Source organism: Carcharodon carcharias, chromosome 17 (assembly GCF_017639515.1).
Source record: "Carcharodon carcharias isolate sCarCar2 chromosome 17, sCarCar2.pri, whole genome shotgun sequence".
In the NCBI taxonomy this organism is placed as follows: domain Eukaryota; kingdom Metazoa; phylum Chordata; class Chondrichthyes; order Lamniformes; family Lamnidae; genus Carcharodon; species Carcharodon carcharias.
In genome coordinates, this window is record NC_054483.1 from 12132303 (window position 1) to 13285735 (window position 1153433).

At 43.1% G+C, this 1153433-nt stretch overlaps 8 protein-coding genes and 1 non-coding gene across 30 annotated transcripts; 6 read left to right on the plus strand and 3 right to left on the minus strand.

Annotated features, from left to right (window-relative positions):
- Positions 1-26251: 26251 nt before the first annotated feature.
- On the plus strand, positions 26252-55106 carry LOC121289974 (AP-3 complex subunit mu-2). Its single transcript, XM_041209999.1, has 8 exons — positions 26252-26673; positions 31970-32141; positions 33080-33217; positions 34692-34777; positions 39060-39193; positions 49151-49358; positions 51399-51543; positions 52874-55106. The coding sequence occupies exons 1-8, from the start codon at positions 26401-26403 to the stop codon at positions 52972-52974; spliced, it is 1257 nt and encodes a 418-aa protein (XP_041065933.1). The 5' UTR covers positions 26252-26400; the 3' UTR covers positions 52975-55106.
- Positions 55107-75947: 20841 nt separating this feature from the next.
- LOC121289796 (deoxycytidine kinase 2-like) lies at positions 75948-101696 on the plus strand. Of its 5 annotated transcripts, none has more exons than XM_041209615.1 (7): positions 75948-75972; positions 86558-86673; positions 89210-89403; positions 93760-93907; positions 97402-97517; positions 99165-99264; positions 101490-101696. In XM_041209615.1, the coding sequence occupies exons 2-7, from the start codon at positions 86596-86598 to the stop codon at positions 101526-101528; spliced, it is 675 nt and encodes a 224-aa protein (XP_041065549.1). In that variant the 5' UTR covers positions 75948-75972; positions 86558-86595; the 3' UTR covers positions 101529-101696. The 5 variants fall into 5 exon arrangements, with proteins under 5 accessions (XP_041065549.1, XP_041065547.1, XP_041065548.1 ...); XM_041209613.1 differs by lacking the exon at positions 75948-75972 and adding an exon at positions 76059-76234; XM_041209614.1 differs by lacking the exon at positions 75948-75972 and adding an exon at positions 76059-76198.
- A 23479-nt stretch (positions 101697-125175) lies between these two features.
- Positions 125176-660605, plus strand: tet3 (tet methylcytosine dioxygenase 3). Of its 12 annotated transcripts, XM_041209401.1 has the most exons (13): positions 126022-126213; positions 131382-131404; positions 131731-132635; positions 266050-266106; positions 473537-476306; positions 509448-509538; positions 560974-561067; positions 572521-572729; positions 582281-582431; positions 585805-585894; positions 639416-639553; positions 646437-646770; positions 649426-660605. In XM_041209401.1, exons 3-13 carry the CDS (start codon positions 131886-131888, stop codon positions 651273-651275), a joined length of 6534 nt encoding a protein of 2177 aa, XP_041065335.1. In that variant the 5' UTR covers positions 126022-126213; positions 131382-131404; positions 131731-131885; the 3' UTR covers positions 651276-660605. The 12 variants fall into 12 exon arrangements, with proteins under 12 accessions (XP_041065332.1, XP_041065333.1, XP_041065342.1 ...); XM_041209398.1 differs by lacking the exons at positions 126022-126213; positions 131382-131404 and adding an exon at positions 125176-125390; XM_041209399.1 differs by lacking the exon at positions 131382-131404 and having other exon boundaries at positions 125929-126213.
- Positions 660606-727742: 67137 nt separating this feature from the next.
- Positions 727743-743018, minus strand: LOC121289713 (MOB kinase activator 1A). Its single transcript, XM_041209342.1, has 6 exons — positions 742816-743018; positions 736955-737121; positions 735864-735957; positions 733593-733726; positions 732849-733012; positions 727743-731599 (listed from the first exon to the last, which is right to left on the minus strand). The coding sequence occupies exons 1-6, from the start codon at positions 742827-742829 to the stop codon at positions 731522-731524; spliced, it is 651 nt and encodes a 216-aa protein (XP_041065276.1). The 5' UTR covers positions 742830-743018; the 3' UTR covers positions 727743-731521.
- Positions 743019-743564: 546 nt separating this feature from the next.
- On the plus strand, positions 743565-762415 carry LOC121289606 (heterogeneous nuclear ribonucleoprotein H3-like). 2 transcript variants are annotated; one of them, XM_041209218.1, is made up of 12 exons: positions 743565-743664; positions 744981-745096; positions 747061-747216; positions 750419-750562; positions 753844-753982; positions 756105-756295; positions 756597-756695; positions 756976-757097; positions 757652-757787; positions 759616-759732; positions 760663-760770; positions 761082-762415. In XM_041209218.1, exons 2-12 carry the CDS (start codon positions 745018-745020, stop codon positions 761177-761179), a joined length of 1389 nt encoding a protein of 462 aa, XP_041065152.1. In that variant the 5' UTR covers positions 743565-743664; positions 744981-745017; the 3' UTR covers positions 761180-762415. The 2 variants fall into 2 exon arrangements, with proteins under 2 accessions (XP_041065152.1, XP_041065153.1); XM_041209219.1 differs by having other exon boundaries at positions 743620-743735.
- An 8869-nt stretch (positions 762416-771284) lies between these two features.
- mthfd2 (methylenetetrahydrofolate dehydrogenase (NADP+ dependent) 2, methenyltetrahydrofolate cyclohydrolase) lies at positions 771285-793145 on the plus strand. Its single transcript, XM_041209990.1, has 8 exons — positions 771285-771517; positions 779174-779358; positions 782260-782382; positions 784892-785044; positions 785888-785995; positions 788225-788317; positions 789297-789422; positions 791758-793145. Exons 1-8 carry the CDS (start codon positions 771435-771437, stop codon positions 791880-791882), a joined length of 996 nt encoding a protein of 331 aa, XP_041065924.1. The 5' UTR covers positions 771285-771434; the 3' UTR covers positions 791883-793145.
- A 5815-nt stretch (positions 793146-798960) lies between these two features.
- Positions 798961-877124, minus strand: slc4a5a (solute carrier family 4 member 5a). Its single transcript, XM_041209921.1, has 25 exons — positions 877064-877124; positions 875344-875532; positions 863432-863561; positions 851319-851479; positions 850442-850597; positions 848236-848331; positions 847926-847981; positions 837990-838147; positions 837339-837426; positions 836696-836850; positions 836311-836436; positions 835364-835538; positions 832465-832598; positions 830678-830949; positions 827830-827891; positions 826494-826694; positions 825316-825429; positions 821555-821716; positions 820121-820299; positions 817414-817486; positions 816577-816645; positions 815524-815697; positions 812496-812657; positions 801502-801572; positions 798961-799968 (listed from the first exon to the last, which is right to left on the minus strand). The coding sequence occupies exons 1-25, from the start codon at positions 877122-877124 to the stop codon at positions 799803-799805; spliced, it is 3390 nt and encodes a 1129-aa protein (XP_041065855.1). The 3' UTR covers positions 798961-799802.
- A 43882-nt stretch (positions 877125-921006) lies between these two features.
- zgc:110329 (uncharacterized protein LOC550500 homolog) lies at positions 921007-1109681 on the minus strand. Of its 6 annotated transcripts, none has more exons than XM_041209083.1 (8): positions 1109556-1109681; positions 1057953-1058138; positions 1035450-1035524; positions 1025441-1025536; positions 994272-994388; positions 957072-957119; positions 951149-951265; positions 921007-922426 (listed from the first exon to the last, which is right to left on the minus strand). In XM_041209083.1, the coding sequence occupies exons 1-8, from the start codon at positions 1109646-1109648 to the stop codon at positions 922184-922186; spliced, it is 975 nt and encodes a 324-aa protein (XP_041065017.1). In that variant the 5' UTR covers positions 1109649-1109681; the 3' UTR covers positions 921007-922183. The 6 variants fall into 6 exon arrangements, with proteins under 6 accessions (XP_041065017.1, XP_041065018.1, XP_041065020.1 ...); XM_041209087.1 differs by lacking the exon at positions 921007-922426 and adding an exon at positions 935669-935901; XM_041209085.1 differs by lacking the exon at positions 921007-922426 and adding an exon at positions 936821-937894.
- LOC121290257 lies at positions 942539-942662 on the plus strand. Its single transcript, XR_005945736.1, has one exon. It is a non-coding gene; the product is annotated as a 5S ribosomal RNA (ribosomal RNA).
- Positions 1109682-1153433: the final 43752 nt, after the last annotated feature.

A 1153433-nucleotide genomic window follows, 5' to 3' on the forward strand; every position in this document is an offset into this window, starting at 1 on the left:
GCATGCAAGGGCACTGTGAAGAGGCTTAGGCAGTCGAAGAGGATGATGAGGGGGGCATCGCTCCGGGGGAGCCAGCATCATCTTCTGCCTCCTTGGTCCCTTTGACTGAGGAATCTTCCACGCAGGAAGTCGGCCCTACAATGTCACTGGTGCAGCAGCTCACGATGTGGATGAAAGTTACTGGCCAAATACAGAGACAAGTGATAAGCAGGCCTCCTTCACCTCATCCTCAGCCATAGGGAGAGCATTCCATAGGAGCATCGTGAGATGAAGATGCTACATTGTTAAATGCACTTCTGGGTCACTTCGGTGACTTTTTTTTGAGTTTGTGTGTTTATTGTGTTATCCATTATAATATCACTGATTATGCCAATGAGCAGCCTTGTTTATTATCATTGCTTTAAGTCAATAAGACCAGTGCTTGAAGGATGTGTATTGAGTGTGAGATGGAGTTGGGGGTGGGGGGAGGCGCGGGTGGAGGTGACGGTGTTGGTCTGTCTGCCCTGTGTTTCATTTTATCAGAGGTGTGGGCTAATGGATAATTTTTCACACTTATGGAAAGTGAGTGACAGAGCCATCTATCATTAGGCTTGAGAGCCACTCAGGTAAATCATTGTTGAAATAACAAAGAACAAAGAAAAGTACAGCACAGGAACAGGCCCTTCGGCCCTCCAAGCCTGCGCCAATCATATTGCCTGTCAAACTAAAACATTTTGCACTCCCGGGATCTGTATCCCTCCATTCCCATCCTATTCATGTATTTGTCAAGCTGCCTCTTAAACACCACTATTGTACCTGCTTCCACCACCTCCTCTGGCAGCGAATTCCAGACACTCACTACCCTCTGCATAAAAAACTTGCCCTGCACATCTCCTCTATAGTTTTCTCCTCTCACCTTAAATCTATGTCCCCTAGTAATTGACTCTTCCACCCTGGGAGAAAGCTTCTGACTATCTACTCTGTCCATGCCACTCATAATTTTGTAAACTTCTATCAAGTCGCCCCTCAATCTCCATCGCTGTAGTGAGAACAATCCAAGTTTCTCCAACCTCTCCTCATAGCTAATAACCTCCAGACCAGGCAGCATCCTGGTAAATCTCCTCTGCACCCTCTCCAATGCCTCCATATCCTTCTGGTAATGTGGTGACCAGAATTGCACGTAATATTCCAAGTGTGGCCTAACCAATGTTCTATACAGCTGCAGCATGACTTCCCAGCTTTTATACACAATATCCCTGCCAATGAAGGCAAGCATGTCATATGCCTTCCTGACTACCTTAGCCACCTGCGTTGCCACTTTCAGTGACCTGTGGACCTGTACACCCAGATCCCTCTGCCCGTCGATGCACTTAAGGGTTCTGCCATTTACTGTATAATTCCTACCTGTATTAGACCTTCCAAAATGCATTACCTCACATTTGTCCAGATTAAAATCCATCTGCCATTTCTCCGCCCAAGTCTCCAACCGATCTATATCCCGTTGTATCCTTTGACAATCCTCTTCACTATCTGCAACTCCTCCAACCTTAGTGTCATCTGCAAACTTACTAATTAGCCCAGTTACATTTTCCTCCAAATCATCTATGTATACTACAAAGAGCAAAGGTCCCAGCACTGATCCCTGCAGAACTCCACTTGTCACAGCTCTATTCAGAAAATCACCCTTCCACTGCTACCCTCTGTCTTCTGTGATCAAGCCAATTCTGTATCCATCTCGCCAGCTCATCTCTGATCCCGTGCGACTTTACCTTCTGTACCAATCTGCCATGAGGGACCTTGTCAAAGGCCTTACTGAAATCTATGTATTTAACATCCACTGCCCTTCCATCGTCAATCATCTTTGTCACTTCCTCGAAAAACTCAATCAAGTTAGTAAGACATGACCTCCCCTTCACAAAACCATGTTGCCTCTCACTAATACGCCCATTTGCTTCCAAATGGTAGTAAATCCTGTCATGAAGAATCTTCTCCAATAATTTCCCTACCACTCACGTAAGGCTCACCGGCCTGTAATTTCCTGGATTATCCCTGCTACCCTTCTTAAACAATGGAACAACATTGGCCATTCTCTACTCCTCTGGACCTCACCCGTAGCCAGTGAGGATACAAAGATTTCTGTCAAGGCCCCAGTAATCTCCTCCCTTGCCTCCCTCAGTACTCTGGAGTAGATCCCATCTGGCCCTGGGGATTTATCCACCTTAATATTCTTCAAGATGCCTAACAATTCCTCTTTTCTGATCTCAACATGATCCAGGCTATCTACACGCTCTTCCCTAGACAAATCGACTGCTAAGTCCTTCTCATTGGTGAATACTGATGAGAAGTATTCATTTAGTATCTCTCCCATTTCTTCTGGCTCCACACACAGATTCCCACCTCTGTCCCTGAGTGGGCCTACCCTTTCCATGGCTACCCTCTTGCTTTTTACATATGTTAGCATTAGCATGGTTCTTTCATCCATGTCAGCCTGCTGATGGCCGTGTGTCTGGAACAGCCTCAGTGGACTTCCTCTAATGCCTGGATACTGGGCTCTTCAACAGCTCTCCATTTCTCCTCCTTTTCCTCCTTCCCATCCTACTCAGAGAAAGAGGGATGTTCCAAGTCCTCCTCATCATCCAGCTCCAGACTGTTCTGCAGTGTTGTGTAATATGTAGCAGACAACCACAATATAAGGCACCCGAGTGGTTTCATGCTAGAGGGCCCCACCCAACAGGTCAAGACACATCTTCAAGATGCCAGTGGTCTGTTCAAGGCAGGTACATGTCAGCAGATGGCATCGATTGTAATTTGTCTCTTCATCCGCCGCTATGTGCTGGAAAGGCATCAGGAACCATGATTTCGGGGGATAGCCCTTGCCTCTCAACAGCCACACATGAAGTTTGGATGGTGGCTTGGAGATGTCTGGCATCTGAGAATGTTGGAGGTCAAAGGCTTAATAGCTGCCTGGGAAGCATACAAACACCTGCAAGATCCACTTCTTGTGGTCACAGACTGGCTGGACATTGATTGAGTGAAAGCCTTTCCTGTTGAGGAATCTGGTTGGCTGGTCTCTCAGTGCCTCGATGGTTTGGTGGGTACGATTGATAACCCCCTAGACCTGAGAGAAGCCATCAACTGTGGCAAATGCAATGTCCTCTGTGCCTGAAATAAAAACAGAAAGTGCTGAAAAAAACTCAGCCGATCTGGCAGCATCTGTGGAGAGAGAAACTGAATTAACGTTTCAAGTCCAATATGACTCTTCTTTGGAACACTCTGTGAACATTCTTCAGAGCCCTCTATGCCTGTGCTGACCGATCTGTCTGAAAATGGATGTGGTCTCCTTCCTTCCGTCACCGCCCTGATGGCGCGATGAGCTGCTGATTGCAAGATGTCACCCAGATCTGTAGTTGATCCCTGGAAGGACCCAGATCCCTAGAAGTTCAGTGCCATGGTCACCTTGATAACTGTAGGTAGGGACCACCACAGGTACTGCAAGACCTTAGGCCACTGTGCACTACAACACAAATGTCAGACGCCAACTGCCTGGACAGGTGCAGTCCCCTACAGCGCTGGTGCTCTGTCATTTCCAGGTACACCCTGTGTTGTGGATAGTAACTCCTTTCCCTTGCAGCCCCTTGCTGTGCTCCTTAGCCTCCTCCTGACCAGGAGCTCACATCTGCTGATGATCCTCCTTGCTACAATTTCCAATGTCAGAGAAGGCTGGTCCCATCTCAACAGATTCACCTGCTGCTTGTTAGTTTAACAAGGCTTCCTCAACCCAACTCCAAGACCCATGTGATGCCAGCAGGCTCTTGTGTTCTCAAGAGTCCATACACCCTCTTCTCACAAGATCAAGCCTTTCAGGTCTATTGACGGCAACTCTGTGCCACTGCTTGAGCAACTGAGTTTAAATCTCCCCTTTTAACAACTTTTGTACACCACATGCATGAGCACTAATAGCAACCCCTGTGTTCACGACAGCTATGTTCAAACGTGTCCCAGACACCCTGGCCAGCTGAAAACTCCTAACAGGGGCTCTGTATTCTCCTAACGAGCTGAACAACTAATTAATCGGAGGCGTGTGGATTTCCAGTTCCCCTCCCTTTGAAAATCTAAATGCCTCACTGAACCAAAGACAGCTTCCAGAGGTGTGTTTTTTCTAGGCCAGCCCACCCACCTGCACCTGAGTTCACATCCACGAGCAACTGAAAATCCAGCCCAATATCTTTGACTTGGGTGTATTGTATTTTCTTAAATACATTCAGTTTTTGCTATATTAAGTTAAATTTTATGATGCAACAGGAACAAGAAGGATTTCTTCTAGTACTGGGTTAGGTGCTGCACTGTTGCAGTGGTTGATGGGAACTTTTTCAGGGATCATTTAGCTCTGTGTGATTTGTGTGAGTGTCTTGGAAGTGGAAAACATTCGCCCCCCCCATCAACAGATTTTCCAATTTATGAAATCTTGTTCTAACATCCACCAGATAGTGGATAGGGGATAGCAGTAGAATAACAGAGAGGGAGTGAAAAAAACTGATGAAGTTGTGGGATTGGAAAGGGGCTATTCACAACAAGTGAGCAGTGACAGCTGTGGGAAGCTTTAATTCACTGTGTTGTATGGTTATCACATTTCCATCCCTGAACACCTGGACACATTCAACAACTCTCAAAATAGTGGACATATCATGTCAGAGACAACTGACATATTGTGAACTCCCTGCCTATCAATCTGTAACTTGATATTGCTGTCACCAAAGAACACAGACATTCAGGACAGGTTTCCAATTCTCTAAGAATCCAGCAGCACAGAGCTATTTACAGTTAAGACTGTCTCTCCCTCTCAGCAGTGCTGCATCCAAACTGACATCTGAAAGCTAAATAACTTTATCTCCAACAAGTACAAAAGCAGAAAAATCTCCTGTACCTCCTGTTCACACCATGCAGATTGTTGATTCAAGGCCCACTCAAGAGGCTTGAATGTAAAAATCCAGCCTGCCACTGCACTGCAAAACAAGTGTTACAATATTGGAGATTCCGTCCTTTGAATGAGATGTTGAACCCAAGTCCGAGGCATCCTTTCAGGTGAATGTAAATTATTATTCAAAAGGCATCCTTTCAGGTGAATGTAAAAGACTCCAAGGCACTATTCAAAAGAGAATAGGGGAGTTGTCCCTTAAGCAACATAATTACAAGACGATCTAGCCATTAACCTCGTGCAGTTTTGGGGACATTAACATAAGAGTAATCCAACTAAATTCACTCTCAAATCCTAATTATCTAATTAATTATGAAGAGCTTCTTGAGTGTGTGATCATCATGTACCTATGAGGAGGCAATGGAAAGCTTCAGCTCAGAGGTATGTTCATTTCAGTAGGCAGATTCTCAAAGTACAAATGACAGTTGCTGAAGGCCTCCTCCAGATCTGATCTACCAATTAAACAGTAACATTAGTTTTTTTTTGGAACCACAGCATATGCCATTTGTTCACTTTGAGGCCAACTTGCATTGAAAAAGCACCTTGAACATAGTAAAATGTCCCAAGGGACCTCACTGGAGTGTTCAAACAAAATGTGACACTCAGCCATTTGGAGAGGTATTAGGACAGGTGATCAAAACCTTGCTCAAAGAGGTTTAAGGAGCGTCCTAAAGGAGGAGAGAGAGAGAGAGGTGGTGAAGTTTCAGGAGAGAATTGAAGAGGGCCTTAGCAGCTGAAGGCACAGCCGCCAATGATGAAGTGATAAATATCGGGGAGTGCAAGAGGCCAGAATTACAGGAACAGGGAGTTATCTGTGTTGTAAGGTTGAAGGGGGTTACAAAGCTAGGGAGAGGGTCGAGGGCCAGGGAGGGATTTGAACACCAGCATTAGAATTTTTAATTTGATGCTTTGTTGGACTGGGACATAATATAGGTCAGTGAGCACCAAGGTTTTGGCTGAACAGGACTAGACATGAGTTAGGATATGGGCAGCCAAGTTCAAGGAGGATGAATGAAAGGATGCCGGCCAGGATTCAGCAGCTGGAACATCGGATAATGATCAGGAATGGGGGCTTTTTTATTTTCTCCTCCTTGACCAAGATCATCAGCCAATTTAAAACAGGGATCAGTTCTGGGACCTGATGGTTCAGTTGCTGATTCCAACAAGTGAGCCACTGGCAGAACTCTATTGGATTAGCATCCATGTATTCCACACACCCCTGTAGCAAATCTATAAAGCCCTTGTGCTCCAGGTCAGTGTTGCCCTACATGTGGGGAAATGTAAAACCACATAATATAAAAAACTTTGTTGTTCAATGGATCTGGATGTGTTCTAGTGAAATTTTGATCCCGATCAGAAAACATGTGATAGACATTAAAACAGAAAATGCTGGAAAAACTGTGGAGAGAGAAACAGTTAACATTTCGAGTCCGCAGGTGCTGCATACCTGCTGAGTTTTTCCAGCATTTTCTGTTTTTATTTCAAGCATCCGCAGTATTTTGTTTTTATCTAGCATGTGATAGAATCTTTGCCAGCCTCAAACTTTCCAGTGCAGCAATACTTTGTTTTGACCCCTAAGCATCATTCTGACTTTGATATGCATTTGACTTTGTGCTGCAACAGGAGTTAGACTTGGTGCATCAGCACCCCCTGGTGGTAAATCTAGTCTCAGCTTAGCATTTCTTGTGAGACAGATCAGACCTGCTCTTGTGCCCCATAGGAAGATCTCTAGCAGCCTTGGCCTCACACTAATCAGGGATATGATCGCCTATCTGTGGGATAGGGGTTTGGACACGCCTTATAGGCTTGGACCGGGAGAAGGCCTTTGACAGAGTATCACATAGCTACATGATAGGTGTGCTCTTCAAAATGGGGAATCTACAATTGATTACAACTGCTCTACACAGACATCAGTGGCACACTTTCAATCAATGGGTGGGAAGCGCAAAGCTTTCTGATCAAATCTGGAGTTGGGCAGTGCTATTCTCTCTCCCCTATCTTGTCTGTGTGCTGTGTTGAACCTTTCGCCTTGTCCATCAGGGAGGATGTGGGCATAAAAGGGATGACAATACCAGACAGCAGAGGCACTTAGGTCAAAGCCTTCCTGCACATGCATCTTCTGCTCAGATCTGCTGTCAGTTCACAGACTGATGAGCATCTGCAACCAGTTCGAACTGGCCCTGGGAAACAAAGTCAATCTCGGCAAGACCGAAGCCGTGTTCCTTGGGGATTGGGCCGATCAATTCTTTATCCCTTTCGCTGTCAGGTCAGACTACCTGAACATGTTGGGGATATTGTTTGAAGGAGCTGGGGTGTGCGCTAAAAACTGGGAGGAGTGTGTAGCCATGGTAAAACAAAAACTGGGCATGTGGGAGTGACGCATCCCCTCTCCATTTAAGAACCTGGTCAACAGTGCGAGATGTTCTCAGTGTCACTCTACGTGGCACAGCTCTGGTCCATACACTACAGTACTCCTACGTCGTGGCTGTCACCCACTTTAACTGGAGATCGAAAGTGGACCATATGCATTTGAGAAGAAAAACACACTAAATATTGCCCTCGTCATGATGGTCACCTTTTGTATGCAGTTGCATCAAGCTGTGCATAGACCCTCGGTACATAAACACCAAGTGTCACTAAGTGCTGACGTTCTACTTGTCCCCAGTGTTGTGAAGGATGGGTCTGATCATGTTGCCGCAGAATGCTCATTTCAGTTGGACTGTACCAGACCACATGTCCCTCGTGAAAATGTTTATGCAGAAAAGCACCTTTGACCACAAGCCCATCAGGCAGTGGTGTATAAGTTATGTGCTCAAGGTCCTGCAGAAAAGGTGGTGGATCCTGTCAGATTTCTCTGAGTAGACTGCCAAAGTCATTTTGGAGAACGCCTCATTGCCAGAACTTTCAAACAAGCACCTAGACATGGCTTGGATGGCAGTGAAAAGGGCCCTCCTTTTCAGCTCCTTCCTGCACACCCGGAGTCTCACTGCCACACACCCCCCCACCCCACCCCTCAGCATAATCCTTTTTAGGCGGCTGCCTTGGATAAGACACTCCTCTACCTCCTTCTGAAACATGTCCTTGCAAAGCAGCTCTGGAAAAAGATGCAGTGGTTTTTGTCTGAGCAGCTCCATAACGTAGGATTCTGTGCTCTACGGGCTGTTCTGAGGGATACACACTGAAATAAACATTTAACTGCTGCACGGTGAAAGACACTCCTTGGTTTGCCTGAAACCTGCTGGTCTTCCACTGCTAAGAGCTGTTGATGACTGAGTGTTGCAAACGGGCACATTCCAAGGTCCAGGGCTACATGCTAAGGGAAACAGTAAAGCTTGGCACAGCTACTGCGAAGGCACAATGGGGAAAAGGCCTCTGTATAAGGCCCTTCCACTACAGTACTCTGAGGGGTTGAAAACTGTGTAAAGCCCCTCCCTCTCTATGTTTGGCATGGAATGAATATTGTAAATTTAGTCTGTAATTGTAAGTGTAGTAAGGCATTTCAGAGTGCTATATACTTTATTGTCAGAAAGTGATCTCATTTGCACTTTATGTAAAGTCAACTTTGAACTCTCATGTAATGGACTTCTACAAATTTTAAGAATAAAGTCTTTTTGGGAAAAAAAAGCTTCTCTCCACAAACACCAAGAATATTTTAAATAAAGATTTATTCTACAGCATTTAATTTCAATATCAAAATTTTTCATTGTAGTAATGGATGACACTTGCAATGTAAGCATGAGCTTTATTATGTGATAGAGATGGATGATTGATTTGAAATGGACTCTGTCATTTTGGTCCTGAGGCTGTCCAGCAATTTTGATAATTGAAAACCAGGCAATGAAAGTTCCATGTTCAATGCATAAAAAAATGGAGTTCTTTTCATCTACAAGTACAGTGAATTTAAAAGCAAAAGTACCATCTTGGATCTGGGAAAAGCTGGTAGATCCAAGTCTGAAGAAACTGGGATTATTTTCCTTGGAGCAAAGGGGATTGAGGGAATATTTGATAGAGGTATACAAGATTATGACAGGTTTAGATAAGGTAGACAAAGAAAAACTGTTGCAATGAGCTTAGAGTACAAGGAACGGGGACACAGATTTAAAGTGTTGGGCAAGAGGTGTAGGAGGAGGTGAGGAAGAACTGTTTTAGGCAGTGGGGGGTAATGATCTGGAACTTGCTGCCTACGAAGGTGATAGAAGTGGAAGTGATTAATAATTTCAAAAGGAAATGGGATGGGTACTTGGGAATTTTTTTTTTCAGTGGAAGATTATTATTTACCCTCCCAAGATCACCCTGTGGCAAGTACCAGGCCTGTTCCTAGACCTCTACCAGGATCTTATTCGTCAGCAGATGACTGCAACATGTAGCAGTGAAATATCCTACATGGGAATACTGTTATACTTTAATGTACTTTACACTATTTTATGTATTAATATACTTGGGTTGTTCACTTATGCCCTACATTGTCTTACTTCTCTCACAGGGAAGAATATTCAATATTCCAAGCCTACTATTTTTGTGAAAAAAATGTTGTCTGAAAGATTTTCAAAGCAATCAAAATAAAGTTCATATCACACAACTCAAAAATCAGGATAAAAAACAACAATATGTGAACATCAATTCCCAAATAGTCAGACAAGACAGCTGGTATTAAGAATGCCAAAATGAGATAGCAAATCTGTTTTCTTTTAATCCTAAGCATCCCAAGATTCAAGATTTCTCTACATCATGCAGAAAGTACAATGGGTTGCTGTTGAAAGGTGGCCCAGAACTTACGTTCCCAGGGGAGTGTACCCCAGAGATAGCCCAGAAGATGTGTTACACCTGGAACTGTCCAATAATCCGATTTAATTTGGAGACTTCAGATGGTTCAGACTCTCTTAGCAGAATAGTTACCCAGGAAAAATTAGAAGAATTAAAACCACTTCCAACTCCTGGGTAACGATGGTACTGACCTCCCCACCCCGCCGCTGACCACCCTCTCGATACCCCAACTATCCGCCCAGCACCCCCCCCCAATTACCCCCACCCAGCTGACCACCCTCCAAACCTGCAACTACTCTCCCGATCCCTCAACTACCCCCCACCCTCCCCAACTACCCCCAGCACCCCCCGATTACACCCAAACTGTCCAACAACCCTCCCGATCCCCTGACTACACCCCCACCATGACTATCCCCCAACCCCACCCCTCGACTACGCCTCTGGCCGTCCGTCTACACCCATGATCCCCCCTGACTATGTTCTTGACCACCCCCCCCCAACGACCCTACCAAACCCCCAGACTAACCCTCCAACACTGAATAACCCCCGCCCCCAGCTACGCCTCTGACCCACACAACCACCACGACTCCCACCACCTCTGGCTACCCCCTACTTCCCAACACCCCTAACTATGCCCCCGATCCCCTGACTACCCTCCAACCCCCTGACTACACCCCCGACTACCCCACACCCTTGACTACCCTCACAACCACCCCCACCACCCAACTACCCTCCAACTACCCCCTCCATCGCCCCGACTAACTCCATCTCCTGGACTACTGCTCTGACCCCTGCTACACTTCACACTCCCGACTACCCTCCTGACACTCCCGACTATCGTCTCAATTTTCCCCCCACCCCTGACCCCCCTCGACTAACCACAACTCCCCCCTGACCACGCTCCCCCGATCTCTTGGCTACTCCCCCATGCCCACTGACTACGCCCTCAACCATCCTATTTCCCTCACCCATTCTCCTCCCACTGCAACACCCTATCCCCTCATCCACTCATCTTACACACTTACCTTCTCCTTCGCTTCTCAAAGTGACTGGGGCCTTTAAACTGCCCTAGTTTACAGCAGCCAGTGCTGTGAGAAGGGGTGGCTTCACTTCCCCTGACTTACACTGGAAGGGGCCTGGAACTGCTGCGTTACACAGTTGTCACCAGGTCCAGCACGGAAGATCGGGTGAGAAATGTGCCTCTCCCGACCTGGGTAAGTAAAAAGGAGGGGAATAGCAATCTAATTGTGACTGCCACTCCTTGGAAGTTCTGGCCCAATGTATCTAGGATCAGGAATCCAATACATGAACATGCGTATTCTCAAATAACACAGGAGACAGACAGACAGGTAGAATGCATTTTATATCATACACAAAGGAACTTTACATGTTAAATAATTTATGAATTGGAGTGCGTAACAAGGCAGCAATGTATCAAAGTTTGTTTCTAATAAAATAATCAACATGTGATCACAATACACTTTTCAAAAGAAGACCCCATTGTTTATCCATGCTATGGAACGCAATCTCATCCTGCACATCATTCTGGATTTCAAATGAGAATGAACTTGAAATAAATTGTTCCACATCCATTACTCTTTATTGTTTATATTTATTTACTGTATAAATAGAAGATACATAGGGGACCAGCTGTTTACAGGAAACAAGCTACTTGTGTGACAGCTGACATAACTTCCTCATATCTGCAGCTTACGCGGTCTACATGAGCTATGCAAAGCATTTAGCATAAAACAGCATTCCCAAACATGCATCCTTTAGAAGCCAGTAATGCAGATTGCAATCAAGTACTATTTTTATGTTGACAATTATTTCCTGGTACGGATTATCATTTGATAAATGTCAGTACACATCTTCCTTGGTAAAGACAGATGCAAAGTGCTCAACTGGCATCTCAGCCATGCCCTTTGCTTCCACAAGTACTTCCACCTTTGGTTCCTAGTTATCACGCTCTCCTCCTACTCTATATGTCCATAGAAGTCTTTTAGATTCTACGTTATGTTAGGTCTTCTCATCCTCTTCTTTCTCTTGTTTCCGTTTTAATTTTGTCTCTGAACTTTCTGTATTCAGCCTGGTTCTCACTTTTATTAACAACCTGGCATCTGTCTTACGTCACTTTTTCTGCTTCACCTTACTCTTTATTTCTTTTATCATTGAACTGATGAATACTAATCTGCGTAACTGTATACACATCTTCTAGCTTCATTACGATGCTGGGAAAGAGCGGGCTTCAACAATTTCTACAAAGACACATATAATCTTCTCCAGTAAATCCGCTTACTGACAGTCATCTGACAAACTGGTCCTGCTTGTGTCGCCATAGTTTGGTAATAACATATTGTAGTTGCAATAGTCCTCTTAACAATTCAAATACTAATGATGTATTAGGCCCAGGTTTTGAAGTGAGGGTGAATCTGTCAGAGTGTGTCGTCGTTCCTCTTCTGAAAATGACAGCAACTTCTGGGCCTGAATTTTTGCCACGTCGGGCAGGCTCAGTGGGAGTGGGTGGGGGTGGTCAGGAACCCGACTGTGTCACATGATATGGGACATGTTTTTATTTTTCAGAAAAAGTTTTGAAATAATCATTATTAGCTTTAGGAAACCTCATCCCGCTCGTGGATGAGGTTTCCTAAAAACATAAAGGCTGCTTGGCCTTGGCCTTGCCCATCCAAGTAAAGGAGTCTAAAGGAATGAATGGCCCAGGTTTCACAGTCAGCACACAGACTGATGGCACTCACTGCTGATCTTGAAGAAAACATCCCACAAAGATCTAGAAATGTATGTTACATATGTTGAGTATCAACTTGTAAATCCTTCCTTTCTGTCCAATGGTAACCCCCAGGATCTTGATAGTGGGGGATTCAGCGATGGTAATGTCATTGAATGACAAGGAGAGATGGTTAGATTCTCTTTTGTTGAAGATGGTTATTGCTTAGCACTTGTGTAGCACAAATGTTACTTGTCATTTATGGCTGGGCCGAGAATGCTAGGCCAATAGCAGGCGGTAAGAGTGGATGAGATTCCTGGTCAGTAACATGATTGGAAAGAAAATTAGAGCCTCTACCATCACGATTTATGGGTCCGGACTACAACATATATGAAAAGTATATGTTGCCCAACATACTCCTTGGGGTGCTGGTTGGCTCAGTTGGCTGGGCGGCTGGTGTGGATCAGATTGGTGCCAACAGCCAAGGGGTTTGATCCTTCTTCCAGCTGGTGTGGATTTGGGACCTGTCTCCTTGCCCTACCCTTGGTAGAGGTTGTGATGCTGAGGGCCAGACCTGTCTTCGGGCAGAGAACTCAAGAAGAAGAATTATATAACCTTGCTTGAAGCCTTCAGCTTTGCACTGAGAAAAGCTCTAAGCCAACAAAACAATTAACAGGTGCTTTGCTTTACAGGAAAGGCATAAGTAAAAAGTGTTGCCAGTATAGGGAGAACATTATTTATCCTTGTGGAAGGGTAGCCTATTCAAACAAATTGTTACAACAAGATAATATAATCAAAATAACATGAATGAATTTGAATCTGAATAGTCAAACCAAGCGCAACTAAATAATAAATATTACACACTCCCCAACTGTAACGAGAAGACTACTGACAGCCCACAGTCCCCTGGAGTTGCAACAATTACTTTTTTATTATTTATTCGTTCACAGGACTTGGGTGTCGCTGGCTAGCATTTATTGCCCATCGGAAGGTGGTAGTGAGCCACCTTCTTGAACCGCTGAAGTCCATGTGGTGTAGATACACCCACTGTGCTGTTAGGGAGGGAGTTCCAGGATTTTGGCCCAGCGACAGTGAAGGAACAACAATATAGTTCCAAGTCAGAATGGTGATGTGACTTGGCGGGGGGAACTTGCAGGTGGTGGCAGGTACATCTGCTGCCCTTGTGCTTCCAGGTGGCTGAGGCCACGAGTTTGGAAGATGCTGTTGAAGGAACCTCGGTGAGTTTTTTTCTTTATTCTTTCATGGGATGTGGGTGCTGCTGGCAAGCCCAGCATTTGTTGCCCACCCTTATTTACGCCTTTAACTGAGTTGCTTGCTTGGCCATTTCACAGGGCAGTTAAGAGTCAACCACATTTCTGTTAACATGGAGTCACATATGGGCCAGACCAGGTAAGGTTTCTTTCCCTAAATAACATTAGTGAGCCATGTGGGTTTTTACAATAATCGAAGATAGTTTCATGGTCACCATTACTCTGACTAGCTTTCAATTTTAGATTTATAATTTGAATTTAAATTCTGCCAGCTGTCATGGTGGGATTTGAACCCCTGTCCCCAGACCTAGGTTTCTATATTACTAGTTCAGCAACATTACCACTATGCCACTGTCTCCCCTTGACCACCAACCCCACCCCAAGTTGCTGCAATGCATCTTGAAGATGATACACACTGCTGCCACTGTGGAAGGAATGAATGTTTAAGGTGGTGGATGGGGTGCCAATCAAGCAGGCTGCTTTGTCCTGGAGGTGTTTAGCTTATTGAGTGTTGTGGGAGCTACACTCATTCAGGCAAGTGGAGAGTATTCCATCACACTCCTGACTTGTGCCTTGTAGACAGTAGACAGGCTTTGGGGAGTCAGGAGGTGAGTTATTTGTCACAGGATTCCTAGCCTCTGACCTGCTCTTGTAGCCAAAGTACCGATATGGCTAGTCCAGTTCAGTTTCTGGTCAATGGTAACCCCCAGAATGTTGATAGTGGGGGTTTCAGCGATGGTAATGCCATTGAACGACAAGGAGAGATGGATAGATTCTCTCTTGTTGAAGATGGTCATAGCCTAGCACTTATGCAGCACAAATGTTACTTGCCACTTTTGGTTGGGCCCAGGACACTACCTGAGGAACATCTGCGGTGATGTCCTGGGACTGAAATGATGGACCTCCAACAACACAACCAAATTCCTTTGTGCTAGGCATGACTCCAAACAGTGGAGTGTTTTTCCCGATTTCCATTTACTCTAGTTTTGCTAGGGCTTCTTGATGCCACACTTGGTCAAATGTTGCCTTGATGTCAAGGGCAGTCAATCTCATCTCACCTTTGTAGTTCAGCTCTTTTGTCCATATTTGGCTCAAGGCTATAATGAGGTCAGGAGCTGAGTGGCCCTGGCGGACTCCAAACTGAGCATCAGTGAGCCGGTTATTGCTGCATAATGCTGCTTGATAGCACTGTTGATGATCCTTTCCAACATTCTGATGATGATCGAGAGAAGATTGATGGGGCAGCAATTGATCAGGTTGTATTTGTTCTGCTTTTTGTGGATAGGACATACCTGGGCAATTTTCCACTTTGCTGCGTAGAGGGCAGTGTTGTAGCTGTATTGGAACAGATTGGCTAGGGGCATGGCTAGTTCTGGAGCACAAGTCTTCATTACTATCGCCGGAATATGATCAGGGCCCATGGTCTTTGCAGCATCCAGTGTCTTCAGCTGTTTCTTGATAACACGTGGAATGAATCCAATTGGCTGAAGTTGATGCTGGGCACCTCAAAGGAAGCCAAGATGGATCTTCCGCACTTTTGGCTGAAGTTGTTTGCAAATGCTTCAACTTTGTCTTTTGCGCTCTCTTATCATTGAGGATGGGGATATTTGTGCAGGCTCCTCCTTCAGTTATTTGTTTAATTGTCCACCACCATTCATGACTGGATGTGGCAGGACTGCAGAGCTTTGATCTGATCCATTGTTTGAGGGGATCTCTAAGCTCTGTCTATTGCATGCTGTTTTCTGGTGTTTGGCATGTAAGTGATCTTGTTGTTGGCTTTTTTAATGTCCAGAAGGAGACCCACTAAGATGTTGCTCCTGCATGTTGGATTACCTGATTGAAAAAAATAGACAAAAATAAAATAATACATACTGAGACAGATATCAGCAACATGGATAGATGATGAAGTAAATCATTTTACATTATAATTTTATTCTTTTGTGTAGTGTGGACAGGGTAGTGTCTATGGATGTTGCCTAAATGGACTTCAAAGAAGGCATTTCAGAAGGTTCTGCTCACAAGACATTATTGCAAAAATGAAAGCACAAGGCAAGTAGGGGTTTGAAATGATTTGGGAGTGGGAGGCAAAGAATAGGGTTAAAAGATATGTATTCTGATTGTCAGAATGTGACAAATGCTATTCCCCAATAAACATTACCTAGCTCTTAACCATGTCCATCAATGCCTTGAATGAAAAAATATAGAGTTGTAAATCTGAGTTTGCAGGTGATACTATGTTGGAAGGCACAGTAAGATTGCAGTTGGGAGCAGAAATTTACAAAGGGACAAAGGCAGGTTAAGTAGGTAGGCAAAACTGTGGCAAATTTAGTTCAATGTGGAAAAATATGAGGACATCCTTTTTTACACAGAATTACAGTAATAACAGCTTATATTTGTATAGTGCCTTTACCATAATAAAACATCCCAAGATCCTTCCCAGGAGCATTGTAAAATAGTTGTGACACTGAGTCATATAAGGAGATATTAGGTCAGATGACCAAAAGCTTGCTCATAGAAGTAGGTTTTAAGGGTGTAACAGAAGAGGAAAGCCGGGTAAAGAGGCAGAGAAGTGTAGGGAGGAAATTTGAGATCTTAGGGCCTCAGCTACTGAAAGCACGGCCACCAATGGTGGAACGATTAAAATTGGGGATGTTCAAGAGGCCAGAATTAGATAAGCACAGATATCTTAGCTGGTTTTTGGGTTAGAGGAGATTACAGAGATAGGGAGGAATGAACCATGAAAGAATTTGAAAACAAGGATGAGAATTTTAAAATCAAGATGCTGCTTGAACTGGGAGTCAATGTAGGTCAGTGAACACAGGGTGGTAATGTGAACAGGATTTAGTGTGAGTTAGGACATGGCCAATGAAGTTTTGGAAGGTAATAGTTTATGGAAGTTAGAATGTGGGAGGCCAACCAGGGTTGTATTCCAATGGTCAAATCAAGAGATAAGAAGACATGAAGGAATGAAGGTTTCAGCAGTAGATGAGTTGAGACAGAGGCAAAGTTGGGCCACGTTGCTAAGGTAGGCAGTCTTAGTGATGGCATGAATATGGGGCCGGAATTTCATCTTGGGTCAACTATGTCTGGTTTAGTCTCAGGTAGCTGCAATGGAGAGGGATGGAGTTGAGTACAGCAGAGGTAATGGTGAAGGAACAGGAAAAGAAGCCATTACAGGTGATATACTGGATACAATTAGGTAGCTAAGAATGGAACCCAGTTAGAATATACAGCACAGAAACAGGCCATTTGACCTGACCAGTCCATACCAGCATTGGTGCTCCTCTCGAGACTCTTCCTATTCCTCCTCAACTAACTCTATCAACATAAACCCCAATTTTCCTTCTCCCTCATATGCTTATCTAGCTTCCCCATTAATACATCTATACTTTTCACTGCAACCACTCACTGCTCTAGTTAGTTCACATTTTCACTACTATGGATAAACAAGTTTCTTCTGATTATCCTATTTGATTTCTTGGTGATCTTGCTGGCCTCTGGTTTTGCTCGTCCCCACAAGTGAAAGCACTCTCTCTCTCTGTACTCTTTGTAAACCTTTCATAAGTTCAAAGATCTCTGTTTGGTCACCCTCTGTCTTCTCTTTTCAACATAAGAGGTATTCTTTCCTGGTAGGTATAACATTGCATTTCTGGTATCATCCTTGTAAATCTTTTTTTTCATCATCTCCGGTGCCTCTATATCCTTTTTAAAATGTAGAAATCAAATCTGTACACAACAATCCAAGTCTGGTCTAACCAAAGATTTATGTAAGTTTAGCATAACTTCTCTACTCTTCAACTCTATCACACCAGAAATAAATCCTAGTGCATGGTTTGCTTTTATTATGGCCTTATTAACACGCATTGCTATTTTAGTTATATGTGTATTTGTAGTTCTTGATCTGTTTGCTACTCTACTCCATTTGGATTCTTATTTTCCAAGTAATATCTCACCTCCTTATTTTTCTTATCAAAATGACATTCCTAGCACTTATTAATGTTGAAATTTATTTGACAATCAATTGTCAATTCTTCAAGTTTGTTCATATATTTTTGCAATTTGTAGTATTTTTGAAAATTTACCATAGCGCATAATTTGGTGTTTTGCCCACAAATTTAGAAATTTTTGATTCCAAAGTCTAAATTATTAATTTAAACTGTGAACCACAGTGGTCCTAAGAAATTGGATCTGAGTAAGAAGAATCAAAGTATTTTCTAAATGGTGTGTAACTAGGGAATGTGGAAGTGCGATGGGATTTGGATGTCCGTGTGCACAAATTATTAAAAGCTCCTGGACATGTCCAAAAAGAATTCAGAATGGGTGTTGGCCTTTATCTCAGGGGACTGGTATTTAAGTTATGCCTTGGTTGTATAGAACCTTAATCTGAACCTACCTGAAGTTCTATGCCTTAGAGGGAGCGCAGTGCAGATTTTCCAGAATGATTCTGCAGTTTAAATGGTTCAGTTATGAGAGCAGGTTGAATAAACTTGGCTTGAATTCCAATTAGTATTTTAGATTGAAGGGTGATCTAATCAAGAAGAGGCAATATGAACTAAATGGCATAATTTTAAAAAAACAGAGACCTGGGATTTGCATACATAAATCTTTGAAAGTGGAAGCACCATTGAGGAGGCTGTTAAAAAAATGTATGGGATCTTTGTCTTTATTAGTAGTGGAATAGAATACAAAGGTAACCCTGGTTAGGCCTCAGCTGGAGTAATGTATCCAAATCTCGGTGCCACACTTTGGGAAGGATGTAAAGGCCTTGGAACTGGTACAGAGAAGATTTACCAGAATTATAAGGGATGGGGAACTTAAGGTGTCCAAAGAGACTGGAAAATCTGGGGTTATCCTCCTTAGAGCAGGCAATGTTAAGAGGAGATTTGATGGAGGTTTTCAAAATCATGAAGGGTTTTGGTGGAGTAAATAAGGAAAAACTGCTTTCAGTGGTAGAAGGGTCAGTAAACAGAAGACACAGATTTAAGGTGATTGGCAAAAGAACCAGAGGCAACATGAGGAAGACTTTGCTGACATAGTTATTTTCAGTATGAAACGAACTGTCTGAAAAGGTGCTGGAAGCAGATTCCGAAGTAACAGTCAAAAGAGAATGTGATAAATACTTGAGGGGGGAAAATTACAGTGCAAGGGAGAAAAAGCAGGGGAGGCATTAATTGAATAGCTTTGCTCAAGGAACACTTGGCTAAATGGCAGGTCCCTACAGCTGTTTGCAATGGGCAAGGTACAGACTGTGTTCAACCAGTCCGTGTTTGCAAAACTCAAAACACGGTGTCCAACATTATATGTGATTCTGTGATCGGGCAACATTTGCTAAACAATCCTCAGTGTGCTAAGAATTAAGATGACAGCCAATTTAAGGTTGTCAGTCGGGCTCTGCACAGCGTGGCGCATTTACCTGTACTAGAAGCTACATATATTAAAACACAGGGCCCTGTTCTTTGCAGACAGAAAGAACATGAACACACATTGTGCCTATTTCAGCTAAACAAAATGTGAGCCATTTGCTGGTTCATTCCTTAGGGCACTGCCTTGACCAGTCAGAGTCAAGCTGCCTGGTTTAAATTTCAAACAGTGCTTGGTAGTTAACTGTCAGTCACCATCAACTGGTGCATTCTCCATGACAACAATTCTACCAATCAGAGTCTACTTGCCAACCAATCAGCAATCTCTTCTCATACAGTATAAATTGTTGTTCCCTTTACATATGGTGTTCTTGCGAATTGGCCCAATGTGTGCAAAATGAAAATTTTTGACAAAAAAACTTTGTTGCTAGGAGTCATTTGATTAGTCTACCCTGTGAGATTACTGATAAAATAGAATCCAATTATACTTCTTCTATGAAATAATTATATTGATTAATATCATGCATCCAGGCAACAGAAAGTCTTCCAATTCTTCTACAGAATGGAAAAAGATCTTGTGCTATTTATTTGGGTTGCAGTATTGAATCTTTCCCCTCAATATGAACTTACTGTCACTGTACTCATATGGTGCAATGTGCAGAACATGTTAATGAGGGCTGAGGCAGTCACCAAAATTAGTGTCATCATCTGCACAGTGTTATAAATATCAATTGGGATACTTTCCTGTCAAAGTAACAATATCGCACACTGTTATTAAAGTAAACTTTTCAGCAATACTCAAGTTCTGTACTAACACACGACTATTAGTAGCAATGATATAATGCAGTGTTAGTTTGTGTGCACCCTATAAGCAATCCCACCACAACTATTAAACAAATCAGAGAGTACAAAGTTTACTTTAATAACATTGTGTGATATTGTTACTTTGACAGGAAAATATCCCATTTGTTATTTGTAACACTGTGCAGACGATAACACTAATTTCGGTGACTGCCTCAGCCCTCATTAACATGTTCGGCACATTGCACCATATGAGCACAGTGACAGTAAGTTCATATTGAGGAGAAAGATTCAATACTGCAACCCAAATAAATAGCACAAGATCTTTTCCATTCTGTAAAAGAATTGGAAGATGTTAATCAATATAATTATTTCATAGAAGAAGTTTAATAGGATTCTATTTTATCAATAATCTCACAGGGTAGAAGGATCAAATGACTCCTAGCAACAAAGTGAAATGACTAAACAACATAAGCCTTCACTGTCAGTGAGAAGCACTGGACCCCTCAGGTTTCTCTGTGTGACACAACTTTTAAGAGGCCAGAAGACAACGACTGAATGGTTCACAATTGTATCTGTGTTTTCTTGATCAGCAAGTTTAAGGTTTCTATTGATTGCTGCTTCTCACTACAATATATTTCTAATATCTACTATGCAACATAACTTTATCACAATATTTCATTCCTCAAAACCTCATAAAACCACCATGATAGAGTTGGATAATAGGTAAGCAGTCAAAAGGACAAGATTGAAGTCAATGGAGGATCTTGAGAATCATGTGCAATGTAAAAAAGTTACTGATTCACTATGAATGCATTACGCACTCTTGTCCTGGTGATTTCACCCTACAAAGCCTGCTCACAGTAAACATTCATGGGCAACAAAATAAACAGAACTCCAGCCACGATGCCATCCTCTGTTCACAAGATAATTATGGATGACAAAGGCCATATAGTCCAGCTCAGCTCATCCATCCAGAATAACATATGAACATACATATTAGGAGCAAGAATAAGCCATCTGGTCCCTCATGCCTGCTTTGCCATTTGATAATACTGTCTACATTATACCAGTGACTACAACTCAAAAGTATTTAATTGGCTGTAAAATGATCTGAGACATCATGAAAGGTGCTCTATAAATGTAGCTTTTGTCTTTCTTTCATTACACCTGCATGCAGTTGACAGAGTGATGATAGCAATGGTGAAATTGGAGGCCCAATGCTGATTCTTTAAGAATAATTAATTGCAGAGCAATCAACATTTTTTTATTCATTCATGGGATGTGGGCTTTGCTGGCTGGGCCAGCATTTATTGCCCATCCCTAGTTGCCCTTGAGAATTAGCTGATGTTAGGAAAGTGGCCATAAAGAAATCACTACATTTACAAAATAATTGAACTCTGTAGCTAATACAAACTTACCATTCTGACTTCTCTGGTGCTAATCCACAATATACTATAAATGGCATCTGCTCCTTTCACGCTAATGACACTATCCCCAGGATTTGTCAATCAGACATCTACCAGTAGCTTAGGAAAAACATAGACTGAATTGTTGATCTGAAATATTCAGATAAGAATGATACATGGTCCAAAAATTCAGTGCGGCCTTACTTCAAGAGCTGGATTGTTTCCCCTTCCTCCAGAAGCTGTCATACAAATTGTGTTGTACATTTGAATTTACAGCCTAAAATATGAACATAGGAACAGGAGAAGGCCATTCAGCCCATCGAGCCTGCTCCGCCATTCGATACGATCATGGCTGATCGAGCACTTCAATGCCTTTTAACCACACTATCCCCATAACCCTTTATATTATTGTTAATCAGAAATTGTTCAATCTCTGCTTTAAATATGCTCAATAACTGAGCTTCCATGGTCCTCTGGGGTAGAGAATTCCAAAGATTCACAGCCCTCTAAGTGAAGAAATTTCTCCTCATCTCAGTCCCAAGTGTTTCCCTCTTATTTTGAAATTGTGTCCCCTGGTTCTAGACTCCCCAACCATGGGAAACATCTTACCTGCATCTGCCATGTGTATTCGTTTAAGTATTTTGTAGGTTTCAATGAGATCACCTCTCATTCTTCAAAAGTCCAGAGAATACAGGCCCAGTTTCCCCAATCTCTCTTCATAATGCAGTCCCGCCATCTCCGGAACAAGTCTGGTGAACCTTCAATGCACTCCCTCTATGGCAATAATATCCTTTCTGAGGTAAGGGGACCAAAACTGCACACAGTACTCCAGGTGCGGTCTAACCAAGTATCTATACAATTGAAGCAAGACCACTACTCCTGTACTCAAATCCTCTTGCAATAAAGGCTAACATTTCATTAGCCTTCCTAAATGCTTGCTGAATCTGCATGTTAGCTTTCAGTGACTTATGGACAAGTCACCCAGGTCCCTTTGTACAGCTACACTCTCTAATCTCTTGCCATTTAGGAACTACTCTGCACATCTGTTCCTTCTATCAAAGTGGATAACTTCACATTTTTCCACATTATATTCCATCTACCAAGTCCTTGCCCACTCACTAAGTCTGTCCAAATCCTCCTGTAGCCGCTTTACATCTTCCTCACAACACACATTCCCACCTACCTTTGTATCATCCACAAACTTGGAAATATTACATTTGGTCCCCACATCCAAATCATTGATATATATTGTGAACATCTGGGGCCAAAGTACTGATCCTTGCGGTACCCCACTAATCACAGCCTGTCAACACAAGAATGACCCATTTATTCCTACTCTCTGTTTTCTGTCTGTTAGCCAATCCTTAATCCATGCCAGTATACTGCCTCCTACCCCATGTGCTTTTATTTAGCTAATCAACCTTCTGTGGGGAACTTTATCAAAAGCCTTCTGAAAATCCAAGCATACTATGCCCATTGACTCTCCTTTATCAATTTTGTTGGTAACATCCTCAAAAAACTCCAACAAGTTCATCAAACATGATTTCCCAATCACAAATACATGCTGACTATGCCCAGTCAGATCATGATTATCCAAGTATCCATTTATCACATCCTTTATAATAGATTCTAGTATTTTCCCTACTACTGATGTAAGGCTAACAAGTCTGTAGTTCCCTGTGTTCTCTCTCTCTCCCTTCTTAAATAATGGGGTGACATTTGCTACCTTCCAATCTTCAGAAACCATTCCAGAACCTACAGGATTTTGGAAAATGATCACCAATGCATCCACTATCTCTATATTTCTTTCTCTATCTCTTTCAACACTCTGAGATGCAGAATATCAGGTCCCAGGGACTTGTCAACTTTCAGTCCCATTAATTTCACCAATACAACCTTCTTATATGAATTTCTACCAGTAACAATGGAGAGGCTAAATGAAATTTGAAAGGCACAAAAAGCAGATGAAGAATATTCCCATGTTCTACTGCCCCTTTGCTCATCCTGTTGCCCCGAATGTCCCGTGACCCCATGTTCACTTCCCAGTGACTCATTTCCTTCCCATGTTCCATTCCTCCATGTTCTGCTGCAACCCCATTGAACAACTACACCCTGTGTCTCACTAATCCCTTGGTCTCACTCCACTCAGTGACCAACTGCATCTCCGTGTCCCACTGCCCCCTGGCTGCAGCCATTGCCTCCCCAGAGTCCCACTTGCCCTTGTGTTCCACTGCCCCACAGATTACCCATTGCCCCCTTCTCTGCTTCACATTACCTTTGTGACCCACTCTGTCCCCTTCCTCCTCCAGCCTGTATCCCATTGTGTCTCGGTACCCATCTTTGTACCATTTCTGTCCCTCTGTCTTATTCCTCCACTCTGAGGATTGTGGGCACTGCAGCAATATAGCTGGACCCTGTCACCGAGTAGGGTAGTTTCATTTTAAAGCAGTTGGGAACCGGGTGCAAATGTTTTTTTTATAATTGTCTGCATATTCGGTGGTCCCTTGGAATCGAGGATGACGTCTGTCAGGTTTGGTGAAACTTTAGATGACTAAGGAGCCCAATTCTGGATCCACATGTTCTTCCGCAGTGGGGACATGCTGGTGCGCAGGGGGGTTGAAATCGCAGCTCCAGGTTGGCTTCCTTCTCCTTTCTCTGGCACTGCCGTTCACCTCGCTGTTGAGTCGCTGAGCCTCAAAGTGGCTTGAGCCTTGAAGGACCAGGTGGTGCCATGCCGAGCGATCGGCAGCATTCTCCTCCCAGTCAGTGCTGTTAATGTTTCTGTGCCTTAGGGCAACCTTGAGCGTATCCTTATACCTTTTCCTTTGGCCGCCCTTTCAGCAATGGTCAATGGAGAGCTATGAGAAGAGAACCTGACGAGGGAGATGGTTTTCAGGCATCCGGATGCAATGGCCCGTCCATCAGAGTTGGTTTCACAGGAGCAGGGCTTCATGCTGGTAGCTTCATGGAGGATGCTCGCATTAGTCCAATGGTCCTCCCATTTGATCCCCAGGATTCAACACAAGCACCGCTGATGGAAACACTCAAGGATCTTAATGTGGCGTCAGTGGACAGTCCATGCTTCACTGCAGTAGAGGGGGGTGGTCAACACAACAGCCTTATAAACCAGAACCTTTGTTAACTTGCAAAGGTCCCTGTTGTCAACGGCACATTGGCTAAGCTTGAAGAAGGCAGCGCTGGCACAGTTGGCTCAGTGCTGGACTTACTCATCAATGGTAGCCCGTTGGGAGAGGTAGATGCCAAGATAAGGGGAATGCTGCACACACAACAAAGCCACCCCATCTGCGTGGATGATGGGGGTGGGGGGGGGGATACTCAACTGGCCCAGGGAAGATTGGTGAAGGACCTTTGTCTTGGCGATGTTTTAGGACAGGCCAAGCCTCTTATATAAGGTCAAGCACCCTTTGCATGCCTTGTACAGAGTGAACCATCACCTAGCAGTCATCAGCAAACTGAAGGTTGTGGACGTCCATGGTGGCGAGTTTTATTTTTGCCCCTAAGTGACTAAGGTTGAAGAGCATCGGTCCAGACAATACTGAATGCGGACACCAGGTGTTAGGTCATCTTGGATGAGGTGCACGATGACGGTCAGATAAATGGTGAACAAGGTGGGAGTAATCACGCTACCTTGTTTGACCCCGGTACGGATGTGAAAGGGTGTCAGTTTCAGATCCTCCGCTCAACCGGTGGTGCTCATGTTGTTAAGTAGGCATCTCAGGATGGTGACAAACTTCAACGGGCAACCAAAGCGCTGGAGGGTGATCCGTAGAGATTCAAAGGAATCAAACGCCTTGGTCAGGTTAATGAAGTTGAGGAACAATTCTTGGATTTGCTCCTGACATTTTTCCTGGATCTCTCTAGCCACAAAGCCCATGTCCGCAGTACCCCAGGATGGTCGGAAGCCACGCTGGGTTTCCGGGTGGATCTGCTCAGCAACCGGATGAATGCAGCTCAGGAGGTCGCAGGCCAGAATCTTAGCTGTAATGGACAGGAGGGAAATCCTCCTCTAGTTTTCACAATCAGATTTATCCCCCTTTTTGTGGATAGAACTTTCTGTGTAGGCTTTGCTCTCCACCCTCAGTTTAGCTTTTGGACATGAACCAGGGGGAAAATTAGCACAGGAAGAATTCTAACTGGGTCGAAATAAGGGATGAAACAAATTAACATCAGTGAGCATTCAGAAAACCGCAAAAAATAACCTTGGGGATGTATTTTGCAAAGCGTGTCCTCTTTAGTTCTTTGCCAAATCACTGGGAATGTAGATGAGTTATTTACATTGTAGTTTATTGAATTCATGTTTATGTTACGTAATAGGGTCGAAAATCTTGCGTTGTGAATGCACCTCCTGACATCAAGATAAAGGCAGATGCTGGAAATCAAAAACAAAAATACCTGGAAAAACTCAGCAGGTCTGGCAGCATCTGTGAACGTGAGCACAGTTAACGTCCTGACTTTACATACATTTAAATGGGAAAACTTGCTTTGATCTAAAAACAGAATTACCTGGAAAAACTCAGCAGGTCTGGCAGCATCGGCGGAGAAGAAGAGTTGACGTTTCGAGTCCTCATGACCCTTCGACAGACAGGACTCGAAACGTCAACTCTTTTCTTCTCCGCCGATGCTGCCAGACCTGCTGAGTTTTTCCAGGTAATTCTGTTTTTGTTTTGGATTTCCAGCATCCGCAGTTTTTTTGTTTTTATTATTATTATTATTATTGCTTTGATCTAAGTTGTTTCCATTTAAGTGGCTTCCAGGACCTATATATATATATGCTGCTGAAAACAGGGGTATCCCTGTATGATGGCCACCGATCCTTCAATGGATACACAGAGGATGTGTCCAATCAGCACGAAGTGGGGGCGGGATCTCCAATCATTGACTGGTCAGCTGAAGAAGGGGCGGGGTTAATGGGAGCGATTGACCAATGGGATGGGCGAGGATCCCGGAAGCGATTGGAGAGTGAGCAGTAGGCGGAAGTTAAGTAACCCCCGAGAGCAAGGAAGAACAGCTTAGCCAAGGGATCTCTGACCTGGCTCGGCCTGACCACCTCCAGCTACCTGTTTAAAGGGACTCTTGGTTGAGTACCCCTTGAACCATGATCCACAGCTTGTTCCTCATTAACTCCTCCGGGGACATCTTCTTGGAGAAGCACTGGAAGAGTGTGGTGAGCCGTTCTGTTTGCGACTATTTCTTCGAGGCGCAGGAGAAGGCGAATGAGTCGGAGAACGTACCCCCAGTAATCCCCACTCCACATCACTTCTTGATCAGCGTCTATCGCGATCGTATCTTCTTCGTGGCTGTGATCCAGAGTGAGGTGCCGCCACTGTTTGTCATCGAGTTCCTCCATCGGGTAGTTGACACGTTTCAGGTCAGTGGAGATTAATACTTTCTAGGCTTCAGCTCTTTACTGAAGCGGTACATTGTGGGGAATTTCAGTCGATCCCAAAGAGTGGGAAGTATTCCACTGAAAATTGTAACAAGGACACAGGTAATGCTAGAAATGTAGGGCAAATCAATTCGCATCAAAAATAGTTTGGAGTTGGATTCTATATCATCCTAGAAAGCCACAAGCTATCTGTATATTTTTAGGTGCCCCTCGGCCCCTTCCTATTTCTGTCTTCCTTACTTAAATATTGATGGCCAGAGCTGACCTTTCCTGCACCTTTAGTGCAGGAACACATGAGGTTCTGGTTCAATGATGAGATTTCTGCTTATCTTCCATCGTCGCTTGTTCATTTTGACAGTAGATGCCAGATGAAGCCTACCTTTAGCTTGCTTTATGACAAGAAACATAAACTCCCATGGAATAACGGCCAGTCAATCCTTGCTTCCTCCTTTTTTGTAAGCCATTTGAACACGTACTGCAGCCTCTGATTCGCTCTGGCAGTCAGGCCAGCTGATGACAAAAAATACAGTTCAAGCAATTGTTGATGCTGATGGCCATCAGAATGGGCTGCGCATTTTGGTAACTCATCTGTTGCAGAATATAAGGCAATAAGATTTTCATTTCAGTTGTAATGTTCCTGAAGCTGGCAACAGAAATTGACAGAATGCTGCCTATGTAGTAAGTTCCTGATTTTCCTTATAACGTGAGGAGAAGCAAGAAAATCAATTGAAGCATGTTATGGCTAAAACAGACTACAGAATGATTGATTAAGGGAGCAGAGGATAGAAAATGATGAGTTGTTTACTTTAAAGAAGTGGCTAGCTGTATTTCATAGTGAATCTCAGAACTGCGGCACAAATAGGAATCTTGAGATCTAGAATTATTGTAAAGAGCATGACCCAGTTTGTGACTTGGAGGCAATACTGACTTCGAGTTGCCTCATCAGGCTAATACAACAGCCATTGTTGCCCTGCTGTGGTCTGATTTGTCATGTGTTGACTTTGGCCGTCTTAACCTATCATGTGCTCCAGTTAGAGTTTCCAGTTGAAGAAAGCTAAATTTAGATGTTAATTTCTCCAGTTCTGTATCATGATCTCATATATAATATCATTGTGTGAAAACAAAGTATTTCATTATATTGAAATATTCTTAATACAGCAAGACAGTTTTATGCAAAATCTCTGAAGTTTTGGAGAGTTGGGGAGCACCTTGTGATTTGCACAGAAATGTTATACGCAGTTGCATGCAATTTATCAGGATCACTCATTTTCTGGAGCTTCAAGTACTCTAGAAAAATGTTTTCAGTGAAAGATGTGTAATATTAATTAGCATTGTGCCCATGTAAGCTAGCAGAATCCGTAGCTTTAAAACCAAAGCCAAAAACAAACGACAACAAATTTTAGACTTTATGCAAAATGTTAAAGTTGCCTTACAGAAATCTGACTGTTTTGGGTTACATTCCTACTGCCTTGCCATGTGTGCCCAGCCGTGCTTAGAAAGAGACACTGTTTTTAGGGAGCAGCAGCAGTATAGAGTTGCTGAAATAGGATTTATGTGGATAGTACCTTTTGCAGGTTGTTGGCAGAGTTCAAAAGCAAGATGATGCATTGAGTGGAATGGAAGAATATTAAGGTCTGATATCAGTATGACATTATTACTAGTGTCCCAAAGAAGCCAGTTGCCAGGCTGCTCTTGTGCATCTGTGGCCGTGTTGGTAAAGTTCCAGTTGGATTTTACCTATTTAGGTGGTTGGTTTGTATAATCAATTATTTTGAGTCTGGTTTGTTCAATTCTGATTCCAGCAGGATATAGTTTTACAGGTGCAAGCTGACTATTCTTTATCTGCAAGTCAATGCACCGAATCTGTTTGAGGATTGAGATCATTGCTAAATCCTAAACCCGACTTGTCCTTCTCAGTGGGGAGGAGAATGTCATTAGATCATCGCCCATTACTGAAACCTATTTTAGCCTGTCTATTGCTACTCAGTTGAGAAATAATGCAACCAGACAAAGGGTCAAGCCTCAGACTTGTAGAATGAACAAATTTATGGTGTGGTGAGATAGAATTTTAGAAGGTTGCAGTATAGGAGGATTTGGATGACCATTTTCCTGACAGCTCTCTCCAAGAGCAACACAGTTAGTCCCACTCCCTTGCCTTTTTCCCCATAGCCCTGAAAATTGATTCTCTTCAGGTACTTATCCAATTCCCTTCTAAAAGCCTTGATTGAATCTGCTTCCACCACAATCTCAGGCAGTGCACTTCAGATCCTAACCGTACTCACTTTAAAAAAAAAAGTTTCCTCCTCTTCCATTGATTCTTTTGCCAATCATCTTTTTATCTGTGTAATCTGAATCTTGACCCTTCCACCAATGGGAAATAGTTTCCATTTAGCTACTTGGTCTCGACCCATCATGATTTTGAACACCGCTATCAAATCTTCACTCAAGCTTCTTGAAGGAGAATACTGCAGCTTCTCCAGTCTATCCACAAAACTGAAGTCCCTCATCCCAGGATCCATTCTCATGAATCTTTTCTGGAACCTCTCTAAAGCCTTCGCATCCTTCCTAAATTGCAATGCTCAGAATTGTACACAATACCCCTGTTGAGGCCAAACTAGTGTTTTATGAAGGCTGATCATAATTTCCTGGTTTTTGTGCTCTTTAGAACTGCATCCTTTACTTCATATTGCCTGTCCTTGTTCTTCCTACCAAAATTGTTCTCTGCGTGAAGTTTCATCTTCTGCTATTGCACCGGGCTGTTTACGTCCTCTTGAGCTCTATCACTATCCACTTCACAATTAACAATACTTTTGAGTCCTCTGCAAATATTGAAACAGTGCCCTGTACATCCAAGTCTAGGTCAGTAATATATGTCAAGAAAAGTAGTGGTCCTCGTATCGGCCCCTGGGGAACCCCACTTTCCTCGAGTCTGAAAAATACACCTAGTCAACTCCCCTGCCTTTTCCCCATAGCCTTGCAAATTGTTTCTTCTACACTATAGATTACCTTTTGTTGCAGGGTATATTGTACTGAATTAACTATGGCAGGGAAATAAAATACAACCTGGAAAGTGAATATGATCCTCGTTATTTAATCATTCATGTCAAGAGTTAATTGTGTTCCTGTTATGTAGTAACAGAATCCAGAACACAAGTTTCAGGAGACCATTGCAACAGTTGTTTGTTGAAGAACAGAAGGATTAAATATTCTGTGGAATCGGTGTTCACTCAAAGTCAGTCAATTTAGTCTTGAAAACACTTTTTTTAGTAGTAATAACTCATCATAACTGGGTTCCTTGACACACAGATATGCAATAGTTGATTCTCTTTCAGTCTGACTTCTTTTGCATCATTTCTCTCCCCAGTTGAGACACTCATTGTTTTTGTTTGGACCTCACCAACTACTTCACTATAATTGTGGACCCAAGATCTTCCAGCTCAGCTGCTCTGTAGTTAGCTGTGTTGATAAACCAATATAATGAGGCGCATGATGTACTTTTAATTTTTTTTTATCATCAAGGTGAAGGGTGTCCATGTTGAGATGGCGCAATTTTGTTTCCTTCTTCCTGACAATTATTTATGCTTCATATGACTATCGAGTACTCTGCTGTCACAAACACATAAGAGGAAGCATCCATTGCTTCACTCCAACGTGGTGCTTAAAATCAAAATCTTGGGGGAGTAGAGCGGAATATTTTTTTCACATTCCATACCATCCATCAAGTCATGGGATATTTTGTCATTGGGTGGCAAACTACGTAACTGTGGGCTTGTGTAACTAAGATTTGACTTAGCCCTATTTGTGTCATGTGGTCCCCTAAAGCTAATAAAGATGAGAAATGTTGACCCTGTCAATTTGTTTGTATTTGAAACCAATTCCCAGAGGTGACGAGGCAATGTGCGAGCCCACTGCTTTAAAAACACCTTGAGACTAAGAATATGGTCCTGGTGCTGTGCCTGCAGAGACTGATGAACCTGCCTCCAAGTATAAAAAACAGGAAGAGTGCAAAAGTAAACATTCATTCCTTAGATGATGCGAATAGGGAATTAATAATGGGGAACAAAGGAAATACCAGAGGCTTTGAACAAATAATTTGTATCTGTCTTCACTATACAAGACACAAAAAGCATCCCAAGAATAGCAGAAAATCAAGGTGCAAAAGGTAAAACAATCACTATCACTAGAGGGAAAAGTACGAGGGAAACTAATAGGATTAAAGGTTAACAAGTCCCCTGGACCTGATGGTCTGTATCCTAAGGTCTTAAAAGTAGTGGCTGCAGGATGCATTGGTTGTTATGTTCCAAAATTCCTTGGATTCTGGGCAGGTCCCAGTGGATTGGAAAAACACAAATCTAACAGCCATATTCAGGAAAGATGAGAGACAGGAAGCTATAGGCCAGGAAGACATCTGTCATTGGGAAAATGTTGAAATCCACTATTAAGAAAGTCTCAGGACATTTAGAAAATTATAACACAATCAGAGTCAACATGATTTTGTGAAAGGGAAATGGTGGTTGACAAATTCATTTGTTATTTGAGGATGTAACAAGCAGGGTGGATAAGGGGGAATCATTAGATGTGTACTTGAATTTCAAAAAGACATTCGATAAGGTGCTTCAAGCTCCATAAAATAAGAGCTCATGGTGTTGGGGGTAATATACTAGCATGCACAGAAGATTGGCTAACTAGCAGGAAACAGAGTCAGGATAAATGGGTCATTTTCAGATCGGCAAACTGTAACTAATCAGGTACCACAGGGATTATTGTTGGGGCTTCAACTATTTATAATCTATATGAATGACTTGGATGACGGGACAGAGCGAATTAAAGCCAAATTTGCTGATGCCAAAAGAGGTAGGAAAGCAAGTTGTGAGAAGGATACAAAACTGCCCAACCATACAGAGGGGAAGATTCCACAATACACAACAATCTGAGGATGGTAGGGGATCTGATTGGCTCTTTTTAATATATTGGATTCATGGCCATTGGGTGGTCACCATTACATTGTTAGTCTCTATATTTTAGCAACTTTAGTGTTGGGAAACTGAAGGCAATATAATCCCATTCAGTTAGAGAGGTCTTCATATCTTAAATGGTTAGTTTTAAAACTGTATTAACATGTATTGCATTGTTATTTGTTTTGTATTTATTTCCCTACCTCTGTCCTCTTTTAGCTATTATTTAGTTTATAATAATCCTCTGCAAGACTCTTGTAAAATTCATACATGTTTAAAATTGCCAGTGAATGATGACATCTGTTGATCTCCTTTCTCTCCAGGACTATTTTGGAACCTGTTCAGAGGTGGCAATCAAAGACAATGTTGTGGTTGTGTATGAGGTGCTGGAAGAGATGTTGGACAATGGCTTCCCATTGGCAACTGAGTCTAATATTTTAAAGGAGCTAATCAGACCTCCCACTATTCTCCGTACTGTTGTGAACACCATCACTGGTATGTATTGGGGCACATGGCAGGAGCAACTGCAAAAATAACACAAGAATTTTTATGATATGTTCTCCATTCGTTTCTACGGGCAAGTCAGAAATCAGCCACCCAATTTCTGCACCTGTCAGGTTGATGGCAAATTTGCAGTCATGCCTCCCATTTCTCCCAAATGTTAGCGGTTGACAGCCAGGCATCAGGTGTGACTTAGCTATTGAAGAGCTAATCAAGATGTATTTATGCTATATTGCCTCAATATCAGTGCTGTAGAAAGCCCTTCATTTTTATGTAGGATAACAGTAAAATAAGCAGACATTCGCCTTATTTTCAACCTCATGTGCATTTCTTTTGTCGATTTGCATGAATAAACTGAACAACTCGGTCTGCCGACAGATGGCGCCAGCTTAGGTGTTTTACATTGGCAATGGAGACAGTGTTGCCTCTGTGAATGCTGTTTCATGATACTCATGATAAAGTTAATGCTTTAAGTGGCACTGCCTATATTGCAGTTTTACTGCTGAGCTGCAGCCTAATGCTTTTGTTGTGCCTTGTTCACTATACTTCAATTGCGTGCAAGTAAAAAAAAAAATTCTTGCGTTCACAGGAAGATGTAAGTTTAGGAGGATTACTTGTGAGCTATTTCCAAATGACTCCCAAGAAACATTTTCACAGCTGGCAGCATTTGATCACATGAAAACACAACAAAGTACATTGAGTTCCAGTTTTTGCCAAACCCTTTCTGAATGTCTGTGTTTTTTCTTTTGTTGAGACACTTTGAATAGCAAAATTCAATTCAAACATGCTTAAATAAAATTGAAAAGCTACTCCTCAAACTAAATAAAATGACTGTTGAATTTTCTGCATTAATAAATTTTCCTGAGGTACCAGATGATCAATCTGTCTTTTTAATTTACTGTTTGCATTCCTCATGATTATTTTATTTCTAGGTAGTACCAATGTTGGGGACCATCTTCCCACAGGACAGCTCTCTGTGGTGCCCTGGCGCCGTACAGGAGTGAGGTATGCTAACAATGAAGCCTACTTTGATGTGGTGGAAGAGATTGATGCCATCATTGACAAATCAGGTACCAATGCTATTGCAGCATTCTTTTGTCACTGATGCAAACCCACCATTTTCTGTTGACTGAGAAACTTGACATACTTGGCATTGATCATAATTTTATGACCAACATTTTATATCCTGGGATATTAGCATGTTTGGCATGAACACCAAATTTACTCCATCCCAGATGCAGTATAAACAGACAGGCTGAATCTTCTTCTTTTTACTCAGAGCCATTTTCCACACCTTCTTTGGCATCACTGTTCACCTTTTCTGGCTCAAAGCATGAATAGCGACCTGCCCCCAAAGAAGTAGGTAACTGAGCTGAAATTCAATCTTAATATTCACGTAATGCCCCTGAACTTCTTGAACTTTGCTTCACCTTGATTAAATTATAGTCCTGTTTCTTATTGCAAGCAGCCTATCGTTCTGTACGTAATTGTACTTCAAGATGGCTGCTTAACTTCTGGTAATGTTTCCGTTTTTATATTCCTTGTGTTGGCTGTTCATCTGCAACTTCAGTCCCGGTGTTAGTTGGCTAACATTATTAGCCATTTGAACTGGATGCGAATGGATGCTAATGTTGCCTATGCTGAACCAGACAGAAGTTGTTTATATCTGGTCTCACCTCTTTCTGAGGCCAATTATTGCACCGACCATGTCATGGCTGAATTAAGTTACCATGGTGTAGACATGCGATTGACCTTGGACCTCTGATCCAGTCAGCTGACTTCCAAGTTATGTTTGATCAATAGAGGATATATTGCTTCTGGTATTGCAAAGTATAGGGGATTTATAAACACACAAAGTTTTCATTTTTTCCCCTTGAGCACTTTCACAATCATAGAATCAGAATGATACAGTACAGAAGGAAGCCAATCAGCCCATCATGCCTGTACTGACTCTTTGAAACAACTATCCAATTAGGCCCACTCCCTGTTCTTGCCCCATAACCCTGAAAATACTTTCTTTTCAAGTATATTCCTTTTTGAAAGTTACTATTGAATCTGCTGCCAACGCCCTCTCAGGCAGTGCATTCTGAGAATTAATGCCAGATGTCAGCCACTGTATAACACTTGTTGGTGCAACTGCATGACCATCTGCAATAAGCTGTGTTACATTACTCAAGATACCAGTTCTTGCATTATTGTGTGGTTTTTAAACTGCCTATCACACTTTCCCCCCACTGCCTTCACCCCTGCCCCAAGTCCCCAAGACCACCTCCTCAGAGCTGCCTGGATAACAGGGGATTATATAGGGGATTGTGTGGCGCTTTGGTCTCTACATGCACCAGAATGGCAGGAGTGGTTTATGGAAAATCATAAGCCTCTTTTTTAAAAAAAAGGCAACTCAATCGGATGGTCCAAGCTTTCTTAGGGTTTATCTGAATTAATTTCATTTAGAAGAAAATGGATAATTGTTAATAATATATGCCATTCTTATTAATCTGCTCTAAATTGGAATGGTCTGTATTAATGCTGGTGCCACTCTTGCAGGTTCAACAGTATTTGCCGAAATACAGGGAGTTATTGATGCCTGTGTGAAGCTGACTGGAATGCCAGATCTCACCCTGTCATTCATGGTAAGATTTCTTGCATAATGGTAGAGGAGGTTCACACGTGACTAAGGAAATGTTTGATATGATTATACCCAGCCATTTCTTGTTAGCCTGTGGTGTGAAATGAATTGGCTAAAAGCTAGCTCCTACGATGATGGAGACCTCAAGAGGAGGCTGGGGTGGATCATCCTTTCAGTAATTCTGGCTGAAGGTGGTTGTGAAGATTGCTTTGGCCTTGTTTGTTGCATTTCTTGCTGGGTTCCATCAGTGTTTCAGATGGGATGTTCATGGAGCCTCCTCTTCCTGTTAGTTGTTTAATTACCCACCACCATTCATGCAGAGCTTTGCTCTGATTTGTTAGTTGTAGCATCGCTTAGTTCTGTTTATAGTGTGCTGCTTCCTCTGTGTTAGCTTGCAGGGATTACGGTGATGTAGCTGCACCAGGTTGGTACCTCATTTTCAGGTACACCTGTGCTGTTCCTCATTGAATCAGGGTAGGTCCCCTGGCTTGATGACAATGGTAGAGTGAGGGATATACCAACCATGTTACAGATCTTGGTGAAATATAATGCTGCTGAAGTTAATGGTCCCCAACACCTCATGGATGTCCAGTTTATGAGCTGCTAGATCTGTTCTGAAACTAACCCATTTAGCATGGTGGTAGTGCCACCCAACACAATAAAGCGAGTCCTCAGTGTGAAGACAGAATTTTGTCTCCACAAGGACTGAGTGGTCGTTATTCCTACTCTGGACAGATGCATCTACAGCAGGCAGATTAGCAAAGATGAGGTCAAGTCAGATTTTCCCTCAAGTTGGCTCTTTCTCCATCTGCTACAAGCCTATTCTGGCAGTTGTCTGTTTGGACTCTGCCAGCCCTATCATTAGTGGTGCTACTGAGCCATTCCATGATGACAGTGAAGTGCCTAACCTGGTCTGTGAACTAAGAGGGAGGACAGGAGAATTAAACTCTTGGTGAGTTCAGGATGGTAATTCCCAATGCCACATGCTAGCGAGATCAGGAAGAGGAGAATAGGCCAGGTGAATGCGTGGCTGGAGAGATGGTGTAGGAGGAAGGGATTTAGATTCCTGAGGCATCTCAGGACAGATTCTGGGGAACATGGGATCTGTACAAGCTGGATGGGTTGCACGCCAGCAGGACCAATATCCTCGCAGGGGTGTTTGCTATTACTGTGGGGAGGGTTTAAACTAGATTGGCAGGGTGAAAGGAACCAGAACAGGAGACACAAGAGGGGGAAACAAAGATATAAATGAAAGACAGAAAAGTAGAAAGCAAAAGTAGAAGGCAGAGGAAACAGGGGATAGTAGCAAATAGGGCCATAGAATCAAAAACAATCTGTAAAAATGTTAAAAAGACAAGTCTGAAGGTACTGTATCTGAATGTGCAGAGCATTAGCAATAAGGTAGACGAATTAACGGTGCAAATAGATGTAAATGGATAAATTTATGATTGCGATTACAGAGACATGGCTGCAGGGTGACCAAGGCTGAGAACTGAATATCCAAGGGCACTCGATATTTTGGATGTACAAGCAAAAAAAAAAGGGCGTGGTGCTGTTAGTTAAGGATAAAATCAGCGCGATATGAGAGAGGATATTGGCTCAAAATCTAGATGTTGAATTAGTCTGGGTGGAGCTAGGAAGCAACAAGGGGTGGAAAACATTAGTGGGAGCTGTCCACAGGCCTCCAAACAGTAGTGATAAGGTCGGGAACAGCACTAAACGGGAAATTAGAGATGCATGTAACAAGAGCGCAACAATAATCATGGGTGACTTTAATCTACATATAGACTGAGCAAACCAAATTAGCAATAATACTGTGGCAGATGAATTCCTGGAGTGTGTACGAGATGTTTTTTTTTTAGACCAGTATGTCGAGGAACCGACCAGGGAACAGGCTATCCTAGATTTGGTATTGTGCAATGAGAAGGGGTTAATTAATAACCTTGTTGTGCAGGGTCCTTTAGGGAACAGTGACCATAACATGATAGAATTCTTCATTAGGATGGAAAGTGAAGTAGTCTGATCTGAAACTAGGGTCCTAAATCTTAACAAAGGAAACTACGAAGGTATGAGGCGTGAGTTGGCAAAGATAGATTGGGGAATTCGTTAAAAGGCATGTTGGTGGATAGACAATGGCTAGTATTTAAGGAACGAATGTATGCATTGCAACAGTTATACATTCCTTTCTGGCACAAAAACACAACAGTAAATCCATAGCTAACAAAAGCTATTAAGGATAGTATTAGATCCAAAGGAGTCATATAAAGTTGCTGCTTTTTCTTGCAAGCCTGAGGATTGGGAGCAGTTTAGAATTCAACAAAGGAGGACCACGAGATTGATTAAGAGGGGAAAAATAGAGTATGAGAGTAAACTTACAAGGAACATAAAAGCAGACTGTAAAAGATTAGTGAAGACAAATATCTTCACTACAGTCTGAAATGGGAGAATTCATAATAGAGAACAAGGAAATGGCAGAGCAATTAAACAACTACTTTAGTTGTGCCTTCACAGAGGAAGACACAAATAACTTCCCAGAAATACTAGGGAATCAATGGTCTCGTGAGAAGGAGGAATTGAAGGAAATTGGTATTATTAAAACATTAGTGCTGGAGAAATTAATGGGACTGAAAGCTGATAAATCCCCAGGATCTGATAACCTACATCCCAGGGTACTAAAGGAGATGACCATGGAAATAGTGGATGCATTGGTTGTCTTCTTCCAAAATTCTGTAGGTTTTAGAACAGTCCCTGCAGATTGGATGGTGGCAAATGTAACCCCGCTATTTAAAAAAGGAGGGAGGGAGAAAACAGCAAATTACAGACCGGTTAGCCTAACATCATTAATTGGGAAAATGCTAGAATCTATTATAAAAGATGTGATAACAGAACACTTAGAAAATATCAGCAGGATTAGACAAAGTCAGCATGGATTTATGAAAGGGAAATCATGTTTGACAAACCTACTGAGGATGTGACTAGCAGAATAGATAAGAAGAGAGAACTAGTTGATGTGGTATATTTGGATTTTCAGAAAGCTTTTGATAAAGTCCCACATAAGAGGTTAGTGTGTAAAATTAAAGCACATGGAATTGCGGGTAATATTTTGGCATGGATTGAGAACTGGTTAGCAGACAGGAAACAGAGAGTAGGAATAATTGGATCTTTTTCGGAGTGGTAGGCCACAGAGTACCACAGGGATCAGTGCTTGGGCCCCAGCTGTTCACATATATCAATGATTTTATTGGGGAACTAAATGTAATATTTGCAAGTTTGTTGACAACATGAAACTTGGTGGGAATGTGAGCGATGAGGAGGGTGTTAAGAGGCTTCAAGGCAATTTAGACAGGTTGAGTGAGTGGACAAATACATGGCAGATGCAGCATAACGTGGGTAAGTGTGAAGTTATCCACTTTGGTAGGAAAAACATAATGGCAGAGTATTATTTAAATGGTGATAGATTGAGAAATGTTGATGTACAAAGTGTCCTTGTACACCAATTACTGAAAGCAAGCATGCAGGTGCAGGAAGCAGTTAAGAAGGCAATTGGTATGTTGGCCTTCATTGCGAGAGGACTTGAGTACAGGAGCAAGGATGTCTTACTGCAGCTGTACAGGGCCTTGGTGAGCCCACATCTGGAGTATTTGTGCAGTTTTGGTCTCCTTACCTAAGAAAGGATATACTTGCCATAGAGGGAGTGCAGCAAAGGTTCACCAGACTGATTCCTGGGATGGCAGGATTGCCTTATGAGGAGAGATTGGGCTGACTAGGCCTGTATTCGCTGGAGTTTAGAAGAATGAGAGGAGGCCTCATTGAAATATATAATATTCTGACAGGGGTGGACAGACTGGATGCAGGGATGATATTTCCTCTGGCTGGGGGGGTCTAGAACAAGGGGTCACAGTCTCAGGATACAGGGTAGGACTGTATTTAGGACTGAGATGAGGAGAACCTTCTTCACTCGGCGGGTGGTGAACCTGTGGAATTCTCTACCACAGAAATCTGTGGAGGCCAAGTCACTGAATATATTAAAGAAGGAAATAGATAGATTTCTGGACTCTAAAGGCATCAAGGGGTATGGGGAGAGTGTGGGATTGTGGTGTTGAGATATAGGGTCAGCCATGATCATATTGAATGGCAGAGCAGGCTTGAAGGGCCGAATGACCTACTCATGCTTCTATTTTCTGTTTTCTGTGTAGCAGATGAGGCCTTGTGGATTTTCTGGTGTGAGCAATGATGTTCAGAGTATGGAATTCTCATTGATGTTTTCTCTCTTGCAACAATGACAGAATCCTCGACTCTTGGATGATGTCAGTTTCCATCCTTGTGTACGTTTCAAACGTTGGGAGTCAGAACGAATTCTTTCCTTTATACCACCTGATGGCAATTTTCGCCTCCTGTCCTATCACGTCAGTTCCCAGAAGTAAGTAATACTTTACTGGACTGCGGGATGGAAGAATCGAGAAGATTTTATTCTCATTCCAGATATTTCTCTCATGTATTCAGAGACCACTATTTTAGCTGTGAATGGTCAGAATGAGTTCTGTAATTCGCCTGTGGTTTGAATGGATATTCGGATTTTTAGCCAATAATATCAGAATGACTCTTCTAGAACTAATGTTGATAGTGTTGCTCTCTCATTTAATTTGTCACTAGGAGATTTACAGGCCAGTGGATTCATAATATTGTGATAAATACAATTTTCATCCTGTTACTTGGAACCTTTTGATGACATCATGGATGTCATTTTAAAAGTGGGAAATTCATATGAACAATGTGATTAAAATATGAAGTGGGGATTGAGAATAGGCCACCTGACTCACTGACTTTGCCCTTGCCAAGTTTTCTTTTAAGAGTATTTTAATCATAAGGGTCATAAGAAATAGGAGCAGAAGTAGGTCATTCGACCTCGTGAGCCTGCTCTGCCATTCGATAAGATCATGGCTAATCTGATTGTGGCCTTAACTCCACTTTCTTGACTGCCTCCCATAAACCTTGACTTCCCCTCTCAGTCAAAAATATGCCTAACTCAGCCTTCACTGCTTTCTGGGGAAGAGAATTCCAAAGTCTAGCAACCTTCTGAGACAAAAAAGATCCTCATCTGTCTTAAATTGGGGACCTCTTATTTTTAAAATATGTCCCCTTGTTCTAGACTCCCCACAAAGGGAAATGTCCTCCCGACATCCACCCTGTCAAGTCCCTCAGAATCTTATATTTTTCAATAAGATCACCTCTCATTCTTCTAAGCTCCAATGAGCATAGGCCCAACCTTCTCGAGCTTTCCTCTTAAGACAACCCGTTCATCCCAAGAATCAGCCGAGTGAACCTTCTCTGAACTGTTTCTGATACAATTATAACCCTTTTTAGGTACTACTGTACTAAGGCCCTATACAGTTGTAGCAACACTTCCCTCCTTTTATACTCCATTCCCCTTGCAATAAAGGTCAACATTCCATTTGCCTTCCTAGTCACTTGTACCCGTATGCTAGCTTTTTATGATTCATTTACCAGGAAACCCTGATCCCTCTGTATCACAGAGTTCTGCAATCTCCCTCCATTTAAACAATATACTACTTTTATATTCTTCACACCAAAGTGAGCAAGATCACATTTTCCTACATTATACTCCCATCTGTCAAATCTTTCCCCGTTTACTTAACCTATCTACGTTCCTTTGCAAACTCTTTGTGTCCTCTTAACAACTTCCTTTCCGACCTATCTTTGTGTCTTCAACAAATTTAGTTATCACACACTCAGTCCCTTCATCCAAGTCATTAGTATAGATTGTAAATAGTTCAGGGCCCAGCACTGATCCTTGATCTTTTAGAGAGGCAAATAAACATAGCTAAAGCTTTCTAGAAGAGAGAATTTTTAATGCATTTCCCCTTTACAGGGTACTATTATGTCAAAGTTTATAATGTACTGAAAGTTTTATTTAGATTCATTTGTCCCCTATGTACCTAAAAAGTTTTCTGGTGAGTTGATTTCCTGGTCACTTACTGATTCATTTGCTTTTGTCATCTGACCTCAACATAAATTATTTTTAATATCAGATTAGAAACTGCAAATAAAATATTGTCTTTCAATGTGTCACCAGTTTGAATAACATGAACTCTAACGATATTATATTCTGGTTAGCTACAGATCAAAAAACTCTCTGATTTATACAGCAACTGAAAACAGCTTCCATTTCTATAAAGATTCCTTCCAACCACGCAGCATTGTAAATCTGAAGTCACAAATAAATGATCATAATTTTTCTCTATTTGATGCATGGCGATTATGACTTCCATTACGATAACTAGGAGCAGTAAGAATCAAGCAGCAGGTTACTATCTTATTGGTCAGTCTTACTGGGTTATTCGTTAATGTATTCAAATCATATGAGCACATTGTTAAGACTAGGGGTGCACGTGAAAAGGTGGAATAGCAGAACTTATGTAAATGTCCTTCAGTGAATCATTCTTGCATGCAACACACTTAGGAGATGGACCAGTTGTATGATCTACTTAAATGTTGGAAATATCTTAATTGCATTACTGTTGAGAGAGGACATTTGATCTTCCAGTGACCATGTTTCAACTTCATATAATCTTGCAGCGGAGCAATAGCTCTATTTTATGCATTATACTACAAATTTAGATAGTTGAGGAGTCGGATGCTGCTGGAAAGAGCTGGCAAAATTTAGCATTTTATTACTGTTCTGAATATGTTAACTGAAGTATTGTTTGTCTCAGTTATTTATCTGCTTTATATCATTGTTTCTTGTAAGTACATTGGACTATAAGTATTTACTATTTTTAGGAGTAGTCATTAGAGCATGGTCTCTATTAGAGCATGGTCCCATACAGTCTCTGTTGTGCAATTCAGTGGAAAAATATTAATTACTAGTTTTGTGGCACATTATTCCCTCATACTGTGCAACCTTCAATTCATTCAAGACTGTGCCTGCTTATAAAAACAGTCCTATTCCTGTGAACACATTTTAAAGTGTTGGAAGGAAACCTAAATTGTAACGCTGTGAACAAAGGTGAAAAATGTTCGCCATCTCACTGTTCAAATGTCAAGTAACTGTAAAAGTGAAATGTAATATTGGCACCCACCCAGACGTTAAGTGGTTAATGCACAAAATTTTTCAATTGAGACAGGATGTGGCTTTTGAAGATAATTGCATGACATGTCTATGGATCTGTGAATGCTATGTTTCCTCTTTTGCCAGTGTTGAGCCATTCCTGTGAAGTACGTTTTTCAAATAGTGAAACCCAACTATTGCTAGACAGTTTATTTTAAAAAAAAGGACCAAGACACAAAAGCAAAATACTGTGGATTCTGGAAGAGAGTTAACATTTTCAGAGATAAAAACGAAAAAACTGCGGATGCTGGAAATCCAAAACAAAAACAGAATTACCTGGAAAAACTCAGCAGGTCTGGCAGCATCGGGTCCCCCTTGTCCTCACTTATCACCCCACCAGCCTCCGCATTCAAAGGATCATCCTCCGCCATTTCCGCCAACTCCAGCATGATGCCACCACCAAACACATCTTCTCTTCACCCCCCTATCGGCATTCCGTAGGGATCGTTCCCTCCGGGACACCCTGGTCCACTCCTCCATCACCTCCTACTCCTCAACCCCCTCCTATGGCACCACCCCATGCCCACGCAAAAGATGTAACACCTGCCCCTTCACTTCCTCTCTCCTCACCGTCCAAGGGCCCAAACACTCCTTTCAAGTGAAGCAGCATTTCACTTGCATTTCCCCCAACTTAGTCTACTGCATTCGTTGCTCCCAATGTGGTCTCCTGTACATTGGATAGACCAAACATAAACTGGGTCACCGCTTTGCAGAACACCTGCGGTCTGTCCGCAAGAATGACCCAAACCTCCCTGTCACTTGCCATTTTAACACTCCACCCTGCTCTCTTGCCCACATGTCTGTCCTTGGCTTGCTGCATTGTTCCAGTGAAGCCCAACGCAAACTTGAGGAACAACACTTCATCTTCCGACTAGGCACTTTACAGCCTTCCGGACTGAATATTGAATTCAACAACTTTAGGTCTTAAGCTCCCTCCTCCATCCCCACTTCCTTTCTGTGTCTTCCCCCTTCCTTTTGTTTTTTCCAATAAATTATTTGGATTTTTCTTTTCCCACCTATTTCCATTATTTTTAAATATTTTTAAATCTTTTATGCTCCCCCCAACCCCACTAGAGCTATACCTTGAGTGCCCTACCATCCATTCTTAATTAGCACATTCGTTTAGATAATATCACCAACTTTAAAACCTATGTGTTCTTTTGTTCTGTTGTCTGTGACATCTTTTGATGATCTGCTTCTATCACTGCTTGTTTGTCCCTACAACCACACCCCCCCTCCACTTCTCTCCCCACACCCAACCACCCCCCCACCCCCACACACCTTAAACCAGCTTATATTTCACCCCTTTCTTGGATTCACTTAAGTTCTGTCGAAGGGTCATGAGGACTCGAAACGTCAACTCTTCTTCTCCGCCGATGCTGCCAGACCTGCTGAGTTTTCCAAGTAATTCTGTTTTTGTTTAACATTTTCAGAGCAGTTCTGATGGAAGGTCATCGACCTGAAATGTTAATTCTGTTGCTCTCAACACAGATGATGCCTGACCTTTTGTGTATTTACAGCATTTTCTGTTTTTATTTCAGTAACAGCTGTTGTTGTGTAAACACAGAAATGGGCTTGGCTTTGATGCTGCCTCTGGTCAAATGTTCTGCTGGCTACAGGTGCTTGGCAGCCAAATCTGGCTATATCCAGCCCTAACACTAGGCTTTAAGCCCTTAGGTTCACGCTAAAGTAAAGGCTACCAGGGAGAGCATCTTTCAGCCGTCTCCCAGCAGGTACTTTCAGGAAAGGGTGAGTGGAATAACTGGCAAAAACAAAGTATTTTAAAAACCGATAATATTCCTGAATTCTCCCTTCTCTCATTGTATTGTTACGACTGGGGTGGGAGGAGTTCATGTATGATCCAGCCCCACCACTCCACAGGCTGTACCATTCATTTAAAAGTTTAATTTTCTCACCAAAATAGCCAATTGTCTGTTTCCCCTACTGCTGCCGAATAAAAGACTTCAACCAGGCTTTGTTCAATAAACTCAGAACGATCATTTATTATAAAAGGAAACTTTTTAACTAGTTGCAAGCACTGGTTAATACACAGTTGTAGCCGGAAAGTATGACTATCTATCTCTTCCTAAACAATTCCCCCAACACATGTACACACGCATGCGTACACGCACATGCAGACAAACGAAGCATAAACAGAGTCTCTGTAGAGATGGGCATTATAAAATAAAGGTCAAGATCGCCGGGTCTTGACACTGTCAACCTGGGGCAGAATTTTCCATCTGGCGGGAGGGGCGGAGTGGGTGCAGGTGGGCACAGACCCGATTGCCACTCGCCATCGGGTCCACGCCGCCATTTTACGCGGGCGGGCCAATTAAGGCCCGCCCAGTGTATTTCCCGACTCCCGGGGGTAGTGGGAGTGTGCGGGTGGCAGCGGGTGTACACAGACCGCATGGCCCAATGGCGACCTGTCAGCCTGTTTAAAATGAGGCCTGGCAGCCTTTTGTAGGCTGCTCACAATGGCAACTGCTAGGCCGCAACAGAGGGGTTCAGGTGAGCAGGCCAGGTTGGAGGGTAGGCCAGTGTGCCCCTCGTTTTTCTGATGACTGCCTTGCTGCCCTCCTCGAGGAGTTGGCAGCACGGCGGGAGGTGTTGGTCCCCCAGGGTGGGAGGAGGAGATCTCCCCACATGACGAAACGTGCCTGGGAGGAGGTGGCGGAGGTGTTGAGCTCCCGCGATGTGGTGCGGCGCACCTGGATCCAGTGCCACAAGCACTTCAACAATTTGTTGCGCTCTGGCAGGGTGAGTACCATGTTGGCATTGGGTATTTAACCCAGCAGGCAGCCTTACCCTCTGCAGCACCCAACCCCTGCCAAGTCTCAGTGTCGTGACTGCATTGAATCATTGACAGCATTTTTCCTTTGCTGGGTGGGCAAGCAGATAATGCCCATGCTGAGGTCAGCCTGAGAGGGTCATGAGGAGGTGAGTTTTCCCCCACAGCATGTGTTGATCTTAATCCCACATGATTGGTTTGGGGGCAATCTGGAAGAGCTGCACCTAGGCACAGACTCAGAACTCCAGAACATATCCTAGTCAGGGCCATGAGATGGTGGAAGGGGAGCTTCGAGGTGGCATGGCAATGAACCATCTGCTGCCCTCTATGCTGCACGTGCTTGCGCCTCCTTGCTATGGAAGGAAATAGCATGTGGTTCTGAATGTGATGTAGGCAGTATATGTCCAAGGGGCGGTGGGGGTATGGGAAGTATCTTTGTCTGAGTGATTGCCTGTTATGTCCCACTTGGGTTGGGCCGTGCGTGAACTGAGTCCATGTGCAATTTGCCCTAATCAATGCCCTTTTCTCTTTTTCAGGAGGAGGATGCGCAGAACGCGGCCGAGTGTGTGAGGGCTGGAGGCGGCCAGGCACAGCTCTCCGTACTAAGCTGCTTCGAGCAGGAGGCCCTTGAATTGGAGAGGCACCATGCACCCAGGTCTACTGGTGTCGGTGAGGCTGAGGCACCACGGCCAGGTATTTGTGCCCAACAGTGAAGTCAGCATCATCCTCCCAACAGCCATAGCACTGATGATTGTTAAATTAGTTATTGTTGCAATATTGCTGGCCCATTGGTTATGGAAGGTTGAGCGCATAATGAGCCGGGGGGACAGGGATGAACTTTGTCATTGTCTCCACGCCAACTGATCCACTGTCCTTGTTCTTCCTTTCAGCATCATCAGAGAACGGCTGGGAGGAGAAGCAGCAGATGCCCCCTCTCACACTTGAGGGGTCTGAAGCATCACACCATTTCTGTGAGGCAGGCACCAGTGCAGATACTAGCACCTCGGTGGGAATCAGAACAATGGTGAGTTACCGGGGCACAGTGGTGAGGGCACTTCACAGTCGTTGAAGGAGCTGGCAGAGACAGAGTGCCCTTGGCGCCAGCAGTTGGAGGACTGCAGGGGACCAGGCACATGCTCAGTCGCTGCCTGATGATGTGCCTCTGGAGTCGTCTGTGATGCAGCAACTGCAGGAAATGCAGCCGGGTGTGCAGGAGCATCTGGGGGAGATACATGAGGCTATGCTTGGCTTGGTTTCCGTGATGGAGGAGTGTATGCAGACGCTCGCCGAAGCAATGAGCCACATATCCGAGCGCCATGCGTCCTTCATGGAGAGAGTGGCGACTCTCGTGGAGAGCCTACTCCAGGAGACCCGCCAGGGCTTCCTGGGGATGTGCTTTGACCAGCAAGCCCACACTGGTCAGTGCCAGTGTGGGAGATGGTTGGGAATCAAGCTTCCCAGCTCGTTGCCCATCCATCCACAGTGAGCAGGGAAGTCCAAAACGACCCTACATCAGCGCATCTGCTGCCTGTCGTCTCTGAGGCACCTCTCGGGCCGCTCCAGATGAGGGTGGCAGCTTCTCCGTCCCTTTCCCAGTGACCGTTTCATCTGGTGAGGCTGCGACGACTGGGAAGATGCCAGCTGCGGAACAGGCAGCTCCCTCGCAGGCAGGGCCAGCACAGGCTCCACAGGCCAGAGGACGACTGCCAAGGTCATCGAGGCCAACAGGACAAAAGAATCATGAGGCTGGTTCAGGTGCCACTCCGAGCGATGGGGCAGCACCAAGACATAGCACCCGTAAACGAAAGCATAAGGCACCTTCAGCACACCACGGGTTTCTCACTGGTGCTTTTGTGTTGGCCCGAGATGATGTCCTTATTATTTCTTTTCAATTGTTAACGCTATTGTTTTTGCTTTGTGATAAGTTCTTCTGCTTCACACATTAAATGCAGATGTGTGACCGTGGCTGAGTGTGCCTCATTTCTTCTGCCTGTGTATAGTTGACAAAAGTGTAATGAGTGATTTGTTGGACGTTCAGCTTTATTTACAAGACCCTTAGTTAGTGCTGCTGACCTGGCAGATTTTGCACTCAGATGTCAAGTGTTGAGGCGGCAGCCCAGGCTTGTCCTGGTGATCCATCTGTCGTGTTCTAGCTAAAGGTTTGTTGGATTAAAGTATCCCGGGTGTCCCTGCCTCCCTAGAGTAGTCCCGGCTCAGCGTCTACTCCCACGGCATTTCCCCGTGCCTGCTCATCCTCGGAATTACTGCTGGACTCGTCGTGTGCAGCCGCAGCCACTGCGTCAATGTCTTCATCATCCACTGTCCCCCCTTTCCAGCGCAAGAATGTGGAGATCGCAGCATGCAACCACTATCACCGAGACACAATCTGGGGGGTACTGGAGTGTGCCCCCTAAGCGGTCAAGGCATTGGAAGCTCATCCTGAGAAAACCGATGGTTCTCTCCACCACAGAGGCGTGGCTCCTATTGTACTGCTGCTCAGCTTCTGTTCCTGGATGGCGGAGAGGCATCATGAGCCACCTTCTGAGGGGATAGCCCTTGTCACCCAGCAGCCATCCATCAAGCCGGGTTGGAGCGCTGAAGAGCCCCGGCACCTGGGAGTGTCTGAGGATGTAGGCGTTGTGGGAACTGCCTGGGTACCTTGTACAGACTTGTAGAATCTGCATCCTGTGATCACACACTATCTGCATATTCATGGAGTGGAAGCCCTTCCTGTTGACAAAGGCACCGGGCTCACCTGCTGGCACCTTGATGGCCACATGTGTACAGTCTATTGTACCCTGGACACGGGGGAAGCCAGCAATCACCACGAAGCCGCTGGCTCGCTGTGACTGGCTTGCCTGGTCCCAGCGGAAGTGGACGAAGGTCAATGCCCGCCTGAACAGAGTGTCTGTAACCTGTTTGACACAAGTGTGGGCAGCTGATTGGGAGACACCACAAAGATCACCCACCGAGCCCTGGTGGAGCCAGAGCGTAGAAATTGAGGACCTTTAGAGCCACTGGCATGGGGTGTCCACCCACGTAGTGAGTGGAGATCTCAGGCCCAATCATCTGACAGATGTAGCTGACCACCTCCTTTGAGAGACAGAGCCTCCTTCGGCACTGCACCTCAGACATATTGAGGTAACTGCTTCGCTGCCTGTACCCTGGCAGCAGGATAGTGGCATCTTCTGTGGCCCCTTCTGCCTTGGACTACCCCTTGGCCCTGCGCCCCTTGTGCCTGGGCCTGACCTCCTAAAGGTGGCTCGGCTGGAGGCTGAATGTGCACTCCTGGCCTCCTCCCCGTTCTGGCCTTCCCTTCCTCCTCAGAGGAGCTGCCTCCAGTGGACAGTTCAGCTCCCATTCCCAGGCTAAGGGAAGGCTTCCTGAAACCTGCAGGCCTGGAAAAGATTCCTCACTGCAGAGTGCTGACTTGAAGGGTGTAAGAGTCCAGAAAAAGCAGCTGGGATGCGTTCTGAAGTACTGCAGATCACACAAGCAAGTTTGAAAAACTTTCAACAATAAATACTTCAGAGAGCAGATTCACGACCCCACTCAGCCCTCTTACCCACTCCCGTTGATGAAGTTAATACAAATGTCTCCTACCTGCCTGCCCGTTGTGCCTGTGCGCTGACCTGAAGATCATGTGGGTGCCGAAAAATCAGCATTGATTGAACACTAAAGGGCCTTAAGTGGCCGGTTAATTAATGGGCACACGTTGGACTTGATCGCGCGCCCGCTCAGCGAAATATCGGACACTCGCCCGACGTCACCGTGCGTCATTTTACATGTGGACATGCAGGGCCCGGACCCCCCCACCCCCGCACGTCAAATGGAAAATTTTGCCCCTGGAGTTCCATTGTGTGAAGACAGGTCGCTGGTCCCGCTGGACGTTTGGAAGTTCTGACCAACTGGTCTCAGCTTTGCAGGTCCAAATGCAGACCAGTTACACTCAAGGGAGGGCTCTCTGACCACAGGTTGAGAGCCACACACAATTGCAGGCAAGCTCGAGGGAGAGCCAGTTAGGGCAGCCTTCCTTCCTCAGCTTGTTCCCCAACAAGACAGCCTTCAAAACTAGCAGGTTCACGGAGTTTTTTTCTCTCTCCCATGTGATTCCCAGCAAGTTACCAACCTTTGCCTTTTCAGTTTTTTTTTTCCCCACCAATTAAAGTGATTGCTATTCAAAACAAACAACCAGATCTTCCTCCAGTACCATAAAGGTCAGGTGATTTCTTGGAAGAGGCCCGCTTATTGACAATTCCAAGGTGAACTTAAGATTTTTTTTTTAAAAAGCCCAGGTTAGCATCCAAATGTACAGACAATGCCATGTCTTTCCATTTTGTAAAATAAAAATTCAATCTTGAGAGATTTGATTCTAACAGTATCTAAGCAATCTGAATATGTAGAAATATCTTTTGTGTAATTTTTACTTAAAAAGACCTATATTTATTGTCTTCCAGTTTGGTTGCCATTCCTGTTTATGTAAAACACAGCATCACCTTCCGGGACGGCAGTTCCATGGGGCGGTTTGAAATCACTATTGGCCCAAAACAAACAATGGGAAAGATGGTGGAAGGTATGGTGGTGACCAGCCAGCTGCCAAAGGTGGTTCTGAACATGAATCTCACCTCCACACAAGGAAACTATACCTTTGACCCAGTCACTAAGGTAACTACATGAGAATTGGTACTGCCATGAGTTGACTGCTGATCGTTCACTGATGAGCACATTTGGTTCAAGGATAAACTCCAGATTAAAAACAGCTTACATACACCTGGCACAGAGGTTCATAACTTAATCTCAACATAAGCAAAATTGCTGGAGAAACATCTGTAAAATTCTTCTTTTTCCCCTCCATCTCCTTTTAGGTATATTTCCTCCAAGTATTTATCAAATTATCAGTCTCTTCTGTAATTAATTGTCACGACCAGTAATGCATTCCAAATTCTCATGACCCTTTGCATGAAAAACATCACTTCCAAATCTTGTCCTTCAGCACTAATCCTTAATTTTTGCTCCTTTGTTACCTATGACCTCTTTTAATCTCTCAAAGCCTTTCAAAATTTGGAGCATTTCTACTGGAAGCTACCTACCCAGTCTTTCTCTGCTCCATTGAATACAGGTTTAACTTGTAAGATTTCTCATCATAACTGGATCTGCTCAATCCTATATTTCCCTAATAAAACTACACTCAACCTTTTTTTTGCTCGCCAATAATGTGTACAATTACATGCATTGCTCCAAATGTGGCTTAACCAGTCTTGTACAGAATTTGAAGAAGTGTATTTTGTAATAGATTCACTTTGAAGATCATTACACTCAGTGAGTTGATGAGGAGGGCAGTAATTGTAATTTTTTAAGATGGTTTTCAGCAGCTTGGGGTAATTCTTTAAGTATTGAGGAGTAATATTTTATAATAATTAGAAGGTACTGGACAACTATGATGTGGAAACAGTTGGCGAAATAGAGGAGCTTGATCATAAGCGGTGCCATGGAGCAAGTTGTCCATGGGAAGGAGGAAGTTAAAGCACTTATAAGAACAAACAACTTATGGTTGTGGATGAATGAATAGGCTTTTTGGAGCCAAGAAATGGTTTCAGTGAAGTACAAGAGCAGGCTTGATGGGGAAAATTGCCTACCGCTATATCTGTTTCTGTTTTAGAACGTATCTGTCTGAGAAACACATCTCTTTCTAAGTTGACACAGTGTGAAAGTCAACCAGGAGACGGATAGATATCTCATTTGTACTATTTGGAATGAATAATAGAATGATACAGCACAGAAGGAGGCCATTTGGATGATCATGATTGTGCTGGCTCTTTGGCAGGGTTATCCAATTAATCCCACTTCATGCTCTTCCTTCATAACCCTGTATTTTTTTCTTCAAGTATTTATGCAATTAGCTTTTGCATGTCACTAGTGAATCTACTTCCACCACCTTTTCAGGCAGTGAATTCAAGATCACAACTTGCTGTGTAAAAAATGTTACCCTTCTGGTTCTTCCCCATTCATCTTGCTTTCTGGTTCTTGACCCTTGACCCATCTGTTACTGGAAAGAGTTTTTTTTCTCATTTACTCTTATCAAAACCATTCATGATTTTAAACATCTGTGTTGAACCCTGTGTTCTTCTGAGAACCCCAGCTTCTCCAATCTCTAACTGTAGTCTCTAATCCCTGGTATCATTTGTTGTAAATCTCTCCTGCACCCACTCCAAGACCATGATGTTCTCCCTAATATATGGTGCCCAGAATTGAACAGACTCCTCCAGCTGAGGTCTAGTCACTTTTATAAAGTTTTTGCCTAACTTCCTTGCTTCGGTACTCTATGCCTCTCAATTTTTTAAACAGCCTTCTCAACCTGACCTGCAACTTTGAAGATTTGTGTACAGCCCCAGGTCTCTCTGTTCCTGCACTCCCTTTAAAATTGTACCATTTAGTTTGTATTGATTTTCCTCATTCTTCCTTCCAAACTGTGACCATTCAGTTTCCTATTGGGCATGTTTATTTTGGCTGAAGACTTTACATGGAAACCCGGAAACAGGATTTTCTTTTTTGTTGTTGAAGGTTTTAAGTTATATCTTTTGCTTCAGCTTCCCCCATTTCACTGCAGTAATATGTTCTTTGCAGTGCTGCAATGATATTGATTTGAGTAATTTCTAAAAAAAAAATCTATAGGCTGTATCATTTGCCATAAACTTCTTATTGCAGATGCTGTCATGGGATATTGGGAAGATAAACCCGCAGAAGCTGCCCAGCCTGAAGGGCTCCATGAGCCTGCAGGCAGGGACACCCAAGCCGGATGAGAACCCCAGCATTAACATCCAGTTCAAAATCCAGCAACTGGCCATTTCAGGTAAGAAGTGCAGGAAATATTTATCTTGGTCTCTAACATGCTGCAGTTAGGTGGTTTGCTTTTACACTCTTGGAGAAAAGGGTGGCTGCCGACCTGCATATTGTCCTTTAGCTTGGCGGTTGAGGGTTACCGTCTCACTGCTGTTCACACACTGGCTGTCTGGTTACAGATTTGCTTTAACTTGATGGTGACAGCAGCTGCCAAGTTTTGTTTTCTCATTTTCATTTGCTCTTAATCTTTGCTCTGCTTCTTGCGGACAAAGCTGTTCCACCTAGAGGTGGACAAGCCATTGAGGCAAATTGGCCCTAACTTGAGAAAAATGACTTGAACTCTTCCCTGCAGTTCTACTAGTTGTTCTACTCAAAGATTGATTGTGGTTTTAGATCCAAAATAGTAGCAACTTTGCTTCTGAAAATAGCCCAGACAAGGTTTTCCATTCCCTGACCCTTGAACTTACAGCTTACTGAGAGGATTGGGTGCAAGTGTATAAACATTTTACCAAAGAAAGTCATGCAAAGAAACAACTTACAAGAATTTCCTTGAATCTTCTTTATCTTTTGCTTTCTGTTAAATATCGCTGTCTAACAAAGGTTATCTTTATCATAGTGCACTGCAGTAAAGAACCCCCGTTTCTCCTCACCTCTAGAGTCAGAAGTGGTCTTACTGCAATGGACCAAATTATATTGACTAATTCCTGAAAAAATGGAGCGTAGTGGTGTGTAGAAAGATTTGAAAATGTCCTGATGGGATTCTAAACATGAATCTTAAATGATGGACTGAAAGGAATTCCTTGTTTGTATTTTTTCTCTGTTATCCATTTAAGAAATAAATAATGAAAACTTGCACTTATACAGCACCAAAAGGCAGCTAATTGTTTGTCATGATGACATGAAGGCCTCCAAGAGTGGAGAGCAGAACACTGTTGTGTTATGTGCAGTGAGTTTCAGCATTAATCATTCTGTTTGGGCTTTTCACGGCTTAGATGGAAAGTAAGTATACTTTCTGCTGTTCCAATCTCGGAATAGTATTTTAAATTACAGCAGTGTGCCATTTTGATTTCCGATCAGCTATCATTATGACTTGAGTGTGACTGCAGATATGTTTTCAGTTGCAGTGTGGAAGTGGATACAGATTGTCAAAAGTGACTCCACTGATAACTTTACAACTGCCAGAGTCAAATTTTATCTATCTATTCATTCTTCCAGCCTTTCTATGTTGCCTCCAGTTGTCCACAAAGTGCAATTTCAGTACTGTGTCATACACTATACTGAGTTAACTTTTCTTACTGGAATAAAGCCTCCTACTGATATTGTGTTTTATCTTGTCTTAGGTTTGAAGGTAAATCGACTGGACATGTATGGTGAGAAATATAAACCATTCAAAGGCATCAAGTACATGACAAAAGCTGGAAAATTCCAAGTCCGAACGTAATAACTGTTCTGAAGTCACATGTTGCAGCAGCAAAACTTTCTTTCCTTAACTGTTTGCTTACCAATGGAATGTTCCTCTTTTTGTTGTGTGTTGTGTTGGTATCAATACAACCAACTTGCATGGTGAATCATGTCTCAAGGACTTCAGAACTGAAATCTCGATGTTAACCTACAATGTTCTTGGCGTGAGCCAAAGGTTTTAGACTTGATATGCCCAATGGTAAAGTTTGTTAGTCTCCCTCATTTAAGGAGTACAGTTCATCATCAACTAGCCTGTCTTCAAATAAAGTGTTATCACTTAAATATAATTAGAAACTATCATTATCCGGGATAAGATAAAAGCTGAAAATTTGCCACATGGTGCTAGTTTTGCATCATAGAAGTACACAGAAAGCACTGTTATGGAAAGCAGTATTACTGTGTTGCATTGTATCTCAAGAAACCGTTGCATTTGATCAGATTTGGCATTGTAATTTTGCATCGTCATTATTTCAAATAATTTATTGTGATAATTTTGTTTTGTACTGTTACTGCCCATCAAAAGGACATGTTGATTTTTCACATGACCTTTTTTACTTATTGCATGTTTCCTAATTGTTGAATGGCTCTTGCTGTTCATGAGAGGAAAACTGATATTTCAGTATTCAGTTAGCCTAAATACCTGGTGTGCACACATCCTAAGGCACACAGTCTGAAACTGTCCGTTTGTGTCCTTACATAAATTAAGTATAATAGAGTGCAGTACTGCATTCTCTGTTGACCTTTTATGAAGTGGCTGTCAGTATTTTCTGTGCTGCAATGAAGTGCTGCAAGGTTATTTCTTAGATCAGTTTTCCAAACACATTTTATTTTAACATTTTCCTGGCCATGCCTGTACACAATCCGTTTAAAAAGTATTGCGTTGCCATCTATTCATGTCCCTAATGTCTGTGGGATAAGTCTTTTGTAGTAACTAAAATTATTGAAGTATCTTTATACTCTGTGATTGGAACATTTAGTATTTAAATAGGTATATTGTTAGTCAGCACCATTTAAGATCATCTTAGTAATTAAATAAGGCAAGGTGAACATCTCTTAGAAAAACAGTTGAAGTTCCTGAACTTGAATGACTTGCATATTTACATGATTTTCCCACCCTTAGCCTTTCCTGACTTTCAACATTTTCACATGCAACAATGATTCATGGATAAGTGTGTCTTATCCTGATTTTTAGCACGCTGTTGTTTACCACTCTGATTTGAGGTGCAGCTGGTAATGGGCTAAGCAGGTAACATCTTAATTATGGAACACCATTTGGCACCAATCAATTATGCTAAGGTTAAAATTTGAGTAAGTAACAACATGTACTGATACTCAACTGTTGAGAATGCACAGAACAAATTGTCTCCTTGTTCTCACCAGCCACCCACTTCTCCCTAGCATGCAATGTTAACCGTACAAAGGGGAATGATGATGGATTGTTTTGCTTTTTCTCCCCCCTCACACGTTGCTTTGTGAAAATGCTAAAATTTTGAAATCTGCTGCTGTAAGAAGACAGATCTTGCAGTCTCACAGTTCACTTTTTTTATTAATGGTTACTCTCTTGCTCCACAATTGTGTGAAGTTCAACATTTGAAAATATTTAACCCCGTTGATGCAAACAACTGAATTCAACACTGGGGACCACGACTAACTGAATTTGACAAGAAACTGGGAGACAGAAAACATTCAATCCAAACTGATGACATAAGAAAGCAAAATAGACACTTATTCCCTCTTTTTCTTCATCATATTCATGATGAAGGCTGAACTTTTTATATTTGGTTAATGTTACTATGTTGAGTTCCCAATAAAACAAAGTAGATGCAACTATTTGAAAGTGTAGTACAGGTTCGCATGTAACAGACACCAAATTGGTCAATACTATTACCTCATTGTGTTCTTTTGGGAGACTTGGGCCTTGCAGGTAGTACAATGTTTTAATTTATTTTCTCTAAGTATTTGGACATATTTAATAGAATAAATACTGCTGCAATCTCCCACTGGGTAATGTTAATACATAGTATGATTCTATCGTGGATCAGATAATTTTGCTTGACAAGTGTATCTGTTGGTATTTAGCATTAAACGCAGTAAAACATTGTTACAACAAAATGTCTGCAGAATATTTGTTTTCTTTACTTTAATCCTTTTTCTGTGAGCTCACAGAATGCAAAGCTTTGTGAGACAAACAACACTGGGTGGGCCTGGCATCAGACAGACTTACCACAATTGGATTGGTTAAAGACAATGCTAAATTTTACCATTGCATTCTTTCTTTTGCCAGCCTGAAATTAAACTTCTTTTGGTAAAACTTTAACGTGTTTCATACTGTCTCAGTTTTAGCCTTGCACATTCTTTTCCCATCTGGAGCCCATTGCATCCCCTTCCAAATGCAGTGACTGTTAGCCAGATAACACAAGTGCAATACCCATGTCAACCCTTTGACTGTAGTTCAATGGTTGTACAAAACCTGCTACTCGTATCTCTTGCTGTTCTTTCCCTTAGGCAGTCCCTTGGGACCGAGGATAACTTGCTTCCACTCTGGGCATGTGGGTTCTGACGTGACTAAAAAGTCCAATGCTGGATCTGCACACTCTGCCACAGGTGGAGCAGGTAGTGTTTGATGAGGCAGGTGGGTGGGATGCGTGGATTTTGGTACGCTCCTTCTGCTGTTTGCACTTGGCCTCCACCTGTACCTGTCGAAATGGTTGGCACCTTCGCGGATGCTTCTTCTCCAGTTTGGGTGATTCTGAGCAAGAGATTCCCACATTTTGGTGGGGATGTTGCATTTTTTTTTCAGGAATGCTTTGAGAACATTCCTGAAACGTTTCCTCTGTCCTCCTAGTAACCGCTTGCCGTGACAAAGCTCTGAGTAGACAGCTTGTTTTGGGAGTCTCGACAGACATGCAGATGATGTGGCCCGCTCAATGTAGCTGATTAGCCATAACCAGCACCTCGATGTTGGGGATGTTGACCTGAGATAGGACACTGATAGTGGAGTGCCTATCTTGCCATTGAATCTTCAGGATTTTGCGGAGGTATCACTGGTGATATTTCTCCCGGGATTTATGGTGTCTGCTGTACATTGTCCATGTCTCTGATGCATACAGGTAGCGCTGCAGTCCTGCAGACCACAAGCTTGGTGCCGGGTTTGTCATCAGTCGGCTGAAGGCTGTGCTGGCACACTGGAGGCGATGTTGAGTTCATCATCAATGTCTGCCCTCAGAGAGGAGGCTCCCGAGGTATGAGAAATGATCCACATTGTCCAATAGTTTACCATGGATCTTGATAGTTAGGGACATACATCCAGGAGGTAACCAACATCGTCATTACCCAATACATTCCAAAAACATTGATTCTATTTTTAGCACCTTATGATTGTGCCAATTGAACAAGAGCCTCACTATCAAAATTTCTTTTCTCATCCTCGCATACTATACTTTTCTTCACATCCCATCCCATGAAACATCTGTCAAGTCTTCCATGCTCCATCAAAAATACTTTCAGCCAAAGTAAATGCATCTCGAAACTTCCACATGTCCTCCTGCAGCAGGACTATAATTTCCTCAGGATAAAAGCTATTCTACCACTTCTTTTCATATTATACATGTCATGAACATAATATTGGTCTTTTTCGAAGTGTTATGATCCTGTTAAGGGCTATTGATGTTTAAAGAAGAATTCTGAACACCCGGCAATGACAGAACTACACCACAAGATTTCACGTTTTAAAAAAAAAACTTTATTGTATATCAAAAGAATTAAACAAAACCAGTGCTATTAACAACGCTATAACAATATCTTTATAAGCCATAAACTCAGTTATGCTTTCTATTTCCTCTCCCAAAAATCCCCTTATCGTATGAATGCACATTCACTTTTCCTGGGACCAACTCAAAAGGTATATCACAGCTCTCTGGAATTCACTCTGATTTCTCTTCCGCGTACCAGCTATTTTCTAAGGTACAATATTTCACAGACGTCCTTCCACTAGCTTTGGCTAAGCGACCCTCCAATTTCTTAACCGACCTCACAACTCTGGATTCCACAGCTTAAGCATAGGCCTCCCTGTGACTCCTGTGTAGTGGCTTAAAATATCAGAAAACACCCTTGGTTTCAGGCTTCAATCTAGCTGATCACTTCCAGAACTCCAACTTCAACAAGGTTAATTGTCTTTTATTGTGAGGGTTACTGTAGATTTCTTCCCCTTGTTTCCAGCTAAACACATCTTTGTCATTCATCCCCCTTTCCAATGTTTTATACTGAATACCAGCTCCCAATTGCAGGCTGTAACATGGACGATAGATCGAGCATTTACTCGACTTCAGTTGTAGGTCTGGGTTTACCTCTCGAATTCCAAGGACCTACAAGCTACTTGAGATCCAAAGCTGACACAATCTCTTCGTTGCTTCTCTCAATCAGTTGCCTGCTGGCTATGCGCTAACTGAATTCAAAGATAAACTCAAAGCAGAATCTCATTAAGCTCCACTAATCTCCATGCAATGTGACACACCCAGCCTGTTCCCAGCTAGAAACGCAACCTAACTCCCTTTTAATTCCAAAACTTTCCTTCATTCTGGGAAACCACATGAATAACTTATCCTTCACTGGAATAACTACAAACATCACCTCTCTGGTTCTTTAGCTAAGTAAGCCCATCCGCTGTTTATGATCTTACCTTTCTAGCTGTTAAGCTCTTATGTCAACATGGCCCCAACCTTCTAAGTGTAATAAACTCCAAACTTGTTTGAACTGCATTTACTTCAGGGTTGCTTTTATCAGTTTCTCAGATGCCCTCATTTTCCTAAGGTTAAAAGTTATATTCTAAAACATATGAATTATTAACCAGATATTTGCAACAGACTTTATTGTTAAAATCATGGCCCAGAATTTCTGTGGAGTGGTAATCGCCGTTGGATTACCACTCCACTCTTTTTTGCTTACCCAAGTCTGGAGCTGCATGTTCCTCGCCCAGACTTCCAACCTGGGCCTGGTGGGAAAGGTGCACATCCTGGAGACTCTTCTGTGCAGTGCAACAGTATCGGGGAAAGTGAAGTCATGCCTCCTTCTCATGGCACTAGCTGTCAGAAACCAAGTAAGTTTAAAGGTCCCAACCACTTTGACAGGAGAGAAAGTAAGGGTGTGAGATAACTGGGTGAGGGGGTAGGATGGGCTGGGGGTGAGTCAGATTTTGGGGGTACTCGGGGAATTGTCGGGGGTGGGTAGTCAGGGGGTTGGAGAGTAATCAGGGAGTAGGGGGTTAGTTGGGGGATGGGATAGTCAGGGGGTCAGAGTTTGGGACTGTGGTGGGGGTGTCAGGGGGCTGGGTAGGTAGTTGGAGAGAAGGGGGGTGTTGATTAGGGGGTAGTATGCTGGAGGGTGGTTTGTTGTATGCGGGGTGGTCAGGGAGGTGAGGTGCTGGTTGGGATGATGGCTGGCAGGGTGGGTTTGGGGGTTGGGAGGGTAGTCGAGGGGTGGGGGGTGTTTGGGGAGTGGTAAGTCTGGAGTAAATGGTTAACATCAGGAACACCTGTTACGGATGTAACCAGGATGCAATATCATGTGACTAAGATCTGGTGAAAAACAGAAATACTTGTGAAGAGGACTGAGATGTACATAGATCTGTAAATAATCAAGAATGGTTTCTTTGAATAAAAGTTTATGGTAGCATTCTTAGGGTAACAGGCAAACCCTAAAGAAACCCCATCCAGACCCTGAACTGAAGATGAAAAATGGTGACAGCGGACAGAGCGTAAAAGGCCCATAAAAACTCCAAAAGAAGACTGCAGACCTGAAAGATCTACATACCCTCGTAAAAAGGGCAAGGAGAGAAAAGTGCAGACTCACCTGGAAATGAAATTTGAGGGTGCAGCAGAAGTAAAGTTCAAACAGCAGTGATCCGGATAACAGTTAAACAGCCAAAATTTTGAAGCAGCAACAGATCTAGAGCTTAGGGTAAGCAAGAGGTTTACATTGCTACTCTCAGAACTGTTCCAAAGCGTGGAAGGCTCACAACAGGCTCAAAACTGGGACAGTTGGAGGAAGTGATTCTCTAGATACAGAACAACTTCAGGTTGTTTTTGAATAGCTTCGTGACACATGGCATCCCAGATGGTGTGGTGTTCTGTTTGCTAACTAGCTGTTCCACCATTTTGTGCAGGAATATGGTTTCATGCATGTGACTAGTTCGCTGAGATATCCTTAGTCAAATGGAAAAGCAGAAAGAGGAGATCGAACAACTAAGGAATTGATGAAAAAGAACAAAAATATTAACTTAGTCCTTCTTAACCACAGAACCTCACAGCCAAAAATCAGGTTCTTGCCATCAGAATTATTGATGGGAAGAAAGCTGTGGATATAACTTCCAGCTCTACAACAAACCTTACAACTTAACATTACCTCAGAGGATTATGAGAAAGTAGGAAGCGTGAGGAGCAGCAAACAGAGTTGTTGCAACCATGTGGGGAAGAATAAATAGTGACTCCCCTAATTTACCACTCCGGGTCTGGTTGTAACAGGTTTTTGTTGTGAATTTAGCAAGGGTATGCTCTGCCAATACTGCAAGAGTCCCACCACGTACACTTTCAGATTATAAAGAATTAATCAGACAGGTTTTCCGAGTTTAAAATCAGAGAACGAGATAAGTTTGTTGAAGCTGCTTCCCGAATTTAGAAAAAACTAGGTAAATTGTGACCACCATTCATAGACAGACACATTCCCTGGGCCCACATACAAGTACAGATAGTAGAATAAGAGGATAGACTTAAAGATATTTTACAGTTTGTGAAGAAAACAAACAATCAAAGAAATATATGATTAACCGTCCTTTGGCTATTCTTGATGCAGTGGTTTCACATTGTAGCTGTTTTGTTCAGTTGTCTTCCTGGCTGCAGCGGTACAGAGCAGATTTCCACATTTTATCCCCAAAAGAGCTTGGTTTGCAGTAGGTTCCACTTCTTAGGATGGTTATTCTACAAAATCTGTGCACACTACTTCCAAGAGAGAGAGAGAGAGAGAGAGAGACCCGGTTCTTGCAGCCTTTCAGCATATCCTTCTGAACTCTGCTCTGACTTGGTAAAGAACAGTTATTAAAAAGCTTTGCTGACTGTATATTCCAGAGGAACTTTATTACCTTGCCTGCTGTAGTCATTGTGTTACAGAACAAGTAATTACATTTTTGATGTCTCATCTCAGAAATCTTTGAAGAGTAATAGTATAAAAGTCAACAGGAGATGGGGTCTTTCATGCTCCCCAGGAGGGGGAAGGGGGGAAGGTGGGGTGGGGGGGAGGAGGTTTGAGATTCATTCCTTTTCATCCCACTTTGGGGTGGAATCCAAGTATATTCAGCTAGCTGACAGTCTTTCCAATGTCTTAATAGGATTACAGTTTATTAAAAACCAGCCAGCAAAATAAAAAGGCATTAGGAATTGTATCTTTTTCTTTAAAAAAGACACATCCCCGTAACACAGTCAATCTCATAATTTCAACTCCAGGCACAAATCACAAGACTTGAAAGTGCTCCAGGCCAGGGAGAGAGTATGGATACAAGATCAACATAAAGAAGGCATAGTAATAGAAAGAGCTCCACAACCAAGACTTTATAGAATTGAGATGGACAAGGGAAATATCAGTAGGAACTGAAGAGCATTGATATCATTGGAAAAAAAAACCAATGGAACCTTGGACATACTATTTAGATCCGGATTGGGACAAGGAATCAGAAATGTTATGAGGATGTGCTTTTTGAAGATACAGTTTCTAATTTTTTTCTTTTTCTGGCTGGACTTTAAAAAAAAACTAGCACCCCTCTACAGACAATGGGAAAACTGTCCAGACTGCTGCAATATACACAATTTCACATTCCACCAAGTGGAATGAGGACAGACACTCAATCCCCTGGGAAATATAAAAGACTCCATCCCATGTTGATTCACACCACGCTGATACTTTTCAAATGTTTCTGAGATGAGACATCAAAATGCAATTGCCTGTTCTGAAACAAGAACTGTGGCAGGCATGAACTAGCACAAATTCTATGGAATGTGCTTTTAAGGACTTCTTACCATGCAGAAACGAGCACAAAAGACGATGCTGTACTGAACACAGGCTGTTGAAGCTGTGTGCCCTTTCTGTCCCTCTCTCTTTCAAAAGTGCTGTGCCTGGTTTGCAAAGTAACCATCCTGAGAAGAGAAACCAACTGTGAACTGAGATCTTTTCAGAAAAAAATTGCGGAAATCTGCTCCATATGACTACACCTAGTAAGACAGCTGAACAAAACGCAACGTGGAACCACCACATTAAGACCAGCCAAGGAACCATTAACTGTATACTGCTTTGTATTATTTTTCATGAACTGTAAAATCCTGTCAGCCTTAATCTATTACTCCGCCACCTGTACTGGTGTGTGGGCCCAGGTGAATGTATGTGACCATACGAATGGTGGTTGTGTTTTACCTGGTTTTTTTAAGCTTGTGAAATAGTTTCAATAAACTTATCTTGTTTTTTGTTTAACCTAAGAAAACCTGCCTGAATAACTCTTTTTAACCTCAAAGCGTAAATCGTGGGACTCTTACTAAATTGGCGAAGCATATCCTCTCTAAATTCACAAAAATCCCTGTTAAGTCAAAGTGGAGTGGGAGAATAGGGAAGTCATTTCACCCCTCCTCATGTCGTAACAGAAACTCTACAACCAAGCAGGTGAAAGACACTCCTCTCAAACAATGAGAGAGTGCAGTTTGTCTTCAATCTCAAAATGAAATCAGGACCAGATCAGGGGAGATTGGTCAAGGTACGACAGAGACTAACTCTGTGAAATCTGAGACTTTGTGAGGAGATGTAGGAATATGTATATAATTGGGATAAAGACTTGGGAGGAGATGTAGAGTAAAGGGTTAACATTAGGAGCACCTGATACTGATGTAACTACTGATATAACCACTGATGTAACTATGATGCAATGTACCATGACTAAGTGACTGATTTGTGGTGGGATGCAGAAGTACAACCTCATGTAGAGTACTGAGACATACATAGATCTGTAAATATACAAGAAAGGCTTTATGAATAACAGTCTATGGTAGCATTCTTAGGGTAACAGGCAAACCCTAAAGAAACCCCATCTATATCTTGAACTCAAGACAAAACAGTTGGTGGGTTTTGGGGGGGGGTGGTCAGGGGCTTGGCAAGGTAGTTGGAGGGAGGGTGGATGGAAGGTGAGGGGTAGTTGAGGAGGTGGGGAAATATTCAGGGGTGGGGGGCTAGTTGGGAGGGTAGTCAGCAGGCCCAGTGTCAGTGGGAGGGTGGGGCGGGGTGGGGGGTTGGTTTGTACCATAGTTACCCAGGAGTTAGAGGTGGTTTTAATCCTTCTAACTTTTCCTGGGTAACTATTTTGCTTAGCGAGTCGGAACTATCTGAAGTCTCTGATTTAAGTCAGAGTTTCAGATGGTTCCAGGCACAGGGTAATTGCCCATCGAAGGTTTAAACTTCCCAGACAATTCCTGTGCAGTCCTTGTGTGGGGACTTCTGGGGGCCCCCTGCACTTTTCCTGGGGTACCTCTGGGGTACAATCCCTGGGGAATGGAAGATCAGGGTCCATATTTCTTGATTATCAAAATCATCAATGATCGGTAAAGCAATAGTCAAGGTTTAATTAAGGTTAATACTATCTTCTCCAAGTTGCAATATACCCTGACATATAACGCCATTCGTTTTTTCTACCCTCCATTGCCAGATCCATCATATTGTCTGTGACTATACCAAACAAGATGCAGGTCAATTAATATCATTCAGGGTGATCAGATATGTTTTGAAAGAAATTTCATGTGGATTTTCTATGTGAATCAAACTAGGAAAAGTATTCAAAATGGAAACGTAAAATCACTTAATCATCGAGAACAGGAGTCCTGTACGTTCTGTTCATTGTACCTGGCTCTTTGAAAGAGATATCTAATAAGTTCCGCTGATCTGCTTCTCCCCAGAGCCCTACATATTTTGTCCCTTTCAAGTATTTATTCAATTACCTTACTGAATACACTTACACCAACTTTTCAGGCTGCGTATTCCAGATCATAACTCACAATACAAAAAATATTCTCCAATTCTCCCCTCTGATTCTTCTGTCAATTACATTAAACCTGTGCCCTCCAGATACTGACATTCCTGCACGTGGAAACAGTTTCTCCTTATTTGCTCTATCAAAACCCCTCATCATTTTGAACACCTTGTTTAAATCTCCCCTGATCCTTCGCAGCTCTAAGGAGAACAATCCAGCATCTCTATTTTCCACAGAACTGAAATCTTTCGTCTCCAAGGCCTTGATAGCTTCTAAAAGTGTGATGCCAGAATTTGACATAGATGAGGCCTAACCAGTGATTTATAAATGTTTAGCATAGCTTCCTTGCTTTTATACTCTCATGCCTCTATTTATCAAGCTAAGTATCATACTTCACACTTGGCAGATAAACAGTTCAAGTGATTAATATGCAGCCTAGTGCGTATGTTATAATCCAACCCCTAAGAATGGCAGCAGGCTTTGAGGTAGGCCAATGCACCAAGCATTTCATTGTGCATGTCCATTCACTTTTTCTGTAGGCTGTATCATTAAAGTCCTCACCTGAATCATCAGCAGCAGAACATGCATGCAACCTTGTCCTCCAGCAAGCCATTACCTGCACTAGCCTTTCTGCCTGTCCTGGCTGCAGGCTACTCGTCCCCACTGATTCACCACATGCAGGATCTGCCACTGTGGTACCCTCTAGAGTACGTATAGAGCTAGTATCTGAGCTGGCGACTGAGAGTGTGAGATCGAGTTTCTTCATCATCAGAGTCCTGCTCCTTTGGACATCGTATTGCTGCACCAGAGCTTGGCCAGGTGACAGCTCTTGGGTTTCTGAAAGGAGAAAGTCACAGGAGTAGGATGCAATGAGAGAAGGGGGAAAAGCAAGAGCTGTATTCTTACACCATCTGCAGCTGGTATATCAGAAGATATTGTGGGATGAGGACAAAGCTGGATGTGATAATGTGGATTAGGTAGGAACGCATCATCGTCATCTATGGTTTGAGTCCCTCTGTTGGCCATGGTCTCAAACCATCTCCTCCGTGGAGGGGAAGGCATACAACGTGCCAGTCTCTTGTCAGTTAGATGTTACATCCTCCTGTTATGTGCTACCTTGTCTTGCAAGAGAGAAAGAAGTACATTACACTCATAATACAATGTATTTGGGTGATGTGGTTGCCATAGTTGAACAGCTGGTTTTGTGTATAACCTGGGAGATTGAGTGTGAGACTTACAGCCGTTCTAAGAGGGTGAGCACTATGAATGTGAAGTAAAAACAGAAAATGCTTGCAATACTCAGCAGGTTAAGCAGCATTTGTGGTGGGTCATCAACCTGAAACATTAACGCTGTTTCTCTCTACAGATGCTGCCTGGCCTGCTGAGTATTTCAGTTTTTATTTCAGATTTCCAGCATGTGTAGTATTTTGGTTTTGTATGAATGTGTGGCTTGATAGAGACTGTTGGTAGGTGAGTGAAGTGAGTTTAGTGAATAGAGCAGAGTGAGAGGCCAGTGGTTCATTTTTAAGGATATAATATTTTATGGTGCATCCACTGACCTTTACCATTAAAGTAAGGTCATTAAGCTTCTTCCCATTGCCTTCTTAGGGCAGAATTTGATGTCCCCCCCCCAACACCAGAACCCTGGAGGTCAGTTTGGGTTTGGAGGCTGGGGATGGTCATTCGATCAGGTGGGAGGGTGAGAGGTGGGCACCCCAACCTCTACCCAATTAAGTCCGGTTGGGAAGGCTCGCGGACAGCAATTACTGCCCACTTAAGGGCCTCATCCTGCCACCACTGGTATTTAGGATATTGACCATTACAGCCTCCTGTGGGGGGGCAGGGAGTTACTTTGTTCAAAGGCACTCAGTGTTTGATCAAGGGGCCCAGCATCAGGAAGGGGGGAGCCACTGAAAGGCGCACCGCTGCCCTTTCTTCTGACCACTCTCCCCCCAGCAAGCTATCCCCTCCCACTACCCCCCACCCCACCCTCACTCACCTGTGGCCTGGATTCCTTGGCGATCCTAGGCCACTCTATGGGTTCATTATCAGCAGCAGCCACTGCTCCTGCAATAGCTGGCAGCTCTTGGGGAGTGGGATTGCTGCCATCACGACACCCAACCCCTTCCCCACTCCCCCCTCCAGGCATTCTAAATTCTAGGGAAAGCCCAATGCTGGCCAGTTAAGTGCTGAATGGGTGCCTTTCCCAATGCATCAATGCAGGGACTCCCACCAGCTCTCTTACCAGCTGGCAAGATCCTTGTCACCAAGACTAATTGGCCCAATGATCACTGTCTGGTGCACCTCCCGATTCACTGTGGATTGGGTACCTCTCTCCTCCAAGAAGATAGAAATGCGATGGGTTATATGTCATTGAAAGGGGAGAGGGGGAAGAAAGAACAAAAGGGAGGGTCTGGGATCGGGTCGAGGGCAGGAGATAATAAATGAGAAAGATGTCAAGAACAAGAGGCAAAGGGAGTGGTTATGCTTGCAGTAAAAGGGTCAAAGCAGTTATCCAGAGTAGGTGTAACTGCCAGAATAATGAACAGCTCTGGCTGAAAGGAAAAGAAGATGAAAAACAAGATTCAAACCAGCACGTGGCAAAAAAAGAAAATCAAAATTGGGAATAGAGTTCATGGTCTGAAATTGTTGAACTCAGTGTTAAGTCCGGAAGGTGTGAAGGGCCTAATCGGAAGATGATTGAACTTGTGTTGAGCTTCTCAGGAACACTGCAGCAGGCTGAGGACAGAAATCTAATGTCAACTGTAGCAGTTTAAGGTAAATCCTATTGCATGCAAACTGGTTTCCTCAAATACACTCTAAACCCATATTTTCTTACATTGAAAACACAAAATGCACACCAGGAGATTTTTAATCATTCAAGTAAGGCACATCTGTTTCTGTCTTTCTTTGGCTTTATATTTAGGCCTTTTGTGCTCCACCAGAGGGTGCAGTAACACAAAGCAAGTCTCGTGTGCTCCAAAGCATGAGTGTTTCAAATTTCATTGGAGGCTAATTCACATTTTCTCCCAAATAGATGCTTTGTAAACATGGGATGGTAAAGTAATTCACCTGCAATTGGCTCTTAAAAGGACCATAAATAATCACACTGCTGCTTCTCTATTTATAGCTCAATTTATGCATATTATCAATTCCCTCCAGTTGTAAAGTTGCAAAGAGCACATGCTACTTTTGGAGTGCCCATGGAAGCAATGGACACAGTTCATCTCCTACCAATTCTTATTCCATAAAGAAAGATTTTACTCCTTAGACTTTGAAAAATCCTTTAATATTATAACTGGCTTTAGGCACTCACAGCCATGGCCCTATTAGCGTCTCTAATTCCTTAATTTTTTTGACTGCTTGGAGTGATAAACTCACAGGTTGCTGCATGTGTGTGGATACAGGTGCGGGACAATTGGGCAAAGCTGGTCATTATAACAAAATCAGTTGCCAAAACCGAAGAGTTCAATCATTTGAATTATGAGTTTTGATGGACTGAATGGCCCTTTTCTCATCCTTGACCATCCATCTTTTAGCAGTTCAGTGACAAGTAAATAATTTTTTAAAATGTAAAAATTTACAATTTTTCTGAGTTTTGGGTCAGGTTAAAATTAAATTGATGTTTTGCTCAAAATTAAAGGATGTGTTGAATATTTGTAAAATGTGTTAAATGCACTCCACACAGAAGGCTCTGACACACTGAACCATTTGTTTACATTTCCATCAAGCACCAATTGATGTCACGAATAACCACTGCTCAGATTTATCTGATTTTATCTTCATTTGTTTTCTTTGGAAAAATTATTTTAGAAAAGAATGTTTCGCTAGACATTTGTAATACATTTGTAATACATTTTCTCCTCACTCTTATGCTGTCCTGGGCCTGTACATTCCCTCATCTGAGATGGTGGGTAAGCAATATGCTGGTGTGAGATTCCATTGCCCACCTCTAAATTCCCCCCATCATTGTACGAAGAACACATAATTTCCATTTAGGATATTGTCCCTGACAATGTAGTCAAAACTGGAAACTTGCAGCGTGGAACATCATGGATACGAATCCATGCCTTCAAGTCACAGAATATCCTTCACAACAGACATTAAACTGAGACACCATTTGTCTGTTTCAAATATTAAGTATTCGATTGCTCTATTTGAAGAACAAGGAGTTTCCCAGTGTTCTAGCCAACATTTTCCCCTCAATGAACAACACCAAAAACAAATTAACTGATTATTCATCTCATTGGTTTGTGGGATCTGGCTGTGCAAATTGACTGCCACATTTGCCTACATAATAACAGTCGCTATACTTCGCAAGTAACTGATTAAATGTGAATTGCTTTCGCAGAATGTGATAAGAATCATATCATTATGTTCCTTCTTTACCAAATCTGTCCCTACTGATGCTGATACTCTCTTTCCCCCATTGTCCCTTCTTCCGGAAGCAACACAAGGCTGGGATAGGCAATTAGTGATAAGCATGAAAAATGGATATACAACTATAAAGATGCACATTTATGTGGAGTGTTCTGTTTTCTGCTGCACATTTAAAAGGAAGGGAAAGTTGGAGTTCATGAATGCCATCCGGACTCCAATATTAAATGACTCATGCTCTGCCATTTCTATTTGCTTTATTGCGCGTAATATCTCTGTAAAATAAATATTATGTAAGTGGCAGTTGGAATTGCTGTTAAATTATACTGATAAAGATGAAGCAGCAATCATCACTAATATTCCCAAAATGTCTGAAACCAGGGTCTGTCTTACCAGCAGTTTTAAGTAATAAACCACAGGAATATAGAAACATTTAAAAAATGGACAACTATCTCTCAAGATATTTTGAATTAAAGAATCATAGAATCTTACAGTGCAAAAGAAAACCATTCAGCCTTTTGAGAGAGCTGTCCAATTTATTCAACACTTTTTCCCCATAATCCTACAAATTAGTCCTCTTCAAGGGAGGGAGACCCACTATTTTGATGCAGCGATAATAACGATGATATTGCTCCAAGTCAGGATCATATGAGGTGAACTTGGAGGTGGTGGTGCCCCGTGTATTTGCCACCCTTCTTCTAGGCGGTAGAAGTCAGTGCTGTCAAAGCAGCCTTGGTGAGTTGCTGCAGTGCATCTTGTGGTGCTCCACATTGGAACCAGTCTGTATTGGTGGTGGAGGGAGTGAATGCTTAAAGTGCCGGATGTGGTGCCAGGCAATCAGGAAGCTTTGTCTTGGATGGTATTGAGCTTCTTGAGTGTTGTGGGAGCTGCACTCATCCAGGCAAGTGGAGAGTATTCCATCACACTCCTGACTTGAGCCTTGTAGATGCTGGACAGGATATAGGGAGTCTGGAGGTAAGGTACTGCTGAATTCAAAGTCTGTGACCTGCTTTTGTGGCCACATTATTGTCCAGTTGAATTTCTGGTCCATGGTAACCAAAAGGATGTTGATGTTGAGGGATTCCACGATGGTGAGATAGTTAGGTTCTCTCTTGCTGGAAATGGTCATTGCCAGGCCTTGTGTGGCACAAATGTTACTTCTGACTTATCAGCCCAAGCCTGAATCTTGTCCAAGTCTTGCTATTCGCAGGCACAGACTGCTTCAGTATCTGTGGAGTTGCGAATGGTGCTGAACATTGTGCAATCATTAGCAAATATTCCCACTTTTGACTTCATAATGGAGGGAAGATCATTGATGAAGCGCTGAAGATGGTTGGGCCGAAGACACTACCCTGAGGAGCTCCTGCAGTGATGAGTGGAATTGAGATGATTGACCTCAACAACCACAACCATCTTCCCTCGTGCTAGGTATGACCCCAACCAGTGAGAGGTTTGCCCCCAATTCCCATTGACTTTAGTTTGCTAGGGCTCCTTGATGCCACCCTCAGTCAAATGCTGCCTTGATGTCACTCTCACTTCACATCTTGAGCTCAGCTCTTTTGACCATGTTTGGACCAGGGTTGTAATGAGGTCAGGAGCTGAGTGGCCCTAGAGGAACACAGTGTCAGTGAGCAGGTTTTCGCTGAGTAAGTTCCGCTTGATAGCACCGTCGATGACCCCTTCCATCACTTTGCTGATGGGGTGGTAATTGACCGGGTTGGATTTGTCCTGCTTTTTGTGTACAGGACAGACCTGGGCAATTTTCTACATTGCTGAGTAGTTGCCAGTGTTGTAGCTGTAATGCAACAGTTTCGCTAGGGTCACGGCTAGTTCTGGAGCACAAGTCTTCAGTGCCATTGACAGAATGTTGCCAAAGCTAGCAGCGATGTCCTTTAGGGCTCAGCAAGCAGTGGTGCTACTGAGCCACTCTTGGTGATGGAAATTGAAGCCCCTCACCCAGAGTACATTCTGTTCCATTGCCACCATCAGTGCTTCCTCCAATTGGTGTTCAACATTGAAGAATACTGATTCATCAGCTGAGGTGGTGGGGGGTTGGAGCAGGGGGTGGGGGCAGTAATCAGCAGAGATTTTCTGGCCCATATTTGACCTGACGCCATGAGACTTCCTGGGGTCCAGAATCAATGTTGAGGACTCCCAGGGCAACTCCCTCCCGACTGTATACCACTGTGCTGCCACCTCTGATGAGGCTGTCCTGGCGGTGGGACAGGACGTTCCCAGGGATGGCAATAGCAGTGTCTGGGACATTATCTGTAAGGTATGATTCAGCAAGTATGACTATGTCAGGCTGTTGCTTGACTTGTCTGTGGGACAGCTCTCCCAATATTGGCACAAGCCCCCAGACATTCATAAGGAGGGCTTTGAAGGCTGGACAGATTTGGTTGATATCGGGAGATCCATCCAGTTTCATTCCTTTTAGACTTTGTAGTGGGTTGTTACAACTGAGTAGCTTGCTAGGCCATTTTAGAGGGCATTTAAGAGTCAACCACATTGCTGTGGGTCTGGAGTCATGTGTTGTTTTTTATTCGTTCATAGGATGCTAGGCCAGCATTTATTGCCCTTCCCTAAATGCCCTTGAGAAGGCAGTGATGAGCTGCCTTCTTGAACTGCTGCAGTCTATGTGGTAATATAGGCCAGGCTACGTATGGACAGCAGATTTTCTTCCCAGGTTTCAAGACCTGCATGACTAAGATTAGCTTGTAATTCCAGATATATTAATTGAATTTAAATTCTACCAGCTGCCAAGGTGAGATCTGAACCCATGCCCCCAGAGCATTAGCCTGGGACATTATCATTATGCCACCACCTCCCCTATATTAAATATTGAAAATTAACAAGTTAAATAGTCCAAGGACATAGGAGTTTCCTAAACATACTGGCAGTCGAATGGTTAATCTATTATTTCTAAAATTGAAGATTGATGCACTTGTGTCTGAGAGCCTGTTTTGAATGAATGCTTTGTGGGTTATAAGGGAAGGTAAAATCTCTCATTGTTCCTGGTAACCTTCATGTTTTTTATGTTGATCACGATTCACAGATAATGCCTACTCATTGATCTGTGTAAACACTACTCCTGTCATCTTGTGGTCATGTTTGAATCCTCACCAACAAGCAGCTGTCACAGACCAACTCTGTCATCTTCCTGTTCCCAGACCAATAACCAGTTCCCACCCGGCCCTGAATTAGGATCCGGTCTTAGACTTGATAGTTGCCTACACTCTCCAGCCAGAATCATTTCCAAAAAACAAAAAACTGCGGATGCTGGAAATCCAAAACAAAAACAGAATTACCTGGAAAAACTCAGCAGGTCTGGCAGCATCGGCGGAGAAGAAAAGAGTTGACGTTTCGAGTCCTCATGACCCTTCGACAGAACTTGAGTTCGAGTCCAAGAAAGAGTTGAAATATAAGCTGGTTTAAGGTATGTGTGTGGGGGGCGGAGAGATAGAGAGACAGAGAGGTGGAGGGGGGGGATGTGGTTGTAGGGACAAACAAGCAGTGATAGAAGCAGATCATCAAAAGATGTCAACGACAATAGTACAATAGAACACATAGGTGTTAAAGTTGGTGATATTATCTAAACGAATGTGCTAATTAAGAATGGATGGTAGGGCACTCAAGGTATAGCTCTAGTGGGGGTTTTTTTTATATAATGGAAATAGGTGGGAAAAGGAAAATCTTTATAATTTATTGGAAAAAAAAAGGAAGGGGGAAACAGAAAGGGGGTGGGGGTGGGGATGGGGGAGGGAGCTCACGACCTAAAGTTGTTGAATTCAATATTCAATCCGGAAGGCTGTAAAGTCCCTAGTCGGAAGATGAGGTGTTGTTCCTCCAGCTTGCGTTGGGCTTCACTGGAACAATGCAGCAAGCCAAGGACAGACATGTGGGCAAGAGAGCAGGGTGGAGTGTTAAATGGCAAGCGACAGGGAGGTTTGGGTCATTCTTGCGGACAGACCGCAGGTGTTCTGCAAAGCGGTCGCCCAGTTTACGTTTGGTCTCTCCAATGTAGAGGAGATCACATTGGGAGCAACGAATGCAGTAGACTAAGTTGGGGGAAATGCAAGTGAAATGCTGCTTCAATTGAAAGGAGTGTTTGGGTCCTTGGACGGTGAGGAGAGAGGAAGTGAAGGGGCAGGTGTTGCATCTTTTGCGTGGGCATGGGGCGGTGCTATAGGAGGGGGTTGAGGAGTAGGGGGTGATGGAGGAGTGGACCAGGGTGTCCCGGAGGGAGCGATCCCTACGGAATGCCGATAAGGGGGGTGAAGGGAAGATGTGTTTGGTGGTGGCATCATGCTGGAGTTGGCGGAAATGGCGGAGGATGATCCTTTTAATGCGGAGGCTGGTGGGGTGATAAGTGAGGACAAGGGGGACCCTATCATGTTTCTGGGAGGGAGGAGAAGGCGTGAGGGCGGATGCGCGGGAGATGGGCCGGACACGGTTGAGGGCCCTGTCAACGACTGTGGGTGGAAAACCTCGGTTAAGGAAGAAGGAGGACATGTCAGAGGAACTGTTTTTGAATGTAGCATCATTGGAACAGATGCGACGGAGGCGAAGGAACTGAGAGAATGGGATGGAGTCCTTACAGGAAGCGGGGTGTGAGGAGCTGTAGTCGAGATAGCTGTGGGAGTCGGTGGGTTTGTAATGGATATTGGTGGACGGTCTATCACCAGAGATTGAGACAGAGAGGTCAAGGAAGGGAAGGGAAGTGTCAGAGATGGACCATGTGAAAATGATGGAGGGGTGGAGATTGGAAGCAAAATTAATAAATTTTTCCAAGTCCCGACGAGAGCATGAAGCGGCACCGAAGTAATCATCGATGTACCGGAGAAAGAGTTGTGGAAGGGGGCCGGAGTAGGACTGCAACAAGGAATGTTCCACATATCCCATAAAGAGACAGGCATAGCTGGGGCTCATGCGGGTACCCATAGCCACACCTTTTATTTGGAGGAAGTGAGAGGAGTTGAAGGAGAAATTGTTCAGCGTGAGAACAAGTTCAGCCAGACGGAGGAGAGTAGCGGTGGATGGGGATTGTTCGGGCCTCTGTTCGAGGAAGAAGCTAAGGGCCCTCAGACCATCCTGGTGGGGGATGGAGGTGTAGAGGGATTGGATGTCCATGGTGAAGAGGAAGCGGTTGGGGCCAGGGAACTGGAAATTGTTGATGTGAAATAAGGTGTCAGAGGAATCACGGATGTAGGTGGGAAGGGACTGGACCTCTCACAACATTAGAAATTCATGACAGCAATTAATGACAAGAATCAGACATTTTAAGAATGGAGAATACAATTGTGATTGTGCTCTGATATAAAAATTACACTAAATCACAGCAATGCTCTCCACTGAGTTATCCACTTAGGAGACAAATCTCTCTAACAATGCTCATGAGTAAGTTGGAACGTTTGTAAATCAACTACCAACACTTCACACTTCACCAATCTGAGTTTGCACAATATCCATTTGTACATTTTTGATTACCTGTACCATGTCAGCCCCAGCTTTGGCAGCTGTTTTGTGGTACAGATGTGGTGGCTTTCTTGCCACAGAATGAGGTTAAAAGTTATTTTACAATATTTTTCCTTAACAGCCTTCTGAAGGCAGCAGCACCTTAGGTGGAAGGCATATTCGGCCGTCGCTGGCAGCATTGGTCAGTCCAGGCAGGCTGATCTCGCAACCTAATGTATCCATTCCTATGACTGGCTTTCGATGGATCATCCCCATCAACAACAAAGCCAGCAACATTATAGTTGCAATGGGTTCAACAGCTGCTTCTTCTACCTGGAATTCTGCCCTGCATTGGCTAAGTTCAGTATCAACAAGATTGCAAAACCACCACAAGTAACAATGGCTTTGCAGGATATTTGGGGAGTGAATCAGGATGGCTATAACGCTATACAATGTTTCAGTAGCAGCTCTTTTACTGTGCATCTATGAACTGAAGCTGTACTGCATCAATAGAGCTCAAATAAACGTTGCATTTTTCATGACTGCTGGAAGCCTCAAAATGTTTTAGAGCCAATGAAATACTTTTTAAGTGTCATCATTGTTGCTGTCATTAGCTGTGCAGCTGAGCTTGTCTACTGGAGGAAGCTTGGAAACCATGGTCAAATGTTCAGGTCCATTTAACATTCAACAGATAATGACGTATTCCCTGCCTGGATGCAGCAAGAGCTGGACAGCACCGAGGCGTGGGCTGATAAGTGGAAAGTAACATTCATGCCACATAATACCAGACAATGACAATCTCCAACGAGAGAGTCCAACCACCTTCCATGACAGCCAAGGACATTACCATCATCAAACCTCCCACCATTAACATCCTGGGGAATACCATTGACCAGAAGCTTAGCTGGACCAGTCACATAAGTAGTAGCTACAAGAGTAGCTAAGGGGCTGGATATTCTGCAGTGAATGACACATCACCTTAATCCCCTATGCCTTCCAATCACCAAAAGGCATTGTGACAGATGAGTGCAGCTCCCATAGAACTCCCTTCACCATTGGCACAACATGGATGCAGTGTGTACCATCAACAGAATGAACTGCAACAACTCACCAATGTCTCTTCAGCATCTCCCAAACCTATGACCTCTACTGCCTAGGAGGACAAGGACACTAAGTGCATGGGAAGACCACCACCTCCAAGTTATGCACCATCTTGGCTTGCCAATATATCACCATTATTCATTCCCACTGGGTCAAAATCTTCGCATTCATTACTGAACAGCAGTGTAACTCTTTTGAGTTCAAACCCATTTCCATCTGTTTCAGATGAAGTTACATTGTTTCATAGTTTGCCATTGTGAGATTTGAACTCTTGATAATCTTTTAAATGAAAACCAAATCAACAAAATTGGGATAAATCAGGCACAGTCCCTAATTCAGGTCAGCTGTAAAACCAAGAACAAAGTTTAAAGGAAACTTACAAACTTTAAATCAAAATGTGATTAAAGGGGTCAACAAAACACCCCAGTCCCCGCGGTGCCCACCGAGCACGGAAGGCCTCGAGAGTGCCAGCAGACACCGCGTGCTCCTTCTCCAGGGACATCCGGCAGCGAACGTAGCCACGGAAGAGGGACAAACAATCGGGCGGGACTCCCCCGTCGATCGCCCGCTGCCTGGACCTGTTAATTGCCAACTTGGCCAGGCCCAGGAGCAGGTTCACGAGGAGGTCCTCCTCCTTCCCGACCCCCTTCCGCACTGGGTGCCCATAGATCAGGAGCGTGGGGCTGAAGTGCAAACAAAACATCAATAAAAGGTTTTTCAAATAACTAAAAAGGGAGTGCAGCCTACAACACCCTATGTATACATGGTCCACGGACTCCACAAGACCGCAAAAAGGGCATGTGTCCTGAGAGTCCGTGAACCTATGCAACCTCTTATTATAAGGGACTGCTGCATGCAACACCCTCCAACCCAGGTCCCCGATAGAAAGGGGGAGGACACCTCCGTAGAGGGCCTCCCATCGGGGGCCTCTGCCGCCGGACGGCAACAAGGCACGCCAGGGCGTGTCCGGTCGACGGACAAGGGCGAGAAAATGGAAGGTGTGCAGCAGCAGTCCGTACAAAAAGCCCCTTTTTGCCGTGCCAAAAGGCACAGAGGGCATGTCAAAGTTACTGCAATAATTGTGGGCAATTTTAATCTTTATATAGATTGGATGAATCAAATTGGCAAAGGTATCCTGGTGGATGAGTTCATTGAGTATATTCAGGATAGTTCCTTAGAACAATGCATTCTGGAATCAACCAAGGTCTTTTTACCAGCCTCCTAACTCCTGCAGGTCTGGCAGCATCTGTAACTCTTTCGAGTACAAACCCATTTCCATCTGTTTCAGATGAAATAACATTGTTTCATAGTTTGCCATTGTGAGATTTGAACTCTCGATCTCAGGGTTACAAACCCAGTACCATAACCACTTGGCTATTTAGGCCAAGCCTGAACAGTCATGTAGGAGCACTGTCATCACATGGACTCCAGCAGTTCAAGAAAGCGACTCACCACCGCCTTCTCAAGGGTAGTTAGGAAAGGAATCAGAAATGTCCACATCCAATGAATGAACAACAAAATAAAGCACCAGTGTGCCTGCATTGCTTCTGTTACTTGAACAAGGGGTGAATGGGAGCTTCAGCCACATGCGAGGGCTCCTAAAGAAGTTATGAAAACTTCATATTAGACTTCAAGTTAACACGATTCCTACCCCGGACAAGATAGGGGCACATGAACCCCTGCTGGCACCTCTCCTCCACTTCACAATTCACAGTTTTTCATTAGTTAAATATATTATATTTATAATATATATGAAATTATTAACCGCAGCCAGGAGTGATCCACCTACTTTAGTGTGTAAACACTGGATTTTCAGACATTCTTAATGATCTTTGCTGTCAAGATCTCTACATTTTATCAGTTGGTCTTGAAGCACTAGGGTTTTATTTGAGTTTCTGGCCGAGCAACAGGGAAATCACATGATGGATCCCCATTTTGCAAGGTCGCTCCAAACAAGTGAAGCGGCGCTGCAGCGATTCGGCAGCGTAAATATAGGTTACATTAGATTGCTTTGTGTCTAGGATACGCCTTTGTATATTATCAGCCGGTTTGGTTTGTTTTCTTGGTTTTTTTTTGGGGGGGGGGATGCAATCCAACCTCTTCCTCGATCGAAATATAAAAAGGTCTAAGCGCTGACACCAACCCGGAACTGCTTCGCCAAATCCGAAAAAGATTGCTTCCAGCAGAAAGGAAGCAAACGAGAGAGGGACGGAGGGAGTGTGTGGGTGAACAGCTCTTGTGTGCTTTGGGTGGTGGGGTAAGTCGGTGCTGCAACAAACACACGCAGTCGGGGAAGGGGAGCCCCAGCACAATGTGTGTGTGTCAACACTTTACAAAGCGCCGCTACTGCCGCCGCAGTTGTTGTTGTTGACATGGCTGTACTCCTCCCGGCTGTAAGAGGGGTCGTCGGACGCACGAAGCCCCCCCGCCGCCGAATGCGGTCCGGGGACCTGGTGGGTGGCCGCCCGCTGAGTTGTTCTCCCTGTCTCGGGGGTCGCTTGCAAGCCCCGGAAGGCAGGCTGATTTCCACCGCCAAGCGTGACTGGAAGGGGTGCTGGGATAGCATTGAGCTGGCGATGGGGACGGAACCCACCCGCAAACGTGTTTGCGCCGCGGCCGGGAACCGCAGTAAAAGGGAGAGTGTGGCCCGGATTTCGGTGGAGGGGAATATCGGTAGGGGCTTCGCGAATTCGAAGTAAAATGCAGTTATTCGCCACAGTATGAATATGGCGTGGATTGTGAACGTAAATGTTGCACCCTGCTTGGAGAGAATAATGCACAAGTATTTTTGGTTGAAACTTATTTTAACGTATTTTCCACTATTCTAAGCTGATTTCAAATATTAAAATCTTTTGGGATGGTTACAGAATTTCTTCTCAAGGTGCAAACTATACCATGCAAAGCAGCGTTCCTCTTGTCCACGTGTTATTGTGTTGAATGCATATTGCATGGTTTTCTTTCATCCCCATCTTTCCCAAGGCCGTGCTTGTATAACAAACGTGATTTACGTAACTCCTCGGCCACTTACAGCCTTCCCTGGTTTTTAAAAAAACAAACTTTAATCATGTGTTTCAATCCTTGCCTTAGTTTCTCAATTTGAAATAATAATGAATGCAGATTGTGTAATTCTATAGTTCCACATTAGTTTTTATAAACTGCAATGTACAGCTAAGGAAGAAAGTGCAGGGTTGTGGAAAGAAGGCGGCGGGGGTGGGTGGGGGTGGCGTATTTGGAGAGCCGGTGCAGACAGGATGGGTCAAACTGCCTCCTGCACTGTAACAATTCTTGCCACTCTGTGTTACCATCTTTTTAAAGGTCTAATCCTGCTTACTGACGTGATTGTCAAAAAGGTTAAGCAGTTTAGCCCCTGGATACCATTGAAGTCCTGCTCTTTCAAATCCTCCCTGTCTCCCGAAATTCTGTCTGTAAGACCTTAACCATTTTCCTACCTATGTAATTAGTTCCAACATGTACCATGATTTCCAGCTGTATCTTTTACACCTTTTACACCTGCAAAGTATTCTGCACCTATTCTTTGTTGTTACCTTGATGCCAGGTTAATGGACCATTATGCACGATTCATGTCAGCAGTTACAGAAACAACAGTCCATCTTCCTGACTATTGAATACCCTTTGCCCACTGCATTTCTACACTTGGCTGTGCAGTCATTTTCCCCACAGTGCCGTAGGTGTGTTCTTGACTACACTCATCAAACTGTCATTGCCCTCAATGAAAACTGATTTCAGAGTTGCACAATCCCAGAGGATTCCTGCACCGTCTGCTCTTCCTAACCTGCCTGATGGACACCTAGTTACTATTCACTGAAGGCAATAGCTGCAGCCTCCTGGAGCATGCACACTGGGAAACTCTCAGACTGCTTTATGCCCTACAGTGACTTCAGCCACTCCTCAAGCTCAGAAATCCTGAGCTTAACTTGAACATCTGGAGCTACTTTCTGCAACACATGGTCATCCATGAAGGCTCATGGAGTTCTCAAATGAATTCCAGACAATGGGTCTAAGCTGACGCCATGTTTTTCTTAAAAGTCTTATTGCGTTTACTATTGCCAAGAAGATATAATAATGTTGATAATGTTATTGGAAATTATTTAAAAATAGAGTTTAGTGGTGTATGTGTCTATGTGTGTGTGTGTCTTAATTGAATTAAAGCCAGCTGGTCTATAGGCTTTGATGTATAGAAGGAAAGTAGGCTTGAAATTGTAATTAGATAAACATTGAAAAATGGAACTTGAGGTGTAAAGGGTGCAATTTACGTTTTTAAATAGACCATTCAAAAGAGTGGGTGAAATATTACACCTAACCAGATGAAGCTTAGAAACAAAGGCTGGGATTTTCCGGCCCTGTTGCAGGGGGACCCGCCGCAGGTGAGGCAGCGCCTCAGCCAGAAGTTCATTGACTTCCGGCGGGACCGGAAGATCCCAGCGGCGGGAGGGTGCGGAAAATCCCTCCCAATGTGTTTATTTTTTTCAAAGCTTACTAGTAAAGTGGGTATTCTGAAAGGGGTTTTGTTGGAAAATTTAAAGTTTAAAAAAACTGGTGATAATGAGAATTTGCATTCAAAGAGGAAAAAATGTATAAAGGAAGAGAAGGCTGTTGGATAAAGGAGGAGGGATTTTAAGATCTAAAGCCCTCAAGTCTGTCTCCAAGGATCCAGAGCTGAAAGAAACTCATTTTGAATGCAACTGTCCAGGGTGTGCTTTGCCATGGGTCTGTTTACATGTATGTGTTTCACTGTTGCCTTATCGCAGGCCGAGCTGAGAGTCAGATTATTTAGGGGAATTTTGTAGTTATTATAGTAGTAATTTTGTAGATATATGTATGTGCTTACAATCTTTCCTGTATTAATAAATGTTTAGTTTAGTTTTCTAAAAAACCTCTTGAGACTTGGCCTTATTACCACCGAATTCAAAGCCTGCATAAAACATACAAATTGCATAACTGGGTTATGACAGTTGTTTCATGTTTCCCTCTGGGATTTGATAACTTGGCCTTTACCATCTGCTGTGGCATAATACTATGCATGTATGTATGTTGTCACAACTCACTGGGAATAGTGCGCTGAAATATCAAGCCCCACTGCTCCTCGAGCGGCAATGTGTGAAAAAGTTTGATCAACCCACCTAATTGTTTAATTTAGGTTAACAGAATACAAGCACTAGGTTTGTAAACTTAATTAGTAAATAACTGTTCGTTGAACAGATTGTCTTTAACCAGTGGCAAAAGAAAGAAGTATAGACTGCTAATTTTAACCCTATAACCTAAACTCTACCCCTTCTTAAATCCCTATACATATACATACAGACACACAAGACATACAAAACATGGATTTTAAGGGTGAGATAAAACAGTTCAATAGCACTGATTCTGGAGATGATTCAATGGGTTGATTTTAATCAATGTCTCCCAAATTTCTTTCAGTTCTTTGTTGATGACACAAGGGTGGCCTTCCAGTACTTTCAGCCTTTAGTTCACTGGTTGAGCACTTACCTTTCAATGTCTCTAATAGTGATTTTCCCATTTTCCTCTAGAGAGGGGTTTTCAGAGAGAGAAAGAGCAGGTTACAGAGATATGAGGAGAAAAAGCCAGCTCGCTGTTATTGTAGGATTACTGGGATCTTACACACACAGGAGAGAGGTTTTAGATCTTTTTCCTTTCAGGCTAGGAGCTATTCTGCTGCACTGCTCTCTCTCTCTCTCTCTCTCTCTCAAACCCTGGTCAGGAGCCAATTAAAATGTTGTTGCCAGGCAGATTCCCATTAGACCAGACTCCTTCTTGGCACCACCCTGTCTTTCATGGCACACTCTGTTCCAAGACAGCAACATTGTATATATCCCTCACACTGTTCCAGTGGACATGTCTTTTAAACGGCTGCCATTGGTCATTTTAATCCACAGTCCAACAGAAATAAAAATATGTTCTTTACAACATTTATATATCTTTATATTTTTTAATATACACATACACACATGTATGTGTGCATATCTGCCTCTTATGCGATTATATAATGTCGTCTTAATTTAATGTTTCCTTAGTCTGATGTATTTCTTGCTTATATTAGATTTTTATCTGATACATTCGGATCACTTTTTTGTTACCCTCCTCCGTTTAGTGAACTTAATTTTATCTCCGAGATCTAATTAAGCACTCTGGTATTTATACATTTACTTATTTACTTTTGTCCGTTAGTTTAAATTACATAGCACCTCCTTCACCTCAGTACTGAATTCCTTCTCACCAAATTCCTGTCATCATTCTGTTTGCATATCCAACCAACTCTCACCAAACTCAGTGTTTGAAGCCATGTGCTTTTGCAGATATCTGCCCAAATAAGTCAATTTCCAGCCACAATTAATAACTAGTCAGGGACCCACTTCCAGCTGATTGACTGTTAATTGCCACTAACTTGCAGTTTCTTGAAGTTAGCAAAGGTTAAATTTCAGTTTGATAAAAATATATTATTGTACCACTTACCCACAACATATCAGTGAATTCCCATTCTCAAATTTCTGTTGTCACTCTGTTTAGCAAGCTATTCCGTTTGGCAGATTTATCTAATTCACACCCAGCTCTGTGCTTAAAACTCTGACTTCTTGTACATCTTCCCCCAAGCTCCACATTTATTAATGACCGTACCTTCAGCCACATAAATCGCAAGCTCTGGAATTTCCTCCCAAAGCCCCTCGCCTCCTCTACCTCATTCTCCTACTTTAAAATCCACCTTGTTAACTAAGCTTTTGATCACTCCTCTTTATGGCTTTATTTTTGTCCTCGCTTCAGTGTCCATTTTATAATCAAACTGTGCAGTGCTTTTGAATATTTTTCTTTGTTAAAGTTGCAAGTTGTTATTGATACTGTGGTCTTTAGAAACAAAGGTATGTTTTCGTTTTTATATTTTTTGGGAGGCTGGAGAATGTCATTCCAACTAAAGGTGAATTGGGATTACTTCTCATTTTAAAAAAAAAATATTCATTTTTAAGTTTGAAATTAATGAAGAACTCCATTGGTTATTGTATCAATTCTTTTTGCTCTCTATCATTGGGCTGAAGTTTTACAGAAGGTTAGGCAGAAAAGTATGGTGAAAAATAGATGGAGGTGCAATGAAGAAGAAAGTTTGTATGGAGTATGATTGGTAAATTAACAAAAGTAGAAAACATCAGTGTTTAGGAAGACTTACTTTATTCAAGGCTTCAGATAGTACTCATCATAGTGGTCCCTGCCCACAAATGTCCCAACATTTTGTTTTGTAAAACTCTCAACCCTTCTTCATGTTGCCAAATTCTACAGTCCTTCCATCTATATGTACACATCAGCAGTGTGTGTGTGATTGAAAGAGGTTGTTCATTTCAGGCAGATAATCTAGAAAATTGTTAATCCTTTTATCCTTCTCTGGGCATCACATATATTGTGCAAAGCAGGGCAAAAATTACATCTGCAGATTGTACTCGCTTCGGTGTCCATTTTATAATCACACTGTGCAGTGCTTTTGATGTATGGAGATATGTATGGAGATCAAAGGTAGAAATTAGAACAGGGATTGAATAGGCAAATTGTGAGTGTGCCTAGTAAAGCGTGCCTGGTGGAAAAATAGATCATGTTCTAGAAGAACATATGTAAATAATTATAAGGCCCTGTTTTGTTTTTTTAATTTGTCATGAGATGTGAGCGTCACTGGCTAGGCCAGCATTTATTGCCCATCCTTAGTTGCCCTTGAGAAGGCAGTGGTGAGCTGTCTTGAACAACTGCAGTTCAAGTGTAGGTACACCCACAGTGCTGTTAGGAAGGGAATCCCAGGATTTTGACCCAGCAACAGTGAAGGAACAGTGATATATTTCCAAGTCAGGATGGTGTGTGACTTGGAGGGGAACTCTCAGGTGGTGGTGTTCCCATGTGCCTGCTTCCCTTGTCCTTCTAGGTGGTAGAGGTTGTAGGTTTGGAAGGTGTTATTGAAGATGTCTGGGTGAGACACTTCAGCTCATCTTGTATTTGGTACACACTGCTGCCACTGTGCACTGGTAATGGAGTGAATGTTAAATGTGATGGACTGGGTGCCAGTAAATTGGGCTTCTTTGTCCTGGATGGTGTTGAGCTCCTTAAATGTTGGAGCTTCTGACCTGCACCTGTAGCCACAGTATCTATATGCCTGGTCCAGTTCAGTTTCTGGTCAAGGTAACCCCCAGGATGTTGACACTGGGGGATTCAGTGATGATTATACCATTAAATGTCAAGGAAAGATGGTTAGATTTTCTCTTGTTGGAGATGGTCACTGCCTGGCACTTGTGTGGCACAAATGTTACTCGTCACTTATCAGGACAAACCTAAATGTTGGATATGGACATGGACTTCTTCAGTATCTGAGGAGTCAACATTGTACAGTCATCAGCGAACAGCTCCACCTCTGATCTTATGATGGAAGGAAGGTCATTAGTGAAACAGCTGAAGAAGTTTGGGCCTAGGAACTTCTGCAGTGATATCCTGGGGCCGAGATGACTGGCCTCCAACAACCACAGTCATCTCCCTTTGTGCTAGGTGTGACTCCAGCCAATGGGTTACCATTGACTTCAAATTTTCTGTTAGAATACTTTTTGGTGACTTGAATCAGATTCTGGCATACTGTTAGAAGAATGTTTTGCTGTCAGTGCAATTTATATTTTGTATTTGGGTGTTAAGAAAGGTGAAACCTTGTTTTCCTTTCATTTAGAGGTTTTTGTGAGCTGGGTGCTGGGCAGTCTGGAGCCTTTTTTGTATACGCTTATTAATGAGGTTTTACACCTCTTGAAGTGAAGAGATGGGTTAGCAGTTCAGTGAAGTTTTAGTGACAGGTGTCCAGAGAGATACAGGCAGAAACACAAGGATGGTCAGTTAGTGTGTGTATACCAGAGAGTGCAGGCAGAAGGTCTAATCTCTCTAATAAGAAATCCTGCAGGCCTGTTGGGGAACTGAGTTTAGGAAGCTCATCTGTTTGTTCTGAAGTTGAAGTAATAGTGAGTTTACTTTGTAGTTTTTGGGTGTCTCAGGGAGAGATACCAGCTGCAGAAAAGCATCTATTGAAGGCTTAGCAGTCCACTGGAAGAAAACTGAAACTGAGCTAACTTCCGCAAGAGACAGTGGTAAATCTTGACTGGGGTTTTGTGTCTGTAAGGGTTGTTGGCATAAAAGGAATAGTGTGTGTTTGAATCATTTTCTGGTATCTGTATTGAAATCATTCCAACCTTTTTTGGCTAGTATAATATAATTTGTTTCTTCTTGTTTAATAAACATTTTATTCTTTGTGTTAAAAGTATACTGGCAGACTCTTGTGAATGTGTTCAGTAACTGACTTCAAAAACAAAGTTAGGATCTACCAAACCAGGTTTCATCCTGAGATCTGACTTGTCCAGTTTTAACATCAGCTGGGATCATAACAATGCTAATTCAGTGCTTTGAAAAGATGGACTGATACAAGAGGGATTACTAAAGCAGCAGTACTCTGCTCTTTGTTTCAGTTACATATCAAAACTTTAAAAAAGTTTCATACATTATATCCATTGAATAAGTACAAATGACTTCTACTGGAAAGTGCACTTGTGAGAACATCAAGTAATAATATATGAACATATTAAATAGGAACAGGAGTAGGCTATTTGGCCCCTCAAGCCTACTCCACCATCAGTAACATCCACTTTCCTGCCAACCTCCCGTAACCCTTGACTCCCTTGTCAATCAAAGATCTGTCTAACTTAGCCTACAATGACCCAACCTCCACTGCTCGCTGGGGAAGAGAATTCTAAACATTAACAACCTTCTGAGAGAAGAAATTCCTCCTCATCTCTATCTTACATGGGAGACCCCTTATTTTGAAACCCTGACCTCTAGTTCTAGATTTCCCCCCTGTCAAGACCTTGCAGAATCTTATGTTTCAATAAGATCACCTCTTATTCTCCTAAACTCCAATGCATATAGGCCCATCCTACTCAACCTTTCCTCATAAGCCAAATCCCTCAACCAAGAAATCAGCCTAGTGAACCTTCTCTGAATTGCTTCTAATGCAAGTATGTCTCCAGTTAAGGTGACCAAAGCTGTACTCAGTACTCAAGGTGAAGTCTCACCAATGCCCTGTACAATTGTAGCGAGACTTCCTTACTTTTATACCCCATCCCTATTTTAAAGGCCACTTCTGTTTGCCTTCCTAAATGCATGCTGACCTTTTGTGATTCATGTACAAGGACACTTAGATCCCTCTGTAATGCAGCATTCTGCAGCCTCTCCATTTAAAAAATATTCTGCTTTTCTATTCTTCCTGCCAAAGTGGACAAACTCACATCTTCCCAAAACATACTCCATGTGCCAAATTTTTGCCCACTCACTTAACCTATCTATGTCCTTTTTCACATTCTTTGTATCCTCCTCACAATGTGCTCTCCTACCTATCTTCATATCAGCAAATTTATCTACAGCTCCTTCATTCTTTCCATCACATGGCTGACCCAGTATCTGGTATCTCTCCCGCTCTTGCAGCCTGCCATTGTATATGCTGGAAGGATTTACAAGTTGATACTCAACCTGTTTGGCTGTGCTATGAACCTTGGCCATCATGGAGTGAGGCTTAAACCGAGAGCTTCTGGCTCAGAGGCAGCGACACTACCCATTGCACCACAAGACTTCCTAAGTCATTAATATAGGTCATAAATAATTAAGGCCCAGCATGATCCCAGTGGCACTTCAATTGTTAGTTTGCTATCCCAAAAATGACCCATTTATCCTGACTGTTTCCTGTTAGTTAGCCAGTCCTCTCTCTATGCTGGTATGTCACCCCCAATACCATAAACTCTTATCTTGTGTAGTAACCTTTTATGTCGCATCTTACCAAATGCCTTTTGGAAATCCAAATACACTGCATCTACTTGTTCCCCTTTAACCACCCTGTTTATTACATCCTCAGGGAACTCTTAATAAATTTGTCAAACATGATTTGCCTTTCACAAAACCATGTTGACTATGCATGATTGTATTGCAATTTTCAAAATGTCCTGCTACTGCCTCTTTAATAATGGTTTCCAGCATTTTCTCAATGACAAACGTTAGGCTAGCTGGCTAACTATAGTTTGTTGTTTTCTGTCTTTTTCCTTTCTTGAACAATGATGTTCCAGCAGTTTTCCAATCTGTTGGAACCTTTCCAGAATCTAGGGAACTTTGGAAGATTATGACCAATGCATCCACTATCTCTGCAGCCATTACTTTTAAGACCCTAGGGTGCAGGCCATCATGCCCAGAGGACTTTTCAGCCTTAGAGATTCAGCCTTTTAGATTGAAGCAGAGTGGTATCCATTGCAAATCAGTATGACAGTGACAGTAAAACTCATGAGCTCATCAGACTCCTGAGTGTACTCGCCTAATACTTTGAGAACCTCTCACAAGTTGAGAAAATGGGCTACTGGCCTTGCTGTTTTACTATTGGAAAAACAGCTGTCAGATTAGGGACACACTGTACATTAGTGAAAGCACACATGCTAAACTGCCTATTGATAGAAATCAGTCTTGAGAGCTATACAAAGATGATTAACATATGTAAGCATTTGGATAAATGGTCACTGTGCATGCCCACGTGCTGGAAATAAGCAATGTTTTTTTATCAGATTCTTAAATTGATGACACAATTTAATCAGGAGAGTGCTGGCATAGCACTTGACAAATGCTGCAAATGGCCATCAGTATTTTCTTGAATATGGTCCTTATGGAGTCTGCTGGCCTAGTGTTTGAGGGAAAAAAATAGTTGTCTCACAGATGCTTCTCAGGCAAAACTGTACTTCAAAGGCTGTTTTGCTTTCAGAATCCAGCTGTTTTGATAGATCAAATTAGTTGTGATTTTCATTAAGCATAAAAGACACTCCCTTGCCACTCAATTCATCCACCCTCTCTGGTTGAATCAGTTTGTTCTCAGTCTTGACAAAGGAACAGCTCATCCATCAGGAGCTGAAGCAATGTGAAACCATTCTCTCTAGGTGCCCTGTTACTGCAACTGAAATTCTGAATTTCTTTTAATTCATTTAACTTCAATTGCAATTACTCTGTGCTTGTGTTTGAATCTACTTGATGCTAAACTCACCACACCACACCAACACAGGCCAAATATTAATGACTGTTGAATAGAAAGATGGTAAATAATTTTAAAACTTCACAGTAATTGTTAGCTGCTGTTAGCATTTCTAGAGTTAGTAGTCGATATATTAGCACATTCAGCCCAGCAGGTGGATCAGCTTCAGCTACAATTTCTAAAGTTGGCTGCTGCATTTCATGGAAAGGTTAGCTGCATTGTATCTGAAAAAGCAATTATTAAGTATGTGATTTTGGCTAATATAAATCCAGAAAATGTTTGAAATACTCAGCAGGTCTAGCGGCATCTATGGAGGGATAAACAGTTAACATTTCAGGTCTGTGACCTTTGATTTTCACCCACCAGGAAGAACTGGTATGATTATTTAGAATGGTTTTCAAAATGAAGACCAAAGCTATTAAACAAAGCTTCTTGATGACGTTATTTATACTTCCATAAGACTCAAAAATGTTTTCTGCTTTTATTTAGCTGTGGGGAAATCCACGTTTGCTGAGCTATTGGAGCAGATGGCCAGTAACCAATGGGAAATTATTCGAGAGCCCATAGCCAAATGGTGCAGCATTCCAGCTTCCAGCTGCAGTGAGGTAGATATCAAATTCTTGCAATGTGATGAAAAATGAACAAATGAAGCATCAGCTGGTATGTCTCTAATCAGTACAATATTTAGAGTTAGACCTGGCATTACTGATTCATTGAGTCGTAAGTCTGGTGATTAGAAGGTTCTTTTTCGTAACCAGTTTACCAAAAGAAATCCAAAATCTTTCACTTGAAATCCAAATTGAGTGGAGCCATTTAGCAAAATACCACTGTATTCTGCTTGTTAAACCAAAATAGTTGCCTGTTGAATTTGATACTACTTTTCACTCAGCTGCCTCACTTCTCTGGTGTGCATTTTTCCTACCCATGCATTTCATAATAATAAGCCCTGTGACGTGAAAAATATTTTTTTTCTTGAGACCCAGCTATAAATTGGAATCTTGGCTAGGCTTCCTCCTGAAGCAATGCAGACCTCGAGTCAGCGCATAGACTTCATTTGTTGGCAGAATCGAAGAAGAGTCAAAAAATAAAATGCTATTGACTAAAATAATATCTTGCGTTCTGAAGACTGGATGCTGTTACTTGTGTTTGAGGTTGTCATCAGCTGCAGGAGTTGTTGAGAAGCCATGCCCCCACAGAATTATCTCTAACTGAGGTGAGATTGTCCTTTTTTTTAACCAAATGGGTCGGAATGCTTTTTTGGCATCGTTGTTGATCTCCGGTACAAAGAAATCCAAAAGTTCCTATGATTGAAAGTTGCTCCTTTTTGCTAGATTGTGGTTCAATGGTAGCACTCTTGCCTTTGAGTCAGAAAGTTGTAAGTTGAAGTCCCATTCCATAGAGCACAAAATCTGGGCTGACATGCCAGGTCAGTCCTGAGGGAGTTCTGCACTGCCAGATGTGTCATTTTTTGGGTGAGACGTTCATACCTTTTAGGGCTTCTTATGATTTGTGCTTGTGATAAAATTGAGTAACCCATATGTTAAACCGCACAGAGAGATGAATTTATATAGTGTCTTGTTATCTCAACATATCGCAAAATGCTTCACGTGATGAATCAAGCAAAGAATTCCAATTAATTTCTTGGAACCATTTAAAAAAAATTGGCTGACCCCATTCAGATTAGGTGTGTAAAATTCATATGCTATCTTTTATCCAATTCTATTTCTTTCATGATACTGTTAGACCTTAGTATAGCCACCCCAGATAGCACAGCCATTTTAACATTGCTATTACGGTGGTCATAAATACAGAATATAATTATTGCCCAAATTTGCAATAGCTATGTCGAGCAACTAAATTGCACAAAATTACATTCTTGCTCAAATGTTTTAACTTGGCAACTTGTAAGAAAATTGACTCCTCTGTAAAACTCTGATTGCTTTAATTAGTTCTGATAGTCCTGCAATGTGCTTTGAAAGATGAACAGCAAGAAGATTAAAAAAAATCAGAAATTTCTTAGCAGTGAAACATTAAAGGGTGAATATTGTCTTCTGGTTGTGAATATGAATGAGTAGGTTGGTGGCATGAAACAGTTTAATATTCACATTACATTTATGTCAACAGTTGTGCTGGAGGAAAATATACAAATCATGCAAGTTGTTTGAAAATATAAACAGATCTGAGGCAAATTGAAGTATGTGGAGGAATTTCCACAAAGATTCTTGATTTCTAAATAACATGGCATGCTATAAAATTCTCAGCAGGAATTGTGTTTTAAAATTAGTCCCAATCATTCAGTGTGTCATAAAGCAATGATTATTGAGTGCTCTGACTTAAAGGGTAATTTAAACAATTTAAATAATGAACCAAGAAGCGTCAATAAAATTACAAAAGGAAAAAACACCACTGCTGTGGTTGCTACCCTTCTTAATCTGTTTGTTAAATAGTAAACAAAAATGAAATAAAAACATAAGCTAGCAGTCAATACTTGGTGTCAACTTGGCAGAGTGGCAACAAGCTTGCTTCCTAGCACATCTCTCATAATCTAAGATGAATCTCAAGTATGGAACTGAGGGAATGTGGCACTATTGGAAGCACAACCTCTCAAGTGAGTTAAACAGAGACCCCATCTGCCCTGTAAGTAGATGTAAAATACCCCGTGGCACTATTTTGAAGAAAAGCAGTGGAGTTTTCCTGGCGGCCTTCTGACATTTATCCCTCAACAAAAGTGTCAAAAAAAGGTTATGTGGTCATTTGTTCCACTTTGTATGATGTTGCTGTGTGAAAATTGACTGTAACATTTGCTTAGGTTACAACCGTAGTATCCTTAATTGGCTGCAAAGTGCTATAGGATGTCCTCAATGTCGGAGAGGCCAGGTTTTTCACTTTACAGTTATTGAAAAAAACAAAGTTAAAAAGAAATTATTGTCTAAAATAAACAAATAAGAATATGGCAAGTCAGTCAGTACCTGAAAGAGAAAAATGGGTTAACATTTCAGGTGAAATTCACCTTTAATCTCATCCTAAGGCACTGACCTGTCTCTACCGCTAACTCAACAGCTGTGAATTTGCAATATTTTCTGTTGTATTTTGTTCTTCAATGTTCACAGTTTTTAGTAACAAATGTTTGTTATTCCCCAGGAGCTGTCGTCCACACAGCAGAGTGTTGGTAACCTACTTCAGATGCTTTATCAGGACCCCCACCGGTGGTCTTACACCTTTCAGTCATACTCCTGCATGAGCCGAATCAAGGCCCTTTTGGCACCACTATCCCCAAGACTACAAAAGGCAGAAGAGCCAGTGCAGATATTTGAAAGATCAGTCTATAGTGATAGGTAACGACATAGCTGCAGTGTTGACTCTTAACACCATTTTTTTTTGTTCAGCAAGGTGAAGTGAGTGAGAAATGCAAAAGTTCAATCACAATCAATTTCAGCAGAATACCCCTTACTGCACCAGTGCAACCTTTCTGTTTCTCACTCCAACTATTATTATGACCTTCCTGCGTGAAATGGTTAATTATGGATTGTTTTGAATTTTTACTTGTGCCCACTAGGTTCACAGGGGTGGTAGCATAGTGGTAATATTACTGGATTGGTAATCCAGAGGCCCAGACTAATGCTGTGGGAAGACTGGTTCAAATCCCACCATGACAGCTAGTGGAATTAAATTGAATTAATTAATCAATCTGGAATGAAAAGCTAGTCATAGAAATGGTTACCATGGAACTAACAGATAATTATAAAAACCCAATTGGTTCACTTAAGTCCTTTTGGGATGTAAATCTGCCATCCTTACCTAGTCTGGCCTACATGTAACTCCAGACCCACTTAGTGTGGTTGACTCTTAGCTACCCTCTGAAATGGTCTAGGAAGCCACTCAGTTTTACCAATCCACTACATTATAAAGGAATAAAACTGGACTACCATCCAACATTGACCTAGGCACCAGCCAGTCTAGCCTAGTTGACCTCGCAAAGTCCTTCTTACTAACTGATGGGGACTTGTGCTATAATTGGGAGAGCTGTCCCACAGACTGGTTAAACAATATCCTGATATATAATCCCTGAATCATAACTTACAGACAGGGTCGCAAACACCTGCAGAGGACAGACTCGCCAGAGGTGGTGGCACAGTGGTATACAGTTAGGAAAGATTTTCCCTGGGAGTCCTCACCATTGACTTTGAATCCCATGAATTTTCATGGCATCTGGTCAAGCATGGACAGGGAAACCTCCTGCTGGTTACCACCTACCGTCCCCCCTCAGCTGATAAACTAGTATTCCTCCACATTGAACACCACTTGGAAGAAACACTGAGGGTAGCAAGGACACAGAATTTACTCTTGGTGGGAGACTTCAGTGCCCAAAACTGAAAGTGGCTTGGTAGCACCACTGCTGGACAAACCCTAAAGGATATATCTGCTAGGCTGGGCCTGTGGCAGGTGGTGATGGAACCAGCGACCTCACCCTCCCCAGTCTACCGTCACAGATGCATCTGTCTGTGACTGTATTGGCAGGGGTGACCACGGCACAGTCCTTGTGGAGATGAAATCCCGTCTTCACACTGACAATACTTTCCATTGTGTTGTGTGATACTACCATTGTGCGAAATGGGATAGATTCAGAACAGAATAACAGCTCAAAACTGGGCATCCATGCGGTGCCATAGGCCAACTAGAGCAGTAGAATTGTGTTCAACTACAATCTGTAACCTCATAGCCCAGCATATCCCCCACACTACCATTGCCATCAAGCCAGGGGATCAACCCTGATTCAATGAGGAGTTCAGGAGAGCATAGCAGCTAGAAGCAGCACCAGGCATACTTAAAAATGAGTTGCCAACCTGGTGAAGCTGCAACACAGGACTACATACATGCCAAACAGCATAAGCAGCATGCGCTGGATCTGAGTGATCCCGCAGCCAACCGATCAGATCAAAGAATCCTGCCATACCCAGTCACCAGTGGTAATGAACAATTAAACAACTAACTGGAGGAAGCTCTATAAACATCCTCATCCTCATCCTCAGTGATGGTGGAGACCAGCATATCGATGCAAAAGTCAAAACTGAAGCGTTTGCAGTCACTTCAACCTAAGGTGCTGGGTCGATGATCCATCTCAGCCTCCTCCTGAGGTCTTCTCACCAATGCCAGTCTTCAGCCAATTTGATTCACTCCCTCACTCCATGTGATATTAAGAAAAGGCTGAAGGCAATTCACACAGAAAAGCCTATGGACAATGTCAACATCCCGGCAATAGTACTGAAGACTTGTGCTCCAGAACTAGCCACACCCTTAGCCATGCTGTTCCAGTATGGAAATATGGAAAATTGTCCAGGTATTTCCTGTCTACAAAAAGTAGGACTATTCCACTCTGACCAATTACCGTCCCATCGGTCCACTCTTGAACATCAGCAAATTGACAGATGGTATCTTCGACAGTGCTATCAAGCTGCACTTACAAAGTCTTAACCTGCTTGCTGATGGTCAGTTTGGGTTCTGCCAGGGTCACTTGGTTCTGACTTCACTACAGCCTTGGTCCAACAATGGACAAAAGAGCTGAACGCGAGGTGAGGCGTAAGTGACTGCCCTTGATCTCAACGCAGCATTTGATCGAGTGCAGCATCAAGGATCCCTAGCAAAACTGGAACCATTGGGAATCAGGAAAACTCTCCACAGTTTGGAGACATAACTAGCATAAAGGAAGATGGTTGTGGTTGTTGGAGTTCAATCATCTTATCCCCAGGTCATCACTGCAGGAGTTCCTAGAGCCCAACCATCTTCAGTTGTTTCATCAATGATCTTTTCTACATCATAATGTTAGAAGTGGGGGGATGTTCACTGACGATTGCACAATGTTCAATGCAATTCATGATTCCTCAGATACTGAAGCAGTTCATGACCATATGCAGCAAAACCTGGGCAACATTCAGGCTTAGGCTGATAAGTGGCAAGTAACATTCACGCCACACAAGTGCCAAGCAATGACCATCTCCAACAAATAAGACTCTAACCGTCTCCCATTGACATTCAGTGGCATTACCATCACTGAAACCCCCGCCATCAACATCCTGCGGGTTACCATTGATCAGAAACTTAGCTGGACTAGCCATATAAATACTGTGGCTACAAGAGTTGGTTAGAGGCTGGGAATCCTGCAGCAAATAACTCACCTGACTCTCCAAAGTCTGTCCACCATCTACAATACACAGGTCAGGAGTGTGATGGAATACTCCCCACTTGTCTGGATGAGTGCAACTTAAACAACCCTTGAGCTCGACACCATCCAGGACAAAGCAGCCTGCTTGATCAGCGTCCCATCCACCACCTTAAACATTCATTCCCTCCATCACTGACGCACATTGGCAGTAGTGTGTACCATCATAAGATGCACTGGAGAAACTCATCAAGCATCCTTTGACAGTTGCAAACTCTACAACCTAGAAGGGTGAGGGCAGCAGATGCATAGGAACACTACCACCTGCATGAGCCCCTCCAAGCTGCCATACTGCCTTGGAATTCTATCGCTTCTTTAACAATGGCTGGGTCAAAATTCTGGAACACCTTTCCGAAAAGCACTGTGGGTGTACCTGCACCAGATGGACTGTAGTGGTTCAAGAAGGCAGCTCACCACCACCTCAAAGGCAATGAGGGATGGGCAACAAATGCTAGTCTTGCCAGCAACGTTCACATCCCATGAAGGAATGAAAAAAACACAGTCTCATCTCATTTTGCAGCAGACAGAATAGTTTCATTCAATCAGTCTGAACTAGATTCAAATCTTGGGTACCACAGGGGGAAAAAAATTGTACTCCTAAATTTTTGACAGCATTCATTTGACTATTTATTGATTGCTTTCTGTTTTGTATGTAACATTAATTGGATTAATTTTTCTCTCACTTATTTGAGTTAGTTTTTTCTTCCTCCTATTTATGAGTGCTGCAGATTTTAAGTAGGATACTGGAGCATGAAACCTACTCATATCTCTGGCAATGCTATACTTGATCCTTCTGCAGGGAGATGTGTCTTTTTTGGTTCTCCCTGTGAAAGATGGGACTGACCTCCACTTGCTTCCTCCCTTCGGATTGTAAAAATTAGCATCTTGCAGCCCCTGCCAATTTAGTACAGCATAACAGCACAACTTTATCTTAATATACGTTTGAACATCAGCATCTGCAATGAAATATACACAGTCCCTGACAAAATCAAAACTTCAGTAAGGGTTAAGATGACTGTGAGGTTCTTTTTCCCTGCCAGTTTTTCTTTCCTCTCCTTAACTTCTTTCATGAAGTATGGTTCCTTGGCACAATTGCCCTCTGGAACTTAACCAAATTAACTATTTTTTTCATGTATGAGCCTCAACTCTATAATTTGTAAGAAGATTTAGGGAGGCATTCCAGCCAAAACTGACCCTGCTCTCTCAGCATCCAAAATGTGCATTTTCTAGTGTCTGTTGAAGAGAAAATAGAATTGTGGTCAACTTTTTTTCCCTCTCCCTAGCCTTGGTGTAATTGATATTGCTTCTAGTAACCTTAATGTTGCCACTACTTAAATCAGCTAACTTTGACATTACCATTTGACCAAAAATAAGCTATAAATTTGCAAAAGCTCTACAGTAGAACTAAAAATTTCTCCTGTTGTTTAAAGATCAGATAACTTGAATTGAGTTATATTTGTGGCTATCTATGTAGGTATGTATTTGCTTCCAACCTGTATGAATTGGGTTGCTTAAATGAGACCGAATGGACGATCTACCAGGACTGGCACACTTATCTTCTCAATCAATTTGGCAGCCGAATAGCGTTGAAAGGAATCATCTATCTTCAAGCATCTCCTGAGGTAACTCATATGTTGAAGTTTAACAACAGCTGACTAATAGATTTAGATCTTAATGTTTTAATTGTGCAGAACTAATCAAATGATGCTGTGAACTGAGAAGTTATGTCTCACCTTCTACTTGGCATTTCCCACATTTCTGTAAAGGAAATTTGATGCAACAAATCCATTTTACACCAAATTACATTTTCAAGTGAAAGATTTGATCTTCAATGAAGCATTGTTCCTCAGAATATTTTTGCTAATTTTTGACTTTTTGATGAAACAGTTCAGGTGGTAATCAGACTCAGTTTCCTTTCAAGTGTAATCATACCCTTCTTTGTTTTTCAACTATAGCCAACCAAATGCATTCCGTCCTTTCCTCCTCAAGGACACCCTCTCTTTCCCACACAATGATATCTTTCCTAATCAGTATTGCAACTTCATCTTGCCTTTTTCCTTCCCTATCCTTTGTGAACACGTTGTACCCTTGAATATTAAGCACCTAGTCCTCGCCATTTTAGCCACCTTCCTATTATTGCCACTACATAAAACTCCCACATGGCTATTTGTGCTTGTAGGTTGTCACCCTTATTCACAAGGCAGCGACAAACATATTAGCCAACCCTTTGTACAAGACTTAGATGGGAAACACTTAAGTGTACTGTGCACTGTTCTGCTCTCCATATTACAAAAAGGGCAAAGTGACAGTAGCGAAGGTGCAAACAAGATTTACCAAAATACCACCAGAAATAAAAGGTTATACCTATTAGGTTGGGACTTTAGAAATTAGAAGGCCAATGGGTTACCTAAGAGAGGTCTTTAAAATTAGGAAGGTGTTTGATGGGCAAATGTAGAGAAAATGTTTCTCCTTATGGAGGAGGAACCTCAAACTTGGTGTCATATGGATAAGATAAATTCTGTAAGGAATTCAGGAGAAACATCTTACCAGAGACTATTTAGATCATGGAATTTGCTACCACATGAAGTAGCTCAGGTGAATAGCCTAGATGTGTTTAAGGGAAAGTTGCATAGATTCAAAGGAAAAAGGAATAGACGTTTATGCTGATAGGGTTAGTTGAAGTAGGGTGGAAGGAAGCTGCAATGGAGCATAAACCCCGAATTTCCATACTCTAAGTTCTGTGTAATGGAAACCGTTTATGAGTATATGGAAATAAATATACAAGAAAGAGATTAATGCCTGACAAACTTCCTTATTCCTTTGAGAAGTTAAAGTTAAAGTGAACTGCAGAATTTCTTACAGCACATTTTACTTGAACTTTCAGAATGCTTTAGGTAACGAAAAACACAATTCTTGAAATACTTTAAGGTTTTAGATAAAGTTCTGTATGATTTTGATTAAGCAGAAAGCCTTGAGAATCCAGCATAATGTATGGCACTGGATAAAACATTTGACTAAAAAATAGGAAAGCCGTGTAGGAAATGTTTTCTCGCAGTGGGGGAATCTGTTGAGGGATGTTTTTCAAGGGATCAACGCATAATGTATTAACCTCTGTTGCTTCTTGTTTACATAAATGGGCTGGTCTCTGAAATCAGCTACAAGATCCTCACATTTATGAATGATATTTATTATGAGCAGGTGAGAAGGGGTGAACTGGCTCCCCTCCATTCAACCTTCTCGGTTGGTCACAACAAAGGTTTACATTTCCTTTTTATAAGGGATATGCCTTTTTCCAAATTGGAATGTATTTAACTATTTAAGCTGTGAGCAATGAGGAGCCAATCAGACAAGGATTTCTGGAGTCAACGAGCAATTTATTAACCACGAAACACGAGAAGAATAATACAAACGTGACGTCAAGCATTTGGCCCTCATGCAATCATTTGGGCAAGCGCACACACACACAGGTAGGTATCAGAAATAAGGGGAGTTAGAGTCCAATTGAAAAAGGTAAAAGAATGTACAGTGAAGTGCCCTTTGTCCTTGAGGCATAGATTTTAAATGTTGCGACTGATTTAAGTTAGCTGGTTTCTTGGGTGCAGTCAGATGTGTGGGAGATGTTGAAATTGTTATGAGATCTCGGTTCACTGGTAGGTTTCTGGTAGAGTTAGCTTCTTGAACCGTCCGACACTCTTATTCCAAAATAGAAAGAGGGAGAGAGCAGCCATCAGCTTGTTTCCTCTGCTGAAAATGTTCTTGACACCGCCTGTATCATTTGCAATCCCTCTCTTGTGGCTGGCAGCCTTGCTTTGAAATTCTTCACCCATTGTGTACTTCCAAGAGGTTTTGAGTGTGCCTGTTTATGGCAGCCATTGTTTCAATACCCAGTACTTTCAATTTTTTAATGTCTCTTCCTTTGACAGTTGTGAATTTCAATGGGTTGCCTGGATTATAGGAAATGTGTCTCTCTTCACAGTTCCCTGAGGGTGATTCATTGGTTTCTCACCTTCACCTTGGAATGCGGCCTTGCATTTTAAGCAGTTTGCTTGGTCTCAGTTCAAATTGCAAAATTTCTGGTCAGTTGAAAGCTGAAAAATCATATTGTCAAAAATAAAGGCTCATAGCCTTGTAACACGCTGAAGTTAGCAACACATTATAAATGAGAATGCAGCGAGATATTTTGAGAAATACTTGAAAATAACTGGAAATAAAGCTCAAGATTGACCAATGCAAAGTGTTCCTCATTTGACCAAGCACAAAATTAATAGAATGACCAGAAGTTCCTGATCACATTTGCTTACACTTGACTTTTCTCGCAAGAACTTCAGTGCACAGTTTTGTCCTTCAGAGTGATGTAATTTTTGACCAAAGGGAATTGTTACTATGGCCAGGATTTTTCAGTCGGTGTGCAGGGGCAGGCCCGCCATGTCAGCGCGTAACATGAGGTGCAATGACATCGGGACGTGTGTCCCAACGTCTTCGCGATGTTTTGTTCAGCGGGCACATGCCAGAATTGGCTGCGCGCCCGCCGATAAATGAAAGGCCTATTAAGGCCATTAACTAGGTAATTAATTTCAAGTTTACGCTGCCTGTTGAACCTTATGGTCAGCGGGCAGGCTAAAAGTCCAAGCGGCCTTTACGTTTTTTTAGGAAACCTCATCCATGAGGAGGATGAGGTTTCCTAAAGCCTTTATGAATGAAATAAGAAGTTTTTCAGAAAAATAAAAACATGTCCCAACTCGTGACACAGTCACATGTGGGGACATATTTCAATAAATTTTTATTACATTTATTTATGTTTATCAAAAGTGCTTCAATCTCCCCGAGGCAGCTCCGTGCCCCAGGGAGATTGAAGTGCTCTTTCGCGGACATGCATGAAATAGCGCTGGCCCTGACACTCCTCCTCTCCCCCCCAACCTGCACACTTGTGCCTTACGCTGGGCGGGCCTTAATTGGCCAATTGGTCGGCTCTGTGACTGCCCACTCCCACTAAGCCCATCTGACGCAGGAAAAGTTCTGGCCAATATCTAACTAATCGGTGATGGGGTTAAATGTTAGTTGAAGTGTTATTTGCCTCTATAAGGTTTTGCAAGAACTGTTGATTATTTTTCCACAGAAATGTTTAGAAAGACTGCGACAAAGGGGGAGAGATGAAGAGAAGGAAATTCAACTGGGTTACCTTCAACAGCTGCATTCACGACATGAAAACTGGCTTGTGAAAAACTGCACAGAGTAAGTGATATTATTGTTTCAAATTCTTCAGCTCTTTGAATTTAATTTCATGATGAATTGTCAAATCCAGTATCGGGTGCTCTAAATGGGATGCCTATCTGCTTTTTTTTTTACCTAATTAATTCTTGTTTTTTTTTCTACTGTTTTCTGCCTTGCCCCTCTTAAAGCACCATTATACAACTGAGACTTCAAACATACGACCTAATGCCCAGATCTCTGTATAGATCAGATCATCAAATGATACAGTACACAAGGAGATTAATCAGCCCATCGTCCCTATGCCAGCTGTTAGTAGATCTATTTAACCAGTCCCAGTCCTCTGCTGTTTCCTCTTAGTCCAAGTATTTAGCCATTCCTCCTTGGAATTTATAATTGACTCTGTTACCGCCATCCTTTCCGAGAATGCATTCCAGATCACAACAACTTGCTGTGTAAAGAAAAAAGTTTCCTCCTGTTGACTTGTTTTTTTGTTTGCCAATATGTGCCTAAACTCCAGTGAGTACAGACCCAACCTGCTCAACCTTTCCCCATAAGACAGCTTCTTCAGCACGGGAATCAGCCTAGTGAACCTTCTCTGAACTGCTTCCAATGCAAGTGTATCCTTCCTTAAATAAGGAGATCAAAACTACGCAGTCAAAAGGAAATGTAGTCTAGTAGGTCCTGACTTGCATGGGAGATGCAAAACTATGACCAAGGTAAAAATTGAGTTTTCCTCAATTTCTTGCAAGTAGAATCCTTTTCCATAGTGTTCTATTCATTTAAAATCCTTTATATAAAGAATGCAACTTTATTGCCAGATATTGTTTTCCCTAAAAAGAACCTACAGCTGGAAATTTATGCATGGGCAGTGGCCCACACCCTCGGCTGAAAAGTTGACGTGAGTTCCCCCTCCATTTGGCTGGGACACTGAATCGCTGCAGAGCGACCATCATTTATTGGCCTGCAGCACCACTTCTGGGTCCCTGCCCCCAACAATGATTGTCAAAGAAGCTGGATGAGAAATTAAGTGGGTGTCTTCAGTTGGAGCCAGTCTGGCAGGTTCTGATGAGGCTGTGGGACCAGGTTCAGGAGGGCTGGGGTAGGAACGTGGCGGTGTGGAGAGATTAAATGGACGCCAGATATCAGCTAAAGGGCTGCCAATGGACACTTCATGCATTGGTGGGAGGAGGCCCTTAACTGGCCATTAATTGACTAAAGGGCAGACGGACTGCCCAACGCTTCCCCTGCTGCAGGTAAAGCATCAGTGTAAGTGGGTAAACAACAAGCATGGCCTGTCAGCCTGTTCCTGGGTTTGGGGGGGTGGTGGGTGGAGGCTGTAAAATTCCACCCTTTATGTCAACAAGCCTTTTTGTTTAGATCTTGATGTCAGCCATATTATCAGATGTAAGCAGAAGCATAGGGCAGGCATTACCCAATAGGAGAGGGCAAGTTAGTGGAAATACTTTTCCTCTGGAGAGCTCTTTTGTTTCCTATGTTCTTGTAAAATGATATTAGATAAGAACCTGGAGCAAGCTTTTTTGGTTAGTTTGTAATGTGCAACGTAAAGAAATTACAATGATTGGAAGGCAAGAAGATATAAATCAACATTTGGAGAAAATGGTTCTTTTTTGGATGAGGATTTAACTCCTTTTCCCTCATTTTCAATAGACTGCACTTTGAAAATCTGAAGAACATTCCAGTGTTAGTATTGGATGTCAATGAAGATTTTGAAGAAGATAAATCAAGACAAGAAAAGCTTTTCGAACAAGTACAGTGTTCTTTCTCCTTACCTTTTTTTTTTCTTGTTTTTTTCATTTGTGGGACGTGAACATCGCTGGCAAAGGGAGCATTTATTGCCCATCCCCAGTTGACCTTGAGAAAGTGGTGGTGAGCCACCTTCTTGAACTGCTGCAATCTAATGGTGAAGGGACTCCCACAGTGTTCTAGATAGGACATTCCAGGATTTTGACCTAGGAACGATGAAGGAATAGTGATATATTTCTAAGTTAGGATGGTGTGTGACTTAAAAGGAAACCTGCAGATGATGGATTTCCCATGTGTCTACTGCTCTTGTCATTCTCGGACGTAGAGATTGCAGGTTTGGGAGGTGCTTTTTAAAAGTTCTTTAACATGATGTGAGTTCAGCGTTGTTGGGTAGGCCAGCATTTTATGCCCATCCCTAATTATTCTATGGAAGATAAGTGGTGAGCTGCCTTCTTGAACTGCTGCAGTCCATGTGGTGTAGGTATACCCATGGTGCTGTTAGGAGGGGAGTTCCAGCTCTTGAAGTAGTCTAGATGGAATTGCTGCAATACACCTTGTAGTTGATAGACACTGCAGCCACTGTCTGCTATTTGAGGGAGTTAATATTTCAGGAAGTGGATGGGTGCCAATCAAGTGGGCTGCTTTGTCCTCGATGGCGTTGAGCTTCTTGGGTATTGTTGGAGTGCCACTCATCCAGGCGAATGTAGAGTATTCTATCATGCTCCTGACTTGTGCTTTACAGAAGGTAGTCTGCCTCTGGAGAGTCAGAAGGTCTGTGAATCACCACAGAATACCTAGGCCAGAATCTTCAGGTCGGCGAGCGGGGACATCGCCGTGGGTCATTCAGACCTTCAATTCGGTGGGCGTGCACCAGAGTCGGCTGCACATCCACTGAACTGTCAAAGGCCAATTGAGGCCATTTAAATACCAATTAAAATAATTAACTGAGCTGTCCGTCCAACCTTAGGATTGGCGGGCAGGCAAAGAGCCCAGGCGGCTTTTGCATTATCATGAAACCTCATCCACGGGTGGGATGAGGTTTCGTGAAGGTTTTCAAACTTTAATAAAAATTTTAAATAAAATTCATAGACACTGTCATATATGGGGACGTGGCTGAAATTTTTTTTTTCCTTTTTAAATTTTTAAAAGCCAAACTTATGCGCGCAAAAGAGCACAGTTCCCGACTCAGCCTACTTCCCCTGCACGCACAGGGAGCGCTCAGCGTTTCTGGGTACGCGTCACGCTGGGCGGGCCTTAATTGACCCGCCCACATAAAATGGCGGCGCACAGCTGCTCCTGCCAAACCCTCCCGACGGGGAGAAAATTCTCCCCCTAATCTCCGACTTGCGCTGGTTGTCACAATAACCTATTCTATGCAATGTCACAATGATTGAGAAAAGGTGAGTGAAGCATCATTTAAGGAGGATGCCCACCCCATCAAATATTATTCTCTCCAAAGAATATGCAAGCATCACCAGCTCCATGAGAACCTTAGTGTAGGAACGTGTGTGAGAGACTTCACAGAAGTGGCTACTGCACGGAGTTCTGCAGCCACTGCCATCTGTTCACATTGTGCTGTCTGTGGCTATGAAAATGACAACCATACCCATTTTCTGGCACGGGAATTTCAAACAAAAACAGCTGTGGTGATTTCTTTGACATCAGCCATGGTCCAGTATGAGGTTGCAGTCAACAGGTAACTAATATCTTTTGCGTTACAGCTGGGGCATCAGGATAAGCTTTACAGGAATGCTGTCTTTCCATGGTTCCAGACTCCAATAGCTGACACCGACACTGCTTAGGAAGCTCCTGCAGTGAACTTCCCCAATCTTCTAATTTGTGAATATGCAGATTATGTGTGACAATGTACAAAGGATCCCACATGTCAACATGAGATGTGGTGAAAGTTGACATATTTCATGAATCCTTCAAAATTTGGCTATGATCTGCCTCTTCAAGGAAAATAATCAGGTCACTGGATGGTTTATGGGGGACATAGCATACATCATGCTCCCATGATCCATAATCCTACCAAGCTACCCCACCAGTAACAAGGACATTACAAGGCACAAAGTGGTAATTAGGGTAATTGGTGCCAATAGCTGTCCAGAACATTGGTGGCTGCAACTCAGTTTATTGGTCTAATGTGTGGCATTTCAGGGTCATGCTCATAAAATAGAGCTTGACGTGTATTGAAGTGTTTTATTTTCTCTTCTGCTTCCCTTCCAGGTGAAGAACTTTGTGAACTGTCTGAAGTTGGGAAAGTGAAAAGCCCCTGTCCATTTTTTTGTGCAAATTTTTTGAACCTTTTTGTTACGTAGGGAAAAAATGTAGAGTAAGAGAAGAAATAAAAACAAAAAACTGCGGATGCTGGAAATCCCAAACAGAAACAGAAATACCTGGAAAAACTCAGCAGGTCTGGCAGCATCAGCGGAGAAGAGCACAGTTGATGTTTTGAGTCCTCATGACCCTTCAACAGGGTCATGGGGACTCAAAACGTCAACTGTGATCTTCTCTGCCGATGCTGTCGGACCTGCTGAGTTTTTCCAGGTATTTCTGTTTTTGTTTTAGAGTAAGAGAAGACTTGGTTGCTGAGATTTTGGTCATTGTTCACTCTAGGTTCCATCCCTTCTTTCAGAAGGACTGAAATTCCTGTGACTTTGGGTGCTTGGTAAAAATGAACTAACAAATCGCAGATGGTGTTGATGGATGTTTTTACAGTGCTGAGAAGGTGCTCCAAGATAGAGACACCCTCTCTCTCCCTTGCCTGCATTGGCAGGCTCTATCTGGTTGCTGCAGCTCCAAGGACTCCTAGAGGAAGCTGACAAGATGTCGGGAGTAGTGCTGGTAATGGCCAAAGGTTTCCTTGTAAAGGCTTTCTCTCTCTCCATTTCAGAGCAATGGGCAATGATTTAGGCATCAATCTCAGTCCAGCTTACTGTCTTGCAGAGACAGGCTCCCTTTGCTGACAAGGATCCTGCTGGGTCAGGTTTATGATGGGGGCATAAATTCTGTCCTGATGCTAACTTGTTTGTGAAGGAAAATCCAGCTCATGATTTTTACTTCCTCTGTTTATGTTCAAGCACGAGCAAACAGGATTGTGAAACTGAATGGCAAATACAAACATTAAAAATTGTGATGATGGATTATCATTCAAAAAACTTGCATTGATTGTATTACCATTCCATTGAAGAGATGATTTTTTTTGATGATGCACAATTCTTAATTAACAGCTCAAAGTCTTCATACTCATCCACTGAATTAAAGTATTTGCAATTTATTAAAACCTCCCTTGCTAAAATAATGAAAAGAAGAAAGCCTTGTGTGTATGTAGTGCTTTTCACAACCTAAAAGTTCCTTTGAAGCATAATCATTGTCGTCATGTAGGAAACACTGGAGCCAGTTTGCATACAACAAACTCCCACAAATAGCAATGTGTCATAATGACCAGATAATCTGTTTTCCTGGTGGTGATTGAGGGATAAATATTGGCCAGGACACTGGGTAGAGCTCTCCTGCTCTTCTTTGCATGGTGTCAGGGGATCTTGGAGAGCAGCTGGAGTCTCGGTTTACCTTCCTCTGAAAGACAGCACCTCTGAGAGTGCAGGACTCCCTTATTATTGCACTGAAAGTGTCAGCCTAGATTTTTTGTGCTGAAGTCTCTGGAGTGGGACTTGAATCCACAACTTTCTGATTTGGAGGCAGGAGTGCTACTATTGAACCACTGTTGCATCCTGTTAAAATCAGTATTGGATTTTCAGCAATTTCCTCCTCGGAAGACAGAAGCCATTACCTTTGGTCCCCTTCGCAAACTTTGTTCCCTCACCACCAGCTCCATCCCTCTCCCTGACAACTGTCTAAGGCTGAATAAGACTGTTCACAACCTTGGTTGTTATATTTGATCCTAAAGATGAACTTCCTACCACACAGTCATACCATCACAAAAACTGCTTATCTTCACCTCTTGTCACACTGCCTATTCCCTCCCGTCTCAACTCATCTGCTGCTGAAACCCTCGTTCATACCTTTGTTACCTCTAAAGTTGATTGTTTTAACCTGGCTGGTCTCTCACGTTCTATCCTCAAGGTCATTTAAAAGTCTGCTGCCCATATCCTAACTCACACCAAGTCCCGCTCATCCATCTCCCCTGCTTTGATTTTTAAATTATCATCCTTGTTTACAAATCAATCCATGGTCTCACCCTTATCTAAGGTCATAGGTTTTAGGAGAAGGAGTAGGTCATTCAGCCCTTCGAGCCTGCTCCACCATTCAATATTGGCTGGTAATTGTCTCAACGTCATTTTTCTGCCTGTCGCGCCCCCCCACCCCCCCACCCCCTGCCCACCCAACCCTTGGCTCCCTTGTGTACTGAAGATCTATCTAACTCAGCCTTGAATAAATTCAATGAGCTAGCCTCTGCTGCTTTCTGGGGAAGAGAATTCTAAGGGAAAAAAACTCTCCTCATCCCCCATCTTGAAAGGGAGACCTCTTAAACTGTGTGCCCTAGTTATAGCCTTCCCCCACAAATGGAAACATCCTCCCAGTATTAAACCTGTCCACTCCCCTCAGTATCTTAATGTTTCAATAATTTCACCTGTCATTCTGCTAAATTCCAATAGGTATAGGCCCAACCTGTTCAAACTTTTTTTATAAAATAAGCCTGTCATCCCAGGAATAAGTCGAGTGAACCTTCTCTGAACTCCTTCTATAGCAACTATCAGCGGGATTTTCCGTACCCCCCGTCCCACTGCTGCAATTTTCTGGTCCCACCGCAAGCCAGTGGACTTCTGGCTGGGGCACTGACTCACCTGTGATGGGACCGGAAAATCCCGGCCTATAATCTTTTTTCAAATAAGGAGACCAAAACTGTGCGCAGTATTCCAAATGTGTTCTTGCCAAGACCCTGAACAGCAACAGTAAAACTTCCCTACTTTTATATTCCATTCCCCTTGCAGTAGATGCCAATAAATCTCTAATCTCTCAGGACAACTTCCCTAGGCCTCTGCACTCCCAATTCTAACCTCTTGAGCATTGATGGCTGTGTCTTTTGAAATGCTCTGGAATTACGTCCCTATTCTCTCTGCCTCTCTTCCTTTCTACCCTCTGTGGGAATATGAGTTCGCGCTACCCACATACCTTGTTGTGGTATTAGTACATGATGAGTTAAAACAGCTTTCTGCTGCAGCCTGAAGGTAAAGATGAGGAACTGAAAGAATGTGTGAAGGTCATCTATCCATGTCTTAATGGTATGGAAAACTTCTTAAAACCTTTATCTTTATAAATGACTGGTTCAGTGACTGTGGACAGTTATGGACACCATACTTCAGGAAAGATGTAAAGGCATTAGGAAGTGTACAGAGGAGGTTCACCACAACAGTCCCAGGCTGAGGGACTTCAGATATGAGGAGAGGGTTGAAAGGTTGGGATTGTTTGGAATAGTGAAGATTAATAGGCGACTGTCGAGAGATTTTCAAGATGATGAGAGTAGAGGTAGAGAAAAATCATTATCTCTGGTGAATTGATTTAAAATGGTTGGCAAAGATCGAGAGGGGAGATGAGAAGTTTTTTTCTCGCAGTTTTCAGGATCTGGAACATTTTACCTGTAAAGGTAGTCGAAGGTGTTGCATAAACAATTTTAAATGTAAGTTGGGCAAGTAATTGAAGATGAGGAAATTATAGGGTTACAAACAAAAAGCAGGGGTGTGAGTCGAAGCTTTACTGCTCTTTCATGGAGCCAGCACAGGCATAATGGGCTGAATGGCCTGCTTCTGTGTTATAAGCTTCTATGAACCTAGGATCTGGTGCAATTTCCAGTTTGTTAAAAACACAGGAGAATAATAGTCTCTGTGCAACAAATGGTGTGACAAGTGTTTTAGTGGTTAATAGCAATCCTTAAGCTACAAATGCTGTAAGTATCCTGTTAGTAACATAAAGAATTGTGTGCTGTCAGAGTTAAATGGTTCAGTCCTATGGTTGCGTATGTTTGTGACTTGCTGTACTTCAGGCATTGTGGGACCCTCTTTGTAATGTTATCTTTAAGAGCCATAAAGGAAGCACATTATCAAGAGAATGTGCTATAGGTTCTCGATCAGTGAAGGTTATAAATTACATGTACTTGGGGAGGGTGTGGTATGTTTAATTGCCTAATGAGGAAGGTTACTGTGTCACTTTTGTTGTAACACTCAAAGAAGAAAATACAGTTTTTGAAGGGGTTTCTGCTTAGTAGAATAAAGCATTAGCAGGGGAATTTAGATTTTAAAAACTTGCATTTTTGGAATTGTCCTTCACGGTTGCAATTTTTCTTGTAATATAAAATGTTTTGTTTATCTTGTTCCCAAAAATGCACCATAAAAAGTTGCAAATTGTGAGTATTCATCATTGGGAGCCACTGAAATTAGCACAGATTCTCGAGAAATGCAGTGCTGCTTGTTGGTGCTTAAGATGTGGGAAAGTGGGTCTCACTGGTAGTTTAACATCCAATAGTTATGATTTCCACTAGTTTCAGTTCAGTTTGGAGGCCATGTGCATCCACAATACATGGTCTGTCATTTTCAAAGAGTTCCAAGAATCAAATTGATGCCAAAATGGTTCAATATGAGATTTTCCTTCAAATTTCAATCAATATGTTGCCTCTGGACACTGTGGGTAGTTCTGCATGAGGAGTGTGTGGAATTCATTGCAAAGTGGAAAAATTCTTCGGCACCACAGTTTAACCACGTACACACCAATAGGAGCAGCTGTGGGTGAAAATAGGTAACCAATCAATATGAAAATATAACCCCTTTGTTTCAAAAATATATTTTCACATCCATTTTTTCATCCTATATCACTGGTGTTAAATTAGGAAATTTTGACCTCTATATTGAGAAAAATAACGTGGAGAATTAAAAAAGAAAACTATTGCTTATTTGTATAACATGAGCATCAGGCTGTAACTTTTACATGTTATAAATATGCATGTTGACATACTTGTTTGCTTTGTAATGATCTGTCTGAAATAAAGTGCACATGTGCTTTGTGATCGAAACGTTGATGCATTTTGGCTTTCTCATTCATTTCTCATTTACACATAATGCCCTACTACACATTCACTGAAAGATAAACTATGTACAGTTTTAGTCCAGTGTTCATTTGACACTATTTCTTTTCACTGAATATCTTACGGTATGCCTCTTATATTGTAGTATTGTTTGAGAATGAGCCAGTTTGGCTTTCTGATATGGCAAAAATCTGTTTACATCAAACTGTTGAACCAACAGGGGGTGCCAACCGGCCTCACATTGGAAACAGGTTGACACCAGTGAACCTGCAGTAAATGAGCAGTGTTCTGATCAATTCTGTCGCCATTTCTTTACAACTAACTTCAAAAAGAAGGATTTTTTTATTTGAATGATTTGTGGAATAATGTCTAACTTTAAAAATTTTTTAACCCTGAGCCTTTAAATTTCAGACATTTCCATCACTGTTAAATCTGAGACATGGGCTTATTATCTGGTTCCATTGGCATGTCAGCAGGACTGGTTCTCTGCACACGGCACAAAATTTATTACAAAAGATGACCTTGCATGACTTCTTGATATTAGCTCATTATAATACTTTGTTAATGTTCCCTGAGCACATTGGGCTAGGCACAGGGTTATGTGTGGGCAGGACATCTGGTAAGCCAAAAATGCTTAAAGGTTGCTATTTCTTTTTAAAGGGAACTGCAACTATTTGGTTGTAGCACAGACACTGGCTGGAGTACCATAAAACAGAAATCCTGTTCTCAAACTTCGGTTTTCCAGTCAGGAAGTACTTTTTTAAAAAATTCATTCGTGGGCTGCGGACATCGCTGGCAATGCCAGCATTTATTGCCCATCCCTTATTGCCCTTGACAAAGTGATGGTGAGCTGCCCTCTTGAACTGCTGCGGTCCATGTGGTGTAGGTACACCCACAGTGCTGTTAGAGAGTTCCAGGATTTTGAGCCAGCGATAGTGAACGAACGGCAATATATATCCAAGTCAGGATGGTGAGCGATTTGGAGGGGAACTTCCAGGTGATAGTGTTCCCATATGTCTGCTGCCCTTGTCCTTCCAGATGGTAGTGGCCATGAGTTTGGAAGGTGCTGTCTAAGGAGCCTTGGTGAGTTCTGTAACCACACTGTTACTGAGGTCCTAATCCCAGGCTTGGTTTTGCTAAAGATTGCTCTCATGGGCTGTGCACACCTTAGGACCAATATACAGCCATCTTATGCAGTTTCAAAATGCTGGAGGATCCCATTGTGTAAGTAACTATGCAGAGGTTCAGGCAGCCAACTGTCTGCTCCTACACTTATCACTAGACATGCTAACAAATCCAGGCTGTAGGAGAATTGCAAGTGAAGGTACAGGTGACTCAGCCGTTTTTCAGGGTACTGCAATGTCTATCCAATCTAGTCACCCCATAAATGACTAGTGCTGTGCCAAAAAATGTGGCAGATGGCAGCTACAGCATTAGACAAAAAACCAGACTAAGAACTTTTCAGGATCCCTTCGCACAACCACCCTCTGCTGATCACTAAAACATAAAGGGGTGGAAATGCAGACAAATCTATTCTTGGGCACACAAGGGTGCCAGGATGCATGCCCTGTTCCTGAACAGTGAGGCCTGAGGTGCCCCCATGTTTGACTTTGGGCATTAGGACAATGGAGCCAATGTAACACAAAAAGTCAACCAGTGAAGAGAAGAACATTTTTGAACCACGGTTAGCATTCTGAGATGAGTGAAGCCAGAGGATCATGGATCGGGATTAGAGGTTGGGGTGAGGATAGGATGGGAGGGGGTGGTGTATAGGAAGCCTGGGCAGATGACAGGAAACCAGGGGTCAGGAGAGGAATCAGGGGCTGTGAGGTGAGCAGGGTCGTTAGCAGCTACAAGCTTTCTTAAAATGTTAAATCTTAGCACCACATATTCAGATAGGTAAAATCCCAAAAGACAGGACAAATCCAACCCAGCCAATTATCGCCCCATCAGTCTACTCTCAATCATCCGAAATTGATGGAAGGGATCATTGACAGTGCTATCAAGTGACACTTGCTCAGCAATAACCTGCTCACTGACACTCAATTACGGTTCCGCCAGGGCCAATCTGCTCCTGACTTCATTAGTATCTTGGTCCAAACATGGACAAAAAAGATGAACTCCAGAGGTGAGGTGAGAGTAACTACCCTTCACATCAAGGCAACATTTGACTCAGTGTGGCTTCAAGGAGCCCTAGCAAAACCAGAGTAAATGAGAATCAGGGGGATAATTCTCCACTGGTTGGAGTTAAACCTCACACAAAGGAAGATGGTTGTGGCCAATCATCTCAGTCCCAGGGCATTGCTACAGGTGTTCCTCAGGGTAGTGTCCTAGACCCAATCATCTTCAGTTGCTTCATCGATGACTTTCCCTCCATCATATGGTTAGAAGTGGGGACGTTCGCTGATCATTGCACAATGTTCAGAATCATTTGTAACTCCTCAGATACTGAAGTACTTCCACTTCCAAATGCAGAAAGACCTAGACAACATTCAAGCTTGGGCTGATAAATGGCAAGTAACATTCGCACCACACAAGTGCCAGGCAATGACCATCTCCAACAAGAGAGAATCTAACCATCTCCCCTTGACATTCAATGGCATTACCATCACTGAATCCCCCACTATCAACATCCTGGGGATTATCATTGACCAGAAATTGAACTGGATCAATCATATAAATATTGTGGCTACAAGAGCAAGTCAGAGGTCAGGAATTCTGCGGCAAGTAACTCACCCCCTGACTCTCCAAAGCCTGTCCATCATCTACAAAGCACAAGTCAGGAGTGTGATGGAATACTCTCCACTTGCTTAAACAACACTCAAGAAGCTCAACACCATTCAGGACAAAGCAACCTGCTCGACTGGAATCCCATTGACTACATTAAACATTCACTCCCTCCACCACCGATGTACAGTGATAACAGTGTGTACTAGCAACTCACCAAGGCTCCTTCAACAGCACCTTCCAAACCCACAACCTCTACCACCTAGAAGGACAAGAGCAGCACTTGTATGGGAACACCACTACATGGTATGGTCTCACCAAGGCTCTATATAATTGCAGTAGACATATTCTCAAACCCTCTTGTAATAATGTAACCATGCCATTTGAAAAGGCTCCACTTGCAGGATGCAGATTGCCTTTTCCCCTGTGACAGTGACACTGATTTAGCCTGGGCTTCTATCTACAATGTGCTGATGAGGTCCAGCCATACCATGGGGTTCAGCTTGCATTGCACCTCCCTCTCTCCATCCATCACTCACCATTGGCCATTCACGTCCTCCCTGGATGTATTGTCAGATATTGGGAGGAGAAGCAGAATCACCAGAACATCACCGACTGCTACCAACTGCTCTGGGTTTTGGTGGAGAGGATTAAAAATCAAACACTAGGAATGGGCTTCAAGTGAAATTAAAATGTCACCGTATGAGAAAGGCCCTGAGCCTAAATAGAACAGGGGAGGGACTGAACAGTCCCTTTGATCAACCAGAATGCATATCATTTTGTAATGTGGCAAAGAGGTGGGCTGGGAACAACTGAGCATCAGGCTGGTGTTAGAGTCATGCACATGTTAAACATTGGCCACACAGGAGCTCCCACAAACCCTTCATTTTCTATCACAAAGGCAAGGAAGCAATGCTTTGGGCACAGAAGGCAGTGCTAGGAAAACAATGAGAGTCTTGCATTCAGTCGTATGTATGATGTGCTTTCTGATCCAGCAGGTTTATTTTGGGCAGTTTGTGATAATGAAAGCAGGTTGAGTTTTCTAGGGAGGAGGGTTTGTTAATTGGATTTCCTGGCTGTGATATCAAACTTCTGAGAAATGGTTCCGAGGCAAAAGTAAGTTCATTGGGAGATCTGATTTTGGCCTATGGTCAGAACAGGAGGTCTGGCTAAGAAGCAGAGTGTGCGAGCCAACAGAAAGGACTGAAACCTAAAAAAGCTGTGCAAGCAGTCCAGGTGCACTGAAGAGCTGCATGTTTTTACCAGACCCGACCTTATAGCTCCGGGGTATTATTGAGAAATCGAATGGAGGTGACTCTTGAGACAGCTATGCTATCCGTGTTAATTGTGTGTTAATAGTGTGTTAATTATGTTGTTTATCTTGTTAAGATACAGAGGTGAAGGGCATTCTTTAATTAAGGACTTTGCTCACATATAAATAGGGAAAAGCTGGGACATTGTATGTTGGAAGTAGAGGTATGAGATGGAATAAAGTAATTAAACTCTCTTAGCAAAGAAAAGCTCTTTGTTTTGACTTCACCAACTGGCATGGATTCTGTTAACAATCAAGGCCTTTGATGACATGAGGGAGAGAGATTCCACAGAAATGTGCCTGGTTGGTGATAATCGTATCCCTGGAAGTAAAGTGGTTGTTGGAGGCTACTTGAAGATCAGATACTACTTAATGAAGAGGATGATACAGTTGTGAGAGCTGTTGGGACTGCATTTGATGCCACACATGTGCTAAGGGTGTAGCCCAAGAAACCTGTGAGACTTCTTTGTTGTATCAGCTATTTAAAGTGTAATTTGTAGTTTCTACTGAATACAATTTGCTTGTTAGTTCATGTTAATTTTTTGTTGATTTTTTGTTTGATGTTACATTAAAAGTTTTAAAAAGTGAAATCTTGTCCATCAGTTTCTTTTGTTGGGTTTCTTTGGGTAGTTCAGTACTTTCCTGTTATTGCACAGAAAAAAAGCACTTATGTTTTGTTGCAGGAGGTCTGTGAAATATTTTATAATGCAAGTTAGGATCCTCAGAAGCAAAATGGTTGAGAATAACTGAATGAGATAGTTTGTATGCTTCCATACAATTGTCATGTTCTTGATTACGATAAGTAAAGTGAGAAATATATTCCATCTTGCTGCATTAACAGTGTACCTCAAATAGATTATGTGAAAATAATGGATTTAGTAAATTTCAAGGAGGATAATGGAAGGTTTCAGAAGGATATAGACATGCTAGTAGAATGGCAGATTGTGGCAGTTACACTTGTTAAAGTTAATATATTTTGAGAAGAAAATAAGGAGTGTGAGTATACATTAGCAGAAAGTCCTTGAAATATGTGGATAAGCAAAAGAGACCCAGGGGTTCAAATACAAAATGACTTGAAAACGTGAATGCTGGTAGATCAGACCATTTAAATGTCCAGTAGTGTTTTGCATTTTATAAATGGTGCAAAGAGTAAAAGAGGAAACAAGTTATGATAAATTTGTTTAAGTCAATAGTTAAGCCACAGTATAGGTTGCATGGTTTTGGGCACCCCTATGTAGAAAAGGTATTGAATCCATGGAGAACATAGATTCACCGTGACAATGCCTGGGATGGGAACTAGAGTAATGAAGAAAGACAAGAGAGACTATGGCTAGGATTTTACAGCCCCACTGCGGTGTGCCTCCACCGCCCCCCTCCCCGCAGAGGCAAGCCATTAAAACCCCTATTCCGTTCGGTGGGACCATAATATCCCACTAGGTGGAAGGAGCCATAAAATCCTGGCCTGTGACTATTTCCATTGAAGCAGAGAGGTCCAAGAAGAGAATTAACATTATTAAGGATATTCATATAGTGAATCTGGAAGGATTATTTCAACAACAATAATCACATCAACTTGCATTTATATCATCCCTTTACCATAGGAAAATGTCCCAAGGCAACCTGTCATTGGAGAGACAGTGATGCAGGATCATCAATTGTCACTAACAGGATGTGAAGACATTAGGAGATGCTCATTTATACAGATGTTTGTTGAAAACATGCATATGTTTTATTAATTGTTCATAACTTGCTCCACTCCTTATTCGTTTGATATAATTTAGAAGTCATTTAGATGTAAGTGTGTGACACATTTTGTTTGTGTGCTATTTTCAGGTAAGGTGCTTTCAAAGATAAGAATTCAAGGTGTAACAGATCAGCATTAAATGAAAACCTTTAATTACAGAGATAAGACAACAAAATTGTTAAGAATGACAATAATACCCAAGTCCGATTTAGCATGCCAAGGATCATTTTACCATTCAGCGTTGCATCTTGCAATTCAAATCTTGGCAAAAGTTTAAAAAGTAATTTCTGGATGTTTTTACCATTGTTAGTGCTGCAGATTTTAACTGCACCATTTTATAATACTAAATTAATGATAGTTTTGAAGAAATGGAAGACTCATGAAATGTATCTTTAGTGATTTGGGAGGTGGAACAATGTCTATGGAGGGTCAGCAGACAAGGTGTTATGTGCATGGTGCATATACAAGGAGTTTAAAAAATTCTCAAGATAAGGAAGTATTTATGCAGGATATTCCTTGACAAAATTAAACTAACAGATCCATGCCAGAGCAAACTTGGTGGTCTGTTCAAAGTCAAACTTGAAAGGACCAATGGCTTTGGTGTGAGGTAAAATGATCAATTAATGAGCTAGAAAATTTATTTTTCTCCCAAATTATAGAATCAGTTTACAAAAAGATCAGATGGAAAAATAGGTGCAATGAAACAAACAGTAAAATGATGTTTCAAAGTACTGTAACAATGAGTGAAAATCTTGGCCTAGAAGAGCTAAAAACAGATAGCTTTAAGGAAATGGGCAGTACAGTGAACTAGATCAAGGCCCTTTCATTTCTGGGCCCTTATTAGGGCCTTGAGCTGGTAACAATAGTATGCTTTAAGCACGGAGGGAGTGGAAAGCTGAAATTTTGAGCACCCCTGCGGATTCTGTATCCGTCGTATGTATGCCAGCAATAACAAATATACACAACATTCTGTGGCTGTCAAGTAATATTCAAGTGATCATTTTACTCTTGTTCGGTCTTGGAATTAGGAAGATTATTAATAAGGAAAATTTTCAAATATTGGTATCCTAATGGGAGATTTGAATTGCACAAAAAAATTGTATGTCCAAGCCATGAATACAGCAGCCATTTATAGCTAGATCAGAAGGAGAAGGACAGGTGCACCCATAACTCACAAGAAGTTTGCAGATGGGTGAGTTGTACTATGTACTTCCAGATGAGACATTAAACTGAAGCGGAGTCTGCCTTTTGAGGTGAATTAAAAAACGAATGTACCATGGTACTATTCAAAGTAGAGCAGAAGAGTTCTCCTTGTGTTCTGACTGGCTTACCCTTCAACCATATTACCAGCCACCTAGTTCATTGCAGTTTGTGGGTCTTTACTGTGCAAAAATTGGCAGCTGCATTTGACAATACTACAGATGTGACAATGCTTAGCAATAGTTGACCATGAAGTCTTGTGGATATTATATAATTGCATTTTCTTTCTCATTTGAATGTGAACATCTGGCGTGCTTTCGTCTTTGCAAAAACTACTTCTGCTAAAACTTGAGAATTTTAAGTAAGGCAAGAAGCTATGAAGCCCAACAAGCCCATTAACTTAGCTTCATGCTTTTTTGTTTTGCATCTTCTTCCAATCAGACCTCCACGTTGTGAAGACAGCATTCATCTTACTGTCACAGTATCACACTAACGTTTTATTTCCTCTTCAGGCATTGGTGATATTGGCGATTACTGCCTGAGGTCATTAGGAGTCAATCCATATAGGGCTGAATTTATGGACCCAGCCCAGGTCTGGAATGGGGTACAATGGCCCAAATATTATGACACCGGTGTGCTGGTTTCCTGACCCCATTCCCAACATCAGACATTTTGACTGACATGGGTTCAGTACCCAGCAAGGCAGCCCACCCTCATGAGACAGGAAAGCACTTTTTTAAAAAAAAGTCATTCAGTGGCTAGGCCATTATTTGCTGCCCATCCCTAATTGCCCTTGAGAAGGTGATGGTGAGCTACCTTCTTGAACTGCTGCAGTCCATGTGGTGTAGATACACCCACAGTGCTGTTGGGGGTGGTGGGCGGGGTGTGGTGGGGGGGGGGGGTCAGTTCCAGGATTTTGACCCAGCAACAGTGAAGGAACGGTGATATATTTCCAAGTCAGGATGGTGAATGGCTTGGAGAGGAACTTCCAGGTAGTGGTGTTCCCATGTGTCTGCTGCCCTTGTCCTTCTAGATGGCAGTGGTCACAGGTTTGGAAGGTGCTGTCTTAGGAGCCTTGGTGAGTTCTCGCTGTGCATCTTGCAGATGGTCTACACTGCTGCCACTATGCGTCGGCGGTGGAGGAAATGAATGTTTGAGAATGCGGTGCTACTCAAGCGGGCTACTTTGTCCTGGATGGTGTCCAGCTTCTTGAGTGTTGTTGGAACTGTACTCATCCAGACAAGTGGAGAATATTCCATCACACTCCTGGCTTGTGCCTTGTAGATGGTGGGCAGGCCTTGGGGAGTTGGGAGGTGATTTACTCGCCAGATTCCTAGCCTCTAACCTGCTGTTGAAGCCACAGTATTTATATGGCTAGTCTAGTTCAGTTTCTGGTCAATAGTAACCCCTAGGATGTTGATAATTGGGAATTCAGCAATGATAATGCTTTTGAATGTTAAGGGGTAATGGTTAGATTCTCTCTTGTTGGAGATGATCATTGCCTGACACTTCTGTGGTGTAAATGTTTGTTGCCACTTGTCAGCCCAACCCTGGATATTGTCCAGGTCTTTCTGCATTTGGACATGGACTGCTCCAGTATCTGAGGAGTTGCAAATTGTGCTGAACATTGTGCAATCATTCTCACTTCCGACCTTGTGATGGAAGGAAGGTCATTGATGAAGCAGCTGAAGATAGTTGGGCCTAGGACACTACCCTGAGGAACTCCTGCAGTGATGTCCTGGATCTGAGATGACTGACCTCCAACAACCACAACCATCTTCCTTTGTGCCAGTTATGAATTCCAACCAGTGGAGATTTTTACCCTTGATTCCCATTAACTCCAGTTTTGCTCGGGCTCCTTGAAGCTGTACTCTCTCAAATCCTGCCTTGATATCATGGGCAGTCATTTTCACCTCACCTCTGGAGTTCAGTTCTTTTGTCCATGTTTGGACCAAGGCTGTAATGAGATCAGGAGCTGAGTGGCCCTGGTGAAACCCAAACTGAGCATCACTGAGCAGATTATTGCCAAGTAAGTGCCGCTTGATAGCACTGTTGATGACCCCTTCCGTCACTTTTTACTGAGGATTGAGAGTAGACTGATGGGATGGTAATTGGCCAGGTTGGATTTGTCCTGCTTTTTGTGTACAGGACATACATAGGCAATTTTCCACATTGCCAGGTAGATGCCAGTGTTGTAGTTGTGCTGGAACAGCTTGGCTCAGGGCTTGGCAAGTTCTGCAGCACAAGTCCTCAGTACTACTGCCAGAATATTGTCAGAGCCCATAGCCTTTGCAGTATCCAGTGCCTTCAGCTGTTTCTTGGTATCATATGGAGTGAATTGAATTGGCTGAAGATTGGCATCTGAAATGCTGGGGACCTCCGGAGAGGGCTGAGATAGATCATCCACTTGGCACTTCTGCCGAAGATTGTTGCAAATGCTTCAGCCTTATCTTTTGCACTGATGTGCTGGGCTCCCCCACCATTGAGGATGGGGATATTTGTGGAGCCGCCTCCTCCAGTGAGTTGTTTAATTGTCCACCAGCATTCATGACTGGATGTGGCAGAACTGCAGAGCTTAGATCTCATCCACTGGTTGTGGAATCACATAACTCTGGGTCATGAAGTTACAGATTGTGGTTGAGTACAATTCTGCTGCTGATGGCCCACAGCGCCTCATGGTTTCCCAGTCTTGAGTTGCTAGATCTATCTCATTTAGCACGGTGGTCACTCCTACCAATACTGTCAAGGACAGATGCATCTGCGGCAAAGATTTTGGTGAGGTTGAGTTCAAGTATGTTTCTCCCTCTTGTTGGTTACCTCACCATCTGCCACAGGCCCAATCTAGCAGCCTTGTCCTTTAGGACTTGGCCAGCTTGGTCAGTAGTGGTGCTACTGAGCCATTCTTGGTGATGGACATTGAAGTCCCCCATCCAGCATACATTCTGCACCCTAGCCATCCTCAATGCTTCCCCCAAGTGCTGTTCAACGTGGAGGAATACTAATTCATCAGTTGAGGGAGGGGTGGTATGTGTAATCAGCAGGAGGTTTCCTTACCCATCTTTGTCCTGATGCAATGAGACTTCATGTTATCCAGAGTCGATTTTGAGGACTCCCAGGGTAACTCCCTTCTGACTGTATACCACTTTGCCGTCAACTCTGAGTCTGTCCTGCCAGTGGGATACCCAGGTGGTGTCTGGGACATTATCTGAAAGGTATGATTCCGTGAGTATGACTACGTCAGGCTGTTGCTTGGCTAGTCTGTGAGGCAGCTCTCCCAATTTTAGCACAAGCCCCCAATTCGCAAGGATGACTTTGCAGGGTCAACAGGGCTGAATTCGCCATTGTTGTTTCTAGTGCCTAGGTCAATGCCAGGTGGTCCATCCAGTTTCATTCTTTATTGACTTTTTGCTACAACTGAGTGGCTTGATAGACCATTTCAGAGAGCAGTTAAGAGTCAACCACATTTCTGTGGACCTGAAATCACATGTAGGCCAGACCAGGTAAGGGTGGCAGATTTCCTTCCCTAAAGGAGATTAGTGAACCAGATGAGTTTTTACGACAATCAACAATGGTTTAATGGTCATCATTAGACTATTAATTCTAGATTTTTATTGAGTTCAAATCTTACCATCTGCTATGATGAGATTCGAACCTAGGTTCCCAGAGCATTACCAATAGTCACTGCCTCACACAACACCCCCCCACCCCCACCCCCGCTTGTTAGGCTTAAGATCAGGTAGACACAGAGAGGTTGTTTCCCCTGGCTGGGAAATCTAGAACATGGGGGCATAGTCTCAGGATAATGGGCCGATCATTTCAGACTGAGATAAGAAGAAATCACTTCACTAGAAGTGTTGTGAATCTTTGGAATGCTCTCACGCATTGTAGGGTTGTAGGTGCTCCATCATTGAATATATTTAAGGCTGAGACAGATTTCTGGTCACTCAGTGAATCAAGGGATATGGGGTGGGAGCGCTAAAGTGGAGTTGAAACTGAAGATCAGCCATAATCACATTGAATGGCTGAGTATGTTTGATGGGTCGTATGGCCAGCTCCTGCACCTAATTCTTATATTGTATCTAATTCCAAGTTCTTATGTTAAGGGTATGTAATAGGGGCCAACTGTGAATTTCCAGTTGTCCTCCAGTTGCAGGTACCCATCAGTAGGCTGGGGTACCACCGCTCCTAGAAAGACCTCATACCCTCCCTGCCTGCCTGAGATGGGTGCAGTCAAAGGCAGCCCTACAGAGGGCCCCCACAACTACCAACAGTGATAGCCTAGCTGCTTTTTATATTTTTTATTTCCTTTTTTAACCAAGTGTCTGACAGTGCACCTTCTTGTTGAAGCGCCCACCCAGTTACTTTCCTTTCACTGCAGCTGGCAGCTCTTCAGAGCTGAAAGGCCTCTGATTGGCCCTCCAACTTTGAGAGCACATCCAACATCCTTAGTTGGACAAGGGATTCCAATTAAGGCCCCAGTCAAAGCTCTAGACCAATGACTGTTTTCCCTCTGACCCCAACCCCTGGGATTGAACTGGGTGGAACTGTTGTCATGAGTAGACCAGCCCAGTCCACATGGAGGAGGCAGGTTCCCTTCACAGAAGGACAATAATGAACCTATTGTATTCTTATAAAGTTCTAGCTGCTTATAATATCACCTCCTGAGCCTAGTACACAAATTAACAGATCCCTTTTGAATTCAATTCAACAATTCGCTATGAAAGCTCCTGGATTTGAACTCTCAATTTCCGGGCTGCTGATTCAATACCATAAGTTTAAGTAGCTAGCTTAGTAACATAGCCACTAAATTACTGTCTTTGTTTTTGAATGGTCGTGAGCTGTTTTTTTCAAACCAGAAATGTGCTCAGGTCATTCCATTACTTGCTTATCAGTATTTGAGGGCCTTGTAGTTAAATTAATGATCAGCTATTAAAGTGATACTCCAAATGAGATTTCTGAACTTTTTCTTGTTTAAGTGGCTTATTAGCTGCTTGAGAAGTTGAATTATTTCATGTCATGATTGGCAACTAGTTTTTATTGCTAGTAACAAAATTACATTTTCACATGTTAGAAAGCTATATATGCATGTGACTTCAATAGCACTTATCAGTTGCTGAGAAAATATGCCTTATTCTTACTTTTAGCGTAAATAGGAATGTTTGACAGAGATTAGTGATATCGTATAAAAGCAGAAGAATATTGTTTACAAAGTCACTTTTTGGCAACTGGAATGTACAATACATGAAAGTAATACTCTTTCAATTCAGGGTTTTTGTCTGGGCTGCTAGGATGCAAGTCTACTTTTCCTCCCATTATAAAGAAAAAGCTGGTATTTCTATAGCACCATTCACAATCTCAGAGCGCCATCTATATAAAAAAAAGGAAGAACTTGCATTTATAGCACCTTTCATGACCTCAGGACATCTTAGAGCATTCGGTGGTGGTGTGTTACAGATCACCCAGGGAGTCTGAGTTGCTGTGGCAACATGCACTTTTACATGCATGTTGTAGTCTGAAGCTATGGATAGTGATGGTAGAGGCTCTAAGTTTCTTTCCATTACATGGCTGACCCGGACAACATTTTCCCCTCGTGGGGGGTGAAGGGGCAAGTGCGGAAGTGGGCAGGCTTCCGATTGGTGCCCCTGTCGGGGGCGCACCGCCATTTTATGTGAGCAGGCCAATTAAGGCCCGCCTAGCATGACATGCGCCAGGAAGTGCTATGCGCTCCCTGTGTGGACAGGGGGGATCCCTCAACCGGGAGTGCGTTCTTTCACGCATGTGCGTGAAAGAGGGTACAGATCTCCCTGAGGCAAAGACACTGTCACATGAGTTGGAACATATCCATAACTTTTATTGTAAAATATTCTGCATTTTTAAAAATCACTCATGAAACCTCATCTCACTGTGGATGAGGTTTCATGTTTTTTCACAAGTCTGCCTGGGTTCCTGGCCTGCCCGCCAACCTTAAGGTTGAACGGGCAGGTCCATTAATGAGTTCAATTGGTTTTTTAATGGCCATAATAGGCCATTGACAGGTCGGCGGATGCGCACCCGCTGAACTGACAATCTAAATGATGTGGGATGATGTCAAGATGCACGCCCGATGTCACCCTGCGTCATTTTACATGTCAGCGAGTGGGCCCTGCCCCCACTCACTGACTGGAAGATCCCGGCCCAGGAATCTGTCCTGCTTTTACTGCCTGCCATTGGCATGCTTTGGAACGATTTGTATGATGATAATCAAGCTGCCTCACGGCATTATAAATCTGTCCTCCCTGGCCATCAGTTCCATGAATAGAACTTCAACCTGGAACTTTTTTTTAAATCATTCATTCATGGGGTATGGGCATCAGTGATTAGGCCAGCATTTGTTGCCCATCCCTAATTGCCCTTGAAAAGGTGGTGGTGAGCTGCCCCCTTGAACCACTGCAGTCCATGTGGTGTGGGTATACCCACAGTGTTGTTAGGGAGGGAGATCCAGGATTTTGACCCAGCGACAGTGAAGGAACGGTGATATATTTCCAAGTCTGGATGGTGAGTGTCTTGGAGGGGAACTTCCAGGTGGTAGTGTTTCCATGTATCTGATGCCCTTGCTCTTCTAGATGGTAGCTGTCATGGGTCTAGAAGGTTTAAGGAGACATGGTTAGTTGCTACAGTGCATCTTGTAGATGATAAACACTGCTGCCACTGTGCATCAGTGGTGGAGGGAGTGAATGTTTGTAGAGGTGATGCTAATCAAGTGGGCTGCTTTGTCCTGGATGGTGTTAAGCTTCTTGAGTGTTGTGGGAGCTGCACTCATCCAGGCAAGTGGAGAGTATTCCATTACTCTTCTGACTTGTTCCTAGTAGCTGGTGGACAGGCTTTGGGGAGTCAGGAAGTGAGTTGCGCACTGCAGGATTCCTAACCTCAGACCTGCTGTTGTAGCCACAGTACTTATATGGCTAGTCCAGTTCATTTGCTGGTCAATGGTAACTTCCAGAATATTGATAGTGGGGGATTCAGCAATGGTAATGCCATTGAATGTCAAGGGGCAATGGCTAGATTCTTGCTTGTTGGAGATGGTCATTGCCTGGCATTTTATGTGACAGGGACACTATTCACTGCATCACAAGACCTCCTTGTAAAGTATTTAACAAACAATAAAACACTTTTGAAATGTGGTCATTATTACAATGTAGGAGAGGCAACAGCTAAAGTATGACAAACAGCAATGAATAAATGACTAGATCATCTGCATTAAGTTTTAGTTGAGGGATAAATGTTGGCCTTGACTCAAGAAAGAAGTCCCTTTCTCTTCATTGAATAGTGGAATTTTTAACCTCTACCTTGATTTCAGACAGAGCTTCAGTTTCATTTTATCCCAAAGACCATAACAATAGCTTGCTTTTATAAAGCACCTTTTATGTTGTAAAGCTTCCCAAGGTGCTTCATAATAGTTATCTAATAAAAGTGAGGCAAATAAGGAATAATTAGAACAAATGACCAAAAACTTGATCATTGATGTATGTTTTATGAGGTCATTTCAAAAGAGAAAGGTAAAGAGGCTGTGACATTCAGGGTAGGAATTCCAGAGCTTAGGGTCTAGGCATCTGAAGGCATAGCTACTACTGGTAGAGCAATGAAAATTGGCAAGTATAAAGGGTCAGAATTGGAGGAGTGCATATATCTCAGAGGGTTGAAGGCCTGGAGAATTTTATAATGAAGGGAAGGAGCAAGGCCATGGAGGGATTTGAAAACAAGGTTCAGAATTTTAAAGTTGAGGCGTTTCCAGACAAGTTAGTGACCTGTTGTGAGTTAGTAGTATAGGCAGCAGAATTTGGGATGAATTCAAGCTTATGAAACACAGCACCTTCAATAATGCAGTGTTCCCATAATACTGCACTGAATTGTCATTCTGGATTATAATAATAACAAGAAGTAATATTTATTTAGCATATTTAATGTAACATATCATTGCAAGGCACTTCACAGGAGAATTATCAAACAAGATATGACATGGAGCCACATAAGGAGGTATTAAGTCAAATGACCAAAAGCTTGGTCAAAGAGGTAGGTTTTGAGAAGGTCTTAAAGGAGGAAAGTGAGGAAGTAAAGCGGAGAGATGTTTGGAAGAAATTCCAGAGTTTGGGACCTAGGAAACTGAAGGTGTAGCCACCAATGGTGGAACAATTATAATTGGGAATGTGCAAGAAGCTAGAATTAGAGGAGTGCAGACATCTTGGAGGGTTGTGGGGTTGGAGGAAATTACGGAGATGGTGAGGGGTGAGGCCTTGGAGGAATTTGGAAAATAGGATGGCAATTTTACAATCAAGCCATTGCTTGACCGGGGGCCAATGTCAATCAGCGAGCACTGGGGTGATAAGCGAATGGGACTTGCTGCGAATTAAGACATGAGCTGCAGAGTTTTGGATAACCTTGAGTTTCAGAAGGGTAGAATGTGGGACACCAGCCAGGGTGCGTTGGAATAGTTGAGTAGAGAGGAAATTAAGAGGAAATAAGGAGGGTTTCAGCAGCACTTGAGCTGAGAGAAGGGCAAAGTCAAACAATGTTATGGAGGTGGAAATAGGCAGTCTTAGTAATGGTACAACGATGATATTGGCAGCTTACCTTTGGATCAATTGTGACACCAAGGTTGTGAACAGATTTATTTAATCTCAGACTGTTGCCTGGGAGAGAGATGGAGTCAGTAGTTGCAGAATGGAGTCTGAAGTGGGGACTGAAAATATTGGCTTCAGTCCTCCCAATATTCATTGGAAGAAGTTTCTGTTCATCCAATACTAGATGTTGGACAAGTAGTCTAATGATTTAGTAACAGTGGAGGAGTCAAAAGAGGTGTTGGTGAGGTACAGCTGGGTGCTGTCAGTGTGCATGTGAAAACTAACACTATGCCTTCAAATGTTGTCCAGGAACAGCATGTAGATGAGAAATAGGAGGGGTCGGAAGAATAGATCCTTGGGGGACACTAGAGGTAATGGTGCAGGAGCAGGAGGAGCCATTGCAAGTGATTCTCTGGCTGTGATTAGATAGATAAGAATGGAATCATGTGTGAGCAACCCCACTCAGCTGGACAACAGTGGAGATGCATTGGAGGAGGGTGGTATTGGTCAACCATGTCAAAGGTTTCAGACAGGTCAAGAAGGATGAGGAGGGAAAGTTTATCTTTGTCGCAGTCTCATAGGATATAATTTGTAACTTTCATAAGAATTGTTTCTATACATGGGGGTAGAAATCTGTTTGGAGGGATTCAAACATGGAGTTCCGGAAAATATAGGAATGGTTTTGGGAGGTGACAACACATTCAAGGACTATATGCTCAAGCATTCACAATGGAACTTGAATCCATGTCATTCTGACTCTGAGGCAAGCGTGCTACCCACCAAGGTACAGCTGACAGCATATGTGAAATGACTTTAGATTATTTTGATTCAATTTCTTGCATACATAAAAATGGCCACAAAAAGACCTTAAATTGACATTTTTACTCAGCAGCTATGAGGAAAGCCAGTATAGAAACAAGGGGAATGCCTTTCCTTGTCTGTAATTAAGACACATTTTTAGGACCATGGTAGAGAGAAGTTTACTCCACAATTAGCCTGTGTACAGAATGAAAGACGATAGTATTGGTAAGAAAAAGGAGCCTGCATTCTTAACTTAGGGAACAAAAAAAAATGAAGCCACTAAACAATATGAGAAAAATCACAATGTTAAAGGATTTATCTCTTTGTGTAATCAGTATTAACATTATATCTAAGATAAAATCCTTCCAATATCCTTTTCTGATTGAAATTGATCTAAAAGGAGTTTCACAACATATTTAGCATATATGTTATAACATATCTCAGTTATGCCTCCATTTCACAATCTGAATTTTTTTCTTGCTCTACTTTCTTGCTACATCTTATGTTTGGTATGCTGTTGCAATCCTTCTGCATTTCATTGACTAAGTCATTGTCTCAAAAATATGCTGTATTCTATTTAATTTATGACTAATTCCTCAGGTTAAATCTTCAGGTACAGATTTTGATAAATAAAATGTAAATACAGGCAAATACAATGTGAAAATGTGATGCCACTGAACTTATGTATTACATTATTTTGCTGTCTCTGACGTTGAAGACTTCATCTTTTTAAGAACAGAAGAAATTGGAACAGGAGTAGAGCATTCAGCCCCTCAGACCCGCCCTGTCATTCAATATGACCATGGTTGTTCTTCTACTTCAACTCCACTTTGCTGCCCAGCTCCATATCCCTTAATTCCCTGAGAGATCAAAAACCTATCAATCTAAGTTTGAATATACCTAATGATGGAACCCTCTGAGATACTTCCAACTATTCACAATCCTCTGAGAGAAGCAATTGCTCCTCATCTCAGTCTTAAATGAATGAGCCCTTATCCTGAGGCTGTGCTCCCCTGTTCTCGACTCCTCAGCCAGGGGAAACAACCTCATAGGGTCTACCCTGCCCAATTTCCTCAACTTCCCACCATAGACAACACTGGCATCCTAGGAACCAATCTTGCAAACCTTTGCTGTACTGGCTCCAAAGAAAATATATCCTTTCCTAGATAGGGAGTCCAAAACTGCAGGCAGTACTTCAGGTGTGGTCTCACTAAAGCATTATACAAGTGTAGCAAGACCTTCTTATTCCAGTACTCTTGCAATCAAGGCCAACATGCCATTTGCCTTCCTAATTGCCTGCTGTACCTGCATGCTAACTTTCAGTATTCCTTGTACAAGTAAACCCAAGTAACTCTGAACATTAACACTGAAAAGTTTCAAACCTTCTAAAAAATATTCTGTTTTTCTACTCCTAAAAGCAAAGTGAATAACCACACATTTCCACATCTGCCACTATATTGCCCACTTTACTGATTTCACTTTCAGCTTTTTGATGTCCCCCTCACAGCTTACATTCCCACTTAACTTTGTATTGTCAGCAAACTTAGATATATTACTCAATCTCTTTGTCTAAGTCATTAATATAGATAGTAAGTAGCTGTAAATGTTTTTCTTAATTCTTGGAAGATAAGAGTCAGCTTAGTTTGTAGTATTAATTAAAGAAACACTTTCTTTTAACATTGATTGATCGTAAAACACTAAAATAATACTGTTATATTAACATATTAATGTATCTGTGCAAATACATACTATTGTTTGCCCAGGGATAATGCCTACAAATAAAAGGAATTCCTAAGGCTCCCCCCTCCCCCCTCTCCCTGCCTCTCCCTCTCCTCTCATCCCCCCTCTCCCTCTCTCTCCCCTCCCCTCTCCCTCTCCCCTTCCCTCCCCTCCTCCCCTTTTCCATAGACACACAGTAAACACTAATGTTGTGCTTGGCCAATCTCTTCCTATATAGCCTTTGTTTCCCGAGACTGAATTGAACATTGAATGGGACTAAGCTGGCAATTGAAAGTACCATATGTTTAACATAATTCTAATTCCTCCTCTTAGAACAATATGTATTTATATGGGTTTAATAAATGGCATGCAAATTAATAAATCGACAATCACAAGGTTGTCCGGACTGGGTGATTTTTAATTTATGATTGATATGGGCACTGTAGTAGCAGGTTTGCTGTGAATGGGGGTGGGGTGGATAATTATTGTAATCCAGTCTGATCAGTGGTGAGACAAACCGTAAACGTGCAATTCTCTTGAGATCCTGCAAAAATACACTAGAAACAATGCCTTATTCTCGAATTTTAGACACATTTGTACACCGAACAAATCTGCAAAACGATACTTCACAAAAAATATAAACTTGTTGTAGCTTTTTGTTGCCTTCCCTACACCATAATATGAATGCGTCCTTAATCCACATATTTGAAATGTTAAAATACTTTTAAAGAAGTTTTTAAAATAAATAAAACGTTTATCACACGTGACCCAATTGAGACTGCCAGGAATTTTGTTCCGCTTTGTTTTCAATCTAAGCAATAAGCTGGGATATATTAACCGTGTTCAATTATAAAATGTAAATTGTTATAGATGTTACGATAAATCCGAGTCTTTCTTTGTAAGCTTGTGAAAAATGTGAGAACAGTAGAATTCTTCGAGCACCAAACTTTAAAAAGATTAATTATTCTTTGTGTTCCTGCACCAGATTATGGTAAGTAAGGTAGTGTCGGATCACTGTCGCTTTTTGAGGTGCGTGCTTATTTGAATATTTCAGAAATCTGGGAAGAATATCAAAAAATGTTATATTGTAACAACTGCAAAAAAAGATGTATTGAATAAATCCATACGTACGTTCATTTTGCAATTAATGATAATTTTTGTTAAATTGAAGTAAATCGGCTTTTAAATTACTGGTGCTTCAATCAAGTTTTAAGTAAATAACTGATACGACATAATATTCACGGTTCCAGAAATTTGCCAAGAATCGAGAATCCACGTTAGTTAGTTAATGCCATCAAATTTACATAGCACAAATTTCCAAGGCAATGTATCTACCTAAGCCAGCGAGTAACTTAAACCAAAAGCAGTGTATACAAAGATGATTTGGGGGCATGTTTGCCACAATTGTAAAAGTTTACTGTCAGGGTGGATTTGCATTTTCGAGCTCTTGCTGGGGTTAGCAATAAAGCTCTCCCTTTTGCTATAGGAAGCCCTATAGTAATGATGCCCCCCGTCAGGAATCTGCTCAGTTTCACAGTTTCTAAGCGACGGTTCTTATCCATTAACCTCATTTTGCCTCTTCGTCCGGGCCGAGAGGACTGAGGCCAGGGAGTGCTCTACAAAACCGCTTCCCTTTAATCACTCATACCACACGTTTCTTTTGTGCTTTACCACTTGCAACGTGCGGTACGTTTCTGGGGCTCTTTTATGTTTTTTTTTTCACTTTTCAAATGATCACTTGCACTTTCACAATCGTGAACAATGTGACTTCATTCTTCAAAAAGCAACATTAGTTCAGACGTTCCTTTCGCCCGGTAAGTCGTGCTTTGTTTAGCAAACTGTATTTGCCTTTAATATGTATTGATTTCTTTACAATGCAGTCACTATATTTCAAAAAGAACAAGCAAGCCCCACATTGCTTTCCTCAAAGCGACATCGTTTGCCACAACAAAGCAAAACTGAAATTCATTGAAACAGACGAATGCTACAAGAGCGAAATTGTCAAAAAAAGGACAGTTGTCGCAAAAAAGTATTTTTAGTTGTTCAATCTTCATGTGTATTGTGTGCTATCTTAAGTTACATAGTCATATGCACGGCAGGCCTGTACGATTAAATTTGCAATTCCATTCTATTGTCTGAGCCCGCCTGCCCTATTCCAGCCGAGCGCTGATGGATCGGATTCTCTTGGAGGTCTGTTGAATACAATATTGCAACTGCTGTCAAATCTATCGTTCGGTTGTGAATTAATTCTGCTCGAACGATGTACTTTGAAGATGTTGAGCGCTGTTTTAAAGTTTGGTACTTTAAAGCTCTTTTTCTCAGCCACGTGCTGAGAGCTGCAGCTTTAAGGAAGTCCTGGAACTTTTTCCGGCAACAGTCCATCAGACAGAAGAGAGCCATTATCTGATGTGGTTAGGAACCCGTTTAAACCAAGAGGAGCAGCTTCGCCTACTTGTTTTATGTCAGAATTGACCAATTTCTCTGAATCTCAGTTGCAAGAGTGGGGAAATAGTGTCTCGGTTGCGGTCACGTATGTTCGGGGGCAGATCTGGCTTTGTTACACTTCTATTGTTGGCTGAGGGATTCATAGAGTTTCAACTGCTCAGGATATATACGAAAATACGGGAGAGATTATTAAAGTGATTATCAGCGACAACTGTATAATCAATTCATTTAAGTAAGAGAATATGATATTACAGTATCTTCAAACGTGTGGTGAAACGAAAGCAATGTATGCTCGCGTTGTGAACTGTCAATAATGAGTGACTGGATCCTGGTGACGGAACAAAGGCAGCAACCTTTAGAATGAATTGCAAACACACACCACCACATCATTTAGGCAAATGGACCAATATGTATAAAATAGTTTGTTCAACATAGACAAGACTACGAAATGAGTGAATCGATTACTTATGAGAAATGCAAGGAGAAAAGGCCATTGGACCTATCCGTCTAATATCCAAACTCTCCTATTGTAATACCTAATTTTCCACTTGACTCTCCTTAGTGTTATTCTTCACTCAGGGGGTCCTGGATCTTTGAAATTGTCTACTCCAGAGAGCTGTGGAGGATGAATCTTTCAATATGTTCAAGGCTGAGATTGATAGATTCTTGAAGCATAGGGGAGTCAAGGGTGATGGGGAACAGGCTGGAAAGTGGACTTGTGGTCAAGATCAGAGCAGCCATGATCTTATTGAACAGCGGAGCAGGCTCCAGGGGCAGTATGGACTGCTCCTGCTCCAATTTCTTGTGCTCTTTTGTTCTCTATACTCCACTGAACACATTACTCCAAACATTTATCAGTTTTTGAACAAAGAAGTGCTTAATTTTAATAATCCTCCTGTTCTACTTTCCTAGTTTAATTAGAAGTAACAGATCATTGGCAATAATAAATATTCACAGTTCATTATTTTACTAATTCTGAATAAGCACTCTTGTCTGTAACCTCAGTGTTTCCTTCCCTGAACAATGAAGTTAAAGTGGGATTCATAAACAAACTGTATGTATGTTTGTAAATGGGGACTATTGGCTAATTCTTTTTTGCACAATTTTGAAAAAGGAGCTGTGCAAGGTGTTAGTGTGTACATTACTGCACCTTCTCATATAAGAAGATTGTGCAACATGCCAGTAAAAGTCAAAGTTACAATAAGTCATTATTCACCCTTCTTCCATGCTGCCCAAAGGATGCTACATGTAGCTTTGCACAAACAGAAAATAACTTCCCTTCACTATTTTATATCTTGCTGCTGTTTGTAAATAACAATGCTATAGACTTGGAGTAATGGTGCTAAGGGCACTATCAGTCCAAGTTTGTTCTGTCATGTTGATTGGGACAGGAATTTCTGATCCATTTTAGCTTGGGTATGCATTTAAAGTAGATTTCCCACTTTTGGGTCCTGATGCAAAACAATTTTACTAGATTAAAGCCTCAGGGAGGAATTGCTCCTCATGCATAATTACTTGGGATTTTGTGGAGGTTTTGAATAGAGGATGTAAATGTGGACAAAAATGTATCCCAATGATTAGATAGATGTGTCAGCAATAGCTCAGACTGTATAATCTCCCTTGAATGAGAAGCTTGTGGGTCCAAACCCCATTCCAAATCTGCCAACTGGCAGATATATCACTGGAGTACTGAAGGAGTCCTGTATCATTGAATGAGACAGTAGACATAAAAGATCCCACTAAAACATTCTCCTGGTATGCTGACTAATAACTATTCCTCAACCATTGTCATTGTAAACAAAAGGGTTTAATTGGTCACTGTTGTTTGTGGATCTTGCTGTGAGCAAGTTACCTGCCACTTTTCCTTATGTTACAACAGCTATTCCATTTCAAAACTGATTAATTGACTATGAAGTGATTTGGGTCAAGTTGAAGTCATGAAACACGCTATATATTAAACTTCGTTATTTCTTTACTGAAAAAGTCACATTACAATAATCAGCATGTAACAAGCCCAATGAGAGGGGGTGCAATTCTAGATTTAGTCTTAGGAACTGAAGCCTCGGTAAGTGGATGAAGTAGCAGTGGGGGACCATTTTTGAGATAGTGACCATAATACAGTTAGATTTAGCATCAATATGGAAAAGGACAAAGATAGAACAGGAGTAAAAGTTCTAAATTGGGGAAGACAAATTTTGCAAAGCTCAAAGGTGAGCTGGCGAGAGTGGACTGGATACAGCTATTAGAAGGGAAAACAGGGTCAAATCAGTGGGAGGCATTCAAAAGTGAGATTCTACAGGCACTGTGTAGACATGTCCCCACAAAAAAAAGGGTGGTACTGCCAAATCTAGAGCTCCTTGGTTATCCAGAAGCGTACAGGCCAAGATAAAGCAGAAAAAAAGCTTATGATAGTCACAAAAGACTTAATGCTGTAGAAAGCCAAGAGGATTATAGAAAGTACAGGGGTGAAGTAAAAATGGTAATTAGGAAAGCAAAGAGGATACAAAAAATATTGGTAGATAAAATTAAAGAAAACCCAAAAATGTTTTACCAGTACTTTAAGAGCAAGAGAATAACTAAGGAAAGGGTAGGGCCTATCAGAGATGTACATGGTAACTTGTGCGTTGATGCTGAAGATGTGGGCAGGGTTCTCAATAAGTATTTTGTCTCTGTCTTCACTAAGGAGAGGGATGATGCAGACATTCTAGTTAATGAGGAGGAGTCTGAAACATTAGGTACAATAAGCATAGTGAGAGAGGAAGTACTGGAGCAACTGACACCCTTGAACATGGATTTTATTCTGGGCTGTTAAAGAAAGCCAGGGAGGTAATAGCGGATGCTCTGAGGATCATTTTCCAATCCTCACTAGATACGGGTGAGGTACCAGAGGATTGGAGGTCTGCAAACGTTGAATCATTATTTGAAAAGGTTGCAAACGATAGGCCAAAAAATTATAGATTGGTTAGTCTGACTTCAGTGGTGGGCAAATTATTGGAATCAATTGTAAGAGACAGGATAAACTGTCACTTAGAAAAGCATGGGGTGATCAGGGACAGTCAGCATGGTTTTGTTTAGGGAAGATCGTGTCTTATTAACATCAGAATTATAAGAGGAAGGAACAAGGAGGATTGATGAGGGTAGTGCAGTGGATGTTGTCTGCATGAGTTTTAGTAAGGCATTTGACAAGGTCCCACATGGCAGACTGGTCAGAAAAGTGAGATCCCATGGGAGACAAAGGTGGCAAGTTGGATCCAAAACTGGCTCAGCGACAGGAAACAAAGGGTAATGGTCGATGGATGTTTTTGCAAAAGGAAAATGGTTTCCAGTGGTATTCCACAGGGTTCAGTGTTGTGGCCTTTGCTGTTTGTCGTATATATTAGTGATTTGAACATAAATGTGAAAGGTATGTTTGGGAAATTCACAGATGACACAAAAATTGGCCATGTAGTTGATAGTGAATCAGATAGGTGTTGTCTCCAGAATTATATCAATGGTTTGGTTGAGTGGGCAGAAAAGTGGCAAATGGAATTCAATCCAGAAAAGTGTGAGGTAATACATTTGGGGAGGGAAAACAAAGCAAGGGAACACTCAATAAATGGGAGGATATTGAGAGAGATTGAGGAAGTGAAAACCTTGGAGTGCATGTCCAGAGGTCCCTGAAGGTGGCAAGACAGGTGGCTAAGGTGGTAAAGAAATCATATGGAATGCTGACCTTTATTGGCTGAGGTATTGAATGTAAGGATGTAATGATGGAACTGTATAAAATGCTGGTTAGGCCACAGCTGGAATTTTGTGTACAGTTCTAGTCACCACATTACAGGAAGGACATAATTGTTCTGGAGAGAGTACAGAGAAGATTTACAAGAATGCTGCTAGGCTTGAAAATTGCAGCTATGAGGAATGATTGGATAGGCTTGGGTTGTTTTCCTTAGAACAGAGGAGGCTGAGGGGTGACCTAATTGAGGTGTACAAAATTATGAGGGGCCTAGATAGGGTGGATAGTAAAGACTTGTTTCCCCGAGCTGATGGTCAATCAGCAGGGGGCATAGATTTCAGGTGATTGGTAGAAGGGTTAGAGGGGACATGAGGAAAAACTTTTTCACGTACAGGGTGGTTGAGGCTGAAATGCTCAACTCATTTAAAAGGTACTTGGATCTGAATCTGAAGTGCTGTAACCTGCAAGGCTATGGACCAGGTGCTGGAAAGTGGGATTAAAATGAGCGGCTAATTTCTTTTTCACCTTTTTCTGACCGGCACAGATATGATGGGCTGAATGGCCTCTTTCTGTGCCATAACTTTTCTATAGTTGTATGGTTTTTTTTGTTGGCATTTTTGTAAATTGAGTTATTCAAGTAGGAAGTAAAAGTGTTAACCATGTTCTCTTTGTGTTCTTAACCTATAGAGCTGTTGGGTTATCAAAAATGTTCATAGTTGTGTTGCCCTTCCTAGATCTTTTAATAAGAATAAACCTAATATTTCACTTTACTCTTTCATTTTTGGTTTGTGTAACTGTCTGCCATTTTCTTCTCTTTCAAAGTCTGACAATGAATTGGTTGGCTGGTGAGTTTGAAAACATAGCGAAGAATTAATGAAGATTATCAAAAATTGAGTGAAGCAGCCACGAGGAAATGGGTTAAGTTGCACAAGATTGATGTGAATTGTTCTTGTCTGGTCCCACTATTTTCCAATTAGCAAGGAACTGAAACTTCTGTGGAAGCAAAACTTGGTAGTAGTTTTCTTTGTGGTTGATTATAGAAACTTCTCAAGGATAATGTCTACCTGATCTATCCTGACACAACAATATTCCGCATCACTTAAATTTGTGATTAATAAATGAAATCAAACTTTGGTTTAAGTCACAATATTTTGCACTTTATTTCTTTTAGAAGTTTTTACCTAACTCGAATGAGGCTACTGGTCAAGGTAGAAGGAACCATGGTGACAAACAACATTTGTGGAAGAAGTTGGACTCACACCTGATTAGTTTGAAGCGCTGGTAATTGTTTTGAGGTGCTTTAGATGATGAAAAGTGTGCTTGAACATGCTTGACCCCACAGAATCCCATAACAGTATACTAAGGAAAGAAAAAGACGGCCAGTGGATAAAAGAAGAGTTTCATTTGGTGGAAAAGCCATTGGCCATCTGCAGTGTGGAATCAGGGAAAATTAATCAACTGAATGGAAAAACAGTCCACGCAACTGGAAATTCTAACACAGGATCACTAACACAGCTAGTGTTTCATTCTTTTCTAAATCAAACCGAAGGCCCAGTCCTCATCAAGCCCATTGGAAAGTCAAAAGTATTAGTTGGAACTGACATCCAGAATTCAAAAGCTAAAAATAAATCTGCAAAAAAGTCTGTGTTATCTTCAACTGCTTCGATAACGTTCGTTTTCCCCAAGGCAAAAAAAGCAATGATGAAGAAGATGAAACATATTGAAAATGCAGGGAATAGTTCAGCCTTTATCAAGGCAACATCTGAAGACTTCTTTGAGGGCGGCGCAGTAATTGAAGATCACCAACTAACTGATGAGTATTCTAAGTCTAGTTATGAGGACTGTGATGTTGAGACCAATATGATGCCATCTAAACTAAAAACCCCGGTCTTAAGTTCAGTGGATCCACCTGTTTATCAAAAGAAGAAACGCAAACGTTGTGGGGTGTGTCACCCTTGTATGAAAAAAGATAATTGTGGGGAATGTAGTAACTGCAAGAACCGCAAGACGGGACATCAAATCTGCAAACAGAGGAAATGCGAGGAACTTAAGAAGAAACCTGGAGCATTTACTGTGGTAAGAACATTTACAAATTTCAAAGATCCAGGATTGTTTAAACTTTACAATGCAATGTGTAATTTTGATATTCTTCCATCTTGCTCATTGATTTGCAAGTAGCATAGAAGTGAGGAAGAATTTTTCCAATAAAACTTACAGCTTTTGTGTAACAATACAAGAATAATCAGAATTTTCTCTAAAATGCAAAATCTTTTTAATGCCAGTTTTTACAGCTTTAAGTGCCTGTCAAAAAAATCAAAGATTTGAGCAAAAGGCATTGATCTGGAACTGAAAAAGCCTACTAACTAGGATGGTCCCATTAACATTGTAATTTTATTTGTCACAAGTTTCATACTTAAGGAAAAAAAAGAATTTAGTTTGGTAGTACACTGCCTTTTGCTAATCTGAAATTCAGAAGTGTGGATTTCAGAGAACAGTAGTTGCCTGGCATCCTAGATACAGCTGTTATATTAAGCTACTGGTTGCTCTCTCCCTCTGTGTCACCCCCTCCCCCCCAACAACCACACCTCATTGCTTTTATAGTTTCTCTGTATTCTCATAACTGCCTTCCTGCTTCTAATATTACCTTCTTTCTCTCTGATACTTTTTTGTGTACTTTCCACTCTTTCAGTGAGCACTTTGTTTTTCTTTTCTTGGTTCTCACATACTTTCCTTTGTTGGCATATTTCTTTTTTGTTTTTTGTTCATTAATTTATCTACCTGTTCTGCATTCTTCTTCTCTTTGGTTTCCTTTCTTGGCTATTCATTTTCATTTTTCAGCCCTGCCCCCTGGTTTTTCTTCTGCAGTTTGACTTTATCTTATCTGTTTACTCTGAGCTGAACTGATCCTGGAAGTCACACATGCATGATGGACAGGGAGCACTACTCAAGATGTAATTTTTAACAATTCTGGAAAACTGGCAATAAATTTGTGCATGCAAACAGTAATGTTATTGCTCAGTGGTAGCACTTTAGCCTCTGAAGCCAAAGGTTGTGGGTTCAACCCCTAGAAGCTCAAGCACAAAATCCAGGCTGAAAAATAGTTCAGTACTGAAGGAATGCTGTAATTTTTTTCAGATGAGATGTTAAACTAAGGTCCCTTCTGTCCTCACAAAAACAGTGCTGAGGCCCCTGAGAGGTGGGGGCAAGCAGAGTGCAAGAGCTAGTACATAAAATGAGAGGAGGGCAAATATAGAGGTTGCAAAGAGGTATTATTAAAATGTTGGGGGCAAGGGAGATTTAACAGAGAAAACACAAGTAAAGCATAAACCTTCTAAGCATCTAAAGGCTTTCTGAATTCTTTTGAGGGTGAAGGAAGTAAACTAAGAATTTTTGGCAATAATAATTGAGGTCACAATGCACTCTATCTAGATGACAGCTTTAGTCCTTTTTGGTTGGTTGCTTTTCAAGGAATTTTGAATCAATTAACATGATTCATTTGCTGAAGATACATTAAAAATTTTCCTGGGTGCAATTTTTTAATGGGTTAGGTAAACGTTTATTAATAGACTCCACAGAATTGAGTTCTAATCCTTCAGAACAAATTGATTTGTACAATGCCATGGGAGGCCTCACCAATGTTTTACATGATGCTATACTTAATTGATAATGCATTGAATGACTTTGGTGCAGAGTGAGTCAGTTGTCTCACAATTCCTCATCTACATGAAATGGCTTTTGTATTACATATATGCTGATGACAGCCAGCTCTACCTCACCATCACCTCTATCAAGTGATGCTAAATTATCAGGCTGCTTATCTGGTATCAAATACTGATTGAGCGTAAATTTCCTCCAATTAAACATTGAGGACACCAAAGCCATTGTCTTTGGGCCCTGCCACAAACTCCGTTTCCTAACTACTGACTCCATTCTTCTTCTGGGTAACTGTCTGAAGCTGGACCAGACTCCTTGCAACCTTGTATCATATTTGACACTCAGCTGAACATCTGATGACATAACTTTGCCATTACTAAGACTGCTTACTTTCCACCTCTGTAACATCACCTGATTCTGCTTATCTGCTGCTGAAATTACTTTTGTTAGCACTGTGGGTGTACCTACACCACATGGACTGCAGCAGTTCAAGAAGGCAGCTCACCACCACCTTCTCAAGGGCAAACAGGTGGGCAATAAATGCTGGCTCAGCCAGTGATGCCCACATCCAATGAATGAATAAAAAAAAAATTGGATTTGTCTACTCCAGTGGTCTCCTGGCCGGCCTCATTTTCTATCCTTTGTAAATTTGAAGTCACCCAAAATGCTGCTGTCCGTGCCCTTACTCACATCAAGATCACCTTCATGGGCACTGACCTACATTGACTCCTGGTCAGCTAATGCCTCAACTTTAACATTTTTAACCTGGTTTTCAAGTCTCTTCATGTCCTTGCTCTTCCCTTTCTCTGTAATCTCCTCCAGCCCCTCAACCCTCCTATCTAATTCTGGCCTTTCGAGCAGCCTGTTAATTATTCCACCACTGGTGGATGTCTCTTCATCTGTCTAGGCCCTAAGCTTTGGAATTCGCTCCCGAAACCGCTCCAACTCTCTTCCTCCCTTTCCCCCTTTAAGACACTCCTTAAAATCAACTTCTTTGACTAAGCTTTGGCCATCTGCCCTAATATCGCCTTATGTGGGTCAAATTTTGCTTTATAACGCTCATGAAAAAACTTGGGATGTTTTATTACATCAAAGGTGCTATACAAATATAAGTTGTTAATCTACTGTGTGTAGCATTAACAAAATTGCATGCACAAATTGCAATAAAATTATGGATTGTTCAGTATAAAAGAGGAATAAAAATCTTTGATTAAAAATATCATCTTAAATTTCATAGAATCTTGAAAGCTGCACCCTATTTGCTTTTATTAGTTAGCGCTTCAGTTATGACAACTAAAGCAGGTGAAAGTTCACAAATCCTCTGACACCATTGGTTTAGCCACATGAATTGCATACTGTATCATTATCTGAGTAACAGCTCTCACTAAGATCTGATTTCAGCATGGCTTTTGTCCCAACATACTTTTCCATTGCTTTATTATTAAGCTTTTTGCATTAAGGTTAAATAAATTAGTAACTTATTCAATAAATTGTTGGAAGCTCTGAGCTGCATGGCAGAGATCAAATTAGATTCCTTTTTCCAAAGCTACAAATTGAGCGAATTTCATTTGACGTGTTAGAACTAAAACAAGTGAGCTTCTAATGTTCAGAATTTATTTGCTATCCAATAATTCTGATCAATTTAACAGTGACAGGAAACTAAATTTCAAGAACTGTTAAACTGTTAGACATCTCCATCCATCAAAAGAAAAACGTTACAAGAAAATTTGAGTATTCTGTTCGCTGCTGGTAATTCTATGACACAATACTCATAATAATAATAATACTAATAGTAATACTGGGCTGACAAGTGGCAAGTAGCATTTGCGCCACAAAAGTGTCAGGCAATGACCATCTCCAACAAGAGAGAATCCAATTATTGCCCCTTGATGTTCAATGGCATTACCATCACTGAATCCCCCGCTATCAACATCCTGGGGGTTACCATTGACCAGAACCTGAACTGGACTAGCCATATAAATACTGTGGCTACAAGAGCAGGTCAGAGGCTAGGAATCATGCGACGAGTAACTCACCTCCTGACTCCCCAAAACCTGCCCACCATCTACAAGGCACAAGTCAGGAGTACTCCCCACTTGCCAGGATGAGTGCAGCTCCCACAACACTCAAGAAGTCTGACACCGTCCAGGACAAAGCAGCCCACTTGATTGGCACCACATCCACAAATATTCACCCCCTCCACCACCGACGCATAGTGGCAGCAGTGTGTGCCATCTACAAGATGCACTGCAGGAATTCACCAAGGCTCCTTTGATAGCACCTTCCAAACCCACAACCACTACCATCTAGAAGGACAAGGGCAGCAGATAGATGGCAACATCACCACCTGGAAGATCCCCTCCAAGTCATTCGCCATCCTGAATTGGAAGTATATTGCCATTCCTTCATTGTCGCTGGGTCAAAATCCTGGAACTCCCTCCCTAACAGCACTGTGCGTGTAACTACATGACATGGACTGCAGCAGTTCAAGAAGGTAGCTCACCACCACCTTGTCAAGTGCAACTAGGGATGAGCAATAAATGCTGGCGACATCCACATCCTGTGAATGAATAAAAAAAATTATAGAAATTCATTTCTACAATTGTAATAACATTAGGACCTGCAATTCCACATAGGGATTGGTGCACAAATGTGTAAAATATTTGTCAAAGCAATAATATTCTGGACAAGGCAAGGTCACAAGAAAATAGACATAGCATTCCAGATGGGATCAAATTAACACCATAAATAACAGCAACACAATCTTTTGATTTCTACTCTATGAAAATGTAACTTATTTTCCCTTTTATCGAGAGAGCGAGCATGGGCTGACAGTTTTCTGGATTTGCCAGCAATTACCCAAGATACTTTTTCTGATCAGCCTGATGTACACCTGTTCCTTTAAAATATACTTTTCCTTTTGGTTTCTTGTTTCCATTGTTATTCCTTTACATATATGCAAATTTAAATTAATTTGTTCCAATTGACTCATTTGTCTAAAAGATATAGGCCCCAAATTTTCTCTGTGAAATTAGTATGAAAATGCCATAAAGCCTCCTTAAGGGTAGTAAGGGAAATTTAATATTGAAAAGGTCAGTTTCTGTGATATCTTATATCAGCTGGTGCAAATCTTCTGGCTACTTGTAAGATGGCGACTGCAGCAAATGTAGTGGGACAATGTGTTAGCATACTGCTCTCCACCAAAATATTGGATATATTTGCATTTAACCATAGGGTGAATTTTAATTTTTTAACAGCTAAGTAAGGGTGAATAATGGCAATAGCTTGAGAACAGCACCTTAAGCAACTTCTGAAGTTCCACGTGGTTGTGTGTGCACATTCTTTCCTATGTACAACCAGTAAAAAGTCACAAAGCCAATAAATGTTTTTCCCTTGTCAGTATACGATTCTGTGGGAACTGTTGTACTTTGTCTAATTTTACAACAATTTATATTTATTTGGTGCCTTTAACATAATGAAATTTCCCAAGGTGCTTCTCAGGAGCCTTATTAAACAAAGCTTGACATTGAGTCACATAAAAGATATTAGGTCAGATGACCAAATGTTTGGTCAAAGTGTTAGGTTTTAAGGAATGTCTTAAAGGAGGAAAGTGAGGTAGCGAAGCAGAGAGGTAAAGGGAGGGAAGTCCAGAGTTTGGGGCCCAGGCGCAGCCATTCATGATAGAACAATTATGATTGGGAATGCAAAAGAGGCTAGAATTAGCGGAGCTCAGACATCTCTGAAGATTGTGGGGCCGTCCCATCCAGCTGGACACCATTGGAGGGGCGTTGGAGGAGGATGTCAACCATGTGAAAGGCTGCAGACAAGTTGAGAAGGATGAGGAGGGAAAGCGTGTAAGAGACCAAGTAATGAAGTTTAAATTAGAATTACATTGTATGTATGTAAATGCAAGGAGTACAGTTAATGAAATTGGGGAGTTACAGGCACAGATTGCCTTGTGGGATGCTGTGGCGATAACGGAGACCTGGCTTAAGGAAGGGCAGACCTGGGTGTTAAATATTTCTGGTGACAAGTTGTTCAGAAAAGATAGGAAAGGGAAAACAGGAGGAGGGGTGGCATTTTTGCTTAAGGAGAGTATTGCGGTTCTGGAGAAAGAGGATGTGTCAGAGGATTCAAGGACAGAAATTGATTTGGCTAGAGCTAAGGAATAAGAAGGGTGCAGTTACATTGCTCAGTGTAGTATTTAGACCATCAGCTGATGGGAAGGATATAGAGGAACAAATCTGCAAGGAAATTACAGAGAGATGTAAACATCATAGAGTAGTTATAATGGGGGACTTTAATTACCCGTATATAGACTGGGATAGTGGTAGTGTAAAGGGCAGTGAGGGACAAGCGCTCCTAGATTGTGTTCAGGATAATTTCCTACAGCAATAGGTGTCCAGTCCAACAAGAAAAGATGCACTGCTGGACCTGGTTCTTGGGAATGAGGTGGGCAAAGTAGATCAAGTGACAGTAGGAGAACATTTAGGGGACAGTGATCATTGTATCATAGGGTTTAGGATGACAGTGGAGAATGACATTGGTCAATCCAGAGTAAGAATAATCAACTGGCAAAGAGTGGACTTCAATGGGGCAGGTACGGAGCTGGGCTGGATAGACTAGAGCCAAAGGTTGGTGGGAAAAACAGTAGCTGAATAATGGGCTACCTTCAAAGAGGAGATGGTTTGGGCACAGTCGAGGCATGTTCCCTCAAAAGGGAAGGGTAGGACAAACAAATCCAGATCTCCCTGGATGACAAAGGAGATAGAAATTAAGGTAAAGAAGAAAAACTGTGCTTACAACAGGTGCCAGGTAGCAAATACAACTGAGAACCAAGCTGAATAGCGAAGATTCAGAGAGGATGTGAAAAAGCAAATACGAGAAGCAAAGAGGGATTATGAGAAAAGACTGGCAGCTAACATAAAAGGAAATCCCAAAGTATTCCATAAGCACATCAATAATAAAAGGGTGGTAAAAGGAGGAGTAGGGCCGATCAGGGACAAAAAGGGGATTTACACATAGAGGCAAAAGGCATGGCTCAGGTTTTAAATGAATACTTTGCAACTGTCTTTACCTATGAGGCAGATGCTGCCCAGGCCATAGTGACAGAGGAGGAAACTCAGCAGGCTGAATTTTGCCGTCAGCGAGCAGGGGCTGGGGCCCCCTCACCGACGTGCAAAATGACGTAGGATGACATCGGGGGGAACCCTCGAAGTCATCCTGCCCCATTTAAATCTTCAGGAAGGAGGGCCTGCAGCAAAATCAGCTGTGGGCTGCCGACCTGTCAGTGGCCAATTGAGGCCATTGTCAGGATCATTAAAACAATTAAAGGACCTGTCTGTTCAATCTTAAGTTTGGCAGGCAGGCCAGGAGCCCCGGCGGGGAATAGAAAAAACATGAAATCTCATCCACCGGCGGGATGAGGTTTCATGTAGGGATTTAAAAAGTTTAATAAAGTTTTAGTGAAATTTATTAACATGTCCCATCTCGTGTGACATTGTCATATGAGGGGGACATGTTAAGGATTTTTTTTTCTATTTTTATTATTTATACAACTGTCAGCGATCTCCCTGAGGCAGCACTTAGCCATCATGAGGGGTCAATCCTTGTTACTGGTTAGTTGATTGTGTTATGGATCCATTTAATATGGTGGCAGAGGATGGTTGCCTGAACTTGCAGATTAGAAGCTAAAAAAATTTTTTAAAGATAGAAAGTTACTGAGCTACTTTTGAGAAGAATGGCCGAAACCAAATGTGAAGATATGATTTCCCACCAATGTTCTCTGAATCTGAACCTTGTGACTAATGAAAACATGAAGTAGACATATGGACACAGGTTCTGTCCTTACCAAAGGAAAAACAGGATATGGCCTTGGCACTGTTGCTACCTAATTAAAGTAGGATCACGTGCAAAGTATTTTTGGAGCTAGAGGCTCAGCAGTTGGGTACTGAAGAAGGTTTGGATAAAATTTATCAGAAAGATGATCTATTAAATGCATACAAGGCATGGTCAGACTTTGATAAATTTAGAAAGATGGATGGTTATTTCACAGAGGTATATATCATGTAATTTAACAGACTATATACAAGATTGCAGAAATTCTATTTGGAAATTCCTGGTTCAGTGCTTGCTTTCAAATTGTTGGACTTTGCCAAAGTTTTGCACATACATAGGCTTCTGTTCTTGTCTGGAGTTAAATTCTCAGAGAGACACCTTTTTGGCTCAGACGTCTGAGCCCTTAAAAAGAATTCCTGGGAAAGCAGTCATTTCCAGTGGCCTTCCCTTCATGGCACAGATTAGGACATTGGGCGGTTTCACAATAGATGGAGGATTTAATGCTCGGGGGATTTCAAAACCTTTCGAATAGGTGTCTATATAACTGAGGAATCACAGACAAAAGAAATAAGGATGTGGATAGGCTCTTTCCACTTAGATTAGGAGAAATAAACAAGAGAGGACATGGCTTTAGGTGAAAGGGGAAAGGTTTAGGGGAAACATTAGGGGGAACTTCTTCACTCAGAGAGTGGTGAGAGTGTGGAACGAGCTACCATCTGACTTGGTAAATGCGGGCTCATTCTTAAGTTTTAAGAATAAATTAGATAGATACATGGATGGGAGAGGTCTGGAGGGTTATGGACTAGGTGCAGGACAATGTGACTAGCAGAATAATATTTCGGCACAGACTAGAAGGGCCGAATGGCCTGATTTCTGTGCTGTAGTGTTCTATGAAGACCTACTGGCAGTTTGGCAGATGACAGGCATGGAGTAATAATTACAGAAGAATGAACCCCGGGAATGCCTGTGCAATTATTAACAGATGTTTCAGATGTGATTCAAAATATCATTATGCGGGAAACTGGACAAAACAGAACCACAGAGTTTTTGAGGTGATGCTCAATATGGAAGGTTTGGAAGGGGAAGATGACAATACTGATCAGTCTAAGGGAATTGCACAGGTCCCAAGAAGCCTGTAGGATCCAGTGCCCTTGGTTTATTGGGGCTAAAGGATCTGGGTTGCACACTTTGTTCATGGTGACCGAGTTGGTACAGAGACAGAGAACATCGCTAACGAATCTCCAATCTCTTCATACGAGATTTGAACGTCTGAACTGCTCTCTCAGCAAGTCCATTTGAAGAAGGGTGGTATGGATATGTTATTACATGAACAATACCATTGAGGCTTGTAAATCGGTTAAATTCAGCACTTGTAAATACTGTTCCATTATCTGATACTAGCACTTCAGGTAATCCATTTATAGTGATGCTTTGTCGTAGCTTGTCTATTGTTGCTGAAGATGTGAGTGATCTTACTTCGTATATATCCATCCATTTTGAATGAGTGTCTTTGTTAGAATAACACATGCTGTTTACTTACAATCTAAATTCTGCAGCTACACTTGTGTGCTCACAACATCAAACTCTGTCTTCACGCATCAGTGACTAACTCAAGATTCTCTCACATATTGGTAGCCTGTTCTGCTGTTGGGTATTAAGATCATGTAACCTTACATTACAATACTTGTCTTAAAGGTATATTGCATAGCAGAGTACTACATCCCACCCCTTTATTGAAAAATATATTTTACAATTTTTCAATATATCAAGTTATTTACACAGCTCAATTATTTACAAAGTCAGTCTCTCTGGGCGTTTCCTTATGCGTGTAGAACATATCACCTCTACAGCTTCAGTAGCCTGCTTTGGAATCTCCCTGATTGAAGTTGTCTGAGCATCAGGTTCTGCAGCAGGTGCCTGTAAATTTGTTTCTTCGACTACAGTCGGCCCTTCAAATACATTTGTACTTGATTGAGCTCTTTTAACAGGAAATATTGATTCAGACTCGAAACACTTCTGGATATTTGGCTTCTCCACTTCGTATGTAATCCACATGTCATCTTATTATTCAATCTTTGACGTTCACATGGTAAGAAAGGGGTTCCATTACAGCACTTATTTCACCAAACAACCATGCTGGTCCTTCTCTAAAAGTTTTCACAAAGACATTCTCTCCCGCAGTAAATGTTCTCTCCCAACTGTGATAATCATGTCCCTTTTTCTGATTTTCCTGCCTTCTTTCTTACCCCCCCCCCCACCAAGTTTGGCATAATTAGGCTCAGTCTTGATTGGAGATGTTGCTTCATCAACAGTTCAGCAGATGTGACACCTGAAGGGTGGTTCGATAATGGAAGAGAAATCATGTTAATTTAGTCGCTAACGAATCTCCAGACAATCTCTTCATACCAGATTTGAACGTCTGAACTGCTCTCCCAGCAAGTCCATTTAAAGAAGGGTGGTATGGAGATGTTATTACATGAACAATACCATTGAGGCTTGTAAATCGGTTAAATTCAGCACTTGTAAATACTGTTCCATTGTCTGATACTAGCCCTTCAGATAATCCATTTATAGTGAAGCTTTGTCATAGTTTGTCTATTGTTGCTGAAGATGTGGGTGATCTTACTTCGTATATATCCATCCATTTTGAATGAGTGTCTTTGATAAAGACAAATATTGTTCCCATAAAAGATCCCACATAATCGCTGTGTACTCGTACCCATGGTCTTCCTGGCCACTCCCAGGGGCGTAATGGGACTGCTGAAGGTAATTTTTGTACTTGTTGACTCTGCATACAACTTCTTACTCGGTTTTCTATTTTTCCATCCATTCCCAGCCATCACTTACAGCTACGTGCTATTGTCTTCATTTTGGAAATTCCGGGATGTGCACCGTGAAGTTCAGATGACAATGGCTTTCGTCCTTTTGGACGAACAATCACACAAGCTCCACACAATAAAATACCTACTTGGCTGGTTATCTCATATCTTTGCTGGAAATACGGTTTCATTTCATTGGGCTCTTGTGTTCGTGATCAACCAGAAAGAACTTGATTTCTCACTTTGGATAAGGCTGTGTCTCGGTTCGTACAATCTTTTCATTTGTTTAGCACATATTGGTGATGAGTCCAGGAAGTTCAATAACAAGACGTATTCCTGAGGAATTGGAACATCCTCATCTTTTACCTGCAAGGGTAAACGACTGAGTGCATCTCCATTTGCAATTTGACTTCCAGGTCCATGAATAAAAGTATACTCATACACTGCCAATATCAACACCCATCTTTGTACTCTTGCTGAGGCTGTAGGGCTATAGGGGGTATAGCTTTGTCTTCACTGAATAGTCCTAATAATGGCTTGTGGTCCGTTATGATAGAAAAATGGCGACCCTGCATATGGATGAAACTTTTTAACACCAAAACTGATTGCTGGGCTTTTTCAATTTGTGAGTACTTTTTCTCTGTAGCACTGAGTGTTCTTGACACATAACCTATAGGTCGTTCTGATCCATCATCCATTCAATGGGAAAGCACCACTCCCACTCCATAAGATGATGCATGACACGTTAATATCAACTCTTTGGGTCAAAATCTGCTAGAAGTGTAGATGACTGTAACAACTTTTTCACTTTTCTGAAAGCTTCTTCTTGTGATGTTTGCCAACACCATCTCTGGCCTTCTTGAGCAAACCATACAATGGTGCCAGTTCTGTCGATAAATGAGGCAAGAAGCGTCCGTAGTAATGAATCATTCCCAAGATGATTTCAGTTCAGATGTATTCGTTGGTTCTGGGGCTGCTTTAATTGCTTTCACTTTTTTTTCAATTGGATGTAGGCCTTGTGAATTGACCTTGTGACCTAGGTAAGTTACCTCTTTTGCCTGGAATGTGCACTTTTCCTTTCTCAATCTCATTCCAACTGCAAATTGAGGAATGCCACTAAAAGTAGCATATGATTGGGAATTTTTGGTGACCACAAAATAATTAGAAGAAAAATCGATATGAGAGGCAAAACAAAAGAGTTAGATAGTTGGAAAGAATTTGGTATACACTCTGAAGTGCAAGATAGGGGACAGGCAGCCTTATCACACAGATGAATATGTAGGGAGAATGTGCTTCCTGATGGGACCTATAAGGCTAAAGCGAGTCCAGTGGCTCAGGGTTTTGAAGAGATACTTGGGTTGAGATTTTCTGACCCCGCCATGGCAGGAATTGCTGTGGGGGATGCGGCAAGCCAGCCAAACGTCCATTGACTTTTGGAGGGACTGGATGATCCCAGCAGCTGGCGAGGCTGGAAAATCCTGCTGTTGGTGATCAAGGTGATAGAGTAGATTCCCCCATGGCATGAAAAGTCATCTTGGAGATTGAAACAAAAACAGAAAATGCTGGAAAAATTCAGCAGGCCTAGCAGCATTTGTGGATAGAGAAACAGAGTTAATGTTTCGAGTCTGTATGACCCTTCTCCAGAGCTAAAGAGAAGTGGAAAGAGCACATGGGGAGCAGTGGATGCAGTAGATGAAATTGAAGGAGGTTTAAGTGAAGCGCTGCTTCACCTGAAAAGAGTGTTTGGGCCCTTGGACGGTGAGGAGAAAGAGATAGAGGGGCAGGTATTGCACCTTCTGCAATTGCATGGGAAGGTGCCGTGCCGATCCCAATGTGGTCTCCTCTATATTTGGGAGACCAAACGCAGACTGGGTGACTGCTTTGCAGAACACCTTCAGTCTGTCTGCAAGCATGACCCAGACCTTCATGTTGCTTACCATTTCAACACTCCATCCTACTCTCATGCCCACATGTCCATCCTTGGCCTGCTGCAATGTTCCAGGGAAGCCCAATGCAAACTGGAGGAAAAGAACCTCATCTTCCAACTAGGTACTTAACAGCCTTCTGGACTTATCATTGAGTTCAACAACTTCAGACCATGAACTCTCTCTTCAATCCTCACCCCGTTTTTAATCCCCTTTATTTTATATTCATTTTTATTTTTTATCCATTTAATTTTATTTTATTTATTTTTACCTTTATTCATTTATTCATTGTTTTATCTCCCTTTCTTATCCCTCATTCTATCCCATTTTCTATACTTTTTTCTACTTTTCCACTTCTCTGTAGCTCTGCAGAAAGGTCATACGGACTTGAAACATTAACTCTGTTTCTCTCTCATAAATGCTGCTAGACCTGCTGAGTTTTTCCAGCATTTTCTGTTTTTGTCCCAGCAATGTTCTACTGGTACCACAAAGAGAAGCTTGCAGCATCTTCATGATGCATGTTGATGATTTTATATGGGGAAGTTCTACAGAATTTGAACAACTTGTCATTAGTAAGGTAAAAGCTGAATTTAAGATTGGAAGTCAATCTTCAGGCGCCTTTAAATATACAGGGATAGACATTAAGCAGAATAGGCCAGGGGTAACTTTGAAGCAACAATAATTCCTGTAGTATAAAGGAAGTATGTATAAATAGTATGTTAATTTACATTAACTATGTAAATAGACAGTCTACATCATCAGTGATGTAAGTTCACATGACAATAGAGCATGCAGAAAGATAGTTCTATGTAGAGCCTCAAGTTAATTATTGTACATAGTTAGTAGTATGTTTAATAAAAGGCAAAGTTTATCAAAAGCTTACCCTCCAGCAGTATCTATCAATACAGACTAAGGATAACCTCATCTAGGTAGAGGTGAGAAATAGTAAAGGTAAGAAGTCAGATGTGGGAGTGGTTTATAGATCCCCTAATGTTGTAGGACAAGGTATACAGGATGAAATAATGGGGCTTGCAAGAAATAATCATGGGTGATTTTAATCTACATGTAGAGATGCAGTGGCTAATATTTAAGGGACTATTTCAGAATGCACAGAATAGAAACATTTCAACAAGTGGTTAACTAGAAAGGTTAAAGGTAGTATCAAACTTAAAGAAAAAGTTTATAATTGTGCAAAGATAGGTGGAAGGCCAGAAGATTGAACAGAATATAAGGAACAGCAAAGAATGACTAAAAGACTAATAAGGAGGGAAAAATTAGAGTATGAGAGAAAGCTAGCCAGAAATATAAAAACAGATAATAAGAGTTTTTATAAATATTTAAAAAAGAAAAGAGTTAACAAAGTGAGCATTGGTCTGAGAGAAAGTGAGGCTGGAGAATTGATAATAGAAAACAAGGAGATGGCAGACGAATTGAACAGGTGTTTTGCATCAGTTTTCACTATAGAGGATACAAGTAACATCCCAGAAGCAGCTATAAACCAGGAAATGGAAGTGCGGAATGAAGTCAGGAAGTCGACAACCACCAGAGAAGTGGTCTTGAGTAAACTGTTGGAGCTATGGGCTGACAAGAACCTGGGTCCTGATGGGCTTCATCCTACGATCTTAAAAGAAATGTCTAGTGAGATAGTTGATGTAATGGCTTTAATTTCAAAAACTCCCCAGGTTATAGGAACGTCCTGTTAGATTGGAAGATAGCAAATTTAACTCCATTATTCAAAAAGGGAGGAAACAGAAAGCAGTAAACTACAGCCCAGTTAGTTTAACATCTGTTGTAGGTTAGAAGCTGTTATTAAAGAAGCTACAGCAGGGCACTTGGATAAGCTCAAGGTCATCAGGCAGAGTCAACATGGTTTTGTGAAAGGGAAATTGTGTTTAACCAGCTTATTGGAGTTCTTTGAGGAAGTGACATGTGCTGTGGATAAAGGGAAACCCGGTGGATGTACTGTGCTTAGATTTCCAGAAGGCATTTGATAAAGTGCCACATCAAAGGTTATTGCAGAAAATAAAAGCTCACGGTATGGGGTAACAGATTGGCATGGATAGAAGATTGGCTAGCTGACAGGAAGCAGAGAATAGTTATAAATGGGTCTTTTTTAGGTTGGCAAGATGTGACAATTGTTCTGCCCCAGGGATCAGTGCTGGAGCCTCAGCTATTTACAATTTATATAAATGACTTGATTGAAGGGATGGTTGCCAAATTTTCTGATGACACAAAGATAGGTAAGAAAGTAAGTTGTGAAGAGGATATAAGAAGGTTACAAACAGATATAGCTAGGTTGTGAGTGGGCAAAGATCTGGCAGATGGAGGAAAATGTGAGAAAATATCCATTTTGGCAAGAAGAATAAAAGGGAAGCATATTATCTAAATGGTGAGAGATTGCGGAGCTCTGAGGTGCAGAGAGTTCTGGGTGTCCTAGTGCATGAATCACAAAAGGCTAGAATGCAAGTACAGCAAGTAATTAGGAAAGCTAATAGAATGTTATCATTTATTGCAAGGAGAATTGAATACAAAAGCAGGGAGGTTATGCTTCAGTTGTACAGGGCACAAGTGAGACCACATTTTGAGTACTGTGTACAGTATTGGTCACCCTATTTAAGGAAGAATGTATATACATTGGAAGCAATTCAGAGAAGGTTTACCAGACTAATATCTGGAATGGGTGGGTTGTCTTATGAGGAAAGGTTGGACAGGTTAGGCTTGTATCCACTGGCGTTTAGAAGAGTAAGAGGCAACTTGATTGAAACATAAAAGACCCTGAGAGGTCTTGACAGGGTGGATGTGGAGAGGATGTTTCCTCTTGTGGAAGAACCTAGAACTAGGGCTTACTGTTTAAAAATAAGGAGTCACCCATTTAAAACAAAGATGGGGGTGAAATTGTTTTCACTCAGAGGGTCTCTTCCTGAAAAGGTGGTTGAAGCAGAGTCTTGGACATTTTTAAGGCAGGGATGGATAGATTTTGGTGAGCAAGGAGGGATGATAGGTTATCGGTGGTAGGTGGGATGCAGATTTTAGGTTATTATCAGATCAGCCATGATCTTATTAAATGGTGGAGCAGGCTTGAGCGGCTGAATGGCCTACTCCTGTTCCTGATTCGTTTTTTGTGTATAGATTGGCTGAATCAGATTAGCAAAGGTAACCTGGATGATAAGTTCATAGACTGCTGGAGGGACAGCTTTTTGGAGCGAGCAGAGAGCCAACCAGGGAGCAGCTTATTTGGTATTGTGCAATGAGACAGGATTAATTAATGACCTTGAATGAAGGCTCCCCTAGGTAGCAGTGATCTTAATAGGATTGAATTTCACATTCAGTTTGAGGGAGAGAACTAGTGTAAACTTAAATAAAGGCAATTATGAGGGCATGAAGGCAGAGCTGGCTAAAGTAAACTGGTAAATTAGGTAAAGGTATCGGTCAGCAGCAATGCAGTGGCAGACATTTAAGGAGATATTTCAGAATATGCAGGAAAGATACATCCCAGTGAGGAAGAAAGACTGTAAGGGAAGTTAAAGATAGAATCAAACTGAAAGAAAAAGCATATAATTCCACAAAGATCAGTGGCAGGTCAGAAGATTGGGCAGAAACTAAAGAGCAGCAAGGAATTACTAATAGGGTAATAAAGAGGGAGAAATTAGAGTACGAGAGAAAGCTATCTCAAAATATAAATACATATAGTAAGAGTTGCTACAGGTATTTAAAAAGGAGAAGAGTAAGTAAAGTAAGCATTGGTCCTCTAGAGTGAGTCTGGGGAATTAATAAGGAGATGGCGGATGAATTGAACAGATATTTTGCACCTATCTTCACTGTAGAGGATACAAATAACATCCAAGAAATAATTGTGAATCAGGAGGTGAAAGGGAGGTACGAACTTAAAACAATTATGATCACCAAGGAAAGGATACTGAAAAGGTTATTCGAACTAAAAGCTGTCAAGGCCCAAGTCCAAATGGACTTCATTCTGGGGTCTTAAAAGAAGTGGCTGCTGAAATATTTGTTTTAACTTTCCAAAATTCCCTGGATTAGAAAATAGCAAATGTGACTCCTCTGTTCAAGAAAGGAGGGAGACAGAAAGCAGAAAACTACAGGCCAGTTAGCTTAACATCTGTCATAGGGAAAATGCTAGAATCTATTATTAAGGAGGTTATAGCAGGGTGCTTAGAAAATCTCACAGTAATCAGTCAGAGTCAACATGGTTTTATGAAAGGAAAATCATGCTTGACTAATTTATTGGAGTTCCTTGAGGAAGTAACAAAAAAACGTGGATAAAGGGGAAACTGTGGATGTGCTATACTTAGATTTCCAGAAGGCATTTGATAAGGTTACTCTGCAAAATAAAAGCTCATGGTGTAGGGGTTAACATATTAGCATGGATAGAGGATTGGTTAGCTAAAAGGGAACAAAGTAGGCATAAATGGTCATTTTCTGGTTGGCAAAGTGTGACGAGTGGCATGCCACAGGGATCAGTGCTGGGACCTCAACTATTTACAATTTATATCAATAACTTGGACGAAGGGACTGAATGTATAGTTGCTAAATTTGCTGATGACGCAAAGATAGGTAGGAAAGTAAGTTGTGAAGAGGACTTAAGGAGCCTGAAAAGGGATATAGATAGGTTAAGTGAGTGGGCAAAAATTTGGCAAATGGAGTATAATGTGGGAAAATATGAACTTATCCATTTTGGCAGGAAATTAAAAAAGAGCATATCATTTAAATGGTGAGAGATTGCAGAATTGAGGTACATAGGGATCTGGGTGTCCTGGTGCATGAATCACAAAAGGTTGGTATGCAGATGCAGCAAATGATTAGGAAGGCAAATGGAATGTTGTCATTCATTGCAAGGGGAATAGAATATAAAAGTAGGGATGTTTTGCTACAGTTGTATAGGGTCTTGGTGAGACCACACCTGGAGTACTGTGTACAGTTTTGGTCTCCTTACTTAAGAAAGGATATAAATGCGTTAAGAGGCAGTACCGAGAAGGTTCACTTGATTGATGGGGGAGTTATCTTATGAAGAAAGGTTGGGCAGGCTGGGCCTGCATCCATTGGAGCTGAGAAGAATGAGAGGTGATCTTATTGAAACACGTAAGATCCTGAGGGGATTTGACAGGGCGGATGCTGAAAGGATGTTTCCCCTCATGGGAGAGATTAGACCCTGGGGGACACAGTTTAAAAATAAGGAGTTGCCCATTTAAGATGGAGACAAGGAGAAATTTTTTCTCTCAGAGGGCTGAGAGTCTTTGGAACTCTCTTCCCCAGAGAGTGGTAGAGGCTGGGTCATTGAATATTTTTAAGGCAGAGGTAGATAAATTCTTGACTAACAAGGGAGTCAAAAGGTATAGGGGGCAGATAGGAATGTTGAATTGAAGCCATTATCAGATCAGCCATGATCCTAATAAATGGCAGTGCAGGCTCGAAGTGATCAAATCGCCTACTCCTGCTTCTAATTTGTATGTTCGTACGATCCAGAGCAATGATATCAGAATACCTAGAATGCGATAACTGTATCCTGATGAATCAGATCAGGACCTCACAGAAATACGATCTTGCGTTCAAAGAAGAAACAGAACAGTAAAGAAGCTTGATTAGATAGTTAAACCAGATACGAACTCAGACAATACCTGATGTCAGTTACAGCACACAGGAAATTGGTGCTGTGATGAAACATACCACAGCTGAGGAGATCTGAGGGCAAATAAAACATGAAAGAAATTAAATTTGGAGAAATGCACACGTAGTTTACAGCCTTGGGTAACCTGAAAGAGATGAAAGTCCTTTTCCGTGATGTTTCCCATGCCAATCTTCCGGATGAGTATTTGAGTACAGCTGGGTTTATCATATTATTGGTGGAGGAAAACAGAAAATGTCCCTTGGCCTGGGAAGCTAAAAAATAAAAAGGGTAGTTAAAAGTACCCCAGCATTTCTTCACTGTCACTGGGTCAAAATCCTGAATCTCCCTCCCTAACAACACTGTGGGTGTACCTACACAACATGCACTGCAGCAGTTCAAGAAGGTGGCTCACCACCACCTCCTCAAGGGCAAATAAGGATGGGAAGTAAATGCTAGCCTTGCCAGTGATGCCCACATCTCATGAAAGAAAAAAAAGCTGTACAAACACTGGGGCCAGTGAAAGTGACATTAATGGAATTGTACTTACCTAATATTCTGAAGGAAATCCTACACAAGAGGCATTCTGAGAAAAGTTTGCCATTAAATGTTTTATAGATAACCATTTTCTTAGGGATAATTTTCATCTGACAAAAAGTGTCACTGAGAAAATGTTGAAGATTAATCTTGCTAGGAGAAAGGAAATGTTGGAGAGAAAATGGATCTCCAAAATAAAATGGGTGGATGCATGTCACCAATTATCAGACTGTTTTACAATGAGGAATGCTTGTTCCAAAAAAAATGTTAGAGGTCCTGAAAGAGAGATGTCTTGTATTATGATGGGTTGTAAGGAATAATGTTTTTCTTTGATTGCCTTGTAATTATTTAAGTGTATTATAACGTTTTTTTTTAAAGAAAGAAAGGGGAATCTGTTAATGCTATGTTCTTAAAGACGTACTAATGATGGGCATTGCTTAAGTAAGGACTCAGAGCAGATATAAAGTGAGTCAGCTGGGACACTGGGTTTGGTAGTCTGGAGGCAGAGATCTATAATGCTCCATCCTGTGAATAAACCTACTAATAAGGAAAAGATCTATGTCTTGTTTCGTACTTGATCTGGGTCCATTACCACCACCTGAGAACAAGAGCAGGAGGAGAGACAGGACCAGTGGGAGAAGAAGAAGCATGAAAAATAGGGGAAAGAAATAGGTCATTGATTACCAGTGCTCCTCGACACTGTCTAGACCATGGTATCCAAGACAGCATCAGAGAATTTATATGCGTTCTGTGTTTCCTGCAGCCACCTCATTCCTTTCACATGTTTTCCTCCTTCTCAAGCCAGAGCACACTTCCCTTTTAAGAGATGCTGTTAAGTGGCATTGGAGACACCGAATATCTGGACCAACCCTCACCCACCCCCACTCCTACACCCTGCCCCCACTCCAGATAGTCAAACAATAACAGTAGGTTATAATCAGCAGGCAGCAGACTGTGTGCAGTGCATACCCTGCAATACTCCCCATACACTCTTCCTGGTTTGTCATGGTTGCTTTTAAAAGAAAAACTTTTTTTTTTTTGCTTACAAACACAGAAGTTAATGTAAATCAGGTTGAAAAAGCTTAAATCACTTACACATACTGTCCATAGCATAAAAATAAGGAACAAATCTTCTAGCTCTTCTCATTACAGAACATAAGGTTCGTTAGAGATTTTTTATTAAAAAGGTATATGTTAATTAACTAGCTTTTCACAGAATCACAGTGCAGAAGAGGCCCTTCAGCCCATCGAGCCTGCACTGACATGTGAGAAACACCTGACCTACTTATCTAATCCCATTTACCAGCACTTGGCCCATAGCCTTGAATGTTATGACGTGCCAAGTGCTCGTCCAGGTAATTCTTAAAGGATGTGAGGCAACCCGCCTCCACCACCCTCCCAAACAGTGCATTCCAGCCTGTCACCACCCTCTGGGTAAAAAAGTTTTTCCACACATCCCCCTAAACCTCCTGCCCTCACCTTGAACTTACGCCCCCTTGTGACTGACCCTTCAACTAAGGGGCACAGCTGCTCCCTATCCACCCTGTCCAGGCCCCTCATAATCTTGTACACCTTGGTCAGGTTGCCCCTCAGTCTTCTCTGCTCCAATGAAAACAACCCAAGTCTATCCAATCTCTCTTCATAACTTACAATGTTTCATCCCAGGCAACATCCTGGTGAATCTCCTCTGCATCCCCTCCAATGCAATCACATCCTTCATATAATGTGGTGACCAGAACTCCACACAGTACTCCAGCTGTGGCCTCACTAAGGTTTCAAACAAGTCCAACATGACCTCCCTACTTTTGTAATCTATGCCTCGATTGATAAAGGCAAGTGTCCCATATGCCTTTTTCACCACCCCACTAACGTGCCCCTCCGCCTTCAAAGATCTATGGACACACACACCAAGGTCCCTTTGTTCCTCAGAACTTCCTAGTGCCATGCCATTCATTGAATACTTACTTGTTAAATTACTCCTTCCAAAGTGTATCACCTCACACTTTTCAGGGTTGAATTCCATCTGCCACTTATCTGCCCATTTGACCATCCCGTCTATATCTTCCTGTAGCCCAAGACACTCAACCTCACTGTTAACCACCCGGCCAATTTTTGTGTCATCCGCAAACTTACTTTTATTTTGACATTGCATTTTGTTGTCCTCCCTTTAAGAAACTGGCAGCGCTTTGCCAGTGACTGTCTTATATATAAAAATCCCCATGTTCTTATAGCAAATCTGATTATGGTTAACTGAAACATAGAAACTTGGGGCAGGATTTTCACATTGGCGAGCTGGGGGCTGGGCCCGCTCGCTGATGCGTAAAATAATGTGTGGTGACATCAGGCGGAACTCCCAACGTCACCGCGCCCCATTTAAATTTTCAGGTAGGTGGGGGCGCAGCAAAATCAGCTGTGCGCCCGCCGACCTGTCAATGGCCAATTGAGGCCATTGACAGAGTCATTTAACTAATTAATGGACCTGCCTGTCCAACCTTAAGGTTGGCGGACAGGCCAGGAGCCCTGGCGGGAATTAGAAAAAGCATGAAACCTCATCCATGGGCAGGATGAGGTTTCCTGTAGGTTTTAAAAAATTTTAGTAAAGATTTTTTTAAAATTATGGACACATCCCAACTCATGTGACAGTGTCAAATGAGGGGACATGTCAGGAATGTTTTTACGGTATTTTTAATATTTTTTGACAGAACAGCCGATCTCCCTGAGGCAGCACTTGGCCTCAGGGAGATGAGTGCGCTTTATCGTGCACATGTGTGAAAGAGCACACTCTCAAGTTTAGGTGTCCCCCCCCATCCCCCGCCACCCGCACAGGGAGCACATAGCACTTCTGTGTGGACGTCACGCTGGGCGGGCCTTAACTGGGGCTGCCGATCGGAGGCACGTTTGTGCGCGCCTGCATTTCAACTTCACCCCAGACGGGGGGTGGGGAATCCTGCCCTAGGAGCAGGAGTAGGCCATTCGGCCCTTTGAGCCTGCTCTGCCATTCTTTATGATCCTGGCTGATCATCCAACTCAATAGCCTGTTCCCGCTTTCTCCCCATATTCTTTGATCCATTTCGCCCCAAGAGCTACATATTACTCCTTCTTGAAAACATATAATGTTTTGGCCTCCACTACTTTCTGTGTTAACGAATTCCACAGGCTCACCACTCTCTGGGTGAAAAAATTTCTCCTCATCTCAGTCCTAAGTGGTCTACCCCGTACCCACAGACTGTGACCCTTGGTTCTGGACTCCCCCACCATCGGGAACATCCTTCCTACATCTACCCTGCCTAGTCCTGTTAGAATTTTGTAGGTTTCTATGAGGTCCCCCCTCCTCATTCTTCTGAACTCTAACGAATATAATCCTAACCAACTCAGTCTCTCCTCATGTCAGTCCCGCCATCCCAGGAATCACTCTGCACTCCCTCTATAGTAAGTACATCCTTCCTCAGATAAGGAGACCAAAACTGCACACAATATTCCAGGTGTGGTCTCACCAATGCCCTGTACAATTGCAGCAAGACATCCCTGTTCTTGTACTGGAATCCTCTCGCTATGAAGGCCAACATACCATTTGCCTTCTTTACCGCCTGCTGTACCTGCATGCTTACTTTCAACGACAGGTGTACGAGGACACCCAGGTCTCATTGCATGTTCCCCTGTCTCAATTTATAGCCATTCAGATTCCTGTTTTTGCCACCAAAGTGGATAATCTCACGTTTATCCACATTATACTGCATCTGCCATGCATTTGCCCACTCACTCAGCTGGTCCAAATCACCTTGAAGCATCTCTGCACCCTCCTCACAGCTCACCCTCCCACCCAGCTTTGTGTCATCTGCAAATTTGGAGACATTACATTTAGTTCCCTCATCTAAATCATTAATATATATTGTGAATTACTGGGGTCCCCACTAGTCACTGCCTGCCATTCGAAAAAAGACCCATTTATTCCGACTCTTTGTTTCCTGTCTGCCAACCAGTTTTCTATCCGTCTCAATACACTGCCCCAAATCCCATCAGCTATAATTTTACATGCCAATCTCTTATGTGGGACTTTGTCGAAAGCCTTCTGAAAGTCCAAGTAAACCACATCCACTGGCTCTCCCTCATCAACTCAACGAGTTATATCCTCAAAAAATTCCAGTAGATTTGTCAAACATGATTTCCCTTTCGTAAATGCATGCTGACTCTGTCTGATTCTACCACTGTTTTCCAAGTGCTCAGCTATTAAATCTTTTATAATGGACTCTAAAATTTTCCCCACTACCAACTGGTCTATAATTCCCTGTTTTGTCTCTTAACCCCCTTTTTAAATAGTGGGGTTACATTAGATACCCTCCAATCTATAGGAACTGTTCCAGAGTCCATAGAATCTTGGAAGATGACCACCAATGCATCCACTATTTCTAGGGCTGCTTCCTTAAGTACTCTGGGATGCAGATTATCAGGCCCTGGGGATTTATCGGCCTTCAATCCCATCAATTTCCCCAACACCATTTCCTTACCAATAATGATTTCTTTCAGTTCCTCCCTCTCACTAAACCCTTTGTTCCCCAACATTTCTGGTATGTTATTTGTGTCCTCTTTTGTGAAGACAGAACCAAAGTATTTATTTAGTTGGTCAGCCATTTCTTTGTTCCCCATTATAAATTCCCCTGTTTCTGACTGTAAGGGACCTAACTTTGTCTTCACCAATCTTTTTCTCTTCACATACCTCTAGAAACCTTTACAGTCAGTTTACTCTATTTTCCCCTTCTTAATCAATCCCTTGGTCCTCCTTTGCTGAATTCTAAACTGCTCCCAATCCTCAGGTCTGTTGCTTTTTCTTGCCAATTTGTATGCATCTTCCTTGCATCTAATACTATCTCTAATTTCCATTGTAAGCCATGGTTTAGCCACCTTTCCTGTTTTACTTTTGCACCAGACAGGAATAAACAATTGTTGCAGTTCACCCATGCACTCTTTGAATGTTTGCCATTGCCTATCCACTGTCATCCCTTTAAATAATGTTTCCCAATCTATCATAGCCAACTTGCACCTCATACCATCGTAGTTTCCTTTACTAAGATTCAGGACCTTAGTCTCAGAATCAACTACGTCACTCTCCATCTTGATGAAGAATTCTATCATATTATGGTCGCTCATCCCCAAGGGGCCTCGCACAACTAGATTGTCAATTACTCCTTTCTCATTACACAATATGCAGTCTAGGATGGCCTGTTCTCATGTTGGTTCCTCAACATATTGGTCCAGAAAAACATTCCGTATGCACTCCAGGAATTCCTCCACTATGGTATTGTTACTAATTTGATTTGCCCAATCTATATGCATATTAAAGTCAACATAATTACAGATGTTCCTTTATTGCAATGCATTTTAAAGTATCTACTAGGATTGATCCCAGAATGACTCTTTTTATTTATTCATGGGATGTGGCTGCCACTGGTAAGGCCAGTATTTGTCGCCCTTCCCTAATTGCCCTTGAACTGAGTGGCTTGCTCGGCTATTTCAAAGGACAGTTAAGAGTTAACCACATTACTGCGGGTCTGGTGTTTCATGTAAGCCAGACCAGGTAAAGATGGTGGTTTCTTTTCTCAAAAAAACATTTGCAAACCAGATGGGTTTTTAATGACAATTGATAATGGCAGTCATAACTGAGACTAGCTTTATATTCCAGATTGATTAATTGAAATTTAGTTCTACCAGCTGCTATGGTGGGAGTTGAACACACATCCCTGGATCAATCCTGGGTTTTGGATTACTAGTCCAGTGACATTGCCACTATGCCACCATCTGCCCTGAAAAGTTAAGAATGCACTGCCCAAGAGTGTGGTGGAGGCAGGTTCAATCGAGGCGTTCAAGAGGAACTTGGACTGTTATCTGAAAAGGAAGAATGTGCAGGGCTATGGACAGAAGGTGGCAACTTGCTTCTGCTGAGAGCTGTCCTCGACACGACAGGCTGAAAGACCTCCTTCTGTGCGATAATGATTCTCTGACAACACGTGCACAAAGTAGGGATTAATTTTTCAAGGTCAACAACAATAACTTATAGTAAGGTCACATGAACTTCTGAATGGTGGTAGTTGATCGGCCATTAGTCAAATGTCGTCGTAACTATCCTGAAGAGCATGAAAATCTTAATAAGTTCTGTCTCAGAAGCTTAACAAAAATACAATAGGCTAAAAACATGAGTTTTAAAAGCACAGAAGGCCAACAAAATAAGACTGATTTTTAAATAGGAAGGTGAATGTATCCTTAATAGTTGTTTTCCACTTTAAAAATGGCTACCAATAGTTTAAAAGAATTACTCAGGTCAATTACTTCATATCCCATCCATGGCAACAAAAATGTAATTGTTTATTTACTTTATGTGTGCTCATTAACAACTGTATTAGTTTATTTTAAAATGTATGGTTTGGAAGCACAGATATGGCCTGGAGATCCTGCTTTGGGTGCAAATGACAATCTGAATGTAAAATCTGCCATGAAATTGCAAGATCAGGTAGCACTTTAAAATGCAATTTTTAAAGATATTTTTGCTTTAAAAACATTCCTTGATATATTTAAGAATGGTAACTTGGTGAAGTTTGATTAATCAGGATGAATCGGTGAGTTGAATTTTCTGGACCCCATGGAGATGGGTTTGGAGGCAGGGAGGAAAATAGGGGGGAGCCATGTTGGGACACCTCCTCAATGCATTTCCCTGACACAGGTGGGGACCAGCTGCCTGCTCTATTATTTGAGGCAATTGAGGCCCCACATAGGGGTCATGTTGCATCGGTGCTGGTATTTTTTTGTTATCGGAGTGGCCCTCCCGCCTATGGAGGCAGCACTGAAGGCCATTGGCTATTGGAACCAGCGTCTCCATACCCCAGCGACATGGTCCTGGGTAGCAAAGGCTATAACCTCATCCATCAGTACTCCTGTGGAGGGATTTCTGACTGGTTTCAGGCTATGTTGAGGTGCCCTTTCTGCCTGCTTCGGCAGCACTACGGCTGCTGGTAAGCCTGCTGGCCTGATGTTGCTGCATTTCTCTGACTGGGTCTTCCACTTTTGTGCTCTATCTGCAATCCTTAAGCGGACAGGGCTCTGGGAGGTGGCATCTGTATTGGCCGCCACCGGCCACACCATGACTAATCTCATGGGCATTCAGTGTGCCTTGCACTGAGTATGTAGCTAGGAGTTTCATGAGTGAGAGAGCTGGGGGAAAGAGGTGCTTCTTTCTTTTTCTGCCTTTTTCACCCTCCAGTATTTGATTCTTACATCGGCACAGCGGAAGAAGCTGATTGGTGAGTAACTGGTAAGTTATTCTACTTATAATAAATAATTTGTAAAGTTAAGGTAAGAGAGGGCAGCTCGGTTGAGTAGGGTGTGGCTCCTGTGGTATGCGGGAAGTCGTGCTTGCACCATGTGTCAAACACATCTTTAGGAAGTGTCACTGGCTGCAAAACCTGAGCTCCAGATTTCAGAACTGGAGCAGCAGCTGTGGTGCATCCACAAGGTAGAGAACTACATGGATAGCATGTTTAGGGAGGTGATCACATCACAGGTCAGGAGTGTGCAGGCAGGGAGGGAATAGGTGACCGCCAGGCAGTCTAAGTGCAGGAGTCCTCTGAGTCGATCTTGCTTGCTAACCAGTTTTCCATTTTGGATACCGGTAAGGGTGATGGTTCCTCAGAGGAGTGCAGCAAGAGCCAAGTCCATGGCACCACAGGTGACAGCTGTTTGGGAGGTGAGAAAAAAGAGTGTAAAGGCGATAGCGATATGGAATGTTCCTGCAGCTGTAGACATGACTCCATGATGGTGTGTTGCCTCCCTGCTGCCAGGATCAAGGATGCCACAGATGCAAGACATTCTTCTGGGGGAGGGTGAACAGCCAGAGGTTGTGCTCCACATTGGTACCAATGACATGGGTAGGAAGAGGGATGAGGTCCTGAAAGCAGATTTTAAAGAGTTAGGAAAGAAATTGTAAAGCAAGACCTCAAAAGCAGTAACCTCAGGATTACTCTCAGTTCCATGTGCTAGTGAGCAGAGAAATAGGAGGATTGAGCAATTGGAGAATTGGTGTAGGAGGGAGGGCATCAGACTTCTGGGGCAGTGGGACTGGTTCTGGAGCAAGTGGGACCTGTACAAGATGGACAGGTTGCACCTCAGAAGGACCGGGACTAACATCCTTGCAGGAAGATTTGCTAGTACTGTTGGGGAGGGTTTAAACTAGATTGGCAGGGGATCAGGAACCTGAGAAGAAGCTTACATTGGAGGGAAGCAAAACTGACAATAGGAATTAGAAAAGTAGTAAGTGAAATTAGAAGGCAGACAAAACAGAGGCAAGCATTAAATAGGATCAGAATACAGAATAATGTTAAAGAGACAAAGTTAAGGGCATGCTATCTGAATGCACGCAGCATTCACAACAAGGTAGATGATTTGAAGGCACAAATAGAGGTAAATAGGTGTGATTTAATTGCCATTGCAGAGCTGCGGTTACAGGGTGGCCAGGAATGGGAACTGAATATTCAGGGATATTCATTATTCAGGAAGGAAAGGCGGAGGGGAAAAGGATGTGGGGTAGCACTGTTAATAAGGGACAAGATCAGTATATTAGTGAAAGAGGATCTTAGATCAAAGGATCAAGATATAGTATCAGTTTGGGTGGACCTAAGAAACAGCAAGGGGCAGCAAGGTGGGAGTTGTTTACAGGCTACCAAACTATGGTGGTGATGTAGGGGCATGGTATAAATCAGGAAATTAGAGCTGCATTTAACATGGATAATAGAGTAATAATGGGCAATTTTAATTTACATATAGACTGGGTTAACCTAATTAGCACTAATGCTGTGGAGGATGACTTCCTGGAATGTGTACAAGATGGGTTCCTGGAGCAATACATTGAGGAACCAACTAGGGATCAGGCTAGAGGGATAGTATTATCTAATAAGAAAGGGATAATTAATATTCTTGCTATGAAATAACCGTTAGGAAATATTGACCGTAATATGATAGTTTTACATTAAGTTTGAAAGTAATCTGGTTCATTCTGAAAATAGGGGCCTAAATCTGAACAAAGGAAATTATGAAGGTATGAGAGGCAAGTTGGCTATGGTGGGTTGGGAACATAAATTAAAATATTTGATGTCAGACAGGCAATAGCTAGTATTTAAAGTGTTACATGGTCTAGAGCAAATATACATTCCTTTAAGACACAAAAACCCAACAGGAAAGGTGAATCGACTGTGGCTAACAAAAGAAGTTAAAAATTACATTAGATCAATGGATGTGGCTTATAAGGTTGCCAGAAAAAGTGGTAAGCCCGAGGATTTGGAGCAATTCAGAATCCAGCAAAGGGTGACTAAGAAACTGATTAAGCAAGGGAAAAAATAATATGAATGCAAGCTAGCAAGTAACATAAAAGTGAACTGTAAAAGCTTCTTTATGTATGTGAAAAGAAAAAGATTTGTCAGGACAAATATTGGTCCGTTATAGGCAGAAACAGGAGAATTTGTAATGAAGAATAGAGAAATGGCAGCGAAACCAACAATTATTTTATATCTGTCTTCACAGGTGAAGATACAGAAAATCTCCCAAGAATACTAGGGAGCCAAGAGACTAGTAAAAATGAGGAACTAAAAGAAATTAGTATTAATTGGATTAAGGTTGATAAATCTCCTGGACCAGATGAGCTACACCCCGGGTTGTTGAAGGAGGTGACTGTAGAGACAGTGGATACATTGGTAGTTATCTTTCAAAATTCTGTAGATTCTGGAACTTCACTATTTAAGAAGGGAGGGGAGAGAGGAAACTGAGAACTACAGACCTGTTAGTTTGATGTTAGCAGTCGGAAAAATGTTAGAATTTATTATGAAGGACATGATGACTGGACACTTAAAAATGATGATATGATTGGGCAGAGTCAACATTGATTTATGAAAGGGAAATCATGTTTGACAAACCTGCTGGAGCTTTTTGAGGATATTACTTGTGTATAGATAAAGAAGAGTCAGTGGCTGTGGAGTATTTGGATTTTCAGAAGGCTTTCAATAAGGTCCCACATAGGAGGTTAGTAAACAAAATTAGGGCACAAGGGATTGAGGGTAAGGCACTGCGATGGATTGAGAATTGGTTAACAGACAAAAAAACATAGTAGGAATAAAGGGTCATTCTCAGGATGTTACTAATTGGGTACCGCAAGGATCAATGTTGGGGCGACAGCTGTTCACAATCTATCTAAATGATTTGTATGTGGGGACCAAATGTAATATTTCCAAGTTTTCTGAATGGGCTAGAACATGCAGCTCTAATTTCCTGATTTATACCATGCCCCTACATAACCACTATAGTTTGATAGCCTGTAAACAACTCCCCCTTGCTGCCCCTTGCTGTTTCTTAGGTCCACAGTGAATAAGTGTGAAGTTAGCTACTTGGTTGGGAAAAACAGAAAGACGGTGTATTTATTACATGGTGAGAGGTTGGGGAATGTTGATGTCCAAAGAGACCTGGGTGCCCTTATTCATGAGTCTCTAAAAGCCAGCATGCAGGTGCAGCAAGCAATTAGGAAGGCAAATGGTATGTTGGCCTTCCACAGCAAGGGGATTTGAATACAAGAGTAAGGATATCTTGCTGTAATTGTATAGAGCCTTGGTGAGACTGCATCTGGAATATTGTGTGCAGTTTTGGTCCCTTTATCTAAGGAAGGATATTTACCATAGAAGGAGGGCAATTGAGGTTTGCCAGACTAATCCTGGGACGGCAGGAGTGTCTTATGAGGACAGATTGAGGAAACTGCACTTGTATTCTCTAGATTTTCGAAGAATGAGAGGTGATCTAATTGAAGCTTACAAATTGCTTTCAGGACATAACGGGGTAGGTGTGGACAGGATGTTCCCCCTGGCTGGCAAGCCTAGAACCTGGGAACATAATCTCAGAATAAGGGGCAGGCCATTTAAGACTGAGATGATGAGAAATTTCTTCACTTTGAGGATGGTGAATCTTTGGAATTCTCTACCCCAGAGGGTTGTGGAAGCCCAATTAGTGAGTATGTTCAAGACAGTAATCAATACATTTCTGGATACTAATGGCATATAGGATTGGTGGGGAAAAATGACACAAGAGGTAGATGATCAGCCATGATCTGTTTGAATTGTGGAACAGCCTCGATGGGCCAAATGGCCTACTCCTGCTCCTATTTCCTATGTTCCTTTGTGCCCCCGCAGCCACATCTGGGTCCCCAGTCTGAAAGTGAGCCCAATGTAATAATTGAAATCCAACTGGGAAAATTTGGTCTGAGTGTCTAGGCCACCACCTGTGAGCAACCCGATTTTAAATAACTGAAAATGATTTTTAAAAACTATACAAAACAATTTACTGGTTACATTCATGTGCTGTGGTCAATTCTTAGCAATTTAAAAGAAATGTTAAAATTTGTCCCTTTGTAATCTGGTGCCAAAAAAGCAGCTTAATTTAAGAGGAAGTCGCAATGGTAATCAATTCAGTTTGGGGGTGTGTCCAGTTTTAGGGGCAGCACTGACTTCTGGCATGATGTTTTTTAAACAATTAGAAAAGATCATAGAAAGTTGACATATGCTGAATGCAATTTGCACTTGAAATTCTATGAGTTTCATACAGTGGTTCAGGTGAATGGTGCAAAGAAAAACAGCACAACTGAGTGGAAACTCCAAGTCATAGATTTTTTTGTTGGTGGCATGGTTTTTATGCCTTAAAGACTGTTTCAATTTGTGGACTGTGTATATAATGAAAAATTGTATGATGTATATTCTTTTCTGTGCCATTAAATTGCAAAGCAAGATTCACAAACATCACACTATCCGAATTTGAAACGCTTGTTTGAAGTACAGTACATGATTTATTTTAATTTCTGCGTGACCTCCCCTCCCCCAGTTGTTTCCGACACATGAAAGCAACCTTCTTGCACACGCTTCTGATGATGTTGGAAAAAGAGACTATGCTGCAAGCTGACCTTAAACAGATCTGTGCGGTTTTTATGGCTCAGTTTCCTTCCTAGTTTTAAGGAAACTCAAGTTGTGCTTGCTTTCGTCAAAGTCTGGTGACAGACTAGATAGGATATCTCTTTAAGGGTAAACTTCCATGTGTTTAAAGACCTTGATTTTTGGAACAAATTAAACAGTATTGACAAAACTGAGAACTGCAAATTTTGACTGCCATTGTAGACCTAAAAGAGGCCCAAGAAAAGGGATAAAGAAACAGGATACTACAGCTGTAAGAAGTAGCAGTATATGCACATTTAATAGCAAGGAGAGATTTCAGTGGAAAAAGCTGGTAGCTTGTTACTTCAATAATGAAAATAATTGAAAGTTTACATGAGTCCAGTTCAGACAGCATTTTATTAATAACTGCCATGTCAGAAACTTAGTGTGGTGGCATTGGGGGCTAGAGAATTATTGAGTTGCTCATTTCAGGTATTCTGGAAAATCTCCAAGCAGTCTCTCAGTAGCCAGTTGATGCCATCCAACCCTCAATCTTTCTGCCAGATGCAGTTGTTTATTTATGAAGCATCATGTAATGGCATGCTTAGCCTTTTCTTCCTCAGGGAATACTCCACACTGTGCCCTTTCAACCCTCTGATCTTACAGCAAGAGGATCAGCCAATTACTCTAGCAGTCTCCAGTGAAATTTCTATTCTTCCATGTTTTAAACTATCTTTTCTCATATGGCACTGATTAATGACAGCATTGGACTTCTGACCTTCAAGGAGTGGGGGAAGGAAACTAAGAAAGAGAAGGCTGATAGGGAACCTATTATTTATTTTCTTTTAAAATTTATCACTTTATACAATGGCAGCAAATTCAGATTTGATCACAACTTAGAATTCTAAAATTAAAATTCAAAGCATAAGCAAAGTACATGAGCTGACTCTGGTGTCTGCTCATATTAAAACTTCCTAGTGCCAATTTCGAATCACACTAAAGCGATTCCAACTAGGCAAGTTTGATTTTAATCATGATTATCTTGGATCCAGTGCCCTTGGTTTGCGGGGGCTAAAGGATCTGGGTTATACGCTTTGTTTGGGGTGACCGAGTCAATATAGAGACAGAGAACATCTGGAGATAGTTGTTAGAATAAACACATGCTATTTATTTACAAACTAACTCTACAGCTATGTTTGTGTGCTCACAACGTCTTCACTCATCAGTGACTAACTCAAGACTCTCTCACATAGAGGTAGCCTGCGCTACTCTGCTATTGGACAATAAGATCATGTGACCTTACATTACAATACTTGTCTTAAAGGTATATTACATCTCAGGTTACTACAGATTACTATTCATGCTGCAATGTACAACAAACCACAACATACTCTTCAAAAGCTAATTTTGCCATTATTAGGTGAAGTTTTACTTTTATGTATCCTTACATTCAGCATTGTAAACTCACTGATTATTTTGTTATTTGCTCTTCACATCTTAATAATTGAATTGCTCTCTCATTTAAGAAAGGATAGCAAAAAGGAGAATGATCTATAACAAAAACTTCTATTATGAAAAAGATGAATTCATTGGAAATAAAATACATCCGACCATACCTTAATACAATTGTTTACATTCTTTATCTACTAAAGCTAAGCATTCATTTTTTCTGACAGCATTGGTCCCTCTTATTATCTCTCTTTTGGATTGGTGGTGACTAATATTGGTTTCACATGTGTTACTGGCATCTCGATGCCTAGCCTATTCTTTACAAGCGAGCTTCATCAATGAGTGTCAGGAAGCTATACGACAGAGCATCTTTTGGATGTGACGTTAAATCAAGGATCTTTCTCCATTCTCAAGTGGATATAAAAGATCCAATGGCACTATTTTGAAGAAGAGAAGTGGAGTTCTCCCCCATGTCCTGGCCAATATTTATCCCTCAATCAACATCACTTAAAAACAGTTTATCACATTGCTGTTTGTGGGTTCTTGTATCTAAATTGGCTGCCACATTTCCTACATGACTGCTCTTCAAAAGTAGCTTATTGGCAGTAAAACACCTCTGAATATTCTGAGATCATGGAACATGATGCAAGATTTCCTTTTAGAATATCACATCCAGGATTAAACCTATCCTTCCCCAAATTTAAAGCAGTGATCACTGGGTAGTGAATTGCAGTGGTTTCTACAATGATGCGTTCATTAATAAGGGTTAATATTTCCCTTTCCAGCATTGGTACAGTAAGGCCAATTGTTGTGCCCCAGCCACAACTCCAGATTAGCAATGATGAGGATTGTGTTACGCTTTACCATGCCTTAAAATGTATTTGACCACTAATCCATCACAGGGCCCCAACTCCATTCCTGATCCCAGAAGGACACCAAAAGTAGTTCACAAAAATAGTCTCAGATTCATTCAAAAAGAAAGAACTTGCATTTACAGAATGGATTATATCCCAACATATGTATATATATTTCTTCATAGAAACAAAGTACTTTTAAAGTGCAACTATGCTGCTTGCAATATAGGAAAATGCGACAGCCAATTGCTCAGAGCAAGATACCACAAACAGCAATGAGACAAACAATCCATTAAACTGTTTTAGTGATGTTGGCTCATGAAAGGAGAAATATTGACCAGGACAACTTTCTTGCTCTTTTTCAAATAGATTTATGAAAACAGGGCATAAGTTTAACATTTAATCCAAAAGACAACTGCGTTAAAAGTGGTGCAATCCCTCAGTATTTCAGTGAAGGATCAGCCTAAATTATGTATCCAAATTTCTGGAGTGAAGCTTGAACCCTAGACATTTTGCTTCAAAGTTAAGTATGCTACCACTGAGCTAACGTGGACACCGTATTAATAAGTAATGTCATTTCACTGAGGGACAAATTTTCCAGACTTTCTTCAAATACACCAGTGTGCACTGAATGAGCTGTGCACAACTATCCATCTATTGTCCACGATTTTTACATCAATGCTAGCAGTGGGTGAAGTTCCCCACTACTCATTATGGAAACATTACTCTTATATGTCAGCTTTAGGATGTATTCCATGCTGCCTCAGTAAGATGTCAAGTGTCATGAAGGTAATATTTGTTTTCAATTTGTGTCCCTTATTGCCAATTTTCTCTCTTCTGTTCACCTTCTCGCATTGATTCCTTGTTGTTATTTGGGTCCATGTTCCCAAATTGCCCTCCAGTGTTCTGGGCTGAGTGGTCATTCGAGCAGAGCATTGGGAGCCTAATTGACTGCATCATAGCCTAACCTGATCCTACCTTTATTTAATACACACACAGTGTACTTCCAGCAGTTGACAGTTGATTATACGTAAAAAATGGCAACTTACTAATGCACATTTATGTTGTGTCACAAATGAACTTATAGGATCAATATTCAAAGTCCTCACTTTGGCGAGGCAGCTGGGATACTTCAGGAATGGATTGAAAATTTGTGGCAGCCTTATGTAGTCAAATAGGGGCTGACATTCACTTGCCAGGCTCACACATGAATAGCTGACGGTTGGATTAGGTGTTCAAGGCCCATGGACAAGTTTTTGGAAATTCTACTCTCCACAAATATTAAATATTGCTGCTCAAAACAGAAACTAAGTTTTAAATTCCAGTAATGCTTTCAGAGTTGCAATGACATAAGGCACACTAAATCTATTGTAAAATCTAGTGTTGTAGTCTCATGCATGTAGTTATGTGCTCGAAAGAGGAACTGCTTTGCGATCTATGGGATTAGCATTGCCATGCTCTGTAAATTTCAAAAATGAAACTGGACAGAGGATGCTTTGAGTTTTGATGTTTTCTTTGCTGTTAATGAAACCATTAGTTATTTAAATAAGCAATTTGTCTGCATCAGAAAACACAATGATTAGAGCTTACTGAAAAAAGTAAGGATATATTGAACACCGCAACTGTTATCAATGTGCAAGTTGGCCAGCAAGTTCAGGAGATTAACGGATATGTGTGGATTCCAAATCTTTGGAATTTGGTGGTTGATTTATGCAATTTTCTTCACAGAAACAGTGGCTGGAATCTTCTGAAGTCTGAGTTTGGTGGCGAGGGACGAAGTTGGAGTGATTTCTGGTGGGGATGGGGGTGGGGTGCGGGACAACTGACCAAGCGCAATCTTGCACTGTTCAGCTCATTACCTATGTATCCGCGAGCAGCTTGGTGAATCTTGTTGAAGGGCCGGGCAGAAAGTTGCCGACCCACCATTAGCTCATGAGTTCAAAGGGCCAGGCTCCAGAGTTGGCAGTGCACCCGCCAGCAATTAAGAGGCTATTAAAGCCATTAATGTTGTAATTAATGGAGATTTTTCATTGCCCGTCCAATGTTACGGGCAGGCGAATCAGCCAGGCAGCCTTTGCCTTTTTGAGGAAACCTCAATCAAGGGCGGGATGAGATTTCCGATATTAATTTAAAAAATAAAAATGTTTGGACAGAATTTTCATCATCCATATGTACAGATGACTGATTCTGACTTCGGTATTTTAAAATCTTTCTTTATTCGCTTTTGGATTCTTCAGCTCCCTGAGGCAGCTCTCTGCCTTTAGGAAGCTTTCTTTCCGCACTCTCCCGCGCCCTTGCTGACTTCAGCGCTCGCCCTCCTCACGCCCCCACCCGGCAGCGCTGAGCATTTCAGCCCATCTTTCACGCTGACTGGCTGTTAATTGGCCAGCCAGCATGAAATTGCAGTTGGGGGGGCAATTGCGGTTGGTGGTCTGTTCCCCGGCTGCTCCCAGATCTGCCGATTGCAGGTGCCAGCTGAACTAAAAATCCTGCCCTAAATGTGCAAATGCACAGGGATATAAAAGGCAGGGGTTTGAGTTGCAGCACCTACCAGCAGGTGGAACATAGAGATAAAAACAAAAAAACTGCGGATGCTGGAAATCCAAAACAAAAACAGAATTACCTGGAAAAACTCAGCAGGTCTGGCAGCATCGGCGGAGAAGAAAAGAGTTGACGTTTCGAGTCCTCATGACCCTTCGACAGAACTTGCGTTCGAGTCCAAGAAAGAGTTGAAATATAAGCTGGTTTAAGGTGTGTGTGTGGGGGGCGGAGAGATAGAGAGACAAAGAGGTGGGGGGGTGGGGGGGGGTGTGGTTGTAGGGACAAACAAGCAGTGATAGCTGTGAAAGCGGGTTTTAGTAAACACCTTGTCAAACACTAGGAGGGAAATGGAAAGCAAGGAAGGTGAGCAAGACAACAGAGAGATACGGAAATCTTGTCGCAGAGAGGAACAGAACTTCTTCAAGGAGGTAGGCATTTCTTGAAGAGCAGTGGCAGTCAATTAAACACAGAGATAAAAACAAAAAAACTGCGGATGCTGGAAATCCAAAACAAAAACAGAATTACCTGGAAAAACTCAGCAGGTCTGGCAGCATCGGCGGAGAAGAAAAGAGTTGACGTTTCGAGTCCTCATGACCCTTCGACAGAACTTGCGTTCGAGTCCAAGAAAGAGTTGAAATATAAGCTGGTTTAAGGTGTGTGTGTGGGGGGCGGAGAGATAGAGAGACAAAGAGGTGGGGTGGGGGGGTGGGGGGGGGGTGGTGTGGTTGTAGGGACAAACAAGCAGTGATAGCTGTGAAAGCGGGTTTTAGTAAACACCTTGTCAAACACTAGGAGGGAAATGGAAAGCAAGGAAGGTGAGCAAGACAACAGAGAGATACGGAAATCTTGTCGCAGAGAGGAACAGAACTTCTTCAAGGAGGTAGGCATTTCTTGAAGAGCAGTGGCAGTCAATTAACACAGCCAGACCTGCTGAGTTTTTCCAGGTAATTCTGTTTTTGTTTTGGATTTCCAGCATCCGCAGTTTTTTTGTTTTTATCTCTGTGTTTAATTGACTGCCACTGCTCTTCAAGAAATGCCTACCTCCTTGAAGAAGTTCTGTTCCTCTCTGCGACAAGATTTCTGTATCTCTCTGTTGTCTTGCTCACCTTCCTTGCTTTCCATTTCCCTCCTAGTGTTTGACAAGGTGTTTACTAAAACCCGCTTTCACAGCTATCACTGCTTGTTTGTCCCTACAACCACACCGCCACCCCCCCCCCCCCCACCTCTTTGTCTCTCTATCTCTCCGCCCCCACACACACACCTTAAACCAGCTTATATTTCAACTCTTTCTTGGACTCGAACGCAAGTTCTGTCAAAGGGTCATGAGGACTCGAAACGTCAACTCTTTTCTTCTCCGCCGATGCTGCCAGACCTGCTGAGTTTTTCCAGGTAATTCTGTTTTTGTAGCAGGTGGAACATGTTCACTGAATGTGTACCAGCCACTTCATACTCTCAATCTTCTATCAGTTGCAGGACATCCTGCTTAATCACTTACTGGAGAGTGCTCAGCAGCTGCCATAGGCGTGCATGCTCCTGAACTGCTTATGCAATCATTGAGATGACAATCAATCCTTCTGTCCTTCTGCAGGACAAGAACAGCCTCAATAAGCAGGAGTGGGCCAAGACCTGAGGGGCCATTCCAGATTTTAGAGTCCTCATTCCTTATGAGGAGCAGGCCGCATACATAGCCAGGGAGGAACAATACTGTTATAAAAACAAAAAAACTGCGGATGCTGGAAATCCAAAACAAAAACAGAATTACCTGGAAAAACTCAGCAGGTCTGGCAGCATCGGCGGAGAAGAAAAGAGTTGATGTTTCGAGTCCTCATGACCCTTCGACAGAACGCCTGTGCTGAAGGAGAGACAGGACTTCATGAGGAAGCCGGTGAGAATGTCTCCTGTCTGCAGTTCTGAGCTGCACCCAGACCACCACAACTCCATCTCCAACCCCACCTTTGAGGAGGATGCCTCAGAAGCCTCAGAGGATGCACTGTTACGGCGTTCACCTGCATCCTCTGCGCAGATAGGATCACTTCAGTGGGGCCAGAGTAGGCTCGGGGTCACAATCCGTCAAGCACATCACTGACATGGGTCTACAGCTGGCAGAGGAAATCACAGCCGAGGCCTCTGACAGTCGAAGGACTGCTGGAGACCAGGTTTCTGTTTAACCCCTTGAGGATGACGAGCCTCTGATGTAGGCTGTAAGAGACATGTGGAAGATGCAGAGACAGGCAGGGAACGTCAGACAGAGTTGCCAGGGCCCATGCGCAGACTGGACTGAAGGCTGGAGGAGTCCATCTACGTTCCGTCTGCTGTTGTGGCTACAGCATGCGAGCACTTGGCTGCCTACATGGAAAGTGTGGCAGCCGCCTTAGAGACCCAGGTCTAGCAGAACTCAAAGTGGCTGCTGGATATGCACTTGGACATGTACTCCGTCACTTTAGCTATGCATGCAGTGCAGCAGTGGCTAGGCAAGAGGACGATGGGGCACATCGACCTCCCTCCAGGTGCCCCTCCTCCTCAAGGAGTCAGGGAGGTGCCATTGGGCACCCACAGGGAGGAGAAGTGCCAGCCAGGTGCCCCAGTGGATTCATCACAGGACACTCCCAAGAGTGGCCTGTCGCTCCACCTCCCCTTTGCCAGTGGCCCTATCACCTCCAGCAGTTCAGACTGAAGAGGGTGCACCTGCAGCTGAACAGGAGACCCTTAGAAGGCTGGGCCACCTTTCTGCAGCCCACTCCCCACTCTCACTGTGACAGCTCCCTCTGCTGCCCAACGCCTTCAATTTGACCCCCAGAATCCCACCATCGAGAGCACCGATCCCACCCTCTAGGAATATCTCTCGACCACCATCCAAGCCTGGAAACCCTCCTCCCCCACCCAGCCACAGGAACCCCTAGACCCAGCAAGCAAGGCCCTTCCCTCCATCCCATGTCGCTACAACCTCGCATCCCTTCATTGCCCCAGACAGTCTGTTTCCCTTCCCTGGACAGCCTCCCTCCCATCTCCCCTTAGCCTGCTTCCCGTGTCCAGCCTCCGCTCCACTCTTCCACCCTTAGCCTGCCTCTTGTGCGCAGCGTCCACTCCAACTTGCCCATTCCCCCCACCACTTCCACCTTTTAACTGCCTTTCCTGTTCAGCCTTTGCACAGCTAGTCCTAACGGCACCCAATATGAGTCAAGAGGCTGAGTTTTGTAAGCATTCCATAAGAAGGTCAAAGCAGTGTCTACTTCACCTCGAAGTCATGGAAGAAGTCAAGCTCGCCAGGTGCATGTCACTTATATACAGTCGTGGATGTGAACATTCTAATTTCTGACTGGTGGGGAACTTAATTCTGGCGAGGTGACATTTTAATGAGCATGCATGACATGCTAATTAATGCACCCAAAAGGGCTTCCCGCCATTGTGTGTCAGGGAGCTCGACCCACCTTTAACCCGCCTTTAAAGTCCCGAGAACAGAATTCCTAAAGTTCATCCCACCTTTGGGAAACTGATTTTTGACCTCCCACCAAATTAAGTTTTCCTAACTGCCGCGCTTCCCGTGCTGGCGGGACTAGAAGATTCTGCCCAGGGGTATCTTTCCCTTCATGCCGACATAATTTTTGAACAACTTGCTGGATTTGCGCATTAATTGTCTATTAAACATTATACGGAAAGGCACATCTTATAATTAATAGTTTAAGCACCTTTTTAACAACATGATAGTTATTAATGACTGTCAATCAACCTCTCTGAGTTAGAAAGTAAACAATTCTCATTCCTTCAGGCAGTGAGTTATTGTTATGCCTTTGATTGAGGGTCCCCTCCCCCTATCCCACCCCCAACTGGACTTCACAAGCTGCCAGCACAGTCTTACTAGTCATGCACACTGCATGGTGACCGACCTGTCTGCAGCTAGGTTAAAACCAGTGGTGGAATGATGAGGCCCTTAAGTGGTCATTAGTTGGCCACTTAAGGCCCTTATTTGGCAGCAGAGTGGGAAAGTCAACCATGGACCTTCCTGCCCAGAACATAATTCTGATGGAGGCGGGAAGGCAATGGGATTCTGGTACACCACCATCCCACCTAATTAAGTGCCCTTCCTGCTTCCTAGCTCGCCACCAGTGAGAGCACAACATTCCGTCCATTAAACTAAAAATTTTAAAAATCTTCCTTTCTGTTCTTTGAATTCAATATTTATTTCTCCTTCTGTCCTGATTTGACTCTAAGCCACTCATTCTAATTCACCTTCTTCACAATTGTCCCTCTATTTATTTCTCAATCCTTAAATCTCATTGAATAAGGAGGTATTTCATTGGTTTTGTTGTTCACTAAGGTTCCAGATGCCCTGGCCATACCATGACCTTTATCGCACTTGCAGCAAGTGAAGGTACTAAACCTTTTGAGCAGGAGGACGCAGGGCACAGGGCGCGTATGCCTTGAAATGTTGGACTCCAGCAAGTTCTGGCCCAGTATGAGGGGATAAAAAATCAGAACCTTTTTGGGGGGGGTCTTTTATCTTAATGGAGCCACATGCAGCAAGGAAGCCAGTAGCAGATCGGAAACCCATTTGTGCTGTCAGCGGGCTTTGTCATGGCTCTTTAACTTAACCAAGACATGCTTCCAGGATTTTTGACCAATCAGACAGGGCAGACGAGATGAAGTTCTCAATTTGTCAAAGGACAGATTTCTAGTGAAAGGACCTTGGCATGGCTCAGAATGTACATTGATTCCCGAGGCTGTGATCGAGCCAGTGTTAAGCAGGAGTGTGGTCCTGGAGACAGCGCCCAAGAGACTTATGCTCCTCAAGTGGGCAGGAAAGGTGAGTGGTATAGTGCTTTAGGGTGGCAAGCTACTTCTCACACTCACAACTCCCTGCTTTCTCTCTTTGCAGAAGAGGACACACAATCAAAGAGAGGCAAAGAACCAGGGGTTGAGGGGTTTCTAGCCTTTTAGTTTAATTGAAAAAGCACTCCCATTGTGCTCTCGCCTGCTTGACCTTAGCAAGTTCTACACAACTCAGGAAACCCATAGATAAAAACAAAAAACCGCGGATGCTGGAAAGCAAAACAAAAACAGAAATACCTGGAAAAACTCAGCAGGTCTGGCAGCATCGGCGGAGAAGAACAAAGTTGACATTTCGAGTCCTCATGACCCTTCAACAGACTTCTCCACCCCCCCACCCTCCCATCTTAAACCAGCTTATATTTCACCCCTCTCCTATTTTTACTTAGTTATGTTGAAGGGTCATGAGGACTCGAAATGTTAACTGTGCTCTCCTCTGCCGATGCTGCCAGACCTGCTGAGTTTTTCCAAGTATTTCTGTTTTTGTCAGGAAACCCATGAGCTGGCTGTTAAAGCCAGAATTCTGGGTTAAATCCTGTTAATTGCCTCTTTAAATGCTGGAATTTCATTAATTACCCGACAGCTCCACAGGGGTTACCCTCATTTGAAAACTGTCGGGGTTATACAAATCAGGTTCCTAATCTGATGCCGCTTTTTCAGGCTTCAATTCCCTCACCCATACCACCCTCCTCTCCTTGGCAGTTAAAATTCTGCCCCTGGTTTCTGGTTTACATTTTAAAAATGACTGCAGCACCCATTCAAAAACTGGTTGATCCAGTCCAAAACAAAAGCAGGTAGCAACCCTAAGAGGGGCATAGGAACATGCATTCAATGTCTCAAACTGCACTGACTTGTGCCAACACTGCTGCTGTGTTGACTGCAGATAGAAATGATTCAAATAGTTACTGTTGTTGTGTTATGTCATGGAACCCCAAAACAGCATTGACTAATACTGACACTATCACTGTGGTGTATCACTGGGCCATATTATTAATGTCATTTTTGTTTTGTAGAAGTTGTAGAAGACAGAGACAAGGGAAGGGGCTGGAAGGCAAAGGCTTGACTGTGGGGGGAGGGGGTGGGTGACGCAAGACAGAGGCAAAGGAAGGGGTTAGAAGGCAAGGTGCAGAGAGATACATGACTGCGGTGCACGGTGGTGGGATGACTGGGGACGAGAGCGCAGAGACACATGACACATGCCTGGGGTGGGGGCATGACTGGTGAAGACAGTGCAGAGATACATGACTGGGGGGAATTTCGAAGGAAGAGAGCACAGAGACACGTGAATGGTGGGAGGTGGTGGGGGGAAAGCATAGACAGTCCTGGACTATAGTGCAAAAGGTAGTCGGGGCCTGAAAGCACAGAGAGTCCTGGGAATTTGTGCCACAATTTTGAGGGCTGTGCTTGACACACTTGACCTGCTCCCAGCCCAGCGAGGGGGAGAGCCTGTCAGTCCTGTGTCAGTCATGCCCAGCATAGTTTGCAGGGCATCGTCATTCTCATACACGTCAGCCATGGGGATTGATGGCTTGATCTTGGGCTGCAGATGGCAAAGTCACAGTCAGGGGAGGCATCTGCAGCCTGTACATGGGGAACAAGTAATGCAAGGGGTGGAGGGGTGGGGGTTCACTCGATGGCCTCGTGGCCGGGGAGGGGTGGGGGGGGGGTGTTGTCTCGGTAAGTTAAAGTGCAATGAGCATCAAGGTGAGAAGGAGTCAGGTCTACATTAGGGGCATTGGGACATCAGCAGCAAATGAGGGGAGGACAGGATATTAATGACAGTGACTACGGGATCAAGGATTAGAGGGGGAGGAAGGAGAGTGATTCGAGGGAGGGAAACTTACATCTTGCTCTTCCAACATGATGGGAGGGACTTGGTGGTCACAGCGGAGTGGGGGGAGGTTGTTGATGGAGGCTGGTCTTGTAATAAAACCACAGCCTCACCATCTTTCAAGCTGATCCAATGATGCAGTTGAAAAACAAGGAATGAAAAGAATCAGCAGTGGAGGGCATTCAAGGCTTGTGTGAGGAGTCGACTACTGCACCTTTGGGGCAATTGAAGGGGTATCCTGCTAATTTCCACTTTAGCTAATGAAGAGGAGGCATAGCTGAGAAATGCCATATGCTAATTAAGGGTTTATGGCACCTTAACTCATGTTGCACATTCTTGCAAGAGCCAATTCTGATTGCGGCCATTTTTGGATTGGCTTCCAAAGGCCCTTTGTCCCTCTCTTCAGAAATTACAAGGGTCAGAAGGAACCAACTTAAAGGGGCATTGGCCAAAATGCATATGCCTAATGGCCCAAATACCTCTAGATCTTGTAGCTGCCAGGTTCAGGCTTTTCACACTGCCACCCCCCCCCCACCCCACACACACACACACACACACACACACACACACACACACACACAACCAAATACTGTTATAACATAAGTGCAAGTTGGTGCTGCTGTGTAATCCAAAGTGTCCAGACTAAGGCTGCTATCGCCTGGCAGCACTCAGTCAGATCCAAGCACCTGTGGCATTTGTAGGGTGCTGGGGTTGGGCTGGAATGGCTGGGATGAATGCAACCCATGGGCTTCACAGTGACTCCCTAGCTTGGGACTGGAAGGTGATCATTGCAGCCCTTTGTGCATTCATGTATCTGTTCAATGTTGCTGCAGAGACGAGCACAAATGTATATAGGATGGAGCAGCCAACGTTGTATTTATCTGGCAATCAAGCAACTGAGGAGAAGAAGAAGAAGGGCCCATCGCTGTCAGGCTGGCAAAGGGAAGAGCCTTGCCCTGATAGACAAGTACAAACAGGCCACCCTCAAGACCCTGAAGCTGAGGCTGACAGACCTGCTTCAATGGAGGTGTTTGGCATGACCAAGGATGTACGGATGAGCGGGAGACAGTGCTGTAGATGTGGTGGCTCACATCAGCCACATTTCCCAGAGAAGCTGACGCAGCAGGGACTGGAAGGCCATCCATTGCCAGTGGCTCTCAAAGTGACAGCCGCTCTGACCTTCTTTGCGAGTGGCTCGTTGCAGGGCTCCACTGGGGTCCTCTGTGGAATATCTCAAGCATAAGTGCAGCCGAGAGAGTACCGGTGTCCTATTTAGCAAGGCACACAATAACATCCCGCTGTCCCTGGCTGAAGCCAGCCAGGCTGTCAGAGCAGTGGGACTTGCAGCGACCTCTGGACTCCCACAGGTGCAGGGTGCAATCGACTGCACACATGTGGCTTTAAGAGTCCCTGAGAATAACCACTACAATTCATCAACAGGAAAGGGTTCCACTCTCTCAATGTGCAGCTGGTCTGCAACCACCAGAAGCAGATTATGCAGGTATGTGTGAGATACCTTGGAAGCTTCCACGACTCCTATATCTTGAGTCACTCACAGGTGCTGCAGATCTTTGAGGGCCCTCAGTGCATCCAGGGTTGGCTCCGCAGTGACAAAGGCTACCAACAAAAGATGTGGCTGATGATGCCCTTTCAGCAGCCACAAAGCCCTTCAGAGGAGAGGTACAACACTGTTCATTCTGCAACACACTCATTGATTGCGGAGACCATTGGCATTTTGAAGATGCATTTTAGATGTCTAGACAGGTCAGGCGGTGCTCTCCAGTACTCTCCACGGAAGGTCTACCGCATCATCATGGCTTGCTGCACTCTACACACCTGGCGCTACAAAGGAGGAATGACTTGCCAGATTGAGAGATGGAGGAGCTGCATCCTATGAGGAAGATATCAAGAGGGCTGAGTTGATGAAGGTGAGGAAGCTGATGCTCCAGAGAAAGAGGCTATAGCACAGGGAAGATGAGGCATGTGTGCATATGAGATGCTTCTAGCCAGCAGGTTCCAGGAGGATGGTAACGAATAACTCACACGAGCTTCTTTCACCAGTGCCCTCCATGCTGGGTCCACTTTAATACCCTTGTTGCGATCCTCATCATCTCAATGAAGCACATCAATATCTGAATGATTAGTTGCACTCATGTGTCATGGTGTCCACATCCTTGGAAGGCAAGGCAGCCTCGAGCATGTGACCTTTCTGTTGTGGGATAATAACCCCAGCAGCACATTTTGTGAGCAGAGTAGACATGATGCAGCCTCTGCAAGCGTCTCACCAACATTTCAATGTCTACGGCAGCCTTCGGGGGCAGGAGCAGCACTGCAATCCTCAGTGTACTCGAGGCAGTATGTCTGCAGTGTTGCATGGCGCCTCAAGGAGCACAATCATCAGTCAGTGCATCTTGCTTTGATTCCTGAGGTTTAATCTGATTCCGCATTGTGGTATCTCTGCATAAGCAAATGGTCATGCAAGACAAGCGTTCAGGCCACATCATCAAACTGATGCCAAGGCATGAGATCGCTCTTCAGGACGCAGTCATCTGTAACTCGAGAATTACTCTGTAACTGCATTTCAGCTCACCTTCCTTTGGACTGTGAAAGTTTCAGCAGCCTCATAGTCCGATCTCTGTCAAGCACTAATGACCATGCCTCTATTTGGAGTCTATCAAGTTCCCGCACAGCCTAGCCTTGGCATCTGTGGGCTTGAAAATGCTAAAATTTCATTTAGGCATTGAATACTCTCATCATTGATAACAAAGAGCACACATCAGATGTGATGGAGCTTTGCTCTGATCCTATTTGAGGCCTCCATATTTTCATTCCACCAATCTGACATATCCATATAGAAACCAGGCACTCCAATGCCATTGTAACAAGAACATAACCATGTTGACTGACCACCTGAGAGCTGCCATAGGGTTAATGTCAACAGACACTAGCCAGGCCTTCTAGCCTAGTGCATCATCGTCTCATATTAAAGTCTGGCATCTGTGGCCTTAACACACCTGATCTTGCATAGATTCAACCCTCTAGCAGGCATAGCGAGGCTCAACATGTGACAGCGAGGTCCATAGATCTGCATCATGTAGGTGGAAAAGTAGGGACTACTAATGGCACGATGTTTAGATATACGCACGGACATGAGATAATGCTGCAAGCCACCAGGAGTGTATGAGCCCCGAGTTTTGGTGGATATGTAAACCGGCACTCTGAGGACTGCTGGAGGGCAGGCTTCTGCTGAGTCCAAGTCAAAACGATGAGCCTGTGGGCAAGGCTCTTACAGGGATGTTGGAGCTGCAAAGACAGACATGAGCATATCAAGCAGGGTTGTCAGAGGCTGTCACCAGATTAGAACAGAGGATGGAGGAGTCCATCCACGTTCAGTCTGATGTCATTACACTAACATGCGAGTGCACCAAGGTCAACATTGGAGAAGAGTCGTACAGACTAAAAATGTTAACTCTGTCTTCTCTCCACAGGTGCTGTTAGACCTGCTGAGTTTTTCCATGGACATTACATGGAGGCCAATGAAAGAAGCACCAACCATGAATGAGTACAATGCGCATCGCCATTCAGTCCTCTAAGATCCACACTGAACACTCTTCAGTGCAGAAGCATCAGGAGCCTAAACAACCTGAAGCTTCTATTCTCATGAGGCAACATTATATGAACCTCTGAAGCAGGTCTCAGAGATGCGTTGCCCAACCACTTAGAAACCTCTTAGAGCCAGAGGCTTCACTTATGTTGCTACTACGCAGAGAATGGTCAGGCAGTGTAATGAGATGTGTGAGACCCCATAGGCTGAGGCACACGATGGGACATCTGTGAGGAAGTGGGGTGAGGGGGTATGGGGTGCATCTATTACGCTTGACTGACCACGGAGCATATCATCAGATAGAAGAGAAATACACCAGATGGGAGGTTGACAGTAACAAATTCTATTTACATATATGCAAATTATATACAAATTGTAAACACCCGTGCCACCTTTGTGCTCTTAGTATTTCTTCATTTTTCCTGCCCTATCTCTATGTCTAGGTGCATCCCCAAAATCCACAGTAGGGTAGGAGGCAGTTTGCTGACTGCTATGCCCTGTTGTCTGTGGTGACCTTGGCGGTGTCCTCTGGAGGGCTGAGGCCTGTTTTGGGTTTCCTGCTGTGGAGCAGGTGCACCCTCTTTGGCCTCTGGAGCTGGAGCTGAAGGGGTAACAGGCAGAGGGGATCGGGAGCAGTTGGATACTCTCAGAGTCACCTGATTGGGTGGCCTGGCCCTGGAGTGTCTGGCTGACCTTCCTCCTCCCTCTGGTGCCCAAGGGCCCCTGCCTGACTCCTTGAGGAGAAGGGACACCTGGAGTGAGGTCGAGTTGCACTGTCCCCCTCTTGCCTAGGCATTGATGGATCCCACCTATGCCTAGAGTGATGGAGTGCAGGTCCTGGTGCAGATCAAGTGTAAAGCCCTAGACCAATGTCTCCATGGCAGTTGCCATTCTACCAATGTTGACAAAAGCAAAATACTGCGGATGCTGGAAACTTGAAACAAAAACAGAAAACATTGGAAAAACTCAGCAGTTCTAACAGCACCTGTGGAGAGAAGACAGAGTTAACATTTTTAGTCTGTATGACTCTTCTCCAATGTTGACCTTGATGCACTCGCATGTTAGTGTAATGACATCAGACTGAACGTGGATGGACTCCTCCATCCTCTGTTCTAATCTGGTGACAGCCTCTGACAACCCTGCTTGATATGCTCATGTCTGTCTTTGCAGCTCCAACATCCCTGTAAGAGCCTTGCCCACAGGCTCATCGTTTTAACTTGGACTCAGCAGAAGCCTGCCCTCCAGCAGTCCTCAGAGTGCCGGTGACCTTGGATGTCCCTGCCTCCACCCGCTGTAGACCTGAATCTGTGCTATGATCATCAGATGGTGACCCCGAGCCTGCCCTAAAATTTGGTCCCACTGAAGTGTGTGCCTCTGCGCTGGTAGAGGGTTCAGGTCAACGCTATGATGGCTAGTGGATCCTCACAATACTCATCTGAGGTGGTCTGGGGGCAGAGAGAGCAGTGTGTTTTGTTCTCTTAGGTGCTATTCTACTGGTTGGCACAACAAGTCCTGGATGTACTGGATGCCAATAGCCCTCTTCCTGTTGATGCCTGTTAAAGAGAGAAGAGATAATGAGTCATTAGCTGCATAGTGACCAATATTACAAAGCACTCATATTTTACGAGGAGATGTTAATGGGTCCTCACCGCCTTGGGAGATGCCGATCTCATCCTCGGTGCAGGCAGGGTCCTGATACTCGTCAGCTAGCTCTGCTACCTGCTCTTAAAATCTAGTAAGTGGCCTGAGCTCAGACATCCCACCTCTGGCCTGCAATCTCTCCCTGTTGTTGTGGCCATCTTCTCCTGCATAAAGATATATGGTCAGACTGTGAGCTGGATTGATGCCACAGCAAATTATTAGCATGCCGCCTTCTGTGGGTGCTGAGTGGCCCTTTCTAAGGTCTGGGGATGCGAGCTGTAAAGGATGTGACAACAGATGAAGATGTTACAGAGGATTAGTAGTGATGTCCCTTGTGCTCTTAGTGTTTGAGACCCTTGTCTACAGTAACCCTGTGAATGCCTGATGGGCTTATGAGAGGGTGAGTTGAGAGTGAGAAGGTGGACTTAGCATGGTGGAGCAGATGAGATCATTCATCCTCTTCCTGCACTTGATAACAGTTCTCCCCTGAGGCATGTTAGCACTGACTGCACTGGTGACCTGCTCCCAAGCCAGAATGATGAGACTGGTGGGCCTCAGGCTTTTATCACGGGGGAAAAGTATGTCCCACCAATCCTCCACTGCCTTGAGGAATGCCCCCAGTGCAGTGTCACTAAACTTTAGAGCAGTGTGTTTTGTTCTCTTAGGGGCCATTCTACTGGTTGGCACAACAAGTCCTGGGCTGCAGAGAGTGAAATGTGCATAGGTGTGGTTTAAATATGGCGCTCGGAAATATGAGCCAATGAGGTAACATTGGGGTGGACGAATCTCAGCCCGCCCTGCCATGAGCTACACCATGCATCACATTCATGCATATTTAATGAGCTGGAAAGCAGGTAATCTGGCGCAGAAACCTGCCACAACAGTCGGTGGGTTCTGTGCCGTCTTTCCTGCCTGCTATTGCACTTAGTCTCCGAAGCAGAAAATTTCGCTCATTAGAAGAGGTGGCCAAATGCTTAGTCAAAAAAGTTGGGTTTTAAGGATCATCTTAAAAGAGGAGAGGAGCATATCAGGACCAGTGGGAGTATTTTTGCTGCTATGTCACAGGATAATGGGTGTGAGCCCTACTCCAGTAACTTTGGAACATAATTTAGGATAACACTTAAGTATAGCAGTGAGGGAATGTCAGAGGCATTATCTTTCAGCTGAGATGTTAAACTAAGGTCTTGTTTTCTCTGCTTAGCTTATAAATCCCAAGACATACTTTGAGGAAGGGCAGAAGAGCCTTCCTGATGTTCTAGCCAACTTATTCCTTGACTAACACTACAAAAATTGATTTTCTAGTCATTTATCTCGTTGCTGTTTGCGGGACTTTGCTGCGCACATATTGCCTACGTTACAATTGTGAACTCACTACAAAGATAATTCTTTGGTTAGGACACATTTGCGACGCAGCTTCTTTCATTTTTAAGATTGAATATTTGAAGACTTTGTCATTACGGAAACTACTTCCAATAAGACATTACTCAAAGCGAAAAGATTGTTAAGTTTAACAAAAAAATACCTTTGTCAGAAATCAGCCCCACTCATCCATCCCTTCACCATTTTTCTCAATCTACTTTCTCTCCTGACCACATTAACTTTATTCTGAATCTATTTATACTGTCATCATAGCCTCTGGTCTTTATTCATAGTTAACCTCGGCTAAACGCAATATCATTCAACTGTTTAATTTGTTTGAACTGCGTGATGAATGACGTTCAGAAGTATCCATCTCTTGCTGAATATATTAATGCTCAGATTTATCCACAAAAAGCAGAAGGAAGTAAATTATAATGCTAAAATAAATATATTAATTAAAGGGGAAAACAAACTAATTTATTTCTACTTAGGCAGTCAGCCACGGCTTAGCTGATAGCATTCTCACCTGAGTCATCAGGTTCTGGGTTCAAGTTCCAGGATTTGATCATAAAAGTCAGGGCTGACATTCCATTGCAGAACTGAGGGTGTGCTGTACTGTTGGAGGTGCTGTACTTTGGATGAGACGTTAAACTGAGGCTCAGTCTGTCCTCTAAGGGGTGAATATAAAAGATCCTATGACACTATTCAAAAAAGAGCATTGGAGCTATCCCTGGTGTCCTGGTCAAAGTTTATCCCTTAATCAATATTATAAAAACACAGATTACCTAGTCGTTATTACATTGCTGTCTGTGGGAGCTTGGTGTGTGCAAATTGGCTGCCACCTTTCTTACATTGCAGCAGTGATTACACTTCAAAAGTACTTCATTGTTTGCAAAGCACTTTGAGAAGTCCAGTGGTCATGAAAGGCACTATTTTCTTATTAAGATGTCACTAATATATCGAAAAGGGAGTATTCGCAAATTCAAGGTTTGCAGCATACGTGTTTTACAGACATCACAATGGATTGCTTAAAAACAGTGGCCTGGTGTAATTGTATATTAGCGCTACATAATTTAATTAGGCAAGGAGAAATGCAAGGATATCCTATTACAGAGGTATTTTCCACAACATTATAGATACTTTTATTACTGTGACAAAGGTAAACTATCCCTGGTCATCCTTCTCGACCTGTCTGCGGCTTTTTACTTGCTTGACGACACCATCCTCCTCTAATGCCTCTCTGTTATCATCCAGGTGGATGGGACTACACTCATCTAGTTCCATTCCTATCTACTTAATCATAGCTAGAGTATCATTTGCAAAGGCTTCTCATCCTGCTCTCGTACCATTACCTCTAGTGTCCCACAAGGATCCATCCTTGGGCTCCTCTTATTTCCCATCTGCATACAGACAGGAAAGTGGAGTTGAGACCACAACCAGATCAGCTATGATCTTATTGAATGGCGGAGTAGGCACGAAAGGCTGAATGGCCTCCTGCTACTCCTAAGTCCTATATTCCTGTGTTCCTCCTGCCCCTCAGCGACATCATCTGAAAGCGCAGCATTTGTTTTCACATGTATACTGATTCACCATTGTTGCTCTCAACTCTTCCACTGATGCTAAATTGTCAGACTGTTCATCTGACATCCAGTACTGGATGACCAGAAATTTCCTCTAATTAAATATTGGGAAGACTGAAACTATTGTCTTTGGTCCCCCACCCGAAACTCTGTTCCTAACGATTAACTCCGTCCCTCTCCCTGGCAACAGACAGATTAAACCAGCCAGTTCACATCCTTGGTGTCATAGTTGTCCCTAAGATGAGGTTCTGACCACACATTTGCGCCATCACTAAGACTACCTATTTCCACCTCTATAACATCGCCCAACTTCACCCCTGTCTCAGCTTATCTGCTGATAAAACCCTCATTCATGCCTTTGTTATGTCTAGACTTGATTATACCAATGCATTTCTGGCTGGTCTTCCTTAGACTTGAGGCCATCCAAAACTTTGCTGCTTATGTCTTGATTTGCACCAAGGCCCATTCACCTATCACCCCTGTGCTTGTTGATCTACATTGATTCCTGGTCAAGAAACGTCTTGTTTGTAAAATTTTCATCCTTGCTTTCAAATCCCTCCCTATCTCTGTAACTTCCTCCATCCCTTCAACTCTCTGAGATATCTACGCTCATGTAATACTGGCCTCCTGAGAATTAATCACGCCACCACTGGTGGCTATACCTTCGGGTGCCTAGGACCTAAGCTTTGGAATTTTCTCCAGACATCTCTATGCCTCTCAAACTCTCTTTCCTCCTTTAAGGCAGTTCTTAGAATCTACCTTTTTGACCAAGCTTTTGGTCATCTGACCTAAATTTCCTCAAAGTGGCTTGGAGTCATATTTTGTTTTACAATGCTCCTATGAAGCACCTTGGCACATTTTAGTTCATTAATGGTGCTTTATAAATACAAGTAATTGTTGTACTATTTCAAAGAAAAGGAATGGAGATCTCCTGGAATTCAGCAGCTAAAACAGTATATCAACAATATAACCAATGTCATTGATGTACATGTCCAAGAAGCTGGTGACATATTTCACAGCATGACAAATTTACCCAAGCTAAGCAACAATATAATGCTAATCTATCCAACTAGAGCACATCCAACCACACACTGGTCTCAGACTAGTACACGGAGTATAACAGCACTCTTATTCAGCAAAAAGCACTGTTTTCTAACCAGTTCCGAATGAGCTGAACTATTTGGGGGGTGGAGGGAGTATCTTGGTGGTGTTTGAAAAGGAGCATAGAAGGCCAAGGAGCAGGTTACCTACCTACTTTCCTATGCCAATGAATTCATTCTATGTTGCCATTCATTCTCATTTAACTTTTATTAAATGTTCTGACAGATCATTCAAGGAATCGCTTCGCTGGAAATCTTTATCCACAGTGGTTGGCACAACTGAAACTAGTATTTATTTGTGTATATGTGGAGAGGGAGGAAGTAAATAACTTACGAAATGGAAAAAAAAGACGTCATATAATTTGAAATAGAAACAGAAAATGCTGGTAAAACTCAGCAGGTCTGGCAGCATCTGTGGAGCAAGAAACAGAGTTAATGTTTCAAGTCCAATATGACTCTTCTTCAGAGCTAAAGAGGATAACTTGTATAATTAGAACTTCTGTTACTTCAGAATAGCAATGCATGGCCAAAGGAACATTAATGATATTTTAGAGATGTTCTGCTCAAACCTAAGAAATATGTAAAATCTCAAAAGCAAACTGGAGCTGCCTGTGGCTGATGTCCATTTGCCTTTGATTACAGACATACAAAGGTGACAATTAGTAGCTGATGGAACTCAACTCTCAATTGCACCAGACAGTCCAGCCATCTATTGTGGCTTGCTTCCTTGTTATGTATCCAGATGCTTGAGTTATCACTAATGTTTTATTCCACTAAAGAATTGTTCCATTTCACTCTCAGTTTATCCTGACACCATAATACATTCAATCATTCAATACTCTCCTGCTTGTGTCTTAACCTGCACCAAGTTTCATGCTTGCTGACCTATTCTGACACCCAGTCAAGCAACATTTTGATTTTAAAATTCTCACTTTTGTTTTCAAATGTCTCAATTGCCTTGCCCCTCCCTATTTCTGTAAGCTCTTCCAGCCTCATAAAACGCCGAGATATCTGCGCTTATCTAATTCTGGCCTCTTGTGCAACCCCAATATTAATTGCTGCACCATTGGTAGCTTTCAATTGCCTAGGCTCCAATCTCTGGAATACCCTCCCTGCCTCTCCACCTCGTTTTCTTCCTTTAAGACACTACCTCTTTGACCAAGCTTTTGATCTTCTGACCTAATATCTCCTTGTCTCCAAAGTGTCATATGTTGTTTGATAATACTCCAAGGAGCACCTTGAGATGTTTCATTAAATTAAAGGTGCTATATAAATATACTTTGTTGTTACAGATTGGCCGAAGTGGGGCTGTTCTCCTTAGAGAAGAGAAGGCTGAGTGGAAGTTTGATTAGAGGTGTTCAAAATCATGAGGGGTCTGAACAGATAAGGAGAAACTGCTCTCATTGAGGAAGGTTGAGAACCAGAAGAGAACAATCTAAAGTGATTTGCAAAAGAACCAGAGGCGACATGAGGAAAAACTTTTATTATACAGTGTTTAGGATCTGGAATGCACGGCCTGAGAATCTGGTGGAGGCAGATTCAATCATGGATTTCAAAAGGGAATTGGATAATTATCTAAAGAGAAAAGATTTGCAGGGCTACAATGAAAAGACAGGGAGTGGGACTAGCCGAATTGCTCTTGCAGAGAACCGGCATGCGCTGACGGGCCGAATGGCTTCATCCTGTGCTATACCCATTCTATGATTATATTTTTAGTAGGTTTCAGTTGATAAACAATCTGTCTTGTTTAACTTGCTTATAAAATTTCACCAAGAGCAACAAGCTGAAGCTGGGGAATAGGCTATAATTAGGGTTGTCAGCTGTGATTAAATGTATTTCTGGAGGTTTCATTACATGTCTTGCCCCCATGTTCCAGTCCTTAGTCTGCCAATACATCCATCCTTGTGACGCATGGTCTTCCCATGCCTATTGGAAAGCAAAACGACGCAATATCCAATTGGATGATGCTTGACTGTTAGCCAAACAGTCTTTCTCTCCCCCCCCACCCACCATTTCAATATTTCTATATCTGATAAATTAAATGCTCAAAGAAATTTCTTCAAATGGCCCTACGATTTTTGTCAAGGCCAATCCTGGAGGGTTGGCAACCCTAGCTATAATCTTTCATTATTGTCTGGTAATACAACTGACAATGATGATTGCTTTAATCTAAGAAAAAGTAAACAAACAAATATACCTGTTTACACAATTCACAATTAATAAGGGCACACAAATCTCACGTTCATAGCTTCAAGACAAGAAAAGAGAAAATAGATAAAAGAGAAGTTTGTAGAAGGCCTATAGTAATGGTGCACACATTGACCATTTCAGGAGTGTACTTCACTGAATGTCATGAATAACGACTATATGGGTGTCAAATTCTGCAAGCTTTGGAAGGAAGCCATGGACATGGAGTGTATGAACCTCACTATATCTATTCATTTTGGTCAATTGTATATTAATTTGTGATTGTTTACCCCTGTTCACCATTTCAGTGCTGCTTGCTTGTTTAGAATCCTGCTGGGATTTCGTGCAATGGCTTTTCACTCACTTGATTCATAAAAGTCTGGTTGTCAGTACAATATTATATTTAAAATTCCTTTCTGTTTGGTTTTTACAGAGCTGTATTATAGGCACAGGACAACATGTTCATTGAAGAACAGTATACATAGACGTTTTCCTTCTCCAGGGAGGCTGTGACAGAGTATTGTCACCTCCTTAGCATAGCTGCAATCAACAGTTGCAGTCAAGGTCACTGCAGCCCTCAACTTCTTTTCCTTCAGCTCCCTCCAGGTTGCCAATATCAATAACAATAACATCAGTCAACCTGCAGTTTTTGCCTGTAAAAAGCAGGTGACTAATGCCAAGTTTGCCAGATGAAACATTTGCATCACAGGGTTAGCATAATTTCCTGGCTGCTGTACTCTATTCTCTCTTTATAAAGCCCAAGATCCAAGATACCTTATTAGCTGCATTGTTAACCTGTCCTGTCACCTTCAAAGGTTTGTGCACACTCTCAGACCTCTTTCTTATTGCACCAGGACATCACCCCCGGTCAAACCCCACCACCACCACCAAGCCCCAACCCCAGCTTTAAAATTGTACCATTTAGCTTGAATTGTGACTCCTCATTCTTCCCACCAAAATGTATCACCTCATATTTTTTTAACTGTCTTCTTCACTGTTTTTTACATTTTCAACCTTTGTGTCATATTTCATGTCAAATTGTGCCCTGTACCTCCAAGGCCAAGTAACTAATTTATATTAAAAAAGAAGCAATGGCTGCAAAATGAGAGGTGGAAGGCTGTTGTACCTCAGCTAAGAGTTTATGAGATCCTCGAGTCAGCAATCGCCAGGAGCTCGAACCTGAAAGCATCTGGCTGCAGAGTGCTGCAACTTGGTGGTTGATGGGGCGGTTTGACCCAGCTGGGTTTGTGGTAGAAGGGGTCATGAAGGGATCAATATATATTGTCATCCTGAGAGATGGCAACATGTTCCATTCCCATTGCATATCTGCCTTGTTGCAGTTTAGCTTTTCTCCTGTTTATCCGTGATCTGACTGAAGCACCTGTCAATTTTGCTTCCCAGCATGCCAAGACAGAGAAGGACTTGCATGATGCAATGTGAGCATTCGAAAAATGCTATTATTATTGCTTCAGAATCTTGCAGGGAGGGTCCATTAAGGTAATGGATAGTCCATGGATGAATGCAGAGTGTGGAATGCCATGCAGCAGAACCCCACACAATTTGTGACTGGATTCTTTGACTTTATCTGACAAGTTGCAGAAGATCCCTGGCAAGCCATGAAATGCTTGAGAAATTGCTGGTACACGGAAAGGATTGTTCTTTTCCAGGCTGTATACCTAAAGCCTGCATATCTAGCAGAAGTAGGATAAGCACGAGCCTTTGGTGAGCTGTTTCCTGGGTTGTCCTTTCCATCTGCTTCTGCTCACTTGTGCTTCATGAATAATCCAACGCAGACCCTCCAACTTGCTGTCACTGCATCCACTGGGTGTTCATGCTGCGTGTGTGTCGGTGTGAGTGATAGTTAAGTAGAAAGGACAAAGGAAGATACCTAAACACCCTGATGTGCTTAGCTCCAGCACAGCAATTGCTGATTCTGGACATCCACTCCCTGTCCATTGTGTTGATGGCAGCCTTCTCTGTTGGTAACAGTGTCTATAGGGTGGTAGGTCTTCTTCTGTAACACTTTCACTCCAGTTATGTGCCAGCTTCACCTGCAAGAGGACTGAAATGGATTAATATTTGCTCTATTTAAGGGATCTCAGAATGAATGGTGCATTCCTCTTAACTGGCCTCGGTTTGTATCTGTCCTTTGCCGCCCTCAGGAGATATTATGGCTTTTAGGTGGGGTGGGGTCAGGTTGTATGCATTGTAGTGTACAAGGCATTTCAGTTATGAGACCAGGTCTAATGAAACAATGGATCTTTTCCTGCCTGACATTATCATATGTTTGTATGATTGGAAACAGAAATTAAGTGCTGTGTATTAAAACAGAAATTAAGAATATAGAAACATAGAAAATAGGAGCAAGAGTAGGTCATTCAGCCCTTCGAGTCTGCTCTGCAATTCAATATGATTATGGCTGATCCTCTAGCTCAATGCCATATTCCTGCTCTGTCCCCATACCCCTTGATGCCTTTAGAGTCCAGAAATCTGTCTATTTCCTTCTTAAATATATTCAGTAACTTGGCCTCCACAGTCTTCTTTGGAGAGAATTCCACAGGTTCACCACCCTCTGAGTGAAGAAGTTTCTCCTCATCTCAGTTCTAAATGGCTTATTGAGACTGTGACCCCTTGTTCTAGACTCCCCCAGCCAGAGGAAACATCATCCCTGCATCCAGTCTGTCCAGCCCTGTCAGAAGTTTATATGTTTTAATGAGATCTCCTCTCATTCTTCTAAACTCCCGTGAATACAGGCCAATTGGCCCAATGATTCCCCATACAACAATTCTGCCATCCCAGGAGTCAGTCTGGTGAACTTTTGCTGCACCCACTCTGTGGCAAGTCTTAGATAAGGAGACCAAAACTACACACAATACTCCAGGTGTGGCCTCACCAAGGCCCTGTATAGCTGCAGTAAGACGTCCTTGCTCCTGTACTCAAGTCCTCTCGCAATGTAGGTCAACATACCAATAGCCTTCTTAACTGCTTGTTGCACCTGCATGCTTACCATCAGTGATTGGTGTACAAGGACACCCAGGTCCCTTTATACATCAACATTTCCCAATCTATCACCATTTAACTAATACTCTGCCATTCTGCTTTTCCTATCAAAGTGGATAACTTGACACTTATCCACATTATACTGCATCTACCATGTATTTGCTCACCCATTTAACTTGTCTAAATCATCTTGAAGCCTCTTAACACCCTCCTCACTGCTCATATTCCCACCAAGTTTCATGTTGTCAGCAAATTTGGAAATATTACATTTGATTCTCTCATCCAAATCACTGATATATATTGTGAATACCTGGGGCCCAAGCACCCCTGCAGTACCCCACTAGTCACCTCCTGTCACTCCAAAAAAGATCTATTTATTCCTACTCTCTGTTTCCTGCTTGTGAACCAATTCTCAATCCAGGCCAATATAATACCTACAATCCCATGTGCTTTAATTTTTCACACTAATCTCTTATGTAGGACTTTATCAAAATCTTTCTGAAAATCCAAATACACCACAGCCACTGGCTCTCTATTATCTATTCTGCTAGTTACGTCCTCAAAAAACTCCATTAGGCTTGCCAACATGAATTCCTTTCTAACCAATGTGACTTTGTCTAATCCCACTGATATTTTCTAAGTGTCCTGTTATTACATCCTTTATAACAGATTCTAGCATTTTCCCTATTACTGATTTTAAGCTAACTGGTCTGTAAGTCACTGTTTTATCCCTCCCTCCTTTTTTAAATAGTGGGGTTACATTTGCCACCCTCCAATCTGCTGTGACTGTTCCAGAATCTACAGAATTTTGGATGGTGACAACCAACGCCTCCACTATTTCCACGGTCACCTCCTGGGATGTAGATTATCAGCTTTCAGTCCCATTAATTTCTCCAGCTCTATTGTTTTAATAACACTAATTTCCTTCAATTCCCACTTCTCACTAGACCTTTGGTTCCTGGGAAGTTGGTTTCTGGGAAGTTATTTGTGTCTTCCTCCGTGAAGACAGAACTAAAGTATTTGTTTAATTGCTCTGCATTTTCCTTGTTCTCTATTATACATTCTCTTGTTTCGGACTTAAGGGACCTACATTTGTCTTCACTGATCTTTTTCTTTTTACATACTTATCGAAGCAATTATAGTCCGCTTTTATGCTCCTTGCAAGTTTACTCTCATACTCTATTTTTCCCCTCTTAATCAATCTCTTGGTCCTCCTTTGCTGAATTATAAAGTTTTCCCAATCCTCAAGCTTGCTACTTTTTCCAACAACTTTATACGACTCCTCTTTGGATCTAATGCTATCCTTAATTACTTTTGTTAGCCATGGTTGGGTCACTTTTCCTGTTGTGTTCTTGCCCCAGAAGGGAATGTATAACTGTGCAATGCATACATTCGTTCCTTAAAATTAGCCATTGCCTATCCACCGTCATGACTTTTAATGAAGTTCCCTAATTAATCTTAGCTAACTCACACTTTACACCTTCGTAGTTTTCTTTGTTTAGATTTAGGATCCTGGTTTCAGATCAGACTACTTAACTTTCCATCCTAATGAAGAATTATAGCATGTTATGGTCACTGTTCCCTAAAGGACCCCGCACAGCAAGATTATTAATTAACCCCTTCTCATTGCACAATATCAAATCTAGGATAGCCTGTTCCCTGCAGTTCCTCAACATACTGGTCTAAAAAACTATCTCACACATACTCCAGGAATTAATCTGCCTCAGTGTTATTGCTAATTTGATTGGCCCAGTCTTGAGTATGAGAAATGGGAAAGGGAACAATTAATAGTTCTGGGGTTAAAATACAATCCTCTGGAGCTGTGCAAAATCTGTAAGAGATATGATGGATAGCCTCACCTTGGCAGTACAAGTCAGATCATTAATAATTTTCCTGTACTGAAGCCAGATCTTGGAATTTGTTCATGGGATTTACATGATCTGTCACTGCTCTCCATGTCTGTTAACCAATTTACCTCAGCATTTGTCACTTGTCAGAAGGGAAAAGAACCTGCTCCCTGCTGCTTGCTTGATCAACGAGCATCTCCACTCTTACATACAAGAAACAGGACCTGCTTGAAGTCATTCTGTTTGCTGCTGCACAATATTACTGTCCACTTTTTACCACTGAAAAATACACCCCTTTAAAATGTTGTAGGTTGCCTTTAAGTAGAGGTCATTCCATCAGATATTCCTGCCCTCCAAATTGGCAAACTTAATTTCATACAAATACAACCTTGTAAATAGCACAGCCCGTGTGCTGATTCCATCAAATTGGCACAGGACACAGCTCAAACTAGTAATGCTAGAACCATCAGTTTTCCAGAGTTGCATATCTGCATTCTTGCAGATCTTGAAGATGGAGCAAAATACCTAGATAAACTCCAATGTTCAATAATGTACTGCCACAGCTTCCACCTTTGTCACGAGGGTCACTTGGGGCAGAAGGTTAAAAGCCTTAAAAAATAGGGGTTCTAGCGATGAAAAGTTGCAGTTAAAAATGTCATTGGATGACAGATATAGTTATATTCACTGCTTTGAATGTAGCTTTTGTAGAGTTAAAGAGAATAACATGCAGTTAATTATGGAGAAATGTTGTGTCTGGAATATCAACTGGGAGGATAATCCTAAAAGCATATCTATTCAAAAAACTTCGTGAAATCTCAGATAGTTACATTGTATTTCACCATTACACACCACAGAATTTTCCATAATACTTAATTAACCTGCAAAATTGATGACAGAAGCTTACTTATATAATCCTCCATCATCAGTAAGTGTATTGTAAAAAGACTAGATAAAGATCCAATGGGATTATTTCCAATTATACTTGAATATGGAGACTTGCCTACTGACAACACACATCTGAAATTCAGGTGCATGCTATGCATGACTTAAATGCTCAGAAAATCACTTGCAGAATCCACCTGAATTTCTAGATATGGGAGGTGAACAAGGCTTCCCAACTGTGGGAAACTTTGGAAAATGATCCCATAAATATAAAAATGTAATTATGTATTTGAAAAAGTTAGCTGTAATTGGATCGGACTTCAAATTATGACTATTCAAAAATAAAATGAATGGCAAAAACCTTTCAGTAGATCAGTTTTGAAGGTCAATTCTCAGAGAATCCAAAAATGTGAAAAAACAAAGCATTTGCCAAGCTTAAACTATGTTTACTTTTAAAAAATAGTGGAAATAGTAAAAAAAAATCCTTCCTTCTCCTCCCTCTTTACCATCACCCCAAGTTTTCTCACTGTAATGGCAAATAGCAAATATCGAATGAGCAGCTTCTGTTCCATTTGGATACAGAGCAACTATAAAAAAAGAACTAAAGGGGTATCAGCCAATACCTTGTAGGTGAGGGTGTATACATATATTTGGGGACTGGGGATGTTGTCAGATGTCCACTGGCATCAGCATGTTTTCAGTTGCTTTCAAGATGTGCACTAAAAGAAGAATATACACATATATTTTCAAAGTTATTCCATTCTTGGGGGTCTAATGGTGGAGCTATTGTATGTTGTGAAGGAGACATAAGGAGGTTGCAGGCGGATAGAGATATATTGAGTGAGTGGGCAAAAATCTGGCAGCTGGAATATAATGTGGAAAAATGTGAAGTTGTTCACTTTGGCAGGAAGAATAAAAAAGCAGAATATTACTTTAATGGAGAACGACTGCAAAATTCCAAGGTGCAGAGGGATCTAGATGTTCTAGTACATGAGTCACAAAAAGTTAGTAGGCAGTTACAACAAGTAATTAAGAAAGCTAATGGAATGCTATCCTTTTTTACAAGAGGAATTGAACATAAAAGTAAGGATGTTATGCTTCCGTTATACAGGTGAGACCATGGGCAGGGTTTTTCAGTTGGTGTGCAGGGGCGGGCCCAACGCGCCGCTGCGCAAAATGAATCGCAATGACGTCAGGCTTGCGTCCCGATGTCATTCCGCAGTCCTACAATATTTCATTCGGCAGGTATGTGCCGGAGTCGGCTGCGTACCTGCCAATATGTAAATGGCCTATTAAGGCCATTAAGAAAGTAATTGATGCAATTGTTAATGCTGCCCATCCAACCTTAAGGTTGGCGGGCAGGCAAAAAGGCCAAGCAGCCTTCGCGTTTTTTAGGAAACTTCATCAGGATGAAGTTTCGTAAAGCTTTTATGAAATATAAAAACCTGTCCCATCTCATGTAGGGGATGTGTTTAAATAAATTTTTAAACCATTTATTTAATTATTTCAATATCTATTCAATCTCCCTGAGGCAGCCCCCACCTGCTCCCGCCCACCGCCTGAAAGATTCAGGCCCACATCTCGAATATTGTGTGTTTTGGTCTCATTATTTAATGAAGGGTGTAAATGCATTAGTGGCCGTTCAGAGGAGGTTTACTGGATTGACACCAGGAATGAGTGGGTTGGTTTATGAGGATAGGTTGGACAGGCTAGGCTTGTTTCCACTGGAGTTTAGAAGAGTAAGAGGTGACTTGATTGAAGTATACAAGATCCTGAAGGTCTTGACAAGATGGACGCGGAAATGATGTTTCCTCTTGTGGGTGAATTCAGAACTAGGGCGCACTATTTTAAAATTAGGGGGTGCCCTTTTAGGACAGAGATGAAGAGAATTTTTTTCTCTCAGAGTGTTGTGCAACTTTGGAACTCTCTGTCTCAGAAGGTGGTCGAAGCGGAGTCACTAAATATTTTTAAGGCAGAGGTAGATTGATTCCCTTGCCTAACAAGAATCTAAGGTTATCGGGGTTAGATGGGAATGTGGAATTTGAAACACAAGCAGATCAGCCATGATCTTATTGAATGGCGGTGTAGGATTGAGGGGCCGAATGACATACTCTTGCTCCTATCTTATATATTTGTATCTTTTCCTGAACTCTTCTCCCTGGAAGGTGATTTGCAGGTCGCTTCTCAACCATGGCTAACTTTCAACTACATTGAATCCTGGACTGAAACAAAGGAATGAAGTATTATTATTTGATCCTGCTATTGACAGCCTTGTCAAGAGCTCCCAGCATACCGTGAGGAAAGCAAAGGGTGCTGGGGATCATCTATGACATTTGAGAAATATCACTAAGTAGGGCAGGCTAAGCTTCCACTCCTCAGTTCTTGCGTAAGGCATAGAGATAAGCAAGAAGAGCAAGCACAAGGGTTTGTATGGATTGCAGATTTCACCATTGTACAGAGTGCCATAGTCTGCACATACATTACCTTGCATGTGCCACAAGTGAATCGTCCATTTCCACTTGCTTAAAGCGCAGCTATTTTGTGACCATAGACAGTGCATCACTCAGGTGAATGCCCGTTATCCTTGACCAGTAACAAGCCCTTCATTTTGCATCAGTCTGTTGTGCCATCTGCATTTAACCCATCATGCCAAGGCAAAGGTTAGCTACTGGGTAATAAGAGTTATCCAAACATGACATGGCTAATGAGTTTAACAGGCCTACAATGAGAGCCATGGTCTCACAGGATCATTGTAGAGTGCACCATTGATGCCCTCAAGCAATGCTTCAGCTATCTGAATCATGCTGGGGGTGTCTTGAAGTACTCAGCTAACCAGGTTTCAAGATTTGTAGTAGCATGATGCTTGCTGCACAACCTGCCCGTTATGAGGGAACAGCTCTTGTCGTCATCTATCAGGCAAGAGCTGAGGAGTGGGAGCACAAGGAAGAAGTGTAACGTGAAATGGATGTTCACTAACATCCTAAAGATTACCATCGATCAGAAACTTAACTAGACCTGCCACTGTGGCTACAAGAGCAGGTCAAAGGCTGGAATTCCATACCGAGTAACTCACCTCCTGAGTCGCCAAACTTTGCCCACTATCTGCAAGGCACAAGTCAGGAGTGTGATGGAATAGTTTCCACTTGCCTGGATGAGTGTATCTCCAACGCTCAAGAAGGTCAATGCCATCCAAGACAAAGTAACTGACTCAATCAGCACCCCAACCACCACTGTAAACATTCCCATTCTCCAGCACTGTCACATAGTGGCAACAGTGTGTACTAGTGAAGCAACTTGCCAAGGCTCCTTTAACTCCACTTTCCAAACCTGCAACCATTACCACCTAGAAGGGCAAGGACAGCAGATCCATGGGAACACCACCACCTGCAAGTTCCCTTCCAAGTCACACACAATCCTGACTTGGAGCTATATCACAGTTCTTTCATTGTCACTCAGTCAAAATCCTGGAATTCCTTCTTGAACAGCACTTTGGGTGTAGCTACACTACATGTACTGCAGCAGTTTCAAGAGGGCAGCTTACTCCCAACTTCAAAAAGACAATGGCCAGGATTTTCCCCTCGGCGATTTGGGGGCAGGGCCTGCTTGCCTAGGGGAAAATGATGCGGGATGATGTCGGGAGGAACCCCTGACATTGTCCCAGTCCCTTTAAATCTTTAGGAAGGCGGGCGGACAATATAATCAGCCGATAAAAACAAAAAAAACTGCGGATGCTGGAAATCCAAAACAAAAACAAAAACAGAATTACCTGGAAAAACTCAGCAGGTCTGGCAGCATCGGCGGAGAAGAAAAGAGTTGACGTTTCGAGTCCTCATGACCCTTCGACAGTTCGAAGGGTCATGAGGACGCGAAACGTCAACTCTTTTCTTCTCCGCCGATGCTGCCAGCCCTGCTGAGTTTTTCCAGGTAATTCTGTTTTTGTTTTTGTGTTGAATATAATCAGCCGACTTGTCAATGGCCAATTGAGGCCATTGACAGGGTCATTAAAATAATTAAAAACCCTGCCCGTCCAAGCTTAAGGCTGGTGGGCAGGCCAGGAGCCCCAGCTGCCTCCAGATTATTCATGAAACTTCATCCACTGGTGGGATGAAGTTTCATGTCCATTTTTTAAAAATGTAATAAACTTTATGTGTTTCTTATTAACATGTCTCATCTCGTGTGACATTGTCACATGAGGGGGACATGTTAATAATTTTAATATTTCTCTATTTTTTGACTTTTCTTACCTGTCAGTAAACTCCCTGGAATCCCTCCAGCCCCCTTATGCGCTTCCTGGCGGGAAGGCCGCTGGGCGAGCCTTAATTGGCCCGCCCACTCAAAATGGCGGCCAGCCCCATTTCAGCAGCAGAGTTTGGCTGCCCACCCACCGCCAAGCCGGTGGAGCCCTCCCGCCATCTGAGGGCAAAAATCTGCCCAATTAGAACGACCAATAAAAGGGGGCCTTGCCAGTGATACTCATGTTTGTTGTGAGTATCTAGTTCCTCATTCAGATGCTTTAGAATGTAACTTTTGGTTTTGGGAAGTGAAGTTGTAACTGTGAAAAAAATTCGATGGAGAAACTGATAAGCAAATTTTCACTGAAGTAAATGCAACTCAAACAAACTTGGAGTTAATTATGGTTAAAAACTAACCTATGTTTATCTTCAAGGTCAGAGTTAGAAGTGTAAACACTGAACAATAAATGACCTGGTCAAGCTGGGTGCCTATTGTTATCTCAGTATAAAGAAGCTAAAAGCTAGCAATTCTGGGAAAGAGGATCATAAAACTCCATTAGGGGTAGAAATTATTTAATTAGGTTACAGAATCAAAGAATTATGTTGAAGGTAAAATAGCTCATTTGCATTTATGTTTGAATCATCCCAAAACATGCTACATCATCATGGAGACGGTATGTGGGGTTTGAAGGTTCTTTTGTTTAATTTATCTGAGTGTGTTTGCTGACAGAATCAAGCAGTTCAGTTTGATAATGGATAGAGGCAGCTGTAGCTTTGCTTTGGTGAAGATTGCTTTGCACCAGACTGAGAGCCAACTGGAGGTGATAGTCAGTTAGGCCTGCATATAAAGCTGAGAAAATGTTTACTGCATGGAATGTGGATAGGGCTCTATCTTGGTTTGGATTTCAGGAGGGAAAGGCAGCTGTAAGATTTGCTCCAGCTTGCAGCTAGTGGAGGAAATATACAGTGGTCCTCATAGAGCCTTGTGGCAGAAAGCAGTCAGCAGTGTTAGTTTGGGAAGCTGTGGGATGATAGGCAACCAAAATAAGGAGCTGAGGCAAGCAGAATAATGAGGTCAGTAAAGGAAAAGGTGGAGGATCACATTGCCAAAATGGAATGGAAGGGCCTCCATATAATCTTCCTCAGAGGAATAGCTGGAATACTATGGAGAATTAATGTAAATTCAGAGGGCTGTGGCATACTTTTTGTGTTGGTCCCAGGAAAAGTGAATGTAGCTTTAAGATTTCATAAGATAAGGGAACTCTTGGGGGAAGTAAAAAGTAGAACTGAGTTTATAGCATACATCTTTACAGACTATAGTGTTAAGTTAATAGTGTTTACTTTGTTTAATTTCTCTTTATATACACAATAAAATTTGTTTTTGATTTAAGAAAATGAAATATTGCAGTGCAGTTCTGCCAGTTAATTGCTAGGTATTCAGATTTCTTCTTGAAATTCCCTAACAGAATAATAACACATTCCAGGAATGAGTGAATAAAAAAATGGAGAGGAAGGGAGACCACAACATAGACAGTCCCTTTCTGCTCAGCCTTTAAATGATCAAATATTTCATGGGCAGAATTTTGAGGTTGGCAGGCAGGTGTGGTTGGTGGGACCAGGAGCGGTCGGGAAACAGCCCACTGCCCATGATTGGCCCCCGTGGGCTTGCCCAGCGTGAAACGTGGCTCCTCGCTGGTCCAATGGCGTCCTGGCGGTCAGTTTAAAAACGGCCCAGGAAGCTCCAGAAAGGATGCCACAGAAGGACGTCTATTCTGTGTTCCCTTGATGGATTGAGAGTAGCTGGAGACGCCAGGCGGGAGGGCAGGTTGGGTGGGCACTCAGCCCCCTGCTTTTTGGATGAGTGCCTCACGGTCCTGCTGGAGGAGATGGCTGCCAGGAAAGACACCCTTGTCCCCAGAAATGGGAGGAGAAGGCCACTGCACCTCACAAAGAGGGCATGGGAGGAAGTGGTAGCACTGGTGAGCAGCCATGACATGATGCAGCACACCTGGATGCAGTGCCGGAAGCAGTTCAATAACCTGCTGTGCTAAGGATGGGTGAGTACTGTGTTGGCATGAATCAGTGTGCAGAAGTGTTAATGTTTGGCCATCCCCCTGTGGACCTCAGGGGTGCTAGAGTCTGATTGCCAACTGTCAGTGACGACAGACCTGGTCAAGGGGGTGAGCCCTAGCTGCTTCGACTGAGTGCCTTGCGGTTCGAGGGCTACGACTCAGATGTGCCCTGCGAGGTGTTCCTTAGCTGGGGTTGGCTGCAATGGCACTGGAGGTAGAGAGTAGACCAGTCAATGCTCCTCTGTCCTTTCAGGATAAGACAAGCCATAACCAAGCAGAGAGGGCACATACAGGCAGAGGCCTGCCCAACCTGCTGCTGCTCAGCAGATTCGAGGAGGGCGCCCTAGACCTTGAGAGTTGGCACGGTCCCCATGCAACCGGGCGTGGAGAGGTGGGGGTGCCCGACGAAGGTAAGAGCACAGAGGTGAGAGTTTCGGATTGTGCACCCGTTCTAATGTAGTCTCTTCATTGGTGGGAGCCTCAAACCTAGAGTCCCCATTGATCATTGAAAGACAATGGCACCATGATGCAGATCTCCGTTGTCTCACCAGGGTGCCTGGCATGCACCTTCTCAGTGAAGTGACTTTAACGAATGGGATGTCCTTGTTCTCCCTTTTAGGTTCACCAGCACGCAATTGCTCTGTGGGCACTGATGGGCCACCCCCGAGGTCGGAGGGCCACTGGGTTTCACTTGCACCTGCGTCACACCCGCTCTTTGAAGCAGGCACCAGCGCACATACCAGCAGCTCAGAAGGCATTAGATCAGTGGCTAGAATGTCGGTGCACATTGTTGAGGGCACTTCACACTCGCTTGAGTTGCATATGGAGGCAGAGAGTGCCCAAGGTGCCAGCAGCTACTGGGCTGCTGGGGACCAGGATGATGCTCAGTTGAAGGCAGATGATGAGTCTCTGGAATCGTAGGCAGCAGATGCTGGATGTCTAGTGGGATGTGCTGGAGTATCTGGTGGAGATCCATGAGGGTCTGTGTGCCATGGTCTCCATTGTGGAGGTGTGAGCATGGTATTGACCCTCATGGCCGAGCGCACTGCCTCCTCCACTAAGAGAGTGGCAACTCTCATGGAAAGGCAGCTCCAGGGACAGAATGAAGGGTTCCTGGGGTTGCACTTGGACCTGCAATCCCTCACAGGCAATTATCTCAGGTGGTCAGTGCCAGTGTGGAAGATAGATTAGTCACCCAGTATCCCAGCTAGGTGCCCATCCATCCATGGTGAGCAGGCAGGTCCAGAGCAACCTCACGTTGGTGCATGAGCTGCGTGTCTTCTCTGCGGGCTCCTCTCAGGGCGCTCTGGATGATCGCAGCAGCTCCTCCGCCCCTCTGCCAGTGACTGTCGCATTTGATGTGGCTGCGAAGACTGGGGAGATGGCAGCCAGGGCACTGGCCGCTCCCTCCCAGGTGGGGCCAGCAAAGGCTCCACTGGCCAGAGGACAACCGCCAAGGTCATCAAGGCTAACAAGACACCAGAGTCAGCAGGCTGCCTCCAATGCCATCGCCAGCAAGGCGGAGGGGGGATGGCGGCAGTGGGGGGCACCAAGACGCAGCACTCTCAAACGTAAGTTTAAGGCACCATGAGCACGAATGGGGCATTCACGGGTGATTTTCTGTTCATTTATGTTTGGCTTATATGTCTGCTGGTGTGGACATCAACACCAGTAACTGTAATGTCATAATGATTTCAATGTGATGATAACATTAAATTTTCTTTGGTTCTGATGGCCTGAGTATGCTTCATATTTTTTTCTTTCTGGTGCAGGGTACACCAGTATGTAATGCTGGACATGAGTGGCTTGATACCTTATTGCACAGGCATTGAGTGGAACTTGGGTGCAAATATAAGGGTCATTTCAGACATCTGGGATGGAGGTGGCAGCCCTGGCATGAGGCTGAAGCTGACCTTTGACAGCCTAGCTGAAGGAGTGTTGGATCAAGACGTCCCTGGTGTCCTGAAGGATTCAGAGGCCTGCCTCCGCACCCTCAGCATTCTCCTCATGTGTTCCTCTCCTGACTCACTACTGGATTCATCATCTGTGGCCTGTGCAGCTGTGTCGAGATCCTTTTCCTCCAGTGGGTCCCCCCTTGCCAGTGCCAGATTGTGGTGAGCACACCATGCAATCACTATCAGTGACACCCACTCTGAGGGGTATTGTAGTGCACCCCCTGAACGGTTCAGGCACCTGAAGTCCATCTTGAGAAGACCTATGGTCCTCTCTATCACCGCCCTTGCGGAGGCATGACTTGTAACACTGCTCAGCCTCTGTTCTTCGCTGGCAGAGAGGCGTCCTGAGCCACCTTTTCAAGGGATAGCCCTTGTCACCCAGCAACCATCCATCCAGTTGGGCTGGAGCACTAAAGAGCCTCGGCACCTGGGAGTGTCGCAAGGTATAAGTGTCATGGGAGCTGCCAGGGTACCTTGCACAGGTTTTCAGACTCAGCATCCTGTGATTACATAGTATCTGCATGTTCATGGAGTGGAATCTCTTCCTGTTGACAAAGGCACCCGGCTGACCCATTGGCGCCTTGATGTCCACATGTGTGCAGTTGAATGCACCCTGGACGTGGGGGAACCCAGCAATCGCTGCGAAGCCTTTGGCTTGCTCAGCCTGGCTGGCCTTGTCCGTATGGTAAAGAATAAAGGTCAGTACCCGCCTGAACAGAGCTTCTGTCACCAGCTTGATGAAACTGTGAGACTCCACACAGATCCCCACACTGACCCTTGGAGAGAGCCAGAGGCATAGAAGTTGAGGGCCACTGTGACCTTCAGAGCCACTGGCATGGGGTGTCCACCCACACAGTCAGAGTTGATCTCAGGCCAAACCATCTGGCAAATGGAGGTTACTGTGTCCCTTGAGAGGCAGAGCCTCCTTCAGCATTGCACCTCAGACATATTGAGGTAGCTGCACTGCCACTTATAAAATCTGGCAGCAGGATAGTGGTGTCTTCTGCCTTTCGCCTTGGACCTGGCCCTGCGCCCCTTGTGCCTGCGCCTCTCCTCACACAGGTCCCTTCCCTGGAAGCTGCAGTGGTACACCTGACCTCCTCTCCCATCTGCCCCTCTCTTCCTCCTCAGAGGAGGTGCCACCAGCGGAGACCACAATCACCATTACCAGGGCAATGGAAGGCTTTCTGATACCTGGAAGGGTCCACGCGGCTGAATCCTCCTGGGACCTTGAAAAAACTAATAAGTCCTGAAATGAAGCCTGGAACTGCTAACAGTGAAGCCCTGAACAGAGATGAAGCTGCCAAGTACCTAATATGTCACCAACAGCAAACTATGTACCAAACTCCTCACTACTGACACTGGCAATGCTGCTCACCCTTTTTATCCTGCCCATGGATGAGGTTTTTGAAATTGTCAGCAGGTCACCTGCTTGTTTTGCCCATGTAACGAGTGCAAAATCGCCGTCAATTGGCTTTTCAATGGTCTTAAGTGGCCTCTTAATTAATGGCAGTCGCAGCTCTGGCACCCGCTGACCGAAATAATGGGTGATTACGATGACATTGGGACTCTCACCCAACAGCATCAGTTTGGGTGCGCATCTGCCTGCGGGACGTAAAGTTCTGTCCCACGAGTGATACTAGTAACATAAACCATACCTCCCGATTCACCAACAGTCCCACATTCCTCACCTTTCCTCTATGACTGACCATCACATCGCCCTTTTCAAGACAACACAAAAATAAAAGCCACCCGAAAATACACATTCCCATCCAATTTATAAATTCACTGTTGCATAATGGATACAATAATAAACTAATCACCATTGTGAATTCCCTTCATGGCTGACTTCTATGCGGTGGTGGAAAGTTGTAAGGATACTGAGGATGCTATAGATGGCCTCAGAGGGTGACCTCAAGCAGCTCTGCACCTTGGCAGGTTTGACTTCATACCAAAACATCTTGGCCTGGGTCATCTGGGCTGGCTGGCTGACGGACAATAAAAAAGCCACTGGTGGCAGAGGTAGGAACAGGAAAACTTTCTTCCTGAGAGAGGACAGCAAGTTCATGTTCCATGCACCACTGCCATTCTCCTGGGCTGACACCTCAGCGATCCAAGTGATCTGTTGGAGAATAGAATAATGGACTGATGTGAGACCCTGGAAGTCTCATTGAATAGTGGTAGACCTGTTGGCAAAAGAGTCTGATGGCAAAAGTTGAACTTCCACTATAGTATGTAGATCTTTGATAGATACTGTTTGTGCTGCAATGAAAGCTGTGATACAGGCCACAAATGCTGTATCATGGTGGCTTTAGCAGGTATGCTAATGGCAGTGACCACCTATTTTATATTGTAAAGGATGAGCTCCAAGATCTGCGCAAAGCTGTGTGCCAAGTTGTTACTGACATCTCCATGCTCATTGTCATTATGTGCAGGCTTCTTGCAGGCTATACAGTGCACAAAGCAGTTGGTTATATACACTTATCAGCCTTCTGTTGTTTGGTCCATCAAAGTATGCACCTGGCTCCTCTGCAACAGTGTGTGAGCATAACTTTGCTCTCCAGAAAGCTATCACATGTGGTCCTTTCCCCCACCCTGGGCTCAGCATGCTTGTGCCTGGTTTTTTACCACACAGAGATCCCACCTTATCCTAGCGTCTGAAATATGCTGCATCAGTCTCTGTTGCTGCGAGTGACAGTGTCTCTTCATCCCTTCTGTTTATGGTAAAGATATAGCTGGAGGTATGGCAGAGAGAGAATGCAGTTTGAACCAACCATCCAGTAAAGCCAGAAGAGTCTTAGGCTGCAAAATACAGTTTTATTCAGAAGTTTGGGTTTTCACAGCAGAATGGAAGAAAGTTACATTGCATGTGGTATGCCTTTATTGAAGCTACAGCAGCTTGCCTTGAGTAATATTACTGGATTTTTAATAATTAAACATCTTTAAGAGAATGTTGCCTGGAAGGTGTTTACTTATGGGTCTGACCAAGTAGAGAGTCTCTTTGGGGGAATATTTTGTAAGACTAAGTTTAACTGTACTCTTGTATGCTTAAGTTTTCTTTTACTCTTATTAATAAAACTTTAACTTTTAATTTTTAAAATCCCAAAAGTGTCAATGGACTTCTTATTGCTGAGATCAGTACATCCCCTTCTCATTTTCAGAATATAAAAAAACAGCATGGCCCATTGTCATGAAAATATAATAATTTCCATAATATTATTGTAAGTTATTGTAAAGGTAAGTTAATAGTGGGGATTGAGTTTGTTTCTCTGTGTGTAGGTGCATGTGTATGGGTTTTAACTGAATTACAGACAGCTGGTCTGGGTGTTTTGATGCATCAGAAGGGAAACCAGGTTTGAAATGCTAAATACATAAACATGGCTGAAGTTTTAGAATGTGAGGTGTGAGGTGTGAAGAACATTTGCATTTTTGGCTAAACCAGAGTTGTGAATTTCAAAGCCAACAGAGGCTAAGCCAAGCAGTGCGTTTATTTTTCCCAAAGATTTCTGATAATATGAGTACTATGAAAGATTTATATTATGGAAAAAGTAAAGTTGGAAGGACATATTGGAACAATGGGATTTACATTAAAAAGGGAGAAACATGATTAAGGAGATGAGGTTATGTGTAAGCAGGAAGGAATTCTAAGATCTAACAAGTGTGAAAAGCCTCCAGCCTCTATGTACCAAGCTGTTGTCTCCAGGATCCTAAGCTAAGAGAATTCATTTTAAATATCACTGTCCAGGGTCTATTTAAACCTATCTTGTTTTTTACTGTTTCCTTAACAGACGTGTAACTGGGAGTTAGATCAATTAGGGGAGCTAGGAGTTATCATAGTAGTAATTTGTAGACCTATGTATGTGCTTAAAATTATTTCTTTTATTAATAAATGTTTAATTTAGTTTTGTAAAAAAAACCCTCTAAGACTCAGTGGACTTATTACTACTGAATTCAAGATAAGGGAGAAGTGAGATCAGGGAAGTGAGATCAGAGAAGGAGGGCTGCATGTGGAGATACATTATGAAAAGAACGATCTGCTCCATAATAAAGGAAATTGAAGCAACTACGAATTGACCCAATTCTATATTATAAATATTATAGATGCATCATCGCACCCTCAGCTCCATGAGTGACCACAGCCTCAGTGATGTCTTTTCTTATGATTAGCAAGATCTCCTCCATGGGAGTTTAAACATCCAGGCATACCTGTCCTCCTCCAGTCTGTTCCTGCTGCCTCCAATAATGTGTCATGTTCCCCTGCAAGAACGAGTTAAGTGTGCCAGTGGGTGTCCTGCAGTATGTTTGGTGATGTGGCTGTCATGATGAATAATTGCCAATTTGTATGAGCTTTAAGTTGTGGGTGTGAGTTTTGCAACTGTACTAACTGTGTGAGGATGAGATAAATATGGAACGAAGGGCTGAGTAATGATTGATACATATTGTTGGTAGGTGGATGAGGCTCATGGTGCAGTCGGTGGTATATGACATTTGAAGATGAACTCACTTTGACAACTTATGTCAGACCATTAAATGCCTTCTTGCACTGCATCCATGTTCTTTAAACATTTTTGGATTGATCTCTGCCTGTGCTTCTATGTGTAATGCAAGGGAAGTGAAACCATCAATCCTGAGGATGAAGCAGTATGTCAGTGTTGTCCAGTTAGCCATAGTCACATGAGATTAATTGAGAATCCTGATGTGGTTAATTGTATTCCTGGTGAATAAATTTTTTTAAAAGTCACCATTGTTGGTAATGTGGCCTCAATACTTAGTCTCATGCTTATGCATTTGTACTTTCACCTTTTTGCACGTTTGTTGGTAAAATGGTAAAATGAAAGGCAAAATGCGCAACTATTTTTTGATTGTTTAAAGTTTTTTTTTACAATTTTAGTTACTGAATGGCAGTTGATATTTGTTAAGAACACATATGTCTGTGAAGTATACTTACTTGTGTGTAAACCATTTCAACTAAAATTAATGCATATAGCCAAAAACAGTGTCATCATTGCCACACCTTTGGCTCGTTATTAACTTTATTGGACAACACAGTGTTCAGGATCTAAATTTGTTGTCTGAATGCTTTGTGAAATATCATCAATTTGAGCAAAGGGGATAAGAGGTGCTACTCTACCTAACTGAATACTGTCTCTGCATCAAGGGAGAAGACCAGCATTTGCAATGTTGTAATGATGCACATTGAAACATTGAATAAGTCACATGTCCCTTTAGAGCTGCGTTATTGGAAATCTTATTGTTCAACAACAAATTGCATTATATAACACTTTTAACATAGTCTATTGTTGTAAGGCGATTCACAGTAGCATTATTGAACAAAATTTGACACTGAGGCACAGAAGGAGATAGGACAACAGGGAGCCAAAAGCTTGAGCAAAGAAGTGGTTTTCCAGGAGCATCTTAAAGGCAGAGGTAGAGATAGAGAGTGGAGAGTTTAGGGAGGTAATTCCAGAGCTTCAGATTTATACAGCTGAAGGCATAGGTACCAGTTTTAGAGTTCTGAAGAAAATCAGAGGTGGGCAAGGAACCAGAATTGGAAGAGCACAGAAAGCTCAAAGAGTTGTAGGGCTAGAGGAGTTGATAGAAATAGGAAGAGCCGAGGGACATGAAATTGAGGGTGAGGATTATAAAATCGAGTTCAGACAGACAAGTTCAAGGGTCTCAGAAATTTTCAAACTCTTTTAGTTACTGTTTGGGAGGGATATGAGCCTGTAAAATGGAAAAGTATTTGTTTCTTTGTACTTTTAGTCTACTGTGGTCATTAGAACAGATTTTCCCCCAGACTTGGGAAACCTGATCTGTGCACTTGCACGACTCGCAAATTGCACACCCGAACCATGTGTGACTTCACATGCCATTTTTGTTTCTTACATCAAGGTCAGGTTTGCAGTGCAGTTTGTGAGACACAAACCAGTGTTGGAGGAGTGTGGATGTGGAGGAGGTCCAGTTGGAAGGTTCTACTTGGTTCTCCATAACAGCATCCCAGCTCCCAACAGTGTTTAAAGGCCTCCGAAACCTCACCTCTCATTTCTCTCACCCTTCGAAACACTCCCATGCCAGACCATGTCCATGAAGTTGGGTTCCCCAATTTAACTGGGGGACAAAAATCAGATTTCCTCCTACACACCATTTTTGCCCACATCCCCTGCTTGTGCTGCCCCATGCCACCTCTATGCCCACATGTATTTTCCATGCCCCCTTAGATCATCAATGTTACCCCTCTGCCATCCATGTATCTTGCATAGCTACTCACCCAGTATGCACTGTGTACAGTCTTCAGATTCCATGAAATATCAATGGAAAATATTTTACATTCCTTGGAGGAGCGGTGGGAGGAAATGAAGCTCTCACCATCTAATAAAAACCTCCATATCACTGAATCTGAGAAAAAAAATGCAATTTGGCATGTGAAAAAAACCTTGTAATCCTGTTATCTTGTGTCAACAAACCAGAAACCACGTCAAAAGCACTATTTGTTATTACAACTTCTTGAAAATATGCATTCTCAGGAGAATGGAACACCTGCAGTGCTGAAACCCATAAGCACTTGAAACTCAGTCAAGCATTGATAATCGTTACAGCTGTTCAAACAACAGACTACTCTCTGGGAAAGAAAGAACAGGTGCTCATTTCAATTTCAAAGCAGAGTGCCTTTTAATCAATGTAGAGAAGCAGATAGTTAGATTTTTTTCAAGCATCAAAACCAGGCTTTTTTTAAATCAGCCAGTGCCACTTAAATTACAGTCGAAAAGATGACAGCACAGGCAGACAGGATATTTTGATACATTTTTCATTGGAAAAGTACCGCAATGCATGTAAACAAATACACAAGGTTGGTCAATTTAGCTTTGATGGACAGTTCCCTACAATGAATCACTGAATTAAAACACATCTAAATTACAATACAGCACCTCATAGAGACATTTGAGGGTATGATGACACTTGACACTTACCTTTCAGAATATTCCAGACTCCCTATCAGGTTTTTCATCTTCTTCACGACCTCTCAAACAACTGAGCTTTTAATGGGCTTCCACAACCGCACACCACCAAGTGAAAATGGTGTGCAGGAGGAAATCCAATTTTCGTCCCCCAGTTAAATTGGGGAATCCAACTTCAACAGGGCCAGGTTTGCGTTTTGCACACTAGGCATTCCAAACTTACAAAAAATGTCAGAGAAAAATGTTGTAAGATCAGGAATGCAGAGGAAAATCAGAGTTCCTTAAAAAAACTAAGTATGGCCATTCGTGCACTGAAATGTATCTATGAGCTCTGCCAAAAATTCAGCCCCTAGTCCTTCAAGTAAAGAAATACTAGTTACTATACTTGGTAGGTTCCGCACACACTGGCTGCCACTGGGGTGCATTCCACACACACTGACTCTCAGTCGTGTACGGGTTCCACACGCCCTGACTCTCAGTGGGGTACAGTTCCACATGCACTGTCTCTCATAGGTATACCGGTTCCACACACATTGTCTCCCATTGGTGTACGGGTTCCACATGCACCGACTCTCACTGAGGCTCTGTTCCACACACACTGACTCTCACTTGGGTATGGGAAAGACATTTTTGCTTAGTCTAAGTATAATTCATGTGCAGGTTTTCTGAAAGATGCTATTTGTGAATAGATGTTATAAACATTGGAATTCTTGAACTTATAGTTGGCATTTTATGGAAGTTAACTTCTCAGGTTTTGATGGTCACTCTTTAAATTTGTATTTTTATCTGCAGCACTACACATTCTGAAATATATCAGGGACCTTTTCATTAGCTTAAAAAGCAGTTATATTAATTGAAAACACTCTGGTGGTCAAAGAAGCCTGAAAGCCAGATATAGTCTTGGCACTTCTGATATTTTCAGGGAAATTAACACAAGGGAAATCAAGTTAAAAAAAAAAGTCTGGTTTCAATAAATGCAGTACATTAAGCTGATTAGTTGTTTCAGAGGTATTCAATTGTTAGATGTGGCACAGACCACCCACAATCTTGGTGTACAAAGGTTTTTCTTCCCATTTAATTCTCTACAGTCCAGCAACTATCATAGTGAAAACAGATTCCATAGTGCTGGGTGCGCTGGTTAATCCAGTTTATTGGAATATCAGCAGCTAGGTGGCATAAAAACTTCATGGTGAACTGAGAATATGGTGTATTTGGAGAAAGTATTAAGTGCAACTGAAAGACAAAATATTTCAAGGGGTAACACAAAGTAATTTTTAAGCTTTTGGTTATTCTCTGAGCTATCGTTTTATTTGTTTGTTACTCGCTTATATATTATGCTTATGAAACTGTTTCAGTACTTTCAGTTAGAAATAAGATTGTAAAGTTTAGTTTAACTTTAAAGTTAGTTTACCATATGTGACAGTTTAACTGAATGCAACATCCAAATACGCACAATTTCTTTAATTTAAAATCCTATGGCTTAACTATTTAAAACTTCAAAACATTATCTAATTAAGATGTTACATGCCTGAACAGTGTTATTATTTAAATTGTTTTCAGATATTAGCCTAAGGCTGTCACTTAAAGTGCCACATGTATGTAATGAAATGAGTGGGGGGCCTGGGGTTACTGTTCCAAGGGCATGTCTACTTCCCTTCACTTCGGTTTTGGAAATATCTTGTCTAACAGTTACATGAACTCTTGTTCTGCCACTGATGAGGTGTCATGTCAAGTATGATCTCACTATCTAGGCTATCAATGAAACAACTTAGGTCTTTAGTTAACTTGAAAAAATTAGCTAAAAAAACAAATATTGAAGTCTTTTTTCCAGTGAACCAAAGGCCAGCTTCCAAAATGGGCAGTGGAACCTTTGAATCCAAAAAAGGTATGGGCAAGAAATTGCACTCAATAGTGCCTGCTTTTTGGGTGCTCTAAGTGCCCTGAGGGTACCAAACTGGCATCTGTTTGACACAAGTATGCACACTTTGACACAAAGTATGCTTGATGCCATCTTAGTAAAGACATTAATGCGTAAGGAGTTAATGTCCATTGGAAGTATTCAAAGTAGATCATGAAGTCAGTCAGAGTGCAATGCTGGTTTAATGCTGTCACTGTCATTCTGGAGCTCAATGCTCCAGCTGACGTTCTCTCTTAAGCTCAAATAGCTGAACACATGTTCAACAGCAAGAAGGAGACCAACTCCCCAATCCACCATTTAAAATGATTATCAACTATTTACAAGTTAGTTGTTGGTTGATTTTCTTCTGGCTGTTGCTACAATTCTCCATGTTTTTGGTACTTTCAACAGTTGTTTCAAAAGTCCTACAGGTAATGGTATAACAGGTGCTGAACCATTTTTTGCTAACCTCAAACCTTCTGCACAAACCAATTGCCCCCTAATATGAGTGCATGAGTAGGCCTTCTAATTGGAATAGCGCATAACTGGATCAATGAGCAGAAGCCATGCAGAGTAGGACAAACAGCTAGAAGAAGGAAGCGGTGCAGGAGTAGAAGTGCTTTCAGTAGGACGTCATATTTGCTCAGGATATTTTGGCATCAATTCTCCTTTCTGAACATCAGCAAAGACCAATATTTGAAAGGTCTACACTTCACTAAGGAGGTCCTCAATGAGACCCACTGTTGTAGCTACAACTCCAACCCCAGAGCAAGGTGATGATGATGTTACCAGTGGCTATGAAAGACCCATGGCTATGAACTTCTAAGCATTTAAAGTTCCAAGCTGGTGTTGGAGATATTAGCAACATTCACACTCAACCATGCCCAAGTGCAGCAAGGCCTGGACAATATTCAGGCTTGAACTAAAAAGTGGCAAATAATATTCACACCACACAAGTGCCAGGCAATGACCATTTCCAACAAGAGAGAACCATCACCCCTTGACATTCAATGGCATTACCATCGTTAAATCCCCCTCTATCAACATCCTGAGAATTACCATTGATCAGAAAGTTAGCTGGCCCAGCTATATAAATACTGTGGCTAAAAGAACAGGTCAGGGATTGAAAGTCCTGCAGCGAATAATTCACCTCCTGATTTCCCAAAGCCTGTCCACCATCTACAAGGCAAAAGTCAGAACTGTGATGGATATTTTCCACTTACCTAGATGACTGCAGCTGTGACAATATTCCAGAATCTCAAGACTATCCAGGACAAAGCAGTGCGCTTAATTGGCATCCCACCATTACCTTAAACATTCACTCCCTCCATTGTCAGCTGGATATCTGTCTGTTGTCCTGATCACACCGTGACCTGACCTAGTTTTCTGGGTGAGGAAATATTAATTATGTAACCTGACACACAGAGGGAGCCCACTGCTGAATTACTCTTAGAAGCTTCCCGCGTCTAATGACACGTGAAGCAGACAAAGCACAGGCTTATATCTGTTTTCATAGGTGGATTTCCCTGGAACAGGTTGCCTGCCTGTTGCCAGAGGTTATAGCTTGAGGGATGCCACTCTGCACCAAGCATGCTGACCAGGAGACTCTCCTGCTTTTGCTTCCTGCCACATGGAGTAAAAAGATTTAGAGGTTGATAATCAGCCTGCTTGGCCACAATATGAACACCTTCCATGGCCATCAAAACTTGGAGTGAGACTCGAACCCAAGCCTTCAGGCTTAGGGGCAGGGATGCTATCCACAGTGGTCACAAGACCTGTACATAGCACACCACTGCCTGCCAAGGAAATATTTTGGTATCACTTGAAGAAGAGGTGTCACGTGCATAGGAGCTGAAATGCCTCAAGGACCTGAAGCAAAAGTTTAATTTTGGCCTGAGTCTAAGGTGAGACCTAAAAACATTTGTGATTGAAGTGTTTAAAAAGAAATGTTCAAAATACACAAGAATAGTTGATTTCTTACCTACTGGTGGGAAAAGTTGTTTACAGTAGTTTTGCTGTAAGGTTACTGTTGTAAAGTGTTGGGCATAGTTTGTAGGTCTTTTTTAAGTATTCGTAGTCTTAGGTAGTTTGACAGTTATTTATTAACTACTAGAGGCTATATTGTTGGGTTCCTACGACATGAAAAGAAATCCAACACTGTACGTTTAAAACTTCAATCTTATTGCTATTTTTAAAAAATGGATTTTCCAAAAAGGATGGCTGCTACAAATTACACAACCACTGGGCTGGCCCTTTGTTCTGGGAGCTACCGCTAGAAGTTACAAGGACAAAAGAATTCTTCACTCAGTCTGTGGAATCTCACACCCCATTGTACAGATCCCTCATAATCAGCGAAAATAAAGGAAGTGCAGATGAAATGGAGCCCTCAACCAAAACAATCACAAAAGAGAGAGATGAAACTCATTATACTGGAAGAGATGCTAATAACCACTTTGTCTCTCTCCGAAGGAGGAACAATGGAATTCTGGCCAGAAGCACAGAACTGATTGTTAAGCTGCAATTAACTATTAATGCGACATGTCACATAACCCAAACCTCTGGCCTTTTTGGACAGTTTTAACATCGCATCTTCAGCCTCACAAGCAGTCTATTGTTTAACATCCAACTGGCGAACCACAAAGAAGCAGCCCTCCAGGCACAACAACAGCCTGCGTATGCTGGAAGATTTCCTACCATCACCTGCAGAAATCACCTGCAGAACTGACCCAGTCTCTGTGTGTCTATTTCATCTTGTAGTATCAGCACCAACTGTAAAACAAATTCTACAACTCTGGTCTTTAGCCAGCTGAACTTGGACTCCTACATGAAAGAATTCCTCATTGGACTCTGACTCTGGACTTTTGAAATCATGTGAACTAAGATTCATTTCTGTGGTTCTTGTACTGTTATTATCCATAGTTGTAAAACTCCTTTTTCTGTTCCTCCTTTTACTGTGTGTGTGTGTGTGTGTCTGTGTGTAGAGAATGGGAAGTTGTGAACATTCCTCCCCCAGGCTTTGGATGTGAAATAAGTTCACCTTATGCATTAATTATAACGCAGGTTAGCTGCGGGTTATTAGTAAATTGGATCACACAAGCAAAGGGTTTGGGAAAACATGCCACCACATACTCTAAAAATAATTCAAAACACCTTCTGCTTGTCCGGAACAATATACATAGGTACGGTAAAGGTCTAAGCTAGGAGCTGTCTTCATGCTTGCTTCTACACACAGCTCTGTCCAACATTACACTGACCCCTATGTGCAGGTCTTCTGTTCTCTTACAACACTGTGTGGACGGTATTATATGCAGTCCCACGTTAACCCTTTATGTGTCAGGTCCTTATACTACAGTTACTTCCTACACTGAGTAGATTTGCTCTATCACATCAGGATGGGTGGCACTTTCGTTGACAGATGAGGAGTAAAACACCAGCAGTCTTCTAGTCATAGGCCTGTAGCTACACAGATGAGAGGGGAACAGCAGAGAAGGCAGCAGCAGAGGAGTGCAGCTCACAGCATACAATATGTATGAAACAGGATCTAAGGGCAGCGGTACAGCATCCTGAAGAGCAGTGTCTCAGAAGTCTCTGGTTGTTGCATCACATAGCACCAGACATTCGCAACCTCTTGGAAGACCACCCACTCCCACACTTCACCAGTGGCTGTCAAAGCCATCATCACACATCTTTTGTGTCTCTGGATCTTTCCAGGGCTTTGCCAGAGACATGTCCAGAATTTCCCAGTCAGTGATCCACAAATGCAAAGGACATTTGCTTGTTGGCTTTGGGGTTGGCAATTATATCAAATTTACTTGCAATTGTGCCAGTTAGAAGGAGTTGGAGATCAGGTTTGCAGCTCTGGCTGACTTCTGCAGGGTGCCATTGATTGCACAAAATGAGAATTATGGCTCCACCCCACTGGATCATGTTGGAGTATTTGTCAACTGTAAGGACTTTTCTCTGATGTGCAGGTGGTGTGAAACCACAAAAAATATTTATGCACATGAGTGTCAGATTCCAGGGAGTTGCCATGATGCTTTCTTCCTGTAATAGCTTGCTGCTGTCAAGCTTCCTGATATCTTTGCACCTGCAAGCATACCTCAGGGGTGGCTGCGAGGAGATCAAAATACCTATTTCAAACTTGACTGATACCACCCATCAAAAACCTAATCAATGAAGTGCAACAATGCTACAATGAATGCCATATGATCATGAGATGTATGAGCAAACAGACCATTGACATGTTGAAGATACACTTTGGGTGTTTAGGCAAATCTGGAGGTGGCCTTCAGTATGTACGAGCCATGGGTTCCAGAATGGTTGTGGTGTCCTGAGCTCCACACATTCTGAAGGAGTGAGGTTTGGGCCTACAGGAAGAACAAAGCGAAGAGCTCAGATCCTTCTCCGATGATTTGGAGGGGGAGAAGGAGGAAGACCAGGAGAAGGATAGTAATGAGTATAAAGCACCCTCAGCTGATGACATTGCTGTTCAGGAGGCCAGAGATGCCCTTTTAAGTTTGAGGTTGACTTAGATTGTAGTGGTGGAATCATGTCATTAAGTACACGCAACAACCACTCTTCCTGCTACACCTCCCCCCACCCCCTGCTGATTTACTGACACAAAGCATTCCTGCAAACAATTAATCACCCATTAAATATCCTCCTGTTGGCCCCCATCAATTCACGGTCATTCATCATCAGATTAGTTTAAAAGTGACTTGCGATCCAGTGCCCAACAATGGAAAGAATGGGAAAATAGTGCAAAAGAATAATGTTTATGTGACCTAACTGAGAAACAGAAACTTAACAACACAACACTGTCTCATACACCCATGTGTATGTACCTGTGCAACTGCAAAGCCTTACTATTCCTTTTCTTACACTTCTTACACAGTGTGAAGTATCATCAAAAACGGTTCGAGGGTGTGTTTAACATAGAATACTGGAAAAAAGACCTCAGGAACTTTCAAACATTTATTAGCTATATATAATGACATACAGGGGTAGATAAGCACAAAGCTTTTTCCAGAACCATCTCTCTCTGAGTTCCAATGACACGTGATCTGACATCACTGATGATGTATATTAGCTATTAGCATAATAGCTATTAACCCTTTATACTACACAGTGCAACTCCTAAACGAAGATAGAAGCAGGCTGCTTGGACCCCTGCATTTGACTGCCAAAGAGTTCTTAGCCAACGTTCTCTGGTTTTTGGAGCAAGTAGGGGTCCCCCACAAAGACTGTTTCACCTGTATCTTTGTGGAGGCAGATTTGACATACCAGGAGATGAGACAGCATGTAGGGGTTAAGTGGCAGTGTAAGAAGTGGAGTCCCCATTTCCACCTCCCTTTTCACCATCATCCCTCTCATGGCCCAGCTGCATTTCACCATTATGCCTGTGCTCAAAAACACTTTCAGATCAATGTAACACTGTAAGGATAAGGCATTGTATTTAAGGTGGCAGGCATGTTGGCATCCAGATCTACATGATCTTGGTCAATGGACTCATTTGATTGGAGGCTTTGATGTTTCGCAGCACTGCCCTGGCTATCCAGGGAAGAACACATCATCTCAATGGCCTTCAACAACAATCCACTTATGCCTGAAACTGACTCTTTCCTTCTCTCTGCAATTACGGTAAGTGTGTTTGGAAAGCTCATCACATATTATCTGCTGCTCCTCAATGACCCTTCTCTGCATTGACAGCTGCAGGTGACAGCATCTATGTCCAACTGAACAGAGCTGGAGTGGACTCTCCACTTCTGTCCCTGCCAACATCTGTACTTGGCTTGTGAGGTATAGGAAACCAGGTAAAACCCAACAATGGACTAGATTTTTAAGTCTCACCAGTGCCTCTTGAATTGCAGTTTCCCTGGAGAAGAAAGTGTCTGGAGATTTGCATTATATAAATTTGCTGTGTGTCACTGAGTTTTTCGAGTGTATTAAAAGCTGATTCCAAGAATGTTGTTGAAAATCTGTGGGGTTGTCAACACCTGAAGTTTATACTGCTGCAGACTCAAGCCCCAATATTAAATGGAAGACATGAAGGGAATAGAAGAGTCCAATATTGTGCGGAAAACTTGGAAGTATGCTCAGTGTGTCTGTCAAAAACTTTTAAATTAACCACTTCATTATCAGCAGTAGAATGAGTGATGAGGACTCACATGCATGATCTCAACTTCAGTATTCAAAAGGGCAATTCAAATATGCAATCTTGGAAACAAGAAAAAAAAGTTAAAGAATTGAACTGAGATATTCCAAGACTGCGTCTCAGTTCACTGATGCCTCCATTGAGTGAGGAGGTGGGGGTAGTGTGGGCGTGATGAAAATACCGGCACCAGGTGGTTCCCTGGCTCCATCCCATCCTTTGATACGATGGAGTATGCTTAGGTTGGCAAGGTGAGGGCATGGAATAATGTCCATGCAGAATGTAGGTTAATGTGCATCTGCATTCACTTTTCCTGACCTGGTTAGATTATTAAACTACTTCCTGCACTACATCCAGAAGTGTGGCATTAGACTCCTGCTTCTCACTTACTGGGCAACCTTTGTTCCTGGCACAGGTTTTTTTCCTCCAGTTGCTGGAGAATACAATGGTATGCTCCATCTAGCTCCTTACATACCCCAGTATCGTTACATACTTGAAAAACTCATTGACCAACAAATTCATGTAATGCAAATCTCCTGAAATTGCAATTCAAGAAGTACGTGAAGCTTGCTCAATCTATTTAATAAATTAGGGTTAACCTGTAACCAGGAAGATGCTCCCAATTTGAATCATCCTGAGCTACATTAAAAGTATTGTTTCGGTGCTGCGCGAATGAGATATTTGTTGTAACCTCACCAGTTATCTGTTAATTATGACAAACAACATTTTCTTGCCTTTCATGAGTGAACCTTGCGCTTTTCCTAAACAAAAACAGAATTACCTGGAAAAACTCAGCAGGTCTGGAAGCATCGGCGGAGAAGAAAAGAGTTGACGTTTCGAGTCCTCATGACCCTTCGACAGAACTTTTGCTTTTCCAGTTGAGTTTTGAGGTATTCAATGAAGATCCTTGACAGTGCATAATTACCTCTGCAGTCTTGGTATATTCAATGTAAACAAGTGTAAGTGTTGAGGCTATTAACAATGCAAAGATAACCATTATTTTGCACTTGACAACAGTAAGAAGACCACAAGATGCTAAGGTGATAATGATGAATGAATGTTGGAACGTCGAGTGGCCTAACAATGCATGATGATTAAACACTTGCAAGAATTCTAATGAGGGTGGATATTTGCATTTATATTGGGGGAGGAGAGGTGGTGGAGATTTGAGCAGCAATCCTCAGTGCAAAAATACTGCCTTTATGTATTGTGCTGGTGCTTGTTTGATTAGAAAACCTACATAGTTTAAGCATGTGTTTTACTTGCATCAACTTGTAACAAATGACCAGAGATGTGAGTATATGTATAAGAGGGAGTTGTGCAAACAGACTGTTCCTCAAACATATAAAGTAATTATGGAGACCTTTGTTTGACAATTTCAGTATGTGTGCCACAGAAATGTCCATTCGACTGTCTTCATTTCTGTCTACACTCTTACACAGAGCAATTTCTAGTACAGTTCAGTTCAACTTTAGCTAAGATTAGACTTATCTTCTATGTTTCTCATAGCACAGCCATTAGCTGGAATTGTCGCATGGATGTTGAAGAATTGACATCACATTATCACACTGCATTCGCTGTTGCCTGGAGACAAACAACATAGATCAAAGAGCAACCCCACAATAGCATTTACAGTGAGTCAACACTGCTGTCGTTTTGGTATGAAAGCCATAAGCTGAAGTGGCAATATTTTACATCATTATGATGGGGAAAGGTAGTATCATTAAATTTTAATGGAAAGAATTTCAAAAACAAGTAACAGGAGACATGCCAGAAAGCACAATATCTCAATGTAGATTACCTTTGAATTTTCAGGACGAAATTAACTGCTTTTAGTTTTGAAGTCTCACTTCTAACAAGGCACTGAAATTGGAAGTAGAGTAATTAAACTAAAGGTTTGCATGAAACATTTCATTTTGGAGCTGAATCAATGCTAGATTTATATCAGAAACAACCCTGCAGCATAAGTTACATTTTTATGCTTCTTGGTTATTGATCAGAGACAGACAGTTGGTTAACAAACTATATACTAGGCTAAAATCAACAAACTGCAGATGCTGGAAATCCAAAACAAAAACAAAAATAGCTGGAAAGACTCAGCAGGTCTGACAGCATCTGCAGAGAGGAACACGGTTAACGTTTCGAGTCTGTATGACTCTTCAACAGAACCAAGGACTATCTACTAGGCTGTTAGTTTCAGGTCCAGTCATTCTAATTCACCTGACAATATGACTGAATTTGTCCTATTTCTGCTAGTTACTTAGAGGGAATAAAAGGCAAGGTGACCTATCTTTTTTGCGGCAGAGGAAGGCAGATAGTAGCATAGCCATTTGGTTGCACTGTAAAAGTACCTCCTGTCAAAATGATCACAGAGTTTCAGAAATGATGGTAGTTGAGAAGCCCACAACAAAGCCTATCCTGGATACTGCATAATAGTGAATGACTCCTGCACACAGTGCAATGATTTATCAAGGGCATGAGGTCACATTAGTAAGAAATGACTTTACCTTCTGTACTGCAATCTTGAAGTATTTTTATAAAACTGAACAGACTATAAATAGGCAACTGTAGCCCTGTGTATGCCTTGAGGCCAACTGCTGCTTTCCCAGTTTACTATTGCTGAAATTGACAATTGAGTCTCGTCAATCAACAGAAGAGTTAACCCTCTTCCTTTTGTTATTCATAAGGATTTCTTTGCTTAGAGTGAATGACAAAGAATTAACTGTAGGGGATCCAAGTCCCCTGATCTGTGAATAGAAACTATGGTTAGTCATTAAGGAAACTGATTACTGTTTAAGTAAGAACTGATACATAATCTCCAGAGTAGAGTTGGCACTGCTGTTTTCCTGAAGTCCGGGATGTATAAAGTTTGTTGACAAGGCATAACTGTTAAAATATCACTATTATCCCATTTATATTGCAAAGTTTGTACCAGTATTGAATTGTAGTTCAGTTTAGAAACTATATCATTGCACAAGTTCCAAAGCATTGTTCCATGGAACGCAAAGGAAGGCTTGTATTTATATAGTGCCCTTCATGACCTCAAAACACTACAAAACAAAATACAGCAAGTAAAGTATTTTTGAATTATAGTCATTATTGTAATGTAGAAAAAGCAGCATTTAATTTGCACACAATAAGTTCCCAAAAACAGAAATCAGTTTAGAACCCACAGACTCTGACATGGAGGTGATAGTGCTACTAGCTGAGGCGCAGCTGACTTATGGACGCAGGGTCAACATGGTGTTCCTTTATCCTAGCCATGTTAGCATACATGAAAGCCAAGCAGAGGTTTAGTCCTACCTTACAAAAAGAAAAAGAAAAGCATACTAATAAGAAGGAAAATCATTCTCGGTCATTCTTGTCTGCTGGTTTAGTCACAAGCCAGGAATCAGAAGACCCATAATAAAAACAGAAAATGCTGGGAAAATGCAGCAGGTCTGGCAGCATCTGTGGAGAGAGAAACAGAGTTAATGTTTGGAGCCTGTATGACCCTGCTTCAGAGCTAAAGAGAGGTAGAAATGTGATGAAATTTATACTGTTTAAGGGGGTTGGAGCAAGTGAAGCTGGAAAGAAGGCCAGCGATAGGTAGGGGCTAAGGAGAGATTGACAAAGATTTCATGGACGAAAAGACAAAGGGAGTGTTAATGGTAGTGGTAAGGGCTAAAAAAGGTGGTGATAGTGGCATAAAGGTAAGAAAGCAGAATGTGTTATTGGCAGAACAAGGTTAAGCACTTTATGAAAGAACAACATGGAACAAAAGGGGCTTTTGGGGTGGGGTGGGGGAGGGGGTGGTGGTTGGGATAAAAGGATGGAAAAAGGGGTAAAAAGGGGATAAAACAATGAATAAAAATGAAAATCAGTGGATAAAAAATAAAAATAATTTTTAAAAAGGGGGATCAAAAAAGGGATGAAGATAGAGGAGAAAGTTCATGGTCTGAAGTTGCTGGACTCAATGTTAAGTCCGGAAAGCTATAAACTGCTTAACCAGAAGATGAAGATAAGGATTTCCGGACTCAACATTGAGTTCAACAACTTCAAATCATGAACTCTCTCCTCCATCTTCACCCCTTTTTTAACACCCCTTTTTAAATTTTTTATTTTTAATCCACCTATTTTCATTTTTATTCATTCATTCATTCATTTATCCCCTTTTTATCAGTTTTTCCATCCTTTTCCCCCAACCACCACCTCCTCCCCCACCTCACCCCCAAAAGGGGCCATCTGTTACTTGTTCCATGCTGTTTTTTCATAGAGTGCTTACTCTTGTTCTGCTATTAACACATTCTGCTTTCTTACCTTTATGCCACTATCAGCACCTCCTTTAGCCCTTAACACTACCATTAACACTCACTTTGTCTTTTTTGCCCTTGACATCCTTGTCAATTTCTCCTTAACCCCCACCTATCGCTGGCCTTCTTTCCAGCTTCACCTGCTCCACTGCCCTTAAACAGTATAAATTACATCACATTTCTACCTCTCCTTAGCTCTGAAGAAGGGTCATAAAAGACTCAAAATGTTAACTCTGTTTCACTCTGCACAGATGTTGTCAGACCTGCTGCGTTTTCCCAGCATTTTCTGTTTTTATTTCAGATTTCTAGCGTCCATAGTATTTTGCTTTTATCAGAAGACCTATTGCCTACCATCTAGGTCAACCATGGTGAATTGTGCAGTGAATCCAGTCTAGAAAAATGCTTTTCAGTTTATCTAAAAAGAGCAATTTATTATCATCGATTAAAGATTTTGCACCATTCAGGTGGGAGTCTTCACATGCCAGCATTTGTGTCTCATAATGCACAATGTAAGGAATCACACAGAGAAGCTGAAAATATCAGCATAAAAAGTAATTTTTTTTACTTAATAAAAACAATGTTCACTAATGGTACTAATGAGGCCAATTTTCAGGTCAAATAAATTGAGAAAATGTACCACAATATAACTATTATTTCTCATGCCATATATTTGTATAAAAGATAAAACAAAGAATTTCTTCCTGAATCCATACATTTATCATACGAACATACGAATTAGAAGCAGGAGTCGGCCACTCAGCCCCATGAGCCTGCTCCGCCATTCAACAAGGTCATGGCAATCTGAATGCAACCTCAACCCCATATTCCTGCCAACCCCCGATAACCTTTCACTCCCTTGTTGATCAAGAATCTATCTAGCTCTGCCTTAAAAATATTCAAAAATTCTGTTTCCACCACCTTTTGAGGAAGAGAGTTCCAAACACTCACAATCCTCAGAGAAAAAAATTCTCCTCATCTCTGTCCTAAATGAGTGACCCCTTATTTTTAAACAGTGACATCTAGTTCTAGATTCTCCCACAAGAGGAAACATCCTGTTGACATACATCCTGTCAAGATCCCTCAGGATCTTAAAGGTTTCAATTAAGTCACCTCTTACTCTTCTAAATTCCAGTGGATACAAGCCCAACCTGTCCAGCCTTTTCTCATAGGACAATCTGCCCATTCCTGGTATTAACCTAGTAAACCTTCTCTGAATTGCTTCTAACGCATTTACATCTTTCTTTAAATAAGTAAGCCAGTACTGTCCACAATACTCTAGATGTGGTCTCACCAATGCCTTGTACAACTGAAGTATAACCTCCTACTTTTGTAGTCAATTCCCTTCACAATAAATTATAACATTCTATTAGCTTTCCTAATTACCTACTGTACCTGCAAATGTTTTGTGATTCATGCACTAGGACACCTAGATCCCTCTGAATCTCAGAGCTCTGCAATCTCTCACCATTTAGATAATAAACTTTTTTATTCTTCCTGCCAAAATGAACGATTTTACATTTACTTGATACTCCATTTGCCAGATCTTTGCCTGCTCACTTAACCTATCTATGTCATTTTGTAGTCTCTTTACATCCTCTTCACAATTTACTTCTCTACCTATCTTTGTGTTGTCAACAAATTTAGCAACCGTTCTTTTGTTCCCTTCATCCAAGTCATTTATATAAATAGTAAAAAGTTGAGGCCGCAGCACTGATCCCTGTAGCACACCACTCGTTGCACCCTGCCAACCAGGAAAAGACCCAAAACAAAAACAAAAATACCTGGAAAAACTCAGCAGGTCTGGTAGCATCTGTGGAGAGGAATACAATTAATGTTTCGAGTCTGAATGACTCTTCATCAGAACTAAGGAAAAACAGTATGCCTTGCCGCAGATGCTGTCAGACCTGCTGAGTTTTTCCAGGTATTTTTATTTTTGTTTCAGAAAAATACCCATTTATGCCAACTGTCTGCTTCCTGTTAACCAGCCAATCTTCTATCAATGCCAAACACCATGAGCTTTTATTTTCTGCAATAACCTTTGATGTGGCACTTTATCAAATGTCTTCTGGGAAGCTAAGTACAGTACATCCACCAGTGCCCCCTTATCCACAGCACATGTGACTCCTTCAAAGGAGAACGATCATGCCTTGATCAGATGATGTATTAACACGACAGTATCCTGACCCTGGCTGATTCTACATTGCCATCTTCATTTACGAGTGTGGGCTGGCTTCACACCCATGCTGAGCATTGAAAGCTTGCTGAGAAATGGGGAAGAGTGTGCAGAACATATCGGTGGAATGAAAGCTGCTTCCAAACAGTGAAAGTAAATTTAAATGTTAGTAGTCTTTACAAAGACTGCTAATGCTTTTTATGTCTATTGCAGCGTCACTGACAAGACTAGCATTTATTGTTCATCGCTAAATGCCTGAGAAGGTTGCGGTGAGCCACCTTCTTGAACAGCTCCAGTCCTTGTGGTGAAGTCAGGTAGGGAGTTTCAGGATTTTGACACAGCAACAATAAAAGAATGGTGATTTGTTTCCAAGTCAGGATGGTGTGTGACTTGGGACGGGAGCTTGAAGGTGGTGGTGTTCCTATGCACCTGCTGCCCTCGTTCTGCCAGGTGATAGGGGTCACCAGTTTTGAATATGATGTTGAAGGAGGTTTGGTGAGTTGCTGCAATGCATCTTGTAGTGTGACAGTGGTGGAAGGAGTGAATGTTTAAGGTGGTGGATGAGGTGCTAATCAAGCAGGTTGCTTTGATCTTGGTAGCATCTAGCTTTTTGAGTGTTGAAGGAACTGCACTCATTCAGGCAAATGGAGGGTATTGCATCAGTCTCCTTATTTGTGCCTTGTAGGTGATGGAAAGACTTGGCAAAGTCAGGGATGACTCACATGCTACAGAATATCCAGCTGTTATCCTGGATTTGCAGCTGACTATTTATATGGTTGGTGCATTTAAGGATTTTGGTTGTAGAGTATTCAGTGATGGTAATGCCATTGAATGTCAAGGGGAGATGGTTAGAATCTCTCCTGATCGAGATAGTCATTGCCTGAGGCTTATGTGGTATGAATGTTACTTGCCACTTCACAGTTCAAATCTAAATATTGTCCAAATCTTGTTATATGTGGGCATGGGTTGCTTCATTATCTGAGGAATTGCAAATGGACTAGTAATCCAGAGACCCAGGCTAATTCTCAGGAGACATGGGTTCCAATCCCACCACGGCAACTGGTGGAATTTAAATTCAATTAATAAATCTGGAATATAAAGCTAGTCTCAGTAATTTTGATCATGAAACTATCGTCGATTGTTGTAAAAACAACAAATTGTTGTTCACTAATGTCCTTTAGGGAAGAAAGTCTGCTGTCCTTACCTGGTCTGGCCTACATGTGACTTCAGACCCACAGCAATGTAGTTTACTCTTAACTGCCATCTGAAATGACCTAGCAAGGTCAGTTCAAGGGCAATTAGGGATGGGCAACAATTGCTGGCCTTACCAGTGACACCCACATCCCATGAAAAAATAAAGAAAGAAAAATGGAACTGAGCACTGTGTAATCATTAGCAAATCTCCCTACTTCTGACTTTATGATGGAAGGAAGGCCATTGATGAATTAGCTGAAGATGGTTGGACCTAGGACACTGCCCTAAGAAGTTCTACAGTGATGTCCAGGAGCTGAGTTAATTATCTCCAACAACCACAAACCTTTTTTTGCACTAAGCATGACTCCAGCCAGTGGTGTGTTTTCTCCCTGATTCCCATTGACTTCAATTTTTCTGGAATTCCTTCATGACACATTTGGGAAAATGTTGCCTTGATGCCAAAGGTAGTCACTCCCACCTCACTTCTGGAATTCTGCTCTTTAGTATATATTTGGACATAGACTGTAATGAGGTCTACAGCCAAATGGTCCTGCAGGAACCCAAAATGAGCTTTGATGAGCAGATTTTTGGTACGTGTCGCATGATAGCATGGTCAATGACCCCTTCCATCACTTTACTGATGATTGAGAGTAGACTATTGGGCCACTGATTAACTGAATTGGATTAGGCCTGCTTTTTGTGCACAGTACCCCAGATAATTTTCCACTTTGTCGGGTAGATGCTAGCATTGTAGCTGTATGCAATTGGCTTAGCTAGAATTGTGACTATTTCTGGAGAAAAAATCTTCAGCACTGCAACTGTGATGTTGTCAGGGCCCATAGCCTTTGGTGTATCCAGTGCACTCAGCCATTTCTCGATATCACATGGAGTGTAACATTTGGCAAAATCCAGTGTTGCTGCCATAAATTTGGAAACTACAACTTTATTCTGTGATAAAGGGATAGAGTGAGCAGCACTCTAATTCTTTGTTGACTGGTGTAATTGAGAAGGTTCAGATGAATAGATAGTGAGAAGGGTAGTCCTGCTTGCCACTTTAAGGCACCCAAAGAACAACATTGTTTCATACCTGGAAGGAGCAGAGATTGGTCACAACTGTTAGTGCCGCCCCGTGGTGTTTGTTAGCTACAAGACTCCTTGCAACAAATAGTTTAGAATTGCCAAAGCCATTTAACAGTTATTGCAAGGTAGATGTTCTTCCGGCTGTAAATGTGGGTTGGTGAATACTACCATTTGGGCAGTTTCCTCTGATGCAGCCTGACTTGCCTGTCATGCTTCACTTGCATTTCCTTTTCTCCCTTTAAAAAGCATGGGAAACCAACTGCCTCAAACAGTCAAAATAATCTCAAATGCTTTTTAAAATCTTTCGATTCAGTTTTTTCAATGCACCAATAAATCAATACTGTAATAGGCCTGGGCACTTGCTTTATACGGGCTATAAGTGCTATAGTGAGAAATTGAATGGAAATCTAAATGTTATAATCAGGATAATTTTAATATAGTGAATATAGCTGAAAAAAAGAGACATGCTGTCAAAGCTTTTCATCTTACATTCTTCAGAACAAAATTTGCAAGAATACCAATTACAAAGGGAATAGCTATTTATAATGCATGAGAAAAGAGTGCTGATTGGTTGGCACTTTGGTTGGAAGAGGCATTGCCATGGAGAATGCATCAGGGAACAGTTAACTGTTCCTTTTGTAACAAGGCAGGTTGATTGGTCAAGTTACTGCCATGGGGAATGAACAAGTGAATGGCTGGCCTCCAAGCTTTTGTTTAGTTGAAAAAGGCGCAATGCGTGGACATGCTCCTTCTGCTTGCAAAGGACTGGGCCCTGTATGTGAATATATGTAGCTTCTATCATGTGTAAGTGAGTCACACTGCGAGCCTGACTGATAATCTTAAATTGGTTGTCAGTGTAATTCTTAGCACAATCAGGATTGTTCAGCAAATATGTCCAACTGGCAACCAATTTAACATTATCAGTTGGATTCACAGTGTGGCTCACTTATGAGTGCTAGAAGCTACATATATTTGAATTTAAATAAAAAGCTCAGCAGTTAACTGTTCCCTGGTGCATTCTCCATGGCAACACCTCTACAAATGAGAGTCCACTTGCCAACCAGTCAGCACTGTTTTCTCATGCAGCACAAATTGTTTCTCCCTTTACAATTGGTATTCTTGTGAAATCTGTCCTGATGAGTGCAAGACAAAAAGCTTCTCAGCATGTCTCTTTTTTCAGCAATGTTCAAGTTTTGTGCTACCAAACACTATAATGAATATATTGAAGTTGGGGAGACTTTTAGCACCATTGCAAAGCAAGCTAGAAAATTGGATGTACACTAAATTGATGAAAATCTCATGAAAGCAAACTTCACCAAACTTTCCATTTGTTTTTGAATGCTGTGCACCTGTTAATCAAGTAGAAACCAATCTAAAAATATATCCTTCCATGTGCCATAATAATGACAGCCGTGCTAAATGATGTCAAATCTGAAGCACAATCACATAATGTGGAATTTTGTGAACTGATAACCTTAGGATGCTACTTAGTGCATGAGTGCAACACATTTATTTTCCTTTGTTTGTTAATTTTTTAATTCTTTCTTGGGATGTGGGTATTGCTGGCTAGATCAGCATTTATTGCCCATCCTTAATTGCCCTTGAGAAGGTGGTGGTGAGCTGCATTCTTGAACTGATGTAGTCCATGTGGTGTAGGTATACCTGCAGTGCTGTTAGGGAGGGAGTCCCAGGATTTTGACCTAGCAACATTGATGGAATGGTGATATATTTCTAAGTCTGGACGGTGAGTGGCTTGGAGGGAAATTTCCAGGGGTGGCGTCTCCATGTCTCTGCTGCCCTTGGCCTTTTAGATCATAGAGGTCGTGAGTTTGGAAGGTGCTGTTTAAGGAGAGTTGCTGCAGCGCATTTTGTAAATGGTGGAGGTGGAGGGAATGAATGTTTTTTGATAGGGTGCCAATCAAACAGGCTGCTTTGTCCTGAATGATGTCAAGCTTCTTGAGTGTTGTTGGAGCTGCACTCATCCAGGCAAGTGGAGAGTATTCCATCACACTTCTGACTTAAGCCTTGTAGATGGTGAGCAGGCTTTGGGAGTCAGGAGGTGAGTTACTTGCTGCAGAACTCCTAGCCTCTGCTCTGCCCTTGTAGCCACAGTATTTATCTGGCTAATCCAGTTCAGTTTCTGGTCAATGGTAACCCCCAATATGTTGATAGTGGGGTATTCAGTGACTATATTCAATGATATTCAAGAAATTCAGAGTAAGAACAAAGTAGATATTCATGAACAAAGGAAAATAGACCTCATATTGGCTTATACAATATTGGTGCAGAAAGGCCATTACATTCCTCAAATCATTATTGATCTTTAATTTTTTGAAGCTGGATTTGAACCATTCTTAACAGATAATATATGACATTATTGCCCATATCTCCCAGGTCACATCAGTACTAAAACTGGGCAAAACCTGACCTCTGCTTTGCAATATATCTGAGTTGATTTATGATCACTTCTGAGATGCCCACTAATGCAACACAGTTTAAAATAAATATTGATGTCAATCTTGGTCCAATGTGCCTAAAATACAAAAAATTGAAACTTAAAAAAATACTCAATAACCTGGATGTATCCTGAACAACCAAGCACTTACACACTATGATGTTAACTTTCAACAGAATAATTGCAGTAAAATCTTTATATCCGTCATGCACGGGGAATGGGTGGTGCTGGTTAATCGGAAATGACAGTTAACAGAGAATTTAATTTACCAATGGAATACAGGGCAATACTTCTAGCATGAACTAATGGGCAAATACTCAGAAAGTACAATGTTCTTTAGTTTACTTCTAATCTTCAACATATCAAAACATAGATTATAGTATAAAATCATATAGTATACAGCTATGGTTCTAGAATACTTTGTAATTGCTTCCGGTTGGTAAAGTAAGAATTTGTATTAGGGAAACAGCAGAAATTCTGGTTAGTAGAAAATTCGGTTAGTAGAGTGCCGGATAACATAAAGCTTACTGTATAAAGCTTTGAAATATTTAGAACTGCAGGTCAAGTAAACGAGGCAACAACTGTAGCTTCAGCAAAGAGTTACATGTTAATCTCCAATCTTATTATGGGATCTAGTCGCAAGAAAAAATCATTTCACAACACTGTGCATACCCACTATCTCATAAGTGTTGCTGAAATTGAGGGCTCATTTGATCTTTCCCTGAATTTGCTGTGCATTGAAACATTGTGCTTTAGGAATGGAGGTTTTGAACAGCTGTGCTCAACATTGTAAACAGATTGGTGAATCTGTTAGCAAATCAGCAAATAAGCTCATCAACTGATCAAAGAGGGTCAGATTGCAGTTTCTGCAAATCTGAGAGTCTGTGTTCACACTTAAAATCATGGCACTGAGATCAAAAATATTCCAGTTCACTTTGACAGAATTAGTTTCAAAGCTACTGTTCCAAGTTTCTTTACCTATAATGTTGCAGATCTAAGTCGCTCCTAAGGGAATAAGGTCTTTGCTAAAACCAAGCAGTTGTACTGCAGTACCCTTGGGAAAGGCAGAAAATGAACTGACTGACCCACAAAACAACTTTACACCTATAGGAGACATATACATGTCTTTTATGATAACAAAATACAATAAATCATCAACCTATCTTTCAAAATCTAGACTCACATAAGAACAGTTACTTTGAGTGGGCTGCTGATACCTATGAAATCAAACCTCAGCAAAAATTTTTTTAAATGTATTTCTCCTTTTGAAGAGCAGTAATAATCACTTAAGACGTTTAATTTCCTATTCTAAATAAATCTATGAACACAGGTAAAAAGTGATTTGTGTTCTTTCCATGAGTGAGATGCATTCCCAGAGCATGCACATTGTGATCTTCCCTCAAGCACTTGGACCTGTGAGCACTTTCACCTCCTTTTCAGAGATCAGCATCACTTCTTGAAGGTCACGTATGAGTAAGAAATGGCTTGAACAGTCACAGTAGTTTTTTGTGTCTAAAATGCTGCTCAGGTATCAGCCATAGCAGGAATTAAAACATGCATTCCTGGAGTGCCTGCCCGGGCCTTCTCACATTTAATCACATCCACAGTCATTTGAGCAAGAAGATGCATAAAATGGATGTGTTTGGTTCCAGAAACACTTGTATGACCCAGAGCAGCTCCTGCCATTCTCCTGCTTCAGAGCTTTCCCACATTTTGCCCAGGGATTGTAGGTTGTTGGAGCCTTGCATTCTGATTGTCACAATGTGATTCTGTAACATGATGAATCTTGACAAGACAGACATTGTGATAGATTGGAGCACAAGATATCCAGAGCCGAAGGCTGAACTTGAATTAGAGAAGCTCTGCATGAGCACAGAATTAAGCCTATATTCTTAATAAATTTCTTGTATGATATGGAATTGTGTATAATAGTAATTGTCCGCTTGGTGCTCATGAGATCAACAGTTTCAAAAGTAAATAGTTGGTCATCAAAAACAGCATAAAAAAGAGGATATGCACGTGTTGATCATTGGAGGACAATTGTTGAAGTTTGTCTGCCCCCAATTTGGTAGCATTTCAGTAAAGTTGTTGTGGGTGGTATATGTTTTATTTGTCTGTCAGCAACTTAGCCCTAGTTATTTTTTTATATTGGGAATAAATGCTCCAGAAAGTTAATGGGCAACAATGGCAAGGGGGTTGCCTTGGTTATAGCAAGCATTCATTGATGGTGCAAGCAATGTTTGATTTATTTTTAAATTGCTCGTGGCTCATGGGAAAGTACCTCTGATCAGTTTGTTTCATTATATGCATCAAATTAACTCTATATTGCAATTGTGTGTAGAAAAACCCATGGTATTCTCAAACATGTATACTTTTGTAGAATTTATTTTCAAAAATGTGCTGAGTTAGATTGAAATATCATGATTGAGAATCAAGAAGTGGCTTTTCTTTAGATTCATTCAGAATATAATTTATTTACTGTAGAAAATCAGGCAAGGCTTTAGATTTCAAACCATTATAATCTATTGGAAAGGAAAATTTCACAAAATATTTCAGGTTAAATTTCACACAGCAAAATTTAATAAAATGGTTGATATTTGAATAGAAAAGTAAGGCACACATTTCCTAATGTAGTGCTTGCTATGGTATATATGTTTGTTCGTTTGCTTTATTAACTTGATGCTCACCATAGAAATAGATGATCAGTTACATGGAATGGAGAAGAAGCTTACCAGCATGTTTCCCTTTATTTTTTAATAACCACTTTGGGACTAGTGCCATGTTGCTTTCCAATAGGTTTCTACAACCCACTAGCAGAAAGTGAGTGAAATTTGGTGCCTAGTTGCCCAGTACTTCAGTGTGAAAAGATTTCTTACCCCAAATGGGATGATCAGAAGTGTTCCATGCAATGAATTTTTTAAAAATTATTCTTTCCATGGGATGTGGGCATTGCTGGAAAGGCCAGCATTTGTTGCCAATCCCTAATTGTCCTTGAACAGAGTGATTTGCTAGGCCACTTCAGAGGGCAATTAAGAACCAACCACGTTGCTGTGAATGTGGAGTCGCATGTAGGCCAAGGCAGGTAAGGATGGCAGATTTCCTTCCCTAAAGGGCATTAGTGAACCAGATGGGTTTTTACAACAATCAATTATAGCTTCATGCATCATTATTGAGACTAGCTTTCAATTTTAGACTTTAGTACTTCAATTTAAATTCCACCAATTGCCATGGTGGGATTTTAACCCATGGCCCCAGAAGATTAGCCTGGGAATTTGGATTACCGCTCCACTACCATCTAAATTGTGTTTATTGCTCCATGTAGAATATCAAATGTGCTGCATCATATTCCAACTATTCATTTGCCATAAAATATTGTAATTTTAAACATTTGATTCAGTTAACAAATTCCTAGTAATCATGAAATGTAGAGTTTAACGTGACAATTCCCTTATCCTTATGGCCCTGTAAATAGGGGAGAAGACCAGTTTCACCTGGCCCTATCCCATTTGCAGCTCACAATCATTTGCAGTTCAAGATTAGGCTAACAACAAAACCTCCCACTAGAAATACTGAAGAACCTAATTATTATATTCAAATTTTGCTGCAGAGATGTCATTCAGATCACAAAATCACAGTGCAGAAGAGGCCCTTCAGCCCATCGAGTCTGCACCGACATGTGAGAAACACCTGACCTACCTACCTAATCCCATTTACCAGCACTAGGCCCATAGCCTTCAATGTTATGACGTGCCAAGTGCTCATCCAGGTGCTTTTTAAAGGATGTGAGGCAACCCGCCTCCACCACCCTCCCAGGCAGTGCATTCCAGACCGTCACCACCCTCTGGGTAAAAAAGTTTTTCCTCACATCCCCCTAAACCTCCTGCCCCTCACCTTATGTCCCTGCGTGACTGACCCTTCAACTAAGGGGAACAGCTGCTCCCAATCCATTCTGTCCATGCCCCTCATAATCTTGTACACCTCGATCAGGTCACCCCTCAGTCTTCTCTGCTCCAACGAAAACAACCCAAGTCTATCCAACCTCTCTTCATAACTTAAATGTTTCATCCCAGGCAACATCCTGGTGAATCTCCTCTGCACCCCCTCCAGTGCAATCACATCCTTCCTATAATGTGGCAACCAGAACTGCACACAGTACTCCAGATGTGGCCTCACCAAGGTTCTTTACAACTCTAACATGACCTCCTTACTTTTGTAATCTATGCCTCGATTGATAAAGGCAAGTTTATCATATGCCTTTTTCACCACCCCACTAACATGCCCCTCTGCCTTCAGAGATCTATGGACACGCACGCCAAGGTCCCTTTGTTCCTCAGAACTTCCTAGTGTCATGCCGTTAATTGAATACTTCCTTGTCAAATTACTCCTTCCAAAGTGTATCACCTCACACTTTTCAGGATTAAATTCCATCTGCCACTTATCTGCCCATTTGACCATCCCGTCCATATCTTCCTGTAGCCCAAGACACTCAACCTCACTATTAACCACCCGGCCAATCTTTGTGTCATCCGCAAACTTACTAATCCTAACCCCCACAGAGTCATCTATGACGTTTATATAAATGACAAATAATAGGGGACCGAGCACAGATCCCTGTGGTACGCCACTGGACACTGGCTTCCAGGAACTAAAGCATCCTTCTGTCATCACCCTCTGTCTCCTACAATTAAGCCAATTTTGAATCCACCTTATCAAATTACCCTGTATCCCATGTGCATTTGCCTTCTTTATAAGTCTCCCATGTGGGACCTTGTGGAAGATTTTTCCGCATTTAACACTGGAAGTGTGTCAACCAATTAATTCAACCAAAAAAATTGGCTAAGTTCTAAATTGCATTTTCTTGCCACCTGATTGGTGAACATTTAAATGACAGATTTTACTTATGACTGATATTCACCCATGTTGTGTTAATATACTGAATTTGGACATAGAAGAAGATTCAATAGAGATCATTTTAATCTTTGTATAGAGTGCATGTATTAGACTGGCAAAGGTAGCCTGGATGAATCAGATTGGCAAAGGTAGCCTGGAAGATGAGTTTATAGAATGAGTTCTGAACAATTTCTTAGAGCAGCATGTTCTCGGGCCAACCAGACAACAGACTATTTTAGACTTGGTAATGTACAATGAAGCAGGATTAATTAATGACCTCAGAGCAAAGGAGCCTCTAGGCAACAGTGATCACAACATGATAGAATTTCACATTCAGTTTGACGGTGAGAAATGTGAGTCTAAGATTTGTGTCTTGAACTTAAATAAAGACAACTGCAAGGGTACGAAGGCAGAGTTGGCAAAAGTGAACTGGGAGAATAGGTTAAAAGGTAGGACAGTAGAGGAGCAGTGGCAGACATTTAAGAAGATATTTCATAACCCTCAGCAAAGATATATTCCATTAAGAAGGAAAGGCTCTATGAAAAGGATGCACCATCTGTAGCTAACTAAGGAAGTTAAGGATAATATTACATTGAAAGAAAAAGCATATAATACTGTGGAGATTAGTGGTTGGTCAGAAGATTGGACAGATGTTAGAAATCAGCAAAGAATGACTAAAAAAAAGGAGGGATAAATTAGAGTGTGAGAGAAAGCAAGCTAGAACTATAAAAACTGATAATAAGGGCTGGATTTTACCGTCGGTGAGTGGGGGCGGGGTCCGCTTGCCGATGCGTAAAATGACACGCGGTGATGTTGGGTAGGCCAGGAGCCCCAGCATGAACTAGAAAAAGCATGAAACCTCATCCATGGGCAGGATGAGGTTTCATGTAGGGTTTAAAAATTTTTAATAAAGTTCTTTTGGAAATTATGAACATGTTCCAACTCATGTGACATTGTCACATGAGGGGACAAGTTAGGGAAATTTTATTTTTCTAGTTTGAACTTTTTCACATTTACAGCCGATCTCCCTGAGGCTGGACTTAGCCTCAGGGAGATGAGTGTACTCTTTCATGTGCATGTGCGAAAGAGCGCACTCTCAACTTTAGGAATGCCCACACAGAGAGTGCCTGGCTTAACTGGCCCGCCCACGTAAAATGGCGCCGTGCCTCCAATCGGGGACGCCAATCGGAAGCACGCCCGCCCATCAACTTTCCCCCAACGGGGGGTAAAATTCAGCCCTAAAAGTTTCTACAGGTATTTAAAATGAAAAAGAAAACTAAAGTGAATGTTGGTCCCTTACAGGGTGAGACTGAGGAATTAATACTGAGAAATAAGAAAATGGTGGAAGTGATGAACAGGCGTATCCCAAGATTAATTGAAAATCAAGAGGTAAAAGGGATGGAGGAATTTAAATCAATCACAATCATTAAGGAATAGGTACTGGGATAACTATTAGAACTAAAGGCTAACAAGCCCCCTGGAATTGATGCCTTTCTTCTCAGGGTCTTAAAAGAAGTGGCGGCAGAGATAGGAGATGCATTGCTTGTGTTCTTCAAAATTCTCGACACTCTGGAAAGACCCCAGCAGATTGAAAAATCGCAAATGTGGCATCTATTCAAGAAAGGTGGGAGACAGAAATCAGGAAACTCTAGGCTAGTTAGTCTAACATCTGTCATAGAGAAAATGCTAGAATCCATTATTATGGGGGTAATAGCAGGACATTTATAAAATCGTTATAAAATTAGGCAGAATCAATATGGTTCTGCAAAAGGGAAATTGTGCTTGACTAATTTATTAGAAGTTTTTGAGGGAGTAACAAGCAAGGTGGATAAAGGAGAACCTGTAAATGTTGTGTACTTGGATTTCAAAAGGCATTTGATAATGTAGCATATTAAAAATTATTTCACAAAATAAGAGCTCATGGGTAGGGGGTAGCATATTACCATGGATAGAGGATTGGTTAGCTAACAGGAAGCAGAGGGTAGGGATAAATGGGGCATTTTTGGCATGGCAAGCAGTGGAATGCCACAGGGATCAGTGCTGGGGCCTCAACTATTTACAATCTGTATTAATGACTTGGATGAAGGGACTGAATTTTTGGTAGCTAAATTTGCAAATAGCACATAGATAGGCAGGAAAGGAAGTTGTCAAGAAGGCATAAAGAATCTACAAAGGGATTTAAATATGATAGGTGGGTGGGCAAAGATTCGGCAATGGAGTTTAATGTGCGAAAATGTGAACTTGTCCACTTTAGCAGGAAGAATGGAAAAGCAGAATATTATTTAAATAGAGAGAGACTGCAGAATGCTCTGGTGTAGAGAAAGACTGCAGAACTCTACCATATAGAGGGATTTGGATGACCTGGTACTTGAAGGGGAGATGGTGGTGTAGTGGTATTGTCACTGGATTGGTAATCTAGAGACCCAGGCTAATGCTCTGGAGACCTGGGTTAGAATCCCCCCATGGAGGATTATGGAATTTGAATTCAATAAATACCTGGAATTAAAAGTCCAATGATGACTATAAACCATTGTCCATCTGGTTTGCTAATGCCCTTCAGGGAATGAAATCTGATGTCCTTACCTGGTCTGGCCTACATGTAACTCCAGACCCACAGCAATGTGGTTGACTCTTAAAATGCCCTCTGAGCAACGGCAGTTAGGGAAGGGCAATAAATGCTGGCCAAGCCAGCGACGCTCACATCCCATGAACAAATAAAAGGGCCAACTATGGCTGCCCATTGTGAAATGCGACAGCAGCGCTGCCTGTGCGGGTGGGGAGGTGCGAGCTGGGCGAGCACAACCTTCGTGCATGCATGCAAGTGCATGCGCAGCTATATGCCTCAGGGAGATGAAGAGATATGAATAAAAAAAAAGTAATGAAACATATCCCCTCATGTGACTGTCAAATCAGCAGAGACATGTTATTAATGAAAAATTAAAGTTTTTATTTTACTTTTATTTGCTTCTGGAAACCTCATCCTGCCCATGGTTCAAGGTTTCTGCCATGAGGTTTCCAAAAAAGTGCAAAAGCTGTAAGGTTGGATGGGCAGCAAAAAAATTCTCTTAATTAACTTCTAAATGGCCTTAATAGGCCTTTTAATTGTTGGTGGGCGCACGCTGGAGTCAGTAGTCACTGTACGCTTGGGCGGGTCAGCCGCCTGCCCCCTCACCGAGCTAAAAATTCTACCTAAAGCCTTAGTGAGATTGCATCTGGAGTACTGTGTACAGTTTTAATCCCCTTAATTAAGAAAGGATATAGTTGTATTCAAAGCTGTTCAGAGAAAGTTCACTCAACTCATTCCTGGGATGAAGGGGTTAAATTATGAGAAAAGGTTGAGCAGGTACAGTTCCACTCTCACTTGGTTACGGGTTCCACACACACTGACTTTTAATGGGGTACAGTTCCACACATACTGACTCTCATTGAAGTTTAGAAGAATGAGAGGTGATCTTATTGAAACATATAAGATCCTGTGGGGAGCCTAGAACTAGGGGACACAGTTTAAAAGTTAGGAGTCTCCCGTTTAAGACTGAGATGCAGAGAATTTTTTTCGCTCAGAAGGTCGTTAGTCTGAGGAGTTCTCTTGCCTAGACAGCAGTGAAGGCTGGATCATTGAATATATTTGAAGCTGAGGTATATAGATTTTTGATCGACAAGGGAGTCAAAGCTTATGGGGGACAGGCAAGAAAGAGATGAGGCCACAATCAGATCAGCCATGATCTTATTGAATGGTAGAACAGGCTCGAGGGGCTGAATGGCCTTTTCATGCTCCTAATTCTTGTGTTCTTGTGTCAAAGTCTTGTGCTGGATGTTCATGCAAGGGCCCATGCAAGTAGCTCATAGATCTACATTGATTCACAATCCACCAATGCCACAGTAATAAAATTCTCATTCTTGTTTTCAAATTAATTTGTGGTCTCCCCCCTCCCTATAAGCTCCTCCAATTTTGACCTCTCAGGCATACCCAATTTTCATCTCTCTTGCTGTGCCTTCAATTGCCCACGCTGTAGGCACATGAATTCTCTCCGTAAATCTCTCCGGCTTTCTACCATTCTCTCTTCTCCTTTAAGATGCTCCTTAAACCTGTTATGATCACTGTAGAGACCAATAACTTTTAAAAGGTGGTGATATTATCTAAAGGAATGTGCTAATTAAGAGTGGAGAGCAGGATAAGCAAGGTACAGATAACTCTAGTGGGGGTGGAGTGAAATAAGACTAAAAGGGCATAAAAGGCATAGATAAACAATGGGTGGAAATACATTTAAAAATAATGGAAATAGGTAGGAAAAGAAAAATCTAAATAAATTATTGGAAAAAACAAAAAGGAAGGGGAAGAAATGGAAAGGGTATAGGGATGGAGGAGAGAGTTCAAGTTCTAAAATTATTGAACTCAATATTCAGTCCGGAAGTGCCTAGTCGGAAGATGAGGTGCTGTTCCTCCAGTTTGCGTTGAGCTTCACTGGAACAATGCAGCAAGCCAAGGACAGACATGTGGGCAAGAGAGCAGGGTGGTGTTAAAATGGCAAGCGACAGGGCATAATGTTTGCGGATAGACCGAAGGTGTTCTGCAAAGTGGTCACCCAGCCTGCATTTGGTCTCTCCAATATAGAGGAAACCACATTGGGAGCAATGAATGCAGTAGACTAAGTTGAGGGAAGTGCAAATGAAATGCTGCTTCACTTGAAAGGAGTGTTTGGGCCCTTGGAAGGTGAGGAGAGAGGAAGTGAAGGGGCAGGTGTTGCATATTTTGCGTTTGCATGAGGGGGTGCCGTAGGAGGGGGTTGAGGAGTAGAGGGTGATGGAGGAGTGGACCAGGGTGTCACGGAGTAAACGATCCCTACTGAGTGCCGCCGGGGGGGTGAAGGGAAGATGTGTTTGATGGTGGCATCATGCTGGAGTTGGCAGAAATGGCGGAGGATGATCCTTTTAATGCGGAAGCTGGTGGGGTGATAAGTGAGGACAAGGGGGACCCTATCATATTTCTGGAGGGAGGAGAAGGTGTGAGGGCAGATGCGCAAGAGATGGGCCGGACACGGTTGAGGGCCCTGTCAACTACCGTGGGTGGAAAACCTCGGTTAAGGAAGAAGGAGGACACGTCAGAGGAACTGTTATTAAGGTAGCATCATCAGAACAGATGCGACGGAGGCGAAGGAACTGAGAGAATGGGATGGAGTCCTTACAGGAGGCGGGGTGTGAGGAGCTGTCGTCGAGATAGCTGTGGGAGTCGGTAGGCTTGTAATGGATATTGGTGAACAGTCTATCACCAGAAATTGAGACAGAGAGATCATGAAAGGGAAGGGAAGTGTCAGAGATGGACCATGTGAAAATGATGGAGGGGTGGAGATTGGAAGCAAAATTAATAAATTTTTCCAGGTCCCGACGAGAGCATGAAGCAGCACTGAAGTAATCATCGATGTACTGGAGAAAGAGTTGTGGGAGGGGGCTGGAGTAGGACTGGAACAAGGAATGTTCCACATACCCCATAAAGAGACAGGCATAGCTGGGGCCCACGCGGGTACCCATCCCACACCTTTTATTTGGAGGAAGTGAGAGGAGTTAAAGGAGAAATTGTTCAGTGTGAGAACAAGTTCAGCCAGACGGAGGAGAGTAGTGGTGGATGGGGATTATTCGGGCCTCTGTTCGAGGAAGAAGCAGAGAGCCCTCAGACCATCCCAGTAGGGGATGGAGGTGTAGAGGGATTGGACGTCCATGGTGAAGTGGAGGAGGTTGGCACCAGGGAACTGGAAATTGTTGATATGACATAAGGTGTCAGAGGAATCACGGATGTAGGTGGGAAGGGACTGGACAAGGGGAGAGAGAAGGAAGTCAAGATAGCGAGAAATGAGTTCCGTGGGGCAGCAACAGGATGACATGATCTGTCTGCCGGGACAGTCCTGTTTGTGGATTTTGGGTTGGAGGTAGAAGCGGGCCCTCCGAGGTTGGGCGACTATCAGGTTGGAAGCTGTGGAAGGAAGATCTCTAGAGGAGATGAGGTCAGTGACAGTCCTGGAAACAATGGCTTGATGTTCAGTGGTGGGGTCATGGTCCAGGGAGAGGTAGGAGGAAGTGTCTGCGAGTTGACGCTCATCCTCCACAAGGTAGAGGTCAGTGTGCCAGACAACAACAGCACCACCCTTGTCAGCGGGTTTGATGACAATGTTAGGGTTGGACCTGAGAGAACGGAGTGCAGTAAGTTCAGAGAGAGACAGGTTAGAATGGGTGAGAGGAGCAGAGAAATTGAGACGACTAATGTCACGCCGACAGTTCTCAATGAAAAGATCAAGAGAAGGTAAGAATCCAGAGGGAGGGGTCCAGGTGGAGGGAGAATATTGGAGGTGGGTAAAAGGATCCATTGAAAGGGGAGAGGACTCCTGCTCAAAGAAGTGAGCACGGAGTCGAAGGCGGCAGAAGAAGAGTTCAGCATCGTGCCGAGCCCGAAATTCATTGAGTAAGGGTATGAACCTAAGTCCTTTGCTGAGCACTGAACGTCGGAGAGGGGAAGGTCAGGGGGTATAGTGAATACAAGTCCGGGCCTGGGATTGGAAGATGGGGTGGGGACAGAGGGACAGGCAGGGGTGGAGGGTCCTGGATGGGTGTTGGTGTCGATGAGTTGTTGGAGCTTGCAGTCCTTAGCACTTGAGAGAAAGAGAAAAAGTTTCTTGTTGAGGCATCGGATGAGACGAAGAATAAAATGAAACTGGGGGCACGTGCAGCTTTGAAAAAGGGTGTGGCGGTGCTGCTGGAGGGAGAGGTCGAGTGTGTTCATATGGCAGCGCATGGCACTGAGTGTGGATCTCAGAACGCGACGGGAACAGCAGTCCGAGAAGCGTTTTATGTCCCGGAGATACCTGTAATCCTGGGCGGGTTTGAAACATGATGGATGGAATTTCAGTTGAAATGCACGTGAGGTAAGCCGGAGACGGAGACAGTCACTGAGAAAGGAAATATGGCTGTGAAAGCGGGTTTTAGTAAACACCTTGTCAAACACCAGGAGAGAAATGGAAAGCAATGAAGGTGAACAAGACAAAAGAGAGATTCGAAAATCCTGACGGAGAGTAGAACAAAACTTCTTCAAGGTAGGCATTTCTTGAAGAGAAGCAGCAGTCAATTAAACACAGAGCTAAAAACAAAAAACTGCGGATGCTGGAAATCCAAAACAAAAACAGAAACAGAAATACCTGGAAAAACTCAGCAGGTCTGGCAGCCTCGGCGGAGAAGAGCACAGTTGACGTTTCGAGTCCCCATGACCCTTCACCAGAAATAAGTAAAAATAGGAAAGGGGTGAAATATAAGATGGTTTAAGGTTGTGGGCGGGGAGAAGTTGGGGGGGGCGGGGGGGTGGTTGTTGGGTCAAGCAGCCAGTGATAGGAGGAGATAACCAAAAGATGTCACAGACAAAAGAACAAAAAGGTGTTGAAGGTGGGGATATTATCTAAAGAGATGTGCTAATGAAGAATGGAGAGCAGGACAAGCAAGGTACAGATAGCTCTAGTGGGGGTGGGGTGAAATAAGACTAAAAGGGCATAAAAGGTATAGATAAACGATGGATGGAAATACATTTAAAAATAAAGGAAATAGGCGGGAAAAGAAAAATCTATATAAATTATTGGAAAAAACAAAAAGGAGGAGGAAGAAACAGAAAGGGGATGGGGATGGAGGAGGGAGTTCAAGATCTAAAATTGTTGAACTCAATATTCAGTCCGGAAGCTATAAAGTACCTAGTCGGAAGATGAGGTGCTGTTCCTCCAGTTTGCGTTGAGCTTCACTGGAATAATGCAGCAAGCCAAGGACAGACATGTGGGCAAGAGAGCAGGTGTGGAGTGTTAAAATGGCAAGCAACAGGGAGGTCTGGGTAATGCTTGCGGACAGACCGAAGGTGTTCTGCAAAGCGGTCACCCAGTCTGCGTTTGGTCTCTCCAATGTACAGGAAACTGCATTGGGAGCAACAAATGCAGTAGACTAAGTTGAGGGAAGTGCAAGTGAAATGCTGCTTCACTTGAAAGGAGTGTTTGTTGTTGCATATTCTGCGTTTGCATGGGTAGGTGCCATAAGAGGGGGTTGAGGAGTAGGGGGTGATGGAGGAGTGGACCAGGGTGTCACGGAGGGAACGATCCCTACGGAATGCCGCCGAGGGTGGGGGGGGTGAAGGGAAGATGTGTTTGGTGGTGGCATCATGCTGGAGTTGGTGGAAATGGCGGAGGATGATCCTTTGAATGTGGAGGCTGGTGGGGTGATAAGTGAGGATAAGGGGGACTCTATCATGTTTCTGGAGGGAGGAGAAGGTGTGAGGGTGGATGCTCGGGAGATGGGCCAGACACGGTTGAGGGTCCTGTCAACTACCCTGGGTGGAAAACCTTGGTTAAGGAAGAAGGAGGACATGTCAGAGGAACTGTTTTTGAAGGTAGCATCATCAGAACAGATGCAACGGAGGCGAAGGAACTGAGAGAATGGGATGGAGTCCTTACAGGAAGCAGGGTGTGAGGAACTGTAGTCTAGGTAGCTGTGGGAGTCGGTGGGCTTGTAATGAATATTGGTGAACAGTCTATCACCAGAAATTGAGACAGAGAGGTCAAGGAAGGGAAGGGAAGTGTCAGAGATGGACCACGTGAAAATGATGGAGGGGTGGAGATTGGAAGCAAAATTAATAAATTTTTCCAGGTCCCGACGAGAGCATGAAGCAGCACTGAAGTAATCATCGATGTACCGGAGAAAGAGTTGTGGGAGGGGGCCGGAGTAGGACTGGAACAAGGAATGTTCCACATACCCCATAAAGAGACAGGCATAGCTGGGGCCCATGCGGGTACCCATCCCACACCTTTTATTTGGAGGAAGTGAGAGGAGTTAAAGGAGAAATTGTTCAGTGTGAGAACAAGTAGATCATCCACTTGGCTGATGATGTTTGCAAATCCTTCAGCTTTGCCTTTTGCACTAACGTGCTGGGCTCCCCCATCATTGAGGATGGGCTCATTCATGAAATCTTAATCTCCGGTTAGTTGCTTCATTGTCCACCACCATCTCTGGATGTGGCAGGACTGCAGAGTTTGTTCTGATCCATTGGTTGTGGGATTTCAAATAAAAAGCTAAGTTTTACTTTGAATAGTTGAATAGTTGATATAAAAAAGATATGTCTCAAGTAGCTCCAAACACTCAGATTACTTCCTGCACAATTTTGGTGCAACATGCAATCTCACAGTGTTTCCAACTTGGCTCCGATGTATAGGATCTCTTACTTCCCAATCAATTGCTTCGGCTGAGTCGCATTCACCAGCAGCCATATTCCATCTAACATACCTGGCCATGGTCAGCACTGACAAGGCACATGTCTATGAACCCTCTTTTTTATTCAGGTCATGACAGTTCTGATGGCACAGGATCCCCAGAGACTTCCTTCTTCAAGTCCTTTTAATAATCTGGTGTGCTCTGGCAACACTGAAACAGCAGCAATGGGCCTTGTCCAATCCACACCCCCATTGATCTTCCTGTCTTCAGCTCTCTGCTCTTTCCAACTGGATAACACATGGAGTAACACAGGCTCAGCTCAATTCTCAGATACTTGCTTCAACATCAGGATCTGTTTGAAGACTGCCAAACAGAAAACTGTTCTGTTCAGAGAAAATCTTGCTTCCTTCCTCTTTACACAAATTCTCAGTGTGTTCTGAATTGCCAAACAGAAAACACTGACCCAACCTCACTACAATTAACGTTCTATTTATCCTTTGCTTCTTAGCTACTCATCCCCATAGCAACCTCATGTCAGGTGGGCATTTCTTAGAACCTCATGATGTCATAATCAGGAAACCAATTAACCCTTTTGCAGAATACTCCCCAGCCCACTTTGTTCATAAAGATACATTGCTCAAAAGAAAAACAAGCTTTTCCAGGCACATGGGTCATCACAAAATTAACTCATTGACAAAGCTTTTGGTCAAATGCCCTAACATCTTATCATGTGGCTCAAAGAATTCTCTTTGATCAAATTTTGGTTGATAATGTTTCTGTGAAGCACCTTTCATTTTTCATTATTTATTCATTGCATGTGGGCTTTGTTGGCAAGGTCAACATTTATTGTCCATCCCCAATTGCCCTTGAGAAGGTACTGTTAAACTGCCTTCTTGAACCACTGCAGTCTGTGTGGTGTAGGTACACTCACAGTGCTGATAGGCTGAAAGTTCCAGAATTTTGATCCAACAATGATGAAGGAAGGGTGTGTGTGACTTGGAAGGGAACTTGCAGGTAATGGTCTTCCCATGTACCTGCTGCCCTATTCTAGGTGGTAAAGGTCCAGAGTTTGAGAGGTGCTATCGAAGAAGCCTTTTACTATGAAAAAGTCACTATATGTGATTTGTTGTTGTAACTGTTGCATGTAAACACCATATCACCCTACTTGTACTAGCACACTGGAACAGACCAGAAATATCCTGCTTATCAGTCAGTGACAGTTTGATCCTGGTTTAAACAGTCGTCTCCCAAAATTCTCTGTATGATAAGTAGCATAATTCTCATGTTGTATATGCATAGCAGCATAAAACAATGTCTGATGTGGTTTCCTGTCAGAGTTCTAAGGTGCTGGTATAAAAGTTTTTTGATTCATACTTGACCTATGATTTCTTGAGCCTGCCCATTCCGATGGCTACTTTGTTGATGCTACTTTGTTATTGTGCAAACGTATACAGATTCATATGTACCAACTGAACCACATGTTCATTTGAACAGCCAGCATGGAGAGTGACTGTAAAAGTTGCAAATGGGAAGAAAGGATTAGCAACAGATTAACAGCTGAAATTGGAACTACCAGCCCCAAACTGGTGAGACTTTACTGTACAGCAAGTAATTATCAATGAAAAGACTTGCATTTACTTGGCACTTTTCATGACCTAAGGACATCCAAATATAAAAGCAAAGATGTACTTTTGAAGGATAGTCACTGTTGCAATGCTGGAAAAGCAGCAGCCAATGTACGCACAGCAAGCTTCTACAGACAATTCAGTGATAAGACCAGACAATCTGCCTTTAGGCATTAGTTACTAGGGATAACTCTGAAATAATGTCATGGGATATTTTACATCCATGTAAGAGGGCAAATGGGGTCTCCGTTTAACATTTAATTCCGCATACTGCACTGGAGAGACTTGAACCCATAGTCTACCAACCTTGGTTAGATTTCTCGCCTTTCTACTTGGAATTTCCCACTTCTGTGCTTATATAATAAAACTGAACTCCTTGGGATAGATTTTTGTATTCTTCCCCAAGTGCATAGCACAAACTTTATTGAACCTGCCCAATTTTAATTTCAATGAAATAAAATATGGGGAGTTCTTTCAAGGGCAGGCGATGCATCCTGCTAGACTATCATCCTGGTGGTGAAGTTGAAAATCTACCTCCTTGATTCTGCATTTACCATCAAATGTGTTTAAATCTGAAAACAAAGCACAACTTTAGATGTTTCTGTTTCTATCAGCCAACTCAAATATTCCAATCAAGGCTGGAACCATAGAACCATAGAACACTACAGCACAGAAAACAGGCCATTCGGCCCTTCTAGTCTGTGCCGAAATATTACGTAAAATCTGATGGTACCCTTATTTTTATTTCAAGTTCCTGCCCAAAGCAGCCTGGCTGAAAATTGTTTTTGTTGTTGCATAGTGCCACTGGTAAATAAAATAAAAATCAAGACTTTCCATCTTAAAATCCCTGGGGCAGAATCTTTTGCTAAGTGGGCAGATGCACGCCCGACCCGTTCGAGCATAAAATAGCATGTGATGACATCGGATGAGCATCCCGATGTCATCATACACTTGTGCGATATTTCAGTTGACAGGCGCGAGCGGGACTCAGAGTCGTGCTGACCATTAATTAAGAGGCCAGTTAAGGCCATTAAAAAGGCAATTGATACTGATTTAATGATGCCTGTGCGATTTCGCGCTTGTCACACGGGCAAAACGGGCAGGCGGCTGGCTGACAATTCACAAAACCTCATCCACGAGTGTAATAAAAAGGGTCAGCAGCATAGCCAGTGTGAGTAGTGAGGGGTTTGGTAGATAGTTTGCTGCTGGTGATTTATTGGTATACTTGGCAGCTTCATCTCTGTTTGGGGCTTCATTCTTAGTATTTTCCAGCTTCATTTCAGGTCTCCTTGGTGTCTCCAAGGACCCCGGAGGATTCAGACCATGTGAACTCTTCCAGGTATCAGACAGCCTTCTGTAACCCTGTTAATGAGGATTGTAGGCTCCGCTAGAGGCAGCTCCTCTGAGGAGGAAGAGAGGGGCAGAAGGGAGAGGAGGCCAGGTGTCCCAGTGCAGCTTCCAGGACAGTGACCTGTGGGCGGAGAGGCGCAGGCACAAGGGGTGCAAGGCCAGCAGTGGTCCAAGGTGTTGGGACCGCAGAAAACATCACTATCATGCTGCCAGGTTTACAGGCGGCGAAGCAATTATCTCAATATGTCCAACATGCAATGCCAAGCAAGGTTCTGCCTCTCCAAGGGGACAGTAACCTCCATTTGTCAGATGATTGGGCTTGAGATCACCTCCAACTGTGTGGGTGGACACCCCATGCCAGTGGCTCTAAAGGTCACACTGGCCCTCAACTTCTATGCCTCCGGCTCTTTTCAGGGGTCCGTGAGGAATCTGTGTGGAGTCTCTCAACTAGCTGTCCATAGTTGCATCAAGCTGGTGACAGAAGCTCTGTTCAGGTGGGTAGTGACTTTCATTCATTTCCGTACGGACGAGGCCAGCCAAGCTGAGCGAGTCGGAGGCTTTTCAGCGATTGCTGGGTTCCACCACATCCAGGGTGCAATCAACTGCACATATGTGGTCATCAAGGCACCAGCAGGTCAGCCGGTTGCCTTCATTTACAGGAATTAGATAGTGTGTAACCATAGGATGCATATTCTGCAAGTCTGTGCAAAGTACCCTGGCTGCTCCTTTGACGCGTATGTCCTGAGACACTCCCAGATGCCGAGGCTCTTCAGTGTTTAAGCTTGACTGGATGGATGGCTGCTGGGTGACAAGGGCTATCCCTTGAAAAGGTGGCTTATGACGCCTCTCTGTCACTCAAGAACAAAGGCAGAGCAGCAGTATAACAGGAGCCATGCCTCCACAAGGGTAGTGATAGAGAGAACCATAGGTCTTCTGAAGATTCACTTCCAATGCCTGGGCGGTTCAGGGGGAACACTACAATAACCCTCAGAGCAGGTGTCACTGACCATGGTCGCATGCAATGCTCTCCACAATCTGGCACTGGTAAGAGGGGACCCACTGGAGGAAGAGGATCTTGACGCAGCTCCACAGGCCACAGATGATGAATCCAGTAGTGAGTCCGAAGAGGAGCATGGTGAGGAGAATGCTGAAGGCTTGAAGGCAGACCTCTGTAACCACCAGGGAGGCAGGGACACCAGGGACACCTTTTCCAACGCTCCTTCAGCTAGGCTGCCAAATAAATGCTACCACCTCATGCCACAGCTGCCACCTCCATCCCAGATGTCTGAAATGACCCTTTCCTTTGACCTCAAAGTCCACTCACTGCCTGTGCAATAAAGTTTAGAGCCACCCACGTCCAGCATTACATGCTGGAATATCCTGCACCACATTAAATAAAAAAGGGGAAGCATACTCAGGCCATTACGACATAAGAAAATTTATCTCATTTTGGCAGTCCAAACAAATTAATAGAACCTTCTCTGGTCTTCAATCCCAGACCAGTACACATAAACAAAACATTGCACAACAAAAAATCACCCGTGACCAGTCTCTTTGTGCTCATGTTGCCTTAAACTAATGTTTGCTAGCGCTATGTCTTGGTGCTCCCCCCTCGCTGGCAGCAGCATTGGAGACAGCCTGCTGATTCTTCTGTCCTGTTGGCCTTGATGACTTTGGTGGTCGTCCTCTCGCTAGTAGAGCCTGTGCTGACCCTACTGGGAGGGAGCAGCTGTGTTACGGCTGGCATCTCCCCAGTCGTCACAGCCTCATCAGATGCCACGGTCACTGGCAGAGAGGCAGAAGAACTGCTGCCATAATCCAGAGCACCCTGAGAGGAGCTCGCAGAGACGACAGGCAGCTTGTGCGCCAACGTGAGGTTGCTGTAGACCTCCCTGCTCGCAATTGATGGACGGGCACCTAGCTGGGATACTGGGTGCCTCATCCATCTCCCATACTGACAATGACCACCTGATGTCAGTCCCTCTGTGAGGGCTTGCAGGTCCAAGCGCAACCCCAGAAACTTCTGATTCCATTTCTGGTGCTGCCTCTCCAAGAGAGTCACCACTCTCTCAATGGAGAAGGCAGTGCACTTGGCCATGAGGTCAATACAGTGTTGATGCTCCGCATGGATTCCTTCAAAACGGAGACCATGGCATGCATACCCTCATGGATCTCTGCCAGTTTCTCCCGCACATCTTGCTGAACATCCAACATTTGCCACCTAATGGATGACTCCAGAGGCTCATCATCTGCCTTCGACTCAACATTGTCCTGGTCTCCAGCAGCCCTATGACTGCTGGCACCTTGGGCACTCTCTGCCTCCACCTGAACCTCAAGCGAATGTGAAGTGCCCTCACTGTCGTGCACTGACATTCTAGTTGCTGATCTAACACCCACTGAGGTAATGGTATTTGCACTGGTGTCTCGTGCAGAAAGCATGAGTGACACAGGTGCATCTGGAGCCTGGTGATCCTCTGGCGTCAGGGCTAGCTCTTCGGGGTCCTGCGATTGAGTGCGTGGTGGCAAATCTAAGGGAGAACAATGACGTGTCGTTCATGTAAGCATCACACTATCACTGTGCATGCCAGGCACCCTGGTGAGACACTGGAGATCTGTATCATGGTGTCATCGTCTTTCAATGACCCATGGGGAATCCAGTTTTGAGGCTCCCATCAATGATGAGACTACACAAGAATGTTTGCACCATCCGAAACTCTCACCTCTGTGCAATGCACCCTTACCTCTGTCTGACACCCCAGCCCCTCTGGCCGGTTGACCGAGGTGTGTGCCGGCTCTCCATCTCCAAGGAACCCTGCTCGTAACTCGTAAGAATTAGGAGATTTTGGGGGCCTCCGTCGGTTTGTGACCTTTCAATGTTGTTATGGGCCATCTTTCCTGAAAGGACAGAAGAGCATCGATTAGTCCACTCTACCTGCAGCGCCATTGCAGCTTTGGCAACCCCACCTGAGGAGCACCTTGCAGGGCATACCCTAGTCATGGCCCTCGAGCCGCAAGGCACTCAGTTCAGGCTGCCAGGGCTCACCCCCTTGGCCAACTCCAATGTCATTGACGGTTGGCATGCAGACTCTAACACCCCTGAGTTCCTCAGGGGGGACGGCTAGATGTTAACAGTTCAACACACTGATCCATGCCAACATGGTACTCACCCTTGCTGAGCACAGCAGGAGGTTGAACTTCTTGCGGCACTGGGCCCAGGTGCACCTCACAGCATCATGGCTGCTGACCAGCGCTGCCACCACTTCCCAAGCTCTTTTTGTAAGGTGCAGTGGCCTCCTCCTTCCGTCCCTGGGGACAAGGGTGTCCCCCCTGGCAGCCACCTCTCGCAGGAAGACCGCGAAGCACTCATCAGAAAACCAAGGGGCTGAGTGCCCAACCAACCTGCCCTCCCGCCTGTCACCTGCAGCCACACTGGAAGACATAATTTCCTGTTGACAACACCGAAGTTGTCTTCTTTGCTGGCAGCCTTCCTGGACCGTTTTCAAACTGGTCACCGGGTCGCCATTGGACTCAGCGGCCAACAGGCCCTGCCCCGCTCAGTTCTTCCCAACCAGTGAGGAGCCGCTGGGCTGGGTTGGCCTTAATTGGCCTGTCAGTGTGAAATTGTGGTCGGGAGCCGATCGCGGGCAGTAGCTGGTTTTCCCGTCTCTCCAAACGCGCGCGCCCACCGAGCTCAAAATTCTGCCCCTGGTGTCTGCCAGAGATTCAAATTGAAACAATATTCTTGTAAAAGTAAAGAAATAAGAAAAATTAAATTAGCAGAAGGTTAAATTAAAAGCTTCATCCAAAAGGGAATGGGATCATGTACAAAGACATTCCACTTTCACCCTGCCAGAGGGCATACAAAATGACTGCTGTTGAATAACTTAGCTAATAATTTCATCTTGGCCCATACATGTACAAATCCTCATGAAGTAGGAAGCTGCAATCAAGCTTCAGGATTTCAGCACTGGACATGGCAATTTGTGGCTGTCCTAAACTGCTTTCAAATGCTATTAATTTGTATCTGTACAGTCCATTCTGTGTTAGTTAATCACTAAAGTATAACGAGTTCATTTTAGAATCTTTTCAATTCCAGAAAGGGCACAAATAAAATGTAACAAATTGTAAAAATGGACCTATAGATACCCTTAATGGATCCCCACCTAATGATGCAAATTTCAGTGGGTTTGAGACAAAGGTTCCATCTGAAACAAGCAGAAGCTGTACGCAACATTCTTTGAAAAGAAACAGAAAGAGGTGCAATTTTGATGTGAATGGTAGTTATGTTGTTTACAAATGGGCAGACAGAACATGAGAGATAGCAAAGAGGGGACTTTGAGGATGTTGCCAGGGATGGAGAACTTTAGTTGTGAGTAAAGATTGGATAGGCTGTGGTTGTTTTATTTGTAATACAAGAGGCTGAGGGAGATTTAACTGAGAAGTATAAATTGTAAGGGGCCTAGATGGGGTAGGGAGGACTTATTCCACTTTGTAGAGAGGTTAATAATTATGGAGCATATATGTAAAGCAATTAGTAGAGGAAAACTTTACTCACCTAGAGGGTGGTGGGGTCTGGAGCTCACTGTGTGAAAGGATGGTAGAGGTAAAAATGCTCATAGCATTTAAAAAAAAGCTTGGATATGCTTTGAAATGCAATACTCTACAGAGCTGCGGATCAAGAACTGGAGAATGGGATTAGGTTGGGCAACTCTTTTGCGGCTGGCACAGAAACAATGGGCCGAATGGCCTCATTCTGTGCCATAAATTTTCTGTATTTCTAAGAGGGACACAATTACAATGCTATTGAATTATTCACAAGGTCATTCAGGAAATCTCTTAATTTCCCATATAGCCAGTCTGTCCCTGTTCACAACATGATTGCACTTGTTTCTTATCAGACACATCGAGAATAGCGTGGGCATCCTGCAGCTTTTTCCATCTGTGTACAAAATTCTTGAAAGGGACAACCTGCTATTTGCAGGATTCTTTGTTAATTTCTTTTTTTTTGGTTTTTCTGAACTTTTTATGATTGCTTTCTGCTGGCTGGGATGATTTTAATTCCCATTCTGTCTGGTGAAAGAGCAGTTCTTTTTCCTGCTGCAATATGCCCTATGGTGATTTTAATACCAAGCAGATGCCTCATTAATATGTGCAATCAGGGTCCTATCATTGAAATAGGACCCAAAACCAATTTTACCATCCTACTGGTTGAAGCAACCATTGTGCGCATGTTGACGGGTGAAACCTGCTGAACATTGAGCAGTGGTCCCAAGAGATAAGTAACCTTTCTTTGTGGGGACAGGAGGAGCAAGCACTGTTTGTTGCTATAAAGATCACTGCAACCCTGAACTTTTTTTTCATCTTAAGCTCGTTTCATGCTGCAAGAGGGGGATATAGTCAATCTGCAGTTTCTACAACTCTAAAGCATGTGACTGATAAATTGTTTGCCACAGCAGACACCTTCCTAATTTTCTCATGGACAAGTGGAAAAAAAGAGATTCCTTGGTTCTGTCCAGATTGAAGGATTTCTTCAAGTACTACTACTACTTTCTTATGGCGGGAAAAGCTTACAATGTTCAGTTTGGCTATGCTTTCTATGGTCTGCGATGCCAAGTGGAGAAATGAAACAGATATTCATGGACACATTGATGTATTGTGTTCCATGGTCTGGGACTCATGGCTACAATCACACTTCTGGTCTTTCTTCATCTTGCACTTATGGAGTGGGTGGCCACATTATCCATGCCCTGTCCAGATTCAGCTGAGCGCTGTCCACTACCTTCTTGCAAGGTTGAAGCCAGAGATCTTTGCCATTGCATCAGTGATGAGGTATTGGTGCTTTATGCTGCAGGCATTCCACAATTCCATCCATCTGGATGGTGGGTACCAGCTGCATGAATATTAGCTGTTGTTTCGCATAACGGCTGGTGTGATTTTAAGTGTTCAGGTGTTCAAGTCTTCGTGAATGGGGAGGTCGGTTGTTCAAGTCTTCATGAATAGAAAGGTCAGCTGTTTGTGATATTTTCATGTCATGGAGCACGATGGTGTCATTGGGAATGGTAGGCAGGGCAGTGGGGAGCAGCACCGGAAATCATTTAGTTGAATTTAGCTTCACCTCCATGATCTTGCTGTGGCAGTACAGTAGTATAAGACCACTCTATTGGAGTGTGAAGTGTTCTAGCTGTGCTTCCCCATAATGTTCCAGCAAGTTTGTGGATCAGGTTCACTTGGTTTTTAATTTTTGGGGTCATTTCGGGGTCTATTTGCAGCTTGCATGTAACGTTTTGCAGTTTGCCAATACCAGTGAAGCGGTCAGCATTCAATTCGAGAATATTGTTGGTATGAATAGGAATCACGTATGTGGCTGCACTTGTGAAGATCTGTTGCTGTGTGGAAACAGATAAGTGTATCACATTCTCCAGATATGACACAGAATATAGCATTTGTTCTACTGCTCCCAGTCAGGCATCGGAATACAATTTCATAACGTAGACAAAGAAATTCAGTGTCTACTTGCCCTTGACATTTTTGAGGAAGCTGGAGATGAAACCCAAGAGTTGAGAACTACATTAGAATCTGCATTGATATGTGGTCACCAAACTAAGCCATACAATGAGGAAGACAATTGACACTGACAATTGATGACATCATAAAGTGCATGTTGCTAAACAATTCATTAAACTTAATCTCAATGCAGGCTACCATCCAATCAAGCTTGCAGAAGAATCTAGGTTTCTTTCAGTGTTTTCCACTCACATAAGATTTTTTCAATACAAGAGACTCAACTTTTGAGTCAATTCAGCAGCTGAGATATTTCAGCACATGATTCAGTCTGCACTTCAAGGTCTTGAAGGCATGTTGAACATCAGTGATGACATTCTCATCGATGGTCACACTGAAAGTGATCTCAAGATCTGTCTGCATACATACCCTCATCTTCTTACAGAATGTAACCCCACCTTGAACAAAGACAAGTTCTTGTTCAAGAGAGAAGAATCCAACTCTTTGGTTGTGTGTTCAGTGGTGAAGGAGTATCACCTGATCCATGGAAAGTTGAAGCCATTGCAAATGCTGTAGATCCTACAAACAAGCAGGAAGTCCAGAGTCTGAGGGTATTGTAGTTGCTTCATTCCTGATCTCGCTACGCTATCTGCCACATTATCCAATCTGACAAAAGTGGAGTGGGCTACATTACAACAACAATATCAAATAATGGTTGTCAGCAAGTTGCATAAATGCCTTTTCGGAACTGAGAAACCACCCACCTAATCATGGAGGCAATCCTGGTTGGCTTAAATGCAGTTCTCATGTAAGAAGAGAAGACAGATAACCCATCAATTGTTGAGATGGCAAGCTGATCACTAATGCCCGTACAGCAACATTATTCGCAAACAGAAAGAGAAGTGCTGTCAATCATGTGGGGTATCTTACACTTCATCTCTATTTGTATGAAAGTGAGTTAGAAGTAATAACGAATCCTTTACCATTAGTAAGATTGTTCAATAATCCACCTACTCGAATAGAGCATTGGATGCACAAACTACAAGAGTATGAGTTCCATGTTGAGTATCAGCCAGGCAAGCTCAACCCAGCAGACTAGCTTTCATGACATCCGTTGCTGACAGTCAGTCCTAATGGTCGTGAGAAAAAGGTTGCTAAACAATATCTTAAGTAAAACCTAAATGCAGTGCCAAAGTTGCTAAAATTAGCTGACATCAAAGTGGCAACAAAACAAGATGAGGCAAAACAACTATGTTGCATGGCTATGGTATCACAAAACTGGAAAAATATGCATGAGAGAGTGTCTACAAATCAAATTGCTCAACTCTACAGGGTCTTCACAATGTTCAAAATGAACTTACAACTACATCTGATCTTGTGTTATGCGTCAACTGTATTGTCATTCTGCAATCGTTGATGGAATGTGTTGTCGATATAGCACATGAAGGTCATCAGGGAATTGTCAAAACTGAACAACTACTTCAGGGAATGGTATGGTTCCCAGGAATTGACTGTATAATAGAACACAAAACCAGTTAGTGTTTGCCAAATCAAGCAACCACAATATCAAATCTTAATGACCCTCTCAAGATTTCTGAACTATCTCCAAGACCATGGACGGAGGTTAGCGTTGATTTTGTAGATTTGCCCACTGGTGAACACCTTGTTGTCACTGACAACCACAGTAGATTCTTGTCATGGAAATAGTTATGTAAACTTCAATGAAAGCAGTCACACCAAAAGCTTGACCAGATATTCACCTTTTGATAAAGTCCCACATAAGAGGTTAGTGTGCAAAATTAAAGCACATGGGATTGGGGGTAATATATTGGCATGGATTGAGAATTGGTTAGCAGACAAGAAACAGAGTAGGAATAGGTGGGTCTTTTTCAGAATGGCGGACGGTGACTAGTGGGGTACCGCAGGGATCGGTGCTTGGGCCCCAGCTATTCATAATATATATCAATAATTTGATTGAGGGAACCAAAGGTAATATTTGCAAGTTTGTTGACAACACAAAACTTGGTGGGAATGTGAGTGATGAGGAGGGTGTTAAGAGGCTTCAAGGCAATTTAGACAGGTTGAGTGAATGGGCAAAAACATGGCAGATGCAGTATAATGTGGATAAGTGTGAAGGTATCCACTTTGGTAGGAAAAACAGAATGGCAGAGTATTATTTAAATAGTGATAGATTGGGAGATGCTGAAGTTTAAAGGGACCTGGGTGTCCTTGTACACCAATCACTGAAAGCAAGCATGCAGGTGCAGCAAGCAGTTAAGAAGGTAAATGGTATGTTGGCCTTCATTGCAAGAGGACTTGAGTACAGAAGCAAGGATGTCTTGCTGCAGCTATACAGGGCCTTGGTGAGACCACATCCGGAGTATTGTGTGCAGTTTTGGTCTCCTTACCTAAGAAAAGATATAATTGTCATCGAGGCAGTGCAACGAAGGTTCACCAGACTAATTCCTGGGATGGTAGGATTGTCGTAAGAGGAGAGATTGGGCCGACTAGGCCTATATTCACTGGATTTAAGAAGAGTGAGGGGGAATCTCATTGAAATGTATAAAATTCTGACAAGGCTGGACAGACTGGATGCAGGGATGATGTTTCCTCTGGCTGGGGGTCTAAAACAAAGGGTCACAATCTCAGGATATGGGGTACACCATTTAGGACTAAGGACCCTTCTTCATTCAGAAGGTGGTGAATCTGTTGAATTCTATACCACAGAAGGCTGTGGAGGCAAAGTCACTGAATATATTTAAGAAGAAAATAGATAGATTTCTAGACTCTAAAGGCATCAAGGGGTCTGGGGAGAGAGTGGGAGTATAGCATTGAGATAGAGGATCAGCCATGATCATATCGAATGGCGGAGCAGGCTCAAAGGGCCAAATGACCTACTCATGCTTCTATTTTTATATGTTTTTTTTCCACGAAGTGAACTATTTTCAATTGGTGAACATATCTTTCACCTCACTGTATATGACTGGGTGTATTGTCAAATTAATTTAATTCAAAACTAACTGCACTGTTGATTGGCTAGGTGCATTAGCAGGGGTCTAATATAATGACTGAATGGCACCAATTAAAGCTAGTCTTCTCCTATTAAAAGGGTTGAAGCAGGCCCTGTTTCATTCAGGAAATGACTGTGACTCAAGAAATATTTAAAAATGACACAACGTGGGAAAGACAGCAGGCTCCAAGGTTTTCATAAGCTGCATTAGGGGCCTCAGTGGAGGAGGGGGAAAGGAGAAGAGATGTCCTGTATCCATAAGAGGCCAGGAGGCCCTTCACGCACATGCTCAGAAGTCAATGGGAGAGATAACCTTGGAGGTCAACGACAGGAGTCACTATCTGAGGAGTTGGATAAGAACCTAAGAACATAAGAAATAGGAGCAGGAGTCAATCATATGACCCATCGAACCTGCTGCGCCATTCAATATGGTCATGACTGATCTTCAGGTTCAACTCCACTTTCCTGCCCCTTCCCGATATTCCTGAGAGGTCAATAATCTGTCTATTTCAGCCATAAATAGATTCAACGATGGAACACCTATAACCCTTGGGAGTGGAGAATTCAAAAGATTCGCAAGCATTTGAGTGAAGATATTTATTCTTATCTTAGTCCTAAATAATTGTGCACTTGTATTCTAGATTTTTCAGCCAGGGGAAGCAAAATCTCAGACAAGCTCTTTCAGGATCTTGTATGTTTCAATGAGATCACCTCTCATTCTTCTAAACTTCAGAGAATATAGACAAAATCACTCAACCTCTCAACATTGGACAACCCCCCATCCCAGGAACCAATCTAGTGAACCTTTGCTATACCATCTCCAATGCAAATATATAGTTCCTTAACCATCAAGGCCAGAACTGCACATGGTGTTGCAGGTGTGGCCTTACCATATATAATTGTAGCAAAACGTCTTAATTCTAGTACTCCAATCCCCTTGCAATAAAGATCAATGTGCCACTTGCCTTCCTTATTTCTTGCTTTATTTGTATGTTACGTTCCTTATACTGTGCGAGTACAACCAAGTCCCTTTGAATATCAATATTTACAAGTTTAATGACATTGAAATAAAAATTCCACTTTCCGATTCTTACTGCCAAAGTGGATAAACTTGCATGCCCCCATATTGTACTCCATGTGCCACCCTGTTGCCCATTCACTTAACCTATCTTTTTTTAAATCTCTCATGAGATGTGGGTGTTGCTGGTTAGACCAGCTTCTTTGTAGCTTCTGTGTCCTGTTCACAGCTTGTATTCCCGCCTAGTTTTGTATTGTCAACAAACAAATACATTACTCTTTGTCTCTTCATCTAAGTCATTAATATAGTTTATAAATAGCCAAGGCTCCAGCACTGATCCTTGCAGCATTCCACTAGTCACAGCCTGCCAACTTGAAAATGCCCCGGTTATCCCCATTCTTTGCTTCCTGTCTATTAATCAAAATCCCTTTAGGGGAGGCAGTGGCATAGTGGTATTGTCACTGGACTAGTGTCCCAGAGACCTAAGGTAATGCTCTGGGGACCCAGGTTTAAATCCCACCAAAGCAAATGGTGAAATTTGTAATTCAATGAACATCTGGAATTAAAAGTCTGATGATGATCATGAATTCATTACCAATTGCTGTACAAACCAATCTGGTTCACTAATGCCCTGTAGGGAAGGAAATCTGCTGTCCTTACCTGGTCTGGCCAGACTCACCAGCAATGTGATTGACTCTTAAGTGCCCTTGGAAATATATGCTTCATGCAGAATTTGCAGCCTATCCTTTGCAGCATGGAATTGGTAGTTAACTCTATTTGCATACTTATGGCCCCAGCCATGATGCTGTACCTGAGGGCCAATGTTGCAGCTTCCACTGCAGCACAAGGAGCCAATATCCAAGTGGAAGCTGAGGCTGCTGTCATGCAAGGTTGGGCTGTGGGGTGTCACAGCATTCAGCACTGTCACCAAATATATTACTTTGATTGTGAGGTTCTGCCCTGCAGCTGTGGCAATGGGTCCACTTCCTCTCTCAGGAAGGTAGCATTTGTACTGCTACTCTTGTCACTCTCTCCATGACCTCACTGTTAGCTATCAGCCAGCTAGACCAGCCTGCTGCTGCACATGCTAAGATGGTGCACAAGGATGATTTCATTTATAAATTTGGTTTGGAATCTTTATTTTGTGGTTTCTTTCATTTTTGCATTATGCTCAAGCAATTGCTGTAATAGTCAGTGTCAAAGGAAAGGTAAGTTCGAGACTATTGGTGAATGAGGAATTAGCATTGCAGTTATTGATCTTGCACTTGGATAATTTCTTCACTAAGAATTCGGCCAGAAAGGGGCTGTTTTGGTTGCCTTCCCCCTTCCTCTTTTTCCTCCTTCTCATGCTCCTGCTCCTCACCATTTGGTGGCAAGGGTTGTCCTCTCATGATGTGAAGTTGTCCAACATGCAGCAGATATTGACACCCACTCTACTAAGTACTGCTGGGCTCTTTCAGAATGGTCCAGGCAGTGGAAGCATTGTTTCAGCACACCGAGTCTGCTTGATCATACTTCATGCAGCAGCATGCCTTTCATTGTATGCATGCTATCCACCAGAGTTGGAGAATCCTTGTAGCCGAGTAGCCACGCTTCAGTTTTAATGCAGACTCAAATGTAGCTGGTACAGTGGATTGTCGGAGAATGAAGGCATCATGACTGCTGCCAGGACATGGGCATTAACTTGCACTACCTTTCACTAATAATTCACTACCTTTGGTTACACAGCACTGGATATTGAGGAAGTGCCATCTCTTTCAATTCCTAGTAATCCAGAGGCCCAGGCTAATGTTCTGAGGACATGGGTTCAAATCCTGCTGTGGCGACTGTCAATTCATAAAAATCTAGAATTAAAAAGTTAGTCCATGAAACCATCGTCGAAACTCCACATCTGGCAGCCATTTTGAGACGCTTGTGTTGTAGTGAAAAAATCAACATAGACCAGGACTGCCCAGCAGGGGGAGCAGAATGTTTCCTGTGCAGCAAAACTGAACAGTCCAAGCATTTCAGCAAATCCAACAACTTGATCAAGGTAGAAGACAAGAAAATATCTATGAAACACATTCCATCCAAGAAATTGGAAATCAAGATAAAGACGATATTACAGAGTTCCTAGGGGAAGCTGATAGTTGTAATCCAGACTATTGTTCGGTTACAGTGCAATTCAAGGCTTTGACACCACCTTTAAAATTGATACTGGAGCTGCTATTAACATCCTCGCAGATGATCCCAACTGACTTCAGCCAATATCCCTTCATCCATCAGACGTCAAATTACAATGTCCAGGTGGCAAAGACATTCCAATTAAAGGCAGGATTATTGTTCCTCTTCACTACAAGGGGGTGACAGGTTGTTGATTCTATGTTCTCCACAATCAACATATATCCTTATTGAGCGGCAATGTTGGCATGCTTCTAGGTATCTGAGAAAAACCAGATGATGCCCAGCATTTGAACAACTCATTGGATTTCATGGTGCAACCTTCAACCATTTATTTAGAACCAGTGAAGCTTCAGACTTCAGCAGCTGTGGAAGTTTATACAATCAGCAGCAAGTTCCTTCCTTTCACAGAGACACCATCCCTAGACCCTGGGTGGAGATTGAAGTTATGAATCTCTCAGTCCTTCATGAAGTTAGGCCAGAAGTGGCAGATACAGAAGGCACTGCAGCAGATGGTGACCATCTGCATGAAAAGCTGCTGGATCTGAATTGACTCTTTCCAAAAGAAAATGATGGGGAAGAAGTCCTTGCAGCACGAGTTATCTGTTGGAGGATGAAGTCCTGGAACTTGATTCGTCTTTCCAGTTGATAGACACACCATTTGAAGTCTCTTGTTTTTTTTCAGGTGTCAGCGCTGTTTCTAGCAGCTGAGCAGCATTCAAATCTTTGTTCCACTGAACCCCACCACTGTATTACCTAGTCTGTCTCTCATTGTCCATTAGGTCTTCCAGAGAGATGCCTTGCCTGAGACCATATTAGAGTCCATAGAGGATCAGACTGACAAAGAGCTGGTTGTTTCAACAGGTATAAGTCAAGTGAAACCCATACTTTTCCTGGGATAATAAGTTATGCAACCAATTAGGGACAAGCCCATTTTAGATCTAGTACATGCAATGAGGCAGGGTTAATGAGTAATCTTATGGTAAACAATCCACTGGGAAAAGTGATCATAATTTAAATGAATTTGATATGAAGTTTGAAAGCGATATATTCCAATTCCAAACAGGAGTCTTAAACTTAAACAAAGCTAATTACATGGATATGAGAGGACAGCTGACTCAAGTAGATTAGATAAATAGACCTGGACAATATCCAGGCTTGGGCTGACAAGTGGTGAGTAACATTTGCACCAAACAAGTGTCAGGCAATGACCATCTCCAACAAGACAGAATCCAACCATCGCCCCTTGATGTTCAATGGCATTACCATCACTGAATCCCCCACTATTAAGACCCTGGGGGTTACCATGACCAGAAACTGAATTGGACTAGCCATATAAATACTGTGGCTACAAGAGCAGGTCAGAGGCTTGGAATCCTGTGACGACTAACTCACCTCCTGACTCCCCAAAGCCTGTCCATCATCTACAAGCTTTGTGTGATGGAACACTCCCCACTTGCCGGATGAGTGCAGCTCCCACAGCACTCAAGAAACTTGACACTGTCCAGGACAAAGCAGCCCGCTTGATTGGCACCACATCCACAAACATTCATTCCCTCCACCACCGATGCACAGTAACAGCAGTGTGTACCATCTACAAGATGCACTGCAGGAATTAACCAAGGTTCCTTCGACAACACCTCCCAAACCCACAACCACTATCTAGAAGGACAAGGGCAGCAGATAGATGGCAACACCACCACCTGGACGTTCCCCTCCAAGTCACTCACCATCCTGACTTGGAAATATATCGCCATTCTTTCACTGTCTCTGGGTCAAAATCTTGGAATTCCCTTCCTAACAGCACTGTTGGTGTACCTATACCACATGGACTGCAGCAGTTCAAGAAGGCAGCTCACCACCGCCTTCTCAAGGGCAACTAGGGATGGGCAATAAATGCTGGCCCAGCCAGCGAAGCCCACATCCCGTGAATGAATTAAAAAAAAACTAAAAGGTATTGTGGTAAATAAACAATGGCAAACATTTAAAGAAGCAATTTAAAATGTGCAACAAAAATATATTCTGTTAAAAAAGAAAAACTCAGCAATAAAGATCTAACTGTGGCTTTCTAAGGAAATTAAGATTAGTATTCGATTGAAGGAAGAGCTTTATAGTGTATTATGCCTGAAGATTAGGAGTGTTTTAGAAACCGGTGAAGGGCCACCAAAAAGTTGATAAAAATTGAAAAATTAGAATATGAAAGTAAACTAGCCAGAAATATAAAAATATTCTGAGAGCTTTTACAAATAAGAGCTTTTTACTAAGAGCTTTTTGCAAGGAGAAGATTTGCTAAAGTAAACATTAGTCCCTTAGAAGCAGAGAAAGAAGAAATTATCACGGGGAACGAAGAAATAGCAAAGACATTGGATAAATATTTTGTATCTGTTTTCACAGTAAAAGACACGAATTGCATACCAGAAATAGAGGGTAACCCCAGGGCTAATAAGAGCAAGGATCCTAAGGTAACTAATATCAGCAGAGAAAAAGTATTGGTGAAACTTAAGGGACTAAGATCTGACAAATCGTTAGGACCAGATAGTCTAAGTCCTAGGTTTCTAAGGAGGTATAGATGTACTGACTATGATTTTTCAAACTTCCTTAGATCTAGAATGGTCCCAACAAATTGAAAGTTTGCAAATGTAACACTGCTATTCAGGAAAGGAGGGAGAAAGAAAACAGGAACTACAGGCCAGTTAGCCAAACATCAGTTGCTTGCAAAATGCTGGAATTTAATATTAAGGAAGTCTTTATTATGCACTTAGAAAATCATAGTATGATTAGACAAAGTCAACATGGTTTTATGAAAGGGACATTGTGATTGACATATTTATGAGAGTTTGTTGAGGATATAACTAGTAGGACAAATAAAGGGAGACAGTAGATGTAATATACATGGATTTCCAGAAGACATTTGATTAAATGCTGCACAAAACATTCATACACAAGTTAAGGGCTCATGGAGCTGGGGGTAATACATCAACATGGATAGAGGATTAGTTATCAGACAGGAAGTAAAGAGTAGTGATAAATGGGACATTTTCAAGTGGCTAGCTGTAACCAGTGGAGTGTCGTAAAGATCAGTGCTCGTGCCTCAGCTATTTACTGTCTATATTAATGTCTTAGACTATGGGACAGATAGTAATGTAATATATCTAAATTTGCTGACGATACAAAGCTAGGTGAGAGTGTAAACTTTGAGGAAACAAAGAGGCTGTAAAGAGATATGGACAGGTTAAATGAATGAGCAACATTGTGTCAGATCGAGTATAATGTGTGGGAAGTTGTGGTTATTCACTTGGCAGTAAAAATAGAAAAGTAGAATTTTTTTAAAGTCATGGAACTTTTAAATGTTGATGTTCAGAGGGACTTGGAGGTACTCATACAAAGAACACAGAAAGTTAGCTTGCAGGTACAGCAAGCAATCAGAGAGGTAAATTGCATGTTGGCCTTTGTTGTGAGGGGATCGGAGGACAAGAATATGGAAGTCTTGCTACAATTGTACAGAACTTTGGTGAGATCACACCTGGAAAGCAGTGAGCAGTTTTCATCTCTATATTTAAGGAAAGATATACTTGTATTGGAGGCAGTACAACAAAGGTTCACTCGATTGGTTCCTGGGATGAGAAATTTGTTATATGATGATAGGCTGAGGAAATTGTGCTTATACTCTGTGGAGTTTAGAAGAATGACAGGTGATCTCATTGAAACATACAAGATTCTGAAAGGATTTGACTGGGTAGACACTGAAAGGTTGTTTCCCTTGGCTGGGAAAAATAGAACATGGAGACACATTCTCAGGATAAAGGATCGATCTTTTGAGACTGAGATGAAGAGAAATTTCTTCACTCAGGGGGTTGTGAATCTTCAGAATTCTTGACCTTAGAGGGTTGTAAATGCTCCATTGTTGAATATATTTAAGGCTGAAATAGTTCTCTTATCTTAAGCAATCTTTAAGATTCGCTCACTTTTTCTGGAACCAACTCAAAAGATGTATCACAGCTCTCTGGAATTCACTCTGATTTCTCTTCCGTGTTCCAGCTCTTCCTCAAGGTTCAATATTTAATGGGGTCCTTCTGTTAGCTTTTGGCTAAATGAGCCTCCAATTTCTTCAGGACTGTAGATTCTACAGCTCAAGCACAGGCCTCTTTGCGACTTCTTCACAGTGGCTTAAAACACTCTTGGTTTCCAATAGCCCTCTGCTATGGTTTCAGACAGCAACCAAACTGATTTCTTCCAGAACTCTAACTGCAACAAGGTTAACTGCCTTTTATTGAGGGGATTCCTGTAGATTTCTTCCCTTAGTTTCCAGCTAAACAAACATTCCAGTTGTTTTTCCCCTTTCCAAATGTCTCTTACACTAAATACCAGCTCCCAATCACAGGCTGTGCCATGGACAATAGATTTAGCATTTACTCTACCTCTGATGTAGGTCTGGGTTTATCTCTCAACTTACAAAGAGCTACAAGCAACATAAGACCCAAAGCTGACACAGTCTTAGTTGCTTCTCTCAACCAGTCTTGCCTGCTGGCTATGCCCTAACTGTATTCACAGAGCTAATTTCACTAAACTCCATCCATCTCTATGGCAAAGTAGCACGTGGCCTGTTCCCAGTTAGAAATGCAAACAACCTACCTTTTAATTCAAAAGCTTTCCTTAATTCTGGGGAATCACAAGCATAACTTATCCTTTACTGAAATAGCTGCATAAGTCATATTTCTGGTTCTTTAGCTAAGTAACCTCACCTACCATTTTATGATCTTAACTTTCTCAATGTTAACCTCTTAAGTCAACATGGCTCAATCTTTTAAGTGTAATAAACTTGAAGCTTGTTTGAGTTGAATTTACTACAGGAGTATTAGCAGTTTCTCAACCAGGCATCCCTATTTTATACAGATAAAACTTTAATTCCTAAAACTAAAAGTTAGTCATAGAGTCATAGGGGTCCACAGCACAGAAAAAGGCCCTTCAGCCCATTGAGTCTGTGCTGGTCAAACAAGTACCTAACTATTCTAATCCTATTTTCCAGCACTAGGTCCATAGCCTTGTATGCCATGGCATCGCAAGTGCACATCCAAATTCTTCTTAAATGTTATGAGGGTTTCTGCCTCTATCACTCTTTTAGGCAGTGAGTTCCAGATTCCCACCACCCTCTGGGTGAAAACATTCTTCCTCACATCCCCTCTAAACCTCTTGCCCCTTACCTTAAATCTCTGCCCCCTGGTTACTGATCCCTCCACCAAGGGGAATTCCCTCCTGTCTACACTATCTATGCCCCTCATAATTTTATACACTTCAGTCATGTCCCCCCTCAATCTCCTCTGCTCCAAGGAAAATAACCCCAGTCTCTCCAATAACTAAAACTCTCCAGTCCAGGCAACATCCTGATAAATCTCCTCTGCAATCTCTACAGTGCAATCACATAATTCCTATAATACGGATTCCAGAACGGCACGCAATACTCTAGCTGTGGCCTAACCAGCGTTTTATCCAGCATAACCTTCCTGCTCTTATATTCAATGCCTCGGCTAATAACGGCAAGTATCCCATATGCCTTCTTAACTACCTTTTCTACCTGTCCCTCTTAAGGGATCGGTGGATATGCACACCAAGGGCTCTCTGATCCTCAGTACTTCCCAAGGTCATTCCATTCATGGTGTATTCCCGTGCTTTGTTTGTCCTGCCCAAGTGCATCACCTCACACTTATCCAGATTAAATTCCATTTGCCACTGATCAGCCCATCTGACCAGCCCATCTATATCCTCCTGTAATCTAAGGCTATCCTCCTCACTATTTACCACACCACCAATTTTCGTGCATTCCGCGAACTTACTGATCAAACCTCCTACATTCAAATCTAAATTGTTTATATATATTACAAACAGCAACGGACCTAACACCAATCCCTGTGGAACCCCACTAGACACAGGCATCCAGTCACAAAAACACCACTCAACCATCACCCTCTGCTTCCTGCCACTCAGCCAATTCTGGATCTAATTTGCCAAATTGCCTTGGATCCCATGGACTCTTACCTTCGTTGTCAGTCTCCCATGCGGAACCTTATCAAAAGCCTTGCTGAAATCCAAGTCAACTACATCAAATGCATTGCCCTCATCTACACACCTGGTTACCTCTTTGAAAAATTCAGTCAAAATGGTCAGACATGACCTTCCCTTAACAAAATCATGCTGATTGTCCTTGATTAATCCTTGCCTCTCCAAGTGTTGACTAATTCTGTCCCTCAGAATTGCTTCCAATAGTTTCCCCACCACTGAGGTTATACTGACTGGCCTGTAGTTCCCTGGTTCATCCCTTCCTCCCTTCTTGAATAACGGTACCACATTGGCTGTCTTTCAGTCTTCTGACATCTCTCCTGTGGCCCGAGAGGTATTGAAAATTATTGCCAGCGCCCTTGCTATCTCCTCCCTTGCCTTACTCAACAGCCTGGGATACATTTCATCCAGGCCTGGAGATTTATCTACTTTTAAGCCTGCCAGACCACTTAGAATCTCCTCCCTTTCTATGTTAATTTCTTTCATTACATCACAGTCCTTCTGCCTGATTTCCATACCCACGTCGTCCCTCTCACTTGTGAACACCGACACAAAGTATTCATTTAGAACCCTACCTACATCTTCCGGATCCACACACAAATTACCACTATGGTTCTGAATGGGCCCTACTCTTTCCCAAGTTATTCTCTTACTCTTCATGTACTTGTAAAATAACTTTGGATTTTCCTTTAATTTACCTGCCAATGTTTTTTCATGCCCCTTTTTGCTCTCCTAATTTCTTTTTTAAGTTCCCCTCTACACATTCTATACTCCTCTCGGTATCTGCCATCAGCCTCCCTTTTCCTCTTTATCCAATCCTGTAAGTCTCTCGACATCCAGGGTTCCCTGGATTTGTTGGTCCCACTCTTTGTCTTTACTGGAATATATTGGCCCTGTATTCTCCCTACTTCCTTCTTTAATGAGTCCCACTGCTCTGACGCAGATTTGCCTAAAATTAGCTACTCCCAGTCCACTCTGGCCAAATCATATTTGATCTTATTAAAATCGGCCTACCCCCAATTTAGAACACTGATTTCCGGCCCATCCTTTTCCATAACAACCTTGAATCTAGCGGAGTTATGATCACTATCTGCAAAATGCTCCCCCAGTTCTAAAACATATGAATTATAAACTAGCTATTTGAAACAGGTGTGAAAGTAGAGTTGAGACCAAAGGTCAGCCATTAATCATGTTGAATGGTGGTGCAAGCTCGAAGGGCAGTATGATCTACTCCTGCTCTTACTTCTTATATTATGGTAGGAAAGCATTAGAATCTAAAAGAATGCAATGGCACATTAAAGAAAATAGTGGATGCAGATACAGCAGTGGGAAAGCGAGGAAAGTGGCAACATCTGGGAGAGTTTGGAGGGAACCAGAAGACAGAACAATGGAGCCTGAAGAAAATAATCTGAAGCTGAGATTTTCAGTGCCTACCAGCATCGGGTGTGCTCGGTGGTGGCTTGAGCAAACAATATGGCAAGTAGGCCAAAAATCGGTGAAACCAGTTTGTGATCGTTTGCTCCGCTCGCCAATGGCGGGCTGCATTCGCCACCATTGGACATCAGGAACCTCGTTATAATACATCAGCATATCATTATAAGGCCAGCCTGCTGGACTCATCACTCCTGCTAGACTGTCTGCCCACGTCAGCAGGAAAACAACGGGGGCTCACGGGTAGGTTTCTACCTACCAGATCAGCCATTTGGGTGGATTTTCAATGACTGTAGTGCAAGGCCTTGCTTGGGGAAGAGGGAGAAGTGGCCTCAGGCAAGGGAAGAGGCTGCAGGATGAGAGCTGTACTGGGGCAGGAGGGTATCCGAGAGTGTGGTGGGGGCACATGTTGAACTGTGCAAGTGGCCTCAAGATGGTGAAGGCTGAGGAGGCAGTCTCCAGAGGAGATGAGGCCAGAGGGACATGTGACGGTATGTGTGAGAATGGGTGGTGATGTCCCTTGAGCTGGCAGTAAGTGAGATGCCAGTGAATGAGTGATGGGTTTGAGTGTGTGAGTTTACAGTAATGAGATGGTTGCCATACCCTGGCTGCACAGATGAGATCATTCATCCTCTATCTGCATTGGATGGCCAACCTCTTCTGTGCAACATTGGCACTGATCACCATTGCCATCTCCTACCAAGCCAGAGTAGTAATGTAGCTGCCCCTCCTGTGGCCAGAGTGGTGGTTGAGGACATCACAGCGGGCCTCCATGGTGTCCAAAAGGCACTTGAGGGCTGCAGTCTTCTTGCCTTTTGGGGCCATGTCTTCTTTGCTGCAGTCTTGGGCTGGCTGGAAGCAGCGAGCACAGCTGTACTTTAAATGTGGTGCCTGGCGTGATGAAGTGGCAAGGTGATGACGTAGCGGGCGAATGAGAGCCCGATGGTCATGGAAACAGCGCATTTCCTGGGAAGGCATGAGTAATGTGGCGGGTTTGGGGTGATACGGCGTGAAAACCGGTCGGCAGGTAGAATGTCGTTTTATCTGCCCGCCACCGCACTTAGTACAAAGCTGGGACGATTCCACTCTGAGAATACGGAAAGTAACAGGAAACAGGAAAAAGTAGCAAATGCTGGAGTGAACAACAAAAGCTAGGAGAAAGTGATGGGGGCTAGAGCAGTGACAAAGGTCAAAAGAAAAGTAATGGGTGTAAGAAGAGAGTGCTGGGAACTAAAGGAAAGCAACAGAAGCCATAAAAAGAGAGAAGGAGAAATTATAGACAGTAAAAAAAAGTTAGAAGAGACTATTGAACGTTTAAAGAGAGTAGCTGCAGTCGAGACTCAGCAGTCAGGAACCGGCTGAAAGCAATCGGAGTTAGGAAAAAGCAGCAGGAACAAGGTTTCGTAAGAGCCTAAAGAGAACAGGAAGAGACTAATATAAAGAAGCATGGCAACAATTGCCACAGCCAGGAGAAAGGCTGAAATTATGGAAGTGTTTTGCTTCAGACACAAAATGCTATTCCTGACAATTCCAGCTTAGGTATAAAAATTGCTCAATCTCATGGGAACCCAGTTTTGAAGTACGGCTTTCCTTTTCTGTTGTTACTACAGTAAAAATAGACTGAACAATGTACTGCATGCAGTAAGTTACTATTATTGTGGCAAACTTTGACCTTTGATCCAGGATATGAGGCTATATGCAACATGCTGTGAAGCTGTTTTAGATGCAGTTTTCTTATCCAGCACACAAAGTGTAAAGTGAATATACATTTTTGAAATACTTGTTCAGATTTTTGGTACCAAAAATTAACAGGTAACAACAAAACCTTTGAAGAATAATTCAAAACGATGCCTAATTTCTAAACAGCTATATTGTGCACCCTTCCCCCAAATACATCTAAAGTTACTGGTTTTGCACGTGACCCATAAATGGGTCTTAGTTCAGCTGTGTGCAGCTGGTATTGAGCCGGCACTTCCGTCTGCTACTCCACTCCACAGTTTACTACTGATTTCATGCTGATGGCTTGCATAGATACCACATAGGGGTGGTATTGTTTAGGAAGCTTGAATGAGGAAGACAGTTGACAAGTAACTAAATAACCAGCCCATCCTCCACTCCCTTTCTCTGGGTATCTGCCGATTGGTTGCTCCGGAGGAGTCTGAGTAGGCAGTGGGCATGCTTGTCACGTTTTAAGTCTCTACTGGTGGGGAGGTGGGGGGGATGGGGGGGAGGTGGGGGGGAGGGGTGTTGCTGGGAAGGTTTGGAGAGAGAGAGCTCAGCAGTACGATAATGATGCTAGAGTCAGGATAAAAAAACTAATGTACCACGGTGCCCGTAACATAGCTCAAGGAGAAGGAGGCAAGATGGCTGCCTGGTAGGGTCTGCCTCTGATGGAGGAAGCAGAGACTGTTTCAGAGGAGTGTTGCAAGATAGAGGGTGTAGTGTAGGTATATTTCTAAAGAAGCTTTTGAAGGCTATTTTAAAAAGAAGGCTCTGCTAGATTTGTCAATAGGTTATGTTTTAGTTATATTATTTAATGAACTGCAAATTATTCACTGTATACAAATTTTATAAATAGATATTTGTTGCCCTTCCTTGCAAAATGTATCTCTTAGCTCAGTGACCATTAGTCAAGCTTAATTTTATTGGCATTTTCAGTATAATGGCTCGTTTGGGTTAGATTTGTCTGTCTCATTTCTTAATTGATTTTTTTTGTGTTTGATTCTTTTTCCCTGCAGGTGGGGAACAAGGACAATACAAAAGCTCAGAGAAAGAAGCAAACACTGGCTGAAAAGGTAAATTAACGGCATTATGAAAGCGTTACTTTCACACGGACAATTTTTTTGAGAAAGATCAAAGCTCTGATTCCAATAGAAACAATGTGAAAAACAACAAGGAAACATTATCTTCATGCAGCTTTAAATTCATATCTGTTGTGCTATGAATCAAATTAGATTTTGTCTTTTTTGAATGTGAAGAAGGAGTTGAAATGCATTCTACAGTCTGGCTAACAAAAGCCTTCATTATCAGACAGCAGAGAAATGTAGATTATGTTCTGGAAGACAATAATTATGTACGATGGCATATATAACAAAAGCTAATGGTGCATAAACAAAGGAAGCACCAAGCCACATATGCTGTAAAATATCAAAGCATATGCAAGTCTTTATGAAAATACTGGTGAATATTGTGTAAAAAAAGATACTAGGTTTACACAGCAAAGTTTCAAATATGTGCAGCGGGCTGATTTTGGATTCGCTAGTTATAATAATAACTTTGTACAGAAGTTACTAAAGCATTTCAGGCCACTTTTTCAGTCATACCATAGTACTTTTTTGTTCCTTTAAGGTCTAGTAGATGTTTTGTTCAGCACGGAGAGATGTGCCAAGGTTATGCTTTAACAGGCTGTTAACCTTATGAGTGCTGAACTTCCTTTGCACCTTTCAGCCATGGGTTGAAGTTCTGTTCAAGTGATAACACTACAAAACTTTAAATGTTTTCAAAATTTAACAAACAAAATATGCCAGGAATTGTATTCTGAGTTTAAGTGTCATCCTCTGGGACTCTTGTTTTACAATTTGATGTAACTGAATATTCCACCTGTGCTTAAAGAGTTAACAGATGCATTTTTTTAGGTAATGTAATTATAGAAAGGGGCTGTCTGGAGGGGTACTCTGTTGCAGTGTGCTTGATTCCTTAAGCAATTCCCCAGTGAAGTACTGTTCTATTGTTTTCCTTTCTCTTTTTCATATAAGAATTTCAAATTTATACAATAACAGAAAAACAGTCTGTATTTAAACCTTTAGAATTAATAGCTACAATGTTTTACAGTGCATCTCATACACTCTTTAATGTTCAAACTGACGAGGCATTTCATTTGTTCGTGAATCGGTAGTTGTGCATTATTTGATGCATTTGCTAAAAGGTTAGTTGCCCCAAAAATAAACTCGCTATAATTTTCAAGGGATTGGTTTGCCTTGGCCTACTTTTTAAAAGGAAGTAACTGACGGACAACATCACTAAATCAACCATTAATATAGTTAGAGATTTGCATGTATTCATTGTTCAATAATCAGCCAGCAATTGTCTTTATTTGGTTTTCTTTCTTTGATCTTAAAGTGCTATATTTTTCTATTTATTGGTTTGCAATCAATAAATATTTGTAAAATGCTGAGGTCTTAGGCTGGCAGGCAGTTTGGATCTCATTGTAGAGGTAAACAAGCAATATTGATGACAATTGCATCACACACATTTGACTATTTGTCCTGAGGTAATGGCATGGATGATTTGCTAGATAATTAGTCAAAAACAATTTAAGTTTCTACTAATAAATTAAACTTGAATATGCTGCACTTAAAAAAATTTTGTAAATTCTGAAGTCAAAAAACTATTTACAAATGAAACAAAATTGGTGGGATGAGTGGTAGCTGCACACGGTAAATAGTTCCTGGCTTTTAGTGCTGGTACTGAAATGTGTTTAGCTCTGACACTCACGTGGTAAAGAGGCCCTGTGGAAAGGTTAGAGAGATGGCATGCTTGCTGTTTGGCAGGCAGTCTTGGCAAGTCATGCTGGCTGCACGCACATGGGTTTGAGGTTTACAAACAGTACTCCTGCACACGTCATCTGTGAGTCATCATATCAGGGAGTGTAGCTCAAGGACCGTACAGGAGGCGCACTAATAATAAATAGTTCATTTTGATCAAATGAAAAAATCATACTTCTCCGGGAGCAGAATTTTTCTCTATAAGGGAAGCAGCTTCATTATGCAGCTGGAAACATCCATTGAATTCCATTTTTTAGAGATATTTGTCAGATAGAGCCTCAGGCATCCTAATTCAACAGGTGTTCTTTTGTTGTTTGTCAATGAATTACCAAATCATGTTATCCTTTTCCATTAAGACTGAGGTGAGCAATAAAGCTTAAAAAAATATTAAATAGCTAAGTTGAAAGAATTGGTGCTCTTTAGGTTGTATTAAAATGAATACAGTGGTAGTTCCTTTTGTGTCTAATTCAAAGCACAGCTGATCAAACCATAATTTTGAATGAGGCTTAAATATTGTAACGTAATTCCTAAGTCCCGACAATCATATCGAGTTCAGCAATCAGGGAGAGAATGAAAAGAATTCAGCAAGTGAAAGACTTGGATTACCCGTAAGCTCCAGTCTTTTTTATGCATTCAAGAAAAGCACAAAGGGTCCAAGCACAAATTTGTTTTTGAACCTGGTTTCATTTTAGTTGTATACCCTTATTTTATTAATCTACCAAAGATACCCTTTTTCCCCATCCAACACCTACATCATATGTTACTAAAATAAAATTAATTTCAATCATTTTCTATTCAGATTCTGCCCTGTAATTTTAAGCAATTGGTATAGATCTTATTCTGTTGACAAGCCCACAGATAGAAATGGTTTCAGCATATAAGAGTACTGAAATGATAACATAGGTTTTATAAGAATTATGTGGACCTATCTGTTGAGGGGTGTGCCTTAAGAAGGCTTTATTGAACAAGGCTTATGATTGTTCACTGAAGATCAGACAATGTTCAGCACCACTCCTCATATTGCCCATTTGCAGCAAGACCTGGATAACATTCAGGCTTGGGCTGACAAGTGGCAAGTAACATCCACGCCACAAAAGTGCCAAGTAATGATCATTTCCAACAAGAGAGAGTCCAACCATCACCCACTGACATTCAATTTTTAAAAATTCATTTATGGGATTTAGGCATTGCTGGAGAGGCCAGCATTTATTGCCCAATCCTAGTTGCCCTTGAGAAGGTGGTGGTGAGTTGCCTTCTTGAGCCGCTGCAGTCCCTGCGATGTAGGTACATCCATAGTGCTGGTAGGGAGGGAGTTTCAGGATTTTGACCCAGTGACAGTGAAGGAAAGTGATATATTTTCAAGTCAGGATGGTGAGTGGCTTGGAGGGGAACTTACATGTGGTGTTGTTTCCATGTATCTGCTGCCCTTGTCCTTCTAGATGATAGCGGTCGTGGGTTTGGAAGGTGCTGCCTAAAGAGCCTTGGTGAGTTTCTGAAGTGCATCTTGTAGATGGTACACACTATCATCGTACGTCTGTGGTGAAGGGAGTGAACGCTTGTGGAAGGGGTGCCAATCAAACGGGCTGCTTTGTCCTGGATGATGTCAATCATCTTCAGTATTGTTGGAGCTGCACTCATCCAGGCAAATGGAAAGTATTCCATCACACTTCTGACTCGTGCCCTGTAGATGATGGACGGCTTTGGGGAGTTAGGAGGTGAATTTATCATCACAGGGTTCCTAGCCTCTGACCTGCTCTTGTAGCCACAGTATTTATATGGCAAGTCCAGTTCAGTTTCTGGTGAATGATAACCACCAGGATGTTAATAGTGGGGGATTCAGCAATGGTAATGCCATTGAATGTCAAGGGGCAATGTTTAGATTCTTTCTTGTTGGAGATGGTCATTGCCTGACACTTGTGTGGCATGAATGTTACTTGCCACTTGTCAGCCCAAGCCTGGATATTTTCCAGGTCTTGCTGCCTTTGGACATGGACTGCTTCATTAACTGAGGAGTTGCAAATGGTACTGAACATTGTGCAATCATCAGTGAACATCCCCACTTCTGACCTTATGATGGATGGAAGGTCATTGATGAAGCAGCTGAAGATGGTTGGGCCTAGCACACTACCCTGAGAAACTCCTGCAGTGATGTCCTGGAATTGAGATGATTGACCTCCAACAACCACAACCATTTTCCTTCTGTGCTAGATATAACTCCAACCAGTGGAGAGTTTTTGCCCTGATTCCCATTGACTCGAATTTTGCTAGAGCTTATTGATGCCATACTCGGTCAAATACTGCCTTGATGTCAAGGGCAGTTACTCTCAACTCACCACTGGAGTTCAGCTCTTCTATCCATGTTTGAACCAAGGCTGCAATGAGGTCGGAAGCTGAGTGACCCTGGTGGAACCCAAACTGAGAGTCAGTGAGCAGGTTATTGCAAAGCAAGTGCTGCTTGACTGTTGATTACCTCTTCCATCACCTTAATGATGATCGAGAGTTGATGGGATGGTAATTGGCCTGGTTGCATTTGCCCTGCTTTTTTTGTACAGGACATACCTGGGCAATTTTCCATATTGCCAGGTAGATGCCAGTGTTGTAGCTGTACTGGAACAGTTTGGCTAGGGGCACGGCAAGTTCTGGAGCACAAGTCTTCAGTACTATTGCCGGACCATTGTCAGGGCCCATAGCTTTTGCAGTATCCAGTGCCTTCAACCGTTTCTTGATATCATGTAGAGTGAATTGAATTGGCTGAAGACTGGCATTTGTGATGCTGGAGACCTCCTGAGGACGCTGCGATGGATTATCCACTCAGCACTTATGGCTGAAGATTGTTGCAAATGCTTCAGCCTTATCTTTTGCATTGAGGATGGGGTATTTATCGAGCCTTCTCCTCCAATGAGTTGTTTAATTGCCCAGCACCATTCATGACTGGATGTGGCAGGACTGCAGAGCTTAGATCTGATCTGTTGGTTGTGGAATCACTTAGCTCTGTCTATCACTTGCTGCTTTTGGTGTTTGGCAGGGAAGTAGTCCTGTATTGTAGCTTCACCAGGTTGACACCTCATCTTCAGGTACGCCTGATGCTGGTCATGGCATGCCCTCCTGCACTCTTCGTTGAACCAAGGTTGATCCTCTGGCTAGATTGGGGAATATGCTGGGCCATGAGGTTTCAAATTGTGCTTGAGTACAATTCTGCTGCTGATGGCCCACAGCGCCTCCTAGTTGCCCAATCCTGAGTTGCTAGATTTGTTCAAAATCTATCCCATTTCGCATGGTAGTGCCACACAACACGATGGAGGGTATCCTTGATGTGAAGATGGGACTTCGTCTCCACAAGGACCGATACTATCATTGTGGTGACAAAGTCCCTTCTTCACATTGAGGATACCCTCCATCCTGTTGTGTGGCACTACCACTGTGCTAATGGGATAGACTTCGAACACATCTAGCAACTCAAGACTGGGAAACCATGAGGCACTGTGGGTTATCAGCAGCAAAATTGTACTCAACCACAATCTGTAACCTCATGGCCTGCATGTCTCCCACTCTACCATTACAACCAAGCCAGGGAATCCCCCTGAATCCCCCAATATCAACATCCGGGTACCATTGCCAAGAAACTGAACTGGACCAGCCATATAAATATTATGGCTCCAAGAGCATGTCAGAGGTTGGGAATTCTGCGGTGAGTAACTCACCCAAACTTCCCAAAGCCTGTCCACCATCCCAGGGCACAAGTCAGGAGTATGATGGAATACTCTCCACTCACCTGGATGAGTGCATTTCCAACAACACTCAAGAAGCTCGACACCATCCAGGACAAAGCAGCCTGCTTGATTGGCACCCCATCCACCCCACCACCGATGCAATGTGGCAGCAATGTGTGATTACCATATACAAGATTCACTGCAGCAACTCATCAAGGCTCCTTCAACAGCACCTTCCAAACCAGTGACGTCTACCACCTAGAAGGACAAGGGGAGCAGATGCATGGGAACGCCACCACCTCCAAGTTCCACTGCAAGCCACACACCATCCTGACTTGGAACTATATTGCCATTCCTTCACTGTCGCTGGGTCAAAATCCTGGAACTCCCTCCCAAATCTGGGTGTACCTAAACCCCATGGACTGCACAGCTGTTTAAGAAGGTGGCTTACCACCTCCACCTTCTCAAGGGAAACTAGGGATGGGCAATAAATGCTGGTCTAGCCAGCGATGCCCACATCCCCTGACAGAATAAAAGCTACTGATTTTCAACAAAAATAACAGGATATACCTTGTTGCACAATGTGTGCTTCTATTTATTAGTTTTCACATTTACTTGTATTATGTATAAAGTAATGACACATCACTCACTGTTCACAATTTTTCCCTGGGATACAGCGCTATGGTGTACCTGCATCACATGGACTGCAGTGAATCAAGAAGATGGCTCACCTCCACTTATATCAAGGGCAATTAGGGCAACAAATGCTGGCCTTGCCAGCAATGCTCACATCGCAAGAATGAATTTTTAAAAATTATGATGAAGAGACAGGAATCAGTAGTTATTCTGCCAGTTCCCATAAGTTGTAATGATAAAGTTTACCGATAACTACATGCCAATATCAGACCTTGTTCAATAACGTGAACAGATTGTCCGCAGAATACTAAGCATTGGCAAAAAAATTGTTGTTGCAATGTATCAAATAAAAGTAATTTTTGTAATTTTGGGATTACATTTTTTAATATTCTTGATTTTTGTCCATTATCATCAGTCACCTAACATCAGAGCTTCTGTTACTATCTTCCACACCATTACCAGGGACTTGAACCCAGTGTTTCAGACTGTCCATGGTTATTCTTTAATTGACTTACATATTGATCTTGGAGGTGCTGCAGCACAGATTCACCAGAATGACACTGGTTCTAAGAAAATTAAATATTGAGGACAGGCCTGTGTTTCCTTGAGTATAGACGATAAAAGGATGATCTTATAGAGGTGTTTAAGACAATTAAATAATTTGATAAGGTATTCTCATCAGGGAGAGTCTAGAATAAAGGAGCATAACCTTAAAATTAGGATAGGGAGTTCAACAGTGATGTCAGGAAGCACTTCTTCCACACACAGGATCATGGAAGTTGGAACTCTCTCTCCCTAGAAGCTGTGGAATATAGATTTTTGTTAGGCAAGGGTATGCAGTGACATGGAACTAACAGAGGTAGATGGTGTTAAAATACATATCAGTCATGATTCAACAGAATTGTGGAACTGGCTCAGGGGGCTGAATGGCCTCCTCCTAGACCTTTGTTCCTATTTGCTCTATATGACAGCTGTGACATGGTTTACAGGCTGAGGCTACCATTTCCTAATTCAAGTGTTAGCTCATCCATTTTTTGATGGCATTTCCTCCACCAAGGATCCCACAACCCTCTTCCAGGTGCTTATCCACCTGACGTCGTTTCCGTATAGTTAAATTTGCAATTTGCAACGTCATAATAACCAATTTTGTAAGCCAAGAGCACCAAATAAAATCCAGTAAGATTTGGCCCATGAAATACTGCATTGTCAGAGGATCTTGATTCTATTGTTTCTGAAACAGCACTTAATTATTATCATTCAGTAGTTTATACAGTATATGTTTAAACAGTCCAATGGTTTACATATGATAGTTTTTGATTTAAAAACCAAGCACAAAAACTTCTGTTTGACACATGGGTATCACATGCAATGCACTTAGCTGCCAAGTGAACAAAGAATGTTGACTTAAATGTCAATCATGTATGTATCACCATATGTGTCACTTCATCCCTAAATAACAAATGGACCCAAAAACAATTAGAAACAAAGCACATATAACAAAGTAGAAATAAGACGTGTGATTTAAGTTATAGCTGAATTCATACTTGCATCGTGAGACATATTTTTTGTACACCATTAGATCACATTTATCACCTCTTCATTATTATTAAACCAAGAATATTTCAGTAAAATGAATAAAACACAATGTAAGTAATTAAAAAGAGTGCTGTTTGGTGTTCATGAGTGCATAACAGGAAATTCTATTCTGTATTGAGGATCTCATAAGTACAATGAAAAACACCACAAATTGTTTATTTAACTGTGGCTTTTGTGCACCTGCAAGAAATTCCCAGTTTAATAAAAATGGATTTCAAAGATTGAATAAGAAGCTGGATTTCATAATTTGAAGCAAAATTAGTATATTCCAATAAGTTTCCTCTCTTCAGGTACTAACCCTCATTTTGAAAACTGCCACTATTACTTCATCCTGAAAAAAAGGCTACCCAATCTCCCATCTCCTTTTCCAGTCCAAAATGCTTACTAAATCCGTGCCCATCTTTCTGCAACTACAGATTTGAAACTCTGCAGTTTTATTTCTGTCTGACCCAGATTGGGGCAGCCCCAAATGGAGACACAAATGATAACCTCTATAATTATAGTGCATTATTTCACCTTATCCTCCTCAACCAGTCTACAGTCTTTAACACAGTGGACCACATTAACCTGCTATAACATCACTCATCCTTTGCCCAGTGCAGTGGGGCTGCCCTTGCTTTGTTCACTCCCATTAATCTCATCATAGCCAGAGCATCTCCAACAGTGGCTGTTTTTTTTTTCTTTGACCCTGCATTGTTACTTGTGGAGTCTCCAAGGGTTTATCCTTATTCTCTCTTCTTCTGCATCTATACTTCTGCTTGGTGGCAACCATGAGTCAACTTCCACATGTAGACTGACAACATCCAGCTCTACCTCTCACTCACCTCACTCCCCCCTCCACATCAACTCTGTAGGCACACTGCTTGTTCAGCATCCAGTCTTCTTCAGTTAAATATTGGGAAAGCCAAAGACTAAAAACAATGCCTTGTGACCAATTCTATTCCCCTCCCTAGCTTCTGTCTCCAGTTGTATGTAACCTTAGCACCCTATCTGACCCCAAGCAGAGTTTCTGACTTCAATGCTGTCCATCACAAAGAATGCCTACTTCAAAATCCTGGAACTTCCTTTCTAACAGCACTGTGGGTGTACCTACCCAACATGGACTACAGCAGTTCAAAAAGATGGCTCACCACACCTTCTCAATTAAATTAGGGATGGCTGGCCTATATGCTAAATGCTGGCTGAGCCAGCAACATCCACATCCACGAAAAAAAACACCATTACATTGCCCATCACCAGCCCCATGTCTGCCCCTCACATGCTGAAATAATAATTTTTGCAGTTGTCACCTTTAACCTTGATGATTTGAATGCTCGCCTGCCTTGCCTGGTCTGCCATTCGCCACCCTCTGTAAACTTCATTTCATCCCAAACTCTGCTGCCCATATCCAGTCCTGCCCCAGGTCTCACTTGCCCAACACCCCTGTCTTTGGTGACCTACTGGGTTCTGGATCCCCCAGTGACTTAAATTTAAAATTCACATCCTCATATTTACTTGATCACGCTCCTCCCTATCTTTGTACCTTCCTTAATCCCTTAATCCCTACAATCACCACTCTTTCCCTCCAACTCTGTCCTCTTGTGCACTTTCCCCTTCTCTCCATCTCACCATTCTACGACTTACACATAGACATTCTGCACATGCTGTGAAATTCCCTCTCTAAACCCCTCTCTGCCTCTCCACCTGTCCCCATTTAAAACCCTCCCCAAAACTCACCTTTTTGATCAAGCATTTAGTCAACTTTAAAAAATATAATTTGTGGCCAGGATTCTTACGATGGTGGGGTTTCACTTCCCGCAAGACAGCGGTGAATGCATCCCCTCTGATACTGACATCCCCGCCAGTTCAATATTTAGAGGGACATTATGTTAAATATACATATTCCATGGCATCTAATTTGGCACATGGTTTAAACATGAATTTCTCTGGTCAAAATTAATTGTTCAAATCAGAAGTTCCCTATGCACAGAAAAAGAAAGGATTCATGAACTAAAACCATGCTGATTAAACTGTAACTGCAGATTATCACATAAAACATTCACTTGGGAGTGGAAGATTTAGATTTTATTTCTCCAATTTTGCTCAAAGTTTTCCATCACCCCCATCCCGCCTGGCACCCTGGCAGAGATGCCTCGTGCTGGGTTATGGTTCTACAGGCTTCATTCATTCATTCATCATCATCATGTGTGTTCTTCCCAAAGGCTCCTTGGCTCATAGGAGTCTTTCCATGTCTTTGTACTCTGTGCCATTCTTTTCATTTGCCAATCACGTCCTTCAATTTTCAAGCCATATAGCATTGATATTCTTTTTCTTCCTCTTCCTCTTCTTCTTGAAATCTTCTCTCCATAACGTCCCTTACTTGTCCGGTTCCTGTTATGCCCTACCCAGTTTCTCTGCCTTTTCCGAATTATGTTCAGCAAATTTCTTTGTTCACACTCCTCATCATTTGTTACTTTTACTATCCAGCAGATCCTTTCCATTCTCCTCCAATTCCACATTTCAAAGCTACTCATGCATTCACTGTGTAAGCATAAATAGTGACTACTGCCACAATATATGTAAATGAGGTTGAGGCAAATCCCATTTCTACCCAACATAGGTCACTATTTAATGATCAGAAAGGCAGCCCTGTCTGAGTTTCTAGCTCACCCTTTACTGCAGGACAGCCAATTTATCACAAGCCAAACTTTGAATCTTATTGTTTTATACACTGGATGGTGCTTTTATCCTGAGACAACAGGGCAACCCTAAAAATTCCAATTCAGGCCCCCTTCCACAACTTTTTCCAGTACATTGATGACTGAACCTGGACAAATTTATCAATTTTACTTCCAATTTCCAACCCTCTTTCACCTTCACATTTCTTCTTTTTTCCTGAACCGAGGGTTACCCCCAACTAAGGTTGACAGAGCCCTCAACTGTGTCTGACTCATCTCCCACATCTCTGCCCTCACCCCTTCCCCTCCCTCTCAGAACCATGATAGAGTCCCCCTTGTCCTCATTTTTCATCCAACTTGCCTCTGCATTCACAGGATCATCCTCTGCCATTTCCACCATCACCAAACACATCTTCCCCTCACCCCCACCCCAATCAGCATTCTGCAGGGACCATTCACTCTGTTACACCCTGCTCCACTCCTCCCATCACCCCCAACTCCTCATCCCCATCCCAGGGCACCTTCCCAAGCAAATGCAGAAGATGCAATACCTCCCCTTTACCTCCTCCCTCCTCATGGTCCAAGGCCGCAAATACTCCCTTCAGGTGAAGCAGTGCTTTACTTGCATCTTCTTCAATTTGATCTACTGTATTTGCTGCTCCAATGCCGTCTCCTCTACACTGGGGAGACCAAACGCAGACTGGGTGACCGCTTTGCGGAACATCTACACTCAGACCACAAGCATGATACAGACCTTCCTGTTGCCTGCAATTTCAACTCGCCACCTTGCACTCATGCTTACGTGTCCGTTCTTGGCCTACTGTAATGTCCCAGTGAAGCCCAACACAAATTGGAGGAACAACACCTCATCTTCCGATTAGGCACTTTACATGAACTCTCTCCTCCATCTTGACCCCTTTTTTAATCCAATTTTTTTCCCCAACAACCCCTCTTGCCACCCACTCCCCACCTCCACCCAACAGGGTCACCTGTCACTTGTTCTTAGGTTTTGCTTTCACAAAGTGTCGACCCTTGTTCTGCAATTAACACATTCTGCCATCTTATCTTTATGCCACTATCAGCACCTTCTTTAGTCTTTAACGCTACCATTAACGCTACCTTTGTCTTGTGTCCATGACATTTTTGTCAACTTTCCCCTGAACTTCAACCTATCCCTGACCTTCTATTTTGCTCCACCCCCTCTTAAATAAGAGAAAATCCATCATATTTCTACCTATTTAGCTCTAAGGAAGGGTCACACAGACTCAAAACGTTAATGTTAACTCTCCACAGATGCTGCCAGACCTGCTGAGTTTTTCCAGCATTTTCTGTTTTTAATTACCTAAAAATTCATTGTTTTACTTTCTAAATAGCATATGCTGACAAACTGTGTTAGATAATTTAGCATCACTATCCTGATCTAATTTGCCTAAATTTGTCTAAAATAGCTCAAATATTGAACATGTAAATATGAGAGGTATAAGTATTTGGACAGTTTTGTGTCAACATATGGGATATGGTCTGTTTTGAATCAGGACTTCTCAGCTTCTGTAACAATCTATCTTAGCACTGCACTCATACATTGGTTTGTACAATGTTCTGAGTATCTATCAGTTACCTTTAAAGCTATATTCAACATGTGCACCAGATGATTTGTGTTCTTTACACCGGAGTGCACTTATATTTTGTGAACTGATTTAATCAGTTCCTTATGTAATGGCTTATAGAGCAATACACGTAGAACCTTAAGACATGAGCAGCAACATAGGAGGAATGTCTGGAAGTAAAAGACATGGCCATTATTAAAACTTTTGTGTCATTAAATACTTCCAATATGTTGTGCAAAATGTACTACCTGCACTATCCCTATATCTATCTAATTTACGAAGAGATAGCTTAACACAATATTTGCAAGTTCACTTAATGTGATGTATTATAAATATAGTTATAATTGTTTAAGCAGTTCTATCAACAAACTTCATATATATATAAAATATCACAAGGAAGACTTACATATAGCACAGGTATGAATGTTACAGTCAGTAACTGCAAGTCCCTTAGGAAACAAGTGGAAACTTAACAGTATTTATATTTGCTAAATTTTTGATTACTCATAAATGATCTACAAAAATACCATACCACTTACTCCCAATGATTTTTAGAGAATTCCAGAAACTCGTCTTTGAATGGTACAAACTAAATATATTATGAAATCACGCTCCTAGCGCAGACCTTGAACTGACGGGAGCATAAGTTGGTAACTTGGGCAAACGTTCCCCGCTATTGTTTGTTCATTAGTTGCCTGAATTCCCAATATTCATTCCCAGTGACAATGCTCTGAACTTGGAGTACAATTTTGTAAGATTCGCTTAAGTTCCTGCCCTGGTTACAGCATTGAGCCCAGCACTGAACTGAAATAATGTTTTACTATAAATCACCTATTGCCCTCTTAAGCAATCTCATGAAAAATACAGCGGAAATGTCTTTTGGAAAGGCAGTATAATGCATTTAGATAATAAATTGACACTGTCATAAATACAGGAAGATTGTAGTGGCCCTAATGGTCCCACTTCCTAGAACAACCCTGAAAATAAAAAAGCTAGAATAATAGATCATTTTTAGATTTTTTTTGCCCGTGTAGCTCATAGTTACTGGGTGAAGACTATCAATCATAAGTTACGTGAAATTTTCCTGCTTTTTTTTTCATGATGAGTATTGGCAATAAAAATAGAATAGCAAACAAAAGTCTATGTTCAAGCAAGATGTACCTACTGCAGACACGTCACAATTCTAAAGATGTTGCTGGATGAAACCAGTTAAGATTAGGAACATAGGAGCAGGAGTAGGCCAATCAGCCCATCAAGCCTGCTTCACTATTCAAACAGATCTTGGCTGATCATTTACCTCTACGCCATTTTTCTCCAGCCATATCCCTTGATGTATCCAGAAATCTATCGATTTCTGTCTTGAACATGCTCAGTAATTGAGTTTCCACAGCCCTCTGGGTAGAGAATTCCAAAGATTCACTATCCTCTGAGTGAAGAAATTCCTAATTTCAGTCTTAAATGGCTTGCCCCTTATTCTGAGAATGTGCCTCTTGGTTCTAGATTCATCAGCCAGTGGAAACATCTTATCTACATTCACCCTGTCATGGCCTGTAAGAATTTTGTAAGTTTCAATGAGGTAACCTCCGATTCTTTGAACCTCTAGAGAATAGTTTCCTCAGTCTCTCCGCATAAGACAATCCCACCATCCCAGGGATTAATTCGGTGAACTTCTGTTGCACTCCCTCTATGGCAAGTTAGATAAGGAAGTAAGGAGACCAAAATTGTGCACAATACTTTATATTTAGTCTCGCCAGGGCTCTATACAATTGCACCAAGACATCTTTACTCCCAAACTCAAATTCCCTTGTGCTGGAAGGCCAACATACCAATTGCTTGCTGCACCTGCATGCTGACTTTTAGTGATTCATGAACAAGGACACCAGGGCCCTTTGGACTTCAACACTTCCCAAACTCTCACCATTTATGGAATACTCTGCCTTTCTGTTCTTTCTACCAAACTGGATAACTTCATACTAATTCACATTATATTCCATCTGCTATGTTCTTGCCCGATCACTTAGCCTTTCCAAATCCCCTTGAAGCCTCCTTTCATCCTTCTCACAGTTTATATTCCCACCCAGTTTTGTCATAAGCAAATTTAGAAATTTTACATTTGTTACACACATGCAAATCATTTATACAGAATGTGAACAGCTGTGGACCGAGCACGGATCCTTGCAGTACCCCACTAGTAACAGCCTGCCATCCTGTGAATGACCCGTTTATTCCTACTTTTTGGGCACAATTTTTCAGTTAGCGTACAGTATGACACGTCGAAGCGTAAAATGACACGCGATGACTTTGTGCATACGTCCCGACACCGTGCGCCATCGTGATATTTTGGAAGGCGGGCGCTATGAGTTCGGGGGCTTGCCCGCCATTAATTAATGGGCTAGTAAAGGCCTCTGAGGCAGCAATTGGATGCGATTTTTCGCAGCTCGTGCGATTTTCAGTGCATCGCACGGGTGCAACGGGCAGGCTGGTAGGCCACATTTTTAAAAATCTCATTCATGGGTGGGATAAGAGGGTTAAGTGGGCTCGCTAATGCAAGTTGTTAGAACTTTAGTTTATTACTTACTGCTACTTGCTTGTGTGAACAGGACAACTTCATTTCGCTTCAAAGCTGCTTTGACAGAAATAACAGGCTTCAGTTCAGGACACTGCAGGAATCATAACACTTGGAGCCTTCCAGGTATCAGACAGCATTCCCTTACCCTGGGAATGGGAATTGTGGTCTCCGCTGGAGGCACCTCCACTGAGGAGGAAGAGAGGACCAGAAGGGGGAGAAGGCAAAGAATCCATATTCAACCTCCAGGGGAGCCACCTGTGAGAGGACAGGTGCAGGCACAAGAAGCGCAGGGCCAACAGAAGTCCAAGGTGGAAGGGGCTGCAGAAGACGCCATTAGTCTGCTTGCCAGGGTTTACAGGCGGCGATGCAGCTACCTCAATGTCTGAGGTGCAATGCCCAAGGAGGCTCCGTCTCTCAAGGGAGACAGTGACCTCCATCTGTCAGATGATCGGCCCTGAGATCAGTTCCAAATGTGTGGGTGGACACCGCATGCCAGTGGCTCTGAAGGTCACGGTTGCCCTCAACTTCTATGCCTCCAGCTCTTTCCAGGGATCGGTGGGTGATCTTTGTGGAATCTCCTAATCAGCTGTCCACAGTTGTGGTGACATACACTCTGTTCAGGCATGCACTGACTTTCATTCACTACCACACAGATGAGGCCAGCCACGCAGAGTGAGCCAGAGGCTTTGCCACAATTGCAGGTTCCCCCCATCCAGGGTGCAATCGACTGCACACATGTGGCCATCAAGGTGCCAGCGGGTGAGCCAGGAGCCTTTGTCAACAGGATGGGATTCCATTCTATGAATGTGCAGATAGTGTGTGACCATAGGATGCAAATTCTGCAAATCTGTGCAATGTACCTAGGCAGCTCCCATGACACATAAATCCTGAGACACTCCCAGGTGCTGAGGCTCTTCAGTGCTCCAGCCCGGCTGCTGGGTGACAAGGGCTATCCCCTCAAAAGGTGGCTCATGATGTCCCTCTGCCATCTAAGAACAGAGACCGGGCAGCAGTACAATAGGAGCCATGCCTCCACAAGGACAGTGGTAGAGAGAACCATCGGTCTTCTCAAGATGCGCTTCCGATGCCTGGACCGTTCAGGGGGTGCACTCCAATACCCCCCAGATCGTTTGTCACTGATAGTGGTTGCATGCTGCACTCCCCAAAATCTGACGCTGGAAAGGGGGGATGCAGTGTAGGAAGATGTTGACGCAGCTGCTCTGGTAGCAGATGATGAGTCCAGTATTGAGTCTGAGGACGAGCACGCTTAGGAGAACACTGAGGGGATAGACACCGAGGGAGGCATGGACACCCGGGAGGCTTTGGTCCAATGCTCCTTCAACTAGCCTACCAAAGATGAACCACCAACATATTCCAGGGCTGCAGGCTCCATCTGAGAGCAACATTTACTTGGTCAGCAACATGAACTATGTGCCATTTCAATAAAGCTCAGTGACAAAAAAGTCACTCAATATCATGGGTTCCCCTTTACCTACAGAACTAATGAAACACCCAGAGGCTTGTTGAGAACCAACACATTTAATGATTTGCAGCTTGGCATACAAAAATCAAAGTAAATTAAAAGGTGTTGAACAGCACACCAACTTAACAGTAACTTAAAAGTGGGACAAACGAAAACCACTAGTGATAAGCCTGTGTTGTGCCTAAGGTGCTTTACCTTTATGTTTGCAGGTACTACGTCTTAGTGCTTCCCTGTCGCTGGCACCGGCATTGGAGACAGTCTGCTCACTCTGCAGTCCTGCTGGCCTTGATGAACTTGGCAGGCGTCCTCTAGCCTGTGGAGCCTGTGCTGGCCCCGCCAGGGAGGGAGCGGCCAGTGGCATGGCTGGCATCTCCCCAGTCGCCACAGCCTCATCGGATGCCACGGTCGGAAGGGCGGAGGAGCTGCTGCCGTCATCCGGAGCACCCTGAGAGGAGCCCGCAGACACAACAAACAGCTCGTGCACCAACATGAGGTTGCTTTGGACCTCCCTGCTGACCGTTGATGGATGGGCATCTAGCTGGGATACTGGGTGCCCAATCCATCTCCCACACTGACACTGACCACCTGAGGTCATTGCCGCTGTGAGGGCTTGTAGGTCCGAGCGCATCCCCAGGAAGCCCTGATTGTTCTCCTGGAGGAGCCTCTCCATGAGAATCATCACTCTCTCCATGGAGGAGGCAGTGCATTGCTCATACTCCGCATGGACTCCTCCATCAAGGAGACCATGGCACGCATTCCCTCATGTATCTCCGCCAGATCCTCTCGGACAACCTGCTGGGCTTCCAGCATCTGCTGCCTTAGGGGTGACCTCAGAGGCACATTATCAGCCACTGACTGAGCATGTGCCTGGTCCCCAGCATTCCTCCGACTGCCAGCACCCTGGGCACTCTCTGCCTCCACCTGCACCTCAAGCGCGTGTGAAGAGCCTTCACCGCTGTGCACCGAAATACTAACTGATGATCTTATTCCCACCGAGGTGCTGGCTGAGAGGGTGTGACACTGGTGCATTAATGTCTTCTGTGCCCTCAGGGGTTAGCGGCAGTCCCTCAGCCTCCTGAGTCGAGGCGTGCTTTGGTGAGGCTGAAAGGAAGAACAAGGACATTTGATTTGTTGAAGTCATTACACTGTTAATGTGCATGCTTGGCACCTGGATTAGGATGCACCCCTCCTTCCATTATCAATGGGGATCCCATGTTGGAGGCTGAAATCAATATACAATCAACAATGGAATGGTTGCACTGACAGACATTGGTACCTCAGTGCACGGCACTCTTACCTCCCAGTGATACCCCAATCTCACTGCAGCCGGCTGACCTGGGAGCTTGGCGCCTCTCCAGCTCCAGTGCCTCCTGCTCATATCTGGTGATGATCAGAAGGTGGGGCTGTCCTCTGCCAGTCCGCAGCCGCTCAGCATTATTGTGTGCTGCCTTCTCCTGAAAGGAGAGAGGACCATTGATTAGTCCACCGTGTAACTGTATTGCCATTGCAGCCTTGCCACCCCCACCTGAGGAAACCCTTGCAGGGCTCATCCGATTCGTGACCCTGGAGCCGCAATACACTTATTCCAAGCAGCCAGGGCCGATCCCCAGCCCAGGTGCTGCCTCCATGACATTTGCCACTCACATGCAAAGAACTTCCAAACCCATAGCCACTACCACCTAGAAGGACAAGGGCAGCAGATAGGTGGAACTCCACCCAGGAGGTTCCCTTCCAAATCACTCAGCATCTTGACTTGGAAACGTTTCGCCGCTCCTTCACTGTTGCTGGGTCCAAGTCCTGGAACTTGACCCCTAACAGCACTGTGGGTGTACCTGCACCACATGCAGCGGTTCCAGAAGGCAGCTCACCTCCACCTTCTCACGGGCAACTAGGGATCCGCAATAAATGCTGGCCCAGCCAGCGAAGCCCACATCCCGTGAATGAATGAATACAAAAACAAAGTTCTGAGGTGGGGGGAGGGGGGCAACCTGACTGTTGTGCTAAGTGGCCCATGCCAACATGGTACTCACCCTTCCCGATGGCAGGAGGTCATTAAACTGTTTGCAGCACTGCACCCAGGTGCATCTCACCACATCGTGGGAGCTGACCCGCGATGCCACCTCCTCCCAGGCACGTTTTGTTAGGTCGGGGGAGGGGGCCTCCTCCCGTCCCTTGGGACCAGGATCTCGTGGTTTGCTGCCACCTCCTCGAGGAGGGCAACGAGGCATTCATTGGAGAACCTCAGGGCCGAGTGCCCTGCCAACCTACCTGGCCTGCTCTCCGAAGACATTCTCCATCATGTAGCAACTAACCAAAATCAGTGGCAGCTTTAGGACGGCTGCCTGCGTCGTTTTTGAATAGGCTGCCAGGTCGCTATTGGACCTGGCAGACATTGGACTCCTGCTGCCCCCTGCCTCTTCCTGCTGATCTCGGGAGCCACGAATTATGCTGGGCGGGCCTTAATTGGCCTACCTGCATAAAATGGCAGCGCGGAGCTAATCACGGGCGCTGATTGGCTCCGCGCCGGACCGCCCGCTCCTGCTGAGCCCGCCTGCCATATAAAAAATTCTGCCCTTTGTTTTCTGTCTTTTAACCACTTCTCAATCCATACCAGTATATTACACCCAATCCCATGTGCTCTAATTTTGTTTACTAACCTCCTTATCAAAAGCCTTCTAAAATTCCAAATACACCACATCCACTGGTTTTCCTTTATCTATGCTACAAGTAACATCCTAAAAAAAATCAACTCCAGCAGTTTTGTCAAATATGATTTCCCTTTCATAAATCCATGTTGACTCTGCCCAATCATTTAATTATTTTTCAAGTGTCCAGTTATCACATTCTTTAAGATAGATTCTAACATTTTTCCAACTACTGATGTCAAGCTAACAGGTTTGCAGTTCTGTTTTCTCCCTCCATTCTTTAAATAGTGGGTTACATTTGCTACTTTCCAGTCTACAGGAACCTTTCCAGAATCCATAGAGTTTTGAAAGATAACCATCAATGCATCCACTATCTCAACAACCACCCCTTCAACATTCTGGGATCTAGCTCATCCTATCCAGGGGATTTATCAACCTTCAATCCAATTAATTTTCTGAGTACTACCTCTTTATTAATACTAATTTCTTTCAGTTCATCATTTTCACAAGTCCCTTGGTTCCCTAGTATATCTGGGAGATTTTCTGTGTCTTCTGTGAAGACAGACACAAAGTAATTGTTTAGTTTCTGTGCTATTTTCCTATTCTCCATTATGAATTCTCCTGTCTCAGCCTGTAATGGACCCACATTTGTCCTTGCTGATCTTTTCCTTTTCACATATCCAAAGAAGCTTTTATAGTCCGCCTTTAGGTTTCTCGCTAGCTTGCATTCATATATTCTCTTTTCCCTTTTGGTCCTCCTTTGCTGGATTCTAAATTTCTCCCAATCCTCGGGCTTAACACTTGCTTTAGTGACCTGATAAGCCATTTGCTTTGATTTAATGCAATCTTTCATTTCTTTTGTTAGGCAGAGCTGATTTACCTCTCCTGCTGGGTTTTTGTGCCTTACAGCACTTCTTTAAGTACTAGCTATTGCTGGTCTATCATCAAATATTTTAATGTATTTTCCCAATATCCCATAGACAACTTGTCCCTCATACTTCATAGTTTCCTTTGTTCAGATTTAGGACTCTAGTTTCAGAATGAACTAGATCACTTTCAAACTTAATGTAAAACTCTATCGTATTATGGTCACTATTTCCTAACAGCTCCTTTACAGCAAGGTTTTTAATTCGCCCTTTCTCATTACATAATACTAAATCTAAAATAACCCAATCCCTAGTTGATTCTTCATTCTACTGCTCCAGAAACTCAAGTCATACACACTCCAGGAATTCATCCTTCACAGCATTGGTGCTGATTTGGACAACCCAGTCTATGTGTAAATTAAAGTCACCCATTATTACAGTATTACCCATGTTATGTGCAGCAGAGAAGCATTACAATATGGGGCATGCCTCCACAAGGGTGGTGGTAGAGAGGACCATAGGGCCTCTCAAGATGTGCTGCCGATGCCTGGACCATTTAGGGGAGCACTACAATACCCTACAGAGCGGATTTCACTGATAGTGGTTGCATGCTGCACTCTGCGCAATCTGGCATTGGCAAGGGGCGACCCATTGGAGGAAGGGGACCTTGATGCAGCTGTACAGGCCATAGATGATGAGTCCAATAGTGAGTCTGAAGATGAGCATGGTGAGGGCATGGAACCAAGCCTCGGTAATCTGCAGGGAGGCAGGGATCCCAGGGACACCTTGATCCAACGCTCCTTCAGCTAGGCTACCGAAGATCAGCATGTCAGAGCTGCCACCTCCATTCCGGATGTCTAAAGGACCCTTTCATTTGGACACAAAGGACACTCAGTGCCTGTGTAATAAAGTTCAGAGCCACTTACGTCCAGCATTACATACTGGTGCACCCTGCACCAATAAAAAAAGTGTAGCATACTCAAACCATGACAACAAAAACAACATTTATATCATTTTGACAATTCCAAGCAATTTATATAAACCTCTGGTCGTCATTCCCTGACCAGTATAGATAAAGTAAACATAAATGAACATAAGATGACCCATGACCTGTCCCTCTTGTGCTCATGGTTCCTTTAATTTACGCTTGCGAATGCTATGTCTTAGTGTCCCCCTTTCACTAGCACTGGCATTGGAGTCAGGCTGCTGAATCTGCTGTCTTGTTGGTCTTGATCAGCTTAGCAGTTGTTCTCTGGCCAGTGGAGCATGTGCTGGCCCCGCCTGGGAAGGAGTGGCCAGTGCCAGGGCTGACATCTCCCCAGTCATCGCAGCCTCATTGGATGCGCAAGTCACTGGCAGAGGGGCGGAGGAACTGCTGCCGTCATCCAGAGCACCCTGAGAAGAGCCCGCAGAGATGACAGACAGCTCGTGCGCCAACGTGAGATCGCTCTGTACCTCCCTGCTCATCATTGATGGCCGGGCACCTAGCTGGGATACTGGGTGCCTCATCCATCTCCCACACTGGCATTGACCACCTGAGCTCAGTGCCTGTGTGAGGGATTGCAGGTCTGAGCGCAATCGCAGGAACCTCTCATTCTGTCCCTGGGGCTGCCTCTCCATGAGAATCGCCACTCTCTCGATGGAGGATGCAGTATGCTCGGCCAAAAGGGTCAACACAGTGCTCATGCTCCACATGGACTCCTCCATAACGGAGATCAGGGCATGTTTACCCTCATAGTTCTCCGACAGATCATCCCGCACATCTCGCTGGACATCCAGCATCTGCCACCTAATGTACATAAAATCACCCATGACCTTGTGCTCATGGTTCCTTTAACTTACGCTTGCGAATGCTACGTCTTAGTGTCCCCCTTTCACTAGCACTGGCATTGGGGACAGGCTACTGTCTCTGCTGTCTTGTTGGTCTTGATCACCTTGGCAGTTGTTCTTTGGCCAGTGGAGCATGTGCTGGCCCCACCTGGGAGGGAGTGGCCAGTGCCAGGGCTGGCATCTCGCCATTCATCGCAGCCTCATTGGAGGTTCATCATCAGTTTTAGACTGGGCATCATCCTGGTCTCCAGCAGTCCTCTGACTGCCGGCGCCCTGGGCACTCTGCCTCCGCCTGCACCTCAAGCAAGTGTGAAGTACCCTCACCAATCTGCAACGAGATACTAGCCGCCGCATTAATGCCCACTGAGGTGTTGGTGACTGCGCTGGTGCCTGCATCAGACAGCGGGTGTGACTCAGGTGCAATAAAAGCTCAGTGGTCCTCCGGTGTCTTTGGGGTCCACAGATCGAACAGCTGCTGGCGAACCTAGAAAGGGAGAACAAGAACATATCATTAGTTAAAGTCATCACACAGTCATTGTGCATGCCAGGTATCCTGGGGAGACAATGGAGATCTGCATCACGGTGCCATCGACTTCCAGTGATCAATGGGGACTCCAGGTTCGAGGCTCACATCATTGAAGACACTACACTAGAATGGTTGCACAATCAGAAACTCTCACCTCTGCGCACTGCACTCTTACCTTCTTCTGGCACCCCCGCCTCTCCATGCTCGGTTGCTTGGAGAGCGTGCCGGCTCTTGAGCTCCAGGGCGTCTTGCTCGAAGCTACTGAGCAGCAGGAGGTTGGGCTGCCCTCCACCTGTACGTGCCCTCTCTGCCTGTTTATGGCTTGTCTTCTCCTGAAAGGAAAGAGGAGCATTGATTAGTCCACTCTCTACCATCAGCGACATTGCAGCCTGGCCAACCCCAGTTGAGGAACACCTTGCAGGGCACATCCGAGAAGTAGCCCTTGAGCCACAAGGCACTCAGTCCAAGCAGCCAGGGCTCACCCCTTTGGCCAACACCAGTGTCATTAACATTTGGCACTCAGACTCTAGCACCTCTGAGTCCACGGTGGGGCGGGGGTCGGACACACCTTAACACCTCTGCACACACCGACCCATGCCAACATGGTGCTCACCCTTCCTGAGCGCAACAGGTCATTGAAGCGCTTCCGGCACTGCACCCACGTTATGGCTGCTCACCATTGCTGCCACCTCCTCATATGCCCTCTTGGGTGAGGTGCAGTGGTTTCCTCCTCCCATCTTTGTGGACAAGGGTGTCCTTCCTGGCAGCCACCATGTCCAGGAAGACAGTGAGGCACTCGTTGGAAAAGCAGGGGGCTAAGTGCCCACCCGACCTGCCCTCCCCACCTGCTGTGTTCAGCCGCACTCGACTCCATCACTTTGGTTTGGGAATACAAAGGAGACGTCCTTCCGTGGCAGCCTTCCAGGGGCTGCCTGGGCCGCTTTTAAACAGGCTGCCAGGTTGCCATTGGACCCAGTGGCCCCCGCCCTCACCCCCAACCCCACCAGTGGAGAGGCTCGTTTCACGTTGCGCGGGCCTTAATTGGCCTGCCAGCGTGAAGTCGCAGTTAGGGGCCAATCATGGGCAGCAGACTATTTCCCAGCTGCTCCCGGATCCATCTACCACACCTGCCCAATGATCTCAAAATTCTGCCCTGGGTGGTGGTTGCTGCCTCCGGATCCTCTTTTTGCCCGCTCTTCTGGGTGGTTATTTTTAACAGTATTATTACTGCAAATACAGGAGCATAAAATGTTTGTTGTTCATTGTTTCCTTGTTCGTGATTTACAGGTACAAAATGTTCACTTACTGTTACAGCGCAAGTGCCATACGTTTTAGTAGTAATATAGAGTTTGCTGTAGATAAGAAATAAACATTTACTTTTAAAAGAAAGATTAGCATTAAATGAAACAAAGCCTGAGATGGTTACTTTAAAAAATCGTTTTCTGTTCTTGGTATCATAGAAGGGACATTTTTTCCATTTTTGCTTTGAAGATTCAAGTACTTACTTTTGTTCCAGAATAAATTTCCACCAGACTTGACTGGCAGCACAAGCAATTAAGTCACAAGCCCAAAAGGCTATTTGACAAATGCTTTAAACATTGAATTGGACAATTCCAACAAACTATTGATGTTCTATCACTAGATGTTAGTAGGGACTGAAGGTAGTAGTGGTGGTCGGGACAAAATCACTTCTGTCATTTTGAACAACAAAGTTAGTTTGAGGACAAAACAAGGGATGGAGTCAAATATAAAAGCAAAATACTGTGGATGCTGGAAATCTAGAACAAAAACAAAAATTCCTGGAAAAACTCAGCAGGTCTGACAGCATCTGCGGAGAGGGATACAGTTGATGTATGACCCTTCATCAGAACTAAGGCATATAAAAATGAGATGAAATATAAGCTGGTAGAAGGGGGTGGGACAGGAGAGCTCGATAGCGGGCCAGTGATAGGTGGAGGCCAAGAAGAGACAGCCAAAGATGTCATAGACAAAAGGACAAAGGGGTAGACGGTGGTGATATTATCTAAAGGATGTGCTAATGGGGACATTAAGGAACGCAAGCAAGTGGCAGATGGCCCTTGTGTGGGTGGGGTGGGGGAAGGAATCGAAATGGGCTAAAAGGTAGAGATGAAACAATAGACTGAAATAAATTTAAAAATAGGAGGGAAAAGAAAAAAATATATAGTTTTAAAAAGGGGATCGGAAAGGGGGTGGGGATGGAGGAGAGAGTTCATGATCTGAAATTGTTGAACTCAATATTAAGTCCGGAAGGCTGTAAAGTACCTAGTCGGAAGATGAGATGCTGTTCCTCCAGTTTGCATTGAGCTTCACTGGAACATTGCAGCAGGCCAAGGACGGACATGTGGGTATGAGAGCAGGGTGGTGTATTGAAATGACAAGCGACAGGGAGGTCTGGGTCATGCTTGCGGACAGACAAAAGGTGTTCCGCTAAGCGGTCACCCAGTCTGCGTTTGGTCTCTCCAATGTAGAGGAGACCCCATTGGAAGCAGCGAATGCAGTAGACTAACTTGAGGGAAGTGCAAGTGAAGCGCTGCTTCACTTGAAAGGAATGTTTGGGCCCTTGGACGGTTAGGAGGGAGGTAGTAAAGGGACAGGTGTTGTACCTTCTGCGGTTGCATGGGAAGGTGCCGTGGGAGGGGGTTGAGGTGTATGGGGAGATGGAGGAGTGGACCAGGGTGCCCCGGAGGGAACGATCCCAGATGGAGTTATCCCAGATTTGCACTAAGTATGGTTGCCCGTGGGAAAAAGGGCAGTTTACCCACCGGCTGCAAGGGTGGCTTTTCACGCTGTATCATCTGCTTCCTGCCTCATCAGTAATGCAGCCACAGGAAACACGTTGTCTCACTGGCGGGTGGCCTCTGAATCGGCAGCCACACCATTACCAGATTGCTTCCTAACTCCTGGTGCCATATTTAAACTGCAGCCGCGCACACAGTTCTCAAGGCATGCAGCCCAGGACTCCTCCAGTGAAGACATGGCTCTGAAAGCCAGGAAGAGTTCAGTGACCTATCACTGGAATGCTTTTTGGAAACCTGCCATGATGTCCTGCACCCCCGCTCTGGCCGGAGGTGGTCCAGCAATCTCACCACTCTGGCTTGGGAGGTTGTGGCAGTGATGGTCAATGCCAACAGCACAGAAGAGGTTAGCCATCCAGCGCAGAAAGAGGACGAATGATCTCATCTTTCCACCATCTAAGGCAACCATCTAATCACTCTAAACTCTCACACTCACAAAACCATTACACATTCATTGGCATCTTACTCAAGGGACTCGCCTCTCATTCTCTCACACACACCCTCACATCTCCATCTGGTCTCATCTCCTCTGGAGACTGCCTCCTCAGCACACACCATGTTGAGAGGCCACTTGCACAGATCAACATGTGCCCCCACACACAGCCTGGGATACCCCCACTTCCCCAGTACATCCTTTGCCCTGCAGCCTCTTCCCTTGCCTAAGGCCACTTCTTCCCCCTTCACCAAACAAGCCCTAGCTCTGCAGCCATTGAAAAGCCACCCCCAACTTACGGCTAGTCTAGTAGGTAGGGACCTGTCTGTGAACTCCCCTAAAAGTGATGTGATTCTGCCTGCGAAGCCTGGAGCTGATGATTGCGAGTACTGCCTGAAGCAAGGTAGGCAAACAAGTCCCGAGCAAAGTGCAGCTCACCAGGTGTATGTTGCTTATGTACAGCTGTGAAACATGTTGGTGTGATTGTTTGGATGATCCAGTGTGGGGGGATGATTCTGGCTGGCAGAGCTGAAAATGAAATACATACATATGAAAATGAAGTTCCTGACATGCGGGAAATACGGCTGGCCATTGACTGGCAGAACGGACGATTGCAAACTGATTTGATGATGGCTTAAGACTGATTTTTGGCCTTCCCTCCAACTGTCCATTCACACTCGCCATGGTACCAACAGCATGGAACATTCCACCCAAGATTTCCCTGACATTTTCACTAAATGTCAAACAGGATGAATTTTATCCAAAAATTCAGACAGCTGCTAAATAAGGTACGAAATATCATTGCTGAGTCAACTTACTCTGCATCTTTACATGCAGTTTCATACAATCTGCAGCACAGAAACAGGCCATTCAGCCCAACTGCTCCTTTTGTTTAAGTTCCACATAAGGCTCCTTCCACTCTTCATTTAATTGTATCTGTATATCCTTTTATTATTTTCTCCCTCACATTCTTATTTAACTTCCCCCTTGCTATTCACCTCAACTATTCAATATGGTAGCAAGTTCCCCATTTTTACTAACCTCTGGATAAAGATGTTGATCCTAAAATCTTTATTGGATTCATTAGTTTCTACCTTATACTTACAGACCTTAGTTTTGGACTCTCCCACGCCTGGAAATATTTTCTCTATGTCCATCATATCCAAACGGTTCCCAAATTTAAAGACCCCTTGGGTTATCTCTCAGCCTGATTTCCCTTAAATGCTTGAATCCAGTGTTAGAATCCTTAAAATTGTAAATCAGAATCTAATCAGATTTTAAATGTTGGTATCCTAGATCCAACATCTATTAGCAGACCTTGGAAAAACAAAATATTTTCAAACCTAAGAACTTGTGATTCAATATAACCCACTCTTAAATTTCATTTGTTTCAAATTTTAAAACTGCCTATGACCCCTTCTCCACCCCACCTACCCCAGCCTCCAGAAAATAAACACTTCTTTCATAACATTTAGGTTGTTTTTAATGTAGAACCATAGAACCATAGACCAGTTAGCTTAATTATTAAAGACATTATAGCAAGGCACTTGGAAAAAATCAGGGTAATCAGGCAGTCAGCACGGTTTTGTGAAACAGAAATCATGTTTAACCAATTTATTGGAGTTCTTTAGAAACATACATAGAAAATAGGAGCAGGAGTAGGCCAATTGGCCCTTCAAGCCTGCTCCACCATTCATTATGATCATGGCTGATCATCCAACTCAATAGCCTGCTCCCAATTTCTCCCTATATCCTTTGATCCCTTTCGTCCCAAGAGCTATATCCATCAACTTCTTGAAAACATACAATGTGTTGGACTCCACTACTTTCTGTGGTAGCGAATTCCACAGCCCCACCACTCTCTGGGTGAAGAAATTTCTCCTCATCTCAGTCCTAAATGGTCTACCCCGTATCCTCAGACTGTGATCCCTGGTTCTGGATTCCCCCACATTGGGAACATCCTTCCTGCATCTACCCTGTCTGGTCCTGTTAGAATTTTATAGGTTTCTATGAGATCCCCTCTCATTCTTCTGAACTCCAGCGAATATAATCCTAACCAACTCAATCTCTCCTCATATGTCAGTCCTGCCATCCCAGGAATCAGTCTGGTAAACCTTCGCTGCACTCCCTCTTTAGCAAGAACATCCTTCCTCAGATAAGGAGACCAAACCTGAACAAAATATTCCAGGTGTAGTCTCACCAAGGCCCTGTACAATTGCAGTAAGACAACCCTGTTCCTGTGCTCGAATCCTCTGGCTATGAAGGCCAACATACTATTTGCCTTCTTTACCACCTGCGCACCTGCATGCTTACCTTCAGCGACTGGTGTATGACGACACCCAGGTCTCATTGCACATTCCCCTCTCTCAATTTATAGCTGTTCAGATAATAATATGCCTTCTTGTTTTTGCTACCAAAGTGGATAACCGCACATTTATCCACATTATATTGCATCTGCAATGCATTTGCCCACTCACTCAGCTTGTCCAAATCACACTGAAGCATCTCTGCATCCTCCTCACAGCTCACCCTCCCACTCACACCTTTCAAGAAGTCACATATTCTGTGGAACAAAGGGAACCAGTGGATATACTGTATTTAGATTTCCAGAAGGCAATTGATAAGGTGCCTTGTGAAAATAAAAGCTGATGGTGTAGGAGGTAACATATTAGCATGCATAGAACCGAATACAGAGGGTAAGCATAAATGGGTCTTTTTCTGGTTGGCAAGATGTAACGAGTGGTGTGCCACAGTGCTAGGGCCTCAACTTTTTCCAATTTGTATAAATTGGATGAAGGGCCCAAAGGTATGGTTGCTAAATTTGCTGATGACACCAAGATCGGTAGGATAGTAAGATGTGAGAGGACACAAGGAGACTACAAAGTGATACAGATAGGTTAAGTGAGTGGGCAAAGATCTGGCAAATGGAGTATAATGTGGGAAAATGTGAAATTGTCCATTTTGGCAGGAAAAGTGAAAAACAAGCATATTATCTAAATGGTGAGAGATTGCAGAATCCTGAGATGCAAAGGGATCTAGGTGTCCTAGTATATGAATCACAAAAGGCTAGTATGCAGGTACAGCAAGTAATTAGGAAAGCTAATAGAAGGTTTAATTTATTGTGAAGAGAATTGAATACAAATGTTGGGAGGTTATGCTTCATTTATACAGGCTATTAGTGAAACCACATCTGGAGTACTGTGTACAGTATTGGTCTCCTTATTTAAGGAAGGATATAAATGCGATGGAAGCAGTTTGGAGAAAGTTTACTAAACTAATACCTGGATTGGGCGGGTTATCTTATGAGGAAAGGTTGGACAGGCTAGGCTTGTATCGTCTGGAGTTTAGAAGAGTAAGGCGTGACTTGGTTGAAACATATAAGATCCTGAGGGGTCTTGACAGGGTTGATGTAGAGAATATGTTTCCTCCTGTGGAAGACTCTAGTACTAGGGGCCACTGTTAAAAAATAAGGGGTGCCCATTTAGGATAGAGATGAGGAGAAATTTCTTCACCAGTTGAGGTTACAATGAGATCAGCCATGATCTTATCGAATGGCGGAGCTGGCTCAAAGGGTCGAGTGGCTTACTCCTGCTCCTAATTTGTATACTCGTACGTTCATATGTTCTTACAGTTCAGAAGGATGCCATTTGGACCATTGTGTCTGTGCCGGCTCTCTGCAACAGCAAATTACCTAGTCCCACTCCTTTGCCTTTTCTCCACAGTGCCATTTGGAGACAGAAGCCTCAATTTTTTGATATGAGTGAGACAGCATTATTTGCACCAAATCTTCCTTTTCATAATTACGCATAGTTCCAAATATATTAGGATGCATGCACAAAGGATTCTTACAGTCAGAATACAAAAAATTGGTTGTAGGAAAATTTAAAGCAAATCTCCACTGGGAAATTTCTAAGGAACCCCTTCAGCGCCTCGCAGTAGCGTAAGCAGGATATTTTCCTCAGGTGTTAGGAAATGACCTTGTTAGGCCAAGCAAAACTACTTCATAGTACTGCTTTCCAAAGAAAGTTCCTTGAAGGAATCAGTCCTAGCACTGTGAACATATTTAAAGAATGCAAATCCCCCTAACTCCTGAAAATCAGCTAGACTCAGAGAGGGCCATTGGAGTAAGTGAAAATACTGCTTAACCAAAGATGCACTACAGTCTTGCCAACATGAGCAATCCGGTCTCAGTGTGCAGTCATTAGTCTGTAGACAACTGACTGAGCCACCTCTTTATTGGTGGTTGGTGAAGTAGAGATTAAGCTGTGTAACATGGTTGTGAGTGTGGTTGTCCTCGGTCCTACTGCACAGCATCAATACTATGTGGAATGAGGTGCAAGTGGGCTTGAATCCACAGTTGGCCAGTATCGATACTGGCTACATATCAGCCCTATACTGCATGGTAACTGCAAGTCACCTAGCAACAGTTAACCAGGTCTGCATCAGATTCTGCTGACCTGCTGTCCATGTGAAGGCAGGTTTTGCCATCCAGGTTGAGACTACAGCATCTGCAAATATGGTTGGCAGCATCTTCGCAGGAATGGTCGCTCAGGCTTTGCTGGCTGATGATGATGCTATTGGGTCTACTGTTCCAGCTTCCTTTGAAAATATGAGTCTTCTCATGTATGAATGGACGAACTTCTCACAGCCGATGCAGGGATGTGCACACATGCAGATGGACATTAAGCACTTCTGCTTCAGCCTGAACTACTTCACCTTCATTCATTGGTCCTCCTGTCCTTCCAAGCACATCTAATCAGGGGGTTGTTGTCAGGAGACCATCAGTGAGAACCTATGCACTGCCAGAAACTTCACTGTAGAACTGAGGTAGTGTCGCTCTATCGGAGTTGCCATCATTTGAATGTCACAAATACCCTGTCTACCCTTGAGTAGATGTAAAAGACCCCCATGGTACCATTCAAACAAGGACGGAGGTTTTCCTGGAGTTGTGGTTCCAAATAAAGGCAGGTTCTTTCTTTAACTAATGTTTCCTACTCTCCTTGTTGCTGATATTATGATGCAATATGAAGATTGCAAAAGAGGAAATTTATTTTAAAAAACTCCTTTTGGTATGCGTATTCTTAAGTATCTGCAGCATCACATGAACTGACTAGAACAAGATATTCTCAACACCGTTTTTTTAATGCCATTGGAGGAACAAGAATACAAAAAGGACATGCAGCCTAGAATGTATTAGAAAGAAGCAATGGAGAAGAGATTGAATGATATAGTAAACTTTGATATCAAAGGCTGAAAGTGTTATCTTCATCATTTTAACCCCAAGATATCAAACTACCTTGAACCAGATTGAGAATGTTGTCCACTGTGGTATTATTTGAACTTGATGTTATCTGTTTTTGCTTAAATAAATGGGGTTAGTATGGGGTGCAAAGATGAAGATTTTCATAATCCAGCCACAGGATTTGATATTCCAATACCACTATATCACTTAATTTGACAAGAAATGAATATTTAATTCAATACTTTGTAATAATAACAAAGAATATAATCCAATCATATTGAGGAATAGATGTGTGTACTTGATGGCTGATAAAGGTGTCATCAGATTGCAGTTCACAATTTTGTTTCTCGTTTCCAGCAAGGAAACAGAAGTCAAATTAGTTTAAGCAACCTGAAATTGAATGGAATAATGTGCATTCATCACTATGTTTTATTCTCCATTTAACTGACTTATGAAGCCTATAGATTCATGCACAACCATTTGTTTGGGATTCAGATTTAAGGTATACGAACAGTTTTATACTCTGTCTTTTTAAAAATCCTGGTTCCTGATCTCACCTTGTGTGAAAAGATTAAAACTCTGAAGAGAACGGCACAAAGTAGTTCTATTGGTGAAACAATAGACATCAAACTTCAAAGATTTACTCCCTTAAAACGGCAAGTCAAATTTGAATTGTTCACTCATCCTCCATTCATGGTTCAATGACCACAGATTCATGCTGGCCTGCACATTAACAGGATTTAATCTTACTGGGTGTGAGGGATTAGCATTAATGTTGTAACATTTTAGAACAGCTTTAATTGTTGCCACAGTAACGGCAATTTGACATTCTGAAAAGTACTGAGATGCTGAATAGCTAAGGAAGCATGGATGAACCTGTATTAGAAATGTACAATGTTGTCATGACATTGGAATCTTTATGTACAGCTTTTGAACTGCAGTTCAGATATTGCAAAGTCCCTTTAATCACAGCTGTTTTGGTCTAGAAAATTCAAAAATATTTTGGGCAGCTGATCTGTTCAATGAATGGTTACATTTGAAATGGAGCTAACAACCCATCATTGCACATATGATTACAACAGCAACAAAGTGATTTATATAGCACCTTTAACATAGTAAAACATCCCACAGCACTTTGCAGGGGTGATTAACAAACAAAATTTTGCACCAAATACATAAAGAGATATTAGGGCAGATGACCAAAAGCTTGGCCAAAGAAGTAGGCTTTAAGGAGCATTTGAAAGAGAGGGAGAAGTAGAGAGGCAGAAAGGATTAGAGAGGGTATTCCAGAGCTCTAGGCCTCGGCAGCTGAAGGTATGCAATCAGAGAGTCATTTATGGCACAAAAAGAGGCTCCCTGTGGAGCAATCCAGTCAGTCCCACTTCTCTTGCTTATTCCCCATAGCCCTGCAAATTTATTTTCTTCAAGTGCCTATCCAATCTTCTCTTAAAATCATTGATTTTTTTTCTGCTTCCACCACCCTCATGGGCAGTGAGTTCCAGATCGTTTCCACTCGCTGCGTTAAAAAGTTAATCCTCACATTTTCCCCTGTATCTTTGGCCCAAAATCTTAAATCAATGTCCCCAGTCCTTGTACAATCAGCTAATGGGAAGTGATTTTCCTTATCTATCTTATCTAAGCCTGTCATATTCTTGTATACTTCTATGAAAACTGCCCTCAATCTCCTTTGCTCCAAGGAGAACAATCCCAGTCTTTTCAACCAAATCTTTTAACTGAAACTCCCATCCCTGGAACCATTCTGATAGATCTCCTCTGCACCCTCTCAAGGACCTTCACATCTTTCCTAAAGACTTGACCAGCATTACTCTAGTTGGAACCTAACCAGAGTTTTATAAAGATTTAGCATAACTTCCCTTCATTTGTACTTAGTGCCTTTATTAACGAAGCCCAAGATTCCATATGCTTTTTCTGCCATTAAAATCCATTTAGACAACATCCACTGCATTCCCTTCATCAACATTTTTCTGTTACTTAGTCAAAAAGTTCAATTGATTAGTTAAGCACGATCTGCCTTCTACAAAACCATGCAGACTCTCCTTAATTAAACTCAAATGCCCGTTGATCTTCTTCCCCCTGACTATAGATTCCAAAATCTTACCCACCACTGATGTTACACTAACTGGCCTGCAGTTGCTAGAACTGTCTTTACACCCTTTCTTGCATAAGGATGTCACATTTGCCATTCTTCAATCCTCTGGCACCTCCCCTCTATCTGGGGAAGATTGAAAGATTAAGGCAAGCCCTTCCACTATCTCAACCCCCACTTTCTTTAGCAGGTGACTTAACTGCCCTAAGCATAGCCAGCCTTTCCAGTACCTTCTCCCTTTCCATTTTCACATTATCCACTGCCTCCACAATCTCCTCTTCAACTGATATTTTGTCAGATTCCTCTTCCTTTGTAAACATAGATACAAATAACTCAATAAGTACACTAGGATTGCCCTGCGCCTCTAAGCATATACCACCAGCTTTGTCCCTAATAGGACCTATTCCACTTTTTACCAACCACTTAGTATTTACATGCTGGTGAAGATTTTTGGGTTCTCTTTTATGTTGACTCCCATTCTATTCTCATACTGTCTCTTTGCTAGTCTTATTTTTCTCTTCACCTCCCCTCGCACCTATTGTATTTGGCCTGGTTCTCACCTGAAAAATTCACCTGACATGCATTATATATCCTCCTTTTTTATTTCATCATAATCTCTTCTCCCTTGTCATTCAAAGAGCCCTGCTGTTGGCTCCTTTCCCTTTTGCCTTTGTTAGAATGCACCTAACCTGTACCTAAAGCATATCTTCTTTAAAGATCGCCCGGTATTCAATTACAGCTTTTCCTGTATAGCTGCCAATGGTGGAATGAAGAAAATCAGGGATGTGCAAAAAAGCTAGACTTGGAGGAGTGCAGAGATCTCTGAGGGTTGTAGGGCCAGAGGAAGTTAGAGAGATTAAGAGAGGTGAGATCATGAAGGGATTGTAAACAAGGATGAGAATTTTAAAAGGGGTGTTACATTTGCAGTTTTCCAATCCGCTGGGATATTTCCAGAATCTAGGGAATTTTGGAAGATGACAAGTTATGCATCCACTATCTCTGCCGCCACTTCTTTTAAGATCATAAGATGCAGGTCTAGGGGACTTGTCAGCCTTTAGTTCCATTAGTTTTCCCAGTACCTTTTTTCTAGTGATCGTGATTGTTTTAAATTCCTCACTCTCTTATGCCTCTTGACTTTCAACTATCCTTGGATGCTTTTTGTGTCTTCTACTGTGAAGACAAATACAAAATACTTGTTCAAAGTCTCTGCGAATTCCTTGTTTCCCGTTATTACTTTTGCAGTCTTATTCTCTAAGAAAACAATGTTTACTTTAACCTTTCCTTTTACATACTTGGAGAAGCTTTTACTGTCTGTTTTATATTTCTTGTTAGTTTTCTCTCGTACTCAAATTGGTCCCTCTTTATTATTTTTCTGTTCATCCTTTGCTGGTTTCTAAAAATTTCTCATTCTTCTGGCCTACCACTAATCTTTGCAATATTGTAATCTTTTTCTTTCAATTTGATACCATCCTTAACTTCCTGAGTTAGCCACAGATGATGCATCCTCTCACAGAGTTTTTCTTTCTCAATGGAATATATCTTTTTTGAGATCTCCCTAAATGTCCTCCACTGCTTCTCTACCATCTTACATTTTACCCGATTTTTCAAGTCTACTTTAGCCAACTCTGTCTTCATACCCTTGTAATGTCTTTATTTAAATTTAAGACACTAGTTTTGGACCCATAATTCTCATCCTCAAATTGAATGATATTCTATCAGGCTATGATTGCTCTTGCCTAGAGGATCCATTGCTATGAGATCATTAATTAATCCTGTCTCATTCCACATTACCAGATCTAATATAGCCTGCACCTTGGTTGATTCCAGGAGGCTTGGCCTAAATAGCCAAGTGGTTATAGTACTGGGTTTGTAACCCTGAGATCGAGAGTTCAAATCTCACAATGGCAAACTATGAAACAATGTAACTTCATCTGAAACAGATGGAAACGGGTTTGTACTCGAAAGAGTTACAGATGCTGCCAGACCTGCAGGAGTTAGGAGGCTGGTAAAAAGACCTTGGTTGATTCCAGAATGCATTGTTCTAAGGAACTATTCTGAATATACTCAATGAACTCATCCACCAGGATACCTTTGCCAATTTGATTCATCCAATCTATATAAAGATTAAAATTGCCCACAATTATTGCAGTAACTTTCTTACAAGCCTCTATTATTTCTTGATTTACACACATTCCAACGATGTAGCTATTGTTTGGGGACCTATAATATATTCCCACTAGTGTATTCCTTCTTTTCTATTTCTTATTTCCACCCAAATTGATTCTCCAAGCATGTCCTTCAAACCAAGATTATTTCTTACAACTGTACTGATCTCATCCTCTATTAACAGCTAGCCCACCTCCTTTTCCCTTCTTCCTGTCCTTCTGGAATGTCAAATACCCCTGAATGTTCAGGTCCCAGACTTGGTCACCGTGCAACCACATCTCTGTAATGGCTATCATGTACTCATTTATTTATATTTGTGCTTTCAATTCATCATCTTGTTACGAATGCTGTGAGCCATCAAATAAAGAGCTTTTAATTCTGTCCTTTTACCATTTTTCCTTACTCTGACCTTATTTTCTGCTGCACTCTTACGTTTGTACATTCTGCCTTCCTATCGTATTCTGGTTATCATTACCTGTATCACTGCCTTGTTTTCTCACCTTAACTTTCCAAGTGTTCCCCCACATGAACTCTCCCCCAACTACTTAGTTTTAAACCTTCTCTACAGCCCTAGTTATACAATTTGCCAGGACACTGATCCATGCGCAGTTCAGCTGAAGACTGTTTCAATGGTATAGCTGCCTCTTTCCCCAGCACTGGTGCTAGTGCTCTATGAATTGAAACCCATTTCTCCCACAGTCATCTTTGAGCCCCGCATTCAACTCTCTGATCTTATGTACCTTGTGCCACTTTGCGTGTGGCACGGGTAGTAATACAAAGATTATTACCTTTGTGGTTTTGCCTTTTAATTTAGATCCAAGCTGCTCATACTCCCTTGGCAGAACCTCTTTCTTAGTCCTAGCTATGTCATTGATATCTATGTGGACTATGACAACTCCAAGTTACCCTCCAGCCTCGAGGAGTCCTTAACCATGGCACTGGACAGGCAACACAGCCTTCAGGATTCAAACTCTTGGCTGCAGAGAACAGTATCTATTCCCCTAATTATACTGTCCCATACTGCTACTACGTTCTTTTAAACTCCCCGCAACTTAAATGACACCTGCAACACGGTGCTGTGGTTAGTTTGCTCACTTCTCCCTGTAGTCCCTGCTCTAGTCCACACAAGATACAAGAACATCGAACCTGTCAGACAAATGCAAGGGCTAAGGCTCCTTCACTGCTACCTTCTAGATCCCCATACCTGCCTTACTTGCAGTCACACCTGTCCCTAATCATGGACTAAATCTGAAGTACCTAACCTAAGGTGTGTGACTGCTTCCTGGAACAATATATCCAGGTAACTTTCTCCCTCTCTGATGCATAGCAGTGTCTGAAGCTCGGAATCAACTTTAAGCCGAAGTTCGTTGAGGTGCAGACACTTACTGTGGATGTCGTTGCCGTGGATCACACAGGTGTTCACCAATTCCCACATGCTACAGCTGACCTGCCATCTTTATTGTGTTTTATTTAACTAGTAGCGTGGTATAATGTATATCTGGACTTTTGGAAGACATTCAGCAAAGTGGAAGCCTACGGAATTGAGGGGAACATGGTGGTATGGGTATGAAATTAACTCAGTGACAGGAAGCAGAGGGTAGTGTTGAATGGATGTTTTTTGGACTGGGAGTTGGTTTGCAGAAGTCAGTTTTGGCTCAGTTCCTCTTAGTTTTTCATGGCCAGGATTTTCCTCTCGGCGATTTGGGGTCGGGACCCGCTCGCCAAGGGGAAAATGACGAGGGATGACGTTGGGAGGAATCCCCGACATCATCCCTGACCATTTAAAGTTTTAGGAAGGCGAGCGGACAGCGAAATCAGCTGTCCGCCCGCCGACCTGCCAATGGCCAATTGAGGCCATTGACAGGCTAGTTAAGATAATTAAATACTTGCCCATCCAACCTTAAGGCTGGCAGGCAGGCCAGGAGTCCCAGCGGGCTCCAGATTATTCATGAAACTTCATCCACTGGCGGGATGAAGTTTCATGACCGTTTTATAAAAATGTAATAAGCTTTAAGTGTTTATTATTAACATGTTCCATCTCATGTGACATTGTCACATGAGGGGGACATGTTAATAATTTTAATATTTTTCTATTTTTAGACTTTACTTACCTGTCACTAATCTCCCTGAGACAGGACTTTGCCTCAGGGAGCAGTGCTCTCTTTCGCACACATGGGGATTCCCTCCCCCACCCACCCCCGCACAGGAAGCGCTGCTGGGTGGGCCTTAATTGGCCTGCCCACTCAAAATGGCGGGGGTCGGCTGTCTGCCCGCCGCCGAGCTGGTGGGGCCCGCACGCCATCTGAGGGCAAAATTCTGCCCTATGAATGAGCTCGACTCAGGTGCATGCAGCAATATTTTAAAGTTTGCAAATGATGAAAAACTTGACAACATTGTAAGTGATAATGAGAATAGTTACAGACTTCAGGATTATATAGCCAGGATGGTGAAATGGATAGAAGCATGGCAGATGGATTTCAATGAAGAGAAGTTTGAGTGATGCACTTTTCGAGAACTAATATAGAAAGATAGCAAACTATAAATGGCACAGTTTTGGAAAGTGTAGATTGAGTAGACAAACCTTGGTGTACAAGTACACAAATCTTTAAAGGTGGGAGGAAAAGTTGATAAGGTGGTTAAAAAGCATATGGGTTTCTTGGGTTTATAAACAAAGGCATGGAATATAAAAGCAAGTAGATCATGCTAGAAATTTATAAATCACTGGTTGGGCCTCAGCTCGAGATTTGTGCACAATAATGAGTACCACACTTCAAGAAAGATGTAAAAAGCCTTACAAAGGGTGCAGAGGACATTTACCATGATGTTACCAAGGAAGAGGAACTTCAATTCTGAGGAGAGGTTGGAAAAGTAAGACCGTTGTCAAAGGAACACAGAGGTTAAGAATTGACCCAACTGAGATTTTCAAGATTATGAAGTTTTTGTAGAGTAGATCGAGAAAAATTATTCCCTGTGGCAAGTGGGTCAATAACTATAGGTCATAGATTTATAATTATTGGCAAATAAATCTAGAGGGAGATGAGAATATTTTTCCTTGACAGTTTTAGGGGTCTGAAAGCTCTACATGAAAAGATGGTGTAAGCTAATTCCAATGAATAAGCTTAAAAGAGAGTTGGATAGGTGCTTGAGGATGTGTAACTTGCAGGGTTATGAACAAAAAGCCAAGGTGTGGGACGAAGCATGACTGTCCTTTCAAAGAGTCACAATGCCTTCTACTGTGCTATAGTTTTCTGTGATTTCTCCAGAGTTATCTGACTTCCAAAACCACCTTGAACAACCACAATGCAGCTCCTCTTTAAGAAGTGTGGCTACCTTTAAGTTGCACCTTGCGCTTGCAATATCAACCGCTGCGCCCCCCACCCCCACCCACCCCAAACTTATGCAGCAGCTAATAAATTGTGTAATAGCACTGGCCTCATGCAGCAATCATTAATATCACCAGGCACACTCCCCACAGCCAGTTGCAGGATGAATCTAATTTAACTCCCACAGACCCCAATTTTAACCGGAGGTCAATTTTCGACAGATGCCAATTCAAAACTCATCCGTTCCTACAAAAATGATGCCCGCCTTATCTTTGCTCCAGGACCTCATTTAAATGCCTGTCTGAGGTGTTGTGGCACAATGGTAGCATCCCTGACTCTGGGCCAGAAGCTCCAGGCTCAAGTCCCATGTCAGGAGGTGTTGGCCAGGGAAGAAGAGTTCATGATGTGGCTCAATAAGCTGATAATCAGCCAGGAATCCTTCCCACTATTCCCCAAAGTGTTTGTGTGAAGATACGCTACAAATTTTTTTTAATGCTTTTGGCAGCATTCTACTGGGAAGTTGCCAGGAAGTGGTACAAATTGAGGGGTCTCCTGTGGAGTGGGTAATCCATAGAATTGGCTACAGTGTTGCCCTGTAGGGTCCCCACAATTGGGATGGGACCGGGATTCAAGATCACAACAGGAGAAGCCTAAGATAACTTGTGGGCATGGAGGAACACAAAAAGATTTTATTAAAAATCAAATTGCTCCCTTACTGGCAGGAAATTGAGTTGTTTTCTGTTTAGGTCTCCACTAAATACTGCTGTCAGCTCCTGATGATATCATCAGGACATGGCATGCATATGTGAAAAGGGACCCCACCAGCTTTGGGTAGGTATTATTTATGCCTGCTCAGTGGATCAGGTGAAAATCCTGGAATGTCACCTTATGGCAAATCCAGGGCAGATACGTCATCTTGATGATTTTAACTGTTCATTAACCCAATCTCTGCTGGGTTGGTAGGATTAAAAACACGTCTAAACCTTATATAGTGCATAGGTTTATTTGTGCAACCAACATATATGACGTACTTATAAACACCCCAAATATTAGACAGTACCACCCAATCCTGAAAGAATGTGAATTTTTCTTTTGCTACTGAGGCTTTGGAATTTCCATTATCTATGCTCCATTTTCTGCTTCCTTATTTTCTGCTGGAGTTTGCAAGACAAATTTTACACAAGGAATTACCTCATTTTACAGTAGATAAGCACCATCCTATGCAAAAAAAAAATCTATTCATGCTGTTAGTATTATGCTTTTCTAGATTAGACATCTAAGACCAAAATTTGGGACTATTTGGCAATTTCCCTGATCTATTAAGGTGGTTCCCTGCATAATGGATTATGGATAAATGAGGTTCCAACAATTATTTGTGATGACAGAGTGCAGTCATTCTGCACTTTTTGTTTACATGCATGGTAAAATGTTACAAAGTACTTTATCACGTGGGAAAACCACTAAAAACATATAGTTAAATTTTCTTTGCAAAATTCATCGAAAGGTACAGGAAATTCAATACCATCATCTACCTGAAGGGTCTCAATGGCTGCCACCAAATGTCTTCAGACATTGTTATATACCACTGCTACTTCTTGTTTATACCAGAGTCCTATCATCAATGTCAGCCCTAAATTGTCTTTGAAGAGATACTGAGTTTCGAAATTCATAATGCTGATACATATTAAAAGTACATATTAAAATTACAGATGAACTCAGGCAGTCTGTGAATCCACATTGATATAAAAGCAAACTATTGTGGGTGCTGGAAATCTGAAATAAAAACAGAAAATTCTGGAAAAACTCAGCAGATCTGACAGCATCTGCGGAGAGAGAAGCAAAGTTAATGTTTCAAGTCCGTATGAGTCCCGCTCTGAAGAAGAGTCACAGGGATTCGAAACGTTGATTCGGCTTCTCTCTCTACAGCTGCTGTCAGACCTGCTGAGTTTTTCCAGCATTTTCTGTTTTTATGACTGGATCCACATTCCTTGGTGTAATCTTATTCCACCCTGTTTATGCACAGTATAGATTTGAATAATGCTAAATTATCATGAATAGCTATAATAAAATTTGCATATTTGTAAACAGAAATTGTTGCATAGACCTATCCTGAAACTTCCATCAACAAAATATTTTTCACTTATGGCATTTACTTGAAATCAAGGGCAGAATTTTCCCGTTGTGGTTCAGGGGTGGGCCCCGCACGTCCATGTGTAAAACGACGCGTGGTGACGTCGGGCGAGCATCCTGGTGTCACCATGTGCCATCGCAATATTTCACTGGGCAGGCGTGTGATGATGTCCGACGCGCGCCCGCCATTAATTAATGGGCCACTTAAGGCCCTTGAGTGTTCAATCAATGCTGATTTTTCAGTGCCCGTGCAATCTTCAGGTCAGTGCATGGGCGCAACGGGCAGGTGGGTAGGAAACATTTGTATTAACCTCATTCACGGGCGGGATAAGAGGGCTCAGTGGGGTCATGAATGTGCACAGTCAAGTATTTATTTTTGAAAGTTTTTCAAACTTGCCTGTGTGATCTGCAGTACTTCAAAATGCATACCAGCTCCTTTTTCTGGACTTCAGGTCAACACTCAGCAGTGAGGAATCTTTTCTGGGCCTGCTGGTTTCAGGAAGCCTTCCCTTAGCCTAGGGATGGAAGCTGAACTGTCCACTGGAGGCATCTCCTCTGAGGAGGAAGGGAGGGCCAAAAGGGGGAGGAGGCCAGGAGTGCACATTCAACCTCCAGGAAAGCCATCTTTGGGAGGACAGGTGCAGGTACAAGGGGTGTAGGGCCAACAGGAAGTCCAAGGCAGAAGGGGCCGCAGTAGATGCCACTATCCTGCTGCCAGGGTATACAGGCGGCAAAGCAGCCACCTCAATATGTCAGGGGTGCAGCGCCAAAGGAGGCTCTGTCTCTCAAGGAAGACAGTCAACTATATCTGTCAGATGATTGGGCCTGAGATCTCTGCTAACTGTGTGGGTGGACACCCATGCCAGTGGCTCTAAAGATCACAGCTGCCCTCCACTTCTATGCCTCTGGCTCCTTCCAGGGCTCGATGGGTGATCTTTGTGGTGTCTCCCAATCAGCTGTCCACACTTGTGTCAAGCAGGTTACAGTTGCTCTGTTCAGGCATGCATTGGCCTTCATCCACTTCCGTTGGGACCAGGTATACCAGACACAGTGAGCCAGCGGCTTAGTGGTGATTGCTGGCTTCCCCATGTCCAGGGTACAATAGACTGTACACATGTGGCCATCAAAGCGTCAGCAGGTGAGCCTTCGTCAACAGGAAGGGCTTCCACTCCATGAACGTGCAGATGGTATGTGATCACAGGATGCTGATTTTACAAGTCTGTGCAAGGTACCCAGGCAGCTCCCACAACGCCTACATCCTCAGACTCTCCCAGGTACCAGGGCTCTTCAGCCCAGCTTGATGGATGGCTGCTGGGTGACAAGGGCTATCCCCTCAGAAGTTGGCTCATGACGCCTCTCCGCCATCCAAGAAGAGAAGCTGAGCAGCAGTACAATAGGAGCCACGCCTTCACAAGGGCCATGGTGGAGAGAACCATTGGTCTTCTCAAGATGCACTTCCAATGCCTGGACCTCTCAGGGGGCACACTCCAGTACCCCCAGATCGTGTCTCGTTGATAGGGGTTGCATGCTGCGCTCTCCACAATCTTGTGCTGGAAAAGGGGGACGATGAAGAAGTAGACGCACTGCCTGTGGCTACAATCGATGAGTCCAGCAATGGGTCCAAGAATGAGCATGCACAGGGGGTAGACGCTGACAGGGGCATACTCCAGGGAGGCATGGACACCCGGGAGGCTTTAATCTAATGAACCTTCAGTTAGCACACCACAGATGGTCCACCAGGACAAGCCTCGGCTGTCGGCTCGATACTCTATGCCTAAGTGCAAAATCTGCCAAGTTAGCAACAGTAACTAAGGGTATTGTTAATAAAGCGGAATGTCCAACAAAGCACTCATTACAGTTTTGGAAATCATACACATGCAGAACAAGGGGCACCCTCAGGCATGGTGACATATCTGAATTTAATGTGTCAAGAAAAGCAATTTATTACCAAAGAAAGACAATAGTGTTACAAATCAAATAAAATCATAAGGGCCACATCTTGGGCCAACACAAAAGCACCAGTGAAAAACCCATGATGTACCTAAGGTGCCTTATGCTTTTGTTTCCGGGTGCTACATCTTGGTGCTGCCTCATCGCTCAGAGTGGCATCTGAGACATGCTGCTGACTCTGCTATCCTGTTGGCTTTGATGACCTTGGTGGTTATCCTCTGGACCGTGGAGCCTGTGCTGGCCCCGCCTGGGAGGGAGCTGCCATTTCCACAGCTGGATTCTCCCCAGTTGTCGCAGCCTCACTGGATGATACGGTCACTGGGAGAGGGGCGGAGGAGCTTCCACCCTCATCCGGAGCTCCCTGAGAGGAATTCGCAGAGATAACAGACAGCTGCTACGCCGACGTGAGGTTACTTTGGACCTCCCTGCTCACTGTGGATGGATGGGCACCGAGCTGGTAAACTTGGTGCCCACACCATCTCCCACACTGACACTGACCATCTGAGGTCAATGCCGATGTGTGGCTTACTGGTCAGAGCGCATCCCCATGGGTCTCCTGGAGTAGGCTCTCAAGAGTCGCCACTCTCTCCATGGAGGACGCATGGCACTTGGACATGTGGCTCATTGCTTCGGTGATCGTCCACGCAGACTCCTCCACCATGGAGACCAAGCCAAACATAGCCTTATGTATCTCCCCCAGATGCTCCAGCACACCTGGCCGCATTTCCTGCACCTGCTGCATCGCAGATGACTCTAGAGGCACATCATTAGACAGCGACTAAACGTGTGCCCGATCCCCTGCAGTTCTCCAACTGCTGGCGCCATGGGCACTCTGTCTCTGCCAGCTCCTCCAGCGACTGTGAAGTGCCCTCACCACTGTGCCCCGGGACACTAGCCGTTGTTCGAATTCCCACCGAGGTGCTAGTATCTGCGCTGGTGCCTGCTTCGCAGAAATGGTGTGATGCTGGTGAGACTTGAGGCTCGTCAGGTGTGAGAGGGGGCCCCTGCTGCTGCTCCTCCTCCCGGTCCTGCTTCACTGATGCTGAAAGGAAGAACAAGGACAGTGGATCGCTTAGCATGGAGACAATGACAAAGTGCAGCCCTGTCCCCTGGATCATTATGCGCTCATTCTTCCATAACCAATGGTCAAGCCATGTTGCAAAATTAGATCATTTAACATTCAGCAGTGCTATGGCTGTTGGGAGGACAATGCTGACCTCACTGTTGGGCATAAATACCTGGCCGTGGCACCACAGCCTCAACGATACCAGTGGACCTGGGTGCATGGCACCTCTCCAGATCCAGGGCCCCCTGCTCGAAATGGCTTAGAATAGCAATCTGCGCCTGGCCACCGCCAGTCCTCGCATGCTCTGCCGCATTATGGGCATTCTTCTCCTGAAAATGAGAGAAGAGCATTGCACATGGACTCTGTTCAAGCAAGGCCCACCCCAACCAGAGTGGGACATATCAAGGCTCCAGTGTCTCCTCACCCCGCTGTTGCCGAGCACTCAAACAAAGATGCCAGGCCTGCTCCCCAACCCCCCACCCACCCCCTTGGACACATGCTGCCTACATGACATTAGGCATCACACAGTTTTTCCTTCCAGAGCAAGGAGGCGCAAACATATGGAGCGCAGAGCACAGCAGATGGTTCGTTGCCACGCCACCTTGAAGCTCCCCTCCCACCATCTCATCACCCTAAGTAGGACATGTCCTGGAGTTCTAACACCAGGTGCAGCTCCTGCAGGTTGCCCCCACACCAGTCATGTGGGACTCAGTGTAACACATGCTGTGGGGACAAAACACATCTCCTTATCACTGTGGGCAATATCTGCTTGCCTACCCAGCAAAGGACAAATGCCATCAATGATTCAATGCAGTCATGAGACTCACACTTGGGGGGGAGGAGGTGGTGTGCAGCAGTGGGGTAAGCCGACCTGCTGGGTTAAATGCCCAATGCCAACATGGTACTCACCCTGCCAGAGCACAAGTCGTTGAAGCGCTTGCGGCACTGGATCCAGGTGCGCCGCACCACGTCGCGGGAGCTCACTATCTCCACCTCCTCCTCCCAGGCACGTTTTGTCAGGTTGAGGGGCCTCCTCCTCCCATCTAGGGGGACCAGCACCTCCCACCTTGCTGCCACCTCCTCGAGGAGGGCAGCAAGGCAGTCATCTGACAAACGAGGGGCACACTGTCCCCCCCACCATACCCTCCAGCCTGGCCTGCTCCGCTGGCCTATCCTCCAGACCTGGCTTGCTCACCAGAAGCCCTCTGTTGTGGCCTTGCACTTGCCATTCTGAGCAACCTAGAAAAGGCTGCCAGGCCTTCATTTAAACAGGCTGCCAGGTTGCCGTTGGGCCTGGTGGTCTGTGCACGCCCACTCCCGCTATCCTCGGGAGTCGAGAAATACGCTGGGCGGGCCTTAATTGGCCCACCTGCATAAAATGGCAGTGCGAACCCGATTGCCGGGTCCGCACCCGCTCCGCCCGCCAACCGGAAAATTCAGGCCCAAGAGTTGGTGAGAGATGTGTCAATTTAATAGCTGAAATATCTATGATATGTTTTTTTATCAGTCTATGTCTTTATAATTTCATTAGGTTTAAGAAATCTCTAGATAGGGATAGGACGTTGCAAGTGCTTTAGTATTTATAGTCTGATATGTGGTTTTAAATTTCATGTAGAAAAGGAAATTGACTATTACAGTGTGTGATACTATACCTCTAGTATATTCTCTTTTGGCATAGAACTTACTTTTGCCAAAACTTATTGAGTGCTCAACATGTTCACGTGACTTTCTATCATTCGTGACTTTAGTGGCAGCACTGACCAATTGAAAATAAACACAGTGACACTTGCATTAAAATAATGAACAGTTAAAAGTCATACAAATATAGTTGTATTTTTCCAGCACTACCAGCAAACTCCCTCCCCCATCCTTTATCTGTCTCTCACAAATGTTCTTCATTAAGTAAAATACATATATGAACTGATGTGGGGACCTGAAGTTCCATAGGCTAAGTGAGCTTTTAGTTCTTAATTTTTAATATTACGCATGGATTTATACATTTTTGCTTCTGTCAAACTTAAACTGTCAACAAAATTATCATTTAATCAAATTTCTCAGTAATTTGTTTAATTTGGGAATAAATATTACATAATTTTAAAAGAATTCTGTAAATTATGTGATAACAAAATTTATCATGTACATTGTGACACACTCTGGTTTGTACAAAAAAAATCAAAGCCTTTAGCAACACTACGGCCAGAATTTTATGCTCGGCCCCAGTGGGTTCTAAGGTGGGTGGGGTAACGTGAGATTGCATGGACAGGATTCCCTAGGGGTTCTCACCCACCCTGACCTGATAGCAATTTTACATTGGGGCGAGCAGGGCCTTGGACGGGGAGCCCACCCTTGCCCCAATTAAGGCCCTTAAATGGGCATTGAAAGGCCTTTTCCCTGATGCCTCAATTTTTAGGCTGGCAGGTGGATGACAGCTCGGGGGGGGGGGGGCGGCGGGGGATGCGAAAATTAAGTAAGTTTGATCTTAAACAAAAACAGAATTACCTGGAAAAACTCAGCAGGTCTGGCAGCATCGGCGGAGAAGAAAAGAGTTGACGTTTCGAGTCCTCATGACCCTTCGACAGAAGGTCATGAGGACTCGAAACGTCAACTCTTTTCTCCGCCGATGCTGCCAGACCTGCTGAGTTTTTCCAGGTAATTCTGTTTTTCTTTTTGTTTTGGATTTCCAGCATCCGCAGTTTTTTTGTTTTTATCTCTAAGTTTGATCTTAGGTGGGAAGAGGGGGTGGCGCCTCCATCAGAGGCCCCCTTTTGACTGGGGGGTGCCCTCCCCTTAAGACCGGGTGATCTCCGGGCATCCCTCCCCGTGACTCCCCCAGGCCTTCCTTACCCTCTTGCCCTGGGACCCTCTGCCATTTACCTATCCTCCGATTCCTGGGACTTAGTGTCAGGCAGCCCCCTGCAGTACCACCTCCGGCCACGGCAGCACTGTAGCTGGAGGGACTGAAGAGCTGGCGGCCAATCAAATTGGCCGGTAGCTCTCCAAGGCGGGACTTCCTCCTGGGTGAGGGGGTGGAAGTCACTCCATGCGTTAAACGGTATTGGTGTTGCTGGGGTCTCTACCGGCTTTTCCGATAGCGGGGGCCACAAATGAAGCGCCCCCACAATCCTGAAAATTCAGTCCTGCATCATGTTTTGTGCAGTCTCTGGGCTTGCAATTTTTTTCTTTCTTCAAATAAGTGCGTTTTTATTCATCCCAGGGAAGAACTTTTTAAAAATCCTTTGTAAAAGATTGGTGGGTTCACGTTACACTGCTGATCACTGAATCAGGGATTAACTAAAGGAAAGGTGTCAATAACCAGGCTGATTGTGCAATTCAGTTCTTCCTGCATGGGAGGAAACCTTGGCACATGAAGTGCAAGGCTTTTTATAAGGCAGATTCTGTCTTTATTCTGTCTCTTTCTTCCTCTCAAGGAGCTTCTATCTTCCAGTAGCTAAGGGTAGGAAAGAGGGATAAGAACAGATGGAGCTAAGCAGTATCTTCACAACATAAATATGAGGCTCCTTGTAGTAGCTATTTCTTAGCTTAAACTGATGCTGTGTTCTTAAGCTCAAAGCTTCATCTGCTCATTATGTACTGTGTTACATCTGAATTTTGTCCGAGGACATCAGTGAAATAAAATATAGGTAGTAATTTTTGGTAAAGACAACCTCTATCTTACTGAATTCTTAAAAAGATTGGGACTTGATATTAATGATATTCTCAAATTGTCAGTGGAGTACAGTGCAATGTAAGATTTGTAATCTCATCTGGAATCAAATCTTTTAATTAGAGGGGCAGTGTCTTCATGAAAAATTGTTTGCCAGATCTTTTCTGCTTGGGAGGTAAGGTAGACTGAGAAGTGCTACATCATTTTTGTCATGATGCCACAAATGAAGTGATGACGCATTTCAACAAGATTTATGTCATTTGTAAATTATGGAGTAAAGCCAAGCTAAATACTTAATCATGAAAACGGTACACTTTTAGCATATCAAGGTTATAAAATATTTGTAATTCCATTGCCTATGTATATAGATAACTAAGTTTTGAAAAATAATATTTTACTTTCAAGATTCTAAAATGATTTTTTTGTAAACTTATTGTGAGATGCTTGTTTCTGTTATTTTATATATATTTAAAACTGTCAGCCAAGAACATTTTGTGTCAACTTCACCTCAGTTCAACAGTAGAACAAAGAGGGCAGATGGCTATGGAGCAAAAAGAGAAAAAGAGAGTGAAAAGAGAACACAAACAAGGATATTTCTACTGTAGCTCTAGTCAGTCATGCATTCTTGATCACTTAAGAAACAACATGTAGATCACATTCCTCACTGCATATTATTAGAGCATCCCCATTCAAAATGTACACACTGCATTCCCTTCTTGAGGCTCTCTGTAATTCCCCCTAAAGAGCTACAGCTGGCTTAAACAACTTCCTACGGTGTGACACCCAAAACAACCAGTACAGCTGTGTGTTCAGGCACTAAACTCACATGCACTGAAGCTAAACCCTTAGAGATTGAGGATGATATTTGGAACATATCAACATGCATTTGGAAATCCTGATTTGAATCACTTTCTTGATTGTTTCTGCTGATTTCTAATTGTTTTACACAGTTTTTTATGTTTTGGTGTATGCAAATGAGTTTCTCATAAAATTTTAGTGTAAATTGCTATTAACAAGATTGACTTTGAAGCTGATGTAATTGGTGTAATTTTGGCCAGTTAGATTGAGGAAATTCCAACAGTGCTTAACCAATATTTGAAAAAAAGTTAAAGCTACACAGCACTGCTGTCTATTGTTTTCCATAATTAACTCCCACATTTTCCATTATCACTCAATACATGTTTAAAGGTTAATCTGCAATCTTTGTTGAAACAATGGATACTTTATCTTACTGTTTCAGTTTTATTATTTGGTGACCTTCTGCTTTCTTGTGTAGATATACTAAGAAAAGGCTGCATTGATGGTGAAATTTCAATGTTCTCTCAATTCTTTACATTAGAAAGAAAGCAAGACTAGTATTTATATCATTTTTACACAAACTCATGATGTCCCAAAGCATTTTCTGTTCAATTAATTATTATTCCAAGTGCAGTCACTGTTGTGATGTAGGAAACATAGCACTCAATTTACCCACAGCAAGCTCCTACAAATAACAAGAACATGACCAGATAATCTACTTTAGTGATGTTGGTTGAGGGCTAAAAATTGACCAGAACACCAGGGTAGGATGAGGCCTCGGTTTAACATTTCATTCAAAAGTAGGCATCTGTTGACAGTCAGTTCACCATCATTATTGCACTGAAGTGTCAGCCTGGATTTAAAAAGTAACTCAAGAGTAGAAGACTTTTCACCAAGCACAGGTGAAGTCTAATTTTAAATGATAATTCAATGGTCAATTTAGTTTTTTAGAAGCTAGTTAAATTGTGATTTTAAAAATAGCTCTACTCTTAACACTCAAAATAAATAGGAAAGGGGGTGACAAGGGGAAATTATTTGGTATATTGGACTGCACAATTACAATCATATCACAAAGTCTATTATCTGTGCAATTGATGCATAATGTCACTTTCAGTGGAAAGGACTTTGTTTCACTGCTGCTGCTGGGTGTGCAGGATGGGAAGGCAAGTTTCTACTTGATGGCCTATATGGACCTTTGTCAATTATCAGGCAAAGAACAGCCTCCAGAAATTCAAGTTTAATCCTTTGTTGTGAATATGAAGCTTGTGGATCAGCACCACAAACAAATCACAAACAAAATACATGCTTAAATGTGTGTAGCTGTTTGAAAATTGGGAAAAGCGACTTTAATTTTTAGCTGCTGGTCACTGTCTAATGGCTGGGGAAAGTCCAGACAAACCAGTGAGTAGAAACATGCATTGCTGTGCTAATGGCCAAAATGGAACCAGCGTTACTGATGGCAGCCATTTATACTGTGTCTCCAGTGTGACTACCTTCACAAGGCTCCAATGGAAACCAGGTCTCCGGAGCCGGTGGTATCACTGCACTGATAAGACCACTGCCAAACTTTGGGCTATTGTAGTGGGCAGTGCTGTAAGATAAGTGCAACAATATGGCTAAGGCAGGGCAACAAAAAGACCTTAACAATAACATATATCTGTCTCATTGGGCCCAGATTAGTATTACCCACCTCTAGTATCAGAAATATTATATTTTTTATACATGGAAGATAACTTTTATGCAAAGTATATGCTGATATGCTGAGAAATATAGAATTCCCTCCCTACATGTCTCCACCACTCTACCTCACTTTCCTCCTTTAAGATACTCTTTAAAAACTATTGCTTTGACCAGGCTTGGTCATCTGATCTAATATCTCTTTATGTGGTTCAGTGTCATTTTTTGTTATAAGTCACACATCCCATTGTAACCACATTGTTAATACAATTCATCAGCCTGATTTTTTAAAAGATTCCTTCATGGGATCTAAGTGTTGCTGGCAAGGCCAGAATTTGTTGCCTATCCCAAATTGCCCTTGAGAAGATGGTGGTGAGCTACCTTCTTGAACCATCACATTCCAGGTACACCCACAATGCTGTTAGGAAAGGAGTTCCAGGCTTTTGACACAGCAACAGTGAAGAAATGGTGATATAATTCCAAGTCAAGACGGTGTGTGGCTTGTAGGGGAACTTGCAGGCTGTGGTGTTTGCCGAGAGTTTTGAGAAGTGTTATCAATGGAGGCTTGGCGATTTGCTGCAGTGCATCCTGTATATGGTACACACTGTTGCCAATGATTTGCCAATGGTGGAGGGAGTGAATGTTTAAGGTGGTGGATGGCTTGCTGATTAAATGGGCTGTTTTGTCCCAGATGCTGATGAACTCCTTCATTGTTTTTGGAGCTGCAGACATCCAGGCCGGTGGAGAGTATTCCATCATGCTCCTGACTTGTGTGTTATAGATGGTTGTCAGACTTTGGGGAGTCAGGGAGTGAGTTACTCACTGCAAAATTCCAAGCCTGTGACCAGCTCTTGTACCAAAGAATTTATATGGCTTGTCCAGTGGGGGAATTCAGTAATGGTAATGCCATTTCTTGTCAAAGGGAAATGATTAGCTTTTCTCTTGTTGGAGATGGTGATTGCCTGGCATTTGTGTGGCATGAATGCTACATGCCATTTATCAGCCCAGGCCTCAGTGCTGTCCACATCTTGCTGCATGGGTGCACCGAATGCTTTGATAATGTGGAGTCTTGAATGGCATTGAACACTGAGCAATAATCAGCGAACATCCTCTGACTTTATGATGTAGCGTCTGAAGATGGTCGGGTCTACCCTGAGGAACTCCTACAATGATGTCCTGGAGCTGAAATGATTGGCTTCCAACAACCACAACTATTTCCTTTGTGCTAAGTATGACTAACCAGTGGAGAATTTACCCCTGATTCCTACTGACATCAGTTTTGCTATGGTTTCTTGATGCCACACTCAGTCAAATACTACCTTAAAGTCAAGGGCCATCACTTTCACCTCACATCTGAAATTTAGGTCTGGGGCTGAGTATTGTATTTTGACAGAATACAATATGCCACACTTTTGTTAAGCAATCAGTTATTCCCATATATATTGTATTGCATCCTATATATTGTTCATTGTGTCCAAAATTTAACATATTAGGCACTGAAGCAAAGGAGCTGTTTTATCAAAAATTTCTTACTCGCAAGCAACAACCTGCCATTTGTAGAACATGGTGAAGTTGGTGGCAACATTTTTAAATTGCACTATCTTAATGAAAAATGTTTAGCAAGTCTTTTTTGACACAAATAAAATGATGTAAATGACTGAAATGCATTATGGTTTCACTTTTACAAAACAGGCTAGATTTTCATCTTAGAGGTGGGTAGTGGGAGTTAGGAAATTTTCCGGGTTAGCTTGCCCACATTGGGAGAAAGTGCCAGCAAAGTCAGGATATTTGATCTGGGGGAACAGGTGCTAACTGGAGTCAGGCCTGGCATTCCCAGAAAGAGTTTGGAGGCAGCCACAGGGGCTGCAGAGTGCTGAGGCGGGCTGCCATTTAAAAGGCATGCCTCAATGTTCTGGGACTTTGTCCCAGTTGTAATAATGACAGCAAAACAAAGAATAGCCCTATAGCCCTCACCTCTCACCCACACACAGCCCAAGCCCTATCCATGCTAACTCATGCAACCTCATGCCCCCAATCCACCCCCCATGGCCCCTTACCCATTCATGCCAAGCTGTGCCCCTCCCCCCACTCCCATGGCCTCCTTGCCAAGCTATGGTACTTCCATGCTCATTATTCTGTCCAGAACCAATGAACTGTATAATAACAATAGGATGCATGAACAAGCTTTACAAAACCAGTTATTCATAACTTTCCACTTTCTTTAAAAAAAATCCTTTCACTGCAGCCTCGTAAAAGTGTCAATCATCCAGACCCTTTAAAGTATCAATAGCTGAAACTGCAAGCACTTGAAACCGATTTATCTTGTGTAAATAACCATTGTGCAATTGATAGAATGGATATGAGCAACAGCTGTCAATCAAAGAATGATGAAACAGATTTCTATTTTTACTACATGGGTGTTAAGCGCCTCCTGAACAGAGTACAGAGAGGAAAATCTGGCTGTAAGAATCACATATGACATTTTTCTAATTTAAATTAATGGGAGATAAGTCAGGTAGGTACAATATCAAGCATATAGAGCTCACACCCAATATTAGCCTCAGTCCACCACCTAGGCAATGTTTAACAGCTAAAGAGAAAGGACAAAAATCCATTCAGTCAAGGGAGCAGTAGGTATGCAGCTGACTCAGCACATGTGTAATACAACCAAGAAGAATCAGCTTCCATTCTGATGATTAATTAGTAACCACAACATAAAGTATGCATATATGGATATTGCGTGAGAACAATATTAGACTCAGTTGTTCTGTCAAGGCTGTTACATAAAAAGCAGAGGTGATGGATGGCACATGAACTTTCAGAACTATATTGCAGAGTTAGTGGGAAGAATTTTATTTACATACTTGCTTGCAGTGGGGTGGATGGCACCAGGTTAGGAACCTGTATGTTTCAGTTCTGAGCTTTATTGTGGCTCTTGAACTCAACGTGGAGTTAACATCCCACTTCTGGGTTTCATAACCAATAACACAGTAAAAGCATGATGATGATCTGTACCAGCAATTGGAAGTCTCTGAGCAGAATTTTCCGCTCCCACCAGCGGCGTGAATCAAGGCAGGCACTTAATTTGGCAGGAGGTTAAAAAATCTGTTTTTCGTTGGCGGGATAAACTGTGCGAATTTTGTTCTCTCAGCTTTCAAGGTGAACAATGTTGGGAACTCCATTTGCATTCATTAGCATCTCATGCATGCTAATTAAAACGTCAACTCATCAGAATTAAGTTCACCCTCCAAACTAAGTTCCAGACCAGCAAGAATTTAAAATGATCAGTTTTATGACTGTATATAAGTGGCATGCACCTGGCAAGCTTCACCACTTCCATGCCTTTGAGGTCTGTAGATCATGCTTTCTCCTTCCTGGTGCCTTGCATAACTTCACTCGATTGCCGTTAGCAAATGCTGTGCCAAGGCTGGACAAGGGAGGCAGGTGGAGGCTGTAAGGGTGGGGGTTGGGTAAGGTGGAAGGGTGGAGCGAAGGCTGGACAGGGGAGTCAGGTTTACAGGGGAAGAGTGTCCAGGGAAGAGGGTGGGGGGAGTGTCTTAGAGGGTGAAGTCAATGGTGTTGATGGTGGGCTCCTGGGTAGGGGAGAATTTAGGGTACTGGTGATAGCAGGGGACAGTCACAGTCAAAGGGGGGAGTGGGATGGGGTAGGGAGGCAAGTCCAGGGTGAGATTCTAGTTGGAGAAACTCTCATTGGCTGGGTCACAGAGGGGTAGCTCAGATAATGGGATTGCAGGGGAGAGCATGGGGCCGGTAATGGCTGTCAGCTCCAAGGGGAGGAAAGGCATATGGAGATGGATCGTGATATGGTCCAGGGTAAGGTGGGAAGGTTCAAGGGTGACAGAGGGGAGAGGAACGGTGATATTGAGAGAGTCAAGAGTGATGGGGGCAAGTTGGTGAGTGACAGGGGGAGGGTAGAAGGCAGTGGAGTGAGTTTGAAAGGTGATATGCACTATTTTTCCAAACTGACCTTATCACAAGGTTAGTCAGTGAGATTCCTCGAGGTCAGAGGGGGGTTCTTTTCGGGTGGATGGAGTTCAAGGTCAGCACAAGTGGCCAACCAAGGTGACACCCTAATAATTATGATGTCAAAGATGCTCACTTATGTTGTCCTTTCTGTGGTGAAGCCTGCATTGCAGCTGGTTTGCTTCCGATCATGGGTCTCATTACATTGAAATCCCAGCACGGTGTGGAGTTGCCATTCATTCTATGCCACTTGCCATCGGCTGCAGTCAGAGGCAGGGATGAAGGGAGAGAGAGGTGGAATGCTTCCAAGGGGCATGGGTTGATGAAAGGCAGCCAGCTTTTGACTCCAAACCTTCATCCTCACAGGTGAATGGCCACAGCTGACAAGGGATTATGCGGTTAGTCTTTCTATGTGGCCAAGGCAATGGTCTCTCTATAGAGTTTTGAGGGTAGTGGAGACAAGCGGAAGAGTGCATAAGGCATCTTGCACATAGCTCTCATAACCCTGATCAAAGAGCAATGTCTCCATGCACATTCATGTATGAAGGAGAGGAACACCCATCTCTGGTCCTCCAGGATGTTCTTTACCTGGAAGGGGTGCGGTGGGGATGCCATGTCTAGACAGAGGCCAGGTGAAGGGCTTAGCACTGGCCTGCTGGCTTTGAGATGGATGGAAACCTGTAAAGGACATGCATTTCCCTGGACTGGGGCCTTGATGGGATTCGGGTCACATTCGTGTCTGGACAGCTATTCTCTCGGGCTCAGACTGGGTTCAATTTCAGCTCCTCTGGCCTGAATTAGCTGAAATTATAATAATTATTCACTACAGTTTTTAATTTTTTTAACTTTTCCAGGACTTTTTAATGCATTTTAAATTGACTCTGGTACATCTGAATTAGCTGATTTCATAATATTCTTTACATAGTTCTTAATATCTCCAGGACTTTTAATGCATTTTAACTTGACTAAGTAAGCATGTTAACATTGATTTGTTTTGGACTCTTAGTGTTTTTATCCGAAATTTTTAATCTGGACATTTAACATGCACTTCTTGCTTGGACTCAAGCAATTAACTAGCTACAAAACAAAACATGGTTTGTCACTTCGTCCTTCTTGTGTCTATTTATTATTACCAGTTTGAACTTATGCTCCTGCTGGAGAATCTCGGGACACTCCAAAAAATTTATGGTAGAATTCTGCAACTTTTTGAAACATGTCTCACCGCAAGTCCAAGGTGTTAATTACAATGCTAGAAGTGATCTTAATGTTATACCCTGTCTTACTCATTTGTAACAAAAGTAAAACAGAACAAGGCTTAAAACACAGCTCGGCCACATTTCTGGGCTAGCCTCATGGTAAATTGCCCTTCTTTATCCTAGCTAACTTGCTAGTTGGAGACAATTAATGTTAATCCTAGACCAAATGAAACTATGGGTAAAATCGTCCCAGATTAGCACAAAGTGGTAATGGGCGGGAAAAAAAACATTTTTCCCGCCTGCCACAATGGCAGATTTTTGCGCCATATTGTTCCAATCCCGCCTCATTAATCATGCATCCCCAGGAAACACGCTGCTTTCATTCGCGCACCATGCTGTCACCTCACCGATTCATCACACCGGGCACCATATTTAAAGTGCAGCCGTGCGCACACCTCTCAATGCTTCCAGGCCAGGATTGCTGCACAAAAGACATGGCCTTGAAAGGCAAGAAGTCTGCAGCCCCCTTGTTTAATGATGCATCCCTCAAACATCTTTTGGATGCATGGAGGTCTGCCGTGATGTCCTCTACCCCCGCTCTGGCTGCAAGAGGGGCAGCAACATCACTAATCCAGCATGGGAGGCGGTGGCAGCGGTGGTCAGCGCCAATGCCCTGCAAAAGAGGACAGCAACCCAGTGACGCAACAGATGAATGGTTTCATCCATTCTGCCAGGGTAGGTCACTCTTTTCATCACTCTCAACTCACACACTCACAAGCCCATCACACATCTACATGGATCTCACACCTCAAGGGGCAACACCACTAACTATCTCACACACCCTCACAGCTCCATCAGCCTCATATCCACTGGAGCTCGTGTCCTCAACCCGTCCATGTCTCTGCTCACCAAACAAACATTCCATGCAGTGCCATGTGTCCTGCTCACACTCTCTCCATCTGTTTTCATACAGGAGAAGCTGGCTCACAACAGCAGGGAGGTCCCAAACCAGGGGTGGAGTGGCCCACATTTGGTCCCTCACTCATTTTGAGGAGCATGTCATTACGCTGACTGGTGAGGACATGGACCCTGCATGGGGCGTCTTGTGAGGATCCTGCTCCACATCTCCTTCTCTCAACGTAAAAGTGAGCACTCTCCTGCTTTTGACTGTGTGGCCATGCACTATTATCTCTACTTTGGTTCAAAGGGAGCTCTGCCAAGCAACTGACACCCTCAGCCAGCCAGTCCCTCAGCTCCATCCACGTCTTCACTTCTAGCCAAGAAGTCTCCTCCTCCAAGAAAGAGCTCAAAATAAGCGGCCTGGAAGACCAATCACAACGCTTACCCACGCAATGCACCAGTACAGAGGCACACACCACAGTGGGACCTAGATCTAGAGCAGGCTCAGGTTCACAATCTGGTGGCCACCGCATGGACATGTATCCGCAGCAGGAGGAGGCGGGTTCAGCTGAGCTCCACGGCATGGAGGACTCCTGAGGAAGAGCATCTGTGATGTCCGAGTCAGATGGTGAGCCTCTGGATTTGGCCTTCAAGCTCACCCTGGGGAGTCAGCAGAAGGCAGGGGTTCATCACGCAGAACTGTTGGAAGCCCTCAACAGTGTGGCATGTGGATCGGAGGAGAGTGTGCACCAATTCTCTGATGAAGTGGTGCCCAGATGTGCGCGTATGGAGGATGGCAGGCGTTGGAGACGCCATGGAGACTCTGGCCCAGCAGAATGTGGAAATGTGTGCACACCTGCACTCCATCGCGGTAGTCATGGGTGAGTTCCTGCAGTGGCAATGCAAGAGGGAAACGGGGCACCTTGACAGGCCCCCAGGTGCTCCTTCCCCTCAAGAAGTCAGGCTAGGGCCCTCAAACACCCAAAGGGAGGAGGAGCATCAGCTGGACACCCCTGGCTCATCCACTTAGGAATCTCAGAGGCTGTTTGCTCCCTCCGAGTCCCCTTTGCCTGTGAACCCCTCAACCTTGTTCTCTGTCACCATAGAGGGAGCAACTGGCCGACAGGAGGACAAGGCTTTGGCTCTCCAGAAGACATTTGCCAAAGTCATCAGAGGCAACAGGGCCAACCATTGCACAGGCTGTCTCCACCCCTGCTACGGATGTCAGGGCAGAAACTAGAAGTCTGCGGTGTTCAAAAGTTAAGAAATTCTGATCACAGTTAGTTGAATGGGTTAAACACATTTTGTCACTTTACAACCTGGAAATATATTCACTTTCACTGATTAATATGTAATGGTGTCTTTCGGCTTCAGTGACAGGCTTCGCGAGTCCCCTCACTGTATTCCTCCCCGCTAGCAGTTCAGCTGCACACATCTGCCCATGAGTGACACTGGAGGGAGAAGTGTGGGTGGCAGGGCTTTTCGGAGCCTCCTGCCAGCACTCTCCCACACATGGGGATTCTTCCTGCATCACACTCATCTCAATGTCCAGAGCATTTTCAATGTAGCCTGCTGGGGTTCGCTTTCAGCTGTCCATCTGAGATGACCTGCATCTCCACCCACCCACTGATAGCACTCCCTTGCAGCACCTGATCTCACCCAACACAACTCTTGCTTCCCTTTCGATTTGGAAAGCATGGTGCGTCTAACATTTTTCTTCAAGTCTCCAGACCTTTCCCCTCCCCCAGTAATCCACTTCCTTTCTCCCATCACTGTTAGCCCCCCGGCATCATCTTCCACCTCCCCTCCACGACCTACCAGCCACAATACTTTTGTTTCAGGGGTGTCCAGGTGAACGTGCATAGTCCCTTCCTTCGTAAAAATCCCACCTCCATCCACATAAACCTTCCCGATCTCCTCGTTCCCACCCCCAAGGTCCGTGTCTGCCCCCTGAGTCCCCACCAACCAGCCTTACCATCTCTTCTACCAATACCGTTGCACCCTCACCCTCCCACCCTGCCACCTCACTCTACCCTCAGTCATTCTCACCACGCCCTCGTAACACGCCCACCCCAGCAGGGAGTCATGGATTCATCAGAGCCCTGCCTTGCACATTCACCTGGACATCTCCTCCCTCTGGACTCCTTTCCCACATGGACCTCCTGCCCCCCCTTGGAACTCCTTCATCCCCGCAATCCCCTCCCCTTAGTCCTTCCCCCGCAGCCCCCCAATCCCGGACTGCCCACCCCTCAGCTTAGTCCTTTCCCCTTCCTGACTCCTTCAGAGACCCTTAATTCTTCCTGCAGCTTTGCTTCTTCCTCCAGCCCTACTCCTTCCCCCCTTCCTGAATCCTTCCTCCACCCTTACTCCTTCCTCCCCCCAGACTCCCTCCTCCCCTTGGACTCCTTCCCCTCTTTCACTCCTTCCTCTCACCAGACTCCTTCCTCCCCCAGACTCCTTTCCCCCCCCTCTGAACTCCTTCCCGTACACCTTCCCACTCCCTCTACACCTACCTCCCCAGTCTTCTCTCCATTACCCTCTCCTCACCCAATAGTCCTTCTGCCCCTCCCAACCTCCCCCTCACACTTTTGTTCCCTCCCCTCCCAACACCTTTATTCCCCCCACCGTCCCTACCTCACACCGCCCATACACCTCTTCCTCTCCCAGTCAATCCTAGACCTTCTGCCCACCCCCCCCACAAAGTACATCTTCCTCTCCCAAATACAGCTGGACCTTCCTCTCCACCCCCCTTGACCATCATCCATTGTGAGGAGACCCTCAACGGTGACTTTCCACCTTCCGTGAGCTGCTTCGTGGCGGAGTCATGTCCATGAGAATCCACCCAGCATGCCTTGCATGTTCCTCCAGGGTCCTGTTGCTATCGAGCTCCAGCATCTTCTGCTCTTCGGATGTCTGCAATGTGAGCAAGGCCCTGGTGCTAAGTTCCAGCTTCTGCACATCACACTTGTCAAGACGTGTTCTGCACCGGCGTGTTTTCCCGCCAACGTGGGCAGATGATCCAGTGTGGTGGGAGGATTCTGGCAGGCTGGCCTTATAATGATATACAGATGTATTACAATGAAGTTCCTGATGTCTGATGGCAGGAAATGCGGCCCGCCATTGGCGGGTAGAGCGGACAAATGCAAACTGGTTTGACAACGTTGTGAAACTGACTTTTGGCCTTCTCGCCATATTGTCCACTCACGCCACCGTACATGCCTGATGCCAGCCGGCATGGAAAATTCCGCCCTGCATGCTGAGGCATTGGGCAATGAGGTCACAAAGCTAAATGGCCCTGTGGACTCTGTAATTATGCCTATAAAACAGACTGTATCATGTGCTCAAAGTGGTATCACAACAGTTGTTCTGGAGCATCAGATGAAACACATTATATCACATTATATAGATTCTATATGGCTCTCTTGCTTGTGATAGTTTGAATATGTAGACTGTTGGGTTCAACCCAGATACCAGGAACATATTTGATGGCTTATCACCATCCTAAAAGTCAAATGTACCGCCAGCCAAAGTGCATGAAAGATAAGTGACACCAGAGAAGTTAAAATTAATCGATGATGGGTGGGTGTAAATTGATCCAAAGTGAAGCAATGGACTCAGGCGAAAAGACAAATTACTCCACTAAGATTCAAGCAGGCGAGATTAGAAGATAGATGACTACATGCATAAGGTCAGAAATCTTCCAAACAATCAAGACAAAAACCAAACACAGGAAAGACCACAGATACTCTTCAAAATCATCCTAAGTTAAACTCTATCAAGATTATAAATATAAATTGCAACAGCATTCGAGGGAAAGTAGCTCAATTGGTATTAATCATCAGCCAAGAAAAACTTGATGTTAGCATAGGAATTGAATCCAAACTTGACGAAATATTTAAGAAGGTTTCACGGTATATTGTATGGATCGATCTACTAAAGACAGAGGAGTCTTTATTGTAGTCAAGAACGCAATCCCAAATTCACATGGCATGACTTGTCTCAACAGACACAGAGTTAGCATGGTGCCAAATTACCCTCCAGGAGGGAGATGTTCTTGCTGGAGCTTATTATCGGGAACCCAGCAGCCCCACTAAATGATCTAGATGCCAGCCTAACAACACTTTAAAATACAACATCACCACCCTCCATTATATTAAGTGGGGACTTTAATGTTCCTGATCTTCTTTGGAATCAAGACGGCCCCTAACCTGCAACAAACCTACTTAATGAAGAGTTAATAAATATGGTAAGTGACCACTTGTTAATGCAAATGGTCAACTTTACCACGAGGAGACAGTTCCAGTGGAATGGAGAATATATTGGATCTTCATCCCATTACACATTCTGTTTTGATGAGATCTGTCAGGCCCCATTCCAGAATAAGTAACTACTCAGCAGTAATGGGTGAGCATTGCATCAAGGCACCACTGCACTGAAAACCACCTAGGAAATTGCTGCAGTGGAAGGATATAAAAATTGATGCCTTTCAAGAACCAAGCTGTACAGATGTAAGAACAGTTTCTCAACAACTCTCCTGTGGCCAACTCAGTGGACAAGAACTGGAAGGTGTTTGCCGAACGTGTAAATCATCTTGGAAATCTACACATTCCTCACAAAATCTATTCTGGAAAGAGGAGTACTCCATGGTTTACAGGCTATTTCAAAAATAAAGTTTGCAAGAAGGAGAAGCTATATACCTGTGCTCAACATCCTTGGTGGAGTGACGATTCTTCGAAGAAAGAGGAAGTCTGGATTCAGATTGAACAGTACCAAAGTGTGGTCAATAAGGAGATTTGATGCGTCAAACCTAAATATGAAATGGAATTGGCCAGGACAGAAAACCCCAGGAGATTTTGGAAGTATATTATATCAAAAAGGAAGGATAGTACTGGAATACCAATTCTGCATGTAGGGCATAAGTCACTACTGGGTGACAAGGAAAAAGCTAGCTTTAAGTTTGCAATTCGAGAGCGTCTTCAAAGAAGGAATAATGCACCTGAGTACAAATCTGTAGTATAAGGGCAGCCTTATAAGAATGTTCCTGATGCTATGATTACAGCAAAAGGTGTTGAGAAACTCTTCCATAACGTTGATCCATCTTAAGTTTGTGGTCCGGATGACATCCCAAACCATACTGTAGCTTGCACCAGTTACATTTTTCAACAATCAATAAACACAGGAGAACTACATCAACTGGCTCTGAGCTAACCTCTCTCCAATTTACAAGAGAGGACCCCCTACTGATCCAGCAAACTACTAACCTATTTCACTTATTTGTATTTGCTATAAATTACTAGAACACATCATTGCTATGTGAGACATCTTAAAGGGCAGAACATTGTTATTCATGAATAGCATTGCCTTTTGTAAAGCCTGATCAACAGAATCACAACTTATCTTTACCATCCACATCTGACCGATAATCTTTACAATCACATCTCCACACATCTAGCAATTTTAGATTTTTCCAAGGCTTTCACATGCAAAACCACTGGACAACCTAGATTAGGGAACATTAAGCAATGGATAAGCACATTTCTTCCCAAAAGGCAACAAAGAGTCACAGTGAACAGACAAGCCTCAAACCAGAAACCATTCTTAAGCGGCATGCCCCATGGTACCATACTTGTTTCTTCTCTTTTAAATAACATACAGAATGCGATATCAAACCAGATAAGATTCTTTGCAGATGACTGCCTAACCTACAGAACCATTACTGAAACAGCAGATGAGGTCTAAATAACCTCATCAAATAGGCCTATAGGGAATGAAATTCAACGTAGAGAAATGCAACATCATGCGAATCAGAAATCAGTACCCAACTACACAATGCATGATTTCCCCCTTTAAGTTACTAAATAATGACTTTACTCAGGAATCCAGATCCAAAATAATTTAAAGTGGAATGTACAAAGTCAACAAGCAGCTTCCAAATCATCCAAGGTGTTTGGGTTCATGAAATGGAACTTCTATCACTCTTGAACTACAGTGAAGGAAATGCAACAAACACTGGTCAGACCACACCTTGAGTATGGCATAGTTGCTTCGGACCCATATACTGCTAAAAACATTACCCATCTAGAGAAAGTTCAACACCAGAAGCTCACTTTATTACATTACTTGCCAGTTATCAGTGTCTCCCAGTTGGTCACATTGCTGGGCTGGCACAGTCTTCAGAACTGAGGAAAGGCCCAAAGATCACCATGCCTCCATAAAATTTTGAATGGACAACTAAATATTTCTAAGCAGTACATCAAACCCAAAAGTGATCAAGCTCAAAGAGTTCACAATCAACAGATCCAAATGTACTCACCACAATGTGCCTATAACTCTTTGCTAACTCCTCTTTCCCAAGAACAATTAAAGACTGGATCAACCTCTGACAAACCTTAATCTCCATGCCCTCTAAGGACTCATTTCAGGAAACTCTATTGAATTTTTAAAAATTAATGCAACCATCGACTGCACTTATTCTGCATCTCCTGTGAAAAACCCTTATTGGAAGACTTTGGAGGGTAACCTTACCAAGTACCAAGCATCAAGCCCTGTACCAACCCCGAAGGTCGTAAGATATATTTTAAATGGTGAATTTCCAAATGCCAATGTCGGAAATCTGCCAGACAGCAGAAATTTCTCATCCCTGCTAATAGAAGGGAAGTTCAAATCAAGGTGAATAAAATCCAAGATAGAGTAAGATCCAAGAAATTATTAGAAAAAGTTGGAGTTCACATGTGAAGCAGTGACAGCAAGTGCTGTGAGCACGTCTTTCACATAGACCAAGATTTTTCCTATGGGCGGGAGAGGGCGCGGAGCCGATCGCCGCCTGCGATCAGATCAGCGCCGCCATTTTATCCGGATGGGCCAATTAAGGCCCGCCCAGCGTAATACGCGGGCAGTGGCGCTCAGTGCTACCTGTGCGGGCCAGGGGCAAGGGGAGGAGGGAGAGTCGGGGCCAGTGCTCTTTCGCGCATCCGTGCGAAAGAGCACAGCAATCTCCCTGAGGCACAGAGCTACCTCAGGGAGAGTGAATGGATATTAAAATAATTAAAGAATTGAATTGAAAATTTATTTAAACATCTCCCCTCATGTGAGTGTATCACATGAGTGGGGACATGTTTTTATATTTATGAAAATTAATTAATTTCATAAAAGCTTCAGGAAACCTCATCCCGCTCTTGGATGAGGTTTTCTGAAAAACGCGAAGGCCGCTTGGGCTTTCTGCCTGCCCGCCAACCTTAAGGCTGGACGGGCAACGTTATCAAGTGGCTCAATTGATTTCTTAATGGCCTTATGCTGAATGAAATATTCTGATGGTGCGCGATGACATCGGGACACACGCCCAACGTTGGGACACATGCCCGACATCATCGTGCATCATTTTACCCGTAAGCGTGTCGGGCCCGCCCCCGCATGCTGACCAGAAAATTCTGCCCATAAGCAGGCTAGCAGTAACACAGATTATGGAAAGGTTTTCAAACCTGTCAGATTCATTAATCAATGACTCCTCATTGTGAGCTTGCCTTGTTGATGTGACAAGTTCCACATGATTCGAAAACCTGTGTGCTGGATGTTAAAGAATCCCAAACTGAAGCCACAATTAATTATTTGCATATTTATATCACAAACTGGACAGATCCATGGGGGCTTCTTCCCTCACCTCAAAATGCATTCTGGTAAATCCTGCAAGTGGGGGGATCAGGTCAGGTATCTGACCATTTTTGGGGGATTTAATCCTCCCCACTACCCATACCTGAACTTCACCCCATTCCCCAAACACCAGCAGTTAAAATTCTGCCAATATTTTCACAAGAGGAAGGGAGAGGAGAAAACTGGTGATAAAACATTTTGCCCTACATTATCTGAATGCGAAACTGAGGAAAGCTACAAAATTGGTACTGGTGCAAAGTCAAAAAATGAAGTGCACTCTGGTCACACCAGAAGTTGCTAGAAGCAATGTGGCACTGCATGTTGGGAAAGGTGCTGGAAGCTTTCGATGTGGAAAGATCATGATGTCAAACCATTCTAGTTGATTTGATGCACTTTTTTGAAACTAGGATTGCTCAAGTCCACTGAATGCCTGTAATGATTGCACATAGCTGAATATCCATTCAAGTACACAAAAAAACCCCCACCACACTAGCACTCGTTTAGGGGTCAGCTGTTAACTTGTAGCTGAAGTGCTCTTGGCTTCTGCTGTTGCAAAGTTTGTGCAAGTTCTGTGGAATGTTTTTGGACCTGTTGTAATGAGTTGCTGGATTTGGCAGAAGGTGCTTCTGCAGGGTGGACAGAGGATTTGGTGTCCTTTCTGCACAAGGCTATAACAGGTTTTGAGGACTTTGGTTACAGTGCCTCTTAATCTGTAATATGAAAGGGAAATGGACCTGAGGCTGCACATAGGGGAAGCTCTGCACAGAGAAAGGAGGAGAAGAAGGAGGAAGGCTCTCCAAAAAAGATGCTTCCCACCATAGGTTTTCAGGGAGCCTGAAACGCTGAGAGTTACCAAGAAGGCAATCTCAAAACATCCACATCCATTAATTGGACCTGCAGTATCACCAGGGTGAGGACAGAAGCCAGGAGATTTCAAGGTCATCATCACTCTAAACTTCTACCCAATGGATTCTTCGACGTGGAGCAGGTGACATAGTGAACAAATCCCAGTACCCTTTCCACTGCTGTATTAGGGAGGCTTTATATGTGATGAGAGGTGAGTTTGTTGTTTTTTTTCTTGAAGCAGTATAAGCTGGCATGTTGCCCTGCTGGGATATCAGGATTCCCAATGCTGCAAGAAGCACGTGGTCAGCGGCCATGATGGCTTCATTGTGAGACAATCCGCCATTCTAGTCAACTTCAGGCCAACAAAGAACCAGAGGGGGCTTCTCAGAGAGTTCCCTTTAGAGGGTATCCTTTAAGGACCTCCTGACTTCCTGCAGAAATATGGCCTCTCTCTTCCTGCTCACCTCCATCACTAAGGTCTCCAGTGCTGCATCTATGAACCTTCAAAATCTTGCTCTTCCATAGTGTTCCATTTATTCAGCTTCTATTTGCAGCCAGCTGCACTACAGGCAGTCAGCAGCAGCTTCCAACTAATGAATGCAGTGCCCCTTTAGAGGGGCAGGCTGCCTTTAAGAGGTGCTGGTTATCTGGAATATTTGCTAGCCATGCATGCTGCTAGGCCCCCTGAAAAGCTTTTAGCAGCACACCAGCAGCATGAGTCAATCTTGATGAATGCTACAATAATGCAGGAGAAGAGGCAGTTGACATGCTGCTTGTCTCAATGGGACTGGACAAAGGCAGATTGCAACCTCCATGCCTGAAAATGGGAGGAGACCAATTTGTAGTCCATCATGTGGGACTCTGTTCCACTGGTATTAGTTTAGATGGTTCTTGTGGTATAATGGATCAATGTTAAAGATCTAAATATATAGCCAACATCACCAGTGATGCTGGATCACATGATAGCAGAGCATGGAGAGAGATAGTTCCATGTAGAGTCTCGTGTAGAAACTACTTTGTAAATAGTTAGCATAATGTTCAATAAAAGATAGAGTTTGCTAACAATATCACATCCAGTCTAATCAGTAAGTCCAAAACTACGACGAGCACGTACCAGAACAAAAACAACAATAACGGATGGTGGCAATGGTTAAACAATACAAAAGGAGCAACAACTGAAGAGCCCAGTGACTGGATAGAGCAGCAAGGGAACTGACTGCTGGACAAGTGTGGGAAAATCTTCAACCGTACTCCTGAAGAAGCAACAATAGAAAGAAGAGATAAAGTCCTGCTTTACCAGAGTGCTATAAGGCCCTGGTCGAGTTGAGAAGTGTTACAGCTGGTATTGCAGGTTTATCATGTACAGAACAGCATCAGGACTAGCAGGCGGTACCTTGCTGTACACCATCAGCAGTAATGTAGATGACATTATGGTCAGACAGGGCATAAATGAAGACATAGCATCATACGAAAAAGTTATCAAAGCCTTCAATACTTATTTTAATCTTCAGGAAATCATCATTACAAAGCGAGCAAAATTTAGTAGGCATACCCAAAGTCCCGGGGAGTGCATAGCTTCTTTTATATGAACATAAGAACAAGGAGCAGGAGTAGGCCATTTGGCCCCTCGAGCCTACTTCGCCATTCAAGAAGATCATGGCTGATCTGATAGTGACCTAAAATCTACATCCCGCCTACCCTAGATAACCTATCACACCCTTGCTTACCAAAAATCTATCCACAGAGAAAAAAACAAAAAAACTGCGGATGCTGGAAATCCAAAACAAAAACAGAATTACCTGGAAAAACTCAGCAGGTCTGGCAGCATCGGCGGAGAAGAAAAGAGTTGACGTTTCGAGTCCTCATGACCCTTCGACAGAACAGTTCTGTCGAAGGGTCATGAGGACTCGAAACGTCAACTCTTTTCTTCTCCGCCGATGCTGCCAGACCTGCTGAGTTTTTCCAGGTAATTCTGTTTTTGTTAAAAATCTATCCACCCCTGCCTTAAAAATATTCAAAAACTCTGCTTCCACCTCCTTTTCAGAAAGAGAGTTCCAAAGACTCATGAGAGAAATAATTTTAAATGATCTCAATTTTAAATGAGCAACCCCTTATTTTAAAACAGGGACCACTAGTTCTAGATTCTCCCACAAGAGGAAACATCCTCTCCACATCCACCCTGTCAAGACCCCTCAGGATTCCTCTTACTCTCCTAAACTCCAGCAGATACAAGCCTAGTCTGTTCAACCTTTTCTCATAAGACAACCGCACTCCCAGTTCCAGATATTAGTCTGGTAAACCTTCTCTGAACTGCTTCAAATGCATTTACATCCTTCCTTAAATAAGGTGACCAATACTGAACACAGTACTCCAGATGTGGTCACACTAGTGCTCTATATAATTGAAGCATAACCTCCCTGCTTTTGTATTCAATTCCCCTCACAATAAATGATAATATTCTATTAGCTTTCCTAATTACTTGCTATACCTGCACACTAGCCTTTTGTGATTTATGCACTAAGACACCCAGATCCCTCTGAATTTCAGAACTCTGTAATCTCTCACCATTTAGATAATATGCCTCTCTTTTATTCTTCCTGCCAAAATGGACAATTTCACATTTTCCCACATTATACTCCATTTGCCATATCTTTGCCCATTCACTTAACCTATCCATATCTTTTTGTAGCCTCCTTATGTCCTCTTCACAACTTTCTTTCCTACCTATCTTTGTGTCATCAGCAAATTTGGCAGCTATCCCATCCATCCTTTCATCCAAGTCATTATATAAATTGTGAACAGCTGAGGTTCCAGCACTGAGCCCTGTGGCACACCACTCGTTACATCTTGCCAACCTTGAAAAGACCCATTTATGCCTACTCTCTGCTTCCTATTAGCAAACCAATCTTCTATCCATGCCAATACGTTACCACTATACCATGAGCTTTTATTTTACGCAATAACCTCTGAATTGGTTCTTCATCAAATGCCTTCTGGAAATCTAAGTACAGTACATCCATTGGTTCCCCTTTATCCACAGCACATGTTACTTTCTGAAACAACGCCAACAAATTGGTTAAACACGGGGCAGAATCTTTGGCTCAGCAAGTGGGGGTGGGGCCCGCTCGCCGATGCATAAAATGACGCAGGGTGACGTCGGTTGTGCGAAAGTGCATGAAAGAGCGCACTCCCGATTCAGGCAAACCCCGCCCCCCCCACTACCACCCATACAGGGAGCGTTCAGCGCTTCTGGGCGCGCATCACTCTGGGCGGGCCTTGATTGGCCTGCCCACGTAAAATGATGGCTCGGACCCAATTGGTGGCACCGATTGGGTCCACATGCGCCCGCTCCCACACCACCTGTCCGATAGACAATAAAATCTGCCCATGATTTCCCTTTCACAAAACCATGTTGACTCTGTCTGATTACCTTGGACTTATCCAAGTGCCATGCTATAAATTCTTTAACAATAGCTTCTAATATTTTCCCTATGAAAGGTGTTAAGCTAACTGGCCTGTAGATTCCCACTTTCTGTCTCCCTCCCTTTTTGAAAAATGGAGTTAAATTTGCTATCTTCCAATCTAATGGAATCGAGGGAGTTTTGGAAAATTAAAACCAATGCATCAACTAACTCATTAGGCACTTATTTTAAAATCCTATAATGAGCTCTGTTGGTTAGCAGAAAATTGTGAAGGATGAATTAATTAGAGATTGCATTGTTGTGGGAGTTTTAGAAGAGACACTTGCTGATTTTTTGCAGTTGTGGGAAGACTTGACCCTATCGAAAGTGGTACACATAGCGAGGCAGGCAGAAGACAGAAAGAAAAGCAAAAGTTTTATTCAAGGTGGAAATGAAATCTCGTGGAGAAAATAGGCTGATACAGTCCAGTTTATAGGAGGAAAAAAATTGCAGTGCACCTAACCCCAAGCAGAGAAAAAGCGAAGAGGGCTTGGTAGCCACCGTTCTTCAGTGGTCTCACTATGATGGGAAAAGGCTCCATCAGCACGAATGCCACTGCAAGAGGAGAGGCCATTTTAAATCAGTTTGTTGCAGCTTTTAACCAAACAATTAAAGAAGAAACAGCCAAGATCATCTACCATCCAGGAAGTTGAAGGCATCCAAGAAATGGAAGAAGAAAAATAACCAGAAGTATCATACCTGGGAGAAGTCACGGGATCAGATGAAACTATTATAAGACCATAAGACATAGGAGCTGAAATTAGGCCAATCGAGTCTGCTCCACCATTCAATCATGGCTGATAAGTTTCTCAACCCCATTCTCCTGCCTTCTCCCCGTAACCTTTGATCAAGAACCTATCTATCTCGGTCTTAAATACACTCAATGACCTAGCCTCCACAGCCTTCTGTGGCAATGAATTCCAGAGATTCGCCACTCTCTGGCTAAAGAAGTTTCTCCTCATCTCTGTTCTAAAAGGTCTTCCCTTTACTCTGAGGCTGTGCCCTCAGGTCCTAGGCTCTCCTACTAATGGAAACATCCTCCCCATGTCCACTCTATCCAGGCTTTTCAGTTTTCTGTAAGTTTCAATCAGATCCCCCCCTCATCCTTCTAAACTCCATCGAGTATAGACCCAGAATCCTCAAACGTTCCTCATATGTTAAGCCTTTCATTCCTGGAATCATTCTCATGAACCTCCTCTGGACCCTCTCCAGGGCCAGCACATCCTTCCTGAGATACGGGGCCCAAAATTGCTCACAATATTTTAAAAGCGGTCTGACCAGAGCCTTATAAAGCCTCAGCAGCACATCCCTCCTTTTATATTCTAGTCCTCTCGAAATAAATGCCAACATTGCATTTGCCTTCCTAACTACCGACTCAACCTGCAAGTTAACCTTAAGAGAATCCTTGACTAGGACTCCCAAGTCCCTTTGCACTCCAGATTTCTGAATTCTCTCCCCATTTAGAAAATAGTCCAAGCCTCTATTCTCCCTACCAAAGTGCATGACCTCACACTTCCCCACTTTGTAATCCATCTGCCACTTCTTTGCCCATTCTCCTAACCTGTCCAAATCCTTCTGCAGCCTCCCCGCCTCCTCAATATTACCTGTCCCTCTTTGTATCATCTGCAAACTTAGCCAGGATGCCCTCAGTTCCTTCATCTAGATCATTAATGTATAAAGTGAAAAGTTGTGGTCCCAACACTGACGCCTGCGGAACTCCACTAGTCATCGGCCGCCATTCTGAGAAGGACCCCCTTATCCCCACTCTCTGCCTCCTGCCAGACAGCCAATCTTCTATCCATGGTAATACCTTGCCTCTAATACCATGGGCTCTTATCTTACTGAGCAGCCTCCTGTGCGGCACCTTGTCAAAGGCCTTCTGAAAGTCCAAGTAGATAACATCCATTGGCTCTCCTTTGTCTAACCTACTCGTTACCTCCTCAAAGAATTCTAACAGATTTGTCAGGCATGACCTCCCCTTGATGAAACCATGCTGACTTTGCCCGATTTTACCATGCACTTCCAAGTATTCTGAAATCTCATCCTTAATAATGGACTCTAAAATCTTACCAACGACCGAGGTCAGGCTAATCGGCCTGTAATTTCCTGTCTTTTGCCTCACTCCCTTCTTAAACTAGGGGGGTTACATTAGCAATTTTCCAGTCCTCTGGGACCCTCCCTGACTCAAGTGATTCCTGAAAGATCGCCACTAACGCCTCCACTATCTCTTCAGCTATCTCCTTCAGAACTCTGGGGTGTAATCCATTCGGTCCAGGTGATTTATCCAACTTCAGACCTTTCAGTTTTCCTAGCACCTTCTCCTTGGTAGTGGCCACCATACTCACCTCTGCCCCACCGACTCTCTTGAACTTTGGGGATGTCACTCGAGTCTTCCATGTGAAGACTGATGCAAAGTACCTATTCAGTTCCTCCGCCATTTCTTTGTTCCCCACTACTACTTCTCCAGGGTCATTTTCCAGTGGCCCAATGTCCACTTTTGCCTCTCTCTTACCTTTTATATATATAAAAAACTCTTGCAATTTCTTTTATATTACTGGCTAGTTTACCCTCATATTTAATCTTCTCCCTCCTTATTTCTTTTTTAGTTGTCCTCCATTGGTCTTTGTAGGCTTCCCAATCCCCTGGTTTCACACTGCTCTTCGCCGCATTCTATGCTTTCTCTTTAGTTTTTATGCTCTCCCTGACTTCCATTGTCAGCCACGGTTGCCTCGTCCTCCCTTTAGTATGCTTCTTTTTGCTGTGTCTCCCAAATTACTCCCAGAAACTCCTGCCATTGCTGTTCCACTGTCTTTCCTGTTAGGCTCATCTCCAAGTCAATTCTGGCCCGCTCCTCCTTTATGCCTCTGTGGTTGCCTTTATTTAACTGTAATACTGTTACAAATGATTCCAGCTTTTTCCTCTCAAATTGCAGGGTAAATTTTATCATATTATGGTCACTTCCCCCTAAGGGTTCCTTCATCTTAAGCTCCCTTATCAAATCTGCCTCATTACACATTATTAAATCTAGAATTGCCTCTTCCCTAGTGGGCTCCACCACCAGCTGCTCCAAAAAGCCATCTCGGAGACATTCCACAAAGTCCTTTTCTTGGGATCTACTATTAACCTGATTTTCCCAGTCTACCTGCATATTGAAATCCCCCATGATCACTGTAACCTTGCCTTTCTTACACACCTTTTCTATCTCCTGGTGTATCTTGTGCCGCACAGCCTGACTACTGTTCGGAGGCCTGTACATAACTCCCATTATGGTTTTTTTACCTTTGCGGTTCCTCAACTCTACCCACACAGATTCTACATCATCTGACCCATTTCATTTCTTGCTATCGATTTAATTTCATTTCTTACTAACAAAGCAACCCCACCCCCTCTGCCAACCTGCCTATCTTTTCGATAGGATGTATATCCTTGGATATTTAGCTCCCAGTCCTGATCCCCTTGCAGCCATGTCTCTGTAACGCCCACCACATCATACCTGCCAATTTCAATCTGCGCCACAAGCTCATTTACCTTATTTCATATACCGCGTACATTCAGATATAACACCTTCAGTCCTGTATTTTCCGTCCCCTTTCTCATTGTCGTCCCTTTATCTGATGTGCTTGAAGTTAGATTCCTAACCCTTTCCAAACACTCTGTCCTGTTTTGTGTTCTGGAGACTTTAATAGCCTCTCCTGGGTTCTCCTTTCTTTTCAGTTTTTTCATAATTTTCCATGAAGTTGAATCCAACCCCCACACGCTAACCTGCTGCTTTGTTTCCCATTAGTCATACTTCTTGGAGTTTTACCCTCCCCCCCCCAACTTTCTATTTTAAAGTCCTGTTGACCACCCTATTTACCCTATCACTAGAACATTGGTCCCAGATTGGTTCAGGTGGAGACCGTCCCAACAGTACAGATCCCTCCTGTTCCAATATTGATTCCAGTGCCCCACGAAATGGAACCCTTCTTTACCGCACCACTCATTTAGCCCAGTGTTTACTTCCCTTATTCTCGTGTCCCTATGCCAATTTGCACGTGGCTCGGGTAGTAATCCGGAGATTATAACCCTTGAGAACCTGTTCTTTAATTTAGTTCCTAGTTCCTGATAATCCCCAAACAGGTCCTCTTTTCTAGTCTTACCTATGTTATTTGTCCCGACATGGACCACAACAATTGGATCCTCCCTCTCACTCTCCAATATCCTTTCAAGCCAGTCAGAGATGTCCCTCACCCTGGCACCAGGCAGGCAACATATCATGCGTGACTCTCGATCCTGTTTACAAAGGAACTATCAATTCAATTGGAGCGCAGATATTATGGTCAACGGACATAAAACAAACTTCAAATTAGACACTGGAGCAGATGTTTCAATTCTGTCAGATACAGAGAAGTGGTTAAAACCAGAGGTACTCCAGCCATCAACCATAAGACTCCATGGTTCAGGAAAGTCAAGGGACAGTTGACTGAAAAACTAGAACATTAAGAAATCTTGCATGTGATTCACAATCAAGAATGCTTACTATTAAGCTGGAATGCTTGCACAGATTTTCAACTTCTCTTTAAAGGAGATGAAATAGAAAACCTAGATGAAACCAGACCTAAGATTTCCCTGAAACAGTAGGTGTCCAAGTCAAGCATAAAATGACAGCAGATGCATTGTCATGCATTCCTGTTGGGAAGCCTGAACAGGAGTACAAAAGTCTTATCGAGGAGGTAGAGTCATACAGCTCACTCATAACAAAATTCTTACAAAATTCTCTAGCAACTACACAGAAGCTGAGTGAAATATGCCAAGCACAGAAGAATGTGCTAAAATCAGAGATACTGTGAAAATGAATGGCCAGAAAATGTTCCTGACAATATCATCCTAAATCAGCACTTTGAGCAATGCAGGCATCTCAGTATTGTGGATGACTTATTAAGCTGCAATGAGAAGCTAGTCATGCCAAGAGTCCTCAGACTCAAAATCCTTCAAAGAATACACCATGGATACCTCGGTGTTACAAAGTGTCATGCCAAGGCACAAAATTCAGCTTGGTGACTAGGAATTTCAAAATCATTACAGGGCATGATTTCGAACTGCATCACCTGTGCAATCCATCGCCAAGAGCAGAAGGAAATTTTGATGGTATCATCATTTCCATCCAGACTCTGGGAACATCTTGAAATGTACCTTTTTGAGCTTAAGGGGAAGACATCCCTCATAGTTTTTGTCGATTACTCCAGATGGGTTGAGGTTAAACATCTTCATGGAACCTCAGAAGCAATCATCAATTAACTAAAATAATTTTTTTGCCACATTTGGCATTCCAGATCTTGCATTTCAGACAATAATCTACAGTTTGTGAATGAAGGGTTCAAGAAATTTACAAAAGACTATGAATTTGTCCATACAGCTAGTTCGTCCAGGTACCCACAAGCAAATGGTGAGGTCAAAAGAGGAATAAGAACAGTCAAAGCATTGTTGAAGAAGAATGATGATCTCAAATGAGCACTGTTGAGCTGCAGTTCCACACCACTATAGAATGGGTTGGGTCCTTCAGAACTACTGATGGGAAAATGATTATGCACTCAACATCCTGTTCTTCTACATACGTTCATACCATGTCAAAAATCCTCTGACATTGAGAGAGTGCACCACCAGAACCCCAACCAGGTGAACCAGTCTGGATTAGAGACCAGAATAGGGAAGGCCAAGTCCTGAAAAATATATTAAGTCCAAGATCTTATCTGGTTGAAACAAAGAATGGCGTAGTGAGAAGAAATAGAAGCGCAGTCATACCAACAAGAAGAAGACCATAACTGAATGGACTAACTATCCATATGATCAGGAAGACAGCCTGACCAGAGAACCTATAGTCTCCGACAATTCACAAGTTACTCAGAGAATTCAAGAGAGAACCTGAATCCTATGCAGCCTCTGAGAGAGATTTGAACAAGGTCGGAGAATCTGGTGAAACCAGCACAATGCTTACCTCTGTAAGCCAGAGATGAAGACAGACACTTTGGTGAGCTTTGGTGAGATTTACTGAGTCAAAGACTTGAGGAAAGATATAGTATAAAGGGTTAATGTTAATCATGTAAATATGTAGTCTGCGTCATCAGTGATGTAGAATCACATGATAATAGAGCATGGAGAGAGATAGTTCCATGTTACGACTACCTTGTAAACAGTTGTCATAATGTTCAATAAAAGATAGAGTTTGCTAACAATATCGCCTCCAGCCTTGTCTGTAAGTCCAGGGCCATGACTACTACATACCACACCAAAGACAACAATAACAGAGTTCTACATTTTAATATAAAGGCAATGTTAGAAATTGGTATTTTTGTTAATTATTTGATAATTTCTTGATAACTTTTGACAGTTTGCAGCAATTAAGAAGCAATCTATTATGCAACATTTTAGCATTACAAATGCAAAGTACAATGTTTAAAAAACAAGGTCATGGAACACTAATACCAAAGCAAAATACTGCGGATGCTGCAAATCTGATAAAAAAAACAAAAAGTGCTGGAAATATTCAGCAAGTCAGAGTTAACGTTTCAGGTTATGACCTTTTATCAGAACAGGAACTTCATCATCAGAACAGATGTGACAGAGAAGAAACTGGGAGAATGGAATGGAACCCTTACAGGATGCAGGGTGTGAGGAAGTGTAGTTAAGGTATCTGTGGAAATCTGTGGTTCACAGCAAATATTAATTGATAGCCTATCTTGAGAAATGGAGTCAGAGAAATTGAGGAAGGGAAGAGTCAGAGATGGGGCAGGTGAAGGTGAGGGAAGGGTGGAAATTGGAAACAAAGTCATTTTCCAATTCATGGCGAGAGCGGGAGGTGGAACTGATGCAGTCATTAATGTATCAGAAAAAGAAATGGGGGATGGGGGGAGCCTGACTAGGGCTGGAATAATGAATGTTCCACAGATCCCACAAAGAGGCTTGCACAACTAGGACTCATGTGGCTACCCATAGCAACACCTTTTATTTGGAGGAAGTGAGTGGATTTGAAGGAGTTATTCAGAGTGAGAACAAGGTTAGCCAGGGAGAGGAGGGTGGTGGTGGATAGAGCCTGGTTGGACCTCTTTTCAAGGAAATAGCAAAGAGCTCTGAGACTGTCCTGGTGGAGTGTAGAGGAATTGGATGTCTATAGTGAAGATGAAACAGTTAGGGCCAGGAAACTAGAAACTGTTGAAGTGATATATAAGACATTAGAAGAGGCACACATGTGGGTAGGAAGAGACTGTACAAGGGGAGAAAAAATAGAGTTGAGAAAGGAAGAAATAAGTTCAATGGGGCAGACAAGGGCAGCCATGTTTTTTAATTTTTGGAAGGAGGTAGAAGCGGGCTGCTGAGGGTTGGAGTACTATTAGGTGCGGGCTGTAGAGGGAAGATCTCCAGAGAAGATGAGGTCAGTGACAGTCCTGGACATAATGGCTTGATATTTGGTGGTGGGGTCATGGTCTAGGGCAAGTAGGAAGAAGTGTTGGAGAGTTGTCATTCTGCCTCCACAAGGTAGAGGTCAGCACTCCAAACAACCGCCGCTCTTGACAGTGGATTTGTTGACCAGGTTAAATTTCGACCTGAGAGAACTGCATGCAGAGGGAGACAAGTTGGAATGTTCTGATGAAAGGTCATTGACCTGAAATGTTAACTCTGTTTTTCTCCACAGATGCTGCCTGACCTGCTAAGTATTTCCAGCATTTTTTGTTTTAATTGAAGTTCTTTTAGGCCCATTTTCTCGCTCTGAAATGGAGAAGGAGCTCCGACTGGGAGGTCTGAGGCCTCTAGCCTCATTTATATTATTTCAGGAAGCAGCAGTGCTTGCCCTGCCCTCACAGGTTGAACAATTAACTGCTTTCCTAAATGGCAATGGCTCAGGTTGAGCCCCATAACTGGGTGAAGCAGTAATTGGTGGGCAGCTAGGGTGCTATGAAGGCGAAGGAACATAACTGCTTCTCCTGACTCCACAAGGACTATTTGAGCTTATCGTTTGTTGGTGCCTGCTGCATATAGGTGTTTTGATAGCCCTTGTGTCAGGTGGCAAAATAAGTCCTGATATCGCTTTTGATCCAAACAGGTGACATCACTTAGTGATATAAAATTGCAATTCTCTTCTATCTATTAGGAACTTCAATTTAGTTTCACTTTCTTTCAAACTGGTTGAAGTCATATCTAGCACAAAGTAGGATGGTTGTGGTTGTTGGAGGTCAATCATCTCAGTCCCAGCACATTGCTGCTGGAGTTCCTCAGCATAGTAAACCCAACCATCTTCAGCTGCTTCATCAATGACCTTCCCTCCATCATAAGGTCAGAAGTAGGGATGTTCACCAATGATTGCACAATGCTCAGTACCACTCACTACTCCTCAGATACTGAGGAAGTCTGTGTCCATTTGCAGCATGACCTGGACTACTTTCAGGTTTGGGCTGATAAGTGGCAAGTAACATTCAGGCCTCAAGAGCCAGGCAATGGCCATCTCCAACAGCAGAGAATCTAGCCATCTCCCCTTTACATTCAATGGAATTACCATCACTAAATCCCTTCTATCAACATCCTGGGGATTACCATTAACCAGAAACTGAAATGGACAAGCAATATAAGAGGTGACTTGATTGAAACATGTAAGATCCTGAGGGGTTTTGAAAGGATTCTATGGAGAGGATGTTTCCTCTTGTGAAAGACTTTAGAACTAGTTGTGAAAGACTTTAGAACTAGGGGTCACTGTTTAAAAATAAGGGGTCGCCCTTTTAAGACAGAGATGAGGAAAAAATTTTTCTCTCAGAGGGTCGTGAATCTTGGGGATTCTCTTCAAAGGACGTGGAAGCAGAATCTTTGAATATTTTTATGGCAGAGGTAGATAGATTTTTAATAAGCAAGGGAGTGAAATGTTATCAAGGGTAGGTGGAAATGTGCAGCTGAGGTTACAATCAGATCAGCCATGATCTTATTGAAAGGCAGAGCAGGCTTGAGGGGCCGAATAGCTTACTCCTGCTCCTAATTTGTACGTTCATATGTTTGTATAAATATTGTGGCTACAAGAGCAGGTCAGAGGCTGGGAAATCTGTAGCGAGTAACTCACCTCCTGCCTCCCCAAAGCCTGTCCACCATCTACAAGACATGAGTCAGGATAGTGATGGAATACTCTCCACTCGCCTGGATGAGTGCAGCTCCAACAACATGCAAGAAGCTTGACAACAACATCCAGGACAAAGCAACCACTTGATTGGCATTCCATCCATCACCTAAAACATTTGCTTCCTCCACCACTGATGTACAATGGCAGCGTGTGTACCACTTACAAGATGCAATGCAACAACTCTGCAAGGCTCCTTCAAGAGCACCTTCCAAACATGTGACCTCCACCACCTAGAAGGACAAGGGCAGCAGATGCATGGGAACACCATCGCCTCCACATTCCCCTCCAAGTGATGCACCATCCTGACTTAGAACTATATCATCGTTCCTTCATTGTTGGGTAAAATTCCTGGAACTCCCTCCCTAACTGCATTGTGGGTGCACCTACTCCACATGGACTGCAGAAGTTCAACTGGTGGCCCACTACTTTCTCAAGGGCAGTTAGGGATGAGCAACAAATGCTGGCCTAGCCAGTGACACACACATTCTGTGAATAAATAAAAAAATCCCAATATGTACACAGAGGTAGGAATTTTCTGTGCATGCATTGGTGTCAGAATGTTACCATCCACCAGCTCATAGTTGTCCACTCATTTCAATGAATAGAAAGTGGCAGCACTGGGCAATGTGGCCCACCACTCAGAAAATTACTCATATTGAAGCAACCTGAAAGGATAAGAAGTCACGGTTGGATATATTGTCCTCTATCAGGTAGTTTTATATGGAAAATAGATATTAATTTCAAGTGCGGAATACTGGCCCCAAATTTCCATGGAATAAACAGTATGGGCAGAATTTTACGTCCCATGGACAGGCGCGTGCCCGACCCGATCGGATGTAAAATCGCGTGAGGTGACATCAGGCGAGCGTCCCAACGTCATTGCTCTATTTTGCTCAGTGGGCGTGTGCAAATGTTGGAAGTGCTTGCCCGCCGACAGTTAAGAGGACAATTAAGCCCATTTAATTAAGTGCAATTGTCTCCGATTTCTCGTGGCCCGTCCAACCTTATGGTTGGCAGGCGGGCGAATCGGACAGGCAGCCCTTACGTTTTTCATCAAACCTCATCTGTGGACAGCACTTTTATCACCTGTATTTTCAGATGCTGGATTATGATGCATGGACATTTTTTAGCAGCTTTTTCAACCCTTATTTGATCATTTTCAGGTCTGCGCTCCCTGAGGCAGCTGTCTGCCTTCAGGGAGCTTTCTTGCAGTGCTCACCCACACCCGCAGAAATGTCATTGCCCTCCTCCCGCCCCCAACCCGGCAGCACTGAGCTTTTCTGCTTACGGTTCACACTGGCTGGCCGTTATTTGGCCAGCCATTGTGCCACTCCTGGGCCCGCCGATTGCGTGCGCCCACCAAAGGTAAAATTCAGGCCAATATTTCTGATGTAAGATGGCAGGGTGTACAGTAGAGGTGGCAGCAGATGGTCAGGTCCCAGTATAGGCCATTCATTTGGGGCCAGGATAGGTCAGATAGAGCTGCTCCAATCATGGCTCTTGGTATCATAGGGCTGGGGCCAATGGGGAAAGAATTCGCATGTTTTGGAATTTTCAGAACTCTGTCCTCACTGATATCCAGCACCCTAGATATGAAAATTAACTAAGTCCTGGCCTGAACATATATTTTTTTAAAACGTGCCATTCTGTCATTGAAATTGGCCTCTTTATAATGGGCCAACTTAAATAACGATCATGCCATTGTTGCTAGCTGAATCATCAGTCGAAGACTTATCCTTCTGTGATAGGAACCCAAGATTTCCCATGGTGATGCAGGTGTTTGCTGCTTCTATCTTAGCGAGATGACTTTCCCATAACCGTAGATACTAGTGGAGTCAGGAGCTGAAGTAACTGGCATCTCATCTGCTGCACTTATGCTGGTCTCACTGACCCAAGTGTTTTCAGGATACTTGTTTTACAAATGTAATACACTGAAATTGACAGACATTATACCCTTAATTTCTAGATCATCAACAATATGTTCTAAAATATGCTTTCAGGGAATAATACAGTTCAGAAGTATGCTTCATGCTTAACTCTCATGGTTATTAATGTCTCTCAGCCCCAAAATTTCTTGTCTTGTAAAACACTTCAGACTATGCATTATTCAAAGGTAGGCTGTTTTTACTAAATGCATTGCCTATAATTTAAGGTTTGGTAGGAACATTTCAACTGCTGACAGTAAGTGATCCAATGGAGATACTGAGTGATGCCTACAACTGCATGCAGGTCATTATACACTGCGTAAGGACATTTCAATTGCCTTAAGGTGGGGAAATCCCCATTCTGTACTGTGACATCCATGAATGTGCAGAAAGGAAAATATTGATAATGATGAGGAGGATAATTCAGTTATCCAATAATGGCTGCAAAATCTCAGTCAATTCCAAATTCAAATAATTTCGGTAACCTCAATAATATGATTCTTTGGCTGTGTACACATTTTAAATCGTGAACACTAAAGGGGAACAAAAACCACCTCTTCACTTTCCTGAGTGTTATGAACTCGGGGGCGCTTGAAATGAGTCACAACCTACGATGGAGCACATGGCAACATCTTTACTGTTAATACCCTGGAGAACATCACAATTACTGTAACAAGAACAGGAGCCAGAAATCTGAAATTGTGAATCATACACTTGTGATAACAGGTTTCAAAGGAACAAATGATGAAGGTCACTATTGGAAGATGGTATTTGCGGCTGGATGGAATATAAAGCAGTTCAACATTCTCGTATTCTATACAACATAGCTATAGTGACATTTCCTTTTTAATTGTTTATTAGCTACATGAGTGCCAATTTTTTTCTCTCAAAAATCATTACTGTCAGTGGCACCATAAACTATTCTAAAGGAGTGATCAGTACAAAATAGGTCCTTGCTGTTTTACTGCTTTGGGAGCCTCATGTATTTGAGAACTTTCCAGACAAAGCATTCTTTTTATTCTTTTCTCTCACGTCACTGGGTAAGTACTTCAATTTATGAAATTTACATTTTATCTTTTTTTCATTTTGCTTGTCATAACAGGTCAGTCTTATTACTTTCAGCTTGAGAATATAATTTTATATCTTACTTAATTTTCAATATATAACCAGAAAACTGAGAAAACTTATCAAAAAATATATTTTCATAATTATGAATTATTTAGTGCCGTGATCTTGATTGCATTGCCAACTATTCAAAAGTGGTCTTGACATAAGATAAAATTCACAACATAGGTGTGGACATTTAGTTTCTCATAAAGTTTTTACCAAGTAATTTACTGAAGAAGAATTAGAGAGAAATACACATTGAGAATTATTTCTTTCAAGTCTGATGTTCATAATGAAATTACTCAGTTTCATTACTCCCTCATCTGGATCATTTTTCTCCATTCTTACAACTCAAGTTATATTTGTACATTAGTTAAAAAATTCTGAATTAAAAACTGCTCTTTTAATGTTCATTAGGAAAATCTGGCAGGTGAAAAATTTCTTTGTTGGTTTTAAATTTTTGTAACATTTGTTTCATTATGAAACTGGAAACGCTAAATGTTCTTTTTTAAATGGTAGCTGCAATTAGGCAGAAAATGGCTGACTACAACATTCTGTACCTAAAAGATTAAAACTGTTAAACAAGAAAATTATCACATTTAACATGCCACAGTTACTTGCATAAATATTGGAATAGTACAAAGTTAAATTTTTCTTTAAGGGTTTCAACTGCTGCAATGAAACAGCTATTCTTTAAAACTGAAAATGATCTGAAACTGCTCTTGAATTCTATTCTAGCTACAATTTAGGCTAGTGAGTTAATTTTAACCTGGCTTTCCCAGCAGAAAGTAGGCATTAGAGTAGTTACAAACAAGCATGTTATTTACCTGTTCAATCTCAACCATTTCTGATTTTAATCTGTAGAGTTTTGCAGGTGAATGAGGTGCCCATTGTAGTAGAGGGATCTGGTACCTAAAGGGTTAATATGGGACTGTGTACAGTACCACCCACATGATGATGTAAGGAGCCACATGACCTAGAGTTAAAAGGAATCTAGAGAGGTAGCAACATGTAATGACCTAGTATGGGGACTTCACCATACCTTTACCCTCTACTGGAAATATGTACATAGTTCAGTACTGTTAATAAAGACCTCTTTGTAACTTCAACAAGACCACTTCATGGTGTCAAAACAGAGGTAGTGACAACAGAACAGATCTTTGTGGCAGTGGGGGATAAAAATCCACACTTCTCGAAAAGAGTGAAAAACTCTCAAGAAAAGGACACCAGCAACGATTCTCCCCTGCAATGACCTCACTCAAGAAGCAAGATACTGAGAAAACTCACCTGAGAAAATCCAGAGACACAAGAGCCTGGCAGCAGAATAAAGGCAGAAATTAAGCTCGAGCAAAAGTCTCCACTGAATCCCTGTGGAAGATGAGCTTCAACAAAGCACAGCCAGTGGCCAGAATCCTGTGGGGTGAGATAAAATCCTTTTAAAGTTCCAGCCAACCAGTCCTGTGAACCATTCAAAAAAAAAATCCAGTCAGGCAGAAACTCTGTTGTGTATTTCGTCGTGAGCCCAAACACCGAATCAGTGCCTTCACTATGTGGTGCCCCGAGTCTAGGACATCACGAAATAAATAACAAAAAAAGAGATCTAACACAGAGGAATTTTTTTTTGAAAGAACAAATAGGGCGCCTTGTGATTCTTGGGCCTCCTGGCCAGCGAGAATTCTGCCCTTCTGGTCTGTCTGCGACCTGCAGCACACCATTGCGACTAAAGCCACTCTCAGCAGCAACCTGACCCGCAGACATTTTGAGGCTTCTTCTTTCCCAGTGGACCACCACCGCCATTTTGAAATTCGCACCAAAACTGCAAAGACCACGAAAATAACGTCTTTATCAATACTGGTAATGCCATTTTGAAATCCCCATTCACTCTTAAAGGGACACCCACAGATTAAGATATTTTAAAGATGGAACACAATTCTTCACTACCACCACCAATGTGCCTCACCTATGACCCTGATCAATCTCAGAGCTGAAGTCTTTGCGAAAATTTCTCTAAGGCTGCAGACTTGCTACCAACAGGTTTCTGTTCCCTCAACCAGGCCATCCAGTGAAATAGACTGTCGCAGTTGTGCGAACAAAGTCAGGCCATCCTATGGAGATTCAGCATTTCAAGGGGCAGGTACAAGCCACACAAGTGCAGCGACTATCTGAGCCAGGGTAAACGATTCCCAAACCACCCAGCCAAATGACCATGCCAGTGCTGTGATGCAAACTGCACTCACATGAAGGATCAATGTCCTGCGAGTGCTGCCACATGCTCCCACTGCCACCGACGAGGGCACTTCAGTAAGCTGTGCCATTCAAGACCTCAGCACTGCACTGACAACCCGGCAGCCATCCACAAAGTTGGGCCACTGACCCAGAAGACATGCAGCCTTTCTTCCTGGGTGACATCAGATGGTGCAGCGCTTCATTGTGGAACATGGACATCTTGGTGAACGGTCATCTGACCAATTTTAAATTAGACACTGGTGCTGGGGTAACTGTCCTGTCCGACAAGGTCCCATGGCTTAAGGACCTATAGCTCCAACCGACAGGCACCTCACTCAACACAGTGGGAGGATTACGGCTGGTGGTCAAGAACACACTGCAAAATGGTGGCAAATTCACGCAGCCCTCTTCGTGGTCCCCAACCAGGACTACATGCTATTAAGCTGAGACACCTGCATTGAGCTTAATCTCCTACAACACACTGGTGAGGTATATCCATTACAGCAAGGCTCAAACTACAGACAGCTGTTCCTGAATTGCTTCATGGGCCTCAGGAATGCCTACAAAATTGCACTCGGGATTGACACCAAACCAGTGTGCCTCTTACTCCGAGGGATGTTCCCAACTCCCTCATGGAAGACGTCCGGCACCAGCTTGATAACATGGTGAATCTGGGAGTCATTTCGCCAGTGAAGCAACACACCACATGGTCCTCGGGAATGGCACCAGTTCGTAAACCAAATGGCTCTCTCAGCATCTGTTGTTAACCTCAGACAGCTTAACAAGGCGGCGGCCAAAGAGGTCCACCCCAAGGCCTTGGTGGACGAGAGTCTAACCAAGCTTTCAGGCTGCACCATCTTTTTCAAAACTGGATGCTAACATTGGTTTCTGGCAACTCCTCCATGGCGAGGATTCTTGGCTCCTACCTACCTTCATAACCCTTTGTGATAGATTCTGCTTCAAACGTCTACCCTTTGAGATCACATTGACGCCGGAGATCTTCTAGTGCACAATGTCAGACATCTTGCATTCACGGTGTCGTTTGCCACATGAATGATGTTCTGGTCCAATGGAACATGGCACAAGAGCATGATGAGTGGCTCACATCGGTCTTGGAACAGCTGCTAGAGACAGGTTTCATGCTGAATGAAAAATACAAGTTCTCGAAAACCTCTATCTGATTCCTGGACCATGTTGTTAGCAGCAGCAGCATCACGACAGACTCCCAGGAAACCAAGGTCATATCTGACTTCCCCACTCCTTCCTCCGTTCTGGACCTTCAGTGCCTCTTGGGCACGCTGAACCAGCTGGTGGAGGTTTTGCCTCACCTAGCACAAGTCATTGAGCCACTGAGACACCTACTGAGGAAGGACTGAACCAGGATTTGGGATTCTGCACAGGGCAAGACATGACATCAAGGAGATGCTGCTCTCGATGGACATGCTGGCCCACTATAACCTGGCCCTATCCACCACCATTGCAGCTGACATCTCCATGGACCTTGGAGCAATCCTCTTTCAGGAGCAATCAGACAGCACGTGGCAATCGGTCTACTGCGCGTCAAGAGGACTATCTGACGTGGAAAACAGGTATGCCTTTCTTGATCAAGAATGAGAGGGCACAGATTTAAAGCGATTTGCAAAAGAAGCAAACGTGGCACGGGAAAAAACTTTCTCAAATGAGTGGTTCAGGTCTGGAATGCACTGCCTGGAAGTGTGGTGGAGGCAAGTTCAATCGAGGCATTCAAGAGGGCATTAGATGATTATTTGAATAGAAACAATGTGCAGGTGTGCAGGGGTATAGGGAAAAGGTAGGCAATGGAACTAAGTCATAATGCTCATTTGGAGAGCTGGTGCAGACATGAAGGGCTGAGTGACCTCCTTCTGTGCTGTTAAAATTCTGTGATTCTGTGAAATATGATAGAGTTGACTATTGGTGTGCTGAAGCAATGCTTCCATTGTCTGGAGCATTCTGAAGGAGCCCCGCAATGCTCAGCAGAAGGGGTTTCAAGATTCATGGTGATCTTCTGTGTACTGCACAACCTGGACATTATGGGGGACAGCTCTTGCAATTCCATATACAATGAGAAGCGAAGGAGCAGAAGGTTTATGAGGAAATGCGTTTGCTTGGCCACAATGCAAAAATAAAAAGCAACACCAAATAAACATTTTCAATTAAATTTGTAAATGAAATGATGTTGTATTGAATAAAGCAGTCAATAATCAGTCTTGTCTATGCCCTTAATGCCTGTCATCTGTGCGCCTTTGCCTGTCCTAGGACTTTTACATAGTGCTAACCCTTTAGTTACAGTATACTTGGGGGAATTTTATTTTATTCGTTTGCAGGATGTGGGTGTTGCTGGCTATACCAGCATTTGTTACTCATTCCTAATTGACCTTGAGAAGTTGATGGTAAACCGCCTTGTTGAATGCTGCAGCCCTTGTGGTGTAGGTACGCCCACAATGCTGTTAGAGAGAAAGCGCTAGGATTTTGGCCCAACGACTAATGAAGAAACGGCAATATAGTTCCAAGTCAGGATGGTGTGTGACTTGAAGGGGAACTTGCAGGTGGTGGTGTTCACTTAGATCGACTGCCTTTGTCCTTCCAGATGATAGAGGTCATGGGTTTGGAAGTTGCTGTTGAAGAAGCCTTGGTGAGTTGTTGCAGTGCCTCTTGTAGATAGTACATAATTCTGCCACTGTGTACTAATGGTGGAGGGAGTGAATATTTAAGGTGGTGGGCATTGTGCCAGTCAATACCTGGATGGTGTTAGCTTCTTGAGTGTTGTTGGAGCAGCACTCAACCAGGAAAGTGGAGAGTATTCCATCACACCCCTGACTTGAGCCTTTTAGATAGCGAACAGTCTTAGGGGACTCAGGTGAGTTAATTGCTGCTGAATTCCTAGCCTCTGACCTGCTGTTGTAGCTGCAGTATTCCTCTAACTGGTCCAGTTCAGTTTCTGATCAATGGGAACTCCCGGATCCTGATAGTGGAGGATTCAACGATGGTAACGTTATTGAATGTCATGGGGAGGCAATAGATTCTCTGTTGTTGAATATGGTCATTGCCTGGCACTTGTGTGGCACAAATGTTACTTACAACAGCCCAGGCCTGAGTGTTGTCCAGGTTTTGCTGCAAAATGGACACGGGGCTGCTTCAATATCTGAGGAGTCGCAAATGGTACAGAACATTCCCACTTCTGACCTTATTATGGAGGGAAGGTCATTGATGAAGCACTTGAAGATGGAATGCTGCTGGAGAAGTCAGCAGATAACCTTGGAGGATGACCTTGAGCAACTCTGAGCGCAGATGGTACACTGCATTATCCCCGAATGGGCGGCAGCAGTCTGGGCTGGCTGGTTCACAGATAACAGCAAGAGCCTTGGTGAGTAGCAGGGTTGGGAAGACAAATGCTGTCTTCTGAGAGTTGATAACAGCTCCATGGAGCTGATGCCACTTCCCCGAGATGATGCCGCAACAATCCTAGTAATCTGTTGGAAAACAAATTGCTTAACTGCTGTAACACACTGTAAACTACAGCCATGATGGCAGCAGTCTGAGCTTTCATGGCAGCAAGGTGATCTTACATGACAACAGTCTGAGCTTCTACTGTAGCGCAGAGATGTTGGGTGGCTGTACCACAATGGAAGGTGCGGCATCAGCAGTCAGACGTTTCATCATGGTTCACAAGTGTATGAGCAGAGTTGGCCACCACTTCCATGCTGCTAAGGAAGGGCTCCAAGCTCTGCCCAAAACGCTGTGCCAAGTTGCTGCCAGACTCCTCCATGCTCTTTGACATTGACAGCAGGTCAACTCTTGCAGACTTCCCAATGCACCAAGGATTTTGTTTTACCAAACATGTACTCATCTGAGCCCTCTGCAGAATTCATATGCAACCTCACCATCCGGTAATCTGCTACCTGAGCCATCTTGCAACTATTGTCCCATCAGGTGCAGATCCCTCTTTTACATTCTCTAAATTAAATGTAGTGTCAGTGTTTTGAGCTGGTGACTGCAAGTGTGAAATCAAGTGACTGTGTAGCTTCATCATTTAAGTCTTCTTTCTGTTCCTCTATTGCCTGTTCATGTTCCATACCTTGGGTATTTGAAAGGAGAAAGGCACAAGGGCATCAAATAGGATCAGAAGAGCAGAATTAAAGGCACTTTATCTGAACGCATGTAGCATTCCCAAAAAGGTTGACGCTTTGAATGCACAGAGTGAGGTAAATAGGTGTGATTTAGTTGCCATTATGGAGATGTGGCTACGGGGTGACCAAAGTTAGGAACTAAATATCCAAGGATATTCGGCATACAAGAGGAGTAAGTGATAAGGAAAAGGAAAAGGAGGTGGGGTATCACTCTTAGTAAGGGACGAGATCAGTGCATTGGTAAGAAAGGATCTTAAATCAAAGCATCAAGATGTAGAATCAGTTTGGGTAGAGTTATGAAACAGCAAGGGGCAGCAAACATCGGTGCGAGTTGTTTATAGGCTACCAAACTGAAGTGGTAATGTTGGGCACGATATAAATCAGGAAATTAGAGATGCATGTAACATGGGTAATACAAATAATGGGTGACTTTAATTTACACATGGACTGGGTTCAGAATCACAGAATCAAAGAATTGTTACAGAGTTAGGAGGCCATTCGGTCCATTGTGTCTGCACCAGCTCTCTGAGCATTTTAACTTAGTGCCTGTCTCCTGCCTTTTCCCCGTAATCCTGCACATTGTTTCTATTTAAATATTCATCCAATGCCCTCTTGTACATGTCAATTGAACCTGCATCCACCATACTTCCAGGCAGTGCATTCCAAAGCCTAACTACTCGCTGTGTGAAAAAGTTTTTTCTCACCTCACGTTTGCTTTTTTTGCAAAACACTTTAGAACTGTACCCTCTGGTTCTCGATCCGTTTACAAACGGGAACAGTTTCTCCCAATCTACTCTGTCCAGACCCTTCATGATTTTGAAAACTTCTATCAAATTTCCTCTTAGCTTTCTCCTCTCCAAGGAAAACGGTTTCAACTTCTCCAATTTTTCCTCATAACTGAAGTGTATCAGCCCTGGAACCATTCTCGTAAACCTCTTCTGCACTGTCCCCAATTCGTTCACATCCTTCCTGTAGTGTGGCACCTGGAACTGTACACAATACTTCAGCTGAGGTCTAACCAGTGTCTTATATAAGTTCATCATAACCTTTCTGCTCTTGTACTCTATGCCCCTATTAATGAAAAAAAAAGCAAAAACTGCGGATGCTGGAAATCCAAAACAAAATCAAAAATACCTGGAAAAACTCAGCAGGTTTGGCAGCATCTGCGGAGAGGAACACACTTAACGTTTCGAGTCCGAATAACCCTTCAACAGAACCAAGTAAAAATAGAATAGAGGTGAAATATAAGCTGGTTTAAGACCATAAGACATAGGAGCAGAAATTAGGTCAATCGGCCCATCGAGTCTGCTCCGCCATTCAATCATGGCTGATAGGTTTCTCAACCCCATTCTCCCACCTTCTCCCCGTAATCTTTGATCCCTTACCAATCAAGAACCTATCTATCTCAGTCTTAAATACATTCAATGACCTGGCCTCCACAGCCTTCTGTGGCAATGAATTCCATAGATTCACCACTCTCTGGCTAAAGAAGTTTCTCCACATCTCTGTTCTAAAAGGTCTTCCCTTTATTCTGAGGCTGTGCCCTCGGGTCTTAGTCTCTCCTACTAATGGAAACATCTTCCCCACGTCTACTCTATCCAGGCCTTTCAGTATTCTGTAAGTTTCAATCAGATCCCCTCTCATCCTTCTAAACTCCATCGAGTATAGACCCAGAGTCCTCAAATGTTCCTCATATGTTAAGCCTTTTGTTCCTGGGATCATTCTCGTAAACCTCCTCTCGACCCTCTCCAGGGCCAGTATATCCATCCTGAGATATGGGGCCCAAAATTGCTCACAATATTCTAAATGTGGTCTGACCAGAGCCTTATAAAGCCTCAGCAGCACATCCCTGCTTTTATATTCTAGTCCTCTCGAAATAAATGCCAAAATTGCATTTGCCTTCCTAACTACCGACTCAACCTGCAAGTTAACCTTAAGAGAATCCTTGACTAGGACTCCCAAGTCCCTCTGCACTCCAGATTTCTGAATTCTCTCCCCATTTAGAAAATAGTCCAGCCTCTATTCTTCCTACCAAAGTGCATGACCTCACATTTCCCCACTTTGTAATCCATCTGCCACTTCTTTGCCCATTCTCCTAACCTGTCCAAATCCTTCTGCAGCCTCCCCGCCTCCTCAATACTACCTGTCCTTCCACCTATCTTTGTATCATCTGCAAACTTAGCCAGGATGCCCTCAGTTCCTTCATCTAGATCATTAATGTATAAAGTGAAAAGTTGTGGTCCCAACACTGACCCCTGCAGAACTCCACTAGTCACCGGTCACCATCTAAGAAGGACCCCCTTATCCCCACTCTCTGCCTCCTGCCAGACAGCCAATCTTCTATCCATGCAAATACCTTGCCTATAACACCATGGGCTCTTATCTTACTGAGCAGACTCCTGTGCGGCACTTTGTCAAAGGCCTTCTGAAAGTCCAAGTAGATAACATCCAATGGCTCTCCTTTGTCTAACCTACTCATTATCTCCTCAAAGAATTCTAACAGATTTGTCAGGCATGACCTCCCCTTGATGAAACCATGCTGACTTTGCCCGATTTTACCATGCACTTCCAAGTATTCTGAAATCTTATCCTTAATAATGGACTCTAAAATCTTACTAATGACCGAGGTCAGGCTAATCGGCCTGTAATTTCCTGTGTTTTGCCTCACTCCCTTCTTAAACGGGGGGGGGGGGGGGGGGGGGGGGGGGGGGGTTACATTAGCGATTTTCCAGTCCTCTGGGACCCTCCCTAACTCCAGTGATTCCTGAAAGATCACCACTAATGCCTCCACTATCTCTTCAGCTATCTCCTTCAGAACTCTGGGGTGTAATCCATCTGGTCCAGGTGATTTATGCACCTTCAGACCTTTCAGTTTTCCTAGCACCTTCTTCTTGGTAATGGCCACTATTCTCACCTCTGCCCCCCGACCCTCTTGAACTTTAGGGATGTCACTCATGTCTTCCACTGTGAAGACTGATGCAAAGTACCTATTCAGTTCCTCCACCATTTCTTTGTTCCCCACTACTACTTCTCCAGCTTCATTTTCCAGCAGCCCAATGTCCACTTTTGCCTCTCTCTTACGATTTATATATCTAAAAAAATTCTTGAAATCTTCTTTTATATTACTGGCTAGTTTACCCTCATATTTAATCTTCTCCCTCCTTATTTCTTTTTTAGTTGTCCTCTGTTGGTCTTTGTAGGCTTTCCAATCCCCTGGTTTCCCACTGCTCTTTGCCGCATTCTATGCTTTCTCTTTAGCTTTTATGCTGTCCCTGACTTCTCTTGTCAGCCATGGTTGCCTTGTCCTCCCTTTAGTATGCTTCTTCTTCCTAGGGATGAATTTTTGCTGTGTCTCCCAAATTACTCCCAGAAACTCCTGCCATTTCTGTTCCACTGCCTTTCCTGCTAGGCTCATCTCCGAGTCAATTCTGGCCAGCTCCTCCCGCATTACTCTGTAGTTGCCTTTATTCAACTGTAATACCATTACATCTGATTCCAGCTTTTTCCTCTCAAATTGCAGGGTAAATTTTATCATATTACGGTCACTTCCTCCTAAGGGTTCCTTCACCTTAAGCTCCCTTATCAAATCTGCCTCATTACACATCACTAAATCTAGAATTGCCTGTTCCCTAGTGGGCTCCACCAAAGCTGCACCAAAAAGCCATCTCGGAGACATTCCACAAAGTCCTTTTCTTGGGATCTACTACCAACCTGATTTTCCCACTCTACCTGCATATTGAAATCTCCCGTGATCACTGTAACCTGGACTTTCTTACACACCTTTTCTATCTCCTGGTGTATCTTGTGCCCCACAACCTGACTACTGTTCGGAGGCCTGTACATAACTCCCATTATGGTTTTTTTACCTTTGCGATTCCTCAACTCGACCCACACAGATTCTACATCATCTGACCCTACATCATTTCTTGCTATCAATTTAATTTCATTTCTTACTAACAAAGCAACCCCACCCCCTCTGCCATCCTGCCTATCTTTTCGATAGGATGTATATCCTTGGATATTTAGCTCCCAGTCCTGATCCCCTTGCAGCCACGTCTCCGTAATGCCCACCACATCATACCTGCCAATTTCAATCTGCGCCACAAGCTCAATTACCTTATTTTGTATACTGTGTACATTCAGATACAACACCTTCAGTCCTGTATTTCCCATCCCCTTTCTCATTGTCATCCCTTTATCTGATGCGCTTGAAGTTAGATTCCTAGCCCCTTCCAAACACTCTGTCCTATTTTGTGTTCTGGAGACTTTAATAGCCTCTCCTGGGTTCTCCTTTCTTTTCAGTTTTTTCATAATTATCCACACGCTAACCTGCTGCTTTGTTTCCCATTAGTTATACTTCTTCCCTACCCCCCCACTTTCTAGTTTAAAGTCCTGTTGACCACCCTATTTACCCTTTTTGCTAGAAGATTGGTCCCAGATCAGTTCAGGTGGAGATCGTCCCAACGGTACACATCCCTCCTGTTCCAATACTGATGCCAGTGCCCCACGAAATGGAACCCCTCTTTCCCGCACCACTCCTTTTGCCACGTGTTTAGTTCCCTTATTCTCGCATACCTATGCCAATTTGCACATGGCTCGGGTAGTAATCCTGAGATTATAACCCTTGAGGACCTGTTCTTTAATTTAGTTCCTAGTTCCTGATAATCCCCAAACAGGTCCTCTTTCCTAGTCTTACCTATGTTATTTGTTCCGACATGGACCACAACGACTGGATCCTCCCCCTCCCTCTCCAAAATCCTTTCAAGCCAGTCAGAGATGTCCCTCACCCTGGCACTGAGCAGGCAACATATCATGCGGGACTCTCGATCCTGCTTCCAAATGAAGCTATCAATTCCCTTAATTATAGATTCCCCTACAACTACCACTTGTCTTTTTGCTCCACCCTCTTGAATGGCCTCCTGTGCCATGGTGCCATGGTCAGCTGGCTCATCCTCCCTACAGCCCTCTTCCTCGTCCACACAGGGAGCCAGTACCTCGTACCTATTAGACAAGGTCAAGAGCTGAGGCTCCTCTATTCCTGAACACAGGATCCTTCTACCTGCCTCACTTGCAGTCACACCCTGCTGACCCTGACCAGTGACCGGACTTGAGGTACTTAATCTACTGGGTGTGACCGCCTCCTGATACACAGCGTCCAGGTAACTCTCCCCCTCCTGGATGTGCCGCAGCGTCCGGAGCTTGGACTCCAGCTCATCAATTCTGAGCCGGAGTTCCTCCAGCAACCAACACTTGCTGAAGATGTGGTCACTGTGGCTCGCAATGGGATCTGCCAGCTCCCACACCATACAGCTACAGCACATCAGCTGCCCAGCCATCTTGACTTAGATAATTAATTTATTAATTAGCTTTGCAGTGTGTTTTTTTTCAAATTTGGTGCAGATTTCCTACCAACCAATTAGGTCACAGCTTTCCTGTGATGTCACTTTTTCAGTTTTGGCTTCAGTTACTCTGTACCCCGAGGTCACCGCTCAGGTGCTCCTCCCTCCGAGTCTGCTCGCTAGAGACAAAGCTGCGAATCCCCGAGGTAAGCTAGATTTATACTCACCGCTCCGGTGCTCCTCCCTGGAGACAAGGCCGCGAATCACCGAGGTAAGCTAGATTTATACTCACCGCTCCGGTGCTCCTCCCTGGAGACAAGGATGCGAATCCCAGAGGTAAGCTAGATTTATACTCACCGCTCTGGTGCTTCTCCCTCCGAGTCTGCTCCCAGGATTACTCACCAATCAGCTGCTTTTTCTTTAAAATCCACTTTCAGAAGAGTGTCCCTCACAGGTCTGGTGCACTCCTGAAGGCACTGTCTCTTCCTCTCTCTTTTTTTTTAGGTTTGATGAGGAAGAAGGGATGGAAACACTATAGCAATGTAATGTTTGGGGCTATTCCATTCTTTGACAGTGGGTCCTCCTCGATTCCCTCCTGAGTCGCGGTGGCTGCGATGACTTCTTCCAGTATGCTTCGGTCACTTCTCACCAGCATCCCAAGAGGGGGTGGGACAAGTAGAGCTGGATAGAGGGCCATTGATAGGTGGAGATAACCAAAAGATGTCACAGACAAAAGGACAAAGAGGTGTTGAAGGTGGTGATATTATCTAAGGAATGTGCTAATTAAGGGTAGAAAGCAGGACAAGCAAGATACAGATAGCCCTAGTGGGGGTGGGGTGGGGTGAAGGAATCGAAAAAGGCTAAAAGGTAGAGATAAAAAAATGGATGGAAATACATTTAAAAATAATGGAAATAGGTGGGAAAAGAAAAATCTATATAAATTATTGGAAAAAAATGAGGGGATCGGAAAAGAGGTGGGGATGGCAAGCGACAGGGAGGTCTGGGTAATGCTTGCGGACAGACCTAAGGTGTTCTGCAAAGCGGTCACCCAGTCTGCGTTTGGTCTCCATTGGACTGCTTTGCAGAACACCTTCGGTCTGTCCGCAAGCATTACCCAGACCTCCCTGTCGCTTGCCACTTCAACACCCCACCCTGCTCTCATGCCCACATGTTCGTCCTTGGCCTGCTGCATTGTTTCAGTGAAGCTCAACGCAAACTGGAGGAACAGCACCTCATATCTGACTAGGTACTTTACAGCCTTCCGGACTGAATAGTGAGTTCAACAATTTTAGATCATGAACTCTCTCCTTCATCCCCACCCCCTTTCCGATCCCATTTTTTCCAATAATTTATACAGATTTTTCTTTCCCACCTATTTCCATTATTTTTAAATGTATTTCCATCCATTTTTTTATCTCTACCTTTTTGCCTTTTTCGATTCCTTCACCCCACCCCACCCCACCCCCACTAGGGCTATCTGTATCTTGCTTGTCCTGCTTTCTACCCTTAAATAGCACATTCCTTAGATAATATCACCACCTTCAACACCTCTTTGTCCTTTTTATCTCTGACATCTTTTGGTTATCTCCACCTATCACTGAGCCACCCCCCCCACCCCCCCCCCCCCCCCCCACCCCCGCCACCTCCCTTAAACCAGCTTATATTTCACCTCTCTTCTATTTTTACTTAGTTCTGTTGAAGGGTCATTCGGACTTGAAACATTAACTGTGTTCCTCTCCGCAGACACTGCAAACCTGCTGAGCTTTTCCAGGTATTTTTGTTTTTGCCCCTATTAATGAAGCCTAGAAGACTGTATGCTTTAGAAACAGCTCTCTCTACTGTCCTGCCATCTTTAATGACTTATATACATATATACCAAGGTCTCGCTGCTTCTGCACACCCTTTAGAATAGTATCCTTTATTTTATATTGTCTCTCCATGTTCCTTGTACCAAAGTGTGTCACCTCACACTTGTCCACATTGAACTTCATCTGCCATCTATCTGCCCACCCCATCAATGTGTCAATGTCCTTTTGAAATTCTACACTGTCCTCCTCACAATTGACAATTCTCTAGTTTTATATCGTCTGCAAACTTTGAAGTTGTCCCCTGCATACCAAGAACAAGATCATTTATATATATATATATATCAGGAAAAGCAAGGGTCCCAATACCAACCCCTGGGGAACTCCACTACAAACCTTGTACCAGCCCAAAAAATACTTATTAACCATTACTCTCTGTTTCCTATCCCTTAGCCAATTTTGAATCCCTGTTGCTACTCTCACTTTTATTCCATGACCTATAATCAAATCAGCACTAATGCTCTGGAGGAGGAATTCCTGGAGTATGTATGTGTTAGGTTTCTGGAGCAGTACATTGAGGAGCCAACTAGGGACGGGCTATTTTAGATTTAGTGTTGTGTAATGAGAAAAGGCTAATTAATAACCTTGCTGTTTAAGGAGCCTTTGGGAAATAGTGACCATAATATATTAGAATTTTGTATTGTTTGAATGCAATATAGTTCATTCTGAAACTAGTCTTAAATCTGAAGAAAGGAAATTATGATGGTTTGATGGGCAAGATGGCTATGGTGTATTGGGAAAATACATGAAAAGATTTGACAGTAAACAGGCAATGGCTAATATTAAAAGAAATACCACACAATCTACAAGATATACATTCCTGTAAGGCACAAACACCCAGAAGGAAAGGTAAATTAACTGTGGTTAACGAAAGAAGTTAAATATTGCATTTCATTAAAGGAAATGGCTTATAAGATGCAAGCAAAAGTGGTAGCCTGAGGATTGGGAGCAATTTAGAATCCAACAAAGGAGGGACAAGAAACTGAAATGGAAAGTAGAACATGTCTGCAAACTAGTGAGGAACATAAAGCAGACTGTAAAAGCTTCTTTGGGTACGTGAAAATGAAAAGATTAGCTAGGACAAATGTGGGCCTATTACAGTTGGGCACAGGAGAATTTATAGAGGAGGACAGGGAAATTGTGGAGAAACTAAACAGTTACTTTGCGTGTGTCTTCATGGAAGAAGATACAGAAAATATCCCAGAAATGCTAGGGACTTGTGAAACAGAGTAACTGAAAGAAATTAGTGAAGAGGTAGTACTTGAAAAGTTAACTGCATTGAAGGTTGATAAATCCTCTGGACCAAGTGAACTTCATCCCAGAGTGTTGAAGGAGGTGGCTAGAGAGATACTGGATGCATTGGTGGTCATCTTTCGAAATTCTTTAGATTCCTAAAAGGTTCTTGCGGACTGGAAAGTAGAAAATGTAACCCCATTATTTAAGAAGGGAGGATGAGGGAGAATGGAGCACTACAGACCTGCTAGTTTGACGTAAGTAGTAGGAAAAATGTTAGAATCTATTATTAGGGACATTTAGAAAAATATGGTATAATTGGGCAGAGTCAGCATGGATTTATGAAAGGGACATCATGTTTGACAAACTTGTTGGAGTTTTTTGAGGATGAGGAGAACCAGTGGATGTGGTGTATTTGGATTTTCAGAAGGCTTTTGATAAGGTCTTACACAGGAGGTTAATAAGTAGAGTGCATGGGATTAGGGAAAGCACACTAGTATGGATTGAGAATTGGTTATCAAACAGAAAGCAGAGAGTAGAAATAAACGGATCATTTTCAGGATGGCAGACTGTTACTAGTGGGGTATTACAAGGATCCGTGCTAGGTCCACAGCTGTTCACAATCTATATAAATGATTTGGATATGGGGACCAATTGTAATATTTCCAAATTTGCTGATGAGACCAAACTGGGTGGGAATGGAAGTTGTGAGGAGAATGCAAGCAGGCTTCAAGAGGAATGGACAGGCTAGGTGAATGGGCTAGAACATGGCAGATAGAATATAATATGAATAAGTGTGAAGTTATTCATTTTGGTAGAAAAAACAAGAAGGCAGAATATTTCTTAAATAGTGAGAGGTTGGGAAGTGCGAATGTCCAAAGGGACCCGGGTGTCCTTGTTCATGAGTCACATAAAGCTAGCATGCAGGTGCAGCAAGCAGTTAGGAAGGCAGATAACATGTTGGCCTTCATTGCTAAGGGATTTGGGTGCAGGAGGAAGGATGTCATGCTGCAGTTATGTAGAGCCCTGGTGCGACCTCACCTAGAGTATTGTGCAGTTTTGGTCCCCATCTTTAAGGAAGAATATACTTGTCATAGAAGGAATGCAACGGAGGTTCACCAAATTAATCCCTGGGAAGGCAGGGTTGTTTTATGAGGAGAGATTGAAGAGACTTGGTCTGTATGCCCTCGATTTTTGAAGAATGAGGGGTGACCTCATTGAAACTTACAAAATGTTTACAGGGCCTGACAGGTGGGTGTAGTTCACCCTGGCTGGTGAGCCTGAAACCTGGGGACATAATCTCAGGACAAGAGGTAGACCAGTAAGACTGAGTTGAGGAGGAATTTCTTCACGCAGAGGGTGGTGAATCTTTGGAATTCTCTACCCAGAGGTCTGTGGAAGCTCAATCATTGAGCATGTTCAAGACACCAAGGGATATGGAGGTAGAGCGGGTAGGTGGCATTGGGGTAGATGATCCGTCATTATCAAATTGATTGGTGGAACAGGCTCGACGGCTCGAATGGCCCACTCCTGTTCTTGTGTTCCAAAGAGTGAAGTTGTGGTGTGGGGAAATTGGAGAGGGGGAAATAAGAGATACATGCCTACCCTATCTGAACTTTGCAAATCAGAAAAGAATTTGGAGTGAATGGGAAGTGGATTCTGATAAAGAGGATTAGTTATGAGGATACTCTTCAATGGTTTCAACCTTGCCACAGGCCACAGCCTCGTCAATGAGTGTCAAACAATGTCTTGATTTTAAAATTTCTCATCCCAGTAATGGTGGACATCATTTCCACCATGGGGTTTAGAACATAGAGCATACCTGTCCCCTTCTGGTTAGTTTCTGCTGCCTTTGTGTGGCACTTTGTCCTGCAAGAGAAGGGAAGTACATCAGTGAGTGCCGTGCAACCTGTTCAGGTTGTGTGGCTGACATGACTGAAAGGTTGGCAGTCTGCATAACCTATGAGATGTGGGTGTGAGGCTTGCAGTGATGCTAACTGAAATTGTAGCAAAGCATAAGAATGTCAGGTACAAATTCTGATTTATAGAGATTATTGGTAGATAGGTGAGTGGTAAGGTGTGGTGTATTGAATAGATTAAATTGGAGCAATGGTGTATCTTCATCATCACTATCTTCTTGCTGTTTACCCACTGCCTGCTCAGCTTACACTTCTTGAGTATCAGAAAGGGGGAAGGCAAAAGGGTAAGGATAAGCATCCACTACATCTTGGAAATCAGAAGGGTGTTGAATAAGGGGAAGGTGGGATATGAGAAGGAGGTTTATGTATGAAGACATCTTCAGTGGTTTCAGCATTTCTGCTGGCCACAGGTTTGCAATGGCTGTCCCAATAATGGCTGGCACCATCTCAACCATGGGGTTAGGATGTGCAGGAGCACCTGTCCCTTTCCAGTGAGTCCCTTCTGCCTCCAATTGTGTGCCATCGTGTCCTTCAACAGAGAAGAGGATGTGTGCCAGTGAATGCTGAGCAGTCTGTTGGTTAATGTGTCCAACATGGCAGATTGGTTGGCAGTGTGTGCATACTGTTTCCCGTTTGGTGGTGTTTTTTTAGATTCACAGTGCACTAATTTGTTTATGCTTCTATGACAGTTTACAATTTGCTGCTTTGTTCACCACTGGTATGTTCTTTATCCTCAATCACAAGTGCCCCAAAGATGCAGTCCATTTATAGTCCATAGCTGCAATTTATTTTACCTTATGATAGTAGTGGTCTTTGAAAATGGTTTATCAGCAACCATCCTGCAGCTCAAATTATTTTCCACAACTGTAACGTAAGCCTGGGTTTTCGCTCCCGAGGTGGATGCGCAGAGTTGGGAAGTTTCCCGGCTTGGTGTACCACCTCGAGAGAAACATCCCTGAGCAGCCAGATTTTTATTCTGGGGGCTGTGGGAGCGGGCAGATACATAGAACCATAAAACAGTTACAGCACAGAAGGAGGCCATTCGGCCCATCTTGTCCATGCCAGCCCGAGGACACCCAGGTGCCCTTTCTAATCCCACCTTCCTGCACCTGGCCCATAACCCTGCAGCTTACAGCACTTTAGTTAAAAGAGTTTAAAGTTTCTTCCTTTACTACCAACTTGGCAGCGAATTCCAGATACCCACTACCCTCTGCATAAAAAAGTTCTTCCTCATGTTCTCCCAAAGTTCTCCCCCTACACCTTCTGCCATTTATCTTGAATCTATGCCCCCTGGTTCTAGAATTCTCCATCAAGGGAAACAATTTTATCCTGTCCACTCTATCTATTCCCCTCATAATTTTGTACACTTCAATCAAGTCACCTCTCAGCCTTCTTTGTTCTAAGGAAAATAACCCCAACCTATCCAATCTCTTCTCGTAGCTACTCTTTTCCAACCCTGGCAACATTCTTGTAAACCTCCTCTGCACTCTCTCCAGAGCTATTACGTCCTTCCTGTAATGTGGTGACCAGAACTGCACACAATACTCCAGTTGTGGCCTCACCAGTGTTTTATACAATTCCAACATTATATCCTTACTTTTATATTCTATACCTCTGCCAATGAAGGAGAGCATTCCATATGCCTTCTTTACAACCTTGTCTACTTGAACTGCTGCCTTCAGGGACCTGTGTACTTGTACGCCAAGATCTCTCACTTCATCTACCCCTCTTGTTGGAATTGGGCCCATCACCCCAAGAAACATTGCAGAGGCAGCCACAGGGGCTGCCGAGAGTCAAGGTGGCCTTGTTAAAAGGCCTGCCTCGGTGTTCTGTGACTTTGTCCCAATTGTAATAAAAACAGACCTTCTAGCCCTCACCCCTCACCCCACCACCAGCTCATCATGCCTCATCCATCCCAGCTCATGCCCATACCAACCTATGCCCATCATGCCAACTTGTGCCCTTATACCCACCCCTTAGCCCCTGTGCCAACTTAGTGTCAACTTATGTCAACCCCATATTACCCCATCCACCACCTTTTGCCCTTATACCCTCCATTCCAACTCACCCAGCATCCACCTTGGGCAGAGCTTAGGAGCCATTCTTAGGTGAAATAAAATTAAGTTCGAAGTCTCCACTACAGATATCACTATATTAAAACATTCTCATTTAGAAAAGCCCATTCAATAAATTGCTTCAAGTACTTAATCCAATGTAAAAACAAACATGTATTCATTGCGCCACATCAAAGACAGATAAACCCTTAATAACCTCTTGGAGCTGCCAATCAAGCTATGAATTTACAGGCCTCCCCACTGTTATAATGATAGGTTGTGATAGCAGTCAAATAGTAAAAGCAATATAATGACAGTCCTCAGGCTTATGTCAACAAACAGCTACTGAAATTGCAAGCACCAATTTTTTTCAACTCAGAGACACAACAGGCTGTTTTGTTTTCAAAATGTAATGAGCAGGGAAGTTAAATAACTTGATAGCTTGACAGTGCCACAGATCTTATCCATCTTTTACATACATTCACACTTGCTGTTAAAAATCGTAAGTCACTCACTGTGGGAAATGGACCTTGCTCCAGCGAAAATGGGGACTGTTTGAACTCATCACTGAATTCAAATAGCCCTGCTGTGTTTGGGTTTCCCACATTTGTGAATTACATCCTACCCCCTTTGCCCTACCAGTGAAAATAGGATGTCAGAAATGGTGGAACTTCCAGATCCCAGATCCCAGATCCCAGGTCCTGTCACCATTTTGCCTAAGGCTTAAGAGTATCCATGGCTCCGCAAAAATCCAGGTCATAGAGTGAATCGGCAAAAAGAATGAGATGTGGAGATATATAAAAAAATAACTTAGGGGTTCGACAACAATAATGCTAAAACCTTTAACACAAATGCTGAAGAAAGTAATTGAGGGAAGAATTGACTTGACCAGGCAGCAAAAGTCAGCAAATGGTATTCTGAGCTAAAATAACAAATTAAATCTTGAAATGTTGTGCAAAAAGTAAAATAATAAACAATACTGTCAAGAAAAAGTGCTGCAGAGGGTAAAGCATTATAAATTAAACCAAATGTGGAGAGTGTCAGAGAGCTGCTATATAATAAACAATAGACAATGAAACTTAGGCAGCAAAAGAGAAAATAAAGATGAATGCAGCACTGTGCTGTCACACCGTGAACTTCACGCAGAAGATTAAAAGAACCCATTCGCTGGAAACTAGTTATGGTCAGGGCAAATTGACTCTCCTAACTAGGATGAAGTCTCCAAACTTGGCTATGGCAGCTGACCTAACCAAAAACAAAGTTGTCAGATTTAGATTTGAGAAAGGTAAAATAAATTCCAATGCACAGCGTTAATCTTATGACCTGGGACAAAAACACTTCTATCATGGCTGACAATCAACTTTGAATGTGCACCACATTTCAGATCCATAATTCCTGCCAGCAGATGCAACAAGTTGAAAGAAAATGTGCAATACCTTCAATTTATCTATCTACTGAATCTAAATGAAAACGTTGCCTGTAGGTCTCCATTTTCCAAGAGCAGAATTTTCCCATTGGCGTGAGGGGGCGGGCCCCACACGTCCGCACGTATAATGAGTGCGGTGACATCGGGCGAACATCCTGACGTCACCGTATGCCATGCGATATTTCATTGGGTGGGCGCGCGATGATATCTGCTGCATGCCCACCATAAATTAACAGGCCACTTAAGGCCGTTGACACACCAATCGACGCCGATTTTTCAGCGCCAATGCAATCTTCAGGTCGGTGCACGGGCACAACAGGCAGGTGGGTAGGACACATTTGTATAAATCTCATCCACGAGCGGGATAAGAGGGCTCACTGGGGTCGCGAGTTTACTCTCTCAAGTATTGATTTTTCAAAGTTATTGAAACTTGCCTGTGTGATCTGCAATACTTCAAAACGCATACCAGCTGCTTTGTCTGGATTCGTAACCTTCAGATCAGCACTCTGCGGTGAGGAATCTTTTCTGGGCCTGCAGGTTTCAGGAAGCCTTCCCTTAGCCTGGGAATGGGAATGTCCACTGGAGGCACCTCTGAGGAGGAGGAAGGGAGAGCTAGAAGGGGGAGGAGGCCAGGAGTGCACATTCAGCCTCCAGGGGAGCCACCTTTGGGAGGAGAGGCGCAGGCACAAGGGGCACAGGACCAAGAGGTAGACCAAGGTGGAAGGGGCCACAGAAGATGCCACTATCCTGCTGCCAGGGTATATAGGCGGCAAAGCAGCTACCTCAATATGTCTGAGGTGCAGTGCCAAAGGAGGCTCCGTCTCTCAAGGAAGACAGTCAACTATATCTGTCAGATGATTGGGCCTGAGATCTCTGCTAACTGTGTAGGCGGACACCCCTTGCCAGTGGCTCTATAGGTCACAGCTGCCCTCAACTTCTATGCCTCTGGCTCCTTCCAGGGCTCGGTGGGTGATCTTTGCTGTGTCTCCCAATTAGCTGTCCACACTCGTATCAAGCACGTTACAGGCACTCCATTCAGGCATGGATTGACCTTCATCCACTTCCATTGGGACCAGGCAAGCCTGACACAGCAAGCCAGAGGCTTCATGGTGATTGCTGGCTTCCCCCATGTCCAGGGTGTTATAGACTGTACACAAGGTGCCAGCAGGTAAGCCCAGTGCCTTCATCAACAGGAAGGGCTTCCACTCCATGAACATGCAGATAGTGTGTGACACAGGATGCTGATTCTGCAAGTCTGTGCAAGGTACCCAGGCAGCTCCCATGACGCCTACATTCTCAGACACTCCCAGGTACCGGGGCTCTTCATTGCTCCAGCCCAGCTAGATGGATAGCTACTGGGTGACAAGGGCTGTCCCCTCAGAAGATGGCTCATGATGCCTCTCTGCCATCCAAGAACAGAGGCTGAGCAGCGGTACAATAGGAGGCACGCCTCCACAAGGGCTGTAGTGGAGAGAACCATTAGTCTTCTCAAGATGCACTTCCGATGCCTGGACTGCTCAGGAGGCGCAGTCCAGTAACCCCCCCCCCCCCACCGCCCCAGATCGTGTCTCGGTGATTGGGGTTGCATGCTGCACTTTCCACAATCTTGTGCTGGAAAGGGGGGGTACACACTGGGCGATGAAGACAGCGACGCAGTGGTTGCGGCTGCACACGACGAGTCCAGCAGCGAGTCGGAGGAGGAGCCTGCATACGCAAATGCTGAGTAGACGCTGACCTGGGCATACTGCAGGGAGGCAGAGACACCCAGAAGGCTTTAATCCAACGAACCTTCAGCTAGCACTGCACAGATGGACCTCTAGGATAAGCCTGGGCTGTAGTCTCCATACTCAAAAACTAAGTGCCAAATCTGCCAGGTTAGGAACAGTAACTAAGGGCCTTGTTAATAAAGCTGAATGTCCCACAAAGCACTCATAACATTTTTGGAAACCACGCACATGCAGAAGAGGCACCCTCAGCCATGGTCACATATCTGAATTTAATATCACAAGCAAAGAAACCTAAGCCAAAAAAATGACAATGGTGATCCAATTCAAAGCATATCATAAAGACTTCATCTCGGGCCAACACAAAAGCACCAGTGATAAACCCATGGTGTGCCTAAGTTGCCTTATAGTTATGTTTCTGGGTGCTACGTCTTGGTGGCATCTGGGACAGCCTGCTGACTCTGCTATCCTGCTGGCCTTGATGACCTTGGCGGTCATCCTCTGGCCCATGGAGCCTCCGCTGGCCCTGCCTGGGAGGGAGCTGCCTGTTCCGCAGCTGGCATCTCCCCAGTCGTCGCAGCCTCATCGGATGCTACAGTCACTGGGAGAGGGCCAGAGGAGCTGCCACCCTCATCCAGAGCACCCTGAGAAGTACATGCAGATACAACAGGCAGCTGCTGCGCCGACATGAGATCACTTCAGACCTCCCTGCTCACCGAGGATGGATGGACACCGAGCTGGGAAACTTGGTGCTCAGACCATCTCCCACACTGGCAATGACTAGCTAAGGTCAATGCCAATGTGAGGGCTTGCTGGGCAGAGTGCGTCCCCAGGAGGCCCTGATGGGTCTCCTGGAGGAGCCTCTGCACGAGAATCGCCATTCTCTCCATGGAGGATGCATGGCGCTCAGACATGTGACTCATTGCTTCGGCAATCGTCCGTGTAGACCCCTCCACCATGGAGACGAAGCCAAACATAGCCTCATGTATCTCCCTCAGGTGCGCCCGCACACCCGGCCGCATTTCCTGCCTCTGCTGTGTCACAGACAACTCCAGAGGCACATCATCAGGCACCGACTGAGCATGTGCCTGGCCCCCTGCAGTCCTCCAATTGCTGATGCCATGGGCACTCTGTGTCTCTGCCAGCTCCTCCAGCGACTGTGAAGTGCCCTCACCACTGTGCCCCGGCACACTAGCCAATGTTCTAACTCCCACTGAGGTGCTAGTATCTGCACTGGTGCCTGCCTGGCAGAGATGGTGTGACGCTGGTGAGACATCAGGGTCCTCAGGTGTGAGAGGGGACCTCTGCTGCTCCTCCTCCCGGCCCTTTTCCGCCAATGCTGAAAGGAAGAACAAGGACATTGGATCAGTTAACATGGAGAAAATGACAAATTGCATCCCGGATCATTATGCGCTCATCCTTCCATAAGCAACGGTCAAGCCATGTTGCAAAATTAAATCACTTAACATTCAGCACTGCTATGGCTGTTGGGAGAACAATGCTGACCTCACTGCTGGGCATAAATACCTGGCCATGGCACCCCAGCCTCACCGACACCAGTGGACCTGGGCGCATTGGCGCCTCTCCAAATCCAGGGCCTCCTGCTCAAACCGGTGAAAATGGCTAACTGCGCCTGGCCGCCGCCAGTCCTTGCACGCTCTGCAGCATTATGAGCATCTTCTCCTGAAAATGAGAGAAGAGCATTGATTTGTGTAAATTGTACATGGAATCTCTTCGCACACGGCCCACCCCAACCAAAGCAGGACATATTAGGGCTCCAGTGCCTCCTCACGCCACTACTACCGAACACTCACACAAAGGTGCTAGGCCTGATCCCCATCACCCCACTGCCCCTTTGGCCACATGCTGCCTGCATCACATTCGGCACCACACGGTATATCCTTCCATAGCAAGGAGGCACAAGCATGTGGAGCGCAGAGGGCAACAAATGGTTCATTGCCACACCACCTTGAAGCTCCCTTCCAAACATATCATCACCCTGACTTGGACATGTCCTGCAGTTCAAGCTCAGTGCCTAGATGCAGCTCCTCCAGGTTGCCCCCAAAACAGCCATGTGGGTCTCAGTGAACCACACGCTGTGGGCGCAGAACCCATCTCTTCGCCACCCTCTCAGGCTGACCTTGGCATGGGCAATATCTGCTGGCCCACAGCAAAGGACACATGCCGTCAATGATTCAATGCAGTCACTACAGGCGGTGGGGGGGGGGGGGGGGGGGGGGGGGCAAGCAAGGGGGGAAAGCCGACCTGCTGGGTTAAGTGACTAATGCCAACATTGTCTTCACCCTTCCAGAGCGCAATAAGTCGTTGAGGCGCTTGCAACACTGGATCCAGGTGCGCCACACCACATCACAGGAGCTCAGCACCTCCACCGCCTCCTCCCAGGCACGTTTCATCATGTGGGGAGGCCTCCTCTTCCCATCCTGGGGAACCAGCACCTCCCGCCATGCTGCCAGCTCCTCAAAGAGGGCAGCAAGGCAGTCATCGGAAAAATGAGGGGCACACTGGCCCCCCCCCCCCAGCCCTACCCTCCAGTCTGGCCTGTCCCGATGGACTACCCTCCGGCCTGGCCTGCCCCGATGGCCTACCCTCCGGACTTGCGTCACTTCCATTGTCCCTCTGCAGTGCCCTTCACCCAGCTATTGCAAGCAGCCTTTCCAAGACTGCCAAGGCTCCCTTTATACAGGCTGCCGGGTCACCATTGGACCCCGTGGGCTGAGTGCACCTGCTGCCACCCGCCTGCTGCCGCCTGCCCCCTCCCGCTATGCACGGGCGTCATGAAGTACGCTGAGCGGGCCAACCCCTAAGAATGGTGGCGTGGTCCCGATTGCGAGCAGCGATTGGGTCTGCACCCACCTGTGCCCGCTCCCACTCTGGCCTCCTCCCCCCGCGCCCCCCACCAGCCAGAAAATTCTGCCCCAAGTTTCTGGTGGAAGTTGCACCAAACATTAAGTCCACTCCTCAAAATGGATATTATAGGCAAAACATGGAAAGGAGCTCTAAAAGAGAGACACAGTCATTAATTACAATGGCAATTTTATGCAAAATATTTGGAGTCAAAAAAAGGCCAAGTGTACAGAGCAGTTGTCGTCACTCAAATTGGGGGACAGCCAATGATGACTGATGATAATGATATAATGTTTATTTTTTAAATTGTCCCTACCACAGGTTTTACTGCTGGTAGTCAAAAAGGATAAAAGGTGCCTCTGGGAGGTCAGTTGGCTCAAAAAAAAACAGACAGGCCACATCCATCACAATACCCTCGCACGCCTATCTAGCAATGAACAATGATAAATGCTCCTTCAAACTCAAAACAATATAAAGGCATTTGTGGAATTGTGCCATCTACTGCAAAGACACCTGCATTCAACCTGCATCATGGGAACAGTACTGCCATTGGTACCTGAGGTCCATCTCCTCCCAGACACTGATAGTCTGATAATGTAACTGATTCTTATTTGCTGTCTGTGGATCCATTGAACAAATGACTGCTTTTCTACAGCAGCAGTATGACACAGCTGGTTCATTTCCTAAGTCCAGGAGTTTTTGATGGCATGATTGTAGCTATTTGGGTTCTCAGACACAATGTTATGGCCTTTGTGAACTGAAGGCATTCCATTCCAACAATGTTCACTGTACCATTGACACCCAATTTTTGTGCCCACCTTACGCATCGTCTTCAAACTGCTCTCTACTCTTCAACAACTAAACTCCTGAGTGAGGGTGAGTAGACTAAGGACTCTTTTAGTGCAAATTCGGAAAGTTGAGGCATGCAAGAACAGCCAAGGGATTAGTACATTTCTGATATTCCCTCCCACTTCTGTGGAAGTTCTCATAACAAATCAGCCAAGATTTGCAGCAAAATACAGGTGGAGGTGGGGGAAATCAAATCTCCAACTTCTGCTGTTGTAGTACTGTACTTTGATACTGCACTGGTGTAAATTGTTGCTTGTACCAGTGCCAGTGATTTGGGTCAGTTAGCATTTCTGAATCCCATTGCAAATATTTGTGGGTGGGGGTGTGGGGGTGTGGGTGGGGTGGCGGGGGGGGGGGGGGGGGGGGGGCGGTGTGGAATGGGGAAGCGCACATGAGAGAAGAACATCAGCACAGTTGTAATTTATTTTTAAAATAGACTGCTACAAGAGATGAAAACAAGCCCTGAATTGTATAAATAATGAAATAAAATGATCTGGTGGTCACAAGATTAATGAATATAGGGTTTAGTTCAAGAAGCATTATAAAATGTTGACATCAGTGGATACTTAAATATTATATTCCCCTGCTTTGTTCCTATGCAACAACCACTGCAAACAGTGAATGATGCTTGATCTGACAGCCTGACCAGTTGGAGTCTGGATTTTTTCTGTCACTGTACAGAATCATAGAACAAAAACATAAGAACTTATAAGATAATGATGAACCTAACATTGCGAGCATTGTCATTCTGTATCTATTGGAACTTGTAATAATGTGAACTATCAGCGACTGTGACAACTGAAGAAATCATCACAACTTCACTGTTACTTAATTCGAGTATTTACTTTTTGCGCTGAGTGAGTTTGGCAACAGAACATTCTCCTAGTGAGTTAGTCACCAAATAATAGCACATGCCACCCTGCAGTTCAAAGATATCAAGTAGCAAATGCACATGTCATCCAACAAGGAAATCCCGTTCAGTAGAACAGGGTTGTACCATAATTCAGTCACAGGTTGTACATTGAGACTGTGTCTAAAGACATGAATACCATAAGCTTTTGGTAACTATTGGATATGTGATCTGTATGAATGGTGATAAATTATTTTATTTTTATCCCAATTTAGGTCAAACTGTTAATTTTATTGACAAACTTCAATATTTAATTACCTGTTTTGATTTTTAAGAAGCTGGACCTTACCTTGTATGTCTGATAATGAATTGTACATGAACTGCAGTGAGAGTCTATTACAGATTATTACCACTTAATTAGGTGATGATTCTGACTTGTAATTACTGATAATAAATATTCTCGCTTAATAAACACTAGGAAACTTGGAGTGTTATGATAAGGCTATCCATATATTTTGTTGGTGTTAACATGCTAACAACTGTGAATTATCACACCATTACAATCAATATCATAACAACATCTTACATTCACATAGCACCTTTTAATGTACAGAACATCCCATGACATTTCATATCAGCATAACAAAAACTTGCTTCAAGGTAGTGAAACAGTCCAAGGTGCCTCATAGGAGAATTATCAAACTAAATCTGATGCCAAACCACCTCAGGAGATATTAGGATGATGATCAAGAGCTTCGTCAAAAAGTTAGTTTTACGTAGCATATTAAAGGAGTAGAGAAGGATAGAGAGAGAGAGAGAAGACTATGGAGAGAATTCTACAGCTTAGAACTGAGACAACTGGCCACCAAGTGCGAAGCGATTAAAATAGGGGATTCAGACACGACCAGAATTGAAGGAGCACAGAGATCCCAGAGGATTGTAGGACTGGAGAAGGTTACAGGGATACTGCGCTATGTTACACTCCCTCCAGTGCCAATATATCCTTCCTCAGATGTAGTGCCCAGAATTGCTCACAGTTTTCCAAGTGTAATCCAACATTGAAGCTGAAAAATGATTTCTACCCCCTTGTATTCTAGTCCTGTAGATATGTAGTATTCCATTGGCCTTTTTGATCACATTCTGTGCCTATTCATGACATTTTAATGATCTACATACCTGGACCCCCACCCCCAATCTCTTTGGATCACCACTGTTTGTAGCTTTTCACTTTGGTTCAAAGTGGATAATCTCATATTTGTCTACATTGAAATTCATTTGCCACAGTTTTACCAATTAATTTAAATCTATCAGTAACTCTTTGTAATTTTATGCTTCCATTTACCCTGCTTACAGGGCCACCTATATTTGTGTCATCGGCAAATTTGGATTATGTCGCTTTTCATCCCATCATCTAAGTCGTTACTAAATACAATGAGTAATTAAGATGCCAACACAACTCCCTGTGGGATACCACTAGTCACATTCTGCCAGTACCTAACAATCAAACTTACTGTCTCTTGCCACTCAGCCAATTTCCAAACTAGGTAAATAATTTTCCGTCAATTCCATGGGCTTCAACATTATCTACAGTCTCTGATGAGGGAATTTATCAAATGCCTTCTGGAAGTTCAGAGAAAGCAATTGTAAACATGTCCTATACACTACTTCAGCCATCTCTTCAAAAATATGAGGAACTACCAGTGCAAACCCACTACCACTTAACTAGGGCAAAGTTTGCACTCCAACGCCAGTACTTCCTTAAATGAGACTCAGAATCATGCATTTTTAAAAAAGAATGTAATAATATGTTCTGAATAGAGCATGACGGTAAAATTATCTATTCATATCAATGGATCAGTGGCTACTGACCAACAGAACAGTTACTATCAATGATTTCAAAGCTATGGTGAATATTATCCCAAGCAAGTATACTCATGAACACAAAATATAGAGTAAGTTTTTTTTTGCATTATAACTGTTAAACTTTTAAGATTTATGAATGTAATTGAGTAAAGTTAAATTTAAGGATATAACTTGTTCTTTAAAAACATTGTGCAGGTATCTCAGTCACTGCACTACAAAGAGTAATACCAAAGTTTTTATTTGTTTTATATATCATTATAATGAGCATCCTTTTCTAAGAAAGATAAAAAAAGGACAAAAAGTGCAGAATAGATTCACTAGAACATTACTAGAGATAAGAGATTACTATTATAGAAATTGACCTATGAGGTGCTTATTATTTCATGTGAGTGGAAAAGGAAGAAGTTCTTGGATTTATTTAACACCTTTCATAACCTCAGGACACCCAAAAGCACTTCACAGCCATTAAGGTGTGTTTCAAGTGTAGTCAGTGTTCTTTTGTAGGAAATGCGGCAACCAAATGACACAAAGCATATTTCCACATTGATAGTTGGACTGAAGATACAAATCTAACTTAAACACAAAAATAATTAAAGATTAAAATCTTTACCGAGGAGGTGGTTGGACTGTGAAATTATCTGGCATAAGCTGTTGTTAAGCAAGGTGCATAGATATTTTCTAAAAGAAATTAAATGTTTAAAAAAGAATATTAAGAGATATGTGGTAAGAACTAGGGAGTGGGATTTGACTAAAACACTGCAAAGATTTAATGGGTAGAATAGTCTCTATCATTATTGTAACATTTTATGATTTTATCTCTTGATACGCTTTACAGTACCCTGGATGAGCAATGTAGATAATTCTGAATAATCTTTCTGATGTGGTTTATTTCAAATGCAAAAATAACAACAACTTACATGTATGGATATACTATTTAGCGCCTTTAATACAATGAAATGTCACAAGACTCCAAAGTATGACACCGAGCCACATAAGGAGATATTAGGTCAGAAAGCCAAAAGCTTGGTCAAAGAGATAGGTTTTAAAGAGTGTCTTAAAGGTTTTAAAGAGTGTCTTAAAGGATGAAAGTAAGGTCCATAGGTGGAGAGATGCAAGAAGGGAATTTCAGAGCTTAGGGCCTAGACAAATGAAGGTATGCCACCAATGGTGGAGCAATTATAATTGGGAATACACAAGAGGCCCAAATTAGAGAAGCGCAGATATCTTGGAGGGTTGTGGAGCTGGAGGATATTACAAAGATGGGGGGGAGGGACAAGACCATGGAGGGCTTTAAAGACAAGGTTGAGAATTTTAAAGTCAAGATGTTGCTTGACTGGGAGCCAATTTAGGTCAGCAACCACAGGGGTGACAGGTAAACGTGATTTGTCACCAATTAAGGCACAGGCAACAGAACTTTGAATGTCCTCAGGTTTATGGAGGGTAGAATGTGGGAAACCAGGAGTACTTCTTGTGGAATGCAGAATGCAACAGATTGGACAAGATTACTCTCTGCAATCACATCTAAATTCAGGTGGAATTGTAGCAAAACTCAAACAAGGGCCTATCACCAACTCTGCTCTACAGTATCCTCTAGCCTGGCCCTTTTGGTCTTGACCAAGGCATTCTATGAGGCATTTCTTCAAGTGTTTGGAAAGTCTGCCCCTTCATAACTTTCAGATCTTTTCAACTACTGTTGTGGGGAGCCTGCTGTAAATTCATCGGAATTTTCCTCTGTAGTGGCAGGCTTCTTATTGATGGTGGTGATACTGTCAGGAATCTGCCCTGCACACCAACCAAAAGACTGGGTCAGGGATACAGGAAGGGAGCACTCCCTCTAAGCTGTGTGGGTGTGTGGCCACACAACAGCCCAGAATTTAGCGCACAGGAGATAAACAGACCACATATAAGCATGTGCAGCCAAATGCCAATCTTAAAGTCAGTGTGCACTGCAACAATCAGGCTGCACAGTGTGGAGAGAAACTGGAGGGAGCACTGCAGGAAGGCTATAGTTTTTATTTGCAAAAGCAGCACTGCTGGGAGAGAATCCCGGTCATACAGTTCAGCATCAGAAGTGCCAGAAACATCAAAACTTCTGTAGCTTTTGCGCTCAGCAATGAGGTCTGATCCACTGATCAGGCTTGCTATCTAGGGATCGAGAAGGTGGGAGTGGAGGAGCCTCAGCCCTTGCAATTGAACAACAAGTTTGAAGTTCTTGCAACTTGTATGGACAAAAGTGAGGGCTGTGGTGTGATGAGTAGACTGACCATGACACCATGGTAAAGTAAGCCATTTAAGTGGGTGGAGTTAAAAGGAATGTAGTGGTCATAGGGGACAGTATAGTCAAGGGGACAGACACAGTTCATTGCAGCCGCGAGCAAGAATCCAGAAGGCTTTGTTGCTGCCTGGTGCCAGGTTTCAGGATATTTGCTCAGGGCTGGAGAAGAACTTGTAATGGGAGGGGGAGGATCTAGTTGTCACGGTCCATGTAGGTACCAATGACATAGGTAGAACTAGGAAAGAGGTTCTGCATCCACAGAATGAGGAGCTAGGCACTAAATTAAAAAGCAAAACCTCAAAGGTAACAATCTCTGGATTATTACGTGAACCACATGCAAATTGACATAGGGTAAACAAGATCAGAGATACTAATGCGTGGCTTAAAGACTGGTGCGGAAGAAGTAAGTTCCAATTTGTGGGGCACTGGCGCCAGTATTGAGGAAGTGGGGTCTGTACCGTTGGAACGGACTTCATTTGAACTATACTGGAACTAGAGTTCTAGCGATTCGTATATATAGAGAAGTGGAAAGGGCTTTAAACTAATTTGAGGGGGAAAGGATCATGTAGAGGAAGATTGGGTAAATTAACGGGAAATGACAAGGAAATAGATCAAGGTAGCAATAAAGGTAATGATAATCAGAGTATGGCAGGAAGGGATAGTGATTGCAAACTTGAGAGTATGCCAGCAGATAGGGACAGAGTTTACAAGAGCAGTAAAAAAAATTGAATTAAGGGCTCTGTATCGGAATACCCACAGCATTTGCAATAAAACAGATGAATTGTCAGCTCAAATAGGAATTCATACATATGACCTGATAGCCACTACAGAGGAAACCAAAGCTGGGACCTGAATATCCAAGGGTATGTGACATTCAGGAAGGACAGGAAGATGGAAAATATTGTTGGAGTAGCTCTGTTAAACATGACCTTGGTTCTAAAGATGACAACGTGGAATCAGTTTGGGTGGAACTAAGAAACAGCAAGGGGCAGAAAATATTGGTAGGAGTTGTTTATAGCCATTATAGCAGTGGTAATGTAAATCACAGTATAAATCAGGAAATTAGAGGTGCATGTAACAAGGGTAATACAGTAATCATGGGGGATTTGAATGTACATATTAACTGGGTAAACCTAATTAGTGCTAATGTTATGGAGGATGAATTCTTGGAATATATGTGAGATGGTTTTCTGGAGCAGTATGATGAGGAACCAACTAGGAAATGGGTTATTTTATATCTAGTATTGTGCAATGAAAAAGGGTTAATTAATAACTGTGTTGTAAAAGAGCCTTGAGGAAAGAATGATAGAATTTTACATAAAGTTTGAAAGTGATGTAGTTCAGTTAGAGGGTCTTAAGTCTAAGCAAAAGAAACTATGAAAGTATGAGGGGCAAATTGTCTATGGTGGATTGGGAAACTACATTAAAAGGTATTATGGTAGACAGACAAAGGCTAATATTCAAACTAATTAATTTTACAACAAAACTACATTCCTTTAATGTACAAAAACCCAGCAAGGAAAGTGTCCCAACTGTAGCTAACAAAATAAATCAAGGATTGTATTAGGTCAAAGAAATAGCCATATAAAGTTGCCAAAAAAAATGGTAAGCCTGACGATTGGGAGAATTTTAGAATTCTGCAAAGAAGGGCAAAGAAAAACATTAAGAAATAGAATATGAAAGTAAACTAGCGAGAAACATAAAAACATATTGTAAAAGCTTGAAGAGGTATGTGAAAAGGAAAAGATTGGCAAAGACAAATGTGGGTCCATTTCAAGCAGAGTCAAGATAATTTATAATGGAGAATAAGGAAATGAAAGAGAAGCTAAACAAATACTTCTGGCAGAATTTTTCAGCCACCCTCCCCCCACCCCAGCAATGGGTTTAATTGTGGGCGCAGGGCGGGGTGGCGGGGAGGTGGTTGGAGGCTGCAGCAGGAGCTGACAAAACAGTTTCCTTCTGGCATAAACTGATGGCGGGAACTTGTGCTCCTGCCCGCTATGGTGAGTTGCCATTCCCTATTAAGGCCATTAAGAAATTAATTAAATTACTTAAGAATGCTGCCTGTCCAACCTTAAGATTGGCAGGCAGGCAAAAAGCTCAAGCGGCCTTCATGTTTTTCAGGAAACCTCGTCCACGGGCGGGATGAGGTTTCCTGAAGCTTTTCTGAAATAAATAAAATAAATTTTCCCACCTTTACAAGCATGTCCCAACTCATGTGACACAGTGACTTGAGGGGACATGTTTGAATAAATTTTTAAATTGATTCTTTAATTATTTTCATTTCCATTCAATCTCCCTGAGGCAGCTCTGTGCCTCAGGGCTGGCCCCGACTCTCCCTCCTCCCCCGGCCCACACAGATAGCGCTGAGCGCTACCGGCCGCATATTACGCTGGGCGGGCTTAATTGGCCCGCCCGTGTAAAATGGCGGCGCGCAGTTGATTGCGGGGGGTGATCAGCGCCACACCTGCCCCCGCTTGCTCCCACCCAGCTCACCCACCCGCCATAGGAAAAATACAGGCCCTGGCCTTAAACCTTGAAAAAGTTACCTGAATATGGCAGCTACTGCCGTAGAAAAGGGCCGTGCTCCCTCCTTCCCACAACTCTATTATGCCCACTGGGCTTACCCTGGAGAAGCTGCGCTGCCCATTTTTGCTTCAGCCAGAATGAAGAAATGTACAGTATCTTTGAGATACTGTATTGCCACTGACCAGAAGATTTAGGCCCTTAGCAAAGTTTTCAGTAAAAGTTGCAAAAAAAAGGGAGGGGAAATACCTCCTGTTAAAAGATATATTGATTAATAATTATTTTTGCTTTCAAAATTCATTCTAACTAATCTGCAATTCAAATCTCTGTTAAAACATATTGGGTCACCAAATAGAATTCAATATTAGTTCAGGCAGTGAGGACAAAACATCTACATGATTCAGAAGATAGACTGGCTCTACTTTTCTGTACTTTTGTTGAGGGTGTAGTTGTAGATACAGTAAAGGAGATTTACCAGATGTACAGAATGTTATGAATTACTTGGTTATCTGCACATCTCAAATTGTATCTTAAAGGACACACAAAAATATACCAGTGAGGATCAAGTATTTTCAGCAAGGAGTACATTGAGGAGCCTGTTTTCTTTATCGTAAAAGTAGTTGCCAAGCTGAACGATAAAGTTAAACACATCAAAATGATTTTCATGCAATGGATAATATGACAAAAATGATACACCTCTTACTCTCCAAACATAAAAAGTATGTCAAACTGTATTTCATAGGGATATTACCTGCTTTATCGTGTTTTCCATTTCAGTTACTAAACTATTACAGAATCAAAGAATTGTTATGGTGCACAAGGAGGCCATTTGTCCCATCATGTCTGCAATGGCTCTCCAAGTGAGCAACTCACCTAGTACCATTCTCCCCATTTCTCCCCGTAACCCTTCACATTCTTTTTTTTCAAATAACAGTCTAATTCGCTTTAGAATGCTTCAATTGAACCTCTCTCCACCACACTCTCAGGCAGAGCATTCCAGACTTTAACCACTTGTTGCATGAAAAAGTTGTTCCTCATCTCACTATTGCTTCTTTTACTAATTATTTTAAATCTATATTCTCTCGTTTTTGATCCTTTCACAAATGGGAACAATTTTTCTCTATCTACTCGGTCCAGACCCCTCATGATTTTGAATCCTCTATCAACCTCCTCTCAGCCTCTTTTCTCTAAGGAAAACAGTCCTAACTTCTCCAATCTATCTTCATATCTAAAATTCCTCATCGCAAGAACCATTCTCATGAATCTTTTTTGCACTCTCTCCAATGCTACCTAAAGCATTCTTTCCTAAAGTGTGGCACCCAGAACTGGACACAATATTCCAGCTGAGGCTGATGTAATGACTTATACAAGTTCAACATGAACTCCTTGCTCCTGTATTCTATGACTCTCTATTAATAAAGCCCAGGATACTGTATGCTTTATGAACTGCACTCTTAACCTGTCCTCCCACCTTCAATGACTTATGCGCTTATACACCCAGGTCCCTCTGCTCCTGTACCCCCTATAGAATTGTACCCCCTATTTTATACTGTCACTCCATGTTCGTTCCACCAAAATTAATCACTTCACATTTCTCTGCATTGAACTTCAAATGCCATCTGTCTGCCCATTCCACCAACTTGTCTATATCCTTTTGAAGTCTACACTATCGTCCTCACAGTTCACAATGCATCCAAATTTTGTATTAAGCCAAACTTTGAAATTGTGCCCTGTACACCAAGATCTAGGTCATTAATATATATTTGGAAAAGCGAGGGTCCCAACACTGACCCCTGGGGAATTCCACTACAAACCATCCTCCAGCCTGAAAAACATCCATTAATCACTATTCTCTGTTTCCTGCAGCTCAGCCAATTCCGTATCCATGTTATTACTGTCCCTTGATTGCATGAGCTCTAACTTTGTTCATAAGTCTGATGTGTGGCACTGTATCAATTGCTTTTTGGAAGTCTATGTACACCATATCAACAGCATTGCCCACATCAACCCTCTGTTAGCTTTTCAAAAAAACTCCAGCAAGTTAGTTAAACCTGCTTTTCCCTTAAGGAATACATGCTGCTTTCTTTAATTAGCCCGCATTTGTCCATGTGACTATCAACTTTGGCCAGAATCGTCCGCTCCCATTGGTGGTGGGCGGGGGTGGGGGGGGAGGAGAATTCGATGGGAGGTGGGAGGGGCAGAAATTGGTTTCACACCAGCTTGAAATCACATCGAGATGATCGAGTGACATTCACCAGGCGGATCATGAATCCCGCTGGAGGCCAGCATGAATCTGATTTGCATCTTGCTAATGGGATGCAAAGTAAAGCCCAACAGGAATTGTACCCCTACACCAGATTTACCATTACATTGGCAGGAAAACACGCCATCCCTGAACACATCTGGACAAGCGTGATGTGCAGAAGTCGGGATTTACCTCAAGGGCCTTGCTCAGATTGTAGACATCCGAGGAGAAGAAGATGCTGGAGCCCTACAGCTACCAGACGCTGCATCGCATTCTGGGTGGATCCTCATGCACATGGCTCCACTGTGAATCAGCTCTCGGAAGCTGGGAGGTCTCCAAGCAGCAGCTTTGAATTCATGGAGGCTTCAGACCTTCATGGATTTCGCATTGGTTTCACACCATCTTTCATGGTCTCCTTTCATGCTTTGGGCCTGCTTCAGAACACTGTGGACTTGCCATGGACTGCTACGCATGACCGGCAAATGTGGGGGGAGAGGAAGGTCTAGGTGTGAGTGGGGGAGGAAGGCTTACCTGGGGGGTGGAAGGGAGGGGGGGTGGTCGTGGGTGGTATGAGGCTTAAAGGGAGGGAACGAAGGTGTCGAGGTGGGGTGTGTTGGGAGGTGGTGGGGGAGGGGGGGAATGAAAGTATCGGAGGGGGGTCAGATTAGGGGGGGACACAAAGGTGAGAGGTTGGGAGGGGGAAGGTGGAGGGAGGGAGTACGGAGGAGGAGGGAATACAGGTGGAGGAGGGACTATGGGGGGGATGAAGGAGTAGGATTGAAGAAGGTATAAGGGCGGAGGCATGTCTAGGTGAACATGCAAGGGATGGCTCAGTGGAGTCAGTGAATGCCTCCTGGGGAGTGAACTCAGGCTGGGTGTGGTAGGAGGGAATGGTGAGTGTGAGAGGATTCTGGGGGTGGAAAGGAGGAGGTTGGGGAGATCAGTGTGGATGAGGCTGGGATTTTCAGGCAGGTAGGGAATGTGCACGTTCACCTGGACATCCTGGAAATGACAAGGGTTCGGGCTATAGTGTAATGGTGGGGAGGTGAATGTTGATGCCAGTGGAGTGGACTGTGATGGGGGAGAGGATAAATGTGACTGGGGGAGGGGAGAGGACAGGAGAGCTGATCAAAAACTTAACAGCTACCATGTTTTTCAAATCAAAAGTGAGCAGAGCCTTGTGTTAGACGGGCACAGGTGCTGCATGGGAGTGCAATCAGTGGTTGTGCAGAGATGGAGGTCCGCTTAGATGGACAACCGAAAGAGAACCCCAGGAGGCAGCATTAAAAATGCTTAGGACATTGAGATGAATGTGATGGATGAAGGTTTCACATGCATGGGAAAATGCTTGCACGAGGCTCTGCAAAACCCTGCCACACACATACTTCTTCCTCCAGAATCACTTGAGGTCCAGTTGCGTGCAGCTGAACTGCCATTGGTGGCAGATGCAGGTGGCAGAGAAGAACTGGCGAAGCACGTAAATGAGCCTAAAAGACAACATTACACGTTACTTCATGAAAGTGAATATATTTTCAGATTGTAAAGTGACAAAATGTGTTTACTGGTGCAATCACTTGCGATCAGAATTTCTTAAGTTTTCTAGGCCTACCACTTCTTCTGTTTTCTAGGCCTACCACTTCTTCTAGATGCTGCCCTGACATCTGCAGCAGAGATGAAGACAGCCTGTCTAATGGTTGGCCCTGTTGTCTCTGATGACTTCGGCATGTGTCCTCTGGAGAGCCAAGTCTTGAGGGCTCCAGCTTGCTTTGGCTGTCATCCTGTGAGCCAGCTGCTACCTCTGAGAGGCTCACAGGCAAAGACAACTCAAAAGGAGTGGACAGCCTCTGAGATTCCTAAGTGGATGACCCAGGTCTGTCCAGCTGCCGCTCCTACTCCTTTCAAGTTCCCGAGGGTCCCAGCCTAACTCATTGAGGGGAGGGAGAACCTGGAGGGACGTTGAGGTGCCCAATTTCCCCCTGCGTTGCCACTGCAAGAACTCACCCATAGCTACTGTAATGGAGTGCAGGTCTGCGCACATGTCTGCGTTTTGCCGGACCAGGGTCTCCATGTCATCCGCCATTGTTCCCATGGAGACTTCCAAACGCGCACATGTGGGCACCACTTCAGCAGAGAGCAGGTGGATGTACTCCTCCGACTCGTGTGTCACTCTGTTGAGGGCTTCCAACAGCTCTGCATGATGTTCCCCCACCTTCTGCCAACACTCCACAATGAGTTGGAAGGCCGAATCCAGACGCTCGTCATCTGACCTGGGCCTCACAGATGCCTCTTCCCCAGCAGTCCTCAGAATGCCGGCAAGCTCACTGAACCTGCCTCCTCCTGCTGTGGACGCGTGTCCGTGCAGTGACGGGGTGAGGATGTAAGCTCCAGAGGATATGAGCTTAATGGAGATGTGAGGGTTTGTTTGAGAGTTAGTGGTGTTGTCCCTTGAGGTGTGAGATCCCTGTGGATATGTGATGGGTTTGGGAGTGTGAGTTGAGAGTGATGATGTGGTTGACTTACCCTGGCGGAACGGATAAGATTCATCCTCTGCCTGCATTAAATGACTGACCTCCTCTATGCTCCATTGGCACTGACCACCACTGCCACCGCCTCCCAGGTAAGATTGATGACTCTGGTGGACCTCCTGCGGCCAGAGCAAAGTAGAGGACATCACAGTGGTCTTCCACTGCATCCAGCAGGTGCCCAGAGAGGCGTCACTAAAATTGGGGGTTTTGGGGCCATCTGTTGCCTGGGGCAGTCCTGGTCTGTAGACATGGAGTAAGTTGCACTTTGGTGCGCTTAAAATATGGCACCTGAAGCGAGGAAGCATTGAAGTCATGGCGTGGTGGTCAAATCCGAGCCCACCCGTCAGCAATCTGGCGTGTTTCCCATGAATGCATTATTAATGAAGGCAGGACATGCCGGGATGGGGACGATACAGTGCAAAAGTCAGCCATTGTGGCTGGCAGGTAAAACGTTTTTTTTCATGCCCGCTGCCGCACTTAAGACAAATCTGGGATGATTCCGCCCTTTGTCCCGAATTATTGTTTCTGCAAGATTCCCCACCACTGAAAATATACTGACTGGCCTGTAGTTGCTGGGCTTATCCTTATAGCCTTTTATCAAACAAAGATGTAACGTTTGCAATTCTACAGTCCTCTGCCACTACCCGAGTCTAAGGAAGACTGAAAAATTATGGCCAGTGCCTCTGCAATTTCCACTCTAATTTCTTACAGTATTCTTCGGTGCATTTCATCTGGTCCAGGTGGCTTATCAATTTTAAGTACATATAACCTATTTAATATCTCCTCCTTTTCAATTTTAAACCCTTCCAGTGCCAAAATTACCTCATCTTTTACCACAGCCTGGTAGCATCTTCTTCCTTGGCAAAGACAGGTGCAAAGTATTCATTTAATACCTCAGCTACACCTCTTTCCTCCATGTGTAAATTCCCCTTTTGGTCCCTCATCACCCATCCTTTTATCACCCTTTTGCTATTTATATGTCCATAGAAGACTTTGGGATTCACTTTTATTTTAGCTGCCAGTCTCTTTTCATACTCCTCCTTTGCTTCTCTTATTTGGTTCTTCACCTCCATTCTGAACCTTCTTTATTCAGCCTGGAAATCAATTGTAGTTTCTACCTGACAGCTGTCATAAGCATACTTCTTCTTTATCTTAATTTCTATCTCCTTTGTCATCCAAGTGCTCTAGATTTGTTTGATCTACCTTTCCCTTTTGAGGGAACTTACCTTGACTGTGCCCGAATTAGCTCCTCTTTGAAGGTAGCCCATTGATCTGCCGTTTTTCCTGCCAACCTTTGACTCCAGTTTATTCAGCCCAGATCTGCTATTATCACATTGATGTTGGTTTTCCTCCAGTTAATTTCACTGTCCCCTTCATCCCAGACTCAGAAAGACCCCTATTACACCACTGGTACACTTGTAGGTTGATTTCTGTATTTGGGTGGACAACCAGCAGAGTGTTCCAACCAGCCATTCTGTTGGTGAAGAGATCCTTGCCCTTGCCCTAACTGTATCCTACTAGTGAGTTGCAGAGAGAAAACTGGCGCCCTAAGGCAGTTTGTCAGCTTTGGCCCAGAGGATACTTGCTTGAGCAAATGTTGCACAAATATGACAATCAGGATTGTACCTACACCTGGATTTGCATTTTGAATGCAGGCCTACTGCCTGCCTTGGGAGCCACTTTGACTGCTCAGCAATAATGGAAGATTGCAGTGGCCACATCAATTTGGTGTTAGGCCTTTGCCCATCAAATTTGAAGCACTGCTGCCCAAAGCTTGAGGCTTGAAAATTCACTTCCTACATTCTTACATAAATTGTCCTTTTGGACACTGTCAGTTTATTTTCAGTTCTGACATTTATACGCATTATTTTCACATTTTCAATACTCAAAATTCTCAAGAGTGCCAACATAATGTCAGCATGAGCCTTAATAGGAACATAGGAATTACTAGATAAAGAAATCCCCAGTTCATCTTTTTCCTTCCTTGGAGTTGTGGATTCACCGGTGTGACAATTTTATTGTGTGAAACTGTTGACTAATCTTGGTGATCAGTCTCTACCAATTGATCTACAACAGACCTATAAATGCTTGAGATTGGACAACTTTGGGAATCATAGGTCCAAAATCACCATTTCCCTCTCAAGCATGCTACATTTACTATATTTCATGTCTCAAATAACTCTGAAATGTTAATTTCTGAAAGAACTATCTAATTTGTTAGAATGAGTTAACACTAACTGCTTCCATTGCCTCCCTGGGAGTTTTTTCCCCCCAGAGAATGACCACTTGCTCATAAAATATTATTTTCACAGATTAGTACATTTACACCCTCCCTCTCCCACCGACCGCACCAACCCCAGTCCTCCAACCTTTAAGCGCTTGTTGAATCCTCTGGTTTTACTGTTCTGCAGAGGGTGAAATAGCTTGTCATGGTTTACAGTATCCAGTCCCTTTAAAATCTTATAAATAGCAATCATATCACCTCTTAGTCTATTTTCCAGGGAGAACATAGCCAATTTACATTATCACTCCTTTAATCTAATTCCTCCGTTCCCTCAATCATTCTAGTTGGTCTTTTCTGTGTCCTTTCTAAAGCTGCTATATCATGTTTATGCTGCAGCAATCAGAACATAACAAACTTCTAATTGAGATTGCACAATGAATTGTAAAGTCGTAGCATCACCTTAGGAGTTCAGCTCAACACGTTGCCACAGCTTTAATTTAATCTCCGTCAGGACACCCAGATCTCACTTATTTTCTATGCACATTATTTTCTTTCTACTTAAGTAATAGTTCTTTCTTGGATGGTTTTGGCCCCATAATGAAGCAGAATATTTCAAATATTTCATAACTCTGATTTTAAATGTTACCACCTTCACAAGAAACAATTTGATAAATTTTGTTTTCATTTTTTTTTACAAACAATAAGGTGTCACTCTGCGATTTATGCATTACAATTTCATTGATTTGGGCACTATTTTTATAAAGTATGTGACACACGAGGGTAAGCGCAAATATTTTCTCCTCATCTACCACTGTGAACTGTTTGTGATATACAACATGCAAAATTAATACATCATTAACAAGCTCATGAGTGTTAGCAATGTTGTGGTGGAGACATAAAAATATGCCCTCAATCACTGAACACCCAATAATCAGTATATTCCAGAGATGGCTGCTTAGCACATATCCACTGAAGAAATTATGGACTGAAAAGAGTTAATCTGGCAGATGTATTATTGGAGGGAGACCAAGAGTCATGCAGTCAACTCTCATATGTCAATCAGTAATACAGATAAAAACTAGGACTAAATGAAAATCATAAAATGTATTGAATGTCATTATTGCAGCCGACCCTTTTGTCATATTATGTAGAAATCCTTGAAGTGAGAAAGGAAAAACCATGCATGCTAAAACATGCCAAGGTTTGTGATTGGCAGCGAGACTGTACGTATGTGTGAGGCATGTTGGGTGGATTCCTTTAGCATCAGCTGTTCAGCATTCGGAGATTACATCAGAGAGACCACTGAGAAGCTCTTTTTTTTAAAGAGGGATTGTCGTTCACCTCCTCACGTCAGTAGCTACGGCACAATATCAGTTAAGCGCAGCGCTCATAGCAACACTCCTACTGGAGTTCCCACAGGGAGGAACCAGTTTTTTTCAAAAGGGCAGAGCCTCTATTTCATATTCTCAGGCCCTTTAAACACGCCTTTTTTCAGAGGCTTTTAAAGATCCACAATCAAAGCAAACATGAACACTTCGGGAGGCAAACTACAGGCTGAGAAAAAAATACTACCACTTTCAAAGATGATAAGGCCACTGTACTCGTTAAGTACGACAAGGAATTAACAGAATATGTTCTGTTTTATTCCCTTTTTTATTTCTTTCACACACAGGCCTAATCGTACTGAGAAGCACTTTTTGTTTGGACTATGTACGTGCGCTGTGTGACAGGGATAATGGCCCCTACAGCTGTTAGGATGGGGGTGGGGGAGGTGTATGTAGGCTGAATAACTAACCATATCACTGCTTCCTGCTTTATGCTCTCAGTTGTGGTATCACATTTACCCAGGACTCTACATGGTTCAGCTTCCTTTCAGTCCTTCATTTTGTAATTCTTTTTTAGTGGACTTGTAATATGTAAGTATGCTTTGCTTACTTTTTATTAGGATAATGTTTGTTTTGTCTCTCATTGTCGGAAATAGAAAATTAGTGCTAAAACCTGTTTTACTGGTGCTTTCACTGAAACCACAGAAGATTTAAATGTTTGCCATGTTGAGAGCCGTATGTTTCTGCTTGTCATGTCTTGAATTTGCTGGTAATCTTTAGAAGCTGCACTTTAATATTCGGCAGATGACTTGAAATGCAGTTACACTGCTTAATGTGGAGTTTGAATTCTTATGAATACTGCCTTAATGTTTTTAACATTTACTGTAACACAGGATTAATAATTTTAAAAATAAATGTCTTTGGAATGAGAGCTTTTTTCCAATCTGTTTGCTGCATTTGTTGAGCTATCTGACCAAAGTTATGTTTCCAAAATATCTAATAGTTTTGTTGAGCTGCAACCTACAAGTAATGCTGGGTATCCTTGGTGTGCTTCAACTCTCCTAAAGTGTGTCACAACCACTGAAATATTAACCCTCTAAGCATGATATAAACAATTTTCTTAATTCTACTGAAATGTGACACAGTTATTGACCATACTTAACTCAGCAGTTTATTGTATGTTGTTAATAGCAAAGCTGGTTTGTTTATAGTACCTAAAGCTGATGGAATTATTAAGTTTTTTGTACTTATTAAAATAATGGAGTCTTAATTTTTAATCTAGTTTGTTATTTCTGTGCACTAATGTCTATAAAGAGGTTTGCTGGTGTTTCATTAAGATAAAGTGTATGCAGCCTTAATTGAAGAGGATAAAAGTAGGGGAGTTATAAGCTTATGCAATGTCTTCTTTTGCCATTTGATGAAACAAAGGAACTGGAGTAAGAGATGATCATATGTCGAACACACTCAAGTACTATAGATTCAAGCACTGAGATTCTTATTCTGATTAGTCTGGGATACAGTTGAACAATGATGGTTTATGTCTAAGAATACTGATGTTTTTATGAGATACTCCTGCTGAAGCTGCTGCAAAGGCAATCAGAAATCTGACCTGCTCTCATTGTCAAAGGCACAGGAGTGGCTTTCTGTGCCTGCTAATCGTTCGATTTTGTGGAAGACAGTAAGAATATAGCCAGGCTTGTGCTTAGTCAGATGGAAAAAGAAGTGGCGGGGCAGGCAAAAATGGGACAGGCCAACAGGGACCTCTGCTGTGTCCACAGCACCAGCCGCAATGAATCCTTTGTCTGGGAAGCAGCAGCGGGGTCATTCATCTGTTCCCAAGGCTGTTGACAGAGACACAATATGGAGATTAGGTTGGAGAATGCCACCACTGATACTTTTTATGTCATAAATCTGTTCAAAAATGATGGAATTTTGTCCTCAGAAAAAGAAAATTACACAGATTTTGCGCAAAAATTGCCATATTGGCTCTATAAGTCAATGCTTGAACTTTTGGTTTGGTTTGTTTTTCAGTTGACTTAGTGATTCAATGCTTCTTTTTTATAAGCAAGTAGAATAATGTTGTTAATCCTAGTCATTTAATAAAGTGAAAGAAAAAATAAACTAAAATAAACCAAACTAGTTGCTGTGAACAAGTAACACTTATGCCTAAACCATTGTGGAGGGGGATGCAGTTATGTTGCTCCACAAAAACTTAAAATGAAAAAAAAGTTGCCTAGCATTTTCATAGCATTTGTGATGCCTGTTATACTCAGGGTAATCCAAATTTCTCAGATGGGGCCTGAAACAGACTTTAGGCACCTTATTAACTTGAGAAAGGTGCCTAACACCTGTTTTAGATAGCCACCAGGATGTCTGAAAAAACATCTCAGCCAATTTGAGGAACAGATTTATTTATTACCTTGGGGTAAAGGAGATAGCAACATTAAATCAATTTTGGGCTATGCTTTATGTCTGAAAAATTGGCACAATGAGGTTCCAATTTCCACCTCTTTCACTTTGCTCAAGTAGGCAACATGATTTTTCTTCACTACTTTTAAACGCCAGACCGGACGTCTGATGTGTGCATTCCATAGTGTGACACCGACCACAGAAGGTCATGTGCTGTTCATTGTGTTATGCTAATACCGTTTTGCCTTGTTGGTGAACTGGGGATACCCTGAGGATACCCTCCAGCGTGTTACGTGGCACAACCACTGTGCTAAATGGGATAGATTCAGAACAGTTCTAGCAGCTCAAAACTGGGCATCTATGAGATGCTGTGGGCCATTACTAACTGTATTCGACCGCAATCTTTAACCTCATGCCTGGCATATCCTTTACTTTACCATTACTATCAAACCAAGGGATCAACTTTGGTTCAATGAATAGTGCAGGAGGGAATGCCAGGAACAGCACAAGGCATACCTAAAAATGAGGTGTCAACATGATTAAACTACAACACAGTACTGACTACTTGTATGCTAACAGCAGAAACAGCATGCGATGAACAGAGCTAAGTGATACCATAACTCATGGATCAGATTAAAGCTCTGCAGTCCTGCTACAGTCTTGAATGTTGGTGGACAATTAAACAACTAACCAGAGGAGGAAGAGACTTACCAAATATCCCCATCCTTCTAGATGGGAAAACCCAGTACTTCAGTGCAAAAATGAAGGCTGAAACATTTGCATCTTCAGCAAATCTTCAGCCAGAAGTGCCGAGTGGATAATCCACCTTGGCCTCCTCTTGAGGTCCCAGCATTGCAGATGCCAGTCTTTAGACAATTCAATTCACTCCACCTGATATCAAGAAGCGGATGAAGGTGCTGGATACTGCAAAGGTTGTGGGCTGTGACAACATTCCAGCAATAGTACTGAAGACTTATGCTCCAGAACTAGCTGTGACCCTGGCCAAGCTGTTCCAGTACAGCTACAACACTGGCATCTATCTGACAATGTGGAAAATTGCCAGTATGTCCTGTCAACAAAAAGCAGGACAAATCCAATGCAGCCAATTACCACATAATTAGCCTACTCTCGATCATCATCAAAGTGATGGAAGGTGTCATTGACAGTGTTTGATCCAAACATGCAGAAAAGAGCTGAACTCAAGAGACAAGGTTAAAATGACTGCCGTTGATATCAACACAACATTTGACTGAGTATAGGATCAAGGAGCCCTAAAAAATTGAAATTAATGGGAAACATTGTCCACTGGTTGGAGTCATATCTAGCACAAAGGAAGATGGTTGTGGTTGTTGGAGGTCATTGATCTTAGTTTCAGGACATCGCTGTAGGAGTACCTCAGGATAGTGTCCTAGCCCCCACCAACCTCAGCTGCTTCATCAGTGATCTTCCCTCCATCATAAGGTCAGATGCGGGGATGTTTGCTGATGATTGCAGAATGTTCAGTACCATTTGCAACTCCTCAGATACTGAAGCAATCTATGCCAATATGCAGCAAAACCTGGACACCATTCAGGCCTGGGCTGAAAAAGTGGCAAGTAACATTCATGCCACACAAGTGTCAGGCAATGACCATCTCCAACAAAAGAGAATCTAACCATCTCCCCATGACATTCAATGGCATTACCATCACTGAATTCCCCACTATCAACATTCCGAGGGTTACCATTGTCCAGAAGCTGAACTGAAATGGCTATGTAGATCCTGTGGCTACAATAGCAGGTCCAGGAATGAGACTGATCGAAGACAAAAATGTCAGAAAATTAGTGGGCCCAAGACAGAAAGGTCTGAAAATTGTTTTATGGCAAGGAATCAGTAACTATAGCACTTCCATGATCTGTAGTGAATATAAATGCTTCTAGGCCACTTCAGATGGGTGGAATTATTAGACTTCAAGTGCATAGAACCATAATTTTTCCTTTGTTTATGTTCTATTATTGTCAAGACTGTGGACGATGCATTTGTATAAAGTCACCAAAGTGACCTCGGCATTTCAACTTTGCAGCATTGAGTGCAGTTTGTACATGTAATACAGGGTGAAATAAACACTAACACCAGGACATGACCTATTTATATCTGTCCATCATGCGCATGAATGATGGCTAAAGGAGTTGAAACTTAAATGTTCATAATTGAAGAAGAAATATATGGTGTCATGTGGGTTTGGACTCCAATTGTTTAACCTGATATATGTTTATTTTAAATTTTGATATATTCTGATGAGATTGGTAAAATACTTGGGAGTAACTTGACATCAGCAAAATGGATGCCAACAGTGGGGACATTTTTGGGTGTAACTTCCAACTGTGTCCACAGAAGAAACTCCAGGCCATGATCTAACACTGAATTCAATTTACTTTGTAGCTCAGCTTAGACAATTGAACATACTTGATGGGCCGAATGGCATCCTTCTGTGCCACAAAAGACTCTATGGGGCATTTTCTAAGGCACTCTGCTGGTGTAATTGAAGGTGGGTGCATGTAAAATAAAGTGCGTTGTCAGCATGCCACCTTCCTGCCCACCCCCACCCCCCAACCTGTCCCTCATATTAATGGGAGGGGAGGGTGGATAATACATCAGACAGCCTGCCCAGCCTTAGGCCTATTTAGTCCCTGAAGTGGACAATTAACTGCCACTTAAGGATCTCATGTCACCCCTGACACAATTTCTCAGCCTGCAGGGGAAGGCTGGACATGGCAAACAGCCCAGCAGCTTTCGCTGCACCAGCTGCTGGCGAGCAGTAAAGGTAGGATGCCTCCTTTCAGGGTCCTCTGTGTAATTAGATTGACCAGCAGCTCTCTAGGGAGGCACCTCCTGTCCTTGAGGGGCGGAAATCCCACTCTGACCCAAGTAAGGCCGCCTCCAGAGGCCAGCCAAATTTCACTGACTAACTTTTATATTTTTTTATTCATTCACAGAATGTAAGCATCAGTGACTAGGCCAGCATTTATTGCCCATCCCTACTTAGGTTTGAGAAGGTGGTGGTGAGCAGCCTTCTTGAACCACTGCAGTCCATGCGGTTAAGGACACCCATAATGCTGTTAGGAAGGAAGTTCCAGGATTTTGACCCAGCAACAGTGAATGAACAGCGATATACTTCCAAGTCAGGATGGTGTGTGGCTTGCAGGGAAACCTGCAGTGGGTTGGGTCCCCATGTATCTGCTGACCTTGTCCTTCTAGGTGGGAGAAGTCAAGGTTTGGAACGTGCTTGTTGTGTGTGTTATAATGATATAAAGACACCAATTGCTTATAAGCGATTGTGCAAACATGTTATGGATTCATTTATCAATTCTGGGAACATGTGAGTCGATATACATGGATAGAAAGCTTGGGGACATCAGCAGCAAGGCCATGTGTGTCTGTGTTCTGCTCCAGGCCAAAGTGAAACATGACACATTTCCCTTGAAGTGATGGCATGCTGCTCTCCCTTATTGGCATATTACAACATCCCCCTTTCTTTTTAAAAATACTTCCCCTCCCCCCTTTCAAAAAAGTATAACTATTTACAATACATGTTCACATTTAGTTACCATTATATAAGTGTATAGGATTGGTAAATCTATGAAGTCTCTAAAGTATAGAAGTAATCTACTGGTACACTCAGATCTTGTAATGGTAACCTTGTCTGGTGATGTCTTTAATTGCTTACAGTGATCTGTGGGACTATCATTCTTGGAGGCTGTTCCCGGTTGCATTTTGGATCTTGTCCCTGATGCGATAGGACTGCACAGTAGTTGAGGATCTGGAATGGATCTGATTTGTCCTTGGTTATGCCTCACCGTTGCGCTTTTGTGTTTAATGACATCATAGGACCTTGGTTCTGAACAAATCCTTGTCACCACAGCTGGTTGACATGGACCTTCTGTGAGATCTTGGATGCAAACTTGTTCCCAACTGTAAACTTGGCAAGTCTGTATCTACATTTTTATTGTGCATGTTGGTCATCTCCTCTTGCAGTTTTAAAACTAGACAGTTTTCTGTCTAGTTTCTGAGGGAGAAGAATGGGTAAGAGTAGGTAGATTAATGAACATTGATCTGCTGAAAGTGAGCTTTACACTTAAAGGTGTCGGTCTCAGATGTAACATTATATTTTGTAGATCTTGCTTGGCCTGTCTACATTTGAGAATTAGGGATTTCACTATTTCATTTGTTCAGCTAGATCGAGGGTAATGAAGAGAAGAAGTAGTGTGAACAATATTCTGCTTCTCACACATATCCTGAAATGGTTCACCAATAAATTGCAGATCGTTATCCATAATGATCTCTCTTGGCACACCAAATAAACTGAAATAGCACTTAAGAGTGTGCACAACAGTTGTCCTTGGCGTATTGTGCAATTGTCAGATAATGGGGTACTTGATAAAGTAGTCGATGATGACGATGAAGTCAGTGCCATGGACAAGAAAAAGGTTGGATGCAATTTTGGACCAAGGATTGGAAGGCACTTCATGTGGAATGAGTGGTTCTTAGTGATGGAGTTGTTGAAAAATATCGGGTCATAAAGATTCCATTAAGATGACCTGCCTGCCTTTAAAAATGACTCCCGGGCAATGCCTAGCTCATCCTGATAAGGCCAAAATAGTCTCTCATATTTGCGGGCATGCTGAATTGAATTAGGCCATCTTTCAATGATGGTTTTCTACAGTATCTGTAATGTGGAATCTTGCACCATTTCTTCTTGTAGTTGCTGGCATTTGCATTGCCCAAAATGTACCAGGTCAATTGATGGACTTGCATTCTCCTGCAAGCATAATGTTGCAGCTCCCTTGAAACTGCCAAATTTGTTGAAGAATTCTGGATATTTCAATGTTAGGTCGTGAACTGAGGTAATACGACTAGTTTCTGAGGTTGATCTGCGTTATGAGGTCTGACTAATTCCATGGATTGATCATTAGTATGAGGTCATGGCATGCCAGTAGACCTGCAACTGCTGGGCCTTTAGTCTCCACGATGTAGAACCTCTGTGACACTCAGGAGGATTGGTTGTACTTACACTCCAGAACTGTGGATCCTGCACATGGAATTAGTGAGCCATTGTACTCTGAGAGTTTCACAACAGTAGGTTTTTGCAATGGTCCTCCATGTCTGTGGATACATGTCTTTTAGAATTCACAGGGATAGTAACTCTTTCGAGTACAAACACGTTTCCATCTATTTCAGATGAAGTTACATTGTTTCATAGTTTGCCATTGTGAGATTTGAACTCTTGATCTTGGGGTTACAAGCCCAGTACCATAACCACTTGGCTATTTAGGCTAAGCCATCACAGGGATAGTAAGTTAGCACTTGCCCCTGTGTCAATCATGGCCAGTAACGAGTAGTTAACAACTTTCTTAGGACAGGTCATTTGAATATTGGCAAACACTTCAGATGGTGTGATGGCATCTATGTTTTCCATGGGATTGGCTCGTGATACCGTGTTCATCGTTCTTCATCTCGTCATGCACATCATCATCATTTTCTGGTTTATCAATCAGCTCATATATGTTTCCGACAGGATACCGGACGGTCATTTTTATTGCTTGAAGGTACCTGTTGTGTACAGTCTGATTGGATCAGAGCACACCTCTTTTTAGCTGCATCTGCCTTTGCTCTGGTTCACTGCCGCTGCCAGTGACCTTTTCTGCCACATACATTGCAGAATTGTTGAAAAGCTGAGCATTCTTAGGTACATGCAGAAAACCATACTTCCGCATGGATTGTTAGGCTTAGGTGTTCCAGTGAGTGAACAGATATACATGGATAGAAAGCTTGAGGACATCAGCAACAGAACTATGTGTATCTGCGTTCTGCTCCAGGCTGAAGTGAAACTGAGGCTGAATCACATGACACACTTCCCTTAAAGTGAGAGCATGCTGCTATCCCTTAAAGGCATATTACAACAGGACTGTTGAAGGAGTATGATGAGTTGCTGCAATGCGAAGATGTGGATGGAACACACTACTGACACTGTGCGTTGTTGGTGAGAGAGTAAATGTTTAAGGTGGCGGATGGGGTGCCAATCATGTGGACTGCTTTGGCCAGGATGGTGTCACACTTCCTGGCATCTAGGTAATTCGTCCCCCCATAAAATTCCCCCTTATGACTCAATTACTCTTCTCTAGTTCCAAAGGCAGATGTTGTAAATCACAAGTTTAATTGAGGTTTGACATCAATTAGAAAGTATTATAAACAAGTCAGTTTCACTTGTATACTGACAGCATCCAGCTCTATCTCATCATCACCTCTCCCAACCTCTCCACTGTCTCTAAACTCACAGACTGTTTGTTCGACATCCAGAAATCCAGAAAGGTTGAGCAGAAATTTCCTCCAGTTAAATATTGGGAAGACTAAAGCCATTATCTTCCATCCCTATGACAAACTCCATTCCTTAGCCAGCAATATCATCCCTCTCTGAGACTGAATCAGACTGTTCTGAGCCCCAAGATGAGCTTCCAACCACAAATCTGCACCATCACTAAGATCGCCTATTTCCACCCCTGTCACATTGCCTATCTCCATTCCTACCTCAGTTCATCTGCTACTGAAACCCTCATCTATATCTTTGTTACCTCTAAATTTGGCTATTCTAACACTTCTGGCCAGCCTCCCATATTCTATCCCATGTAAACTTCAGGTCATCCAAATCTCTACTGCCTGTATCTTCAATCACACCAAGTCCTGTTCACCTATCACCCAAGTGCTCACTGGCCTACATTGGTTCTTGGTTAAGCAACGCCTCCACATTAAAATTCTCATCCTTGTCTTCATACCTTTTTATGGCCTTGCCCCTTCCTATTTCTATAATCTTCGCCAGCTCCAAAACCCTCTGAGATCTCTGCACTCCGTAACTTCCTGACTCTTGAGCATCGCTGATTTTAATCGTTCCACCATTGGTGCTGTGCCTTCAGCTGCCATAGTACTAAGCTTTGGAATTCCCTCCCTAAACCTCTCTGCCTCTCTACCTTGCTTTTCTCCTTTAAGATAATTTTTAAATCTTTGGTCATCTGATCTAATATCTCCTTCTGTGGCTCAGTGTCATATGTTTTTATTATACTCCTGTGAAGCACCTTGGGACATGTTATTACATTAAAGCCCTTTATAATATAAATTGCTGTTATGTATTTAAGAACTTTGAATTGCTGCAACTGATTTCTCTAAATATATGGGAGCAGCCACAATCTCCAAACTACATTAAGCTATGTTTCTACAATTCATATTTTTCCCTCGTTTTGCAATGTTTGCTAAAACAAAATTACAAATTGAACTTTCCATGCCTTCTATTTCTGCGAATTTTCAATGATGGAGTCATTTTTTTTTATTCATTCACGGGATGTGGGTGTCACTGGCTGGGCCAGTATTTATTGCCCATGCCTAGTTGCCCTTGAGAAGGTGGTGGTGAGCTGTCTTCTTGAACAGCTGCAGTCAATGTGGTTTGGTACATCATCAGTGCTGTTAGGAAGGGAGTTCCAGGATTTTGACCCAACGACAGTGAAGGAACAGCAATATATTTCCAAGTCAGGATGGTGAGTGACTTGGAGGGGAACTTCTAGGTGGTGGTGTTCTGTTCTATCTGCTGCGCTTGTGTTTCTAGATGGTGGTGGTCTTGGGTTTGGAAGGTGCTGTCGAAGGAGCCTTGGTGAATTCTTGCATTGCACCTTGTATATGGTACACACTGCTGCCACTGTGCATTGGTGGTGGATGGGGGGGAATGTTTGTGGATATGGTGCCAATCAAGCGGGCTGCTTTGTCCTGGATGGTGTCAAGCTTCTAAGTATTGTGGGAGCTGCACTCATCCAGGCAAGTAGGGAGTAGTCCATCACGCTCCTGACTTGTTCCTTGTAGATGGTGGGCAGGCGCTGGGGAGTCAGGAGGTGAGTTACTCATTGCACTTTTCCTAACCTCTGACCTGCTGTTCTAGCCACAGTATTTATATGGCTAGTCCAGTTCAGTTTCTGGTCAATGGTAACCCCCCAGGATGTTGATAGTGGGGGACTCAGTGATGGTAATGCCATTGAATGCCAAGGAGCGATGGTTGGATTCTCTCTTGTTGGAGATGGTCATTGCCTGGCACTTGTGTGGCACGAATGTTACTTGCCACTTGTCAGCCCAAGTTTGGGTATTGTTCAGGTCTTGCTGCATTTGGACATGGACTGCTTCAGTATCTGAGGAGTCTCGAATGGTGCTGAACATTGTGCAATCATCAACGAACATCCCCTCTTCTGACCTTATGAAGCAAGGAAGGTCATTAATGAAGCAGCTAAACATGTTTGGGCCGAGGACACTATCCTGAGGAACTTGTGCAGTGAAGTCCTGGCGGTGAGATGAATGACTCCAACAACCACAGCTATCTTCCTTTGTGCTAGGTATGACTCCAACCAGCATAGAATTGCCTCCCGATTGCCATGGATTCCAGTTTTGCTAGGGCTCCTTGATGCCATACTCGGTCAAATGCAGCCTTGATGTCAAGGGCAGTCATTCTTACCTCACCTCAGGAATTCAGCTCTTTTCTCCATGTTTGAACCAAGGCTGTAATGAGCTCAGGAGCTGAGTGGCTCTGGCAGAACCCAAACTGGGCATCAGTGAGCAGGTTATTGTTAAGCCTGTGGCGCTTGATAGGACTGTTGATGACCCCTTCCACTACTTTACTGATGATCGAGAGTAGACTAATGGGCGGTAATTGGCCGGGTTGGATTTGTCCTGATTTTTGTGTACAGGACATAGCTGGGCAATTTTCCACATAGCCGGGTATATTCCTGTGTTGTAGCTGTACTTGAACAGCTTGGCTAGGGGTGTGGCAATTTCTGGAGTACAAGTCTTCAGTATTATTGCTGGAATGTTGTCAGGGCTCATAGCCTTTGCAGTATCCAGTGCCTTCAGCCATTTCTTGATATCACGTGGAGTGAATCGAATTGGTGAAGACTGGCATCTGTGATGCTGGGGACCCTCGGAGGTGGCTGACATGGATCGTCCACTCGGCACTTCTGGCAGAATATTTTAACAAATGCTTCAGCCTTATCTTTTGCACTGATGTGCAGGGCTCCTCCATGATTGAGGATGGGGACTCCTCCAGTGAGTTGTTTAATTGTCCACCCCCATTCATGACTGGATGTGGCAGGACTGCAGAGCTTAAATCTGATCCATTGGTTGTGTCTATCACTTGCTGCTTATGCAGCAAGTAGTCCTATGTTATAGCTTCACCAGGCTGATACCTCATTTTTAGGTATGCCAGGTGCTGCTCCTGGCATGCCCTCCTACACTCTTCTTTGAACTAAGGTTGATTCCCTGGCTTCATGGTAACGGTAGAATGGGGGATATGACGGGCCATACGGTTACTTATTGTGTTTGAGTGCAATTTTGCTGCTGCTGATAACCCACAGCGCCTCATGGCTGCCCAGTCTTGACTTGCTAGATCTGTTTGAAACCTATCCCATGGTGATAGTCCCATACAACACGATGAAAGGTATCCTCAATGTGAAGGCAGGGCCACTGTGTGGTGGTTACTCCTACCGATACTGTCATGGACAGATGCACCTGTGGCAGGAAGGTTGGTGAAGTTGAGGTCAAGTGTGTTTTTCCCTCTTGTTGGTTCCCTCACCACCTGCTGCAGGCCCAGTCTAGCAGCTATCTAATTTAGGGCTCAGCCAGCTCTGTCAGTGGTGGTGCTACCGAGCCACTCTTAGAGATAGATACAGAAGTCCCCCACCCAAAGTACATTCTGTGTCCTGACTACCTCCAAGTGGTGTTCAACAGGATTCATCAGCTGAGGGAGGGCAGTATGTGGTAATCAGCAAGAGGTTTCCTTGAGACTTCATGGGGTCAGGAGTCGATGTTGAGGACTCCCAGGGCAACTCCCTCCTGACTGTGTAGCACTGTGCCGCCACCTCTGCTGGGTCTGTTCTGCCGGTGGGACAAGACATACCCAGGGATGGTGATGATGGTGTCTGGGCTATTATCTGTCAGATATGATTCTGTGAGGATGACTATGTCAGGCTGTTGCTTGACTAGTCTATGAGACAGCTCTCCCAATTTTGGCACTAGCCATCATATGTTAGTAAGGAGGACTGTGCAGAGTCGACAGGGCTGAGTTTGCCGTTGTCGTTTCCAGTGCCTAGGTCGATGCCAGGTGGTCCGTCCAGTTTCATTCCTTTTTTTGTGACTTTGTAGTGATTTGATACGACTGAGTGGATTGCTACGCCATTTCAGAGGGCACTTAAGAGTCAACTACATTGTTGTGGGGCTGCAGTCATATGTAGGCCAGACCAGGTAAGGTTCCTAGTGAACCAGATGTGTTTTTACAACAATTGAGAATAATTTCATGGTCATCATTAGACTTTTAATTCCAGATTTTTATTGAATTCAAATTCTACCATCTGCCATGGTGGGATTTGAACCTGGCTCCCTGGAACCTTGGGCCATCTTGCTGGTCAATAAAGCTAAGCAGCTTTAGAGGATATCGAGATTTGGGTACAAGTAGAGGAAAGGCCAACTACCCAAGAAAATAAGTTTGACACACAACAGTTCAGCGCACCTGTCCCCCACCCCTAAACTCACACATGCTGGAGCAAGAGAGAAGCCTTCAGACCAAGGGTGCATCACAATCTCAAAGGGAGCTCTTGCCTGTTGTCATTTGGGAGAGAGGAATAGAGGTTTTCCAGGGCAGGCCTGACCTGTAAGTTGACAGTGGATAATGATTAAGACTAGAAAATCTGCTCATTCAAGCTTGGAGAAGCTCCAGCTGACATCATATAATTGAGTAGAGTCCATAGGTTGAACTTGGGAGTTTCTTGATCTGCAGAATTTGCAAAATCTGGACCATTGAGACTTTAAGATCACAGAATTGTTATGGCGCAGAAGGAAGCCATTCGACCTATTGTATCTATCCAGCTCTCCAAATGAGCATTATGACTTAGTGCCATTCTCCTGTCTTTTTCCTGTACCTTTCCATATTGTTTCTATTTGAATAATCATCTAAGGCCCTCTTGAATGCCTCTATCGAACCTGCTTCCACCACACTTTCAGGCAGTACATTTCCATATTTGATCACTCACTCTGTGAAAAAGCTTATTCTCGCATCAATTTTGCTTCTTTTGCATATCAGTTTAAATCTGTGACCTCTTGTTTTCAATCCTTTTACGAATGGGAACAGTTTCTCCCTATCTACTCTATCAAGCCCCTTTATGATTTTGAACACCTATAATCAAATTTCCTTTTAGCCTTCTCCTCTCAAAGGAAAACAGTCCCAACCTCTCTAATCTATCTTCATAACTGAAGTTTCTCATCCCTGGAACCATTCTTATGAACCTCTTCTGCACTCTCTCCAATGCATTCACATCTTCCTATAGTGTGGTGCCTAGAACTGTACACAATATTCCAGCTGAGGTTTAACTAGTGACTTAAATAAACTCAGCATAACCTCCTTGCTCTTGTACTCTGTGCCCCCATTAATAAAGCCGGAGTGCAGTATGCTTTACTAACTGCTCTCTCCACCTCTCCTCGCACCTTCAATGTTTTGTGCATATAAACACCCAGGTCCCTCTGCTCCTGCACTCCCTTAAGACTTGTATTCCTTATTTAATATTGTCTGTCCATGTTCGTCCCACCAAAATGCATCACCTGACACTTCTCTGCATTGAACTTCATCTGCCATCTATCTGTCCACTCCACCAAGTTGTCTAAGTCCTTTTGAAGTTCTACATTGTCTTCCTCACAGTTTACAATGTTTCCAAGTTTCGTAACATCCGCAAATTTTGAAATTGTTTCCTGCACACCAAAATCTAGATCATTAATATATATCAGGAAAAGTAATGGTCCCAATACCGACCCTTGGGGAACTCCACAACAAACCTTCCTCCAGCTCGTAAAATATCCATTAACCATTACTCGCTGCTTCCTATTACTCAGCCAATTTTGTATCCATGTCGCTACTATCCCTTTTGTCCCACAAGCTATTACTTTTCTTACAAGTCTGTTGTGTGGCACAGTATCGAACACCTTTTGAAAGTCCAGGTACACTGCATCAGCAGCATTACACTCATCTACCCTCTCTGCTACCTCTTCAAAAACTCCAGTAAGTTAGTTAAACATGATTTCTCTTTTAGAAATCCTCACTGAAAGCACAGGCTTTGGAGGAAGCTGAATCTTCCAAATAAAATTTTATTGATGACGCTCAAAGAGGCAGAAAAAACAATTTTCATTGATAAGTTATGGGATGTTATCATTCAATATATAACTTAAAAGATATTTTAATGCATTAGTGATCTTAAAGTAGGTGGCATTGGCAGGGGAAAGGGGAAATAAAAGCTGCACAGTTGTACCTCTACATGGCTTATGAGCTGCACTCTCTGGAAGTTGGCTGCTTGCTGTCTGATTTTGTCCAAGTCAGCAGCCATGCTCAGGGGTGTCCTGCCTGCTCCGTTGCCTTGCGTACTGAGCCAGGTGCAGTCTTGGAACTGTCCCCATGCTTTGTGAGTTCACACGCTGCATTTGATCCCTCCTCCTCACCTGACAGCTCATGCTCTGGCACCACGTCCAACAAAGCCACACAATCAATACATTGCTCTGGTGGCCAGGTTCTGCATAATCAATAGCAAGTCTTTCTGCTGGTGCATTCATAAGCTCAGAATCGCACTGGGCAGAATTTTTCTCTTGTCAGGCGGGCATGCACCTGACTTAACGAGAGACAAATAGTGCACTATGACTTCAGGTGAGCGTCCCAACGTCATCGCACACTCTCTCGCGATATTTTGCTCGGCGGGCACGCGCAAGAGGCAATGCGCCCGCCAACAATTAAGAAGCCTATTAAGGCCCTTAATCGAATAATTAAATCTGACTTTTCACTGCCCGTCCAACCATTCGGTTGGCGAGAAGGCCAAGCGGCCTTTGGATTTTTTATGAAACCTAATCCACGGGCCGGATGAGGTCTCCAACAGGAATTTAAAATAAAATAAAAATGTTGAAATCTCATTCATTACATGTCCCTGCTCATGTGACAGAGTCACATGAGTGGACATGTTTTTAACATTTTTAAAGTCTTTATTTATGTTTTTAAAAATCTTCAGCTCCCTGAGGCAGCTCTGTGCCTTCAGGGAACTTTCAGTGCATGCACCCGCGTTCATGCTAACAGGCCGTTAATTGACCAGCCAGCGTGAAATCACGGTCGGGGCCCGACTGTGGGCAGTGGTCGGTTTCGCGACCACTCCCAGGCCCTGCCCGACGAGGTAAAAATCCTGCCCATTGTTTTCTTTTTAAAAATGTTCCAAGTGCGATATATTTCAGAAACTCCTCTGTGGAGTGACACAAGGCTATGCTCCTTCATTTTTGAAAATATGATTTTTCAACTTTCGACTGACTGGTAATTTTACAATTTGAACTGAGACAGACCAAGCTGGATGACTGCATGAGGGCCGAATGCCTGATGTCACGTTTCTATTATTTTTCTTGGATTTAGTGGTTAATAAATTTGCTCTTTCTTTAACTCAAGAAAACCTTTTGTTTGATTGGCTCCTTATTGCTCACAGCTTAAATAGTTAAATATATTCTGATTTGGAAAAAGCAAATCCTCTTGAAAAAGATACTTAAACCTTTGTTGTGACCAACCAAGGAGGTTGAACAGAGGGGACCAGTTCACTCTTTCTCACCTGGTCATAACAGGAGGCTGGGGTTGGAAAAAAAGATAAAAGGGCAGAATTCCATGATCCAAAAGTTGGAATTTTGCCAAAGGATTGATATTTCTTATCCCTCCAGGTCAGATGATGGGAATTCTGCAGCAAATAACTCACCTCCTGACTCCCCAAAACCTATCCACTATCTACAAGGCACAAGTCAAGAATGTGATGGAATATTCTCCACTTGCCTGGATGAGTGCAGCTCCAACAACATTCAAGAAGGTCGATACCATCCAGGACAAAGCAGCCTGCTTGATTTTCACCCCAATCACCAACTTAAACATTCACTCCCTCCAGCATTGACACATATTGTGCACCATCTTCAAGATCCATTGCAGCAACTCACCAAGACTTCTTCACAGGACCTTCCAAATCTGCGACCTCTACCACCTAGAAGCACAAGGCATCCTAAGTTAGAACTATGGGTGGTGGTGAGACCAAAGGTGGGGAAGCTGGAAAGCTAGAACGCAGGCAAAGAAGAGGGTGGATAGAAATAGAACTGTATGAATGGGAGGGGATGCACGCAGACTCCAGAATAGGAGGCAGCAGGAGGGCAGTGGGGGGCGAGGTGGTCAGTGTTGTGTTAATGTGGCACAAGAGGATGGGTTGCAGAGAGTCCCATCGAGGTGGGGAGTAGAAAGGCTTGCACATGAGGGACAGGTTGTACAGAGACTCATGGGGCAGCAGGGAGGAAGGGGAACTGTGTTGTGATCAATCATGAGCAATGGGAGAGCTCATTAAAAGACAGTTAATAGTCCCTGGTCTGGGGCCAAAAGATCAGGGTAAGAGATTAAAGGCAGTCCTGGGGCTTTGCGGGCCATACTAGGGGGCCATGCATGCAATGCACGTCATAGTCCTGATCCAGATAGGGGCAAGGCCTGTGCGCTCAACTGGAATAAGACACAGCTTGCTGTGCAGGGCGTGTTCATTGTCTTACAGTTGGTGGCAATGGTGTTGTCTGGCTCGGTACTGGCCTGCAGACGGGCTGTTCATGGTTAGGGGAGGCATCTGCAGCCTGCAAATGGGGAAAACATAATAAGTGGGGAGAATTTGAAGCCCACCTTGGGGTTCTCCTCTGTACATGACTGAGCATACAGCCTCGAGATGGGGAGGGGGTAAGGTCCACATGGGGCATGTGGTGGGTTCGGGGGAAGGCTCGAATGTCCATCACAATTACAATGGGATCCAGGTTATTGAGGGAGGTTGGAGGATAACCAGAGGGAGCTCTACCTGCACATCGTGAGGTTCCAGGAAGACTGGAGTGACCCAAATATTGATGGGGGCAGGGTCAAAGCTGGTCTTAAAGTAAAAATGCAGCACCGCCATCTTGAAATGCCAAAGTTATTGCGCATTTTAAAATTGAAACTGGAAAATAATCTACACGGGAGGAGTCTGAGGCAGCATGGGAGAAGCCCACAGCTGGACTAAGGAGCCCTTTCAGTGAGCACCCTCAAATAGCTTAGAGTCACAACATTGAAATAGAGTCAGAGCTGAGAGAAAGGTGGGAAACTTCCTTGAGAAGGTGCAATTGGAACCACTGTCATTTGGTGCGCTTTAACAAGAGACTGCAGGAGTCATTGGCTTCACAATACAGTTGCTGCATTTGGGCATTAACAGAGAGGTATGTGAGAATGAAAAATGCAGGCAACCGTAAAGGACGCACAGCTGTTGCATATCTGTCAGATCATCAATGAAAGCCTCTTCCTCTAATTGTGCTTTCTGTGCTTTCCCTAATTGGCATGGAAAATGGGCCAAAGGGCATCCAGTCATTGCTGAAGTGCAAGTTAAGCTTAATCAGCATACCAGATCAGAGATTGCAGGAGTGCCTTTGGTAAGGTGGCACATTTTATGAATACGTTCAAGCCCCTTCTAACCTCTGTGGGATTGAGATGTTAAGCATCAGGTTTGGCATCTTGGTCTGTGAGTTTGTGTCTCAGCTACAAAGCCTTATTAGTGAAAAGCTAGAAGCGCTCTAGGGCATGACAGTGACTTTCTGTTTGCAAGTGAGGGGCCTACTATATTTGCCCAGTATTCATTAATCTGTTGCATCTATCAGTCCACAGGGGGAAGGAGAATTGAATAACGGAGCCTGCACTCAATGCCGCCTTCTTGATGGCAGTGATCTGATTGAGGAGGAGAAGGGCCTGGCGACACCTAGCACAGCTTCAAGAGGCGGCCCGGCCTGAGGTCCATGGTCCAGGGAAACCCCAGAAAGACCCAGGGGATGAGGAAGTTAGATTCATCCTACCGAGGCGAATAGCATGACCAAGGGTCTACTGAAGAAGACTTTCCTATCTGGAGACGAGCAAAAGGCAATGCTGAGCATGTCTGCGCTTGTCAAGAGATGCAGTTGATCATATCTGCCACATACTGTGGCAGGATCTAATACCCTTTGGACTGGGAGGGCATCTCTGCCCGTGTCCCTGAAGGTCACCGCTGCACTCAATTTTTTTGCCTGAGGATCTTTCCGGGATCCACACGGGACCTATGCGGCACTTCACAGTCCTCAACACATAACTGTATCAAGGAGGTGATAGATGCCCTCTACAATAAAGCTCATCATTATGTGAAGTTCACACTCAATGAAGCTAGCCAGGCTGCTAGATTTCTGGGGTTTCCAGTATCTCAAGCTTCTCTAGTGTACAGGGTGCAATCGATTGCACACATGCTACTTTGACAGCTCCATGGCAGCAGCCCCTGAGGTTCATTAACAGGAAAGGGTTCCACTCCCTGAACGATCAACTGGTGTGCGACCATCAGAAACACATTGTGCTTTTTTGATACCAGGTATTGTGGGAGTTCCCATGACTAATACATTCTGAATCACTTCCAGGTGCCTCATATATTCAAAGGGCCTCAGCAAATACAGGGTGGCTGCTTGCGGATAAGGGGTATCCGTTCAAAAGGTTGGCTCATGACACTGTGCGTTGGCCTCAGAGTCTCTTGGAGGAGAGATACAATGCGATGCATAGGTTGATATGATCCATCATCGAGACCATTTGTATCCTGAAGATGCGCTTCTGATGTTTAGACTGCTTAGGTGGGGTTCTGCAGTAGTCTCCACAGAGGATGTGCTGCATAATCATGGTCTGTTGCGCCCTTCACAACCTGCCAGAGGGAGACACAGAGGGGGAGCTCCTTGGGCAATGAAGGGCAGGAACCTGAAGAGGGAGGTGAGGGTCAGCTTCCACGTGAGGATGACATCGAAGAAGCACAACATGGAAGATGTGCCCGTGCCACAGTGATAGCCACAAAATTCCAGGAGGAGTAAGGTGCAGGCAACGGGACACAGCCACATTCCTTCTGTCCCTTAGTGCCATGCCAGTGCAGAGAAAGGCCTTTAAACCGGTAACATCGAGAGCAAGTTCAGCATTTGGATATGCACCTTCAACCTTCATAATTCACCAGGCACCAGTCTTTGGATAGGTCACAGGCAAACCCTGTATCCGTGCACTCTGGGATGTGAAAGTCAGCACAATAGTGCAAATGCTGCATCAAAGGGGTTGATGGAGTCATTGCGACTTTAATGGGAAACTTCTCGCAGTTGCTGAGATGCACAAATAAAGAGAACATCATGGCTGCAAGTCTTGTGCTATGGCAGTACCAATGATGGCAGCATTCTTATTTTAAGAAACAATTGCAGCTAACCTGCCAAGGCTATTAAGCATGTTACCTTGTAAGGAGTAGAGGTTACTAACGTATTTTGCAAACACTTCCAGTAGAGAGTTTGATACATCTCCCTGACATAACACAAGGGTCAAGGAAATATCATGACTCAGCTACATGTCACATGAATGTGAGGCTCATAAAGGGAGGTGAACCCTGAGTGGGAGCATGACTCACTCGCACAATAAGAGAGCATATGGATGCATACACATGATGCTTTCAAATGATGACACCATTCTCATGATTTTTAAAATTCATTTTTGGGATGTGGATGTCGCTGGCAAGGGCAGCATTTATTGCCCATCCCTAATTGCCCTTGAGAAAGTGGTGGTGAGCTGCCTTCTTGAACCGCTGCAGTCCATGTGGTGTAGGTAATCCCACAGTGCTTTTAGGGAGGTAGTTCCAGGATTTTGTACCCAGTGACAGTGATGGAACTGTGATACATTTCCAAGCCAGGATGGTGTGTGGCTTGGAGGGGAACTTCCAGGTGTTGGTGTTTCCATGCATCTGCTGCCCTTGGCCTTCTAGATGGTAGCAGTCATGGGTTTGGAAGGTGCTGTCTAAGGAGGCTTGGTGAATTCCTGCAGTGCTGCCACTATGCAACAGTGGTGGATGTGCTGCCAATCAAGCAGGCTGCTTTGTCCTGGATGGTGTTAAACTTCTTGAGTGTTGTTGGAGTTGCACTCATCAGGCAAGTGGAGAGTATTCTATCACACTCCTGACTTGTGCCTTGTAGATGGTGGACAGGTTTTGGGGAACCGCAGGATTCCTAGCTTCTGACCTGCTGTTGTAGCCACAGTATTTTTATGGCTAGTCCAGTCCAGTTTCTGTTCAATGGTAACCCCCAGGATGTTAATAGTAGGGGATTCAGATGGTAATGCCATTGAACATCAAGGGGTGATGGTTAGATTCTCTCTTCACAGAATCACAGTGCAGAAGAGGCCCTTCGGCCCAACGAGTCTGCACTAACACGTGAGAAACACCTGACCTACCTACCTAATCCCATTTACCAGCACTTGGCCCATAGCCTTGAATGTTATGATGTGCCATCTTGTTGGAGATGGTCATTGCCCAGCCCTTGTGTGGCGTGAATGTTAATTGCCACGTGTCAGCCCAAGCCTGGATATTGTCCAGGTCTTGCTGCATTTGGACATGGTCTACTTCAGTATCTGAGGAGTTGTGAATAGTGCTGAACATTGTGCAATCATCAGTGAACATTCCCACTTCTGACCTTTTGATGGAAGGAAGGTCATTGATGAAGCAGCTGAAGATAGTTGGGCGGAGGACACTAACCCGAGGAACTCCTGCAGTGAGGTCCTGGAACTGAGATGATTGACCTCAAACAACCACAACCATCTTCCTTTGTACTAGGTATACGGACAAGTAGCAGGAATAGGCCATTCGGCCCCTCGAGCCTGCTCCGTCATTTAATAAGATCTTGCCGGACCTGTTAGTAATCTCAAATCTGCATCCCGCCTACCCCCGATAACCTATCAACCCCTTGCTTACCAAGAATCTATCTACCTCTTCCTTAAAAATGTTCAAAGACTTCCACTGCCTTTTCAGGAAGAGAGTTCCAAAGACTCATGACCCTCTGAGAGAAATAATTTTGCTTTAATCTCTGCTTTAAATGGATGACCCCTTATTTTTAAACAGTGACCCCTAGTTCTAGATTCTCCCACAAAAGGAAATATGCTGTCTACATCCACTCTGTCAAGTCCCCTCAGGATCTTAGATGTTTCAATCAAGTCGCCTCTTACTTTTCTAAACTCCAATGGATACATACCTAGCCTGTCCAACCTTTCCTCATAATACAACCCACCATTCCAGATATTAGTCAGGTAAACCTCCTCTGAACTGCTTCCGACGCATTTATATACTTCCTTAAATAAGGTGTCCATTATTGTACACAGTACTCCAGATGTAGTCTCACTGATGCTCTGTATGACTGAAGCATAACCTCCTTACTTTTGTATTCAATTCCCCTCACAATAAGTGATAACATTCTATTAGCTTTCCTAATTACTTGCTGTACCTGCATACTAGCCTTTTGCGATTCTTGCACTAAGACGCACAGATCCCTCTGCATCTCGGAGCTTTGCAATCTCTCACCATTTAGATAATATGCCTCTATTTTATTCTTCCTGCCAAAATGGACAATTTCACGTTTTCCCACATTCTACTCCATTTGCCAGATCTTTGCCCACTCATTTAACCTATCTATATCACTTTGTAGCCTCCTTATGTCCTCTTCACAACTTTCTTTCCTACCTATCTTTGTGTCATCAGCACATTTGGCAACCATCCCATCCATCCCTTCATCTAAGTCATTTATATCAATTGTAAAGAGCTGAGGTCCCAGCACTGATCCTCCACCAACCACAACCATTTCCTTTGTGCTCCAACCAGTGGGGAGTTTCCCCCAATTCCCATTGATTCCAGTTTTCCTCGGGCTCCTTGATGCCACGCTCAGTTAAATGCTGCCTTGATGTCAAGGGCAGTCACTTTCACCTCACTTCTGGAGTTCAGCTCTTTTGTCCATGTTTGAACCAAGGCTGTAATGAGGTCAGGAGCTGAGTGAGCCCGGCAGAACCCCAACTGGGCGTCAGTGAGCTGGTTATTTCTAAGCAAGTGCCGCTTGATAGCCCTGTTGGTGACCCTTTCTGTCACTTTACGATGAACAAGAGTAGATTGATAGGGCAGTAATAGGCTGGGTTGGATTTTTCCTGCTTTTTGCTTATAGGACATATCTGGGCAATTTTTTACATTGCTGGATAGGTGCCAGTGTTGTAGTTGTAATGGAACAATTTGGCCAGGGGCGCAGCAAGTTCTGGAGCAAAAGTCTTCAGTACTATTGCCAGAATATTGTCAGGACCCATTGCCTTTGCACTATCCCGTGCCTTCAGCTGTTTCTAGATATCACATGGAGTGAATTGAATCAGCTGAAGACTGGTATCTGTAATGCTGGGGACCTCCAGAAGAGGCCAAGATGGATCATCCACTCGGCACCTTTGACTGAAGATTGTTGCAAATGCTTTAGCCTTATCTTTGCACTGATATGCTGGGCTCCCCCATCATTGAGAATTGGAATACTTGTGGAGCCTCCTCCTCCAGTGAGTTGTTTAATTATCCACCACCATTCACGCTGGATGTGGTAGCACTGCAGACCTTAGATCTGATCCGTTGGTTATGGAATTGCTTAGCTCTGTCTATCGTATGATCCTTATGCTGTTTGGCACTCAAGGAGTCCTGAGTTGTAGCTTCAACAGGTTGACAGCTCATTTTTAGGTATACCTGGTGTTGCCCCTGCCATGCTCTCCTGCACTTTTCATTGCACCAGGGTTGATCCCCTGGCTTGCTGGTAATTGTAGAGTGGGGGATATGCTAGGCCATGAGGTTACAGATTGTGGCTGCATACAATTCTGCTGCTGCTGATGGCCCACAGCGCCTCATGAATGCCAAACTTGAATTGCTAGATCTGTTCTAAATCTATCCCATTTGGGTGGTAATGCCACACAACACGATGTACGGTATCCGCAATGTGAAGCTGGGACTTCGTCTCCACAAGGAATGTGTGGCGGTCACTCCTACCGATGCTGTAATGGACAGATGCATCTGCGGCAGGCAGATTGGTGAGGATGAGATCAAGTATGTTTTTTCCTGTTGTTGGTTCCCTCACCACCTGCCACAGAGCCAGCTCGGTCAGTAGTGGTGCTACTGAGCCACTCTTGGTGATGGACATTGAAGTCCCCAACCCAGAGTACATTCTGCGCCCATGCCACTCTCAGTGCTTCCTCCAAGTGGTGTTTAACATGGAGGAGTACTGATTCATCAGCTGAGGGGGTATGGTACGTGGTAATCAGCAGGAGGTTTCCTTGCCCGTTTTTGACCTGATGCCATGAGATGTCATGGGGTCTGAAGTCGATATTGAGGACTCCCAGGGCAACACCCTCCCAACTGTATATCACTGTGCCACCACCTTTGCTGGGTCTGTTTTGCCAGTGGGACAGAACATATCTAGGTATGGTGATGGTAGGGTCTGGGACATTTTCTGTAAGGAACAATTCTGTGAGTATGACTATGTCAGGCTGTTGCTTGACTAGTCTGTGGGACAGCTCTCCCAATTTTGGCACAAGCCACTGTATGTTAGTAAGGGGGACTTTGCAGGGTTGACAGGGCTGAGTTTGCCATCGTCATTTCCAGTGCCTAAGTCGATGCCGAGTGGTCCGTCCAGTTTAATTTCTTGTAGACTTCATAGCGGTTTGATACCACTGAGTGGCTTGCTAGGCCATTTCAGAGGGCATTTAATAGTCAATCACATTGCTGTGGGTCTGGAGTCACGTGTTGGCCAGACCTGATAAGGGTGGCAGATTTCCTTCCCAATGGACATCATGAACAGCAAATGTATTTACAAAGCTGCGAGATATATACAGCAATGGAACTCTCATGACCCAGAAGTGACGTCAAAGTTTCTTAATTTTTCTAGCCCTATTGCTACATCTTGATGCACCCCTGACATCTGCAGCAGAAATAGAGGCAACCTGCTGTTTGATTACATTGGCGGGTGTCCTCTGTGGGTTGGGTGCATCCTCCTCAGCTGGTACAGCTGGAGGTAATGGGGTCACGGGCAGAGGTGATCGGCTGAACACTTTTGGAGTCACCTGGTTGGATGGCCCAGGGTCTCCAGCTGTTGGTCCTCCTCCCTGTTGGTGCCCCAGGGGCCTGCCTGAGTCCTTGAGGAGAAGGGGCTTCGAGGGAGGCAAGGTGCCCCGCCTCCTCTCACCTAGTCACTGATGGATCCCACCAATGCCTATAGCAATGGAGTGAATGTCCAAGTGCAAATCCGGAAGGATCTGCTGAATCAAGGCCTCCAAGGAGGCCACCTTTCCCTTGGGAGTTCTCGAGGCACTTTCATGTCAGAGTCACAATATCAGACAAAACGTGGACAGACTCCTCCATCCTACGCTCAATCATCTGATTCGGACTCAGCGGGTGCCTGATCTCTAGCAGTCCTCCGAGTGCCAGAGATCTGGGCCATCACTGTCTTCAACTGCACTGGAGATGGTCAGTGAGGTGTTCCCGAGTCTATTCGAGGTCCATGACCCACCAGGTTGTGTGTCTCTGCGCTGGTGGAGGACACAGGTTAATGCAGTGACAGTTCTTCCTCTGATGCATCCTCAGTATCCTCTGCTAAGGTGGCCTAGGGGCTGGGGCTTATGGTAGCACTGGTGGTCTGGCTGGACCCATGAAGGGGTCATCCATATTGGCTTGCTGAGAGAGACCAATCTCATCTTCCCCACAGGAGTGATCTTTGCCTTCGCTTGCCACTCAGCAGCATCCTCCTCACAGTGGAACAGCTCCTAGATGTTGCCGTCCCTCCTCCTGTCTGGGATATCACCCTCCAGTTGCAGGTGAGCTTGGCCTGCATGAAGATAAATGGAATGGAACATGATGAGAAGAGATGGAGCAAAGGTTGAGAAGCATGCATGCCTACTATGTGTGCCGAGCTGACCCCAGTAACAGCTGAGGATGGAGTTTATGCAGTGTAATAGATGTGATACTGGTGATGTTAAAGTGTCCGTGAGACAATCAGTGCTGATGTTTCCCCCACTAATATTGTGTGAGGTCCCTGAGCAGTGTAGCCCTTCGAATGCATGATGCCATTATGTGAATGTGAAATTGGAGTGAGCTGAAGGTTGACTTACCCTGGCGGAGTGGATGAGATCATTCATCCTCTTCTAGCACTGCATGGTGTTTCTCAGGCGGGTGCACAACGAGCTGACTACCCTTGCAACTGCCTCCCAGGCTAGCGAGGTGCGGCTGTTGTGCTTCCTGGAGCCTTCCCTCAGAGAAAAGACATCCTGGTGCTGGCAGACTCCATGGATGAGGGCCTCAAGGGAGTCATTGTTGAACCTAGAGCAGCTTTTTACCTCGGTGGAGCCATACCAAGGAGTTCCCGGACAAACAGCTGGCCTGCTGAGAGTAATGTGTGCGTTCAGGTGACGTTTAAATATGGCACCCTGACCTTTTTTTCACTTGTTCATGGGATGTGGCGTTGCTGGCTAGGCCAGCACTTATTGCCCATCCCTAATTGCCCTTGAGAAGGTGGTGGTCAGCTGCCTTCTTGAACTGCTGCAGTCCATGTGTTGTAGGTATACCACGGTGCTGTTAGGGAGGGTGTTCGATCCCATTAGGTAACGGCGGAGCAGACAATGCCTGCCACACCATGTGATTCGGACAGCTACTTGCCAATGCATAATTAATGAGCTTCCGAGCGCAAAATTGGGTACGATTTCACGCCCACTGCCAGCGGGAAATGCACCGCAAAACCCGTTCACCACTGCACTTAGTTTCCTGAACAGAAAATTGCATCCTCTTTTGCTGATCATTCACTGTCACTGGATCAAAATCCTGGAACTTACTTCCTGACAGCAATGCTGGTGTACCTGCGCCAAATGCTCTGCAACGGTTCAAGAAGGCAGCACACTGCCACCTTCTCAAGGGCAATTAGAGATGGGAAACAAACGCTGACCATGCCATTGATGCCCATATTCCATTAAAGAATAAAAAAAATTTGATTCAAACTAGCTTTATTTTGTAATAAGTTCATATTCGCAATATCAAAATTAGCACCCACTATCAAATCCCTGAATTTGCAATTTTTGTGGACCAATGTTTTTGGCATTCATGATATTTGGGGTCTGTCTGGACTCTTGTGAACAGTTTACTCTTAACATTTTTTGGGGATATTTCTCATCTCAAAGGAACTAATGCAAAAATAAAGGCCTTTGAAAGCAACTGCAGAAATTTCAACAGAACTAAGTTATATTTCTGTGATATGATGAATACTGAAGAACTAATTCCTGAGCTTTATTTTCTTTTGTATGCTTGCACAGCATCAGGTTACAGCAGAAATTGTTCATTTTTTATCTACAAACTCACCACTTTGACTTCACTTTCAAAGTACTTCTCCAAAAAATGTTTGTGCTATAGTTTTGATCTTCCTGGGAGGAAAATTACTCCAACCCACTAACAGCGAAAGCAATTCCAACCACATCTGAGCTATCTTAGGTTGCCTATCTCAGCCAGTTTTATTGGGATGCAATGACTTAAATAGTTGAGCATTGATTGAAATCAACCCATAAGTACAAGGGTTCCTAAAACCTCTCTGGGAAATTCGTTGCGCAACATTTTCCCCCCCGTTGGGGGGCAAGTGCGGGAGCAGGCTTCCGATTGACACCCCCGGTTGGGGGGCGTGCCGCCATTTTACATAGGCGGGGCCAATTAAGGCCCACCCAGCGTGACGCCTGCCAGGAAGCACTGTGCGTTCCCTGTGCAGAGGGTGGGTGGGGGTTCTATCCGCTGGGAGTGTGCTCTTTCGTGCATGCATGCACAAGCACGCACAGATCGCCCTGAGGCAAAGTGCTGCCTCGGGAAGATTGGCTCACATTTTAAGCTTTACATAAAGCTGAGAAAAAAAATTCCCTGCCATGTCCCTTTATGTGACAGTGTCACATGAGTTGGGACAAATCCATAACTTTTATTTTAAAGTATTGTGAGATTTTTAAATGCTCATGAAACCTCATCCCACCTTAAGGTTGGACGGGCAGGTTCATTAATGATTTCAACTACTTTGTTAATGGCCTTAATAGGCTGTTGACAGGTTGGTGGGCCCGCAGCTGACTCAGGTGTGTGCCTGCCGAACTGAAAGTCTGAATGATGCACCGTGATATCGGGACACACTCCCGACGTCACCCTGGATCATTTTATGTGCCGGCGAGCGGGCCCCGTCCCCGCTCACCAACCGGAAGATACAGCTCATAATGTTTTTATATGATTGACAAATTAACTATTTTCAATAAATGAGACTTTGGTCATTCCTTTTGTAAGATAGCGCTGAAAATCTGTCTTTTGTACAGATTTGTGTTTTGCCAAATTTTCCAACAGTTTCAATGTTTATAAATGTTATCTTATTGTCACTGTTTAACACTTTGAATTTATTGATTTTGAAGCATCCTGTTAGCAAGTGACATTATATGATTGCAGTTAGTTCAGGTTTGTGTACAAATACATCAGATACCAAAGGATTGTTTAGTCCAGATGAAGAATTAATTTTGTTTTTTGATCTTTTTTGGCTATGTGTGTAATTGCTAGCTCTTTTTGACCTGAAATTCACTTCAATTTTTACTAGTGAGCTCTAAATTCACTTCTGTGCTGATTTCCTGCAAAACATTGTTTTGAACATACTGCTATACATGGTAATTTTAAATTAATTTTGTTCATATCTTATTACATTTCGGGGGTTGTTAAATATATTAATGTGCAAAGTTCTGCACAGGCAGAACATTTTACTGTTGGCACAAGTGAAAAAATGACTAAAACAAAATGAAGTGGATGCACAAGCAAAACACAATACAGTTTAAATCCATTCTTCATAATTTTTGTTCAGAGCAATGTAATGTATTGACTGCTGATGCTGAAAAAGATGCGGTCTTCGTCTATCCTTTCAGACCTTGTGACATGAAACAGTCAAAATAGTTTTGCTGGGGGTGCTAGTGTGGCAGGATGAGGAGCTCTTTTCACTTGTTGTCCTTAAAAGTGACCATAAATGTCTGGTTGTTTGAGAGAGCTCAAAAAGTTGTCACAGTTTTTAAAACTTTGTGACCATGAATTAGAATTCTTAACAATAGCATTGTTAAATTAGCATGGCTACTAAAATTATTTTGGAATGAGTCTCAAAAGAACAGAGAAGGTGATGATAAATTAGTCAATGCTGTACTTCTAGACTTCTAGCAGGGAGGTACCATCAAATGAAATGCTGGTTGGAGATAAAGTAACAATACCTCTAGATAATATTTCTTTCAAGTGTTCTGGGAGCATGAGATTAATGAATTTACTCTGGTATAATTATTGCATGTTTTGTGATAAAGTGATGCATGTACATTTCTGCAGTTTCAGTCGTTAGGCATACCAGAATAAATTTTATGAATTCATGCTTTTGCATGGAGCTGTACCCAAGAAATTCAAGTGTGGAGATCAGTGCATCACAAAGGATTCTCTCTTGAATGGAGAAGCTTGTGAACACTGCTGACTTTCACCACCAAATTTCTGAAATGTGCTCATGGTGCACAAACCTTTGTTGAAAGGGCAAATCAGAAAATTTACCAACCTCGTCTGTTATTGATGTAACTTGAAATGTAATAATGAAACAATGCTTACTTTCCCAAAATAGATTACTTTCTTGTACGTAATAAATCTGAAGGAACAGTTACGTATAATGCAAGGGAGAAGTAATATGAAAGAAAATTATGGAGAATTTTTTCTTCAAAATTCCCATTTAGATTTTGATGAAAGAAAACGAGTCCCAAAATCTAGAGGGTGTTTTGGGGCTTAAAACCTCAGAACCCTTCACCTCAGATAAAGATAAATGCAGAGTAATGAGATGTAAAAAATAATAATTGTTATACGGTCTAACAACAGTTTCGACAAGTGGACTGTATTGCTCACAACATGCAACCTATGGGGTAAAATGTCCGCAGGTGTTATGCCAATTCCCTGCTGTAACTTCGACAGGAGATCAGCAGAATCCCAGAATATATGCCTGAAACTGTTTATGACATTTCTCTAATGACATTCTGCTGAAGGTTCAGTGAGAGATTAGGAGAAGTCTATAGAAATTCTATTCCTTTATCTTTTTTCTTTTGTACCCCAATGGAATGCATGGGCCCTGTGAATAACAATTATTCCAACTGTGCAACCAGTATTGAATTGAGCATAGCTTTGTTCCTAAATATACTTTGATTATGTAGAAGCCATGACACCTAGTAATTCCATCAACCATTCCAATTTTTATATAAGATCAGGTGAAGTAACAACAACAAATTAGACGCAGAGCGCAAAATAGCTAAGATTTGTAAAATAAATTTGATCAGAGTTCACATTAATCCTTGTCCAACATTTAAAAGAGTTTTTTGGAATGATAAAGTTCTGAGAATTGGGGCAGTGGGCTGAATAATATGCTCTCAAAACGGGAGCAATTTCCAAATTGAGACACGTATTATCAGACGTGATGATGTAGGGCGGCGTTCCCGATGTCTTCATGCTAGTTACAAATAATACGGTATGTGGGAAGGCTGAAAAGTCAGACTTTTCACCATCTGCCACGGTGGGATTTGAACCTGTATCCTACAGAGGAATTACTACCAGGTTCACCTAGAACACTAATCCAGTGGACAATACCACTATGCCACACCTCCCCCCCGAAAAGTCAGAATCCCACCTTCACAATGGTGATCTCAATTAAAAGTGTGATTAAGATTGTTAACAACCCAATTGACTGCCATAATGTACTTTGAAGGCAATAACAGTCTTAAAGTCAGAATCATGCCATGTGGGGAATCCATTTTTTAATGGGTAAACTTGTTTGGGTGGGTTTAAAAGCTGCAGCTGAGCACAGAGTCTCAGTTTAGCAGTTAGTACACCAGTGGCTGCAGGGAGTGCTCATTTGAGTTAGCAGACTTTGAAATCATTTGAGATAGAGGCCTTTTCTCAGCTGTGGAGCGCTCTGCTGAGTGCTAGATTTTGTTCCTGCCCATCTCAAAGGGCAATAAGTATCTATGACAAAAATAAAAATAGCTGGAAAAACTCAGCAGGTCTGATAGCATCTGCAGAAAAAGATGCGGTTAACTGTATTTCTTTCCGCAGATGCTGTCAGACCTGCTGAGTTTTTCCAGCTATTTTTATTTTTGCTTCAGATTTCCAGCATCTGCAGTATTTTGCTTTTATCTAAGTATCTGTGACATATCGGCATTGTGGTCTCGATGGGAGACGACCTCCAGTGAGGAGGAGAAGAGGATGATTTCAGTCATTAAAGTATTTTAATTAAATTCTACATTAAGACTAAACAATCGCATGGTACCATTCAAAGAAGAGCAAGCACTTCTCCTAGAATTCTTATCAATGTTCTTTACTCCTCCAAAACTCGGAACAAAAGATAAATTGCTCATTTACCTCAATTGTTTGTGGGAACTTGGGAAAATTGGCAGCCACATTTATCCAATGTAACAGTAGTGACTATACCTCAAGAGTAATTCATTGGTTATGAAGCTCTGGAGATGTCTTGAGAAACTTTTTTACTTTTAAAAGGGAACTCTGTATCCATTAGCGAAAGGCTAAGGAAGAATTGGTGTTTCCGACGTCATCACGCCAGTATGCAGGTGGGCCTAAAAGTCAATGCTATGATAATCTCAATTAAAGGTGTAATTAAGGTCGTTAACAACCCAATTAACTGCCATAATATGCTCTGAGGGCAATAATACAGCCTTATTATAAGAATCACACCCTGTGGGGAATCAATTTTTTAATAGTTGAGCTTGTTAGGGTGGGTTTAAAAGCTGTAGCTGAGCAGAGAGTCTCAGGCTTAGCAGTTAGTACATCAGTGATTGTGGGGAGTGCTCATTTGGGTAGAGGCCTTTTCTTGGCTATGGAGCGCTCTGCTGAGTGCTTGATTTGTTCCTGCCCGTCTCACAGGGCAATAAAATATCTGTGACATATAGGCATTGTGGTCTCAGTGGGCAACACGACCTCCATTGAGGAGGATGAGGAGATTTGGAGGAAGAAGGGCAGAGCGGGAGGTGCAGGATGCACTGCGGGTGCATGAAGGGGCCAGAGCCATGCCAGAGCCTGAGGTTCCGGAGCCAATCAGAGATCCTTAGCAGACTTGTAGAAGTCTTATGCAGCCCCTAGAGTTTACCGGCAGTGATTGAGCTATCTGCAATTGTCAGAGACTCAATGCAAGATAAGACTCAGGCTATCAAGAGCCATGGTCACATCGCTCTGTGTTTAGAGGGGAGGTCTCCTCCAACTGCTTAGGGGGGCACAATGCCTGTGGCTGTGAAGGTTACTGTTGCACTCAACTTCTTTGCAACAGGCTCATTTCAGGCAGCCTGTGGAGACTTTAGTGGCATCACACAACCTGCTGCACACCACTGCATTCAACTTAGAAGCCTGCAAACAGCTCAATTACATGTTCCAGCAATCTTTTACTCAATCCTACATCTGCTGGGTCCCCCGACACTGTACCATGCCAGGTGGCCCTATAAAGTACTGGCCATGATCTTGCCCCGGGTCACAGCCTACGACCTCAGAGGCCGGACATCTCACCCTACTACCCTCATTTGCTGGGATGAAGGCCTCAAACCCGCCCTGCAGTTCGATTAGCTCCAGTCAATGTAGGCGCGTTCTGAAGGCTGGACTGGAAGTCGAAAAGCTGCCGACTTCTGGATACGTAACCTGCCCTTAGTGTCCCAGTGTTTCATTCAGCCCCGTGAATGTGAATAGTCTGATCTTCTTGTGCCCATTTGCTCGCAGACTATTGTCTCAAGCACTATACCTTAAGCAAAGATTTCCATGTGAAGTACCGTATCTGAACCAGGTGCACATTGAGCTCTTTAGGGTAAACACCCTTCAGAATCACAAACTGCAAAATTAGCAGATGGACTCCGCTTGTATTTTCTTAATTTCTTTGAAGGAGGAAAGGAAACAAATTTTAAATATTTTACCAAACACAAGAACTATGGAGTAACACTGTAGTTTGGGAGAATTGCCAACCAATTTAATGCATCAATCATCCAATTTCAACATTCAAATAAAGCAAATCTACCATGGAATCTGATGTAACAGAATAATGAAGTTCATATAAGCAATTTCAGATTCAGGACTGAAAAGACAGTTCTAGTTTCCAGATTGTCAAAGCAACAACAAATGCAAAATATAGGATATAGTCCACTGCTTTTGACACTTAGGAGGAAACTGCTTTAATATAATACAGTACAGTCTCAAATCCGGTTGTCCAAAAACCAAAGCTGTCCAAAAACTGGATATTTTTAGAAAGTGCCATGCGTAAAATAAAACAAAGCTTACCTGGACAATTCTGTTAGCCGCTGCATGGTACAGTGTGATGCCTGACTAGTTATGCATTTCGCCGCTTGTGTGCCAGTATATTCCACTCTTCGGGCGACCTTTAGCCTCACCTGGCCCAAACTGCCCATGACCTGAACTGCCTGACCCAAAATCCAGCAAGGTATGAAATTCGTCATAACCTCAGTCCTGAGCTTGATGGTTTTGACACACTGTGCCTGTAAATAAAACAGTATGAATTTCCTGATTTGTGCCACTCCCAAAATTGAAAAAAAACTAAGAATTCCCTGAAATAATGATTATGGATTATTAATGAAATATTAGGTTATAAACACGGTCAATAGTTTCCAGTCATTCTGCCTACTTTTATTTATGGTTACTTGCTAATGATGACCTAATCAGTCACATTCCATTTTTATTACATGGGATGGTGGGACTCTTTTTTGGTCCCATTAATTTTTCCAAGAGTATTGTGGATTAGGGGCTTTAAGTAAAACATCTGAGTCAACTGAAAACAACTGCAAATTATTTAATGAATGGTTACTTTAGACACATTAGGAATGAGAGTCTGCTATTCAGCTGCTTGAGCCTGTTCCATCATTTAATCAGATCATGTCTGATCTGCAAACCATCTCCATTTTTCTGCCTTTGACCCATGAACCCCAATAACTTGACTTAACAAAAATCTATTTTGGCCTATAAAAATCCATTGCCCCAGCATCCACAGTCTTTTGGGGAAGAGAGTTTTGGATTTCTGTTACTCTTAGTATTCAAAAGTATTTCCTGATTTCGGTCATAAATTGCCTAACTCTAATTTTAAGATAATGTCCCCATGATTATCATTCCCCTACCAGAGAGAATAGTTTCTCCATATCAACCCTATTAAATCCTTTTAACATTTGAAACACCTCAACCAGATCACTCAACCTTTTATATTCAAAGGGATGGAAGCCAAATTTATGCAACTTGTCCTCATACGAACAAGGAGTAAGCCTTTCAGCCCCTCAAGCCTGCTCCATCATTTAATAATGGCTGATCTGAAAGTAGCCTCAAATCTGCATCCTACCTAACCCCGATAACCTATCACCCCTTTGCTTACCAAGAATCTATCCACCTCGCCTCAAAAATATTCAAAGAGTCTGCTTCCACCACTTTTCATGAAGAGAATTCCAAAGACTCACAAGCCTCTGAGTGAAAAAAATTCACCTCATCACTGTTTTAAATGGACGACCCCTTATTTTTAAATAGTGACCACTAGTGGTAGATTCTTCCATAAGAGGAAACATCCTCTTCACATCCACCCTGTCAAGACCCCTCAGGATCTTATATGTTTCAATCAAGTTGCCTTCTACTCTTCACAGATACAAGCCTAGTCTGTCTAACATTTCCTCATAAGGTAATCCGCCCGTTCCTGGTCTTAGTCTGGTAAACTTTCTCTGAACTGCTTCCAATGCATTTGCATCCTCACAATTTAATTTTCTAGCACTCACATTATTTTGATGAATCTGTGCTGTACCCCTTCCAATATATCCTGCCTGGTAGTGTTCAAAACTGGATGCAGTGTTCCACATACAGTCTGACCAAGGCTCTAGGCAAGTGAAACTAACTCCCTCCCTTTTCTATTCCTGCCCTCCTGAGATAAAGGCTTTTTGATTGCCTAATGTATCTGTCCACTAGTTTTAATTACGTGTGTATTTCAACTCCCAAATCTCTATGGTCCTTTATAGTTCCTAATTTCTTACCATTTAGAAAATACTCCACTTTCTTGGCCCTAAGAAGGTGGTCTCACAGTTGCCCATACTGCACTCCATTAGCCATTGCTTTGCCTACTCACTTTATCTTTGTTCCTTATAACTTCCTGATACCATCTACACTACTTACTGTGCCTTCAAATTTTACCTCAAAATACTGCCAATATTCTGTATAAAAATTACTGCATTTAGGCTAAGAGAATAACAAATACTAAGAAAAAATTCGAACAATATTAAAAGATGGCAAAGTTCCCTTTTCCTCTCATTTCTGAGTTCAAATTCATTCCAGATTTGGGCAGCTCTTTCAACGCTGAATTTTACCATGGGCCTCTGATGTTGGGCCGAAAAGCGGGTCCCAAGTTCGCGCTTACTGATAGTGGAATCAGCCCTGTGAATTTACCGCAGGCGGCCAATTCAGAGGTTGACTACAGGCTCACCGTCCAATTAAATACAATGGGCAGGCCCCTGATGCTACCACCCCAGTTAGAGAACCAGCAGCTCTGAAGCCTCAGCAACCCCAACCAGCCACTATTGAGGCAGGCAGGAGACCACAAGGGCTCCTCAAAGTGGGAATGGCTTCAGACATGTAACAATTAAAATAATAGAACCATGGGCACTGGGTCCTGCGGAACTGAGAGGAAATCCCTTAAAATGGCTCCCAAGGCCACAGGGAAGGCCCATAAATTGGGTCGTAATTGGGGCTTTATTTATGCAAATGACTGTCTGCCACTGTGGAGTGAGCAGCTGATCCACTCGGAGAGTTGTGCCAACATGGCTCCCCACTATTTTACCAGGTCTGCCACTTCCTGGGAGGTTGCTGGTAAAATTCAACCATTAAAGAGCTAACACAGCATGACAAGCTAAATGCCCTCCTTTTGTGCTGTATGGTTCTATGATTTTACTATTTCTTCCCTTTGATTTTTAGGCTGATCACTTGCCTACTACTTTCATGCAAATTTGTTAAATAAAACTGGCAAGAACTCTTGCTGCGGATAATGTTCCAGAGAGAAACAATTGCCAGAGACTTTCCACACCGGTTTACACAGCAGAAACTAAAGATCATTGAAGTATAATTTGTTGGAATTGTGTGTGTAATGCTTTGCTATTTCGTAAAATAGTTACGAAGCACTGGTCAAAATTTTTGTTGAAATTTGTACTTAGAAGATATCTTTTATGTTCATTCATGAGATGTGGACATCGCTAGCAAGGCCAACATTTATTGTCCATTCCTACTTATCCTTAAGAAGGTCTCAGTTAGCTGTCTTCTTGAATCATTGTGCACCATATGATGACGGTACTCCCACAGTGCTATTAGGTAGGAAATTTTCTGAAAAAATGGTGAAAGTGCATAGACATCGTGAGTTTGAAAGGTGCTGACAAGGAAGTTTTGGTGAGTTTCTGCTGTGCATTCTATAGATTATACACACTAGCCATGTTGTGGAGTGAGTGAATGTTTAAGGTGACAGATGAGGTGTCATTTGTAGGCTGCTTTGTCCTGGATGTTGTGGAGCTGTTTGAATGTTGTTGAAACTGCACCCAGGACAGCAAATGTATTTGCAACAGTCAGATTATCAACACAGACTTGAGTGGACATAAAATGTTCAGCCAATAGTAGGATCAGAAAACAGTTGACTGTAAATTGTTGCAGCTCTGCATAGGCTTCAGTGTCTTCTCATAACTGCCATGGAACAGTATTCACAACCACTACTGATTTGAATCTGATTGTCTAAGAATCCTTTTCACCACAATATAAAGGATCCGCACTGGCAGGATATGGAGGGAGATGGTGATTAAAACTAAGTTCTGTTTCCTATTGAAATTAATGGAGTGCAAAAATGCATTTCTCCAAATCAAGTTTCAGGATTAGTTATGATCATTTGGTATTGGACAGATCTGTTGTGGGATTAATTGCATTGTTAACAAATTAACTACACATGGAAAAGCCATTTTTTTGTTAACTAGGTTGATTTAATGTAAAGCAAGTTTGATATCAACTTAACCCAATTCCAAGTTAATGTTTGCCTACATCAGGGGTCTCCAACCTTTTTATTTTTGAGGCCCTCCTCCAGTGTTATAACAATTCCATGCAGCCCCTGTATGAAAATTAATTATAGAACTAAACTTATATATTATTATTTTTGTTTTGCTTTCTTAATATGAAATTTGCTACTGGCACTGAGCAACAGTTCTGTCATGACGTGGAGGTTATCTTCAACCAGTACGCTAGCATGTCATGCTCAATGTTCAAACTGACTCAGTTATGCTGAAGTTAGCAGCCTGTTGCTGAGTTTAGTAAACTGTCACTGAGTTTGGTAAATGTCACTGGAGCTAATAAAGTGCTAATGCGACTGATGGTATTGCCAGCCATACCAGCTTTTGATTCTACTCTTGTCTGTTACTAAGGAGCCGAGCGGAGCTCATCTGTTGAGTCTCTCCTTGATAACATGGTAGACTGATGACAATGTGCCTTTGTTGCCAAGTGAAGCTTTTCAGTTTCTCACATCCAAGGTGGTATCAGAGCTGGAGAGTAAATGAATCCACTACTGGTGTTAATGGGCGGGTCAGGACTGAGTAAAACTTTGTGCCCTGGGCCCTGTAACCTTCGGGAATTGGCATAAAATCATCTTTAAATTGTCTGGCGGATCAGTTGAAACTTTCTCTGGATTTCTGTAATGTCATGGAGGCCTCAGCTGAGAAGACCTGGTCTGTAGCTTAAAACTGCCCACAAAAATAGTACCCATCCCGGTGGGCAGCCCCACCTTTCCAGCAACTGGTGTTCTTCCCATGCAGCGGTGAGCCCTCAGGATGGGGACAAAATACTCTCAGAGGCAGAAAGTGGCCCTTAATTGGTCACTTAAGAAATTCAATTGGCCGCCCGTTGGGCAACGATGAAGCCATGGTTCCCCCTTCTGGAAATATGCCATGACAGCAGGAAGACATCAGACTCCCTCCTGACACCTTCCTTTCCATATTGCCAGCCCTCCTGTCTTCCAGCCCATCTCTAATGGGCTGGGAAAGCTCACCCATTACTTTGGAATTAATGGCACAACTCTCCATGCCAAGAAATTGAATGCAGAGAAGAACTTTTTTATTTTCATTAATGGCACGTGGGCATTGCTGGCTAGGCCAGCATTTTTTCCCCGTGCCCTAAATGCCCTTGAGAAGGTGGTGGCGAGCTGCCTTCTTGAACCGCTGCAGTCCACATGGTGTAGGTACACCCACAGTGCTGTTAGGGAGGGAATTCCAGGATGTTGACCCAGTGAGAGTGAAGGAATGGCGATATATTTCCAAGTCAGAATGGTGTGTGGCTTGGAGAGAAACTTCCAGATGGCAGTGTTCCCATGTATCTGCTGTCCATGCCCTTCTAGATGGTAGTGGTCGTGGGTTTGGAAGGTGCTGTCTAAGGAGGCTTGGTGAGTTCCTGCAATGCATCTTGTTGATGTACAGATACTCTCTGCTGTCTCTATGCAATGTTGGTGGAGAGAGTGAATGTTTGTAGATGGGGTGCCAATCAAGTGGGGTGCTTTGACCTGGATGCTGTCAAGCCTCTTAGGTGTTGTTGCAGCTGCACGCTTTCAGGCAAGTGGCAAGTTTCCCACCTCGTTCCTGACTTGTGCCCTGTAGGTGGTGAACAAGCTTTGCGGAGTCAGGAGGTGAGTTACTTGCTGCAGGATTCCTAGCGTCTGCCCTGCTCTTGTAGCCACAGTATTTATATGGCTAGCCCAGTTCAGTTTCGAGTCAATGGTAACCCCCAGGATGTTGATAGTTGGGGATTCAGAGATGGTAATTCCATTGAATGTCAAGGGGTGATGGTTAGATTCTCTCTTGTTAGAGATGGTCTTTGCCTGACACTTGTGTGGCACGGATGTTACTAGCCACTTGTCAGCCTAAGCCTGGATATTGTCCAGGCCTTGCTGCATTTGGACTTGGATTGTTTCAGTATCCGATATGTCGCGAATGATGCAGAACATTGTGCAACCATCAGTGAATATCACCATTTCTGACCTTAAAATGGAAGGAAGGTCATTGATGAAGCAGCTGAATGTAGTGGTACATTTTGGTACAGGAATGAGGAGTGGGAATATCAACCAAATAGTTGATATTTAAAAGGAGTGAAAGAATCGATTATTATGGTGGTATGTACACAAACCTTAGAAGGTGGAAAGGCAAGTTCAGCAGTTTGTTAAGAAAAAAGCATATGAACATAAGAATGTAAGAAATAGGAATAGGCTATATGGTCCTCGAGCCTGCTCTGCAATTCAATAAAATTATGGCTGATCTTATAATGGCCTTAAGTCCACATTTTTTCTTGCCTCCAATAATCCTTGCCTCCCTTGCAGATAAAAATACCTCAACCTAACTCAGCCTTGATTATATAGGTGACCCAATTTAAAGCACATTGTAATAGTGCATTTTTGTTTTAAAGTGGTGTATAAATTAAGGAAGTTCTCTGAATAGTGCTGTCACGATTTTCATTTTACTGGTTACTCCGCATGCTCAGCCTTTTTAAAAAACAAACCCAACTTCACTCACCGCCTCCCTGACCCTCCCGCTCACCATTTCCCTCCCCGTGATCCTTCGCTCATCACTTCTCTCTCCCAACCATCTCGTTGTTGCTTCTTTGCTGCTTCTTGCTCACTGTCTCACTCACTGCCCTTCTCCCAAGCCCTCACTGTGAATGAGGACTCAGGAGAGGGGTAGCAAGAGGGAATAAGAGAGGAAGTGAGATAGAATAAGAGATGGAGTGAGGAGGCAGCGAATGAGAAGGAGGGAGTGGGAGGATTGAGAGAGATGGCAAGCAGGAAATGGCAAGCGGGAAGGCTGAGGAGGGGAGTAGCGAGTGGGAGGTGGGAAGCAGTGAACATGAGTTAAATAGAAAGAGTTGGTAAGTTGAGCAGGTTGTTAAGAAAAAAGCATATGAACATAAGAACGTAAGGAATAGGCTATATGGCCCTTGAGCCTGCTCCGTAATTCAATAAAATGAGTTGATAAGTTAGTAAAAGGATCAGCTAGGTTAAAAGTAGCCAATGGGTTATAACAGGTCAGGAACATAAATCATCCTTATTAAATGTTTTCTTATGAGGAAGTGATTTTCATTTGGCACGATTTTGCTTAGCACATTTTTTAGGAACACGTTAGGGACTGCTAAATGAGGGATCGCTGTATTCAATGACCCAGCCTCCACTGCTGTCTGAGGTAGAGAATTTCAAAGATTAACTACCCTCTGAGAGAAGAATTTCCTCCTCACCTCAATCTTAAATGGGAAATCCCTTATTTTGAAACTATGCCTCCTAGTTCAAGATTCCTCTCTGAGGGGAAGCATCCTTTTAGGATGTGGGATCCTTGGCTTTATTAATAGAGGAATAGAGTTCAAAAGCAAGGGAGTTATGCTAAATCTTTAGTTGAGGCTTAAGTAGTGTATTTGAGAGTATTGTGTTCAATTCTGGACACCACACTATAGGAAAAGAAGTCAAGAACTGAATGGTTTTGGCGGAACCCAAACTGAGCATCGGTGAGTTATTGGAGAGTTTCGCTAAACAGCACCATCGACGACAGCTTCCAACACTTGCTAATATTTGAGAGTAGGCTGATGAGCGGTAATTGGCCATCTTGGATTTATATCTGGCATGTCAGCTCAATTTTCCACTTTGTTACACGCACTTCTTACACTTTTCCAATTTTGTACTGTGCTGAAACATCTTGGCTAGAGGCATGGTTAGTTCTGGAGCACAAGTCTTAAACATGACAGTGAGGATGTTGTTGGGGACTGTAGCCTTCGCTGTATAACGTGCGCAAAGCCATTTCCTGATATCATGTGGAGTGAATGGAATTGGCTGAAGGCTGGCTTCTGTGAAGGTGGGGACTTCAGGAGAAGGCTAAGATGGATTATCCAGTCAGCAATTTTGACTGAAGGTGGTTGCAAACGCTTCAGCCTTGTCTTTTACATTCATGTGCTGAGGAAGGGACTGCCCACGGAGTCTGCTTGCTTTAATCTGAAGAACTGAGAGGTCACAATGATTAAAAAGTACTGAACAGGCTCCTTGCTATAGAGGTGACTGAATAGAGGTTTTTAAAATTATCAGGGTTTGATAAGGTAGACATAGAGTAGAGTTGCCATTTGTGGGGGAATCCAAAACTAGGGATCATCCATATAAGATATTATAAATTCAATAAAGAGCTTCATTACCCAGAAATTGATTAGAATATGCAACTTGCTACCAACACATGAAGTAGTTATAGAGTCATTATGGCACAGAGGGAGGCCATTTAGCCCATTGAGACCATGCTAGCTCTCTGTAGAGCAATCCAGTTAGTTCCATCCCACCTCCCTCCCCCATCACACCCCAATCTATAATTTTCCACAAATGTTTTTACTGAATTAAAATAATGAGCATTTCCCAGAGCTAGGGAGGATAAAATGCAGTTGGGATACCAACTCCAATTGCAGCTGGAAAGTGCAAAAGGGTGAATGTGGGATTAAAATAGTTTGGGTTTGACTTTTATGCTCTGTCACACATGGGGGAGAATTTTCTCCCCATCAGGCGGGCTGGTCGGGAGCAGGTGCAGGCAGCAATCAGCTTCGTGCTGCCATTTTATGTGGGCGGGCCAATTAAGGCCCGCCCAGCATGTCGTGCACCTAAAAGTGCTCAGCGTTACAGACGGGGGGAGGAGGGAGAGTCAGGGCCTGCACTCTTTCGCACATGCGTGCGAAAGAGCGCAGAAATCTCCCTGAGGCACAGAGCTGCCTCAGGGAGATTAACTTAAGTTTTAAACATGGAAAAAAAATTATTCAGACATGTCCCCTCATATGACAGTGTCACATGAGCTGGGACATGTTTATGAATTTTCATAAAAATTTATATTTAATTAATGAGACCTTCATGAAACCTCAGCCTGCCCGTGGATGAGGTTTCGTGAAAAATATAAAGGCTGCCTGGGCTCTTCGCCTGCCCACCAACCTTAAGGTTGGACGAGCAGCTTTCTCAATAGGCTTAATTAGTTAAATAACTAACTGCTAACTAACAACTAGCTTAACAGGCCTTTGACAATTCAGTGGGCATGCAGCCGACTCTGCTGTGCGCCTGCCAAACGGAAGATCAGGATGATGCGCGGTGACGTCGGGGCACATGCCCAGTGCCACCGCACGTCATTTTATACGTTGGCGTGTGGGGTCTGCCCCTGCATGCCGAACAGAAGATTCTGCCCATGAAGAACTGTCAAGTGTTCCACACACTATCTATTGAAGGCAGAAAGAATAAGGTGCTGAGACAGCATTCTTCCTTCAAATGCAAGCCCCAAAAGGTTCAGATCTCAAAGCTCTGCAATTCAATAAGGACACAAGACATTTATGGCTATCTCAGAGGTAGAATCAGATGGAATAATTACAGCACAGGTGACAATTCAGCCTGTCATGTCTATGCCGGCTCTCTCAATTGAATCTGCTTTTGCCACACACTCAGACAGTGCATTCCAGATCCTAATAATTCATTGTGTAAAAATGGTTTCCCTCATGTCGCCTCTGGTTCTTTTGGCAAACATTTTAAATCAGTATCCTCTGATCCTTGACCCTTCTGGCAATGGGAACAGTTTCTCCCTTTTTACTCTGTTCAGAACACTCATGATTTTGAACAGCCCAATCAAATCTCCTCTTAACCTTCTCTTCTCTAAGGAGAACAGTCCCAACTTCACCAATCTATCCATATCACTGAAGACTCTCATCCCAGGAACCATTCTCCAAAATCTTTTCTGTACCCCCTCCAATGCCTTCACATCTTTCCTAAAATGGGCCCAGAACTGGACACAGTGCTCCAGTTGAGGCTGAATCAGAATTTTATAAAGATTCCATGCTTGTACACTGTTCCTCTAATTATAAAGCCAGGATCTCACATGTCACATTAACCACCTTCTCAACTGCTTTGCCACCTTCAACAAATTGTGCGCATATACCTCAGGCCCCTTTAGAATTGTATCATTTATTTTATATTAATTTTCCCTCTTTCTTTCTACCACCTCATATTTCTCAGCATTAAATTTTCATCTGCCACATGTCCGCCCATTGCACCAACCTGTTTATCATTACCCTCTTCACAGTTCACAATATTTCCAAGTTTTATATCAGCTGCAAATTATGAAATTGTGCCCTGTACAAGCCTGTAATATGGCACTTTACCAAATGTCTTCTGGAAGTCCATGTACACCACATCAATTGCATTGCCCCCAACTTTCTCCATTAACTCATCCAAAATTGATCCAATTAGTTAAATACGATATTCCCTTAACCTAGAAGACATGCTGCCATTTTTCTCAGTTTTTTTTCTCTGCCAATTAATCCAAATACCATGGACCACCTCAAAACACAGATATCATGATTGCCAACTTCTCAGACAGCATTCACGTGTATGACTCTGATTGTGATAGATGCCCAGGATAGGAGCCCAGCAAAATGGAAGTCAATGGGAATTGGGGGAAAACTCTCCAACCATCTTCAGCTGCTTCATCAATGACCATCCATCCAACATAAGGTCAGAACTGGGGATGATTGCTGATGATTGCACAATGTTCAGCATCATTTGCAACTCCTCAGATCCTGAAGCAGTTCATGTCCATGTGCAGCAAGACCTGGAGAACATTCAGACTTGAGCTGATAAATGGCAAGTAACATTCATGCCCCAAAAGCACCAGGCAATGACCATCTCCAACAAGAGAGAATCTAACCATCTCTCTTTGACATTCAGTGGCATTACCATCATTGAATCCCCCACTAGCAACATCCTGGGTGGTTACCATTGACCAGAAGGTAAACTGGACCAACCGTATAAATACCGTGGCCACAAGAGCAGGTCAGAGGCTAGGAATTCTATGGCGAATAACTCCTCCTAACTCCCCAAAGCTTGTCCACCATCTACAAGGCACAAGGCAGAAGTGTGATGGAATGTCCTGGATGAGTGCAGCTCCAACAAGACTCAAGAAGCTTCACACCATCCTGGACAAAGCAGTCTGCTTGATTGGCACCCCATCCACCACCTTAAACATTCACTCCCTTCACCACCGATGCACAGTGGCAGTTGTGTGTACCATTTACAAGATGCATTGCAGCAATTCACTAAGGCTCCTTCAATAGCACCTTCCAAACCTGCTACCTAGAAGCACAAGGGCAACAGATGCAAGACAGTAACAGGAGGAGGCCATTCAGCCTGTCGAGCCTGCTCCACCATTCAATATGATCATGGCTGATTGAACACTTTAATGCCTTTTACCCACATTATCCCCATAGCCATTTATGCTATTGTTAATCCGAAATCTATCAATCTCTACCTTAAACATGCTCAAAGACTAAGCTTCCACAGCCCTCCGAGGTAGAGAATTCCAAAGATTCACAACCCTCTGAGTAAAGAAGTTTCTCCTCACCTCGTTCCTAAGTGGCTTTCCCCTAGTTTTGAAATTGTGACCCCTGGTTCTAGACTCCCCCAACCAGGGGAAACATCTTACCTGCATCTACCATGTGTATTCATTTAAGGACTTTGTAGGTTTCAGTGAGATCACCTCTCATTCTTCGAAACTCTAGAGAATAAAGGCCCAGTTTCCCCAATCTCTCTTCATAAGGCAGTCCCACCATCCCCAAATCTGGTGAGCCTTCGTTGCACTCCCTCTATGGCAATAATATCCTTTCTGAGGTAAGGGGACCAAAAATGCACACAATACTCCAGGTGCAGTCTAAACAAGCTTCTATACAATTGAAGCAAGATTTCACTACTCCTGTACTCAAATCCTCTTGCGATAAAGGCTAACATTCCATTAGCCTTCCTAACTGCCTGCTGCACCTGCATCTTAGCTTTCGGTGACTTATGGACAAGGACACCCAGGTCCCTTTGAAAATCTACACTTTCTAACCTCTTACCATTTAGGAAATACTCCGCACATCTGATTCTTCTACCAAAGTGGATAATCTCACATTTTTCCACATTATATTCCATCTGCCATGTTCTTGCCCAATCACTAAGTCTGTCCAAATCCTCCTGTAGCTGCTTTACATTTTCCTCACAACACACATCCGCAAACTTGTATCATTCGCAAACTTGGAAATATTACATTTGGTCTCCACGTCCAAATCATTGATATATATTGTGAACAGCCAGGGCCCAAGTACTGATCCTTGCGGTACCCAACTAATCACAGCCTGCCAACACAAGAATGACCCATTTATTCCTACTCTCTGTTTTCTGTCTGTTAGCCAATTCTTAATCCATGCCGGTATACTGCCTCCTACCCCATGTGCTTTTATTTAGCTAATCAAACTCCTGTGGGGGACTTTATCAAAAGCCTTCTGAAAATCTAAGTATGCTACATCCATCGACTTTCCTTTATCAATTTTATTGGTAACATCCTCAAAAAACTCCAACAAGTTTGTCAAACATGATTTCTCATTTGCACTGACTATGTCCAATCAGATCATGATTATCCAAGTATCCATTTATCACATCCTTTATAATAGATTCTAGCATTTTCCCCACTACTGATGTAAGGCTAACAGGTCGGTAGTTCCCTGTGTTCTCTCTCCCTCCCTTCTTAAATAGTGGCATTTGCTACCTTCCAATCTTCAGGAACCATTCCAGCATCTATAGAATTTTGGAAAATGATCACCAATGCATCCACCATCTCTATAGCAACCTCTTTCAACATTCTGGGATGCAGAATATCAGGTCCCAACTTTCAGTCCCATTAATTTCTCCAATACAACCTTCTTACTTATACTAATTTCCTGCAACTCCTCATTCTCCATAGTCCCTTGGATCCCTAAATCTGGGCGGTTTCCTGTGTCTTCATCAGTGAAAACAGACACAAAGTGATCATTTAGCTTCTCTGCCATTTCTCCATTCCCCATTATGAATTCTCCTGAAACAGAAACAAAAATTGCTGGAAAAACTCATCAGGTCTGACAGCATCTGTGGAGAGAAATAGTTAACGTTTCGGTTCCAGTTGACTCTTCTTCAGAACGGAATTCTCTTGACTCTGCCTGTAATGGACCCACATTTGTCTGAGCCAAATGCTTCCTTTTTACATACCTATAGAAGCTTTTGCAGTCTATTTTTATGTTTTTGCTAGATTGCATTCATATTCTATTCTCCCTTTCTTTACCAGTTTCTTGGTCTTCCTTTGCTATATTCTAAAAACCTTCCAATCCTCAAGTTTATGATTACTTCTGGCAATTTTATAAGCCTTTTCTTTTAATCTTATACAATCCTTAACTTCCTTTGTCAGCCATGGTTAACTGACTTTTTTGGGGTTTTTGCACCTTGAAGGAATGTAAGTTATGTAATAGTTCTTTGAAGACTATCCATTGCCTATATACTTTTAATGTATTTTCCCAATCCACCTCAGCCAATTTGTCCCTCATGCTTTCACAGTTTCCTTTATTCAACTTTAACATCCAATCTTCAGAGTGAACGACCTCACTTTAAAATAGATTGGCCTGAATTTATCCCGGGGCAGGTGGGCTCGGCGGGAGCCGGCGGGGACGGTCAGGGAGCCAACCACTGCCCGCGATCAGCTCCGCACTACGATTTCACACGGGTGGGCCAATTAAGGCCTGTCCTGCGTGGATCGTGAGCTGTGAGCACTACCTGTGCACATGGAGCTGCCTCAGGGAGATTGAAGCGCTCTTTAAAAAAATAAATAAAGACATTAAAAATTTAATGAAACATGTCCCTTCATGTGACTGTGTCCTGATGATTTTTTTCCAGCAGTTTTTGTTTCTGTTTCAGGAGAATTCATAATGGGAAATGGAGAAATGGCAGAGAAGCTAAATGATCACTTTGTGTCTGGTTTCACTGATGAAGACGCAGGAAACCTCCCAGATTTAGGGATCCAAGGAACTATGGAGAATGAGGAGTTGCAGGAAATGTTTATATTTTCAAAATAAAGGCTTTATTTAGTTAGTATTAGCTTTAGAAAACCCAATCCCGCTTGTGAATGAGGTTTCCTAAAAAATATAAAGGCCACTTGGCCTTTTCACCTGCCCGCCAACTGTTAGGTTGGATGGGCAATGTAAATTTCAAGTTAAATGGGTCCTTAATGGCCTTAATAGGCCTTTCAATTATCGCGGATGCTCAGTCGATTCCAGCGTATGCCCGCCAAAATATCGTGCGAGTGCGTGATGACATTGGGACGCAAACCCGACATCATCGCGTGTTATATTACTTTCCAGCATGTTGGGCATGCACCCGCATGCCAAAGGTAAAATTCAGGCCAATGTAAAATTCTAATATATTGTGGTCACTCATTCCTAAAGTTTATTTTACAACAAGATTATTAATTAGCCCTTTTTCATTACATAATGCCAGATCTAAAATAACCTGTCCTCTAGTCAGCTCCTCAACATACTGCTGCAGAAAACCATCCCTAACACACTCTAGAAGCTCGTCTTCTGCAGCATTGATGCACCACCACCTGCAATTCCCCTCCAAGCCACTCACGATTCTGACTTGGAACTATATCACCGTTCCTTCACTGTTGCGGGGTCAAAATCCTGGACCTTCCTTCCTAAAAGCCCTGTGGGTGTGCCTCTCCTCTATGAATTGCAACAATTCAAGAAGGCAGCTCACTACCACCTTCTCAAGGGCAATTAGGAATGGGCATAAATGCTGGCCTAGCTGGTGATGCCTACATTCCGTGAACAAGGGGATCAATGGTGTAGTGGTATTGTTGCTGTATTAGTAATCCAGAAACCCAGGATAATGCTCTGGGGACCTTGATTTGAATGCTGCCATGGCAGATGGTGGAATTTGAGTTCAATAAAAATCTGGAATTAAAAGTCTAATGATGACCATGAAACCATTGTCGATTGTTGTAAGCCCATCTGGTTCACTAATGTTCTTTAGGGAAGAAAAATCTGTTGTCTTTACCCTGGTCTGGCCTACATGTTACTCCAGCAATGTGGTTGACTCTTAAATTCCCTCTGAACTAGGGATGGGTAATAAATGCTGGTCTAGCCAGCGATGCCTACATCCCATGAACGAATAAAAAAAAAGTAACGTTAAAAAAAAATCCATTGATAGCTTGGGAACCTTTGCAATTTATACATATCATGGGGTTGTGTGGAGGTGCCCTAAAGATCACGGGTTGAATAATAAGGAGCGATTTCTGCATCGGGAGACGTATTATCAGGCGTGATGACGTCAGGCAGCGTTTCCAATGTCATCACGCCGATTTTGAATAATACGTAATGTGGGCAGGCCTAAAAGTTGGAACCCCATCAGTGCTATGATAATCTCAATTAAAGGTGTAATTAAGGTCGTTAACAACCCAATTGACTGCCATAATACGGTCTGAAGGCCTTTAGTATCAGAATCATGCCATGTGGGGAATCCATTTTTAAATAGGTAAGCTTGTTAGGGCGGGTTTAAAAGCTGTAGCTGAGCAGAGTCTCAGCTTAGCAGTTAGTACATCAGTGATTGCAGGGAGTGCTCATTTGGATGAGTAGATTAAGCATTCTGAAATCATTTGAGTAGAAGCTTTTTCTTGGCTGTGGAGTGCTCTGATGAGTGCTAGATTTTGTTTCTGCCCATCTCATGGGGCAATGAAGTATCTGTGACATATGGGCATTGTGGTCTTAGTGGGAGACACGACCTCTGGTGAGGAGGAGAGTGAGAAGATGGCCTGCAGAGTGGGAGGTGCTAGATGCACTGGTGGTGCTTGAAGGGGGCAGAGCAGCACCAGAGCCTGAGGATCTGAAGTCACTCAGAGATCCTCAGTGGAGGCGAGAGATCAAGCTATCTACAATTGTCAGAAAATCAATGCAGGAGAAGACTCAGGCTATCAAGAGCCACAGTCATATCACTCTGTGACATGTTTGCAGGGGAGATCTCCTCCAACTGTGTAGGGGTGTACCCGATGCCTGAGGCTCTGAAGGTTACTGTCACACTCAACTTATTTGCAACAGGCTCATTTCAGGCAGCCAATGGAGACCTCAGTGACATTACACAACCTGCTGCACACCATTGCACTCACCTTAGAAGCCTGCAAACTGCTAAATTACACTTCTTCCAGAGAATTTTTACTCAATCCTGCATCTGCTGGGTCCCCTGACACTAACCCAAGCCATGGAGTCCTTTAAAGTACCTTGTCCCGAGGGTACGGCCAACGACCTCGGAGTCTGGACGTCCCACCCTACAGCACTCACTGGGCAGGTTGAAGGCCTCAAACCTGCCCTGCAGCTCAATTGGCACTAATCGTTATTATCAGGCGAATTCCGAAGGCCAGACCAGAAGTTGAAAGGCCACAGACTTCCATGTGCGGAACCCACCCTCAATGCCCCAGCATTTTATTCAGCCCCATGTTTTACTTCAGTGAGTGCTCATTTGATTAAAGTCAAATGGAGGTTGCACTGATGGTGTTAACAACAGTTAAGTTATGCAATTCAGGTGACAATTCAATATTAAAAAAAATCAAGTGATGGGGACAACAGACAGTCGGTCTGCTACCAACCGTTTTGTGCATTGCCAAAGTTGAATTTCACTTCTTATGGTGCTCTGTGACTTAAGTAAGGAACACAAGATCATGAGGAACAGACAAATGTAAGTGTGTTGACATCTGAGGCAGCATGTAAATAATTGGATATACAATTATCCAAATGCCATTATAGGCTAGTTGACGATACAATATCTAAACTGTGCTGGGAGTTTATGCTAATTATTTGAATAACCTGATCGCATAAAATTATTGTGCAATCATCTCATTGTGTGGTGGGAATTGTGTGGTGGGATACCTATGCGCTGGCAGCCAGCTAATCCTGGAAAAAATTTGCCTGGAGCAAAAAACTGGGGCTGTAAAATATTATAATATATGCAGTGAAAAACGTTATTTGTCAGTTAGATGATTTTGGACTGCTCACAGAATTCAAGCTACACCCGCAAATTACAAGTTGGTGCTGAAAATAAGGGTTTGCAGCAGCCTGTTAACTTGAACAATTAATAAATTTGCATTTGAAAAGTTCAGTTAAAGGAACCATCCTAATGTTTACCCAATACACATATTGAGCCAGGTTTGTTAGCTTGTTCCAATTTCACCTGCAGTAACAGTAGGGATGCTGAACCGACGTTAACACCCTTGAAGAAAGAAAGACCAGGGTTCCTATGATTAAATGCTGTCAGTGTTCCATGCTGGATATACATTTTTGCGGATATACGGTGAGAACACTACGTGGTATTCCTTGTTAAAGTCACTGCTGCCACTGACAGTCAATGCTTACTTGTGAAAAATAGATCAACTGGGCAAGGTACAAAGGGGAAGCTGTGTATTGTCGACTTATCTGCCAACAATCATATGAATAAAGAATAGGAGCAGAGAAGACCTTCGAGCCTGCTCCACCATTCAATTTGATCACAGCTGATCTTGGGCTTCAATTCCATTGTTTAAAATTTTTTCAAGGTTGACTGCAGGTGCCAATGCGTCAGGAGCCTGCCAAAAGTGGCAAATGCGGGTAAACCCATTGTCTTCAAATGAATAAAAACAAAAAAACTGCGGATGCTAGAAATCCAAAACAAAAACAAAAACAGAATTACCTGGAAAAACTCAGCAGGTCTGGCAGCATCGGCGGAGAAGAAAAGAGTTGACGTTTCGAGTCCTCATGACCCTTCGACAGAACTTGAGTTCGAGTCCAAGAAAGAGTTGAAATATAAGCTGGTTTAAGGTGTGTGTGTGGGGGGCGGAGAGAGAGGGAGAGAGAGGTGGAGTGGGGGTGTGGTTGTAGGGACAAACAAGCAGTGATAGAAGCAGATCATCAAAAGATCTATTGTTGTTGACATCTTTTGATGATCTGCTTCTATCACTGCTTGTTTGTCCCTACAACCACACCCCCACTCAACCTCTCTCTCTCTCTCTCTCTCTCCGCCCCCCACACACACACCTTAAACCAGCTTATATTTCAACTCTTTCTTGGACTCGAACTCAAGTTCTGTCGAAGGGTCGTGAGGACTTGAAACATCAACTCTTTTCTTCTCTGCCGATGCTGCCAGACCTGCTGAGTTTTTCCAGGTAATTCTGTTTTTGTTTTTGTCTTCAAATGAATGTTGGTGTCACTTTGAATTTCAGCAACTTCTTAAAGCTGAACCTACACTTTAAAAATTTTTAGCCACTCTTCCAGATCAATTGGGACTTATCCAAGGACCAGATCAATCACATAATTGGAGACTTTGGAGAAAAAGATTCCTTATATACAAGATTGCTTCAGGTTTAGATAATAAAGCAGAAGCTCAACAAATTAACACACAGATTTACTCGATAGGCATGATAGTGGACAATAGTATTGCTAGACAAAGAATCAATGACTCATCTGCTAAATTTGAAGAAGTACTAAAATCATTTATTTTAACCTAAGGAGTAAAAAAAATTCTCAAAAGGGCTAATTTTAATAAATGTGTCCAGCAGCCAGGAGAACCTGGTGACTCACTCATTAATGATCTGTACAGGATGGCTGAAGGCTGTGAATACAGAGACCTAAAATCTGAACTTATCAGGGATAGAATAGTTGTAGGAGTAGCAGGTGTGCTCTCAGACATTATGCAAGCGGAGGAAGATCTAACCCTCAAGAAAGCTATTCAGATTGTTAGGCTGTCTGAACTTCGTGTGCAGCACAGGTCCATTTTAAGAGGAGAAAGTAAACCGTGGTACAAAGGGAACCCTACAGTCCTGTTGGTTAAACAGCACAGACACAGGGACACCCCAGGCTAAGGGGAGCAATATCCGAATCAACCATTAGAGCGGCCATGCCAGCGCTGTGGAGCAAAGCGCCTTTGCAATGTCCTGCAATTTCAGCCCAATGCCTTCAATGCAACATAATTGGACACTTTGGCAAGCTATGCAAGGCCAAAGCATCTAAACACAGAAGACCCAAAGATGATTCTTGAGGTTGAGACTGCATTCCAAGAGGACACATAGCCATGCTTCTTGATGAGGTCAAAGATCCTGGATTTTCATTTTGGAAAGTGGACATTTCGGTTAACGGCCATCTCATAAATTTTAAATTGGACATGGGGGCCAATGTTGCGGTCTTGTTGGACAGAGAACCATGGCTGGTGACCCAGTGGCTGATGCCACCTATGACACAGCTTTATGGAGCAGGAGGCATCAAAGTCCTGGTGAAAGGCACCCTGCAGGTGACACTGAGGTACTAGGATAAAAGAATCCGTGAGATCCTGTTCATGGTTCACATCCAGGACTGTTCACTAATAGGCCGCAAATCCTGTGTTGAACTTAGCCTTCTACAAAAAAATTGACAAGGTCAACCACAAGGTTCTGGCTCCAAGGATAAAAATGAGTTCCTGAAGCTCTTCACAGGACTGGGGCTTCAGAACAAGATCACACTGAGGGAGGATACTCAACCCGTGTGCCTATTCACGCCAAGGAAGATTCCCTACCCACTCATAAAAAAAGTACAACAGCAGCTGGACAAGGTGACAAACATGGGAGTCAGCTACTCAGTGCCACAACCAACTGCATTGTGTTCTGGCATGGTCTCAGTCCCAAAACTGAACAGGCTGTGTTGTAATTGTGTCGACCTGACACAGCTGAATAAAGCCATAGCCAGAGAAGTACATCCCATGTCCTCAGTGGACCAATGCCTGACTAAACTCAAGAAGAGCATGGCATTTTCAAAGCTGGATGCCAACAGTGGCTTTTGGCAACTTCTCCTTGACGAAGAGTCCAAGCTGCTGACCACATCCGTTACCCACTTCTCAGATTCCACTTTAACCGCTTGCTGTTTGGAATCACTTTGGTGCCAGAAATATTTCAACGTATGATATTGGCCAGTTTATAGGGCCTACAGGGAGTCATTTGCCAAATGGAAGATGTATTGATTCATGGTACAATGGTGGAAGAACATGACAAGAGACTCACAGTAGTTTTAGAGCCCCTGTAGGAAGCAGAGCTGACACAAAATGAGAAATGCAAGTTCTCCAAAGCATTAATTCGGTTCCTGAGCCACAATGTCAGCAATAAAGGCATCACAGTGGAACTACAGAAAACTAAAGCTATAAGCGAGTTCCCAACCTCATCTTCGATTCCAGACCTCCAGCAATTCTTGGGGATGGTGAACCAGCTGGCAAAATTTATTCCAAATTTGACACAGGTCACAGAACCTTTGAGGCATCTATTTAAGAAAGGCCAGGCGTGATGCTGGGATTCACATCAAGAGCAAGCATTCATTTGCATCAAAGCAATACTGCTCTCATCTAAAACTAACCCACTACAACCTAACCCTGCCCACCACCATGACAGCGGATGCTTCACCCACAGGCCTTGGAGCAGTCCTATTCCAGGGACAACTGGGTGAAAGTTGCCGACTGGTTTACAATGCTTCCAGAGGGCTGTGGAGACATGGAGACAAGATATGCTGTCATAGAAAAGGAAGTTCTCGCAGTCACATGGGCATTTGAGAAGTTTTCAGACTATATCATTGGTCTCAAGGTCACAGCTGAAACAGACCATAAGCCTAGCTTCATTACTGGATGTGGAGGAACTAGCAAAGATCCCTCCCAGAATCCAGAGGTTCCGCCTATGCCTCATAAGGTTCACCTATGAGACAGTATACATCCAAGGTAAAAAAAAACAAACGATGGCAGACACACTTTCCAGGGCCACAATAGGCCTTCTGACAAAATAGGACGTCAATCTCATCAAAGAGCTGGAAGTGTACTCCCAACTGAAAAGGCGACACCTCTCACGACCACAAGTAAACTCCAACAGATTTGTCAGGAACAAATGCACGATGAGGAGTATGCCCACATCTACCAACATCCGCATTACTACCGACAAGGGTGGCCACAACAGAGACCAAGCAGTGGTACCATGATACCTTGGTTCAAACAGCAAAATCACTTTACAGTCATAGATGATCTCCTGGCCTACAATGAGCAGCTGGTCATCCCAGTTTCCCTTCAGCTGGAGATCCTTCAAAAAATACATCAGGCCCACCTGGGCATCACCAAGTATAGGGCACGGGACCAACCCACTGTCCGGTGGCCAGACATTTCCAGGGTGATTGAGGACACCATTGCAAACTGTCAGGTGTGCGTGCTGCACAGGCAGGACCAAAGAGAGCCCCTTATCCCCACACAGTTCCCTAGCAGGCTGTGGGAGAGGCTAGGCATTGACCTATTTGCCTTCAACAGCAAATCATTCCTTAAAATGGTGGATTACTTTTCCAGATGGGTTGAGGTGAAGCAACTACATACGACTATCACAGAGGCAATAATTAAGGCACTGAAAGAGATGTTCGCGAGCCACAGCACCCTGGATGAGATCATGTCTGATAACGACCTCAATTTTCAAGTGAGTACTTCGTACACTTCACCAGCACATCTGATTTTGAGACATGTAGGAAGATTCTCGGATGCCAGAATAACCTCCAAATCCACAGAGTTTACTTGCAATGACAGAGTCTACCACCCCTCCGACAGTAGTGCCAACAAGATATGGAAGGGTTATAAGGCCTCCAGACCTCCTGAACCTATGAACTCAGAGACTTGAAGGGGGGAGATGGGGTAGTAATAATGATGTAATTAAAAGGGGTAAACTAGAATAACTTGAAATACGTTGGATAAAGACTTGGGGGGAGGTGAAGTGTAAGAATCTGGCTCATATAGGGTTAATGTGGGACTGAGTACAGTACTTCCCACAAGAGAACACATGACCTGCACTTAGTTGTCAGTCTTGTGTTGGACAGAAGCAAGCAAGCATGGAGTCAGCTCCTGGCTTGAACCCTTTACTGTATTTATGTACATCATTCTTGTAGCTAATAAATACAGACACTAAACATACTTAAGACCTACTGAATGGTATCCAACACCCTAAAGCACCTCCAATGCAAGTATATCCTTTCTTAAATATGAAGACCAAAGTTGCACATTGTGGGCTGAATTTTGCCCTTGACGGGCGGGCGGGCCCAACTGACTTGGCGGCAGGTGGGCAGCCGATCGTCGCCGCTGAAACAGGCCCCGCTGCCATTTTATGTGGGCGGGCCAATTAAGGCCCACCCAGTGTGACGCCCAACGGGAAGCGCTGTGCAGTTCCTGTGCGGGCGGGGGGATTCCCAAAATGCCTCAGGGAGATCGCTGAAAGGTTTTCAAAGTTTAAAAATAGAAAAATAAAAAAATCATTAACATGTCCCCCTCAGGTGACAATGTCACACGAGATGGGACATGTTAATAAAGTGCACAAAAACTTTATTAAACTTTTTAAAAGCCAAAATGAAACCTCATCCCATCAGTGGGTGAGGTTTCATGTTTTTTCAGAAGCTAGCCAGGGCTCCTGGCCTGCCCACCAGGTTGGATGGGCAGGGCCTTTAATTGTTTTAACTATCCTGTCAATGGCCTCAATTGGCCATTGTCGGGTTGGCAGGTGGACAGCTGATTGTGCTGTTCCACACCGCCCCCCCCCCACCCCCGTCTTCCTGAATATTTAAATGGGGCGGGATGATGTCGGGGGTTCCGCCCAACGTCATCCCGCGTCATTTTCGCATCGGCGAGCAGGCCCTGCCCCCAGCTCGCCGACGGAAAAATTCAGCCCTGTATTTCAGGTGTGGTCTCACCAAAGCCCTGTACAATTGTAGCAGGACTTCTTTATTCTTGTACTCTGATCCCCTTGCAATAAAGGCCAATGTGCAATTTGCCTTCCTAACTGCTGTGCCTACAAGCTAACTTTTTGTGTTGCTTGTACCTGTCTGTGGCTGCAAGCGAGAAGGAAGGATGGTGAGAATTCAAAACAAAAACTTGTTTTAACAGACACTTTCAGAGATGCCAAAGAAACAAATGGGTGTCCTATAGCTTTTAAAAAGTGATATTTTAAACTGGTTAAGCAATTAAACAAAGCAATAAAGAAAGGAAAGTATCATGCAAAATGAAAACTGTGTTGGGTCAAACAGGAGATATACACTCTTTATAGCCATTGAATTCTCCATTTAAAAAAAAGTGGTCAATTTCTTGTTATTGCACAAGGAAAATCAAAATGTAGTGCTGCCTTCAGGTGAAGATTGCAAGAGTTAATTGGACCACAGTATGTAATTTAATCAGTCTCATTTTAACAACATTCTGTCCTTATTTTTGTGTAATATTTTGATATAATACTTGTAGCTAAATTGTAAAATTTGAATTAGTTTGGCCAATAGAGTTGGTTGGAGAATACAAGTTCCTGTGCAATGTAGGTTGACGAGTTGGGCGACACAAAACTGGTGCCACAACATTGTGCTGAATACATAGGGGTGCCAAGGGTGGGTTTCCGGAAGTCGGCAGCATTTTGACTTCAGTATGGCCCAATAGTACACAGATTGGCCCTCATTAACCAGAAGGGCGCATTTGAGGCCTTCATCCCATCCAATGAGTGCTGGACGGCAGGATGTCTGGTCTTGGAGCATGCAGGCCATGACCCAAAACAATTGACCTGCAACATGACCCGTGTACCCGAACCCAGGTGAGGCACTCAACCCTGGGTAACAGACAGGAAAATATTCAATCAAAAGAGCCCTCTGAATCAGAGGAGATTCCTTCTCATGAAAAAAGTATCCAAAACGTTCCTCTGCTCATTCACATGAGCGGTCCCTGCAGTCAATGAAGTTTGAACAGCAAAGCTGAGATTTTGATCTCAGCTGCAGTATTAAAACCCGTCCAAACAAGCTTGCCCATGGAGATACGGATTTCCCACTTGTCGTGAACCTCACTCTGAAGGCATACTATTGCCTTCTGAACATATTATAGCAGTGAGTTGGGTCGTTGATGACTGTAATTGGCTTGTCAAGTGCAATTTAAATAATGTGGGCAGGCTCCCGACTTTTGGACCCGCTCACGTATCATATTATCAGAAACCGGCATGATGATGTCATAAATAGCGCCAATGTCATTACACTCCATAACGGCAAATGCTCTATTATTCAGCCTCCTATCACTGAGCAGGGCTGGAATTACAGCATGATAAGTTTATTTGGGCAGTCTCATTCTAAATGCTGACATCGGAATTTATAATTGAGAAAGCTGATAGAAAAATGTGAAAACAGGACACAGGGTTTTGTGGATAGAAAATGCTAGCAGATGTAGGATTTTTAATTACATGATTTAATTACATTTTTAACAATTTCAAGATTGTGATCTTCTTGAAACTCCCTAGGAACAGAGATGATGAACTGGTCTCCTAAAAATTTCATGGTGTAAGAACATCTGTATGATGATACAGAATTTGAAGTAAAATAAATTGTTTCTTAAGTGTTCTAAGTTGTTTGTAGCAGGTACCAGCTGGAATGTTTTACAAACAAATTGAGTAAGAAGATTGTGAAGACTTGATATGTTATCATAAACTGTACAATTGAAGTTTTAATAGCTTTTAAATATTATCCCATGAAATATGCTTAGAAATTTATACCAGCCTGGTTTATTCAACTTAATACAATTGGATTTCATCAGGGCATTCTTATTCCATTTTTCAAACTTTTCTTTCATCTTTAAACTCATAGCAAATAAAGACACTTAACTTCAAATCACATTACGTAATCAGAATGACATCATGTATTTATTATAATACAGCACAACTTCCCATTGCCCCTCCAAGCCACACTATTCTGACTTGGACCTATATCATTCCTCCATTGTTGCCTGGATGAGTGCAGCTCCAACAATGCTCAAGAAGCTTGACACCATCCAGGACAGACCAGCCTGCTTGATTGGCACTCCATCCACAAACATTCGCTCCCTCTATCACTGATGAACAGCGGCAGCAGTGCATACCATCTACAAGATGCACTGCAGGAACTCACCGAGACTCCTTAGACAGCACCTTCCAAACCCACAACCACTACCATCTGGAAGGACAAGGGCAGCAAACAGATGGGAACACCACCACCCGGAAGTTCCCCTCCAAGCCACTCGCCATCCTGACTTGGAAATATATCGCCGTTCCTTCACTGCCGCTGGGTCAAAATCCTGGAACTCCCTCCCAAACAGCATTGTGTATGTACCAACAGCACATGGATTGCAGCAGTTCAAGAAGGCAGCTCACCACCACCTTCCTAAGGGCAATTAAGGACGGGCAATAAATGCCGGCCTAGTCGGCGATGCCCACATGAACGAATAAAAAAAAATCCTGGAACTCTCTTGCATAACAGCACTGTGGGTGTACCTACACCACACGGACTGCAATGGTTCAAAAAATTGGTTCACCACGACCTTCTTGAGGATCATTAGGCATGAGCAACAAATTGTAGGCTTTTTTCTAAAATATTTTCAAATACGAGGGATGAATTAAAACATTCTGCAAAATGATATGGTTGCATTATTTCTGTTCAAGTTAATCAAAAGAGGCACCATCTGTGACAAACTCAAATAAAACATTTAATTCTGAAAAAAATAGATCATTTGTAATTTTTAAGGATCAGTGGCACAAACATGAACTGTTAACTAATTGCGCAGAATAATGTTGTGCTACAAGCAATGAACAGAAATTTAGTAGCACATGACCACATAATAGATCAATAGCATTCAGGATTTCCAGGCCTGGAGAGCCCCTGTCTTTTTTGAGTCTCCTGCTCTGGGGCAGGTGCACCCTCAAGAGTCCCAGAGGCTGGAGCTGATGGGGTCACAGACAGAGGGGAGTCAGAATGTCCAGACACCCTTGGAGAGTCCTGAGTGGAGGCCCCTGGGGTGTCCACCTGACACTCCTCCTCCCTTTGGGTGCCCAACAGCTCCTTCCAGAGACCTTGAGGGAAAGGGGCAACTGGAGGGAGGACGAAGTGCCTTGAACCCCTTTTGCGTAGCCACTGCAAAAGTTCACCCATGGCTACAATGATCATTTGCAGGTCCGAGAGCATCTCTGGCAGAAACTGGGTGTTCTGCTAGACTAGGTTCTCCATGGTGCTGCCATCCTCCCCATGGAGGATGTCGACGCCACTACATCAGACAGCAGATGGACAGACTCCTCCACCTCACATGCCACTCTGTTTAGGTCTTCCGACACTTCTGACTGATGTTCCACCACTCTCGCTGCATCTACAGCATCTTTTCCATGACCAGTCCCAGAGGCTCATCATCGCACTCGGACTTAGCAGTTCTCCAAGTGCCGGTGACCTTGGCTGTCCCTACCTCCTCCTGCTGTGGACACATGTACACGAGGTGACCACCAGAGTGTGAGGCCTAAACTAGATCAATGACCTACCGAGGTGAATGTCTCTGGGCTGGTGGAGGGTGCAGGTGAATGCTGTGACAGCTCTACAGGTGAGAATTTGTCATCATCAACCTCGGTCCTCTGTGGACTGGGGTTGGAAGTCAGCTCAAGATTGGGGTCTGGCCTCACTATCTTTGTGCTGGCACCTGTAATGGAAAGAGGAGGGAATCAGTAACTGCTTGGGTTGTCTCCTACATTGCACAGAGCCTCACCCCCAGGCTTCAATGTGCAGTGGTTAAGTTTCCTCACTGGATGCTTGGGGGAGGCTGACCTCGCTGTCGGCACATGCATTGGCACTTCCTCACCTGCCAGCTCGGCAGCCCGCTTTTCATACTGTGAGGGGGTGGACTTTCGCACTTGTTGTGCGCTCTCTTCTCCTGCATGAAGTGTGTCCAGTAAGGCATCGCATAAGCTTGGGGCCAGTGCTTGCTGTTTCCTGGCAGCCATGTCTAAATCTAAACTTCTGGCATGATGAATGAGTTGCTGTCTGGGCGGCTTTTAAATATGGTGCCCGGATATGGCAGTGGGGTGCATGATTTCCTGCTGCCTTGCCCTGCCCACGATTGACCGGGAATCCGCCAGGTGCATAATTAATTAACTCAATATTGGCTCTGTAGCGGGAGTCTCTCTGACTTCCCACCCTCACCACGAGACTTAGGCCCGGAACGGAAAATCCCAGCATATATTTCTGAATGTTGTATAATGTTTTTCAAGATGCTAAGACAATCAAAAGGTCAAGTGGACCATGATAAAATGCTCAAGCTTTGCTTTCAGGTTTTGCTGTATCTTAATCCCTTAAAGTATTTTCCAATTAAATATCGGAAAGACTAAAGCCATTGCCTTGGCCCTCGCCAACCTAACTACTTATTCCACCCTCTCCTGGACACTGTCTGAACCAGACATCTCTTAGCAAGCTTGGTGTCCAGTTGACCCTAAACTGAGCTTCTGACTCCATATCCTCTCCATCACCACAACAAACCTTTCTGATCATATAATACAGATCATTTATTTTTGGAACTGGTCAAGATATTCAGCAATCATTCTAAAAACTCCAAAGATTATTAAACACTGGCTCAATGTAAATACAGCTAGATTTGTATGGGCTATCACAGCAAAATGGTTTGTGTTCTAAATTTTCTGGACATTTGATTCTTTTTAAAAGTAACTATTGTGTGACATTTATCCAGTTTAACTAAATGCAAGAAGGTACATTATCAACGCTATAACTCCTGCCACCAATAAACAGGAAACAGAAATCAGTAAGTCAGCTCTTGGAGCACGTGAGGTTTATGTCATAATTGCTCCCCATGCCATTCTCCTCACTTGCCCCGCTGTTTTTCTTACTCCCCTTACCACTTTCCTCACCATTTTCCTCCCTTCTCCTGTCACTCTCCCTGCTCTCATCGCTTTTTCCACTGTTCTCCTCACTTGTCCGCCACTCTCCCCAACTCCCCTCACCATTTCCCCGCTCCTCCCACCACTCTCCTCGCTTTCCCCACCAATTCCCCAGCTACCTACCGTTCTGGAAGTGAGCCAGCAGTGAGGGGGGAGCAGGATGAAGCGGTGAGCGAGGAGAGCAGTAAAGGAAGCGTTGAAAGCAGCATGGGGAGTATGGAGAGCAGCAGGGGGATGCGAAGAGTGGCAAGGGCCTGTCAGTAAACTACTTTTAATAGCAAATAAAACTTTTATGTTCCCAATGGTGTATCAATTACCAGATTTAAGGCAGCACTGAGCTGAAAGGTCCTGCACTGAGAAACTCCTTGGGATTATGCAGTGTTTGATGCAGCAACTGCCTGGGACATAGCTGGTTGTCATCTCATAGTTTGTGATGTCACAAGCACTGCATCTGCGCGTGTGCAGGAAGGACGCCCCCTCGTGTTGCAGCACAAATAAACCAGCCTATTCTCAAAGCTGTGAAGTTTTTAAAAACTAAACTTTTATTTAAAATCACTTAATACCAACAGTTTTCAGAGTATACAATGAAAGTAAAATAAACTTTAATATTTTGACAAGTAATGGGTTACTTTTTATATCTACTGTCACTTTTCTAACATGATGGGTGGAATCTTTTGAACGCTTCGGGGGTCTCATCTGCCAGCTGGCAAGAGACACCCGCTGCCTCTTTTTGGGAAGGCCAAACAGATAGTGGCAGGGCCAGTGGAATCAAGATCCTGGAGACAGAAGTTATGCCTACCGAGAGCTGCAGGCTAATCAGAGGCTGGCAGACCTTGTGCTCAGCAGTGCCCCTGGGGAGGCTGTGGCTGTTGCAGAAGTTCAGGCACCGGAGTCCCAGGATCATGGAGTGACCCAGGCCATAGCTAAGTAATGTGTGACGGAGGGGGATTTCCCAGGCTGGGGGTAGTCGGGAGAGGGATGTGGGCAGCAAGGGCAAGGGGTTGGCTCTCAGCAGGCCCACTCCCTTCCCAATGTTCAGTCCCCCACAATCAGGCACTGAGTGCCTTTGATTGAGGTACCGCCCAGGAGGTGACAAGCTGGAAGCATAGTTTTAGCTGCCATGCACAGGCTCATGTGCTGTTGGGTTAACACCAGTGTGGGTGTGTGAGGCCCTTAAGTGGCAACTTAAGGGCCTCAATTGGCAGTGGGGCAGGAATATCAACCATGGGCCTTCCCACCCAGAACTTAATTCTAGTGGAGGCAGGAAGACAGCACGGTTCCCGCAGATGCCACCATCTCGCATAAGTAAATGCCCTTCCACCCCTCTAAGCATGCCATCAGAAAGAGCACAAAATTCCAGCATTTGTTAATCTAGCAGTCCTGAAAAGCAGAAAGAATATCGTCATATGGTTGTGCAGTTGAGGCTACAGATTTTTATTGAGAACTTGTAAACTGGCATCGGCATTCTAACTTGAGTTTAAAAAAGAACTTGGTGTTAATTTTTGTGAACAAAAAACAAATGCACTGAAGTCTGAAATCAGAACAGAAAATGCCAGCAATACATGGCAGATTCATCACCATCTGCAAAGAGGAAAGTGAGCTGAAAATTTCAGATGAAAATCCCTTGTCATAATTGGAAATTGAAAGTTAGACAAGTTCTTTTATAGGACTGAACAAATAAAAGGGGTTGCTGAGTGATTAACAATAATTCCATGGTCAAGAATTCTGAATCGTGTTAAAAAGACAAAGCTAACAGGTTTAAATGAAAATGGGTAAGTTGAGGCAATAGGCATAACATTTTTTAATGTAGAAAGTAAGCAGATCCAGCAGAGACAGAAAAGCTGGGAGAAAGAGATGGAGTCTTCACAGGAATCAGAGTAGAAAGAAACGCCAATCAAGCATCTGTGGAAAGCCATTAGAGGTAAAATGGACTGACAGGAATGGGAAATATTTGAGTTACAATATTTAAAGATGAAGGATCGAAAGCAACTGAGTAAGCCATAACTTCAGGTAGAAGTAACAGCACCAAAATAGGCCATTTGGCTCAACTGTTCTATGCCAGTGTTTATTTTCCAAACAAGTCATCTCCCACCCCTCCTCATCTAATCATATCAGCATGTTGTTCTATTGATTTTTCTCTCATTCAGGTTTCTAACTTCCCCTTAAATACATCAATGCTATTCACTTTAATTACACCATATGAGGGAAAGTTTCACATTAACCAGTCTCTAGGTAAGAAATTTCTCTTGAATTCCTTACTAAATTTATTATTGACGATAATATATGTATGACCCCATGTTTTGTGTTCTTCTACAAATGGAAACATCTCTACATCGAATCATCATCTGGTCACCTCTTAAAAATGTTTAACTAACTTGCTGGAGATTTTTGAAAAGGCAACAGTTGATTAGAGTAATGCTGCTGATGTGGTGTACGTGGACCTCCAAAAGGCATTCGATATAGGGCCGCAAAAAAGATTTGTGAGAGAAATTATAGTTCATGGAATAAAAAGGACAGGAGCAATGTGGATACAAAATTGGCTGAGTAATAGGAAACAGTGAGTAATGGTTAATGGATATTTTTCAGGCTGGAGAGGGTTTGTAGTGGAGTTCCCCAGAGGTTGATATTGTGACCCTTGCTTTTCCTGATATATATTAATGATCTAGATCTTGGTGTGCAGGGGAAAATTTCAAAGTTTACAGATCATGCAAAACTTGGAAGCATTGTGAATTGTGAAGAGGACAAAGTAGAACTTCAAAAGGACATTGACAGATTGGTGGAGTGGGCAGATAGGTGGCAGATGAAGCTCAATGCAGAGAAGTGTGAGGTGATTCATTTTGGTTGGAAGAACATGGAGAGACAATAAAGGAGAATAAAATAAAGGATACTATTCTAAAAGTTGTGCAGGAGCAGATGGACCTGGGAGTAAATGTGCAGAAGTCATTAAAGGTGGCAGGACAGGTGGAGACAGCAGTTAATAAAACACGCAGTATTCTAGGCTTTATTAATATGGGCATAGAGTACAAAGCAAGGAGGTTATGTTGAACTTGTATAGGACACAAGTTAGACGAGAGTCAGCTGGAATATGATGTACAGTTCTGGGTACCACATTTTGGGCTGTAGTTTCACTCACAAATCTTTTGTGCAGCATTGCATTAAATGCCTTTTGGACATCCATGTACACCTCATCAACAGCATTACCCTCATCAACTGTTGCATCTTCAAAGAACTCCAGCAAGATAGTTAAACACAATTTTCCCTTACGAAATCCATGGTGGCTCTTCCTAATCAACCCACATTTTTCCATGTGACAATTAATTCCACCCCAAATAATTGTTTCTGAAAGCCTCCCCACTACCGAAGTTAAACTGCAGAGAGTGCAGAAGAGGTTTACAAAAGTGGTTCCAGAGATGGGAAACTTCAGTTATGAAGATAGATTAAAGAAGTTGGGACTGCTGTTCTTCTTGGAGAGGAGGAAGCTAAGAGGAGATTTGAAACAGGAGTTCAAAATCATGAGGGGACTGGACAGAGTAGACTGGACAGGGAGAAACTGTTCCCGCTCACAAAAGGATCGAGAAAGAGAGGACACAGATTTCAAGTGATTTGTAAAAGAAGCAAATGCGATGTGAGAAAAAACTTTGAGTGGTTCGGGTCAGGAATGTGCTGCCTGGAAGTGTGTGGAGGCAGATTCAATCAAGGCATTCAAGAGGGCTTGAAATGACGATTTACATAGAAACAATGTAGGGTTATGGGAGAAAGGCAGGAGAATGGCACTAAGTCATAATGATCATTTGAAGAGCCAATGCAGGCATGATGGGCTGAAAGGCCTCCTTCTGCACCGTGACAATTCTGTGATTCTGTGAATTTAAAAAAAATGTGTGGGGCCAAGAAGAGCAGGAGTGCTCATTTGGATACCAGAAAGAAATTTTGGCCTTCCCTCTCGATGACAAAGCCTTCCGACAACCCCTTCCCCATGACTTAGCTGATTGCCAGGGACCGTACCCTTGGTCCCTGCATCTTGCCAACTAACTTACCAGTCTCCACCTGCCAGTCAGGTGCCACTTCCCTTCAGTTTAGAGCAGGAAATTTTGAATCGGGCTGTATGTTGTCAGGATCAAGTTTGCTTCTCACCTGAGCCTTTGCCTGCCAAATTCCCACCCCAAGTTAAAACTGGGAAGAGCGAATTTCCAGGACAAGTTATTTGTGGATTTTGAAGAAGAAATCAAAATGGATTGCATAAGATTGCAGAACTGCAAGATTAGAAGCAATGTGACAAGGTTTTTGGAAGAGATTAAATAGTCAGGTCATGGTGCACAGGGAAAAAAGAGGAGGAGTCAATTTATTAACGGTCATAGAGTCATAGAGGTCTACAGAAAAAGGCCCTTTGGCCCACATTTACCTTCCCTATCCACAACCTGCTGTATGTCAGCAACAAATCTGCTTTTCACATGTTCCTTTTGGGCTGTAACTTAAAACCTGATGATCTCAATCCTGAACTTTATTTTTTTAATTTTTTAAAGAAAATCATGCGTTGCTTTCTGATAATTCTAAGTTGTGCATGATCAAGAATGAACATCAAGCTGCCTGTTAGTAAAAAAGGACAGCTGATCATTTATGACATACTGCGCTGGTCAAACAAATACCTAACTATTCTAATCCCATTTTCCAGCACTAGGCCCATAGCCTTGTATGCCATGGCATCGCAAGTGCACATCCAAATACTTCTTAAATGTTATGAGGGTTTCTGCCTCTACCACCCTTTCAGGCAGTGAGTTCCAGATTCCCACCACCCTCTGGGTGAAAAAATTCTTCCTCACATCCCCTCTAAACCTCTTGCCCCTTACTTTAAATCTATGCCCCCTGGTTATTGATCCCTTCACCAAGGGGAAAAGTTCCTTCCTGTCTGCCCTATCTATGCCCCTCATAATTTTATACACCTCAATCATGTCCCCCCTCAATTTCCTTCACTGCAGGGAAAATAACCCCAGTCGATCCAATCTCTCCACATAACTAAAACTCTCCAGTCCAGGCACCATCCTGGTAAATCTCCTCTGCACTCTCTCAAGTGCAATCACATCCTTCCTATAATATGGATTCCAGAACTGCACGCAATACTCTAGCTGTTGCCTAAGCAACGTTTTATACAGTTCCAGCATTACCTCCCTGCTCTTGTATTCTATGCCTCGCCTAATAAAGGCAAGTATCCCATATGCCTTCTTAACCACCTTATCTACCTGTTTCTCTACCTTAAGGGACCAGTGGACATGCACACCAAGGTCCCTCTAATCCTCAGTACTTCCCAGGGTCCTACCATTCATGGTGTATTCCCGTGCCTTGTTTGTCCTGCCCAAGTGCATCACCTCACACTTATCCGGATTAAATTCCATTTGCCACTGATCAGCCCATCTGACCAGCCCGTCGATATCCTCCTGTCATCTAAGATATCCTCCTCACTATTTACCACCGGACCAATTTCCGTCTCATCTGCGAACTTACTGATCAACCCTCCTACATTCAAGTCTAAATTGTTTTTATATACCACAAACAGCAAGGGACCCAACACTGTGGAACCCCAATGGGCACAGGCATCCAGTCACAAAAACACCCCTCGACCATCATCCTCTTCTTCCTGCCACTCAGCCAATTCTGGATCCAATTTGCTAAACTGCCTTGGATCACATGGGCTCTTGCCTTCGTAATCAGTCTCCCATGCAGGATCTTAACAAAAGTCCTGATGAAATCCAAGTAGACTACGTCAAATGCATTTCCTCATCGACACACCTGGTCACCTCATCGAAAAATTCAATCAAATTGGGCAGACATGACCTCCCCTTAACAAAACCATGCTGACTGTCCTTGATGAATCCTTGCCTCTCCAAGTGTAGATTAATTCTGTCCCTCAGAATTGCTTCCAATAGTTTCCCCACCACTGAGGTTAGACTGACTGGCCTGTAGTCCTCCAGTCCTCTGGCACCTCTCCTGTGGCCAGAGAGGTATTGAAAATTATTGCCAGCGCCCCTGCTATCTCCTCCCTTGCCTCACTCAACAGCCTGGGATACATTTTGTCTGGGCCTGGAGATTTATCTACTTTTAAGCCTGCCAGACTACTTAGAACCTCCTCTCTTTCTATGCAAATTTCTTTAATTATTTCACAGTCCTTCTGCCTGATTTTCATAATCACGTCGTCCCTCTCACTTGTGAACACCGACACAAAGTATTCATTTAAAACCCTACCTACGTCTTCTGGCTCCATGCATAAATTACTATGATGGTCCTTAATGGGCCCTACTCTTCCCCTCTTACTCTTAATGTACTTGTAAAATAATTTTGGATTTTCCTTTATTTTACCTGCCAATGTTTTATCATGCCCCCATTTTGTTCTCCTAATTTCCTTTTGAAGCTCCCCACTACACATTCTATACTCCTCTAGGGCTTCCGCAGTTTTGAGCCTTCAGTATCTGCCATAAGCCTCCTTTTATCTCTTTATCCAATCCTGTATATCCCTCGACATCCAGGGCTCCCTGGATTTGTTGGTCCCACCTTTGTCTTTACTGGAATATGTTGGTCCTGTACACTCCCTATTTCCTTCTTGAATGAGTCCCACTGCTCTGTCGCAGATTTACCTACAAGTAGCTGCTCCCAGTCTACTCTGGCCAAATCATATCTGATCTTATTAAAATCGGCCTTCCTCCAAGATAGAACCCTGATTTCTGACCCACCCTTGTCCTTTTCCATAACAACCTTGAATCTAATGGAGTTAGGATTATTATCTGCAAAATGCTTCCCCACTGATACCTCTACCACTTGCCCAGCTTCATTCCCTAAAATTAAGTCCAGGACTGCCCCCTCACTTGTAGGACCTTTTACCATCTGGCTTAAAAAGCTCTTCTGGATGCATTTTAAGAATTCTGCTCCTCTAAACCTATCACACTATGACTAACCCAGTTAATGTTGCGGAAGTTGAAATCCCACACTATTATTGCCCTATTATTTTTACGCTTCTCCGAAATTTGCCTACATATCTGCTCTTTTATCTCTCTCTGACTGTTTGGGGGCCTATAGTACACTCCCAGCAATGTGATTGCTCCTTTTTTGTTTTTCAGCTCTACCCATATGGCTTCATTTGAGGAGCCTTCTAAAATGTCATCCCTCCTTACTGCTGTAATTGATTCCTTGATTAATATTGCAATATTTTACCTCCTTCCCTGTCTTGCCTGAAGACCCTATACCCTGGAATACTGAACTGCCAATCCTGTCCCTCTCTCAGCCTTGTCTCTGTGTCAGCAATGACATCATACTTCCATGTGTTAATTTGTGCCTTATTCATCAGACTGTTTGCATTAAAATAAATACCATCCAACCTTGCCAAACTCCTTTGTGCCTTAACTGGCCTATAATTTCTATACCTTCCAGATCACTTGCTCTCTCTTCTAATTTTGGCTGTGCATCTCCCCCTGTTGAACCTCATCTCAGGATCCCATCCCCCTGCCAAGTTAGTTTAAACCCTCCCCAACAGTATTAGCAAACCTCCCCGCAAGGATATTGGTCCCATTCCGGCTCAGGTGCAACCCCTCTGCCTTGTACAGGTCCCACTGCCCCCAGAAACGGTCCCAATGTTCCAGAAATCTATAGCCCTCCCTCCTGCACCATCTCTCCAGCCACACATTCATCTGGACTCACCTCCTATTTCTATACTCACTAGCGCGTGGCACCAGAAGTAATCCAGAGATTACTATCTTTGAAGTCCTTTTTTTAATCTATTTCCTAGCTCCCTAAATTCTGCTTGCAGGACCTCATCCCTCTTTCTACCTATGTCGTTATACCAATATGTACCACGATCTCTGTCTGTTTATCCTCCCTCTTTAGAATGCCCTGCAGCCATTCAGTGACATCCTTGACCCCGGCACCAGGAGGGCAACATACCATCCTGAAGTCATGTCTACGGCTGCAGAAACGCCTGTCTGTTCCCCTTACTATCAAGTCTCCAACCACTATCGCTCTTCCCCTCTTTTGCCTCCTCCCCTGTGCAGCTGAACCACTCACAGTGCCATGAGCATGGCTGCACTCCCCGGAGGAAACATCGCTCTCACCGTTTTCCAACACAGAAAAACGGTTCTCGAGCGAGATGCACCCTGGGGATTTCCTGACTACCTGCCTGACACCTTTCTTCTGACTGATGGTCACCCATTCCCTCTCTGTCTGCACTTCTGCAAGCTGTGGGGTGGCCATGTCTAATAACATGCTATCCATGAAACTCTCAGCCTCGTGGATGCACCTCAGTGCCTCCAGCTCTGAAACGCGGAGCTCGAGTAGCTGCAGCTGGTGGTACTTCTTGCACGTGTGGTCGGTCAGAGTGCAAGGAGCGTCTAGGCCTTCCCACATGTTGCAGGCAGTACATAACACGGGACTGAGCTGCCCTGCCATGTCTCTATTTGAAAAAAAACCCTTACTTTAAGTTAAATATAGTAAAAAAATGTTAAATTATTTTTGTACTTTAAATAAAAACTAGAACCCTTACCTTTCCTTAGCTTAATCTATTTTAAACTGGTGAAAAACTGGAGAAAAACACTTATCCACTACTCACCAATCAGTTCTCACCTTTATGCTGACGTCACTTATTGAAGCTTCCCCACACTCGCACTGATTCTGATCTCTCCGCTCCTCTCTCGCACTGTCTTGTGATGTTGCTCTAGCTACCTTCAATGATGTAACAACAAGTAATGTTTGGGGCTGGTACTGAGAGAATGAGAATTCACAGGGAAATAAATTGAAGTGGGTAAGTGAGTAGGAAACGTAGATGGTCATATTGTTGCAGGCATACTTGATGGGTAAAGTGAGAAAAGGCAAAATGCCATCATCACTGATGATTGATGGCTGATGATTGAAATGACGGTAATTAACTGGACTGGATTTTTCCTGCTTTTGTGGGCAGGGCATACCGGGGTAATTTTCTGCATTGTAGAATAGCTGCCAGTGTTGTAGTTGTACTGGAACAGCTTGGTAGGGACGCAGCTAGTTCTGGAGCACAAGTCTCAGCACTACAGTACCGGGATATTGTCCAGGATTATCAAGAAGGTTGATGTCAGAAGATGGGGTCAGAATCACTAAAGAATTATTATTTTTTGATGATTATTTTAATAGAAGGAAAATAAATGAAGATACTGTAGACCGTGGCTTATAAGTTGAGCTGGTGTATAAGACAACATTTTGGGCACCAAAACACATGTTTAGTCCTATACTCAGCATATAAGTTGATCCCCCATGTTCAGCTAATAAATGCATGTTTAGGGCTATACTTGCATTTGGAGCCAGCCTCACTTTTTCAGCTCAGAAATACAGGTTTAGGGTTATACTCATCTTATGAGTTGGCACATCAGGTATGTGATATGGGTTCCGTTGCCAAAAAAGATGTGTAGGAGTTTAAGACATGTTCACATAGAGCATGGCAAACGATGAACAGAATTGTATCCTTCTGCAAAAAGATTGATGTATGAAGCTAGTTTCAAAAAAAAGTCATAATAGTTGGTAACTCATCAAATAAATGCTGCAGCAAGGTATAAATCCAGCCAGTGGAGAGCTTTCCCCAATTTCCATTGATGTCAATTTTACAAGGGTTCCTTGATGTCGCGCTTGGTCAAATACGGCCTTGATGTCAAGGGCAGTCATTCTCACCTCACCCCTGAAACTCAGTTCTTTTGCCAATATTTGAACCAAAGTTATAGTGAAATCTGGAGCCGAGTGATCCTGGGGGAAATTAAACTGAACATTGGTGAGCAGATTGTTGCTGAGCAAGTGCTGCTTGATTGCACCATCGATGATACCCTCCATCACTGATGATTGATGGCTGATGATTGAAATGACGGTAATTAACTGGACTGGATTTTTCCTGCTTTTGTGGGCAGGGCATACCGGGGTAATTTTCTGCATTGTAGAATAGCTGCCAGTGTTGTAGTTGTACTGGAACAGCTTGGTAGGGACGCAGCTAGTTCTGGAGCACAAGTCTCAGCACTACAGTACCGGGATATTGTCAGGGCATGTAGCTTTTGTTGTTTACACTAAAATTTCAGGTATTCCTTGATATTCTAAGGAGTGAATTGAATTGGCTGAAGACTGGCATCTGTGATGCTGTAAAACTCAGGAAGCGGTCGAGATGGATCATCCATTCAGCATATGTGACTGATGCTGATTACAAATCCTTTAGTCTTGTCCTTTGCACTGACCTGCTGGGTTCCGCTGTCATTCAGGATGGGGATGTTCAGGGTGGGGATGTTCGTGGAACCTCCTCCTCCCAATGTTCACCAGCATTCATGACTGGGTGAGGCAGAGCTGCAGTGTTTTGATCTGATTGGTTGGTTGTGGGATGGCTTAACTCTTATCAATAGCATGCTGCTTCGGCTGTTTAGCGTGCAGGCATTCTTGTGCTGTCACTTCACCAGGTTGATACTTCATTTTTGGTATGTTTGGTGCTGCTCCTGGCAGGCTCTCCTGCACTCCTTGGTCTGCTCCCATTGGCGGCAGATGTCATGGCAGGCATGAGCAGACAATATGGTGAGAAGGCCATAAATTGGTTTCACGCTGGCGTGAAATTAGAGTGAGATCATTTGGTGTCCACCATGGTGGATTGTGAATCCCGATGGAGGCCACGTGAACCCGATTTGAATCCTGCTAAATGAATGCAAAGAAAGACCCGACTGGAATCGGCCTCCAAACCCAATTTACCATTGCGCCGGTGGGAAAACACGCTGGCCCAGAACACGCCTGGACAAGCGTGACGTGCAGAAGCTGGGACTTACCTTTAGAGCCTTGCTCAGATTGTGGACATCTGAGGAGAAAAAGATGCTGGAGCCTTGCTCAGATTGTGGACATCTGAGGAGAAAAAGATGCTGGAGCCTTACAGCTACCGGACTCTGGAGGAACACATGAATCGCATGCTAAGTGGATCCCCAAGCACATGGCTCCACCGTGAAGCAGCTCTCGGAAGGTAGGAAGTCTCCACGCTGCAGCTTTGACTTCACTGAGGCTTCAGAACGTCGCAGGTTTCACACCATCTTCCGTGGTTTCGTCCATCCTTCGGGCCTGCTTTGGCACTTCACGGACTTCGCCATGTGCTGACAGGGATGATTAGCGAAGTTAGGGTATGAGTCTTGGTATGAGTGCAAGAGGAAGGTGCCCTAGGGGTGATAGGGGCTGAGGTTGGTAGCGGGGAGGGAACGAAGGTGTCAGTTTGGGGGGTGAGGTTAGAAGCAGGGGGAATGAAGGTGTCGGGGGGGATGAGTTTAGAAGTGGGTGGAGCGAAGGTGTCAGGGGGTGGGGTTGTGAGGGGGAATGATGGCGTCTGGAAGGAGGATGGGGAGATATGGGGAGAGGAGGGTGTAACGGGGGAATGGGGGAAAATGCTGCAAGTGGGAAGATAGGCATAAGTCAGGAGGAAGGTGTAATGGAGAGAGTTCTGAGGGGGGAAGGTGTACAGGAGAAGGAGGAAGTTCCCTCTCCCAATTTCACCCCCCGACACCTTCGTTCCCCCGCTTCCAAACTCACCTCCCAACTGACACCTTCGTTCCCTCCCCGCTCCCAACCTCACCCCACCCACCCCCTGGGGCACCTTCCTCTTGCACTCATACCAAGACCTTCCTCTCCCCCTACTTTGCTGGTCATCCCTAGCAGCCCTTGATGAAGTCCATGAAATTCCAAAGCAGGCCCGAAGCATGAACTGAGGTTTCTGTGGGGGTGGCGGGAGTTCAGAGGGGGAAAGGTGTCTGGTGGGGGAAGAGAGAGTTCGGAGGTGGGAAGGTGTAAGGTGGAGGAGGGAGTTAGGAGGGGGGAAGGAGTGAGGGTGGAGGAAGGAGTAAGGGTGGAGGAAGGAGTAAGTGGGATGCTGGAATGTCCTGGTGAATGTGCAAGGGAGGGATCTTTGGAGTCAATGAATGCCTCCTGGGCAGCAAACTCAGGGTGGGCCTGATAGGAGGGAATGGTGAGTGTGAGAGGAGGCAGGATGAGCCGGTTGGCTGGGAGGATGAGGATGCATCGGTACTGGTAGAAGGGGTGGCAAGCATGGCTGGTGGAGAAACAGAGGCAAACCAGGACACTCGGGGTGGGAAGGAGGAGTTCGGGGAGGTCAATGTGGATGGAGTTGGGATTTTCAGGAAGGTAGGGGATGTGCATGTTCATCTGGACATCCTGGAATGACAAGGGTTAGGGCTTTAGGGTAACGATGGGGAGGGGGAAAGTAATGCTGGGGTGTGGACTGTGATAGGGGAAGGACATGGGTGACCGGGGAGGGGAAAGGATGGGGGAGCTGATCAGAAACTTAATGACAACCATGCTTCTCATATCGAAAGTGAGCGGAGCCATGTTGGACGGGTACAGGTGTTGCATGGCAATGCAGTCAGTGGGTGGGTGGAGATGCATGTCAGCTCAGATGGACAACTGAAGCAGCACCCCAGCAGGCAGCATTGAAAATGCTCGGGGCAGTGAGATGAGTGTGATGGAAGAAGGCTTCGCATGCATGAGAGAGTGCTAACATGAGGCTCTGAAAGGTGCTGCCACAGACACTTTATCCCCCCAGAATCACTTGTAGTCCAGTTGTTTGCAGCTGAACTGCTGGTGGGTGGCAGCTGTGGGAGGATGTAGGGGGAGAACTCATGAAGCCTGCAAGATAAAGCTGAAAGACAATGCTACACATTATTCAGTGAAAGCGAATATATTTTCAGATTATAAAGTGACAATACGTGTTCACCCATGCAATCACTTGTGATCAGAACTTCTTAACTTTTCTAGGCTTCACACTTCTTGGTGCTGCACTGACATCCACAGCAGAGGCGGACACAGACTGTGCAATGGTTAGCCGTGTTGCCTCTGATGGCTTTGGCAAATGTCTCTTGGAGAGCCGAGGCCTTGAGAGCCCCGGCTTGCTTTGGCTGTCCTCCTGTAGGCCACCTGCTCCCCCTGCAGTGACAGCGGACGAAGGTGAGGGGGTCACAGGCAAAGGGGACTCGGAGAGATAGGACAACTTCTGAAATTCCTGAGTGGATGACCCAGGGATGTCCAGCTGCCGATGCTCCTCCTTTCAGGTATCTGAGGCCCTGTCCTGACTCCTTGAGGGGAAAGAGCACCTGGAGGGGTGTCGAGGTGCTCCCTTTCCTGCTCACGTTGCCACTGCTGGAAGTCACAATGGAACACAGGTCTGCATGCATCTCCGCACTCTTCTGGACCAGGGTCTCCATGGTGACCTCAATGTGTGCACATGTGGGCACTGCTTCATCAGAGAGCAGGCAGGTGCACTCCCCCGACTCGCGCGCCACTCTGTTGAGGGCTTCCAACAGCTCTGTGTGCTTTTCCCTCGCCTTTTGCTGACTCTCCACAATGAGCTGGAAGGCTGAATCCAGAGGCTGATCATCTGGGCAGACCTCACAGATGCTTCTTCTCCAGCAGTCTTCCGAGTGCCAGGGAGCTTGGCTGAACCTGCCTCCTCCTGCTGCAGACACTTGTCCATGCGGTGACCACCAGATTGTGAACCTGAGCCTGCTCTAGATGTAGGACCCACCAAGGTGCATATCTCTGTGCTAGTGGAGAGTCCAGGTAAGCGCTGTGGTGGACAGTGAGATGAGTGTGATGGAAGAAGGCTTCGCATGCATGAGAGAGTGCTAACATGAGGCTCTGAAAGGTGCTGCCACAGACACTTTATCCCCCCAGAATCACTTGTAGTCCAGTTGTTTGCAGCTGAACTGCTGGTGGGTGGCAGCTGTGGGAGGATGTAGGGGGAGAACTCATGAAGCCTGCCCAAGTCTCTTTGAACATCAACGCTTACAAATTTCTCACCTTATAAAAAAAAAAATTCTGCTTTTTTATTCTTATGACCAAAGTGAACAACTTCACATTTCCCTATATTATACTCCAGCTGCCATTAGTGGGTGGCATTGCCTGGAATCTAGGGATTTGAACCCATTGAAAACATGGGTGTAAGTCAGATGCCTTCACTGCTGTCAGTCACTGCCATAATTGGCAAGGGGGGCGGGGGGGGGGGGGGGGGGGGGGGGGTGTACTCTCAGTACTATTTCTATAGCATACCCCAAGGGGCAAACAAAGCATTTAGGTATAGTGGCAGACACTAGGGGGGGTCTAGGGACATAGTCTCGGGAGGGGGGGGGGGGAGGGGGTGGGGTCTAGGGACATAGTCTCGGGAGGGGGGGTGAGCACTCACAGTTGCGTTAAGAGATTGATGATCTGGTGCAGGATCTTCACGTGGGTGTTCGCTGCCAACCTCACCGTTGCCACAGGCACGGTCCAGGTCCTCAACAGTCAATGCGATGGCATACTGCTCAAAGTGAGTGAGGGGCCTAATGTTGGTCACTCCGCCCCCAGTCTGGCACTCTCCCTGCTGTTGTGAGCTTTTCCTGCATGAAAACAGATTGAGAGAGTTTCAGCAGGACACAATGCACTGCACAGAATGTTTGTGTGGTGAGCAGAGACATGGACGGGATGAGGATGCAAGCTCGAGAGGATATGAGCCTGATGGAAATGTGAGGGTGTGTGTGCAAGTCAGGGTGTTGTCCCTTGAGGTGTGAGATCCCTGTAGATATGTGATGGGTTTGTGAGTTGAGAGTGATGAGAAAGTAGAACAGATGAGACCAGTCATCCTCTTTCGGCACTGAGTGGCTGTCCTCTTTTGCAGGGCATTGGCGCTGACCAGCACTGCCACTACCTCCCATGCTGGATTGGTGACCTTGCTTGCTGGTCTTTGCCCAGAGCAGGGGGCAGAGGACTTTGTGGTGGACCTCCACTGCACTCAATGGAGGCGTCGCTAAATCTGGAGGCAGCACATTTCCTCCCTTTGGCATCTATGACTTTGCAGCAGCTTCCCAACCCTTGAAGAGTGCTAGCTCTTTGCAGGAGCGGCCTTTTAATATGGCACCTGGTTTACTGAAGGCCTGATGTGATGGTGAGGTGGACGCCCCGCCAGCAACTCAGTGTGTTTCCTGGGAATGCATGATTAATGAGGCAGGATTGCGATGATATGACATGAAAAGCCGCCAGGTAAAATGTTATTTTTCCTGCCTACTACCACACTTAATGCAAATCTGGGACAATTCCACCCATGGTCTGCAAAGAAAATCATCACGCATGAAAAGAAAACTGTTCATTCTAATCTGTCTCACTTCTATCTTTCTTTACACGTGCATTACATACATTATTTTTAAAGTGTTCAGATACTTTAATGGTACGTGTGTGGGTTGTTGTTTGTTGTGCGTTTGGCATCTGCTGGATCCTGGGGTGATGTTGCCTCCCCAGGGAATGGTATTGTTGTGGTAAGTGTTGCTGCTGATCTGTTGCATTTGTTGAGGAGCAGTTGGTCACAGGGACTGATGATCATTCCGTCTCTTATTCAGTTGACAAAATCAAATCTTTCTCATCAGCTGTCTGTCGTGACGGAGCAGCTTTTCCGTATATGTCTATGGTTGTGCTGATATCTGGTCGTTCACATTCACCATGTACAAGAGAGGTAACAACTGCTTTATACAGGTTCCTAGGTGCCATGTGGGCTGACTTTTGTTTAGTGCATTGAACGTTTGCACTCCAACAGGCTCTTCAACTTTCAACTCTGATAAAGTTGCCAAATCATTGCCAAAGTGAAATCTGGCTTTCTGTCATTTCACTTTGATTCTGTTACTCACTCTTGTTACTCCTTCTGTCTTCAATAATTTTTTAGCTATTGGAGGAGTAGTTTGGGTATGGTGTGACATAAGTCGCTGGACTAGACGACTTTCCAAGCCTTCAGTCGTTGTGTTTCTCCATTCTAAAATCACCTTGTACACACCTGTGCTAGATCTAGTTGATTTTTTGATGATCCCTTTGGCAATTTTCTCACTCTGCCTCAGCCTATCTATTTGAATGGGACTAGTGGGGAGATGATGTGTAGTTCTGAATTTCCCAACCATTCATGAAGTGCGTGAATTTTACACTCAAGAGCTATGGGCTATTGTCACTCATCACAATGTTGACAATGCTGTGATGACTGAAGTGCGCTTTCTTTCAGGCATTCTACGATTTCACTGGTGGTGGTTGATGTCAGCTTGTCCAACTCCCAATAGTCTGTATTGCAGCCAACGGTGACGAGACAATTAGTTTCAATGAGTGATGAGGCCTACTCCAAGCTTCATCAATGATCTGTCTGGGATGTCATAAGTCATAAGCAGCTCTTTAGCTTGATGTTCATTACAAGTACTTCACTGACTGATGTGGTCCTTGAATTTCATTGCTCATCTTTGGCCACAGAGCATTTTTCTTGCCTTCCTCAGACTAGACTCAACTCCTTGCTGGCTTGCATGGAAGCACTACAGCATCTCTTTTCTCATCTCCTTAGGATGATGATGCTAGTTCCTTTGTCAAGATGTCATCTTGGACAATCATTTCATCTCTCTATTCCCAAAATTCTCTGAAGGCAACAGGTGTGTCCTTGATGGTTTCAGGGCATCCTTTCATCACTATTTCCAGTAGCACTTGAAGAGTTGCAGCTCATTGTGTAGTTTGCTTGATTTGAACAAGATGTTTCTCTGTCAGATTCAATATCTCTGCTGGTTTAATGACTTCCAGAGCACATTGTGCCATTGCTTCTTGTTGAATCTGGAAGATTTCACACTTTGTACTCGCGTTATCAACTTCCTTCAAAGGGAATGGGGCTCTCGCATGTCAGCAAAGTATATCTTCTTCTCTTGCTTGTACTTCACTTCCAAATGGTATCTCTGCAAACAAAGTAACATCCTTTGCAGATGCTTTGAAGCAGACAGAAGCAGTTTGAGAAAGATGCTTTGAAGTAGTTTGTAGTGAGACTCTACCATCACTCTCCCAAACAGGTAACTGATTATAATGCTCACAAGCAAAGACAATACCGAGGCACTCTTTCTTAAGTTGTGTGAAGCGTTGTTCAGTTTGCATTAATGTCTGGATGCAAATGTAACTGGTTGTCCTGCTACATGAAAGTTGCTCCATGTCCTGTTTCACTGGCATCACACTGCAGAGTGGCTTTGTTGTTGATATCACAGTACTCCAACACTGGCATTGTCATCACTATTTGTTTGATGTGAGTGAAAGCTGCTTCTTATTTTGTGCCCGAATACCACTGAACATCCATTGAAATGAGCTTGCGTAGAGGTTCACACTCTGGCGAAAAATTGGGCAAGAACTTGGCTAGGTAGTTCACAAATCCTACTAATCGTTAAACTGCATTCACATCTGTTGGTTGCTGCATCTCTGCTACAGCTCTCACCTTATTAAGATCAGGGCAAAGGACATGTATTGACAGCATAAAGATTTTTGTACTTGACTTCGGTCATCTTCAGTTGCAGTTTTTTTCTTGTCCAGCCTCAGAGTCAACTGATGGGCTCTCTCTAGCAGTCTCACTAGATTCTGATTATGGTCTGTAATGGCTTCTTCCATTATATCTCCTAATGCATTGACTAGCAGATCATCCATGGTCGCTTAACTCCTGGAAGATCATTGACTATCTCATGCTGTCTGAGTTGACATTCTTCCAGAGCAGGAGAAATGCCAAATGGCATGCACAACCATCTGTTCCTCCCAAACGGCATCCAGAAAAAAGGCAGAAAACTGCTGCTTTCATCCAACTTCATTTGCCAGTATCCATTTTTCACATCTAGGACGGTAAAGATCTTTGTCTTGGCAAGTTTCAGCAACATTTCTTCAAAGGTTGGCATGGGATAGTGAGATCTCTTCAAAGCTTTATTGAGGTCATTTGGATCTATGCACAATCTCAGGTTGCCAGGTTTTTTTTCACTGTTACCATGCTGCTAATCCAGTCTGTAAGCATTGTCACTTCCTTGATTACTCCCATCTTTTCAAGCTCCTCTATCTTGTCTTTCAGGTTGGACTTGAGGGCAGCTGAGATTCTCTCAGAAGTTGCTAAATTGGTTTCTCACACTCATAGACTTCAAGATAATATTCACCAGAAGACATCCAAGACCTGTGAAAATTTGTCAGGATCTGTTCTGCTTGGTGTCATGCGAAATATTGCATATCTCTTCTGGTACATGGAGGGTTACCAGTCCAAGCTTTTGTTTTGTTTCAGCTGAGATGAGGGGATTTTGCTTAGTAGTGTCTACTATCTGGAACTGTAGCTTTTCTTTCTTCCCACTGCATTGGGCTCTCAGCTTATCCTCTTGGGGAGAGCATCATTCCAACATACAGCTGCAACTTTACCTCCAATGGCTTTATTTTCAGTTCACCATCTTGAGCAACTGCATACAGGTCTGCAAAGCTCATGATGTTGCATGTAATACTGGTGTATATCTGGTGCTTCACATTAACTTGATGCTCTTCTTCTACAATCATTATTCCAATAATCACAAACCATTTTTCACCTAGAGATCTGATGGTGCCAGCCTGTTCTAGGGTGTAAACTGATTTGTCAGAATCATCGTCCAACATCTCTCCAGTAACCATCTTGATAGGCTAGCTTTCCTTCTTGCCAGCAAAAGACTTGCATACAAAGTGTTTCAGCTTCTTGAAATTAGCACACTGCTTTCCTCATGCTGGACATGCTTCCCTTTCTTTTGGTTCCTGCCACAATCTTTACATCCAGTACTCTGGCCTTGATCATACTACTAGCCCTTTTATATATTTCTCCCTTTTCTCCATTGTATTGTGCTTGGAAGTCCTGAACTGCCTCACAGCATAGCATAATGCCTCATCAATTCTCCCATCAATACTCTTTAGCTGATCATTAACCACTTCAGAGTTTCTGCACCTGTCAATAGCTTTCTTGAGAGTAAATGTTTCTTTTCTCAGCAGATATGCTCTCCCATGGGGATCTCTTGTTCCTAAGAAAATCCTATCTCTGATGAGTTCATCTTTCAGTTGCCCAAACTCGCAAGATTCAGCTTGTCATCTCAGTATAGTCACATACTGATCAATATTCTCCCCCTCCCCCTGAGCTCTGGTGTTTAGTACATAGCATTCATAAATAACATTATTAGAGGGTTCAAAGTGGGTCTTCAAGATCTCTAAAATTCCACAAGACTGGCTCTTCTGCACCTCAGTGAGGTCTCGTGTGCAAACAGCTTGTAGAACTTTTCCGCAGCACTGATAACAAAGTTGCTGCTCGAGTTTGTTCAAGTTTCTTGTTTAACACTGTGGCAATTTCATAGTTTTGCCACTGAGACTGGAAGAATTTCCATTTCATTTTCAAACCTCCTTTCGCCTCTATCAGAGCAGGTACTGAAATATTCAAAGCCATACTGATTCACCTAGCATTCAAGGTCCTATATAAAGTTGAAGTTTTACTTATTTTCTGTTGTTTCTTACAGTGGCTAGCTCCCTGACAGCTATCAAAATCCATTCAATTTCAGCTGTACATTCCTGACACCATGTTCCATCTGGTGGATAGAATGGTTTCCCCTACCAAATCCTTTTTGACCCCAGATGACCTCAGACTTCACATGACTATGACAAGCCACAGTGTATAAAGGCAGCAGTGAACAAAGGCATTTCTCCAACAACCACTTTTTCAGGCAGTGCACTGCAGATCACAACTTCCAGCCTATAAAAAAATTTCCTCACCTTTCAACTGGTTCTTTTTCCAATTACCTTAAATCTGTGTCCTCTTGGTAGTGACCCTCCTGCCAGCAGAAACTATGTGCTGAATTTTATCAGTTGAAAAGTGGCTCCCAAGCCCACATTGGTGGCAGCGGGATCTGCTCGGCAATTTTATCACAGCTGGCCTCCTAATTGCAGGCCTGCTGTCCAGTTAAGGACACTTGGCAGATTCCTGATGCTGTTGGTGAATCACAGGCCGGAAGATCTGAAGCCTCAGCAGCACCAGAGAGATGTAGCCACTGTTGATGTATGCAGTGGACCTCTGGATCATGGACAGGTTAAAAAAAAAATAATTCATGGGGCCAAGGATTGGAGGGGAAACCCCCCCCTCCCCCACCGGGGAGATCGTTGAAGCCACAGGTGCTGCCTTCCTTTCCCATGGCCCTGTTTCTATGTAAAATGGATTTCAGCATTTTCCGGACTGACCACTGCAGACAGAATTTCCAGCCTTTCCGGTAGTCAAGTGTTCTAGAACCTCCTGCATTAGCAAGTGGTATGCAAAGCAGGACTGTCCCATTATCTCACAGATTTTTGAGGTCAATATATCGCCGGTTACTATATGGGATAGAGAAAGAAAGTATGGGGGTGAAATTTATCTTGGGCAGAGGGAAAAATGGGTGGTAGTGGCAGTGTTAAACAACGTCCAGTTTTCATATGCATTGACTTCAACGGATACAAACACTGAGAAAACTGTAAAAACAGTTTGACAATTGGGAATGGTCCAATTTTACCCCAACGCCATAAATGAATTTTATCTCCTTACATCAACTTTTAAAAAAGAGTGAAATCTAGTAAATTATAGTATTGAATCTTTCTGAAGTTGTTCAGCCAGATGGCCACACTGGAGAGATCTCAATGAACTCAAGGAAGAAATTGGGGATACTTTGCTTGCTATTATCGAATTTCAGGCACTATTGCAGATAAAAATCCAGGGCCCCTTATCCAAAAAATCAAACTATGGTGAAGAGACTCTTAAATTCAGAAAATGATTTCTCTAATAGATGGTTGAGAGTTAAATAATCAACCAATCAGCCAATAACAGATTAAAGCAGTATTGTATTTTGGATAAATTGTGGCTTTTACAAGTATCCTTTTTCATTTTTTTAAGAAGTTAACAGACTGGTCTTGAAAGCAGTTTTCAAGTGTGCAAAAGTAGGGAGGTTATGCTTCCATTGTACAGGGCATTAATGAGACCACATGTGCAGTACTGTGGACGATTTTGGTCACCTTATTCAAGGAAGGATGTAAATGTGTTGGACGCAGTTCAGAGAAGGTTTACCAGATTAATACCTGGATTGGGTGGGTTGTTTTATGAAGAAAGGTTGGACAGACTTGGGTTGTATCTGCTGGAGTTTAGAAGAGTAAGAGGCAACTTCATTGAAACATATGAGATCCTGAGGGGTCTTGACAGGGTGGATGTGGAGAGGATGTTTTCCCCTGTGGGAGAATCTAGAACTACGGGTCACTGTTTAAAAATAAGGAGCCACCCAGTTAAAACAGAGAATGAGGCAAATCTTTTCACTCAGAGGGTCACGACTCTTCCTGAAAAGGTGGTGGAAGCAGAGGCTTTGAATATTTTTAAGGCAGAGGTAAATAGATTCTTGGTAAACAAGGGGTAGTAGGTTATCGGTGATAGGTGGGATGCAGATTTCAGATTACTGTCAGATCAGCCATGATCTTATTAAATGGCGGAGCAGGCTCGAGGGGCTGAATGGCCTACTCCTGCTCCTTGTTCATAAACCAATGGAATAAATTAAGTTATTTCTTTTTATAGCTGCTTGTGCAAGTTTGAACAATCAAAAGAAAGTTATCAAAATAAAGAACATTTGAACATTTTCTGAGATTACCTCAATATTTGCTATAATATGAAAACTGAAACCTTAAAAAATCTATTAGTGTATTGTGACTGCCAACTCTGCAAAATATTTAGATTAACATAGAAATCAATTAATCATTTTGTCTGCAATCACTTACAATTGTCAAATTACATATTAGTTATTTTTTCTGAAAAGTTTTATTTTATAAATATAAACAAAAAATGATAAAATGGATTCATCCAGCCAAATAATTCATGCGTGGGAAAACACCATAAAAAAACTGAAGACTTTAGCAAAACATCAAAGCTTTGAACAGCCCACTTGGATTCAAAGCTAAAATACTGTCATCAAACCTTATGCAGATTCATGAAATTAAAAAGAAAACTTCCAAGGTTGAATTCTCAACACCCTTAGCCATTTTACCAATATTGCTAATAATTACTGAATTTGTAGTGCCTCATTAAATTGAACATTCAAGGCAATGAAGCAGAAAGATACACCTTTGTAACATCCCTACAAAGTTGCACGTGATCATAGAACTTCCTAACGAATTATCATATTCAAACAGTAGGTTTAAGGTAGATTGAGTTATGGCCCTCACCTTCCAAAAATAGTTCTGTACGCGGTTAAATATCTTCCACTGTGCTGCAATTTGTTGAAAATGGCCATATATATTGGGCAACTGAGTGTGTTTTTGGAGGTTCAAAAGACAACTATCTTCCTTTTCTAAAATATTGAGTTTTCATTCTGCAGTTTCATTTGTAATAATTTTGCTATTTAGGTTAGAATTAAAAAGCTACCCATGGTCAAAGTTGCACAAAATCAATAAATTACTTAACAAGGATGTCAAGTTGTTTATGACTTGATAAATATTCCTTGAATTGCTCTCTGCAATGACAGGTTAATTAAGGCCCTGCCAACATGAAATGTGAGTGGCAGGACTGAGCGCTGCCTGTGCGGCAGGGGGGAGGAGGGCGAGCGGGCCGAGCGTGAACTTCGCGCATGCGCGTGAGTGAGTGCTTCATAACCTCCCTGAGGCACAGAGCTGCCTCAGGGAGATGAAGCGTTGTCAAAAGAAGAAAATAACGAAAATAAAAATTGAATTAATAACATGTCCCTGCTCATGTGACTCTGTCAGATGCAGGGACATGTGATTAATTCAATTCTAAAACTTTTATTTTATTTTTATTTGCTTTTGGGAACCTCATCCCACCTGTAGATGTGGTTTCCAAAAAAATGCAAAGGCTGCTTGGCCTTTTCGCCTGCCCGCCAACCATAAGGTTCGATGGGCAGTGAAAAATTTAAGTTAATTGATTACTTAATGGACTTAACAGGCTTTTTAATTGTTGGCGGGAACACTGCCACCTATGGCGCATGCCCACTGATCAAACTATCGTGCAACTGTGCGTTGACATCAGCACACTTGGCCGACAGCAACACGCATCAGTTCACGCTCGAGTGAGTCGGGTGTGTGCCCGCCGAGCAAAAATTTCTGCCCTATGTATTATATTTTTTGAACATTTTATTGATAAATCAATAGCATAACATAAATTATGTTACACTGCAGCTGTAATCATAATAAATAAAATTCTTTTCCTCAGATTTTCAGAACTTTTTGAATTTAACAACTGTGGGGTTGGTTATCCAATATCTGTGAGGCTGCCAGATCCAGCAGATAATGCTTTTCCATTGCTGCTTGTGGAACAGGAGGAACAGGAGTGCTTCCCTCCCCAATCTACCCCTCAAGCAAATCTGTAGTTGTGATTCCCCTCCCTTCCCCTCTCCCCTTCTCAAGGAAATGGGGCAAAAAATATTCTAATGAGGTCACGTTGTTAAGTTTAGCAGGACCTCCACATTCCTAGTATTTCCAGGCTTCCTGGCCGCAAACATGTTCCCCCGCCCACTTCCTATAATACGGGGCCAAAGTGTTTTGGCAGTTCTTTAAGGAAATTGTGACATGAGAAGTTACAGTTTGCTGTAACAGCTTTTCACTAATAATGGCTATACATTTCCATATGGATTCATTCACTTGAAATAAAATAATGCTGACTATTTAACAAATATGGATTCTATTTTTATAGTTTGTCGGTTCTAATTTTTTTTTATTTTGGCTATCATGTTTGGTTACTAAGGTATACAAGAGTATCAAATTGAAAGGTGAATATTTAAAACATAGGCTGGGATTTCTGTACCCACCAGCATCGGGTATGTTCAGTGGCGTGAACAGACAATATGGCGCAATCATGAAACCAGGTCGCGATCATCCGCTCAACCTGCCAATGGTGGGCTGCGTTCCACACCATCGGATGTCGGGAACATCGTTGTAATACAACAGCATGTAATTATTAGGCTCGCCTGCTGGAATCGTCCTCCCCCCATCGCTGGATTGTCCGCCCACATCGGCGGGAAAACACGCTGACGTGTTTCACAACAGCACATAAGTGACCTGCATCTGGCGGGCTGCACTATGCTTGGGACTTCAAAGTTTGTTTGTCTACCTTGCTTCGGTCAGCACTTGCAGTCATCAGCGCCAGGCTTCATAGACAGTACCACATCACAGCAGGTCTCTATCTACCAGATCAGCTTATGTGGCTGGCTTTTCAATGGCTGCAGGGCTAGTGCTTGCTTGGCGAAAGGGGAGAAAGTGGCCTCAGGCAAGGGAAAGGCTGTAGGGCGAGGGCTGTACTGGGGAAGGAGGGTAACCCAGGGTGTGTGTGTGGGGACACTTGTTGATCTGTGCAAGTGGCCCCAAGATGTTGAGGGCTGAGGAGGCAGTCTCCAGATAAGATGAGACCAGATGGGCATGTGAGGGTACGTGTGTGTGAGAATGGGTGGTGATGTCCATTGAGCCGGCGGTGAGTGAGATGCTGGTGATGAGGTGATGAGGTGTGTGATGGGCTTGAGTGTGTGAGTTTAGAATGATGAGATGGCTGCACGGATGAGATCATTTCATCCTCTATCAGCATTGGATGGCCAACCTCTTCTGTGCAGCATTGGCACTGATCACAACTGCCACTGCCTCCCAAGCCTGGCTGGTCACACCTCTGCCCATCCTGTGGCCAGAGCAGGGGTACAGCACATCATGGCGGGCCTCCATGGCATCCCAAAGGCATTCCAGTGATGAGTCACTAAACCTGGGGGCTGCAGTCTTTTTGCCTTTTGTGAACATCTTCCCTGCAGTAGTCATAGGCTAGAAGCATTGAGATGTGCACGCGCGGCTGGACTTTAAATATGGTGCTCGGCTAGGTGAGGTGATGACGTGGTGGGCAAATGAGATCCAGCCCGCCACCAAAACTGCGCGTTTCCCAGGAATGCATAATAGTGCGGCAGGTTTGGGACAATATGGCGTGAAAGCGCACCATTGCGGTTGGCAGGTAAAGCATTGTTTTACCCATCCGCTACTGCACTTATTGCAAATCTGGGATGATTCCACCCGTAGTGTTTAATCACATTTAAATTCCTCAATTTTCAGAATATTCAGAATTTTTAATCTTGCACTTTTAATCTTACTATTAAGAGAACTGTTTATAATTTGTATTGGTAATATTCAGACAGCCAACCCAAGTTTATATTCAAGAAATGTTATGAAGATAGTAAAGACAGAGCTGATGTTGCTCTGTTGCAATGTTGCATTTACTGTCAACCATTTCCAAACTGCAGCTTACTGACTGACCGAGCAAACATTAAATGGGATCAACTCCAGCCATGCATAAATACAGACTTTACAATCTATTTTTAGTTCTCAGTTACAAATGACCAAAACAGGAAGTGGTTCCCAACTTCTTTATGAATACCATGTACAATACTTTCCTCAGCGTAACGCTATTTATCATTGGCTCTTGAAAATGTTTTTTTTAAATTGAGAGAACATCGTACCAGGCTGCCAAACATTGCAAAGACCAGCTAACTTGGCACAGCACGGAGTATAAACTTGGAACCCTCCTAGTTTGGGATGATGTGGATTCCCACCAAGTAGTACCAGCAATCTTGAGTTTAGCCTACCATAACATATTTCAAAAACTTAACCAAAATAAAATATTTTTTACTGACATTTTTTCATTTGCATCTATTTTAAAAGTTTTGCTTTCTAAAATACATAGAGCTCAGAATTTTATTTTAACAGTGCCTTAAATGGATAATCATATTAATGTTTTGCTGTTGTTTGCCATTCCTTAATGATTTTTTTTTTGTTTTTAAATGAACAATATTCCAATTTCAATCACAGATTTTTAAAGTGAAATGGATGATGTCTCCTTCAGAATATGAATATTGCTGGGTTTCATGGCAGGTTGTGATAAAATGTCTCACAAGTTTAATTTTAAAAAATGTTTTTGTCCCTAATTTCAAGCTTCTAAGATCTAATAATTCATTTTGAGAAGGAAAATTCTCATTTTATTACGGGGTGGAATTTTACAGCCCCATTGTGGCTGGGGCAGGGCTGGAAAATGCAGCGGGGCATTCAAAAGTCCACTGACTTTGGCGGAACCGAAAGATCCCACCGGTGGGAGGGGCTGTAAAATTCCGCCCATGATTTCTCATTTGAAGGTCAGTTAAGTTTTACTGTATGAGAATAATTGGCATATTAAATTCTGCCACATGGAATGGGGACAACATGTACAAATAATACATTTGGTTCTAAAAAAATAAAAAAAACATTTGAAAATAAACGTTGTTAAAGCTTGATTGAATAGAAATACTCAATGCACTGTCAAACTTCAGCCAAAGATTGCTTGATTGAACGGCAAATGCTGCTCAAGTAATTCTGTTGGCCAAGAGTCAGAATAGCTTCTAGCCACTAGCTTCTAGCTAGTTTAAAATAACATCGCTTGGGGACAAATAAGAAAAGGGTGTTGACCAAAACTAATTTTATGAGCCTTTTTCACCACTGTGTTGACCAATTGACTAAAGCCTCTGATGTAAATTAAGTTATTTACTTTTTGTGGCAATCTTTAGTTTTTATTTGAATACATGCTATTACATATTCAAAAAAAATTTACTCTCGCTTTAACACATTCAATTATTTTGTTCTATAGACAGGTTCAGAAGGGAGCTCAGTGGATGGCCCCAGAACAGACCAAATGGAAGAGGGGTCAACCAACCATGTTGGTGAAAGCAGGTTGAGATTAGAAATGGCACCAAGTCTGGTGAATGGAGTATGTAGTCAAGAACAACATACCATTGATGTGGAACCAAGTGAGTGGATGGATAACCAGAGACTCCCTCAGCACCCCAATGGAAACATCAGCCAGGAGACAACTCAAAGATTGAACCAAGTTAGGAACCATGTCAAGGAAGACCTAGCAACCACGAGGGATAATGTCATTCTGGATGATGCTAGAAAGTTAACTGTACTCCCTGAAACGGTAGCAAGCATACCTTCATATAATTCACCAGCACAAAACTGTCAGCCTTTACAAAAGATTAACCTTACTGAGAAATGTAACCCAGAGATTAATAACAGCAGCGACACAGTGGATATGAATGATGATTGCCCTCCGAATGATGATTTGAGCACTTTGACCACTGCATGGACCCTTGCAAAAAAACATGGGAAGAAACCACCAAACTGCAACTGCGATGGCCCAGAATGCCCAGACTACTTGGAATGGCTTGAGAAAAAAATAAAAGCTGTTATTAATGAAGGACAGAACAGGACTTCAACAATTTCGGATAAAATCAGTGATATGCCTGTGGAAAACGGTGCTTTACAAAATCACATGCCTGTTTTGGAGGAAACATCCATTTTTGATTCCTCTGATGTTCCTCAATATTCTCAGAATGCTTTGACCATTGCAAAAGAGAAAAACATAAGTCTTCAGACAGCAATTGCCATTGAAGCCCTTACACAACTATCATCAACACTTCCACAGCCATTTCCAGAAGCTTCATCACAGATTAACAGCACCTCTCAAATAGCTGATGCCTCATCTAGTTCTATTGAGGAAAACCATGTTCCTCTGCCTGCATCTTCTGATGCTATTCAGGACCTGCAAGATGACCTCAATCAGCAGCAGCAAAATAGACACCCTTCTCTACAAAAGCATCCTGGTCAGCAAATGTTTCCAGAATATCAGTCTCAAGCGCAAACTCCATGGGAGCATCTAAAAAAACCAGCACAGATTGAAGCTCACTACATTCCAGCCATGAAAACATTACAAGATCCATTTAATAATTTTTCAAATTCAATATCAACTATAAAACATACCGATGAAGTCTCTGCTCACAGGAGTGATGCAGCCAGCGCTGAAGGAAACATGCCATTATTCAATACCAATCAGCCAGTTACTTCACTGAATGACCCTATGACTGAGTTAAAGCAGCTATTAGATAGTAACAACAGTAACAAATACCCCCTGCCATTGTTTAAAATGCCTAGCATAATTGCACATGAAGATGCAGGCATAAAGACCCAACAGGATTTATCATTGCCATTTTCCAACTTGGCAGGTGGAGTTGGATTTTATGGGATGTTGCCTGAACAACAGTCATCTCAGTCCATGCAACAAATGCATATGCATCAGAGGAGTAAACATCAAAAAACACAGGCAGCATTACAACAACATCTACACCATAAACGCAGTCTCTTTCAAGTGAACAGTCAAAAACAGAACCATCTACATGAGCAGCAAAAATGGTGGTCACATCAGCCACATCTAAAAAGACAGAAGCAAAAGAAAGCAGTACAAGAAAAGAAGAAGTTACAACCAACACACAAGCAACGTAAAGAAACTCAGCTTCAAAAGGCACAAAATATTCAACAGCAGCTTTTCTTTCAAATTCAACAAATGCAACAGACAAAATTGCAACAAGGTCTGCAGCATCAATCATTACCTCAACAAAAACAGGTCTTGGATGGGTTCCAGCAAGTGGAAAAAATACAGAATAACTATGGAATAGGGGAACACCAGACACAGTTACTGCCGCAACAACATCTTAAGGAACAGCAGATACAGATAGCACTTCAACCAACTTCTGAAGTTTCCCAGCAGAAACAGACAGATAACAGAGAGTCAGCTATTACTCAGGAGACTCCCACTTTTAACAGGTCAGTGTCACAGGAAATGTGTAGCTCCCGACCAGATTCCTTCTTGTCTCATCAACATATTGAAAAATATCCACAATCAACTTCATTGAAGAATAGCCCTGCCAGACACGCAGATGAAAAAGATCCACACATAAATTCAGATTCCTTACCTATTCAAATACAACAAAATGATGTGCCCGTACATAGTCCTCGCACCTTTGAGGAAAAAATTGAGGAACTCTTAAAACAATTTGAAGCAGAATTTGAATCAGGCTCTACATCACAACAATTCCAGTTTACTCCTCAGAATAACTCAGCATCTCAGGTAGAACCAAATGAAAACCAGACACCTTCTACTGACCCTCAGCTTTCATTTCTCAATCAATCTGGTGATTCAGACCAGAGCAGTCGGACACTGTTTTCTCAAAATAAGGCATCTCATGAACAACATGAGTGTAAACCAACCAATATAAGCAACAAAACTAATTCCACTTTACAGGAAAGTACAAAATGTTTTAATAATTCTTTTCTGACTGGATCCTCAAAACACATGAAAGTTGAAACCTCTGGTGCGATTACAGTGCTGTCAACAGTTTATTCTGGAGAAAATATAGAGGGACCTTCAGAAGAAGGAACTCCCACAAAAAACACACCTCTCACCCCTTCTCTCAGTGGCTTTTTGGAATCTCCTTTGAAATATTTGGATACCCCAACTAAAAGTTTGCTGGATACCCCATCAAAAAGGGCCCAAATGGAATTTCCATCATGTGACTGTGTTGGTAAGTTTTAAAAAGTTGATTTTGCTTAATTTTACATTAATTATAAAATAAATTTGGGTACAATAATTTTTGAAAAAAATAGGGAAGGAAAATTGGAGGTATGGTGGAAGTACTTATTACAGAAGACATTGCAGTATTGGAAGGGGGGATGTCCTTGTGGGGGCAAGGACAGAATCCATTTGGATCGAGTTGAGAAACAAAAAGGGTATTATCGTATTACTAGGGGTATTCTGTAGCCTACAAACAGTAAGAGGGAGTGATAGTGGAGCAGATCTGCAGGGAAATCACAGAGCAGTGATAGTGGGCACTTTATCCAAATATCAATCAGGATTGTGTTGGAGTGAAGAGTAAGGAGGGAGAGGAATTTCTGAAATGTGTTCAGGAGAAACTCTTTGATCAGTATGTTCTCAGCAGAACTAGAAAGGAGGCATTGCTGGACCTAGAGCTGGGAAATGAAGTGGGCCAAGTGGATCAAGTGTCTGTGGGGGAACACTTGGGTAAGAGGGGTGCAGAAGGGAAAGGGACAATCTAAAGTTGAATGTCTAAATTGGAAGAGGGCTAATTTCAATGGGATGAAAAGAGATCTAGTCAGGGTGAAATGGAACCAAAGAATGACAAGAAAAGCTGGAATGGAACAATGTGTGATCGTTAAGGAACAAATGTTTCAGGTATAGGCTAGGTACATTCCAATAAGGGCAAAAGATAGTGAACCAAAACTAGGGCTCCTTAGATGATGAAGAAGACAGAGAATATGATGAAAAAAAAATATAGGGTGTATGATTCCTGTCAGCTGAATGCTTCAAGCGAGAACCTGGTCAGATGCAAGGTTTAAAGGGGAAGTGAAGAGGAAAATGGGAAATAAGACTAGCAAAGAAAGAGTATGAGAATAGAGTGGCATGCAAATAAAAGGTAAACCAAAAATCTTCTCCTGGCATGTAAATTGTAAAAGATGAAGTGGATCCTATTAGAGTTATATCAGTATGTGGGGGTAGAGACAGCAGAAGGGCTTGCCAAAATCTTCCAATCTTCCCTAGATAATGGGGAGGTGCCAGGGAATTGGAGAATGGCAAATGTGACATCCTTATTCATGAAAGTGTGTAAGGTTAATCCTTGCCACCATAGGCCTCATAGTTTTACATCAATAGTGGATAAGGTTCTAGAAACTATAATCAGGGAAAAAAAAATCAAGCGGCACTTGGAGAGGTTTTAGTTAATTAGGGATAGCCAGCACAAATTTGTAAGAGGCAGATTGAGCTTAATTAATCTAATTGAAAGAGAAGGCTGGTGAAGGGAATGAAGTGGATGTTGTCCAAATAGATTTTCATAAAGTGTTTGACAAGGTACTACGGGAAAGGCTGATTAATAAAACAGGCTCATGGAATAGCAAGGTCAGTGTCAAATTGGATTTAAAAATTGGCTTAAGGACAGAAAACAGCGAGTCTGGGTAAATGGTTATTCTTCAAGCCGGAGGATGGCAGACAGTGGTGTTCCCCGAGGGTCAGTGCTCCATATAAATGACTCGGATATTGGATTATGGAGTAAAATTTCAAAATTTGTCAATGATACCCAACTCGGTAGTGGTAAACAGTGAGCATTTTTTAGAAGTCCATTCATGGGATGTGGGCATCGCTAGCTAGGCCAGCATTTATTGCCCATTCCTAATTGCTCTTGTTTAGAGGGCATTTACAAGTCAACAATATTGCAGTGGGTCTGAAGTCACATGTAGGCCAGACCCAGTAAGATCAGCAGATGCCCTTCCCTAAAGGACATTAGGGAACCAGATGGGCTTTTAGAACAATCAGCAATGGTTTTGTGGTCATCATCAAACTTCAAATTTCAGATTTTTATTGAATTCAAATTTCACCATCTGCTGTGGTGGGATTCAAACCCTGGGTCTCTGAAATACTAGTCTAGTGACAGTACTACTATGCCATTGCCTCCAACTCTAATTGACTGCAACAGAAGCTTGCAGAATAGGCAGACAAATGGCAGGTGTAATTACTACAGAGAAGTGTGAGGTAATGCATTTTGGCAGAAGGGATAGGAAGAGGCACAATTTGAAACAGCAGGGAGGAACAGAAGGACCTGAGGTTGCATGAGAGAGTGTAGAGGAGAGTTACCAGAATGGGTCCATGGATGGAAGATTTTTTGCTGCAACATTAGGTTGGAGAAGCTGGTGTTGTTCTCCTTGGAGCTCAGAAGACTGAAGGTTGATTTGATAGAGGTGTACTAGATTAGGACAGGCCTAGATAAGATAAACAATGAGAAACTGTCCCATTAACTAATGGTTCAAGGACTAGGGGACATACCATTTAAGGTTTTGGGCAAGAGATGCAGGGGGAATGTGAAGAAGAACTATTATTAAACAGGGAGTACTAATGACCTGAAATTTGTTGCCCACAAAGGTGGTGGAAGCAGAGACAGTGAATGATTTCAAAAGAAAATTGGATGGGCACTTGAATGAATTACACTTACAAGGCCACGGGGAATGGCATTTACTAAATTGCTCCATAGAGATTGGCAAGGACTTGATGGGCCAAATGACCTCATTCTAAACTGTAAATGACTCTATGGCCAGGATTTTCCAGCCCCATTGTGGCAGGACCCACTGCGGGAGATTCAGCGGACCAACCAAAATTCCACTGACTTTCGGCAGCAGACGGGGCTGGAATATCCCACCCTATAACTAGTAATGCTTTTATGTTGGGTATAAATAGGTACAGTATTGATAAAATTTAAAAACAAGAATCATTAAGACCATTACGACAGGATAAGAGAGTTCAAAGTTGTTATACTTTCTCGGATGTTTTCTGTCAATAAGTGTTTTCTGTTCTTATTCCCATCATCATGAATCATTTTCACCCTTTTAAAATCTTTTTCACCCTCTTTTCCAGTTATATGCAATCCCTTTCCTTTATCTGATCTGATCTTTATTCACTGTCCCTATCTTTTTTACATATGTTCTCTTTTTCAGTCTCTCTCTCCTGAACCTGCTACTGATTGCTCAGTAGTTAATGTAGGCTAGCGTAATGTGCTAAAATCGAAACTGCTTCTGTTTTGTTAATTTTTCCAAAGCCCTTCAGTCTAATCCTTTTGAGCTGAGCTGTGGCAATATATGCAGTTATGTGCTCGAACTCATTGATTTTAACAGAAATTTCAAAGGAAATAGATTGCAATACACCTTTGGGCAGGAAGAAACATGCTGAGCACAAAGAGGGAAATAGAAATTATATACTTTTCTGCTTTAATCAATTGGAAAACATTTCTGCTTTTTGTTCTTTTATGCTGGATAAAAGACTCATTCAAATTGGACACTTGTTCCAACTGAGATCTGCCACTCCTGAAGGGTGACAAAGAGCAAAATAAGGTAACAATCAAAAAAGAGTGCAATTTTAACTCTTTTCAGATGTCTCAAGCATTAGATTATTGAATAAAATCAGCCTACTCCCTTTGGAATCTATTGATCTCTGCCTGAATGACAGGAAGACAAAGAGGGGAGGTTACACCTTACCAGAACTGGGACCAATATTTTCACAAGCAGATTTGCTAATGCTGTTGGGGAAGTTTAAATTAGATTGGCAGGGAGATGGGAACACACGAACATTAGAAATATGAGCAGGAGTAGGCCCATCAGCCCTTCTAGCCCACTCTGACATTCAAAGAGATATTGATTGATGTTCTACTTCAACACTATTTTCCTGCACAATCCCTGTATCCCTTGATGTTTTAGTGTGTAGAAATCTATCGATCTCAGTCTTGAACATATCCGACGACTGAGCTTCCACAGCCCTCTCGGACAGAGAATTCCAAAGATTCACCGCCCTCTGAGTGAAGAAATTCCTCCTCAACTCAGTCCTAAATGGCCTGCCCCTTCTTCTGAGACTGTGTTCCCTGGTTCCAGACCCATGAGCCAGGGGAAACATCCTTCCTTCATCTATCCTGTTGAGCCCTGTAAGAATTTTATATGTTTGAATGAAATCACCTGTCATTCTTTTTAGCTCCAGAGAATAAAGGCCCAGTCTACTTAATCTTTCCTCCTAGGACAATTCCTTCATCCCATGAATTAGTTTGGTGAACCTTCGTTGCACTCCCATTATGGCAAGTATATCTTTCCTTAGGGGAAGCTGTACACAACACTCCAGGTGCGGCCTCACCAAGGCTCTATATAATTGCAGTAAGACATCTTTACTTCTAAATCAAATCCTCTTGTAATAAAGATCAATATGCCATTTGCCTTCTTAATTGTTTGCTATACCTGCATGTTAGCTTTCAATGAAGTTCAATACTTCCCTGCATCTCACTATTTAAGAAATACTCTGTATTTCTGTTTTTCCTATCAAAGTGGATAACCTCACATTTCTCCATATAATATTCCATCTGCCAAATTTTTGCCCACCATTATGACCACAACCGGGGTTAATTACTGCACAAACAAGATCCCAGAGGGGAACTTGGCTTATGGGCCATACTCTTTTTTCTGTATTCTGAAACCGAGAAAAAGATGTACTGATCTGAGCAGTAAAAGGTCCAGGAACACTTTTGGGATTTAAAAAATTAAAAGTAAAAGTTTTATTAACAAGAATAAAAGAAAACTTAAGTACACAAGATTACAATTACACAATTAAGGTAAGTCTTATAAAACATTCCCCAAAAAACTCTCTATGTGGTCAAACCCAAAAGTAAACATCTTCTAGGCAGCACTCCCTTATAGATGTTAACTATAAAGAAATCCAGTAATATTACACAAGGCAAACTGCTGTGGCTTCAATAAAGGCATACCATACGACCTCTACCCTTTTCCACTCTACGGTGGAATCCACTTCAGAATAAAACTGCTTGTTGCAGGCCAAGACTTTTTTGGCTTGACTGGATGGTTGATTCAAACTGCACCCTCTCTCAGCCCATAGCTACATCTATAGCTCAAAAGCTCAAACAGTTCCAGCTATCTCTATCCTAAGCTCTCCACAGAAACTCTAAAATATCTTTTTTCCCTTTCATCTCTGATTTCATTATTCTCACACCTCCTTGAAACTCAAATTCTTCCAAAATATAAAATCTTTCATTTTTCTTTCATGTCTTTGCTTTTGGGTCAATACAATATAATATTCCCTCTACTGTTTACCTATGGAACTCCTGCAAGATGCAAACATGTTTCTTTATACCTCTGACTCCCCTTTGATATTCAAACAAACTCTCAACTTATCTAAAAATGCAAATGTTAGATATAACCTATTTACTTGTGCCTAAAATTTAACACCTCTATTCTTTTCAACCCCCCCAGACAATCTGACTCCTATCAATCTCTTGCCCAGCTTAATTAAATCACACATACACACACACACACACATAGGCACCCAGTCTTCTTTGCAGAATAACATTATATTCCCCAAAAATACAAAAAAATCCATTCTCACACCACTCACTTAACCTCTCCAAATCCCCTTGAAGTGTCTTTGCATCCTCCTCACAGCTCACACTTCCATCTAATTTTGTGTATTCTGCAAACTTGGAAATACTGCATTTAATCCCCAGATCCAAATCATTGGTATTGATTGTGAATCGCTGGGGCCCAATCACTGATTCTTGCAGTACCCCTCTAGTTATGGCCTGCCAACCTGAAAATTATCCATTTATTCTTTCTCTCTGTTTTCTCAACCCATGCCAATATATTCCTCCCAATTCTATGTTCTCTAATTTTGTTTACTAAGCCTTTTGATTGTGACTTCATCAAAAGCTTTATGAAAATCTAAATGTACTACATCCACCCGTTCCCCCTTATCTGTTCTGCAAGTTACATCCTCAAAAAAAAACTGAGAGGGAATTTAAATACGAGAGAAACAAAGCTGGGAATGATAAGAAGAAAAATAATAAGAGAAATTGGAAGGCAGCAGAAACAAAGGCCAGCATCAAATAGGGTCAAAATATGGAAATATGTTTTAAAAAAAGCAAAATTGAAAGCACGCTATCTGAATGCAGACAGCATTCACAACAAGGTAGATGGATTGACGGCACAAATATAAGTAAACAGGTATGATCTAATCACTACTATGGAGACGTGGCTGCAGGATGACCAAGCCTGGACGCTGAATATTCAAGGGTATTTGACATTTAAGAAGGATAGGCGAAAAGGAAAAGGAGGCATTAATAACAGTTGAGATCAGCACATTAGTGAGGGAGGATCTTAGATTGGAAGATCCAGCAAGGGGCAGCAAACATTAGCGGGAGTTGTGTGTAGGCTACAAAACACTAGTGGTAACTTACAGCACTGTATAAATCAGGAAGTTAGAGGTGAATGTAAGAAAGGTAATACCGTAACCATGTGAGACTTCAATCTACATATAGACTGGGTAAACCTAATTGGCATTAATGGTGTGGAGGAACTCTGGAATATATACAAGATGGTTTTGTAGAACAGTATGTTGAGGAACCAACTAGAGAATGGGCTATTTTAGATCTAGTATTGTGCAATGCAAAAGGACTAATTAATAATCTCATTGCAAAGGAGCCTTTAGGGAAGATTGACCATAGTATGATAGAATTTACATTACATTACATTCAATCTGAAACTGGGATCTTAAATCCAAACAAAGGAAATTATGAAGGTATGAGGGCCATGTTGGCTGTGGTAGATTGAGAAACTACGTTAAAAGGTGTAACGGTAGATAGGCAATGACTAGCACTTAAAAATACATGGTTTGCAACAAATACACGTTCCTTTGAGGTGTAAAAACCCAACAGGAAAAGTGGTGGAATGTAGCTCATAAGAGAAGTGAAAGATTGTATTAGATCAAAGGAAGAGGCGTATAAAGTTGGCAAAATAAGTAATAAGCCCAAGGTTTGGGAGCATTTTAGAATCCAGCAAAGGAGGACCAAGAAACTGATGAAGAAAGGGAAAACACAATATGAAAATAAACTAGCGACAAACATAAAAACAGACTGTAAAAGCATTTACAGGTTTGTAAAAAGGAAAAGATTAGCAAAGACAAATGTATGTTCATTGCAGACAGGGACAGGAGAATTTATAATTTGGAATAAGGAAATGGCAGAGAAACTAAACAAATACTTTGGCCCAGAGTTCAGGTGTGCAGAGACGGGAGTATTCCTGGCTTTGTGAACCTACCTTTAGCAATGGCTACCCAGATGTCGATTTTTAGTCTGAGGTGGTGGGCCAAATTCGAGGTTTAAAAATGGCTGCCCAAACGTCAGATTTTCAGTCCAAGGGGTAGGCTATATTAGAAGTCGCCTCAGGTGACCAGGAAGAAGTGGGAGGCTGCCAGTTGCAGACGGGGGCAGAAGGTCTGTCTCGGGATCCACTGTTAATGTCTTGTCAGTTACATTGTTGAGGTTATATAAGTATATATAAATAGGGGAAAGTTGATATACTTGGTAGAGAGGGAGGAGTGCTGTGAGACTGAATAAATCAATAAACTGTCTCGATAAAGAAAAGCTCTGTGTCTTGGTTTCAGCTTCAACAATCGGCTTAGATCCTATTAACATCCAGCATTGAGTCTAAAAATTTTAAAAAAGATTACAACATAAAACATCCCTCCAGCCCTCACCCCTCCACATACTCCCCATGCCTCATCCATGCCACCTCATGTGCTGTACCCACCCCCAACATCCTTTATAGCCCCTTTGCCAACTTATTACCCCCCCCCCCCCCCCACCCACCCCGGCCCCTTATATCCTCCATGTAAACCAATGTCACTGTACCCATCCCAAGGCCCTTTACAGCCCCTTTGCCAACCTAGTGCCAACTCATGCCTGGCACCCTTTTCTCTTACACCTGCCATGCCAACTCACCAGTATCCACCATCGACAGACCTCAGGACCCATGCAGAGATGAAATAAAATAAAGGTTCCATAAAATAAAGTTTTAAGAGTCTATTAAAGATTTCACTATATTGAAAAAACATTTTCATTCTTAAAACCCTATTTACTACATTCACATTCCTTCAACTAAATAAAGCCTTAGAACAACAAACATCTCATTCAAGTGCACAATCCCTTATAACAAAAGGCACTGGAATTCAGTCCCACATCAAACAGTCTATAACCACTTACAGCTGTCAATCAAACTGTGAAATGGAAGGCACCCTACTGTGATAATGGATGGTTGTGAAGTCAGTAATGCATTATGTCAACAGAGTGATTTTTTAACACTCCAGATAATTTTTTCAAAGATTTAAAGGGCTGGACTTTTACATAGTTTGACAGCTCCCTTTGACAGGCTTTTTTGACTGGTGAGAGATGGGTGGTTTAGTGGTACTATCACTAGACTAGTAAACAAGATGCCCCTGGCTAAGCCTTTGGGGGCATGGGTTCAAATCCCACAATGGCAGCTGTTGGAAATTCAATTCAGTTAATAAAGTCTAGAATTTGAAAGCTAGCTTCAGTAATGGTGACCATAAAGCTATCATCAATTGTTGTAAAAATCCATCTGGTTCTCTCATGCCCTTTGGGTAAGGAAATCTACTGGTCTGGCCTACATGTAACTTCAGACACAGAGCAATGTGATTGTGCACTTGAATGAAATGTTGTTGTTTTAAAGTTTTATTTAGTTGAAGGAATGTGAATGTAGTAAATTGTTTTTTTATGAATGAGAGTGTCTTTTCAATATAAGTTTGCAATAGACTCTTAGAACTTTATTTTTTGGAACTCATTTCATCTCTGCGTAGGTCCTGAGGTCTGCTGATGGTGGATACTAGGTGAGTTGGCATGGTAGGTGTAAGAGAAAAGGGTGGCAGGCATGTGATCTTAACTGCCTTCTGAAATGGCCCTGCAATTCACTCAGTTCAGGTGCAATTAGGGATGGGCAACAAATGCTGGCCTTGTCAGTGATGCTCACATCCCATGAAGGATAAATAAAAAAAGAAAGGTGCTTTTGACAGTTGATTTTGACATGTTTGTTGAGTACAGGGGTAAAGATGTCTTGCTGCAATTCTCTCGTGCCTTGGTGAAACCGCACCAGGAGTAATGTGTACAGTTTTGGTCTCCTTACCTAAAGAAGGATATACTTGCCATAGAAGGAGTGCAACAAAGGCTGATTCCTAGGGTGGTGGGATTGTCCAACAGGAGAGATTGAGGATATCGGCCTGTATTCTCTAGCGTTTAGAAGAATAAGAGGTGATCTCATTGAAACATACAAAACTCTTACAGAGCTTGACAGGGTGGATGCAGGAAGGATGTTTTCCCTGGCTGGGGGGCGGGGGTGTCGAGAACGAGGAGACACAGTCTCAGAGTAAGGGGTTGGCCATTTAGGACTAAGATGAGAAAGAATTTCTTCACTCAGAGGACGATGAACCTTGGGAATTCTCTATCCCAGAGGACCATGGAGGTTCAGTCATTGAGTGTGTTCAAGACAGAGTTCAGAAGTTTTCTAGATATTAAAGACGTCAAGGGATATGGGGATAGTGAGGGAAAATGGCATTGAGGTAGAAGATCAGCCATGATCTAGATGAATGACGGAGGAGGCACGAGGGGCCAAATGGCCCACTCCTGATCCTATTTCCTGTGTTCTTATGATTCCAGCTGTGCTACATTTTCCTTTCCTTTTGGTGCGTTGCCAGTGAGATGTGCTGTGCATGAAAAAGTAGAGAGCTGCAGAGACTGTTTCTAGCCTACCAGTGTTCAAAATTTAGACTGGAAGCTTTGTTTGTCTTTCTGCTAGCGCCTCATTTAAATAGTTGCTTTAACCTTTCAAGCCACGTAAGACAAGAATTTCTGGTTTTCAGTGAATGTCACGGTGACTGACAAATTGGATCAAATATACATAAATATAGTCTGAATATAGTCATAATTAATATGAATTCTATTATAGAACAGAATAGAATATGGTTCTATAACAATGGTAAGCACTTAATTGAAATCACACCTACAGTTTTCCTATATTTCTGCAGTGATATGAAATGTCCAAAAAGCTTCAATTTCATTAATTATTAATGACTAACAATTTACTCGACACTAGCATTTTAAGAAAGACAATGAAACAATACAAAACCAATCACTGTTGCTACAAAATGTTCATAACCCTGCGTTCCTGTTATTTTTCACAAAGCATTATTTACTCAAGATAAAAGAAGAATCAACGTTTTGTGTAGTTTTTAAATTTAGTAAGGTATTCTTTGCTGTTTCAAGATGGGGTTGCTGGAATGTGGAATTGGGCAGGGACATTCATCTCCAGGCCCAAAAAGAATTTGTCCAGGCCCGCCCATCAAAAAGTACATCAGTCAGCATTACAAGCAACTTAGGATCTTGCCCTCAGTTTGACTCAGAACTCGAAGGAAATTTTCATGCAAAATCTCATTGTCCACGAGTCCTATTCTCTAAAGGCATTGAACTTTATTGGTGACTTCATACACAGTTAGTTTATGTTAGTCTGATAGGCTGGAATTTTCCAGCCCCGCTGACATAGGGAATCATGGTGGGTGGGGAAGGACAATATAGCAAGAAACCAATTTGTGATCGTCCACTACACCCTTCAATGGCATTTCCTGCCTCTGCACATCAGGAACCTAATTTCAATACTTTACCATCTCTTTATAAGCTCTGCTCACCAGAATCATCGCCCCATGCTGGATTATCCAGTCATATTGGCATGAATGCACACCGACGTGTTTCACAACTGTGCATAAGCAACATGCACCTAGTGAGCTGCACTTCGTTTGGGACTTTGAGGCTTGTTTGCCTACCTTGCTTTGGGCAGCACTCGCAGTCATCAGTGCCAAGCTTCGCATGCAGCACCACTTCACTTTTAGGGGGGCTCTACCTATCAGGCCAGCTGTAAGGCAGAGGTGGCCTTTCAGCAGCTGCAGGGCTAGGGCTTGCTTGGGGAAGGAAAAGAAGTGGCCTCAGGCAAGGGCAGAGGCTATAAGGGGAGAGCTGTAATAGGGAAGGGGGATATCCCAGGGTGTGTGTGGGGACATGTTGATTGTACAAGTGGCCTCAAGATGGTGAGGGCTGAGGAGCTAGTCTCCAGAGGGAGATGAAGCCAGAAGGAGATGTGAGGTGTGGGAGAGCGAGTGGTGATATCCCTTGAGCTGGCAGTGAACAAGATGCCAGTGAATGTGTAATGGCCTTGTGAGTATGTGAGTTTAGAGTGATAAGATAGTTGTCTTACTCTGGTTGCACGGATGAGATCATTCAGTGTTTTCTCCACTGGATGGCTAACCTCTTGTATGCAGCATTGATACTGACCAATCTGCCACCACCTCCCATGCTGGAGTCGTAAGACTGATGGGCATCCTGTGGCCAGAGTGGAGGTAAAGGACATCGTGATGGCCTCCACAGCATCCAGAAGGCACCCCAGGGTCACTGATTCAGGGTGGAGGAGGCTGTACTCTTCTTGGCTTTTGGGGCCATGTCTTCACCGGAGCAGTCCTGGGCTGCAAGCATTGAGAAGTGTGCATGCAGCTGCAGTTTAAATATAGCGCCCTGCATGAGGAAGCGGTGAGGTAACAGCATGGCGGGCAGATGAGAGGCCGTCCGCCAGCGAGACGACGTGTTTCCTTTGGCTGCGGGAATGGGACGATATGGCGCGAAAGCCTACCATTGCAGCTGGAGGGTAAAAAGACGCTCTTCTCACCCACTACCGCACTTTGTGCTAATCTGGGACGATTCCGCCCATACTCTTAATATCATGTTTTGGTATAATTTGGACCTGACTGATACCTTCTCTAAACCATTCTCAATTAACCTGATATTGTAAAGTTGCAGTTTCTAAATCACAGGATAAACAACATTTTTGTTGGAAATTCAGATAATTCTTCATGAATTCATTTTAAGACCAATTTTGGGGTAAGAGTGGAAAATCATGGGGGAGTAAGGAGGAAGTGGATCAGCTTGCAGCTGAATAAGATTGGGGAGATCATTGGCAAGGAGTTAGATTTGCTGCACTGGAAAAATTGTTTAATGATTTGATTGGTTACTTCATGAGATCATTGTCTTGTCTGTGCTTTCTTTCCTTTCACACATATGCCTTCACTTTTCAATGTAGCTCACAAATCTTCCATATATGCCATCTGATGAAAACTATATTCAAACCTTGTGAAAACCAACTATAGTTGAACATTAGTTTTAACCTCCAGTGTGTCCCCCTCCTGTTAACAAACATGATGCTTTCCATTCTGAGTGAAGTATGTACTTTTAATGCTAACTTTGTGTTTCATAGAAACATAGAAAATAAGAGGAGTAGGCCATTCGGCCCTTCAAACCTGCTCCACCATTCATCACGATCATGGCTGATCATCCAATTCAATAGCCTGCTCCTACTTTCTTCCCATATCCTTTGATCCCTTTTGCTCCAAGAGCTATATCTAACTTCTCCTTGAAAACATACAATGTTTTGGCCTCAACTACTTTCTGTGGTAGTGAATTCCACAGGCTCATCACTCTCTGGGTGAAGAAATTTCTCCTCATCTCAGTCCTAAATGGTCTACCCCGTATCCTCAGACTGTGTTTCACCTTGGCCCTATCAGTTGCAGAAATGTAACAAGATAGCTAGACGCTGTGTGTCAATAGGAGTCTCTGAGACCTGAATTTAAGTGCAGTGTTGCAAAGCTATAATACATGGTACCTACATGCAACTACAGGACACTTTCATCTGAGCTGCTGTCTGCAGCACACTGTTCGGCATAGACCCCAATGTTTGCACCAATCTTCAATTCCCAAAAAAATCCTTTTTTTACAAAAAAGAGGAATCATGACATCTAGGTCTGATGGAAACAGAAAGTTTATGCCGCAGAAGGAGGCCACTTGGCCCATTGTCTGTGCCGACTGAAAAAGAATTATCCAGCTAATTCCATTTTCCAGCTCTTGTCTGATAGCCTCGTTGGTTCTGGCACTAAAGGCACATCCAACTGCGTTTTAAGTATGATGAAGGTTTCTGCCTCTATCAGCCTTTCAGGCAGTGAATTCCAGACTCCTGCTATCCTCTGGATGAAATATTTCTCCACTTCACTCTTACTAGGCCCCTCATAATTTTAAACATAATTAAATCTCCCCTCAGCTTCCTCTATTTCAAAGTAAACAACTTCAACCTACCCAATCTTTCCTGACAGCAAATATTCTCCATTCCTGGCAACATGCTCATAAATCTCTTCTGTATCCATTCCAGTGCAATCTCATCCTTCCTGTAATGTGACTAGAACTGTACACAGTACTCTAGCTGTGACCGAACTAGTGTTTTATACTGTTCTAACATTAGCTCACTGCGCTTATATGCTATGCCTCGGCTAATAAAAGCTCTTTCACTGCCTTTTTTATTTATCCGACAACTTTCAGTGATCTGTGGACATGTAGTCCTGTTCCTCTACATTTCTCAGTATCCTATCATTTATTGTGTAATCTCTTGCCTTGTTTACCTTCCTCAAATGCATTATCTCATTCTTCTCTGAATTGAATTCCATTTGTCACTTTTCTGACCCAGCTGACCAATCTTTCTGCAATCTGCAGCTTTCTTCCTCACCTGCCCCTACAGTTAAGTCGAAATCATTTATATGTACCAGAGAAAACAAGACGCCTAGGCCAGAAGCTGTCGAGCGGGCTGGGCGGAAGCGGGCGGGGATGGGTGCGGAGCCAGTCGCTGCCTGCAATCGGCTGTGCGCCACCATTTTATGTGGGCGGGCCAATTAAGGCCCACCCAGTGTGACACGGGGCTCGTAGTACTACCTGTGCAGGTGGGGGGAAGAGGGAGAGTCAGTACCTGCGCTCTTTCGCTCAAGAGCACAGAAATCTCCCTGAGGCATGGAACTACCTCAGGGAGATTGAGTACATAATAAAAGTTTAGAAATAATAAAGTTAAAAAGTATTTAGACATGTCCCCTCATGTGACAGTGTCACATGAGCTGGGCCATGTTTAAGAATTGTGCAAAAATTAATTAATAACTTTATAAAACCTTCAGGAAACCTCATTCCGCCCATGCATGAGGTTTCCTGAAAAACGCGAAGGCTGCTTGAGCTCTTCGCCTGCCTGCCAACCTTAAGGTTGGACAGGCAGCACTGCTAATTATCTAAATTACTTCCCTAATGGCCTTAATAGGCCTTTGACAGTTTGGCGGGTACATAGCCACCTCTGGTGTGTGGCCGCCGAAAGAAAGGTCTAAATGACACGTGATGACGTTGGGATGCATGCCAGATGTCATCTCGTGTCATTTTGCGTGTCAGGCCTGCCCCTTCACGCCAACGGCAATATTCAGGTCCTAATATTGAGCCCTGCGAAACCCCATCAATAACAGCCTTCCAGTCACAAATGTACCATTGACAATTATCCTTGGCTATACTACTCAATCAATTTTGGATGCAACCTGCACTTTCTCTTGGATGATCTGTCTGAGGTGATTGACAGGATGAATATGAGTGACCTTGTGAACTGTTCAATACAGAGATAAAAACAAAAAACTGCGGATGCTGGAAATCCAAAACAAAAACAGAATTACCTGGAAAAACTCAGCAGGTCTGGCAGCATCGGTGGAGAAGAAAAGAGTTGACGTTTTGAGTCCTCATGACCTCTGTCGAAGGGTCATGAGGACTCGAAACGTCAACTCTTTTCTTTTTCGCCGATGCTGCCAGATCTACTGAGTTTTTCCAGGTAATTCTGTTTTTGTTGTGAACTGTTCATTTGGCTGGATGCTTTAGGTCTGGCTTACCACTCTTTCCCATATCCAGAAAAAGACCAGAAAACATACACAGCTTTTAGAAATTGAATGATGTGAATCAAACAAATGGTTTTTGCTTTGTTGGCAATTAGTGAAGAAGAGAATAGAATAAAGAAAAGCATTGCAACTTCAATGAGGAGGATGAACCATCCATGGCTATCTAAGGAAGTTAAGAATGGTATCAAATTGAAAGAAAAGGCATACAAAGCTGCAAAGATTAATGGTAGGCCAGAAAATTGGGAAAATTTTAGAAACCAGCAAAGGGTGGCTTAAAAAAGAAATAGAGGGAGAAATTAGAATGTGAGAGTAAACTAGCAAGAAATATAAAACAGAAGTAAGAGTTTCTTTAAGTATATAAAAAGGAATAGAGTAGCTAATGTAAATGTTGGTCCCTGAGAGAGTGAGGGCCCTTAATAAGAAACAAGGAAACAGCAAGGATTTTGAACAAGTGTCTTACATCTGGCTTCATAGTAAAAGGCACAAGAAGCATCCCATGAATAGTTTTTAAAAAATCAAGGGTCAAACGGGAGGGAGGAACGTAAAACAACCACTATCACTGGAGAAAAACAGGACCTGAATTTTTCCCGTGTCTGGCAGGCTCGGCGGGAGTAATTGCGGAGCTGCCCGCAATCAGCTCTGCACTGTCATTTTATATGGGTGGGCCTTAATTGGCCTTTGACAGCTCAGCGCTACCTGTGCGGGCAGGGGAAGGAGGGAGAGTTGGGTCCAGAGCTCTTTCCCGCATGTGTGCATGCACAAAGCTGCCTTGGAGATTGAAGCGCTTTTGAAATAAATAAATAAATCGAACAAAAATTTAATGAAACATGTCCCTTCATGTGACTGTCACATGAGATGGGACATGTTTTTATTTTTCAGCAAAAATTTTTATTCAATTTCTAAAAGCATCAGGAAAAGTCATCCCGCTCATGGATGAGGTTGCCTAAAAAATGTAAAGGCTTTCGCCTGCCCACCGACCATTAGGTTGGATGGGCAGTGTAAATTCGAAATTAATTAGTTCCTTAATGGCCTTTTAATTATCGACGGGCGCGCAGCCGACTCTGGTGCATAGCTGACTCCAGCGCATGCCCGCCGAATGAAATAACGCGAGACAGCGTGATGACATCGGGACGCATGTTATTTTATACGTCGTGCCAGCCCCCCCGCAAGCTGACTGAAAAATCCTGGCCTAAGAAACTAAAGACTGTCAAATCCCCTGGACCTGATGGCCTGCATCCTAGGATCTTAAAAGAAGTGGCTGCAAAGATAGTAGGTGCAGTTATTGTAATCTTCCAAAATTCTTTAGGTTCCGGAAAGGTCCCAGCAGATTGGAAAACCACAAATGTAACACCCTGTTCAAGAAAGAAGGGAGGCAGAACGTTTAGAAAATTACAATATAATTAAACAGAGTCAACATGGATTTACGAAAGGAAAATAGTGTTTGACAAACTTATTAGAGTTCTTTGAGAATATAACAAGCAGGGTGGATAAGGGGAAACAAGTCAATGTCACATATTTTGAATTTTCAAATGGCACTTGATAAGATGCCGCATAAAAGGTCACTGTACATTAAAAGAGCTCACGGGGATAATATATTTGCATTGATAGAGGATTGGCTAACTAACAGGAAACAGAGGGTCTGGATAAATATGCTATGGTGTCTTCATTATATTGTTAAGATACACAGGGGACAGGTGTTGTTTAATTAAGTGCATGGAGACAATGGTGTAGTGTATTGTTAATAATCCAGATACCCAGGCTACTCTGCAAAAACAAAGATTTAAATCCAACTGTTTCAGCTGGCAGAATTTATTCTGTACAAAAATAAAAATACCTGGAAAAACTCAGCAGGTCTGGCAACATCTGCAGAGAGGAACACAGTTTTGACTGGTGGGTACTGCAGGAGCTGGAATACTTTATCAGCCCCCACAATGTCATTTTGATTTAGTTTGATAAGTTTCCTTTAAATTTTTGTCCTTTTGTTACAGCGCTCCTTTAAGGTACTATCACTTCAATTTAATTTGTTAATTCATTTTTCCTGTTACTTTGTTCTGTTCTAACTGAAAGAGTATAACAAGAGACTTTGGAAGACAGCGGTGTCGTGGCTATGTCACGACACTAGTAATCCAAAGGCCCTGACTAATCTAGGGACACAGGCTCAAATCTGACTCTGGCAGCTGCTGGAATTTATTTCACGACAGGTGAGCACCGCAGGGGCTGGAGTGCCTCATCAGCCCTAGCAATAACATTCTGATCTGAGTTGTTATGTTTCGTTTAAAGTTTTGCATTTTTTGTTACAGTGCCATTTTCAGGGGCTGTCACTTTAATTAGTTAATTGGTTTATCTTTTGCTTGATTGATTTCCCAAAAGAGTATAAAAAGAGAGGCTGAGACAGTGGATTAGTAGGTAGGAGACAGACATATATAATGCTGCATTCTTCACCATCTGGCTTGTGATCCAAGTATCAAAATGGGTAATTTTCAGGGATGTCACAGAGATCAGTGCTGGCACCTCAACTATTTACAATCTTTATTAATGACTTGATGCAGGGACAGAGTATATTGTAGCCAAATTTGCTGATAATACAAAGGTAGGTAGGAAAGAAAGTTGTGAAGAAGACACAAAGGCTGGAATTTTTCAATCCCGTTGGTAGTGGGTGTCATGGTGAGTGTGAGCAGACAATATGGTGAACATCTCTACCTACCAGACCCATCGTAAGTTTGCGATGGCTTTTCAACGGCTGCAGGGCTAGTAATGTTTGGGGAAGGGGAGAAGTGGCCTCAGGCAAGGGAAGTGGCTATAGGGCAAGACTGTACTGGAGAAGGGGGGTATCTCAGGGCCCGTGTGGGGGCACATGGTGATCTGTGCAAGTGGCCTCAAGATGGTGAGGGCTAAGGAGGCAGTCTCCAGAGGAAATGAGGCCTGATGGAGATGTGAGGGTATATGTGAGCGAGTGAGTGGTGATGTCCCTTGAGCTGACAGTGAGTAAGATGACAGGGAATGTGTGATGGCCTTGTGAGCGTGAGAGTTTGGAATGACAAAATTATTGCCTTACCCTGGTGGCACAGATGAGATCATTAAATGTCTTTATGCACTGGATGGCTAACCTCTTCTGTGTAGCATTGGCACTGACCACCACTGCCACCGCCTCCCAAGCCAGAGTAGTGGGATTGCTGGTCCTCCTGCAGCCAGAACGGGGGTGGAGAACAGCACAGCAGGCATTCAAAAGGCATTCCAGTGTCGGGTCACTGAATTCTTCTTGGCTTTCAAGTTCTTCACTGGAGCAGTCCTGGGCTGCAAGCATAGACAGCTGTGTGCACAGCTGCTGTTTAGATATGGCAGCCAGAATGAGGAAACAGTGAGGTGATGGCATGGCGGGTGATTCAGAGTCCACTCACCAGCGTGTTTTCCTGTGGCTGCATAATTAATGAAGTGGAAAGCGGACGATGCAGCCAGCAGGTAAAATGTCTTTTTTCATGCCCTCTACCACGCTTCGTGCAAATCTGGGATGATTCCGCCCCTGGAGTGGGACTTGAATGCAGAACATCTGGTTTAGAGACAGAGACGCTACCCACTGCACCATAAAATCTCCAGCAGATAGAATGTTGGCTTTTATTGCAAGAAGATGGAGTATAAAAGTAGGGCACTCTTGCTACAACTATACAGGGCATTGGTGAGATTATAATTAGAGTACTGCATACAGTTTTTGCATCCTTATTTAAGGAGTAATGTAATTTCATTGGAGGCAGTTCAGAGAAAGTTAGAAAATTGATTCCTGGGATGAAGAGGTTATGAGAAAAAGTTGATCAGGTTGGGCCTATCCTCATTGGAATTTGGAAGAATGAAAGGCGATCTTATTGAAACATATAAGATTCTTAGGGGGCTCAATATGGTATATGCTGATAGGATTCCCCCCTCCCTCCATGGGGGAATCTAAAACTAGGGGGCATAATTTCAGAATAAAAGGCCTCCCATTTAAGGTGGAAATGAGGAGGAATCTCTTCTCTCAGAGGGCTGTTAATCTTTGGAATTCTCTACCCCAGAGAAAGGTACAGGCTGGAACATTGAATATATTCAAAGCTGAGTTAGACAGAATTTCGATGTATAAGGCAGTACAAAGCAGATAGGAAAGTGGTGTTTAGGCCACGATCAGATCAGCCATGATCTTATTGACTGGTGGAACAGGATCAAGGGGCCAAATGGCCTACACCTACTTTTAATTCTTATATTTTTATGTAACCCATTTCAAAGACATGCCAAGATGCTAGGTTTTGTAGCGTGTTGGATACCATTTGGTAGGTCTTAATGAATTCTTTGTAGTCCTAAGTACATTAATTGTCTGTATTTATTAACTACAAGAACTATGTACATATATACAGTAAAGGGCCCAAACTAGGAGCTGCCTCCATGCTTGCTTGTGCACATGGCCATGTCCAATACTAGACTGACCCCCTTGTGCAGGTCATGTGCTCTCTTACATCACTATGTGGGCAGCACTGTACTCGGTCCTATATGTCTGACGTTAACCCTATAACTAGACCCTTATTCTACCGTCGGAGCCTGGTGTTCGGCTGGAATTGGGTAGTACATTCTGTATTCCAATTAATTATTCATGATCTACCATACCGTTCCATTCAAAAAACAGGGACTAAAATCAGCTTTGTGATTTCTAATATTCCAAATGGGGAGATGGTGGCACAGCGCTAATGTCACTAGACTAGTAATCCAGAGGCCCAGGCAAATACAGATGGGTTCAAATCCCACCATGGCAACTACTGGAATTTAAAATTTAATTAATAAAATTTGGAATCAAAAGCTAGTTAAGCTATCATTGATTATAAAAACCCATCTGGTTCACTTATGTCCTTTAGGGAAGGAAATCTACCATCCTTACCTGGTCTGTCCTACATGTGACTCCAGATCCACAGTAATGTGGTTGACCCTTAATTGCCCTCAGAAATGGCCTATTAAATCATTCAGTTCAAGAGCAATTAGGGATGAGCAACAAATGCTGGTCTTGCCTGATACCCACATCCCATGAAAGAATAAAGAAAAAAAACACAAGCTGTGATGGAATCCATGGTTTCAAAGCTTCTGTTTTTTGAGACAGACGCTAATTGGAAAGGGAAACTGAGAAAGGAAACTGGCACTTCAGTTTCTAAGGAAACTAAGACTAAAGCTGAGATTGGAAACCAAAACTTCTGAGGAGACAAACTGGTAGAAACTATATAAAAGGGGACAGAGCCATCAGAAGTCAGATGATGATCACAGTGGTGCAATATAGATAGGCTGGAGAAGAGGCTAAATCCAGAAACTAAGAACAGGAAAATATATAGTTGCTGCAGCTGTTTCTGTTACTTGAAGATAACATTGGTGGACCTATGGCATCTAGACTGTTGTAAGCAGAATTGAGGAGGTTCTGCAGATGTGCCATCTTTGGTGAAGACTGTGCCCATGGAACACAGGTTGGTTGTGTATTGCTGTCCACTGGGGATCAGGCTAATTCCTTGAGAAGAAGAGCTTAAATTCTTTGTGAGGAAGACAGAGTTTTGAAGAACTTGTTGACTGAAATTGATTACATATATTCTGAGTGGATTGCCGAGCCAATTCATAAGATCTGTCTTATTTACATTTGCCATCTAATGTATAATTTATAATCTACTGCTATTTGCCTGTTAATTCGTGTTTAACTTATGAATCAACTTATGTTGATTCTGGGTTTTAGAGTATAGGTAAATATTTAGCGTTTGCTTTATTTGGCACTTGTATAGTAAGAATTCTTTTGTTTGAAACTGTGGAATCTTGTGGCTTCATTCTTTCAGTAAATAACTGGGATTTTGGATTTCTTTCTTTTAAAAAAAAGTTACTGGTCTCGACCAAGATTGTAACAAAATTGGGGGCTCATCTGAGATCATAACAAACCCAAAATCCTTACATGCTAAGATACAGATGTTGTATAAATTGTGGCTACTTCTTGGAGCTGCCCATACAGAGTGTGGTAAGATGTAAAGCTCAAATTATTTTTTGTAACAGCTAATGGAATCACATGCTTTAATCATTGGAACCTGATGTCCATCTAGTTGTCCATCATTCATGTAACACCATTACTAAAATGAAGGTCACACCCACAAACTCCAAATATTTATATTATACTTTTGGATCTCCAGTGGTCATCCACAGCAAATTGGTGGACTTGGTGGTTTTAAATGTGGCTGTACCAAGTACCAATGGATTTTTTCAATGGAGCTCAACATTCTTATTGGGAAAACACGCTGGAACAAAATCTTGAGATAAATTGTATTAAATTTAATTCCACTGCCGACTGCATAACACATCATTTTGTAGCTCTCATTGGAGTTAGATGATTGTTTGAAAAATCATGATGTTTGCTTCTACAATCTCATTCAGAGAAGAGACTTTGCACCACTACATCAAACAGATATACACGGACTATACAATATTTAGCTCATTGCACAGTCTAACCAGGCTTAAAATCATGAGCCAGTAACGGTTAGTTTCAAGCAGGGACAATAAAGTCACAGAGTCCTGATGAGGATATTGGCAAGTTCATATCCAGTCAAATTGGGAATGGTCAAAAATAACTGCAAACTCTGAATTGTTCAGTTTTAAGACCATAAATTACTGTTAGTGTTATTAGCAATCAAACAGTTGTTTTTATAGACTTTGGACCCAAACAAGAATGAAGTGGAGTCCACGTCTATATTGAACCAGTAAAGTAAAAAGCCTTAGTCAGTTTCAACAGGTATCTCCAACACAACAGAAACTACTGGCTAAATTGTGCACAGATCAATTTATACGTGATCACTGTTTGCTAAATATGTTTGCTGCAATGTAGTTGCAAGTTGTACTTCTACCTATTTCCTATCTACTGCAAAAGAAGTTAGTCATGTGTTGGAAATCAACTTGTGACAACAGCTGGTTTGAATCCTTTAATCAAGAGCAAGCACAAGTCATGTATAAGGGGTCATGAATGTCTCATTTCAGATGGACAAAGCACCTTGCTAAAAATACAAACAAATGGCGTTATAGGCCATTGGTATTTTGATCCCTGTTTACTACAAATTGTTATATCAGAATATGCTGATTATTTTCCTGTTATTAAGTATTTGATGTAAGTTGCAGATGTCACATCTTTGGCATTACATGGCCTTTATTCCTTGTAACTGAATACTTCCTCCCTCACCTGGGTTGTATGGTTGTATGTTGTCTCATGTCCATATATACATGATACAGTCCTGACTAGGTGCTGACTTCATGCTGACTTCTAGCAGACTCACCAATACCCTTTACTACTCCCATGTGACTCTCTATATCATAACGTGGGCAGTACTATTTCCCCAGTCCCACATGAATCCTTACAACTCTGAACACCCTAATACTACACCTCCTCCCAAATTTTTACCCAAATGTATTCACAATAAAACATACATTATCCTTCTCCCCAACAATGCTCTGACTTGACAGATTCAGACAATCTGGAGGCTTTATGACTCTTCAGATCTTGTTCTTTTCAGGTTTGGAGCAGTGGCAATCTTAACTGCTTTTGGTTGATTTTGTTGGTCTGGAGTTGAAGTTGTGGTACTTGGTGTTTCAAATACTCAGGTGTCATCATCTGTTTTATTTCTTGCACCCCTTAGTTTTGTATTTTTCTTTGTCAACAATCTGTTTTCCTTGTTCGGATACCTTGGGCTTATCCCTCTCGTCCCTGAGAGACAGCATTTATTACCCATCCTTAATTGTCTTTGAGAAGGTAGTGGTGAGCTGCCTTCTTGAACTGCTGCAGTCAATGTGGTGTAGGTACACGCACAGTGCAGTTAGGAAGGGAATTCCAGGGTTTAGACCCATCGATAGTGAAGGAATGGCAATGTATTTCCAAGTCAGGATGGTGAATGACCTGGAGGGAAACTGCCAGGTGGTGGTGTTCCCATCTATCTGCTGCCCCTATCCTTCTGGATGATAGTGGTTGTGGGTTTGGAAGGCGATGTCGAAGCAGCTTTGGTGAATTCCTGCAGTGCATCTTGTAAATGGTACACACTGCTGCTACTGTGCGTCAGTGTTGGGGGAATGAATGTTTGTGGATGGGGTGCCAATCAAGTGGGCCGCATTGTCCTGGATGGTGTCAAGCTTCTTGAATGTTGTGGGAGCTGCACTCATCCAGGCAAGTGGGGAGTAGTCCATCAACTCCTGACTTGTGCCTTGTAGCTGGTGGACAGGCTTTGAAGAGTCAGGAGGTGAGTTACTCGTCGCAGGATTCCTAGCCTCTGACCTGCTCTTGCAGCCACAGTATTTATATGGCTAGTCCATTTCAGTTTCTGGTTAATGGTAACCCCGAGAATGTTGATAGTGGGGGATTCAGTGATGGTAATGCCATTGAACATCAAGAGGTAATGGTTAGATTCTCTCTTGTTGGAGATGGTCATTGCCTGGTACTTATGTGGCATGAATATTACTTGCCAACTGTCAGCCCAAGCCTGAATACTGTCCAGGTCTTGCTGCATTTGAACATGGACTGCTTCAGTATCTGAGGAGTTGTGAATGTTGCTGAACATTGTGCAATCATAAGCGAACATCCCCACTTCTGACCTTATGATGGAATAAAGGTCATTGGTGAAGCAGCTGAAGATGGCTGGATCGAGGACACTACCCTGAGGAACTCCTGCAATGATGTCCTGGAGCTGAAATGACTGACCTCCAGCAACCACAACCATCTTCCTTTGTGCTAGGTATGAATCTAACAAGCAGAGAATTTTCCCCTTGATTCACATTGACTCCAGTTTTGCTAGATCTCCTTGATGCCACACTCAGTCAAATGCAGCCTTAATGTCAAGGGCAGTCACTCTCACCTCACCTCGGGAGTTCAGCTCTTTTTGTCCATGTTTGAACCTAGGCTGTACTGAGGTTTGGAGCTGAACCCAAACTGGGTGTCAATGGGCAGGTTGTCGTGAGGCAAGTGCCACTTGATAGCACTGTTGATGATCCGTTCTAATATTTTACTGATGAGCAAGAGTAGACTGATGGGATGGAAATTGGCCGGGTTGGATTTGTCCTGCTTTTTGTGTACAGGACATAACTGGGAAATTTTCCACATAGCTCAGTAGATGCCAGTTGTAGCTGTACTGGGACAGATTGGCTAGGGATGCGGCAAGTTCTGGAGCACATGTCTTCAGTACTCTTGCTGGAATATTGTCAGGGCCCATAGCCTTTGCTGTATCCAGTGCCTTCAGTTGTTTCTTGATATCACATGGAGTGAATTGAATTGGCTGAAGACTGGCATCTGTGATGCTGGGGACCACTGGAGCAGGCCAACATGAATCATCCACCCGGCACTTCTGGCTGAAAATTGTTGCAAATGCTTCAGCCTTATCTTTTGCACTGATGTGCTGGGCTCCCCCATCATTGAGGATGGGGATATTTGTGGAGCCTCCTCCTCCAGTGAGTTGTTTAATTGTCCACCACCATTCATGACTGGATGTGGCAGGACTGCAGAGCTGAGATCTGATCCGTTGGTTGTGGGATTGCTTAGCTCTGTCTATAATTTGCTGCTTATGCTGTTTGGTATGCAAGTGGTCCTCTGTTATAGCTGCATCTCATTTTTAGGTATGTCTGGTGCTACTCCTGGCATGCCCTCCTGCACTCTTCATTGAACTGGGTTGATCCCCTGGCTTGATGGTAATGGTAGAGTGGGGAATATGCCAGGCCATGAGGTTACAGATTGTTTTCGAGTACAATTCTGCTGCTGATGGCGCATAGCACCTCATGGATCCCCAGTCTTGAGTTGCTAGATCTGTTAGAAATCTATCCCATTTAGCACGCTGGTAGTGCCACACAATATGATGGAGGGTACCCTCAATGTGAAGGCGGGACTTTGTCTCCACAAGGACTGTGCAGTGCCACTCCTACCGATACTGTCATGGACAGATGCATCTGCAACAGGCAGGCTGGTTAGTATGAGGTCATGTATTTTTTTCCTTCTTGTTGGTTCCCTCACCAACCACATACCCAATCTAGCAGCTATGTCCTTTAGGACTCAGCCAGCTCAGTCAGTAGTGGTGTTGCTGAGCAACTCTTGGTGATGGACATTGAAGTCCCCCACCCAAAGTACATTCTGTGCTCTTACCACCCTCAGTTCTTCCTTCAGGTTATGTTCAATGTGGAGAGGCACTGATTCATCAGCTGAGGGAGGGTGGTTCGTGGTAATCAGCAGAAGGTTGTCCATCTTTGACCTGATGCCATGAGACTTCATGGGGTGCTGAGCTGATGTCGAGGACTCCCAGGGCAATCCTTCCCGCCACCTTTGCTGGGTCTGTCCTGCTGGACAGGACATACCCAAGGATGGTGATGGTGTCTGGGACATTATCTGTAAGATATGATTCTGTGAGGATGACTATGGTTTTGCTGGCAGACTTCCGATTGCCTGACAATTTGAATGACTTTTTCCAAAGTCAGATCTTCTTTAGACTGGAGTACATCCGAAAGAGTATCATCAGCCAATACCAATACTATTCGGTCTCTTATGAGCTCCGAATTAAGGTCACCATAGTCGCAGCCTTAGCCAATCTGTAAACCTCAGTTTTGAAAGAGTCTATGGGTTCCCTGGGCTTTTGGACTTTCTTGTTAAATTTTGTTCATTCCAAAATTTTATTGCTTTTTATTGATTGATTAAAGTAGGTGACAAAGGACTTCATGACCTCTTCAAAGTTATCGGAAGATTAATTTATTCCTTGTTTGGCAATTATGTCATTAGCTATTGGACCTACTGAATATAATAATGCATTAACTTGTTTAACCTCTATTTTCTTATTCAAGCCTGATGCTATCAAATATCTTAAAAATCTTTTTCTATGTAACACCCAATTTTGGGCCTGGTCTGGTCCTTCCATCTGTCAGTGTGGGTTTACCACCCATGGCTGTTTTCAGCACAGGGGAGTACAGCTTTATTTTTTTTTTTCTTCCTTCCATGCTTGTTGGAATCTGACGGGCTACTGTTGCACTTATGGAGCCATTTTAAACTTCAGTGATTCTGCAGAAAATCTTTTGAACAAATTGTTTTGGTCAGCTAGTTTCTTTTCCGAGCTTGGAGAATCAAATTGAAGCTAATTATTTTGCTCTGACTTCTCTTTAGTATTTTTTCCATTTGCACATGGTTGCAATGTGTAAGGACACTGACTCTAGATCCAGGCTGCTTATTAATCAATCAGTGTGCCAGTGCTGCCTGACTATTGCGCCAAATTTAAAAACTTATTTCAGCCTTTTATTTGGAGTTTGCTCACCCTTTTGCAACCTGGCTAGGTTCTTTGATTCAGCTTTTGATCAGGTCTCTCAACAGACCTTACTTGCTCCAGTGGAGTCCTTTTATGCTACACAGTGGATCTTTCCTCTGTCCCTCAGTCTCCATGCCTATAATGGAGTTTCCCAGGCAATTGCCAGCTGTGTATTCAAGGTTTTCAATTTAGACGCACTTCTCTCAGGTCAGACTGCAGTTTCTTTACTTCTTCATTCTTAGTTCTTCACCTGCTGCCACCATGTTGCATGTTTGTATGTTGTCTCAGGAAGAGGTCTAGAAGCTTGTATGGTCGAACAATAACTGTGTGTTAATAACACATAACTATATACATACATACTGGACAGAGTCCTGACTAGGTGCTATCTTCATGATGACTTCCAGCAGACACACTACTACTCTCGACTACTCTGATGTGACTATATCACAATGTGAGTGGTAGTTTTCCCCAATCCCACATCAATCTTTATGGTCCCAAACACACTAATACTACAATCTGTGAAGTTAACTTGAGTAGACAAGTCATTTTTGTTTCCATCAGTGGGAACAAATTAGGAAAATTAAGCAGAATATTTTAAACACCTGGCCATGGAATGAAGTGTAAGCATATAATTTCTGGACTTCTGTGCATACTTATAGTACCTAAATCCAACTTGGAATCAAATGACATATTTGTATTTCCACAAGAACGTGAGAAAGCATTGCAAAATAGAAGTTTTTCAGCACATCAAGCCCATCCTTTCACCAGACCTTATGCAATTACAGTTTCCTGAGAAAAGCTTTCCAAGTTTTCTCACTGCCCCAAAAGTTAAATCAAGTGAAACCATGGAATATCCAACTAACCTTAGGTACTCATAACTATTTACTTTTCTTGCAGAATATTTCAAAGGTCACAACGTTTCAAGAGCCACCGTGTTCTCAAAATTATTTGACCCTATACTTTTTCTAATAAGCCTTAATTTCCCTTCCCCAAATATTTGTTATTAGAGAAATGAGAAGTTTCCTCAGTTCATGGAAAATAATTGAATAAGCTGCCTCCCAAGAGATTTTTAGACTGTTTGATGTTAACACTGCTAAATCAACAGGCAGTTGTAAAATATCCAAATTGCTTCAAACATGCATGTGCAAGTCAGTTAATCTTGTCTAAGGCGCATACTCGATAACAACGCTTTTAACATTATCGCAATGCCCTATCAACCAAGTGTAAGTTCCATATTTTTTTCGAACAATAGGACATAATTTTTAATGCTGAGGTTTGAAAATATTTTTCTCTAAATATACTATTCTGGCTCTCATAAAACTCAATTAAATTTATATGTATATTAACTCATAATTTAAAAGCCTCGGGTTTTACAGTAGCATTTTCCACATTCTAAAATGTCTGTTTAAAATCTTGCTAAACATGAACCGTCCCCAAATCAACAATGTCACATCTAAAGATTGTATCACCCATAAAAATAAGTAATTTTCCTCTCTGCTGCTCCTAAACAGCCTGTAAAAAAAGGTACAACATTTCCAGTCAGCATAGTATCTCAAGTGTCCATATGACTTTTCTGGAGATACACCTAAATGCACCTGAAGAAGGTGCAGCAATGTAAACTGCATTCACACAAATACCAGAGAGCCTTGTAAACAGATCTGCCATAATGGCAGTTGCAGATCAGGGACAGTTTGCTCCCATACTTGTATTACTGCTTGTTGGACTGTTCTTTGTCAAGGGAAAGGCTGGCATTATCAAGGATAAGCATTGTTTTTGTTTGATTTTCAAATAAAATATATATTTTGCTGTTTCAGCACTTGTTGCTGAATTTCAATCTTTTATATGTAGTGATGGAAGCCAAGTCCAATGCTGTCACCACCACCATCCACCCCACCGAATATGGATTATTTGGATGCAGAAAAGCAAAGAAACAGCCCATGCAGCCAAATAAGTCCTTGCTGATGTTTATTCTTTACATCAAGCTCCTCTATCCTCCTTCATCGATAACCATCTATACTATATGTAGCTTCCCCATTAATGCATCCATATATTCATCTCACCCATTCCACATTCTCACTGCTCTCTGGTAGTTTTTTCTGAATTTCCCACTTGAATTCTTTATAACTATCTTATATTGATGGCCTCTAGTTTTGCTCTTTGCCACCAGCGGAAGAACTCTCCAGTGTCTACTCGGTCTGAACCTTTCAGACCCCCGCACACCGATGTTAAAATTCTGGCCATAATTTCCTGTAAACTATAAGTTCCCTTCGTAACGTCTGTCAATACTCATCTTGTTATAACAACTTCTTGTTTCCCAACCAAAAATTCTTTTCTCTCCTAACCAGTCTGCGCTATCCCAGTTGGGATGAAAAGGGAAGTTTCAAAGTCAATGAGAACCATCCTATTTCTGCACCATCAGTCATACTTGCTTTCTTTATTCCTGCATCTACTCAGCTGCACAGTTTTGTCCACTTGCTAGTTCCCTCCAATGCAAAATGCAAGAGCACTGGACTGTTCCTGAGAGTCCTAAGCCAACCAGAACATAATAGTTCAAATGAATTAATGGGGAGCTAACACTTTAAATTGAAATAAACACCATTGTCATGTAAATCAGTTTTTGGCAGACACGTAGGAGACAGGATTTTCAGGTCGTCGGGCGGGTGCGGCAGGCAGGCCCGGGAGTGGCTGGGAAACGGTCCACCGCTCGCGATCAGCCCCAGACCACGATTTCACGCTGGCTGGCCAATTAACAGCCAACCAGTCTGAAAGGCGCACTGAGAAGCTCAGCGTTGTCGGGGTGAGGGCGGGAGGAGTGTGAGTGCAAAGGTCTGCGCAGGGGAGCGCGCACTGAAAGCACCCTGAAGGCAGGGGGCTGCCTCAGGGAGCCGAGCAATTTTAAAATCAAAAAATAAAGATTTTTAAAATCTGAAAAAAAATGTCCCGACATAGGACTCGCTCACTATAACATAAAAATTCTGCCCAAAAATGTATTTATATTTACTTTTTATTTAATTGTGGAAAACTCATCCTGCCCATGGATGGTTTCCTAAAAAATCCAAAGGCTGCCTGGCCGATTCGCTCGCCCGCCGACTGCAAGGTTGGATGGGCAGCAAAAAATATGTTTAATTGATTAAGGGCCTTCACGCTCGCCCAACGTCATTGTGCACTATTTTACACCCAGTCAGGTAAGGCAAGCACCTGCCCGTGGAACCTAAAATCCTGACCATGAAGTTAAAAACTTATCACTCTTCATGATCATCAACAACAGCTTGCATTTATATTGTGTTTTTAACTTCGTAAAATGTCCCAGTCTCAGGATAAGAAGCCAATCATCTAGGACTGAGATAAGGAAAAATTACTTCACTTAAAGGGTTTTCAATCTTTGGAATTCTTGACCCCAGAGGGCTGTGGATGCTCCATTATTGAATACAGTTAAGGCTGGGATAGACAATTTTTGGTTTCTCAAGAGAATCAAGGAATATGGGGTGCGGGTAAGAAAGTGGAGTTGAAACACATAATCATATTGAATGGCAGGGAAGGCTCAATGGGCCATGTGGTTTAATCCTGCTCCTATTTCTTATGTTATTGTGAGAATTCCAGAGTTTAGGGCCGAGACACTTGAAAGTATAGCCACCAACACTGAAGCGGTTAAAATAGGGGATGTACAAACCAGAATTGGAGGAGTGCAGAGATCTCAGAGGGCTGTAGGGCTGGAGGAGGTTATACAGTTACAGGCAAGGCCGTGGAGGAGTTTGAAAACAAAGATGAGAAATTTAAAATTGAGGCATTGCCAGGGTCCAGACCTAAATCTTGCCCGAATACCTCTAAGAATCAAATTGCTTTGGCTATTATTTGGAGCTTTAACTGGATCATTTCAGTTAATTGTGCGGTTGCCATTGAGTCCCAAGCAATGTCCAACCTTCTTCCTCTACCTGGCCTTTAGCCCTGTCGGATGTTGCCACATGAACCAGAAACACTCAAACAAATGGTAATAAGGCTTCAGAGAAAGTTTGGACATTGAAGCTGTCAGTCTGGTGGAATGTAATAAATGGTCCCACGAGAGGAAGATCACTCCTATGACTCTGTCTTTCATGTCTCTGGATATGGGAGAATTGGATACATGTATTCAAAAAATTTCATATAGATGTCTTAATTAAAGGCTAAAGTACAGCTGCACTGAGATCACCCAAATCATTGGAATAGATCACACAAACAAAAACAGAATTACCTGGAAAAACTCAGCAGGTCTGGCAGCATCGGCGGAGAAGAAAAGTGTTGACGTTTCGAGTCCTCATGACCCTTCGACAGAACTTGAGTTCGAGTCCAAGAAAGAGTTGAAATATAAGCTGCCAGCTTATATTACCAGCTTATATTTCAACTCTTTCTTGGACTCGAACTCAAGTTCTGTCGAAGGGTCATGAGGACTCGAAACGTCAACTCTTTTCTTCTCCGCCGATGCTGCCAGACCTGCTGAGTTTTTCCAGGTAATTCTGTTTTTGTTTTTGTTTTGGATTTCCAGCATCCGCAGTTTTTTTGTTTTTATCATTGGAATAGATCCTCATCTTCACCTGAGCAGTAATCTGGCAGGGCAACCTCCAGCCTTTTGGAGAACTCAGCTAATTTTCATTCTATTGAAGTCAGTCTCATTGAACTCAATGGAATGAAAATCAGGTGGGTTTTTTAAAGGGTGGGTGATCTGTTCTGCAACATTACTGCCCAACTGGTGAAGTTGAAGATGAAAATGAAAAATCTTTCCAAAGTTTGCTGAAGCCTTTGCTGTCTGGACTTTATTAAACTGAATTTGAACCACCCCAAACAGTCACGCTACAAACTCAGTAAATTTTCTGCTTGGCAAAACAATCTTGCAGTTTCTGCAAAGAGGGGAGAAGTGTACAAGAGCTCCATTTTAAAAGGTAATTTAAAGCTAATTACGTGGTAAACTATCTATGAATGATTTCAAGCTCTTTAAAATAGGATTGCACAGTCCACACAATCTCAGAATTTATCTACATATTTGCAGCAATAACATTTTGGATGGTGAAAGCCAACAATGTTGCACCTTTCAGGAAAAGGAAACTAAAGCATTTCTGGTTACTGTGACAAAACATGCTAAAATAGGTGCACCTCTCTGAATGTATAAAGAATGTCTTTCACATTCTCAGGATGTCCCAGAGGACTTTATAGATCTTGAAGTTCTTTTGAAGTGTATGAACTGTTGTGAACTGTTGTAATGTAGAAAAACATAGCAGGCAATTTGTACACAGCAACATCTCACAAAAGGCAATTAGGCAAATTAGATATTCTGTCCTGACATTGGGAGACTTCTCCTGCTGTTCTCTCAAATAGTGTCATGGAATGTTTTACATCCATGAGGCAGCCGTTGAAACCTCAATCTAACATGTCACCCAAAAATGGCACCTCTGACAATGGGATACTGAAATGGGGTACCCCTTTCAGTACTGCAGAGATATGTGTGGGTATGTAGAATGATAGTGCAGGATTGGGAAAAGGTTGCTGATTTGACAATGAGATTTCTATTTTTATTCCAAGTGGTATTATGGTTGTGTTTTGCCCTTTTTTTCAAAATTTGTTCATGGGATGTGGGCATCAGTGGCCAGGCTAGCATTTATTGTCCATCCCTGATTGTCCTTGAGAAGGTGGTTTAACCATTGCAGTCCATGTAGTGTAGGTACACTCACAGTGCTGTTAGGAAGGGAGTTTCAGGATTTTGATCCAGCGACAGTGAAGGAATGGCGATATAGTTCGAAGTCAGGATGTTGTGTGGCTTGGAGGGGAGCTTGCAGGTGGTGGTGTTCCCATGCATCTCCAGCCCTTGTCTTTCTAGGTGATTGAGGTTGCAGGATTGGAAAGTGCTGTCAAAGTGCATCTTGTAGATGGTGCATTTTGCTGCCACTTTGCGTCGGCGGTGTAGCGAGCGAATGTTTATGGTGGTGAATAGGGTGCCAATGAAACTGGCTGCTCTGGCCTGGATGGTGTCAAGCTTCTTGAGTGTTGTTGGACCTGCACTCATCCAGGAGAATATTCCATCACACTCCTGACTTGTGCCTTGTGGATGGTGGAGAGTCAGGAGGTGAGTTATTTCCTGCAGAATTCCCAGCCTCTGACCTGCTCTTTTAGCCACTGTATTTATATTGCTAGTCCAGTTCAGTTTCTGGTCAATGGTAACCCCCAGGATGCTGTTAGTGGGGGATTCAGTGATGGTAATGCCATTGAGTGTCAAGGGGATGATGGTTGGATTCTCTCTTGTTGAAGATGGTCAAGGCCTTGCACGAATGTTACTTGCCACTTATCAGCCCAAGCCTGAATGTTGTCCAGGTCTTGCTGCATATGGACTCAGACTGCTACAACATCTGAGGAGTCACAAATGGTGCTGAACATTGTGCAATCATCAGCGAACATCCCCACTTTGATCTTATGCTGTAGGGAAGGTAGTTGATGAAGCAGTTGAAGATGGTTGGTTCGAGGTCACTACCCTGAGGAACTCCTGTAATGATGACCTGTGACTGAGATGATTGACCTCCAACAATCACAACCATCTTTCTTTGTGCTAGATATGACTCCAACCAGTGGAAAGTTTTCCCCGATGCCCAACGACTCCAGTTTTGCTCGGGTTCCAGGATGCCACACTCGGTCAAATGCTGTCTTATGTCAAGGGCAGTCAGTCTCACTTCACGTCTTGAGTCCATGTTTGGACCAGGGCTGTAATGAGTTCTGGATCAGAGTGGCTATGGCGAAACCCAAATTGAGTGTCAGTGTGCAAGATATTGCTGACTAAATGCTGCTTGAAAGCACTGTCAAAGAACCCTTGATCACTTTCTTATGATCGAGAGTAGTCTGCTGGGTCTGTAATTTGCCTGGTTGGATTTGTCCTGACTTATGTAAATAACTACGTTCCTGTAGCTCAAGAGAGGGCAAGCAAGAATTTTTAGATGCTGAGATGTGATTGTTTTCCCTCATCTACAATATTCCATAGCTCAGTGATATATGACTTTAGTTTCAGTGTCATTCCAACGTGCTGTCTTATTATGGATTCAAATTTCAAGGCTCATAGATTCAGTAAAACTAAAAATCCAAGACTTTGTTGGCGTGATTTGAATGGGATTCCTAATTCTATATTATGCATAGCCTTGATATGTAGAGATAAAAATATTTCATTGATTTTCTGTTTGTTTTTATTTTTATTGCAGAGCAAATCATAGAGAAAGACGAAGGTCCATACTATACACATCTTGGCTCTGGACCCACTGTGGCAGCAATTCGAGAACTAATGGAAGAAAGGTATGTTGATAACAAATTTCTATCCTTTTTTGAAATGGCAACATGACGAAAAATTACAGAGGAGAAACAAGGTTCACAGATAACTAGAAAAGGCAAATAATATTAAAGTATAATTCAGAAATAGATGAGATCAGATAGGGAGCAAATTGGGGGCAGAGTTTGCAATGCATGTATGAAAATGCACATAGCATGATAAATGAGGCTGGTGAGCTGCAGGCACAAGTCACCACATGGGATTATGACATAGTCAAAATAAAGGAACTGGCTCAAAGAAGAGAAGGATAAAGGAGGAAGTGGTATTATTGATCAAAGAAACTATTCTAGCCGTGGAGACGGATTTGTAGTCAAGGGCGAAAAATGGGACAATTTGGTTGTAACTAAGGGATAATATAGGAGCTGCGATGCAACTGGGTATATACTATAGGCTACCAAGTAGCGGAAGCGAGATAGAGGAGCAAATTAGGTAAATTATAGAAAGATGCAAGAAATACAGAGCCTTGATAATCAGGGATTTAATTACCTTATATAAACTGGGATAGTAACAGTGTAAAGGGCAAAGGGGAGGAGGGATTTCTGAAATGTATATGAGAACTTTCTTGATCAGCGTATTGTCCAACCAATGAGGAAGGAAGCAGTGCTGGATTTTGTTCTGAGGACTGAAGCAAGTGCAGCAAGTTTCAGTAGGAAAGCATTTGGAGAACAGTGATCATAATGTCATCAAGTTTTGAAGTAGTTATGGAAAAGAACAAAGTATAGTCAGTTGTAAAAATACTTAACTGGAGGGCTAATTCAAGTGATTTGTAAAGGGTTCTGACCCACAAAGATTAAATCAAAAATTGGCAGATAAGTCAGCAATTAACCAATGGGAGGCCTTCAAAGAGGAGAAGGTTCATATACGGAGTTGACATTTTACCAAGAGGGGAAAAGGAAGGGCATCCAAAGCTAGTTTCCTAGATGACTGGAGACAGAGGTTAAAATGAGATAGGAAAATAAGATTTACAATAATTTCAAGGTTCCTCACAAAGTAGAGAAGCAAGCTGAACACAGAAAGTACAAGGGAGATCTGAAATAAGGAATAAGAAATCAAAGAGAGAGAATAGCTTAATGGCTCACATAAAAGGGAACCCAAAACTCTTTGCAAACTCAAATAGTAAAAAGGCAGTCAACAAAAAGGTAGGGCCGATTAGAGACCCATAGGAGAGATTTCTGGGGGCAGAATGCATGGCTGAGTCACTAAATGAGTTCTTTACATTCTGTCTTCACTAGAGAAGATGATGGTGCCAATGTAGTGATAAAGGAACGGGCAGTCACAATTGGTTAGATAGAAATAGATAAAGCAGAGGCATCATAGGATGCATCCTAGGTTTTTGAGGGAAGTAAAGGTTGAAATTGTAGAGACTCTGACCACAATCTTCCAATACTCCTTGGATATGGAAATTGTGTCAGAGGGTTAAAGATTTCAAAAGTTGCACCCTAGTTAAAAAAGGGGGAGAGTGTTAAACCTGACAACACAAGGATAATCAGCCTAATGTCAAGGTGGAGAGACTTTTGGCGACAATAATCTGGGACAAAGTTTATTGGCATTTTGAGAAGTATGGGCTAATAAATGAAAGTCAACACAGATTTGTCAAAGGCCTCTCGTGTTTGATGAACTTGATTGAGTTCTTTGATGAAGTAATGGAGATGGTTGATGAGGGTAGTGCTAGTCATAAAATGTTTGGCAAAATTAAAGGCCATGGGATTAAAGGGACAGTGGCAGTATGGATACAAAATTGGCTAAGGGACAGAAAGCAGGCAGCAGTAAAAGTTGTTTTTTTAAATGAGAGGGAAGTGGTGTTTCTGGGGTTGGTATTAGACCCACTGCTCTTTTTGATATGTATTAATGATCTCGACTTTGTTGTAAAATGTGTGTAGCTCGATAGGTATCACGAAGAGGTTCTGAGTCTTGTATAATTTAACAGTAAGTGTTTCTTAACTATAGCAACTATATACATATATACAGTATAAAGTCTAAGCTGGGAGCTGTCTCTATGCTTGCCTCTACACACATCTCTGTGCAGTACAAAGCTGCCCTCTAGACTCTGGTCATGTGTCCCTTTACATCACACTGTGGGCGGTACTACACCCAGTCCCACATTGACTCTTTCTATGCTAGACCCTTATACTACACCACTCCCAAGTCATTATCCAATGTATTTACAATGCATTCCTATTTACTCAACAAATTTACATTACTTCTAGTACCCCTTCTCCCCTCCTCAAGTCTCTGTGTTTACAGGTTCAGGTGGTCTGGAGACTTTAAAATTCTTCCAGATCTTGTCTCGACAATAATTGGAGCAGTGGTAGACTCTGTTGTATTGGGTAAACCTTGATGAATAGGAGGTTGTTTTAGATGTGATCATTCTGGTGTTTAGTTGATTGATCTTAATTCTCATTTTTTGCTCTTTGGAGATGACCCACTTCTTCTCAACTCCCAATCTGGTATTATCGATGGTCATTGGTTTATCCTGTTCCTTATGGGGAGAACAAGCTCACAGCTTGTCTATCATGTTTATTCTGTTTATCTTCCTACGTGCAGTTCACCATATTTGGATGGAAGATGTCTCTTGCTGTTGTTTGCGTGTGACTTATCAATGGCCTTATCTTGCAGGTTAGCTTTCTGTGCAACGATGTTTTCATTGGTTAGCTTCCTTGCCTCACTGATGTGTGCTGCAGTCAGTTGATGACTGCTTCTCTGTTCCAGCATCGTCTGGCTAACAGTTGTACTGGATGGAGGTTGCAGCATCTGTGTAGTGGTGTCTTGAGGTATATTACCAACATATGTCAGAACCTGAGATTGAGGCTTTTCCTGCTGCTGGTTCATCTCTTGGCCTTCTTCCACTCAAGGTTTCATGGTAACCAGTTGAGTGGTTGGCTGGTCTGACCAACAAGGAGCTTCTGGCACCTGCCAAGACAGTGAACAAACCAGCTCTGCAAAGAGTGAAGGCAATTCAGAGCTGAAGTCCCATTTGAGAGTATATTTTCTGTTGGGCTCTTGGGAACTTGCAATTCTGTGTAATTGACGACAGAGGTTGTTTTGACGTCTTCTGACGTTTTCAGAAGGTTCAGGGCAACACAGGCAACTCTGCTCAGAAGAGAAAAACACTGGTTACGGATGATGTACATGACTTCAAATATTTGTTTGCTGCCATACTTTAATGGTTCCAGAATCATGCCTATCACCGGGAGTCTGATTTATTCAGGCCCACAGAGTAGTGTGTCTGCTACTTATAGCCAGAACACCCTTAGCCATGCTTCCTTGTCCAAGAGGACCATAACACTGGATTCAATGTCCAATTTAAAGTTTGTGAGACAATCATTAACCAAGATGTCCGCCTTCTAGAATGAAAATCCCTGATCTTTGACCTCACCTAAGAAGCATGGTCATGTTTCCTCTCGGTGTGGTGCTTCGACCTTGTGAATCATTTGTGCATCTGGTTGTTTTAGCCTTGCATAGCTTTCAGAAGTGTTCTATGTGATTGCAATTAAAACACTGTGCTGAGACTGCCAGACATTGATCATGCCTGTGGGATCGCTTGGCTCCAAAACATTGGCATAGTTGCCCACCCTTTAGTGGTTGGTTAGGGTATTGCTTCCCTTAGCCTGGTGTGTCCCAACTCTTCTGCTATTTTACTAGCTGGACAGTGGAGGTTGCTCTGTACCATGGTTTGCTTTCACCTTTTAAGATGGATCTGTGCTGTAAATGGATTTCAGATTGCCTGACAATCTGAGTGGCATTTTCAAGGGTCAACTCTTCCTTAGCTTGAAGCATGCCTGACAGTGCATCGTCCGTCACTCTGAAAACAATTCTGTCCCTGATTAGCTCTAATTTCAGGTCACTGTAGTCATAGCCTTCAACCTTTTTGTATAGCTCATTCATGAGGGAGTCAACAGGTTCTCCTGGATATTGGACATATTTGTTCAACTTTGCTCTTTCAGGGATCTTGTTGCTTCTCAAATTAAAAATATGTGTCAAATGACTGTAAAACATCATCAAACTTTGCTGAGGATTCATTGATTCCTTGTCTAGTATACCATCGGCTATTGGACCTACTGAATAAAGCAGTGTGTTAACCTGTTTAGCTTCTGTCTTTTTGTCTAGACCTGAAGCAATCATGTATCCAAAGTAATCTCTTTCTCCAAAGTCCCCAATTTTGGTCTGGGCCTTGGATGAGTCCAAACTATTCTGGTAAGGTAGCTTTTTGATCATTTTTGGCCATTTAAAATTAAAAGTGCGTAGAGCTTTAAATGCTGTAAGGAAATCCAAGATGGCACTGCAGTATGCTTCTTCTCAGCGAGATTTCCCATGCTTGTCAGTTTTGGCAGGTTCCCGCAGTAATGGCAGTCATGATTTCTGTGTTTTAAAATTTACAGCAGCAACTCCCTGAATCTATCTTATTAAGTTTTTCTCGGAGTATCTAAATATTTTTGGGTCGTAGAACTGTTGATTCCTGGTTTTTACTGGGTCTTTTAACTACTGATTATTTGTTATTTAATTTTTTTTATTGAAAGTGAGGGTAGCCACCACGTGGTTAGACACTGACTCAGAACCTGAGGCTGTTTGCGGTGCATTTCAAAGTGGTGATTCTGACTGCTGCTGACTTAAAAGCTTTTTTAAACTTATCCTGGCCAAGAACTTAGGTTTTTTAGCTCACCCCACTCGATCTTCTGACTCTGCATCTCTTGATATTGAGTTTTCTGCTGCAGTGCAGAGTTGTATTTCTGCCTTCTGCTTCCAGTTCTGCTTTGGAGCTTTTGTCTGGCAATCTCCTTCTCTGCTGTCGCTCTGGTGCTTTTCATCAGGTCAGAATTCTGCTCTTTTAATCTTCCAGATTTTAAATTTCTTCTCCAGTCTCTGAGAGGTTCTAGGTTGTTCCGATCATTGTCACCATGTTGTAAGATGTGTATAGTTCTATAGGTCTCACAAAGAGGTTCTGAGTCTTGTATAGTTTAACAGTAAGTGTTTATGACAAAGTGTTTATGAACTACTAGTTAATAAAATTACATATATACAGTATAAGTTCTAAGCTGGGAGCTCTGTCGAAGCTTGCCTCTACTTATGTCTCTGTTTATTACAAGACTGTACTCTAGACTTGGGTCCCTTTACATCACACTATTGACAGTACTGTACCCAATCCCACATTAACCCTTTCTATGCTGGACCCTTATACTACAGACTTGGGTATACCCAACTCAACTTTATAAATGATAGAACACTCAAAAATGTATTAACAATTGGAAGGATAGCAACAGACCTCAAAAAGACATTGACAGATTGGTGAAATAGGCAGACATATGGCAGATGAAACATGACACCGAGGTGTTTGAAATGATTCCTTTATTTGAAAGAATCAGGAGAGGCTATAGGGAACAATTTTAAAGGGAGTGAAGGAACAGGAGTTCCATGTACACAAATCTTTGAAGGGTTCAGGAAAAAGTGAGAAGGCTGTTCTAAAAAAAGCATGTGGGATCCTTGGCTTTATTAATAGAATGCAAAAGCAAGAAAATTATGATAAACCTTGACAAAACACTGGTTAAGACTCAGCTTCGGGTTGTTCAATTGGGGCACTATGCTTTAGGAAGGATGCTAAGGCATTGGTGAGGGTGTAGAATAGATTTACTAGAATGGTAACAGCGATGATAGACCTTAGTTAAGTGGTGAGACAGGAGAAGTTGGGGCTGTTCTCCTTATAACAGAAAAGTTGCAGAGGAAATTTGATAAAGATATTCAAAATCTTGAATGGTTTTGCTAGAATATATAAGGAGAAACTGTTTCCATTTGCAGAGGGATCAGTAGCCCAAGGATATAGATTTAAGGTGATTGTCAAAAGAATGCGAGGCAACATTCAAACCAGATAATTAAATAAATGTGGAATAACAAGCTACTATCGGTAGTGGTCACCATGGAACTACCAGATTGTCGTAAAACTCATCAGGCAGGATTTTTCGAATATTGGGGTTTCCTGTCCCACCACCCAAAGAGTCAACAAAGAACACCAATACTGGCTGCCCTGCAGCCACTTAACACTCATCAGGCCATTTATTAGCTAAGGCAAGACTTCCACTCCACCTGGTTGATTGGTTGGCAGCTTTGTAGTCCCAGCATTCCCAGGTTTGAGCGACACCCATTTAATTTATATAGGCCCAATTACCCACCAAGGTTGCATTCCAGACAGCCTACATGAGTTGTAAACTCTGGTGCCCTTTTGCCTCAATCCCTTGATCAGGACGGTATCACTTGGGTCCATCAGGGTGTTGATATTACCTTATCTCTTGGCAATACTGGCTTCTACATTTACTCTGGGTCCCAAGGAGGAAAGGGGACAACAATAGCAACAATTATTGGCATTAATATAGAGTCATTAATGTAAAAGAATGCCCCAAGATACTACATAGATACAGAGGCTCATGATGAGCATAAACACAAGTGAAAGAAGGAGCTATCAGGAGGGTAGAAAAATGCTTGGTAAAGGTTTGGGTTTTATGTAAGGTTTTAGCAGTGAGGGTCCACGTCCAAACTGCACAAGGATTTGGTCCACTGCTAAATTGCATCAGAAGTGCTCGAATTAGGATTTATATATTTTTTGTATGTTACTGTGAAAAGCACGAATGCTCCCCTTGCTCCCTTAGCTGAATCCGGAGTATACCAAGTGCTTTCCCCTCCTCCCATTTCCTTTGTTGCCATTCCACTCCATCCCTTGGACGTACCCATGGGTCTCTGCTGGCAAAACAAGGATCCTAGTATCATTTTATTCAAACAGTCGAATTGCCTTTAGCAATATGACTGACGCTGCAGCTCGCCCAATCTATGTCCAGGATTTTCCAGTCCCAACAGCAATGGGTTTAATAGCAGGCAGGGGTGGGGGGGCCAACGCAACGGGATCAGAAAAATCAGTTCCCCAATGGCCCGCCTGTCATATTGGGTCACCATTCCTGTCAGAGGCTGGCGCGAAGCCAATTTGCATCCCATTAATGTGCAGGTGAAGGCCCGACCGAAATTGTCACCCCCCTGTCCAATTATCCTTGCTGCCAAAGGGATATCACACATGTCTGGAACATGTCCGAAACAATGTGCCGTGGATATGTCGGGGTTCACTTGGATAAAGGCCTGGGCAGCTTGCAGAGATCGGAAGATGGAGGCTTCCAGCGACTGTGGACCCTGGAACAGCACGTACAACAGCGGATAGGTGGAGCATCAACCAAATGGATCATAGCATTGCAGGAGCTTCCAGGACGTGGATCTTCTTGCTGCAGGAGATTAAAAGATATGGATCTTCTCTAAGTTATGAAGAGAGATTGGATAGACCTGGGTTGTTTTCGTTGGAGCAGAGAAGACTGAGGGGCGACCTGAGGGAGGTGTACAAGATTATGAGGGGCATGGACAGGGTGAGTAGGGAGCAGCTGTTCCCCTTAGTTGAAGGGTCAGTCACAAGGAGGCATAATTTCATGATGAGGGGCAGGAGGTTTAGGGGGGATGTGAGGAAAAACTTTTTTACCCAGAGGGTGGTGATGGTCTGGAATGCATTGTCTGGGAGGGTGGTGGAGGTGGGTTGCCTCACATTCTTTAAAAAGTACCTGGATGAGCACTTAGCATGTCACAACATTTAAGGCTATGGGCCAAGTGCTGGTAAATGGGATTAGGTAGGTAGGTCAGGTGTTTCTCACGTGTCGGTGCAGACTCAATGGGCCGAAGGGCCACTTCAGCACTGTGATTTCTGTGATTCTCACTGCAGGTGGACGGCTGCATGAGGTACTCTTAGGCATCGATGATCTATGCGGAGGAGGGGGGTGGGGGGAGTGGCGGCATTAGATGGGGAGGAAAGGAATGAAGAGGTGGGGTGGGTTGGAGAGTTAGGGGGTGGGGAAGGTTGCAGTGGTAGGGGAAAGAGAGATGCTGGCGAGTTGTGGAATTGGTGAGGTGGTAATGAGTTGGAGGGTGGAAAGGGCCCCGGTGGAGTGCAAGTGCGGGGGGTGGAGTCAGGGTGTACAAGTGTGTGAACGGGCACAGCGATAGTGCAGGTGTGAATGGGCATGGGGGGGTGTGCAGGTGTGAATGGGCATGGGAGGGGGTGTGCAGGTGTGAACAGGCATGGAGGGGGGGGGAAGAGGGAGGGGTCCATGATGTCAACTGAGGAGTCCTGCGGGGGGTGGGGGAGGGGGGGCATACTGAGGGAATTGGTTGACAGGAAGGGATGGTGAGAGTTAAAGGGGGCAGTGGGAGCCTTTAGGGCGGGAGTGTGAGGGTCCATGCGACAGAGGGTTTTTGGAGGGGATATAGAAGTAAAACTGGATTCTGGGGGCAGTCAGGATGAGGGGTGGCATGTCTATTGTCAGGGGGATGGGCTCCTCTGGAAAGTAGGGGATGTGGACATTCATCTGCACAGGACGGAGAGTGATAGAGGAGCGTTATAGGGTGACTGTGGGGAGGTCAAAGGTCACACCAGGAGGCCAATGATTATGGGGAGGAGAATGTGGGTCACGGGGAGATTAGAAGGTGTTGGACTCAACCTGAAAAGTCACATGCACCATGGCCGCTTGCAACTATCTAGACTCTGCCGATGATCTTAGCTGACCCTGCCTACTCCTGCTGCCGACACATGTTGGTGTGGTGACCACCAGAATGTGAGACTGTGGCTATACTAGATCTAGTACCCACTGAGGTGCATGTCTCTGGGCTGACGGAGGGTGCAAGTGACTGCTGTGATGGCCCTACAGGCGCACTTTCTTCCTCCTCCCCAAGACCCTCGGTCCTCTGTGGGCTGGAGGACTTGTTGAATAGGGCTTCCTCCTCTGACCTTCTCCTTTTCCTGCTGTCACCTGTAAGCGAGAGGAGAGAGCTAGTGACTGCATGAGCTGGCTCCAACTTGGAGGAACGCATGACCCTTAGATTTCTATGTGACTACATTATGAGTTGATCCTTACTGGATGGAGGCTGCCTGTCGACCTCTCCATCTGCACAGGCTTGGTCAGTTTCAGGTAGCTTTCTCATGCTTCCACTCTTACAACTAATCCATTGGATTGAGTGCCATGGGATTGATACACTGCAGGTCATCCACAAGGGTTCTGGGCAGCATCCTACAGAGTGGTGAGCCCATGCAGATTGAAGGATAAAGCTCATTGATACATGTCATTAGCAGTGCTTGCTGGTGCCCTCAATGCCTATCCCCCTTCCCCCACAGCACCCCGCCGTCTGCTGTCAGACAGAACCTGAGCTCTCTATGTGGAAGGGTCAGGGACCCACAGTGGCCTGTCCACCTGCAGACTAGATGGGCTGTAATGGGGCTATGAGGCACCACCTTATCATGTTGAGTAGCTCTTTATTGCATGGGCTGCACGGATGGTGCCCCTGCCACTGAGGCCCGTGTCCCCTCTACCATTCAGTGAGGTGAGTGTGAGCAGTTGAGGGTTAACTTACCCTGGCAGTGTGGTTGAGGTTATTAATCTGTTTCTACTCTGCAGGGTAGCCCTCCAGTGGAGGCCATGGGCACTAGCTAACCTGGTGACCTCCTCCCATGCAGGGCTGGTCACATGCTCGGCCTCCCCCTTCCATCCTCGGGGTACAGGATGCCCCCCCGGCATCCACTGCATTGAGCAGCACATTGAGGGAAGTCTTACTGAATCTGAGGACTGGAGTTCCCTGGGATAGCTGGCCCACCTCCTCCTTCCACGATAGGTTCACGACAATGAAGCTGATGTCCGGGCACTTTTTAAATATGATGTCCGGATATGATGGTGGGGAGCATGTCATCCAGCCTGCCCTGCTACGCAATACGTCGGGAAACCCCTGACTGCAAAATCAATTATGCCAGCATCACGTTATTTGATACGAATTCCCACCGTGCTCCTCAGCAGGAAATACTCCCGGTTCCCTCCCCCGCCACGGGACTTAGGCCTGTAATGGAAAATCCTGGCCAATATTAATGAGGCCCAGGCTTACCATATTAGATGTATGCAGCCTTCACAACTGAAACTGTGTGCCAACAACTTTCTACTCCATTACCTCTTTTCACATGCTTCCGGCAGGCATTCACACCTGATGTAGGGTTGAACTCTTGCATGGGCTAGGCCTCTACTGAGGGGTTGGGGGAATCCTGGTTTAATTGGCAGCACTTCTGATGAAATTCTGGATAGGGGAACAGTATTAATGAAAAAGTCATCTTACGTGCTGATCAGGCTTCAGGAAAATAGATTAGTCAAGTAAAATGAATTTCTGATGAAAAGGTTGGTGGGCTTTTTTTTATTTTCTCATTTACAATAGGGGGTTGGTTACATTGTATTAAGGAGAGGTTTGCTAGAACAGCCACACTTTCACCTACTCAGGGAAATAAAGTTACTTAATAATTTGTATTTGGCCTTATCTCACTGAAGTGTTCATATTTTGGAAGATTGTTAAAATATAAGTGAGGACATATGTAAGGATCACAATATTGATTTCATTTGGCAAGGGAGGCTTATCATCACAGTCCAATTTGTTCTGTTATTATGTGTCTGATATTGGATAACAGAAGTAATTTTCTGATTCTGAAAGACGAGGGATCACTTTATGGGAAACTCATGATGCTAACCCAAGAGAATATCTAAGAAGGACCCAAAATTTCGGAGTGTTAAGAGTAAATTCGGAGAAAAGTGATCATGTGGTATTGGATAACAGCTAACTTGAAGGAACATATTTTAAAGAAAAGAACGTTTGAAAATTTTTTTAATACTAGAACAGCCAGAAAGTCCAAGCAACCTTTTTGTGACTGTATCACATGCAAATGACAGAGTTTCAAATTCACATTTTTGCATTATGTTTAGAAACAGAGAAAAAGCAAAAAAAACTATGGCAAACACTTTTTCCAAGCCTTTTTAAGTAAAGAATGTAACCTATTCAAGATGGAATACTCATTGAGGAAAAACGAATACAAGAGATATCAAAATATCATTCAAATTATCCAAAATATAAATTATCCAAAACACACAACCCATTCTGCTCAGTACTCATTACTGAATACTGTTGTTTTGTGGCATCATGACAAATGTGTACATTTGCTGCCAGACCACACTTTTTGCATGCATCAGAGCTGCAGATTTGGATGCCATCCAATATACCCTGGTCCAATTTAAAGTATCTCAATTTAAATGACAGGCATTTCAAGCTGGATTGATTCAATTGGATCAATGGAAACGAAATTGAATCCAGATTTGCATTGTAAGCAGGTCCTAGGAAAAGCAACATCACAAAAGGAAGCTTCAAAGGAGTGAAGCTTTTTCCTAAATGAGGTTGAAAACATTTCCAGTTGTGTTCTGTTACCCTTGATAGACTGCCTTCACATGCACTAAGGCCTTTCAGGAACCACATTTTTTATGACAGCACTCACTGGGATGATCTGGAATTCAGCAGTCATCCAGATTGCAATTTAAAAATAACTTTTCACATGACTGACACTTTCACATCCTGTTCTGCAAAAGGAAGGATTAGCTTCTCATGTGAGCAGGTTTTAACAGGCACATAAGAGCTGTTTATGCTTCTGCATTGCATGCGGTATTTCACTGTTCTTATTTTGTGATTCAATTTATCATACGTATCTCAATTTTCAAAAATATTGATATATTTTTCGAAAACCATAAATATTCTGTTATATGGCCCAATAATTGTTTTGCCTTCAATAAACAACAGTCCCAAACCTATTTTAAAAATAATCCAAATTTGTTTGTGCGCATGTCCAACCAATGGGAATATTCAATCTTTCTGCCCTTCTTCACCTCCACCATTCCCCATACAAAACATGAACAATGCAACATACTTAGGTTTCTGACAATGCTGTTGTTCATCCATTTAAAAGGAATCTAGGGTGATGTAATGTGATTTTTTTTTGTTTATCCTAAACAAAACTTTTATCTGTAACACTGTTCATAGCTCTGATTTTATATTTTGTCTGGTTTTGTTTAATGTCAAGAATTTTTTAAAAAGCCTGACAAATGGGTTATTGGGTCTTCAGTTGTCACCACTGCATCTCAAGTTGTGTCGGGGTTTCTTGCTTACAGTTGAGCCCCATGGGGGATATTGGAATAATTCCAGTCCTTTTAAAACTCACTTTTACAATAGGACAATCAGTTATCTAAATTTGAATAGAACCAAAAAATGAAATTGTACATATAGTTTTGTTTTTAGAGCTTCATCAGATACTAAGACAAGAAGCAAGCTTTCACTTTCAACAAGCCAGCGTGTGACTCAATACATGCAATATCTAGCGTTGTCTGGGTTGAAGAGAAACACTGGGCAGAATTTTTAGCTCCATGGGCGGGCGTGTGCTTGACCTGCTCAAGCATCAAATAAAGCGTGTTGACATTAGTCAAGTGTGCCGACGTCAACGCGCACTCTTGCGATATTTCACTAGGTGGGCATGCGATGGAGACAGAGGCGCGCCCGCCATTAATTAAGTGGCCAGTTAAGTCCTTTGAGACACCAATTGTCTCCAACTTTACATAGCCCGTGCGATTTTTAGGCCGTTACACGGGCCAAATGGGCAGGCGGGCAGGCCACAATTATCAAAATCTCATCCACAGGCTGGATAAAAGGGGTCAGTGGTTTTGTCAAAGCGGTTAGTGAGGATTTTAGCATATCACTTGGTTGTTTCTGTGTACAGGACAGCTTCATCTCGCTTCAGAGCTGCATTTAGAGAATTTCGAGGCTTCAGTTCAGGACTCAGTGTTGTTTTCCAGGCCCCCGGAGGATTCGCACCATGTGGGCCTTTCCAGGTATCAGGCTAACTTCCCTTACCCTGGTAATGAGGATTGTGAGGCACCTCCTCCTCTGAGGAGGAGAGGGCCAGAAGGGGGAGGAGGCCAGGTGTCCCTATTCAGCTTCCAGGGGAGCGACCTGTGGGAGGAGAGTTGCAGGCACAAGGGGCGCAGGGCTAACAGGAAGTCCAAGGCGGAAGGGGCTGCAGAAGAAGGCGATGCAGCTATCTGAATGTGTCTGAGTGCAATGCCGATGGAGGCTCCATCTCTCAAGGGAGACAGTGACCTCCATCTGTCAGAGGGTTGGCCCTGAGATCAGCTCCGACTGTGGGGGTGGACACCCCATGCCAGTGGTGCTGAAAGTCACAGTGGCCCTCAACTTCTACGCCTCCGGCTCATTCCAGGTGTCAGTGGGGTATCTTTGGAATCTCCCCCAATCAGCTGTCCACAGTTGCGTCAAACTGGTGACAGACGGTCTGTTCAGGTGTGCATTGACTTTCATTCATTACCATATGGACGAGACCAGCCAGGCAGAGTGAGCCAGCTTCATTGCAATGATTGTAGAGTTCCCCCGGGTCCAGGGTGCAATCGACAGCAAACATGTGGCTATCAAGGCTCCAGTGGGTGAACCAGGTACCTTCATCAGCAGGAAGGGATTCCACTCCATGAATGTGCAGATCGTGTATGATCACAAGGTGCAGATTCTGCAAGTGTGTGCAAAGTACCCTGGCAGCTCTCATGGCACTTACAACCTGAGGCACTCCCAGGTGCCAAGGCTCTGCAGTGCTCTAGCCCGACTGGATGGATGGCTGCTGCATGACAAGGGCTATTCCAGAAAAGGTGGCTCATGACACCTCTCCACCACCAAGAACTGGGGCCGAACAGCGGTACAACAGAAGCCATGCCTCCAGAAGGGCAGTGGTGGAGAGAACTATAGTCTTCACAAGATGCGCTTCCGATGCCTGGACTGTTCAGGGGGCACACTCCAATAGCCCCTAGATCGTGTGTCACTGATTGTGGTTGCATGCTGCACTCTCCACAATCTGGCACTGGCAAGGAGGGACGCAGTGGAGGAAGAAGATCTTGATGCAATTGCACAGGCAACAAATGATGAGTCCAGGAGTGAATCTGAGGACGAGCACGGTGAGGAGAACGCTGAGGGCATAGACGCTGACCTGGGTAACCTCCAGGGAGGCAGGGACACCCGGGATGCTTTGATCCAATGCTCCTTCAGCTAGCCTACCAAATACGAACCATCACCACATGCCAGGGTTGCAGGCTCCATACTCGATCCCTGACAGGACCAGTTCCTTGGTCAACAACATACACTATGTGCCTTTGCAATAAAGTTTCAGGAGACACATGTCCATCGTAACATCATGGCCTATCCTACACCTACAGAACAGTGAAGCATACAGAGGCCAACTGAACCAAATAATATCTCATTTACTTTTGAATGTGGAATTAACATCAGCCGGTGTTTTTAATCTCACCGTTAAAAAATGTAAGGAAAAATGGGGAAACAATATATCACCCATGATAAGGCCATGTTGAGCTTAAGGTGCTTTAAGTTTTCGTTTGTGGGTGTTACGTCTAGGTGCTCCCCGCTCGCTGGCACCGGCATTGCTGCCTTGTTGGCCATAATGACCTTGACGGGTGTCCTCTTGCCTGTGAAGCCTGGGACAGAGCAGCCAGTGACAAGTCCGGCATCTCCCCAGTTGCTACAGCCTCATCAGATGCCACAGTCACTGCCAGAGGGGCGGAAGAGCTGCTGCTGTCATCCAAAGTGCCCTGAGAGGAGCTCACAGAGATGACAAGCAGCTCGTGCGCCAACATGAGGTCGCATTGGACTTCCCTGCTCACCACTGATGGACGGGCACGTAGCTGGGATGCTGGGCACCCAATCCATCTCCCACACTGACACTGACCAGCTGAGTTGTAGTGTGAGGGCTTGCAGGTCCGAGCACATCCCCAGGAACCCCCGATTGAGTCCCTGGAGGAGCTTCTCCATGAGAGTCACCACTCTCTCCATGGAGAAGGCCATGAAGGTCAACGCAGTGCTTATGCTCTGCAGGGACCTCCTCCACGACGGACACTATGGCACGTATTCCCTCATGTATCTCCAACAGATCCTCATGTATCTCCGACAGATCTTCCTGCACACCCAGCATCTGGTGCCTCATTGATGACTCCAGAGGCCCATCATCAGCCATTGCCCTGGTCCCCAGCAGTCATCCAACCGCCGGCGCTCTGAGCACTCTCTGCCTCCCCCTGCACTTCAAGCAAGTTTGAAGTGCCCTCACCAATGTGCACCCAATAGACTACATGGCGATGTTATGCACACTGAGGTGCTGGTATCTGCGCTGGTGCCTGTTTGACAGAGGGTGTGACACCGGTGCGTGGTGAGCATGGTGGTCCTCAGGGGTCGGGGTGGGCCTTCATGCTGCTCTGACCACCACCTGCTGGTAAGTCTAAAAGGGAGAAGAAGGACATGTCATTAGTTTAAGTCATGATACAGTCACTGTGTATGCCTGGCACCCTGATAAGACAGAGATATGCATCATGGTGCCCTTGTCTTTCGATTATCAATGGGGATTCCAGGTTCGAGGCTCACATCAATATAGAGACTATACTGGATTAGCTGCAATAACCGACATTCTCACCTCAGTGCACTGCACTCTTACCTTCCTCTGGCACCCCAACCTCACCGCGGCTGCTTGACTGAGGTGCATGGCACCTCTCCAGCTCCAGGGCCTCCTGCTTGTAGTGCGTGAGGATGAGAAGGTGTGGGGGTCCCCTGCCAGAGCGCGACCTTTCAACATTATTACGGGATGTTTTCTCCTTAAAGGGCAGAGGAGCATTGATTAGTCCACTCTCTAACTGCAGTGCTATTGCAGCCTGACTCAGCCGATTCGTGACCCTGGAACTGCAAGGCACTCAGTCCAAGCAGCAACGGCTCACCCCCTTGGCCAGCTCCTGACACATTTACTTTTGCCACTCACACTCTAATACCGTTGAGGTTCACGACGGGATGGGCAGCTCTTAACTGTTTGGCAAAATAACCCATGCCAACACGGTAGTCACCCTTCCCAATCGCAGAAGATCGTTGAAGCGCTTCCGGCACCGCACTCAATTGCACCTCGCCACATTGTGACTGCTGACCATGGATGCCACCTCCTCCCAGGCCTTTTTGGTGAGGTAGGTGGCCTCCTCCTCCTGTCTCTGGGGGCAAGTGTTTCTCTCCTCACTGCCACCCCCTCCAGGAGGGCTGCAAAGCACTCATCTGAGAAATGAGGGGCCAACTGCCCCGCTGACCTGCCCTCCCTCCTGCCATGTCCACTTGCAACGGTTTCCATTGACCAGACTTCAGCATCCTTTTGTGGCAGCCTTCCAGGGGCTGCCGAGGCCACTTTTGAATCGGCCACTGGGTCGCCATTGGACCCGGCGGACATCATGCCCCTGCCCCCGCCCGGCCCTTCTTGCTCATTCCCAAGTCGTGGATCATGCTGGGCGGGCCTTTTATTGGCCTGCCAGCATAAAATTGCAATGCACTGCCAATCGCGGGGGCCCCCGCCAATCTTACGAGCCAAGGCAAAATCCTGCCCACTGTAATTAACTGACTGAATTGACATGAGCTCTCTCATGTTCAACTCAAAATCAGTTGGCAGAAACTATCAGAACATGCAACTAGACTATATACTACTAAAATCAGACAGAAAGTTGTGGCAAATCATTGGAACAGATGTTACTTGATTAGAATCTGTGCAACTTGCATTCCATAAATATACAAAAATTATAAATGACGCCATGCTTCTTTAAGAACAGCACTACATTTAAAATAAAACCAAAACATAAGGGCCTGAATTTTAGGTCAGTGGGCAGGCACGATCGGCAGGCCCAGGATTGGGGAGCTGACCGCAATCGGCTCCCGACTGCAATTTCACACTGGCTGGCCAATTAACAATAATCTGGATACCAGATAGCTAACTAATCTTGTTTAATTTTTTGAAGAGGTCACTGACATGGTGGAGAGGAGAGTGTCTATTGATGTTTTTATTTGGACTTTCAGAAAGCATCTGATAAGCTCCCGCACATTAGATTATTAACAAAATGCACATGCAGTTGGAGATAACCTTGTAACATGGGTTGATGATTGATAGGTAGGAGACAGAGAGTAAAGGTAAAGTAAATATACCCTTATTGGTGAGATATAACAAGTGGTGTTCCCCAGGATTCGGTACATATTTCATTGACCTGGAGGAATGGAGTGGTGTATATTCAAATTTTCAGATGTGGCCAAATTAGGAAGCACGGTATATTGCATCTGTTACATAGACATGAGCAGGAAGTTGCAAAGGGACAGAAGTGGATTAAATGAATGGGCAAAGTTGTGGCATATGGAGTTCAATGGAGGGGAGTTTGAAATCATCCACTTTGGTTTTAGTGTTTGAAAGATTGGAATATTTTCTAAATGAGACTAGAAACTGGAGGAAAAAAGGGATTTTGGTGTCCATGTACACAAATCTCTAAAAGCTAGTGCATGGGTACAAAAAGTAAACAAAAAGACGAATGGAATGCGAAATCATAAAACAGATCACCTAGTCATTAACTCGCTACCATTTGTGGAACATTGCTGTGTGCAATGGCTGATAGGTTTTCTACATTACAATGATTACACTTGAAAACTACTTAATGGTTTGTAAAGCGCTTTGAAACATCCTGTAGTGAAAGTGCTATATAAATGCAAGGGTGTTTAAAGGAAATCACAAGTTGCTTGTCAGATATATATTTAAAAATTCAAAACCACCAGAGATAAAACACTGAATTTCTGTTTTCAACGTCATTGACACAAATTAATTGTTCTAAGTTTTCTTCATCTTCACGCAAGGCTAGATAAATAGAATTTTTTCATCAATCTCTGAATTGACAAAAAACTTCCAAATTTTGTTGCTAAGGTTAGCCTAATCAGAGGCAAACATTTTAATCTGACACCACATTTATCTCAAGGGGACTTAAATAATTATTTAGCTGGGAGGGAGTGCAGTGCAAAGTAACCACGGCTTAAGAACTGGGTGGATAAACTGTGTTTGTATTCGCTTAAATTTTGATAGTTATGGGGTGACCTATTTGAGGTACCTAAAATGATGAAGAGAATTGATAGCATAGACACAAAAAATGTTTCCCCTGGTGGGATAATGCACAACAAACGGGCAAAATCTTAAAGTTGAGGCAGGCCATTTGCAGTGAAATCAGTGTTTTTCATAAGTGGTAGTGGAAACCCGGAATATTCTCACCTAAGCAGCTGTAGATGCTGAGTCAATTGAAACGGCAGCTGAACTGAGTTGATTTACAGATCAGCCATGATTTATTGAATAGCAGAACAGACTTTAGGGGCTGAGCAGCCTACTCCAGTTTCTGTGTTCCCATGTACCGTCTCCAACATGGACAAAAAAAGTTGACAGAGGGACGGTCTTTCACCATGCAATAATTTCATTTAAATTTGAAGTCACCAGCCATATCTTATGTTTGAAGCAAGACAAAATCTTATCTGCCACAAGGCGTTCTGTGCATACATTAACACTATAGTTAGAAGGCACTGGGAACTTAGTTCATTCACTGATCCATAAGATCAGTCACACAATGACATTCAGTGATCCATAACTAAGTACACCGTTCTTAGTAAGGCAGCCGAGTGTTCATTTAGCGAAGGCAAAACAAATGATGGAACAACTAAAAATGAATAATTCACTATCTCAACAACAATTCGATAATTGCACAGAAGTGCTTCTGGTTACATGGTTTAACTTTATTTCTTTCACCTTTCTTTATCTTTATCCTCTTTTCTGAAAAGGAGATGAATCATGCTGCTCAATGCTCCAATCGTCTGATAACCTACTGATGTTATGTGTAATTATGCAAACTAAGAAAATGGATACTGAAAGACTAGCTAATGATGGGACCATCACAGCCAAGTACAATTCTCTGCATCTGCTTGTACTCCCATTCCACTGTGAGCCACTGGAGAGCAATGCAGAGTGGGAACCCTAGCCTAATTTCCATTCCTAGTCTGGAGGCTCAGATACCAATTGTTATAGCAGGCCTAAATAGCCAAGTGGTTATGGTACTGGGTTTGTAACCCCAAGATCAAGAGTTCAAATCTCACAATGGCGAACAATGTAACTTCATCTGAAACAGATGGAAATGTGTTTTGAGCTTGGCCTAAATAGCCAAGTGGTTATGGTACCGGGTTTGTAACCCCCAGATCAAGAGTTCAAATCTCACAATGGCAAACTATGAAACAATGTAACTTAAAGGCTTGGCCTAAATGGCCAAGTGGTTATGGTACTGGGTTTGTAACCCCAAGATCAAAAGTTTAAATCTCACAATGGCAAACTATGAAACAATGTAAATTCATCTGAAACAGATGGAAATGGGTTTGTACTCGAAAGAGTTACACCACCAACATTATGAAAGAGCTTGGCCTGAATAGCCAAGTGGTTATGGTACTGGGTTTGTAACCCCAAGAACAAGAGTTCAAATCTCACAATGGCAAACTATGAAACAATGTAACTTCATCTGAAACAGATGGAAACAGGTTTACTCAAAAGAGTATCAAGAGTTCAAATCTCACAATGGCAAACTATGAAACAATGTAACTTCATCTGAAACAGATGGAAACAGGTTTACTCAAAAGAGTATCAAGAGTTCAAATCTCACAATGGCAAACTATGAAACAATGTAATAACTGATACATTGATAGATTTTATCAAGAGTTCAAATCTCACAATGGCAAACTATGAAACAATGTAATAACTGATACATTGATAGATTTTATCAAGAGTTCAAATCTCACAATGGCAAACTATGAAACAATGTAACTTCATCTGGAAACAGATGGAAACGTGTTTGTACTCGAAAGAGTTACCAATTGTTGTGCTCTTCTTCAGCTGAATTGAGGCCCTTATGGGGCCAATTAATGACCACTTAAGAGCTTCATTCCACTGTTGCCAGCATTAACCCAGCTGCAGGTGGGCTTATTGTCATCCAGCATGTAGGGCAGTTAAAACTGAGTGGCAAGCTCCTGTGTGGATGGAGGTGGGGTGGGCTTCGATCAAAGGCACTCAGTGCCTGATCAAAGAATTCTGCATCGGAAGGGTGTCCCAATGAGAGCCACCCACCTACACCCCTCTCCCCATGACCCCCACTCCATAAACCCTGCTCCCCAGCCCACATTACTTAGCTGTGGACTGGGTTGCTCAACAATCCTGGGACTCTAGTGCCCGTCTTTCCAGCCACCCAGCGGAATTGCTGAGCATAAGAGCTGCCTGCCTTTGACTGGCCGGCAGTCTCTCATCCCAAGATATTGATCCCATGTGGAGGCCTGCCATGAGTCTTGCCACTGCTGATTGCACGTGATTCCACAGGCCTTCCCAAAAAGAGGCAGCACATGTCTCTCGCCAGCCTTGCAGCTGGCATGTGAGATTCCTAAATCTCAATAAGATTCCGCCACAAGGGTCATGTGTTCAATTTTCACTCTAGAGATTTGAGCACAAAATCTAGGCTAACGTTCCAGTGCTGTTCTGAGGGAATGCTGCATTGTTGGAAATGCCATCTTTTGGATAAGATGTCAAAATGAGGCCCCATTTGCCCTCTCAGTTGGTTGTAAAAGATCCCATGGCATTATTCCAAAGAAGAGCAGAGGAGTTCTCCCCAATGTCCTGGCCAATATTAATCCCTTAAGCAAAATCACTAAAATAGACCATTAACTTGCTATTGTTTATGGGACATTACTATGTGCAATTGCTGAAGGGTTTACTACAATAACAACAGTAATTACATTCAAAACTACTTAATGGTCTGTTAAACACTTAAGAACATCCTGTCGTAGTGAAAGGTGCTATATAAATGCAAGGTTTTTTTAAAGAAAGTCACAAGTTGCATGTCAGATACATATTAAAAAATTCAAAACCACCAGAGACAAAATACTGACTTTGTGTTTTCAACATCATTAACACATATTAATTGTTCCAGGTTTTCCTAATCTTCACACAATAGATAAACATAGACTGTTTTCGTCAATCTCTGAATTGACAAAAGAAATTCCAAATTCTATTGCTAAGGTTAACCTAGTTAGAGGCAAACATTTTAATCTGACACCAAATTTACACTGATGCCTTATGATATACAAAGAAAAACTCATGGACTAAATGGGCCAAATGGTCTGTTTCTGTGTTATAGCATTCTGTGACTCTTTGAATCCATTCTCAGTATTTTGGATCTCTGCAGAAAGATAAAGCAGAATGACCTCATTTAACTTTTTTATTTTGAGGAGCATTAGTTTTACAGCAGAAATGGCTTTCTTTTGTCCCTCGTGTATACATGCACAGGCATGTACCCCCGCGTGAGACAAACTACAGGAAAATATCTTTAGTGTTATATCCTGTATCGTGCTAGTAATCACAGGCAATAACATAATGCAATGAAGCATGCGTACAGGAGGCAATGAATGAGGGGAATTCAACAATTGGGATACAAAGAATCAGGTTGATGATTAGGTTCTGCTAGTAAGCAGCATCAGTATAAAACCAATGCCTAAAGTGGGTCTTTCTTTATACCAGTACCAACTCGGACATGCAGAAATCAGCTAGATAATAACATGGGTGGAATTTTATACCGGCAGAATTTTACGGTTCCACCGAAGTCAGTGGACTTTTGAACGGCTTGACGCGTATTACAGCCCCGTCCCTGCCACATAAAATTCCGCCTGATTTTTTGGAGGTCAAAGTTGGGACATGTTGGAGATTGGCCTATTTTACAAAATAATGATGCCATCAAGGAGAAGAATATTTTGCTGTACATCTTCGATGCAAATAGTAAAAAATTATGCTGACTAGAAAGTGAAGAATGGAAGTGAGATTATCCAAAGGGGGCATTTCATTATAATTCAAAGTTTCTATGCTGTTTGCTTTTTAATTTTGCAATATTTTTATAGTTGTTTCTTGAAGATAATATTGTGAATGCAAATAATTTTTAATTGCTGAAAGGAAACAAGTTTCTAAGAATAAAAATGGTGGTGTGTAGGTATACTGCCTCAGCAATTACTTTAGAGAGACTGTGGATGGCAGAAGGGGTGAAACATCTGCTTCAACATCACAGAGTCAATATTTCTGTGCACAAGATCCAGGGCAGGTGTCATTTAAGAAGTGCACGTACATTTTTTCTTATGTTTGTTCTATGATATCACTAAATTTCCATATTATTTCTCAATCCCAAATTAGTTCTTAAAGTCTCCTGCAAAACAATCATTAGGATGAGTCACAGCAAATTATGATGCTGAGGGAATATAATGACACAGTTGTAAGGTAAACATTCTGGCTACAACACTGAGAGTATATTCTCATATCCTTCTGAGAGTTAAATAAGCACTAAATTGGCTTCAGACTTACTAAAAACCTTCTGTAATTTACTGTTTCAAACACAATCGTCACAAAAATTGTGAAATAAAAAACTGAAATGCAATTGAGCAATAATAACCCAAGGCATAAAATACACTCAGATGGAAATAATATAAAGACCAGATCTTCCAAGTATTTTTGTTACCCACTGCTATTAATTTTATAAATAACTGTGTAAAATGTATTTGTAATATATATTTGTAAGTTTTTTTTTTTCTCCTTTTACCCTCAAGTTGTTTCGGCCATGCTTGAAGGCATCGACTCCTTAATATAAATTAAAATTGTTAATGTGAAGAAAAAGTGTTGTTCCACACTGCATTTTAAGTTTTGTTATTTTTGGCATTGAATGCAATGATACAAACATCAAAAATATCACTGACCTCTACCTTGCAGAGGCTGAGCGTCAACTCGCAGACACTTCCTCCTACCTCCCCCTGGACCATGGCCCCACCACTGAACATCAAACCATTGTTTCCAGGACTGTTACTGACCTCATCTCCTCTGAAGATCTTCCTTCCACAGCTTTCAACCTGATAGTCTCCTAACATCGGATGGCCCGCTTCTACCTCCTACCCAAAATCCACAAACAGAACTGTCCCAGCAGACCGATCTTGTCAGCCTGTTCCTGCCCCACGGAACTCATTTCTTGCTATCTTGACTCCATTCTCTCTTCCCTTGTCCAGTCCCTTCCCACCTACATCCGTGATTCCTCTGACACCCTACATCATATCAACAATTTCCAGTTCCCTGGCCCCAACCTCCTCCTCTTCACCATGGACGTCCAATCCCTCTACAACTCCATCCCCCACCGGGATGGTCAGATGGCTCTCCGCTTCTTCCTCGAACAGAGGCCCAAACAATCCCCATCCACCAATACTCTCCTCCGTCTGGCTGAACTTGTTCTCACACTGAACAATTTCTCCTTTAACTCCTCTCACTTCCTTCAAATAAAAGGTGTGGCTATGGGTACCCACATGGGCCCCAGTTATGTTTGTCTCTTTATGGGATATGTGGAACATTCCTTGTTCTAGTCCTACTCCGGCCCCCTCCCACAACTCTTTCTCCAGTACATCGATGATTACTTCGGTGCTGCTTCATGCTCTCATCTGGACCTGAAAAAATTTATTAATTTTGCTTCTAATTTCCACCCCTCTATCATTTTCACATGGTCCATCACTGACACTTCCCTTCCCTTCCTTGACCTCTCTGTCTCAATTTCTGGTGATAGACTGTCCACCAATATTCATTACAAGCGAACTAACTCCCACAGCTACCTCGACTACAGCTCCTCACACCCCGCTTCCTGTAAGGACTCCATCCCATTCTCTCAGTTCCTTCGCCTCCATCGCATCTGTTCTGATGATGCCACTTTCAAAAACAGTTCCTCTGACATGTCTTCCTTCTTTCTTAACTGAGGTTTTCCACCCACGGTGGTTGACAGGGCCCTCAACCGTGTCTGGCCCATCTCCCATCCGCCCTCACACCTTCCTCTCCCTCCTGGAACCATGATAGGGTCTCCTTGTCCTCACTTATCACCCCACCAGCCTCCGCATTCAAAGGATCATCCTCCGCCATTTCCGCCAACTCCAGCATAATACCACCACCAAACACATCTTCCCTTCACCCCACCGGTGGCATTCCGCAGGGATCGTTCCCTCCGTGACACCCTGGTCTACTCCTCCATCATCCCCTACACCTCAACCCCCTCCCACGGCACCTTCCCATGCAACCACAGAAGGTGCAACACCTGTCCCTTTACTTCCCCTTTCCTCACCGTCCAAGGGCCCAAACACTCCTTTCAAGTGAAGCAGCATTTCACTTGCGCTTCTCCCAATTTAGTCTACTGCATTCGTTGCTCCCAATGCGGTTTCCTCTACATTGGAGAGACCAAACGCAGACTGGGTGACCGCTTTGCAGAACACTTTCGGTCTGTCCGCAAGCATGACCCAGACCTCCTGTCGCTTGCCATTTCAACACTCCACCCTGCTCTCATGCCCACATGTCCGTCATTGGCCTGCTGCATTGTTCCAGTGAAGCTCAACGCAAACTGGAGGAACAGCGCCTCATCTTTCGACTAGGCACTTTACAGCCTTCCGGACTGAATACTGAGTTCAACAATTTTAGATCATGACCTCTGTCCTCCATCCCCAACCCCTTTCCGATCCCCACCTTTTTTTTCCCAATAATTTATATAGATTTTTCTTTTCCCACCTATTTCCATTATTTTTAAACATATTTCCATCCATTGTTTTATCTCTACCTTTTAGCCTATTTCGATCCCTTCCCTTCACCCAACCCCACTCCCACCAGGGCTATCTGTACCTTGCTTGTCCTGCTTTCTACCCTTAATTAGCACATTGCTTAGATAATATCACCACCTTCAACACCTCTATGTCCTTTTGTCTATGACATCTTTTGGCTACCTCCACCTATCACTGGCCCTTTATCCAGCTCTATCTCCACCCCCCCCCCCCCCCCCCCCCCCCCAAACCAGCTTATATTTCATCTCTTTTCTATTTTTACTTAGTTCTATTGAAGAATCATACGGACTCGAAACGTTAACTGTGTTCCTCTCCGCAGATGCTGCCAGACCTGCTGAGTTTTCCCAGGTATTTTTATTTTTATTTTGGATTTCCAGCATCCGCAGTTTTTTGCTTTTATCAAAAATATCATCTTGTCTATAGCATGCAATTTAATTGCATCTATTTCCATTCATCTGCTTCTCTGTAACAAAGAGAAGATTTTGTTAATATTCATACTAAAAAGATGCATCTCATCAAGACTGTGATTGTGCTGGACCAGCAGCAACCAAAGAATTCCAGCAACAGATTCCAAAGTAAAGGGCTCATCTCTCAACAACACCCAAGACAATACTTTATGGTAGAACAACAAAGTTAAGATAGGGAATAATGGGTACTTGGAAATTAATTAAAAGTTAGGTACCATTCTTTCTCAATAAAGTCATCCAAGTGGATGGAAATGCAAAAGATTCCAGGAAAGCAGAACATTTGACTATTTTTAAGACAAGGAATTATTTTCATAACAACTTTTTTGCAGATATTTGGGGAGGATCTCAAAACAAAAGGTAGCATTCTATTTATTTTTTGTATTGAAGCCTAAGAGGAAAAGTATCAGATTGTAAAGTTCTTGCATGCAGGACAAGCAGCTTTTACACTACTAACATTAGATTATCACAGATATTCTGGGACAGTTGATAGATTAGAAGAAAATAAACTTATTCCAAATAAATCATGCTCATGTCATTTACTGTCATGCTTTGTCCTTTGCTTCTGACTAGCAATTGGGAAAAAAATAAGAGGAAAGATCAGAAATTAACCTTGTCAGCAAATTGCTTTAATTGTACTCAATCCCTACCACAAAAACTACAAACGCTTCAAACTTAAATTCATTGGCATAGGCAATGCTGGTTGGTCAATTTGTACATGGCTTGCAGAGAGTGCCCTGAGGGGAAATTGATTCCTTCGCAGTACCACACCGTTCACCTCATACAAATGTGGCTCTTTCAGCATCTTGGACACCTGTGCTAGAATCCATAATAAAAACAAAAATATCTGGAAAAACTCAGCAGGTCTGGCAGCATCTGCGGAGAGGAACAAAGTTAACGTTTTGAGTCTGAATGACCCTTCAATAGAACTAAGTAAAAATAGAAGAGAGGTGAAATATAAGCTGGTTTAAGGGAGGGGGGTGGGACAAGTAGACCTGGATAGAGGGCCAGTGATAGGTGGAGAGAACCAAAAGATGTCACAGACAAAAGGACAAAGAAGTGTTGAAAGTGGTGATATTATCTAAGGAATGTGCTAATTAATGGTAGAAAGCAGGACAAGCAAGATACAGATAGCCCTAGTGGGGGTGGCGTGGGGTGAAGGAATCAAAAAAGGCTAAAAGGTAGAGATAAAAAAATGGATGGAAATACATTTAAAAATAGTGGGAAAAGAAAAATCTATATAAATTATTGGGAAAAAAAGGGGGGGGGGGAGAATCGGAAAGGGTGGAGGAGAGAGTCCATGATCCAAAATTGTTGAACTCAATATTCAGTCCTGAAGGCTGTAAAGTGCCTAGTCAGAAGATGATTGTTGATTTTTGTAGTGAAGCCTAAGAGGAAAAATATCAGATTGTAAAGTTCTTGCAAGCAGGACAAGCAGCTTTTACACTGCTGACATTAGATTATCACAGATATTCTGGGACAGTTGACAGATAAAGTTCAACAATTTTAGATCATGAACTCTCTCCTCCACCCTTTCCGATTTCCCCTTTTTTATTTACTTTTTTTGCAATAATTTATATAGATTTTTCTTTTCCCACTATTTTTAAATGTATTTCCATCCATTATTTTATCTCTACCTTTTAGCCTTTTTTGATTCCTTCATCCTGGGCCATTCGGACTCGAAACGTTAACTGTGCTCCTATCCGCAGATGCTGCCAGACCTGCTGAGTTTTTCCAGGTATTTTTGTTTTTGTTTTGGATTTCCAGCATCCGCAGTTTTTTGCTTTTATCTTTGTGCTGGGATCCATGACTGTTCTTGTGAATTTAGGACCTTCACCCTCTGGCCAATGTATAGTGGTGGTAATTCTGCACCTGTATGCACATCATGTGCATCTTTCATCTCATCATGTTGCTGATGTAACCAGTCTGATCATTAAAGATTTGGTGAGATGATGGCTTGGTAATGTGGTTCTCACCAGTTGACAAAACAGAATCCCAACAGGTGATGGCAATCCAGAGTCTAATAGCATTGTGCGAACATGTGATAATGCAACTTTGGTATCTTGCCCAGTTTCCAAACAATTTTTGATCAGCAATTTGACTGTCCTGACCATATATTCAACCATCCTATTTGAATAAGCACATTGAGGCATTGATGCGATGTGGTTGATGGACACTTGTTCACACATATCCTGGAACAGTTTTTCCATGTATTGTGGACCATTGTTGGATACCACTTCCATCGGGGTGAAAATGAGACTAAAGATTGTGCCAAAAGTGCTGGCCACTGCTGCATTCGATGTGTCCCGAAGCTTCTGAATAACTGAAAATTTGGACTAATCGTTGGTCACATGCAGATAGTCTTCTCTGCCCACAGTGAACAGATCTGTTGCTATTTTGGTGTATGCAGAGGGTCTATCTGCTAACTGACTTGGTGTTCCAGGCATGCATTGCACTCTTTAACTTCCTGGTCAATGTCCTTGCTGATTCTAGGCCAGAACACTGACTTGTGAGCAAGTCCTCTTTATTCACAGAGTGGAACTGATCAAGTATGTCAGGCCTAAGTATCACCAGAATGAGTACTTGGTGTCCTTTGAGGAATCATCCATTGGAATTACTAATCTCATCTTGATATGGCCAATATGTTCTCAGATCCATAGGAGTCTCTTGGATGGTCTCAGGCTAACCCTCTATAGTGATCTGCCACAGACCTCAGAGCATGGGGCCTTAAGTCTCCCCCCTGCAGTTTCTCTTTTTTTCAGCGAAGCATATGAGATCTACGTTGTAAACATGCTCCAAACTCTGTCCACCTGGATGTCGAGTGGTACATCTCATGCCTTCCCGGGGTTGGACAGATGATAGGACCATCTAACATCACAGTTGTAGCCCTGAATCTTGATGAGTAACCTCTGGAGTAGAGGCGGTGCACTCATGAGAAGTTTTCACCAGGTCATCTCCAGTGATTTGTGACTTGTCTTGACCATGAACTCTTTCACAAATAAGTACGTGTGGAACCTGATGATCCCGAAGATAAGAGCAAGAGTTTTTCGAGCAATATTTGAGTAATTTCTAGTGCTGATGAAGTTTTTTGAACCAAATGAGACAGGCTTACCGCCTTGAAGAAGACAAGCACCAAGACCTTTTCTGCATTGTGTCCACTTATAATGTTATTGCCTTCTGAGGGTCATAGTATTGAAGACGTGACTCAACTGACAGCACTTTTTTCAATGCATTGAATTCAGTTGGTAATTGTCCTGCTATAGGAATAGCGTGCCTTTCTTCAGCAGTTCTCTTAGTGTAAATGCCTTCTTCGAGATACTCATTATGTATGCAGCAAGAAAGTTGAATAGTCCTAGACATCTTTGGAAGTTGTCCTTGCCTTGTGGTGTCAGCATTGACTGAATGTCTTTAATCTTCTCAAGATCTAGGCAGATACCTGAGCTTGCATAAATGACACAGAAAAATTTATGGGATCTGCCTTAATGGGCCACTTTTTGTTGTTGAAAATAAAACCTTTGCATCTGGTGGTCACCATTAACAAGTGTAGGTTTCTGACATGCTCTTCTGCCATGCATCGTACTCCAGCGATGTCATCCGCAGTGTACACACAGCCCAGGACTTGTCCTTATCAGGTCGATATGCTGTTGAAATATATCCTGGCTGATTGACAGCCAAAATGGTAAATGGGAAAACAGAACCTGCCAAAACATTGTTAACTCTTGCAACTCTCTTGACAAGTGCACAGACCAATATCCGTTCTTTTGTGTCTAATTTGGAAAAATATTTTGCTCTAGCAAATATTGGATTTAACTTTTCTAGCATTGGTAACATATGAGGACATCTCTTTAAGGCTTTGATTGGCCTCCTTGGGTCTAAATATAGTCAAATTGAACCATTTTTCTTAATTGCGGTAGTGATGGAAATGCACCGATCCATGTGATGTTACATTCATCGAATGATGCCTTGTTTTTCCATTCTGTCCAGTTTCATCCAAACTTTTCTTGAGTGTTCATGCTGCTTTTTTGTGGTGGGTTGATTTACAGCATCCACCTTTAAGGTGTAGGACTGCATCCCATGGAAATTTCCAATTACGTCAAGCCAGTCCGGGTACAACCTCTGGAAATCTTGTACTGCTCAAATGATTGTGCACCTGTTTTGACTGCTATGGTCTTCAGACTGGGTCAGCTCATGATGGTGCCCATTTAAGTTCATTGCATGCCAGCAACCCTGCTGGTCCTGATACATCCACTCTGAGTAGGCCATGTTGACTCTTTGTACCTGCATTCCTGGACCAGGGAATCTAGGCACTTTATTGACGAGCCACCATAGATCCTAAGCTTCATGCTTGTGAGTTGGACAACAGATTTCCATGCCTTATGGTACATGTCCTTGAGAATGTGGAAAGGTAGGGTGTTGGCACTTACGCCTATCTCAATCTTAACTCTCAGTTGATACTATCCAACCTTATTGGGGCAGCTGATCTGGAGTGTTGCAAAAGCTTCCGTTTTGTTAAAAGCCTGGACCTGTTCCACTCAGGTGATCGTGTGAAACAGCTGTATATCTATAGTACCTTCACCTTGATTCACCTCATCCATTTTGGTCAGGCGTTCCCCCATTTCATAGATGCATCTGTGTTTTTGGCGATGCCTGGAAGTGTCTTGCCTCCCTTTTCCTATAGGTAGTGAACTTCTGCAGTTTGAGGCTGATCTGATTCCTCCCCGAAATCCTGCTGCCGCACCTTCTGCAAAGATTGGCCCAGAGCCCTCTAAGCCTGCAGGCTTTGCATGTGTCTGTGTATGGGGGAGATCCACATGGTTTTTGGGAGAGTCCGCAGTTAATGCTTTGCTTGGGCGCCTTGAATATTATACTGACAGATGTTCCGGTCCCTAAGGTTGCAACCACTCTCCCAGTCACAATGGCCTCACATCTGCATCTGCCCTGTAATATGCTCTTCATGTTGTGTCCCTTTGGCTTTTCCAGGAGGCCTTTCTGTAATGCCTCAATAGGAGGCAATAACCAACTCCAGGATTTATTCCAAAAGTTCAACATCTCATTCTTTTGTTTTCTCTCTGCATTGGTTAACAAAGTCATCCAAAGTCATTGTCAGCTTTCTGTATACAGCGCATGAGTTTGAGATGATGTACTCTGAAATTGACTTTAATTTTGAGCTGATATTCTGATGTTTCCCATAGCTTCGATGGATCCTTCTTGTCAGCATCAGATAAACCTGAGGTATTGATTCCGCACAGACCTTCATTTCCTATAGCGATCGTAATTTTTATAACACGCTTCACTGTATCCATAACCTTGTGGTCTAAGAAGCATAGTTCAATCCTCTGCCTAAACAGTTTGAATTCACCTGGGACATCGGATGCTTTAAAGTCAATTTCTGGAAACCTGGCTGCCATTGCCTAGCCGCCTACCCTTTTCTTCCAATGCGCGACAAATCTGGCTTTAAAAATTGCAGCGAGCTGCGATGTTTGCAGAGCTGAGCAGGAGCTATGCTTTGGGCTGTGTTGCTGCAGCGCGGTCTTCAAGCTTGCAGGCTACAAAAGGCTCTGGTGTCAGTCTTGGCTAATGGTATGCAAGTGCGGCGACAGTGGGAAGGAATCTACACCAGAACACAATGCTGCACTGATCTCTGTGGCTGAAACCGCCCTTAATTTTTTTGTCAGGGCAAAACTGGAGTGCACCCAAATCGCCTTCATTCTCTTCTTATACTGTTGCTCCCCCAATGTGAGAGTTATGACCCGGTCGCAGCACTTCAGATAGATCTTGCAACTTAAACTGTCATTTTCAACTGCTGGCCAATGCTGTCGACTCACTACTGCTGCCACCATAACCTTTCTTGATTAATACAAATGAAACTGAAAGGCAGGCATAGAGGTTAAACACAGAGCTTTAATGGAGACTTGTTGCTGCTTCAGCTTACATGTGCTAACTAACTGCGCAAGAGAATGGAATTTCGTGATATTGTATCACTCCTTATGATGATGTACATATTAGCATAAACATATATTTAAACAATTATATTTAACATACTGACAATACACTATCACAACAATTAAGACTCCTAGCCATGAATTAGAAAACTTCATCAACTTTGCATCTAGTTTCCACCCTTCTCTTAGTCTCACATGGTCCCTCACCATGGACCATGGAAGCTCTTCCCTTCCTTGACTTCTCAGCCTACATTTCTGTGATAGGTTATCAACTAATATTCATCATAAGCCCACTGACTCCCACAGCTACTTCAACTACACTTCCTTCCACCCTCTCCTAGTTTTCCCAACGCATCTGTTTTGATTATGCAACCTTTCACAATAGCACTTCTGAGCTGTCTTTTTTCCTCAAACGAGGATTCCTCCCCATCGTGGTTGACAGGGCCCTCAACTGTCGCTGCCACATTTCCCACACTTCTGCTCTCACATCTTCCCCTCCATCCCAGAAACACAATAAGGTTTCCCTTGCACCCCACCAGCCTCCTTATTTAACTTTTCATTTTCTGCTTTCCGCCACCTCCACCACCAAACACGTCTTCCCTTCTCCTCCTTATAAGCATTCCGAAGGGTCTGTTCCAAGGCTCCTTCATTAGCACCTTCTAAAGCCATGACCTCTACCACCTAGAAGGACAATGGCAGCAGATGCACGGGAACACCATCACTTGCAAGTTCCTCTCCAAGCCACATACCACCCTGACTTGGGACTATATTGCCGTTCCTTCACTGTCGCTGGGTCAAAATCCTGGAACTCCCTTTCTAACAGAACTATGGGTGTACCTACACCACATGGACTGAAGCAGTTCAAGATGGCGGCTCACTGCCACCTTCTCAAGAGCAATTAGGAATGGGCAATAAATGCTGGCCTAGCCACTGACACCTACATCCCTTGAAATAATAAAAAAAAAGCACATCTGCTCTAGACACACCTTTTGTTTATTTTCCTGCACCTCACCATTCCCTTTGACTCTGTCAGACTAACTCATTTGTCATTCAATTTCTCCTGTCTCTCACCCTACCGCTGGCCTTCCTTTTGCCTTGTCCCACCCACCTCTTGCTCAAAACCTATTACATCTCTAACCTTTCCCAGTTCTGATGAAAGGTCACAGACCTGAAATGTTAACTCTGTTTCTCTCCACTGATGTTGCTATAACCTGCTGAGTATTTCCAGCATTTTCTATTTTTATTTAAGACTGCTTGTCCAACTGGTATTAAGCACAATAACTGGTAGCTACTCCATTGCACATTTTGACATGGGGTAGGGGGAGGAGGGATGCCAATGAGAATTGAGATAGGACAGCAAAGCAGTCATCTCAGCTAACATTATACTGCAATTCATCTGCCATATAATACATTATAAGCTGCAATGACCAAATTGACATCATAGTGGCTATATGATTTTTTTAATTCATTCGCTGGGCCAGCATTTATTGGCCATCCCTAGTTGCCCTTGAGAAGGTGGCAGTGAGCTGTCTTGAACCGCTGCAGTCCATGTGGTGTAGGTACACCCACAGTGCTATTAGGAAGGAGTTCCAGAATTATTTGACCCAGTGATGGTGAAGGAACGGCGATATATTTCCAAGTCAGGATGGTGAGTGACTTGGAGGGGAACTTCCAGGTGGTGGTGTTCCAATTTAAATTATACTTGTAGATACCTATAGTGTTGCTTATGGTAAGTTGGATTCAACACTGTTATTTTAATAATAGGAGTATTATCCCATGTAATGCATAAGTGTATTCTACAGCAAATGTGGTGCTGTGCTCATCTGGTCTGCTCTATTAAGGCAAGAATGTCTAATTATTATCAGTAAATGTAGTACGGGAATTCACTTTAATTGTTGTTTGGTCAGGGAACTTTGCAGGTCGAAATGAGTTTGACAACTTCAGTTTGCAGGGTGGAAACATATAGTATTTTCAGATTGTTTCATGTATAGAATTAAGTGAGGACCTCAGTGCGATATTAACACACCGAAGTACTTACTGAACCCTGTGATATTTATCATGGAAAGTTTGATGATGCAATATTTTGAATGGACAGGTACATACTATCATGTAATGCACAATATATTATTATGCTTTAATGATGAAGTGTGCCCTTTGAAGATAATGAAATGAAAGTTGGGAAAGATATGTAACGAACATCTGATGCGATATTGGACGTTTTACACATCAAAGTTAAAATTATGCCTTTATGTGTACTCCATTAAGGTCCAAAGTCTAAACAACAGTGAGTAAACAATTGACCAGGGTAATTTTGAGTCCTTTGGCCCAGTGATAATCATTAGAAAGAACTAACCGTCCATTCCCACCATCATTGTGGCTCTTGTCATTTTGCTGAGATCCTCAGAATTGGCAGTCTGGTTGGCTGCCTGAAACAAGTGTGTTGCTAATTTAGATGTTAAATTAGGGTTCTATGGTGTTAGTATAATCCAGATACTATTTTAGAACTCAACTAGGTGTAGTGTGCATTGTATCAGCTGGTGGTACTTACTAAATTTTGTGAAACCAGGAAGTATAGATGTGTTCCTTTGAGCTGCAGAAAAAAAAATTCTGGACATGGAGGCCAGTCAGGATGCTCAATACTGAAGCAAGCTGGACCCCACGGGCTGAATAAGATACTCATTTTCCATCTACAGCCCACTAGCCAGCCACCCAAAAACTGAGCAAAGGGAAAATCTGCACCAAAAAATTGTGACTTTGGTATTTGCTGTTTTTGAAGAATTTACCTGTCCATCTCAGAATATTGCCTTTATATGTTTATTCTTTCACTCAAGTATGACTCCAGAATTGGCACTGGATATTGGTGACATCCGAGATGGACATATAAAGTGTGACAGATAGGAAGCACATAAATATACAAAACTTTATTATGTTATCAGCAGATTTCCAATTCTTTTTATTTGTTCATGGGATGTAAGTGTTGCTGGCAAGACCAGAATTTATTGTTCATCTTGATTTGCCCTTGAGAAGGTGGTGGTGAGTCACCATCTTGAATTGCTGCCATCCATATGGTTTAAGCATACCCAGCGCTGTTAGGGAGAGAATTCCAGGATTTTGACCCAGCGACAGTGAAGGAATGGCAAGAGTTCCAAATGATATGTGACTTGGAAGGGAACTTGCAGGTGGTAGTGTTTCCATGCATCTGCTGTCCTTGTCCTTCCAGGCATTAGAAGTTGCAGGTTTCGAAGTGTTGTTGAAGGAACCTTGTCAAGTTGCTGCTGTGAATCTTGCAGCTGGCACATACTGCTGCCTCTGCGTACTAGTGGTGGAGGTAGTGAGTGCTTATGGTGGTGAATGGGATGCCAGTCAAGCAGGCTGCATTGTGCTGGATGGTGTCAAACTTCTTGAGTATTATTGGAACTGCACTCATCCTGGAAATTGAAGAGTTTTCCATCACCTGACTTGTGCCTTGTAGATGGTGAAAAGACTTTGGGGAGTCAAGAGGTGAATTACTCGTTGTAGAATTCCCAGCCTCTGGCCTGCTCTTGTAGTCACAGTATTTATGTAGCTGCTCCACTTAAGTTTCTGGTCAATGGTAATCTCCAGGATGTTGAGGGTCATGGATTCACTGATGGTAAGGCCATTAAATATCAAGGGGAGATCGTTAGATTCTCACTTGTTGGAGATGGTCAATGCCTGGCACTTGTATGGCGTGAATGTTACTTGTCACCCTTCAGCTCAGCTAGGTCTCGCTGCATGCAGGCATGTACTGCATCATTATCTAAGGAGTTATGATTGGTACTGAACACAGTTTAATTGTCATCAAATTTCTCCATTTCTGATCTATGATAGAAGAGCATTGTCTAGATCAGTATTGAATGGATAGCTTACAGGTTTCTGATCACTGAAAAACTGATAGAGGACCTAACGCTTAGGAAAACAGTCCCAGGGTTCAGAACCAACAGAGAGGTACCAGAGTCTATGTTGAACTGTTGCCAGGATCTGGAACTGCTATGAAGGGCAGGATCTGGCAGCCATGAAATTCACATTTCACTTGGCCCCTTTTTGGCCTTAGGTACCCATCCACAATTTTATCCTTTGTCTGCCTTAGCATTCTCTTATGATCTCGGCTGAGACTAGTAATATCTTTAAAAAAAGAAATACGAGTTCCCAGTAATTTACTGAAAGAATGAAGCCACAAGATTTGCCGGTTTAAAAGAAAAGAATTTTTGCTATACAAGTGTCAAACAAAGCAAACTAAATATTATCTTGGGTAACCACCTATACACTAAAACCCAGAATCGCATAAGTTAAACATTAAATAACAGGAAAATTGTGGTCAGTTATAAACTACAAATCACACATTAAATGCCAACTAAGATGGATCTTATGAATTGGCTCAGCAGTCCCCTCAGCACAGAGACTATTAATCTCAGTAGCAAAGCCCTCAAAACTCTGTCTTCCTCAGAAAGAATTTCAGCTTCTTGTCTGCTTGTTTAGCCTGACTCCCCAGCCAACAGCAGTGCACACCCAACCCAAGTTTCATGGGCACAGTGTTCACCAAAAATGGCACACATCTGCAGAACCTCCTCAACTCTGTTTACGACAATCTGGATGCCATAGATCTATCAATGTTATCTTCAAGTGACAGAAACAGCTGCAGTAACTGGATTTTTTTTATTCTCAGTTTCTGGGTCGAGCCTCCATCTTCTTCAGCCTGTCTGTTCTGTACCACTGGGATCATCCTCTGAATTCTGATGGCTCTCTGTCCTTTTATGGTTTCAAGCAGTTTCAGTCTCCCCAGAACTTTTGCTTTCCAATCTCAGTTTCAGTATTAGTTTTCTTAGAAGCTGGAAGGGTCAGTTTCCTTGTTCAGTTTTCCTTTTCAATTAGGACCTGTCTCAAAAAGTACAAATTTTGAAACCATGGATTTCAGCACAATAGTAAGGGTTAGAAATCTGATCCCTGCATTCGAATGGGTAGACCCAAGAGGCAGCCAGTTTTGAGCTTTGGGCCTCATAGAAATTAGGAGGTTATGAATATCGGCTGCATATCCAAAGGCAGGTTGCCAGTGAAGAGCTATGGGATTTCAAGTTACTTTGGGGCCAACAGCAGTCTAAGATAAGTACTTGAAGAAGAGGGCAAAGGAAAACAATCTGGAGGTGACAACTGGGGAAGGGGTGATCAGGAAAGAGTGATTGGAAAACATGTCAAGGCACATTCTGGAGGGATGGTGGCTGGCAGAAACCCGTGGTACTAATGTGTAGCCGGAGGGAACATTTCTACTCTTTAAATGAGCTTTTTTTGATTTATCTTTATGGCAGCTGCTGGCAGTGATAGGCCATGTTATCCTGGTTCTCCTATGTTCTGGACTACTGAATTTTGCACATAAGACCTTAAACAGGTGTAAGATGACATTTTCAATTGTACTAATGTCTGTTTTAAATGGAGGCCCTGGTCATCCAGTTTTTTGCTTATATGAACATAGCTGGGAGTGCACCTCTGGCTCATAATGAGCACATGCTTCATGCTATATCGGAGTCTCAACCACTTATCTTTCACCTGAGAAAAAGGTGTAGCACCATCAAATTTCTAGGCCTCAATGTTTTTGTCAATTTATACTAACTTTAATAAATGTAAAAAAACATAGATTTCCACAATAAACAAAAGGACCTCCTAAAATGCTCAAAAATTGATTGTTCAGTTGCCAAATTTTGAATGCAAATTAATTTTCCTTAAGAGGTTTAACTGAATTTGGAGCTAAAATGAAGAGAAGAGCTTGCCATATTTGGCACAGACAGCAGCCAATCCAGAGCAACCCAATAACTTAAATTAGTGTCCAGACAGTTTTAAATCAATTGGATAAATAATCTAAAATTCTTACCCAACTGTTTTATTGATTAAGAGAAATTTATTCTGGTCTGGATTAACAGGGACCGAAAATTAATACAACATGATTCCATCAGTTGCACAGGGATTAAGTCTGCTGGTATCCTTCATCGTTGACCTTGCTGGAATATGTGGAGTCAGTGGAAGACCATCTCATTTGCATGGGGCCCGTGTGAGCCCAAGCCATAAGAGGTTAAGCTCAGGTGCTTGCCAGCTATTGAGAGGGGATGCCCAGACTATTACAGTTCCTGAATGTTCCACTGTGCCTTGTTTGAACCCTGTGTAAGGAGACCAATATTGAACTGTTATCAAAAGGAAATAATTACTATCTTTTGGAGTCCAGAATGCTTTCCTGGCCTGAACTCTGTTCCTCATTAACTCCTCTTTCAACCTTCCCACTTGGCATTTAAATGTCTAGTCTTACACTGGTGCTCTTATAGACTAAGAATGCAGAAACTCCCTGCATAGGAAATACTGCTGCTGGCCTCACCTCTTCCATGTAATTAATCTTATAAAGAGGTGAAGGTTGCAGGAAATCAAATTTCAGTTCAAGACCTGATTCATCCCACGTCTCTGCTTTTCCTGAGCCACACCACTACGGCAATGGCAAAAGTCCAGCAGAATGTTTGAGGAAATTCCATCCTATCATATTTATTTTGCTTTCTAAAAGGCAACAAAGCTCCATCATGTGCTATTAACCACAAAGCTTCAGATAACTGGGTAACAAGTCATCAGTTTTTCATATTTTTAAAAAAAATAGTTGCACACTGCACATTTATAAAAGTTCTGAAGAGGCGTGGATATATTTCTTGTTTGGCATCTTATTCTAGTGCGTAAACAATAAATGTAAATTTTAAATCTTTTTCAATGTAGTTATAACAGTGCAAATACTTTATTTTGGGTTTGACCTTGAAACTTCACTTGATAGGACTAAAACCTCAGTTTAACTGGTCAAAGTACTGTCATAGAAATAAATGTTAACTATGTTTATTGGCTGCCAACACTTATGACGGCTGAGAATTTCAGGAAGAGTTATCAAAAGTTCAAATATCTTCATCTATGTCAGCATTCATTTAAAATTATTATTGACAGTAAAGCAGATCTGCAGTAAAGCAGATTAAGTCCAATCACCAACATGATAGTTGAAACCCTTCTGCAATATTCTGAAGGTCCCAAGTTACATCTAAAAGTTTCAGCCATTATTTAATTTATTGCTGTTACTGTAATATGATACTCTTCTGTTTTAACTTAAAGTAAATTTACAGCCTTTTGGCATTGAGCGCTGTCACAATTGACCCTCCTGTAAACATAGCATCACATCTGGGTTGGCCATTTATGAATGAAATGAGGAGGAATTTCTTCACACACAAAGTTGTGAATCTTCAGAATTCTCTATCCCAGAAGGCTGATATTTATTGATTTTTTTTTTAAATAAGGGAATGAAAGGATATGGGGATCAGGCAGGAAAGTGGAGTTCTGGTCGCAGATCAGCCATGGCCTGACTGAATGGCGGAGCGGGCTTGAGAGCCTATATCGCCTACTTTGGTCCTATTTCTTATGTTCTTACAATGAAAATTTCGGTCTTTTGAAATATATACAAAACTGTCTCAAAATGGCAGAAGTAGCAATCGATATTTATCTCTGCAAGGTACAAAATATTGATTGCAATTTTCTAACTGTAGGTACTGTAATATTACTAAAACCAAATTGATAATATAATGCAACCAATTTTATGCAACAATGTGATTGCCACTTCCATATCTATTTTCGCATTACTGCTTTCCAGAAATAGCAAACATTTGTTTCCTGATGCATGCTTATTCAAAGCAGGTGCATTACACCTCGCAAGACTTGGAACTTAAAATCCTTTGCATTATGTACCAGCCGGGACTGGAAAAAGTTGAAGAGAAAAAAAATCTCCCATTGTACTGATGTAGACTTTTAATTTATTAGTGGCACGTCTACAAGCCTCTCATGTGCTTGTCTGTTTGTTGACACGAGGTGAGTTTGGTGCGATTAGTTTCTATGTGTGCAGTCACCCAAGAGCATGCAGCAGGGCATGGGAACTTGCTTAGATGTGCCTCAAAGTCTGCACAGACTGTCCAGACAAAGTCAGCTCCTGAAGGTAGAAGTACTGTGATGTCCTGGAGTATATTAAGAAACTGATTATATAATTATAGATCTTTATTTTTCTGTTCTTTGTGAGGATAGGCTGCAGCTAAGTAAAACAGGGAACAACAAACTTGTGCTGCTGCTTAAATATAAGGTTTTGTGACTTTTGTTTTCCAACTCAGCTATTGTAATATGTTTCCTTCTGGAGAAATTTTCCAACAGTTTTGAAATTGAAGAGGAAAATAATTAACAAAATGTTTAATCCAATTATTGACTAATCCCAAGTAATGTAGAATTCTAAAAGAAATGCTTCTTATGTTTGTATGAATTTTACAAAATAGCTTGTTCAGTGGGGTGTCACGGTGGCAGTGTGTTTAGTGCTGCTGCCTCACAGTTCCAGGGATCCGAGTTTGAACCTGACCTCGGGTGTCTGTGTGTGTGGAGTTTTTGCCGGGTGCTCTGGTTTCCCCCCACTGTACAAAGACATGCTGGTTAGGTGGACTGGGTATGATAAATCGTCTCCCAGTGTGTGTGCATGTGAGTGTGTGCACATGTGAATGTGTGCCCTGTGATGGACTGGCATCCCATCCTTGGTGTACCCCCCCACCTGGTGCCCATTGCCTGTCGGGATAGGCCCTGACTCGCTGTGACCCTGAATTGGATGAAGTGGTTCTGGAAAAGTGAGTGAGTTTGTTTAGTATTTTGGCACCTGTGATTTTAGGACCTGCATATTTTTCTACTGTTTGCAGATAGTTACATCAAAATGAATAGAGTGTTGCAGTATAATATACTTTCAAGTCTTTCAACCTGATCTTTTTAAGAACAGAATTGGCCCTCCTTTAAAACAAAAAAACAAGCTTTAACCATTTTATAATACCATAAGTTATTATTTCAGAGGTTTCTCTATTCTAGTTAAGATAAAGAAACTTGACTTGGAGGGGAACTTGCAGTTGCTGCTGTTCCCATACATCTACTGCCCTTATCCTTTTCGATGGTAAAGATTGTGGGTTTGGAGCTGCTGTTGAAGGAGCGCTGTCAACTTACTGCAATGCACCTTGCAGATGGTATACACTGCTGCCACTGTATGCTGGTGGTGGAGGGAGTGAATGTTTGAAATAGTGGATAGCTGCCGATCATGTGCGCTGCTTTGTCCTGGATGCTGTTGAGCTTCTTGAGTGTTATTGGAGCTATACTCATCTAGGCAAATGGAGATCATTCCATCACAATCCTCACAATCCTGACTTGTGCCTTGTAAATGGCGAAAAGGCTTTGAGGAGTGGTGAGTTATTTGCATAGAATTCATTGCCTCTGGATTGCTCTTGCAGTCACACTTTTTACATGACTGATCCAGTTAATTTTCTGGTCAATGGTAACCCCAAAGATGTTCATGGTGGGTATTCAGCGATGCTAATGCTGTTTAACACCAAGGGGAGATGGTTAGATTCTCTTTTGTCGGAGATGGTCATTGCCTGGTACTTATGTGGCATGAATGTTACTTATCACTTTTCAGCCCAATCCAGCTGCATGCAGACACAGATGCTTCATGGTCTGAGGAGTTCGGAATGATGCTAAATATTGTGCATCAGCAAACATGCCCACTTCAGACCTCACAGCTGGGATGTGGGCGGGACTCGTCATGGGAGAGAATGGAACATTTAGACAGCCAGCCAAAAGTCCATTGATTTTTCGGTGGCACAGGAAAATCCCAGCCCCGGGCGGGACTGGAAAATCCTGGCCTATGAAACAGCTCGAGCTGGTTAGGCAAGAATTCCCTGTGGAACTCATGCAACAATGTTCTGGGGCTGAGATGATTGGCTTCCAACAACCACAACCATTTTCCTGTGAGTTAGGTATGATTCCAACCAGTGAAAGCTTTGCTCCCTATTTCCCATTGACTTCAATTTTATTAAGGCATGCATGATGGCACACTCAGTCAAATGCTGCCTTTATGTTAAGAGCCATCACTCTGACTTCACCTCTAGAATTCAGCTCTTTTGTCCATGTTTTCACCAAGGCTGACACCATGCTGACTTGGAACTATATCACCATTCCTTCACTGTCGCTGGGTCAAAATTCTGGAATTCCCTCACGAACAGCATTGTGTGTGTACCTACACCACATGGACTGCAGAGGTTCAGGAAGCTGGCTGACTCCACCTTCTCAATTAGGGATGAGCAGTAATTGCTAGCCTTCTTAGCAACATTCAAAAATTCCACAAATGAATTTTTAAAAATCATAGGACTTTCTTGTGATAGATGTTGTATGACATAATTGTGACAGGATACTCATTCTGAAAAATACCACAGATATCCTGCAATGGCACATTGGTTATTTTTGCTAACCAATGTGACCTGAGCCGAATGGAGATTTGCTTGAAATTGTGTTTAAAAAAAAAGGATCATAACAGATGATTATCTCAGTTATCTGATTTGAATTGCTATCTATGTTGTCTCAAAATTGCTGAAACAGCATTTAGATTGTTGTGCAGTATTGCATCTAAGATCTGAAGCATCAAGAACATAACATAGTTTTAAACTTTTTGGGATAGAATTCAGCCCTGACACAGCATCGGTGACCCATTATATAAGCCCGACATTTTCCTTTCCATTGAAGAAAGCTCTGTGGCAGCATGGATAGGTCAAAGTCTCAGCTGATGTTGGGCCTCAAACCACAGTTACATTGTACTGGTGAGCTACACACACCTTCTGGGTTACCCTGGCAGCTGGCAGAAGAAGACTATTTGAATTTTGAGTTGTTGGGTCATCGGCAGTGGCCCTCAGGGCAGGCCTTGGAGAAAGAGGTGAAGCGATCATGAGGGACGATGTGACCAAAAGATGAGGTTAATAATCCTGAAGAAAGGAGAGATGAGGACAATGGTAGGCAGCAGAGAAGGAGTGGGTTGGGAGGGTGGGGGCGGTGGGGGGGGTGGTGGCGCAGGTGGTCAGCGAACAGTAGGGGAGCAAGTGGTGGCTAGCAGTGGCCAATGATTTTAATGTAAAGCACGGAGGAGCAACTCTGCACCTCCTGGGAGTCACTTTTCTGGAAGTTACATTTTTGGTGGCAGCATTTAAGGACCACCAGTTAGGTTGCATGTAAACCTGGTTTTTCGGAGGGTAGCAGCCTAGCTTGTTCAGGGCAAACCAATTCAATAAAGAGGGTATCAAAAACAGGCTTTAAGCCTCTTAAAGCATATTAAAAGAATCTAACCCCCCATTTCACACGGGCCCTCTCTTTTGTTGCCTATTTAAATATGGCCCCCAGAAGGTTTTGTTTTGATTGCTAAAAAAACTAGACATGTCGAAGCTTTTCATCTTGCACTCATCAGGACACTTTGAAAGAATACCAATACCAAGGGGAAAACAACAATTTATTCTGTATGAGAAGAGAGTGCTGATTGGTAGGCAAGCAGACTCTGATTGGTAGATGCATTGCTATGGAGAATGCACCAGTGATGGTGACTGACAGTTAACTGCCAAGCATTGTTTCAAATTTAAACCAGGCAGTTCAACCCTGATTGGTCAAGGGATGAGTCAACGAATGGTTGTCACTTTTATGTTTAGCCAAAGCTGGCAGAATGTATGTATATGTTTGAGTCTGGAATGCACTGCCTGAAAGTGGGGTGGAGGCAGGTTCAATTGCGGCATTCAAGAGGGCATTGGGTGATTATTTGAATAGAAACAATGTGCAGGGTTATGGGGAAAAGGTAAGAGAATGGCATTAAGTCATAATGCTCATTTGTAGAGCTGATGCAGACACGATGGGCCGAATGGCCTCCTTCTGTGCTGTAACAATTCTGTGATTCTGTGATGTTCTTTCTGTCTGCAAAGAACAGGGCCTTGTGGATTAATATATGTAGCTTCCAGTACGCAAATGAGCCACACTGCAAGTCCAACTGACAATCTTAAATTGGTTGTCAGTGTAATTCTTAGCACACTGAGGATTATTTAGCAAATGTTGTTCAATAGTAGAAACACATCTAATTTTGGACACTTTGTTTTGAATTTTGCAAGCATAGGCTAGCTAGGTACAGTGGCTGGGACATGCTGTTTGATATGAATCGCCAATCTTTGGGAGGTATGACCTACATACACCTAGCATAATACTGGCACTAAAATTCATATACCACATAACTCATATGGGTGATAGGCAAAATTTCTTTTTGCTTGACTGTTAGTGTCAAATACCACTAGTGTTTTTACTGCATAGTAGCAGCGTGAAACAACTAGCTTCACTTGTTGGTTAAATTTTTGCGATACCCTGTCCTTCCAGGGTAATGTGAGGTAGACTGGGCACTTTTCAGGGCCGTAAGTGACAGCCTTAGGCCCGCTCATGAGTTTGCGTGATATACAGCGTAAAATGATCTGATCAGGGTAGCTATTATCCTGCAGGATGACTTTGATGCGCACTATTTCAGCATCATGCTTGCATGGTGAGCAAATGGCTCCCCTATTTACAAGGTGGCCGATAAAGCCAATTTTATAGCATGCAGAACTGTAAGAATCGCAATGCATATACTGAACAGTGAAGGTAGGCTTGTGGTAGGCCATGGTAGAGAATCCCTGACAGATTTCTTAATTAGTACATCAATAAAGGGGAGTTAATTTGACTGCTCCATTTCAAAGGTGAATTTGAGCACAGGATGGAGCCATTAAGACAAGGAAATTATTACATGCAGCTGCAGATTTAAATATAGCAAACAAATCATCCACACATAGTTTTTAACAATCTGGTCAAAGTGTAAATAACCCTTTTCCTTACTGGATCAAAATCAATTTTTCACCAACTGAATAATTCTAAAACCTCTTTTCATTTTGGTCTTTCCCAGTTTTTATTGGGTCAATTTTGAAGACGTTATCAACAACAACTTGTAGTTAAGTAGGGATTTTAACATAAAGCTTCCCAAGGACTTTAGAGGTATTATAGAAGAAGATATGGCACCACATCATATAATGAGATCTTGAGACAAATGACCAAAAACTTGGTCAAGAGGCAGGTTTTAAGGAGCGTCTCAAAAGAGGCAAGCAAGGTGGAGCTTTTAGGAAGAAATTCCAGAGCTTCGGGCTTTGGCAACTGAAGGCACAGCACCAAGAGTGGAGCAATTAAAATCGGGATGCTCAAGAGGCTAGAATTAAAGGAGCGCAGATATCTTAGAAGATTGTGGGTTGAAGGAGATTGTAGAGATAGGAAGGTTTGAGGTCATGGAGGGATTTGAAAAAAAGAATGAGAATTTTAAAATCATGGTTTCCTCAACTGGTAGCCTGTGTAAGTCAGTGAGCATGAGGTGTGGTGAGTGAATGGGACTTCCTGTGAATTAGGACAGAGCAGCAGAGTTTTGGGTGCCCTCACGTTTATGGAAGGTAGAACGTGGGAGGCCAGGTAGAAGTGCATTAGAAGAGTTAATTCCGGAGGTACCAAAGGTGTGGATGAGGGTTTCAGCAGCAGAGGGTAAGCTTATTGTTTGTACAAAATCATCTTATTCTGCCCTGGGATTCTGTAACTGATGCTGCTCATTTACCCTATTCCATGCAGACTTGTTAATTCATGTCAAACAATTTCATTTTGATTAATTCCTTGGGACATCGATCTAACATCTTTTATTTCCAACTATTCCAAATAGTCATCTCCCTATCTTGTCATTTATATCCTTCCTGAACATCCTGTATCCTTTAATATTGAATGAATTCTAATACTCTGGGATAAGGCATGTTACAATAATTTCTTTTTATAATCAGCACTTCTGTTAAGATTGTTTTTATTAGCTACTTTATTGTATATTATTGTGTTATTTAATTCACTTTTCTCCTTTTGATTAAGTCCTATGGAATAAAAGGCAGTTCTGCAATGTTGTTGGGTGTGTATTTTGGAAGGGAAGGGAGTTGCGGACAGGGCAAGCACTCAACACCATTAGTTTAGCACCTGGGCTATTTTAATTCCCAGGTTTCATTTCTTTCCCACTGGTCAACTGCCCATCCAATGGTGGAAAGAGGCAGCTGGCTGGCAGGTCAAAATCATATGGTTCAGAAATCACTCGACAGCATCAAGCTACATTGAGGGGCGAATCGAGATTGCTACTTCTTTTCCATTAAGACATTTATTACCTTAGAGGACCCCAATTTGTATTATTAGTACCTGACTTTGGCAAGTGTTTTGGCTGCAATAATGTCCCCCATTAAGAAAGCAGAAATCGGGGATGAACAGGGTGGTAAGCCATTGGACAATTATCTTTGCAGACTCATCTGTTTACACTGCACTTCCTGCACAAATGCAGATGCAGTCATTGACATCATAGTCAGTGATGTCCTGCCTGGCTTGATTAGGGAATGGTTCCCTCATTTAGAAATCTAAAATCTGAATTGTAGATAATGTTTACTTTAGAGAAATTTGCAATAACATTGAAATTAGACAGGGTAAACATAGAATATAAAGCAAAAACTGCTCACAAAAATACAGAATTATTATAGACATAGCAACAGGTGAAAATACAGATCAACTTGTTTAAATACATCCTTGTTTAAACCTCAGTTGAACAGAACAAAATCGTTGCAATTTTGTTTTTAAATCAGAATGTTCCTGGAAACCTCCAGATTTGAGTTGTTCTTCGGTCCCTTTGTTTTCATCATGTTTAGTAAAGGACCCCAGTCCGTTCCTGTATTACCTTCTATACTCTTCCCAACTATTCAACTGGGTGAAGATTCCACTGGGTTTCACAGAGCTGGGGCAGGGAAATGGAGCAGAACTTTTAACAGCTGTGGTGAGATTCTGACTGAACCTGATCTGACTGCATGACTTAGCCTCCTCACCCACCTACCCCACTCACATTGCAGATTCTTTGGGATTGAGTTAATAACCAACAGCCAATTCCTACCTCATATTCCTTTTCAGCCTGAACTCATCAATGTTACAAATGTATATCTGTATATTAGTAAATATAGGGCATAATTCTGGTCAGGAACATATTTGATTTGTTAAATTGGTCTGCAAGTAATTGAAGGTGGAAATTTAACAAAATGCTGAACTTGAAAGTAACCTCAAGGTTAAATCTACAGCCTTGCGTGAAATGTACAATTATTGTATTGGCTCAGATGGAAGTGAGACATTAGTGTATCTCTGACCTCCCCAGCTCACAACGTTAAAATATTTTAGAGATTTCCGGCTAAGTGAGATCAGACATTGGGACGGGAATTTTATGCCCCCGCCAATAGCAGCGTTCGTGGCAGGCGGGGGGTGGAGAATACATTGGGATGAAAAAATCGGGTTCCCAATGGTGAGAAATGCCGGCGGGAACTTGCAGTCCTGACCATCATGGTAGGTAGCCATTCCACCAAAGGCTGTCAGGAACCTGATTAGCATAGAATTAATATGATTTAAATGAGCACCCGACTGGAATTCTCCTCCCCGGCATATCTCCACCCCACCAGAGTTTACGCCGGTCTGAAACACGACTGGACCAACGTGACATGGTGAGGATTTAGCAAAAAGATGCAGGCTGTTCCACTCAGTGGAAGGTGCACAACGACCAGGAGCGGGGGAGCGGGTGTTGGAAAATGAGGCGGGGAGAGGGCAGACAACACAGGGATGCAGGAATACGAGGCAGAGGCGGGAGGACCGGGGAGGGGCGAGGGGGGGGTGCAAGGGGAGATGAAACCAGGGAGTGTTGCAGAAAGGGACTGGGAGTAGTGCAGGGACCGTGGGAAGGCAGGGGACAGTGAGGGGGAAAACAGGGAAAGAGGGGTAGTTTCAGAGGGAGGGATCTGCGGTGTCATTGGAGGAATTTGGGGGGGCAAATTGAGGGTACTGATGGTGGGAGGGCACAGCTACTGTTAAGGGGGGCAGTGGGATGCAGTAGGGTGGGAGGGTGAGATTGTGTCTGTGCTAGGTGAAGGATTGGTTTGGGTGGTTGGAGGGGACATGAAGGTGTACACGGATCCTTGAGATGGGTAGGATCAGGGTGGGCATAGGGACTGTGACAGGTGTGGGCTCATTGGGGAGCGAAGGCATATGAAGGGTTGTGCTGATGGGCTGAAGTTTGATAGGGGGGGTTGGTTCAAGGGGGATGGTGAAGGTAACACCAGGAGGGGGGAGCGGGGTGGGAGTGTGGTGGTCAGTGGTGATACGGAGTAGGGTGTGGGTTACAGGAGGAAGTTAGAAGGAGACAATTGGAGACAGTCTGAAAGCACACCATCCTGATGCTAAGGCACAGCACTGATCCACACACTCAATGTCCCGCTTAAGAAATGCTGCTGGAGAGGAGGGTCATCGGTGGGGGCTGGATGGATAACTGAAGGGGAACCCTGGTATGCTGTCTTGACAAGGAAAATGTCGTTCTGTAGAATCAGAAATGAAGTGGAGGGAAAAGGAACAGTGTGCCTCAGAGGCTCCTTGCACATGGATCGAAAGGGCCTTGGCAAAATGCGATGCCTTCATTCTAGGCATGATTCAGAAGGACAGACTCAGCCTGGGATGGCACTTTGAAAGGAGAGGGGGGGTTATGCACATACATCAACACAAGCATCAGCAGTAAGAAAAAGCCAGCAGATGTCAGTAAAGTACAATGAATCATATATTTACAAAAGTGTAGCAATTAATTACTATGGTTCTACACCCGTGCTATCAGAGTGAATTTAGAACTTCTTAGTTTTCCTTACCCTGCCACTGCATCTAGGTGTTTCCCTGACATCCGCAGCAGAGGTGGTGGCAGCCTGCTGACCACTATGCCCTCTTGTCTTCGATGACCTTAGCTGTTGTCCTTTGGAAGACCGAGATCTGGAGATTGTGTCTCCTGCTCTGTGGCAGGTACACCTTCAGCGGTCCCAGATGCTGGAGCTGATGGGGTCACAGGCAGAGGGGACTTGGAGCAGCTGGATACCCTTGGAGAATCCTAGATGGAAGCCCCAAGACCGCCTGCCTGACACTCCCCCACCCTTTGGATGCCCAAGAGCTCATCCCTGACTTCTTGAGGAGAAGGAGCATCCGGAGGGATGTCGAGGTGCCCCGTTCCCCTTCTGGTGTAGCCACTGTGAAAGCTCACCTACGGCTACAGCAAAGGAGTGCAGATTTGAGTGTGTCTCCAGCAGAAATTGGGTGTTCTGATGGACTAAGGTCATGAGATGACTACCAGGGTGTGAAGACCAGCGTAAACTAGATCTATCAGCCACCGAAGTGTGTGTCTCTGGGCTGGTGGAAGGTGCAGGTGAATTTTATGATGGCTCTACAGATGAGAATTCATCATCCTCGCTCTTTTCAGAGGTGTCACGCAGGCTTGGGCTAATTGCATGCGCAGGTGTCTGGCCTCACCCTCTTCCTGCACGCACCTATAATGGAAAGAGGACAGAATAAGTGACTGCATGGCCTGCCTCCTACATAGCACAGAGCTTCACCCTCAGATTCCAATTAGCAAAGATTAAGCATGCTTTCTCACTGCATGGCTGCGGGAGGCCGACCTCACCGTCAGCACGTGCAAGGTCATGGTCCTCCCCTGCCAGTTTGGCAGCCCAGTGCTCAAACTGTTGAGGGGGCGGACTTCTGGCATGCCCCCTGTTGTCTTCTCATCTCATGTCTATTGTGTGCTGTCTTCTCCTGCATAAAGTTAGAGCATAGTTTGTGAGCACTTCTGACGCTGGCGCAGATCACATGCTGCTAATTCTGTCTAATGAGTAACCTCATGAATCCCCAAATCCTAAACACCGTTTGTTGTGGGGATGGGGGAGGGGGGGGGGGGGGGGGGGGGGGGGGGGGGGGGGTTGGGGAGGAGAGAGAGAGAGAGAGAGGGTTGAGAGAATACTGTCCACTAGCCTGGATAAGTCTAGCTCCAACAACACTCAGGAAGCTGGAGACCATGCAGGATATGTAGGACGCTTGATTGACACCCCATCTGGCTCCCTCAGCATTGAATTCCTCTGCCACCAACCCATTAGCAGTTGTGTGCACCACATGAAAGATGCACTGCTGCTAGTCCCCAAGGGTATCCACCCTCCAGACCCGCAAGTTCTAGCAGCTACAAGGACAATAGCAATATAGGCATGGCATCAGCAAGCATCTGCAAGTTGTCTTCAATGCCAACCCACCCCACTCCTAACATCTCCACAATGTCTGTGCCTTCAGTCTGGCTGGGTGAGCAACTTGCAGTTACCTCCCTCCCAGCAGACCACACAGACTACAGTGGGCCTATGAGGCAGCATCCTAGCACCTTGTGAAGGGCTTTTATGCATGGCAGCACAGATGCTGGCCTTGCCATTGACAGCCACGTCCCAGGACCCATTCAGTGATGCAAGTATGGGGAGTAGAGTATGGGGGAGATTGTGATAATATCACTGGACTAGTAATCCAGATGCCCAGGCTAATGCTCTGGGGACACAGGTTCAAATCTCACAATGGCAGCTGGTGGAACTTAATTTCAATTAATAAAATCTGGAATTGAAAGTTAGTCTCAGTAACAGTGGCAATGAAACTCTCACTGATTGTCATAAAAACCCATCTGGTTTACTAATGCCCGTTAGTGAAGAAAATCTGTCATCTATGCCTGGTCTGCCTATATGTGACTCCAGACCGCAGAAGTATGGTTGGCTCTTAACTGCTCACTGAAATGGCTGAGCAAGTTCTAGAACAATTAGGGATGGGCAACAAATGCTGGCCTTGCAGCAATGCCCAACACCCACAAAATATACTTATGCGGATTAGGTTATTCATTCTTTTTCTGTACTGCAGGGCTGTCCTCCTATGTACAGATGTGACATTGACCACCCTGGCAACTTTCTCCCAGGCAAGCGTGGTGCGACGGCCGGGCCTCCTCCTCCTCCTCCTTCCATCCTTGGGAAAGAGGACCTCCCTTCTGTTCTCCATGGCCTGCAGGTCAGTCTCCTGTGAGACATCATCGAAGCATGGGCCGGTGCCTGCTGCTTCCTGGAGGTCATCCTGTCTTTCAGAGACCTTGTGCTATTCATGAGTGTCCAGGTGCCTTTTAAAAATGGTGCGGAGGTATGACAGCAGGGTGTGCAACTCCCTGCCCGCCCCACTGTACGATTCACTGGGAAACTCCCTGCTGCATAATTAATGAGCCCAAAATTGCACGATTCAGCAGGTTTACCCGCTAAACTCTGAGGCGTGTGTCCTTCTGACTTCCCATGCCCACCACAGAGCTTAGGCCCGGAGCAGAAAATCCCAGCCTGGAAGTCAGGATTTTATTCTTATAAAATTCAGTTTGATAGAAGCTTCTATCTCCTGAAACCGTTTTGATGATGTCACCACCTTCTTTGCACATGCGCACGGTTTGAAATTGCGCAAATAAGCATTCAATTGGTGTCAGGAGTTCCAGACTATTTTAATTGTGCACTCAGCCCATTCCCACTGTGTAGGTTGGATTGAAATTCCCCACATTGTTTTATTTGTTTCCTTTTCCCACATGGACCATATGAACCTCAGTGCACAGATGGAATTGTTTGTTCACCACAATAATGTCACATCGGTTGAAAATGGCCCTCTGGCTGTGCAACAGTGAAAAATATTTGTGGTGCCCAGTGAACAGTAAATTACCAGATGGTGTCAATGTAGCAGAGATTCTGAGTTCATTCATTGGAAAGCTTTATATAACACAATTGGGCCTGCAGTATTCTAACATTGTATAATCAAAATAAATGATGTTGAATAAATAGGTTGGAGCATGTTGCAAGACAATAACACTTTCAGATATTGACGTTAATTGTTTACAGGTGCACTTATCTCAATCCTAAAATGTTATGCCTTTGAAGTGTACAGCATTCAGTATTAATCTATGAAACATTTATTGTAAGATTTTCCAATTATTTTTAGACAATGGTTGGAATATCTAGTTACATTTAAATTTGAGGGTACAGTTTAACCTGTTTTGCAAGTGCTTTTTTTCTTGCGGCTGGCATCGTGGCAGTCAATGCTGAACAATTGTTCCTGAAGCTGGTTAAGAGACTTTAAACAGAAGTAGTACCTTACAATTAGAATTAAAGTTTAGTTAGTTTCATGGCGTGTCAGCCAAGATTCTAGTTAAGGATTTATTTGATTGTGATTTGAGCCATTTTATTTTGAAACTTCAGCTAAGATTATAGAAAAATTTGTTACAATGAGCAGTTAATAATTTGCCTGCAATATGAAATACTAATATTAGAAGTAAACATTTATATTTTGAATCAAATATGTCATCAATGCCCAAAAAAAGAGTTGCTAATATTAGCATATGCAGCTGGAGAGATGCAAGATGCAACTAATTTGGGGATTCACAGAGAGAGTTGTGGGCATTCTAACTTTCTTATAGCACATCTCTAGTCAGTGAAACAAGCAACTACAGTTAAATCAACCCCAGACTTGCAAGCAAGTACCATGTGGCTGTGAAGGAATAGATTGTGAGAAATTATACATTTAATGACGTTTGTTTCGCAAGTCACAGTTTAAAAAGATATACACTACAGTTTGAAATAAGAGATCACCTACCAGATAAACCCTGTTTAATAACCTGGACCTTCAATGCAACAAGGTAATCTTTAATTTTTATAATGGTTTAACTTACCAGAACTGTTATTTCTTTCAGATATGGGGAGAAAGGGAAAGCAGTTAGAATTGAGAAAGTCATTTACACAGGGAAAGAAGGAAAAAGTTCCCAGGGTTGTCCAATTGCAAAATGGGTAAGTGCCAAGTTCTGTTCTTGTTTAATTTTATTTTTCTCTTTTATCCTTCTTCTTCTGAAAGCAGTTATTTATGCTGAGGGACATTTCATAGGTCATGGGCACCCTCCAGTATTTTACCCAAATGGCCATTTCATGTAAGTTTGGATAGCAAGTGTCAGTAAACTGATTACTACAGGAGTTGTTACACCCGAGTCTGATCCTGTCTTTGCTCACTATCCACACAGGTAGACTTCTACAGTGTTTAATTATTAAAACTCAGTAACAGGAACCAAGTTAGTTATTAAAAACAGAAAATGCTGTAAATACTCATAAGGTCTGGCAACATTTCTGGAAAGAGAAACATACTTAACGTTTCAGATCGTGATCTTTAATCAGAACTGGGAAAAGTTAGAAATGTAACAGCTTTTGTGTAGATGAAATGAGGAAGGATGGAAATAGAACAAAAGGGAGGATCTATGATAGGGCAGAAGGCAGGAGACATTAAATGACAAAAGAGTTGGTGGGACAGAGCCAAAAAGAGTAGTCCTGGGACAAATAATGAAACAAAAGATGAGTCCAGAGGAGATGTGAATGGCGGAATAATGAACATTGCCTCCTGAAAACAAAAAATGGCGAAAACAAGATTAAGGCTGACACATTCAAAGAAAAGGAAACAAAATGGGGGAGCAGAAATAACGGTCTGAAATTGTTGAACCTCAGTGTTGAGTCAAGAAGGCTGGTTTTCTTATTTTTGCTTTCGGACAGCAACTGTTCATTATTCTGCTGTACACACCTCCTCTAGGCTCATCTTTAGTTTCACTACTTGTCCCATTACTACGCTCTTTGTCTCTGCACTGCCAACTCTTGTCATTTAATGTCTCCCATCTTCCATCCTATCACAGACCCTCCCTTTTATTCCGTTTTCTCCCTCCCCCATTTCACCTACATAAAAGCTATTAATTTCGAAACTTTCCCCAGTTCTGATGAAAGAACACGACCTGAAATATTAACTCTGTTTCTCTCTCTACAGATGCTGCCAGACTTGCTGAGAATTTGCAGCATTTTCTTTTTATTTCAGATCTCCAGTATCTGCAGGATTTTGCTTTTGGATTAGTTACACATGGATTGTGTTCAATTGAATGCAGATGGCAAGTGTTAACTGGGGATTCAAATAGGAACAGACTTGAACTAGGGTCTGAGTTAAGGAGGTGTGTATTTTTGTAATATGCATCTCTGTGAATAAATGCTTATATAAGTGCAGAAAGATTGTCTCCTGTTTTATCCTTCACCACTAGGCTTTCTGGAAAGTAGCAACCTTGACTAATTTATCATTTAACCTTCCCCAACTGAGATAATGAAGCCAACTTTTGCACACACACACTGCCTGAATGTGAAACAAAAACAGAAAATGAGTATCATATGGACTCAAAACGTTAACTCTATTTTTCTCTCCACAGATGCTGTTAGACCTGCTGAGTTTTTCCAGCATTTTCTGTTTTTGTTTCAGATTTCCAGCATCTGCAGTATTTTGATTTTATCTGCTTGAATGTAGTTTGACTTGCTCCATTTTACACTATTCCCCACTATAGTATCATGGAAGTAATTTTTTAACAGACACTTTTCATTACGCATACCACATCTTATATTTACCAATTACTCTTAAAAGTGACATTGACAACTTTTCATATGTTTTAAATGAATTCATGAATCCTATTGGAACAGCCTTCTCTAAAATCTGTTTTTGGATATTTTCAGGGAATATTTTTCTCTGTGTAATGAAATTATAAACATACTTACAAAGAAAGTGCTTATGATTTTGTTATAAATAGTGCAAAGTAAATTTCTTCTCACCCACCCTCGTGGCTACTAGAAAATTTGCCCGTTGCCATAAAATCAGTGGGCGGAATTGTCCACTCCTGTTTGCAGCAGGCGGGGCAGAATTCGGTTTCATGCCAGCATGAAATCACAGCGGGATCATCCGATGGTGTCCGCTCTGAATCCCCCGGAGGCCAGCGTGAACCCGATTTGCATCCTGGCCCAGAATACTTCTGGATAAGTGTGACATGCAGAAGTCGGGACTTACCTTTAGGGCTTTGCTCAGATCGCAGAAATCTGAGAAGATGGTTACCAGGCCCTGGAAGAACACATGCATTGCATGCTGGGTGGACCCTCTTGCAAATCGCTCTGAGGCAAAGCAGTTGTCGGAAAATGGGAGATCTCCACATAGCAATGGTGAATGATAAAGCAGGAGACAATCTTTCTGCACTTTTATAAGCATTTACTCACAGAGATACAGAGATGCACATTATAAACACACATCTGTGGAACTTCACGGACTTTGCCGTGGGCTCGCACCATCTTCCATGGTCTCCGTTGATGCTTTGGACCTGCTTTGGAACTTCGCAGACTTCGCCATGGGCTGGTACAGATGATCGGTGAAGGGATGAAAAGAAAGGTCTAGGTGTGAATGGGAGAGGAAGGTGTACTGTACTGGGTGGGGCCAGGGGTGAGGTTGGGAGGGGTGGGGCGAAGGTGTCAGGGGGTTGAGGTTGGGAAGGGGAAGGAGGGTGTCAGGAGAAGGAAGGAGTCTGGAGGTGGTGTACGGGGGGGGAATGGTGCGTGTGGGGAGGTTGGGGTAAGGGGGAAGGTGTAAGGGCGGGGGTTCGGAGGGTGGAATGTGTCCGGGGGGGTGAGGAGGGAGTACGTGGTGGGTAGAAAGGAAAAAGTGGAGGAAGGAGTGAGGAGAGGGTAAGGTGTAATGGGGGAGAATGGTACAAGGCGGGAGATATGACGGCCTTCATAGCAAGAGAATTCGAGTACAGGAACAGAGATGTCTTGCTGCAATTATACAGGGCCTTGTGCAGTTTTGGTCTCCTTATCTGAGGAAAGATATTCTTGCAATAGAGGGAGTGCAGCGAAGGTTTACCAGACTGATTCCTGGGATGGTGGGACTGACATATGAGAGGAGATTGAGTCAGTTAGGATTATATTCGCTGAAGTTCAGAAGAATGAGGGGGAATCTCATAGAAACCTATAAAATTCTAACAGGACTACACAGGGTAGATGCAGGAAGGATGTTCCTGATGGTGGGGAAGTCCAGAACCAGGGGTCACAGTCTGAGGATTCGGGGTAGACCATTTAGGATTGAAATGAGAAATTTCCTCACCCAGAGAGTGGTGAGCCTGTGGAATTCGCTACCACAGAAAGTAGTTGAGGCCAAAACATTGTATGTTTTCAAGAAGGAGTTAGATATAGCCCTTGGGGGCGAAAGGGATCAAAGGATATGGGGAGAAAGCGGGAGCAGGCTATTGAGTTGGATGATCATAATGAATGGCGGAGCAGGCTCAAAGCGCCAAATGGCCTACTCCTGTTCCTATTTTCTATGTTTCTATGATAGATGTAAGGGGGCGGGGAGGAAGGTGCAATGGAGGGGTAAGGTGTTTGGGGGGAGGAGGGAGTTTGGGAGGAGCATGGAGTATGGAGGACGGAAGGCATAAGGGTAGAGGAGGGAGTCCTGAGGGGGTAGGTATAATGGGGGAGAATGGTGCAATTGGGGAGGAAGGTGTAAGGAAGTGGGTAAGGTGTCTTTGGGGAGGAGGGAGTATGGATGGGAGCAGAGAGTACAGAGGAGATGGTAAGCATAAGAGTAGAGGATGGCGTCAGGGTGGAGGAAGGAGTGAGAGGGGAGGAAGATGTAAGGAGTGGGGGGGCGGTGTTGTGGGACTGGAATGTCTAGGTGAACGTCCAGGGGAGGTCTGTGGAGATAATGACTGCCTCCTGGGGAGTGAACTCAGGGTGGGCATGGTTGGAAGGGATGGTTAGAGTAACAGGGGGCAGAGGGAGCCAGTAGGGTGGGAGGGTGAGGGGAAGATGGAATTGGTAGAAGGGGCAGTGAGGACGGTGGTGGGGAAATGGAAGTAAACACAGACATGGGTTGGAAGGAGGAAATCAGGCAAGTCAATATGGATGGGGGTGTGATTTTCAAGAAAGTAGGGAACGTGCACATTCACCTGGACATTCATGAAAGTGAAAGGGCCTGTAGGGTAACAGTGGGGAAGTCGAAGGTGATGCCGGGGGGTTTTGACTGTGATGGGGAAAGGACGTGGATAACCGGGAAAGGACGGGGATAGCTTCTCAACAACTTAACGACTACCATGCTGTACAAATCAAAAGTGAGTGGAGCCTCATGTTGGACAGGCACAGGTGCTTCATGGGAGTGTGATCAGTGGGCGGGCAGAGATGCAGGTCAGCTCAGATGGAACATCTGAAAGAGAACCCCAGCAGGCAGCATTGAAAATGCTTGGGACAGTGAGATGAGTGTGATGGAGGCTCCATGTGAGTGGGACAGTGCTTCCTCGAGCTCCGAAAGGCCCTGCCACACACTCTGGATTCACTCCTGGTCCGGCTATGTGCAGATGACCTGGATATAGGGAGAGCACTCGCGAAGCCTGTAAATGATGCTGAAAGACAACATTACACATTATTCAGTGAAAGTGATATATTTTCAGATTACAAAGTGACAAAATGTGTTCATCCGTGCAACCACTTGTGATCAGAATTTCATAACTTTTCTAGGCCTACCACTTCTAGTTGCTGCCCTGACATCCACAGCAGGGGTGGAGTCAGCCTGTGTCTCTGATGACTTTGGGGTAAATCCTCTGGACAGGAGAGGCCTTGAGGGCCCCAATTGCTTTGGCTATCCTCCTGTGGGCCATCTGCTCCCTCTGCAGTGAAGGAGGAGAAGGTTGAGGGGGTCACAGGCAAAGTGGACTCAGAGGGAGAGGACAGCCTCTCCTGAGTGGAGGACATCCTGAGTGGATGATACAGTGGTGTCCACCTGGTGCTCCTCCTCCCTTTGGGTGCCCGAGGGCCCAGGCCTGACTCCTTGAGAGGAAGGAGCACCTGGAGGGACGTCGAGGTGCTTCAATTCCCCCTCGCATGCCACTCTGTTGATGGCTTCCAACAGCTCTGCGCGATGTTTCTCCCGCCTTCTGTTGACTCTTCACAATGGGTTGAAAGGCCGAATCTGGAGGATCGTCATCTGACTCAGCCTGACAGATGCCTCTTCCCTAGCAGTCCTCCAAGTGCCTGGGAGCTTGGCTGAAACTGCCTCTTCCTTCTGCAGACACCTGTCCGTGCGGTGACCACCAGATTGTGAACCCAAGCCTGCTCTAAATCTAGGTCCCACCGAGGTGGGTGTCTCTGCGCTGGTGGAGGGTGTGGTAAGTGCTGTAATGGGTCCTCCAGGCTGCTTATTTCCACCTCTTCCATGGAGGACGTGACTTCTTGGCTCCTGGATGGAGCTGAGGGACTGGCTGGCTGAGGGTGTCAGATGCTTGGCAGAGCTCCCTGTGAACCAAAGCAGCGATAATTAGTGCATGGCAGCAGAGCACTTTGAGAGAGGGATGATCTGGTGCAGGATCCTCATGTGGGTGTTTGATGGTGGCCTCACCGTTGCCAAAGGCATGGTCCATGTCCTCACCAGCCAGCACAATGGCATGCTCCTCAAAGTGAGTGAGGGGCCTAATGTCGGTCACTCCACCCCCAGTCTGGGACCTCTGCCTTCTGTTGTAAGCCAGCTTCTCCTGCATGAAAACAGATGGAGAGTGTGAGCAGAATACATGCCATGGCAGGTAGTAAGGATGTGTGGAATGTTTGCGTGGTGAGTGGAGCCATGAACGAGGTGAGGACAAGAGCTCCTGAGAGCATGAGCCTGATGGAGATGTGAGGGTGTGTGTGAGAGTTAGTGATGTTGTCCCTTGAGGTGTAAAGTCCCTACGGACGTGTGATAGGTTTGGGAGTGTGTGAAGAGAGTGATGCGGTGTTTGACTTACCCAGGCAGAACGGATGAGATCATTCATCCTCTTCCTGCACTGGATGACTGACCTCCTGTGTGCTCCATCGGCGCTGACCGCCGCTGCCATTGACTCCCAGGCCAGATTGGTGGCTCTGCTGGACCTCATGCAGAGAGGGAGTAGAGGATACGGTGCGAAAACCACCATCGCGGCCAGTGAGTAAAATGTCACTTAGTGCAATTCTGGGACAATTCCACCTAATGTTTCTTTCATCAAAGTAAATTTTCAATAAACCCATTTTAAAATGTGGCTTTACTTCAGAAATGCAATTACATGTATATAATGCAACTGCAAAGCTTAAAAAGACTTCTCAATACCCAGAGATCCACATTCAAACAATTGCAAAAAAAGTTATTTTAATCGAATTGAACTGGAATTCTTTTCAGTCCCACCCAAATTTTCACCGAGTTCTTTCCTACACTTGAGATTATTAATTTCATCTATTATATTCTGTTCTTGAGTATGTAGGACAAGCAACTCAAAGTAGAATTTCTGAATTCTCAGATATTTACACATGCAACAATTAATCACATAAGGCTAAAGTTTCCACTTTTGCTGCACTTTAGACTCAAATGGCTCTTGGCAAGTTTTTGACAGACACAAAAGGAAGAGTGTGCTCAAATCTCCTAGGACAGCTCATTCGCAAAGCTTCAGATGCAGATTTGGGTGAATGTAGGGAGCATGCTCGTGTTGGGAGCAGAAGGTTGTGAGTACATTTGAAAGATAAGTAATGTGGATTGTCAGAGAAGGCAAAGACAAATTTTCAAATCTTTTGGAAAGCTTCAAAAGGCAGCTCAGCATTCTAGCAACCTTTGCTCAAGAAATCAGAGACTAAGAAATGACAGGTAAAAGTAAAAGAAAGCCATATAAAGGCATTGTTTCTCAGACAAATGATAGAGTAGCCCAACACCTCAACACTTTGGATGGCTACTGAAATGGATATTGTACCATATGAGATAGTCATGACAAATGGCCTTCTGTGCGACTGCAGAGTACCATCTGAATATATCAGCTCTATGGCAGGCCTACGAGAAAATGGAGGCAAATTTTATGACAGTTGACCTATACTTTCATTGGAGGTTCCAGCCATGTATTGGAGCTGCATTTATCCTTGCAAAAGAGAGCATTGCTCTGTACTTATCCTACCCTACTGCCAGGGCCTGCAAAAATTATGGGTTGCATCTTAGCAGGTATGGCCAATCAGAGTCACTAGCTGCTGATCACCTGGCATGCCTTCTTTCATGCTGTGCCACTAAGGCATGTCTAAGGATCATGATATTCTAATTATTCAGGTATTTTCATGTCATTGTGTTGCCATCAGGTCTGTTGTCCCTGCTTCATTTGGGAAGAGGAACCTCAGGACGAATTGATTGTCTGCCAAAGCGAGGTTCATTTCTGCAGATATGGATGGGCATATATTCATAGATAGCACAATGCATCCCTCAGACATCTTGACCTGCCTAGCAATTCTTTGTAGATTCTCCTCATTTTCTTCCAAACACACCAGACAAGGAGAATCCGTTAGTGCCTATAATGGTGCTCGGTAGGAGCATTTTTAAAAAAACAATTTCACAAAGCTTCATGAGAACCTAACTGCAATTAGTTAAACAAAATAATTAATAAAATGGTCAAGATTTAAATGCAATATGAAGGACTGAAGTCACTTGCCTTGGTCTTTTAAATTTCCTAGCAATCCTGGACAATCAATAGTTCTGCAAATTTGATATTTTGCACACCTGAACAATGGAAAAAGGTGTCCAGGACTGAAAGACTTGCACACATTGGGGGAAATTTTAACCTGTAAAGGGGAATGGGGGGTGGGGGGAGGTTAGTGCATTGCAAAGGGTTAAAATATTAAAAATTGCCAGCATCTCATAATCCTGATATTATTATGCTTACTTCCGGAAGCATGCAGAAACTGCAGTGGGGCTGATGTTTCAGCTATTATAATATGTGAAATGGCAACTGAATTAAGATTTGATCCTTTATTCAGGCTTCAGCTAAGTACACAGGTTTCCTGAGCTGTCTGAAACTTACCAGGATCAACAAGGTGAGAGCACAGCAGGGATTGACAGGGCTATGACATTGCCAGGATGGAAAGTCTTTAAATACTGAAGAGTGACTGCTGCTTGCTTGCCTAAGTGAAAGGCTTTTGTTCTGAGAGTTTGCGTTCACGGCTTTGTTGGTGATTTCCAACATTTTGGAAATCATTTCCATTATATGGGACTTTTTTTGAAATTGATCTGCACTTCTCTGCTGTCACCTTCATTGCAGCATGGGATAGCTTATGCAGCTCTACCTTTGACCTCTGATGAGGATCAAGAAAACAGCAGGAGCAACATCAGCAAGATCAACAGGAACTGCCTTCTCCTCAGCCACCTGCCATTCCACAGGACAGACGGTATGAACACAGAGCTCCAGCTCAAAGGATGCAATATCCCCAAGACATAGTATCAGCTTTCTAGAGATGACTGAGCAACAGCGCTTCAGGAAACTCAGACTTCCTTGGCAGTTCATTGCTGAAATCTGCAATCTCCAGGATGAAGACCCTCTTCCAACTGGCCCAGATGGGTACGGTTTGCCAGTGGAGATCAAGGTCACCACAACCCTGAATTTCTTCATCTCTGGTGATCTACTACTGATATCTACAGGATTTCACAATCTGCTAGGTGACTGATATCATGTTTGTCACTTACATCCACTTTGCAACTGATGAGACCAGTCAGGATAAGCTAGCTCTCAGAAATTCTGCAATTGTCAGATTCCCACAGTTCAAGGAAGTGATAAACTGCACACATGTGGCAGTAAAGGCACCCTCAGATCATCCAGGAGTATTAGTTAATTGAAAAGGATCCACTCTAGTGATGTTCAATTGTTAAGTAACCACCAGAAGGTACTCACGCAAGTCTGTGCGAGATATCCTAGAAACTGCTGTGTTGCTTTCATTCTGTGACAATCACAGCACCCACAGATTTTTGCACCTCCAAACAGAGTCAGCGGCTGGCTCCTCATAGGCATGGGCTACCATCTAATGACGTGGCTGATGACAAATGTGAATAACGCTGCATTGAAGAATGGGAAATGTACAACCGGAGCCACATAAGCACAAGCGCAGTGATAAAGCAAACCATTGCATTGTTGAAGATATGATTCAGATACCTTCACAGATCTGAGGGGGAGGGGGGTGCACCGTTCAGAATGCACCAGCACATATCTCCCTGATGGTGGTGGTCCGCTGTTTATTGCACAATCGTCACACAAGAGAAAGAATTAGAGCTGAAAGAGGAGGAAGATGAGGAGCAGCAGGGGAAGGAGCCTGATGTGGTTACACTTGAGGCTTCAGCAGAGCTAGAAGCAGCTTTTCATTCCCCTGCCCTGACTACCGAGATGTTTGTGGCTAACATCCTCTCAGTTTTGGGTCTTATGATGGTCTGACCAAAGACTGCCCCACCTGTGCAAAAGCAGATTTGGCCATCAAAACAGAAGGCAGTTTGTGGTCTCTAACTGGGGTGAGAGAGATGGTGGCGAGGTAGAATGCCATAGGAGGAGTAGTTAGAGAGTCTTGGACAGAGACCCCACTTCAATGTGCGCTTTCTCCATTTTCCCTCTCATGGCAGTAAAAGCAAGGTGACTATCAGTGGTGGCTGTTCAGAAGGGGATGTGAGAAGGTATCTTATGGGAATAGGTGGTGCTAACAGTTTTTTTTTAGTCTGAGAAGTTCTGTGCATGAGAATGCTGGGAAATCAGAGGGTGGGGATTGGTAATTGAATGTAGGATTCCACTCGTCATTCCTACCTTGATGAGGTTATTGAACCTCTTTCAGCACTGTATGAGATATCATACTATTGCTGCTGACCTCCTCAGCCATTCTAGCCACACCTGCTGGACTTTAGAGGCTGGCCTCTCCCTTCCATACGCTGGAAAGAAGGTTTCTCTGTAGGCTCTCAGAATGACCCCCAAGGCACCATAGGTGGTAGTGTGGGGAGGGTGCAGGGAGAGATGTTGGAGGTGGGGGTAGCCTTCTCATGTTGACGCTTCTTCATTGTACTTGATCTCTCTATCCTAACAATTCTATAATGGATCTATTGGCCCCTTTAAATAGAGAGCCTTTAACTGTCAGGTAGAAGAAATAATCACACCTGCTCACTTGACTGGGAAGCTCAGAAGTGAGATGCTTATGGCATGGCTGTGTTAAAAAGTCACAGCAAAGTCCACTTTAGCAACTTTCAGGTTTCTGATCTGCTGCCAGCCTTCCCCACTCTGCGCGAGTATGAATGTTAAAATTCTGTACAATATTTCACTCAAAGGTGACTCTGTTTAAGCTGGTTGCTTTAAATGTCACTTGCCCTTCCAGAAACCATACCAGAGTCCAGAATGGTCTGACTGACTGTAGGGCAGAACTTGCCTGTGTTTTCTACTCAGTCACCCCTTAAACACTGCTACAACAAATGGTTGGCAACACCAAATCCAGCCTGTTTGTTTCTTTGTTCCAGACAAATCAGTTTCATACCAAACATCCATCACAGACAACTCACTGCTTCTTCTTCCATGCTGGCAGAATCGACCAGATGGTGCTTCACAAAGTGTCAGAAGATAATAATGATCGCAAGCAGTGTAGTATGTTACCTGATATCAGTAAACAAAATGAACTGTATTAAAAGTTGAATGTCAACTTTGTTAGTCTTCCAGCACATTATAAGCTTGACAAAGTAGAGCATCCTAACGTTTTACAAATTCTGAAATATCAAATGAAAGCAAAATATTTGGAGCAAAATCCACTATAGCTCCAATTTATTTACAAGGTGTTTGAAACAGTTATAATAAATGAGAGCAATATGTAACTGTTTGCAAGTTTACTTACAACTGGAAGAAATTACAAGTCAACTGTTTTTAAGGAATATCCAGATTGGCTGGGAAAATATTTGGAACAAACCTGCAAGCCACAGAGGGCACTGCAGTATTGCAAATTTAAGAAAACATTGACTCAAAGTGTGTAACAATGCAAAATGATCTAATCTGTTTATTTTATGGTACAATAGGTAAAGGTGTAAACTTGAACATCTTTGCCACTAGTATTGTTTATATAATGAAGGATTGACAGTCAAAAGTAAAATAACAGCTCTGATTTCTCATTGTGATTCTATTAAAGAGGTTGCTTTTTTGTTCAAAGTATTCTCCTTTTTTAATAGAAAACTAATTACACTTTTACCAGATATTTCTCTGACTCTTTTTTTAAAACACCAATTGTATTGACCATTTAGAGGTCCTCAAGTAGGTTCTCCCTCATTAATTACAGGGGATGTTTCTATGATTTGAGAAGGGCTTCATTGCAAGCAGCAGGGTACTCAAATTCAGACAAGCCAGAAGGCCACACTGGAGCTGCCTGACCTTGAGAAATCCACTACAGATTGGAGGATTTGTATTCCCAGTAGTATAGTACCCCAGGTTGGCACTAAAATTTACATGTTCCAAAAAAAAGAAAATCATGGTAAGAGCATAATTTTCTTGTATAAAAAGGAGTACTTCAAACATAAAAAGGATTTCTGCTACATTTTCTTACCCCTTTAACTCCTTGAGAAATATTTACCAAAGTAATATTTCACTAATTACACACAGATAATAAGAAGAGCGAGCGAAGAAGAAAAAGTCCTCTGTCTTGTACGTGAGCGCGCTGGTCATCACTGTCAGAATGCAGTTGTTATTATTCTTATTCTTGCATGGGAAGGCATTCCTCGAGCCTTTGGGGACAAGCTGTACGATGAACTCACAGAGACTTTAACAAAGTATGGGAATCCTACGTGTCGCCGGTGTGGATTGAATGATGAGTAAGTTTATTGGTTTCACTTTATTTACTTCAAGAGCTCTCGATACTCATAAATTCTAGTTGCCTCTTAATTCCAAATTAATAATCCATCCAATTTATCCTTTTGGATATATTTTGCTCCATTGGCCTTATCACAAAACTGCTGACTATTCAATTTCTCTTCCTGACCTAACCTGATGCTAGCTGACATTGTAAATGGTTCCCTTACCATCATCCCTCACTCAATAATACCCACCATTTGCCCATCTGTTCTTGCAAGATATCTCTCCATCTCCAACCTTCCTTTCTTCTTCAAAATCCATGAATGTGCTGTCAGCTCACAAATCTGTACCCAATTTTACTGCAACTTCATATATGAATCTCTCTGCTGTGCCACTGCCACAGCACCAAAACAACCACAGCCAAAGTTACAAATGACATTCTTCGTGACTGTTCCCATGATGCACTATCATTCCTTGTCCTCAGTGACCTTGCTGTAGCCAATGCCATATTGGACCACATCATTCTCCTCCAATAATTTTCTTCCATTGTTCAGCCCATTGATACCTGACCTCAATTCCACTCCTCCCTATCTGACCGGAATTACAGCACCTCCAGCAATGGGTTTCTTTCAGTGCGAAAGAAAAATCAGGCTGGTTTTATTGTGAGCAGTTTTCCACCCTTGCCAAAGGTGAAAAATACCCCTAGTTGTTACTGACTCTGAAAATCATGAATTTTTACTTGAAAAATGAGTGTCAAAGTATTTTAAACTGCCACATTATCCTTGCTAAATATGAAAAGGACAGACATATAGAGACGTGAAACTAGCTATTAATGACTTTTAGAAATCGATGGAAAAAGGTGTCAACTCACCTGTTTTAACCCATACAGCAGTTCTGCACTTAATATCATACTTGCATTGTTGAAAAGTGTTGAAAACAGCAAAACACTGTTAAGCAAATCAGATTTTCCCATTAGAATTAATGTATAAACTAGAGTTATGTTCTTTTGGACATTCCTCATCAGAAAAAAAACTTATGTTGAAATACTGTACATGTACAGTACATTCCTAAATGAAAATAACTTTTTAAAGAAATATAAATGTAAATAAAATAACACTCACCAGTGATGGTTATGGACTGAAGAATTCTTCTGGCCGTCTCCCAAGGATTGCCTTGTGCCTCCTTCCTGGTCCGTCACTATTGGTTAAGCTGCAGCGGTTGCTCAGCCGCTTTGTTTCCAAGTGACTGGGCTCTAATTGCTGTTACTGATGCCCTGCGGAACCCCTACCTCACCCCACCCTCCCAATAAACCGGCTATTGGTGGCCAAAGTATGGTGGCAGACATCTGGGACTTCAACAGTAACAGTTGGGGGTAGGGGAACAGGGAGAAGGGAGGAATCTCCATGGCAAGCCCCCTGGTCCCCAACCTGGGTTGTGGGCCCCTGGATCCTGGGTCTCTGAGCTGCTACTTTACCCTGACATGGTTGCTGGGATTGTTGGTGGAGGCTGGGGTGAGATTTATGATCAGAGCCATGATACAAAATGGTGATACGAGGAAGTGGGTCAAGAGCTCTCATTGTGGGCTATTTTTTACTAAATTTATGAGTCAAGGTAAATCTCAAAGCTGAGGCCCACTAGCAAATCAGATAATAGTGAATGAGACGTTAAACAGTTTTATGTTCCCTATTGTATCAGAACTTAATAACAAAACAATGTTGACAAACCAACATTAAGTGAGGAAATACGATTCAGCAGTTATTTTCATACAAAGTTACATGTAATAAGAGATCAATTACTTTAACAGATGGTGGAGACTTCCAGAAAAATCTTAACCATGGATAACACATTTTTTTTATTATTGGTTGAAAAGTTAGGTTTTTTAAGATTGCACTATTTTCTCAGCATTTTCATTAATATGCTTATTTTGCTGCTTCAGCCATTTTTTTTGCATTCCAAGATTTTTATTTTGAACTCAAGTTTCCTACTTGCAGCATGGAAATTGGGAAAGTTGTAAGTTTCTTTGACAATTTCAGTGACACTTTCAGATTTGGAGAAGAAAGAACAATTTTTGAGCAGACAAAAATGTCAAGATGCGGAATTTAATCCCCTCCCCATAACAAGTTTGGAAGTGGGAGTGCATCTAATCAGGTGGGAGGGTGTCGGGTGTGGACTCCACCACCTTCCTGCCTCTGCCCTGAGTAAGTTTGGAGCAGGAAGGCTTGTGGACAGCCTTCTCGTCCTGCTGCCATTTGAGGCCTTTAAGTGGGTATTCAAGCAGTAGCAGTTGAGGCAGTTGCCACATGGGGGTGCCCAAAAAGCAAATCCTGGCATGTTTGCTTGAAGACTCTTGCGGGTGTGGGGATGGGGATCCTTTGTTGTCAGGCACTCAGTGCCTCATCAAGGGACCTGGCAAGAGGAAGTGGGAATTGCTGAGAGCTCCTCTCCTGCCCTTGCCTCTCTAGCCAGCAACCCCCTCCCACAACCCCCATCCCACCCTCACTCACCTGTTGTCTGGGTCCCTCGCAGATCCTAGGCCTCTTGTGGGTGCATTACCAACAGCACCACTGTTCCCCCAGTGGTGTTGCCTGCATTGGTGAGATGCCGGCCTTTGATTGTCCTACAACCCTCGGGGGTGGAATTTCTGTCCCTGCGCTCTTTAATCCTGGGGAGGGCCTGCCGCTGACCAATTAAGTGCCTGACTGGTACTTAATACGGCGGGCCTTCAACAAAGGGGCAACGCAGGGGTCTCGCTGACTCTTCAGCTGGTAGGCAAGTTGCCTGGATTAAATTCCATCCAAGGTGTGATCTTACATCAAGGTTTATATATGTGTGTACCTATCCTTTTGCAAGGCCCATATTTACTACCCAAAAAGTATTTCCTAGACACGTCAGAGAAGACCATTCTTTCACTTCTTTCTTGAAGGCAAGCTCTTTTCATTAAATGTAAAAGTCACTGTCATTAAACTAAACAACAGATGCAGCAAGAAAGTGACAGAGATTTTACTTGCAAGGGGAGACACTTATATCACACTCCCAGTGGAAAGAAATCAGCACAACAGCACAGAATGTCTCCTGAGAGGCAATGTTGCTTGGAGTGCCGAGAATTGTGGAAGGTACTCATTTACCATACATCCTATTGAGCCTGCTCACTATCTTCTTATTGTTAAAATGCAGTGTGACTGGAAGGTGCACTGGAGTGCCAAATGGAAAAACCTTCCTTGAAACAACATCATGCAGCATCATATTTGGTTTATCTGTCATCATACGGGCTCACAGGGGCTCGGAGGAAGTGGGGGGTGGTGATGAGGAATATGTAGGATGTCACTTGCCCCTTGACTTCTTTTCAGGCTTCCTATTGGTTTACGTTGCACTTCATTTTTGACTGGCACTTCTCAACAGCTTTGATAAAGGTTGACAAAAGATTAAATTCTATGCTGAATCTTCATCAAGACTGAAACAATATTTAGCCTAACATGCAGTTACATATTTTAAATGGGTGATTCCCTTCAAATTTCAGCTGTCAGACAGATCTTTCTTGCCTGTGCCCGCCTTCTAATTTTGATTAGCTGCTGGTGTAAGACAAAAGGTACACTGGGAGCTCATATTAATTATTTAAACGATCTGGCCCTGTAAGATTACAAGTATTCAGCTTAGTGCAGTAGCAGCTAGTCATTCCTGGCTGCTCTTTGCCAGTGTCATATATTCTGCTTCTATAACTCAGAATTCGTGCAAAAAGGAAACCAGTTCACACCGAAGCTAAACTTGCACCATAAATACATCTTAATACTGAGACACACACAGAGTGTAGATAAAACAGAGGAGTCTTTTCAGAATAAGGGCAGAATTTTCCATGCCTATTGGCGTCAGGCATCATGGCAGGTGTAAGTGGACAATATGGCGGGAAGGCCAAAAATCTGTTTCACACCACCGTGAAACCAGTTTGCAATTGTCTGCTCCGTCTGTCAATGGTGGGCTGCATTTCTCGCCGCCAGACATCAGGGACATCATTTTCATATATCTGCTCACCGGAATCAACCCTCACGCTAGATCATCCGGGCACAAAATGATGCTGACGTGTTTCACAATAGCATTTATAAGACATGCACCTGGCGAGCTGCATTTCGAGGGGAACTTGGAGGTGAGTGCACAGTAACGTTGTGCAGCACTTGTGAGGGTTGCCTGTTGGACTTCAAGGTTGAGGCGCTGTGCATTCAGGCGAGGGCACAGGCAAGTCGCTTTTTTTCTGGCTGGCTGACAGTGTGGTGCTGGGGCAAGGGGTGCACTGTGGTTGAGGCGAGATGGGGGAGGCAAGGGCTGCACTGCTGTTGATGGTACTGCACAAGCACATGCAGGGTTGGTGGGCGTGGGCAACAGAAGTGGCCATGCATTAGGGAAACCTTGTGTAAAATTCCTCTGCAGCTGAGACAGTTCAGGCACAGCCACATTGGCATGCTTGGAATCGGGCCTCCAGCTTACCTGCCCACTCAAGCAATGCTGAGGCTTGAAAGTGCAACCAACTGCTCCAGAGCTATTCACCCCTCGGGCACAGACTGCAAACGAATGAGTGTTTTAGGGGACAGCAGAACAATTGAACAACTGGGCAATTTTGTACAATCTCCTTGCAAAAGCTGGCCATGGAGCAGTCGTTGGTGGAGGTGCTCACAGCCCCTTGCAATGTCATCATCCCAGTTTGGACCAGTCTCCCCCATGGTTCAAGCTAACAGTGCAGCCTTGCAGTATGGGTTAGGAGAATGCCTGTGTTTGAGCTGAGAGCACAGTATGCATTCCAGTGGACAAAGCTGCTGTCAGTCAGGTGGAAAAGGGTGAAAGTGCGTGGGGTTTCGGGCAGCAATGCAGCGCACTAAACTCTGGCCGTCAAAGCGTAGGCCAGCACTCTCTGGGATCGTTAAAGGGGACTTCAGACTTAACCAAACGCGGTTCTCAGTACACCCATGCAAATCCACGCGTCTCTCTTTTTCATCTGCAGGAGGAATACATCAAGAGCATGGAGCCATGTGACCTAGCTGTTTGCCTCATGGTTTTCAGAAATCGGAGCTGAAGGAGAAAAGAGTGATGGAGGGAGGAGCAGCATCCTCAGAAAGAAGGGGCTCTTGTGCATGCCACTAAAGACTCACAGTGAGCTGTCGCTGGTCGGCGCCTAGCAAGATCCAGGGTCTATAGACGGCACTTGTCATTCCTGCAGATGACTGACAACCGGTATCGCCGAAGACTGTGCATGTCCAGGGAACTGGTCAGTCACTTCTGCCACCTGCCTGCAGGATTTGGCGCCATGGGGATATGGAAGGTATCCACTGCTAGTGACCGTAAAAGTGACCGTAGCACTTAGTTTTTACACCAGTTGCTCCTTTAAGGGCTGCACAGGTGACCTCTGTAGGATATTGCAAGCCTCCAAGCACAAATGCATCCATGTGGTCACGGACGCCATTTTCACGAAGGCACACAACCTTGTGCATTTCGTCCGGGATTAGGAAAGCTAGGAAGCAAAAGCGCTGCGATTTGCCCAGATCTCAGGTATCCTACAGGGGGCTATCGGCAACATTCATGTGGCATTCAGATATCTGTGGCAACAGGCAGTCAACTATTTCAACCACAAGGGCTTCTACTCGTTGAATGTTCAGCTGGTGTGCGACCACCTCAAATTACAGAATGTTGAAAACGAGGTTCCGGTGCCTGGGCCAGTCTGGTGGAGCCCTGCAATACAGTGCACAGAGGGTCTTACGCATTCTTGTCACCTGCTGGCACTGCAACTGGGAGAGGAGCTGGCTGAGGAGCAGATGGAAGAGCTGCACATATCCTCTGATGAGGATGAGGAGGTCCTCGAAGGCAAGGATGATGGCGATGAGGCCCTCGAAGGCAAGGATAACGGCGACGAGGCTATCACACAGGCCAGATGAGGCAGGTACACCCAGGAGGCCTTCATAGCTGTTAGATTTGTGAAGAATGATAATGGCATGCAGTGAGGAGACACCATAGGTCCTCACATTACATCTGTGAATGTTGACTCCTGTCTGGCTGTTGGCAGCGCATCTGCCCTCTGTGAAAAGGCTCCTGTCATGGAGACACAGCAGATGCCCATAGTCCTACATTCCAGGAGGATGATGATGACATGGAGGAGGATACTCCATAGATCCTCATATAGCTTATTTGAATGTCTGACTCCTGTCTGGCTGATGGCACCTCATTTGCACTCTATGAACAGGATCATATCATGGAGATGCAGCAAGGAAACTAACTTCTTCTGATCCTCTGGCATCCTTCGTGAGCTGAACCCTCCAGGACCACGTTGTCCTTGGACACAGATGCTGCTGAGATGGCAGGCCAGCCGCACCTCAAAGGTGCAGGGAGCATACAGGGAGAATGAGTGTGCTGGGAAGGTTGCACAAAGTACAGGGAAAAGATCCTGGAATGACACACCTGACTTTATCTTGTTCAGCGACAAAGGTTTCACATCTGAGTGACACGAACACTGCTCATCAGAACTAGGAGCTACAGGCAAGGAGACATTCTTGGGAGTTTATTAACAAAGTGAACATTATATACAAGTGATTAATAACTGTGCCCAGGCTGTGCAACTACATCTTAACCCTTGGCTTGGCCTAAATAGCCAAGTGGTTATGGTACTGGGTTTGTAACCCCAAGATCAAGAGTTCAAATCTCACAATGGCAAACTATGAAACAATGTAACTTCATCTGAAACAGATGGAAACGGGTTTGTACTCGAAAGAGTTACATCTTAACCCTCGCTTGGCCTAAATAGCCAAGTGGTTATGGTACTGGGCTTGTAACCCCAAGATCAAGAGTTCAAATCTCACCATGGCAAATTATGAAACAATGTAATTTCATGCTTGGCCTAAATAGCCAAGTGGTTATGATACTGGCCTTGTAACCCCAAGATCAAGAGTTCAAATCTCACAATGGCAAACTATGAAACAATGTAACTTCATCTGAAACAGATGGAAATGTGTTTGTACTCGAAAGAGTTACATCTTAACCCTCGCTTGGCCTAAATAGCCAAGTGGTTATGATACTGGGCTTGTAAGATCAAGAGTTCAAATCTCACAATGGCAAACTATGAAACAATGTAACTTCATCTGAATAGAAACAGATGGAAACGTGTTTGTACTCGAAAGAGTTACATCTTAACCCTCCTAACCCTACCGCTATGACTTGGTGCTCCCTGGACATCCACAGCGGAGGTGGAGGCAGCCTACTGACTGCTACGCCCTGTCTTTGATGACCTTGATGAGCATCCTCCGGAGGGTCGAGACCTGGAGGGCCCTGGCCTGCTTTCAGGGTGCTGCTCTGTGGCAGTGGCACCCTCCTTGACCTGTGGAGATAGAGCTGCTGGGGTCACAGGAAGAGGGGATTCGCATAGGCTAGACACTCCGGGAGTCACCTGGGTGATCCTCCTGCCTGTGGCTGCACGAGGGCCCCTGGCTGTCTCTTTCCTGTATTGACACTGTTGGAGGCCAACTATAGCATCAGCGATAGACCGCACAGCAGTACAGGACTGATGTCCTGGACCAAGGTCTTCATGCTACCAACTACTGCCAACCTACCTCAGTGCATTGGTATGCTGGTGCTAACACCTCAGACTGAAGGCAGGCGGACAGCAGAAATTTCCTTTCCTGACTTTTAAAAAAATTCATTCAGCATCGCTGGCTAGGCTCACTTTATTTATTGCCTCTCCCTAATTGCTGTGGGTCCAGCGTCACTGTAGGCCAGACCAGGTAAGGTCAGCCTACTCCAAAGGACGTTAGTGAACGAGGTGGGTTTTTACAACAATTGGCAATAGTTTCATTAGATTTTTTTAAAATTCCAGATGTTTATTGAATTCAAATTTCACCATCTGCCATGGTGGGATTCGAACCCAGGTCCCCAAAGCATTTCCCTGGGGCTCTGGATTACCAGTCCAGTGATAATGCCACTACAACACCACCACCACACCCCCCCCCCATATGTTCCTGAGCTTGCCTTTGCAGCTCCAGCAACTGAGGTATGACCAAGTCCAGAGGCTCCTCATCTGACTCAGACTCAGCAGATTTCTGGCCTCCAGCAGTCCTCCAAATGCCAGAAACCTGGGAAGTCCCTGCCTGCTGTGGATCAAACAGTGCGATGGACTCTCCAGATTGTGACCCTGAGGCTATTCTTAAGCTTGGTCCCACCGAGGTGCATGTCTCTGCGCTGATGGAGAGTGTGGTTGAGTGCTGTGATGGGTCTTCAATGAGGGTTTCAGCAGATTCCTCTTTGGAGTCTTCGGGGCTTCAGTCAAGGACCTGGGTCATGGACCGCCCTCGGCTGTTTCCCAGATGTGCCCATGAAAGCATGGCAGTGACCTGTGATACAGGACTTATCACTCACATTATGGTTGTCTGATGGATGTTGCACTGCTGGATCCTCACGTTTTTGAACACCACTGATCTCATCAGCACAGGAATGGTCTAGACCTTCGCCGGCCAGCAGGGTAACTCTATTTTCAAAGACCGTGAGGACCTTGATTTCAGGCATTCCTCCAACAGTGTGCGACTTCTCCCTTTTGTTGTGTGCCAGCTTGTTCATGAATACAGATGGAGAGAGTATAGCAGGTCACCAGGCATGTATGGGTGGTGAGTGGTGCCATGAACGAGATGAGGACAGTGAAGGTGTGTGTGAGAGAGTGAATGGTGATGTCCCTTGAGCTGATAGTGAGTGATATCCCTGAAGATGTTTGATGGATTTATGAGTGTGTGAGTTGAGAGTGATAAGTGTGAGTTGAGAGTGATGAGAAGAGTTGCTTACCCTGCTGGAATGGAGGAGATCATTCATCTTCTTTCTGCACCGGGTGGCTGTCCTCTTTTGCAGGGCGAAAATGCTGACCACGCTAGACCGCCTCCCATGCAGGGTTGGTGACCTTGATTGTTGCCCTTCGCCCAAAGCGGGTCTAGAGGTCATCGCAGCAGGCTTCCACTGCGTCCAGTAGGTGCTCGAGGAAAGTGTCACTAAATCTGGGGGCAGCATGTTTCCTCCCTTTGGCACCCAGCAGTTTGCAGCAGCTTCCTATCCCTTGAAGAATGTTAGCTCTTTGCAGGGGCAGCCTTTAAATATGGCACCTGGTTTAGTGAAGGCCTGATGTGACGGCAGGGCGGGTGAATGAGAGGATGCCCCGCCAGTGACCTGGCATGTTTCCTGGGAATGCATGATTAATGAGGTGGGATTGGAACGATACAGCATGAAAAGCCGCATTGCAGCCAGCGGGTTAAATGTCCTTTTCCCAGCCTGCTACTGCACTTTGTGCTGAGATGATTCTGCCCAAAGTATTTTCTCAGTCAAGTGTTTCAGTTGATTGTCGCAGTAAGCTCAAATGAGTAGATGTTAAAATGTTTCCGGCATCTGTACGTGCAAATTTCGAAAACAAAAGCACCATGTCAAGAAATAGTCTACCACAATAGATGATCAATATTCAGGCCATATGTGCAATATAAGTGACAATTCTGTATAAATCCTTTGGCCACCATTACTGAAGCTTCCAAACAGATTAATAATTACTGCTTTGACTTGATTTTCATTTCAGCCGCACATGTGCATGTCAGGGAAAGGATCCTGAGACCTGTGGTGCTTCCTTTTCCTTTGGCTGTTCTTGGAGCATGTACTTCAATGGATGCAAGTATGCCCGCAGCAAGCATCCACGCAAGTTTAGACTTCTGGGAGACAACCCTAAAGAGGTTGGTTTCATTCACTACATTTTATTGCAGGACTGCATTTAATACTTATATGTGAATTATTGTTACAGTCCTGAATAGGGAGAAGGCAGCTAAATTGTCAGCCTTGGTTCAGTGAGTGTGTTCTTGCTGTTGAGTCAGTTGACTGTAGATTCAAGTCCTACTCCAGAGACTTGAACACAATCTAGACTAACATATCAATGCCCTACTGAGGAAGTGCTGTAATGTCTTTAGTATGAGGCATTATAGGGACACTTTATTGGCTATCTTTGGTAAATATAAAAGTTCCCATGGCACAATATTAAGAATAGGAGAGAAGTTCTCCAGGGTGCTGGCTGACATTTATCCCTCAACCATCACTAAAACACATTAACTGGTCATTTATGTCATTGCTGTTCAAGGGATATTGGCTGTGTGCAAATTTGCTGCTGTGTTTCCAATTACTAAAAGAGTGACTGACTTCAATGGCTGTGATGCACTTTTGGACGTGCAAATTCAAGTTCTTGATCATATATTTCGGCGCTGGGGTCAAAGACTTAGGCAAAATTGTAACTTAAAGTTTTCCACACCTCAAAAATCAATTAACGTGCATCAACAGCACAAAACCAGAAAACATAGGAAAAATCAGGAATCAGAAAAAGCTATACAGTTCAAGAAAAGCTCACTGCTCTAGCAACATCCTCAACATTCTGTTGTTTTGAATAATCACAATGTTAATAATAGCCTGTAATGGCAAGGAGGGGAGAACCAGAAAATATTTTTTCTAATAAATTGAGTCCACTCTAGAACATAAAGGAAATTAAGGCATTGATAATTAACAGTTGTTAGCTGAAAAGTCAAGTTGTCTTGCTAAACAGCGAATAAATAAAAAGTTGCTTAATGGACATGCAACAAGTTATTCAACCAACTACTCTGCACTACTATATTTTACTTGAGAAAAAAAGAATCGAATCATGCTTTCTCAATTATTGGTCGTTCAAGAAAATATTCCAGTAATTGCCTCCTTTCAGAAGTGTGCAATTCATGATTCTGCCACCATATCTGCAATTTCACCACCTACAGATCAAATGACTTTTGCACAAGAATAAAAATAATAATTCTTATATGGGAAATAACACTCACTGGTCAGCAGCAGTACATAGGGTCGCTGATAACTTAAGAATCTAATTACCAATCAATTCAAGTAGAAAATGCACAAGCCCAAAATACTAAAGCATCTTTACAACACTGGTGAACTTTAATTTGTTTACAAATGCAAAATCCACAAGATGACTTAAACTAGAATATATACCTGTGAAGTGTTAGGAACTAGAGATAGTTTAAGCAAATTATATTTGTATTTGTGGGAGTGGGTTTTAGCTTTAAGCTTAAATGTAATTTGTATTTCTGTATTTGTGTGATAGAAAAAGGGGAGAACTTGAGTTTTAGTTTCACTTTAAAAGATGCCTGTGTTTTAATGAGGTTTTATGACTCTTGAAGAGAAGTTAAAACAAAGACAAGGTAGAAAAAGCTGTGCTGTTGCTTAGCAACAGGGGTCCAGGGAGAAGGACCCACAGACACAGAGAAACTGAGTTCAGTTGGTGATTATGCTCGAAGGTGGAGGAAGCAGTTTAAGTCTCTCTCTTGCTGGACATACTAGCAGATTGCTGAAGAAAGTAAGACTAAGAACCTTAGATGAGTTGCCCTAAAGTTAAAGTAACAGTCATTACCATGTGAGTTCTGGATCTCAAGGGAAATACCAAGTTGTCAACAATCTACTGGGAGAGGGAACTGCAGGAAGCAGGTCCTAAAGAAAAAGGAGTAAGGTCCTAAGAAGCCCTTTAAGTTAAGTCAAAGGGCAAGGACAGGAATCTGGAACAAGACCCTGTTCAGTGGATGTGAAAGCAAGTGGCAGAGGGAAAGGCTCCAAATTAAAGAGAAGAAAGCTGCAGGAAGCAGACTTAAAGCAAAATAGGCTTGCGAGAAGCCAGAAGATCCAAGGAGACAGCTGAAGGCTTGTATCTCTTTACTATTGTGGACGTGTGAAGCAGTTGTGTTCTGTGGGCAAGGCTGAGTATCTGAGAGAGAGTGTGTGGGAAGCAAAGCTTTAATGCACGCAGTGATCCAGGGGAGAGGGACATTGGAAGGAGAGTTTGAAACCCCGGAGGTTGGCTCTTGTGGAAGGCATCCGAGAAATAACTTTTGTAACTTGTGTTATCCTTAGGAATCTAAATATATCTGCATATTTAAAGGCATAGGTGTGGGTGAAGGAGTATTGTAATAGAATTTATCTTTTCTTGTTTAGTAAATGTTTTATTCTCTTATTAAAAGTTCATCAGCTGACTCCAGTGACTCTGTTCAGTAGCCACCCTCCACATTTCTCAACAAAAAATAAAAGTTAGGATCTATCAAGCCGGGTTCCATCCTGGGATCTGACTTGTCCAATAGCAACATCAGCTGAGACTATAACAGAAGAGACTCAACCCATGGAGATACTTGACTTGAAGTTGGCAGTTTTTATGCCCAAACTAACTCAAAGTTTCTGCTAATAGCAGTATCTCTACTTGCTTCCACTGAAAGGGATCTGTAGAAATTTATGTTGCATTACTTTATCCATGTAGCTCTACTAAACAATGATCAATCGGATGGCCAAGGAGTTATTCATTTTGGAAGTGTCCACTACAGTCTTCTACTTTGTAGCTAAGAATCCAAAGGATGCCTGCCAACAACGGCATGGACTCTTCCTGAATGAGGATTAAGGAATTCTAGCTACAGCATGAAATTGGGTTCCATTGTTGAATTATCTGGCAAATCTTACAAATTTGGGCTGAACTGTGCTGCTCTCTAAAGGTTTGTCATCAAACTATAAGGATCCAATAGGAAGCAGCAGTGCAAGATTTAACAAACACTGTTAGAGGCTGACTGCAGTTGCTTCTTCCAGTGCGGTATAGACTAGCACAATAGATGAAAACATCAACAATTAGTAACTAAGAAGTACCAATTGGTATGCCAATATTATTCGGTACACTCTTGGAATTGTAAAACAATTCAATAACATTTTTATCAGTTTTAATTATTGGTTTTATTAAATGAGAAATAAAAGTGAACTTTATTGCAAACTGTAAATCCCAACATCTCTGGCTTATATTTGAATCTTGCTTATCAGCAGTTCAAACATTCCAATCAATCCAAATATGATTTCACTATAAATCACAATGCCTTTAACTTCAGCTACACTTTGTAATTCATTTTGTTTATCAAAGTACAATCTTTACACAGAGTGAAAACTGTGAGGGGATAAGTAATAATATTATTGGTGAACTTCATCCATTAATATTGCTAGTGAGTCCTCTTTTATCATCAAAGTGTTAATTTTAATTGTTGTTTTCCCCCTCAGGAAGATTTACTTAAAGAGAGATTACAAACTCTTGCCACAGAGGTTGCTCCACTATACAAGCAGCTTGCACCTCAAGCCTTCAACAATCAGGTAAATTAAATCCTCTGATACAAATCTAAAAGAGTTAATAAAGCTGGAAAATGTATTCAATTCCGAATTGTCATCCAGCACTGCTAAAAAATATATGCCAAATAATTAATGTTTCTGTTATTTCCAAAAATAGTATATAACATTACATACCAAGTCTATGGGTTTAATTTCATCAGGCAACACATTGTTTAACATATTTGCTTACAAACTTTGGTGCCCTATTTTATTGCAGTTGTTTATCTTTATATTCATTCATGGGCTGTGGGCATCACTGGCTAGGCCAGCAGTTATTGCCCATCCCTAATTGCCCATGGGAAGTTGGTGATGAGCTAACTTCTTGAATCGCTGCACTCCATGTGGTCTCGGTACACCCATAATGCTGATCGGGAGGGAGTTCCAGGATTTTGACCCAGCAACAGTGAAGGAATGGCAATATGTTTCCAAGTCAGGATGATGAGTGGCGTGGAGGGGAGCTTCCAATTGGTGGTGTTCCCATGTGTCTGCTGCTCTTGTCCTTCTAGATGGTAGTAGTCATGGGTTTGGAATATGGGTTTGGAGTCTTGCTAAGTTCTTGCAGTGCATCTTGTAGATGGTACATACTGCTGCCACTGTGCATCAGTGGTGGAGGGAGTGAATGTTTGTGGATGGGGTGCCAATTAAGCGAGCAGCTTTGTCCTGGATGGTGTCAAGCTTATTGAATGTTGTTGGAGCTGCACTCATGGCAAGTGGAGAGTATTCCATCACACTCCTGACTTGTGCCTTGTAGATGGTGGACAGGCTTTAGCGAGTCAGGAGGTGAGTTACTCAACGCAGGATTCCCAGACTCTGCTCTTTTAGCCACAGTATTTATATGGCTAGTCCAGTTCAGTTTCTGGTCAACGGTAACCCCCTGGATGTTGATAGTGGGGGATTCAGCGATGGTAATGCCATTGAATGTCAAAGGGCGATGGTTAGATTTTCTCTTCTTGGAGATGGTCATTGCCTGGCACTTGTGTCATGCAAATGTTACTTGCCACTTGTCAGTGCAAGCCTGGATATTGTCCAGGTCTTGCTGCATTGGAACATGGACTGCTTCAGTACCTGTGGAGTCACGAATGGCGCTGGACATTGTGCAAATCATAAACCAGTGTGTTCGAGAAGAAATTAAATTCACTGATATTAATGTGTTGCTTTATAGAATGGTGGAGTCACGAGTTATCATCCACCCAGTGAGTTCCCAATCTCACATGGTCTACCTAGAAGCAATACAAATAATAACAAGACGTTTCACCAGGCAAGGGAGAGCAATCAGAAAGCAAGTCAGCCGATTAATTTTGTGGATCTCATTGCAACTACATACAGGGCAGTACAGGCTGAAAATGGAAAGCATGGTGCCTATCTTTTATGATCAATGGTGCACAGCATGCAAGAACTTAAAGAGAAAAAAAAAGTAAAATATGGCAGAAAATGAATTTCAAAACAAATCATTATATATTGCCATTCAAACCCTTTACTTGTTTCATTGAAACTTTAAAACTCAGACACTAGCAGGATTTATAAGTGAAAAGGAGTTGGTTATCTCTACTTAAAAGTTGATAAGATACCGGGACCGGATGAGATGCACCCAAGGATATTTATGGAAGTGAGAGTGAAACATAGGCCAGGACTTCACGGCCCCACTGCGGTGTGTCTCCCCACCACCAGCGGATGCAGCGAGCCACTTAAATCTCTATTCAGTTCGGCGGGACCGTAATATCACACCGTAATATGACCCCTTGTTCTAGAACCGCCAGCCAGAGTCCCTGCATCCTGTGTGCCCATCCCTGTCAGGATTTTGTACGTTTCAGTGAGATCCCACTCATTCTTCTAAACTCCAGTAATATCAGGTGGGAGGGGCCATAAAATCCAGGCCATAGAAACATAGAAAATAGGAGCAGGAGTAGGTCATTCGGCCCTTCGAGCCTGCTCTGCCATTCAATATGATCATGGCTGATCCTCTATCTCAACACCATACTCCCGTTCTCTCCCCATACCCTTGATGCCTTTAGAGTGCAGAAATCTATCTAATTCCTTCTTAAATATATTCAGTGACTTGGCCTCCATAGCCTTCTACGGTAGAGAATTCCACAGGTTCACCACTCTGAGTGAAGAAGTTTCTCCTCATCTTAGTCATAAATGGCATACCTCGTATCCTGAGGCTATGACCCCTTGTTCTAGAACCGCCAGCCAGAGTCCCTGCATCCTGTGTGCCCATCCCTGTCAGGACTTTGTACGTTTCAGTGAGATCCCACTCATTCTTTTAAACTCCAGTAAATACAGGCTTGTCGGTCCAATTTCTGCTTATACGACACAACAATCCTGCCTTCCCAGGAATCCATCTGGTGAAGCTTTGCTTGCACTCCCTCTATGGCAAGTGTATCCTTTCTTAGGTAAGGAAACCAAAACTGCACACAATACTCCAGGTGTGGTCTCACCAAGGTGTTAATATGGCAATCATCTTGTTAAAACCAATTGCTATTTAAACAGGTGATGGGCATTAATTATCCCAACTGAATAAAGTAAAAAGGTACAGCTGGAACACTTTGGGTTGAAGCTACCAGGAAGTTAGTAACATTGAGGAGTTGTCTTAGAAATAAACCAGCTTTAACCAAGAGAACAGCCTGGATTAATTCTTCCACCACAATCTCTTATTGTGAGTAACACAAGGTCCTGTATAGCTAGACATCCTTGCTCCTGTACTCAAGTCCTCCTGCAATTAAGGCCAATATGCCATTTCCCTTCTTAACTACTTGTTGCACCTGCATGATTGCTTTCAGTGATTGGTGTACAGGGATACCCTGATCCCTTTATACATCAACATTCCCCAATCTATCACCATCTAAATAATACTCTGCCATTCTGTTTTTTCTACTATAGTGGATAACTTCACACTTATCCACATTATACTGCATCTGCCATGTCTCTGCCCACTCACTCAACCTGTCTGAATAGCCCTGAAGCCTCTTAACACCTTTCTCACCGCTCACATTCCCACCAAGTTTTGTGTCATCAGCAAACTTGGAAATATTACATTTAGTTCCCTCGTCCAAATCATTGATATATATTGTGAATATCTGGGGCCCAAGCATTGATCTCTGCGGTACCCCACTAGTCACTGCCTGCCACTCTGAAAAAGACCTGTTTATTCCTACTCTCTTTGCTAACCAATTCTCAATCCATGCCAATATATTACCCCCAATCCCATGTGCTTTAATTTTGCACACTAACCTCTTATGTGGGACTTTATCAAAAGCTTTGTGAAAAGCCAAGTACACCACATCCACTGGTTCACCCTTATCTATTCTGCTAGTTAGGTCCTCAAAAAGCTCCAGTAAATTTGTCAAACATGATTTCCCTTTCAAAAATCATGTTGACTTTGTCTAATCCCATTGATATTTTCTAAGTGTCTTGTTATCACATCCTTTAGAATAAACTCTAGCATTTTCCCTACTAATGATGTTAGGCTAACCGGTTTATAATTCGCTGTTTTCTCCCTCTCTCCTTTTTTAGATAGCAGGGTTATATTTGCCATCCTCCAATCTGCCAGGACTGTTCTAGAATCTAAGAATTTTGGAAGATGACAACCAGCACATCCACCATTTCCATAGCCGCCTCCTTTACTACCCTGGGATGTAGATTATCAAGCCCTTAAGATTTCACCCCCTTTCCGTTTCTTCCCCCTCCTTTTTGTTTTTCCCAATAATTTATATAGATTTTTTCCCATCCATTTCCATTATTTTTAAATGTATTTCCACCCATTATTTTATCTCTACCTTTTAGCCTTTTTAGTATTCCTTCACCCCAACCCACCCCCACTAGAGCTATCTCTACCTTGTTTGTCCTGCTTTCTAGCCTTAATTAGCACATTCCTTTAGATAATATCACCACCTTCAACACCTCTTTGTCCTTTTGTCTGTAACATCTTTTGGTTATCTCCACCTATCACTGGCTCTTGACCTGGCTCTTCTTGTCCCAACAACCCCCCCCCCCCCCCCAACCAAACCAGCTTATATTTCACCCCTTTCCTATTTTTATTTAGTTCTGTTGAAGGGTCATGAGGACTTGAAACGTCAACTGTGCTCTTCTCCACCGATGCTGCCAGACCTGCTGAGTTTTTCCAGGTACTTCTGTTCTTGTAAAAACAAAAACAAAAAAACTGCGGATGCTGGAAATCCAAAACAAAAACAGAATTACCTGGAAAAACTCAGCAGGTCTGGCAGCATCGGCGGAGAAGAAAAGAGTTGACGTTTCGAGTCCTCATGACCCTTCAACAGAACTTGAGTGAATCCAAGAAAGGGGTGAAATATAAGCTGGTTTAAGGTGTGTGTGTGTGTGGGGGGGTGTGGTTTGGGTGGGGGGAGAGAAGTGGAGGGGGTTGGTGTGGTTGTAGGGACAAACAAGCAGTTATTTTTAAATATTTTAAAATCTTTTATGCTCCCCCCACCCCCACTAGAGCTATACCTTGAGTGCCCTACCATCCATTCTTAATTAGCACATTCGTTTAGATAATATCACCAACTTTAACACCTATGTGTTCTTTCGTTCTGTTGTCTGTGACATCTTTTGATGATCTGCTTCTATCACTGCTTGTTTGTCCCTACAACCACACCAACCCCCTCCACTTCTCTCCCCCGCCCCCCCCCCCCCCCCCCCCCCCCCCCCCACACACACACACACACACACACACACACACACACACCTTAAACCAGCTTATATTTCACCCCTTTCTTGGATTCACTCAAGTTCTGTCAAAGGGTCATGAGGACTCGAAACGTCAACTCTTTACTTCTGTTTTTGTTTTTATTTTGGATTTCCAGCATCCACAGTTCTTTGCTTTTATCTCTGTGTTTAATTCAGTGCCACTTCTCTTCAAGAAATGCCTACCTTGAAGAAGTTTTGCTCTGCTCTCCGTCAGGATTTTCGGATCTCTCTTTTGTCTTGTTCACCTTCATTGCTTTCCATTTCTGTCCTGGTGTTTGACAAGGTGTTTAGTAAAACCCGCTTTCTCGGCCATATTTCCTTTCTCAGTGACTGTCTCCATCTCCAACTTACCCCACGTGGATTTCAACTGAAATTCCATCCCCCATGTTTTGAACCCACCACCCAGGATTACAGGTATCTCTGGGTCATACAACGCTCCTCGGACTGCTGTTCCCGTCGCATTCTGAGATCCACACTCAGTGCCATGCACGCCATATGAACACACTCGACCTCTCCCTCCAGCAGCACCGCCGCACCCTTTTTCAAAGCTGCACATGCCCCCAGTTTCATTTTATTCTTCGTCTCATCCGACACCTCAACAAGAAACTTTTCCTCTTTCTCTCAAGTGCTAAGAACGCAAGCTCCAACAACTCATCGACACCAATACCCATCCAGGACCCTCCACCCCTGCCTGTCCCCCTGTCCCCTTCCGGTCTTCCAATCCCAGCCCTGGCTGTGTAGTCACCATACCCCCTGACCTTCCCCTCTCCGACGCTGAACGTTCAGTGCTCAGCAAAGGACTTAGTTTCATACCCTTACACCCTCATCTCAATGAATTTCAGGCTCAGCACGATGCTGAACTCTTCTTCTGCCACCTTCATCTCTGTGCTCACTTCTTTGGGCAGGAGTCCTCTCCCCGTTCAACGGATCCTTTTACCCATCTCCAATATTCTCCTTCCACCTGGACCCCTCCCTCTGGATTCTTACCTTCTCTTGATCTTTTCATTGAGAACTGTCGGCGTGACATTAGTCGTCTCAATTTCTCTGCTCCTCTCACCCATTCTAACCTGTCTCTCTCTGAACTTACTGCACTCCGTTCTCTCAGGTCCAACCCTAACATTGTCATCAAACCCGCTGACAAGGGTGGTGCTGTTGTTGTCTGGCACACTGCCCTCTACCTCGCAGAGGCTGAACATCAACTCGCAGACACTTTCTCCTACCTCTCCCTGGACCATGACCCCACCACTGAACATCAAACCATTGTTTCCAGGACTGTCACGACCTCATCTCCTCTGGAGATCTTCCTTCCACAGCTTCCAACCTGATAGTCCCGCTCCTACCTCCTACCCAAAATCCACAAACAGGACTGTCCCGGCAGACCGATCATGTCAGCCTGTTTCTGCCCCAAGGAACTCATTTCTTGCTATCCTGACACCTTTCTCTCTCCCCTTGTCCAGTCCCTTCCCACCTACATCTGTGATTCCTCTGACACCCTACGTCACATCAACAATTTCCAGTTCCCTAGCCCCGACTACCTCCTCTTCACCATGGACGTCCAATCCCCCTACACCTCCATCCCCCACCAGGATGGTCTGGTGGCTCTCCGCTTCTTCCTCGAACAGAGGCCCGAACAATTCCCATCCACCACTACTCTCCTTCGACTTGTTCTCACACTGAACAATTTCTCCTTCAACTCCTCTCACTTCCTCCAAATAAAAGGTGTGGCTATGGGTACCCGCATGGGCCCCAGCTATGCCTGTCTCTTTATGGGGTATGTGGAACATTCCTTGTTCCAATCCTACTCCGGCCCCCTCCTACAACTCTTCCTCCGGTACATCGATGATTACTTCGGTGCTGCTTCATGCTCTCGTCGGGACCTGGAAAAATTTATTAATTTTGCTTCCAATTTCCACCCTTCCATCATTTTCACATGGTCCATCACTGACACTTCCCTTCCCTTCCTTAACCTCTCTGTCTCAATTTCTGGTGATAAGACTGTCCACCAATATCCATTACAAGCCTACCAACTCCCACAGCTACCTCAACTACAGCTCCTCACAGCCCGCTTTTTGTAAGGACACCATCCCATTCTCTCAGTTCCTTCGCCTCCGTTACATCTGTTCTGATGATGCCACTTTCAAAAACAGTTCCTATGATATGTCCTCCTTCTTGTTTAACCAAGGTTTTCCACCCACGGTGGTTGACAGGGCCCTCAACTGTGTCCGGCCCATCTGCCGCGCATCCACCCTCATACCTTCTCCTCCCTCGCAGAAACATGATAGGGTCCCCCTTGTCCTCTCTTATCACCCCACCAGCCTCCGTTTTCAAAGGATCATCCTCCACCATTTCCGCCAACTCCAGCATGATGCCACCACCAAACACATCTTCCCTTCACCCCCCCGGCGGCATTCCGTAGGGATCGTTCCCTCCGTGACACCCTGGTCCACTCCTCCATCACCCCCTACTCCTCAACGCACTCCCACGGCACCTTCCCATGCAACCACAGAAGATGCAACACCTGCCCCTCCGCTTCCCCTCTCCTCACCGACCAAGGGCCCAAACACTCCTTTCAAGTGAAGCAGCATTTCACTTGCACTTCCCTCAACTTAGTCTACTGCATTCGTTGCTCCCAATGCGGTTTCCTCTACATTGGAGAGACCAAACGCAGACTGGGTAACCGCTTTGCAGAACACTTTCGGTCTGTCAGCAAGCATTACCCAGACCTCCCTGTCGCTTACCATTTCAACACCTCCACCCTGCTCTAATGCCCATATGTCCGTCTTTGGCTTGCTGCATTGTTCCAGTGAAGCTCAACGCAAACTGGGAGAACAGCACCTCATCTTCTGACTAGGCACTTTACAGCCTTCTGGACTGAATATTGAGTTCAACAATTTTAGACCATGAACTCTTTCCTCCATCCCCACCCCCTTTCTGTTTCTTCCCCCTCCTTTTTGTTTTTTCCAATAATTTATATAGATTTTTCTTTTCCCACCTATTTCCATTATTTTTAAATGTATTTCCACCCATTATTTTATCTCTACCTTTTAGCCTTTTTAGTATTCCTTCACCCCACCCCACCCCCACTAGAGCTATCTGTACCATGTTTGTCCTGCTTTCTAGCCTTAATTAGCACATTCCTTTAGATAATATCACCACCTTCAACACCTCTTTGTCCTTTTGTCTGTGACATCTTTTGGTTATCTCCACCTATCACTGGCTCTTTACCTAGCTCTTCTTGTCCCAACACCCCCCCTCCGACTTAAACCAGCTTATATTTCACCCCTTTCCTATTTTTACTTAGTTCTGTTGAAGGGTCATGAGGACTCGAAACGTCAACTGTGCTCTTCTCCACCGATGCTGCCAGACCTGCTGAGTTTTTCCAGTTATTTCTGTTTTTGTTTTCCCTTAGGATTTATCAGCTTTCAGTCCCATTAATTTCTCCAGCACTATTGTTTTAGTAATACTAATTTCCTTCAATTCCTCCTTCTCAATAGACCCTTAGTTCCCTAGCTTTTCTAGGAAGTTATTTGTGTCTTCCTCCATGAAGACAGAACTAAAGTAGTTATTTAATTGCTCTGCCATTTCCTTGTTCTCTAGTATAAATTCTCCTGTTTCGGACTGGGGGCCTACATTTGTCTTTACTAATCTTTTTCTTTTTACATACTTATAGAAGCTTTTACAGTCCGCTTTTATGTTCTTTTCAAGCTTACTCTCATATTCTGTTTTTCCCCTCTTAATCAATCGCTTGATCCTCTTTGCTGAATTCTAAACTGCTCCCAATCCTTAGGCTTACTAATTTTTTAGCAATTTTATATGACTCCTCTTTGAATCTAATACTATCCTTAAATTCTTTTGTTAGCCATGGCTGGGCTGCTTTTACTGTAGTGTTTTTGCACCAGAAAGGAATATATAACTGTTATGATGCATACATTCATCCTTAAATATTAGACATTGCCTATTTGCCTGTTAATGAAGTTCCCCGATCTATCTTAGCCAACTCACGCCTCATATCTTCGTAGTTTCCTTTGTTTACATTCAGGACCCAAGTTTCAGACTGGACTACTTCACTTTCCATCCGAGTGAAGAATTCTGGCATGTTATGGTCACTGCTCCCTAAAGGACCCCACACAACAAGATTATTAATTAACCACCTCTCACTGTACAATACGAATCCAAGATAGCCTGTTCCCTAGTTGGTTCCTTGACACACTGCAGGAATTCATCCGTCATTGTGTTATTGCTAATTTGGTTTGCGCAGCCACTTTGTAGATTAAAGTCACCCATGATTACTGTAGCACCCTCGTTCCATGCATCTCTAATTTCCTGGTTAACGCTGTTGCCTACCTTATCATTACTGTTTGAAGGCCTATAGACAACTCCCACTAATGTTCTCTGCCTCTTGTTGCTTCTTAGCTCCACCCAGAATGATTCTACATCTAGATGTTCTGAGTCAATATCCTCTCTCACTATCACACTGATTCCGCCTTAACTAACAACGCCACACCACCTCCTTTTGCTTTTTGTTTGTCCATCCTAAATATCGAATACCCTTGGGTATTTAGTTCCCAGCCTTGGTCACCTTGCAGCCATGTCTCCGTAATAGCAATCACATCGTACCCATTTACATCTATTTGCACTGTTAATTCATTTATCTTATTGTGAATGCTCCGTGAATTCAGATACAGTGCCTTTAGAATTTTTAACATTTTTACACATTTTTTGTACCATGGCCCTATTTGCTGCTTGCCCTTGTTTCCTCTGCCTTCCATTTTGCTTTCTCTTTTCTGTCTTTCATTCCTATCTTTGTTTCCTTCTCTTGTGTCTCCCCACTCAGGTTCACATCCCCCTGCCAGTCTAGTTTAAATCCTCGCCCACAGTGTTAGCAAATACCCCTGCGAGGATATCTGTTCCGGTCCTGCTGGGGTGTAACCCATCCAGCTTCAGCAGGTCCCATCTTCCCCATAATTGGTCCCAATGCCTCAGGAATCTAGGTCCCTCCCTCTTACACCATCTTTCCAGTCACGCATTCATCTGGTCTATTCTCCTATTCCTGATCTCGCTCGCATGTGGCACTGGGAGTAATCCGGAGATTACTCCCTTTGAGGTCATGCTTTGTAATTTATTTCCTAGCTCCCTATATTCTGCTTTCAGGGCCTCATCCTGCTTTTTAACCTACGCTGTTGGTACCTATATGGACCATGACCTCTGGCTTTTCACCCTCCCCCTTCAGAATGTCCTGCAGCCACTCAGTAACATCTTTGGCCTTGGCACCAGGGAGGCAACATACCATCCTGGTGTCACATATGCGGCCACAGAAATGTCTATTTGTTCCCCATATGATAGAAACCCCTATCATTATTGCTCTCCCACTCTTTTTTTTCTCCTCCCCGCCGTTGGCAGCTGAGCCACTCATGGTGCCACCAACTTGGTTCTTGCTGCATTCCCCTGAGAAACCACCTCCCCTAGCAGTATCTAAAATGGAAAATTTTTTAAAGGGAGATGGACCCAGGGAACTCTGGCACTAGCCGTGCTTTTACTCTGTCTGATGTTCATCCATTCCCTTTCTGCCTGTGCTCTCTTTACCTGTGACCACTTTACTATACGTGCTATCCATGAAGATCTCATTCTTGCGGATGCTCCACAGTGACTCCAGCTGTAGCTCCAGCTCCAAAACACAAATTTCGAGTAGCTGCAGCTGAGACACTTTCTACACACAAGGTCGCCCTGGACACTGGAAGTGTCCCTGCCTTCCCACATCTTACAGGAGGAGTATTCCACTTGGTTGAGCTGCCCTGCCATGACTTTCTCTTAAATTACTCCCTTCACTTTTACTTCCTCTAGTTTTTGGATATTAAGGACAGAAGAAATACTCACCAGGTCCTACTTATCAAGGCTGCGGCTGTTACAGACGAAAAGTAGAAAATGAAAGGATCCCTCTTTCCCACTTCACTGAACTCCCTCTCTCACCAAACTCCAACTGAAGCACTCTAATGCAGCCCAAAGCAGCACTCCAATGGAAATTGCAGAGGCACTGGCCATAACTTTTTGGTCTTCCTTACACTCAAGGGTAGTCCCGGACGACTGGAGAATTCAAATGCCCTTGTTCAAAAAGGGGGGCTAAGGATAAGCCAAGCAACTATAAACCAGTCAGTTTAACTTCGATGGTGGGAAAACTTCTAGAAATAATAATTAGGGACAAAATTAATAGTCACATCAACAAATGTGTGTTAATTCAGGAAAGCCAGCATGGATTTCTTAAGGAAAAATCATGTTGAACTAATTTGCAAGAGTTTTTTTGCAATAGAGAGGGTTGAGGGCAATTCTGTTGATGTGGTGTACATGGACTTCCAAAAGGTGTTTAATACACTGCCACACAACAGACTTGTGAGCAAAATTATAGCTTATGGAATAAAAGGGACAGTAGCAACATGGCTATGAATTGGTTGAGTGACAGGAAGCAAAGTGCAGTGGATAACGGGTGCTTTTTGGGCTGGAGGAAGATTTGTAGTGGAATTCCCCAGAGGTCACATTTCTTGATATATATTAATGACCTAGACCTTGGCTTACAGGGTACAATCGCAAAGTTTGCGAACAATATAAAACTTGAAAGCATTGCAACAGTGAGGAAGAGTGTAGAATTTCAAAAGGACATAGCCAAGTTGGTGACATGGGCAAAAAGGTGGCAGATGAAATTCAATGCAGAGAAATGTAAAGTGATTCATTTTGGTAGAAAATATGGAGAGAGAATATAAAATAAAAGGTACAGCTCTAAAGGGGGTGCAAGAGCTGGGGGACCTGGGTGTTTATGTGTATAAGTCATTGAATGTGGCAGGATAGGTTGAGAGAGCAGTTAATAAAGCATAGAATATTGTGGGCTGTATTAAAAAGGACATAGAGTTCAAGAGCAAGGAGGTTAGTTGAACTTTTATAAATCACTAGCTTGGCCTCAGCTGCAGTACTGCGTCCAGTTCTGGGCGCCGGACTTTAGGAAAGATGTGAAGGCATTTGAGAGTGTGCGGAAAAGATTCGTGACAATGATCCCAGGGATGAGGAACTTCAGTTATGAAGATAGGTTGGAGAAGTTAGGACAGTTTTCATTGGGGAAAGGAAGGCTGAGAGGAGATCTGACAAACGTATTCAAAATAGTGAGGATTTTGGACAGAGCAGATGGGGAGAAACTGCTCCCACGAGCTCCCGCTCATGAAAGGATGGAGAATGAGAGGACACAGATTTAAAGTAATTAGTAAAAGGAGCAAAAGTAATATGAGGAAAAGCTTCTTCACACAGCGGGTGGTTGGGTCTGGAATGCACCACCTGAGAATGTGGAAGAGGCAGGTTCAACTGAAGCATTCAAAAGGGAATTAGACTGTGACCTGAAAAGAAAGAATGTACAGAATTACGGTGAGAAGGTGGGGAAATAGAACTAGGTGAGTTGCTCAATCTGAGAGCTGGTGCAGACAAGATGGGCCAAATGGCCTCCTTCTGCGCTGTAACAATTCTGTGATCCTGTGATCCTGTGAAAAGGCATGGATACAAAATTGGCTAAGTGAGAGAAAGCAAAGAGCAATGGTGAACAGCCACTTATCAGATTAGAGGGAATTATATGGTGGTATAATTCCCTCTAATTAGGACTGCAGCTCTTTTAGATATATAGTAATGACCTAGATTTTGCATAGGAGACATAATTTCAAAGGTTGCAGATGACACAAAACTTCGAAATGCAGTAAATAATGAGGAGGATAGTGGCAGGCTTAGATGAATGAAATAGGCAGACACGTAGCAGATTATATTTAATGTATGGAATTGTGAAGTGGTTCATTTTGGGAGGAAATATAAACCAAGTACAATTTTAAAGTGGGTGCAGAAACAGAGAGGCTGTTTCTGTGGGTTTACCTGCGCAAATCTTTGAAGTTGGCAGAGCAAGTTGATTAAACTGTTTTCAAAAAGCATACAGGATCTCTGGCTTTATAAGTAGAAATACAGTACAAAAGGAAATTGTGCCGAACCATATAAATCATTGACTAGGCTTCAGCTGAAGTTGTGTCCAATTCTGGGCACCACACATTTGAAAGACTTTGGAAAGAGTACAGAGGAGATTTACTAGAATGATACTGGGGTAAGGGTTTTCAGTTATGTGGTCATATCGGAGAAGCTGGAATGGTTCTTCCTCGAGCAGAGGAGGTTAAGCGGGCTTAATGGATGTTGAAAACTATCACAGGTTTTGTTGGAGCAGATTGGGCATGGGCAAGAACCTATTTCCACTGGCAGGAGGGTCGATAACCATAAGATAAACCAAAGGACCAAAGATAAATGGCAAAAGGAGCAGGGTGGAAAGGAGAAAACCTTTTTTTAGGTCATGAGTTATGATTATCTTAAATGCACTACCAGAAAGGATGGAGAAAGCAGGTTCAATATTAACTTAAAAAATATAAGTACACACCTGAAAAGGAAAAATATGCAGGATTACGGAAAGTTAGACTAATTGGTTCGCTCCTTTTTAAAGAATCGGAATAGGCAGTAGCATTCAATTGGGCTGAATGCCCCTGCCCCCCAACTTTCAAAGCTATAAACAATCTAAATATCTAATATCAATTTAGAAATCATGTAAAGTAAAGCTTTGGATCTTGAACTCAAGGATGTGGCAACAGAAGATCAGTGCTTAATTGCAGTGTCTCAATCTTACAGCAAACCACAACAACCATTACAAAATGCTTCGTGGGCCTCAGAATAACAATAAGCAATGTACCAGAAGTTTAAACTGTAGCAGAGATGACTTGACAGAATTTATGCACTGAAGAGAGTATTTAACTGTGTCAGCGGTTGTCAAGGCTGGGGGAGAAGTTTAGGGTTTGAGGCAACAACTAAATGAAAGATAACTTAATATAACGGCACAAAGCCAAATCTATGGATAAATGATGCAGCTGTACACCCAACTACTATTTGATAGCAAGCAAAATGGGCATTGCAGCTCCATGAGTTGGGTGCAAGGTGTCCTGGCTGGAATTTAGAGGACAGCAAGGTACCATTTATGGCATCAGCTGATTTTGTACACCATTTACTGCACATGGAGTAAATATACAACTATAAAATCCTGTGAAACAGGCAGTTCACGCATCAAGTCACATGCTGTGTATAGTCCCCATTCCCTTTAAAATTCCTCTTCACAAGCAACTGTGCCTGAAAAATAATTTATGGATTCTGCTTCAATAATGTTTGGTGGTGCAAAATTCCACATCAGCCAATGTGTAAGGAATTTTTTTCAAACTGCCCTTTAATTCATGATGTTACCATTTAAAATTTGTGCCTTCTTGTTGTCATCCTACCAATGAAAGGGGAAAAAGGTGTCACTATCTATGCTATCATAATTCTTCATCATCAGAGCAGCTGTTGGTTTTTATCAGCTCAGGTGAAAAAAGTCTTAACTTTTCAAGTTTCTCTTCATACCTGTAGCTTGTCATCCCCAGTAGAATCCTAATGTACCTATGCTTGTAATAAGGTGACAATTTTCTTTTCCTTAAAAGTGTAAGACTTTCATCGTACCACAAACCAGGTGGGCAGCGCAAAAACAAAGTGTTCCTGTCGATTTTTTCCAGATTTACTATTTGCCCATGCTGAGTTCTCACATAAACTTAAAGCTCTTTCACTGCATTTCATGAATATCCTAAATGGGCAATTGACTGCATTTTTGAAACCCCTTAAATTATAATCCTACTCCCTCCCACTGTCTTTGCAACACTGGATGTCAGGAAAATAATGGTGTCGATCACCACTTGGAAGAAGTACTGGGGGTACAAGAATATGCTGTGGGTGAGAACATCAATATTCATTACCAAGAGTGCCTCGGTAGCACCATGGCTCACCAAGTCCTGAAGGACATGGATGCTAAACTGGGCTTCTGGCAGGTAGAGACAGAGGACAAACATGAAGGGAAAAAAAACGACTTGGCAATGTTGGTTGGTGTCCTTGTGGAGACAAAGGCTGGGATTTTCCCTGAAACGTGTGGGAAAAAGCGGGCGGGAAAAACGTTGTTCCATCTGCTGGCTGCAGTGGCGGCTTTTTGCGGTGAATCATCCATATCACAGCTGATTAATTATTTATCCATGGGAACATGCCGCTCTGCTGGCAGGTGGCATCTGATTCGCCTGCCCCGCTGCAACTTTAGTGCTCCCTAACTCTGGGCACCATATTTAAACGGCGCCCCTGCACAGCGTTCGCACTCTCTGTGGCAGCTACAGTGAAGACCTGTCTCCCAAAGGCAGAAAGCATACTGCATCCAAATTACGTGACGCCTCACAGAAGCATTTGTTCAACGCAGTCGAGTCCTGCCGAGATGTCCTCTAACCCTGCTTTGGACGCAAGCCTTCCACCAAGGTGAACAATCCAGCTTAGGAGGTGGTCACAGCAGTGGTCAGTGCAAATGCCCTGCAGAAAAGGTCAGCCACTCAGTGCAGGAAGATGATGAATGATCTCATTCGTTCCAGCAGTGTAATCTCATCACTCTCAACTCACACACTCTTAAGCTCATCATAATCGGCCAGCACATTCATAAGGATCTCACTCACTGCCACCTCAAGGGACATCACTACTCATCCTCACACACCCTCACATCTCCATCTGGCCTCATCTCCTTTGGAATTTGCATCCTAATCCTGCCAGGGCTCCACCCGCCACCCACACATGCCAGGCATCCATATCATCTGCCCTCACATGCATCTTGCTCATACTTTCTCCATCTGTCTTAACACAGGACAAGCTGGATCACAGTAAGATGTCCCATACCGGGCATGAGTTCTTGAGATCAAGGTTCTCACGGACTTCGAGAACAGAGCCACAGAGCTGGCAGCAGAGGACACAGACTTGCCTGCGCTGATGGTAGGTTGGCGGTGTACACCCAAGTGGGGATCCTGCACTGGAACATCCATCAGACAATCATATTGTGAATGATTTATCCTGTTTCAGAATCACCTGCCGTGCATTAATTGTGTCTCCTTCCTTTCGTAGGCACTTCTGGGAAACTGCCGAAGGCATCCATGAGCCAGGCCCTCAACTTCAGCCCTGATGACACCTTGGATGAGGAACCTGAGGACAACACCTTTGAAGACCCGTCACAGTGCTCACCCACATCCACCACCAGCTCAGAGACACAAACCTTGGTGGGACCTAGTTCTAGAGTAGCCCCAGGGTCACAATCTGGTGAGCACAGTGCACTATCTGCTCCACAACAGGCAGAGGCAGGGACAAATGAGGTCGCCAGCGCTCAGAGGACTGCTGGAGGCCATGATTCTGCTGAGTCTGAGTCCAATGACGAGCCTCCAGACTCAGTCCTAAATCAGTTGCTGGAGCTGCAAAGCACGGGAACATCAGGAAGGGATGTCAGCTGCACTCCCCAGATTGCAACATACAATGGAGGAATCCTTCCACCATCAGACTGAGGTGATAGTGCTGGCATGTCAACATACCAAGGTCAACACTGGCAGCTTAAGGGCCACCGCGGAGACCTTGGTCCAGGACATCAGTCCTGCAGTGCTGCAGGAGCTGCACTCCATTCCAGTAGCCATTGGTGGCATCCATCAGTGTCAACGCAAGAGGGCTGTGGAGCATCTTGATCTCACTCCAGCCACCTCTTCTCCTCAAGGAGTCAGTCCAGGACCCTTGGCCATTCATAGGGAGGGGGACCAGCAGCTCGACACCCCGGGGCCATCCACTCAGGTCCAGGAGTGTCTGGCTGACCCAAACCCCTCTCTTCCTGTGACCCCATCAGATCTAGCTCCACAGGATGAGGAGGGTTGACCTGCCTCACAGCATGACATCCAAAGCAGGCCAAGCCCACCAGGTCTCAGCCCTCCAGAGGATGTCCACCAAGGTCATCACAGACAAAAAGGCATAGCAGTCAACAGGCTACCTCCACCCCCGTTGTGGATGTCATGGGAGTGCTAAAACGTAATGTAAGAAAAGTGAAGATACAGTTGGCACAACATTGGTACAGGCGTTAACCACATGTATATAATGTTCACAAATGTAAACAGAGTCACAATCATTTCATATCTCCTCTTGTCTATGCCTCCTTATGGTGAGCTGTTTTACTGTCAATCGCGTGTGATACCTTGGTTCCTGCACCCACTTATGCAATTGTTTCTATCCTGGGCCTCTCTTCTGTGCAGTGTGCTACCTTCTCACCACAGTGAATGTCCCGTTTCAACATAATGCTCCATATCAGTAATACCTGCACCTTCATGTTTAGTGTGCTTGTGGAATTAACTTTGTTCCCATGCCTCATAGGGTCCTGCCATGTGCATTCTTGGCTCTGAATGATTGAGGCAGGGGTGTGCCCCTACCTCATCTGCATTTTTCACAGATGAAGGTGTGGTGTTTAAGGAGAGATGTGTTACCACATGGAGAAGGCTCATGTACCGTCCAGCTCCATCTGCCTGCTATCTCTCAGCAGTGTTATAATGACATGAGCCTACACTCAGAGCTTAAGTGCGTGGCCCTCAGCCAAACGGGTTTCTGACATGCCCAGTATCAATCTGCTGAGCTCAGCAAAAACTGGGACAACCATGCCAACTCAAGGTGATGAAGTAATGGCACCTTTGTGCGCAAGCGCTGAGACATCCAACCTTAAGCATTTCTCACACTGTAGTTGTGACTATTGCAGGGAGAAGGGTCTGGTCACAGAGTTGGTAGACAGTGCGCCCGATCACCTTAACACTCCAAGAGGCTACTGATGCTGCTTCCAAATGGTGATCTCTGGAGGCTAAAACAGCCTTTAGGTATGCTCTGGAATCAAACATCGTTGCTTCAGACGGGGTGGAGGGGTGCAAAGAGATAGGGGCGAGTATATGATGAGGCAGAACAGTACTCCTCATTAGCAATGGTGCGTGCCCTTGAGGGCTTCATGTTCTCTGCTCATGTTGTACTTCGCTAGGGCCAGGGCTGGCCATGAAGGCACACCGGTTGTGTGTAAGAGAAGGCATCTCAATATCAGGCAGAAAAGTGTCTGACCTCATCATGCTCAGGTGCTCCACCTCCATGGCAGGTTAGGAGAAATGAAGCTCAGGATGTCACTGTCATTTTAGGGAGTGTATCACAGTCGGCTGAGTCATCTCTGAGTGCAGTCGCAGCTGCGGTATTTCATCGGCTGCCTTATCTCAAGTGGTATGTTTCTGTGTCACAATCGATGTAACATATTGTGCATGGCTGTGTTGGTTCTGATTGATCTCCATGAGGTGCCTTGCCAGATTGAAGGCATTCAGGCCCTAGGCTACTGAGGATCATGCAAGTGCCCCTGCATCTTGTAGGGTGCTGTTGTGACTGGGATGCTGGATGGACTTGAGAAGAAGCAGCACTTTCTGATGTCTGATGCCGGAATGCCCTCCTCCAGGTATAACCTCATCTCGGCATGGACACATGCCCTTGAGGCTTGCTCATCCTTCATAGCATCAGGGCTAAGTAAGCGTTCTGTGAAACAATTCACTGTTATATAGAAGTTCATGGGTGAAACTAGCTATGATGATGGTCATGCTGGCCCATGATGGAGGACAGTTGTCCAGGAGGATCCTCAGTGCATCTCATCATCCTCCTCCTGAAATCTCTTGGCAATGAGGGCCTCACAAGCACACCTGCCTCATCTGGCCCATATAATCGCCTTTCCATCTACATCCTCGGCTTCCAAGACCTCATCACCATCATCTCCTTCTGGGTCCTCCTCATCGGAGAGGGTGTGCAGCTCCTCCATCTCATCATCTGCCGAGTCCTCTCCCCTTCGTAGCACCAGGTTCTGTAGCGCGCAGCAAGGCATGATGTGTGAGACCCTCTGAGGAGTGTACTGGAGCACTCCACCAGATCTGTCCAGGCATCGGATTTGTATTTTCAGTATTCCTATGGTGTGTTCCACCAATGTCTGAGTTGCGGCATGAGCATCATTGTACCTTCTCTCTGCAGGAGTCTGAGGCCACGGCATAGGCATCAGTCCTTTGCGGGTAACCCTTGTCCCTGAGGAGCCAATCCTGCATCCTGTGTGGTCCCTCGAAGAGTCAGGGATTGGAGACCTACTCAGGATGTACGAGTAGTAGACGCTACCTGGGAATTTTGTGCACACCTGCATGATAAGTTTGTTATAGCCGCACATCAGCTACACATTGAGCGGGTGGTAGCCTTTCCGGTTGACGTACTGGAATGCCTGTTGCCAGGAAACTTTTGTGGCCATATGAGTGCAGTCGATAGCACCCTGCACTGTGGGGAACCGGAAAACGCTGCAAAGCCCAGTGCTTTTGTGTCCTGGCTTGCTTGATCTCTGTTGAAGTGGACAAATTTGTGGGCCTTTGCAAAAAGGGCATCTGTGACCTCTTAGATGCATTTGTGGGTGAAAGCTTGGGAGATGCTGCAGAGGTCCCCAGTGGAACCCTGGAAGGAGCTACAGATGTAGAAGTTGAGTGCAGCAGTTACTTTCTCAGCCACTGGCAATGGATGCCTTCCAAGTCCCCATGGCGCCAAATCCTGCAGAATGTGGAAACTGAGAGTCACCAGATCCCTTGACATGCAGAGGTGTCTACAACATTTGTTCTCACTCATCTGCAGACAACACCTGCAACGTCTATACACCCTGGGTATAGCGAGGCAGCTACAAATTACAGCTCTGAGGATCATCCTCTGCATCCGGAGGGGGACCTGCTGCCCCTTGGTCTTGAGGGTTCTGCTCCTCCCTTTGAGAAGCCAGGCACCTCCGTTGCCTTCTTCTCATTCTTCTCTCCACCTATAAGCAATAAAATAGCCAATGATTACATCAGGCTCCATCTTCCTGATGGCCTCCTCACTGCAGTTTCAATAAGAAACACGCAAGAGTCAGCATCTGTTGCCAAAGGTCCACTTTCCCTTTGTGATTGTGAGCTCCAGGCCTTTTTACTCAGCCAGAGAGTACTGGCCCCTGAAATGATGCCCTATGCAGGATGCACATGAACATTCACCATAAACCTCCTCCCCTCCCCCCCGCCCCTCCCCAGTCGACATGACCAACTAGCAGCAGCTTTGGCTAGGCGATTGGATGTTCTGCTTTCAGCCCAGGCAGTGGGATCATCATCACCTGCACTCCAAGACTGCGCTGTTTAGACTAAACATGAGTGTTAATGTTCAGTGGGTACATGAGATTAATTTACGGGATCCAGCGGCTTCTCCTCTGTGTGGTGAACGGCCACACTTCTAAGGGGATTCCCAAGCTTGACCAGTCGCCCAATAGTTCTGCAGTTCCATAATACTCTGGTGAATTTGAAGGCTGCAAACTACAGGTTAAAAGTAGGGGAACCATCATTGCCACTTTGAGGGATTAGTGTTGCATGAATGGGCATTATTACTTCACCTTACGGACTCCCTGCATGTCAATTAAACAGCTGCTAACCTGTCCCAGTTGTCCCTCTGTCCTCATTTTGGAGCTATCAATTCAGTTGGATGGCCCTTTAGTGCCCGCCCCACCCCCAGTCATGTGTCTCAGTGCAACCTTCCCTGCTCGTTGTCCCAAATTGGAGCCCTTGCCCTGCAGCCCCTTCCCTTCCCTCAGTCCTGTCTGGTTCCTTCTCCAATGCAGCCCTTGCCCTGCAGCCCCTTCCCTTCCCTCAGCCCTATCTGGCCACTTCGCAGGCGGAGCCCTTGCGCTGCAGCAAAGTAAAAGCCACCCAGCCTGAACTCTGCTATGGTAACTGTAGAGACTTGCTTTGAGACCCCCCCTGAAACCGATGTGGTGCAGCCTGGTGCTGACCCCCACAAGCACGGCACAATGCAAAGTATGCAAACTCACCTTAGAGTCTCAAGTGAAGTGCAGGTTGCCGGCTGCACGTCATTCAAATCCTGTTGTAAAACATGTCATTCTAATTGCACATCGACGTGGGCTCCTCATCCAGCGTGGAGGGATGATTCCGGTGAGTAGGCGGCATAATGTGATACTGATTTATGCTAATGACATTCGCAACGTTAAGCAGTGGGAAATGGGCCCACCATTGACAGCTGAAACGCACAATTACTTCCTCGTTTTATGCTGTCATAAAACCAGTTTTGGGCCTTTTTGGGAGATTTAGCTCCACACCCGCCATGATGCCTGCTGCGATCAGAAGCAGAAAATCCTGGCCAAAGCCCCGTCTTCATACTCTGCACACCCTTGTGTGTTGTCACTACCAGCATGCAAAATGGGACAGGATTAGAACAGATCTAACGGCTCAAAAACTGCAGATCTATGAGGTGCTGTGGGCCATCAGCAGCAGCATAATTGCAGTTGACCAGAATCTATAACCTCAATGCCCTGCATATGCCTACAAATGCCATCAACCCAGGCAGCCAACCCTAAATCAATCAGGAATATACAGGAGCATGCCAGGAGTATTACCAGGTATATCTAAAAATAAGGTGCCAACTGGTGAAGCTACAACACAGGACTACTGAAAGCAGCATGCTATAAACAGAGCTAAGTGATCACATAGCCAAGAGATCAAGTCAAAGCTGTGCAGTCCTGCTACTTACCAAAATGAATGTTGGTGGATACTTCAGCAACTAATGGGAGGAGAAAGTGGCTCTAAAACAACCTCATCCTCAATTCTGGCAGAGTCCAGCATGCAAGTGAAAAGGACAAGACTAAAAGTTTGCAACCATCTTCAGCCAGAAGCGGTGAATGGATGATCCTTCTTGATCAGTCTACTCCTGAGGTCCCCATCATCATAGATGCCAGACTTCATCCAGTTCAGTTCACTCCACATGATATCAAGGAACAGTAGAGACACAGTAAGACAGATTAAAGGTAATAGGTCCCAACAATGTACTGCTGAGGAGCTGGGCTCTGGAACTAGTCACAACTCTAGCCAAGTTGTTCCAGTGCAACAGTTATGCCTAATTGACAATGTGAAAAATTGCACAGGTATCTCCTGTCCACAAAAAGCAGGATAAGTTAACCTAACCAATTACTGGACCATCAGATGACTCTCAACCATAGACTGTGCAGTCATTTTTCAATTTCTGAAGCTTTGTTTATTGTTCCCTGCTATCCGCAGCCAGAGTGCACCACTTCTTTAAGAAGTGCTGGCTGCCTTTAAATGACTCCAATGAAGCCCAATTTTCTGCCATCTCAAACAGGTATGCAGCCAATAAGCATTGTAGGTATTACTAGCTGCATGCCTGACTCATTAAATGAACTGCTGCCATGAATTTCAAATAGCTTCTGCACCCACATGAACAGATGTGTGCAGCACCTCTGTGGATCTGATTTCGAAGTCAGTGTTTTAATGGTGAAGCATTGCTCAGCTCATTACTTTACACCAGTACGCTAGCTATTTATCCTGAGAATATTAGCTAAGATATAACTTTGTGTCATGACTTCAAATCTATTAATATGAGTTTAAACGATAATGAACAGCAAAGAATCTGTCAAAGTTAGCATGGTGATAAGGACCACAGACCAACTAAACAACGTTAAATATTTCACTGTAAAATAAATGATGGCAGCGATAACTTCCCTAAAATACCTACCAAAGGACGAGATTGTACTGGAAGAATAAATCCAATGTAATGAGAATAAACTTAAACAATGAATACTTCTGCAAAATGCTCTCCAATGTTCAGCTGAACTCAGAAAATCAAAAGCCCAAAAATGCTTTATTTGCTCGTCCTTAAATGATTCACAAGAATGCTAATCAGATTAATCTAGTGTTCTAAATGGGCATTATCAGAACTCAATCTGCATATTCAAAGGAGGACGTGCTGCCCTCTGGAAGTTGTCTCTCAACTACTGAAAAAAGATGGTTGAAATTGCAGTCTGTGAGGAAGCTACAGGATCAGAGTAGGTAAATGACTGGATAGGGCTTAAATCTCAATACAAACAGTTTTGACTCGGATCTGACAAATTTGTTGAGTTTCCAATCTGCGTTAGCCTGCTTTGCTGAGCCTGCTAAAAGTTACCTCTCAGATAACTACCAGTGGGTCCCGATGTCTGCTTTCTTAAGTTTTCTTCTATCCTTTTATGTTCCTCTGAAAACATTCATATTCTTGATCATGAAAAGCTAAGGTTCAGACTACACTTTATTCCTTATAACATCCAGTACCACTGACTGTCATGAAGAAAGCCTTGCGTGCTGCTCCCATGCATGGAGAAGGCATCTAGCACATCTCTTGCATAGTTAATTATCTGGCAGATGATAGCTTCTCTCATCTTTACAATCCAACCACTCCCTGTCCATTGCAGCCGCCATTTGTCCTTATTATTAAAATGGGCATTGATCCTCTGAGCTTTCCTCTTTGTTTCTCAGCAGCTCTGAATCGAGGCCTCAATTTTATCTAAACGATAATTTTATCTAATCTATGCTCCCCCACCCCCACTAGACTATACCTGGAGTGCCCTACCATCCATTCTTAATTAGCACATTCGTTTAGATAATGTCACCAACTTCAACACCTCTGTGTTCTTTTGTTCTTTTGTCTGTGACATCTTTTGATGATCTGCTCCTATCCTAACACCACCCCCCCCACCCCACCCCTCCACTTCTCCCCCCCACCCCACATTAAACCAGCTTATATTTCCCTCTCCTTGTAAAGAAAGATCAGTTCTGTTGAAGGGTCATGAGGACTCGAAACGTCAACTCTTCTCCGCCGATGCTGCCAGATCTGCTGAGTTTGTCCAGGTAATTCTGTTTTTGTTTTGGATTTCCAGCATCCACAGTTTTTTGTTTTTATGTTTTTGCGTCAATTTTATGGCTGGGACAGAAAATAGGGTATGTGGCCTGAAATACATTTACTCATAGCTCATTTTGTGATATAAGGCCCACTTTCTAACTTGAATAAGTAATAATCATGATTCTTTTCCTGCTCCCAAGTATGTTCCTATAATGATCACTCACTTGAATATTAATTGAGTACAAATCATTTCTCATGAAGGCATTGCGATTGATATGAAGAACTTAATGCCCACCAAAATATTTTCTTTGCATTCAAGAAAGCAAAGACATGTAATGCAACCAATGTGCCTTGTCCAGCTCTTTCTCCCCTCTTTCAGCCTGAAAATAATAAAACTATTAATCTCTTGCAATCATAGTAGTTGCCAATTTCCTGATAACTTTGTGTACTGTATATGATATCTTTGCAGGACAAAAGAGACAATGTGCCACATAGATTTCAAGTACCCAACTAAACTGGTTTATTCCAGTTTGCTTATACATTTACATAAACAAGTGCCAAAAGAGATTGCTATTATATTCCTTACTCCTTAATGAAAGAGCTACACAATGTTCAAATTCCACACAACTTATACATATTTCTTGTCTTTCATTTACTTATAAATCAGACTTAACCACTGGTTTCCCATTCCTAAGAGGATATCTCCTTTCTTGACCAAATCTTTCAAAACTTGAGGAAGAACCTGATCCATCTTGGCCTGAGTCTGAATAGAAAATATTTTGAACAAAGATTGATCTTGCCCCTGAACAAATATATGCAGAGACGACATATTTTTACGACTCCACTTGGTAGTCACTTCAACCACTTGTGATGATGCTCTTACACTCTAATATTCTGGTAAAACTTCAGACTTCTTTCTCTTGCTCTACCCCTATCATGACTCTCTTTCTACCGGGATTGTTTGTGTCCTACTGACTGTGCTAAATGTGGCTTCAGCAACGAAAACCTTATTCTAGGCTGTCTTCTAAGAAACAATTCAGCTGGAGTTCTGCTGATAGTAGTGCACAGTGCATTGCATTAAATAAACCAAAAAAATCATCAGTTTGTGATTCAGTGACATCTGACTTTTCTTCAAATTTGGATCAACCATTTTGTTAACAAGAGTACGCTTAACAATTTGTACTGTGCGTTCTGCTGCTCTTTTGAAGCAGGAATATATGGTGGAAATCTAGTGTGTTTTACCCCATTCATTCTCATGAATTTTACAAATTCTTCTGAACAAAACTGAGATCCATTGTTGGACATAATTTCCTCTGGAAACCCATAATCAGCAAACAAACCACGCAAAATATTAAAGAGTTTTGCTAGTTTTGTTGTTCGCTCCAGAAACGTATGAAATGTTTAAGAATTTGCTTGCCCTGCTAAGCCATAAGACACAACGATGTCAGACGTTTTGTGTAAGCTTGAGTATCACTACAGTCCCAAGCCAATGGAGATTGCTGAAAGCTTTCAGTTTGGTACAAGGTATCAGTTGCCCAGTGAGGACGTTGAAGAATTTATCACGGCTTTGAAAAGGCTGTCCATTCATTATAATTTGGAGAATTTCAAGAGAGAGCATTGTGGGACAGATTTGTGTGTAGTTTAAAAAATGAATGCATTCACAGTAAGTTGTTGACATTGCCAAAGTTAACTTTCAATATAGCTTACCAAACAGCATTGTTTATGAACACAGCGGAACATGACTTGAGAGAAATCAGAGTTAATAACTGCCAGTCGTCTGCTGAAGTAAATAAGCTGCAGCTGAGTAAGCCCCATCAAATGCAACTCATAGTAGCAGTGGAACTCCAAAGTTCTGTTACCAGTGCTCAGGCCAACATTGGGCATGGGATTGTCCATTTCTGAAGGCAAAGTACTGCAGCTGCAATAAGAAGGGTCATCTTGCCAAAGCATGTCGAAAGAACATAAATGGAGAAAACACTGGCTGGAGGAAACAGCAGTCACAGCATACGTTTGTCCAACAGCACCAGGCCGATAAGAAACATAGAAAATAGGAGCAGGAGTAGCCCATTCGGCCCTTCGAGCCTGTTCCGCCATTCATTATGATCATGGCTGATCATCCAACTCAGTAGCCTGCTCCCGCTTTCTCCCCATATCCTTTGATCCCTTTCACCCCAAGAGCTATATCTTGAAACCATACAATGTTTTGGTCTCAACTACTTTCTGTGGTAGCGAATTCCACAGGCTCACCACTCTCTGGATGAAGAAATTTCTCCTCATCTACCCCATATCCTCAGACTGTGACCCCTGGTTCTGGACTCCCCCACCATCAGGAACATCCTTCCTGCATCTACCCTGTCTAGTCCGGTTAGAATTTTACAGGTTTCTATGAGATCCCCCCTCATTCTTCTGAGCTCCAGCGAATATAATCCTAACCAACTCAATCTCTCCTCATATGTCAGTCCTGCCATCCCAGGAATCAGTCTGGTAAACCTTCGCTGCACTCCCTTCTATAGAAAGAGCATCCTTCCTCAGATAAGGAGACCAAAACTTCACACACTATTCCAAGTGTGGTCTCACCATGGCCCTGTATAATTGCAGCAAGACATCCCTGCTCCTGTACTCGAATTCTCTCGCTATGAAGGCCAACATACCATTTGCCTTCTTTAACGCCTGCTGCACCTGCATGCTTACTTTCAACTACTGGTGTACGAGGACACCCAGGCCTCGTTGCACATTCCCCTCTCTCAATTTATAGCCATTCAGATAATAATCTGCCTTCCTGTTTTTGCTACCAAAGCGGATAACCTCACATTTATCCACATTATATTGCATCTGCCATGCATTTGCCCACTCACTCAGCTTCTCCAAATCACCCTGAAACACCTCTCCATCCTCCTCACACCTCACCTTCCCACCCAGCTTTGTGTCATCTGCAAATTTGGAGATGTTATATTTAGCTCCCTCATCTAAATCATTAATATATATTATGAATAGCTGGGGTCCCAGCACCAATCCCTGCAGTACCCCACTAGTCACTACTTGCTATTCGGAATAAGACTCGTTTGTTCCTGTTCTATGTTTCCTGTCTGCCAACCAGTTTTCTATCCATCTCAATACACTACCCCCAAACTCATGTGCTTTAATTTTACACGCCAATCTCTTATGTGGGGCTTTGTCGAAAGCCTTCTGAAAGTCCAAATAAACCACATCCACTGGCTCTCCCTCATCAACTCTACTAGTTACATTCTCAAAAAATTCCAGTAGATTTGTCAAGCATGATTTCCCATTCGTAAATCCATGCTGACTCTGTCCAATTCTGCCACTGTTTTCCAAGCACTCAGCTATTAAATCTTTTATAATGGACTCTAGAATTTTCCCCACTACCGACATCAGGCTGACTGGTCTATAATTCCCTGTTTTCTCTTTACCTCCCTTTTTAAATAGTGGGGTTACATTAGCTACCCTCCAATCTGTAGGAACTGTTCCAGGGTCTATAGAATCTCGGAATATGACCACCAATGCATCCGCTATTTCTAAGGCCACTCCCTTAAGTACTTTGGGATGTAGATTATCAGGCCCTGGGGATTTATTGGCCTTCAATCCCATCAATTTCTCCAACACCATTTCCCTACTAATACTGATTTCTTTCAGTTCCTCCCTCTCACTAAACCCTGTGTTCCCCAACATTTCTGGTGTATTATTTGTGTCCTCCTTTGTGAAGGCAGAACCAAAGTATGTATTTAGTTGGTCAGCCATTTCTTTGTTCTCCATTATAAATTCCCCTGTTTCTGACTGTCTACATTTGTCTTCATCAATCTTTTTCTCTTCACATACCTATAGAAACTTTTAGTCAATTTTTATGTTCCCCGCAAGCTTACTCTCATACTCTATTTTCCCCTTCTTAATCAATCCCTTGGTCCTCCTTTGCTAAATTCTAAAGTGCTCCCAATCCTCAGGTCTGTTGTTTTTTTCGGGCCAATTTGTATGCCGCTTCCTTGGATCTAATACTATCTCTAATTTCCCTTGTAAGCCATGGTTTGGCCACCTTTCCTATTTTACTTTTGTGCCAGACAAGAATAAACAATTGTTGCAGTTCACCCATGCACTCTTTGAACGTTTGCCATTGCCTATCCACTGTCATCCCTTTAAGTAACGTTTCCCAATTCATCATAGTCAACTCGCGTCTCGTACCATCGTAGTTTCCTTTATTAAGATTCAGGACCCTCGTCTCAGAATCAACTACATCACTCTCCATCTTGATGAAGAATTCTTTCATTTTATGGTCGCTCATCCCCAAGGGGCCTCGCACAACTAGATTGCCGATTATTCCTTTTTCATTACACAATACCTAGTCTAGTATGGCCTGTTCCCTAGTTGGTTCCTCAATATATTGGTCCAGAAAACCATGCCATATACACTCCAGGAACTCCTCCTCTATGGTATTGTTGCTAATTTGATTTGTCCAATCTATATGCAGATTAAAGTCACCCAGGTACAGATGTTCCTTTATTGTATGCATCTCTAATTTCCTGTTTAATGCCATTCCCAACATCACCACTACAGTTTGGGGGTCTGTATACAACCCCCACTAACGTTTTTTGCCCCTTAATGTTTCTCAGCTCTACCCATAAAGATTCCACATCGTCAGAGCTAATATCTTTCCTGACTATTGCGTTAGTTTCTTCTTTAACCAGCAATGCAACTCCACTGTCTTTTCCTTTTTGTCTGTCCTTCCTAAGTACTGAATAGCCCTGGATGTTCAGTTCCCATCCCTGGTCACCCTGCAGCCATGTCTCCGTAATCCCGACTATATCATACCTGTTTACATCTATTTGCATGGTTAATTCATCCACTTTTTTTGCAAATGCTCCTCGCGTTAAGGCACAAAGCCTTAAGGCTTGTCTTTTTAACATTACTTGTCCCGTAAGAGGTCATCTGAGACCCATACAATCCACGCACAAGGATGTCCAGTGGAAATTCGCAGGGCATGGTAGTCCAAGTGGCATTGGATGGAGCTCCTGTAAACATTGAAGTCTCCATTGGGACATCAGTTAGCATGATTCCTGAATTGCTATGCCATGAAAAGTTGAATCAACATCAACTGACAAAATCACGCATAGAATTGCGAAGTTATGGAGGAGAGAAATCCCTATAAAGGAAGTGTGTCTCGGCTCCAGTCACATATAAGGAACAATGTGCTAAATTGCCTATCATTGTAGTCAAGGGTGAGAAACCAACTTTGTTAGGAAGGATAAAAGCAAAAAAACTGCGGATGCTGGAAATCCAAAACAAAAACAGAATTACCTGGAAAAGCTCAGCAGGTCTGGCAGCATCGGCGGAGAAGAAAAGAGTTGATGTTTCGAGTCCTCATGACCCTTCAACAGAACTCTGTCGAAGGGTCATGAGGACTTGAAACGTCAAATCTTTTCTTCTCCGCCGATGCTGCCAGACCTGCTGAGTTTTTCCAGGTAATTCTGTTTTTGTTTTGTTAGGAAGGAACTGGTTAACAGCATTTAATTTAAACTGAAATAAGCTTTCTCACATAGAAGGGAAATTCACAACGCAAGATGACGTGATTGTCAAGTACCCTCAGGTGTTTAGTGAAACTGGCAAATCTAGTCAAGGATATGAGGCCAATGTACAGGTTCAGAGGGACACAAGACCAATTTACTGGAGGGCTCATCCAGTGCCCTGTGCTCTAAAGGAGAAAGTAGAGCAAGAACTGAAAAGACTTGAGACTGAGAACATTATCTTTAAAGTAGAACAGAGTAACTGGGCTACCACAACAGTGGTAGTACAGGTAGTAGTGTAAGGAATGTGGGAATTATAAAGTAACTGTAATTTAAGTACTGGAATGTAATCCACCCAATATTTTGCCAAATGTTTGGAAGTTATCAGGAGGCCAGATTTTTTTCAAAATTACATCCAAGTCAACTTGAGTTAGATGATGAGCCTAAGTCAACTTGAGTTAGATGATGAGTCAACATCATATTTGACTATTAGTAGACACATGGGTCTGTTTCAGTTTCATAGCTGGCATTTGGCATTTCTTCTGCCCCATAATTTTTAAAGGGGGAATGAATTAAATTTACAAGGAATTCAGAGAGTAGTGTGCTATTTGTGTGACATACTTATTTCAGCTCCAAACAGGCAAACCCATGATGACAGGCTCAATAAGGTGCTTGAATTTTGGAAAAGCAAGGCGTTCAGACAAAGACACACAAATGTGAAGTGTCTCAAAACTCTGTAGAGTATTTCAGTCACAGGGTAGGCAAAGATGGGTTACATCCTAGTAAGGTTCAAGCCATCAGAACCAAAACAGAAAATGCTGGAAAAACTCAGCAGGTCTAACAACATCTGTGGAGAGAAAAAAAACAGAGTTAACATTTTGAGTTCTTATGATTCTTCTACAGAGTAGCATTAGCTACCTCAGAGAGGACAGGATCAGGCTGGGCATGAGGACCTTGACAGGTGTGAACTCATCGGGGAGGGAAGGCATGTGAAGGGTAACGGTGATGAGCCGAAGTATGATGGGGCGGTGCAGGGGGGGTTCAAGGGTGACGGGTGAGAGGGTGAAGGTAACACCAGAAGGGTCAATGGTGATGCAGGGGAGGCTGTGGATTACAGGAGGAAGGTACAGGGTGTTGGAAATAGTCTGAAAGCTGCCATGCACCAACCTGATGCGAAGGCACAGCTCTGATCCACATCCTCAATGTCCTGCTCAAGAAATGCTGCTGGGGAGGAGGGTCAACAAGTGGGTGGAGGTGAAGGTCAGCTTGAATGGACAACTGAAGGGGAACCCTGGTATGCTGTCTTGACAAGGGAAATATCTTTCTATAGAATCAGAAAGGCAGTGAAGGGAAAAGTAACGGTGTGTTTCGGAGGCTCCTCGCATATGGCTCACAAGGACCTTGGCAAAGTGCGATGCCTTCATGCACAGGTATGATTCAGAGGGACAGACCAAGGCTGGGTTGCGCACATACATTAACACAAGCATCAGCAGCAAGAAAAATACAGCTGACCTCAGTAAAGTATAATGATTTATATATTTACAAAAGTGCAGCAACTAATTACAATGGTTCTACGCCCGTGCTATCAGATTGAACTTAGAACTTGTTAATTTTCCTTATCCTACAAGTACGTCTAGGTGCTTCCCTGACATCCACAGCAGAATTGGAAGCAGCCTGCTGACTACTATGCCCTCTTGTCTCCGATGACCTTGGTGGCCGTCCTCTGGAGGACTGAGACCTGGAGGGTCTTGGCCTTCTTTGTGCCTCCTGCTCTGGGGCAAGCGCAGCCTCAGCAGTCCCAGAGGCTGGAGCTGATTGGGTCACAAGCATAAGGGATTCGGAAAGCCTGGACACCCTTGGAGAGTCCTGGGTGGAAGCCCCAGGGTGTCTGCCTGACACTCCCTTTGTGTGCCCAAGGATACCTCTCTGATTCCTTGAGGAGAAGAGGCACCTGGAGGGACATCAAGGTGCTCCATCCCCCTCTCTCAGAGCCACCGTAAGAACTCACCCATGGCTAAAGAGATGGAGTGCAGATCTAAGCGCATCTCCGGCAGAAACTGGGCGTTCTACTGGACTAGGGTCTCCATGGTGTGCACCATCCTCCCCATGGAGCCCTCCATATGCTCACATGTTGGTGCTACAACATCTGAGAGTACGTGGATGGACTCCTCCGCTTTGTGTGCCAATCTGTTGAGGGCCTCTGGCACATCTGCCTGATGTTCCCCGCATCTCGCTGTGTCTCCAGCATCTTGTCCATGACCGCTCCCAGGGGATCATTATCAGACTTAGACTTAGCACAGAGGCCTCTTCACCAAGTGCTGGACACCTTGGCTTTCACTGCCTCCTCCTGCTGTGAACACAGGTCCATGAGGTGACCACCAGAGTGTGAGGACCAGCCTAAACTAGATCTATCACCGCCAAGGTGTGTGCCACTAGTCTGGTGGAGGGTGCAGTGAATTTTGTGACGGCTCTACAGGTGAGGATTCATCGTCCTTTTCTTTTCAAAGGTGTCACATGGGCTGGGGCTGATTTCAACCAAGAGTTCTGGCCTCACCCTCCTCCTGCTTGCACCTGTAATGGAAGGGAAAGAACTTGAGTGACTACATGGCCTGCCTCCTACATAGCATGGCTGGGGGAGGCCGAACTTGCCATCGGCACATGCACGGTCATAGTCCTCCCATGCCAGCTTGGCAACCCACTGTTCAAACTGTGTAAAAGGGCAGATTTCTGGCAAGTCCCTTCCCGTCTTCTCCTCTCACATCTGTTGTGTGCTATCTTCTCCTGCGTAAAGATAGAAGATGGTTTGTGAGCACTGATGATACAGGTGCGGATTGCATGCTGCTAATTCTGTCTAATGAGTGATCTTGTGAATCTCCAAAGCCTGAACATTTGCAACGCACAAGTGGCGGGTTTGAGAGAATACTGTCCAATAGCCTGGATAAATGCAGCTCCAGTAACACTCAGGAAGTTGGAGACCATGCAGGACAATCATGTAGGCCACTTGATTGACACCCCATCCAGCACCCTCACCAATGGGTATCTCCACACTGACTCATTAGCAGCTGTATGTGCCATTTGAAAGATGCACTGCTGCTAGTCCCCAGAGGTACTTTGGCAGCACCCTCCAGACCTGTGAGTCATAGCAGCTAACAGTACAAGGGCAACAGTGGCTTTGGAATCAGCAGCACTTGCGAGCTACACTCAACACCAACCCTCACCACCCCTCATCACTATGGCTGTGCCTTCAGTGTGGCTGGGTGAGCAACCTGCAGTTGCCTCCCTATCAGTACCCCAGAGCCTTGCAAAGGGCTTTTATTCATGGGCAGCCCAGATGCTGGCCTTGTCATTGACAGCCACATTCCAGGGCCCATTCAGTGAGGTGAGTGTGGGGAGCAGAGGGTTCACTTACCCTCATGGCACAGATTAGGTCATTCATTCCTTTTCTGCACTACAGGGCAGTCCTCCTATTCACAGATGTGGCACTGACCACTCTGGCCATCTCCTCCCAGACTGGTGTGGTGAGATGGGTGGGCCTTCTCCAATCTCTGGAAAAGAGGACCTCCCTCCTGTCCTCCACGGTCTGCAGGACAGTCTCAAGCAAGGCATTGCTAAAGCTTGGGGCCAGCTACCTGCTTGCTGACAGTCATTTTGTCTTGCAGATTCCTTGTGCTATTCATGAATGAAATGTCTGGGTGCCTTTAAATATGGTGTCTAGATATGAGAGCAGGGCGCACGACTTCCTGCCTGCCCCACTGCATGATTTGCTGGGAAACTCCTAGCTGCATAATTAATGAGCCCAACATTCCACAATTTGGCGGGTTTATCTGCTAAGCTCTGTGGCAGGAGTCCCTCTGACTTCCCGCCCCCGTCGTGGGATTTAGGCCCAGAATGGAAAATCCCGGCCAGAGTAACATTTCGAGACCAATATGGCTATTCTTCAGAACTCTCAAAAAAAGTCCTTCATTGGTTGTAAAGTGCTTTGAAATCTCCAGTGATCATGAAAAGCGCTATATAAATTCAAGTTTTTTTTTATGAGAAGCAACCTCTTTGTGAGCTGTGCAAGCATTTTCTGGTGCCTGCAAAAGTTGTTAAACTGAAAACAAGACAGAAAGAAGACTGTGGCATCACATGTGGCTTGAGGTTTGCTCATTGAACTTGGCTCACTACCAGCTTCTCAAGGGCAGTTGGGGATGGGCAATAAATGCCGGCCTAGCCAGTGCTGCCCACATCCCTTGAAAGAGTTTTAAAATATATACTTTATCTTTAATCAGATCATTTATGATTTTCCTCGAGTTTATGCAAAGCTTTCAGGTTCAAAAGTAAATTTCCAGAGCTAAAAGTAACAGTCAGCTTTTTATGTTTTTCCAAGAGTCACTGCTTCTAAATTAAATGAACAAATCTTACTAAGTTATTGCTTACCTTCAGTTACTTATTATGAAAATCATCCTTGTTGACCTTTCTCATCGCATGAATTCTTGACAAATATCAATCCACATTTGTTCTGAATTTGCACTTATTCCAAATTATACACAGATTTACAAAACTCAATTAAATCATATTGTGCTGTAATTAATTTTGAATTGATCTGGTGAAAACAGTATGATCGTAAGTGCTTGACCTCTTACTCCGTCACAGAGGTGCACTGACCATTTCACAAACTCACAAATCAATGGCAGAATCTTCAGGTTGGCGAGCGGTGGCGGGGCCCGCTCGCTGAACCATAAAATGATGCGTGGTGATGTCCGGCATGCGTCCCGACGTCACTGCGCATCATTCAGATTTTCAGTTCAATGGATGCACAGCCGACTCAGGTGTGCGCCCGCCGAACTGTCGAAGGCCTATTAAGGCCAGTTAACTATCAATTAAGACAATAAACTGAGCTGCCCGTCCAGCCTTAAGATTGTTGGTCAGGCGAAGAGCCCAGGCGGCCTTCGCATTTTTCATGGAACCTCATCCACGGGCGGGATGAGGTTTCATGAAGGCTTTTAAAGGTTTGAATCATTTTAATAAAATTCATAGACATGTCCCAGCTCATGTGACAGTTTCACATGAGGGTACATGTTCTAAAAATTTTTCTTTTCCTTTATTAAAATTTTTTTTAAAATTTAAACTTAAACTAATCTCCGAGGCAGCTCATGCGCGAAACAGCGCAGGCCCCGACTCAGGCAACCCCACCACCCCTGCCCGCACAGGGAGTGCTTAGCGCTTCCGGATGCGCATCACGCTGGGCAGGCCTTAATTGGTCCGCCCACGTAAAACGGCAGCGCCCAGCCAATCGCGGGCGGCGATTGGCTGCGCACACGCCCGCTCCCGCCCAACCCCCACAATGGGGAGAAAATTCTCCCCCAAAAGATTTAAGTAAATACAACTGAAATAACCTTAAGGAGTTACTGAAGTGTCAGGGGATAATTTATAAAATTTTAAAACTGGACAATGACCTTTTTTAAAATGGCTGAAGTGAGGTTTGTCTGTGACCCTCAAGCAATAAGAGCTATTTGGCAGTATTGAAGAAATTTGTACCTCACTATCTCTGAAAAGACCCTCATGACATGAGTCACAAAAAGTTAGTATGTAAGTACAACAAGTAATTAAGAAGGCTAATGGAATGCTATCCTTTATTACGAGAGAAATTGAATATAAAAGTAAGGATATTATGCCTTGGGCATAATATTGCCTGAGATATTGTCTATTGTTGGTGAGACTGCACCTTGAATACTGTGTACAGTTTTGGTCTCCTTATTTAAGGAAGGATGTAAATGCATTGGAGGCGATTCAAAGAAGTTTTATGAGATTGATACCTGGAATGAGTGGGCTGTTTTATGAGGAAACGTTGGGCAGACTGGGCTTGTTTACACTGGAGTTTAAGAGTGAGGGATAATATGATTGAAGAATACAAGATCCTGAACGGCCTTGACAAGGTGGACATGGAAAGGATGTTTCCTCTTGTGGGTGAGTCCAAAACTAGGGGGCACTGTTTTAAAATTAGGGGTCGCCCTTTTAGGACAGAGCTGAGGAGAATTTTTTTTCTCTCGGAGGGCTGCGCGACTTTGGAATTCTCTGCCTCAGAAGGTGGTGGAGGCAGGGTCATTGAATATTTTTAAGGCAGCGGTAGATAGATTCTTGTTAGGAAGGGAACAAAGGATATCGGGGTTAGATGGGAATGTGGAAATCGAAACACAAGAAGATCAGCCACGATCTTATTGAATGGCGGAGCAGGCTCGAGGGACCGAATGGTTTACTCCTGTTCCTATTTCTTATTTTCTTATGACCCCTGAGGGCTACAGAGACCAAATTCAAAGAGAACTATACAGAGGCCATCTACATTTCATAAGCACGGCCTGGTCAACTGGTGCCAACTCGTCTGCCAGGACAAAGGACCCAGACAAAGGGATACACACCATTTGATAAAGCCAAAATGGAGAGGTGGAAATCTTGTGACATGACTGCCTTAGCTGGTGAAATCAGTAATATTGCCTTGTGGAGCTGCAAAGCTCAGTCTGCCATCTTTACATCTCCCTAGCAGCAGCACAGAAAAGGGGCTCTGTCCAAGTTTGAATGCCTGGGCCCACTACACTGTTTTGCCTGGAACTTCTGTACCATCACCTGCAAGACTGACTCATTTCTGCATGCCTATCTCACCGTGGAAGTCAACTCTACTGGAAAAGTGAATTATCCAGCATCAGTTCAGCCTGCTGACCTCTGTGAAGAAATACATGATTGGACTTTGATTCTGGGCTCTGGACTCACGTGAAACAATGGGCAGAATTTTGCCCTTGTTGGGCAGGTTCGGCAGCGGGCGGGAAGCCGAACGCCGAATGCTGACCGTGATCAGGGCCAGATGATGATTTCATGCTGGTGGGCCAACTAAGGTGGGCCTGTGCGGGTGGAGAAGGAAGGCAAGTGGGAACTTCGCGCATGCACACAAGTGCGCACTTGAAAATCTCCCTGGCACAGAACAATTTTCAAAAAAAAAATTTTTTAAATGTTAAAAAGATGTCCCCTTATACGACTCTATCAGATGAGCAGGGACATGTTATAAGTGTAATGTAAAATGTTTTATTTTAATTTTGTTTGCCGTTGGAAACCTCATCCTGCCCTTGGATGAGGTTTTCTAAAAAGTGCAAAGGCCGCTTGGCTTTTTTGCCTGCATGCCAACCGTATGGCCGGACAGGCAGCGAAAAATTTAAGTTAATTATCTTTTAAGTGCCTTTAATAGGCCTTTTAATTGTTGGGTACTCTGCCGATTCCCGCGACCGCCCGCTGACTGAAATCTCATGAGATTGCGTGTTGTGTCAGGACCTCACCCGACGTCAACGCACGTCATTTTACGCTTGAGTGGGTTGGGCGCGTGCTTGCCCACCGAGGTAAATATTCTGCCCAATAATTCTTTTCCCTGTGCTCTTTACCCTGTAAATATTTCTTTCCCTATCCTTCTTTTATTGTATTAATACACAGGGGGCTTTGTTGCTACCCTCCTCCCGCATTTGAATGTGCACAAAATACTCTATGAGTTTACCCTATTTTGAGTTTGACGTGAGGTTATTAATAGAAATTGGATCGCACCAAAACTGAGGGGTTAGGAAATATGCGACCGCTTATAAAATTGGAAGCAAATTAAAACACCTTTCTGTTTACTGACGGGTGGTGAGAGGAGAAATCAGGGCTGTTTAAATTAAATATCCTCCTATCCATAACAAAAGGAAACGCAGCAGAGTACCTGCCCTGCAGGGTCATCTTCACTCTGTAAATGAATAGTTTTTATCCACACACTACTGGAAAGCCAAAATATGGTTTTACAAAGGGAAGGAAATATCACTGGAATGATACCCTTCCAGGCAATGAGAGATCATGACATTGAGAACATCCCTCATGATCATCTTGCTCCAATGAACAACACAAGGGAGTCACACCATGTTAATTTATTTTAATATTACAGATCTAAAAAAAAGTTAAACTTTCACTTCAGCAAGGGCATTAAATGATTGGGAGAGTGGAGTGCAGAGAAAATTTGCATTTGAAGAGTAAAGATCATTCAACTGGATGATCTTCAAATAAAAGCTGCTTAGATCCAAGTGGAGAACTTGGCTTGAAATGCAATAGAGAAAGGGGGTAATTTTCCCCAAAGACTTTAGGCACTAAAAAGCCTTAGATGGCAAGATAGAGTCATAAAGGTGAAATGCAGATTTAGCCTGTGTTTAACACAAGGCTTTTCCTTGGTGAAGGAGTTGAAGTTTGTGCTGGGACTGCTGCCCAGAGAATCGTTAAAAGGCTGTTTGCCACTTGAATTACCTGCTCATTAAGGAGGCTGCACAGAATTTTGGTGGTTAGCAATTGAACTAAAACCTTATTCCAACAGTGACCAGCTGATTGTGAGTAAACTAGCTGCACTACTTAAAGGTAATCACCATTTGCTGTTTGCTTGCTGCTTTAGTTTTGAAGAAGACTTTTAAAACGCTTGAGATTGTTTAGAATACTTGGTCAAGGCTTCACCATTTATTCTGAATATTTATTTGCTGAGGACCTTTTGTAAAAAGGGTGTGTACTATGCTACTCTTTTATTAAAAGTCATATAGGAGTCACCAGGAAATGGAATTGCTTGATCATTGGTTAGGTATCCCCTTGGGTCTTCAGGGATGGGAAGACATGAGGCCAGGCACAGCAGCACTAGCTATTGTAGAAGAGCAGGATACAAGGGTGAAGTGGACTACTTCTTCCACTGCTCCCCATTTCCGGTACAGGAGATGTCTTCTCTTCTGCTCCTCTTCCACTAGGATCTCCAGTGCTGTGTCTGTGAATCTCCATCCTAAAACCTGCTGTGTTACAGTCAGCTCACTCTATACCTTCAGTCCAAGTGGGTCTGTGGCACCCACACATAGTGCTGTGCAATAGCCCAATGCCAACTAAAGAAAGCTCAGCATCACATCCTGAGAGGAACTCAGGATGGACAATCAATCCATAAAAATTATGTCTAGTTGGTGCTTGAATACTAGCAGCTAGTCCCTGCCAGTACCTATGTTCCATTTGAGCCTCCTGCAATCCTTCTTCATCTAAGTCTATCAGCATAACCCTCTATTTCCTTCTCCCTCCTTTGGTTATATAGCTTCCCTTAAATGCATCTATACTACTCACCTCAACTACTGCCTATGGTGGAGTGTTCCACATTCTCACCAATTTCTGGTGAAAGTAGTTTCTTCTGAATTACCCATTTTATTTCTTGGTGACTCTGATATGGATGATCTCTAGTTTTGCTCTTCCCCACTCTCTCTGTCTAATCTATCAAAACTTTTCATAAATTTAACCTCTTTCATTCTCAGTCTTCTGGCTTAAAGAGAAAAGAGAACCAGCCTGTTCCTTTCTTTTCCTACTCAGCTGGAAAATGGAGAATAGGATTGGAAGAGGATGGTGTGGGTCAGCCTTTTCAAAGGTTACAGACAGTTCAAGAAGAATGAGGAGGGACGGTTTATCATGGGTCAGTCACATAGGATGTAATTTGTGACTTTGATAGTGTGGCAGGGGCAGAAATCTGACTGGAGAGTTTCAAAAATGAATTTTGGGAAAAATAATCAGACTGAGTCGAGCAACCAGCTTGAGAGGAAAAGAAGGCTGGAGATGGGCAGTAGTTCGCAGGGTCAAAGGGGTCAAGGGTTAGTTTATGAGGACGGGTGATGATGGCAGATTTTCAGGAGAGGGGCTGTATCTGAGGAGAGGGAAACATTAAGAATATCAGCCAACATGGGGACCAGGAAGGAAGCTGAGTGGTCAGTGGTTTGGTGGTAAAAGGGTCAAGGTAACAGAGGTGGGTCTCATGCACATGGTGAGATCAGAGCAGGCAGAAGGGAAGATAGAGAGAATTGTGTTTGTTCAGGACTAGACTAGAGGGGGATGAGATCCATGGCAGCTTAACAAATAGTCTCAATCTTAGTGCCAAAGGAGTCTATGAGCTGCTTGCACTTGTTTTTGAAGGTGAGGATGAAAGAGGAATGCTAGAAGGTTTTGAGAAGCTGGTCTTTTTAAAATTTATTTGTTCAGAGTGTGGGTGTCACTGGCTAGGCCAGCGTTTACTGCCCATCCCTAATTGGTCTTGAGAAGTTGGTGATAAGCCGCTATTCTTGTACTGCTGCAGTCCATGTGGTGTAGGTACACCGATAGTGCTGTTAGGAAGCCAGTTCCAGGATTTTTACCCAGCAACAGTGAAGGAATGGCAATATAGTTCCAAGTCAGAATGGTGAGTGGCTTAGAGAGGAATCTGCTGCCGTTGTCCTTCGAGATGGTAGAGGTCACGGGTTTGGAAGGTCTGTAGTAAGAAGAGAAGCAGGGCTTTATTGTTGTATTCCAGGATCATCTTGGAGTAATGAGCAGTTTTGACAGAGGAGAACAGAATCTGATTGCACTTTATGTAGTGCAGCCGCAAATGGCAACAAATAGCTAAACCAGTTGTCCACCATAAAGTTCAAGTCTGCATCACTCGGCTTGAGAGAGTAGAAATGAGGGACGCAGTGAGGGTGTGATTTTGATGTCATTATGAATGGAGGTTCAAAGGTTAGATAGTTGGGAACTTTGAAGTGTTGTTTGTAAATGACTTGGGGGAGTTTTTTATGCGCAGCAACAGAAGAAAGTTGGGTTAGGACAGAAAAGTGGGTTGTGAGAGTAGAGAAATACAAGGATGTGATCATGGATGGCCTTATCTGGCATTAACACAATGAGGGTAGAGAGGCCACAAGATGATAAGGTTGAGAGGGCGTGCATGAGAATGGATGGGTAAGATTAAATGGAGAATTGGAGGGCAGTGAACTCAGAAGAGAGAGGCATGATGAGCTGAGGTGGAGGTTGCAATCAGCAAATATGGGAAGTCACTTAGTGAAGAGACAGAGAGAGGAAAGCAGTGAAGATGTCCAAGTTAGAAACTTGGCACTTGTATGGACAGTAGGATGAGGATTATACAGGAGAGATGAGAGGAAGGGAACAATGTGAAATGCTCAAGGGAAAAAAAGTGCCAGAGGAGTCAAGTGACATATCAAGGTGTGATTTGGTTGTAGAGTTTGTTGTGATGGTGTTGGTTACATAACATGTCTGGTAAGGAAGTCTTTGTAGTCTTCTGTATGTTACCAGCAAGTCTTTATTAACTACTTGTAACTATATACATGTACACAGTAATTAAGAAGGTCAATGGAATGCTATCCTTTATTATGAGAGGGATTGAACATAAAAGTAAGGATGTTATGCTTCAGGTATATAAGGCATTGGTGAGACCACACCTCAAATACTGTGTGCAGTTTTGGTCTCCTTATTTAAGGAAGGATGTAAATGCATTGGAGGCACTTCAGAAGAAGTTTACTGGATTGATACCTGGAATGAGTGGGTTGACTTATGAGGAAAGGTTGGACAGACTGGGCTTGTTTCCACTGGAGTTTAGAAGAGTGAGGGGTGATTTGATTGAAGTATACAAGATCCTGAATGGCCTTGACAAGATGGACATGGAAAGGATGTTTCTTCTTGTGAGTGAGTCCAGAACTAGGGGGCACTGTTATAAAATTAGGGGTCACCTTTTTAGGACAAAGATGAGAATTTTTTTCTCTCGGAGGGTTGTGCGACTTTGGAACTCTCTACCTCGGAAGACAGTGGAGGTGGGGTTATTGAATATTTTTAAGGCAGACGTAGATAGATTCTAGTTAGGTAAGGGAATCAAAGGTTATCAGGCGTAGATGGGAATGTGGAATTCAAAACACAAGTAGATCAGCCATGACCTTATTGAATGGCGAAGCAAGCTTGAAGGGCTGAATGGTCTACTCCTCATCAGACCCTTATACTACACCTTCTCGAAGTTTTTATCCCATGGATATAGAGTTACGTTAGTTTACTTCAAGTCTTACATTGTTATAATTCTTATGCATTTACCTTATTGTTACAACCTTACTGCTATTCCAACATTATTGCTATTATAGTACTAGCATTTACAACATTCTCACCACCCCATCTCCCCGCTTCATGTCCTTGAAATTACAGGTTCAGGTAGTCTGGACGCCTTATAACCCTTCCACATCTCATTTCTCATTCTGTCGGAATGGCAGGCTCTGTTGGTTCTGGTTCTTGCTGTTGGCTTGGAGGTTAGACTGGCATTTGGGTATGTTTTCATTCTTCTCTTCCATTACTTAATGTTGACCCATGCCTGGTTGTTTTATAAAATCATAAGAAATGCGAGCAGGAGTAGGCCATTTGGCCTATTGAGCCTGCTCCACCATTCAATAAGATCATGACTGATCTGACTGTCGCCTTAATTCCATTTTCCTGCCTGCGTCATAACTCATTTGTAAATAAAAAATCTATCCATCTAATATATTCGGTGATCCAATATCCATTGCTCTCTGGGGAAGAGAATTCCAAAGACTAATGACCCTCTGAGAGAAGAAATTCCTCCTCATCTCAGACTTGAATGGGAGACCCTTTGAAAATAAAGTGTGACTCCCCCACCCCCTTCAGTACAGTACTCTAGGTATAGTCTCACAATGACCTGTACACTTGTAGGATGACTTCTTTACTTTTATATTCTGTCCCCCTTGCAATAAAAGCCAACATTCCATTTGTGTTCCTGAAGGTGGGCAGAGGTAATTTTTTCATCTCTGTTTGTTAGTCTGTTTGTCTGTGCACAATACATCTCAAAAACTAACAGACAGATTTCCACAAAGCTTGGCACACAGTTAAGGTATCACCCAGGGAAGACATTATTAGTTTTTGGCAAACATCTGGATCCGGACTCTAGAAATTTTTAAAGGACCCGCTAACATTGAGAGATAGGGCACATTGACTTTTTTTAAAGCATGTTTTGGGCCGTTTTATTTAGGATGATGTTGTGGACTGTCTCAGCTATTTGTGGTGCAATTTGTAAAACCTGTCAAAATATGAGCAGAGTTTTCAGAGCAGTTTGTTGTATATGGATTTGTCTGAAGCCTCTTCAGTGAGTTGAAACTCTTAATAAAAATATTTCTTTTTTCAGCTTTATAGCAAGACAGCATTAGGGAGGGAAAAGCCTCAAGGAAGAGTTCCATCATTATATCGTTGAGTTAACACAGTATGGCAGAGGCATGTGCTCTGCTGAGTGCTTTCTTCACTTGCACTTGCTGTACCTGCATGATAACTTATTGTGATTCATTTATAAGGACAGTCAAATCCCTCTTCCACAGAATTCTGCAGTCTCTCTCTATTTAAATAATATTTTGCCTTTCAATTCCTCCTGCTAAAATGGACAACCTCACATGTCCCATATTATACTCCATCTGCCAAATTTTTGCCCATTCACTTAACCTATCTATATCCCTTTCAGCCTTTTTGTATCCTCCTCACAACTTGTTTTCCTACCTATCTTTGTATCACTATCAAATCTGGCTACAATACAATCAATCCCTTCATCCAAGTTATTAATATAGTTCATAAATTTGGCTGTTGCGTTGATCCATGGTTGCTGTTACCTATCATTTTTTGTGGGGTGGACGAACATGGTATTCATTTCCTTGGTGCTGCTTTTTCTTCTTCTCTGTATGTGGACCGTCTCAAAGCCCTCTGAGGCTGAGGAAGAGCTTTCCTGTGGTGAGAAGTAGGTTTTAGTGGTACGCTGACCTCTGAGTTTTGTAGTCAATGGCGAAAGACTGGTACAGATTCCAGCATTCCTTGTGGTTGTGGCATGCTAGCTGGAAGTTGCACTGTTGCACATTGGTTACTGTGTTGACCAGCTGTACCATTGTCATCATTGGAGCTAGAGGCTTCTCTGACTGCTGATCGTTCTCTGGTCTCACTTCCATCAGAGATACAATGGTAATTTAGTGGGTGGTAGTTTGGTCTGACCATTGTGGGCTTTCTAGATCCTGCAACGACAATAGACAAACCTGCTCCGCAAAAAGAGGAGAGACCGCAGGTGAAATCCGAGTCTGAGTATGCTTTTGTTTAAGTACTCAGGACTGTGCTGTTCTGGCTGGCTAACAACAGTGGTCGTCTTGACATCCTCCACTGTCTGGGGGAAATCCAGGGAGACGCAGCATCTCTGCTCAGGAGATAGAAAGGCTGGTGATGAATGAAGTACATCTGCTCAAAAATCTGTTTGTTGCCATACCTCTGTGGCTCCAGGATCACACTGATGACCAGGAATCAGACACCCCCTGCCTGTAAAGTGGAATGTCCTTTATTTGAAACCAAGGTCTTTGAGCCATGGTTCTTTCTCTGGCAGGACTGTCACGCTGGCACCTGAATCTAATTTAAAATTTGTTGGATGACCATTTACCAGGATGTCAGCTTTCCAAAATGAAGTACCACAATTTTTGACCTCATCCAAGAAGCATGGCCGTGTATCTTCTGGGTTTTTGGTCTCAATCTCATGGATTATCTTTGTGCTATCTGTGCAGTGCTGGGGTTTTGACATGCACAGATGCCAAAGTGCCCTTTTTTGTTGCAGTGCAAGCATTGGACTTCACAGATCACTGATCTCTCCTGTGAGGGCTCTTCATACCGCACTGCTGGCAAGGTCGCTCTGCTGGGCAGTTCAGTAATGGCTTTCACAGGCTTGGACTGTCCCTGCATCTGTGTAACCCTTGATAAACTGGGCTGAGATGTTGACCTCTGCCCCATGTTGTATTCCCTCCCCTTAGAAGTGTCCTATGTTGCTCTTTTAGCTCAGGCTTGTCTAAGGTAAGATATCTTTAGCTTGTAGAAGATCAGAGAGTGAACCATCTCCAGCACCCACCACAATTTTGTCTTGACTGAGTTCACACTGACCCTAGCTCTGAGTCATGCGCCTTCTTACATCACTGTGTGGGCAATACTGTACTCAGTTCCACATTAACCATATATATACCAGGCCTTAATATTACATGATTCACATTACTGTTACGGACACGAGGGCGAGCTGAATTGAATTTTTATTACTGTTCCCCTCTTCTGCTCGTGGCAGCAGTAATTTCAATTTCTAATTTAATTTGTTTCCCTTAGTATCCTTATTAATTTCAGTCGAGCCATTCAGCCAACAATGTGTTTTAAGGACCCTCATTACAACCCATTATATTTTGAGCAGATAACTGTGGAACCATTAGCACAACGTTGGAGATGAGGAGACACGACACCTCTGCCTTTGTCCAGAGCTGGCTGATGCAGACATCTTGTCAACTAGTCCTTTGTGTTGTCTTAGCTGGAATGTTCAGACAATGCAAGGAGTGTCACATTCCAGGAGGTCGATGCGTTAGCCCTTTGTCCATTTTTCAAAACAGAATTTAAACAGAGAATATGGAAGAGAAACAAATTTTTAAGATTTTTTTCTTCGCGCCTTCTCAGCATGACATTCCTCCACCGTTGGAAGAAAAAAAATGATTTTTTTTTTAAACACATTCAAGAAGAGGAGAAAATTAAAGAGGGGGACATTCACTCACTCCTGAAAAAAATGCAAATATTCAAAGCTAGCAGGGGGAAATGTCTCTTCCCTGCTGCATACCCAGGGTTTAGGTCAGGGTGTCAGCCAAAGTGAGTAATTTCTTTTACCAGGTAAAAGGCTGCAAGATCCAACTGCAGGGTATTGGGAAAGTCCCGCTGTGCTGGAGCTCAGCTATATCGGGGTCCAGCATGTGCTAGGTTTCCTGCCTGATCTGGGCTAGCTGGTTGGGGCTCAGATGGTAAGATTTTTAACTTATTGCTGGACTGCTAGTGACGTACCCTCCAGCAGATCGCTGTGAATTGCTTTAAATTTCCTGAGCAGAGTGGCCACATCTTCACATTGCTCTTGGGTCAGGATTGCTGATTGGCTATTTGAGATTCCGGGGTCTGCCAGCCATGGCAGCCGGGGCTTCAACTGGGGAAGTCTTCTGTCCCTCCTTCTCATTTGACACCTCCTGGCTACCCTCAGATAAGTCCACCCTCTGGCAGACTCTCAACAGTTGACTGGGATCTGGTTTCAATTTGGTTCTAACTGCACTTGAACTCCCCTTGTGGTAGTCCCAAGAGTGGTGGAGTTTCAGGGATACTGTCTTGCCTTGAGCTGTTACCTTGGGGAAGGATTGGTTCCCGATGCATCCCATTTTATAGGGACATTACTGCCCTTGGGTGGCTGTCCAGCTCCTGCTGCGCTGCACTGCCCTGCAGCTCATCAACTAGGTGAGGCATCTTCTTAACCATCTGCATGTTCATTTGGGATCTTCCCAGTTCTCCTTCTATGGTTAGAAAAATGGTGTGGGCTGCTCAGACCTCCTGCTCATCCACAGAGGAGCAGGCTTCTTTCTTTTTAAATTATTCTGCCTGGTCTGGGAGCTTTTTGTGTCCCCATTCTGTCCCGTTTCTTTGTGGGTATCCATGCTCACGGGTTGGGCTAGCTTCAGCTGCTGTCCCCTGTCACTCTTCAACTGGGTGAGGCAGTTTCCTCACCAGCTCTGGGAGTTATTTGGGAATCTCTCTGGTCTGCCTCCAAATTCCAAAAGGCAGGCTTGGGTAGCCAGAACTCCTGCTCACCCAGCAGGAGTGCAGGCTCCTTTTGTTTTAAACCTGGGCAAGGTCGTTTCCTCGCCAACTGAGTATCTATTTGGGGACTTTCCTGGCATCCGCTTAAAATTGAAAAGAATGTTTCAGACAGCCAGACCACATGCTCACTCAGCAGGGGTACGGGCTCCCTTTTTAAATTTGCTGGCCGGGTCTGGGGACTTCCTGTGCCCCTATTTATCTCCAGGAAAAAGATTCCGCTAGCCACTCTTTGGCTGATTCTCCTCCAACCTTTCCTACTCCCATCCCAGCCTTTTGCTTCCGCCAGCTCCTCAGCTGAGTACTACCCAGCCATTTTGGATGCCTGGAAGTTAACTGCAACATTTGCTCCGCCTTTTGGGCGGTGTCTTTTGGGCGGTGGGAAGTGTGGACTTGCTCACGGGATAATGACTTCCCCAATTTAGTTACTGTAGGGCTGGCTAACTTCTAACACTCTGCCATGTGGCTCTTTGACAGTACGAGGCAGCTCCCTCACTGTAAGTTTTGCTGAAATTGTTTGGTTTGCCCTGCCTCTCTGGACTGTTCTGGCTTCTTGGGGTGCTGTGCTTGGCCTCACCAGGTCAGTTCTCTGTAATATAGCTAATTCCCTCTGTCACCTTTCGATCTCCTTTTGGAATTCACTCTGCTTCTTGAGCTTTTAGTTTCATCGTCAGCACCTTACGCTGGTGAGCCCATTCTATTCTCTCCCTTGTTCTGTTTCCTGGAATTCTCTCTTTAGAGAGATGCACCATCTGTGGCTAACTGAGAAACTTAAAGGTGCTATCAAATTGAATGAATGGCATAGAATGCTGCAAAGTAGATCAGAAGATTAGGAAAGTTTTAGAAAACAGCAAAGGATTGCTAAAAAATTAATAAAGAGGGAACATGAGAAAAAACTAGCAATAAATATAAAAAGACAGTAAAGCTTCTACAAGGAAGCTATAAAAAGGAAAAGAATAGTGGAAGTGAGGATTGGTCCCTCTGCGGGTGAGACTGGGGAATTAATAACGAGCAAATAGCAGAGGCTTTAAACAAGTATTTTGTATCTGTCTTCACAGCAGAAAACACAAAAAGCACCCACGAATATTGGAAAATCAAGAGGCAAAGGGGAGGGAGGAACTTAAAATGGTCACTATCACTAGAAAAAAAAGTAATGGGAAAACTAATGGAACTTAATGCTGACAAGACTTCGACTTGATAGCCAGCATCCCAGGGTCTTAAGAGAAATGAATGCAGAGATAGTGGATACTTTGGTTGTAATCTTCCATAATTCAATAGACGCTGGAAAGATCCCAGCAGATTTGAAAACTACAGATGTATCAACTCTGTTCAAGAAAGGAGGGAGACAGAAAGCAGGAAACTTTAGGCCAATTAGCCTAACATCCATCATTGGAAAATAGCTAGAATCCAGTACTAAAGAGGTAGTAACAGGACATGTAGAAAATCATAATATAATCAGGTAGAGTCAACAAGGTTTTGTGAAAAGGAAATTGTGTTTGACAAATTTATTAGAGTTCTTCGAGGATGTAACAAGCAGGGTAGATAAAGGGGAACCAGCAGAGTTAGTGTATTTGGATTCTCAAGAGGCATTTGATAAGGTGCCACATAAAAGGTTACGATCAAGATAAGAGTTTATTATGCAAGGGAGCGATATATTAGCATGGATAGATGACTGCCTAACTAACAAGAAACAGACAGTCAAGATAAATGGGTCATTTTCAGGATGGCAAACTGTTTCTAGTGGAGTGCCACAGAGATCAGTGCTATGACCTCAATGATTTAGAAACTATATTAATAACTTGGGTGAAGGTACTGACTGTATTGTAGCCAAATTTGCTGATGATATGGAGGTAGGTAGGAAAGCAAGTTGTAAGGATACAAAGAATCTGCAAAGGGATAGAGATAGGTTAAATTAGTGGGCAAAAGTTTGGCAGGTGGAGTATAATGTGGGAAAATGCGAGGTTGTTCACTTTGGCAGGAAGAATAGAAAGGCAGAATATTATTTAAATGAAGAGAGACTACACAATGCTACAGTCCACAGGGATCTGCATGTCATTGTAGATGATTAACAAAAAGTCAGCTTTCAGGTACAGCGGGTAATTATGAAGGAAAATAGAGTTTTGGTCTTTATTGCAAGGGGATGGTACATAAAAGTAGCGAAGTATTGCTGTGTAGAATGAGTCAATCCAGAAGCTATTTGAAGGGTAGAACATAGAGAATACGCTGAAGGTATTCCTATGGAAATGAAGAGGTGTGGAAAGTTAATCATGGAGCAAAAAGTGATGGCAAAATTGGGAGGTCACTGTAACATCCAGAAGCAACAAAGAAATAGATTTTGGCCCAAGAGAATGGATTTCTTTTCAGAATGTACATAGTTCTAAAAATTAATGAATACATCTGGAATAAAAAGCTAGTATCAGTAATGATGATATGAAACTACTGGATTGTAGTAAAAAAAATCTAGTTTCCTACTGTCCTTTAGGAAAGGAAATCTGTTTGGCCTGGCCTATATGTGACTCCAGACCCACAGCTATAACTAGCCTCTGAACTAGCCCAGCAAGCCATTTAGTCACATCAAACTGCTAAGCAGTAAGAATAAACCAGAAGGACCACCTGGCATTGACCTAGGCACCAGAGATGACAAAAGCACACTATGTCCAGTTGACCCTGCAAAGTCCTTCCTAAAATCTGGGGACTTGTGCCAAAATTACGAGAGTTGTCCCACAGACTCGTCAAGGAACAATTTACATAGTCAGACTCACCAAATCATACCTTAAAGCCAACGACCCAGACTCCTCCATCACCATCCCTGGGTATGTCCTGTCCCACCAGTGGTAGCAGCACAGTGGTAATCAGTTGGAAGGGAGTTGCCTTGAGAGTCCTCAACATTGACTCCAGGCTGCATGAAGTCTCATGGCATCAGGCCAAACAACAGCCAGGAAATCTTCTGCTAATTACCACCTGCTACCCTCCCTCAACTGACAAATTAGTACTGCTCCATATTGAATACCACTTGGAAGAAACACATAAGGGTAGCAAGGGCACAGAATGTATTCTGTATTGGGGCCATCACCAAGAGTGGTTTGACTGTACCACTACTGACTGAGGTCTGAAGGACATGTCTTCCAGATTGGGCCTGCGACAGATGGTGAGAGAGCCAACAAGAGGGAAAAAGCTACATGGACCCTCCTTCACCAATCAACCTGTCATAGATGCATCTCTCCATGACATTGCCAGTAGGAGTGACCACTGCACAGTCTTTGTGGAAATGAATCCTGTCCTCAGACTTGAGGATACCTCCAAAGTGTACTATGGTAAATGGGCTAGATTCAGAATAGATCTAGCTGTCAAAACTGGGTATCCATGAAGCACTGTGAACCAAGCAACAGAATTATACTTCACTATAATATGTAACCTCATTATCCTGCATATCCCTCATTCTGCCATTACCATTACACCAGAGAATCAAGCATAGGTCAATGAGGAGTGCAGGAGGGGATGGCTGGAGCAGCATCATACATATCCAAAAATGAGATGCCAACCTGGTGAAGCTGCAACATAGGATGAAATACATAAACAGTAGAAGCAGCATGCATGCTAAATAGTGGAAGCACCATGCAATAAGAATAATGCGATCTCACAACCAGTGAATCTGACCAAAGCTCTGCAGCCATGTCACATCCAGTTCTGAAGAGTGATAGACAATTAAACAAGTAACTGAAGGAGGCTCCACACACATCCCCATCTTCAACTCCTCAGGTACTGAAGCAATCTATGCCCGCATGGTTGAGTGATGGGCAGTGGACCTAGATATCTTTAAAATTGCAGCTTGAATTTGTAGTTTCGATTAGACTGCACCAACTATTAAAACTGAGAGAGCTTAAAGAGTGGAGGAGACAGGGATAAAGGACAAAGGAAGGCAACTGATGGCCAAGCATAGAGCTGTGGGACAAAGGAGCTCCGTAGGGAGCTGACAGCCCAAGAACTTTCTTGAAGATAAACCATTCCAAATGGGATATACAGGAGTTCATTGAAGGCTTTAAAAACACTACAAAGTTAATTAAGAAGCTCAGAGAAGATTGTCTCTCCAGTTGAAAGTAATGTGTTTCGAATTGCAGAAACTAATATAGAAAATAAAATAATGGGCTTGAAACAATAAAATCTCCTTGGTTGTGCACTGGAATATTTATTTTCTATGTCTTAAATAATTTTACAATGGTTTGTGAATGACTTTGAGCATTTTGTATTTGATTGTTACATGAGCCTGTGAAAAAGCAGATGAGTAAAACAAGTTGCCCAATGTTAGTACAAATAACAGCAGGTTATTCATCTCACTGTTCTGAAGATTTTTACCCTTCAAAAATGGATTCTGAGCATTAATAGACATTTAGAAAAAAATGTTGATATTTGCTTGTTCAGAAAGTGCATGTACTTGTATTGCACTTTTCACTCCCTCCTGCCTCTCCACCACCAGCCCCCCACCCACCAGCAGAATTTCTGAAACTGCTTCATTGCCAATGAATGACTTCAGAATTGTAGTTCCTGTCATTATGTAGGCACACACAGCTGGTGATTTCCACTCAGCTAGATCCTACAAATATATTAAATGAATGACTAGCTATCTTTTTTGATGAAGTTCAGAAGAATAAACATTATCAATAATATTACTCTTGATTATTTGAACCTACTATTATGCAATAACTTTGAAACAGTGTCATCAATGGTCATGCCAATATGCTTTACAAGTAACAAAGCATTGTTCTGGCAGAAGAATTTAGTGCAGAGGCATAGCACTTTGGAAAATAGAGTTTAACTTTTACAAGCAACTGGTATGTGAACTAGGAAGAATCTTGACCAGACTTTTCATGAATACATGAAAGTACACTTGACATCATTTAGCATTGCAGGAAGTTAAGTCTAATACAATTGCATGAGAGAGAAACGTTCTATAGCAGGGAACTGGCAGAAAACTAAAGTGGGTAAAAGAGACAATTATCACAGAGTTAAATATTCTTTCAGCAATATTGAGAATTACTTTAACATTCAGTAGTAAAGTATCATATAAATAACCTTTTACCATCTCCCTTCACAGACAATACTTTTTTGATTCATTTATGGGATGTGGGTGTCACTGGCTAGGCCAGCATTTATTGCCCATCCCCAAATGCCCTTGAGAAGGGGGTGGTGTGCTTGAACCACTGCAGTCCCTGTGGTGTAGGTACACCCACAATACTGTTAGGGGGGGGGGGAGTTCCAGGAATTTGATCCAGTGACAGTGAAGGAATGGCAATTTATTTCCAAATAAGGGTGGTGAATGGCTTGGAGGGGAACTTCCAGCTGGTGCTATTCCCATGAGTCTGCAGCCCTTATCCTTGTAGATGGTAGCGGTTGTGGGTTTCGAAGGTGCTGCCTAAGGAGCCTTGGTGAGTTCTTGCAGTGCATCTTGTAGATGGTACTGCTGCCACTGTGCATCAGTGGGGGAGGGAGTGAATGTTTGTGGATTGGATGTCAATCAAGCGGGCTGCTTTGTCCTGGATGGTGTCAAGCATCTTGAATGTTGTTGGCATTGTATTCATCCAGGCAAGTGGGGAGTAGTCCGTCACATTCCTGACTTGTGTCTTGTAGACAGTGGACAGGCTTTGGGGAGACAGGAGGTGAGTTATTTGCCGCAAGATTCCTTGCCTCTGACTTGCTCTTGTAGCCACAGTATTTATATTGCTAGTCTAGTTCAGTTTCTGGTTAATGGTAACCCCCAGGATGTTGATAGTGGGGTATTCAACAATGGTAATGCCATTGAATGTCAAGGGGTGATGGTTAAATTCTCTCTTGTTGGAAATGGTCATTGCCTGGCACTTGTGTGCTGCGAATGTTACTTGCCACTTGTCAGCCCAAGCCTGAATGTCCAGGTCTTGCTGCATTTGGATATAGACTGTTTCGGTATCTGAGGAATCACAAATGGTGCTGAACAATGTGCAATCATCAACAAACATCCCCATTTCTGTCCTTACGATGGAAGGAAGGTCATTGATGAAGAAGCTGGAGATGATTGGGCCTAGGACACTATCCTGACGGGCTCCTACAGTGATGTCCTGGAACTGAGATGATTGACCTCCAACAACCACCATCTTCCCTTGTTCTAGGTATGACTCCAACCAGCGGAGGGAGTTTCCCTTGATTCCCATTGACTCCAGTTTTGCTAGGGCTCCTTGATACCACACTCAGTCAAATGCTGCCTTGATGTCACGGACAGTCATTCTCACCTCACCTTGAGAGTTCAGCTCTTCTGTCCATGTTTGGACTAAGGCTGTGATGAGGTCAGATGCTGAGTGATCCTGGCGGAACCCAAATTGAGTATCAGTGAGCAGGTTATTGCTAAGTAAGTGCCACTTGACAGCACTGTTGATGACCCCTTCCATCACTTTACTGATGATCAGGAGCAGACTGATGGGGCAGTAATAAGTTGGATTGGATTTGTCCTGCAGGACATACCTGGGCAATTTTCCATGTTGCTGGGTAGATGCCAATGTTGTAGCTGTACTGGAACCGCTTGGCTAGGGTCACGGCAAGTTCTGGAGCACAAGTCTTCAGTACTATTGCTGGAATATTGTCAGAGTCCATAGCCTTTTCAGTGTCTCATACCTTCAGCCGTTTCTTGATATCACATGGAATGAATGGAACTGGCTGAAGACTGGCATCTGTGGTGCTGGGGACCTCCATAGGAGGCCTAAGGTAGATCACACACTCGACACTTCTAGCTGAAGATTGTTGCAAATGCTTCAGCCTTATCTTTTGCACTGATGTGCTGGGCTCCCCCATTATTGAGGATATTTGTGGCGCCTCTTCCTCCAGTGAGTTCTTTAATTGTCCACCAGCACTCACGACTGGAAGTGGCAGAACTGCAGAGCTTAGGTCTGATCTGTTGGTAGTGGAACCACTTTGCTCTGTCTATTGCTTGCTGTTAATGCTGTTTGCATGCAAGTAGTTGTGTTGTAGCTTTGCCAGATTGACACCTCATTTTTAGGTATGCCTGGTACTGTTCCAGGCATGCCCTTCTGCACTCTTCGTTGAAGTATTTAACAGTTGACAACACTGCACATGGCTCATGGTTTGTATGGTGTCAGCAATGGCTGAGTGTTAGTATTTGTGTCCCTGAATAAGAAGGCTATGAGTTCAAGACCGCTCTAGGACTTCAGCATATAGTCCAACCTGATGTTTCAGTGTGATACTAAAAAAGTTTGAAATGCTTGTCTTTTAGGTGAACCATTAAAATGGAACCTTTCTGCTCTCTCAGGTTATTGTAAAACAGCTATTGGCACTATTCTAACAAGTGGAGTGGAGTTGCCCAGGTGCCTAGCCAGTATCAATATCATAAAACAGGTTATTTGGTAATTTTAGGAATTTAAGAGCAGGAGTAGGCCATTCAACCTGTCGAGCCTGCTCCACCATTCAATTAGATCATAGCTGATCATCTACCTCAATGCCACTTTCCAGCGCTATCCCCATATCCCTTGATGTAATTAGTATCCTGATATCTATCGACTTCTGTCTTGAACACGCTCAATGCTTGAGCTTCCACAGCCCCCCGGAGTAGAGAATTCCAAAGAGTCACTACGCTCTGAGTGAAGAAATTCTTCCTCATCTCAGTCCTAAATGGCCTGCCCCTTATTCTGAAAATGTGTTCTCTGGTTCTAGACTCACCAGGCAGGAAAAACATCCTGTCTACATTGACCCTCTATCTACATCTACCCTGTCATATCCAATGAAAATTTTGTAAATTTCATCAATCTCATTCATGTTTGCGGGTCCTTGCTGGATGCAAACTAGTTTTTATGTTTACTTATATTATACCAGTTACTACACTTCAAAACTACTTATTTGGCTTTGAACTGTATTGGAGCATGAACACTGCTATTTAAATGCAAGGACTCTTTCCTTTTAATCTAGTAGTTCATTTGTAGTGGATTAGTATGATTGCAAAAATATATACTTTCTTTTAGCTCCTTCACCATAACATTAGCAAATACTATACATGTACAAGACCTTTGCTGTTCATTTAAGAGTATAATGACAACTATGATAACCATATAATACTGATCTATGAAACATGTATCCAAACTTGATAAAAAGAAAAACAATAAAAAAAAACATGTCATTCATTATCTCAACAGGTTACAAATGAACAAGTAGCCCCCGATTGCAGACTTGGAAAAAAAGAAGGAAAACCATTTTCTGGCGTAACTGCATGTATGGACTTCTGTGCCCATGCTCACAAAGATCAGCACAATATGTACAATGGTTGTACTGTGGTATGTAAACTAATATTTTGTATGAAATCAATATTTATTCAGTTTAGTGCCTCAGATAAAATCTTGAATCCCATATTTTCAAAACAATGCAACTATGCTGCATTCAAAACTTTTCTTTCATTTATTTCCACATTTTTCATTCAAATAAATGCCATCAGGGGAACCTAGTGGTGCAATGGGTTAGGCACAGGCCTTTTATCTCTTGGACCCAAGTTCAAATTGAGCTGAGACCAACAGAACAAAAGTCACTTCTGTCTGCTGGCTGTGAAGGTTCCAATTCAACCAAGTTTGAGTAGTCTCAACTCGGTCGCATTTGTTGCCAGTGCAGGCGCAGCTGTACGATGGCAAGCCTGGGTTAATGGCCGCCATATTTATAAAAGACAATGTGCCTGTCATCACTGGCAGCAGGAGAAGAGAATGTTGTGAATTTCAATCCTTGATTGAAGCGAAGGATTTTGGAAACTCCTTTTACAGGAGATTTGAAGGGAAGGATTTGCAGATGGGAAACTAAAATCTTTTTGTTGTGGAATATTTTACTGCAGACACATTGTTCAGTGTTTTTAAACTCTGTCTCACTATCCCAGTAATGTAAGGGATTGTAGGTTGCTGTGAGTGTTAGACTATATTGCCTCATCTAATACTCACAGCAACCTACAATCCACTTACATTACTGGGATAGTGAGACAGAGTTTAGAAACACTGCCCAACATGAGTGCCATCCCAGAAGGAAAGGATTTTAGTTTCCAATCTGTAAACCTTCCCTCTCAATTCTGGCACTCTGAGTTCCAAGCTGCAGGCTCTAGCAGTGACATCATTAGATTTCTGCGCGTACACAGATGGGTATCGGTGGCCATCTTGCGCAGCCATATTGCACTGGGGTAAGACATAGTGCAAATCTGGGACGATTCTGCCCACTAAGTGCGGTAGCGGGTGGGAAAAAGGACATTTTATCCGCTGGCTACAATAGTGGCTTCTCATGCTATATCGTCCCAAACCTACCATATTAATTATGCATTCCTGGGAAACATAAGACCATAAGACATAGGAGCAGAAATTAGGCCATTCGGCCCATCAAGTCTGCTCCGCCATTCAATCATGGCTGATAAGTTTCTCAACCTCATTCTCCCGCCTTCTCCCCATAACCTTTGATCCCCTTACCAATCAAGAACCTATCTATCTCGGTCTTAAATACACTCAATGACCTGGCCTCCACAGCCTTCTGTGACAATGAATTCCATAGATTCACCACTCTCTGGCTAAAGAAGTTTCTCCTCATCTCTGTTCTAAAAGGTCTTCCCTTTACTCTGAGGCTGTGCCCTCGGGTCCTAGTCTCTCCTACTAATGGAAACATCTTCCCCACGTCCACTCTATCCAGGACTTTCAGTATTCTGTAAGTTTCAATCAGATCCCACCTCATCCTTCTAAACTCCATCGAGTATAGACCCACAGTCCTCAAACATTCCTCATATGTTAAGCCTTTCATTCCTGGGATCATTCTCGTGAACCTTCTCTGGACCCTCTCTAGGGCCAGCACATCCTTCCTGAGATACGGGGCCCAGAATTTCTCACAATATTCTAAATGTGGTCTGACCAGAGCCTTATAATGCCTTAGCAGCACATTCCTGCTTTTATATTCTAGTCCTCTCAAAATAAATGCCAACATTGCATTTGCCTTCCTAACTACCGCCGTTTTGATGGCGAGTGGGCTCTCATTCACCTGCCATGCCATTACCTCGCTGCTTCATCATGTCAGGCGCCATATTTAAAGTGCAGCCGCGCGCAAACCTCTCAGTGCTTCCAGCCCACGACTGCTACACAAAAGACATGGCCCTGAAAGGCAAAAAGACTGCAGCCCTCAGGTTTAATGAAGCATCCCTCAAGTGCCCTTTGGACACAGGGAAGCCAATGTGATGTCCTGTACCCCCACTCTGGCCGCGAGATGAGCAGCAACATCACCAATCCGGCTTAGGATGCACTGGCAGTGATGGTCAGTACCAATGCCTGCAAAAGAGGACAGTCAGCCAGTGCCAAAAGAGGATGAATGATCTCCTCCGTTCTGCCAGGGAAAGTCACTCTTCTCATCACTCTCAACTCACACACTCACAAAACCATCACACATCCACAGCCACCTCACTCACTGCCAGTTCAAGGGTCATCACCATTCATTCTCTCACACACCTTCATTGTCCTCCTCCCGTCCATGGGACCACTCACCTCCCACACATGCCACGTATACACGTCATCTGGCCTGGCAGGCGTCATGCTTACATTCTCTCCATCTCTTTTCATGCAGGACAGGCTGTCACACAACAGCAGGAAGAGGTGGAGGAATGCCTGAAATCAAGGTCCTCACGGACTTTGAAAACAGAGCCATCCAGCTGGTCGGTGAGGATCTGGACCGTTCCTGTGCTGACAGTGAGGTTGGCGGTGCTCTACCAAGTGACGATCCAGCAGTACAACATCCATCAGACAACCATGCTGAGTGTGATGTGCCATGTTTCACAGGCCACTCCCATGCACTAATTATCTCCCGTTGCTTTCGCAGGCCCTTCTAGGAAACAGCCGATGGAGTTCACAACTCAGGGCCTCCAATCAAACCCCAAAGAAACTTCTGAAGAGGAATCTGAAGGCACCCACCTTGAAGACCCGTTACTGTGCTCACCCACACCCTCCACCACCGCAGAGACACAAACCTTGGTAGGATCTAGCTTTAGTGTAACCTCGGGATCACAATCTGGTGAGCACATCACACTTTCTGATCCACAGCAGGTGGCAGTAGGGACTTCCCAGGTATCCGCCACTCGGAAGACTGTTGGAGGCCAGAAATTTGCTGAGTCCGAGTCAAATGACGAGCCTTTGGACTCGGTCATGTCTCAGTTGCTGCAGCTGCAAAGGCAAGCTCGGGAAAATCAGGAAGGGATGTCCGCTGCGCTCCTCAGATTGCAAGGCACAATGGAGGAGTCCATCTGCCTTCAAGCTGAGGTGATAAAGCCTATTGCCAATGCATCGAAGTCAACACTGGTAGGATGACGGCCATGGAGACCTTGGTCCAGGACATCACTCCTGCACTGCTGCGTGGGCTGAACTCCACCCATGATGCCATTGTTGGCCTCCACAGTGTGTACACGTAAGGGCAGCTCGATCTCACTCCAGCTTCCCTTTCTCCACAAGGGGTCAGATAGGGGCACTTGAGCACCCATAGGAAGGAGGGTCAGCACCCCGGGGCCATCCACCCAAGTGACTCCGACCCATCTCTTCCCGTGACCCCAGCAGCTCAAATTCCACAGGACGAGGATGGTGCCACTGCCACACAGCAGGATTCTGAAAGCAGGCCAGGGTCCTCCAGGCCTTGGCCCTCCAGAGGATGCCCGCCAAGGTCATCACAGAAAGGGCATAGCAGTCAGCTGGCTGCCTCCACCTCCGCTGCAAATATCCAGGGAACACCAAGACATAGCAGCAGGGTAAGGAAGGTTAAGAAGATGTAGTTGCACAGCTTGGGCATGGGTGTTACTTGTACATAATGTTCACTTTTGTAAATAAACTCTCAACGATGTCTCCCTGCCTTTGGCTCCTTGTTCTGATGAGCAGTGTTAATGTCACTCAGATGTGAAACCTTTCTGCACAAGATAAAGGCAGGTGTCTCAGTCCAAGGCCTCTTCCCCGTGCTTTATGCAGCCTTCAGACCAAAGCGATGGTCTGGCTTCTCACTCCCTGGACATATTGGCGATGCCTGCACCTCGATGGTGCTTGTCGTTGCTGCCAGAATGTCGTGGGCAGGTGTCACAGAGCAGTATCTTTAAGGTGGGGCTGGCCCCCATCTCGTCAGCATCTGTGAATAGTACGCTGTGCTCCTGAAGGGATCAAGTGTGGAAGGCGGACAAAGGATCAGGTGCTTTTAAAGTTTCATGGTTGTGTCTCCATGATATGACACTTATCATTGGAGGAGACCTCCAGCTCCTCCTCAGCCAGCTCCTCTCCCCATTGCAGCACCAGGTTATAAAGGGCGTAGCAGGCAATGATGATGTGTGACATCTTCTGTATTGCAGGGCTCCACCAGACTGGTCCAGGCACCAGAACCTCATTTTGATCCCGATGGTTTGCTGCAATTCGCAACTTAGTGGAGCATGAGCCTCGTTATAACTTCGCTTTGCTGCAGTCTGAGGCCATGAGGCCCACATCTAGTTCACCAAGCTCCATGCTCATGATATACTCCTCCAACAAGATGAAAGGGAGAGACGCATGGGTGAGCTTGGGTGTTCTAAGAACCTCTCTTGGTTACGTCTGAAGGCCCTTAACGCATCCCAGAGGGTGCTGACCACCACTTGGATGGCCAGAGTTTAGTGCACTACATGGCTGCCTGAAACCCCACCCTCCTCTGCCCCACTCCACCTAACCGATTGGCAGCAGCTTTGCCCATTGGATTGCATGCTGTGCTAACCAGCACTGCAAGGCTGCGCTGTTAGCTTGAACCATGGGGCAGACTATTCCAAATTGGGATGACGATTTTGCAAGGGGCTGTGAGCACCTCCACCAGTGACAGCTCCATGACCAGCTTTAGCAAGGAGATCGTACAATGTGCCCAGTTGTCCAACTGTTCTGTAGGCGACTAAAATGCCCATTAGTTTACAGTCTGTGCCCGAGGGGTGAAAAGCTCTGGAGCACTTGGTGGCACTTTCATGCCTCTGCATTGCTTGAGTGGGCAGATAAGCTAGAGACCCAACTACACGCAGATCAATGTGGCTGCGTCTGAACTGTCTCAGCTGCAGAGGAATGGTCACTTTATACAAGGTTTCCCTAATGCATCGCCGCTTCCCTCCCCACCACACCGCATATGCTTGTGCACTACCTTCAACTGTAGGACGCAGGGCAGCCCTTGGCCACCCAACCCCGGCCCCAAGATATGTCAACCAGATGGCAGTCCTTGCCCCCCCCCCCCACCAAGTCCTCAGGCAAACCATGCAAACGTTGCACAACGTTACTGTGCACTCACCTCCGAGTTCCCTTCAAAGTGCAGCCCGCCAAGTGGACGCCTTATATATGCTGTTATGAAACACGACGGCGTGCAATCACGGTGGCTTGGGCAGACGATCTATCTAGGCGGAAGACTTTGGCGGGCTATCTTTTAATAATATGCAGATGTATTAAAATGAGGTTCCCGACATCCGACAGCAGGAAACGCAGCCCACCATCAAAGGGCTGAGCAGATGATTGAAAACTGGTCTCATGACTTCGTGAAATCGATTTTTGGCCTTATCGCCATATTGTCCGCTCACGCCGTTGAACATATCCGATGTCAGTGGGCTCGGAAAATTCTGCCCAGTATCTCAATTCAGTTTCTTGTGAGTTTGGGCCTCCAGTACAAAATTGTTCTTAATAGGAACTGGCAATCTTGACAGAGATCAAAGGATGGTTAGCATGGCTGATGGAAATAGTATTACACTTGTGCAGTAGGGAATGCTTTTTCATAACTGGAGATATGATGGAATGAAGTGGAAGGATCTTTACTTCTGGCTGTGTCATACATGATCTGGGATAACTTGATCCTGATCATGAAATGGGAAGAGTTCCATTCCTCCCAGCACGAATATCCACTACCTAGATGTGCATAAAAAGTGATCTTAAAATAAGTTTCTGGCATTAACTTGGAAAAGGAGGTCCTGTCCACACTATTTTTATCCCCAGCTTTCCGGAAGATGGTGGCCAGGACTTTCCGGTCTCGCCCGCCAGCAGTCAACAGATGTTTGGCTGCTCCGTCAAATTTTCTGTTCCATGGAAAATCCCAACTGATGATTTTGCAGGGATATATTTACCCAAAAATTATCAGCTGTCTGGTCCATCACACAAGTGGTCATTCATCTTGTGTACACACAGACTGTGAATTTTCGAAGACCCTTTGCTGAGGACAAATTCAAGACCAACATTACATGACGTGCACACACAGGCATTGGTTAACAATGAGGAATAATTGCCAATTTTCCGCTCCTTGGCTAAAGATTCTTAAGATTAATTAAATAAGCCTCACATTATTATTTCAGCTGAAGCTGATACTTAGTTCTTCTCTTTGGCTCTGAAGTAACACTGAGACTTTGGGGAAGTTTTGAAAACTCAACTCTAAAAGCACTGATCATTTTCACTGCATGCTATGATAACATGACATGTCACAAAATGACAATTCTGCACATAATTTTGTTTTTCAGCATTATTGATAAGTGACATTTAAAAATAAGTGAAAGCACACATGATGAGCATATTATTGATTTATCACTTTCCTCACAGGATGTGTTAAAATGATGTTATACAAGATAGTGCATAATTTCACAACTGTGATGCATGATGGAACACTGCCACATGATGCCAATGCACAGTACTGCACAGACTTTCATTGCTGTTTGAGACGGATTAAAGGAGAAGGGAAAAAAAATCTGATTTTTTTTTCACATTGAAGACAGAAAATGCTAGAAACATTCCGCAATTCAGGTAGCATTTCTTAAGAGAAAAACAGAATTAAAAATTTCAGATTGATGACATATTGACCCAATAGTTATGAGGAGGCACGTTGGGGGTCATGGCCAACAGCAAACCTAGGATGCAGTAACCCAGCCAGCAGCCAGCCAGATTAAGCCAGGGAGTGGAGAGGGAGGGAGGGAATGTGAAGGCAGAGGGGTCTCAGGCAGAGGTGCCTGAAAACTGAGTTCCATTTCTTTCAGATTACAGGAGTTCAGCACATTATATGTCAAACTGCAGATGTGTGCTAACTGTTACTTATATATAGTTTATCTGAATTATAAAAGTTGGGTAATAAAAATCATGTGTTACTGATTGTCACAAGAATACTTAAATAATCTATTTGAGATATTTATCTGTTCGGGATATTTATTCAAAGGTTTGTACATTAACAAAAGAAGACAATCGGAAGATAGGAACAACACCAGAGGATGAGCAATTGCATGTGCTTCCACTGTACAAGGTGTCAACAACTGATGAACACGGTAGTGAAGAGAATCAGAATGAGAAGATTAAAGCAGGAGCAATACAAGTGCTTACAGCATTCCCCAGGGAAGTAAGAATGCTGCCTGAACCAGTTAAATCGGCACGTCAGAAGAAACTAGAAGCAAAAAGGGCAGCTGAAAAACAGAGAAACCAAGCAAAGAAACTTTTGGCTGGAAAACTAAAACAGGAAGCAGAAGATTTGAAGTGTAGCACTCCACAAAACAAAGGTATTTTGCTTTATTATAAACTAGCTCTATATATATATATATAAAATACACATTTAAGAATTAATTTAATTAAGCTTGTTATTTGAGAGTTATCTACATTTTCTTATTGTCCTTATATGTCAAAGTTTTAGTTACTGTTATCGAGCTTTTCTTTAATGCTCAAAATTTTCACTTCTTTTAACACAACCTGGAAGTTTGGTGAAATTTATTGTTTTTCTTTTGGCGCAGGCTGCCAGAATATCTCCTTTTCCTAGTATTTTTGTGTCAATAAATTCTTTTTTACATGACATTCATAACATCATAAGAATTAGGAGCAGGAGTCAGCCATTTGGCCCATTAAGCCTGCTCCGCTATTCATTAAGATCGTGGCTGATTATTGTGGCCTTTCCTGTCTGCCCCCATAACCCTTTGACTCCTTTGTAGATCAAGGATCTATCTATCTAACTCAGCCTTGAACATATTCAGTGATCAGGCCTCCACTGTTCTCTAGGGAAGAGAATTCTAAAGACTAATGATCTTTTGAGAGAAGGAATTCCTCCTCATCTCCATCTTAAATGGGACACCCTTATTTTTAAACTGTGACCCCTGGTTCTAAATTCCCCCATGAAAGGGGGATTCTTCTCAGAATCTACCTTGTCAAACTCTCTCAGGATCCTATATGTTTCGATAAGATCACCTCTTGTTCTTCTGATCTCCCAACCTGCTCAACCATTCCACATAAGACAACCCCTTCATCCCAGAAATCAGCCTAATGAACCTTTTCTGAACAGCTTCCTATGCAAATGTATCCCTCCTGTAAGGAGACCAAGGGCAGAATTTCACCCATGTCAGGCAGACTTGGCGGGGGTGGTCGGAAAACCGTCTGCCACCCGTGGGTCAGGCTCGGAAGGCAATTTCACACTGGCAGGCCAAGTAAGGCCCGCCCAGCATGAAAAGCAAGCAGCAGTGCTCAGTGTTGCCTGTGCGGGCGGGATAAGTGCGAGCACGAACACCACGCATGCACGCGCTTCATAATCTCCCTGAGGGACAGAGCTGAAGGTGGGCGGATATGACGTTTTCACCTCTGTTTGTTAGCCTGTTTGTCTGTGAACAATACATCTCAAAAACTAATAGATTCCATAAAACTTGGTACGCAGATAAGGTATCACCCCGGGAAGAAATTATTAGATTTTGGCAAAGATCTGGATCCGGACTCTTGAATTTTTTTAAGGACCCGTTAACATTGAGAGATAGGGCAAATAGACCTTTTTTTAAAGTATGCTTTGGGATGTTTTATTTAGAATGTTGTTGATTGTTTTAAAATGTTGTGGATGGTCTCAGCGGGCTGTGGTACAATTTGTAAAACCTGTCAAAATGTAATCAGAGTTTTCAGAGCAGTTTGTTGTATATGGATTTGTCTGAAGCCTCTTCAGTGAGACGAAGCTTTTAATAAAAAGGTATCTTTTTTCAGCTTTATAGCTGGACAGCATCAGGGAGGGAAAAGCCTTAAGGAAGAGTTGCATAATTATAATGTGTTAACACAGCATGGTGGAGGTATGTGCTCTACTGAGTGCCTTCTTCCCTTGCACTTGCTGTACCTTCATGCTAACTTTTTCTGATTCATGTATAAGGACAATCAAATCCCTCTGTGCCACAGCATTCTGCAGTCTCTCTCCATTTAAATAATATTTTGCTTTACAATTCTTTCTGTCAAAATGGACAACCTCACATTTCCCATATTATACTCCATCTGCTAAATTTTTGCCCAGTCACTTAACCTATCTATATCCCTTTGCAGCCTCTTTGTATCCACCTGAAAAAGACCCATTAATCCCAACTCTCTGTCTTCTACGTGTTAACCAATCCTCAATCCATGCAAATACATTACCCTAAATACCATGAGTTCCTATCTTGTGCAATCTTGTCTGGAATATAGAAGGTGATTTGATTGAGGCTTTTATGATTTTGAAAAGAATTGATAGGATAGATAAAGAGAAACTTTTTCAGCTGGGAGAATCTTGGACAAGCAGACATAACCTTAAAATCAGAGACAGGCCATTCAGGAAACAAGTTAAGGAATACTTCTTCAAGCAAATGGTGGTAGGATTGTGGAAACCTCTCCCACAAAAAAAATTGCTTGCTCAATTAAGAATTTTAGTGCTGACAACTTTTTAAAGCATGTTCTTTGTGACAAGAATTTGCAGTGAAAATCTTGAATTAAATAATTAAACATTTCACAAAATCTCATCATACCTAAAAATTCTAAGAACGAAACATTAATTTCTTAATGCTTGCTAATGAAAAGTGAATTTTGAACATATCTGAAAAAAGATATTTTCACTCAAAGGGTGATAAAAGTTTGAAATAATCCACATACAAGGTACTGGACTCAAAATGGAAAATTCCAGAATGTAGGCAGAGTAAGATGGAGTACAACAGGGAAGAGTTTAATGGATCAAATGGTCTTTTCCTGCCTTGAATTTTTCTTATGTTCTTATTTTGTGATTTTTGTTTTAAACAAATGTTAATTTTTGGGCAATAAATGAAACTCATTATATCTAATTTGTGTAATAACTCCACGGGTTATATTAGACAGGTTATTTTTGATATTTAAAATATGGCTATGTGGGTTACCAATCACTCTAGTGCAACTTGCTTTTTCTCATGTTCCCACAGATGTGACATTGGCAACTGCAACACCCCAACATCACATTACAACTTCAATCAAAATTGAACCACAAGATCACTACAACTCCTACAAACACAGTGGAAATTCAGTTGTTGAGAGTTACACAGTGCTTGGTAGCTGCAGACCCTCCAACTCTTATAGTCTGGGCAATGTCTATCCTTATCATTCTTACTATGCAAGGCCAACCCTGCCTTCCATTAACAATTTTCATCCAAGATATTCATTTTCTTATGGATATTATGGTTATGCAAGTAACCAATTATTTCCCACATCATTCCTTAACTATGGCAGAAGTGATACAAGACCAGGGAGTTTCTCAGGAAACAGCTTTGAGAAGAAGCCTGATGTACAGGAGCTGTGTGCTAATTTCAATCTTGCCCTCAGAAATAACAGGATTGATTGCTCCGACCAGGCTACAGAGATGACACCAAAGCAGATTCATCAACCCATGTTCCAAGGAGGAACAGGATTAGTTTCCCAAACATCGTTATCCACAACATCCAATCAGTCACATCCAATACGTCAAATACCTGAGGAAGTCAAAAGAGTTTCACAAAATGCAAACAGTGTAAATCGATTTATCAAACAAGAGCCAGATGACTCTGTTTCCTATTCCCAATCCTGTCATGGGGTTTCAATGAATGTCCATGCAGTAAACAATACCTTTTCTGCTTTACAAATACCACCCAACATAGCCCATCAAGGAAAATCATGGGATATGTTTAAACCAAATGGTAGTTTGATGTCAACTGGAACAGCTGGACATGAAAAACCATGGGGCTTATTCAATCCTACCGATAACACCAAGTTAACTAATACAAATGTTCATGAAAAATGGAACTCAATAACATCTAACAGGAATGCAACAGGATTACCTGCAAAAAATATGCAAGAAAAGCCATGGAATTTACTTACAGATAACAGAAGTGCACCACCATTGCAAAGTGCAAATCTCCAGGAAACAATATGGGATTCGTTTAAAACAGGTGAAACCATCTCACCACCCTCCATGTCATCTAATGTGAATCTTAAAGACAAATTATGGGAACCTGTGGAAATACAAAATAACTTGTCAGTGATATCAGGTTCTAGCCTACAAGATAAACCATGGGATTTGTACAAAATAAGTAACAGTAAGCCTTCCGTATCCAGCATAAACCTGCATGAGAAAGTGTGGGGTGAAAATGGAACAATGTTACCCAGCACAAACATGGAAGGCAAGCAATGGGATCTTTACAAAGTAAATGAAAATAAGCCAGTATTACATAGTGCAGACATACAGGAACAGCTCTGGGATCCTTACTGCATGAATGAAAGCATGGATGACTTGCCTCCTGATAATGTTAAAGAGGAAGAAGAGGAAGTGTGGTCTGACAGTGAACACAATTTTTTGGATGGGAACATTGGCGGGGTTGCTGTGGCACCAGCTCATGGTTCTATTTTGATTGAATGTGCCAGAAGAGAGCTTCATGCCACTACTCCATTAAAAAAACCAAACCGGTGTCATCCCACACGGATATCTCTTGTGTTTTACCAGCATAAGAACTTAAATCAGCCAAACCATGGCTTAGCTCTCTGGGAAGCAAAGATGAAAATCCTTGCAGAAAGAGCCAAACAAAGGCAGGAAGAAGCAGCAAGATTAGGCTTGCCTCTGGTAAACACCAAGCTTCTTGGGAAAAAACGCAAGTGGGGCAGTGCACCAACTGCAGACACTGAACATGACAAAAAAGACTATTTTCCCACTCGTCAGGCAATGACCATCACAACAAACACTGTTATCACTGTGTCTTCATATGCCTATACCCAGGTAACAGGACCCTACAACCGCTGGATTTGAGATATGTACAACCTTGCGGCCATTTTACCTCACTACAGCAGCTATTTCTGTTGCTGGTTGCGGTGCTTTCCTCTGATGAATATACTGTAGAGGGGAAATTCCACTCAAGTGCAAATCATCTCGAAAGCTGCACTCTGAGCAAAGAATTTTGATTGCAATTGAAAAATTTCTGGTTTTAGCAATCTAATTTATATATCTACATGTTTTTGAACTTATAGTTGCCCATCATACTGAGGGGTAAAAAGAAAACTTTCTATGTCAAATTAGAAAAATAGTATTTATTGTACACCTTTTGTTGTATTTGTTGTTCAAAAAATAATCATTTGTTAGAGAAGCAGCTACTACTTCAGGGCCAGGTTAATTCTGACAGATAACAACATCTCAAACTGTTGAATTATATGTGTAGGGCATCATCTGAAGCAAAACTAAAAGTAAAAGAAACTGGTGCTTTTAAAAAAGTAAGTTTACAGCACAGAGTTCATTTTTTAGTCACAACAGTAAAAATCATCTACACAATTCTTAGCCCAGCATCTTAAATTTGTAAATTGTATTCTGCTGGCCTGGCTGTTGGTGCTCTAAACCTTATTAGCCTGATGTTTCTATTGAAACATTAAACACATGCACTTATATGTAAAAAAAATTTCCCATTGTGCCGTTCCGAGGTAGATTATAATGGCAATTAATATCATGGTGCTCCTCCAGCTCATTGTTTTTACAATTCTCTTGACATCTCATTTCACTGAAAAAAGAAATTTACAGTACATCTAATGTACTCTCTAAAGCAAGCTTAATGATAATGCTGAAGTCATTTTATGACTGATCATTTAGTTGTGTTTCACCAAACATCTGATTTGTAATTGCAGTAAAACCTGTACTTTTGTCACCACAGTTTGCAATTTTTTTTCCTACTAGCTATACCTGTGTAAACAAAAAAAAATGGATCACGAAACCATATTAACAAGATTATTTTCTTTTACCGCTATTAAGCTAAAAGTATTTCAAAACGTTGCAATTTTAGACCAAAATATAGACTCAATGATTGAACTGTACTAATGATTACCAAATTTATTTCTGTGTCTACTGTAAAGCAAACTAAAATTTCCAGAGCTTCAAATGTACTCAAGATACATTTTGTGTTTTACTCAATAACTAAAGATGGGTTTTACTATAATGACAATGCACCACCAGTCTAAAAGGTAGGCCTGTCATTATCATGCTGTCATTCGAACTGCATTCAGGTGCCTCTTAAGAGTGCTGGGATTCAAATGACAGTTGATTTGATTTTTGTTTTATTCTTAATTTTTACACCATTGGTATAAAAAGAACAGCAGGTTGTGTATTTTACCTGCATCCTATATCCTCCAATTTTAAACTGTAAATATATTAAAAACATTTTAAAGCACTTTCACCTTGATTTTAAAATGACAACTTGAAGTAGTTTATTTAACAGATAATTATTGGGAGAACTACTGTAAATAGCTACAGAATTTTTAGCAAAATATTTCTCCACCGCATTCTCCTGCATTTTTTCCTTTAATCTTACACAAACATGTTTAGAGATTAATAATGAATAATGATATGGTTAATCTGTTGGTTCTTGAATTCTACTCATGTTCTGACACTGATAAAGCCCAAAAGTAACTTCAGAATTACTTATTGGGGTCGTTGAAATACTTGTTTTTGATTAGAAACCATGCTTTAAATAGCCCATTGGTTGAAGTACCAGTTATTTTGCCACATTGAAGCAAGCACAGTGCTGTCAAATTTGATGCGTAAATCACAATTTATATCCTCTTAAAGTAGGCAAACATCAGTCCAACCTGCAGTATTTCTAAAGTAGATGTAGAAATAAGGGAGTGGTTTATGATCCAGGCTTACTGTACTTAACAATTGTTTTACCTTGAAACCAGTAGGTGTTTACCCAGTTTCACATTTTAAACTGCATGTTTTGTTTAATCTCCTGAGTTTTTAAAATGGGGTATTGAGTTACTTGCATGAAAGTAGATCTGCTGATTTTGTACAAATGCTTAATATTTTGACCAAATTTCCTCCTCTGAGCTTGTGTTCAGCTTTGAGGAAGTCACTGTACAGTTTAAAAATGGCATTTTTATTTTTTTATTCCAGCAAAGTATACTGTACATCTAATGTAGTGTTTCACATACACCAGAAATTACTGTGATTTTTTTTTTAAATGGTCAATTGTGTACATCGCAATGAAAACAAATTTCATCTTATAAGTTTCAAGTCTCAAAAGAAAATATAATTGATAAGGACATATTATTTCAGGCATATTGAGCTCCACAAAACAAACTGTAAATATTCTAATTTTGGTTGGTTCTATTCAAATGAATTTATGTGCCTTCCTTGATTATTTTGTGTCTAATGTCCAAAATCAACAAACCATCCAGAGGACAAAATTTAAGCCTTACCCCCAACGCAGTATAAAGTTCAAAATAAGTATAAAATTGTACAAGTGAAACATCAGTCCACATTAACTGGATACCAAATTTCCCAGTCTGAATATCTAGTCAAATATTTACAATATAAGCTAATGATTCATAGTTTGGATTTTACATCGTTTAAGAAATCAATTAGAAGTATGTTACAGTGTACATGTCATAGATGCCATTCTTAAACTAGAAGAACAATACCTCAGATCTCAACACTGTTAAAGAATTGAGTATGTTTTCTGAACAGGTTTCTGAATACTTTAATCCTTTGAGGACTATATTAGCATCTACAATAAGAGAATTTCTAAAAAATTTCAGGCAATAACAGTGATACAAGAACATCAATCAAAGCTTTGTAGCACAGTCATGATATGCATCATTGAAAGATTACATTATTTCATTCAAGGCCGGATTGATCCTACTACAGAAAAAGGAATAACCAAAATATTAGCTTTTTGCCCTTGTTTCATTCGTTTGTCACAAAATGTAATACACATTTTGCTACGTTTCACTAAACTGTGTGAAAGATGAGTGCTTTCAGAGCAGGATTGATTTTGCCAGCTATCCTCCAGACACACACAACCCTGCAGGTAAAATGTTCCTGTTCCACACAATGCTTCTTCCAGCAACCCTGATGTGAACTGAGAATGAGTGTGAAATATCAAAAAAATATATGATCCTTAGTTGAGAGTCCAATGATCTACCATTGGAGCTGAAAATCCACTATCAGCACATCAGACAGCATCTTCAATCTGTATAATATTCTTACCCCATAAGCTAAAAAACCTGTTCAGCTAGGTACACAGAAAATGTAGTACTCAAAGGATTGACTGAATTGGAATTGCACTCTTGCATGCCATGTTGCAGCACTATTTCAATAATAATGTGGATTCCTCCCCTTATGCTCAACACACTCAGGCCAATCTATGAAAGATTAAGTTTATTACGCTTTTTCCCTTATTACTGAAAGTGCAGTATAAAAGCTCTCCTGAGCAACAGGTAATTCTAATTCCTGAACCAAACCTCAGGAATTATTTCTGTATGTGCAAACACTAAAGGGTGCTAAAATAAATAACTAAATGTGAAATACCAGCAATTTGTACTCACTGTAAGAGCCTGACATAACTTGAATTACATGCAGGGTAGCTTTTCTTACTGTTTCATAACTCAATGTGGCTAAAGACCACCAACATGCTACTTGTATTTGCTGGTTAAATTTAGGGAAGTACAGTATTTATTTTCAAATCTCAAATGATCGGAGTTGGGCATATTTGTCAAAGACAAACATAAATGCCACTGATAAAATTTCCATGCAAATACCACATTAGATGTTGCACAAGACAAAACTGAAAGCTGCTCATTAAAATCCACTGTACTGTGAAAATTAAAATTTCTTGAGAGAAAAGCAGAGATCAGAATTTGGCTTTGAGCCTCAATTTTCCATCAGTGAATAGCAGTAAAACTTAAATTATTGAAGTATATCTTGAAACTAAATTGCTAGTAGCACAGCTTTTAAATTCTGTCAAACAATTGTCAAAATTACGTTAAATACAATGTTGAAAACCCTAAATATATACTAAATTAAATAAACCAATCAGAATTAACTAAGATCAAATCAAAAGACATTTCTCATGTTTAAGGGAAATGTTTTTCAAGTAAAGGCTTTTAACAATCTTGTTCATTTGTGTTTCAACATACAACATAAATCATATTAAAACTCATCATTACGTCACTTGCACATGATCTTGTTGTGACAAGAATGATGCACTGTTCTTTTTCCTCTCCAGAAATTAAAATATTTATCACAAACATATTTTCATTAAGAAAATATAGACCAGCTCTTTAAACCCTATCTTATGCCAGTCCCTAAAGTACAAGAATAAATCAGATTTAACCCTGTTGGACTAAATAATTTGTATAGAACCTCATATATTAGGAAAATGGAAATTGGATTCCAAAACTTCTGATATGTGAATTATGCAAGTAAACTTTTGCTAATCATAGAATGCTGATTACCAACATTGAAAATCCACTATCAGCACATCAGACAGCATCGCATTGAACTTGAGCCCTGGTGCTCTTTAAAAAGTAATGTTTCTCACACAAGTCTGGAAACATCTTGAATGTTAAAGCTTGCAATGTTGTCAACAGTCATTCAAAAATAGTTAGGCAGAAACAAGCACAACATCTATTGCAATTATGTTTTCTGCCTTAGCCTAGCATGATTCAGTGAAACGGATTTTGAGAGTTGCAATCATTAATAATGTGACCTGCTGAAAGGTGCTACAATATTCTTCAATAAAGTGCTACAGCTTAAATTAAGTTGCAGTGTTCAATGTCACTTTCATACATATTTAGAGGATTAGAAATTTGATTCAGAATTAAAAATATTTTCAATATTGCAACAGAAATTTCTTGTCAGAAAGAACAGAAAATCCATTAGAAATCCTTTACTTTACGGCCTCAATTTAGTTTAAGCAAATTTTATTGCACAGCTTTGGTAGACATGTAGTATGTACGCAAATATTGTTTTCAATGCAGACACACAGCACACTCAATTAGGTGCATAGACATACAATGTTAACACTTAGTTAAATTGAAGTTTCTTGTATTGAAATGTGACATCTAAGGGGAAGTATGTTAAATGTGTGTATTTTTGGTGCAAATTTCTTATGGTTAAATGATTTAAGGCAGCTCAGCTTCATATGGCCTTTCTGGTTTCTTCAATTACAAAAATGTTAGCTTTTGTTACCCATTCTGCAGCAACATGCTTGCATTGCCTGTGCTTAAATGTTGGCATAAATTTATGCTTTATCCATGTGGCTTTATTTTGTATATCAGTATTTGTAAATATGAAGTATGTTTTAAACTTCTTCCAAATTGCTTTTATATTTTCTTTTGTTTTTATTTGAGGTGCTATTCAATTTGTCCAGTCAGGTGTTCCTTCCCCTTTTTTTTAATAAATGTTTGTGTTTTGGTTGTACAGAAATATGGATTCTGTTTGGTGACTTCCTTGTCCTAAAACGCAGGAATATATGTTTTTCCTACATTCCTTAAATAATTTCTAACATTAGGAAAATATTGTAGTTAAGATGCAAATAAGCATGGCTTTCAAAAAACCTGAATTTTAAAAGAAGAGTTTTTTAAACAAACCTACATTAGGGCATGCTTTCTTCACTTTGGTAACTACTATTATAACTCAGTGCTTTTCTGGCAAGATACATTTCCTTTAAAAAGATTATGGGTTATAGGGTATACTTTTCAATAGGTAGATAGATAAAGTAACATTAGAATATTAACTCTGTGGTATTCCCACAGACACTAAACTTTAAAGATTCACGGGTAAAATTTTCCATCTTTGCTGCATAAGAGCCACTCCTAACATTGACTTAACAGCATTTATCATATTGTTTAGGTACTGCAAGAGCAATTTTCTTGTTCAGAATAACAAAAGACCTGGTTGGGAGCAGGGACAGGTTGCCTCCTTTTTAGGAGAGGCGGGTGGGCGGTTGTGAAGTTTTTCATATTCCCTAGTCTTATACATTATAGTGTTGGGGAAAATGTTCTGAAGCTGCAGAAATGTAGTAACAAAATGCACACTCAGCACATTCTTGCAATTTCAATTATGTCTGCTGCAACCCATGAAGACCAAATGACAATTAACACAATGACATCCAGATTTCAAACGGAAGTATCTTGAGCAGGAAGGCATACTAAGATAGTAGCACAATTGAGATGTTTTAAATATCATGAGAAAATGGTTTATGCTATTTGACACTGGTAGCTGCATTACAAAATTGGACCGGGCAATACTCATTCTATGCTATCCAGCTCAAACTTCATTTCCCCCGTCTAGAAAGAGCTTTGCACATGTGTAGTCACATTCATGCACAGAGCTTAACTTCTAACAGTAAAAACTTAAATGTTTAGTCAGTGGATGGGAGCACCTGCATTTTCTAAGCATTTAAATTTACTTCAGGTAGGTTTAAAAATACTTAGTCGGCCCAAGGGACCTCTGAGCACTTTTTGAACAGTTTGACAATACACCAGAGTTTAATGGTGTCAAACAGAAGCAGTGTGAGACAACCTCCTGTAGAGGGTTTCATTTTTCTTTCTGAAGTCAGCTCAGGCCTGACTCCAATGCAACTTTCTGCAAAGCAAAAACCACCTCATGATGTTAATGTTGTAATGTAAACACACTTTAAACACATCAAAACACTGCAATTGTGTTACTTCTTTCTTTCATTTAGTTAGTTTTGGAGTGGTACGTATGCAGTTATTCTTTCTTAGAATGCTGACTTTATAATTCATAAAGAAAGCATGTTATTTCACAAAGTGCACATAACAGAGAAGGTATTATATGTCCTTTCTCTATTATTGAAGAACGCATAAACAATTTACGCTATCTCAGATGCTCTGGTCAACTATGAGTGTTACAACAAGGAGTTAGTGTATATACTTTTTATTTTTATTTGTGGAAATTGTAAATTCCCAATGGCTTGCCAATATTCAGAGATTGCCTCAGATCCTTGCAGCATGTAAGTCAGCAAACACACCTTTTTGATGTAAAAATATGCTATTAATCATGTGACTGGTAGAGGGTATTGCAAGGGTTGCTGTTGCAGTAAGATACTGTGTTGTATACTTTGTATATTATTGTATAGAGAAAATTACTCTGTTTTTGTTTTAGTGATTGGGCTTATATATCTTTTATAATTTATCTGTGTACTGGCAAGGATATCTACAGGGTGGAAAAAATGATCAAAAATCTGTCATGAATTTTTGTCAATAATTGATGGTCAATAACAAGCAAATTAGTATGGGATTCCACTTGTTAAAACAATCAGTCGTAAAAATACCTAAACTGAATTTCAATTCAAAATGTTATGAAAATGAACTAGTTCAGATAAACAGAATATTTGACCAAACACCCATACTTCTACAATTTGTAGTTTTAAAGAGAGGATCTTCCATTTAATCTGAAGGGCATATTCTAATTAAAACTCGAATGTCCATGAAACATTTTTAAATGTACTCTAGCCAAATTGAAACAAAGTTTACAAATTGAGAAATGTAGCTTTAATAGATCTCAAACAAATGAACAAGCATTACATCTCATTAAGTGTTGGTTCCTGAGACTAAATTTCTGTACCTAATTCCGATTTTGTTTCTGCAAACTGTACATTTTAGTTCTGGATTATAATTGTCAGTTAAACTTTTTTGATTAGCCTGTGTCCAACAGATAATCACTTCTCTATGTTCATGCCAGAAAATGGTTTATTCTTGGATGGGTAATTTGGCTTCTATCTGTCCATTGGAACATGGAAAATGTGGACTTAGAGAAATCAGCATTGCTACTTTGAATACACCTGCACATTGCAGGTGTGTGTTATTTTATACACATCATCATAATAATGGATATTTTTATTTTGTATGGGACAACCAAAGCTTAACTTATATGTGATGCATGAACAGGCACTTTGTAACCATTGTTTTCTTCTAGCCCTGGATCAAAATCAGTCTTAGTAAAACAAGACTGAGCGATAACTAGGGTTTTGGACTTGAGCCTAGGACTTGAGCTAAATTTATTTTAAATCTTCTCAGCAGAAATGTTTCAAGCACCTGGAATGTCCAATATAACTGAAACATTGCTCTCATGATTTAAAACTCTGCAATGTATTTACTATATATTGTTTAATATAGCAAAGCTGTAAAACAGTTCCAATATGTAGATTTTTGATTTTTGCTTCATGCCAATTAAATGGAAGACAGCTCTTTAAAACTAGACTATAAACTTTTTCTTGAGATCACCTGCAGTTAGCTGTAAATAATTAAAATTAAGAATGCTGCAGTTTAATTTTTTTGGCACAACCACTGGCTGTAAATCTTGCAAAATCTAAACAAAATCACTTTGATGTGCTTGAATTGAAATCTATATTTAAAAAGGTGCAAACATGTTCAATTTTAATTTTTTTTTGTTTACTTTGCTTTATATTAAAAAAAATCATGCTATTAATGTCCTGAACTAATTTAAATAGCTGCCTAAAAAAAAATCACGGAATATAGTGTGGCCTAATTTAACTTTTCTTTCCACTCTGACATCAGGGATACTTTTAACTGCGATGTATCGGTATGCCATCTTTGCTTATTTTATCATACATCTTTCAGGGATTTTATTTTGGGCTTCGAATTCTTCTATCCATGTTGTAAGTGTAACAAATAAGCTTATTCTATTGCTTTGGTTAACAAAAAAAAAACTTTGTATATTATGTCAAAGCTGTAGTGTATAATGTTCTAAAAGCCTGTCTTTTTTTATTATTTTGTAATGTATTTAAGGAATTAGGGGTGAGAAAAGATGGATCATGAAAGAATAAAACAATAGGAAAATATTGTTCAAATTTGTTTTTTGTATTCAATTTTTGACTATAAAAATGTTATACATACTGTGTAACAAGTTCCTCAGACACAAGAGGTTAACTTGTAACCCATACTTGAAACTTTCTTCTTTGTTAAAAGTCAGTGTCCGCTACTTGAAATGAAGTTTGCAGTTTGATGGATGAAAAGTAGCATAAAAAATCCAGATGGAATAGGATCATTATGTACCTTACTGCAGATATTCGTACAGTAAATATTTTGCTGAAAGTTTTATTTTGGGTTGATTTATTCTTTAATTTTCTTTTATTTTTCTTCAATGGTCTTGTTCAGTAGTCCATAATTGTATTGTTAAGGCTCTGATTCAAGACAAGGATTCCTTTTGATTTTATTGTATTGTACACAAAAAGGTTGTTTGCAAGAACTTCCTTGTAAATGTATTCTTCCTGATCATTTTGAAATATTGTGGGTGTTTTAATAAATTTTATATTTATTTTTTGCACTCAAAGCACTGGCTTTTGTTCCCATTTGTGAGACTCAAAATTGCGTTACAATATTGAGGCAAGGCCACAATTATTATTTAACATGGCATTATTTGATGCTGAGCAATATATTTGCATTTGAAAACGTAACTTTTCATGTGTAATATTCATGAAGTTTTTTAGACATGAAAAATAATTTGATTCTTTATTTAACACTTTCATGTCCATGCCCTGACACTTCTTGTTAAGCCAAGAAATTAAAGAATCCTCTCTGTATATTTCATAGCTTTGTGATGAGCTAAAGAAACATTTATTCAATTTACTCAAAAGAATGATGTTGGAACAATAAATGAGTCATATGTCATAAAACTATAGACATTTGCCATGTTAAAAAAAAAATCCAATTCAAAAACTGAAATCTTGCAAAACAATTCAACCCCACCCAGCCCAAGCAAGATCGCTAAGATTGTGGTCACCATCAGTATTATTTCCAATTGACATCAAAAATGGATGAAAAATGGTTGATTTATAATATATGGTTTATAAAGTTATACGAAAATAAGAAATGGGAGCAGCAGTAGGTAATACGGCCCCTCAAGCCTGCTCTGCCATTCAATAAGATATGGCTGATCTGTTCTTGACATCAGCTCCACTTTCCTGCCTGTCTTCTGTTACACTTGGCTGTAGTTCAAGAATCTGTCTATCTCAGCCTTGAATATATTCAATGATTCAGCCCCCACAGCTCTTTGGGGTAGAGAATTCTAAAGCTTCACAACCATCCGCAAAGAAGATCTTCATCATCGCCGTCTTAAATGGGCAACCCCTTATTCTGAAATTGTGCCTCCTCCTTCTAGATTTCCCCTATCATCCTCTCAGATTCCACCCTGTCAGATCCCTCAAACTCTTATACCTTTCAACAAGATCACCCTTCAATTTTCCAAACTCCACAGTACAGGCCAATCATGCTCAACCTTTCCTCATAAGGTTATCCCATCATCCCAGAAATCAACCTGGTGAACATTCTCTTAACTGCCTCCAATGCAAATATATCCCTCCTTAAATAAGGTGACCAAAACTGTAAACAGTACTCTAGGTATGGTCTCATCAATGCCCTGCACAGTTTAGCAAGACTTTCCTACTTTTATGTTCCATCCAGTAAAGGCCAACATTCCATTTGCCTTCCTATTTACTTGCTGTACCTGAAAACTAACTTCTTGTGTTTCATGTACAAGGATACCCAAATCTCTGTTATATGGCATTCTGTAGTCTCTAACCATTTAAAAACTTTGCTTTTCTATTATTCCAGCCAAAGTGGACTACCTCATATTTCCCCACACTATTATCCATCTGCTAATTTTTTTCCCAATGACTCAACTTATCTATAGGGCAGAATTTTTTGCTAAGCGGGCAGGCAGTCGCCCGAATAGAGCGTTAAATAAAGTGCGTAGATGTCTGCCGAGCGTGCATGATATTTCAAGCCTTGGGCTTGTGATGGAGATGGAGGTGCACCCGCCATTAATTAAGCGGTTCTTGAGACACCTATTGTCTCCGACTTTACGTAACCCATGTGATTTTTATGCTGTCACAAGGACAAGCCACAATTTGTAACACCTAATCCACGGGCGGGATAAGAGGGGTCAGTGGCTTTGTCAAAGCAATTACTGAAGAGTTTAGAATATCGCTTGCTGCTGGTTGCTTCTGTGAACAGGACAGCTTCATCTCGTTTCAGAGCTGCATTGAGAATTTCGAAGCTTCAGTTCAGGACTCAGTATTGTTTTCCAGACCCCCGGATCATTCAAAACACGTGGGGCCTTCCAGGTATCAGTCAGCCTTCCCTTACCCTGGTAATAGGGATTGTGGTCTCCGCTGGAGGCACCTCCTCCTCTGAAGAGAAGGCCAGAGGGGGAGGAGGTCAGATGTCCCTATTCAGCTTCCAGGGGAGCAACCTGTGGGGGGAGAGGTGCAGGCACAAGGAGCGCAGGGCCAACAGGAAGTCTAAGGTGGAAGGGGCCACAGAAGACGCCACTATCCTGCTGCCAGGGTTTACAGGCGGCGATGCAGCTACCTCAATATGTCTGAGGTGCAATGCCAATGGAGGTCCATCTCCCAAGGGAGACAGTGCCCTCCATCTGTCAGAGGATCGGCCCTGACACTGTGCGGATGAACACCCCATGCTAGTGGCACTGAAGGTCACGGTTGCCCTCAACTTCTTTGCCACTGGCTCTTTCCAGGGCTCAGTGGGGAATCTTTGTGGAGTCTGCCAATCAGCTGTCCACAGTTGTGTCAAACTGGTGACAGACGCTCTGTTCAAGCGTGCATAGACTTTCATTCATTACTATACAGACAAGGCCAGCCAGGCAGAGCGAGCCAGAGTTTTCGCAGTGATTGCTGAGATCCCCCGGGTCCAGGGTGCCATCAACTGCACATGTGGCCATCAAGGCGCCAACGGGTGAGCTGGGTGCCATCGTCAACAGGAAGGGGTTCCACTCCATGAACATGCAGATAGTGTGTGATCACAAGATGCAGATTCTGCAAGTATGTGCAAAGTAACCTGGCGTCTTCCATGATGCTTACATCCTGACGCAATCCCAGGTGCCAAGGCACCTCAGTGCTCCAGTCCGACTGGATGGATGGCTGCTGGGTGACAAGGGCTATCCCCTCAAAAGGTGGCTTATAACACCTCTCCGCCAACCAAGAACAGAGGCCAAGCAGTGGTACAACAGGAGCCATGCCTCCACAAGGGTGGTGGTAGAGAGAACTATAGTCTTCTCAAGATGCACTTCCGAGGCCTGGACCGTTCAGGGGGCGTTCTCCAATACCCCCCAGATTGTGTGTCACTGATAGTGTTTGCATGCTGTGCTCTCCACAATCTGGCACTGGCAAGGGGGGACACAGTGGAGGAAGATCATCTTGATGCAATTGCACAGGCAGCAGTGATGAGTCCAGTGGTGAGTCCGAGGACGCTGAGGAGAACGCTGAGGGCATAGGCGCTGACCTGAGTAACCTCCAGGGAGGCAGGGACACTTTGATCCAACGCTCCTTCAGTTAGACTACCAAGTAAGAACTACCACCACATGCCAGGGCTGCAGGCTCCATACTCGATCCCTGACGGGACCAATTCCTTGGCCAACAACATGTACTATGTGCCTTTGCAATAAAGTTTCAGGAGACACACATCCATCATAACATCATGGCCTACCCAGCATCTACAGAACAGTGAAGCATACAAAGGCATTGCACAAAATTACATCTCATTTACTTGTGAATGTGAAACATTGCAGAAATTAACATTAACCAGTGTTTTCCATCACACCATTAAAAAAAGTTAAGAAAAATGGGGGAACCAAATATCAGCCGTGATAAGGCCGTGTTGAGCTTAAGGTGCTTTAATTTTTCGCTTGCGGGTGCTATGTCTAGCTGCTTCCCCCTTGCCGGCACCAGCATTGGATACAGCCTGCTCACTCTGCTGCCTTGTTGGCCTTGATGACCTTGGCGGGCGTCCTCCGGCCTGTGGAGCCTGGGACAGAGCAGCCAGTGGCACGGCTGGCATCTCCCCAGTCGCCACAGCCTCATCAGATGCCATGGTCACTGGCAGAGGGGCGGGGAGCTGCTGCCATCATCCAGAGCGCCCTGAGAGGAGCCCGCAGAAATGACAGGCAGCTTGTGCGCCAACATGAGGTCGCATTGGACCTCCCTGCTCACCATTGATGGACAGGCACCGAGACGGGGTACAGGGTGCCCAATCCATCTCCCCCACTTTCACTGACCAACTGAGGTCATTGCCAGTGTGAGGGTTTGCAAGTCCGAGCACATCCCCAGGAACCCCTGATTGAGTCCCTGGAGGAGCCTCACCATGAGAGTCGCCACTCTCTCCATGGTGGAGGCATTGCGTTCAGCCATGAGGGTCAACGCAGTGCTTATGCTCCACAGGGACTCCTCCACAACAGACACCATGGCACGCATTCCCTCATGTATCTCCGACAGATCCTCCCACACAATCTGCTGGACATCCAGCACATGGACGACTCCAGTGGCCCATCATCAGCCATCAGCTGAATATTGCCTTGGTCCCCAGCAGTCCTCTGACTCTGCCTGCATCTCAACTGAATTTGAAATGCCCTCGCCAATATGCACCGATAGACTAGACGGCAATGTTATGCCCACCAAGATGCTGGTGTCTGCACTGGTGCCTGCTTGACAGAGAGGGCGTGAATCAGGTGCTTGGTGCGCATGGTGATCCTCAGGGGTTAGGGGTGGGCCTTCAGGCTCCTCATGACGACTGGCTTCTGGTGAGCCTAAAAAAAAGGACATGTCATTTGTTTAAGTCATGATACTGTCACTGTGCATGCCTCATGAGACAGAGATATGTCACGGTACCCTTGTCTTTCGATTATCAATAGGGATTCCAGGTTCGAGACCCACATCAATATCGAGACTACCCCTGAATGGTTGCAATAACCAACATTCTCACCTCAGTGCACTGCACTCTTACCTTCCTCTGGCACCCCAACCTCACCGCAGCCACATGACTGAGGTGCATGGCACCTCTCCAGCTGCAGGGCCTCCTACTCGTAGCACGTGAAGATGAGGAGGTACGGAGGTCCCCTGCCAGTCCGCAACCTTTCAACATTGTTATGGGATATTTTCTCCTGAAAGGGCAGAGAAGCATTGTTTAGTGTACTCTCTACCTGCAGCGCCATTGCAGCCTGGCCAGCCCCACCTGAGTAACACCTCGCAGGGCTCAGCCGATTCGTGACCCTCGTGCCGCAAGGCACTCAATCCAAGCAGCCAGGGCTCAACCTCTTGACCAGTACTTGCCTCACTGACATTTGCCACTCACACTCTAACACCTCTGAGGTCCACGAGAAGGATGGGCAGCTCTTAACTGTTCTGCAAAATGACCCATGCCAACACAGTACTCACCCTTCCCAATTGCAGGAGATCATTGAAGCACTTCTGGCACTGCACCCATGTGCACATCACCATGCTGTGGCTGCTGACCCTGAATGCCACCAACTACCAGGCCTTTTTGGTGAGGTGGGGGTCCTCTTCCTCCCGTCCCTGGGGACAAGGGTTTCTCTCCTCGCTGCCATCTCCTCCAGGAGGGCTGCGAAGCACTCATCCGAGTAATGCAGGGCCGAATCTCCTGCCGGCCTGCCCTCTTGCCTGCTGTGTCCACCCGCAACGGTTTCCATTAACAAGACGTCAACGTCCTTCTGTGGTAGCCTTCCAGGGGCTGCCGCCGAGGCCGCAATTGAATTGGCTGCTGGGTCACTATTGGACCTGGTACACATCATGCCCCCAACCGCCCCTTTGCCCTCATTTCCAAGCCACACATCACAGTAGGTGGGCTTTAATTGGCCCGCCCGTGTAAAAGTGCAGAGTGCTACTGAGCGCGGGCAGATGTCGGCTTCCCAACCACCCCCGCTGATACCGCACGCAAAGGGCAAAATTCTGCCCATACTCTTTGTAGACTCCGGTCTGAATTTTACCAGTCCGAGTAGCAAGAATTAATTTTCCCAGCAGCACACAGGAACAGGTTTGTGTGAGGATTGGCTGCCCGCTCCATAGAAACAGGCAATATACTTGCATTATTAAGGGTCCTATTAGAGAGTCGTAAGTGGGACTACCAGCACTTTGCCGTTGGCAGGCATTTCTTCATGCTGGGAGAGGCCATGGAGGCCAAAAGCTTCAAACCCGCAGAAGAGCAGTGGGCGGGGAAACTAGCCCATGGCCCCAAATATCCTCTCTTCCCCCTTTGGAAAGGGCTTTCCCTTTCAATCTGGTGGTGGTCTTCCAGCCTCATGCATCACTAATTCTTTTACTTAAGTGGTCCATCTGAAGAGACTGACCTCCTACTCTCCTCAGCAATGCCCACCTCTCCTGGTGGTGCTGCTGAGGCTTCAGAGCAAACAGCCTTCTGAATTGGCCGACAGAATCTGGAGCCAATTTGGAGGCTGCCTCTGGGAAATTTACTGAGCAGTTCTCACCAGCTAGCAAGCATCACTTAACCAGCAAGTGTGAGCTCAGGATCCATTTAGTTCCGACACTGAGTCCCTAAGACAGAGGTAAAATTCAGCCCTTTATGTCCTCCTCCCAAATTGCTTTCCAACTTATCTTTGTATTATCAGCAAATTTGGCTACGTTTATCTAAGTCATTAATATAGACTGTAAAAAAAACCTGTTACAGATTTCTAAATCAATAATGACCCATTTATAGTCAATCCTCTATCCAGGTTAATATATTACCCCCAACCCAAAGAGCTCTTAACTTGTGCAACATATGACACCTTATTGAAAACCTTTTGGAAATCCAAATGTACCTTTTTATCCCATTTATACATCCTACTTGTTAAATCCTCAAAGAACTCTAATAGATATTCCTTTAAATCAGGAAGAATAAAGCCTCAAATTTGAGTCTGGATGGAAGTGCTCAGCTATATGTGACAAATCTATTCTATCATCAAAACATCAACATTGTTACAATCCAGTTAGGGACCTGTAACATTTTGTTTGAAGTAGAAAAAGTTTGAAATCCTAATTACTTACGAGGAGAATAAAGCCACAAAGTTCCACGGTTTTAAACAAACAAAATAAATTTTACTATACAAAGCCAGGAAAATAAAACAATTTGCAACATTAGTCTTATACTCTAACATTCAGAATGAACATGAGGTAAATATAAATTAAGGCAAACTGTGGTCAAACACTCCACACTGCACATTAAATGGCAGATGTGACCAAGACAGATGCCACAGATTTCTCAGCAACCCACTCAGATATCAGGTGACCACTATGGGTCACAAAATCTCATTAAAACTCTGTCACCCTCACAAGGGATTTCAATTCTTCACTTTTGACAGAACAAACCTCTAAATTTCCTCAAAAACCACTCTGACTTCGACCACTAACCTCCTGACCATTCAATCTCCTGTCTTGAGACTGCATTCCATGGGATTCACAAAGCTGTACACCCACTTCTAACCACCAGCACACTTCTAACTCTTTTGAGGACCGTTAACTTCACTAAGCTGTCACTGCCCCTGGGATTCTCTGAGCTGCAAACCACATGAGGTGCAAAGTGCAACCAACCACCTCTTCCAGCCATAGAAATAAATTGAAACCAGAGAACATTCTTATGCTCCACCCATCTCCATGAAGACATAGCCTTTCAGGGTTCACTAAACACTTTCAAACTAATTAGTTCTAACTCTTAAACCAAAACATCTCCAAGGAAAGTAATTTTTTGCAAGCAGCATAGACATCATGTCTCCAGTTCTCCAGCTAAGTAAGCCCACCTGCTATTTTGTTGCTCCACCTCTTCTATTCTGACTCCATTAAATAAACATGGGTAACCTTCTGAACTGCCATTTCCTTTTCCGTGTTCTGGCAATATCTAAAACCCAGTATTTTAGTTACCTTATCTTCACAAGAACAATCTTCCCCGAACTAAACATTATCTCTAAAATACGAACATGAACCAAACTAGACATTCATAACAAACATTCTGTCAATTGGAAAGCTTAGAGTTGATTTTTTTTTCTTTCACAGGATGTAGGCATGTTTGTCATGAGGTATGAGTGTCACTGGTTAAGCCAGCATTTTTTGCCCATCCCTAATTGCCCTTGAGAAAGTGGTGGTGAGCTGTCTTCCTGAACCGCTGAAGCCCATGTGATGCAGGTAATCCCACAGTGCTGTTAGAATGGCAGTTCCAGGATTTTGACCCAAAGACAGTGAAGAAATGGTGATACAGTTCCAAGTCAGGATGGGGTGTTGCTTGGAAGGGAACATGCAGGTGGTGGTGTTCACATGTGTCTGCTGCCCGTGTGCATCTAGTTTTAAAAGGTGCTGTCGAAGGAGCCTTGGTGCGTTGCTGTAGTGCATCTTGTAGATGGTGCACACTACTGCCACTGTGCATCAGTGATGGAGGAAGTGAATGTTGAAGGTAGTGGATGGGGTGCCAATCAAGCAGGCTGCTTTGTCCTAGATGGTGTCAATCTTCTTGAATGTTGATGGAGCTGCACTCATCCAGGCAAGTGGACAGTATCATATCACACTCCTGACTTGTGCCTTGTAGATGGCGGACAGGCTTTGGGGAGTCAGGAGGAGTGTTACTCGCCACAGAATTCTGAGCCTCTGACTCGCTCTTGTGGCCACAGCATATGTGGCTGGTCCAGTTCAGTTTCTGGTCAATGATAACCCCCAGGATGTTGACAGTGAGGGATTCAGCAATGGTAATGCCATTGAATATCGAGGGGAGATGGTTGGGTTCTCTCCTTTTGGAGATGGAGATGGCCATTGCCTGGCACTTGTGTGGTATGAATGTCACTTGCTACTTATGAGCCTGAGTCTGAAAGATGTCCATGTCTTGCTGCATATGGACATGGACTGCTTCAGGATCTGAGGAGTCGTGAACGGTGCTGAACACTGTGCAATCATCAGCAAACATCCCCAGTTCTGAACTTTTAATAGAGGGAAGGTCATTGATGAAGCAGGCGAAGATAGTTGGGCCGAGGAAAATACCCTGAGGAACTCCTGCAGCGATGTCCTGGGACTGAGATGATTGACCTCCAAAAACCACAACCATTTTCCTTTGTGCTAGGTATGACTCCAACCAGTGGAGACTTTTCCCCTCGATTTCCATTGACTCCAATTTTGCCAGGGCTCCTTCATGCTACACTTGGTCAAACACTGCCTTGGTGTCAAGGGCAGTCACTTTAACCTCACCTCTTGAGTTCAGCTCTTTTGTCCATGTTTGGACCAAGGCTGTAAAATGAGCTTGGGAGCTGAGTAGCCCTGGTGGAGCCCAAACTGAGCATATGAGCAGGTTATTTCTCAGTAAGTACCACTTAATAGCCCCGTCGATGGCCTGTTCCATCATTTTGCTGATGATTGCGAGTAGACTGATGGGGTGCTAATTGGCTAGTTTGGATTTGTCCTCCTTTTCAGTACAGAACATACCGTGGCAATTTTCCACATTGTCAGGTATATGCCAGTGTTGTAGCTGTACTGGAACAGCTTGGCTAGGGGCACAAGGTCTGGAGCACGTCTTCAGTACTATTGCTGGAATGTTGTCAGGGCCCATAGCCTTTACAGGATTGCCATTGGGGGTGGGGGGGGGATTTTATGGAGCCTGCAAGAGCAAGAAAGGTGGCATGCAGGGTCACTGAATTAGGTGGGAGCTGAAATTTCATTTCCCAATGTTGGGTTGAGATATAGAGATTAAGTCAGTAGCATGTTTGTCAGGCCTAGCGCTGTCCTGTGACATGTTCCCATTTGTATTATATATGGATACTATGAATTTTCATTATTTAAAACTTTTCCTAATTACATCCTACCTTCAAAATAAAGTCTGTGGTATCCGAGAATCTCACAGCACCCGGTTCACATTGTGCAGCTTTGTGCAGTTGTGTCTAAGATCAGCGGTTTTCCTTGTTGAATTTTGTGGCACAAGGGATGGGAGCAGGAGAATGCCAGCTTACATGGAGGCTTGGGGCCAGAAAAGGCGAGTCAGAGGTCTGTCGGGGGCGGGGGGATTGGTGAAAGGTTGGGGTTCAGGACGTGCAGTGAAGGGAAGGGCATAGCATCCTGGGTTGATGGTATTTTGTGTGGGGGAGAAGTTACAGGCAGGGAAGCTGAGGTGAATGAGGGGCCTAAAGGGTGCTGCTGTCAACACTGGGGTCCTGTGGGTCAAACTGAGGGTGCCGGTGGCAGAGGGCACACACAGTCACAGAGGGAGTCAGATTCGGTAACAGGGCAGGTTCAGTGTAATGCTGGAATATTCAAAGTTCTTGAAGGGCAGGACACAGGAGCGGATGAAGCCAGAGGGTTTAGAGTCAGAGTGGACATCTTGATAGGGATGAGTGTAGGCACAAGGGGGAGAAATTGCATGTCCAGGTGAATGGTATTAGGGTCCAGGGTAATGGCTGGGGTGGGGGTGGGTTCAGAAGTTACACCATTTTGTGGGAGTCACTTCAAATACACCTTCGCATGCAAGGACTGCAGATCGATGTGGGAGGAGGTAGAGTCATAGTTATAGAGGTCTACGACACAGAAAAAGGTCCTTCGGCCCATCGAGTCTGCACTAGTCAAACAAGTACCTAACTATTCTAATCCCATTTTCCAGCACTAGGCCCATAACCTTGTATGCCATGGCATTGCAAGTGCACAACCAAATACTTCTTAAATGTTATGAAGGTTTCTGCCTCTACCACCCTTTCAGGCAGTGAGTTCCAGATTCCCACCGCCCTCTGGGTGAAAAAATTCTTCCTCACATCCCCTCTAAACCTCCTGCCCCTTACCTTAAATCTATGTCCCCTGGTTATTGATCCCTCCACCAAGAAGAAAAGTTCCTTCCTGCCAACCCTGTCTACACCCCTCATAATTTTATACACCTCAATCATGTCCCCCCTCAATCTCCTCTGCACCAGGGAAAATAACCCCAGTCTATCCAATCTCTCCTCATAACTAAAACTCTCCAGTCCAGGCAACATCCTGGTAAATCGCTGCACTCTCTTGATTGTAATCACATCCTTCCTACAATGCAGGTTCCAGAACTGCATGCAATACTCCAGTTGTGGCCTAACCAACGTTTCATACAGTTCCAGCATAACCTCCTTGTCTTATATTCTATGCCTCGGCTAATAAAGGCAAGGATCCCATATGCCTTCTTAACCACCAGTCTACCTGTTCCTCTACCTTAAGGGACCGGTGGACATGTACACCAAGGTCCCTCTGACCCTCGGTACTTCCCAGGGTCCTATCATTCATCGTGTATTCTTGTGCCTTGTTTGTCCTGCCCAAATGCATCACCTCACATTTATCCGGATTAAATTCCATTTGCCACTGATTAGCCCATCTGACCAGCCTGTAATCATAGTTATAGAGGTCTACGACACAGAAAAAGGCCCTTCAGCCCATCGAGTCTGCACCAGTCAAACAAGTAATCTCTTCACTATTTACCACCCGGCCAATTTTCGTGTCATTTGTGAACATACTGATCAATCCTCCTACATTCAAGTCTAAATCATTTATATATACCACAAACAGCAAGGGACCCAACACTGATCCCTGTGGAACTCCACTGGACACAGGCATCCAGTCACAAAAACACCCCTCGACTATCACCCTCTGCTTCCTGCCACTCATCTAAATCTGGATTCAATTTGCCAAACTGTCTTGGATCCCATGGGCTCTTACCTTCGTTATCAGTCTCCCATGTAAAAGGCATGCTGAAGTCCAAGTAGACTACATCAAATGCGTTGCCCTCATCGACACACCTGGTCACCTCTCCGAAAAATTCAATCAAATTGGTCAGACATGACCTCCCCTTAACAAAACCATGCTGACTGTCTTTGATTAATCCTTGTCCTTCCAAGAGTAGATTAATTCTGTCCCTCAGAGTTGCTTCCAATAGTTCCCCACCACTGATATTAGACTGACTGGCCTGTAGTTCCATCCTCCCTTCTTGAATAACGGTACCACATTGGCTGTCCTCCAGTCCTCTGGCACCTCTCCTGTGGCCAGAGAGGTATTGAAAATTATTGCCAGCGCCCCTGCTATCTCCTCCCTTGCCTCACTCAACAGCCTGGGATACATTTCATCTGGGCCTGGAGATTTATCTACTTTTAAGCCTGCCAGACCACTTAGAACCTCCTCCCTTTCTATGCTAATTTCTTTAATTATAATGATTTCCATACCCACGTCATCCCTCTCACTTGTGAACACCAACACAAAGTATTCATTTAGAAACCTACCTACGTCTTCCAGTTCCACACACAAATGTGCCCTGCTCTTTCCCTAGTTATCCTCTTCCTCTTAATGTACCTGTAAAATAACTTCAGATATTCCTTTATTTTAACTGCAAATGTTTCTTCATGCCCCTGTTTTGCTCTCCTGATTTCCTTTTTAAGTTCCCCCCCACTACACATTCTACAGTCCTCTAAGGCTGGTGGCACTTCCTGCACATGTAGTCGGTCAGAGTGCAATGAGCATCTAGGACTTCCCACATGTTGCAGGCGGTACATAACATGGGCCTGAGCTGCCCTGCCATGCCTCCAGTTGAAAAAAACCCTCCCTTTAAGATAAATACAGTAAAAATCATTAAATTATTTATGGACTTTATATAAAAACTAGAACTTTTACTTTTCCTTAGCTTAATCTATTTTAAACTGGAGAAAAAACACTTATCCACCACTCACCAATCAGCTCTCACCTTTGTGCTGATGTCACTTTTTGAAGCTTCCTCGCACTCGCATTGGTTCTGATCTCTCCGCCACTCTCTTGCACTATCTTGTGAGGTCTATCTTGTTATTTTCAACAGGCGCAGACCGCAGGGCACACTTCCCAGACTGCTTCACCGCGACGCAGACCGCAGGACACTCTTCCCAGACTGCTTCACCGTGACGCTGACCGCAGGACACTCTTCCCAGACACGGGTCTATGTTGGGGGGGTGGAGTTTTGGGTGTGGACAATTTGAGGGTTAAGGGCACTCACTGTTCACTAGATCTATGGATAAGAATGATGGACAAGCATCGTTTCATCTCATTGTCTGTCCTCTTAACACACTGCAATTGCTGCAATGCTACCCATGGATCTCATTCCCCTGATATTCCTGCAACCATGATAGCAGGAGAGGATGCGACGAAGGAGAGCTCTTGATGGCCAACAACAGAGGCCGCAATGCCAATAGCAGGCAACATAAGGAGAGGCTGTTCCGGATGCAGCCATCCAGGAAAGACATTGTCGAAGAGGGACACAGGTATGTCAATGCTTCCTCAGGACAAGAACTGATTATCTGCAGATGTCCAAGAGGCAATGCCAGAAATGGCTGAGGAAGTTCAGGGAAATGATCACCAAGATATGTGGGATTGTTCAAGCCCTGCAACCACATAGATTTGATGTGAACCCCATGCCCTCAAGGTCACTGCAACATTCAATTCCTTCACCAGCTGTGGATTCCAGGGCACAACTGGTGACATATGTGGCATCTGATAGACTGCCACACATAAAGGTGGTGACCAATACCCTCTCCTGTCTTGCCAATGACTTCATGCACTTCTCCTCTGTTGATGATAGTCAAATAGCAAGTTCAACGGCCTTTGGTGCCAGTCATTTCCCTAGAATGAAACGGGTCATCAATTGCACACATGTGGCCATTAGATCTCCTTGGGAGCACCAGCTCCATTTGTGAATCACAAAGACTTTCAATCCTCGAATGTGCAAATGGTCTGCGGCAGGGGAGCATAATCATGCAGATCTGTGTTCATTTCCCAGGTGACAGGGGCTATCGACTGCAAACATGGTCCATGACACTGGTGAGGCATCCCCAGAGTGTTGCAGAAGAGCTGTACAATCAAGCTTACACCTCCACCAGAACCATCAGCGAACTCACCATTGGATTGCTTAAAATACACTTCCGCTGCCTTGGCTGGTCTGGGGAGTCTTTGCAGTATGTGCCAGCGAGGCTATCGTGACTAGTCATGGTCTGCAGTACATTGCACAATCTGGCCATGCAACATGGTCACAAGGAACATCACCCTTCATCAGATGAGGATGAATTGTCTGAACCGGAGGAGGAGCTCATGAACACGGATGACCCTTGACTGTATGCCTAGTCATGGAGAGGTATGCACAGGATACCAGGGACAACCTGATCTACACACAGTTCTGCCATCTCCATGACCATCGCCCCATCACCAGAACTCCATTGCCTTCCTGGGATGTAGACCCAGCCATCCTTGCAAGTAACCTGTAAACCTGTGTGCTCGGCCATCTAGAATAGAACAGGACAGAGCTTTGTCACACACAATCGCCATTGAGTTCTGGTACCAAAGACATCTTTGGCACACTTACAAATACATATATTAGCCTACCATGGCCAATTATTCTGATTCAGCTTCACCTTTAAAGTGCGTCGAGGGCAACTACACTTATTCCACTTAACTGCGATTAATCTGGGCCAATCTCCTTTCGCGTGCATTGAAAGGGGGTCCCAGCTGAGCCTGCATCTTAAGCCTTACCCCACAAATTGATCAGAACAAAACTGGAATCGCACATGAACATTCCAAAAAGATTGCATGGAAAGGCAACACATCTTGTTCAACAATAAAGGCTATGTCTTTATCTGCTCTAGAGCCATCAAGTGTGCCAACCATGAGGCGTGCCAATAATTTTAACTCTCATATTACAAAAGTCCACAAAAGTTACGATTAAGCACACAAAAATATAGCAAAAACAATATATTGTGAGTCTATATACAAGTGGTCAACGTATATAAAAATCACCCATGCTGCCTTTATGCTCTCATTAGGTCTGAAGTTTTCTATTACAGCCTGAAGTGGAGATACTCTGCTCACTGTGATGGCCCGTTGCCTTGGTTGACCATGGTAGTTGTCCTCTGGAAGTCCGAGGCATTGAGGGCTCCAGCTCCTGGCGGTCTCCTACACAAGTACAGGGGCATCCCCCTCATATTCACTTGCCATTAACTATTGGGGTCAATGGTGAAGGAGGGGATTTGCTGACATGCCACTAAACCTGGATGTGTCCTGAGAGGAAAGCCCCAGGGCAGTTGGCATGTGCTCATCCTCCATCTTGATGCGCAAAAGCACTCCCTCTCTCTCCCTGAGGGGAAAGGGCTTCTGGGGGGAAGTCCGGGTGTATTCTCCCCTTCATGCCTAGCCACTGCTGCACTGAGTCCATAGCTAGAGCGATGGAATGCAGATTGGAGCACATATGGATCGAATGCTTGACCTGGCTCTCCATGGCAGTTGCCACTCTCTCCGTGGAGCAACCCCCGTGCACTCAAATGCCTGGGACCTGACAGAACTCATGCCGTGCATCGACTTCTCCATATCCCGTACAAAGTAATGCATAATCCCTGGCATCTCTCCTTTTTTCCCCCGAATCTCTGCTGCACGTGAAGCAAGTTTCTTGTGGCCACAACCAGAGCCTGATCGTCAGCAGGGGCCTGATCCCCAGCAGTCCTCTGATTGTCAGGGGATCCAGCTGTCACAGCCTCGCTCAGCCACTGGGATGTGTCTGTGCTGTGGTCACCAGATCATGCCTCCGAATCTAAACGTGACCCCTGCGCACACCAAAATGATGTAACTGCCCTGGCATATGTTACTGATAAGGCATCCTCTGGGGCATTCCCAGAAGTGGAAACTTTTGCTCCAGGATGTTGAGGGGTCTTCACAGGTCATGCCCATGAAAAGTTAAGAACAAACAGAACCACATTAAGATTCATCACAGGATGAGCGCTTCACATTTCATCACATGTATCCTGTGTGCCCACATGCCATCACCAGGATGGTTTCCTCTTCCTCCTCATGCCTGGCTGGTCCAGCACTCCCCTTCCCCTGTTTGCAACAGATCTCTCCCAGCCCCTTCCCCAGCAATTTCCATCACAGCTTCTTCAGCTGCAGTGAAGAGCCAGGGGTTGACCACTTCACTCCTTGGTATTATGGGTCTACTTGTCCTGCATGATAAAGTGCAAAGTTAGTGACATGTCAAGTGACAGCTAATTCCCTTGTCTGCATGCATCCTCATCATACATACTGACCTGTCAGTCACACATCTGATCATGCATTCACACTTTTGACGTTGCTGCCCACTTGCACATATGCATTACTGGTGACCCCAGTAGAGACTCTGGCACTTACTTTGGTGGATCAAAGAAAGTTGTTGACCTTCCTGCAATGCACGTAGGTCTTGTATGGACCTCACCTCCTCTGTCGCCTCCATCCACACCACCTTAGTCAGGTGGGAGGGCCTTCTGGTACCATCTGGAGGAAAAAGCATCTTCCACCTTTTCCTGATAGCCTGGATGAGAAGCTGCAGGGAAGGATTACTGAACCATAGGGCTGGTCTGTTGCGGCACTTGGACGTCACGGAGGGAGACAATTTGGAGAGGACTGACAGTGAGGTGGGGAGGCAACATAAGAAGGAGAGGCTGTTCCGGATGCAGCCATCCAGGAAAGACATTGTTGAAGAGGGGCACAGGTACGTCAATGCTTCCTCAGGACAAGAACTGATTACCTGCAGATGTCCAAGAGGCAATGCCAGAAATGGCTGAGGAAGTTCAGGGAAATGATCACCAAGATGTGTGGGATTGTTCAAGCCCTGCAACCACATAGATTTGATGTGAACCCCATGTCAGTGGCCCTCAAGGTCACTGCAACATTCAATTCCTTCACCAGCTGTGGATTCCAGGGCACAACTGGTGACATATGTGGCATCTGATAGACTGCCACACACAAAGGTGGTGACCAATACCCTCTCCTGTCTTGCCAATGACTTCATGCACTTCTCCTCTGTTGATGATAGTCAAGTAGCAAGTTCAACGGCCTTCGGTGCCACCAGTCATTTTGCGGAACCAGTAGTAAGTGGGGGGTGGTGATGGGGAGAGGTACGTGGGCGGTGGTTGCTGAGGGTTCTGAAGAGTTCTTCAAATAGACTTGTGATGAATCTTGGACTCTGGACGACCACAGGAGCATTCTGGCAGGATGCAAAGTCTTCATCTTTGACCAGGAGGCTTTTTTATAGCTTTCCTGTAGATGTAGCATTGTCAGCTGACGGCAGATTTCAGTGATGTGGAGCTTCCCCCTCTGTGGATTTGCATATGTTTCCCATGCACACCACCAGCACTTTAAATTTGAATTAGAAACACATGGGAAATGGAAGTGGCGGAAAGTTTTGGGTCCACCGTTGGGAATGGTACACCACAGTTAAAATTCCGCCCCATATCTTCAACCTCTGTTGCAGTGCACTAGGGATGAAACACACAAGTTTGGAGAAAAATTACCAAAATTAGGGATATTTGTTTCTGATTTAGTGTACCACCTGAACCCTGTCTTGATCCCTAATTTGCATGTATTTCTGTAATATAGTAGCCTATTGACCAGCAGCTGCCTTCTCCTCAGCTACGAGCCACTTCACAGGACAGAGGGGTTGGGCACAGAGATCCAGCTTGGAGGAATTGAAACCCCCAAAGCAGGTCCACAAGCAGAGGATTAGCTCTCTTGACAGTTGAGAGTATTGTGCCTCAAGCTTTCACAGTCTGAGCAGTGTTGTGCAGGAGAATGCTGGGAAAGTCATGAGAGAGGCTTGGCACCTGAACATGTTATGTCACCTTTCCTGCCTTTCTGTCATCGTTGAACTTCTTAGGGAATTGTCTCCAGGTTCAAGGGACTACATTCCCGCTGCTCACTTCCTCAGCCACTTCCATCCACACCTACTTCATTGGCGATGCCGGCCTCTTTCTCCTATCCTTGACAAACATCACCAAATTTTGGTCGCTTACATCCCATAGCAGGACCTCTTGGTAAAAGTCCAAGACTGGGATGAAGACTTCCCAGATCTCCTTTCCATCTCTGTAGTTGCTGAAACCCCAGGAACCAATTTACTGTTCAGCTATTCTGAACTCTGTTGGGGCCCATTTAACTAGAAATCCTTCTTGATGAATTCGGCATGTTATTTCCCCAATCCACCCTGGCAAAGAGCTCTAGAACCACGATGGTAATGTGGCTGAGTTAAAGAGCCACAAAAAAGCTTAATTCAATTGCAACCAGCCTCCATGCTGTCTCTATGTCAGTTTTGTTCAGATTCTTGCTCAGATGATGGCGTAGTGGTGTTGTTGCTAGTAATCCAGAGATCCAGGGTAATGCTCTGGGGACCCAGGTTCGAATCCACCATCATTCTCACCAACCTGCCTGCCGCAGATGCATCTGTCCATGACAGTATCGGTAGCAGTGAACACCACACAGTCACTGTGGAGACAAAGTCCCACCTTCACATTGAGGATATCCTCCATTGTGTTGTGTGGCACTAACACCGTGCTAAATGGGATAGCTTTCAAACAGATCTAGCAAGCCAAGAGTAGGAATCCATGAGGTGCTGTGGGCCATCAGCAGCAGCAGAATTGTACTCAAGCACAATCTGTAACCTCATGGCCCAGCATATATCCCACCCTATCAAAACCATCAAGCCATCAAGCCAGGGGATCAACTCTGGTTGAAAGAAGAGTGCAGGAGGGCATGCCAGGAGCAGCACCAGACATACCTAAAAATGAGGTGTCAACCTGGTGAAGCAATAACACTGGACTACACGCATGCCAAACAACAAAGGCAGCAAGCAATAGACAAAGCTAAGCGATCCCACAACCAACGGATCAGATCTAAGCTCTGATGTCCTGCCACATCCAGACGCGAATGGTGGTGGACAGTTAAACAACTCACTAGAGGAGGAGGCTCTACAAATATCCCTATCCTCAATGATGGAGGAGCCCAGTACGTCAGTGCAAACGATAAGGCTCAAAGCATTTGCTACAATCTTCAGCCGGAAGTGCAGAGTGGATGATCCATCTTGGCCTCCTCCAGAGGCCCCCAGCATCAAAGATGCCCGGCCATTATGATTCACTCCATGTGATGTCAAGAAACGGCTGAAAGCGCTAGATAGTGCAAAAGCTTTGGGACCTGACAATATTCCAGCAAGAGTACTGAAGGCTTCTGCTCTAGAGCTTGCTGCGCCCCTAGCTCAGCTGTTCCAGTACAACTACAACACTGGCATCTATGAGGAAAATTGCCCAGGTATGTCCTGTACAAAAAAAGCAGCATTAATCTAACCTGGCCAATTACAGCCCCCATCAGTCTACTCTCGATTATCAAAGTAATGGAAGGGGTCGTCAACAATGCTATCAAGCAGCGCTTGCATGGCAATAACAATAACCTGCTCACTGACGCTCAGTTTAGATTACACCAGGGCCACTCAGCTTCTGACCTCATTACAGCCTTGGTTGAAACATGGACAAAGAGCTGAACCCCCGAGGTGAGGTGAAAGTGACTGCCTTTGACATCAAGGCCACGTTTGACTGAGTTTGGAATCAAGGAGCCCCAGCAAAACTGGAATCAATGGGAATTGGCGGGGGAAAGCTTTCCGCTGGTTGGAGTCATACCTAGAACAAAGGAAGATGGTTGTGGTTGTTGGAGGTCAGTCATCTCAGCTCCAGGACATCACTGACAGGAGTTACTCAGAGTGGTGTCCTTGGCCCAACCATCTTCAGCTGCTTCATCAATGACATTCCTTCCATTATAAGGTCAGAAATGGGGATGTTCGCTGATGGTTGCATAATGTTCAGCACCATTTGCGACTTCTCAGATACTGAAACAGTCCATGTCCAAATGCAGCAAGACCTGGACATCTTTCAGGCTTGGGCTGATAAGTGGCAAGTTATATTCGCACCGCACAAGTGTCAGGCAATGGCCATATCCAGCAAGAGAGAATCCAATCATCGCCCCTTGATGTTCAATGGCATTACCATCACTGAATCCCCCACTATCAACATCCTGGGGGTGACCATTGACCAGAAACTGAACTGGACTAGCCATATAAATACTGTGGCTACAAGAGCAGGTCTGGTGCTAAAAAAGTCTGCAACAAGTAACTCACCTCCTGACTCCCCAAAGCCTGTCCACCATCTACAAGGCACAAGTCAGGAATGTGATGGAATACTTCCCACTTGCCTGGATGAGTGTTGCTCCCACAACACTCAAGAAGCTCAACACCATCCAGGACAAAGCAGCCCACCTGATTGGCACCACATTCACAAACATTCACTCCCTCCTCCAACACTGACGCACAGTAGCAGCAGTGTGTACCATCTACAAGATGCACTGCAGGAATTCACCAAGGCTCCTTTGACAGCACCTTCCAAACTCACGACCACCACAATCTAGAAGGTCAAGGGCAGCAGATATATGGGAACACCACCAGCTGCAAGTTCACTTCCAAGTCACTCACCATCCTGACTTGGAAATATATCGCCTTTCCTTCACTGTCGATGGGTCAAAATCCTGGAACTCTCCTCCTAATAGCACTGTGGGTGTACCTATACCACATGGACTGCAGCGGTTCAAGAAGGCACTCACCATCATGTTCTCAAGGGCAACTAGGGATGAGCAATAAATGCTGGCTCAGCCAGCGAAGCCCACATCTCATGAATGAAAAAAAAAAAAATACCACCACAAACTCCATTCTCTCATCACCAAATCCCTCCCTCCCCCTGGTCAATGTCAGACTAAATCAGACTGTTCACAACATTCAGGTTGTATTTGACTCTAAGCTGAGCTTCCAGCCCATACCCTCTCCATCACCAAGACAATGTACCTACATTGTAATATCATTCATCTCCACGCTGATTCAGCTTAGCTTCTGCCAAAGCTTTCACCCACGTTCTTATTACCTCGAGACTCAACTATTCAAAAGCTCTCCTGGCCTGCTTCCTGTGTTGCACCCTTGTTAAACTTGAGTTCATCCAAAACTCTGTTGCCCATATCCCAACTTACGAGTCCTCTTCACCAGTCACCTCTGTGTTTGCTGACCTACACTGGTTTCTAAGCCAATAACACCAGTTTTAAAATTTGCATCCTTAATTTACAATCATTATGCACTCACTCCTCCTTATCTCAGTAACCTCCTCCAGCCCTATCTCTGCACTTCTCCAGTTCTGGTCTCTTGTGCGTCCCTGATTTTCTTTGCTGCACGACTGACAGCCATGTCTTCTGTTATCTAGCCTCTAAGCTCTGGAATTCCCTCCCCAAATATATCTTCCTCTCTCTCCTCAAAACCCACCTCATTGCTCAAGCTTTTTGCCACCACTCTCAATAACTCTTCATATAGCTCAGTGTCAAATTCTGCTAATCACCTCTATAAGCCGTCTTGGGACATTTTACTACATTAAAGTCACAAAATAAATGCTGATATTGTTGCTATAACTTTGTGTTTAATTTTTATTGTTTGCTTTAGAGATTAGCAATATTATAGATTTTATAGCTCAGAAACAGACCTTGCAGCCCAACTGCTCTATGTTGGTCAAAACAAAAACAAAAATACCTGGAAAAACTCAGCAGGTCTGGCAGCATCTGCGGAGAGAAGCACAGTTAAGGTTTCGAGTCCGAATGACCCTTCAACAGAACTAAGTAAAAATAGAGAAGAGGTGAATTATAAACTGGTTTAAGGGGAGGTGGGACAAGTAGAGCTGGACAGAGGGCCAGTGATAGGTGGAGATAACCAAAAGATGTCAGAGATAAAAAGGACAAAGAGGTGTTGAAGGTGGTGATATTATCTGAGGAATGTGCTAATTAAGGGTAGGAAGCAGGATAAGCAAGGTACAGATAGCCCTAGTGGGGGTGGGGTGGGGTGAAGGAATCAAAAAGGCTAATAGGTAGAGAAAAAGCAATGGATGGAAATATATTTAAAAATAATGGAAGTAGGTGGGAAAAGAAAAATCTATATAAATTATTAGAAAAAAATAAAAGGGGGGGGATTCGGAAAGGGGGTGTTTTTTATGTTCCAAACAAGCCTCCACCTATCCTAGTTGATCTAACTCGATCAGCACATTCTGGTATTCCATTCTCCCTCGTGTTTATCTAGATTCCCCTTAAATACATCTGTGCTATTCACTTCACCTATTCCCTGTGATAGCAAACTACACATTCTGGTCACTCGCTGGATAAAGCAGTTTCTCCTGGATTCCATGCTGAATAGATGAGTGACTATCTTATATTTGTGGTGCCTAGTTTTCAGACTCTGCACAAGTGGAAAAATTTCTCTTCATCAACCCTACCAAACCAATTCATAATTTTAAAGATCTTTATCTAGCTTCTCCTTTCCAGAGAAAAGGGACCAGATTTACAATGCAAGGAATCTAATGAATAAGGCAGGTGAATTGAGGGTGCAGGTAGTCTTTTTTATCACTGCAAAGTAGCTTGAAGAAGGGCAGGTATGGCAGCTCAAGGGAATTTCTAATACTCTAATATTAACTGATTATTATGACACAGCTGATGGTAAAGGCCGAGTTGTTCAAAGCCCAAAGAGAAACTTGAAATTGCCATAACCCATTTTTGCAATTTGTATGTTTCAAGATGCAGGCTTTGAATTCAGTAGTAATAAGATCACCGAATCAAGTCTTAAGAGGTTTTTTATAAAACTAAATTAAACATTTATTAATACAAGAAAGATTATAAACACATTACCAGATGTATACATTAACATAATTATTAAACTCTTGATAATGCATCTGCAAGCAGATTTTTTCTATCAGCAACATGTGTAATCTGTAGATTAAATGATTGCAATAATAAACTCCACCTGAATAGCCTTGCACTTTTGTCTTGAAATTTGTCCAGAAACTTTAAAGGATTGTGGTCTGTATAAACAATTGTTTCTGATGAATTGTTTGCCACAGAGCACAGAGATTTCAAAATGCTGCAATGCTAACACCAAACCTAATGTCTCCTTTTCAATCATTGAATATCTTCTCTGTTGTGCGTTCAACTGCTGTGAAAAATACCCTATCAGTTTTTCAATTCCAGTGTCATCTTGTAACAGTATGGCTCCAATGCCTATATCACTTACGTCAACGGCCAACTTAAATTACTTGGCGTAATTGGGTACTGTCAAAACTGGTGTCATAGTTAATACAGTTTTCAAACTGTCAAATGCCTTCTGACACTCCTGTGTCCAGTGAAGATTCTTGTTCTTTTTTAATGGTTTAGTCAGTGAAGCAACCATGCTGCTAAAATTTGCTACAAATTTCCGGTAAAAACCCACTCATGCCCAGAGATCTCAAAACTTCTCCTTTTGTTGTAGGCACTGGGAAATCCACAATACTTGATTTTCATATCTCTTGGAACCACCTTACCATGTCCAATGATATGGCCTAGAAACGTAACTTGTGCTTTTACAAACTCACTTTTAGCCAAGTTCATCACCAAATTAACTTCTTGTAATTGAGTAAATAATTCTTCCAGGTGCTGTAAATACTCCTCTGACTGAAAGCTATTAAGTCATCAATATAACTCTTTCGAGTACAAACCCATTTCCATCTGTTTCAGATGAAGTTACATTGTTTCATAGTTTGCCATTGTGAGATTTGAACTCTTGATACTCTTTTGAGTAAACCTGTTTCCATCTGTTTCATTTGAACTCTTGATACTCTTTTTGAGTAAACCTGTTTCCATCTGTTTCAGATGAAGTTACATTGTTTCATAGTTTGCCATTGTGAGATTTGAACTCTTGATCTTGGGGTTACAAACCCAGTACCATAACCACTTGGCTATTTAGGCCAAGCAAGTCATCAATAAAAACAACAGAATTGCTTAGACCTGCAACTACGTTGTTTGTCAGTCTTTGAAATGTCACAGCTGTACTCTTCATACCAAATGGCATGACTTTAAACTGATGTAGTCCATTTGGTGTCACAAAAACCAATATCTCCTTTGCTCTCTCCAATAATGGTACTTGCTAATATCCTTTTAGCAAGTCAATCTTTGTAATAAATTTTGATTGTCCTATTTTCTCAATACAATCCTCCAACCATGATAAAGGATACAAATCCGCTTTTGTCATCGCATTCACCTTTCGATAGCCCACACACACTCTTTGTGCTCTATCCGATTTTGGTATCAGTACAATAGGCGAACTCCAAATACTGCAACCTGACTCAATGATATCATTTTGAAGTATGAAATCAATTTCTTTCTGTACTTGTGATAACTTTCTGGATTTAATCTATAACGATGTTGCCCTACCAAAGATGAAACTTCTATAGAGACATCATGTAAAGCTAAATCTGTCCTTCCCAATTTATTTGCACAAATAGCTTTGTGTGACTACAATAGCTTTTCCAAATCACTATGACACTTGTCTGGAAGATAACTCAATATTACATTTAAGTTTTCAAGTACCCCCTCGTCATCCAATTTGATTATAGGAAAATCAATTTCAGAGCCTTGCACTTCTACCTCTTTCTCATTATCTAATACCTCTTTTTGTTCCTTTTCCCTGTCAAAGTTCTTTTTAAGCATATTTACATGACACACCCTCTGCTTCTAACTGGAGTATTTATTAAATAATTTACTTCACTCAATTTTTTTTCAATCCTATAAGGCCCACTAAACCTTGCCTTTAATGAGTCACTCATACTGGTAACAGAACTAGCACTTTCTTTTCAGCAATAAAATTTCGAGCTGTAGCCCTCCTGTCTGCTTTCACTTTCATCACTTGCTGTGATATCTTTAGATGTTCCCTAGCCAATTCACTTGCTCTGTTTTCCACTTACTCTTTAAATTTACCTTCCATAGGGGAACAGGTTTAGCGTCTCAATGAATCCCACTTACTATCACCTGTTCCTGCAATACTTTATCTGGACAACAAATATCACTATGCCACAACAGTAAGGATTGACTAGCCCCTGTATCTCTTAAAATTTTAAGACTTTTTCTACTCCACCCTATACACATGGAAAGACTTTCCCTTCACACACAAAATATTTAAAATTTCTGTAACCTACTCCTCAGAATTCTCTTGGGTAAACACATTCCCACTTCTTCACCTATCACTGTTTCTCCCTGTTTTACTTGACACAAACCACTGGTTTCTCCTGTACCTGAGCCTCAGAACCAACAGTATTTTTACTTCCAGAACTTTTCTGCACCCCAATAATTCCTAGATATTCCCTGCAAGTTGCAACATATTGATTTTGTGTGCCCTTCTTTATTACAATGAAAACACCTCCATTTTCGAACGTCACTTCTACCCTCAGCATCTTCCTTTTGATTCTGAGAAAAAACTTCCAGGGAATTTCCAGCTATTCCTTCTCTTCCCTGACTACCCACCTTCCTTTCACCTTCCCAATTTCCATCTTTTTCTGATTTCAAAGGGTAACAAAGAAAAGGTTTAACTCTTTGCATTAACTCATAATCATCAGCTATCTCTGCTGCTTGTCTTACCGGTTGAACCCTCTGTTCCTCTACATGAGTTCTCACTACCGAGGGAATTGAATCTTTAAATTCTTCCAAAAGAATTACTTCTCTAAGAGTTGCATATGTTGTCTCTATTTTTAACGCCCGTATCCACCGGTCAAAAGTACTTTGTTTTACTCTCTCAAACTCAATATAAGTTTGCCCAGGCTGTTTTCTCATATTCCTAAATTTCTGCCTGTAGGCTCAAAATAGCCTTGCTCACCATATCATAATTCACCAGCATTTCTTCTGACAGTGAAGCATATGTCTCGTGCGCTTGACCCACCAATCTGGATTGTAACAATAATGTCTGGTTTTCCTGAGGCCATTTCATCTATTTAGATATCTTCTCAAATTAAATAAAGAATGCTTCAATATCTTTTTCCTCACACTTTGGAAGAGCTTGTACAAATTTAAACATCTCCCCACTGGGTTTTAGGTTAGAGGTTTTTCCCTCATCAGAACTTTCCTCAGAATTGGAGGTCTCTTTTTTAAACTTCTAGCTTTTTAAGCCGATATTCTCTGTCTCCTTCCTTAGTTCTCTCTTCCATTGCTAACTTTTCCCTCTGAAGAACAAGTTTCCACATTTCTATTTCTTTTTGAAATAATCTTTTTCCCTTTCTTTTTCTGCTACCTCTATTTCCAGTTTTTTCATTTCCTTTGCTTGTTCAAGTTCAAGCTTCTTCATTTCTAACTGAAGTCACACTATCTCCAGCTGTGACTCAATAGTGTCAGGTATCACTTCCAACCTCAAATGCTGTGCTATCATTTCAATTATACCTGCTTTCCTGGCCTCCGCAGGTAACCCCAATTGTAATTTATCCTCCAAATCTTGCTAACTTACTCTTGGATACTTTTTGTAACCCAGAGTTAAATCTTCTACTTCCAAAAAAGATTTAGCCATCGATACAGCCATTTTTGCAGTATCACCACTTCAAAAATATCTCACATGCACTCCTGGTTTCAAAGTGTTTCTTGTACTCATAACCTGAAGATTCACCAATTCCAAAAAAAAATCAAGGAATTTCAAATATATCCCGCAAAGAGCCTGGTTATTATGACACAGCCGATGGTAAAGGCCGAGCTGTTCAAATACCAGAGGGAAACTTGAAACAACTGTCATAACCCATTTTTGCAATTTGAATGTTTCAAGATGCAGGATTTCAATTCAGTAGCAATAAGACCACAGAGTCTCAGGAGGCTTTTTTATAAAACTAAATTAAACATTTATTAACACAGGAAAGATTGTAAACACATAGTTACGTCTACAAGATTACTACTATAACTAATACAAAAATCCCCATATTAATCTGACTCTCAGTCACACCCCCGTTAAGGCAACAGGAAAACTCAGATTTAACAGACCTCTAGCAAAGCACACCTTGGACAGTCGTGTTCAAAATGAGTTTGTTTCAGCTCTGGGTCATTGCAGACAGACTTGGGGCTTACAGGCTGGATGCTTCTCACACTTGTTGGATTTTAAAATGCCTCTCCCTTACACACAACCTCCTTTTCCGTATATACATATCTTTCTCTTTGAATGTAAATTTTCCACTGTATCACTAGGCGTTTAACTTTACCTCTTCTAACAGAAACATCCTTCCATTCTACCAATTTTATTAGTAAGCTGAAAAAAAAACATTGCTTGGTGTCTTCTAGGTAGGTGTAAGATTTCACCTGCAGTCTTAAATGGTTTCTTTTAACAAATGCAAATTTACACTTTACCTTCTACCCTCCTTACATTTATCTAAGTACCATCTCAAAACTTCCATACATCCAAGCACCCAGTCTGGCTGGCTTTAATCCAATTAAGACACACACAGACATATACATAGACACTAGAACTGTATTTTAAAAAATAATTTCCAATAATAGTATGGACATTAATATCTCTTCATGACAAATCATAGTTCAGTTAGATTTAGCATAGCGATTGAAAAAGACAGAGACAGACCCAAAGTAAAAGTTCTCGATTGGGGAAAGGCCGATTTTACTAAGTTGAAATGTGATTTGGTAAAAGTGAGTCATTATAGTCACAAAAAGTTAGCATGCAGGTGCAGCAAGCAATTAGGAAGGCAAATGGTATGTTGGCCTTCATCACAAGGGAATTTGAGTACTGGAGTAAAGATATCTTGCTGCTGTTGCATACAGACTTGGTGAGACCTCATCAGGAGTATTGTGTGCAGTTTTGGTCTCCTTATCTAAGGAGCAATATACCTGTCATACATAGAGTGCAATGGAGGTTCACCAGATTAATCCCTGGGATGGCAGGATTGTCCTATGAGGAGAGATTGAGGAGTTTCAAAGAATGAGTGGCGACCTCATTAAAGCATACAAAATTTCTACATGATGTGACAGGGTGGATGTAAATAAGATTTTTCCTCTGGCTGGTGATTCTAAAACCAAGGCTCAGTCTCAGGATAAGTAGTAGGCCATTTAAGACTGAAATGAGGAGGAATTTCTTCACTCAGAGGTTAGTGAATCTTTAGAATTCTCTACCCTGGAGAACTGTGGAAGCTCAATGATTGAGCATGTTCAAGACAGAAATCAATAGATTTCTGGAAACTAATGATATCAAGGTTTAAGGAGATAATGCAGGAAAATGGTATTGAGACTTAATGGGCTGAATCGACTGTCCGGGGTGTGCTTTGCCAGAAGTCTGTTAAAGTTCCTATGTTCCAATGAACTGGGATCTGTTACCCCAAGGTTAATCTGTGGCAGAGTTAGTAAGAGTTCAGTACAAATCTGTTTCCACAAAGAAAAAGGGTGCAACTCCCAAATCTAGAGCTGCTGGAATGTCAAGAAACATACAAGGCAGGTAGGATAAGGCAGAAAAGGAAAGATAAAGTCAAATACTGCGAGCTCAGTGCTGCAGAAAGCCAAGAGGAGACAATGCAGTGATGAAATTAAAAGGAAATTAGGAAAACACAGAGAAGACATGAAATAAACTTTGGCAGTAAAACTAAGGAAAACAAAAAGATGTTTTATAAATACATAAAGAAAAAGAAGATAACTAAGGAAAGAATAGGGCCTATTACAGACCAAAATGATAACTTGTGTGTGTGGATGCAGAAATTGTGGCCGTGGTTCTTAACGAATACCTTATGCCTGTCTTCACAAAAGAGGGAGTAATGCAGATATTCTTGTCAAGGAGAATGAGTGTGAAGTATTGAAAGGGATAAACCTGGTGAAAGAGGAACTATTAAAAGGGTATAGTTTCTTCAAAAGTAGATAAATCACCAGGTCTGAATGAAACATTTTCCAGAAGGCTAAGAGAAACATGGGAGGAAATAGCAGAGGCTCTGGCCATCTTTTTCCAAACCTCTCTGGCGATAGGGCTGTGATAGAGGACTATAAGACTACTAAAGTTGTAGTGGTGTTTAAAAAGGAGAAAGGGACAAACTGAGTAACGAAAAGCCAGTGAGCCTAATCGAGATGGCCAGCAAATAGTTGGAAAACTTTCTGCAGGACAGTGGCAAGCAATGTTTCTTCAAGGTGCGCAGCAGAGCTGCCATGCAGCAACCCGAAGAATATTGCGCAGGCGACACACAAACCATACCCTTTACATTGCCACAAAGAAGGAATTTAAAAGGACCTGCGCACCAAATGGTCCAGGCCCAATAAAACTGAATTGGAGAGGTTGATGCTGGAAAATAACGTTGCCTGGCACTTCTGTGGTGCAAAAGACCATCTTTAACAGGAGGGAAAGTCAAACAACCTTCACTTGGCAGTCAATGGCATTAGTATTATTGAACCCCTACCGTCAACGTTCTGGGGATCATCATTCACCAGAAACTTAAGTGGACCAGCCACACAAAAACTGTGGTTCAAAGAATAAGTCAGTTGGATATTCTGAGGCTCGTGGTTCACAACCTGACCACACCACTACCCACCACCAACCCCACCCCCCCAAAACCTTTCCACTGCCTACAAGGTACAAGGCAGAACTGTAATAGAATATTTTCCACTTGCCTGTTTTTGAGCAGCTCCAACAATACCCAAGAAGCTCAACACCATGCAGAACAAAGCAGCCTGCTTGATCATCTCCCAGTGCACCACTTTGAAATATTCACTCCCTCCTCCATAAGAGCAATGTTGCTGCTTTGTGCACGGTCTACAAGATGCACTGTAACAACCAGCAAAGTCTTTTCTCAACTGCACCTCTGAAACAAGGAACTGCTCCTACCTAGGACAATGGCAGTAGGTGCATGGAAAACCAACATCTCCAAGTCACACATCAAGCCGACTTGGAAATTATGGACTCATACAATAATACAGTAAATAAAGCCCGCACCGACTCTTCAGAAGAGCAATTCAGTCCTGAACTCCTGCTCTTTCTCCATAGCCCTGCAAATTTTTTCTCTTTCAAGTGTTGATTCAATTCCTTGTGAAGGCAAATACAAAAGCAAAACACTGCAAGTGGAAATCTGAAATAAAAGCAGAGAATGCTGGAAACAGTCAGCAAGTCTGGTAGCACCTGTGGAAAGTGAAACAGAGTTAATGTTTCAAGTCTGCAGCCTTTCATCAGAACTAGAAGCCATTAGAAATGTAATAGGTTTCGAGCAAATGAAAGGGAGAGAATGGGAAGAGGAACGAAAGTGAAGGTCTGTGATAGGGTGGAGGGCAAAGATAATAAGAGCAGAAGCACATAGAAAATAGGTGCAGGAGTAGACCATATGGCCCCTCATAACTGTTCTGCCATTCAATACAACCATGGCTGATCATCTGCCTCAAGCCCACATTCTTGCCCACTCCTTATATCCCACAGTTCCCTGGGAGACCAAAAATCTGTCTCGCTCAGTCTTAAATATATTGAAGGATGAAGTGTCCACACCCTTTGTGAAGAGAATTCCAAAGATTCACAACCCTTTGAGTAAAGAAATTTCTCTTCAACTCTGTCCTAAAGGACTGGCACTTTATCCTGAGACTATGCCCCCTTACTCTAACTTCCCCAACCAGCAGAAACAACCTCTCAGTATCTACCCTGTCAAGCCCATTCAGAACCTTGTATCTTTCAATGAGATCATCTCTCACTCTTCTAAACTTCAGGGAATATAGCCCTAATTTACATCATCTCTCATCATAGAACAACTCCCTCTAATCTCAGGAACCAATCTAAATGAACCTTTATTGTACTGCTTCCAATACAAGTATATCATTTTTAAATAAGGAGACCAAAATTGAGACAAGTAAAGAAATAAAAAGTGTTCGGCCTCAAAGTATTGTGCCCAATTCTGTGCACCACACTTTAGGGAGGACGTGAACCATTGGAGACGGTGCAGAAAAGGTTCACAAGAATGGTTCCAGGGATGAGTAACTGCAGTTGCGAAGATTGATTGGAGAAATTGGGACTATTTTCCTTAGAGAAAAGGTGGCTGAGAGGAGATTTGACAGAAGTATATGAAATCACGGGCCATCCGGACAGCGTAGATAGGGAGAAACTGTTCCCACTCAGAAGAGACCGAGAATGAAAGGGCACAGATTTTTGGTAATTTGCAAGAGAAGCAAAAGCGATGTGAGAAAAAAGTTTTCTGTAGCGAATGATTAAGGTTTAGAATGCACTGCCTGAGTGTGTGGTGGAGACAGGTTCAATCGAGGCACTGAAAAGGGAATTAGGCTGTTATCTGAAAGGAACAAAATGCAGAGAAAGCTAGGGTAGAAGGCCGGAGAATGGCACTAAGTAAATTGTAAATTCAGAAAGCTGGTGTAGACATGATGGGCCGAATTACCTCCTTCTGCGCTGTAAAAATTCTGTGATTCTGTGATGTATCTAGAGGGAGTGTAAATGGCGGGTTCCTGAAAAGCTTGTTCAACTATAAGGGGAGTCAAGGGTTATGAGGAACAGGCAATAAAACTGAGTTTCAGTCAAGATCAGATCTGCCATGATCTTATTGGATGACAGATTAGGCCTATGGTGCCATATAGTCTATTCCTGCTTCTTTTTTTATGTGCTTATGTTCTAATTGGGAGAATATAGTCCTTACAGCAAGCATTCCTGTGGATAGTGTTACAATCTCCAGAGACCTATAATTTTTAAAAAGTGATACTAATTTCCCAGTAACTGACAGAAAGAATCGCTAAACAAAATTTCATATTAAAACTTTTACTGTAACAAACAAACTAAAGTCAATATCAGCCTACATTACTTAGTAGGAAACTAATACACTAAACCACAGAAAAGGTACTTTCCCCATTAACTAATTAACACAACTGAAAACCTCACATTCTACATTACACCATCCTCTCAGCAGATACATATTATTGTAGATAAAGTCCCATATTCCTCCCAGCTTCCAATTGGGTCTCTTCTCCTTGCCACACCAAGGCCAGCCTTCCAGTGTACCTCTTAAAGTTCTTTAATTCAATCTTCTGAGTATCATCAAACTGACTTCCAGCAGTTAAGGGACCATCTGGTGCCTTCTGGCCTTTAGGCCTCTGCAAATCCTGTTTCTTCAAACAGGGAATCCATTAGCACCAGCATTCTGCATGATGGTTAACACAAAAACAGGCTCTCTCTCCTTGGCACAGCAGTAACTATTTTCAGTCTTCCTCTCAGTGTCTCTGATCCTGAGACTCCACATCCAGAAAGACCAGCTGCCCCTCTTTTGTGTCAAGGTGTGAAAGCTAGCAATTGAGTTTCTATGTGTTTCGTTCTGGGTCTCAGTCCCTGTGACAACCAAATCACATGGGCCTGTCACTGGACAGAGTCCAGTATGCTTTCACCATCTCCCATTCAAGGACATTGTGTTTTAAAACTAAATTAAAAGGAAACTGTTTAAAACATAACCACCTTATGAAGTCTCGCATTCATAAAATAGACTTATCAACTAATATTTACTATAAGCCCAATGGCATCTACATTGACTATACTTCCTCACATCCTGCTTCTTGAAAGGACTATTTCATTCTCCCATTTTCTTTGTCTCCATTGCATTCAATCAGACGATTTAACCTTCTACACTAGCACTTCCGGTGGCTCAGACTTTTTTCTCTCAAAGATTCCCACTCACCAATGTTGATGGGGCCAGCGACCATGCCCTTTCTATTCCACACAGCTCTGCCCTCCCTCCCTCCTAGAATCAGGAAAGGGACTCCACCCGACCAATCTCCTTATTCAATAGATCATCACCATATCTACATTCTCCAGTGTGTTGGCACACCAAACACATCTTCCCTCCCTTTTCAGCATTCCAAAGGGACTGCTCCCTCCGCGATACGCTGGCCCAGTTCTCAGAAACCCCCAACACCCACTCCTCCTTTCTTACAGCAACTTGCCAAGTGAGTGGAGATGTAAAGCCTCTCCTTTAACCTCCTCCCTTTGCACTGTCTAAGCCCCTAAATACTCCTTCCAGGTGAAACTGCGATTTCCTTGTACTGCTTTCAATTTAGTATATTGTATTCACTACTCACAATGTGATCTCTTCTACGTAGGGGAGACCAAATGCAAACTGGGTGACCACTTTGTGGAACACTTCCATTCAGTCCACATACATCCAGATGCCTATCATTTCAATTCTTCACCTTGCTCCAACTCGGATCTTTCTGTCCTTGGCCAGCTGCAGTGTTGCAATGAAGCTTAACCAAGCTCAAGGAGTAGAACCTCATCTTTCAACTGAACACTCTACAACCTTCTAGACTCAACACTGATTTCAAAAATTTTAATTTGTAACCTCTGCTCCCATTTTTTTTTCATTTTTCTTTGCTAGTTTGCTTTTTTTCCCCCTCGCATTTCTCTCTTATTTGCTTTGCTTTTCGACAGCAGCTACTCAGGATCCTGCCTGTTGTGATTGTGCTTTAAGGCCAGCCTTACCGAGTAAAGGTCACGTGGTCAGAACAGCCAATCAGCGCTGAGCACAGGAAATATTATAAGGGGTAGGGTTTTCCCAGCCTCGAGAGTGTGTTGTAGCCTTGCAAGAGACCTGCTCCTAATCCAGCAGCCCTGTAGATAAAGTTCATTGTTCAACGAAATAAGTCTCTCAGGAGTACATCTCTACATCTGGCGACAAGGATAAATCATCTTGGCACTGCCTCTCACCCTACAACTGTGAGTATCTTGTTTTAAAGAAGGAAAAAATATATACTCACCAGGATGCCTCTCTTTGGGAAGATCAACCTGTTTGACTCCTCCATGGAGGACTGGACTAAATATGCCTTGGGTTTTATTTCCAGGCCAACTAAATACGGGAGGAGGCAAAGCACAAAGCAGTTCTCTTGAGCATCTGTGGGAGTCAAACCTGCAACCTTATTCGCAGTCTCACAGCCCCAAGTGCACCAGAATCCAAACAGTTCAGTGAGCCCGTGGATTTAGTGAAGGACTGTTTTCAGCCCAAACCATCAGTTATTACGCAAAGATTCAAATTCAATACAAGGGTCAGGACTCCAGGCAAAATCGATCACGACTTATATTGCTAAGTTGAAGCAATCGTCAGAGCATTGTGATTTCGGACCGACCTTGAATGACATGCTACGGGATCGTTTTTTTTCTGGCATGCCCAACTACGCCTTTCAGCGTCGATTGTTGGCAGAAGTCGATATAAATTTTAAATGAGCAATGGAGATAGTGCTGGCCATGAAAAGTGCTGAACAAGATTTGCAGGAGCTACAGAGCTTGCAAAATGGCGCTGCTTAGCAGTTAGAGTGGGAACTTGCAGCCTGGCATGGGGCCAAAACCGCAGAAGCAGCCCCAAAGTGGGAATCATTTCCAATCACCCAGAAATCAAAAACATACACCAGAGGCAATCAGACAGCAATCTTGAAGTTGAAATGTTACTAATGTTGGGTTAACCACACTCCTGAAACATTTAGATTTAAGGAGGCCAAGTGCTATTACTGTTGCAAAAGAGGACATGTGATAAAGCAGTGCAGAGCTAAGTCCAGACTGCCAAGTAACCAGCCAACAAAGATGCTTGAAGTACAGAATGTGAGAGCGCCTAAAGTAACTGATTCTGTCATTCACTGTCTTTTTAATCATAAAGCAGTCCAGGCAAACCCTGTTACTGTCACACTCCACATAAATGGGATGCCTCTAGTTACGGTGGTGGATACAGGGGCATCAGCCACAATGATGGGTGAGTGCACACTTCAGTATCTGAGAGAAGGTACCCAACACTTAAGCATGGAGAGAACTTCTGCCCCGTTGAAGCCATACATGGGAGAAGCCATAAAAGTAAAAGGCATCACCATGGTAAGTGTGAGCTATGGGCAGCAGTTAGCTCAGTTCCCAGTAATAGTGACTGGGGAAAGGACCAAGCCTTCAGGACCATGATTGGCTAAAAGAAATCAAATTAAATTGGTCCAAAATTTTTCAAGTTTGGGTAGCAGGACTACTCGAATCGTTAAAAAAAACGATAGCCTCTTTCACAATGAATTAGGAATTAGGAAAAATTGAAGTCTTGCAAGTCAAGATTTATGAGTTTTTTAAGGCAAGACCAGTATGATATGCCTTAAGAGAAAAAGTGAATGCTGAATTAAACAGGTTGGACAAACTAGGCATCATACAGCCAGTTCAATTTTCAGAATGGGCAGCACCTATCATCCCCATACTGAAACCGGATAAGACCAACCACTTTTGTGGCAGTTATAAGCTAACAGTTAATTGAGCCACAAGTTGGATAAATATCCAATTCCAAGAATTGAAGATTTGTACGCAAAGCTGGGAGGAGGTCAATCCTACACTAAGTTAGATATGAGCCACGCATACCAGCAACTTGAGTTAGATAACAGATCCCAGGGGTATGTCACACAAAGGCCTATTCCAGTATACACGCCTACCTTTTGGCATGTCCTTGGCATGTGCAATATTTCAAAGAATGATGGAGAATTTGCTACAGGGATTACTATGGGTTGTAGTATACCTTGATGATGTCCTCATAACTGGATCGACAGAGGCCAAGAACAGCAAATTTAGAGGAGGTATTAAAAAGATTTCTGGAAGCTGGAGTCCACCTAAAAAAAAGAGAAATGCACTTTCCAAGCCTATCTGGGGCACCGTGGAGGCGCACAAGGATTACACCCCATGGAAGAAAAGGGTAAGGTGATAAAGGAGGCATCTTCCTCCACAAATATCACCAGACTCAAATCATTTTTAGGGATGGTAAACTACTACGGCCGATTTTTACCCAACTTATCAACTGCATTGGCCCCCTTGCACATATTGCTGAAGAAATACCATTGTTGGTCCTGGAAGGCTCCACAGGAGGCAGCCTTCAACAGAGTAAAATAACTGCTGCACTCCTCAACCTTGTTAGTGCACTTCGACCCATCTAAAGAATTGATATTGACCTGCAACACCTCTCCATATGGCGTTGGTATAGTATTGTCCCATGAAATGGATGACAGCTCTGAAAGGCCAATAGGTAATGTATCAAGAACCCTCTCAGTGGCCAAAAAAGGTTATTCACAGATCGAGAAGAAAGGACTGTCAATAGTCTTCAGTGTTAAAAAACTCCACCAGTACTTACATGGCAGGTGCTTTACTTTTGTCTCCGATCATGTAGCACTTTTGGGCCTTTTCAAAGAAGACAAGGTTATCCTGCCGATAGCCTCAAGAAGAATTTAGCAATGGGCACTAATTCTGTCTGCCTACGAATAAACTTTCAAGCACTGACCTGGGATACATATAGCAAATGCAGACACCCTTGCAAGAAAGCATCTCGTATACTCCTGTAACCCTAGGCATCGTCCTTGAATTGAATTTTTTTTAGACAAATCGCCCGTCTGCATGAAGCAGATCAGGAACTAGACCAATCAAGATCCGCTCCTGTCCAAAGTGAGTGACCAGATAATTACAGGATGGTTAAATGAGCCAGTCTCCGAGGAAATGAACCATTTTTTACCCGCAAATACAAAATGAGTTGTCAGGATGGCATCATACTCTGCAGAGCAAGAGTAGTCATTCCTTTACCAGGCAGGGAACTGTTCCTAACCTAATTACACAACACTCAACTTAGCATTTCTAAAATGAAAATGCTAGCCAGGAGTTACATGTGGTGGCCTGGTATTGATGCAGATATTGAGAAATTAGTCAAGTACTGTCAACAGTGCCAACTGCAACAAAAGTTGCCAGCCACAGCCTCACTACTCCCTTGGGAACGGCCTGGCCAACCATGGGTGCGGATCCATATGGACTACGTGGGTCCATTCCTAGGCACAATGCTTTTGCTCATAATCGACGCACACTCAAAATGGATGGAGATTTTTGAGGTGAAATCACTTACTTCTACCATCGAAAGGTTACGCCAATGCTTTTTGACTCACGGATTGCCTGAAGTCATTGTATCAGACAGTGGAGCTGTATTTACAAGTGCTGAATTTCAAAATTTCACTAATCTAAATGGCATTAAACACATCCGAACTGCACCTTACCTCCCAGCATCAAACGGATTAGCTGAGAGAGCTGTCCAAACTTTTAAGTCAGGACTAAAAAAATTGTCAGGAGGAACCTTGGAAACCAAAATCTCACGCTTTCTTCTTAGCTACCACATGCAACAATGGGAGTTCCACCAGCCGAACTGCTTATGAAGCATCATCTCAGAATGAGACTGAGCCTCGTATCTCCAAATTTGCCAGGAAGGGTAGAGAAGAACTAAGGTAATCAGAAAGCAAAGCATGATTTGCATAGTAGAGCCAGGAAATTTATAATAGAATAAGCCGTATACTTAAGAAACTTCAGTAGCCGTCCAAGCTGGATCCCAGGAATTACTATCTGTGAGACCGGAACCCTTTCATACCAAGTAGACGTGGAAGGCCGGATCTTTCGTAAACACATGGATCACCTGAGGAGCAGGGAGACGCTTTCACAGTCAGCGTTGCCAGCAAGGAATGTTATCAAACCTGTAAGCACCAAAGTACCTGATCGGCCTGTTATAAACATAACTGATGTCTCCATTGAATCAAATAGTGATGAACTGCCTGTGCCAAAAGAGGTACACATTACTGCGGTTCCTGATAGTGTCGATCCTATAAGATAGCCTCAGGCTATATAATTATGCCATTCTACCCAGAACAGGAAACCCCCTCAACGAATTGATTTGTAATTACTGGACCTAAGTATACAAGTGTATAATCTGAATTCAGGCCAAAGTGCCAGTGTGATTATTTCTAAGATTTTTGATATTGTTTTCTATTCACTTGCATAAAGTAATTTGTGTAAATAAGGAATGTAAAACAAGGAATTGAGGAGGGAGGGATGTGGTGATTATTGCTTTAAGGCTAGCCTTACTGAGTAAGGGTCACGTGGTCAGAACAGCTGATCAGCGCCAAGCACTGGGAATTTATAAGGGGCTGACTTTTCCTCATCTAGGAAGTGTATTGCTAGAGGCCTGCGGCTAATCCAGCAGCTCTATAAATAAAGTTCATTGTTCAACTAAAGAAGCCTCCCGGTAGTATACCTCTACACTGTCATTCATGCCTTTAAACGCATCTTTTGTTTATTTGTCCCAATCCCACATGTTTTGGCCCTGCACCATGAAATCTTTTGTCATTTAATTTCTCCTGCCCTCCATCCAGTCACAGACCTTCCCTTTTGTTCTTCTTCCCACCCTCCCTTAAAGCATTAGCTCTGTTTCCCTATAGATGCTGCCAGACCTGCCATATGTTTTCTGTTTCTATCCCCTTTGAAGGTTACCATTGAATCCATCATTCCATCAGGCAGTGCATTCCAAAACCTAACCGCTTTTTGTTTAAAAATGTTTTTCCTCATGTCACTTCTGGTTCTTTTGCCAATTACCTTAAATCTTCCCTCAGTTATCAGCCATTGTCAATAATTTTGCTTTATTTGCTCTACTTAAATTCTTCATGATTTTAAACATTTCAATCAAATCTCTTTTAGCATTCTCAGCTCCAAGGGAAACAAGACCAGCTTCTCCAGCTTATCATTCCTGGAATCAATCTAGTAAATTTGAGTCCTCAACAAAGCCTTCATATCCTTCAAGTGTGCTGCCCAGGATTGGACTGAATAGTCCAGTTGGGGCTGAATTAGTGTTTTACATAGTCTATGCCTCTCTTTATAAAGTACAATCCTAGATCATGCTTTTATCATGTCCCAAGACATGAAAGAGATCATAATCTGTTTAAATCAAACATTACCTTTCTCCCTTTTTGAAAAATGGACCTTGCTGAACCAAAAGATGGCTGCTGCAGGTCACATGATTCACAAGTTGGCTACAGTTTCTGGAAATTTCCAACAGCAGTTACAGGACACAAAGCTCAACCCTCATCCTTGAGGAACCTTATACCTCTCATTGTGAGGACACATTACAATCAATGAAACCAGGGACCAGCCTGGACTATAACAAAGGAAGAGCTATAGAAACTCGTTATACCTGCAGAGGTGCTAAAAACCACCCTCTATCACCCAGTAAACAATAGATTTTGACCAGAGATAGAGAAACTGCTTGTTTGTCTACAACTGACTCATTAATGGGCTACGCCACAAAAGCTAAGCTTGTGACCTTTGCAAAGTTTTAATGGCCAGAATCTTTGGCCATTTTCAATAAAATTCATTGACATGTCCCAGCTCAGGTGACACTGTCACATGAGGGGACATATCTTAAATATTTTTTTCTTTATTAAAATTTTCAGGAATCAAACTAATCTCCCTGAGGCAGCCCTGTGCCTCAGAGAGATTTCTGCACACTTACACGCACATGTGCGAAAGAGCGCAAGCCCCGACTCAGCCTACTCCCCCCACCCGCACAGGGAGCACTTAGCACTTCCAGGTTCGCATCACGCTGGGTGGGCCTTAATTGGCATAAAATGGCAGCGCACAGCCAATCATGGGCAGCAATCAGCTGCGCACCCGCCCGCACCCATTCCTGTCCACCCCCCCCCCCCCCCCCCCCCCACACCCGACGGAAATTCTCCCCAATATTACATTTTGAGACTCGCAACTAAGTCTGCTGTCTAAACTCCAGCTTGCAAACATCAAAGCAAGTCTCCCAGGCTGACCAACAGTCTGCGTAAATTCTAAGCCTCCTTGAACCATTCTCGGAGACCCTCAAGTTTGCTAGACTCATTCTCAAATTCAAAAAGACAGTTGTGGAGTCATCTTTTGCCACTTTGGAGAAAGTCTGCACCGGAGTGCTGCTTTGGGTGCAATAGATTGCTTAAGTTGGAGTTGGTGAGTGAGGTAGTTTTAAGGATTAATTTCTATCTAACTTCTAGTATTTTCTGTAATTTAGCAATTAACTACAAGTTGCTCGATGGGTTGGGAAAAGTTGAGTTTTACTCCAGCTTTAAAATAGTGGTTTATAGGTTCTCCTTAGATCTGCAGCTAGTTAATTAGATAATAGACTTAAACTGGTTTTCAGAAGCTTGAATTAGGAAGTATAAAAACAGGCCTTCTTCAGTGCTGCTTGTTTGCACTGGAGTGCTGCTTTGGGTGCATTAGTGTGCTCAAGTTGGAGTTTGATGAGTGCAGGAGTTCAGTGAAGAGGGGAAAGAGGTGCTCCTTTCTTTTTCTCTCTCTCCTGAGCCCCCAGTAGCTAGCTCTTATTTTGCTAAGGAGGAAGATGATTGAATGTCATAAGAGCCCATTAAGCAGCGGATAGAGAAAGCTGGGAGTTCATAGATAAAATCTAAAAGTGCGTCACAAGAATCCTGTAAGTTGATTGGTTGGCAAGTATAGGCGTTTCTGGGCTCGGCACAGAGGAGACATTGGTGAGTGGCAGTTGAGTTATTAAATTATATCATACTGTAGTAAACACTTAATACGAAGTTTAAGGTATGTCACTGCAGCTCGGCCACGTGGATTGCGCATCCAGTGGGATGTGGGAAGTTGGGCAGTCACAAAGTACATCTTCAGGAAGTGTCACCAGCTGCAGAAACTTAAACTTTGGGGTATGGAATTTGAGCGATGACTGGAGTTACTGTGGTACATCTGCAAGGCTGAGGATTACATTGTTAGTATATTCAGAGAGGTGGTCACACCGCAGCTAAGAAGTACACAGGCAGAGGGGAATGGGTGACTGCCAGAGTATCTAAGAGAAACAGGCAAGTAGTGCAGGAATTTCCTGAGGCTATCTAGCTCTCTAATTGTTTTTCCATTTTGGATACTTATCAGTGAGATGGTTCCTCAGAGGACTGTAGCAACAGCCAAGTTCATGGTACCACAGGTGACTCAGCTGCGCCAGGAGGGTAGAAGGAAGAGTGGAAGTGGTAGAGGATTCCATAGTTAGGGGAGCAGGCAGGTTTTTCTCCAGCCAAAGATGTGACTCTAGGATGGTATGTTGCCTTCCTGGTGTCAAGGTCAAACATGTCACAAAGTGGAGAAGGGCATTCTTCAATAGGGTGAACAGCCAGAGGCTGTGGTCCACACTGGGACAAATGACATAGGTAGGAAAAGGGATGAGGTCCTGAAAGCAGATTTCAGGGAGTTAGGAAGGGATTAAAAAGCAGAACCTCAAGAGCAGTAATCTTAGGATTCCTCCTAGTGCCATGTGCTATTGAGCATGTGGCTGGAGAAATGGAAGAGGAGGGAGGGACTTAGGTTTCTGAAGCATTGGGACCAGTTCTGGGGCAGGTGGGGCCTGTACAAGCTGGCCAGGTTACACTTTAACAGGACTGGGACTAATCCCCTCGCTGGGAGGTTTGCTAGTGTTATTTGGGAGCGTTTAAACTAGATTGGCAGGGGGATGGGAACCTGAGGGGAAATTCAGGGTGGAGAGCTGAAACACTGGCAGTGGGAAGTAGAGAAGTATTAACTGAGAGGGAGGATATATCAAGATAAATAGAATACTTGGAGAGTCTGATAGAATTAGAGCAGGCAATACTAAATCATTAGATGGATCAGAGTAAGGGGGAAAAGTCAAAAAGCCTAAATCAGGGTTAATGTGCATGTGTGAGAATGTGAAATAAGATTAGTGGATGACAGGCACATGCTAACAAATGGAATTATGATATTGTTGTTATAACAGAGACCTGGCTCAAAGAAGGACAGACTAGGTTAAATATTCCTGGGTACGAGGCGTTCAAGAGAGACAGGGAAGGAAGAAAGTTGGCGGGGGGATGGGGGGGCGGTTAGTGGCAGTATTGATTAAAGGTGGGATTACAGTGCTGGAAAGAGGCTATTCCAGAGGGGTCAAGGATGGAATCTCTCTAGCTAGAGGTAAGGAATGAAAAAGGGCAATGACATTGATTGGTGTAGTATATAGACCACCAACTAGTGGCAGTGATGTAAAGAAGCAAATTTGCAAGCAGTTACAGAGAGGTGCAAGAATTATAGAGTAATTATAATGGGAGACTTCAATTATCCAAATATAGACTGGGGTAGGAATAGTGTAAAGGGGCAAGAGGGGCGAGAGTTCCTGGAATGTGTTCAAGATAATTTTCTGCAGCAGTATGTTTCCGTTCCAATGAGAGGTCAGGCACTGTTGGACCTGGTTCTGGGGAATGAGTTGGATCAAGTGGATAAAATATCACTGGGAGATCATTTAGGGGACAGTGAACATTGCATCATAAGGTCTGGGTTGGCCATGGAAAAGGACAAGGAACAATCCAGAGCAGGGATAATTAATTGGGAGAAAACCAACTTCGATTGGATGAGAATGCATCTGAGTCGAGTGAATTGGGATTAAATGTTAGCAGGAAAAGCGGGGTCTGAACCATGGGCCACCTTTAAAGAAAAATTATGGCAGGCAATGTCAAAGTATATTCCCTTGAAGTGGAAAGGTAGAACAAATTAGTTTGTCCTCCTGAAGGCTCAGTCACAAGGGGACACAAGTTCAAGGTGAGGGGCAGGAGGTTTAGGGGGGATTTGAGGAAAAATCTTTTTACCCAGAGGTTGGTGACAGTTTGGAATGCACTGCCTGGGAGGGTGGTGGAGGCGGGTTGCCTAACATCCTTTAAAAAGTACCTGGATGAGGACTTGGCACATCATAACATTCAAGGCTATGGGCCAAGTGCTGGTAAATGGGATTAGGTAGGTAGGTCAGGTGTTTCTCATGTGTCGGTGCAGACTTGATGGGCTGAACGGCCTCTTCTGCACTGTGATTCTGTGAAATAAATCCAGAGAGCCCTGGATGACATGAATGCTGTGACATTCTGCTTTGTATTCTTAACGTCACCATTAGCACCTCCTTTAGCTAGTACCCCCACTATTAACAACCCTTTGACCTTTTGTTTATGATATCTTTGGCAATCTCTCCTTTGCCTCCACCTATTGCTGGCCCTCTTTCCAGCTTCACATGTTCCACCACTCCCCCCTAAACAGCATATTTCACCACATTTCTACTTCCTTTTAGTTCTGAAGAAGAGTCATACGGACTCAAAACGTTAACTCTGTCTTTCTCTCCACAGATGCTGTCAGACCTGCTGAGTTTTTCCAGCATTTTTATTTTTGTCTGAGTAAGGAGGTCATGTTGAACTTCTATAAGACACTAACTGGGCGTCCAGTTCTGGGCGCCATACTTAGGAAGAATGTGATGGCATTGGAGAGAGTACAGAGCAGGTTCATAATAATGATTCCAGGGAAAAAAACTGTAGCTATGAGGATAGATTGGAGAAGTTTGGACTGTTTTCGTTGGAGAAAAGGCTGAGAGGAGACTTGATAGAGGTATTGAAGATCCTGAGGGCTATGGACAGGGCAAATAACATTCATGCCACACAAGTGCCAGGAATCCTGTGGCAAGTAACTCACCTCCTGACTCCCCAAAGCCTGTCCAACGTCTACAAGGCACAAGTCAGGAGTGTGATGGAATACTTCCCACTTGCCTGGATGAGTGCAGTTCCAACAACACCCAAGAAGCTTGAAACCATCCAGGACAAAGCAGCCCACTTGAATGGCACTCCTTCCACAAACATTCACTCCCTCCACCACTGATGAACAGTGGCAGCAGTCTGTACCACCTACAAAACGCACTGCAGAAACTCACCAAGGCTCTTTAGGCAGCACTTCCAAACCCACGACTGCTACCATCTAGAAGGACAAGGGCAGCAGACACATGGGAACACCACCACCTGGAAGTTCCCCTCCAAGCCACTCACCATCCTGACTTGGAAATATATCGCTGTTCCTTCATCGTTGCTGGATCAAAATCCTGGAACTCCCTCCCTAACAGCACTGTAGGTGTACCTACACCATAGGGACTGCAATGGTTCAAGGCAGCTCACCACCACCTTCTCAAGGGGAATTAGGGATGGGCAATAAATGCTGGCCTAGTCAGCAATGCCCACATCCTGTAAATGAATTTTAAAAATTCCACTCAAGAGAGCATCAAGAACTAGAGGGCGCAGATTCAAAATAATTGGCAAAAGGAGTAAAAGGAGGTGAGGAAAATTCTTTTCACCCAGAGGGTGGTTGGAGTCTGGAACGAATTTCCTGAGAGGGTGGTGGAGACAAGTTCGAACGATGTATTCAAAGGGGAATTGGATTGCTATCTGAAAGGAAAAAATGTGCTAGATTACAGGGATAAAGAAGGGGAACAGGGCTAAGTAGAATGCTCTTTCAACGAACCAAATGGCCTCCTGCATTGTAAAGTTTCTGTAATTCTGTGAACCTTGTTCCTCTGTAAGATTTCTACAATTGTCTGCCGAGCAGACACAGTGTCTGTATACCAACCTCATCTAGCTGCGTCACCATCAACTTTAAAGGAATTCTGCAAAGTCCTGCTTCAGCTAGCTGAACTGTAGCTCCTCCATGAAGGAACCTCACCAGACTCTGAACTGCTAATCATGTGTAGTGCTTTTTTCTTTTCAGTTATTCCTAGTTGTAAAAGCTCCTCTTCCTATCTTCTTATTGTGTACTTGTGTGTGTGTGTATGAAGTTGTGACCATTCCCCGAGTTTGAATGCGTGAATAAACTATATTTCTGATTTTATCATAAAGAGAGCTTGTTGCGAGTCACTTTAAAAATTCACCTCACAAACAGAGGATTTGGGGAAACACACCACAGCCTATTTCAAAAATTAAAATACCTCTGCTTACGGACAGACGGTGAAAAAATAAAGGAGTTCTCTTTTGCCTCCCTCTCAGTCCGTAAAAGAAATTGAGGTCTCAAGTCCAGAATCAAATCCATTACAAACGAGCCAAAATTCAACCAAAATTTGACCAATTCCAAATTTAAGAAAGAAGCTGAATCTGACACAAAAAGGAACCAAGTGGAATCCAAGAGGGAAAGTTCAGTTGCTGAAATGATCTTCAAAACAATTAAACTATCCCAGCAAATTCCCTTACCCTAACACTAGAACAGAATGGCAAACTTCGATGCACAAATGTTGGTACAACAAGGAGACTTAACCAGAGAAACACTGGCACCCCAAAGCACAAAATAGTTGAAAGCTGTAGCTAGGGCGGTACAATTAAAACTACTCAGTAAAATAAAAAATTGAGTTGCTCCAGATGCTGGTCAAGTATTCGGGCCTCAGTCCTCAACCAGAACAGGTGGACGAAGAGTTAGACCCTGAGACCAACCAACTTCCCATTACCAAAATAGGAGAGAGAAAGTGAAGCTCGAAAGAGAGAGGGAAGGAGAGAGAAAAGGAAGCTCAAGAGAGAGAAAAAGAGAGAAAGGGAGGAAAATTGGAAATGGAGTTACAGGCTCAGAGAGAGGGTGAGATCAGACAGATGGAAGCTGCTAGGGAAAGTCTCTCTCCACCTGATAATCGTCCAAATTTCCCTACCCCAGAACCAAGTTGCAAAGCCCTTAAATACACTAGATTCATTCCCAAATTTAAAAGAGAGTTAAGTGGAACTTTTTTTCACCACTTTTGAGAAGGTAGCAGCTAAAATGGTCACCAAAAATCTAGACCTTTATGATACAAAGTCAGTTGATAGAATAGATCCCTTGGGCCTTCCCTATGCTGACTCCTGAAATGTCTGCTAGTTATGAACAGACTAAGGCTGCCATCCTTAGTGCTTAGGAGTTAGTCTCAGAGGCATATCACCAGCAATTACGGAACATTTGTAAGAAACCCATGCAGACCTACCTAGAATTCGAACAGCTGAAACAAATTGCATTCGACTGATGGGTCCGCTCTTTTAAAATACAGTGTACCTACAAGGGGTTGCGAGAACAGTTATTGCTAAAGGAATTAAAAAACTGCCTAGCCTTCAACCTCAGAATGCACTTAGAGGAGCAGAAAGTCCTCACAGCCCAGAATGCAGCAGTCATAGTGGATAGCTTTGACCTCACCCATAGGCCTTGCAACACAGGCAGACTCTTTCCAAACCACCCCAAAACCCTTGAAAAGAGCAGAAGGGAGAATTGGAGAGGAAGGGAGCTACACCCAGAAAGGAAGGTACAAATGAAGGTGCAAGAAGTCCTCCTCAAGCCCAAAAGGAGAACAGCCAGAGACCAGTGTGTTCCCACTGTAACAAAATAAGACACTCCAGGCCTAAATGCTGGAGGCTTAGAGGGAAGTCTGTGGGTCTTATAGGGTCCACAGGAGGAACCCCAAGGAGGAGACCCCATTAGGTAGTGCAACAGATCAAGCAGGGTCTCTCGCTGGAGAAGCTAGCCCCTCTGAGGTTATTGTCCTATGTGTGGGCAAGCCAGACAAAATCCCTGAGAACTATTGGAGTATTGTCTTCCCAGGAACAGTATCCATGTACCCTTCCCAGAATGCGAGCAATTCCATTATAATGCTCTGGGACACGGCACCACTCAATCCTTGACATTAGAAGGAAATGGGAGATATTCCACTACCACCCCCCCCACCCCACCCCCCGCCGCCCCAATGTTCTCCCCGAAAACCAAGGCACTGATCAGTGGAGTTTGAGGAGGATACACATCTGGCCCCCCTCATCATGTCCGCCTACAGTGTGACCTAGTCTCAGGTCCAGTAACCATATGAATAGTCCCTGAGCTACCGGTGGCCGGGATAGATTTCCTGCTTTGGAATAATTTGGCTGGCGGTAAGGTCCCTTATAACTCTAGACCAGCCAAGTGAAAAAAGAGAGACTGGACAGCTGCAAGAGGAAGTTCCATGGCTCTTCCCCGGCTGTGTAGTGACCCGATCCCAAACTAGACAGGCAAGCTTAGTCAAGAGGGAACCAGTGTCCCAGCTAGGTGAGCCAGAGGTCAGGCTAGCTGAGACTTTTTTCAAAAACCTGAGAAGTGGGGGAGTTTCTCAGCCGAACCTCCCTGATCAAAGCACAGCCGGCAGACCCTGAAGTAAAGCCCTGAAGTGAATCATTCTGCTCTGAAATAGAAACCATCCAGGTCCGAGTGCCACTACTTGCAAGATGGGGTGGTAATTCAGAAGTGGAGACCCCTGAGAGATGTGTGGGTGAGGATTGGGCAGTGCTCCAACAAATTGTTGTTACCCTCCAGAATACTGTCAGGAGCTTCCAGGATTGCTCATGCTATCCCTGTGGCTGGACATGAGGGTACCCATAAAGCTTTAGCCCGCATAAGCAAGTACTTTTACTGGCCTCGCCTCTGGTCTGATGTGGCCAAGTACTGCAAAACCTTGCTTGCTAGGTTGCAGGGAAACCCAATGTTTAATTGAACTGGCCCCCCTCAAGCTCATTCCAGCATTTGGTGAACCCTTTGACTTGTTAGGACCACAGCTGGTGTTAATTGTTGCACAAACCAAATCTCAGAGGGAAACTTCGCTTATTGTCCAGTCTCTCTTTTTTCACTTGGCTAGTCTAGAATTATAAGGGACCTTACTGCCAGCCAAATCATTCCAAAGCAGGAAATCTATCCCTGCCACCGGTAGCATTCTGAAAACGAGATGTACCAATCTCAGCAGTAAGAGGTCCAGTAGCACTTAGGGATTTTAAAAGTAAAAGTTTTATTAACAAGGACAAAAGAAAACTTAAGTACACAAGATTATAACTACACAATTAAGTTTAGTCTTACAAAACATTCCCAAAAAGGACTCTTTACTTTGTCAAATCCACAAGTAAAGACCTCAAGGCAACACTCCCTTATAGATGTTAACTATAAAAGAAAATCCAGTAATATTACACAAGGCAAACTGCTACAGCTTCAATAAAAGGTATATCACATGAGCCTCATCCACTCTGCGGTGGAATCCACTTCAGAATAAAACTGCTGTGGCAGCCCAAGACGTTTCTGGCTTGACTGGATAACTGGTTCAAACGACATCCTTTCCCAGCTCATAGCTCCAGCTATAGCTCAACAGCTCAAACAGCTCCAGCTATCACCATAGCCCCAGCTCCACAGTAACTCTAAAATACCCCTCCCCCCCAACCCTTTCATCTCCGGTTCCATTGTTCTCACACCTCTTTGAAACTCAAATCCTTCCAAATATGAAATTTTTATGTCTCTATCTTGCCTTTGCTTTCGGGTCAATAAAACATAATATCTCCACTTCGATTTAGCTATGGAACTCCTGCAAGATGCAAACAGGTTTCTTGTCACCTTTGACTCCCTTTTGATATTCAAAGGAACCCTCAACTTATCTAAAAATGCAAGTGTTAGATCTAACCTATTTACTTGTACCTCAAAACTGAACACCTCTATCCTTTTCATTTTTCAAAACCCCAGGCAACCTGACTCTTATCAAGCTCTTACCCAGCTTAATTAAAACACACACACACACAATATTCCCCAAAAATATTTTTTAAAATAACATGCATTCTGACAGACTTAATAATGATAGACTGTGTGGGGCCACTATCCAAAACAACAAGACCAGCTATCAATATCTCCTCACCATAATGGACTTAGCCATCCGATTCCCTGAGGCCATTCCCCTCAGGAAAACGACAGCCAAGGCCGTGATCGAAGAGCTAACCTGGTTCTTTGCCTGGTATGGCCTGCCGAGAGAAATCCAATCGGATCAGGGAACCAACTTAAGGTCCCAAGTGTTTCAGAAGGTGGTACACAGTTTGGGAATAACCCAGGTGAAGTACTTGGCGTATCACCCTCAGTCCCAAGGGGTCCTGTAAGGGTAACACCAGACCCTGAAAACCATGATTATGACCTGCTGCTCTGAACATCCACATGACTGGGATAAGAATTTAGGCTTCCAGCTGTTTGCTACCAGGGACTCTCTGAACGAATACACTGGCTTCAGCCCCTTTGAATTACTTTACAAGCATTGAGTGTGGAGCCCCCAAAGCTATTAAGAGAGAGGATTCTGGAGTCCAAGGAGGATACCCCCATGTTGGAGTACATCCCCACCTTTGGGGAATGACTCTTCAATGCCTGTGCGTTGGCCAAAGAGCATTTAAAAGCTTCCCAACAGGACATGAAAAAGCAGGTAGACAAGAGTGCTAAAGCCAGGCTCTCCAACCAGGGGACCAAATACTAGTGCTGCTGCTCCTACCCACTAACCCTTTCCAAGCCAAGTTCATTCGCCCATATCAAGTGGTCAAAAAGATCAGGGGAGTCAATTACTTGATTCACACCCCCATTAGGAGGAAAAAGTGCCAATTATGCTGCCTTACCTGCTAAAGAAATATTACAGCCAAGAGTCCAGTCAACTGATGGGTTTTTGCTAAAGGGTAGAAATATCGGAGGGTAGCCAGGAGGAGCCAGCTGAGGAGGACGGTCCTCAGGTTGAATCCCTGGCCACCAGCCTGGCAAACACCAGAGCCTTGCTAGATTTAAAGGCCCAGTTAACACACCTGACCAAAGAGCAGTAGGAGGGTGTGGTCAACATGCTTGGAAAATTCAAAAAAAATCGGTAGGGACCAGCCAGGGCTTACTACCCTAACGGTCCACAATGTGGACGTGGGAAACACCCCACTGATAAAACAAAACCCTTACTGGCTGAGCCCTGACAAGCTAGCTCGGGTCAGGAAGGAAATCCAATATTTGCTGGGTAATGACTTAATTGAGCCCAGCCAGTGATTGGAGCTCCCCCATTGCACTGGGCCCGAAGCCAGATGGATCAAAGCAGCTCTGCATTGACTATCGTAAAGTAAATGCAGTAACCACAGCTGACTCCTATCCAATTCAACGCCCTATGGATTGCACAGACAAGGTGGGCCACCTGGCCTACCTCAGCACAATCGACCTTTTAAAAGGGTACAGCAAGCCCCCATAATGAGCGAAATATCAGCCTTGGTCACCCCTTTGGCCTTAAAAATGCACCAGCAACTTTTCGAGGTTGACCAACCAGAGAATAGCTGGACTCAGCAATTGTGCAGTGTACCTGGAGGACTTGATTATTCACAGCAACACTGGGAATGACCACTTACATCACCTAAAGGCAGTGTTCCAGCGTCTGAAAAGCAAAAAGCAAGTTCGCTAAGGCCAAGGTAACTTACCTGGGACAAGTAGTAGGACAGGGAAACGTGCCACCTCGCGAAGCCATAGTGCCCTAGTCGATTTCCCTACTCCCGAGAACCAAAGGGAAATCAAGCATATTCCAGGGATGTGCAGATTCTATAGAAAGTTTGTCCTGAATTTTAGCACCATAGCCACTCCACTAAAAGATGCACTGAAAAAACACTCAAAAGGTGGTGTGGACAGAGGCGTGCCAAGAGGTTTTTGCAAAATTAAAAGTCATCCAGGTAAGCAAGCCCGTACTAGTTGCCCCAGTGGCCATCAACGCCAACAATCTAAGGTGGGAGGTGACCTACTCCAGCAAGATGGTTCTGGGCTTGAGTGTCCCATTGGCTATTTATCTGAAAATCTCAAGCAATACCAGAAAAAGTACTCCATAATCGAGAAAGAAACTTTAGGTCTCCTTCTAGCTTTCCAGCATTTCGAAATCTGTGTTCGTCATGGGCACCAAGAGACCCTAGTGTACACAGAACTCAATCCTCTGGAATTCCTAGAAAAGTTCAAAGTGACCAATGCCAGATTGTTCCGTTGGAGTTTACCCTTACAGCCCTTTAACCTAAAAATTACCCACATTGTGGAAAAGGACAATGTCATCACTGATGTCCTATCTCAAGTTTAAACCCCCAGAATGCAACAATGAATTGATATTGCAACTGCTAGCTGTGTGTTTGACTTTCAAGTGTGAATGAGAGAATATATACTTCTTTACTCCTTTTCCATTCGCAAGACATGTTTAAAAAAAAATGAAATAGAATTCATGTTTTTTCTCAGAGGGTGGAAGTAATGTCATGTCCCTCAGGTATGAAAGAGATTATAAACTGTTCAAGTCAAGCCTTACCATTTTGCTTATTTGAAAAGTGGACCTTGCTGAACCAAAAGATGGCGGCTGCATGTCACATGATTCACAAGTTGGCTATCAATTCTGGAAATTTCCAACAGCTGTTACAGGACACAAAGTTCAGCCCTCATCATTGCTGAATCTCACACCGCTCATTGTGAGGACACAGTACAATCAACGAAATCAGGGACCAGCAGCCAACTTATCTCCCTAGCCTAGGCTATAACAAACGGAGAGCAATCAAAACTCATTACACCTGCAGAGGTACTAAATGCCACCATCTATCTCCTAAGGTAAACAATGAATTTTAACCAGAGGCATAGAAACTGCTTGCTAGCCTGCAACTGACTCATTAATGGGTCACATCACATGACCTAAGCTTGTGGCCTTTGGAAAGTTTTAATATTACATTTAGAGACTCGCAATTCAGCTGTCTAAACTTCAGCCTGCAAACATCAAAGCAGGTCTCCACGCTGACCAACAGCCTGCTTCAAGTCTAAGCCTCGTTGAGCCCTGTTTCTCTGGAAGATTCCTGCCACTGCTTACTGAGCAGGCCAAGTCTCTGTATACAACCTAATTTCCCGACATCGCCGTCAACATTAAAGGAATTCTGCATTATGCTGCTTCAGCTAGCTGAACTGTAGCTCCTCCGTGAAGGAACCCTCAATGGATTCCAACTTTCTGGACTCTGGCAAGCACATGAACTGAAATCCACATCTGTGGTGCTTTTTCCTTTCAGTTATTCATAGTTGTAAAAACTCCTCTTTCCTATCTTCTTATTGTGCGCGTATGAAGTTACAACCATTTCCCGGGTTTGAGTAAATAATACTTCCAATTTTACCCTAAATAGAATTTTCTGAGTCACTTTAAAAATTGACCTCACAAACAGAAGGTTTGGGGAAACAGGTCACAGCCTATTTTAAAAATTAAAATATCTCTTCTTATGGACAGACGATGAGAAAATAAAAAGAGTTCAGTTTTGCCTCCCTCTCCTGTCCATAACCTTTTATTAACCTATCCTGTCACCTTCACAGGTTTGTACACAAGGTCTCTCTTCTTGGTCCCTTTTTAAAATTATACTATTCAGCAGACATTATGTCTCCTCATTCTTCCTACCAAAATTTATCATTTCACACTTCCCTGTGTTGAATTTCACCTGTCCACCAACCTATATATATATGCTCTTGAAGTCTATCACTCCCGGCTCACTGTGGGAGGCCCTTTACCATCTTCTGATGAAATAAAACTAGGCAGAAACATAAGTTCCGAGGACGAGCCAAAGAGGCTGCAAAGAGATGTATATGGGGTAAATGAGTGGGCAATAAGGTGGCAGATGGAGCATAATGTAGACAAGTGCGCAGTTATTCACTTTGGCAGGAAAAGCAGATTGTTTTTTTAAATGTGTGCAAGTTTTAAATGTTGAAGTTCAGAGAAACTTGGGTGTACACAGAAAACAATTAGGAAGGTAAATGGCAAGTTTGCTATTAATACAAGGGAACTGGAGTACATGAATAAGGGAGTCTTGCTACAGTTGTATAAGGCTTTAGTGAGACCACACCTTGTGTACTGTGCTCAGATTTGGTCTCCAAATCTAAGGCTGACCTTTTGGTTCACTAAATTGATTCCTGAGAGTGTTATCCTTGGATGAGAAGCTGAGCTAATTCGGTCTCCATTCTCTGAAGTTTAGCAGAATGAGAGATAATCTGATTGAAACATACAAGGTTCTGAAGGGGCTCGACAGGGTAGACACAGAGATGCTAGGGAATCTAGAATAGCCTCAGGATAAGGGATCTGAAGAAGGCACTCCCTCCTATCCAGCAACTACCACATAGGCTAGTTGAAGAGGAGAAGTTACAATCCCTGATCACACAGCAACCACAGAGACTCAGGCTTCCTTTAACTGGTTTTATTCAAGCATATGCAAGGGAGCCGCAATCATTCCTAAGAATGAAGACCCAGCTCCCAGACTGATTACATTTCATTACTTTTGTATTTTTTCTTATCATAATACATTTGAATACATCCAATCGGTAACCGACACACTGGTCCCATACCAGCTCTATCATACTGAGTACATAACCATGTGATTGTGCTAATCACAATTATTCTAAAGGCTGTATACATAATTATATTATCCAATCAAAATTAAAACACGTACGGAAATACCTTGGTTCTCACAACTCAAGACTGTTTGAGTTTCATCAAAGCCCCCTCTTTGTCCATTGTATGTCTTCCCATATCTAAGCTAAAACCACCTGCCCCTTCCCTATGAGAGAGGGGAGTACACCTAATCTATGTCCTTTCTTGTATCTCCAGTCTGAATCTCAAGGCTGGCAATCTTCAACTCTTAATATGTTTAGCAGCCATGTCTGCCTGGAGATTTTAAGTGTTCTTCAGTAAATTCTTACAGTGTTCTCTTTTAGCATTTTTAATTTTCCCCTAACAGGATCCATCATTTAGGACTAAGATGAGGATAAGTTTCTTCATTTAGAGGGTGGTGAATCCTTTTAATTCTCTTCAACAGAAGGTTGCGGATGCTCCATCACTGGATATATTCAACACTGGGATAGACAGATTTTTGATCTCATAAGGAATCAAGGAACATGGGGAGCAGGTGGAAAAGCGACCTTGAGGCAGAATATTAGCCCTGATCCTATTGAATAGTGGAGCAGGCTCAATGGGCCATAAGGTCTACTCCTGTTCCTACTTCTTATATTCTCAAGGATATTAGGGATGGGCAATAAATGCTGGTCTTGCCAGTGATGCCCACATCCCATCCTGCCCCAAGTGTCAAGATTCCAATATACAATAGGACACAGGTTGTTTATCCTCCCTTCTCAGTATTTTCTCTATTTCCTATTGCATGTTCCTTAGCCTGTGGTACATGAAACTATTTAGGGTTCCCAGTTGAGAAAGTGGCTATCTAAAGGAAAAGGAGAGATATAAAGTTGCAAAGTTAGAAGAGGACACAGATAAGGAGAGAAGGGGAAAAAAACGAGTCTGAGAAGTGAGAGAGGGGAGAGAAATGATAGTGAGCAGAGAAAGGACGGGGGAAAAGGACAGAAGGAGAGAAGGTAGAGAAGAGGGGGAGGAGAGAGGGGACACAGAAAGAGCTGAGCAGAGAAAGAAATGGGGAAGAAGAGAAAGAGCAGGAAGAGAATGGAAAGAAGTTGGAGTGACATTTGAGCAAAGAGAGGAATGATGGGACGGAGAAACAGTAATGGAAAGAAGAGAGGGGCTAGAAACTGAAGAGGATGTAAAGGAGAGATTGAGGGGATAAAGGGATAGAGGCAGAGGCCAGGAGGAAACAGGTAAGGGATGATAGAGAGAGGAGAGAAATGAAGGGACAGGTGAAGAGTAAGAAGAGGGGAGATAAAAAAAATGGAGAAAGAAGGGAGGCAGGTCGCGAAAAGTTGGAGGGGAATGGTGGGAAAGATGTGGAAGAGGCTAAGGGGAAGAAAGAACCTACATATGACGTAATTCACAACCTCAGGTCATCCCAAAATGCTTTATAGCCAATAAAAGTAGTTTGAAGTATAGTCACCGTTGTAATATAGGAAAAGTGGCAATTTGCACACAGCAAGGTTCCACAAACAGCAATATGATTGTGATCAGATAATGTCTTTTAGTGACATTAGTTGACAGATAAATATTGGTCAAGGTACCAGGAAGAACTTCCCTGCTCTCCTTCAAAAGAGTGCTATTGGATCTTAAGTGCACCTGAGAGGGGACAGAGCAGAAATGCCAGAGAAACTGGATTCCTTTATTGAATTCAATAATAGATACAGTGGAGGAAGAAAGTAAATATAAAGAGAAGGGGGAAGAGACAGAAGCAGATGACAAGAAGAATGAAGGAAGGGAAAAGAGAGAGACAGGGAAAGGAGAGGAGAGGGGTGACAAAAAGAAGACAGTAGATAAAGGAGAAGAGGAAAAGAAGATGAAGAGTGGAGGAAGATGGTAGAAGAGAGAAACTGACAGGAGAGAAGAGACGGATAATTCACAAATCTGCAAGTTGCCGGCAAGAGCACCTTAAGATTTCTGCCAAAAGTTATCCGTTTAGTACAATTATAATCAAACTGTTCCAGGAAAGTGACAGCTGTATCTGGAATTTTGGCCTATTAACATTGAGGTAACTTTAAAAAAAATCTATCATTCATGGGAGGTGGGCACCGCTGGTTGGACCAGCATTTATTGCCCATCCCTAATTAGCCTTGAGATGGTAGCGAGTTGCTTCTTGAACTGAAGTCCAAATGGTGGAGGTACATCCATAGTGCGATTTAGGGAGGGAGTTCCAGGACTTTTGACCCAACAACAGTGAAGGAAAGGCGATACATTTCCAAGCCAAGATGGTGAGGAGCTTGGAAGGGAACTTCCAGGTGGTGGTATTCCCTGTGTCTGCTACCCTTGTCCTTCTAGATGGTAGTGGTCATAGATTTGGAAGGTGCTGTCTCAAGGAGCCTTGGTGAGTTGCTGCAGTGCATCGTGTAGAATGTGCACACTGTTACCACTGGTGGTGGGAGTGAATGTTTGTGGAAGCAGTGTCAATCAGGTGGGCTGCTTTGTCCTGGATAGTGTCGAGCTTCGTCAGTGTTGTTAGAGCTGCAGTCATCCAGGCAAGTGGAGAGTATTCCATCACCCTCCTGGCTTATGTCTTGTAGATGGTGGATAGGTTTTGGGGAGGAGGTGAGTTACTCGTCGCACAAGTCCTAGCCTCTGACCTGTCCTTGTAGCCAAAGTATTTATATGGCTAGTCCAGGTCAGTTTCTGGTCAATGGTAACCCCCAGGATGTTGATAGTGGGGGATTCAGTGATGGTAGTGCCATTGAATATCAAGGGGTGATGGTTAGATTCTCTCTTGTTGGAGATGGTCATTGCCTGACACTTGTGTGGTATGAACGTTATTTGCCACTTGTCAGGCCAAGCCTGGATATTGTCTAAGATTTGCCATTTGGACATGGACTGCTTCAGTATCTGAGGAGTTGTGAATGGTGCTGAACATTTGTGCAGTCATCAGCAAAAATCCCCACTTCTGACCTTATGATGGAAGGTCATTGATGAAACAGCTGAAGATGGTTGGGTTGAGGGCAATACCCTGCGGAACTCCTGCAGTGACGTCCTGGAACTGAGATGACTAACCTCCAACAACCACAGCAGTCTTCCTTTGTGCTAGGTATGTCTCCAGCCAGCAGAGAGTTTTCTGCCTGATTCCCATTGACTCCAGCTTTGCTAGGGCTCCTTGATGCCACCCTTGGTCAAATGCTGACTTGATGTCAAGGGCAGTCACTCTCTCCTCACCTGGGGTGTTCAGCTCTTTTATCCATGTTTGAACCAAGGCTGTAATGAGGTCAGGAGCTGAGTGGCTCTGGCAGAACCCAAACTGGGGGCGTCAGGGAGCAGGCTATTGTTAAGTAAATGCAGCTTGATAGCACTGCTGATGACCTCTTCCATTACTTTACTAATGGTTGAGGGTAGACTGATGGGGTGGTAATTGGTTGGGTTAGATTTGTCCTGCTTTTTGTGTACAGACCATACCTGGGCAATTTTCCACATTGCCAAGTAGATGCCAGTATTGTATCTGTACCTGAACAGCTTGGCTAGGGACGTGGCAAGTTCTGGAGCATAAGTCCTCAGTATTATTGCTGGAATATTGTCAGTGCCCATAGCCTTTGCAGTACCCAGGGCCCTCAGCCGTTTCTTGATATCACATGGAGTAAGTCCAATTGGTTGAAGACTGGCATCTGTGATCCTGGGGAGCTCCAGAGGAAGCCAAGATGGATCATCCACTCAGCTGAAGATTGTTGCAAATGCTTCAATCTTATCTTTTGTATTGATGTGCTTGGTTCCCCCATTATTGAGGATGGGGATATTTGTGGAGCCTCCTCATCTGGTGAGTTGTTTAATTGTCCACCACCATTCATGACTGGTTGTGGCAGCACTGCAGAGCTTAGAGCTGATCTATTGGCTGGGGAATCTCTTAGCTCTATCACTTGCTGCTTATGCTGTTTGGCATACAAATAGTTCTGTATTGCAGCTTCACCAGGTCGATACCTAATTTTTAAGTATGCCTGGTGCTGCTCCCGACATGGCCTCCTGCATTCATCATTGTACCAGGGTTAGGCCTCTGGCTTGATGGTAATCGTCAAGTGGGAGATATGCCAGGCTGAGGTTACAGATTGTGGTCAAGTACACTTCTGCTGCTGCTGATGGCCCACAGTACCTCATGGGGAACCGGAGGCATAGTGGTATTGTCACTGGACAAGTATTCCAGAGACCCTGGGTAATGTTCTAGGGGCTCGGATTCCAGCCTCACAATGGCAGACGGTGAAATTTGTATTCAATAAAAAAATCTGGCAGTTAAAGCCTGCTAATGACCATGAAACCATTGCTGATGGAGGAAAAACCCATCTGGTTCAATAACGTCCTTTAGAGAAAGAAATCTGCTGTCCTTACCTGATCTGGCCAACATACGACTCCAGACATACAACGTGGTTGACTCTTAAATGACCTCTGAACAAAGGCAATTAGGGGCAGGCAAAAAATGCTGCCTAGCCAGCACCGCTCACATCGCACGAACAAATAAAATAGTTGCCCAGTCTTGAGTTACTAGATCTGTTTGGTGATAGTACAACACAACCTGCCCTCTGCAGGCAAAAGGAACATGTCCAGGCATTGCACTTTTTTCTAAATTGAATGAAAAGGGTGGGGGACAATAGTTCCCTGGTGCATTCTCCTTGGCGACACCTTGACCAGAGTTGACTTGCCAAACAATCAGCATCCATTTCTCATGCAATATAAATTGTTGCTCCCTTTGAAATTTGGCTTCTGAAGTCTGTCTGGCGAGTATGAAATAGAGAGCTCTGGCAGCATGGCTTATTTTTCAGCAATGCACAAGTTATGTACTACCAAGCGACTAAATGAAATAAAGTTACAAAGTCATATTCACAGGTACAGACACAATGGGTCAATAGCCTCCTTCAATACTGTAAGTCTAGGTTTCTGTGACAGGGAAAGAAAAAAGACAGTCCCAAAAAAAAAGGAATGAATGAACAAAAAGGCGAAATATTATTATTTTTATTCATTCACTATGTGAGCATTGCAAGCAAGTATTTACTGTCCATCCCTCCTTACCCTGCAGAAAGTAATGGTAGGCCTTTTTGGTGAAGTTTTGAAGTGCATATGGTAAAGGTACTCCCACAGTGCAATTAAGCCAAAATCCTGGAACCTAACAATGATGATGAAATGGTGATATACATTCAAGCTGGGTGGCATGTGACTTGGTGAGGAACTTGATAACGCTGCATCTTCTACCTATAACCTTCTAAGTCATGAACGTCACAGGTTTCAACGGTGCTGTTGAAGAAGCAATGACGAGTTGCTGTAGTGCATCCTTTAGCTAGGACACTTATACTATCTTTCATAACATGAGTGTCCCATAGAATTTTAGAGCCGCTTGAGTACTTTTGAAACATAAGGATGTACAGCAGCCAATTTGTGCAGAGCAAGGTCCCTTAAGCAGCAATTAGAAAAGTGATGTTTTTGTCATGTTGATTCAGGGATAAATATTAACTAAGATACCAGGAGAATTCCCCTGTTCTAATTGTGCCACAGGATTGTCCACATTCACCAAAAAAGGTACATCTAAAAGATATTCCAAGAGCACAGCAATCCCTTAGCACTGCACTGAAGTGTCACCCTTGCTATAAATTCAAATATCTGGTGGAGGGCCTGAATTCATGAATACAATGTATTAACAGATGTGGGGCAAAGGTGGAAACGATATTTGGAGCTAGGTCACAGATCAGCAATGATCTCATTGCAAAGTGGATCACATATGAGGAGCTAATTGGCCTACCACTGTTGCATATTTCTTGCACTCCCTCCAGCTTCTCTTCAGGTTGTAGTCACACTTAGTAAGGGGCACATGGCCTGGAGACTATGTTTGAGTGAGATGGGGACCGATTGAGTAGCGAATCAGGTTCATGTGGGAATTCAGTGCACAGGCGAAAGAGGTACTTTAAGTAAGGTTATTACAACACCGATTTATCAGTACCAGGAAGGTTTATCAATACTTGTAAGGTTTATTAAGTTAAGGCCGAGTAAAATTAATATAAGCAAACCAAAGTAAAATAAAGTTAAGACATGGCAGGGCAGGTCGTCATGTGGAATGTGTGTCCTGCAGTATGAGAGAAGTGGTGGACACTACCAGTGACCTAGATGATCACGTGCAGCAAGTGTCATCAGCTGCAGAAACTTGAGCTCTGGGTTTCCAAGCTTGAGCGGTGGCTGGAGTCACTGTTGCGCAACTGCAGGGCGGAGAGCTAAGTGGATGGTACATTCAGAGAGGTGGTCACCTGGACAGTCTTGCACCTGTTTTTACTCAAAATTGATGATTCAAAAGACATTCATACATCAAGCAAGTGCAACAAAAGAAAAGGAAATAAAGGAGGAGAAAATATAGCACTTGAATGGTTTAGTACTTTTAACTTGTAGTTAGTCTTGCTACTTGAGTGAATGACTCATTTTACACACATGAAAGTCCCAATAACCTACAGATGAAAGAATGACCAATTAATCTATTTTAATTTTTTTTATTTGAAGGAAATTGCAGGCTAGACCTTTAGGAGAACTGAGTGCCATGGAATATTTTAGAACTAGCTGGGCAGGCAGATAAGCCTCACCTTGACAACTACCAGCCATGCCACAATCTCACAACACTGAAATTCGGTCAGTGAGGGGAGACTTCGACCTGAATGAGACAGATACCATTTGGTATATTTGGAAATTTGGTGACGTGTAGAGAGGAGGTGCTTTTCTTCTTCTACTCTTTTTCAGCTTCCAGTATTTGATTTCCACTTTGGTACAGCTTAAGGAGCAGGTAAACCAGTAACTGATATATTAGTTGTATCAGTATTGTAAGTACTGTACTGTTTTATCAGTATTTTAAAGTTTGCTGGCAGTGCCAAAACCTACTAGGAGGTGTAGGCTTTATTAATTATAATTAATTGATTAGAAATTACTAATTAATTAACACATATTTGAGATAGCAGGGCAGGTGATGTGCTATGATTGCAGGATGTGGGAGCTTCTGGATACCGGTGTGATCCAGGGCAAACACATCTGGAGTAAACGTTTACGGCTGCAGAAACTTTGACTCCAAGTTATTGAGCTGAAGGCCGAACTGCAGACACTGGCATATCAGAGATGGGAAAGTTACCTGGCCACTTTATTCCAGTAGGTGGTCACACCACTTAGGATTTGGTCAATCATAAGGGATGGGAGGGTGTGACTGCAAGTGAGGCAGGTAAGGGGACGCAAAGGACAAGAGTGCAGGAGTCTCAGCCCTTGCAACTGTCCAATAGGTTTGAGGTTCTTCAGCTTGTTTGGATGTGAGTGGATGGATGAGCTAACTGGCATGGCATGGTGGTACAAGAAGCCATTTAAGTGGGGGAAGTTACAAGGAATATAATGGTAATAAGGGACAGTATAGTCCGAAGGATTGACACGATTCTCTGCAGCAAAGAGCATGAGTCCAGACTGCTGTGTTGCCTGCCCGTTGCCAGGGTTCGGGACATCTGCTCGGAGCTGGAGAGGAACTTGCAGTAGGAGAGGGAGGACCCTGTCGTTGTGGTCCATGTTGGTACCAATGATATAGGAAGGACAAAGACAGAGGTTCTGCATATTCAGTATAAGAAGCCTGGCACCAAATTAAGGTCATCATCTCTGGATTATTACCTGAGTCAAGTGCAAATTGGCATAGGACAAAGCAGATTAGGGAGATGAATGCATGGCTCAAAGTCTGGTGTGGGAGAAATGGGTTCCAGTTCATGAGGTACTGGCATCAATACTGGGGAAAGTGGGATCTGTACCTTTGGGATGGTCTCAGCACATCTGAACCATGCTGAGACTGGTGTTCTTGCGAGCCGCATAACTAGGGAAGTAGACAGAGTTTTAAACTAAGTAGTGGAGGCAAGGGTACAATTTGGGAAGGTGTGATAAATCAAAGCGTAGAGACAAGGCAAAAGAGAAAAGGTGTTATTACATGAAATGAAAAACAGACCATAACAGGAAGGGATTGAGAGTACAAATATAACAGTAAATCAATAGATGAGACTAGAGGTTGTAAAAAGAATAAAACTATAAAGCTAAAGGCTCTGGATCTGCACCATGAAGTATTCGAAACTGAGAGCACAAATAGAATACATAAGAACGATTGAATAGCCATTACAGAGACATGGCTGCAGGGGGACATGGATTAGGACCTGAATATTAAAGGGTATAGGACATTTAGGAAGGATGGGAACGGAGGAAAAGGTGGAGGAGTGGCTCTGTTAGTTAATGATGGTATTAGCACAATAGAGAGGAATGACCTAAGTTCAGGAAACCAGGATGTGGAATCAATTTTGGTGGAAATGAGACATGGTAAAGCAAGAAGTCAGTTGTGGGAGTCATGGACAGGCCTCGAATAGTAAACACACATTAAAAACATGGAGCGTAAGTGAAGAAATAATGGGAGCTTGTCAGAAAGGCACGGTGATAAACATGGGAGATTTTAATCCACATATAGACTGGAAATGTCAGATGGGTAAAGATAGCCTAGATGAGGAGTTCATAGAATGTTTCCAAGATAGTTTCTTAGAACAGCATGTTCTGAGCCAGAGAGCAGGCTATACTAGATATGTTATTGTGCAACGAGATGGGATTAATTAATGACCTCATTGAGAAGGCACCCTAGGTAGCAGCGACCATGATTGACTTTTACATTCACTTTGAGGGAAAGAGGAATGGGCCCGAGACTCTGTTTTTAAACTTAAAGTAAGGGCAATTAAGAGGGCATGAAAGCAGAGCTGGCTGAAGTGAATTGGCAAATTAGGTTAAGGGATAGGGCAATAGAGGGGGATGACCTAATGGCAAACAATTAAGGGATATTTCAGAATACATGGAATAGGTACATTTCAATGAGTAAGTAAAAGTCCAAGGCCTAGACACACCATCTATGCTTAGCTAGACACGTTAAAGATAGTATCAAACTTAAGAAAAAGTATATAATTGTGTAAAGATAGGTGGAAAGCCAGAAGATTGGACAGAATATAAAGGAACAGCAAAGGATGACTAAAAGATTAAGGAGGGAAAAATTAGAGTACGAGAAAAAGCTAGCCAGACATATAAAAATAGATAGTAAGAGTTTCTATAAATATTTAAAGAAGAAACGAGTTAACAAAGTGAGCATTGGTCCAATAGAAAGTGTGCCTGGAGAATTGATAATGGAAGACAAGGAGATGGCAGATAAATTGAACAGATATTTTACATCAGTCTTCACTATAGAGGATACAAGTAACATCCCAGAAGCAGGTATAAATCAGGAAATGGAAGGGAGGGAGGAACTCAGGAAAATTACAATCACCAGGCAAGTGGTACTGAGTAAACTGTTGGAGCTGTGGGCTGACAAGTGCCCGGGTCCTGATTGACTTCATCCTACAGTCTTTAAGAAGTGGCGAGTGAGATAGTCGATGCATTGGTTTTAATTTTCCGAAACTCCCGAGATTTGGGGAAGGTCTTATTAGACTGCAAGATAGCAAATGTAACTCCATTATTCAAAAAGGGAGGGAGACAGAAAGCGAGAACCTACAGGCCAGTTAGCTTAACATCTGTCATAGGAAAAATGATAGAAGCTACAGCAGGTCACTTGGAAAGTTCAAGGTAATCAGACAGAGTCAACATGGTTTTGTGAAAGGGAAATCATCTTTAACCAACTTATAGGAGTTCTTTGAGGAAGTAACATCTGTTGTGGACAAAGGCGAACAGGTGAATGTACTGTACTTAGATTTCCAGAAGGCATTTGATAAAGTGCCACATCAAAGGTTATTGCGGAAAATAAAAACTCATGGTATAGGGTGTGACACTTTGGCATGGGTAGAAGATTGGCTGACTCACAGGAAGCAGAGAGTCAACATAAATGGGTCTTTTTCAGGTTAGCAAGATGTAACGAGTGGTGTGCCACAGGGATCAGTGCTGGGACCTCAACTGTTTACATTTTATATAAAACGACAGATGAAGGGATGGATGCCAACTTTGCTGATGACACAAAGATAGGTAAGAAAGTGAGTTGTGAAGAGGATATAAGGAAGCTAGAAAGGGATATAATAGGTTTAGCGAGTGGGCAAAGATGTGACAAATGGAGTACAACGTGGAAAATGTGAAATTGTCCTTTTTGGCAGGAAGGATAAAAGACAAGCATGTTATCTAAATGGCGAGAGATTGCAGAACATTGAGATGCACAGGGATCTGGGAGCATGAATTGCAAAAGGTTAGTACACAGGTACAGCAAGTAATTAGGAAAGCTAATAGGATGCTACCATTTTTTGTGAGTTGTCTTGTGAGGAAAGGTTGGACAGGCTGGGCTTACATCCACTGGAGTTTAGAAGAGTAAGCGGCAATTTGATTGAAACATCTAAGATCCTGAGGGGCCTTGATAGGGTTGATGTGGAGAGGGTGTTTCCTCTTATGGGTGAATCTAGAACGAGGGGTCACTGTTTAAAAATCAGGGGTCGCCCATTTAAAAAGATGAGGCGAAATTTTTTCTCTGAGGGTCCTGAGTCTTTGGAACTCTCTTCCTGAGAAGGCGGTGGAAGCAGAGTCTTTGAATACTTTTAAGGCAGAGCTGGGTAGATTCTTGGTAAGCAAGGGGGGGGCGAGGGGGGGGGGCGGGTGGTGATGGGTTATTGGGAATAGGCGGGATGCAGATTTGAGACTACTATCAGATCAGACACAATCTTATTAAATGGCAGACGAGGCTCCAGGAGCCGAACCGGCTACTCCTGCTCCTTGTTTGCAGCGTGCAGCAGAAATAACCAACTTCTACAAAATTTGTCCCTTCCTCAGGCCAGAAGTGCCCCCCTCCCCCTCCCCAAGAATTACATCTTGGTCGACTTATTCTCATCCAGGTAATTATGAGGGGGGTGGGGGGGGGGGGGGGTGAACAGAAATAAGAAGGGAAGTGTTTGCGGTCTGGGCTGTTAAATCTGCGTCCAGATCTCATAGCATGTCTATTACTCAGTAATAAGAGCTCTGCACATTTTCGATGAGTTACATTCGCAAAATAAAGATGCCGCATCTGTATGTTTAAAAGCTTCAAACAAGACCCGACATCGACTCGTTCCTCCACGCAAAAAAAAACCCACCTCTAACATATTCCTGTACCTTATTGTCCTCGTGATTTTTTTTTTAAAAACGCCATTGAACGTTTTAACCGTTGGGCGGCCGAAACTCTTAGTGGCACGTGAGCCGTTTGAAAGTTCCCCACCGCAGCCCCGCACACCGGATGTCTCGACGGTTTAAATGGCGCCAGTTGGGCGCACGCGACGCGACCCGCCCTTACCGCCCAATTTCTCGGTGGCGCGCGGCCGCCGCGCATGCACTCTGAAGAGCCACAGCGCCTGTACATTCACAGCCCCACCCGCCTGAAATTTATCCCCTCCAATAATTGATGGAGCAGCTAGTTTGGTGAAGACGAGGTCAGAAGTTCCGGCCAGCGGCTTACCCACGCAATACGCTTATTGGTGGAAGCCTGTGTAATGGTATCACCACAATCAGTCAATGACAGGAAGGAGGGACAATAATCTAGTTACTGTGCTGCAGTACGTCCAACATTTTGCAAATGCAAAGTGAGGCTAGCTACCGCCGTCAAAATCTATGTAAAACAACAGGAAACCACAAGCAACAGGGCAGCCACTTCCAGAAAAAAGCGACAGGCAACCAGTTGAAGAGAATTAAAGCATGGATTCTCCCATTGGTTCTGACCTCTGTCTTCAACTTCCTCCAAAGACTTCATTACATTCTCTGTGGAGCTCCAGCTGCACATGAAGTCTCTCTCAAAGCCCAATCTCCACTTTCTTCAACATCTATTTGTCAATTTCACAGAGTACTAAAAACTCCTTAAGCTTTTCCCTTAGGTCTGAAACTGCTTCAATTAAAACCATGTTCCCATTATAATCTATCATCGACTTGGCACGTGACATCTTCAATCAGTATATTTAAATTGTCTCAACTACTTCACCTGTTCCTCATTTAGTAAAATGTTCACTTTAACCTGCATTCCTCCGCGGCTACATTCACGGCCAGATGTCCCTGGCGAGGGAGCACGCGGTGTCTGCTGGCACTCTCGAGGCCTTCCGTGGCCGGTGGGCACAGCGGGGACTGGGGTGTTTTGTTGACCCCTTTAATCACATTTTGGTTTGAAGTTGTAAGTTTCCTTTAAATTTTGTCTTTAGTTTTACAGCTGCCCTGAATTAGGGGCTGTGCTTGATTTGACCTCATTTTGTTGATTTGGTTTAATTGGTTTCACCTGAAAGATTAACCTGCATTCCCATGAAGCCTTCCAAACCTGTGACCACGACCATCTAGAAGGACAAGGGCAGCAGATGCATAGGAACACCGCCACCTGCAAGTTCCCCTCTATGCCACGCACCATCCTGACTTGGAACTGTGTCATCATTGTCACTGGGTCAAAATCCTGGAACTCCCTTGCTAACAACACAGTGGGCATCTCTACACCACATGGACTGCAGCAGTTCACCATCCACCTCAAGGGCAATTAGGGATGGGCAATAAATGCTGACTTAGTCAGCTATTACACATCTGTGAGAAAAAAATAACTTTGGTCTGAGTCACATGGCTGCAGCAATTGATTACAGAAGGGGAAATCATTCACATTAACTACCAACAACTCATCTATTCAAGGAACTTGCTACCACTGCTTTAACTGTTAAAGCATTTCTCATCTTTGTTAAGCAGCACAAGTAACAAGAGCATCATTGGAACAGGAGTGAGATAATCACTTCATTTGCAGTTTATCCCACATACCTTTTTCTTGCATCTATCTCTAATCCCCACTAATTATAGAAATTCCATTAATTTCACTACTAACACTTTGAAAATCAACATCCACCTTGATTATGCTCTATACCGCTCTCCTGAGGACACTATTTCTCATTGTCCCTTATTTCACATCTTCTCTGAAACACAAACGGATCTTTGCCATGATATTCTTCCACTTTTGCTTCTTGGCAAGTTGCGGCAGGGCATCTTGTGGATGGTTTCAACTGCAGCCAAGGTGCACTGGTGTGGAGTGAAAACTCAGTGTGGTGGCTGGAATTCAGTTCTTTCTCCCAGACTTGAAGCAAGGCTGCAATGAGCTTTGGAGGTGGTCATTCATGATAAAAATTAAACTGAGCAGGTTATTATATGTGACACTTGACAGCATTGTCAACACCACCTTCTTTCTACCTATGCTAATGATTAAGATATCTTCTGATGTGGCAGTAATATTTGTCCTGCCTTTTTGTGGCTAGGACGTATCTAGTAATTTTTCACTTTGTTATCAGTAACCTAAGGTTGTAGTTGTACTAGAGCAGCTTGGGCAAAGTCACAACCAGTACTGGAGCACAACTCTTAAGCAGTGTTAATTATCTGGCAGTTTCTTTACCATATTCAATCCAACGCCATCCAGACTCAGTTTGACAATTTCAGATTGTAACTACCATGGCCATTGTTTCAAACTGTAGGTATGGTACTGGTTCTAGTGTTGCCCGTTACAGCTGTTCTATATCCATCTTTTGTTTCTTTACTTGTCCCATTACTTTTGTTTTCCTTGTACCATCATCCCTTTGGTTATTTAATCATTCTGTCATTACAGACTTACCCCTTTGTTCTTGCCCTCCCTCAAGTTTTAAAAGAAATACAGAGCCTGTGAAATTTCTGGCTTCAAGTGCTGACAAAAAGTTACTCATTTGGAATGTTAACTTGTTTCCATCTCTCTTTCTCCACAGATGTTGCCAGATGACCACCTCCAGCATTTTCTGTTTTTATTGTTTCTGCAACATGTCAGTATAGATTTAATGACTGGGTCTCTTATTTAATCTGGGAATTGCTATTTCCAAGTATTAAGTTTATATATTTTTTTTTAAAAAGCTACTACAAACCAGCTTTTCTCTTGCACAGTCTTCACTTTAAAAAGGTCAAGCTAATCAATATCACTTTAATTTTACAGCTGTTTCCCAAAATGATTACTTTTGAAGGAAAGAATCTATAAATAACACCACTCTTATAGTAGATACTTGGAATTAGTAACTGATTTTCTTTCCACGTGTGAAAGGAAAAGCAAGTGGACAGAAGAAAGATTTTCTTTTGCCAAATATGAAATTATCACCTCTCTTTTCTGGATTGGTTAATTAGAATGCCTCACACCAATCCACAAAAGAGTCATCGAGAACTCCCAATACTAATCAGCCCATGGCCTGGTTTACCCCATCCCATTTAAGGAATCAGACATCAGCAAATGAGCCAAACTGCACATTGTATCCAAATTTCCACCAAACCTCAGGTCCCCTCTCAGTTGTGCTAGGTTGAAAGGGCGTTTTTGTGTTGTTAAAAGTCAAACAGTCCCACTGCAGCACTGTCAAAGATTTTACCTTTAATATTATAAATTGTCAACGTCACAACTTTGACAAAATAATCAGTGTTGTCAAATTGGATTTCTAAAGCACCAGAACATCGTTTAATAAGAATTGAAGGGTCTCTAACTCTGAAGAGTCATAAAGACTTGAAACATTAACTCATTTTTTTCTCTCCACAGATGCTGTTAGACCTGCTGAGTTTTTCCAGCGTTTTGTTTTTGTCTCTGATTTTGCTTCCTAGTTGGAATAAACGAAGTCCTCAGATTCATGCCAATGTGCAGGAGATCTATAAATTGAAAGTTTGATTGTTTTAGCTTGGGGCTAACCTTTGCCACCGCCATCATAATGTCAAAGACTTGACAGTAAGTAGTCTTTTGCGAATCAAAAAGCCTGTAGCTGGATATAGAAAAAACTATTTTAGCTCTTGGATACTTTAATACTGTGGGGAAGCAGAAAACCATGGCAACAGCACAAAGTTCAGTGCACAAATCTACAAACTATGTGACACTGTGCAGTCTTGGGGCATCTACTCTGCAGCACCTCAGTCTTGCTTCAAATTATTTATTGGAATTGTGTCAGGAATTAATTTATTCTCAAAAAAAAAATCTGTTACAAACATCAACTGGAAACTTACAGGGGTAAATGATTTAACATTAATTGAACTGGCCCACCACTAACAACCAATATCCATAAAGGCACAACCAAAATGTAATATCAACATTTTCACATACATAACTAAGCAAATTGGTTGCTCGGAAGGCAAAATGCTGGTCTGTAGTGCCACAACCAGAATTATCAATTTAAAACAGGAGGGAATAGAACATTTTAACCATTTATTTATCTCAAAAATAGAATTGAATAAAAACACAGATGGCTTCAATCATTTTATTTGCACAAATTGAAATGTAAATTCAAATGTAATTTAGGTCTCATCATATATATGCACGTAGAAAATGAAGGATTTATAAAGAACAAAAAGATTGCTGAAACAGGAAAAAATATTGCCAGCTGCAATGTTTGCTTTTTCTCAGTTCAAGAGTCAAGAATCTTGAGCTTTATCTGGTTTTGAAAGGATTGCCCAAAACTTTCAGGCCCAGCAACTTTCAAAAAAAAGTTTCCACTGGTGATTCTTCTGAAAATGCCTGGGCAACCCTTAAATACCTGTTGTACTGATCCAGTAGTTCTATTCAGTGGTCACTGGTATGAAAGCATCTTCTTCCAGTTCAAATGTTGTATTGGTTCATATAATGTGAGTTTTTTTTGAACTCCACCCTTCCCAACAGCCTACCCAATCTGACTGCTTTCAAATAAAAATTTGAACTTGAACCAAATTTAGATTGCCTCTTCTACATGGTTAAATAATCCAGGCTGGACCTTCAGACCACTTGCTTACAGGTACAGACAACATGCCACCAGTCAGACCACTTTAACAATAAAGTTATCTATCCACAAACTAAAATTCAATAGCATACTTCACTGTAGAATGTTAGCTGCTTTTCCAAAAAAAAATCTTCACCATTGCAATGAGGTTCTGCCCTCTACTACTTGCCACACCATTGAGCACGCTCCAAAAAGCCGGTGAGGATTAATGTTTAGCATTAGATCTGTATACCATCACAATTTCCTACAAGAAGAATTGGGTTTTTGAGGTTGCTGTATTCCACTTCACAGTGTATTTCTGGCTCAATTTAGAGGACTTCAGGAGTAAAGCAATTGTAACTCTGCCTTCTTGCTTCAAGTATAGAATTCTACCATATGAAAAAACAGAATTGTATAAAAGTTGGCAACACCATATCAATATGAACCAAATTTATGTTTGCTAGTTATTTCATTACATGTAGAAAAAAAGGTGCACCCGGTCACCATTGATAAGCAAAAGATACAACCAATATCAAAGCATGTTCCTCCTTCAACTGTGATGTTTATCCTTTTCAAACTAACTCTTACATGTTATGAACATTTCTAAAATACAAATATTCAAAAGCAATTCATCTGCTGATTCACAGTAGTTAATGAATTGACAATTAAGAGTACACTATTTGAATTTACTGTTTTTTTCAGATTGCAATAAACCATAGTTTTATATACTGCAAGCACCACTCTGGTCAAACAAATGTGCATTATTTCTTTATCAGGATCACCCTGTGCCCAGCAGGCATATATAAGCCTTAGAAATTACCCCAAACCAAAATTCTAGAGAGGCAAATGTCAAATACTTGCTGTCTGCTAGAAATACAGAAATCAACATTTATAATATATGATTTCAATGTAAAAAAAAAAATTGAGAATTCCTTTTTACCCAGACTTGGAAGGCAGGACTCAATTAGGAAGAGTATTTTACAAAACAAGTTTCTATCATTCATGGGTCAGAAATCCAATTATCTTGGATTGATTTGCTTTTGATAAGTGAGGAATCAGCTGATCTTGAACCATTGGAAACTAATTCTCCCACCCTTCGACAAGTCCATTTCCAAATTCTATTCTAAACAACTTACCCTTACCCTCTTCAGTTACTTCAGCTGAAATTGATGCAGAGATTTATTCTTGCATTTATCAGTGCCAAACATACATTGTGAATTTACCATCTGGGCAAGTAATGATGACAACCAAACTAAGAGAAAAGGAAGGCCTTGGACAGGAGAATGCACTATAACAATTAGTGATAGCCATCCAGTGATTTTCCTAAACTTTGACACATTCTGATTCACAGACAGTTTTCAAATTGGGAAGAACATGCTATCATAAAAATAAAACTCCACTTAACTTCAACTCAACTTTAAATTCAGCCCGACACTCTCCCGGACCTTTACTGTGCTAAACATCAAAACCAATTGAAAAAGAATCACATTAACAACGACTAGCAACATTTGAACAGGAAAATGCAACTTGGCCAAAATACCAAGACTGTTCAATTCTTCTCCACCAATATACAGGAAAACTACTTTGGAGTTTGTACTGCAGCAAAAGAAAGTTTGAAAATTCTTATGTCTGGCAGGTGGTTGTTTTCAGTAGTCACCAATGTTTGGACAATGATATTTAAAATAAAAATGGCATTTACTTCAAGCAAATTATTGCTAGTTTTTAAAAAAAAAGTCCCCTTGCCCCATGACTATTTGCAAAAATGCAATCACAGGTTAAAAAGTTACATCCTGCTGCAAAGTTTCTTATTCACCATAGATGCATAAAAACTTATTTAAAAATTCAATATTAAAGCATGACTGACCAAGTTTTGAAAAGTAGTCTAGTTAAGGCAACTGGGCACAGTCCCCAAAGTGCATCTAATAACATCAGAAATAAAGGCAACACAGTTTTCACAATATGCAATCGTACATGCTCTGTGTTATAATCCAAAACTGCAATTACGAGAGCCAAACCAAGTGGTGATTGCGAAATTCCAAAAAGTGGTCAGATGATGTGCTATCAGAAACCAAAACAATAAAAGCTTTAAATGAAAAAAGAGTGAAGTCATACAATCATCAGCTGGTTACAGACAGTATATCAACAGCTTAGTACATGAAATTCATAGGGAATTTTTGGGTTTAAAAAAATCAACTAGTGGTACTTTTCCTCCTGCTATGTGCTATCGCATCAATTTGTTTGAGTTGTGACACTATTCAAGCAAAAGATTTTAACATTTTCCTTCAATTCAAAACCCATTACTTGTATGAAGCGATTGATTAAAGTTGTGAGCCAATTCTACTAAAAGTATAAAAGTACTAGAGTTGCCTTAAAAAATTTGCAGGTACTGTAAACACCTCACATAAAATTGAGGGTTATGTTAACTGTATTGCCATTACTGTACTGTCAATCTATGACATGGACAAAGATGCCTCACTAATGCCTAGCCAATTATAACACCTATAATGTTGTTAGAGATAAGTGAATAAATGTATGTGTATGCACTGACAAAAGTATAAAATTGTTCCACTGTCTTTTTAATCCAAAAAGTACATTTAGAGACTGTGTACAATTAACTAGTCTACAATTAACTAGTCTATTTGCAGCATGAGCAACCTGCAGTCACACTGCAAATCAACCCATTTAAAACATACATTCAAACTGCACAAGTTCCAGTTTGCTTTTAGCTCAAAGACAAGAATCATGTTAGTTTTCCAACTTCCCTCAAATAAGAAGCAAAGAGGTAGGTGGAGCATGCAGAAACCAGGAATCCAGGCTACAAACCCATCAGTCAAGAATCCAAATGGATCAAACTAGTGCAGCAATAGTTTTCTTCTCCCTAAATGTCTTCAGCATACTTTGCCAACATATTTTAATAAATCCAGAGTATTTAACTATGCCAGTCACATATAGGAGGAAGAAAAATCAATATCGCAATATCCTTTATGAAAACATGTACAACATTTGGGCACCTTTGAACCTTTCAACGTGGTTGAATGGCAATGTATTTAGAACATTGACATAAGGCCAGAACCAACAGCTTATGGATTTGCTTTTCAAAAGCTATTCACACTAATATCAAAGTACCACTTTACACAATGACGGAGACAATGGATTTTTCCACAGAGCATGCTCACAATGATCACACATCATACTGTGTATGTGCAGGAAACAGGGGATCTTGAAGGTAGAAAAAGAGAAGCACTAAGATCACGCTGATGTGGAAAAAGGGTTTCAATCCTTTAAGAACACTCATCTGTCTTTTGATCCAAGTTTTTCAATTAGATCTTGGAGTGGAGCAAGCTCTTTCCTGTCAATCAGATTAAATTCCTGAAAAGGCAAGGGAAAAAAATTCAAGTCAGGAAGAAACTAGTGGATCTCTTATGCTTTTGTTGAGAGTTAACTGCAAATGAACTGAAAGGAAAGCGTGGAGATAGATGGCAGTGAAGAAATCAAACTGGAAGGCTTGACGCATCAAAGCATTTGCTCTACCTGTGTTGAACAAATTTACAGATACTCATCTAGGTGCTATTACTATGAAGGACACTATTTTTCCAACTAAAACGTTTCACTCTCCAGCCCCGTTAAAACAAAAGCAACTCCCCGGTACTGCTCTATTAAGTCACATGATGCAGTTTTGAAAACAGGAACATGGCACCACCTAAAACACATTTTTTCAGTTGCTGAAGTGTTGCTTGTGTGCTTTTAGGTGACCAAGTTGAATGGTTAAAAAAAGAGAAGTTCATGACGATAATGCAGACATTGTGGCTCCAGCTGCATCTCCCGGGACAGCTCTTCCTATATGCAGCAAATGAGTGCCTTCCTCTCTTTAGACCTTTCTAATAAAAAATGTGACATGAACACTATTTTTTGGTGTTCTTGTAACTCTGGGTTGATTTAATAAAGAAATACAACATAATGTGAGCAGAGTCAAATATGCAAGATAAAATTTAACCAAACTTGTCAGCTCAAGGCAATAGCAGCCTTCCTGTAGTCACTGGCATGCAAAAGTTAACTTTTTTTGGTTCAATGGCTCTGTATATTACAAAAGGAGTGCTACTTTTCATTTATTTTTTTTTTATTTTTGGAGATGGAGATCAATCATGTTGTAAAGTGCCACAAACTGATTGGGCACAATGTCTTACTCAATTTGAGTATCACCTTTCTGACTCAATAGTAGATTTGCACTGGAATTGTTACGAACTGCAACAATTTCAATACACATCGTCAGACAATGAGAAAAAGAGAGGCTTAATAGAGAAGGGGAAACAAACAAGTTTTTGGGGTCATAAGGGGAAAAGTGCCTGCTTTTCTTGAATTGAAAAATCTACATGATTGAAAATATTGAACAATGAAGCTTTGGTTTGTACTGATCCTGTATCAGAAATTAAATCTGGGATTCATAATGACATTATGCCCCATAAACTTGTGTAATCTGCTCATTAGCCTGTAAAGTAGATTAACATACTGCTCAATTTTCTAACTATTCTGTTACACAAAGGAGATGATTTTTAATAAAAAAAAGTCAATTCCAAACATGAAAAGAAGCAGCACTGATAGGTGATGCAGAACATACTACCTGAACAAAAAAAATGAAGTGCTTGAACGAAGTATTAAGATGGGCCTCTTCCTGAAGCTGCATCACAGAGTCAAAATGCTGGTGGTAAATGTGAGCGTAGACCCTGAACAGACGTTTCAGGATGGTCTTGGCCACAGACATGAAATTTTTAGGAAAGGGTACTCCTGCAATTAAAGAAAGTTATGATAAATTGAAGCACAGAAACGTTTAAAGGTTCAGATTGAAAATGAACCATGCTTTTGCATAGTTCAGAGAAAACCTTTAATTTCAGGAAGCATCAGAACTTGAATACAAACATTAGCAATCTAAAATCAATAAGTGAATAGGGAGAAGGTAGAACACGACTATGAAAGAAGCATACCGTCCAATTCTAGATCTGAAATGGACCATTGACAACTTCAAACCCTTCCATTGAAATAAGGAGGCTTTCATTATGGGGAAGCATTTTTTTTTTTAAAAGTCCTCTGTCCCTACAAATGAAACAGCTGCAGTTCGTCATGATTTTATAGGAATTAGATGAGATCCATCACATGAAATGGAGGGGTGGGGATGGAGAAAAAAAGTGCTAAGTTTGGAACCTGGCAAACTATGGCACAGACTGTTGGAGTACATTTCAGTGCGTCAGGCAAAAATTAAAACTGTCTCCTGATACTTGAAACATATCCTTTGCTTGGTTGATCATTCCTTATTTCCATTAGAATACATGGCTTTCTTTTCCAAAGCAGCTGAAACAAAATGGCTCACCTATCTTAGAAGGAAAGAGGGTCTCATCATCAAGCTGGTCTTGTACCCATGTCATCAGATAATCAATGTATTTTGGAGCAGAACACTTAATTGGTTTTTTAATGTTTGTGCCATCAGCCCAATGGTATTCATATCTGTAACAAATAGAATCTTACAGTTACACTAGAGCAGTGGCAGGAAACGTCAACTCTTTTCTTCTCCGCCGATGCTGCCAGACCTGCTGAGTTTTTCCAGGTAATTCTGTTTTTGTCTTACAGTTACACTGTCTATTTAACCTACACTTTTAAGAGAACATTGGCCAAGCTAACAGTCTTCTCTTGTCCAAATCATTTAACATTTTTTAAAAACAACAATCTGAAAAGATTGCAAAAAACTGAATCTAACAGAAGAGAACCAAATGATCAAATGCAAATTCTATGATTCAGTGCTTTGAAATATTCAACTTGCTCAATGACTCCATCCCAACTTGGTTCTGTAATTGGGTCACTTTTGTTCTTTTAAAAAAGGGAAGTGAGACAAAAAGAGAAAAGGGACCATTGAAAGAAAAGCAAGAGGGAAAAGGAGCTCAAATTGAATAATCCTCATGAGATTTCAAACAAAATCATTTTCAAGCTTTACTATTTTTAGCCAAACTTATATTGAGTCCTTGTTTTGATTCTTGGACTAAACCAAGTTTCTATTTATTTCTTCCTGACTTTAGATCCCAATAATTGTGGCTGTGGAAATGTATCCTAATATGAATTAAAAACTCCAGGTACAGGTGTTAAGTGAAGAGGGGGGGTTATGACTTAAATATAGGGATCACAGCTGTCATATCCAATTTAATGGAATCCAACTCCTTAGAGGGTGAGGCAAAGGAACAAAAAGGGGAAAAGCAAATCCAGTGTGAAGAAAGTGTAAAGTTAATGCAATCATGATTAAACACTCCAAAATGCTTTTAGCTTTTTAGTGATTATGTATTGCATTCACCAAAACAAAACAGTCTGTCTCTACAACTCCCAACTCTTTCACTGGAGCCCAATTAAAATGCAAGCCACAAGCTAAACATATGGTAAGATCTAACACATGCACGTTAAAAAAGACATTGGAAAGCACCTTAAGTGAATAGACAATGTAGCACATGGTTTATGGTACATGGTAGGTTCTGTATGATGTCTCATGGTCTACAGATGGCTTTTCAAATAAATTTGAAGTAAAAATAATTCACAGCTTTCTGAAAGTGCATTTAAAAGTTGCATCTAACCCCATGCACAACATAAATTGTGTCTTAATTTAACAGGATTGGGAGCGAAAAAAAATCTGAACTAATTTGAAAGATGAGGATAACCAAAATCTTTAGGTCCACATAGTTCAGATGAGCCCATAAAAATTCACTTGGAAGGTTTGAAAAAACTATTTTTTTTGCTTTCCAGGCTTCCTTCATAACAGGGATTTTGAATATTAAATCCAGATTGTGATGGTTACTCATTTAGAATGTAGTTTTTTTTTTAAAACCAATTCAGTGCTGAAAACCAGCACAAGCCTCCTCACTTAACATGGATTTTAGTGAATCCAGACACTATTTAAAATTAAGTTTTTCATTTGGATAAATGCATGCATGCTTTAGAAACTTGACCAAGAACAATGTGACTATCAGCAAAAAGTTCCACCTTTTATTCTTCCCTAGGGTTCAAGTTACAGCCCAAATAATGTGAGTGGGCTGAATTTAACTTCAACTAAGACATTTAAGTATTGGTAACCAAGGCCTTCATTAATTGTAAGGTTTTAGAAAGTATAAAATTTAGTTCGATCATTTGATTTTTTTTCAAGAATAAAATAAATTTCCATGCAATTTCCATGGTGGAAAGCAAGTTCAGTACTGCACACTTAGCAGGATGTCTCAGGTACAGTCACCCAGTTTCAAGATTCAGAACTGTTGCTGGAAGCAGACTGCATTTGGGCTATTCCCCCCTCCACTCCAACCCACCCCACCTCCCCCCTACCTCCCCTCCAACCCACCCCACCTCCCCCTCTCCTCCCCACACCCCCCCACTCCACCCTCTCCTCCCCTCCCCCTCCACCCCACCTCCCTCCACCCCCACTTACTCCCCCACCCCCAACTCCCCCACTCCCCCCTCCTCACCCCCCCACTTCCCCCCTCCTCCATCTCAAGACACCGGGAAGAATTTTATAGTCAAACTGATATTTCTGGCACGTAGTCACCATCAACCTTCCCATATCTAGCCATTTCTGTGAAGTCTTCATTTGTTCTGTGCAGAGGACCTTTCCTACCTTGGTCCTGCTGACATAACAGGACAGCTTTGTTCTGTACAGAATTCTGTTATTGTTCCATATAGCATGTTGATTTGGTTGAAGAAGTCAACAGCTAAAAAGAAAAGAAATAACCACAATTAAAGGTTAGTTTTCACTGTAGTTTGCAGGCCATGTTGTAGTTATCTGATGTACAGTTCAAGCCCTGTCCAATTTTAAAACCAATTCATAGAAAATATCACCAAAAATAAATAAATTGTTATAAATACCAGGAATAACCTCACACTTGGCATGCATAACATTTAATTTCATTAAAATGAACTTATTCTTCCAAAACAATTGAACACATTTTCTTTAAGGGAGTTGGGGGTGGGGGTGCAGGGGAGGAAGAGAAGTATAGGCAAACAGAAAGAAAAGGTTCTCAAAACAATTTTGGGACTCTTGGCAGGCGAGAAAAATGTAGCCAGCACAAAATAAAGGTGAAGAATGAGTCTGAATCTCACAGAAGTTTAAAAGGAAATGACAAAAAAAGGTCTGTGGAGGTTATGCAACAGGCATTTGAAAGGTTTAACTGTATTTTGACTGTGGTGTTATTTTTGAAATTCACCTCAATAATTTAAGTTAAATCTTTGCGTAAGCATTTAAGTGGAAAATCAAAGCCATCTGTAAAGTTAGGATGATATAAAACAACTACTTGCATTTTAAAAACATGTTTAACAGTCTAATGTTGCAAAGCACTTCACAAGAGCATTAACAAAAGAGGACATCAAACTGCATAAGTAGAAATGACAGTTGGACAAAAGTTCAAAGTGGTAGGTTTTAAGGAAAATCTTAAAAAGAGATAAAAACAAAAACAGAATTACCTGGAAAAACTCAGCAGGTCTGGCGGCATCGGCGGAGAAGAGTTGACGTTTTGAGTCCTCATGACCCTTCTGAGTTTTTCCAGGTAATTTGTTTTTGTTTTGGATTTCCAGCATCCACAGTTTTTTGTTTTTATCTCTTAAAAAGAGATGTTTAGGGAGGGAATTGCAGAGTGTAGGGCTGAGGCAGCTGAAGGTATTCACCAATGCTGGGCAATGGAAAGATAGAAAATCCAAGTTTGAAAGACTTACTATTAACGGCAATCCATTCATTAAGATCCTCTCCTTCTGGTAACATAACAGCCTGGCGAAGGTTACCACTGCCCAAGGTTGCTTCAGCATGTTTTAGCAGTTCATATTGATGTGACCCCTCCGGAATGTTCTTTTTCGGTTTGAAAGTTCTGTTATTTCGAACCCCACTAGATTGTAAGTAAACCATTCATTACTAGTGATCCATCACAGCAAGCGCATGATTTTTTTGCAGAGGGAGTGGGGGTGTAGCGCAATGAGTGAGATAATGGAATTATACTTTTACCCTAAAGAGGCTGGTTTACTGCACAAGATAATGAGGTTTTAAACTCGATTTAAGTGCTCCAAATATCATAATCCAAATATGAAAGTTTACAAACTTTAGAACAGAAGGAATTGAACAATATTTTCTTAAAATTCCTATGTGTTTCATTTGTGAAATACCAACCCTATTTTAAATAGTTTGACCAACAGTGAGCATTGTTAGCTGAATCGCTGAAATGACACAAGCTGAGCCAAGATGTACAGCTGTCAACTAACATCAATGATACACAAGACAGGCAGACAACATTACCATGGTCAGCCCTGCCCAAACAAAATAGCACAGGCCTCAATTAAATGTTCTATCATGACAAAAACGTGCCTTCCTTTTGACCCAAAACAAAACCGATCAGTGAATTGATGAGCCATTCGGTGTAAGCATTCCACTGTTGCTTGTTGCAAGATAAGCTGTCACACAAACCAGTGTGTAAACAAGAACTGGAGATCATTAAAAATCTGCTGCATCCTGAGCAAATGTGATTGCTAGACTCAGCAGGCTGCCAACTCTTATTAGAGTTGGCACCCTCAGAAGATTGGTTATAGTATACAAGGGCATGACTTATTTGAAAAGCATGCATACACCCTATAATCAGTGATATTACTATGACCACAAGTACACTGCTTAATGTCCCCATTTGTTCTTAGATGAACTACATAGGATATACAGAAAACAGGCCAGTCAACCCACCAGTCCATGCCAGTGTCTATGGTCTGCTTTCCTCATCTAAATCTATCATCGCAAGTCTCGACTGTATTCCATTCTCCCTCAAAAGCTCACCTAGCTTCCCCTTAATTGCACCTATACTGCTTGCTTCAACCACTCCCTGTGGTAGCCAGTTCTAAATTCTTGCCAGGTTTCTTCTGAATTCCTTACTGGATTTCTTGGTGACTAAATAGCAGTAACCTGCGATTGAAGCAGCAAGTCTACCTCTTATGTTTCAGGTTAAAAAGCATTTTCAAAAAGGTCAACAGTGTAGGTCCAGGACAAAAAAGTAGGCCTGGCCAATAGATGCAGCTCAAGCAACCATTAATAAACTTGCTGAAACAGGCAGTGAAATTCCAGAAAATGGATGATGCATACAGAAATTCGAGAAGATCCTTCAGCTACTCCCTTAAATTATATCAGTTCATATATTTCAGTGCTCCAGCAGGGATAATAATCAATTTCAGAATGGTTTTCGCACTACAGTTGTGAAGAGAAAACAACCTATAACCGACAGAAGGATGATACAGAGAAGAGATTTCAAAATTTAGTGGAACAATTGCCACAAAGAGAGAAGGGAAGCAAACTCAAATACAGTTCCTTCAGCCAGGGAATGGTGTGCATAATATGGGGTGGTGCAGCAACAACAAAGGCAATAAAATATTTGCTTAGTGAAGTCACAACTAATATCAGAAGTAGCAGTTGGAACATTACAAAAACAGAAAATGCTGGAAAAACTCAGCAAGTCTGACAGCATCTGTGGAGAGACACAAGTCCGTATGACCCTTCATACAGACTTGAAATGTCAACTTGTTTCTCTCTCCACAGATGCTGTCAGACTTGCTGAGTTTTTCCAGCATTTTCTGTTTTTGTTTCAGATTTCCAACATCCAGTATTTTGCTTTTATCTTAGTTAGAACATTACATTTGGCCTTGCCACCCCTGGGCTAAGGAGGAATCAAATATACATCAGGATTCAGTATCTCGACTTGCAAATCAGTGATTACTGTTGTCAAGGGCAAGTAACTTGGGCAGAACCATCAAGACTCAAATCTCCTGCTCCCCTGCCACATCCAAAGTCAAGTAGACTATTGATAGACACTACTGAAGAATTGGCCCTTTGGGGTCATATTTGAAGGTGAAGAGGTTGGGAAGGCAGGCAAGATTGTGCAAGAAAATATTAAGCTAATTGCAGAGTCAAAAATACATTTATTTCATATTATTATTCAATCACTTGAAAATGCTTGTCCAATTTGCAATGGAAATAATAATGATCATACAAAGGTCAGTGCAGCATACAACAAAAGGTTTCCCCATGCCCATATAATCATGAGTGTGAGCAGAGCTGTTCACAGAAAGGTACTCAGCATCTCTGGGATAAAGAGATAGGAGTGAAAAGAGAAGTAACTGTTAACTGCCTGTGACTGGAATTTGACTGATGTGGAATTAAGTGCTGGAAAGAAATTAAGTGACCTGCAGGACCATCACTACAGTCGAATTACATACCATTGCTCACTGTCTCAGTTCTCAGTAGGATCCACTGCTGTCAGGAGAGAAAAGTATAAAGAAATACGACAAACCAAACTATTACCTTCATAAATCAAACTAAGCACAAAAATTCTCTACAAATCTACAGGTCAGTTTCCTTGTTTGTCTTCCAAGGTAAAGGTGACTATGTTCAGTATCTGGAGTGCTTGGTATAGTAACTTTCAATGAGTTTTACCAATATCTTGCATCCACCTTTTCATATTTGCCTATGCAAATGATGTGAGCAACTGAAAAAGGATGTTATGTTTGTGTTGCAGCTGAACAGTACATAGCTGACTGTTAAGGCTGATCTGTGCCCAAAAGGTTCTGCTGCAAATCGGACAAGGTACCACAGATGATTGAGTTTTGGACAAGATCTAGTTCAGATTTTCCTCTTAACCTCTGATATGCACTTGTTTTCAAAGAAGGCTGAACTGTTTTTTTTTTCAAATTTGGTTGCACCATGTAATGGTCCTGGGAGAGCTTCTCCCAGGACTCAAAGTCAATATCAAAACTCCAAAGTGAAGCCTTCAGAATGTCCTTGTAGTGCTTCCTTTGACCACCATCAGAACACACTCCAGACTTACAGTCTCCATAGAAGGTTCACTTTGATAAGCAAGTGTCAGGCGTTGTGGCTACATGACCAGTCGACTCACTTGTGACAGTCTCAATATGGTGTGGATGATTGGCATAACACTAATGTACTTGCTCAGGCAAGCCAGGTTGCTGGGAAGTATAAATTATACACCTCAGCAAGTAAAGGGAGCTCATGTAAGCACATTAGATTTATATATTTTGTATTTCTATGATGTACCCCTCACATAGCACATCAATACAAGCTATCCTAAAGGGAGATGGCAGTGCAGTGGTCATGTCACTGGACCAGTAATCCAGAAGCCCAGGCTCTGGGGACAGAGGTTCAAATTCCACTTACAGTAGCTGGTGGAATTTAAATTCAATTAATAAATCTGGAATATAAAGCTAGTCCCAGTAATGGGGACAATGCCCATCATCAATTGTTGTAAAAACCCATCTGGTTCACTAATATCCTTTAGGGAAGGAAATCCACCGTCCACCTACACATGACTCCAGACCCACAGCAATATGGCTGACTCTTAACTGCCCTCTGAAATGGCTGAGCAAGCCACTCAGTTCAAGGACAATTAGGGATGGGAAAAAAATGCTGGCCTTGCCAGTGACACCCACATCCCATGAAAGATTAAAGGCAAAAATTAACTCTGCACAGCTCAAGTTTCCAACATCAGGAACAATTACTTTGCAATAGGTTATCTGGGCAGTTACACAATTTGGTAAAAATAAAGTCGTATTCACTGAATACTCAATCATGACATTTCCAAAAATAAATAATGCTCCAGTGTCTAAGAAAAATTTGTCTTGGTGGCGAGGAAGGAAAGGGGGAAAAAGAAGAAAAATGTTGTGACAAATTGGCAGGTATTGTCCAACAGAAAGCTGAAGTATCTGCAGCTAATCTACTTTACTGACTATCGTGCGACTTATTCAAGTCATTTCAACCAAAGTGGGTTATGTACAAGCTGCAGTATACTGAAAAACAGCACGAGAACAACCTAGACTTTAGAAGCACTACATCTTTAACGAGAGCACCTCATTTTTTGTAAAGCTGGTGTCTTGTACAGTTATCTATTCAGTCAAGCACCTGCAATGGCAAACAACGTGAGCTGAAAATCGAAGTAATTCAAAGACTGCCATCGTTGGACAGACCTTTCATGTGATTATCTCCTGACCTGCACAAGCCCAACATTCTCTGGCCTACACACATAGATGATTTGAGCTGATATCAAACAGCATTCCGAATATCATATGTATTAAACAAGAAATGGTCCAACAGTTAAAACCTGCAACCTGAAATCGTTCAAACGTTTCAGATAACCATTTATACTTAACACTCAATTCATAAGATCTCAAATGCAGTCCTATTACAATCTTAAAATGATGCCACTTCATTATTTACAATTCTAATTAAAGCACTCATAGGAACAATCCTATGTTCAGTTGCAACACAAGTGTAATATCTTTCTTCAAGTTGCTCACACCATTTGCAAAGGCAAATATTAAAAGATGGATGCCAGGTCAAACTCACTGAAAATAAAGTAACTAGAAAATCACCGCATTTTGTAAATTTCAGGAAGTAAACCAGGTGAGAGAACTGAAATCTGCACAATGGTTTCCCTTCCAAGCAAAGGCAAAGAGAAAATGAAGAAAAGAAGTAGGTGACTTTAAAGTATGTTTAAATCAATAAATGACACTTGGAAATTAGAATTAGAGCCTGCTCTACCATTCAATACGGCCATGGCTGATCTGAATGTGGCCTTAACACTTTCCTGCCTGCCCCTCATAACCCTTGACTCCCCTCCCTGTAAATCAACAATCTGTCTAACTCAACCTCGAATATATTCAATGACCCCGCCTCCATTGATCTCTGGGGTAGAGAATTCCAAACACTTAAACGACCCTCAGAGAAGAAATTTTTCATCTCAGGCTTAAATGGCAGATCCCCTATTTTGAACTGTGTCCCCTAGTTCTAGATTCCCCCCACAAGGGGAAACATCCGCCCTGTCAAAGCCCTCAGAATCTGAGAACTTTCAAGAAGATCACCTCTCATTCTTCTAATCTCCAATGCAACATTTCTCCATAAAACATTCCCTTCATCCCAGGAAATACAAAACAGAACTAGCAGTGGCAATTGGCAAATTAGGCTATTAGGTGGCCGGGAAAGGGAAGCTCTTGCAAATAGGAGGCTAACACACGCAAGATGCTGTACTCAAATGTGAGATTTTAAGTAACTCTTCCACCCGATGTCTTGCCAAGGGCTGAAATCAAAAGCTCAGTTCCAAAACCCATCCTAGTTAGTAGGGTAGAGCAATCCTTACAGTAGGCTCAGTTCATCAGATTAGGTTTGTAGTGTTTTAAAAAATGTGCATATTTTAATCAAAATGAAGTGAATGTCGAGATCAGGTCTATAGATGAGAAACAATTTGAACAAGATAAAATTACAACACTTGTGCCTTTTTAAAAAAAAAAGAATGCGGGAGTAGGTCTAAATAGCATAGGCACCAATCCAACAACAGGATGCGCCTCAGGCTACGTTAACTGGCGAGGCGATCGCGCGAAAAGAAAAAAAGCAGCGGGTTTGATAAGCAGAGCAACAAAAATCAGATAGAGATGGAAAGGAAACCCAAGGCCTGTAAGGCCTAAAGTTGCCACAGGGTAGAAACGAAACAGGAAGAATGGAGGAGCTCAGCCCAACTGAGTCACATCTGCCCACAGATACTTACAAAAGGAAGCTCATTTTCTTCTAATTTACTCCACTCAAAAAAAAAGAAGAAAATATGGGTTAAAGAATAACTCGCAAAGACATTACAGTCCGAGCCCCTTTAGGAAGAGAAGAATTCCTTCAATCGACAACTCATAAACCAGCCCACGGCAACAAAAAAAAACTTGATCAACTCTCCTCCACAGGCAGGGAGATCTTGCGAGATCGACCCCGGCGCGTTGTTATGCAGATCAGGCGAGAGGATGGACAGCCGCCACAGCCAATCACCGATCGCGCCACTAGCACATAACGGTCAAAATGACCTTTAAACCAATCGCAGGAGGTGGAGGGCGGGCCGGCTATATGGAAAAAATAAACTGTCTGCTTTTTAAAAAAAATATATCAATTTCAGCATCTTCCACTAGATTGTCTCGCTAGAACTAAGAGAGCCAAGCAAAACTTACGCGAGGTGTTTTTCTGCAAAATACACGACATTTCATTGACGCGGGGACGAGCGAATGGCGAGCCTAGCGCCTTACCACAGTGACCAATCAGAGTGGGGGAAGGGGGCGGGCTTTATGTCCGGTGTTAAAAATTTGCGAATATTTCATGGTAAACAATTTTTAAAAATAATATGCCGTTGGAAAAGTGGGGAACTTTCCTGCCTTCGATGCATTAAAAGTTCACTAACAAATTGCGACGACGGGGGAGGGGGGGAGGGTGGGGGGCGGGAAATCTTAATTCGTCATAAAACCGTGGCGGTTGACGGCACAATTCGGTTTGTTTCCGGTGGGTGACGTCAGTAGGAGGGCTATCGTCCTATTGAGGGAGGGAGTGAGAGCGAGAGGAGCGAGGGAGTCAGGAGCTGCAGGTAAAGGAGGAAAAAACATCGCTTCTGCGCTGGTTAACTACCAGGTTTGGGGGATTCGCAGCTATTTTTGAGTCAGTAATTTTGACCTGATCCCTTTGTGTTGAGTTTTGTTCAAAAATGGGAGTGTTGGTGTGGGGAGCGGAGGGAGAGGGTATTGTGGAACACGAGGCCGTTGCGAAGCACGGCCGCCATTTTACTCGCGTTTGTTCGGGTTGTTTGTTTTGTAATGGACGCTGGCGGCGGTTTTAGTTTTGTAGTTCTCGTTTCCTGGCTCAGCACTTTTGGTTTTAAGGAGGCAGGAAAGCCCGATGTGTTTTCTCCTCTATTCTGCCACTTTCCAGCTTTTTAATCTGTCCATAGCCGAGCGACACGAGGGTTGGTGGCAGGCCGGCGAAGCGCGATAGAGTTTCCCGCTTTCGGAAGGCTCCCCCCCCCCCCCCACCTCGTGTCCGGGGACAGTTGCTCTTCACCGATCCGTGTTCGGCCCCCCGCCCCCCAGCGTGAGGTCGTTTGCGACCCAGACTCCTGAGTGGCCGGGATCCACAATTTAAGGCAAACTGACGGACTTGGGAGACATTTTAATGCTCTTTTTTCCCCTCCCCCCCCCCCCCCCTACTGAAGTAGGGCGCCACAGATTTGACCCGTTTCATTCTCTGTAGCGTGGTCAGAACTACCAGGGTGGCTGTGGCTCGGCTATTTGATCGTCTAAGGCATCAATTGTGAGTCTCTACGAACCTGAGACTGTATGGCCGTTACTGCCGCTCAATTATAACACTTGAAGGTCGCTTCACCTCTTTTTAAAAAAAAAACTAGGACAGTGATTACGGTTTCATTCATTGACGAATGGGTGAATTTTATTCTCAACGTTAGTTAAATGAATTAAAACAAGTTAAATTAAAAGTCCAAATGCCTGCCACTTTGTCACGAGATGGTTGATTTAAGCACATCTCCAAACTAATACTGTTAATAATATTTCACTGTATTTGTAAATATAAAGTTTCACTTGGCTTGTCTAGGTATTAGTTTAAAGTACTAGGTCTAGTTAAATCCATGTCTTCAGTAATACTATTTTCTCAAGTCATAACGCATTTTTTTTTTGTCCAGACTTGTTTACTTTAACTCTGGTGTTAGAATTGTGATGTGATCCTTATGTTATGTATTTTTTCTTTATTGATATGATGAATCCACTTTGTGTCGTGTACCTCCAGTTCAAAAGTACCTCATTGGCTGTAATGTGCTTTGGGTTAGCCTGAAATATGTGAAAAGTGCTAAATAAATGTTGTCTCTTTAATCAAACTTTGATTTTTCTTTTACAGACTTTGTTTCTGAGAGAATAGTGATTCAGACATTATAATGGATGAAGATTTTGTTGTCCGTGTCCGTGGGCTCCCATGGTCCTGCACAGCTGATGAAGTGTTACACTTCTTCTCAGGTTTTGTGAATTCATCTGAATGATTTAGGCTTTAAGGAAAAGTAGAATTCTTAAGTTGAGGGTGATTTACAAGTTTGAATTATCTGGGAGCAAATTTTAGAAATTTAATTGGCTGGCAAAAGTAATGCAATTGGGGCTTTATCTCTTGAATTTAAAAGGGACAGGAGTTTCTGGACAAAGTTAATCCTTATACTAAACATTCCTTTAACATGTGCATTGACATTCATTTTAATGTGAAAATTGCTTGTTTCTAAACAATACTCATGTTTAAAGTATAGTCTTTTCTTCCTGGGTGCATTGTACTTACATGTGACTAACTGAAAGGAGCCACTATTACTTCACGTTGCAAAAGCTGCTGCAGTTTGGATCATTTTTAAAAGTGATTTGAGTCTCGGCTATGAATTTGCTTGAGAACTGTCTTCACTGTTAGCTGCTTTTGTGGAGAATAACAATAGCCCTGAATGTTTTGATAATTAGGCCAAATTTTAGTGCATGTAGCAATTCAAACAAATTCTTTATTTTGTTGGGAGTAACACGAGTGTTAAAACTAAACATAAGTGTCTGAGGGTGTAAAAATATGTTTTGAAAATCTTGTTGAGGTTAGAAGCACTGAGGAACAGCAGCTGTTTTCCTCACTGTCATGGCTACTCTGGTTAAAGATGTTTTTCCTGAGTCCCCTATTAAAATTTAGTGCCTATCTGGTAGTTATGATTTAACATTCCCCAACATGAATAGGTTTTCTGTCCACCATTGCAACCCCTTTCTTTATATCAAAGACTTCAATCAGGTCACCCCCTCAGCCTACTTTTAAGATGAGAGCCTGTTAAGACTTCCCTGATGACTACATCATCATCTCATATGAATCTTTTTCGCATCATCTCCAGTGACTCGATATTGTTTTATAATGGGAAGACTACTGCAGTGAACAACACTCTCCTGGGTGCTGTCTAACCAAGTTTAAAGACAAGTTTAATGTTGACTTTTCATTTTTATCGCTCATGAGTCCGATGCTTGGTTAGCTTTTTTATAGCCTCTTGCTTCTGGCGGTGTTGACACTATGCCTCTGGGTCCTTTACTCTTCTACCCCATTCAGATTATTGCTCTTCCTACCAAAATGTACCACCTAACATTTCTTTATTAAATTTATTTGCCAATCACACATGGATTTATTAATACCTTGCTGTATTTAATTGCATTCTTCCTTTTGAGTTAGCTATACCCCCTGTCGATTTGTTTGCAGATGGTGAAATTGCACTTCTGATTCCTAGGTCCAAATCTTTTCTGTAACCAAAATTGAGCAGTAGAACACCTCACTTCTCATCTTTTGGCAGTCTGGGCAGAGGGTGTGATTTTTCTATCCATCACATTTTTCACCAGGCTGTCATGAAGTCTTTGCTTTAGCTTCATCCTTGCTTGTCTGTTCCTGTTTAAAATGTGTAATTATATCATACAGTTTAATGATCAAATCTTAAGTTCCTGTTAGGTGTTCAAATGAAGCTGAATTTGAACTGGTTCTGAACTTCATGTTTCTGGTTGTCTGCAAGTCAGTCCAGCCTGCATTACTGCTTTCCAGTGCAATCCTATACCCTGTTTGCCTGCATCCTTCCATCCCCTACCCACATGTGGCCTTGGAAGGTGCACTAGCTGCTTGGGAAGTTTGATGAATTTCAATACATTCTGATCTTGCAACTAAAGGCAATACATTTTATGCTAGTATTAGTTAAAGATTTTGGTTACTGTGAAGGGTTAACTACTTGCGTTTAGAGGCTGGGGTGGTGATTTGTTTGTTGGATGCCTAAATCTTCAGTATTGACTTGCAATTAACACAATGCCCTGTGTTTTTGTTATAAGCACATGTATTTGCTTTACAATGCCTTTGGTATTTTTAAATCCTTTCTTGCTTCCTGTTCCCCTCCCCAGTGTAGCATGATAATAATTTGGTAAATCATGTGTGCTGCCTTTAGATTGCAAGATATTAAATGGAACTGGTGGAATACACTTCACCTATTTAAGAGAAGGCCGTCCAAGTGGTGAAGCTTTTGTTCAGCTGGAAACTGAGGAAGATGTAAAACGTGCCCTTGCAAAGGACCGGGAAAGCATGGGCCATAGATATATTGAAGGTAAGCTGACATTTTAAACAATCAGTTGATACGATAGAAGCCTTTGTTTATTGTGGCAGGTTCTTATATCCTGAAGCAATCAGAGTCAGGAGGAAAATGGAAGCAACAGCTTTTGATTTTGGAATCTCAAAGTAGTATTTGGGTTCTATTGGGTGGGCTTAACTTAAGCACATTGCTGCCTGGCCTCCTGTCTTCCACCATCCATAAGTTTGGGCTTGTCTGAATTTTGGTCTCAATTTCCTAACTTGCACTGTCGTGTTCTTCCAATACCTTTTTTTGCTGATCTACATTATTCCAGCAGCACCTTTTATGTTTAAAATTCCTCCAAAGTTCACCTCCACATCTCTAAACTTCTCAGCACTATAAACCTGCAAGACAGCTGCTTCTTGGCACTCTCATTTGATAACAGGCCTCCAGCTGCTGAGGTCCTTAATTCTGAAATTGCCTTAAACCTCTCTGCCTCCTCTCTCCTTTGCAAATGTTCCTTAAAACCTATCTCATTCTGACTCTGACCACTATGGTGAAATGTGAAATTTTGTATGAGCACACTCCTGGCTTAGAATGTTTTACTAATTTAAAGGCACTATCAATGCAAATTATCATTGGAAGCAGACAAAATTTGAGTGTCAAATCTAAGCCAAAGTTTCTTCAGACCTATTACACTGCTGTAAAGCATAGGAAAAATAAGGGAATCTCACCAGAGGAGCAGGCTGTGCAAATTTCTATGCAACAGAAACTTGATAAATAAGCTGCCAATGTAGATTTAGGATATGAGCTTATTAACCACCCTTGCAGCTTTGAAGCTTTGGTTAAGGACATGAAAGTATTGATCGTGTGGCTTTTTGCGCTTTCTAGTTTTGGCAATAGTCCTGTTAATCTCTCTAGTAATGGGGCATTTAAAATAAGCCATAAATATGATGAAATTAGCTTAAAGGGAAATTTGAGATTCTGGCTGAGTACTGTAGTGGATGGTCAGTACTTGATGCCCTTTCCTAGAGTGACACCGAATTGCATATTAGACCATCTAAACTTTTTTTTTCATTCTTTCATGGGATGTGGGTATTGCTGGCCAGGGCAGCATTTATTGCCGTTTTTGTGGTGTAGATACACCAACAGTGCTGTTATGAAGTGAGTTCCAGGACTTTGACCCAGCGACAGTGAATGAGTGGTGATTATAGTTCCACGTCAGGATGTTATATGTCTTGGAGGGAAAATCGCAGTGGTTGTACGCCCTTGGATCTGTAGCCCCTGCCTTTCTAGAGGCCGTGGGTTTGGGAGGTCATCTCGAAGGATCCATGGTGAATTGCTGCAGAGCATCTTGTAGACGGTACTCGCTGTTGTCACTGGCAGTGTGGTGGTGGAGGGAGTGTTTAAGGTGGTGGATGTGCTACCAGTCAAGTGGGCTGCTTTGTTGTGGATGATGTGGAGCTTCTTGAGTAGTGTTGGAGCTGCACTCATCCAGGCAAGTGGAGAGTGTTCCATCACACTCCTGACTTGTGCCATGTAGATGGTGGACAGGCTTTGTGGAATCAGGAGGTGAGTTACTGTATAGAATTCCCAGCCTATCACCTGTTCTTGTAGGCAGTCTTTATATGGCTGGTCCAGTTCATTTTCTGGTCAGTGATAACTCCTAGGATGTTGATAGTGGGGAATTCAGTGACAATGCCATTGAATGTCATGGGGAGGAAATGATTAGATTTCCTTGTTGGAGCTGGTCACTGTCTGGCAGCTGTGGTGTGGATGTTACTTGCCACTTCTTGCCTAATCCTGAATGTCGCCCGGGTCTTGCTGTATATGGGCACAGGCTGCTTTGTTATGAGTTGCAAATGGTGAATAATGTGAGTAAGTGTGAAGTTATCCACTTCAGTGGGAAAGAGTGGCAGAGTATTATTTAAATGGTGGTAGTTTGTGAAATGATATACAAAGGGACCTGGGTGTCCTTGTACACCCATTACTGAAAACAAGCATGCAAGCACAGCAAGCAGTTAGAAAGCAGATGGTATGTTAGCCTTCATTGCAAGAGGACTTAAGTACATGAGCAAGGATATCTTACTGCAGCTATACAGGGCCTTGGTGAGACCACACCTGGAATATTGTGTGGAGTTTTGGTCTCCTTAAGTGAGAGGATATACCTGCCAAAGAGGGAGTGTAGTAAATGTTCACCAGACTCATTCCTCGGATGGCAGCATTTTCATATGAGAGATTGGGCCGACTGGGCCTGTATTCACAAGAGGTTAGAAAAATGAGGGGGGTGGGGTGGATCTCATTGAAATGTATAAACTTCTGACAGGGCTGGCCAGGCTGAATACAGGCATGATGTTTCCTCTGTTTGCAGGGGTTGAGAACCAGGAGTCTGTCTCAGGATATGCGTTAGGCCCTTTAGGACTGAGATGAGGAGAAATGTCTTCAATCAGAGGGTGGTGAACCTGTGGAATTCTCTAGCACAGAAGGCTGTGTAGGCCAAGTCACTGAATATATTTACAAAGGAAATAGATTTCTAGACTAAAAGCATCCAGGGGTATGGGGAGAGAGTGGGAGTATGGCATTGAGATAGAGGAACAGCCATTATCATATTGAATGGCCCTGTTCTTATTTTCTAACATTGTGCCATCATCAGCAAACATCCCCACTTCTGACCTTTTATAAGCGATGTCAAATGCAAGTATTTGGAGGCAGTTGGGCAAAGAAATGGCAAATTAAGGGTTCCGCAGTCATCATTGTTTGGAAATTTGAGTGTGTGCACAGCAATTAACCAGGCAATGGGAGACTTAGCTGGGGAATGTGAGACGAGTAATAGAATTGACTTTGCAGTTCACGTTGGTGAATGTTTAATTCTCATAACCTTGTTCTGCAAAGATTTACATTGAAGACTAGAGAAAAGCAACAAACTTGGGCGAAAGGTAAAAAACTGAGCTGTTTACATAAACTGTCTAGAAAGAAGCTAAAGTCTCTCAAATACTTAATCCAGACCAGAATTGTGGGATGCGGACTAATTGAACTTGTGAAAACTATTAGTTTTCTTTGAGTCATCTACCAGAGAGGGTGGTGTTTGGAAATATTAGTGATCTTCTCATACAATGAATATTAAAATGGGAATGCTTGGCTAGGGGAGATGGGCTTCAGTTGTCTTTTTTTTCTCTTCACCTTTGACATTTTGCAGGAATGTTTGTTCAATGTTAGCATTTACAACTTATGTTCACAGTTTTTGAGACTAAAGCCACTGAAATGGACTGGGCACTAAAGCATGCTAACCCAAATCAAACTGAGTCAACGAGTGATGGAACAGTGCGCCTTAGAGGCTTGCCCTTTGGCTGCAGCAAAGAGGAAATTTTGCAGTTTTTCACAGGTACCTTTTTTACTTTCTCCCATAATGGAACACCAAGTAGGGCATGTGGGTCTGATGTGCTAATGTCACAGTAATTTTAAGATAGATTACTTTCATTAGGGAAGGATTGGGGAGCATTTATATAGCTTTGGATAGCCTGTCCAATGGTTTTGTGCTTTGCATTAATGTGCAAGGCTGTTCAATGCAAATTTCTGTAGATGAAGGGGTGGTGGAATAGCCAAATGATCATTTCGTGACTTGGTAGAGTGGCACATAGAATTGGGCACAAGGGTTTTTTTTGTTCCAAAAAAGATTCTTTAACAAAAATAGTTCAATGCCTTTGACAGTTTGCAACTTAGGACAGTGATTTACAATAAAGACAATTCTTCTTGCTTAAGAAATGCAATTGCTGTAACCATGCAGTCTAAAGAAAACGAAGTTGGTTGGTTGTGGGGATTTTGGTTGCAGTTTTGAGCAGGGGTCACAAATTAGCTCCATAGTCCCGGCAAAGCTAGTTGGACCAAGTTCCCAAAGCATGTGTAGGTTTTAAGGTGAATTATCTCGTTAATTTTAGGGTGTAGGTTGCATTCGTTGATGAAAAGCTAGCAAAATTTTTACTTTTTTTTTTAAAGACACATTGGGCCACTGCCTTAAAATTAGTAATTTTGCTTTTCCATTTTGAGGATGAGAATTGATTTTTTCCCCCCCCAAAAGTTAATCCTTGAGTCCAATCTTGTGAGCCAGTAATATAAAGGGTGACTTATAATTTTATTAGCATTTGAAGGAATAGTTTAGAATCTTGTGTGCAAAATTTTTTCAATAACTTGTTAATTGAAAAATTTATTAACTACAGAAGTTAATTCAGCCTTATTGCCAGATGTAATCTTCCAACCTTCATTTGTTTGAATTTTTTCTGCTAATTTGTATGGAGTATTACAAATGTTTAGACACAAATTTAACACCAGTATTTGCTTTGAATTGTGTAATTCTAGTATTGCAATGCAGCTTCTGATTGAACAGCAGTGCTGACATTCTAAACTATTCCTTTGATGTGTTTGTGTCCAGTCAAGATTTAAGTTTCTGGGTTTAAGTGGTACAGTCGTGCTATAATTTGGCATCTGTGTTGCACCATGGAGTGGTAGATGCAGACATGTGCTTACCATTCCCATGGAGTTTTCAAGCCCACCTTTGCCAATGGTGGGAAGTATTCACCAAAGACCAGGCTCTTTCTCCATACAGAGGAAGAGTAACCTGGGTTTCTGCACCTTGAGCCATTGGCTTCATAGTCATGTTGACTGTCTGCCTGCCCTCTGGCTTCTCGTGCCTAAAAGTGGGAAGACCCGCAGAAGGGATGAAAACCTAAAATGGGTGTCTGTCCCTTAAATTGGGTTCTTTTATTTCCATGTTGACATCAGTTTAAAACAGTTTCTACTGATATACAAATTGTGTTAAGATTTTAAGTTGTGCTACTGATGTCTCAGCACTACAAATTACTGCAGTTACTGGCTGTGAAGAATTTCTAACTGGATTAGAATGTTGCAGTAGTCAAAATAAAATCCCCCTCTCCCAACCACAAAGCCTTGATATTAGAACGGGGGAAATTTAAAACAAAATTTCATCATGGTCCTGCTGGTTTTAATTCCATTTCCCTCTTCCACCACCTCCAACTGAAGGTGCCAACTGCTTTGTGTTACATTCATGTCTGGTTCCTTGCTTAAATGGCCACTTTTCATGCATGAAACTTCATGGTGAGAGTCAGCAAGGCTTTCAACTGCTGTGGGAGCATCTTGAGCCCCAAGTTGCCCTTGTCTCCCTTACCTAATCCCGTAGGGATAACAGTTCAGAGAGTCCTGGCTGGGATGGGTTATTTGGCATAGAGTAGCAGTTAAGGAACTATTTCCTGGGTTGTGAGACTCAGCTGCTGATTTGATTCAACCTGCTGGTACTTTGGGGATCTGGCATGGAATTCCTGTATCAGGATTTTCAGTAGATAACCTGGCTGAGTTGAAATTGTGTTGCAGATATTATCGTGTAATTGAACATGCTAGAAAAATAGGGCTGCATTTGACCAAGCCAAGCTCAGTAAGAGTACAGTTCAGTCACTTAGCTTTTGGGTTGGTAACTGGATCAATTCCCTTGCTAACTATTTCTTCACAGTCAGTAACTCGCAGCCTATAATGTAAGTGGACTCTTATATTTTAAGACCATGCTAAATTGGTGTATTGACGCAGAGTTTGCTTGGTGAATGCACTGGCTGCATAGTGTGAATTACCTAAAGCAAAAAGATCCTAACTAAACTTTGATAGTGAAGCTTGATGCCCTTCCATTTTTGTATGATTTAAACAATTAAATCCCAGCTATTGGGTTCTGTTACCAAACAATAGCTTCAGTTCTACATGAAGCTAGCTGAAGTTGCTGGCTTAATGAGCATTGCTTGTTAATTGAGTGGCTGTTTATACAATTCCTAAATTGTAGCATTAGTTGTTTACTGCCATTGTTGATTTTTCTACAACCAAAACTAGCAGGCTGTTAATTGTGGTAATTGTGCGAATATACTGAAGTTCTGTTCAGCCTTCATTGGCTTACATAGAATCTATAGAAAGGAAGTGGGAGGCATTTTTACATAGACCTACAGATATGAGGCCTTGACTTGCAGGTGGGTCTGTATTGATGTGAAATGAAGAAAGTCACATTTCAACCGTGTTTCTTCATGAACAAAGCAAGTGAGACTCAGACTTCTTCTCTGGTCATGTGGTTATAAATCCAAACTATTTCATGTCCAGAGTTTTAATCCTGGTGGTCACAGTGGTTTGAGATTTAGTTATCTGTATAGTTTAATTTTAACTCAATTATCTGATTCATAATTTCCCATAAGTTCAAATGAACACTACCTTCTGTTGCACTACTGTTTCATAAGTTTCCTAATTTTTAATATTTTGAAATTCAGTCTTGGTTTCCATTGTAAATGTGATGTTGAACCAATTTGTACAATACTACAGCAATTCCATAGTGTTTGTCTCACTAGTTTGGCTGTGTAGTCACTATTTAATACTGTGAAATGTAATTCATGTTGCCAAATTGGCTATATAATGTCCCTGTTTTAAAAAGCTTTGGTTTTAAAAAGGAGCAAGCCTTTTTTGTTGGATCTTTGCTTTATTTAAATAGCATTCTGCAGCCATTTGCCTCATTAGTCAATTCTGATATCAGTACTCAATATTGATATGCTGTAGTATGTGTATGAGTAGGAATGTTTCAATTTTTAATATTGTTCCCCTTGTGGGGTATTTGTCCTTGGGTTGAAGGGTTGGAAATCGTGCCAAATGGGATAACATTGCCGGTGGACTACCAGGGGAGAAGCACGGGGGAAGCCTTCGTGCAGTTTGCATCAAAGGAGATAGCTGAAAAAGCACTGGGGAAACACAAGGAAAGAATAGGGCACAGGTGGGGATGGACGGAAGGGTGGCTCATACGTCTTTAAGCCCACTTGTTCAGGTTGCAGAATTCATCCATTTTTGCAGAGAAAATAGTCGAACCTCCCACACGCCATTGGAAAACTTGAGTGGGGACTCAACTGATTTTTCTAAATTGTGTAAAATATGTCCTATACTATAGGGCCCTCCATATATATGACTTGAAAAATGATTGATTATGAATGGTAGTGATCTACCAGGCCAGTATTAGCCAAAATTATTTTAATGCTAAGTTTGTGAAGCTTTTATTGTCCATGGAGAGGGCCCTACAGTTTAGGATTAATAGATGTAAACATTAAATGACAATCGCTTCAATTTGACCCAATTTTAAAATAATACCTTGGTATATTTGGATTAATTAAAATACATATACAAAGTGCAGTAATACAAAACATATACAAAAAATTTGTAACATTTACAAACCAATTTGACAATTGTTGGAAATTTTTTCCCCATTTGTAGAATTTTATCAGCTTAGTGCTTGACGCACCCAGCATTCCAGGCTTCTGTCTTCATCTAACCTAATGGGAAGGTGATGACTAGTTGGCTTGCTGATTTTTATATATTCTATTCTCCAGTAGAAATGTATTGCACTGAAATCAGTATTCTGATTTGCGTTCAGAAGCGTCGGTATAACTAGCCAATTGGTGAAATTCGTCCCAAATGCTTGTGTTGTACTAAGCTTTGTATTTTATAAAACAAATGTCTGACTTGATGCCTTATTGCATGTAGCTTGGGATTTTCACATTGGAGTTTTGGAGAGACCAGTTACATAGGTTTCAGTCCGTCAGATTAAGTGACTGAACCAATTTTGGGAGTGCTTTTTCTTTGCAGTGTCCTCTAAAACCCTTCATTTGCTCAAACTTTACTGGTATGCAATGGCATACTGGATTCCAGAATTCCAAAATAGATATCAAGATTGCATACTGCATGGCCTTCCATCTGGGAAGGTGTATCCCTCTTAAATCCAAGAAATTTTAAGTGCAGCTAGCGTTTTTTCCTTAATGAGGCATACGTTCTGAGAATATAGTTTCTCCAACCCTATTGAGTAGCCAGGTGACTTGCTTGCTCTGAGCTTTCTGATTGATTCATCTGGTTTCAAATGGCAGAGTACCATTAAGATAAATATGGAGCATGCACTTGGCTGACTTCATAATTTGGTGGAATTGCAGAACACCCATCGCTTGGTGCCCAGTGAGCTGTGCCATATGTGGTTAAGGCTTTCACTACTGCAAGTAATGGTAAATGGATATTTCCATTGTTATCAGTCTTTAAGTAACACTGATATACCTTTGAAACCACCTGCTGTTTTTAATTTAACTGGTCCCTCTCATGGTTCCAATTTGTGCTAGTGCAAGTCAGACATTTTTTTTACTCTAAATGATGGGCAGATAATTGCAAAATTTTCATAGCTGCCATATTTTAAAGTCTTTAAATTAATCTCAATTTTGCTAAGATCTGCATTTTTAATTGAAGTAGACTGATTGCTCTGGTGAAAAGCTAACTTAACTGTGCTTTGTGAATTTAGAGGTCATTAACTAATCACATTAAGTGGCTTTATCAAGGTGCCTTCCAATTATAGTGGATCAACCTGCCACTTATTTCCACTCAAATGGTGCTGTGGTATAATGGCTGAAGATGTTTGAAAATTTTAAGTATCAATTAACTCAGTATGCACAAGTGTGCTTAATTGTCATTAAAAGTATACACCACCTATAACACCTGCTTTCTGGCATTGCCATGTTTCAAAAGCATTATTTACCTGTGGTGTAAAGCACATTCCCGATCTTTGAAGTATGCTGTTTGCCTTGACATTCAAGTCTGGTTCCAAAATGAATGTTAGTGATGACCGTCTGTCTACTTTTCCTTAAGCCTCCATGAATGGATATTTTCATAATTAAGAGCCAGCTTCAGAATTGCTTATTCAATGCTTTGAATTTTCTATCGCAACTTTGAAATGTGTGCTTGGGGAAATAACTGAAATTGAAACTCTTTTCACCAGAGCAATCTACACATGAGATTTAACAGTTTTATCATTGAGTTTAAAATATAATCAAAGCCATGCAGTAAATATATTCATTGTGGCTGTTTAGGTATATTGAAATCTTCAGGAGCAGTAGAGGTGAGGTTCGAGCTTATCATGATCCTCCAAGAAGGTTAATGGGACAGCGACCAGGACCCTATGATAGACCAATGGGAAGTGGACGAAGTGGCTATGGTGGTCCAGGGCCAATGAGAGGAGATATGTTTGACCGTGCGCGCAGAGGATCCGCATATGGTGGAGGTAAGAGCATGGAAAGTTCTTTGTGGTCATTGATTCCCCTGGCAAATTTTGAACTAATTAAATTTAAATGGGTTACTGATTACATAGTAAATTTATTTAGTGTGATCCATTTAAGTCCATGAATACTTTATCCCATCTATAAGAGATCTGGTGCAAATATAGTTTCTTTCTAGATGAACCTGCCTTTAAAATCAAAGGCATTTACATCAGTAGATCATAGAAATTACTTTTAAGGGAATGCAAGTCTAGCTGGGTACAACTTGTGTTTATGTCAGACGGCTAAATTTATTTTTCTCCCTAGGTTACAGCAACTTTGATGATTATGGTTACAATGATAACTATGGTTATGGCCGTGATGCATATGGGCATAATTCCAGAGGTGGCGGAATGATGGATAGAGGTAGGAGAAGGAAGTTTTTGGTCTACGCTTTTGCTTAGAGGAAATAAGACTTGGCATTCAAACTAACCAAGTTTGTTAATGCTTTTGACATGTGGGTTCTGATAAAGTTGCTGTAGAACAAAAATCATTTTTTTTTTACCCATGGACTAAATTAATTTCTAATGGAATTGCATGCCAAGGATGCTTTGAACTTGTGTTTTAAGAATAAGTAAGCTGTCTTGAGAACCTGTTTATGGAGTTGATGTGTACACATGTATGACTGAATATTCTTGAAATATAGGCATGGGCAGCCGTGGTTATGGTGGAGCAGGAGATGCTGGTCCTCTTTTTCAAAACGGTACAGGTCATTATGTACACATGAGAGGATTGCCCTTCAGAGCTTCTGAAGGAGATGTTGCTGACGTAAGTGACTTTTGGGAATCATATTCATTCGTAAATGTTTGTTGTGGGAGACTAGGTTGAATTGAAAACTGCTAGACAAATCAGATCTTGGGAACAAAAAAAATTCCTTTATCATGTTTATTTTCTAATGTTATACTCCTGTAGTACATTATACATGGAGAGGAGGATTTGAAGTTCAATTCATTCTTGTACTGTTTTTTCACTTGACAAACTGAAGCCCGCTGCTGCAAGTAAGCTTCTTACTTGTCAGATTATGAAAATTAATATATATTTTTGGTTCCTGATGTGACTGTAGCACAGACAGAGCTGAGTAATAAATTGGTCAGCTCTTTGCTTGTATCAGCATATTTATCACTGATTTAGATTATATATGAGTAAGTTATACTTGGCCTGGCAAAGCTCAGTACAGATGAAGAGCCCAAAATCAAATTATTTCCAGCACCAGTAATCCTCACATTGAACATTGCCAATAACCATATGTTTTTCTTTCATGGGAATTATGTAATAAATATTGTACTTGTGCTATTTATAACTGCAACTTCTGTTTCCTATAGTTTTTTTCACCACTGATTCCTGTAAAGATCAACTTTGAATATGGTTCTGATGGTCGTCTGACTGGAGAGGCTGATGTTGAGTTTGCTACTCATGAAGATGCGGTTGCTGCTATGTCTAAAGATAAAGCACACATGCGTGAGTAATTTATTGTGTGCCGCATTAGGAATGAGTACCATGTTACCAACAGTGTTTTCTAAAATCAATGAAAGAGTGAACATTTAGTTTGTTTTCAAACAAGCTCATCGTACTAGTTGTACCAACATTATACGGATCAGGTCTGTTGTTTATATATTGGTATGATCTCTGTAGAGCCTTTCTAAGAAAAATTCAAACTTCCAGTTACAAGCTGAAAAAAAGACACATCAAGATTTCACTATTTTAACTTTTACAAATAACTGAAAACCATTGTGTTTCATGGAAAACTAATATTTACTACAGAAAAGAGATTCCCCATTTAATTCTCGGGGGAGGCTGTGGCATATTGGTATTTTCACTGGACAGGTATTCCATAGACCCAGGGTAATGCTCTGGGGACCCAGGTTCAAACCCCACCAAGGCAGATGATGAAATTGTGAATTCAACAAAAATCTGGAATCAAGTCTCATGATGACCATGAAGCCATTGCCGATGTGTTGTAAAAATCCGTCTGGCTGACTAATGTCCTTATGGGGAGGAAATCTGCTGTCCTTGCCTGGCCTATGTGACTTCAGACCCACAGCAATGTGGTTGACTCTTAAATGACCTCTGGAGGAAAAAGAGGGGCAGTTGGGATGGGCAATAAATGCTGGCCTAGCCAGTGACGCCACATCCCATGAATTTTTTTTTAAAATTAGCACACCCAAAAATCTTCCACTACAGTAATACATTACGCTGAGAAGTGGATATATCTTTATCCAGGAATTGGTTTAAGATTATCTTTCGGCTTACTTTGTTCTTGTTATCCAGCTGGGAAGTTATAATCCCAGAACTCCCTTTTCCTGTGCCTCTAGATCCCTTCCTCTAGTTCCAAGTGTAGGTGAATTTTCTTACCTCATGTAAATCCTTAGTGATTCTGCTGTCAATCTTTATGCTTCCACCAGCATTCCATGTGGTGAACAATAGTCACTGGTTTCTCTGCTTATGGTGTAGGCCTGGCTACTTTTCTCTATCCCTGCATTGGCTGCAGACCACATGACAATACTGCTGTCTGAGATGTTCATGGATTTGTTGGGAAACGTGTAACCTAATCTCAAAATGGTTTCCTTGCCCCTCTTTCCCCATGGCAACAGGAAATATATTAGCTTTGTGTCAGAGTAGAAATGCTAATTAATTGCCCTCGATTCCAACTTCCTTTCATCTTCGAAGTAAATCAATAATTACAGCGTCACTGTTTATAACTATGACACCTTTGGGGTGACTCTGGGCCCAATCATGGTATAATGAGATTGCTGCTCATGATTTCCAAGCTTTAAATATCTTGCACAACCACCTCAGTAAAACAATCTGAGCCATCCTTTGAGCTCTTAATAATCAAGCCACCCAAGCTTACTGTCAGGCAGACTCCAGAACAAGTGACATGACCCCTTTATTTATCCTAAATTTAAAGCTATAGTAGGTTGTTAACTTTTCAACAGATCTCTGCAGATAATTTTCTTCATGGATGCTGCTTAAGTTCTGGATGTCAGCAATTTTTGCTCTTTATTTGAGTTTACATGTTTGCATCTTGCTCTTTAAGGTTGATTTTTGATTTGTCAGGGCAATCTGACAAGTATCTTGTCTCATCAATTGCAAGATCTTAGTGTTGGAATTCTTTACTTCGGTAAGGGCTGAAATTGTGCAACAAATGTTTGTATTTTTCTGCTTTGGGAAAACATCGAGATATTTTTGAGTTAATTGGTTTTGTCATGGTCCTATTCTGAAACTGAACGCCAAATGACTGATCTTAAATTATTGTATGGTCTTATTAACTGAATTTTTTCTTTAGAACATCGGTATATTGAGTTGTTCCTGGATTCAACTGCCAATATGGGAAGTGGGCCTGGCGGTTATGGAAATCACAGAATGGGTGCTATGGGCATGGGTATGGACCATTATGCAGCAGGTAATTCTTTTCAGATTCTGACATTTCTATATTGATTGAATTAAGTTACATTAAATGTCCATTATGACTGGCATGCAACATCTGTTAATATGATTAAACTCTGGTCCACAAAATCTAAGTGCAGATTTTAGGTGGTCTGATTATGAATGCATTGACAACAGGTGGAGGAATCCAGTTTTCTGATTTTATCAATGTTTTCAACATAGTAACAATCTCCCATCAAATCATATTTACTTCAGTGTTGACTTCTAATTGAAAAAATACTGTCAGGATCATTGCTCTGTTAACCAATGCTAAACTATCTCTATCTGCTACACCTATGGAATGTTGGTGACTAGATGTACAACAATCTCTCTACAACTTCATTGTTGTAAAGACTTCAATTTGGTGCAAATTAGCTTCCAGGTGACAATTTTACTGGTGCTAACCAAATCAATCATTGGGTTATAAGTGAGGGGGGCAGATGGCTAAAGCATGGGTGCTAGGTGGATAATGTAAATGAGTGTAGTCCTCATTGCATTAGATTCAGTAGTTTGCTCCACTGAATTTTTTTCAAATTAATTCTTGCCTAAATTAATCATTAAATTTCTCCAGCTTAGCTGCACCTTGGCTAACGAATAGTACTTCAATTTAAGGCATGCTTGTCTCTGTGCTTTGAGATTTCTCCAGGCAAGCATCTTGCTGTTGAATGTGGGTAACTAGCATGTGGATGAGCACAGTACAGAAATGACCAGCTGTAGAGATCATATTAACTGCTTGGTTTCAGCAGAGGATGATTGAAAATGCCATTTTATTTGGATCACTGCTTTTGGGCACTGCCTGGAAGCAGCATCAAGTGATTGGCATAGACAGGGGAGCAGTTTGGTGATTAATCTTAAAGGTGGAGAAAGATTGAAACATCTAAATTTCAATTTTGTTTTTGATGCATAGGCAATCAAGGAGGCTATGGGCATAACAGCCAGGGTATGGGAAATAGCTATGGAAATATGGGAAATAGCTATGGTGGATATGGAAATGCTGGAAACGCACGTGGATTTGGTAAGTGCAGGTCCTTGTAACTGAAATTTGGTCCCCAAGTATTGATGAGTAACTTTCCTTTGCCATCAAAGCTTTTGGGAGAATTAGTTGCGAATGTCATGGTTATAGGCGGAGCTCATAATTGCTTGAAATTAATGCTTATCTACAATTCATTGGCCATATTCAGGACTCATGAGTGGCTCATGAGGCTATGCTTCCTCCTTTTATGCAGAAATACCTATGTAATCTAAATTTAATGTCGGGGCTTGGAGTTTGAGGCAAATGCAAATCGGGAAAAACTTCTCAATTAGTTGTCTTTTTTCCAATTGCAGGTTATGGCGGTATGGGAGGAGGTGGATATTCCAACAATCCAAATCCGAATATGGCAATGGGAAACTTAGACACAAGCATGGCTGGATGGAGAATGTAAACTAATGTTATGGTGATCAGGCCATGAGCCAGAAGCTTCAGAACCCAAACTCTGCCACAATTTCATAATGGATGACCAATGCAGCAGCATTGCTGTTTGTTTTTTTCTTCAAAACCAAAAGCAGTAATATTTTTACTAATAGAGCTACTTTGCAATTCTTTTTATTTTTTTACATGTTTTGGTGTCAACATATAGAACGCCCATGTTGCCCAGACTTTGGGTAACTTTGTTTGAAGCTTCAGGTATTAGACCTGATGGAGAAGGAAAAATTGTTTTGATAATTTTGGACTTGCGTGAATGTGGCAAATCAAAGTAAACATCTAGTGCAAAGCCTCCTTTTGATGAATTCTTACATTTTATTATTTTAACTAAACTGAATCTAACTTTAGATCACCTTTAAATGCTCTCAGGTGAGCAAGTTGTGTGATTGTGAATGCTATTTTCTACTTTGGTGGTACCATTTAAATAAAACATGGGGAGGGGTTTAACTTGGTATTCTTTCTATGGTATATACCAGAAATTATAAGGCCACCAATGAAATGTCCACACTTCATTCAATTTGAGGTTGTGTTGTCACATGTAGAAATGTGCGGTTATGGGCATCTGTTAGAACATCTTTTAGCATTGGTGTCTTTATAAACAATTTTTTGTCCCATTTGTTTGCTCATCAGACAACTACTGTTCATTTGTTTCATGTTTTTACTATTCTGGTGTTTCCCCCTCCCCCTTGCCCCTGCCCATTTATAACAGCTAATGGGGAGTTTCTCAGTTGGGTTGAAATGGTATGTCTTCCTGTTTTGACTTTCTGGAATGCTTTAACAGATAAAAACCAAGAAGCAGATGTAGGGTATTGTGTGGGTGTTGAGCTGTCAGTTCCTCCAGCAACTTAGATGTATTCTTGACTGTCTGGCATTGGAAATCCTGGCGAACATGTTTTTTCAACAGTTGCTATGTTGATTTTTTTAAAGTCTGTCTGGTTCACATGGTTTTTAACTTTGATTCTTAATATTTTGACTGTTAGCAATGTAGTTTTAAAAATGAGAAGTGTATCTTTGTACCTTTCCAAAAGGTGCTTTTTTTTGGTTACCATGCTTTGTTCAGTGGGACATATTGACTTTGACACTTAGTTGAATGTGCAGCTTCTGAAACCTGTACATTTTTTCAACATCTGAAAGAGATGACTTACTGTACATTTCTAATGGTGAATATAATAAAGTGTAATTTCAGAAATGTTAACAGGACAAGATTTGTTCAGGGTTTAAAGGGGAAGGTTGCTGTAATGGGCTTTAGTCAATCCTTGAACTTGTGTACAATTGACAACTTCCTATTTGTGCAGTCAGTCTCCCCTGGAGAAGCTAGAGGATCTAAATGATGAAATTAGCAGTTAGCTATTGTATGCAGATGTGAATTGCACAACATTTCCAGCAAGTGGCAAATAAAGGTAAATCTTGGATGTGTTTCATCATGATCTTTGGAAGTAGCAGGGCAGGTTAATCATAAGATAACGAGGGAATAGATTGATGGTGACCAGCAAAAGAACCAAAGGTAACCTGAGAAACACAGCGTGTGACCATAATTTTGAATGCATTGCTTAATATGGTGCTGGCTATAGATTCAATAAAAATTCAAAAGGGAATTGAGTAAATACTTGGAGGGAAATGGGGGGGAAGAGCAGGGAAGTGTGCGAAATAAGATTGCTCCTGAACAGAATTGGTGCAGACTTGATGGGCTGAATAACCTCTTGTGCTGTTCTATTCTATATTGGTGGACACTAAAGAACATGCTACTCTTTCCACAGCTATAAAGATTGGCATGATCTCTTACATTTAGTCTTTCATATGTACAGGTCATGTAATGGAGCTTGAGCTGAGAACTGAGTGAGATAGATGGTGATTCATGTTAAGAGAATGAGTCCATTTCTCTGGTTGCAACTTTTCTCCATTATAGAATCAAAATTTCACAAGGTCCAAGACACAAATGATTTCCTTCTTTTGTGATTTCATATGCAAAAAGTAACAGATGGGGGTGCACTTGAAACCTGGAAAGAATTGTAAATACTCCACTAGGTGATCCTCAATTTTGCTCTGTTGCAAGAGCATTGAATACAAGATGATGCCAGATCTCTGGTCATTTTGTCTAGCAATGGGTATTTTTAACTAGAGAGGAGGTCCTCTGTTTTCTTCAATGATTGACAGCCTTCATCTATGGTGCATCCCTTCCAAGAATCAAAACTGCTGGAAAACTTAGCAGTTGTTGTTGCCTGTTTTTTTTTAAAAACAAATCTCATGCTTGGGTTTGTACTAATTGCAAATCAATTTTTTTTTGAAGCCCAGTCAAAATTGATCATGCTTTCATATTAGCCTTCTCAATCTCTCTTCTCATGTTTAAATTTTAGTTTACACATGGTACAAAATGTAGTAAACATTGTTTTGCACACCCCAAGTCTCGTTCCAACCACAGTAGTCTCAACCCTCTGTTCGTTCAAAGAACAAAGTCAAGACATAAATACCATTTGCCTTTAACAAATCTGTACTGACTTATGAACACAATTTACCATGCAGCAGTTGCTTTTGTCCCAGATTATTCCCTGGTCTGTAATTGTCAGATTTATCTACCTTTTTTGGCAAGGGTGTAATACTTGCATTCCTCTGGCATTGCCCTTAGTAACATTGGAATATTTGAGGCCAGGGGAGTACTCACTTAGTGCTTCTACCTCAAACATCTATTTTGGTCTCAAATCACAGTAAATGTTAATAATCCAAGTCTTTTATAAAGATTAGTATAACAGCTGGCATACGAGAATCTATTCTTATACACTTGTTCCTTTTTAAAATCTGCTTTCTGGATGCAACTTGCTTCTCTTGTTTAAACTATTTCTTCTACAAAATTAGTTTAAAGCCTCATTCACTGTACCAGATAACCACTTCTTAATGTCTATTACTAACCTTTAAGGTGCCACCAAACTTGGAACTATTGTAAACTGGGGGGAAAACAATGATAACTTCAGGAGGACCCAAACAGGGTGGTGGAATGGCTGGTCAAGTGGTAATGAAAGTTAATGCAGAGAACTGTGGAGTGATTTCTTACAGTAGGAGGAACAAGAGGCAGTATCAAATAATACAATTTTACAAGGGCTGCAGAGCGAGCTGGGGTCTGTGCACAAATCATTCCTCGTGGCAGGGCCAATTGGAAAAAGTGGTTAATTGGCATCCAGTATCCTGACCTTTTATCAAGTGGGATAAGAGTACAAAAACAAGTTGTGAACTGTAAACCTATAATTTGACTTCAACTTTATTAATATCTCCAGTTCTGGACATCACACCTTGGGACGGATGTGAAGGTATTCAAATTTTACCTGGGCTGAGGGACTTCTGTCATGTGGACAGATTGGAGAATCCTGCACTTTAAATTTACCTCTCAAATGGAGCAGCCAAATGAGCTCCCTTTCCTTGACGTACGAGTTGAGAAATCTGCTAGGGGGTTTTCTATCGTCGTTTACCTTCAGTCATAACAGGTTGGGACTCTTACAGTTGCATATGCTGTCAGATTGGCCTTAGCAGTAACCTCCTAAATAGAGTCTGAGCTATTTGCTCACCTTGCAAACTTAATGCTGAAGTAGGGTAAATCAAAGACATTCTGCGGGATAATGGTTACACTGATCTGATCGTTTCACGCTGTATATAATGCAAACTTAATGTGCCCAAGGCTGTCACTTTAGGCCTTGAAAAGTGCCCAGTCTACCTCAGGTTACCCTAGAAGGGCAATTATCTCAAATATTTGAGTAAGTGAAGTTAGCAGTTTCATGTTGCTACTACGCAGTAGCAAAATGAATGGTATTCGACATTAATAGGATGCTGCTGTCAAGCTCAAAAGATGTTCTACCTATCACAAATGAGTAATGTGTATGAATTTCAGTGCCAGTGTGATGGCTAAGGATGTAGGTTGTACACCCCAAAGACCCTTCTCTTCCCATTTACATCCATGATTCCTCTGATACCCCATGTCATATTAACAGTTCCCAGTTTCCTGGCCCTCACTGCCTCCTCTTCACCATGGACGTCTAGTTCCTCTACCTTTCGTTCCCCCACCAGGATGGACTGAGGGCTCTGCTCCCTTGAATGGAGGCCCAGACAATCCCCATCCTCCGCCACTCTGTCTGGCTGAAATTATTCTCTCTGAACAATTTCTCCTTAAACTTGTCTCACTTCCTCCAAATAAAAGGTATGGCTATGGGTCTCAGTTATGCCTGTGTCTTTATGGGGAATGGAACATTCCTTGTTCTAGTCCTACTTGGGGTGGGGGGGTGCCTCCCACAACTTTTTTTTGGTACATCGATGACTTTTGGTGCTGCCTCATGCTCATATGGACCTGGAAAAATGATCAATTTTGCTTCCAATTTCCATCCCCCATGGTCAATCTCTTGACCTCTGTCTCCATTTCTGGTGATAAACTGTCACCAATATTCATTACAAACCCACCGACCCCCACAGCTACCTCAACTACAGATCCTCACACCCAGCTTCCCGTGAGGACTCCATCCAATTTTCGCAGTTCTTTCGCCTCAGTCGTATCTGTTCAGATGATGCCATTTTCCAAAATGGTGCGTCTGACATGTCTTCCTTAATTGAGGTTTTCTACCCACTGTGGTTGATGGTCCTCAACTGTGTCAGACTCATCTCCTGTGCCTCTGCTCTCACTCCTTCCCCTCCCAGAACAAGATAGGATCCTCTTTGTCCTCACTTTTCACCCCACCAGCCTCTGCATTCAAAGGATCATCCTCCTCCATTTCCACCAACTTCAGCATGATGCCACTACTAAAAACACCTTCCCCTCAACCCCCTGACAGCATTCCATAGGGAGCGTTTCTGCCAGGATACCCTGATCCACTCCTCCTTCACTCCCAACACCTCATCCCCTTCCCATGCAATTGCAGGTGTAACACCTGCCTTTTACTCAACATCATCCAAGGGCCCAAATAGTCCTTTCAGGTGTAGCAGCTCTTCACTTGCACCTCCTTCAATTTAGTCTCCTCATGCAGTCTCCTCAACATTAGGGAGACCAAACACAGACTGGGTGACCGCTTTGTGGGACACCTTCAGTCTGTCTGCAAGCATTACCCAGACCTTCCTGTCACTTGCCATTTCAACACACCATCCTGCTCTCAGGCCCACATGCCCATCCTTGGCCTGCTGCAATGTTCCAGTGAAGCCCAACGCAACAATACCTCGTCTTTCATTTAGGCACTTCACAGCCTCTGGACTTAACATAGAGTTCATGGTCTGAAGTTGTTGAACTCAATCTACATTTCTCTTTTAATCCCCCTTTTTCTGTTTAATTTATTTAAAAATTTGTATCCACTTATTCTCATTTTTATCTTATTTATGGTTTTATCCCATTTTTAAAATCCCTTTAATCATCCTTTTTCCTCAACCACTGCCCCCACCCCCTGTTACTCTTTCACTGAGTGCTCACCCTTGTTCTACTATTAACACATTCTGCTTTCTTAACCTTCATGCCACTATCAGCACCACCTTTAGCCCTTATCACTACCATTAACACTCCTTGTCTTTTTGTCCATGAAATCTTTGTCAATCTTTCCTTAGCCCTCAATTATCACTGACCTTTCCAACTTCACCTGCTCCAACCCCTTACAGTATAAATTTCATTACATTTCTACCTCTTTGGAGAAGGATCATACAGACTCAGAATGTTAACAGGTCTGACAGCATCTGTGGAGAGTTGAGTTTTTCCAGCATTTTCTGTTTTTATTTCAGCATGTCCCTTCCACTGTTCGCAATGGGCAAGGATCATACCCGACTGGCTCATGCTTGTCAAACTCAAAGCACAGTGAACAACATTAGATGTGATTCTGTGACTGGACAACATTTGCCAAATAATTCTGTGTGCTAAGAATTATGCAGCCAACCAATTTAAGATTGTCAGTCAGGCTCACAGTGTGGTGCATTTCTGTGTTCTGGAAGCTGCATATATTAAAACGTCAGGGCCCTATACTAAGCAGACACAACATGTACATGCATTGTGCCTCTCAGCTAAACAAATTAAGTGATAACCATTTGATGTTTCATTCCCCAGGACAATGTCTTGCCTAGCTTAAATTTAAAAACAATGCTTGGCAGTTAAGTCAATCACCATCAACTAGTGCATTCTCTATGGCAACGTCTCTACCAATAAGCATCCACCTGCCAACCAATCAGCACTTTCTCCTCATACAGTCCTCCCCTGACATTGGTATTTTCTTACGAATTGCCCTGATGAGTGCAAGACAAAAGGCTTTTGACAAAAAGATCTTTTTCTCAGCAATAATTTTATATTTCTACACTTTTTCTATTTTTGTTTTACTTTGTAAAACACAACAATGTAGCCCTTGGCCAAGACAGTTGACTTTTAAAGAAATAAACCTTTTGATTGAATATCTGTATATTCAGCCTGTGGCACTAGGCGTAATCCAGAACTCTTAAATTTTTCTAAATGTTGCTTTTTAACTTGCCTTGCTCTTGAAACTACAGGATCTCCACCCTTTTCTTGTCATTTGTTCTCACATGACCCATGATTTGTAGCTGCTCCTCTGCTCCCTTAACCTTGATGTCCTTTATCAGGGAGCAAATGTGCAAGGAAGGACTTATGTTAGTGGTTGCTGAAATGCCAGTCTGTCCCCTGACCACTGAATCCTGTAGAGCTACTTGTGTTCTTGCACTTTGCTATGATGTCTTTTATCATATGATGCCATGTGCTCCCTTTAGGTGCTGTCACTTTGTGTTCACAGAAAAGTGGGCACTATACTCCTGAAAGATTTCTGCACTGCCTGTCTCATCCTACTCTGCTAGATGGCCACATGCGTGCTGTCCTGTGTGGCTATCGGGTGATCAGCTGGAATGTATGATTCAGCAAATGTACCTCCCTCCTTTAGGCTGTGCACTTGTTACAGTTTGCATGTCCTTCACACTGCCACATTGGCACTGGAGTTGTAGGCAATGTATCTCAGTTGTCAATTCTATTTAGTCTGCTTGTGCCAAAAAATTGGGACCTTGTTAATTCCTATTTTATGATGTGTTAGGTCAATTATTTAGTAATTTTGGATCACGTGTTGTATCTTAGATCTAATTACTGATTAAATCAATTTCTAATTAGTATTGATTTGAAATGTATCAACTTCGACACACTATTGTAAAACAGTAATATTTCTTAAATCAACTTCCCCTTCTAATCGACCAGCTGTTCACTGTCGCTTTCTCATGCTCTTGGTATTTTAATTGTGCTCAGCCTCACCCATGGTGCCATTTAATGACGAGATATTTTGCGCTTCAAAACTTGAGGGATCATCTTAAATTTTAACATTATTTATCACTATAATTACGTAGTTGAGTGCAAAAGCAGGCTAATGCAAATTTGCATCCTGCAGTTTGAAATCAGTTTCAATCATGTAACTGCTTTAAGAATTAGTCCAAAGTTTTATTCTTCCATTTGAATCACTTTGCAAATGTTCTAAAGCAGTAATAGGAACTTTTTGGTCAAAGGTAAATTTGGAGCACCTTAATGAAGGAGGGATATCTAGGGTTTCGGCAGCAACTAAATTTGGGATCAAGGGGTCAGATGTTTTGTAGTAGGTCTTGGTCTTAAGTTTTCGTGGAATTATTTTATTAAGCTGACTTTTGCGATGCTGCAGCCTGTCTGCTGCCTAGCACAAGCTCAGAACCAAATAGCCATAATTTAATGCTTGAGGATTATCAACTTTCATTCATGGAGCACTTCTCATGACTATCAATGAAGTACTTTTGAAGTGTCAATGTTTTAAAGTAGGAAATGTGGCAGCCAATTTGCATATAGCAAGCTGACACAACAGTGTGCAATGATAATGTAATACGGCATATACATTATCCAAAGTCTGGCAATAATTCTCTTGCTCCTCTTCAGAATAATGCTACGGGATTTTCTACAGCTACGGGAACAGGCAGATGGGGATCTCGGTTTAACATCTCACCACAAAGGTGGTACGTCTTACAATAAAATGCTCCCTTAGTGCTACAGTGGAGCATCAACCTTCATTTTTTTGTGCTCAAACCCTGAAGCTTCTAAGACAAGAACGCTACCAACTGAGCCATAGCTCGCTTGTTGTCTTAAAGTATTAAGCCAAGTGTCCTCGGCCCAACCATCTTCAGCTGCTTCATCAATGACCTTCCATCATAAGGTCAGAAGTGAGGATGTTCGCTGATGGTTGTGCAATATTAAGCACCATTCGTATCTCCTCAGATACTGAAGCAGTCTATGTCCAAATGCAGCAAGGCCTGGAAAATATCCAGGTTTGGGCTGACAAGTGGCAAGTAACATTTACACATGTGTCAAGCAATGACCATTTCCAACAAGAAAGAATCGAACCATCGCCCCTTGATGTTCAATGGCATAACCATCACTGAATCCCCCACTATCAGCATCCTGGCGGTTTCCATTGACCAGAAATTGAACTGGACTAGCCATATAAATACTGCAACTACAAGAGCAGGTCAGAGGCAAGGAATAGTGTACGAGTAACCCACCTCCTGACTCCCCCAAAACCTGTCCCATGTACAAGGCACAGGTCAGTAGTGTGATGGAATATTCCCCAGTTGCCTGGCTTGACACCATCCAGGCCAAAGCAGCCCACTTTGACTGGCACCACATCCTCAAAAACCTTCACTCCCTCCACCACCAACACATAGTAGTAGCAGTGTCTACCATCTGCAAGATGCACTGCAGGAATTGACCAAGGCTCCTTAGACAGCCCCTTCCAAACCCATGACCACCACCATATAGAAGGGCAGCAGATAAATGGGAATACCATCAATTGGAAGTTCCCTTCCAAGCTACACATCCTGATTTGGAAATATTTCACTGTTCCTTCACTGTCACTGGGTCAAAATCCTGGAACTCCCTAACAGCATTGTGGGACTGCAGCAGTTCAAGAAGGCAGCTCACCACCACCTTCCCAAGGGCAGCTAGGGATGGGCGATAAATGCTAGCGCAGCCAGCGACGCCCACATCCCATGAACGAATGAAAAAATGTTACCTTTCCACAAACAAAGCTGCAGATGCTGGCAATGTGAAAGGTCACAGTCATGAAACGTTTGCTGTCAGCAAACTTTTTCCAGTATTTTTTGTTTTTATTTGTCATTGGTGCGAGTTTCCAATGTTTGTTAACTCCGCTCGCTGGCTCAGTGCCACACCACATATACCTTACCCACCGATCTTTGTGGCGACCAGGTTTTTTTAACTGTACTGCCTGGTACAACACGAATCCATTTAACCTGGGAGCTTTCATACTGCCTCGGGCTGCTTTTTTTTGACAGGGATGTGGTCCCCGACGCCAAGTATCCCCTGGGAGCTAGTTTTCAATCCTTGCTGGTAGTCATGTTGGTGAAGCAGAGATCCAATGGAAATAAGATAGGCATAGCGTGAAGCAGCGGCTATTAGGATTTAGAACCACCCCGGTGGCCAGTCATTACCCGCGCGCTAAATGCTGGAGCTGGTTAATCACATTATGAGATGTGCAGGATTTGGTTTTAAGAGATACATTTGTGTGTAATGCATTGGGGGGGGGGGGGGGGGGGGAGTAATGAAAATATCCTTTGACAAAAATCGCTGCTTGCATTACAAAGAGGATAATGTCGGCTTTTCTTGGAGCGCATGATGGTCAGGCAGCTTCGGGTTTAAGGCCAAAAAAAAGAGAATCCTGAGACTTGCAGCTGCCGGGTTATTTGTAGTTATTTGGTTCCTTCCAATGCATTTATGATCGACTGCGTTAACCATGAACTTTTCCGCAACAGAATAAGATATTCCGCTTTCTGAATTAGCGAAGCTGTCACGACTTCAGCGACGAAGATGTGTCGTCTCCTCCTCCTTCCGCCGCCCCCGCCGCCAATTCTCGGAGATCAGGGAACGACGAAACTGGTGACGTCCGTTTGTAGCGCGGCAACCGAATCGGGGAACCGGCGATTGACGGCCGCCTGGCCAATCAGCAGCCAGCTGCCGGCAGCGGCGTCTCGCCGGAGCAGCCAATGGGGCTCAGCCGGAGGTGGCGCCCCCCCCCCCCAACCCAACCCAACCCAACCCGCGCGTGTCCCGCCGCCCGCCTTTTGCGAACGTCAAAGGGATGTGAAAGGCAGGTACGCGACGACGGTGGTGGAGGCGGAGACAAAGGAGCATCCTTATTTTCTGCTAATTGCGGCAAAAAAAATAATAATAATTAAAGGAAAAAAAAAGCATGGCTCATAGCAGCTTTCACCTTTGCCGCAGCCTGGGCAGGTTCTGTGTTCAGCACCGACAACTACACCTCAGCGTCCGCAGGTGGGTATCCTTTCCCCTTCGCCATGGTGAGGGCTGAGGATCGTGACCGTTGAATGTATGGGGGAGGAGGGGGGCGGGGGCGATGCTTCCCCTCAGCTTCGCTGTTTAATGTACGCCGGGAGGTATATGGGGGGGGGGGGGGGGGGGGGGTGCATGTGGCAGCTGCCGCATGATGAAATATCTCCAGCCGGTTACGCGAGAGCCACCCCGAATCGCACCCAACCCCCCCCCCCCCCCCCCCATTGAACATGGGGCGGGCGGACTGGCTGGGGGGAGCAGGGAGCCTCTTTTTTTGTTTTAATTATAAAATAGACACATCTATAATTCAATTGTCTGCAGACCAGCAATAAAACTTCCGAGACGTGGTGGAAACAGAATGCTCCCGATCAGCAGACTTCCGCTGCCTTGATCCCAGTTAACGTTTGGCTGCCTCTTATTTGAGGGGAGAGGATGAGAAGCTTCATTCATTGGAGCCGCAATTAAACTTCCAAGAACTGGAGACGGTTTATAAATTGTGTTTCCATTCGTCTGCAAACTACCCCCCCCCCCCACCCCCCAACTTTTTTCTAGGTTTTTTTTTGGGGGGGGGGCGCGGTGGAAGTAAAAGTTGCCAACTCCTTTTAAATAAAAAAAGTCTTACTGAAGTTCTGTTTTGTTAAATAGGCTGATTCCTGGTTAAGGTTGTTTACCGGTCACCTCTTGCTCAGTCTCATGTTTTACTAAAACGTGTTCTGTTTCTTTCTGAAGAAATCTCAATGCCCCGAGTTTAGAAACTGCAGCAAAGCCAATTTTTTTTTTCCCAATAAACTCAAATATATAATCTAAATTTAGGAGTGTATCAAGTTTCCTGATGGGTTAGTGCCAATATTCGAACTACATGCTATTCAGCTCTTCCTGCAGGCAAGGGCGGAAAAGTATGTAGCTTGCGCTATTATCTGTCGTGGATCCCAACTTAAATCAGGATCTTGGTCGGTCCATTTCCTTTCTCCAACTAAGTCCATTTGCTGGCAGAGTGATCCAGATATTCTATCTGAATGTTGTTTTTTGTATTTGCAAGTACAATTTGTTTGTCAGACTATTTTGTGGCTACTGAATGAAACCATGGTACTGAATGAAAAGCTAAGTATAGAGCAAATAATTGCGTAAGTCAGTGCCAGACCTGCTGAGTTTTTCCAGGTAATTCTGTTTCTATTTAATTACACTTCAGTTGAGAAGGCTTTTGACAATAGCTTATATTGAAGATAGATTCCTTAGGAGACTCGTTAAATGTGTGAAGTTCTTCGACAATCTCCACTTGCCATTTTTTTTTAAGTCCATGGGAATCTTTAAAGGTCCACTTCAAAATAGCAGCTGACGATTCTAAATCAGGAGCTTGGACAGTTACTCTACCTCAGTTCTATCAGTTCCCAGGAAGTGTGAGTTACACTGCCAGGAAGATCTGTTTAAGTCCAGTCCATTGCTAATGTAAGTATCAGAACAGTTGAAATGTTTTTTGGCGAGGTGTCATGGCAAAGTATAATAAACTTGCCATGGATACTGCAGCTCTTTTTGGACATCAAATGATGATATTTGACCATTTCTTGTACCATGCACACACACACTTCTACCATGGGAATCAGTTAATAATTGATATTTGGTGGCCAGATTTAGTTATCTGGTTACTTTGAATCATAATTAATATGTTGAATGCCAAAACCAACTTGGGAATTTGTGTCAAGCTTCCTTGTTACTATTTGCGCATATATTTTAAGCAAGCATAGCACTGCGTTCAATGTGGTAGTATCCCTTCAACACATTGTTACTAGGAGCAATCCTCCTTGTGGGGGGAGGAGGGTATATTTTGTTTGAACAATGAGTACTGGTGATGACATGGGGCCTATTTGGAATGCATTAAGTAGCCCAATGTGTTGGGCTAGTTAAAACCTCCAAACTGTGAGAAGTCAAATAGTGTTTGAAGTAATCTTGATATAAAATTAATGTTTGTTCCACAGTCTAATTCTTCCACCCCACTCCCCACACAAGTTGTCAGCCCTTGTAATCGGGGGTCAACAAGCTAAAGGTTAATTCTCATTGCCATTATTTAAAATAAAGGGACAGATGAATCCCTTCCTTGTATGAGCACAATACCACCCAAGTTTTGTGAAGTTTCTCTTCTGACTGGTTGACGTGCTTTGATCTGTTGCAGTGTCTGCTCGTCTTCGCTGGACTTTCCTGTTCTAGCTCCTCCTTATTACGCTTCCTGAAAAGCTTCAACTCATGGTAAAAAAGCACTAAAACATAGATGCTATGCTTTTTGGAAAGTTACTCTATTTCCCAATGTTATATAGTTTGATCAAAATTCTCAAGTACTATCAAACCAGTCTGTTTTTTTTCCTTTGTTTTTCAATCCTTTAAGTGCCCAGACTTCTGAGAAATAGGACTTGAGTGCTGGCAGCCCTCTATTCCCATGACTAAAGTGATTTTTGTTTTAAGTGAAAGCTAAGACAGTTAGTGCCTGTAGATCATTGAGCACTGGATGAGCATTAAAACCAAGTTTGATCTGGTTCTCATCCTTTGTCCCCATAAGCACTCCCCAATCAGGTCATTGGATAAAGATCAGGAGCAGGGATCCAAGCCAACCTTCCCTCCTCTTGACCTAGTTTACTGAGACCAATTGTAGTACCATGGCCCTACCCTTGAACTGATTGATCACAGATAGGGAATCACACCATCTGCTGTTATTTCTTTGATTTTAGTGGATAGTATAGAATCTGCTTCATCAATAATCAGTCTTATATGTTTCATATCCCTTGGTGTTCCTAAACTGCATTAAATGAAAGGGATGTCTTCATTATGGGCAAGGAAGTGATATTCTGTGAGATTCTCAATCTGTGCTGCTGGTAGTAAGAAGACTGTTGGTTTGAGTCCATGTTAGGAACATAGGAAACAGGAGCAAGAGTAGGCCATTTGGCCCATCAAGCCTGCTCAGCCATTCAAACAGATCATGGCTAATCCTCTATCTCTGCCATTTTCCCCACTATCCCCATATCCCTTGATGTCATTAGTATCCAAAAATCTATCAATTTCTGTCTTGAACATGCTCACTGGTCTTGAATGAACCCCAATTTTGTGCAGCTAAATGTTATTAGATTTAGACCCAGCTGCAATCCCGATTCCTCACTATCAGTTCCATTACTGTCTTGGACTGGACCAGACTGTATCTTTGATGCAATGTTAAACCCCCAAACTGAGCTTCAAACCCATATGCAGCGTTTTGTGGCCTGTAAGATTATGGAAATGATTTTACATTGTGCTTAATGTGGAATGAATACAAAACTAAACTAAAACAGTGTGGATGCTGGAAATCTGAAAATACTCAGAAGGTCAGGTTCTCTCTGGTGAGAGAAACAGAGTTAACATTTCAGATTAATAAATTTTCTTCAGAACTGGAAAATGTTACAGATATAACAGGTTTTAAGCAAATACAGAAGCAGGGAAGGAGGAGAGGGGACGAGTAGAAGGAAATGGCTGTGATAGAGTTCAAGACTGAAGGGAGACGGCTAACATAACAATTATGATTAAACCACAAGAGTAGGCTGAATTACTTGAAACCATGTGCTTTTGCCAATTTTCCTCTAAACACAATGGCCTTTGAGGAGAGAGATTTTTTTTGACATTGAAATAGGATGTACCCCACGGGTGTAAATGTTCATAAATCTATTAGGAGCATAGAAGCAGGAGTAGGCCATTCGGCCCATCAAGTCAGCTCCGCCATTCAATGTTATTATGACTGATCATCCACATCAATAATCCTCTACACATAATTGACAGGTTTCTAAATACCAATCTAAACATACTCAATGACTGTGCTTTCTTAGCCCTCTTGGGTAGAGAATTCCAAAGATTCACAACCCTCTGAATAAAAAAAAATTCTCCTCATCTCAGTTCTAAGTGGTTTCCCCTTGTTTTGAAATTATCCTCTGGTTCTAGACTCCCTAACCAGGGAAAACCTCTTACCTGCATCTACCCTGTCTCTCCCTTTAACTATCTTGTTGGTTTCAATGAGTCACCTCTCATTCTTCAAAACTCTAGAGAATATAGGCCCAGTTTCCCCAATCTCTCTTTATAGGACGGTCCCACCATGCTGGGAACAAGTCTGGTGAATCTTCGTTGTACTCCCTCTATGGCAATAATATCCTCCCTAAGGCAAGAGGACCAAAACTGACACACTACTCCAGTTGTGGTGTAAACAAGGTTCTAAACCATTGAAGCAAGACTTTGCTACTGCTGTATTCAAATCTTCTTGCGATGAAGGCCAACATACGATTAGCCTTCCTAATTGCTTGCTGCACCTGCATGTTAGCCTTCAGTGACTTAGTGACCAGGATACCCAGGTCCTTTTGTACATCTACACTTTTTAATCTCTCACCCTTTAGGAAATACTCTGTGCATCTGTTCCTCCTATTCAAGTGGATAACCTCTCATTGGACATTGATTCTATGATTGTTTGTTTAAAATATATTATAAAAGAGTGCTGCGTAGCAAAACTTGGGAACTTTATCTGCCTTAAAGGCGAGGTATTCTGTATGGCCTTGATCTGATTCTGGAGGCATCTTTACGTGCAAGCTTCTAGATGTAGCACTGCGTGTACAGCATATCATTTACCTCAGGTGATTCCAAGGATCTATCCTTAACTGTCTCCTGTTTCTTGTCCATATACTTCCTCCGTGGAGACAGTGTCAGTTTCCATGATTACACTAACATCCAGCTCTACCTCATGCACCTCTACCACTCCACTGCCTCTCACTTGTCAGGCTGCTTGTCTGATGATCACTGCTGAATGAAGAAAAGCTTCCTTCACTGAATATTGTGAAGACCAAAGTCATTCTCTTCAGTCCCCACCCCAAACACTTCCTTAATCACTAACCATCTGGCTGTTTACAATTTTGGTGTCTTATTTGACCCCATAATGAACTTCTGACCACCTATTCACGCAACCACTAAGATTACCTATTTCCACCTCTAGCATCTGTTCATGCCTTTTTCACCTCTAGACTTGGCTATCCTGACACATCCTAGCCATCCTCCCATGTTCTAACCTCTTAAACTCGAGGTCATCGAAAACTCTGCTCATTGTGTCCCGACTTGCACCAAGTCCTAATCACCTGTGTGCTTGCTGACCTGCATTGGCTCACAGTTAAACAACACTTCAATTCACCTCATGCTTGTTTTCAAATCCCTCCTGGCCTCCCCTCCAGTCTTGGAACCTTCTGACCAGTTCTGTTCTTTTGGATACTCCTGATTTTTAAATCCTTCCACCATTCCCTGAGCTCTGGAAATTTCCCTAAACCTCTCTGCCTCTCCCCCACCCCCTCTCTTTCCTTTAAGATACTTCTTAAGACCTACCCCTTTGACCAAGCTTTTGGTCACTCCTAATATCTTATGTGGATCAGTGTCAAATTTTGTTTAATGCTGCTGTAAAACCTCTTGGGAATAAATACTACATTAAAGGTCTATATGAATTCAACGGGCTGCTGTTGTCCCAATCTTTTCAATCTGCTAATGAATAGTATAATGCTGACACAGCCACATCCTGTCCCTCTTCCCCCATTGCCCCTGTTTTCTACCTACACTGGCTCCTGGTTCCAATGTCCATAATTTTTCCTTGCCACCCTTGTATTTTGATCCCTCCATGGCCTTGCTCCCATTGAATGCTAATCTGCAAAAGCCCTACAGTCCCATCATTCCATCAAGATTTCTGTTCCTTTGAGTTGGACATCTTGTATGTTATTCCATCCTCACTTACCATGATTGTAGCTACTTAAATCCCACGCTCTGTAAATTTCTCACCTCCTTTAAAACCCCTCCCCTCTTTTCCAAAATTTCAGTCATTCTTCCTCATTGCTGCTTCTGCAGAATGCTTTAGGTTATTTCTCTGCATTACCTTGAAGCCATGTTGATGTCAAGTGCAAAGTCCTCAAATATGCAATTAGTTTAGAAATGTATGAGTTAAGGGCAACCAGCTTGGATTTGATGAGGCCAGCTTATATTTCAAGAAGTGACCAGTTGGATATGTGCAGTGAATACAGTAGACATAGCAATTATGAATTTTCAGAAGATGTCCATCAGAATATCTTGAAATTGAACATTCAGGCGTATGATCTAAGAATAAATGTAGCAGCATAGAACATTGGTTAATGGGCATAAAACAAATAGTTGGGATAAATGAATGTTGCACTAGAAAACGGTTGGAGGTAGTGTAACTCCCCAGGAATTGGTGTTCTGATGCACTTGTGTATTTTTTTAATTTAAAAAAGATTGGGGTTTGACATGGGAAGCCCAATCTCAAACTATAAAGAAGCAAAATATATGGCTTGGTAAACAGTGAGAGTGGCATTAAAAGACTGGAGGAATATAACCCCAGGAATGGGTAAATCGGTAGAAATTGCAGTCTTTGTTCAAGTGTGAAGTGGTACGTTTTAGGATTTTAAAAAAATGCAAATGTACATATAATTGAAAGATGCTGTGGCTAAACAGCTAGACCAAGGAGATGAAATATCTGGTGTTCTCAAAGTGATGGTGAAAGGCAGAAAAGGTCACAAAAAATGCCCAACAATATTTTGGATCTTACGGATGGTGGAAAAGAGAATGAGCTTTGTAGGAAAGTAATAAATTTAGTATAAAACATTGGTTTGACCACAATAGGAGCACTGTGTACAATTTTGGTTGCCTAACCAAAGAAAGGGAGCAGAAGCCATAGAACTTAAACTAATTAGCTGATTTTGGGAGGATGGCAAACTGTGGTTATGAGGCAAGACTTGAGCTGCTTGTAATATTCCCATCAGAGCAGAATAGATTAGAAAGTAATTTTATTAATCTTTTTTAAAAAAATATCCTGAAGGGTTTTGGTAGTGAATAGCAAAGAATGATGTCCTCTGCTTGAGAAGTTGGCGTTCTAAGATTGAGGAAAGAGGTTAAGAGGATATCTCGTACATTGAGGGTTGTTGCCGCAGGGACACTGTTGCATCATCTTGGGGATGGGGCAAAGTGACATTAGATAAATATTTGAAGTTGAAGAGGCAGGGTAAGGAGCAGGACTGAAATTCATTCATGGGATGTGGGCTTTGCTGGCTGGGCCAGTATTTATTGCCCATCCTTAGTTGCCCTTGAGAAGGTGTTGGTGAGCTGCCTTCTTGAACTGCAGTAGGTACACCCACAGTGCTGTTAGGGAGGGATTTCCAGGATTTTGACCCAGTGACAATGAAGGAACAGTGATATATTTCCAAATCAGGATGGTGAGTGGCTTGGAGGGGAATTTCCAATTAGTGGTGTTCCCATTTATCTGCTGCCCTTGTCCTTCTAGATGGTAGTGGTCATGGGTTTGGAAGGGGCTGTCTAAGGAGCCTTGGTGAATTGGCGTATCGGCTAAGAACTGATACATGCATAATGCATGGCTTTCATGATTGATTATTAGCCACCGGCCTGTGTTTCATTCTGTAAATGAACAAGAAATTAAATTAAGGTGAAGCAAAATTTCTAAGTTGGCTCTAATATATTTGGTTAAATTTCAGCCTTGGTGATCCTAATTTAAAATCTTAACTCAACGGAAAGCCTTCATAAGTACTCCTGTCCTCCATCCTGTCAAATATTCTTGTCAAAATCCTCTTCTAATTTCAGAACCGAGGCAGTGATCATCTCTGGAAGAAGGCTTGCAAGGCAGATCCAAAGAGAGGCTAAGCTTGATGTGGAGAACTGGGTTGCTGATGGGAACAGGAGACCACATCTAAGTGTTGTCCTGGTTGGAGATAATCCAGCCAGTCATTCCTATGTGAAAAACAAAACAAAAGCTGCTGCTGATGTAGGTACGGATCTCGATGCATTGTCTGTGTTATCTATCTGACTTAGCTGCCCTCTGAGCCATCAGGAAAGCCAAATATCTTTTAGGCAGAATTATTAGCAAAACCAAATCCACTTGAGAGCAATGTGGAAAAGTTGGGGGACTGGGGAATATTGACAGCAGCACTGCTTCAGAGAAGACATCTAAAACTATTGATAGAAGAAATGCATTTGCATAGCCCTTTTCATGACCACTGAACATCTCAAAGTGCTTTACAGCCAAAGTACTTATTAAGTACTATCAAATAATAAGCATAGTCACTGTTGCAGTGCAGGAAATGCAGCAATCGATTTGCGCACAGCAAGCTCCCACAAACAGCAACATTATAATGACCAGAAAATCTTGTTTTGTGATGCTGATTGACTGATAAATATTGGCTAGGACATTGAGGATAACTCCCCTGCTCTTCAAAATGAACTCGGGCAGGCAGATGGGGCCTTGGTTTAATACCTCATCTGAAAGATGGCACCTCTGATGGTACCAGCAATGACTCAGTACTACACTGGAGTGGCAACCTTGGTTTTTGCACTCAAGTCCTCAAATGTGCACCTTAAGAACTTTGAAACTCGGGGCAAGGGTACTGTCAACTGAGCCACAGCCGACACAACCATGACAACATCTATTTGTAGCTCTTAAACTGATAAAATGCCCCAAAGTGAAACATGTGGTCTTGAAACTAAATTTAGTCCACTGTATCCCATTATGATAGGATATGTAACCTGTGATTAAATTCAATGTCCATTTGGTAGCAAGAAGTTTGGTCAGTAATAGTTAGCTGGAGCTGACAAGATGGCTTGCCAAGTTGCAAGTGCTTGCATGCCTGCAAATAAGCCAGCTTTACAAAGAATTCAATACTGCCCTTATAAAAGTGAACATTCTACTCCTCTACTCACCCAACCCTGATGAACTTTCTTTTCTCTTGAGTTTGTAGTCAAAAGGATAGTAATAGGTTTAAATTTATTTTGATTTTGATTATTCATTCAGAGAGTTGTTGGTCTACAAAAGGAAGGAAGAAAGCGGATTTACTTGAAACATTTGTGTTACATAACTCCTTTTAAAGTAGAAAAACAGGATAAGGTGCTTCACAAGCAGAAGTTGACACTGAGCCAGAGGAGGAGATGTTAGGCAAGCAAGTAATTGTGCACCTGCGGTTGCTGCTCCTTTCATTACAGGCCTACTTCTGTTCTCCAACTTAAATCACCTCAGAACACTGGCATTCTTGAAATACTCCAGTCACAATACTAAATTTGCACTTGCAGATATTGCCCCTCTTCTCCTCGATTAACATAAAGCCATTTAAAAGTCTTTTCTAAAATCCCAGAGTGGTTTCAGGCCTTAAAATTTTGCTTTGCTGCAATGAATTTCAGCTTTAACATGGTAATTCTGAATATACTAGCTTTCCAGGATTGTACTAAAAGCTAAATCAGTAGTGTAGAAGTAGATTTAGTCATGTGCAGTTCAAGTCCTGTATTATGGTGTTAGCTTCCAGAAGGTCAAAATGTTTCATCTTGGACCTTTGTTCCACAATGCATTAAGTTTTGTGGACAAATGTAAATGACATTAGCTCTTCAAATTTCCTAGTAATACCCCCTTGCTGCAAACACAGAAAATAACTGCAAATCAGCAGAAGTACTCAAAAAGCAGGTTCCTGAAAACCCACATCTATTGAAATAAAAGGATGTGATTTCTGCATTCTGCAATGAAAAGTCTTAAGTTCAGTCAATACACTGAGAACTAACTGAGTGCTTTCAACATTGGTATTCCACAAAAAAGACTGTGCTAGGGAGATGGCCCTAAGTGAGAGAGGGAGAAAATAGCAGCTTTTGACAGCTGTATAGCAAGGGACTTAACACAAGAGCATCTCTGTGAATTTTGAGCAAGGACATGATCTGACGTGTAAAGTACAACAGCAGCCAATGTTCTTTCTGAAGATATGCATTCATTCCATGCCCCAGAAACAATAAGACTGAGGAAGTAAAACTTAAGAGTAGGCGAATGAGAGTGGAAATTCATAGATCAGATATTTTTAAGTGTTAAGCTGACCTTGAGGCGCTCTAGATATAGACATTGACTTCAACAATTTCTGATCCCTTTTTGTTTTGGTTTTGACTTTTCTTCAGTTCAGTAATTTTGCTCTCATTAACTTCTTCCCAAACAATCTTGTTTCTTTACTTGTCCGATTATCTCCCATTTGCACCATGAACCTTTTTTTCCATTTAATCTCTTCTGTTTTCCACCCTATCACAGACTTTTGCTTTTGTTTCATCTTGTCTTCCCTCTTTTACTGCTTCTGTATTTGCTTTAAACCTGTCACGTCTCTTAACTTTTGCCCAATTCTGATCAAAGTCCATCAGCCTGAAATGTTATCCCCGTTTCTCTTGACAGATGCTGCCAGACCTTCTATTTCCAGCATTTTCTGTTTTATTTCATTTTTCCAGCTTCTACAGTATTTTGCATTTGCATGAGTGAGTTAACTATATTTTGATTAACTCTCAAATTGACAGCACTGACTACTACAGACAATAATAAATGTTAAAACAAGTTGGTACAATCATTGACTGGAAGATTGGTGCTCCTCTTGACCACAAAGCATTTGAATATGACCATAAGACAGGAGCAGAAATTAGGCCATTCGGCCCATCAAATCTGCTCCGCCATTCAATCATGGCTGATAAGTTTCTCAACCCTGTTCTCCCGCCTTCTCCCCGTAACCTTTGATCCCCTTACCAATCAAGAACCTATCTATCTCGGTCTTAAATACACTCATTGACCTGGCCTCCACAGCCTTCTGTGGCAATGAATTCCATAGATTATATAATTTTGGCTGTTTTCTTTGTAGTAATGGTTGTTTTGACTTAATGAACAGGTATCACAAGTGAGACAATTCTGAAGCCAGCCAGCATCACAGAGGAGGAAGTGCTGGATCTGATTACCAAGCTCAACAATGATGATAAAGTCGATGGGTTGCTTGTGCAGCTACCTCTACCTGGTAAGAGATTGTCATACAAATGAACTATTTACTTGAATATTTAATTGAACAAAAAGGTGTGTTTTTTGTTGGACTATTGTTGCAAGTTGCGTATGGTATCTCATTCAGTTGTTTGGCTGAGTATCTGGAAATTCAGATGCTGTATTAGTATGCACTGAAATGGTTAAATGAATAATGATTTTTTTTTCCAAGTTTTCTTAACTTAACCATTCTGTTCTTTTAACTATTTTAGCTGTTGGGCCAAGTTACATTGCAATATCAGTAAAATGGTCAGACAGTGAAGGTGAACATTGAATTTGTCATTTGCTTTACTACAATATACACATTACAGTGCAGCACAACAAATAATTTTCTTTAAAAAAAATTGAGACATAAAAACTATTTAAAAGACTTTTAAAAAAAACAACTAATCACATCTACAGATGGCATTTCCTTTATTCAGAGACAATGTGGGGCAGAGGCTATTTTGAATAGTGTGCTGCCAGAGCATTTGTAAGTTATAAACAATACAAAGCTTCAGCCTTCCCATCTGATGAGCGAAGAAAGAGTCTGACTTGGTTGCTAGGCAATTTCCACACCTGGGTATAAAGAGCTTAAATGTTTTATTCTTTATCAGTTCCGTTAGTACAGATCCATATGAATGCTGTCTTTGCATATTAAAAGGTGGTTAAATGAGCCTCACCATGAAGTAATATAACCAAAGATGTTTACAGCACAGCATGAGGCCATCCAGTTTATTGTGAATATTCAGGCCCGTTACTAAAGCTAACTCCACTGCCCTGTTTTTTTTGACCGTAGCCCTCTATCTTCCCCCATTTCACATTTATCCACTCCATTAAAAGATGCACTCGTCTCTGCCTCAGTTGTTTTATTTAATAGCAATTCACATTTCGAGGAATTGTTTCAGCCACTGGTTGGAAGAGTCTTTTCATATCCAGAGCCTTTAAACTGTGTTTATGAATCACTATTTGTATACCCTCTTATTATTTGTTCAAATGTATTATCAGCATCTTCTCTGCTATAAATTGCACTTCGTTAAATTAAGTTACACCTATTTGTGGCTTAGCAAAGTCTTTTGCACTCCACGCTGTGCTGGCTGTCATATCACCCACCCCCCACCGTGTCATCAGCAATCTATGACCTTGTACAACATGGATTTGAAAACATGTCAAGAACAAATGTGTGCATGGCACTGACTAAGAAATACTCTTCAAAGTTTCCAGGTTCCGAAGGAAACTTACAAAATGCTGTTTCACTCACACACACACTCACACACTCACACACTCACACACTCACACACTCACACACTCACACACTCACTCACTCACTCACTCACTCACACACTCACACACACACACTCCAGATTGACCTGCCCCTGTCTTTGTTTTGTAAAAGATACACTTACTGCCATATTGAATAGTCAGTCAATAGCTGCCTGGAGAATACTGAGGAATAAGCAAGGCCTTTAGCCTGGCTGTGAATGGTCAGAAATTTTCACGGCATGTGGTGCTTAGCAGGGGCAGACCATAGAAAAGCAGTGGGGAGGGAAGCAGGCAAAATATTTGCTAACTTTCATATGGTGTTTAGATTTTCCTCATTCTTTTGAACCATATTCACTGCTTCTCACTTAGCATTTTGCCGGTGACATGGAATGCATCGGACACTAGTTTTAACACTTGGAACCACAGGCATTCCAGAATGAGACCTGGAACAGAGCAACCACTTGATAGTATCTTTTTTTTTCTCTGCCCATGCCTAGTGGCACATGAAATAAACCACTGCTTCCACTGCTCTTGGATTCAGAAGATCATGGTCTGGGTTGTTTTCTAATGATGATCTTTTTTAATTTAAAAAAAAAAATGAATATAGAGGTGAAAATGAATATAGGGCTTGAGTTTGGAAGTACTGGCAAGATGAGATGGATTTGAGAGGGGAGGTCGCCACTTCACTCCCATCAGGAACAAATGTCCTATTGAATGTCAACCCAATATTTGGAGAGCAGAGCTCTTCCTTCTGCTTACCCAGGGTGTTTGGTGGTATGGGGTACAAAAAAGAAACTAAGCTTAAAATACTGTAACACCACCTCAGTGGTTCAGTGTTATGTTCCAGTTTTTCTCTCGAATCCTATGATCGGATCACTGCTTTGCATTCATTCCTAGGGTTTGATTTTGTAAAGGGATTGGGCCGATTGGTCTGTGCAAGTGTTTATGCTCCACAATGTTTTCAATTTCATTCTAACTTCATCTCAACCTACCAACATGCCCTTCTATTTGTTCTCCTTTGTTCTTTTCTATTTTCCCCTTAAAACACTGGTAGCCTTGGAAACCAAAACACTGGCAGCCTTGGAAACCAAGGTCAAAATGTCTGCCTTGGTTTTGTGTTTGTTAGATTGAATGTGCTTGATAGTACAGTCTGGTTTGAATCTTAAAAAGGACGAAGTGAAGTACACTAGTTTTTAAAGTAGTGAATTATCCTAATGGGTTGGTTCAATGTTGAATTACTTTCGTAGAACACCTTGATGAACGCAAGATCTGCAATGCAGTGTCTCCGGCTAAAGATGTAGATGGATTTCACGTGATCAATGTAGGTCGCATGTGCCTTGACCAGAAGTCCATGCTGCCGGCTACACCTTGGGGAGTATGGGAAATAATCCAAAGAACAGGTGATTTAAATGAACATCTCTTGGCCCTTGATTTTGACGGTACTATAATGACAGCTTACTTGAGCAACAATATTTAAATCTTTATATATAGCTTCCTATCTAAAAATCTTTGAACTCAATGAGGAGTTTAATATTCTTGTGCCTCATGTTTAAAGTAGACTGAAAGTTCACTGTAGTACTGAGGGAGGGTTTGGACTTCAGATTTAATGCTGAACCATCTGCCTGGTTAGGTGAATTGTGTGGCACTACTTGAAGAGTATTGTGTTCTCTTGGGGGGGGGGGGGGGGGGGGGGGGGGGGGAGCGGTGTGTGTGTGTGTGTGTGTGTGTGTGTGTGTGTGACTCCCCACAGAAATCCCCTTCACCAACATCACCAGAAACATGAAACTGGTGTTGACAGGAAGAGCAATAGTGTACAACTTGATAGATTTGGGAAGCTTTGGCCTCTAAGCAGATGTATAATACTTAATAGGACAGAGAAACAGAAGTTTCAGGTGGATGAGGACGGAAGACACAGGTTCAGTGTGGCAACACAAATTTTTGACTGATGTGGGAATATTTCTTAATACTACAGGTAATCAACAGTTTTGTACGCCACCTGGAAGAACAGCTAAAGTCTGGGGACTTAGTACTATAAAGGGAGATGGCAGAGTTGGTATTCTGGAAAGATGATATTAAATTTTTATGGTGGTAGCTGTGTTGTTTGGCTTCATCAGATTATGGTTATAGCCAGTGGCAAGGCAAAACAAAAAGACTGCATTGTTTTGGGAAATGTGTGGCCAATATTTAAGAATATAAGTTGTACTCATTTTTGTGAATTAACAGGATAACGTTTTTCCAACCAGGCATTCCAACTCTCGGCAAGAATGTTGTTGTTGCTGGACGGTCAAAAAATGTGGGAATGCCCATCGCTATGCTGCTGCATACAGATGGTGCGCACGAGCGACCTGGAGGTGAGGAGTGAAAATGATGTACTGCGAAGAATTAAGAATTTAACAGAACTTCATTTTGTAGTTCCATCTAATTTTATTTATCCTTCTTAACTATTGTGCAAAATGAGACTCCCATGGTGAAACTTTGCAAATACCATCATATTTTATTCGACTCCTAAATCTTGGTTAGTAAAAACAGAAATGGTTTGACCGTGATTTTAGGAAAAAAGACTCATTAGAAGCCTGTATAGCTTTTTTTATGTACTTGGGAAAAGAAAACCACTCTTAAAGATTAGCTGTAGGATTATGCTGCTATTTGCTTTTAATTTTGCAGCAAAACTGAATCCCCTGGGACCTGAAGCTTGCACTGTTGTGCATGTAATGAATTGGACTTCATAGCAAAGGTTACCAATTGCTGCCATCTTAACAACCACGGATAATGGTGACCGCCCACCATAGTTCTTTATTAAGACTGTATTGCACACAGTTATTACATTCAAGCTAAAATTCAATCATATACTGCTCGTCCCCTGTTGCATTTTTGACCATCTTTTAAGAATTTACCTTTTTGTAAACCTTTTTAAAACAAGACGCTTTTTTTTAAAAAAGTGGTCTTTGATGTTTTCTCCAATGAACCCTTACATGGGTGATGATTTAAGTGATATGATGTGAACAGCAATCTACTGTCTTTGGATGATTTAATCTTGACTACAGCAGCCACGATTCTCAATATCCAATTTGAGTCGAGAAATAATTATCTGTTGTTTTTCCATAAGGACTGGTTCCAAGCTTTTGCTGCTTCGCTAATGTATGTCAAACAACCTGCCTGTGCCATGTAGACTGGTTGCCTCTTGTAGGTACCAAGTAGTCTCAGTAAACATTTATGTACTGACTATTGTTCCGACAAAACTTGATAAAAGATAGTTACCCAGAAGCACACTTTTGTCAAAGTAGTGTTCTGTTGAAGGGTCATGAGGACTCGAAACGTCAACTCTTTTCTTCTCTGCCGATGCTGCCAGACCTGCTGAGTTTTTCCAGGTAATTCTGTTTTTGTTTTGGATTTCCAGCATCCACAGTTTTTTGTTTTTATCTCTGAGGCTATTTTCTAATTTGCTTGAGGGGTGTGTGATCAGTCTGTGATTGGTCCCAATGGTGATGGACATCAATTAATGTCACTTCTCACTATTCTCTGACTGGTTTCTTAAAATGCCAATTACCTGTAGGATCATCCCCCTCATCAAAGTTTATTTCTGTCATTTTAGTAACTTCTTGCTAAGACAAAAGGATTTTTATATGGTATATTCCATTTGTTTAGGATAGGGGAGGCATGTTGCCCTGAGACCATCATCTCAGACTCTGCTTAATTGGTACAGGTTACTCATTAAATCAAAACCTTTATTGATAACTGTCTTTGCAGGCCATCTGCTAGGTGATGTTTTTCTAATTGTTGGTAATTGGAATGAGTTACTTTACTTTTAAAACAAAAGGATGCTTTGTAAAAGTTGCTTATAACCTTAAAACCATGTAATACAAAAGATTGCAAGATACTAATATAAACGATTACAAAATAAGTAATACTTGAAAATTATGCAGAGTTTGTATAAAATTGAAGTGCATAGCAGTAATCAGTGTTTAAAATAAAAGTAGTAAAGTCTCCTTATACATTTAATTAATACATAGTCTTTAGTGATAAAAGTCTCAAAAGATTATACAGCTGCAAAACTACTCACACGCTGTCTACAAAAGTTAGTTCTTAATACAAAGAATACACTGAGCCAAATGTAATTACTTTCTTCTGAAACACTACAAATTAAACTAACTTAACGTAGAACACAAATGTTGTTATTCTTTCACTCCTCTTTATTCAATAAATCCCTCCTAACTTTCTTTTTCTGATAACACCAGATTCAGATAAAGTTTTACGATGGGAGGGGATGTAGACTTGCCCATTCAACCTTGTAGGCGGTAAGTCGGTGTGGCTCTGTAAAATGGAGATAAGTGCAACAGGGGCCTCTTCATCAGTTGTTCTGTAATTAACTCACTAGTATGTTAACTCTTGTCAAATGAAGCCAAGTAGAGTCACGTGATATTAAATGCTGGAGTCTTCTATTGGTCACAATTTAAAAGAATAGTATACCATAAGGTTAACTGATCAGTATACTTTTATTGTGTGATCTAAACTAAACTAAAACTAATCATTAAATATCAATTTCCCAACATACTGGAAATATAACAAGTGTTGTATTGCAGGGGATGCCACGGTGACCATCTCTCATCGATACACTCCCAAAGACCAGCTGAGGGAACACACCAAGCTTGCTGATATTATTGTGGCTGCAGCAGGTGAGGTTTCAAACTTCAGGAATGTTTGAGACTGGAATCTTCAAGTAGATGTCAAATGTGGTTTGGTTTCGAATGCAAAGCACGCATTGTGTTCATGAGGTTTTGATAAGTCAAAAACAGCAAATAGAACATCCCCAAAAGTGTTAACTCCAGTATGTGACCATTTGACAGTACCATTCAACCACATCTTAACCAAAGTCTAAGCATTATTAATATTTTTGTGGGATCTAATCTTTACTTTCAAGAGAAATCTTTATTTTCATTGAGGTGAAGGCAGGTTCAGTTGAACTTTTTTCTTAAATTGCTGTGTTGGGTGAACTTGGCAGTTTTTTTTGCCATCAGTAATTGGAACTGGCTCAGTTATGCAATATCCTGTGACTATTCAGTGACTATGACTAATGTGCAAACCCTATTAGTCAATAGTTTCATTTGTATCTTGCAATCTTTTAACTTTTGCATAAATCCCCAGTAGTAACTTAAAAGAAAAAGTCTGGATTAGCACGAATTCAGGATTGCTTACCTGCAGGAGGTTGTGTAATCATAACACAAAAAATAGGAGCAACTGTAGGCCATACAGCCCTGCCTGCCTGCTCGACATTCAATAAGTTCACGATTGAACTTGTACATTAACTCCGCTTTGCTGCCTCTCTGCATTCCTTTCATTCCCATAGTGTCCAAAAACCTATTGATTACATTAATTGACTGAGCATCCACAGCCCTCTGGGCTAGAGAATTCCAAAGATTGGTAACCGTTTGTATGAAGAAATTTCTCCTCATCTCAGTCCTAGATGACTAACGCCTTACCTAGAAACTGTGACCCCTAGTTCTGGACTCTGCTGTAAATTTTATATGTTTCAATCAGATCACCTCTTCTTCTAAATACCAAAGAAGATGGGCGCATTCTACCCCATATCTCAGTATAAATGAATGTTGTTTTTCCAAGTATTCTGACTTGATCAGCTTCCCTTGTGCATTGCAGGTATTCCTAAGCTAATCACAGCTGACATGATTAAAGAAGGAGCAGCAGTCATTGATGTTGGTATTAATCGTATCCAGGACCCTGTCACTGGGAAGCCAAAGCTTGTTGGTGATGTTGATTTTGAAGGTAATGGAGGCTTAGCAATCAGTTATTAAAATAGCACATGAAATGTGGAGAATGTGTATTTGAGTGTCTGTCTGATAAATTGAGTTATGGTTAGTCAGCTGCAGAAGAGAATATAGTCTACTGCTAATTCTGTTTAGTGCTTTAAAAAAAATACCTCATAATTTGAAATAAGTTTAAAGAAATTTACCTTATCATTTGAATTTAACAACAACTTGGATTTATATACCACCTTTAACATAATAAAGTCACTTAGTGAATATTAACGATAAAACTTTCTTGACACCAATCTGCACAAGCTATCAGGACAAATTATCGACAGCATGCTAAAAGAGGTAGGTTTTAGGCAGCATCTTAATGGAGGAGAGAGGCATAGAGGGAAGTCCAGCTCATTCATGAAAATCAAGGGTATATAAGAGACCAAAATAGGAAGAGTGGAGAGATCATAAAGGCTTGTAGAACTGGAAGATGTTTCCAGATTGGGTGGGGGGGGTGGAGTGGGGGAGAAGTGATGGATAAATGAGACTTTGTTACCCACATCTTAACTGACACCATGAGAATAAGTTTATGTAAGGTGGTAGATCAAAGGCCGGCAGATGAGCAGTGGAGTAGTGAAGTCTGGAGGTAACCAAAACATGGAGGAGAGTTTCAGAAAGAGCTGAAATGAGGCCGGGTCAGAGCCAAAACAATGTTATGGAGATAGAAGTAGGCAGGCTTAGTGGTGTGAAACTCAACACCAAAGCTCGGCTTCAGACATTTGCTGGGTGGTCACAAAACTGTTTGTGGCAGGGATGACAAACAGTGGCTCCAGTCTTCCCAATAGTTCGATGGAAGAAATTTCTGATCCAACATTGGATGCTGGACAAGCAGTATGACAAATCTGAGGCTTTCAAAGGTGATGGTGAGGGGGGCCCCAAGTGTCGTCTGCGTGAAAATGAAACATTTTTTTTTGCATGATATCACTGAAGAGCAGCATATAGATGAGAAATAGAAGGGGACCAAGAATAGATCCTTGAGGACTGAAGGGAACAATGCAGAAGTGGGAAGAGAAGGCATTGCTGGTGATTCTCTGTGTACCGTTTGATAAGAATAGAGCAAAGCAAAGTCAGTTCCATCCAGCTGGACAATGGTGAAGAAGATGAAGGCTGTAAGGATAGTTTGGCACAGTAACAGTGTCTTTTTGACTTTGCTAAGGGCCATTTCAGTACTGTGGCAAGGTCGTAAAACTGGTTGGAGAGCTAATTTAGCAAATTTGAATGAAGAGAAGTGTCGTGTTAGTTATTACCCAGCCTCTCCACTGCTATGCTCACTTCACTTCAGGGTAAGTTTTAAAACAAAATATCACAGTTCTACTCAAGTTCAGGCGTTAGAGAGCTCTAGTAGGAGGTCTGTCTTCATGGTGTTCATTCTTCACCTCCGAGCCAAGATGGGAGTGTCACACAGCCAAACCCTACCTTCATATCCCCAACTTCAGAAATATACATGGTAAAACAATTGTAACAGCCCTGGCAGAGACCAGTTCCCCTGGTCATTACAGTACACCTGAACCTGGAGTCCTGCAAAGATACAGGATTGAGCATCAATGCATGCACTGTTTGAACCAACAAGTTGAATTCTGCACACCAATTTTTAAGATTGTTTTAATAAACTTTAGTTATATCACGTTTTCAGAATGCAGGTGGCACAAATGGTTCACATGGATTAGTAGGTACCTGGTAGATGAAATTTCCACACATTCAATTTAATAGTCACAATTGTTTGTGAGCAAACATTCCAAGGTGCAAGAAAAAGCAAGGCCCCGCATTAAAATCTCAGGCTAAGTTTTTGGAATGTTGATTTTAATTTTCATGCTTGCCAACTGAGGCTGGAGAAGCCTGTAAATTTTCAAATTCTGGTCAATCTCATTAGATTAGTGAATTGAGTTATGAACTAGCTTGTGACTTGTTCAATGCCTCTACTTACTTTGCATGTGATTTCAATTTTCTTGAACTGGGAAATAAATGACAATGGAATGAGACTACATTATAGAGTGAATAAACTTGTCATTGTTCATTGTAGGATTTTCATCTTTTGGGAATTTGGGCATGGATTGTTGTACAATATTAGAATGTAAGATGGTTACTAAGTGTACATGGGCTGAATACTGCCTGTTTTATTACTAGACTATCAAAACTAATTAGCATTTAAATAAGTGCTCCACCTATGAACTTCCTAACTGAATGCAATTGGAAAGCCTGCAATCTAACCCTGCATTAAGTGCAGGTCACACTTCATAATGGGGAGATTTTTTAAAAAAAAGTGATCTTGCAATATTCTTTTCAACTTGTGCCATTTTCAGAGGTGAAGAAGAAAGCCAGTTTTATAACACCAGTACCAGGAGGAGTTGGACCCATGACAGTTGCAATGCTGATGAAGAACACCATCATTGCGGCCAAGAAACTTTTGAAGCTGAGGGAGAACTGAACATATTGTTACCGCATGGTAGTGCCACAGAGAAATGGGACAAAGTACCCTATTGAACATTCCAATGTACTGTTTTACATCTACACATACCAAAGGCTAACAATTGAGCAATTTATTTATTTTCTTATTGTGCTTGAGGGTGTTGCATTTTTCATTTTGCATTGAACATAATTTAGTTACAAGTACCTTAGTTAAGAACCTGAACTTATGTGCAATTTTATAGTTTGTGTAGGAAGCCTCTCAGTAACGCAAGTCCTTAGGCCAATTGTTGGTTATATCTGTTCCCTTAAATGATACGAAAAGCTGGTTTTGAAGTTGTAATGAGCAGACATGGAATTTTGCATGCCGGAAAAGGCCCTGGTATACAATTTATTATGTGTTCAAAGGTGTTTATGAAGGCAATCCGGCAAAAATGCTGATTCAGTCTTTTGGTACTCACCAGGAACATTTTAAATGTAGACAGTATTACACTGATGCATAAAATAGCCAGTATCATTTTGCTGTACTCTATTCTCGAGGAAGGAAAGCCAACAGAAATTCCATAAATTATTTGGGCAGACTCCATTAAGTTCAAATAATGTAAATGCTTTAGAATAGCTGAGGACAGTCATTTTGTTGAAACACCATGGTTACAAGGTTGGTGATGTCGTGCATTGGCACATCACCATGCCCTTCCACAGAAGGTTGAGACAGAGCCTTTATGATCTGCATGCCAGGTGAATACCAGGCAATCCTCCTTTCTCCTCCCACCCAAGTAGGCAGTTGGTGGATCATAAAGGCCTGTTATACTGCTGGCTGGTCAGTTTGGGTGAGGTGAGCAGGCTGCTCTTGGGCTAAGTAAGAGTGCTGTGTTTCAAAAGAGACTAATGCTGGATACTGAAAGTTTTCATGTTTCATATCTGTTACAGGCTGGCATAGTTATGATGTTTGCATTTTTCACAGCGCTGTGAACTACAAATATGGAGGTAGAGCTGTTGTGCAGCTGGCAAGATTGACTTCCCAGGCTGTTACAAACAATGACCATGCAGTAATTTTGATAAAAATCTAAATTTCCATGGTCATATCAACTGTTTCAACAGATTAAAAGTTGTGCAGTCGGCATACTTGAAGAATGTAGTGACCAATCTAACGCTTGGTAAAATCTACATTTTTATTGTTTCATGCCAGACATACACGCATTGAGGCATAATGTGTATTATTGACATGCCTATTTATGGTAAGAGTGGTTCAGGCTGTGAATTAAAGTTTCTTAAAATTTCAAAAGTAAATCTCGGCTCTGTCATTGTGAAGCTGCCACAAACTCCCAGAGACTAAGGGCCGAATTTCTGCTCTTGGGTCGGATAAGCAGAGTTGGGAAGTTTCCCTTCTGCAAACCTAACTTGGGAGAAACTTCCCTGAAAGGTCTTATTTTTACTGTGGTGTATGGGGCGTACGGGTGCAAACTGGAGTCTGGCCCATTTTCTCCCTGGAAACAGTGCAGAGGCAATTGCAGAGGTGCTGCTGAGTGCTGCGGCAGGCTGGTTGAAAGGTCTACCTCTGCTCCTTTTTGACTTTGTCCCAGTTATGATAAAAACAGTAAAACTAAAACCAGCTGTCTAGTCCTCACCCCCACTCTGCACACAGTTCATGCCAAACTTATGCCCCACCCACCCCATGACCTATTGAGCCCTCCATGCCAAATTAGTCAAATGTACGACACTTATACTGCAATTTATTGCTGTTTTACAGAGCAATTGATCACAGTTGGAATGAGGTCCCTACATTGCCAATTCTGCATGTTTTACGGAATTACACTACCTTTATACTAAAATCCTGTTGAAAGTTACCATGAGTTTTACCAATCATGCAGGTTCTATTTGACAAAGCCCTTTAAATTCAACTGAAGAGGAAACTGATTCCTGGTTTGATTCTGGATCTAATATGTGCTAAAACTGGATGCAGAGCAGTTGGCTTTGTGAGCAAACTATTCAAGCATTCCTTATCTCAGTAAGCGTTGATGGAAGATAATGTATAAAAGCAAGGATGGAGTAGGCTCCGCCATAATCTCCCCATTTGCTTCTCCTCCTTATTCCCTGCTCTGCATTCACCCAGCACCACCACCGCCCCCCCCCCCCGCCTCAATAATCTCTACTTCATGAGAAATGGGTGCCTGGGTGATTTTATCTGAAACTATACTGCAGCAAAGTGTTGCCGTCTTCAAGAATCGGGAAAACCAAATGATGGAGGAGGAAAGGTGGAGTAGAAAAAAAAATGATGAATGCTTTCTCATACCAAGGAGCCACCATTCTTAACAAATCCATCTAATTAATTTGTAAGAATTGAAATTGCATTGTTCAGTAATTGTTGAGTCCTAACCATGTTGACAAGGAAGATAAGCAGCTCAATAATTTCTAGAGCTTTGTTTTAATTGGAAGGAACAAAATTAAAGTAGGAATAACCCTGGTCCAGGGGCTGGTTTGTACTGAATCAACAGTTAATCTGAGGCCATGGTTTGGGGAGAATAATATCAACCCAGGTTTCCTGCTTCCGATGGCTAATTGGTGTCACTAAATTAAAATAAACTTTAATTTTAAAATACACAAAATGCTGGAAACACTTAGGTCAAGCAGTGTCTGTGGCTAGAGGTAAAAGAGTTAACGTTTCAGGTTGATTTTTTCTTCAGAACTGGGAAAAGTTAGAGATTGAGACCAATCTTAGATGGTTAAATGTAGAGGAACTGCACCGTGAGATGAGAATACACTTCACTAAATTGAAAATACAAGTAAATTGCTGTTTTACCCGGGATGTTATGGGCTTTGGAACGGTGTATAGGGAGGAGGTGAAAGGACAGGTCTTGTCCTTGCGCTTGTTTGGGAAGCCGAGGTTGATGGTCAAGGAGTGGACAAGGGTGATGCAGAAGGAACACTCCCTTTGGAATGCTGGGTGGGAAGAGGGGGATGTGTTTGGTGGTGCCTTTCTGTTAAATAAAAGATAAACAATCATGTAGACCACAACAATAACCAGGTTTAATTCTGCTTAACCAGGCTCACCACTGACATTACCATGTGTCATTTGGGAGTGTTTTCTGCTGATGATCTCTCTTGCTGTGTCCCTTATTTACCTTTCCAACAGCTGCTGCTTTCAACACCCTGAGAAGAATTATCAAATCATTTTTTTTGTGGAGAAGTAAAATGATCAAATCAATGTCACTCAACTTGTTCTAAAGGTTCACAACCCTTTGAAGAAATTTCTCATCTCGGTCCTAAATGATGGGCCCCTTATCCGGAGACCCTGCCTCCATGCTCTAGATTCTGCAGCCAGGGGAAACAGCCTCTCAATGTCTACCCCATCAAGACGCCAAGTCCTTCAAATGCATCTGTTTAATGTTTGTTTCCCAAATCAGTCATTCACTAGGAATTGCATTGTTGTAACAGTGCAAATACAGGACCAAACAATTGCAACAACGTGAATGCAAATTTTCTAATGCATATTTTTTAATGCATATCTTTTTGGGATTTGAGAATGACATTACAAAGTTTATTTGATGTTGTTCATCTTCCATCTTCACTCATTTGGTTCCATTCTTATCTATCTAATCTGAGTCAAAAAATTACCTTTTGATAGATTCTCTTCCTGTTCCTACATCATTAACTCTGGTATTCTCCCAGGACTATCCTTGGACCCTTCCTATTTCTCATCAACATGCTAACCCTTGTTGACATCATCCAAACATACGCTAATGGCACCAAGCTCTACTTAACTCCGCCTCTCTCTACTATCTCTAAATTGTCAGACTATCTGACGTCCAATACTGAATGAGCAGTAATTTTCTCCAATTAAATATTGTAAAGACTGAAATCATTATCTTTGGTCCCCACTACAAATTTCACTGCTTAGCCAACAACTCCATTCTTCCCCTGGTGATTGGTTGAGGCTGTTCCCAACCTTGGTGTCATATTCGACCAAGCGATAAGCTTCTGGTCACATATCTGTGCCATCACTAAGGCTGCTTATATCCATGGGCATAATGTCACCTGACTCCACTCCTGCCTCAGCTCACCTGTAGCTGAAAGTCTCAGACATATCTTTGTTACCTCTAGACTTGACTATTTTTGATCGGTCTTCCACATTCTGCCCTCCATGGTCTTGAGGTCATCCAAACTCTGCTACCTGTGTTCTAATGCACACTAAATCCTGTACCATCCATCACTCCTGTGCAAGCTGACCTACGGTGGTTCTTGGTTTTTAGATTCTTTTATGGTCTCGTCCCTCTCTATCTCTGTAATATCCAGGCCCCCAATCCTGTGAGATATCTACGCTCCTCTAATTCATGGCCTCTTGACCATGTCCAACTTTAATTGTTGTACCATTGGCAGTCATGCTGCCTGGGCCCCAAGCTCTGGAATTTTCTTCCCAAAGCACGTTCCCCCGCCTCTGTCTCTATCTTGCGAAACCTTAAAACCAACCTCTTCAACCAAGCTTTTGGTCATCTACACTAATATCACCTTATGTGCCTCAGGGTCATATTTTCCTTTATAATGCCTTGGTAAAGCATCTTAGGGACCATATAAATAAAAGTTGTTAGTATCAATGAAGGAGCTTTATAATGGAAACTGAAGTCTTTCTTAGAAAGTTGTTACAGTGAGTACATGTCGGGTGGTTTTACAAAAACTGACGAAGCAACAAGGAGGGATCATGCATTATGTCAGCAGTAATGTCTAAGGAAGAACCAAAGCAGAGATTAAACTCAGATAAATCAGAGGGAGCTCACCATGGTTCCCATATGCATTCGCTCGTATTGTCCTAGCAGAAGAGGGCTGGTTATTAAGTTAATGTACCTTGGTTCTTGGCCAAAGACACAGTGAATTCAACAACTCCTTTAACAAAAAAGAGGAATTTGAAATGTTCTTCTAATCTGTTATCAAAATAGTAGGCATAGATGGCTTCAAAGTAGGTCTTAGTCTTAAGCAATCTTAGTCTTAGATTATTGGTTACAGGGAAGAACAGACACTCCATTAAAAGAGGAATGAAACTTTATTCCGGGCAATCATAGAAAAAGGAACTTGCATTTATCTAGCACCTTTCAAGTCCTCAGAATCTCCAAAGTGTTTCATAAACAATGAAATACTTTTGAAACATTGTCAAGGTTGCGATGTTGACAAAATGATAGCCAATTTGAGCACAGCATAGTCCCAACAATAGCAATGAGATAAATGATCTGTGTTAAAATCTATTTCAGTGATGTTGGTTGAGGGTAAGTATCAACCAGGACACTGGGGAGAACTCCCCTGCGCTTCCTAAAACCTTACCATAGGATTTTGCACATCAACATTTACAGGTGGGCCCTTGGTTTAACACCTCATCCATTTCTTCAACCTGCAAAATGAATCAATTGTAGGAATTTGCATGTGTACATATGTATATCTGGGAACATTGTGTTTGTGTGTATTTACATTTGTGCAAATAATAAACTGCAATGATCTCTATTGTTGAACGAGCCCATCTGCAATTTGTATCATGTAATGCAGCTGAGTTCCTGCAAGGAAGTTTCAACAGTTTATTTTGTCCTACTTCTAATTTAAATTATATTTTCTCCCAGGTCAATTATTTAACACCTCATATAGGCAGGAGTGACAAAATGACTAGGAAAGATGTAATCTGTGCAGCCTCCTAAAGGACTGAGTTCAAGGATAGCCCATTTCCTCCCTCTGAAGACCACCATTTCCTGAATGGATTTGGATCCATCATGTGCATTCTGACCCAGGAAGAAAATGGGAATGGGTGTGCCATTTGTGAGTTCTCAGAGCACCTCAAAAAAGCTGTATTCCCTCAGGCCCTGCACCTGAGTGTTGGCCTAGGTTACAAGACCACGTTATGGATTCAAATCCGCAAGCTTATAACCGGACAGGAGAATCGTGTCAACTGAGTCAATTTGCCCATTTAGTAATCAGCATTTGATGACATATTTTGTACTAAAGTTGCTCATGTAAATGTAGCATTGGCAAGTCGTAGAAAGTTTTCCATACTAGCGGTTAGTTTTGTTGTGGCAAGTATTCATCAGTTGGCTTAATTACACATTGGTCAGCAGATGTGAGTCCTACAATGTCAATACATTTTTGATATATTAAACTTAACAGAAGATTAACAGTATGCAAGTGTGCTGGAGGGTTTATTGATCATATCCATTACTTCATCTACTTAAAGGAACTGGTGTTGTTAATTTCATGCAAAAATGGAGCACTATGAACCTTCAGTCCTGTGCTTTCCCTACTTCAGATCCGGACCCCGATCTTGGATTACAACTTTTACTGGTTGCTTGCCTTTCAAGGACTTTCCTAGTCTTGGATCCATAAACAGACCATTCACCATATTATACATTTATGGCAGTGGAGGTTGGAATTCCTATTTGGAATTCTGTGACCAGTCCTTGTCTAGATAGAAGTACTGTGATACAGGCCCCCTGAAGGATTCACTTCCACAGTTTCAGTAAATGTTGTTTTTGTCAAAATGAGCATGAGAAAAGGTGAATCTAGTATAGAGTTATGAAATTGAGACTGACACCTGGAGTGGTTTTACATTTCCACACGTGCCCCCAATCTTTCTGAATTTATGATTAAACCTGCTAATTACCAACTGAAACATTAATTTCAAACCCAATTGTAAATGTTGGCAAACTGTTTGGGCCTACTTAATCTTCTCTCGACTGACGGATGAACTAAGGAGAACATAAGGAACAGGCGATGAGGACGCAGCTAATGATGCACTTCAACTCGTTTTAGCTGTACCCTTTGGGAGGACAGTGGTGAGTGTTTTATTATTTACATAAGTTTTTTTTTTCTCTTTCAAAATTATTTTGCTGATCGAACTCAAAAGTTAATCTGATTCCAAACCTGTTTCACTTTTGCATTGAAAAAGCACAAATTTGCTTGTTATTTCAACTGATTTTTCTTAAACAAAATTCAGGAGAAAGTAAACCCTGAAGTATCTGAAGGCCTAATGGTAGGAACATATACCATATTTCTGGTCTATTTTGTTTGATTCTTCACTGTCTGAAGTGCTCTTAGCATGAAGATGGACTGCCAGAAAGAAAGTCACAGCATTAATTTGTCATGCATAGTTATTTTGTACAGATAATTTCAAATACAGCAATTACAAAATAAATTAAGGAAAGTAAAGAAATACATAGTTGACATTTGTAGAGCAATCTTAATCTGCCATGAGAAATCATTAAGTTTGATCAGGTATTCCCGCTTTTGTACCACTTAAATAGGAATAAGCTCCACCAACATCAAATGGAAAATCTACAGTCCAGGAACTTTTGAAAAGCTACTAGATGGTTAAGAGCTAATTGACCTACACTTTGAGTTCCCTCCATTTAACGCCCTGTGCAATATAATTAAAAACAATTTGTAAAAGCAGTAAATTGTTCTCATCAGAATTGCAATCCTGTTAAAATGAATGGAGCAAAACTTGCTCTCAACAGCATTGATCTTAAGGAGAAAAGCTTACAGGCAGGAAGGTGGCAAAGGATGCATTTACATGAACGCTGGGTCAATCTCTTCACAACATCAAAGTTAAATCTCAAAAGAGAACTGCCTTTAAAAATTACAATTGCGTCAAAGCAATTTCCTAATTCCTGGAATTTGTTGGTATAAACTGCAGTCTTGTCTGACTGGCACTATCTGTTGTTTCCTAAGCTTTAATAATAATGTCAATATCCTTTAAAAACATATTTTACACAACACATGCAAGCAAAAGACAACATAGATGCATATAAATCTTCACTTGCGGTAGACACTCAGGTCTGGTATTGTGTCTGGACAAAGTGCAGTTCTCAGAGAGTTAACATGCACAAATTGTGGCCCTGATCTGTCAGCCCATCAACAGTTCACGAGGTCCATGTGCTAACAAAGTGTGTCTGACAGGACCCAGCAGACCAGGCTACAAAGTAGTCTCACCGCCTGTGTCTCTCCGAGCCTTTTCAGTGTCTGTGTCATCATAATCTGACTCCATTTCTATCTTGACCTGTGGGACAGAGCATATGGCATTCCGGGAGTAGTTGAAAGCAGGGGAAGATGGGCAGGAAATCTTGAGGTGTAAAGTTATACTGTGGAGAGATTTAGAAAGAAGAAAAAGTTATTCTTTTCATTTACACGCTTTTTTTCCCCCCCTAAAGTGTGCCACGGAGATCACCTCAAACAGCTGTATTAGTAGGCACTCTGGCACAAGTGGGGAGGCGGTGTTATTGTCACTGACTAGTATTCCAGAGACCCAGGGTGATGCTCTGGGGACCTGGGTTCGAATCCCACCATGGCAGATGGTGAAATTTTAATTTAAAAAAAAAAGAAAAAATCTGGAATTAAAAATGATGATGACCATGAAACCATTGCTGATTGTTGTTAAAAACCCATCTGGTTCACTAATTCCCTAAAGGGAAGTAAATCTGCCATCCTCAGCTGACCTCAATGTGACTCCAGACTCTCAGTAATGGGGAAATTAGGGAAGGGCAATAAATGCCGGCCTAGCCAGCAACACCACATCCCATGAGTGAATTGGAAAAAAAAAAAGTCCCTGAATCAATCAGTGGTCTGTGAGCTGGTGTCAGCCAATAGGAACTTGAGAGCCAGCCGTAATATAGTGACAGCAAGGTCAGAAATCAGCTTGAGCTCTCACTCCAGATCTAGCAATGTTTGCTGAATAAGGTATGTAGACTGGATCAGCTTGGGCTACGAAGAACCTGGTTGATTATGCCTCTATGAAGAACTTTGGGATGTTCTTCTACATTTAAAGTATCGTAATGTAAATGCAAATTATTAGCTTGATGGTACTCACAGTTCACACGTTTGTCTAAAGGCTGTTAAACCTCTAACATCTTCCAGTTCTGATGATAGGTCATCCATCTGAAATTATAACTTTGTTTCTTCACCGATGCTGCCTGACCCGCTGAGTGTTTCCAGCATTTTTCTACTTCTATCTACCTTGTTGTATCTTTTCATTGTTATAAATGCTTCCAAAATTACTGTGCAGCAATCGGTGTTAAACTAGCAAAAAATGCTCTTCCTTCTTAAATGTATTTCCTCATACCAGTCAGCCTGCTCGTGAATATGCTTTGTGCTCTAAAGCCTCAACATCCATCCTATGGTGTAGAGCCTAATACTGCACACCCTCCTCATGCTGAAGTCGTCTTAAGGTTTTATGTAGACTTATCATTACCTCTTGGCTTTTAGGAGCGGGAAGGTCATTCAGTTCCTAGAACCTGTTCCACCATTCAATTAGATTGTTCCTGATCTACCGCAAGTCCATTTATACACCTTGGTTCTATATCCCTTAATATACTTACCTAACAAATACAGTCAATATTTTATATTCTATACTTCTTGTGAATAAACCCAGAGTTCCATCATTGTTCTTGACCAATGAACTATTTTTGAAATACAGTCACTGTTACTTAGGTAAACATCAACATTTTTACTGTAATACAAGCAATTAAAACAACTTTATTACTTCTCTGTTCTGCACTTAGACCACACAGAGGAATACAATCTAAACAGGAAGCTACTCAATGCAAAATGGTGCACTCAGATCTGGAATTTTGGCAATATTTTATCTTGTAAAAAGAAATAAAAAGATCAGTGAGTACCTGCGGTCGAGTGAATCGGAGTTGTATGATGACTTTTCAGCTTGCATAGCTCCAGCTAGAGGACCTTTCTCCTGGTAATCAATCACATTCACAATTCAGGTGAAGTAAAGATATTAAACAGACTCCAAATTGTACCTCTCAACTTGGCGTGGTTGCATTGAGATATCCAACGGCACCATGGAGAAAAGTGAAATCCCTTGAACTGGCAAAATCAGCTGACTTTCTTGCTTTATGGAGAATCAATGCCTTGAACTGCAGCCATTTAACACTCAGCAGGTTCAGCAAGATGCCCTGTACTCATGCAAACTGACAAAAGTCATGTAGATGGGAAATTCCTGGTTTGAGGTAAAGGATGTTTGCTACCCATGATGTCATTTCTCTGCTATCATCTGAGTTGAGGGTGAAAAGCTAGGGTGTCGATCATGGCCAGGACCGATATGAAAAATAATTTGATGAAATGACTGATGTGGCAGGGAAAGGTTAGAAAGGAATGGACACTGAGACAGGCCTTCTATCTAAAGTTTAATGTGGAACATTTTGTAAATCACTAAGTTGTGCTCTGTCGAAAATTGGCACATGAGAGATATCAGAAAAGCAAATCCTGGTCCCTCTCTCTGGCAAGGCATGGCTTCACCCAACAATGTTCCTACAGTGATACAGAGGAGGGAAACCTGCTGACTTTACCTGCTCTGGGCCTATGTGGGACTTCAGCACCAAACCATCATGTATGATGTCTGTCCTTGGCTTGCTGCATTGTTCCAGTGAAGCCCAACGCAAACTGGAGGAACAACACCTCACCTTCCGACTAGGCACTTTACAGCCTTCCGGACTGAATATTGAGTTCAACAACTTTAGGTCTTGAGCCCCCTCCTCCATCCCCACCCCCTTTCTGTTTCTTCCCCCTTCCTTTTGTTTTTTCCAATAAATTATATAGATTTTTTTTTCCCAACTATTTCCATTATTTTTAAATATTTTTAAATCTTTTATGCTCCCCCAACCCCCACTAGAGCTATACCTTGAGTGCCTACCATCCATTCTTAATTAGCACATTCGTTTAGATAATATCACCAACTTTAACACCTATGTGTTCTTTTGTTCTGTTGTCTGTGACATCTTTTGATGATCTGCTTTTATCACTGCTTGTTTGTCCCTACAACCACACCCCCCCTCCACTTCTCTCCCCCCACCCAAACCACCCCCTCTTCCCCCCCCCCCCCCCCCCCACACACACACACACACCTTAAACCAGCTTATATTTCACCCCTTCCTTGGATTCACTCAGTTCTGTTGAAGGGTCATGAGGACTCGAAACGTCAACTCTTTTCTTCTCCGCCGATGCTGCCAGATCTGCTGAGTTTTTCTAGGTAATTCTGTTTTTGTTTTGGATTTCCAGCATCCGCAGTTTTTTTGTTTTTATTTTTGTTTTTATATATGGATGATTCTTAACTGCACTCTGCCTGATCAGTTAGAGATGTAACAGGTTTTAAGTTATTACAGAGGCATGGAAAGGGCAGAGGGGAGGCAAGTTCCAGGACAGCAGAGTTCAGCAAAGGCATTTTCCCTGTCTGAGTTTGCTTGAAACCTGTTACATCTGGCACATTTTTCAGGTGAAACTACAATTTACTTGTACTACTTTCAATTTCATATACTGCTTTCACTGCTCAAGGTGCAGTCTCCTCTACACTGGGGAGGCCAAATGCAGATTGGGTGATCACTCTCAGCCACCTGCCATTTTAATTCTCCACCCTGCTCCCAATCTGATATCTCTGTCCTCAACCTTCTACCAATAAAACATAATGGAAGCTCGAGGACCAGAATGTCATCTTTAGATTTGGCACTTTCCAACTTTTTGGATGCAACATTGAGTTAAACAATTTCAGATGATAACCATTGCTCCCATTTATTTGAACCGAAGCTGTTAGTCCCCTATGCACCTCCTCTAAACCACCTTTTGTTTCTTTCCTTGTTCCATTACCATCCCCTTTGTCTTTGCACCATTATTCCATTTGTCATTCAATCTCTCCTGTCTTCCACCCTATCTCAAACTTTGCTTTTTGTTCTTTCCTCCCCTCTCAGCTTTCTCTGTCTCTGGCTTAAAATTAGCTGCATGTCCAACTTGATCCAGTTCTGTTGAGAGGTCATCAACCTGAAACATTAACTGTTCTTTCCCCACAGATGCTCTCTGACCTGTTGAATACTTCCAGCACTTCCTGTTTATGTTTCAATTTTTTCACATCTGCAGTGTTTTACCTTTGTAAAAATATAATCAATTGCGTTGGGATGCTCTTGACCTAGGTTAGCAGAGGCCACCACCCACACCCTGTTCTATCTGTTTCATTCTTTCTCTCAGCAAAAGACAAAAATAAAGTAGGAGAGATAAATACATTCAGTGTCACTTTATCGAAACCTCTTCATTTACATTGTTACCTCTCCTGCTCTTTTCAGCCTCCGGGTGGATCAGTCTCAGGCTAGAATCTTAATAAAGAGAACATGGAAAACACTCAAATGCTGGAACTACACAGCAAGCATCTGAAAGAACAGTTCAGGTGAAACTGTTGTGGTGAAGGGTCCCACCCAGCATGCCAACCTATTTTTAAGATGCTGACTCAGCATTTCAAGCAGTTCCTGTGTTATTCCAAAAGGAAAATGCTCTGTCACTCTCAAGGATAACTCACAATGAAACAAGCCGTTGATTTGCTCCACACTAAGTTATCCTTCAAACTGAAACCTACAGCATGGTACAAGTGAAAAGCAGCAGAAAAGAAAATGAGATAAATGAGCAAGTAATGACTAGGTGGCACTAGAAAGACTGATAAGCATCTAGAGCTGCTGGGAAAGGATGAGTTTACTAAGAGCCTTGGTTTTGACACTGGAGTTTAAGAAGAACAGAGTGAAATGACTGCAGAAATATCAATTAAAGAGAAAAGCTGGCCCGATCCTCCGGTTTCCTCCTGGTGTCCAAAAAAGGTGGATTGGGTATGGTTAAATTGCCCCTGTGTGTATGTGTGTGTGTGTGTGTGTTTCTGTGTCCACTCTGTGATGGACTGGTGTTGCGTCCTGGGCGTGCCCGCTTAGTGCCCATAGTCTGTTGGGATAGACTCTGACTCCCCATGATCCTGAGTTGAATAAAGTGGTTCTGGAAAGTGAGCGAGAAAAGCTAGAGGCAAACGGAACTAAAAGCAGTTAATTGAGTCCCACTTTCCACCCTCCATACACGTGAGTTCAAAATTCTGCTGCCTATCTCCTAGCTTGCCACAGCACCCCTGTGCTAGCTGACTCACAATGACTTCTGGTTGAGTAACGTCTCGATGTTAAAATTCTCATTTTCTTTTTCAAATCTCTCCATGGTCTTGTCCCTTTCTATCTCTGCAATCTCCTCCAGCTGCACAACCCTTTGAGATATCTGTGCATCTCCAAAACTGGTCTCTTGAACACAAATCATTTCACCATTGGCAGCCATGCCTTCAGTTGTCAAGGACCTAAGCTCTGAAATTCTCTTCCTAAACCTGTCCACCTAGTTACCTCTCTTTCTACCTTTAAGACACTCTGTAAAATCCCTCCCTTTGATCAAGTCTTGGTCATCTGCCCTCAGTGTCAATCTTCACTCCTGTGAAGCACCTTAGGACGTTTTACTACATTATGTAAATGTGAGTTGTTTTAGTGGAGTCACCAGCATAAAAGTGAATGGCGGAGTAAATTTATCTTCCTGCTAGAAAGCCTTGGTGAGATAATAAGGTTCTTTTTGAACCCTGGAATAACGCTGAAGAGTCTGAAATCCAGAACTGTGACAATCTGACAAAAAGATAAGCAAGTAAAGGCTTGATGCATATCTGTGCTTCTGACAGATTTCAAGAGCTGGTTCTGATATCTTTGTTGAAGAAAGTCTTGCAGGGACAAGTATCACATGATTATTATAGAGGCCTGCGTCAATTTGGTTTGCTACAGCGAACCAGTTTTTCTACCTGTTTTCCTTGTGCACTATTTCACAGCTCACCAAGCTGCAGGTCACTACAGAACTTTTAAAGAAATCTTAGTATTCTCAACAAAATAATGATTGCATTTATGAAATACAGTAAAGTCTTCATGTCGTGATCGAACAGGCAAAGTTTGTTCTTTATTATCTGAGGTGAACTGGTGTATTTAAGAAATGTATTATTCAAGAAGCCATCAAGTTTTTATTCACTTAAACTGTTCTTTGCAGTTAATGCCTTTAAAAATTGAGTGACAACTGTCACTAACTAACACCAAGATAAAAGACGAGATTTCCAATGCTGCCTGCTAGATTTGTGGAAGCAATATCCAGGTAGTTGACCCCAGCCATGGTGATACTTGGCCACAACAATTAGCTTTAGTAGTTCAGAGCTCCACAGGGGAAAACTGATCACTTTGGCAAATAGTCTGTGGAGCTAGAGTGGACAAAAGAGGAAGTTGGGGAAATGAAGAGGGTAATGAAATAGCTAAAATCAGCCAAGAATACCAATAATGAAGTGAGTGCGCTTCAAGCTTCAATTGTTAAAGCGGAGTAGAGAAGATTAACTTGTTAAATGATTTTAATGAAAGTGGTTATTGACTTTAAAAGCGTGGAAGAGACTAGTTGATTAGTTGAGTATCCAGTTAAGATATTTAAAACAAGCAGCTGTTGTTGAGAACTTTACTCACTAGCAGGACCCTGCGAGCCATTTTTCTGTGGTTCAATTTGTTCCATTGGAATCTTTACTGGCACTGAGGGATTGCGAGTCTTGGGCTGGAAGGAAACCTAGAATTTCAGGCAGAAGGTTTAGGATTTTAATAGATGCAGCATTGTTATTCTGAATCTGACAACAAAGTGAACTGGCATAGTGATATTGTCACCGGACTAGTAATCCAGAGACCCAGGGTAATGCTCCGGGTTTGAATCCCGCCATGGCAGATGGTGAATTCAATAAAAATCAGGAATTAAAAGACCATGAAGCCATTGTCAATTGTCATCTGGCATCCTTACCTGGTCTGTCCTACACATGACTCCAGACCCACAGCAATGTGGTTGACTCTTAAATGCGTCCTGAACTAGGACAACTAGGGATGGGTAATAAATGCTGGCCTGGCCAGCAATGACCACATCCCATGAATGTATAAAAAAAAATTTACAGAGTAGAAAGTCCCAATAATCAGACCATTGATCTGCCAAGCTACTGTGCTATCATATAGTGGAAGGCCAGTCTTGTACCTGTTATTCTTCAGATTGCAAGTTGATGCCTTATGGTATGAGATGTACAGAATGGCTCTGCAAGCAAGTCTCATTTCAGGTTTGGAAGATGATCAAACCTTCAGCTTTGATTTTTTGTGTTGTCATTTGGTCACCTTTCATATTGCATCTGGGTGTTTCTAGTATGTATGTTTTCCAGTACAAGTTCTCATCCAACTTGCCCTCTGATTTTATACTTTTTTTTCTCCTTTCTAATTTTGCTTCTATCCCAAAATGGAGCAACTCGTGCTATGCCAATGATTTCAATTGTGAAGTCAGGCTCCAGGAATCTTGTGGAAGTGGTGCTCTTGACATGTAAGTCCGAACCTCAGTGATTGCCTTGAAAAAAATATTAGATTAACATTATTTGATGGATGTACTGCCAGCAGAGACTATTAAGCACCAGTTAGGTTAGGGAATTTGGCCGCTATTCTTTTTCTTAGCCAAAGAAGGTGAAGGCTAACTGTAGAATCTTTCACTGAGGTTAATCAACTTTGTAAACACCAAGGACTGATTTTCACTTGCAGCTTTCACCATCAGTTCACCCATCGAGATATTGCGTGATTCTAATTGTCACCCTGAAAAATCTTGAATCAACAGTGCACTCGGACTAAGCTATGCCTTGTTAGGGCCTGTTAAGTTCAGGGTACTCTGTATCTGATTTGAAAATGAGATGGGCTACAGGTAATCCTGTGAAGAATAAGGAGGATTCGGAAGTTAATTTTCTTTCACATAAATTTTGGATCTGTGAATCAGTGTTGTACAGCAGACATTAATGGATAGCATTGCTTGGGTGGGAGGGAGAATGGTGAGATTTCAGCCTTGGAGTATATCACCTGCCTGCTTGCTGGGCTTCGGATGAGCAATGGTCATGCATTGATTTAAATTGTGGTCAAATAAGAAGTTCTGATCAGTGCACGCAAGTAAGGACTCACCAATATATTGACTTAAGTGCAATATAAATATTTGAGTTTAAGATGTAGTTACAATTTGAGCCAAATCGAAGTCTGAAGGAACAGGAACGGACATCTTCAAAATATGCTTTGTGAAAACCTGACACTCAAAACAGTTGTCAATTCACCAGAACTGCCCAGGACCTTTCTGCAAATAATTTTCAGAATGGAAGCTCTTCGTATCCTGGGCTGGAAACCACCTTGCTGAGACAGATGTTGGAATGGATGAGAAAACAAACAGAACAGTTGGTCGAACATCTTCATGTGGATGAGCGCTGAACACAGATGCATCATAGTATCATTAATTTTTGTATTGCAGGAAGGAATTATTTGGCTGTCACCTCTGTTCGGGCTGTCAGAAAGAACTGTTCACTTTTTTTTCTGTTCTCCTGCTTTTATCTCTTTTAAATTTGTCCTTTTTCAAATATCATTCACTTTCATCTTGAAAACAATTATGAATTCTGCTTCCAGCACTGATCTAGTAACTCCCTTCTTAAAAGATCTATCTATCTATGAGCAGGTTGTTTTATGAGGAAAGGTTGGACAAACTTGGGCTTGATTCCACTGGAAGTTAGAAGAGTGAGGAATGACTTGATTGAAGTATATACGATCCTGAATGGTCTCAACAAGGTGGATTGGAAAGGATGGTTCCCTCTTGTAGTTGAGTCCAGAACGAGAGGGGGCACTGTTTTAAAATTAGGACCTGTCCCTTTTAGGACAGAGATGAGGAGAATTTTTTTCTCTGAAGGTTGTGCGACTTGGGAACTCTCTGCCTTAGAAGGCAGTGAAGGCAGAGTCATTAAATATTTTTAAGGTGGTGGTAGATAGATTCTTGCTAGGCAAGGGAATCAAAGGTTATTGGGGGCAGATGGGAATGTGGAATTTGAAACACAAGCAGATCAGCCGTGACCTTATTGAATGGTGAGCAGGCTCAAGGGGCTGATTGGCCTACTTCTGCTCCTATTTCATACATTCGTATGTATCCCTTCATTCTTTTAATGATCGTGAATTCCTGGCCTTTAGTTACTGACTCACTGATCAGTGGAAATAAGTCTTCCAGATTTTCTTTATGAAATCCCCTCAAGATCCTGAACATTGTTATCAATTCTCCTCTTATCCTTCTGCCAGAGACATGAGCACAAAATCTAAGCAGATGCTCCAGTTCAGTACTGAGGGAGTGCTGCACTGTCAGAAGTGCCGTTTTTCTTCAATGAAATGTTAAACCAAGGCTTTGACTGTCTCTCAGGTGCACATAAAAACTCCATGGCACTATTCAAGGAAGAACAAGGGAATTCTCCCCAGTGTCCTGGCCAGTACTAATCCCAGTCCATAAAAATCTGCTTATCACATTGCTATATGAGAAACTTACTGTGTGTGCAAATTAGCCACCTTATTTCCTACTTTATAAAAATGATTACACTTCAAAACTACTTGATTAGTTATAAAGTGTTTTGCAAGGTGCTGAAGTTGTGAATTGTGCTAAATAGATGAAAGACTTTTCTTTATTTTTGTTTCAATGAAAAGAGCCCCAATTTCATAGAATCTTGGAATAGTGCAACACAGCAGAAGGCCATTTGGCCCATCGAATCTGCACCAGATCTTTCAAAGAACGATCTATTTAGTCCTACTTTTTGCACATCTCCCTCCAGTTTTTCCTCATATTCTACTGTTTTTCTTCAAACTGACTGGGACCATTTTGTAACTAAAGACCATGCTGTGACATGATCCAGAGCTGGGCTTCAGGTCACCAACTGGAATCCTTTCACCCGCTGTGAACATTTTGTTAATTATATTATTTTATTTCTGTAACGTTCTGCGTGACAGCTTCCGTTTTTCCAGGTAATGCATGAATAGATTTTAAATTTCAGTGAAATCAGGATTTCCTGTACAGATCAGGAAGATCCCAGGCTTTTTGTTGGAAGAGGTGCATGTACACTGTCGTAGGTGAGCAGAGGGGAAAAGACTGCCTGAGGTTTACCAGTGGCTGTGCTGAGGAATTCATATATGTGCATGTCATGTGAGGACAAAATAAGTATGAGCTATGATGTGCTCATGGAAAATAATCTGATAATACCCAACACCAAGATTGAATGATCAAAACTGATGACTTGTGTGAGGTTGTGGAGAGCTGACAGTGTCCTAAACCACTCCCCCTCACTTCTCCCTCCATCTTTAAGATGCTCCTTAAGATTGATCTCTTTGACTAAGCTTTTGGTGGCCTGCTGTCATACTGCCTTTAGCTCGGTGTCAATTATTGTCTGGTTATGCTTCTGTGAAGCATCTTGGGATAATTTACTGTGTTCAAGGTGCCATATAAATGCAAATTGTTGTCCTGCTGGGGAGGAGAAATGCTTCAATAGCTTCTTTCTAATACATCAGTTTTAAGTGATGGACAGAATAATTTTATGAATAAGCTGTCAGCTTTTGCTTTTGATGTAATGCTGGTCCGAGAACAGCAGAGTGCACTGTAATACAAGTGATGCTGGATTGAATCTTGCAAGAAGCAATTTCCTCCCTCAAGACAGGAATCCAGTTGAGATGATTACATAGAAACTAATGGATTCCCAGGAATAATTACAGAAATGAAGTTAAAAGATTCAGATTCCTCCTTTCAAATGAATCCAGGGTTTAATTTAATATTGTTGAACTATTTTTAAGTGTATACCCACTTTTTTTCCCCCTTTTTGGTGAATTTTGGTGGGGAGGTGGTGATGATCAGCCTGTTGAACCACATCATGAATTTTCCAACAAATCCTTGATCCCAGACCTTATGGCCCAGAGTGCCACTAGACCTCCATTGTTTGACTATAAACACTGATAATTCATGGGAAGATATTCAGATTTAACTGTGTTTAAACAAATGTTGACTGCAAGTACACTCCACGTGATTTGCACTAAGCAATGAATACTGTGTTTCCTAAATGTATAGAATGATGATGCATCCAGAGATTAAAATTGACAGTGGGTATACTAACAGCAGCATCATTGCCATTGTGACTGTCCACTACCTCTTTATAAGGCAGGACCTGAACCTTGATGTTGTGTCCACAGTTGTTCTTTCATTGACTTGATCTCTTCAGCAGAGTTTAGAGACTGTGGGTGTCATGGCTAATTCAAGGGTTAGCTCATCCACCTTTTGTTGAAGTTTCCTTCATCAAGGCTCCTTCGTCCAGGCATTCATCCGGCCAAAGCCATTGGCACTTTCTGGAGGTGACCTGGTTATTTAACCGACATTCAGTGTTGACCAGTCATTGGTAGCACTGGCTACTATTGTTATTATAACAGATTTTAACTCCTGAATTGACAGGAGCATTTATTGTACTTGTGGCATGCGTGCCTGAGCTTATAGTAGATAGTGTCAGAAATAAAATCCAATGTCTACTGCTATGATGCCAATTAAAATAACAATGTTGAGTTCTCTGAATTATTAAGTAGAGGCATTGTGGATATATTATTAACGTTCAGATACAGGGTGCCAAGATTTATCCTGATCTGTGATGAAATAAGGACAACACTAATTGGGTTCAGTTTCTCGTGGGCAAGTGATATTTGCTGTTTCTCATCAGTATCCTTGCAATTCTGACAGAAAGTGTGGGCAATGGATAAGAAGAGCATTGAGCTTGGCTGTAATCGAGTCCGCTGTCCAGCCAATAGTTACTTCGGACAAGGCATGGTGCCACTGAATCAAGGAAGTGTCAACATTCGAATGGAAGAATTGTTAGGTTAGTACATCCTATGCAAGTCAGTTCCACAGCTTAGGTTAAATATAGTCAAGATCCCCACCATCTGCTTTATCCTTTTCCCTCCAACTCCACCAGTACAACCTCCACCATTCCCTGAGCTTTTCTGAGATTTAAAACTTTGCTTCAATTTCACCAAATCATGTCTTGAATATTGTAAAAGGACACAAGAATGTTTGGCCATTTAGATACTTTTTCTGGCATTTGTTCTATTTGTCCATCAATAACCTCAAACTATCAATTTTTTAAATAACTTGTCTGCCTTTGTTTGGTTTAACCAATCTGCAGTGTGTTTTGACATTACTGTATGATATCACAATACATTGCTCCCTGTGAATGTCACTCCCTGATGGAAACAACAGCTCATACAATTGTCTCTTGTGTAGTTGTGCATTGCGTATTCACGTGGTAGTGTGTGGTGCTGGCATTCTACACCAGGGGGTTGTTGGCTGAGGTTCTGGGGGGGTGGTGGGTGCAGGGCATGGGAGTTGCTTGAAATGTCCCAATCGAGGATTCTCTGCCTCTTCCCTTACTCATCCTTCAGTGTACAAGCAGATGTCTGAGCTCATCCTTTGGCTGAGTGTGTGGGACAGAGCAATAATTACCAAGGGAAAGACTATAGCTCAATCAGAATGACACCAATGCTTCACCAGTATACTGATACAGTATATCCATGATGCAGCTGCACCTTGCCACAGCACAGGGTATTACATCTATCCTAGCCAACAGTGAGAGCTGTGTTGGGAAATTGAACCCAGAAAGTTTGGTGGTTTTATAGATCCCACTAGCCAAGCTAATTTTAGTGTGTACCCTAACTGACTTTAGAGAACTCCAATCTGATCAGCCTGGGCAAGATCTGAATCCCTGCCCTGAAAGTTTCAGATGCTGTTACTAACTCCAGTGGATGAACGATCATGTAATTGGTAGTGCGGTAGCTGTGTGATTTATTGTCAAAGCTTCTAACTGCTTGTTTCTGGTTTTGAACCTGTTCATCACAGTGGGTGAAAACTACATTAAGAATGAAGCGTAAATCAAATGGTGAAATGGTGTGTGTTTCATTGTAGCTGCTTTGCTTACCTCATCTATGCTGTCCCTGTCTTGGTCTTTGGTCTTCAATTTTCTTTTCTTCTTATCTTCTTCCTTTTTGTCTTTTTCAGGTAAGATATCATCTAACCAAGCGAGGTCATGCTGGGAGAAAACGAAGTCCAAGAGCTTCCGCACAAGAATGAGAGCAAGGATCTAGCATGTTGATGGAAATAAGCAAGAAGACTTTGCAGGTGAACACCTGTGCAAAACTTTTACAAACTGCAGAAGTAAATTGACACGAATCACAGAATTTGCAAAGAGTTAACTTTTACAGGTTGGAAAATCAGTATTTTTCCCCACTTTGCTGTCACGTTCTAATTCCTAAAAGCAAAGCTGAAAAGCTTACAGAAGTGTGTTGGTGAGATGTGACATACAAAGACAGCAAGAGGCTGTTCATGATGGCGCACATGAGTATTGTGGCCTGTTGGAGCCTGTAGCTTTGGGTTTCAGTGGTTTCTGAATTTACCTCTTGGTTAATGGAAGGTATATTCTTGGCTCTGGCTGTTTAGTCATGCAACACATGGGTTTATTTAACATCGTGTGCCACCTGTCAGCTGCTGCAGAAGACTTCTAAACCTTGCTATATGTGAGGTCTTGCCCCTCACCACCACAGCTTTTCTTAACAGTAATCATATAGTCCCCAGTCCCCTTCAGCTCTGGAGATTAGAACAAGGCTCTTGCAGATATTCCTAGCAAAGATGTCCATGATAAATGGAAAGAAGCAAATTGCATATCAAATTGTAGAATCAAACCATAACATCAAAATCTTCCACTCGAGCTCAACTGCAAAGGGAAACATTCACTTGGTACACATTCACACCTATTTAGGATAGAGAGGAAGAGTCCAATTTTTTTGTCTAACAAAGTACTGTTAAGAATACAACTATGTGAGTTTACATGGCACCTTATCATGTCCTTGGGATACCCCACTGCTTCCTCACAACCAATGAATCGCTTTTTAAGTATAGTTACTGTTATGCAGCAATGTAGACAGTAAAAATATGTTTGAAAGTAAGTAACATTGCATGTGTGAGAGCACAGTGAGGTGATAGAATTAGAACCAGTTCTACTTTGTAGAATCATACAGCACAAAAAGTGGCCATTTGGCCCGTCATATCTGTGCCAGCTCTTTCAAAGAGCTTTCCAGTTTGTCCCATTCCTCTGCACTTTTCTCACAGTCCTGAAGATTTTTCCCTTTTCAAGTATATATCTGATTCTCTTTTGACAATCAGTGTTAAATCTATTTCCACCACCCCATTAGGAGTATATTCCAAATCATAACAACTCGTTGGTTAATAAAGAAAGTTTCCTTATCTCCCTGATAGTTCTACTGCCAGTTATCTTAAATTCAGTTTCTCATTACAGCATTAAAGAAAGCCATTAAACAGCATGGTGAAGTGCAATATAACACAGAGTGACAAGAAATCATTGGACACTATAAATTTCAAAAAGGAAATAAATCCACTTTCATCTTTTTAAAATATTGCTATCAGGACACATTGTGCCACTGATAAGCTCCAAGCCCTGGTATGACACTGTTTAGATTTAAACAAATACAATCTAAAATTTGAGACCATTCCTACGTTACTGTGTCTGGAAATAAATAAATATGTACTGAATTTGTAGTCAGTGTCGAAGTTTCTTCTGGAGGTATAAGTTTTTTCTTTGATGTGACTAGGCTTCTTTAACAATTGCTGGATGACATTGTTCTGGCTATTTTTTTAGAGTCCATCAGGGGAGAATGATGTGAATGTTTGTAGGTATATCTGACTAAAATAGTTTCTCCACATGTGATTCTAATTTTGAAATATTGCTGAATAAAGGAGATTTATTTTGTCAATGCTTTTCTTCTTGCACTCACCTTGGTATTCTTGCGAATTGTCCTGATGCGGCAAACAACAAATTTATACTGTATGAGCAGGGAGTGCTGATTGGTTGGCAAGCAGACTCTGATTGGTAGAGGTGTTACCATGGAGAACACACCAGTTGATGGTGACTGACAGTTACCTGCCAAGCATTGTTTGAAATTTAAATTTAAGTCAGGCAGCTTGACTCTGATTAGTCAAGGCATTGCCCTGAGGAATGAACCAACGAGAATAGCTGTCACTTATTTTGTTTAGCTGAAACAGGCGCAACGTGTGTACATGTTCTTTTCTGCCTGCAAAGAACAGGGCCCTGTGTATTAATATATGTAGCTTCCAGTACACACAATTGCACCACACTTTGAGCCTGACTGACAATCTTAAATTGGTTGTCAGCATAATTCTAAGCGCACTGAGGATTATTTAGCAAATGTTGTCTAATCACGAATCACATTTAACGTCGGACACTGTGTTTTGATTTTTGCAAGCACGGGCTGGTAGGGTACAGTCTGTACCTTGCCCATTACAGACAGTGGAAGGGACGTGCTGTTTGATATGCTCCACAAGAGTTTTGGACGTCTGGCCTACATACCCAGCATCACACTGCCACTGAAATTCATATACCACATTACTCATTTGGGTGATAGGCAGAACATCTTTTTGGCTTGATACAGCATCCTGTTAGCGTTGAATACCACTCGTGTTGTTACTGCATAGTAGCAGTGTGAAACAGCTAGCTTCACCTGTTGCTCAAATTTTTGAGGTAACTTACCCTTTCAGGGTAATCTGAAGTAGACTGGACACTTTTCAGGGCTGAAAGTGACAGCCATGGGCCCGTTCATAAGCTTGCGCGATATACAGTGTGAAATGATCTGATCAGAGTGGCCATTATCCAACAGAATGTCTTTGATGCACCCTATTTCAGCATCATGCTTGCACAGTAAGCAAATGGTTCAGGCCCTATTTATGAGGTTGCCGATAAGGCCAATCTTATAGTACGTGGAACTGTAAGAGTCCCAATGCGTATATTGACTGGTGAAGGTAGATTTGTGGTAGAGAACTCCCTGGCAAATTTATCAATTAGTATGTCTAAGAAGGGGAGATTGTTTGACTGCTCCATTTCAAATGTGAATTTGAGTGCAAGAGTGCCCTCTTACCATGACAGGAAAAATGATCGCTGCTACAGTTGACTTCAAAACCCAGAGAACAGCCAAACAGATGACTTGCACCATGGTGAATAAATGGACCCGGCGCAAGGGCACATGGCGAAGATAAGTGTAATCTGGTTGGTGTTTGGAGGGCATCAGGAATAGTTTGCACCGATCCCAAAACTGGAAGAGAAAATATTAATGAGGACCCAAGTTTGAAATCACACTAAAGGTGAACATACTTCAAATTGTTCATTTAAGAAATACTTTGTTTGATTGCCTCAATAATATCCTACACTCTTCCTAACATTTAGTATCATGACTCTGAGGTAATGTCAGACCTCCCTCTGTGCACATTATGTTAAAAGGTGTCAGCAGGAATAAAGGTGGAGCCAGAATGTGGGTAACCACTGAGTGAGTGTCATCTGCAGTGCAAGCTGTATTCTAGGGAAGCTGCCAAGATCTACTGTTCTGCCTGGATAGATGTTAGGATCTATCTGGGGTTAATGACATGATTGTTGGTGTGCAGGTCTGTCCCAATCTGATCACTTATCCAAATGCAACTCTAATTTTAGACTGCTTCTGGTTTCTAGTTTGGAGGTTCTAACAACTGGTATGTGCTTTGCTATCGTGTTATTTATTATATATAGGTCAGAGGGCTGGAGCCTGAATCTGTGAGCCTGTGGGAGATGAAACATGCTGAGTGAGAGGATGGGCATACAAAAGGCTTACTGAAGGAGAGATTTGAAGAAAGAGAGAAAATGAGAAGGAAAAATGGCACTGTATGAGAAACATAGTATAGTGGGGCAGAGCCAGGTAGAAGAGTAGACAGAACCCAGGAATGGACAAATAGAGGTTGGAACATGAGAACAGCATGAGAGAGAGAATTTGTTTGTGCATGATTAACACGAGAGGACATCAAGTGGTAATTGAAAAATTCTAAGCATGTTTCCACTGAATCGTTTGTTCAGTGGTGCTAATCTGACTGATTGTTTCATGCTTCTGCTGAGTGTTCAAAGGCAATCAAAGAGAAGACATAATTTAATGTAAAGACAGACCTACCTGAATACCATTTAAAGAGGCCACACCCATATAAAGGAATACTCCATATAGCACTGCCATCGGAATGTACTGGGAATGAACAAAATTAGTCATTAATATTAGAAAGAAGAACATGTTGATGCTTAAATAGTTTAAAACTCTAGAAAGTGGTTAAAATGAGAAATAATGCAATTAAATCTTTAACACTCCCATTCCCAATCTCTGACAACCTAATTCTCTGCTGGTATAGAATGCTACTGCACCGACATATACTTTCGATGAGTGATAACAAATGAAAGAGCTTGCATTAATAACCTTTCATAATCTTAGGATGACCCAAAGCCAATGAACTACTTACAGCCAAGGAACTAATTCTGAAATGTAGTCACTGTTCAAATGTAGGATATCTGGCAGCCAATTTGCGCACAGCAATGTATCACACACAGTAAGGCAAGTGATGTTGGTTCAGGGCTAATTATTGGCTGGGACATTGGGGGGATCTCCCCTGTTCTTTATTGATAAGTGCCATGGGATCTTTAGCATCCCATGGAGAGGGCAGATAGGTCCTCAGTTTAATGTTTCATTTGAAAGACAGTAAGATATAGTTCCTTTGAGTCTCAGCTCTCGTTTATTGAATAGCTGATGCTCTAATTGCAGAAATGAATTCAAAGATGAAACAGAAGCAAGTGAGCCAATCTCTATGTCCATTTATTGTGTGGATAGCTATAATAATACTATGGCAATCTTTGGCTCCATTTAAAAAGGTGCTGACTCCTTTGTGATTAAAGAAAGCAAGTTTATTAAATGTGCTTTAATGGAATGGCTCAGCTTTGTTGCTAATCGGTCTGTAAAGCTTACCTTCAGAATTGGAGCCAAAAACACAGAGACTCCTGTCAGAACGAACACAACAACACCAGTGAGCCTTTGCTCCCTGGAAAAGGAAAATAAACGTTTAAGGGCTATGCAATATACAATAAATCTTTACAGACTACCATCCAGTTCCTTGGTCTGTGTCGTATTTTATATAAAGGGCAATTTCTTTTTATTCCCCATCTTTTTAAAGGCATCGACTTCTTGTGAACACACGGTCTACAATGACAGATTACTCTTCTTGATTTTGTTCAAATGACCATTATTTCTGTTATTGTGGACTGGGCATTTGATTGTGGGAAGCATTACAACAGAGTACAATTTTATCTGCAAATGAGATCATTGGACAGATATCAGAACCAGTCTCTCTTCCTCCCCCCAGCCCAACATAACCAACCTACTTCAGGGCACTGAGGCCAATTATAGGACACTATTGCTGCTCTGACAGACATCAGTCAACCCTGCAATTCAAAATGAGACTTTCCAACTCTGTCTGGCTCAATGCAGGAATCCGCTCATGGAAGTGAATTATAAGCAAAGTGATAGAATCCAAGAATGTTACACCACAGAAGGCAGCCACGTGCCAGCTCTGTGGAAGTTATCTATCTTGTCCTTTTCCCTGTACACTGTTAACTTCAGATGCTGTCAATGTCTAAGAGAAAAGATGTCAAACATGAATTTCCTCCTCCAGCAGCCAACTCTCAGAAAATAGATCCCTGAATACTCTGACTTGAATGGTACAAGTTGATAAATTGGACATAAGAACATAAGAAGTAGGAACAGGAGTAGACCATAGGGCCCCTTGAACCTGCTCCGCCATTCAATAAGATCATGGCTGATCTTCTTGTGTTTCGATTTCCACATTTCCATCTAACCCCGATATCCTTTGATTCCCTTGCCAAACAAGGATCTGTCTACCACTGCCTTAAAAATATTCAATGACCCCCACCTCCACCACCCTCTGAGGCAGAATGTTCCAAAGTCGCACAACCCTCTGTCTTAAAAGGGTGGCCCCCAATTTTTAAACAGTGCCCCCTAGTTCTGGATTCACCCACAAGGGGAAACATCCTTTCGGCGCTTACCTTGTCAAGGCCATCTTGTATATTTCAATCAAATCATCCCTCACTCTTCTAAACTTCAGTGGAAACAAGCCCAGTCTGTCCAACCTTTCCTCATAAGACAATCCAGTCATTCCAGGTATCAATCTAGTGAACCCCCTGAACTGCATTTACATCCTTCCTTAAATAAGGAGACCAAAACTGCACACAGTATTCAAGGTGCGGTCTCACCAATGCCCTGTATAACTGAAGCATAACATCCTTACTTTTATGTTCAATCCCTCTCGTAATAAAGGATAGCATTCCATTAGCGTTCTTAATTACTTGCTGTAGCTGCATACTAACTTTTTTTGATTTGGCCTATTTCTGCTCCTGCGTTTTATGGCCTTATGTACTAGAACACCTAGATCCCTCTGCACCTCAGAATTATGCAGCCATTTTCCACTAAGTAATACTTGGCTTTTTTGTTCTTCCTGCCAAAGTGAACAACTTCACATTTTCCCAAGTTAAACTCTATTTGCCAGATCTTTGCCCACTTACTCAACCTATCTATATCCTTCTGCAATCGCCTCATGTCCTCTTCACAGCATAATTTCCTACCTGTCTTTGTGTCATCTGAAAATTTAGCTACCATGTCTTCACTCCCCTCATCTAAGTCATTGAAGTAAATTGTAAAAAGTTGAGGGCCCAGTACACACCCCTGTGGGACTCCACTCATCACATCCTGACAATCAGAATAATGCCCATTTATGCTTACTCTCAGCTTTCTGCCAGCCAGCCAATCTTCTATCCATGCTAATATGTCACCCAATTTCCTTTGGATTTTATCTGATCACATACATTGTTTTAATGACTGAAGATAAGTGGAATAATTTGTGTGGATGGGGCAGACATTGTTTATCTGCTGATAGTCAGAACTGAATGTTATTTCCCAACCTCTTCAATAAAGAGAGATTGCTAATTAGAATTGTTAAAGCTGACAAAGCAGACCAACAGTGGTTACTGGTACCTCTCCATCTTGTATCATCCCAGGCTTAATGTGTATGTTTAGCTGAACAAAGAATGTTAGAGTTCAGGTTTTTTCCCCTGGTTCACAGCTAGATGACGGTTCTCATCCTTTATTAAGTAAAATCTTCATCCCTATTCTCCATTGTGCAGGGGTAAGTCTGTCCAAGTTTAATAATTAATCATTAATTATGGTGGATCATTCACTCAAGAAGGCGGAAGGTACTCACCACATTCACATATCATCTCAGAATGCTGGAATTAGCAATCTGTTATACCAATGTGTACAAGGTAAAATTGTTTGTTTAGAGTTTATTATCTGCTTAAAGAATATATGGAAGTTTTTTTTTTAAAAAAGACACGGAAAGTTACTAATTTGGTTCAGTGACAAAAGCTGCATAATATGTGAAAGGGGCAAAACTGTAAATGTCAGATATCTGAAACAGAAACAGAAAAAGCCGGGAACACAACTCAGGAGAATCATCACTTTTTAGCAAGCTCAAAAATTGAGCGGGACCTCTAAAGGAGGGTCCTCATTGTAATGCGGAAAGAAACATGTAATTTGGGACTACCCTTATCTCATTATGCAAGTAAAATGAAACAATTAAGCTAGCAGCTCTGTGCCCACATACCTCACCCCAAGAAACTGTGGTTGCTCTCCTGGTGCGCTGGTTTCCGTTTCCATTTTTAAACCATCAATGTGAGCAATGGAAATAACAGTTGCTGCTACGTACCATGGAAGGCCCGTAAAAGAACAAATTGCCAGAAGAAGACCAACCCAAAACAGATCCAAGTGATAACCAGCTCCTTTCTGTAGCAGAGGTGGAGAAGTAGTTCAGTTAAGCTGAATGTTACACTAGTTCTCTACAGGTTTAATTCAAGACTTAAACTGAAGCACAAGCTGACTTGTCAAATATTACTTTATGTAAAAAAAAACTTCAGACCAGCTTTCACACTCATTTCTATCACTTTGATGCCACGTATCATTTAGAAAATTGCTTCACTGGAACCTGCCTGACATCCAATATTTCACTGAAACCTTAGATGTGAGAATTATCTTCTATACTGGTCATGATGCGAAGGGAGGGAGTTGTGCATGTTCCACACCAACTCCAATCCACTTACTGAATTTTGAGGGATTTGCAAACAAAATATCTGCTCCCATGCTGCGTCAGACCACCTTTTTATTGCCGCATAAAACGGATGTGAAGGTGCAAAAATAATTTAGGAATGTGTGATTATTCAAGTCAGGAATTTTTCATTTAATTTTTTTATTAAAAAAAAATAACTATTATCGTATCAACCCTGGAGCACAAGTTCATAGCCTTCTCCAAAGCATAATATTTCTGCAGTCAGTACTAAATTTAATCGCAGCCCCTGCCAAAAGCTTGCATGCTGTCTTTGTAGGTTTAAGAAATTGAAACCTTGTTTCCCTGTGAAATTCATAGGTGGAGGTAGGAGCTGAGGCGATGGGCACCAGGTCCGACGATGGATGCTCACAGCAAGCACTTAAGGTCCAATGGAAGTATTCAGGGGGCCGGGTGGCATAGGGTTGGAAGCCTGAAGTAGGATCCCAGGAGGATGCAGGTAGCTTGGGGCTGTTGGAAGTCCAAGCACCAAGCTTGAACAGGCCAGAAGTTACAGAGGCAGCTCTAACTGCGGCAGACAGGGGTGGGGTGAGGGGGTTGGGGATCAGGCAAGGGGCAGGGCAAGGTACAAAAATAGCTGATGGGCGTTATGAGCTAGCTGAAAGAGCTACATCATGGGACCAATGCCAGCCAATCAGAGATAAGCATCAGGAAGGACTGCTTATTAAAATTCCCAAATTGATGAAAGGTGAAACACTGTAGAGATGAACTACAGAAAGAGCGTATTTAGCAAGTTATTCAAAAAAACAGATTGCCAGCATTTCAATTCAGCCTTGTTGTAACACTACATGTTTCTGTTTCCTGAAGAAATATTAATGAGGTTTCAGATAGTTTCACTCCTTACCCTTAACCATCTGTTGCTAAGAAACCAAAGCATCTATAACTATCCTGCTTGTCACTTAACAATCTATCACTTACCCTCAGTTTGTGCTCCTTCCTGTTCACAATGACCCCAGTGATTTGTTGGTCCATGAAGATCAGAATGGTGACGAGTAGAGCAGGTAAAGCACTGGCAAGGTAGATCCACCATGGGTTCTTACCAAAGGGAATAATAAACCAGCCTCGATCTGAACGGGTCGGCTGTAGGGAAAAGATTGAAAAAGGTACCTTATTTAAGTAGTGCATACGTTTTTCAGATGTGATCATAATTTTACATTTACCTCAGCCTGGAGTTCTAGAAATAGCATAAAACTATAAAACTCTTGAAAGCCTAATGAAGTACTAAGGTTATTGGAACATTTGAAATATTAGTTTTTTTATCCCCTCATATGATTCCAAAAATAGTGGTGGGTCCCCAGATGAACATCAGGATGATAACTGAGTGTGATGAAGGTGGGATTCCAACAGATTGTTTTATCTAATCCAATATTCATGCACGCCACTGGGGAAAATTGTGGGATAATGATCAAAAAGTGTGAACAACGATCTCATCCCAGAAAATGCAACTGGGAGGGACCCAGTTTGCCTGAATGGGATTTTTATGGCCCATTCCTCTCCAGTGTACTCGGTAAAGCTGAAGACTGGTATTTCCATTAATCCTTGTTCATTGTTCTCCATTCCTTTTATTTCCATTTCCTTCTCATCTCCAAAAGCCCAGTTATTCAGTCAGTTGTACACCCTCCTCCCCTTCCCTTCCCTTCCAATTTCATGGTTCAGGCTATTATAACGTGGAGTTGAAGGTTTGTTGTATGAGAGCCTCCTGCAGCTGTATTTACTTGAAATAGTTAGCCAACAGCACCTCAATCTGGCCTGACCTTCATTCAGCAGCCTAACCTAACAAAAAACCTTTGCAGGACATTAATTTAACCCACACTAATTGAGATTGTTGAATGCAATTCCTATGAAGTGCAATGTTCATCCTTGCATCTTTCTCCAAGCCATCCTAAAATGACATATATCTCCAAAGAGCTTGTTACAAGGGTGCAGTAACAAAATGCCTGTTCCACACTCTAGATTGTCAGAGTAGAAAATACTCATCTTAATCTAAGATGCCTGAGGACCTGGGGATTTTTGCTGTCACAATTACAGCATCAGCGGAGGGCTTGAATTAATACCTGTCTCACAGTCACTTCATGTGTAAAACTATGTCGATATCGGTTATAACTGAGTAGCTGCAATTCGAGATCACCTTCCATGTTTGTATTCCAATATTACTGTGTCAGTCTTCAGTCTGCTTAACTAGTTTCAGTTGCGTGAGGAAACCTGAGAGGAATCTGCCAGTTTTTATTTTTGCCTCTCCAAGGAGATGACAGCTACTTAGGTGGGGTGGGGAGGGCATGGGGGTTGGGGTTGGGGTTGGGTGGGGTGGGGGAGGGTGGGGGGTGGGTGGGGGTGGTGGTGCGTGGTGCTGGATGCTAGTATTGAAGTCAGGGTGCTCCAGGTATCATGACTGTGGAACAGGCTTGATGGTTTGTCCTGTCTGTTACTTTTGTAGGTCTGTAACACTGAAGCTAAAAACTCTGCACTGAGATTGTTCATCGTACCTTTGAATGAAAGTCAAACTTTGGCCAACATGACTTGAACAGTTATCGTGAAGATTTAATTACACATCCTCATGTTAAAATGAAGACTGTAACCCAATTTTGCACAGATCCTTAAATTTGCTGAACTCTTTAACTCCCCAATTTTGCTGTATCCTCAGGCTATTGAAATGCCCAGCTAGTGTCATCTAATTCTTACTTATTGATTTATCTTGCCTTTTTTCCTTTTTGACCTTATTAGTGTTGACTATGGGCCTTGAACCTCCACTATGATATCTCCAAAAAAATCAGACAAAGGCACACAATGATTTCCTCTCTTGAAAATGTACTGTGCTGAAAAGGACAAAATAATTCTCCATGTAAAATCTGGACAGTATAACACATCTTCTTTTAAGTTAGAAAATAAATAACTTCACGTGGTAGATTTGAGTTTCTAAAATAAATTGCTGTCTAAGCATTTAATTCCTTGTGCACCTAAGATGCTGAATGTGATTAATAGGCAATGGAACACAAATCCTTGATAACATTCTGCTTGAATGTTATCAAATATGGCTTAGGATTTGATGCAGAATAAAGATGACTTATTTGCATAAAACGCAATCTCCACTGAATGGCTGATGTTGCTAGTATCCAATTACTATTTTTGGTATCAGGCATTCCAGAAGCCAGGGAAATTGTGTTGAAGTATGAGCAATTCTCTGCTCCACTGTCAAAATGTAAATCAAGGCTTAGTCAATAGATGTGGAATCTTTATAGCCAGCATGGAGTGGGCATCAATTTCACCATTGAAGGCTTGATTTAAACAAGGGCTTGACATTAAAGGACAGTGTGATAGTGCACCAGTACACCACTCAAACCATTACCTACTTATTGGATTTATCAACGTGTAAAACTGTGGTTTAAAAAAAGCCCTTGGGGTTTACCTTCAGCTCAGTAGGCACTTGAAGTTTTGGTGTGTTCAGTCCAAAAAGTACATCAATCCCAACAAAAATCAGAATAGACGTGAAGATAGAAAAGTCACTGATAAGTTTCCGGAGCTAAGATAGACCCACAGAACAGATGGCAAAAACATCCAGACAGAGGTATCACATGAGAAGAGAATAAGAATCAATGAGAAAAAAGAAAGAGGAAACATTAAATTATGTATTTTCAACATTGGTTAGAGGAAAGAAGTTATGCTTCATCTCAAATAATGTGACTCAATCAAATCTTCCCCAGTTACACCAAGCTCTGGTAACCATGATGTCGAGTATGCTAAAAAAAAAGCTCTTAAGATACATTTTAGGAGAGAAAGTATTCTTGAGTTGCTCATTTATAGAGTGCATCAAGACTGTATAAGAAAGTTGACCCCTGCTAACTCATTGAATTAACTGAAAGACACTAGGTGGAATTTTACGGTCCAGTTGTGGCAGGGACAGAGCCATAAAATGCCATTCAATGGTCCATTGACTTCGGCAGGACTGTAAATTTCCTCCTCCTTCTATTTGCCCTCTCCTGCGCAGTTCCCACTCTGTATCCCACTGGATGAACAATTTGTCATGCTGAGGTGAAATAGTTAGTGAGGTGAATAGGGACTTCAGTTAAATCTAGAATTGCCTTGAAATAGTTAGTGAGGTGAACAGGGGCTTCAGTGAAATCAAGAATTGCCTCTGTAGGAAAAACAAGAATGTATTCTTCCCCAGTTAAATTGTCCTCATAAGGGAACATTTAATCTAGACACATCTAGACATTTGGCACATTTTATCTAGACAGGGAACCAGCCATTTCAGGTCTCAATACTCTGAAATGAGCTGCTTAGCTGGTGTCAGATCCAGGGCCATTAGTGAAAAACTTTTTGGCAGAGTGGAGAAAGCTAGAATAAGTGCCAGCCCAAAGCTAATCTAGGTTGGCCATCCTGCTCCGACCCCATTACCACCATTGTGCCAGACAGGAGATCCATGGGATAATTATGGTATATAAAAAAAGTCAATGTTTTTCTGACAGGGGATGCAAATGATTAAGCTGGGCAATAAGTCATATGGACGAAGAGAAGTTGCCTTGGTGAAGACTTGAAGATTTCTTGGTTTGGCCCTCATGACTCTGAAACTAATGTAAGCCAGCAAGCTTTACGTTGAAAAACATTTGTGCAGATGCCTTCTAAACTACGCAGAGCAACAGGAAAATAACTAGAGATATTAAATAGCCAAGTTTGGTTCAAACCTTGATTTCACTGGGAACATGCAGTTTGGGTGTATCCAATCCAACAGCAGCATCGATTCCACAGAAAACAAGAATTGAGATGAACGTGGAAAAGTCAGTTATCAGGCTTCGGATCTAATAGAAAATAAAGGGATAAGTCGGCATGGGGGAAGAAAGCAAGCAGGGAAGGAGGTATACATATGCAGGCTCAGGGTCACAAGTGCAGGTACAGTGTTGAGGAAAAATAATCTGGTTGCTCTGAAGCCCTTGCTAGACTACAAGGTGAATTAGGGAGGAGCAGAGCAGATACATAGGCAAACTCAACATTTGAATTGTGAAATTTATGGATTTTTGTTAAAAATTTTAAGGTTAGAAAAATAACTGCTCTTTATCTTCCACGCTGCATTGACATGTGCCTAGCAGCTAAAGGACATTCCTTTTCATCCCCAAGTGCCACTCCATATGCAATTGCTAATGTGACTGACATATCATAGCTTTTCATTTTTATGTTGCTCACAGATTGGTTGTGAATTGTGTCTAGGATCAGAGATGACTTCAAAATTTGGGATTTCTGCTCTGCTTGTTTCATTTTTGAATAAACATATATTGAAATTTTTGTGAACGCTTAGTCAGTACTTAACCTGAGAATGGCAAGTATCCCATTTGTAAATGTTACTGGGAAACAGGCTGACAGAAGTTGGATTATGAATTTAAATATTACTTGTTTGAAGCAATTCACCTTCTTCAAAAGCTTGGAACAACAAAATTGAAATGAACATTATTTGAGCACGGACAATAAACAAGCAGATTCTATACTTTTGAAGCAACTCCAATAATGTTAAACAAATCTGACTTAGTACTAGTCAGCGAGATTCTTTCCACCCAGTGGGATAATTCTGTGCCCTGCTTGTACTGCCGAATATCTGTAAGATTTCATGATTCACATCATGTTGGTTGGCTTGCACAGATAGACAGATGCCAATTCATGACAAAATTACTGCCATTATGGGGGGATGCCTGGCCCTTACAGGCTATTGGGTTGAGGAAAGCACAGGGCCTGCCTTTCTAACAGGAAGAAGATCTTATTAGGCTACTGGAAACCCAACAATATGGAGAACAATGGCCCAAGTAAGAGATAAGTAATTCTATTGTAAACTTACTCAGTTCAAAACCCACAGGTGTTTCAGTGGAGCACTTACCTTGGTGGGAAAATAGCGACTAAACTTGAATTTCTTGAGGGTTACAGTCAAAGAGTAGGTGCCAAAAAAGAGGATGAAAGACATTAGGGCTAGGTCTGGAACATACTTGCAGGACTTTCCAACCAGGCTCCCACCATATGTGAAGCATTCCTTCTTGCTGAGTTGACTCCAGTCCAGTGCTGTTGTATTGAAAACGTTGTACTTGGGACCGAAAGAAGAAAATTAATGTTTTTTAAGAAAACTCTCACCTGACAATGCACTATCTGGGCTGTACAAAGACTCAAACCCTTGTTGCTTTAAGCAGGGATGTTATAAGCTACAATTATACAAGTGGTGTAACCTCCCTAATGATACAAACACTTGTATAGTGCCCAAAGAAGAGGTTGCTATAAGAATAGGCACATAGATAAAGGTGCGATTTACAGGGCTACACCATCACTATGGTGGTTTGAGCAGGTAAAATTGTGGAAACTATAGCTAAGTGGGAAAGGCTTCATTCAGGGGAAAGCTGTCATCGTTCCTCAGCCATATCTCTGTTAAGGCTCAATGTGATCATGCACAATAAGCTCATGGATGACAAGGGTTTAATAGCAAGTGAACATATATTTTGGACATTAAAGATCCCATGACACTACTTTGAAGAAGATGTTGATTTTGAACATTTGTACTTGGAATAAAATTGACCTGAGCTGGCACCATCTGGGTCAGTTGCTCCACCCAGGCAGCTAGGGAAGTGAAGCAAATTGTGTATCTCAGGCCATTGGCATAGATGTATGAAAGTGTTATCTCCAATTAGGTATTGCGTTTTCTTAAAACTCACCCTCAGGGTGTGGGTGTCACTAGCAAGGCCAGAATTTATTGGCCATTCTTAGTTGCCCTTGAGAAAGTGGTGGTGGGCCTTCTTGTTGAACTGCTACAGGGCCATGTATTGAAAGTGGTTCCACATTACTGTTGGATAGGGAGTTCCATGATACTGGCCCAGTGGCAATGAAGGATCGATCATGCATATTTAAGTCGGAGTGCCGTGTGGGAGTGATGGTGTTTGCATGTGTCAGCTGCCTTAATCTTTCAAGGCCAAAGGTTTGGGATGTGCTTTTGAATTTACAAGTTGTGCAATTGTGGTTCCAGAAATTTTCACCCATGGCAAGAAACAGCAAGAGAATTTATGTTATGGTCACACGGAGAGAATATGGCTTTTCTAGTTCCAGTATTTTCAGACGTTGTGCAAAGCCATGATCCAAATGGTCCTGTCCTACCTGCTGATGGGGACTGAAGGAAACAGTTCTTACTGGAATAAAGAATGTTCATAGTCAAATTATAAAAATTAAAAACTTACCAAAGAAATGTTAGTGTTGTTCAGAGCCAGTGAATCTGAAGCATTGAAGAAAGTTGCATTCACTGTGAGACAACAAAATAGTGTGTTTAGTATCATTAACAAAATCTCAGCCGTACAGGCTGTGTTTAGGTTGAAATTTCCTTCCCTATTCCCTTTTAGGGTGCTTTCATAAATCATCCCGGCCAATAAGATGAAAAGGCAACCTTTAGCAAAACACGAAATCTGGATTCTGGGAGCTGCAGTAACAACCCACCATTTTCTTCCTTTCCTTTCCAAATGAGCAAACTGTTTGACTTTGCTGCCACACACAACAAAGGAAATTGAACTGGAGCTAGGATTGACTCCTTCTACATGGCTCATTTATAAACAGAAACCTGGGAGTTTTCATACTTTTCATTCTCCCTCTCCCTCTCTCTCTCAATCCCCACTCCAGAACTTGAGCACAAAAATCTAGCCTGACACTCCAGTGCAGTACTGAGGCAGTGCTACATTATGGGGAGTGCTGTCATTCAAGTCATCTGTTAAACTGAGGCCACATCTACTCTCTCATCATGCAGATCAGACTCTGCAAGCGCTAGCATTATATTTATCTAATCTAGAAAAAGGGTGAATATCTATATTACTTAGAACTGAAGAATCTGACAAACTTAAATAACTGATAAATCTCATACTTAAAATATTGAATTGCTTTTTGTTTAAGATTTTTGTGCAATCCAAAGGTGCATTCTGCACAAAACAAAATATATTACCCACGCTGGTTGCAATAAGCAATTTAATTTCTCTTTCATCTTAAATGCATTCGAAAACCTTAAGTCAACATTGTACTAAATTGGCAGCATGAGTCATTTTGATTCATGTTACTTACAGTGTAAACAAAAGGTTGTCCATTGATCTGCACAAACTTGATCCACTAAAGGTCTCAGTGAAGGTTATTTATCGAATGTCTCGCTGTTCAATTTGTAAAAGCTGCATTTAATGTTGCTATTCGTTGTAGAGACAGAGGTTTGCCCTGGAGAACCCAAAATATAGTGCTAGCTTGTGCTTGAAGGAAGATTTCACTGTGTACAGATGTAACATAGAACCATCTTTCTTTTGAAATTCTGACCCTCTAAAGAATTATCAACTGAGGCCATTGCATTTCAATCCCCTAGATTGGTTGCTAAAGTTATACAACCTGTTCAATTTGTACACATTTAAAATGGTTCCCTAAATATGAAACTCCATCTGATTGAATTTTTTGTCTCATTATACTCCCACAAAAGGCACAATTTACTGCGTTAAAGTCACTATAAAGTACATGTATTCAACAGGGTGTCACCAGGGTTAAATTATGAAACTAGGCTTGAATGCTCTGGAATAGAGAACGTACTGGGGTGATTTGATTGATGATTTTAGAATTTTGAAAGGAATTGATAGGGTAGGTAAAAAGAAACTTTTTTCTGCTGGTGGGGGAGTCCAGGACAAGAGGTCATAACCTTAAAATCAGCACCAGGCTATTCAGGAGAGAAGTAACAAAACACGTCTTCACTCAAATCATGGTAGAAGTGTGGGAACTGTCTCTCTTAAGATGCCAGCTCAATTGATCATTTTAAATATGAGATTGATAGCTTTTTGCTTGCAAACCATATTAAAGGATATGAAGCTAAGGTAGATAAGTGAAATTAGGATACGGGTCAGCCATGATCTCATTGGAAGACGGATTAGGCTCAAGGGGCTGAATGACCAACTCTTGTTTCTATGGTAATCTAAACAGCAATGCTACTAATGGCAGTAAGGCATATTCCTCCTCATGATGCCACTTAATTTATGCATGGTGTCTTTGTGATTCAGAATAATCAGACTTCCAATATACGAACAGGAAATGGAGGGGTCAGGAAGAGAGACTTATCTACAATCATTTGAATGGAGAATTTCTAATTCTAGAGACCCAACACTTGTTTTAAGTGGCAGGTACCCTGTACTATCAATCATCATCAAATTAAAGCTAAATGTGAGAAGTTCAAGTCCAGGTCTAGTCAAAGTGGTCAGACATAGAGGGAGGAAAGAAAAGATTGACAGGATTTAAGAGAGTTTTCTTCAGGATACTTACCCAGGATTGAAAGTAGCCAAACAGAGTTTGCAGCAGATATAAAAATAGTAAATAATAAGTTACACAAGTCAAATTAACAGTAGTTGACAATAATGTATCCAGTCAAAGAATACACATTTAGAGACAGATGTGACCAGCAGAAGTTGGCTTAATAATGCAAAAAACAGTTTCAGAACAAAGCAGTCCAGTTTCCCTTGGCTAATGGTCTGGTCGCATCCACTCCATATATTGCCCTGATAGTTTTCAGAGAATTGGTAAAGGTGCATGTGAGCCGTTGTCCGACAGTCACAACTTTCACCTCTGGCTGTGGACATACCTTGATGTTAACTGAAGGTGTTCACTATCTGCTGATGCAGTAACTTTCACGATAAAAACTGGAGAGCAATGTGGTTTCTGCATTAGCAGCTTTTAAGGATCTCTGGCACAAAAGGGTAAAAATGGCAATTCTGAAATTGTGAAAACACTTTAGGCCCAAACACCCTGCCCAGCCTTTGGGAACAGAGCAAGTGAGTGTTTAATACTGGTCATATATTTGCCGGTGCACAATAATTGAGATAAATGATGGGATCCTCTAGCCTTAATGGACATAAACTAGTTTGTAAAATTGTCTACTTCAGATTTATCTCTAACAGAAATGAGCAAAGAGTAGAAATAAAGTATGACATTCTGAAGAAAGATGCAACTTGCTTTGATATTAAGGCATTGCTACTCAATTGTTGTCCTTCTTTTCCCTCTTGACTAAGTTAATGCCTGACTCACCTGAATCTGGAGCCACACACTCACACTTGTACATGGTCACGTAGTCTGGCTTGTAGCCAGAGTTGATGGGATAGTATTTGAAGGCCCCGATCATTTTTTTGATGGCATCATAGATGAAGATGAGGCTGATCAGCATGGAGAAGCCTTCCTCTGTAAAACGGGTGATGTACTTAATGATGAAACTCGCGTCCGTGACAACAAGAAGAAGGCACTGAAGGGCAGAATGGAGACCAATCCAGAGGCGGAATTCAAGATAGTCCAAATCATTACCCCTGCAAGAGAGATATGGGCTCTTTAAAGTGAATATTACCAGGCTAAGTATGCAATAAGCATTAGGTGTTGAGGTTAATTGTGGTAGACCAGTGCTGATTTGCTCTGGTGAATTAATTAAAAATAAATTACTTGCAGTAGCATTGATGAAAATCAAAATTCCATTTCCACTGGTGTTGACACTGGTGACCTTGAGAAACAAGTGACCTTGAAGCCGCTGGATTGTCATGAAAGCCCAGTTGGTTCCCAGTCTCATTCAGGGAAGGGAGTCAACTGCCCTAACCTGTCACTTCCCTGCACATTACCTTACTGAAATTTAAGGTCTTCTCAATTTGCCTTGCAAGCAAATTCAGGGCAACCAGGGATGGACAGTCAGTAATTATGATCTAGTCTGCATTGCCCACATCTTACTATTGAATGTTTTTTGAAAGGCAATTTAGATGCAAATGGTTTTCCTAAGACAGAGTACAAAATGTTGTGTTTTTTTAAAATGAAAATAGACAAACATTAAGCCATGGACAAGCAGCTCCCTCACCATGGTTGAGGTTGTGATCCGGTTGCATGGGTTAAATTTGGTCTAAACCAGTCAGCCAACCAACCAAAAAGTCAGGTACCCTCTACTGAGCATCTGGGTAAGATAGTGGGTGCTTCTTTAACCAATGAAGAATGGTTAATGAGCAGCGCAGAATCTGAACCAGGAATTGTCAGTTCGAATAGCGAGTTCAATGTCAGGTAAAGTGAAATAAAGAGAGAGGAAAAAGAAAGAAAAAAATTTACTTTATTATTTTTGTCTCCATAAATACAGATAAAAACAATTGTGGAAGTAATTTTTTTCAGTCAGGGAAGTTGTCTGGCATTAACATTACCACTCTATTAAAAGGTACTTAGCCTGGAAGGGACAAGGCCAACTTTGCTTTGAAGTGCGTTTAGTCCATATCTATGAGGTAAATTTAGGGGGTTTCAGCCCATTAAATATATTTGAATAGTGAATCAGACAGTAAGATGTAGCAGGATATCTCTGACAACAAATTCTGGATTTCTGCATTTAACTGTGCATGGATGGTCACTGGAAGTTGCTGCCCAACTTCCATGTAACTAACAGTAAGCGTTGTTAGTCAGGGCACTATTTTTGCAGCAAAATTGGGCCCATTGTGTAGAACTGTTCCTCTGTAGCAAGAACAATGCTCTTAGAGTTGAAAAGTAACATTGTAAATCTACATTTTTTCTCAAGGTCATTTGAAAGAACAGTTTAAAATTATAACCCATGACATTGAAATAAAATATTGAGAAGAAGGACTCCTCACAGAAATCCCAGCTCGTCCGCCTGATCGTAAACTCAAAATGTGCAACATATCCCTAAGGCTTGCTAAAGGTGGAGTCCTCCCTCAGAATTGCTGCCCTGTTGAAAGAAGATCCTGACTTAACATTGCACCAGTTCCCTTTGGAAATGAGGTAATTAAAGTGGCATACTTCCCCTTCATTGTGGTCACCAAAGTTTAAGCGACCAAAATACTCACTTGCTGAAGTCAAACAGGAGCTTTTCAAAGATGAGGATTGGGCCTGTACTACTCAGGATGGTGAGAGGCTGTCCACCAAATAAACAGAACACAGTTCCCGTGAATGCTGTGCCTAGAAAACTTTCAATCACACCCTGTTTGTAAAAAAAACACAGCCTGTTAGACTGAAATAGAAGTCACTAGGCTGCAATTGAATTGAATGTAACAGAGGATTATTAACTCATTGCCAATGCTGAAACTAGTATGACTCAACACATTTCATGTACCTCTGTTCCATCACATAATGTGACATTTGGTTATGTTATTGCTTCTGTTGTTCATGCGGTACTATGTAAAAGGGAACAATACATTCATTCACAAGGTCACTTGATAGATTTGGTTGGTCCATGCTAATCATCCTTCCAGCGCAAACCTCCAGCCATCCTGGAATAGAGTACATCTATTTTCTCAATGATTCTGCATTTTCTGACACCATTTGCCCTACCCAGGATTCTATTTTACTTGATGATAACTCTTTGTGTGAACACTACTTTCCAATATTGTCCTAAATTTGTTTTTCACTAATTTGAGCTTGTGCCCCATGTCCAATTGGCATGATTTCTTGTGAAGTAATGCTCTAGTTTAACTTTGTCAACATTATTCATCACCCATTTATCACTGAGTGTTGCTTGCAGTTAGTTCCTTTTGAAGGGACAATACCCAATTCTGTTGACAACCAGGAGCAGTCTCATGAGTCCTCTCTGCAGTGCCTCACGGTTTTATCTGAGCAAAGTATGATACAATTTAAGCATCATTTCCTTTGGCGTTGACTGCTGTTTTGGGCCAATACCTCAGTGTTCTGTTTGCTTTTTCCACTGTGATCATTAAAACACCTGGCTATTTCAACTTTGTTCACAGACTTCTTATGCACTGTAGAATCTGATAACACAGAAGGCACACACAGATGGCCCATTGTGCCTGTCCCTGTTCTTTCTCCCTAGCCATTTTCAAGTATATAACCAATTTCCTTCTGACAGTTCTTATCGAATCTGCTTCCACCACTCCTTCAGGCAGTGCGTTCCAGATCATAACAACTCACTGCACACATTCATGGGATGTCAGCAATGCTGGCAAGGCAAGTATTTGTTGCCCATCCCTAATTGCCCTTGAGAAGGTTCCTTATCTACGATAGCTATTTTAAAAAATATGAAACACATGCTTGTCACGGCACATAAATAAAAGCAAAATACTGTAGATGCTGGAAATCTGAAATAAAAACAGGAAATGCTGGAAAATCTCAGCAGGACTGGCAGCATCTGTGGAGAGAGAAACAGAGTTAAAGTTGAGATTTCGTATGACTTTTCTTCAGAGCTTCTTCAGGTCTGAAGAAGAGTCATACGGACTTGAGACACTAACTTTGTTTCTCTCTCCACAGATACTGCCAGACCTGCTGAGTTTTTCCAGCATTTCCTGTTTTCAGTTACCTGTCACTGCACAGTCTGTTTGGCAGTCAGTGGACTTCAGTGCATCAAAATGGCAAAATGTTGCCACAGTTAAGTTTTTGAAATGTTTTTAAGGTCCATCTCAAGATTAAATGTGTATTAATGCCCTGAGATCATGGGGGAATGAATATGTTTACCACTCCAGCTACCACTACCCAGTTAAAATCTGCTGGCATCACTGTAAGCTACTCATAATGCATGTATTTGTATTTGCAGAAAGGTGACCTGGCTGTTATGGAGACCATTGCGTATAATCTTTTAAGGTCTTCAAGTCAGTGAGTTGAAGTGGAAAGCAGATTAAAGCTTTCCTCATGGTGCAGTTCATTCTCTTGTAGCTAGTGTGTCAGGAAACAGATGAATATAGCACCACCTGGTTACTGTGACAGCTGGTGACACATTTGCTGCTAAAAATGCATTAAAAATGATAGATCTTGGCTACACGAGCCCCCATAATATTTGCAAAATCACGTATGAGATAAAGCAGCTCCAAAATTGTCAAATACAACCAGATTTCAGATCCATGTCCCTTCCACCTCTCACTAATGTGACAAGCAGACCATTTTGGAGTGAGTACAGAGGAGATTCACAAGAATGATTCCTGGAATGAAGAACTGTAGCTATGAGGATAGATTGGAAAGGTTGGGACTGTTTTCCTTGGAGAAAAGGATGCTGAGAGGAGGCTTGATAGAGGTATTCAAGACCCTGAGGGGTGTGGGCAGGGTAAATAGTGAGAAACTGTTCCCACTCAAGAGACCATCAACAACTAGAGGGCACAGGTTCAACATTATTGGCATAAGGAGTAAATGTGATGTGAGGAATTTTTTTTCAGTCGGAGGGTGGTTGGAGTTTGGAACAAACTTCCTGAGAGGGTGGTGGAGGGAGGTTCGATCAAGATATTGAAAAGGGAATTGGACTGCTACCTGAAAAGAGAGAATGTGCAACGTTAAAGGGATAAGGCAGGAGAATGGGACTAGGCTAAATGCTCTTTCAGAGAGCCAGTGCAGACTCAATGGGCTGAATAGCCTCCTTTTGCACCGTAAAGATATTGTGATCAGTAACCATCGTAACATAGTCTGCACGCAAGCTGCTGAGGAATGATGAGTGCTAGCTACCAAAGTATGTGGTACCATAGCCCGAGGCTAGGTCCTCAGTGAGTGGAAGCAAATGCTGATTGCAGAAATAAATGTTTTCTTTTCTAGGAGGCAATGGTCTTCATTTAATGATAAACCAAAAAAAAAGACGTTTTTGATCTCAATTATAGGAGCTCTCAGAAATCATAAAAAATCAGCTATTCTCTTATTCTTTGGCTGAAAAGATCTTAATGGCCTTGATGTTACTCGCCTCACTCTAATTAATGAATGTGCATTTGGGCGAGACAGGACACAAGACTGGAAGTGAGAGCACGGTGTAGTTATCACCTGATAGTTGTCTGTCGCATCCCCCAACAATCCTCCAAAGGTGATGGCATTGGTGATGCAGCCCAGGTAGATGAAGATGATGGTGGAGACAGACTGTATGTGGAATGCTTCGTAGAAATCACTGGGCATCCAGGGGAGCTTCCTTTTGATATCCAGCATCAGCCCTCCACAAAACCTGCAGTCGGTGAGAAACACTTAAACTCAGGGTTGTAAGTAGGAAGCAGTGGTTCATTAAGGGAAAACTGGAGGCGTGTTGCTCTGTATACAAAAATATCTATAAATTAGGACCTCCAACTACTCTCTAATCTGTCATCTTTGAGGACTCCCCCCACCCATTCCCTCTTTTCAAGTTTTAAGTAGATTGTCACAAACCCCTCCACTATGTGCTGATTTTGTAAATTGAACAGATTTCATGTTACTCCATTGTATAATAAAAAGGATTTTACACCAGTATTTTGATACAGAAGAATATCTTGGTTCAAATCATGCATAAGTTACATGCTCGCAATATAGGCTTTTGAACATACTAGTGTTTTTTTTTACTTTTTAAGTTGTTTGTCAGGACTGGTGGACGGAAGAGGAATTGGGATTGGGTCAGGAATGGTGCGTGGGAGCTGAATGGGTGGGGAATAGTGGGCAGGAGTGGGAGTGAGATTGGGTCAGTGGTAGTGGGCATTCTCACTCTGGCCCATCACTCTTGACCCAATTCCGCTCCCACCCACCACCGCATACCATAAGCTGCTGTGGTGATTCCTGTAAGTTCTCTAGTGATGGGATTTTTAAAGGGTTCAGCAATGATGGTGATACTTGCTGATTAAGAGACTGACATGTCACATCCAATAAAGGATTCTCTTGCCCACAGTGGTCTATCGCCTTGGACCCTTCATTAACCCAACATTTTGCCCCAGTGGCTACTACAGTATATCTCCTTCAATTGAAAAGTATACCTTCCTGTCCACATCAGCTCTTCCCCTAGTTCATGTGGTGCTGGCATTTCTTCATCGTCACTTCCTCCTCCACCTCCTGCTGAACCATTCATTTGTCCTGCCTCATTCAGAGAGTAAACAGACTTCCTGGAGACGAGGCATGGAGATGGGGAGAGAGAGATGGTTAGTCTTCTATTAATTCTGGTCTCTTTATTTTAAGGTAATCATACAGGGGTGGAAGAACAGATTTGCTCTTGGCCAAAGTCAGCCAGAGATTGTGATGCAAGTGGATCATCTTTACTCCTATGACAAACCATCTATTTGACACTTCTTCTATCTGGAGATGGAAAGGTATGCAAGATAATGAAGAAGCCCTGCAAATGGGTGGGATTAAAAGAATTCCTACCTTTTCTCAGCTGATGTTACTTTCTTGGGTGGCTCTATCCTGATCTTGGGATCCCATTCACCAGGAGGCAGGACAATGACTTCATCAAGGAATTCATCAATGCCGGCAATCAAGTCATCTCTGTCTCTCGCTTTGTAAGCCACATCACTGAACAGCTGGAATCCAGTACAACAAAGGCAGAATATAAATGTCAGGCACACACAGGTAATTAATAATGGGTATCACAATAGTTAGGAGTATCCATGAATGTTATTGAGAAAGAGGATCTAAGTTTCTCAGCTTGTGGCACAAACTCCACCTTTACTTATTCCTCTCTTGGAGAAACTTTGCTCTTATTAAAATTAAATGACAGGAATTCCCACTGGGAAACCCTTTAGTGTTGGGATTAAAGAAATGTCACCAATTATTAGCAAGGCACGAGTAGCTGAGTGCCAGCATAAAAAAGCATTATAATAAATGGTGTAGAAATGGCCTTAAACTATTGAATAAATCTTTTCACTGGGCCCTTTAAATTTACTCAACCCGGTCACAAGAATCATGGTTCTGCTGAAGTAAGTCACTGGCAATCATTTTCCTTTTACATCCTCAATGTATGATAGCACGAGCTCTACTTTTTCTGCTAGGTTTTAATTTGAAAACTCACATCATCTACCATCAGTGTTGCCATGGCTCTTCCAATCTCGCTGTAAGATTTACCTTTCCCTTGAGGACCCAAAAGAATAAAAATAAACCTGTTTGGGATAGATATCAAAATGTTAAAACTGTGAATGAATGCCAATTCTTCTTTCTTCATTCCACCCTAAGTGAATTATTTTTAAAATGGAAGGAAAATTGAAGTACATTCATAAGTTAGGCTGCATACCCACTGCATCGTATCTAGCCTGACATCACCTAACGTATCTCGGCAGAAAGCTAGTTGCTTTTACAGTACTGTTGACCCGTGGAGAGGTCCCAGACAGTTTGAGTGTGCTTAAAACACCAGCACTGCAGCTTTTAATCGCGCCATGTTAGCTATCCAACAGATGATTATCCTTTCAATTGAACACAAGTAATTGTCCACATCAGCTGAATTATAGCTCAAACTATAATATTACTTTGAATTAATTCATTTTGTGAAATTAACTTACAGCCCATCATAACTTCAGCAGGCAGAACTGTGCAACACAATCCTTCAAAATAGAAAGTTAACATCACTTCTAAAATGTCCATAAATGACAGCACACCCACCTCAATTGTATTATGTGTTATTTTTTATTACTGGACTCATCAACATGCCCTCTAGGTGCACCAGTACCTTGTTGGAACTGCCACTTCAGTCAGTCCACCCAACATCGTTGACTGCAAGAGACGGACAAAGGCTACAAATGGCTTATCCAAAAAGTCGACTTCTCCTACAAGGATATTTGAGGCTTCTGAGTCACGAGGTATTTTCTTCTTGAATTTGTTCTTAAGCTGCAATGAATTAAAGGTCTATATGAGTTAGAATTTGGGATAGTGAATTTCTATTGAGCAGAAGATGAGAAAGAATGACCATGAACTATAAACTCTGCTTTTTAATACATTTGGTTTCGCTGACTGGCTAATTACTCCTGCAGTTTGCCTGCTGGTTATCAAATGCATTTTGCTGAGCTCCATTGTGTCTTCAGCATGTATCAGCCAGTCAGAAGAAGGTGCAGACTGACATCAAAGCCTCAAGATTGGTTCCTGAAGAACACTTACTTGAATAGTTTTTAATAAAGAAAAGAAAGCAGCATTTCCAGCACTGCCCAGTATGTTTTTATTCTTTCATGGGATGTGGGTGTCACTGGCAAGGCCAGCATTTGTTGCCCATCCCGAAATTTTTTTTTTTTAAAAATATACTTTATTCATAAAATATCTGGAAGAACATTCCAAGCCATTTCAAAATCAACATCACATGTACAATCAGATTCAACTTTTACACATGTATCACAAGGTGCATCAATACAATCAATGAATATCACAATCATTTCAATATGGTCAATGCAGACGATCAGACAATGGTATTGGAGTTATCAACATACATCATGTTGCACTCTGAGGTTCTTCAATACAATTATAATACAATTTGTATTCAATGCTTAAATTCATTTTGAGCTGTACAGCCCAAGGGGCTCTCAACAGTTCCCAGCCCCTCGGTGCACTGTGGCAGAAAGTTCTTGGACAGCGATCTTTGTGCCTTTGCGGCGGCTGCCCCAAGCTTTAGTGCGTCTCTCAGCACGTAGTCCTGGACTTTGGAGTGTGCCAGTCTGCAACACTCGGTCAGGGACAACCCTTTGCGCTGGAAGACCAAGTTTCGGGCAGACCAAAGAGCGTTTTTCACCAAGTTGATGATCCTCCAGCTGCAGTTGATGTTTGTCTCGGTGTGTGTCCCTGGGAACAGCCCGTAGAGCACAGAGTCCTGTGTCACAGAACTGCTCGGGATGAACCTCGACAGAAATCACTGCATCTCTCTCCAGACCTTCTTTGCAAAGGCACAATCCACAAGGAGGTGAACAACGGTCTCGTCCCCTCCACAGCCTCCTCAAGGGCAATGTGCAGAGGGGGTGAGACTCCTGGCATGTGGGAAGGATTTGACAGGGAGGGCCTTTCTCACCACCAGCCAAGCTACATCTTGGTGCTTGTTAGAAAGTTCTGACGATGAGACATTCTGCCAAATGACTTTGACAGTCTGCTTGGGGAACCATCCCACAGGATCCACCCTCTCCTTTTCCCACAGGGCCTCTAAGATGTTCCGTGCCGACCACTGCCTGATGGACTTGTGTTCAAAAGTGTTTCTCTGCATAAATTTTTCCATGAGGGACAGGTGGTACAGCACGGTCCAACTACTTGGAGCATTCCGCGGCAGCGTGGCCAGACCCATCCTTCACAACACCGGGGACAGGTAGAACCTCAGCACGTAGTGACACTTGGTGTTTGCGTACCGAGGGTCTACGCACAACTCGATGCAGCCGCACACAAAGGTGGCCATCAGTATGAGGGCGATGTTGGGCACGTTTTTTCCCCCCTTTATCTAGAGGCTTGTACACGATCCATTTTCAACCTCCAGATAAAGTGAAAGATGGCTCGGGTGATCGCCATCGTGCAGGAGTCTGGAATGGGCCAGACCTGCGCCACATACAGCAACAGCAAGAGTGCCTCACACCTGATGACCAGGTTCTTACTTACAATGGAGAGGGAGCTTCGGTCCCACATGCCCAGTTTTCTTTGCACCATAGACATTCGCTCCTTCCAATTTCTAACGCATGCCCCGGTCTCTCTGAACCATATCCCCAGCACCTTCAGGCCGTCAGCCCTGATGGTGAAGGGGACAAAGGATCAGTCAGCCCAGTTCCCAAAGAACATGGCCTCGCTCTTCCCACAATTTACCTTGGCTCCCGAGGCCAGTTCAAATTGGTCACAGATGTGGATCAGTCTGCGCACCGACAGCGGATCCGAGCAGAAGACGGTGACATTGTCCATGTACAGGGAGGCTTTGACCTGAGTACTTCCATTGCCTGGGATTGTCACTCCTCTTATGCCTGGATCCTTCCTGATGGATTCATGCAACACACAAACAGCTCAGGGGAGAGAGGGCAGCCCTGCCTGACTCCAGATTTAATAGGAAAGCTATCTGATTCCCACCCATTGATTGAGACTGCGCTACTGATGTTAGTGTAGAGCAGTTGGATCCAGTTGCGAATTCTCTCCCCAAACCCCATTTTGGAGACCACATCCACCATGTAGGTGTGCGATATTCTGTCAAAGGCCTTCTCCTGATCCAGGCTGATGAGGCAGGTATCCACACCCCTGTCCTGTTCATAGGCAATCGTATCCCTGAGCAGCACGAGGCTGTTAGAGATCTTCCTGCCCAGCACAGCGCAGGTCTGGTCAGGGTGGATCACCAATTCCAGAACAGATTTGACCCGATTGGCGATGACCTTGGACAGAATCTTATAGTTCACATTCAAAAGTGAAATGGGTCGCCAATTTCTAATTTCCTCCCTTTCCCCCTTGTACTTGTAGATGAGGGTGATAATGCTTTTCCTCATGGATTCTGACATACTGCCGGCCAGGAGCATACTCTCGTACACTCCTAGCAGGTCCGGGCCGATCCAGTCCCACAGAGCTGAATACAACTCCACCGGCAAGCCATCGCTTCTGAGAGTTTTACTCTTCTCGAAGGACTCAAGGGCCTTAGTCAGTTCATCAGGAGTTAGCGGTTTGTCCAGGCTCTCCGTGTACTGTTGTCTAAGGCCTCTGTGATAAAGGACAGGAAGGACTGGGAGGCCGTGCTGTCTGTGGGCTTCACGTCATGCAATCCAGCATAAAAAGATTTGCTGATCCTCAAAATGTCGGACTGCGATGACTTTACTGAGCTGTCTTCTTCCTTCAGGCTGCTGATCACAGAGCTCTCTCTGTGTACCTTTTGGAAGAAGAAACGTGAGCATGTCTCATCCTGTTCCACGGAGCGGACTCTGGAATGGAAGATGATCTTGGAGGCCTCTGAGGCAAAGAGCGAGGCTTACTGGCTCTTGGAGTTCCTCGTTGACATCGACCCCCATCGACTGCAGCCAGAGCAGATTCTGCATGTTTTTCTGGAGTCGGGACATTTCCCTCTGTTCCTTTCTAGCTTTCTGGGCGCCTTTGAGGATGAAAAACCTCTTGATGTTTCCCTTGATCGCTTCCCACCAGTGTGTCAGGGACTCAAAGAGGGGATTCATGGTTCTCCAACCTTTGTAATCCCTCTTGAGCTCCTCATTGTTCTCTGGCATCAGCAGTTGCACGTTTAGCTTCCATGCCCCCCTACCCACCCTCTGGTCTTCCTCTAAGTGACAGTCAGCCAGTAGGAGGCAGTGGTCAGAGAAGAACACCGGCTTGATGTTGGTGGATCTGACTGCGAATGCACGGGACACAAATAGGAAGTCTATCCTGGAGCGGATGGACCTGTCTGGCCGTGACCAGGTGTATCTATGCTGCGCTCCGTCTGCAGGGTTGCTGAAGACGTCGTGCAGCTTGGCATCCTTAACTGTTTCCATCAGGGATCTGGACGTAGCGTCCAATCTGCTGTCGGCTGTGCCGAATCGTCCAGCCGCATCGATGATGCGGTTGAAGTCACCGCCCAGAATGACCGGCCTGGAGGTCGCCAGCAGCAGTGAGAGCTGCTGAAAAACCACCAGCCGCTCGCCCTTTTGTGCCGATGCGTATACGTTAATTAACTGGAGTGGAGCATCTTTGTACATTATGTCTACTATGAGGAGGCGCCCGGCCACAGCCTCCTTAACCTCGGAGATGGTGAAGCTGCCTCCCAACAGCAGAATACCCAGGCCGGAGGAATGAGAGTCATTTCCTCCTGACCAGATCGATGGCCCATGGGACCACCATCGTGACCATTGCCTGTAGGAGTTGAGGTGCGGTATCGCACACTCCTGCAGAAACAACAGGTCAGCTTTGACCTTGGCAAGGTAGTCCAAGGTCGCAACACATCACATAGCAGATTTAATGCTGCGCACATTTATGGATACAATCTTTACACCCATTGTAAAGCATTTAGTTTCTTACCAAACCTGTTGTCTCTGAGAGTCCCAGACCTTTGGTCTGCTCCTGCATATCCATAGTGTTCACAAATTGACTCACTTTGGATGGACTGAGGAAACTGAGCTGAACCTCCCCATTGGCAGTGTTCTGCTCAGGTAGCATCTGGGGGTCCGTGCAGAGAGCGGGGTTTGAAATGTCCTCTGTTGGAGTAGCTTCTCCAATCCTCTCCCCCTCTGGGGCGCTGCTGTTCCCTGCTTCCCAGAGCTGGGGTGCGCTGAGCGCTTCACTGCTCCCAGATTCCTGGGGCTGGAGTGCGCTGGCCTCTTCGGGTTTTTGTAAAGTTGGGGTGCGCTGGTCTCCTCATTGTCTCCAATGTTCTGGAGCTCTGGTGTCTCGTCCTCCAACTCCCTAGAGCTTTGCCGCTTCTTCTGTAGATGCCGTCCTTTCCTTTCTTTGTCCGAAGAGCAGCTGACCTTGTCATCCGTGTCGGATGGGAGAGGCCTTTTGCCACTTGCCTGGGAAGTGGCTTGGTCTCTTCAGCCCCTTCTTCCTTTTGGCTCTTTTCACCAGCTTCAACTCCCCTTGCTGATTTTCCGCTGCTTCCTCCTCCTCCATTGATTCGCTCTCCTGAGGAGTGGGAGGTTCATGGGGCAGTGCTGTTGATTGGTTGTCTGCTGCCTCAATCTTTTCCTCCACCTTGTCTCTCTCTGTGTCCTCCTTTGTCCCATTGTTCTCACTGGGGGCCAGGGTGGTTGGAGTGTTGCAAGTGCCCTTAGTAGTAGTGACACGAAGCATTTCCTCTGCTTCCCCATCGTTGGCTTTGGCTGCCTGTGCATAAGTGCGGCAGCATTTGGGGCAGGTCCTGTGACCTGCCTCGCCACACAGGTTGCAGCACTTAGTCTGTTTGCAGTCCTTTGTCTGGTGCCCTTCCTGTTTGCAGTTCTTACAGAGTGCGGCGCTGCAGTTGGCCGCCACATGACCAGACTTGCTGCATGAGCGACAAAGTTTGGGCTGCCCAGCGTAGACAAGGTAGCCATGGCTTCCCCCGATAGCGAAGCTGGAAGGAGGGTGGAAAATGGCTCCCTTCTCTTTGGTCTTGAGCGTGACCTTAACCTGATGTTTGCATGTCCAAATCCCGAAGGCGTCTCTAACCTCGGTGCAGCTCCCAACCTTGTCGACGTACCTGGCGAGGAAGGTGAACACATCTGTGACAGGGGCGTACGGGTTGTAGAGGTGCAGAGTCACCACACAGTTCCGTTGCAAGGGCAGAGCAAAGAGTGGCTCCACCACCAGGATCTTCATCTCCGGCTGGTCTCTCTTCTCCTCGAACACCTTCAGGAACTTGACGCAAGCTGCCACATGCTTGAAAGTCATGTCGAAACATCCAGCGCTGGGAAAGTCTTGCAGGGAGTAGATCTCCTCCGCTTCAAATCCACACGCCTTCAGCAGGATCTGCTTGATGAAGAAGGCCCGATCCATGGGTGCTCCTCCTTCGTTGTCCTTCACTGTCACCCGGACGGTGTTATGTACCCCATGGTATGGGGCTCGACTAGTTATAGCCATCGCTTCACAACTACACTTGATCTTAGCCAAAAGGCCAATCCCTAAATTGCCCTAAGTAAACTGAATGGCTTGCAGGGCCATTTCAGAGGGCAGTTAAGAGTCAACCATGTTGCTGTGGATCTGGAGTCACATGTAGGTCAGCCCAGGTAAGGATGGCAGATTTCCTTCCCTCAAGGACATTAGTGAACTAGATGGGTTTTTACAACAATCAATGATAGTTTCATGGTCACTATTACTGAGGCTAGCTTTCAATTCCAGATTTTTTTATTCACTGTATTTAAATTCTCCAGCTGCCATGGGGGGATTTGAACCTATATCCCCAGAGCATTCATTAACCTGGGCCTCTGAATGACTAGTTCAGTGACAGTGCCACCATCTCCCCAAGCTTGATGCATGTGCTATCATCTGTCAAAATCACTTGTTACCAAAACTGACTGTTGCAATGGCAGGATGGTTCATTTAATAATGATAACACATTGCAATACCTACAATCCTGGGTTTGCTAAGACAACTGAACCAGTGATTGACAAATGACAGTTCTTTGTGGCTTTGAGGGTACTTGGCTGCAGATACCTGCATAACCCAGGCATCATTAAACATCCCATAAAGGTGGTGAAGCTGAAGATGCAGGGGTTGGATAAGAACCAAGCCTCCTCTTTTAAAAAAGGATTTGCAGTAAAGCACAGCAACTGAGTTTCAAACTCACTTTATAAAACAAACAGGGAAACCTTTACACAAACCCCCCACAGATATTGGCAGCTGCTGGACCCTATATTGTTCAATACGCTAGCCAACATGTTGAGGTCTATAAGCAGGGTGTGAAATCAGGAATGTGAGCACAGAACTAAGCTCCATTCTCGTGATTCCAATCAATGGCAATCTGCTACTTCATAATCTGATTAACAATTCAAAAATGTGGCATATTTTATTAAAACTAAACCATGGTAAATCGAACTTGATTGTTTTGTTTATTTTTTTCACCATATTTCTATAACTTTTCTTTCTGAGCTGCCAACTTTGAAAATCACAGGCAAAAAAGTTCAGGTTCAGTGTGATAATTTCAATGTGGGTTTAGTTAGTGACTTAATATAAGTCTTGAGGTGAACTGCATCAAGTTATTGAATATATCTGTTCTTTGCGCTACTCAATACCAATACTTTCACTTTTATGTTTTGTGCCTGCACTTCTTTCAAATAAATCTTTAAGCTCCCTCAGAGGCTAAGTGAAGGTATCATTTGTTTTCAAGCACATCAGTCCGAGGTTTGACTCCCACACTGTGCCAAGCTCTCAGCTGAGAACAGCATTTGGTCCCAGGGAGGAGAAGAATGAACAATTCCTTTCAATCCTGACCAATGATGTACAGATGTTGGATAACCTGTGAGCACTCTGCTTCAGCTCAACAATGAAGAATAACCACTGGTGGCAGCTTTGATGCATTCACCTCTCAGCAAGAGTTAGTGCATTTGGAAAAGACTTCACCTCACTAAGTTCTATGTTTGATGCTGAAGAACAATTTTTTATGTACCAGCATACTTACTGTGCCTGTGTTTTTGAATACTGCCTCTGGGCCAAGGAAAACTCTAAGTCCAGTAGTGTGAGGAGCTGAGCGAATGTTCACATTGTACATAACAATGGGTTCCCTCACGTTCTACCTGATACACTGAAGTTAATAGGACTTGAGATTCAAAGATGAAATGAACCAAAAGGTCAGAGTTCAATATGTGGACTACTTGACTGCAATGCAGATAAATCTAGCTCATCATCAGGCTGAATAAAATGCTGGGGTACTGAGGGCGGGATCAGCACCCGGAATTTGGCGGCCTTTCGACTTCCAGTCTCGCCTTCAGAACGCGCCTGATAATACATTAACTGGGGCTAATCAAGCCATAGGGCGGGTTTGAGGTCTTCATCTCATCTAATGAGTACTGGAGGTTGGGATGTCCAGCCTCCAAAGTTGTAGCTCGTGTCCTGGGACCAGGTCATGGCCAGTACTTTAAAGGACACCCTGGCATGGGACAGTGTCAAGGGGCCCAGCATATGCAGCATCGAGTAAAAAGTCTCTGGCAGAAGTGTGATTTAATAGTTTACAGGCTTCTAAGGTGAATTGGTGTGCAGAAGGTTGTGTGATGTCACTAAGGTCTCCACAGGCTGCCTGGAATGAGGCTATTGCAAAGAAGTTGAGCGCGACAGTTAACTTCAGAGCCACAGGCATCGGGTGCCCCCCTATGCAGTTGGAGGAGATCTCCCCTGTGAGCATGTCACAGAGTGATGTGACTGTGGCTCTTGATAGCTCCTGATAGCCTGAGTCTTCTCCTGCATTGAGTCTCTGACAATTACAGATAGCTCAATCACTGCCTGTAGACTCTAGGAGCAGAATGAGACCTTCTACGCCTCCACTGAGGATCTCTGAGTGGCTCCGGACCCTTAAGCTCTGGCACTGCTCTGGCCCCTTCAAGCACCACCACTGCATCCTGCACCTCCCGCTCTGCCCTTCTTCCCCAAACTCTCCCCCTCCTCCTCATTCTCCTCTCCTCCTCACTGGAGATCGTGTCTCCCACTGAGACCACAATGCCTATATGTCACAGATACTTTATTGACCTGTGAGATGGGCAGGAACAAAATCTAGCGCTTAGCAGAGTGCTCCGCAGCCAAGAAAAGGCCTCTACTCAAATGATTTCAGAATGCTTAGTATACTCACCCAAATGAGCACTCCCTGCAATCACTGATGTACTAACTGCTAAGCTGAGACTCTGTGCTCAGCTACAGCTTTTAAACCCGCCCTAACAAGCTTACCCATTAAAAAATGGATTCCCTATTGGGCGCGATTCTGTTACTAAGGCTGTATTATTGCCTTCAGACCGTATTATGGCAGTCAATTGGGTTGTTAACGACCTTAATTACAGCTTTAATTGAGATTATCATAGCATTGATGGGGTTCTGACTTTTAGGCCTGACTGCATAGTGCATTATTTGTAACCGGCGTGATGATGTTGGAAACGCTGCCTGACATCATCAGGCCCGATAACATGCCTGATATGGAAATCGCTCCCACTTTTGGAGCGCATTATTCAGCCCATCACTTCTGAAGGCACAACACGGCTGGATCATCTCCTTCCTCAGCCAATCGCTAATGGATACAGAGTTCCCTTTTAAAAGTAAAAAAGTTTCTCAAGACATCTTCAAAGCTTCATAACCAATGAATTACTCTTGAGGTATAGTCACTACTGTTACATTGGATAAATGTGGCTGCCAATTTTCCCAAGACTCCACAAACAATTGAGGTAAATGAACAATATATCTTTTGTTCCAAGTGTTGGAAGAGTAAAGAACGTTGATAAGAATTCTAGGAGAAGTGCTTGCTCTTCTTTGAATGGTGCCACGGGATTGTTTAGTTTTAATGTAGAATTTAATTATAATACTTTAATGACTGAAATGTTTTCTGCTCTTCTGGTGGATAACTGGAGGTGATGACAACGCTAGAATCAAAGCGATGCAGGTAAATATCCTAGTCAATGAACAAACCTGCAAAGGCTTCCAAAGAACATTTTTTGAGACTTGTGCTGCTTTATTTTCAGTGATGGGATACTTAGAAGTGTCAAGGACTCAGTCCAGGAAATACAACGCACGTGAATTCCTAAGATTCCCAGGAGATATGCAACTTCATCCACGATATAATTTGTTAGTTAGTTAACAAATACACCTTCACTTCAACATTGTAAATGCACCAAGTGCAGTATTTTTTCCAGTTGCTAGCCACTATCAGTGATGCAGTAAGAGCATTGCATCTGATGTCAATGTGTCTTTAACTGGAGTCCATACACACTTATATTGTAGCAGGGTTCATGGGATACTCTCAGGAAAAGCAACTCAGGTTAAGTTTTCTATGCTGCTCCTCACAGCCAAGGGAACTGAGGCCAGTTATAGTTGCCCTTGCTGTGCCCTGGCAAATACAGCATGCTGGAAACCTTCACCCCAGGGAGAGAGGAGAGTCTTGCTGAGTCTGGCAGGAAAAATTTAGCTAATATGATCATGAAAATGGTGCTGATTTAACTTCAAAACGGAAATCATCTAGCAGTTCAGATAACCAGTGCATGATGATGGTTTCCATCCATAGGCCATGATTTAGACTTACCTGGTCTGTGCTGGGAGTATCTGCAATGTCATTCATGCTTCTACTTTGAGCGCGACCTGCAACGTAGAAGAAATACATAATTACCTTACTTAATTTGGAACACACAAGGATAATCTCTAACAGAAAAAGAAAGGGCTGACGGGATAGTGGAACGAATGAGTTGGTGGTTTGGAACTGAAGGAAATCCTTCAATTTATTGGCAAGTAGTTTGTTTGGACATTAACCAAGGAAAGATTGCATGCATGTAGGCTACATGCGGTGCCTTCATCTTAGTTACCCGGTCACTGGGTAACTTGCGTAGGTGACTTACGTAGCCGTCCATAACTGGGAGCCTGCCTCATTCCCAAGTCTTCAGTGGATCGGTAAAAGTTTGTCCCAGTGCCAGGGACTCGGTTGGGACTGCGAGCTGCAGGCAATGTGGTAATTCAAACAGTTAGTAAAGAAAGAAACAAAGATATATAGTTAGTGAGGGGGATCATTGGAACATGTCTACATGAAACAAGCATGGCAAGAATTTTCTCTCTCTCTGTTCTTACTGGGCACTGGAATGTCTTTCCTACTTTGGCTGCCAGTCTCAGCATTACAAAAAAGAAAGCATACACAAGCAAACCTCTCGCTCTCTGCTGCCTTAATCCTTGGCCCATCGGTAAGACAATCTCCATTTCGTAGACCAGCCTCACTTTTCTGCCTCAACCTGGCTGCAAATCCTCCTGGGCACTGTTTGTGCTGAAACCTCACACTAGCTGAGAGTGGAAAAGAATCTTTCTCAAGCTCTGTTTTGCTCCTGATGGGCAGATAGTGTTCAGAGGAAAGGAACTCCCACGTATCTTTTCCATTCACGTGTGTCGCTGCATTATCTGGAGCCCTGAAGTAACACAACAACAGTGACTTGCAATAATGTGGCACCTCTTAACACAGTAAAATGTTGCAAGCTGCTTCACAGTGGCATTACCCAACAGACTTTGACATCACGCCACATCAGGAATTATAAGGCAAGTGACCAAAAGTTTGGTCAAAGAGATTGGTTTTATGGAGTGTCTTAAAGGAGAAGAGAGGTGTAGAGAAATGGGGTAATTCAGGGCAGGAATTCCAGAAACCATGGCCTTGGCAGCTGAAAACACACTCACCAATGGTGGAGCAAAGCAAATTAAGGATGTGCAAGAGGCCAGAATTAGAGAAGTGCAGAGATCCTATACTTGTACATAATGTAGCACAAAGGTGAGAATGAGATTATCCAATACACAAAGCACCATCAATACAGGATGTCCAATCATACACTTGAAGATGACATTGGTTTTTGAACTACTCCCTTTGTAATCTCACACACTGTACCAAATGTCAGAGCGAAAGTTAGCGAGCAACAAGCTTCAGTCTCATTACTCTTCTAAAGCAAGCTGCAGTAAAGTACAGAAGAACATTGCCCCTCAAGTTTCCGTTCTCAGCAATCCCTCCAAACGGGGCCTTACTTCTGCTTGACACCTCCCTGTGATTGTTCAGATGGATATTAGGACATCAGCATGTAGGGAAGGAGCAGCAACAAATGCATTTTCTTTTTGTCCACTGGCACAGTTTGGTGGAGCATCATTATGTTTTACTACCTTGCCGGTCAGAATCTTTTTTATTTCTCATGTATCAGAGCTCAGATATTTAGGTAAGCAGACTGGCGTTTCTAGCCTCTTCAGTCCGCCAGATTGATTACCCTGATACATGACAATTAGCTAATTGTCCTCCGTACTCGGTCCAAATCCACCATATTTACTGCTACTGCTAGAGTAGCTACTGGAATTCTGAAACTCTCTCACATAAAGCTGTAGATGCGGAGTTTATTGAAATGTTCAAGACTGAGATCAATGTATTTTTCTCAGGTGAGAGTATCAAGGGTAAAAGTGGGTAAATGAAATTGTGGCAAAGGTCATCCATGATCTAATTGAATGGTGTAGCAGGATTGAGGGGCTGAGTGGCCAACTCCTGTTTCTATAAGTGCAGTCCCCTTCTCTTAAGTTGACTATATTTTGGGCAGGCACTGAACTGGCAATGAGAAGCACCTCCAATTTGGTATGTTCAGAAATTATCTCTAAGTTACAGGAGGTACAAGTTAGTCACAAAGACACTGAGTATCCAGAAACTGACCAACACAAAACTGCAGACTAGAAGAATTTTGGGGACCTCTGCCTTTAAAACAATTTATAAAATACACAATCTGACATTAAGGGCTTTGAGTGTAACAGGACAGTAACAAATTAGAAGGAGGTCAGCTGATGACAGAAGTGAGAATAACGCAAGGTTTTTTGATAACAGAGACCCTTGCCACAGCAGAAGTCAGAATGTTGCTCAAACCGAGACATTGCTGCCCATTATGGCAATTACTCCAAATGTGAAATCTGTTAACGCGGAGAAATGAAAAGAGAGATAAAGCCCATCCCTAATGGTTGATTTCTTATTCAAGAACTGTCATTAATGTTTGTCATGAAGACCTCAGTGACACCTCATGCATGGGCTTGGACAGTTCTCCTTACCTGATGATGCTGTTGATGATTTCCCGATGTCGACCAGGGAGCGGTGGATGGGTTTCTTGGTTTGGTGGCGATGCTTTCTCAGGAGGATGTATGATATCTGGTCTCGAACCTCTGCTTTAATAAGTCCATCTTCAATTTGCTTGTCAATGATGTCATCTGCAATTGTAGACACATTAGTCATTTAGTCACACTGACTCGGCATTAGTGGGTCGAATTGCCTTTTTCTACCCTTTAGCATTTCAAGTTATCTGTGATCTCTCAATTAACAGGTGGGAAACCAAGGTTGCAAACTTACATCCTTCCACACTCTGCTGTAACTCTGTCACTTTCCTATAAGATCAGAAGATAAGTCTTGGATGAAAATATTTCAGTCCATTTAATCTTCTTGTTTCACAATGCTAAATCTACCATTATAACAGTGTACCAGCCCCAACAAGCCTTCCTGGCAACATGCCTCAGCTATTGATATGTTCCTGGCATCTGTCCTAATTTTGCCCTTCAAACTCTCCCACCTCTTATCCTGTTGTATCTGAAAGTGTTGTGCTAAGCTTTTCTCTATCCCATTAAATATTTTGTACACCTTTACAAGGATCCACCTGCTGCATCTGTTTTGAAGGCAGAAGAGTTTCAGTTTGCCAAATCTTATCAGAATGCCAATGAGCACACTCAGTGTATGTCTAGTGTCACATTAAACAGAATTAACAGTAATGTTGGTTTTGGTATGTTGATGTGTGGGAGAAGCTAGAAGGCGTTCTGCATTACTTTCATTCAGTTTGAAACATTTTCACACAGATTATAGTCCAGGTCATGTGCACTGACTTACTTGGTTTGAAAGATTTTTAACCAGCTCATAGCAGAAGAAAAAACAATGTTTTACCTATGATCTGTGGCAATGAATATCCATCCAAATCTAACAGTACTGTCTCTGTCTGGAGACATGTCCGCAGCTCAAACAGACTGTGTAGAGATAATGTAGACACATGAGGCTTACTCCACCTCTCGCCTCCTTCTTCTACCTTCTCTTCAAACTTTACCCATCTGAAAAAGAGAGTGAAAAAGATTTAACACAGGGTCTTTAGCTATGCTTAACAAGAGGAATTCAGTCCTTGTCCAGAACATTGTGTATTAGTAACCCAAACTCTGATATTACTGCAACCCTGCTACTACTATAAACATCTTGGGGTTACCATTAACCAGAAACTGAACTGGACTAGCCATATAAATACTCTCGCTACAAGAGCAGATCAGAGGCTGGGAACCCTGCGGTGAGTAGCTCACCTCCTGACTCCACAATGCCTGAATACCATCTACAGGGCACGAGTTGGGAGTGTGATGGAATACTCCCCACTTACCTGCATGAGTGAAGCTCAAACAACAATCAAGAACTCGACACCGTCCAGGAAAAAGCAGCCCACTTGATTGGCACCCCTTCCACAAAAATCCACACCTTCCACCACCAATGCACAGTAGCAGCAGTGTGTACCATCTGCAAGAGGCATTGCAGGAACTCACCAAGGCTCCTTAGACAGCACCTTGCAAACCCATGACCACTACCATCTAGAAGGACAAGGGCAGTAGACACAAGGGAACACTACCACCTGGAAGTTCCCCTCCAAGACACACACCATCCTGACTTGGAAATATATCACTGTTCCTTCACTGCTGCTGGGTCAAAATCCTGGAAATCTCTCCCTACAGCACTGTGCTTGTACCTACATCACATGGACTGCAGCGGTTCAAGAAGGCAGCTCACTACCATCTTCTCAAGGGCAATTAGGCATGGGCAATAAATGCTGACCTAGACAGTGATGCCACATCCCAGGAGTGAGTAAAAAACAATCTACAACAATAATATATAAAAGCAAAGAACTATGGACACTGGAAGACTGAAATAAAATCAGAAAATGCTGGAAACACTCAGCAGACCAGGAGGAATCTGTAGAGAGAGAAACAAAGTTAAAATTTTGGGTCGATGACCTGATGACAAGTCATCAACCTGCAATGTGAACAACATTTATATAGCGCCTTTAACATAGTAAAACATCCCAAGGTGTTTCACAGGAACAAAGAAAAATTGAGTCTTAGCCAAAAGAGGAGACATTAGGATCGACGAAGTTTTAAAGTACAGTCTCCATGGAGGATATAGAGAAATAGATAGGCCGAGAGTTTTAGGGAGGAAATTCCAGAGATTGAGGCCGATGGTGGAACAACAGGAAGTGGGGAATGCTGCTGCACATAAGGTTGGAAGGGAAATAGAGAGAAAAACACAAAGATATAAATAAGAGCAAGCCTCCAACTCACTGGTTCAACTCACCAGGGACAAAAGTTGTGTAACTGATGATAGACAAAGCAACGTTAAATGCTTCACAACACAAGTTAGAAAATTATACAACATGACATCACCGACATGCAAACAGAAAATGGTGGAAACACTCTGAAGGTGAGGCAGCATCAGTGGAGAGAGAAAGAGAGTGAACTTTTCAGGTCAATGACCTTTCATCAGAACTGGATAAAGTTAGAGAATGTGGCAATTTAGAAGCAGTTAAAGAACCAGTGGAGGCCGGGGGTTGGTGGGGGATGGGGTTGGTGGTTGTGATGGGATAGTGGGTGGTGTGCAGGGGGGAAGGGGCAGGCTGAGGGTGTGCAATGGGGCTGTGATAGGGAAGTAGGAATGAGTGATTAAATGGCAATACACATGGCAACAGGGACAGGGACAAGACAAGCAAAGAAGCGAAAGGTCGATCTAGAGAAGCTGTAAATGGTTACAGCCGTGTCATTAACAGCAACTGCTTTCCGAGATCATAGTTATAATTTAAACTTATGATGTTGGCAACGCAGGAAAATGACAGGAGTTGTGGTCCTTACGTGTGACATCTCACTCCTCTGCTGTTGTAGTGATAAAGCTGCATTAAGTGGACATTCCACAAGGCATACCAGAGAATGCCAGTCGATTAAACTGTGTGAGATTGGCAAGCGATTCCTGTGCGCAGGATCAGAAACCCATTACCAGCTGACGGAATGTTTTGCTGGAAATCTACAAATTCTACTTACAAACTGGATTTCACACAACAAACTCACACCACTCACTGCAGCAGTTTGATCTCATGGCAATTAATAAACACAATCAAAATAAAGAGCAAGGAATGTGCCCTATTGCTACATTGTCATCAGCGCCACAAGGCAGGAGGTGAGTTGGAGTTTCTTCCACTGCTCACACAGGCAGCTGCTACTTGTAGCTGTGTCAAGAGCTGGGGAGGGGTGGATCAAGTCATACTTACTCAGAGGTAGGGGAGAAGGCTATAGGGATGGTCTTTGGTTAATTTTGCATTGCTGCAGCATTTGAACATTTTAGCAGAAGAGCATTTTTCTCTTCTCACTGGACGCGTTCATGTTATTCACACACAAAATCGCAGGCTGCAAAGTTTCGCTCCTTGGCACATCTATTTATGATGCTTGAGGTGCTGACTTGGGTAAAAAATGGCATCAGCGCATGTGTATTGCTTCTGGTGTAGCCTGTTCCGGACTCTATTTTGATGAGAAAATTAACCCTGGTGTTTGGAGCATATGTCCAAAATTGACATCAGTCAGTGTGTATGCTGATTTAACACCAGTGCTGCCATTTTCAACCTCCAGCTAACACTTTCTCTCAAACATGCAAAGCTGAACATGTGTTCAGCAGCACAAAGAACCAGAGGCATCATCAACCTCTCTTATGTTAATCGCTAATTGATTCCCATTGGCTCTGTCTGAGTTTGTTTAAAGGTTTATACTGCTACTTAAAGTTGGTGGAGTGGTCAGGAAGCGGTGCTGCATGTGGTGAAGGTCTTGTTTCGGGACTTGAAGGTTTTAGACCATTTGCTGCCAGTCATGGGTGCTAGAGTTACATCCACTTTGATAACAGCCTGACAGGGAAATTGATCAGAGGCAACACAGAAAAGGACAAGGGGCTTGTAGAGGGATGTAAGGGGTAGGGAGGAGGGGGAGATTAAGGGCTGCAGCAGGAAGCCTTATCATGCACCCAGCATCTACAGGGTCTCTTTCCTCAACCTCACCACGGGACAGTGTTACGATGGAGATACTCACTGAAACCTACCTCTTGAAGTAGAACTGCAGCCTCAGAGTAGGGCGAGGAAGGCGCTGCCATTGGCGGTGAGGATGGCAATGGCCAGGATGTTTGTGTCAGGATACTTCCAGGCCAAAGCCAGCAATGTCTGAAACATCTGCCTGTTTGCCATCCACTGTTGTAGAAGGGAGCTGACTGGCATACTGCATGCCAGGAGAAGAAAGAATACTGCATTCTCTTCGACAAGATAGAAGCAGGTGGTGTGTGCATGTGGCCTTGCCATGAGTGCAGGCTTCTCCACATTTGGCAAGGTGCCAAAGATGCAGACCTGAAAGCTTCCACTCCCTGAATGTGCAGCCTGTATGTGACAATGCCCAGCACATCATGAATGCCTGGTAGTACTCTTGATGCTTTTGTTCTCTGCTAGTGGGCAGTACCATAAGTATTTGAGCCACTATACCAAGCCACAGGGTGACTACTAGGCAAGAGGGGCTATCTGCTATCCACCTTGCCCATGACAGACCTCTGCAACTAAAGCACATGTTGACAGCATGAATATAATGAAAGCCAAGCTGCCCCATGGTATTGAGTGCATCACTGGAGTGCTTAACCAGCATTGTTGCTGCCTGTACTGCCCTAGAGGAGCCCTTCTATGCTCATCATTCTCTCCTTAGCCTTTTTTAAATTGATCTTTCTTCAGCCCCTACATTACAACATTGGTGCTCTGCTTATCTGATTTGCCAAAAATAAATGCAATTTGAAATGCATTTGTTTTTAATTCAAAATGACTTCAAAAGCATTTTGGGATGTCGTGAGGTTGTGAAAGGTGCTACATAAATGTAAGTATTTATTTCTTTATTGATCCATTTTCCTTTTAAAAGTTATGACAATGTGTTTAATAGAGCATTCTAGTCTAAAACAAACCCTTAAATATGTATTGAAGACAATGGAGTGTGGTTAATTCCCTCTCCCTCTTACTCTAGGTAGCCACGTACATTAAGATAAAAGCAAAAAACTGCGGATATTGGAAATCCAAAACAAAAACAAAAATACCTGGAAAAACTCAGCAGGTCTGGCAGCATCTGCGGAGAGGAACACAGTTAACGTTTCGAGTCTGAATGACTCTTCAACAGAACTAAGTAAAAATAGAAGAGAGGTGAAATATAAGCTGGTTTAAGGGAGGGGGGTGGGACAAGTACAGCTGGATAGAGGGCCAGTGATAGGTGGAGATAACCAAAAGATGTCACAGACAAAAGGACAAAGAGATATTGAAGGTACACTAGATCTACCCAGGATAGTTTGCCAATTGGGTACCAAGGCTCCAGCAAAACATGCAAGAAAAAAAGTTTAGGAAACCATAATTTAATTATAGCATGATTTCTGGTTTCCTTGGTACAGACTGGTCTTCTTGTGATTTAGTGGTGTACACAGGTATCAGAGCAAGATATAATTAAACCGGCACAAAGGGCCCTTTCTAAAAAAGCAAAACTGTTAATCCTAAAGTCTAAATTATGATTTAAGTCATGCTGCAGATTACAGCTATTTATTGACTTCAAAGAGTTGTTTTTGGAAAATATATTTTCAGTAAACAAATCATGGTGTTTGACTGAATAACTTCCCATTCTCGTGATGTCTTTGTTTAATATGCAAACAAATCCTGAGATGCCATTGTCATTGGATTAGAAACTGCAGGAGCTACTGTAAAAACATGTTGCAATGGAAATTGTAACATTGGCCACCATGTGCCTGCATCACGGTTGGGTCTAGAAGTGTGAGAACAGAGTTGGCCACCATTTCCATACTGGAAAGTATCGTCTGCAAGCGCTGTGTCAAATTAGTGCTGAACTCCTCCATGCTCCTTGATATTGACTGCTTTCCAGCAGGCTTCCCATTGCCCCAAGCCCTTCATTGTGCATATCCATCACTGTTCTTCTGTAAACTGCTCCATCAATGTCATATGAACATACGAACAAGGAGCAGGAGCAGGCTATTCATCCCCTCGAGCCTGCTCCTCCATTTAATAAGATCATATCTGATCTAACTGTACTCTCAAATCTGCATCCTGCCTACCCCGATAATCAATCACTCCCTTGCTTACCAAGAACCTATCCAACTCTGCCTTAAATAAATTCAAAGACCCTGCTTCCATTGCCTTTTCAGGAAGAGAGTTCCAAAGACTCATGACCCTCTGAGTAAAAACATTTCGCCTCATCTCCGTTTTAAATGGGTGACCCCTTATTTTTAAATAGTGACCCCTAGTTCTAGATTCTCCCACAAGAGGAAGCATCATCTCCACATCCACCCTGTCAAGACCCCTCAGGATCTTAGATGTTTCAATTAAGTCACCTCTTACTCTTCTAAACTCCTGTTCTGCAGAGGGACTCGTGTGTGACCCCACACTCTGGTGAGCTGGCACCAGCATTATTCTTGCCCCCCACCCTGGCTGCTGCCCACTTGTGCTCAGTGTCTCACCACGAGCAGACTCCACCTCTGACCTATCCTCTCAGATATAAGTAGTGTCAGTATCTGAGCTGGTGGCTGCCATTGTAAAACAGTTGACGGTGTTGTGCCTTCATCATCACTCTCTTCTTGATGTTCCTCCATTGAAAAGGCAGATGAGTGGAGGGGGAAAATAAGACATGCATGTTGACACCATCTGGTTTGTAAACCAGAAGAGATTGTGTGATGAGAGGAAAGAGAGATGTGAGAAGAGGGGTTAGCTCTGAGGGTACCATCATCTTCAATGGTTTCAGTCCTGCTGCTGGTTCACAGCCTCAGCAATGGCCATTCCAATAATGCCCAGCAATGTCTCCTTAATGGGGTTAGGACATGCAGGCGTGCCTATCTCCCTCTGGTTAATTGCTGCTAACTCCAGTTGTGCCATACCATTTCCCACGAAGCAGAGGGAAGTCTCTCAGTGAATGTTATGTAATGTGTTTTGCTGATGTAGCTGTCATGTTTGACTAGCGGGAAGTGTGCAAGCTGTCAGATGTGAGTTTCAGACTTGCAGCAATGCCAAGTGAGTTAAGGTTTGGTAAAGTTATGAATGCGAGCTGTGGGTCCTGACATTGTTCATAGATGAGTGATGGGAAGGTGGTGAATTAAGCAGTGTCTGATGCTAGAGACAGTTGGAAGGATATGGAATTTGAGAATTGTGGTAATTTGAGGTGCAATACACCTTTAAGAAAATGTGAGCAGATTGACCACGTGACTGTTTTACCCAATTGCTGTGTAGCACGAGCTACAATGTTAATCAGTAGTTTAGAATAGGGCCTGGTTGGAGAAGCACACGTGTTAGTGCTATGTTACTTGTGTTAATAAACAGCATGTGCTTCATCATACATTGGTCTCTACATCTGCAGTTATCTTGTTTACCAACTCACTCACCAGTAGATAGGCATGCAACCGTGTTCGCTGAGCAAAGCGCCCCGACAGCAGGAACATACCAGCTGGTGACAAGGCAAAACACGACCAGTTGACATAGCCAAAGAAAGCCACGGAAATTCAACAGAAGTAAATCAGTTGTACCTTGCAAAGTGATTATAAGGACAGCCTTCACCATAGTCGTTGAAGTTATCTCCTCCAGTATGCCACAGTTTGATCATATCGAACCGTTTGATCAGACCACCGATTACATTATATTGAACGCCTTGCATTTTTCTTTTTGGCCAGTGACATATCGGGGGAGGAGAGGAGGTGAGTGATCCTCTTATCGACATGTGGCAGTAAAACATACGGCCTAATTTGTAGTCTAACAACACCCAACGCCCCAGATTCCAAGAGCTTTGATGAGTTGGTAAATCTTGCGAAAAGCCACTTTCAGCCGAAGCCCTCGGTAACAGCGCAGTGTTTTGAATTTAACTCAAATGGGTCGTGCCCATGGAGAGACAGTCGCTTGCTAAGTAGCAGCCTTAAAACAACTGACAGAGCGCTGTGAGTTTGGGACATCGATTAACGACATGTTAAGAGACCAATTAGTATGTGGGATTAATGAAGACGGCATTCAAAAAGGGTTGTTGTCAGCAACGAATTTAGACTTTAGCAAGGTGCTGGAGTTGGTGCCTGCAATGGGAAGCACAGTCAAGGATTCAGAAGCAATAAAGGGAGCACAAAATGGCGTCGTCCTTCACATTGGGAGGGAAGCATCAGTTAGAAATTGTGTGGAAGCGCAGGGCTCTGTGGACCAGGTAGGAAATAGCCACCATTAACAGACCAGCAAAAAGCAATGGTTTAACAGCAAAAACCTGCATTAATAATGGCAGAAATGGAACCATGCAGCCTGCAAATGAATGACAATTTAAAAGAGCCAAGTGTTTCTACTGCAATCGTAATGGGCACATTACGCGATATTGTAAAGACAGATTAAGACAAAACTTTAAGCAAAAGGGTAGAAATTGTAAAATCCAGATAATAGAAGAACCAGAAGAATAATAGTCAGATATTTACTCATTACACAACTAAAAAAATTGGTAAAACAAAGCCTATCTACATGACAGTGGAAGTCAATGGGAAACCCATCCGAATGGAGGTGGATACAGGGCATCCACAACAGTTATAGGTGAACATACGTTCAAATATCTGAATGGGGGAGACCACCCATTAAGTATGGAAAACTCAGATGCTAAATTAAAGACATATACTGGTGAAGACATACGAGTAAGAGGTTTATTAAAAGGTTCCAATACAATATGGAAATCAGTCTATTAATTTACCCCTAACAGCAGTAGCAGAGAAGGATCCAAGTCTACTTGGTTACTACTGGCTGAGGGAAATAAAGTTGGAGTGGATGGAGATTTTTCAACTCAGAATGAAAGATCTGCAAGAATTATTACAGAAATATGCCTCCATCTTCAGGGAAGCGCTTGGGAAGATTCAAGGGCTGCAAGCTAAAATCCATGTCGATCCCATGTGGCAACCCCCAGATTCTTGAAGGTGAGACCAGTCCCTATGCATTACAAGAAAAAGTTGATGTTGAGTTGGACAAGCTGGAAAGCTTGAGAGTTTTACAATCTGTACAATTTTCCGAATGGGCAGCACCCATAGTTCCAGTACTAAAGACTGACCAGAACGTGCGAATATGCGGTGACTACAAGTTGACCGTTAACAAAGTGGCTAGATTTGACAGGCATCCTATACTGGCAATTGATGAATTGTGCTCCAAGCTGGCAGGGGGAACGGCATATATGAAACTTGACATGAGCCACGCTTACCAGCAAGTCGAGCTAGAAAAGGCCCCTCGGGATTTTGTGACTATCAACACACATAGGGGGTTATACCAATATACCAGGTTACCCTTCGGAGTCTCTTTGGCTTGTGCCATTTTCCGACGGACAATGGAAAATTTACTTCAAGGTTTGCCCCATGTTGTGGTTTATCTCGATGATGTCCTAGTAACAGGACTAACTGATGAAGAACACCTGGCCAACCTGGAAGAGGTACTGAAGCATTTCTCACAAGCCGGAGTACGTTTGAAAAGAGAAAAATGTATCCTCCAAGCAAAAGAAATGGTTTACCTGGATCGCCGGGCCTTCATCTATTAGAAGACAAGGTGAGAGATATTCGTGAGGCGCCAGCACTGAAAAACACCATAAATTTCAAGTCCTTCTTAGGAATGATTAACTATTATGGCTGTTTTCTCCCAAATTTGTCAACCGTACTGGCTTCATTATACGGTTTGCTCAAGAAAAACCACGGGTGACCTTAGCATGCTCCACAACAACAGGCTTTTATGACAGTAAAGCAGTTGTTGCATTCATTGGCCTTGTTGGTACACTTCGACCCAAAGAAAGAATTAATTTTGACCTGTGATGCATCCACTTATGGAGTAGGGGCAGTACACTCCCACCGGATGGTGGATGGTTCCAAACGGCCCATTGGTTATGTCTCAAGAACACTCAATGTTGCAGAACGAAGATACTCACAAATAAAGAAAGAAGACTTATCCTTTGTATATGGCATTAAGAAGTTCCATCAATACATCCATGGTTGCCATGTCACCATGGTATCCGATCACAAGCCACTGCTAGGCTTGTTCGGGGAAGATAAGGCAATACCCCCAATTGCCTCTGCAATCATCCAAAGGTGGGCACTGATTACGAGTATACTTTTATCCACTGACTGGGAAGCCAGATTGCAAATTCCGACGCACTGAGCCGATTACCTCTAAAAGACAGCAATATGAACATCCCAATTCCTCAAAAACTTGTCTTGTTATTAAATCTTCTGGATTCATCACTAGTACATGCCAAACAAATCAGAGAGTGGACAGACCGCGATCCAGTTTTGTCTCACATAAGGGAACAAGTCTTACAGGCATGGTCTAATGAGCCAAAGTCTGATGAAATGAAGCCCTATTTTAATAGGAGATACGAGCTCACCTGCCAGGATGGCATCTTGCTGTGGGAAGCGAGAGGAAGAAAGCCATTATTGACCGACTTGCATAGTGCTCACCCCAGCATCTCTAGAATGAAAATTTTGTCACGCAGCTACTTATGGTGGCCAGGAATGGATACAGAAATCGAAAACTTAGTCAAGAGCTGCATACAGTGCCAATAGGTACAAAAATGGCCCCCTTCTGCTCCATTGCATTCCTGGGAATGGCTAGGAAGGACATGGCTTCGCCTCTACATTAACTACAGGGGCTTTATTTGGGGGAACAATGTTCATCTTGATTATAGACGCCTACTTGAAGTGGATGGATGTATACGAGGTGTGATTACCCACATCTGCCGACCCCATAGACAGATTGTGTCAAAGAGTTTTTTGATACAAGGCTTACCAGACATAATAGTGTCTGATAATGGAATGGCATTCAACAGCAGAGAATTCCAAAGATTTACAAGCCTCAATAGCATAACACATGTTAAGACCTCACCATGCCACCTGGCATCCAATGGTATGGCTGAGAGGACAGTCCAGACCTTCAAGTCCGGAATGAAAAAACTGGATGGAGACTCTACTGCAACTAGATTATCAAGTTTCCTACACAGCTATAGGACTACGCCACACTGGTATTGCCCCCGCAGAGTTATTGATGAAGAGATGTCTCGGGATACGTTTTGAGTCTCATAAGGCTGAATTTTGGAGAGAGTAGAGAGAAATCAGGAGGCCCAGAAAAATGGACACGATTACCACAGTTGTGAAAGTAACTTCACCGTTGAAGACACAGTTCTTGCAAAGAACTTTGGAGCTGGGCCCAAACGGCTATCAGGTGAAGTTACTGTAGTGGCAGAACCCCTTTCCTATCACATATCGGTTGAAGGTCGGATAATTAGGAGATATGTAGATCACCTCAGGAAAAGGAAAACAGATCTACAAGAAAGGATGCACCAAGCATTCCTGTTAGAGTCTACACCACATATGGAAGGAACTCCACTTGGTTTGGAAGTGCCTATAGGATCTGTTAAGCCTGAGGGAGTCTGCAGAAACAAACTTACAAGTTCCTACTGAAGACTCTAGTGGACAGATGACTTCTGAGAGGGAGGCCTCGGATAAACCATCCGAAGTTGTAGAACTACGACGTTCAACACATTTGAAGGTGCCTCCAGTGAGACTGGATTTGTAAATAGTTTATTTATGTAAATAGTTGATATATTGTAAAGATTGTAAATTATACTTTTGAGTAAAGGGGGAGGGATGTGGTAATCTGAGGTGCAATACACCTTTAAGAGAATGTGAGCACATTGACCACGTGACCCAATTGCTGTGTAGCGTGGGCTACAATGTTAATCAGTAGTTTAGAATAGGGTCTGGTTGGGGAAGCACACGTGTTAGTGCTCTGTTACTTATGTTAATAAACAGCATGTGGTTCACCTTACATTGGTCTCTGCATCTGCAGTATCTTGTTTACCAACCCAGTCACCAGTAGATAGATGTACGACCATGATCGCTGAGCAAAGCGACCCAAGGAACATAACAAGAATGCATTCTCTGACCATGAACACTGGTGTGAGATCACTGAGCTTCCTGTGGCACTGCATCCTGGTCCTCAGCATTTGACTGCTCCCTCTGGAGGGCCTCCTAGCAGACTTTGAAAACCTTGGAGCTTGCAATCTCCTCATCGGTTCCCAGGTTAAACTCACCTCCTGCACAACTGCCAGTACCTGCTGCAGCCACAATGAACCTCCCCTCTCAGAGGTGCAGGCCACCTTTAATCAGTGCAGTCTAGCTTTAATGGTGCTAGGAAGTTATGATTTTGGGCCCCCTGCTGATGTGTCCAGCCAATGAAGAGCATGGTTAGCAGTGGCTGCACATAGCAATCATTCAAATGAGCAGGCAGTGTGAGGTTGGCAAGCTGCCTGCATTACAATGAATGGGCACAGGCTCAACATACATTGCAATCCTCATGCCTGTTTTCAGGGGGCTATCCAATTTAGCCCCTTGTATTTCTCCTCTTGCCGCCCCTCCCTCCTGCACCCCACCTCAGGTACTCTTTCTTCCTTTGTATAAATAGATGGGATCTCCATTGCCATGGCAATGATTTACACAAGGAAGCTGAAGTTTAGAATTTGTGTGGTCTCAATAGCCTTGGTAACTGTCGTGTCACTCTGAGTTACATTCCCAGCAAAGATAAATTAGAGGGATTCTGACAGTCAAGATTGCAGGATGAGAGAACAAACAGTTCTTATTTTCTTTAGTTTTACTGCAGTCTTAACCTGCTTAAAGTACATTTATAGAACTTGTTCTGATCATAGACTTGGCATTGGTGACATTAATCTTTTTGTGTCTTGCTTTTGCTACTTATTTGTACAGTATTCCTTCACATGGTTTCAATATCCTTCAAACACAGCAATAGTAACCCAGCAAACCACTGTTTGCACCACAATAGTTCCATCATACTGGCTGGCACTTAAAACAAAGAAGCTGAACAACAACCTAGAAAAGGTTCATTTAACAGAAGTAAATCTCACTGGACTTTAATCACTCACCTAGCAGATTCCTTCCATTCTAGCTCATCCCCATCATGCTGCAGGGTATCCATCTCTGTAAAAAGTGTTGGAGTTGGGCCATCGTAATCTTCTCCAAGAATGTACCTCAGGCGTTCAGCAGCAGGGGACACTGTATACAACAGAGGGACATCCAAACACATCACATTAGAGTAACATCCTGTCTAAGGGAGACTATCAAGTATTTATGCTGAAACCACAACGTCCATGCATCTTTGAACATAAGCTTGTTCTTTCCATGGATCTCTGTTCAATGAACCCTTATCTCCAATCAATTTGTGGATCAAATATTCAATTCAATGGACTACCCTGTGCTCCATAAACAGGACAATTCACTTTTTGACAACCTTGTTGTTTATACAAAGTTTAGAATGAAGGTATTGCTGTTGGGATCATTAGTTGAAAGTGGATATTGCCAAACATCAGTGGCATAATGAGCAAACAGAACAGTGCACCAGCCTTAGATCCCAGTCACATTTGAAGTTCTTCATGTCCTAAATGCCCCACATTGCTGTGGCTGTGCCTCTGAACATTCAAGTAAGGTTTTTCTTTGACACTGTCAATTGCAGTTCACCAGTCTCTGTATCTCTGGCAAGCTGAGACCAAGAAAAGGACGAAACATGAGGACACAAGGCAATAAAGTGACAGTTAAATTGTACAGAAGAGGAGCTATGTCTGCATGGGCTCTATTTTCTGGAGTTGAAACCAATTGGATAATATCGTGTGTTTGACTCCATATCACTGAGGCTGTTTGTCTCCGCCAAAGCAGAACACCAGGTTTCGAACCTGAATACGAGGTCCAGAGTTGCTTCTCACTCGTAGCTGAATATTAGTCTCTGTTAACTCCCCATTCCAGGATTGGCTTTGTCCTTTCTTGGTTTTGTTGTGTGTTGCTGACACTTTATTCCCTTTGCTTATTAAGTGAAACCAGAATGTCTCTCTATGTACATAATGACTACAGCCCTCATTGCCTTTCTAAATCACTCTGAAACTGCAAACACCTACTCCATCTGTGTTACGCATTGCCTGTAATAGGTAATCGTGCATGGTGTAATCAATCTAAGCCCAGTCCTCTGCATTCTGAATAACTGACCTTAATGATTTGCTACCAATCACTCAGAATGGTGACAACTTGTCCATCAAGCTGCATCACACTTCAAGTCCCAACAGTTTAATGATGAGGCAGAATGGCAGCAAAGAAGGAAAGTAAAGGAGGCAAATCCTGGCCTCCGGATCCCACTACCTCATTGGACATCCTGCCTCATCTGTTCAAAGATTTGTGGGTCGGGGATTGGCCCGTTCAGTCACATGAAAACACATGGCGGAAACTTGCACCCTGAGTATTCGTCACTCCCGAATCAAGGGACAGCTGATGATTCTGCATTCTGCACATTTTAGTGCATTTGCCATTCACAAGGTGATTCTCCTACCTGAGATAGGTTAGCTGACCGGTTCCATCTCAATTATTAATCCCTATGCACAATTTTTGTCAAATCCGAATTAGTTCTATTTGTGCTGTCAGCCAATCAGGGATGAACATGGTGAATTGTCCCAGCATGGAGCCTTGTTATGACTGGGTTTCGCTCAAAGCTTCCCCTTGGTATAACACTCTTGTTCACAAGACATGTTGATAACAGATTTCCTATCTTGTCTAATGTCTGCCCTCTAATCCCCTAAAGTCTAATCTTTCAATAAGCCTCTCTGATCAACTTTATTGAAGGCTTTTTTGAAATCGTGTATACAACATCAATAGGAATGCCAAGATCCACTATTTTGATCATTTGTTTAAGGAACTCAATTAGGTTAATGAAAGGGGACTTACACAACCTGAATCAATATAGAGAATCCTTAATAACTAGCAAGTCCTTTAAGTGATCAGAAATCACATATAATATTTACTCCATGTCAAACAGATAATTGCCAGGGTCTGAATTGTTCCCCTTCTTAAATTATAGGAACACATGAACTTTCTTCCAATTCATGGGAACTAACCCAAACTTTGGCAAGCTATTGATTGCATGAATCAGTGACTTACATATTCCTTAAGCACACTTTAATCTGGACCAGATTCGATTTACCCCAATCAGCCATGAGCATCTTAATCTTCAGTTTCTGAGGTTATCTCGACTTTAGCTCTACACTTGTTCTGTACTATGGCTACAGCATCATCTTCAGGAGTAAAAACTGATGCAAAGCACCCAGTTAGCTCAGCACTCATTTATTTGGCCTCATACCTAACCTGACCTCATAAATATCTCTAAGGAACAATACTGTCTTTGATTGATTCCTGACTTTGAACATAACTGGAAAATAGTTCACCATTGCGACTATGGTTCTCCACTATAAATTGTAGCATTGCTAATACTGGCCTTCATTGACCTCAGTTGCTCTTTTGATTTCTCTCAATTCTCCTTGCCCACCTGCTGGGGAACCTAGGTCCACTCCATGTTGGTTCAGAGGCACCATTTAAACTCCATTGCTTCACTTCAGTTTTCCATTAGTTTACCAGCATGTGTGCGCTTCTGCTCATAGAAGTTAATCCTATTAAATAGAGTTTTAATTCTATTAACCATCCCTTTGCTCCCCAGCATGAATCAAATAAAAGCTTTGGCTTTATCCCTGAAATTAAATGTCTCCGACATTTGCATCGCTGTCATGTCCTCATTATTCCCGTCATTTACCTATCATTTCCAAGACTGCTGGTTCTTCTGAACTGCAAATGAAACTTTCTGACTCAAAAGTAATTGTAACTAATTCTTCCGGGCAGGAATTCCAGTTCCTATGGTTACTAGCCAATCCTACAACATTGTCTTCTAGTAAAACGCTCTTAAAGTGGTGATGGAAGGCAAGTCAAATTCTGGCTGCTCCACAAGCTCAAATTCTTTGACTCGCTTGCAAATTAACTACCTGCAAACTATCACATGATTTCCATTGTTTTCTATTGTGATTTTTCAATGAATCTTTGTCAGTAGTGCCACAAATGATCAGAGATGTGCATTATACCCACCTCCAGTTGCAAACAGGGGACCATGATGTTAAACTTATCAGCTATCTGTGGCCATGTGAAGTAGGGTCCAGGCCTACTTTGTTACTGATGAGCCAAAGCTTTATTTGGAATCAATTCTTTTCCTCTGACTTTTTCTCCTCCCCCTCAGTGACTCGATGTGAGGTACCCTTTTGCAGCACTGGCAGCCTTTTTGCTTCCTTTGTCCAAATGCCAATCTTGATATGACAGTGGATGTTGGAAGACTTCAACCATTGGAAGGCCTCACAGCTGAATTTGAACTTGAGATTTATGGACTCACACACACGCACACAAACACACACATACATACAAACACACATGCACAAACAAACATACACATACATACAAACACGTACGCACAAACATACACACACATACAAACACACACATGCACATATACACACATTCGCAATTGGGCAACAGCAGTCTTCATGTATTCATTAACCTGAGCGATGGGCAGTGATGGTCAGAGGTCTGGTGGTACTTGCTGACCTACATATATCCATTGGCTGATCCAGTCCTGAAAATTGACTTTCATTCCCCATCCAGGAGGTTGAGCTGGGGGAAGAGACTTTCCCACTTTACAGGGCACATGAAGGAGCGGGCTCACAGCAACCTGCCCTCGTGGTGTTTCTTGAATCTGATTGGAAGGTTTCAGTGGTCAGTAAGTAAATACGTTGGTTTCTTGCCTTCTTCGCTGGACAAAAAAGGGGAAGCATCAAATTATTCCAGTGTGACAAGTTGTGGTTTTTGTTTGAAAGGAGCACGAGCATCAAATTCCAAAGGGGTTCAAAATTAATGTTTGTCTACTTAAAATCTTCGTTGTATCCAAATTCATGTTGAGAAAATGGCATCAGTTTCGACAGACTGTCACACACCCTCTCTGTAAAGATGCAAAGTATAAACCATTCTTTGTACATCTGTAAAGCCAACTACTGTGAAATAGAGTTCAAGAAAACAAGAGCAAAGACCATTTCACTCAATATTTTTGCATGACCCGGTTATATTCCTTCCTTGAATGAAGCAATGTTACTGCAGTCTACAAAGTGTTAACAGAGTAACAGAGTGAAACAAAATGAATTACATCAGTTCTCTTGTGGCTACAAGACAAACACGCCAATCCTGGCCTCAAAAAGCAACTGACAAATCGACAATAAAAAAACCATGGTTTCAACCCTACCTGCTTCACTCTCACTCATTTTGTCACACACATTAAAAGCAGGCCTGTCTGTGCTCGGGGTAACTTGCTGCAGCCTTACAGTGTGTGTCAAAGCCTGTTACACAGAGCTGCATGCCCTGGAGATTAAATGGAATAGCACGCCCTTTGCTGAGTTGAGTCCTATTGATGATTATGCCAAACCCAGTAGAGCTTACCCATTTCAATTCTGAGAAAGCTTTGACCTTAACTATTCCCGAACCTTTTCCCCTGTGCATCAATAAAAGAGGCCCCCAAAACACAGATTATTCATTGAATTAAAATGCGCCCCCCCCCTTATCTTTTTCAATCTTCCCTTGTTTATTTTGTAAGAAGCTGAAGCTGAAGTTTAGCAAATGGTGAATGTTTCTTTCTTTCTGGCCCAGGCAAACTAATGCTGTCCTTTCAGCATGAATCAAAGGAAATCAATGAATACTTGCATGTCCCGGTTACAGTACCTTGAGGAAGCACTCAGCAGACATTTCATTCACTCAAGACGGATGGGGCTTGCTAACCACACCCCTCCCCCCCCCCCACCCCCCCTCCGCCCCACACGCAATTGCCCATCTCCTTAAAGCCAGATCAAAGTTTTGAAGGGGAAGGTGACTTTATATTAATTTCAACCAACCCATTATCTCTCAAGAACATTAAAACTCTCCAGATTTAGGTGTGAAAGCTAGCAATCTAGGACACATCTGGGATTTGGCAGGGGAGGAACAGGGTGATGGAAGGAATTTTCCTTCCAGGAACTGCGACCATAGGCCATGAGTGAATTCACATTTTAGCTCGACACTGTTGGGTGGGAATAGAACTGACCCAGGCTGAGATTTTTATTAAGTCAGGGTATCAAAGAGCATGGTGAAAAGGTGGGTAAGTGGAGTTGAGGTGCAGATCAGCCATGAGTTAATTGAATGGGGAACAGGCTTGAGGGGCTGAATGGCCTCCTCTTGCTCTGGGTGCTGACTAATTGAGTTTTTACTGTTAGATGTTTCACTAGCAGCCTGATTAAAGTTGCACATGGGCTTCAGTGAGTTCCTTTGTTTTCAAATATTGGCAATTTAGGATCCTTGCGGAGTTCAGTTTAAAATATTCCCTGGTCAGGTCCATAGAGTGGCAACAGTTAACAGATTAGCATTCGCAGTGCTGAGATTTATTTGTACCTTGAATTCCAACTGGAAACAATGTGCCTTTAGTTCCTCGCGACTGTCTATGCTTTCAGAATCTGGCACTGAGTACACAGCAATCCCAATGTCCTTTATACACAATCATCGGAAGCTGACCTGGAAGCAGTCGAGCCACAAGTGGCGTGCGGCTGCAACTGAGATCAGGCAAAGTGTCAGAACTATTGCTCAGCAACACAGTTCTTGCGACAATATTGGAGACAAGTGCAAAAAACTCAAACTGAAATAGCTAATGGGCCAAGATTGGCTACTGTGGAATTTCTTTTCCAGCAATTTAGTTCTGGCTGCACACTGGAGCCAATGGTACAGCTTGAGTATAGGACTTCACTATTGTTCAGTGTGGAGAAAAGTGTGTGACGGAAAGCCAGGCCGACCATGTTTCCAAGTTTCACTTACGGATGACACAATAACAACCGGCTGATTAATATTTTCTACTCTGAGGACCAAAACCTGTCAAGACAATTCAGGGAACTGATACGGCTTTTCAACAAATGCCATCCCTTATTAGTGAAAACTGCCTGGTAATGAATATGAAAATAACAGTGTTGTCTCAGAGATTCATCCTGTGTTTCAGTTCCACGGGCAGATCTCCAGTATCTCACCCAAATGCCAATATTCCAAAATGAGTACAGACACAGAGCACCACAGTGGGAGAATGACATCATGGTAAAGTTGGATCCCAATTTGACTTGTGTTCAAACGTGAACCTTCCTGCAGAGTCCGTGCATTGGCTTGAGGGGTTATGGGATCAGATGATTTTCCCTCTCATTATTTCGGAGCTGCTAAAGCTGATTGTACCCAGCCCTACTAAGATGACCTCAGTTAACTCAGCAATGAATGGGGATTAAATATGGGCCCTTATTGTTTAAACTCACAAGCGAACGGGTGATGAAAACTCTTTAGTCAATATCCGATCCAGAGTAAGAAAAATCTTGCCTCCTCCCATCACTTCGCCTCACCTGAGTGAATCTACAGTTTTTCAGATAACTGCCTCTCAGCATAGTTTATCCTATGTCACCTTCTTCTAGTGTTCTAGTGGGTTATCTTGAGGTAGTGCTTCTTATTATCCTGATATCCCCTGTTAAATATCTTCTGTGGGTCATGGAATAACATTGATCAGCAACCCTGTATGTCATAGCAGTCAATAAAGCTCTACTCAATTAAATGACCATATTAACTTAATGCAAGTGACAGTTTAATAATTTATTGTAGTTATGGCCATTTAACATTGGATAAATATCTCCACATTCTGCAAATTGACAGAAAAAGCCAATTGTTGAAAACAGCGTGATTGGTTTTAATTTAGAGGTATTGCATGTTCTGTAGCCCATGTCAAACTGTGATTGACTTCAAGTTATTCATAAAATGCTAACATGAGCAAAACACAATTTAAACAGTTTAAACATCTATACTTTTGAAACCAAAACTGTGCTTGTGGTAGCACTGTACCAAATACCAGGTGGCAGTGTTGGCCTTGTTTGTGAAACCTTCAAACTGTTTATAGAAGTAGGGTGGTCCTGTAACACAATCCTCAAGAGCTTCAGTGCCTTGGCTCTAGGACTAACCCTTCCTCACCCATTTATTAAGACCCTCCAAATGGAAGTCAATAGTTCCCAAAAAAAAGCTCACGCATTGGTGGAGAAGGGTGGGGGTGTGGGGGGGTGTGGGGGGGGTTGGGGGGGAGGAGGTGGGAGGTGGTGACGGCAGCCATGCTGAAACAGTTGCTACTTTTCTGTGGCAAATTATGAGAATGTGGGGGCAGGAAGATAAAAAAAAACACATAATTCTCAGGATTTACCCTCAGAATCTGTGACCTGTGGAGGGAAGGGCTGATGGCCTCCAACAGCCGCGAATAAGGATATGTGGTCAGTGTTATAATATGCCTTTAAGGAATAGGATCATGACATCACTAGAAAGGAAGTGTGTCACGCGATCAGATTTTTGTTTTGCTTTTAAGCAGAGCACACAGATGCACACAGCTCTGCCGATGATGTCTTCAAGCTTCCTGTCCATGTATATCTGTTCTCAATTGTCTAGTCTTAATAAATGAATCCACAACATGTTTACCCAATCCCTTATTGAAGATTGGTGCCTTTATATCATTATAAAAACATGACACGGTGTGCAGCAGTGGCTCCTTCTGAACGACACAGTGCTCAGCCTCGCAGCAAGGTTCAGTACAGGTATGACATGGTGAACAGTCTTAGATTCTGCTACATGGCATTAGACAACCCTCAATGTTCTGGTCGGACCGCAACAAAGCCGCAGCATCGGAGACTGTTGAAACCACAACGTGATGACTGCAAAGAAAAGCTTTGAAGATGCAGGTCAGAATTTTCCAGCCCCTCAAACCGGCAGGATCTGCTGGCCCTGCCACGGGGGAGTCCACCACCAGGCAGCTGGAAAATTCCGGCCACAGAGTTCAAATAAAAAGCTGGTAAGCAGGCTAAACCCCCATCGTGAGATCGCAGCACATAGCTTGTCAGTTCCGTGAGTGGGACAGCACATTGAGAGAACCAGCGCCGAGTTAGCTCAGTCAGGAGAGGTTAGGGACCAGGGTATGGGCCGGATTGATAGCGAGCGAGTTAGAGTCCAACAAACAAAAACAAAACAGATCAAAACAATCATAAAAATCAGGCCAGAGAAGATTGCAATTATAACAGGTAACGCTTCAGAAAAGTGTGGCAAAAGCGGCTACAGCAACATTCATCCCTGGTACTTAGGAGAAGGAAGGTCAAGGGGATATTGTCAGAATGTCCAAAACATGCTCTTGTTTGAATTGGGATGCAGCTGACCCATTATCCAAATTCAAAATATTTGAACAGCGTACAGAACGATGGTTTCATGACTCAGGTGTGTCTGAACCAGACAAGCAAGCCGTAGAAATTTGCCTAACAATTGGGAATGAAGGTCTACACAGGCTGAACACATCAGGATTAATGGTAGAAGAGCTAAAGGGTCCCCAAAAGATATGGACTACATTGGAAAACCGGTTTACCATCAGGTTAAACTTCCATATTCATTGACTAGAGTTCATATCATTTTGACCACAGCCTACAGAATCCATAGACCACTTCATCAGCAGAAGCAGAGAGAAAGGTACGTACTGTGATTTTTCAACCACAGAGCTTGCAGATGGAATTGTTGAGTTGCTGATCGCATCTCCTCCCGTGGAAGCGTTCCAGAAAGACTTGCTAAACTAACCCAAAATGTGTAGCGTTGAAGAGCTACTCAAGGATGGACATAAGTACGAAGCGATCCTCGCAGGTCGATGAAGCTTACAGGTCCTAAGTACAACTCCTATTGTCAATACAGTTACTACAACAGCCAAACCTAGCAAGACATGTGGAAGGTGTGGCCTTCTGCATGTATCAAGGAAATGCTCAGATTTCCATCAATTCTGTAAGACATGAGGCAGAAAGGGCCATTGGCAATGGCAGTGCACTGGAGAAAAGGCTGATGCAGCTACAAAGAGCCGTGCACTGATCCAAGCAGACTATACACAACAGGTACCTTCAAGCAATGAGAATAACCATCCGGTATCCCATTGGAAACATATACATGAGGTGACTGACAAACCAGGAAATGACGATGATGTGCACAATGAGATGAAGAGTGGTGAACACACGTTTTACACCGTCAATCTCATGGAAAACATAGACACCGTCACACCGTCCAAATTGTTTGTCGAGATTTGAATGATCTACCCTGACAAAGTTGGTAACTACTCATTATTGGCCAAGATTGACACAGGGGCAAGTGCAAACATACTACCCCTGAGAATTCTAAAAAAACATGTATCCACAGACATGGAGGGCCATGGTAAAACCTACTCCTGTGAAACTGTCAGTGTACAACAGTTCACTAATTCCATATGTGGGATCCATAGTCCTGAGTGTCACAAATGTTCCACATCACAGAGACTAAAGACCAGGCGATCACAGGTCTATCGGCATGCAGTGACCTCACGCTAGTGACAATCCATGGAATCAGTCAGACCTCACATGCCAGATCAACCTCAGAAACTACCAACTGCAATTGCTTCAAAATCTCTGTCTATAACACAATACAACTACTCCACACAAGAAGCATTAGCTTTAGTGTTTAGAATCATCCATTTTAATACCTATCCATTTGGCAAAGGTTTTATGGTAGAGACCGATCACAAACCACTGGAGATAATTTGGCGTAAACCATTGACTAGTGCACCGCCAAGATTACAACGTCTCTCGATAAAATTTCAAGGTTACAACTGTGAGATGAGGTGCAAGCCAGAGAACTTGATGGTTGCATTGGATACACTAAGCAGATTGTCTAACCCAGCGTAAACAGAAGATGTATCCTTGGATCTACAAGTGAACTTCATTGACATTGAACTTGATGGTGTTCTCCAAATTGATCAGGTACATTTTGCACAACACAAATGCCAGCAGCTACCAGAGGAAATGGTGAAAGATTCTACACTACAGAAACAGTGGAAAACCATCATTGAAGGATGGCCTGATTCAATTCAGCATATCCACGAACACATGAGATCATTTTGGCCTTATCAACAAGCTAGGCATCTCCCGGGAGTCATGCTTAAAGGTGGGCTGGTCACCATGCTGGAATGTTTGTGACCTGATATTCTTTGACAGCTTCATCACTCACTTATGGGCCTAGGTTGGACAAGAAGACTCACAAGAGAGACAGCCTATTGGCCGGGTATGAACAACGAAGTCGTCGTCAAGAAGTGCGAGACACGTCATGAGCATATGTCACATCAGCACAAAGCACCACTGATTCCACATGGGTTTCCGACCCATCCTTGATCCAGAATTGCATCCAACCTCTTTCAAATCCATGACACTGACTTATCGCCATCGTCCACTACTTTACCAAGTACCCTATTATTCAACAATTGCACAATATGTCTAGCACAACTTTCATGCACACTCTCAGAGCTATAATATCCAGACTTGGGCTGACAAGTGGCAAATAACATTCACATCTCACAAGTGCCAGGCAATGACCATCTCCAACAAGAGAGAATCTAACCATCTCCCTTGACTTCAATGGCATTACCATTGCTGAATCCCCCACTATCAACATCCTAAGGGTTACCATTGACCAGAAACTGAACTGGACTAGCCTAATAAATACTGTGGCTACAAGAACAGGTCAGGAGCTAGGGATCCTGCAGTGAGTAACTCACCTCCCGATTGCCCAAAGCCTGTCCACCATCTACAAGGCACAAGTCAGGAGTGTGATGGAATACTGAGAGTGGCATCTTTAAGTGCAACTATTCCGTCACCAGCAGAGTAATGTTTGGCAGACCGGTGTGTACCAATTTATCTACTCTTACCCATTCCACTCTCTCAGAACTAAAGAGTGACTTTTAAAACTTTAAGAGAAGATGAGCAACATGCCTGATGCAGGTTCAGAATTGCCAAGTTTACAGTTGGAACAATAAGTTTGCACCCAAGATCCCACAGAAGGTACATGTCAACCAGCTGAGGTGACAAAGGTTTGTTCAGAATCAAGGTCCTATGAAGTCATACATACATACAAAGGCGCAATAGTGAGATGTAATCCGGGACAAATTGATCCATTCCAGATCCTCAACTGTGCAGTCTTTTTGCATAGAGGACCAGATCCTAGATACAACCAGGAACAACACCCAAGAATGACAGTCCCACAAATCACTGTAAGCAATTAAAGACATCACCAGATAAGGTTACCATTACAAGATCTGGATGTACCAGTAGATTGCCTCTACACTTTAGAGACTCATAGATTCACCAATCTTATACACTTATGTAATACTAACTAAATATGAGCATGTATTGTAAATCATTATATTTGTTTGGAGGGGGGAAGTGTCTTTAAAAAGAAAGGGGGTATTGTAATATGCCTTTAAGGATTAGGAGCATGATATCACTAGAAAGGAAGTGTGTCTCGTGATGCAGATTTAGTCGCACCTTTGCTTTTAAGCAGAGCACAGCATAGACAGCTGTGCTGATGATGTCTTTAAGCTTTCTGTCCATGTACATCTGTCCTCATGTACCTAGACTTAATAAATGAACCCACAACATGTTTACCCAATCTCTTATGAGTGATTGGTGCCCTTTTATCATTATAAAAACATGATACCATGTTGTAATGCCTGGGCAAAGGTGTAAAGATCTTTGGCAATTGCACCACTCATATCCTCACATTATTGTACGGTTTTAGACCTGACTAGATTGAACTGATGGGAGGAATTGAGGGTTGTCAATCTTCCAGCATTTTCCAGATTAAAGGTTAATCTCTGTGAGCAACCAGGAGAAATATTATGAGAACATTAAAAAAATGTTATGTTTTTCATTTTATTTGAATATTTTATTAATTACAAGTGTGTTAGAGATGGGAAAATGGCTGGGTGGTTGGAGATGAAATATCGTACGATGAAACCTCCAGCAACTGGCAACCTTAGCTAAGCCTATAACTCTATAATAAAATGTAAATGACCTACTGTCAATACTGGCACAGTCTACAGGCATGAACCCTCTATCACCTCCTTCATCTGTATCGGATCGGTCTTGCCTCTTGGGGTACCATTCCCCCTCACTGGTTCTCTCCCGGCTTGCCGAGAATTTCCTTCGCCTTCTTTTCCTCCTGTAGCCTTGGGGTGCAGGGATCCCAATGTAGATGGCATTTCGATCTGGACAAAATAGACATATTTAGGGACATTCTTAAAATCAGTTAGTTTCTGTGGCAAGATTCAGCTCTTTGGACAGGAACAGTTAGCTGAAGCTGTCTATTTTTGCACCTTACAGGTTCTTCAGCTTAGCTCGTTTTGTCTTAATTGGCAGTGTTCAGCCAGTATATATTTTTTACTTAGGAAAATAGGTACAAGAGGAAGTCATTCAGCCCTCGAAGCTTGTTCTACCATTGAATTAAATCATGGGTGATTTGTATCTTACCTCCACCTTTTACTCACCTTGGTTTCATAGCCCTTAATACCTTTGCCACTTTTAAGTTGCAAGTTTAGACTCCCCACAAGGGGGATATAGGTTTTCTTTATCTACCCTTTCAGATCTTTTCATCATCTTAAATACCTCAAATTGGTTGATCTTCTTTACTCAAGGGAGTACAAGCCAGGCCCAAGCAACCTGTCCTCATAATCTAACCCTTCGAGCCCCAGCAGCAGTCTGGAGAAACTTTCAAACGATAGCGATATGGGAACAAACGTCCTAGGCAGAATTTCAAACTGCATCATGCAGGTGTTTTAAAAAGGGGCTGAATGGCTATCTGATCGCCAAAAGGATTTAAAAAGTGATGAATTATAGAAAGATGCAGCAAAGAAGGAAACCATTCAGTCCATTATCCCTGGGCAGGCTTTTTTGAAAGGGACGCCCAATTGGTCCCTATGCCTGCTCTTTACTCATGGCCATTTCATTCATTTTCTGAAGTTGTTATTTTCTGATTGCAAAATTAAATAGTGACACGGAGGTGCTGTTGACCTCTGCTGATGATCTTGCACATCCAGGTGCTGGGCATTTGCACTACTGGGGCTGAATTTTACCTGCCCCAACCCTGCCCCACAGGCTGGTTAGTACAGCCTTGCAGCGTGGGCGACGAGGAATGCTGGGCTTGGTGTACCAGCTGCCATTGAAAAGACTGATCCACTTTATTCCTCTTGGTTTAACAGCTGCTCAGGAACTGATAGACCTCTGAGAAAATGAGGAAGCGGGACTTCCCATTGGAGGAATCCTATGTGCCCCCTGCTGTCACCACCCCCCACATTAATAGGTGGAAACTTAACCCATCCCCTTGCAACCAGCTCCACCAACATACCCTGCAAAAAAAGACCATTACCAATTCTGGTTTTAGGTTAGGCCCCAGGGAATCCATACAGGTCCCAGCTAACTTTGCAGTCCTTCTGCTGAGCGTTGGTGGGAAGGTGACAGAATGTCTGAGGTGTTGGGCTCTGACTGGACTATATGGAGCCTAATCTTGTTTGCATGCAGACTCCTAATAGCAGCATTCATTAACTGTCAGCCAGAAGCATTGACTGAGTGATTCATCCCCTCCACCTAACTCAGAGGCACTCAGATCAATAATATCACAATCCGGAGATCAGCCAACTTCATATTGCCTAGGAATCAATCCTGAAACATTCCATGTTAATGGAACTCATTGATACGCTGGGTATTTCTGATTTTATTTGCAGTTTATCCAACTTTACTTACCATCCTCCTCTTCATCATCGTATCTTTTTCTTGAGTGTCCCATTCCTCTTTCATGGTCCATTCTGAATGAAAACAAAGTTGTTGAGGTTAAAACTGAGGAATCGGGCATATATAATTGGGCTGCATATATTAATGGCAGGTAGAATCATTGCGGTTAAAGGAAAAGGTCAAAGACTCTCTTTCTAATATATACATGTGATGCTGAAATGTCCTGGGATCATATTTCTGACAGCAGAGCTCCAGCTTGAAAATATTTGTCTTGCCATTGTTTGAAATGTCCGGTCCAATGGAGTAATATGACTTAAAATTGCCTTTACTTGGCTGTGCCTCTGACATAATGTTCTATGGTCTTCGTGTCAGGGGGAAGAAATATGTGAACAAAACATCCTATAGATAGCCCCTCATGAGGCAGCAGTCTGGCTTCCTTTTATTTCACCATCTGAGCTGTAAAACAATCTGATTCAGTTTGTTGCTCGTGTTTCTGGTATATACAAATTTACAGCTATTTCAGACATTAACAATAGGTTCCGATGTGGCTGGTTGTCAAGTGCGAATGACTGACTGGACACCCAAGAGTCTCCAGTTCACACTTTCTCTTTTGGAATAATAGAAATGATGCACACCCACATTATCTGACCACTGGTATACAATCACTCTTGGGTGTTGAAACCTGCCTTTGGAATCCTAGGCTTCCAAAAGGTTGTGTATTTCAGATGAGATGAAGAAGCCAGGCGGTTGCGAAGGTACTACTTGAAGTATTTCACAGATTACGTAGATTTCATCAAATATACAGAGCAGACGTAGACCATGTTAGCATTACTGCTTCACTCGAACCCACTTGCAAATAAACTTGCTGAGAAATGTAGCCTGGCCTGTCACCGTGATACTTATTTCCTTTTGAAGTTAGCAGGATAATGTAGCAAGCAACTCACAGTGCCAAATCCCATGGTGATAGGGGAACAATTAGTCCTATAGCACACTATCCAACTCACACCACACAAAAGGTAGTCCATTCTTAGGAATAGCAGGTATGCTTAAAGAAACTTAAATCATGCTATGGGCATGAGAGCATCATGTTGAAACAAGGCTTAATTAAATTAGCATTCTTTGGTACCAAGAGCATCTCCGTCACTCGTTATATATTTACATAGCAGTCATGCTCAGTGTATAACTGGTTCATTTATAAGGATGTTACCTTAGTTTTACAGTCCAAATTTTTTTTCCACTTCTGACACCTTGGAACAGGTGACAAAATAGATCAAAGGGAAGAAAATGGAGGAATGGGTTGTGTGAGGCCATCGATCAAGCTTCTTCGGTAGGTTCAGGAAGGACTAATGGTAACAGAGTCTTGTCATCCCCACAAAGAAGGAACAGAGTGGGTGGAGAATAGACGACAATGAGGCTGTGTGGAATCCCACAATTTCAGATCATAATCATGGCTGCCATTTTTCTCAGAGAGCAGCCGTTGGAATGATTCTGCTGTTGCCATTTTCACCTCCGTTATAGGCATCCTCTGATTCTTCACTTGTTCCACTACTATCTCCTTTTCACTTGCACCATCATCCCTTTAGCTATTTCATCTCTCCTTCCTTCCACCCTATCATGGACCCTCCCTTTTGTTATTTTTCCTCCCCTGCCCCTTTCTTTGCCTGATCTGCACTTGCTTAAAGCCTGTTATATCTCTAACCTTTGCCAGCCCTGATGAAAGGTCATTGACCTAAGAGGTGGTTAACTCTGTATCTCTCTCCATACCTGTTGCCAGCCCCGCCGACTATTTCCAACTTCTTCAGTTTATGTAATAAGATTGCCGTTCTGGGACTGATTCCTGTAACTGAACCAGAATTAGTACTTATAAAGTGTGTTGTCAAGAGGCTGAACTGGTGCACTGTTTCTGCTAAGGACCCAAAATAAAAGTGAGGAGAGCATTGGAAATCAATTAGCTTTGTGTTGAGAATGTCATCCCTTTGTCATGACTTGCACAGCCGGGATTCTCAGTGGATGCTTACATGCTATTTTGTGTGCTGTTTTCTGCCCTTTAATTAGGGAATCAGAGGTGCTGATTCTTGGAGCGTGGTCAACTGTCTTTCCATCCCTTATCCACGTGGACGTACATGAGCCAAGATGCTGTGTGACTTTCTATCTGGAAGCTACTTGATCAAGGGGGCTGGTGCACTGCTATCTCACCTTCTCTCTAACAAGGGTTCCCAGTTAGTGATCTGGAACTGTATTGGAACTGCACCAGAACTGCACTACAACTACAACTACACTGGAACTGCACTGGAACTATATTGGAACTGCACCGGAACTGCACTACAACTACACCAGAATTCACTGGAACTGCACCAGAGCTGCACTGGAACTACACCGCAACTGCACTGGAATTCCACCAAAACTGCACTGGACTGCACTGGAACTGCACCAGAGCTGCACTGGAACTGCATTCCAACTGCACCAGAACTGCACTGCAAAAGCACCAGCAGTGAAACTTTGGGAGAAAGAGGTTAAAACAGCGAGACTTCAGGAAAAGGGGATTAAAACGGTGAGACTTCGGGAGAGAGAGGTTTAAACATGGAGACTTTGAGACAGAGAGGTTAAAACAGTGCGACTTTGGGAGAGGTAGGTTAAAACATAGAGACTCCAGGAAAGAGAGGTTAAAACAAATTGCCTGGGATTATGACGTTGTGGCGATAACGGAGACCTGGCTTAAGGAAGGGGAGACCTGGGTGTTAAATATTCCTGATTACAAGGTGTTCAGGTAAGATAGGAAAGGGAAAAAAGGAGGGGTGGCATTTTTGATTAAGGAGAGTATTGCAGTACTGGAAAAAGAGGATGTGTCAGAGGATTTAGGGACAGAATCAATTTGGCTAGAGCTAAGGAATAAGAAGGGTGCAATTACATTGCTCGGTGTAATATATAGACCACCAGCTAGTGGGAAGGATATAGAGAAACAAATCTGCAAGGAAATTACAGAGAGGTGTAAACATCATAGACTAGCTATAACGGGGGAATTTTAATTACCCAAATATAGACTGGGACAGTGGTACTGTAAGGAGCAGCGAAGGGCAAGCGTTCTTAGATTGTATTCAGGAGAATTTCCTACAGCATTATGTGTCCAGTCCAACAAGAAAGGAGGCACTTCTAGACCTGGTTTTTGGGAGTGAGGTGAGCCAAGTGACAGTGGGGGGACATTTAGGGGACAGTGATCATTGTATCATAAGGTTTAGGAAGACGGAGGAAAAGGACATTGGTCAATCCAGAGTAAGAATAATCAACTTGCAGAGAGCGGACTTCAATGGGGCAAGAACAGGACTGTGCTGTATAGACAGGAACCAAAGTTTGGTGGGCAAAACAGTAGCTGAATAATGGGCTACCTTCAAAGAGGAGATGGTTTGAGCACAGTCAAGGCATGTTTCCTCAAAAGGGAAGGGTAGGACAAACAAATCCAGAGCTCCCTGTATGATAAAGGAGATAGAAATTAAGTTAAAGAAGAAAAAGTGTGCTTACAACAGGTGTCAGGTAGCAAATACAATTGAGAACTAAGCTGAATGCAGAAGGTATTTTTTTTTTATTCATTCATGGGATGTGGGTGTCACTGGCTATGCCAGCATTTATTGCCCATCCATAACTGCCCTTGTTCAGAGAGCATTTAAGAGCCATATGTAGGCCAGACCAGATAAGGACAGTAAATTTCCTTCCATAAAGGACACTAGTGAACCAGATGGTTTTTTTTTACAACAATCAACAATAGTTTCATGGTCATCATTAGACTTTTAATTCCAGGTTTTAAATTGAATTCAAATTCCACCATCTGCCATGGCAGGATTTGAACCCAGGTCCCCAGAACATTACCCTGGCTCTCTGGATTACTAGTCCAGTGACAATGCCACTACACCATCACCTCCCCGAAAGCAAATATGAGAAGCAAAGAGGGACTATGAAAAAAGATTGGCAGCTAACACAAAAGGAAATCCCTAAGTATTCTATAAGCACATCAATAGTAAAAAGGTGGTAAAAGGATGAGTAGGGCCTATTAGGGACAAAAAGGGGATTTACACATAGAGGCAAGAGGCATGGGTGAGGTGTCAAATGAATACTTTGGATCTGTCTTTACTTACGAGGCAGATGCTGCCCAGTCCATGGTGACAGAGGATGAAACTCAGTCAGTAGAAGGGCTTAAAATTGATAAGGAGGAGGTATTGGATAAGCTGTCAGTACTTAATGTTGATAAGAACCCAGGATCAGATGAGATGCATCCAAGAATATTGAAGGAAGTAAGAATGGAAATTGCAGAGGCACTGGCAATAATCTTTCAATGCTCCCTGGATTTGGGGAAGGAGCCAGAGGACTGGAGAATTGCAAACATTACGCCCTTGTTCAAAAAAATTGTAAAGATCTGCCCTGCAATTTACAGACCAGTCAGTTTAACTTTGCTGGTGGGAAACTTCTAGAAACAATTATTAGTCACATTAGAATTAATAGTCACATGGAAAAATGTGGAGCGACTGGTACAAGTCAGCATGAATTTGTTAAAGAAAAATTGTGTCTAACTAACTTGCTGGAGTTTTTTGAAGAGGTAACAGAGATGGTTGATGAGGGCAAGGCCATTAATGTGGTGTATGTAGAGTTCCAAAAGGTGTTCAATACAGTGCCACACAACAGACTTGTGAGGAAAGTTATAGCTCATGGAATAAAAGGGACAGTAGCAACATGAATCCAAAATTGGCTGAGGGATAGGAAACAGAGAATAATGGTTAATGGGTATTTTTCAGGCTGGAAGAAGGTTTGTAATGGAGTTCCCCAGGTGTTGGTATTGGGACCCTTGCTTTTCCTGATATATATATAAATGGTCTAGATCTTGGTGTGCAGGGGACAATTTCAAAGTTTGCGGGCAACACAAAACTTGGAAGAATTGTAAACTGTGAGGAGGACAATGTAGAACTTCAAAAGGACATTGACAGATTGATGGAGTGGGCAGATAGGTGGTAGAGGAAGTTCAATGCAGAGAAGTGAGAGGTGATACACTTTGGTACAAAGAACATGGAGAGACAGTATAAACCAAGGGATGCTATCCTAAAGAGTATACAGGAGCAGAGAGACCGAGGTATATATGTACATAAGTAATTAAAGGTGGCAGGACAGGTAGAGAGAGCTGTTACTAAAGTATACGATATTCTAGGCTTCATTAATGGGGACATAGAGTACAAGAGCAGGGAGGTTATGATGAACTTATATAAGACACTGGTTAGACCTTAGCTGGAGTATTGTGTACAGTTCTGGGTGCCACACTATAGGAAGGATGTGGACACATTGGAGAGAGTGCAGAAGAGGTTTACAAGAATGGTTCCAGGAATGAGACACTTCTGTTATGAGGAAAGATTGGAGAAGTTGGGACTGTTTTCCTTGGAGAGGAGAAGGCTAAGAGGAGACTTGATAGAAGTTTTCAAAATCATGAGGGGTCTGGACAGAGTAGATAAGGAGAAACTGTTCCTGCTCATAAACAGATCGAGAACAAGAGGGCGCAGTTTTAAAGTGTTTTGCAAAAGAGGCAAATGTGAGGTGAGAAAAAACTTTTTCACACAGCGAGTAGTTAGGGTTTGGAATGCACTGCCTGGAAGTGTGGTGGAGGCAGGTTCAATTGAGGCATTCAAGCGGGCATTGGATAATTATTTAAATAGAAACAATGTGCAGGGTTAATGGGAAGAGGCAAAAGATTGGCACTAAGTTAAAATACTCAGACAGCCAGTGCAGACATGATGGGCCAAATGGCCTCCTTCTGCATCATTACAGTTCTGTGATTCACTGCACTGGAACTGCACCAGCATGCACTGGAATTGCACTGCAACTGCACCAGCACTGCACTGCAACTGCATCAGAACTGCACTGGAGACGGTCTTTAGCCGCTTAAAAGTTGATTCTGCTGCACATTCAGCAAAGTTACGGCGTCAAATGCGAGCAATGGTAAGAAAATTGCTAGCTCAGGTACAATATGGAAATCACTTTGCCCTGGTTGAGGTCAGTTCACTCAGCACAGAGCTGGAGCCTGTTTTGGGATGTGATGGACTGTATGGCTTCATAACAAACCAGGCAGTGTCCTTACCACTAGATTACAGTTTCACAACACAGGAGGTGTCTTGAGATATTGAACTCCCTTCCTGTGGATCATATACACCCAAGGACCCTTGAAACACCAGGCAAATAGCAATGTTAAACATCCCACTGTTTCTCAGTCCTTTTCAATGGACAAGCAGTACTTAGGTTTTCAAAGGAATTGGGTTGTAATTTCAATAGGGAGGCTTACCTTTCTGAGTAGTACCTGATAATCATTGAATCTAGCACACAAGGAGGCAATTTGTCCCTTTGTGCCTGTTCTAGTATTTTTGGACAGAGCTGTTCAACTATTTCCAGTCTCCTTCTCTTTCCCCTGCAAGTATTTATCCAAATTCCCTTTTGAAAGTTCTTCTTGAATTTGCTTCAGGCTAAATACCAACAAATCATTGCTGTAAGGAACATATCTTTTTATTTTCTGTTGGACCGTGAATCAGAATTACAATGGCTGCAGGTTGAAAGACATGTCCACTGGAACAGAGATATATACAATGTTGCAGTCCTGGGACAGAGTGTGCCATGAAAGACAGGATGGTGCCGGAAAGGAGTCCTGGACCAAGGGAGCTGCTTGATAACAGCATTTTAATTGGCTCCTGACCAGGTGACCAGGGTTTAGTGTGGTAGCAATGCAGCAGAAAGCTCCTGGCCTGCAAAGAGAAAACATCTAAAATCTCTCTTCCTTATATCTCTATAACCTGCCCTCTCTCTGAGGAAAGCCCTGTAAAAAGGAAAAGGAGAAAACCACTGTTAGAGAAGTTGAAAAGCAAGTTTTTAACTAGTGAACTAAATACTGAAAGTGCTGGAAGACCACCTTGTGTCATCAACAAGAACGGAAGGAAATTTGGAAGACAGCGATCAAAATCAACCCTTTGAATCCTATACTCTGGATTGGTGCTATTGAACTGTTTTATCCCATCCATAAAATCCATGTTTTGTGTGTCTTATGTGTCATGTGTGTGTATGTGTGTGTGTGTGTCTATAGGGATTTAAGGAGGGGGTAGAGTTTAAGTTATAGTATTAGAAGTTAGGACAGTTCATTGTTCTTTCTTTTGCCACTAGTTAAAGACAATTTGTTCAATAAACAGTTATTTGCTTATTAAGTTTACAAACCTGGTACTCATATTCTGTTAACCTAAATTAAACAGTTTGGTAGCATTGGGGCAATCTGGTGATTTGGTCAAGCTTTTCACATTTGTTGCGGCTCGGGGGAACAGTGGGGCTGATATTACAGCGCACTGTCCCCAGTGAGGCTGATATTACAGCGCACTGTCCCCAGTGGGGCTGATATTACAGCGCACTGTCCCCAGTGGGGCTGATATTACAGCGCACTGTCCCCAGTGGGGCTGATATTACAGCGCACTGTCCCCAGTGGGGCTGATATTACAGCGCCTTGTCCCCAGTGGGGCTGATATTACAGCGCACTGTCCCCAGTGGGGCTGATATTACAGCGCACTGTCCCCAGTGAGGCTGATATTACAGCGCACTGTCCCCAGTGAGGCTGATATTACAGCGCACTGTCCCCAGTGAGGCTGATATTACAGCGCACTGTCCCCAGTGAGGCTGATATTACAGCGCACTGTCCCCAGTGAGGCTGATATTACAGCGCACTGTCCCCAGTGAGGCTGATATTACAGCGCTCTGTCCCCAGTGAGGCTGATATTACAGCGCACTGTCCCCAGTGAGGCTGATATTACAGCGCACTGTCCCCAGTGAGGCTGATATTACAGCGCACTGTCCCCAGTGAGGCTGATATTACAGCGCACTGTCCCCAGTGAGGCTGATATTACAGCGCACTGTCCCCAGTGAGGCTGATATTACAGCGCACTGTCCCCAGTGAGGCTGATATTACAGCGCACTGTCCCCAGTGAGGCTGATATTACAGCGCACTGCCCCCAGTGAGGCTGATATTACAGCGCACTGCCCCCAGTGAGGCTGATATTACAGCGCACTGCCCCCAGTGAGGCTGATATTACAGCGCACTGCCCCCAGTGAGGCTGATATTACAGCGCACTGCCCCCAGTGAGGCTGATATTACAGCGCACTGCCCCCAGTGAGGCTGATATTACAGCGCACTGCCCCCAGTGAGGCTGTTATTACAGCGCACTGCCCCCAGTGAGGCTGATATTACAGCGCACTGCCCCCAGTGAGGCTGATATTACAGCGCACTGTCCCCAGTGAGGCTGATATTACAGCGCACTGTCCCCAGTGAGTCATTACAGTTGCGTGAAAAAAAATTCTGTGGTTCTTTTGTCAACAACTTCAATCTGAGTCCTGTGATACTAACACATCTACCACTGCTATCAGCCTCTGTATTTACTCGATCAAAACCATTCATGATTTTGAACACTTCTATCAAATCTCCAATGTCCCCTAACCTTCTCTGCTGTAGCGGGAACAACTCCAGTTTTTCTTGTCTCTGTCCTTATCCCTGGTGAATCTCCTCTAGGCCCTCTCTGAGACCTTGACATCCTAAAATGTGGTGCTTAAAAGTGAACACAAGACTTCGCTACTGATTAACTAACAACTAATCTCCTTTCTTTTGTATTCTATGCCTTTATATCAATTGTCTTTTTAACCATCTTCTCAATTTGTCCTGCTACCTTCAAAGGCTTGTGTACATATTCTCTGTTCCTGCACTTCTTTTACAACTTTACCATTTAGTTTATATTGTCTCTCCTCATTTTTCCTACCAAAATGAATCATTTCACACTTCTCTACATTCAATTTCATCTGGTATGTGTCTGCCCATTTCACCAGTATGTCTATGTTCTCCTGATACATAAACAGAGAATGCTAGAAATACCCGGCATGCCTGGCAGCATCTGTGAAGAAAGAAACAGAGTTAATGTTTCCGTTTTGTGACCTTTCATCAGAAGGTTATTTCAGAGTTCCGGCATCTGGAGTATTTTTGCTTTCGTATGTCCTCCTGAAGTCTGTTCCTCTCCTCCTCGTTGTTTACTACATTGCTGAGTTTTGCATCATCTGCAAACTTTGAAATTATGCCCTGTATATGCATTAATATATATCAAAAGGTGTAGTAGTTTGAACACGAACCCCTGCAGGAGCACCAATGATGTTTCTCTCCAGTCTGAAAACCAATTGGTCATCAGTACTATCGGCTTTCTGTCTCTTTGCTAATTTCACATCCGTACAGCCACTGTGCCTTTAATTCTGTGAGTTCAATTTTGATATCAAGTCTATTGTGTGTCTTTTTTTTTTGCTAAATGCCTTTGGCAATTCATATACACAAGAACCCTCTCTGATGCTAGTTCATTAAAGAATTCAATTAAGTTATACAAATGTAATTTTTTTAAACAAATCTTGCTGGATTGCCTTTATTGCCCCATATTTTTCCAAGTGCCAATTGATTTTTCCCCTGATTATTCCACATCGGCTGACATTATGCTGACTGGTCTGTAGTTACCAGTTTACTCCTTTCCCTTAGGGGGACAACCTTTGCAATAAGCACTTAAATTTAAACAGACATTTGTTGGCCATCAAAATTTAATTCTATCATGTCGCACCTTATTCAGCTGTGCTGTAATTCATTATTGCTCTAGATCATGTCCTTATTACTTCAGTCAAAATGGTTTTTGTTTTCTGGAATATCCTTCTATGAAAGTCTGTTGTTGTCTGTCAGGTTTGCTCCTCCGAAACCTCGTACTGTAGCAAACAGTGCACCGGCTACACTAGGCTGTGTCCCGAGTTTGTGTGTATGTACATGCATGCGTGATTGTCTGTCTGTGTGCATGTGTGAGGTCTAGGAATAGTGGAGAGATTTATTAACCTGCCCTTTCTAACCTCAACAATTTGTACTGTGCCAGTGGGTAAAGGGTGCCACCAGCTGGAGGACTAAGTTGTACACGTTCAGAATGCCCAGGATCCCAGTTTGTGTTGAATAAACTGATCTCTGACAGGGCAGCAATTTTTAAGGGAGTTTCAGGTTAAACTCGGCCTCAGAGTCCCTGGAAGAGGGAACAGAAACAATGGGAAAAGTTTCCAGTGCCTGATTTCTATCCTAAAACCCCTGCTGTTAATTATATGTGTTGATGGTGGGATTAAGCCAAGATAAGGTTTGGCTGTGATTCTTCCCAATGTTGAATAGGCTTTTCCCACTCACCATCAAAACTTACACTTGAAGACTAGATACTTGGGTGAGGAAGCACAGGGTCTTTGCATTTTACATCTTTACAGCATCAAGAGTCACTGATGGTGCAGCTGATCTTAACCAAGAGGACTAAATAGGTGTTGACAAACTAATGCACCTATTTTACATCCTGTCTGACTACTGGTTCTATTGACTATGGCCCAAGACTAATTTCGCCCTCTAGTGTGTCGATCCAGAAGGTGAGATAAATAGTGCTTGTGAAAAGATTGGTAGATCAGTTACAATTGGTGATTTAATTACTTTGTGTCACTCCATCCGCATCTCGGTTCATATCTTACAAGGACTTTTCACCAGGCCAATGTTGGCCCTTTAAATAACTTCAAATTGAAATCTGCATTGTGATTTTAATTGTGGCTGAAGATCAATACTCTCCTTTTGGAGTGTGATCCAGCTGTCAAAGCTAATTAATTGCCAGATGAAATCTCTCACACTGAGCTTCTAGAAATAATTGATTAGAATTCGTACATTCACTGTGCAACACGTTAAAGTATCATTTCATTTGTACAAGTGCATTGTGGTCAATGCATAAAGCACGCAGAGTTATGAAAATTGCGAGGTCACAGCATGTTGCCACAATCATTTGTAGGAATGAGTACAAGTTTCTTTTGAAGTTCATACTAAAGCCGTCACCTTTGATAAATAGGTTGGATTCTTAATGCTAATGTGCTCCCTTCCTTCAGCCGTGAGCTTGTGTCTTTGTCTCGCAGTCATTTGGTGCAGAATGACAATTAGAGTTCAAGAGAGATCACTATGCAAACTCAGGATCTAACAGATTTAAATCAGTTTGCATGGAATCTTGGTTTTTAAAAAAATTCACCACTTCATTGTGGACAACTAGAAGGAATATTTTGTTACTTCAAGACGCTAATCCAAAAAGGAAAATAGCTCCTGCTCTAAGAATAGCGAGTTTCTGGGATTGGTAAAAGGTTTGTGTCAAAGGATAATCGGGACACAATTGACAGGGAATATCTGTTTTCTGTACCGAGAGAGAGTGAGATCAATGTGTGTTATGGAGAGCATGGTTTGTCTGGTTTCACTGTTGCTGAGAGACCTATAATCAATATGTGTTATGTAAGGGATTGTTTTGCCTAGATTCCTTTGTAGATGGCTTTTTACATCACCTCAGAGGACGTGATATATCAGGACCTGAATATTTCCTGCATTAAAAAGATTGCTCATGTTAATAACTTGCCCTGATTGCAGTGTCTTTAACTTTGCATGTTGTGCCAGCCAATGCTGAGCAGGAGTTTAAGGGGGCCAATCCTTTCATCGCCAATAAGTTGGGAACATATTTTACTGAATCTGTCAATTTTTTTGTTACTTGCTAACTAGGAATAATCTGCTATTTGACAGATGCTCCTGACCTTTGGTGGCTGATTGAAGCACAAAAAGGACTTATAGAACCATTGAGTCTTATGATACAGAAAGAAGCCATTTGACTCATTGGGTCTGTGCTTGCTCTTTGAAAGAACTCCAATTAGTCCAGCTCTCCAGCTCTTTTTACATAGCCTTACAGATTAGTTCTCTCCAAGCATATGTCCAATTGCCTTATAAAAGTTCCAACTGAATCAGATTCCACCAACCTTTTAGGAAGTGTGTTGGAGGTCATAACAATCCTCTACATGAAAAAAAATCTCCTCAATTTCCCACTAGTTCCTTTGCCAGCTATTTGAAATCCATGACCTCTGGTTACCAAGTCACTTGCCAGAGGAAACCGTTTCTCCCTACTTGCTGTCATAATTTTGAATACTTCTATTAGGTCTCCTCTTAATCCCTGCTCTAAGGAGAAAAATCCCAGCTCCTAGTAGGCAAAACAGTAATGAACAATGGGTGGCCTTCAATGTGAAGGTAGCTCCGGTACAAAGTAGACACATTCCCACTAGGCAAAAAGGAAGTGAATCCAAAGCTGGTCCATGGATGACTAAAGATATAGAGAAGAAGGAGACTTATGACAAATGCAAGGTTCAAATTATGTAAAGAAACAAGCTGGATATCAAAAGTACAGAGGAGAAAAAAAACATGAATGATTTCTGATACAGTAAATAAGAATAAACTGTTTCCAGTGGCAGAAGGGTTAGTAACTAAGGGACACTGTTTTAAAGTATTTGTCAATAGAACTAGGTGACAAGAGGAAAATGATTTTTCCGCAATCAGTTGTTGTGGATGTGGAAAGTGCTGCCTGAAAGGATGGTGGAAGCAGATTCAATGTGAACTTTCAAAAGGAATTGGATAAACACTTGAGGGGGGAACCTTTTTACAGGGCTGTGGAGGCAGTTCCAGCAAATGGAACTAATTCGGTATCTCTTGCAAAAAAACCAACAGAGGCCCAAAGGGCTGAATGAACTTCTTTTGCTCTGTATTATTCTGTGATTTTTCTAAGGTTTCCTCCACAAGTCCCTTATTCCTGATTACCTGAAAAAGTAATGCAGAATATATATAAAATTCTCTAACAGATTCTATCGTTTTGAAGATTTTCACTAAATGTTCTATGTTCTTTCTGTCAACTGGTTACATAAATTATGATGTCAATTATTGCATGTTGTCTGACATGTGTTTTAGGCCCTGGTGCACTATGGTGTAGTTTTAAGGCTATAGACTCATGCTCAAACAATGAATTCCATCTTGTCTTCAGATATGAAGCTCAGCAAAGTAAAGATATAATTCTGGTAAATCTCCGCTGCACTCTCTCCAGTTCTTTGACATCCTTCCTAAAGTGTGGTGCCTAGAATAGTTCACAATTCTCCATTTGAGGCGCAACCAGTGATTTGTAAGGGATTAACAGGACTTCATTACTTTTGTATTTAGTGCCCTTACTTCCAATGCTATGTTCTCCGTAATTGGAAATGTTGTTTCTTTGGACAGGTGTGAATATTCAAGGATAAATTTTGGATCAGACTGTGGTCTGGATTTTCCAGCCTTGCCATGACACGCTTCCCCACAGCAGACGCAGCGAGCCATTCAAATCTCTGCTGACTTTGGTGCGACCGGAAGATCCTGCTGGCTGGAGAGGCCAGAAAATCCCACCCTGTATATTTTCACAGGCTGCATGCATTCATATAGAATCCATGAAGTCATGGATATGCTGCCAGACCTGCTGAGTTTTTCCAGATATTTTTGTTTTTGTTTTGGATTTCCAGCAGCTGCAATTTTTTGCTTTTATCTTAGTGTTTAATTGACTGCCATTTCTCTTCAAGGAATGACTACCTTGAAGAAGTATTGCTCTTCTCTCCGTCAGGACTTTTGTATCTCTCTTTTGCCTTGTTCACCTTCATTGCTTTCCATTTTTCTACTTGTCCCACCCCCCCCCAACGACCACCACCCCCCCCCGCCCCACCGCCTCCACCCCCACCCCCCCAACCCCCCCATTGACACCCGCCTTAAACCAGCTTATATTTCACCTCTTTTCCAATTTTACTTAGTTCTGTTGAAGGGTCATTTGGACTCCAAACGTTAACTGTGTTCCTCTCCGCAGATGCTGCCAGACCTGCTGAGTTTTTCCAGGTATTTTTGTTTTTGTTTTGGATTTCCAGCATCCGCAGTTTTTTGCTTTTATTTAAATCATGGATATGACCTGAATCTCAACATGGTCATGAGGGCTTTTATATTGAACTTTGAAGACATTGTCAAATATCCCGACTATTACAAAACTTCACAAACTCCATACAAACTGTGCAGCCCATGGTTTAACGCCTGCCTTAGAAACTCTAATTCACCATTGCCTTGGAACATTGATGCACAAGCTATTTTAACTTGTTGAAAATAAATGAGTTAATGTCTGCATTAAAATGGTTGAGGATGAATACCTGAATTGAATATTTGGATTTTGTTATCCCAAAACTGATTGTTAATTGTGGACTATTTTTCAGGGGCATTGAGTGGCCACGTGGTTTAGATGGGTTCTTTTACCTCCAGGTCCTGGGTTCAAATCGGATTTAAATAGATGGAGTGAAACTCTCTGCAGTCTGGTGCTGACTGACTGCAATGTGTTTTGCCAGTCTCAACCTAGTTCCTCACTGATATTGGCCCACAGCACTAAATTACCATTAACTGTTCTGAGGTTGAGGTCGTGACACAGTTGCTGGGGCACAGAAGAGAGCTTAAGGTACTTCACCTGACTATGACTGAGCGCTTGAAAGTGGTTCTAAGAACAACTGGGGGGAGGGGGCGTGGGCGCAGATGAGGAGAATTTTTTTCACACAGCAAGTTGCAGTCAGGAATGAACCTGAACGCATGATGACAGCAGATGCAAGATGCAAAAGCAACCAAAAAGAAGAAAGCTGCAGGTCAAGGGGAAGGAGCAGCAGAGTGGGAATACTTGGATAAGTCTTTCCAAGAGATGGCATGGGCGTGATGAGCTCAGTGGTTTCCTGTGCTGTATAATTCTGTGCTCAAGCTGGGTGAGTGAAAAGACAAATTTGCTTTCTTTGCTGAACACAGTGTTTTCAGAAATATTATCATGGAGAAAAAGCACTCCCTGGATTTGAACATCTGTTTTCAGAGACATGCATATGGAGACAACACGTCCATCACGGCTGAGGTGGCAGTTCCACAGAAGGGCAACACTTTTAAAGTGAGTGAGACCAAACTGCTTCTCATACTGAGGGCCCCTCTAATTATTTATTTCAGAATTATGTCCTTTAGGCTCGGTTGCACTTGCTTACATATTACTAGCACTGACAGAAACAAAATCGATGCTGTCAAAGGCACTTTCAAAGCAAACACAGCTGCAGCATTTGTGATAAACCAGTGTGTGATATTAGAGTCATATATAGGCAAATGTTCACAATTTCATTTTACCCCAAACTTAAAAAAAAATCCAATCTTTGTCACGTTCATGAATAGTTTGCCTCTACCTATTGGGATGGAAAGCAAACCTGCTGACAAATTTGGTAATAAAACAAAAAACAAATATTTCCCATGAAATCAGTCATATTATTTAAGGAAAGATGTAAATACATTGGGAGCAGTTCAGAGAGGGTTTACCCGACTAATACCTGGGATGGGCGGATTGTCTCATGAGGAAAGGATGGACAGGCTAGGCTTGTTTAAGAGGTGACTTGATTGAAACATATAAGATCCTAAGGGTCTTGACAGGGTAAATATGGAGAGGATGTTTCCTCTTGTGGGAGAATCTAGAACTAGGGGGTCACTGTTTAAAAATAAGGAGCGCCCTTTTAAACTGGAGATGAAGTGAAATTTTTTCCCTCGGGGGTTGAGAGTCTTTGGAACTCCTTTCCTCAAAAGGCAGTGGGAGCAGAGTCTTTGAATGTTTTTAAGGCAGAGGTGGATAGCTTCCTGGTAAGCAAGGGAGTGATAGATTATCAGGGGTAGGCAGGATGCAGATTTAAGGTACTATCAGATCAGCCATGATCTTATTAAATGGCAGAGCAGGCTCGAAGGTCTGAATGGCTTACTCCTGCTCCTTGTTGGCAAATGTACACTGATTGAAGTCTGTTGTGAGGCTGAGTTTTGTGTTCTTGCACTCCCAGTAGGAGGGTAAGATAGGGAGCAAGGAACATAGAAGCAGGAGTGGGCCATTCAACCACTTGAGCCTGTTGTACCATTCAGTTTGATCAGTACTGATCTGAATCTCAAGTGCATCTGTATCTCAACCTGCCTTGGCTCTGTGACCAAAAATATATCAATCTCAGGTCTCCCACTTGGACAAAGGGATCATTAAACATACTTGGTGATGAAGTGCAAAACTCTAAATTTTGTTGTTAATTCTGAGTATATTCTGACAACAGGATTACATAGTAAAGACTGATTGTGTTATTTTCTAATACATACTGGTAGTTCCTGCACATCCTTCATTAATGGTATTATTTACTGAGATATAAACTTTTATAGGAGTCTTTAAGGAATACAGCCAGCTGAGTATTCCATCACATAAACTATATTAACTGATAGTAGTTACTAATGTATACAGTTAGTTACATTCTGGAGTTATATAAATTCCACCAGTATATGATTTAAGGTGCTCCTTACTGAAATTGCTTTTGTCTAGAATTTAAGTAGAACCACTTTTATGAATATGAAAAGCAAAATCCGAACCTGTGCTCATGCTTTTTTTAAACAGTTATTGTTCTTGGAAAGGAGCTTACTCCATGCTTACTTTAGTTATCAATTACATTCCTTAGATTTTTCTGCCCTCTTGTTTTTCCTTTCCACAGCCGCTTGGTTGAGTCCCTGAATTAGTCAAACGCCATTACTCGAGCTTCTTCCAGCAAAAGCCTTTCATGTCAGTGCCAACAGAAGACGAGTCGACCGTACAAACCCCAAAGACATCACAAAGCAGGAAAGATTGTGAGCACAAAAATACACTGTCACCTATCTGATCAGTCCCACAGTTCAAAAATAACAATATCTCATTCCTCCAATATCTGAGCAAAACATTCCCGCTCCCTCTTGACATCTGGTCATCTTACCTTCAGATCTATGCAGGCACAGAAGCAGAGAGAGACAATCTGAATGAGAATCATTTAACGGTCCAGGCTCCTACAGCATCCTTTGGTCAACTGAGATACCATGGATGTTCTAGTCTAATGCTCTGTGCAGTGAGCGCCCAGCACCCGTCCTACAGTGATTATTGACTGATAGAATTATGTCAGGCAGTGTTTCACAGGCAAAATCAATTGAAGTGTCACACTTTGTAAGGGTCTGACTATGCTTCAGATGGATCCACAGCCTTGCAAACAAAGGTGTTAAAAAAGGCAGAGAGAACTTACATTAATATAACACCATTCACAACCTCATGATGTCCTAAAACTCTCTACAACTAATTTAGTGCTTTTGAAATAATGCAGGAAATGCATTTTTTCCACACAGCAAGCTCCCTCGCTTATTAGCGAGAGGAAACGGCTAATGTGATACATGCATCATGGCTGAAACTGTATCTCCCAAGTTCCCTCACATCATTGCTTTTAATCTATTCTTTAGAAGCAGAAGTCTGCAGCACAGAATTTCCCTGTCTTAGTGTTGTCTGGCATTTCCCTGAGCCCTGTAGCTATGAATCATTTGCTGAATCAATTTAGGTTTGTTTTGGAATCAATTTTGTTTCCAATAAGTACACTAAGGGAAAAGTTGTGAAATATGATTTCCCATGCATGTTTTTGCATAATTGCCCGATTTGTCCTAAAGTAAAAAAGAATCAGGTTCCAGCTCCATTCATTACTCCCTTCCCTCCCCCAACCCCTCCACTCCCTCTACCACTCACCAACTACCTCCCCCACCCCCTTCTACTCCTTCCCCCACTCATTCACCACCTCCCCACCCAACATCTCCCCCACTCCTCCCCTCCCTCTCCCAATCTCATACCCCTTCCTCCCACACACACAGGACACATCCCTCAAACACAAGACAGACACCTCACGCACAGGAGACACAGATACCTACATAGGAAGAGCCAATAAGATAACTCAACTGCCCCAAATTTCTGAAAATACAGGAGTGAAAATGGTTGGGAGATGTGAGGGGAAGGAGGTTGGTGTTGGGGAGGTGGGAGATGAATCACACTATCAAGTATTTAGTACCCAGATACCATTTCTAGAAGTACCACTCCTGCAGTGTGGGTAGGGATTCAAAAGGATTGCATCTTGGACAGGGTGTGAAGTATTCCAGGTAATTCTGTTTTTGTTTTGGATTTCCAGCATCCGCAGTTTTTTTGTTTTTATCTCTGTGAAGTATTTCCTCATTTAAAACAAGCACAGGATGGCAGTAGAGCATTAAACTCCCTAACAGCCTTGATTATGCTGATTTTCTGATCTTAACTCATCACAGATACAGTTGTTAATAACATATCACTATTCTAATCAGACTGGTCAGAGTGCAATGTAAGAATGAAGTTATGAAATCAGTTTTTTCCATTGAACATGGACTCACACCATTGTGACAAGCACCTTCAGTTCAGTTCAGTTCTGGCAATGGACATACAAAAATGGTAAATGGAAGGAGTTTGAAATTAGGAAAGGTCAGATCAGTAAGTTTTTCTACCATGCACAGAATTTAAGTGTAAGAGGTTATAGTTACAAATTGAGGAAAACAACAGAAGAAATTAGACTGGTTCTTGTCAACAAATGGGATTAAGTGTTATTAGAAACATCCCAATACTGTAGACATGTGGATCAAAGGGCTTCTGCCTAAAACACTTGCTCTGTCAATGTGAACTCTTGCTATGTTACTGTGAACTCTTGCTCTGTCAATGTGAACTCTTGCTCTGTCAATGTGAACTCTTTCTATGTTACTGTGAACTCTTGCTCTGTCAATGTGAACTCTTGCTCTGTCAATGTGAACTCTTGCTCTGTCAACGTGAACATCTTGCTCTGCCAATGTGAACACTTGCTCTGTCAATGTGAACTCTTGCTCTGTCAATGTGAACTCTTGCTCTGTCAATGTGAACATCTTGCTCTGTCAATGTGAAGTCTTGCTCTGTCAATGTGAACTCTTGTTATGTTACTGTGAACTCTTGCTCTGTCAATGTGAACTCTTGCTCTGTCAATGTGAACTCTTGCTCTGTCAGTGTGAACATCTTGCTCTGTCAATGTGAACTTTTGCTCTGTCAATGTGAACTCTTGCTCTGTCAATGTGAACATCTTGCTCTGTCAATGTGAACTTTTGCTCTGTCAATGTGAACTCTTGCTCTGTCAATGTGAACATCTTGCTCTGTCAATGTGAACTCTTGTTATGTTACTGTGAACTCTTGCTTTCCAAAAGGACCTGAAATGTTAAGTCTGTTTTCCTTTCCACAGATGTTGCCTGGTCTGCTGAGTATTTTCAGCATTTTCCATTTTTATTTCTGTCATTAATGTAGTGCAAGTTCCGGGGTCAACATTTCACAAATCCTACATTTGCCTTCTGCAAAAGAGAGAGTTAAAAAAGCAATGAAAACAAAAGTGGGAAGGAATCCAGAAGTTGGAATAAATTTCTCAAACGGTATTTGATATTTTCAATTCAAGCACAGCTTGAAGCTGCCTCAATAGATTCTCCACAAGATGTCAGTGCTGTTTCTCCTATTCATATTGTGTCACATATTCATCAATTGCACTTGTTCTCTGTAACACACTTACAAGCCTCTGTTTGACAGAAATGAATTTGCTCAATAAGCCATGTTTTAAATATCTATTCTTAGTATTGATTTTAATCCATCTCAGGTTTTCTCTTATTTTCATCTACGGATTTAATTCTATCATTCCCACCCTCCCAAAAACCAACACATTTATTAAGATGAATTGGATTTTCATTACCAATTAACCCTACAACTCTGCCCCACCAACCCAGCTTCTTTAATTCTCTCTCTTGCTCTCTTGTTATTTTCCCCTTTCTCCATCTCTCCCAGTTGGTTGAGCTTTTTGCTGAAGGCAAATGTAGGATTTGTGAAATGTTGACCCCGGAACTTGCACTACGTTTTTGACAGAAATAGAAATGGAAAATGCTGAAAATACTCAGCAGACCAGGCAGCATCTGTGGAGAGAAAAACAGACTTAACGCTCCCTTTGAAAAGCAAGAATTCAGAGCAACATAACAAAAGTTCGCAGTAACATAGCAAGAGTTCACAGTGACAGAGCAAGAGTTTTTGGCAGAAGCCTTTGATCTATCTACAATATTGGGGTATTTCTAAAACACACAATCCCATTTGTTGACAATAACCAGTCTAATTTCTTCTTTTTTTGTGAAGCACTCTCCTCAGAAAGACTTTACAGCTTTTTCTCTTCTTCCCTCTCCAAATTATTCTGCAGTCCTTGAGTTCTCTTTCCGTTGTTAGCTTCTTGTTCCTGTAATTACTTTCTCTGCAAATATTTTTGCGTTTGTAATTCCTCCTCCTCTTCCTCACTTTCTTCTTCTACAACACACTTTCCACTTACACAGTCCTCAGCTCTACAGCTATGGGCATTGTGGCCTGGATCTGCACATTTGCAGCAAAAATAAAGCCTGGGAAATAGTGAGCTCACTGACATGATCAAAGTGATAATGATCCACCAACACTTGATTACCATGCAACATCTTAAAATATTCACAACTCTACTGTTCGTATCCTATCCCCCATTAAGTCCCAATCTTCACTGACTTATGTTGGCTTCTGATCTCCACATACCTTTAAATAGGTTTAAAATTCTTACTTTCGTGTTCAAATTCCTCTGTTCCCTTGTCCCTTCCCATTCTGTATCTTACTTCAACCCTACAAACCCTCTCCCATAAACCCGTCATTCCTGATTCTGGTCCCTTGTGCATCCTCCTTCGCTTCAACTAACCTTTGGTGCACCCACCACACCCTCCTGCTGAGTTTTCCCAGCATTTTCTGTTTTTATTTCAGATTCCCAGTATCTGCAGTACTTTGCTTTTGCTTAATCTTTGGTGGATGGGTCTTCAGCTTCTGGGCTCCCACTCTTTGGAATTCCCTTCCTAAAAGCCTCCTCTCCTTCACCTCTCACTTAATCAAGACCCCTTTAAAAGTCACCTGCCCTTCTTTGACTTGGTGTAAATTCCCCATATTAGAGTACTCAGTGTGGAACGTGTCATTAAAGGTGGTATAGCAATGCAAGTTGTTGTTGCATAAATGCAAGTTGTGTTGTGAATGATTTCACATGGATTACATGGATCATCACAATCTTTTCTTTAAACTTCCTCTTATCAGAATGGTCTTTGCCTTGGCTGCTTAGTGAAAGCTTGAACTTCTGAAGGCTGAATTCTTGATGAATTCCCTGTGTCGTCTTCTTCTGCAGAAAAACTTGCTTCTACCAGGTCAAAAAATCTCCAATCAGCTCCAACTCATTGCCTGGCTTATGTGACATTGAAAGACAGCTGACAGCAGCCTCACTTTCTGTCCGCTCAGTCAGAAGGATTGGACCTGGAGATATGCAAAATGGAAACTGTAAGCTTTTAAAAAATGGAATAAATTTCAGGAAAACAAAAAATTGCGGTCATTACTGAATGAGGAGCATTGCAGTTCTGATGATAGGTCATCAAACTGAAATGTTAACTCTGGGCAAAATTTTCACCTCGGCGGGTGGCCCAAGAGAAATGGACGTACGATGATGTCAGGCGAGCGTCCCAATGTCAACGTGCAGTCACGTGATAGTTCGATCAGCAGGCACACGCAGGAATGGGCAGCGCGCCCACCAACAATTAAAAGGCCTATTAAGGCCATTAAAGAATCAATTAACCAAAATTTTTCAATGACCGTCACCTTACCTCATCCACAGGTGGGATGAGGTTTCCAACATCAAATAAAAATAACATAAAAATTTTTAAATTTCATTTATAACACGTCGCCATGCTTTATAACATTTTTAAAATATTTATTTCTAATTTTTAAAACTCTTCATCTCCCTGAGGCAGGTCTGTGCCTCAGGGAGATTTTCAAGCGCTCACTTGTGCGCATGCGCAAAGTTCCCCGATTGCCCCCCTCACCCTCCTCCCCAGCCCACACAGGCAGTGCCGAGTGCTGCCGCTCACATTTCACGCTGGGTGGGCCTTAATTGGTCCGCTAGCGTGAAATCGCGGTCCGGCCCCGATTGTTGGCGGCAGTCAGCTGCCTGACCACCCCAGCCTGCCCCCGCCCCAGAACGCCCAACAAAGGCAAAATTCTGCCCTCTATTTCTCTCTTCATAGATACTGCCAGACCTGCTGAGTATTCCAGAATTTCCTGTTCTTTGTTACAGCATTCACAGCATTTTGCTTTAGTCACACATTAACATCTTTGACGAAAGTGTTAAAATTTAGAAACGTTTACACCCAGAATTTACTTGGTGTTCAACTCTGGGTGTTGGCCGGGAACCCAGTATATTCTGATCTAAAGGTGACTAACTCAACCACACCTTGCAAATGCTTCTCCAAAACACATGAAGTCCTGATAAATGCCCCTGTATTCTTTGAATATAAAGCATGATATAAATTGCAATGTTTAAGATGATCAAAGGATTTGAGGGGATGGACAGAGAGAAACTATTTGCTCTGGCGGGTGGAGCCCAGAACAAGAGGGTATCAAATTAGAACAAGGCTGTTCAGAGGAAATGTTAGGAAAGACTTCAAACAGAGGAAATCTAGAACTCTCCCCATCAAAAAGCTGCTAAGACTGAAAGTCAATTGAAAGCTTCAAAACTGAGATTGATAATTTTTGTTAGGCAAGGATATTAAGGGATTTAGAACCAAGCTAGATAGAGTTAAGATATAGATCAGCCATAATCAAATTGAATGATAGCCCAGGCTTGAGGGGCTGAATGGCCTCCTCCTGTTCCTATGTTCTTGCATCTACAGAATTCGAACAACTACGCAGGAATTCTATGTGTAAGTTTTATTCCCACAGGTGTAAAGAATCAATGTCAGGAATACAAGGACCTCTTGGGGGAACACAGGGACACGACAATACGGCACTCAGCACAGACATGACCTGGAAGTGTGTTGGCTGAAATGTGATCAAATGCAAATTAATTGTTAAAACAATAATAATAAGATAATCAGTAAATGTGATTGCAGCAATGATTCAGACTTCACAAACACTGGTCAGACCAGCATGGTGCAGCAACAAGACTGACTATTGAAGTTTTAATGTGTTAGCAAGCTGACCACTCAGGGGTGGCTGAATGAAATAGCACCTGCTTCTGGGAAAGAGAGCAACTGTTCCCCAATGCTGTTCACCTTTGGTTGTCTACAGTGTCCTGTCACTTTCTAATGTGACAGTAAGGTAGTTTGTATTGACAGCAGACCAGGTAGACCCTACCATAATTGCAGTTAATCTGACTCCATATATTCATATCATTCAAAATCTACAATTACAAGAACTTCACCTCAATAGAATCAGCACAAGTACAATGGCCTGAATGGCCTCCTTCTGTACTGTATCATTCTCTGAATATCTGCATGACTAGTGGCTGGTAGGCAGTTGTAGAGACAGTGATTGGTGAGTTTCTTACCCAAATGGGATCTGTGCCTGAGGGTGACAGTTCATGTCCAATTACAGGCAGCTATTGACTCTGGGCTTTCTTCACCTATATTGCCAGCGAGAGATTTCCACTCTTCAGGCTGGACTGGATTCAAAAAGTAATGAAAATCTGGAGCTCTTTCCCTCAAAAGGCTTTGGATGTTGCGGGGGGGCGGGGGGTGGGGGGGTGGGGGGGGGTGCTGTGTGTGTGGTTGGGGGGGGGTCAACTGAAATTGCCAAGACTGAGATCAGCATATTTTAGTAGGTAAGAGGATCAAAGGATATGGAGCAAAGGAAGGAAAATTGTTGAAATTTGGATCAGCCTTAATCTAATAGAATGGCAGAACAGGTTCAAGGGGCTGAATGGCCTTCGCCTGTCCCATTGTGTCTCAGCTGAAAAGCTGCATTCCCTTGAGCTTCCCTTGAGAATTGAGACAAATTCATTCTGTATGTATATAAATTCATTCTTTAAATCCTTGAGGTACAAGAGTTTCGTTAAGTACTTAGGTTGCATTTCAGGTTTGCACAAGACGCATTCCATCAATTTGTCAAACAGAGTCTGAATGTTCTTTGTTCATGTATTTTAGATAGAACGGTATACTGCCTGTCATAATGATTACTGGTCCTGCAGAAGATGCCTTGGCTCATTGTGACTGGTTCTAGTGCCAATTTCTCCAAGTAATTTCAGTAACATGGCAGAGAACCAACACTAATCTCCAACAAACCATATATCCCTTTGTGAAATCATTGTACACCATTCAATATGCCCTGGGAGGATTCTTGCAGGAGAGTGCTTAATTTATCCTTCCTAAAGTGTGGTACACAGGACTGTTCACAATATTCCAGTTGTGGTCTAACCAGGATAGCTGAAGCATGACTTTTACCCCCTTGTAACCTAGTCCTCTAGATATAAAGGGCAGCATTCCATTAGCCTTATTTTCTGTACCTGAGACCACACAGAGACCCACAACATCAACTCGCTAACCAAGCAAAAGAAAACATATCAACGCTCCTTGGAGCTCTGGAAACAGATCTCCTTGGCCCAGGAATAGGGCTTTCTCAAAAGGTTAAACATTGTTCTTGAGAGCTCAAGTTAGGGATGGATGGATGGTTGCCAAGTCAATTTGATTATTCCTGTGCCCATTGTTTATACGAGTTGGCAGCTGTGCCTTGGGTTACCAGTGACATTCACCAGCGCTCTGGCTCACTTGTAGACTTTGATAGCCTTCTTAATGTTATGCATTTAAATTTTATCCCAGTAGCGTGCCTGACATGAGCTGAATGACATACAAGAGAAGACTTTTCCAGAGAACGTAGTTTAGAGTTAAAAACAAAAACAGAATTACCTGGAAAAACTCAGCAGGTCTGGCAGCATCGGTGGAGAAGAAAAGAGTTGACATTTCCAGTCCTCATGACCCTTTGACAGAACTTGAGTTCGAGTCCAAGAAAGAGTTGAAATATAAGCTGGTTTAAGGTGTGTGGAGTGGGGTGGCGGGGGGGAGGGGGGGGGCGGGGCGGCGGAGAGAGAGAGAGAGAGAGAGAGAGAGGTGGAGGGGTGGTGTGGTTGTAGGGACAAACAAGCAGTGATAGAAGCAGATCATCAAAAGATGTCACCAACAATAGAACAAAAAAACACATAGGTGTTAAAGTTGGTGATATTATCTAAACGAATGTACTAATTAAGAATGGATGGTAGGGCACTCAAGGTATAGCTCTAGTGGGGGTGGGGAAAGCATAAAAGATTTAAAAATATTTAAAAATAATGGAAATAGGTGGGAAAAGAAAAATCTATATAATTTATTGGAAAAAAACAAATGGAAGGGGGAAACAGAAGGGGGGTGGGGATGGAAGACGGAGCTCAAGACCTAAAGTTGTTGAATTCAATATTCAGTCCAGAAGGCTGTAAAGTGCCTAGTTGGAAGATGAGGTGTTGTTCCTCCAGTTTGCGTTGGGATTCACTGGAACAATGCAGCAAGCCAAGGACAGACATGTGGGCAAGTGAGCAGGGTGGAGTGTTAAAATGGCAAGTGACAGGGAGGTTTGGGTCATTCTTGCGGACAGACCGCAGGTGTTCTGCAAAGCGGTCGCCCAGTTTACGTTTGGTCTCTCCAATGTAGAGGAGACCACATTGGGAGCAACGAATGCAGTAGACTAATTTGGGGGAAATGCAAGTGAAATGCTGCTTCACTTGAAAGGAGTGTTTGGGCCCTTGGACGGTGAGGAGAGAGGAAGTGAAGGGGCAGGTGTTGCATCTTTTGCGCGGGCATGGGGTGGTGCCATAGGAGGGGGTTGAGGAGTAGGGGGTGATGGAGGAGTGGACCAGGGTGTCCCGGAGGGAGCGATCCCTACGGAATGCCGATAGTGGGGGTGAAGGGAAGATGTGTTTGGTGGTGACAACATGCTGGAGTTGGCAGAAATGGCGGAGGATGATCCTTTGAATGCGGAGGCTGGTGGGGTGATAAGTGAGGACAAGGGGGACCCTATCATGTTTCTGGGAGGGAGGAGAAGGCGTGAGGGCGGATGCGCGGGAGATGAGCCGGACACGGTTGAGGGCCCTGTCAACGACCGTGGGTGGAAAACCTCGGTTAAGGAAGAAGGAGGACATGTCAGAGGAACTGTTTTTGAAGGTAGCATCATCGGAACAGATGCGACGGAGGCGAAGGAACTGAGAGAATGGGATGGAGTCCTTACAGGAAGTGGGGTTTAGTTTAGAGTTAGTTTGACTAGCGGGAAGCAAGAACAAAAGAGAGGCTCAACAACAAATGAGCACAAAATACACAATATGAGGCAGTTTGAGATGAGGACAGAGAAAATAAGGAGATCCTTTTTAAAACTTTAATCCCCAATAATTTATATAGATTTTTCTTTTCCCACCTACTTTCATTATTTTTAAGTGTATTTCCATCCATTGTTTTATCTCTACCTTTTAGCATTTTTTGATTCCTTCACTTCATCCCACCCCCACTAGGGCTATCTGTACCTCTTTTGAGTACAAACCCGTTTCCATCTGTTTCAGATGAAGTTACATTGTGTCATAGTTTGCCATTGTGAGATTTGAACTCTTGATCTTGGGGTTAACAAACCCAGTATCATAACCACTTGGCTACTTAGGCCAAGCTAGGGCTATCTGTACCTTGCTTGTCCTGCTTTTTACCCTTAATTAGCACATTCCTTAGATAATATCATCACCTTCAACACCTCTTTGTCCTTTTGTCTGACATCTTTTGGTTATCTCCACCTATCACTGGCCCTCTATCCAGTTCTACTTGTCCCATCCCCCGGCTAAACTAGCTTATATTTCACCTCTTTTCTATTTTTACTCAGTTCTGTTGAAGGGTCATTCGGACTCAAAACGTTAACTGTGTTCCTTTCTGCAGATGCTACCAGACCTGCTGAGTTTTTCCAGGTATTTTTGTTTTTGTTTTCATCTTCAGCCTTTATTTGATTCCTGCATAATTATTACCAATGATTTACACATTGTTGTGAGGTCACTTTCTGCAATATGACACTTTTGGCAATTTTGCAATTTTATGGAACTGACAAGATAGCACAAAGCAGAGCTTTAATTTACTGCTGCACCATTCATTCTGCAAAAAGGGCACTTCATCAGTTTCCTTAATTAGATCTTAAATATAGCTGAGCCAATGTTTGCAAAACATCAATCACAGTGAGTAAAAATAAATCTGGGAGTGAGCTGGAAGGCAACAGTTCAAATTGAGTAGACCCAGCCTGTAATTCTGAATCATCCTTAAACTCATCAGGCAATTGCTTATTAAAATGCATACAGCATAAACAATGCAATTAAGGTCAAAAGGTGGCACTGGAGCCAAACACTTGTATTCCAGTCATTTGAATCTGCTCCAGCTGCCTTCTAGGACAAGTACAATGCCATCGTATTTTCCATGTGCAAGCAGTGCATCAAAATGGTAAAGGCCATTGCTTTAACCATTTCCCCAGTTTTATCTTAGAAACCTCGACTCCACTGTGTGACAAAACTTCCCCTGTGCTCACAACCCCCTCACTCCTAACTGTTGTAATTAATCTTAGTGACTCCCCAAACAGAAGAAATATTTTTCCCTATTCATTCTCATTAAAATCCTTGATAATTGAAAAGCATTCTATTAGATTTTTACTCAGTCTCCTCTGCTTCACAAGTCTGGTGTACTGTCCAGTTTCTCATCCTGGTGAAGCTATGCATTCTATAGTTTTAATGGGCTTCCTGACAGACCTCATAGTTGTGGCCTAATCATTAGCTTGTATTAACTTATAATAAACTCCCTACCTTGTAATCCATGGCCTGTTTATTAAGCTTAAATTATGAATAATGTTTTTGCTTGTGGCTTTTGTCACATTTTAAGAAGTTATTTCTTTTCAGCTCTTTCGTGAGTTTCCACCGAGTGCGAACCCTCTTTCCTCCAAAAATGCATTGCCTCACACTTCTCTGCATTGAATTGCATCTGCCATCTGTCTGCTCAATTCACTAACCTGTTTTATGTCCTCCTTAAGTCTTTGACATTCCACATCACTGTATGCCAATCCTCTCTATTTAGTGTCACTGTGGATCAACCAATTACAAAAAAAACTTCAATAGGAAAAGAAAAGATAAATAGGAAAACTGTCCGTAAATCACAAAAATAAGTGATAGCATCTTAGCATAGAACACAATCGTTAGTATAGAATATACATCCAGCCCTGTCGACCCTGCAAAGCCTTCCTTACTAACAATTTTGTGCCAAAATTGGGATAGCTGTTCCACGCACTAGTCAAACAACAGCCTGACAGAGTCATGCTCATGGAATCATATCTTACAGAAAATGTCCCAGACACCATCACCATCCCTGGGTATGTCCTGTTCCACCGACAGGACAGACCCAGGAGAGGTGACAGCAGCGGTATACAGCTGGGAGGGAGTTGCCCTGGGAATCCTCAACATCGACTCTCGACCCCATGAAGTCTCATGGACAAGAAAACCTCCTGCTGATTACCAAGTATTGCACCACAAACCACCGCATCCAGCCCCAACTTCCCCTCAGCTGAAGAATCAGTACTATTCCATTTTGAACACCACTTGGAGGGAGCACTGAGAGTGGAAAGGGAACAACTGTACTCTGGATGGGGGACTTTAATGTCCATCACCAAGGGTGGCTCAGTAGCCCCACTACTGACCGAACTTGCAAATCCTAAAGAACATAGCTGCTACACTGGGTCTGCAGCAGGTGGTGAGGGAACCAACAAGAGGGAAAAACCTACTAGACCTCATCCTCATCAATCTACCTGTTGCAGATGCATCTGTCCATGACAGTATTGGTAGGAGTGATCACCGCACAGTCCTTATGGAGACAAAGTCCTGTCTTCACATTGAGGATACCCTCCATCGTGTTGTATGGCACTACACCATGCTAAATGGAATAGATTTCAAACATAACTCAAAACTGTCCATCCATGAGGTGTGTGGGCCATTAACAGCAGCAGAATTGTATTCAACCACAGTCTGTAACTTCATGGTCCTGCATATCCCTCAGTGTACCATTACCACCAAACTAGGAATCAACCCTGGTTCAATGAAGAGTGTAAGAGGGTACACCAGGAGTAGCACCAGGCAAACCTAAGGTGTCAACCTGGTGAAGCTACAATACAGGACTGCTTGCATGCCAAACAGTAGAAGCAGCAAGTGATAGGCAAAGCTATGCAATCCCACAATCAACGGGTCTGATCTAAGCTCTGCAGTCCTGCCACATCCAGTCATGACTGGTGGTGGAAAATTAAACAACACACTGGAGGATGAGGAGGCTCCACAAATATCCCCATCTTCAATAGTGGGGTAGCCCACCACATCAGTGCAAAAGATAAGGCTGAAGCATTTGCAACAATCTTCAGCAAGAAGTGACTCCTCCTGAGGTCCTCAGCATTGCAGATGCCAGTTTTCAGCCAATTTGATTCACTCTACGTGATATCAAGAAATGGATGAAGTCACTGGATAGTACAAAGGTTATGGGCTCTGACAATATTCTGGCAATAGTACTGAAGTCTTGTGTTCCAGAACTTGCTGTGCCCTTAACCCAGCTATTTCAGTACAGCTACAATGCTGGCAGCTATCTGGCAATGTGCAAAATATCCCAGGTATATCCTGTCCACAAAAAGCAGGACAGATCAAACCCAGCCAATTACTGTTCCATCATTCTACTTTCTATCATCAGTAAATTGATGGGAGGGGTCATCAACAGTGCCATCAAGTGGCACTGGCTTAGCAATAACCTGCTCATTGATGCTCAGTTTGGATTCTGCCAGGGCCACTCAGCTCCTGACCTTATTACAGCCTTAGTCCAAACTGAACTAAAGAGCTGAACTCAAGAGTTGAGGTGAGAGTGACTGCCTTTGACATCAAGGCAGATTTGACCGAGTGTGGCATCAAAGAGCCCTAACAAAACTGGAGTCAATGGGAATCAGGGGATAACTCTCCACTGGTTGAAGTCATACCTAGCACAAAGGAATATGGTTGTGGTTGTTGGAGGCCAATCATCTCAGTCCAGGACATCACTGTATGAGTTCCTCAGGGTAGTGTCCTCGGCCCAACCATCTTCAGCTGCTTCATCAATGACCTTCCTTCCATCATAAGGTCAGAAGTGGAGATGTTTGAGAATGATTGCACAATGTTCAGCACCATTAGTGATTTCTCAGATACTGAAGCAGTCCATGTCTATATGCAAACAGACTGAGACAACATTCAGGCTTCAGCTAATAAATAGCAAGTAACATTCATGCCACACAAGTATCAGACAATGACCATCTCCAACAAGAGAGAATCTAACCATTGCACCTTGACTTTCAATGGCATTACCATCACTGAATCCCCCACTATCAACATCCTGGAAGTTACCATTGACCAGCAACTGAACTGGATCAGCCATATAAATATTGTGGCTACAAGAGCAGGTCAGAGGCTAGAGATTTTGCAGAAAGTAACTCATCTCCTGACTCCCAAAAGGCTGTGCACCATTTATAAGGCACAAGTCAGGAGTATGATGGAATACTCTCCATTTGCCTGAATGAATATAACTCCTACAACACTCAAGAAGCTTGACCCCATCCAGGACAAAGCACGCTTGATTTGCACCCTATCCACCACCTTAAACATTCACTTTCTCCACCATCGATGCACAGTGGCAGCAGTGTGCACCATCTACAAGATACACTGCAGCAACTCACTAAGGCTCCTTAGGCAGCACCTTCCAAACCTGCAACCTTTATCACCTAGAAGGTCAAGGGCAGCAGGTGCATGGGAACACCACCATCTGGAAATTCCCCTCCAAGCCACACACCACTCTGACTTGAAATATATTGCCGTCCCTTCACTGTTGCTGGGTCAAAATTCTCGAATGGAACTCCCTCCCTAGCAGTATTGTGGGTGCACCTACGCCACATGGACTATAGTGGTTCAAGAAGGTAGCTCACCACCATTTTCTCAAAGGCAGTTAGGGATGGGCAATAAAAATGCTGGTCTTGCCAGTGACGCCCACTTCCTGTGAAAGGATAATATAAAAAAAACAACTCCTGGTCTGTCTGCCACCTCAGCATAGAAATCTACTCACATTAATAAGGTGATTTATTTGCCTAGATTTTCCAAGTGGAATTGTCTCAATGCCATGAACAATCCACTGTTGCCTTCATTAAAATGATACTAATCAAAATTCCTAGGTGATTCAGTCATGGTATGTCGGTGATCCAGGTCATAAATGAAATGTATTTGAAGTATTTTCAAAGCTGTTTATCATGGTATCATAGAATGATACAGCTTAGGAGGCCAATCAGCCCATTTTATCTGTGCCATCTCTTTGAAAGAGTTATTCAATTAATCCCTGACACTTGTTCTTTCCCCATAGCCCAGTAATCTGTTTCCCCTTCAAGTACGTTTCCAATTCTCTCTTGAAAGTTCTTATTGAATCTGCTTCCACCACCCTTTCAGGAATTGCATTCAAAATCAGAACAATCACAGTGTTAAAACTTTTCCTGATCTTACCACTAGTTCTTCAGTCAATTATATTAAATTTATACCATCTGATTTTTGGCCCTTCTGACACTGGAAATAATTTCTCTTTACTCTATTGAAACCCTTTGTGACTTTGAACAGCTCTATTACCTGCCATGATAGTGAAGGAAAAAACATCAAAATGTACAACCGACATGTGGGGGGCTTTCAAGCGTCAGTTGATAAGAATTCCGGACGGGCATGTTCCTGCTAGGATGAAGGATAAGCATGGCAAGTTTCAGGAACCTTGGATAACGAAGGATATTGTGAGATTAGTCAAAAAGAAAAGGGAAACATTCGTAAGGACTAGTAGGCTGGGAACAGATGAAGCCGTGGAGAATATAAACAAAGTAGGAAGAAACTTAAGCAAGGAGTCAGGAGGGCTAAAAGGGGTCATGAAAAGTCACTGGCAACCAGGATTAAGGAAAATCCCAAGGCTTTTTATACATATGTAAAAAGCAAGAGGGTAGCCAAGGAAAGGGTAGGCCCACACAGGGACAGAGGTGGGAATCTGTGTGTGGAGCCAGAAGAAATGGGAGAGATACTAAATGAATACTTCTCATCAGTATTCACCAAAGAGAAGGACTTAGCGGTCGATTTGTCAAGGGAAGAGTGTGTAGGTAACCTGGATCATGTTGAGATCAAAAATGAGGAAATGTTAGGCGCCTTGAAGAATATTAAGGTGGATAATTCCCCAGGGCCAAATGGTTTCTACCCCAGAGTACTGAGGGAGGCAAGGGAGGAGATTGCTGGGGCCTTGACAGAAATCTTTGTATCCTCACTGGCTACGGGTGAGGTCCCAGAGGACTGGAGAATGGCCAGTGTTGTTCCATTGTTTAAGAAGGGTAGCAGGGATAATCCAGGAAATTACAGGCCAGTGAGCTTTACATCAGTGGTAGGGAAATTATTGGAGAAGATTCTTCGTGACAGGATTTACTACCATTTGGAAGCAAATGGGTGTATTAATGAGAGGCAGCATGGTTTTGTGAAGGGGAGTCGTGTCTCACTAACTTGATTGAGTTTTTCGAGTAAGTGACAAAGATGATCGACGATGGAAGGGCAGTGGATGTTATATACATGGATTTCAGTAAGGCCTTTGACAAGGTCCCTCGTGGCAGACTGGTACAGAAGGTAAAGTCGCACGGGATCAGAGGTGAGCTGGCAAGATGGATACAGAATTGGCTTGGTCATAGAAGACAGAGGGTAGCAGTGGAAGGGTGCTTTTCTGAATGGAGCTGTGACAAGTGGAGTTCTGCAGGGATCAGTGCTGGGACCTTTGCTGTTTGTAGTATACATAAATGATTTGGAGGAAAATGTAACTGGGCTAATTAGTAAGTTTGCAGATGACACTAAGGTTGGAGGAGTTGCAGATAGTGAAGAGGATTGGCAAAGGATACAACGGCATATAGATCACTTGGAGACTTGGGTGGAGAAATGGCAGATGGAGTTTAATCCGGACAAATGCGAGGTAATGCTTTTTGGAAGGTCTAATACAGGCAGGAATTATACAGTAAATGGCAGAACCCCTTAAGTGCATGGATGGGCAGAGGGATCTGAGTGTACAGTTCCACAGGTCACTGAAAGTGGCAACACAGGTGGAAAAGGTAGTCAGGAAGGCATTTGGCATGCTTGACTTCATTGGCAGGGGTATTGAGTATAAAAGCTGGGAAGTCATGCTACAGCTGTATAGAACCTTGGTTAGGCCACACTTGGAATATTGCGTGCAATTCTGGTCGCCACAGTACCAGAAGGATATGGAGGCTTTGGAGAGGGCGCAGAGGAGGTTTACCAGGATGCTGCCTGGTCTGGAGATTATTAGCTATGAGGAGAGGTTGGAGAAACTCGGATTGTTCTCACTAGAGCGACAGAGATTGAGGGGCAGCTTGATAGAAGTTTACAAAATTATGAGTGGCATAGACAGAGTAGATAGAAGCTTTTTCCCAGGGTGGAAGAGTCAATTAGGGGACATAGATTTAAGGTGAGAGGAGAAAACTTTAGAGGAGATGTGCGGGGCAAGTTTTTTACGCAGAGGGTAGTGATTGTCTGGAATTTGCTGCCAGAGGAGGTGATGGAAGCAGGTACGATAGTGGTGTTTAAGAGGCAGCTTGACAAATACATGAAGAGGATGGGAATAGAGGGATACGGACCCCGGAAGTACAAAATGTTTTAGTTGACGGGCAATATGATTGGCGCAGGCTTGGAGGGCCAAAGGGCCTGTTCCTATGCTGTACTTTTCTTTGTTCTTTGTATCTGGAAATATTGAACTTTTAAAACAAGACCTGAGTTTTTAAAATGCATACAAGCCACTGGCTGGAATGCTGCAGGGTAACTCCTTAACAGGTAATGGAACCCCACCCTGCTGCCAGACAAGGTACTTCTAAAGACATCCAGAAACTAATTGCTCCTTCCGGTGGAGACAATAGGACACAATGGGAGATAAGTACCATCTCATCAAGAAATCCTATGAGCAATGTCCAGACAGATTTGTGAATTCACTTCCCACTTGGAATATACAAAGGAGGGGTTAAAAGTGAGCTGAAAAACTGCCCTGGTGTCTGTCTGTTGGTGGCCATTCTGAGAGAGGGCAAGTGCTGGAAGTTTGACTCAGAAGTAGCAGCCACACACAGTCATTTTGCAGGTATCCTCGCAACTGAATTCAACACTACTGGAACCTTGAAACCAACTATTTGTCTACCAGAGTCAATTCTACTGGAATCTCAAATCGCAATGGCCACAACACTCAATCACCTACTCCCCACAAATCAAGGACAGTTCCAAATACCTTTTTTTAATATATATATTCAATTACTTCAAGTTAAATTCTTACTTTTAACCTATATGCATGAGTTTTATCCTTTCTTGCCTTTAGTAGTTAAGAAACTTATTCTTACCTTTAACTCAAGAAAGTCTGATCAAATTGCCTCCTTCAAAACCAGAACGATTGGGTCTGGGAAAAAGGTATATGTGAAAGGGATCCTTTTTAGATTAAAGCTTTTTGCGACTAACAGAAGGCATTGAATAAAGACGGAGCCAGTTCATCCCTCCTCACCGGGGCCATAACAACTTGGGGGTGTCCCAGCCAGGCGGTGACAAATTGAGGGGTCTCACCTGGATCAAGAACTTTGGGGAACCTCACCTGGAGTGGGTCGTAACATATATTTCCGTTTAACCTTCCCTGCTGTAAGGAGAACAATCCCAGTTTCTCTTGCCTTTCTCCATGTAACTGAAGCATAGATGTGAATCTATAGCATATGAAGCAGCCAATAAGCCTTTTCAATGATGGGACATGATATACTTTTTGAGTTGTGGAAACTTGCTTCTTTAGGTGACTAAGTTTATACCTAACCTGAGAGTTGATGTCAATGCAGACTGCTTCATGTGGAAAAGCATTCTGTCCCAGACATCGGTATCCCTCACCTTGACAATAGTTGACAAAAATTAAAGACATGGATGATTATACCCTTCTCTTTATGGAGTTCTAAATCAAAAAAGTCTGTAACTTTCTCACTTAAAGCAAATGATTCTTGACATCATTCAGCATCAAGCATCATCCCTTGCCATATCAAGTAAGGTTATTGCCATTTCACCACACAGGGACAGATCCTAAGGGCCTCAGAAGAAAGACAGTCTCCTAATTCATGATTCAGATTTCTGAATGCCTTCCTTTATAATATCTGAAGATCTCCAGGGGATAGCATCTTAATAACATGAAGGCTACTGAAGATTGCTTTTCAAATCATTCCCTTAACTACGCTTATTTTTAGGCTGAAGTGCGCTCGATGGTTGGAGATAAAGGTTCAAGATGAGCTTCCCTGTTGTGAAGGAGTCTGGAAGAAAGTGTTGTTGAAAGTGGAGCAGATTGTTGCTCTCAGGAGGGTGGTCTGCTGACAGTCTTTCACACCACTAACAGCCCTTGAAACTTGCCTGGAACAAACTGGAGAGAAAGAACATCAATGTTCAGTCACTGCATGACACCTGTGTGTTGGTTGATGAACGACAGCTTAGAAAGACAAGAGAGCCCTGAACTCGAGCAGCATTGAACTAGCAGAAACAGAAACCTGCTGTGAACACAGCAAAGCTGACAGACTAGAGAAAGAGCTGCTGCAGAAGAAGGTGATTAAGTAATAAAGTGATGATGCCAGGTTGAGAATTGGCCCTCTGATAGCAATGCCATTAGCACAGGAGAGATTGATGTCCAGCTAACTACCTATCCTGTTTTACCCAGTGAGTGATGAGATTATGGAACGTGCTACAACACGGAGTGGGTGAAGCAAATACACCCTCATTGGCTACATTAGCGACAGCTACAGGAATGAAGGATAGGTTAAAGGGGTTAAATAAAAAGGGGTAGGAGGAGGGTCATGTGGAGCATAATAGTGACTTTGTCCATTTGGGCTGAATGGCCTGTTTCTGTTCTGAGTAGATTCTATGCCTAATTACCTGGGGTAAAGTGAAATGAAATTATTTGACAGCATTACCATGGCACAAATGAGCTTGTCACTGGGAGAACTGAAGGTTGCCGATGCCATTGAAATTGTGTATCTGCTGAAAGAGGTTACATACCAGCTGCAAAGGGAGGTGGGAGCGCTTTGTTTCCCAACGAGATATAATGTTGGGGATAGTACGTCAAGCAATCCTCTAACCAATTGCACTCAGATCAGTAAAGAGAGGGAAGGGGAGTTGGGGGGAAGATGAACAGGACTCAGTTTTGGGCAGGTTAGAGTCTGCACAGGGTGAAGTGGGGAATTGAGGAAAGTGCTGGAAAAGCCATGATGTAAATGGAAGGTTAAAGAAGGAAAACCGAAACATTGCTTTGCTGTTTTAAGCATTGTCAGAATTGAACTGTAATTTTAGATGAAGACTTCAATGATTGACTCTTGTGAAACAGCCCGCGTGGCTGGTAATTTTGAAACCTGAAATGAGATGGATTTCAGTGAACAGATATCTGTGTCCTCTTGTTTGTTATGAGCTAGCCATCAACCACATGGAAATACTTTTATTCCTTGAATTGAAATAAAAGGTCAACACTTGGGACATCAATAACAATTCCACCATCACATTTGGCCCTGTGTTCCTTTCCAGCACTCAAAGTAATGTCATGCTATTGCCTCAACTCTAAATGGACTCAAATTAGATTCCTAGAATCATGCAAATGTTGCAATCTCATTTTGATTGCTAAATATTATTTAAGGTGAATCATGTTGCACAGAATAGCCACATACTCTGAAATGTTTTAAAGGCATTAGTACAGCCATATGTTTGGTTTCATACTCCAATGAATAGTGATTTGCCAAATGGAAGTCAACCCAGCTGAGGCAATCAAATCTTATACATGTCAAAGTTCCTGACACAACAATTTCCATCATGTACATTCAGGCTACATAATTAAGAGATGAGCCACTGATAGGCTCAGTACAAAGTACAAAGAGTTCTGTGCTATCCTGGCCTGGGTTGAATGGGATGATCTCAGCCAAGATGACACTATTGTTGGTCAAACAACTGCTTGTTTAAGAATGGGAAAATAGACCAGCATTCCTGATTGCTATCAATACATCCCTTGCTGGAAGTTTGTTGTGCATGGTGTGGACAGAATTGGATTTTGCTGTAATGTCTCTGCGGCCAAATGACCTTCCAAATCTCACTGTCAAGTTGACATATGAAGAATGATTCCAACAAGATAAAGATTTGATACAAAAGTGATGCGGGGTGATGGGTCAGTGCAGTGAGGTTGGTTTTGATTGCATCAGCCAACTCAGGTACAACGAGTTAATAATTTTCTGTGATACTCAGTTATGTTGCGGATAGTTAGGAGATGATGTCATGAAAATCTAACCAGCATCAAAAATGCTGTTCCGCCAAGAGAACAACTGACGCTCAATATTCAAATTGGTTACCTCACAAAAAAGCCAAAGATTGTCCAAATTGGATACCCTGGTGTAATCTATATGTTGCTAATTGATTTCACTTACAAAGTATGCAGGAGTCATTTAAGGCCAGCTCATCAGTGTTCTCCTCTTCAATTTGCTTAACAGCCATTAAGGCCACACTGACACCCCAATAAATTATATAGGCAAGTGATTTTTTTCCCCAAAAGGATCAATACAATTCAATTTATAAAACAAATCCATCTTCACTTAACATCTCAAATCCCAACACTGACTTTTAGAATCAAACATTGGACCCATAAATCTGAAAGCATGACAGATGTGCTAGAAGCTGCCACAAAATCTTCATCAGCCAGTGTATTTTTTTTATTTTTTAATGCAAAGAACAACTTCAGTTTTTCATTTGAAAAAAAAAGGCATCTTAAAATAACAAGGAACCACCATTCCAGATTTAGAAAAAAAATATTGTTTCAACATTCTCTAATGCAAATAATAATTTTACAATATTTCCCAATCATGTAGCTTTTCCCATGCAAGCCTTGGTCACTGGGAATTAGGACGGATGAATTTGGTAGAAATGGGGATGGATAGTTACAGTAAGTGCCACATCATGGATTAAGTTTCTATTAAATACAACTAACCTATCTGTTTCCTCAACCCCATACCACTGACAATTTCAGACTGATGGAGTTTGATCAGCCATAAACGTTAGAAGATTTCATCATTTCCACATGTCTATCAGAGGAATATCAGAATATATAGGACCAAGAAGGCCCACAGTGTTACAGCTCACCTGGGCACTAAAGTTTGAAAAATATCACACTACTACCTTACTTACCCTGTCAATTGCTGATCCAGATGATACTAACCAACTTTAAGTTACTTTATGATTGATTGGATTGATTGTCTAAAATGAGGTGACTGAAGGAATTCATCAGTGTGTATAGGAAGTCTTTACTTCTTCATTGATCCTGTGGAATTCTTCCCCAGCACTCCAATAAAATTTTCTGTTAAAACAATCTGTCAAGTGCTTTCCAATTGCCCTCTTTTTTAAAAAATGGTCAAGTCACATGCAAGGGAATCCAACCAAAAATTTACATCAGTGAGAACTCCTTAACTTATTTCATTTTCTGGGATTTGCCATAAACATTTGAAGAGGAGAGTTATCAGAGTCCCCAGTGTCACATCAGTCGAAGGCTGCAGGTCTTCAGCGTAGTATTCTTCACCCCTCGTTTGCTAAACTCGTAAAAACCCCATGCTTGTGGATCCAACATACTGGAAACAAATCACACTCTTTGTGCCATCAGACCTGCACCCCTGCCCCAACTAACCCCCCCCATTTTGTTTTGTGTTTTTGGTACTGTTTTAGACAGCAGCTGTTGGTAACAATTCTGCTATTTCTATTCACACCTTCTTTCGACACATCTCTTGTTTCTTCACTTGTCCCATGATCACCCCCTTTTGTCTTGCAACCTATCACAGACTTTCCTGAGTGTCATTCATTGTTTTTTTTGTGGGTGAATTTGGGTAAGCGGTGTCAGTGTCAAACACTCAGACGCCAGGTGCAGAATAAAAGAAAAGCAGAATATTGTTGATGCTGGAAACCAGAAATAAAAACAGAAAATGCTGGAAATACTCAGCAGGTTAGGCAATATCTGTGGAGAGAGAATGACAGTAAACATTTCAAATCAATGATTTTTATTTGTTTCTTTTCCACCCAGACTGCCTGACTAGCTGAGTATTTTCTGATTCAATTGAAAATTGCTTCTTGTGCCTCATGAGAAATTCGGCAATTTCTCATCAGCTCCACGTCAATGAATGCCTGAAGTGATAGCACAAGATAAGTGTGCTGGAGTTGAGTGCTTCAGGGATTTAAGCGGAGGAAGGGGAAGAGGTGCTTAGTTGCTTTTGCCTAAACCTTTTCAGCCTTCAGGAATTGATTCTTGCTCTGCTACAGGAGAAGAAGCTGGTTAATCGGTGAGTATCTGGTAAGTGATTAAGGTTTATTCTATTCCTAAGGCTCAAAATAGTATATTTTGAGTGAGAGGTGAGTGGAAGAGGATAAAAGGCGTGGATCGAGAGGCCTACCCGCAGTGAGACCAGAGGCGGAGTGACGTCACGAACCACAACATGATGCAAGTGCAGGGAAAACAGCTGATTGGTGAGTAGGATTGGTGAGTGTTTCTAGTCTTTAAAGTAAAAGTAAGGCCTTTAGTTTGCGTTTAGGTCTCTAGTCTTTTTTCTCAAAATTAGCTTGTTGAGTATAAGATCGATATTGGTGTAAAAAAATTAATTGCAATAAATTTGTAAAGAGCGGGGGGATTCTTCAAGTGTAAAGAGCAGGGATACCAGAGTAATTAATTAATTAAATAAATAAAATACGATACTGATGGCAGGACGGGTGATGTGTTGCTGCTGCAGCATGTGGGAGCTGCTGGACCCCAAGGTGATCCAGAGTGAACACATCTGTGGTAAGTCTTTGCAGCTTGAGGAACTTCGGATCCAAGTTGAGCAGCTGGAGTCTGAACTGCAGACATTGCACCACATCAGGGAGGGGGAATGTTACCTGCACACTTTGATCCAGGAGGCGGTCGCACCCCTCGGATTAGGAAAGTCAAATTTGGTCTGTGATCAGGAACAGGAGGGTGTGACTCTAGATGAGGCAGGTATGGGGACCCAGGGGATAGCGTTTGAGCAGCCTCGGTCCCTGCAGTTTTCCAACAGTTACGAAGCTCTTGCAAGATGTGTGGACGAGAGCAGGAACTGCAAGGAGGATAAGCAAACTGACCACTGTGGTACAGGGAGCCATTCAAGTGGTGGGGGGGGGAGGAAATAGGAACCTAGTAGTGGTAGGGGACAGTATAATTTGGAGGATATATACTGTTCTCTGCAACCGTGGGCGTGAGTCTCAAAGGCTGTGTGCCTGCCCAGTGCCAAGGTTAAGGGCATCTCCTCAGGGCTGGAGAGGAACTTGGAGTGGGAGGGGAGGGATCCAGTTGTCGTCTTCTATGTTGGTACCAACGACATTGATAGGGTTAGAAAGGAGGTTCTGCTGAAAGAATTTGAACAGTTAGGAGCTAAATTAAAAAGCAGAGCCTTTAATAATCCCAGGATTACTTCCTGAGCCACGGGCAAACTGGCATAGGGTAAATAAAGTCAAGGAGTTAAATGCGTGGCTCAAAGGTTGGTGTGGAAAGAATGGGTTTCAGTTCATGGGGGACCGGAACCAGTACTGAGGTAGATGGGAGCTGTTCCGGTGGAACGGGCTTCACTTGAACCATGCTGGGACCAGTGTCCTGGTGAACCGAATAACTAGGGCTGTAGAGAGGTCTTTAAGCTAAATAGAGGGGGGAGGGTTCTGGGGAGGGGATACTTGGCTGACAAAGCAAACGGATATGGCAGCATTGCAAGGCAGCTATTTAGGTAAAGATACCCAGAGTTGACAGGAAGGGGCAGACTGTACAAACATAAAAAAATGAGCAACAAATAAGATCAAAGGGGGAACAAATGGTAAAAAGGCAAAATTAATGGTTCTTTACTTAAATGCATGGAGTATTTGGAACAAAATAAATGAATTAACGACACAAATAGAGGTCGATGGGTATAATCTTATAGCCATTACGGAGACATAGTTACAAGGAGATCAAAGCTGGGAACTAAATATTCAGGGTTATGTGACTTTTCGAAAGGACAGGCAGGAAGGAAAGGGTGGTGGGGTAGCTTTGTTCGTATGAGATGGAATAAGTACGATAGCAAAAAATTATCTTGAATCGGATGATGTAGAATCCATATGGGTGGAGGTAAGAAATAGCAAGGGGAAGAAGACACTGGTGGGAGTAATCTACAGGCCCCCTAACAGTAGCTATACTGTACGACAGAGAATAAATCAGGAAATAACAAGGGTATGTAAAAAAGGCAGTACATTAATCATGGATGACTTTAAACCTCATGTAGATTGGGAAAATCAAACTGGCAGAGGTAGCTGCAAGCAAAAATTCATAGAATTTTCACTGTATTCGGGACAGTTTCCTAGAACAATATGTTATTGATTCAACCAGGGATCAGGCTGTTTTGGATCTGATAATGTGCAATGAGGCAAGTTTAATAAATGATCTCAGAGTAAAAGAGTCCCTAGGAAACAGTGACCATAACATGGTAGAATTTAGCATTCAGTTTTAGAGTGAGAAACTTGGGTCAGAAACAACGGTGCTAAACTTAAATAAGGGCAATTACAAAGGAATGAGGGCAGAGTTGGCTGGAGTGGACTGGGAAAGGAGTTAAGCAGAAAAGACAGTTCATGAACAATGGCAGACGTTTAAATAGTCCATAACTCACAACAAAGATATATCCCAGTGAGGAAGAAGGATTCTAGGAAGGGGATAAATCAACCATCGTTAACCAAGGAAGTTAATGATAGTATCAAATTAATAGAAAAAACATACAATGTGGCAAAGATTAGTGGTAAGCCAGAAGATTGGGAAAGATTTAAAAACCAACAAAAGTTGACCCAAAAAATAATGAAGAGGGAGAAAATAAACTTTGAGGGTAGACTAGCAATATAATATTAAAACAGACACTAAGAGCTTATTTAAATATATAAAAAGGAAGAGAGAGGCCAAAGTGAACATAGGCCCCTTAGAGAATGAGGGTGGGGAAATAATAATAGGGAACCAGGAAATGGCAGAGGAGTTGATTAAATACTTTGCATCAGTCTTCACAACAGAACACACTAATAACATTCCAAAAATACTAAATAATCAAGGGGCAAAAGGCGGGGGAGAGGAAATAAATACAATAACTATCACTAGAGAAAAAGTAATAGGGAAAGTAAAGGAGTTGAAGGTCAATAAGTCCCCTGGACCAGATGAGTTGCATCCCAGGATACTAAAGGAAGTAACTACAGAGATAGTGGACGCACTAGTAGTAATCTTCCAAGAATCCTTAGATTCTGGAAAAGTCCCAGATGATTGGAAAACTGCCAGTGTAACACCCTTATTTAAAAAGGGAGGGAGACAAAAAACAGGTTAACTATAGGCCAGTTAGCTTAACAACTGTCATTGGGAAAATGTTGGAGTCTATTACAAAGGATATAATAGCAGATCATTTAGAAATGCATAATATAATCAAGCAGAGTCAGTATGGCTTCATGAAGGAGAAATCATGCCTGACAAATTTATTAGAATTCTTTAAGGAGGTAACATGCAGGATAGAAAAAGGAGAATGTAATATATTTGGATTTCCAAAAAACGTTCAATCAGGTACTGCACATAAGGCTACTTAATAAGATAAGAGCCCATGGTGTTGGGGGTAGTATATTAGCATGGATAGTGGATTGGCTAACTAATAGAAAACAGAGGGCAGAATTTTCTGCCTCTCGGGCGGGCGGGCCCGACTCAATTTCCAGTGGGCAGGGAGTCGATCCCTGCCGGAGAAGCGGGCCACGCCACCATTTTACGTGGGCGAGCCAATTAAGGCCCGCCCAGCGTGACATCCGCTGGGAAGCGCTGTGCACTTCCTGTGTGGGGGGGGGGGGGGGATTCCCCAAATGCGAGAGTGGGCTCTTTCGCGCATGCGCATGAAAGAGCGCACATCTCCCTGAGGCTAAGTGCTGCCTCAGACCAAACTGGCCATTGACAGGTCGGCGGGTGGACAGCTGATTTTGCTGCAAGCCTGGCTTCCTGAAAATTTAAATGGGGTGAGATGACGTTGGGGGTTACGCCTGACGTCATCCCGTGTCATTTTGCCGTCAGCGAGCGGGCCCTGCCCCCTGCTCGCCGAAGGTAAAATCCAGCCCAGAGAGTTGGGAAAAGGGGGGCATTTTCAGGGTGGCAACCTGTAACTAGTGGAGTGCCACAGGGATCAGTGCTGGGGCAACAATTATTTACAATATATATTAATGAGTTGGATGAGGTAAGTGAATGTACATCACCAAGTCTCCGAATGACAACAGCTGGGAAGACACATGATGAGGATGACACAAAGAATCTACAGAGGGATATAGACAGGTTAAGTGAGTGGGCAAAAACTTGGCAGATGGAATATAATATGGGAAAATGTGAGGTTATGCACTTTGGCAGGAAGAATTGAGAAGCTGAATATTATTTAAATGGAGAAAGACTGCAGAAACCTGCAGCGCAGAGGGATTTGGGGGTCCTCGTGCATGAATCACAAAAAACTAGTATACAAGTTCAACAGGTAATAGGGAAGGCAAATGGAATGCTGGCCTTTATTTCAAAGGAATTGGAGTGGAAAAATAGGGGAGTCTTGCTCAAACTATACAAGGCACTAGTTAGATCACACCTAGAATATTGTGAACAGTTTAGGTTCCCTTATCTAAGGAAAGATATACTGACATTGGAGGCAGTCCAAAGAAGGTTCACTACGCTGATCCCGGGTTTGGAGGGATTTTCTTATGAGGAGAGGTTGAATAGGTTGCGTCTGTACTCATTGGAGTTTAGAAGAATGATAGGCGACCTTATTGAAACATATAGGATTCTTAGGGGGCTTGACAAGGTAGATGCTGAGAGGTTGTTTCCCCTTGTGGGAGTGTCTAGGACCAGAGGGCATGATCTCAGAGTAAGGGGTCACCCATTTAAGACAGAGATGAGGGGGAATTTCTTCTCTCAGAGGGTAGTGAATCTGTGGAATTCTTTACTGCAGAGAGCTGTAGAGGCTGGGTCGTTTAGTATATTCAAGGCTGAGGTAGACAGGTTTTAATCAGTAAGGGAATCAAGGGTTATGGGGAAAAGGCAGGAAAGTGGAATTGAGGATTATCAGATCAACCATGATCTCATTGAATGGCAGAGCAGACTTGATGGGCTGAATGGCCCACTTCTGCTCCCACGTCTTATGGTCTTTTGGTCTTATAAAACTAGGCACTGTAATGCGAAATTGTCGTCCTGGGATAAACAAGTGTAAGGCAGTGCCATGAACTAACACAGAATAAATCAATGCAATGCTGTGGCATGAGACTGACAGTTGAGAAACTGAGAAGTCATAGTACAATGGACTCTGAGCAATGTTATGCACAGCATCTGCCACACCCATAGTTATTAGGTTGACACAAAGTCTGCAGTCCCATTATATTGCTGACTCTGCATTATTACCCAACCAGGAAAAACGGAGATCGCACTGCCATTGCAATTCCAATTGAATCAATGTCACTATAAAGGCCAGTTAACTGTCTATTGACATTAAAATGATGGAAAATTACTGGCGGTGCTATGGATACACAGAACCTTTACAAACTTTGCATTGCTCTTATTATACTGCCAATGGTGCCAAGATGAAGGTGACCTGGCAACACTTGTGTAAATTTAATTGGTCTCCATACAGTAAGTAGCATAATGAGAAGATACCAGCACTTTTAAAATAAAGTGTATACTGGCTAATCCTTATTGGAAAAGCACACAAAATATTATGGCACTGGGAAATTTGGGTTTCCAGGATTTAAATGCCCCATAAATAGATGTCAAGAGAAATATAAAATTGGCCAAGTCAACATATTGGCAGTCTTCCCTCATTCCAAAGCTGATACCCCTGTTCCCTACTCAGCAACTCCTCCAGTGGCTTAACAGCTGAGATTGCAGTTTAGGAAGTTGCGCGCAAGCTGGTACATACTTTCAACTTGCATTATTTCTCCATCAGGTTTAGCTGAGTGATTTACAGAGGGTCCCTTCCTTTTTAAAACAGTGATTTAATTTTCAATGCACTTAGGCTGTCTGAGACACAGAACTGTCAATCGGGAGCAGTGAGGGCTGAGTGATTTGGACAGGATCTATACCATCTTCTCCAAATATACTAAGTCTGAGCTCACTTCCACTTGCCTCTGGCTTTTGCCAACATGGTGACAGGGTGCTATTACTAACAAGTGCATGAAATTGTCTCCCACACCTCGACAAATTTAACAAAAGCCAGTCACATTACATATGGAGAATGTCAAACCCAGCACATCTCTGTTCAGTGTTGTCGAGCTGACAGGTGACAAACTTTAACATTCGTTGGCTCTTGGAATCTTAGCTCAGTTCACTTCTTGTTCTGTGTTCATCGGTTGCATTTCTTGAACAGAACTCACTGCATCTGGAGTGTCAGCATTGCTCTCAGCTCTCTCCACTGGTTGGTAACCTTCCTCTCTGGGCAGACACAGGCACCATCCTGCCCCTGAAAGATCCAGCAGCTCATAAGGAATTCTGAATCCGTCAAATTCATCCTTATGTTGGGATAGTGTCTTCAGGTACAGGCAGCTCAGCACTATTCCAATAACCTGAAACAAACAATGTGCCAGTTTACTTATATTGTTATACAGCTTCTGACAGGAAAAATATCTGGCCAACATGGATGATTAATTTTAGAAATGTCAGCTGATCCATATTTTGTATCTTTGCTAGCTTTTGCTCCCTCTATTAATATTTTTCCTCACGGATTTTCATGGTACAAGGAAAACAACAGACATAAACTCTGGTAACTTTGGTGGGAGGAGCAATTTGTTTTTTTTTATATACAGAAGCACTGGCACAAGACCTTTACCTAGCAGGTGATTTGTTGCTTCTTATATTCTACTCGCTCAATTCAAGTGGCGTACCTTTGCAACATGTTAAAAAAAACTGGTCTGGTATAAATCTCTCTTTCTTTTGCTTAAGCCAAGCAATAAATTAAATCATCTGTTCTCAGCTCGCAGGCTGCGCTGCTCTCCCACAGCCAGCTGGACATACACAACACATCCGCCCACCCTTCATCCACCATTAGCACAACAATTGAGGGAGGCAAATCTGTAGGAGGGGAAAGTCCAACTTTTCTTGAGGTAATAGTTCAAACATACTCTGCTCACCATCAGATCCCAGGAAGTGAACACATTTTTAAGATGGCAGTCGTGTGCATCTGGAAAGAGCATAGCTTAAGAAAAAGTGTCGATCTATTGTCCGTCTGCCAATAATCCAAATGACATGTAGAGAACAAATTAATAATAATTTGGAACTATGTTCAATCACTTTTATAGATAGAACATTCAAGAGGGAAAGGTGGAAAGCACAACGTATTCCAATCATAAGGCCAATCTTACAAACATATTCATGTCTTTGCCTTATTAAGTCTTCATCCCTTCTGAAATCAATTTTTTCCTGTGAGGTATTCTATTTATTTTACTGTAATTACAACATCTGAATTCCTTTTCCCTCCTGTGAAACAGCATCAAAACTCTTCAATTCCATTGAGATATCCTTTATTATCAATGATGTGATGCGCATACAACCAGCTTACTGTGATATTGTCTAATTGAATAACAATGAGAGAGCAGCCATATTGATTTCATTAAACTCATACAGCGGCTTAGCTTGCCAAGGTATCCAGTTATCAAGCTATGAATCAGGCTCCTTTTTAATTAAGTCAGTGCAATTCTTGTCAAATAAGGAGGAAAAGCTCAAAGGAAGGAAAAGAAAGAGTTACTCAGAGCTTTTATTATTGAAGTGCAGTCATCTCATCATGTTCATTATTGACACTTTCAGTTGAAACACTGGTCAACAATGACTGGAGCGGCCTGGAGCTGGCATATTATTACAGGAGGTTACATCCTTATACTTTGACAATGAAGCTTCTTCACTTGACAAAGACGAATACAAAATTGCAGAGATAAAGACCAACAATAAATTGCAAAGAAGTTTAATTCATATAATCATAGAAATGTGCAACACAGAAGGAAGACATTTGACCTGTTCTGCCAGTGCTGGTTCTTTGAAAGAGCAACTGTGCCTAATCCCACAACCCGCTTTTGGTTTGTAACCCTGTAATTTCCTCACTCTCTTTTAAAATTATTTAAGCAGTCTACCATCTTTTCAGGCAGAATGTTAACCATCCCGACAAAGTGAGAAACTGAGTGAAAATATTTCTCATCTCTCCTCCAGATCTTATTTCCAATGCCTTTAAACCTATGGACTGAGTAATATGCTCCCAAAGCGGGCATGGTTTCCACATTAGGCTTGATGATGCCGGGCAGCGTTTCTGATGTCATCACGCCAGTTTTGAATTATATGGTATGCACACAGGCTTAAAAGTCAGAACCCTGCCTATGCTATGGTAATTTTTAAAATTTATTCACGGGAGGTGGGCATTGCTGGCTAGGCCAGCAATTATTGCCCATTCCTAATTGTCCTTGTGAAGATGGTGATGAGCCACCTTCTTGAACCGCTGCAGTCCCTGTGGTGTAGGTACACCCACAGTGCTGTTAGGGAGCGAGTTCCAAGATTTTGATCTAGTGACAGTGGAGGAACAGTGATTTTTCCAAGTCAGGATGGTGTGTGGCTTGGAAGGGAAATTCCAGGTGGTGATGCTCCCATGTGTCTGTTGCCCTTGTCTGTGACATATGGGCATTAAGGTCTCAGTGGGAGATACAACCTCCAATGAGGAGGAGGATGGGGAGTCACTGATAGTTCGTGAAGGGGACAGAGCAGTGCCAGAGCCTGAGGGTTTGGTGCCACTCAGAGGCCCTCCGCAGAGGCCTAGGAGGTCTAATCCAGCCCCTAGAGTCGATACGTAGAGATTGAGCTATCTGCAATTGTAGAGACTTAATTCAGGAGAAGACTCAGGCTATCAAGAGCTATCGAGAGCCAACGGTCACATCACTCCGTGACATGCTCACAGGGGAGATCTCCTCCAACTTCATAGGGATGCACCCGATGCCTGTGGCTCTGAAGGTTACTGTCGCGCTCAACTTCTTTGCAACAGGCTCATTCCAGGCAGCCTGTGGAGACCTCAGTGACATCACACAACCTGCTGCACACCACTGCATTCACCTTAAAAGCCGGCAGACTGCCCAATTACATTTCTTCCAGAGACCTCTTACTCAATCCTGCACCTGCTGGGTCCCCTTACACTGCTGGGGGACCTTTAAGGTATGTGACCATGTCCTGGGTCATGGCCTACGACCTCAAAGGCCGGACATCCCGCCCTATAGCACTCATTGGGCGGGAAGAAGGTCTCAAACCCATCCTTCAGCTTGATTAGCCCCAACCAACGTATTATCAGGTGCGTTTCGAAGGCAAGACTGGAAGTCAAAAAGCTGCTGACTTCCCGGTGCAGATCCTGCCCTCAACGCCCCAACGTTTTATTCAGCTCCATGACTTCTAGTTACTGACCCACTTATCAGAGGGAATAAGTTTTCTCCATTTCTACTCTAGCTAAACCTCTAATCGTCTAGAAATCCTCTAATAGGTCACCTCTAGCTGTTCCAGGGAGAACAGTAACTTTTCTAATCAGAATTGAAGTCCCTCATTCCTGGGAACATCCTGGTAAACCTCCTCTGTGCCCTTTTCCCTTAATTGTGGGGCCCAGAATTGTCCACAATACTCCAGCTGAGGTTGTACCAAAAATTAATGAAGTTCTAGCATGCTATCTTTGCTTTTATATTCTATCCCTCTATTTATGCAACCAAGAAACCTTCATGTTTTTTTAACCACTTCATCAACTTGTCCTGCCACCTCCAGGATTTTTGTATATAGGCTCCAAGGTTCTCTGCTTTCTAAGCTTTTCACAATTGTGCCATTTGTGATATACTGTCTTTCTATATTGCTCCTCCCCATATCACACTTCATGCACTGAACTCCTAAGTCATGCTTCTGCACATTTCACCATCCTGGTTATGCCATTTTGAAGCCAGCAACTATCTATTACTTTGTCAAGTTTTGTATTAGCTGAAATCTTTGTAATGCTGTTGTCTAGACCCATGACTAAACCATTATAAAAATTAAAAAGACTAAGGAGTCAAAGTGATACTTGGTGCAAAGCTCCAATAATCTTAAAGTAATCCATCCAGCACCATCCCTTGTTCCCTGTCACTGAGCCAATTTTGTATCACTAACACCACGTTCCCCCTAATTCCATGCGCTTTCATCTTCTGTGTGAATGCCTTCTGAAAATCCATATATACAACATCCACTGCATTAACTTGATCAATCTTCTCTGTTACTTCCTCAAAGAATTCAATCAAGTTAGACAGACACAAATTGCCTTTAACAAATCCTTGCTGGCTTTCCTTGAGTAACCCATGTTTATCCAAAGGAAAAGTTTATTTTGTCCCTGATAATTATTTCCTATAATTTCCCCACCATCAACGTTAGGCTGACTGGTCTGCCATCTCTCTTCTCTTGAATAATGGTACAACGTTAAGAACTCCCCCCTTCTCTGGCACTACTCCTGTGTCGAATGAGGATTAAAAGATTGTGACCAATGGCTCTGGTATTTCTACCTTTGCTTCTTTAAACAACCTGGGATGCATTCCATCTGGACTTATCAAATTTCAGTAATGTTAATCTTTTTAGTATGTCTTCTTTATCTATTGTCATCCTGTCCATAGCTTCCTGTTCCTTTTTTCTTGTAAACTTTACATCATTATGACTCATCATTGGGGGACCAGGAGCCATTGTAGGTCAGCGAGCATAGGGGTGATAGGTAAACGGGACTTGGTGCAAGTTAGAATATGGATAGCAGAAAATTAGATAGGTTCAAGTGCAAAAGTTCAAAGGCCAGCCAGGAAAGCAATGAAATAGTTGAGTCTGGAGATAACAATGGCATAGATGAGAATTTTAGCAACAACTGCTCCAAGGTACAGGTGGAGATAGATGATATAATGGAGGTGGAATTCAGTGATCTTTGTGAAGAAGAGCATATGAGTTTGGAAGCTAAACTTCGGATTAAGTAGGATGCTGAGATTATGAGCAGTCTGCTTTAACCTGAGACTGTGGCTGATAATTAGATGTGTTTTAACTTTAAGTGAGAAGTAAATCATTCAGGGCTGGCATTACATCTTCATGCCTCAGCAGCAATAATTATGTGCACAGAATAACCTGGGTCAGCTGCACATCCATAATTCTTGAGAGAAAAAAATTGAGTCTCAGTTGGAGAAAGGTCTTATTTCAGTGCTACAAATCAGGAAACGTGACTAGGAAAACAATTTCAGCTTCATAAACCAACTGAGGACGGCTAAAGGTTAAAATTTGTAGCACTTCTTAAGGCAGTCTCAAACTAGTTGAACTTGATTTGTTCACTGAAGCTATTTCACCAATGCTATAAAGTGTCGGCTATATGCAAAGTTGAACAAAGTATTTCATTTATATAGTGCTTTTCATTACCTCAGCACTTCAGAGTCAATGATACACTATTACTGTTGTCAAGTAGGTTGGAGGACTGAATGTAGGGAATGGGGTTGGGTGATCATTCGTGTTGGGTTGGGATGAGAGGTAACATGTGGATAGGAAGGGTGAAAGGTTAGGGGAATGAGGAAGCTGTATCAGGCTGAGACCTGGCACTTTCCCCATACAATGAGAGCTGGGGTTATCTATCAACTTACACTGCAGCTCAGCAGTGCCCAGGGTCAGAGGCTGTGTCTGGGAACTGGGAGCAGTTTGCTGGTCTATCTTCCTGGACAACCTGTAACAATAACTTGACTTCAAAAGTAAAGGATATAAAGATGATTAAAAGTCTCCTGAAGAAACCTTTATTAATAACTCAACAATACAGCAGATTTAATTAACTTCAGATTCTACTCACCCATAAACACATTTCAATTTATATGGTACAGCTAGTATTGTCATTATGTTTGAGCCATGAGTTTTTAATTAGCTTCATTTTTCTGCCAAAGACCAAATTCATTTTGTCAATTCTAAATATTTACTGTGTTCTTAAACTGTGGCGCAGAGTTGAGAGTCTAATTAACATTGCTCTTCATTAGAATTACTGACTTCAGGGGATGCTGATAAAAACATCACTTTAAATTTCTCCATATGTAAGCATCAATTTGCTCACTGCCAGTCACCGCCCACCCCCAGCAAGTACCTCACTCAAGTGCCCACTCATCATGGGCAAGCTCAGGCAGTGAACATCAGCATGTTATTGGCTGGCGGAGGGCATCACAGTCAGGACAGCCATGCACACTCTTTATAACAGGTGTCACGGGACAGAGATCGAGAGCAGAACCAACTGAGGCCAGGGTTTGTGAGGTCATATGTAATGTCTCAGCTGTGGCCTGACTGAAATTAGCTAGTTTATCCCAGGGTAGGATTAAAACCATGGGACATTACTGGCCTGTGCAGTTTACTAACACACTGGACAGTGCATTTACCTCAGAGCCCATTCTCCTATTTCATCTTCCACAATATATGTAACTCTTTCCTAGGACAAGTGAGCTCTGATTTGTTGAATTCCTAAAGAGCCTGATGAGGACCAGGAAGTCACAATTTGCCCTTGGTGACTCCAGCTCAGATCTCCTTGCAGCGGGCAGCTTGGAATCCAGCTTAAAAAGGATTCAAAGAGGGAATTTTGAAAGGGATTGGTATCAAATTGGATCATGACAATGCGCTCAAGGACTTTGGAGAGGAAAGCAAGATGAGATAAGCAATGGTAGGTGGGGTTGGGGAGTAGTAAAGGTGGAAGCATGGAGTAGTGAAATAGGCCTCTAGACAAGCAATAACCTGGCATTGTCACACTCACAGAATCATACATTGCAGCTACACTCCTTTGTCACCATCCCTGGGTAGATCCTGTCCCACTGACAGGACAGACCCACCAGAGGTGGCGGCACAATGGCCCTCAGTTAGAAGGGAGTAGTCCTGGGAGTCCTCAACACTGACTCTGGATCTCATGAAGTCTCATGGCATCAGGTCAAACATAGGCAAGGAGACCTCCTGCTAATTATCACCTATAGCACCCCCCTCAGCTAGTGAATCAGGTATTTTTGTTTTTGTTTAGTGAATCAGTGCTCCTTCATAATGAGCACAATTTGGAAGAAATACTGAAAGTAGCATGAGCACAGAATTACTCTGGGTGGGAGATTTCAATGTCTACCATTAAGAGTCGTTCAGCATCACCATTACTGACTGAGCTGGCCAAGTCCTTAAGAGCTTATCAGCCAGACTGGGCCAGAGAGAACTGATTTGAAACTATACTGCTGTTCCTTCAGTGTCGCTAGCTTTTGAGGCATGAGATCTGTTGTACAAATTGACAGGAGTGTAAAATGGCATTAGCATACAATGTAAAAATTCCAACTGCCCTGAGCTATACGCATAGCAGTTGTTTGACAGTCCAATAATTAATATGGAATCAGCACAATGTCTCAATGGCCTGAATGTTACGCTCCTCACTGGTGGGTGGGGGAGTCTGAAATGGAAGGGGTGGGATTCCCTCTGGGTTCTCGCCCGCCCCAAACACACAGCGATTTTACGCTGGAGCGGACAAGGCCTTGGACGGGAATCCCGCCCTTGCCCCTTTGAGGCCCTTAAGTAGCCAATTAATGGCCACCCGGCCTCTTACTCGAGACCCTGATCACCCCCCCTGGTGAGACCCCAGGCCTTCTCTACCCTCCCTGCTCTGGGAACCATTACACTTGTCCTCCAGCATTTAGGCTCCGACAGGTAGGTGTAGTTCCTCTTCTGCAGTTGCTGCGGGGACTGGAGAGCTGCCGGCCAATCAGATTGGCTGGTACCTCTCTAAGTTGGGACTTCCTCCCAAGTGAGGGGCAGAAATTGGCTGCGGGGTAGTCGGAGTCAGCAGCTGCTGACTCTGTGGATGGCGGGAGGGGAGCCCCCACCTTCTGAAAAATTCAGGCCAATTACAACATTAATTTCGGGTAAAATTAAGTCTTTTTTTTCCCCAGGCTAAAACTGGTTGACAATCTTGAAAACAAATAGTCTGTACAAGTGCAAGAATTTGATTCATCACATGCGCATAAAAGTGCTTAGTGCCCGAATGTCTTTTAAATAGGCACTAACTGTTGTACACATATTGCTTGGACCATTTCATCCAGCATTGGAAAACCAGATGTTTTCTGTGCAGGATTCAAATCCTGAAATGCACTGCCTGTGTGATGTGTCAGCCTTGGCTCAGTGTTAACACTCTCACTACTGAGTCCTAAGCTTCTGAGTTCAAGACCCACTCCAGAAACTGGGCACAAAATCCAGGATGTCACTCCAGTAAAGTCCTGAGGGAATGCTGCACTGCTGGAGGTGCCGTCTGGTGGATCAGCTCCCCTGTTTCCAGATCTCAGCTGATGCTGTTCTGTCAGCAGCTGCTATTGGGAACAACTGCAACAAATTGCCTTTATATGGTGCCTTTGAAATAGTAAAATGTCCCAAGGCAACACAATTTGACACTGATCAACATAAGTATACATTAGAACTGATGACTTGGGGTTGAAGGAACATTTTAAAGGAGGAGAGAGAAGCTTATGAAGGGAATTCCAGAGCTTAGTGCCTAGATAGCTGAAGGCACCTCTTTCAATAGTGCAGTGGTTAAAATAGAGAATGCAAAAGATGCCAGAACTGCATGAATGCAAAGAGCTCGAAGGCTGTTACAGAAATGTTACATTGGGGGATTTGAAAACAAGGATCAGAAGCTATTGCTTGCTACAGTATGTACATTGCCTTAATACTCGATTGTTGTGGAGCACTGGAGTGTCAATATTGTCTTCTGAAGTCATGCACTCTTTTGTTGTGAGCAAGGGTTCAAGAACCTGAAAATGAAAATTTAATCTATCTTATTTTCTACGATATCTAATTGGGCTGATACTCCAGAGCAACTGCTACATTGCTGGAGATGCTGCCTTTCAATGGGATGACAGTCAGCGGCGGCCCATCTGCCCTCTCAGGTGGACATAAAAGATCCCAGGGCACTACTTCGCATTCCTGCCACATCCAGTCATGAATGGTAGTGCTCAATTAAACAACTCACTGGAGGAGGCTTCACAAATATCTCCATCCTCAATGATGGGGGAGCTCATCACATCAGTGCAAAAGGCAAGGCTGAAGCATTTTCAACAGTCTTCAGCCGGAAGTGCCAAGTGGCTCTCCAGCCTCACCTCGGCCTCCTGTGGAGGTTCCCAGTATCACAGATGCCAGTGATGGAAGGGGTCATCAGCAGTAATATCAAGTGGCAATAACATGCTCACTGATGCTCAGTTTGGATTCTGCCAGGGTCACTCAGCTCCTAACCTCATGACAGCCTTGGTTCAAACATGGGCAAAAAAGCTGATCTCCAGAGGTGAGGCGACTGTGATTGCCCTTGACATCCAGGCAGCATTTGACTAAGGAGCCCTAGCAAAACTGGAGTCAATGGGAATCAGGGGGTAAACACTCCGCTGGTTGTAGTCATACCTAGCATAAAGGAAAATGGCTGTAGTTGTTGGAGGTCAATCATCTCAATTCCAGGACATCACTGCAGGAGTTCCTCAGGATAGTGTCCTAGGCCCAACCATCTTCAGTTGCTTCATCAATGATCTTCCCTCCATCATAAGGTCAGAAGTGGGGATGTTTTCTGATGATTGCACAATGTTCAGCACCGTTCGTGATTCCTCAGGTACTGAAGTTGTCCATGTCCAAATGGACAATATCCAGGCTTGGGCTGACAAATGGTAAGTAACATTCATGCCACACATGTGCCTGGCAATGACCATCTCCAACAAGAGAGAATTTAACCATTGCCACTTGACATTCAATGGCATTACCATCACTGAAACCCCCCACTATTAACATTCTAAGGGTTACCATTGACCAGAAACTGAACTGGACTAGCCATATAAAAACTGTGGCTACAGGCGCAGGTCAGAGGCTAGGAATCCTGCAGAGAGTGACTCATTTCCTGACTCCCCAAAGCCTGTTCACCATCTACAAGGCACAAGTCAGGACTGTGATGGCATTCTCTCCACTTGCCTGGATGAGTGCAGCTCTAACAACCCTCAAGAAGCTTGACACCGTCCAGGACAAAGCAGCCCGCTTGACTGGCACCCCATCCACAAACATTGACTCCCTCCTTCACCGATGCACAGTAGCAGCAATGTGTACTATCTGCAAAATGTACTCTAGATACTCACCAAGCTTCCTTAGACACCACCTTTCAAACCCATGACCGCTGCCATCTAGAAGGACAAGGGCAGCAGGCAGATGGGAACACCACCACTTGGAAGTTCTCCTCCAAGTCACTCACCATCCTGACTTGGAAATATATTGCCCTTCCTTCATTGTCGCTGGGTCAAAATCCTGGATCTCTCTTCTTAACAGCACTGTGGGTGTACCTACACCACAGGGATTGTATCGGTTCAAGAAGGCAGCTGACCAACAACTTCTCAAGGGAAACTAGGGGTAGGCAATAAATGCTGCCCTAGCCAGTGATGCTCACAACCCATGAACGAATAAAAGAAAAGAGCAGGACGGGATGGTCCAGTCATTATAATATTGCTGTTTGTGTGAGCTTGCTGTGCACAAAATGGCTGTCGTATTTCCCACGTTGCAACAGTGGTTAATGCTGGCTGGGCTTTGGGATGTTCTGAGGTTGTGCTGAAATCCAAGTTCTCTCTTTTCTCACTGCATAGGACAGATTGGGTTAATGGAGCCAAGTCAGTGAAATGTGTGCCAAGATGTGAAATGGAAGTTAGCTTTTGTTCCATTTGCTTTAATGGATAAATGACAAGAAAACAGATGGTGATTTAATATCTGCTGACAGGAGAAGTGCACAACAATGCTCTCAAAACAAAATTCAAATGAGCTGTTGGCTAATTGTTAACTATTTACTGAAGCCAAACCAAAGTCATTAATATGATTGGCCACAATCTGTGATCTGTAAATGTCCTATTTAATTGCACCAGAGAGCTCATTATGCAGTAAGACTGCCACATACTATAACTCGGTTTGTTATGGGATTCAACACAAATGCAGCAGCTGGATATTACTGAATGGCAGGTCTGCAGAAACGTTGACCTATGTGCATTTCGGGTGCCAGATTGCGCGACTATACCAAGCTCAGTACCTGCAAGAGCTGTAGACTCAACAACTCACACGACCAAGGTTAAAGACACTGTGGCGTGGGCACGATTTCACATTCTTCTATCCTGCTCAACACCCTTACATTTCCATTCTTTCCTTCTTCTGCTGACTCAATCCCCAGGGTACGTCTTGTCCCTCACCTGAGTTCATGTGAGAGTCTTGGCAGTGCCAGCAGACTGGTTGAGTGGGATAACACAGTTTTACCTGACCCCATTTTTACTCGGCCTCCACTTACTTCCGATAGGGTCAGTAGCTTCTTTGCCAGCCTCTTTTCTGTATTCTCTCTGTGCATCTACCACTGCCTTCTGTGAGGTCGCTAACTCCAAAACCAGGGATTAACCCAGAATCGTACTGATCTGTAAACCTTGGAAATTGTGTCTTTACCTTAAAATACAGTTACTTCAGATGAGTTTCTGTACAAGTTTATTTTTGTTCTAATCAGGCTCAGGGAAATGGTTCAGCATAAGAAGTTGTAAAAAGCCGTTCAGCCCCTCAAACACTTCTGCCATGAACTTCAAATGTTGTCCCTTTCCCTTCTATGCCAGCACTGCTCTGGATCAGCGTGCACAGACTGAAACCTCACTGGAAGCTTCCGGCTGACTGACTACTTCGAAGCCATCGATTGATATTTCCTTCCCTTGTCATTTCATGCTTGTGATCTGCGTAAAACATTTAATTTTTATGTGGGTATAAATCCTCCAGTTTGTGAGACTTTCAACTAATGGTCAGACTGAATCTCCACAGCCTTAACCGGCAATCCGAGGAACGCTTGTCTCCCAGACTGTGCTTTTCAGTCACTCCATGTGTCTCCTAGTCCCCACTCAACCGTGCTGGGTTCCAGAAATCAAACGTGAACCTGACCACATCAACATGTCAAAATGCATTGGTATTCACTTTTAATGTAATCTTTTGAAAAACAAGATTGAACTAAAACTCTGAATAAAGAAGAATACAATGTATTCTTTCTGTGTATGTACAGGATGGAAGATTCCAATAACCCCATTTTGTTAAATGCACTGCCTGGTGTGGAACTGTCATTCAACAACTGGAATGACGCCAGGTTCTGAGCTGATCATGACTAAGGTGGCAATAGGGGCAACTACAATTTGCCTGGATACCCCCTGAATTACAAGAGTGACTACACTTCATTGGCTGGAAAACGCTTTGTGAAAAATGCGACAAAAAAGTTTTGATGTGGAGTGTGTGTTACCATCCGTGTCATGCAGTGACCCTCAGACGGTAAGTTCACCTGTGGACAGGGCTGGGCTGTGATATGCCTCATGTGGATGATTAGCCTGCTGAGATCCCCTGTCCACACTTAGCAAACTTGGGCGAGGTACTGTAATTCGGCCCGTGGGGACAGAACACAGCATTTCCAGGAAAGGAGAGGATAAAGTGGAAAAAGTAGTTTTTAAATGAAAGATGCTAATTTTCAGTGACACACTGATTTTCCCCATTTGATTGAATCAAACATGCTGAAGCCAAGTTTTGGGAGGAAGTTTGAACAATTCAGGCTGTAGCATACTGAATGTCAGTGCCAGATGAATTTGACATTTAAGGGTGAGAAAGTGATCGATGAGAACCAGGATATTTGAAGAGAGCAGTTTTTAAACACAAAACATGCTTATTTTCTACTCTCTGAACACTGTACAAATAGGAATGATGATGTTAGATTTGACCCTTGCGAAAAACACCAGGCTGTTTGAAGACACCTTGGTTAGCTCCTACTCATTACTTCTTGATGTGAATGAATGAAAACTGCAAAAAGTACATTATCAAGATAACACTGATATATAATAAGCCTACAGAGTTACCTCAGATTTAATGATTTTTACAGCAGGGCTAGAACCTATTAACCAAACAGTCTGTCTCAGCTTTCCTTTAAAATTATTCTTGGGACATGACTAATGTTGGCAAAGCAACATTCATTTGCCCACTTCTGAAGGTATACACCATGTAGTGTGGGACTGGGGTCACATGTAGGCCAGTCCAGGTCTGGTGGGCAGCTTCCCTTCCTTGACAGACATCAGTTCTGTATAATGCAGGTACCATAGTCACTTTTCCATTTTCTGGATTTCCACATCAGAGGCCATGCAGAACCTACAGAGGCTGTTTATGTGAAGGAACCAGTTTTCAAAGAGTTGTTTTGCAGAGGCTTTTATAGGTGAGGTTTAGGAAGTGAACTTCAGTCTCAGTTGCTGCGAGTGGATCAGAGGCTTTCTCCAAACAGATCCCCCCACAGAACAGGCAGACTGGAAGAAGAATAGCAAAGGAAATTCATTTTCAATTTTAAACATGGCTACAAGAAAAGAGCTGGGAGTGGGATTAATTGGATAGCTCTACCAAAGACACAGCACAGACACAAAGGGCTGAATGGCCTCCTGTGCTGTATCGTCCTATGAAAAATCTGAATATGTTTCTGGGAGGGGAGAAAAATCCAAAGATGTGGTGATGACCCTCCAGATCAAAGGGTTATCTGGGAACTGGATGAATGATAGGATCAATAATCAACCTTCTTAACCGATGAAATTTAAGGAGTTGAATGATTAGCAGAACTCTGAAGTGGCGGCTTGGACATCCAATAACTTAAATCGGTTTTTATTAAACTATGTTTGAATTGCATGTCTGTGGAGCTTGACACATAAACAAATGAATAAGACAGCTTTCAGGTTTTATTTTAATTCATGAAATTCAGAAAGCGAGCTGCCTACATGTGATCGCTTGGTATTCTTTAGTAGTTCAAAGCATGACCTGACTTGTGGCATCAACATGGTTACTAATGACTGGAAACAACGATTACGAGGATGTCACGCACAATAATGATGTGCCCTCTGATGTACTTGAGCATTTTAAGTATTCACAAAGCTGTAGTGGACCCACATACTTTAAGGTTGGTGGGGATGGGGGGAGGGGTGCAGCAGCGGTGTGGATAACTGTAATCCTATAAAGTTGAAAAGAATGTAACATCAACAACAACAACAAGGACTTGCATTCATATAGTACCTTTAACATTGTAAAGCTTCCCAAGGCGCTTCACAGGAGCCTCATCAAACAACGAGCTGCATGAGATATTAGGAAGATTGGAACAGGAGCAGGCCATTTAGCCCCTCGAGTGGTCACTACATTTCAAAATAATTAATTGGTTGTTAATTCATTAACCGGTTCCACTGACAATATGATAGAAGCAATATCAATGCAAGTATTTTCTTCTTTCTCTCTTGCAGTTCTGGACGAATTAATTATGTCTAATGGCTGAACCAGCTGGGTTTACACTGAATAAATCTGCCTCCGTTTCTCTCACGTATGAAGCTATGACGGCACCATTGACGTAAATAACAGGTTTAAAAAGATCCTCTTTTATTCTATTACAGACATCACTAGGGCCAAGGCAAGCCACTATCACAAAATGTCAATGTGGGCTACCAAAGAGAAACAGGCTTTCCAACACATTCCTGTAACTGGAGATTGGAACACAGCTATTACTGGGAGCTGAGGAAGCATGATCGTAAATAAGACATTATTTAAACATAAAATGTGTAATAAAACTGCTGACGCCACCAACAATTGCACATCATTTTTTTTTAGACGTATTGCATTAAGTTCTAAGGAGATTTACCCATTCAATAACTGATGCAGTCTTAAATATTCCTCCAGCAACCATTGCTCCTTTCGTTTTTTTGGTCATCTCTTCCTTCAAAGTAATTAACAAAATCAGCCTGGTCTGTGAAAGTGCAGTAAACTCTCCAGAAACAATCTTATTTTAAAAAAATATATGCGATCCTGTCTATTTTGCTGCACTTTTTTTTTAATGTTTTCATAAAAGACCTGCAAAAGGGTGCATTTGACCCTGATAGATTGTTCTGACTTACATGACACTAAGTATATCTACTTTTTTCAGACATTCCTTGTCTGTAAAGAATTAAAATTGAAAATGATCATCATTTATGAGCTCCAGGGATTGCTTTGCAGTGGTGCCTCAAGGTGAGACAGACTGAAAGTGTGGCAGAAACAATTTCAATAAGAACTTTCAAAAGGGAATTAGATAAATACTTGGAGGGGAAGCATTTGGGGAAAAAGGGTCATGGAGCTAATTGGATAGCTCTTTGAAAGAGCCAGCACAGACACGATGGGCCTTCTATGCAGTATCATTCTACGATTTTATGAAAAGTCATGCCCTTAGGAAACAATGGTATTTTACAATTCTCTGTTCCAAGGAGCTGCTCAAGCCCTTTCTGACCTCAAGGGTCTGAATTCACATGCTAAATATCAGCATTGCTGGAATGTTCCAGGTGGGCATGAGTTAAGGAAGGTGACGTGAAACAAAAATTGCTAATTCACAAGTCAGAGGAAGCAAAGCACCATTAGCTGCCTCTGTGGCAAACTGAACTATAACTGTAGGTTAATGAAGCACACTAATTGTAATGCAGTAATTATACATCATTTGCATAATATAGTGAGGGAAGAAAACATTTGAGAAATGACTCAAGCCAGCTTATTCTAATTGATAGGATCGTTGTGTGCTGATGAAAAGAGACAGTCTGACAATATCCTTCTGTTCCAAACTCCAGGCAACATTCATGATGAGTTCCTTACCGTCAGTTGGGTCCTTGCAATCTCAGACTGGCAGGCCATTATGTATTTGGAGGAAGCCCATTTATTTGGGCTCAAAATTATAATCCATTTTGATGAAGGCACTTGTAACATGAAACTCAGTTTCAGTCTTAAATGGGCTGAAAGCCTGTGCGAGTCTCACAAATCTCACTCCCAGCATTTTGCTAATGTGATGGGGCTCTGTAAACCATGCAGCAAATGAGAAAATGAGGCAGCCAGCTTGTATCATTTCTCTTCAGCCTCTTGCAACCAGCCCAAGAGTAATATTGGCAGGGGATAATGAATATTTTCACTTCAGTTTTCTCTTGGGTACTGCACGAGACCTGCCAATAGAGAGATTTATTCCTATGTGCTCTACCTCTGTGTCAGTATCATGTAGATTAAGGCAAACTTTGAAACAGATTAAAATGAAATGAGATAAAAATCCACTTTAGCTAATGAGCTTCCTCAGGTCTAATGTTGACATGCACCAGCTACATAAGCACTCACACGATATGAGAAAACTAATTATAAGAATTGATCTTCTGAAATGCAGAGAGATATTGCAACAAAAACAGAAAATGCTGGAAAAACTCAGCAGGTCTGGCAGCATCTGAGAGAAACAGAGTTAACGTTTCGAGTCCATGTGAGCCTTCTTCAGAGCTGCCGGAGAGAAGAGCAGTATTTCTTCAAGGTAGGCATTCCTGGAAGAGAAGTGGCAGCGAATTAACCACTAAGACAAAAGCAAAATACTGCGGATGCTGGAAATCTGAAACAAAAACAGGAAATGCTGGGAAAAACTCAGCAGGTCTGGCAGCATCTGTGGAGAGTTAATCTATCGAGTCTGTATGACCCTTCTTCAGAGATATTGCAGCTACTTACTGTAAATGGCACCATAGCAAACAGTACAGATGAGCTGAGGGACCTTGGTGTCCATATACACAAATCCTTAAAGGTGATAGGGCAGGTTGATAAGGTAGTTAAAAAGAATATGAGTTAGCTAGGAATATAAATAGAGAAATCGAATATAAAAGCAAAGTGATCCTGCTAGAACTTTATAAATCATCAGTTAGGCCTCAGCTGGAGTGTTGTGGACAATCCTGGGCCACACACTTCAAGAAGGATGTAAAGGCCTCAGAGAGGATACAGAGGAGGTTTACCAGGATGTTCCCAGGGATGAGGGACTTCTGTTCTGAAGAGAGGTTGGGAAAGTTAGGACTTCTCCTTGGAACAGAGAAGGTTAAGAGGTGACTGAACAGAGCTTTTCAAAATGATGAGACGTTTTGATTGAGTAAGTACAGAGAAAAAAGATTCCCTCTGGTGAATGAGTCATAGATTTAAAATCATTGGAAAAAGATCTAGAATGGAGATGAGGAGAAATATTTTCACTCGGGGAGCTGTCATGATCTGGAATGCTCGACCTGATAGAAACTGACTCCATAAATAATTTTAAAAGGGAGTTAAGACAGGTATTTGAGGATGAGGAACTTAGAGGATTGTGAACAAAAAGCAAAGGTTTAAGACTAAGCATGACGTCTGCTCTTTCTAAAAGCTAGTATAGACGCAGTAATCTGTGCTCTACTTACCTATGATTATAAAATCAGAGGGGATCCAAGAACGTAACTTCACAGCTGAATAATTTCAGGCAAAAACACGCAGTCAGGCTTGACTTCTGGAGGGATGTATTTCAATGTGAAGAATGACTGTTTCCCATCAGAGACTTTTGCAATGCTCTATCTATATACAGCTTCTGTGTAACAGTAACAGTACTCTGAAGCACTGACACCTCATACTCACATACACCTTTTCTATGGTAACAGCAGGAAGATCTTGAATTAATTTTTTTACATCAATCACAGCTCTGGATTTTGAAAAAGATTGAAAATGGCCTTTCCTTATATATTCTCTAAAAGCCATAAGCAACCAAATCCAGCAATTTAAATATTTTACTGTATGTCTAAACCTACAAAACCTCAACATTTAGCCTCAAAACATTTGTTGGAATAAGCAGTAATCTCTCAATGAACCAATGACCTTCTAGCTCCATTGCTACTGTAGGAAGGCAATTTGCTGATTTTCAATCAGTCGTATCGACAATGACTGGTTTGATCCCTCTCTTGCTCAACAGAAGGTCTTTCATTTAACTAACGCATGACTTTTTACTACTAATTCATTCAACGATGGCCATTGATGTTGTTTGAAGCATAATCACTGTTGCAATGTGGAAAATGAGGAAGCCAATATGTGCGCAGTAAGCTACCATTAACAATACGATTCTGACATACGATAATCTATTTTACATGATAGTTGAGGGATAAACATCAGCCAGGACATTGAGGAAAACTCTCCAGCTCTTCTTTGAAATAGTGTTATGGAATCTTTTACATCCACCTGAGAGGGCAGACAGGGTCTCAGTTTAACATGTCATCCAACAGATGGCACTGGAGACAGTGCAGCACCCTTTCCTGCATGCACAATTTTGAGTTTGGTTAAAGAAAGCCCACATTGATGAAAATTTAAGCATCAAAATAGCACACAATTTGCAAGCTTTACAAACTAGTCTCCAGGAAAAAGCACTTTTCTGCAGTTCCATTAATGGTTGTCTGTTCTACACTGGAATTAAGCAGGCTAAAATGAAAACATTCAAGGTGAAAGGTACTAGCATCTGGTATCACTCAGACTAGCATTTGCCTACACAAACCCAGAACTTGAAACAGTTCTGGTTGAGGCCAGCAAGGGCTCTGCACATATAATCTGTAGCTCTTTCTGAAACACTTGACAGATTTTTGACTAAGCGCTGTCGAAACTGCCTCTGTGAAACACATGTTCTAGCCTCTGAAATGTTTCAAGCTGGAATGCTGACCCTCAAATTTGAAATGGCTCTTTTAACTGGGCACCAAGCTGTTAACTAGCTGTTTGCAGCGGGGATGGTGCTCTGAGGTCGAGACTGAAACACATTGTGTGGGACACTCGATGGAGCACCTGTTATCTGGCCAAAGAATGATAAATGGCAACATTTGAATAAAATGGGCTCCATTTCCCAGCACAGACATTCCTTGTCTTGATGAGCATAAAGGACTACCAGCAACAGTAGCTATTGCTGGAGTTATAAGGGTCGATTAGGCTCGATACTTTTCTTTATTTCCTTAAGAATTGATGTACTCACATTTACGAGCTGAGGTGCAGCGTCGCAGCTATTTATCCTTGTTGCCAAGTGTAATAAACTTGGCGTACCGGACAGGTTTCTTACTTGAAACAGATAACTTTATTTACAGAGCTCTTGTAGAAGCTCCATGCTTGAACCAGGCCCATGACTAGAAAGCTCCGCCCCTAAGGTTACCCGCACTCGGGGCTGAATCATCAGTACAAGCACGTGACCCTAAAAGAGTAGGAAAGGTTTTACTTACAATCACTACATATAGCCCCTTTGTTACGATGTGAAAGGTGAAGAAAAGGCTGCACTCCTCCTTCAAATATCATGAATATTATCGAGATGCTTCTGCTGACTTGGCTTTCATGTTTTCACCATGCATAGTGGAGACTTGCTTTCCAGAAGCCAGTACCACTACCATGAACACCCCTTTGTCCTTTTGTTCACGACATCTTTGGCAATCTCTCCTTTGTCCCCACCTATTGCTGGCCTTCTATCCAGCTTCACCTGCTTCACCCCCTTTAAACAATATAAATTTCATCACATTTTTACTTCTCTTTAGCTCTGAAGAAGAGTCATACTGACTTGAAACATTAACTCCATTTTTCTCTCCACAGATGCTGTTAAACCTGCTGAGTTTTTCCAGCATTTTCTGTTTTTGTTTCAGATTTCCAGCATCTGCAGTATTTTGCTTTTATATTTTTGCTTTCCAGAAGGTTTTACTTCTGTAAAAACAAGCAGAGTGCACATGCTTCAGGTAACCTGTTCAACTAGAAACAGCACAACATCTGATCAGTAAAATGCCAGTGCATTTACTGTGCTCCACGTGAAAGGGCAATCAGAACTGCAAGGCTGTATGTCATGAACTGTATAAAATAGGTACATTACATGACATACACCATGACTTGTGTCTGCCCAAGACCTTTTTTAACTTAGATATCACTGGGATGCTTAAACCTAACAATGTATGTGCAAATTTAGGTTTTACTCTTAGAAAGCATGTATTCATCTGGCAGCTTTCAACCCTAATCCCATAATGCTGTTAATGGCCAGAATAAGCAAGAGGGAAGATTTCTTACTGTCTCTAAATACCAGCATTAAAACAGTCAGGAAGCCTTCCTGTGCTCACAATACTGGATCTAGAAAATTGCAAAGGCATTCTAGAACAACATGTTTATGATCGCACAAGCATTCACTAAACAGCTTATTCCAAACTTCATATACATGGCCATGCAGTCTTATTTCTGCCACTCCATGCTGGAACCATTGTTCCATCACCAATTAAAAATGTCAGACCTCCAAACAAGCTTTTAACACAAATCACCTGCATGCTGTTTGTTCAGTTACTTAAACACAAGCCAAGTTTCAGGCTGTGCACCCCTGATGAACAGCCCATCAGTGACCTGTTTAACACATCTGTGTACTGCAGATTGACTGATGTCAGCATACAATGAGCCTAAAGCTTGGCCTAAATAGCCAAGTGGTTATGGTACTGGGTTTGTAACCCCAAGACTCAAGAGTTCAAATCTCACAATGGCAAACTATGAAACAATATAACTTCATCTGAAACAGATGGAAACAGGTTTACTCAAAAAGAGTATCAAGAGTTCAAATCTCACAATGGTAAACTATGAAACAAAGTAACTTCATTTGAATAGGAATAGATGGAAACATATTTTTTGGCTTGGCCTAAATAGCCAAGTGGTTATGGTACTGGGTTTGTAATCCCAAGATCAAGAATTCAAATCTCACAATGGCAAACTATGAAATAATGTAATTTCATCTGAATAGGAACAGATGGAAACGTGTTTGTACTCAAAAAGAGTCACAATTTATTGCCTACGGCCATACTAGTCTGAAAAAAAAACGCCCGATCTCGTCTGATCTCGGAAGCTAAGCAGACTCAGGCCTGGTTAGTACTTGGATGGGAGACTGCCTGGGAATACCAGGCGCAGTAGGCTTCGTGCAGCGCTGGACAGGACTGCTCCGAGTGCTATCTTACCGAGGTCGAGTTCTGGTCATAAACCAGCTGATCGCCGCCATGTTGTGGTATCGGCTGGTCACTTTGACCCCTCCCCCGGACTTTGTCACAAGAATCCAGAGATTGTTAGTCGACTTCTTCTGGGACAAAAGATTGCACTGGGTCGCTGCCGAGGTTCTGAGTCTCCCGCTTAGGGAGGGTGGTCAGGCACTAGTGTGCCTACGCACACAGGTGGCGACTTTCCGCCTTCAGACCCTGCAGCGATACCTCTACGTCGAGCCTCCTCCTAGATGGTGTGCCCTGATGACGTATTTCTTCCGTCAGGTGCACGGCCTGAATTATGACGTGCAGCTCCTGTTTATAGAACAGCTGGGCCTCGGTGGCTCCTTGCAGGCGTTGCCCGTCTTTTACCAGGACCTGATCAAAGTCTGGAAAGTGGTCACCTCGCGACGCAGCTCTCCCCCGTCAGGAGTAGCGGCTATCATCAGAGAGCCGCTGCTCAAGAATCCGCCCCTCTGTCCTTTTCAGTGGTTGGCGGAGAGGAGGGCTGTGGCCGCAGGGGTGACCAGGATCGGGGACGTGCTGGGTGGCGGAGGACTGGGCTGGATGCTCCCGCAGGAGTTGGTGCGACGCGCGTCTGTGAGTGTCCAGGTCGCAGCCGATGCCATCCAAGACCTGAGAACGGTCGTGCTCGGACCCGACGTTATTTTGGGTCTTGAGGCGGCCCAGGTACGCGGTGGTCTTCTGTCTGAGCGTTCCCCTGTTCGGACAGAATTCCACATTGGCCCCAAGCCCCGAACCCTCCCTCGGGTGCTGGTGCCCCGCAATATGAGCCGCCTCGGGGACATGCCCTCTGTGCCTTTTGGCACGGCAAAGAGGGGCTTTTTGTACGGACTGCTGCTGCACACCTTCCATTTTCTCGCCCTTGTCCGTCGCCCGGACACGCCTTGGCGTGCCTTGTTGCCGTCCGGCGGCGGAGGCCCCCGATGGGAGGCCCTCTACGGAGGTGTCCTCCCCCTTTCTATCGGGGACCTGGGTTGGAGGGTGTTGCACGCAGCAGTCCCTTATAATAAGAGGATGCATAGGTTCACGGACTCAGGACACGTGCCCTTTTTGCGGTCTTGTGGAGTCCGTGGACCATGTATACATAGGGTGTTGTAGGCTGCACTCCCTTTTTAGTTATTTGAAAAACCTTTTATTGATGTTTTGTTTGCACTTCAGCCCCACGCTCCTGATCTATGGGCACCCGGTGCGGAAGGGGGTCGGGAAGGAGGAGGACCTCCTCGTGAACCTGCTCCTGGGCCTGGCCAAGTTGGCCATTAACAGGTCCAGGCAGCGGGCGATCGACGGGGGAGTCCCGCCCGATTGTTTGTCCCTCTTCCGTGGCTACGTTCGCTGCCGGATGTCCCTGGAGAAGGAGCACGCTGTGTCTGCTGGTACTCTCGAGGCCTTCCGTGCTCGGTGGGCACCACGGGGACTGGGGTGTTTTGTTGACCCCTTTAATCACATTTTGATTTAAAGTTTGTAAGTTTCCTTTAAACTTTGTTCTTGGTTTTACAGCTGACCTGAATTAGGGGCTGTGCCTGATTTATCCCAATTTTGTTGATTTGGTTTTCATTTAAAAGATTATCAAGAGTTCAAATCTCACAATGGCAAACAACGTAACTTCATCTGAAACAAATAGAAACGGGTTTGTACTCGAAAGAGTTACTTCTACCTTTACTCAAAAGAATTACATCTTATACCTGGGCCTGGCCAAGTTGGCCATTAACAGGTCCAGGCAGCGGGCGATCGACGGGGGAGTCCCGCCCGATTGTTTGTCCCTCTTCCATGGCTACGTTCGCTGCCGGATGTCCCTGGAGAGGGAGCACGCGGTGTCTGCTGACACTCTCGAGGCCTTCCATGCTCGGTGGGCACCGCGGGGACTGGGGTGTTTTGTTGACCCCTTTAATCACATTTTGATTTAAAGTTTGTAAGGTTCCTTTAAACTTTGTCCTTGGTTTTACAGCTGACCTGAATTAGGGGCTGTACCTGATTTATCCCAATTTTGTTGATTTGATTTTCATTTAAAAGATTATCAAGAGTTCAAGGTTCCTTTAAATTTTTGTCCTTGGTTTTTACAGCTGACCTGAATTAGGGGCTGTGCCTGATTTATCCCAATTTTGTTGATTTGGTTTTCATTTAAAAGATTATCAAGAGTTCAAATCTCACAATGGCAAAACTATGAAACAATGTAACTTCATCTGAAACAGATGGAAACGTGTTGGTACTCGAAAGAGTTAGGGAGGGTGGTCAGGCGCTAGTGTGCCTACGCATACAGGTGGCGACTTTCCGCCTTCAGACCCTGCAGCGATACCTCTACGTCGAGCCTCCTCCTAGATGGTGTGACCTGACGACGTATTTCTTCCGTCAGGTGCACGGCCTGAATTATGACGTGCAGCTCCTGTTTATAGAACAGCTGGGCCTCGGTGGCTCCTTGCAGGTGTTGCCCGTCTTTTACGAGGACCTGATCAAAGTCTGGAAAGTGGTCGCCTCGCGACGCAGCTCTCCCCCGTCAGGAGTAGCGGCTATTGTCAGAGAGCCGCTGCTCAGGAATCCGCCCCTCCGTCCTTTTCAGTGGTTGGCGGAGAGGAGGGCTGTGGCCGCAGGGGTGACCAGGATCGGGGACATGCTGGGTGGCGGAGGACTGGGCTGGATGCTCCCGCAGGAGTTGGCGCGACGAGCGTCTGTGAGTGTCCAGGTCGCAGCCGATGCCATCCAAGACCTGAGAACGGTCGTGCTTGGACCCGACGTTATTTTGGGTCTTGAGGTGGCCCAGGTGCGCGGTGGTCTTCCGTCTGAACGTTACCCTGTTCGGACGGAATTCCACATTGGCCCCAAGCCCCGAACCCTCCCTCGGGTGCTGGTGCCCCGCAATATGAGCCGCCTCGGGGACATACCCTCCGTGCCTTTTGGCACGGCAAAGAGGGGCTTTTTGTACGGACTGCTGCTGCACACCTTCCATTTTCTCGCCCTTGTCCGTCGACCGGACACGCCCTGGCGTGCCTTGTTGCCGTCCGGCGGCGGAGGCCCCCGATGGGAGGCCCTCTACGGAGGTGTCCTCCCCCTTTCTATCGGGGACCTGGGTTGGAGGGTGTTGCATGCAGCAGTCCCCTATAATAAGAGGATGCATAGGTTCACGGACTCTCAGGACACGTGCCCTTTTTGCGGTCTTGTGGAGTCCGTGGACCATGTATACATAGGGTGTTGTAGGCTGCACTCCCTTTTTAGTTATTTGAAAAACCTTTTATTGATGTTTTGTTTGCACTTCAGCCCCACGCTCCTGATCTATGGGCACCCGGTGCGGAAAGGGGTCGGGAAGAAGGAGGACCTCCTCGTGAACCTGCTCCTGGGCCTGGCTAAGTTGGCCATTAACAGGTCCAGGCAGCGGGTGATCGACGGGGGAGTCCCGCCCGATTGTTTGTCCCTCTTCCGTGGCTACGTTCGCTGCTGGATGTCCCTGGAGAGGGAGCATGCGGTGTCTGCTGGTACTCTCGAGGCCTTCCGTGCTCGGTGGGCACCGCGGGGACTGGGCTGTTTTGTTGACCCCTTTAATCACATTTTGATTTAAAGTTTGTAAGGTTCCTTTAAACTTTGTCCTTGGTTTTACAGCTGACCTGAATTAGGGGCTGTACCTGATTTATCCCAATTTTGTTGATTTGATTTTCATTTAAAAGATTATCAAGAGTTCAAGGTTCCTTTAAATTTTTGTCCTTGGTTTTTACAGCTGACCTGAATTGGGGGCTGTGCCTGATTTATCCCAATTTTGTTGATTTGGTTTTCATTTAAAAGATTATCAAGAGTTCAAATCTCACATTGGCAAGCTATGAAACAATGTAACTTCATCTGAATAGGAACAGATAGAAACGTGTTTGTACTTGAAAGAGTTACAGTGAGCCTGAGAGTTATGTTAGGAATGTAACGGTTTTTATGGTATTGCCACTGGCAGTGTGCAGGTTAGCTACAGGCCATACTATTCTATCATTGTCTGCCTGGTGACACTTGTCCTGCAAAGGCAGTTTCCCAGGACCTATACAGGCAGATATGACTGGATATAGAGGCATGGACAGCTTTGGTAAAGATGTAAGTAATCCACTTCCAGTACATTCGAACCTGAGTTGCATCCTTCTTCCCCCTCTTCCTCCTTCCAAATGCAGAGAGGAATTTCCATTAGAATTCCCAACTCCTGGTGCATTCTCCAGGTGAATTCCTATCTCGTTCCAGTGGATGAGTCACACAAAGTTAGTGTGTAGGTTATCACGAAGGCGAATGGAATGCTACCTTATATTACGAGAGGAATTGAACATAATCGAACATCTTGAATACTGTGTGCAGTTTTGGTCTCCTTAGTTAAGGATGGATGTAAATGTGTTGGAGGTGGTTCAGAGGATGTTTACTGGATTGATATCTGGAATAAGCAGGTTGTCTTATGAGGAAATGTTAGACTGACTGGGTTTGTTTCCACTGGAGTTTAGAAGAGTGAGGGGTGACTTGATTGAAATATATAAGATCCTGAATGATCTTGACAAGGTGGATGTGGAAAGAATGTTTCCTCTTGTGCATGAGTCCAGAACTAGGGGGCACTGTTTTAAAATTAGGTGTTGCCCTTTTAGGACAGAGATGAGGAGAATTTTTTTCTCTCAGAGGGTTGCGCGACTTTGGAACTCTGCCTCAGAAGGCGGTGGAGCTGGGGGTCATTGAATATTTTTAAGGCAGAGGCAGATAGATTCTTGTTAGGCAAGTGAATCAAAGGTTATCAGAGGCAGATGGGAATGTGGAACTCAAAACGTAAACAGATCAGCCATGATCTTATTGAATGGCAGAGCCGGCTCAATGGGCTGAATGGCCTAGTTTATATGTTTGTATGTCCAGGAAGCTAATGGTATGTGGGGCACAATAATGGAAATCCGGTCATAATGATCGCCACTTAATTTCCCAGTCTCCGTTCCCCATACTGGCCACACAAAATGAAAAAAATCTACCACATTTCTAAGATTTCCTCTGTTTCTTTCTAATGTCAAAAAGGTGAAAACTTCAACATCAATTGGGCTGAATGACAGAAATGAAGTTTAGAGATTCTGAAGGAGACTGATTTTTAAAAAAAAACACATTTGCAGTAAGTTAAATATGTTTTGCATCAAGCAGTTGAGCAAAACTTCAATTTGGTCTTTGAACAAATTGGATTTTAATTGTATAATATGGGAAAATGTGAACGTGTCCACTTTGGCAGGAAAAATAGAAAAGCAGTATGTTATTAAAATGGAGGGAGATTGCAGGACTCAGTGGTATAGAGGGATCTGGGTGTCCTGGCACATGAATCACAAAAAGTTAGTACGCAGGTACAGTGAGTGATTAGGAAGGTGAATGACATGTTGGTATTTATTGCAAGGGGAATGGAATAGAAAAGCAGGGAAGGTTTATTGAAGCTGTACAGCTGTATGTTTCCACCAATTAGCTCAGTTGGCTGGCCAGCTGGTTTATGATGCTAACAGTGTGGGTTCAATTCCTGCATTGGCTGAGGTCATCCATGAAGGTCCTGCCTTCTAAACCTTGCCCCTTGCCTAAGATGTGATGACCCTCAGGTTAAACTCACCACCAGGCATCCCTCTCTCTAATGAGAGAGCAGCCTATTATCCTTTGGGACTACAGTGACTTTCATTTCATTTTTAAATGCCATTGGCTACAAGGAGATTTCTCCCCAGGTTTCAAAGTCAAGACTTTGTGTTTGAAATAAACATCTTGTCAGAGGTACCCTCATTTACGTTAAGTCTGGCCTATCTGAGATACATTTACATATGGCTCTTTGGCTCTTCAACAATCCCAAGTTGAGTATACACTGTCAGCAACTGGGGCTATCTGGGTTTGAGGTATCCACAAATGCACAAATTACGGATGTATTTGAAGTGAATTTCCCCAGCATATAGACTTAGGCTTGTGAGTTAGGTGATTATTAGGTCCAGTTTATTGCAGGACTCGTAGGCTTCTCCGGACTGAAATGAATGCAGATCTGAAGTCAGAACCATTGTGATATCAGTCTCAAGGTTCACAATCAATCTCCTGACTGTTCCAATTCCACAATCTCTCTTAATGTTTCTATCTGGAATGGAAGGCATCCAATGTTAAGCTACAAAACACTCAATTTTAAAAACACTCCCGAGGAACTAGGTTGGTCGCATGAGACCTTATTCCAGCCAACAGCAGTCAGTTCAGGTTCAGAGTCTAAAATCCCTCTTATATCCATTAAGAAGAGCAACACCAATTCAGCAGGTGTTGCAAGTGAGGAGAGGGAAGAAGAATCACACAGCAGAATCATATAGGAAGCTCAAAACTAAAACATTTCATTAGTGGCTGGCAAATCACATTCCAAATCAGCATTAATTAAAAACCCAGTGAGGTGCCATAACCCTCCCCCCTCCACCATTTGAACTTCCTGCCTGCACCATGTACCCACTCCCCCACCCACCCCGCCCCCATGCTGGGTGGGCAGGAGAGGTTAAAATACCACCTGAGACCTCTCTTGCCGGCCAGAAACATTTGTTCTGATTAGCAACCTTTGCAAATTCAGGAGGATAATTTGCCTGTGCTGCCTCGCCATGTTTGATCAGATGAACTAATCCATTACATAAGCACCATGTTATTAAAAATAGATAGTAGACCTTACAATACAACATCCTTGATCCAAGTTAATGGGTCTTTAAAATATCATATCTGTCAGTTCAACCCTTCAATACCAATACGCCCATGCAGTGTACACAAGCTTTATTCAGTGAGAACATTCTATTCCTTTAGCTTCTACTCAACAGGGAATAAGGACATGCTAACTTTTTGTCCAGGTTAATATTGCTTTCACTTGGCTTTTCTAGTAAGGCTTGCAAAATTCTTCCAACAATTACAGAATTCATTCAGAATGAGTGAACTGAGAAATATTTATTTCAAATCCACACAGATTCTCAAAAGAAGAATGTGGAATTACTCAATAACTGATGGCACAAAAGGACTGAGAACCTATACATTTTATACCTTCCAGTGTGTGCGGTTTTGTTAATGACTTATTGATTAGATTTGAGTCTGTATCATTGTCCTCACAATTCTTTTAAGATTCATTCAGTTCACATTATTTGGCTGTGATTCACTACAGGGTGAAGAAGAGAGGTGCACCTGAGATAAAATTCATCGTACGAATTGAACATTCAGCCTCAATAAACACTGCATCAAATTTCATCGAGTGAGTTAGACAATCTGTCCCAGTTTAATCTTTAAACATTTTCACTCACTCAGTTTCCACTCAGTTGTGTTCGACAACAAAAGGATCTTTATTTCTGTTAACATATATTATCTGTTTTGGGACATTTCCCCACAGTTTCCACACAGGCTATGATAAGCTAATTCGCTTAAGAGTGTTGCTTGTAGTGCATGGAGTAGCAATAGAGTGTGAAGTGGCTCAAGATGCTTCCACTGCATAAGAACAATTTCTAAATTCCATCGTGTGCTTCATATGACTAATTTTGAAAGCACAGCTCTGCCAGTCAGGATTAAAGTTTACATTTGAAAATCCATAATCGCACACAAATTTCAGAAGGTATATCAACGAATATCACGCCCTTTGTAAAACAGTGTACATGCAGTAGGATTTTATGCTTCAAAATGCAGAATTGATAATGAACCCCAGTACACTCCTGGTTATGTTACTTCGAGCTGCACAGAACATTCAGAAGCCACCAGTATCAGGTACTCAGAACTGAGCAGGACTCCACAATGAGAAAGCTCCAAACTGCTTGGAATAACTGTACTAGACACGGTCTTATCTCCTTGCAGAGGGAAGTTGGGCAGGATCATTAAAAGAGGTGACGGGGGGGGGGGGGGTGTAGAAGATCCTATGCCAATATTTTGAAGAATATGATAAACGTAAGGTTCAGTACAGAACCAAGCTGACTATAGAATGAACAAAGGAGATCGAAAAAAGGGGATGAGGGGAGAAGATAAGAATGGATTAGTGGCTATCATAAAATGAACCCATAGTCTCTAATAAACACATAAATAGTAAAAGAGCAATTGATTCTTGATGGTTTTGTTAATTTTAAATCTAAAATTAATAGTTGTTTTGTAATTGGATGGCGTAGGCTGGGTGTATAGAGTTAGGTTGTAGATCAGCCATGATCTCACTGAATGGCAGAACACGTCAAATGGCCTACTGCTGTTCCTATTTTTATACCTGTTGGCTACTGATTCTGATGAATGCAGAAATCTGTTCAGAATTAAGAACTCCATTGTTCATAGATTTCAATGATTCAGAGTTTTATGCAAAATCACTCTCACTGTTACAAATCCAGGGATGTCATTGCCAATATGTTAGTCATTCTTTTGTTCGCAAGCCTTGGTACAGAAAGAGAATTAATAGCATAGCAACATGAACTAAGAGATTATTACCTGTGGCAGAAGTAATGCGGCAAGAATTCCCACTGTGATACCAATGTTATCCATAAACCACAAGCTGATGGCATCGACACAGCCTCGGACATAGATGATTGTGTCAACCTCGAAACGCTGTGTATCAAGCCATAATAAAACCAGATCAGCAGAGTGGACAACGATTTCTCCATAAAACATTTATTACTGAATCTGACCTCAGCCCACCTGTTTTTCGAGATTAAAATTCACCCCTGCGTGTCTCAGTGAGGACTCTGTAATCTGACTGGATGAAAAGCCTCATTGTTTCTCACCCACTGATGCCACAGATGTCCTGTCGAGGGTGCCATGTTGGAAAGGGCATGAAATTTGAGCATGAAAGCCTGATAAAACTTTGTGCGCTGCTGTTAGTGAGGCAAAGCGAGTGCTGTTCCTTTGTTGCTGACAGCAAAATCCATTATCCATTTGACTTATTCTTAACCCTGCCGTATTCCATCATATTCAGCAGATTCACCTTTTCTAAAGGGTACAAATAATTATGATTCTTCCTTAAGGGAGGGAAATTCTGTGACAAGCTAAAGATCGCTTTGCCACAAAATGAGAACAAAGTGTGAACAAATCTGGCCAATCCTTTTTTTTTTGCTTCTATTCAAATTGTAGCAAAGAATTATGACTGTAATAACGTGGCGCGCACACACACACACACACACACACACACACACACACACACCCTTACACACAGATACACACACTTACACTTAAACCACACATACATTTACACACAGATGCACACACCAGACGCTTACACTCAAACCACACATACACTTACACACAGCCACACACACACACACAGACATACATACGTAGTTACACACACACACCCACACACTCAAATGTAAGTAAACATCTGGAAATGGCACTAAGATAAAGGCATCAATTGATTACCAATCTTTCTGTGAATTTGTGGGTTTCAGAATGGGTCTGCATTTCCAAGAACAGAAGGCTCTAAGCAGTTAGGGCATTGGTCAAAGTTGACCATCCATGTTTCTGATGGGGCTGCATCTTCCAGTTGGCGAGCAGGGGGCGGGGCCCGCTCGCCGACACGTAAAATGACACAGGGTAAAGTTGGGCGGGTGTCCCGACGTCACCATGTCATTTACGGTTTCAGTTCGGCGTGCGTGGAGCCGAGTTGGTTGCACGCCCACCGACCTGTCAATGCCACTTAAGGCCATTAATAAAGTAATTGAGGCAATCAATGGACCTGCCCGTCCAACCTTAAGGTTGGTGGGTGGGCCAGGAGCCCAGGCGGGCTTCTGAAAAAACATGAAACCTCATCCACGGGTGGGATAAGGTTTCATAACGGATTTTAAATGTTTACAAAATGTTGAAATAAAAGAAATTGACAAGTCCCAGCCCGTGTGACAGTGTCACACGAGGGGACATGTCAGGAATTTTTTTTTTCACTTCTAAAAAACTTTTGAAACTTCCAGCGATCTCCCTGAGGTGGCACTTTGCCAGAGGGAGATCTGTGCACTGTTTCGCGCACATGCATGAAAGGGCGCACTCCCGGCTCAGGGAATTCCACCACCCCACCCCCCGGCCCCCAACAGGGAGTGCACAGCGCTTCCGAGCGGACATCACGCTGGGCGGGCCTTAACTGGCCCACCCATGTAAAATGACGGCGCGCCTCCGATCGGGAACCCACCTACCCGCGCCCGCTCCCGCACATCCCCCCCCGACAGGGGGAAAATGTTGGCCATGAAATATTTATATTGTCTGCTTCATGTAAAAACCAGCAGGACTGTTTTCACCTACTTGAAACTGAAACCTATCCATTTATCACCACTATTTCACACGTTTCAGCGCTGGGCTCAAACATGAAATTCAGATCACCTCTCACCTCAATTATAGCAACCAGCAGACTGCACTATCTGGAAAGTTATTACTATTACATTTAATTGTGTTACTGATGTCTGCGTTATATTGAACTTCTGTTTGAGATCTGTCACTTCTTCCCAAGAAACAATTTCACCTCTGGTGTGCCATCATTTACTGGCATGAAGAGAATGTGCTACTTGATCCTGTCATTTCATTTTCTTCCCTCTCATTTTATACTTGTGCAAGTTTGCTTCAGCTCTGTTGCTCTGCAAAACTCACTCATTCAACTTCTTTCTGTCTGGAACCTGCAGCCTGAAACTGTTTCCCTCAAAGGGACCGCATTCTCTTCTGCTCCCAGCTGCTCTTTTTTGGCAAGATCTTCCATGGGAATTTTTTTAGAATTCCATCTGAGAGGACAGACAGTGTTTACTGTGCCACTGCAAGACAGGCACCTCCTACAGTGCATCCCCTCTGTACTACACTGCTGTGATATGATGTTCATACTCCTTTAAGGGTGCATGTCTTAAGCTGCGGCAATTATTACATACTGTCATGAAAAACAGATGGCAACCACAAATTGCTTACGGGCATATTGAACTTTTTAAGGAAGACCTGTGATTTTTATAAGGAATACAAGCAAAGACACTGATAATGTAAAGTGACCATTTTCTGGAAGATTCCTATGTGGATTACACTGACAGGCCTGTCCTGGGAGAACATGGAATGTCACACCTGAAAAGATGTCATGGCCTTCAAGCAGAGACATTTGGAAGGGAGATAGGAAAGATGCAAAAGACTGAACTTCAATCTCCTGTGGTTGTGGAGGCAAAAGACAGATTTGCATGTCTCGATAGTCACCCAAAAATCCATCTCCTGTTGATTTGTATCTCAGAATGTTTAATTTGTTCTGAGATGAATGTGAGACATGACTATTTCCTCTCCTGGAATACACAGGGAAAAATAGGTTAAAAAGCTAGCTGCAGAGCAGTGCAGCTTGTGCTGGTGTGCTGTTAGAGTGAAAGAAACAAGAAGAAACACCAACCAGTGACCCCTGCAGCTTCAGGCAAAGCCTCTCTCCCTCTCTCTCTGTTGCTGGAGGCAAGGCTCAGCAGATCAAAAGAAAATAGGACAGCCTCTTCAGCTACTCTGCAGAACCAAATGTCTCCAACTGACTGCTCTCTGCCAAGGTCAGCTCTACTGGAATCATTCAACTTAACAGCCGTAATGTACCACTCATGGGCAGGCAAAGAACTGATGTGTATTTTTTTAAACTTGTATTTGGACTCTTAACTTCTCAATTCTGATCTGTGTGTATATGTGTTGCGTTTTTATTATTTTTTCTCATGTTTTAGTAACTAATAAACTTACTCTTTCTTTGGCTCAAGAAAGTCTGGTTAAGTTGGCTCCTTAATAAAAGTAAATACATTTGGACTGAGAAAAGATATCCACTGGGAAAGGATTTTTAAACTAACCTTGTTGTGACCAACAAAGGGGGTTGACTAAAGAGGGAAGCCAGCTCATTCCTCCTCACCATAACAAAATTGGGTCTCGTCTGGGAATTTAACAAATTGGGGATTTCATCTGGAAATTTAACACATTGGGGATCTCATCTGGGAATTTAATAAATTGGGGATCTTGTCCACGGATACATACATTGACAGGATGTGATGTCGTCATCTCATGACTTATAGTCAGTCTGCAAGCAGCAGGGTAGAGATTAGATGTCTTATACTTGGCATCCTAGTGAATGCTATCTATGTATATATATGTATAGTCTTATCTTAAAATAAAGAACCTACATTATTGTTTCACCGATCCTTGTGTATGATTGGTATGTTTATGCTGAGGAGAAGAAGAATGGAACATCCACCAGTGTACCAGCCGGGTTACCTGCTTAAGGTTCTGGTGTGAGGATTGAATTTACAACCTTCTGAGTCAGGGACGAAAGTGCTATTCACTGAACCTAATCTAAGACCAGAAGATTTCACAGGCTCCTGCTCACTGTTAATTCTTGTAACTATCAAGCAAGGCTACAGGAACACAATAAATAATCCAACTGTCAAACTGGATCAAGGTAAACCAACAGGAAGTAGGTCAGTTTACAGTAGTTCCCTAATAGATCAAGTATTTCCATTACTGTCTTGTTTTCTCATTTAACATAAATCAGTTGGGTGCCCCAATGTCATTTGTGATGTATGACTAAAGCTGTGGATAGCTGTGAGGAACTGGAGCCCAGCAGGAATCTTGTAACTTGAAGATGAATCTGATCAGGATTTTATAAAACTTCCTGCTCGGTAACATTCTTTGTGTCGAAATTGAGTCTGAGCAATGCAAGCAACAGCAAAACAATTCAATGGGTGAAAAATTCAGAGGATCTTCACAATATGTTTTTTCTTTTCACAACAGCTGAAATTCCCAGGGTCCAGGAAACAACTTAAATCAAAGCAGCACAGCACTGTTGCTCTCACTTCATACAAACTCAAAAAATAACATTCAGTTTCGACATATCCACTACCAGCCCCAAGAATATCAATGAACATCAGGCAACAGACTTCAACTCTCAAATGCACTTTGACAAGGCCTTTTATGTAATTATTTCAATTTTCCATCGAATACAATAAACCCTCAAACTGGTGTACACTATTTGCATTCTCTTTCTGTTCCATGAGGACACTTTGTATGTTGGTCTCCATTTGGCCTTGCATTAGGGTAATGCTGTCAATTCACTCAGTGGAATTGAATTGTGTTTTAGATGCGGCACTTGTTATTAAGAAGGGCTGAGGAACAATAATTGGTGCTGTAAACCCAATTTAATTAACAACGGTGTAGCTGCTGCACACCAATGATAGGTGTATGAAGCAAAAGAGATGATCCACAGCACCTGACTCTCAGAGAATGACACAGCACAAAATGAGGCCATTCGGCCCACAGTGTCTGTGCGGACTCTTTGAAAGAGCTACCTAATTAGTCACATTTCTCCCTGCTCTTTCCTTACAGCTTTTCAGTTTTTACCTTTCAAACACTTATCCAATTCATTTTTGAAAATTACTATTGAATCTTCTTCCACCACCATTTCAGCCAGTGCATTCAAGATCATAAAACCTACTGTGTAAAAAAAATTCTCCTCATCTCCTGCCCTCGTTCTTTGCCAGTTACCATCATTAACTCTGACTACTGACCCTTTTGCCACTGGAAATAATTTCTCCATGATTACTCTATCAAAGCCATTCATGATTTTAAAAACCTCTTTTCATTTCCCTTAGTCCCCTCTGCTCTAAGGAGGCCAACCCCAGCTTCACCAGTTTCTCCATGTAACTTAAGGACCCTCCTCTGAACCACCTCCAAGGCATTCTTCCTAAGCTGTGGTGCCCAGAATTGGCCACAGTATTCTAAGTGAGGCCTAACCAGTGTTTTAGAAAGGTTCAGCTTTCTTACTTTTCCTATAACTGAAGATAGGATACAGGGAATATCCGTCAGGTGAGTCATCTGCACTTTTTCAGCACCTTCACAGTACAGGTCAAGACTCGGAGCTTGTAATGTAATGACTCACACAATATCAAGTGGCTCAACGCTTCAGACCCATATGGGAACTTAGTTGAATTTTAAGAGCAGTAAACTGCTTCCCCAGTACTGGTATTTAAGCTGTGCAGATCGGGAGTAGCTCATGTTCAGTCTTATAACCAGGAGGACTGTAATTGGGCTCACTGCACCCGGATTGGGAAGTGGAGAAGATGACAGGACTCCCTCCTACTATTTGCCATCCAGTATTCCCATTGCAAATGTGTATGGACAGAATTGCACTTGGCTGTGTTGCTGCTGTGGTTAAACAGCCCAATGACACTCAACATTAAGAAAGAGAAGAATGCTACCCAGAAATTCTCCCATGTGAGACAGAAGAAAATGATGGTAAGAAACGTTGCTGAACACAATAGCCAACAGAACACAATTCCACTAAAAAAGCTGGGAATTTGAAGCAAAAACATTTGGGATATACAACAGATCTACTGACATCTGGATATAGAAAAGGCAAATTGATGTTTTGGTTTGGGTGTAACTCATTGCTCACCTCTTTATGTAGTGTCTGGTATCCACACTGAGTGTTGATGACATCTCCCTAAAAGGAAAGAAAATAATGAGTCACCAGCAAATTATGAATAAGCAGCTATTACCTGCTGTCAGACATCAACCAATTATCTCCTTGTAACGAGATGGATAAATGGGAGAGGACTTTACTTATTATTAATCCATCAGGATAGAATAACAACTTAGAATTTTGCAGCACCTTTGATGGAATGAAACATCCCAAGGAGCTTTACAGGAACATTATAAAATAAAATATGACACTGAATCACATAAGGAGATATTAGGACAGGTGACCAAAAGTTTCATCAGAGATAGGTTTTATTGAATGTCTGAAAGGAGGAAAGAGAGGTAGCGAGACTGAGAGGTTTAGGGAGGGAATTCAGAGCTTACGGTTAAGCAACAGAAGGCACGACCACCAATGGTGGAGCGATTAAAATTAGGGATGTTGGAGAGGCGAGAATTAGAGCAACGCAGAGACCTGAGGATTGTGGGGTTGGAGTAGATTACAGGGAGGGGTGAGGCCATGGAGGGATTTGAAAACAAGGATGAGAATTTTAAAACTGAGGCATTGCTGAACCAAGAACCAATATAGGTCAGCAAGCACAGGGATAATTGGTGCAAGTTAGGACATGGGCAGCAGAGTTTTGGATGACCTCAAGCTGATGGAGAGTAGAATTAGGGAGAACAGCCACGAGTGCATTGGAAGAGCCGAGCCTAGAGATAAAAAAGGCACGGATGAGAGCTTCAGCAACTTAGAACTTATCAGGAAGGTCATGAGCTCCTATCATTCCTGTTGGCCAACACTTGCTGTGAACTAAATCCAAACAACCTTAATTTGGAATAAAATTGTCCCTCAGCCTTCTAACAGGAGCAGTATTGAATTCAATTTAGTGTGCTGTTCACTTTCTGGCATTCAGATGTAAGTTTACAGAGTCTCACAAACTACATTGCTTGATTATTACATTGCATTTCTTCCTGCATGCCCCCTATTCCTTTTTAGGATTTATCTGCCTCCCCTACCTACTTCCGATCACTGGAGGGAGCAAAAACAGAAGGCAGGGGAAGGGCAGAGGTGTCATTATCACTCTCTATTTGTGGTCAGCATATCAGTTTATCTTCTTGATTGCTGATTAACCGCCCTGGCCCAGAAATGATACAAAGTGTGATCCTGCTGTGTAGTGCTCTGCAAGGCCTGGCTAAATTTGGAGATGCGAAAAGATAGGACAGACAAATTTTAATTTTAACATCAGGCAACACTGATAGTTGAACTCAGGGCTCCCTGCCACTGTTGTTCAGTCCATCCCACTGTCATCCTTTGTGCTTCCTCCATCACGAGCTCTTCAGCTACATGGCCTATTATCAGCAATAAAAGGTTCTTCAGTCTATCAACTCAGTCAGAGGTTTCCAAGGAGACAAGAAAACATAATGGAATAACATTACAGATTGGTTACAATGATTTCACTTTTGAGTTCTTTAATGAAAGACTGGAGAAATTGGCTTTCCTTCAGCCCCCTTGCTATGCTGTTTTGTGAACAATGGATGTGTTTCTAGTTTGTTCAGTCATCAAAAAACATCAGCAAAGAAGAAACCCTTCAGTGCTCCAGTTTTCCTTGCATGAGGTTGCAAAATAATTTATTTTTTGGCTCAATCCAACTATTTTATTTTACCTTCACTCCTAATCCAACTTGAGGTTTGTACTGTTCCCTGTCCAATCATCTCCTTTTCACTGTTACTCATCAATATCCAGACCAATTTCCTGCTTCAGGATTAGGCAGTCACTGAGGTTCTCGTCTGTAGAGTTGTAATAAACTGATTAAAATTCTTCACAATTTTAATCATTGCACTATTGTTGACTGTGCCTTCAACTGAAAGCTCAAAAATTTTCTCCTTAAACTTCTCTGCCTCTCCACCTCTACCTTCTCCTTTAAGATGTGGCTTAGCTGGGAACCATGTCTCATTGAGACTAGATAGATATTGACTCAGAGTCACAGCTCAATGAATACGTAACTGCTGTCCTTTTTGAGTTAACCAGTATCCTGATGACTGCAGAATTAGGAAAATTTGCAGTGGCTTCAATTTTCATTGTTATGGAGCAGATCATTCATTTTATCTTCAGGAGAACAGGCTTTCATCTGTCTTTTCCAACACAAGACCACCAATTACTGATAAAACAAAAAACTGCGGATGCTGGAAATCCAAAACAGAAACAGAATTACCTGGAAAAACTCAGCAGGTCTGGCAGCATCGGCGGAGAAGATAAGAGTTGACGTTTCGAGTCCTCATGACCCTTCAGCAGAACTGAAGCAGTTCTGCTGAAGGGTCAAGAGGACTCGAAACGTCAACTCTTTTCTTCTCCGCCGATGCTGCCAGACCTGCTGAGTTTTTCCAGATAATTCTGTTTTTGAAACCGATTACTGATGCTGCTTTAACTAAGCCCATTCTTAATAACTCTCCCCTTTGGCTTGGTGCTAATTTGAGTCTAATTACACCTCTGTGGAGTGCCTTGAGCACTTTATAGAATCATCGAGTGCTAAAAAAACAAAAAAGGCCATTCAGCCCATCCAGTCTGTATTGGCTCTTTGTTAGTTCCACTTTCCCTCACTCTTTCCCCACATTCCTGAATTTTTTTCTCCTTCAAGTTTTTATTCAATTCCTTTTTGAAGCTACTATTGAAACTGTATTTCCCCCCGATCTGGCAGTGCATTCCAAATCCTAACCACTAGCTGTGTAAAAATGTTCTTCGGCATGTCACCTCTGGTTCTGTTGCCAATCATCCCAAATCTGTGCCCTCTGGTTCTCAACCCTTCAGCTACTGGAAACAGTTTCTTTATATTTAATCTATCTAAGCGCTTGATGATTTTAAACACCTCTATCAAATCTCCACTTGACTTTCTCCGCTCTCAGGAGAACAATCCCAGTTTCTTTTCTCCATTCGGCCTGCAGGAAATGATCATTCCGTTATTAAATGTAATTTCTTGCAATACAAAACCTCAAGCTCACTGGTACCACTCCTGCCACTGTGTCAGAAGGTCACCTTTTCAAGCACCAGTGCAGAGGCTTGAGTGCAAAATTAATGCTGGCACTTTAATGTAATTTGCCAGGAAGTGCTGCATTGTCAGAGGTGCCATCTTTTGGTTGAGATATTAAACCGAGGCCCTGTCTACCCTCTCAGCTGTTTGGGTGTCCATCAGTAACGAACTACTGTGTGTCAAAGGAACGCTTTGTGTGATTTGGGCAGAATGGACTCACTCTTAGTGCTTAAGCATGAACTGACCTGGACCACTATTCCTATACAGTTCACCTCCTGTTAGCGTATCTCAATCTTGATTTGAAAGGTGCTTTGAGACTAATGGGTCTCTTAAGTTTGTGCTTGTTCCAGCAGGCTCTGTAGGAGGATTTCCGTCAGCAACATAAACACAGTGAAATCCTCATATTGCGTCTATTTTTCCAAAAGGCTGCATTGATAGGTCAGTTTCTCACTTCTAGTTGGTGACGTTCTGCAGCACAGGCTATGAACTCAGAACAACGGCCTGGACTTTCCTTTCACAATTTTCTCCCCTCTTTCTGTCCTCTTGCTGATGACCGCTTATTCTTAACCCTGAGCCTGGAGTCCATGTAGTGAACAGCAACAACCCATTTTACCACAGAATGTTGCAATTATCACAAGCATAAATTTCTACTGCAGTGCAGGGTGCAGGTGCAGCTGCAGGTTAATAGTCAGGACAGGAACATGGGGTGTCCTTTCCTAGTCCAGCATCACAAATGCCGCCCTAGCTGAGATCACATCTAGAGGCTGGGAAAAATAAACCCTGGGAGCTCCTAATTTGTATAGTTCGGTTGCACAGCACCACCTTCGTTAACTGAAAAAACTACAAAGCTTAGGTGATCAATTCTTACTCTTTCCACCCTTTGCTGGGCTTTAAGCACGGGAAACAAACTCTCACTGGGATAATAACGGCAAAATACTGCGGATACTGGAATTCTGAAACGAAAACAAAAAATGCTGGAAAATCTCAGCAGGTCTGACAGCATCTGTGGGGAGAGAGAGACAGACTTAATGTTTCGAGTCCGTATGAACTCGAAACGTTATCTCTGTCTCTCTCTCCACAGATGCTGTCAGACCTGCTGAGACTCTTGCTGGGACTCAGTTCAAGTATCAAGTTCTATTACAGTGCTGCAGCACAATTTTATTACAAAGTCAATCCTTTGTGGTTGGGTGTGACAAAGAATGAAGCAAAATGAAAGTGATGTAAAAATGAGTTGGAGGACACGACCCAGTGAAATGGCAACAACCTTACTTCGACAAGTAAAACAAGTGTGCTGCAAGTCGTGACTAAAAAAACAGAAAATACAGGAAAATGTAGGTCAATTAGCATCAAAAGAGAAGGAAAGTTTCCATTGAAGCTTCGAGTGGAGGCATCAGTCTGCCTGTCGCAGTGTTTGAGGTGGATATTAATGACACCATGGGATTATTTGAAGAAGAGTAAGGGAGTTCATCACAAAATCCTGGGCCAATAATACTCAAAGTCTCAACACCAACCAGATTAACTGGTCATTATGCAGTTTCTGATTGTGGGATCTTGCTTTGTGCAACCTGCCCAACCCATTTGCCTATGCAAACATCAATATACTTCAACAGGAAGCATCATTTGACATTTCTGAAAGAATTGCTAAGAGGGGAGGGGTAATTCTCACCTTCACTACTTGGGCAGTAAACTGACAGAACCTACCCGATATTTTACCAGTGGTACCCTATGCTATCAGACGCTTCCACTGCTGATGCGGGACATTATCTAATGATTAAAGGGGGCAGGGGAGGGGATACAGTCATAAAATCAAAAATAAAACAAATGCCAGGTAATCTGATAGGTACACACAGCAATTTGCCAGAAGCAGTCCCAAGAGGTGAAAACACGTCGATAAAACTGATTAGAACAAGACTGCTGCAAAGCAATGCTCTTCTATCCAATTTCCTGTAGAAATTGAAAAGCTGTCTTTAAGGTTAGATAGGAGAGGTATTAATATCACATAAGAAATAGGAGCAGCAGTAGGCCATATAGCCCCTCGAGCCTGCTTCACCATTCAATAAGATCATGTCTAACTCCACCTTCACACCTAATCCCTATATCCCGTGATTCCCTTAGAGTTAAAAATAAAATCCATCAATCTCTCAGTCTTGAATATACTCAATGAGTGAACATCGACAACCCGCTAGGGTGGAGAATTCCAAAGGTTCACAACCCCGAGTGAAGGAATGGCTCCTCATCGCAGTCCGAAATGGCTGTCCCCTTATCCTGATACCATACCATCCAGTTCAAGACTTTCCAGCCTTCTGACCCTGATGCTAAGTTTAATGCAGAGCAAATCAAGACAGGAACTGGATCAGCTCCAGTTGGAGTTCAACGTTTATCCTTATAGCTCATGGCGGATTCAGCAACACCAGGAAAACTGCACACATTGCGCAGGTTAATGCCCAGTGCCCAGCCAGAACCAAGTAACGGGAGGACTGGCGTGTGATGAAAGGTCAACCTCACCCATGATCACAGAGCAGAAAAGGTAGCTTGCACATACAGAGAGGTGAAGGCGGAGACACTACCTCCCATGAATAGCTGTGGTAAAAGTGACAAAATCTGGAAAGAAAAGACATGTCTATAAAGGATGGGAGCTTAGTGAGTTCAGTCAATGAAATTACACTGTGTTGTTTGTCTTGTCTTCCCTTTCAACCATCCTCGTTCCGAGGGTTGGCCGCACTATCAACAAGCTTTCTGCAGTGGTTTCTATTCTCTGCTGCCCTCAGGGCCTGTCCCATAGAGAGACCAGTCCACGTTCTGAGATTATCCGTTCATCCCACCTTGGGTCTTCCTTATGCACGTTTTCCAGTTGTTTTGCCTGGCGTTGCCTCATTTTCCAAACACTCCCCTCCCGTTCGCATTGCATGTCCAGGAGCTTCCTTGATATCACTGTCTCAAACAAGTTCCTCTTAACACCAGCTTTCTCAAGCACCCACTCGTTTGTCTACTTGGCTGTCCCTAACACAAATAATATCCATCTGAGTCCTTTCATTTTAATGCTTTTATTCGAGCCCCATCACTTTTCTTGATGGGTCAGCTTTCCCAGTAATACATTCTCACCAGTGACACAAGGGCTTTCAGAACACAAATTTGCATTGCAATCGAGATGCTGTAGCTACTCCTTATCCTTTTAAGTCAGTTCACAATACCATGACCCTTGTTAGCCTGCATTTCTTTGATACACTCTGCATCTTCCGTGATGAGTGACCTAAGATAGTGGAAGGTATCAACCTGTCCAAGCTGAATTCTGTTAATCAGAATCTTGCAGGTCTTTTCTTCCATCCCCATCACCTTTACCTTGTCAACATTGATCAGGAGACTGTATTTACAGTTAACTTGATCAAGACAATTCATCAACTCCTATAGCTCCTCCACTGAGATAGCGAGCAGAGTAATGTCATCAGCATATCCAAGATTCAAAACTCGCCAGCTGCCAATCAGTATCCCACCTGTGTACCTGGCAAGTGTCTTTCTCTCAACCATTTCTGCTAGGATGTTGAATAAATATGGTGAGAGGACACACCCCTGCCTAACACCCTTTTTGACTGAGCCATTCTGAGAGGGTGCCAGCAACTCTGACCCCAGCTCATTGCTTATGATAAAGCTTGGTCGGAAAGTCGACTAAATGTGGTGGGTATCCCATGTCTAACATTGTCAACCAGAGTTTCTTCTGTAAGACTGAATCGAATGCCGTCTCAAATCAATGAAGCATGTATTTGGCTGCCAATGTTCTTGGACTTAGCCCATTATGGTTCTAAGATTAGTGACTTGATCCACATCGAAATCCAGCTTGATTGTTAACAATCTCACTTTCTGACTTTTCCTGGATCTGTTCCAGGATGAATCTGAGTAGGACTTTATTAGCGTGGGAGATCAAAGCAAGTGTTCTATAATTTGTGCACTGTTTCAGGACAGCTTTCTTTGGAAGAGGGATAAAGGTAGAATCAGACCAGTCCTCCAGCCAATTGCCAGTCTGCCACTCTGTCCATTGCCCATTCTCCTCCCATCTTAAGTAATTCTGCTATTATATTGTACTTTAAAAAAAAATACAATTCAAGGGAATGCATAATGTACTATGATATAGCTTGAAATGTTACTATTTCGAAGTGAAAGGTGCAAGAAGCTGAATAAAGGACCAATTTCAGCAGCTGATTCTCACTGGTGATGGGGGTTCCTTGGCTACCTCACCGATGCCCCCATTCAGTCAGATGGACCTAGAAATGGACTCTTGTTTCTGCCAGGAGATGCTTAAAAATGTAAATCGGGGTCTGAGGGCGGTCACAGTAATTTGCATTTGAATTGCATACTGAGCAGCCAATGTTGGACAAATGCTTCATCTGATTTTAAACAGCTTGTGTCCACAGAGCAAATCATCCAGCAGTAATTCAAATGCAATCTCATCATATCTCAAAGCCAGAAGTGGTCCACTTACAATGAAAGACAGTAATTGTCCGCCTATTTGAAGGTGTACGAGAGGGAATTATTTCAAGGTTGTGTTTTTGACAGTGAAAAGAGGGAACAGTATTCCACTGTCACTCCTCATAATTCATCATGGCTGGATGCTCAAACTGCCCAGATTAGAGGAAACCTTTTAGCAGTATTTTTAGGTGTCTGCTGTTGTTCTTTGAATGAATACAAGGATCTTAGGAGGTGAAAAAAAGTCCAGGATACCCAAATTGGGAGCAGTGGACTCATTAGGTAATGTGCCAAAATGATTTGTACAGATGTAGCCTTTCAAAAACAGCACAGAACACTGTCTTGCAGACTGTATAATCAGTGAAACAGCAGCTCATGAGCATGGTTCACTTGTGGCCAGTTGCCCTTTCCAATAATATTTCTATATTGTTGCTGGATGAACAATTGTCTAAGAACCATATTCCCTTCAAGGACCCTTGGGCATCAGAGTCCCCCTACCACCCACACCCCCACCCCCCCCGCCAACCACTGAATCATCATCTTACTTTCTCATGAATACATCTAATGGTTTAAGGACACAGATAAGACTGAAGATACATCTCCAAAAGAGACGCAGAAACTTGCCCCAGATGAACTTAATGCATCACCAACTGACCAAAGCATTGCTGGTCAGCTCCCTCAAGCAGCAATGACCAACACATCTGTTGTGTTTTTAGTGTTGTTTACTGAGACAGGAATTTGGCAGAACATAAGCAGAGCTCCTTGCATTTATTCAAATAGTACTACAGAGTCTGTCTGTCAGGGCAGATTAGGCCTCAGATTCTCCACGGACTTGGGCACAATCCATTGCAGTACTGAGGGAGTGTTTCAGTCTCAAAGGAGCAGTATGGAGGGGCTGCTATACCAATAGAGGGTCAGTACTGATGGAGAGCTGCACAGGGTCAGTAATGAGGAGCAGCTGCACCATTCATGGGTCAGTACTGAGTGCTGCACTGTCAGCCAGTCAGTACTGAGGGAGTGCTGCACTGTAGGAGGGTCAGCACTGAAGGAGTGCTGCACTGTCGGATGGTCAGTACTGAGTGAGTGCTGCACTGTAGGAGGGTCAGCACTGAAGGAGTGCTGCACTGTCGGAGTGTCAGTACTGAGTGAGTGCTGCACCACTGGAGGTTCAGTACTGAGGGAGTGCTGCACCATCGTGACCAAGGGTCAGTACTGAGGGAGAGCTGCACAGTTTCAGTACTGAGGGACTGCTGCACCATCAGAGGGTCAGCACTGAGGGGAGCTGCACTATACTGTGAGAGGGACAGTACTGAGGAAGCACTGTACCGACAGAACTGAGGGAGCGCTGTACTATCAGATGGTTAGTATTGAAGGAGCGCTGCCATGTTGAAAGGACAAAGCAGAAGGAGTGTGACATTGTCAGCGATGTTGTTCTTCAGATGTAACATTCAACCAAGGACTCATCTGCCCTATTAGGTGGATGTAAAAGATCCCATGGCAGTACTGGAAGTGTTTTTTCCAGGTGTCCTGGCCAATATTTATCCCTCGACCAACATAAAACAAATTGTCTGGTCGTTATCTCCTTGCTGCATGTGGGAGCTTACTGTGTATGAAAATTAGTTACCACATTTCCTGACTTTTAATGATTAAACATTGGGCCAAAGAGTAGCTCAGATGCGCTAATCTGTTCAGTCACACGTTCCCAAACTTTGTCCAACTCTTGAACATTTCACGTGCACCAGATTTTTTTCCCTTTATCTTAATGATTTTCCTGAGTGCTGATAACCTGAACAGTGGAAGCTGACTTGGAGCAGACAGGTGAAGCATAACAATGCTGTGAAGATGAAACCATGCCACTAGTCTCTAAGTGTGGGTACTCTGGTCCCGCATCAGTTTGCAAGCTGGCTCCACTCTAGGGTCATCAACACTCACTGGTAAAACTAAATCCCCAGGGAAAATCCATGGCAACCTGCATTTCATTAAAGGAATTTTTTATCAAGCTGCAGTGGAAAGGATGGTCCATCCATTATTTATATCACATTGAATTTTTTGCATTTTTGAGGTCAATAAAATCATTGGCTTGTGGTGAGAAATTCCATTAAGTAACGTCTGTAACATTCAGTAACTATCCGTCTCCAGTCAATCGCCGTGCTTTGAAATAAAGTTTTGTCAAAGAGGTACTGACTACTTTCACTGCTTAAAATTCAATAAACGTTCATTACTTATTAACAGGAAGAAATGCACTTCTAGAGGAGTGTGATTTTATGCTTTTAGTATAGTATGAATTACAGTCAGATATGAAATATTTATTTAAAGTGGCTAATGCATCATTCGACACACTTCACATTACCTAGAGACAAGCAATAGTGGTAAATGTGACGTACCGTCAGAAGCTACGGGTGGAATTTTCCCCTCCTGCCTGCGGCGGGTTTCGTGGTGGGCAGGACTAGGCAATTTGGAGATGCCAAAAATTGGACTCCCGTCGGCAGGAAAACAATTTGGAATTCTTCCCTCACCACTTTCATGGCAGGCTGATGGTGGGTCAGGTTTTGCACTGATCCGTGGCAGGAACGCCATTTGCGTGCATTACCATGTCATGAATGCTCATTGAAAAACTACTCGTTGGAATCACGCTCCCCCTCTCAATCTGGTGCCACACCAGAGGGAAATCAGACCAGTCTGAATCATGTTTGGAAATAAGCGGAGGGCAGCTGCCCAACCTCACTTCACTCGTGACTTCAAGATGAGTGCAACATTCAAAACCAACCTGCAACTGCGCCTCTCTGGGTTCTCCCCAATGCCAGTTTTACAATATACTGGTGGGGATGTGGGGCTGGCCTGCTCATGAGGTTCTTCCGTTTTCCAGGAGGGTGAGATCTGCGGGACTCAGGCGGGGCTGTGTGTGAGGCAGAGGCCAGCACTGACTAGTGGTGTTGGGCAATGTGGAAGGAAAACGGAGACATGAGGAGTGGTGGTGGAGGGGGGGGGTGAGGTGGGTTGGAGATGGGAGGGAAAGGAAGACGGAAACACAGAGGAAAATGGGCAATGGTGGGGTTGGGGGGGGGCAGTGGTGGGAAGAGACGATGGCAGGCAGAGGGGAGAGCGAAGAAGGAAATCTGATGGAAGACAAGATCACAGACACAGAAGGAGAAGGATGGGAATCGAACTGTATCAGTGGGAGGGGATGCACACATACTCTGGAATAGGAGTGGGGATTTTGGGTGTAGCACAAGAGCGATGGTTTGCACAGAGAGTCATGGAAGGGAGGGATGGTGTGTTGGGAGACTGTGTCATCAGTAAAGAAGGAACAAGAGAGCTCATTAAAAGACGGTCATAGCCCCTGGTCTGGGGCTAAGAGGTCAGGATGAGATACTAAAGGCAGTTCTGGGGCTTAGTGGGCCTCAGAGTCAGGGTGAGAGATTCAAGGCAATCCTGGGGCTTAGTGGGCCTCATAGTGAAGGTGAGGGATTAAGGCATTCCTCAGGCTTAGTGGCCTCAGAATCAGGGTGAGAGGTTAAAGGCAGTCCTGGGGCCTTGTGGGCCACATAGTGAGGGTGAGAGGTTAAAGGCAGTCCTGGGGCCTTGTGGGCCACATAGTGAGGGTGAGAGGTTAAAGGCAGTCCTGGGGCCTTGTGGGCCACATAGTGAGGGTGGGAGGTTAAAGGCAGTCCTGGGGCCTTGTGGGCCACATAGTGAGGGTGAGAGGTTAAAGGCAGTCCTGGGGCCTTGTGGGCCACATAGTGAGGGTGAGAGGTTAAAGGCAGTCCTGGGGCCTTGTGGGCCACATAGTGAGGGTGAGAGGTTAAAGGCAGTCCTGGGGCCTTGTGGGCCACATAGTGAGGGTGAGAGATTAAAGGCAGTCCTGGGGCCTTGTGGGCCACATAGTGAGGGTGAGAGGTTAAAGGCAGTCCTGGGGCCTTGTGGGCCACATAGTGAGGGCGAGAGATTCAAGGTAGTTCTGGGGCTTAGTGGGCCTCATAGTCAGGGTGAGAGGTTAAAGGTAGTCCTGAGGCTTCGTGGGCCATACTACAGGGCTCTGCATGGCACACATTTCGTAGACCCACTCCAGGAAGGGGAAAGGCCTATGTTCTCAAATGGAATAAGGCACACTTGGTATGAAGGGCGAGGTCATGGTCTTATTGTCACTGGCCATGGTCTTGTCTGTCTTGGCTCTGGGCTGTAAATGGTCAGGGTAAGGGTAAGCATGTGCAGCCTGTAAAGGGGAATACCTAATACAGAGGTGGGTATTCAAAACTCTCTTGGGGGTGGTCCCCTCTGTACCTGACTGTGTGCACAGCTTTGAGATCGAGAAGGGTGAGGTCCACGGTGGGCATGGGGACATCAACAGTGATGGGTTCAGATGGGAGAGCTGGAATTGCAGTGGGATCCAGGGTTACTAAGGGAGGCTGGAGGATAACTGGAGGGAGCTCTAATTGCACATCGTGAGGTTCCAGGAAGACTGGAGGGACCTGGACACTCATGGGGGAGGGTCGAGCTGGTCTCAAAATAAAAGTGCATCACCACCATCTTGCAAGCCTGAATTTATTGCGCAGCTTAAAATCAAAACTAGAAGAGTCTACAGGGCGGGGTTAGAGGCTGTGTGGGAGGGGGCCCAGGGTTGCACTCAGCGGCCCTTTCAGGGGACACCCTCAGACTGCTTAGAGTCACAACATTGAAATAGAGTCAGGACATGGATAACAGGCCAAAGGGCATCCAGTCATTGCTGAAATGCAAGTTAAGCTTGATCAGCTTACCAGATCAGAGATTGCAGGAGTGCCTTTGGTAAGGTGGCACATTTCATGAGCTTGTCCAAACCTCTTCCAATCTTTGTGGCATTGAGATGTTAAGTATCAGGATTGGCATCTTGGTCACCTGCATATGTCAATGTGCGTCTCAGCTGCAAGGCTGTATCAGTGAAAAGCTAGTAGTAGCAGATGCAGCTCCTGGGCATGGTCTTCTCTATGTGAGTGGGAGGTCTATTATATTTGCTCAGTATTCATTATAGGAGGATTGAGTAAAGGAACCTGTGCTCAATACTGCCTTCCTGAGGGCAGTGATCCGATTGAAGAGGAGAAGAAGAGTACAGAACCGCCTAGTGCAGCTTTGTTAAAAGCCCTGGCCTCAGGTCCGTGGTCCAGGGGACCCCCAGCAACACCCAAAGGAGGAGGAGGTTAGATCCATCTCACAGAGGTGACTCGCACGACCAAGGGTCTACCAAAGAAGACTTTCCTTTCTGGAGATGAGAGACAGACAATGCCGTGCACGTCTGAGCTTGTTAAGAAAGGTGGTGAATCATAACTGCCACATTCTGCAGGAGTATCTAATGCCCCATGGACTGGGAGGCCGTCCCCTGCCAAGTGCCCCAAAGTTCACCATTGCGCTCATTCACACCCTGCCAAATTTTCCAGGGATCCACATGGGACAGATGCAGCATCTCACAGCCCTCAGCACATAAATGTATCAGGAAGGTGACATATGCTCTTTGCAGTAAAGCTCGTCATTATGTGAAGTTCACACTCGATGAAGCTAGCCAGGCTGCTTGATTCCTGCGGTTTGCAGCTGTCTCAGGCTTCCCCAGAGTACAGGGTGTAATCAATTGCACACATGTGGACTTGAGAGCTCCATGGCAGCAGCTCCTGATGTTCATTAACAGGAAAGGGTTCCACTCCCTGAATGTTCAACTGGTGTGTGATCATCAGAAGCACATCGTGCACATTTGTGTCAGGTGCCCTGGGAGTTCCCATGACTCATACATCCTGGTCACTCCCAGATACCTCACATATTCGAAGAGCCTCAGCGAATACAGGGATGGCTGCCCGGGAATAAGAGGTACCCACTCAAACAATGGCTCATGACATCAGCGCATTGTCCTCTGAGTCACCTGGAGGAGGGATAGAAAGAGGAGCTTTAGGCAACATAATCCATCATCGAGTAGACCATTGGCATCCTGAAGATGCACTTCCAGTGTTTGGATTGCTCAGTTGGGGCCTTGCAGTACTCTCCACAGAGGGTGTCCTGCAACAAAATTGTCTGTTGCACTCTTCACAACCTGCCACTTCGAAGGGGGGATCCATTGCCAGAGGGAGAAATGGAGCTCCTCAGGGCTCCTCAGATGATGAAGAGCAGCAAGGGCAGGAACTTGAATTGGGAGATGAGGGTCTGCTTCCACGTGAAGATGTAACTGAAGAAGCGCAACATGGAAGACGTGCCTGTACTACACTGATAGCCACAAGATCCCAGGAGAAGTAGGGTAAGGGCAACAGGACACAGCCAAATTTCTTCTGTTCCTTCGTACCCTGAAAGGCCTTTACAACCAATAACATTGAGAGCAAATTCAGCATTTGGACTTGCACCTTTAATGCTCATGATTCCTAGGCCCAAATCTTTGGAAAAGTCAGAGGCGAACCCTCCATTGCTGTGCTCTGGGAAGTGATTGTCACCACAACTGTGCGGTGCAGTGCAGTGCAGAAACTTTTAGCAGACTGAGATGCACAGATGGTTGGAGAGAGCATCATCGCTTCAGGTCTTGTGCTTTAGCACTACCAATGGAGGGAGCCTTCTCATTTGAAGAGACAATTACAGCTACCCCGCCAAGGCTAGTGAGGATGCCTAATGTTATCTTGTAAGGAGCAGAGGTTTCTAATGCATTTTGCAAATACTTCCAGTAAAGAGTTTTATACATCTCCCTGACATAACACAAGGGTAGAGTAACTATCATGACTTAGCCACACATCACATGACTGTGAGACTCACAAAGGGAGCGAACCCTGAGTGGCAGCATGGCTCATCCTCGCAATAAGAGGGCACACGGATGCATATACATGATGCTTTCAAATGATGAGACCATTCTTATGAACAGAAAATGTATTTACAAATGTGCCTGATATATACAGTGATTGAACACCCATGACCCAGAAGTGATTCCAAACTTTCTTAATTTCTCTAACCCTACTGCTATGTCTTGGTGGTGCATCTGTGACATCTGCAGCAGAGGTGGAGGCAGCCTGCTGTCTGTTACACCCCGTTATCTTTGGCAGGCGTCCTTTAGAGAACTGAGACCTGGGGGATCCCAGCCTGTTTTGGGGTGGGTGCACCCTCCTCAGCCTGTACAGCTGGAGGTGATGGGGTCACAGGCAGGGTAGATTGGGATCACCTGGACACTCTCGGAGTCATCTGGGTGAATGGCCTGGGGTCTCCAGCTGCTGGTCCTCCTCCCTGTGGGTGCCTGAGGGCCCCTGCCTGACTCCCTTGGAGGGAGGTCAAGGTGCCCTGCCTTCTCTTGCCTAGCCACTGATGGATCCCACCAATGCCTATAGTGATGGAGTGCAGATCCAAGTGCAAATCCGGCAGGATCTGCTGGATCAAGGTCTCTAAGGCGGTCGCCATCCTCCCCATGGAGAACTCGAGGCGCTCGCATGTCAGATTCACAGCATCAGTCAAAACACGAATGGACTCCTCCATCCTTTGCTCAAGTCTGTTGACTGCCTCTCACAACCCACCTGATTTTCTGCCTGTCGTTGCATCTTCAGCATGTTAGAGATGGCTCTTTCCAGAAGAGTATCACCAGACAGCGGGTGCCTGATCTCCGGCAGTCCTCCAAGTGCCAGGGACCTGGGCTGTCACTGCTTTCAACTGCTGTGGAGATGTGTCTGGGAGGTGTCCCCCAGAATATGACCCCGAGCCTATTGTATAACTAGGACCAACTGAGGTGTCTATCTCTGAGCTGGTAGAGGATGCAGGTGAATGCAGTAATATGTCTTCTTCTAATGGCTCCTCAGCTTCCTCGTCTGAGGTGGGCTGGGGCTTATGTTGGTTCTGGAGGTGTATCTGGATCTGCTGGTGCCTGTAAGAGAGAGCAGACAGATTTAGCTCATGAATAGATTGAATACAACATTGAATGTCACTCACTCATGTGAGAAATGGACGTTATTCTTAAAATATTTTTGGGGAATATTCTATTATTCTGTGAAGAAGGCTGTGTGTGTGTGATTTAATTAAGCTGGGCAGAGATTAATAGTAGACAGGTTGTCTGTGGGCTTTAAAACATGAAAAGGATAGAGGTGTTAGGTTTGAGGTACAAGTACATAGGTTAGATCCAACATTTGCAATTTTAGATAAGTTGAGAGTTTGTTTGCATATCAAAGAGGAGTTAGGAGTAGAAGGAAACATGTTTGCATCTTACAGGAGTTCCATAGGTAAATAGAAGTGGAGATATTATATTTTATTGACCTGAAAGCAAAGACAATATGGAAATATGAAAGATCTTATATTTAGAAGGATTTGAGTTTCAAAGAAGTGTGATAATAATGGAACCTGAGACGAAAGGAAAAAAAGCTATTTTAGAGTTACCGTGGAGAGCTTAAGGGAGCTGTGGTTGAGCTGAAGCTGGTAACTATGGGCTGGGAGAAGATGCAGGTTTGAACCAGCTATCCAGTTAAGCCAGAGAAGCCTTGGGCTGCAAAAAGCAGTTTTATTCTGAAGTTTGGGTTTCCACAGCAGGGCAGAAGAGAGTTACAGGTCACATGGTAGGTCTTTATTAAAGCTACAGCACTTTACCTTGGGTAATATTACTGGATTTTTATACTTAAACATCTATAAGGGAGTGTTGCCTAGAAGCTGTTAACTTATAGGTCTGACCAAATAGAGTGTCTTTTTGGGGGGATATGTTGTAAGACTAACCTTAATTGTGAACCTGCAATCTTGCGTGCTTAAGTTTTCTTTTATTCTTGTGAATAAGACTTTTACTTTTAATTTTCATAATACCAAAAGCGTTACTGGGCTTCCTGCTGCTGAGATTGGCAATTAACACTGAGAACGTCAGGATGTGATCAAATCATGGAGGGCTCATCCAGACTAGTTTGCTGGGAGCGCCAATCGCGCCTTCCCCACAGGAGCAATCTTTGTCCTCGCCCGCCAGCTCAATGGCATCCTCCTCAAACTTGGTCAGCTCTAGGACGTCACCCCTCCCTCCTCCCATCTGGGATCTCTCCCTCTTGTGGGTAAGCTTGGTCTTCATGAAGACAAATGGGTGTAATGTGATGAGAAGAGGCGGAGGAGAGTTTGGGAAGCATGCACGCTTGCAGTGCGTGCTGAGACCTGCCCAGTCAGGGCTGAGGATGGAAGTTGTGCAGCATGATGGATGAGATGCTGGTGATGTTAAAGTGTCCATCAGACGATTAATACTAATATTGCGTGAGGTCCCTGAGCAGATACCATTATGAGAGTGTGAGATTGGAGTGAGCTGAAGGTTGACTTACCCTGGAGGAGCAGGTGAGATCATTCATCCTCTTCCTTCACTATATGGCATTTCTCAGGCAGTCACCCAATGCGCTAACCTCCCTTGCAATTGCCTCCCAGGCTGGCGGGGTGAGGTTGATGGGCATCCTGGAACCATCCCTGGGGTACAGTCCAACTAGGTGTTGGCGGATCCTTTGATGAGGGCCTCCAGGGAGTCAGTACTAGACCTTGGGGCAGGTTTCTTCTTCAACACCACTATCTGGAAACGTCTTTACAAAGCGGGGCTGGAGAGAGTGAAAATGTGCGTTTGCGTGGTTTTTAAATAGGGTGCCTGGAACTTCGAGCCCATTAGGTGACGGCGGGGTGGGCAAATCAGTTCTGACCTGCCACATGATTCGAAGAGATACTCACCTATGCATAATTAATTCGCTTCTCAGTACGAAATTGGGTGTGATTTCCTGCCATGCTGCCCAGCGGGAAATGTGCCATGGAACCCGTCCACCACAGCACTTAGGGTGGAATTTTACATCCCTGTTGTAGTGGGGGGGTGGGGTGTGGGGGGGCTGGCGGCAAGGTGGTAAATGGCAGCAAACCATTCATAAGTCCATTGACTTCAGAGGGACTGCAAAATCCCGCTGGTGTAAAATTCCACCCTTAGGCCTGTATTTTACCTTTGGCAGGCATGCACGATCGGTGGGCCCGGGAGAGGTCAGGAAACAGGCCCCCGGCCGCGATTTCACACTGGCTGGCCAATTAACAGCCAGCCGGTGTGAAACGCGAGCAGGAAAGCTCAGTGCTGCTGGGGTGGGGGCGGGTAGAGGGCGAGCAATGACATTTCCATGAGCAGGGGCGAGCGCTGCGAGAAAGCTCCCTGAAGGCAGCAGCAGCTTTCAGGGAGCTGCAGACCTGAAAAAGATCAAAACAAGGTTTAAAAAGCTGCTAAAAAATGCCCATGCATCACAATCAAGCACCTGAAAATACAGCTGATAAAGATGCTGTCCACAGATATTTATTTTTATTTTTTTCATAAGGAAATTTCAACCCACCCTTGGATGAGGTTTGATGAAAGATGTAACGGCCGACCAGGCTGATTCACCCGTCTACCAGCCGTAAGGTTGGATGGGCCTTGAAAAATCGGAGGCAATTGCGCCTTCAATGAGCTTAATTACCCTCTTAATTGTTGGCAGCGGCCCTTCTGAGTTTTGCACGCGCCCGCTGAGCAAAATATCATGCGAGCGTGTGATGAGGTCAGGATGCTCGCCCGGCCTTTGTAAAATTCTACCCTCAGTCTATAAAATGAAAAATCCGCCCTGTATGTTTTCTTTTGTTACCAGCAAGCTAAGGTCTCAAATTTCTATCCTCATTCTGCTCAGTTACCTTATCTGAGGTGATGTACATTTTACCAAGACAGGGAGGTTCTCACACTGTCATGGCCAGTGGCTTTCACTCAACCAACACCATCAAAAGACAAGTTGTTTGATCATTCTCATTGTGGGATGTCGCTGTGCATAACTTGCTGTGTTACAACAGTGACCACACTTTGAAAGCTTTTAATTGACTGTATAGTGCTCTGAGACATTTCGAGGTTGTAAACAGCTCAAATGAAATTCGAGTGTTTTTGTCTCCTGCAGGTATTTTATCTCTTTGGAGGGTAAGGTGAACAAGAGGCTCCCTTGCATTTACATGTTATTGTGTATATGTCAACATTAATCACTGACTTGGGACAGGAAGATAGAGGAGAGTGTAGAGGAAAAGTAAGGGCAAACAATGAAACACCAATCTCTCTTTATTAATTTTCAATATCTAAAATCAACAATGGAAGATTGACTGTCCCAAAGATAACATCTTAGCATTTTATTCCAACACATGGATATGCTGCCTGCTATTTTCAAAGCAAGGATTTTTATGGCAGGTTTCCATTAGAGCTCCTCAAAGTCAGTGCAATATTTAAGCCATCATACTTTTCATATTTTCCCCAGATTGTTAGGTTGAGAAAATCTTCCATTTGCACAATATTTTGGATGTCAGTAAGCTTAAAGTGGTAACTTCAAAGAAATTTCACTCTCTAAATGCTGAAATATACTTACAAATCTCTTGATTTGGATAAGGCTTTCAGAAAACAATGTGTTGCTTCACATATCATATTGTTTCTAAAAATATATGTTCATATTTAATAGCAACATGTAAAGAAAATACAATTATGAAGCACCTCATGTTTTCAGGAGTCTCAAAGTGCTTAACATGCAATGAGTTATATCTGAAGTGAATCACAGAATTTTTATAGTGCAGAAGGAAGCCATTTGATCCATCATGCCTTCAATGGCTCTCTGAATGAGCAATTGCCTTCGTGCCATTTCCCCGCCTTTTCCCTGTAACCCTGCACATTCTTCCTTTTCAGATAACAGTCTAATTCCCTCTTGAGTACTTTGATTGAACCTGCCTTCACTACACTCTCAGGCAGTCCATTCCGCACCTTAAGCACTCACTGCATGAAAAGGTTTTTTCCCACCTTGCTTTTGTTTCTTTTGCCAATTACTTTAAATCTGTGCCTCCTCATTCTTGATCCTTTCATGGCTGGGAACAGTTTCTCCCTATCTATTCTGTCCAGACCCCTCATGATTTTGAGTGCCTCTGTCAAATTTCCTCTCAACCTACACTGCTCCAAGGAAAACAGTCTTAACCTCCAATCTATCGTCACAACTTAAGTTTCTCATCCCTGGAACCATTCTGGTGAATCTTTGCTGCACCCTCTCCAATGCCTTTACATCTTTCCTTTCGTGTGCCATTCAGAACTTCAGCTGAGGCTGAGCTAATGTCTTATAAAGTTCAACATAACCTCCTTGCTCTTGTACCCTATGTCCGTTTTAATAAAGCCTAGGATACAGTAAGCTTCATTAGCCACTATTTCAACCTATCCTGCACCTTCAATGACTTTGCAGTCACCATTGTTATATTAGCATTTAAGAGGGAGCTGGATAAGAACAGGAGGGAGGGAGGAATAGAAGGGTATATTAATAGGTTAAACAAAGGAAAGTGGAAGGAGGCTCCTGTGGGGAATAAACTTGGTATAGACGAGTTGAGCGGAATGGATGGTTTCTATTTTGTGCTCTAATTCTATGCAAACCAAACAGTGCACACAGCAAGATCCCACAAACAGCAACTGAGATGCACGACTGGCCAAAAGCAAAACACTGCAGATGCTGGAAATCTAAAATAAAAACAAAAGAAAGCTGGGAATACTCAGTAAGTCTGGCAGCATCTGTGGAGAGAGCGAGACAGAGTTAACGTTTCAGGGCAATGGCCTTTCATCAAAACTGAAGAAAGATAGAAATGTAAGAGTTTCAAATGCAGTAGAAAAGCGACCGGGCAGGAAGAACAGAAAGGAAGCTCTGTGATAGGATGGAGGGCAGGAGGGTTTAATGAACAAAAGATTTCATGATGCAAAAGTCAAAAAGATTGGTAATGGGAAGAAAAAAGAAATAAAGTTTGTGTCCAGATGAGAGGTGAATGGTTACATTCCAAGTCAGCAAAAAAATTCTTGTTACCAAAATGCAACATTCTACACTTCCCTGCATTCAACTTCATCCCATTTCATCTGCCTTCCAATGTCGTCCAGGTCACTGTTACTATCTCTTCATTGTTCACTACATTTCCAAGTTTTGTGGCATTTGCAAACTTTGAAATTATACCCTGTATGCTGGACTTTGAAGTATTACTAGTCCGAGTACACAAGGATGAAAAATTACCATTCAAGTAACTGTTAGATTAATTCAATGTGGGAATTCCATTGTGCTGGAATGAACTTAATCTCTGATGATGTGATGCAGTTTCCTTGAATCGATAACAATTCAGTTAGAAGTAGGTGGGTAAACTGCAATCCTTGCTGAAAGTTCTAAGACATCTGTGTTCTCATTTAACCTGATGTCAAGGGGAAACAAATCAAAAGCTTGACAAAGCTGCCATTAAAAAGAACTACTTCCAAATCAAAAGCTAAGAAGCTTTCTGAGGGGATCATCAACAGTTGACGATATGAATGCACTTCACCTATTTACCTGCAATTTCCTTCATCGCCTCTCCCCTCCCAATCTCTGTAACCTTCTGCAGCCCTACAGCCCTTTGAGAGCTTTGTATTCAAACTCTTAAAATTTTAGTTTATTTTATTTAAAGGATAAAAGTTTAAAATAAACTGGCAAACATTATAGGATAATGAGGGGAGATGATTGTCTGTGATCAAATGCAAGACATCTAAGAGAGCTGCAACATAAACCACTCAAAGCTCCCAATATTTATAAAGTCACTGCATGATGAATGGCTCTCATGTCTCTCAAATGCTTTTGAGCTATAACAGGTTCTCATTAACTCTACATCAATCTCAGATCAAACACTGCTTCATTTGTGACATTACGTCAGCTGAATAAATATAATTATAAAATAAAATGTCACCCTGCTTGCTTTTCTGTGATTGGAAAACACCCAACAGCCTACATTGATATTTCTGCAATAAAGCAATATACGTCTAGAAAAGTTGGGCGTGGCCCTCATCTCATCTATATCTCGCAAACAGTCATGGGGCCGCATTTTCATCTCCGAGGTGGATAGCAGGAGTTGGGATATTTTCCGGCTCAGCACACCCTCCTTGGGAGAAAGGGCCTGCAAAGATGGCATTTTTGTTTCAGGGTGGTGAATGCTAACAGGAAACAGGCCCTGGGGAGAGTTTGAAGGCAGCCACGGCTGTTGGATGCTGAGACGGGCTGTTTAAAATACCTGCCTCTATGCTTTGGGACATTGTCTCAGTTATAATAAAAACAGTAAGGCCCTCTAGCCTGCACCCCTCATGCTCCCTCACCCTCCCCATGCCTATCCATGCCACCTCATGTCCTTTCCACCCAACCCCATGGCCCATCACACCCTCCATGTCAAGCACTGGCACTTCAATGCCCATTCACCCACGTTGCACACTGTATTGAACCAATGAACCCAATAGTGACAAAAGGATGAGATTGAAAAGCTTTAAAAAAAAGTCATTCATTCATAAAAATTGATTTTGCTACAACCCAATAAAAAGTGTCAATCATCCAGATCCTTTAAAGTCTTAATAGCAGAAACTGCAAGCATTTAAAACCTCTTCAACTGTAAACCTTAAATCTGTGTCCCTTAGGTCTTTCACAGTCAAAGGGAACAGCTTTTCTTTGTCGATCTTGTCTAAACCTGTCATAACCTTGTTCACCTCTATCAGATCTCTCTGCAATCTCCTTTGCTTCAATATTCTCTTAATGAATGAAATGTCCAAATTGTTACAGCTTTTGGATGTGAATACCTTCAAACACCTCAGTGTTTCTCAATTAATGCAGGAATGTTCTGTTGGTTCAATGCTATCACAGAGTTGGCTACAGTCAAAATCTTTTCAGTGCCTACCTGACACTGGCCAGAAACAAACCAGCTCCCCTTTTCATATACTGGATTAGAATAGTATAAGGAACAAATGAGGTAATCATAGATTATTTCCACTGGTAGGTAAATTGAAGAGACCAGAATCTTAGGATCTCAAGGGGGAGATCAGGTGAAACTTTTCACATAAGGGTTTGCTTAAGATGCCAAGTCTATAGCAAGGTTCAAGAGGTATTGGATAATTACTAACCAGTAAGGTTAGGAGGCAATGAGAAATCAGGAAATTGTCATTATTTTGGAGACAAAACAGACAATGGGGCTGACAAGGGCCCACACTTATCACAATCACATGGTTGTCTTAACATCATTAATTACAGCTTCCGAAATCCTGGGTTTTTAAAAATTATTTATTTATGGATGTGGGCATCACTGGCTAGGCCATCATTTATTGCCCATCCCTAATTGCTTTTGTTCAGAGGGCATTTAAGAGTCAACCACATTGCTGTGTGCCTAGAGTCACATGTAGGTCAGACCAGGTAATGGCGGCAGATTTCTCTCCCTAAAGGACATTAGTGAACTAGATGGGTTTTTACAACAATCAACAATAGTTTCATGGTCACCATTAGACTTTTAATTTCAGATTTTTATTGAATTCAAATTCCACCATCTGCCACAGTCGGATTCAAACCCAGGACACCAAAGCATTACCCTGGGTCTCTGGGTTACTAGTCCAACGACAATACCACTACACCATCGCCTCCCCATCCATAGTACTGACACCCATAATTCCAAATCCTCAATCATCTGATGATTCTGCTAAGCTTTTTGATGTGCCCTCTACTCAACAATTACAAGATGGCTTCTAGGTCACATCCCTGCCTCTCAATCAGGAGGTGACGTGTTCAAGTCCCACTCCAGAGCACATAATTTAGGGTAACATGTTCACGCAGCACTGAAGAGGTGTTGAGGTGTTATCCAAAGGCTCTGTTTGCCTGCACTCTCAAAGGAATGTAAGGTATTCCCATTGCATTATGCCTAAGAAGAGCATGGAGCTCTCCCAGTGTCCTTGCTGACATTTATTCTTCAACCAACCACTAGAAAAGAATTGTCTCATTGCTGTGCGTTGGATCTTGCTGTGCACAAAGTGCTGCATTCCATACATTACAACAGTGAATGGATTTTAAGAGTGCTTTACTGGATGTGAACTACTTTTGAATGTTTCGAGGTCGTGAAAGATGCTAAATGTAACCACGCAGTTTAATCTAAATCACTAAATGGTGTGTGTACATCCACAAAAATACACAATGCCACTTGTGTATTTAACACTGAGATAATTTCTTCATCCAACATTCTTTATCTTCTTGCTATTCTCAAGCCTTCTTTACTCGGGGAAATGCCCAGATGAAGCTGCAATGACACCAACTGTTCCAAATGTGATCAGGAACTTGCTAAATCCTTGGTTTCTTGCTGTTTGAAGTAAAAGATCAGGCAGAAACTGCCTGTCACAAAGGCTTGCAGGTTAGCAGTAGTAACATTACAATGCTAGGTGATCCACTGAAGAGAGTATATATTTGTAAAGATCTATCTCAGCTCATCATCAAATGTTCTTGAGATACATTCTGGACCATATTATCTATTTATCTCCTTTCACTGTTATATAACTTGGTATCAGAGTACTCTCTCCATGGTACTAATGAAGATCTTCTCAGCAGAACACACAAACTCGATGTTGGCAGCAAATCTCCTTCCTTCAATGATTCACAATAACATGTTTCAAATGAGCATTTCAGAGTGTCGTACATGGAACTATGCAGCACAGTGACTGGCCTAACTGTACACAGAGAGAGCAGCTTTACAGTTTCTGCATCCTACAAGCTCTCTGTTGAAATCCATGCTCCCTTATACACCATATTTTGCCTGCATCAAAGGTACATGTCATAGATAAAGCCTCCTGATGTGTCTATTATAATCGTTTGAAGTTGATCTATTCATGCAAATAGTTTATTCCAAAGCTACTTCCCTTAAACAAGCTTCTCTGACCTAACTATTCTTAACCTCTTTGAAGAACAGATTTCATTCAATGTTATCTTTCAATACTGTAGAATAAGTAGTGGAAGCATTCAGTTATGTTTACTGGTCTAGCCGTTAAAGGTAAACTTTAATCACTCATGGCTGACATTGCTACTGCCTCTGATTTCGTTTCACAAGCACTTTTCATGTCAGAAAACAAGCCATGTATTCCTCTCACAACATTTAGAAGGAGTCCTGTTTATATTGGAAAGTCTGCTGCTCCAACACACAAATTCAACTGTTAATCCTGAACAATCCAAAATGCCTAACATGCAACTCTTCAACAGTTTACACCCTTATAACTTTATTATTGACAAGCTGTTTATTAACCCAATTAGTTAACTTCCCATCAGTTCTGTGTACCTATATCTTCAGCATAAAACATCAACGTATACCCTGATTAAAAACTCTCCTAAAACTGGAGTCTTTTTGCAATAAGAGCTTGGATTTCTCCACTGTAGCTTTTGTGCAGCATGACAGGATACAGTGGATTCTCAGCAAGGGAAAAGGGGAGGTTAGAATAGGGAACCAAAATCACAGTCAAATGGGATCATTTGGAGGAGCTTTTGAAGGATGGATAAGGGTTCAAATGCCCAGGGAACTATTTCAAGAGTTGAAGAAGGCAGGCTGATCATGGCTGAACAAATGGTGGTATGGAGGGAGCAAGGGGTGAGGTCAGGAAATTATCTCTGTAAAAGCTTTCCTTCAGACCTCAAATAATCATGAGAAGCTATCAGGTCCTCGATAATTAAGCCCAACTCTACACTCCAATCAGCTTGAATGGAAGCACAAATCCACAAAATATTCCAATTGGAAGGAAAATGAATGACCCTTTCTCCCATATCCATATAAAGCCACACATTCTCACATGCTGTTGTCTTCTTTGGATTATAAGCCTTCTTTGCTGCTTTGCTTCAGTGTTTCTGATTAGATATAGGGAAATACAAATTTAACACCATTCAACTGCCATGAGAGTTTCATGTGGCCCACACTTAGCTGCCATGTTGCCATCTGTGTACCACCTCTCCATCATTCCCAAGCTTTGTGGACCTTAACCTCCTCCATTCTTAAGCTGCAGTCTTCCATAGGGTCCTGCTCTGCTCTTCTGGGCCAATTGTTCCCATCCCTGCCACATGCAACTGCTGCTGACCCTGTGCTTTAATCCATCTCTGTCATCTTAAGAGAGTATTGGTTTACCTACAAACAATTGACAGAATTAAAATTATAGGGAATAAGAACCATTGTCCCTTTAGCCTTTTCCCAGTTCCCCGGCATGAAATTTGGGCCTAATGGGTCTTTGGCAGCCCTTTCAGATATACTGTCCTGTCACTGTGGTGGAACATGACATCCATTCATAAAGGAGGCATATCATTTTCAAATATATATATATGTATGTAACTACTAAATCCATCAGGCAGTTCCATGTGCTTTCATAAATGTGCTTTCTGATTTCCAGACGCTTATAATTTGTTTTACTTGAAACTCAGATTATAAAGAAGTTTTGGAAAGAGACAGAGACGCCCCATAGTTTCAGAGAGAAAAGGAATGTGTCAAAGAAAGGCAGCCAGGGTGAGACGAGAGTGAAAACATAGGGGAGGTCAGCTTGGAGAGGAAATTCAAAGACAATGGGATAGAGAAAATGTCAGTGAAAGTGATGAGAGGCACAAGAATAGAGAAGCAGGAAGAGAGAGGGTCAGAAAAAGAGGGACAGAAAGAGAACCAGTAAGAGGGACAAGTGACAGAAAAATGCAACACTAAATTAAAAATTAAAAATAAGAAAATTAGAAAGACAAGCAGTAAGGTGCCATTTTTAACAAGTTTTCTCCATGCATATAATCCACAAAGATATATTGTATATTCTCAATGAGAACTGAAATGGGATTTTGATATTTATGAGATACATTGTAAAGAGCCTGATCGCTTTCCACAGGATTATGTTCAAATCAGAGTGCATCAGAATGAAAGCTTGCATCAGTGGCTTTCAGCCAAATGATGTAACTGACGTAACAGCAAAAATACTGCGGATGCTGGCAATCTGAAACAAAAACAAAAATAGCTGGAAAAACTCAGCAGGTCTGACAGTGTCTGCGGAGAGGAACACGGTTAATGTTTCGAGTCCGAATGACTCTTCCTCAGAACTAAATGAATATAGAAATGTGGTGAAATATAAGCTGGTAGAGGGGGGTGGGACAGGTAGAGCTGGATACAGGGCCAGTGATAGGTGGAGGCAAAGAAGAGATTGCCAAAGATGTCATAGACAAAAGGACAAAGGGGTGTTGACGGTGGTGATATTATCTAAGGAATGTGCTAATGGTGACATTAAGGGTAGAAAGCAGGAAAAACAAGTGGCAGATGGCCCTAGTGGGGGTGGGGTGGGGGGAAGGGATTGAAATGGGCTAAAAGGTGGAGATAAAATGATAGATCGAAATAAATTTAAAAATAGGTAGGAAAAGAAAAATATATTTAAAAATTAGAAATTGTTGGAAAAAGGGGAACCGGAAAGGGGGTGGGATGGATGAGAGAGTTCATGATCTGAAGTTGTTGAACTCAATGTTAAGTCCGGAAGGCTGTAGAGTGCCTAGTCAGAAGATGAGGTGCTGTACCTCCAGTTTGTGTTGAGCTTCACTGGAATATTGCAGCAGGTCAAGGTCGGACATGTGGGCTTGAGAGCAGGGTGGTGTGATGAAATGGCAAGTGTCAGGGAGGTCTGGGTCATGCTTGCGGACAGATCGAAGGTCTTCCGCAAAGCGGTCACCCAGTCTGCGTTTGGTCTCTCCAATGGAGAGGAGACAGCATTGGGAGCAGCAAATGCAGTAGACTAACTTGAGGGAAGTGCAAGTGAAGTGCTGCTTCACTTGAAAGAAGTGTTTGGACCCTTGGATGGTGAGGAGGGGGGAAGTAAAGGGGCAGATGTAACACCTTCTGCAGTTGCATGGGAAGGTGGGAGGGGGTTGAGGTATAGGGGGTGATGGAGGAGTGGACCAGGGTGTCCCGGAGGAAATGATCCCTGCGGAATGCCGCCATAAAACTGATGTGCATGTGTTTAAGTTATGCATCGTACACTGAGGGGTATAAGTGGCCCCTTTAATGCTACTTCCTCACTCATGTCAACTAATTCAGGATTTGAATTTTTTGGGTCTGGTAGAAGAGGGGGTCACGCAACAGGAGGCTGCTTGCTTATACATTTGCTCAACTCTTGGAGAAGGTAATGAAATCATAAGATGAGAATTGATAAGAAAAGTGTTCCAATCTCCTGAAGCCATTTAATAACATGCTTTTTGAGGAAAATACAGGCATGTAGATTTGATGGCTAACGAAGCATCTCAGCTTGGTAATAGAGAGCTGCTGATGATGACAGGTTTTCGAGGGAGGGGAGACAAGAAGAACTAAAGAATTTCAAACGTCATCTGTTGTAGGTCCTCTTCTGTTTACAGAGAGAGTATTGATGATGGGTAATGAGATGGCTTGTAATGAACCAAAATGTACCTGCTCATTCCAAAATCCTAAAGTCTCAATTTCTGGGGATCCCTATAGCTGAATGTAGGCAGAATTGAAAAAAAGACACAAAGCCACAGACCCTTTGTGTATTCAACAAAACTTTCAAATCAGCTTTCAGGTTTATGACTGATGCATAATCTTGCTGCAGCTTCATTACACAAAAGCAGTCAGTCATATCATTCACATGACAGCATTATAAATCAATGTTTGCACAGGCATCATATATTTATGACATTAGCGATGTTGTTAGGAGCAGGCTTTCTGTAGAGTGACTTGAGGGCTGGGAATGAGTAATTCAGCAACATTTCAAATCAACTGATAGGGTCTAATTCATATTGTTAATGTTCGAATATCCCTCAGCCCCCCAAACTGCGTTACAAATTTCTCACCATCATTTTTACAAACTGCGGTGCACTTCAACAACGTGAATAATAACCTTCAACTATCAAACACACTGGGGCTTCCATAGATTTATATTGTTCCGTGGTTTATAACACATCCAAGCAGGAATGACCTTCTTGCAAGCTTAATCCGAAGGCCTTCTCAATGACAATTCTTCAATTACATATGGCAAAATGTATTTTCTTTTGTATATTCTAGCCAGACATCATTTTTTAAATATTCATTCTCAGGATGTGGGCATTGCTGCCATTGCCAGAATTCTTGGCCGTCAGTAGTTGCCCAGAGAAGCCGGTAGTTTCCTGCCTGCGAGGACATTAGGGGGCCAGGCAATCCAGCAGATTCACAGTCACTTTTACTCACGCCAGCTTTTTATTTCTCTATTCAATTGCTTTTCCCATATCCACGCACTCACCATTTTTGCAACCTTCACCTTCCCACACCTTACACCCGACACACGGCATCTCAGCTAATTCACCATAGCAGACACATTCTGGAATCAGCTCACTCAACAAACATAGCACCTTTATTTACAGGAATTATTCATTCCTTTAACTAGTTCTGGTGTCAACCCTCTGACACCTATAAAGAAGCCTCACCCAATAAGGATAATGATGCACTTTTGGCTCCTGACACTTACTTTCAAAATATTCTTTCCTCAGCTTGGTCCCTGCCTTTCACCTCATGTTTTATATACTGCTGCATTAGTTGAAGGGCAGACAAGTCACTGGCTTATCCTTGGAGAAAGCCGTTGCTGATGCTGCTCAATCCAGCTGCAGCAGAGACCTTGCTGGGTGAAGGGTGGTAAAACCTGCGTCTTCTTATGAAGAAGCCTCGGGCCTGTGACTGGCACCTCCCCACAAAGGACTAACTGTAATCAAGCAAAAAGCTCCTTCAGCAAATGCCATCAGATCAAAATGGTGAAAAGCTGGATGCAAGATGGGGAAGTACTTCAAAGAAAATTGCTTTGATTAACACTCGAACAGTGCGCGCTCTTCAGAAGTAATCACTTATGCCCAGAGCGTCATATCTACTTGCAGAGAATAATCAGAAAAATTCATCGAGAATGTATTGTCAGATTACACCAGGCCAAAAAAAAAACAAAGGACAAGTTTATTCATGTTAATTCAGGCAAGATTTTTCAACATAAGTACCTTGGTCCATGGAGAAAAAAATTAGTTGAACTGCAAAGTGGGCAATCGAATCACTGCTGCCCAAGATGAACTTACCAGGTCAAAGTTCACAGGAGGGTGATCCAGAGTCATGATGTGCAGGGTGTGACTGGATGCCAAACTGGTTCCGCTTATGTCTTAAGAGGAATGCAGATGGTAAATTCAGGCAGAAGATCATCACTCATCCTCAGTATTTATTTGATGAATTTCTAATAATCCTGTGTTATTACTTAAAGAGGGGTGAAGCATGCTCAGAATCTCTCCACCTGCCCATTTCAATCAATGAACATTCTCTACTGTTAAAAAAACTAGAGTTCAGCAACCACCTGCAACAAAGCTTGTTCTTTGTTAGTTGACAGCACAGACTCTAATAACTTATATGGAAATCCTGATATGAGAGACTGCAACAGGACACTTTGCTCTAATTGTTGTTTAACATTGAACCAGTCCCAATTGGGATTTTCTATCTCCATCGATCAACACAACTTTTTATCAGACCAACATTGCTGTAACCTACTGCAACCTTCTTCAGTCACTTCCTTCAATTTAATTAGGGATTGGACCAAGCCCCTGCTAACCCTTCCAATGATACAGAATTCCATTGGCTCATTACCAACTATACATGACTTCTGTTCACAGCACAGAATGTTTTATTGAGCACCATTCTAATAAATGCTCAGCTCACTAAATGGAACCAATCCATTGGCCAATGTCAGCCGAGAACAGGCAAAATTTTGCAAGTCAAGGTACTTTTGGGTAGAGCATGTCTTTGTTAAATTTTCTGTTCCGATTGCGATTGAACTCTGGGGCTGCGGAACGTAAATTAGGTGCTTTGAAAGCAAGGGTTACTGGACACCTTGATCAGCCGGTTCCTAGTCCATGAGACTGTTGGGATATGGGATGCTGCTTTATATTGGAAACTTTACACATAACAGCAAGTATGATTTACTGAGGTTGAATGATTTGACTGTTTCCTGGCCTACTGGCTTAATGCTTGAATCTGGCAGGCCATCTCAACTTTCATATTAATATGGCACCAAACTGACCTGGGGCCGGGATTTTCCATGCCCACCAGTGTTGGGCATGTCCAGTGGCCTGAGCCGACAATAAGGTGCAATCAGTTTCACAAAGGCGTGAAACCGGTTTGTGATCATCCGCTCAGCCTGCCAATGGCGGGCCATCGAACAGTGGGAAACTCATTGTAATACATCTGCATATCATTATTAGGCCTGTCCCCAGGAATTGTCCCTCCCACTGGATCGTCCACCCATGTCAGCGGGAAAGCTGCCCTGCGGTTGAAGTAGCTCACAGCATTCAGGGTAAGGGTTAGGATCGGCCAGGGAAGTTGCCACGCATCAGGGACACCTGAGATAAAGTGGCCATTTCTCTGCAACTGAGACAGTTTTCAGGCACAGCCATTGATTTAATTGGAATCGGGCTTCTAGCTTATCTGCCCACTCAAGCAACACAGAGGCATCAAAGTGTCACCAAGTGCTCCAGGGCTTTTCACCCTCGAGCTCAGACTGCAAAGTAATGAGTGTTTTAGTGGACTGCAGAATAGTTGGATGACTGCGCACTTTGTGCAATCGCCTTGCAAAAGCTGGCCATGGAGCAGTCCCTGATGGAGCCCCTTGCAATGTCATCATCCTGGTTTGGAGCGGTCTCCCCCATGGTTCAAGCTAACAGTGCAGCTTTGCAGTGCCGCTTAGGAGAATGTCTGCATCTGAGCTGAGAGCACAGCATGCAGTCTAATGGCCGGAGTTGCCGCCAATTGGTCAGGTGGAGTGGGGCTGAGGAAGCTGGAGTTTTGAGCAGCCATGCAGCGCGCTAATCTCTAGTCACCCAAGTGGTAGCCGGCACTCTCTGTGATGCATTAAGGGGCCTTCAGACTTAACCAAGATAGGTTCTGAGCAAACCTATGCTAACCCACATGTCTCTCTCTTTCATCCTGCAGGAGTACAACATCAGGATCATGGAGCCTGGTGAACTAGCTGTGTGTCTCGTGGCAAACAGAGTGAAGATGACAGAGAAGAGAGCGATGGAGGCGCCTGGCTACGCAGAGTGAGGAGCAGCACCCTCAAGAAGAAGGGGTGGCTGGTACTCCTGCACATGCCACCAAAGAGCCACAGTGAGCTGTCGCTGGTCAGCGCTTAGCGACACCCAGGGTCTATAGACATCACCTTTCATTCCTGCAGATGACTGAGAACCAGTGTTGCTGAAGACTGCGCATGTCTAGGGAACTGGTCGGCCACATCTGCCACCTGCTGCCACGGGGACATGGAGGGCACCCACTTCCAGTGGCCGTGAAAGTGACAGCGGCGCTCAATTTCTATGCCAGTGGCTCCTTTCAGGACTCCACAGATGACCTCTGTGGGATATCACAAGCCTCCACCCACAAATGCATTCATGAGGTCACGGATGCAATGTTGCAAAGGCACAGAACGTTGTGCATTTCGCCTGGGCCCAGGACAGCCAGGATTCAAGAACGATTGGCTTTGCCCAGGTCTCAGATTTCCCACAGGTGCAGGGTGCCATCAACTACACTCATGTGGTGCTCAGGACTCGGTCACAACACGTGGTCATCTACATCAACTGCAAGGGCTTCCTTCGCTGAATGTGCAGCTGGTGTGTGACCGCCAGGAACATTCTCTGCAGGTCTGCGCATGGTTTCCAGGGAGTGTGCACGACTCCTACATTCTCAGTCGGTTACAGATCCCTGACGTCTTCCAGGGTCCACAGAAGCTGCGGGGATGGCTGCTCGGGGGACATGGGCCACCCGCAGAGGATGTGGCTGACAACATCTGTGTGGCGGCCTCAGACTTCAGCAGAGTGAAGGTATAATGAGGCTCATGCTGCAACTCGCAACTTCTTGGAGCAGACCATTGGGATGCTGAAGATGAGGTTCCAGTGCATGGCCTGATGAAGCCATGCAAGACAGTCCACAGAAGGTGTCACGCTTCATCGTCACCTGCTTCGCCCTTTATAATCTGCTGCTGTAATGCAGAGCGGAGCTGGCAGAGGAGGATTTAGAGGAGCTGGAGGTCTCCTCGGATGAGGAAGATGTCGACGGTGATGAGGGTGAGGAGGTCCTTGAAGGTGGCGATGACAGGGATGAGGCCCTTGCACTGGCCAGACGAGGCAGGCACGCTCGGGAAGCCCTCATAGCTGTTAGATTTGTGAAGGATGATTGATTCCAGTCTGGCTTATGGCAGCATGAACACCCTCTGTGATAATGCTCCTGTCATGGAGACGCAGTGGAGGCCCTAATAGTCACTTGATTGCGGGAGGATGATGATAACATGCAGTGAGGACACTCCATAGATCTTCACATAGCCTCTGTGAATGTCTGACTCCTGTCTAGCTGATGACAGGTTGCTTTCACTCTGTGATCAGGGTCATATCATGGAGATGCAACCATGAAACACTAGAAGCATCTGATCCTTTGTCCGCCTTCAGTACCTGATCCCTTTAGGAGCATAACATCACTGGTTACAGATGCTGAAGAGATGGGGGCCAGCCCCACCTTAAAGGTGCTGAGGGCACACAGAGAGAATTACTTTACTTTCTGGCTACAACATTCTGGCAGCAATGACAAGCACCATCGAAGTGCAGGCATCAGTGATGTATCCAGGGAGTGTAAGGCCAGATCATCACTTTGGTCCGAAGGCTGCACAAAACACAGGAAAGAGACACTGGACTGAGACACCTGCCTTTGTCTTGTGCAGAAAGTTTCACATCTGAGCAACATGAACACTGATCATCAGAACAAGGAACCATAGGCAGGGAGACATTGTTTCGAGTTTATTGACAATAGTGAACAGTATATACAAGTGATTTACACCCACTGAGCAACTACACCATCTTAACTTTCCTAACCCTGCCGCTACGTCTTGGTGCCCCCTGGACATCCACAGCGGAGGTGGAGGCAGCTGCAACGCCCTGTCTGTGATGACATTGGCAGACGTTCTCTGGAACACCAAGACCTGGAGGGATCAGACTTGGAGGGCCTGGTCTTCTTTCGGGATCCTGCTGTGTGGCTGTGGAACTCTCCTCATCCGGTGGAGCTGGAGCTGCTGAGGTCACAGGAAGAGGGGATTTGGATGGGCCGGACATTCTCAGAGTCACCTGGGTGGATGGCTCTGGGGAGAAACCTGCTGATCCTCCTCCTACCATTGGTGCCCGAGGGCCCCAGGCTGATTCCTTGCGGAGAAGGGGAAGCTGCAATGAGATCGAGCTGCCCCACACCCCTGTCGTGTACACACTGTTGGAGGCCAGCTATGGCATCAGTGATGGAGTTCAGCCCACGCAGCAGTGCAGGAGCAATGTCTGGACCAATGTCTCCATGGCAGCTGCCATCCACCCAGTGTTGACCTCACTGCATTGGCATACCGGCTCTATCACCTCAACTTGAAGGTGGACAGACTCCTCCATTGTGCCTTGCAATCTGAGGAGCGCACAGACATCGCTTCCTGATGTTCGCGAGCTTACCTTTTCAGCTCCAGCAACTGAGACATGACCAATTCCAAAGGCTCATCATCCAACTCCGTCTCAGCAAATTTCTGGCCTCTAACAGTCATCTGAGTGCCAGAGACCTATCAAGATCCTGCCACCGCCTACTGGGGAACAGACAGTGCGATGTGCTCACCAGATTGTGATACCGAGGCTACTCTAAAGCTAGCTCCCACCAAGGCATGTGGAGGGTGTGGGTGAGTGCTGTGATAGGACTTGAGGGAGTGTGCCTTCACATTCCTCTTCAGAGGTTTCATCGGGGCTTGACTGGTGGCCCCGGGTCTTGGGCTCCATTGGCTGTTGCCCAGATGTGCCTGTGAAAGCAAGGGGAGATAATTAGTGCATGGCAGTGGCCTGTGAAATAGGACACATCACTCACAGCATGGTTGTCTGATGGATGGTGCACTGCTGGACCCTCACTTGGTAAAGCACTGCTGACCTCATCGTCAGCACAGGAACGGTCCAGATCATCACCGGCAGGCTGGATGGCTCTGTTTTCAAAGTCCGTGAGGACCTTCACCTCCACCGGTCTGTGGCCTCTCCCTATTGCTGTGTGCCAGCTTGTCCTGGAGAGAGTGTAAGCAGGACACTTGCCAGACCAGAAGATAAGTAAACCTGGCATGTGTGGGTGGTGAGTGGTCCCATAGATGGGGATGAGGGTAATGAAGGTGTATATGAGAGAGTGAATGATGATGTCCCTTCAACTGGCAGTGAGTGTGATCCCTGTGAATGGGTTTGTGAGTATGTGAGTTGAGAGCCTGGGAAGACTTTCTTACCCTGGCAGAGCTGAGATCATTCATCCTCTAGCGGCACTGGGTGGCTGTCCTCTTTTGAACGGTGATGACGCTGACCACAGCTGTCACCACCTGCCAAGCCTGGTTGGTCACGCCACTGCCCATCCTGCGGCCAGAGCTGGGGTAGAGGACATCAGGGCGGGCCTCCACAGCATCCAAAAGGCGTTCCAGTGACGCATTGCTAAATCTGGGGGCTGCAGTCTTTTTGTCTTTCGTGGACATTTTCCCTGCAGCAGTGGTGCACTGAACGCACTAAAGTGTGTGCGCGGCTGGACTTTAAATATGGCACCTGCTGTGCTGAAGCAGCAAGGTGATGGTTTGACGGGTGAATGAGAGCCCGCCCGCCATGGAAACCGCGTGTTTCCTGGGAATGCATAAGTAAAACAGGGGGTTTAGAACAATACGACATGAAAATCTGCCATCTCAGCCAGTGGGTAAAACGTCGTTTTACTCACCCCCTCTTACCACATTTGGTGCAAATCGGGGAATGTTCTGCCCCTGGTTTTTGAACAAATTTAGGAATCTATTCCTTTTTGAAACACTAATCACACTCACCCTTTAACTTCAAAGTCCAATTCCTGCATGGAATGCTCCAGGTGAGGAATGTCACTTGCAAGGAAACCTGGTCAGGAAATGGCTTAAGTTGAAGCCTACAGACCCATATTCCCTGGCCGGCGCTCCCTGGAAACCTTGCTCTTGACTGGGATTGTCCATTGAGGGAATCGATCCTTCTGTGATCTTGCTCAGTTTCTTGGTTTGATGAACAGGGAGGTAACCGTAGGACAGCACAGAATTACACAGAATGTACAACAAAGAAACAGACCCTTCAGCCCAGCAGCTCCATGCTGGTTGCTAATGCTCCACAGGAGCCTCCTCCCATCTATCTTCATCTAACTTCATCAACATAACCTTCTAATCCTTTCTCCCTCATTTCTTTATCTAGGTTCCCGTCAAATTCATCTCTGCTGTTCACCTCAGCTACTTCCTGTGGTAGCTCCATGCCTCAGGGAGATCTCTACGCTATTTCACGTGCATGCGTGAAAGAGCACAGGGAACCACTCAGGGAATCCCCCCTGCCCGCACAGGGAGCACTCAGCACTTCTGGGCGTGTGTCACGATGGGCGGGCCTTATTTGGCCCGCCCATGTAAAATGGCAGTGCCAATTGGGTTTGCGCTCGCCCCCGCCTGCCCTTGCCCACACCCCACCCCGCCCCTCCCAATGGAGGGAAATTTCTGGCCCCTGTATTTCACCCCAGGGGTGAAATTTTATGCCGACAGGATTTTCCAGTCTCGCCAAAGTCAATGGGCTTCTGAATGGCTCGCTGCATTTTATGGACCCACCCTTGCCATGAGGGGGCCATAAAATTTCACTGCAGGATGGCGCACAGTATTCCAAGTGTGATAATAAAGCATAAGTTTAGCATAACTCCTCAGCTTTTCAATTCTATCCCCTTGGAAATGAACCACAGTTACCGATTTGTCTTCTTAATGGTCTTATTAACTTGTATCATCACTGTCAATATTGCAGCTTGCTCTTCCAAAATGGGGCATAAAGAGTAAGCTCTGTTGATGGCTCAGTCAATAGGTGTAATTGAGTTATACACACCAGAACTGTTTCAATGTAGATTAGTGCTGAGTTATTTGATCTTAACCAAGGCAAGAGGGGGAATTCTCCATTTGGAAGAATTCCCTTGTTGCTGATCACTGTCTAGTGACTCCTCGGATCTGAATAGTCCATTCATCTCCTTGGATGGGATTTTCTGGTCCTGCCCACCCGAAGCCAATAGACCTTTGGCTGGTCCGTCAAATCTTCCAATGATTCCCGCCACGGATGGGACCATAAAATCCGGACCCTTGAACTTGTTTCAGCAATGGCTGATCTGTGACTTAACTCCATATTCCTGTTGGATAACGTGTGGATACTAGGTAATAACAGATCACTGCGACCATGCCTTATAGCTAAGTAGTCCATCAACATGTGCTGCTAACTGCCAGTGAAATATGGAGCTTTGCTCGTGTTGCCTGAGCATTGGACGGTTCCCCCCATTCAGCACCTAGTGCGGAAGGGAAGAATCTGCGAGTGCGAAAGAGCTCCTGGGAGCAGGGCATGAGTGAGGGGGACAGAACGGGAACAGGCTGGGTAAAGGTTCCACTCATTGGTCTTTTCATCCATCCTCTGGGCAACCTCTGTTATAATAACACAGCTGGGGTCAGGACTAACCATGTAACAAATTAGGAAAAAGGATGTGCTGTTGTTCTATGACAACCTTCCCCAATAATCTGGTGCCCTCTACAACTCAGGCTATAATTTCTGTGACTGTGTGATAACAATGTACAAGGTTAAATAACAGTGACCAAGTAAAAGCCCCACCTTCCAGGTGCCTGTATTCAAATTAAACCTATATCCCACATCACCTGTACCAGGTAACTGAACAGGACACACCTCGTGTAATCTGATGAAATGGCCTTATTATCAAATACCAATTTGTCATTCCCTGTCAGTAATACCATTCAAGTGACATTAAAATGCACTTCAGCAGTTCAAGGTTGAGGCAGCTAATTTAAAATCAAAAGCCCGTTTTAGCTTGCAACAGACAGGACAATGTAGGTATGTGGGTTTCAATCTTACCTGTTTGCTCATACAGCAGGTATACGGTACGCCACAGGCCATTGGTCCTGGTGCATCACAAGCATGGTATTGATTCACAGCCCAGTCCATGTACTCATCTCCCCCACAGCATGAAAACTGTTAGCAAGAAAGGGATCCAAATTATTGAACAGTCCTACAGAGATGTCAATCTCAGAGATTTATTCCTTTTTGACTTGTCAGTTTTGAGGGTGGGAGGAGGCAGGCAGAAAACAATTGTGTTTAATCAGGTGTGAGGATTGCCACCATTGATAAGGCTATCATTTTTCAAGCAATTTGCATTCCATAAACTTTGTATTGATCAAGGTGCAGCAGAGTGGATCATTTTTTCCAGTCTGGTGTCTCATTGAGTGTCAGCATCAGTCACTCCCAGGGAGGGTACAGCACAGGGTTAGATACAGAGTAAAGCTTCCTCTACACTGTCTCCATCAAACGCTCCCAGGGTAGGTACAGCACAGGGTTAGATAGAGTAAAGCTCCCCTCTACACTGACCCCATCAAACACTCCCAGGGCAGGTACAGCATGGGGTTAGATACAGAGTAAAGCTCCCCCTACATTGTTCCCATCAAACATTCTCAGGCCAGGTACAACATGGGGTTAGATACAGAGTAAAGCTCCCTCTACACTGTCTCCATCAAACACTCCCAGGGCAGGTATATCACGGTGTTAGATAACAAGTAAAGCTCCCCTCCATACTGTCCCACCAAACACTCTCAGGACAGGTATAGCATGGGGTTAGATACAGAGTAAAGCTCTCTCTACACTGTCCAAGCACTTCGAGGGCAGGGGCAGCTCACGGTAGATGAAGTGAAGGGGAGGAGCTATGAACTGTCATTTCCATGCCCATTTCCCTAGCTGCATGGTGAACTGGCAGGAGGATCTGTGGAAACTTACCCAAACTGTGTTTAACTCCCACCAATTAACAATGACTATATTCCAAACTGTATAAATATTGTCCCATTCTCCACTCCAGCCCCCAAGTGTGTAACTGTCAATTTAGTACTAATTGTGAAATGTGTCAAAGGACATAGTGAGGTAGGGTGTCCATCATGCTTCCTCAATTGCCTGCTTCAGCTATGGCAAATGATGGGTGAAGGCCCTAGAGACTGATGTTAATCCCTCTCCCCATCATTTTTCTGGGTTGTTCCAGCAGGAGAATCCGTGTGGAGGTTCCAGTCTGGTCCCTTTATTGCCATGAGTGCATCCCAAACAGAAGTGTGATTCTGCCACCAGGAAACATGCAGTGTCCACAAGTGTGAACAAACAGATTTGGGTGTCGCAAGGATCACCACAGATTAGGAAAGCCATTCAGGCCATATGACCACAGGCATCCAGAAGCACCCTATGCTAAGCAACAGGCAATTATTTGTGAGGTGGTTCCTGCCTCTTGAGTCGGCTTCAGACTCTGTTCATTCTCTGGGTGGGGTGGTGGTGGGGGATCATTTTAACTTTGGTTGATATTGTAATATTGAATCAGTTACCCTTTATCTCTTCCGATGTTTTCCTTGAGGTTAATGGATATATTGGGTGATAAATCAATATTGACTGATTAACAATCACCCTTGTTAATAATGCCCCATTAGTGTGAAGAGGAGCTTCTTGATATCAGTCCTAAATTAATGTTTGCTTGCTTGAAACCATGTCCCCTTGACCTAATCTGCCAAATTAAAGGCTCTCAGAAGCAGCAGTATGAAAGCAGCTGAGTCAGTGAAACCTACCCTCTGTAATGCTGACACCCTACACAACCTTCGCAGCACAATCAGCCTTTTGAAAATTGAGAATGAAGTGTTACAGATTCTGAATCACAAAATGGATAAGGAGGACAATAACTCACTATTTGGTTACCTCTGTGAAAGGAGCTTCAGTGCATCGCTATTATGGAGGTGGCCTTGAATTTCAAACAAAGATGAAATTTTGAAAAATATAAGTTTAATCAAAGGCAGAATATTTGCTTGTATGATGCATCCAGCTTTTAAATGTGAGTAATAAAGCAGCTTAAGTTACCAGTAATCTCAATGCTAAAATACATTCCTGGTCTGGAAAGCAATCCTCTATTTGTTGCTTATTTTCTCCTGGAACACTGCTCTCCAGCAAGAATTGACTGACAATGTGCAGAGCTATCTGAATGCACATCTGTGATGTGGAAAGAAGTTCTCACTGTGCCTCTATTCCATTCTGTCAGCCATGGCTCAGAGATAGCAGTCTTATCTCTGAGTCAAAAGGTTGTGAGTTCAGGGCCCACCCAGGAAATTTGAGCATATAATCCAGGCTGAAACTTCATCCCTGTATTGATGGAATGTTGCACTGTCTTCCCGATGAGATGCTAAGCTCACAAAAAATTAGGTGATCAGGCCATTATCTCAATGCTGTTTGTGGGATCTTGTTGTGTACAAATTGGCTGCTGCTTTTTTACATTGCAACCATTTGTCCCTCCGCCAAAAGTTATTCATTGGTTGTGATGTGCTTAGGGATATCCTGAATGGTGCTTTCTAAATACATTGTTGTTCATATATATTTTTTATTTCATGTTTACTTTTTTCAGGAATGGGAAGAAATCGATTTTATCACATATTCTTGCCATGTAATGGGAGTTACTATTGTGTCTCTCTTTCAATCTGATCTTTTCCATTGCACAGATTTCACACTGCTACTTCCCATTGCTGTTGGCATCAGGTTGTTAAATGCATTAAAACCAATCGGTGCTATTATATAGTTCCACAGACAGAGGCCACTGCGGTAGCTCACGTTACCTCCTGCAAGAACTGGGCCTCTATCACCGCGAAACTCACGGTATATACCTTGGAGAACCATATGCTTGATACCAGCCACAATCCAGCCAGAAAGAAGAGTCTTGAGTTCGTCCAACTCAATTACTTTCATAAACCATTCAATATGGTGCTATTTAGGGTCTAAATCAGTTTAGCTTCTGCTACTTTCCTTTAAGTTTGACCAGCTGCTTGCCCAATTGCAGTGAGAGTCTACAGTGGAACAGGGAGACATAATTCTGCTCACCATTGAAATCAATGATGGTGCTACCACTGACAAACTGCAAGTGAGAGTCAGCTTCACACAAAAGCAACTGTTGCAATAATTGTTTTGCAGGTCGGAGACAACACTATACTGCACACTGAGTGCTTTGAACAGCACTCTCCCAATTTTCCCATTGCGCTCCTGGTGATTGGAGAAACATGAATAGACTAGCATTTATATAGCACCTTTCATGACCTCGCGACATTTCTAAGCATTTATATCCAATTAAGTACTTTTTGAAGTGTAGTTGCAGCCAATTTGCACAGGGTAAGCTCCCACAGATGAGCATATCATCTGATTTAGTGATATCTGTTGAGGAGTCAACATTGACCAGGGCACAGGGGATAACATGCAACTTTTCATCAAAGTTGTTCCATACTTTTACATCTATCCAAGAGGGCATTAACAGCTGAATGTAATTTCTCACACATACACATGCCATTGGGATATACCATCACTCATTTTACTTTGTAGGATCAATTCAGTACTACTGCTCTGGCACTCTTCAGTACCGTCACCTGTTTCTCTTCACCTTTCTGAAGAGTTTGATTCCTCATCGGCCACCCTCCAGTACATTGCCAAGTGATCATTATTCAGCTGCAGACACCAACAATGACTCCTGCAAGTTATTCTGTAATAGGACAACTGGCACAGCTTCCAGTATTACTTCCTGTGGTAGCTTCTGGATCCCAAGAAAAGTCAGGATCTTGAGACTCTTGGAGATGTGGAGTAGATATCATTTATATCCTAGTGTTCCATCAGTAGTCGTGGTTTAATATCAATGTTAAAGGGTGATTCATATAGCTCATGAATACCCAACAATGAGACTATAATTGCATTTAACAGCAGTATCAAATCAGCTGAACACAAAGTACTGCTTTAAGCATTTTTCTACAATCGCTGTGTAGAGTCTGACAGTCAAACCCTGATGCAGTGCCTTAAGAGAGCTCTATTTCAATTTGCACTACAATGTTGCTCATCACTTAACAATTCTTTCCATACTGGATCCATTAAAATATAAGTGTAATAATTACAAGCATTTTTCCTCCTCTCTTTTACAGGACTTTCTGATCTTTTATTATTATCTCTTCTTGTTGAGACGTCGTTAAGGGAGGATTAAAAGAAGGTTTTCAAGGCTTTACAATTTGTCACCCCTCCCCATTATGGCATCTGCTCCCCCCTTCCCCCTCCCCCCTCCCTGGTTAAAAAGCCAAACACTCTAGAGTTTTACATTTCAGGACTTGTAGCTGGCATAATGGGTTAGACTCTGACCTTTCACCTCTGGAGGCCAGAGTTCAATCTCTGCCCCGCTGTGAGGTGAAAGACTCCAAGATACACTGGCCAGAAGGATCCTTCCCCAAATCTAGTCCTAATAAAGTACGGAGGGCATCTAAAAAAGGGAATGAGAGTATGAGAATAGAATATCAGCTAAAATAAAAAGGATAAATAAAAATAAAAAGTCTTTTATATGCATAAACAAAGTAAAAGGTTAGTCAAAATGTGGGCCCATGAGGGATCAAAAAGGAGTCATTTTTGTGGAGTAGAGGGGCTGGCTGCAGTCCTGAGTACATCTGTCTTCTAGGGAAAGAAATGCTGTCAATGTAGCAGTAAAAGAGAAGGCAGCTTTTGGAAAAATTGGATAGGATAAAAATAGATAAAGAGGGGGAACTTAAAAATATTCAAAGTAGAAAAGTCACCTGGTCCAGATGGGACGCATCCTATAGATCACAGGAAAATTAAGGTGGAAATTGTGGAGGCTCTGGACACAAACCTTCAATCCTCCTGGGATATGCAGGTAGTGCCAGGGGACTGAAGAATTGCAAAAATTGCACCCTGTTCAATGAAGGGAACAGAGATAAACCCAGCAATTATATGTCAGTTTGCCAAATGTCCAGCATAGAAAAGCTTTTAGAGATAATAATCCTGGACTAAATTAATTGACATTTGAAAAAGTATGGGTTAATAAAGGGATATAATTTTTAATTAACTTGACTGAGTTATCTGACAAAGTAATGGGGAGGGTAGATTAGAGTAGTCGATTAGGGTATAACTGACATGTATATGGACTTTGAAAAAGCAATTTATGAAATTCCACATAATAGACTTGTTTTCAAAAATTAAAGGCCAATTGGGTCAGTGACAGAGAGTGGTTTAGATTGGAAAGATGCAGTTCCTCAGGGCTAGTATTGAGACCATTGTGTTTTTGATAGATTTTAATGGGTACAGAGGACATAATTTCAAAGCTTGCAGAAGATACAAAATTTGGGAATGTCGTCAAAATGAGAAGGATAGTAACAGACCCCAGGAGGATATAGACAGACTGGTGAAATTTAATGGTATAATGTCTGGTGATACATTTTGGTGGAGAAATCGAGGAGAGGCAAGGTGGGCTATACGGTACAGTTTGAAAGAGCGTGCAGGAACAGAGAGATCTGGGGATGTATGTACAGTAATCTCTGAAGGTGGCAGAAGTTAAAGGAAGCTGTAATTTTACAGGTATAGAGTGCATAAGCAAGGAAGTTGTACTAAACTTTTATAAAACATTGGTTAATGCTCAAATGGGGTACGGCGTTCGGTTCTAGGCATGAAACTTTAGGAAGGATGTTAAGACATTGGTGGGGGCAGCAGAAGAGATTCATCAGAATGATACCAGGTCTGAGGAGTTTCAATTATGTGGAGAGATTGGAGAAGCTGGCATTATGCTCCTTAGAACAAAGAAGGAGATTTGGTAAAGTTGTTCAAAGTCATGAATGCTTTTGTTAAGAGTAAATAGGGAGAAACTGTTTCTAATGATCATGGGGCTTGTAACACAGATTCCCTCCCTAACAGCACTATGGGTGTACCTACACTACATGGACTGAAACAGTTAAAGAAGGTAGCTCACTGCCACCTTCTCAAAGGCAATTAGGGATGGGTAATAAATGCTGGCCTAGCCAGTGACACCCACATCCTGTGAAACTAAAAAAAAAAATTAAGGTGACTGGCAAAGGGATCAGAGGCAACATAGGGAGACTTTTTTTATGCAGAGAGTTCTGATCTGGAATGTGCTGCCTGAAAAGATTATGTCAGCAGATTCATGAGTAACATTCAAAAAGGAATTGGATAAATACTTGAAGGGGAAAAAAATTGAGAGGACAACGGGGGAAAAGTAGGGGAGTGAGACTAATTGGAGGCCTCTTTTAGAGAGCTGACAAAAGCATGATGGGCTGAATGGCTTCTTCTGTGCTGCATATACTATGATTTAACTGATGAGCTACTGGAATAAGAATGTAGCAACCTTAGCTCTGGGGTTTCTGCTCCTAACTCCTCAAGTACCTACAGACTGGACCATACACAATGAGGACAGCTTCAGGCTTGTTGAGATGAGGCAAATAATCAGCTCACACTATCCAAGGTCAATTTGAATAGAACAATGTCATTTCAGAATGGAATACAACTGGGCAAATAGGGATGACTGGGGAAGGAAAACATCTGGGTCACAGAAGAGTACACAACTGAGATTTCAAAATGACTTCCAATTAGGTAGCACTAGAAATGTGTGATATTTGAGGCTGGAATGTTATGTTTGATTTTACACACATTGCTTCGAAGTACAATTTAATTATCATTTACAATCAGCTCATTTAGGTTTTGAGTGCTCTCTCTGAATGTGTCATTTAACAGAATTCAATTCCATGACAGATCCTGAAATGATTTGTTTCAGACACATGGGCCTGCGGGACTGGCCTCAAACTGCAGCTGCCCTTCATAATAATTAAAAATGAAACTTCAAAAACTTTATTCGTGCTCAAGGGAGCAGAAAGCTTTGATTTTCTTTTTAAAAGAGTTGTGTTCTTTTCAAAAAAAGTATTTTCTCCTTAAGATTTGCAGCACCAATGAGTTAGTCATCAACACACCAAGCAATGAAATATTCTAAATTGAATTTTCCATAGAGTTTGAGAAAGGTTATTAAAAACACATCTTTAATGAAACTAGCTAGAAATGGATCGAACTGGCAACAGGGCTTCAGGGAGGTGCAAAAGCCTTCCATTCTGAAGATCTCGTCCAACCCTGCTTGTAGGAACAAGAGAGCAATAATAGTAGGAGACTTCAACTATCCTAATATCACCTGGGATTCAAACAATATAAGGGGCACTGAGGGGGAAAAATTCATGCAGTGTGTCCAGGAAAATTTTTCAACCAATTAGTGACAAAACCCAACGAGAGGAGATGCAATTCTAGACCTAGTCTTGGGGAACAAAGAAGGGCAAGTAGGTGAAGTGACAGTTGGCGACCATATCGGGGACAGTGATCACAATTCAGTTAGATTTAGCATTACCATAGAAAAGGACAGATAAGGCAGGAGTAAAAGCTTTGAACTGGGGGAAGGCAAATGTTGCTGAAATGAGAAGGGACTTGGCTGAGGTGGACAGCACTGTTGGAGGATAAAACAGTGGAAAACCAGTGGGAAGCACTAAAAAGCGAGATCCTAATTGTACAAAGTAGACATGTCCCCTACAAAAATAAAAGTGGTCCTGTCAAATCTAGACCCCCGTGGTTGTCTAGAGGAATACAGGGGAAGATCAAACAGAAAAAGAAAGCGTATGATAGACACAAAGAACTAAGCACTGCAGATAACCTAGATGAATATAGGAAGTGCAGGGATGAAGTAAAAAAGGAAATAAGGAAATCAAAGAGAGGGCATGAAAAAAGATTAGCAAGTAAAGTTAAAGATAACCCAAAGATGTTTTACCAATAAATTTATGCTAAAAGGTTAGTTAAGGAAAAAGTGGGCCCTATCAGAGATGAAGATGGAAACTTGTGTGTAGATGCAGAGGCTGTGGGAAGGGTTTTGAATGAATATTATGTCTTCATGTTTACAAAGAAAAGGGAGGGTGTAGATATAATAGTCCAGGAGGAACACTACAAGATATTGGACAGAATGGTCATAAAGAGAGAGGAAGTACTCGAAGGGTTGAAATCCTTGAAAGTGGATAAGTCACCAGGGCCAGATGGATTGTTTCTGAGGCTGCTGAAGGAAGTCAGGGAGGGGATAGCAGATGCTCTGAGAATGATTTTACAAACTTCACTAGATACAGGGGAGGTACCGGAGGACTGGAGAAATGCAAACGTAGTTCCATTGTTTAAAAAGGGATCAAAGGAAATGCCAAACAATTATAGGCCAGTTAGTCTCACAGTTAGTCTTACATCGGTGGTGAGCAAATTAGTAGAATCAATCCTGAGAGATAGGATTAACTGTCATATGAAAAGGAATGGACTAGTCAGGGATGGTCAACATGGATTTGTTAAAGGAAGGTCCTGCCTCACAAATTTGATTGAATTCTTTGAGGAAGTGACAAGAAGGATTGATGAAGGTAGTGCAGTGGATGTTGTGTACATGGATTTTAGTAAGGCACTTGACAAGGTCCCACATGACAGATTGGTCGGGAAAGTAAAAGCCCATGGGATTCAGGGTAATGTGGCAAACTGGATAAAAGGTTGGCTTTGTAACAGGAAATAAAGGGTAATGCGAGTAGTGGATAGTGTAGAGGATAGCCATAATCTCCAAAATGATATAGATGGGTTGGTGGAGTGGGCTGTAAAGTGGCAGATGGATTTTAACGTAGAGAAGTATGAGCTCATACATTTATGGAGGTCAAACAGTTACAGGGATTACACAATAAATGGGAATATACTAAGAGGGGTAGATGAAGTGAGAGATCTTGGCGTACAAGTACACAGGTCCCTGAAGGCAACAGTTCAAGTAGACGAGGATGTAAAGAAGGCATATGGAATGCTCTCCTTCATTGGCACAGGCATGGAATATAAAAGTAAGGACATAATGTTGGAATTGTATAAAACACTGGTGATGCTACAACTGGAGTACTGTGTGCAGTTCTGGTCACCACATTACAGGAAGGACGTAATAGCTCTGGAGACAGTGCAGAGGAGGTTTACAAGAATGTTGCCAGGGATGGAAAAGTGTAGCTATGAGGAGAGATTTGATAGGTTGGGGTTATTTTCCTTAGAATAAAGAAGGCTGAGAGGTGACTTGATTGAGGTGTACAAAATTATGAGGGGAATAGATAGAGTGGACAGGATAAAATTGTTTCCCTTGGTGGAGAATTCTAGAACAGGGGGACATAGATTCACGATAAGTGGCAGAAGGTGTTGGGGGGGACATGAGGAAGAACTTTTCTATACAGAGGGTTGTGGGTGTCTGGAATTCACTCCCCAAGTTGGTGGTAGAGGCAGGAACCTTGAACTCTTTTAAAAAGTACCTGGATCTGCACCTTAAGTGCTGTAAGCCGCAGGGCTATGGGCCGGGTGCAGGAAGGTGGGATTAGAAAGGGCACCTGGGTGTCCTCGGGCTGGCATGGACAAGATGGGACGAATGGCTTCCTTCTGTGCTGTAACTTTTCTATGGTTCTAGCCACATTTACAATATATAGTCCTATTAATTTTTACTTGGCAATCTTTAAAACATTTTACTTAACTCCCCGATGCCTGTCCCTGAAAGCATGGGCCCCTTGCTGGGGGCAGCTCCCTCTTCAACTGTCTACTATTTGTGAGGCACCTACCAATGTGTCGTCCAGCTTTGGGATCAAGGGTGGGCATCTCTCATCCTGTTCTCACCTGATATCCAACAGGGACTAAAAGAATAAAGACTGTAATGTGGTAAGTGTGGTAGCCAATTTGTACAAAGAAAGCCCCCACAAAGAGCAATGTGATAATAACCAGATACTGTGTTTTTTGGTGATGTTGATTGAGGAATAAACATTAGCCAGGATACTGGGCATAACTCCCCTGCTTTACTTCAAAATAATGCCATGGGATCTTTTACATCCACCTGAGCAGGCAGATAGGGCCTCAGTTTAACGTCTCGCCTGACAGTGCAGCACTCCCTCAGTACTGCACTGGAGTGTCAGCCTAGATTTCTGTGCTAAAAACAAAAAAACTGCGAATGCTGGAAATCCAAAACAAAAACAGAATTACCTGGAAAAACTCAGCAGGTCTGGCAGCATCGGCGGAGAAGAAAAGAGTTGACGTTTCGAGTCCTCATGACCCTTCGACAGAACTGGTTCTGTCGAAGGGTCATGAGGACTCGAAACGTCAACTCTTTTCTTCTCCGCCGATGCTGCCAGACCTGCTGAGTTTTTCCAGGTAATTCTGTTTTTTGTTTTAGATTTCTGTGCACTGCTTCTGGAGTGGAGCTTACCTACATCCTCCTGATGTAGAGAAGAGAGTGCTACAGCTGGCATCTAATGATCAGGTCTAGGGTTTTCTATTATTTAAGCCAAGAGATCTGAAGCAGCTAAATCTAGATCAAACCTGAGGCTTTGCTGCTTTTCAGTCAATCTAAGGCAGTTCCTTTCTACCAGGGCTCCAAATGATCAGGCAATTCAGGAGAATTTCAGTCACCTTAGCTTCATCTCCCTTTTCAACAACAGTCCTGCATTTCTTTCCTCTTTCAATAACCGTCATATTGTTATCTTTCTGACCACACTTCACTTTAGACATAAAAACCAACAACAGATGTTCAGTCATATCACCAGTTAACACAAAAAAATCATTGGATCAACTAATCACAACTGTGCATTGCTTTGGTTCCTGTTTTGTGGGCGCTTTTCCTAACCAAGTGCTCTTACTCTGGGTGCTTCCTCAGCAGCGGCAGCATTCGTGGTGGAAAGCTGCACTTCTGCAATTGAGGAAACTGCCTTTGGAGGATGACCTCAATCAGTTTTGGGCCTTGAGGGCCCAACTTCAGGCTGTATTATCTCGGCCTCGGCCTAGCAGTCTAAATCGAAGAGCTAACAGGGAACAGCAGGGCACTGGCCGAGTGGCTGGTGTGGGAGCAGAATTGCTGTCATCCTGAGAAGGGACCGCAGCTTCCCGTTCCACTGTCCACGGGCGGTGCCTCAGTAATCCTGCTGTTGTGTTGGAGAATAGATTGGTGTTCAATACTGCTAGCTAGAGATTGCTGATAGATGGGTGATGTGTGGGCAGTGAATTGAGTAGTTGTTGAGGCTGGTGGTGCAGTTGGTGCAATGAGCCATTTGGAGGTTGAACTCTCCTTGACAACTTGTGTCGTACCAATTCTTTCTACATTGCAACAATGTTCTCAAGATGTCGCATTACACTAAAGGCATTAAAAAAATGCAAATTGTTGTTGCTGTTGGTGCTATATTCTTAACATGGACTACTGAACATTTGTCTCAAGGGCCTCCTATCATTCTAAGGATAGAGGATGTACCTCCCTTTCTCTATTTCTTATACAAAGATCTCCAAGTGACGCAGCAGGAAACTTTGGGGCATGTTTCCTCAGTTTGAGACATTTTTACATAATTGGGTTATCCAAATTTTACCCCCAAATTGTTTGCAGGATCCGGCCAGATTGATTGATCAGTCAGAATGAAGGGATTTCGTTCCAGGAGCTAATTACATCAGACATTCTTAAATAGTCAGTCTTTGAGAGTTGGATGATGTATGAGAACCTGCTCATTAGGATGATATGCAACATCCCTTATATATTGTCATCAATCAGCAGTGGATTCTAGTTCTGTTTGAAAATCTGAACTTCATAGAAGAACAAAGCTTTGCGTCACATATGCAAATTGCATCTACAAAAGTTACAAAAGGTTGTCATATCTAAAACATGCCAAAAACCAATTTCTAAACTAAGTATTTTGATCCGAATTTTTCATTATTAAGACTGTAGTCCAGGTAGTTCATAATTCTCTCTATAATTTTAGATGGAAAAGAAAATTGTCTGCTATCGTTTATATGTGATGCTAATAGAGCAATGCTGTCACTACTCATGTGTCCATGGTCACTCAGTTAAGCCACCAATTTTTATTTGGAGTCCAGCACTGTCTAATATTAGCAAAGTTTAATCATTAGAATTTTTATAGTTCATTTAACATCTGTTGAGTTTTCTTTCATATAGCTCCTGCCAGACCCTCCATATAGACTATTGAAATTGGGTCCTGTAATGTGATCCCCTTTATTCCACATTTCTTACTTTGCTTTCCTTTGAATCTGCACTTATTGGTGCATTCCCAGCACTCTCAATACATTATTGGAGACAATTAGGCATGGAAAAGTGTGCTGGTCTGCCTGCATGTACATTTGCTTAATTTCTCTGAAGAACCATAAATAACCAGATGGTTAGTCTCTGCTGAAAATGACAGATGTAGCTGTCTTGAATTAAGCTTTGAAGAGTTTGCACTTGCAGAAGTATTCTTCAGGTTATTGAATGGAAAGCACTCCCTGGAGAGTTGGAGAATCATATTAATGATTCTGAATCATCCATCCCATTTAGCATTCAAAGAAAGAAAGGACATAATAGAATATATATGCCATTCAGATAGAATATACATGCCATTCGGCCCAACTGGTCCATGCCTGTGTTTATAGTGCATATGAATCATAGAACAATGACAGAGCTCTTGGAATGTATTCATTGCAATGTGTTTACACCCATCGCCGACCTCTATTGTTCATTATTCATGGATGCACAAATCGTTAAGAAAGAGTTGGTTGGCTAATGCCATAGAGAACTCAGAAGCCCACTCTTCACAAATTCAGAGGTGGAGGCCTGAGGTCTATCCCTTGGCCAAATTGCTCCACATGCCCCAAAGTATCTATGAACAGCTTGAATTTATATAGCAGTTTTAACATGGTAGAATGTGCTTTGCAAGGGATGCTATTAGACAAAACTGACACTTAAGGAGATATTAAGAGAAGTGATCAAAAGTTTAGTGAAAGAGAGAGGTTTTAAGGAGTGTCTTAAAGGAGGCGAGAGAGGCAGAGAGGTTTAGGGAAGCATTTCTAGAGGTTCAGGCCAAGGCAGTTGAAGTCATGCCTGCTAAAAGCGTATATCAATCATGGACAAGCTGTATTATTAGATCCTGCAGGCCCATGAGTTCCATTTAAATTGTGAACCTACGCCTAATCAACAAATGGAACTAGTTTGGAACAGCCATCAAAAAGAACATCCAAACAGCACCACTTTGCTTTGGTTTCAATGCCTCTCATGCCCAGTAAGCCCACTTTTCCAGGCCTCACAGTACTCCGTGCCACTCCCCCACACTGGGGAACTGCCTGGTGCAGGCAGCCAGCGCTCCCTCATTGTCAAATCGCCTGCTGTATCCATGGAACTCCTGGCCACTTCCTGAGGGAGGCATGTCTAGAACACCAGCAGCATAGCACAGTGGAAGGAAGGAAAAGGACAACATACAAATGAAGTGAGCTACTTCTCATTGCCTTCCACATCCAATGGAGAAAATTCCACAATGCATTTCCATCATTCCCTGATTCAAACATGGAACTGTGCCCCTTTCATGTGCGTATTGAATAGCCAACCACATTTCACCTCAATACAGCACATTTGATAAGTCCAATTACTTTGGAGTACACTATCCACTTGTGTTTAGATTTCCTTTGCTGCTCTTGTTCTGATCGACCTGCTAGGTGAACAATTAAATGGGCTGCTGTACAGCCAAAATTGATTTTCCATCCCCAGTTTCAAGAAATCCTCACTTGAGCAGAACATTAGCAGAAGATTTACTGGTTCTTCAGGACTGAGCAAAAATGGATTAAACGCCAACAGGATTTCTCAGCATTGCTGACTGTCAAATCTCAAGCTTACTAATGTATAAAGGTTACCTGGGTTTATACAATGTCTCGCGCGTAGAAAAAGGTTTCATTGTACTTCATGGAGAAATATAAAAACGAATGAGGAAGCCATAATTCTCAGATTCTGCAGTAATATTCAGAGTCTGCAGTAATATTCAGATTCTGCAATAAGAATCAGAGGCTTCATTCGGCTGAAGATTTTATTTTAATGTAAAGCAGAGCGAAAGGGAAAAAGGGGAAATGTAGAGTTTTGAATCATGTGATTTTGCTTGGTTAATTACAGAGAAAACCAGATGATCTCCTGTTTTTTTATGAAGAGCAATTCCACTGCCCCGGTCCAATTTTAAGTGACAAGTTGCTATTTCAGCGCAGAGTGCAATTTGACCAAGTTGTGAATCCTTCACAGCTCCCAAGAGTTTCCTGAGAGCAGCTTGTCTTGTTTTATTACTTGATTGGGACTGAATTACTGGCTGGAACACTTGCTGTCACCTGCCCTGGAGACAAGTGCAAATTAAATGGTTTGCTATGAAGAGCACATAACACAGTGAAACAGGTCAAAAACAGTGGAGGGTTTTTAAACACAACCTCCTGTTGATGTTACCCACGATGAGCCTTTTTCACAATTTGCCCAGGAACATGAATTTAATCTCATGGGCGTAATTTTACAGCCTTGTTGTGGCGGGGGCAGACCTGTAAAATGCGGCAAGCCGTTCAAAATTCCAGTGACTTTGGCGGGAGCTGAAGATCCCGCCAGCAGGATGAACTGTAAAATTCCGCCCCATGTCTCAATTCATCATTTTTCAAGCTTTTGATTTTAGGGGCTTCTAATAATTAGTCATTTGGTAGCATAGAACTTGAGTATTGCTGACAAGAGACATGGTGTGGAAGCTTTTCATCTTGCACTCAGCAGGACAGATTCGCAAGAATACCAATTGTAAAGGGAACAACAATTTATACTGCATGAGAAGAGATTGCTGACTGGTAGGCAAGTGGACTCTGATTAGTAGTGGTGTTGCCATGGAGAATGCGTCAGGCAACAGTTAACTGCCAAGCTTCTGTTTAAATTCAAACCAGGTCAACTCTGATTGGTCAAGGCATTGCCATGGGGAATGAACCAGGGAATGCTGTCCCCTAAGCTTTTGTTTGAAAAAGGCGCAATACAAGCACATGCTCCTTCTGTCTGCAACGACCAAGCCTTGTGTGTTCACACATAAGTGAGCGACACTGCGAGCCTGACTGACAATCTTAAGTTGGTCGTCAGCGTAATTCTTAGCACAACCACGTTTACACATTGTGCCATTTTCAACTAAAAAAAAGCTTGGGGGCAGCCATTTCTTGATTCATTTCCCATGGCAACGCCTTGACCAGAGATGACCTATTTGATTTGAATTCAAACAAAAGCTTGGCAGTTAACTGTTCCCTGGTATATTCTCCATGGCAACGGATCTAACAAAGTCCACTTGCCAACCAATCAGCACTCTCTTCTCATGCAGTATAAATTGTTGCTCCCTTTACAATTGGTATTCTTGCACCTGTCCTGCTGAGTACAAGACAAAAACTTTTGACATCATGTCTTTTTTCAACAATACTTCTAACAATTGTTTGAAAAATGAAAAGGGACTTTGAATGAGGAATGGCTGGTGTTTGTTCTTTTGCTGAGATCGTTTGCTCCCATTGTACAACAACAGGGTTTGTGTTTGCTGTGGCCCATGACAGCACTCTGCCCTCTTCTCTTTGCAGACCACCATCATTAAGATGAATCCTTGGCTTGGGGCTTCCTGTGTACCTGCACTTAGAGATAATTGTAATTTGGCTGCAAATCAATTAGTTCATTTAAAAGGTTGGTGGAATTTTGGTTGTAAACGTACATTTACAATGTGCCCAAATATTTTCAACCAACTACGGCGGCCATCTGCTTGAACAAATTTCTGCTCATAATACAGGCCCGGCCCCCAGCTCTCAGATCCAACTGCGCTTATGAAGGGATCTCTCAATGTAGCAACCTAATTCTCAGCCTCAATGGAAAAACAAAGTCATATTATTAGCCTTTGAATTATTTTGAACATTTTTACAAGATTTATCCACACATAAAGCTGTTCTAAATATTCTGTTTCCTTTAATGCAGATAAAAATCGCATTAAAAATGTAAACCTTAACCCAATTACAAGGTCCTTTGTCTGAATTGCATGAATGATGACCAATCAAGTTGAAACTTTAAATTTTAAGACTCAAATAAGAAATATACTGATAAGGGTTTGCCAATGTTTATGTTAATTAATGCCTATTTTAAGCTTGGGCACATTCTAATCAGATTGGGAAGATACTTGGGCTAATTTGACTTCAGGAAAATGGGCACAGCTTTGGGTGCAACTTCCAAGTTAAACCCAAGGAGGAAACTTCAGGATCTTAGATTCAAACACGAGAGTTAAATGGACTCGCATTCATGGTGCAGATGTCTACCATTGCTTCCTGTTTCTGTTCAAAAGCGGCTCCAGAGCCACAAACAACTGCAAAACAAAACATCTCAAGAACTACCATACCTCGCATAACAGGTCAGAACATTTTATATTTCTCATTTCTCTCCCATTGGCATTTTGTTGAAAGGAAATATTTGTGCATGTTCTGCCAACTTGTTGCTGGAGCAACCCCAAACTCTTGATCACCTGCTGTCTTCCTGCAGCTCTTCAAGTGGCTATGTACCCTTTCAAAGGTGCATTCAATGCTCCAACAATTCTCATGGGAAATAAATTTCTTCAAACCTCTTTTAGTGCTCATTTTAAACTGATGAACCTGCAACACCCCGGCTCCCCAAATAGAGGAACTATTTCTTACCAAATCACCCTCAGAACAAATCACGATTTAAAAAACCCACGTTAAATCTCTTCTGAGCCTACCTTTGCTGCAATGGGAATAAACTAGCTCAAATTCTTCCTCAAGTTCCCATCTTTGCTATCTCCTGCAGGCCAGCTCCTTTGATGAAATTTTTTGAGATCACTTTTAAAAAGTTGTGCCATAATAATAAAGGTCAGCCCCAACTTCAAGTATAGCCGCACTTCTACAGCCATGAATACATCACCACACACCATAACCTATAGTGAGGATAGCTGCCCTCCAAACCAAATTGACATCAGACAGAGAGAGACCTGCATTATGTTTAAAGTTTTGTCTGTTTTTATATCCTGTGTGCCACTTTATTAACATTTTTTTTGACACATGCATGGTTTTCTGCACTTAACAAAAGACAATAAAAATGTTAATTTAAGACAGCATTAATTCTAAAACCTATGAATAGGATTTTTTTTTCACTTACCGCTTCAGCAGAATTACATACCAAGACAAATGTTCAATTAATCAAGACTAGCTTTCCAAATAATATTTTTATGGAATGGCTTAAATATTCAGCAAAAGATGTGTGAATTAACGCTTTAGAAAGGGAGCTACTGGATATTATCTGCATTAATTATTCAGTGAAAATATGTTATAAAGCTAACAGAAACGCCATTAAAGGATATTTAAAGCATCAATATCTGTCTAGAGTTACAGGCCAAACCCAATTATTATTATTTTTTTTAAACAGCTGCATTTGTACTCCTCATTCTGGACCTCAACTCTTACAATTAGAAAAGAAATCCCAATGAAGCGAGTGCATTTTCCACATTAGCCATCCTAATGATCACACTTACCCAGAGTTGCTATTTGTCCTTCTGGTTGACAGCTAATTAGAATTGGTTTGAGGCCGTGCAGATTCATTTCATATCAGACCCTTATGGTCTGCAAAGATTGAGGCTTTTCATTCCATTGATCTGGACCAACTTCAAACCACGGATCTCAAAGATACATAGTCCCCTTCATCCATCATCATTCTTGCTCTCTTTATATACACTGACTTCAAATGGAACTTTCTGGTGCGATATATCCCAGCCTTGCAATTCATCTACAACCTGGAACTCATCCCTTGATAGAGTAGAGAGACTTAACAAATGCTGTACTTAAAGTTCAACATTGTTAGTTCAACACATGAGCAGATTACAAAATATGTATTAGGTGTTCAGCCGTGGTGACACTCTTGCTTCTGAGTCAGAAACTTATGGGCTCAAGTCCTAAGCCAAAGAATTGAGCCCATAATCCAGGCAATAGTTTATCTGATATCCAACATGGTGTCAGGCAGTCTGTGTACGTGCTCCATTGAGATTCAGTTAAAAAGTTCAGAAAAACAGCTGTCAGCTCATGTGGGACTTCAGTTCACTGATTTCCTTCAAATGACCGCTGAACTATTTCTAGCTTGGGTGAGATCATCCTCTATTAGAGATAGGTACTGCCCAACATGAATCAGGACCAGGATGATTTCCTGGACGAGTTTAGTTAGCTTAATCGGTTGGAGAGGAAATTTCCAGATTTATTGATTTATTATATCTGGCTTCTCGTTTCTTGCAGGAGATCACATGGTTTTGGGTGGGGTGCAGAGATGCACAAATATGGTTATGTAGGGCAGGGTAGAGGACCCAGAGATTATTTTCCTGTTTGTCATTGCTCGTATGCATATGGACATTAACACTACAACAGTGTCCCTTTAACAAAGAAAAGGAGCTGGTTTGAGTGATTACGTCCAACACTGAAGAGTTTCTCCCTGTAGTTTGGGCGGCAAACCTTGCATTGCATCCCTGAAGCCTCCATCCTGCTGGGTTGTGACAAATGAGTTATTTGTTATAGAAGTGCACTTGACGTTTATTCTGCACCAGTTAATTGCTGAGCTGATGAAGTGTCCACTCTCTGAGTCTGGACAAATTGTCTTATGTGCATCAAGCGACAGACAACATTTGTTCACCCGTGCCCAAAAAAGCATCGATTTGCAGGAGAAAAACAGCTGTTCACTTTGCCTCCTCCTTTCAAAGCTGGAGGTAGAAATGATTTCACTTCTGCGAAGAGACTGGGAATGTGTGGCCATGGCAACTTGGGACAATAAGTAGGGAATGTTGGCTGTCAGGGACCCTGTGGGTGACATGAGAAATAGTCTGATCCCTGTTTAGTTGCTACCCCAATTGGTCTTTTGCTAATAGAAATCATACATCTTCCAGTTCCAGCCCAAGCATTGACATTGGGGGTAAACTAGTTAAACACAGAGATCAGCCATTACTGAGCTCCTTGATCATGTCACATACCCAGAGATTTCCCCAAAGAAATGTGGAATGCCTTTGAGTTTCTCAGTGGAGCAGAGATTGTTTGAATGGAATAGGTTCTTTGAGGTACTTGAACACTTCACTCTTGCATTGGTCAATGTGATTGTCACCGCTTGGTCTCAGATGTTACTTGGAACTCTGGTAATGATCATGGGGAAATACATTTTATCTTATATTAGCAGTCATGATTAGAGCATTCAGTTCGTCAAAGTGTCATACTAATCGCCCCTTTCCGTGCATCACTCCTGTTCCTACAAACATATCCTTCCCCTGACCATCACTAATGCAATGAGAGATCTTCACATACTCCCAATTTTTACTTTTCCATTCTCATACAACTGGAGGTAGAGAGTGATTTAAAAATATTCAGTACTATCAATTGTTCAGTACTGCACTGGAGTACTGCACTGGAGTGCAAGTCTGAACTATCTACTTCAATCCTCAGAATAGATTGAACTCACAACATTTTGACTTGGAGGAGAGAGAGTGCTATGCATTGAGCCATGGCAACAGGAAACACTACGATAGATTTTGCGGCTATAATGACAGCAAAGCTGTCAGCATCCACCGTCTTTACAACTGGGAAACTAACAGCAACCTCTGGTCTCTGCACATGCACAATGTGGAACTCTAGATTCCCTGCTCTTCCACGGGATACGCTGTTCCTGTTAAAGTTCCTGCAAGTAGAAGCCTTCTGGAATTGCTTGAAGTGATATAAACTTCCACTTTGATATGATTACTCTTGTGGTAAAAACTCTTGGAAATTTACAACTTGTTACGGACAGAGGAGGAAAAATAAACTGAAACCAATTCCCTTTCCTCACTGTCCACAATCAATGGTTTTTTGGAAAGCTGGATGTTTGTGTTTCTTAGCCCCCTGAGGGTGTGGTCATTTTAAATAAAGGCAGCAGACTTTTGTGTGTTTAAATAAACAAGATTATTTATTTACACACACGCCACGAAAATTTAAACGCTTTATCAATCACATCACATACTCAAGAAAGACACAATGAGAGAAAATATTGCATTTTTACAAGGGTAAAACCAATAGAATAGGAACCAGTTCACATGTTTGACTCATTGTAGGAAAAAACAATCTTTGTGTGTCGGGTAAAGATGTATTTTTCACTCTTGAATTATAGTTTAGATGAGTTCAGAGCTGGAATTGGATATCAGGATTAGTGTAGGATTCCTTTGTTCAGTAGGTCACAAAGCTAGGCATGTGGCTTTTGTATCAGGAGGTCTAATTTTTTCATAGATGGATCTGGGGTTTTGGAATCAGGCTGGGGGCTTTTTTTTAAAGAGAATTTACAGCCTCCCAGTTCTTAAAAGGCAAAGATAGCACAGCTTTATTGATGCTGTTCTGCGGCCTCCAGTGGTTTCCTGCAAAAATGCACAGCTTCTCTCTGGGACTTTAGATAAACTCATTAGCTTTCTTTTGTTAAATTGCAAACTTGGGGACATGGAGTCTAAGAGTCCATTGATTCTGTGTTTTGAGTAAACTTCGAATAATGACAGGTGTGAATTCCACAAATAACATTTGTCTTGGTATGTCCATTTAAGGGAGAGGCTCCCCATCCAGAATGATTCAATTTGGAAATGTGTGGAAGTCCGTGTTGAAGTTGCAGATGGTCACCTGATCCCTTGGCAGCCATGGGTCCATTTTAAATACATGAAAGGCAGTTCTAGAAGCTTCCTTGTGCACACAGCCCATTTGTACAGTTATGAATATGGCATGCCTTTACTGGGCACGACAAACATATTGAAGGAAGTATAACTAGGTTTTTAACAGTATATTCGGATCATAATTATTAATTAACAACCTTTGACCTGGAAAATTGATTATATATTTGAATATAATCAGTTTTCCAGGACAAAGGTTATTAATTAATAATGGAATGTCAAATTTCTCCATTATGATATTAAAAAAATCCATTGATATTTGAAACAATAAAAACCTCTATTAAATTTATTTCAGCTTTTCCTTTAATCCTATGTACATGTCCCAATCTTAATTTCACTCTCTTTAAAATGTTTAAAGAATGAAGGATGATGAGTGTTCTTTACTTCCTGATTTGCTGTCGGTGAGAATTCTGCAATGTGATTCGACCTTTAGTCTGCTTGATGATATCACTGTTACAAGACACTAGAGATCCCCCTGAGCTGATGCCAGAATGAAAGTGATAGCAGGAAAGGGGAAATTGTACCACAGAGATTGCTAGATCTTTCTAAAGAAATAATACAAAGTAGAAGAGGTTCCGAGTAAGAGAAAAGTAAATGAATGATATTTGACTTTTCCCTCCCTCCGATGCGATAGATGCAGCTCGATATTATTAAGAATGAGTTGTAGGCTCTGGATGTGTGTGACAATCCCACACACAGATTTGCCCAGCAGTGACAGCTCTGAAAGTGCAGCATCTTTAAATATCAGATAAGAGTTTAACCCTGGAGTTCTGATGGTATGAGCTAGAGCTCATCAATTCAATCGCTCCCTTTCACTTGTATTCCTGCCAATATATGAAGTAACGTTTTGCAATCAGATGTAAAACACCCCTGTTATTTCAGTTCTACTCTCCTGATAGCATTGTTACTGTCCTTCACAAAGCTTTTCCCTACACCAAGCCTGATTCTGCTCCATTCAGTATACCTTGCATGTGATGGAAAAGAGCAAAAAGACACTGTGTTTTGTGTATTTTGCACATTAAACCGATTCTGGGTCAGTAATGCAATCTGGAGGATTCTGCTGATATTCATAAACATGGCTGAAGGGGATCTTGTAACCTGTGGTCTGTCATTTGTTATCCTATATTTAATGCATGGTTAAAGGCAGGATACTCCTCAATAAATCCAGCCTTGCTGTTTTATCAGTTTCACGTAATTTGATGTGTTTTTATGTCCCAACTTTAGTCAACCTCATATAAAGGGTGGGAGACAACTTGGTTTTCGAACCAGTATGTCAGCAGTGGATAGTGTTATTACCTGTACAATCTTCAAACCCCAGGTGAAATCATCTTGCCTTTGTTTACAACCTCCACACATGGGGCAGGCTGCCAGCCCACTCCTAGTACTCTAGTGACAAACTGCCATCATGAAAATAGCATTAGGATTAGTCCAGTTAAGGTGCAACAACAACTTTTATTTATACAATCAAATGTCTGAAGGTGCTCCGTAGGAGCATTACATATTAAAGTTTGACACTGAGCTTTGTAAAATACTTGGTCAAAGAGCTAGCTTTTAGGTTCATGTTAAAGGAGAAAAGAGAGGTAAAGAGGTTTATGGCAGGGATTCCAGAGTTCAGCGGTTAGGCAGCTGAAGACACAGCCGCCAGTGGTGGAGTGATGAAAGCTCAAGAGGCCAGGATTAAATGAATGCAGACGAAAGCTTCTTCAAACATTGTGTCATTTCCCCAACCCATTTCCCACAGCAACTGTCAGGTAGCCCCACTGATTGTCTTCAGAGTGCCAAAGAGTGCCAATTTAAGGACAACTGTGTCCTGTGGGCCCATGACCATGTATGAGCTTCTCCAAGGCAGGTTTTTATTTTATTCATTCACGGGATGCGGGCTTCGCTGGCTGGGCCAACATTTATTGCCCATTCCCAGTTGCCCTTGAGAAGGTGGTGGTGAGCTTCCTTCTTGAATCGCTGCAGTCCATGTGTTGTAGGTACACCCACAGTGCTGTTATGAAGGGAGATCCAAGATTTTGACTCAGCGACACTGAAGGATCGGCGATATATTTCCAAGTCAGGATGGTGAGTGACTTGGAGGGGAGCTTCTAGGTAGTGGTGTTCCCATCTATCTGCTATCCTTGTCCTTCTAGATGGTAGTGGTCATGGGTTTGGAAGGTGTTGTTGAAGGAGCCTTGGTGATTCCTGAAGTGCATCTTATAGATGGTACATACTGCTGCTACTGTGCGTTGGTGGTAGAGGGAGTGAATGTTTGTGGATGTGGTGCCAATCAAGTGGACTGCTTTGTCCTGGATGGTGTCAAGCTTCTTGAGTGTCGCGAGGGTTGCACTCATGCAGGTAAGTGGGGAGCATTCCATCACGCTCCTGACTTGTGCCTTGTAGATGGTGGACAGGCTTTTGGGAGTCAGGAGTTGGGTTACTCGTCGCATGATTCCTAGCCTCTGACCTGCTCTTGTAGCCACGGTATTTATATGGCTAGTCCAGTTCAGTTTCTGGTCAATGGTAACCCCAGGAACTTGATAGTGGGGTACTCAGTGATGATAATGCCATTGAACATCAAGGGGTGATGGTTGGATTCTCTCTTGTTGGAGATGGTCATTGCCCGACACTTATATGGCACAAATGTTACTTGCCCGCTTGTCAGCCCAAGCCTGGATATTGTCCAGGTCTTGCTGCATTTGGGCATGGACTGCTTCAGTGTCTGAGGAGCTGCGAATGGTGCTGAACATTGTGCAATCATCAGCAAACATCTCCATTTCTGACCATGTGATGGAGGGAAGGTCATTGATGAAGCAGCTGAAGATGGTTGGGCCGAGGACACTACCCTCAGGAACTCCTGCAGTGAGGTCCTGGAGCTGAGATGACTGACCTCCAACAACCACAACAATCTTCCTCTGTGCTAGGTATGACCCCAACGAGTGGAGAGTTTCCACACACACACCACCGCGCGCACCACCCCCCCCCCCGCCTCAACGATTCCCATTGAGTCCAGTTTTGCTAGGCAAAAACAGAATTACCTGGAAAAACTCAGCAGGTCTGGCAGCATCGGCGGAGAAAAAATAGAGTTGACGTTTCGAGTCCTCATGACCCTTTGACTAGACCTGCTGAGTTTTTCCAGGTAATTCTGTTTTTGTTTTGGATTTCCAGCATCCGCAGTATTTTTGTTTTTATCCCAGTTTTACTAGGGCTCATTGATGCCACAGTAAAATGCAGCCTTGATGTCAAGGGCAGTCACTCTCACCTCACCTCGGGAGCTCAGCAATTTTGTCCATGTTTGAACCAAGGCTGTAATGAAATGAGGAACTGAGTGGCCCCGGCGGAACCCAAACTGGGCGCCAGTGAGCAGGTTATTGCTAAGCAAGTGCTGCTTGATAGCACTGTTGATGACCTCTTCCATTACTTTACTGATGATTGAGAGTAGACTGATGGGGTAATAATTAGCTGGGTTGGATTTGTTCTGCTTTTTGTGCACGGGACATACCTGGGCAATCTTCCATATAGCTGGGAAGATATCAGGGTTGTAGCTTTACTGGAACAGCTTGGCTAGGGGCGCAGCAAGTTCTGGAGCACAGGTCTTCAGTACTATTGCCGGAATATTGTCAGGGGCCCATAGCCTTTGCAGTACCCTGTGCCTTCAGCCATTTCTTGATATCACATGGAGTGAACTGAATTGGCTGAAGACTGGCCTCTACGATGCTGGGGACTTCCGCAAGAGGCCAAGATGGATCTTCCACTACGTACTTCTGGCTGAAGATATTAGCAAGTGCTTCAGCCTTATATTTTGCACTGATGTGCTGGGCTCCCCCATCATTGAGGATGGGGATAATTGTGGCGCCTCCTCCTCCAGTGAGTTGTTTTTGTCCACCACCATTTACGACTAGATGTAGCAGGACTGCAGAGCTTAGATCCGATCCGTTGGTTGTGCGATTGCTTAGCTCTGTCTATACTTGCTGCTTATGCTGTTTGGCAGGCAAGTAGTCCTGTGTTGTAGCTTCACCAGATTGACACCTCATTTTTAGGTATGCCTGGTGCTGCTCCTGGCATGCCCTCCTGCACTCTTCATTGAACCAGGGTTGATCCCCTGGCTTGATAGTAAATGTGGGGGATATGCCAGGCCATGAGGTTAAAGATTGTGTTCGAGTACAATTTTGCTGCTGCTGATGGCCCACAGCGCCTCATGGATGCCCAGCCTTGGCTTGCTAGATCTGTTCGAAATCTATCCCATTTAGCGCGGCAGCACTGCTACACAACACGATGGAGGGTATCCTCAATGTGAAAGCAGGGCTTCATCTCCTCAATGACTGTGCGGTGGTCACTCCTAGCAATACTGTCATAGACAGATGCACCTGTGGCAGGCAGGTTGGTGAAGATGAGGTCAACCTCTTGTGGGTTCTCTCACCACCTACCGCAGACCCAGTCTGGCAGCTATGTCATTAAGGACTCAGCCAGCTCAGTCATTAGTGGTACTCCCAAGCCACTCTTGGTGATGGACACTGAAGTCCCCACCCAGAGTACATGCTGTGTCCTTGCCACCCCCAGTGCTTCTTCCAAATGGTGTTCAACATGCAGGAGCACTGATTCATCAGCTGAGGGACGGCGGTACATGGTAATCAGCAGGAGGTTTCCTTGCCCATGTTTGACCTGATGCCATTGAGTCTGGAGTCGATGTTGAGGACTCCCAGGGCAACTCCCTCATGACTGCATACCACTGTGCCGCCAACTCTGCTGGGCCTGTCCTGCTGCTGGGGCAGGACATACCCAGGGATGGTGATGGTGGTGGCTGGAACATTATCTGTAAGTTATGATTCTGTGAATATGTCAGGCTGTTGCTTGACTAGTCTATGAGACGGCTCCCCAATTTCGGCACTAGCCCCCAGATGTTAGTAAGAAGGGCTTTGCAGGGTTGACAGGGCTGAGATTGCCATTGTTGTTTCTGGTGCCTAGGTCGATACCCGTCCGGTTTCATTCCTTTTTTGTGACTTTCTAGTGGTTTGTTACAGCTGAGTGGCTTGCTAGGCATGTAAGAGTCAACCACATTGCTGTGGGTCTGGAGTCACGTGTAGGCGAAACCAGGTAAAGATGACATTAGTGAACCAGATGAGTTTTTACAACAATCTTTAAGGTATGATTCAGGCTGTTGCTTGACTAGCCTGTGAGGCAGTTAGTCAGATGGAAAAGGGAGGCTTTTAGCAGGTACAAGGGGAGCAAATCAGCGGAGGCATTAGTGGAGTACAGAAAGTGCAGGGTGCAGCTTAAGAAAGTAATTAGGAGAGCAAGGAGGGGATTTGAGAAAGCTCTGTCTGATAAAAGTAGGGAAAATCCCAAGATATTCTATAAGTATATCAATGGGAAGAGGATAACTAGGAAAAGAGTAGGGCCCATAAGGGACAAAGGGGGCAATCTATGGGTGGAGCCAGAGGCCATCGGTAGAGTATTGAACGAATACTTCACATCCGTCTTCACCCAAGAGAATGAGGATGAAGGTATCGAACTTGGGGAGAGAGACTGCGAGGTTCTTGAGCAAATTGATATAGGGAGTGACAAGGTATTGGAGGTGTTGGCAGGCTTAAAAGTGGACAAATCTCCAGGTCCAGATGATTTGTGTCCCAGACTGCTGAGGGAGGCAAGGGAGGAGATCTCCGGGGCTCTGACCCAAGTTTTTAATTCCTCTCAGGCCACGGGGGAGGTGCCAGAGGACTGCAGAACAGCTAATGTGGTTCCACTATTTAAGAAGGGTTGCAGAGATAAGCCAGGGAACTACAAACCAGTGAGTCTCACATCAGTGGTAGGGAAACTATTGGAGAAAATTCTGAGAGAGAGAATCTATCTCCACTTGGAGAGGCAAGGTTTGATCAGGAATAGTCAGCATGCCTTTGTCAGAGGGAGGTCATGCCTAACAAATTTGACTGAATTTTTTGAGGAGGTGACCAGGTGTGTCGATGAGGGTAGTGCAGTTGATATAGTTTATATGGATTTCAGCAAAGCCTTTGACAAGGTCCCACATGGGAGACTTATAAAGAAGGCAAATGCACATGGGATACAGGGTAATTTGATAAGGTGGATTCAAAATTGGCTTAGTTGTAGGAGACAGAGGGTGATGACAGAAGGATGCTTTAGTGACTGGAAGCCCGTGTCCAGTGGCATACAACAGGGATCTGTGCTGGGTCCTCTATTCGTCATTTATATAAACAACATAGATGACTATGTGGGGGGTAGGATTAGTAAGTTTGCGCATGACACAAAGATTGGCTGGGCGGTTAACAGTGAGGTTGAGTGTCTTGGGCTACAGGAAGATATAGATGGGATGGTCAAATGGGCAGATAAGTGGCAGATGGAATTTAACTCTGAAAAGTGTGAGGTGATACATTTTGGAAGGAGTAATTTGACAAGGAAGTGTTCAATGAATGGCATGACACTAGGAAATTCTGAGGAACAAAGGGACCTTGGCGTGTATGTCCATTGATCTCTGAAGGCGGAGCGGCATGTTCGTGGGGTGGTGAAAAAGGCATACGGGACACTTGCCTTTATCAACCGAGGCATAGGTTACAAAAGTAGGGAGGTCATGTTGGAGTTGTATAGAGGCCACAGCTGGAGTACTATGCGCAGTTCTGGTCGCCACATTATAGGAAGGATGTGATTGCACTGGAGGAGATTCATCAGGATGTTGCAAGATTATGAGGGGCATGGACAGGGTGGATAGGGCAGCTGTTCCCATCAATTGAAGGGTCAGTCACGAGGAGACACAAGTTCAAGGTGAGGGGGTAATGTGAGGAAAAACTTTTTTATCCAGAGGGTGGTGACAGTCTGGAATGTGCTGCCTGGGAGGGTGGTGGAGGTGGGTTGCCTCACATCCTAACATTCAAGGCTATAGGCCAAGAGCTGGTAAATGGGATTAGATAGGTCAGGTGTTTCTCACGTGTTGGTGCAGACTCAATCAGTTGAAGGGCCTCTTCTGCACTGTGTGATGGTTCCAATCCAATCCATGGTCATCATTCGTCTTAAAAGTCCAGATTTTTTTTCTTGAATTCAATTCCACCATCTGCCATGGTGGGATTTGAACCCGGGTCCTTGGAGCATTACCCTGGTTCTCTGGACTACTAGTCCAGCGACAATACCAATATGCCATCGCCTCCCCCTAACTTGAATGAACAGTTAGCAGAAAGCAGCCTCGATTCTCCACCACTGCCAACTAATACATCCCCTCAATTTTTTTGGCTCCTGTCACTGAATCATTGCAGTTCTACTAAACAGGACACTAGTTTCTGTTGTACTACAACATATTGGAAGTGAACACTTAAAAGAAATAATTTAAATCTATTATGTTGTTCCAAGTAATTAAATCCAGGATGTTTTCTACTCATGTCAAGGCTGTATCTTGTGTTATCTAGTTTCAAATTTAGCCACATTTAATTCAAAGCCAATTGTGCTGATGATTTTTAGTCATCTTGAATGCAAAGCAGGATTTCTTTTTGAAGTAAAAATTCATCAACAAGGTTTGTTCTGTGGTACATTCTTCGCAGCTCAATTTAGAGCAATTTTATCTTTATGCAGCAGCAGAAAGGTGCCAATTGGAACTATTAGTCTCTCAATGACACCAGCAGTTACAGCATTCAGAGAAATTCCAGTAGAATGGCTGAGTCAGGCACTCAAGCTGCATTCGTGGATGAATGACTGCCCTGGCAATTCTAAAACTGCTGCCCACCATAAACTACTAACATTTCACATTAGTTTTATAGGTGACCTAACAATAACTGATCTCTGTGCACTGGAGCTCTCTATTCAAGTTTAAATCTCTGTTTGAGTTATGACAGCCATGACAGTCACTCTTAGCTGTTTCACAAAGGCCAGGTGAAAACAATAGCAATAAGTAAATTTGTCCCTTGCAGTTTCTTGCTGACCAGCTCACCATCATCACTAAATGCATATTTAATGGCAGCTGTGGCATTCTTGCCTCTAAGGTGAGAAGGTTCCAGGTTCAAATCCCACTCTGGGACTTGCAGACAAAAGTCTAGGCTGATAGGCTGGCAGCTCTAGCAGTCCCAGGAGTGCCAGAACTCAGTAGTGAGCGCTGCTGGGACTGCAACCAGACCCAGGAAGAGCTTTGCTCGATCAGGCAGCCTGGGAAGGGAGGCGAGAGTACAGGTCTTGGAGGTCAGGCAGGGAGAAACAAAGGAGGGGGGGTGACATTTTGCTGGGAGAAGGTTCCCCCAAAGGGTGTCCAGGATGCCCCCCCCCACCCTCAAAGAATATCCCCTCCTTCTTTTCTTCATGCTTTTTTTACAACTTGCGTTTAAAACACGGCCTGCCCACTTCTGCCTGCCAGCCAAGCCAACCACATTATGTCATGGGCAGTGTAATATTCGGGCCAATTGCCTTGGTAACAAGCTCAATTGACCGTCGATTATTTATTTAAAAACGGCAGTAGGACTGCTGATTTTGATGCTCGGGGGTAGGAGGGAAGGGTTTCCACTCCTCGTATTTTACCTGTGCCACCCCCACCAGCACCCCCCCTCCCACTTTGCTAAAAACATGCCCAGCGGTGGGGCTGTAAAATCCAGCCCTATATAAATGCAAGCCTTTCCTTTTTGTGGAAGTTTAATGAACCAACTCAGCACTCACTGGGTTTTGGGAGGGGCAGTGGGCAAATTTTTCATGTCTCCCTCTTTATTGGAAAACAAATAATAATCATATTGTCATGAAGGTATTAATGTATATAATGTGATTGGAAATTTTTTTTTAATAGAGGTTTAGTCTGTGGGTGTGTCTTTGTGTGTCTTATTTGGATTAAAGTCATCTAGTCTGGGTGCTTTGATGTATAGTAGTTTTGAGATGTAAACACAGAGGTAGAGGTCATTTGCATTTTGTTGAATAGAACATTCAAAGACTGGGGGTGAAATCTTGCATCTAGCTAGGAAAGACCAAGCGATGTTTATATTACTAATAAAATTGGCACTATGAAAGGGGTTTTATTGTTAGAAGAGTGGAGTTCAAAGGGCCTGATGACACAATGAAAATTTGCATTCATAGGGGGGTGCTGGGTGTAACAGAAAGCAGTTTTGTGTGTGCAGGGCAGAGGCAGTGCAAGATCAAAGCCTAAAATAAAAGCAAAAAACTGTGGATGCTGGAAATCCAAAACAAAAACAAAAATAAAAATACCTGGAAAAACTCAGCAGGTCTGACAGCATCTGCGGAGAGGAACACAGTTAACGTTTCGAGTCCGTATGACTCTTCAACAGAACTAAGGAAAAATAGAAGAGAGGTGAAATATAAGCTGATTTAAGGAGGAGGTGGAACAAGTAGAGCATAGACAAAAGGACAAAGAGGTGTTGATATCTTTTGGCAATCTCTACCTATCACTGGCCCTCTATCCAGTTATACTAGTCCCACCCCCCCTCCCACTTAAACCAGCTTATATTTCACCTCTCTTCTATTTTTCCTTTTTTCTGCTGAAGAGTCATACAGATTCGAAATGTTAACCGTGTTCCTCTCCACAAATGCTGTCAGACTTGCTGAGTTTTTCCAGGTATTTTTATTTATGTTTAAGATCAAAGCCTGTAAGCCTACAACTCCGAGGGGCTGGGAATTGTATAGACCCCTCAGTGTGTACGACTCACAAAGAGTGTATGTAGTGAATACTGAACCTTTCATAATTATAGTGAAGAACCTCAGAGTGCAACATGATGTATATCGGTAATTCCAACATCATTGCACTGTCTGACTGTCTGCAATGACCATGCTGAAATGACTGTAATATTCATTGATTGTACTGAAGCACCTCGTGATCCATGTATAAAAGTTGAATATGATTGCACTTTTTGTGATGGCCATTTAGAAATGTTTTGTACTGTTCTTTCAGATATTTTAAGAATAAAGTATACTTTTCCAAAAAAAACTGTCTGCAAAGGAACCAAAGTGAAAGGAGCCTCATTTTGAATTTGTAAGGTGAAAATGCTTTGCCTGGTGTCTGCTTAAAGTCTACGGGTTGTTGTTGCCTTAATAGAGATTAGTTTGGGAATTTGTTAATAAGTTATGATAGTAGTAATTTATAGCCATGTGTATATGTTTAACTTGTGTAAATTAATGTATGTCTCATGTTATTTGATATAAAAACCTCTTAAGAACTGGTAGTTTTATTCCTGAATATAGCTGCAACTCAAAACATACCACTTGAAAATACAGATTATGACAGTTGTTTAAAGTTTCCCTCTGTGATTTTCAGTAACAGCCTTTACCAACTGTTGTGTCATTACAATATAAAGAAGGAAGGAAAATTTAACAAGGGAAAATTGCTGATTAAAGTACAGCAGAGAGACATGGTTCAATTAAACATTCTTTGCCTCTCCTGGTCAGTCCTTGCAATATAATAACCTAACTATCTTAGCAACACAGAATTCTTTGTCAGACCTGGGCTTTCATACTATTGTATGAAAAGCAGAGGCCTTTGGTTGTCATTTGACTGTAGAAAGTACAACCATGGAAAAAATATGGATAGAACTGGTCAGGTAAATAATGACCTCAAACTAGAGGTAGACATAGTTCAGAGTTCAATGTTAGTGAAATATGTTTCAAAGAAATCAGTTGGTGTTAGAAACTAGCAGAAGCATACAAACAGCTACTAATTAATCCACACCAGAGACTTACCTTGACTTGGATGCGATCCAGAATGTTTTTGAAATCCAAGTCATCATAATAGTGTTTAATCCCCTCACGCACATTGGCTTTAAATAACAGAAGCACCTGAGGAGGAAAAAAATTCAAAAATGTTCAGAAGCTGTTTAAAACATAATTAACTTATCTTTAAGGCTGTGAAAGCCTAACAGGAACTTGCCCCAAAACAAGCTTTTGTATGTATCTCTTTTAGATTTTATGTTCATCATGCCCTACTCTGACAGAACTGTGTGTGCAATTTTAAAAGTTTTCTATTGACAAAAGCCAATACCTGGGGTCAGACTATGTGACATTTGGAAAAGCATGAGCAATAAGTAAAAGTCAGCATGGGCTTGCAAACTGTGTTTGACTACACTGATTGAGTTCTTTGATGAAGTAACAGAGAGAGTTGATGAAGGTCGTGTGGTTGATGTTGTCTCTATGGACTTTCAAAAGGCATTTGACAAAGTACCTCATAATAGACTTGTTAGCAAAAGTAAAGCCCACAGGATTAAAGGAACAATTGTAGCTTGGATTCAAAATTGGCTAAGGGGCAGAAAACAGAGAATAGTAGTGAAGTCTTCTTTTTTAGACTGCAGTAAAGTATACAGTGACATTCCTCAGGGGTAACTAGAAGAACCATTGCTCTTTCTGATGCATATATAGGGCCATAATTTCAAAGCTTGCAGATGATTTAAAAGTCAGAAATGTAGTAAACAATAAGGAGGATATTGACAGACTTTCAGGATATGTACTGGTGAAATGAGTGGACACATGACAGATGAAATTTAATTTAGAGAAGTGTGAAGAAATGCATTTTGTTAGGAATAATGAAAATAAAATAAAAAAAACGAAATGGTACAATTTTAAAAGGGACACAGGAACAGAGAGGTCTGGCAATCTAGATACACAAATCTTTGAGAAGGCTGTTAAAAAAAACAAATGAGCTCTCTGGCTTTATTAATTAAGGCTTATAGTTAAAAGCAAGGAAGTTATGCTAACCCTATATTAAAACACTGGTTAGGCCTCAGCTTGGGAATTGTGTTCAATTTGGCACTGCACTTTAGCAAGGATGTCAAGGCCTTAGAGTGAATGCAGAAGAAATTACTAGAATAGAAGCAGGGATGAGGGAATTCAGTTATGTGAAGACAATGGATAAACTGGGTTACTCTTTGGACCAGAGAAGGTTAAGATGAGATTTGGTTGAGGAGTTCAAAATCATCAATAGTTTTGATAGTGTAAATAAGGAGAAACTGTTTTCAGTGGCAAGACACAGATTTAAGGTGACAGGTAAAAGAACCAGAGACATAAGAAAACATTTTTTTTTTTACACACAGTGAGTTGCTGTGATCTGGAATGCACCGTAAAGCATATTCAGTATTAACGTTCAGAAGGGAATCAGATAAATACGAGAAGGGGGAAAAAAATTATCGGCCTTTGGGGAAAGGGCAGGGTAAATGGATAATTCCAAGAAAGCACTGACACATGCACAATGGCCAAATGGTCTCGTTCTGTGCAGAATTAGTCCATGATTCCACAGGAGCAATTGTGAAGAACTCTTCAGTTTATGAACAGGAAAATACCTCACCAACTTCCCGCATTCTTCATGAGCTTGAAGATTGCATTGAGCCACTGCACTGTTCCTCCTAAGTGTTCTGTAAACTGGACACTGCCATCACCAGTGCTCTGAAGGTTGGAAAATATTACAGGAGCACCTGAAAAATGCCTTCATTAGATTTGGGATGGGGTGGGACAGATTTTGTTTCAAATGATGCTAATAATTTGTTCTCAACAGGTTTTTCTCAATTTTTTTGTCTCAAAGTTCTTGAATTCGCTTCAGACGTGGATCCACAGAATGTACCACCCTCCAGTAACTCAGCCATTTGTCAGGTTTCATCCTTGATTGTGAGCACTGGCAAGCTATTTAACCATGGGAATATCACAGCTGAGTACAATCTGGTCTTTGTCCATTGTTCACACACAAACACTACCTGTTTGGATCTTTGAAAGCTGTAGAAGTGTGGAGTTTTCTCCTCCAAAAGACTGAGACAATTAGGTGCTTTCAAGGCCAAGACCGATAGATTTTCACTGGGTTTGGGTATCAAGGTACATGCAACTATAGTATGTAAAAGAAGCTGCAGTAGTGGTCAGTAATGGTGGAACAATCTTGAGGGGCTGAAAAGCCTCATTCTGTTTTGCAAGCTCTGGTGAATAATGTTTGAAAGTGAAAACCATCTTTTGCCCTCTATTGGTGAGAGATGATTTCAGCATCTCTAATATTGTTCCAGCAAAGGTTAACAAATACAGCACAGATCAGGGATCAAACCTGGGCCCTTCTTAGCACATAGTGTTAGTGTTACTCGCTGAATAATCCACTGAGTTATTGAATTTGCAAACAGCGACAACATAGCACCTTTAATGTAGGCACCTCAGAGGAGCACTGTCAGATAAAAGTGGACACCTAACTATACAGGTGATCTAAAGCTGGGTTTTAAGGAACACCTTAATAAAGGAGACTAGAGACACCAAGCAAAAAGGTTTCGGGAGGAAATTCCAAAGCTGAAGAAAGGACTCCTCACACTGCTCTACCACCTATACTCAGCATCAGCAACCGATCTTACAAAGAACCTAGTCCATGGTGGGATGTGGGGGGAGGGTGGCTGTGTATCATAACTGTGACAGATTATTTCCTCACACTGCACCTACATGCATGCACCTTTATCAGGAATGTAGGCACATTTTACCCTCCCAAAACAAAGCTCCTTAAACAAACTGTACTGAACCCATAAAGAAAGTGGCGAACTTTGTATTTATGACACAAAACTGCCACAGGCAGTATTTATATTACAGGTTCCACAGCACTGAGAGAAGCATAAAGCCACAGTTGTTTTATGGTTGCAATTCCAGTGCCCTGCTTGCCGAATGCACTGAGGGGAAATCCATCAATGACGGCAAGTAAAAGGAATGGCTGGCCTATACAGAGAGCTGGAGGGAGTAAGTCACTCTGTCTCACCAGTAATCAGCAAGATGGCCACTTGTATCTCCAGGCTGCCTCCTAGGTGCCATGGAAACAATTTCTTAAAATGAGGTCTTGCATAGCTTGTAGGTGGCTTTCTTTATTCACGGCACAATGAATACTTGACGCTGGAAAAAATAACTGTACACGTAGCACAACTGTGTGCTGCTTTCATTAGTATTCTATGCACAGTGACTGTTCATCTATGTAATATCTTACTGCACCTCAATACAAAGGACGGGGAAAGAATGGTTCTCATCTTTAATAATTTACAGTGGAAGATTTATATAATGAGAGTAGAGCAAATACAATCAATGTCAAAGCTGAACTTTCCCTACACAATCCAAAGTAAGCATATTAGTGTAACTGATGTGGCAAATGCTCCATCTAGGTTTGTAATAACTGAATTACATTGCTTTACCTGGCATCTGGTTAATAGGTCTCACCTCCAGCTGAACTGCATGAGACTGTACATTATTGGCCAGGCTTCCACTTCTGACGGTTAACGCTAGTCAATTATCCAATGCTTAAATGCATTTTGAAGGGCCTTTCCTTCCTTTCTCCTCATGGTTCATTTCAATTTCCACATATTTCAGTATGAGTGAAGTGGAACTGCTTTGTCTATCTGAGTTGCTGCATCATCTTGAGTTTAAAAGTGAATGAGCTGCAGACATATTGGTCTCTCTCTGCTACCCATCTTTCCAATATTGAATTCTTCAGCCTGCTACATAAGGGATGACTGTTAACAATATAAGGTAATATAGAACTCAGGACCACATGAATCCCACGATGGTTTCTCATTTCAGCCTTTAGCACCAGGCCAAGCCAAAATGCTGAGCTAGGACCTGTACACATGAAGCAATAGCATCATTACCAACTCTAGGTGGACACATTCCTGGAGGTTTCCCCACCCAGTGGCACCACCTTTTATTCCAATGGCCAATAATTTCATAACTGATGAAAGACTTTGGACTTTTCAATATGGATTTTTTTTGTTTGCTAAAGGAGTAGAGTATGGTTCAATAAAGGATGAAAGATAGAACTGTTTGACTTGACTGTGCAAGACTGCAGCCTGGGAAGAATGCCCAAGCTCAATTGGTATAATTTTATTGCTTCCGGCTGTTTAAAGGCTAACTGAGACTACGCACTCTGGCAGATAGAAATAATGAGGTTAAAGATAAGGCAGCTGCCTTGTGAAGTCTTGAAAACCTGAGATAATTTGTTGTAAATATCAGCTGTTGTTTTGAACTAGGGGAAAGAGAAACAGAAAAGTACCAGCAGCTTGATTGTGTCCGTGAGAATGGTAATAAGAATTGCCATTCTAAAGTGAAAGGAAGAGGCAGTTCACGAGACAAAGCAGAACGCCAAGGAGGAGGTAACTGGAGAATTAATCTCCCCCAAGTCATATGAAGTGGAAACATTTGACCATTAAAGTGGTAAACATTTCTATCTGTAATGTTTCAACATTAACAAAAATAAATCATTTGTTAGAAAAGTTTAAAACCTTGGTTGATCTTACTGTCAATATTATAAAGTGTGGCTCCATGCACATAAATAAAAATGAAAAACACATGAATGGTGTTGAATAGCTATGGCCAAAGTAGATAATGATTTCAGAGTCTTAGTAGCCTCAACATGTCCAAACAATGAATAGCAGATATCTCCAAAGCCAATATAATTTTGAACTAGCAAAGCCAGAGTGGCAGAACAGAAGTCAGAGTGAGTGATGATTTAACTATATAGTGCTCTAGTCACTCCACCTTCAACACTGTATCCAGTTCTGGTCATCAAGAAACAGAGATATTCAAGCATTGGGGGCAGTGTCAGAGGTAAATTATGAAGAAAGGCTAGAGAACCTTGGAGTGTTTTGTGGGAGGAGGTACATAACAGATGTCTTATAGAAGATTGTATCTAGAAAATTGTTAAGGATATTTTAAAAGTTAATTCAGAATATTTGTTTAAATTGTAGAGAATCAAACTAAGGCACACAGGTTCAAACTGGTAAAAAGTTACTTTAGGACAGTTAGCAGGAAATTCTTTTTCAGACAATGAGTGACCAAACTGTGAAATAAGCTTCCAGGTAGAGTAGTGGAGGAAAAAACTCTGGAATCATTTCTGAAAAAATTCAATACCACAATGGGGGAGGTTAGGATCTCCCTGAATGGTTCAACTAAAGTCGACTAAATGGCCTTCCTCATCCAGAATTATCTTGTTATTTTGTATTGGGAACAACAAGGTCACATATTAACGAATGATTTCAAAACAGTCCTGGAAATACCAGAGTGTAAGAAATAATTGAGAATTGGTGCGGAGTGGAGACAGAAATCAACCACATGAGAGATGCATGTGATCAGAGGCAGAATGATGCGAATACGTGTTTCTTTATTTTCCGAAACTTAACCCCACAGCCTTGTGTTGCTGTGATCCCAGTCATAGGATGTTGGGTACCTCAAGGTGCAACATTACTCTGAAATTTATTAGCCTGTCACCAATATCATTGAGCGTACGTCTTTTACTCTGTCATAGTTCAGCAATAAAATTGCCCAAAGCAAGAGGAGATTGATTGTTATAAAGAAGAAAAATTGTGATATGGTTATCAAAGTGAGACTTTCTCCTGCCTGTAACTGAAGGCAAATGGTAGAAACAAGTCATTCACAGACAATGGGTAAACTAGTCCAAGTCAACAATGTATAACCCAAAATTCATTTGACGAGTTTTTAAAAAAAAATAAAACACAAGGTATGGAATATGGAATGCATCACTTATTTTATGTTCAGATCGATTGCTTTAGAATCCTAATTCTGACAGATTGATGGACATTTTGGGGAAACAATGGAAAAGATGTGGCTATTAGAGTGGAGGGACAGACAAATACATATAGACAGAGACAGGGAGAGGTAGTTGATTCCTAATACATGACTGACCTGACTTCATTGTAGACTGGTGCCAGATTAAGCTCTAGAGTTCCAGTAAACTAGTTATTGGGAGTTAGACCTTTGTGTGTACTGCATGCTGTGTTACACAGTGAACCCAACCTGCTAATGCATACTGAAATACAACATTAAGTATAAAATGGGATCAATCCATCTTTTAGATGATAAACTGACGCTCTGTCTACCCTCTCAGTTGAATGTAAAAGCTCCCACAACACTATTTTGCAGAAGAGCAGGGGAGCTCCCCAAGTGTCTTGGCCATTACTTATCCCCTAGCTGACATTATTAAAAAGAAGGCTTATCTGATCTCTTTGCTGTTTGGGGGACTTTGCTGTGCACAAATTAGCTGACCTGTTTCCAACATCTCAACAGTCACTCCACTCCAGAAAAAATTCATTGGTTGCAAAACACTTTGGGACAACCTAAAGTTATGAAATGTGCTTTATATATGCAAGTCTTTCTGTTTCAAATGGTCAGTCATCTCAGGAAGGCATAGAAAGTCTATCAAAGTAACTGTGGACAAACACACATGTATACATATACACACAAACACCCTCATGCACACGCATATATACATACAACTACATATTTGCATGTATGCATGTATGCACACATTCAGACCTGCGGTCACATGCTCCAGCTATCAGTCCAAGACAAGGCCTTGGAACTCACCCAGTTCACTGATGTCAAAAAGACAATTGACACTTCCATGCATTCCTTACTTATGTCCTTGCCTTGCCAGCTCCCTACCTTCAAGAATCTTCTTAACACATTTGTTTTTTAACTGTGCTTTAGCCCCTTATATCCTCTTCTTTTTCCCTGCCCTGCTCCACATCCCTTTCGACACCACTCTGCGAGGTGCTGTGAGACATATCTAAGTACTCAGCGTCGCATAATTGCAAGTTATTGTGCATTACATTAGACTTGGCCAGCTTATCAATACATTTATACAAATGGATTACACACCAGAAAGAATTAGTGACAAAGCAATCGGGTCTACACTATTCTTATGCTGTGAATGTGGATATCTTCATTCATTTACAATTTATGTTTTTTATGCTCCTTTTTCCCCAACAGTGTGCGCCCCTTCCCTGATGACTGTGAATCCTTACTGGGGGACAGTTCACCAGGATGCAGGCTTACCCAGCTGGTAATAGTTAGACCATTACCACTGCCCTCAGTTGGTTCCCGAAACCTCCAATCTGGGCCCCGACTAACCTGTACAGTTCAGTTACTGATCACCTCAAACAAACTCGGCACATGGGGCAACAGTTTGGAAATCAGTTCTTAGTGGTGGGTATTGGGTGCTGTGATGGCATAGTAGAAACTACAGTGATAATAATAATGTGTTGTTGAGTTAGTGTTGGCTAAAAAGCAAAGATAGCTGCAGGATAGCTGCTTTCTCTACACAACATTTGCCAGTAGCTGGGGAAAAAAAACTGACTTTCTTTCAAGTAATCAAGCTTGTTGGAAAAACTCAACCCAACTGGTTCCCCAGTTTCCCTTTAGGGAAGGAGACCTGCTGTCCTCACTCGGTTCACCTTAAATGTGACTCCAGTCCCACACCAACATGGTTGCCTCTTAAATGCCCAAAAAGCCACTCAGTTGGATCACCACCTTCTCCAGGGCATCTAGGGATGGACAATAGATGTCCAGAATGAATCTTTTTCAAAGTTCAAAGATTAGAACAGACTCCTGAGAAGGAACAAAATCAGAAAATCCTGGAAATGCTCAGCAAGCCAGACAGCATCTGTGGAGGCAGTAACAGAGTTAACATTTCAGGTCTGTAACTTTTCTCTCTCTAGCAACTGCCATCTTTTGACTTTCGTGTTAGACAAGGTCGTCAACTTAGCGACAGTTAATAGGAAAGTGTGATGGAAATCTGTTGAGTAGAAAGGTTGAGGGAGAGGATAGGTCCCTGAATAGAGGTAATGAGTGCCTATCCCCGAGGAGGTGTGTTGGGCTTTCTTCTTGAACCACTACTTTTTCATTGGAATTTTTAAAAAATTTATTTGTTCATGGGATGTGGGTGTTGCTCTCTAATTGCCCCTGTTTAAAGAGAATTTTAAGAGTCAACCACATTACTATGGGTCTGGAGTCACAAGTAGGCAGATTTCCTTCCCTAAAGGACATCAGTGAACCAAATGGGCTTTTACAACAATCGTCAATGGTTTCATCAGACTTTTAATTCCAGATTTTTATTGAATTCAAATTCCATCATCTACCATGAGCGTTATGCTGGGTCTCTGAAGTACCAGTCCAGTGAAAATACCACTATGCCGCTGCCTCTGATACAGAGTGAACAGACGAGTCGATAGGTGTCACACATAGATCAGATCAGGAAAGGGTGGGGGCTTCTTTCTCTGAACCAGTTAGGTTTTTATAATGGTCACTTTTTTTAACTAATACACTCTCGATTGATCTCTAGGTTTTTAAAAGACTTTCTCAAACTACCAGGGTAGGATTTGAACTCTCATTCTCTGGATTATTAGCCCTGATGGTCTCAGGATTACCGGTCCGTGACATAACCACTCTGCCACTGTATCCCACATGCTGTTGAAACAACCTGGCTAAAAGTTGGATTTCCCCTTGACAACAACATGCAGCTTGGATGACTTCACAGGTTGCATTTGTCAAGTTCCCTCTGGTTTGAAAAGTGAAAGTGGAATACCCTAATGATGTGACACTAAAAATGAAGAACTTTTTTTTTTTAGGTAGCTTCTCTGGATGACCTGAGTATTCAGTCATAGACTGTGAACTAGCCAAATTGACTGGCCCACAGAATGTTAATAGGATGTCAGGAGTGAAGCTAGCCTCATTAGATAATGCCCATTCAGCCAGCATCTATGAACAAGCCTTTTCCATCACATTTGTCATTTCACTAGCTGTTTGGCTCTGAATTATGATATAGGCTGAAGGCTCTCTATCTATCTGGACTTGTGTGACCAGCACAGTCGCACAGGCCCAGCAGATTGCTGCTTCTGAAATAGTTTGATCGATTGCTGAGATTGAATGAGCCAGGATTATTGTGTTTCTCATATCCAGAGTTGCCCGGAGACTGCCTCAAACAATCTCCTCATCCAGGGTGCAATTTCTGGCTTTCAGAACTGAGACCTGGATCAACGTCCTTGTCCTACTCACGCGCACATTCAGTATCTGGGGCCCAAATTATTTTTGTTTTCCCATCACAGTACCAATATCATTATTGTACCTGCTCCTGCATGATAATGAGAAACAATCTACCTGACTATACACAGACCTTGCAGATTCACTGTTTGTCATTTGGCTGTATAATCTCTGAATGCAACCAATTCAGTCTGCTGACAATCCTACTGAGAGCAACAACTTACATACGAAAATGTCCAATGACTCTTCACAGTGTTATTGAACAAAGAAAGACACCGCTTAAAAGATATTGTGATAGGTGACCAAAAGCTTGGTTAAACAGGTAGGTTTTAAGGGGGTAGAGAGCCGGAGAGGTTTGGGGAAGGAATTCCAGAGCTTCAGGCCTAGGCAGTTGAAGGCATGTCTGCCAATGATGGACTGGTGAAAATCAGGCGCAACACTGAAATAGTTTCCAAAATTACAGAATTTCTTTCAATGGCTTAATAGAAGGGGAATTCTAGTAGATGGAATAAATAAATGTTGCCCCATCACCAGAGAGCATCCTTCATAAGCACAAATTCACAATATAAGGGCACAGGGGCTACATGACAACAGCAACTAACCAATGCTGGCCTTTTCTGTAGTCAGTGGACGTGTTGAATGCACTAATAGTATTCCAACCCTGTGTTCGGTTATCAGGCACCTTCGCCGCCCCCACCACACACACACACACACACACACACACGCGCACGCGCACACGCACACGCGCGAGCGTTGGCTCCATCACACATTGAACGATATTGGTTTAAGGGAATTAAAGAGGTGTGATGACTGATACCTGCAGATCATGGGTCAAGGAGCTTTTGCCTTCAGAAGGATGGGAGAAGATTGAATGGAGTGGGGTGAGGGATGGGAAGTACATTATAAAAGGAAAGACAAACCTACATACCTTATTCTGGCATAAAAGGCTGACGATTATGAAAACCAACTGCAGCACCACCACAGTGACAAGCGTCCACTTAAACTGCAGGAAAGTCAAGAAGATAAAAAAAATTATGAGCTGAAACAGTGGCAATAACTAAGATTAATATGGGTGAACAGCTTTCTGATCAAAGGGTTAATTGAGAGGTTAGATTTTACTAACTGAGCACACCTGAGGGTAGGAGGCATCCTATGGACTTAATGATGATTATTTCTGATGAACCTATCTCCAGAATTTATACACTTCTTTTTAAATAGATTTTGTGTTTTCCCTGGCAAGGATTGTTATATCCACTATCACTGCCATCAATATTGCATTTATATAGCGCCTTTAAAATAATAAAACTTAAAATGTTTCAAAGGAGCATAATCAGACAAAAACCTGCACAAGTGAAATGGGAAGTCATTAGGATAAGTGACTTGATGCTTGGTAAAACCGATAAGTTTTAAACAGCATCTTAAAAGAAGGGAGAGAGACAGAGAGGTTTAAGGAGGGAATTTCAGAGATTAGGGCCTCAGCAACTGAAGGCAAGGCCGCTAATGATAGGGAGAAAGAAGTGTTAGATAGACAAAAAGCGTGAGTTGGAGCACATCCAGATCAAGTAAGGTTCGATATAAAGCTTTCAGCTCTCAACCACACTGCGTCATTGTGACAATTCCCCCTCCACGTCCTATGGCCTTTGGGAGAATGGCAGCCAATTTCATGCTGAACTGGGGTTGAGGGTCAAGGGCATGAAGAATGAGATGGAGACTGCTCAAAGTCTGTTCACATACATAGCAGAGGAATGAACTTTTCACCCGATCAGCCTGGTCTGATTCATCACCAACACCAAAACCACAAGTCCTGGAAATCTGAAAAAGGCAGGGAACCATACAGCAGGTCAGTCAGCCAGCAGCAAGCAGGTGGTCAACACTTTGGGTCCATAACATTCCTCACAATGCTATCTGTTCCCTGCATGGATTCTGTCTGTGTTGCTACGAGTATTCCTAGCCTTGCCCTGGTTTTATTCATACAGTGTAGTTCAATCATTATTTGAAGAGACATATTGAAACCTAGCCATCAACTTACTGTCACTTCAACAAAACCATGGGACAAACTGCAGTCTCAAGAATTGGGAACAACATGCACTGGGTATTTCTCATCCCTTTTATATACCTTGTGTTTATGAGATGAAAACTTTATGAGGGGATTGCATCATCCATCATCCCACCATAGCAGAAAATCACATGCAGATTATCCTCAGCTTTTTGACAGTGTTATGATGAATTTAATTGAAAATGCATTTCCTTTCTCCTGAAGACCCATTTAATTTATTATGCAACAATTATAATTAGCTTGTTTTCCCCGAGGACAACTTAATATTCATCAGTCCTCGAATCATTATGGTTAGGAGTTTGCACTCACTCTGCACAGTCACTTTGCCATCAACAAAAACGTTGAAGCATCTTGAACATTGCACTATTGAAATTAAAATCTAAGGGGAATGTCTTTCTGAGTGTAGGAACAAAACAAGTGCATCATTACTTTTTCACTCTTGGATAAAGAATTTTTCAATCTGGTTTCAAGTGACTTTAATTACAGCAATACTCATTGTAACACAGTCCATTTTCCTGAGTACATCCAAAGCTAATTCATTCAGAGCTCTGTTAAGCTCTATGTTATGGCTTCCCCTCACTACAGGGAATATCTCTCATTTTCCCATCTCCCTCAGTGCAGTACCTTTAGCCACCTCTGCAACCTAACAATTAGAGCTGTTTCCCCTTCCTCACTTAGCCTTCCAAAAGACTCTGACTCATTCTTGGCCATAACTCCACAAGTGGTGCTCACACTATAGTAACTAGCCACTTTTCGAGTGCAATCACTGTGGTGGCCAGAGGCGACAGCCGAGCCTAAAACTCTCCCCTCATCTCCACACGCTTTACAGCATGAATCACAGGGCAGTGCCTGGAATTCTGGCCAATTCTCCCCCTTTCTTACTCAGGGCCACTCAGGCCATTTATAATAACCTCCATGACGGAGATCAGTTCAGTCTTCTGTATGGCTCATTGCCTTGACAGAACCAGCCATTACATACAACTCCGTAAAGTGGCTTGTCTTCTCTCAACGATTCAGCAAATAGTTTCACCACTGAATGGTCCTGAGCCACAAAGTGCAGGAAGATTCCGGGTTCAGTGATATCTGGGCAGAAATACTCAGCAGCTCAGGCAGAGGGAAACACAGTTCAGCTCGATGATCTGTCACTGATCTGAAAACTCTCTCCACAGAAGTTGCTCGGTCTGCTGAGTATTTCCAGCATTCTCTGGCAATAGATGGAATTATATCTATCTTCAGGTTCCTGATCTCAATGGGAGCAGGGTTGGAAATGGACACTTGCTGCCTGTGCCCCAAGGTGCTGCAGGCAGAAGAAGCATATCGGATTTTCATTGCTGTGAAGTGTATCGGTGTTCAGCTGAGGCTCAGTGGTGGCACTCTCCTCTCTGAATCAACTGTTGTGGGTTTGAGTTCCACTTCATAGATTTGAGCATATAATCCAGGTTTAGACTTCAGTGTAGTACTGAGGGAGTGCTGCATCATCAGAGGGTCAGTGCTTAGGGGAATGTATGCACTGACAGAGGGTCAGTGCTTAGGGGGTGCGGCACTGCCGAAGGGTCAGTACTGAGGGAGTGCTGCACTGTCAGAGAGTCAGTACTGAAGGAGTACTGACTATCGGAGGGGCAGTGCTAAGGGGGCTCTGCACTGTTGGAGGGGCAGCACTGAGGGAGTGTGGCACTGTGGGAGGGGCAGTACTGAGGAGCCCTGCACTGTTGCGGGTAGCACTCAGGGAGCACTGCATTGTTGGGGACAGCACTCAGGGAGCACTGCACTGTCAGAGGGTCAGTATTGAGGGAGTACTGCACTGTCAGAGTCAATACTGAAGGAGTGCTGCACTATCGGAAGGACAGTAATAAGGGACCTCTGCACAGTCAGAGGGACAGAACTGACGGAGATCTGCACTGTTGGAGGGGCAGTACTGAGGGAGTGCGGCACTGTGGAGGGGCATTACTGAGGGAGTGTTGTGCTGTGGAGAGGCAGTACTGAGGGAATGCTGCACTGTCGGACGGGTGGTATTGAGGGAGTGCTGCAGTGTTGGAGGAGCAGTACTGAAGGAGCCCTGCACTGTTGGAGGGTCGGCACCGATGGAGCGCTGCACTATCAGAGGGGCAGTACTGAGGGAGTACTGCACTATTGCAGAGGCAGTACTGAGGGAGCACTGCACTGTCGGAGGGTCAGTACTGAGGGAACTCTGCACTGTCAGAGGGGCAGTACTGATGGAATGCTGCACTGTTAGTGGGCCAGCACTGAGGGCGTGCTGCACTGTTAGAGGTCATTACTGAGGGAGCTCTGCACAATTGGAGGGTCAGTACTGAGGGAGTGCTGCACTGTCGGAGGATCAGTTGTGAAGAAGCTCTGCACTGTTGGAGGGTCAGTACTGAGGGAGTGCTGCATTGTTGGACAGATAGTTCTGAGGGAGCGCTGTAATGTCAGAGGGTGACTAATGAGAGATTCCTGCACCATTTAGAGGGCTAGTAGTCTGCAATACAGTAACACATTACAGTAATGAATCCTGGCAGAAATACTCCTTTAATGCATAATGTGGTTTGCAAATCAATATCCAAGATAACAAGGGAGCAGAACCATTTACTTGCACGTAAGTTCAAATTAATATTCAACTATTGTGAAGAGACTGAATGCTGACTTCAGCGCACCCACACGCAGACTGCAATAAGTCACCAGCATCAAATCAAATGGCAAGAATCTAGTTCATTATAAAAATTAATAAATTACTGGTGGACCCCACTTCAAAATCTCCCTCACTGCAATTGTCCCAAGAGAGCCAGGGTCTCTTTTTAAATGAGCACCATTAGCGCCAACATTCCTTGGTTATTTGTCAATTCTATAGATTTCTTATCAATGAGGAGCTGTCAGGAAGCAGGTGGAGTCATGGAAAGCGTGTGTTAGTCTTTAATGAGGCAGGATCTTCCGACGTGGGTCTTACATATGGTGAGTTAGTTTCCAGCTGTAGGGCAAACCCGGTTTCCAAGTTGCTCACAGGAAGATCCCACAAAAACAATGGAATAAAGAGAACGAGGGAAATAAAGATTTCATGTGTAAAGGGAGATGACACCTCTGGCAACACTGCAGAACCTCAATTGTGCACACGATTCTTGCAGTGCGGTTGCCTACTCTATGGATTGGTGTTTGGTGGAAGAGGTCTGAATTAATTTCTCTGAACCCAGTAATTCACTCTGCATGTTTTGCTGACACTGTTCCAGTCTGTTGATTTGTGCGTGCAGCAGAACAGGTGCACACGACAGACAAAATGACAAATCTGGTGTCAGAAAATATTCAGCCCAAATCCGACATAATAGAAATTAAAACTAAATAATAATTAACTGTCTTGGTTCCTTCAACCTTAAAGCTGATGGAAAATTAGTAGCAAGTCACATCCCTGCTGAAGACAATGTGAAAACCTATTAGATAAAAGATGACAATTGGTGACTTGAAAAGGAAGTTGTTCACCACTTCAGTGTTCAGTAACTGCAGGAGAAACATTCCTTGCTCAGGAAAGTTTTCACTTCAGCTCCAAAACATCAGCAGGCAGAAGTTGCAAGATTCTGCTGCTGACAGTGAGACTCAGTAGAAATGAGGAAGTGTCGGAGATATGTCATTCTGAGCCCCACTCTCCATGCTAATGGTGGCTTCCCACTACAAAGAGCAGGTTAGCTGAGCATTTATTCATTTACTATTTCTGGGAACTTGCTGCGCACAAATTGGCTGAAGTGTTTGCCCAAAGAAAATAGTGAATGCACTTCCAAATTCAATCAAGTGGCTTTGGAGTACTTGGGGATGGCCTAAGGATGACGGTCTACTGGATAAGCAAGTTCTTTCCTTGTGTGTGATCCAGTTGCAAGTGTTTGTGATTGAGATCAAAGGAGGACCTTTCTCCCCCATGTTTTAATTCAGCCAATTGGCAGGTCGCTAACCTGTCCCCAAGCCCATTTGTGCACAGCACGTGGGCATCACTGGCATGGCAGTATTTATTGCCCATTCCTAGCTGCCCTGATTTGGTGGTGATAGAGTCTTCTCTCTGAACTACTGAAGTCCTTCTGCTGATAGTGCTGCCACAAACAGTGGGAGAAAGGAATTGACATTTTGTCCCAGCCACTGATTATGCTGGTTTCTGCAAAGTGTACAAAAAGAACAACTTGAATTTGTATAGCATCTCTTAACACAGTAAAATGATTCAAGGTGCTTCACAGGAGCATTATCAGACAAAATAAAAATGAACACTGAACCACATGGGGTGACAGTAAGGCTGTAAGAGTTTGGTTAAAGAGGTAGGTTTTAAAGCAGGAGAGAAATGGAGAGATTTGGGAGGGATTTTCAGGGCTTCCAGCCTAGACATCCGAAAGCGTAGTGGAGCGTTAAAAATCTGTGATGTTGGGGTTGTGATGGAGCGATAAAAATCTGTGATGTTGGGGTTGTGAATCATCTTATCGGGCTCAGACAATGACCAAGGTGAGGAATGGAATAGGTGGCAAGAGAATGGAGTTTATAGTGCAAGTCATGATGTGTCTCTCAGCTCCATTTCTGTCTGAATTAGACCCTTGACAACCAAAAAAGATTAGAAAATCACAATCTGAGTACAGCGCACATCCCTCTCCACTCTATGACTGAGCTCCAATCTACTTCTACTCCTCCAACCTTCAATTGTGTCAATGCATTTGTGAATATAACATGCAAAAAGTAGTAGTAGTGGTACATGAATTTCAGCTGTTGATTGCTAGTGTTTTCTTGTGTCATGGGCAGGAGAGAAAGAGGTTAAAACCTCCACTATGTGTTGGACACTAGAACTGGCAACTCTGAAAATTATGAACTCTGAAACTTGAACTGCTTGTGGGCTTCCTAAGTTTTACCAAGGACTCCCAGCCAGTATTTACAGAAGCATAATTGCATTATATTTCATGACTGTATCATCCAACTGGGAATGAGAGATTTTAAATAAATAAACAGTGTCTTCCTCCGAGCATTCCCGCAGTACATGACCAATCATTACTAAAACAAGACACACACATGAGGGACACAGGATAAGTGGGAGCAGGTGACTGTTCAACTCAATCTGACAGACCTCAGGTAAACATTTAAATTGCAGCCACTTTTACTGCTCTTCCCTGCACTAACTGGATGGAGCTTTGTAAATGTTACTTACATATTTCTTTCTTACTCCTTTGACTCCCAATTGCTTAGACAGTTCCAATATCCAATTACAGCAAGCATGTTGTTGAAATCCTATTAAGAGGAGAACAGTTTGTCCCACTATTTGGAAATGTCTTCAGAAGGTTGTAAGTCACTGGGGTACATGCGTGTGCTGGCAGGCTATTGACTCAGTGCCTTACTCTTAGCTGAGGTGCTCTAGCTTGTGGAGGAGCTCGAATTGTTAAAATCTTACAGTGGTGACATGGTCAGAATGAGCTGATAATTCACAGACAGCCAGTACATTGTTTCTGCGCCCTTGTGACACAACAAAAATGTTTTTAAAAAGAATGTTAGCCTTCACCGCATAGGATCTGGAATACAAAGAGGTGGAAGCTGTGCTTCAGTTACATAAAGTTTAGGATATAAAGAATGTGACAGCCCAGAAACAGGCCATTCAGCCCAAGTGGTCTGTACAGATGTTTATGTCACCGCATCAGTTTTAATTCATCTCCCTCTATCATTCTATTCCTTTCTTCCTTACGTACTTCATCATGCTTCCAATTTAAATATGTCCATGCCCATCAGCACAACCTCAAGGTGTGGCAGTGAGCTCCAAGTTCTCAACTCTCTTTAGGGAAAGAAGTTCCTCCTGAACTCCTTATTGGAATTATTAATCATTGAACTCCCCCACAATGGAAATTATTTACCCATCAAACCTCTTTATTATTATAAAGATCACAATCATATCACCTTTTTATCTAGAGATAGGGATAAGGGCAAATTTACTCTTGGACCAGCCCAAGTCCTGCATTTATTCCTGGACAGGTCCAATCCCTGCATTTACTCCTGGACCGATCTAATTCCTGCATTTACTGATGGACCGGTCCAATTCCTGCATTTACTATAATAATATAAAAGCAAAATACTGCGGATGCTGGAAATCTGAAACAAAAACAAAAATAGCTGGAAAAATTCAGCAGGTACGACAGCATCTGTGGAGAGGAAGACAGAGTTAACGTTTCAAGTCCATATGACTCTTCATCAGAACTGAAGAGAAATAGAGATGAGGTGATATATAAGCTGTTTTGGGGGAGGGGGATGGGAACGACAGGTGGAGCTGGATAGAGGGCAAGTGATAGGTGGAGGCAAAGAAGAGATTGCCAAAGATGTCATAGACAAAAGGACAAAGGGGCATTGATGGTGGTGATATTAGCTAAAGGATGTGCTAATGCTGACATTAAGGGTAGAAAGCAGGATGAGCAAGTGACAGATGGCCCTAGTGGGGGTGAGCTTCCAGTGAAACTCAACACAAACTGGAGGAAGGAACAGCACCGCATCTTCCAGTTAGGCACTTTACAGCTTTCCGGACTGAATACTGAGTCCAACAACTTCAGATCATAAACTCTCTCCCCAATCCCCACCCCATTTCTGATCCCCTTTTTCCTAATAATTATTATTTTTTTTTATAATATATTTTTCTTATTTCTATTATTATTTTAAAATTTATTTCCAACCATTGTTTTATCTCTACCTCTAGCCTATTTCGATCCCTTCCCCCCACTCCACCCTCACTAGGGCCATCTGTCACTTGCTCATCCTGCTTTCTATCCGTGATGTCAGCATTAGCACATCCTTTAGCTAATATCACCACCATCAACGCCCCTTTGTCCTTTTGTCTATGACATCTTTGGCAATCTTTCCTTTGCATCCACCTATCGAGCTCTACCTGTCCCACTGCCCTCAAACAGCTTATATTTCACCTCATTTTTATTTCTCTTCAGTTCTGATGAAGAGTCATACAGACTCAAAATGTTAACTCTGTCTTCCTCCCCACAGATGCTGTCAGACCTGCTGAGTTTTTCCAGCTATTTTTGTTTTTGTCCTGCATTTACTGCTGGACCAGTCAAATTCCTGCATTTACTCCTGGACCGGTCCAATTCCTGCATTTACTGCTGGACAGGTCCAATTCCTGCATTTACTGCTGGACCAGTCAAATTCCTGCATTTACTCTTGGACCGGTCCAATTCCTGCATTTACTGCTGGACCAGTCCAATTCCTGCATTTACTGCTGGACAGGTCCAATTCCTGCATTTACTGCTGGACCAGTCAAATTCCTGCATTTACTCTTGGACCGGTCCAATTCCTGCATTTACTGCTGGACAGGTCCAATTCCTGCATTTACTCTTGGACCGGTCCAATTCCTGCATTTACTCCTGGACCGGTCCAATTCCTGCATTTACTCCTGGACCGGTCCAATTCCTGCATTTACTGCTGGACCGGTCCAATTCCTGCATTTACTGCTGGACAGGTCCAATTCCTGCATTTACTCCTGGACAGGTCCAATTCCTGCATTTACTGCTGGACAGGTCCAATTCCTGCATTTACTGCTGGACCGGTCCAATTCCTGCATTTACTCCTGGACAGGTCCAATTCCTGCATTTACTCTTGGACCGGTCCAATTCCTGCATTTACTGCTGGACAGGTCCAATTCCTGCATTTACTGCTGGACCGGTCCAATTCCTGCATTTACTCCTGGACCGGTCCAATTCCTGCATTTACTCCTGGACAGGTCCAATTCCTGCATTTACTCCTGGACAGGTCCAATTCCTGCATTTACTCCTGGACAGGTCCAATTCCTGCATTTACTCCTGGACAGGTCCAATTCCTGCATTTACTGCTGGACCGGTCCAATTCCTGCATTTACTGCTGGACAGGTCCAATTCCTGCATTTACTGCTGGTCCGGTCCAATTCCTGCATTTACTGCTGGACAGGTCCAATTCCTACATTTACTGCTGGTCCGGTCCAATTGCTGCATTTACTCTTGAACCGGTCCAATTCCTGCATTTACTGCTGGTCCGGTCCAATTGCTGCATTTACTCTTGAACCGGTCCAATTGCTGCATTTACTCTTGAACCGGTCCAATTCCTGCATTTACTCTTGAACCGGTCCAATTCCTGCATTTACTGCTGGACAGGTCCAATTCCTGCATTTACCGCTGGACAGGTCCAATTCCTGCATTTACCGCTGGACAGGTCCAATTCCTGCATTTACTGCTGGACAGGTCCAATTCCTGCATTTACTGCTGGACAGGTCCAATTCCTGCATTTACTGCTGGACAGGTCCAATTCCTACATTTACTGCTGGACCAGTCAAATTCCTGCATTTACTCTTGGACCAGTCCAATTCCTGCATTTACTGCTGGACAGGTCCAATTCCTGCATTTACTGCTGGACAGGTCCAATTCCTGCATTTACTGCTGGACCGGTCCAATTCCTACATTTACTGCTGGACCAGTCAAATTCCTGCATTTACTCTTGGACCAGTCCAATTCCTGCATTTACTGCTGGACCGGTCCAATTCCTGCATTTACTGCTGGACCGGTCCAATTCCTGCATTTACTCTTGGACCGGTCCAATTCCTGCATTTACTGCTGGACAGGTCCAATTCCTGCATTTACTCTTGGACCGGTCCAATTCCTGCATTTACTGCTGGACAGGTCCAATTCCTGCATTTACTCCTGGACCAGTCAAATTCCTGCATTTACTCTTGGACCGGTCCAATTCCTGCATTTACTGCTGGACAGGTCCAATTCCTGCATTTACTGCTGGACAGGTCCAATTCCTACATTTACTGCTGGACCAGTCAAATTCCTGCATTTACTCTTGGACCAGTCCAATTCCTGCATTTACTGCTGGACAGGTCCAATTCCTGCATTTACTCTTGAACCGGTCCAATTCCTGCATTTACTGCTGGACCGGTCCAATTCCTACATTTACTCCTGGACCGGTCCAATTCCTGCATTTACTCCTGGACCGGTCCAATTCCTGCATTTACTCTTGGACCGGTCCAATTCCTGCATTTACTCTTGGACCGGTCCAATTCCTGCATTTACTCCTGGACAGGTCCAATTGCTGCATTTACTGCTGGTCCGGTCCAATTGCTGCATTTACTCTTGAACCGGTCCAATTGCTGCATTTACTCTTGAACCGGTCCAATTCCTGCATTTACTCTTGAACCGGTCCAATTGCTGCATTTACTCTTGAACCGGTCCAATTCCTGCATTTACTCTTGAACCGGTCCAATTGCTGCATTTACTCTTGAACCGGTCCAATTGCTGCATTTACTCTTGAACCGGTCCAATTCCTGCATTTACTCTTGAACCGGTCCAATTCCTGCATTTACTGCTGGACAGGTCCAATTCCTGCATTTACTCCTGGACCGGTCCAATTCCTGCATTTACTCCTGGACCGGTCCAATTCCTGCATTTACTCTTGGACCGGTCCAATTCCTGCATTTACTCCTGGACAGGTCCAATTCCTGCATTTACTGCTGGACAGGTCCAATTCCTGCATTTACCGCTGGACAGGTCCAATTGCTGCATTTACTCCTGGACAGGTCCAATTGCTGCATTTACTCTTGAACCGGTCCAATTCCTGCATTTACTCTTGAACCGGTCCAATTCCTGCATTTACCGCTGGACAGGTCCAATTGCTGCATTTACTCTTGAACCGGTCCAATTGCTGCATTTACTCTTGAACCGGTCCAATTCCTGCATTTACCGCTGGACCGGTCCAATTCCTGCATTTACTGCTGGACAGGTCCAATTCCTGCATTTACTGCTGGACAGGTCCAATTCCTGCATTTACTGCTGGACAGGTCCAATTCCTGCATTTACTGCTGGACAGGTCCAATTCCTGCATTTACTGCTGGACAGGTCCAATTCCTGCATTTACTGCTGGACAGGTCCAATTCCTGCATTTACTGCTGGACAGGTCCAATTCCTGCATTTACTGCTGGACAGGTCCAATTCCTGCATTTACCGCTGGACAGGTCCAATTCCTGCATTACCGCTGGACAGGTCCAATTCCTGCATTTACTGCTGGACAGGTCCAATTCCTGCATTTACCGCTGGACAGGTCCAATTCCTGCATTTACTGCTGGACAGGTCCAATTCCTGCATTTACTGCTGGACAGGTCCAATTCCTACATTTACTGCTGGACCAGTCAAATTCCTGCATTTACTCTTGGACCAGTCCAATTCCTGTATTTACTGCTGGACAGGTCCAATTCCTGCATTTACTGCTGGACCAGTCAAATTCCTGCATTTACTCTTGGACCAGTCCAATTCCTGCATTTACTGTTGGACAGGTCCAATTCCTGCATTTACTGCTGGACCGGTCCAATTCCTGCATTTACTCCTGGACCAGTCAAATTCCTGCATTTACTCTTGGACCAGTCCAATTCCTGCATTTACTGCTGGACCGGTCCAATTCCTACATTTACTCCTGGACCGGTCCAATTCCTGCATTTACTCCTGGACCGGTCCAATTCCTGCATTTACTCCTGGACCGGTCCAATTCCTGCATTTACTGCTGGACAGGTCCAATTCCTGCATTTACTCTTGAACCGGTCCAATTCCTGCATTTACTGCTGGACAGGTCCAATTCCTGCATTTACTCCTGGACCGGTCCAATTCCTGCATTTACTCCTGGACCGGTCCAATTCCTGCATTTACTCCTGGACCGGTCCAATTCCTGCATTTACTCCTGGACAGGTCCAATTCCTGCATTTACTCTTGGACAGGTCCAATTCCTGCATTTACTCTTGGACAGGTCCAATTCCTGCATTTACTGCTGGACCGGTCCAATTCCTGCATTTACTGCTGGACAGGTCCAATTCCTGCATTTACTCTTGAACCAGTCCAATTGCTGCATTTACTGCTGGACCGGTCCAATTCCTGCATTTACTCTTGAACCAGTCCAATTCCTACATTTACTGCTGGACAGGTCCAATTCCTGCATTTACTCGTGGACCGGTCCAATTCCTGCATTTACTCTTGAACCGGTCCAATTCCTGCATTTACTCTTGAACCGGTCCAATTCCTGCATTTACTCTTGAACCGGTCCAATTCCTGCATTTACTCTTGAACCAGTCCAATTGCTGCATTTACTGCTGGACCGGTCCAATTCCTGCATTTACTCTTGAACCAGTCCAATTCCTACATTTACTGCTGGACAGGTCCAATTCCTGCATTTACTGCTGGACAGGTCCAATTCCTGCATTTACTCGTGGACCGGTCCAATTCCTGCATTTACTCTTGAACCGGTCCAATTCCTGCATTTACTCTTGAACCAGTCCAATTCCTGCATTTACTCTTGAACCGGTCCAATTCCTGCATTTACTCCTGGACCGGTCCAATTGCTGCATTTACTGCTGGACCGGTCCAATTGCTGCATTTACTCGTGGACCGGTCCAATTCCTGCATTTACTCTTGAACCGGTCCAATTCCTGCATTTACTCCTGGACCGGTCCAATTGCTGCATTTACTGCTGGACCGGTCCAATTGCTGCATTTACTCGTGGACCGGTCCAATTCCTGCATTTACTCTTGAACCGGTCCAATTCCTGCATTTACTCTTGAACCGGTCCAATTCCTACATTTACTGCTGGACCGGTCCAATTGCTGCATTTACTGCTGGACCGGTCCAATTGCTGCATTTACTGCTGGTCCGGTCCAATTGCTGCATTTACTGCTGGTCCGGTCCAATTGCTGCATTTACTGCTGGTCCGGTCCAATTGCTGCATTTACTCCTGGACCGGTCCATTTGCTGCATTTACTGCTGGACCGGTCCAATTGCTGCATTTACCGCTGCCTACTCGCTACCATTTCAGGATCCAGCACAGCAGGCCATTTGGCCCATTGTATCCCTGCTGACTCTGCTGGAGCTATCCACTTAGGCCCATGCATTCCCCTGCTCATCCTTTGTAGCCCTGTAATTTTTTTGCCCATTCAAATACTCATCCAATTCTCTTTTGAAAGTTACTATGGAATCTGCTATCACCGTCTTTTCAAGCATTGAGTTTCTGCCTTACAACCCTCCAAAAACCCTGTGCTCCTCCAACTTTGGCATTTGACCTTTTATTTTCATACTCCAACATTGGCTGCTGTGCCTTTAACTATCTGGGCCTCAAGCTCTGGAACACACGAATACCCGAAACCTCTTTGCCTCTCCCTCTACCTCTCATTCCTCATTTAAGACAATCTTTAAAACTTACCTCTTTGCCAAGCATTTTGTCACCTGCCCTAACATCTCCTTTTGTGACTGGGTGCTAAATTCCGACTCTTGTGAAGTGGCTTGGGATGTTCAACCACATTAAAGGTGCTATATAAATGAAATGTTGGTAATTTCCTAAATTCTCAATCAGATAAGGGCTGGCGTATGGTTAGAGCAGGGAATGGGATCACAGTATGTTTTTTGCTGATCTTTTCACCAACTGACTCAGCAGAGATGGTCCCCTTTCAGGTGCAGTAATATAGGCTTGCTTGTTCTGGACCACTGAGGTGCTGCACACTAGTTCAGACACACAAGGATCCTCAAACAAACTGCATTCACACACAGGGATAAACATGAAGTTAAGCAAGCTGAGGAGCTAATTTTTTTGACAACTCGGCATTCTGTTTATTTAGTCTGTTATTCACTGTGCTAAACACAAACTGGTGTCAGGCAGTGATACCAATACTTCAGAGCCACTTTCTTCAATTTTTGACTAATGGACTAAAGCAGCAGCTGTAGAAATTTAAATTTAAGCCCAGGAGATTCATTAATCCATTTCTCATGACAAAAAAAAGTACCTAACTTATCCATTCTGCTGTAGAGAGTGCAGCTTGACATTTGATTGATAACTATTTAATGTTCATCCACTTTCCCCAAGTCAACAATAGTTAACAACTGCGCATGGAGCTCCTCCGATAGCTCGACAAGCTTCTCCACAAATAGCTGACTCATACAGACCAAGTCTGGCTGCTATTACGCAAATGGAGGTGTTTTTAGCCTCAGCACCCCTGTAGTGGGGGAGAGGGAGAAAGGGTACAAATCACTGCCTCACTATCCCAGATGAAAGTGCATGTGCCAACATCAAGTGAAGGCAGGGCTGTGTCAACAGCAAGGCTCTCAAAGGAAAGCAGGGCAGTTCTACTAGTGTTGTGGCCACTTTAACCCTGAACCGCTACCTAAAACAGATTATCTAGTTAGTCGCACATTGCTCTTTGTGGGAACTTGCTCACAAACAATTTTTGCAATTCCTACATTACATCACTGGCTGTCTTGAGGTTGAGGTTACTACAAAGGTACTAAAGTAAATGTGCTTCTTGAATAAAAAACTCTCATTATCAGCCACTTTGATGCTTAGAACAGCTGAATCAGATCAAACCCCTCATTTTACTGCAAAATACTGAGGCAGTTCAAAAAAGGCTAGGTCTGTTCAAAGGCCTGAGGTATAAATCCACCAAATAATGTCTATCAGCTTAACATCAGTGGTGGGGTTCTTTTAGAGACATTAATCTAAGCTTAATTGCGTTAAAAAGTGAAAGTCAGCATGGATCTTTTAAAGGAAAATCATGTTTGGCTAGCTTAATGTGGACTTTCAAAAAGTATTTGATGCTATAGAATATCCTGCTAGAAAAATTAAAGCCCATGAGATTAAAAAGACAGTAGCAGCACGGATACAAAATTAGCCAAGGGACAGAAAGAGACTAGCAGTGAACAGTTGTTTTTTGAATAGAAGGATGTATGCAGCCATACCCCTTAGGGGTCAATATTAGAACCACTGCTCTTTTTAATATATATTAATGAGCTTGATTTTGCAATAGAAGGTGTCATTTTAACATTTGCAGATGAAATGAAACTCAAAAATATACTAAATAATGAGGAGGGCACAGACAGGCTAGTGAAATATGGCAGACGCATGGCAGATGAAATTTCATGCAGTGAAATGTGAAGTGATTCATATTACTGGGAGGAATGAGTAGAGACAATATGAACTAAACGGTACAATTTTAAACGGGATGTAGGAACAGAGACATCTGGAGCAAATGCATCCAAATCTTTGAAGGGGGTAAGACAAACAGAGAAGTTAAAAAGCATATGGGATCATTGACTTTATAAATCTTCTTATCTTGTCCACGGACAGTCTACACATAGCCCAGCCAGAACTGGACACATTTTTGCGTCTGTTGTTGAATTCGACAAGATCTGCAACAGTACAGGGTTCTTCTAGTGATAGGCATTGCAGGAGATATTGCACAGTCTGTGGCTCAGTTCCACATTCACAAGTTGTCGGGCTGGTTGGATATCCCCATTTGCTTAGTGACAGCTTTGAACGACCTGCACCAGTCCTAAGTCTGTTAAGGCACTACCAGGTTGTCCAGTTGCAATTAGCTCCTGGGGAAAGGCTTTCATCTGGTAGAATTTCCATCGATGGGGGTTGTTCGAAACTGGTGAGCCGGTCTTTCCACAAGGCGATGCGGGCTTTAGATGGGGTTGATTGTAATGGAACAACACTGTTCATGAAGCTCTTCCTTGACTTTAGGCGCCTGGGTGTAGGTGTATGACCATGTAGAGGGTGCCTCTCATCTGATGTTTGACGTAGTCGCTCTTTCTTGCTGGCTACCGTTTTTCTTATATCAGGGGGAATGATACCAGCCAGGATATATAGGCAGTTGGCGTTTGTTGGTTTTAAACAACCTGTGAGAAGTCGGCAGCTGATCCATCTTCTTAGCATGAGTAGATCTTTCCCATGCGGTGCAGGTGTATTCGGCAATGGAAAAGCAAATAATAACTTATAAATAAAGGAACAGAATTCAAAAGCAAGGAAGTTACGTTAAACCTTTATAGTTCACTGAAGTGAGATTTGAATACACAACTTTCTGACTCAGTAATCTGCTCAACTGTGAAATGCATCACAGTCAAACCAGAGCCAATGTCTAGATACATGCAGTTTCCATAAGCAAAAAATCCAAAGGCTGCTTGGCCTTTTTGCCTGCCCGCCAACTGTAAGGTTGGACAGGCAGTGAAAAATTTAATTCAATTGGTACTTTAATGGTCTTAATCGGCCTGTTAATTTTCGGTGGATGCGCTGCTGACTCTTGCGCGCTCCTGCCGACTGAAATATCGCGCGAGTGCGCGATGACATTGGGACGCTCACCCAACGTTATCGTGGGTCATTTTATGCTCGTTTGGGTCGGCCGCTCACCTAACCGATGAGCGGAGAATTCTTCCCTTTGTGCGGCAATGGGGATTTTTCTTATGTAAGAGCTTCCGGGCGAACAGTTGGCACACTGAATTGTAAATACTTTCAAATCTGGTGACTTTTGCTGTGTTAATTATTTTAATTACATGGGAATTTTTAAACTTAGGGAGAGTCAATAGCATTAACAAAATTTACCAATCCCAGGACTCACATTTGGATGACAAGCATTGGCAAGATTACATGTGCCTCCACCTCTCTCCCCTGCTCCATTTAGGCAGGTGGCAGGTGCCATGGTGGGAACAATCCATTTCAGTGTATAAGGGATCCCTTTCTCTCTGCTGCACCATTGCTTCCCATGCTGACTAACCAATGATGGCAGGCATTTCCACCATTTATTTTGGCTTAAATGACTGTAAATGACTCTGCTTGGGACACAAACTCTACCAATAAGTGTGAATATTTGTTCTGAAACCTGGGATGATCCCATTCACGTAAAAACAAAAGGAGGATGCTGGCCCTGTTGACGGACTTGTTTCATTCACCACTGAGTTACCCAAATTCCAAGCCTTAATTGATCTATTAGTTTCGTCAAGAGCACTTTGTCAGATAACTTCATCAATTTGCCAGACGGTCAAAAATAATCAACTGTTAATTCTGATGAACTGATGCGGTGACTTTGGCTGTCACATGCTGAACACAGATGTATTAGTCACGTAGATTCAACTTCGTCCAAGTGCTGGAGGCAGCTTGTGGCAGAGAAACAGACATTTGAGAAACAAACCTGCCCCAGAAGCTTGACAGGCCCTAACTTCTCAGCTTGCCCTTTCAATGTTGCAGCTTTCTCTCCAGTTTGTTGCAATTCATTTCTCAGTGGCAAAATACTCAGCGTGATATTGAAACTCAACTCACTTGGTCAGAATCACCATAACTTTCGACTTTGTGAAAAGAGAAAACTAATTCGCATTTAAATAGTGCCCTTCACAACCTCAAAGCAGCCAATTAAACAGTCTTGAAGTATTGTCGCTGTTGTAAAGTAAGAAACGTGACAGCCAATTTGCATACAGCAGGGTCCCACAAACAGCAATGTGATAATGACCAGATTGTCTTTTTGTGTTTTCTATTGATGTTGGTTGGGCAAAGGCCAGAACATCAGAAGAACTTCCATATTCTTCTTCAGAATTGTGCCATGGGGTCTATTGCATTCACTTGAGAGGGAAGGTCAATTTCAATGGAAATAATCATCAAGTGTGATGTACAATGGGCTGCTGGCTAATTATTGCACAATGTAAAAGTGTCACCAGTGGGTCAGCATTTAAATCCTGGTCTCAGAGGTGAAAGGCCAGATTTCAGCTCATTGAATCACCTCTTGATAGCTCTCTAGACCGGGAGCAACTTGTTTTAGTTGCAGAGCCTCTCAATCACTCCCAGTAAGGGTCAAGAACATCGTACGTTTCTAATTACAGTAGAAAATTGCCCATCAAAAGATTTTGAGTTCTGCCTGTTTACCTGGATAGCAAAACCTCACCCTGGTGGTTAGATTTACAGTACAGCCTCCCAACTATCAGCTTGAGTTGGATGAACTTAGCACAAAAAGTTCGGAAAATCACATCAATGGGCACATGAGCCTATAACAACATAAATAAGATGCTCAGACTGAGCAGGAACTACTATTTAGAAACAGTTCATTCCCATTTAAATTTATAAAAAATTCCACAAAGGAACCTGCCGATTAATTCCACACAACAATTGACACTTGGACTAAATACCCTATTTATTTCCATGGCAACTGCTTTAATTGAAATTACTTTAGCTGTGATCACAAAGGCTGTGCTAATGCTGAGGGTTTATCTCAAGTTCTTCATTCTTTCACTATCTTAATACCTGGATAATAAATTATCCTAACTCTGATATTGCTATGCTTCCACGACAGAATAACAATAACACTGGTTATCATGGCTTCATTCAAACTGGCGCTCAAGTACTAAAGACCCAACTACTCATGTGTATTCTGTGTTTATTTGCTGCACACACTCAAAAGTTGTGTGCAAGTTAGCTGGGTGGACAGTGGATGTTCAGTGAAGTCATTGTGCAGTGAAGTCTTCCTGGTGTGATTGACAGGGAGATTATTCAGCCATCCCTATTCTGGCTGGGAACAGTGGTTTCAGTGTCTGCAGCCCACTAACGGTTCATCGTCTTCAAGTTTATTCAAAGAATTTGTTAGTTTCCTCACATCTCATCAGTGAGCACGTTGAGCCACACAAGCCAAGAATAGTCCAAGTTCAGCCCTAGTCTTTGCTGAGTTAGAAAGAAAGAGCTTGCAACTATATTGCACCTTTCACATCTGCAGAACATTCCAAAGTGTGTCATGGCCAGTGAAATTCTAGAAATGACAACAGCTATAAATACAATGCCATGTCTTAAATTGGGGCTTGCTAACACTTTCTGACACAAACAGGGATGCTATGCTTGAGCTAAAGTTGACATCAATGATTAAGCTGGGTTGGTGTGGCTGTAAAGCACTACAATTGGCCTCAAAGCCCCTTGGTTAGAAGGGAAAACCTGACTTGAATCTCTCTCTACTGTGATCCATGCTGCAAGAACATATTTGTGGACCATGGAAATAACCTGTTGTCTAGGTTCGCGGAGAAAGAATTGGGTGAGGTTCTGAAGGGCAACGTGTGTCCATGATAATGTTAACGAAGAGGAAAAGGAGGAAATAAAATTTGTGGAAGAGAGGGCACAGATCAAGTATCATCATTGGTTGGTATGACTCTGCTGATCAATGAGCCAGTACAGAGACTCAGGGAGGTGTACAAGTGCTCTGAGGAACAACAACTCTGGCCCTTCCAACCTCACTAAATATCAAACCCTAATAAACACATCCGGCATCTTGGCATCCTAAAACACAGTTCCACTTCTCTAGATAAATCAAATGCTCCATTATACTCAATATCTATTGCACAATGAATATTTCAAATAGAGGGCGAAAGACTTGTATTTCTATAGCATCTTTCACGACCTGAGGATATTGCAAAGACCTTCAAAGCCGATGAAATACTTTTGAGTTGTAGTCACTGTTGTCATGTAGAAAATACAGCAGCCAATTAGCACACCGCAAGATCCCACACGTGGTAATTTGATAATGATAATTTGGTTGAGAGATAAAAATTGGCCAGGACACCAGAGAATATTCCCCTTTGAAATAATGCCGTGTGGTCTTGCACTTATCATGATATATTCACAGGTGAGTTTTGGGATGAGGGAAATGAAAAACAAGAAATTGTTTTGATGCTTTTCGCTTAGGAATGAGGTAACTCAACAGTGCAATATTCCATTCATTAGTCAAGGGGTCACTGGAACAAGTTAGAAAGGATCAAATATGATTTATTCGGTATGCATGGGAATGGTTAACATTTTTTTTTAATAGTTCCTGCAGCAACGTTCTGTTCAGGGCACACAAGGACACTCAATTTTGAGAGTTTTAAAATTCTTATCCTTGTTTTCAAAGCTTTACCCCTTCCTGAAAGCTTCTCCAGCCCTTCAACTCTTTGGGATCTCTGCATCCCTCTAATTCTGGACTGATTTTAATCACTTCAGCTTTGGTGGCCATGCCTTCAGCTAAAGGCCCTAAGCTTTGGAATTCCTTTCTTAAACATGTCCACCTCTCTACCTCCTTCTTTAAGATGTACCTTAAAACATGTATCTTTGACCAAGTCATCCATCTTTATGTGGCTCCTGTGAAATGTTTTACTGCATTAAAGGAGCTACATAAATGCAAGTTGCTGTTTCTTGGAGAGAAAATGAGTGTAGTTCTCCTCCGGAACATTAACATTGAGAAAGCTAGCATGCATGGCTAGTTTTTGTGGCAAATCCTACAGACTCCTTTCAATCTATTTGGATTTGCAGGAGCTAACTTCTCCTGAGGTCTCACTTGGTGGAAACAGTGTAAGAGACTCAAAGGTGCCAGCTTTGAGAGTCTCTGTGTTGAGGTGCTTGATCTCAGCCAGTTTGGCAGTGCAGGCACTACAAGTGATCCTGAGCTAAATCAGACAGGGTTCCTGCTTCTAATAAAACTCAGCAAGTCTGGCAGCATCGGCGGAGTGGAACAAGATCAAGAAGAAAGTTGACGTCAACTTTCTTCTTGATCTTGTTCCTCTTCACCGATGCTGCCAGACCTGCTGAGGTTTTCTAGGTAATTCTGTTTTTGTTTTGGATTTCCAGCATCCGCAGTTTTTTGTTTTTATTCCTGCTTTTAATACTTGTTCAATGATCCCTCCAAAAAGGTAGAGCAGCAGGACCAGATGTGCTCATTATATTCCCATGATTGAATATGCTGCTGGTCCCAAAGGTTTAGGATCAATTATGAAGGACCACTTGAACAAGCGTTCAAAAAGGTTCCTAATATCTGCGGACTGCACTCCCATGTCGGAAAAAGAAGGAACATTTGAAGGATGACCAAAAGTTTTATGAAGTATGATGGGATACATAGATAATGCAGGCTATAGTAAAGACTGGTCACATTCCGGCAGATTCCATTTCCATGACTGGAATATCACTGATAGGAGGATCAACTCCTTTGTAACACTTCAAATAATTTAGATTGTTCAATTCATCAAAAAATAATTAAAAACAAAAACAGAATTACTTCTGATTTTAATCCTCAAAAACCTACAGGGTCATCACCTGCACTTATTTCAATAAAATGACTAGTCTACGTCCACATTCACCCATCATCTCCTAATGCCCTCAAGAGTACTGAAGCTGGCCTGGTGCCAACATGTAAACGGAAAGACGGAATTATTATCTGCCAAGCTATTGTTGAAGTGTAAAGGGCACACAGGAGGTGGGTTGTGGGCTTTGTTCCATCCCACTAGAGCACAATGAAGAGATAAGGGTTATAATTAACCTTGGCAGCCTTGGCAGACTCATCTACTGAGTGCAATACAAACACATGCCCTTGAATTGCTAGGTACTAAGATAAAAAAATTCACAAGTAGATGCTATTTACACAGCAAACAGAAAACATCCTCAAGAGCAAGCAATATGCCAACGTGAATGACAAGCTACTTTAAATTAAAACTAGGCCCACACAATATCAGACATGCTGTTCCTGCTGCTGCCAATGAGAAATAGCTAGAATTAACCCATACAAGGTAATACAGCTCACATCTTGCACATGAACTCTCTCAGCCTGGTATCAAACTGCACTTTTAAACCCCTAAAGTTTTTACCTACATAGTCTGGCAGATTGGTCCAAATATGATCACTTTTTGAGTAAAGATGTTCTTTCTGGTAACACTTATGAATTGAGTTTGCATTCCTTCAAATTGATCATTTGTAAAGTGATCTGAGGGGTTTACCTTTCACTATACTTCCATATCCTCCCTGCAATCCCATATTAATCTAATCCTGTCTAGCAGTTTAAATCTTGCTTTGTGCTCAGGGCTTGAATTTCTCAGCCTGGGATTTTGACGGCGCTGCATCCAGGAGAGAGATTTCTCTGCTGTTCAGGTTAAAACTGTAAAGGGTTAATGGTTATGTTAATTAGACAATGATGTTAATGATGATGTAAGCATGAAATCGGGTCAGATGACCAAGAAACTTCATGGGAGCAAGACATAGAACAGTCTGTGTCCAGAGAACAATATACTTACCATGAGATCTTCAATGTAAATAGTGTCAATAAACAGTTTTAAGATAACTAAATACTGACTATCTCCAAGCCATTCCGAGGGTAAGTGAAACTTTGTCGAGCCAGAAGACCATACAAGTAAAGGGCAACAAGCTAAACCATGGCGGCAATCCAAACCAAAAGCCATAAACTGCTTCTCACCACTGCTCTCCCCGCTCCTAACCAATGCCTTGAAACACCCTATCATCACTGCCTGCCCTGCTCCTCCCTCCCGATCACTTCTTTGCACCCTCCACCCGATCACTCTGTCTGCCCACCCCATTCCTTATCATTGCCTCAACCCCCACCCCCCACCTCCAGGTCACTCCCTTGCTTCCTGCCCTCCTGATCAGTGCCTTGACTCACTCCTGATTGTTCCCCTCTCTTGCAAGAACTACTTGAGAAAGGCTGGCAGGAATTGGTTTTTGGCAACCAGCTGTCTGGAGACACCCACCAAAGTTTGGTGCCTTTTTACCTTTACCTGGTAGATTCATGATGGCAAAAAGTATTTAGTTTTTGAATATGGAGCTCACCACTTTAAGCAGCAGTCGGTTGTCTCGGAGAGCTCCAACCATGCCAGCAAAGGAGACTGTGAACATGCTCAAGCCCAGCAGCAACAGGATGATGGCTGGAGCAAGAAAGAGGCTGTCCATCGTCTTGTTCTGCTGCCTTTCCACTTCTGCATAAATGCCAATACACAAGATGAGTAGTCCCAAGAGCTGCAAAAACATAATAAAAATTATTACAATCACGGCAACCGTTACCAGGGAAAATCTAAATCCATTCTGACTGGCTTCACGGGAAGATTTTTCCTGCAGACCCACATGAATGCTGCAGGAAATGTTCCCTTGAGAAATGAACCATGAGGATTGCATTGCGCTGGATGCTGGCTGTGCACTCCTGCAATAGGTCGTTCACAGTTGCTGAATCTCTCCACACTCGTCAAGCTCACAAACTCTTCACTTCCACACATCTGAAGTGCAGAACAAAGTGGAACAGCGGGCAGCTCAAAGCTAGAGGGTCTTAAGCCCTCATTATAATACATGTAAATGAGGGCTTGGCAGGCAGATCATAGAAAGGATAAAAAAAAAACCACGGCAATTGAGGGGATCAAGATTAGGTATCAAAACCATCTTCTGCCCCATTTTGTTGCCAAAATAGTTGCCTGCCCAATCATACATTGAAATTATTCTGAAAACACATTGAATTGAGGCCTGGGAGGACTTGCGATCCTGCTTCAGATGGTGACATGGGGCCTTGCTCTAACATCTCATCCAAATATCCAGTGCTCCCTCAGCAACCTCAGCTATATGTGGTAAAGTCCTGGGGTAGAACTGGAGTCCAAAACCTTCTGACTCAGAAGTGAGAATGAATGGCAGAACAGCCTGAATGGCCTCCTAAACAAAAACAGAATTACCTGGAAAAACTCAGCAGGTCTGGCAGCATCGGCGGAGAAGAAAAGAGTTGACGTTTCGAGTTCTCATGTCCCTTCAACAGAAAGGGTCATGAGGACTCGAAACGTCAACTCTTTTCTTCTCCGCCGATGCTGCCAGACCTGCTGAGTTTTTCCAGGTAATTCTGTTTTTTTGTTTTGGATTTCCAGCATCCGCAGTTTTTTGTTTTTATCTCTGAATGGCCTCCTCCTGTTCCTATATCGCTCTGAGAAAAAATAGGCAAAGGGAAATGAGTTGACTCTGTATTTACTTAACCATACCACCAGACTAGACAGTATCTGTGCAAAGAGATACAGAGTTAACGTTTCAGGTTGACAGCTTTCAGTCAGAACTCAAAAGAGTTTGAGACTTAGCAGGTTTTAAGAACAAAGGGGAAGGTCTCTGATAGAGTGAAGTACAGGAGTGATTCTATGACAAAAGGAACAATAGTGCAAGGCATAAGGGGATGTACGGGGACAGCTTTCAGTCAGAACTCAAAAGAGTTTGAGACTTAGCAGGTTTTAAGAACAAAGGGGAAGGTCTCTGATAGAGTGGAGTACAGGAGTGATTCTATGACAAAAGGAACAATAGTGCAAAGCATAAGGGGATGTACGGGTACAAGAAACAAAAGATGAGACTTAGCAAGCTGTAAATAGTTACAACAGAAGAGTAGAGAGAAAAGGAAGCATGGAAAATCTAGCAACTGGGGAATGTTTAGGAGCTGCTATATTTTGAACTTCTTCCAGATCTGATGAAAGGTTATTGCCTGAGTTAACTCTATTTCTCTCTCTGTAGGCGTGGCCAGAACTGCTGAGTGTTTTACAGTACTCTCTGTTATTTTATTTCAGATTTCCACTACTTGGCCTTTATTTTCACGTTACATATGACATGGGAGTCCTTGAGCAAATGGAAAGTCTTTGTTCAGCAGAAGTAAAAAGCCTTCCTTGAGGAGCACAAAAATAAAGTAAGTGAAAAGTGTTTCTTTTGTCCCCATCTATTCCAAACAAGAAAAATGATTAACAGGTCACAATATCAAGGCCATAAGGAGGTGCTCGCATCCAACTCTGTTACATGCTCTGATTTTCATGCACATTTTTCTTTTAAAACTGCACAGTAATGTAATCAAGAAAAGCATTGAACCCAAAAGCTAGTCGTGATTGCTAATCAGTAAAAGTTACAGACCATAACACAGAATTTCATAGTATTACAGTACAGAAACATGCCATTCTGCTCTACTGGTCCATTTTGGTGCTTATGCTCCACAAAAGCCTCCTTTCACTCTAATTCATCTCATGCAATCAGTATAACCTTCTGTTCCTTTCTCCCTCATGTATTTGGCTAGATTCCCATTACATTCATCTCTGCTATTCACCTTAACTACTCCCTGTGGTAGTTCGTGTCAGATTTGAACCACTGTCTGGGTAAGGATGTTCCTCCTGCATTCGCGATTGGGTTTATTAGTGAATATCTTATATTTAAGGCCCCTAGTTTTGGCCTTCCCCACAACTGAGAATATCTTCTTTACTTTTACCCTATCAAAACCCTTCATAACTTTAAAGACCACTATCAGGCCATCTCTCAAGTTTTTACTAGAGAAAAATGCCCCGTATAACTTCTCAGTTCAGATATCATCCTCGAAATCTGTTCTTCACCTTCTCCAACTCCTCTATATCCTTTTGGTATTATTTATAATATTTAATAACAAAAATGTTGTCGTTAGCATTCATGCTATTTATTCTTACTATCTACTGATTATACCTTGGACTGTGTCCACAGTTCAGAACGCAAGACTGTATATGTGACTAAACTCTTCAAATATTACTATTTATTGAAGCTGCTGAACAAAAGAGCAGTTTGCTGGTGCAAAATATTGCAATTCTGTTACACCGAGACACACAGAAACAGGTTATAATATTTTCGCAGGCAGCCACCGTGTGGCTGTACCTCGATTTCCAAACACAAAGGAGGCACTTTCAAACTAAATCACCTGGTGACTGGCAATGGGACTGAGTGAAATGTTGGATTGCCACACTGCCCTATGTCACTTCAATAGAGGGTGTACAAGCAGTGATGCTCCTGATGCCATTGGTTTCCACAAATGGATGATTAGACTAAGATAAGCCCCTAATGTTTCTAGAGGTGTCAGAAGGGAAGCCTGAGAGGACAGCTGAGAAACTAAGTGACTCTGGAACACTCCAGTGCCAGGGGCTGGCTAGAAGACATCAGCTGCCCCCTTCACTTGAAAGTCTCAAAAATGTGACAAACAGAAAAATATTTAGTTTGCTGAGGGAGGATTCCCCATAAAAATTCCTACATGAGTTGGCCTAATTACTCACTGCATCACCTCCATGCAGCCCAAGTGAGTACAATCATTCCCCATTAAAAAAAACACCTTTTGCAAACACTTCATGATGCACAAACTATCCTAGGTGAGGCTTCACCTTGCCCTGCACAGGGCCATTCGGGTTTTTTTGGCATCAGATGTTTTTTGTTCACATTTTGCTTGGCATCTGTCATGCTCATTAAGAATCATTTGTGCGCAAGGAGTGAAAAAGAAATTAGCCTGATTAGTTCTGAACTCATCTCTAAACTTCCAAATCTCCAAACTAAGACATAAAAGCTGTATTGTTTGGGACAAATCAGAACTAACAAGTGCCAACCACAGAGACTTTTATCTGTGCTGAGTAATTTTCAAGCTGAGTAATTGAGAGTCCATACAGTGACCTCTCTCTCTGTGTCTCCAATTATTCTTATGATATTCTCCATTATAATTGTGTTTTTCTCATTTTCTCCCATCTACTGAAGGTGTGAATTCTTGCTTCTATTAATCCCTGACAGCTCCGATACCCCCTTCTGTGTGACCTTAGATAGCGAAAGGTTTTTTTCAAACTGTAAGCAAACACAATCCTAGTCTTCCTCAATGTCCATTGTCCAAATGGGTCTTTGGAGGAGGTCAAGAACAGGAAAATTGACTGTTTTTTCCCCTTCCAAGGGACAAACATTTAATTCACCAGGTTCATGGAATGATACATTACAGCACAGAAGGATGACATTCCACCCTTCATGCCTGTTCTGGCTTTTTGGTAGAGTTACCCAACTAGTCCTAATGCCCCTGTTCTTTCTTGCTAATGTTTCCCTTTATGTGTGTATATATATATATATATATATATATATATATATTTGAAAGTCACTATTGAATCTACTTACACAACTCTTTCAGGCGTGCGTTCCAGATCCCAACAAGTCACTGCATAAAAATAAAACAGTTTCCTCATGTCACCTCTGTCTCTTTTGTCAATCACTGTAAATCTGTGTTTTCTAGTTACTGATTCTACAGCTTCTCATTATTTATCAAAACTGTTCATGATTTTGAATACTTCAGTTAAATTTCCCCTTAACCTCTCTGTTCTAAGGAAGACATCCTCTGCCTCTCCAGACTATCCAAAGATCTGAAGTCCCTCATCACTGGCACAATTCGAATAAATCGTTCCTGCACCCTCTCTCAGGCCTTGACAGCTTTCTAAAGTGTGGGGTCCAGAATCAACTGAGGCCTAACCAGTGTCTTACAAAGTGTTCAGCATAATTTTTTTGCTTTTCTACCTTAAAGCCAATGAGACCTTTTACTGAACAGTCTTCTCAACTTCAAAGATATGTGTGTGTACACAAGAGACCTTTCCTATAGGCCCCCTGTAAAATTGTATGATTTAGTTCATAATCTTTTCTCATTCTCCCTACCAAAATGTACAACCTCACACTTTTGTGTTAAATTCCATCTGTCATGCATCTGCCTATGTCCTCCTCATTGTTTACTACATTTCCATGTCCTGCCTCTGATCACTTAATTCAGTTCAGACCGGTAATCCAAAGTGCTGTTTTGTATCAGTTACTGCCACATAAGATGGCACCTTGACCCACTGTGGTAACTGGGACAAATGTTGTTGAAAACTCTTTTCAACTTTGGAAGCTTACTCCATATTGAAGTGTGAAACACCAGCAATGATCAAAATATATCAGGCATTTGACCTCCTGGTTCAAAAATATGCCAAGGTAAAGACTATGGGTGGAAACCTACTTAGAGTCGTTCTCACTCTGCCACCGAGAGTGTGTCAGAAACCCTACTGCAGCAGCGTTTTAACCACAATCAGCAAAGTTAATAAAATGTAACAAGAGTAGGCACATTCAAACATTTGTGGGGTGAAAGAAGTCAGGCATGGGCAAGAGGCCAAAATTGGAGTAGCACAGAGATTGTGGAGAGTTGGAGAACCGGAGAAGGATCGAGATACATAAATGCTAAAGGAGCATTTGAACACAAAGATGTGAAGTTTAAATCAGAAGATTTATATCTGGGAATGTGTACTGTATCTGGTTCAAGGACCCTCTAACTATGGTGAAATTGGCTGCGATGTATCTCAACTGTCACTTGGCCCTTTGATATCATGTACCCAGCATTCAGTTTATCACTTTTTGAAAAGGATTCCTTTTCATCTCCAAGACCACACAGAGTACAAAGCATGCGCTGAGGTGCCCTGACAGCAGTTCAGCCTCTTCCCCTCTTTATGTTGGAAATAATTACAGTGAACAGATAGCTTGGGGAAATACAATTTCAATCTTCATTACTTCTTCACAGTGCTAACAAGATGTGTTTATACATTTGATTGTTTCTCAGTATCAGTTTCTCCTTGAGGGGCTTTCTCCATCTATCTGTCCTGTGCCTCTCTCTAAAGCAGAGTTTGCTGTGAAAAATCCATTATTTTTGTATGTCTGCTGGGAGAAGTATTTTTAATTGAGGACACAAAGCGTTCCCAACAGCATATTTGCGATTCTGCAAACGAAACCTTCTGCTCTCTCACCAATTTCTGGTTGGGCGCTGTTCCACTCAGCTGGCCTCTCCCCACTCTTGCTGGAGGCTTTTTTAAAAAAAGTAAAATCCTATTTGTCTTTGTTTCTGCCTATGATATATATTACTTTCTCCCCTGCAGTCTTCCTGTTGCACCTCACATTCCCACCAATAAGAAACCTACCAGTGACAGAGAAGACTTGAGAAGAAAGGTTCCTTCTAGCAATTCCATAGGACCGTTTGCGATGTTGAACTGAACTATACTAGTTTACACAAGAAAATCGAAAGTGAGGAAAAAGCCTTTTGTCAAATCAAGCCCACTCCCTCCAGAGCCAATCTGTGATAACTTTATCATGGACCCAAACATTGATCCAGTAACCTATGAACGCACAACGTTCCTTTTCAAACCTCTTCAGAACACTAAATCAGGCAGTGCTACTCATAAATGGAAAACATTTGCAGCACCATTCGTATGGGATCTGCTTACTTTGTTAGGTGGGCTTGAATTTGCCCCCATACAACCATAGTGCTGTGCACTGACTGTCCAGAGCAGAGCTCACGAGATTTCCCATCAATGGAAAGAGTGGGTGTCTCCTGAAGCTGAAAGCTATAAGTAGGATCACTGTGCTTTTCCAATAGCACTCAGGTTGCACTCCAAACTAATTCAATAGAACTGGGGGTTAGAAGGCCTAACTGGAATTACTCTGTCGGAAAGCAAAACACCGTCTGTTTGATTGGACTAGAAAAAAACATCAATTGCACCATAGCAAACTAGCATCGCATACAGCAGCCATTAAAACAAACTACCTGCTTTCTTGCTCCATAATTCACATTTTGAATCAAAGCAGAATCTACTGCCAATGTGCACCATTTTATATTGCTGTAAAAATCTGTCCTGAAGGCTGGATTTTTCATCTGCTTGAATTTCGAGCCCTTTGTGAAATGGATGATGCAGGACCTGGGCATATCATCTCTTCACCTCTGGATCTAGATTTCCACACCTCAGTTTAACATCTCATCTGAAGGATGGCACAGTTCCACCTGGGAATTGGGCTAAAATCCACAACCTTTTGACTCAGAGGCAAGAATGTTACCCATTGAACTGAGAGCCACACTATAAACCTCTAACATTTGGTGTCATTTTAGTGACATTCCCTGTTTCCTACCATGGCTCAATTATCCTTGTTGTAACTGTTGATTATAAGGAGGTGAATTTGAGATAATCCTGACCTGGATCCAGGTGAGAGTTTTTCTTTAATCCTTTGATGGGATGTGGGCATCACTGTCAAGGCCAGCATTTGTTGCCCATTCCTAACTGTCCTTGAACTGAGTGGCTTGCTGGGCCATTTCAGAGGGCAGTTAAGAATCAACCGCATTGCTGCGGGTCTGGAGTCATCTGCAGGCCAGGCTGGGTAAAGATGGCAGATTTCCATCCCTAAAGGGCATCAGTGAACCAGGTGAGAGTGGGACACATTAAACAGAAAAACAACTTGTGCAAGTTCTGTCAATTTTACTGAGGTAGACTGCACAGATGGTTGTTGTTGGAAAAGCGCCACAGGTTGCATTTAAGGTTCATTCTCGGCAACAATTCAATGGTAGATTTATCCTCAACCTGAGCCATGTTGTACCTAACTTGGGTATGGATATGAGGAAAAAAAGAGGGAAGTTGTCATTTCATCTCTGGGACACCCCAACCTCAACCATGACTGACATGTCAATGAAATGCCTTAAGTCGTATCATTTCAACAGCAACAGAAACACTCCTTGTCCTCATCACTGCTTGTGCTGTGCTAGTTACACACTTCACTGGCATTTGTTTAAAAAGTTATTTTAATCAAGTTGAGAGGGGAATTCTGAGACTTTCTTAGTTGTAAATAAAAACACTCATTCACATAACTTCCCAGACCACCTACGCTTTGTTGCCATTGTATCTCAAGGGCCTCTGTTACATCAGGATCACAGGATGATTGGCAAAGAAGACCACTCAGTCCATCTTGGTTCATCTATATGGAAACACCCTAATGTCCCTCTGTGGTGGCTTCTGTCTGTTTCTGCAGGGGATGCAGCACAGATTCACAGAATGATATTGGGGCTAAAAGGGTTACATTATAAGAACAGGTTGCATAGATTAGGCTCCTATAGCCTCCAGTAGAGAAGATGATGAGGTAATCGCATCAAGGTGTTTATAGGATTTGGTAGAGTAGATAGAGAGAAACTATTTCCTCTGGTGGGGGAGTCCATAAGCTTTAAATGAGAGCTAGGCCCATTCAAGAAATGTATAAAATAGTGCAATCTGGTACTCCCTAACCCTCAAAAGCTGTTGAGGATGGGTCAGTTGAAAATTTCAAAATTGAGATTTGTAGATTCTTATAAGACCAGGATATTAAGGGATATGGAATCAAGGCAGGTAGACAGAGTTGAAGTACAGCTCAGCCATCATATAAACGAATGGAGAAAAAGGCTCAAGGCACTGAATGACCTCCTCTTGTTTCTACGTTATTAAATGATTGCAGCTTAGAGGCTATGTTACTCAGACTCTATTCCTCATCTTGTACTAGTCTCACTCCCCCAGGCTGCAAACAGATAAGCTTCAATACAGCCACAGTTCCTATAAAGAGTGGGTTCAAAGCTTTGAAGTACCTCCACCCACCACCCCACCAAACAAAGACGTCTATCTATTACCATCAACTACAGAACTGTTAGCAGAGAGTGGTTCTGAATATTATCAGCAATTCAGGGAACCAATGTCCTGTGCTCATTACCATACTATTGTAATGAAAAATATACTGTAAGCTCACAAGAAGATTTCCGTTCAATTAATAAATCAGGATAAATTGCACCGAACCATTAGAAAACTCTTGCTGAGGCTGCAGGGATGTTGAAATTAACTTTAAAAATATCCTGAAATACCACTCTTTGATTTTTTTTCAAAGATACCAAAGGTCACCCAAGTCATTAAAAGCACAGTTCACTTAAATGGATTTTGATAGAAAATGTATGAGCAGAATTTCAAAGCAAGGCAAGTTGATCTAGAAAGCTAAGAATGAATGCTCAGCAGGGCATGGAGATATTGAGGACTATCAACCCTTCAGAGGATGGATTGTGTTGAAGTCATAGTGAAGAATGATCAGAAACCTTGCTGAAAATGCTGAACATTATCACAATGAGGCACTTGGGTTACAGGAGTGAATGGAAAAGTTGGGACCATTCTGCTTGGAGTTGAGAAGGTTAAGAGGTGATTAATAGAGGTTTTCAAGATGGTGTGCGATTTTGAGAGAGTAGATTGAGAAGAACTATTCCATTTTGGAGAACGAGTCAATAACTAGATTTCAAATCAATGGTAAAAGATCTAGAGAGATGAAGAGAAATATTTTCACTCGGAGTTCTCGGGATCTGGAATGCTTGGCCCGAAAGGGTGCTGGAAGCTGATTCCATAAATAATTTTGAAAGAGTTGGACAGCTACTTGAAGATAAGGAACTTAAAAAGCAAGGATGTCGGACTAAGCATGACTGCTCTTTCAAAGAGGCAGCATAGGCACAATGGAGTGAATGCTCTATTCCTATGCTACAGATTTCCGTGATTCCATGGTTCTAAGTACATAGCAAGACTGGAAGCAGCTGTAAAGATTCAGCTTCCAGGTATAAAACCATGAGAAAAGCTGATTTCTTCAATTCACACACAGTTATGAGATAGGGCTTGCATTTTATTAGATGCAATACAGGTGTATTGCTGAAAAAATAAATTTTGTCGAAGCTTTGCATCTTGCACTCATCAGGACAATCACAAGAATACCAATCAAATCAAATAAAGTTGTCACTTCCCCTGACATTGGTCAAGGCATTGTTCTGATGAGTGCAAGATGAAAAGCTTTGACAAAATGTCTTTCTTCAGTAATACTCAAGTTATGTACTACCAGACATGAATCAAAGCATGAACTGTTACTTTCTCCTTGGAGGACAGTCCATTTTGAGGTGCAGCCATTTGTGAAAATGCATTTATATAGGCCCTTATTACACAACAAAGCACTTCATTGATAATTCATTATTTTGTAAATATAGTTACTGTTATTATGTCAGCAAACATGGCAACCAATTTACACACAAACAGTAAATGAGATGCCTGACCAAGAAATTTATTTTAGCGATGTTGGCTGTGGAGGGATTAATGGGCAGGACACTGAGAAAATTGCTCTGTTTTTTGAATAGTACCAAGGGGCCATTTATACTTCCCTGAACAGTCTCACTTACAGGATGGGATCTCTGAAATGCAGCACTGAAATATCAACCCAGAGCAGAGTTCAAACCCATCATCTTCTCAGAGCTAGCAAATAAGTTACACTGACATGTCAGTATGGCTCTGGCCACACAAATCTTGGGAGATACTGCTCAAAGAGGAGGTGAACAGGAATGGGAACCACGGCTACTTTAATATACCCTGAAGCCCAGGGGCTTTAAGACTAATTGTGCGGCCTCCCCAGCTGTCAACTCAGCACACAGCATATTCTACGCAGTTTGGGAGCACACCAGCCAATATGTTGATCCATTTGAGTTTGTGAAGGATGGAGCTAGTTCTGGTCATGAGACTGAGGAGGAAGAGCTGCTGGCCAAGTGAAAATTGGGGAGATAAAAGCTTTGTGATGACATACCCAACAGTGCTGCTTTGAACAAATCCCTTACTGTGCTGAGATATCCTGCAAAACTAGTTCTGCTGCCAGCTGGAAAAACAGTGCTCATCTTTTGATTTAAATGCTGTCTTCCCACAAGTCGCCTTGATGGTGAAACCCACTCTTTGAATTCCTGTTACTGCCTGTTGCTGTTTTTGCAGATATTATAAAGAAGGAAAGCTGGCATCACCAGGAGAGCTGCCTGAGAGGAGTTACTGAGCCTGAACATAGGGCTGCCACAGCAGGAATTCAGGGTCAGCCTCAGAGGTTAAGATGAATGAAAAGTAAAAGAGTAGTTAACAGACCAATGTTTTCAGACACACTCGGGCAGAAAGACAAATTACACAGGGTTAGGGATGTGCAGCACAAGTGATAAGATACCAAGAGGATATCTTTTTCCAGCGGGTAATGATAGTTGAATTGATTTGTCAGGGAAGGTCATTTTAGACACAGTCAAATGTTGCCATTGGAAGACGGAGGTTTGATATTCTGGAAGGGTCACATCGTCAGGACAAACCGCTTTCTTTACCCTAGATATGGAATCACATAGCAATTACAACAAGGAAACAGACCATTGGGCCCGTCTAGTCCATGTTGGTATTTATCTGTCTCACACAAGCAGTACTCTAAACCCCATGATCCCACATCCCATTAATCACCTATCTAAGCAATCGCCAAATGTCGATATGGGCTGGAATTTTCCATCCCTGTCGGTGTCATGGTGGGCACCAGCGGTCAATATGGCAGGAAGGCCATAAATCAGTTTCACGATCTCAGGATTCATCCGCTCCAACCTTCAATGACGGGCTGCGTTTCCTGCCATCAGACGTCAGGAACATCCTTTTAATACATGTGCATATCATCATAAGTCCTGCTTGCCAGAATCATTCCCCCACACTGGATCATCCGGGCACCTCAGCGTGATTGCATACCGACGTGTTTCACAAAAGCTTTTTATAAGATGTGAACTGCACTTCGAGGGGAGCTCGGAATGGAGCGCACACTCATGTTGCGCAGCACTCGCGAGGATTGCCCATTGAAATTCAAGATTGAGGCACCGCACATTCAGGCGAGCATTGTACAATCTCCTTGAGAAGGCTGGCCATGGAGCAGTCACTAGTGGAGGCGTTCACAGCCCCTTGCAATCTCATCATCCCGGATTGGACCACTCTCCCCCATGACTCAAACAAACAGTGCAGCCTTGCACTGCGGGTTCGGAAAATTTTTTAAAAATATATTCATTCGTGGGAGTTGCTGGCTAGGCCAGCATTTATTGTCCATCCCTAAATGCTCTCTGAACAAGGGCAGTTAAGAGTCAACCACATTGTTGTGCATCTGGAGTCACATGTAGGCCAGACCAGGTACGGACAGCAGGTTTCCTTCCCTAAAGGACATGAATGAACCAGATGGCTTTTTCCTGACAATCAGCATAGGTTTTGTGGTCATCATCAGATTTTTAATTCCAGGTTTTTACTGAATGGTGGGATTTGAACCAAGGTCCCCAGGGCATTACACTGGGTCTCTGGAATACTAGTCCAGTGACAACACCACTATGCCACAGCCTCCCCTCACCTGCCTGCACCTGAGCTAAGAGCACAACATGTAGTCCAGTGGGCGAAGCTGCCGCCAGTTGTTCAGGTGGAGTGGGGCGGTGGTGGGGTTTCAGGCAGCCATGCAGCGCACTAAACTCGGGCCATCCAAGTGGTGGCCAGTACTCTCCAGGATGCAAAGGGGCCTTCAGACTTAACCAAGGCAAGTTCTGAGCACACTAACCCACGCGTCTCTCTCTTACATCCTGCAGAAGGAGTACATCAGGAGCATGGAGCCTGGTGAACTAGCTGTATGGCTTACAGGCAGCAGAGATAAATGAGAAGAGATTGACGGAGGTGCCTAGCTAGAGAGAGGGAGGAACAGTACCCTCCAGAAGAAGGAGCAGCTGGGGCTGTCGCACAATCTGCTGAAGAGCCAAAGTGTGCTATCGCTAGTCGGTGCCTAGCTTGACCCAGGGTCTATAGACGGTGCTTGTCATTCCTACAGGTTACCGAGAACCACTGTTGCTGAAGACTGCACATGTCCAGGGAACTGGTCAGTCACATCTGCTACCTGCTGCAGGATTTGGCGCCATGGCGGGATGGATGGTATCCACTGCCAGTGGCCGTGAAAGTGATAGTGGCGCTCAATTTTTACAGCAGTGGCTCCTTTCAGGCCTCCGCTGGCGACCTCTGTGGCATATCGCAAGCCTCCACACACAAATGCATCCAGGTGGTTACTGATGCCATATTTGCGAAGGCACAAAACTTTGTGCATTTCGCCTGGGACCAGGACAGCCAGGAAGCAAGAGCGCTGGAATTTGCCCAGATCTCAGGTTTCCCACAGCTACAGGATGCCATTGACTGTACTCAGATCTCCGTGGCAACAAGAGGTCAACTATGTCAACTGCAAGGGCATCCATTCGCTGAATGTTCAGCTGGTGTGAGACCACCATAAATACATCCTGCAGGTCTGCACATGGTTCCAAAGGGGTGTGCACAACTCCTACATTCTCAGCAGGTCTCAGATCCCTTATGTCTTCTAGGGTCCATAGAGCTGCAGGGTTGGCTCCTTGAGAACAAGGGCTACTCACAGAGGACGTCGTTGATGATGCATGTGCAGCACCTCAGACTGCAGCAGAGAGAATGTACATCAGGATCCTGATGTACTCCTTCTGCAGGATGAAAGATCGAGATGCGTGGGTTAACATTGGTGTGCAAAGAATCTCTCTTGGTTAAGTCTGAAGGCCCCTTAATGCATTCTGGAGAGAAGTGGTGGCCAGGACTCAGACTGTAACTCACACCTTGGTGGAGCAAACCATCGGAATGGTTCCAGTGCCTGGACTGGTCTGTTGGAGCCCTGCAATACAGTCTACTGAAGGTGTCATGCATCATCGTCACCTCCTGTGCCCTTCACAACCCAACACTGCAACAGGGAGAGAAGCTGGCTGGGGAGGAGATGGAGGAGCTGGAGGTCTCCTCTCATGAGGAAGACATCAACAGGGATGAGGGCAAGCATGACAGCAACGAGGCCAGACGAGGTAGGTGTGCTCGAGGCCCTCATAGCTGCTAGATTCGTGGAGGATGATGACAACATGCAGTGAGGAGACACCATAGATCCTCACATTGCATTTGTAAATGTTTGACTTCAGACTGGCTGATGGAATTGCACATATCCTCTGTGATAAGGCTCCGATCATGGAGATGCAGTGGATGCCCATCGTCCCTACTTTCCAGGAGGATGATGACGACATTGCGGGCACTCCATAGATCCTCACATAGCCTCTGTGAATGTCTGACTCCTGTCTGGCTGTTGGCACATCACTTGCGCTCTGTGAACAGAGTCATATCATGGAGGTGTTGTGGGGAAGCTTTAAACTTCTCCTGATCCTATGGCAACCTTTGTGAGCTGAACCTTCCAGGACCACAGTGTCACCGGACACAGATGCCGATGAGATGGGGGGCCAGCCGCATCTCAAAGGTGCTGGGAGCACACAGAAAGCATGACGGGATTCTGTGCCACCGACCCAGGACATTCTGGCAGAAACAATAAGCCCCATCGAGGTGCAGGCATGACTGATGTGTCCAGTGACTGTGAAGACTCACCATCAGTGTGCTGGAAAGGTGGTACAAAACACATGGAAGAGGTCCTGGACTGATACACCTGCCTTTATCTTGTGCAGGGACCAATGTTTCACATTCAAGTGATACAAATACTGCTCATCAGAATAAAGCACCATGGACAAGGAGACATTCTTGGAAGCTTATCTACAAGAGTGAAAGTTATGTAGAAATGATTAACATCCATGCCCAGGCTAGCCAAGTGTTTATGGTACTGGGCTTGTAACCCCAAGATCAAGAGTTCAAATCTCACAATGGCAAACTATGAAACAATGTAACTTCATCTGAATAGGAACAGATAGAAACGTGTTTGTACTCGAAAGAGTTACTTGTGCTGATATTTGACGCTTGGCCTAAATAGCCAAGTGGTTATGGTACTGGGTTTGTAACCCTAAGATCAAGAGTTCAAATCTCACAATGGCAAACAATTTAACTTCATCTGAAACAGATGGAAACGTGTTTGACTCGAAAGAGTTACCACTCAAACCTATTGGCTTGGCCTAAATAGCTAAGTGGTTATGGTACTGGGTTTGTAACCGCAAGATCATGAGTTCAAATCTCACAATGGCAAACTATGAAACAATGTAACTTCATCTGAAACAGATGGAAACGGGTTGGTACTCGAAAGAGTTACAGGGGCTTGGCCTAAATAGCCAAGTGGTTATGGTACTGGGCTTGTAAACTCAAGATCAAGATTTCAAATCTCACAATGGCAAACTATGAAACAATGTAACTTCATCTGAATAGGAACAGATGGAAACGTGTTTGTACTTGAAAGAGTTACACTCTCTCCTCACTTGGTCTTTAAGCTTGGCCTAAATAGCCAAGTGGTTATGGTACTGGGCTTGCAACCCCAAGTTCAAGAGTTCAAATCTCACAATGGCAAACTATGAAACAATGTAACTTCATCTGAAACAGATGGAAACGTGTTTGTACTCGAAAGAGTTACATCTAGGTGTGGTTGGTTAGCTCAGATGGTTAGAGCGTGGTGCTAATAATGCCAAGGTCACAGGTTCGATCCCCAAACTGACCCATCCGGTTTACCTGCTCTTGAGCAACTGTGACCCGCGCTTTGTCAGTTTATAATTCTAAAACTGTCACATCGGAAGAGCATTTCTAATGCAACAGTGTTCTGGTTTTCGCAGCCGATGCCATCCAAGACCTAAGGACGGTCAAGCTCGGACCCGATGTTATTTTGGGTCTTGAGGTGGCCCAGGTGCGCGGTGGTCTTCCGTCTGAGCGTTCCCCTGTTCGGACAGAATTCCACATTGGCCTCAAGCCCCGAACCCTCCGTCGGGTGCTGGTGCCGCCTCGGGGATATGCCCTCTGTGCCATTTGGCACAGCAAAGAGGAGCTTTCTGTACGGGCTGCTGCTGCACACCTTCCATTTTCTCGCCCTTGTCCGCCACCTGGACATGCCCTGGCGTGCCTTGTTGCCGTCCAGCGGCGGAGGCCCCCTATGGGAGGCCCTCTACGGAGGTGTTCTCCCCCTTTCTATCGGAGACCTGGGTTGGAGGGTGTTGCATGCAGCAGTTCCCTATAATAGGAGAATACATAGGTTCACGGACTCTCAGGACACATGCCCTTTTTGCGGTCTTGTGGAGTCCATGGACCATGCATATATAGGGTGTGGTAGGCTGCACTCCCTTTTTAGTTATTTGAAAAACCTTTTATTGATGTTTTGTTTGCACTTCAGCCCCACGCTCCTGATCTATGGACACCTGGTGCAGAAGGGGGTCGGGAAGGAGGAGGACCTCCTCGTGAACCTGCTCCTGGGCCTGGCCAAGCTGGCAATTAACAGGTCCAGGCAGCGGGCGATCAACGGGGGAGTCCCGCCCGATTGTTTATCCCTCTTTTGCAGCTACGTTCATGTCCGGATGTCCCTGGAGAGGGAGCACGCGGTGTCTGCTGGCACTCTCGAGGCCTTCCATGCTCGGTGGGCACCGTGGGGACTGGGGTGTTTTGCTGACCCCTTTAATCACATTTTGATTTAAAGTTTGTAAGGTTCCTTTAAACTTTGTTCTTGGTTTTACAGCTGACCTGAATTAGGGGCTGTGCCTGATTTATCCCAATTTTGTTGATTTGGTTTTCATTTAAAAGATTATCAAGAGTTCAAATCTCACAATGGCAAACTATGAAACAATGTAACTTCATCTGAAACAGATGGAAACGTGTTTGTACTCGAAAGAGTTACCTACCCTCAAAGCTTGGCCTAATAACATCATCCACCATTCCCAGAGGGCTGGTCTGCCGAGCGCCTTCCTGTCTCTTGATCAGGAGAAGGCGTTTGACAGGGTGGATCACGGATACTTACTCGGAACTCTGCGAGCGTTCGGGTTCGGGACGCATTTTGTCGCCCGGATCCAACTTCTGTACACTGCCGCAGAGTGTCTAGTGAAGGTTAACGGGTCCCTGACGGCGCCCCTTCGCTTTGGGAGAGGGGTACATCAGGGCTGCCCCCTGTCTGGCCAGTTGTATTCTATTTGCGTGGAGCCTTTCCTGCGCCTCTTGTGGAGCAGGTTGTCGGGATTGGTTCTGCGCGGGCCGGGCATCGGGGTGGTCCTTTCGGCTTACGCCGATGACGTGCTCCTTATGTTTAGCGACCCGGCTGACCTGTGGAGGATGCGCGAGTGCCAGGAGGTCTACTCTGCCGCTTCTTCTGCCAGGATCAACTGGGGTAAATGTTCTGGACTCCTGGTCGGTCAGTGGCAGATGGATCCCCTACCCGAGGAGCTCAGGCCTTTCACCTGGAGCAGGACCAGCCTCCTCTACCTGGGGGTCCATCTCTGCCCTGCTGAGGAATCCTGGCCAGCAAACTGGCAGGAACTGGAGACGAAAGTCACCGCTCGCCTGTGGCGCTGGACAGGACTGCTCCGAGTGCTATCTTACCGAGGTCGAGTTCTGGTCATAAACCAGCTGATCGCCGCCATGTTGTGGTATCAGCTGGTCACTTTGACCCCTCCACCGGACTTTGTCACAAGAATCCAGAGATTGTTAGTCGACTTCTTCTGGGACAAAAGATTGCACTGGGTCGCTGCCGAGGTTCTGAGTCTCCCGCTTAGGGAGGGTGGTCAGGCGCTAGTGTGCCTATGTACACAGGTGGCGACTTTCCGCCTTCAGACCCTGCAGCGATACCTCTACGTCGAGCCTCCTCCTAGATGGTGTGCCCTGACGACGTATTTCTTCCGTCAGGTGCACGGCCTGAATTATGGCGTGCAGCTCCTGTTTATAGAACAGCTGGGCCTCGGTGGCTCCTTGCAGGCGTTGCCCGTCTTTTACCAGGACCTGATCAAAGTCTGGAAAGTGGTCGCCTTGCGACGCAGCTCTCCCCCGTCAGGAGTAGCGGCTATCGTCAGAGAGCCGCTGCTCAGGAATCCGCCCCTCCGTCCTTTTCAGTGGTTGGCGGAGAGGAGGGCTGTGGCCGCAGGGGTGACCAGGATCGGGGACGTGCTGGGTGGCGGAGGACTGGGCTGGATGCTCCCGCAGGAGTTGGCGCGTCGCGCATCTGTGAGTGTCCAGGTCGCAGCCGATGCCATCCAAGACTTGAGAATGGTCGTGCTCAGACCCGACGTTATTTTGGGTCTTGAGGTGGCCCAGGTGCGCGGTGGTCTTCCGTCTGAACGTTCCCCTGTTTGGACAGAATTCCACATTGGCCCCAAGCCCCGAACCCTCCCTCGGGTGCTGGTGCCCCGCAATATGAGCCGCCTTGGGGACATGCCCTCCGTGTCTTTTGGCACGGCAAAGAGGGGCTTTTTGTATGGACTGCTGCTGCACACCTTCCATTTTCTCGCCCTTGTCCGTCGACCGGACACGCCCTGGCGTGCTTTGTTGCCGTCCGGCGGCGGAGGCCCCCGATGGGAGGCCCTCTATGGAGGTGTCCTCCCCCTTTCTATCGGGGACCTGGGTTGGAGGGTGTTGCATGCAGCAGTCCCATATAATAAGAGGATGCATAGGTTCACTGACTCTCAGGACACATGCCCTTTTTGCGGTCTTGTGGAGACCGTGGACCATGTATACATAGGGTGTTGTAGGCTGCACTCCCTTTTTGGTTATTTGAAAAACCTTTTATTGATGTTTTGTCTGCACTTCAGCCCCACGCTCCTGATCTATGGGCACCCGGTGCGGAAGGGGGTCGGGAAGGAGGAGGACCTCCTCGTGAACCTGCTCCTGGGCCTGGCCAAGTTGGCCATTAACAGGTCCAGGCAGTGGGCGATCGAGGGGGAGTCCCATCCGATTGTTTGTCCCTCTTCCGCGGCTACGTTCGCTACCAGATGTCCCTGGAGAGGGAGCACGCGGTGTCTGCTGACACGCTCGAGACCTTCCGTGCTCGGTGGGCACCGCGGGGACTGGGGTGTTTTGTTGACCCCTTTAATCACATTTTGATTTAAAGTTTGTAAGGTTCCTTTAAATTTTTGTCCTTGGTTTTACAGCTGACCTGAATTAGGGGCTGTGCCTGATTTATCCCAATTTTGTTGATTTGGTTTAATCGTTTTCATTTAAAAGATCATCAAGAGTTCAAATCTCACAATGGCAAACTATGAAACAATGTAACTTCATCTGATAACAGATGGAAACATGTTTGTACTCGAAAGAGTTACATCTTCTGTGCCCTGACGACGTATTTCTTCCGTCAGGTGCACGGCCTGAATTATGACGTGCAGCTCCTGTTTATAGAACAGCTGGGCCTCGGTGGCTCCTTGCAGGCTTTGCCCGTCTTTTACCAGGACCTGATCAAAGTCTGGAAAGCGGTCGCCTCGCGACGCAGCTCTCCCCCGTCAGGAGTAGTGGCTATCGTCAGAGAGCCGCTGCTCAGGAATCCGCCCCTCCGTCCTTTTCAATGGTTGGCAGAGAGGAGGGCTGTGGCCGCAGGGGTGACCAGGATCGGGGACGTGCTGGGAGGCGGAGGACTGGGCTGGATGCTCCCGCAGGAGTTGGCGCGTCGCGCGTCTGTGAGTGTCCAGGTCGCAGCCGATGCCATCCAAGACCTGAGAACGGTCGTGCTCGGACCCGACGTTATTTTGGGTCTTGAGGTGGCCCAGGTGTGCGGTGGTCTTCCGTCTGAACGTTCCCCTGTTCGGACGGAATTCCACATTGGCCCCAAGCTCCGAACCCTCCCTCGGGTGCTGGTGCCCCGCAATATGAGCCGCCTTGGGGACATGCCCTCCGTGTCTTTTGGCACGGCAAAGAGGGGCTTTTTGTATGGACTGCTGCTGCACACCTTCCATTTTCTCGCCCTTGTCCGTCGCTCGGACACGCCCTGGCGTGCCTTGTTGCCGTCCGGCGGCAGAGGCCCCCCATGGGAGGCCCTCTACGGAGGTGTCCTCCCCCTTTCTATCGGGGACCTGGGTTGGAGGGTGTTGCATGCAGCAGTTCCCTATAATAGGAGAATACATAGGTTCACGGACTCTCAGGACACATGCCCTTTTTGCGGTCTTGTGGAGTCCATGGACCATGCATATATAGGCTGTTGTAGGCTGCACTTCCTTTTTGGTTACTTGAAAAACCTTTTACTGATGTTTTGTTTGCACTTCAGCCCCACGCTCCTGATCTATGGACACCCGGTGTGGGAGGGGGTTGGGAAGGAGGAGGACCTCCTCGTGAACCTGCTCCTGGGCCTGGCCAAGCTGGCCATTAGCAGGTCCAGGCAGTGGGTGATCGACGGGGGAGTCCCGCCCGATTGTTTATCCCTCTTTCGCGGCTACGTTCGCGGCCGGATGTCCCTGGAGAGGGAGCACGCGGTGTCTGCTGGCACTCTCGAGGCCTTCCATGCTTGGTGGGCACCGCGGGGACTGGGGTGTTTTGTTGACCCCTTTAATCACATTTTGATTTAAAGTTTGTAAGGTTCCTTTAAACTTTGTTCTTGGTTTTACAGCTGACCTGAATTAGGGGCTGTGCCTGATTTATCCCAATTTTGTTGATTTGGTTTTCATTTTAAAAGATGATCAAGAGTTCAAATCTCACAATGGCAAACTATGAAACAATGTAACTTCATCTGAAACAGATGGAAACGTGTTTGTACTCGAAAGAGTTACATCTTCTTAACCTTCCTAACACTGCCACTACATCTTGCTGCTCTCCGAACATCCACAGCAGAGGTGGAGGCAGCCTGCTGATCGCTATGCCCCATCTGTGATGACCTTGACGGGCGTCCCCTGAATGGCCAAGACCTGGAGAGCCTGGTCTGCTTTCAAGGTCCTGCCGTGTGGCAGTGGCACCCTCCTTGGCCTGTGGAGCTGGGGCTGCTGGGGTCACAGGAAGAGGGGATTTGGATGGGCCGGGCACTCCTGGAGTCACCTGAGTGTATGGCTCCAGGGTCTGCACCTGCTGATCCTCCTCCCTGTGGGTGCCCAAGGGCCCCTGGCTGACTCCTTAAGGAGAAGAGGAGGCTGGAGTGAGATGGAACTGACCTGCACCCTGCCTTGCATTGACACTGTTGGAGGCCAAATATGGCATCAGTGATGGAGTTCAGCTCGCGCAGCAGCGCAGGAACTACATCCTGGACCAAGGTCTCCATGGCAGCTGCAATCCTACCAGTGTTCACCTCGGTGCATTGTCATGCCGGCGCTATCACTTCAGCCTGAAGATGGATGGACTCCTCCATCGTGTCTTACAATTTGAGGAGTGCAGTGGACATCCCTTCTTGATGTCTCCAAGCTTGCCTTTGCAGCTCCAGCAATTCAACTATGACCGAGTCCAGAGGCTCCTCATCTGACTTGGACTCAGCAGATTTCTGGTCTCCAGCAGTCCTTCAAATGCCAGAACCCTGGGAAGTGCCTGCCGCCGCCTGCCATGGATCAGCAGCTTGTGACTCCGAGGCCAGCGGAGGGTGCGGATGTGCACTGTGATGGGACTTCAGTGAGAGTGTCATCAGATTCTTCTTCTGAGGTTTCTTGGGGCTTGAGTCAATTACCTAGGCCGTGGGCCCGCTTAGTTGTTTCCCAGCTGTGCCTGAGAAAGCAGGGAGAGATAATTAGTGCATGGCAGGGCACCGCGGAACTGGGGAAGTGATTCACAGCATGGTTGCCTGATGGATGTTGTACTTCTGGATCCTCGCTTGGTTGAGCAACACTGACCTCACCATCAGCACAGGAATGGTCCAGATCCTCACCGGCCAGCTGGATGGTTCTATTTTCAAAGTTTGTGAGGACCTTAACGTTGGGCATTCCTCCACCACTTTGTGACCTCTCCCTTCTATTGAGTGCCGGCTTGTCCTAGATGAATACAGATGGAGATAGTGGAAGCAGGGCACCTGCAAGGCCAAATGATAAGGATGTGTGGGTGGTGAGTGCTCCCATGGAAGGGATGAGGACATGTTCCGCAGGGCAGGTGAAAGTGTGTGTGAGAGTGTGAATGATGATGTCCCTTGAGCTGGCAGTGAGTGAGGTCCCTGTGGATGTGTGATGGGATTTGACACAGCAGGACCAAATACTTGTCTGAATCCCTGTGGAATCTAGGAAATAATGGTCCGTAACTTCCAAGCTCCAGGGCAATGTAACCCGAAAGATGAGCTGGGCAACCCACCAACCCTGGAAATTCCCAGGTATGGATTGTGCAGCAATCGCCGAGGAAGTGCAAACTTCTGATGGGCAACTGCCCTGCACTGGGAACCATCCAAAAATGTGATTTAAATCGCAAACTGCTGATGGGTCCCACTGTGTTACATCAATAGTTACCCAGCAAAAGTCTGAAGAATTAAAAGCACTTCTAGCTTCTGGATAAATATTGTACAGACACACATCACGCCCCATGGACACCACCACCCTCCTGAACCCCCAGGGGACTCGCTCCATGCCCCCCCACCCCCACACCCTCCCTCACCAACCCCTCACCCCCGGGGACTCCTATCATCACTCCCCCATCAAGCTCCCCCCCACCCCGAACCCTGAACCTGCAGAAGACTGCCCACCACCCCTAACTACCCCTCCCATGGAATTGGGACTGCCCCTGTCCATAAGCCCCACCACCCTGACTGACTTGATAGCCCAGCAGCTCCCCCAACAACCCCCCACTCCCCCAACCGCCTCCCACCACCTGATTCTCGACTCTCAATCCCTGGCTGTCTGTCATCTAGCCCCGGACTGTCCAACCCCTCCCCGCCCCATTACTCGTCCAACTTTGCTCTCCGACTTCCACTCGACTGTCCGACTCCACTTCCGACTGCCCGACACGTTTCTCTGACTGTTCAGCTACTACCCCAACAGCCCGACCACCCCCCAGACTATCTAACCCTCTCCACCAATGCCTGACTGCCCAATACATGCCACAATCGTCCAAGCACGACCCTGACTGCCCAATACCCACCGTCTTCCCTACTCTCACCATCGCATCGATTGTCCAATTCCCCGAACTTCCCGATCCACCCCACCCCTCCGACCCACACCACTCCTCTCCCGACTGTCCGACCACAGACCCCCCCAACCCCGACTGCCTGACACTTCCCTGACTGTCCGACCCACCCGACTACCTGACCCTTCCCCACTCCCCTGACTGTCTGACTGCGCCCCCACCCCCCCGACTGTCTAACCCACTCCAGCACCCCCGGCTACCCGAACCTTCAATTCGTCTGATCCCCCACAACTGACGGACCCACCCCAACACGCGACTTCCCCTATCCCCACCTACCACGACTCTCCAACCCCCGACTACCTGACCACCCTACCAGACTGTCCAACTACGCGCCCCCCCGACTGACTGACCACCTCCAACTGTCCATCCACCTGCCCCCTCCCGAGCCCGACTGTCCGACACCCCACCACCCCGACTGTCCACACCAGTGGGGCTAGTGCCGTAAAAAAGGGGGGCATGGCTTCCTGCCGTCCGATTCTGCAATGCTCGACTGAAGGCTTCAGGAGCATGTTGCCCTGCACAATTCTCACCCGGCCTGAGTCGGAAGGTCGGGCGAGACAGAATTGCAAAGATTTCCAGGTAAGAAAGTAGGAGCAGAGTGCCAATCATTGCCACTCTGCAGAAGTTCAGGTCCAATGTTTCTTGATCTATCAGAGCTACTCCAGAGTGGCTGTGAACCAGGATGTAAATCCTCAGCTAAACACAAAGACAGGATTAGCATGAGTGGAATAAAGAGAGAACACAAAAAACTATTTTCACACAAAGCGCTATTAGGACATAGAATTCAAGCCACCAATTTGCACATGACAAAGTCACACAAACAGTAATGAGATGAATGGCCCAATAATCTGTTTTATCTGGTATTGGTTGAGAGTTAATCAATGGTCAGGACACCATGAGAATTTCCCTACTCTTTGTCAAATAGTGTCATGAGGGCATTTACAGGGCAGACGGTGCCTCAGTTTAATGTCTCATCTATAAAGTAGGCTCTTCAGACAATGCAGCATTCCCTCAGTATTGCACTCAGTGTTCGCTGAAATTATATGCTCAAACCTCTGGAATGGGATTTGAAACCTTGAAATGTGAGAAACACATTCTTTTGCTGTGAGCCATGACCTGGGCTGTAAATACTTGGGAAAAATCAGCTGCAAATGCAAAGAGTGAATTCAGACAGCTTCCACATACAGCACTCCCATTAAACTACAGTGAAGCAATAACCTTTTATAATCAAATGAATACCAGAAGAAAATCTCTGCTTGGGCAGAGAAATTAAGAAGTGTAAAACAGGAAGACACATATGGGAGCAGGAGTTTCATTAATCCAGATCCCCAGGATCTGGAGCATGACAGCTAGAGATATTTATGCAATAAGAGAGAAGTTGCAGAAGTAATGGAGAAATCTCTCTTTAATTTACTGATAGGCCAAATCAACTCGGCAAGGTCCCAAAGCTGCAGTTTCTCTTTTTTTAATAAAATAACAATGGTATCATCATACCCTCACCCCTTTCTCACACAATTCCGGCAATAACAAGGCATTTACTCATTTACACAGACTGCAAACCTTTTTGTATCAGCAGGCTCTGCAAAATACTGGGTTCTTTTGAAACCTTATTTATTTCCCTGAAGCAAATGGGAATGAATCCTCTTTCTTCACCATAGTACTCTTCTTTTCAAAAAGACATTTTTTTTTAAACAGTTAACGTGCCACCTATTGAACCCAGGCCCTCAATTCGACTGCTAGAACCAGTGCCAGTCAGTCACATAGATCATACAAGGAAAACTAGGGTTGAGGGAAGACTAGAGCTCATCAAAGTGACTCCCTCCAGTGCAGTAACTTTCCCATTGGGTTTTGAATGTTTCCGTCTGAATTATTTTGTTTTGCAGATTATTAATCCAAAAACGTTTTATGTTTATATTTTACTTTTTAATCATGTCGCATCATCTGTCTTGATTTTCCTGATTCACCAATCCGCTGCCACTAATGATTCAAAAGTTCCTCGCTTTGAAAAACACTCATCAAATGGGAATGAAGCACAGTTTTTAAAATGTAAATGCATGCCATTAATTTAGGTGCCAGACCATCATATGTCCAGCACATTCCTCATGGATACCAACATCTGAGAACTTGAGCCAATCCCTCCAATCTCTTAGAAGTGCCAGCTTATGCTGAGTGATGGACTGTGCCAGTTTTTACTGAGTAGTAATGCCAGCTGAGACCTGATGCTGCAGAACCAGAAAAAGAAAGAAAGAACTTGTCTTTCAACATACCTTCCATGGTCTCAGGACATTCCAAAATGCTGCAGAACCAATTAAACTCCTTTGACACATTTCTTAGATAATCACCATCATCAACACCTCTTTGTCCTTTTGTCTGACATCTTTTGGCGATCTCCACCTATCACTGGCCCTCTATCCAGCTCTACCTGTCCCAACCCCCCTTAAACCAGTTTATATTTCACCCCTTTTCTATTTTTCCTTCGTTCTGGTGAAGAGTCATACGGACTCGAAACGTTAACTGTGTTCCTCTCCGCAGATGCTGTCAGACCTGCTGAGTTTTTCCAGGTATTTTTGTTTTTGTTTCGGATTTCCAGCATCCGCAGTTTTTTTGTTTTTAAATTCCTTTGAAGTCTATCCACTATTGTAAAGTGGAAAACAATGGCAGCCAATTTGCGCACAACAAAATCTCATACAAATAGCAATCAGCTAAATGGCCACATCATCTGTTTTCTTCATTGCCTGAGGGATAAGCCAATGTCTTGTTCTTCACACCAGCACTATGCATCATTTTACAGGTACATGCTCAGTTAGACTTTAATCTAAGCTAATCACATTTCATACTGGTAATATAATAACAACAGAACAATATCTGTAATATAATAGTGTGTAATTCCTGTGCCACACTGAATTCCAAGCACAAGTTATTTCTCACAGCCTTCCAAATAGTTGGTCTGTGGGTGGAATTTTCCTGCCCGCTGGTGTCAGGTGTGTTTGGCGGCATGAGGGAACAATATGGCAAGAAGGCCAAAAATCGGTTTGACAATGTCGCGAAACCAGTTTGCAATCGTCCGCTCCACCTGCCAAAGGTAAGCCGTGTTTCCCACCGTCGTACGTCAGGAACCTCATTGTAATACATCTACATACTATTATAAGCCCAGCCTACCAAAACCATCAACCCCCGTGCTGGATCATCCAATTCACACCGACGTGTTTCACAACAGCATAAATAAGGCATGCACTTAGTGGGCTGCACTTTGAGGGGAACTCAGTGAGTGCACAGTAAGGTTGCACAGCACTTGCCTGGGTCACTCATCGGACTCCAATGTTGAGGCGACTTGCAGGGGGGGAGGTGGGGGTGGGGGGGGCAGGGGCAAATGATGCACTGCAGTCAAGGTGGGTTTTGGGGGTGGGGGTCAAGGGCTACACTGTGGTTGAGGTGAGTTGTGGGGGGTAAAGGCTGCACTATGGTTGAGGTGGTTTGGGGGGTCAAGGGCTGCACTGTGTCTGATGTAGTGCACAAGCACGTTAGGGGTGGTGGGGGGAGAAAAGTGGCCACGCATTATAAAGTGATCATTCCTCCGAAGCTGAGACAGCTCAGATGCAGCCACATGGGCATGCTTGGAGTTGGGCCTCTAGCTTACCTGCCCACTCAAGCAATGAGGAAGCATGAAAGTGCCATCAAATGCTCCTGAACTTTTCACCCCTCGGGCACAGGCTGCAAGCTAATGAGTGTTTTAGTGGACTGCAGAACAACCGGACAACTGGGCATATGGTACAATCTCCTTGCTAAAGTGGGCCATGGAACAGTCACTGGTGGAGGCATTCGCAGCCCCTCACAATGTCATCATTTAGGTTTGGACCAGTATCCCTCGTGGTTCAAGCTAACAGTACAGCCTTGCAGTGTGGGTTAGGAGAATGCTTGCGCTTGAGCTGAGAGCACAGCATGCAGTCCAGTGGGCAAAGCTGCTGCCAATCGGTCAGGTGGAATTGGGCGGAGGTGGGTGGGGTTTCGGGCAGCCATGCAGCGCACTAAACTCTGGCCGTCCAAGTGGTAGCCAGCACTCTCTGGCATGCGTTAAGGGACCTTCGGACCGTCAGGCTTAGGAACATAGGAACAGATGGCCATTCAGCATGTCAAGCCTGCTCCACCATTCAATACTATCATGGCTGATCAAACACTTCAATGCCTTTTACCCACAATATTCCCATAACATTTTACGTTATTATTAGATAGAAATCCATCAACCTCTACCTTAAACATACTCAATAACTGGGCTTCCATGGCCCTCTGGGGTAGAGAATTCCAAAGATTCACAACCCTCTGAGTAAAGACATTTTTCCTCGTCTCGGTCCTAAGTGGCTTTCCTGTTACTTTGAAATTGTGTCCCCTGGTTCTAGACTCCCCAAACAGGGGAAACATCTTAACTGCATCTACTGTGTCTATTCCTTTAAGGATTTTATAAGTTTCAACGAAACTTCTCGAAACTCTAGAGAATACAGGCCTAGTTTCCCCAACATCTCTTCATAAGATAGTCCTGCCATCCCCAGAACAAGTCTGGTGAACTTTCGTTGCACTCCCTCGATGGCAATAATATCCTGTTTGAGGTAAGGGGAACAAAACTACACACAGTACTCCAGGTGCGGTTTAACCAAGCTTCTATACAATTGAAGCAAGATTTCGCTTCTCCTGTACACAAATCTTCTTGTGATAAGGGCTAACATTCCATTAGCCTTCCTAATTGCCTGCTGCTCCTGCATGTTAGCTTTCAGTGACTTAGGGACAAGGACACCCAGGTCCCTTTGTACATCTACACTTTCTAACCTCTTATCCTTTAGGAAATACTCTGCACATCTGTTCCTTCTATCAAAGTGGATAACCTCACATTTTTCCACATTGTATTCCATCTGCCATGTTCTTGCCCACTCACTAAGACTGTCCAAATCCTCCTGTAGCCATTTTACATCTTCCTCACAACACATTCCCGCCTAGTTTTGTACCATTTGGCGAACTTTGAAATATTACATTTGGTTCCCACATCCAAATCATTGATATATATTGTGAACAGCTGGGGCCCAAGTACTGATCCCTGCGGTACCTCACTAGTCACAGCCTGCCAACACAAGAATGACCCGTTTATTCCTACTCTGTTTTCTGCCTGTTAGCCCATCCTTAATCCATGTCAGTATATTGCCTCCAATCACGTGCTTTTATTTTGTTAATCAACCTCCTGTGGGGGACTTTATCAAAGGCCTCCTGAAAATCCAAGGATACTAGGTCCGTCGACTCTCCTTTACCAATTTTGTTAGTAACATCCTCAAAAAACTCCAAGTTCGTCAAAAAATTATCTCCCATTCACAAATCCAGGCTGACTATGCGCAATCAGATCATGATTATCCAAGTATCCATTTATCACATTCTTTATAATAGATTCTAGCATTTTCCCTACTGCTGATGTAAGGTTAACAGGTCTGTAGTTCTCTGTTTTCTCTCTCCCTCCCTCCTTAAATAGTGGGGTGATATTTGCTCCCTTCCAATCTTCAGGAACATTCCAGAATCTATAGAATTTTGGAAAAATGATCACCAATGCATCCACTATCTCTATAGAAACCTCTTTCAACATTCTGGGATGCAGAACTTATCAACTTTTGGTCCCATTAATTTCTCCATTTCCTTCAACTCCTCATTCTCCCTAGTGCCTTGGATCTCTAAACCTGGGAGGTTTCCTGTATCTTGCTCAGTGAAAACAAACACCAAGTAATCATTTAGCTTCTCTGCCATTTCTCTATTCCCGATTATGAATTCTCCTGTCTCTGCCTGTAATGGATCAATATTTGTCTTAGCCAAATGCTTCCTTTTCACATACCAAATAAAAACTGCAAAAAGACTGCAAAAGCTTATGTTTTTTGCTAGATTGCATTCATATTCTATTCTGCCTTTCTTTACCAGTTTTTTGGTCTTCCTTTGCTGTATTCTAAAAGCCTCCTAATCCTCAGCTGTATTTTTAAAAAATCTTATACAATCCTTAACTTCCTTTGTCAGTCATGGTTGACTGGTTTTGGGTTTTTGCACCTTGAAGGAACATATAGGTGCTGTAAGCTATGTAATACTTTTTTTTGAAGACTATCCATTGCCTATGTACAATCATACCTTTTAATGTAATTTCCCAATTGACCTCAGCCAATTTGTCCCTCATGCCTTCATAATTTCCTTTATTCAACTTTAGCACCCTTGCTTCAGAGTGAACTACCTCACTTGCAAACAAAACGTAAAATTCTATCATATTGCGGTCACATCCCTAAAGGTTCTTTTACAACAAGATTATTAATTAGCCCCTTTTCATTACATAATACTAGATCTAAAATAGCCTGTCTTCTCATTGGCTCCTCAACCTACTACTCCAGAAAACCATCCTTAACGCACTCCAGAAACTCATCTTCCACAGCATTAGTGCTCAATCGGTTTACCCGGTCTACATGCAGATTGAAATCACCCATGATTACTGTATTGCCCATGCTACACGCTTCTCTCATCTCCTGATTAATACCATCCCCCACATTACCACTACTGTTTGGTGGCCTATAAACAACTCCGACCAATGTCTGCCCCTTTTGCTGTTTCTTAGCTTCAGCCAAATAGATTACACAGATTGCTCTTCCGATCTGAAATCCTCCCTTACTAATGCACTGATCCTATCCCTTATTATCAGCACAACTCCACCTCCTTCTTGTCTGTCTTTCCTAAACTTCAAACATCCTTGAATATTCAGTTCCCAGTCTTGGCCACCATGCAGCCATGTTTCCGTAATGGCAATTATATCATACCCATTTACCTCTATTTGTGCCTTTAGATAATTTACCTTATTGCGAATGCTGCGCACATTCAGGTAGAATGCCCTTAACTTTGTCTTTTTGACATAATTCCACATCTGAAGCATACTCAATGCTCTGCTTTCTTTCCCTTGCCTTCTAGTTTCACTACTACTTCTGTTACCAACTTTACTTTCTTCCAATTTGTGCCACCGCTCAGGTTCCCTCCCCCCGACAAGCTCGCTTAAAACTACCCCAACAGCACTAGCAAATCTCCCTGTGAGTGTATCAAACCCAGTCCTGTAAAGATGTAAACCGTCCAGTTTATACAGTTTCCACTTGCCCTAGAACTGGTCCCAATGCCTCAGAAATCTGATGTCCTCCCTCCTCTACCAGTTCTCCAGCCACGTATTTAATCTTTCAACCCTCTAATTCCTATATTCATTAGCACGTGGCATTGGGAGTAATCCCGAGATTACTGCTCTTGAGGTCCTGCTTTTTAATTTTCTTCCTAACTCCCTGAAATTTGCTTTCAGCACCTCATCCCTCTTCCTACCTATGTCGTTGGTACCAATGTGGACCATGACTTCTGGCTGATCCACCTCTTTCCGAAGGATGTCCTGCAGCCGCTCCAAGACATCCTTGCTCCCGGCATCAGGGAGGCAACACACCACCCTGGAATCACGTTTATTGCTGCAGAAACGCCTGTCTGATCCCCTGAATATGGAATCCCCTGTCACTATTGCCCTTCCATTCTTAGTCCCCCTGTACAGCTGAGCCACCCGTGGTACCACAGGCTTGGCTCTGGCTGCACTCCCCTTAGGAGCCATCAGCATCCAAAATAGAAAACCGATTAGCAAGCTGGATAGATTCAGGGGTCTCCTGCACGGCCTGCCTGGTTCTCTTAGACTGCCTGGTGGTCACCCATTCCCTCTCTGACTGTACGCTTCTGACCTGCGGTGTGACCACCTCCCTAAACGTGCTATCCACATAGTCTTCTGCCTCGTGGGTGCACAACAGTGACTCCAACCGCCGCTTAAGTTCCAAAACCCGGAGCTCAAGTTTGTGCAACTGGTGACACTTCCTACAGATGTGTTTGTCAGGGACACATGGTGCGTTCACGACTTCACACATACTGCGGGATGTGTTCTCCACTAGGCTGAGCTGACCTGCTATTCTGGAACTGTAAAAACTATTTATTACACTTAGAGAGAGTGACTAGTAACTTAACCTTACGACATTTACGCTAACTTTTTCTTACTTAGATTTATTTTATTTCATTTTGACTTGATTTACTTTACTTCCCTATTGCTGGTTTTCCTCACTGAAATCCAAGTGGCTACTTCTTTATAGGCGACACGGTTTTTCTAGTTTTAAGCTATTTAAGCACACTCCCTAACAGCAGCTTCTCACCAACCAATGAACTTTCAGTTTTCATGCAATGTCACTTCTGGATTTTTTTTCTTTTTTCAATCTCAGCTCGCTGCCCAAGTAGAAATGTCCCTTGCAGGTCCGGCTGTCTCTGCTCCTGGAAGGTGAGTAAAGAGCCAAGAGAAGTTCTTAGCACACCCATGCTAACCCATGCATCTCCCTCTTTCATCCTGCAGGAGCAGCGCATCAGGAGAATGAAGCCTGATGAACTAGCTGTATGCCTCGTGGCATACAGAGTGCAGAGGCTAATGAGAAGAGAGTGACGGAGACACCTAATTAGGCAGTGGGAGGAACAGCACCCTTAGGAAGAAGGGGGACTGGGGCTCCTGCACATGCCAAAGAGCCACAGTGAGCTGTCGCTGGTCAGCACCTAGCTAGACCCAAGGTCTATAGACGCCACCTTTCATTCCTGCAGATGACCGAGAACCAGTGTTGCCGCAGACTGCACGTGTCCAGGGAACTGGTCGGACACATCTGCCACCTATGCAGGATATGGTGCCACAGGGATGTGGAGGGCACCCACTGCCAGTGGCCATGAAAGTGTCCGTAGCACTCAATTTTTATGCCAGTAGCTCCTTTCAGGGCTCTACAGGTGACCTCTGTAGGCTATTGCAAGCCCCCACCCACAAATGCATCCATAAGGTCATGGATGCCATCTTCATGAGGGCATACAACTTTGTGCATTTCACCTGGGACCAAGACAGCCAGAATGCAAGAGGTGATTGGATTTGCCCAGATCTCGGGTTTCCCACAGGTGCAGGCTGCTATTGATTGCGGGCATGGGGGGTACTCAGATCTCCATGGCCACAAGTGGTCAAAAGCGTCAACCGCAAGAGCTTCCACTCGCTGAATGTTCAGCTGGTGTGCGACCAGCACAAACACAACCTGCAGGTGTGCACACAGTTTCCAGGGAGTGTCCACAACTCCGATATCCATAGTAGGTCTCAGATCCCTGACATCTTCAAGGGTCCACAGAGGCTACAAGGTTGGCTACTCGAGCACAAGAGCTACTCGCAGAGGACGTGGCTGATGACACCTGTTTGGCGGCCTCAGACTGCAGCAGAGCAAAGGGATAACGAGGCTCATGCCACAGCTCACAACTTGGTGGAACAAACCATCAGGATGTTGAAAATGAGGTTCCAGTGCATGGACCGGTCTGATGGAGCCTTGCAATGTAGTCTACAGAGGGTGCCATGCATTGACATCACCTGCTGCGCCCTTTACAATCTGGTGCTGCAACAGAGAGAGGAGCTGGCTGAGAAGGACATAGAGGAGCTGTACATGTCCTTCGATGAGGAGGACATCGATGGGGAGGATGGTGAGGAGGTCCTCGAAGGCAAAGGTGATGGGGATGAGGCCATTACACTGGCCAGCTAAGGCAGGTGCGCTCAGGGGGCCCTCATAGCTGCTAGATTTGTGCAGGATGATGACAACATGCAATGAGAAGACACCACAGATCCTCACATTGCATCGATGAATGTTTGACTCCAGTCTGGCTTATGGCAGCACACATACCCTCTGTGATAGGTATTGTTGCTGTCATAGAGATGCAGCGGCGGTCCTAACAGTCACTCGATTCCAGGGAAATGATGACGACACGCAGTGAGGACACTCCACAGATCTTCATAAAGCCTCTGTAAATGTCTGACTCCTGTCTGGCCAAGGGCAGTTCACTTGTGCTCTGTGAATAGGGTCATATCAGAGACGTAGATGTGAAACTTTAAATCACCCAATCCTTTGTGAGCCTTCAGCATCTGAACCCTTCAGCAGCACTGCATCACCAGTCACAAACACTGATGAGATGGGGGGGGCCAGCCCCACCTTAAAGGTGCTGAGACATCTGTCTACAACATCACTAATGTGTCTTGGGAGTGTGAGGCTGGACCATCATTTTGGTCCGATGGTTGCACAAAGCACGAGGAAAGGGCCCTGGACTGAGACACCAGCCTTTACCTTGTGTAGGGATCGAGGTTTCACATCCGAGTGACACATACGCTGCTCATCAGAACACAGAGCCACAGGCAAGGAGACATTCTTAGGAGTTTATTTACAATAGTGGACATCATGTAAAAGAAATTAACACCCATGCCCAGGCTGTGCAATTACAACTTCTTAACTCACCCAGTGTGGAAGGGGGTCAGGAAGGAGGAGGACCTCCTCGTGAACCTGCTCCTGGGCCTGGCCAAGTTGGCCATTAACAGGTCCAGGCAGCGGGCGATCGACAGGGGAGTCCCGCCCGATTGTTTGCCCCTCTTCCGCGGCTACGTTCGCGGCCAGGTGTCCTTGGAGAGGGAGCATGCGGTGTCTGCCGGCACACTCGAGGCCTTCCATGCTCGGTGGGCACCGCGGAGACTGGGGTGCTTTATTGACCCCTTTTATCACATTTGAGTTTAGTTTGTAAGTTTCCTTTAAACTTTGTTCTTAGTTTTACAGCTGACGTGAATTAGGGGCTGTGCTTGATTTATCCTAATTTTGTTAATTTATTGTTTTAACTCCAAAAGAGTTACAACTTCTTAACCTTCCTAACCCTGCCACCGTGTCTTGGTGCTCCCCCGACATCCACAGCAGAGGTAGAGGGGACAGCCTGCTGATTGTTACACCTTGTATGTGATGGCCTTCGCGTTCTCTGGAGGCCCAACCCTGCTTTCAGGGTCCTGCTGTGTGGCAGTGGCACCCTCCTCGACCTGTGGAGCTGGAGCTGCTGGGGTCACCGGAAGAGGGGATTCGGATGGGACAGACACTTCCGGAGTCACTTGGGTGGATGGCTCCGGGTTGTCAAGCTGCTGGCCCTCCTCCCTATGGGTGCCCGAAGACCCTGGCTGACTCCTTGAGGAGAAGGAGAAGCTGGATTGAAATCAGGCTGTCCACACTCTTCTCATGTACACACTGTTGGAGGCCAACTATGGCGTCAGTGATGGAGTTGAGCCTGCGCAGCACTGCAGGACTCATGTCCTGGGCCAAGGTCTCCACGGCAGCTGCCAGCCTACCAGTATCAACCTCAGTGCTTTGGCATGCGGGCGCTATCACCTCAGCCTGGAGGCGGATAGACTCCTCCATTGTGCCTTGCAATCGGAGGAGTGCAGCGGACATCCCTTCCTGATGTTCCCTAGTTTGCCTTTGCAGCTCCAGCAACTGAGATATGATAGAGTCAGAGGCTCATCATCCAACTTGGACTCAGCAGATTTCTGGTCTCCAGCAGTCCTCTGAGTGCCAAAGACCTGGGAAGTCCCTGCCACTGCCTGCTGGGAATCAGACAGTGCGATGTGCTCACCAGATAGTGATCCCAAAGCTACTCTTAAGCTAGGACCGAGGTGTGCGCCTCTGCACCGGTGGAGGGTGTGGGTGAGCACTGTGATGGGACTTCAAGGAATATGCCTTCAGATTCCTCTTCAGAGGCTTGATTGGAGTCGTGGACTCCGTCAGCTGTCTCCCTGATGTGCCTGTGAAAGTAAGGATAGTTAATGCATGGCAGTGGACTGCGGGACAGGGGAAGTGACTTACAGCATGGTTGCCTGATGGATGTTGCACTGCTGGGTCCTCACTCTGTTGAGCACCACTGACATCACTGTCAGCACAAGAACAGTCCAGACCTTGCCAGCCAGCTGGATGACTCTATTTTCAAAGTCCGTGAGTACCTTGGTTTCAGGCATTCGTCCACCAGTCTGTGACCTCTCCCTCTAGTTGTGTGCCAGCTTGTCCTGCATAAATACAGATGGGGGGCATGCATGTGGGACGCCTGCCAAGTCACGTGTTAAGTATGACTGGCATGTGTCGGTGGTGAGTAATCCCATGGACAGGATGAGGACAATGGAGTTGTGTGTGAGAGAGTGAATGGTGATGTCCCTTGAGCTGGCAGTGAGTGAGGGCCCTGTTGATGTGTGATGGGTTTGTGATTGTGAGAGTTGGAAGTGATGAGAAGAGTGACTTACTTTGATGGAATGGAGGAGATCATTCATCCTCTTGCACTACTGAGTAGTTGTCCTGTTTTGCTGTGTGTTGGTACTGACCACTGCTGCCACTGCCTCCCAAGCCAGATTAGTGATGTTGCTGGCCCTCCTGTGGCCTGAGCAGGGGTAGAGGACATCATAGCGGGCATCCACGGCATTCAAAAGGTGCTTGAGGGATGCGTCACTGAATCATGGGGCTGGAGTCTTCTTGCCTTTTGGAGCCATGTCTTCCATGCAACAGTCCTGTGCTGGAAGCACTGAGAGGTGCGCATGCGGCTGCACTTTAAATATAGCGCCCGCATGATGAAGCGGTGAAGTGACCGTGTGGCTTGTGAATGAGAGCCTGCCCACCAGCAAAACGGCGTGTGTCCTAGAAATACATGATTAGCAAGGCGCGATTGGGACAATATGGCGCAAAAACCTGCCATTGCGGCCGGCAGGAAAAACATTTCTCCCACCCGCTACCGCACTTAGTGCAAATCTGGGACAATTCCGCCCCTTGTTCAAATTTAAAGCACAGAAATTTACAGAGAAATTGAACATTCATAACAACTCAAAACTTTAAACCGTTTTAAACAACATATCTGTTCTCACTTAGAGAATTACCTACTCAGTGTCCCTGTTCTTCAGAGCATCTTTTTTGTTAGCAGTTTCTCTCCAATTCTGTAAATTATATGGGCTGGTTTTCACAATAAGAGTAATGCTAATGCTATTTTTTTACTTCTTCAATCTGTCTCTTTTATTTCTTTCTTTTCATTCTATCTTTTCCATATTTTCCACGACCATTTCCAGTGATTGTATTGAGTGGTGGTAAAGGCTCAAATGGCTTCCATTTCTTCTTATGCTTATATTTATCCCATTTTCTGCATATGATTTAAATCTTATTTGCGTGTATTTTGCATATGATTTAAATTTAAATTAACACTTTCAGTTTTACAATCTGCATGGCTATGTGAGGATTTTTCAGTCTGATTGGTTGAAGAAACTCGCTGTTTCTTGACCTACTCAAATGCCACAAATATCCTGTAGAGGGCTCCACACGGTTTCAGACATCAGATTACAGCAAGGCTGTGCTCTGATGTCTACCTAAAAATCTTGGAGATAGCTATCAGTACAGTGGATGGCAAACACCATGCCCCTCACTGCTGACTGCAAACTCCTGGCTGTTGGATTCACTTCACTTTATCCCACTCCCTTCTGATGGAGGGCACTGGGCATAGGGGTGAAATGAACATCTTTTGCTTTTCCATATTAACCATCTTGCATTGTAAAGCATCAATGATAATACTGTTTAAACCCACAGACTGCCGATGAAGGTCAGAATCGGGGCTAATGTCCCAATTAGGATATGCTAACATGGGAAATTAGTAGGGACAATGGTCAAACAGGATGAAGCAGAATGGGATGGCAACATGCCATGTGAGGTGTTTATATCAGATGGGTCAGAACAACAGAGGCACTGAAACGATCAAATTAACTACCTGCGATGGTCTTCATTTCCCTAAAGTTCCTTTGCAATTCCAGGCAGGAAACTAAAGTTTAATTCGAGCAATAGTCAAACAAATCAAATGTCCATTATCTGTTGGGCGTAGGTGCTAACCACAGTTGTGATAATTTAGGAGATAGGATAGGTGTAATTGACTCTCCAGAGGACAAGAATGCAGTTTATAGTTTCCTTGTTCCTTGGGTTTAAAAGGCGAGTCAAGTTTATGGTTCAAGTGGCCATGCCCAACACCAGGAGTCAGGTTGAGTCATGGCAGCAGTGGAAAGCAGAGCCTGATGTTTGACTGGCATATCAGTGGGTAATATCAATATTCACCCTATTCTGTTAACTAATGCTTAAATAGTTAACTGTATTGACCTTTTACCTGTGAAATGGTCACTATAAATCATATTGGCGCCAGTCTCAAACCATTGGACCTTTCCTCCACGCGTTAAGGAACCACAAACTGGGGAGCCAGTCAGGAGGTGATGAACAGTGAATTTGTTGTTCTCAAGTTATGTTCCCATATTGATCAATTTGACCACTAAGTTGGTTTGGAAAAAGGACCTTTAAGGCAGTGTAGGAGGCTTGTGGCACCTACCAATTGTCTTGATTGTATCAAGAGGGTCTACGTGACCGAGAGATGGAGAATCTGTATGATCCCCCTAACTGAGATGAAGAATGCTTTGCTTATAAGAAATTGGAAATGGTCTGTGTGACTGATTTGTCATCTGTTACCAGTGACAAGGGAAATGCTTACAGAGATGCTATGTATTTCATTCAGAAACAGATAAGATGATGAGATAGTTGGGAACTGGGTTAAAAACCTGTTGGGACTAGGCAGCTCAGATGCAGTTGATGGCTGCTACTGCCTCTGAGGATTTTAAAAATGAGATTGTGCATGAGAGAACAGAGCTACCTACTACCAGCAAACTTATTATCAGACCTTTAACGGCATACAAGTGTTAGAAAAGGATTCCTTAAAAATACCTGGGTTGGACATTTCACGTGTGATAAAGGGGTTAGGAGAAAGAGAAAGTAGTTAAACGCTGACAGCAAAAGTTCAAATTGCTATCAGCATTTTCACAGAATCACACAGTGCAGAAAAGGCTCTTCGGCCCATCGGGTCTGCACTGACACGTGAGAAACACCTGACCTACCTACCTAATCCCATTTACCAGCACTTGGCCCATAGCCTTGAATGTTATGACGTGCCAAGTGCTCATCCAGGTACTTTTTAAAGGATGTGAGGCAACCTGCTCCCACCACCCTCTCATAATAAGTTTGCTGGTAGTAGGTAGCTCCCAGGCAGTGCATTCCAGACCGTCACCACCCTCTGGGTAAAAAGGTTTTTCCTCACGATCATTCCTAAACCTCCTGCCCCTCACCTTGAACTTTTGTCCCCTTGTGACTGACCCTTCAACGAAGGGGAACAGCTGCTCCCTATCCACCCTGTCCATGCCCCTCATAGCCTTGTACACCTCGATCAGGTCACCCCTCAGTCTTCTCTGTTCCAATGAAAACAACCCAAGTCTATCCAGCCTCTCTTCATAACTTAAATGTTTCATCCCAGGCAACATCCTGGTGAATCTCCTCTGCATCCCTTCCAGTGCAATCACATCCTTCCTATAATGTGAAGACCAGAACTGAACACAGTACTCCAGCTGTGGCCTCACTAAGGTTCTATACAACTCCAACATGCTCTCCTCTGGAGATCTTCCCTCCACAGCTTCCAACTTCAGTCTCCCAACCTTGGACAGCCCGCTTCTACCTCCTACCCAAAATCCACAAACGGGACTGTCCCGGCAGACTGATCGTGTCAGCCTGTTCTTGCCCCATGGAACTTATTTCTTGCTATCGTGACTCCATTCTCTCTCCCCTTGTCCAGTCTCTTCCCACCTACATCCGCGATTCCTCTCGCACCCAGTTCCCTGGCCCCAACTGCCTCCTCTTCACCATGGACGTCCAATCACTCTAGGCCTCCATCCCCCACTGGGATGGTCTGAGGGCTCTCCACTTCTTCCTTGAACAGAGACCTGAATAATCCCCATCCACCACTACTCTCCTCCGTCTGGCTGAACTTGTTCTCTCACTGAACAATTTCTACTTAAACTTGTCTCACTTCCTCCAAATAAGAGGTGTGGCTATGGGTACTCGCATGGGCCCCAGATATGCCTATCTCTTTATGGGGTATGTGGAACATTCCTTGTTCCAGTCCTGCTCAGGCCCCCTCCCACAACTCTTTCTCCGGTACATCGATAACTGCTTCAGTGCCGCTTCATGTTCTCGTCTGGATCTGGAAAAATTTATTAATTTTGCTTTCAATTTCCACCCTTCCGTCATTTTCACGTGGTCCATCACTGACACTTCCCTTCCCTTCCTTGACCTATCAATCTCAATTTCTGATGATAGACTGTCCACCAATATTCATTACAAGCCTACCGACTCCCTTAGCTACCTCGACTACAGCTCCTCACCGCTTCCTGTAAGGACTCCATCCCATTCTCTCAGTTCCTTCACCTCCGTTGCATCTGTTCTGATGATGCCGCTTTCTAAAACAGTTCCTCTGACATGTCTTCCTTAACCGAGGTTTTCCACCCACAGTGGTTGACAGGGCCCTCAACCGTGTCCGGCATCCGCCCTCACACCTTCCTCTCCCTCCCAGAACCATGATAGGGTCCCCCTTGTCCTCACTTATCACCCCCCCAGCTTCTGCATTCAAAGGATCATCCTCCGCCATTTCCGCCAACTCCAGCATGATGCCACCACCACATCTTCCCTTCACCCCCCTGGCAGCTTCCCACAGGTATCGTTGCCTCCGTGACACCCTGATCCACTCCTCCATCACCCCCTACACCTCAACCCCTCCCACCGCACATTCCCATGGAACTGCAGAAGGTGCAACACCTGCCCCTTTACTTCCCTCCTCCTCACCGTCCAAGAGCCCAAACATTCCTTTCAAGTGAAGCAGCGCTTCAATTGCGCTTCCCTCAATTTAGTCTACTGCATTTGCTGCTCCCAATGCGATCTCCTCTACATTGGAGAGACCAAATGCAGACTTGGTGACCACTTTGTGGAACAGCTTCGGTCTGTCTGCAAGCATGACCCAGACCTCCCTGTCGCTTGCCATTTCAAAACACCACCCTGCTCTCATGGCCACATGTCCGTCCTTGGCCTGCTGCATTGTTCTAGTGAAGCTCAACGCAAACTGGAGGAACAGCACCTCATCTTCTGACTAGGCACTTGACAGCCGGACTTAATGTTGAATTCAACAATTTTAGATCATGAACTCTCTCCTCCATCCCCACCCCCTTTCTCCAATAATTTAGAATTTTTTACAAATATATTTTTCTTTTCCCACCTATTTTAAAATTTATTTTGATCTATTGTTTTATCTTCACCTTTTAGCCCATTTCAATCCCTTACCCCCACCCCACCCCCACTAGGGCCATCTGACACTAGCTTGCCCTGCTTTCTACCTAAAATGTCACCATTAGCACATTCCTTAGATAATATCACCACCGTCAACAGCCCTTTGTCCTTTTGTCTATGACATCTTTGGCAATCTCTTCTTTGCCTTCACCTATCACTGGCCCCCTATTCAGCTCTACCTGTCCCACCACTCTCTACCTGCTTATATTTCGCCTCATTTCTCTGTTCCCTTAGTTCGGATGAAGGGTCATATGGACTCGAAATGTCAACTGTGTTCCTCTCCGCAGATGCTGTCAGACCTGCTGACACTTTCCAGGTATTTTTGTTTTTGTTCCAGATTTCCAGCATCCGTAGTATTTTGCTTTTATCCAACATGATCTCCCTACTTTTGTAATCTATGCCTCGATTGATAAAGGCAAGTGTCCCACATGCCTTTTTCACCACCCCACTAACATGCCCCTCCGCCTTCAGAGGTCAAGATCCCTTTGTTCCTCAGAACCTCCTTGTGTTATGCCGTTCATTGAATACTTCCTTGTCAAATTACTCCTTCCAAAGTGTATCACCTCACACTTTTCACGGTTAAATTACATCTGCCATTTATCTGCCCATTTGTCCATCCTGCCTATATCTTCCTGTAGCCCGAGACACTCAACCTCACTGTTAACCACCCGGCCAATCTTTGTGTCATCCACAAAATTGCTAATCCTACCCCCCCTACATGGTCATCTATGTTGTTTATATAAATGGCGAATAATAGGGGACCCAGCACAGATCCCTGTGGTACGCCATTGGACACTGGCTTCCAGTCACTAAAGTATCCTTCTGTCATCACCCTCTGTCTCCTACAACTAAGCCAATTTTCTGTATTTATTTTAAAAAGAAGCTGCTAGATTCTGAGCTCAGCCTCTGAAAGTTTGCTGCTGGCTATATAATCCTGAAAGTTAAAGGTGATGTTATTAACTGATAACTTGTTTAGCAGAACCTGCTGCTGTTTTCTGTTTTTGGGCTCAAACTTAATTGAGCAATTCACTAGAGTGATTAAGTTATGGAACTGCCTTTGTGGGTTTTCAGTGCAGGCAGCAAATAATGTAAATTCTGTGAACAGTGCCTAGGTGTGCAATTTGGAATTATCAGAAAAAAACATTACATTTTTAACGTTCATAAGTCGTTATGTGAATGAACATTTTTTAAGGTGCATAAAAGTGTGAATGGCTGTTGAATGTTCTTTTCAATTTAAAATTATAACTCAAGGGACGGGAGTGTTAATGGAAAATTGGCTTTATACATTAAAAATTAAAGATGTATGTTGTGGATTCATTTTGACTGAAGTATGAGTGTTAAATACACAATTAAGTTCTAAAATGTAAAAAATAAGATTCTGCAAATTGTTGTTGTGTAACTGACTCCACCCCCACTGTCTATGAGTTCACAATGAAATTAATAACTTGTTTTTGTTAAAAATATTTGTCTCATAGTTTTATAGCTTTCTGCATTAGAGTTTGATTTTGGGTGGAACAGCACATCAATTTGCAGACAGACTGCAGGGCTCCTTCCCTCATATTCAGGACCTAGCCATCAGAAACCTCCCTGCCCAGGAGCCATGGAAGCAACATAGACAAACTATGAGTTTGGCTAACAACACTAACATCACTGGAACTTTCAATGGTCAAACAAACAACCAAACAACTAGCGGCAGTACCATAGTCAGAAAGAGGGGCAGTGGCTTCAATATCAGAGCCAATGAATGGAATTTGATCTCCCAATAAAGTTCAGAGTGAAGTTCCAGAATGATGGCCATCCCAGTCCTGTAGTCTGTACTAGTGACTGAACAGACTGTATGCTTAGAGACACAAAAGCAGTGACCATCATTCAGACTCCATATCCCAACTACTATGCAGTAGCCAGAGGGAAGATAATGCTTATAATAGGTCTTGATCAGAACTTGCATTTCACTTGGGTTCAGTTTGACCGTCATTGCATGTTGACAATAAAATAGGCACTGCAAACTGCTTTGGTGTTAATCTCATCAAACTATTCAACCTTTTAATTAAGGAACCAAACTTGGAAATATTTATTTTTTTCTTTTTAAAACTGTTGGATTTCCCAAATCATCCCATTAAATGGATTCAGCACAGTGAAAGCATATTTGAAGGGAGGACAAATCATGCTTCATACAAATAAAAAAAGACTTGCATTTATATATCACCTTTCACTTCCTGAGGACATCCATAGCCATTACAACCATAGAAGTGTTTTTGAAGTGCAGTCACAGTTGTCATGTTGTAAAAACAAATTGTACACAGCAAGCTCCCACAAAGTACAATGTGATAATAATCAGGTAATACATTTTAGTGATATTGGTTGGGAGATAAATATTGCTAAGACAGCAGGGTGAACTCTCTTGCTTTTCCTCTAATAGTGCCATAGGGTTTTTATGTCCACTTGAAAAGGCAGATGAAACCTCAGCTTAATGTCTCTTCCGAATTACGGTACTTCCAACAGTGCAGCACTGCATCTGTACTGAAGTGTCAGTGTGGATAATTGTTCACTTGCTAACCTAATGAAGGGTGCCAGCCTAGATTTTTGAACTTGTAGGCTTCTCCAGCCCACTCCAGAGACTTGACTCCAAATTCCCAGCTGGCAGACGTGGAGGTGTTATCATTGATTTGTGGCTGATGCCTTACAACCTGATATTTGCTTTTATAGTTTTTTCCTTACTGACAGTTTATACGTTGTACTTTGCTCTAAGGCCTGGCAGCAGTTAATACTATGGGGTCAGCAAGCAGCTGCAACACTGAAGTCTGGGAGAAGTCAATCTGGATGTAAGTCTCCTGTATCCATCCTGTAATTGTCCATCCAATTCTCTCACAAAATCCCCCCCACCGAGATCAAGCTTTAACAAATCCCTACTGAGAGAGTATCTGGCTGCAGGATTGTAAGGTTTAAGCAACTACTGGGCCAGAATAGAGATAGCTTTACTCTGTATCATATCTGCATTTTATACCAGCTCTATTCCTTAATAACACGAAACTATCCATAATCCAACAAATCATTCGATTTGCCACTGAGATCTCCCACCTTAGTGAGCCAGAGAAATGGCCAATATATGAAAAGTCCCATTAAAATTAAATGCCCACCATAGCTTATGAATAATAGGTTGTCAGAGCATGTCTGTCTGGCAGACGATCTCTGTATTTGAAGAATAATTGTCCTTACTGAGCTCAAATTTCCAATTTTAATGCCCTTGCTTTGAAAGTGGAACAAACTTCTCCCCAGACCCATGACTTTTCAGCAATGCTTTCCCTCAAACATTTGCAGGAAATGCTCTGCAATAATCTAAATCCATCAGAGTTGTTAGGCCAGTGAACAAAACCCATCTGTTCCAGCAGCATCGAGAGGAAAGGAGGAAAATGGAAAGAGAGAAAAGTAACCTCAATGTACAGTGACACGAGCCAGGCATGTGGGCTGGCCGTGTAACCAGTGGAAAGTGAATAGTGCTCTGCAAAAGTGTAATTCCATGCTGTAGCTGTTATGCATTTCTATATTTAAATAAAAGCCTTTCTGGGACATCTAGGGGGAGGTGAAGGCAGTGTGGTATTGCCACTGGACTAGTAATCCAGACCCAGAGTAATGCACTGGGAACTTGTATTCGAATCCCGCCACGGCAGATACTGGAATCTAATGATGACCATTGTCAATTGCTGTAAGGAAAGGAAATCTGCCATCCTTACCTGGTCAGGCCTACATGAAGCAATGTGGTTGACTCTTAAGTGGCCTAGCAAACCAGTCAGTTGCATCAAACTGCTGCAAAGCCACAAAAAAAGGAATGAAACCGGACAGACCACCTAGCATCGACCTAGGCACAGATAATGACAATGGCAAACTCAGCCCTGCCGACCCTGGAAAGTCCTCCTTACTAACTTCTGGGGGCTAGTGCCAAAATTGGGAGGGCTAACTCAGACTAGCCAAGCAACAGTCTGACATAATCATCCTCGTGGAACCATACCTTACAGACAGTAGCCCGGGCACCACCATCACTATCCCTGGGTATATCTGTCCCATCGACAGGATAGACCAAGCAGAGGTGGCAGCACAGTGGTATACTGTTGAGAGGGAGTTGCCCTCGGAGTCCTTAACATTGACTGTGGACCCCATGAATCCTCATGGCATCAGGTTAAACATGGGCAAGAAAACCTCCTGCTGATTACCAGCTGAAGCTGATAAATCAGTACTCCTCTATGTTGAACACCACTTGGAGGAAGCACTGAGGGTGGCAAGAGCACAGAGTATACTCTGGGTGGGGGACTTCAATGTCTATCACCAAGAGTGGCTCGGTAGCACCACTGCTGACCGAGCTGGCCAAGTCCTAAAGGACATAGCTGCTAAACTGGGTCTGCGGCAGGGTGGTGAGGGAACCAACTAGAGGGAAAAACATACTTGACCTCATCCTCACCAATCTGCCTGCTGCAGATTCATCTGTCCATGACAGTATCGGTAGGTGTGACCACTGCACTGTTGCTGTGGAGACAAAGTCCTGCCTTCACATTGAGGATACCCTCCATCGTGTTGTGTGGCACTACCACCATGCTAAATGGGATAGATTTTGAACAGATCTAGTAACTCAAGACTAAGCATCCATTCAGCAGCCACAGAATTGTACTCGAACACAATTTGTAACCTCTTGGCCCAGCATACCCCCCACTCTACCATTACCATCAAGCCAGGGGATCAATCATGGTTCAATGAAGAGTGCAGGACAGCGTGCCAGGAGCAGCACCAGGCATGCCTAAAATGAGGTGTCAACCTGGTGAAGCAACAGGACTCCTTGCGTGCCAAACAGCATAAGCAGCAAGTGATAGACAGAGTTAAACGATCTCATAACCAACGGATCAGATTTGAGATAAAAACAAAACAGTCCTGCCACATCCAGTCAGGAATGGTGGTGTTCAATTAAACAATTCACTGGAAGTGGGGGCTCTAAAATATTCCCATCCTCAATGGAAAATCAGTGCAAAAATATAAGGCTGAAGCATTTGCTAATATCTTCAGCCAGAAGTGCTGAGTGGGTGATCCATCCTGGCCTCCTCTGGAGGTCCCCAGCATCACAGATGCCAGTCTTCAGCCAATTTGATTCACCCCACATGATATCAAGAAATGGCTGAAGGCACTGGATACCGCAAAGGTTATGGGCCCTGACAATATTCCGGCAATAGTACTAAAGACTTGTGCTCCAGAACTTGCCATGACCCTAGCCAAGCTGTTCCAGTACAACTACAACACTGGCATCTACCAGGCTATGTGGAAAATTGACCAAGTGTGTCCTGTACACAAAAAGCAGGACAAATCAACCCGGCCAATTACCGTCCCTTCAATCTTCTCTCAACCAACAGCAAAGTAATGGAAGGGCTCGTCAACAGTGCTTTTGAGCGCACTTGCTTAGCAATAACCTGCTCACTGATGCCAGTTTGGGTTTTTGCCAGGGCCAGTCAGCTCCTGACCTCATTACAGCCTTTGTTCAAACATGGACAAAAGAGCTGACCTCCTGAAGTGAGGTGAGGGTGACTGCCCTTGATTGAGTGTGGCATCAATGAGCCCTAGCAAAACTGGAGTCAATAGGAATCAAGGGAAAGCTCTCCGCTGGTTGGATTCATACCTAGCAAAAATGAAGATGGTTGTGTTTGTTGGAGATCAGTCATCTCAGCTCCAGGACATTGCTGCAGGAGTTCCTCAGGGTAGCATCCTCGGCCCAACCATCTTGAGCTGCTTCATCAATGACCTTCCTTCCATCATAAGGTCAGAAGTGGGGATGTTCGCTGATGATTGCACAATGTTGAGCACATTCGCGACTCCTCAGATACTGAAGCAGTCCATGTCCAAATGCAGCAAGACCTGGACAATATCCAGGCTTGTGCTGACAAGTGGCAAGTAACATTTGGGCCACACAAGTGCCAGGCAATGACTATCTCCAACAAGAGAGAATCTAACCATCGCCCCTTAATGTTCAATGTCATTAGCATCACTGAATCTCCCACTATCAACATCCTGGGGGTTACCATTGACCTGAAACTGAACTGGGCTAGCCATATAAATACTGTGGCTACAAGAGCAGGTCAGAGGCTAGGAATCCTGCAATGAGTAACTCACCCCCTGACTCCCGAAATCATGTCCACCATCTACAAGGCACAAGCCAGGAGCGTGATGGAATACTCCCCACTTGCCTGGATGAGTGCAGCTCTCATAACACTTAAGAAGCTTGACACCATCCAGGACAAAGCAGCCCACTTGATTGGCACTACATCCACAAACATTCACACCCTCCACCACCGATGCACAATAGCAGCAATGTACACCATCTACAAGATGCACTGCAGGAATTCACCAAGGCTCCTTCGACAGCACCTTCCAAACCCACGACCACTACCATTTAGAAGGACAAGAACAGCAGATAGATGGGAACACCACCACCTGCAAGTTCTCCTCCGAGTCACTCAAAATCCTGACTTGGAAATATATCGCAGTTCCTTCAGAGGCTGAGGCCACAGGAAGAAAAGTAGAAGCAACCTTTCTGCTCTGTTTACTAAATACTGTTTCAGTGTATCCCAACCTGGCCAACTGGGTCAAAGTCCTGGAATTCCCTTCCTAACAGCACCGTGGGTGTACCTACACACATGGACAGCAGCGGTTCAAGAAAGCAGCTCATCACCACCTTCTCAAGGGCAACTGGGGATGGGCAATAAATGCTGGCCTAGCCAGCGAAGCCCACATCCCTTGAATGAATTAAAAGAACAAATCCGTGCTCTCTATTGAGTTAACTAATCTGAACCAAGCCAGTCGTGAGGGCTCTACAATTGATTCTGATGACCCTGGGTTGTTTTAAGGTTGCCTTTTTCTTGTCAGATCAACCAGAGTTCCTGCTATTGATCAGTTGTTGGACAGAGTGAACTTCAGGCAAGTAATGGATGGGTTTATGCACAACGTCATCCTGCCGACACTCACTCAGTTTCACCCTGTAGTCATGGCCTTTCACCCCTACCCAAAGGAATGCTTATCTCAATCAGTGCTTTATTTTCAAATATCATAAGCATATATGTGGCCTGCAGCTGAAAAGAATCATTAAATTGTTCCACAGGATGAAACTCCTAACCATCAACAATCCTTCATCAATGCAGAATATGTGAATCAGAATTTGGTGATTAAAAAGAGTGGGATCATTTACTCTGAACATGCTCTGTAAAGTTTCAGCATCTCTCCGTCTTCACACAGTGGACTGACTTTAATAGCCGCTGCTATAAAGGCTGGCTGAGGCTGGTGCAGTAAAGTGGTCTTTGACTCCTTGGATGAGAGAGAGGTCACTCAGTGTCTTTGGAACCATACTCCAGTCTGTCATCAGCCCAATAAGAACAAGAGAACTGAGGCAGTTACTGTGATGAGGTATTCGAAGACCTCGACAGATTCAGCTCACATGAAAAATGGTTCTTTGATCCTGCTGAGTCTTCAGAGATCACAAATTTTACACTGGTTAGTGTTGTCAAAAAAATAACTGTTTCCCGCCATTGATGGCAATGCTCATATTAAAAAGGGCCTGATCACAAATGCAGCAGTGCCAGGTAGGCCCTTTCTCACTGCTTATAATTACAACTATATCTGCAGCGTGTGCTTTGGCATCCCACTTTGATCGAGAGGAAGGAGAATCTGGCAGTCCCCAACAGCGAGGCTTTTGTTTTACTTTTATAATGTATCATTAAATTGTGCTGCTTCTGCCCCCTGCTCAGAGGCTGAGGCCACAGGAAGAAAAGTAGAAGCAACCCTTCTGCTCTGTTTACTAAACACTGTTTCAGTGTATCCCAACCTGGCCAACTTGCCAATTGCATGTGATATGGTGTGGGAAGAGATCCAGAGCTATTGAATTGTAATCAGACAGTGTGTTCCCGAAAACAAACTGAAGCACAAAAGAATGGAAAATGGACAAAAAAAGATAAAAATAATGAACAGCAATATTTTCAAACTACACACACAAACTCGCATTTGTGCTCACAGGCTGCGTAGTTCAGAGCTGGTATAGTAGTGCATCATTAATTTGTGCCTCTTTTCCTATGCAGGCTACATGCAAACTTTGTACTGCTTGATAGTTTGCACAATAACTGCGTGCAGGCAAGTGGCTGCACACCTCAGCTGGTAGCCCAGGTTTGTGTGACGACAGTATCACTTAAAGCCAGACTGCACCTCTTCAAGTGGAGCAAGTGCTGGAACTTATTGCAGTGAGTGTGAGGAAGAGGGTCACTGAATGATGGCAAAACAGGGCAGAGAGAAGGCTCCAAGGTTCTCTGTCGCTGTTCTGGACAAATCGGCGGAGGAGGTGGACAGGAAGAGAGAGATCCCACATCAATAAGGAACTAAGTGGCTCCCCGGCCAAATTGTGCGAAGGTAGTGGGAGCAGATATCTGTTGTGTTCAATTTTACGATTGGATGCACTGCCACAGGGGAGTTCAATGACGTAACATGAGCTATCAAGGTCAGTGGATTCAAGTTCTGAATGAAGTTTCTTTATAGAGCCTCAGTGACCTCCTTTATGCAACACTGGATTGCAAACAGGGAAATGCTGCAAATATTGTCTGCTCCAAACTGGAAGGAACCAGGTGCATAATTGGCCATGGTCACCTTCACAGCCACTGGTAATGCTGTCCTCAATCTCCTATGGCTGCAGCAGGTGGCAGATGTCAGTGAAGACATCCTTAGTGAAGCAGAAATGTCTGACATTCCTTCAAATAGTACTGTTGAGGGAATCCTTCCTCCTGCTGAACACACGTTCAGCTGTATCAGGTTAACAAACAGCATTAGCTGGAATGTTGAGCTCCACAATGGCAGCACTGGTGTCAAATCAGTATTACCTGCTGACTGATGCCACAACTTTCCTATTCTGCATACTTCTAGTAGATGCTGTCTGCGCATGCACTAACCCCCTCACCAGAAATCCATGCACATATCAAAATGGTACACAAAGCACCGCAAAACCTGATGTTATAAAGCCAAACTTTGTGACTGCAAACTCTCTCTGTCACATTGACCGTCATGCCACTCACGGACTCAATCTCTCACGCAGATGCACACACTCACAGATGCACACGCTCACAGACTCACTCTCACACCTTGCACACTCTTATGCACTCACACACAGGTGCACACAGTCACAGACTTGCACATTCTTACACACACACACACATTCTCACACATACGCACATGTATTTACATATTCAGACATATACACGCAAACACATACAAGTATACACAGACGGAACATACTCATGCACACACAAGCACATAAAAGTACATATGCACACAGTCAGGTTCATATTAATCCTCTGTTTCTGTGAGCACACCTCTGCAAGACATTTGGTAAATTGAGAAAATAGGCAGCAATCACAGCCATCCATCATGCCAACTTCTTCCTGGCAGCTTCAGGGGAAGACTCCCAGCTGTTTCATCCTGGTTTCTATTTACTGTTCTCTCTTTAACCAGTGAATGGTGGCAAGGGAATAATTAGATTTCTAATTACCTTGTAGACTTCCTCTCTGGAGATCTGAAAGGATTTATACAATATGTAACAATGCTGGTGAGACAGCTTTCAGGAGATGAATGTGTTCAGAAGAAGGCAGATTAACCATAGCTCAGTGGTTATCACACTTACTTCTGAGATACAAGGTCCTGGATTCTAGTCCCAGTTCAGAACACAAAATATAAGCTGACACTTTAATGAATGAGACATTAAGGACACTCAGGTGGAGAGATAAGATCCCATGACTATTCAAAGAGCTGGGGAGTTCTCCTCTATGTGCTTTTGCAACACAAAATATGCAGATTTTCTGGTTAATGTCACATTGCTATGTGTAGGGCTTGCTGTGTATAGTGACTGTGGTGTTTCCCACCTTACAACAGGTGACAACTATTCAAAAAGTGCTTAATTGGCTGTAAAGCACTTTGGGGCATCCAGAGGTTCTGAAAGATGATATATAAATGAAAGTCTTTCTTGCTTTTTCTTTATCATAGAATGAAAGAACAGTATAGCTTAGATAGAGGTCATTCAACACATCATGCCTATGCTGGCTCTTTGGTACAACTCTTCAATTAATTCCATTCCCCTGCCTTTTCCTCATAGCTTTTTATACTTTTTTCCTCTTATGTATTTATCCAATTCTCTCTGAATGTTACTATTAAATCCACTTTCAACCCCTTCCAATGCATCCCAGATCACAATGAATCACTTTGTAAAAACACGTTTCTTCACTTTGCCTCTGGTGTTTTTGCAAATCACCTTAAATCTGTGTGCTCTGACCTTTCATTGGTTGGATACTCCACTCCATCAAAGCTATTCCCCATTTTGAATTCCCGATCAAATCTCTTAACCTTTTATGCTTTGACGAAAAGTCTCCACATTACTGAAGTTTCTCATCTCTGATACTATTATAGTAAGTCATCTCTGCACTCTCAGTTTGTCCTTAAAATGGGGTACCCAGAATTGAACACAATACTCTAAGGCACAACTAGTGATTGTAAAGGTTTTGACTAACCTCATTGCTTTTGTACTCTATTCCTCTAGTTATAAAGCCAGGGAGCCTTTTTTGAACATCTTTCTCAATTTGCTGTACCACCCTGGAAGATACAGACCATGGGTGTCTTTGTTCCTGTACCCCCTTTAACATTGAAATATTTAGTTCTTATTTCCTCTTCACATTCTTATGACCAAATTGACTCACTTTACACTTGTGTGTGTCAAATTTCAACTGCCGTGTGTCTGGCCATTTCACCAGTCTGTCCAGGTCTTCCTGAAGACTGTAACAATCCTCTTTATTATATACCACATTTCTGAGTTTCATATCATCTGTAAACTTGACAATTCTGCCCTGTAAACTCAACTATGTAGGGAATTGAGAGATCCCCTGAGATGAGGTGTTGCAAAGTGCAGGATTATGGGTCCCCCTCTTCTCTGGGAGAATCCTAAAGAACTCCCATGCTTTTGGAGTGGCCAGCCTGCTCCTGAATGGAATCTATGACAGAGTTTATTTCACACTGTTTATGCAGAGGCCAAATGGTCATTCCAGGCCCTTCTGCAGTACATGAATATTCCAGTCAGAGCCAGGTCATTCAGGAGAGAAGTTGGGAAACTATTTCAGACCATTCAGCCTCAATCCTTTGGGTAGAATGAAGCTTTTTAAAATCCTGAAGGGTTTTGATGGTGTGTACAGGAGAAGGACTTTTTCCTCTGGCTGGAAAGTCAGTGACAGCAGGACATCAATTTACAATTGTCACAAAGAAAGTGAAGAGATGGTTTTAGAATAATTTATTTCGAGTGGATTGTTGGAGCATGTAATGGTTTAACACAGAGTGGTTGAGGTAGAGTAGATACACAGTTGAAACAGAGGCAGATCCAGTGCTAGGGAGAGGGCAGGGCAGTGGGATTAGTTTCAGTTTGTAGTGAAGAGAAGCCAACTGGCCTTCTTTAATTCTAATGACATATCTCACACTTTCAAATAAAAACAGCTCCATTTCAAGAAATGGATTTGTAATTTAATTGGCGAAATTACAAATATTAAAATGTCTGGGGAGTAGAATTAGGCACTGTGACCCATGTACAGAGGGAAACACAGTATTTCTGGCTTATCTCTGTGCTGTAACACTTCTTTCCTTTCCGTAAATCATAAATGTCATTCTTCATATTTGACAATGTTGAGAATTTGTTAAAGTACATAAAACCACCCTAAAAAAAATTCATTATACTGAAAAAGTCTGCCAGACGTGCCAGGATTATATTCTCATTTATAGTTTTCTGAAAAGGGCCGAAATAGAATTGACCTTTAAGAGCTCAAATCACGTCTGCAGGCAAAAAGAAATCCAATTTGAGAACGTCGGAGGCTTCCCCTTTATTGGGAGATTGAACAAAGATCCAAATTAGTAAGAGAAGTCAAAAGGCAGGATTTAAATAAACCAATTGCCCTCTCTGCAAAACGGATACATTTTTCGTATGCGAAGCTCTTTCTCCGCAGAACCAGCCCAGCCAGGTGCCCTTCCATGACTGAGCCACCTTTATTTTCTCAACAGTGTTGTCTGTCACTTACCCAGAAAAGGGTAGAGAAGACCCCGAGAGTCAGTTTCAACGCCAAGTATCCGGGATTGATGCCCCTGCGGCGTAACCAGGACGCTCCGCACATGGTGGAGACAGTCCAGTCACTGATCTCTCTAACCTGAAATCGCAACAAGATAATAGCCCTTAAACAAAGCAACTTCCGCCTCGAAAGCGAAAGCAGCTACAAAGGTTGGATTGTTTGTAGTGCGAGCTGTAGGTTCACTCCTACGTCTGTTACTCCACCGTGTCCCAGTCTCTCTTTTCTCGGCCAGGTTTCATCCAAACAGGAAGTACTTCCCACTCCCCGAGTGCAACTCCTAAACCAGCGTAGCTCTACACCTGAACCGTGTTTCCAATATCTCAGGTACAATCTCCCTCTCCCAATCCAGATCCCTGATCGTTCTGCCCAAACTATTCTCATCACTTTCAACATTCCCAGTCCCCTGAGTTAGGCAGGTGAACGCGTTGTTGCCAATGGAAGAGTAAAGACAACTGAGGATGTTCAAGATTGGAAGAGATGTCAGAGAGTTATATAGGAGGTTACAGAGACAGGAAGGGGTGAGATCACCAAGGGATTTGAAAACCAGGATGAAAATTTCAAAATGGAGGTAGTGCCAGACTGGAAATCAATGAGAGTGATAGATGAATGGGACTTGGTGCAAATTGCGTGCAACAGAGTTATAGTGAGCTCAAGTTTCCAGAGGGTGCAAGGAGAGTAAAGTCTGGAGGTGAAAAGAAACCATGGTTGAGGATTTCAGCAGCAGATACAATGATACAAAGGTCGAATGAGGTAGCCTTCATGATGCAGAGGGAATGGTGTTGGATATTCAGTTCAGGGTAGATGATGGATTTACCTTTCACTCTAAGAGACTGCTGGACAGTTGGGGAAGAGTTACCTTACTGTTTTTCTATTTGTTCATGGGAAGGGGCATCACTGGCTGGGCCAGCATTTATTGCCCATCCCTAATTGCCCTTGAGAACCAAGTAGCTTGTTCGGCCATTTCAGAGGGCAGTTAACAGTCAACCACATTGCTGTGTAGGCCAGACCAGATTTCCTTCAACAATCCTTTCCTTTGACAATCAACAATGGTTTCATGGTGTTCCAGATTTTTATTAAATTCAAATTCCACCATCTGCTCCCCCCACAGCATTACCGTGGGTCTGTGGATTTCTAGTCTGGTGACAATACCACTGCCTTCCTACACACTGAAGGGACAAATTAGACTAAGATACTGCACATGGAGGATAGAGTCAAGATTAGTGGCTCTGGCACAATTCAGCTCTCAACTAAGATTAAAGATGCATCCACCATTGGAGACAGTATGTACGCACATTGGTTGCGAGTGAGAAGAAATATTCAAAACAGCGTGAAAACTAGTTTAACCATCACCAATGTGCTCTCATTATTAAAGAGCCAGACATAGAGTAGATGGAAAGAAAGTGCTCCTAATAAGCCAAATAACAGTCAAGCGGGGAATCCCTGGCCTCCAGGTGTTAACCTTTCTCCTGCAGGCCATTTCTGCACTCTTAGTTTTAGATTTGGCTGGTTAACGTAAAAAATTCAACTTTAGTATGTCAGACTTAAATTGCACCTTTCACACTTCTGGGTGTTTCAAAGCCCTTTAAAGTCAATTTTGAGCAAGAAAAGTAAGGGGCACTTTGCCATAGTGTTGGCGAGACCATGGGTGTGAGGAGGATAGGAGGGTGGGGTACAGGAAGGACGGGAGGGCGGTGATGCTGGTGAGACCATGGGAGCTTGTGGGAGATGGGGGTGGGGAGCAACAATCTGCCATGGCTGATGCATGAACAGACACGAAAGCATCAGAGATAGAAGAAATCTCAGGAAGGTTTGACTGAGACGTGGGACAAAAAAAGTTGAATTCTGGGACAGTGCCAGAATATCCAGGATAGTTGGTCACCTTGAGTCAATTAGATGCTTTTGAGAGCTGGAACTATTACTCAATCAAAAGATTGCATCTCCAGCCTCACAGCACTTCCACTGTACCCCACTGGGAGTGTAAGCTTGGACTCTGTGTTCAAGTCTCTGTGTGACTTGAACCCATGACTTTCTGACTCATTATGTGGGAAATGACCACACTGAAGCAACTCCTGTGGTCAGTCTTGTGACCAGGCTCCTTTTCCTGTGCAATGTCGAGCAGAGAAGGTTGTGCCTGACAAAAAGCAAAATACTGGAAATCTGAAATAAAAGCTGGAATACCCAGCAGGTCTGGCTGCATCTGTGGAGAGAGAAACAGAGAAAATGTTTCAGCTCGATGACCTTTCCTCAGAAGGGTGTGCCTTGTGATTAAGCCAGAATGTTCCTGGCTATCAAGCAGAATAATTCACTTGACTGTCCGCCATATGATGAGATGTTTAAAGCTTCCCGTGGAGCAAAGGTCTTGCATTTATATTGCAGTTTTTCACATCTTCTGGACAATCCATTGTGCTTCACAACCAATCAATTAATTTTCATGCAAGTTAAAAGATGCCAGATCCCAAAACAGCAATTAGGTAAACTACCATTTAATATGAATTGCCCTCTATGATGCACAAGTGTTTTGAGAGATGGCTTGAGTGGGCGTAAATAGGAAATTTACATGTTTGCTTCACATAAACTGCTCCATGACTCATAAAAGTTGCCACCTTTTAAGTGTGTTTTTAGAGGAAATTTTATACTTCATCCCCAGTTGACCACTGACCTCCTTTACCGAGTAGGAATGACAAGTGTTTCATCATTTTCAGGTGGGTTTTATTTAATCATTGTTACGATCCCCAGCTGAGGATACCTCCGGACAAGCCTGAATCCAGAGTGGAAGCCAGCTTGATAGTTCCTAACTTTTATTTGTTTGTTTAGATACATGGAGAGTAGCTACTGAACAGAGGCATAGGGGTCAGCTGTTGAACTTTTAACAAAAGAATAAAACATTTATTCAACGAGGAAAGATGAATTATACTACAATACTCCTTCACCCACAACTATACCTTTACAGATGTATACAGATTTGTCAGGATAACACAAGCTACCAAAGCTATCTTATACTGTAATGTACACAGTGAGTACTCAGTCCATGTAAATCTATGGCACCCTGTGGTCAGACACACCACATTATGAAACCAAGTGACAGATGTCATATCAACCAAAATGCTATGGATCTCTCTTCAACTCCCCCCAGACAGGTGTCACACTGTGAGCCAACTAGTCTCATTGAATTCGTTCCTTCAAATGAGGGTTTCCAATCTCTACTCTCCAAGACCTCGTTTTAGATGCTTCTCCCAAATTGACACTTTCTCAGTCACCTTCTGCAAGGGTTCATGCCCAGGGTTTCAAGCTCTCCTTCTGATGTTTCTCTTCCCTAGGTTGCCACATGCATTCAAGTTGTCTTCCACACACTCTGTCTCTTTGACTCAGCAGTCAACAGTACACCACTGCTTCACATGCCCATAGCAAAGAGTTACAGACCTTCAGTTGTCTCCTTGGACCTTCTTGCCTCTTGCAAGCTGTTTTCGCTTTAAATCTGCTTTCTGCAGATTTTGTATCTTTAAATCTGAAGCTTGAAGCCTTTCCCTCTGCCCCTCACTCTTAACTTCGCTTAACAGGACCTATCCTAGGTTCCTGTCCTTCCTTTGACTAGAAGGCCTTCTTTGGACTTTCCCCTCCTGGATTTTGGGGTTTTTTCTTTAGCTTGGGACTGGCTATCTGTCCCTTTTGCTCCAGTCTCTCCTGGCAGCAATTTTCAGAACCAACTGCACTGAAACAGCTTCCAAAACAACTGCTATTTCTCTTTGTGTCTGTGGGAGGGACCCACCTCTCTGGCCCTGTTGCTAGGGAACAGCCAATTTTCTACTGTTGTGTTTGTTTAACTTCTCCTTAGGGATCGTAAAACTCCTCCTCAAAAAAAATGTGCTTGCATTTCTAAAGTGAAACTTAAATTTCATTGGACCTTTCTTAACGCACAGATACAGAACTACAAATCAAACTTAAAAGCTAAAACTCATTCCATACATCCACAAGTACCCATAAAACTTAAACTATTTCCTAACAATCATCAGATATAGATTTGTGAAAGTGGAACATTCCATGTAGTCCCAGCAATTCCAAGAAGGAGAAAGTCCATCCACAAGGAAAACCATTGACTGCTAACATTGGTGCCCTCTAGAGGCTGGTGTTGGTAACTGGTGACACATTGCTGTAACTCTTTTGAGTACAAACCTGTTTCCATCTGTTTCAGATGAAGTTACATTGTTTCATAGTTTGCCATTGTGAGATTTGAACTCTTGATCTTGGGGTTACAAAGCCAGTACCATAACCACTTGGCTATTTAGGCCAAGCTTGACACATTGCTGTAGTCTCACCTATTGGTTCATCCTATAATGGTGTGAATAAAAGTTTATAAAAACTAACCCATAGATTTCAAAATTCTTACTTCCTTCTGTCTTCTCTTCCTCTAGTAATCCAGAGATGTTGGGAACTTAATCCCTCCTTCCAAGTCTATCTTGCCTTCTCTCTTCCTGATTCAGCCTGAACAATGTCCTTTACTGGCCTTGGAGCTTACTGTAAAGATGGAGGAGGTTGTTAAAGCGTAGGTGGTCTTCAAAGTACATAAGACAAAAAATTAAAAACCTGCCTGGTTGAAAAGTTACCGCGAGAAGTAGGAATGGGAATTAAGGAGGCTCTATCCACAATCTTTACTCGGATATGGCGATGGTGCCAGAGGACTGGAGGATTGCAGATGTTACACTCCTGTTTGAACAAAGGGAGAGGGATAAACCTGCTATCTACAGGCCAGTCAACTTATCATTGATGAGAAAATGTATAGTCACAATAATGTGGGACAGTATTCATTGGCATCTGGAAAATTCAGCTATTAAATGAAAGCCAGCATGCATTTGTTAAATGCAAGTCTGTTTGACTAGCTTAATTGAGTTCTCTGAAGAAGCAATGGTTGTGGAAGGTAGTGTAACTCTTGCAAAGCCAACCAAAGAAATTAAATTAACAAAATGAGAGATAAAATAAAACGCAGCCCCTAAGTTAGGGTCACTGCAAAACCAAAGACAAAATTTAAAGGAAACTTACAACATCAAACCAAAATGTGACTAAGAGGGTCGATAAAGCACCCCGCAGTGCCCACTGGGCACAGAAGGTCTCAACGATGCTGGCACACCGCATGCTCCCTCTTCAGGGACACCCGGCCGCGAACCTAGCCGTGGAAGAGGGGCAAACAGTCGGGTGGGACAACCCCCTCGATCGCTCGCTGCCTGGACCTGTTAATGGCTAACTTGGTCAAGCCCAGGAGCAGGTTCACGAGGAGGTCCTCCTCCTTCCCGGCCACCCTCTGCACCGAGTGCCTGTAGATCAGGAGCGTGGGGCTCAAGTGCAAACAAAACAGTAATAAAAGGTTTTTTAGATAACTAAAAAGGGAGTACAGCCTAAAACAGCCTATATAAACGTGGCCCATGGACTCCACAAGACCACAAAAAGGGCAGGTGTCTTGGGAGTCCATGAACAGACACATTGTACAATTGTAGGGGACTACTGCATGCAATACCCTCCACCCCAGGTCTCTGATGGAAGGCGGGAGGACACCTCCGTAGAGGGCCTCCTGAAGACGCAGAAAATTTGGATTTATTTTAAAGTGCTAGCCAGGACTAGCAGCAAAGGCATCAAAGCATACACAAACAGTCGCAGCCTTACATGAAAGCTATAAACTTGTACAAAGGGCTCAGCTGTAAATTTGCCATTAGGAAATGGGAGACACACGGGCGGGGACACGGGATAACTCAAATCAAGAAATGGGGAAGGCCATTTTGCACTGTTTGATAGCCATCTTTAAAAAAGACAATGCCCAGTCTCTGCACTGCAATAACTGTATAAGGAGCACAATTATTAGCCCACCGGGGGGTCATTGGGCCTTTGTCTAAGGAAAACCATTAAGTTGTAACACAAAAACAAAAACAGAATTACCTGGAAAAACTCAGCAGGTCTGGCAGCATCAGCAGAGAAGAAAAGAGTTGACGTTTCGAGTCCTCATGACCCTTCGATAGAACTTGAGTTCGAGTCCAAGAAAGAGTTGAAATATAAGCTGCTTTAAGGTGTGTGTGTGGGGGGCGGAGAGAGAGAGAGAGAGAGAGAGAGAGGTGGAGTGGGGGTGTGGTTGTAGGGACAAACAAGCAGTGATAGAAGCAGATCATCAAAAGATGTCAACAACAATAATACAAAAGAACACATAGGTGTTAAAGTTAAAGTTGGTGATATTATCTAAACGAATGTGCTAATTAAGAATGGATGGTAGGGCACTCAAGGTATAGCTCTAGTGGGGGTGGGGAGAGCATAAAAGATGTAAAAAATAAATAAATAAATATTTTTTTTTCTTTTTCTCTTTTTATAATGGAAATAGGTGGGAAAAGGAAAATCTATATAATTTATTGGAAAAAAAAAGAGAAAAGGAAGGGGGAAACAGAAAGGGGGTGGGGATGGGGGAGGGAGCTCACGACCTAAAGTTGTTGAATTCAATATTCAGTCCGGATGGCTGTAAAGTGCCTAGTCGGAAGGTGAGGTGTTGTTCCTCCAGTTTGCGTTGGGCTTCACTGGAACAATTCAGCAAGCCAAGGACAGACATGTGGGCAAGAGAGCAGGGTGGAGTGTTAAAATGGCAAGCAACAGGGAGGTTTGGGTCATTCTTGCAGACAGACCTCAGGTGTTCTGCAAAGCGGTCGCCCAGTTTACGTTTGGTCTCTCCAATGTAGAGGAGACCACATTTCCTCTACATTGGAGAGACCAAACGTAAACTGGGCGACCGCTTTGCAGAACACCTGCGGTCTGTCCGCAAGAATGACCCAAACCTCCCTGTCGCTTGCCATTTTAACACTCCACCCTGCTCTCTTGCCCACATGTCTGTCCTTGGCTTGCTGCATTGTTCCAGTGAAGCCCAACGCAAACTGGAGGAACAACACCTCATCTTCCGACTAGGCACTTTACAGCCATCCGGACTGAATATTGAATTCAACAACTTTAGGTCGTGAGCTCCTCCCCCTCCCCCATCCCCTTTCTGTTTTCCCCTTCCTTTTCTCTTTTTTTTTTCCAATAAATTATATAGATTTTCCTTTTCCCACCTATTTCCATTATAAAAAGAGAAGAAAAAAAATTTATTTATTTAATTTTTTAAACATCTTTTATTCTCTCCCCACCCCCACTAGAACTATACCTTGAGTGCCCTACCATCCATTCTTAATTAGCACATTCGTTTAGATAATATCACCAACTTTAACTTTAACACCTATGTGTTCTTTTGTATTATTGTTGTTGACATCTTTTGATGATCTGCTTCTATCACTGCTTGTTTGTCCCTACAACCACACCCCCACTCCACCTCTCTCTCTCTCTCTCCGCCCCCCACACACATACCTTAAAGCAGCTTATATTTCAACTCTTTCTTGGACTCGAACTCAAGTTCTGTCGAAGGGTCATGAGGACTCGAAACGTCAACTCTTTTCTTCTCCGCTGATGCTGCCAGACCTGCTGAGTTTTTCCAGGTAATTCTGTTTTTGTTTTTGTTTTGGATTTCCAGCATCCGTAGTTTTTTTGTTTTTACCATTAAGTTGTAACTGTTAGTAAAAGATATATAAACTCTGCTCATTTCAACCTCAGTGGAGAAGCACTTGGAGTGCCCAGTGTTTGCTCCCCGCATGCGTAATAAAGGAACCACTTGAATATTGAATCTGGACTCCGAGTGTTGAAATTTTGTATCAGAGTGTTCCTCGGACCTTTCAATTGGCGCTGCGAACAGGGTACAAAGGACACAGGACACCGAATGGGAACCGGGACGAGTCACAGTGTGAGTACATTTTTATTCATACTAAATCCGACTTCGCCGGACCCAGGAAGTGTCGGGCGCCCCGTGTATCTGAAACCTAGGCTCCAGGCAATAGTTCAAGGGGTGGTAAGGGTGGAGTAGAAACGCTTGTATTACAGATTGTTATAAGTACATCCGGTATTAGTCACAAGTAATGAGTTCGGTCAGAGAGGACCCAGGTAAAAACCGTACCGCTGACGACAACTATACCCTGACTGTCTTACCCAGATATGGCCAGAAGTGACAAACTCGAGTAGGGACCAGAGGGATCCCTGACACAGCATTTAGCTGACGTAATAAGAAATTGATAGGCAAAATGATAAAGAACAATTGGAACTCATTTGACTCACCCACCGATCGGAGAAAATGGTGCGATACTCTTAAAAAAAAACAAAGATGATAAAGCATGGATCCTAATGTTAAGACAACACGTAGAGTTAAGTAAGAAAGTAAACAGAATGTTGGCCAACAAAATCCAAAATGAAGAGCTAGTACAGGCAAAAAAATCTCATGTCAGTTTCACCAGCTTTAACACAGCTACCAGCAGCTCCACAATGCGCAGATAATGTAGGTTGGAACGGGCTGGTGGAACAGACAGCGGGATATGAGGAACAACGGGAAGCGGGTTGGGAATCAGTACCGCCATATCCTGTGGCCCCCATTAAGATAGAGTATGTGCCCCTGGTGCCCGAACAACCAGGCAGACCGGGCACAGCAACGAGCCGATTTCCGAGCCTTTCGAGCAGAAATAGCACAAGTCTTAGGGCAAACCCCAGTTAATTGGAATACAGTGACTGGAGTAAAACAAGAAAAGGGCGAGGGTGCCCATGAATATGGCAATCGGAAGTTTGAGGCATATTGTAACTACGGGGGTGTAGGTGCTGCGCCGAACCAAGACGATGTACAGTTTATGCAGTTGTACAAGGATGGCCTTAGCCTGGCCCACCAGGCAATCTTAAACACTGGGCTAGTAGACAAGAACACATGTGATGAGCTAGAAAGATGAGCCACCGGCATAGATAACCACATAGGGAAAACTAAGATAAAGATGTCGGTAGTGGAGGTTACAGACCCCACTGAACAGTGGCTACCGTGACAGCCATCCCTAAACCCAAGGCGTGCTCTAATTGTAAAAACTCAAACATAAAATATTTCGTTTTAGATGTAGCCAATAGATTTTGGTCGATACCACTGGACCAGGAATCCCAAGATAAATTCGCTTTCACAGTGGGATGGAGACAGTATACATGGGTGAGGCTCCCACAGGGATTTCACAACAGCCCGAACATCACGAGTGAGAAGCTGAGTCAGTATGACATAGATTCTTAACACAGTACAATCTTATAATATGTAGATGATATCCTAATAGCGTCAGAATCAGAAAGGGGCCACATCAGAGCCCTCTTGGTAGTCTTAAGGACACTGAACATTGTTGGATTTAAGATAAGCCCCAAAAAGGCGCAAGTAGGGCAAACCGATCAAAGTAAGGCTATCACACCAGCCGCGCCCCAAGGACCCATGGGAAAACCTACAGATTGATTTTACGGGACCCCTTCCCTACAGCAGGGGTAAGAAATACTGCCTGGTCATAATCGACCGTTCACTAGATGGGTGGAGGCTTTCCCCACCAGCGCTACCATGTTCGCAAAGATCCTCACTTTTGAAGTAGTACCAAGGTGGGGAATCCCTTTACAGATGGATTCAGATCAAGGGACACATTTTACGGGCAGTGTTATGAAAAGGATGTGTGAGCTGCTCGGGGTGAAACAGCAATTCCACGTACGTTACCATCCACAAAGCTCAGGAATGGTCGAACGTATGAAGCGCATATTAAAAAGCGCTATTGGAAAGGCAATCACAGCACAGTAGGGGATGGGTGGATATGTTCCCCTACATATTGATGCGATTGAGGGCTACCCACAACAGGACAACTGGGTTAACCCTTTTATTAGTTAGTGACCAGGAGGGCATAGCCACCGGAAGCAAGGATATGGGACCCATCAGAGATAAATTTAAAAACTATATTAAGCAATTGGTTGGACAGCTAAAGGAATTACAACAGGAAGTGAAGGACCAACAGGCTATCAGGTATTTAGAAGAGAGGACAAAAGGAGGTCCCCCCTCACCACCAGCTGAGGTCGGAGACATGGTGTTTGTTCAAATCACCCCTAGCCAACCAGGTTTTGCCCCAAAATGGACTGGACCATACAAAATTATTTTGACCAACGATTCATGTGCCTGCATCGATGTGAAGGGAAAGGGTAGGTGGAAACACTGGACACAACTGAAAAGGCATGATGTAAGAAAGAAAGACTGAATTACAGGGCAGTGGGAGGAAAACGGGTAACGAGCTGTCCATACTGTGTTAGCCAAGTGGTTTAGGATTCATTCTCGATCTGGAGGACTGGCCATCTGAAAGACAAAGGGGGAATCTTCAACTACGGTGGGGGGAGTGGGGGGGGGGGGGGGTTGGTCACCGTGGGCTGTGCACAAGGAGGGGTGAAAAGGGGAAAGCTGCCTCTTATATACGACCTAACCCCTGGTGATCACCAGCAGTATGCTTCATTACAGAAATAACAATAACCGGGTAACCTCCACACCAAGATGGAAAAAAGCTGGGTGTCGATAATCATTACCAGGGCCCTGGCTGTCACAGCCACCAGCATACAGAACATAAACCGTGAAGCAGTGGCCGGTATGGGCTTATACTACAAGAATGTCAGCAATGGATATTGCGTGAAAGGACGTGTGAATGTCACAACAGAAAGGTCAATGCTCTTCAAATGTGGCACCGGGCTTAGGCAACTATACGTTGGAATGAGCGATGGAAAGCGCCTAGGGCAGAGCTTGCATATGGGAATGGAACTCCAATGGAAAAATGAGGGCCCAATATATTTCCAGATCAGCGATGGTTCAGATGGACCCAGGACATGTGTGAAGGGGGCACAGGCCCAGATACAATGTGTGAGAGATTTTTCACAATTTACCTTCACATCCTGGGACAACAATAACTGGGGTCACTGTCCTGGGGAGGAGGACTTGGGAATGACAGACACCTGGCATTGGATCTTGAGGCCCAAACACGCAGAGTTGACTACAACAGCAGACCCTGGACCGACACCATTCCGCTATCACAGGACACAATGACACCACAGAGACTATCTTGCCCAGACATGACCCCTGGGCCACAGAATGGGCTGGCACTGTATATGGATGGTGAACTATTGTATGATAACGTTAAACATTAAGTTGTACCGGTAGTTGTAAACCTGGAAGGTATACAACTGCCTGAGTATTGTAATAACCAAGCACCCCTATGAAAACTATACAAATGACTGAGTATGGCTGTGATTAATCAGGTGGCTGACACCATGGGTGCCACTAGATTCAGGGGACATGCTGCTTTCCACCGCCAGAAGAGAGGGTTAGTTAACAATGTACTGACAGGGGTGAACACAGGGGCTTCTCTGGTAAACTCTCTTGACATTCAAGGAATCAACTCCGAGGTCATGAATCTTAAAGGGATCATGAGGCAGCTGCTCATAAGAGCAGTGAGGGGCGGAGAAACGGCAGCAGCCCTAGGGGGCAAGAGTGTGGCATCTCTATTGGAAAGCGTACACATTATAGAGACCCACGCTAAAACCACCAACACCAATTAATAGAAAGGGAGGAATGACAAGAGGGCAGCACCCAAAAAAGCCAGCAGTGCCACGCTTACAGCCAGTGGAAGATTGGGCAATTAAGACACAATCTGGCCCAGATCCAAATGGGGGAGGTACCGGGCTGGATCAACAGTATCCGGTTGCAGGGGATGGCCAAGAACCCAGGTGTTATCAACGCCTGTACAGTGAAAGGAATGACCAGGGTGTATCCGGTGATTCAGAAGTGCACCACAAACCAAATGAAAGTGATAGGCATGGTATGGGAAATCCCCTCAATCACAGCAGACATGGGCCCGTACCCTCAGTACCAACATTGGATTAATCCGAGACAATGACTCCCGGTACTACCCTATAGACATGCATGCCATACACAGGAATGAGGGCATTCAAGGGGTATCACTGAGCAGGTGCAGGAGGAAAGGTAGCCTCACGATTTGCCCCCATCCAGTCGGAACTGGGGGGGGGGGGGGCTGGACAAACGCGGGTACAACCGAACAGAGGGTTGTATGTTAGAAATTACCCACAGAGAAAACCATTACAACCACTCAGGATACAAGGGAAAGGGGGAATACTGTGTGACAACTACTGAGTAGTCATACATGTACGGGAGCCTACATTGCAACATCACCACCCCCAACTTCTGCTTTAAACCCCAGCTCCCAGTTACTATTGGACACACGAGAATGGGGTCAACAAAGGGGTCAGGTCTCAGTCAACACCTCTGACACACTCCACCATACCCTGGAACAGTACGAGGAACCTAAGCAGGCCCCAATTCCCCATCTTCCCGAAAGTTTTACAAAGATTAAAGATGACTTACGAAAGGTGATGAAACAGTATTACGTGTTACAGGCAGTGTTTAAAAGGCTAATCAATGATACGGAAGAGCAGCTGAGAGATCTGACATTGTGGGAGCAAGCGTGGGACTGGGGGCTGAATGTGGATATACACCCCTGGATAAGAATAATCTCTCATATACTCGTCGCTGTGCAGTTAGTGTTGGCATTGGCGTGGGGAATTGCAGAATGTCGCACCTGTAAGAAGAAAGCCCTTAGACATAGGACAAAAATAATGTTAAAGGAGCAATAACGGCTGCTGGGACAGGACACAATATTAATGTAGTAGGGCCCCAGCCTCCCAACTTGGTGGCCGCTCACCACCAGAAAGACAGGAGTCTTGGACATTAGGAAGATCATCGGACGCAGGTTAATTGGCTAGCTTAACCTAACGGTTACGCACCCAAAAGATGGGACTGAAGATGCAGAAAATTTGGATTTATTTTAAAGTGCTAGCCAGGACCAGCAGCAAAGGCACCAAAGCATACACAGTCGCAGCCTTACATGAAAGCTATAAACTTGTACAAAGGGCTCAGCTGTAAATTTGCCATTAGAAATGGGAGACACACGGGCGGGGACACGGGATAACTCAATCAAGAAATGGGGAAGGCCATTTCACACTGTCTGATAACCATCTTCAAAAAAGACAATGCCCAGTCTCTGCACTGTAATAACTGTATAGGAACACAATTATCAGCCCACCGGGGAATCGTTGTGCTGTGGCCTTTGTCAAACGAATACCATTAAATTGTAACTGATAGTAAAAGATATATAAACTCTGCTCATTTCAACCTTGGTGGAGAAGCGCCTGGAGTGCCCAGCGTTTGCTCCCTGCAGGTGTAATAAAGGAACCACTTGAATATTGCATCTGGACTCCGAGTGTTGAAATTTTGTACCACAGAATTCCTCGGACCTTTCACTCCCAAAGGGGATCTCTGCCACCGGACGGCAACAAGGCACGCCATGGTGTGTCCGGGCGGTGGGCAAGGGTAAGGAAGTGAAGGGTGTGCAGCAGCAGTCTGTACAGGAAACTCCTCCACGCCATGCTAAATGACACGGAGGGCATTTCCGTGAGGCGGCTCATGTTGCGGGGCACCGGCTCCAGAGGGAGGGTTCGGGGCTTGGGGCCAATGTGGAATTCCGTCCGAACAGGGGAACGCTCAAACAGAAGACCACCGCGCACCTGCGCCACCTCTGGCCCCAATATAATGCTGGGTCTCAACACGACTGTCCTAAGGTCTTGAATGGCATCAGCTGCAAGCTGGACACCCACGGACGCACGAAGGGAGGTAGTGTATATGGACTTTCAAAAGGCATTTCACAAAGTACTACACAACAGACTCATTAGCAAAATTGAAGCCCATGGAATTAAAGGGACAATAGCAGTGTGATAACGAAATTGGTGCAGGGACAGAATGCAGAGAGATTTGTGATGAACGGATGTTTATCAGACTGGAATAAAATATACTGTAATGTTCCCAAGGAGTCAGTATTAGAACCACTGCCCTTTTAAATATATATTAATGACTTGGACTTGAAAATACAGGGTAAAATTTCAATGCTTGCATAGAACACAAAACTCCAAAATGTAGTAAAGCAGTGAGGAGGATAGTAACACACTTCAGGAGGACGTAGACTAGTGAAATGCACATGGCAGATGAAATGTAACACTGAAGAGATGCATTTTTGTAGGAAGAATGAGGTACAATATAACCAAAATCATACAACCTCAAAGGGATGTGGGGACAGAGAGGTCTGGGGGTGTAAGTAGGTACACAAATCTTTGAGGGTGGCAGGACAAGTTGAAAAGGCTGTTTAAAAAAAGCATAATAATATTCTTTTCCCTCCCATAACGAATCCTTGGTTTTATTAATACTGGCAGTCTACAAATGCAAGATAGTTATGAAACACTGGTTAGCCATCAGCTGGAGTATTATATTCAATTCTGGGCACCAGACTTTAGATAGGTTGTCAAGGCCCTGAAGAGGATGCAGGAGAGATACACTAGAATGGTAAAAGGAATGAGGGACTTTGGTTATGTGGATAGATTTTTTAAAAATTCATTCCTAATTGCCCTTGTTCAGAGGGCATTTAAGAGTCAACTACATTGCTGTGGGTCTGGAGTCACATGTAGGTAAGGACAGCAGATTTCCTTCCCTAAAAGGCATTATTTAATGAACCAGATGGGTTTTTATGACAAATCGACAAAAAGAATTTTAATTCCAGATTTTTATTGAATTCAAACTTCACCATCTACCATGGTGGGATTCAAACCCAGGTCCCCAGAGCATTACCCTGAGTCTCTAGAATATGAGACCAATGACAATACCACTATGCCACTGCGTCCCCTTGATGATGATGGAGTGATGTTAGAGTTTTTCTCTCCAGAGCAGACACATTAGGAGGGAATTTGATTGAAGTGTTCAAAAACATGGACTCTTTGGATAGACTAACTAAGGAAATATTGTTTAGCGTGGTAGAAGTGTTGGTAGGCAGAGGACACTTTTTTTTCTTATATATACAGCAACTTGTTACAATCTGGAATGAACTGCCTGAGCGATGAGTGGAATCCGATTCAATCGTGAAATTCAAAAAAGAGTTGTGTAAATACTTGAAGGGAAAACATGTACAGATGATGGAGAAAGAACAGGAGAATAGGATTAATTGGACAGCTCTATCAAACAGCTGGTGCTGACATGTGGCCTGAATGCCCTCCCTCTGTGCTACATGATTCTATGATGTGTCACTATTCCTCCATTGTTGCTGGGTCAAAATCCTGGAACTCCCTAAATAACATGACTATGGGAGTACCTTTACCACATAGATTGCTGCAGTTCAAGAAGATGACCTATCACCACCTTTTCATGAGCAACTAAGGATCAGCAATAAGTGCTGACCTTCAGAGGTACCCAAATTCTGAGAATGAACTTTAAAAATTGAGTTGAATCATCTCAGTTGAAGATACTTTGTAATGATGGCCAGGATTTTACAGCCACTCTGGCGGATGCGACTAGCCATTTAAATCTCCTTTCAGTTCGGTGGGACCAAAATGTCCTGCCAGAAGGGAGGTGTCGTAATATCCTGGCTGATGAGTTTGTTGATCTCTGAGTCTTGAATCACCCTTATCTTGTGAATACCGCACAGCACTATCTATTTTTGTGATGCTAGTCTTCCTGTAACTATAAATGAATTTATTGTTCGGTTTATTTTCTCATCTACTTAAATTGCAATGGAACTACACTGTTCCTCCTTACCCTCAGTCCCAAACTCCTACCCTAGTCCATTATGGAAGTGCTGTTCCCACGTCACTCTCTTCAGTCTGTGGTGTACCTCTTACTGGAACTGCTAGCTCCCTGGTGAATCTCCACTGAATATTTTCCATTGTCTCGGACCCTAGAAAAACTGTACCCATGATTCCAGTTGTAGACCAGCTAAATTCTCTCCACAATTTCAACGTTAACTCCTGTTTCGTATCCCTGGTAACAAAACCTTTGTTTCAGTTATGAGAGAGTCTTCAGATTACTTGAAGAAGGAAAGAGGGATGTAAGTAAGAGGATTTACAGTTTTGTATAGGGTTCAGGGAGGGTCTGGACAGGTGTACAGGGTTTAAGGAAGGTGGGGAATTGTGCACAGGGTTTAAGACGGTGCGGGAGAGTTTATAGGATCAAAGGGTTGTGTGGGAGACCGTTCAGGCTTCAAGGGTGGCGTGGGAGGGCCTACAAGTTTTAAGGAAGGCATGGGAGGGTGTAGGGGTTTAAGGAGGATGTGGACAGGTGTGCAGGGTTTAAGGAGGGTGGGAATTTGTGTGGTTTAAGGAAGATGTAGGAAGGTGTACAGGACCTTAGGAGGTGTTGGAAGCTGTCACTGAATCATATCACATCAACCACAGCAACCAGTTCATTGGCACAATGCCATAAATAGCTCAATGAAACAACACCTCAGCAATGGGAATAGTTACTCATCGGTCATTTATACAGGGGTTTTTATACCAATTACTGCAAACATGCTTTTTCAGGATCAGTTGTATGCAGATTTGATGCCAAATTAAGCAAGTTATATTTTGTATCAGCCATCTAGTAACTAACAAGGCCCCAAAGCTGGTTTTGCACAGGATTCCTGGCAAGGCAAACCTCAGCTGCCCAGAAGAGGGGAGTCCATCCAAAGGCAAAGTTACCGACACTAACATTGACATCCTCTGGTGGCTGCTGTTGGTAACTGTTGATACATTGCTGTTCAACCAGCCTCCTGTGGGGGGCTGTACAAAAGCATAGCATGTCTGTCAGTGTCTGAAGGCGGAATCCACGTAAACCTTTTATTAAATTCTCCTCAAAAGTCAAAACTGATCCTTTCTTTCCTGGACCACAAAACTGTCAATCCAGAGGATGCCAATGTTAGTGCCAGTAACTTTGCCTTTGGACTCCCCTCTTCTGGGCAGCTGGGGTTTGCCTTGCCAGGAATCATGTGCAAAATCAACTTTGGCATCTTGTTAGTTACTAGATGGCTGATACTAACTATAACTTACTTAATTTGGCGTCAAATCTGCATACAACTGATCCTGAAAAATTATGTTTGTAGTAATTGATATAAAAACCCCTGTATAAATGACCGATGAGTAACTATTCCCATTGTTGTTTCATTGAGCTACTCATGACCCTGTATCATTGGGCTAGTTGCTGCGGTTGATGTGATACGATTCAGTGACACCTTCCAACACCCTCCTGAAATCCCACACACCTTCCTGCACCCTCCTTAAGCTACACAAATCTCCACCCTCCTTAAGCCACACAAATCCCCAACCGCCTCAAACCCTGTTCGCCCTCCTGAAACCCCGTACGCCCTCCCGGGCCGTCCTCAAACCCTGTACACCCTCCCGTGCCCTCCTCAAACACTGTACGCCCTCCCCATGAAACCTGTACACAATTCCAAATCCTTCTTAATTTCCTATCCCTCCCACTGCCTCCTTCAAGTGCCTCTGCACTCCCGCACGTATCTTGCAATTTGATAGCCCTGATCCCAGAATAGTGACTGACTGGGATAATGTGTGACACATGATCCTGGAACAGAGAACGTCTGGGATAAACTGTGCTGCACTGGACCTGGGAATGCTTGGCACAGTTGTGGGCAGCAGCAATGCCAAGGTTCCCCCCACCCCCATCAACCCAAATTAACTGTAGGACACAAAACGAGTTGACTGCCCATTCAGCTCACATTTGTTAGAGGCAGCTGACGCAGAATGGCCAGGTTATTTACTCACACAATAGACTCTGCATTCCAAAGCCATTTACCTCCAACCCTGTACCCATCCGAGGCCTCTGCGTTCTACCAATTCTGGCTTCTTGTGCAATCCCAATTTTAATTATTCCACCATTGGTGGTGGTGTTTTCAGCTGCCTAGCTCCAAAGCTCTGGAAATCCCTCCTTGAACCTTTCCCCTCTACCATTTTCCTTCAAGATGCTCTTAAAATCCACCAAGCTTGGGTCACCTCCCAATCTCTATTGGTGTCACATGTTGTTTGTTAGTGCTGTGATCAAGCACCTTGTGATGGTTTATTACCTTAAAGGCGCTATTTAAATTCAGCTGACTGTTGTGGCACGATATAAACGCGCTCAGGTGTTTTCCGGACGCTGGATAAAAGTAAGAGTTATAAGAAAAGTGGAGAGATGTTTTACTTACTTAGAGCTGACGGGAAACAACTCGTCCCACTGCCCCATCCAGAGTGTCTTCCAATCGCGTCCCTTCCCCCTGGAATACACAGAGAAACTTCTGGAAAAGAAAACACTCAGCAGGTCTGGCAGCAGCTGTGAAGAGAGAATGTTCGGAGTTTGTTATCGACTCTTTCTCGGAGACTCCCCTCCGGGAGTTTGAACCGCTCCTTGCACATTGAAGGGAACATTCCCTGCCTTTGGATGTTGAAAGCCGGTCCGAGGCATCTCTGATGTTGGGGCCGACAGGTACGTGAGGAAAGGTGGATGATGGAGGAGCGGTCCGGATGGTGAGCTGATGTGACCAGGCCTTGTCCGGAGGAGAGGCTGACCCATGACGCGGTGGGGGGAGGGGGCTTGGTTGCTCGATTGTTGACGCACAGCCTGAAAGATGTTCTCTGCGTGGCCGAATTTATAGACGGCTGTATACCTTTACATCTTCGACTTCATCAGAACACGGTAAAAGGGAGAACGAACATTTTAAAGTCTTGGCTTCCTTTCTGCAATGTTCAGTGAGAGACACGCAGCAGACCTGATATTTCAAAACGAAAAGACAACTATATGGTACCATTAAATAAAACACATTGCTCACTAGTCCAGTGTTTCATAGTGTATAAGTTAGGTGCAGTTATACAAGATTGGAAGGAGGAGCCCAATTGTCAGCTAAATGCATATGCTCTGCATCCACAGCCAGAGTTCTTTAGTAAAACAATTCCAGAGCAGACAAAATATTTCTCAGTATAGTGACAGTCAATGGACTGACTGCTCAAAATCCTTATGTTCAGACTTAAATTTACAGCATAACAACAGTGAAAATGCTGCTCATCTCTCAAGTCAACTCTTCTTGGGAACTGGCATCATTGTAAGTGGATAATGTGAGGCACACAGCATTTCATCTTAATTCTGACACCAACAGTGAATCTCTTGAATGAGAGGCCATGGGAGCAACTTAAGCTGCTTCAGGTTTAACACACTGATGTAAGAGTAAATGCTGTGCTCTGATTTGCTTTCTGATTGAGTAGCACCTTTTCATGTAGGCCTGATAGGATGCCCAAACAAACCAGATTATAGGGAATCCCATTCCCCACCTTGCAATGTCCTGACAGTAATCAAATTAATTTGTCAACCTAAATCATTCCCCCCCACATTAAATCGATTATGTCCTACTCCTTAGTACACCTCTTTCTTACAAAAACACAAAATGCTAGAAAAACTCTGCAGGTCAGACAGCATCTGTGGAGAGAGAAATAGAGTTAACGTTTCAAGTCCGTATGACCCTTCTTCAGAGCTACTTCTCAGCTCTGAGGACTTGAAACGTTAACTCTGTTTCCCTCCCCACAGATGCTGCCAGACCTGTTGAGTTTTTCCAGCATTTTCTGTTTTTGTTTCAGATTTCCAGCATCCACAGTTTTTGCTTTCCTCTTTCCCACCTTCTATTGATGTGAGGATGTGCTGTTAACCAGATCAGATTTGTCTTCTGTTTATGTAATACAAACAATTTTTCAGTGCTGTGGAACCTCTCCTGCAGCCATTTGATCTTTTGTCACTATGTTTGCATTTATATAGCATCTTTTAACTTAGTAAATTAGTTGCAGGCACAATGCAGGAGTGTTATCAGACACAAGTTGACACTGAACCAAAGAAAGAGACATTAGGACAGGTGACCAAAAGAAAGGTAGGTTTTAGTGAGGTTCTTAAAGGAGGAAAGATGGAGAGGGGGCAAGGTTTAGGGAGGGAATTCCAGAGTTTATGGCTTGGAAAGCTGAATGCACAGCTGCCAGTGGTGGGGCGCAAAGGGATTGGGGGACGCACAAGAGGCCAGAGATTTAGAAGCAGAATTCTGAGTTGTAGGGTTGAGCAGGGAGAGGAAAGAAGATGGAGGGTTTTGAACATGAAGATATGAATTTTAAAATTGAAACATTGGTGGACCAGGACCAATGTAGGTCAGCAAGCAATGAGGTGATGGTTGAATGGGAGTGGGAGCGACTTAGGATATGGAAAGCAGAGTTTTGGATGAGCTCCAGTTTAGAGCATGGAGGGATAGGACTCCATCCAGGAAAGCAATGGAATTGTTAGGTCTGGAAGTGAGAAAGGTAGTGCTGAGCGCTTTAGCAGCAGATGATGTGAGGTGGGCTGGAGACGTGCGATGCTACAGAGGTGAAAGTAATGATGGAAAGGAAACAAGTTGGAAACTCATCTCGGGGTTGAATGGAATCAATCCAGGTTGTTTCTATATTCCACCCATTGCACCATCTAATTGGATATAGAATGAGTCCAAGGTTTTCACCTCTATTCTGGATGTCTGTTCCAAGTGTTGTTCACTTTTTGTGTGAATAACAACTCTTCACCCCTTGTTCTGCTCTTACATTTTTATACACGTTTTACAATTATCTTTTCACATCCATATGTATATATTATTAAGCGTGTAGCTGTTAGGCAGCTCTTAGCCCAGCTCAAAGATCCTGCTTTATCCAGCTTTTTCTCATACACTTGGAAGCAAGCTCATGGCTCATCCCAGTGCAAGAATTTCATCGTTGTTTCCTACTGACCAGAAGTGAACGCAGTTCTCGAGGTCCAGTGTCACCAGAGCACTCAGAAGGAGAAACCTTTGCTAATTGCTCCCTTCCCTAACCTTGGGAGGAGGGTTGTGGTATCATTATCCCTGGACCAGCTTACTCAGCAGAGTCTAGGAGGGAATCAGGGCATTTGTGGCTCTCTGTACTATACTGGCTGTTACATTCACTCACTGAACTAGCTTCCCTCCTATTTTTGCCTTCGCTCCTGAAACAGCACTCGAGTGTCTTGAACAAGCTGCATGTGTTTTTGATGAGGGGTTCCTAATTTGGTTGAATTTCAGGCCTTCAGCTTCCCATCGCTGGAGTGAGATGTTGTAAAATGCCACCACTCCTACACTAAATCATTACCTTCCTCATACTCAACAGATTAATCACATGCCTTTTAAATTAAACCTGGGAGTTTAGAAATAATTGCTTCAATTTGTTTTAAACAGAATGTATGATATAAATGGCTCATTAATGGAAAATAAATGATTGTTGTTGTCACGCAGTTACTTCTGATAATGTACAACAGCCTGTGCCATAATGTTCAATTGATGATTATAATTTTATATCTTTGTTGAATTTGTCATTGTTTGTGGGAGGTTCTGTGTTCCTTTTGCCCATTCATTTACACCGTATCCATAATCCAACTTTAAATCAATGCGATGAGCTGTTTTCCACAGAACAGTCCCACAGGAAGCCAAGCCATCCCATCATCTCCAACCCAATGGGACTTCTTCCTGAAGGCTTTGCCTTCAAAAATCACCCATCTAAATGCCACAGCTTTAGGGGGCACCTGGAAAAGGGTTTGCCATTTTGCATCTTCCAGTTTGTCCATATCTCTAATTCATAATCCAGCCCAGTGACGGAAAGCCAAACCACATTCTGCTCTCCAAATGGCTGCTTCATAACAGAGCCAGATCCTCGAAATGGAAGGAATAGCACAGTCGCAAGCAAACAGGGCCATTCCTGCCCACCATTCTCTGGTGGTACTCCCTCTCTCTCTGCACGGCAACTACTTTCTTCAGCTGCTGACAGGACATCGAGGTTTTTCCAAATCTCCCTAGATCATCATTTGGCCTGTGCATCATGATGAATCTTTCGAGGGAGCTGTAACAGTTCTTGACTGAGACAAGGATTGTGACATATATAAGGAGGCAGATGTTATGGGTTCCACAGCAAGGCACGTAAATGGATTTCAGACACTGACATCCAGAATCTAAACAGTAGAGTACTGTTGAGGGGCTAAGGGGCCTTTTTCTCTTCCTATGTAAGTGATTTTCCAGACATCACTTGGTCTATATGATTTCTTGGCTCAATCATCTGAGGGGGCTGGAGAGGAATTTTGCAGATTATTTTTTCCCTTAGTGACTGTAGATTTTTCGCCTCTCCTGGGAGATGGCTGCAGGGAAGGGAGGGGGTGGGGTTTGTGGGGAGGAAGCATTTAGTCATGATGCTCAGCCCATTATGAATGCAGAGCAGAGGTGATGAATCAGTTGGTCTTTTCCTTCCCAATGTTTTCTAATATATTTATCAGTTGACCAGAATGTGACTCCCTCCAGCTCATTCCCCTCTCACCTCTGAGTTTATAGCAGGGATTAGGGTGAATCAATGGCCAGAGTGTCACACTGAAGTACCATGAGCTTTCTGGAATGCTGGTGTTCTACATCAGTAACTTCACCAACGCCCTCCCCCAGCTGGAGTTAAATTTACATAAAGAAAGCTTCCCTGTGGTTTGCACTTGATTGTGTCCTCGATGTCTGCAAGGAGTGCAAATTCATGATGCGCTAATGATATTATTTGTGATAATGAAATGTGTTCCTGTGAGCACAGCCCAGCAGCTTCGTTGCGATTGATTCATATTGCAGTGTATCCACATTTGCAAATTGCCGCATGTTTATAATAAAAAAAGGGACCAACTCATTAGAAGGTGATGGAAGGCAGCAACTGCCTGTCGTTGTCATGTGTTGCAAAGTGCAGATTACTTCAGATTCCAAACTCAAATGATGCTGAGTGATTCTCATTGATGTTTTATTTCAAAACAATTTAACTGCTGCTGCTTTCATTTTTAAAGTAAGGGAATCTGGGAGAAATCAAACAATTATCACAATTACAGCACAACCTCAAACTAGGTAAGAGAATGTGTTCAACAGGCACATTGGCTTCCTGTCTCTGTGTAACAATGACTATATCTCTGCACTCTCCCTGAAGGCTAGGAGTTTGGCCTATGAAGCTGTTGCCATCTACCCAAGTAGGCATTCAGCAAGTGACTGTGAAACTCAGCATGTAACTTTACAGTAAAAAAGAATCATTATATCTACAAACTTGCTGATCTAATAGGGGTTTCCAGAACAGCCTTTTTTTTAAAAAAAAAGGAAAGGGCTTTTCTGTTGAAGGGTCATGAGGACTCGAAACGTGAACTCTTCTTCTCTGTCGATGCTGCCAGACCTGCTGAGTTTTTCCAGGTAATTTCTGATTTTAAGGGCTTTTCCTTCCTAGTTCAGGGGTCAGGAGTCTGGGGTTGGGGGGACAGGGCTGGGGATAAAAGTCCCTCCAGTCCAATTACGTAGATGGAAATTGGTTCATTCTGAACAGGCTGGGGGTCAATTTTGTGACCTTTATGGTCTGTTTGGCTCAGTACTGAGTCAGTACTCAGTACTTCTTGAAGAGTTGCTGGATTGTATTTTGTCATGATATCCTGAGGCTGCATCTCCCAGCGTTTCTAGACGATGGCCATGTATGCTGATAAAATGTTTGATAAGCTTAAAAACAGCATCGACAGTGGAGTAGCACATAGATAAAGCACCTCCTCACACTGTAAGATGGAGGGCCACCTCAATTACTTTATGCAGCTGCCGCCACAGTAATACTGGCCCATTCTCTACAGACTTGCCTTCCAACCTGCTTGATATTGTCTATCATCTATACCAGTTCCTATTCACAATGTGCCAACCATAAGACATAGGAGCAGAAATTGGGCCATTTGGCCCATCTTGCTGCTTTAACTACATTTGCTCCCATTATTTTTTCTTCTCTCTGTTCTCACTGATTCTGGGAACCCCTGTCTGTGAAGACGTTCCTTGCAAAGTTGACTCAATGTCACAACCAGACTGTCATGAAACAAAATGTACAGGCCCCTCTATTTGGTAAACTCTGCACAGTGAAAATATTATGCAGGATTTCTGACACTCGAGTGACACTTTATGCTGGTACATTAGTTCCCTGGTTGCAGATCATTACTGGACAGTGTTAGTTGCCTGTCAGGCATGGCAGTGTGTTCTGAGATGAGCTGCTCTGGCAAATTGCTAGGCCTCAAATCTTTAAATTATTTTGTAACTCACATGCAAGTGGAGAATCATTATTTCTGTGCCTTGTTGCTGCATGGAGGGAGGCGAGCTTTGGAGAATTGAGAGGACAAGAAACAAGGACATTTATACAAGTTGAGGCAGAGCAGGCGGAAATTGCTTTTTGCCTGCAATTCCAATCCCACATAATAAGATAAGGCTTCTATCTAGAGGTGTAAAGTTCAGCTGTTTATTTTTCTAGCTCTGCTGACAAGAGTACAAATCATCAGCAATTTAATCCAGAGCTGTATTTCATGCTGCAATTTATGGACTGTCTAATCATTATTTTCAATATCATGTCAACCATTCCTTCCTACATTTTCCTCCAGTTTTAGACATTCTCTTTCACTCTGCTATGTGGCTTGTTGGTAGATTTTAAGGGGCTTCAATCAAAGTTTTAAAAAAGAATGAAATGTTTTTGCCCCAACAATTTTCCTCACCACCTGAAAACGTTGACTCCAGGCTAGGATTAAGGGTGTCCTCCACTGCCTATGTAGTTATCACTCATAATTGTGAATGTCCGTGGCTGATTTAACTTTGGGGCTTTCACATCCAAGGTTTATTGACACAATGTGCTACCAGGCAGTGATTAATTGGAAGCCTGTAACTTTTCCCCCTCCCTTACCTGGGGATGTTAAGACTAATAGTCATGTCCTTATTTGTACCTTGGCATATGTTACTTGGTACTTTCTTAACACTTTTTTTCTATTTTGGGAGCACTCCCTTCACTCACCGCTCCACTGGTCGTAGATCCATGGTCACTCGAAGGTAGAGGCGGGAACAGGACTAAGCCACCACTTGCAATGCCTCCTTAAGACAGGCTGAGGGCGACCTTACATTGTGGTTTTCTCAGTGTAAGGGGTCCCAACTGGAGCCCGTGGCCTAACACTATCAACACTATCTTTCCCCCCCTCCAGTAAGTACACTACTTAGTTACAGTTCAGTGATAACACACTTGTCTCCAATTCAGAAGGTTGTGGCTTCAAGCCCCACTCTAGAGATTTAAGTACATAATCCAAGCTGACACTCCTGGTGCAGTATTGAGGGAGTGCTACACTGTCAGAGGTACCATCTTTCAGATGAGACATTAAAGCTGAATCTGCACTCGCAGGTCAAAGTAAAAGATCCTATGGCATTATTTCGAAGAAGTGCAAGGAGGTTCTCTGTGGTGTCCTGACCAATATTTATCCTCTATCAACATCTCAAAAATCTTGCTGCTATCATGTTGTTGTTTTGGGAGCTGCACTTCAAAAATTACTTCATTGGCTGTAAAGCACTCTGGGACATCCTGAGGTCATTAATGGTGTGATATAAATCACACACTGGGACATCCTAAGGTCCTCTTGGGCTCTGCCCTGCAGTTGATTCTGCATATGTGCATTATCAGCAATGTGCAGGAGTACTTCCACAGGCAAACTACACGGGGCAGAATCTTCGGCTTGGCAAGCAGGGACGGGGCCTACTTGCTGAGGTGTAAAATGACATGTGGTGACGTCAGGCGTACGTCATGACATCACCACATGTCATTCAGATTTTCAATTTGGTGGGCGTGCATCCAAGTCAGCTGTGAATCTGCCAAACTGTCAAAGGCCTATTAAGGCCAGTTAATTATCAATTAAATCAATAAACTGAGCTGCCCGTCTAACCTTAAGGTGGCGGACAGGCGAAGAGCCCAGGCGGCCTTTGCATTTTTCATGAAACCTCATCCATGGGCAGGAAGTGTTTTTAAGGCTTTGTAAAAAATTTTAAATAATTATTAGGCATGTCCCAGCTTATGTGACAGTTTCACATGTGGGGGCATGTCTTAATTTTTTTTCCTTTTTATTAAATTATTTTTAACTTAAACTAATCTCCCTGAGGCAGCTCTGTGCCTTGGAGATTTCTGCGCTTTTCCGCGTGCATGCATGAAAGAGCACAGGCCCTGACTCAGGCAAACCCCCCCACCTACACAGGGAGCACTCAGCACTTCTGGCTGCACGTGTCACGCTGGGCGGGCCTTAATTGGCCCACCCACATAAAATGGCAGCGCACAGTTGATTGCCGCATGCTCACGCCTACTCCTGCCCAACCCCCCTGGTGGGGAGAAAATTCTCTCCAGGAATTCTCCTGGTGGGAGGTGATGTCAGTGCAAATTTGAAATATTCCTACTGCTAACTTGACTGGGACTGCCTGTGACCTGGGAACACAATCACAAACAATTTGTTTTGGCAATAAGCTGATCATGTTGGACAATGCCACCCTTCACTCACTACATACATTCCAGCAAAATCTGAATTAGAATCTTGGAGAAGCCTAGAGTAGGTCACCACTCTGCTTTGTGTTCCTCGATCAAAATTACTGAATTGTTACATTCAAATTTATTTATTTTTTTTTATAAGTTCAATCTCAGACTGTGGATGTTATTGGCAAGGCTAGCATTATTGCTCATTTCTAATTACCCTGGAGAAAGCACAACACAAAGGCTGGAGTAGACTATGTGGCCTGTTGAGCCTGCTCCACCATTCAATATGATCATGGCTGATCTTGGGCTTCAACTCCACTTTCCTGCCTGCTCCCCACATCCCTTGATTCCCTGAGCGACCAAAAACCTGTCTTAAATGTATTCAATGATGAAGCATCCACAACCCTCTCGGGTAGAGAATCCAGATTCATAACCCTTTCGAGTGAAGTAATTTCCCCCCATCTCAGTCTTAAATTATCCACCCCTTATCCTGAGACTGTGCCCCCGTGTTTTAGATTTCCCCGACCAGCATCTCTCCTGACAACCTCTCAGCATCTACCTTAGCAAGCCCCTTAAGAATCTTCTATGTTTCAATGAGATCACCTCTCATTCTAAACTCCAGAGAATGTCGGACCAATTTACTCAGCCTCTCATCATTGGACGATGCCCTCATCCCTGGGACCAGTTTAATGAACCTTGGCTTGCATTAGAGACAATAAAGCAAGTGATGAATCTCTTGTAGTGATTTGATACAAGTGAGTATCTTGCTGGACCACTTCAGAGGGAAGTCGCCATATTGTGATTGGTGATGTTGTCCCTTCCCTTTTGCTATTTTTGGCTTCCAGGTTTGTTGTTAAATTGAATTAATATCCTCAGACAACCATGCTGGGATTTGAGCTTGTGCTGTTGGGGCTATTAGTCCAGTAACATAATCACCACCCACCATATCCAGTTCTTGAGAGAAGAAATTGAAAATGTGATGAGAAGGCAAGGTGGGCCTATTCCTAAAATTTCTTGTGTGGATCATGTTTCATGGAGGATTTGACTTTCTAGAAGAGGAAAAAATTGAAAATCAAAGTACAGTGAGTAAGGAAAATGAAACCATTTATCTTCCGTCTGTAATTTCATGGATAGTGATGGACTGCAGAATGCATAGGCGATTCTAACTAAGCTGGGAATGGAGCCAACACTCTGGCAATTTAACCACTGCAACACTGCCTCTGCAATAAGTCTGCAAATGAGTGTCAGTCTGCAGGGACAAAACCCGATCAGATTTAACATTCAGCTGTAAAACGGTTTATGGCTTAGATTGCTGACAGAATTTTCCTGTTCTCCCTTCATTAGAACCTCACTTTCTGAAAATATGACTTCTGTGCAAGAACACAAAACAAGTGTGACAAAAGCACCTTATGATGCATACCACCCACATTCATTTCACTTGGATTGGGGATCTCATTGCTTTAAATAACAACTGATTTGTCTTATTAAATTAATTGAGCTCCGTCTCATTACTTATGAATGGGTTTAGCAAGCACAGCTTCTTCTGCACTCATGAATATTTATACATTTCCACCAAAGCATTTTAGCCAATATTTTATGACCCAAATTTTTATACCTGGGTTACAGTTACACTTGTTCAAGTTCCATTATTCACATGTGAGCCATGTGATGTTATTTAATGATGGAGTTTCTCACAACTGAGATTCTTCAAACAGACGTGCAACAGTGGTCATTATACCAATAAGCAGCAAATTTCTTAGGTTCATTTTGTCCATCATTGAGACAGCTTAAAGCACTTTACAGCCAACTAAGTACTTTTGAAATGTAGTCACTGTTGTAATGTAGAAAACGCGGCAGCTAATTTGCACACAGCGAACTCCCATAGCAACAATGTGATAATGGACAGATAATCTGTCTTTTTGCTGTTGATGAATATTGGCCAGGACAATGGAGAGAACTTCCCTGGCCACCTTTGAAATTGTGCCATAGAATCTTTTACTTGCATTTCATTACATTTTTGCCTGCAAATCTTTGGTTACAATTTACCCAAGCCAGATACTGAAATTAATCCTTCTGTAGCTAATTATTTCATTCTTGAATTTTTGTTTGAGGGTTAATAACATCCTGGGGTCCTTGTAAGCTTCCTTGGAAAGCCTGTGCAGATCCTGGTACAGCCAGGAGATGTTACTATCCCTTGATGGAACCTGTGCACTGAACAGTCAGCATCCTGGATTTGGAAAAAAAAAAGGAATAGCACTGCAGGTGATCTGCGATTGGCTTTTTCATTGCCACTAATAGATTTGGATTTCTCACGGTCTACTCTCTCAGGCTTTTGTTCATGTTTTGTTAAAATGGTCCTACATTTAGATCTTACCATGTCCCTTCTCTCTGCTCATCGTGCCTCGCTGCAGCTCAACCGTGACAAAGCTGTGAATCATATTTGCTGAAATCCATTGATAATGTGGAACTCTGGCTGTCAGAATGCAGGACAGAATATGAAATTACGGATTTACTTTTAAATCTCCCAAAATTGGTTCCACTTGGATGCAGCTAAGGCACTTGGTGATTATCAATTAATAAGTTGTGGTGGCATCAATTCTGACAATGGCTGTGATGGAACATGGCATGTAACAGACTAAAACAGGAAGGACCTCCATTAGATTTTCCTGATTTCATTATTTTTATTAAATATTTGACGATTGCTTTTTGAGTCCATCCAAGATCACAACAACTGAAGCCTGGGAGACTGGCAATTCAGAAAATGTTCACAGCTTCTTCTGCATAAACAATAGATGATATTACATTTCGCCCCATCTAGTGAAGGATCTCATATGCTGAAAGAATGACGGTGGACAGAGGCCAATTGTTCACATGTGTTATCTGTCCTGGAAATGCAGCCAAGATCAATGGGGCGAATTCCCTCCTCTGCCAACAGTGGCTTGCAGTAGGAGGTCTGAGTCTGTGTTATCACCTCTGAGGTTTTGATTGCAACCAGACAGTTTAAGTGACAAAGACTCTCCTTGGTTAAATGGCCAGTAATAAAAGGATTCCTGGTACCAGAGCTAAAAGGATTATCATATGTGCAGGAGAAGAAGACACTTTTTTTTTCTAGAAAAAGACCTCCTAAAATTGCTGTGTGCTTTCTGGCCTGAAGGTTACTCCCTTCACAGATTATTAGCCTGTGTTTCAGCATTACACACACTGATTATTTTATTGTGTATTTTTGGTGAAATCTTGTGCAAAACCCCATGGGTACAAAAGAAAAAAGGTTTTCTCATAGCATAGGATTCAATTTGGAAGTGGTGAGATATGCTAGGGAACTAAATAAAGCAGCTGAAAGACTCTTCCAACTGAGAAAACGATACAGAAGAAGAGGACAAACGACTGAAAGTGGAAAAGAGCAAGGTCACTTCATGCCACTTTGTTATTTTTGTGTGCTGATTGCTGTTTTCATTCCATGATGGTACGTGCAAATATTAAATATCTAAATGCATTGAAATTTATTTCCTAAATATTTCCTTTTAAAATCATAGTGCATCTTTATAATCCAATACATCTTATGGTATAGCAAATATGGTAAATTATACGGATGGGTGGCTAGATAGGCTTGCATTTCCTTGACCATAGAAGATTAAGGGTGATCTAATTGAAGTGCTTAAGATGATTAAAGAATTTGATATTATAGATAGAAATTACTTCCTTCAGTGGGCCAGGATTAAAATTAGCACTAGGTGGTTCATGGGTGATGTCAGGAAGCATTTCATTACACAAAGGATGGTAGAAATCTGGAACTCTTCTCCTGTTGAGAGGAGCCAATTAAAATTTCAAAACTGAGACTGGTAGATTTTTATTTGGCAAGGGTATTAAGGATCATAAAACCAAGGCAGCTAGATGAAGTTAAGCTACAGATCAGCTATGATCTAATTGAATGGTGGAAGAGGCTATAATGGTTGAATGGTCGATTCATGTCCCTACATTCCTATGCTGCTTCCTCCTCATCACAATCCTTACCTGAGGACAAATCAAATTTACTTCCTGTTGATTACAGGTGCAGGAATAAAAATAAGTTGTAAGGACAGAAGCTGGAATGGTGAGGAGATGATCCTTCCTAGAACTGACTAAAGGAAAGAGCCCGGGGGGGGGGGGGGGGGGGGGGGGTGATTTATGTTAACCCTTTAACTGCTGACTGATTCACCAGAATCTGCTGGATGCAGTGCACTTCAGAACTGTGATTAAGTACCAGCTCGTCATGATGCTGAGGGACCCATCCCCTGCCCGTTCGTGTTTGATGGCACATTGCAAGGCTCCCATATTATCAGATAAATACTAATTTGCCTCAATCTTTAACATAGTGGGGCTGGTTCGTGTTGAAAGAATAATCTGTTAGCTATAAGGTTTTTATGACCTTCATAAGAATTCATCATTATAAGGCAATGAAGGACACTGTTTTAACAAAAATACACCTCACTAAATATCACTGTGCTGGGACCATTCCATCTGTAACCATGAATGGTGTCTCATCACAATGCTACTTTCTGCTCATGTTTCCACCTTGTTTTTATCTGCCTGTGTAGGACTACTGATATCATTGTGTACAAGTAAAGGAAAAGCTTATTATCACCGACAGGAACTGGCAGGGGTGCATACATACACACCCAGCATTTTGGAACATGAAATTTGATCCAGTTATTTGTCAGGCAAGTTGCTAAGTTCAGATAAGTCACAGTGCTGGCCTGACTGAGTTCAAAGAATGTACTTTACTAACACTCTGGGATTTAGACCATGGGCAGCACCAATATTCCAAACTTCAGGTAAAACACCGCACTGACACTAGTGAATTCAAAAAACACTCTATTATCACTCAAGTTGAGGGAAAGCACATCCCAAGTTTAGAGAACACAGTGCTGACATGATCAAATTCAGAGAATGCAGAGTGCCAACACCAAGTTTAGAGAATTTGCAGAGTTAAATATGCCTAATGATTTCTCATTCACAATAGCAATTTTTTATGAATTAGCCACAGCTTTTTTTTTTGCACCTCTCCCAGAATGGGTTGGAGTTGAGTCATGATTGAGGAAGATGTCTGTCTGAATAGTATGCATTTCTCCACCCCCTCACAGCCACCTCCATCCTCCATATGTTGGTCACCTCAGCTTCTGAGAAGTTGTTGGCTGCTAATAATGGGATACACATTTGAAGAATAACGTACAATCTTGAATCTTTCATCTGATATTTCTTTTAATTCAACAATTGTGTTAATCTTGTTTATTTAAAACATATTTCTTAAACATACAGAGCAATTTGAGGTGAATAAATTACTGTGGCTTAAGAACATAGATCTGGGAGAGGCAATTCAGCCTCTTGTGCCTGTTCCGTTGGGAGTGAATGTTGAAGGTGGTGGATGGGGTGCCAGTCAAGTGGGTTGCTGTGTCCTGGATGGTGCTGAGCTTCATGAGCCTTGTTGGAGCTGCACTCATCCAGGCAAGGGGAGAGTATTCCATTACACTCCCGACTTGTGCCTTGTAGATGGTGGCCAGACTTTGAGGGGCCAGGAGATGAGGTACTCGCTGCAGAATTCCCAGCCTCTGACCTACTCCAGTAGCCAGAGTATTTATATGGCTAGCCCAGCTAAATTTCTAGTCAATGGGTGACCCTCAGGATGTTGATGGTCAGTGAATTTACAATGATAATGCCATCAAGGGGAGAGGGTTAGATTCTCTATTGTTGAAGATGGAAAGTGCCTGGCACATGTGTAACCCAATAGTTACTTCCCATTATCAGCACAAGCCTGAATGTTTTCAGGTTGTGGTGTACGTGGGCACAGTACTTCATTATCTGAAGATTTGAAAATAGAACTGAACACTGCATTCATCAGTGAACTACTCCATTTACTCATCTTTGCTCCAAACAAAATCTAGCTCAGTAACGAAAGCTTCAAATTTACTTAGTCTTTGATCATTGGTAATGAATATATTTACTTTTTAATAAGATCTTCAGATACATGAGTCTTCAGATATTACACAAAAAAAGCAAGAAATGAAATTGAAAATGTTGGAGATACACAGGTTAGTCAGAATACTGAGAGGAAAGATCAGCTTTGATGTTTTTCAAGGCTATACACCAGATCAAAAAAAGCAAAGTTTGAACAAAAACCAGACACACGACACTTTTCAAATTTATTCCTGTAGTATGAGCAACACTGACGAACAAAAATGCTTGCATATATTATTACAAGAACATATATTTTGAGACAAAAACAGAATTACCTGGAAAAACTCAGCAGGTCTGGCAGCATCGGCGGAGAAGAAAAGAGTTGACGTTTCGAGTCCTCATGACCCTTCGACAGAACTCAAGTTCTGTCGAAGGGTCATGAGGACTCGAAACGTCAACTCTTTTCTTCTCCGCCGATGCTGCCAGACCTGCTGAGTTTTTCCAGGTAATTCTGTTTTTGTTTTGGATTTCCAGCATCCGCAGTTTTTTTGTTTTTATATATTTTGAGACATTTGCTTCCGAGATTACAACTCCTTCATAACAACCCCAATTTAGCAAAATAACCAGGTGAGTTGCTGTGATCTAGAATGAATTGCCTGAAAGCAAGGTGGAAAAGATAAATTATTGAATTGGAAAACTTTACAAGACCCCGGCGAAAAAACAAGGGTGTCAGACTAATTGGATAGCTCTTTCAAAGAGCCACCACAAGCATAATGGGATGAATGGCCTCCTTGTGCTGTATGACTCTATGGCCAGATGTTTCGCTCCCCAATGGCATGTTTTTGAATGGCAGAGGGAGCGTGAAATTGAAGGGACAGGATTCCTTCAGGATTCCTGACCACACAGCAATTTTATGCTGGGGTGGGACAGGCCTCAGGCAGGAAGTTCACCTGTTGAGGCTGTTAAGTGGCCAATTTTTGGCCACTTAAGGGCTGTTTCCCACCCAGTCTCAATTTTTAGGCTAGTGGGAGGATTGAATTTCTCTGGGGGAAGCCTGCAAAAGAACAGCGTTTTGAGGGGTGGTGGGGGGGAGGCGGGGTGGCCTCCATCATAAGCCCCTTCCTGAAGTCGGGCACCCCTGCCCTTAAAGTCTGGTGGCTGTCGGACCTTCCTCCTGGACCGGCCTCTCCCCTGATTGCTGCCTTCGCGGCAACATGCCTGCCCCCTCCCCCCCCCAACACCACCTGGGACCCCTTGAGCTTATTTTGGCCTCTGCTACGTGGACTTCAGTTCCAACATCCTCCTATGTTACTACTTCTGTCCACTGCAGCGCAATTGCTGCATGATTGGCCTGCAGCTCTCGAAGGCAGGTCTTCCTCCCAAGTGAAGGGCAGAATTCTCTTATCTGCAGCTACTTAAAATTCATTTGAGTGTGAAATGGCTGCGGGGCACTTGGAGTTGGCAGAGTTTTGGATGGTGGGAAGCGAGACCCCTCCATCTGAAATTCAAGCCTATGATTCTTTGATCATTGGGTCTCAACTACAGAGAAAAATTGGCACACTCTCTTGTTTTGGGCTGAATGTGAAGTTTCATCTACAGAAAGTGAGAGTAGAGCTGGAGAAGTAAAACCAAAATACTGTGGATTCTGGAAATCTCAAAATGAAAACAGAAGGAAAAACTCAGCAGGCCTGGCAGCATCTGTGGAGAGAGAAACAAAGTTAACGCTTGTAATCTGTATGACTCCTCTTCAAAGCTTGAAAAGTAAACTGGGAAAATTTCAGACACATTGTGCACCAGAGAACATCACCAGAAAAAACATTGCAAAACAAGGAAACTGAAAGGGTGCTACAATGCCCTAATGCTGTAAAGTATCAAACAGGCAAGCAGTTGAGCAAAGCACTTAAATTAATTGTAGACTTGGACTTGCACCTTCAAACTCCTTTTCAAGGAGTTCTGGGGATGTCTAGAATGAGAAGCAATGTGGGTTATGTTAGACTATTAAAAGTTTGATGGTTTCAGGAGCTCCGTTTTGAATAGCAGTTGAATCCATTTGCAGAAGCCTGCAGGCTTTTTCATCCCTCACCGCACACTTTTTCACAAAAAATCAAAAGCATTCTGATTTCCTAAAGAGCCTGCTTTACATGTTACTGAACAACTGCCACCAAGGAAACAGCAGAGTGAGCAGGTCTCAGCTGCAGCCATGGCACTATTTCAAAGAAGAACAGAGCCTTTCTCCCCAGTCTCCAAGCCAACATTTAGCCTTCAATTAAGATTATCTGATCATCATCGCAGTGCTGTTTGTGGGAGCTTGCTGCGTGCAAAGTTATTGCCGTTTCTCCTACAAGCTTTTAGTCATCTGCCCAAATATCCCTGTATGTGGCTCGGTCACATTTTGTTTATAATGCTCCTGTGATGCACATTGAGATTATTTATTATAAAGATGCTGTATAGATACAGGCTGTTATTGATTACAACAGTGACTATACCTCAGAATTATTTCATTGACTGGAAAGCACTTTGGGACATCCTGAGGTTGTGAAAGGTACTATAGAAACATCAGTCTCTTTTTACAATACTGACCAAACTTAGTCTCATTCAGATAGATCACAAAAATGGATAGTGGAAAGTAGAGATAACCTCACTGTGGGGCAGTACAAAGAACTCCTTCAATGTGTGATAAAAGGACCCTCACTTTATTTTTTTCATGGGATGTGGACGTCACTGGCTAGGTCAACATTTATTGCCCATCCCTAATTGACCTTGTTCAGAGGGTATTTAAGAGTCAACCCCATCGCTGTGGGTCTAGAGTCACATGTAGGCCAGACCAGGTAAGGATGGCAGATTTCCTTCCTTAAAGGGCATTAGTGAACTAAATGGGTTTTTACAAAAGTCAGCAATGGTTTTGTGGTCATCATTAGACATTTAATTCCAGATTATCGTTGCATTCAAATTTTACCATCTGCTGTGGCAGGATTCAGAGGATTACTCTGGGTCTCAGGATTACTAGTCCAGTGACAATACCACTATGGCACCACCTCCCCCTGTCCACCCTATTCTGCATCTGACCTTGGAAGTGCTCAACCCTGGCATCTCAGTTAAAGCAGAATCATAGAATGACATATAGTACAGCACAGGAAGAGGCCATTCTGTCCTTCAGGTCTGCAATCTAGTTCGTCCCCGTCCCCTGCCCTTTCCTCACATTTTACAATGTTTCCACTTTCAGGTATTAATCCAAGCAGCTTTTAAAAGCTGCCATTGAATTTGTTTCTAGCACACTGTCAGTGCATTACAATTTTGAGCCAATCATTGCTGTAAAAGCTTCCTTTCCTCATGTTACCACCAGTCAGCTGAAGGCCAGCTATGTCTCAGTTGATAGCATTCTTGCTACTACAAGGTTCCTGGTTCAAGTCCCACTTGAGGGCTTTGAGTACAAAGATCTGTGCTGCACTGTTGGAGGTGCTGTCTTTCAGATGAGACATTAAAATGAGGCCCCAGCTGTCTGCTGAGGCACTTGTAAAGGATCCTATGGCACTATGTTAAAGGACAACAGGGAGTTATCCTGGCCAAAATTTATCCCAAAATCAACATCACAAAAAAAAAATGACATTATTATTACATTGCTGTACCTGAGAGTTTGCTGTGCACAAGTTAGCTGCCATGTTTCTGATATTGTAACCATGACTACACTTCTGAAGTACTTAATTGGCTGTAAAGTGCTTTGAAGTGGCTGGTGGCCATGAAAGGAGGTATATAAATGCACCTTTTGGGGTTCAGTTGCTAAAGCTATGCGCTCTTGCTATCAACCCCTCAACCTTTGGAAACAGTTTCTCTTCATTTACTCTATCTTAATAGCGCAGAAAAGCTTTGCTTTCCCCAGCACAGAAATTATTCACCTTGATAAGCACGAGAATGAGACATGCAATTGGTCATAAAACTAAGTGATGGTGTAATTCCCATCTGAAGTCTAAGGTGAAAATTGGGACAGAGCACAGAAATAATAGTAGATAAAAAGAAAAAAACTGCGAATGCTGGAAATCCAAAACAAAAACAGAATTACCTGGAAAAACTCAGCAGGTCTGGCAGCATCGGCGGAGAAGAAAAGAGTTGACGTTTCGAGTCCTCATGACCCTTCGACAGAACTTGAGTTCGAGTCCAAGAAAGAGTTGAAATATATTTCACTCTTTCTTGGACTCGAACTCAAGTTCTGTCGAAGGGTCATGAGGACTCGAAACGTCAACTCTTTTCTTCTCCGCTGATGCTGCCAGACCTGCTGAGTTTTTCCAGGTAATTCTGTTTTTGTTATAGAAATAATAGTGTTTAACTACAGCTTTAAACATACTTGCCCTGAACCATTATTTGTATATGAAGGCATCTTTAATAATCTCTCCTCGAAGAAAAGGTGACATAAACCAGTCATATCACAACCTCAGTATGTCAATCACATGCTAATTCTCACATAAGCACTTGTGCAGATGGAAGCATTTATGGGTAACAAGCTGGATCATGAACTGTCCTGCTCCAATGCTCCCATATCAAAGTTTTATCCTGTATGCAATGTGCAGCAAAATCATGTTCTTTGTAAGCTCATGAAGATGTTTATAATATAAAGTGCAGTGACCATATACTATTCTGCATAGAAAGGGATTTAGCTGGGATCTTCCTGTTTACATGGATGCGTTCCAGTCAACTTGCTGCATTCAAGTTGAGAAATCAAGAAAGCCCTCAATCTATTTTATCAATGGTATGAGGGTTACTTTGACCATGACAGTTGACACAGACATTCCATCCCATATGTGTACAACAAGAATGGTTAGGCAAGTAAAAATAAAAATACATGGAAAAACTCAGCAGGTCTGGCAGCATCTGCAGAGAGGAACGCAGTTAACGTTTCGAGTCTGTATGACTCTTCAACAGGACTAAGTAAAAATAGAAGAAAGGTGAAATATAAGTTGGCTTAAGGGGGTGTGGGGTGGGGTAGAGGTGGATAGAGGACGAGTGATAGGTGGAGATGGGCAAAGAGATATTTAAGGTGGTCCTTTTGCCTATGACATCTTTTGGCTATCTCCACCTATCACTGGCCCTCTATCCAGCTCTACCCCACCCCCGCCCCAACCTTAAGACAGCTTATATTTCACCTCTTTTCTATTTTTACTTAGTTCTGTTGAAGAGTCATATGGACTCGAAGCATTAACAGTGTTCCACTCCGCAGATGCTGCCATACCTGCTGAGTTTTTCCAGGTATTTTTCTTGTTTTGGATTTCCAGCACCTGCAGTTTTTTTTTTGCTTTTATCTTAGTTAGGCAAGTAGTTGGGTCAAACACACCTCATCTTACTGCATCATGTTCCTTTTTCATTTTAAAGCTGTTTGTCTCACATCTTTCTCTCTCTCTCATGCATTTTTTTCACAGCTTTTTTTTAAAAAAGATGTGCAAGCTATTAAACTTGGTCATTATCTCTTTAGAAATAGCAGCCAGCATTTCCTAGTCTGGAATTATGCCTGTTATCTGCCCTTTCTTGGTTTGCACAATTTTAACAATGGAATATCCTATCTATGCATACCAGTTCCTATGGAAGGCCTCCAATTGTTATGCTAATCTATTTTCTCTTTTCAGAGGATGACTGGCCTGCTGTGAACTACCAGTGTTCTCCTCTTAATTCAGATTTCAAGTGTTTTAATCTCTAAATCTCTTACAAAAACAGAAATACCTGGAAAAACTCAGCAGGTCTGGCAGCATCGGTGGAGAAGAGCGCAGTTGGCGTTTCGAGTCTTCGTGACCCTTCAACAGAACTAAGTAAAAATAGAAAAGGGGTGAAACATAGGCTGGTTTAAGGGGCGGGTTGGGGGGGGGTGGGGGCGGTGTTGTTGGGACAAGCAGCCAGTAATAGGTGGAAATAACCAAAAGCTGTCACAGATAAAAGAACAAAGAGGTGTTGAAGGTGGTGATATTATCTAAAGGAATGTGCTAATTAAGAGTAGAAGACAGGACAGTTAAAGGTACAGATAGCTCTGGTGGGTGAATACTAAAAGGTAGAAATAAACAATGGGTAGCAATACATTTAAAAAATAATGGAAATAGGTGGGAAAATAAAAATCTATATAAAATATTGGAAAAAACAAAAAGGAGGGGGAAGAAACGGGAGGGGGTTGGGGATGGAGGAGACAGTTCAAGATCTTAAATTGTTGAACTCAATATTCAGTCTGGAAGGCTGTAAAGTGCCTAGTCGGAAGATGAGGTGCTGTTCCTCCAGTTTGTGCTGGGCTTCACTGGAACAATGCAGCAAGCCAAGGACAGACGTGGGCAAGAGAGCAGGGTGGAGTATTGAAATGGCAAGCGACAGGGAGGTCTGGATAATGCTTGCGGACAGACCGAAGGTGTTCTGCAAAGCAGTCACCCAGTCTGCATTTGGTTTCTCCAATGTACAGGAAACCGCATTGGGAGCAACGAATGCAGTAGACTAAGTTGAGGGAAGTGCAAGTGAAAAGCTGTTTCACTTGAAAGGAGTGCTTGGGCCCTTTGAAGGTGAGGAGAGAGGAAGTGAAGGGGCAGGTGTTGCATCTTCTGCGGTCGCATGGGTAGGTGTCGTGGGAGGGGGTGATGGAGGAATGGACCAGGGTGTCACGGAGGGAATGATCCCTATGGAATGCTGCTGGGGGGGTGAAGGGAAGATGTGTTTGGTGGTGGCATCATGCTGGAGTTGGCAGAAATGACGGAGGAAGATCCATTGAATGCGGAGGCTGGTGGGGTGATAAGTGAGGACAAGGGGGACCCTATCAAGGTTCTGCGAGGGAGGAGAAGGTGTGAGGGCGGATGCACGGGAGATGGACCGAACACGGTTCAGGGCCCTGTCAACCAACGTGGGTGGAAAACCTTGGTTAAGGAAGAAGGTGGACATGTCAGAGGAACTGTTTTTGAAGGTAGCATAATCAGAACAGATGCGACGGAGGCGAAGGAACTGAGAGAATGGGATGGAGTCCTTACAGGAAGTGGGGTGTGAGGAGCAGTAGTCGAGGTAGTTGTGGGAGTTGGTAGGCTTGTAATGGATATTAGTGAACAGTCTATCACCAGAAATTGAGACGGAGGTCAAGGAAGGGAAGTGTCAGAGATGGACCATGTGAAAATGATGGAGGAGTGGAGATTGGAAGCAAAGTTAATAAATTTTTCCAAGTCCTGATGAGAGCATGAAGCAGCACTGAAGTAATCATCGATGTACTGGAGAGAGTTGTGGGAGGGAGCCGGAGTAGGACTGGAACAAGGAATGTTCCACGTACCCCATAAAGAGATAGGCATAGCTAGGGCTCATGTGGGTACCCATAGCCACACCTTCTATTTGGAGGAAGTGAGAGGAGTTAAAGGAGAAATTGTTCAGTGTGAGAACAAGTTCAGCCAGACGGAGGAGAGTAGTGGTGGATGGGGGTTGTTTGGGCCTCTGTTCGAGAAAGAAGCAGAGACCCGCCAGACCATCCTGGTGGGGGATGGAGGTGTAGAGGGACTGGACGTCCATGGTGAAGAGGAGGCGGTTGGGGCCAGGGAACTGGAAATTGTTGATGTGATGTAAGGTGTCAGAGGAATCACAGATGTGGGTGGGAAGGGACTGGACAAGGGGAGGAAGAATGGAGTCAAGATAGCAAGAAATGAGTTCCATGGGGCAGGAACAGGCTGACACGGGTCTGCCGGGACAGTCCTGTTTGTGGATTTTGGGTAGGAAGTAGAAGCGGGCCGTCCAAGGTTGGGCGACTATCAGGTCAGAAGCTGTGGAAGGAAGATCTCCAGAGGAGATGAGGTCAGTGACAGTCCTGGAAACAATGGCTTGATGTTCAGTGGTGGGGTCATGGTCCAGGGAGAGGTAGGAGGAAGTGTCTGTGAGTTGTCGCTCATCCTCCGCAAGGTAGAGGTCAGTGTGCCAGACAACAACAGCACCACCCTTGTCAGTGGGTTTGATGACCATGTTAGGGTTGGACCTGAGAGAACGGAGTGCAGTAAGTTCAGAGAGAGACAGGTTAGAATAGGTGAGAGGAGCAGAGAAATTGAGACGACTAATCTCACGCCGACAGTTCTCAATGAAAAGATCAAGAGAAGGTAAGAATCCAGAGGGAGGGGTCCAGGTGGAAGGAGAATATTGGAGGTGGGTAAAAGGATCTATTGAATAGGGAGAGGACTCCTGCCCAAAGAAGTGAGCATGGAGACGAAGGCGGCAGAAGAAGAGTTCAGCATCGTGCTGAGCCTGAAATTCATTGAGATGAGGGCGTAAGGGTATGAAACTAAGTCCTTTGCTGAGCACTGAACGTTCAGCGTCGGAGAGGGGAAGGTCAGGGGGTATAGTGAATACATGGCCGGGGCTGGGATTGGAAGACTGGAAGGTAACAGGGGGATAGGCAGGGGTGGAGGGTCCTGAATGGGTGTTGGTGTCGATGAGTTGTTGGAGCTTGCGTTTCTTAGCACTTGAGAGAAAGAGAAAAAGTTTCTTGTTGAAGTGTCGGATGAGACTCACTTATCACCCCACCAGCCTCAGCATTCAAAGGATCATCCTCTGCCATCTCCGCCAACTCCAGCATGAGGCCACCACCAAACACATCTTCCCTTGACACTGCCCCCCCCACCCCTCCCGGTGGCATTCTGTAGGGATCGTTCCCTCCGGGACACCCTGGTTCACACCTCCATCACCCCCTACACCTCAACCCCCTCCCAAGGCACCTACCCATGCGACCGCAGAAGATGCAACACCTGCCTCTTCACTTCCTCTCTCCTCACCGTCAAAGGGCCCAAACACTCCCTTCAAGTGAAGCAGCTTTTCACTTGCACTTCCCTCAACTTAGTCTACTGCATTCGTTGCTCCCAATGTGGTTTCCTGTACATTGGAGAAACCAAATGCAGACTGGGTGACTGCTTTGCAGAACACCTTCGGTCTGTCCGCAAGCATTATCCAGACCTCCCTGTCGCTTGCCATTTCAACACTCCACCCTGCTCTCTTGCCCACATGTCTGTCCTTGGCTTGCTGCATTGTTCCAGTGAAGCCCAGCACAAACTGGAGGAACAGCACCTCATCTTCCGACTAGGCACTTTACAGCCTTCCGGACTGAATATTAAGTTCAACAATTTAAGATCTTGAACTGTCTCCTCCATCCCCAACCCCCTCCCGTTTCTTCCCCCTCCTTTTTGTTTTTTCCAATAATTTATATAGATTTTTATTTTCCCACCTATTTCCATTATTTTTAAATGTATTTCCACCCATTGTTTATTTTTACCTTTTAGTATTCACCCACCAGAGCTATCCGTACCTTTATCTGTCCTGTCCTCTACTCTTAGTTAGCACATTCCTTTAGATAATATCACCACCTTCAACATCTCTTTGTTCTTTTATCTGTGACAGCTTTTGGTTATCTCCAACTATTACTGACTGCTTGTCCCAACAACGCCCCCACCCCCACCTGCCCCTTAAACCAGCTTATATTTCACCCCTTTCCTATTTTTACTTAGTTCTGTTGAAGGGTCATGAGGACTCGAAATGTTAACTGTGCTCTCCTCTGTCGATGCTGCCAGACCTGCTGAGTTTTTCCAGGTATTTCTGTTTGTTTTTGTTTTGGATTTCCAGCATCCTCAGTTTTTTGCTTTTATCTCTATAAATCTCTTATCTTGATAAATCAATCCAGCATTAAGATTCCAATTACGCTTTAATGTTAGCTCTTCCACTGCATCTTGAACTATTCCAGCTGGTGCTAGGTCAATGACTTAGAATAAAATGAAGGAGGACTTGTACAGTTCCCTAGTGACTGTACTACCGGACTATTAAATATGATTTTCATTCCATGCTTGCAGTGAGCAATATTGGTGAGATGCATAGCCCACGCAACTTGCAGCGAGCTATTGATTATCAAATGTCCATCTTACAACTTCCATTTTAAAGTAGATTTTGCCCTGCAGATCCACTTTCTTATAGTTACCTGGGGAAGATTTTTCAGGGACTCTCTCATATTTGCAGCATTAATTTAAATGACAGCTCTTGTAAATGGATATTAGTCTTTTAAAGACTGGCAGGGTCTTTCAACACAGCATTCAAGTTCTGTACGTCTGATGAAGGGTTCTAATTACTTAGACAATCTGATACCATGAAAATGCTTTCACTCTGGTAATCAGCCTTTCCATTGTCCTTCTCCTCCTGTCGTCTTATGTCTGTTGTGTCTCAGGCTGTTGATTCTAGTTCCTTAAGAATCAGGCAGCACAGAAAGAAGAAGATTCAACCCATCACACTCATGCTATTGCCAGCTCATTGAACGGAGCCCTTTGTTCTATTCCCTGCCTTTACTTCTATCCTCTTATGGTCAGATTTTTATGTTGTAATCTCACAAGGCCTTTGCAGGAAAGTCTTCCAGATTCCAATAATGCTCTGTGACTATTTTTTTCTAACCTCTCTTCATCCTTCTCATGACAATCTAGAGTTTATCGCTTCATTAACAACTTGCAAGCAGCATACCAGTTTTCACTATTTACAATGCCAAAATCTTTCACAATATTGTAATCCTCTTTACATCCTCCAAAATCTTCTTTATTCCACTGAAAATGACCCAGACTTTCCTGCTGTCATTTTAGTGGCTCTTAGAGTCATAGGACTTAATTTGTGATAGGATCACCGATTACTTATGTCCAAAAACAGCCCCTGTTTTCAAAAGTATCTCCCTTGAATTTCACACCAATTTGCATATCACCAAATGCAAAATCTACCAGTGCAATTGGCAATGTTGAACTTTTTTCAAAATTTGCTATAAGAAATGTTTCTTGATTATATTTGATATTTATATATTGAGTGATAATTGGGTGAAGTTTGATTAAGACAACTGAAAATGGGTTTATCATGAATGAATGATCATTTTAATTATGGTGTCAGCCCATCATGTCTGAGTAACCTGATTGCTGGTGAAGCCAAATCACATCCTCACTAGCTGTTGTACACTGGTAAGCCTGCATTTGTTAACACACTGAAAAGCTTTGGGACATTTAAATAGCATTTCAGTGTGCTAGTGAATGAGTGCGAGAGGTAAGTGGGTAGGATGGATAGAGTGGTAGGGTGTCACATGGGTAAGGTGGGAGGGAGGCATGTGGTATGTGGCAGGGTTGGTAGGTGGGGGCGGATTAGGGTGGGTAGGGTTCCAGCTGGGTAGTTTGGTAGGATGGCAGGGCAGGTAAGGTGGTCAGATTGGGTTGGGGGAAGTTGGAATGTCAGGGGGTTGGGGGAGTCAGAGGTTCGGGGAGTGTTCATGGGGTAGTCAGAGGGTCAGAGGGGAGTCAGATGGCTGGGAAATCAGTGGCTCAGGGAGGAATCAGAGGGTTAGAGGTTCAGAAGGTCCGGGGAAGTCAGTGTTGGGGGTAGTCAGAGGGTCAGGGGTAGTTGGAAAGTCGAGGGAGTCGGCGAGTCAGGGGAGTTAGAGGTTCGGGGTAGAATCAGAGGGTCGGAGGGTCAGGGACAGTCAGTCATGGGGGAGTCGGAGGGTTGGGAAGTCAAGAGTGTTGGGGGGGTCGGAGGGGCAGGAGTGTTAGACAATCAAGGGTTGGGGGCAGAATTGGAAGGTCAGGAGGGAGTTGGAGGTTTGGGGAGGAGGCAGGGGGTTTGGAGGATCAGGGGGGAGTAGGGAGTTCAGTGAGGAGTCAGAGCATTGGAGGGGCGCAGAGGGTCAGGAGAGTAGCTGGGGGAGGGGTGTCAATGGGTAGTCATGGGGGGTGATCAAGGAGTTAGACATTGATTTTCTTTCTGTCCAACGTTTCTGGGTGACCA

Excerpts from the sequence above, each read along its gene's own strand:
- LOC121289974 (XM_041209999.1), top strand. The coding sequence starts at position 26,401 with ATGATCCACAGCTTGTTCCTCATTAACTCCTCCGGGGACATCTTCTTG. Across the intron at positions 33,218-34,691 it reads TGCCATCATTGACAAATCAG|GTTCAACAGTATTTGCCGAA; the intron begins GTACCAATGCTA and ends CCACTCTTGCAG. Across the intron at positions 51,544-52,873 it reads CCAGCAACTGGCCATTTCAG|GTTTGAAGGTAAATCGACTG; the intron begins GTAAGAAGTGCA and ends ATCTTGTCTTAG.
- zgc:110329 (XM_041209083.1), bottom strand. The coding sequence starts at position 1,109,648 with ATGTGCGGAGCGTCCTGGTTACGCCGCAGGGGCATCAATCCCGGATAC. Across the intron at positions 1,025,537-1,035,449 it reads GCCTTTTATGCCAGAATAAG|GTGCTTCTGTTATTTAAAGC; the intron begins GTATGTAGGTTT and ends TTTCCTCCTCAG. Across the intron at positions 957,120-994,271 it reads CCTGCTGTATGAGCAAACAG|GGAGATGTCATCAACACTCA; the intron begins GTAAGATTGAAA and ends CTTTCCTTTTAG.
- LOC121289606 (XM_041209218.1), top strand. The coding sequence starts at position 745,018 with ATGGATGAAGATTTTGTTGTCCGTGTCCGTGGGCTCCCATGGTCCTGC. Across the intron at positions 745,097-747,060 it reads AGTGTTACACTTCTTCTCAG|ATTGCAAGATATTAAATGGA; the intron begins GTTTTGTGAATT and ends TGCTGCCTTTAG. Across the intron at positions 753,983-756,104 it reads AAGGAAAGAATAGGGCACAG|GTATATTGAAATCTTCAGGA; the intron begins GTGGGGATGGAC and ends GTGGCTGTTTAG.
- LOC121289713 (XM_041209342.1), bottom strand. Across the intron at positions 733,013-733,592 it reads CCTCTTTCCTTCTAAGATAG|GAGTACCCTTTCCTAAAAAT; the intron begins GTGAGCCATTTT and ends CTTTAATTGCAG. Across the intron at positions 731,600-732,848 it reads ACTTCATTTTTTTTGTTCAG|GAATTTAATCTGATTGACAG; the intron begins GTAGTATGTTCT and ends TTGCCTTTTCAG.
- mthfd2 (XM_041209990.1), top strand. The coding sequence starts at position 771,435 with ATGGCTCATAGCAGCTTTCACCTTTGCCGCAGCCTGGGCAGGTTCTGT. Across the intron at positions 782,383-784,891 it reads TGTGCAGCTACCTCTACCTG|AACACCTTGATGAACGCAAG; the intron begins GTAAGAGATTGT and ends TTACTTTCGTAG. Across the intron at positions 785,045-785,887 it reads GGAAATAATCCAAAGAACAG|GCATTCCAACTCTCGGCAAG; the intron begins GTGATTTAAATG and ends TTTTCCAACCAG.
- LOC121289796 (XM_041209612.1), top strand. The coding sequence starts at position 76,350 with ATGGCTGTACTCCTCCCGGCTGTAAGAGGGGTCGTCGGACGCACGAAG. Across the intron at positions 86,674-89,209 it reads CAGCTTCCAGCTGCAGTGAG|GAGCTGTCGTCCACACAGCA; the intron begins GTAGATATCAAA and ends GTTATTCCCCAG. Across the intron at positions 89,404-93,759 it reads AGATCAGTCTATAGTGATAG|GTATGTATTTGCTTCCAACC; the intron begins GTAACGACATAG and ends CTATCTATGTAG.
- tet3 (XM_041209398.1), top strand. The coding sequence starts at position 131,886 with ATGCTTGACCCCACAGAATCCCATAACAGTATACTAAGGAAAGAAAAA. Across the intron at positions 132,636-266,049 it reads AACCTGGAGCATTTACTGTG|GTGGGGAACAAGGACAATAC; the intron begins GTAAGAACATTT and ends TTTTCCCTGCAG. Across the intron at positions 639,554-646,436 it reads TGTACAATGGTTGTACTGTG|GTTTGTACATTAACAAAAGA; the intron begins GTATGTAAACTA and ends ATTTATTCAAAG.
- slc4a5a (XM_041209921.1), bottom strand. The coding sequence starts at position 877,124 with ATGGACCATGAAAGAGGAATGGGACACTCAAGAAAAAGATACGATGAT. Across the intron at positions 827,892-830,677 it reads GTGTGTGGCTCCAGATTCAG|TGAATGCAACTTTCTTCAAT; the intron begins GTGAGTCAGGCA and ends GTTGTCTCACAG. Across the intron at positions 817,487-820,120 it reads CCACAGTTTCTTGGGGTGAG|GGAGCAAAGGCTCACTGGTG; the intron begins GTATGTGGGCAC and ends TTCCTTTTCCAG.